Source organism: Macaca mulatta, chromosome X, assembly GCF_049350105.2.
Source record: "Macaca mulatta isolate MMU2019108-1 chromosome X, T2T-MMU8v2.0, whole genome shotgun sequence".
Classification (NCBI taxonomy): domain Eukaryota; kingdom Metazoa; phylum Chordata; class Mammalia; order Primates; family Cercopithecidae; genus Macaca; species Macaca mulatta.
Genome location: NC_133426.1, coordinates 154463655 through 155617087, shown reverse-complemented (window position 1 = coordinate 155617087; position 1153433 = coordinate 154463655). Strand labels below are relative to the sequence as shown.

The 1153433-nt window shown below is 39.0% G+C and overlaps 2 protein-coding genes and 1 pseudogene across 3 annotated transcripts; 1 reads left to right on the top strand and 2 right to left on the bottom strand.

Annotated features, from left to right (window-relative positions):
- Positions 1-354057: 354057 nt before the first annotated feature.
- On the bottom strand, positions 354058-852944 carry AFF2 (ALF transcription elongation factor 2). Of its 2 annotated transcripts, XM_077988255.1 has the most exons (21): positions 852437-852944; positions 705757-705877; positions 695422-696282; positions 542553-542597; positions 515776-515862; positions 510271-510307; positions 509849-509882; positions 460647-460743; positions 442356-442393; positions 394120-394279; positions 391217-392227; positions 389388-389509; positions 384918-385140; positions 380750-381039; positions 380125-380188; positions 376256-376392; positions 371837-371908; positions 371387-371480; positions 369061-369113; positions 362227-362417; positions 354061-358563 (listed from the first exon to the last, which is right to left on the bottom strand). In XM_077988255.1, the coding sequence occupies exons 1-21, from the start codon at positions 852481-852483 to the stop codon at positions 358442-358444; spliced, it is 3906 nt and encodes a 1301-aa protein (XP_077844381.1). In that variant the 5' UTR covers positions 852484-852944; the 3' UTR covers positions 354061-358441. The 2 variants fall into 2 exon arrangements, with proteins under 2 accessions (XP_002806473.2, XP_077844381.1); XM_002806427.4 differs by lacking the exon at positions 515776-515862 and having other exon boundaries at positions 354058-358563.
- Positions 852945-887831: 34887 nt separating this feature from the next.
- Positions 887832-888581, bottom strand: LOC700527 (ribosomal protein uL30-like pseudogene; annotated as a pseudogene).
- Positions 888582-1151104: 262523 nt separating this feature from the next.
- LOC700398 (HCLS1-associated protein X-1-like) lies at positions 1151105-1152231 on the top strand. The gene is made up of 2 exons (XM_077988291.1): positions 1151105-1151245; positions 1151406-1152231. The coding sequence occupies exons 1-2, from the start codon at positions 1151192-1151194 to the stop codon at positions 1151994-1151996; spliced, it is 645 nt and encodes a 214-aa protein (XP_077844417.1). The 5' UTR covers positions 1151105-1151191; the 3' UTR covers positions 1151997-1152231.
- The last annotated feature ends 1202 nt before the right edge of the window (positions 1152232-1153433 follow it).

Genomic DNA, 1153433 nt, shown 5'->3' with positions numbered 1-1153433 from the left:
TTCAACTGAGCCTCTGCTGCTGATACCCAGGCAAACAGGGTCTGGAGTGGACCTCAAGCAATCTCCAACAGACCTACAGCTGAGGGTCCTGACTGTTAGAAGGAAAACTATCAAACAGGAAGGACACCTACACCAAAACCCAATCTGTGCGTCACCATCGTGAAAGACCAGAGGCAGATAAAACCACAAAGACGGGGAAAAAGCAGGGCAGAAAAGCTGGAAATTCAAAAAATAAGAGCGATTCTCCCCCTGCAAAGGAGCGCAGCTCATTGCCAGCAACGGATCAAAGCTGGACGGAGAATGACTTTGACAATATGAGAGAAGAAGGCTTCAGTCCATCAAACTTCTCAGAGCTAAAGGAGGAATTACGTACCCAGCGCAAAGAAACCAAAAATCTTGAAAAAAGAGTGGAAGAATTGATAGCTAGAGTAATTAATGCAGAGAAGGTCATAAACGAAATGACAGAGATGAAAACCATGACACGAGAAATACGTGACAAATGCACAAGCTTCAGTAACCGACTCGATCAACTGGAAGAAAGACTATCAGTGATTGAGGATCAAATGAATGAAATGAAGCGAGAAGAGAAACCAAAAGAAAAAAGAAGAAAAAGAAATGAACAAAGCCTGCAAGAAGTATGGGGTTATGTAAAAAGACCAAATGTACGTCTGATTGGGGTGCCTGAAAGTGAGGGGGAAAATGGAACCAAGTTGGAAAACACTCTTCAGGATATCATCCAGGAGAACTTCCCCAACCTAGTAGGGCAGGCCAACATTCAAATCCAGGAAATACAGAGAACGCCACAAAGATACTCCTCGAGAAGATCAACTCCAAGACACATAATTGCCAGATTCACCAAAGTTGAAATGAAGGAAAAAATCTTAAGGGCAACCAGAGAGAAAGGTCGGGTTACCCACAAAGGGAAGCCCATCAGACTAACAGCAGATCTCTCAGCAGAAACTCTACAAGCCAGAAGAGAGTGGGGGCCAATATTCAACATTCTTAAAGAAAAGAATTTTAAACCCAGAATTTCATATCCAGCCAAACTAAGTTTCATAAGTGAAGGAGAAATAAAATCCTTTACAGATAAGCAAATGCTTAGAGATTTTGTCACCACTAGGCCTGCCTTACAAGAGACCCTGAAGGAAGCACTAAACATGGAAAGGAACAACCGGTACCAGCCATTGCAAAAACATGCCAAAATGTAAAGACCATCGAGGCTAGGAAGAAACTGCATCAACTAACGAGCAAAATAACCAGTTAATATCATAATGGCAGGATCAAGTTCACACATAACAATATTAACCTTAAATGTAACTGGACTAAATGCTCCAATTAAAAGACACAGACTGGCAAACTGGATAAAGAGTCAAGACCCATCAGTCTGCTGTATTCAGGAGACCCATCTCACACGCAGAGACATACATAGGCTCAAAATAAAGGGATGGAGGAAGATCTACCAAGCAAATGGAGAACAAAAAAAAGCAGGGGTTGCAATACTAGTCTCTGATAAAACAGACTTTAAACCATCAAAGATCAAAAGAGACAAAGAAGGCCATTACATAATGGTAAAGGGATCAATTCAACAGGAAGAACTAACTATCCTAAATATATATGCACCCAATACAGGAGCACCCAGATTCATAAAGAAAGTCCTTAGAGACTTACAAAGAGACTTAGACTCCCATACAATAATAATGGGAGACTTTAACACTCCACTGTCAACATTAGACAGATCAACGAGACAGAAAGTTAACAAGGATATCCAGGAATTGAACTCATCTCTGCAGCAAGCAGACCTAATAGACATCTATAGAACTCTCCACCCCAAATCAACAGAATATACATTCTTCTCAGCACCACATCGCACTTATTCCAAAATTGACCACATAATTGGAAGTAAAGCACTCCTCAGCAAATATGCAAGAACAGAAATTATAACAAACTGTCTCTCAGACCACAGTGCAATCAAACTAGAACTCAGGACTAAGAAACTCAATCAAAACCACTCAACTACATGGAAACTGAACAACCTGCTCCTGAATGACTACTGGGTACATAACGAAATGAAGGCAGAAATAAAGATGTTCTTTGAAACCAATGAGAACAAAGATACAACATACCAGAATCTCTGGGACACATTTAAAGCAGTGTGTAGAGGGAAATTTATAGTGCTAAATGCCCACAAGAGAAAGCAGGAAAGATCTAAAATTGACACTCTAACATCACAATTAAAAGAACTAGAGAAACAAGAGCAAACACATTCAAAAGCTAGCAGAAGGCAAGAAATAACTAAGATCAGAGCAGAACTGAAGGAGATAGAGACACAAAAAACTCTCCAAAAAATCAATGAATCCAGGAGTTGGTTTTTTGAAAAGATCAACAAAATTGACAGACCGCTAGCAAGACTAATAAAGAAGAAAAGAGAGAAGAATCAAATAGATGCAATAAAAAATGATAAAGGGGATATCACCACCGACCCCACAGAAATACAAACTACCATCAGAGAATACTATAAACACCTCTACGCAAATAAACTAGAAAATCTAGAAGAAATGGATAATTTCCTGGACACTTACACTCTTCCAAGACTAAACCAGGAAGAAGTTGAATCCCTGAATAGACCAATAGCAGGCTCTGAAATTGAGGCAATAATTAATAGCCTACCAACGAAAAAAAGTCCAGGACCAGATGGATTCACAGCCGAATTCTACCAGAGGTACAAGGAGGAGCTGGTACCATTCCTTCTGAAACTATTCCAATCAATAGAAAAAGAGGGAATCCTCCCTAACTCATTTTATGAGGCCAACATCATCCGGATACCAAAGCCTGGCAGAGACACAACAAAAAAAGAGAATTTTAGACCAATATCCCTGATGAACATCGATGCAAAAATCCTCAATAAAATACTTGCAAACCGGATTCTTCAGCACATCAAAAAGCTCATCCACTATGATCAAGTGGGCTTCATCCCTGGGATGCAAGACTGGTTCAACATATGCAAATCAATAAATGTAATCCAGCATATAAACAGAACCAAAGACAAGAACCACATGATTATCTCAATAGATGCAGAAAAGGCTTTTGACAAAATTCAACAGCCTTTCATGCTAAAAGCGCTCAATAAATTTGTATTGATGGAACGTACCTCAAAATAATAAGAGCTATTTATGACAAACCCACAGTCAATATCATACTGAATGGGCAAAAACTGGAAAAATTCCCTATGAAAACTGGCACAAGACAGGGATGCCCTCTCTCACCACTCCTATTCAACATAGTGTTGGAAGTTCTGGCTAGGGCAATCAGGCAAGAGAAAGAAATAAACGGTATTCAGTTAGGAAAAGAAGAAGTCAAACTGTCCCTGTTTGCAGATGACATGATTGTATATTTAGAAAACCCCATTGTCTCAGCCCAAAATCTCCTTAAGCTGACAAGCAACTTCAGCAAAGTCTCAGGATACAAAATTAATGTGCAAAAATCACAAGCATTCTTATACACCAGTAACAGGCAAACAGAGAGCCAAATCATGGATGAACTCCCATTCACAATAGCTTCAAACAGAATAAAATACCTAGGAATCCAACTTACAAGGGATGTAAAGGACCTCTTCAAGGAGAACTACAAACCACTGCTCAGTGAAATAAAAGAGGACACAAACAAATGGAAGAACACACCATGCTCATGGATAGGAAGAATCAATATCGTGAAAATGGCCATACTGCCCAAGGTTATTTATAGATTCATTGCCACCCCCATCAAGCTACCAATGAGTTTCTTCACAGAATTGGAAAAAACTGCTTTAAAGTTCATATGGAACCAAAAAAGAGCCCGCATTGCCAAGACAATCCTAAGTCAAAAGAACAAAGCTGGAGGCATCACGCTACCTGACTTCAAACTATACTACAAGGCTACAGTAACCAAAACAGCATGGTACTGGTACCAAAACAGAGATAGAGAACAATGGAACAGAACAGAGCCCTCAGAAATAATACCACTCATCTACAGCCATCTGATCTTGGACAAACCTGAGAGAAACAAGAAATGGGGAAAGGATTCCCTATTTAATAAATGGTGCTGGGAAAATTGGCTAGCCATAAGTAGAAAGCTGAAACTGGATCCTTTCCTTACTCCTTATACGAAAATTAATTCAAGATGGATTAGAGACTTAAATGTTAGACCTAATACCATAAGAACCCTAGAAGAAAACCTAGGTAGTACCATTCAGGACATAGGCATGGGCAAAGACTTCATGTCTAAAACACCAAAAGCAACGGCAGCAAAAGCCAAAATTGACAAATGGGATCTCATTAAACTAAAGAGCTTCTGCACAGCAAAAGAAACTACCATCAGAGTGAACAGGCAACCTACAGAATGGGAGAAAATTTTTGCAATCTACTCATCTGACAAAGGGCTAATATCCAGAACCTACAAAGAACTCAAACAAATTGACAAGAAAAAAACAAACAACCCCATCAAAAAGTGGGCAAAGGATATGAACAGACATTTCTCAAAAGAAGACATTCATACAGCCAACAGACACATGAAAAAATGCTCATCATCGCTGGTCATCAGAGAAATGCAAATCAAAACCACAATGAGATACCATCTCACACCAGTGAGAATGGCAATCATTAAAAAGTCAGGAAACAACAGGTGCTGGAGAGGATGTGGAGAAACAGGAACACTTTTACACTGTTGGTGGGATTGTAAACTAGTTCAACCATTATGGAAAACAGTATGGTGATTCCTCAAGGATCTAGAACTAGAAGTACCATATGACCCAGCCATCCCATTACTGGGTATATACCCAAAGGATTATAAATCACGCTGCTACAAAGACACATGCACTCGTATGTTTATTGTGGCACTATTCACAATAGCAAAGACTTGGAATCAACCCAAATGTCCATCAGTGACAGACTGGATTAAGAAAATGTGGCACATATACACCATGGAATACTATGCAGCCATCAAAAAGGATGAGTTTGTGTCCTTTGTAGGGACATGGATGCAACTGGAAACCATCATTCTTAGCAAACTATCACAAGAACAGAAAACCAAACACTGCATGTTCTCACTCATACATGGGAATTGAACAATGAGATCACTTGGACTCGGGAAGGGGAACATCATACACCGGGGCCTATCATGGGGAGGGGGGAGGGGGCAGGGATTGCATTGGAGTTATACCTGATGTAAATGACGAGTTGATGGGTGCTGAGGAGTTGATGGGTGCAGCACCCCAACATGGCACAAGTATACATATGTAACAAACCTGCACATTATGCACATGTACCCTAGAACTTAAAGTATAATAAAAAAGAAAAAAAAAAAAAACAAAAAAAACCCCACAGACAGTAAAGAGCCTTTTTGGTTTTCTTTCTTATGACCATTGGAGCTTTTGAGAGACAGATGAGCACCCCTAAGTCTAATCAACCTTGAAATAATTATGCATTCATCATTAGTGCTTAGGGAATGTGGGCCAGGCTCTGCATGTTCACCCAAGTGGGTACCAGCTTGTTTGGCCTTTGTGCTGTAAGCTGACAGGCCAATCCCAGTGATACTTTTCATATTACTTTGAGGCATACCTTTTGTTTCCAAATATCAGCACTCTGCTCTCCTGTTCTGTTTGAGGACAGATGATAATCCTAATAGTGGTGAATACTGACAATGGTTCCATGTGTTTTTGGAATGTCATCTTAGTTTGAGTTTGGCAGGTCAGGGATTGCATTTAATTCTCCTACCTTTCTCGGGAAGAAGCAAATTAGAAGGAGCTCTAGTCCCAGAGTCAAGATGGCTGGCTTATTACTGGGGGAAAAGCCTGAAAGCTACTAGAAACCTGTTTATAGTTGAGGTTGGGACTTCCTCTTTCTGCCCTGCTGTGTGGTACTGGTGCTTTTAAGGACATGGGGCTAGGCTTGTAAAAAGCGACCAATCGGGCAAAAAGGATGTCTTAGGGAGGGCTGAGATTTTTCATCACAATGGTTGCTTCTGGCTCCTCAATAATTCTTCCCTAGAATCGAGTTTACCCCTTCTCTACAGGGATTTGCACTTTGTAGGCACTTACAGATGTTCTTGAAAGAGAAAGTTCTTAATAAATAGACTGGGACCCAGCATATCTTAAAGCTAGAGGGGCCCATGTTAGTTGGCTTGCTTAAACCACTCATTATTTAAGAAATGAAGGACCTAGGTAGGGGAAGAGACTTGTTCAAGCTCACAGTGCAACTTGGTGACAGAAGTGGGGTGACCCATTTTAGTTTTCAGATTGATTCTTCTCATCCAAGGAGTAGCCTCTGTTTTAGAACTGAACTGGGATCTGCCTAAAGGGCACAGGAAAACCAGATATTAACATCAAAGTTTGCAGTGGGAGAAAAGAGGATATTTATTTGCAGGGCACCAAGCAAGAAGGACTGGGCAGCTAATGCTCAAATCCAGACCTCCCTGATACCTTGCAAGCAAGTTTTTTAAAGGGGGGTAAATTTCAGGAAAGCAGAAGTTGTAGGCAAAATCACAAATCAATACATAGAGATTACACATTGGTTTTGGCCTAAAAGGGTGGGACATCTTGAAGCAGTGGCTTATAGGTCATAGGTAGAGTAAAAGATTTTCTGATTTGCAATTGGTTAAGGAAGAGAAATATTTTTTAAAAATTTGGGATCAGCCGAAAATAATGATAGCTCTGGCTCATGGGTGTAAGTCCCTCCAGGCTCCTCAGGAAGAAATTTAGAACAAAGAATAGTAATCAGAGTTCAGTCTTCAGTTCTGTCTTACCAGAGGGGAGCCAAATACTTCCTGACTCTAACTTCCTTGGCTAGTGTTTTAAGCTGCTGTTACTTTCTTGCTTATCAAGTTGCTTATTTACTTCTCAGGGCTAACTAGGTGCCTAGAATTTCCCTTGAAGGAGCTCAAGATTTTCCTTTATTTCCAGCTTGGGGATCCCTAGACCCATAAGAGGGAGATTCCTTGATCCATCTCACCTCTCCTTGGAAGTCAGAGTATACCTTTTTAAACCTGTTTGCTTACTGGCCTCACCCCTGGTATGTCAACCTTTTATCAGAAAGGTTCAACCAAAGAAGAGGCATGAGTAAAATACACAGTTTGTTTGGGCTGGAACCTGTGACTGGCACTCTTGTGTCTATTTCATTCATGTGCAGAAGAAACACTTTTTTTCCGAAAATAAGGCCCAGGGATGTTGGGAAGCATCTGGCTATCAGTCAGAACCCTCCTTTAGGCCACCCTTCCAGGATTCAATTCTTACTGGTCAAACCTGGGGCTGCAGGCATGTGGGCCTGGGTGCAGGGGCCTAGCAGGACCTCTTCTGTGAGGGAAAGCTGGGGGAGGGGCAGGATGGAAGGGGGCTCAGAGGGGTTGCTTGAGATGAACAATAGGCAAACAGAATCTCTGGGTTTTGTTGTCAACACATTTAAAGGAACCAGCATTTGGAAGGGTCATGCTCCCAAGACAAGAAAGAGGAGTTCAGATGGAGGCAAAGACAGAGTATTCAGATGTGAAGTGCTGTGCTTTCTTGACTGATCATAGGACTCTTGAGGTGTTGAATCAAAAACCTGGGTTCTATACTCAAAGAGTCCAATAACAGTGTATTCTATGGATTTATATCCTCGATCTGCTACTTATTGTCTAATCTTGGGAAAATTACTTAACCTCTGTGTGCTTCAGTTTCCTGCTCTGAAGAATTAGGGTATTGTGAAGAATAAGTGAAATAATAGAAAGTATTTCCCATACAGCTGGGCACAAAGTCAACATTCAATAAATGTCAGATACTTCTCCACCGTTTGTTACTCACATAATGCTTACATCACCATTATAGAGGTCTGTGTGCTTGTTTCTCTCTCCACCTAGATTCTAAGCCCTGGAAGGGAGGGCAGGGGTCATATTTGACATATTCACTACTCTATGTCCAGCATCTACCTTTATAGCTTTTACTTAGTAGGGTAGGCACTCAAGAAGAAAAGGGAGGAAGAAAGTGGGGGAAGAAGAAAGATAAGAGAGTATTATTTAGATGAGAAAGGGACTGGAAATCACATCATACGAGAAATGGAGGAAGGAAATGGGGATACTTAACTGATAGAAGAGAAAATTCAAGTGGCCATTAGAATGAATCTCCAAATTACCAAAGGATCTTCTAAAAGAGGGATATAATTTATTCTCAAACAAAGCCAGGGATGACCTGGAGAGCAGTGTGAGGACCAATGATTGAAAGTAATGAAGGTTTTACTGAGTCCTTTAAAGAGAGAGCAGGCTGCCTTAAGGCCAAGTGAATTTCCTGATATTGGAGGAATCCAAGCTGGACCTGGACTAGCCTTTGATACTGTTGCTGGAAAAGTGATTCAACCATCAGACAGGACTGGACTCAGTGATCTGGAAAGTGTCTCAAAGTCTAACTTCCCCACCCCTTTTTCCAGGGCCTTATATCATTGTACTTTGGATGGCTGTTTTTTTTTGGGAGTGCAAATGAGGTGTGAAGTAACTTCTGATCTTTTCTGGCACGGTTCGAAGTTGTGCAAGGCTTAGGGAAATAGTTAGCTACACTGAACAAGCCTTTCCCAAGTCAGTATTGGGGGAAAAAAATAACTTCATTAGAAGTGCTAAATGAGGATCATAATGAGATATCCAAAGTCTTGCCAAGTGAATTTAATCACTTTCTGATCCCAACAGCCACACAATTCAACTCTTTCTGAGCATAATTAAGCAAGTGACAATGAGGATACTATTCTAAGACATGGTAATGAGATGCTAAGGGGTCTGAATTCAGCTGGAGGGAAATTCCTATTAAATATTTATTAGATATGCAAGTTCTTTAATAGCTAGAAAAAATAGAAAAGGAAATTTAGTTAAGTGAGGTCCATTTCCTTTGAAATTAAACTGTTAAAAACAGAAGCTGCCGGGTCACTGCTTGTAGATAGCTTCATTTTTCTGGCCTGAAGGCTTGGCTAGATTCTGTGGCTATAAACTCCTAGGTGAGCAGGAGCCACAGAAAAGAAGACTAAATTAGAGAAAGATAGACTTTTTTGGCAGGGTAGTAAAGAAGAGAGAAGGAAGTACTAAGAGGTAGTGGAGTGGGGTAGAAAGCATGCGTTCTGGGGGCTCCAGACAGACTTGTTTGAATTTGAACTTGAAAACTGCATGTGTGTGTGTGTGTGTGTGTGTGTGTGTGTGTGTGTGTGTGTGTGTGTGACTTCAGATTAATCTCTTTATCCTTCTGAGCCTGCAGTCTCCTGCTCTGTGAAATGGGTTTATTCATACCTACCTCACAGGGTTATTTGGAGAACCAGATGAGAAAATGGCTATAAAAATGCCTTAGAAGGTCGGGTGCGGTGGCTCATGCCTGTAATCCCAGCACTTTGGGAGGCCGAGGTGGGCAGATCACGAGGTCAAGAGATCAAGACCATCCTGGCTAACATGGTGAAACCCCGTCTCTACTAAAATTACAAAAATTAATTGGGCATGGTGGCACGTGCCTGTACTCCCAGCTACTTGGGAGACTGAGGCAGAAGAATCACTTGAACCCGGGAGGCAGAGGTTGCAGTGAGCTAATATCGTGCCACTGCACTCCAGCCTGGAGACAGAGTGAGACTCCATCTCCAAACAAACAAACAAACAAACAAACTCCCCAAAAGGTAGAAACTGTACACACGGAAGGGGCATGGCTCATTGACTCAGTCCCTGCAAGAGAATTTCCTGAGACACTAGCAAGCTCCCAGCAGAGTTCAAAGCCCTCCTCAGTTGTTGCTTCAGGGAGAAAGCATATCCAGTTGGCTGAAAACTATTCTGCTTCACACTGACTTTGTTTCTACTTGGCCTTTACAGAACAAAGATCATGATCATGCATTTCTCCTAACTAGTGTTAATCAGTATGCAAATAAGATGCAGGCTCCAGGCTTGGCCAGCAGGAAGGGGAGTTCAACCTCTTCTGGGTCTTCTGTAGGGATGTTTTGGGCAATTATGAGCCTCACCTGTGCAAGAGGCCGACTAAGGTAAGGCTCTGCCCAAGCCTTAGGCAAGCCTGTTTCAGTCCTCCAGACATTCACAGATTGCTTACCTTTCTGAACTTTTCCTTGATTAACTTTATCACAGCACAGAGTGATAGCAATAACTGTTACTGCTTCTTGGGTGCCTATTGCGCTAGGTGCCATTTAACCCTGGCAACAACCTGTTAGATATGCAGCCCAGATATGGGAGATGATTTGCTCAGGGCCACAGAGATACTAACCCAGGTTTCTCTGACTCTCAAGTCCCTGTGATTTTTCCCTCTTCCATACAGCCTTTCACAGGGAAGTACAAACTGATTGATTTGAGGGAACCATTACTTCTGCCTGGAGCATCTGCAGAAGCCAGCTTCTGAGGGCCTTGTTCAGGTAGCAGAGGAAGGACTACCATTAGGTGCATTGGGATGGGGGTAGAGTTACACTGGTGAGCCATGTGTCTGCTGATAAGCACACCAGGGGAGTGGGGGAGAATCATGCTTTCTGAGGAGCCGTTTGTGGTCTGGCATCTAGAGCTGGTGGGCTCTAGCCAGGGCTTGTCTGTATCTAATCTTTGATATTGGGAGCCAGAGGGGTATTCCACTCCTCCATAGGGATCTGTATCTTTTGGTCTGGAAAGGGCTTGGGTAATCTGCAGGGTGGGGCACTGGAAGTGCCAGGAGCACAGGCAGAATGCTTGCATGAGAGTGGCCTCTGCTGAGCTACCCTTCCTCCTTCCCTGTGCCATCCCTACATGGGTCAGAAGCAGTGGATGATTTGGTCCTAAACCAACTGAGCAAGTGGCCTTTGGCTAATAGTGCCTTCTTGGTATGGAGGGCTTATCTTGGGTCATGGATGTCAGCACCATGCTTGGAACCTTGCAGATCATAACCAAATCAGCTAGAGATATCCTTAACTCTCTTACTCCTTTTAGCCCATTCAGCCCTGTTTCTTCCTGAGAATTTACTTGCATCATTTCCTTGTAGCATAAGCAAATACCATCTCTGTATCAGTCAGGGTTCTCCAGAGATACAAATAAACAGAACAAATAGGAGAATATATATATACACACACACATACATGTATCTGACTGAAACAGTTGTTTCAGATTATCTATCTATCTATCTGAAATTATTATCATTATTATAAAGCATTGACTCATGTGATTTGAAGGCTGAGAAGTCCCATGATCTTCTGTCTGCAAGATGAAGCCCCAGGAAAGTCAGTGGTATAAATGGAAGTTCTGATAACTGGAGGGCCATTGGTGTAGATTCCCATCTGAGTCTGAAAGCCTGAAAACCAGGAGCACCGAAGGTAGGAGAAGATCGGTGTTCTTCATTCAAGCATTCAGGCAGAGGGAGGACAAATCCAATCTTCCTCTGCCTTTTTGTTTTATTTAGGCCCTCAACAGATTGGATAATGCCCATCCACGTTGGGGAAAGCCATCATTTTTACTCAGTCAACCAATTCAAATGCTAGTCTCTTCCAGAAACATTCTCACAGACATACCCAGAAATAATGTTTTGAATCAGATATCTGAGCATCCTATGGGCATACTATATGTCAACTTGACATATAGTATTAACCATGAAAATCTCCTTACCCCTGCCTTGTATGATCATAGCAGGTTCCTATCAGAGAAAACCTCTTGCCTTTCAGGCCCATCCACCCACTGTCCCAGAGTCCGCTTTCTCAGAAAGCACTCTACGTGTGCAGTTGTTCTAGTAGGATGGTGATGCTACTCTAAACAACAACAAAAAATATCAGGCCACATCAGGCCTCTGAGGTATATAGCTAAGTCTGGCAGATAAAAACAAGTTTGTGAAAAGTGAAGTGATAAGGCAAGATTCAAGCAACAGCTCAAATAGATAATACAGAAGAAGATAGGTCACAAGCAGGGTGTGATTAATTTCCCAAAGAGTTTTACTGATGATCGTTCCAAGGGCTCAGAGATGGGAGAAGGAGATCATGGAGGACATTGGGTGGGAAGAAGCCTTGATATAAGAGATGGGTTGTGATATGTATCTTCAAGAATGAATTTAGTTTGGATGGGGAGCAGGGTCATGGAGATCATTTCCATTTATTCTAGAGTAGTTGTATGTCCTAGGTGGCCTCTGTGTCCAATGTGGCTGACACTGGGGATGCAGGGTAGCTTCCTGGGGTTGCTCACAAACAGAGCTTGACACAAGCAGGGAAATCAAAGGCACACCCAAGGACCAGAGAGATTGCTTGGTTTACTGTCTCCTATAGAATACAGATTCCTTCAGAAGTATTCAAGTCCCTCTACTATGTGGGTCCAATTTTCCTCTCCATTTTCATGTCCTCCTGTTCGTTCTATAATTTTTGCTTTATAAATTTTGAAGCTGGGCTGGGCACAGCGGCTCACACCTGTAATCCCAGCACTTTGGGAGGCCGAGGTGGGCAGATCACCTGAGGTCATGAGTTTGAGACCAGTCTGGCCAACATGAGGAAACTCTGTCTCTACCAAAAATACAAAAATTAGCCAGGCATGGTGATGTGTACCTGTAATCCCAACTACTCAGGAGGCTGAGGCAGGAGAATCGCTTGAACCCAAGAGGCAGAGGTTGCAGTGAGCCGAGATCGTGCCATTGCACCCCAGCCTGGGTGACAGAGCAAGACTCTGTCCCCCCCAAAAAATATTGATGTTGGATAGTTTGGTATTTTAAGATTCACAATGCTTACTACTTTTTGCTGAACTGTGTGTTTTATTTATATAAAATCTCTCTCTTCTGCTTAATACTGTTGCCTTAAACTCTGCTTTGATAGTAATAGTACCAATCCTGTTTATTTGTATTTGTAGATATATTTTTGCCCCTTGGTTTTATGTATTTGGGCTTAGTTGGTCCAACACCAGCTCTAAAAGTGATGGGGGTAGAGGAAGGGGATGAAGATCCAGCAGAACTGAATGCTGAGTGGCTAACAGTGAAGCTCAGAGGCAGCAATCAGAACACATCCTCAGTCTAATCAGCTCTGTCTTTCAAGAAGTTTGCCAGGATATCTGAGTGCCTTTGTCTGCTCCTCTCTTAGCAGGTAAACAGAACTCTTGGCCTCTACTGAACTTGCTACTTCTGGCTTCCTTGAACCTTGCCCAATTCTACTAGCAATATAATCTTTGTCACCCTTTGCTAATTCCTGTGCCACTTGTTGGCCAAAACTGGGTCCAGTCCCATTTTACCTATAGTCCCATCTGCCAGTGACTCTGGCTGTGACTGATACACAAGTCTTGTTGCCTTGATATCTTCCCAGTCCTGGATGAAACTAAAAAGGATAAATATCTTAGAAAGCAACAGAATTCCTGCTATAGTAATCAATCTCTAAAAATTAAGAGAAGGAGAAACTAAGCATCTATGATCCATACTGAGGTCAAATTCTAATAAAAAGAGCAGAAGTTTTAAGTCTATAAAGCCAATCAAATTTGAATTGTGTGTAATTCCAAGTCACCATCCAAGCCAAGGGAGCCTGTGGTCAGATGCCATTGCTGATGTTTGTAAACTCAAGGTAAAGGCTAGCTGCAGGAGGCCATGCAGTAAGTCATGTGATCTCTCTGGACTATGGGATGCAGCAGCTTTCAGAGAGCCCTGGAAGTAGAGGCTTAATACAATTTTCGTGGGAGGGAGAGCTGTTTATTCCAGTGTAGTAAGTGTGTATCAGGTGTCCTTTGTGTCAGACACTGTGCAGGCACTATGGGTATGGGGTGGCTCCTCCGTGTTGCTCGCAGACACAGCTGATACAAGCAGGCTCTGAGACAAAAAGGGGTGGAGAGTTCCTCCTAGGTGAATGGTGGAAGCTCAGTGTGTCTTTGTGAATGAAAGAACTTAGAATTCAGCTTTTCATATTACTACATATTTTTTCACTGGTACACTTTTCATATTACTACATATTTTTTCACTTGTACAAAGGAGTGTACATCTTTTCTATGTGCTGTTCACTTTACAGTTTAGAAAATATGTTCACAGCCAGGCACGGTGGCTCACGCCTGCAATCCCAGCACTTTGGGAAGCCAAGGTGGGCGGATCACAAGGTCAGGAGTTTGAGGCCAGTCTGACCAATATGGTGAAACCCCATCTCTACTAAAAAGACAAAAAAAAAATTAGCCGGGTGTGGTAGTGCATGCCTGTAATCCCAGCTACTCGAGAGGCTGAGGCAGGAAAATTGCTTGAACCTGGGAGGTGGAGTTTGTGGTGAGCAGAGACAGTGCCACTGCACTCCAGCCTGGGTGACAGAGTGAGACTCCTTCTAAAAAAAAAAAAAAAAAAAAAAATATGTTCACATGTTATCCAGTTTGATTCACAAAAAGCTATTTTAGTCAGGCTCATTATCTTAATTTTACAGATAACAAAACATAGGCTCACATTGGCTAAGATGCTCATCCAAGGTCACCTAGCTGGTAAGTGGCAGATCTGGAATTTATTTATTTTTTTACTCAGCTGTAATTTTTACTTTTCATCCATCATTTTTTCAATTATTAACATGGTTATATCCTTTGTTTAGTTCTATATTTCATCATTTTATATATTATTTATTTTCTCCAGCTTTATTGAGGTATAAATGACGAATAAAAAGTATATATATTGAGGATATACAACATGATGTTTTGATATGGAATTTAAATGCAAGGCTCCTGCCACCTAGTTCAAGGTTCTTTGTACAAAATCACTGTTGCTGTCATCTGTCGGTGTGAGTCATAACAACCATGATTTGACCTTTTCCACAAACTACTAAAATGACAAAGAAATATGGCTACAAGGACATTGGAGTTTTACAATTGCGTTATGCTTAAAGCCTTAGGACAGAAGCGTAATAAAGCCATTCATTAAAATATTTAAATCAACTGACAACCATAATAATATTAAATACTCATAGCAGTATTAAGCTGCATTTTAGATTAGTCTTTTAAGTGCAGAGGCGCTTTTGAAAAACGCATCTTCATTGTTTAGGAACAAGAGGTTCTGAGCAGCTGTAGATCATTGAGGATGGGAGGTGGAGTGGTGGGAGGACATTGAAGGTCTATCAGAGCAGGGATTTTAAGTCTATAGCGCCAAGTGAATTTGAAATGTGGTTAAGTCTAAGTCACCATCCAAGTCAGTCATCGAACTAATCTAAACAAAGCTTAATGCTCCTACCCATGAGGACCAAAGGGCAGGATGTTCCAGTAGGCAGATCTTTCTAATGATGACAGATTCCTTTCTTGCATAAAAGTTTGATCTTGAGATGTTGAGGGGCCTGATGGCAGTTGCCAAAAAAGTGTGGGAAGCTCAAAAATATTTCCTCATTGCCTATGTCATAGTTTGTTCCACTCAGGTGGTCAAGAGAACACTTATAAAGCACCTAACCTAGAGAGGCTACTGTGGCCTTGATCTGAAATCCAAAGCTTTGTGAGATGACTCTTTCTTAGACCACGTTGGCCTCTGAGGGATGCCTATTGGAGCTTGACAGTCAGGGTCTTTTGTTCCCTGCGCCTGGGAGTGATAGATTGTGGTAGATAAATGGAGTGGTAGATAAAGATTGTGGCTCTATGTTCAGCCCCACTCTTGATCCTTGTTTCCTGGGCCTATTGCCTCATCTTTGCTAGCACCATTTATGGTCCAGACTCCTGAGTTTGCCCCTCGCTGACCTCTGAATTCAGATCAAGGAAGTATATACAAAGATACTTACTTAGTACTATCTTTGTAAGGGAACACTTTTCAAGTCACTTTGATTTTGTAATTGCACTTGAATGAAGAAACATGGTAAAAATCAAGTAGCATAAAGGGGCCTAAAACAAAAATCAATATTTCTACACCTTATCCCTCTCCTGCCCCACCCTCATTCCCTAGTAGTGGACATCTTTAATCATGCCTGCTTTGAGCTTTTCTGTTGGCTAACTCTATAACTCTACAGAATATATTCATATTGTGATATCTATTTATATATTTATAAAGACAATCACTTATGGATATTACCCCTCCACCTCTTGGAGGTGGTCAACTTCCAAGATGGCACTCAATTATCTCCACCTCCTGTTATTCACATCCTTGTATAATTCCCTCCCATATTGTACCAGGGTCCATAGTCGAGCTGCATGACCAGTATCATACGGTTGAAGTGATGGTATGCCACTTCTGAGGTTAGGTTATAAAAAACATTGTAGATTCTACCTTGGTCTCTTTCACTCTGTCCCTGCCCCCCATCACTTATACTGGGTGAGGCCAGCTGCCATGTCTTGAGGACACTCAAATAGTCCTGTGGAGAGGCCCACATGGCAAGGAACGGAGACTTACAGTCAACGGTCGGTAAGGAATTGAGGCCTCCTGCAAATAGCTATGTGAATAAGCTGTCTTAGAAGAACATCCCCCAGCTCCAGTCAAATCTTCAGATGACAGCCATGGCCAACAGCTTGACTGTAACTTCCTGAAAGACTCTGAACCAGAACCACTTAGCTAAGCTGCTCTCAGGTTCCTGACCCTCAGAAATAGCAAGAAAATGTTTGTTACTTTCAGCAAATAAGTTTTGGGGTAATTTATCATGCAATAATTGATAACTAATATACCTTCCACAATTTGGTGGATATTTTATTGTTTAGTTCTCTCATTAGTTACATTATCACTTTAAACAATAATATTTCTTATTAGTTACACTGTAACTTTTAATAGTAGACTTCTATTTCTTGGTCGTCATTTTTTAAAAGAGTTTCTTACGTTTCCATTTTCTGGGATGAGAATAATATTGTAGTGTCTCTACCTCTTCCTCAACCTTTCCTTCTCTTTTTCTACCAATTAATGCCAGACAGCTTGACCTATATTTTTAAAATTAGAAAAATTTTAAATGCACAGGAGTAAAGAGAATAGTATGAAAAACCACCACATATCCATTATCCAGTTTCAATAATTATCAATTCAGGGCCAACTTTGTTGCACCTCTGGCTCCACCTACTTCTTCCCTCCCATATTATTTTGAAGCAAATCCCACACTTTGTATAATTTAATGCATACATATTTTAGCATGTATCAATAAAAGTTATTAAATATTTTATAACATAACTAAAATGCAATTATCAAATATAAATATAGCAAAAATTTCTTAATATTATCAAATATCTGGTCAGTGTTCAAATTTTCAGTTATATACACATATACACACACAGTACATACTTTTTTTGAATCAGGATCCAAATAAAGTCCATGTATTATAATTGATTGATTTGTCTTTTAGAATATTTAAAAACTATAAGAAATTCTTCCATCTTTTTGTTCTCATAATTTATTTTCTGAAAAAAAACAAACATTTTTCCTGGAGAGGTTCTCACAATCTGGATTTTGTTGATTGAATCCCCATGGTATAGGTTAAGATGTTCCTCTGACCTTTGTATTTCATATGAATTGGTAGTTGGATCTATAGGTTTGATCTGATTCAGATTTGATTTGGAGGAGGCAAAAGTAATGTGTCATATATAGTGTTGGTTGTTTCCTTCAGCAGGTAGATCTTTAGATTTTGTTATAATAGCAAACATTATTTCTCAGTGTTTAGATCCATCACTTCATTAGTGATTGCAAAATGGTGACATTTTAATTCTAGTTATATCTTCACTTATTAGTTAGAATACTTTTATAAAAATAAATTTTCTTCATCTATGATTTGGTTGCCCAGTAGTATAGTTCATATGAGGAATGCAGATCTAATACCTGATTCTTTCCTTTTAATTATGAATTTTCAAAATAATAAGTTGATTTCCTATCATTAGAAAAAAAGTGACCCACTAGATTTTTTGATAATAAAATTATGGATTTAAATATATTAAATGTGTTCAATCACAGTCATTTTTGATACCTAAATTGTGCCATCTTTTGCCAGTAAGTTGTTTCCTGAGTCTTTTTGCCACATCCCTAGTAGTTTTATAGTTTCTTTGTTATCTGGTAGGACAAGATACGCCATGCTCATCTTGCACGTTTCCCGACCCAGCCATTTCTCTAAGGGCATTTCATTTCTTTTAGTGGGAAATGGTATTTCAAGGCCAGAATCTGTATTTTAAGGGGACATATGTTTATATTGGATCAGTCAGTGTTTCTAGAGCATTTCAGTGGAAATGCTAGAAATGTATTTTTTTTTCCATGGGGGTGGATTTCTGATGAAAATTGGGAAATTGGCTAGACAAATTCTAAACAAATTGTAACAGTAGGAAATGTATTTTTAAGATTAAATGTATCATGAGCTCATATCAATTCAAATTCAGTACTACAGGGTATTTATGTAACTTCAATCTTACATCCATATCATCTTACTCCCACACTAAGAATCCCAGTTTTCAAGGCCACAGGGAATGATAGAATTAAAGTATCACACAATTACTTATTCAATTGATTTCATCTTACAAATATAACTGTTTCAGAATAACGGTACTAATGCTACCACTACCAATATAATTACTGTAAATAATTTATATTTTTTAAAGTTATTTTTGTCCTTAAAATAAATCTCTCTAGGGATATACTATAAAATTCCTGTGTTTAGAAGTCATGTGGAATCGTTTCTCTCTGCCATCCACTACATATACATTTAGATTAGTTTGTGTCATTTTGCTTTCAATTTTTAGGAATTACTATTTTATAATGTTGTTTTATGATTATGTAATATGGTTACATTGTTCCAAAGTCAAATCTACAAACCAAGATATATTCAAATAAGTCTAGCTTCTATCTCTTTCCTCTCTACCTTGTTTCCATCCAACTCTAGAGGCAACCATTTCAAAAATTTTTAAGTTTCATCCTTCTACTTTTTAATGTTTTAATAGAAGAATATTCATATGTTATATTAGCATCCCTCTATTCTTGGATCAATGATAAAATGTTGTCAGCATTTTTCTACACCTTATTTTAACTTAACAAAATTTCCTGGAAGTCACTCTACAGCAGTATATTGAGATTTTCTTCATTTTTATAAAGCTGAACATAGTTAATATATGCAACTTGATGAGTCTGGAGATGAGTACACACCTACTTAGTTCATCACCACCACAGTGAAGGCTGTAAACTTATCTATCACCTCCACAAGTTTCTCTCCACTGACTTTATTTATTTATAGAGCTCTTCCTCATTTAACAGCTGCATAGTGCTCCATTGTGTAGATGCCCTGTAGTTTGTTCAATCGATCCCCTACTGATGAACATTTCTGGTGTTACTAGACTTTTGCTGTTACAAATTATTCTGTAATGAATAGCTTTGTATATATGTGTTTTCGTATTTTGGCCAGTATATCAGTGGGATTGATTCCTAGAATTGGTATTGTCATGTCAAAAGGCAAATACACATACTTTTGCTAAATATTACCAAATTTCTCTCCATAGAGGAGTTGCATTTTGCATTTCCAACGGCAGGGCTTATAGCATTTCTATTCTCTCTAATGGCTATAATTTACCCTTCCATACTTTATCTGCACTGGAAAGCCAATAGCAAGTGTTTATAGTACAAGGTAGTAGAGAAAGTGGTTAGACATGCAGGCTCTGGGATCAGACTGCCTGCATCCCAAATCCTGGCTCTGCTACTAAGTAGCTGTATATTCTTGGGCAAATTACTTAACTTCTCTGTGCCTGAGTTCCCCACCTGTGAAATGGGCAAGTAGCCAATATTAGGCTGTTTTACCTACATTTAAAGTCTATTGTTTAATGAAACCACTTTCATTAATTATCTAAGCAGGATCTTCTGAATAACTTGGCTGCAGCATCTCCATCAGCACTTACTGCTTCACTTTGCAGTTTTATGTTATGGAGATGTCTTCTTTTCTTAAACCTCATGAACCCACATCTGTGGGCTTCAGACTTTTCTTCTGCAGCTTCCTTACCTCTCTCAGCCCTTACAGAATTGAAAAGAGTTAGAGCCTTACTCTAGATTGAGCTTTGGCTTAAGGGAATGTTGTGAGTGGTTTGAACTTCTATCCAAGTCACTAAAACTTTCTCCATATCAGCAATAAGGCTATTTTGCTTTCTTATCATTCATGTGTGCACTTTTAATTTCCTTCAGGAACTTTTCTTTTGCTTTCACAACTTGGCTAACTGATACAAGAGGCCTAGCTTTTGATTTATCTCTGTGTATTAGGCAATTCTTGCACTGCTATAAAGAGATACCCGAGGCTGGGTAATTTATAAAGAAAAGAGGTTTAATTGACTCACCATTCTACAGGCTTTACAGGAAGCATGGTGCTGGCATCTGCTCGGCTTCTGGGGAGGCCTTGAGAAGCTTATAATCATGGAAGGAGGTGAAGGGGGAGCAGGCACATCAAATGGTGAAAGCAGAAACAAGTGAGAGAGAGTTGGGGTGGAGGTGCCACACACTTTTAAATGACCAGATCTTATGCAAACTCCATCACTGTTGTAAAGACAGCACCAAGCCATGAGGGACCCACCTCCATGATCAAAACACCTCCTACCAGGCCCCACCTCTAGCACTGGGGATTACAATTCAACATGAGATTTTGGTGGGGACACATGTCTAAACTTTCACTCAGCTTTCAACATGCCTTCCTCACTAAACTTAATCATTTATAGCTTTTGATCCAAAGTGAGAGATGTATGATTCTTCTCTTCACTTAAACATTTAGAGGCCACTGTAGGGTTATTAATTGGCCCAATTTCAATATTGCATGTCTCAGGGTACAGGGATGCCAGAGTAGAAGGGAGAGACGGGGGAAAAGCTGGTCAGTGGAGCAGTCTGAACACACATATTATTTATTAATAAAGTTTGCCAACTTCTTTGAGCATGGTTTGCAGTGCCCCAAAACAGTTACAATAGTAACATCAAAGATCACTCATCACAAATATAATAATAAAAAGTCCGAAATGTTGTGAGAATTACCAAAATGTGACACAGAGATGAAAAGTGAGCACATGCTGTTGGAAAAATGGTGCTGATGGACTTCCTGGATATAGAGTTGCCACAGACCTTTAATTTGTGAAAGATACAATATCTGTGAAGTGCAGATGAGGTATGTCTGTATATCAAAACATTACAGTGTACCCTTGAATATATATAATGTTTATACTTCAATAAAGCTGAAAAAAGGAAATAAAATAGCAGTCTGCCATCAATGTTTTTCTAACTTTAAACCCTTGGACATTTTTTGTTAGGGATAAATGTTAGTCTTATGTTTCAGGCAGGGCAGGGACTAGGATGTGTGTGGTAAATGAAGCACCTAGAGCATACAATTCAAGGAGCCACTAGGTGCCACACTTATGCTGCCCTAGTCCCAGCCTGGCCCAAGGCTTTGCCTATTCTAGAAGGATCCCTGAGGGAGTGAAAATATATAGCTAGTGTTGAAAACAGAATCTGAGTCCTTACCAAGTAGCCAAAAGGCTACCTCTTTGCTGAGAGAAACTATAGAAAAATAGTTGCCTGGTTTGTTTGTGTTGCTGTAACAAAATATATGAGATGGAGTAATTTATAAAGAACAGAAATGTATTATATTTCCCCACAGTTCTGGAGGCTAGGAAGTCCGAGATCAAGATACCTCCAGGTCCAGTTGTCTGGTGAGGGCTGCTGTCTGCTTCCAAGGTGATGCCTTTTTGCTGCATCATCTGGAGAAAAGAAGGCAAAAAGCCAAGCAAACCGAATGCTGCATGAAACCTCTTTTGTGAGAGCCTTAATCTTGTTTATGAATGATTACTCTTCGTGGCCCCAACACCTCTTAAAGACCCCACCTCTTAACACTATTACATTGGCAACACCTAAATTTTGGAGAGGAACATTCAAACCATAGCAATAATGTTTCTGTTATTCCAAGGAACATCACTCAAGGTACAGACTCCCTGGATCAAGCAGACCGAGCTAACATCAGTAACAGCCAAGATATCAGATCCAAATACCGACCCCCAAACATAGCAAAAAACACATTTAATAATCTCAACATAAAGGCAAGAGTAAGCTTCTCAGCATCTTAGTTCAAATTTTTTTTCTAGAAAGATTGGGAAAGGACTACACACTACCTACAATATGGTAGAAAGGAAGTGAACATGCAGACAGGAGGAAAAACCCAGAAACCAGGAAGAAAGTTGCCATGCATAAAAAAAATATATAGATATACTTCCAGGAAGATCCCCCTTCTTTTTCCCTGGTTCCAGAGAAGATGTGATCAGCAAGGGGAAGTCAGTGCCAAGGCTCCCTCCATAACCTCTGATGATCTTGGACATAAGACCAGTTAAACATATTATTTACCACAAAGAAAAAAACTTTATCTAATAAAGTTTCACCTGTTCCGGTTTCCTGGAATTTCTTAAGATCCCAAATATCCTAGCACCAAACACAAATTTATTTTAATTATGTTTTCCCTGATATAAAGTAATACATGATTATTGTATGAAATGTGTTAAAGATAAGCATAAAGAAGAAAATAAAAATTACTCTTGATCTCGCCTCTCAGAGATAACCATAGTTTATGTTATAGCGTATTTTCTTTCAGAATATTTTGTACACATAGGTGTGCATCCATGCATGGGGTCAGACTGGTTTGTATACTGCTTCCTTGACTTACTATATCTTGCGTATCTCTGTGTATCATGAAATACTTTTTGAAAATGTGATTTTTAGCAGCAACATACTATTCTCATGTATGGCGGTACCGCAATATCTTTTGCTACTGTTGAACATTTGGCTGTTTTCAAATTTTTGGAAAAATTGTCACAATGGACTTCCTCACACATGAATATTTGTTTATTTAATAAGTTCCTTAGACTGGATTCCTACATGTCAAGCCATTGAGCCAAAGGACCTGGTCATTTGTTGGGGTATTGATACTTACTCCTAAATTGCTTTTAAGAATGACTGTACCAGTTTTCACTTTGGCCAGCAGTATAGGTGAATGTTTCTATAGGTGTGTGCCAATCCAGAATATTACAATTAAATGTTCTTTTTCTGTCTAATTGATAGGTGAAAAATGTTACTTACTTTTTAAATTTCCAGTTCTTCTATTACTAGTGTGGTTGAACATTTAGAATTGTTTATTGGTCATTTGCATTTTTTATTTGTAAATTGTTTCTTATGAGGTACGTTTATTTTTCTTTGGAGATTGTGATTATTCTCTTACTGCATTGTAGTAGTAATTTTCATAATAAAAAAAGACTAATAGATAACATTCATTGAACATTTATGGCATGGTAGGCCCAGTTCTAAGCATGTTATATTTATTAACTTTTTTAATCCTCATAAAATGCAAATAGGTAGGTACTATTATTATTCCCATTTTACAGATGTTGAAAATAGGAACAGAGAAATTAAAATAATTTGCTCCAAGTCATACAGCTAGCAAGTAGCAAACATGCTTGAAGCAGTCTGACACCAAAGCAGCCACCACACAGTGGAGAGTTTATTAACTCTGTGTTATAGTGGCTATATATTTTCCCACTTTGAAGAAGCATTTGAAAAACACTATTAAATTTGACTACAGATATGCACTTAAAATATCTGTACCTAAACATTGCATAAGAAAAACTTAAGAAACAAATGATCTTTTTTCATGTATAGAAAATTTTTCCCCACCCCATGATCTGACATTACCTGTATTTTGATGTACTGTTTAATACATTGATTTCCAAAATGTAACTTTTTAATTAATTGGAATTTATTTGGATGGGAGAGGTGCGGTAAAAGTTATTATTTGTTTAATAATTCGTTGACATTCTGTCACCTTTATGAAGTACTGAGAATAAAATGGGGATAATAATGGTCTTTACCTCACAGCGTCATTATAAAGATTAAGTGAGATTAATTTTTTTTTAAAACAGACACACATACAAGGTAGGTACCCAACAGAAATTATTGTTTCCCAAATCAGTCTATCCCACGCAGGAAATGTTTCTATGGCAATTGTGTGTGTACTTAACTCTTTTTTGTACTTGTTTTCTCGTCTTCGTAGAAAAGAGGGCATCCTTATCCAGTTTTAAAGCCTTTAGAGTTTTATGATCCCTTCTTGAAACATTTTATGAACAGTTTGAAACAATTTGAAGTAGACTTCTCTGAAAGGAGTCATACACTTCATAAACAAGGGGGTGCTTTTGCTATTTTGTCTGAGGAATGATATTTAAACAATTGATTCAGTCATGATGATGGACACAGCTGTTGATTTAAGGAAATCAATGTGTTACAATCAGTTACTTAAATTATTATGATGGGAAAAATTGATTTTGCATTTACCTGTTCCCTTTCATAAGTATTGTACTGTGAGATGACTACAATAGAATTGTAACTTTAGTAATTATAATCATAATAATGGCATCATCCTCAGTTCTTCCCCTTCTCACTCTTCACATTCAACTCAACAGCAAGTTCTGTTGGCTCCACCTCTGTCATATGGCCTATATCCATCTATTTCTCTCTAACCTTGTTGATTCTATCCTGGTCAAGCCACTATTTTCTCTCCTGTACCATGGCCATAGCTCCTGCTTGTCACATGCTTCCACCCTTATCCCTCATCAGTTCATTTTCCATGCAGCAGCCAAAACGAGCCTCTTAAAATATAAGCTATATCTTGTAATTCTTCTATTGAAAACCCACAAATGGCCCTATAGGTCAGTGTTTAATCTTAATGTATTGACTCTGGACTACCTGCATAAGAATCATCTGAGATGTGTGTTTACAGTATGAATGCCTGTACCCTGACTGAGACCTACCTACTGAGAATCTCTGTGGATAAGGCCCAGGAGACTGCATTTTAAACAAGCATCCTGGCTCAATCAGTTCCCTTTGGGAGCCAAGATCTTTCTCTGAACCCCTAAGAAACAATGACCTTGACTTTCTCATGTCTCCTCCTCTCAGGATCTAAGAAGGACTTGGCACATGAGAGGTGCTCAGGATTTCTGGGTTGAATGAATAGAATGGAGGATACAATGTATGCATATTTGAACCAAAGCTAGGAAGCAGGGGTGAAGACAGCAAGGGCTTGGGATGGCAGACTGAGGTGTTTCCTTTGCGCTGATGTTTAGGGTTTTTCCAGCTCTGACTTTTCTTATGCTTCTACCCACCATTGCTCCTTCCATCTGTCCCCTCTCCCACAGCCTGAAGTCAGTCTGGATGAACTCCTTGTTTTCCATAAGCCCTTGATTCTAGGCCGTTTGTATTAGTTTTCTATCACTGCATAACAAATTATCACACATTTAACACCTTAAAACAACACACATTTATTTTCTCACAGTTTCTGTGTGTCGAAGGTCTGGACACAGCTTAACTGGGCCCTCTGATCAGGGTCTTACAAGGCTGAAATCAAAATGTTGTCTAGGGCTGAGGTTTCTTCTGGAGGTTTGGATGGGGACGAATCTACTTCCAATCCTATTCAGTTTTATGGCAGAATTAATTTCCTTGTGGCTGTATGACTGAAGGCCTTTGGTTTTTGTTCCTGATTATGGGCTAGGGGCCACTTGATCTTCCTTGTCACATGGGCTTCCTTGACATGGCTGTTTACTTCATCAAGCCATAAAGGAGAATCTCTCCTTCTAGTCTGCTATGGTGGAGTCTTATATAACAAGGTAATCATGGGAATGACACTCCATGACTCCCATTCTGTAGGTTACGTTCTGTTGGTTTGAAGCAAATCATTGGTACCATTTATACTCAGAAAAGAGATTATACAAAGTCATGAACACCAGAAGATGGGAATAATCAGGGGTTACCTTAAGGTCTATCTGCCATATACTAGGATTGTCTGCTTTGTCCTAGCATTGTCACTGGCCCAGGAACTGCTTCAGAGGAGATTCCCTCTTCTACCTCACCAGTAGCAGTAGTGGGATCTTTGGCTATCACTGCTAAAGTGATGACTCTTCACATCCTAAAATTTCTCCCAAGATACATGGTTACTGTGGGTCTGGTACCTTAGGCACATCTGGGTCTAGTTAGATGAGTTGGTGAGAGCATGGTGCCACAAGTTCTGCTTCCCAGGAGAATATGAGCCTGATATGTGTGACCTGTGAGAAAGGTGATTGATTGGAAGCAGCGTGTATGAGGGCAGCAGTGCTCATGTATATGCCTATGTATATCTGTGCACACTACCAGATAAAGTAATGCTAGGTTCAAAGGCTACTGGTGAGCTATTCAGAACTTGTTCCTGGGTGTGGCTCAGCTGGAAGAGCTTTAAGAAGCTGAGGATCATAGGGAAATCTTGCTTTTGAAATTGTGGAGGAACTCTGATTTTATAAAAGCATTTGGAGTTAAGAGCCAAGAGGCAAATCAAATCCAGAAAGCCAGAGAAGGGAGTCCGAAAGGCTGACAACCTGAGGCTACAGAGGGAGACAGTGAGAGATGAGAAACAGAGCCTCACATGGAGTAGTCCTCTAGAAACCATGAGGCATTATTGTAATTAATGAAAGGTCTGCAGAATGATGGGCATGTTGCTCAGATATGAGTTACTCTTGAACATTTAATTTTCTGTTTTCTCATAAATATTTGTTGGATAAAAGAATTTTCTGTATTTAGACATGCTACATATGTAGGAATTTGATGCTGTAAAAATCCATGCTTGAGGCCAGGTCAAGTTCTCTTTTTGACTCATCAGTAAAATAGTGCTAAAAGGAAATGATCTTATCTTGCTTTATGGGAACAAGTACCTTTTTGAAGGGTCATTCTACTATCATTCCATTCAGGCAAAGATTGTTCAACTTGTTCCTGATAGACTGTCTCACAGAGTCATTAGGCTGTTAAACATTGAGCTCTGCACAGTCCATTTTTTTGGAAACCTCTTCTGCCTTCTTCTCTGTGGTCCCTCAAATGGCCTGGGAGATCATCAGATCAGTTATGGAGGGCAGATATTCTAAATCGAACAGACTGTGTGAGGCTTAGAGAAACACTTGGGCTCATCACTGGTGTCTTCTGCACTCTCTATTAATGAGCATCAGTGCTGAAAATCAGGTGCCATTGGATTTGGAAACCTGGTGGCACAACTGCGGAAAGGCTGAACAGAGGTGGGTTGCTTATTGGTGGTAACATGAATGCTACGACCACCCAATTAGCATCATTTTTAAAGAAAAGCCCCTTGGTCTATAATCTACATGGGCATTTGTCTTCCCATGGAATGTCATGAGCTTGCATTGACCAATTCAGATACCTTCCTGAATGAGAATGACACTTTACCTCTAAAATTGATGCAAATCACTAGGCCAAGGGTGGAGTCCTCATAGTGGTTGAGTCAAAAAGGTTCTTCTGCTGGAATGTGGAGTAAATATGGCAGCTGGGAAAAGTGTTCTCCTTCTCCCAAGGCATATCTCAGAGTAGTGTACTGTCATCTATTTAGTTGCTCAGTCCAGAATCTGAGAGTCATCCTTGATACCTCTTTCTCCTTGCTCCCAGCTCTGTAGACTGCACCTCCCGAATATCTTTCTCCTATGTACTCCTGTCTTCATTTTTTTCTGCCAACCCAAGCCACATCGTCTCTCATCCAGACAACTGTTATCAGTGAAAAGTGTCAAACTAAAATATCTGAAGAGATTTATTCTGAACCAAATATGAGTGCCCATGGCCTGTTACACAGCCCACGGGAGGTCCTGAGAACATGTGCCCAAGGTGGTAAGGGTGCAGCTTGATTTTATACATTTTAGGGAGGCATGAGACATCAATCAGATACATTTGAGAATTACATGGGTTTGGTCCAGAGAGGTGGAAGAATTTAAAGGGGGTGGGGGCATGCTTCCAGGCTATAGGTAAATTTAAGCATTTTCTGGTTGACAATTGGTTGAGTTTGTCTAAAGACCTGGAATCAATAGAAAGGAAATGTTCAGGTTAAGAAAAAAAAGATTATGAAGACCAAGTTTCTTTTTCCTTTTCTTTTCTTTTTTTTTTTTGAGATGGAGTCTCGCTCTGTAGCCCAGGCTGGAGTTCAGTGGTGCCATCTCTGCTCACTGCAAGCTCCGCCTCCCAGGTTCACTCCATTCTCCTGCCTCAGGCTCCCGAGTAGCTGGGACTACAGGCGCACGTCGCAGCCCACATCACCAGTCAACATGCCCGGCTTATTTTTTGTATTTTTAGTAGAGACGGGGTTTCACCATGTTCGCCAGGATGTCTCGATCTCCTGACCTCGTGATCCGCCCGCCTCGGCCTCCCAAAGTGCTGGGATTACAGGCGTGAGCCACCACGCCCCACCCCAAGTTTCTTTTGAAGTCTCATAGTGGTTGCCCTTAGAGACAATAGATGACAAATATTTCCTATTCAGATCTTTAAAAGGTGCTAGACTCTCATTTAATCGCTTTAGGATTGGGAGGGCCTGGAAGAAGAAGATCTAGCTATGTGAATAGAGATTCTTTACAGATGCAAATTTTCACCACAAAGGACAGCTTTGCAGAGCAGTTTCAAAATATGGCAAAGAAACATATTTTGGGGTAAAATATTTTTATTTTTCTCTTTGTCACATAATGTTATGCCAGAGTCAAGTTGGAAGGTAAGTCACAATATATAGGGTTAAATAAAACCCATCCGATGAGAATATGTGGTTTGTAGGGCATGACTCCCCAGACCCCTTAGATAAGAATTTGGGCAAGATAAGAAAAAAATCAGAGCTTAGTCCTCACTGTCCTTGTTTCCCAACTCCAGAAGGAGTCCTCTGTTAATTTCTCCCCTTACCTGCTTTCAATCTGTACTCCATCCATTGGCAAAAGTGATTCTTACTAATGCAGACCTTATTAGGACATTTTCCTCATTGCTTAGAAGTTTGCAATTATTAGGTCAAATCCTTAACACCAGCTAATGATCACTTTTGCCTTTTTTGGCCACATCCTGAGCCATTTGTTCCTTTACTCTCTGCCCTGCAGTCACACAGGCTGCCTTTTGGTCTCTCAGAAGATATATGTTCTTTTCCACCTCTAGGCCTTTCTTTCCACATGATCCATTTGCGTGGAATACAGTCCCCTTCTGCTCTTTTGATCTGGTTATTTCTTATTTATCCTTAAAAGTATTGCTCACATGTCACTTTTTCAAGGAAGGCTGTCTGATACTTGCCCAAAATAAGATTAGTTTCATCTACTATTTTTCTCATACCACTGTGTGCTTCTTCTTTGTAGTACTTATCACCAGTATAGTCATGTGATTAAGTGGAATATTAATTGTTTAATGACAGTCTCCAACTTTAGATCATTGACTCCAGGAAGACAAGGACTGTGTTCTCTTGTTCACTGTGGTCAAACCAGCACTGAGAATAGGGCTTGGCATGTGGAAGCCCTGTACTGGTTAGTTGGCACATGAATGAATGAGTTGTAGGTACTTTTCTACCAGTTACTAGCTGTGTCCTCTTAGGCAAATTACTTAACCTTTTTAAGGTCCTAATTTGTAAAATGGGCTGTTCTAAGGATTCAATAAAAACACAGGTCAAGAACTTAGCATATGCTAGACACAACAAATATTATTCTTTTCTCAGAATGGAGAATCCCAATTCTGGGAATTGGTCATTGCAGATTCTCTCTACCTGGTTAAACATGTCAGAATTCATCTTGCTAATAAAATCTAGTTTCCTTTGGACAGGCCAATATTGCTTGGAGAACAAGATTAGGAATTCAGCCATCTGACCCTGCAAACACCTGGAACAAAACTGAACAATTCATCTATGCGTCCATTCTTTTACTTAACAAATATATATTGCGCACCTATGGGTTAAGAACTTGTACTATAACAGTGATCAAGAAATATATTGCCTCTGACCTCTTGGAGCTTACAGTTAGATCCCTTCAATGGTTTGGTTTTCATGTCACCAAACAAATGGCTTGACTCTTCTGTATTTGTCTTTAGACAGCCCTAGCTGTGGTTTGTGGTGCAGTGTGGAGGAACCCTTAGCTTCTCAGTTCAGTTAGAGACATTTTCTTCTCTAGACACATTTGTGCTGGAATTTAAAAATCATTATCCACAACACCTCTTCTTAATTTAATATCTTTGTTTTGTGCTCCATACTGCCATCCTCTCCTAAACTGCCCTTGAAATTACATTCTTTCTCTTAACATGAATGCAGGTAAGATATTTGTCCTCATTCTCAGAACAACAGCTGTTTGCAAAGTGTTGGGAAGAAAGATATCAGGTTAATGGGAATGATATTACAATTTATTGAAAACTATTCAATTTGTTTTCATTCCCTGCCATGTGTCAAAGCTGACAGCATGACTTTGGTTCTGAAGTCTGTGTGCATTTCTTGGTGATTTTAGCTCATTAATGACACCTATCTATTGAAAAACACAAGGGAAATGTATAACTCCAAGGTACCAGAGCTCTGTCTTTTGCTGTGATTTTCAAAAACACTGATTCATGTATTGTGTATAAATAAGAATACTTCAATTTTGAAATGCATACACACAAAACTGCTCTGCAGAACAACTCATGCTATTGTGCTGATCCTGACCTGTGTGAGCTGCCTGGGCTCCAACTCAGCTGGATGGGAAAACGCCCTAGGAGCCAAGAGTCTCCTGGAACGATGACACAGGAGGCTTTGCAAAATCTGTTTTTTTTCTTAGTCACATGGAGAATCATCTGATCGTGGGGAAAGGAAGAATCTTGTCAGTACCTCATTTATTTATTTTGGAAAGAGGTAGCAGAGCACCCGTGTGTGGATCTGTGCGTGAGCTTGTTGGTTTTGAGGGGGAAACCCAATAATAGGAGAAAGAGCACCATTCTTCCTCTTTTCAGAAATGCAGGGGCCTCTCATGTGACAGAGCCAGTTCCACAGCTTCGCCTTTAATGGAGTGAGCAGATTGCAGGAAGAATGTGATGCTGCTCAGTAAATTTAATGACTTTATGAAGATAAATGTTTCCCTTCCGAGGCTCCTTCTTGTCAGAATACATTTAATACCACCATTCCTTTGAGAACTAAATTCCTGTAGCACTTTGCAGCATATTAACATGTTTTTCTCACCACATGAAATTGCACTTCAAGCAAGAAATAATAATGTTTCTGCCTCCCCTTGTACATTTTTATTACTGCCAATGAATAGGAGTAAATTAACTATTATGGCTAACATTATTCACGGGGACAAATTCCTAACTCATTTTACAGAGAATAATAAATAACGGAATGAATAAGATGCCTTTAATTTCACATGTGAATTATCAAAGATTCCTCAGAGTAACAGAAGAGAGGCCATCATGTTTATATACAAAATATAAATATATAGTCAGTGTTTAGCATCACAAACTACGTCATCTAATAGTCACTTGCTTTTGGCTACACACATAACCATGCTGCTCCGGGTCTCTGATCCTATGGCACCAAATTCCTTCCATCAGTCACCCTCAGCCACATAGCATATACTCTAATTAAAAACTAGAACAGCTATGTTTAGCTTTTATGAACTGTAATTACAATTCTTGTCCAGGTATCTATCACTTCATTCTCTGGGCAACCTCAAGACTAAGTAGATCTTTTTCCTTTTAATGACATGACAAAGCAAATTCTATTCTAACGAAAATTGCCTAAGTCCTGGACAGTAATTTTTTTATTTGGAATTGCCTTCAACACACCCAAATTCCAGTACAATGACATAACTTGAACATATTCATGTAGCCTGTTCTAATGGGATTTTTGCTGCACCATAAATTGTCAAGGACCTGAAAGGTACAAGCAGACAGGATAATAGGGAACAGAAGAGCATACACACCCTTCTGGGATATTATTCTACTTAATGACCTTCACAGATCTCTGTGGCTGCACTGCCACATCTGTGCCCTCCCTGCCAGACATCTGTTAAGCAAGGCCTGTGTTGGGGTGCAGGATACAAAGTTGAAGGATTTAAGCCTCGCTGAGAGAGCATATGCCACCTGGTATCCTTGATTAGTTGCCTAAAGGGGGTGTGCAGATGACATACCTGATACATCTATGATTTGTGAAACGTTTTCTAGAAATTATGTGGAATGGATCTGAACAGAAGCCTGAAAGAGACAAGCCACTTACTAGATAATTGTTTCTCCATTCTTATCATCTGGAAAGTGGGGCTTGGTTTTTGTGACAGGAGAAACCTAAGAGAACATTTGTTGTATACTTTGTCCTGTCTCCACATCTTGAGACCAAGGGAGAACCACAAACATGGCTTTGCAAGGGTCACTTCAATAGATCACTCCTTTCAGCTATATTTTAGTATTAGATTGGTGCAAAAGTAATTGCAGTTTTCACCATTAAAAGTATTTGCAAAAACTGCAATTACTTTTGCACCTACCTAATAATAATTATACACCCGCAACTGCTAGACTTCTAGGTCTACATATGCTAGGGCTTTTATTTAGGTGAATATCAGGAAAATGGCTCACTGAATGAATCTTGGAGGACATATTGATATGGACAAGAGGCACGGAAATACTGGTTAAAAGAGGATGTTTCCCCAGCAAAGGCCTCACCCTCAAGCCTGGAAACCAGCAGCCCTAAAAGGGAACGGGCATTCCTGAAATTGCTCCCAAATGTTGCCTTTTGACTCGCCACACCACCCCCCAATCCTGTATCCAAATAAGCCTCAAACCCAGGCTCCACAAGAAGATGAGCAGAATATTGGAGGAACAGAAGAGTGGCATGGTAGACAAGGAGAGAAGAGAAGCAGCGTCTGTCTGGATGTTGAGAGGTGTTCAGCTGGGGACAGTTGGAGAGGAGATCAGCCACAGGATGGCCAAACTCCAGGGGAAGATTATCTTCCCACTCCATCCCCTTTCCAGTTCCCCATCCATCCTGTTGGGAGCCAACAGGATGGTGAAGCCAATGATGAAGCAGCCACCTTCACCATTCAATAAAACCTCCACATTCACCATCCTTCAAGTCTGTGTGTGACCTGATTCTTCCTGGATGCCAGACAAGGACCTGGGTACCAAGAGGGCACTGAGCTGGTTAACACTTAAGCCGTCTGTAGACAGCAGAGCTTAAAATAAAAGCACTGTAACATGCTCAGTGGGGCTCCAGGAGTCACAGGCACCCAGTCCTAGACACTACCATGGGGCTGGAGCCCAAAAACACTTGCCCTGGCTCATGCACCTGCCTGTCTGCATGCTTCCCCTCCTGTAAGGGGTTTGATTATGTGGTGGCTGAAAAGACAAGCTACACACCTGTCACATGTCATGTGAGGGGGTTCAGGGAGCTCTCCTGTTCCAATATAGGTGAACTAGTGTTCACCTGAGTGTCCATTCTGGCTGTTACTCCCTCTGGGAGCAGATACCCCATTACAAAGACTTTCCTTGTGCTGAACCCTATTCAGACCCTCTTGGAACCACCCAGAGTAAGCCAAATCCCTGAGCACATCTCAATCTTTTTCTTATTTGGATCAAACATCTCCAGTTCAAAAATCCCTGTGACAGACGAGCCAGCTTGCCTTGCTGGTCACCTACTCTTATCGAAGTTCAAGAATTCAGTGTCTCTCTGAGAGCACGTTGTTGCCAAGAACTGACTACGTCCCTCCAGCTGTAGTAAGAGGGGAACAGAGTTGGGCTGGGTCAACACCTCACTTGTTCTGAGCCACATATTCTATTCAGAGAGCCCTAGCAGACACTGGTCTTCAGGGCAGCCCCATCTCACAATTGTTTGGGATACAACTGGTCCTTATTAAAAACCTACAATTCATTTTTATGAATGCCATCTACTCAGGTCTTCCCCTAAAAACATTGACTTTTTGGACCTACGTGCAGAACTTTGCACTATCTTTATTAAACTTCATCTTCATATTTTTCACCAACTCTTCCTTTTAAATAACTAACTGTGTGTCCTTATTCTCTTTGATATAGTTCATTTCCTTCCCAGCTTTGTGATATTTGTCGTTTTGATCTATAGGCCATGAACATCTGCGTCCAAGAGTTTGTTGGAAATTGTTACACTAGATGGGTCTCGGGTCCCCCTGCCTCTAACATGTTTCAGTTAATTAGAATTTGAGGCAAACAGGCAGTCATTCAACTGGTTATAAATCCACTAAACTGTCTGATTTATAGAATTTGCCACCTTCTCATATTGTAAAATTGGGATAGAATGTTGTCTTTTCTAGTGTTCCAGTATCATTCCTGTTCTTACAAGAGAAATTTCTCAAGGATTGCTAGACTTTAATTATTCCTTCAATATGATGAGCCTTTGGACAGAATTTACCCAGGCCAGGAGGTACAAACTCATTTTGAATAACTTACAGTCGTCTTTTGATAAATACATGCATTTTCTGATTATAAAGTTACTGAACAAAATTGGAAAACGCAGAAAAGAAAATTTTAAAATCACCAATATTCCTACCTCCCTGAGATCCTTCTGTTACAATATTTTTGTGAGTTCTTTCAGAATTTTTCTATGAACATATAGATATGTGCATGAATGTATTAAGTGTACATGTCTATACAAACATAAGATTGAGGTCATGCTGGATATTTTGTATCCTGTTTTATTTTGCTTATTAATTATATCATGAACAATATACTTTTAAAAATATAATTTTATTGCCGAGTTGTACTCTATCATATAAATATGCCAGAGTTTAGTTGACTAATTAGACTTTTAATAATAGTGTCAAACGCTCTCATTCACAAATTGATGCATTTTTCTAATTATCCCTATAGGATACATTTTTGTAAATAGAAATATTGAGTCAAACAATATAGATTTTCAAAGATTTTCATATAATTTGCCAAATTGCCTTTCAGAAAAGTCTTACCAGTTGGTAATTTAACATAAGTGTATAAATAGTCATATCCCATCTGCTTTGCCAATTTTCTGTATTTTCATGTTTAAAATTTTTGGTAACTTGATGGGCAAATAATGTTGTCTTATTTTCATTTACATTTCTTTGATTACAAATCATATTGACATTTAAAAGTTTATTAAATATATATGGTGCATATGTTATCATTGTCTAGTTGTGTCTTTTGCCTCTTTTGTGTTGTTTTCCACTTTCTGATTTATGAGAGTTTTTATATATGAAGGACAGTCACTTGTCATATTTCTTGGAATATTTATTTAGTTTCTCACTTGCTTCACTTTCTTCTGTAAAATAGGAATGGTCCTTTTTACTTTGTGAGACTGGTTTTATTGTTTACTTTGTGAGACTGGTTTTATGGTTAGCCATGCAATGAATAAAGTCTCTAACACAGTGCCTGGCACATGGTTGGTGCTCAATGCGAATGGCTGTGACTGTGGTTGTTATAAATTCAATTTGTAATCCAATGGATATGGCAGTCTAGGCATTTCCCCCACATGCCAGATCTCTGTGCAGGACGCCCTAATACTAAAACTGCCTCTGGGCAAACACAGGGCCCAGTCACCTTATGCCTGCAGGAGTACTCACTAGGTTGGCTGACCTTTTGAAGGATGACTTAAGCTAGAGGACACAGACTCCAGTGTCACCAAAGAAGTAGTACAACATGCCTATGGAGTAGATGCTATCACTATTTCCCATTTAACAATGAGGAAACTGAAGCACAAGGGGCTTAAAGAACTTGCTTAAGGTCAAAAAGTCATTGAAGAAAACCTAAGTGTGTAGCATCTCAAAAACCAGCCATATGAACTTGAGCAGATCTGCTCTCTGGGCTGAGGGTTTCTTATCTGTAAAGTGAAGAGTTTTTAGTAGGCAATCTCCAAGACCCTTGGAATTCCAGCAGTCTGTATTTCACTTAGAAGATCTGTAGGAGTCAGTCATTTACCAGCCCAAGTATAGCTCTGAATTTATCAGGCATAAAATTTATTAAATTAATTCGCAATTGCCCAAGGGCACTTTGTATCCTTTGCAACTCTTTGTTCTGTTACTTACTTTGCCAGTGAGAAGAGGGTTAGGAGGTACAAGATCAAGCCTCCTTATTCACTGGACTAGATTTCTACTTAAATCTCTTCTGTAATACAAAGTGCAGGTACTAGCTCACAGGTCCCTCAAACTCAACATGTCCAAACTGAACTCAGCTTTTTCCCCTCTAGAAGAGCATCCTGTCATAGCATTCCTCATGGTTTGTAATTATGCAAGGCTTGGTGGTATTATTTTCTTTATATCTGTCTCCTCTAGGGAGTTTTACCAATATAAGAGGTGAAAGGTGGTCCTGAGTGTTATTGTGCATTTTGATCTTGCCTCAATTGCAGAATGTTCCACACCATGTTGCACTTGTTAGTTTAATTATCTCTCTATGGCCAAAGACTGGGATCCTTAAGAACAAGGCACAACTTCTTTATCTTTGGACCTCTAGTTCCCAGAACAAAATAGCTTCTCAGTATTTTTTGAGCTGGTACAAAATAAGTGCTCCTTAAAAAGTAGACAACTGAAGGAAGGACTGCCCAAGTGAGAAACCCAGCCACTACTGAGGTCAGAGCCCACACCCTGATACATCTCAATACCAGCAGAGCAGCTGTGGGCATCTCCTGGCACACATCATACAAGACACTGGGAAAGCTTCCCTCCCAGATTTATGGCCATTCTAGCCTCCCACTGCATGAAGGAGCGAGAACCACTTCCCAACATAAAGTTGCCAAAAACCAAAGCAGGTAACCAAAATGATCAAACCCTGTTAGGCCTCACCCAAGCTTGTTGGAGACCATGTTTTCTGTTGTGAGAACCATCTGAGTTCACCAAAAGAGAAGCCAAAAAGAACTTCAGGAGACACTGAGGAAACACTGGGGAGCCATAGTCCTTTTTGGGCTGCCCTGACTTTGGCTGTCCCTAGTACTATGTCCAGTCCTTGCTAAACATCCAGCCCAGGTGAGGATGCAAACATTTTCTGTTAGTTCCTTGTGGCACTGTTGAGGCAGGCCAAAGTCTTCAAGAGAACTTAATACTGAGGGAGCATAGCAAGGCAGTCCTGATTGAGAGGCTTCTTGGGATACCCCTGACCACGATCAGACTCAGGCCCCCTGGTTCCTTTGACTTTTTGATCCACTGTCTTTTAGTCCAGTCAGCTGTTATCACAGAAGATGCCAACAGACAACTGACTATGATGGAGTGGCTGCCTCAACAGGGATCCCCTACTCTGCCCTAGCCTGGAATCAGCCACTTTTCCAAGAAGCTCTGACTCTTTTGAGTGGGGAGTTTAAACCAATATTTGGTTGCTAGTTGAGCTCATTGTCAATAGGGTGTCAGGTGTCTATGTTTCTAGCTTCTTTCAATGGACAGAGATAGAAGTACACACACACACACACACACACACACACACACAGGCACACACATGTACCCACCCTGAATTTTAAATTGTAACTTGATAATGATACTTTTAGTTTTAATTCAATGTTCTTTCTCTCTTCCCCAATTTTATATTTATATAACTTTTCTTCCAGAGTGAGAACTTTAGTTTCCAACAACATTAATGAATTTATTCTTTGCTCATTTCCATAATACACAAAAAGTAGTTTTGGAGCTGTCACCCCTATAAATACCATTACCACTAACAAGTGTATTCAATTGAGTTCCAGCTTGATTGGGAACAGGAGTGCTGCTTCATTGCTGCTAGTTGAGGATGGAATTCTAGGTTCTCCAAGGGGCCTCTGTTGACACTCAGGGCTTCTTATTACTGCTGGACAGAGGTAGAAATTCATTCAGCCTCCCCACCAGGCTTCCACTGATACATCCCTGGTCCAGACAGGGAAAGACACCTCATTACTACCCCTCACAGGGCCTCCACTGGTACTGCATAGGGGGGCAGGGTTGATTTCTGCCAGCAGGAGGTACCTTCAATAATACCACTCAAGCAGGGAGTGGGAAGGACACCTTATTACTGCTGTTCAGAGGTAGAAATTCTGCTTCCCTGTATGGTCTCCCCTTACACCATTGGGGGTAGCTTTGTCACCACTGGGTGATGGTGAAAATGTGGATTCCACTAAGTGTCCTCTGACACCACTGGAGCAAGAGGGATGAGGCTTCTTGTTACCAATGGGCTCCATGTGTCCTCTGGTAACACAGCATGATGGCAGCCTCTTTACTACTGGGGAGAGGGAGTTGAAAATCCCAGCTCATCACTTGGCCTTCTGTGACACCACTCTTGTGGTGCTTGGTTTCAGTGTGGTGAGGGTGGAAGTCTAGGCTCCCCACTCAGTCTTTGCTGACTGGAATGGGGCTGGGGCCATAGTTCTTTCTGTGATGTTTGACTAAAATTGAGTGACTATTGTTCAATAGTTTTGTCTCAATGTGGCTGCTCCTTTCCGGGTCCTTTGGCTGAAGAAAGTAGACTTTCGTGGAAATTTCCTTTTCTCCTGTACCTGTTGGCCTTTCTACATTGTCAGGTTCTTCATCCTCGGTGGAATATATGAGGGGAAAATAAAAAGAAAAGCAAAGCAGGAAACTCACTGTCATGTCATGCCCAGGTCTTGGAATGCCTCCTTCTCTCTGATGTTCAAAATCTTCTTATGTTTGTTTTATATATAGTGTCCAGGGTTTTCAGCTGTACTTAGGGAGAAATTCCATATCCCCCCCATTACTGGAAGTGTGCAATGAAAAAAATCCTATTTTTTTCCTGGAACCAGAAGTCTCAGTGTAGCTTTAATTTGCATTTATCTTAATATGAGTAAGTTGACCACCTTTTTGTATGTTTAAGGGTAACTTGTGTACCTATTTGAGAACTATCTGGTGATGGTGCCAGAAATATTTTCTTTTTTCTCTCTTCTTCTCAATTTCTGGAACAACCTTCATTCTCAGCATAGATGTCAGCTTATGCAGGACTTCCAATCTGCAGCCCTCTCCCCTGGAGCAGTTTTGGAGAAGTTCTCACTTATTTACCTCTTTTTCCCATAGCTCTTTGGAGTGAGCAATGCCAGTTTCTTGAATGCTGATGCTGATGCTGAAGGGAAGTAACAGGGAAGGCCACTGTCCTGAGCAATGGCAAACAAAAGTGGGAAAAGTAAAAAAAATAAGAGGCTCATGAAATTGAGAGTGAGGATTTTCTATGATTGAGTTGACTAAATCCCTGTTGTGTCAGCAAAATTACACAGAAAATGCACTTTGGGCTTTGTGAAAAAGGCTGGTTAAATTTTTTTAATTTAATAACAGTCAGCACATGTAAAGGTTTTAATGGAAAACACTTGTGGCTGAAATGCCTATTAAGACTCTAAATATCATTCAAGGTCTGATGAACATGGCATTCATCATCAAAGAACCCTGCAAAGATTCTTCAGTGTCTCCATCCTTGGTTTGCCAGTGTTGGTCTGCACCAAAATATTACAAAATCTGGCTCAGTGGTCTCTATTGGGTTCCATGTATTGCTAATTTTCTATGTTTCCAGGAATATTGCTAATTTTCTATGTTTCTGTACATGACTCTCATGTACAGAATTGAGAACCACTGGTTACAGGATCACTCTTACCTCTGTCTCAGCACTCGCTTTCCCTCTAACTCTCTAGCCAGTAGGATATACCCCTAGTTCCAGAAGTTTCAAGACTCTGAATCTTGCCTCCCATGACTCGTTCTTCCTGGAACATTCTCACCCCTTCATGATGGTTGTCCAACTGGTGAACAGCCATTCTATCTGGGAACCATCCCCTGTTCAGTAGAACTGACTCCTTTGGAGTCCCATATAGACTTTTCTCCCAGGTTCTCCTCCACTTTTATCTCTTGGAGCCTCTCAGGAGAATGTTCCTTGAGGGCAAGCACCATGACAGATTCATCTCTAGAGTTCTAGTGCCTGGCATTAAGCATGGTTAAGTGGATGGATACAGCATGCTTAACCTCGGAGATTTTGGAAGAAAAACAGGAGGAATAACATGGTGTATTACTACTAATATGTCCATAGATTTTGTCAGTGCAATTTTATTTTGCTAAGTATAGTTTCAGACTCTAAAAAGTCAACAGCTAAATGTCACTTGAATCAGCAGAATTGATCCACCATGAAAAAAGATTGGTTGGTTTTCCTCTTTTTTAGAGAAACCTTCCTGGGGATTGCTGCTTGGTGGGCTTGGTCATTTCCTCAAGGGATCAATATCTCACCAATCTTGTTCTGTAGAGCTGTGTCAGGCACTTTGAAACACCTTTCACTATTATTATCAGATCTATTTTTCTAGGCTAGATTCTATTTTGCACTGTGTCAGTCCTTTCTCTTAAACTTAAGGTGGCTGTACCTTCTTTCCCTTTACATTTGTTTTTGTATTTTGTTTCCTGGATTAATACCAAATAATTACATTAAAAGCTTGAATAAAAAAATGAAACTATTTGGAAGACTATATCCACAAATATGGCCAAGGTCTTTTGCTCTGGGAGATGTAGTCCCCGTTATCAGACATGATCTTCTTTTCCACCATGTGACCTTGACCTTCCTTTGGCCTATATTCATCAACACTCTGTACCTCTGGGGCTTCTTTCATCTTAAAACTACACTGTCAGTTCGATACAGGCCTCAACAAATTGATGTGTAGTACCGAAGGCAAGATTCTGCATGTGGAAGGAGGTCCAGTGGGCCTTTCCTAGACTGTGCTCAGGTTAACTACTTATTCAAAGGATCTTTGCAGATCTTACTTTTTTCTCTCTTCTCAATTTCTGGAATTGTTTGTTTCTCATTTGTTTCCTTACTTTAATAAGCAATGCTTGGTCCTGGCTTATATTCCTACCGAGGGTAATGTCTTCTTTTTCTCTTATGCATATAAAGTAATTAATCCCACAAATATTTATTGAGTTCAGAGTATTTTACTTCAGAATTTTCTTGAATGAGTAGCAAGATATTCTCAGCCTTGGGAATGCTTCCTCTGCTGGGAACACCTTTCATTTCTCCCCATTAATCTGGCAAATTCCTTATGCTTCAGGTTTCCACTTTGTCGTCATATCTCCCTATAGCATCCCTTACCTCCCCATTCTAGGTTAAATGTCCTTTTGTTTTGTGCTCCCATGCCACCCTTTCCCAGCACTGATCTGCTATCTGGAAATGTCAGTTGACTTGCCTCTTTCATCTTCAATAAATCATGAGCTCCTTGGTGACAGGGACTATGTCTTGCTCACCACTATACCATTAGTACCCTGCACAGAGTTTTGTACTGGGTAGTTTCTTGTATCAGTCTGGATTCAACCAAAGAAACATAAGTAACAGTAAGATACATAGCTATAGCATATCTATCTGTCTTTCCAGATATATATGTGTATGCATATGTGTGTGTATATATATATATTTAAAAAACTACACTATTATATATACTACATAATATATATTATATACACTATGTATTATGTATAGGTTGAGCATCCATAATCCAAAAATCTGAAATCCAAAACAATCCAAAAGCCAAAACTTTTTAAGCATGGTCATTATGGTCAAAGGAAATGCTCATTGGAGCATTTTGGATTTTGAATTTTCAGATCAGGGATGCTCAAACAGTAAGTATAATATTAATATTCCAAAATATGTAAAAAAATCTGAAATCCAAAATGTTTCTGGTCACAAGAATTTCGGATAAGTGATACTCAACCTGTGTGTGTGTGTGTGTGTGTGTGTGTGTATGCAAGAAACTAGCGTATATGATTGTCAGGCCTGGCTAAATAAGTCTGAAGTCTGCAGAGCAGGCAGCCAGAAAGAAAAGATCACAAGCAGGCTAGCAGGCTAGAACTTCACGGGCACTGGCTGAAGCTTGTTATCCACAGGCAGCAGTCAGGAGAGAAGACCATGGACAGGCTGAAACCCTGTGAGCAGGAGCTGTTTGGAATCTCTGCCTCATGGAAGGCCTAAACTCTCTTTTTAAAGACTCATCTGATTAAGTCAGGCCCAACCAAGATAATCTCCCTTAAGTTAACTTAAGTGAACTCATTAGGAAATTTAAACACATCTGCAAAATCCCTTCCATCGTAGCACCTAGATTCATGTTTGATTGACTAAATGGGGACTGTAACTGAGTCCCCATTAGTGTAAAATATCTGACACATCAAAAAACCATCACAGTGCTCAATAAATGATTATGGAAGGAAAGGAAGCCTGGATAACTGAGTGAAAAAGCTGGGTTGTTGAAGACCAAGGTCAGATCAAGTATGTATAATCTTGCATTTGGGCATGACAATGAAATAGGAAAACTCTGGAGTCATTTAAGTCAACAGAAGATAATCAAAGTACATGGAGTCATTTCTGATCAATCCTTTGCTGTCTACAGCTCTGCACTGACAACTGACTGAAGGTCTAATTCCTGAGTTTGATCTTCCTGACCTTCAGGGAAAGGCCTCATGTCTTCAGCTTGTCTGTGGGGTATACGTGCCACAACCAGGCCAGACCCTGGGGGTTTCTGGACTAGGCCCACATTCTGCCACCTCTGCTACTTTGCTTCTGTCTGCTGCTTGTCTCTGCCAACACACATGCTGCTCCTTCAAGTCCTTCTTTTAGTACTGTCTTAACTTCTTCCCAATTAGATAACACTCCTGTCCACAAGGGAATCCTAGCCTAGGGCATTAGTCTTGTAGCTACTTCAGCCCCCAAGCATGCTCTGTCTCTTGTTTATTTGTGGCCTTGTCTTCTCATCCATATTGGACTGCAAGCTCTAGGAAGGTGGGCATGGTGCCTTCTACTTCTTTGTGTCCCCTTCAGAAGGCCTGCACAGAGCAGCTGCTCCATAAATCCTGGAAGCTTTGAATTGAAACAAAGAGTTTAAAATAAACTATCCTTATTCCTTAAGCTGCTGGATTCTGTATTACATGTTTAAATGAAAGACAATTTGTCTTCTAATTAGGTTTTAATGAATTGCACTTGACCTTTGAGCTCTATTTTCAACCTCGAGAGCAGGCAGCAAATGTGTAAATTCCAATGCTTGATTTAATCATAAAAATCACTTCCATTTGTCTAGCATTTTGCAGGCTTCAAATTACATTGCCCTCTCTTCTCTCACACAAGCTTGTGGGGTAGGTGGAGATTTACCCCATGTCACAGATGAGAAAACTGAATCAGAGACGTCAAAGCCTCTGCCCAAGTTCACTCAGCTTGTAGGAGGCCAACCAGGGATTCCAACAGCGGTCTCCTGACTTCTAGTGCAGTGTGCTTTTCCCAAAGAGAGTGGGTGAAATCGCTAATTAGGAAGGCAAAACTGAACACTAATCATTAAAGGTAATGGAGATTTTGTTATGGAACTTTCTGTCAAGTGGAAGCGAGCTGCTGCCTTCTGCTCTTTGCCCGTACCTGTACCTTTCTGCCTTACTGTCAGCAGGGTTTCTTTGGGGACATTTCTCACTGCGCACTGGAGCATTGTGAGACATTTCCCAATATTTGCCAAAAATGATCTGCATGTGATTTCTGACAGCAGTTGCTCTTATTTGCTTGTGGTGACTTTTAGTTCTTGGCTCTTGCCATAAAATTTTTTGACATGCATTCTTACAAAATTAAGACTGGAATGTAGAGAAACTGGGGGAGCAAGAGAGAACAATCATGGCTTTGGTCACCAGGCTATTAAGAGCAGTTCAATATCTGGTAGCCCCATATGATTGGTTATTTTCTTTTCAGCACTGGGAGTCCACTAACCTGTTCTAGACTCTGCAGTGGCACTTGGGGTAAATAACGGTGAAAGAACCATTACTACCTTGGTTATAGAGACAGGCACAGCTGGGTTGGTTATCAAGGGACAGATTTGTCTCTCTTTGTTGTAATTGAGCCTTATAACCTGGGGAAACTTCCTCATATTTTTCTCATTCCTTGTGAAATCCTCCTCAAACTTTCTGCCCCCACTTCACATTATCTAGGAGACCTGCTCAGATTACTCAGTCCTTGCTTGAGCCAACTGGGACATTACATTACCTAGATTCAGCACTTCATGATAGATGGAGCCCTTTTTTCAGGCCACAGAATCTCACCTGGGTCTGATCATAGCCCTGTGAGGTAAGCGGAGCTATTCCTTTCACATGCATTGTACAGTCAAGGATCCTGAGAGCCAGAGAGGTTATATGCTTTCTTTAAGGTCACACAGACAGTATAACTGGTAGAATTGAAATATCTAGTCTCTGTAGCCCATTCCCTGCTTTGATCACAACCCATGTTCTGCTTATCATATAAGAGGACCTGTGAGTGTTCATTGCTGTGTCCTTGAATGTTGGATGAGTAATTGTCTCTCTCAGGGCCTCTCTCTTCAAGTGTTCTCTTGTTATTCAGTAGTTTAGGCTAAGCTTCCTTACACAATGGTGAGTGTTTCAAAAGTGAAAACAGAAGCTTCCAAGGCTTCTTTTTTAAATTTATTTTTATTATTTTTTTCATTTTTTTATTATACTTTCAGTTCTAGGGTACATGTGCACAACGTGCAGGTTTGTTACATATGTATACACGTGCCATGTTAGTGTGCTGCACCCATTAACTCGTCATTTACATTAGGTATATCTCCTAATGCTGTCCCTCCCCTGTCCCCCTACCCCAAGGCAGGTCCTGGTGTGTGATGTTCCCCACCCTGTGTCCAAGTGTTCTCATTGTTCAATTCCCACCTATGAATGAGAACCTGTGGTGTTTGGTTTTCTGTCCTTGCAATAGTTTGCTCAGAATGATGGTTTCCAGCTTCATCCATGTCTTACAAAGCTTCCAAGACTTCTCAAGGTTTAAGCTTAGAAGTCACAGTGTCACTTCTGTCACATTCTATTGGTCAAAGGAAGTCACAGGGCTATGTATTCCAGAGTCAAGGGGAGAGAAAATAAACTTGACTTGATGGGAGGAGCATTGTGTGTATATAGGAAGGGAAGAGATTGCTGGTGACCACTTTTGTAGGTAATCTACCACAGAAGGTATTTAAGTAATGCCAGTGGTCCCTTTTTCTAGATACAAGGGTTGGGAGAAGCAGAGGAAGAGAAATAATGAATTAGTTGATGAATGAGCCAGAGGGTGGTATTACTTGGCACATGACAGAAGAGAAGAGTTGAGTTAAAGAGGTGGGTTGGGTCAAATCAGGTGGGCCTAGTGGGCCCCCTTAAGAGCTTGAGATTTATTCTGAAGAGAGTAGACAGTTTATAAAGGATTTCAAGGACATAATAAGGTGTGCATTTTATTTCTGAGAGAGTTAGGTTTTAGCAAGATCTCCCTAATGGTAGAGTTGGAAGGAGAGTGACAGAGGGCAGACAGACCAGGTAAGAGGCTGGTATAGTGACAAGGAGAGAAGTTGTGAGGGTTTGAATCATGGGAGTAGCATAGTAAATGGAGAGATCACCCATTTGGAGGATATTATGAAGGTAGTAGTACTTTTAAAACATTTTTGTAAACTTAGACTTGCTACAAAACCAGACTGGCTAGCCCAAAATCAAACTGGATAATCCATGAGGGAGGACTGAGTAGGAGTTGGGAGATAAATAGAAATTTGGTCTCTTTACCTGACTCCCTTTTCATACTACTGTAAAGAACTGCCTGAGACTGGGTAATTTATAAAGGAAAGAAATTTAATTGACTCACAGTTCTGCATGGCTGGGGAGGTCCCAGGAAAGTTTGGAAGGCAAAGGGGAAGCAAGACATCTTTTTCACAAAGCAGCAGGAAGAAGTGCTGAGTGAAGGGGGAAAAGCCCCTTATAAAACCATCAGATCTCGTGAGAACTCACTATCACGAGAACAGTATAGGGGAAACCTTTCCCATGATTCAGTCACCTCCACCTATCTCTCCCTTGACATGTGGGGATTATGGAGATTACAATTCAAGATGAGATTTGGGTGGGGACCCAAAGCCTAACCATATTATCTTATGTGCTGTTACTACCTGCCACAGTTCACTCAATTATTTAAAATCTCATCAGAGAGGAAGGTATTTTTATGGCCATTGAAGACAGTATAATCCAGTTACCACCTTGCCTATATTTTTAGTGTGCTCTCTGCACTAACATTCAGAGCACAAAACCTTGTTTATAAGTCTCATAAGTCTGTAAAATATTTCACTTCTTGTTTAACATATTTCTTCATTGGTTCATTTTAAATGGAAAAACAAGTGAGTTTTACAAGAGCAGTGGGCAACAGTGACTCAGTGTTTGCCCCTCCTTGAGCCTGTAGCCCTGAGAGCAATTATTCACAGTTCTGCTGGCCAGAAGTGTATCCAGCAGTGGGGCTGAGACAAATTACCCACTTCCCCACTGTCAGCACAAAAGGGCTTATTGGAAGCCATTTTATCCAATCCACTTATTTTAAGGTGAGTATGGTGTGTGTGTGTGTGTGTGTGTGTGTGTGTTGAGGGGTGTCAGATGGGAAACCAGGAGAGAAGAGCTGCATGAGCAATTCATGGAGGCCCCAGAGTCACAATTGAGTTGTCTTCTATGTCTTGGAACATGGCAACCAATAAACAAGAACAAGTATGAAAAACAATTGAAAGTACTCAGGACCAAGGTTTTCCTTGCTAGGAGGCAGGTAGAAGAAGCTGCATCCTCCTAAGCAATGAAAAGTTGTACATCCCCCGTCTATATAACTCTAAGACTTGCACCAGGCCAGTGTATTCAGACATTGATAGAATTGCAAAGCAAGTCAAGTATGGTAGAAAATCCCTGTCCAGATGGATGATGGTCTCTCAGGTGACCTGGCCTTATGTAGACTCTCACTCTAGAGAATGACACTTTCACAGAAATTCTGTGGAACAAGCTCTGATGACTCGTGGAAGGAAAGCAGAAAAGTAGGCAAGAAAAATATTTGCATCTGCTCCATTTGTCACACAAATTATGGGCCCATTATGTCTAAAGGGAGATCAGAACCATGTTTATAGAATGACTGTCAAGGAATGGAATGATTTAAGCACGTAGGCATCTGGTTTATTTTATGTTTGGTATTTTTCTGTAAGATTTGTAGTCATTGGGAATGATGAGTGTGCAAAAGCCTGGGAAAAGAAAAGAAAGCCCCTGGATTGCGAGTGAGTATGTAAAGGTAGCTGTCAGAGGGTGGACAGCTGGGAGGACCCTACTCCTTGCCACTGGCCAGGCTCCATCTGGAGTGGTTAGTGGGAGTGATGATGATGCTCATTGTCATTGCCATTATAAGCACCTACTGTGTGCCAGGCTCTGTGGTAAGCACTTTACATGCATAATCTCCCTTAATTAACTTCACAGCCCAGTGAGGCGTTGTTGTTAGCTTCCCCTTATTACAGATAAAGAAATTGAGGTAGAGACAGTTGAAATAATTTCCCTCAGGATGCGCAAGTAGTAAGAAGTGCAGCTGGAATTCAAAACTGTGAGTCTGGGCCAGGTGTGGTGGCTCACGCCTGTAATCCCAGCACTTTGGGATGCCGAGGTGGGTGGATCACGAGGTCAGGAGATCGAGATCATCCTGGCTAACACGGTGAAACCCCGTCTCTACTAAAAATACAAAAAAGTTAGCCGGGCGTGGTGGCGGGCGCCCATAGTCCTAGCCACTCTGGAGGCTGAGGCAGGAGAATGGCGTGAACCCGAAGGTGGAGCTTGCAGTGAGCCAAGATCGCGCCACTGCACTCCAGCCTGGGCCACAGAGCGAGACTCCATCTCAAATTAATAATAATAATAATAATAATAATAATAATAATTGTGAGTCTGAAAGGGATTTGATGCATCTGTATACCTAGGCAATGTTTCACTAACATGACTCCATTGACCGTGTGAAAGAATGGGAATATGAGATCTAGTTCTATTAAATAGAAGCTGTGTGATGTTGAACAGGTGGCTTAACCTTTCTGAGTCTCAGGCTCTTCACCTATAAACTGGAGTTAAAAATCCCTGCCCTTCCCCTTCGCAAGATGAGTGTAAGGCTATAATGAAGCAAATTAAAAGCTTTGGGACTGGCCAAGTGCCATATTCATGGCAAGTAGGAGACTCAGTTACAGACCCAGGATTCATAAAACCCTCAGAAGGAGAGTCCAGGCAGGAGCCTATGACCCTTACCTGGCAAGGTTGGTGCAGATCAGGGTCTGCCAGATGTAGGAGGGGTCCTTAGAGATCATGTGGTCTCAACTCTCATTGTACAGATGAGGCCACAGAGGCCCAGAGAGGAAGGGCGTTGCTTAAGGTCACACAGCAGGCAATTTCTCATTTACCTTTCTGAACATGAAGCATTTCATTTCATTTCAGTGCAGCATTGCACAGTTCCCATCTCAATGAACTGCATACTTGCATGATAATCAGTTCAGAAAATTATTACAATACAAACTGAAAGATAAATGATCATGGCATTTGTTAATACTGTAAACACCATTTGTTGACAAATGATAAGCTTTATTGATACCCCTAATGTATGTATTAGCAAGAACAATGCACCACAAAATGTTAACATCTGCCAATGCAGTGCAAACAATTCAATTATAAGTAAATTTTTTAATGCAGAAATTATGCAATAACAAAGGGTATGGCTGCAAATTAATGTGACACAGAGCAAGGTTTATATATTTAGAGGCACAAACAACAAATTTATACAGAAAGCAAGCAAAAGTTCTTTTAATCATCACTTTGTCAAAATGACTCTCTGACACCAAATACAGGAGAAAGTCGGGGAATTGAGATGGTTATTAAATCTGACCTTGATCAGATTTTTATTATGTCAGAAAAAAATGGTTCTTAAGAGAGAGAGAGTTGTCATGGGATTAGAGTCCATCTACAGCGAGATGTTTCCATGGCAACAAATCAAACACCATTTCCTCTGACTCCAGTCTCCTGCTTCAGAAGTATGAACTTAGCATTGAATAATTAGAGTGAGACACAGTAATGTTGTGTAAAGACAAAAAACAGAAGAATCAATCTGGAGGCAGTGAATTATTTTAAAATGGCAATTAACCCCATCAACGTGACTGTCTGCAGCTCATGCTGGCCATGACAGGTCTCACGTAGGTATTTGCTTTTACAAATTGAAAGCATGATTTTTTTGTCACACACAACCTTAATAAAAAGCCAAAGCCAAATCATAATTCTACAGAAATTAATGAAGTCTGAAAGTTATAAATAAGGCCATAATAGAAATTCAGAGCTGTGTCCGAGTCTGCAGTAGGTGGTAACGTGCAATACTCTACCTGAATTCTCCTCATGTTTGAGGGATCTAAAAACATACTTGATACTGGCATGTGGTTAGTGTCCCACAACCAATGAGCTATCTAAATTCATAGGCTCCAATGTCACACTCCTAAAATCTTGGTGGAAAGTTAAACTGGTGCACACAAAAACCACTTAGAACTTAGGGAGATACCTAAACCTTTTAGCTTCTTGGTTGGCTTGCAGTATTGTCATCTAATTGCATTAAGGGTGTATTCTTCTTCCTCAGGAAATGTATCTCAGGAGCTAATCTGGTGGATGGCATCTGATGTTCACTGCTGTGTTGTATTTTTCCCCAGATGTTTCCCATTTCTTTCAGAAATGTTTTCTACCCACAGGGAGAGAAGAGAATCCAAGATTGGCATTTGTGCCAGGAGAACATGTTGTCTCACCCATGTCGCCCAAGTTATAATGGGTGAACTCATCAACACAGCAAATCTGTTCCAAACAAGTTTGTTTCTATAAAGGGTCTCGGGGCTGGAGAAACACACTGCTCCCGAAAACACCCTGTTTCATTCCTAAAACTCTTTCATCTCATTTGGGTCTCACCCAGCTCACTGTCAGAGACCCCCTTTTTGCAGCACCCCCTTCATAATAATGAATAATAATCTCATTTATTTATTCAGTAAATACAAATGGTATTCTCCCAGATACAAGTCATCTCAAGGTGCTAATCCAGAGAAGAGGATAACTTATGGAGTTAGGCTGCCCAAGTAGGGCATGTGAGCCCCTAATTGGAAGGTGATGTAGACTCGTGCTCATAAATAAATATTCCTACTTTCTATGTCTCATTGGAAGAAAATGTTGGATTGGCTTGTCAATCTTCTCCCTCATCTTCTACAAAGGGGGAACAAACCTTGGCCAAGTGATTCCCCACCATAGTCTATGCAGAGCCACATGGCTACTATTGGTTGATTATTGAACAGATATTAGCAAAAAAGAAGAAATACCTCAGTTCAAATTCTGGCTCTACCTCTTATTAGTTGTGTGACTTGGAGAAAGTTATTTCAATTCTCTGGACCTCAGTTTCCCCAGCTATAAAATGGTGTTAATATCTGCCACACTGGGTTGTTGCCAAGAGCACAGGAGATAAAATATATGGTACACAGTATAGGACCTGCCATATAGCCTGACACACATTAATAAGAATGCTGATGACTTGGATGTCAACTATATTTTCTGGTTAGACTTTAAAATAAGAATGATTCTGAGGGATTTTTGATGATGAATCTAAAAAGCATTATTTAACAGACAGTACAAAATGGGTAGCTTATAAAATTCATTGGGCTGGTATGACATTTCAGTTCTGTACTACATTTTGTGACTTAGAAAGGTAAGATAAATATTATTCCCACCTTCATTTTTCAATTCATTTCATTGTATGAAATCTCTTACATGCAAATTATTAGATATTTAAAAAATAAAACAGTCACTCACTTGGGTTCTTGACCTCTTACATTTGAACAGTCTCACAATTTCTTTTATTCCAGGACAACTTAAAAGCCATCTTTATGTTAATGGTGAAATAGTTACTCTAGGTCTATTCTAATGCCTTTAATAATAGCTGGCAGTTAGAAAGGTGACAAATGCAAGTGTCCCCAGACAAATTTTGTGTCGTGGGTCTTGCTGAGGAAACATTTAGAAGAACTGCCTTTTAGTCAAATGGCTAATTGACAAGCATCTTGGCACAGGGTCAATGACTTCACCAAAGAAGAGGCCATGTTTCTGGAGAACATGTCATCCTTTGAGACCGTTAGTGAGATCCAAATGTCTGAGTACCCCTTCTGTTGAGTAACAAGCAGCTGCCAGTACTCTGCTGTACTCCAGGCTTTCAGCACCCTAGAACCTGAGCTTGGACATTTTGTTTTCTATATCCTTCCTTACTCACCATCTAAGATCTCAAACCTGGCTACCCTTTCATCTGTTTGATATTCAATCAAGAATGAGAAAAAGTCAAACCCCTCCTACCACCTCAGCAGCCGGTGTAGTTGCAGTAAAGTCCATGTGCACGTGGACTTCATTCAGAAATCTTTCTCACAGCCTTCACATAGTAAGTCATTACTTGCCATTGATTCCTAGGCCTACCAGCAGAGCAGAAGCAGCACTGAGATTTGAGGCAATATGTTTCCAAGGGTGGGCTGCCAAAGAGTAGGAAGTTACAATTGACAGGGAAGGTGGAGACACACAACTAGTACAAAGTTCATATTTCGATGCTGGAAATGCACGCCACCCCCGCCCCCATACACACACACACACACACCACCACAAAGTGTCCCTTCTTTGGAGCAAGACGATATTTCTAAGAGGTCCCTGTTGACTATCTTTAGGGTCCATATATGGTGGGAAAACCTGTTACTAACTTTCCACTGAGGTAAGCAACGTGGCATACTAGAAGGAGGGTAGCACAGAAAAAACAACATTGAGCTTGGGCATTCCCATGATCTTATAGTTCTTACAAGAAGGTGGAAACTGGGGACTGAGTTCCAAGTTTGTCTCTAACTCACTGTGTGACCTTGGGTAAGTCCCTTCTCTCTGGGCCATTTGCTCTCCAAATAGCATTGCATAAAACCAGCAATTGAGTTTAAAAGACATTCAACTGCTATTATTCGGTGTATATCTCTGAAGCTATAGAAGCTGAGAGCTACAAGTCCTGCCAGTCCATTGAAGGACAATTGGCTTATTCTATTGTAAAAGGAAAGCACTTTGTGAAGTTTAGTACCTTTGAAGTGGTTTCTAGTTTGAAGTTCCTGGCCATGCCATTATGCCTGTTGGTGAGTACATGCACAGGGAAGATGGAGAAGGAGGGGGACAATAGGAACATTGTTATCACTGGTGTTTCAGTAACTCTAGCCACATGTGCTTGCCTATGAGGGAAAAGCATTTCTTCTTATCTCCTCCCCAATGACCCAGAGAGGCAGAGACTGAGAAAATAAGGGGCAGAGCTGCCTTGCCTATCCCCTTTCCAGCACCCTTCTCACTCAGAAAGCCCTTTGGGCTTTTGCGACCTGGCTATTTATTTCTGACCTCTGGCCTCTAATTATACTTACCATTAGGCATTGAATTTTTGCCATAGCCCTGCTATGGTTTGAAATTTTGTCTCCTCCAAACCTCATGTTGGAACAACCCCAATTTGGCAGTATTGAGAGATGGGGCCTTTGAGAGGTGATTGGGTCATGAAGACTCTGCCGTCATGAATGGAATAATTCTTTTGTGTCTTTTTTTGAGACGGAGTCTCACTCTGTTGCCCAGGCTGGAGTACAGTGGCACAATCTTGGCTCACTGCAACTGCCACCTCCTGGGTTCAAGCAATTCTCTTACCTCAGCCTCCCAAGTAACTGGAATTACAGGTGCCAACGACCACACCTGGCTAATTTTTGTATTTTTAGTAGAGACAGGGCTTCACCATGTTGGCCAGGTGGTCTTGCACTCCTGACTTCAAACGATCTGCCTGCCTCAGCCTCCAAAAGTGCTGGGATTACAGGCATGAGTCACCGTTACTGGCCAATTAATTCATTTATAGATTGATAAGGTTAATGGATTAATGGGTTACATGGAATTGGGACTGGTGGCTTTATAGAAAGAGAAAGAGAGAGTTTAGCCTCCACAACTGTAAGCAATAAATTTATTTTCTTTATAAATTACCCGGTTTCAGATATTCTGTTGTAAGCAACAGAAAACAGACTAAGACAACCCCTAAATTCATATGTTAAAGTCCTAAACTCCAGTATCTCAGAATGTAATCTTATTTAGATGAAAATCATCTTTTAAGATGTCATCAAGTTAAGATGAGGTAATTGGGATGGGCCCTAGCCTAATGACCTGTGTCCTTATTAAAAGGGTACATTTGGACATAGAGATGGATATGCACACAAGAACACCATGTGAGAATGAAGGCAGAGATCGGGGTGATGCTTCTATAAGTCAAGGAACCAGCCCTGCAAACACCTTGATCTTAGATTTCCGGCCTCCAAACCTGTGAAAAAATACATTCCTGTTGTTTAAGCCACCCAGTTGGTGGCATTTTGTTACAGTAGCCTCAACAAGCTAAGACATTTGCTTTCTTACTTCTGCCACTCAACAGGTCACATGAGCTCATAACCTCTAGCAGAGCTCTCAGGGGATGAAATAGGTTTGTGTCAATGTGCTTGAATAGTATGGTGTCTTAGTCAGTTTAGGCAGCCATAGCAGAATAACCATAGACTGGACTGGATAGCTTAAACAATAAACATTTATTTCTCATATTTCTGGAGGTTGGGAAGTCCAAGATCAAAGTGCTGATAGATTGTCTAGTGAGGGCTCTTGTCCTGGTTTGCAGATGATCATCTTTTAGCTGTATCCTCATGTGGTCAAGAAAGAGATCATCTCTCTTGTGTCTCTTCTTATAAAAGCACTAATCCCATTCATGAGGGCTTTACCTTTATAACTTAATTACCTCCCAAAGGCCTCACCTCCTAATTACATCCTATTGGGGATTGGGCTTCAACATATAAATTTGAGAGGTAGGTACACATTCAGTCCATACCATATGGTTCAGGAAGAATACATTCTAGTCTGTGCTTTGCCATAAAGAATCTGACTATGAGACTACGGGAAAGGCCCTTTCTTTTCTGGACCTGTTCCCTTTCTGTAAATGAGTTGTTACCTTTAATTGATAAAATGTTTACTCTTGTTTTCAGGGACTGATATTTTCCTTTTTCAAAATCTTTTTTTTTTTTTTTTGTGGAATCCAAATAGATTTAAAAAAAAGTGGAGGCAGAGATTCCAATGTTCCTGCCATGTCTAAAAGTCAGAGATGTTCTTGAGGGCAGGCCTGGGTATACACTGCTGCTGCCTCCTATCCTACAGGACTCAGGTCATGTTCATTGGTCTAAGGTGTTGAATTCAGTGGCATTCTGGTCACTTCCCAGGGGTTTTCAAGTTTGGCAGGTGTATCTGGTATGACAATGTGCATTGATGTCACATATCCTGGGAACAGAGGTGAGTTCAGAGCCTTCCTCTCATGGAGTTGCCAGGGTCTAGGTCAGGAATGAGGTGCTCATGTCATTGTTGCCACTTGGCTATCTTTGGTGGAGCCTGAAGAAGACCCCAGTCTGCTTTTCCCAGCAGTTGGAGCTTGTAGGATATCTCTGGAAGTTCCTGCTTGTCCCTGGAGGATTCAGCTCTTCTTAGCTGAGACTGCCTCTCTGGCTCCATTAGAGCCATGGGCCTTGCTGTAGGAAGCTGGGCCAGAGTTGTTCACTAGGTATAGGGGAAGTAAAGCTGGAGTAAACCTCAGTGCCTCATGTATTTGGAGCAAATCCTCCAAGGGCTAGTAAAAGAACAGATGAAAATGAAATCTGTCTGCAGACCCTGTCTCCGTGGAATGATACTCCCTGTGGAAGCCATGCTGTTCCTCAAAGGAAGAAGGCCTGGACTTTGGAGTCAGCCACTCCCTAAGTTTGTCTCTGTTGACTCAAAGGGTGTTTTTCTGAGAGACCGCACTAGGCTGGGCCTCTGAGGGGGTGGTGGGTATCATGCACTAACGATGCAGCAGGATACAAAGGAAGGAGTGAGCCGAGTGTGGTGGTGCACACCAGTAGTCCCACCTACTCAGAAGGCTGAGGTAGGATGATTACTTGAGCCCAGGAATTCAAGACTACAGTGAGCAATAATCATACCACTGCACTCTAGTCTGGGTGACATAGTGAGATCCTGACCTCCCCCACTAAAAAGAAGGGAATAGTCACAGCTCCTGGCACACAACAGATGTTGAGTTTATGATGGCTCTTACTAATTCCTTCCTCCCACAACCTACAACTTGAGCCAACGCTTTCTAAAATCTTATGTCTTGAAAGCTTCATCAGGAACAGGAAAGGCATATTTACATAGGGTCCAGATGCTACCTCAGACTCCTTCCCAACACAGCACTCCAGACAGCCACTCCCATTCATTGAAAATTAGAAGGTGAGATCAATCGTTTTTGCTATACCTGATCCAGTTTGCAGGCAGGCTAGCCTAAAGGAGTTATGGCTCCTGGCTGGTGATGTTCCAGGATGTCAGGCCAAATAGCCTCTGGCCCTTTCTCAGATACCTGAGATCATCTGTGGGCCCCTTTTCCAACCTACGGAGGTGGGATTTGTGGGGCATGTGCCTAAGGAGCAGGCCTAGGAAAGAGTGAGATGAAGCAAGCTGGTCCCCATTGCCCACCCCTCCCACCTCAAGAGCCAACCAGAAAGATTAATTCATCAAATAAAAGAGAAAAATGATTCCTACATTACTCTTAAATGGGTGTTTATATGATTTTGGGTAATGAAAGCAATAATGATTATATTGCTCAAATAATAAAAATGGAGAAGTGTTGTGCATCTGAGCTGACCATGTGGGAAGCATCAGGCCTAGCAGCAGGGGCACTGAGCAAAGAGCTGCTGGTGACCTCTGGCCACTGCTGCATGGGGAGAACAGCCATGGTGGAGAAACCTCATTTTCCTTGGGGACCAACCCAATTCTGCCCTCTCTTCAGAGACCTGGTTATTTCACTTATGTCTTCTTAAAACAAACAGAACAAGATAAGGGCTCCTGATGACAATAGCCTGATGTACATTTGTTTTGACACAACACTCTGGGACTGGCTTTGGAGTCTCTGACTACACTAGGGGGAGGGAAAGCTAAAGGTAAAGGAAGTCCTGGTCAACAGTTGGCCCTGTTGTGGGCACAAGCCTCAAACAAGACCTGTTTTGATCTGTTGCTTGTCCAGCCACAGTGGACTCCTGCCAAGAAGGAGTCTACTGATGGCCTGGGAAGATCCTTCTGTGAATCCTATGCTTTGGTCAAACCACATTCTTCATTGCTATGCAAGCACACCCATGCTTTCTTGCCTCTAGACCTTTGCGCATAGTTTTTTTTTTTTTTTTTTTTTTTCTGACAGCTACCCTATCCTGTGCCCTTTTGATTGCTTTCTATCAATGTCCAACTCACCTAAAAGACCTATCACAAGTGACATTTCCTTAGGAAGCCATTGCTGGCACCATCTCTCCCTACTTCCCTTCTTTATCTAAATTAATTTTTTTTCTCTCTCTCTTTCTCTCTCTCTCTCTCTCTCTGTGTGTGTGTGTGTGTGTGTGTGCGCACACACACACACACACACACTTGAACTCTCTTTAAGAACCCAGGAATTTGTGCTCTTATTTTTGACATTTGTAACCCTGTTATGGGCCCATCTCCTCCACTAGACTGGGAGTTCCTTGGGGACAAACTCCAGACTTGCCTTGTCCCTGGAGTTCTCCAGGGGCTGGCCTGACTTGAAGTGGGCAGGAAAGTGTGCTGAATTGTATTTTGAGCTCAGTAACTCAATCCCAGGCTACTTTAAGTAGGCTAAGGTATGGTCCTTAATGGCATTGCACTTCCCACCCTGCTGCCTGGCATGAAGGCATGTGTTTTCTAGTAGCATATGGCAGTGCCAAACCCTTGTTGGCTAGGCCAGACGTCTGCTAACCCTCCATGGAGATTGATTGCTGGAACTGTACCCTGGTTCCTGGGTTGACAACAGACTTTCACTTAGCTTGTACCATCCTCTCTCCTATATAAATAGATGACAGTGTAGACCCATTAAGGCCTTAGCTTGGAGTGGTCGGTCTAGGAAGAGGATGTCCTTGAGGGTTTTCTTACCCCTAGTGATCCCTGAAAAGTCCAAGACTCTGTGTGATCTTATGAACTCATAGATCTCCAGTGTTAGAAGGACCTCAGAAAGTATGTACTATAACCCCTTCAGCTTAAAAGTACGGTAACAGAGGGGGCGTATGAATTGTCTAGGGTCGCAGAGCAAATCTGTGGAAGGGATGGGAAGAAAATCTAGGTCTTCTGACTTCTGGCCAGTTATTCATTAAGTACATCCTCCTTTCTCTATTTCCTGGTCACTCAGTTAACAAGCCACGGTAAAGGATGTATGTAAACTGGTGAGGGGCTTGAACATTTTTGGGTTTCAAGTATATAATTTTTAGAAAGCAATTTATCATGATTTGTAATTGATTGATATAGAATGCCCTTTCAATATGCAGAGTAAAATTGTCATTAATAATTCACTGGATTCTACATTTGAGTGACTATATAAATTGTTAAAGCAGTTGGAACTCCAAAATCCCAGAGCAGAGTGTCAAAAGTCTCGTGGTGAAAATTCTGTAAATGATTATTGTCAATGCTGATGAGATTGCGATAAGATTGGCACCCTGGGATGTTTTAGGGACTGTGCAAATTGGAGCAGGCCCTTGGGGTTGCATTGCGTGTCATCCACTAACAACAGACTCGCTCATTCACTCTCATTTGTCTAGTCATCCACTACAAATGTGCCACGCCACTCTGTCCTTTGGAACCTTACTTCCCCTAAGCTATGTTATGGAGTGGCATTTGGTCCCCAGTTTCCTGTAAGTAATGCCTGGGAAAGACAAAGTTCTATACTTAAGGGTGGCCACTGCAGCATTCTTTATAAAAAGGATATATACAAGTTACTTAGAGGAGACTGCTGAATTTACTCAGGATCCATCACTGACAGATGATGTAGAACTTGAGACAGCTGGCTATGAAGACAATGTAGAAGCACATAAGATGCTTATGGTCAGTGAAACAAATGCCTTCTGAAAAGCAGGACTGCCTGAAACACTATTATGTCCATGTAAAAATGTGAATGATGTAAACAGGAGCTGGAAAGAGTTGATTCAAAATGAAAGTGTTAGCTTTGTTGTGGAGGTATGGTTGTAAGTCCTTCTTCTGTTTTCCTAATTCTAGTTTGCTTGATTGTTTTTACCTATTCACTTAAAAGGAAACAAAGCCTGATGTCTACGGTCAATGCAATATGGTGTAGTTTTGGTCTTCTGCCAGCAGGTGGAGATGCCCCGCTTTTTGTTTCCTGACAGTCAAGCTACCAGAAAAAAAAAGCCTTAGTCTCAGTTGGAAAGTCCTGTAAATTCTCTGCATTTTTATTTAAATATCTAACCATGAATTATCCAGCGCCCAATGAGCCCTGAAAGTTATTTCTGATCAGACTATGTGGCTTCAAGGGAACAGATCCAAGTTTTATAGGGCCTGAAGCTTACATAATTTGGGAGGCCTTTTTGAGAAAAATAATTCAAAATTACAAAATCAAGTGCAGAGCCTTGTAAGGGGTCCCTGCAAATATGACCCATTTAGCTGAGTCTTCGTGAGCTTCCCAATAAATCTACTTGAGACTGCTGTTTTTCACAGTCCATCTGGCCTAGGGAGGAAGGGCATTGCCACAGGAAGACCACAAGCTCTTTGAGGCATGGGTCATGTCTTTATCCCCATCAGGCATTGGTAAAAGGTTATTGACTTCCCTGTTCTTTTCAGTTTAATGCCGAGTGTTTAGTAGGTACTCAATGACTGGGTATTAAATCAGAGGAAGCAGAAACGGGGGCTAGGAAGAAGTCTGGAACCCAAACTCACCTTGTATGGCAGAGGAAGCTTGAAAGTCATGCCTCTTCATCTCATTCTTCTGAGAGCACCAGCTAGCTGGATGGCAATGACCAGAGGTGCTGCTTTGTGGGCTTCCCATCCATCAGCTATCTCACGCAATTCATCTCTGGATTCCGGAGGGTCTGGACTGTGCAGTCTTATTTATATAGAGAGAGTTTGACAACTTGAAAGACCTCTTCAGCATGAAATAGGTAAGGGAAGATTTTCCTTTAAATTATCCTTAAATTAAGTTTAAATTTAAATTCAAATTAATATGCACAAATAGTTGTGTCTGCAATTCATCTTAATTGCCCTGCCCCGTTTTCTTCCTGTACTTTATATACAGGTAGTCACAATCCTCCTTAATATAAGCATTCTGGTGACTGGCTACTTTCTTTGACCCTTCTGTTTATAGGAACGGTTAATCTCTCTCTCTCACAACCATGGCATCTCCTTCTGGAATCATACCACTTGCTTATTCTGGTCTATAATGGATCAACCAGCAGTGGTGGCTGATCCTTATAATTTTTATAACTTGTTCCTAAGAATAACTCCATACTGAATAGGTTTCTTCCTTGTCCTGCCTCCCTCACTATATCATTTGGGTTGGACTAGGCTGTAACAGCAAACAAACCCATACATCTAATGGCTTAACAGAAAAGAACTTTACTCTTTGTGCATGTAACAATCCAGAATGGCCCAAGAGTGCCAAGGGCCTCTGTTCCACACAGTCATTCAGGAGCCCAAGCAGAAGGAGGCTTTGCCTTCTTCAGCACATGACTTTCAGCATCACTGTGATTATCTCCAACCCAATTAAGCAGAAAGAGAAAAACACACAGGTGCCCATGTTAGGGTTTTTAATGGGCTAGCCCTAGAATTTACACACATTGCTTCTTCTTAAATTTCACCCACTAAATCTTAATCACATGGTCACATGTAATTGCAAGGGAGACTAGGAAATGTAGTCTTATTGTGCATCCAAGGAAAATAAACAGATTCTGGTGGACTGGTAGCAGTCTCTGCCATATCACATACAGCATGGCATATACTAATGAGCAGTTTAGGTTCCTCCCACTCATTAATTTTAAGATGTTAGAGTTAGAGTGTTTTTACTTTTCCCTTGGAAACAAAATTGGGGAAAAATCAATGAGAAACAAAAACAAAGACATTATTTTTGTTGAAACTAGGAAACTCCTATAGTTAGGAACCACACAAATAAGATGGGATGTTACCTGCAGTGAACTTTGGACTGGAGTGATGGGGCTCCAATAGAAAATAACTGCTTTTCCAAATCTTGAGGAGAGCTGGCAGAGCACAAAATTCTACAAAATAGGTGACCTACTCACAGGGCAAATCTAATAATCTTTTGTTTGGAACAATAAGATCTGAGTGCCTGTTTAGCTGCGGGAATCTCCCCAACTTCCTTGGATACTTTAAAATGGCAGGTGATGTAGGAATGAGTGAGAAAACTCACAGATACTCCATCTTTGTAAATGTGCAGCATGTAGAAGAAAAACTGTGGGTGTTAAGCAGCTCTGTAGCAGCCATTCTTTGTGAGCTAAGAAGAAAGGTTAAACCACCTCTCAGTCACTCTCTATTGCACACGAAGCACATTCACAAAACCCACTTCACAACCTTCTCCCACAAGACCATGAATCATAAAGGATTTTACTAAGAATTAGGGGATTTTCTACTAATGCAGAACACAGCCCCGGCCCCTCTTCCACACTACTTCTTTCAAATACCTGCTCTAGGAAGATTTCTGCTCACTCAAGGATGACTAATAATAAAAAAGGAACAAGGAGATCCATACAAAAATATCACAAAATGGTGGAAAATGGCAGGACAAAAAAGGCAAACAGTCTACACAGTATGAACATTTTGATGTGGAGTAGATGAAAATCATGACCAAATATTTGTTTAAGAACTCAGTAACTTAACAATTGAAGCAATTTGTGAATTAAGAGCTTAATGTGAAGGTATAAGGAATCAAGAAAAGCAACAAAAATTAAAATTGAACTGCCTGTATCTAGGACACGAAGTAGAAGAGAAAACTAAAATCATCAGAGAGATTATGGTTAGCTTGTAAATAGTGGTAATTGGTGACACAATATTATCATACTAGCTGATGTAAGAGTACAGATTGTTGACAACAGAAAAATAGATAGCAGCTTTGAGGCAACTGAGCAAAATGAAATGGAAATTATAAAAAGTGATTAGAAGAAAATTGTAGATATGGAAGACAGGCAAAGGAGTGACAACACTAGAATTAATGTTTTCTTCTTTAAGAAGAAAAAACGAGAAAAATATAAAATATCCAAAGATGTAATTTTAAAAACTTTACTGATATTAAAAAAGATTTGAATCTAAAGATCTAAAGGGCATGGTGTTTGTTAAGGAAAAAAATGTCTAGTCAGCACTGAACCATAGTCTAGTAAGGTTTCCTGAGATAAAGACAAAGAAAAATAATCCTATGGGGCATCCAGGCAAAAATGATCAAACTGCTATAACAGCAAAATAAAAAAAAAAAAAAACACACACACACACAAGTTGGCTTTAGGCTAACCTATATACAACATTACATGACAGTAGAGAAGTGCTTAAAAAATTACCAAAAAAGATGATGTGAGCCAGTAAATTTGACCTAGCTAAATTGTCATTCAGATGTAATGCTGACAGATAAATATTTTCAAATATGCAATAATGTTTCATGGGCTATAGTGTCCAAGAACACTTTTTTGAAGACTCTACTAGAAGATAAAGTTGAACCAAAAGGTGAATGGGAAAACCTGTGGCAAAAATAAATACAGAACTATGGTTAAAGGTTATAACAATTATGGGAACTACCGCTGCAATATACATGTAAACGTAATTAACCATGATGATGAAGAAATATTAAAATACCCAGTGAAAATTAGGGAATATAAGGGGAGAGAAAGTGAGATTGTGCATGTAACATAGCATACTTATTTTTTATAATGGGTGGGGTCAAAATATTTTGAAAGGTGGCCATTGAAGTTTAAAAAGTATAAACCTATTTAAATGTATAAAATTAACGACTAGAAAAACTAAGGCCAGTAGTATACCCCACAAAATTAAAAGGTGGAGGACAAGGGGAGTTAGAAGTAGGGACATTTACTACTGTTATTGAAGAGTCAATAGATACTAGCTAAATAAATAGAAGATTAAGTACAGCCTATAAAATTATTTTTACAAAGGCAAACATTAAAAACAAAATGACACTATACACCTTCAAAATAATCAGAGACCCCAAATAAAACAAAGCAGAGAAATCAAAGCGTTTTAAAAAATTGTAACACTCATACTACACATATCTACCCTATCAATACACAGGAAAAGAGACACTCATATTCAGTGACAAAGAAAAATCCAATTAAGTACTGACTGTAATATACTCATCTAGAATGAAATGACTCAGAAAAAATTGAAAGCAAATGAGTAGGCAAAAGCATATTAGAAAAATGGAAATAAGAAGAAAGCAGACAGATGAAAATTAATATCAGACAAGGCTGAATTCAAGGAAAAGTGAAACAAAGAAGGGCAGGGTACAACACATAATGAAGGTCTAACAGCAGTGAGTATCTATGAGCCAAGTAAAATATCAAAATTTATAAAGCAAATCCAGGCATGGTGCCTTTCACCTATAATCCCAGCTACTCAGGAGGCTGATGTGGGAGGATTGCTTGAGGCCAGGAGCTCAAGACCACTCTGAGCATCATAGCATGACTCCATCACTAAAAATAAAAGTAAGAAAAAAATTAGCAGAGTATGATGGTGCACACTTGTAGTCCCATCTACTTGAGAAGCTGAGGCAGAAGGATTGCTTGAGTCCAGGAGTTCGAGGCTACAGTGAGCTATGATCATGCCACTGCACTCTGGCCTGGGCAACACAGCAAGATCCTGTATCTAAGAAAGAAAACAATTATAAAGCAAAATGTAGAGAATACAGAGAGAACTAGAAATACATATACAGTAGTTCTTTATTTAGCTACATCTTTCCACGACAAATAGTCAAAAAGTAAGTAGTTGTGGAGGACTTAACCAAATTAATAAGGTAATTTAAACATCTATTTTATTAATATCTAATCAATAAGTTAAATCAATTACATATTCTTAAATCAGAGAATACATATTCTTTTTAAGCACCCATGGAATAATCATAAGAAATATTTAGAGCACCAAGAAATTACTTAAGCCTTAAAAAGGGTGCTAAATTTTCTGTTGTCAACTTGGTATTATCCCCACCCCTTCGGAGAAAATACGGACTACATTTCCCAGAATTACCTGCCATGTAAGTCTTCTGGGTTAGACTTAAACAAATAAGAGGAAATCTTAAGAGATTTAGGAGACAGAAGAAAAGCAGAGGCCATTTGTCTTTGGACATAGTGCAATGAGACATATGAGCCATCTTGGTGATGGCTTGAGTACCACCACTTTATTGCCACAGAATGGGAGATTTCTCAGAGGTTCTTGAGAATTCCAGATGTTTCCCAGTAAGTATTGAAGGATCCTGACTTCTATGCTTCATGCTTAAGTCTTTAGTGTCTGCTTCACTAACCTTCCAGATGTAACTTTCCTGGTCTCCTGCAGTGACTCTGCTGGCCTGTTTCATTAGCTTTCCCAAAATTCAAATAAGCCCTCATTTCTATATTAAACCTTCCACTCCTGGTATACTTAAGTGGTTTCGTTTTCCTGAGTGAACACAGGTTGATAAACACAAAAGAAAATTAAAGACAACTTCTCATGTGAGTATAGATATAAAAATGCTAAAGGAAATATTAGCAAATAGATTTATTAATATTTACAGATGTTATACCTGGAAAAACTAAAAGAAATACTGTAAACTATTAAGTAACAAAAACAGTAAGGTAGCTGGGTAAAAAATTAATGTACAAGCATCAATAGCTTTCTTTATCTTTGAATAACAACTAGATCAAAAATATGAAGCAAAGGTTGGCAAACTTTTTTTGTAAATGGCCAGATAGTAAATATATTTGGCTTTCCAGGCCATATGGTCTCTGTTATGACCACTTCATTCTGCCATTTCAGTCTGAAAGCAGCCATACTCAACATGTAAACAAATGGGTGTGACTCATTTAAACTTTATTACAAAACTTTATTTACAAAAACAGGCCATAGTTTGCCAATCTTTGATAAAGAGCAAAGGGAGAAAAGATATATTTAAGACATCCAAAATGGAGATTAGAAAAATAAACTTAATAAGAAATATGCAATATTTATATGAAGGAAACTGTTGAGGGAGATAAAAGAAGATTTGAATATATGGAAAGACATAGCCTAATTTGGGATAAAATGACTTAAATTACAATGATGTCAATTTGCCCCACAATAGCATAGAAATTCAATGCAACTCTTGATGCACAAAATAAACTTAAATATACAATAAATTTAATATGTAATATTGTTTTGGGAAAAAGTAGACACAAGCAAAAAGTAATCTGAAAAACACAGGCTTCTGCCAAAAAACAAAACCAAAAATATAAAAGCAGAAAAAAAAAGACAAGTTGGCTAAACACCAGCTGCCACGAGCAAGATAAAATGGAGCGGCAGCATCTAGCTCTTCATAAGATCATAGAAATACCATCAAAGAAAGACTGCTCAGGCACATAAAGGATCATCTAATATGTTAAGCCATACCCCAAATTAAAATGACATAATAGAAGGAGCTGGAGCCATTTGCTTACTGTGGTCCCAGAAGAGGTGACACTGTGAATCCAGTCCAAGGGAGATAATAATACTCATAACTCAATAGCACTTATTCAGATCTTGTGGCCAGCCCTCAGCAGTTTACATAATTTCCTCATTTAACTCCTCATAAGAACTCTATGAAGTGACTAATATTATTACACATTGGGTGGAAAGTGGTGGGAGTAAGAAAAAGGGTTAAAGGAAAGAGGTAAATATATTTTGTATATATAGGTAAAGTTCACCTTGAGGACTTGAGAACTTCTTGGGTACTGTTGATTTGTTGCTTCTCCCTCTGACTTGAGTCTAGGTGATGTAAATAATAAATTGTGAAGTTGCCCATTTGTATTTCCATATGAAGGAAGTATGGGGTGGAGAAAGGCAGAGACTTAGTCCTCTGAACATTCCTGTGACAGGTAGGCATAGGGTAATTTTGGAAGCCTTCAATATGGCTGCATGTCCTGTTTAGAAGAGAAGATGTTATTGATAGCCAACAGCTGGGCTCTTGGAGTGGCTGAGGTCTCATTCCTGCCCAAATCTGTCACTATGGTGGGGAGAGCAGGTGCTACGTGTTGTAATGTTTGGCTGGAGTTATAAAAAGTGATTAGAAGAAAACTGTAGATATGGAAGACAGGCAATGTTTGGCTGGAGTTATTTCCAGCAAGCTTTAGTCTCCCAGGCCCTGCACAGTGTGAGGGGAGAGGGCTGGATCCCAAATGAAAATTCAGGCCTATTACTAGATAAAGCAAAAATTAATTATAGGTAGGCCAACAATAGCTAGCTATTAATTATGCAAAGAATTTATCAATTTAACCAAGTACATATTAAGGTTTACATAGAAAAAATTATAAGCAAAGTGTAGAAATAGAAATGACAAATGGGGAACAACAAATTCCAAAATATATGACTGATGAAGAAGTAATTTCCTAAATATAGAAAGAGCTCCTACAAATAAACCAAATTGTTCCTTATCTGCTGAAGCTCCTTCAAATCCCTCCTTATCTCACTGAGAGTCAAAGCCAAAGTCTTTCCAGTAGCCCACAAGGCCCTACTGAGCTGTAGTCTCCCTCACTCATTCCCTACCACTCCCTTCCACTTGCTCACTCTGTTCCAGCCACACTGGCCTCCTTGAAATTCCTCCAACAGCTCTTGCTTTGGGGGCCTTGCTTTTCCTCACTGTGTAATGCTTGTCTCCCAGATGTCTGTGTGACTCACATTTTCACCTCCTTTAAGTCTTTACTCAAATGTCACCTTCTTGGTAAAACTGTCCATGTCCACCCTATTAAAATTGTAACCCTTCAATCCCACACTCCACATCTTTCTTACCCTGTTTTATTTCTCCCCATGGCACTTATCACGATCAAATTTTGTGTGTAGCTACTTGTGTTCATCAGAGGTCTCCAGAGAGACAGAACCAATAAGAGATATATAGCTATATAGAAAGAGATTTAGTATGAGGGATTATCTCACACTATCATGTAGTCTGAGAAGCATCATGATCTGCCGTCTACAAGTTGGAGACCCAGGAGAGCCAGTGGTGTGGTTCCAGTCCAAACCAGAAGCCCTGAGAACCAGGTGAGCCAATGGTGTAAGTCCTAATCTGAGTTCAAAGGTCTGAGAACCAGGAACACCGAAGTCCCAGGACAGGAGAAGACAGATCTCCCAGATCAAGAAAAAAGAGAGAATTTTGCCTTCTTTGACCTTTTTGTTCCATTTGAGCCCTCAATGGATTAGATGATGGCCACTCACATTGGTCAGGTTGGATATTCTTTACTCAGTCTACTGACTCAAATGCTAATTTCTTCTGGAAACGCCCTCACAGACACATCCGGAAATAGTATTTTAGCAGCTATCTGAGCATCCCTTAGCTCAGCCAAGTTGACACATACAATTAACCATCACACTAATTACTTGTTTATTGTCTGCGTTCTCCCACTAGATATCACTGCTGTATCCTCAGTGCCTAGAAGAGTGCCTGCACACAAGCACATCTAAATGAATATTTATTGGATGAAAAGATGTGAACATTTGGTTAACAGGAAAATATATAAAAATTAATTTTATTTCAATTTAAAATGTTATGTCTACTTAACAGGGCATAAAGATTGTTCAAAATAAGTATGTATAGAGCTATTACGTTCTTTTTAATGGTGCCGTGGATTTCCACTGGATAAATATACTGGAATTTATTTAACTGGTCCCCATTGATGAACATTTACATCGTTTACAATAGTGTGCTATTGCAAATACCACTGCATTTGTGGAGAAAGAATCTACTCAAATGCCCATCAGTGACAGATTTGATGAAGAAAATGTGGCACATGCACACCATGGAATACTATGCAGCTGTAACAAGGAATGAGAACATTTCCTTTGCAGGGACATGGATGGAGCTGGAAGAATAATCTTTTCAATAAATGATGCTGGAACAATTGAGTATTCAAATGCAAAAAAAAGAACCTTGACCACTACCTCACCATAATCAGAAATTAATTTGAAATAGATCACAGACCTAAATGTAAAACCTAAAACTGTAAAACTTTCAGAAGAAAATCTGTGACTTTGGGTTAGGCAAAGATTTCTTAGCTATGACTCCAAAAGCACAATCCATAAAAGAGCCAAATGATAAACTGGACAAAATAAAAAAATTCATCTCCTTTACAGGACACTGATAAAATAATAAAAAGACAAGGCACCGAAAATATTTGCAAAGCAAATACCTGACAAAGACTTATATTTAGATTTATACAGAGGACTTTCAAAAGTGAATCATAAGAAAAAAAACAGCCCTCTCTAGGCAGCCCAGTACCTTAAGGGGCTGCAGCTTGTGCTCTCCCAAAGATGTGTTGCAGTTATGTCATTCATTCATGCAACAAATATTTGTTGAGTATCTACTCTGAGCCAGACATTATTTAGGCACTAATGCTGCAACTGTGCATAAAATTATCATGAAGCATCCATTCTTTTTCTTTCTTTCTTTCTTTCTTTCTTTCTTTCTTTCTTTCTTTCTTTCTTTCTTTCTTTCTTTCTTTCTTTCTTTCTTTCTTTCTTTCTTTCTTTCTTTCTTTCTTTTTTCTTTCCTTTTTTTTGAGAAGCCAGGATCCCAAGGCACCAAGTGAAAGACTGGTTGGCAAAAATCCATTTGAACTGTGATGTGAGTGAAAAACATATGCTTGTTGAATTAAGTAATGATCTGTCCTATGCTCTGTTTTTACTCATAGCAGCTTCTGTTGTGCCTTTTATTAATACTTCTGGGTTGTTTCTTTTTTATCTCAGGGCTAAAATATCCCATTTGAAAAGCTACCCATTTTTTTTCCAGACTTCTGCTTTGTCAAGTTATAGCATAGCAAGTTTTATTCTTTTTTTTTATTATTATGCTTTAAGTTCTGGGGTACATGTGCAGAACGTGCAGTTTTCTTACATAGGAATGTGCCATGGTGGTTTGCTGCACCCATCAACCCAGGAGGAGATGGACCAAAACAAATGCACAGATTGATATATAATAGTAATCTACATAGGCTAAGTCTTCTAGATAATTCCATCTTAAATTACCATTTTCTCTGGTCACTAAGAAGGGACAGGAACCTCAATAGCATGATATATCCTTTCAAGTTGGTAGACATCCACGGGCATATGAAGGCAATCTTTCCTCTGTCCTCCTTTATGGGAACTATTTGATAATGCCCACATCTTGAGTCTAGTCCTTAGAACCAGTGGCTGCCAAGCAAAGCAAAGTTCAAGCTTCTTGAACTTGGTGTATAACACATTAGTGTACTTTAGTGTATTTAAAAATTTGTGTAAAATGGCCCATGCACATCCATATTCTTCTACATACTACAATCAAGGATGCATAGGGGACCAGAGGACTTGGGGTTTAAATTCTTAATTTGGAATTCTTCAATGTAACCTCAGTTATCCCTGATGTTAGACAATGCCATCTTCTGGACCACTCTCAAACCATTCAGTTCTAGCCTCTTATTCACCTTGAGCCCAACCCATGTCTCATTCATGGAAGCAGAAACATAACTTTTGACTTGCATTTCCTTTTTATGTGTCCTGCCACTCATCAGAAGTCAGGGAATCCCCAAATTAAAGCTCTTGAGCTTTCCTTTGGGGAGTCAAGTTGGTGCTAGCCCAAGGGAAAAAGTAGGTGGTAATGGCCTCTGTCTTTTTTGTAGGCATGAGCACATGGTACTTGACTAGGAAAGCTATTTGGATGTATAAAATATGTAGTTCCAGTAGCACCAAGGTAGCACTTTAAAAATGCAACATTTATTTCGACTGCTACTAACACTGCATGCATGCCTCATGAGTCTGGGTATCCAAGAGTAGGAATATTCTCCTTCCTGCTGACTTCTACTATGTCTATGCTGCACATGGAACTACCTGAAGTTAAAATACCGTTTCCTCTCATCACTTCTGTTCCTGTATTCTCATTTATGTTTTATAATACTTCTCACCAGCTGACATATTGTTTGGTTTGTTCATTTGTTTACTTATGGTTCTCTCCCCTCACTAGAATCCTAGCTGCTTAGGAGAAGGAACTTTTATTTGTTCACTATTGTTCCTCCACTACTTAGCATAGTATCTGGCACATAGTAGATGCTCAAAAAATATTCTGGAAGAGAGAAAGGATGGGATAAAAGGAATGAGAAAGGGAAGGAGGAAGGGAGAGAGAGGAATATAAAGGAAGGAAGAAAGAAGACATTCTGTTAACTGAGAGGGCTCTCTTACCTTTTCACTTGTGACTGATCAGATTTGGTAGACCAAAGGCCAGAATTTGGTCCACAGAGTTGCCAAATTCCTGCTTGAACCAACTGCATTCCATTTGTCTTTCCCCAGGGGCACTGAAGCCTACTCTCTCTGAAGCTCCTCCTCTTGATGCCAGACTGTTGCAAGGTATTTCTGCTCCATTGTGCAGATGAGAAAAACAGATGTTATATCATAAAAGAAGACCTCACTCCTTCTTGAAGTTTCTGTGAGTGACTCCCCAGTGACTGTGAAGGCAAGAATGCCCATCTTTCTGGAAAACTCTTTCTATTCCTGCATTTTCTTTTCCCTTATTAACTCTCCAATGCTCTGAGTTAGGGCTACCCCCACTGAGAGCTCTCAGAAGATGTTGACTGACTAACTAAATTATGCTATTGATGAGGCTTAATTAATACTAATGACTTATCATGAGAATTACAGATATGTACCCATGTCTAGGAAATGTCAGTGACAAGAGAATTAAGGTGTCAGTTCTCATAAAACATGAGCAAAAATCTCCTCAGGGTAGTTGGAGACAGTTACCTCCTCTCCCGGTAAAAATGCCCTTGAATTATATCAGAACCTGCTTGTGAATAATGTATCTGTAGTCTTCTTAGGTTTGGAATGAGTGTGGTAATATTTAAATTACACATTCCACATCAACCATGCAGTTCTCAGTAAGATGATAAGAAGAAGAATGGGGATGCAGGTGGTAAGAGTACATTGAACAGTGTTGTGCAACGGCTGGCAGCACAACCGGGCATCCATGGGTAACATATCCAGGCAGATGAATATATAGATTAGTATCCTGGGGATAATTTCACTTTGCAGATAATTAACATGTCCTTATTTTGGAAATAAATGCCTCTGCAGTTAAAATAAATGTATTAATTAGTAGAGGCATTTAGTTCTGAGGTGGAAAGTAAATGTGCTAATGGAATAAATGGTTGTACACACCTTTTATATTTCAAACCTAAGTTAAATGCATCTTCTTCAAGCCATACATATAGGAGGTGGATTTTAGATTGTGAGAACCTGTTGCTGGGAGGCAGCATGGCATGTGCCTTGTGCCAAGTTGCAGGCCAAGATTGTCGAATTTGTCTGAGCCTGTGTTCTGGATCAGTGACATAGTACTGGCCTGGCTTGTGGGTTGAGTCATCTCATGCTGTCAAATTCAGGTTGCTTTTTCCAGTGCTGACCTCTCTTCCCAACTGCCTGCTGGGCATTTACACTAGGCTCACTGCTGAGACCTCCAGTTTAACTGGTCAAGACGGGCCTCTGCACTCCTGTTGTCCCCAAAGCCCTCCAACCACAGCAACACTCCGCTGAGGACCTTTTGTTTATCTTTTCTGTTCCTGGCTCTTTGTAAAGCTTGAGTCACCTCTGACTCAACTCTTGCCTCCTTCCTTTAAACTTTCCTTCAACTCCAGTCCATCTTCCACGATTTCCCATCATCTCTTTGAAATCTAGTCCTGCTCTACATTCCCTTGCCACTGTCCTGGTTCTGTTAAGTCTATCCTTTAAGCAACTCTTGATGATCCACTTTTCCCATGTCCCCTCCATATATATGGTGCCAGTGAAACCTCCGCAGCCTCTTCTTTGTTCCTCTGTACCTAAATCTTGCTTCCATCCAGTCTGTTCTCCACATTGCCACCAGAGTGACTGCAGATCGAAAGCTGATTATGTCACTTCCCTGCCTAAACTCTTTCATGGATTACACCCCCTACTCCTCAAACTGCCTTCAGGATAAAGCCCAAACCTTTTAAAAAGACATTCAAGGAACACCACGGTCTGGGACCTACCATCCAGTTCAGCCTGTTCTTTTTTTCTATTTTTATTTTTTATTATACTTTAAGTTCTAGGGTACATGTGCACAACATGCAGGTTTGTTACATATGCATACATGTGCCATGTAGGTGTGCTGCACCCATTAACTCGTCAATTACATTAGGTATATCTCCTAATGCTATCCCTCCCCCCTTCCCCCACCCCACAACAGGCCGCACTATCGCAAGAACAGAAAACCAAACACCGCATGTTCTCACTCACAGGTGGGAATTGAACAATGAGAACACTTGGACACAGGAAGGGGAACAGCCTGTTCTTTATGTACCCTCGAGACACATATCAGAGCTCCTCACTAGCCTGTGGAAATTTCTGTACTTGTCATCATCAGTGCGTTTGCTTAGGCTATTGCTTTGTTGTAGTGTGATGAATTCCTTGGGCCTCTAACTTTGATTTATGGCAGAAACTACAGGGGAGTGTGGCCATTGTCCCAAGAAGGAATCACTCTTCGCTACTCTATTCCTTGCTACCCCCAAGGGGACCCCTCTTGTAGATGGGGCTAGAAGCATGGGGGGAGATCCTCTTTTGATAAACCCTTCTTAGGGATTTGGCTTGAGGATTGGGCTTCTCTTCCTCTATATACCTGTACCTGGACTCCAGGGTTCCTAAAGGCAACTCAGGGTAAATATCTCACAGTTAGATCTATCTCCTGAGTTTTCTTGGAGCTAAAGGTTCCTCTCCATACCCTGGATTCTGACCTGGTGCCAATAGGAGAGTGAGGCAACTCTGCCAACCCTCACCTCAGTACAAGAATATCAGTTTTCTCTGTTGCTGCTAAGAATAACCCCTGAGCTCTGCTCCTTCTTTCTGTGATAGAAATATTCTTGAGCCTCCCCACTGGGAATCTTACTTCACACTCACTCATGCCATTTGCATGCACACAGCTGCACATAGACACGTGGGCACATGCACACACACACAAACGCATAGTCATTCATCACCACAGGTTTGGGCTGGAAATAAGTGACACTAGCTGAGGTGAGGACTTCAGAAAGATTCCAAGGGAGAAGGATCTTGCATCATGATTTGGATAGTACAGGAGAACAAGCAGAAAGCAGAAGTCTTTGAGAGCCAGCAAGGTGAGAGGTTTGGGTTGCTTAAGGGTCTAGTCCTCTGGGTCAGGGACAAGGCCTAGGCTGGAGATCCCTGAATCCAGTGCAATTAATTTATTTTATAAATATTTATTCAGCACCAACTATGCACTAGGCACTATTCAATCTAGGCAATTGGGAGAAAACCACGAACAAGACAAACATGACCTTTCACAGTGCTTATTATGTTCTTGTGGAAATAAGAAACACTCCCTCAAGTTAATTGCCACATCTTGGCAGTTCTACCTCATAAATAGCTCTGAAGTTTACCAAGTCACTCCTCTTCCACTGCTGATCCTCCTGTCCAGGCTTTCATTATCTTCATTCATTTATTCATTCATCCATCCATCATGTCTAATTTTTTTTTGAGACAGAGTCTCATTCTGTTGCCCAGACTGGAGTGCAGTAGTACAATCATGGCTCACTGTAGCCTTGACCTCCCTGGCTCAAAGGATCCTCCTGCCTCAGTCCCCCAGGTAGCTGGGCTATAGGTGCACACCACCACACCTGGCTATTTATTTATTTTTTTTGTATTGTCTTTTTTTATTTTTTATTTTTTTTTATTTTTTTTAAATTTTTTTATTTTTTATTTTTTTTAATTCTTTTTTTTTAAAATTTATTTATTATTATTATACTTTAAGTTGTAGGGTACATGTGCATAACGTGCAGGTTTGTTACATATGTATACTTGTGCCATGTTGGTGTGCTGCACCCATCAACTCGTCATTTACATCAGGTATAACTCCCAATGCAATCCCTCCCCCCTCCCCCCTCCCCATGATAGGCCCCTGTGTGTGATGCTCCCCTTCCTGAGTCCAAGTGATCTCATTGATCAGTTCCCACCTATGAGTGAGAACATGCGGTGTTTGGCTTTCTGTTCTTGTGATAGTTTGCTAAGAATGATGGTTTGCAGATGAAATTTTTTTTTTTTTAAATGGAGTCTCGCTGTGTTGCCCAGGTTGGAGTGCAGTGGCGCCATCTTGGCTCACTGCAACCTCCGTCTCCTGGATTCAAGTGATTCTCCTGCCTCAGCCTCCTGAGTAGTTGAGACTAGAGGCACGTGCCACCACACCCAGCTAGTTTTTGAATTTTTAGTAGAGATCAGGTGGCACTATGTTGTGCAGGCTTTTCTCAAACTCCTGACCTCAGGTGATCTGTGGCCTCAGCCTCCCAAAGTGCTGGGATTACAGGCGTGAGCCACCGCACCTGGCCATTTTTTTTTTTGTATTTTCTATAGAGATGGAGTTTCGCCATGTTGCCCAGGCTGGCCTCAAACTGCTGATCTCAAGGGATCCTCCCACCTCTGCCTCCCAAAGTGCTAAGATTGCAGGCATGAACCACCACACCTGGTATCAGAATATTTATTGGGTTCCTGCAGTATTCCAGCAGTGAGCAAAACAGACAAGTCTTATTTTCCTGAACTTAGAGTCTTGTTTGGGGAGACAGATATCAATATATCACTTAACATTTTAGACACTCTCAGATAGAAGTCTGTTCAGGGCACCTTGAGGACACAAAGGAGAGCAGGGTCACTTCTGCCACGTCATTTGTTGGCAGGAAAGATTTGCTATGAGCTGAGTCTTTACAGATGAGGAAGTATCCTTCAGGTCAATAGGGAAATGTACTTGCCAGGTCCAGGGAGCAGAAAGGGCAAAGGCACAGAGACAGGATACAGTCTGAGGTATTCAGGGAACTGCCAACCCTTACATATGGCTGAAAGTTAAGTTGGATGATGAATTTGACTGCATCCACGAAAAAAAAAAAAAAAAAAAAAAAGCTAGAGCTTTACCAGTTTACCTAGAAAGATTTCTGGGAGAGATTTCTGAGTGAGGAAAGTAATGTGCAAAAATTGTACGCATTGTGATCTCAGATTTCTAAAGTGACCATCTGCCCCAAATGTATTTGAGCATATAGAAAAATATTGAAAGATATCATCGAGGTTGTTGACATATGCTATGGAGAATGAGACAGAAGTGAAAGGAGATGAAATAATGGGGGAGGGTAGTGATGCAAAAAGGAAAAGAAGTGTCAAGTGAATAAATAATGCATTTATTTATGAATGAATGCATGCATAAATGAGTGGAGATTGTAATGTCAGGAATTAATATGTGTCTGGCTTCCTGAGTCCAGAAGGTAAGGTTGAGTCCAGCCTGCAGTGGGAGTGTCATGGTAACAATAGTCTAGTCATAAACCTGAAGCCCTTGCCAGAGCCTAGGGTCCTGGGGTTAGAGATGAGCTCAGGCTCCTCCCACAAGATTGAGGAAAGCCCAGGTTTATGAGCACTTCTGCTATGGTTTGGCCATGTCCCCACCAAAATCTCATCTTTAATTGTAGCTCCAACATGTGTTGTGGGAGGGAGCCAGAGGGAGATAATTGAATAATGGGGGGCAGTTTCTCCTATACTTTTCTCATGGTAGTCAATAAGTCTCACAAGAAAATACATTAACATCATTAAAGACAGTGCCTGGCATATAGTAAGCACTCCATAAATGTTAGCTAACAACAGCAATAGCAATAATAACTATTTCAGAGTTGAGATTCTGCCAACTCTGAGGAATAATTAGAACTTTACTTTGGATTTAGATTTAGAAGAAAGGAAAGGACAACAGCATTTAACCAATGCCTACCATGTGCCAGGTTGTAGTAATACTTTTCCTCAGTTGATATGTCTACTACATATCAACTCAGTGAAGCTCAGTGAGGCTCAGGGAGGCTCAGTGAAGTAACTCGGCCAGGATTATACAGCCGGCAAATGGCAGAGCTGCAATTGAATTCCAGTTTATCTGATTCCAAGACCTCTCTTGATTGACTTAGTCTACATACAAATGGTGCCTCAAATTTTTAAGTACAGCTTTTAAAAATCATGTTAGCCTTTTACAGTGATTTATTGAGCTTGGAATAAATGCCCAATGGATGCTGGGTGCCCTCTTGAAGGATTTACCTTTAATAGTCTCTTTTGGGTGTTGGCCGTGAGTTGAAGCTATGACCACCTTCTCCAGAAAAATCCACCCAGGCACATACACACAATGTTGTTTGAGAGGAGTCTGCAGCTCTCTTGAACCCTCTCCACTGCCCCCAGTCTAAGAACTGCTGCTTGAAGAGGAAAGGAAAGCCTCATGGCTGTAGAGGTGGCTTTCACCCTGTCTCCTTGTTGCTTTCTTTTTTCCACAGTATTCAGAGAAACATACTGTGGAAAGTCAATCCCCTTAGTTGATGGATGCAGAAACCGAGGCCCAGAGATGGGAAATTCCTTATGCTGGTGCTACAACTGAACTGCCGCCTGAGAGGAGGGTGAGAAGAGCTCCTGTTTAGCATCGTTTGGAGGTCTGTGGTTTTACCTGCACCAGCTCATTTAATCCTCATGATAATCTGAGTTACAATCCAGCTCTGCCAATTTACTAGCTATATTGGAAAATTGCCAAATATTTCTAGGCCTCAATTTCTTCAACTGGAATTGGAGGATAAATCACAGGGTCTTTGCGAGGATTGAGATCTTATACCTGGGCCTGGAACATGTGGGGGACTAGAGGGGTGATTTCCTGCTCTCTTTACCGCATTTCCCATGTCACAGGGCAGTATGTGGCCACCAACAGAGGTAACACATCCTAGCCTACAGTGGAGGGAGGCTCTGAGCATCCAATATTTTCCCAGCAACAGAGATACACACATTTCCAAACATCCATAATTTGAAGGGTCTTGGGCAAGGTGCATGCATGACACAGAAGCCCTGCCTTCTAGAGCTATATCCTGACTGAGAAGTGTACAGCATTAGTGATATAGAGGCACAGAGGTGTAGGTCTTTGAAAACCTCAGGGAAAAGACTGTGAGACTCCACAGGAAGGACCTAAGCAGTGAAACCTGACAGCCCAGGAAATCAGGTTTCAGCTAATCCCTACATGAAACACAGTGAATAATGGGAAAATCCCAGGCAGAATCAACAGCTCTATGCTTCAGATGGCAAGCTTGGGCTTCCCTGAAGATGCTTTCCACCACTGGCTCAACCTTTATTGAGCCACAAAGGAGACTTCAAGAACCACAAAGGAGACTTTAAGTGTCCTAATCATCTCTGTTTGACTCAGCCCTGTATTGCTTGGCTGTTTATTAGCCTCCTGCCTCATGACTAGGATGGAAAGAGCACAGAACAATGGATTGTGAGATTGTGGCCTAGCCAATCTCTTTGTTGAGTTATTGTCTGTGGTGGCTGCTGGCATGTCAGTGGCCCCCGTGTGTCTACAGCACAATGGTAAATGAAGTGGTTGGGATAGGGGTGAAGTGGCTCCATCCTTCCCTTGGCTAAGCTGTTGCAGAGATGAAGACACCTGGAGTTAAGGAGTTGACATCAGCTCATGAAAAAGGCAGCGCCTCCCCTCACATCTACCACTAACTCTTTGGGCCCCACACACAGTTCTCTGCCAGTGCTCACTGTTGCCTCAGCAGGGCTGCCGAATCAACCTTCCTGGTCCTCCCCCTCTCATATCCAGCACTGAAGTGAAAGCTCTCTGGGAAACTAAGCTCCAAGCTAGAGGAGGTCATTTTAAAATAACCTACGGAAGTTCTTTGAAGACACTGCTGTCATGGCAGATAAAGGAAACTCAGGGGCTACAGTGTGCTTAGATTTTTAAAAGCATTTGACAATGTTCAGCATCTGAGATGAATGGGTGAGGTAGAGGGTAATGAGAGAGGTTGTTAGATGGCATGGTGGTTGAATTAAAAATAGCACTTGGCTCTTTTGTAAGTATGTCTTTGAAGGGTCTCTCCTATGAAATGCCATTGGCTACGCCCAGTTTCTCTGAAACCAGAATCATCCATGAGCCCAATTATTGCCAAGAGGGTATCTGCCTCCTCATCCCAGCTGCTCGCTGGGTAGAATATTTTGGACTTCCAGCTAGGATGTCCCCCTACACAGGGCTCACTTTACAGGGGTGTCCTTTGCCTTTGCTGTTTAATACAGTAGTCCTAGCAGGGTTGTGATATGGCATCAAGTCCTGGTTTCTTCCCCAACACCCTCCTGGCACATAATTAACACAAACAAATGTTCACTATGACAAGGATTCTCAAGGGCCACTATATGGGATGGGGGGCATTGAATAAAGCCCTCAGGTGACTCTCTCCCCAAGTCTCTTCCCATTGGAGAAATATTGATGTACTTGAATGAATACTGAGCTGGTAGACAGGAAGCCAGGGTTTGAGTCGTGGCTTTCATTTGTTAGTTGTGTGGCCTGCAACAAGCCACTTTCCTCCTCCAGACCCAGTTTACTCATCTGTGGAATGATTACTTTTATAGTTCCTTTTCACTCTGGGTCTCTGGGTTTAGTGTTTCTCTCTGGACATACCTGCCTGAGAACCGTCAGGATAAAAACCTACAGATTTCTGGGCCCCTACCCAGATTACTGAATTAGAATCTCAGGAGGTAGGGATTGAGGACCTACCTTCCTAACAAGATGCCCAGGGGATTCTTAAGCATTACAGAATCAGAGAACCACTTTTCTCTCATGTCAGTAATGCACATTCATATGTATCCACCACTCACCCATACTTTCACACCCACACATACATAGATAAACCCTAGCTTATACATAGGTAACTCTAGTATTTATATACTTACACAAATACCCTCACACAGAGACACATAGGCTCATAGACGCTTCCTCACTCATGCTGTCTCTCGTACATGTGGGTACCTAAACACACACATGTTTATATATATATGCTTCTCACCTATTTTATCTCACACACATGGATCCCTATACACAACATACCTACACAGAGGTGCATATACACTCCCTCACCCACTCTCTGTCTCAGCCACACAGATACCTAAACACCTCCCTCACCCATACATACATACACACACACACACACACACACACACACACACACACACACTGTTTTACACATTTGAGTTCTTACTATGTGTCAGCAATTTCCAGACCCTTTAAAACTCAGTCATGTCCTACTAAGTATTTGTGAGACCCAAGTTAAGATGCTCTGTGTTAAGCAGGCATTGAGAAATAGGAATGCCCTCCCTCTCTTCCTCCTCCCCGGAAAGCATGGGGAAATATTTCTTCTGGCATTCTGAGCTGCTGGGGGATGACTGCACACCCTTTACCAGTTTGGGCAGGCTTGTGCTCTCACCCTGCTCCCCCATGCCCATCCTTTTACCTCCACTTAGAGATTGCAGAGAATCACAGTTTCCCCTTCCATTGCCCAGCATGCCAGAAGGGAGTCAGTGACTTTTCCTGTTCTTCCATTTCTATTTTTAATTACAACTAACTGGGGATCAGAGTGAAACATTTTCGCAATTTAATCTTAGTGTAAAATGGTGTATTTTCACTTCATTAGCTAAAAGGGAAATCAAATGGCTTATCAAAGGTTGAGCTTCACATTTGCATGTGGGTCTGGGATTCATGAAGCAGAATTTGTAGCAGCTATAAAAGCCCTACAAGTGTCTCTGGAGACCACTGGCTTTATCATTTCGACTGCAGCATTATAAAATGACATTTGAACATGAAGTAGGATGGGTGTGCTTGAGTCACAGTGAGGCATGTGGAAATTTCAGCTGTGTATTAGCTGTCTATTGCTGCATAACAAACAAAATCACCCCAAAACTTAGTGGCTTAAAACAACCAACAATTATTATCTCAGAGTTTGTATGGGTCAGAAATCTGGGTGCAGCTTAGCTAGAGGCCAATAGCTCAAAGTATGTCATGCAGTCATGATGACAGTTGGAGCTGCAGTCACCTCAAGGGTCAACTGTGGGGGAATGGGTCCAAGCTCATGCACATGGATCCCTCCAAATGATGGCATAGCAGCTGGATTCACCTAGGAGGAGCAATCTAAGAGAGAGCAAGAGAGTACAAGCAAGAGAAAGACACTAAGATGGAAACTGGAGTTTTTTTAATAACCTAATTTCAGATGTCATATCCCATCATTTCTGCCATATTTGGTTTTAAGTAAGTCATTAGGTCCAGCCCAAACCTAAGAGGAGAGAGTGACACAGGGCATTGATACCGAGAGATGGGGCCATTGGGTGTCATCTTAGAGGCCACTTGAGAGACAGCATACTACAAGTTGCAAGGAGGACTTGGAAGAGAAAATGTCATCAAAGATGAAGGAGCAGTACGGGCTTCCGGCCCCCTCGTCAGGTCTTCCTTCCCATTCTTAGGTTTTCTTCTTTCTGGGCCTTTTTTTCTTTCTATACCTTTAGAAGGCCCTCACAGAGTGTCTCGTCAATTTATGGTGGGAAAAAAATTATTATTTTTTTCCTTGGCCTCTCTAGGTACTCTGTTGTGCAGATAGTGCCTGGGAATGTAGCCATGGAAACCAAGAGAAGGGTTCAATGGCTCAATATGAGAAAGTGTGCAGCAATACTTCAAATCCAAACAAAATCCCAGGAGAGGGCCAGATTGAGGATGGAGCACCATCAAGGCCAAATGAGAGCTGCTTTTTGACATTAGGGGAGAAGGGAGAGAAAGATATGGAATAAGTAGGTGCCACAAAGAGTGGGTTTGGGATAGAGAATTGGAAGAGAACGTAGAGAATATTTTGCTCCATGTTGTAGGATGTACTTTTGTCCTCACCTCTCCATACACTCTCCAACCTTCTCAAGGGTTATTGAGTGAAGTCCTCCCTTATTCTTCAAATCATTCTGGAGTTGGGTGTGTGGTTCTCTTGCAGAAACACTGATCTTAGATTGGTTTCAGGGCGGTCTAGTTTCATTCCAGTTAAGATTGCTTTGCTTTTATGGTATGCCTTTAAGAAAAGACCCAGATCCTAGTGATCACTCTAATTCCATGGTTTGGCCCAGTGTTGGCATAGAGTAAGTGTCGTTGAATGGAGAATGATTCTGGGATCAGGCCATTCACTTATATCCAAACATTTCTTTGTTTTTTTTTTTTTTTTTTTTGAGACGGAGTCTCGCTGTGTCTCCCAGACTGGAGTGCAGTGGCACGATCTCGGCTCACTGCAAGCTCCACCTCCCAGGTTCACGCCATCGTCCTGCCTCAGCCTCCCAAGTAGCTGGGACTACAGGCGCCCGCCACCACGCCCGGCTAATTTTTTGTATTTTTAGTAGAGACAGAGTTTCACCGTGTTAGCCAGGATGGTCTCGATCTCCTGACCTCGTGATCCACCCGCCTCGGCCTCCCAAAGTGCTGGGATTACATGCGTGAGCCACCACGCCCAGCCATATCCAAACATTTCTATGAAACATCTGTCATGTGACAGAAACTGTGCTAAGCCCTTTAGAGAAGAAACAAAACACAAAAATAGCTCTTGTCCTCTAGGAATGCAAGACAGTGGAGAGAAGAGCTAAGACATAGGCCAAAACAAGAAAAGAACGATATTATGGCATGTACCAAAAAGGGTTAGGAGGCACGGTGAGAGTTGAGCCAGAGGCAAAATCACTTAGGGCTATGTGAGTGGAAAGCAAAAAATATTTCCTGGAGGCAGTGGTTGTCAAACTGGACTTAAGGATGCCAAGAGAGGTGAGATTCAAGGTCAATGGAGTGACAGAAGCAAATGAAAGTGGGAAACTGGGGTCCTCAGTGTGACTGAGGCTTATAATCCACACTCAACTGTGGTAGGAGTGGGGAGAGGAGGAGGCATTGTCAAGTTGGACCCCAATCAAAAAGCTCTGAAGGCCACACTAAGAAACTTAGGGAGCCTTTAGCAAGTTTTGAATAGATGAATGTCCTGTGCTTTGGTCAGAAAAGGTCTGCCAATCATCTGTTGAATGCAGCAACTAGAAGAACTTTGGTCATGATCTGGATGACAGGTAATAGGCTTCTGGATCAGAGTAGTGCTTAGGGAAGTGGGAAGGAAGGGCCAGATGAGAGAACCAAAGCTAATGCTGACTGTCTGGGGCTTGGGGACAGATTAAGCAGGTGAAGTAAGGAGGATGGAGAAGGCATGGCTGGTAAGCTTCAAGCCAGGGTCAGTAAAAGAAAGTGGCATTAGGCAGGCATGGCTATGAGTGGAGTAGAGATGGTCAGGCCAGGTGGTTGGCCAGCCTTGTTAAGATAGTGCTGAGTATGGCATTGGCTGATTTAGCAAATACAAAACAGAATATCCAATTAAATTTACATTTCAGATAAACATCAAATAAATGTTTAGTACATATAAGTATTTTCCATGCAATATTTGAGATAAGCATAACTATGGGACATACTTATACAAAAAACTTATTGTTTATCTGAAATTCAAATTTGACTGAACCTCCATATTTTTTTCTGCATCCCTAAATAACTCTGTCATGAAACAGCCATGCATCTTTCTGGAGAGGCAGTGTAGAACAGCAGTGGTTAACTGCATGGAACCTGGTAACAGATCAGCTGAGTTCAAATCCAGTTTCTACTGCTTATTAGTTATGTGACCTTGAAAAGGTGACTCAACATCCCTGAAAGCTCATCTAGGAATGGAAAGAATGACTTCTGTCTTGACCACCTACCAAGGTGATTGTGGATCCCAGATGAAGCAGTGGTGTGCAGTAGTGCTTTGAAACCCACAGGACATCGTGAGACACTGTAATGATCCCTGAAGAAGATGAATACATTGGCCTCATTAAGAAGCCTGCTGGCAGGTGTGGGATTTGGGGCTCTAATTAATTCAAAATATCAAATACTAAGCTGCAGTTTTTTCTTTCTTCTTTCTAGAAGCTTGGGGGAGGAGGGGGAAGTAACAGGCAGGCACTGTCCACGCATCCCCACCTCTGGGATTTCATGATGTCCTAAGGAGAACTATTCACCAAACAGCTTGCACTTAATTTCCCTGAAGCCATCATGCAGCTGAGACCAGAGCTTTTGGTTCTCCTAGGTACCTGTGTAATTGTCACACTGGCATTCCCAAAACTCATTTCTGCTCAGCAGCTGCTGAGTGCTGGCTGGGGGAGGAGTGGGGAGACTGAGTTCTGAGCACATTTCTCTGAAGGGGCAGGGCTTTTTATGTAGGAAGGGCAGTCATATAACACAGGGACAAGACAGGCACCGGAATCAATCACAGACTGGCATTTGAGTAGAATTCCAGGGAAAGGGCATATTTATCAGAAAACAAATAGAGGGGTGGCAGGTATCAGCACAGAAAGTGTGTGTATAACTGTGATTTTTCTCAAAAGCTTGACAACCAAGTCAGGGCACTGTGAGTGACAGAGAGAAGGCGAATTATTGCAATTCAAATCCCTTTTATTGCTTTAGATGTGCAGCAGCCATGGAAAAACCACAAAACAGTGCCACAAAGCACAAAACTCCTCTACAGCCACTAGACAGATGCAAAAAATTCCCTAAATCAAAGTGCTCTGAATCTAAAGCTGCCAAAACATGGGTAGACATGTATGTATGTTGAGGGAAGGGGCATTTATTTCTTGCAATGAATTTATAGGGGAATTTTTCTTTTCTTGCAGTACTCTTTAGATTACCTTGGGAGTTTGTAAGGGGCTGAATCGTGTGCCCCTCAAATTCATATATTGAAGTCCTAACCTCCTATGCTTCAGATTGTAACTGTATTTAGAGATAGGCCTTTAAAGAGATAAAATAAGGTCATATGGGTAAGCCCTAATCCAATCCAAGTGATGTCCTGAAAATAAGAACAGATTAGGACACAGACACACACACAGGAAAGGCTATGTGAGGACATAGGGAGAAGGTGGCCATCTGCAAGCCAAGGAGAGAAGCCTTAAGAGGAACCAACCTTGCTGACATCTTGATCTCAGATTTCCAGTCTCCAGGACTATGAGGAAATAAATGTCTATTGATTAAGCCACCCAGCCTGTGGTACTTTGTCAGGGCAGCCCAAGCAAACTAAGACAGGATCCAAGGCAGTTAGGAGCATATCTGCTGGGCTCTTTCTAGTAGAGTCAGTTTACTTTTCTAAGGGCTTCAAGGTCTGTGCTGCTTAAACCTTTGTTCTCATGCCAGACAGCATTCTAAAACCTGAATAATGGCAGGGCATCTTCCTTGAACAATCACTGTGTTTAGAAATTTCTAGGGAGACAGTTTAAATTTAAATACCCATAAGTGTATTTTGGAGCAGAACGAAAAATTTCATGTGAATATTTGTTTGTTTGTTTATTTATTTATGAGACAGTTTCACTCTGTTGTCCAGGCTGGAGTGCAATAGAGCAATCTTGGCTCACTGCAACTTCTGCCTCCTGATTTCAAGGGAGTCTCCTGCCTCAGCCTCCCAAGTAGCTGGGATTACTGTCATGTGCCAACACGCTCGGCTATGGTTTTTTTTTTTTTTTGTATTTAGTAGAGATGGGGTTTCACCATGCTGGTCAAGTTCATCTTGAACTCCTGATGTCAGGTGATCCACTTGCCTCGGCCTCCCAAAGTGCTGGGATTACAGGTGTGAGCCACCACACCCAGTCACATTAATATTTAAGATAAAACAAGTTACCTTAAACAAATCTTCTGCTTGCTTCTGGAAAGGTATTAAGAACCAAAGCATGGAAAACCTTGTATGTCTGTGACACGTGATGAGAAGCTATTAGAGGGTTTTGATGAGGGAGCTGACCTGTGTTGGTTATGTTTTTCAGATTTTTAGGTATCTACTTGCTTCTTAAACAATATTTAACCAACACACCATTGATTTAAAGCCCTCAACTCTAATTGGGATTGAGGATGGCTAAGGTAAGGTATAAGAGTAGGGAGAGAAAGTGAGCACAATATTTTGGGGTTTGTTGATTTCTTATTGGTATTCATTATTGTAAAAAGTGGAAAGCTATGGAAGAGCATGTGGCAAAGATGGACTGGATATTCACCAATCCTGTTTTCTCTTCCTGGGTACACAGAAAGACTACATTTTTTAGCCCTGCTTATGGTCGGGTTGGATGGAGTGTGAGCACAAGTGAGAGTGTGCCATTTCTAAGCCTGGCTATAGAATCCCTTACACCACTGTCCATGCTCTCTTGTTCCCTTCTTTAGAGATTGTGCACACTATATAGCTATCCCTCAGTATTCACAGGGATGGATTCCAGGACCTCTGCAGATACCAAAATTCATGGATGCTCAAGTCTGTGACATAGAATGGTATAGTATTTGCATATAACCTACACACATCCTCCCCAATACTTCAAATCATATTGAGATTGCTTTTAATACTTAATACAATGTGAATGCTGTGTAAATAGTTGTTATACTGTGTTGTTTTCTTCTATTTGTATTTTTACTGTTGTATTGTTATTTCTCATTTGTTTTTCTTCTGAATATTTTCTGTCTGTGGTTGGTTGAATCTGTGAATGCAGAACCTGCCTTTACAGAGGGCTCACTCTATGTTGAAGACTGTAGCATCACTAGATGGAAGAAATCTGGATCCCTAGATAATCGCGTGGAAATTAGCCTCCACTGAGAGCTGTCCAATCTATGTTATATTTTGATGTGAATGAGAAATAAATCTTTACTGTGTTAATCCACTGAGATTCTGGGACTGTATGCCACAGCAGCTAGAGCTACCTGTTCAGATACAAGAACAGAGCTAGCTTGATGACTCATCAAATACTTATTGAATGATTACTATATTCCAAGTATTGTGCCAGGTGCTAGGGATATAATGATGAGTGAATTAGACATGGTCCCACTACTCAGATCTTCTAGTTTGGTGGGAGATGTATACATTTCAGTGAATGATCTCACAAATTTAAACAAAATTGCAACTGTGGTAAGTGCGCCAGCAGAAAGGTAGATGGCATGGCAAGAATTTAGAGTAAGGGGATTTGACTTATTCTGCTGGGAGAGGGGATTTAAAATGACAGTGACAATTGAGCTGAGATCTAAAGAATGTGTAGGCATTAGCTAATGGAAGGGGTGGGGAAGAGGCTTCCAGGCAGAAGAAGCAAACAGCATGTGCACCAAACTGAAAGGAGGCCAGGGAGTTAATTCTTCAGTAATTCTTAGCTATAGTAACCTGCTCATTAGTCAAAAACTTGCTCATTTGCTTCTTTTAATAACATCCCTTCCTCATCATTAGGACCAAGCTGCAAAAGTGACTTCACCCAGATTTCTTATTTAATGGAGATCCTAAGACAGGAAGAAACACAAATGTGGTGGAAAGGAACTTTCTGAAAGGTATTCCTTGGCATAATCAGAGTTCCATTTTAATAATAAACAGGAATTGATCATTTAGAGTTACTGTGGTTAATCATATCAGAGCCTACTCAAGGATTATTGACACTAAAAGCCTCAACAATGTGCCACAGTCTGTTTGGGGACTCTTTAATCTATGGTCGATTGACGCCATCAACCATAACAACTTCTTCTGAGGGGAAATAAAATAACTGCATGATATTGCTGCAGCACAATAAAAATGGAAGTTGTAAACTTGACAATGTGAATTAGTTTATTTTCTTCTTTTTATATAACAGATTTTGTTTGACCTAGAAGAAGAAATAATACTATAGAAATTGTGATCAGTCTGAAGGAAAAATTAAAGATGTCTAAAGATAAAATACAAATAGCAGCTGCTTGAATTGTCTTTCTAATATATCGGAACTGACAGATTTTTCTTTTTCAATTGAGTTGGGATTTTCAAGGAGGCATTTGGATAGGAAGGTAGTTTCAGGAGGGTACTCATGTTGTGTGGTACATGACTTTTTCCAGCGCCAGGGGGCCTCACTGTCTCACAACATCTCTGTGAGTCTGACACTAAATCCTGGGACCAAAAGCAATGGCAGATCTGTGGATCAGGGGCTCTCAGCAGCCCAAATCTTTTGCCATGGCATGACCTGCATGCTTTTGCTTCTCTTCCCTCCTGTCCACTGATTCTGAGGACATGCTGACACACAGATTTTAATTTTTGCACATGGACTCCATTCTCTACAACAACCTTATTTCTTCTTCTCAGCAAAAAAATAAAAATAAATAAAAAATTAAAAAACAACTGTAGATGCAGAAGATGTAATTATCAAACTGCCCGAGGGATTGAGAGCAGAATATGGCACTGGATTGGATCATATTAACTAGTGAAGAGCCACAATAGCTTGAGCACTATGCAAAGACCTTCCAGTTCATGATTTTCTTCACCTGAACCTTGCCATTAGCTACAAAAAAAATGCTATTCCTGTATCGTGTGCTTACTACGTATCAGACGCTATGCTAAGCACCTTACCTACCTTATGTCTTTTCAGGTCTCATGGTGAATAAAAGACAGATGCAAAGTTGTTGGCATTCCTTCCATCAAGAGGAATCTATGTCTACACGATCTTTGACTGCTTTGACCATTAGAATACAATGGCAGTGATGCGTACCAATTTTCTGAATCTTGGGACACCTCTCTGGGAGCTCTGGGATGATGTGGATGAACTTTAACTACCCTGAAGCCATGTGTGAGCATTCTGGTCAATAATCCCCCGAGTGGAAAACTTCCAACCATCCCCAGAAGTTGGGGCACCAGACATGTGGCTGAAGCCATCCTAAATCTTGCAAATTAGCCCACCTGTCAGCTGACACCACCAAGTGACCCCAGCTGATGCCATGTGGAGCAGGATCTGCCAACTGAGCCCATCCAGAATCCCTACCCCATACAATGATGACTGAAGCTACTGATGCATATAAACTTTGGGCCCTGGCTTGCTTCTGTTTTTGAGATTTTCTTGAATGGAATAGACAGCATGAGAGCAGCATGGTGAGATTTTATGTTAGATCCTATTTCTTAGCTATCAGGAGCTAACTATTCCTTGAGGACCCAGTTCTTGACCGTCTCAATCTCCCATCAGTTAGATCCTGCTCCTCAATGGTTACCCAGACAATAGCTTCCCTGGCAGAAAGATGGCCTGTTCTTTGGGGTCCTACTCCTGGCTTTTGCCTCCTTGGACCTCTTGGTAGCAGCAATTCTTTGACTCATATCTAAACTTGCTTTCCCTTCTAGACACTGTCTCCAGTCTCTCACTTAAGCCTTGGGGAATGGAAACACCAGCCCTGTTTCTTTTCCTACATGTGCCATTGAATATAACTCTGAAAATACCTCTTGAATCTGTCTACTCTTCATCATCCCTACTGTCTCCACCTAAGTTCAGGCAACCATCGTCTTCTGGACTATTTAAACCATCTTTCATATGAATAGTCTATCCTCCTTCAACTTTTCACTCTACAGCCAGAGAGGGATTTCCAGAATTGAAAACTAACCAGCTACTTTATCAATTGCAACCTTTCAATAGCTCCATTACTGCAATAGTAATGCAAACGTCTTAATATAGTTTCATTACCAGGCTCCTGCCTATTTCTCCAGTCTCATATCTTGCTTCTTTGCCATTAGCCAGACAGACAAAACTGGGTTCTTTAACGAGCTTAAGTTTCTTTAGGTCCCCATAATGTATCCTGTTTTATTATTATTATTATTATTATTATACTTTAAGTTCTAGGGTACATGTGCGTAACGTGCAGGTTTGTTACATATGTATACTTGTGCCATGTTGGGGTGCTGCACCCATCAACTCCTCAGCACCCATCAACTCGTCATTTACAAAGGTATAACTCCCAATGCAATCCCTCCCCCCTCCCCGCTCCCCGTGATAGGCCCCGGTGTGTGATGTTCCCCTTCCCGAGTCCAAGTGATCTCATTGTTCAGTTCCCACCTATGAGTGAGAACATGCAGTGTTTGGTTTTCTGTTCTTGTGATAGTTTGCTGAGAATGATAGTTTCCAGCTGCATCCAAGTCCCTACAAAGGACACAAACTCATCCTTTTTTATGGCTGCATAGTATTCCATGGTGTATATGTGCCACATTTTCTTAATCCAGTCTGTCACTGATGGACATTTGGGTTGATTCCAAGTCTTTGCTATTGTGAATAGTGCCACAATAAACATACGAGTGCATGTGTCTTTGTAGCAGCGTGATTTATAATCCTTTGGGTATATACCCAGTAATGGGATGGCTGGGTCATATGGTACTTCTAGTTCTAGATCCTTGAGGAATCACCATACTGTTTTCCATAATGGTTGAACTAGTTTACAATCCCACCAACAGTGTAAAAGTGTTCCTGTTTCTCCACATCCTCTCCAGCACCTGTTGTTTCCTGACTTTTTAATGATTGCCATTCTAACTGGTGTGAGATGGTATCTCATTGTGGTTTTGATTTGCATTTCTCTGATGGCCAGTGATGATGAGCATTTTTTCATGTGTCTGTTGGCTGTATGAATGTCTTCTTTTGAGAAATGTCTGTTCATATCCTTTGCCCACTTTTTGATGGGGTTGTTTGTTTTTTTCTTGTCAATTTGTTTGAGTTCTTTGTAGGTTCTGGATATTAGCCCTTTGTCAGATGAGTAGATTGCAAAAATTTTCTCCCATTCTGTAGGTTGCCTGTTCACTCTGGTGGTAGTTTCTTTTGCTGTGCAGAAGCTCTTTAGTTTAATGAGATCCCATTTGTCAATTTTGGCTTTTGTTGCTGTTGCTTTTGGTGTTTTAGACATGAAGTCCTTGCCCATGCCTATGTCCTGAATGGTATTACATAGGTTTTCTTCTAGGGATTTTATGGTTTTAGGTCTAACATTTAAGTCTCTAATCCATCTTGAATTAATTTTCATATAAGGAATAAGGAAAGGATTCAGTTTCAGCTTTCTACTTATGGCTAGCCAATTTTCCCAGCACCATTTATTAAATAGGGAATCCTTTCCCCATTTCTTGTTTTTGTCAGGTTTGTCCAAGATCAGATGGCTGTAGATGTGTGGTATTATTTCTGAGGGCTCTGTTCTGTTCCATTGTTCTCTATCTCTCTTTTGGTACCAGTACCATGCTGTTTTGGTTACTGTAGGCTTGTAGTATAGTTTGAAGTCAGGTAGCTTGATGCCTCCAGCTTTGTTCTTTTGGCTTAGGATTGTCTTGGCAATGCGGGCTCTTTTTTGGTTCCATATGAACTTTAAAGCAGTTTTTTCCAATTCTGTGAAGAAAGTCCTTGGTAGCTTAATGGTGATGGCATTGAATCTGTAAATTACCTTGGGCAGTATGGCCACTTTCACAATATTGATTCTCTTCCTATCCATGAGCATGGTGTGTTCTTCCATTTGTTTGTGTCCTCTTTCATTTCACTGAGCAGTGGTTTGTGGTTCTCCTTGAAGAGGTCCTTTACATTCCTTGTAGGTTGGATTCCTAGGTATTTCATTCTCTTTGAAGCAATTGTGAATGGAAGTTCTTTCATGATTTGGCTCTCTGTTTGTCTGTTACTGGTGTATAAGAATGCTTGTGATTTTTGCACATTAATTTTGTATCCTGAGACTTTGCTGAAGTTGCTTATCAGCTTAAGGAGATTTTGGGCTGAGACAATGGGGTTTTCTAAATATACAATCATGTCATCTGCAAACAGGGACAATTTGACTTCTTCTTTTCCTAAGTGAATACCCTATATTTCTTTCTTTTGCCTGATTGCCCTAGCCAGAACTTCCCAACACTGTGTTGAAGAGGAGTGGTGAGAGAGGGCATCCCTCTCTTGTGCCAGTTTTCAAAGGGATTTTTTCCAGTTTTTGCCCATTCAGTATGATATTGGCTGTGGGTTTGTCATAAATAGCTCTTATTATTTTGAGATACGTTCCATCAATACTGAATTTATTGAGCGTTTTTAGCATGAAGAGCTGTTGAATTTTGTCAAAGGCCTTTTCTGCATCTATTGAGATAATCATGTGGTTTTTGTCTTTGGTTCTGTTTATATGCTGGATTACATTTATTGATTTGCGTATGTTGAACCAGCCTTGCATCCCAGGGATGAAACCCACTTGGTCATGGTGGATAAGCTTTTTGATGTGCTGCTGGATCCGGTTGGCCAGTATTTTATTGAGGATTTTTGCATCAATGTTCATCAGGGATATTGGTCTAAAATTCTCTTTTTTGTGTGTGTCTCTGCCAGGCTTTGGTATCAGGATGATGTTGGCCTCATAAAATGAGTTAGGGAGGATTCCCTCTTTTTCTATTGATTGGAATAGTTTCAGAAGGAATGGTACCAGCTCCTCCTTGTACCTCTGGTAGAATTCAGCTGTGAATCCATCTGGTCCTGGACTTTTTTTCGTTGGTAGGCTATTAATTATTGCCTCAATTTCAGAGCCTGCTATTGGTCTATTCAGGGATTCAACTTCTTCCTGGTTTACTCTTGGGAGAGTGTTAGTGTCCAGAAAATTATCCATTTCTTCTAGATTTTCTAGTTTATTTGCGTAGAGGTGTTTATAGTATTCTCTGATGGTAGTTTGTATTTCTGTGGGGTCAGTGGTGATATCCCCTTTATCATTTTTTATTGCGTCTATTTGATTCTTCTCTCTTTTCTTCTTTATTAGTCTTGCTAGCGGTCTATCAATTTTGTTGATCTTTTCAAAAAACCAACTCCTGGCTTCATTGATTTTTTGGAGGGTTTTTTGTGTCTCTATCTCCTTCAGTTCTGCTCTGATCTTAGTTATTTCTTGCCTTCTGCTAGCTTTTGAATGTGTTTGCTCTTGCTTCTCTAGTTCTTTTAATTGTGATATTAGAGTGTCAATTTTAGATCTTTCCAGCTTTTTTTGTGGGCATTTAGTGCTATCAATTTCCCTCTATACACTACTTTAAATGTGTCCCAGAGATTCTGGTATGTTGTATCTTTGTTCTCATTGGTTTCAAAGAACATCTTTATTTCTGCCTTCATTTCATTATGTACCCAGTAGTCATTCAGGAGCAGGTTATTCAGTTTCCATATAGTTGAGCAGTTTTGATTGAGTTTCTTAGTCCTGCGTTCTAGTTTGATTGCACTGTGGTCTGAGAGACAGTTTGTTATAATTTCTGTTCTTGTACATTTGCTGAGGAGTGGTTTACTTCCAATTATGTGGTCAATATTGGAATAAGTGTGATGTGGTGCTGAGAAGAATGTATATTCTGTTGATTTGGGGTGGAGAGTTCTGTAGATGTTTATTAGGTCTGCTTGCTGCAGAGATGAGTTCAATTCCTGGATGTCCTTGTTAACTTTCTGTCTCAGTAATCTGTCTAATGTTGACAGTGGGGTGTTGAAGTCTCCCATTATTATTGTATGGGAGTCTAAGTCTCTTTGTAAGTCTTTAAGCACTTGCTTTATGAATCAGGGTGCTCCTGTATTGGGTGCATATATATTTAGGATAGTTAGCTCTTCCTGTTGGATTGATCCCTTTACCATTATGTAATGGCCTTCTTTGTCTCTTTTGATCTTTGATGGTTTAAAGTCTGTTTTATCAGAGACTAGTATTGCAACCCTTGCTTTTTTTTGTTCTCCATTTGCTTGGTAGATCTTCCTCCATCCCTTTATTTTGAGCCTATGTATGTCTCTGCATGTGAGATGGGTCTCCTGAATACATCAGACTGATGGGTCTTGACTCTTTATCCAGTTTGCCAGTCTGTGTCTTTTAATTGGAGCATTTAGTCCAGTTACATTTAAGGTTAATATTGTTATGTGTGAACTTGATCCTGCCATTATGATATTAACTGGTTATTTTGCTCGTTAGTTGATGCAGTTTCTTCCTAGCCTCAATGGTCTTTACATTTTGGCATGTTTTTGCAATGGCTGGTACCGGTTGTTCCTTTCCATGTTTAGTGCTTCCTTCAGGGTGTCTTGTAAGGCAGGCCTGGTGGTGACAAAATCTCTAAGCATTTGCTTGTCTGTAAAGGATTTTTTTTCTCCTTCACTTATGAAACTTAGTTTGGCTGGATATGAAATTCTGGGTTTAGAATTCTTTTCTTTAAGAATGTTGAATATTGGCCCCCACTCTCTTCTGGCTTGTAGAGTTTCTGCTGAGAGATCTGCTGTTAGTCTGATGGGCTTCCCTTTGTGGGTAACCCGACCTTTCTCTCTGGTTGCCCTTAGGATTTTTTCCTTCATTTCACCTTTGGTGAATCTGGCAATTATGTGTCTTGGAGTTGCTCTTCTCGAGGAGTATCTTTGTGGCATTCTCTGTATTTCCTGAATTTGAATGTTGACCTGCCCTACTAGGTTGGGGAAATTCTCCTGGATGATATCCTGAAGAGTGTTTTCCAACTTGGTTCCATTTTCCCCCTCACTTTCAGGCACCCCAATCAGACGTAGATTTGGTCTTTTTACATAATCCCATACTTCTTGCAGGCTTTGTTCATTTCGTTTTCTTCTTTTTTCTTTAGATTTCTCTTCTCACTTCATTTCATTCATTTGATCCTCAATCGCTGATACTCTTTCTTCCAGTTGATCGAGTTGGTTACTGAAGCTTGTGCATTTGTCCCGTATTTCTTGTGTCATGGTTCTCATCTCTGTCAGTTCGTTTATGGCCTTCTCTGCATTAATTATTCTAGTTATCAATTCTTCCACTCTTTTTTCAAGATTTTTGGTTTCTTTGCACTGGGTACGTAATTCCTCCGTTAGCTCTGAGAAGTTTGATGGACTGAAGCCTTCTTCTCTCATCTTGTCAAAGTCATTCTCCGTCCAGCTTTGATCCGTTGCTGGCAATGAGCTGCGCTCCTTTGCAGGGGGAGAATCGCTCTTATTTTTTGAATTTCCAGCTTTTCTGCCCTGCTTTTTCCCTGTCTTTGTGGTTTTATCTGCCTCTGGTCTTTCACGACCATAGGCAGATAGTAGGCTTTGTTTACCTACTTAAGCCTCAGCAATGGCGGGTGCCACTCCCTCAGCCTCACTGCTGCCTTGCCGTTAGATCATAGACTGCTGTGCTAGCAATGAGGGAGGCTCTGTGGGCGTGGGACCCTCCCGGCCAGGTGTGGGATATAATCTCCTGGTGTGCCCATTTGCTAAGACCGTTGGTAAAGCGCAGTATTGGGGTGGGATTTACCCGATTTTCCAGGTGTTGTGTGTCTCAGTTCCCCTGGCTAGGAAAAGGGATTCCCTTCCCCCTTGTGCTTCCCAGGTGAGGCGATGCCTCGCCCTGCTTCAGCTCTTGCTGGTCAGGCTGCAGCAGCTGACCAGCACCGATTGTTCGGCACTCCCTAGTGAGATGAGCCCAGTACCTCAGTTGAAAATGCAGAAATCACCTGTCTTCTGTGTTGCTCGCGCTGGGAGCTGGAGACTGGAGCTGTTCCTATTTGGCCAATTTGCTCCGTCCCTCTATCCTGTTCTTATTTATCTCCAAGCCTTTGGCCTTGTACTTCCCTTTGTCTGTGTAGGGTACTGTAGTACTCCCTGCTGTGTTCCTGATCAAGGAACACAGATTGTCTTGACCTCTCTGCTACCTGGCCGGCTACATGATTTTCCCTGCAGGCTTGAACACAAGCCAGGGTCTTGAATATTCCCAAACACTGATAAACTTGTTTAGGCTATTGTCCAAAACACTAAGAAATCAAACATATTACTACAAACAAAAAATAGCCCCTCCCCCTGAGCTAGATACTTAAAGTCTCACATAAACTCCATAGCCCAACCCCCTTGTTGCTGACTACCTAGGTGGAAATTCTCCTTCTGCTCACTGTCCATTCTGAGGACTGCTACAGAACTCTGTATGTAAATTCTCTTAATAAATGCTTTGGATGGATCACCATGGCATTTAGTCCTTCTTTCTTTGGAATCCCAACTGGCCCTGTCTGGGGCAATCTCTTGCAGAAACACCGCTGCTACCACTTTTGGGGCCACTCTAACCACAGGTTAAGCCTGATGGAATAGCCTGCAACACCCTTCTGCCTTTATCAGGCTTAGTGCTGTTCAATTCTATGATATCTTAGATGTCACTTCATTCAGGAAACCTTGCACCATTTCTGGAGACTAGGGGTTTTCTCTATGTAATAGCATAGCACCTGTGCCTAACTTTATCACCATACTGGTCATAATTCATTTTAATTGGGTTAGTTATCTGTCTCCTTGCTATCTTGTTATCTCCTTGAGGGCCAGGGCCACATCTCTTTCCATCCTGAATTCATGATCATTTACAGCAACAAAAAACCAAGACATGGTCTCTTACTGAGAGATCACAGGGTCACCTGTCACTGTGGGTATAGCAAATATTTGTTACATAAATGGAGAAATGACAAATGGGGAGCAAGTTCAAGGCTTGGCAATTGGATGCTCCACTCCTGCTAGTGGCCATTGCCCTTGTTCTTCTTTTCCCTTTCTGAGCATGATAAAGCTGGTCTACAGGTGGGCCCTGAATTGCAGAAATTAGGAGATCTGGTTGCTTTGCCGTTAGTGAAAGGTGCAGGAATTCTTTTGAAAGTGTATCCTCTTAGGCTTATATTCCCACTAAAAAGTCCTGACAAGCAGCCCAAGCTCTAAGGTATTTGACAGTGAAGAAGATGGGCAAGGCATTTTTAGATATCAGAGAGGCTGAAATTCAGATTGTTGCAGAACAGAACCCATCCATTTTTATTTTATACAAATGTGCTGAACACCATTCCTTTCTCCAAGCTGCCCTGTCACGGAGGGATTCATGATGTGCACTAGCCATTTATTTGTCCCTGGCCTCACTGTTCGCAGAGGGAGGCATGTCCATTGGATTGATGGCATGATCTCTGCAAAAGGACACTATTTTGAAGTAATATCAGAAGGCCTGTGTATTCTGTGGCTCAGTTAATCCAGAGAGAAGGAGCTTTGGTCTAAGAAGGAAGGAAGCCTTGGTGATTGTCAAGCAGACACTGAGTAACTCTGCAACTTCCTACTAGGATGGAGAGCTGAGATTGAAACAAGGCTGGAAGGTGACTCTTTGTCAGACTGTCCACTTTGATGCCACGTATATTAGCTGAGTACATACTCTGTGCCAGTATAGTTAGAGGTTATGTCTCTGGTGCACTCCCTGTTCTCAAGGAGCCTGCTAGTCTTTACAATATTCCTTTTCTCCTCATCTCTCTCTCTCTCCAAAAGGAAGGCCTATATCCTCTTCTCTGTGCCTCTAGGGAGCAGGAAACCAGCAGACTCTCCTAAGCAATCTACAACATGGGTTAATCATAGTAGGCTACCTAGGGTACTTGGAACCCAGAGATATTGATGAGAAGGTGGCACTGCCAGCTGCCTGGAAACTTGTTAGGGGGACAGCAGCACACCCTTTCTATGGCTGCTGGAAATCAAATGCTCCCTCTATGCTAGGCAAGTCCACAGCCAGGGGTCTTGACTCCAGGTGGGGCTCATCTGAGGACTCTGCATGAGCTTCCTGACAGAATCTTACAGCTGCTTTGGCCCAGATAATAAGGGACCTTAATAATTTGTGCCCGTGTCTGTGACTTGGTGGGGTTCTAGCAATTATGTATTTTGGCAGAAATTCTTTTTCTTAATGGGGGGTTCCTCAAATTCTATGAGGTTTAGACACAAGACCTGGATCTCCTCCTAGAAGAATGGTTTGATTATTTATTCTGTGTCTCTTTTTACTATATTTTATCTTATTTATTTTTACCAATGCTCTATATTTTTAATCTTTTACCCCTTAAAAGAGATTAACTTCAAGGTCAGACTATATAAAGGAAGGAAGCTAAGTTTCCTGTTAATTCATTCACAAATATTTGCTGAGCACCTTCTATGTGCCAGACACTGGCACAGAGGTGAAAAGAGGGTCAGGGTCCCTACTCTCAAGGAGCTTGAAGTCTTATGGGGGAAACAATCAGTTCAGTTGTCATACTAATACATGTAAAATTATAATAACAAGTGCTCCAAAGGGAAGGTTAAGGGACCCTCAAAAGGCCTATAAAGAAAGGGTTTGTCCTGGCCTGAAAGTCAGGAAGGGCTTTCTGAGAAAGTACGTTCTTCTCTAAATCTTCTAGGCTTTCAAGATCTTTCTCTGTGAAGTCAGGGATCTTAAACTTGGCCTTAAAGGAAATTCCATAGAAACAGAGATCAATTTTATAAAAAGTACACTTGTCCCTGGAAAGCCAGGGGAATAGCTACATGGAAAGAATACAGAGCAACTTAGTGAAGTTGCACCTTACTTATGCATTCCCTATTGTACATTTCATCTGATAATATCTTGAACAAAACCTATGTAAGTGCTTATTCCCTGTGGGAATGTGGGCCCATCTGTGGTGATCACTTCCAGCCTCAACTGGTAGCAACTTTCCTATATCTTCTTTATTCTGATTTAGCAAGCTTTCAGCTTGACCCCACCATAGGAGGCCACCTGATGTAGAAAAACTTTTTTTAAACTTAGACAGACCTGGATTTAGATTATGGTTCATGACATGGTTTGGCTATGTCCTCACCCAAATCTCATCTTGAATTATAGCTCCCAAAATTCCCACATGTTGTGGGAGGAAACCAGTGGATGATAACTGAATCATGGGGGTGGTTTCCCCCATACTGTTCTCATGGTAGTGAGTAAGTCTCATGAGATCTGATGGTTTTATAAGGGGTTTCCCCTTTTGCTTGGCTCTCATTCTCTCTTGCCTATTGCCGTGTAAGATGTGCCTTTCACCTTCTGCCATGGTTGTGAGGCCTCCCCAGCCATGTGGAACTGTAAGTTCATTAAACCTCTTTTTCTTTATAAATTGCCCAGTCTCAGGTATATCTTTGCTGGCAGTGTGAAAATGGATTAATACAGTTCTGCTACTTCCAAGTGTAATCTCATGCCTCTGATCCTCAGTTTTCTTATGTATTTTTAAGTGTACAATTCAATGATTTCTCTTAAGCTTACTGAGTTTTACAACTATCAGTATAATTCAATTTTAAAGCATTTTTATCATAAATTTCTATCTATTAAAGCAGAATGATACCCACATTAAAGGGCTATTGTAAGGATGAAATGAGGTCATTATAAAGACAGATATTTCTGTGTCTGTAACACAGAAAATGCTCAAAAATGATATAAAATGTGAACTCAGTGAAATGCTAGAATAAGGAACTCCAAAAATCTGCCCCACAAAAAAATCAATTTAAAAGACTTGCAAAAATTATCAGAGTCAACTTTTTTGTAACTCTGAAAGTTAACCAAGGCTTGCAGCAACCCATGGGGGCACTTATTCAAAAAATGCACCACTGAATCTCAATAAGAACAGCAAGCTTTACAGTGTTTTCATTTACTGTAGTATTATTCCTCACTAACCAGCTCAGAGTTAGCCTTAAATATAACAGCCCATATTACTGCTTCTGGAGGGAGTAGAGAAGATTTCATTTGCAAAGAATTGTCATTATTTTATCTAGTGGTTTCCTGGAAGATCCAACCAGAAGCCCTCTCTTTATTTCATATGACTCAGAACTCTCCTACTGCTCATTTTGCTACCCTGGGGGCATTTGTCAAAAACACTTATAGACAAAAGTTTTAGTCTTTGCTGCTTGAGGCAATGCATAATAATCAGGGCAAACAATAGATTAACCAAAAAGCCTTGGAAGAAAAGCTGGGGAATGCATGTCCACAAGTGCTTTGTAAAGTTTCAACAAGTGAAATTACCCTGTTTTAGAAATAGAAAAATGAGTGAAGGAAAAAGAGCAGGCCATCTGAGACCTGTGAGACACCATCAAGTGTACTAACATAAGTATAATGGAAGTTCCAGAATGAGAGAGACAAAAGTGGCAAAAGAAATATTGGAGAAAATAATGGCTGAAAATTACCAAATTTTATTTAAAAAAATGATTAATCTGTAATCCAATAAGTTTAATGAACTATAAGAAGGATAAACTCAAAGAGATCCACACCTAGACGCATCATAACCATACAAGTGGGAAAAAAGAACACCAGTAGAGGTAACTACATAAGTAAATATAAAAGACAGCATAAATTTTTAATTTGTAACTCCTCTTTTTCTAGTTATTTGAAAAGACAACCGCACACAGCAATAATTGTAAATTTATGTTTATGAGAACTCAATGTATACAGAGTAACTTGTGACAATAACAGCAGGAAGTAGGAGTTTGAAACTGCAGGTACAAAGCTTTTACATACTATGGAAGTTAAATTAGTATTAATTTGAATAAGATTATTCTAAATTAAGGTGTTATTTTTAACCCCCAGGGCAAACACCAAGAAAATAACTGAAAAACATATAGTAAACAAAGTGTCAAGGGAATTAAAATGGTACACTAAAAAATATCTATTTACCACAAATTTCCTCTAGTAATAGAGGAAACTAAGAACAAATGGTATGACATATATAAAAGATGTAGCAAAATGGCACAAATGTGTTCTTCTCTATCTGTAGTTACATTAAATGTAAATAAAGCTCTACAATTAAGAGATTGACATAATGGATAAAAATGTGATCCAACTATATCATGTCTACAGAAGACTCATGTTGAATTCAAAAATACAAATAGGATGAAAAATAAAAGGATGAAAAGAGATATACCATGGAAATGATAAAAAGAGAGAGTTGGAATGGCTATAATAATATCAGAGACAACAGACTTTAACAAAAATAAATTATTACTAAAGATAAAGAGAACATTTTATAATGATAAAGGTAAATCCATGAAGAAGATATTGGCAATGTATGTTCACAATTAGATAGCCTAGTGAAATTGACAATAAAAATAAGACCTAAAGAAATAGAAAGACAGCCTGTGTTCATGGATTGGAATGCTTAATATGGTTTAGATGACAATACTCTCCATATCAGTATACTAGTTTGATGCAATTCCTATCAAGCTGCCGTCTTTTGCAGAAATGGACAAGCTCATTCCAAAATTTTTATAGAAATGTAAGGGAACCTTAATAGCCAAAACAATCTTGAGAAAGAAAAACAAAATTGAAGGACTCACACGTTCTGATTTCAAAACTTACTACAACTTTCCAGAAACCAAGACAATGTGATACTGTGTTTTGAGAGCCTCCAGCTAAATTACGGTTCCAGTACCAGAGCAAATAGTAATGCTGCCCTAATGAAAAATGAAGAGAAGCCAGGCATTAGAGTTTAGATTGTGCCTTTTATGAGATAATATTTTTTTACCTAGTGAATGACCTAATATATACTTGTTCAACATGCAAGCAATGGGTTCCTCAAATGAGAAACTTGTTTATACTGGCAGATGCCCTTGCAGCTCTTGTCTGACTCGTGTCCAGTTTATGCCTGTATGACCATCACTCTGGAGCTGGGAGCCTGACCTTTTGTTCTCTCTGGCATTCTGGGGAAAATTTGACCTGGGGCAGCCGCTGATTCATCAGAGATGGAAGGCACAAATTCAATATACCACCACAAAAGGAAGTAAGTTCAAAGATTTTTTTTTTCTTACAGCTTCTGGACAGGGAGAGTACAATGAGTCAGGAGGACAATGCTTCATTCCCACATCACAGGAGACAGGATGAAGAATCAGGCAGAGAGAGAGAGAGCGAGCATGGCAACTAGAAGCATATAAATGTGACTCTTGAACAACATGGATTCGAACTTCAAGATTCCACTTATACACAGATTTTCTTCCACTTATGCCACCCCTGAGACAGCAAGATCAAGTCCCTCTTCCTCCTCCTCAGCCTACTCAACATGAAGCTAGGATGAAGACCTTTATGATAATCCACTTCCACTTAAAGACTAGTAAATGTTTTTCTCCTTATAATTTTCTTAATAATGCTTTCTTTAGCTTACTTTCAAAGAATAAAGTATATGATATATATAATATACAAAATATGTGTTAATTTACTGTTAATATTTGTTATCTGTAAGGCTTCTGGTCAACAGTAGGCTATTAGCTTTAAGTTTTGGGGGATTCTAACTTCAACAAATGGTTCTAGGACAACTAAATATCTCAGGCAAACAAATGAATGTGTACCTTTACTTCATACCATATGCAAATATTAACTCAAAATTGACCAAACATCTAAATGCAAGAGCTAAAGCTATAGAATTTTTAGAAGAAAATACAAGGAGAAGTGTTTGTGACCTTGCACTAGGCAATGATTTCTTAGCTATGACACCAAAAGCATATGCATCCAAATAAAAAATGGATAAATTGGGCTTCATCAAAAGCAAAACTTTCACAATTCAAAGTATACTGTCAAGAAAGTGAAGAGCAAAGCTCAGAGGAGATCAAGCAAGATGGGCAAATAGAAGCCTCCAGTGACTGTCCCTTCACATAGGAACACCAAGTTGAATGACTATCTACACAGAAAAAGCACCTTCATAAGGACTAAAAGTCAAGTGAGTGATCACAATACCTGGTTTTAGCTGCATGTCACTGAAAGAGGCACGGAAGAAGATAGGAAGGATAGTCTTGAATTGCCTATACCACTTCTCCTGCATCCCCTGGCAGGGTCCACATGGTGCAGAGAATCTGTGTGCCTGGGGGAGGGAAAGTGTGGCACCTGTGGGACATTGCATTGGAACTTGGTGCTGCTCTGTCACAGTGGAAAACAATAAAGGCACAACTCGGCCAGCACCCATGGAGAGAGCTTTTAGACCAGCCCTACCCAGAGGCAAATCATCCATCCCAGTGATTGGGACCTGGATTCCAGCAAGCTCCTCCAACATAGGCTAAAGTTCTCCGGAGTCTTAAATAAACTTGAAAGGCAGTCTAGGCCACAAGGACTGCAATTTCTGGGCAAGTCTTGGTACTATGCTGGGCTTAGAGCGAGTGGACTTGGGGTGCGCATGACTTCATGGGACACCAGCTAGCGAGGCCAAGGGAGTACTTGTGTCACTCCTCCCCTAACCCCAGGCAGTGCAGTTCACAGGTCTAGGAGAGACTACTTCCCTCTGCTTGAGGAGAGGAGAGGTGAGAATAAAGAGGGCTTTGACTTGCAACTTGGATACCGGCTCAGCCAGAATAGAATATGATGCCAGGGCGAGTACTGAGGCTGCCATTCCAGGGCCTAGCTCTGGGATTACATTTCTAAACAAATTCTGGGCCAGAAGGGAACCTGCTGCCTTGAAGGGAAGGACCCAGTCCTAGCAGAATCCATCATCTGCTAACTAAAGAGCCCCTGGGCCCTGAATAATCAACAGTGATACCAGGCAGTATTCACCATGGACATCGGATGAGACTCAGAGCTGTGCTGGATTCAGGTGTGACCCAGCACATTTCCAGCTGTGGTGGGGGTGATATACCTTCTGCCTGAGAAAAAGAGGAGGGAAGAGTAAAGGAGACTGTGTTTTGCAGCTTGGGTACCAGCTCGGCCACAGTGGGGTAGAGTGCCAAGTGGACTCCTGGGGTCACCAATTCCAGGACTTGGCTCCTTGATGGCATTTCTGGACCTTCCCTGGGCCAGAGGGGAGCCCACTGCCCTGAATGGGGACAGTCAGGTCTGGCAGCATTCACTGCAAGCTAGCTAAAGTGCTCTTGGGCTTTAAGTGAACATCAGTGGTAACCAGGCATTACTCGCATTGGGCCTGAGGCAGTGGTGGCCCGGGAACAGACTCCTCTGCTTGAAGAAAATGGAGGGGAGAGTGCAAAAGACTTTGTCTTCTGGCTTGGGTGCCAGCTTAGCTGCAGTAGAATACAGCATCAGGTAGATTCCAAAGGCGCCCGACTCCAAGTTCTGGCTCCAGGACAGCATATCTGGACCCAACCGGGGCTGGGGGAACTCGCTGCCCTGAAGGGAAGGACACAAGCCTGGATGGATTTGCCACCTTCTGATTGTAGAGTCCTTAGGCCTTGAGTGAACATAGCCAGTAGCCAGGCAGTGGTCATGGCGGGCTTTAGGTGAGATCCTGGGCTATTCTGGTTCAGGTCTGACCCAGCATACTACCAGAGGTGGTAGCCATGGGGATGATTGTGTCATCCCTCTCCCAGCTCCAGGAAGCTCAGCAGAAACAGACTCCATTTGTTTGGGGAAAAGTAAGGGAAGAGAACAAGTGTCTTTTCATGGTAATCCAAGAAATGATCCCAGATCTTATCCAAGACCACCAAGGCAGTACCTCTATAAGTCTGCAAGAGCCACAGAATTACTGGGCTTGCGGTGTTCCCTAAAGCAGACATGACTGCAATTAACATAGACTTAGATCACCACACCCAAGTCACTACAAATACCTGGAAAGCTTTCTCAAAAAATACTGGTACCAACAAGCCCAGACAGAAAAAGGTACAATAAATACCTAACTCTTCAACGCCCAGACACTGACAAATATCTACAAGCATCAAGACCATCCAGAAAGACATGACCTCACCAAAAAAACTAAATAAGGCACCAGTGATCAGTCTCAGAGAGACGGAGATATGTGACCTTTTGGATATGTAATTCAAAATAGTTATTTGAGGAAGCTCAACAAAACCCAAGATAACACAGAGAAGAAACTCAGAATCCTATAATAAATCTACCAAATAGATTAAATAATTAAAAAGAATTGAGCAGAAATTCTGGAGCTGAGAAATGGGATTGACGTACTGAAGAATGTACCAGAATCTCTTAACAGCAGAATTGAAAAAGAAGAAAGAATTAGTGAACTTGGAGAAAGACTATTTGAAAATACAAAGTCAGAGGAAACAAAAGAAAGAAGAATATGAACCTATGAAGTATGCCTACAAGATCTGCAAAATAGCCTCAAAAGGGCAAGTCTAAGAGTTATTGGTTTTAAAGAGGAAGTGGAGCGAGAAAGATTAGGGTATGAAGTTTATCCAAAGGAATAATAACAGCTTTGCAAACCTATAGTAGATATCAATATTCAGGTAGAAGAAGGTTATGGAACATCAAGCAGATTTAACCCAAAGAATACTACCTGAGAGTGATTAAATAATCGAACTCCCAAAGATCAAGAATAGTAATAAAAAAAGCCTTTCCTCGTAGATCTGGAACATGACAAGGAGGTCCATTTTCACCACTGTTATTCAATATATTGCTGGAAGTTCTAGTTAAAGTAATCAGGCAAGAGAAAGCAATAAAGCACATACAAATTGAAAAGGAAGAAGTCAAATTACCCTTCTTTGCAGATGTTATTATCTTTATTTGGAAAACCTAAAGACTCCACCAAAAAACTATTAGGATTGATAAACAAATTCAGTAACGTTGCAGCATACAAAAAAAAACTTACAAAATTGGTAGCATATCTATATGCCAACAGCAAACAATCTGAAAAAGAAATCAGGAAAGTAATGGTATTTATAATAGCCACATATAAAATACAATACCTAGGAATAAACTTAACCACAAGATGCAAAAACTTCTCTACAATGGGCCAGGCGTGGTGGCTCGCGCCTGTAGTCCCAGCACTTTGGGAGGCTGAAGTGGGTGGATCACAAGGTCAGGAGATTGAGAATATCTTGGCCAAAATGGTGAAACCCCGTCTCTACTAAAAATACAGTAATTAACCAGGCATGGTGGAGGGCACCTGTAGTCCCAGCTACTCTGGAGGATGAGGCAGGAGAATTGCTTGAACCCGGGAGGTGGAGGTTGCAGTGAGCCGAGATCACACCACTGCAGTCCAGCCTGGGTGACAAGAGTGAAATTCCATCTAAAAAAAAAATCTCTACAGAGAAAACTATAAAACATGGATGCAAGAAATTGAAGAGGACACCAAAAAATGGAATGATATTTCACGTTCATAGATTGGAAGAGTTAATATTGTCAAAATGTTCATACATCCAAAACAGTCTACAGATTCAATGCAATCTCTATCAGAATACCAATGACATTCTTCCAAGAAAGAGAAAAATAATCCTAAAATTTATATCAAACCACAAAATCCCTGAACAGCCAAAGTCGTACTGAGCAAAAATAACAAAACTAAAAGCATCACATTACCTGAATTCAAATAATGCTACAGAAGTATAGTAACCAAAACAGCATGGTACTGTCATAAAAACAGACGCATAGACCAACGAAATGTAATAGAGAACCCAGAAATAAATATGTACGTCTATAGTGACCTCTTTCTGACAAAGGTGCAAACACACATTGGGGAAAAGACAGTCTCTTCATTAAATGATGCTGAGGAAACTGGATAGCCATATGCAAAAGAATGGGATTAAACTACCATCTCTCACCATATTCCACAATGAAATCAAGATGGACTACATGCTTAAATCTAAAACTTTAAACTATGAAACTGCTACAAGAAAACATAGAGGACACTCTCCAGGACATGTGGAATGATCAAAGACTTCTTGACTAATACCCCAAAAGCACAGGGAACCAAAGCAAAAAATGGACAAATGGGATGATATCAAGCTAAAAACTTTCTGCACAGCAAAAGAAATAATTAGCAAAGTGAAAAGACAGCACACAGAATGAGAGAAAATATTTACAAGCTACCCCCACCTGACAAGGGATTAATAACTAGAATATATTAACTAAATCAGAAAAAAAAACTAATAATCTGGTTTAAAAATGAACAAAAGATCTAAATAGACATTACTCAAAAGAAGACATACAAATGTCCTATGCCTGTTTCCTATGCAAAGAGGCACAGGAAAAGGTACTCAACATCATTGATCATCAGAGAAATGCAAATCAAAACTACATCGAGCTATCATCTTGCCCCAGTTAGAACAGTTTTATCCAAAATACACGCAATAATGAACGCTGGCAAGAATATGGAGGAAAGCCGGGCGCGGTGGCTCACGCCTGTAATCCCAGCACTTTGGGAGGCTGAGGCGGGCGGATCACAAGGTCAGGAGATCGAGACCACGGTGAAACCCCGTCTCTACTAAAAATACAAAAAATAAACCGGGCGAGGTGGCGGGCGCCTGTGGTCCCAGCTACTCGGGAGGCTGAGGCAGGAGAATGGCGTAAACCCGGGAGGCGGAGCTTGCAGTGAGCCGAGATCGCGCCACTGCACTCCAGCCTGGGCGACAGAGCGAGACTCCGTCTCAAAAAAAAAAAAAAAAAAAAAAAAAGAATATGGAGGAAAGTGAGCCCTCGTACACTGTTGGTGGGTATGTAAATTAATGCAACTGCTATGGAGAACAGTTTGGAGGTTCCTCAAAAAACTATAAAACTACCATATGATCTGGCAATTCCACTGCTAGGTATATACCCAAAAGAAAGGAAATCAGTATATTGAAGAGATATCTGCACTCCCATGTTTATTGCTGCACTATTCACAATAACCAAGATTTAGAAGCAACCTAAGTGTCCATCAACAGGCAAATGGACGAAGAAAATGTGGTACATATACACAATGGAGTACTATTCAGCCATGGAAAAGAATGAGATCTTGTAATTTGCAGCAATATGGACACAGCTGAAGGTGATTATGTTAAATGAAATAAGCCAGGCACAGAAATACAAACTTTGCATGTTCTCACTTATTCATCATTGTTAAAAATATTAAGACAATGTAACTCATGGAGACAGAGAGTAAATGATGGTTACCAGAGGACGGGAAGGGTAGTATTAGGGGGAGGGGGAATGGGGATGATTAATAGGTACAAAATTATTGTTAGATAGAATGAATAAGATCTATTACTTAATAGCACAACATGGTGACTACAGCCAACAGTAATTCATTGTACCTTTTAAAATAACTAAAATTGGATTGTTTGTAACACAAAGAAAGGGTAAATTTTTGATGTGATACTTATACCATTTACCCTGATGTAATTATTACACACTGTATTCCTGTATTAAAATATCTCATGTACCCCATTAATATATACCTACTATGTACCACCAAAAATTAAAAATAAAAAGTGAATCTCCAGTCTTTAAAAATAAAAGGCAACTTTCCAATCTTAAAAAAATAAGAAAGTGAAAAGACAACCCACAAAATGGAGGAAATAAGGTGTTATAAATGTTAAATAAATTAATAGAAGTATTTAATACCTGGTAATATATGTTAGCTATTATTATAAATTTATTACCAGGCTTACTCATGTTGTCCCAAATGACAGGATTTTCTTCTTTTAAAAGGCATAATAGTATTCTATTTTATATTTGTGCTGTGTATTACATTTTCTGTATTCATTCATTCATTCATTCATTCATTGATGGATACTTAGGTTGACTCCATATCTTGACTATTGTGAATCATGCTACAATGAACATGAGAATACAAGCTATCTCTTCAACATACTGATTTAATTTCCTTTGGGTATATACTCAGAAGAAGGATTGCTGGATCATGGTAGTTCTAGTTTTGGTTTTCTGATGAAGCTCTGTACTATATTACATAATGTCTTTACATTCCCACCAACGGTGTACCAGGATTCCATTTCCTCCACATCCTCACCAACAATTCTTATCTTTTGTATTTCAATAGTAGTCATTTTAATAGGTATGTGGTGATATCTCCTTGTTGCTAAATTAGTATTTCCCTCATGATTAATGATGTTGAGCATTTTTGCATATATCTGTTGGTCATTTGTATGTATTCTTTTGAGAAATGTTTATTTGGGTCCTTTGCCCATTTTTTAATCTGGTTATTTACTTTCTTACTATTGAGTTGTTTGAGTTCCTTATATATTTTGGATGTTAATTCTGTATCAGATGCATGGTTTGCTAATATTTTCTCCCATTCTGTAGGTTGTCTCTTCAGTCTGTTGATTATTTCCTTTGTTGTGTAGAAACTTTTTATTTTAACTTGATGTAAATTCATTAGCCAGTTTTTGTTTTGGTTGTCTGTGCTTTTCAAGTCTTAGCCATAAAATCATTGCCCAGAACAATGTCATGAAGCTTTTCCCTATGTTTTCTTCTAGTAGTTTTACAGTTTCATATCTTATGTTTAAGTCTTTAATACATTTTGAGTTTAATTTTGTATATGGTATAGGATGAGAATCTAATTTTGTTCTTCAGCATGTGAATATCCAGTTTTTCCAGCACTCTTTATTGAAGAGCCTGTCCTTTCTCTATTGTGTGTTCTTGGCATCCTCATGAAAATCAATTGACCATAAATGGGTTGATTTATTTCTGGGTTCTCTAGTCTGTTCCCTTGGTCTATGTTTCTATTCTTATACCAGTAGCATGCTGTTTTGGTTCTTATAGCTTGGTAGCAGATTTTGAAATCAGGCAGTCTGATGGCTTTGTTCTTTCTTCTCAAGAATGCTTTGGTTATTTGGGATCTTTTGTGCTACCATATAAATTTTAGGACGTTTTTTATTTCTGTGAAAAATGTAACTAGAATTTTGATAGGGATTGCACTGAATCTGTAGATTATTTTTGACAGTATGGACATTTGAACAATAGTAATTATTCCCATTTGTGAACATGGGATATATCTTTATGTTTTATTATAGTGTATTTTACATGCTTCTAAGGTACGTTCATGTTAGTAAATTAAGGTCATTTAAAGAGACTGGGACAAAATATCAGTTGACTTTTCAGCCTTGGTGTGGTACAATACTTGTTCTGTAAGGCTCCTTAAGGACACCATTTTGAGAATACAGCTTAGAGGAAGACTTTCATCCCCTTGCCACTCTTATCAGTAGGCATAGCGAACTTATGTCATAGCTCAGAGCTACCCAAACATCTGTAGTGAAGGCAGTAAAACTATCCCTAAGAAGATGTACAACTTGGGGGACTGACTGTAAAGAGAGCCCGGGAGCTGACATTTGACTGCAAATTTTTCTTCCTCAATAGTTCTACCAATAGAGATTCCTTTGGAAGGACAAAATACTCCCAGGTGAAAATTCATTTTTTACCAAATCATTTTGGTATATGAATATTACAAATGAAATTAGAGTTGTGGCAAGGTCCACGATGACTGTATGGGAGTGTGTCTGTAACTTTGGTTGATCCAAAGAAGCACTTCTCAACTATGGCAGCACATTGGAAACACCTGGAAAGTTTTTACTACATCAATGCCCAGTCTCACCTCCAGAGATTCAAAGCTAACTGTTCTGGTGTAAATTCTGGCCATGGATGTGTTTAAAAAGCTCCTCAAGTAATTCTAATGTGCAGCTCCCACTGAGAACTACCAAACTAAGGATACCTGCAAAGCAACAGCAGTTGACCTACACGAAGCTGACAAACAACCTGAGAGTTTCTGTAGTTTCTGTTTATTTAAATTCACTAATTTTATCATTTGGCATGCAGAATATTGTCCCTGAGCGGTGACCCAGCCAGCTTGGATGCATGTACAGACAGACACTACGAAGCTTCAGACACACATGAGCCTCTGACCATAGACTGGATGTGAAAGTGTGGGATTTCCATGTGAAATACATGCAGCAGAGAGTATGAGCTTTGATAGGTGCTTCCATGGAAACAGTGGTTTGCAGGATTAGCTATCTGCATGGGTAAATAATAAATGTGTATTGTTAATTTGCAAAAGGATTTGTTTTTGCTGAATTCATTTATTTCGTGTGATTTGCCTTAAGAATATTTGAATGTGTTTATAACAGACAAGACTAGAATCAGGGCCTATTTTAATTTATTAGGCATATAATTTGTTTGGATGGTTGAATGAAATTTGATTGGCCAATATGGAATAATATGACTATATCTGATTACCACAGTCTCCACAAATGTTGATGGGATATATGGGTGTAACCATCAGCTACCAACCTTATAAACATGAGCAAATGGACAACTGCTGTATTCTGGCCTTGAAACTACAAAAGCATAAAACATACCAACTTCTAAGCCAATTAAAAAAAAAACATGACTTGCCAAGACTCACAAAATTGACACTCTGTGACTTCTATAAAATTATGCTAAGGATTTGGCCTGAAATTGTCAGAATCTGAGATGATGAAAGACCCATCTGAAAATTTTCATTGGCAGCTCTTAAAAAAAAAATACCTGCAGCATAATTGAAGATACCTTGCCAATTTACCATAAATTTCCCAGCTAAGGAGACTGATGAACAAGTGAAAGTCCCCCTCACCATCTGAGCAAGAACTTAGCTCATCAAGATTTGGAATTACTTAGACCAAGGCTAATTATGTGATGGCCTATCCTTTAGCTTGGCTGTTGGGCCCAGCAGTTATAATGAGGGAGAACTGAGAGTGATTATTCTTATGGAAGATATGTTGGAATAGTTGCTATTTCTGAGTATTGGTAGATGGAGGAGTACAGATATGAAAGGCCATGACTTGGATTCTATTTCTGAATTTGCCCACCTGTATCTCCATATGTGAAATTTCAAAGTCAGCATTCTTCCATCCAGCAACCTTTAGAGACAGTCTACTATGTGCAAGGTATTGGGGGTTCAAAGGTGAATGTGATATGGCTGTTTCCTTTGAGACACTCATAGTTCAACACTAAGTACAGACACGTAGATCAATGTAACAGAATAGGAGTCTAGAATTTTGCACACATATATCGTTCTTCACCATTACAGTTTTACCTTTTGGAGATTGTTATATAAACGGATAATATAGAATACCACTTGAGACTAGCCTATGGACTCAGCATAATGCCTGTTAGATTCATCCAAGTTGATACCTATGACAATTTTTTTTTTTATTGCAGAGTAGTATTCCACTGTATACATGAATCATAGTTTGTTGATCTATTCTATTGAGGGACATTTGAGTTGTTTCCAATACGGGGCTATTGTAAATAAAGCTGCTCTGAACAGAGATACATATGTTTTTGTGTGGACATAAGTTTTAATATCTCTGGGGAAAATGCCCAAGAGTGCTATAGGTGGAATATATGGTTAGTGCATGTTTAACTTTATAGCAAAATAACCTGTTTTCCGGAGTGGCTGTACCGTTTTGAATTCCTACCAACAATGTATATGATTTCCACTTGCTCACTGATGCTTTGTCAGTATTTTTTATTTTAGCCATTCTCATAGGTGTGTAGTGATATACCCTTGTGGTTTTAATTTGCATTTCCCTGATAGCTAGCGATGCTGAACATGTTTTCATATGCAATTTCATCTTTCATATATCCTCTTTAGTAAAGTGTCTCTTCAGGTCTGTAACCCATTTTCTAATTGCATTGTTTTCTTATTGTTGAACTATTGTTGAGTCTCTTTATGTTCAGTACAAGTCCTTTATCAGATATATAACTTGAAACATATTTTCACAAGTCTTTAGATTGTACTGGTTCCTTTTCATTTTCTTATAGTGTATTGCACAGCAAAATTTTTCATTTTGCTGAAGTCCAATTTATCAATTTTTCTTATATGCATCGGTCCATTGGTCATGTCTAAGAACTCATTGCATAACTTAAGCTTACAGAATTTTTCTCCTGTGCTTCTTGTGACTCTTTCACAATATCATGTTTTACATTTAGATTGATGATCCATTTAATTTTTATAAGGTGTGAAGTTAGGTAAAATAAGATGTTTGTTTGTTTTTCCCATACATGTTCAAATTTTGTAAAACCACTTTTTGAAGACTATCTTTCCTCTGTCAAAAATCAATTGAACTTATTTGTGTGGATCATTTTCTGGACATAATTCGGCTCCATTGATCTATATGTCTACCAATATCACACTGTATTTATTACTGTAACTATATACAGATAATAGGTTGTAAAACTGCCCTGTGTGCGTCTTTCAACATTATTCTTTCAAATTGTTTTCACTATTCTGGTTCCTTTGCTTTTCCACATAAATTTTAGTGCTACCTTGTCTATATCTATTAATCCCGCTGGGATTTTAGTTAGAATTTTATTAAATATATAAAACAATTTTGGGAAATATTGTTAATATGTTGAGTCTTTCAATCTGCAAACATAGTTTGTCTCTCCATTTCTTTCGGTTGTCTTGTTTTCCATCAATGTTTTGTAATTTTAAGCATACACATTCTATACATGTTTTGCTACATTTATACCTGCATATTTTTTACCTATTGTAAATGGCATTTAAAAAAATTGTGGTCTCCAAGTCTTCATTGCTAGTATTTAGAAATATGTTGGATTTTTGTGTATTGATATTCTATCCTGTGACTTTGATTAACTCACTTATTAGTTCTAGGAGATTTTTGTAGATACCTTAGGATGTTCTACATAAGCAATCATGCCAAATAAAATAGGAACGATATTATTTCTTCCTTCCCAATCTGTATGGCTCTTAGTTTTTTTTTCCTTCTTTATTGCACTAAGACTTTCAGTAAGATACTGAATAGGAGTGGTGAAAGTAGACATTCTAGCCTTGTTTTAAATCTTAAGGGGAAATCATATAGTCTTTCACCATTAAACATTATGCTAGCTGTAGGCTTTTTGATAGATGCCCTTATCAATTGAGGAAGTATTTCTTGTAAATGTATATTACATTATGTCAAATGTTTCTTTTGCTTCTGTTGTTAAGATTACGTTTTCTTCTTTATACTGCTAATATGATGGATTACATTCATTGATTGAATATGGAACCAATGTTATAATTTATTATTATTCCTTTCACATATAATTCTTTTTGCATATTGCTGAATTTTATTTGCTAATATTTTGTTGAAGAACTTTGCATTCACGAGGAGTATTGATCTGCACTTTTCTTATAATTATTTTGTCTGACTTTGGTATCGCAAACGGCCTCAGAAAGTAAATCAGGAAGTGTTTCCTCCTCTTCTAATTTTGGAAAGAGATTACGTAAAATGGGTGTTATATCTTCTAGGAGTGCTTAATAGAATTTGCTAATAAATTGTTCATTTGTTTTTTGAAAGTTTTAAAACTCAAATTCAATTTCTTTATTAACTATAGTACTATATAGATTTATGCATTTCTCATTTAATAAGTTTTGTTAGCTTGTGGTTTTCAAGGAACTGGTCCATTTAATCTAAATTGCCAAATGTATATAAATAGAGTTGTTCATAGGATTTCCTTACTTCCCTTTTATAGTTTGTAGGGTTTCTAGGGATATTCCCTCTTTTATTTCTGATATTAATTTGTATCTTCTCTCTTTTTTTATAAGTCTTGCTGTGGGTGATATCAATTTTATTGATCTTTGTTAAGTTTTTTATTTCGTTGTTTTTTTCTATTGTTAGTTTTAAATTTCATTGATTTCTGCTGTTATTTTTACTATCCTCTTTCTTCTGCTTGCTTTTTCTTTTTTCATATCTTTTTAAAATTTTATTTTATTTTAATTTCTAGGATACATGTGCAGGGCATGCAGGATTGTTATATAGATAAACGTATGCCATGGTGGTTTGCTGCACCTATCAACCCATCACCTAAGTATTAAGCCCTGCATGCATTAGGTATTTATCCTGGTGCTCAGTCCTCCCACTGCACTCCCACCCCAACAGGTCCCAGTGTGTGTTGTTCCTTTCTCTGTATCCATGTGTTCTTATTGCTAGGCTCCCACTTGTAAATGAGAACATGCAGTGTTTGGTTTTCTGTTCCTGCGTTAGTTTGTTGAGGATAATGGCTTCTAGCACCATCTATGTCCTTGCAAAGGGCATGATCTCATTCTTCTTTATGGCTGCATAGTATTCCATGGTATATATGTATGATATTTTCTTCCTCCAGTCTATCATTGATGGACATTTGGGTTGATTCCATGTCTTAGTTATTGCGAATAGTGCTGTGAGGTACGTATCTTTAGAGTAGAATACTTTATATTCCTTTGGGTGTATACCCAGTAATGGGATTGCATGGTCAAATGGTATTTCTGGTTCTAGATCTTTGAGGAATCACCACACTGTCTTCCACAATGGTTGAACTAATTTACATTCCCACCAACAGTGTAAAAGTGTTCCTATTTCTCCAGAGCCTCGCCAGCATCTGTTGTTTCTTGACTTTTTAATAATACTGTCTGGCGTGAGATGGTATCTCATTGTGGTTTTGATTTGCATTTCTCTGATAATCAGTGATGTTGAGCTTTTTTTCATATGTTTGTTGGCCACATTTGTATCTTGAAGTGCAACTTATTTAAGATCTTTCTTATTTTCTAAAATAAACAGCGCTGTATACTTTATGTGCACCTTTGGCTGCATCTCACAGATTTTTATATGTTGTATTTGTATTTTTATTCAGTTAAATATATTTTTAACACTTTACTGAGACTTCTTTGGCTTATGGAATATTTTAAATTGTATTTTTTTCGAAATTTGTATATTTTCCTGATGTCTTTGTATTACTGATTTCTTGTTTAATTCCCCACCCTCTTGGGACCAAAGCTGTTCCAAATGGGGAAGATTTACCTCCCTCAGAGTTCTAGGTGCTTTTGGGTCTCTGCTGCAGTGACTATAATTTGCCACTTGGATTCAAGCACAGCAGCTGGATTTGGAACCAGTTCTTTCCAATTCCAACATTTCAAAGCATCCTTGACTTCTGTTTTTTTTTTGTGTGTGTGTGTGTTTATATATTTTTATTTTATTATTATTATTTTTTTCTTAAGATTTTTTTTATTATACTTTAAGTTCTAGGGTACATGTGGATAATATGCAGGTTTGTTACATATGTATACTTGTGCCATGTTGGCATGCTGCACCCATCAACTCATCAGCACCCATCAACTCGTCATTTACATCAGGTATAACTCCCAATGCAATCCCCCCCCTCTCCCTTCCCTGTGATAGGCCCTGGTGTGTGATGTTCCCCTTCCCGAGTCCAAGTGATCTTATTGTTCAGTTCCCATCTATGAATGAGAACATGCAGTGTTTGGTTTTCTGTTCTTGCGATAGTTTGCTGAGAATGATGGTTTCCAGCTGCATCCATGTCCCTACAAAGGACACAAACTCATCCCTTTTTATGGCTGCATAGTATTCCATGGTGTATATGTGCCACATTTTCTTAATCCAGTCTGTCACTGATGGACATTTGGATTGATTCCCTATTTAATAAATGGTGCTGGGAAAATTGGCTAGCCATAAGTAGAAAGCTGAAACTGAATCCTTTCCTTACTCCTTATATGAAAATTAATTCACGACGGATTAGAGACTTAAATGTTAGACCTAAAACCATAAAATCCCTAGAAGAAAACCTATGTAATACCATTCAGGACATAGGCATGGGCAAGGACTTCATGTCTAAAACACCAAAAGCAACAGCAACAAAAGCCAAAATTGACAAATGGGATCTCATTAAACTAAAGAGCTTCTGCACAGCAAAAGAAACTACCATCAGAGTGAACAGGCAACCTACAGAATGGGAGAAAATTTTTGCAATCTACTCATCTGACAAAGGGCTAATATCCAGAACCTACAAAGAACTCAAACAAATTTACAAGAAAAAACAAACAACCCCATCAAAAAGTGGGCAAAGGATATGAACAGACATTTCTCAAAAGAAGACATTCATACAGCCAACAGACACATGAAAAAATGCTCATCATCACTGGCCATCAGAGAAATGCAAATCAAAACCACAATGAGATACCATCTCACACCAGTTAGAATGGCAATCATTAAAAAGTCAGGAAACAACAGGTGCTGGAGAGGATGTGGAGAAATAGGAACACTTTTACACTGTTGTTGGGATTGTAAACTAGTTCAACCATTATGGAAAACAGTATGGCGATTCCTCAAGGATCTAGAACTAGATGTACCATATGACCCAGCCATCCCATTACTGGGTCTATACCCAAAGGATTATAAATCATGCTGCTATAAAGACACATGCACTCGTATGTTTATTGCGGCACTATTCACAATAGCAAAGACTTTTTTTTTTTTTTTAAAGTTTTTTTACTATAAATTCTGGGATACATGTGCAGAATGTGCATGTTAGGTTTGTTACATAGGTATACGTGAGCCATGGTAGTTTGCTGCACCTATCAATCTGTCACCTAGGTTTTAATCCCTGAATACATTAGCTCTTTGTCCTGCTTTCCCTCCCCTAACCACCCCCTACAGGTCCTGGTATGTGTTGTTCCCCTCCCTGTCCTTCTGTTTTCATTGTTCAACTCCCACTTATGAGTGAGCACATGCAGTGTTTAGTTTTCTGTTCCTGTGTTAGTTTGCTGAGGATCATGGATTCCAGTTTCATCCACGTCCCTGCAAAAGATACGATCTCGTTCCTTTTTGTGGCTGCATAGTAGTCCATGGTCTATATGTACCACATTTTCTTTATTCAGTCAATTATTGATGGGCATTTTGGTTGGTTCCATGTCTTTGCTATTATGAATAGTGCTGCAATAAACATACATGTGCAGGTATCTTTATAATAGAATGATTTATATTTCTCTGGATATACATCCAGCAATGAGATTGCTGGGTCAAATGATATTTCTGGTTCTAGATCCTTGAAGAATCACTACACTGTCTTCCAAAATAGTTGAATTAATTTACATTCCCACCAAAAATGTAAAAGTGTTCCCTAATTCTCCACAGTCTTGCTAGCATCTGTTGTTCTTTGACTTTTTAATAATAGCCATTCTGACTGGCACGAGATGGTATCTCACTGTGGTTTTGATTTGCATTCCTCTAATGATCAGTGATGTTGAGCTTTTTTCCATGTTTATTGGCTGCATAAATGCCTTCTTTTGAGAAGTGTCTGTCCATATCCTTTGCCCACTTTGTGATTTTTTTTTCTTGTAAATTTGTTTAAGTTCCTTGTAAATTCTAGTTATTAGACCTTTGTGAGATGGATAGATTGCAGAAGTCTTCTTCCATCTGTAGGTTGCCTGTTCATTCTGATGATAGTTTCTTTTGCTGTGCAGAAGCTCTTTAATAAGATCCCGTTAATTTTAGCTTTTGTTGCAACTGCTTTTGGTGATTTCATCATAAAATTTTTGCCCATGCCTATGTATTGAATGGTATTGCCTAGGTTTTCTTCTAGGGTTTTTATGGTTTTGGGTTTTACATTTAAGCCTTTAATCCATCTTGAGTTAATTTTTGTATAAGGTGTAAGCAAGGGGTCCAGTTTCAGTTTTCTGCACATGGCTAGCCAGTTTTCCAGCACCAGTTATTAAATAGGGAATCCTTTCCCCATTGCTTGTTTTTGTCAGGTTTGTCAAAAATCAGATGGTTGTAGATGTGTGGTCTTATTTCTGAGTTATCTGTTATGTTCCATTTGTCTATATGTCTGTTTTGGTACCAGTGCCATGCTGTTTTCATTACTGTAGCCTTGTAGTATCATTTAAAGTCAGGTAGCGTGATGCCTCCAGCTTTGTCTTTTTTGCTTAGGATTGTCTTGGCTGTGTGGGATTTTTTTTGATTCCATATGAAGTTTAAAGCAGTTTTTTCTAATTATGTGAAGAACGTCAATGGTAGTTTGATGGGAATAGCATAGCTCATAGACTACAATCCTGTACAGTATGTTACTGTACTCAATACTGTAGGCAACTATAACACTATGGTAAGTATTTGTATGTCTAAATGTATCCAAATATAGAAAAGGTACAGTAAAAGTATGCTATTATAACCTTATAAAACCACTGTATTATATGTGGTCCAATGTTAACCAAAATATTATGTGACACATGACTGCAGTTTTTTTAAACACAAAGTTAGCTGAACACAATTCATCAGTAGGCATCGTTTGCACCCCAGATTATGACTCCTGGTGCAGAAAAAGAGAAACTGTTAAAGATAAGCAACGATTTAACCCTGAAGTTCCTAAAAGACAAGGCAAAGATGGACAAATCATGGCCTAGAGGATCTTCAGCAGCTTACAAAAGCAAGTAGACTAGCCTAAAAAGAGAGACAACTTGTTTTTTAAATTTCAGAACTCTAAGAAAAATTTGCTGCCTAAGTCTTTGCTTAAGGGAACTTGTATGACACAATGGACAGTATACCTAATGAGAGTTTTACCTAAGAAATGTACTTATGTTTCACATATGGTATCTATTATGTGGGCCCTCAGGAAAATCCAAATGCATAATGTTAAGCTACAGTTTTGTAAAGGCAATTCCACTGGGAGCAGAGTGATGGAGACCAGGTCTGTAGCTTCCTGGTGCGCTGGTATGAAAGGAAGATAAAGCTTTGAAAATTTGGAGGAATTCCATAAAACTGGCACTCTCAAATATCAACAGCTTCCTCTGGGTTTTTTGACAGAACTGTAAGGCAGATAATTAAAACTCGTGGTCCCAAGAGAGGGCTAGAAAGAATGAGAGGTGCTCTTCAATGTTGACAGAAAGAGGATCTATATCCAACTCAGCATGGAGTAACCAGAATGTCACCTGTAGGCTGGGACTATGCTCATCTCAAAGGAAAGCTTCATTTATACATTTGGGATGTATTATTTCTTTCCCCAGTCAACCTTTGCTGCAATACATCTGTGCATACCACAGACACACGAGGAGCCATGATTACATCCATTCTCATGGCTTTAAATACGAACTTTATGCTCATGACTTCCAAACTGGTATTTCTAGTCTACACTTTTCTCCCTGAGCTGCAGACTGGCACAGTCAGTTGTTTTCTTTACATTTCCCCTTTTATGTCTCATAAGCATCCTAAATCCTGCATGGCCAAAATGTAACTCTTCATTAAATTTTTTTTTTTTTATTTTCAACTTTTATTTTAAGTTCAGGGGTACATGTGTAGGTTTGTTACATACGTAAATGTGGGCCTGAGCCTTGAAGTCCGGTGCTTGGGTGTGACTCCTAGGGCAATTTTTAACCAGTTGTGTGACATTGACTAAGTCATTCAAAACCTCTATGACTCAGTTTTCTCATTTGCAAAATTGGAATAATAATAACACTTTAGGAGTATTAAATGAGAGACAGTATAATAAACTCTTAGAATGGCAGCCAGCACTTAGTAGTGCATGTTCAATAAATGTTCGCTGTTATTATCCTCCCTCCTACCTTGTATTCTGTCTATTAGCAGTTTTATTCCTCTGTGAAATATACATAATACAGTTTATATTGCAGGAATATTTGGATGATTAAATGAGATAAAGTACATATAGCACCTGAGTGTCAGACCCTCAATAAATAGCAACATTTACTGATAATTATTATTTTTGCTGAGGCATCAAGGAACAGTAAAAAGAATTTATTCATCCATTATGATTCAACAAATATTTTTTAAGCATCTACTAAATGTCAGGCATTATGATAGACACTAGGAATGAAGTGATGATATAAGCCAAGATTCCTATATCTTTGCCCTTGTGAGAGTTTATTTTCCAATGCCCAATGTAGGATTGGATTGTCCTCCATGTAGGCAGATAATCAATCAATAATTGAAGTAAATAAGCCACTTATATAGTATGTTAGCTGGTAAAATGTGCTACTGGGAATAATAATGCCAGGAAGGAAAATTAGGAGTTTAAGAGAGGGGAGGATGATAGTTTTAAACAGGATGGCCAGGGAAGGACTCCCTGAGAAAATAATATTTGAGTAAAAACATAACAGAAGGGAGGAGAAAACCCCATGAATATCAGAGGAAAGATAATTGTAGGCAGAGTGAAAATCACTTGCTGAGGCCCTAAGTAAGTCACACGGCCAGCTTGTTTGAGGAACAGCAGAGGGGAGTGAGGAGAGTGGTAGCAAATGAAGTCAGATAGGCAACAAGGGACAAGAGCATGGAGGGCATTCTAGACCCTTGTAAAGACTGACTTTTAGTCTGAATGAGATGAAGAGCCTGTGGAAAGTGTCAATGATGGAAAAAACATGATACATTTTGAAAGATGCATTCTGCCTGCTATACTGAGACTATACTGAAGTGGGTCGGGGGAAGAATGGAAATAGTCTAGTTAGGAGGCTATTGCAAAAAGTGAACCAGAGAAGATGGCAGCTTGGGCCTGAGTGGTTTCAACAGAGGGAAAGGGAATGGTTCAGTTTCTGAATATATTTTGAAGGTAGAGCTCACATGGTTTTGCTGACTGGCTATAAGTATTAAGAAAAACAGGAGTTGGGGGAGTGGGGCCAAGATAGCCAACCAGAAGCAACAGTGATCGGAGGCTCCAATCGAACAAATCCAAAACAGGATCTGAATCCTGCACTGGCAACCAAGGTATCCAGGTTCTGTCATTAGGACTGACTAGGCAGCTGATGTGACCCACAGAGTGGAAGAAAGAGCAGTGTCCTGCAGCCGCCCACTTGAGAACCACAGAGGGCAGCAGAGGCCCCACCCCCAACCAAGGGAGGTGGTGAGTGAGCATGCTACCCATACTGGAAAATCGTGCTTTTTCCGTGGAACTGTGCAACCCACAGATCGGAAGATTCCACTCAGGATCCCAGGCTACTGGGGCCTTGTATCTTAACCATGGAGCTGCACAGATTCTCAACAGCCACTGGCCTAGAATTGGCCTGAGCCTTCCAAGTTCCCCAAGGAAGGGGTGACCATCAACACTGCTGTGGCTGCCTGCGATCTAAGCTGTCCGAGCTCCTTGGGGGAGGGGCAGCAGCCAACACCAGGGCTGCAGGGCCTCCTTGCAGGAACTACAACTCCAGCCAGGGGCTCAGGGACAAATTCTGATCTCCCTGGGCCTGGTTCCCTAGAGGGAGGGGTGGCCATAGTCTCCAAGGATCAGCAGACTTAGTCTTTCCTTCTGCTAGCTCTGAGGAATCCAGGCACACAGATGCGTGGGTTTCCCCCCAGTGCACCATACCCCCTCCACCAAAGGAGAGCCAAATTGCCACATTAAATGGGTCCTGCTTCCTGAGCCACCCAACTGTGTGAGAAACCCCAACAGAGGCTGTCAGACATCTTATACAGGAGCGTTCCTACTGGCATCAATTTGGTGCCCAGCGAGGTCAGAGATTCCAGAGGAAGGAACAGACACCCATCTTTGCTGTTTGTTCTCCAGCCTCCTCAAGTGACATCTCCAGGCATGGGAGCAAACCAGATGAATAGGGCCTGAAGTGGACCCCAGCAAACTACAGCAGCCCTACAGAAAAGGGACCTGAATTGGAAGAAAAACAAATAAACAAAGCAACAACAACAGCATCAACAAAAAGTAGTCCCCACAAAAACCTCATCCAAGGGTCAGCAGCCTCAAAGATCGAAAGTAGACAACCTCATGAAGATGAGAATCAACAACAACAACAACAACAAACACTGAAAACACAAAAGGCCAGAGTGCCTTTTCTCCTCCAAATGATTGCAACACCTCTCCAGCAAGGGTGCAGAGCTGGATGGAGGATGAGATGGATGAATTGATAGAAGTACGCTTCAGAAGGTGGGTAATAACAAACTTCACTGAGGTAAAGGAGCATTTTCTAACCCAATGCAAAGAAGCCAAGAACCTTGATAAAAGGTTAGAGGAACTACTAACTAGAATAACCAGTATAGAGAGAAACAAATAACTTGATGGAGCTGAAAAACATAGCACAAGAACTTGGTGAAGCATACACAAGTATCAATAGACAAATTGATCAAGCAGAAGAAACAATATTGGAGATGGAAGACTATCTTGCTGAAATAAGGCAGGCAGGCAAGATTAGAGAAAAAAAGAAATAAAAGGCATAAACAAAACCTCCAAGAAATATGGGACTATGTAAAAAGACTCAACATATGACTGATTGGAATACTTAAAAGAGATGGGCAGAATGGAACCAAGTTGAAAAACACACTTCAGGATATTATCCAGGATAACTTCCCCAACCTAGCAAGACAGGGCAACATTCAAATTCAGGAAACACAGAGAACCCCACTAATATACTCCACAAGAAGATCAATCCCAACACACACAATCATCAGGTTCTCCAAGAATGAAATGAAGGAAAAAATGTTAAGGGCAGCCAGAGAGAAAAGCCAAGCCACCTACAAAGGGAAGCCCATTAGACTAACAGCAGATCTCTCAGCAGAAACCCTACAAACCAGAAGAGAGTGCAGGCCAATATTCAACATTCTTAAAGAAAAGAATTTTCAAACCCAAATTTCATATCTGGCCAAACTAAGCTTCATAAGGGAAGGAGAAATGAAATCCTTTTTAGACAAGCAAATGCTGAGGGAATTCGTCACCACCAGCCCTGCCTTGCAAGAGTTCCAGAAGTAAGTACTAAATATAAAAAGGAAACACGGCTATCAGCCACTGAAAAACAGAAGAAAATATAAAGACTAATGACACTGTGAAGAGACAGCATCAACTAGTGTGCCAGATTACCAGCTAACATCATGATGACAGGATCAAATTCACACATAACAATATTAGCCTTAATGTAAATAGGATAAATGACCCAATTAATAGACACAGGCTTGCAAATTGGAAGAAGAGTCAAGACCCATTAGTGTGCTTTATTCAAGAGACCTATCTCACATGCAAAGATACACATAGCTTCAAAATAAAGGGATGGAGGAAAATTAACCAAGCAAATATAAAGCAGAAAAAAGCAGGGGTTGCAATCTTAGTCTGTGACAAAACAGATTTTAAACCAAAAAATAACAAAAAAGACAAAGACACAATGGTAAAGGGATCAATTCAACAAGAACAGCTAACTACCCTAAATATATATGCATGCAATACAGGAGCACCCAGATTCATAAAACAAGTTCTTAGAGATCTACAAAGAGACTTAGACTCCCACACAATAACAGTGGGAGACTTTAATACCCCATTGTCAATATTAGACAGATGAACGAGACAGAACATTAACAAGGATATTTAGGACTTGAACTCAGCTCTGGATCAAGTGGATCTAATAGATGTCTACAGAACTCACCACCCCAGATCAACAGAATATACATTCTTCTCAGTGCCACATGGCACTTACTCTAAAATTGACCACATAATTGGAAGTAAAACACTCCTCTGCAAATGCAAAAGAACTGAAATCATAACAAACAGTCTGTCGGGCCGCAGTGCAATCAAATTAGAACTCAGGATTAAGAAACTCACTCAAAATCACACTATATAGAAATTGAACAACCTGCTCCTGAATGACTCCTGGATAAATAATGAAATTAATGCATAAATCAAGAAGTTCTTTGAAACAAACCAATGAGAACAAAGAGACAATGTACCAGAATCTCTGGGATGCAGCTAAAGCAGTGTTAAGAGGGAAATTTATAGCACTAAATACCCACATCAGAAAGCTAGAAAGATCTCAAATTGACACCCTAACATCACAATTAAAAGAACTGGAGAAGCAAGAGCAAACATATCCAAAAGCTAGCAGAAGACAAGAGATAACTAAGATCAGAGCAGAACTGAAGGACATAGAGACACAAAAAACCATTCGAAACATCAATGAATCCAGGAGGCATGTTTTTTTTTAATTAATAAAATAGATAGACCTCTAGCTAGACTACTAAAGAAGAAGGGAGAGAAAAATCAAATAGACACAAGTAAAAATGATAAATGGGATATCACCACTGACCCCACAGAAATAAAAACTATGATCAGAGAATACTATAAACACCGCTATGTAAATAAACTAGAAAATCTAGAAGAAATGGATAAATTCCTGGACCCATACACCCTCCCAAGACTAAACGAGGGAGAAGTCGAATCCCTGAATAGATCAATAGCAAGTTCTGAAATCGAGGCAGTAATAAATAGCCTACCAACCAACAAAAGCCCAGGACCAGATGGATTCACAGACAAATTCCACCAGAGGTACAAAGAGGAGATGGTATCATTTCCTCAGAAACTATTCTAAACAATTGAAAAGGAGGGGCTCCTCCCTAACTCATTTTATGAGACCAACATCATCCTGATACCAAAACTTGGGATAGACACAACAAATAAAGAAAACTTCAGGGCAATATCCCTGATGAACATTGATGCAAAAATCCTCAATAAAATACTGGCAAACCAAATCCAGCAGCATATCAAAAAGCTTATCCATCACAATAAAGTCAGCTTCATTCTCGGGATGCAAGACTGGTTCAACATATGCAAATCAATAAACATAATCCATCACATAAACAGAACCGATGACAAAAAACACATAATTATCTCAATAGATGCAGAAAAGGCCTTTGATAAAATTCAACATCGCCTCATGTTAAAAACGATCAATAAACTTGTTATTGATGGAACATATCTCAAAATAATAAGAGCTATTTATAACAAGCCTGTAGCCAATATCATACTACGTTGGCAAAAGCTGGAAGAATTCCCTTTGAAAACTGGCACAAGACAAGGATGTCCTCTCTCACCAATCCTATTCAACATAGTATTGGAAGTTCTGGTCAAGTCAATCAGGCAAGAAAAAGAAATAAAGCATATTCAAATAGAAAGAGAGGAAGTCAAATGGTCTCTGTTTGCAGACGACATGATCCTATACTTAGAAAACCCCATCATCTCAGCCCCCAAACTCCTTAAGCTGATAAGCAACTTCAGCAAAGCCTCAGGATACAAAATCAATGTGCAAAAATCACGAGCAGTCCTATTACACCAACAATAGACAAGCAGAGAGCCAAATCATGAATGAACTCCCACTCACAATTGCTACAAAGAGAATAAAATACCTAGGAATACAGCTAACCAGGGACAGGAAAAACCTCTTCAAGGAGACCTACAAACTACTGCTCAGGGAAATAAGAGAGGACACAAATGAATGGAAACACATTCCATCCTCATGAATAGGAAAAATAAATATCATGAAGATGGCCTTACTGCCCAAAGTAATTTATAGATTCAATGCTATTCCCTAGTCTAGGAGCAATAGGCTATATAATATAGCCTAGATATGTAGTAGGCTATACCATCTACTTACACCTAAGTTTGTGTAAGTAGACTCTATGATGTTTGCACAATGATAAAAATTTCCTGATGAAATGTTTCTCAGAACATATCTCCATCGTTAAGTGATTCCAGTACATATCCTTGTTGTTAAGTGACTCATGAACACACATAGCTTTCGAGCATATATATATTCATCAATTCCACAGGTCCTACTTCTCCCAATTGTCTCAAACCTGGCCCCATGCATTTGTTTTACTTGCCTGGACCCTTTAGGCATCTGCATTTGGAGTCTCTGACCCAGATCTTCCCATATAATCCTTTTTTTCTCCCCTTAACTCCTTAATACTTGGCCCTTCTATTTTTTTATTCTTGTTTAATAATTTTGTTTTATTGTATTGGTGCTAAGATATCATACTTAGGCTGCCTAAAATCCTTCTGGAGAAATAGATGGGGTATAAAGATATTACACACTGATTGTCTCTCCACATATACTTGTATTCCCAAAGTTAATTATTTAAGAGTGTCTGCTTTGATCATATTACCAAATGACATTGTGTTAAAATGCACATCAAGGCTCAGCCAGTAAGCATGTTCAGAGTTCACAGAGTCAAGGTTTGCCAGAGATTGGATGGAAATGTTGAAGCCTAATTCCTTGGGAGGATGACCAGATGGTGGGGTGGGTGTAGTTTAGAGTTAAAGGTACTCTTCTTAAGGATCGTATTATGTAGCTTGAGAACAAAGATTAAAATTTATGAGCTTGAGTAAGATACCGTGCCTTCTGGAAAATGGTCAATTGATGAATATATTGACAGCTACTGTGTCATGGTGGGCCACCTTATTTTTTCCCCTGGACCTTTCTGCAAACTGTTCTCCATGTTAAGCTGCACATGCCATCTGTTCCCCTTTTCTTCTATGGATATTTTTCTACATTATTTTAAAGCGTAAGAAAACAGGAGCCTGCTGTCAAATTAGGGAACTTTGTGAAGTGGATAGTGAATAGCCTCTGGATTAAGAGGCTAAAAGAAGGATTTAGAATGATTTGTGAGTCATCGATCTCCCTTTTTTCTAGTTACTGGGGATCAATGAGGGATTTATTTACAACATGTACCCCACCCACATCACACATGCTTTAGAGGTGGCTAAGTCCAACGGCTCAGTGTTGGTAGGCATGTTAGAGGTCATATGCTCCAACCTGTACATAATATCTGAATATCTGTCAATTGTTATCCAGCTTCTGTTTGAACGTCTCAAATGATAGTGAATTCATTACCTCATGAAGCATGAGTCCTATTCTGGCATATCTCTAAATGTTCAGTGTTTCTTATGTCAAATTAAGATCTGTGTGAAGTAGTGGATATGGTGCAGGACAGAACTAATGCCATGATTCAGTCTTCCTTCATTTGACTCTGGGGAAGCCACTTTGTTTCTCTGAGTCTGTTTACCAACTGTAAAAGAAGAATAATGCCTTGTTTTGCAGATCAGACCCTACTTCATGGGCGGTCTGAGGATTACATGAGACCATGTATGAAAACCATAGGTCCCTTGTATCGCACCTGAAAGGAGCTCAGCAATGTTTGGTTAAAAATGCTTTAAATGTAGCTTTAGCTATTCCTTTGGTAGTCTAGAGACTATGCACAATCTCCTCTCCTCATGATGTCTTCACTAAAATAACTGAAAATACCAACTGTATTCATCTGGAGCCATTGCCTCACCAACAAAAAGCCTGGCCATCTCTAGAGGTTTTCCCATGCTGTGAGTTCAGACCCTTCCCTCTGATTGCCATTCTCTGTACATGCTTTACTTTGTTAGAGCAACTCGAAAGTGTGGGGCCCAACCAGGGTCCTCATGCTTCATGCAGAAAAGCCTACTCATTAACCAGCATCCCTCTGCCCCAGCCTCAGCCCTAGCTTATGAGGCAACCCCTCTACAGAGTCCCCATTGCTTTGTTGAAAAGCTCTTCAGTCGTATTATGGCCTGTAGCAAGGAAGACGGCCTGTATTCTCAAAGGACAAACCACTTGCCAGAATATCTTTAATTTTAATATTTCAATTATACTCTAGTGTCTCTTTATGGTCACCATCACTTTGTGCTAATTTCTTGATTATTCTACCCAGGCAATAGTAGAAACTGATCTTCTCCTGTGTTCTCAGTTTTCATATTTCTTAAATGTAATTAGCCTTTATCAGACTCTGGATGATTCTCATCATAATCCAGTTTTTAAATTGCAGACCTATTGGAAAATGGAGGGGCCATGGTCCTAAGCAGCCCAGGATATGGAGGTCCTATGGAAATGAGCTATTTACCAGTAGAAAGCTGGCTAAATTTGCATGAGTCAGTTCATAAAAAGGGCATGAAACTGGTGAAAAACCTGAGATCAGAGGATAGGCCACTTTCCTCTGTGCTTGGCTGACTGGGTCACCTTAGGTGAGATTTTCTCTTTCTATGCAGGTGAAGATTAACAACCACCTTACTTGCCTAAAATGTTTTCGTGTGAAGGCAAACATGAATTTATTGATGAAGATATGCTTTGAAAAGCACAAGTTCTGTATTTATGCCAGGCTTGTATGACACTAATAATCACCATTCTAGCACCGGATGGGCTGGTTGTAAGTGGGACTACAATCTTTGTGCATAAAAATTGACCATTGGTCATGAGACTGGGGCTTCAAGTGATTTGGGTTAGCCCCAAAATGTTGTTATGGGTCTGCAGTCCCAGACGTGGACTCTTTGACAGCAGTTTGCTCTTTTTAGTCTTCTCTTTGCCAGGCCTGCCTCACTAGCATGTTTGCGGTAATAACCTGTGCTCTAATCCTTACTGTAACACAAAATCATTAACCTGCCACTGGCCCCAGCCAAGGCAAAGCCACACTTACTGTATCTAGAACCTGAGCCCAGATGTTCCCCTCCCACTGCCAAGGCCCATTCCTCTGGCTGCTTCATCAGTGTGGAGCACCTTCTCTCTGCTTTCCTCTGTCCTGGTTCATGCTGCACCCAACACACCTCTCCAGTTTCATGATGTGGCCCAACTGGAATAAACTGTACAATTTCAGAACTTCCATGTGACATCTCTATATCATGTGGTACTTTATACTCTACCTAGTGTTTTTATTTATGATATTTCAAGTGTGAAACAATATCTAGTAGTCTTCAGAACTAGGCATACATAATGCTAACTTCTAGAAAAAGCTTTTAGTAATGCAAGTGTCAAATTCCCTTTGCCTTTTGATATGCTAAGCAGACCCCACTAGCAGGTTTCCATAAGACCAACAAATATTGTGCTGAAGATTTTGGTAGGCAGAAGCAGGATTGCTCCCAGAGATGTTTGTTACACTCACCTCAAATCAGACTGAAGACAAATTAACTGGAATTTTATGACCAACTCAGGGCCTCTGGGTTTCAGGAGAGCTTTTCTAGCTGTTCCCAATGAGCAGAGAGTATTACACTAGTAAACGGACTACAACACTCAGGTCTGTGTTGCACTTTTCCTCTCTAAGTCTTTGTTTCAATACCATATGCAACTGGTTTTGCTGGAGCCATGTTTATTTTCTTTGTCCCAAATCTAGCTATTGTAAAATTCTCTGAGGTTAAAAAAATGCAACACAATAATACCTTAGGGGGAAAATATGGGCCACTGGCTCAGAGAATGTATGTGTGGGAGGCATTCTAGGGCCTCAGCTACTCTGAGTCACACAACTTGACCTTTGGCACAGTGTCCCTGGGTGGAGAGGTATTATCTTCCATATAGGTCCCTACCGAGACTGTGGATTATTTCTTAATCCAGAGTCTGGGTTGGGGCAAGTTATGGGCCTATGATGCCCATACCTCAGTTGAGAAGGTTGAGGTGTGTGTCAAGTTTCCATGGCAGCACTTTGAGCTTGGAGAGCTTGTAAGCCATATTTATAGTGGCAAGGCCTTTGCCTGAACCCAGGGATTCATAAGCCCCAGAGGAGTTTTCAGACTTCCAGGTAATTTTGAGCATTCTTTGATGCTGAAAAGTAATGCATGTTACACATTCTACCCCAGGACCTATTATTTATGCAAAATGCAATTCTTGGTACAGCAGAGTGAGTGTTATCATACAATGAGATTTTTCTGTGGCCCTTTCATGTCTGGTAACAAAATTTTTCCTTAAATTCAGATTCAAGCTCTAACTTCATTTACACATTATTGAAAGCATTACAAAGCATAAATCAGTTCAATTTTTAAAGTTCCTGTATGATATTTTGAGAGCAGTCAAATTCCCCTGCTTGTCTGGACTCTTTCCCACTGCCTGCCACAGCTCGTGGCAGGCGAAATAACTGTGGAGAAAAAGCAGGTTTTCAGCGGCAGCTCAGATTACTCTGTCACCCTTCCTATGTGGCAGACAGGCCCCTGCTGACATGGAGAATGAAGACAAGAAAATTACTTCATTACAGTGTGTCCTGATCAATTACAAACGTCTAGAAGTCAGGTCTGTCCATCTGCTGCTCTGGCCTGGCCCTGGACATAACTCTGGGTTATGAAAACAACGATTTTGTTGTCTTAGGCCCCAGGAATTAGCAAGTGAGAGGTTTTCAAATCCCCAACCAGAGTTGTTCTTCTGCTGTATGTTCCTATTGGGGTCAATGTGTTCCAGCTGGACGGCCTTTGGAAATCATCTAATTTACTCGTTCATGATCCAAAGGTCCAGAGAGGGTGAGTCACTTACTCAAGCTCACAATGTAAGTTGATAGCAGAGTCAAGCCTAGATTTGAAAGAACATGTCAGGTGTCAAACATTGGGACCCTAAGTGATGGCAGTGAGATTTAGCTTTATCAGTAAATGTTTCCCCTCACTCTCTTCCAGCAACCAGTGTCACCAGATTCTCTAGAGCTCACCTCTTTGATGATGGCTGATATATCCTAAGGTGTAGGAGCCAGGTTTATGTCAGTTGTCCCCAGATTATTATTCTTAACATCAAGCACTTTCTAAGTACTTTATGTTTATTCGCTCACTCAATTTTTATAGCCCTATGAACTAGGTTCCACTATTTTTATCAGGGCTTAGAGAGGTAAAGTAACTAACCAGAGGCCACACAGCTCTTAGATGGTGAAGCTGAGACAAGAGGCAGGAGGTCTGGCTTCTGAGCCCACCTTTTAAATCACTATACTCTACATGTCCACTATCCCTTGCCTGAAACTCTTGGAGCCAGGTGTGGTTCAGAGTTTTACAAATTTCAAATTTTAAAAAGGCAATAAAGTGCATATATTGTGTACTACATACTACTAAGGCAGCAACTCCTAATCAAACAAATTATGTTTCTGCAGTAATAGGTAGGATTATTCATATTATGAAGAATAAACAAAGACTATAAATACCACCCCTCCCCTAGTTCTAGTCAGGTTTTGCCACAAAATGAGTTAAGAGGAAATGTTCCATGCTCAAAACCATTTGAATTTTGACAATGTGGGCAGTGGACTGAGGACCTGTATTGCGATTCTCATAGTAGTTCTCATATTGCTTCTCTCCTGTTCATTCCTATAGCTGGCTGCCTGAATTGGGGGCCACCATTACCTCTCACCTGAGTATTGTAATATCCTATACTTGGAAACAAAGCTGACAATAAGGGGACATTCTTGAAGGTAGGAGACAGGCTGACATTGCAAAAGGCTTTCTGGCCTTTGGCTACATTGAATTGGTCACCTATATCTAGGTTTCCCAGGTCCTGCAATTTTCCTTTAGAGAATCATTTTTTCTGTATCCCAGAGTATCACTTGCTAAGCATGTGTTTCATCATTGGATAAAAGGTAATACCATCTGATTCAGTTTGCTTTTGAGCCATTGCATCACCATTCACCTGCTTCAAGTGAGATGGGTCTCAAAATTGGCTAGAAGGCAAAGGAGGCTGGGTCACATGCGTCTGGTTTGATCAGTCATCAAATGTATTAAAAGCCCCAGGCTCTGACCAAATAAAACCCCTGCAGAATCTGGCACCTGCCTTCTGAGAGGGGTGTACATCACTCTGGGTTTAGCAGCATGGTGATGTATTTCTTGATACCGCCATCTTTGGTCTTCCAAAATTGAAAGTTTGATTTATCTTGCCAAAAGTATGAGTGGCATGGATAAAAATGATTACTCACATGTGGATAGAGGACAAAGACCGTCCCTTCATGGCTGCATGTAATTCTCACAACAGCCTTGAGATGGACATAGGCCCCCAGCAACCTCAGTGCACCTTGGCTGGAGAGCTTTTGGCTTTGGGGGATACTCTGAAATATTATGTTATTCGTAGAACCAAGAACAAGTAAATTTAAACAGCTAAATTCCTACATTTTGGGGATGCATGCTTAGTGGTTTATTACTTAAATTATTTCCTAAAGAATATCTACTAAACTCAGGAAATTCAGTGTGTAGTTGAATTTTTCCATTTTTAAATCAGAGAATAAACTATGTGGATATTAAAAGATTACAAATAGATCTGAAAAATATTGTTACAGAGATGACAAAATAAAAACAGCAGTAAACAGATGAAGAAAAAAAGATTGCAAAATATACTTCTATTTTACTCAAACTGGAGTAAAAAGCTAATGAAAAACTAAATACGATGTAGACAACTGCAAATAACAAAGTATTCCTGAGCAGACTACAAATGAAGAATCATGTCTTTAGTGAAGAAATTCATATAGAAAGGTGACGTACGTGAAGCAGATATAAAAGTAATGCAACCCTTAAAGCATTTCTGTCTACTCAAAACTAAAGGTATAGTTTTAAAAATCCAGTTTGTGATACATCATTACAGTCTAATTATAACACATGAAAAGAAAATGCTAGATATGCTCATCCAAAGAGGCTGTCTCTATGGGCTTTTTGGTAAGAGGGGCCATATGAGTAGGAGCAGTGAACATGACACTCTAGCCTTCAACATATCCCAAGAGATCCTCAAACATGAGACACCTACCACTTATACATGACATCATCTGCAATCCATGGCAATTTAGCTCTCAGAAAATTTTTTCTGAGGACATAGGAGTGCAAGGTTGAAATCACTATTTTTACAAAGTTAACAACCAATGCCTTGCACATATTTGAGACTGAATAGTAGTCAAACTAGGCTCTTCTGTTCTCCTACCCAGAAAGTCCTTAAAGCAATGGAATAATTTTCCAAGATCATGAGGCCAGCCCATGCAGAATTGAGACATACCTTTAATGTCTTCTCCAGTCCAAGCCTCATTACTACAGGACCAGGCATCTATGTTATGGTTTTACTTTTGTCAACATTCTCACCTGTTATTTCTACTTTTAACACAGTATTGGCCCTGTGAGATATAAGACAAGCGTTATTATTCCCATGCTGCAGATTAGGAAATCAAGATCTAGAGAAGTTAAAGCACTTACCTAAAATCCAAGCAGTAAATCTCTAATGTAAATCTTAGCCTGAAGCTCTTTGCACTCTACTATATTCTTTTGATTTGCACTTTAGACATCTGTGTCTGATCTCCTAAGGGTAGAGCAAGACTAGGACTCTGGTGAATAGATCCATGGAAATGGCATCTGGCCACAGACTTTTAGGGCCATAGGTCTACTGCAGTGCCTTCCTTGCATATTGTCTGTGCTCAACAACTACTTTTCATTTTCCCTTTTCTTTGAAGGAGAGTTCAAATGTTTCAATGCTTGCTCATTAAAGCCATTCATCTTTTACCTTATAAAATAACAAACTATTCTAACAGGGTTATATCTTTCTTGCCTTTAGGGTTAACCATGTAACTGGAAAATTTTTAATTTTTTTTTCCTGATCACTTCATAATAGTGTTGGTCCTTCAAAATGTCTTCATTGTCTGTTCAAGCTGACACCTCCAAATTTACCACTTATACAGTCCAGCTGTCATTTGCTTTTGATAAAATGACTTAACTACAAAAATTAAAAAAGATTGTTACATATTTTGATTGAAATCTGAAGAAATGGATTCCTTTTGTACTAGTTGGGACTTTCCAGAGAAATAGAATCAATGGGATGTATTTAGAAATATAGAAAGAGATTTATTATGCAGAATTTGCTAGTGTAATTATGGGATCCGAGAAGTCCCACTATCAGCTGTCTGCAAGCTGGAGACTATAGAAAGCCATGGTATAGTTACAATTGAAGCCCAAAGGCCTGAGAACCAGGGAGCCAATGGTGTGAGTCCTATTCCAATTCCAAAGACCTAAGAATGGGGAGTGGGTGCAAATCCTACTCCAAATCCAAAGGCCTAAGAACTGAGGAACAATAGTGTAAGACCTGGTACAAGTCCAAAGGCTGGAAAATAAAAAGCATCCATGTCCAAGGGCAGGAGAATATGGATGTCTTTGCATAAGCACAGAGACTCAATTTGCTCTTCCTCTGCCTTTTTGCTCTATCTAGGCTGTCTATAGATTGGATGATGCTCACCTACAATGCTGAAGAAAATATTTTTACTAGGTCTAGCAATTCAAATGCTAATCTTTTCTAAAAACACCCTCACACTGTATTAGCTCCTTTTCACATCACTAATAAGGACATACTCAGTACTGGGTAATTTATAAAGAAAAGAAGGTTTAATGGACTCATAGTTCTACATGGCTGGGGAGGCCTCATAATCATGGCAGAAGGGAATGGAGGAGCAAAGGCATGTCTTACATGGCAGCAGGCAAGAGTGTGTGTGCAGGGAAACTGCCCTTTATAAAACAATCAGATATTGTGAGACTTATTCACTATCACAAGAAGAGCATGGGAAAAACCTGCCCCCATATTTCAATTACCTCCTACTGGATTCCTCCCAGGACACGTAGGGATTATGGGAACTACAGGTCAAGATGATATTTGAGTGGGGACACAGCCAAACCATATCAGTTTACCCCTGGATGCTCCCAAATCTCATATCCTCACATTTCAAAACCAACCATGCCTTCCTAACAGTACCCCAAAGTTTTAATTCATTTCAGCATTAACTCAAAAGTCCAAGTCCAAAGTCTCATCTAAGACAAGGCAAGTCCCTTCCAGCTATGAACCTGCAAAATAGAAAGCAAATTAGTTACCTCCTAGATACAATGGGGGTACAGGCATTGGGTAAATGTTCCCAGTCCAAACAGGATAAATTGACCAAAACAAAGGGGCTACAAGGCCCCATGCAAGTCTGAAATCCAGGAGGGGCAGTCAAACCTTAAAGCTCCAAAATGATCTCTTTTGACTCCATGACTCACATCCAGGTCATGCTGATTCAAGAGGTGGGCTCCCATGGCCTTGGATAGCTCTGCCCCTGTGGTTTTGCAGGATACAACTCCCCTCCCAGCCGCTTTCATGGGCTGGTGTCAAGTGTCTGTGGCTTTTCCAGGTGCATGGTACAAGCTGTTGGTGGCTCTAACATTCTGGGGTCTGGAGGACAGTGGCCCTCTTCTCACAACTCCACTAGGCAGTGCCCCAGTGGGGACTCTGTGTGGGGGCTCCTACCCTACGTTTCCCTTCTGCACTGCCCTAGCAGAGGTTCTCCATGAGGACTCCACCCCTGCAGCAAACTTCTGCCTGGACATCCAGGCATTTCCATACATCTTCTGAAATCTAGGTGGAGGTTGCCAAACCTCAATTCATGACTTCTGTATACCCACAGGCTCAACACTATGTGGAAGCTGCCAAGGCTTGGGGATTCAACCCTCTGAAGCCACAGCCTAAGCTGTACCCTGGCTTCTTTTAGCCATGACTGCAGTGGCTGGGATGCAGGGCACTAAGTCCCTAAACTGCACACAGCAGGGGAGTCCTGGGCCTGGCCCATGAAACCATTTTTCCCTCCTAGGTTTCTGGGCCTGTGACGGGAGGGGCTGCCATAAAGCTCTCTGACATGCCCTGGAGACATTTTCCCATTGTCTTGGTGATTAACATTTGTCTCCTTGTTACTTCTGCAAATTTCTGCAGCCACTTGAATTTCTCCCTAGAAAATGGGTTTTTCTTTTCTACTGCATAGCCAGGCTGCCACTTTTCCAAACTTTTATGCTCTGTCACCGCTTGAACGCTTTGCTGCTTAGCAATTTCTTCCACTAGATACCCTAAATCATCTCTCTGAAGTTCAAATTTCCACAGATATCTAGGGCAGGGGCAAAATGTCACGTCTCTTTGCATAGCAAGAGTGACCTTTACTCCTGTTCTCAACAAGTTCCTCATCTCCATCTGAGACCACCTCAGTCTGAATTTCATTGTCCATATCACTATTAGCATTTTTGTCAAAGTCATTCAACAAGTCTCTAGGAATTTCTAAAATTTCCCACATCTTCCTGTATTCTGAGCCCTCCAAGTCTCTAGGGAGTTCCAAAGTTTCCCACATTTTCTTATCTTCTTCTGAGCCCTCCTAACTGTTCCAGCCTCTGCCTGTTACCCAGTTCCAAAGTCACTTCCACATTTTCAGGTATCTTTACGGCAGCACCCCACTCTACTGGTACCAATTTACTGTATTAGTCTGTTCTCATGCTGCTAATAAATACATACACAAGACTGGGTAATTTATAAAGAAAAAGAGGTTTAATGGACTCGCAGCTCCACATGGCTGGGAAGGCCTCACAATCATGGTGGAATGCAAAAGAGGAGGAAAAGCGTGTCTTACATGGGGTCAGAAAAGAGAGTGTGTGCAGGTGAGCTGCCCTTTATAAAACCACCAGATTTCATGAGACTTATTCACTGTCACAAGAGCAGCACAGGAAAAATCTGTCCCCATGATTCAATTACCTCCTACTGGGTCCTTTCCATGACACGTGCGGAATATCGGAACTATAATTTAAGATGAAATTTGGGTGGGGACACAGCCAAACAATATCACATATGCACACCTAGAAATAATGTTTAAACAGTTATCTGGGCATCTGTTAGTCCAGTCAGTTTGACACATATAATTAGCTATCTTAGTTGCTTGTGCTTTTGTTGTCATATCTTAGAAAATGTTGGGTCAAATGGTAGGTGAGTTTTACATTGCCATGGATAGTGCCAAATCAATCTCCAGAAAGATGGTCTCTATTTATAGTCTCACTAACAGCGTAAAAGAGGTCCATTCCTTACTCCCTCTCTTATCCACTCCAAGTATAATACAGCATAGTGTGTTGCCAATGTGATAAGCAGAAAAATGGTATTGCATTGCTTTGATGTACATTTCTGTATTTTGGGGTAAGACTGAGCATATATTCTTATGCCCACTTTAAGAGAACCATCCATTTTGGTACTGTGGTTGTTAGGTGGGGTTAGTTTGGATTTGGATAAGTGTGGGTGATTCCAGGCAAAGATGGCCCTTGGATCATTGCATTAGCTGTGCATAGGAACTCCAAGGGCCTGAGATAACTGTTTGTCACCTCAGTTGGCCTAAGCATGTTGATGTCCTGTCACAACACCACAGCATGTGCCCATTCTCCTGCCTCTGGTCGCAAGTGTCAGTATTCAGCTAAGAGATGAAATAAATGACCTGAATTTCCAACTTTGCCATTTACTTACCATGAGACTGTGGGCCAGTCACCCACACTTTTCTAACCAACTCACAAATTTATTTTTTGGTGGGGACAAGAAGGGATTAGGACTTCTCATTTTGGCATCCCATTACAGTTAGAGTAACCAGATAAAATACAGAATACACAGTTGAATTTGAATTTCAAATAAATAATGAATAATATTTTAGTATAGCTATGTACCTTGTAATATGCTAAATTATTTTTTACTAAGTTTGGCAACACTGGCTACAGTGCCAATTCTAGACATATGATATACTTTTTCATTATCATTTCAGTCTCTCTAAGCCTCAGTATTTTCCTCCAGAATATGGGACTAATAACATCAGCCTTGAAATCCTCATAAGGCTGTTGTAGGGATCAAACAGGATAAAGCATATGACATCATTAAGCAAATTATAAAATGCTTTTCAAATGTTAGATGGCAGCATGAGTGCTTATAGTATACATAAAACTGGCATTATGGAGAGGCTTCCCAAATGAGAAGCCCTCTTTTGGGAAGCCTCTTTCTCTCTTTGTCCCTACCAAAATATGTTGAGAGGTTGTTTTGGAAAATGTGAATTGCATCTCAGAGACTGTGGTGTCATAGAATGAGTCACCATTATCTTCTCCAATGCAAACATAACAATGTTTCATATTTTGTACTAAGTAAGCACTTGGGTTTAAATATAACTCTTTCTGTTAAATAGATATTTTAAAAAATGTCTGCATGGGGTAATTATTTTTCCTAAAGAGTGCCAGGAATACATTGCAGCCTCCTTCCTGCTTAACAGTGTGTAGTAATAAAAGGTCTATCACCCTCAGAATGCTTATTACGGTGGCAAATCACTTGGAGAAGGGGGAAATGATTTAGTACCTGCTCAATTCCATTTATTCAGATTCTGCACATTCCAAATCTGAGGCATGCAGCCCTGTGTGGAGGGCAAGCAGGAAGCAATGGTTTAGGGGAAAGGTACTGGGTCAGTTTTCCACCTGGATATTGTTTCCAAATTGTAGCCAAGCAATTAAATTTTTTATTACTGAAGTTTGATCGTCTCCCTCTTGCCACCATCTCTCCCCAAATAGCAATTCTCTTGTCTTTCCATCGAAGTGAGCCCTGCTATAACTTTAAGAGGATGAAAGAAAACGTTGGGAGGAGGTCAGTGTGCAGGGCACCCAGCAGGTTTGATGTGTCAGTGGATAAATTATGGGATCACATCTGGAACAGTTTGGTGAATAAATAAAATGTGAAACCTCATATATCACTGCCCACCTTCCAATCTGTAAGGGAAAGAGCAAATAAATTCTCTAATGACCTTGTAAAGCACATAAAAGATATTGAATAAACTCTAGAAATTTTGTGGCAAAAAGTATCCATATTAAATAACAAATTTTAGAGTGAGAAAATACTTGAAATACAGGATGAGTCCTCCTCATAAAGTGCCATTTTATTTTATGTGTTATTGGTCCACACTTACATAGCTCCAAATAACATAATTTAGATTATAACTCAGTTTTACAGAAATACTTTTCCTTCAGATAAATTCCTAGAGGAGTTTTATATTTATACCTAGAAAATAGTTGTTCTCTGTTTTTATGGCTTTGCCTGCCACAAGATTCTGCCATCTCCAGCCATCATTAATTTATGCATTTTTTTCTGTGCCATTCACTTTAGGCAATTTTGGGGACAACACAGGTACAGGGAATTCTATCTGCCAGATGTTAATCAGAATTGGGGTGCAACTCAGTGCTCCCTGGGACAGGTTTAGGAGGAAGAGGAGACCAGAAGTGACTTGTCTTGGCTCCGTCAAGGTTCTATCACACATATTATTTACTTTCAGGCATCATCTATGTGCATTTCATATTAAGGAGCAATTGACAAGAAGGTGGTATCCTGGCCACTGACCCTGGAGGACTGGATTCTTGTCTCAGTTCTCTCCCTAACTTTCTGTGTGACCTCAAACAAGCCTCTTCTCTCCCTCTACTTCCTCATCTGAAAAAACATGAGGAGTGGGCCTTCATGCGCTCGAAAGGCCCTCCCACCTCTGGCATTTCTCGAGTCTCTGATTTGTCAGGTTGAACAGGAAGCAGCTGTCTGACCAACAGGTGAGTTTCATCATGGTACTGAGAGACACAGTCAAGTGAAACCCTTCCCCAATTCCTTTGATGATTATAAAAGAGAAGAGAAGCTTTTTATAGCCAAATCTTGAGCTTTGCAGTTGTTTTTTTTAAAAAGTCACATCTTCAGTCAGCTCTGTGGGCAGATGTAGCAATTCAGAGCAATGGCCACAGTTTGATCCATCTGATGCATCATTAATGAAGGCAGGGTTGCTTTGGGGGCTCTGACCAAACTTTACAAGTGTTCAACCAGTATTGTATCATGCCAGGTCTGAAAATAGGGGAGCCAGCTGCCATCCCTGTCTCATTCCTCATGTGAGGCCTTGGGGCCAATTCTCTTGCAGTTAAATTAGCCTGATTGAGGCTGACCATTCCAGAAGCCTGGTTCAGGCCCTTGGAGAATAACATAGTTTGTTCACTTTTCCTATCTTATTTCATTCCTCTCTGTCCAACCAGGATGACTGATCCACAGGAAAGCTGCTGGTTTCTGGGTCTCCTCACTGTTGCTGTAGAAGGATTTCATATTGCGATAATGAGGCTCACAGTCATAGCTCTTAGTGACCTTCTCTTTTGCATGTATTGACAATATCTGCAAATACTTAGTTAAGGATGCAATTAGGCAGTTGTTTCCCCAAATGAGAGATGGTCAGCTAGCTCTCATAATTGCACCAACAATTGAGTATTTACAGGTATATTTTGGCCATCTCTAGCATCAGCCTGCCTTGGGAATCACAGTTAACTCCAGAGAGAAAGTTTAACAGGGACCTTTTAATGATATGTCCCTTAATTTCTTTGTTGCTCATTTTATGGGCTCCTAAGTGAGAAATTCTTAGAATTACTTCAGCCTATTTTTCCCTTCTGTGAAATTGAAAAATTTCAGTGATCCCAGCAATTGTGTGTTCCAGAACTTTTGGAGTGAGGACATACACTCTGTTGCTAGTTGGTGAGGTTGTGATCTGAGTATGAAAAGCCAGCTCTATGCCTTCCAAAAGTATTTGTAGCTGGGGCAAGATCTTTCTTTGTCCCTCAGCTGTTCTTGGCTCATTACAATCTTTCTACTGTGTTTAGTTAGGCAAGGGGGTAAAGTTGAAATCCAATCATGGGAAGAACTGATTTCAGGTCCATTTTGGGGCATGTCATCAGACACGCATTTAGAAATTTAGAAGAGAATGTCATTTATTGGTGAGACAGGATTTTGCTGTTGTCCTCCCACCTAGAGGTTAACCTTGTCTGAATGAGAGCACTGTTTACTATGTGGCAGGTAGTCTTAACCTATATTGGTACCCTGGCCCCCTTGGTGGTCTGGTGAATCCTATAGGCCCATAATCAGAAAATGGTATTTAAATGAATATAATAAAATAAATAAGGTTACAAAAGACACAAATAATATTGAAATATAGTTATAAAATGTTTTTACAAACACATTTGTAGTACAGTCACATACGTACTCCTTGTTATGAACAAGTAGTGTAACTTTAGAGTAGTGAGTATAAACGACAGTTTGAGATATGTTCAACAACTCTAATCTAGGTATAGATTTGCAAATATCTATAATTTCTCTTGATAACATGTCAAAAGTGCTGCTAATACTGCTGTGGTTTATTTCCTATATTCATTAATTAGGGGAAATTCTAAATCTACTTAGAAGTTGGTGAAATTAACAACATAACTTTTTTCCAATCCAAGTTCACAGTTTGCAGGTCAAGAACCCTTGCTAGAAGAGGGCAGACCCTGAGCCAGGTGGCAGGAGCCTAGGCTGCTAGTTCCCTCTTTTTTTTCTTCTGAGCAGTGCGGTCTTATGGAGGAGAGTTGCTCCCCCAGGGAACATTCCTCCTGTACCTGCAAACTTTCATTCTTGTTCCAGCTCTGCCAATCATTTTCTATGTGACTGAGGTCAAATCACTTATTCAATCTAAACTTCAATTGTCTCAATTGTGGAAAGAGATGGGTGGGTTAGGTAATTTCTTGAGATCCCTTCCAGTTGTAATATTTCTGATTCTATGACACCATTGAAAAATTTCAGTCATACCAATTCTGGGAAAAGCAGATAATCTGGCATACCATGGTTTCGGGTTAAAAGCACAGCTTTTCTAGTTACTAACTTGTGATCTTGGGCCAATTACTTGAACTGCCTCAGCCTTAGTTTCCTTATCCATAAATTGGGTAAAATAATAATATCTACTTCATGGAGTTAATGTGAAGAAGCATCAACCAGAGAAGATTTTAATTGGTTTATGTGTTTCTCATCTGGTCCATAAAGGACTTGAGAGGGCTTGATCATGCATACCCAGTCCAGTATGTGACTCATAGTAGGTCCTCAGAAAATGACTGGGGTGATCGTTAGACAGTGATGCCCCATTTTTTGTTTTAATTAGTTCCTTCAGAGCTGGTGTCATGAATCAGGCCGCCACTGAGAAGAGGTACCATACATTGGTTATAATCACCACCATCCACCTGTGTTAACAGCCTTGTTCTTACAAGTGAAAAACTGAGGTTCCAAAGTTCAAAGATTCACCTCTCTCTCCTTCTCTCTCTCTTCATCTCTCCTTCTCACCAGAATAGGCACTCGCATTTTCCTATAGTATCTTAACTTCGTGATAAAATGTCAAAGTTAATTTTATTCTCTTCATTTCTGTCAAAGGCATCACAAAGAGTTAATGTTTTGGAAAAGCAAAAAATGTAGGGTAGCAGACAGCAAAATTTTGAGCGTCCTCATGGCTTCCTTTTTCAGGTAAAATGTGGAAATAGCTATCAAATGAGATAAGTGGTGGCTTGATTCATGAAATTATTATTGAAGACATCACTAAAATTTAGCAATTTTTTTTTAATTAAAAAATGATCTCTAAGATCATGATAGTGTTAATGTGCTTCCTCATTTCCAGATCCTGGTGTCAGGAGTGCCAATTTGTTTTGTTTTGCTTTGTTTTGTACAGCATAAAAATTTGAAGAAAATACAAATACCCAATGAGGAAATTTGGATTCAGCTAATGCAATGCCTACCTAGGAAGACCAAAAACCTAAATGGGGTGTGTGATTTTCATATCTTGTTGGTTTTTAAAATCCTCAGGAGTACCCCTTCCATTGCAGAATGGGCTGATTACTAGAGACCCATGGCTAGCCTAGCATTGGGACCCCTGGGCCAGATTGCACATTGCCTATCTTCCTAAGTAGATTGCTAAAGTTCACACATTATAAGTCCTCCTTCACACCCCCTCAGCCCAGGAGAAAGACCCCTCTGACATTAGACCTTAGGATGACTGTCACCATCACCATTATTGACCATTGCTGGACCATTAGCTGGACCATCCCCATCCTGTCTAAGTCCTTCTTTCTCCTAGAAGCATGTAAGTTTACTATTTGGCAGAAAAAAATGGCATCTTCTGAGGCTTCTGGGAGAACACAAGAGGAATGTGTTTCACACATACGGCAGCAGGAGAGATTGATAGAAATATGACCTATCACATAAAGTCTGTTTCACTCTTTTAAAAAAATATGGCTAGGGCAGGAGAAGGATTCTGCTCACGAGAACCTTCCCTGTTATGTTCTATTACAGTGGAAACATTGTCTTGGTCAGAGGCCTGTTTCTAAAACATTCCCAGGATTTTACGTTTTGAAACCAAAAAAAAGGAAAGAAAGTTTTCTGTTATAGTCTGCCAAGGCAAATACACGACCAGTCCCTCAGAAACTAGAAAACACAAGATCATGCAGACGGTCTCAAGGGGGTCATCACAGGCCCTGAATGGAAAATGATTGTTCATGCAGAATGTGAGAATATGAAAAGCAAATGTGGTACCTTCCCCCAATGCCTGCCGACCTTGATTGGGATGATTTATTAAAGCATCAGGCAGAGAAAGACAAAATTGTCTTTAAGGACTGGCTAATTTCATGTTTTAGTTGCTGGTAAATAAGTCAGTCCTAGATAAATGTACTCATCGCGTGCTACAAAGTTTTCTTCTGTGGAGGAAGAAACACCAATCCTTCAAAGTATTCAGTAGACTTACATGCCAAGTCCACTGTTGCTCTCTGTATCTGGGTGTCTGAAGTATCTGAGAAAGTCCCCACAGTGTAGGGCTCCTTTTGAAATGATTTTGAGAAAATCTTGCTTGAGAGGACATGCTCATGTAGCTGTCATTATCTACATAGGGGCCAGCCAGAAAGGCATGCCTTTTCTGCCACCCAAAGCAATTGGGCTATTCAACTAATCCTCATGACCCCAGCCCCACATCCGCTTGTAAGTCTCTGGCTAAAGTCATTTTCAGAAAATTTTGCATGGTGGATGGAGAAGGGATGACTGCAGGACTGCCACCATCGCCCTGTTGATGGGTGTCATTGTTATTCTTGCTTATCACAGGCTTTTTATAATCTACTTTGCCCACCTCAAAAGGCACATTCTTTCTTAACTGTTCTGAAACAGCAATATATGTCTCACTGGGCCAGCCCAATTACTTTGTCAGCCTCTCTTTTTGGACACAAGTACTGTATGAGTCTAGGGTTGCCAGACAATTATGTAGGTTGTGCACTGTATATCCCTAGGGGATACCCCTCACTTAGTAGATGGAAAAGATTGGTATATTTCTTAGAGAAGTTGTCTAACTAAAGTAAGTAAAGTGTCTAGAGGGAGGGGCACTTCTTCTTTTATTTTCACAAAGGCTAACAGCAGCCTTGGGATGGGACATCTTCCGAAATTAAACTGTGTACTCTGAGATTCCCATCTGACTATACAACATTAGAATGAAAAGGGTTTAACAGAGAAAACAGAGGCCCAAGGGGAATAAGGAACTTGCTTAAGGTTGCACAGCAAGCCAGAGGCAGAGCTGGAGTTAGAACACTAACCTGTCTTCCTGTCCTTCGTCCATTTTTTTTACCTCTCACCTGTGCTATATTGCAGCCCTTCTGTTTGGTTGGTATATGCCAGGTAAATGCATATCATTAGGTTTGGCCCCAAATGAGCCCATTTCATTTGAGTATTCCAGGATTCAGCCAACATTCTTTCTACATCCTCTGTAATTTGATAAACATTTATACAGTTTTATACTATAAACTATGAAATGCAGATTTTTCTTAGAAAATTTTATCCCAGGCTTGGTGCTTACAAAATGAGGATTCCCCATTTTAGAAGGCTGTTGTCCTCTGGCAGTTCTCCCGTCAACCACAGAACAGCTCTTCTCCTGTGACTTCCGTGCTCAAACATGATATATATATCTCCCCATTGACTATGGGCTAAAGTTCATTTTCTTCAGCTTGGCAAATACGACCCTCTGTGATCTGGTCACTGTCTACCTTCCATTCTCATCTCACAGCCCAAGTACGTGTCTCTGACAGTGGCCGCTCAGCCTGCCCGCTGTCCACCGAACATCTTTCATTCTTTCCTGGTTCCACGGCTTTGCGGTAGCTACTCTATTTGCCAGAAACACACTTCCTCATCCTTCTTTGTCTGCTAAAGCATTACTGGACCTCCAAGGCCAAACTCGAATCCTTTCCTCTCCATGGAGTCTTCCTCTTTCTTCCTCTTTGGCATGACCACTTGCCCCATTCACTAAGAGCACTCTGCATCTCTCTTGGATTATTAATTATGTCTGGATTGTTTGTGTGCCTGTCTATGCTCCCAGTAGACTAGACAGTGGGCTCAAACAGGGACGGGGACTATGCTGTCTTGTTAACTACTTTTAGAACAAAGCTTTCCACAGACTACACACTCAGTAAATGGTGAATGAACTAAAAGTAATTGGCTCACTTGCTTGCTTCTATTTATTATTTTATTCAAAATACTTATCAAGTACCTACTCTGTGCCAGACACTAGGGAGTTAGTGATGACCAAGAAAGGTGTAGCACCTGGTTCATTTGAGCTTACAGATTATGCAAAGACAGGAAAGTAAGCAGTTACTGAAGAGTGTGGCCAGTGTCACTACAGAATATACACAGAACGCCAAGGAGTGCATAAACATATACTTTCAGGAAACAGTGACATTTAAATTGAGACCCTAATGATGAATAGGAATTAGCTAGGTGAGGAAAGTGGGAAGGGAGAGTGTTGCAAGCAGAAGGAACAGTATGTAAGAAGGTTTGAAAGTGAAAGAAAGCAAAACTCATTCAAAGAACTGAGAGGGCAAGCTTTGAACCAGAACAACAGGCAGTGAGAAGACATGAAGCTGACAAGGTCGGGAGGGGTCAGAAGATTCAGGGCCTTGTAAGCCATATCATGGAATCAGATTTTGTCCTAAAAGCAAAGGGGAACCTTTGAAGGGTCTTAAGCAAGGAAATGACACTGTCAAATTAGTCTGTGATTGCATCCACTCCCCATCACCTCTTCCATGTGTCACCATGGGGGGAGTCTGGCTTTTCCCTGGGTTTATATGATGGTTAGCATCTGTGTCCTCTGGGGCCACTTCCTGTTCCTGAAGCCAGTCACCTTCTTTTTTTTTTTTTTTTTTTTTTTTCCATTAAAAGGAGAGGCCATTTCTCTCCACTCCACCTGGTCTTTCCTAATGAGGTAGCTTTGAAGAAGCTTCTTCCCCAGGGTTAGATTCTGATTTCTCTTGCTTTACCTAACTGCCTCTGCTCTCCTAGTCTTTCCTTCCACCTAAGTGGTGTTTGGCTTTGGCCTCTTTTCCTTCTGATCATTTTTCCAACTCTGACCTGCCCCAGACCTGCCTCCTAGCAAGACCTCTGATGGCATTAATTTCATGTACAGACTTTTTGTGACTGGAAACCTGGATGGCTTTGCTCTTTGTTCCCACATCAAATTAGACTATTTTAAATAATAACCTCTTTGGGCAAGAACTTTTGCTTGTGGTGCTTGAAAGTTGTGTTTACATCTATTCCGATTCCTAAATAATTGCTCCCAGCAAAATGCATAGTAACTCGCACAGTCACACTGAAAAATCATTGCCTAGGCCCTGCTCTGTCTTTGTTTCCTGTCTTTGCAGGGGCACAAGCACAATTTATGAGCCCTTCAGTACTGTCTTTGTGACAGAACAGCTCTGGCTCATGAAGGCCTTACTGGGAGCAAGCCTGATGCTGACCATTTACGCACTCAGAAGAAAAACTTCTTAAGCCCTTAGAGACTTTGAGTTTAAATGTCCTGTTGATGTTCAAAAACTTACAAACCATTAAAAGATGCTCATTTTTTGTTATCTATATAGTAAAGTTTCACCAACAGATACACTACTCAACAGTGGGGGAAATGATTTAATGCATTTTGGTGCATCCATTTAACATAGCCTACAACCTTAAAAATGATGATAGTGGTGATATAGCAAAAAGCAAGCAAGTCCATGATAAGAGCAAAGGGCAAGTTACGAATTTCTGTGTAAAACAATTGCAGCTGGGAAAGGTCTATATGCTTATGGACAAGAGTGGGAAGCGAATATAAAAGACAAAAGTAATTATAACCAAAGTACCCAGTAAATTACAGTTATGAGGTACTTTTATGTACATTATTTCATTTAATGCTTACAAAAACCCTGGGTGGTTGGCATTATTGTCATGCTCATTCTGCAGAATGAGCGTGAAGCTTAATGAAGCTGAGCAGCTTCAGACCACATTGCTAGGGAGTGGCAAAATCAGGACTCAAAAACTGGTTGTCTCTGATTATGAGATCCTGTCTGATTCATATATCTAGTGGGACTGCAGGTACATTAGTCTGTTTTTGATTTCTATTAATGTTATAATGTTATTATAAAAAGTAATGAATGACAAATGTATAAAAATAACTGGAATAATGGAGATTCAAGATACCCTTTAGCAAGGAAGTTAATGACTGTAATTCAGCAAGAGTGGTTGTGAGAACATCTCGTAATCTTTGTTTTCCCCATATTTTTTTCCTGATATTTTTCTGTAGTGATTAGAAGGATAGGAGAAAGAAAGTAAGAAGGAAAGAAAGAAAGAAAGAAAGAAAGAAAGAAAGAAAGAAAAAGAAAGAAAGAAAGGGAAAGAAAGAAAAAAAGAAAGAAAGAAAAAAGAAAGAAAGAAAAAGAAAAAGAAAGAGAGAAAGAAACAAGACACAGAGGAAAAAAAGAAATATGCAAGAACTTGTAGTGATTCCTGTCCTTATTCACATGTCCCCTTTCCAGATTCACCAGTTTAGCAAGTAGGGATAGCTCTCCCACCAGTCCTCTGGTCCTGTCTTTCAGGTATTCGGCCCATTCTGCATTTTTCCTTTTTCCTAAGACTTATTCTACCCCAATAGCTGTGAGGACTCCACCATCCTCTGTAATCTTAACACCGCTACAGCCATGAAAACACTTTAAGAGTTGGGCCATGTAAGTTCTGCAGGTGACTATTTCCAACTTTGGAGTATCTACATTTTTTGATACAGGGCTTTTAAGTGCCAGGCCACATGCTATAGTATGACATTAAGTGTTGCAAAGCTTAATTTCACATGGCTCCTGTCCTGTAGAGGAGCATTAGGGCTGAGAAGCCATAGGCTCAAATGCGAGGTCAACACTTCCTGGCAATGTGACTTGCTTCAGCTTATAAGGTGAGACAGTGATAGAGCTAGGCTTAAAAGCACCTCTCATATAAGTGATTTTTTAAAAACTAAAGCTTATCCTTTTTAAAATTTTAACAGTATATATTTACATATAAAATATGTATTTTAATGTAAACCATTCTAAAATTATCTATATGTTAATTTTCTTGAGTAAATACAATACCAAGTAGAAAAGAAGACTTTTTCCCATTTGACTCAGTGACATAGTCCTTTTCGCTCCTGCACTGAATGGCCTCAGATTGTATGGTTCTTCATCATCTCCTTGACTTCCAGCTGAGTATGGGGTACAGATACTAACTAAGCAGAGTCTATGATTCAGATCGTCTTTCATTCAGAACTTAGTTCTGCAACATTATCACTGTGTATCTTTGGGAATTTGATCTAATCTTTGTTAGCCTCAAACTGCTCATCCCTTAAAAAGTGCAAGTGCAAAATAGAAGAGAAAGAGAAAGGGGAGGAGAGCATCTTTGAAGAAATGAGAGCTGAAAACTTTCTAAATCTGAAGAAGCAAATGGACATCCAAATCCGAGGTCCAAGGACTGCAACTATGATGAACCCAAAGAGATCCACACTGAGACACAATATAATCAAACCGTCAAAAGACAATGACAAAGAAAGAATCTCTAGAGCAGCAAAAGAAAAGCAACTTGTCATGTGCAAAGAAGCACCCATAAGATTGTCAGCAGATTTCTCAGCAGAAATGTTACAGGCCAGAAGGGATTGGGATAATATATTTAAGGTACAGAAAAAAAAAAAAAAAAAAAAAAAAAAAAAACCTTGCCAACCAAAAATACTAAATCTGACAAAAGTATTCCTCAAAAATGAGGGAGAAAAAAATCCTTTTCAGCTAAACAAAAGCTGAGGGAGGTTCACCATCAGACCTGCCTTATAAGAAATGTTAAAGGGAGCTGTACAAATTGAAATAAGAGGACACTAAACATCAACAAAAAAGCATGCAAAAATATAAAATTCTGTGAAGATAAATAAATAGATCAGTACAGAATTTTATAATATTGTAATGATGGTACATAAATCACTGTTAGTCCAGGTATATAATTTTAAAATATAAGAACATAAACAATAAGTATAATTATGAAACTATGTTAATGAATACAAAATATAAAAAGATATAATTTATAACATTGATAATATAAAATGGAGGGGTAAGGGTAAAAGAATAGAGTTTTATATGTAGTTGAAGTTAAATTGTTATCAGTTTAGAATAGATTATTATAATTGTAATATATTTTATGTAATCCCCATGTTAACCAAAAATAAAATATCTACAGGAGCTCGGTTGTCTATACTTATATCAGACAAAATAGACTAAGTAAAAAATTGTAATAAGAAACAAAGAAAGACATTACTATAATGATAAAAGTGTAAATTCACCAGGAAGATATAAGAATCACAAATTTGTACACACCTAAGAGCAGAGTAGCCAAATATAAGAAGCAAAGATTGGCAGAACTGATGAGAGAAATAGTAGTAATATAATAGTACTAGGAGATTTCAATAGCCCATTTTCAATAACAGGTAGAACAAACACACAGAAGATCAATTAGTAAATAGAGGACTTGAACAACACTATAGACCAATTGGACCTAACAGACATATATAAGATGTTCTACTAAACAACAGCAGAATGCACATGATTTTCAAGCAAACATAGAGCATCATTTAGAAGAGATCACATGTTAGGCCACAAAACAAGTTTTAACAAATGTAACAAAATTAAAATTATACCAAGGATGTTTTCTGACCACAATGGAATAAAAGTAGTAATCAACAGAAAAAGGAAAAAAAATTGGAAAATTCAAAAATATGTGGAAACTAAACAATACACTATTGAACAACCAATGGGTCAAAGAAGATATCACAAGGAAAATTTAACCTTATCTAGTGCTGAAATGGATTTAGGGAGCTGAACGATATATCAAAGATGAAGAGGGTAATTATATAATGACAAAAGGATTAGTCTAACAGGAAAATATCACAATCCTAAATATATATGCATCTAACACTGGAGTTCCCAAATTTATAAAACCATTACTACTACACCTAAGAAATGAGATAGATGACAACACAATTATAGTGGGGGACTTCAGTAATCCACTGACAGCACCAGACAGGTCATCAAAACAGAAAGTCAACAAATAAACTATGGACTTAAACTATACCCTAGAACAAATGGACTTAACAGATATTTACAGAACATTCAACCCAACAACTGCAGAATATACATTATTTTCATCAGTACATGGAACATTCTCTAAGCGAGACCATATGATAGACCACAAATCAAGTTTCAGTAAATTTAAGAAAAACCAAATTAAATCAAATATTCTCTCAGACCACAGTGGAGTACAACTGGAAATTAACTCTAAAAGGGACCCTCAAAACTATACAAATACATGGAAATTAAATAACCTGCTCCTGAATAATCTTAGGGTAAACAATGAAATCAAGATGGAAATTTAAAAATTCCTTGAGCTGAATGATAATAGTGACACAACCTATCAAAACCTTTGTGATACAGCAAAAGCAATACTAAAAGGAAAGTTCACAGCATTAAATGCCTGAAAGAAGTCTGAAAGAATACAAATAGACAATCTAAGGCCGCACCTCAAGGAAGTAGAGAAAAAAGAACAAACCAATCCCAAACCCAACAGAGGAAAATAAATAACAAAGATGAGACCAGGCAGATTCACAGCTGAATTCTGTCAGACATTCAAAACAGAATTGGTTCCAACACTACTGAAACTATTACAGAAGATAGAGAAAGAGAGACTCCTCCCTAAATCATTCTATGAAACTAGTATTAGCCTAATACCCAAACCAGGAAAAGACATAACAACAACAAAAGAAAACTATAGACCAATATCCCCGATTAACATAGACGCAAAAATCCTCAAAAAAAAAAAAAATACTAACTGAATCCAACAGCATATCAAAAAGATTATCCACCATCACCAAGTGGGTTTCATACCAGGGATGCAGGGATGGTTTAACGCATGCATGTCAACAAATGTGACACACCACGTAAACAGAATTAAAAACAAAAATCAAGGGGTCAAGATGACCTCCTAGAAACAGCTGTCATCGGAGGCTCCCATAAAGAGAAGAACAAAATGGCAAGCGAATCCTGCATCATCAACAGAGGTATCCAGGTTCCCTCATTTGGACTGACTAGGTGGTTGGTGTGACTCATGAAGAATGAGGAAAAGTAGAGTGGTGTGATGGCCCACCTGGGAGCCACATGCGGCAAGCGGAACTCCCACCCCCAGCCAAGGGAGGCAGTGATTGATCATGCTACACTGACTGGGAAACCACACTTTTTCCACAGATCTGTGCAACCTATGGATCAGTAGATCCCCCTTGTGAGCCCATGCCACCACCCTCTGATCTCCCTGGGACTGAGCCCCTGAGAGGAGGAGCAGCCACATTCTCTGTGTGTCAGCAGACTTAGTCTTTCCACCTGCTGGCTCTGAGGAATCCAGGCAGTCCAGATGAGTGAGATTCCCCCCAGTACAGTGGTCCCCCTCTGCCAAGGAGTAACCAGAGTGCTTTGTTAAGCAGGTCCTAGATCCTGTGCCTCCTGACTGGGTGAGATCTCCCAACAGGGGTCACCAGACACCTTATATGTAGCAGCGTTCCTGCTGGCATCAGGTTGGTGCCCCTCAGTGACAGAGATTCCGGAGGAAGGAGCAGGCAGCCATTGTTGCTGTTCTGCAGCCTCCACCGGTGACACCTCCAGGTGCAGGAGGGACCCGGGAAAATAGGGTCTGGAGTGGAATCCCAGCAAACGGCAACAGATCTATGGAAGAGTGGCCTGACTGTTAAAAGGAAAACAAACAAACAGAAAGCAACAACAACAACAGCATGAACAAAAAAGTTCCCATGAAAACCCCATCCAAAGGTCAGCAGCCTCAAAGATCAAAGCTAGATAAACTCACAAAGATGATAAAGAATCAATGAAAAAACCCTGAAAACTTAAAAAGCCAGAGTGCCTCAACTCCTCCAAAAGATCACAACACCTCTCCAGCAAGGGCACAGAACTGGGCAGAGGCTGACGTGGATGAGTTGATAGATGTAGGCTTCAGAAGGTGAGTAATAATGAACTTTGCTGAACTAAAGGAGCATGTTCTAACCCAATGCAAAGAAGCTAAGAACCATGATAAAACATTGCAGGAACAAGAATAACCAGTTAAGAAAGGAAGATAATGGCCTGATGGAGCTGAAAAATGCAAGACAAGAACTTCACAATGCAACCACAAGTATCAATAACTGAATAGACGAAGCAGAGGAAAGAATTTGAGAGCTTGAAGACTATCTTGCTGAAATAAGACAGGTAGACAAGATTAGAGAAAAAAGAATTAAAAGGAGTGAACAAAACCTCCAAGAACTATGGGATTATGTAAAGAAAACTGAACCTGCAACTGACTGAGTACCTGAAAGAGATGGGGAGAATGGAACCAAGTTGGAAAATATACTTCAGGATATCATCCAGGACAAATTCCCCAACCTAACAAGACAGGTCAACATTCAAATTCAGGAAATTCAGAGAACTACAGTTCTCTGAAAGATACTCCATGAGAAGATGAACCCTGAGGCACATAATCATCAAATTCTCCAAAGTCGAAATGAAGGAAAAAATTGTGAAGGGCAGCCAGAAAGGCCAGGTCACCTACAACAGGAAGCCCATCAGACTAACAGTGGACCTCTCAGCAGAAACCCTGCAAGCAAGAATAGATTGGATGCCAGTATTCAACATTCTTAAACAAAAGGATTTCCAACCCAGAATTTCATATCTGACCAAACTAAGCTTCATAAGTGAAGAAGTAAAATCCTTTTCAGACAAGCAAATGCTGAGGGAATTTGTAACCACCAGGCCTGCCATGCAAGAACTCCTGAAGGAGGCACTAAATATGGAAAGGAAAAACCATTAGCAGCCACTAAAAAAACACACTGAAGTACAAAGACCAATGACACTATGAAGCAACTACATTGACAAGTCTGAAAAATAACCAGCTAGCATCATGATGACAGCATCAAATTCACACTTAACAATATTAAACTTAAATGTAAATGTAAGTGTGCTAAATGCCCCAATTAAAAGACACAGAATGGCAACCTGGATGAAGAAGCACAATCCAATGGTATGCTTTCTTCAAGAGACCCATCTCACGTGCAAAGACGCACATAGGCTCAAAATAAAGAGATAGAGGAAAATTTACCAAGCAAATGGAAAGAAAAAAGCAGGGGTCGCAATCCTAGTTTCTGACAAAACAGACTTTAAACCAACAAAGATAAAAAAAGACAAAGAAGAGCATTACATAATGGGAAAAGGTTCAATTCCACAAGAAGACCTAACTATCCCAAATATATATGCACTATCCCAAATATATATTGATGGAACATACCTCAAAATAATATGAGCCATTTATGACAAATGCACAGTCAATGTCACACTGAATGGGTAAAAGCCAGAAGCATTGCCCTTGAAAACCAGCATAAGATAAGGATGCCCTCTCTCACCACTCCTATTCAACATAGTATTGGAAGTTCTGGCCAGGGCAATCATGCAAGTGAAAGAAATAAAGAATATTCAAATAGGAAGAGAGAAAGTCAAACAACCTCTATTTGCAGATGACATAATCCTTTTTTTTTGTTATGTGTTTTATTATTATTATTATTATTACACTTTAAGTTCTAGGGTACATGTGCACAATGTGCAGGTTTGTTACATATGTATACATGTGCCATGTTGGTGTGCTGCACCCATTAACTCATCATTTACATTAAGTATTTCTCTTAATGCTATCCCTCCCTGCTTCCCACACCCCATGATAGGCCCTGGTGTGTGATGTTCCTCGCCCTGTGTCCAAGAGTTTTTATTGTTCAATTCCCACCTATGAGTGAGAACACACGGTGTTTGGTTTCCTGACCTTGCGATAGTTTGCTCAGAATGATGGTTTCTGGCTTCATCCATGTCCCTGCAAAGGACATGAACTCATCCTTTTTTATGGCTGCATAGTATTCTATGGTATATATGTGCCACATTTTCTTAATCCAGTCTATCATTGATGGACATTTGGGTTGGTTCCAAGTCTTTGCTATTGTGAATAGTGCCGCAATAAACATATGTGTGCACGTGTCTTTATAGTAGCATGACTTATAACCCTTTGGGTATATACCCAGTAATGGGATGGCTGGGTCAAATGGTATTTCTACTTCTAGCTCCTTGAGGAATCGCCACACTGTCTTCAACAATGGTTGAACTAGTTTACACTCCCACCAGCAGTGTAAAAGCGTTCCTATTTCTCCACATCCTCTCCAGCACCTGTTGTTTCCTGACTTTTTAATGATCACCATTCTAACTGGTATCTCATTGTGGTTTTGATTTGCATTTCTCTGATGGCCAGTGATGATGAGCATTTTTTCATGTGTCTGTTGGCTGCATAAATGTCTTCTTTTGAGAAGTGTCTGTTCATATCCTTTGCCCACTTTTTGATGGAGTTCTTTGATTTTTTTCTTGTAAACATGCTTCAGTACTTTGTAGATTCTGGATATTAGCCCTTTGTCAGATGGGTAGATTGCAAAAATTCTCTCCCATTCTGTAGGTTGCCGGTTCACTCTGATGGTAGTTTCTTTTGCTGTGCAGAAGCTCTTTGGTTTAATTAAATCCCATTTGTCTGTTCTGGCTTTTGTTGCCATTGCTTTTGGTGTTTTAGTCATGAAGTCCTTGCCCATGCTTATGTCCTGAATGGTAGTGCCTAAGTTTTCTTCTAGGGTTTTTATGGTTTTATATCTAACATTTAAGTCTTTAATCCACCTGGAATTATTTTTTGTATAAGGTGTAAGGAAGGGATCCAGTTTGAGCTTTCTACATATGGCTATCCAGTTTTCCCAGCGCCATTTATTAAATAGGGAATCCTTTCCCCATTTCTTGCTTTTGTCAAGTTTGTCAAAGATCAGATGGTTGTAGATGTGTGGTGTTTCTTCTGAGGCCTCTGTTCTGTTCCATTGGTCTATATCTCTCTTTTGGTACCAATACCATGCTGTTTTGGTTACTGTAGCCTTGTAGTATAGTTTGAAGTCAGGCAGAGTGATGCCTCCAGCTTTGTTCTTTTTGCTTAGGATTGTCTTGGAAATGCAGGCTCTTTTTTTGGTTCCATATGAGCTTTAAAGTAGATTTTTTCAATTCTGTGAAGAAAGTCATTGGTAGCTTAATGGGGATGGCATTGAATCTATAAATTACCTTGAGCAATATGGCCTTTTTCACGATATTGATTCTTCCTATCCGTGAGCATGGAATGTTCTTCCATTTGTTTGTGTCCTCTTTTATTTCGTTGAGCAGTGGTTTGTAGATCTCCTTGAAGAGGTCCTTCACATCCCTTGTAAGTTGGATTCCTAGGTATTTTATTCTCTTTGAAGCAATTGTGAATGGAAGTTCATTCATGATTTGGCTCTCTGTTTGTCTTTTATTGGTGTATAGGAATGCTTGTGATTTTTGCACATTAATTTTGTATCCTGAGACTTTGCTGAAGTTGCTTATCAGCTTAAGGAGATTTAGGGCTGAGATGATGGGGTTTTCTAAATATACAATCATGTCATCTGCAAACAAGGACAGTTTGACTTCCTCTTTTCCTAATTGAATATCCTTTATTTCTTTCTCTTGCCTGATTGCCCTGGCCAGAACTTCCAGCACTATGTTGAATAGGAGTGGTGAGAGAGGGCATCACTGTCTTGTGCCAGTTTTCAAAGGGAAGGCTTCCAGTTTTTGCCCATTCAGTATGATATTGGCTGTGAGTTTGTCATAAATAGCTCTTATTATTTTGAGATACGTTCCATCAATGCCTAGTTTATTGAGGGTTTTTAGCATGCAAAGCTGTTGAATTTTGTCAAAGGCCTTTTCTGCATGCATTAAGATAATCATGTGGTTTTGTCTTTGGTTCTGTTTATGTGCTGGATTACATTTATTGATTTGTGTATGTTGAACCAGCTTGCATCCCAGGGATGAAGCAAACTTGATCGTGGTGGATAAACTTTTTGATGTGCTGCTGGATTTGGTTTGCCAGTATTTTATTGAGGGTTTTTGCATTGATGTTCATCAGGGATATTGGTCTAAAATTCTCTTTTTTTTGTTGTGTCTCTGCCAGGCTTTGGTATCAAGATGATGCTGGCCTCATAAAATGAGTTAGGGAGGATTCCCTCTTTTTATATTGATTGGAATAGTTTCAGGATTGGTACCAGCTCCTCTTTATACCTCTGGTAGGATTTGGCTGTGAATCTGTCTAGTCCTGGACTTCTTTTGGTTGGTAGGCTATTAATTATTGCCTCAATTTCAGAGTCTGTTATTGGTCTATTCAGGGATTCAACTTCTTCCTGGTTTAGTCTTGGGAGAGTGTATGTGTCCAGGAATTTATCCGTTTCTTCTAGATTGTCTAGTTTATTTGCGTAGAGGTGTTTATAGTATTTTCTGATGGTAGTTTGTATTTCTGTGGGATTGGTGGTGATATCCCCTTTATCATTTTTTTATTGCATCTATTTGATTCTTCTCTTTTATTCTTTGTTAGTCTTGCTAGTCGTCTATCAATTTTGTTGATCTTTTCAAAAAACCAGCTCCTAGATTCATTAATTTTTTGAAGGATTTTTTGTATATCTATCTCCTTCAGTTCTGCTCTGATCTTAGTTATTTCTTGCCTTCTGCTATCTTTTGAATGTGTTTGCTCTTGCTTCTCTAGTTCTTTTAATTGTGATGTTAGGGTGTTGATTTTAGATCTTTCCAGCTTTCTCTTGTGGGCATTTAGTGCTATAAATTTCCCTCTACACACTACTTTAAATGTGTCCCAGATATTCTGATATGTTGTGTCTTTGTTCTCATTGGTTTCAAAGAACATCATTATACCTGCCTTCATTTCGTTATGTACCCAGTAGTCATTCAGGAGCAGGTTGTTCAGTTTCCATGTAGTTGAGCGGTTTTGATTGAGTTTCTTAGTCCTGAGTTCTAGTTTGATTGCACTGTGGTCTGAGAGACAGTTTGTTGTGATTTCTGTTCTTTTACATTTGCTGAGGAGTGCTTTACTTCCAACTATGTGGTCAATTTTGGAATAAATGAGATGTGGTGCTGAGAAGAATGTATATTCTATTGATTTGAGGTGGAGAGTTGTGTAGATGCCTATTAGGTCCACTTCATCCAGAGCTGAGTTCAAGTCCTGGATATCCATGTTAACCTTCCGTCTCACTGATCTGTCTAATATTGACAGTGGGGTGTTAAAGTCTCCCATTATTATTGTGTGGGAGTCTAAGTCTCTTTGTAGGTCTCTAAGGACTTGCCTTATGAATCAGGGTGCTCCTGTATTGGGTGCATATATATTTAGGATAGTTAGCTCTTATTGTTGAATTGATCCCTTTACCATTATGTAATGGCCTTCCTTGTCTCTTTTTATCTTTGTTGGTTTAAAGTCTGTTTTATCAGAGACTGGGATTGCAACCCTTGCTTTTTTTGTTTTCCATTTGCTTGGTAGATCTTCCTCCATCCCTTTATTTTGAGCCCATGTGTGTCTCTGCACATGAAATGGGTCTCCTGAATACAGCACACTGATGGGTCTTGACTCTTTATCCAATTTGCCAGTCTGTGTCTTCTAATTGGAGCATTTAGCCTATTTACATTTAAGGTTTATATTGTTATGTGTGAATTTGATCCTGTCATTATGATGTTAGCTGGTATTTTGCTCATTGGTTGATGCACTTTCTTCCTAGCATCGATGGTCTTTACAATTTGGGATGTTTTTGCAGTGGCTGGTACCGGTTGCATCTTTCCATGTTTAGCGCTTCATTCAGGAGCTATTGTGAGGCAGACTGGATGCACAAATTTCAGTAGCTGATTTGATCAAGTGGAAGAAAGGATATCAGTGATTGAAGATCAAATGAATGAAATGAAACAAGAAGAGAAGTTTAGAGAAAAAAGAGTAAAAAGAAATGAACAAAGCCTCAAGAAATATGGTACTATGTGAAAAGATCAAATCTACATCTGATTGGTGTTTGTGAAAGTGACGGGGAGAATGGAACCAAGTTGGAAAATACTCTGCAGGATATTATCCAGGAGAACCTCTCCAACCTAGCAAGGCATGCCAACATTCAAATCCAGGAAATGCAGAGAACACCACAAAGATACTCCTTGAGAAGAGCAACCCCAAGACACATAATTGTCAGATTCACCGAGGTTGAAATGAAGGAAAAAATAGTAAGGGCAATCAGAGAGAAAGGTAGGGTTACCCACAAAGGGAAGCCCATCAGACCAGCAGCGGATCTTCCAGCAGAAACTCTGCAAGACATAATCCTGTATCTAGAAAACCCTGTTGTCTCAGCCCAAAAGCTTCCTAAGCTGATAAGCAACTTGAGCTGTCTCCGGATACAAAAATCAATGTGCAAAATTCAAAAGCATTCCTATATACCAACAACAGACAAGCAGAGAGCCAAATCATGAATGAACTCCTATTCACAATTGCTGCAAAGAGAATAAAATACCTAGGAATATAGCTAACAAGGGATGCGAAGGACCTCTTCACGAACGACAAACAACTGCTCAAGGAAATAAGAGAGGACACAAACAAAAGGAAAAACATTCCATGCTCATGGAGAAGAAGAGTCAATATCATGAAAATTGCCATACTGCCCAAAGTAAATTATAGATTCAATGCTGTACTCATTAAACTACCATTAACATACTTCACATAACTAGAGAAAAGTACTTTAAAATTCTATGGAACCTAAGAAGAGCCTGCATAGCCAAGACAATCCTAAGCAAAAAGAACAAAGCTGGAATTATCATGCTATCTGACTTCAAACTATACTACAAGGCTACAGTAATCAAAACAACATAATACTGGTACAAAAACAGACACATAGAACAATGGAATGGGATAGAGATCTCAGAAATAACACCACACATATACAGCTATCTGATTTTTTACAAACCTGACAAAAACAAGCAATGGGGAAAGAATTCCCAGTTTATTAAATGGTGCTGGAAAAACTGGCTAGCCATATGCAAAAAAATTAAACTGGACTCCTTCCTTATACCTTATACAAAAATTAACTGAACATGAATTAAAGACTTAAATGTAAAAGCCAAAACTATAAAAACCCCAGAAGAAAATCTAGGCAATACCATTCAGGACACAGGGACAAGTCAAGATTTCATAACAAAAATGTCAAAAGCAATTGCAACGAAAGCAAAAATTGACAAATGGAATCTAATTAAACTAAAGAACTAAAGAAACTATCATCAGAGTGGACATACAACCTATAGAATGGGAGGAATTTTTTGTTATCTATCTATCTATCTATCTATCTATCTATCTATCTGTCTGTCTGTCTGTCTGTCTGTCTATCTATCTATCTATCTATCTATCTATCTATCTATCTATCTGACAGAGGTCTGATATCCAGAATCTACACAAGGAACTTAAACAAATTTACAAGAACGAAACAAACAACCCCATTAAAAAGTGGGCCAATGATATGAACAGACACTTACTTCTCAAAAGAAAACATACAGGCACCCAGTAAACATATGATAAAAAGCTCAACATCACTGATCATCAGAGGAATGCAAATCAAAACCACAATGAGACACCATCTTACACCAGTTAGAAAGGCAATTATTAAAAAGTCGAGAAACAACAGATGCTGGTGAGGCTGTGGAGAAATAGGAATGCTTTTTCATGGTTGGTGGGTATGTAAATTAGTTCAGCCATTGTAGAAGATGGTGTGGTGATTCCTCAAAGATCTAGAACCAGAAATACCATTTGACCCAAAATCACATTACTGGGTATATACCCAAAGGAACATAAATCATTCTATGACAAAAATACATGCACACATATGTTTATTGCAGCACTATTCACAATAGCAAAGACATGGAATTAATCCAAATGCCCATCAATGATAGACTGGATAAAGAAAATGTGGTACATATACACCATGGAATACTATGCAGCCATAAAAAGGAATGAGATCATGTCCTTTGCACGGACATGGATGGAACTGGAAGCCATGATCCTCAGAAAACTAACACAGGAATAGAAAACCAAACACTGCATATTCTCACTTGTAAGTGGGAGCTGAACAGTGAGAACACATGGACACAGGGAGGGGAGAACACATGTTGGGGCCCATCAGGGGGGCCAGGGGAGGGAGAGCATCAGGATAAAGAGCTAATGCATGCAAGGCTTAATACCTACGTGATGGGTTAATAGGTGCAGCAAACCACTATGGCACTCATTTACTTATGTAACAAACCTGCACGTCCTGCACACGTGTCCAGGAATCTAAAATTAAAATAATTTTTTTAAAAAGAAAGGAAAATATTTGCAAGCATATATCTGATATGGGGTTAATATCCAGAATATATCAAGTATTCCTCAACTCAACAACAAAAACCAAATAATTCAATCAATAATGGGAAAAGGACTTGAATAGACATTTCTCCAAAGATGATATATAAATGGCCAACAAGTATATGCAAAAATGCTCAGCATCACTAATCATCAGGGAAATGCAAGTGAAAACTACCATGTGATATCACTTCATGTCCATTAGTATGGCCACTATTCAAAAATGGAAAGTAAGTGTTGAGAAAAATGTGCAAGAATTGGAATCCTTTTGCATTGTTGGTGAGAAAGTAAAATGATGCAGTCACTATGGAAAACAGTGCAAAAGTTCTTCAAAACATTAAAGATAGAATTACCATATGATCCAGCAATTCCACTGTTGGATTTATATCTGAAAGAATTGAAAAGAGGATATCAAAGAGATATATGCACAGCCATGATCATTGCAGTATTATTCACAGTAGCCAAGAAGTGGAAGCAACCTAAATGTCCACTGATTGATAAATGGATAAAGAAAATGTGGTACATACATACAATCAAATATTTCTCAGCCTTGAAGAAGAAGAAAATTCTGTCATATGGTACAACTTCCAAGTTCACCCAAGTTGTACCACATGAAGTATTGTGCTAAGGATATATTATTGAGGACATTATGCTAAGTGAAATAAGCCAACCACAGAAAGGCAAATACTGCATTAATCCACTTTTATGAGGTATCCAAAGTAGTCAAATTCATAGAAGAAGAAAGCAGAATACTGGTTTAAGGGGCTAAAGAGAGAGGTAAATAGGAGTTGTTCAATGGGTACAGAGTTTGAGTTTCAGTTTTGCAAGATTCAAACGTTATAGAGATCTGTTGTACAACAATGTTCATATAGTTAAAACTATTGTACCGTGCACTTAAAAAATGGTTTAGATGGAGGTTTTTGTGTTGTATGTTTTTACACAATAGTAAAACGTATGGAGATAATAATATTTAACACTACTTTACTTGATTGCATAGAATTAAATAAGTCATCGTGTACAGAGTACTTATCATGGTACCTGGCATTCAGTAAGTGATAGTTATCATCCTTGTGTGTATTATCTCATTAAATGTATCTATTTGGCTTTAACTAGCTGAAACCCATGAACCAAGGACTAAGAACAGAAGTTAAGTGTTAAAAGAGAAAAGCAGTCTCTGACATCTGAAAGCTGGTTGCACATTCACAACTAGACCTTGACGTTCTCTGGTTAAGCATAAACAATTACACAGAGCATCAACATCAGATAACGCCATTCTGTGACTTTGATGGATCAAGACTACTTGTAAACAAGTCTGAGCACAGGCATAAACAAAAACATTGTCCAAAGCACAAAACCTACCAAATATTCCACTATCCTGGCTAATATGGTAACTGCTACTTTTTAACCAGTTATAGACTTATTTTCATTTTGTTTCTCCCATCTTCAAGATAAAAATTAAGATACTCAAATCATAGAATTACCCCCACTCCTCACAGCATCCAATCCATAACAGAGTCCTACTTCGTTGAAACTTCCCCTAAACCACTTAATGCAATCCCAGATCCTGTGATAATCTTATAAGTGCTTTCTATCCTCCTCTTCTTGTGGCACCATACAATTCCCCATGATGTGAGGTCACTCTCATTGCAACAAATCAATAATTCTGATTTGTTGAACTACAGTATGCTCCTGATGGTTTCTGGCTGGAGGAAATTGACAGTGCTGACCCTGCCAAGTGTAGCCTGGTATCTACTGATACAGTGCAGTAGTACAGATGCTCCCCTGTAATGACAATATATTTCAATGAAGCCTACCTCCTCCTCAAAGTCTTCACAGATTTACTCAGTTCAAAACAGTCTTTCCCTTTCCTTCCCTCCCATAACACTTGCAGTGTACCCCATTACCACCCTAGTCTCTCCCTGGAGCAGTCTGGGAAACAGCAAAACCTAATGGGTGAAGGCACCAGCTTCAGAGTCACAGCCTTGTGTTTGAATCCCCAAACTTCCCCATTACAACTGTGTGCCTTAGGCAATGCACTACATCTGTAAAACCTGTATTACTTCTATTGTGAAGTGAAGAAAACGATATTTTCTTTCTTAACCCAACTTGTTTGTGTTGTGAGGATTAATGGAATAATCTACAGAAAGCATTTAGTCCAGTGTCTGGCACACAGCAAATATTAAATGTGTTTTACTGCTATTATTATATTTATTACACAAAATTCTTCATCCCTAAAGAAATTTAGACCTTATGAAAAAAAAGGATTAAGGGGACTGAGGTTATGAATCATGTTCAAGGCCCCTCTAGGTTGATCTAAGGCTGTGGAGACTTCTAAGGCTCTGGATCCTTTCTCCGTTGAACAACATTTATTTGCCTTAAACTCTACAGTGGTAGAGGGGTTACCCATGCTTCCACCTTAATATACTGTCCTAATGTCTGGACTACTGCACTATATCAGTAGATACCAGGCTACACTTGACAGGTTCAGCCACTGTCTTTGTTGGCCTTGGTTCTGCATGGGGAAAACAGCAAGACCAAGTGTATTGATCTTGGCCTTGTTTAACCTTTCCTTACCTTCTTTTTTTTTTCCTCCTCAGGTTTCACTGCAAGACTCTCAACTCCTTCTTTGCATTTCCCTTTACTTCCCTTTTCATTTCTCTACCTCTTATTCCCTCTTTTTTTCCTTCAAATTATTACCAGTAGGAATGACTCCTAATTCCTGTGCACTGAGACTAAAACTAACACTGATGCTAAAAAGGCCAAAAGTGAATTTGCATTGCCTAGAATGTTATTATAAGTATTATAATTGGGAGATATAGTTGTGCCATATACAATGCTGCATGAACTCACTACTTAAAGGTGGTTGAAGCAAAATGCCATAGGAACTCGGGAAAGGAGAATAGGGTGTGGGGATACATGGAGGCTACATAGAGAAGGCAGTCAATGGACAATGTAATGGATGAACAAAGGAGGCCAGAGACAGGGAGCGGAGAGACCCTTCAAAAGGCTCTTCAAATAATCAAGTAGAAAAGTACTGAGAGACTGAGAGAAGTGAGTGTAGGTGGGAATCGAAAAGAGGGATGGATAAGAGAGACTTGGGTCTCACAGTCCGCAGAACATGGAAAGTGACATGCTGCAGGGGACAGAGACTGTGAATGAGCTCTGTGATCCAATGCTAGGAGACCTATACCACTCATAAGCTGAGTGCCCTTGGGCATGTAACTTCTCTTCTTGTGCCTCAGTTTTCTCACCTGTAAAATGGGGATGATAAGTATCTGCTTCATGAGGTTGTTGTCAAAATTACATATGTTGAAACATCATTATGTTTTCTTATCTTTTGATGAGATAATTCTGCAAATACCTTCTTGGTATTATTACAGGGAAAATGGAGTTAACAGGAGATCCTGTGACTACAGCAGCTGGGGCCATTGGACTGCTTGAAACTATGTATTCCATATCTTCAGGATTACTCTGGACCATTCTCATTCAATGGTGGGGCATTCCTGTCCCTGACGGAGACCTTCCTGGAGCATCTTCACCCCAGAGCAGTGGGAATGTTAAAGGGCTTGTTTTGAAGCTCCTACATCTGGCCATAGCCAGAGTGAGGCCCAATGGTTGGTTAAGAAGCACTTCCACCTACACACACTGTGTCTGTGAAAATGAAGGAAGAAGGAAGAGGTTGTTTCTGCTGGCCTTGTCTTGTGAAGGAGCTCCCTCACAAACTCACCTCCTCAAATTCTCTGACTCTGAAAGGGAAGCATTCACACATGATATTTCTATAAAATTACCTTTATAGCCACTTAAACACAGGCCTGCTTTATTTTGTGTTTCTTTTGCTGCATGACTAATTGGGACTTGAGGGAAGCATCCAGCAGCACACCTGTTTTATCTCGTTACTATCTCTGCTCTCCAGAGAACATGTTCACTGTGTAAAGAGGAGAAATATGAACACCGTCATTAGCAACGGCTTATTGTTTCCTTTCCCCAAATCAAGTTTAGCACATCGACCTAGTAAGGCATATGCTGAAAGTTATTGGAGTTGCTTTTAAGAAGAGATAAGCCAAAAGGTTGCTTTAAATTGTTACGGCATGGAGGTGCCAACCCCTTCAAAATATTGTGAAGTATATCATGCACACAAAATAATACTGCTAATAACAGTTAATACAAAATCACCCACCACCCACCTTAAGAAATATTACCAGTAATTTAGAAGCCCCCTCTATGCCCTGTCCCTCCTTCCTTGCCCAAGTTGTAACCTTTCTCCAGCATTTGTATTGATGGCTCCTTTGCTCTTTGTTTTTCCCATTTTCTAGATAAAAATTAAGATACCCAAGTCATAGAATTACCCCTACTCCTCCCTGAGTTTTTGTGCTTATACATACATTCCTGAGCAGTGTATTGTCTAGTTTTGTCTGGTTTGGGGTTTTGAGTGAAATCATACTCTAGGGAATTTTCTGTTGTTTGCTTCTTTTATTCACTTTGTCCTTTTTGAGGTTTTCCAGGTTGATGCACCTATCTGTAGTGGGTTCTTAACCTGTGTGAATGCCCCCTTCCCTGGAGTTCTGCCATAAACAGAGTAGCCCAGGCTGTAAAGTAATCATTGTGTGAGTAAACCACAATTCATTTACATATTCTGCCAGTGATCAATAATTGAACTTACTTCCAGGTTTTGGCTATTTGGTGCAATGCTGCTACGAAGATTCTTGTACATTTCTCATGGTATAAATTTTTCTAGGCCATACTTAAGAGTAACGTCGCTGGATTATAAAACACACCAGGTTCAACCTTACCAGGTAATGTAAAGATATTTTCCAAAGAGCTTGAGTCACTTTGTGTATTAAGAAGCATCTGCCAGAATGGAATTTGATATTCAAGAGATTTATTGGGGAAATGTGTGAAGGATAATGGGGAGAGAGAGGTGTAGCAAAGAGAAGCTTCAAACTTCAATACAGATCTGGACCTGTGAAAAGAGAGGCAGATGAGCAGTACATGTCTATGATGCCACAGTAGCTACATCAATTCACACGCCCACCAGCAGCACCCAATTCCTGTTTCTCTGCATCCTTGCTGACACTTAGTTTTGTCAGACCGTTTAATAGTTGCCAGTGTTTTGTGTGTAAAATGATATGTCATTGTGATTTCAACTTGCATTCCCCTGGTTACTAATGAGAATGGGCATCTATCCATAGTGTATGGGTCATTTGTATTTCATCTTCTGGGAAATGCCTATTCAGTTTTTGTGCTATATATATTTTTTTCCGTTGGGCTATGTGTATTTTTGTAAATGATTTATAAGAGTCATTTATATATTTTGTATGCTAATTATTTGTAGGTGATACATGTTACAAATATTTTTAGCCAGCTTGTAGCTTGTTTTTCTATTCCCTTCATTGTGTCTTTTGATGAACCAAAGTTCTTAATTTTGATGTATTTGAATTTATTAGTCATTCCCTTTATAATTCGTGCCTTTTGTGACCTGTTTTAAAATTTTCCCACTCTAAGGTTATATAGTAAATGTATTATTTTTGTAAAAGTTTGAATACTTTCACAGTTCACATTCAAGTCTTTACTCCACTTAGAATTGAATTTTTAATATGCTATGAGATAGGGATTCAATTTTGTATTTTTCTTTATGTGACTAGCCAATTGTCTCAGTACTATATTTTGAATGGTGTTTCTACCCATGGTCTGCAATGTTATTCTGTCATATAGCATTTCCATATATGTGTGGGTTGTTTTCTGGGCTCTCTAAGCTGTTACACTAATCTGTTTATCCCAGGGAAAATATTGCACTGTCTTATTTGCTGTAGCTTAAAATTATGTCTTGATATAAAGTAGGGTAATTCTCCCTACTTTGTTATTTTTTAGGAGTGTATTGACTGTTTCAAGACATTTACTCTTTCCATGTAAAATGTAGAATAAGTGTAACTTCTCCTGGGAAAAAAATTGCAATTTTTATTGAAATTGCTTTGAATCTATAAATCAATTTAGAGAGAATTACATCTTTACAATACTAAGTCTTCTTACCTGAGAACATCACCCATTTCTCCATTTATTTAGTTTCCTTTAATGTCTTTAAAGTTTTATAAGTTTCTACAGAAAGTGCTTAAACATCCATTGCCAAAGCAGTGTTTTCAAATGATGTAGGTTTAGGAACTTTTTGCACCCTTAAAAATTATTTAAAAACTCAAAGATTTTTTGTTTATATGGTTTATAACTCTCAATATGTACCATATTCAAAATTAAAATTGATTTAATTTTTACATATTTATTAATTTTAGAACAATAAGAAAGTATTTGCTATAATTAAAACATTATTTTATGAAATATATTTTCTGAAACAAAACAGTTTAGTCAGGAGAGTTCCACTGTTTTAATATTTTTCAAATCTCTGTAATGTTTCCTTTAATAAAAGGTAGTTGGATTCTCATATTTGCTTTTGTATTCAATCTGTTGCATTATATAATTTTGGTTAAAGGAAATATGACCTCACACAGATACATAGTAAGATAAGTGAGGTTTCTATTCACCTTTTTATATAATTGTGGATATTCTTCTTTGATATTACATCAAACCACCAAAAGTTAGCTTTCTAAAAGTTAAAATCTGAATTCTGAAATAATATCAATGAATCTTTTATACTCAGTTATATCAAAATCCATTGGTCTTGCTTACACTTTGAATTAATCTTTTACTCAAGCATAACTTTTAGTGTTCTACATTAGGATTTTTTTGGTAACATACTGTTTCACTTAGTTTTGCAGATCTTCCAAATGTTCACATATTTCAATATGAAACATCAGGAATTCACATTCATTAATGTTCCCCCCAACTCATAAAAATCCTTAAGTACTAGAAAGCTGTCAAATTCTAGGTGGCAGATTCAAATTTTCCTAAATTCTAATTTTCACTTTAATGATGGAATTTATCATAGGCAACAAATACCGTCCGTTGTTTTTCTCCTTTTTCTTTTTGCTTTCCTTTTCTTTTCTTTTCTTTTCTTTTTTTTTTTGAAACAGAATCTTGCTGTGTCTGCCAGGCTAGAGTGCACTATCTCAGCTCACTGTAACCTTTGCCTCCTGGGTTCAAGCAATTCTCCTGCCTCAGCCTCCCGAGTAGCTGGGATTACAGGGGCACACCACCACGCCCAGCTAATTTTTGTTTTTAGTAGAGACGGGGTTTCACCATGTTGACCAGGCTGGTCTCGAACTCCTGACCTCACGTGATCTTCCCACCTCGGCCTCCCAAAGTGCTGCGATTACAGGCATGAGCTGCCGCACCCGGCCTGTCAGTTGTTTTTCTTGAAGTTGTAGTCTGATTTTGTTCATTTTCAAGGAAATGTCTGCTAAATACCCAAATTTGAATAGTTGTAGTTTGTCTCTGAGTTGTTCTTTAAAGTAAGTGTAATGCCATGAGAAAAGCAGATAATTCAGCTTGCAGCTCCAATCTGAGACAATCACTGGACTTTGGTACATGGCAGAAGTGTTCTCATATGAACTTCCCATTTTGTCACATGGAATATTAAAAAGACATGCTCAAGGGTCAAGATTCAACATAATAATTTTTAATGATTCATAAAGGGCATTCTTATGTGAAATTGACTTTTTTTATTACAAGCATGAGACAGTGAATAAAATAATGGCAACTAACATGTTTATTTGTTAGGTATTTATTTTTGTTAGTAGGTATTGTTTTTTGTTAGTAGGTATTGTTACGCTAGGTAGTGTAAATTCTAACCTTAGTTATCTAGATTTCTGGAAAGCTTTATATTTGGCCTCATTTGTTTAGCTTGCTATAGAGACGCCCTAATTGAGTTGTGCTTTATTGTTATGCCCTTGGCCACAAAGAAAATGACAAAATATTTTCTAAATGAATGGATGGATAAATTAACTGCTGCATTTACTACAAAACTATCATGTAAGATATTGTCCATTATGTTTTTCACAGTCTCTGGTATAAAAACCACACCACCAAGAGAAAGTTTAATTTTCTTGAAGAATTGTTAGACTTCCTTCTGTCAGAAAATGCTTCTATAGCCCTTTTTCTATAGTTGCTTGGAAAATCTGAGTGAAGTTTAATGCTCAATCACTATAACTCTCAGGGCTTAATGTTAGCTTATTTTCCCTTTGCATTTGCATATAGTTAATCTTCCAGTTTTATCCTACTGATTTCAATGTATGTCTGTATAATGACAATAACAGCAAACATTTATTGAGTTCTTACTACTTTCCAGATAATGATCTAGGAGCTTTGATTAAATTATGTCATTGTACGCTGCTGCAAAACTTTTTGAAAAAGTATAGGGATATAAATCAATAAAGGCGTACATACATGTCAGTATGAACTGATCATTATTTGAGAATGAGATTTTATGGTGATAATAAGATTACATTCAACATGGGGCCACTCTTACATTAATGTGTCAGTTGATTACTTTTATTTAAAGAGGAGTTAGGGAACTTCAGTTTCCAATAGTATTATGTCTTAGATATCCTGAACAACACTCTTGATGAATATAACTAAAATACGAGATAGCACATATCTATCCCTAATTTAATGGCTTTAATTTGCTCCTGAAAACCCTGCTGCTGAGTGAAAAGCTGCTAAATGAAAAAAAAAATCCCATTAATTTTAACAGGCAAAATTAATATGCATCCATCTCAATTCAAGATACATAAGCAATTATCACTGATACTGAACAATAAAATTGAATAATTAAACAATGAAAACAAGTATATGCATGTAATAAACAACAATGTGAAAATAAATATCGTCTGAACATAAGGTTTAAAGTAATCAAGGTTTATTATGCTTTATTTTTCTGTATATATCATAATCTTGATCTATTTTTCTTTGTTGGAGTGGGGGGACTCATGATTATCTTGTATTGATGCTGCATCTAAAAATAAAATTATAGAACAGAAAATCAACTTTAGAGGAAAATAAAGAAAAATCACTAGACTGTGTTGAAATATGTGAAATAGCTCATGTGCACAACAGAATGAAGCTACCTCTTCATTCCTCTTACTTGGTATGTATGCCAGGCAAAATGTTTGGATTCATTTAGACTTAATGCACAATTCAACTTTGTTCCACTATACATATATATGTGTGTGTGTGTGTGTGTGTGTGTGTATGTGTGTGTGTATATATATATATATATATATATAAAATATATATATATATATAAACTAAAAACTGTTGTGCTGATTAAATTCAGGAGGATGTTTCTGTCTGAAATTTTAATTTTGAAATATCACTTTTTATAGCATATTTATTTACCATGATTTTAGTGAATCAATACAGTGGCAAAAAAACATGTTAGTAGCCATTGCTTTATTCACTGTCACATGCTTGTAGTAAAAAAAAAAAAAAAAAAAAAGCCAATTTCACATAAGAATGTCCTTGATGAATCATTAAAAATTATTAATTATATTAAATCTTGACCCTTGAGCACATGTCGTTTTAATATTCCATGTGACAAAATAGGAAGTTCATATAAAAGCACTTCTGCCATGTACCAAAGTCCAATGATTGTCTCAATTTGGAGTTATGAGCTAAATTATCTGCTTTTCTCATGGAATAACACTTTCACTTTAAAGAACAACTCAGACACAAGCTATAGCATCTATAAATAGCATGTTTGATATCAACTTCTTTAATTTTTATACCTCTCTGCTAGAGTTTTGCTAGTTTTATGACATCCACTTCAAAATTTTGGTACTCTGTTTAACATATCTGGTAACCTGGTTAGTCAGTTAAGCTAAGATTAATATAATTTAGCAAATAGACAAGTTGGTGATGATATTAAAGTTAACTACAGTGACCAATATGTTCACCCAGATAAAAGTTTATCTTGTAGACAGAATTTCTCTCAAAATGCAGTTCTTCACCAATTTAAATATTACTTTTTATTTAACAGACACCAAATATTTCCCATGTACCTGACACTGCTCCAAGTGCTTTACAAAGATTAATTCATTTAATCATCATCCTATGGGGTAAGTACTATAACTTCTCCCCCTTCCTGTTTTACAGATAAGGAAAATATAGCACAGATATCTTTTAAAAATACTTACATAAGGGAACACAGCCAGTAAGCAGCAGTCAGGAGTTGAACTCAGGCAATGTGGCTTCAAGATTCATGCTTTTACTACAATGATATGCTACCTCTTGTACAGGTACTTCACTGACATCCTGGAGTTCCACAACTTATGAGAAGCAACCTTGGAACTGGGTAACAGGAAGATGTTGGAACAGTTTGGAGGGCTCAGAAGAAGATAGGAAGATGTGGGAAAGTTTGGAACTTCCTAGAGACTTGTTGAATGGTTTTAACCAAAATGCAGATAATAATGTGGATAATGAAGTCCAGGCTGAGGTGGTCTCAGAGGGAGATGAGGAACTTATTGGGAACTGGAGCAAAGGTGACTCTTGCTATGCCATGGCAAAGAGAATGGAGGATCCCAAAAGAAGACATTTATGCAGCCGACAGACACATGAAAAAATGCTCATCATCACTGGCCATCAGAGAAATGCAAATCAAAACCACAATGAGATACCATCTCACACCAGTTAGAATGGTGATCTTTAAAAAGTCAGGAAACAAGAGGTACTGGAGAGGATGTGGAGAAATAGGAACACTTTTACACTGTTGGTGGGACTATAAACTAGTTCAATCATTGTGGAAGACAGTGTGGCAATTCCTCAAGAATCTAGAACTAGAAATGCCATTTGACCCAGCCATCCCATTACTGGGTATATACCCAAAGGATTATAAATCATGCTGCTATAAAGACACATGCACATGTATGTTTATTGTGGCACTATTCACAATAGCAAAGACCTGGAACCAACCCAAATGTCCATCAATGATAGACTGGATTAAGAAAATGTGGCACATATACACCATGGAATACTATGCAGCCATAAAAAAGGATGAGTTCATGTCCTTTGCAGGGACATGGATGAAACTGGAAACCATCATTTTGAGCAAATTATCGCAAGGTCAGAAAACCAAACACCGCATGTTCTCACTCATAGGTAAGAATTGAACAATGAGAACACATGGACACAGGGTGGGGAACATCACACACTGGGGCCTGTCGTGAGATCGCGGGGAGGGGGGAAGCATTAGGAGATATGCCTAATGTAAATGACGAGTTAATGGGTACAGCACACCAACATGGCACATGTATACATATGTAACAAACCTGCATGTTGTGCACATGTACCCTAGAACTTAAAGTATAATAAAAAAAAGAGAGAGAGAGAGAATGGAGGTATTTCATCCCTGCCTTAGAGATCTGTGGAAATTTGATCTTGAGAGAGATAATTAGGGAATCTGGCAAAAGACATTTCTAAGCAGCACAGCATTCAGGAGGTCACCTGGTTGATTCTGAAAGTGTTCAGTTGTGTATGCTCACAGAGAGATGGTTTGAAATTGTAACTTATATTTAAAGGGGAAGCAACGTGTAACAGTTTGGAAAATTTGTAGCATAACCAAGTGGTAGAAAAGAAAAACCTGTTTTCTGGGGAGGAATTCAAGCTGGCTGCAGAAATTTGCATAAGTAATTAAGAGCTGATTGTTAATAGACAAGGCAATGAGGAAAATGTCTCCAGTGCATGTCAGAGACCTTCACAACAGCCACTCCCATTACAGGCCCAGAAGTCTAGGAGGGAAAAATGGTTTTCTGGGTCAGGCCCAAAGCACCTCTGCTCCATGCAAAAGCAGACCACGGTCTTGGTGCCCTGTGTCTCAACCACTCCAGCTCCAGCTGTGGCTAAAAGGGATCAAGGTACAGATAGCTCCAGCCATTGTTTCAGGGTGTCCAAGCCCCAAGTCTTGGCAACTTCCATGTGTTGTTAGGCCTGCAGGTGCACATAAGTAAAGAACTGATGTTTGGAAACGTTCACTTAGATTTCAGAGGATGTATGGAAACGCCTGGATGCCCAGGCAGAGGTTTGCTTCAGGAGTGGAGCCTTCATGAAGAACCTCTGCTAGAGTAGTGTGGAAGGGAAATGTGGGGTTGGAGTCTTCACACACAGTCCCCACTGGGGCACTGCCTAATGGAGCTGTGAGAAGACAGTCACTGACCTCCAGACCCCAGAATGACAGATTCACTGACAGCTTGCACCATGTGCCTGGAAAAGCCACAGGCACTGAACACCAGCTAGTGAAGGAACTGCCCAAGGTTGTGGGAGCCCACCCTTTGCATTAGCATGCCCTGGATGTGAGACATGGTGTCAAAGGAGATCATTTCAGAATTTTAAGATGTAATGACTGCCCCACTGGGTTTCGGATTTGCATGGAGCCTGTGACCCTTTGTTTTGCCCAATTTCTCCTATTTGGAATGGGATCATTTACCCAATGTCTGTACACCACTGTATCTTGAAAGTAACTAACTTGCTTTTGATTTTACATGCTCATAGGCTGAAGGGATTTGCCTTGTCTCTCAAATGAAACTTGGGACTTGAACTTTTGAGTTAATGCTAGAATGAGTTAAGACTTTGGGGGACTGTTGGGAAGGCATGATTGGTTTTTAAATGTGAGGACATGATATTTGGGAAGAGCCAGGGGTGGAATGATATGGTTTGGTTCTGTGTTCCCACTCAAATCTCATCTTGAATTGTAATCCCCATGTGGCAAGTGAGGAACCTGATGGGAAATGATTATATATTGGATCATGGGGGCGGTCTCATGATAGTGAGGGAGATCTCGTGAGATCCGATGGTTTTATAAGCGTCTGGCATTTCCCTTGTTGGCACTCTTCTCTCACCTGCTTCCATGTAAGACATGCCTGACTCCCCTTCTGCCTTGATTGTAAGTTTCCTGAGACCTCCTAGCCATTCTTCCTGTTAAGCCTGCAGAACTGTGAGTCAATTAAACTTCCTTCCTTTGTAATTACTGAGCTTCAGATAGTATGCTTTATAGCAGTGTGAGAATGTGCTAATACACTTGATCTAGAAGAATTTCAAAATGGGTGTTACTCCCTTCAACCATAGAAAACACTCATTCACACTCCTCTGAAGGTCTGATTCTATATGAGGCTGCCAAGATGAGTTGTCTGCCAAATGTGCCCTGGAATAACTGACCAAGTTTGCCTGCTGAGTGTTATTATTTATAGTGTAGGAGTGTTTACAAGGTCTACAAAGACAACTTTAGTTTTGACCAGGGCCAATTACTTCTGAAAGCCTCTCAAATTTAAAAAGGTACTAAAATATAGCCCTCTATTTTATCTCTGGAAATTATTTTCTGTTATATCAGGGGAACATTTATGCCTACACTGATTCTTGTAGTGATACAATACACACATTTTGCAAAGACATTTATAATCAGTATTATATGGCAATCTCATGTATTTTGCTTTATTGATAGATTCTATCTGCATAATTGTGGGCAGTAAAAAATAATAAAGCCAACATTTTCATCTGTGCTACGTATCCCATCCCTGCCCAATTTTACAAAATCATACAGCAATTATAATTTCTTTCTTTCTTATGTGTATTCACCATTTTCCTCTTTACACTGTATCTTCTCCAATAATGTTTAAACATGCTCCAATCATTTATCTCTTTTAAAGATGCTCTTTGGTCTCTATTTCCTCTTCCTACCCTTGTCCTGACCAGTTGCCACCTCATCTCATCTGCTACCACTCACTGAATTGGTGTCTTTGTCTGTTTCTATGCTGCTATAAAGGAATACTTGAGGGTGGGTAATTTATAAAGAAAAGAGGTTTATTTGGCTCATGGTTCTGCAGACTGTACAAGAAATATGAATCTGGCATTTGCATCTGGCGAGGGCTTCAAGCTTCTTCTACTTATGTTGGAAGGTGAAGGGAAGCCAGTGTGTGCAGAGATCACATGCAGAGAGAGGAGGCAAGACAGAGGGGAGGAGGTGTGAGGCTCTTTAACAACCAGCTCCTGTGGAAACTCATAGAACAAGAACTAGCTCACTACCATGAAGATGGCACCAAGTCATTTATGAGAAATCCACCCCCATGACCCAAATACCTTCCACTAGGTCCCACCTTCAGCTTTCAAATTTCAGCAAGAGATTTGGAGGGCTCAAATATCCAAACCATATCAGTTGGCTTTTGTCAAGATTATTAATGATCTTGAATACTGAGGACCAAATGCAGCCATTGGAATCAGTGTGATCTATTATGTGAAGCTGAAGTTGGGTGGTCTCGGTGGTCACTAGCTTCTCCTAAATTCGGGTTGTCCAAAACTAAACACATCTCTGTTCTAAGTTTGCCTTCCTCTTAAATGCTGGCCATTTCAACAAATGTGATTTGTCATTCATCCTGTTAACCATGTCAGAGAGTCAGTTTAAAATTATGTTTTCAGTTGTGAATATGTTGAATTTGAGCTATTCATGGTCAAGAGGAGATATTAGGCTAGATTTGTTCCAGTATGTATTTATGATCACCATCCTTAAATGGATCATTAGTAAGGCTTGACCTTCCTTGTATGTTTTTCTGGTCAAACAATTTTCCTCTTTCTACAACTTTTCATAAAACTACATGTGTCTCTTAAAATGTCTCTAACCTTTACCACCTTCATTCTCAGCAGATGTATTTTCCTTCTATTTAATAGAAAAATAAAGCCCATTAAATAGAAAATCCTGCCACACATACACCCATCCTATTCTCCATCCCTCCCATTATAACACAGGATTTGCTCTTCCTCACATATAAAGTCAGTTTTCCACCTGCATTCTAGATTCCATCCACATCCGACTTCTCAACAACTGAGCACCACTGATTGCCTCCTTTTTAAATATTAAACCACCCCTTCTTAATGATAACCTTCCTCTGCCTTAAAACGTGCTCAAGCCTCTTCCATTAAAATAAACTATTGAAGACTTTGCTTCTAAGTAAATTGAAATCACAGGGACTAGTTTTTCCCTCCCAGATGAAATAACATACAAAGGCAAACTCTATGAAACAATTCTCAAAACATTGAAGATTAGACAATGAAGAACTGTGATCCTAGAGGGACAGGAAACAAATATAGCCTACAGTTGGTTTGGCTTACTATTTAGAGAAATTCTCCAAGCTAGGTAGTAGGTAGGGCTATTTCTCTAATTTGAGAAGAAGGAATTAGGAGTCCATGTAGGCTGTGGCAGCTGGAGATCACAGGGTAAAATACCAGAGAAGATAAGCTATGTAGAGAAAGAACTCTAGAGATCTGCACAGAGTCCCCCATGAGTATTCAACCAAGTACTGATAAATGCATACATGTGAGGAAAGCACCCACGGTCATGAAAAGAATCACCTAAAAAGAATAGATGGAACTATCCGTGGGGTCCATACATTTCCTGGAATAGTGCTTGTTCTCAAGAGCCATAGTGGAAAATCTCATAACTCGTTGGACATTAAGTTGAATATATAGATGAGGTTTACCTCAGTCATAGTGTAAAATTAACCCTAAAGTAAATGCTGCTCTGGTCCCCCTTAAGAAAGCTAGAAAGTAAGACCTAAAAGGAAAACACTATTTCCAAGTAATTTAGGTGAATTTACAAATAAACCTTGAGACTATAGGAATACAGAAATCTACAACATACATCAATTTAAAAGATAGAATGTCTACACCCAATAAAAAGTATCAGTCATGCAGAGAAACAGAAAAAAATAAAATTTATCAATAAAAACAGATTCAGAAATGATACAGATGATAGAATTAATAGGCAATAATATTAAATGATTATTATACCTATATTCTGTATGTTCAAGAAGCCAAGGGAAATATTAAAAATATTAGGTAGAGATACAAAATGTATGGAAAAAACCCAAGCCTATCATCTAGAAATAAAATCATAATGTCTGACAATAACAATCCAATGGATGCTATTCTATTAACAACAGATTAGACATTGCAGAATAAAAGATTAGTGAACTTATGGAGACATAGTAGGTGTATATATTTATTAGGGGTACACGAGATTTTTTAAAATAACTTTTATTTTAAGTTCAGAGGTACATGTTCAAGTTTGCTATATAGGTAAACTCATGTTACAGACTTTTGTTTTATAGATTATTTCATCACCCAAGTACTAAGCCTACTACCCAAATAGTTATTTTTTCTGATCCTATCCCTCCTCCCAACCTCCACACTCAGAGAGGTCCCAGTGTCTGTTAGTCCCTTCTTTGTTTCCATGCCTTCTCACCATTAAGCTGCTCACTTATAACTGATAACATATGGTATTTGGTTTTGTGTCCTGTGTTACTTTGCCAAGGATAATGGCCTTCAGCTCCACCCATGTTTTTGTAAAGAACATGATCTCATTATTTTTTATGGCTGCATAGTATTCCATTGTGTATATGTACCACATTTGTCTTTATCCAGTTTGATTTCATGTCTTTTCTATTGTGAATAGTGCTGCAATGAACATATACATGCACATGTCTTTATGATAGAACAATTATATTCCTTTGGTATATACTCAGTAATGGGATTGATGGGTTGAATGGTAGTTCTGGTTTTAGCTCTTTGAGGAATCACCACAGTGCTTTTCACAATGGTTGAACTGATTTACACACCCACTAGCAGTTCTGTAAGTGTTCTCTTTTCTCTACAACCTTACCAGCATATGTTATTTTTGTGACTTTTTAGTAATGGCCATTTTGTCTGGTGTCAGATGATATCTCATTGTAGTTTTGATTTGCATTTCTCTAATAATCAGTGATACTGAGCTTTTTTTCATATGCTTATTGGTTCCATGGTATGTCTTCTTTTGAAAAGTGTTCATGTCCTTTGCCCCCTTTTTAATGGGTTTTTTTCTTGTAAATTTAAGTTCCTTATAGATGAAAAATATTAGACCTTTGTCAGATGCATAGTTTGTAAACAGTTTCTCCCAATATTTAGGTTGTCTGTTTAGTCTGTTGATAGTATCTTTTGCTGTACAGAAACTCTAGAGTTTAATTAGATCCCAGTTGTCAATATTTGCTTTGGTTGCAATCGCTTTTGGTGTCTTCATCATGAAACTTTTGCCTGTGCCTATGTCCTGAATGGTATTGCCTAGATTTTCTTCTAGGGTTTTTATAGCTTTTGAGTTTTAAGTCTTTAATTCATCTTAAGTTGATTTTTTAGTATAGTTTAAAGAAGGGGTTCAGTTTCAATCTCCTGCTTAAGGTTAGCCAGTTATCCCAGCGCCATTTCTTAAAAATGGAGTCCTTTCCCCATTGCTTGCTTTTGCTAGCATTGTTGAAGATCAGATAGATAGTTGTAGGTGTGCAGTCTTATTTCTAGGCTCTCTACTCTGTTCCATCGGTCTGTGTGTCTAGCTTTGCACCAGTGCCATGGTGTTTTGATTACTGTAACCCTGTAGTATTATTTGAAGTCTGGTAATGTAATGTGATGCCTCTAGCTTGTTCTTTTGCGTAGGATTCCTTTAAGCAGTGTTTTGTAATTATCTTTGTAGATATCTTTCATCTCCTTGAATAGCTGGATTTCTAGGTATTTTATTCTTTTTGTGGCAATTGTGAATGTGATTTCATTGTTGATTTCACTCTTGGCTTGGCTGTTGTTGGTGTATAGTAATGCTAGTGATTTTTGTATGTTGATTTTGTATCCTGAAACTTTGCTGAAGTTGTTTAGCAGCTTAGGGAGTTTTCGGGCTCATACTATGTGGTTTTCTAGATATAGAATCATGTTGTCTGCAACCAGGAATAGTTATACTTCCTCTCTTCATATTTGGATGCATTTTATTTCTTTCTCTTGCCCAATTCCTCTGGCCAGGACTTCCAATGCTATATTGAATAGGAGTGGTGAGAAGGCATCCTTTCTTATACCATTTTCAAGGGGAATGCTTACAGCTTTTGCCCATTTAGGATTATGTTGGCTTTGAGTTTGCCATGGATGGCTCTTATTACTCTGAGTTATGTTCCATTCATACCTGGTTTACTGAGAGTTTTTAATATAAAGCAATATTGAATCTTATTGAAAGCCTTTTTGCATCTATTGAGATAATCATGTAGTTTTAGTCTTTAGTTCTGTCTATGTGATGAATTACATTTATTGATTTGTGTGTGTTGAACCTACCCCGCATCCCAGGAATAAAGCCTACTTGATCGTAGTAGGCTAGCTTTCTGATGTGCTGCTGGATTCAGTTTGCTAGTATTTTGTTGACAATTTTTGCTTCTATTTTCATCAAGGATATTGGCCTGAAGTTTTCTTTTCTGGTTGTATGTTTGCCAGGTTTTGATATCAGATGACGCTGGCCTCATAGAATGAGTTGGGAATGAGTCCCTCCTCCTCAATTTTTTGGAATTGTTTCAGTAGGAAAAGTACCAGTTCTTCTTTATACATCTGGTACAATTTGGCTGTAAATCCATGTGGTCCTGTGCTTTTTTTGGTTGGTAGGCTATTTATTACTGATTCAGTTTTGGAGCTTGTTATTGGTCTGTTCAGTAATTCAATCTCTTCCTGCTTCAGTCTTGGGAGGGTGTATGTGTCTAGGAATTTATCCCCTTCTTCCAGATTTTCTGGTTTGTGTGCATAGAGGTGTTCATTGTAGTCTCTGAGGGTTATTTGTATTTCTGTGGTGTCAGTGGTAACATCCCCTTTGTTGTTTCTAAGTGTGTTTATTTGGATTTTCTCTTTTTTCTTCTTTATTAATCTAGCCAGTGGTTTATGCATCTTATTAACTTTTTTTTAAAAGACCCAGCTCCTGGATTGTTGATTTTTTGAATGTTTGTTCAGGTTTCTTTCACAGAGTTCAGCTCTGATTTTGATTATTTCTTGTCTTCTGCTAGCTTTAGGATTGGTTTGCACTTGCTTTTCTAGTTGTTTTAGTTGTGATGTTAGATTGTTAATTTGAGATCTTTCTAACTTTTTGATGTGGGTGTTTAGTGCGATAAATTTCCCTCTTAACACTTCCTTAGGTATGTCCCAGAGATCCTGGTATGTTGTAGTTTTGTTCCCATTAGTTTTAAAGAACTTTTTATTTCTGCCTTAATTTCATTATCTACCCAAAAGTCATTCAGGAGCAAATTTTTTAATTTCCATGTAATTGTATGGTTTTGAATGACTTTCTCAGTCTTGATTTCTGTTTTTATTGCACCGTGTACTGAGTGAGTGGTTGTTATTATTTAAGTTCTTTTTGCATTTGCTGAGGATTATTTTATGTCAAATTGTGTGGTTGATTTTAGAATATGTGTCATGTGGCCATGAGAAGAATGTATATTCTGTTGTTTTGGGGTGGAGAGTTCTATAGATGTCTATCAGGTCAATTTGGTCCAGTGTGGAGTTCAGGTCCTGAATATCTTTGCTAATTTTCTGCCTTGATGATCTGTCCAATATCGTCAATGGGGTGAAGTCTCCCACCATTATTGTGTGGGAGTCTAAATCTCTTTGAAGGTCTCTAAGAACTTGCTTTATGAACCTGGGTTGGGTGCATATATATTTGGGATAGTTAGGTCTTCTTGTTGAATTGAACCCTTTACCATTATGTAATGCCCTTCTTTGTCTTTTGTGATCATTGTTGGTTTAAAGTCTGTTTTGCCTTAAATTAGGCTCACAATCCCCATTTTTTCTGTTTTCCATTTGCTTGATAGGTTTTCCTCCATGCCTTTATTTCGAGCATGTGAGTGTCACTGCATGTGAGATTGGTCTCTTGAAGAGAGCATACCATTGGGTCTTGCTTCTTTATCCAACTTTCCACTCTGTATCTTTTAATTGGGGCATTTAGTTCATTTACATTCAATATTAGTATTGGTATCTGTGGATTTGATCCTGTCATCAAAGTATTATTATTACACAGACTTCTTTGTATGGTTGCTTTATAGTGTGACTGTTTCTTGTACGTAAGTGTGTTTTTGTAGTGACTGGTAATGATCTTTCCTTTCCATATTTAGTGCTTCTTTCAGGAACTCTTGTAAGGCAGATCTGGTAGTTATAAATTCCCTCAACATTTGCTTATCTGAAAAGAATTTTATTTGATTGGGAAGTGTAGTTTGGCTGGATATGAAATTCTTGATTGGAATTTCTTTCCTTTAAGAATGTTGAGTATTGGTCCCCAATCTCTTCTGGCTTGTAGGGTTTTTGCTGAGAGGTCTATTGTTAGCCCGATGGGCTTCCCTTGGTAGGTGACTTGTCCTTTGTCTCTAGCTGCCTTTAACATTTTTTCTTTCATTTCAACCTTGGAGAATCTGATGATTATGTGCTTGGTGATGATCTTCTTGTGAAGTATCTTGTGGAGATTCTCTGCATTTCTTGAGTTTGAACATTGGCCTCTCTAGCTACGTTGGGGAAGTTCTCATGGGTATTCTGAAATATGTTTTCCAAGTTGCTTTCTTTCTCCCCATATCTTTCAGGGACTGACTGTCTTATTTCAGAAAGCAAATCTTCAAGCTCTGAGATTCTTTCCTCAGCTTGGTCTATTCTGCTGTTAACAATTGCTATTGCATCATGAAATTCTTCTAGTGTGTTTTTCAGTTCTATCAGGTCACTTACATTATTTTTCTATACTGGCTATTTTGTCGGTCAGCTCTTGTATCATTTTATTGTGATTTTAGCTTCCTTAGCTTGAGTTTCAACATTCTCCTAAATCTTGATGATCTTCGTTACTATTCATAGTCGGAATTCTATTTCTGTCATTTCAGCCATTTCAGCCTGGTTAAAAACCCTCGCTGGAGAATTAGTGCAGTTGTTGGAAGAAAGAAGACATTCTGACTTTTTGAGTTGTCAGAGTTCTTGCGCTGGTTCAATCTCAACTCTATAGGCTGATGTTCCATCAATCATTGAAATTGCTGTCCTTAGGAAATTTTTTATTTCCTTTGCCCTATTTGATGACCTTGAAGGTTTGATTATGATATAAGGTGGGTTCAGTCAACTGGTTTTGTTTCTGGAACATTTTAGGGAGCCAGGGTTCAACACAAGAATCTTGGCAGTATGATGGAGGAGGGGCAGGGGTGGACTCATGTTGGCAGCAGTGGCACCACAGGGTGCACACACACATGTGCACTGGTAGGGAAGGAGAGGCAAAGTTCCCCTGTGCAAACATGCACTGGCAAAGTGATATTGAAGGTGACTGTGGGTGAGTGTATTCAGGCAAAGTGACATGGGGGAGGCCGCAGTAGGGGGAGGGCATGGGCAGGCTGGTGCATGTCCACAGGGGCCACTCTGGAGAAGCTCTCTGCTGGTCAGGCATAATCTGCCAGTTCAGGAGCTATGATGCAGGCCCCCAGAGGGTATGCCCCCTGGGCACCAGAGGCTGCTGTGCAAGCAAGCATGGCCAGGCTGAGTCCCAGGAGAGGCCAGCAGACTGACAGGTGCTCAGGTTGGACTGGACCTCTCTTATGGGCAGGACTACCCTGCCGAGTTCAGGTACCATAGTTCCCCTACAGCTAAAGTCTTCTATAGGAGCAAGTCGAGCCTAGACAGATGGGCTTCCCTGACTGTGCTCCACTACAGATTCTCCCACACTAAACTCTCTGGGCTCTGCGCCAGCTAGAGTTCCACCCCTAACACTTCTCTAAGCAACTTTCCCTGCCAATTCAAGTGTCCATTGTGACCACAGAGTCTCCTCCTGCTGGGATTCCAGAGGCCTGTGGTGAGAGTGGGTTGTTCTTCGCCTGTTTAACTTACCCATTCCCCAGGAGTCATTGGGGGCCAGGAATGAGTCCCAGTGTCTTTTATCACTATTCAGGGTTCCTAGCTGCCTCCTCATTCATTCCAGCATCTGTATCTTTCCTCCATCCACTCTCAATGCCTTCTCTCTGATGATCTGCTAGTAGTGTGCCAATCTTCCTGATGTCCCAGTCTCTTGGTGGCAGATGTTCTTCCTGGCTGTCTTCAGTAGACCATCTTGCCCCTCAATTGACATGAGATGTTTTAATACAGGCATACAAAGCATGATAATCATATCATGGAGAATAGGACAGCCATCCCTTCAAGCATTTATCCTTGTGGTACAAATAATCCAATTGCACTCTTTTTTAAAAACGTGCAATTGTGAAATGTATAAATAAGTTATTGTTGACTATAATCACCTTGTTGTGCTATCAAATAATAGGTCTTATTTTTTTTCTGTTTTTTTGGTACACATTAATAATCTCTACACCTCCACCCCCCACTATTGGGTGCCCACAAAAATTAAAAATCGAAAATGGTTAGTGAACTTGATGACCAGCAATAGCAACTATCCAAAATAAAAACGTAGACTAAAGATAAAGAAAAATGTACAAAACATCAGTGAGCTCCGTGACAATTTTGAGCACTCTACTATATATGTAATTAGATTCCTGGAAGAAGAGAGGGTGGGGTAGAGAAGAAAGCAGAAAATATATTTGAAGTAATAATGAATGAAACTTTTTGCAAATTTGATATAAGCTATAAACCAACTGATATGGTTTGGCTGTGTCCCCACGCAAACTTCATTCTGAATTATAGCTCCCATAATCCCCATATGCTGTGGAAGAGACCCAGTGGGAGGTAATTGAGTCATGGGGGTGGTTACCTCCATGCTGGTGTTCTCTGGATAGCGAGTGACCTGATGGTTTTATAAGGGGCTTTTTCCACTTTTGCTGGTGACTTCTCCCTGCTACAACCACTGGAAGAAGGAAATGTTTGCTTCTCCCTCTGCCATGATTGCAAGTTTCCTGAGGCCTCCCCAGCCATCCAGAACTGTGAGTCACTTAAATCTCTTTCCTTTATACATTACCCAGTATTGGGTATGTCATTATCAGCAGCATCAGAATGGACTAATACAGTAAATTGGTACCGGGTAGTGGAATGCTGCTATCAAGATACCTGAAAATGTGGAAGTGACTTTGGAATTTGGTAACAGGCAGAGGTTGGAACAGTTTGGAGGGCTCAGAAGAAGATAAAAAAATGAGGGAAAGTTTGGAACTTCGTAGAGACTTGGAGGGCTCAGAAGACAAGATGTGGGAAACTTTGGAACTTCTTAGAGACTTATTGAATGTCTTTGACCAGAATGCTGATAGTGATATGGACAATAAAGTCCAGGCTGAGGTGGTCTCAGATGGAAATGAGGAACTTGTTGGGAACTGGAGTAAAGATCACTCTTGTTATACAGAGAGACTGGCAGCATTTTGCCTCTGCCCTAGAGATTTGTGGAACTTTAAACTTGAGAGAGTTGATTTAGGGTATCTGGCAGAAGAAATTTCTAAGTGGAAAAGTGTTGAAGAGGAAGCAGAACATAAAAATGTGGAAAATTTGCAGCCTGACTTTGTGATAAAGAAGAAAACCCCATTTTCTGGGGAGAAATTCAAGCTTGCTGCAGAAATTTGCATGAGTGACTAGATGCAAAATGTTAATCACCAAGACAATGGGGAAAATGTCTCCAGGGCAGGTCAGAGTCCTTCACGGCAGCCCCATCTCAGGCCTGGAAGCCTAGGAGGGAAAAATGGTTTCATGGGCCAGGCCCAGGGCACCCCCTGCTCTATGCAGCCTTGGGACATTGTGCCCATCATCCCAGCTGCTTCAGCTCCAGCTGTAGCTAAAAGGGGCCAACTCAAACTGTTGCTTCAGAGGGTGCCAGCTCCAAGCCTTGGTGGCTTACACATGATGTTGGGCCTGCTGGTGCACAGAAGTCAAGAATTGAAGTTTGAGAACTTCCACCTAGATTTCAGAGGATGTATGGAAACGCCTGGATGTATAACCTCTGCTAGGGCAGTGTGAAAGGGAAATGTGGGGTGAGAGCCCCCACACAGAGACCCCACTGGGGCACTGCCTAGTGGAGCTGTGAGAAGAGGGGAACCGTCCTCCAAACCCCAGAATGGTAGATCCACCAACAGCTTGCACTGTGCACCTGGAAAAGCCATAGACACTTAATGCTATCTCATGAAATCAGCTGGTAGGGAGGCTGTACCTTACAAAGCCACAGGGGTGGAGGTGCCCAAGACCATGGGAACCTACCTTGTGCGTCAGTGTGACCTGGATGTGAGACGTGGAGTCAAAGGAGATCATTTTGGAACTTTAAAGTTTAATGACAACCCTATTGGATTTCAGGCTTGCATGGCGCCTGTAGCCCCTTTGTTTTGGCCAATTTCTCCCATTTGGAATGGTTGTATTTAACCAATTCCTGTACCTCCACTGTATCTAGGAAGTAACCAACTTGCTTTTGATTTTACAGGCTCATAGGTGGAAGGAACTTGTCTTGTCTCTGATGAGACTTTTCAGTTTGACTTTGAGTTAATGCTGGAATGAATTTAGACTGTAGGGGACTGTTGAGAAGGCATGATTGGTTTTGAAATGTGAGGACGTAAGATTTGGAAGGGGCCGGGACAGAATGGTATGGTTTGGCTGTGTCCCCACCCAAATCTCATCTTGAATTCTAGCTTCCATGTATTGTTTGGGGGACCCAGTAAGAGGTAATTGAATCATGGGGTCAGTTACCTCATGCTGCTGTTCTTGCTATAGTGAGTGATTTGATGGTTTTATAAGGGGCTTTTCCCCCTTTTACTAAGCAATTCTCCTTGCTGCTGTCATGTGAAGAAAGACGTGTTTGCTTCCCTTTCTGCCATGATTTTAAGTTTCCTAGGCCTCCCAGTCATGCAAAACTGTGAGTCAATAAAATGTCTTTCCTTTATAAATTGCTCAGTGTCAGTACGTCTTTATTAGCAGCGTGAGAATGAACTAACACACCTACAAATTCATGAAACTCAAACATATCCAAGAATAAGAAACATGAAGTAAATACCAAGATACATGATAATCAAATTACTTAAAACTAGTAATAAACAAAAAAAAAAAATCTTAAAAGCAGACAAAAAAGAATATACGTAGAAGAGTAAAAATAAGGAGGTCAGCACATTTCTCATCAGAAAAAATGCAAATGAGAAAAGAGTGGAGTAACTTCTTTAAAATGCTGAAAGAAAAAAATCCTATGACCTAGAATTTTTATCCAGTGTACCAATCAGCGTTCTTAGGAAAATTGGGCCAGTAGGAGAGAGGGGTAGTGGGGGAGTTCCTAGTTATTTTAAGGAATTGGCTTATGCAGTTTTGGTGAATGGCAGTCCTCAAATCCATAGAACAGAGTTGTAGGCTGGGAATTCTCAGGTAGGAGCTGATGCTGCATTCTTGAAGCAGAATATTTTCCTCCTCAAGGAAACCTGTTTTGTTCTTAAGACCATTGAAGTAATCGGATAAGGCCCATCCAGATTATTGAAGATAATCTCCTTTACTTAAATTTCAACCAATTGTGGATGTTATCTACATCTAAAAAAATATTTTAACAGCAGAAAGTAGATTCGTCTTTAATTGAATAATGTGGTAGTATATAGCCTAGCCAAGTTAACATATAAACTCGCCATCAAATCCAGCTAAAATATCTTTCAACAATGAAGATGAAATAAAAATGTTTTCAGACATACAAAAGCTGAAATTATGCATTACCCACAGAATTGCATGACAGTAAATTTTTAATGAATTTCTTTTAGCAGAAGGAATATCATATCAGATGTAAATCTGGATCTATAAAGAATGAACAATATGGGAAATTTATTGGCATGAGTAAGTATGATTGACATTTTTTTCTTAACCTTTGTAAAAGATACTTGACCATTTAAAGCAAAAGTAATAACAATGTATTGTGGGGTTTATAATATATGTAAAAGTAGTATAGAATGTAATGTGGACAAAGAGGTTCTTATACTATACATGAAGTGGTAATAACATCACTTGAAAGCATGTCATGACAAGTTAAAGATGTATACTATAAATCTATCCTAAAGCAACCACTAAAGAAACATAACAAATAGTTATAATGAATAAGAAAACAAAGGATATAAAATGAAAGTATAAAAATTACTCGATTAGCCAAGTTAGGAAAAGAGGGGGAAAAGGAACAAAGAACTAATGGGAAAAATAGAAAACAAATATCAAAAGAATAAATTTAAACACAATCATATCAATAATAAGATTAAATGTAAATGGTTTCAAAATACCAATTAAAGAACAGATTGTCAGATTCAATAAAAAAAAAAAGCATGAGCCAATTATATGCTCCCTAGGAGGAAACAACTTTAAACATAAAGGCACAAATAGTCTAAAAGCAAACAGAGAGAAAATGAAATATCTTGCAAATACTAATGAAAGAAAAGCTGAAGTGGCCTTATTAATATTAGACAAAGTAGATTTCAGAACAAAAATATTACCGGGGTAAAGAGTAATTTTATAATGATAAAGGGGTCAATTCATCAAGAGGACATAAGAATCTTAAATGTTCATAAACCTTAAAACGGAGCTTCAAAACTCAAAAAACAAAAACTAATAGAATTTCAAAGAGAAATAGACAAATTCACAATTACAGATTTCAACACCCCTCTATCAATAATGGACAGAGCAAGTAGACAGAAAATCAATTAGATTATTGGAGATTTGAACAACAGTCTCAGCCAAGCTAATCTAATTGACATTTATAAAAATTCCACTCAACAACAGTAAAATACAAATTATTTTTAGTGTACACAGAACATTTAACAAAACAAATCATATTCTAGAACATGAATTTAAGAATACAACTTATGTTCTTTGACAACATGGAGTTACATTAGAAATCAATGCTAGAAATATAACCGGAAAAATCCTCAACTATTTGCAAGTAAACAACACACTTTCAAATAACCAAAGGGTTGATAAAATCAACCAAAAGAGAAATTATAAGGTATCTAAAAATAACTAGAAATAAAAATACAACATGTGAAAATTTGTAGAATGCAGCTTAACTAGTCATTAGAGGGAAATTTATAAGTATCAAAAAGTTTATATTAGAAATATTGGGTGCACATGGACATAAAGGTGGCAACAATAGACACTGGGGACTACAAGAGAGGAGTTAGAGCTAGGGGAGTAAGGGTCATAAAACTACCTATTGGGTACTATGCTCACTACCTGGGTTGTGGGATCATCCATACCCAAAACTTTAGCATCACACAATATATCCATGTAACAAACCTGCACATGTACCCCCTGAATCTAAAATAAAAGTTGAAATTATTTTTAAAAATTTAAATATGTTTTGAATTTAGATGCAAGATATTCTAATTGGTGAATTTGATTGTAGTTTTTGCAGGATATCACATTTTAAATAATATTTTGTCTTATGCTCTGTGGAAGGTTGTAACTCGTACAAAATGTAAAACTGGGGTAACAAGAATAACTGCTTACACAAACAATTTAAATGCTTATACCTTAGTAGTAATGAAACTTACTGAAAAAGAATAAATAGCTATATTTTTGTCTGTTAAAAAATGCTTATATTGGAAATGAAGAAAGGTTTCAAATCAATTACATCAGCACTAATATTTAAAAATTAAATTAAGAAAGGAAAATTAAACATAAATTAAGCAGGAAAAAGAAAATAATAAAAATCAGAGAAGAAATCAATGAAATAAACTACAGCAGAATATTTTTTTAAATCAATGAATGGATAGTTCTTTAAGAAGATCAGTAAAATTGATAAGCTTCTAGCCAGACTAGTAAGAAAACATAGAGATGATACAAAGTACTAACATCAGTAGTGACAGAGGTGGCATCTATTCAGATATATTAGATGGTAAAAAAAACAATGAGGGACTATTACCAACAATGTTTTGTCAATAATATTACTAAGTTAGATATAGTGGTAAAATTCTGTGAAAGACGCAAAGTATCAAATCTCACTGGAAAAGCTATAGATAATCTGAATAAGCTATATCTATTACAGAAATTGAATTTGTAGTTAATCACCTTCCTACAAAGACAACTCTGGAGCCATGTAGATTCACTGGTGAATCCTACTAAACATTAGAAAAAGAAATAATAGCAACTTGCAAACCCTTCCAGAAAACTGAATAGGAGATACTTCCCCACTCATTCTATGAGGCCAATATTATCTTGACAACAAAATCCAACACATATTACAAAAAAAATTTAAAAGAGCAGTAAACCACAGAATAGCTACCTTGAGCAGAGATGCAAAAAAATTGGCCAAAATTCACCAAATTGGATTGCACAATATATAAAATAATAATATATCATGACAGAGTGAGGTTTAGTCTAGCAATACAAGGTTAGCTTAGCATTTGAAAATCAATGTAATTTACCATATTAATGGACTACAAAAGAAAAAGTATATAATCAACTCAATAGATGCATAGAAAACTTTTGACAAAATCCAACATGCATTCCTGATAAAAACGCTTAGTAAACTAAGAATAGAAGGATTCTTTAGTCTGCTAAAGACCACTGCTTCAACATTGTAGTGAAGGTTTTCACCAGTGTAAATAAGAAGAGTGAAGGAAATAAAAAGCATCTAGATTTAAAACAAAAATTAAATTATCTTTATTTGCAGATGACATGATTAGGTAGAAAATCTGATTGAATCTGCAAGAAAATTATTTGAACTAATAATTGAATTTAGCAGATACAAGATCAATGTACAACAGATAATTGTTGAACTGGTATATTAATTATTCATAGTAGGATAGGCATAGAGCAAGTAAGCCTTTAACTAGACCATACTTTATGGCTGCTAAAATAACCCCCACCTTAAATCACTCGAATATGATACCCAAGATACTTTCAAGGAACGGGAACACAGTTGAACTACACAATAGCCTCAGGTTATATATAACAGCTGTCACAAGCTGTAGCCTTAGAATTTACTTGTCTAACTTGTGGGGGCTTTTAGAGTTTTCTGTCACATTTTGAGTAAAATCTTGAGTCCTGAGTAGAGAAAAATCACTTCTATCACATACATTTTTTGTCAAATGTGAGCTTTTGATTACATTTTACTTTGCCATCTTAAAAAATAAGAAGCATTCCACAACAGTTTCTGAGCTCATGATACACCACACATCACAGTGTATCCTTCTGTTAGAGCACTCAGGTTCCATTGGGGAAATATGAAATCTGCCCAAACAGTAGTTGAGTGGAATGCAAAAGGCACTGTCTTTAGAACACACAGACCTGGGTTCAAGTTCTAGCTCCTCCCCTCATTAAATGGAGGGAGAACCAGGACAAGGTTTTTAAAATGTTCTGAGCCTCAAATTCTTTATTTATAAGAGGGATAAAATAGTGTCCACTTTTAGTTGGGAGGATTAAAATAGGTAAATACATACAGTTATCAGGAGCAGGTACATACTTGGTCCTTAGAAAATTTTAGCCATTATTGTTATTGTTATGTTGTTATCATTATAGTTTGAGCACGAAGATGAAAAAGATTGCTTCCAACTGGAAGGAAGATCTGGAAAGACTTCTCGAAGAATTGGAAAATGGCTTTTGAAGATAGGTAGGATTAGAATATGTAATGACTAGGGGGAAGCAAGAGGGAGCTGGCCTTCAAAACAGAGGAATATATGTTCACATAAGCCTAGAGAAAGGCTTGAATGGAGAGGCACCAGACTTTTTACATTGATTACCTCAAAAATGGGAAAACGGGGAGATTATAAGCATTTTTAGTGTATCATCATTGGATGGTTTTGTCACAGGATTCTTAGGGTGTCGGTTCACCAGCCAGAGACTGTGGCTGGTGGCATCTCTGAGTTTTGCTCACATCCACTGGGTTTGTTCCACCCGCTAGGCCTGGCAGGCTGTGCTCAGCTTGTGCTACTGGCTTGGATTCCATGCCTGCCAAGGGCAAGTCAGGCGTGGAGCAGAAAGGGGTGTGTGAGAGAGCAAGCATGGGGTCTGGCCACTGCTCACAGCCAGGCACACTAGCCCAGCTCCATGTGAGACTGCAGCTGGAACAGACGTACTGCAAGCTGCTTTCATTGCCAACACCAACATCCAAATAAGACAACATGGTGACACCTGAAAGCTCAGAGATGTCAGGAATCATAGAGCCCCAAAGAGGGTGTTAGAGCATGTCACAACCCTGGCTCAGGGATACCTGAGGTCTGAGCTTCCAGAAGGGCCACAGCTCTTCTCTTCTTCTTGTGGCCCTCAGCATGGTGAGTGGAGCGGGAGGGAGGTTTGTTTTGGAAGGGTGTATTTCAGCCCATTTTCTTACAGCTGTTTCAGTCCTACCACCTCACTCCAGCTGGTGGCTGCTGGGCTGGCCTGGCTCTGCTGCTGCTTCCTGTCGTGTGGGGTGGCTGCACGGCACTGACAGAGGACAGGAGGGCTATAGTGTTACAGCACCTCTGGCTTGAGGAATCCCAAGGTTTGGGCCCCCAGAAGGGTTGCCAGTCTTCAATCCCACAGTCCAGGAGCTTGTTACCACCCAAATCTCAGAGAGCCAGTCAGGAATATGTTATAGCTCCCTTTATTCCTGCCATTTGGTAGGTCCCTGTGTTCTTGTCCCATGTCCAGGAAGAATGAAGTTATGTGAACAACTGGAAGGTGAGCAAGGTGGAAAGGAGCTTTATTGAGTGACAGAACAGCTCTCAAGAGACTCGAAGTGCGCAGCTCCTTTCCACAGGCAGGTTGTCTAGATGAGTGTCTATATCTAGCTGAGTCTGGGGGTTTTTATGTGCTCAGAATGGAGGGAGTGCATGCTGATTAGTCCATGAGTGGCCATGGGTGGGCCTTAAAAAGCACCATTCAATTGTCTGAAGGGCATCAATGAAATTCTGACTCCATGTGGTGGACTCCACCTGAACTGGCAGCCTGGCCCTGGGCCCCAGGCTTCAGGCCTGGCTTGAAGGTGAGGTTTCACTGGGGACCCACCCCTTCCCCCAGGAACCTGTCTGCCTCTGCTGCCATCAGCATGCCACCCATGGTACCCAGGCTTTCCCTGCTAAGAAGTGCCTGCAGACCCATGCCAAGCCACCCTCAGCCCCCCAGCATCTCTCCTGTGCTTGTCGGTGCCCAAAGTCCAGAGGGGGCTGAGGCAGCAGATGGTTTGCCTGTCAACGCCACCCAAAGCATGTGCACACCCAACCGTGTTCACCACAACTCTGTTCCACACTAGAGCAGACACCAGGAGCAGGGAGAGGCCAGGGAACAGGAGCAGGCACTCCCTGGGCTCCTAAGAGTGCAGGGATGCCTGGGTCTAGAGCCATGGCAGGGTGGCTATAGCTGCACCCCGGAGCAGGGGCTCCTGCCATGCCAACTTGGTGGGGTTCCCACTCAGATCACCTGTCTACAACAATCAATGGCTCCACAGAGCACATAGCCCTTGCCATGCCTTCCCCACTGCTGCTGGCGTCTTCAAAGCAGCCACTCTAGATAGTCTGCTGCCACCACCAGTTTTATTTATTTTCACTAGCTTGTATAATTTTTATAATAAAAATTATTTAAAAATTATTTTTAAAACCCCACAAGACAGGGGAAACAGTATAGCAGTGAGAAAACATAGGGGCGGAACGAAACCTTGGCCAGAGGAGATAAGGTTATAAGGTAGAATGGAGCCAGCTTTTGTAAAGTGACAATTGAAGTTTGAATTGTTTTGTTTAAGTTGCTGGGGATCTGTGGAAAGGTTTTTTTGTTTTTTGTTTTTTGTTTTTGTTTTTGTTTTTAAATAGGGCAATGGCATAAGAAGACCTGGCCTTCTTTTTTTTTGGATTGAAGACATTTTCATCCAGGGATTTTTAGTTGAACAGCATCCCAGGTGCTTTCTGGTGATTTTCCAGGTCTCTCTTGGCTTTGCCTTTGGCTTTTGAATGACCTGTTTGCATGTCTGCTACCACCATGAGACTGCAAGCTCTGAGAAGGCATGGATTATGACATCTTCAACCCTGCTGCCTCTCCAACTTCCCACTCCCACCCTAGGGCCTAACCCCAAGGGAGCTGTCAATGAATGTTTGCTGCATGGAATGAATGGGGACTGACTTTTGCTGTGGCAGTTTCTTTGGCACATCTGACATAAGACACCTCCCTTCCTTAGGCACATAAATTTAGGAAGAAGGCAGAGTTTTCATAGCTATGAATTACTTCCTAACTAGTAAAACTGCAGGAAAACCCACAAAATTGCCTGTAAAGCAACAGCCTCATTAGTTGTAACTATAATAAAGAGTAATGACTCAGCAGACCACAACTCACACCCACAGGCACACAGGCCCTCTAGCAGGGCTCCTCAGGAGGCAGATCTGGCTCTTGGACACACAGGGAAGATCCATGTCTGTCTTAGTGTATTCTTTTGCTAGACCTCAGCTTTAACCAACTGCATGTGACCCTCCCGACCTGTTCTATTTTATACAAAAAAGTCAGGGGGGTACAGAAGATAGAGTAGGCAAGCCTTAATTTTCAAAGTGTGCCTGTTTCAGAACTTCATGCCAGTCAGTATAAGAAAATGCTTATCTGTTGCCATCTCAATTCTCAAAGTGTGCATGTAATTTACTGTGGACAATACTCTTACTGGAGTCCATCCTATTTCTGGTCAACATGTTTGAAAGCTCCATTAAGTCACTGACATGAATCTGGATCTCTCCAAACACTCTCTGGGAGGAATTAAACACTGATGGTCTCTAAGCTGTGGACTTTTTGTTCCATTGTACTGGTTGTGATATTTCACAGATTGTAGGGTCAAAAAAATCTGTTTATCAGTTAATATGTAATGATCTTGCAGGCACTTGCACTGCTAAGTATAAGAAAACTGTGTGTGATGATGTTGATAATTATTGTTTTGAAGATATTGTAGGAGCACTACACTACAAAACTTGCCCTTTGATAAGTTAGCAAAGATCAGAAGGCTGAGATAGCCACATGGTGGTAGCATCCTCCCAAGTGCCTGGGTGCTCCTCTGGAGATTTAGAGCTTTTCTGGGAGCAGATTGGAGATCACGGCTTAAGTATCAGTAGTTTACACCTTTGTTGGACAGATTAAAAAGAAGAAAATGGTAAGTTACTGTACTCCAATTACATGCCATTTGCAAGGCTAGGCCTTTTACATGCATTAGTCAGTTTAGGCCTTAAAATGACAATGCAAGGTAGATATTATTCTTTCTGCTTATTTACTGCTCTTAAAATAATAAATGATAATCCATTACATCAACACACTAAAAATGAAAAATCACAGAATCATATGAACAGGTACAGAAAAAGAATTTGACAAAATTTAACACCCATTTGTTATACAACCTATCAGCAAACTAGAAATATAACAGCTTTATTTATAATTGCAAAAACTTGGAAGCAACCAAGATGTTCTTCAGTCAGTGAATGGATAAACACACGGATATATCAAGACAATGGAATATTATTCAGCACTAAAAATAAATAAACTACTGTCAAGCCATGAAAAGACATGGAGGAAACCTAAATGCATGTTACTAAGTGAAAGAACCCAGTATGAAAACTTTACTAACTATATGGTTTCAGCTATATGACATTTTTCAAAAGGTAAAACTATGAAGACATTAAAAAATCCTGATTTTTTAAATGGAATGAATAGGTAGTGGATTTTTAGGGCAGTGAGGCTACTCTGTATAATATAATAATGGGGATGGATGTCATCATACATTTGTTGAAACTCAAAGAATGTACAACACCAAGTATGAACCATCACATAAGCTATGGACTTTGGGTAAGAATGAAGTGTCAATGTAGGTTCATCAGTTGCAAGAAATGTACCATTATGGTGGGGGATATCAATAATAAGGAAGGTTGTGCATGTGTGAGGTAATGGGATGTATAGAAACTCTATACTTTGCATTATTTTCCCATTAGCCTAAAACTGCTCTAAAACTAAAGTCTATTTTTAAAAAGATTATAATAAAACAATAAATGAGAAAGCAGGGTAGTAGGTAAGGAATTTCAGAAGCCTGTCCATGATTACATAGTAAGTGTTGTTTGGAAGTTGATCTACTGGTAAAGAGAATACAACAGTCTTAATCTGAAGGTTCTTAGCCTGCTAGTCCATGATCGGGGGGCGGGGGAAGGTCTGTAAATTCCTCATGACTGTATGAAAAATTGTGTAAAGAAAGTCTCTTCTGGAGAGACTTTCCCTAGCTTTCATGGAAACTCCAACAAGATTAAGAACCACATTGGACACATGGTATTGGAAATAGCTCCATGATAAAAGCAGATAGTCAATGTTGGAATTATGTACATTCTATTTGAAAGTAATGGTCACAACATGTTCCAATATACCTAGGTTAGGATTGGTCAGAAGTACCCCATTTCTATTTGTGACACAGTCAGCACACCCTATATCATGTGGGCTTCCTGAGGCTGATTTTCTGAGGTGAATTATATTCTGTGAGTACTTAAGAGACTCTTATTAATGCTACTCTGAGAAGTCTAAGTTACATTTGATGTCTTTTTTCTTTCAGAAGTTCTTAGATGGTAAATTTGATTTTTTGAATTATCTTCATTGAATGGTAAACTTATTTAAGACCACCAGGATTTCAACTATATTATGTTTCTGTGACAGAACAAGAAATACGTAAGCATCTGATAGTAAACACCGTTACACGCTGTTAGAGCAAAAATGAACCCTAAAATTCCATCTCTCTCAGTGTATGTCAGGATTATTGATTCTGAGAGAGGAGGAGGGCTTGCCCATGGTCACTCAGCAAGTTAGGGGTTAAGTAATGAGCGATCCCATCTATAGTCTCCCAGGCCAGTACTCTTTTCGGAGGGATGACTCCTCAAACTTTTCAACTTGTGATATTCACATGCTTACTGGACAGCTCTACTTGTTATATTTACATGCTTACTGGACAGCTCTACTTGTTTACCTCTCTCAGGCAGCTCAAACACCACATATTTAAAACCAAACTCATTATTTTTCTTCTGCTTTTCTCTAAACTCCTCTTTTACCCACCACCTCCACTCTCTATTGTCCCCACAACCCCTCAAGCCAATGACCGATTTCTCTGCCTTGCAAGGGGTAAATGGTTAGTTGACAGTCATTTTGATCTCTATTTTTCATGAGAACTTTGGTCTTAGAATGTTAGTGTATTAGTACTGTTGCTAGAAATTTTAAAAATGCAAGCATCACTGGAATCTAGGTGGAATGTATATCTAAATTATCTCTCCAAATCTTTCTGAAGTTAGAGAAAAGCAACCACTGGATAGCAAAGGTGACTTAGTAATCCACTATACCACTGACTGACACTGATTTTTCAGAGATATTAAAATCCCTGTTAATAAGATTATTTTGTTAAGTAGTATTGATTTTCTGCCTTTCTTGCTCCCAAACTCTTAATATATGCCCCACCATAAAATAACAGGAACAACCACTCTTCTGCCTTAATCTTTTTTGCTGGCTACAATACCAGGCTGAAACAGATTGGTTGATCCAAGCAAATGAGTACACAAACCACACCAGGGCCAATTTAAGTAAGGAAATAGTATTTCTCAAAGTGCAGGCTTCAGTCTTCAGAACACCAATATAGATCTCTGATGGGATATTAAGTGATTCCAAAAGCGTTTCATTGTTTCAGTGGAAAAGGCAATGAAATTAATTTATCCACATATGTTCCCTAGATTTGAAATGTAAGATTAATTATGATTGTCACAGAAATGTCTTAATGTTCTTAATAATCATTATAGTCTTAAAATCGCACATCCACTATAAGGACTTAGTTGATTAACTTCTCTTGCCTAATATTAATTATAAGATAGTTCTTCATTTTCATATTTTTATGTCATTTGTATATTATTGCTTTTGGGTGTTGTACAGTATTTTTTGTTGTTCCTTTTTTTTATTGTGTTTGATTTTAAGCTCAATTCAAAGATAGATTAGTGACTTAAAATTGTTTAATGAAGTATATAAAAAACTTATGAAAATGGTAACCAAAACACTGTAACTCAGAGTAAAGTGGTAAATTTAAATGGTGAGCAGGACTCAAGTACAAATATAGACCATGTATCTGTATGTTCTAGGACAAGTGAATGTGTGATTGCAATGATTTCATATAAGCAGGCAAAAAAGAAGGAAGAAAGGAAGGCGGAAAAGAAGGAAGGAAGGGAGAAAGAGAAAAGGAAAAGTGTGATGAGAAAATATGCTTAAGACTGTTCAAAATATTAAGAATTGTTAAATGGTTGCATAAAGGCATCACAGCTTTCATGTCCTTTTCTAACAAAACACATGGCATTAAATATTTGTTATGCAAGTGAACAATTAAGTTTTCCAGTAATTAATTGAACACAAGGAACAGGTTCAAATTACAAGAGCATTATTTAAGGATTTGCTGCTTGTAGAAATATCAAGAAGTGACAGAGGTTTCTAGAGGTCACCCATATCTGTGCTCCACTTTTTTGCAGAAAGAAAAGCTCTGACATTTTAGTTGGGCATGTGGACACTCAGAACAAATGTGTAATTGCTCAGCTTCTTTGCAGCTATGTGTGGCCAAGTGATGAATTCTGGCCAATGAATATAAAGGTAAGTGACACATGAGACTTGAGTATGTCCTTAAAGGAAAGAGACATTGTGCCTTCTCCCCTTTCTCTCCCATCTGCTGCCTGCATTGTGGATGTGGTAGTGAGCTATCTTGAACCACATCGGTGAGGGCAGCACTTAAAAGAAGGAGAAGCAATAAGCTAGAAGGAACCTAGATCTCCGGATGATTTCCTGGAGCAGAGCCTACGTGCCATTCCTGAATCTTCTAACTCCAGGCTGTTATAAACGATAGAAGCCTCTGCTAATTTTGGTCTGTTTCATGCAAGCAAACACATACTCAGACTTCATTACAGGTATGAAGCCACTTGATTGCCAAGAAGTTGGTGATAGCATTGCAAATTTAGTAATAAATATACTACTCAGAGAGAAAGAAGAAAAAGGTGTTAGATGACACTGTTGAATGTTACAAAACATCAATAACAAACAAAAGAAAGAGCAATTACTATCATGTGTGCATGGTGCATGAAAGCAGATACTTTGCAAAACAAAATCACTCATGTATAGAGTATAAATCAGCTCTTGGCATATGTGTGGGACATATATGATTGTTGAATTCAATTACTTTTATTATTGTTATATTTATCACTGACAACTAATAGTACAGAAGGGGAGGGGGCTTTCTTAATTTACTTAATAATTATTTCATGAGTGATTGCTTAAACTGGGGAAAACAGTGCATCTGGATTAGTACTGATGGAGAATCTGCAATGTGTATATCAAGGAAGGGTGTTGCCAAACGAAACATTAGAGGTTATGCCTGAATGTCCAAGCATACATAGATTTATTTATAGAAAATAACCAGTGTTCAACAACTGGTCTCCTGATCTTGTCTCAGTTTTGAAAGGAATAATGACAATTACTAATATGATCAAAATATGTGCTCAATTCCATTTCTTTTCAGATTGCCATGAGAAGAATCAAGCAATGAATCTAAGACTCTGCTTTTCTACAATGAGATATGCTGACCGTCAAGGGGAAAGATGCTGCATGTGATTTTGAAAAGAAGGATAAGATTTCCTCACTGCATTGAAACAATGCCAGTAAAGACCATTCTGATTTTGGAGACTTGCTCAAATGGGGCATTTCAGTGAAGGATCTGAATTGACCCCTTCAGGGTTAAGCTGGCATGATGTTTTATGTGGAGGATTAGATGTAGAAATTTATTAAAAACAAAATGGGTCAGGTGGTTTGATCTTCAAGAGTTGGACTCTTTCCCATCACTTGCTAATTATCTTCACCTGAAGAAGAAGTCAACTGATGACATGTTATTGCATGTGGTGGGATGATACACATCTTAGTTCTGGATGCTATAACCAATGACCACACACTGAGTAGTTTAAACAACAAACATCTATTTCTCATAGTTCTGGAGGCTTAAAGTTTAAGATTGGTGTGCCATTATGGTCAAGTTCTGATGAGGCCACCCTTCTGGGTTGCAGACTATCGTCTTCTTGCTGTGTCTTCATATGACAGAAAGAGGGTGTGTGAGCTCTCTAAAGTCTCTTTTATAAGAACACTAATCTTATTCATGAGGTTCCAACCTCATCACCTAATCACCTTCCAAATGCCTCAACTGATAATAACATTGCATTAGGAGGGTAGGATTCCAACATATAAATTTTGAGGGAACATAAGCATGCATTCCACTGAAATACATGAAATAATAACATGTCACATCTTTTCTATCCCTACTATCCATTTATTTACCACATCACCGTTATACACTCAAACTAGACTTTGGCCAACACAGTCTCCAGGAAATAATGTGATAGCTGAATTGGAAACACAAAAGAATTTAACTCCAGGTAACACATCTATGTTCCACACAAGAGACTGAATGAATATATAAGTCAGGGTCCTGGCAAGAAACAGATGAGTTAACTGATCAAATTTAATGGATGGACTTTTTACAATTATATGGGCAGAGGGAAATAAAAAAAAAGGATGGTAAGAAACCCAGGAGTTAGCAACAATAGGGAGCCATTACCACTCCTTGGCTTGAAGGGGAAAGGGATAGGAACGGTTATAGTAATGCAAAAAGAGCTGCAGCTATGGTTGTCAGAGAGGGTTGCCTGATCAGAGCTGTGGCCTTTGGTAGAGATAAGAAGCCATTGTCAACTTGTGACTCAACCGGGAGAGAGCCCAGGGAATAAAGATCTTGATTTCTCTGCCCATCCAGCATCACTCTCCTACCAGTGCCTCTCATTGGCCAAAGCCAAACAAGAAGCCAGAGGACAAGGACATTGATGAGATCCATACAGGTTGGCCTGGGGCCGCACAGCAGAGTGGAAAAGGGTAGAGCAATTCTGGAGGAAGAAATGCACAGTATTCATTACAGGGGAGAGAGAAGGTAAAAGAGATTAGGCTACCTGCATGTACCTATTTTAAGGACTTTCATGGAATTCCCACCCAGTAATTCTACTTACATCTCATTTTCCAGCACTGAGTTAGCTACAAGATCACATATATCTACAGGCAGGATTGGAAATTTTGTTCTTTTCTTTTTTTTTTTTTTCTTTTTCTTTTCATCTGGCCACATTTTCCTACTAAATAAAATGAAGATTCTACTGGAAAGAAAGAACAGGAAAGTAGATAATGGATAGGCAACTGGCAGTCTTTGCCACAGCCTACTTGATCAACTGCTGCAATTGATTGCCAATATTTGACTTAGGATTTTAGATCTATTTTCAGAGAAGAGATTGGTTATAGGTTTTCCTTTGGTGCTAAACTTATCTTTTGTAAATATAAAGGTAGTGTAGCCTTGTATAACTTGAAAGCAAACTGTCAATGTCCTTAAACGCTGTGAAACAATTTACATCATGTGGAAGCTTTCTTGACTGTCAAAATTATCAGAATAAGCTTATAAGTCCTCTAATCCTCTTGTAATTTACAAAATCTTAATAGCTATATGCAGTTATATTCCTTTTCTCATTTCTACTTGGTTTAGATGTGTCTTCTTTCTTCTTCTTCTCTTGAAGAAGAGTCCAGCAATACCTCTATTCCAAAGCAAGAAAAGAAAGTTAGAAGGAAAGTTCAGTATCCCTGAAGAACATAGATGCAAAAGTCATCAACAAAATACTAACAAACTGAATCCCACAGCACATGCCAAGGACCTTACACCATGATTACCTGGGATTTATCTCTGAAATCCAAGGATGACTGAACATACAGAAATAAATAAGTATGATACACTATGTTAACAGAATGAAGGATTATAATCATGTGATCTTCTCAATAGATGCAGAAAAAATATTTGACACCATTTACCATTGTTTCATGACAAAATCTCCCAACAAATACACTATGGAAGGGATGTATCTCAACATAATAGAGGCTATGTATGGCAAGCCCATAACTAAACTCATACTCAAAGGTCACAAGCTGAAAGCTTTTCCCCTAAGATCAGGAACACAAGTATGCCCACCCACTCTCATCACACTTCTGTTTAATATAGTACTAGAAATAAACCTACACATATGCAGTCAACAAATCTTTGACAAAGGCATCAAGAATACACCATAGGAAAAGGATAGTCTCTTCAGTAAATAGTTTTGGGAAAATCGAATATCCACTTGCAGAATGATAAATTGGACCTTTATCTGATACCATACAAAAAAATCATCTTAAAAAGGATTAAGGATTTAAATGTAAAACTTGAAACTATAAAAGTCCTAGAATAAAACATAGGGAGAAAACTCCTTGACGGTCACCTTGCCAATCATTTTTTTGGATATAATACCAAAGCACAGGCAACAAATGTAAGTAAAAATAAACAAATGAAACTATATCAATCTAAAAGGTTTCTGCACAGCAAGGAAACAATCAACAAAATGAAAAGGCCACCTATAGAATGGGAGAAAATATTTGCAAACCATTTGTGTGGTAAGGATTCAAATAACTCAATAGCGAGAAAAGAAAAACAACACACACACACACGCACAATTTTAAAATGGGCAAAGGAATTCAATAGGCATTTTTTTCCAAAAAAAAATTACACAAATGGCCAACAGGTATATGAAAAGGTGCTCAACATTACTAATCATCAGAGACACGCAAATTAAAACCACAATGAGATATCACCTCATACACATTAGTATGGCTATTATAAAAAAAGTCAGATTGTAAATGTTGGTAAAGATGTAGAGAAAAGAGAACCCTTATACACTGTTGATGGGATAGTTCATTGGTACCGCCGTTATGGAAAAATAGTATGAAAAATTCTCAAAAAAAGAAAAGTAGAACTACTATATGATCCAGCAATTCCACTCCTGGGCACATATCCAAAGGAAATGAAATCAGTATGTCAAAGAGGTATGTGTACTCCCATGTTCATTGTAGCACTATTCACAATAGCCAAGATATGAAAACAACCTAAGCATTCACTGATAAACATATATCTCACATTTTCTATATATATATGGAATAGATATCTATACACACACATATATATGGAATATATATACATATATACACATATTCCATTGTGTATGTATATGTATACATATATTCCGTCATTAAAAAAGAAGGAAATCCTGCCATTTGTGGCAAGTAGGATGAACCTGGAGGATATTATGTTAAGTGAAATAAGCCAGACACAGAAAGACAAATATTGCATGATCTCAATTATAGGTGGAATCTAAAAAACATTGAACTCTTAGAAACAAAAAATAAAATGATGGTTGCCAGGGTCTGGGGCGTGGTTGTTTGTCAAAGTATACAAACTTAAGATGAGCAAGTTCTGGAAAGCTAACATATAGCATGGTGACTATAATTAATAATGCATTGTATACTTGAACTTTTCTAAGAGTAGATATTAATTATTCTTACCATTTTCCCCTCCATTCTCTCTTTTGTTTGTCTAGAATTCTTCTTGGAAGCAGTTCCTAAATTAATTACCTTAACTGTTAACCCTGGAGCCCCTCTGGCTACTTGATTCTATTGATTGTGAGCTTGAAGAGATCTTCTATGTGTACATTGGTCTCAGTTTCAGTCCAATCTGTTTTCTATCTTCCAGGGATTCCTTAACATTTCTGGTCTCCCAATGACAGTCTTTCTTGTTTATCAGAACTTCTTTACATTTATTACTTCCCTATAAAACATATTTTTCTGTATTTTCTAATAATATGAGGAAGGACGGGCTTAATCTGCTATGTTGATGGGAGCCTCCACACTTATTTTTGTCTTATTGTGGAGAATATCATTTATGTTGTGTCACAACCTTTGTGGAACTAGGCAGATTAAAAATATCAAACACAAAAACATAAATAAAAATCATGGAAGTTATCAAACCTGTTCATTTTCACACAAATATTTACTGCAAATCTTGAAATTCTGAAAGCAGTCGGTCATGTGTTATTTTGGAGACAGTTTGATAACCTGTGTCTCAGCCACGGGGACTCCAGAGGAAGAAATATGGGAGTCTCCACATGGTGACGAAAAGCCATTCCAGATCCCTCAGGGCCACAAATGTGAGCACAGGGTAGACTGTAAGCTCCACTCATTCAAGGACCACAGTGATTTATATAACTGTTCTATTCTTTGTGCCTGAGCCATACTTGTTGCTCAATATATAAATAAAATAGGAAGAACTTGTTGTGCAGAAAGAAGATGCCAGTTATAAAGTTATGTCCTCATTCTTGTCTTTTTCTATTCTTATGTGGAGGCTAGGTTACAGTTTGACCGGTGGTAACTTGTGGGTACAATCTCAAAGGCAGTCATATGTGTGAAATCTTCCACCAATGGTCTAGAATACTTTATGTATCAGCAAAAGCAAGAGCTAACATTCAGTTAGTGCTTACACTGTATCGTTCTTCTAAGTGCTTAACATGTGTAATCTCCTTTTATTTTTACAACACAACCCTCTCAAGTAGGCACTATGCTGATGCCCAGTTTACAGATGTGGAAAGTGAAGCTCAGAGACATTAACATAACCATATTCACATAGCTAGTGGTAGTAGAGTCAGGATTTGAATCCAGACAGTTGGATACACTGCCTTCACGTCTTGCCTTTTTTGGTGGCCTGACTCTACCTTATCTTTAAAAAATGCCTTGAAGCCTTTGTCTGGAGCACTGCAGCTTGATTCCAGAGTCTTTTGGGACATGGTGTATGAATGCTCATTCTGGTCTTTTAACAACCAATCCCATGAAGGCAAGATGCTGAGTCAGATCTGGGCCAATCCAATGTTCCCTCCAACAAAATTGCCTTGCATAATATATTATATGGATCTGGTTGTAAATCCTCTTCATAAAAATCAGATAGAAACAATTTTTGAAGTTGATATCATTAGTAAAGAAACAGTCATTTAACCAATGCTATACTGTCATTTAGAAATGATATGACTGTAGTTGTTCATTTGTGGACCATATATTTGAGCATAAACTATTTCCTAACTCTGTAACATACCTCATAAAATCAACAGGATCAATTCACAAATAATGTAACAGCTCTCTCTCCTCTCAGAGAGGCCTTCTCCTTCCTACCTGACAGACACAGTGCTGTAAACCTTTTAGTCAATCACTTATGCATTCATTTTTGGCTGTAGTCATTTTTGCCTACGATCATTTTTTTCCAGGTTGTATTCACAGCTTTTAGCCATGTTTATAAGGAGCAAAGTATTATATCAACCTCTGGATTCATGCAGTGTTTAGAATAAAAGCATTCCATTTTTGACTCAATTTTACCATGTTTTGGCAAAGTATACGCATGTTTGTGGAAAGTAATTTAGATTTTCCTTTGCTGCCTGACGATTGTCCACTAATTTGTTTTTCCTTTGGGTTTTGTATGGTTCACTTCTGTCTGGACATTTTTAACTCTTGCGAATTGGAATAATATATACTCTAAGGAACAGTGAATCATTGCACAGATGAGTCAGGTTGTCTTATTTAAGGACAAAAATCCATTAAGAGTTAGTAGTGTATGTAGTGGGAGTGGTGGAGGAGTACTGAATCTTATAAATAAGCGTACTATCTTGGTCAGTATTTAATAAAAGAATAACTAACTTTATATTTTAATGATCTGGAAAGGGCCGTTCCTGTTCACCTCTCATATTTATGCATTGGAAACTGGAGAGGGAAATGTGACTTGCCTGGAAAAGGTTACAATAGATTTGTAACCAAAGGGTTATGTCTGAGGGGGCTTTTTTCCCATTTGAGACTTAAATAAACTAAAAGACCTGCCCTTCACTTAGATGGATTGAGTCCAGGCTTTCTCTTGAAAAAAAGAAATTGGAGACCTTCACCTAAAAAACCAAAGGTCTCTTACAGTGAGCCCTATGTAGGTAGGATCAGGTTTCTCTACTTGCAAACAGGATTGCACTGGAAACCAGCCTAAACAGATCTCCCATCCCCATCTCAGCCCCAACCCCAACCTGGAATTCAACCCAGGAAATAATTACAAAGTCTCAAATCCTAAGTGCAACCAAGATACAATAACTTTCCTCCTACTAAAAAAAAGTGGGATATTTCTAATACTCTTTAAAATTTGAGGTAGCTAAAACTGGCTTGGATCTATATTTGCTAAATCTAAAAATATGGAGAATAACGTCAGCTACAACTCAAAGGAAACTTTTCCATGTGAGCTCCTTTGGGTGTTTGACTTTTATCTATATTGGGCTGATTAAAAACAGTTGCTATTTTGAAACAAGTAGCAAATTTTATTCAGCGGGATTTGGGAAGGGCAGGCCTATTCTAAAGAGAATCTATACATCTGTGTGTGTGTGTGTGTGTGTGTGTGTGTGTGTGTGTGTGTGTGTGTGTGTTTTAAGGGTAATGCTATATGCAGGAATAGGAAAGTATGATTTATGTTAAATCTCTTGCAATGGTGTTCAAGTTGACAACAAGATAGCATGTCACTTAGCCTTTAATTTTAGCAGAAGCTAATTATACAGTGGATTGTCTAAGGGCTACTCTGTCTTACCATCTTTATTCCGCAAACTCTGCATTTTAAAACCTTTCCAACCGACACAAAGACTGCACCTATGCAGTCATCATTGCCATGGCAAAAATGACTGCCATGAGAAATTTCCTGAGGGTCACCCTTTGCCCTCACGGTAGACATCATAGATACTGTTTCATGTTGTCAGCATCTGGAAACCTTGCAAATTTTCCAAGATGAAACAAACCTTGGAATTGGGGTGCAATAATAAGTGAATTGCTAAGTGGATTCCTTTGTTCAACCCAAGTGACTAAGATGTAGATGCAATAAATACATTTGTCTGTCAAGTGAGACTCTGGCCTCCAATATCCATTGCTCTTGGTGACATCAGGGTGGTTATGTGTGTTCTTGAGAACATAAATCTGTTGTTGTTTCTGATTTTTATTAATCTGCCTTCAAAATACTTGATTTTTTAAACAGGGGCTAGGAGTCTTAATAAGAGAAGTACAAAAGGCAGTGGAAATAGAAATGCATGCTTCCACTGTACAGAACAAAAGGATTCAGGTTGAAAATGAGCAAAAATTGAATCCCATTTGAAAGCAGAATTTGCAATACTAGGCAGCAGCTGTCTGCAAATGTCTGTGGGGAATTTTTTTTTTCAAGTTACAAATTAAAAGGGGTTCCTTGGGTAAAGAACGGTTTGAGAGAAAACAAACTCAAACTGCCATAAATCTGAGACAAAAATATTCTGAGTGGTAATGAGAGACATTTGGAAGTAATAGCATTGTATGCCTCCTGAGTGATTGCTTGATTTTAAGGAAGTAATCTTTGTTTTTTTTTTTTTTTTTCTCCTCAAGGAAAACCTTTTGAACTTTCAGAACTCCATTCATTTGTGTTGATTCAGTTTTTCAAGGCTAAAAAGGCTGTCTGGGTGAAATTGACACTCGTTTCTAGGCATACATTACATGTCATAACCAGATTACTGTTTTCCTGATCCCTTTCCACGTTTCTTCTTCACTGATGAGTCATTACATTGTGAGTTGACACCTCAGGTCACCCGAGAAGGTCTCCATACATCATCACGGCTAGAATCTGTCACTTTTGACTGGCCCTTGTTTTGAAGCTTGCGATCTGGCGTTAGGATAGTCAGCACCCTTTGACCTTTCTGATGTAACTCCTCACATAGACTGCTTGTTTAGCTTTTAGAGCCTTTAGGTTGATTAGACAGAGTGATTAAATCTCCCGGATATGTTCACTTACATTTAATGTTCTTGGACATTAATTTTAATGCTCAATAAATGACTTAGTTTGATAAGGTGTTAAGTGACCTAAATGGATAGAAAACAGCTCAGAGACCTCAACCAGGCTTTCCTTCCAACTTGGATGGGAAGGACAAGTCATCAGTACATTCTCTGTTTTTTCTTATTATCAAGAGACTCCTGACTGCTTGGTTTATGAGAAGCTTGTGAATGAGCAGTGGCACAATGGAAAAGGGCCAACTGATTGCCAAATGTGCAAGCATCATTCACAGGGTATCCCTCAGAAAATATTGAGAGAAAGAGTTCATTTTGGAAAATAAATCTGGTTTAACTACTAAAATACAAAAGCAATTCCCCCAAAGCAAAGCAATTCCATACATGGTGATTTCTTTTCGTAGCCAACCCCACAGAAAGCAATAGATCATTTTTAATCTCCAAAAATTGCATGGTTTCTGTGACTTGCCTTTCAGAATCAAGTATTTCACATTCAGCTCATGACTCTGAGCCAGTTGTACCTGAAAATCACATCTCAGGATGAAAATGGCAATTGACCCTCAATAACTGGCATTAGGGAAAAATGATTTCTGATCTGTGGTAACTCTGCTGCCTGTAGTCCTCATTAGAGTTCCATCAATACATATTAAAATGCATGTTCAAATAAAGATTATCGGGAAATATTTTAATTCCTATTTAATGACAGTTGAATCATTGTCACATATGATCAAGTAATGAGGGCTGTGTGATCCAACTAAGACATCTTTACTAATTTGAGAAATCTTACAAAAGGATTCCTAGTTAATTATGATGAAGTTGCTTTCTTCTGATAAGTAAAACTGTTTCCAGGAAAAGTTAATAGAGAAATCCTGTTTTCAAATTATAATTTGTTTGATTTTATCTAAGCACATTTTAAGGTTTTTAAATTCTATGTTAAATAAAATGACATTTGAGGGACAGATTATGAATCCTTTGGGCACTCACTTGGGGCAGGTATGATAGATACCAACATGGAGAATGCACAGGATTATGAAGACTAGGCAGGAACCAGACAGGCTCACAAGTAATAATATTGTAAGATACAAAGGATAAAGGATAATTGTGACCAGACAAGTGCATACAAAGAATTATGGAAGCATAGAGAAGGAGGCAACTTATTTTATAGTGGAGATGACATTAGAGTTGAATGTGAACCTCAGTAAGATGGCAGTAGGCCAGAAGGGGAGGGAAGGACATTGTAGGAGTGACCAGTTTGAATGAAAGTGTTGTATTAAGCCATTCTTGCATTACCATAAATAAACACCTGAGACTGGGTAATTTATAAAGAAAGGAGATTGAATTGGTTCATGGTTCTGCAAGCATCATCTTGGCTTCTAGGAAGGGCTCAGGAAGCTTAAAATCATGGCAGAAGGCAAAGGGGGAGCAGGTGTCTCACATGGTGAAAGCAGGAGCAAGACGGAGGGGTGGTGCCACATACTTTTAAATGAGCAGATTTTGTGTAAACTCAGAGTGAGCACTCACTTATCATCAGCCCAAGCCATTCATGAAGGATCCGCCCCCAGTGTTCCAAACACCTCCTACAAGGCTCCACCTCCAACAATGGAGATTACATTTCAACAAAACCAACCTTCAGGTGTGAAGGCATGAAAGGTGATTGTATATGTAACAAAAACAGGAGTAGTCTAGTGTGACCCAAACTCCAAAGGGATGCTGTGATGTAAGACTTAAAAAGCAGTTTGGGGGCCAATTGTAGGAAAAATTTTAAATACTTGGCTACAGAGGGAGTTGAATGTTACTCTTCAAGCCCCCAAAATTTATATTCAAATATTGAAACCTAAGGTTGAGGGATGTGATGGGCCTAGAAGACCTGAATATCCACTGGGGAATCTGAAAAGAAAGGCGAAAGTAAACTTGCCAAGATACAAGGCAGCCTGGGCAAAATAACTTGGTTTGTTATTATTTAATACAAGGAGATATGTCACTAAAACAAATTTCTACTTTAGATTGAATGTAAGAAAGATTGAAGTTATTATTACTTTATTATCACTCTATAGGAAAAATGTAGATAAAAAGAGCAGGTAATTTATAGATTCAATGCCATACCCATTAAGCTACCAATGACTTTCTTCACAGAATTGGAAAAAACTGCTTTAAAGTTCATATGGAACCAAAAAAGACTCCGCATTGCCAAGACAATCCTAAGCCAAAAGAACAAAGCTGGAGGCATCCCCCTACCTGACTTCAAACTATACTACAAGGCTACAGTAACCAAATCATCATGGTACTGGTACCAAAACAGAGATAGAGACCAATGGAACAGAACAGAGCCCTCAGAAATAATACCACACATCTATAGCCATCTGATCTTTGACAAATCTGACAAAAACAAGAAAAGGATTCCTTATTTAATAAATGGTGCTGGGAAAATTGGCTAGCCATAAGTAGAAAGCTGAAACTGGATCCCTTCCTTACTCCTTATACGAAAATTAATTCAAGATGCATTAGAGACTTAAATGTTAGACCTAATACCATAAAAACCCTAGAAGAAAACATAGGTAATACCATTCAGGACATAGGCATGGGCACGGACTTCATGTCTAAAACACCAAAAGCAATGGCAACAAAAGCCAAAATTGACAAATGGGGTCTAATTAAACTAAAGAGCTTCTGCACAGCAAAAGAAACTACCACCAGAGTGAACAGGCAACCTACAGAATGGGAGAAAATTTTTGCAATCTACTCACCAGACAAAGGGCTAATATCCAGAACCTACAAAGAACTCAATCAAATTTACAAGAAGAAAAAAACCAACCCCATCAAAAAGTGGGCAAAGGATATGAACAGACACTTCTCAAAAGAAGACATTCATACAGCCAACAGACACATGAAAAAATGCTCATCATCACTGGCCGTCAGAGAAATGCAAATCAAAACCACAATGAGATACCATCTCACACCAGTTAGAATAGCAATCATTAAAAAATCAGGAAACAACAGGTGCTGGAGAGAATGTGGAGAAATAGGAACACTTTTACACTGTTGGTGGGGCTGTAAACTAGTTCAACCATTGTGGAAAACAGTGTCGTGATTCCTCAAGGATCTAGAACTAGAAATACCATTTGACCTAGCCATCCCATTACTGGGTATATACCCAAAGGATTATAAGTCATGCTGCTATAAAGACACATGTACACGTATGTTTATTGTGGCACTATTCACAATAGCAAAGACTTGGAATCAACCCAAATGTCCATCAGTGACAGACTGGATTAAGAAAATGTGGCACATATACACCATGGAATACTATGCAGTCATAAAAAAGGATGAGTTCGTGTCCTTTGTGGAGACATGGATGCAGCTGGAAACCATCATTCTCAGGAAACTATCGCAGAACAGAAAACCAAATACCGCATGTTCTCACTCATAGGTGGGAATTGAACAATGAGATCACTTGGACACAGGAAGGGGAGCATCACACACCAGGTCCTATTGTGGGGAGGAGGTGAGGGGGAGGGATAGCATTAGGAGATATACCTAATGTAAATGGCGAGTTAATGGGTGCAGCACACCAACATGGCACATGTATACATATGTAACAAACCTGCATGTTGTGCACATGTACCCTAGAACTTAAAGTATATATATTAAAAAAAGAGCTGGCAATTGACTTTTTCATAGTGTATGATCAGCACAAACATTTATTTATCAATCTGGGAGATTACTGCTTACCCTTATGTGCCAGGAACTGAGCTAAAAGCTGAAGATATAGGGAAGAATAAGGAAATTGCTCTTAGCACTCAGGGAGATCAGAATGTGAGACAAATAAATGAACAATACGTTCAATGCAGATAAATCTGTGCTGAGCTCCAGATACCTACAAGAGTGGCAACAAGGAGGGGAGAAACCAAGTCTGCTTGGGTGCATTCAGGAAAGCTTCCCAAGATGGGAGAAGCATAAGCTGGACCTAGTCTCTTTAAAGAGCAGTGGTTTTCTCAGGATACCAGAGTTTCTAAAGAGAAGTCTTCGAGCAATCATGGCTGAAAAGCCCAAGCTGAGTGTCCATCCCTACAGAGTAAGAATCCTAGACAGTAGGAAGAAGACAGGGGCTGATGCCTGCAGGCATCAGATGGGTCCCAAAATAAGATGAAATTCAATGGGAGGATGATCAGGCATTGTAAAAAGGAAGCCCAAAAAGCAAAGACCGTAGCTTTACTTTCTCCTGAGGGCAAGAAACATCCTACCAGATATTACCAAGTGCTTTTTTTCCTTTGAGTGTTTTGAGGCAAAGGATCATGGAAGCCATGATTATTGACATAATTTTTAGAAGTAGGCTTAACCAATCGCCATCCCCACCTACTGCTAATTGTTCTTTAGAAGAACAGAAAAGGTAACCCATTTCTCAACTCATCAGAATACACACAACTAAAAAGAGATGACTGTAACAAGATCATAGCAACTCACAAAAAATGGTTTGAGGACATTCTGAACACATCGCCCTATTCTTTCTCAGGTTACCCATTACAGCCACAGCCCTCAGACTCTCTACGTTCTATTCTCCAATTCTGCTCCTGCAGTCCTTCCCTTGGGGAACTGCTGCTGGGCTCTGTTCAGCATTTGCCAGTAGTTCAAACTAGTTACAGGTGGCAGGGCTGAGATTGGGCCTGACTGCCCAGAAACACATCAGTTATTTGATGAAGCAGGTAGAATGAACTCTTGGGCATCCACAGCCTGGTCCTCAGTGAGGTTTGTAGAAACAGGTCTTGTATCTGTTGGTGAGAGCAGCCACAGGCTACATCTCTTGCAACAGCTGCTATTGAGATACAATAAAGTGTAGATGGCACCGTGCACATGCCTTGAGTTTGGGTTTACTCTGCATCATCCATCATCCAAATTCATCAATGATACTGATGGCAAAATAACAGCACCTATTCATTGAGCACCTATTAAGTTTATACAGATGCTCCTTGCTCCTTGACTTACAGTGAGGTTATGTCCTGATAAATCATAAATTCAAAATACCAAAATACCATCATAATTTCAAAATACCATAAGTGGAAAAAGGACTTAATACACCTAACCTATGTAACATCATACCTTGGCCCAACTTACCTTAAACATGTTCAGAACAATTACGTTAGCCCACAGTTGGGCAAAATCATCTGGAAATACAGTACACTGTAGAGTATGGGTCCTTTACCTTTGTGATGTCATGGCTAACTGGGAGCTGCAGCTCATTGCTGCTGCCCAGTATCACAAGAGACTACCACACCTCATATCAGTAGCATAGGAAAAGATCAAAGTTCAAAATACCATTTCCACTAAATGCATATCACTTTTGAACCATCGTTGTAAAGTTGAAAAATTGTAAGTCAAAACATCATATGTCAGGAACCGTTTGTACAGCTATGCATGACTTCATTTAATTACCACAACGGCCTTCTAAGGTAAGCATTATCTTTTTGATACTACAATGGGGAAAAATCAGAAAGTCAAAGTGAAGTAACTTGTCTTCCATACTGGTTGCCTTCCAGAAGTTTCACCTCCTCTGGATCTGGTTTTCTGACAAAATTCATACCCTTTGGAGAAGAGAATAGTGCTTGGAAGTGATCATGAGGAAGACTTCTGGGATCCAGGTAATGTTCTATTTCTTGACCTGGGTGGAGTTGTATGAGTGCATTCACTTTGAAAAATGATTGATTTTTTATATATTTCTTTATGTTTACTTAGTTTTTTTTTTTTAGTTCCTACCATTTACCTCTGTTTTCATTTCTGTCTCTATTATTTAATTCCACTTTGAATCAATCACTCAGTTTCCCAATAATTGTCAAAGAGGAAAGGCCTATGACAAATTGCCTGGAGGAATGAATGGGACAGCATGCTACCGGGTCAAGCAGTCCACATGTGGATCAATCTAGAACCCTTGGCCTGTGAGCACTATGCTCTAGCCAATTGAGTTAAATTAGTCCAGTCACCACAAAGTGGCCTTATCACAAATTAGTCTTTTGCATCAAATAGTGGTTATTTTGACCTCCAAATGATTGATTCCCAACCTTGGGTGTGCTCTGGGTAGAGCTATGAGCAGACCAGTATCCAGGGGATAAATGCCTTACCATTTGTCTGAAGTCATTTTTGAAAAAGAAAACTGACTTTTCAGGATACTGCTGAGCACATCTCACTTAGAAAAGATCAGAAAACAATCTGTTGCATTGATTTATCCTAGGACAGGAGTCAGGTAAAAGTTGCTGGCAGGGGTAGGAGTATTTATCTCCGTGCTCCCTATTTCCCAAAGTGGGTGGGGAACTGTGTTAAGTAGCCCAGGGAGCACCCAGAGCACATAAGTAAAGGGGTGGTGATGACCAATCCTCTGGCAAATACATTATCCTCTTAATTCTGACTAGGTAATGCTAAAGTTAATGGGAGGCCATTGCTTTGGACTACTCTCCTATATTAGGCCCCAACAAACCAGACCAAACAAAAATGGAGTCACTTATGCCAAGTTCCAAACAATCAGACTGAAACTTTATGGAAGCAGGTAGATCCCCAAATAGACTACTTTTTTTCCTGAAAACAGGAAATTCACAGCAACCAATCAGAAAGAGCCCAACCTCCCTGAATCAGTGTAATAAGGAAATCCCCTTTTCTTTAACCCTTACAAGAAGAGTGACTGGTAATAACCTGATGTAAAGCAATCTGCTTTTTTTATTGTTCTGTTTGCTTTTTCCCACCCTACAGAAATGAATTGTTCTGTCATGCCCAGAGACAGTCATTCTATTTTATGAAATGAAGTGTTGACAAATTCCCAGATTGCAAATAAAAACCAATTAGATCTTAAACTAAATGTGTTGTAATTTTGTCTTTTGACGGTAAGCACAATTATGTCCATGTCACAGATCAGGAAAGTGAAGACCAAATTAGGAAAGTGATTTGCCAAAAACATATAAGCCAAAGGTGGCAAATCACAGTTTCAAACTTATCCTTCCCACTGTCCTATGGCATCCACATACCCAAATCAGAGGAGGATGATAAGTGGATGAATTGAATCAAATAACTAATTATTATTCTAATTAAAATCTGATTCCTCCAAAAAAAAGACCAAAAAAACAAAAAACTTCAACCACATTTTTTCCTCATATTGACAAGCAGAAGTTATAAACTCAGAATTGGAGGAACAAACTTGGGTTCAACTCCTGAATCTGCCACAAACTGTAGGTCCTTGGATAACTCATTTCATCGTTCTCAGTCTCAGTTTCTTCATCTGTAAAATTAGGATAATAATGCCTACCTATGTGATAGAGTTGTGAATAAGATTATAAAGAGTCTTAGTTCAGGATGCCATAACAAAATACCATAGAATGGATGGCTTGTAAGCAAGAGAGATTTATTTCTCACAGTTCTGGAGGCTGGGAAGATCAAATCAAGGCACTGGCAGAACTGGTATCTGATAAGAGCCCATTTCCTGGTTCATAAGTAGCATTTTCTCTTTGTGTCCTCACAGAGAGACACAGAAGTAGAAGAGGTGACCTAGGTCCATTGGGCCTCTTTTATGAGGGCGTTAATTCCATTTCTGAGGGCTCCACCTTTATGACCTAATCACCTCCCAAAGGCCTTGCCTCCTAATGCCATCATCCTGAGAGGTAGGATTTTAACATATGAATTTTGGGCTGACACAAACATTCAGCCCATAGTACTAAGATATATAGCAATTTTATAAAATAAAAACTGCTATTACATGTATCAGGAGGAATTATTCAAATATAGGCTAGAGAGTGACAAAGCACAACAGAGGCAGAAATCAAGTACTCTGAGTGGGGGTCCGAAGAGGAAACAATCACTTACGGCTGTGGGAAACAGAAGACTTTATGGGGGAATTGACCTTTGAACTGTATCTTGAAGGATGGAGAAGAGTTGGATATGTAGGCATGGGATGGGAACAAAGGGTAAAATATGGAAGAAATGTTTATTAGGTGTATGCAGAACAAGTATTTTAGTTGTCTGGAGGAGGGGATTACATGAAGGGTTGTAGTAGCAAAATATTGGCATGGAAATGTGGTATGAATAGGGTTTCTGGATTCTCATGGAACATGTCTTTATTTATTTTTTATTTTCAATTTTTTTATTATTATACTTTAAGTTCTAGGGTACATGTGCACAACGTGCAGGTTTGTTACATATGTATACATGTGCCATGTTGGTGTGCTGCACCCGTTAACTCGTCATTTACATTAGGTATATCTCCTAATGCTGTCCCTCCCCCCTCCCCCAACCTCACGACAGGCCCTGGTGTGTGATATTCCCAACCCTGTGTCCAAGTGTTCTCATTGGAACGTGTCTTTAAATGCCAGTACAAGGCAACAGGACTTTCTTATGCAAGCAAATTGAAGTATTTTAAGGTTTTGTGTTGGGAGTGATGAGCAAGGAGGCAAGTGATCAGAGCTGAATTTCAGGATAGAAACTGCCATGGTGCCTTGGGTGGAACAACACAGGTATGCAGACCCTTGGAGATATTATTACAATATCCCAACAAGAGATGATGAGGTGCTAAGCAAGAGCAGCCCCAGAGAGGCTGAAGCAGGTAGAAGACTCTATAAGACAGAGAAACAATGGGGCATAATAGCATCTAATGAGAGGCAGAGAACGGGTCCAAATATGGTTCAAAGCCTGGAACTAGAGGAAATGGCAGGATGATGATGGGGTGGAATGGGTTGGCCTTTCATAAACAAGAGACTAGACCCACTGCTAGTGTCTGGCACATTGAACCTCTCAAGTTTGGGCACCTGGGTAAATCTGCTTCCACTACTACACAGAAGCAAGCAGGCAAAAGCCATTCAAGCTTGGTTTCAATAAAACCACTGGTGAGAGATAGCTTTTCCATTTTGTTGTTACTAATAATATAGTCTCAACTACATCTCTGTACAAACTTCCAGTAATATATTTGCCACTTTACAAAGCCCAAGTTGCTTCAGCACCAGTAATATTGTACATAGCATGAACAACAGCCCACTGCTCTCTGGGGTTTAATATGCTGTGAACACATTTCTGCATCTTTAAATGAACATAAAGTATTTACCCAGACCTTTGGCATTGTCTTGGTCCCATTGTTAATATGATAGACCCAGCCAAATGCTATCAGAGAAGAATGATTTATACATGAAAGATATTGTCAGAAATGGTTGAGAGAAAACGTATGAAGGAGAGGGGCATTTCATTTGTCTTCATGTAACTCTTTAAAACCAGTGAGAGTAGCAAGATGACTGCATTCTTCAATAAACCTTTGATAAGGCATTAAGGAAGCTGACATGGTATCTCTTGATGGGCCATTACTACCTGCTTTGGATGCCAAGTACTTTCATCCACTCCAGAAGTATATTAATGAGGCAGGAAAGGCGTATCTGGGAAATAAAATCATCATCTAAGCATGGCTTTTCTTCTTTGTTAATCATCTCCTCTTTCTTTTGTTCTCTTTTACATTTCAAAAGTTGGTCTGGGTAAAGTGAAGCCTGCTGGGGTTTTAAGAATAAGAAACACATGCTATTGGCTCCCACTGGTTTTCACTGATTTTTTTTTTTTCTAACACATGCAGGGTGTAGGCATTTTGATGTTTGCTCTTGGGCGGCTTTTCCCAGGTGCTTTCCTCCCTCCAATTTCCCCCTTTTTGCTGGGCTTCAAAGGGGTAAATGAGGAGTCAGTGGCCACATTTAGCAGTTGAAATGGAAACAATGGCTTTTCAAAGGGGTGCCACAGAGGCTGAGGTTTGGAAGATGGCTCAAGTGGCATTTCTGGGAGCAAAGAGAGTTCAGCAGTGCGTGGCAACTTGCTTCGTTCAACAGAGCTTTGCTAGCATTCAGGAAACTTTCAACTCCAAGCCTCTGTATTTATTTTATTTTAAAGGGGGCGAGAAAAGAAATCAGGAGCATTCTTCAGATGCGAGTCACTAGGAGCCCTGCCTGTCTTCTGCATGGAAGCCTGTGTTAATCCGTAAAAAATTGATTTATGTCACTGCCAGTTATGTGCTCATGTGGAGACGAGAGCAGCCCCATGGAGATGAAGGGCTGCTCTTCACGCTGTCTTCATAGGAAGAACTTAGCAACGGAATTGCCCTGGTCTTCTCCCTGCTTTCTTTCTGGGAAAGACGGGTTGCAGATGTGTTAAAGAACAGTGTTTGCTTAATGATGCACTTAATGAAAGTCTTTGATCAATGATAATTTGTGAGCTTCAAGTAGGGGAGGCTTGAAAAGCACAATCATTTAGCGAGTAACTATTTTCTCAGGCAGAAAGGGGGAAAATTGATGCATCAGGTCTAGTAATCTGCAAAAATATGACAGAAAGATATGAGTGGCTAAATGCTAGATAGGCAAAAGCTATGGATGAGGCTGAGAGAGGGGGTGTACACCAAAGTGCTAATTGGCAAAGTGGAAATAAAAAACAGTGAGAAGGAGTGACCCAGGTAGAGACAGGTTAGGTGAAATGAGAGATGAAATCAAGGGAGGAATGGGCAGCAAGGGCATGCTTGCTGAAATCAGGAGGTTAGGAGACCAAAAGGGAAGAAGCACAACATGGAGATCAAAACCAAGATTAAATTATCTACAAAGGAAGACAGTGAAACAAGGTAAATGACTGTTAAATAACACACTTGGCTTGTAGCAGGCAGTAATTCAATCAGTAGCTCCATCAGAAAGGGGAGCTGCTGTGGCCATGAGAGAGTGCTGCAGCAAAAGCCTCCTCCCCACAAGACAGACAGTAACCTGGAGGAAGGAAGAGGGAGTGACATCCAGCAGGCAACCCACCAGAAACTCTTAAGGGTGGCCACAGGGTCTGTGATGCCAGCCCCCTGCAAGCTAAGCAGCGCATTTTCTAATTCTTAAAACCTATGGACACTTTAAGTCAAAGGATATTATGCTATTCCTCCCACCCCAAATTAACTATAAAAATTGCACTTACGTTCTCTGTTCTCATGAGTCTAGAGGGCTACCGTAAGTTTGCATTTGACAGTTTCAATAAAAAAAGATGGCTTTTTCTCACTTTTTAAAATGCACAATTATAATATTAAAAGCATTTTTAAAAATTCCACACACTCTGAGATTCTGACACCCCCAACTTGGGGAATGTAGTCCTCACTCACCACTAGGAGTCACTGGTCTTTGAATAGATAGTAAAAGCCAATTACTATGAGTCTTTAAAGGCAGATTCTTAGAGCTGTACATACCCCTAGTCTAATGCCTCTCTTTACAGATGGAAAAACAGGCTCAGAGAGAAAAATGAAGTTGTCTAAGGTCATACTTGGAGTGAAAGAGTGAGTAAGGTTTGGTACCTAATGTCTCTTGAGTTCCAATTTAGTGTTGTTTCTGTCTCCTTTCATTAATTCCTAATTCAACTTGGGTTGAGCTGAAATACACCTGGGTTTAATCTAGAAATAAAAAAGACAGCTAAGCAAAAGAATTTTATTATCCAAATTCTAAAGGAAGGTGTCTTATCTGTATACTTCAGAAGTCTGAAAGTAATATAGGATCAAGGCCTAGCACCTAACACAGAAATTCACACAGCCTAAGAGTGCAGAAGATATTTCTTGAGTAAATAAATGAATGAGTAAATTTTTTAAAAAACATGGAAAAGCTGCCTAGTTTAGCACGTGGCCCATGGTGTCCTTTTTTTGGGTGAGTCTCAGTTTCCCAATCTGTTCAAGAAGCGTAATTTTGCTCCCTGTCTTAAGACGTTCTCGCAAGCATCAAATGTATATCAAAGTGATTTGTAAACAGGAAATGCAAATATTATACAGAAGAGCCCTGTGAATTGGTTTGATAAGAAGCCAAGAGAACAGAGATAAAGTCCCCAAATTAAAAATGGAATTATACAAATCCTTTCCCCACTGTGAGTTCCCCTCAAGCAAAATTCTAGTGTATACAGCTTTATCTCTGTATACTTTACCAGAAACAAATCTTTGTTTAAGTATATGTGAGTCGATTCCCAGTTCCAAGATGGCCGAATAGGAACAGCTCCAGCCTCCAGCTCCCAGCGTGAGTGACGCAGAAGATGGGTGATTTCTGCATTTCCAACTTAGGTACCAGGTTCATCTCACTGAGACATGTCGGACAGTGGGTGCAGGACAGTGGGTGCAGCCCAACAAGTGAGAGCTGAAGCAGGGTGAGGCATCGCCTCACCCAGGAAGCACCAGGGGGAAGGGAATTCCTTTTCTTAGCCAAGGGAAACTGTGACACAAAACACCTGGAAAATCGGGTCACTCCCACCCTAATACTGCACTTTACCAAGGGTCTTAGTAAACGGCAGACCAGGAGATTATATCCTGTGCCTGGCTTGGAGGTCCCATGCCCACGGAGCCTCCCTTGTTGCTAGCACAGCAGTCTGAGATCTAACTGCAAGGTGGCAGCAAGGCTGGGGGAGGGGCACCCGCCATTGCTGAGGCTTAAGTAGGTAAAGAAAGCACCAGGAAGCTCGAACTTGGTGGAGCCCACTGCAGCTCAAGGAGGCCTGCCTGCTTCTGTAGACTCCACCTCCGGGGACAGGGCATAGCCAAACAAAAGGCAGCAGAAACCTCTGCAGATTTAAATGTCCCTGTCTGACAGTTTTGAGAGAGCAGTGGTTCTCCCAGCACAGAGTTTGAGATATGAGAATGGACAGACTGCCTGCTCAAGTGGGTCTCTGATCCCCAAGTAGCCTAACTGGGAGACATCCCCCACTAGGGGCAGACTGACACCTCACACCTCGCATGGCAGGGTACCCCTCTGAGACGAAGCTTCCAGAGGAACCATCAGGCAGCAACATTTGCTGTTCAGTAATATTCACTCTTCTGCAGCCCCTGCTGCTGATACCCAGGCAAACAGGGTATGGAGTGGACCTCCAGCAAACTCCAACAGACCTGCAGCTGAAGGTCCTGACTTTTAGAAGGAAAACTAACAAACAGAAAGGACATCCACACCAAAACCCCACCTGTACGTCACCATCATCAAAGACCAAAGGTAGATAAAAACCACAAAGATGGGGGAAAAAACAGTGCAGAAAAGCTGAAAATTCTAAAAATCAGAGCACCTCTCCCCCTCCAAAGGAGCGCAGGTCCTCACCAGCAATGGAACAAAGCTGGATGGAGAATGACTTTGACGAGTTGAGAGAAGAAGGCTTCAGATGATCAAATTTCTCCGAACTAAAGGAGGAAGTTTGAACCCATCACAAAGAAGCTAAAAACCTTGAAAAATTATTTGACGAATGGCTAACTAGAATAACCAAATAGAGAAGTCCTTAAATGACCTGGTAGAGAGGAGAAGCATGACACGAGAACCACGTGACAAATGCACAAGCTTCAGTAACTGACTTGATCAACTGGAAGAAAGGGTATCAGCGATTGAAGATCAAATGAATGAAATGAAGCAAGAAGAGAAGTTTAGAGAAAAAAGAGTAAAAAGAAATGAACAAAGCCTCAAAGAAATATGGTACTGTGTGAAAAGACCATATCTACATCTGATTGGTGTACCTGAAAGTGATGGTGAGAATGGAACCAAGTTGGAAAACATTCTGCAGGATATTATCCAGGAGAACTTCCCCAACCTAGCAAGGTAGGCCAACATTCATACACAGGAAATACAGAGAATGCTACAAAGATTCTCCTCGATAAGAGCAACTGCAAGACACATAATTGTCAGATTCACCAAAGTTGAAATGAAGGAAAAAATGTTAAGGGCAGCCAGAGAGAAAGGTCGGGTTACCCTCAAAGGGAAGCCCATCAGACTAACATCGGATCTCTCAGCAGAAACTCGACAAGCCAGCAGAGAGTGGGGGCCAATATTCAACATTCTTAAAGAAAAAAATTTTCAACCCAGAATTTCATATCCAGCCAAACTAAGCTTCATAAGTGAAGGAGAAATAAAATCCTTTATAGACAAACAAATGCTGAGAGATTTTGTCACCACCAGGACTGCCCAAGAAGAGCTCCTGAAGGAAGCACTAAACATGGAAAGGAACAACGGGTACTAGCCACTGCAAAAACATGCCAAAATGTAAAGACCACCGACGCTAGGAAGAAACTGCATCAACTAATGAGCAAAATAACCAGCTAACATCATAATGACAAGATCAAGTTCACACATAACAATATTAACCTTAAATGTAAATGGGCTAAATGCTCCAATTAAATGACACAGACTGGCTAATTGGATAAAGAGTCAAGACCCATCAGTGTGCTGTATTCAGGAGACCCATCTCACATGCAGAGACACACATAGGCTCAAAATAAAGGGATGCAGGAAGATCTACCAAGCAAATAGAAAACCAAAAAAAGGCAGGGGTTGCAATCCTAGTCTCTGAAAAAACAGACTTTAAACCATCAAAGATCAAAAGAGAAAAAGAAGGCCATTACATAATGGTAAAGGGATCAATTCAACAAGAAGAGCTAAGTATCCTAAATATATACGGACCCAATAAAGGAGCACCTAGATTCATAAAGCAAGTCCTTAGAGACTTACAAAGAGACTTAGACTCCCACACAATAATAATGGGAGACTTTAACATCCCACTGTCAACATTAGACAGATCAACGTGAGAGAAAGTTAACAAGGATATCCAGGAATTGAACTCAGCTCTGCACCAAGCGGACATAATAAACATCTACAGAACTCTCCACCCCAAATCAACAGAATGTATATTCTTCTCAGCACCACATCGCACTTATTCCAAAATTGACCACATATTTGGAAGTAAAGCACTCCTCAGCAAATGTAAAAGAACAGAAATTATAACAAACTGTCTCTCAGACCACAGTGCAATCAAACTAGAACTCAGGATTAAGAAACTCAATCAAAACCACTCAACTACATGGAAACTGAACAACCTGCTCCTGAATGACTATGGGGTACATAACAAAATAAAGACAGAAAAAAAGATGTTTGTTGAAACCAATGAGAACAAAGACACAACATACCAGAATTTCTGGGACACATTTAGAGCAATGTGTAGAGGGAAACTTATAGCACTAAATGCCCACAAGAGAAAGCAGGAAAGATCTAAAATTGACACCCAAACATCACAATTAAAAAAACTAGAGAAGTAAGAGCAAATACATTCAAAAGTTAGCAGAAGGCAAGAAATAACTAAGATCAGAGCAGAACTGAAGGAGACAGAGACACAATAAAAACCCTTCAAAAATCAATGAATCCAGGATCTGGTCTTTTGAAAAGATCAACAAAATTGATAGACTGCTACTAAGACTAATAAAGAAGAAAAGAGAGTAGAATCAAATAGACACAATAAAAAATGATAAAGGGGATATCACCACCGACCCCACAGAAATACAAACTACCATCAGAGAATACTATAAACACCTCTATGCAAATAAACTAGAAAACCTAGAAGAAATGGATAAATTCCTGGACACATACACTCTCCCAAGACTAAACCAGGAAGAAGTTGAATCCCTGAATAGACCAATAGCAGGCTCTGAAATTGAGGCAATAATTAATAGCCTACCAACCCAAAAAAAAGTCCAGGACCAGACGGATTCACAGTCAAATTCTACCAGAGGTACAAGGAGGAGCTGATACCAATCTTTCTGAAACTATTCCAATCAATGGAAAAAGAGAGAATCCTCCCTAACTCATTTTATGAGGCCAACATCATCCTGATACCAAAGCCTGGCAGAGACACAACAAAAAAAGAGAATTTTAGACCAATATCCCTGATGAACATCGATGCAAAAATCCTCAATAAAATACTGACAAACCGAATCCAGCAGCACATCAAAAAGCTTATTCATCAAGATCACATGGGCTTCATCCCTGGGATGCAAGGCTTGTTCAATATACACAAATCAATAAACATAATACAGTATATAAACAGAACCAAAGACAAAAACCACATGATTATCTCAATAGATGCAGAAAAGACCTTTGACAAAATTCAACAGCCCATCATGCTAAAAACTCTCAAAAATTTGGTATTGATGAAACGTATCTCAAAATAATAACTATTTATGAAAAACCCACAATGAATATCACACTGAATGGGCAAAAACTGGAAACATTCCCCTTGAAAACTGGCACAAGACAGGGATGCCCTCTCTCAACACTCGTATTCAACATAGTGTTGGAAGTTCTGGCCAGGGCTATCAGGCAAGATAAAGAAATAAAAGGTATTCAGTTAGGAAAAGAGGAAGTCAAATTGTTCCTGTTTGCAGATGACATGATTGTATATTTAGGAAATTCCATTGTCTTAGCCCCAAATCTCCTTAAACTCATAAGCAACTTCAGCAAAGTCTCAGGATACAAAATCAATGTGCAAAAATCACAAGCATTCTTATACACCAATAACAGACAATCAGAGAGCCAAATCATGAATGAACTCCCATTCACAATTGCTTCAAAGAGAATAAAATATCTAGGAATCCAACCTACAAGGGATGTGAAGGACCTCTTCAAGGAGAACTACAAACTACAGCTCAACTAAATAAAAGAGGACACAAACAAATTGAAGAACATTCCACGCTCATGGTTAGGAAGGATCAATATCGTGAAAAAGGCCATACTGCCCAAGGTAATTTATACATTCAATGCCATCCCCATTAAGCTACCAATGACTTTCTTCACAGAATTGGAAAAAATTAATTTAAAGTTCATATGGAACCAAAAAAGACACATATTGCCAAGACAATCCTAAGCAAAAGAACAAAGCTGGAGGCATCACGCTACCTGTCCTCAAACTATACTACAAGGCTACAGTAACCAAAACAGCATGGTACTGGTACCAAAACAGAGATATAGACTAATGGAACAGAACAGAGCCCTCAGAAATAATACCACGCATCTACAATCATCTGATCTTTGACAAACTTGACAAAAACAAGAAATGGGGAGAGGATTCCCTATTTAATAAATGGTGCTGGGAAAACTGGCTAGCCATAAGTAGAAAGCTGAAACTGGATCCTTTCCTTACACTTTATACAAAAATTAATTCAATATGGATTAGAGACTTAAATGTTAGATGTAAAACCATAAAACCCTAGAAGAAAACCTAGGCAATACCATTCAGGACATAGGCATGCGCAAGGACTTCATGTCTAAAACACCAAAAGCAACGGCAACAAAAGCCAAAATTGATAAATGGGATTTAATTAAACTAAAGAGCTTCTGCACAGCAAAAGAAACTACCATCAGAGTAAACAGGCAACCTACAGAATGGGAGAAAATTTTTGCAATCTACTCATCTGACAAAGGACTAATATCCAGAAACTACAAAGAACTCTAACAAATTTACAAGAAAAAAACAAACAACCCCATCAAAGAGTGGGCAAAGGATATGAACAGACAATTCTCAAAAGAGGACATTTATGCAGCCAACAGACACACGAAAAAATGCTCATTATCACTAGCCATCAGAGAAATGCAAATCAAAATCACAATGAGATACCATCTCACACCAATTAGAATGGTGATCATTAAAAAATCAGAAAACAACAGGTCCTGGAGAGCATGTGGAGAAATACGAATGCTTTTACACTGTTGGTGGGACTGTAAACTACTTCAACCATTGTGGAATACAGTGTGGTGATTCCTGAAGGATCTAGAAGTAGAAATACCATTTGACCCAGCCATCCCATTACTGGGTATATACCCAAAGGATTATAAATCGTGCTGCTATAAAGACACATGCACATGTATGTTTATTGTGGCACTATTCACAATAGCAAAGACTTGGAACCAACCCAAATGTCCACCAGTGACAGACTGGATTAAGATAATGTGGCACATATACACCATGGAATACTATGCAGCCATAAAAAATGATGAGTTCATGTCCTTTGCAGGGACATGGATGCAGTTGGAAACCATCATTGTCAGCAAACTACCGCAAGAACAGAAAGCCAAACACCACGTGTTCTCACTCATAGGTGGGAATTGAACAATGAGAACACTTGGACACAGGAAGTGGAACATCACACACCAGGGCCTGTTGTGGGGTGGGGAGAGGGGGGAGGGATAGCATTAGGAGATATACCTAATGTAAATGACAAGTTAATGGGTGCAGCACACCAACATGGCACATGTTTACGTATGTAGCAAACCTGTACGTCGTGCACATGTACCCGAGAACATAAAGTATAATAAAAAATAAAATAAATAAATAAATAAATAAATAAGTATATGTGAGTCAAACCTGATAGAGGTAATTAGAGAAAGGGGTATTTGAGATAGGAAATGGAAAGAAGAGTGGAGTAGATGGTCAAGCAGAAGTGGAGACTTTTGGGTAGTGAAAAGAAGCTGGAGAAACAAAGGAAACTGCAATATGACAAACTACATCAAATATTTCTAAAACACAATGTAAAATTTTAAAGACACAGATTCTAAAATCACAATGCCTTACATTTTGATTATACCATGCATAACATATTCACATGATACTTTTAAAGACATTAATGTCAGTCTTGTTGAAAATATAAAGCAAAAATGGGAGAAGACCCTTTGAGATATTAGGCAAAATTCTTTAAAAAGCAGACAAGTCATACAGCCTGTAAATAAATTGGATTAAAGGCACATGGGTTATTTTTCTTCCTTTAGCTCAGACATATTTATTTGACCACACACATACCTATATTAACACACTAGTGTGTGGCATTTACAAGTTCAAGCATCCAATAATTATGGTTTGGTTCTCTACAGAACAGGTGATACTTTTGTACTTATGAAAACAAGGAACATTGGTTTAAAGAAAAAGCGTACAGAAGATAAGTGTTTTGAGATGGGTATTTGGGAGCTTGAGAGAGACTCAGAAGATGGGAGCTAACCACATGACTCTAATGTAGGAAAGTTCTTGAACACAGAAGTGGATATAGAAAAATAAAATTGTCTTCTGTGTATCATGTGTAACAAAGCAAAACAAATTGAAAACTTCTCATTGACAATGCTAGGATGGTGAGATCCAGGGAACTTTCTAGTCCATAAAGGTTGGCAGGTGTAAATAAATTGGGTAATTTTCATGTCTCTCATTTGTAATATATAAACTCTTGTTAAGATCTTTAGTGATTTGTCTAAACTATTTTTGTGAAAGTAGAGGAACTGATAAGGGTTTTCAATTGCTAAATTGGTCCCACAAGAATATTTTTGGATAGGTCTGTCAATTGCTGACTTCTACAAACACACACACACACACACACACACACACACACACACACACACACACACCTATGATGGTTAATTGCATGTGTCAAACTGGGTAGGCTAAGGGATGCCCAGATAGCTGGCAAAACATTATTTCTGGGTGTGTCTGTGAGGGTGTTTCAGGAAGAGATTAGCATTTGAATTGGTAGACTGAATTGGTCTATCAATTGGTAAAGAAGATCCACCCTCACCAATGTGGGTGGGCATCATCCAATCCATCGAATAGAGGAAAAAGGTAGATGAAGGGAGAATTTCCTATCTGCTTGAGTGGAGACATCTGTCTTCTCCTACCCTCAGACATCAGAGCCAGTTCTTAGGCCTTTGGACTCAGGCCAGGACTTACACCATTAGTCTTCCAGTTCTTAAGCCTTCAAGTTTGGACTAAGATTACACCATCAACTTCCCTTGGTCTCCAAATTTTAGACAGCAGATTATGGCACTTAGCCTCCATAATCAGGCAAGTCAATTCCTTGTTTCACACACACACACACACACACGTATATAACTGGTACACACAAATATATATATGTACACACACATACATACATACACATACATATATATACACACACATACATACACATATGTATATATAATGGTGTGTGTACCAGTTAGGGTTCTCCAGAAAAAGAGAATATACACACACACACACATACATACACACACACACATATTATACATATTATGATACACACACCATAATAATGTTTTGATTGATCAAGCTAAGTCCATTTATCTCATTCTGCAGTAAGAGATATCAGTATTTGCCTGTCTTAGTAATGTCTAGGAAGGGGTAGTCAATAGTAAGATATGCATAAGATTTTGGGGGTCTGATTTAGAATAGATTATTTAACGCTGGAGCATGATTAGGATTGGAATAATTTGTGATATTTCAATCATTTGGAACTGACGAACACAGTGAGGTAAGGGTTTTGAAGCAAGCCTTGAAGAGTAACAGTAACAAAAAAAGTGCACTGAATGACTTGCCAATTTGAGAAGGGACCCATCGCCCTGATGAGAATTAGATGAGTGTTCTTTTGTTCAAATATTTGAATTTTTAGGAAGTCCCTGAAGCAACCAAAAATTATATACAATTTCATCTTCCCAGATAAGAATTTCCTGGGATAGTAAGATCATGTTCTTAATGCAATTATGCTGTGTAACCACTGATAGTTTCCATTCTCAGGTGACAAAATTGAGGCTGAGAAAGTCCTGGATTCAAGAGTTGGGATGGAGTAACCATACTCTCCCTTGTTTTTCTTAGTGCATACAGTTATAAAATTTAAACAGATTACATGGAGCAGCTAAGTGAGAGCTTTGAAAAGTAAATGGTAGTGGGAAGATTGAAGAGGAAGGTGAGAATTTGAAGTACCAACCAATTGTTGGTGAGTTTCCCATTTTTTCCCTCCAGTATCTCCAGTCCTGAGTCCAAGGTAGGAACCTAGACAGAACTGCAGGAAAAACATACTTCTGGTTTAAGAAGCGGGAAAGTGGATAGCTAATATTCAGAGGAAGTAGGATTCATTTTACTTTTTTTTTTTCTTCTTTTCCTTCTCAGCCCCCAGACAGTTCCACAGTGGTAGTGGTGATAATAACAGTGATGGCAGCAAGGCTCCAGGTGCTGAAAGCTGTGAGAAAGTGTATTAACCGATGGGTTCTTCCTTCCCACTGCATGGACAAAACCAATTCACTGAGACTGGTTTTGCAGTAGAGAAATAACCTATGTATTTATTTTTTAAATTCAACTTTTATTTTTTATACAGTGGGTGCATGTGCAGTTGTGTTACATGGGTATATCACATCTAGGTAGTGAGCATAGTACCAATAGGTAGTTTTTGTTTTGTTTTGTTTTGTTTTGTTGACAAGGAGTCTCGCTCTGTCGCCTAGGCTGGAGTGCAGTGGCCTGATCTCGGCTCACTGCAAGCTCCACCTTCACGCCATTCTCCTGCCTCAGCCTCCCGAGTAGCTGGGACTACAGGTGCCTGCCATCACTCCCAGCTAATTTTTTGTATTTTTAGTAGAGACAGAGTTTCACCGTGTTAGCCAGGATGGTCTCTATCTCCTGACCTCGTGATCCACCCGCCTCGGCCTCCCAAAGTGCTGGGATTACAGGCATGAGCCACCGCGCCTGGTCCCACCAATAGGTAGATTTTTAGCCCTTGCCCTCCTCCATTCCTCCCCCATCTAGTAATCCGTAGTGTCTGTTGTTCCCATGTTTATGTCCGTGGTGCTCAATGTTTAGCTCCCACTTAGAAGTGAGACATGTGCGATTTGGTTTTTTGTTCCTGTGTTAATTTACCTAGGATTATGGACTCTAGCTCCATCTATGTTGCTGCAAAGGACAGTATTTCATTCTTTTCTATGGCTGCATGGTATTCCATGGTGTACATGTATTACATTTTCTGTATAGGATCCACCATTGATGGGCACATTAGGTTAATTCCATGTCTTTGCTATCATGAATAGCACAGCAATGAACATACAAGTGTATATGTTTTTGGTATAATTATCTATTTTCCTTTGGGTATATACCCCGTAATGGGATTGTTGAATCGAATGGTAGCTCTGTTTTGAGTTCTTTGAGATATTTCCAAATTGCTTTCCATGGTGACTGAGCTAATTTACATTCCCACCAACAGTATGTAAGTATTCCCTTTTCTCCACAGCCTTGTCAGCATCTGTTTGTTGGTTGTTGTTGTTTTTTGACTTTTTAATAATAGGCATTCTGACTGGTGTGAGATGGTATCTCCTCGTGGTTTTGATTTGCATTTCTCTGATGATTAGTGATATTGAGCATTTTTTCATGTTTCTTGGCTGCTTGCATGTCTTCTTTTGAGAAGTGTCTGTTTGTGTCCTTCACCCATTTTTTCATGGGGTTATTTGTTTTTTGCTTGTTGGTTTAAGTTCCTTGTAGATTCTGGATACTAGATCATTTTTGGGTACTTAATTTGCAAATATTTTCTCCCATTCTGTAGATTATCTGTGTACTCTGTTGATAGTTTCTTTTGCCATGCAAAAGTTATTTAGTTTAATTAGGTCCCACATGTCAATTTCTGATTTTGTTGCTATTGGATTTGGGGACTTAGCCAAAGATTCTTTGCCAAAGCTGATGTTGAGAAGGTTTTCTTCTAGGATTTTTATAGTTTGAGGTCTTACATTTAAATCTTTAATTCACGTTGAGTTAATTTTTGTATATGGTTAAAGGTAACAGTCCAGTTTCTTTCTTCTGTGTATGGCTAGCCAATTATTCCAACACCATTTATTGAGTAGGGAGTCCTTTCCCCATTGCTTGTTTTGTCAGCCTTGTCAAAGATAAGATGGTTGTGGGTGTGTGTCTTTATTTTTGAGGTTTCTATTCTGTTCTTTTAGTCTTTGTGTCTGTTTTTGTACCAATACCTTGCCATTTTGGTTACTGTAATCTTACAGTACAGTTTGAAATTGGGTAGTGTGATGCCTCCAGCTTTGTTCTTCTTGCTTAGGATTGTTTTGGCTATTCAGGCTCTTTTTTGGCTCCATATGAATTTTAGAATAGTTTTTCTAAATCTGTGAAGAATGACCTCAGTATTTTGATGGGAACAGCAGTGAATCTCTAAATTGCTTTGAGCAGTATAGCCATTTTAACAATATTGATTTTTCCAATCCATGCACCTAGAATGTCTTTCTGTTTATTTGTGTTATATCTGAGTTCTTTCAGCAGTGTTTTGTAGTTATTGTAGAGATCTTCCACCTCCTTGGTTAGCTATATTCCTAGATATTTTTGTGTGTGTGTGACTATTGTAAATGGGGTTGTGCTCCTGATTGGACTCTCAGCCTGGATGCTATTGGTGTATAAAAATGCTACTGATTTTTGTACATTGATTTTGTGTCCTAAAACATTGCTAAAATTATTTTTCAATTCTAGTAGCTTTTAGTCAGAGTCTTAGCAGGTTTCTAGGCATGAAATCATGTCTTCAGCAAAGACAAATAGTTTGACTTCATTTCTTATTTGTATGTTTTTTATTTCATTCTCTTCCCTGATTGTTCTGGCTAGGACTTTTGGTACTACGTTGAATAGGGGTGGTGAAAGTGGGCATCCTTTTCTAGTTCCAGTTCTCAAGTGGAATGGTTCTAACTTTTGCCCATTCAGTATGATGTTGGCTATGGGTTTGTCATAGATAGCTCATTATTTTGAAGTATGTTCCTTTGATGCCTAGTTTTTAAAGGGTTTTTATCATGAAATGATGCTGGATTTTATCTAAAGCTTCTTCTGCATTTATTGAGATGATAGTATGTTTTTTGTTTTAATTCTGTTTATGTGGTGAATCACATCTCTTGATGAGCATATGTCACACCGGCCTTGCGTCTCAGGAACAAGGCGTACTTGATCATCGTGTATTAACTTTTGGTTGTGCTGCCGGATTCGATTTGCTAATATTTTGTTGAGGATTTTTACATCTATGTTCATCAGAGATATTGGCCTGAAGTTTCCTTTTTTGTTGTGTCACTGCCAGATTTTTGCAGTATTAAGCTGATGTTGGCCTCATAGAATGAGTTAGGTAGTTCTTTCTCCTCAATTTTTTGGAATAGTTGCAGTAGGATAGGTACTAGTTCTTCTTTATGCATCTGGTAGAACTTGGGCGTGAATCTATCTGATCCAGGCATTTTGTGATTGGTAGGTTTGTTTTTTCTGATTCAATTTCATAGATCAATATTGGTCTGCTCAGGGTTTTAACGTCTTCCTGATTCCATCTTGGGAGATTATGTGTTTCCAGGAATTTATCCATTTCCTCTGGGGGTTCTAGTTTGTGTGCACAGAATTGTTCATGGTATTCTCTGAGGATCTTTTGTATTTCTGTGGGATCAGTTGCAATGTCATTTTTGTCATTTCTGATTGTATTTATTTAGATCTTCTCTCTTTTTTTTAACTTTGTTAGTCTTTTTTTTTCCCCTTCATTTCTTCTAAAAAAATGGGATACATGTGCAGAATGTGCAGGTTTGTTACATAGGTAACATACATAGTGTGCCATGGTGGTTTGCTGTACCTATTGACTCGCCCTCTAAGTTCTCTCCCCTCACCCACTACCTGCTAACAGGCCCTGGTGTGTGTCATTCCCCTCTCTGCATCCATGTGTTCTCAATGTTTAACTCTGAATTACGAGTGAGAGCATGTGACATTTGGTTTTTTGTTCCCGTATTAGTTTGCTGGGATCATGGCTTCCAGCTTCATCCATGTCCCTGCAAAGGATATGATCTTTGCATAGTATTCCATGGGGTATATGTAACACATTTTCTTTATCCAGTCTATCATTGATGGGCATTTGGGTTGGTTCCATGTCTTTGCTATTGTAAATAGTGCTGCAATAAACATACTGTGCATATGTCTTTATAGTAGAATGATTTATATTTCTTTAGGTATATACCCAGTAATGGGATTGCTGAGTCATATGATATTTCTGGTTCTAGATCCTTAAGGAATTGCCATACTGTCTTCCACAATGGTTGAACTAATTTACATTCCCACCAACAGTGTAAAAGCCTTCCTACTTCTCTGTAGCCTTACCAGCATCTATTGTTTCCTAACTTAATAATCGCCATTCTGACTGCTGTGAGATGGTATCTCATTGTGGTTTTGATTTGCATTTCTATGATCATCAGTGACGTTGAGCTTTTTTTCATATGTTTGTTGGCCATGTAAATGCCTTCTTTTGAGGAGTGACTCTTCATATCATTTGCCCACTTTTTGATGGGGTTGTTTGTTTTTTTCTGGTAAACATATTTAAGTTCCTTGTAAATTCTGGATATCAGACCTTTATCAGATGGGTAGATTGCAAAAATTTTCTCCCATTCTGTAGGTTGCCTGTTCACTCTGATGATAGTTTCTTTTGCTGTGCCCAGAAGCTCTAGTTTAATTAGATCTCATTTGTCAATTTTGGCTTTTGTTGCAATTGCTTTTGGTGATTTCATCATAAAATTTTTGTCCATGCCTATGTCTTGAATAGTATTGCCTGAAATTTTCTTTCTTTGTCGTGTCTCTGCCAGATTTTAGTATCAGGATGGTGTTGGCCTCATAAAATGAGTTAGGGAAGAGTTCCTCTTTTTCTATTGTTTGGAATAGTTTCAGAAGTAATGGTACCAGCTCCTCTTTGTATTTCTGGTAGAATTCAGCTCTGAATCCATCTGGTTCTGGGCCTTTTTTGGTTAGTAGGCTATTAATTACTGCCTCAATTTCAGAGCATGTTATTGGTCTATTCAAGGATTTGACTTCTTCCTGGTTTAGTCTTGGGAGGCTGTATGTGTCCAGGGATTTATCCATTTCTTTTAGATTTCCTAGTTTATTTGTGTACAGGTGTTTATAGTATTCTCTGATGGTAGTTTGTATTTCTGTGGGTTCAATGGTTATATCCCCTTTATCATTTTTTATTGGGTCTATTTGATTCTTCTTCTCTTCTTCTTTAGTAGTCTAGCTAGTGGTCTATGTATTTTGTTATTTTTTCAAAAAGCCAACTCCTGGATTTGTTGATTTTTTTGCAGGGTTTTTCATGTATCTGTGTCCTTCAATACTTCCCTGACCTTAGGTATTTCTTGTCTTCTTCTAGCTTTTGGATTAGTTTGGTCTTGCCTCTCTAGCTATTTTGACTGTGATGTTGAGCTCTTTCTAACTTTCTGATGTGGGCATTTAGTGCTATCAATTTCCCTCTTAACGCTGCTTTAGCTGCATCCCAGAAATTCTGGTATGTTGTCTCTTCATACTCATTGGCTTTAAAGAACTTATTGATTTCTGCCTTAACTTCGGTATTTACCCAGGAGTCATTCAGGAGCAGGTTGTTCAATTTCCATGAAATTGTATGGTTTTGAGTGAGTTTCTTGATCCTGAATTCTAATTTGATTGCATTACAGTCTGAGAGAATGTTTGTTATGATTTCAGTTCTTTTGCATTTGCTAAGGTGTGTTTTGATTCCAATTATGTGGTCGATTTTAGAGTAAGTGCCATGTGGCACTGAGAAGAATGTATATTGTGTTGATTTGGGGTAGAGAGTTCTGTAGTCGTCTACCGGGTCCACTTGATCCAGGGCTGAGTTCAAGTCCGAATATCCTTGTTAATTTTCTGTCTCATTGATTTGTCTAATACTGACAATGGGGTGTTAAAGTCTCCCACTATTATTGTGTGGGAGTCTAAGTCTCTGTGTAGGTCTCTAAGAACTTGTTTTATGAATCTGGGTGCTCCTGTATTGGGTGCATATATTTTCAGAATAGTTAGCTATTCTTGTTGAATTGTTCCCTTTATCATTATGTAATGCCCTTCTTTGTATTTTTTGATCTTTGTTGGTTTAAAGTCTGTTTTGTCAGAGACTAGGATTGCAATGCCTGCTTTTTTCTTTCAAACTCTAATATCCTTTTTCTCCATTTGCACTGTGTTCTGAGAGTGTGTTTGGTACAATGCCAATGTTTTTGAATTTATTGAGACTTGCTTCATGACTGGGCATGTGGTTGATCTAGCATATGTTCCATGTGCAGATCAGAAGTATATGCTGTGGTTTTTGGGTGGAGTGTTCTGTAGCTGTCTATTAGGTCCAATTGGTCAAGTGTCGAGTTTAAGTCTGAAGCTTCTTTATTAGTTTTCTGCCTTGATGATCTGTCTAAAGCTTTCAGTGGAGATGTTGAAGGCTCTCACTATTATTGCATGGTTGTCTATGTCTTTTCATAGGCCAAGAAGAACTTGTTTTATGAATCTGGGTGCTCTAATGCTAGGTGCATATATAATTAAGATACTTATGTCTTCTTGTTTATCTTTATCCTTGTTTACCCTTTATCATTATGTGATGCCCTTCATTGTCTTTAATTTTTATTGTTTTAAAGACTTTTATCTGATATAAGAGTAGAAACTCCTGCTCAAGAAAGAGTTTAATTAACACAAGGCCACCAAGAGGCAATCCTGGCATTGTCACCCAAATAAATCTCTATGAAAGTTCAGAGGTTAGGGTTTTTCAAGGATAGTTTGGTAGGCAAGGGGCTAGGGAATGGGTGCTGTTGCTTGGTTGGAGATGCAGTCATGGGGTGTGGAAAATGGTCTTCATGCAATGAGTCCACCTCTGGGTAGAGGCCATAGGACTAGTTGAGTCTTGTGTCTGGGTGGGGTAAGTCAGTTGCCAGAATGCAAAAGTCTAAAAAAAAAAAAAAAATCTCAAAAGACCAATCTGAGGTTCTACAATAGTGATGTTATATATAGAAGCAATTGAGGAAGGAAGTCAAAAATCTTATAATGTCTGACCATATTGACTCTTGAGCAGTAAGAGCCTATAGAAAAATGCCTATATTTTAGCAGAATTTAGGTCCTTCCCATAATCTAATCTTTTGGCCTTTCATTAGTTTTATGAAGATTGTTTCAGCCCCCAAACATAGAGGGGATTAGTTTTAGGAAGGGACTATTATAATCCTTTCTTCCAAGTTAAACCATAAACTAAATTCCTTGCATAGTTAGCTTGGCCAATGCCCAGGAATGAGTGAAGACTGCCAGCCTGTGAGGCTAGAACCAAGAAGGAGCTAGCCATGTTGGATTTCTCTCACTGTCATAGACTTTTCAAAGGTGGTTTCAAAAGGGAAATCTACTTTTCTGATAAGAGGGGTTGAAGTTATAGGAGTCCCACAAATAGAGCATAACGAATGTGATGCAGGTAAAATTTGAAGAAATAATGGCTGAAAAATGCCCATGTTTGATAAAAGACACAAACCTACAGATCCAGGAAGCTTAGTGAAATCTAAACAAGTTAAGTCTAAAAAAATCGAGGCCCAAGCATATCATATTAAAACTTCTGAAAACTAAAAATAAAGAAATAATTATCAACTGCAGCCAAATATAACACATGAGTTATAAGGAAGCAATGACTTGCCTGTCTGTGGATTTCTTATCACAGTGGAACAGCTCTACCATGGTACTCTGGCCATCTTGCACATTTCCACATAGGTTCCACAGGCAAGGCTAAACCATACCTTCACCTAATCCTGTGATCTTTCTGAAACATGGTTTGATAGGCAGCATATTAGGAGCGATTGCAAGTTTCTCACTTGCCTCCCTAGTTTTTGAGAGGCTGCCATGAGCAAAGTCCTCATCCTACCTCCCTGGTTCTGGTGAAGTGTAGGGCTATTCACCTTGCCTCCTCCCCTTTAACTAAAGTCTAGAGTTGGCTGTTCCATGACAGAGCAACCCTCTGCTTATACTGTTAATCATCTGGTCCACTCAGTTCAGTGTCATCCTGTGGGAACAGGGATGCAGATAGTTGACATCATGCTGATCTTGCTTATGCTATCAGTGTGAGTACAACTGTCTAACTGCATTTGGACTTGCTGTCTCCTTACTAGCTGAATCTATGGAACTGTAAGAAGCCAACATAACAGTTGCTACAATGTTGCTGCTCAGGAAATGCTTGACACTCATCAGAAACCATTTAGGCTAGAATGAAAGTACAAAACATTTTTTTTAATTCTAAAAGAAAAAAGCTGCCATTCCAGAATTCTAGGTGGAAATATACTTCAGGAAAAACAAAGAAAAAATAGATATTCTCAAATGAAGGAAAAGTAAGAGAATTAATTGCCAGTATAACTGCTCTAAAGATTTGCTCAAAGTTCTTTACTCTGAGAGGGATATGATACCAGAAGGAAATATGAAACACCTGGAATAATGAAAGAAGTGCAACATAAATGATAATTAGGCTATGCTTATCTTGATTCTTAAAATATATTCAAGAGTTGAAATCAAGAGTTGCTGAGAACAGTGGCTCACACCCATAATCCCAGCACTTTGGGTGGCTGATTCGGGAGGATCACTTGAGCCTAAGAGTTCAAGTCGAGCCTGGGCAACATAGTGAGATGCTGTCTCTACAAAATTAAAAATTTTCCTGGGCATGATGGCGTGTTCCTGCAGTCCCAACTATTCGGAAGGGTGAGGTGGGAGGATCACTTGAGCTCAGGAGTTCGAGGTGGCAGTCACTTGTGATCATGCCACTGCACTCCAGCCTGGGCAACAGAGTGAGACTAAATCTAAAAAAAAAAAAAAAAAATCAAAACTTATAACACCAATTGGGGTTTAATGTGCAAAGGCGTAATACAGAACTCAACTGTTAATATAATATAAGATGGGGTAGGGTAAAAGGACCAATATGATGATGAGAGCCCTATATTCCTTTGAAGTGGCAATTGATTAGTTCTAAGTAGACTATAAAAAGTTAAACATGTATATTGTAATTATGAGAGCAACAAATTGAAAGAGTCACAGATGTGTAATCAAAAACACAGTAGATAAATTGACATGCATATCTTATGTTCAAATAAACCTAAAGAAGACAGAAGAGTGAAAACAAATGGATGAAAAATAAAGAAAACAAATAACAAATGATGAATTCAAATCCAAACCTATCAGCCATTACATTTAATACAAATGGTTTAAACATACATATTAAAAGATAGAGATTGTCAGAATAAACTTGAAAAGCTATAAGACCCAACTATATACAGGAATTTAAATTTATAATATAATTATTTTTTCATAAATTTACCGAGTTGTGCAGTTTTAGAACATTTTCATTACCTCTGTAAAATTCTTTATGCCAGTTTACATTTAATTACCATTCCTTCCTTCAGCCCTAGGCAATCACTAATCTACTTTATTTAGTTTTAGATTTGTCTTTTCTGGACGTTCCATATAAGCAGAATCATACAATATGTGGTCTTTGAGGCTTAGCTTTTTCTATGTTATACTTAAAATAGTATGTTAAACTACTATTGAACACCCACCTTATTACAGGCATTATAAACTAGGCTTCTTGTGACCAAAAAGAGACATGAATCTTATAGTCTAGTGAGGAAAACAGACTCTAACCATGTACTCATACAAATAAGTGTAAACTCATACAAATGACAGGCAAGTAATTGTTTCCTAGATTTCCTGATGCTCTGGGAATGTGACTAGGAGTTGAGAAAAGCCCTCACTGAGGAAGTAACATTTGATTCATACTGAAGAATAGGAGAGGCAAAGGATAAAGCATTCCAGCTAGATGGAAGAGGATGTGCCTACCAGCAGGAGGGAGCATGTTTATTATAAGTGACTGAGAAAATATTGTTTGGCTAGAGATCAGAGAGGAAAGAAGAGTGTAAGATAAAGCTGGAGAGAAGGGTAGAGGCCAGATCATGCTGTCATATTAAGCTATGTGTATGATTTTGCTCTATTTTAAGACCAATGGGAAGCCATTGAAATGTCTTAAATTGGGTTGGTGGGGGAAAGTAGGTAACTCGACAGATTTGTTTAAAAAGACCCACACTAGCTGCAGTGTGAATAAGAAATTGAAAGAGAATCAATGTGGGTGCAGGGAGGTGAATTAGGTGACTGTTGTGGTAGGTGGTTCTCTCTGGTGCCTCAACTGGCATGCAAGATGCATCTCATCAGGGTGATCCGCTGTCATACATAGCCCTTCAGGGTAAACTTCAGTCACAAAATGTAGGTTAAGGGATAGGCTTTATTGAGAAAAATTTGTGACATTTTTGAAAAGACAAAATTATAGTGATAGAGAACAGATCACTGGTTGCTAAGGAGGGGTGGGAGAGAGTGCCCCTATAAAGGGGTGGGAGAGTTGTCGTTATAAAGGAATAGCAGCGGGAAGTTTTATGGGTTGATGGATTTATTCTATATCTTTATTGTGTTGGTAGTTACACAAATTTACACGTGTGATAGTTCATAGGACTATACACCCCCAAAAGTCAATTTTACTTTATGTTAACTTTAAAAATAAAATCAAAAATCAAGTTTGTGAATAAGCAGTGATAGCTGGAGTTCTCACAATTCAACTAATAAAATAATTTAATATTTATATGATAATTATTACCAGAATAAATGATTATGTTCATTGCTTTATTTTTTTAACAAGCAGTTTCCAAATTCATAGTTTTAAAAATAACAATCAAGACCTTTGGGATATTTTTAATAAAGCCTGGAAAGATTTTGCAGAAAAAAAAAAGTAATTGAATCTGACTGGCTCAGGGTTACATGATAAAAAAAAATTGCCCGTTTAGAACTTGAATAGCGATTTGTGACTCTAACTTCCACTTTCCTTTCTAGCATCTTTAAACGGGCATTTGTTGCTGCCCCCTGTGGCATCAATATCTGCCCAGTAGCTATGAGAATCACGCACCAGTTTTAAGGCAGAAACTCAGCTGATTGGGATATATGGACCAAGCTTTCCTGCACAGGCAGCACCCTACCCCATTATTCCCCCTGAGAAACTCACTACCTTCCTCCTATTTACAGCCCTGACTGAATGCATCTCTCTCAACCATCCAGTAAACACAGTTTTATGATAGGGATTACTTGCTGCTCAAAGAAGAAAAAAGAATCACTTACAGTTAATTTTAGAGCAAATTAATAATATCAACAATAACAATTACTAATATGCATTGCTATCCTTTTAAGTCAAATTATATGTTGCTATAAACCAGACCAAAAATATGACTTTCTCTACTAGTGAAAGTCTTAATTAAAATGATACATTTTAATATACTTTTGCTACATAATATAAATTATCTCTCCCTACATCTATTTTTGTATTCTTCCCTTTAATAATGTTTACTGTGTAGTGTTAAAGAGGAAGAAAATTGGTGATTAATAAAGGAAAGAACAGGTGGCTACATTGCTTCTAAAAGATCAGTAGTGTCATAATTTCTTAATTATTATTATGCTCTGTAAGGATTTTTAAATACACGATGATATATTTCCTTCTTCTACGTCTGGCATACTATAGCTAGTGGCATTACATTTCATTTCGAATAATAATTAATGAGAAATGAGGTATCTCTGTACATTTTAGTCCTCCTGTTTTAGTCTCTTAAGTAACCATTCTGTCACATTTGTTATGCAAATGCTGCAGCACTGCATGTAATTTCAGCAATATGGGAGACCACATCTCAGAATGCCTTGAAGTACTTTTGTGGAATTAATAACTTTTTCCTGAAAGCAGAATTTTCCATATGCCTTTCAAAGAAGCAGATGAAAGCTGCGTAATTGCTCTGTTTTCATCAAGGTGAACGAACCAATGAAACATTGAAAGTATCAGACAATAGAGGGAAAAAATAAGCTTGTCTTTCCTCTGGCGCATTGGTGTATGTGAAAGGGTGCTAAATGTACAATTAGATACAGAGTACCTGCCATCTCCTTAATAACCACCCACTTAGTCGGATAAGTGTCCTGCCTGTCCAGATAAGGCATGTGTTTGATTAAGGGAAATCATTCAGTGTAAATGCTCGTCTATGTCGCCAATCAAAGACAGAGTCAGCTTGTCTATTATGGATCTGTCAATCTCGTCTGTTTGCTTATTAAAGTTTCTTTAGCAAACCCAGTGGCCTCCCTTTGGTATGCTAAGCAGGCCCAAACTTTGCTAACATCTTGGAGTGAAGTCACCAGCCTTTGAATGACTCTGGGAGAGTCTACAGGCCTTCTCCAATTTAGCAAAGCGTTTTGTTCCAAAAGTTTGTTTGTAAGTCAGTTGTTTGGAACTTGAGAAGCATTTTTCCCATGGAAACAATGTTACAAATGGTGAGAAGGTTCCCAGGCCAGTCCACAAAGGCCTATTTAACCAAGAATATGGCTGGACTATAGGGCCCATAGCACTAGAAAGCCAGCCGCCATTAAGATTATTGTTTCTATGGGAAAATGTGCTCCCGGGGCTAATTGTGGATGCCAGCAGCAATTCCATAGCCCTGTCTAGCCTCTGGCAGCTGGAGCCTGGAGTACCCCAGTCTCCTCTTTCCTTCATGCTTGCGAGGTGGAAAGGTGAAAAGTCCCAGGGGAATCAAAGAGAAAGAGCGTGGGAGGTCCAGAGGCTTCAGCAGGAGAGATCTAGAGGGACAGGGTGGCCAGATTAGAAACTAAAAATATTGGATGCTTAAAGTTGACATTCAGAAAAACAATGAATACTTTAAAATATATATCTCATGCAATATTTGGGACATATCCTTTAAAAAGTATTTATCTGGAATTCCAATTTAACCAGAGTCCATATTTTATGTGGTAACCCTAGGTAGGATTCATAGGCTTGGTGGATTGCCATGGTTGCAAGCACTCTGGAGCAAAAATGCAGGGGTTTAATAAGGAAGGACAGAATCTTCACAGGTCAGGGAAGACTTCTTCAGGAAAGCAGCAGAATGCTGCTCTTCTGTATAAAGAAATATTTGAGAAAACTGAAGTTTATAGTTTATAGTCTTCAGCTCAATAACACTTTTGATTTGAGCTCTTTCAGTTGGAAATCTTTCTAAGCCATTGTACTTGCTTCATTTACTTCTTAAGAGTAAACATAAGTTCATCTTGATGATATGAGAGTGACATTTTTGGCTACAGAAGACTGTAACTTCTGTCTTGCTAGCATTATTTTGTCCTCTTGCTGACTCACTCTGAAGGGAGCCAGTTGCCATGTTGCAAACTGTCCTGTAGAGAAGCCCGTGTGACAAAGAACCAAGAAAGCCCTGGCCAACATTCTGCAAGGTATTGAACCCTGTCAACAACCTCTTGAACTTAGAAATGGATCTGGCAAAGTCAGGCTTTAAAATGACTGCAGCAGCAGTGACACCTTGATTGCAGCCTTATGAGAGACAGAGCCACAAGATACAGCTAAACTATACTCAGATTTCTGACCCACAGAAATTTTGAGGTGATGAAGATTTTCTGTTTGAAAGCACTAACTTTTGGAATTATTTGTTACACAGCTATAGATATAATATACCTCCATATGCCCATATTCTACAATTAACCTTTTACTACACTTACTTTATCACCATGCTTGCTATATCTACCTATCTATTCATTCCTCTATATATCCACCAATCTATTTTGTTTGTTGATTTTGTTGTTGTTTATGGCTACATATTTTTTACTTCTATACTGATTACTATGTTAGAGATGCCTGAGGATGTGAGAACACTTACCTTTAAATAATTAAATTAATAGTGTTTGATCCTTCCTAAATTATGGATCAAATATGAACAATCCTATAACCCAGGGACATTGTCTAATAATTTATCCTTGAAAGATGAGACTATTTCCTCCAAACTATCATTCCCACCCTGCTTTGTAATCTTTTTACAATGCATTTATTTATTTATTTATCTTTTAAAATTCTGTATTTAAGATGTTGCCACTTTTCAGTGCTTCAGCCAAAATTTTCATTTCATCATCTTTTTTCAATTATTATTGCTGCACAACAAACTACTCTGAACTTAGTGTCAAAACCAACAACCATTGATTTATTATGCTCAAGGATTCTTGAGTCAAGAATTTGGACAGAACACTGTGGGGGTTGTTCCATGTGTTGTGGAGCCTCAGCTGAGAACACATATGACCGGGATAATTTGAATAGCTGAAGGCTGGAATTACTTGGAGAGTCCTTCCCTCATTTATCTAATGCCTAGGCTACAATGTCTTGAAGGCTGGACTCAGCTGAAATTGTTGATGAGAGTACCTACATGTAGCCTACCATATGACTGGGGTCTCTTATAATATGACAGCTGTCTTCTGAAAGAGAGTATCCTGAGATGACGCTTTCAAAGAGAGTAAATGTTCCAAGAGAACTAGGAAGGATTGGCCTAAGCTTTCATAAACTGGTCTTGGAAGTCACACAATATCACTTCTGACGTATTCTAATTATCAAAGAAGTCACAGCCCACTCAGATTCAAACGGAGGGGGCATGGACGCCATCACTCAATGAGAAGAGTGTCAAATAACTTGCAGCCATGTTTTACAACCACCAGACATTTTAATTTCTCTTAATTGTTTCCTATGTCTACTAAAGAGGTAGAATATATTGGAAGATGCTGCCAAAATTATTCACACTTTCAGACAACCGCAAGATATAATAGTTAACTCAGTAAACAATGTAATTTCCAAAATACAGCTGTTATATGATACTTGAAAAAACTTGACAGAAATAACTGATGACTCATTTGCAAATTTTGGAATAAAAAGTAGTTGACATTACAGAGCATGTTACTATCTCAGTATTACAACTGCAAAGAAAGTCACAACTGAAATATAGAAAACTTCTCCCTCAAATCGTATTTCTGTGGGTCCTTAAAGTGTATTTGTATGTAAGAATCTCACCATACCCTTGTGTTTCTCTTTTCATTCATAAGTGTGATCACTCAATGGCTTAACCCACCATCTACTTACCCAAATAGTCTCTTCAAAAATACTTGCTGAATATATGATGGAATCAATGAGCGGATAGAAAAATGACTAATCCTTTGCCTACCAGAAAGGATATTTGGTGAAATAAAATTATTGGATTTGGAGTCTGGAAATGGAGACTTTTTGCCAAATGTAAAAAGCAAATTCTGAATTGTTCAGTCATTCGTCCCTCTATCCATTCATGTTCAACACATTTTTGGAATCTAGGTCTAATAGGGCATAAATTCAGTGGACAAATAAAATATCAGATTTATATAATGAAAATACATTATAAGTGCCATGAAAAAAAAAGCAAGGGTGTTCTGAGGCACAATAATGTAGAACTGGACTTCATAATAGTTGGTCAAAGACAGTTTTTTTTAAGGAGGAGACATTTAGGCTGATACCTGAAGAATTTGAAGGAAAGAAGGATTTGAGGAGTAGAAGAAAGACAGTATGTGTGAATTTCCAGAGATAGGAAAGGAATTTGGAGTGTAGCTGAATTATAATGGACAAGGGAGAGTAATACTAGACCAAGTGTTGGCTAGGGTAAAAAGTTTGGAAAGCTGTAAGTGAGGAGTGATGGGATCTGATTTATATTTTTAATAAACACTGTATCTACTATATGCATAGTGAAGTATAAAAAGCAAAGAAGAAAGCATTCCTTGCCTTTTCTCTCTTTAATGAAGTCTTTGGATAAAAATTAGTTATTTAATGTACTCCAACTTACTAATATTTTTGTTTATTGCTTATTGATTTTAGTGTCCTATTTACTATTTCGTTTCTATCCTCAGGTTATAAATATACTCTCCTATATTAATTTTTAAAAGGTTTAGTGTTTTGTCATTCATATTTAGCTCTACAAGATACAATTAATTTATTTTCATGTATAGAATGAGGAACAGGCCCAATTTCATCTTTTTTGCAAATATACATCCTATTGAGTCAACGTCATGTATTGGAAAGGCTATTCTTTCTCCAGTGCTGTATAATGTCACCTTTACATAAAAAAGAGTCCATATGTGTGTTGGTCTATTTCTAGGCTTTCTATTCTGATCACTTTGTCTATTTATTTCTCTGTGTATTCATGCTATGCTGTCTCAATTACTGTAGTTTTATAACAAGTGTTGATATCCAATATACCAAATCCTCTCATAATCTATAGATTGGCTTTGAGAAAATTAATATATTACAATGTAGAGTCTTCTATTTCGTCAACATAGTACATCTCCTCATTTATTTCAGTATTCTTCCCTCCTTTCTTTTCTTCCTCATTCCTTCTCTCCTTCTTGCCTTCCTTTCTTTCTTTTTCTTCCAACCCTCTTCCACTTATTCCACTAGTCTCTGTATTTTTTACAGTCCTTTTTGCATTTTCCATATTTTGTCTATTTTTAGAAGGCCTATTTATCTTTTAAAACATCTGCTTTTCTATGGTTTCCTATTTCCTGTATGTATTTTCAAACTTGCACTTTTAGGCACATAAAATATAGCTGATTTATAGCCTTGTTCTATAATTCTAATATCTAATGTCTTTCAGGTCTGTTTCTACTGTTTGCTTTTACTATTTAATCATTCTCATTGTTCCTTATTTCTTTAGTTTTTAAAGTTGTGTTCTAAATTCTTGTCCTTTAAAAATTGTTTATAGAAATTGTTTAATGTCTATGGCAGTGAAGCTTTTCTCAAGAGTAGAATTGCATTTGCTTCTGCCAGGCACCAGGGTCACTAGCAGCCTGGAACCATTTTAATTTAAATTCATGACTTTTGGTGTTTGGGATCATGCAGGCCTTGGCCAGTTGGGCTTTGAATCTTTATGAATATTAGTTTATGATTACTACTTCTGAGAGTGAATTCCCCCTCAGTACTAAGGTAACTTTCTTTACAGTGATCTGGGAGTTAAGTGGTAGGTTTACACATGGTTCACCTTTACACTGAGGAGGCAGCCCTTTGAAACCCAAGTTTAAAGTAAAAAGATTATTCTGTCTGATGTCTCCCACTTTGGGTGGAGCCTATGTTTTGACCTTTGGCCTCCTCAGAAAACCCAAGTTAAAAATAGAGAAGATTGGCATATGGCTTTAGCAAAAGTGATCTCAGTTTAACTCTTTATAAACTTGTGTACTTCTTTTTCCCTTTAGATTTTGACCTTGTAATTCTTTACTCTGTTATCACATCTTCAAAAAGCTAAAAAATATTGTTATTAGTCTTTTGTTGTTTAGTGTGGGAAGGTTGTTTGAATAATCTAGTATGTCATAAAGGGAAATTGAAGTGTCTGGGCCATTCTTCATCTATTGAACTTTCCTTCATACTTTTAGTGTTGAATTTACTGAAAATGTATGTTCAGGTGTAAAAAGGTGTGAGTGTGTGTTGGTATGCATGACAATGGCACTGTGAGGTCACTGTATTTTCTGAAGTCCAATATAGGTGGAATATTTTCTTCCAATGTGCTACCTCTGCTGCTTTTGGCAGAGCCAAAGGCATTGGCGTCTCTGCTCTGGATCAGCCTGTGGTCTCTGGTTAGCAAGTGCCTCGCTCTTTTCCTGAGAGTGGAATTGACTACTTGGGTCTTTTTTTCGTTGCTTGAAAGGGTCTTGAAGTAGTTTTCTTACTCTTTCTGCATTTACATGCTTCATTTCAACAATACATGAAGAAAATATTCTTTTTTATTTATGCTTTCACAGTTGAGAACTGTGAAAATGCTGGAGCTAGCTCATCCAATTTTTATAACATTTCCCAGGTCACAGAGAGTGACATACCAAATTTAACTTTTTGAGAAAAAGTGACAATTATGTGTATCTGTTTTAGTCATTTAGTTTTTATTAAACATTTCATAGAAATTAATCTTTGATGAGTAGAACTTTTAGGTAGAATGTTCAAATATATTTATTTATAAATTGATAGATAATATACTGCTGAAATAAACTTCGCAGTGCAGATATTTTTCTTGAATAATATGATGTTTTGAAATATATATATTGTGGAATGGTTAAATCTAGTTAATTAACATACTGTCTCACATAGTTATTTTGTGATAAGAATACTTATCCACTCTTTTAGCATTTTTTTTTTTTTTGAGACGGAGTTTCTCTCTTGTCGCCCAGGTTGAAGTGCAATGGCGTGATCTTGGTTCACTGCAACCTCTGCCTCCCAGGTTCAAGCAATTCTCCTGCCTCACCCTCCTGAGTAGCTGGGATTACAGGCATGCACCAACACGTTTGGCAAATTTTGTATTTTTAGTAGAGACAGGGTTTCACCATGTTGGTCAAGCTGGTCTTGAACTGCCGACCTCAAGAGATCCACCCACCTTGGCCTTCCAAAGTGCTGGGATTACAGGCATGATCCACAGCACCCGGCATCTTTTAGCATTTTTCAAGAATAGAACTACTCAACTTCAAAATACACTATAAGGCTACAGTAACCACAACAGCATAGTACTAGTACAATAACAGACACATAGACAAATGGAACAGAATAGAAAGCTCAGAAATAAAGACACACACCTACAACCATCAGATCTTCCACAAGGCCAACAAAACTAAGCAATAGGGAAAGGACTTGCTATTGAAAAAATGGTGCTGGGATAACTAACTAGCCATGTGCATAAGAATGAAACTGGACCTTTACCTTTCATCATATGCAAAATTAACTCAAGATGGATTAAAGATTTAAAGGTAATGCCTCAAACTATAAAAACCACAGAAGACAACCTAGGACATATTCTTCCCAACAGCAGCCTTGGCAAAGAATTTTTGGCTAAGTCCCAAAAAGCAATCACAACAGTAGCAAAAATTGATAAGTGGGACCTAATTAAACTAAGGAGCTTCTGCTTAGCAAAAGAAAGTATCAACAGAGTTAACAGATGACCTACAGAATGGGAGAAAATACTCACAAACCATGCATCTGACAATGGGCTGGTATTCAGAATCTATAAGAAACTTAAACAAATCAACAATCAAAATCAAATAACCTCATAAAAAAAAATGGGCAAAGACCAAAGACAGACACTTCTTAAAAGAAGACATAGAAGTGGCCAACAAATATATGAAAAAGTACTCAATATCAATAATCATCAGAGAAATGCAAATCAAAACCACAAGGAGATACCATCTCACTCCAGTCAGAATTGCTAGTTAAAAAGTCAGCAGAATAGATGCTGGTGTAGCTGTGGAGAAAGTGGGACACTTACACAATGTTGGCAGGAATGTAAATTAGTTCAGTACCTGTGGAAAGCAATTTGGAGATTTCTCAAAGAACTTAAAAGAGAGCTACTATTTGACTCAACAATCCCATTACTGGGTATAAACCCAAAGGAAAATAGATCATTATACTGAAAAGACACATGACATATGTGTTCATTGTTATTCATGGGAGCAAAAACATGGAATCAACCCAGGTGCCCATCAATGGTGTATTGTACAAAGAAAATGTGGTACATATACATGATGAAATACTACCCAGCCATATAAAAGAATGAAATCATGTCCTTTGTAGCAATATGGATGCAGCTGGAGGACATAATCTTAAGCAAATTAATGCACAAACAGAAAACCGAATACTGCATGTTCTAATGTACACGTGGGGGCTAGACATTGAGCACCCATGGACATAAGCATGGGAACAATAGACACTACAGACTACTGGAGTTGGGAGGAAATTAGGGAGGGGGAGCATGAGTTGAAAAAATTACCTACTGGGTGATATGCTCACTGCCATGTAAGAAACCTGCACATCTGCCCCCATATCTAAAACAAAAGTAAAAAAAAAAAAAAAAAAAATACATCATCTTTAAATATAGTCACCATGCTGAAAGTAGATCTGTTGAATCTATTTCTCCTATCTAACTGTAATTTTGTATCCTTTGGCCAACCTCTCCCCATCCCTTCCAATCAGCACAGCCTCTGGTGACCATCATTCTACTCTCTATTTCTATGAGATCAGCTTATTTAGATTCCACATATGTGTGAGATCATGCAGTATATGTCTTTCTGTGCCTAATTTCACTTAACATGATGTCCTCCAGGTTCTTCCATATTATTGCAAATGATAGAATTTTCTTCTTATGACAAAATATTTCATTGTATATATATATACCACATTGTTTTTATCCATTAATCTGTTGATGGACACTCAGGATGATTCCATATCTTAGCTATTGTGAATAATGCTGCAATGAACACAAGAGTACAGACATCTCTGATATACTGATTTCTTTTCCTTTGGATATATACCCAGTAGTGAGATTGCTGGATCATATGGTAGTTCCATTTTTATTTTTAGGAACCTCTGTAAATTTTTCCACAGTGATTGTACTAATTTACATTCCCACCAACAGTGTACGAGGATTGCCTCTTCTCCACATCCTCACCAGCATCTATTATTGCCGGCCTTTTTTATAAAAGCCTTTATAACAGGAGAGAGATAAAGAGATAATATTTCATTGTGATTTTGATTTGCACTTCTCTGATGGTTAGTGATGTTGAGCACTTTTTCATATACCCTGCATTAGTCTGTTTAGTGTTGCTATAACAGAACACCTGAGATTGAGTAGTTTATACAAAAAAGTGTCTATTTAGCTCATGGTTATATCAACTGAGAAGTTCAAGAAGCGAGGTGCTGGCATCTGCTTGGCTTCTAGTTAGGGCTTTTTGTGCTGCATCATAACATGTCAGAGAAAGTCAAAGAGGAAGTGGACACACGGGAGGAGGCAAAACCTGAAGGGCATTTTAGTTTTAAAACAACGTACTTTCAAGGAAATGAATCCATTGCCACAAGAACGAATTCTGTCCTGTCAGAGTGAAAACTTAATCGCTACTGTGAGAATGGCACTAAGCCATTCATGAGAGATCTGCCCCCATGATGCAAACACCTCCCACTAGGCCCCACCTCCCAACACTGCCATACTGAAGATCAAATTTCAACATAAGTTTTGGTAGGGACAAACAAACCTTAACCAAACCATAGTTCAGTGAAGAATGAGGGTCATATGGTATGGAACACAGCCACATCTATTAAATGAAGGGGAGCAAGGTGTTCAGGGACACCTTTTGGAGTCAGACAAAACTGAATTCAAATACCACCTCCACCATTTACTATATCTATGTGTCCTTGGGTGAATCATTTAAACTAAGTCTTATCTGCAAAATATGAGAATCAGAATTTACTACACAGACTGCTTATGTGGATTAAATGAAATAATGTGTAAACTACACCTAGCATAATGAATGACACTGAACACATAATAAGTCATCAGTAAATTTTAATCATAATAATCATCCCTGAGTGGAAAGATGTGTGTGTGCATGAAATGGGCACCTGTATACATATATAGGTGTATATACCTGTATTTTTATATATATATGGTATATACATATGTGATATGTGTATATCAGATCTTCTGGAATTCTTTGAATGATATGAATTTATGTTGGAGGAGGTATATTATAGATCCAGTTATCTGGGAATAAGTTATCATCTGTGATAAGCTTAGAGTATGTAGTTAAGCCTTTTCAATGTAAAAGTGAGACCAAGAGTCCCAGTGAGGAAGAATATGGCCAAGAATCCGGCTATTGCTTGAAAACAATCCATCCAGAAGAATTTTAAAATGGGTTCACATTTGGATATCTTGTTCATTTCTTGAGAGGTATGTGCATAATTTGCTCTGCACAGTGCCAGGCATATAACATGTACTCGATAAATTTATTTACTGAATATTTCATATAACAACTGACTGACTATACAGTAGGTGGTAGCTGATACCCTCTAAGAAGGAGTCTAAGGGTGCATTTGCCATATTCACTTTTGGCCTATCTAGGATTCATATTCATTAGCCTATAATAACTGCAAGAGGTATACAAGTCCAATATGAAGCTCATATAAATTAGAAAATGTTCCCAAAGTGTAAAATTAGTTTATTGGGAAGTGGGCGTCAGGACTAAGCATTGTTTCTTTTCTACCACAAAAACTGAAATTTGTACCCAGTGAGAGAGTTATAATGGTTATAATGTAAGGAGTACTTGGAGTTTCACCTTTGAAATTTACTGATTTAACTTCCTTAGATAATTTCTTGTAACTGGAATAGCAATGACATCAGTAAAATAATTTACATTGATTTTCAGCAGATAATCAAAGAAAGGCAAACAAGGATGAGGCCACGAAAGATATTGGAGGCTAGAATAAAGAAAGAGAGTATTACAGTCTCCCTCTGATGGGTTTGGTGACTCCAACTTTCTCACCCATGAACAAGAAAGGGGCTTGTAAGCCTAGAGTCCTAGGACTCTCCAGCCACTATTCCCAGACTAGCCTATGGCTGTCCAGAAAAAAAGCTAAGTAGTGACATTATTTTTGAACTTTAGAAAAGAAACATCGTGGGGGATTTTAGCCATTATTCTCTGGACATCTGTTCCTCTCCAACTTTACTTTCCTCAACATAGAATTTCCCATAAACCTATCTCTCCATAAAATCTCACATTGCAGAAATCCTCATCTTCATGTGTATTCACTAGAATTCTAGAGCAAAGAGAGAGTGTATGCAAAAGGCTTTAACTGGAAATAATTTAATGAAGGAACTATGTATAAAAGTATGGAGAGGGCTAAGGGAACTCACACTCTTCAGTGCCTGAGTAGTGGGGCACTCAGAGGCTAGCAACAGTGAGAAGCTGTTACATCTCTAAGGCCTAAAGAGGAAAGAGTAAGAACATCATTACTGCAGCTCAGTGACAGTTAAAGTCATAGAACAGGGGCTACCCTATTGGGCCATGGGTACAGGAAAGCAGCCCCTGAAAATCCATGGCACTGTGGGGACTAGGTGAGGAGACAGCCAGTATCCCAACGTCTTTCCTCTCACCCTCTTGTCTCTCACTGTTGCTCAAATTGTCCAAACCCAACCAGAAGCTAGGGAGTCCATGTGAGGCAGTCTCATGGGGGTACAGAGAAGAACAGAGAAGGGTGGATGATGGATTTTGGTGTGGGAAAATTGGAAATAAGCCCTACAGGCCCACTTTGCGTTGAAGCACCTAGTCTCATCTTTTGCCTAGATGAAGAGACTCCTATCCTCAAAACAAAGTCCCATTAGCCAATGTATCACAAGTTCATATCTGTTTATTCATACTCCCGCCTAAAACACACTTTGCGAAGTTAGAAATATTAAGAGGACCTGATACTCTTCCTGTAATGAACCAGGATGAAGGGAGGAAAATAATTCATACAAAACACATGGCGACCACAGTTCCCTTTTGTGTAGCTGATCATTAGGCCTCTATCGATAAATCGTATCTGTCTTATTTACATACATTCCATCTTCTTTCTACTCTCTGATATTTGCAAAGATTTTTACATGGCATGATGACCCAAAACTTCATTCCCACAGGATCTAAGTTCTTATTGGTCCATTCTTATTGAATTGCCTCAGTCTTATGTTAACTTTTGTTAATGACAATGGGAATGCTAGAAGGACCTCAGTGAATCACCTGGGTCCATTTGCAGTCCTCCTGGCTGCTGGTGTGTAATGGTAACTCAATTTTATCTTGTCAATCAGGATCAATCACCCCACCCTTACGATCACCTATTCTCCACCTCTTGGTTCAGCATATTGGGGAATCTGAAATGACCAGTACGCAGTGTCAACTTCTAATTCATCAGCTCCTGCTTAAAAACCTACATGTGATATATCAGGCCTGACCATAGGCGATTACAAAGACTTTACTTGGCAGATAAAAATCTTCCCTGTTCACACTAGACTTGGTGCACAGAAACAGAATTGGAGTCAAGGCCTTAGATCCTTCTAGCCAGTCATGATCTTTATGTATTTATTTTCCTAGCCTGGACATCTTAACACCTGGTCTGTTTATCTGAGGCCTTGGGCAGAGGCCTGTCTCAGGTGTCTCTGCTGAGACCTTCTTATGGGAGGAGGAGGGGAAAACCTTGAAGACACTTCACACTCTGACTGAGGACCTAGTGTTTTTGCACCCTGAGCTCTCTTCTTTCTCCCATTCCCCATTCCAGGGCCCATAAAACTACTGGAGCCTTTTATTTAGGGCTCCTTCAATAGTGAGATGACTCCCACATCCACACTGATCCACTGGGCCCTCAACTTGTGTGCCATTCCATAGGAGGAAATAAAACAAGGACTTGGCACTCTGGTTTAGATGCTTGCTAATACCATCTTAGTAAGTGAGTACAGGCTTAACTCATTTGTAACTTGTTACTTTAATTGGCTACAATGACACCTGGCAGCTCTGCTGGCTCCCCCGGCTCAGCTAAGCTCCTTACAATGAGAACAATTACCACTATTCTCTGGTGGAAATATTCTTCCCTTGGGTACCAGCACTTCCAAAACCATCAACCTGAAGGCTTGAGAGACAGGAAGCACACTTATGTAATGTGTAATAGTGATTGAGGTAATTTTTATTTCTTCCCTTTGGTTCCCAGACCTGTGTATTCTGGCTATGGAAAATCACCATATCTTGGCTACTGTTTTGAAACCTATACTGCATCCTATAGATCAGCACCTCAATTTTGCAGAGTGTTATCACCCTGCTGGCATTATCACTGAGTCTCCACTAGGCCATCCCGTCTTCTATTAGGCCTCCGAGTGAGGGGACACATGTTAACACTAGTGAATTCCACAGGAAAAATACAATGATTCCACTTTTGCTGCAAAATTAGTTCTCTGGTCAAAAGAGGCAATGCTGTGAGTGATAACAAGATGAAGCATAAAATAGTTCTTAAATCCATAAAAGGTGAGGGTGGAAGAAGTGCTGTGGATTTGAAAGGCAAATCAGTGCTCAGAAAAATATTTGTTCCCACAAATTTCTGCTTCCTTTATGATGGTACAGAACAAACCTGACATTAGGTGGTTAGCTCAGTGAGAGGTGAAGCCAGCTGGACATCTGGGTCATGTGGAGACCTGGAGAACTTTCTGTATTACAAGAGGATTGTAAAATGCACCAATTAGCACTCTGTGGCTAGCTAGAGGTTTGTAAAATGGGCCAATCAGTGTTCTGTAAAAACGCACCAATCAGTGCTCAGTGGCTAGCTAGAGGTTTGTAAAATGGACCAATCAGTGCTCTGTAAAATGGACCAATCAGCACTTTGTTGAATGGACCAATCAGCACTCTGTAAAATGGGCCAATCATTGTTCTGTAAAAACGCACCAATCAGTGCTCAGTGGCTAGCTAGAGGTTTGTAAAATGGACCAATCAGTGCTCTGTAAAATGGACCAATCAGCACTTTGTTGAATGGACCAATCAGCACTCTGTAAAATGGGCCAATCAGCAGGACGTGGGCAGGGACAAATAAGGGAATAAAAGCTGACAACCTGCTCAGGTCCCCTTCCAGGCTGTGGAAGCTTTGTTCTTTTGCTCTTCACAATAAATCTTGCTGGTGCTCACTCTTTGGGTCTGTGCCACCTTTAAGAGCTATAACACTCATCACGAAGGCCCGTGACTTCATTCTTGAAGTCAGCAAGACCAAGAACCCACCAGAAGGAACCAACTCTAGACACATCGGCATTCCAAGGGAGAGGTACCATGTTGGAGATAAGCATTGGCCTCCTCTGTTGACAGGCTTGTCACCCTGTAGTGACAGTATCCAAGTCAAACCCAGTGGGCAGAAGGCCATGTTATGGAGCCCATTCATAGCCTTCATCCATGCCACTGTGGCCACTTTGTACACAGACCTCTTGAGCAAGTATTGATATAGCTGGGGAAAGTCTCATCTTGCCTACCAGGTTATCAGGGGCCTCCTCTGGAGGGGCAAGTCTTTTTGGCAAGAACACATATAAGACACACATATATATATATATAATTTCAATAGGTTTTTGGGGAACAAGTGATGTTTGGTTACATGTATAAGTTCTTTAGTGCTGATTTGTGAGATTTTGGTGCACCCATCACCTGAGCAGTGTGCACTGCACCCAAAGTGTGGTCTTTTATCTCTCACCTCCTTCCCACCCTTCCCTTGGAGTGCCCAAGGTCCATTGTATCATTCTTTTCCCTTTGCATCATTATAGCTTAGCTCCCACTTACAAGTGAGAACATACAATGTTTAGTTTTCCATTCCTGAGTTACTTCACTTAGAATAATGGTCTCCAACTCCATCCAGGTTGCTGTGAATACCATAATTTCATTCCTTTTTAAGTCTGAGTAGTATTCCACGATATATATATATACCAACAGTTCTTCATCCACTCGTTGATTGGTGGGCATTTGGGCTGCTTCTATATTTTTGCAATTGCGAATTGTGCTGCTATAAACATCCATGTTCATGTATCCTTTTTGTATAATGACTTATTTTTCTCTGGGTAGATACCCAGGAGTGGGATTGCTGGATCAAATGGTAGATCTACTTTTAGTTCTTTAAGGAATCTCCACACTGTTTTCCATAGTGATTGTACCAGTTTACATTCCCACCAGCAGTGTAAAAGTGTTCCCTTTTCACGACATCTCCACCAACATCTTATTTTTTTATTTGTTTTTTATTATAGCCTTTCTTGTAGGAAAAAGGTGTCATCATATTGTGGTTTTGATTTGCATTTCCCTGATCATTAGTGATGTTGAGCATTTTTTCATATGTTTTTCCATATGTTTGTTGGCCATTTGTATATCTTTTAGGAAGTGTCTATTCTTCCTTATCCCAATTTTGATAGGATTGTTTGGTTTTGTTTCTTGCTGATTTGTTTGAGTTCCTTGTAGATTCTGAGTATTATTAGCGCTTTGTCAGATGCATAGTTTGCAAAGATTTACTCCTACTCTGCTAGTTGTCTGTTAACTCTGCTGATTATTTCTTTTGCTGTGCAAAGGCTTTTGAGTTTAATTAAGTCCCATCTACTTATCTTTGTTTCTGTTGCATTTGGTTTTGGGTTCTTGGTCATGAAGTCTTTGCCTAAGCCAATGGCTAGAAGAGCTTTTTCTGATGTTATCTTCTAGAATCTTTAGGGTTTCAGGTCTTAGATTTAAGTATTTGATCCATCTTGAGTTGATTTTTGTATAAGGTGGAGATGAGGATCCAGTTTCATTCTTCTCCATGTGGTTTGCCAATTATTCCAGCACCATTTGTTAAATTGGGTGTCCTTTCCCTATATCACATTTTTGTTTGCTTTGTCAAAGATGAGTTGGCTGTAAGTATTTGACTTTATTTCAGGGTTTTCTATTCTGTTCCATTGGTCTATGTGCCTATTTTTATGCTGTTTTTGTGACTATGGCCTTGTGGTATGGTTTAAAGTCAGGTAATGTGATGCCTCCAGATTTGTTCTTTTTACTTACTCTTGCTTTGGCTATGTAGGCATTTTTTTATATGAATTTCAGGGTTGCTTTTTTCTAGTTCTGAGAATGGTAATGGTATTTTGATGGGAACTGGGTTGAATTTGTAGAGTGCTTTTGGCAGTATGGTCATTTTCACAATATTGATTCTACCCATCCATTAAAATTGGAAGTGTTTCCATTTGTTTGTGTCATCTATTGTCTCTTTCAGCAGTGTTTTGTAGTTTTCCTTGTAAAGGTCTTTCACCTCTTTGGTTAGGTATATTCCCAAGTATTTTATAGTTTTTGCAGCTATTGTAAAAGAGATTGAGTTCTTAATTTTATTCTCAGCTGGGTCACTGTAGGTGTGTATAGCAGTGCTTCTGATTTGTGTATATCGATTTTGTATCCGGAAATGTTACTGAATTCATTGATCAGTTCTAGGAGCTTTTTTAGATGAGTCTTTAGCATATTCTAGGTATTTGATCATATTATCGGTGAACAGCAATTGTTTGGTTTCTTCTTTACTAATTTGGATGCCCTTTGTTTCTTTTTCTTGTCTGATTGTACTGGCTATGACTTCCAGAAGTATGTTGAATAGAAGTGGTGAAAGTGGGCAGCCTTGTCCTGTTCCAGTTCTCAGGGGCAATGCTTTCAACTTTTCCCCATTCAGTATAATTTTGGCTGTGAGTTTTCCATAGATGACTTTTATTACCATAAGGTATGTCCCTTCTATGCCAATTTTGCTGAGGGTTTTAATCATAAAGGGATGCTGGATTTTGTCAAATGCTTTTTCTGCATCTGTTGAGATGATCATGTGATTTTTGTTTTTAATTCTGTTTATGTGGTGTATCACATTTATTGACTTGTGTATGTTAAACCATCACTGTATCCCTGGTATAAAATCCACTTGGTCATGGTATATTATCTTTTTGGTATGCTGTTGGATTCAGTTAACTAGTATTTTGTTGAGGATTTTTGCATCAATGTTCATCAGGGACACTGGTCTGTAGTTTTCTTTTTTTGTTATGTCCTTTCCTGGTTTGGGTATTAGGGTAATACTGGCTTCGTAGAATAATTAAGGGAGGATTCCCTCTTTCTCTATCTTTTGGAATAGTGTCAACAGGATTGGTAACAATTCTTCTTTGAATGTCTGATAGAATTCAGGTGTGAATCCATCTGATTATGAACTTTTTTTGTTGGCAATTTTTAAATTTCCATTTTAATCTTGCTGCTTGTTATTTGTCTGTTCAGAGTTTCTATGGCTTCCTGTTTTAATCTAGAAGAGCTGTATATTTCCAGGAATTTACCCATTTCCTCTAACTTTTCTAGTTTGTGTGCATAAACGTGTTCATAGTAGCCTTGAATTATCTTTTTTATTTCTGTGGTAGCAGTTGTAATATCTCCCATTTTGTTTCTAATTGAGTTTATTTGGATTTTCTCTCTTATTGATTAATCTTGCTAATGGTCTATCAATTTTGTTTATCTATTCAAATAACTAACTTTTGTTTCATTTATCTTTTGGTATTTTTTTGTTTCAATTTCATTCACTTCTGCTCTGGTCTGTGGTCTGACAGAGTACTTGATATAATTTCATTTTTTTAATGTGTTGAGACTTCTTTTGTGGCCTATCATATGGTCTATTTTGAAGAATGTTCTATGTACTGATGAAAAGAATGTATATACTGCATTTGTTGGGTAGAATGATCTGTACATATATGTTAAGTCCATTTGTTCTAGGATACAGTTTATATTCTTTTTTTGTTGACTTTCTGTCTTGATGACCTGTCTAGGCTATCAGTGGAGTATTAAAGTTCCCCACTATTACCATGTTGCTGTTTATCTTATTTATTAGGTCTAGTAGTAATTGTTTATAAATTTGGGAGCTCCAGTGTTAGGTGCATAGATATGTAGGATTGTGATATTTTCCTGATGGACTAATCCTTTTATCATTATATAATGTACCTCTTTGTATTTTTAACTGTTGTTGCTTTAAAGTCTGTTTTGTCCAATACATGTATAGCTACTCTTACTAGCTTGTGGTGCCCATTTGCATGGAATATCTTTTTCCACCTCTTTATTTTATGTGAGTGCTTATGTATTAGGTGAGTCTCTTGAAGACAGCAGACACTTGGTTGGTGAATTCTTATCCATTCTGCCATTCTGTATCTTTTAAGTGGCGCATTTAGGTCATTTGCATTCAGCATTAGTATTGAGATGTGAGGCACTATTCAACTCATCATGCTAATTGTTGCCTGAATACTTTTTTTTTAAATTGTGTTATTGTTTTATAGTTTGTGTAACATTTATGCTCTAAGAATGTTCTGTATTTGTGAATTTCAAGGTTTTGTTTCAAGAATTAGAGCTCCTTTTAGCAGTTCTTATAGTTCTGGCTTGGTAGTGGCAAATTCTCCTAGCATTTGCTTGCCTGGAAAAGACTCTATTTTTCTTTCATTTATGAAGCTTAGTTTTGCTGGATACAGAATTCTTGGCTGATGATTGTTTTGTTTAAGGAGGCTAAAAATAGTACCCCAATCCCTTCTAGCTTGTAGGGCTTCTGCTGTTAAGTCTGCTGTTAATCTGATAGATTTTCCTTTATAGCTTACCTGATGCTTTTGCGTCACAGCTCTTAAGATTCTTTCCTTTGTCTTGGCTTTAGATAACCTGGGTACTCTTTGAGCTTCTTGTATTTGGATGTCTAGATCCTAGCAAGGCCACGGAAGTTCTCCTAAATTATTCCCTAAAATAAGTTTTCCAAACTTTTAGATTTCTCTTCTTCTTCGAGAACAACAATTAATCTTAGGTTTGGTCACTTAACATAATCCCAGACTTCTTGGAGGCTTTGTTCATTTTTTTTAATTCTTTTTTTTTTTTTTGTCATTTTCATATTGGGTTAATTTGAAAGCCTTGTCTTTGAGCTCTGAAGTATTTTTTTCCTACTTGTTCAATTCTATTGTCAAGACTTTTCAGTGTATATTGCATTTATCTAAGTGTGTTCTTTATTTCTGGAAGTTGTGTTTTTTTAAAAAATTTATTTATGCTCTCTATTTCTCTGGAGATTTCTCCAACCATATCATGTAATATTTTTTAAATGTGTTTAAGTTGGTATTCACCTTTCTCCAGTGCCTCTGTGAGTAGCTTAATAATCGACCTTCTGAATTCTTTTTCTGGCAATTCAGATATTTCTTCTTGGTTTGTATCCATTGCTGGTGAGCTAGTGTGATCTTTGGGGAGTGTTAAATAACCCTGTTTTGTCATAATATGGAATTATTTTTCTGGTTTCTTCTCATTTGGGTACACTATGTCAGAGGAAAGATCTGAGGTTCAAGTGCTGCTGTTCAGATTCTTTTATCCCAAGGGTGCTCACTTCACATAGTGCTCTCCCCACTTCCCCTAGGGATGGGGCTTCCAGAGAGCCAGACGGCAGTGACTGTTATTTGTCTTCTGGGTCTAGCCACCCAGTGGAGCTACTGCGCCCCAGGTTGGTACTGGGGAGTGTCTGCAAAGACTCCTGTGATGTGATCCACCTTCAGTCTCTCAGCTGTGGATACCAGCACCTGCTCCAGTGGAGGTGGCAGGGGAGTGAAGTGGACTCTGTGTGGGACATTAGTTGTAGTTTTGTTTAGTGTGCTGGTTTTCTCAAATGCTGGTTGTGCTGGCAGTAAAGTTGTCATGTGGACAGACTCAGGACCTCTGGCTAGCCAGGGTGTTACAGGCGGTGAGGTTAGCTGTTTTTTTTTCCTTTCTTGGGGCTGGGTTGTTGTTTTATGAGCTGCTGAAATGGTTAGTGTTGGTTGGCCTCCAGCCAGGAGGTGGCAATTTCAAGAGAGTATCAGCTATGATAGTATAGGGAAGATACAAGCTTGCCCTAGGGTCTCCTGGATAAATACTGGGTTTCTCAGGCAGTAGGTGGGGCCAGAGAGCTTATGTCTTTGAGATTATGTCTTTTGTCTTTGGCTACCAGGGTTGGTAGAGAAAGATCATCAGGTAGTGGCAGGGTGTGACCTGTCTGAGCTCAGAGTCTCCTTAGGCAGGGCTTTCTGTGGGTGCTGTGGGGGATGGGATGTGTTTCTCAGGCTAATAAAATTACATTCCCAGGGGGATTATGACTGCCTCTGCTGCCTCATACAGGCCACCAAGTAAGGTGAGGGAAAGCTAGCAGTGACAGGCCTCATCCAGCTTCCATACAGCCAGAAAGGCCAGTGTCACTTCTGTGGTGCTACTCCAACAGCACTGAGTTTCTATCCAGGTAGCTGGTGAGCAGGGCTGGGAATTTGCCCCAGGCTATAAGCCTCCCCACAGGACTTTCAGGCTTCACCTGCTCCATGCCATGGCTTACGTGCTCATACCTGCACTTCCCATTTGCCCTACACCCCCGGATTCTGCTCTGGAAAATTCACACCCAGTCAAAATTATTATAAAGTTCAACTGGAAGTTTCCTTCTCCCTGTGGTCTTTCCCCAATTCCACTGGCAACCTCTCAAAGGATCCCTGTGAGATAAAGTCAGAAATGGGTTTCATTGGCTTCCTTGGGGTCTGGGAGTGCCTACAGGGCTCTTCCTGCTGCTTCTTCTACTTTTATATTTCTCTCAGCTCTCTAAATTTGTTTCAGCTCTAGTTAAGGTTAAATCCTTCTCCCGTGATCTGGATTTTCAGGCTCCTCAGGGAGGACGTGTGTTCAGAGGTGGGCTTTCCCTGTTTCACACTTTGGACACTCAGTTTTTTGGCTCTCTCTTGGATTTTGCCTAAGACACATTCATTTTAACACCCTGTGCCCATTCTGAAATGTCCTTTTACATACCTCTTCAAACCTTGTCATAAAAATGCCAATATTGTTCTCTCCAATTACATAACTAGCCACCCATCCATTAGCCGTAATCAAGGAACCTGGGTCTGAAGCTCAGAGGTCAGTTTTCTGGAGTGGAGTATAGATGGAGATGTGGCTAATGGCTAGTAACCAGCACACAGGCTATTCCAGGTTTCCTGCTCTTCAAGGGACTTGGATACCTTCCTCCATTCCTGAGGCCTAATTTTAAGTCATAAACTCTGACTTTGTTCTGCTCACAGTGCTGGTAGAAGTGGGTGGAGGAAGCTATCAGTTTCTATTAAGCCTGGCTGGTACTCCCCTTTTTCCATCACACATCTGTCATTTCCTTAGCCAAATCAATGCTAAGGAGCCCCTAGAACAAGCAAGAGACATACCTCAGACCTCTAAAATAGTGTTGTCTTTCATCATTCATATGTTCATTTATTCTTTTAAAAAGTATTGAGGAGCTATATTGCCAGGTTTGAGCCCCAGCTGAGGTCCAAAGGGAGTGGGTGGAGGGGGAACAGGGAGCTAGAAGAACACTCAAGAGACAGCAGGTAGATGGGACATGGCTTTATTCAGCAGCTCTTTCACAGTGTCGCTCCAGCATTTATACACCTCACAGACAATATTTATACACTTCACAGAAAAATAGTGGCTCAGAGCCAGGTGATGAGCCTTCCCATGTTACAGCTACATAGCTGTGGTTATACAATGCATGGAACTGTGCACCTGCACTCCAATCCCACTGAGTCATGCAGGATGTTTACCTTAGCCTATGCCTGCCTGGCTGCAGTGCAGCCATGTTCCTTACACTCCATCCCCTAGGCTGAGGGAGTCCTCTTAGTGGGGACCTGTGCACATATGACAGCACCCTGAACCCATAGGCCACAGCAACAATACAGGGAGCAACAACCTATCACTAATATTTCTGCTATAACTACCCATTATTATTAGGCCCCAATGTAGGTTAGAGCCCAGAGACACCCACCATCTCTGTAGGAGGTCATCAATAAGGTGCTCAATCACCTTAATCTCCTGTAACCCCCCTTGTAAAGATGCTGTTATGTTCTGGTGGTTGTCAGGGATATATATACAACATTGTGACCCTATAAGGGCACAGGTGCCACCTTGGTCAGCTGTTCTGATGTCTAAGGCCATCCAGTTTTGCAGCACTACCTTCCTGGTTTGATCAGCCTCATCAATTAACAAAGGAGGACAACTCGGGTGTAATTCAGGGCCTTAACTGTGTGTTCTGCAAGGGCTATAATCTGCATTTCTACAGTGATGAAACCTGCTCCAAGGAGAGTTATTGCTAAGGGGTAGAGCCACCAGGGGACCCACCACACTCGCAAAAACCAGGAATGTAGCAACTCTTAGTTGTGCAGGCACCGAGGCAATGAGGGAAGTATGGTGGCAAGCACATAAGGGCATCGCCAAGTAAAACATCCAGTCCAATTGGCTGGCACATATGGTCATCCCGTGCCCCCTCAGACTTGTAAACTCCCAGGGACACAAAGTCCATCAGGGCTCAGCCTCGGTAAGGCTGCTTGTTCCACCACAGCCTTGGTGTAGTGACATGTGTTATGTTTTTACAGACCACAGTGGGCAACCATCCCACAGTGACTTTATCCCAGTGTTGATCTATATATTATGGTACTTGCAATAGGGGCACCACGTGTTCTCCCATTAGCCAGCCCCATTCATCATGAATGCTATGGGTCAGCCAGGGGGCAGGCAGTTTTTGCAATGCAGGTTTTACAATGCTCCCTATCCAAAGTTCGCCATGTTGCATCCCAACCATTGTCCATGGGACCCTAAGTCTCTAGCCACATCCAGTTTTTCACAGAAGCTGAATGTACATGCCAGGGCAAGCCATCTACAGCTACTGCTGGAAGGACAGTGCAGATCCAACATTTGGAGACGTTGGTCACTTTGCCATAGGTGTGGGTCCTGTCCAAAATGCTGTTGGAGCATGCCAACCTATGACTGAAACGGCAAACCAGGCACAGGTAATAAAAGGGGTAAATCACATCCCTCAGGCAAAATACAGGCCAACTTTTTATCTCTGGATAACAATGCTGCCACCAAGGGCTGCTGCCCTGGGCAATGGTACCACACCTTCTCAGCTCCCCGTGGTTCTTTTGGGTTCTGTACCCATGCCAGTGTCGCAGGGGAGCTCATGATGGGCCACACAGACAGCACATATGTCCCCCAGAGGAGCGTCCCTTCCCTGGCCATTCCCCTAAGAATAACATGTAAGTCATACTGCAGGCCCTCCCCACAGTGGGCTGCGATAGCCTACCAACTGCAATTAGGGGCTTGGAGGGTACGTGGCCAACATCAGGTTTTCTCTCCCTCTGCCTTCAGGGGCATTGGGGCAGGCAACAACAGATTACCATTTGTCCCCATACCTGATTGAAACTGGCCATCTTTGGTGTGTATCTGTAGCTGGATAGGGGCACCAGCCTGATGTAACAGTGCCTCCACTGGAGCTGGGCCACCTTTCCGTGGCTGCCCATTCAAGATTTGGAGCACCAGGTCCAGCCTGGAACTTCAGGACTGCAAAGACAGGGGAGGAACATGCAAATGTAACCTGTTCTTCAGGAGTCTGTTATATCACTCAATCATGCCAGCGGTTTATGACTTATAAGGAACATGAAACCCCAAGTGTATGTCCATCTGCTGTGCCCACTGTTTGTGCCTGCTGTCCAGTGAAATGTATTCCCCTATCACTTTCAATGGCCAGGGAATGGCTGTATAAGGCACATAAGTGTTGCAGGGCTTGAATGGTGTGTTGCTGGTTGGCCACCCTGCAAGGGTAGGTGAACAACAGGCTGGTGGCCATGTCTACAGCAGTCGGTGAATGTGTGTAACCCTGTGATGTTGGCAGTGGCCCAGTGTAATCTATTTGCCATCTGGTCAAGGGCATCCACCCTACTGTCCGCTTGTTGTGTTACACTAGGCCGTTGTCTCTGTCTAAGGTATGCCTGATCACACACTGGGCACTTCTGGCAGGCCTTGCAAATGTCCCGCAGGGGCAAAGACAGATCCCAGCACCAACTGACCTGTTGCATCAGCTTATCCCCAACATGTCCCAGTTTCCTGTGTAGCCACAAGTCCACATCTCATGCCGACTTTAACCATCGGACCTTGGCCAAGGCATTTGCCTCATCATTTCTGGGGGTGGCCAAAGGTATATGGCCTGACACATGATAGATAGTTACATCTTTCTGGTGACCTGTTTCCCAAAGGTCTTGCCACATGGTTTGGCGCCAAATGGGCTGATGGCCTACAAGCCAGTTCTGTAACTTCCAGGTAGTCAACCATAACTTAAGCCTCAATAGACTGCTCACCTATTGGTGCAGATTACCATAGAGGTCTCCTCTTTGGTGATCACCATCCACACTGCTCTGAGTTCAGCCCATTGACTGCTTTGTCCAGACCCAGTATGAAACTATATAGTGTCAGGACTAGGCTGGACTGTAATAGCAGTCCAGGCAGCAGTATCACCCTGGCTGGACTCATCTGTGTACCTTGCACCATCAGGAATAGGGGGAGTGTGCCCTTCCATAAACAGTGATGGCTCAGGGTCTAGGGTGCCTCAGGCCCCATGGCCTTATCTTGCATTAGGATTATAGGCCCCAAAACCTCTTATAACTGCTACTAAGGGACTTGTACTCAGTGTACTTCACTGTTCTGAGTAGGCACCTCACTTTGCTAAAGTGGATGTTTGTGGCATCCCAGTGTGGAGGGTCGTTACTTAGGAGCATACTCACCCTGCTATTGAGTAAGCCATCCATATGACAACTGTAGCCTGTCCCATCATGCTCTCACAGGCCTGAAGGGCAGCATATGCAGCAGCTAATTGCCTCTCTATCAATGAATACTGGAGCTCTGCTCCCTTCCAAAGTTGGGACCAAAAGCCTATTGGCATACTAAAATGCTTCGTGTGCTGCCATAAGCCCTGGTCAAAACCATCTGTAGTCACATGTATTTCAAGTTCAAATGGGCACCCCTGATCTATCACTTGTAAGCCCTGTGCTTGCTGAATAGCCCACTTGGAGGCCAGAAAGACTGTCTCAGCCTCATCATCCCAATCCCAGGTAGCCCCTCTTTTTGTTAACCAGTACAATGGTTGTATCATTTGAGCCAAATGGGGCACAAATGCCTGCCAATACCCCCAAGAAGCCCACAAAAGTCTGCAGCTGCCTCACCGTGGTGGGTTGGGGGTATGCCTGGATTTTATCAATGACAGCCTCTGGTATGGCCTTTGTCTTACCTGACCAAATAACTCCCAAGAATTTGGTAGACAATCCAGGCCTTTGGACCTTGGATTCAATGACAGCCCAACCACATGCTGCCAAATGTTGCCACAAGAAGGGTGCCACCACTTCTAAATCTGCAAGAGAATCAGAGGTTAACATAATATCATCAATATAATGGAACAAGTGGACCCCTTTTGGCTATTTCTAGGCAGCTAAATCCGGCAACAATACCATGACAAATGGTGGGACTATGCACATAGCCCTGTGGCAGGATGGTGAAAGTCCATTGTTCTTTCCATGGGAAGGCAAATTGCTCCTGGCTCTCTGGAGCAATGTCAATGGAGAAGAATGCATTAGCCAAGTCTACAACATAGTGGTACTGTCCCAGTTCCATTGTCAAGCAGTCCATCAAATCCATGATGGAAGGCACAGCTGCATGCAGAGGGGGTGTTACTTTATTCAGTTTCCAATAATCCACTGTCATCTGTCAAGTCCCATCAGGCTTTCTGACTGGCCATACCAGGGAACTGTAGGGACTATGGGTGCCATGCACTATTTGTACCTCCTTTAACTTCTTAATAGTCTCAGTTATCTCCATATACCCCCCTGGCAAATGGTATTGATGAGTGGAAGTAACCTGTCAGAGTTGTGGCAGAACTTGGGGCCGATGATGTATATGTCCACACAGTACCGGCTTTACTACACAGACTTGGACTCTGAATTCTCCAGCTGTGGGTGTAAATTCAGATCATGCAAAATGTCCATCCCCAAAATATATTCAGGTATGGGAGAGACATACGTAGTGTATAGGTGGGGAGCCAAGCGACCAATGTCAAGATGCAGAGACACAGGTTTCAGCTTCACTGACTGGCCCCCATAACTGTTAATAAATGCAGCTCTGCCTGGAAACTTATCCAGGTTCCCATAAACAAGACTGCAGTCTGCACCGGTATCTACCTGTGCTAGGACCCACTGTACATTTGTGGGAGACCAGTGGATTGCCAGCTCTACATATGGCCTTCGGTCGTCTGGTGTCCCCCCAAGCCGGGCACCTTGGTCAGTTCCAAATCAAACAGCAAAGTCTCTATATCTTCACCCGCCTGCAAATAGTCCTTGAGTTGAAGTGTCCTGGTGGGATTAGGTTGAGCAACACTGTTTTGCCCCCTCTTGAGTATTTTCTGGAATTGTTTCTCTGGGGACAATTGCCTCCACAGAGCGAACAGCATTCTATTGGGTTGCCTGCTAATTTTCTCTTGAGCAACCACAGCTGAAATTAAATCAATCCACATCTGCATGCAAGTTACCCGCTGAGGCCCCTTTTTATCTTGTGGGGTGGTTACCTGCGGAGGGAACATCTTCCCCTTTTTTATGGCACAACTCCCCAGTTCTAGCAATGGCCTTCTGCCTCCCCGAGGGCTGCCATAGTCACTTCATGTAAGCGACACCCCACATACAGGGTGAGGACAGTGGCCAGAGAGCCAAAAGCACTCGGGGGTGCTGAGCCCAGCACAAGATCCCTTATTTGGGAGATAAAGCATTCATCATCTGGCCCTCAGGTACTCAGATCAACCATGGCCTGCCACATACCCATCTCCTGGAGTATATGCACCATATCTGTATGTGATTGCCATTTACTCAGTTTCTGGTATTTCTCCAGCATTGTTTCACACAGTTTGTATGGCTGCCATCAGCCACTCAATCAGAGTGTGGTCACTTTGCCTTTTGCTAACTGTTGGCTCCGCTGCAGCCACTGACAAAGGGAGGGGTTAGTTGTAATAGAAGCCAGCTTCTCCATCTCAGAGGCAGAGCAGGAAATGTTGTCAGCACCTTCGTCCCAAAGGCAGAGTAACCAAGCAGGGAGGGGCTCCCCCGGACGCTGCCGACCTTGCTTGCCTAACTCCTGCAGCTCAGTGGGGGTATAGGCACTATAGGAAGTCTGTTCCACCACGGTAGGGGGTCCCTGAGCCCGACCCTGAGGCCCTATCAGCTGCTCATGTTCTACCTTCTGATGGATCACGAAGTGAGCCTGCAGCGAAGGAGTCTCCTCCTCCTCAGCATCAGACTAAACAGGAGTTTCTGGCCAGGAGGACGGGCTCAAGGTTGCACTGACAGCAGTCTCTAACTCCTGTTCCAGGCCATTTATCTGGGCCTCTAAGTGCCCTGTTTGTGCCTGGATGTCCCTTACCCCCAGGTTTTTCTCCAGGCTATGTATTTGGGCCCCCAGGCATGTGGCTTGTGCTTGAAGGTCTCTTACCTGTGCAGCATCCCACAGGGACTGAACATGTACTTGCCACAATTCAGTCAGAAACACCCATCTGACTCTGCCAGTGAAGGTGCATTCCTTCTCAGTGCTATGTGCTTCTGGCTCCTTCAGCGCTTTCTTCACACTCATGAAAGACTCCTCCACTACCTCCTATGTTTCCTTTGGGGCCCATCCTAGCAGCACCGTTGCCACTGGGTACCACAGCCCATTCTGCAGCCACATAGCTGACCCGGGAGCCTCAGGGGCTTAAGGTCCACTCACCTTATCCTGCTGACTATGTCAAATGTCAGGTTCGAGCCCCAGCTGAGATCTGAGAGGAGAGGGTGGACGGAGGGCAGGAAGCTGGAAGAGCACTCGAGAGACAGCAGATAGATGGGACATGGCTTTATTCAGCAACTCTTTCACAGTGTCAGTGCTGCATTTATACACCTCACAGACAATAGTGGCTCAGAGCCAGGTGATGAGCCTTGCCATGTTATGGCTACATGGCTGTGGTTGTATAATGCACAGAATTGTGTGCCTGCACTCCAATATCACTGAGTCATGCAGGATGTTTACCTCGGCCTATGCCTGCCTGTCTGCAGCGCAACTATGTTCCTTACATATATGTACAAAGGAGGGACTAAGGATACAGCCAGTCATGGTGAATAAACAATGCACGGTCCTTGCTCTTGTGGCATTAAAGTTTAGGAGAAGAAACAGATAATAAGCAACCAAAAAATGCATAGGAAAAGTTTACGTATTGTAACTCTAGTGGAGCAATTAAATGGTCATATAATACAGAATTACTACAACGGTGTGTGTGTGTGTGTTTTGCACGTTGGATTTTCCACAAAGCTGACTGTGAGACAAAGATGAGTATACAGGAAATGTACTAGAGAGCTACCTCAGGATCAACAACTGTGGAAGGGTGGAGAAGAAAGGGAAGAAAGATTGGCAGAGGGAAAAGTTGAACTGTAACACTGTTCAACAAATACCTGACTCCAACGGGGGTGCAAGCTGAGACAATCCTTCAGAGTTGTACCACATTGTGGCAAAAAGATGAAGCATTTTTACACTCACATTTATCAGTCATTGGGTGCAAATTCCCTTAGGAAGGGTGATATAAACTTGGGAGAGGTTCAGCTAAAGGCAATTGCCAAAGAGAGCTGACAGCTGAAAACAATAAGCCCAGTAGCTCCTGTGGAAGCTAGGGAAATAAATCCTTCAGTCCTGAAGGCAGATTTGGGTTGTACATTTTTTAACAACCACTAGAGTCCATCTCTTCTGCCACTTGGACCCCCTTCTTTGTAGAAATTCTGGGAGCATCAACTCCAGAACTCTGGTGAGTTTCTTTTCCTGGGGAAAAAATTGTAAGAGGATTTATGAGACAAATTATAGCCCTTGTTGCAACTAGTTTTGAAGCCACACCTGACACTCAATATCCCTATCTAGTCTCCTTTCCAAATTCTTCTTTTCCTCAGTTAGTACTTTGACTGGTCTTGATGGCTTACATGGTGGCATGACTGAGATCTTATCTCTAAAGTGCCTGAATCCCTGTTTACCTTTTCAGTCCATGTTTGCTAATCTTGTCTATTCACCATCAGGATTAGGCAACTGACTGGGTCACCTATGTTCCACACATATTCTTTCCTAGTTCTATTCTACAATAGCATCTCTCCCTCCTGTGCCCCTAGTAGAAGTGTTTTCCCTTTAGGAACTATAAGCTCTAAACGCAGAGCCCAGAGTTGCAAAGACAGGAAACACAAATTCTCTGAAAGATCACTGAGTGAAAACAGTAAACACCAATCCTATAAGAGGGGCCATTCCTGCCTTTACTCTTTGAATTGAGATTCAACGTATTTTTTTACCCACTGGGGACACAAAACCATATAAAGGTCTTGATTTATAGTGTACACTGTATCCTGGAGGGTAACTCCCTTTGAACTGTCACCTCTGCTGTGCCTTCATCAGGCTGTACTTTGTCTTGATTGCAGCTTCTAAGTAGTATAGGTGTGCTATAACCAGTAGATCCCATGGTCATGTACTCTTTTCAGCACCTCTTTGTCTGTAAATTACATTCCTTGGTTTGATGTTATGTTATATGTAATCCTATGCCAGTGGGTAAATCGAATATTCTTGTGCTGTCTGAGGTGATTTCTAGAACATAGTTTTATTCTTGTCAAAATGAAGCACTTGTCAAATGAATCACTCTTCTCAGGTGGAAGAGTTCCCATGTAGTCAGCTTGCCACAAAGTGTCTGGTCATTTCCTCAAACCAGGAATATATCCTATATTGAGGATTAGGACTAAGTGTTGGTCTCTGTTGCTGGCAAGTTGGACATTCTGCTATGACAGTAACTAGAACAGCCGTGGTGAGTGGGAACTCATGCAAGTGGGCCCATGCATAGCTGCTATCTCTGCCATATGGTTGCTCTTTTCATGTGTCCATTGTGCAAGCACTGGGGTAACACTGACATCATTTGGTCTAGTCATTTTGTCTACCTTGTGATTTTGGTGCCTCTTATATAGCAAATATTCTCTCATGGATTTTTATCATGAAATATACAAAGATCTTTACATTTCATACTCAATTCTGCAAGTTCATACATATCTCAGACTACCTTGTCCTCAATCTTATATTTCTATCTGCAGGCCTCTGACTGACCAATCTATTGGTGATTCCCTGTGATTCCTTACATATTATAACCTCAGGATATCTCTTTCAAATAAAGTGAATGAACAACTGCACCACCCAAAGCTCTGCCCATTGGGAGGATTTACCTTCACTACTTCTTTTAAGGTCACCCCTCAGTGGGCTATAATGCAGCTACGGCCTGTCTTCAGCTTGCTTCCTGTTTCTTCAGCCAGTCTGAGAAAGAAACTCTGTGTTTTCCCTCCTCCATCAACTGGTCTTACAAGGAATTGCTGCTGAGTACACCTAACCTTATGAGTTAGTGGGTCTAGAATCACCCAGCTCACATAGAGCAGCTCTGGCTCCATGGTCATTTAATGACTCATGATCAGATGCTTTATCTCTATCAGGGCCTGGTAGCATGCCAGAGATTGTTTTATTAAAGTTATATAATTCTCCACCATAGATGGCATGACCTTGCTGTTCTTCAACCCTAGAAGTCTTTGTTGTGATTCTCCTATTTTGGATTGCCATAAACCCAAGTGACACAAGGGGCTTCATTTGGCCTGCTCCACTATTATACTTCATATCTCTCAGGCCAAGAAACTAATTCAAGTCATGTGTCACCTGCCAAGTATGTCAATTCCAATTGTACGTTTGAAAACTAGAAGAACCAGTGATTATCATTTGGGTCTGTGGATCCTGAGGACACATTGTTGAGCCAGATCTGGGCCAGGACTACATTGGTTACCTGGTCCTCACATGCCCCTACTGTAATTGAGAGTCATTATGATGTTTCAAGTCCTTGGTTATCAGTAGAAACTTGGATGTTATGAAATGTTTGGATAGTCTCTTTTCACAACTATACAGTTATCCAAGTAAATGACCATTTGCCCCTTTTGAGAACATGTAAAGGAATCATTGCCATATATACTTGCCTGGTGTAGTAGGATCCTTCCTCCCAGGGACCCAGCCTCCATTCAGTGGATTCCAGATCTGAAAATTTGCTCAGGTTTAGAAGCTAAACATGGAATTTTGACTTTTTGTCAGTGTGACTGCCCACAACCTCTTGCTCACCCGTCCTTGATTTCCTCTGACTGTATAGATTGAATGCTACACTTGCTGGCTGCCCATTTAGCTTGTCCCTAGGGATACTGTGTTTTTTTTTAACTATCTCCATAGCTCTCTATGGGTCAGGTCCTCATGGCAATTCTGATTTTGCTGCTCATTACAGTAATTATACTCATTGCTTCCGATGGTAAAATATTATCATCTGTCCTCTATTGCTATTTTTATTGCTATCAGTAAATTCATCTCTATGATCTCATCTACTACCATCTGCCCTGTCCTACAGGGAAGATCTACCACTGACCTTAGTGATGCTGGTGTTCCTCTCTCCTGTGTTTTCCCAATGGCCTTGGGAAATGATATATCCTCCATGCCCTCCTGTACAACATATTCATCCAGTAGGAATTCCAGACATCCATGGGATAGCTACTGTAGCATGCCCACTTCCCAGGGCCTTTAATTCCTTTTACTACTGCCTGTATCAACAATTCTGGCATTTCTACCTTAATTGGTTCATACTACTGTTTTTTCCATATTTCTAAGCATCATCTTAGGCACCTTTTTCATATCATCTTCCAGGGTCCTTGTCAGAGTGTTAAATCTTGTGTCTGTTGGTGCTCCCATATAAACACTTTTTATCCAGTTTAATGTTCTGACTTCCTTTTGGTCCAGTGCTGTCTGAATTCAGTCCCATGCACATTCTCCTGACTCCCGCTGGTTGGTTCAGGTTGACCAGGTCCAGCAGCTTCTTTGAGGTCAAGTTTCTTTCTTGCCTTAGCAGGCCCATCATTTCCCCCAGCCAGGTTATGTTGTGACATAACCTCCCCATTGGACTATCTGCCAGAAGTAGAGGCAGAGGCAGACCCTGAGAATGCATGTGTCATTTTCAAGGGAGAGGCATCTGCATCATTGTCAGGAAATGAAACAGCATTTCTAGGAAAGAGTAGGCCACTTCTGCATATGCAGAAGGTTTGGGGGAAATCCTGAGGATTCCAGATTGCTGGTATATCAACCCAGGTGTCCCCACACTATGATTTGGGGTCCATTCTTTCCCAATCAGGGCCCTGGCTTTGGTCTAACAGGCCTGTGGTCGGGAGTTTAAACTTCTTTGGAGCTTTGTTACTTTGATGATTCATTTTTAAACCTGGGTCTTAGCTTTCTCTGCTCTCTGGATGCAAGACATGAGACCTTCTTTACCTTCTACAATAATCACTTGTAGCCTTTTGTTACCTTTCTCCAAAGCATTAATTATGCTTAACACAGGCCAACCAATTCTACTCTTGCTAGTGAATTTCTTTCCACAAGCATCACATCCCAGTTCCCACAGGTAAAATTGTTAACAATTAAATTGTTGCCTTGTGCTAGAGCTATTTCTGTGTCACCTATCTCCAGTGAAGTGGTCCACGGTGCCAACTGTCTGGCAGGTGGTCCAGCTCCAGAATGCCATCTTAGTGTTTCGTTTCTCAGATTACTCCTGGCAGCAACCTTTGCAGTTTTAGTTACCTTGGACTCTGAGATGGAAATCAGTGTACAATAATATCCTTGGGAAATGCTCTTGGGATCAACAGCTATGGAAGGGGAAGAAGCAGAATTGGACAAGGGAGAATTTGGGCTGTGATGTATTCTCAGCCAAGGCTTCTGTCACCTGTTGTGGAGTGCTGAGGCTGGGATGGACCTTCACAGTTGTCCCATATTACAGCAAGGTGTCTGTGTCCACTAACTTTACCAGTGGCAAGTCACCTGATGCAGGCTGCACCTGAAAAGATGCAGTCTTTGCAGCCAAAGTCAAGTGCTGACAACTTTCTCAGCAGCTGTGGCAAGTTCTTCAGTACCTGAAGGGGAATCTTGGTGGCACATCACAGCATTTACATAAAAGTTGTCTGTGTACAAAATTATCTAGAGGAATCAGGGAAAGAATCTTAGGGGAGGTGATATTTGGGATGAGGTCTAAATAACAAGAAGGGTTAGGGTTAGGAATAGTATTCCAATGCTGAGATACTAGGGCTCTGAGGCAGGACAAGCTCAGCATCTTTGAGGAACAAAAAGAGATCAGTTAAAGCACAGTAAGTGGAGGAGGAATGCACTCAGATAACAACGGGGAGATGGCCTTATAGGTCACATGAAAAAGGTGGACTTTAAGTGCAATAGGTAATCACTGGAGGGTTTTAAGCAGGGGAGAAATGTATGATTAGACTTTGTTTTTAAAGAAACTCTAGGAGCACTGTTGAAAATAAGGCAGAGATTCCTAAATTTTGTTGCACAATGGAATCACATGGGGATTGTTACAAAATGCTGATGCCTAACTCCCACCCACGGGTCTTCTGATTTCATTTAAGTGTATGACGTGGGAATGGGAAATTTTAACAGCTCCCCAATGAGGCATGAGTGAGAACGTTTTTTGGGTGGGCCGTAAAATCCTGGGATCTGATGTCAGTGAAGTTGTCTTAAAGGGCCCACGAGTCACAGTCTTGCTTGCCCATGAACTTCCCACGCAGAGCCTATAACCTCTTCACCACCCCTATCTGTACATTAAGGATGGGGTTCTGAATTCCAGCAGGAGAGATGCCCAGTCATGCTTTGCTCTGTCATTGCCTTATTATCTCAGTGGACACTAGCCCATAATGCCCATGACACCTTGATCTCAAAGAAGGGGGATTTGTGTAGTAGACGTAGCCCCTACACCTGTAGGAGCCCCTACCCCTGGAGGGGGAGGAAGGAGCTAAATAGAGCAAGCTGAAACCATGACAGTGGTTAGCCATACTCCCTGCACATGCATGTAAAAATCTAACCATAGTATCTGCACATTACATGCTGGCAGTAAGTATTAGTTAGTCAGTTATAATAGCTAAGCCACTTGTCCACCTATGTGGTTTCTTCAGCTGATTGACTGTCCTAAACTATATGATTATTGAAGGCACACTCTAGCACAGTGTTTCTCAGTCTCTTTTTTCATTATTGCCCATACACCCTCCACTCAAGGAGCCTTTCAAACTTTGAAAAATTCCAATTTGCCTTCCCCATGAGATGTTAATACCACAGATATGCTGTACATCTATTTGTGATGGTTAGTTTTATGTGTTAAAGTGGTTGGGCCATAAGGTTTCCAGATATTTTGGTCAAACATTATTTTGGGTGCCTCTGTGAGGTGTTTTTGGATAGGTTTAACATTTAAAATCGGTGAACTTTGAGTAAATCAGATTACCCTTTATGATGTGGGTAGATTTCATCAAATCAGTTCAAAGGATGAATAAAACAAAAGGACCAGCCTACCCCAAGCAAGAGAGAATTCCCCAGCAAATTGCCTTTAGACTTGATTTGCAACATCAGTGCTTTCTGGGTCTATAGCAGACAGCTTTCAGATTTGAATTGGAACATTGACTCTCCCAGATTTCCAGACTGCCAGCCCACCCTGACGATTTTGGACTTGCCAGTCTCCATAATCACATGAGCCAATTCCTTATAATAACTATATCTTTGTATAAATATATACACATATCCTATTAGTTCTGTTTCTCTGGAGAAACTTGACTAATATACTATTTAGGTACTGTATGTATATTAAGGTACTGTATGTATATTTGGGTCTTATCTATAAGAGTAATAATTTTTCATCCTGCAAAAAATAAATTAGTGTCCCCTTGGTAGTGATATGAACTCTCTTGAAAATGAATGCTCTAGAGCCAGATTACATGGGTTCAAATACCAAACTCACCACCTACTAGCTGTGCGAACATAGGTAAACAGTGTAACATCTCTGAGCCTCAGTTTCCTCATCCTTATCACAGGTTAAAAGTAAAACTGACCTCATAGGATTGCCATGAAGATTGAACAAGTTAATATCTGTAAGATAGTGAGCTAACAACACGTAGTAGGTGCTATGTAATTGTGATCTATTTAACATCTTTACTTTGCAGGTAGGCAGTAAACTATAATAGCTATGGTGGAGGAGGCTCAGGAATTAACTGAATAGTTTCAAATTCTGATTTTTCCACTACTAGCCTTTGGAATGCTTTGCCACTTGTGAACAGGCATTATTCAAAAACATGAATTAGCAATAAATAAATAAAACTCCCCCGGTGATTCCAATGCACAGCAAAATTTGGGAACTGGTACATTAGACTGAAGGAGATCACGAGCAGAACCTGGGAAATCAGTTAAGTAGGCTATATTGGAATCCAGGCAAGATATGGTGGTGACTTAGACCATGGTGGTAGTGACAGAGGTGGCTAGAAGTGGTCATATCTTGACTACCATTGTGACCTCTTCTCCTGCACTTTTTCTTACTCACAAACTCCGTGCTGCTCTTCATGCTACTCCTGGGCTCACCAAGCTCATTCATGCCTCAAAGCCTTTGCACTTGCTTTGCCATCTGACTGAGACACTTTCCCCAGATCCTCACAAGGCTTCCTCCCTTACCACATACTCCCCTCTGTTCAAAGCTACCTCCCCAGAGACAGTTTCCTTCACCCCTCTATCGTAAAAGAGCACCTTTACCCCCAGCCTCAAATATGTCAGTCATGGACCTCTTGCCCTGATTCAGTTTACTTCATAGTGCTTAGTACCACCTGATGTTATATATTCGTGTGTTTGTTATCTGTCCCTCTACTATAAGCTCCATGAGGGAAGGGTCATTATCCAACTTGTTCATTTCTGTATCCTCTATGCCAGGTTGGGGGATATGTAACCTTTTTCCAGGAAGCTCATAGCACATATCATCCTGATCCCTGATGTGGTAGGGATTTATCATCATTACTGCAGTGTTCTTCATGCATAGACTCTAATGCCATGTAAACCACAGGGATGAAATTACAAATGAGTGTTACATGATTGGGGTTAATTGATGTTCCTGGTCTGCCTCCATACATCCTCCTATCCTTCATCCTAGAATTCAGAGCCATGCTCCTTCTCTCTTTGCCCTTTCAGGCTGGATGTTTATCTAAAGGATATTGATATAGAGTAGAAATCCTAAGGAGCCATATTCATAACTAAATGTTGATACCCAACCGATTAAGTTCTGAGCCACTGAGCATTTCTAGGTTAGAGTCTCTCCTAACCAGTGTTTGTGTGCTGGATTCTTTTCCATAAAGGGCGGCAGCAGCCTACAGCCAGGATATGCTTTATGGGATCTCATTTTTATATGATCCCCAACCCGTGCTTGAATAGAGCTGGGTACATTTCACCTCTGTGACTATCATGAAACCAAATATAATTTCTCATATTTAAAGGATTAGGCAGGTTATGCAGCCATTTCTCAACTGTCGTATCATGAGTTAGAAAGAAAATATACATTTCTTGGGCATAGTTTCTGTGCCAGGCACTGTGCTAGATGATTTTACATGTATTACTTCTCTAATTTTCAAAATGAACTGGAAGTTACATGTTGACTTTACAGGTTAAAAATGATATTTAGGCAGATGAAATAATTTGTTGCAGGGTTTGCAGGTAAAAGGTAGTATTTCTTTTTTTTATTATTATTATACTTTAAGTTCTAGGGTACATGTGCATAACGTGCAGGTTTGTTACATATGTATACTTGTGCCATGTTGCTGTGCTGCACCCATCAACTCGTCAGCACCCAACTACTCATGATTTACATCAGGTATAACTCCCAATGCAATCCCTCCCCCCTCCCCCCTCCCCATAATAGGCCCCGGTGTGTGATGTCCCCCTTCCCGAGTCCAAGTGATCTCATTGTTCAGTTCCCACCTATGAGTGAGAACATGTGGTGTTTGGTTTTCTGTTCTTGTGATAGTTTGCTAAGAATGATGGTTTCCAGCTGCATCCATGTCCCTACAAAGGACACAAACTCATCCTTTTTTATGGCTGCATAGTATTCCATGGTGTATATGTGCCACATTTTCTTAATCCAGTCTGTCACTGATGGACATTTGGGTTGATTCCAAGTCTTTGCTATTGTGAATAGTGCCGCAATGAACATACGTGTGCATGTGTCTTTATAGCAGCATGATTTATAATCCTTTGGGTATATCCCCAGTAATGGGATGGCTGGGTCATATGGTACTTCTAGTTCTAGATCCTTGAGGAATCGCCATACTGTTTTCCATAATGGTTGAACTAGTTTACAATCCCAACAACAGTGTAAAAGTGTTCCTATTTCTCCACATCCTCTCCAGCACCTGTTGTTTCCTGACTTTTTAATGATTGCCATTCTCACTGGTGTGAGATGGTATCTCATTGTGGTTTTGATTTGCATTTCTCTGATGGCCAGTGATGATGAGCATTTTTTCATGTGTCTGTTGGCTGTATGAATGTCTTCTTTTGAGAAATGTCTGTTCATATCCTTTGCCCACTTTTTGATGGGGTTGTTTGTTTTTTTCTTGTAAATTTGTTTGAGTTCTTTGTAGGTTCTGGATATTAGCCCTTTGTCAGATGAGTAGATTGCAAAAATTTTCTCCCATTCTGTAGGTTGCCTGTTCACTCTGATGGTAGTTTCTTTTGCTGTGCAGAAGCTTTTTAGTTTAATGAGATCCCATTTGTCAATTTTGGCTTTTGCTGCCGTTGCTTTTGGTGTTTTAGACATGAAGTCTTTGCCTATGCCTATGTCCTGAATGGTACTACCTAGGTTTTCCTCTAGGGTTTTTATGGTATTAGGTCTAACATTTAAGTCTCTAATCCATCTTGAATTAATTTTCGTATAAGGAGTAAGGAAAGGATACAGTTTCAGCTTTCTCCTTATGGCTAGCCAATTTTCCCAGCACCATTTATTAAATAGGGAATCCTTTCCCCATTTCTTGTTTCTCTCAGGTTTGTCAAAGATCAGATGGCTGTAGATGTGTGGTATTATTTCTGAGGACTCTGTTCTGTTCCATTGGTCTATATCTCTGTTTTGGTACCAGTACCATGCTGTTTTGGTTACTGTAGCCTTGTAGTATAGTTTGAAGTCAGGTAGTGTGATGCCTCCAGCTTTGTTCTTTTGACTTAGGATTGTCTTGGAGATGTGGGCTCTTTTTTGGTTCCATATGAACTTTAAAGCAGTTCTTTCCAATTCTGTGAAGAAACTCATTGGTAGCTTGATGGGGATGGCATTGAATCTATAAATAACCTTGGGCAGTATGGCCATTTTCACGATATTGATTCTTCCTATCCATGAGCATGGTATGTTCTTCCATTTGTTTGTGTCCTCTTTTATTTCACTGAGCAGTGGTTTGAAATACCACTGGGGAGCGCCCCTCCCCCAGCCTCGCTGCTGCCTTGCCTCGATATCGCAGACTGCTGTGCTAACAATGAGGGAGGCTCCGTGGGCGTGGGACCCTCCCGGCCAGGTGTGGGGTATTATCTCCAGGTGTGCCTGTTTGCTTAAAGCGCAGTATTGGGGTGGGAGTTACCTGATTTTCCAGGTGTTGTGTGTGTCAGTTCCCCTGGCTAGAAAAAGGGATTCCCTTTCCCCTTCCACTTGCTTGAACAGGTCCTTTACATCCCTTGTAAGTTGGATTCCTAGGTATTTTATTCTCTTTGAAGCAATTGTGAATGGAAGTTCATTCCTGATTTGGCTCTCTGTTTGTCTGTTACTGGTGTATAAGAATGCTTGTGATTTTTGCACATTAATTTTGTATCCTGAGACTTTGCTGAAGTTGCTTATCAGCTTAAGGAGATTTTGGGCTGAGATAATGGGGTTTTCTAAATATACAATCATGTCATCTGCAAACAGGGACAATTTGGCTTCTTCTTTTCCTAACTGAATACCCTTGATTTCTTTCTCTTGCCTGATTGCCCTAGCCAGAACTTCCAACACTATGTTGAATAGGAGTGGTGAGAGAGGGCATCCCTGTCTTGTGCCAGTTTTCAAAGGGAATTTTTCCAGTTTTTGCCCATTCAGTATGATATTGGCTGTGGGTTTGTCATAAATAGCTCTTATTATTTTGAGGTACGTTCCATCAATACCGAATTTATTGAGCGTTTTTAGCATGAAGGGCTGTTGAATTTTGTCAAAAGCCTTTTCTGCATCTATTGAGATAATCATGTGGTTCTTGTCTTTGGTTCTGTTTATATGCTGGATTATGTTTATTGATTTGCAAATGTTGAACCAGCCTTGCATCCCAGGGATGAAGCCCACTTGATCATGGTGGATAAGCTTTTTGATGTGCTGCTGAATCCGGTTTGCCAGTATTGTATTGAGGATTTTTGCATCAATGTTCATCAGGGATATTGGTCTAAAATTCTCTTTTTTTGTTGTGACTCTGCCAGGTTTTGGTATCAGGATGATGTTGGCCTCATAAAATGAGTTAGGGAGGATTCCCTCTTTTTCTATTGATTGGAATAGTTTCAGAAGGAATGGTACCAGCTCCTCCTTGTACCTCTGGTAGAATTCAGCTGTGAATCCATCTGGTCCTGGACTTTTTTTGGTTGGTAGGCTATTAATTATTGCCTCAATTTCAGAGCCTGCTATTGGTCTATTCAGGGATTCAACTTCTTCCTGGTTTAGTCTTGGAAGAGTGTAAGTGTCCAGGAAATTATCCATTTCTTCTAGATTTTCTAGTTTATTTGCGTAGAGGTGTTTATAGTATTCTCTGATGGTAGTTTGTATTTCTGTGGGGTCGGTGGTGATATCCTCTTTATCATTTTTTATTGCATCTATTTGATTCTTCTCTCTTTTCTTCTTTATTAGTCTTGCTAGCGGTCTGTCAATTTTGTTGATCTTTTCAAAAACCAACTCCTGGATTCATTGATTTTTTGGAGGGTTTTTTGTGTCTCTATCTCCTTCAGTTCTGCTCTGATCTTAGTTACTTCTTGCCTTCTGCTAGCTTTCAAATGTGTTTGCTCTTGCTTCTCTAGTTCTTTTAATTGTGATGTTAGAGTGTCAATTTTAGATCTTTCCTGCTTTCTCTTGTGGGCATTTAGTGCTATAAATTTCCCTCTACACACTGCTTTAAATGTGTCCCAGAGATTCTGGTATGTAGTATCTTTGTTCTCATTGGTTTCAAAGAACATCTTTATTTCTGCCTTCATTTCGTTATGTACCCAGTAGTCTTTCAGGAGCAGGTTGTTCAGTTTCCATGTAGTTGAGCGGTTTTGAGTGATTTTCTTAATCCTGAGTTCTAGTTTGATTGCACTGTGGTCTGAGAGACAGTTTGTTATAATTTCTGTTCTTGTACATTTGCTGAGGAGTGGTTTACTTCCAATTATGTGGTCAATATTGGAATAAGTGCGATGTGGTGCTGAGAAGAATGTATATTCTGTTGATTTGGGGTGGAGAGTTCTATAGATGTCTATTAGGTCTGCTTGCTGCAGAGATGAGTTCAATTCCTGGATATCCTTGTTAACTTTCTGTCTCGTTGATCTGTCTAATGTTGACAGTGGAGTGTTGAAGTCTCCCATTATTATTGTATGGGAGTCTAAGTCTCTTTGTAGGTCTCTAAGGACTTGCTTTATGAATCTGGGTGCTCCTGTATTGGGTGCATATATATTTAGGATAGTTAGTTCTTCCTGTTGAATTGATCCCTTTACCATTATGTAATGGCCTTCTTTGTCTCTTTTGATCTTTGATGGTTTAAAGTCTATTTTATCAGAGACTAGTATTGCAACCCCTGCTTTCTTTTGGTCTTCATTTGCTTGGTAAATCTTCCTCCATCCCTTTATTTTGAGCCTATGTATGTCTCTGCATGTGAGATGGGTCTCCTGAATAGAGCAGACTGATGGGTCTTGACTCTTTATCCAGTTTGCCAGTCTGTGTCTTTTAATTGGAGCATTTAGTCCATTTACATTTAAGGTTAAGATTGTTATGTGTGAACTTGATCCTGCCATTTTGATATTAACTGGTTATTTTGCTCGTTAGTTGATGCAGTTTCTTCCTAGCCTCGATGGTCTTGACATTTTGGCATGTTTTTGCAATGGCTGGTACCAGTTGTTCCTTTCCATGTTTAGTGCTTCCTTCAGGGTCTCTTGTAAGGCAGGCCTAGTGGTGACAACATCTCTAAGCATTTGCTTATCTGTAAAGGATTTTATTTCTCCTTCACTTATGAAACTTAGTTTGGCTGGATATGAAATTCTGGGTTTAAAATTCTTTTCTTTAAGAATGTTGAATATTGGCCCCCACTCTCTTCTGGCTTGGAGAGTTTCTGCCGAGAGATCTGCTGTTAGTCTGATGGGCTTCCCTTTGTGGGTAACCCGACCTTTCTCTCTGGCTGCCCTTAAGATTTTTTCCTTCATTTCAACTTTGGTGAATCTGGCAATTATGTGTCTTGGAGTTGCTCTTCTCGAGGAGTATCTTTGTGGCGTTCTCTGTATTTCCTGGATTTGAATGTTGGCCTGCCCTACTAGGTTGGGGAAGTTCTCCTGGATGATATCCTGAAGAGTGTTTTCCAACTTGGTTCCATTTTCCCCCTCACTTTCAGGCACCCCAATCAGACGTACATTTGGTCTTTTTACATAATCCCATACTTCTTGCAGGCTTTGTTCATTTCTTTTTCTTCTTTTTTCTTTTGGTTTCTCTTCTCACTTCATTTCATTCATTTGATCCTCAATCACTGATACTCTTTCTTCCAGTTGATCGAGTCGGTTACTGAAGCTTGTGCATTTGTCACGTATTTCTCGTGTCATGGTTTTCATCTCTTTCATTTCGTTTATGACCTTCTCTGCATTAATTACTCTAGCCATCAATTCTTCCACTTTTTTTTCAAGATTTTTAGTTTCTTTGCACTGGGTATGTAATTCCTCCTTTAGCTCTGAGAAGTTTGATGGACTGAAGCCTTCTTCTCTCATCTCATCAAAGTCATTCTCCATCAAGCTTTGATCCGTTGCTGGCGATGAGCTGCGCTCCTTTGCCGGGAGAGATGCACTCTTATTTTTTGAATTTCCAGCTTTTCTGCCCTGCTTTTTCCCCATCTTTGTGGTTTTATCTGCCTCTGGTCTTTGATGATGGTGACGTACTGATGGGGTTTTGGTGTAGGTGTCCTTCCTGTTTGATAGTTTTCCTTCTAACAGTCAGGACCCTCAGCTGTAGGTCTGTTGGAGATTGCTTGAGGTCCACTCCAGACCCTGTTTGCCTGGGTGTCAGCAGCAGAGGCTGCAGAAGATAGAATATTGCTGAACAGCGAGTGTACCTGTCTGATTCTTGCTTTGGAGGCTTTCTCTCAGGGGTGTACTCTACCCTGTGAGGTGTGGGGTGTCAGACTGCCCCTAGTGGGGGATGTCTCCCAGTTAGGCTAATCAGGGGTCAGGGACCCACTTGAGCAGGCAGTCTGTCCCTTCTCAGATCTCAGCCTCCGTGTTGGGAGATCCACTGCTCTCTTCAAAGCTGTCAGACAGAGTCCTTTGCGTCTGCAGAGGTTTCTGCTGCTTTTGTTGTTATCTGTGCCCTGTCCCCAGAGGTGGAGTCTACAGAGACAGGCAGGTTTCCTTGAGCTGCTGTGAGCTCCACCCAGTTCGAGCTTCCCAGCGGCTTTGTTTACCTACTGAAGCCTCAGCAATGGCGGGCGCCCCTCCCCCAGCCTCGCTGCTGCCTTGCCTCGATATCGCAGACTGCTGTGCTAACAATGAGGGAGGCTCCGTGGGCGTGGGACCCTCCCGGCCAGGTGTGGGGTATTATCTCCAGGTGTGCCTGTTTGCTTAAAGCGCAGTATTGGGGTGGGAGTTACCTGATTTTCCAGGTGTTGTGTGTTTCAGTTCCCCTGGCTAGAAAAAGGGATTCCCTTTCCCCTTGCGCTTCCCAGGTGAGGCGATGCCTCGCCCTGCTTCAGCTCTGGCTGGTCAGGCTGCAGCAGCGGACCAGCACCAATTGTCAGGCACTCCCTAGTGAGATGAACCCAGTACCTCAGTTGAAAATGCAGAAATCACCGGTCTTCTGTGTTGCTCACGTTGGGAGTTGGAGACTGGAGCTGTTCCTATTCGGCCATCTTCTGAAGTAAAAGGTAGTATTTCACCCTGGGCCTTGTATAATTAGTTTCTTAATAAATGTTTTTGAATGCTTGACAGAGCAGAGCTGGAATGAGAAACTGGACCTAGCCAGTCCCTAATCTTAGACTCTGTGTATGTAAGGAAATGGCTGGAAAGCACCAGAATCACGGGGCAATGGCATCAAGGAGGTTTGTGCCATCTTTTGTTTCATACATACAAATAAATCATAATATCCTCTCTTGAAAATATTTATGCTTCTTGGCATCAGTTGACTGAGAAAATAAAGAATAACCATAAGCTACATTAGGTTATATTACAAAACAAATTTATATTTAATTTATTATAATGGCATCTAGAGACATTTGAAAAAATGTGGCACACATGTAATAATAATCAAATATTTATATGCTTCACATATGCTAACACTTGGGTAAATGTTATTATTTATTTCAATTATATAGATGAGGAAACAGGGGCATGACAAAATGAAGAAACTACCCACATATCAGAACTGGGATTTGAACCCAAGCAGTTTGGCTCTGGGGCCCCAGCTCTTGACTACTATGCTATAGTACCTCTATGAATCAGCTATACTATTTATTCAGTCCAGAGTTGCTGCTTGCTTTCCATGCTGAACCTTCTTCATTAACTCCAAAGCCCCTCAAAAATCTGTGTTTTTATGGGTAGAGAAGTATTGGTCTAGAGCCCAGGTCAAAAGATTTTCTCTTGTGCTCCTCTGGCCACCTTTCTCTACTATTCCCTCTGGGCCTGACACAGTGTCAGACACACAGAAGGCATGAAAATGTGTGTGTTATGAATGACTGAGCAAGTGCATGAGGGGACAGTATCATTGATAGGGTTTGGCTCTGTGTCCCCACCCAAATCTCATGTTGAATTGTAATCCCTACGTATTGAAGGAGGAGCCTGAAAGGAGGTGATTGAATCATGAGAGTGTACTTTCCCCTTGCTGTTCTTGTGATAGAGTTCTCACGAGATCTGGTTGTTTTGAAAGTGTGTAGCAGTTCCGCCTTAGCACTCTCTCTCCTGCTCCGCCATGGTAAGATGTGCTTGCTTCTCATTCACCTTCTGCCATGATTGTAACTTTCCTGAGGCCTTCCCAGCCATGCTTTCTGTATAGCCTGTGTAACTGCGAGTCAATTAAACCTCTTTTCTTTATAAATTACCCAGTCTCAGGTAGTTGTTTATGGCAGTGTGAGAATGGACTAATACAATCATGAATGGCACATAAATAAAATCAGTCAAGTGTGCTGTCCTGGCTCTGAAATGCTGGGACTCTCCTTATTAAACGTTACCAATTGCAGCTAGAAGCCATACTGAGAATCACTGGCCCCAGACTCAGCGGAATCGATGACCTATGAGGCTCACTGGTGAAGCTCAAAGCCCCGTGCTGTTGACTGAATGTTTGTGCCCCCACAAAATTTATATGGTGCTATCTCTACCCTCAATTTGATAGTATTTAAAGATGGAGCCTGTGGGAGTCATGTGATTATGTCATAAGGGTAAAGCCCTCCTGAACCGGATTAGTGCCCTTATAAAAGAGGCCACAGAGAGCTTGCTTGCTATCTTTCTGCCATGTGAGGAAACAAGAAGACAGCATTCCATGACCAAGAAGAGGGTCCTCACCAGAATTCAACCATGCTGGCACCCTGATCTCAGACTGCCAGACTCTGGAACTATGAGAAATCAATTTCTATTGCTTATGGTATTATGTTATAACTACTTCAATAGACTAAGACATCTGGCTTCCTGCTTCATCCCCAGTCTTTATCTTGCCAGTTCCACTCTTCATGGCCTGTCAGAGCCCATGTTATACTTGAGCTGTGTTTAAAGACATAGGTGATTTAAGTGGCCTTTCAAGATGTTGCTAGACATATAGTCTTATTTTTCTCATTTAAGAAGAGGAGTGATATAGCCTAACAGATAATGAAAAAATGGGTGAAGTTGGAAGGGTAGTAAGATTGGTGCCTAGAGTGGCCCTGGGTCCCCTATGTCCCTTGGGTTTGATTCAGAGTTGGAAAGCATCATTTGGGCCCACCACAAGCCCACTGCAGCCAACCACTTGCAGCTACTGTTGATGCTTCTGCAAATAAATTACTTTTTTATACTTTGGTTAAAAAGAATACACATAACATCAAATATATTCTCCTAATAAATTTGAAATGTACAGTACAGTATAGATAACTATATGCACATTGTTACATGGCAGATTTATAGAATTTATTTTCATCTTGCACAACCAAAACTGTTTACCCATTGATCAGCAACCTCCCTTTTCTCCCTAACCCCAGCCCCTGGCAACCACCATTTTACTTTGTGTTTCTATGGGTTGACTACTTTAAATACTTCATATATGTGTATTCATGCAATATTTGCCGTTCTGTGATTGTCTTATTTCACTTAATCTAATGTGCTCAGGTTTCATTCATATTGTAGCATGATAGGACTTCTGTTTTTTAAAAAAAGGGTGAATGTTGCATTGTATGAATATAACACATTTCCTTTATTCATTCATTTGTTGAACATTTACATTATTTTCCCCTCTTGGCTATTGTAAATAATACCGAAATGAATGTGGGAGTGTTAATATCTCTCCAGTATACTGATTTTATATTCTTTGGATAAATATCCAGTAGTAGGATTGCTGAATCATGGGTAGTTCTATTTTTAGCTTTTGAGGAACCTCCATATTGTTGTTCATAGTGACTGTATCAATTTATCTTCCCACCAGCAGTGCACAGGTTTTCCCTTTGCTCTTCATCCTTGCCAACACTTGTTATTTTCTCTTTTGTTTTGTTTTGCTTTAATGGGTTTGATTTGGATTATAATTTAAAAATTTTTTTGCATATTGCATTTTTTATATACAGCAATTTTGCACATTACAGAAGTAGTGTAAGATCTTTAAAGACACCAGTGTGGAACCACACAATTTGGAGGCTTTGTTTGTCTTTGGAAGGGAATTGTGTTTGCCTTTCTGCCTTCTCAGTTTGAAGCATTTTTATTTGTTAAGAGGAAATATGTTTACTTATTTCTGATTAGAATCTGTTTCACTTCAGGGAGTTGTATACTTCTGGATACTGATCTCTCCAATGAGAGAAAGCTGGGATGAGGATTGGGAACTGCTACTGGTGCAGCCTGTGTCAGAGATCATTGCATGATAATCGGTGTTTAGCAGTCTTTTCAAAATAAGGGGTCTACTTCTATTGGTGAAAAATCAGGACATTAGTGGCTCACGAATCAGGTAACCACCAAATTATATCATAGGGGCCTAAAGAGTTAAAGCACCCCAAAAGTGATTGCTTCCCTTGTTTCACATGGCAGACCAGCCAGTACTCCATTCACCAAGCATACTTAGATCTTTGTGACCTGTGAATGAGCCTCTATCACTACATGTCACAAATAAAGGCCTGGGAGATTGATTCAGCTAGCTGTCCCAAGAACACTGTCACAGGTCAGAATTGAAGTGTCTTGGCAGGGGTAGGTACCTATCCCACAACTGCCAAGCCCATTTGTCCTAATGCTTCATCTCTAAACACACAGAATGAGTACAATCAATCTCCCTCCAAATTTCAGCAATTCCTGGTCATCCCATTTTAAAAAATTGCCTAAATGTAAGGGGACATGGGAAGGCTGGTATGGTTTGGAGCTGTCATGCCACAAGACACATGAGAAGTGGGACCCTCATGCTCATCTTCAGCCCTGGAAGAAGCTGAGCAGAAGAGGCAATACAGAAAGGAACACCTTTAGGCAATTCCTAAAAGGTACAAAAGTGCCCTTTCGCTGTACTTGGGTCACTATCAACTTGAAACATCTATGAAAGACATAGATGACATGGCTTTTATGGCAGGCAAGAACTGTTTTAGCTAACAGGTTAGAAAACAAAGGTATGAAAAAAGCTGCCCTGAATGTATCATTCTCCAGAGTATGTGGTCACTAGTGTTTGAAAGCTGCTTTCTCAGATTTCCATGACTGTTGGACCAGATGGTAAAAATCCAGGTTTCCAAACAGATAAAGCACTTCCATTTGGCTTGATCCATACCTGGGAAAGAAAAGTGAGGTTTCATCTGGAGTCATCTATACTCTGCTGCTTTTGACATCTGACCAACATATTTTGCTCATCACCTTTTCCTCATGGTAGAATTTGTGAGTGCTTGAGACAAAATCTCATCCAAATCTTGCTGAATCCTTTACAATTATAAAAAGGTCATAAGGGCCTTTTGATGTCCTAACAACCTACAAAGCCTTTGCCAGTTCCTTTCTTCTGACTCAGAGGCAAAGGATACCACAATACTCCAGCAGATCATGGCCTCATTTCAGAACTTAGAAGTGAAGAGTATTCAAGGATTTCAACTCCAGGAGTCAGTCCATATTGCCTACTTGCCGGGCTGCCTGTGGTTTCAAGGTATAAGTTTAACTGGAAAGTGAAAGAACAAGTTCCATATGAGTTTTCCTGATGCAGACAGGAGACTCCAACAGCTGGTGTCTTGGTTTTGCATGCATGCCAGATTGGAAGTCACAGCAGGCCAGCATGAGGACCTGCCGGCGAGAGTATCCTGAGGAACATATTTGTTTTCTGTCTATATCTTTATGTGTTTCCCACGTGAAATAGGAGGAGAGAGTCACAGAATTGTTTGCAGCTGGGAAGTAGTAGAGCAATGAGACTGAAGCCTTTTTACTTCTAGGTCTAGCACTCACCACAGAAATCCTGATTCTAGAAGGCTGAGGGTGGGGAAGAAACCAATTGCATAATTTTCAAGGCAAGTGTAAAATGAAAATATGACTCCTGTTCAAAAATTGTTACAAAATTCAGGACTCCTCAGTAATTAAACCAAGTACACAGAGCCCTTGTAAGCTTCAGGCCCTGTGTGAGTGTGTAAGTTGCATGCTTACGAAGTTGGCTGTGGTTATAACAAGCTTCCAGCTTCCTGAAGGAGACACTGTGTGATCAAGTCCTGTCCATGTAGCCCCCCAAGTAGAGGATCTCTTATTCGGGTTTATGGACCTGGAGGAAAGGCATGGTGGGGTTTACCCCAGGCCTTAGGTTCCTAATTGACTAGCAAATTGAGCCAGTTTGTGGTCCTCACCTGAGTACACACCTATTTGGCATAGTGGGGCTTCCCAGGGTGTCCTGTGACGCACTTACTTCCTGGTGTCCACTGATTGCCTACTCATTCAAAATGCATTACATTTCTCAAAATTTTAGAAGGAAAAACAAAACACAACATGAAATAAATCAGAAGACAACTGACAAATTGGGGAAACATTATAATGTAGAGGGCTACAAATATGTGTAGCTTACAGGGCTAATATCCCTAATATGTAAAAACTGACAAATTTTTGGACAGTGGACCCAAATCTAATAGAAAAATATGAAAAAGACATGAGCAGGCAATTCATAAGTAGGTGTAGAAATAGTCCTTAACCATATTTAAAGCTGGTTAACCTCACTAAGTTAAGTGCACTGAATATGTGTGTCCCCCTAAAATTCATAAGTTGAAATCTTAACACCTAAGGTGATGATATTAGGAAGTGGAGCATTTGGGAGGTGTTAGGTCCTGAGAGTGGAGCCATTATGAATGGGATTAGTGCTTTTATAAAAGAGGTCTGAGAGAGAGACCCTCCTTGCTCTTTCTACCATTTGAAATCACATCAAGAAGATAGTTGACTATGAATCAGGGAGCAGGCCCTCAACAGACACCAAATCTGCTGTTGCCTTGAAATTTGATTTCTCAGCCTCTAGACCTGTGAGAAGTAACTATCCATCTTTATAAGCCATCTAATTTATGGCATTTTCTTATAGTAGCCTTAGAAGACTAATACTAATTTAAAATGAAAAGAAAAATTGAATTTAAATTTTAAAAAAGTATCCTGAGAAATGGAAACTATCTCCAAACTGACAGATTTTGGACTTAGACAAAGACATTAAAATGGTTATTAAAACTGAATTCTATATGTTCAAGCAGTATAGTAGAATTACGGGAGACATAAATATCACTTAGCTTGTACTTATAGAAATAAAAATTAACATTTGTGATGAGAAATACATTTGATAATATTAACAGTAAATTAGACATAGCAGAAGGAAAGGTTTGTGTACCTTGAAGACATAGCAGTAGAGGCCACCTAGAATGAAACAGAGTTCATCCATACATAAAATGGATAATACACCATGATCAAGTGAAGCTTTTCCCAGGAATGTAGGGTTGCTTAAGCATTTGAAAACCAGTCAATATAATTTACCTTATTAACAGACTAAAAAAGAAAACAATACATGCAGAATGAACATTTAACAAAATCCAACAATCGTTCCTTATAGAAACTCTTAGTAAAGTAGGAATTGAAGGGAAAGGTCTCAGCAAAAATACAAAATAAAGCCTGGACACTACAGGTGAATTAAAAAAGGTTTTGGCAAAAAAAGTCTCCCACAAGTGGCATACATAATATATTCCATACCAGAAACTATTTTTTAAAAAAACTCCCTCCTTAATTGAACAAATTTTCAGTAATATAAGGAAAATAACAATAATGCTTCAAATATATACATTTTTAAAAACTTATTTTATTGACTTTTATTTATAATTATGGCAGTAAAAATATTTTAAGGCAACCAAAACATCTGCAAAGGGTACAATGTAAGTAACCACAACTAATATAATGCTGTATTTTCTTGCTTTGTTCTACAGTCTTAAAATAAGTAACTGACAATTAAAGAATAATAAATTCCACTTTATTTTTATTTTTTTATTTTTGAAAAATGAATACATTTTTCAAAATAAGTATAAAATATTTTATGCTCGAATACAGGAAAATTTTGGACTTCTCAAGCAAAACTTTGCACCTCAGAGTTCATACTGTTTTGCTGATTTAAACATAAATAAAAACAAGTTAATGCAGTAGTGTAAACCTTTACAACCTTTGTGCTATCATTGTTTGTTTATAACCAACATAAGATATATGTATTCCACACATCAACACAGGAATTGAAGACTGGGATTGCACTGAAAGTGACCTAAAGCAATTTCAAACTATTAGAAATTTGCTACAAAAAGGAGCAATGGTAACTGTCAGCCAGGGTTAGGGGCCAACCTGTATAACAGGGAGCTCTCCAAATTAACTCCCTTGAAGAATACACCAGTTTTTAAGGGATAAGTGCTAAGAATGTGGTAACATGAAATAATTTCATTCATATATATACACAAACAAACACACATACACATACGCATATACATACAACATAAATCACATCAAACTTCTAGAACTTAGACCAACAAAAGACTTTGTGGGGAGTGGAGAGTATTTCATCACTGACATCTGACATTATTCAAAAATTTTGGAGTATGAAGGTGATAATTAAAAACAGGAATAACTTTTTGGGGGTTTATGTTTATAGAAACAAAACAAAACAAAAACCTCTGCAGATAATGATTTACTTTTTTGCCTGCGTGGAATGCAGACCACTACCCCCAACTGCTACTCCCTTGTTCATCCACTATTCTGCCCCGTTTCTTAGGAAGAAAGTTGCATAATCAGTGTTGTGTATGAGATCTCCAGAAACACCACTATTTTAATTCTTTGGACTAACTTTTAGAAGAGTAAGATGTTTGGGGTTTTTTGAAGGCTTTTAGGTGCTTACATCATAGGGTAGAGTGCAACAAGCACCATTATCAGGTAGGTGGCCTGCAGTTGATTTTGTTGTCTGCCTTTTTTCAGGGAGTGTCATTGTCACCCCACACATCACATCTCATCTGGGTCTGCCCCCCAACCCCACAGGCAAAGATACCAAGTTCTTTTCTACCTTACCCATTGGTGAAAGTGTTCAGTACGCAATTTGTCTTCAGTGTTCAGGACTTACCTAATCATTATCCTCCATGTCTGGTTAACTGCGGACCTGTCGGTCTGACCCCAACCCCACAGAATCCACTTCCCTCCCTTCCCACACACCACCTCTTCCCTCCTTCTGCCCTCTCCACCATCCTAGAACATGCAGACACACAAATCATTTTACAAACGGTTTATTTTATTTTCATACACCATGGGGTGTAGAATGTACTCTAGACCCTGTTGGCTATTTCTCTGGGGTCAGACCTCTGGAGACTTTTCAGATAGATCTGAGGTCTCTGGCCTTGTCCTGAAATTACTAACTGTCCAGGGAGATGCTGCAGATGGTGGAGGTCTCCTCACATTTTTGGTCCTGCTGTGGCTCATTTTAACTGAGCTCCTCATTCAGCTGGTCACAGTGGTCAGATAGTGTTGACCTGCTCTCTTTCTCACATTTTCTTAAAACGGTGGTCTTTTAGGGAGTGGCCTTTTTCTTGGAACTCCCTCAAAGTGTTCCTTTTTCCTTCAGGTAGTCTTGGGAACCTGGAAGGACAACAGGGAGATCACAGAAGGGCATCTGTGTCAAGGAAGTGGATGGAGGAGGGGTAGAAATAGGGGCTTCATGAGAAGTGGTAGAGTCTGGGGTGGGGGTTGTGTCAGGCAAGAACAGGGTAGGAGTGTTGAGAGGGAGGAGTCAAGGGGAAGACGAGGAGGAGCTTGGGTGGGTTTCTTACCTTGATAGGACTTTTGGGCTTTGGTTGAGAAGGGGCCACCCTCTTCCTTGGCTCTTTGGTGTCAGCAGGTGGTTGTTCCACAACTGGGCTGGAAGCTCATGGTGTCATAGTCATCTTTACCATGTCAGTGACTCTCAGTGGTCTACCTCAGCCCACCTGCTCTTCCTATATATACCCCTCCCAGGACAGTGATGAGTCTCACCCCTGAGCTTTGATTGGTCAGTAAGCCACCACCCAGCCAAGCCAATGGTAGTCCTGGGTTTTCAGGGGAGAGAGGTTTAGAGATCAAATGCACTATCCTGACAGCTTATTACAGGAAGGGGTAGTGTGGAAGGGGTAGTGTGAAGGAAGTCATAATGTTCTAGTTGGAGAAAGGGAGCACTTCTTTCGCACCCCCAAAAGAGCTTCCAGACTTACGTGTCACCGTCCTTATCTTCCAATGTTATTTCTGGTGGACCACATAGCAAGGAGAGGATGTCTCTTCCAAGCCTTTCTCCACAGTCACCCCATTCAGTGTTACATTCTGTTTTCTACCATTCTTCACCATTACCTAGTTTTTGTACGTCTTACTTACAATCCACCCATGGTGATGTGGCCATATTTAAGTGTTTGTGGAGACATAAATAATCCACTTTCTTACTAAAAATTTATCTTATGCATATGGAAGACTTCTCACTTCGTGGCTACTACCAGAAAACTTTTCCATCCCATCTCCTTTTCCCAGCATCCATGCAACTCTCCTCAGTTTTTCATAATCCATTCTAAAATCACTGCCCTTAGTCTGTGTTCAGTAAACAGACTTGCTTCACTGGGTATCCTTATCTCATCACAAACCTTGGGGTCATGGTCATCTCAGCAGATGTAGTACTGGACTTGGGTTTCAACAGTATAGGAGAGATGAGGCAGATATTAATATGCTAGAAGTTATGTTGGGAGACTGCATGCAGAAAACTCCCACCTAAGACTGATGAGTATTCCCATGGAGGAGTTTGCCTTAGCATAGGTGTGTGACCTTTAGGTGCAAAGGTCTTCTCAAAATGTGTCCTCACAAGCCGGATGCTTTTCTTGCCTTGTTTTATTGCTGTCACTGTTAGCATCCTACCTTCCTGGGATCTTGCCTCACAGTTGATACACTGGTGGAATTCATTTTTATGAATAGCTCTAACAAGCTTCCAGTTTCTTGGATGGGGCACTGTGTGATTAATTTATATCCATGTAGCTCCCTGGTTAGAGGGTATCCAACTCAAATTTTTGGCCCTAAAGGAAAGGGAAAAGAGATTGTGAAGTTCTCCATAGGTCTTATATTTCTGGTCAACTAGTGGATTCAGCCTGCCTGAAGTCCCCTGAGCACACAACCTTGGGGTTAGTGGGGCTTCCCATGATTTCCTATGCAGCACTTCCTTTCTGGTGTCTGCTGGTTGTATACTCACCCAAGATGCATCACACTGCTTAAAATTTTAAAAAGCAGAACAAAACCACCATAAAAAATTCAAAAGGCAACTGAAAAACTGGAGAAAATTTATAACCTAGATAATTAATATCACTAACATGTAAAAATTTTAAAAATTGTTGAAACAAAATACTGTAAACCGACAGAAAAATGTGAACAAAGACATGAGCAGACAATTTGCAAAAGAGATATAGAACCAGTCTTAACCATATTAAAAGATGGTTAACCTCACTAAGTTAAGAGAAATCAAATGAAAATTACCTTGAGAAATCAAATCTGACCCAGAACTAGCACAGATTTCAGAATTATCAGACGGGGCATTAAAATACTTGTAATAACTGTATTTCATATATCCAAAAATTAAGTAGAGACATAGAAATCATAGACTCCAAATGATCTTATGGAGATGAAAACTATAGTGTCTGAGGTGACAAACACAGTGGTTGGAATTAACAGCAGATTAGGCATGGCAGAAGGAGAAATTTGTGTTCTTGATGACATATAGAAAATACCTAGAATGAAGTACAGAGTCCATCAATACATAAAAAATCAATGCACCATGAGCAAGTGAGACCAGAAGGGTTGGTTAAACATTTGAAAATCAATGTAATTCATATTATTAAAAAACTAAAAATGAAAATCTATGTGTACATCTCAATAAATGCAGAGGAATAATTTGATTAGCTGCAATACGTATTCTTTACTTTAAAAATACTCTCATCAAATTAGAGATAGAAGGAAAATTTCCTCAAACTGATGAAGAGCATCTATAAAAACCCAGCAGATAACATCATACTTTATGGTAGAAGACTGAATGTTTTACTTCTAATGTAAGATCAAGAAAAAGATGTTGACTTCCATTTTACTGAAGTTCAGACCATGAAATCAGACTGTAAAAGGATATCAGAAGCATCAAGTTTGGAAAAGAACTAAAACTGTTTTTATTTGCAGATGGCTTGATCATTTATGTAGAATATACAATGATATCTACAAAAAACTACTAAAACTATTAAATGATTTTAGCAAGGTTGCAAAATAAAAGTCAATATATAAATTCATTTTTAATATACTAGGACAAATAATCAAAATATTTTTAAAAAGTAAAGTCATTTCCACTAGCATTAAAGTATGAAATACTTAGGGATAAATCTCACAAAATACGTGGGAGACAACAACATAAAAAATAGACAACAGATTTGTACAGTCAATTCATTGAAAAAGATATAGGAATGTAAGTAAACACTACACACCTGCATAGATGGCTATGATGAAGAAACAGAAAGCATCAAGTGTGACAAGGACATTGAGAAATTGAAACTTTCATACATTGCTGGTGGGAAAGTAAAATGGTGCAATCTCTGTGGAAAATATTTTGGAGTTTCCTTAGGAAGTTAACATAGGGATATTGTATGATCCAGAAATTCCACTCCTAGGCGTCTACCAAAGAAAATTGAAAACATATGTGTACACAAAGAGTTGAACACAAATGTTCATAGCAGCATTATTTCTAATAACCAAAAAGTAAAAGCAACCCAAAGGCCCATCAACTGAATAAACAAAACTTGGTATATCCATACAATAAAATATTATCTGGCCATAAAAGGACTGGAGTTTTGATGCATGCTACAACATGCTACAGTTCTGAAATAATTATGTTGATTTAAAGAGACGGACACAAAAAGCTATATATTGCATGAATACACTCAAATGAAATATCCATACTAGGCAATTCTATAGAGACAGAAAATACATTCGTGGATGCCAGGGCCTGGGACAGGGGGAGGTGGAAGGAAGGTGACTGTTAACCAGTAGTCTTACTGTGTTTCTTTATAAGGTAATGAAAGTATTCTAGAATTAGGCAGTGATGATGGTTTCAAAAGCTATGCATATACTAAAAACCACTAAATTGTACACTTTAAATGATGAATTTTCTTCCAATTCACCAACATAGAATTCTATGTTCAGGTACCAGTACCATGCTGTTTTGGTTACTGTAGCCTTGTAGTATAGTTTGAAGTCAGGTAGCGTGATGCCTCCAGCTTTGTTCTTTTGACTTAGCAGAGTCATCAGAAATAATACCACACATCTACAGCCATCTGATCTTTGACAAACCTGAGAGAAACAAGAAATGGGGAAAGGATTCCCTATTTAATAAATGGTGCTGGGAAAATTGGCTAGCCATAAGTAGAAAGCTGAAACTGGATCCCTTTCTTACTCCTTATATGAAAATTAATTCAAGATGGATTAGAGACTTAAATGTTAGACCTAATACCATAATAACCCTAGAGGAAAACCTAGGTAGTACCATTAAGGACATAGGCATGGGCAAGGACTTCATGTCTAAAACACCAAAAGCAATGGCAGCAAAAGCCAAAATTGACAAATGGGATCTCATTAAACTAAAGAGCTTCTGCACAGCAAAAGAAACTACCATCAGAGTGAACAGGCAACTTACAGAATGGGAGAAAATTTTTGCAATCTACTCATCTGAAAAATGGCTAATATCCAGAACCTACAAAGAACTCAAACAAATTTACAAGAAAAAAACAAACAACCCCATCAAAAAGTGGGCAAAGGATATGAACAGACATTTCTCAAAAGAAGACATTCATACAGCCAACAGACACATGAAAAAATGCTCATCATCACTGGCCATCAGAGAAATGCAAATCAAAATCACAATGAGATACCATCTCACACCAGTGAGAATGGCAATCATTAAAAAGTCAGGAAGCAACAGGTGATGGAGAGGATGTGGAGAAATAGGAACACTTTTACACTGTTGGTGGGATTGTAAACTAGTTCAACCATTATGGAAAACAGTATGGCGATTCCTCAAGGATCTAGAACTAGAAGTACCATATGACCCAGCCATCCCATTACTGGGGATATACCCAAAGGATTATAAATCATGCTGCTATAAAGACACATGCACATGTATGTTCATTGCGGCACTATTCACAATAGCAAAGACTTGGAATCAACCCAAATGTCCATCAGTGACAGACTGGATTAAGAAAATGTGGCACATATACACCATGGAATACTATGCAGCCATAAAAAAGGATGAGTTTGTGTCCTTTGTAGGGACATGGATGCAGCTGGAAACCATCATTCTTAGCAAACTATCGCAAGAACAGAAAACCAAACACCTCATGTTCTCACTCATAGGTGGGAACTGAACAATGAGATCACTTGGACTCGGGAAGGGGAACATCACACACCGGGGCCTATCATGGGGAAGGGGGAGGGGGGAGGGATTGCATTGGGAGTTATACCTGATGTAAATGACGAGTTGATGGGTGCTGACAAGTTGATGGGTGCAGCACAGCAACATGGCACAAGTATACATATGTAACAAACCTGCACGTTATGCACATGTACCCTAGAACTTAAAGTATAATAATAATAAAAAGAAAAAAAAAGAATTCTATGTTCAGCAAAATTATCCTTAAACAATGAAAAAGAAATAGACATTCTTATATAAACAAAAATTCAGGGAATTCACTCTTGGCAGACCTGTTATGCAAGAAATATTAAAAGTTATTCATACAGAAGCCAATTGATATTGGATAGAATCTAGATTTTACATAAAGGAAGGAAGAGTGTCATAAAATGAATACATGAAGGTAAAATAAAATATTTTATTTTCCTTATTTTTTGTTATGAATTGATAATTTGTAATTGTATGTATTTATGGGATACAAAGTGATATTATAATTTATTTTTAAAATGTGGCATAATTAAATCAAGCTAATTAACCTATCAATCACCTCAAGTACTTATTTTTTATAGTGAGAATATTTTAGATTTACTTTTAGCAATTTTGAAATGTAAAATACACTATTATTAACTATATTCACCACGCTGTGCAGTAGATCTCAAAAAATACCTTATTCTTCTCTGAGATTTTGTACTCTTGGCTATCATCTCCCAATTCTCCCTACCAGTCTCTGCAACCACTATTTTACTCTCTAATTCTGTAAGCTTGTTTTAGATTCCACATATAAGTGAGAACATGTGTATTTTGTTTTTCTGTGCCTGGCTTATTTCTTATAATGTTCTCCAGTTTTATCCATGTTGTCACAAATGACAGAATTTCCTTCTTTTTAAGGCTGAATAGTATTCCATTGCATATATGTACCTCATTTTCTTTATCCTTTCATCTGTTGGTGGGCACTTTGGTCGATTTTGTAATTTAGTATTGTGAATAGTGCTGCAATAAACAAGGGAATGCAGATATTTCTTTGATATACCATTTGAATATATACCCAGCAGTGGAGTTGCTGGATCATATAGAAGTTTTATTTTCAGTTTATTGAGGAACCTCCATACAGTCTTCCATAATGGGTATACTAATTTACGTTCCCATCAACAATGTACAGAGTTCCCTTTTTTACATCCTTGCCAACACTTGTTATCTTTTGTCTTTTTGATAATTGCCGTCTGACAGGTGTAAGATAATATTTCATTGTGGTTTTAATTTGCATATTCCTAATATTAGTGATGTTGAGCATTTAAAAAAATATCTGTTGGTCATTGTATGTCGTCTTCTTTTCTATTTTAAGTTCCAGGGTAAATGTGCAGGATATGCAGGTTTTTTATGTAGGTAAACATGTGCCATGGTGGTTTGCTGCACAGATCAACCCCTCACCTGGTGTTAAGCCCTGCATCCATTAGCCATTCTTTCTGATGCTCTCCTTTCCCCCACCTTCTGGACAGGCCCCACTGTGTGTTGTACCCCACCATGTGTCCATGTATTTTCATTGTTCAGCTCTCACTTATAAGTGAGAACATGGTGTTTGGTTTTCTGTTCCTACATTAGTTTGCTGAGGAGCATGGCTTCCAGTTCCATCCATGTCCCAGCAAAGGACATGATCTCATTCCTTTTTATGGATGCATACTATTCCTTGGTGTAAATGTACCACATTTTCTTTATCCAGTCTATCACTGATGGACATTTGGGTTGATTCCATGTCTTCACTATTTTGATAGTGCTGCAATAAACATACATGTGCACATATCTTTATACTAGAATGATTTGTATTCTTTTGGGTATATACCCAGTAATGGGCTTGCTGGGTCAAATGGTATTTCTGCTTCTAGATCTTTGGGGAATCACCACATTCACACTGTCTTCCACATTGGTTGAACTAATTCACAATTCTACCAACAGTGTAAAAGCGTTCCTTTTTCTCCACAACCTCTTTGGCATCTGTTGTTTCTTTGTATGTCTTCTTTTGAGAAATGTCTATTCAAGTCTCTTGCTCATTTTTTAATTGGATTTTTTGTATTCTTGCTATTCAGTTGTTGGAGTTTCTCATACAACTTCTTATCAGATGTATGGCTTGCAAATATGTTCTCCCAATTCATAGGCTGTCTCTTCTCATTGCTAATTGTTTCCTTTGCAGAAGCTTTTAGCATATATATATATATATATATATATATATATATATATATATATATATTTGAGACAGGGTCTCACTCTGTTGCCCAGGTTGGAGTGCAGTAGTGTGATTATGGCTCACTGCAGCCTTGACTTCTTGGGCTCAAGCAATCATTTTGCCTCAGCCTCTCAAGTAGCTGGGACTACAGTCATGCACAACCATGACCGGCTAATTTTTAAATTTTTTGCAGAGACAGGGTCTCACTATGTTGCCTAGACTGATCTCAAAGTTCTGGCCTTAAGCAATCCTCCCACCTTGGCTTCCCAAAGTGCTGGGATAATGTGCATGAGACACCGTGTCCAGCAATTTGATGTGATTCTGTTTGTCTATTTTTGCTTTTATTGCTTCAACTTGGGGAATCAAATATAAAAAATAGCTTCCCAGACCAATGTCATGTAGTTTTTTTAATGTTTTCTTCTAGTAGATTTACTGTTTCTTGTCTTATGCTTAAGTATTTAATCAATTTTCAGTTGATTTTTGTATAGCGTGAGATGAGTGTCTAATTTCATTCTTTTGCATGTGGTTATCCAGTTTTCCCAACACCATTTATTGAAGAGACTATCCTTTTCTCATTGCAATATCTTTCTTATTCTTAATTGGTAAAAGATGAATGCTTGCTTAAAGCAATAATAACAATTTATTGGATGTTTATAGCAAATGGATAAGTTAAATGAATTACTGCAATGTCATAAGAGACAGAACAAAGAACATGAGACTTCTCTGCTATAAAATACCTGTATTTTATGTGAACTGGTATAGTGTTGTTTGAGGGCATATATTATTTATTTAATAATGTATATTGTAAACCATAGAACAAAACTAAAGTTTTTTACAAATCATGTATAAATTATATGCAAATAAAATGAATAAATTGGAATCTTATAAAATACTCACCTAAAACCAGAGAAAACAGAAAGAGAGGGAGAAAAAGAAACAAAGAAACAAAAAGAAAATAGTTGCAAAAATGGTAGATCAATAACCATTCCCAACATGAATTCTCTGGATATGCCAGTTAAGGGCAGACGTTTTCAGAATAAATTTTAAATAGAAGGGTAAAGTGCATATTGTTTATAAAAACCCTTTAATTATGAAGATTCAAATAGGTTAAAAGTAAAGATGAAGAAAGTTACCTTTGCCAACACTAATCAAAAGAAAGCTGGAGTAGCTCTCTTAATTTTAGACAAGCAAACTTCAGAACAATGAAGATTAACAGGGATTAAGAGGAACATTACATAATGTTGAAAGGTAAATTTTCCAAAGACACATAACAATTCCTAACACATATGCACCTAGTAACAGAGTATCAAAGTACGTGAGGCAAAATCTGATGGACCTAAAAGGAGAACTAGATAATCAGTCTACCATCACAATTAGAGACTTCAACACCTCTCTGTCATTAATTGCAAGATCTAGGAAGCAGAAAATCAATAATAATATATATGACCCGAACAGTACTATCAATCAATCAACTTGATCTAAATTACATTTATAGCAGAATCCATCAAATAAAAGAATACACATTCTTCTGAAGTATACATGAAACATTCATCAAGATAGATAACATTATTGGTCATAAAGCACACATTAACAAATCTAAATAAATAGAAATTATATAAAATATGTCCTCTGACAAAAATGTAACTAAATTAGAAAGTAACAACAAAAAGACAGCTGGAAAAGTCTGAAGTGTTTGGTAAACTACACATTTCTAAATAAATCATCAGTCAAAAAAGAAGTGTCAGGAGAAAGTTAAAGATTTATTAAACTGAATGGAAATGAAAATATATCTTATCAAATTTGCATGATACAGCTAAAACAGTGCTTACAGAGATATTTATAGAATTACTTGCAAATATTAGAAAATAAAAATGATCTAAAATTAATAATCCCAAGATCCTACTATAGAAAATAGAGAATGAATTAAAAAATAAACTAAAGTAAGCAGAAGAAAGAAAATAATAAATATCAAGCCAGAAACCAATGAAATAAAAAACAGACAAACAACAGAGAAAATCAGTAAAACCAAAAGGTGATTCTTTGAAAAGATCAGTAAAATTGACAAGCCTCTAACTAGGCCAATGAAGACAAAAGAGAGAAGACACAAATTACCAATATCAAGAAGGAAAGAAGTTTCATCACTAATGATATTATGAATATTAAATAAGATAATATGAGAACACTATGAACAACTCTATGTCCACATAAAGCTGATAACTTAGATAAAATGAACCAATCTTTTGGAACACACAAACCAAGAATATCACTCAGTGAGAAGTGGATAACCTGGAAGTGTTGAAAATAAATTGAATTAGTAGTTTAAAACATTCCAAAGCAAACAAGTAAACCATCTAGCCCAGATGTCTTTTTTCATGAATGCAACGAAAAACTTAAGGAAGACTTAATATCAATTTGACAGAATCTCTTCCAGAAAATAGCAGAAGGAACACTTCCCAACTCATCTTCTGAGGCCAGAATTACTCTAATATGAAAATTATGCAGAGCCATTTTAGGAAAAGAAAATTACATACTATTTCTCCTGAACACAGATGCAAAAAATTCTAAACAAAATACTAGCAAATAAAATCCAGCAATATATAAAAAGGATAATGCATTATAAACAAGTGGGGTTCATTCCAGAAATACATGCTAGTTCAACATTAATAAATCAGTCAATGCAATTCAACATATTAACAGCATTAATAGGAAAAACAATGAAGATGTAACTATAGATGCAGACAAAGCATCTGACAAAGTTCTATACATATTCATAATAAAAACTCTCAAAAGCTAGGAAAAGAAGGGAACTTCCTTATGCTAATAAGGAGTATATATGAAAAACTTGCAGCTAACATCATAATAGAGAGAGACTGAATACTTTCTTCTTAAGATAAGAAACAAGGCAACGGTATCCTTTTTCACCACTCCGATTCAACATAGGAATAGGAAATCCTAAGACAACTGGAAGTCCTGGCTAGTGCAATAAGATAAGTAAAAGGAATAAAATGTGTACAGATTGGAAAGGAAAGTGTCTTTCTTTTTATGTAAAAAACCCAAACAAATTAAAAAATATTCCTGGAACTATGTGAGTATATCAAGATTGCAGGGTACAAGTCTATATACAAAAGTCAAATGCTTTCCTATATATCAGCAATGGACAACTGGAATTTGAATTTTAAAATATATTACTTATAATAACAGCAAAAATGAAATACTAAGGTATTAATTTAACAAAATGTGCTTGATATCTAAGCTCAGGAAACTACAAAACACTGATGAAATAAGTCAAATATACAAAGAAATTGAGAGATAATCCATGAATAGAAGACTCACTATTGTAAAGTTATCAGTTCTTCCCTATTAGATTTGCAAATTCAACACAATCCCATTTAAACTTTTAGAAGGGCTTCTTTTTCTAAAACAAAACAAAACAAAACAAAAAACTGTATTGGCAAACTGATTATAAAACCTATACGTACAGCAAATGACCTATAATAACCATCACAATTGTGAAAAAGAAAAACATAAATGGATGACTCATATTACCCAATTTCAAAACTTTCTACGGAACAACTTTAATCAAGGCAGTGCAGTGTGGTATTGGTGTAAAATAGGCATATGGATCCATAAAGCCAAATATAGAGATCAGAAATAGAACCACACAATTATAGTCAACTGATTTTTTTCCAAAGCACAAAGGTAGTTTGATAGAGAAAGAATACAAATGGAGAAAGAATACAGATCATGGATGAATTTTAAATATATCTTTCTAAGTAAAAGAAGCCGGTTTAAAAGAATACAAGTGGAGCTGGGACAACTTGGGATTAATGAGCAAAAAGGAAAAAAGAACTTGGACACAGATCTTACACCCTAAATTTAAAAAAATTAAATTAAAATGGATCAAGGACATAAATGTGAAATGCAAAACATTTTAAAAATGAGAAGGTAAGTTCATAATGCAAAACCTTTAAGCTTCTAGAAGAATATAGGAGAAAATCAGCATGGCCTTGGGTTTGGTGACAATTTTTTCATATAACACCAAAAACATGGTCTATGAAATAAAACATGCATTAGTTAGACTTTACTGAAATTTTAAAAATTTACTCCATAAAAGACACTGTTAGGGGAATCAAAAGACAAGTCACTGACTGATAAAGGACTTGTATACAAAATACATGAAGAACACTTAAAATTCAACAATAAGAAATCAAACCACCCAACTTAAAAATGTAGAAAGCATCTGAACAAATATCTCACCAAAGACGATGTACGCATAACAAGCATGTGAAAGGAGGTTCAACATCTTTTGTCATTAGGGAATTGCCAATTACAACAACAATGAAATACCACTACATGCATATTAGAAGGCCCAAATCCAAAAAACAGATATTACCAATTTCTGGTGAGGATGTGGAGCGACATATACTCTCATTCATTGATGGTAGGAAAGCAAACTGGTACAGCCACGTTGATAGGCTGCTTCGCAGTTTCTTACAGAGCTGAATATAGTCTTACCATAAAATCTAATTATGCTTCTAGGTATTTACCCAACTGACTTGAAAAGTTATGTTTATGTAGAAAACCTGCACATGAATATTTATAGCAATTTTAACCATAATCACCAAAAACTGGGAGCAGCCAATATATCTTCAATTAGCAAATGAATTAACAAACTGTGGTACATCCGTATAATAGAATACTATACAGTCATGAAAAGGAATGAGCTATCAGGCCACACAAAATCATAGATGAATCTTAAATACATCTTGCTCAGTAAAAGAAGCCAGTTTAAAGTGAATATGCAGAATATGGTTCCATTTATATGACATTCTGGAAAAGACAAAATAAAGTCAGAAAACAGGTCAGTAGTTGCCAGAGGTTTGGGATGGGGGTAAGATTGAATAGGTGAAGCCTATGGGATTTCTTAGGGTGGTGCAACTACTCTGTATTATATTGTAGTGGTGGGTACATGACACTGTATTTGTCAATAACCACACAAGCACAAAGTATGAATCTTAATGTATGTATATTTAGAAAATCATCTGGGAGATTATGAACCCAAATTGGCAGACTGTGACAAAATAATCTAGTTGTGTTAGAAATGTGTGACATAACCACACTAAAAGGGGTAGGGGAAAATTTGCTGACTTAAGTAACTTTGGAAATAAGCAGAAATGTTAAGTCTAAAGACAAAAAGAACTGTACTGGCGAAGTTTTTTACTGTATGGATGAAAAATTCTGAAACCACTGTACATGTAGAATGGGATTGAAAAAAATAAGTAAATGGATGGCAGATGGTGATATCATGTTCCTTTGAGATGATGTAATGAAAATGGCACTTTACGTCTATGGCTTTCCTCCCCAAAACCCATAATACCAATCTAATTATGACAAAAATCAGACAATTCCTAGTTTATGGTCATTCGACAAAATACCTGACCAATACAGATGCTCCTCAATTTATGATGGGGTTATATTCCAATAAACCTATCATAAGTTGAAAATATTAAGTTGAAAATGTATTTAATACACGTAACCTATGGAACATCATAGCTTATCCTAGCCAACAGTTAGGTAAAATCATATAATGCAAGGCCTGTTTTATAACAAAGTATCAAATAACTCACATAATTTATTGAATACTGTACTAAAGTACAGTTTCTATTGACTCTATATCATTTTTGCACCATCATAAATTCAAAAAATCTTAAGTCAAACCATTGTAATGGGGACAATCTGTATTCCATAAAACCATCAAGGTCATCAAAAATAAGTCAGGCCTGAGACACTGCCACAGCCAAGAGGAACCTAAGGAGACATGACAATGAAATGTAACCCTGGATGGGATCCTGGTACAGAAAAATAACATTAGGTAAAAACTAAGACTTGGGAGGCTGAGACAGGAAAATTGCTTGAACCCGGGGGGTGGAGGTTACGGTGAGCCAAGATTGCGCCACTGTACTCCAGCCTGGGTGTCAGAGTGAGACTCCATCTCAAAAACAAAACAAAACAAACAAACAGAAAAAACTAAGACAATTAATATGGACCTTAGTAATAATAATGTATTGATATTAGCTCAATAGTTGTACAAATATGTCATACTAGTGTAAGATGTTAACAATAGGGAAAAATTGATGTGGAGTACATGATTACTCTTTTTACTATCTTTTTTAAATTTAACTTTTATTATTTATTTATTTATTATTATTATACTTTAAGTTATAGGGTACATGTGCACAATGTGCAGGTTTGGTATATATGTATACATGTGCCATGTTGGTGTGCTGCACCCATTAACTCATCACTTACATTAGGTATATCTCCCAGTGCTATCCCTCCTCCCTCCCCCCACCCTACAACAGTCCCCAGTGTGTGACATTCCCCACCCTGTGTCCAAGTGTTCTCATTGTTCACTTCCCACCTATGAGTGAGAATATGCAGTGTTTGGTTTTCTGTCCTTGCAATAGTTTGCTCAGAATGATGGTTTCTAGCTTCATCCATGTCCCCACAAAGGACATGAACTCATTCGTTTTTATGGCTGCGTACTATTCCATGGTGTATATGTGCCACATTTTCTTAATCCAGTCTATCATTGATGGACATTAGGGTGGATTCCAAGCCTTTCCTATTGTGAATAGTGCCGCAATAAACATAACCTGTGCATGTGTCTTTTTTTTTTTTTATTATACTTTAAGTTCTAGGGTACATGTGCATAACGTGCAGGTTTGTTACATATGTATACTTGTGCCATGTTGGTGTGCTGCACCCATCAACTCGTCAGCACCCATCAACTCGTCATTTACATCAGGTATAACTCCCAATGCAATCCCTCCCCCCTCCCCCCTCCTCCATCCCCATGATAGGCCCCGGTGTGTGATGTTCCCCTTTATAGCAGCATGATTTATAATCCGTTGGGTATATGCTCAGTAATGGGATGGATGGGTCAAATGGTATTTCTAGTTCTAGATTCTTGAGGAATCACCACACTGTCTTCCACAATGGTTGAACTAGTTTACAGTCCCACCAACAGTGTAAAAGCGTTCCTATTTCTTCACATCCTCTCCTGCACCTGTTTCCTGATTTTTTTGGTGATCACCATTCTAACTGGTGTGAGATGGCATCCCATTGTGGTTTTGATTTGAATTTCTCTGATGGCCAGTGATGATGAGCATGTTTTCTTGTGTCTGTTGGCTGCATAAATGTCTTCTTTTGAGAAGTGTCTGTTCGTATCCTTTGCCCATTTTTTGATGGGATTGTTTGATTTTTTTCTTGTAAATTTGTTTAAGTTCTTTGTAGATCCTGGATATTAGCCCTTTGTCAGATGGGTAGATTGTAAAAATTTTCTCCCATTCTGTAGGTTACCTGCTCACTCTAATGGTAGTTTCTTTTGCTGTGCAGAAGCTCTTTAGTTTAATTAGATCCCATTTATCAATTTTGGCTTTTGTTGCCATTGCTTTTTGCGTTTTAGACATGAAGTCCTTGCCCATGCCTATGTCCTGAATGGTATTGCCTAGGTTTTCTTCTAGGGTTTTATGGTTTTAGGTCTAATATTTAAGTCTTTAATCTAACTTGAATTAATTTTGGTATAAGGTGTAAGAAAGGGATCCAGTTTCAGCTTTCTACATATGGCTAGCCAGTTTTCCAAGCACCATTTATTAAATAGGGAATCCTTTCCCCATTTCTTGTTTTTGTCAGGTTTGTCAAAGATCGGATGGTTGTAGATGTGTGGTATTATTTCTGAGGGCTCTGTTCTGTTCCATTGGTCTATATCTCTGTTTTGGTACCAGTACCATGCTGTTTTGGTTACTGTAGCCTTGTAGTATAGTTTGAAGTCAGGTAGCGTGATGCCTCCAGCTTTGTTCTTTTGGCTTAGGATTGTCTTGGCAATGCGGGCTCTTTTTTGGTGCCACATGACCTTTAAAGTAGTTTTCTCCAATTCTGTGAAGAAAGTCATTGGTAGCTTAATAGGTATGGCGTTGAATCTATAAATTACCTTGTGCAGTATGGCCATGTTCATGATATTGATTCTTCCTATCCATGAGCATGGAATGTTCTCCCATTTGTTTATGTCCTCTTTTGTTTTGTTGGGCAGTGGTTTGTAGTTCTCCTTGAAGAGGTCCTTCACATCCCTTGTAAGTTGGATTCCTAGGTATTTTATTCTCTTTGAAGCAATTGTGAATGGGAGTTCACTCATGATTTGGCTCTCTGTTTGTCTATTACTGGTGTATAAGAATGCTTGTGATTTTTGCACCTTGATTTTGTATCCTGAGAGTTTGATGAAGTTGCTTATGAGCTTAAGGAGATTTTGGGATGAGACAATGGGGTTTTCTAAATAGACAATCATGTCATATGGAAACTGGGGCAATTTGACTTCCTCTTTTCCTAATTGAATACCCTTTGTTTCTTTCTCTTGCCTGATTGCCTGGTCAAAAGTTCCAACACTATCTTGAAAGGGCATCCCTGTCTTGTGCCAGTTTTCAAAGGGAATGCTTCCAGTTTTTGCCCATTCCGTATGATATTGGCTGTGGATTTGTCATAAATAGTACTTATTATTTTGAGATACATCCCATCAATACCTAATTTATTGAGAGTTTTTAGCATGAAGCGCTGTTGAATTTTGTCAAAAGCCTTTTCTGCATCTGTTGAGATAGTCATGTGTTTTTTGTCTTTGGTTCTGTTTATATGCTGGATTACATTTATTGATTTGCGTATGTTGAACCAGCCTTGCATCCCGGGGATGAAGCCAACTTGATCATGGTGGATAAGCTTTTTGATGTACTGCTGGATTCGATGATTTGCCAGTATTTTATTGAGGATTTTTGCATTGATGTTCATCAGGGATATTGGTCTAAAATTCTTTTTTTTTTTTTTTTTTTTTTTTTTTTTGCATCTCTGCCAGGCTTTGGTATCAGGATGATGTTTGCCTCACAAAATGAATTAGGGAGGATTCCCTCTTTTTCTATTGATCGGAATAGTTTCAGAAGGAATGGTACCAGCTCCTCTTTGTACCCCTGGTAGAATTTGGTTGTGAATCCATCTGGTCCTGGAATTTTTTTTGGTTGATAAGCTATTAATTATTGCCTCAATTTCAGTACCTGTTATTGGTCTATTCAGGGATTCAACTTCTTCCTGGTTTTAGTCTTAGGAGGGTGTATGTATTCAGGAATTTATCCATTTCTTCTAGATTTTCTAGGTTATTTGTGTAGAGGTGTTTATAGCATTCTCTGATGGTAATTGGTGTTTCTGTGGGATGGGTGGTGATATCCCCTTTATCTTTTTTTATTGCATCTATTTGATTTTTCTCCCTTTTCTTTATTGGTCTTGCTAGCAGTATATCAATTTTGTTGATCTTTTCAAAAAAACAGCTCCTGGATTCATTGATTTTTTGAGGGTTTTTTTTTTGTGTCTCTATCTCCTTCAGTTCTGCTCTGATCTTAGTTATTTCTTGCCTTCTGCTAGCTTTTGAACGTGTTTGCTCTTGCTTCTCTAGTTCTTTTAATTGTGATATTAGGGTGTCAGTTTTAGATCTTTCCTGCTTTCTCTTGTGGGCATTTAGTGCTATAAATTTCCCTCTACACACTACTTTAAATGTGTCCCAGAGGTTCTGGTATGTTGTGTCTTTGTTCTCATTGGTTTCAAAGAACATCTTTATATCTACCTTCATTTTGTTATGTACCCAGTAGTCATTCAGGAACAGGTTATTCAGTTTCCATGTAGTTGAGTGGTTTTGAGTGATTTTCTTAATCCTGAGTTCTAGTTTGATTGCACTGTGGTCTGAGAGACAGTTTGTTATAATTTCCGTTCTTTTACATTTGCTGAGGAGGGCTTTACTTCCAACTATGTGGTCAATTTTGGAATAAGTGCAATGTGGTGCTGAGAAGAATGTATATTCTGTTGATTTGGGGTGGAGAGTTCTGTAGATGTCTATTAGGTCCACTTGGTGCAGAGCTGAGTTCAATTCCTGGATATCCTTGTTAACTTTCTGTCTCGTTGATCTGTCTAATGTTGACAGTGGGGTGTTAAAGTCTCCTATTATTATTGTGTGGGAGTCTAAGTCTCTTTGTAGTTCTCTAAGGACTTGCTCTATGAATCTGAGTGCTCCTGTATTGGGTGCATATATATTTAGGTTAGTTAGCTCTTCTTGTTGAAGTGATCCCTTTACCATTATGTAATGACCTTCTTTGTCTCTTTTGGTCTTTGTTGGTTTAAAGTCTGTTTTATCGGAGACTAGGATTGCAACCCCTGCCTTTTTTTGTTTTCCATTTGCTTGGTGGATCTTCCTCCATCCCTTTATTTTGAGTTTATGTGTGTCTCTGCATATGAGATGGGTCTCCTGAATACAGTACACTGGTGAGTCTTGATTCTTTATCCCATTTGCCAGTCTCTGTTTTTTAATTGGAGCATTTAGCCCATTTACATTTAAGGTTAATATTGTTATGTGTGAATCTGACCTTGTCATTATGATGTTAGCTGGTTATTTTGCTTGTTATTTGATGCAGTTTCTTCCTAGCATCAATGGTCTTTACAATTTGGTATGTTTTTGCAGTGGCTGGTACCAGTTGTTCCTTTCCATGTTTAGTGTTTCCTTCAGGAGCTTTTGTAAAGCAGGCCTGGTGGTGACAAAATCTCTCAGCATTTGTTTGTCTGTAAAGGATTTTATTTCTCCTTCACTTATGAAGCTTAGTTTGGCTAGATATGAAATTCTGGCTTGAAAATTCTTTTCTTTAAGAATGTTGAATATTGTCTCCCACTCTCTTCTGGCTTGAAGAGTTTCTGCTGAGAGATCCGATGTTAGTCTGATGGGCTTCCCTTTGTGGGTAACCCGACCTTTCTCTCTGGCTGCCCTTTGCATTTTTTCCTTCATTTCAACTTTGGTAAATCTGACAATTACGTGTCTTGGAGTTGCTCTTCTCAAGGAGAATCCTGTGGAGTTCTCTGTATTTCCTGAATTTGAATGTTGGTCTGCCTTGCTAGGTTGTGGAAGTTCTCCTGGATGATATCCTGAAGAGTGTTTTCCAACTCGGTTCTATTCTCCCCATCAGTTTCAGGTACACCAATCAGACGTAGATTTGGTCTTTTCACATAGTCCCATATTTCTTAGAGGCTTTGTTCATTTCTTTTTACTCTTTTTTCTCTACACTTCTCTTCTCACTTCATTTCGTTCATTTGATCTTCAATCACTGATACCCTTTGTTCCAGTTGATCGAATCAGCTACTGAAGCTTGTGCATGCATCATGTAGTTCTCATGCCATGGTTTTCAGCTCCATCTGGTCATTTAAGGACTTATCTACACTGTTTATTCTAGTTAGCCATTTGTCTAATCTTTTTTCAAGGTTTTTAGCTTCTTTGCGATGGATTCCAACATCCTCCTTTAGCTTGGAGAAGTTCGTTCTTACAGATCATCTGAAGCGTTCTTCCCTCAACTCGTCAAAGTCATTCTCCCTCCAGCTTTGTTCTGTTGCTGGCAAGGAGCTGTGTTCCTTTGGAGGGGGAGATGCACTCTGATACTCTGATTTTTAGAATTTTCAGCCTTTCTGCTCTGGTTTCTCCCCATCTTTGTGGTTTTATTCGATGATGGTGATGTACAGATGGTGTTTTGGTGTGGATGTCCTTTCTGTTTGTTAGTTTTCCTTCTAACAGTCAGGACCCTCAGCTGCAGGTCTGTTGGAGTTTGCTGGAGGTACACTGCAGTCCCTGTTTGCCTGGTTATCACCTGTGGAGGCTGCAGAACAGCAAATATTGTGGAATGGCAGATGCTGCTTCCTGATCCTTACTCTGGAAGCTTCGTCTCAGAGGGGCACCCAGCTGTATGAGGTGTCAGTTGGCCCCTACTTGGAGGTGTCTCCCAGTTAGGCTACTTGGGGGTGAGGGACCCACTTGAGGAGGCAATCTGCCCATTCTCAGATCTCAAACTCCATGCTGGGAGAACCATCACTCTCTTCAAACTGTCAGACAGGGACATTTAAGTCTGCAGAAGTTTCTGCTGCCTTTTGTTCAGCTATGCCCTGCCCACAGAGGTGGAGTCTACAGAGGCAGGCAGGTCTCCTTGAGCTGTGGTGGACTCCACCCAGTTCCAGCTTCCTGGCTGCTTTGTTTACCTACTCAAGCCTCAGCAATGGTGGCGCCCCTCCCCCAGCCTCGCTGCCACCTTGCAGTTGGATCTCAGACTGCTGTGCTAGCAGTGAGTGAGGCTCTGTGGGCATGGGACCCTCTGAGCCAGGCGTGGGATATAATCTTCTGATGTGCCATTTGCTAAAGCCATTGGAAAAGCACAGTATTAGGATGGGAGTGTCCCGATTTTCCAGGTACTATCTGTCACAGCTTCCCTTTGCTAGGAAAGGGATTTCCCTGACCCCTTGTGCTTCCCTGGTGAGGCAATGCCCACCTCCATGGGCTGTACCCACTGTCTGACAAGCCCCAGTGAGATGAACCTGATACCTCAGTTGGAAATGCAGAAATCACCCGTCTTCTGCGTCGCTCACTCCGGGAGCTGCAGACTGGAGCTGTTCTTATTTGGCCATTTTGGGTCTGCCTCTTTTTACTATCTTTATAATTTTTCTCTAAATCTAAAGCTATTCTAAGAATGCTTATTTTAAAAACACAAAAATAGCTGTTATAACAGTTTCATATGTTTAAAAGTGACTAAGACCCCTGTAATCCTCATTCCCATTGTAAAAGTAAGTCGACCAAGACTTTGAAAGGTAAAGTGAGTAGCCCGTATTATAAAGGCTTGTACATGAAGAACTAGAACTTCAAACCACATCTCACTGATTCCATAGCCTATGATTTTCCTGCCTCTATTTGAACACCTAACCCACTAATCTAAAAGGAATCCAGGTAGTAGAGAAATGCTTCTGGATTACAAACCATGTTTTGTTTGCATGTTTAAATTAGAAAAATTATGGTTGTGCTTCTGGTTCCACTGATCTCTTGATACAGGTTCCTTCTCCCAGAAGAGAGGACGAAGCACAAAAGGCAACTTGACCTCTCTCGGAACTGTTCACCATTGTGTGTTCTAGAGATGTATTATATCCTCCCCCTCCCTCTTCTCTCATCTAAGCCCTCAACTGAGTGAGTTGAGATGAGATAGAGAAGTGAGGGGTGGAGAAACGCACAAGCAGAGATTCTTTGAGGCAGGCAACTCCCCAGTCTCACCCCATTTTCCTCCTTCTTCCCTCAGGAGACACAGCAGAGTCACCATCATCACATTCCCATCATCATCTTCAGTCATGCTCCCTAGAGCACTTATTATAGTGTGCCTTCAAATCTTCCCTATTTACAGATGAGCAAACTGAGGCTTACAGAGGTAAAATGGCTTGTTCAAGTTCATACAACTAATAGGAGGGAGACAAGTAAGAATGGTCCTAGACAATACTTTAGCAGATGGGAAGAGGGCATTAAATTGAGATGAATTCATGCCCCTTGGCTTCAATTTCCTTGATGAAGTAGGATCACAGGAGGGAATCGGTGTTGTCTCTGGTTTTAAGGCTGGGAGTCACTGGGTGAATAGGAGAGTTCACTGTATAAAATAGCAGACATTCAGGAATGTCCTTGTCAGCATCTTCCATAGCTCAAGTGTGTATGCAATGAACCCCTCAGGCATGTTAACATTTTCTCTTCAATTCAAAATGGAGAGGAGTAAGGAAATCATTTAAACCAGGTATTTGACAAAGCCAACAGTTGATTGCCTGATATTTTTCACTTTTCAGATGGTATTACTGGCAGTTCTGTAAACTGCCTGAGGCCAGGCCTACAGCCCTGTAATTATCCAGGCGACTAAGTCAGTATTTTCCTTAATTACACAGGAAGTGAAGGGGAGAAAGGGATTGTTTATTTTTTCAAGCTGAATTATACATTCTGAACTGCCCAAATTTATAAGACATTGCTAATGCTCTAGACTTGGCAACCTGGATTTGTCTGTGTGAGTTGTAGCGCCTGAATCAACTCCCACACCAAACCTCACCGGAAATTACTGCCTCCCCTACCTCACCAGTCAATTTGCATTGTGAAATATTTTATTACTTAAACACCTTTTGAGGGGGGCAAATACATTACTTCCCTGTGCTGAAAAATGCAATTGATCTTCTCAGCATCAGCCGCCTACATTTGTTTTAACTGCCATGGAATCATGATTCAATGAAAGCCTAGCAATTTGACTTAAAAGGTGATTATGGCATCTCAGCTAAGTTTTCCATTACCTTCAGTGTACAATTATATTGCTGTATAGTAGGCATTTAAATAAAAATATATATCAAGTGAAAGCAAAAGCATGGTATGTGCTAATTTGGCAAAAGAAAATGTGGTTTTTATGTTAAAAGTATACATACTTTATATATCTGTGAACAGACAACTGTAAAAGTACAATTTTATGGATGTCGAAAATTTCCACCTCTGCAGAAACAATTTCTTATTTCAGGAAGAAAGAGCTATTAAGTAGCCAGGTTGTATCATGGACTCCAAACACCAGAGGGCCTGAGTGTGCAGGTTCATCTGAGCCAACTAGATGAGTTTCTCATTTTGCTGATAGGCTGTAGACAGTGAGCATCTCAATGACCACCATGATGGCTGAAACACTGGAGGCTCTTTCTTTAGTTTCTTAGATTGAATAAAGTCTTGTTTTCTTCAGATCCAATGGAAGTAGGTAGGTTCTCCTACTATTACCACTACCACAAGGAAAAAAAAAAATGATGGAGCTCTGCAGAAGGCAGAGTAATGGCCCCCACAGATATCTATGTTGTAAATCCAGAACCTATTACCTTACATGGTTAAGTTAACTTTGCAAATGGGATTAAAGTGAATGACCTTGAAATGGGAAGATTGTACTGGATTATCCAGGTGGACCCTCATTTTAATCACATGAGTCTTTAAAAGTGGATTAACTTTCCTGACCATAATCAGAAAACAATGTCACAATGGAAGAGAGGTAAGAGAAAGGTGACACTATTGACTTTGAAGATGGAAAAAAGGACCATGAGTCAAGGAATGTCTCTAGAAGCCAGAAATGGTAAGGAAGCAGATTCTTCCTCCAGAAAGGAAACAGCCCTGCTAACACATTGACTTTAGACTTATTATACCCATGTCTCACTTTTGATCCCCACAACTGTAAGACAATAAATTTCTGTTGTTTTAAGCCTCTAAGTTTGTAGTAGTTTGTTATGCAACAATATAAAACATATACAAGCTCAGATATTGATCAACAAGTGCCTGGTCAGGAAGGTTATTTTCTCTATTAGAGGACAACAATGACAGCCTGAAGGGCTATATTGTGTGCCACTATAACCAGTGGGAATAAATTCTAGAATGAGTAAAGTGGAGGTAAGTGTAGCAACCAGGATTTTGTAGTTGGAGTAATGCCAAAATTGTGCTCTGGATAAACTGGCCCACATTCAGTGGTCTGTTTTTGGCGACCAACATAACTTTCCAAGGTTCACTGGCCCCTTGCCCATGCAGCTTTTAAGGCAGTTGCACTTACATAAAAAAGAAAGGAAAATTCAGGGAGAGCTGGAGAGGGAGAGGAAGCAGGAGTAACAGCATGCTGCCAGATGTTTTTGGCTAAACTCAAGAACATTTGAACTTGAATCCCCCTTTAAACATCAACCTTAGACTTTTAATGGCTAGTCTTAAAGAATAGTCTCATACATCATTTATTCTCCTTTAGAATGTTATCTAATGCCTAAGTTTCAAATTGCTGTTCAAAGTGGTGGGTACGTATACACAAACATGCATGCGCGCACACACACACACACATTCACGTGCACCTACAAGCCAAATTGGGTAAATGTGATCTTTGGCTTCCTTCTGAAAAGAACAGAATAGAAATGTAAGAAGTCACCTAGAACATGGGTTTAATGGCTTCTGTCATTTTCTCAAATTTTGCCCAAATGAGGTTTCCTTTAAAAAAGTTAGAAGTTCTTTCATAAGATGTTTATATGTATGGGTGGACTATTCATTCTTTATTCACAGAACCATTCTAATATAATATGTAACAAGAGTCTAAAAGCTAATCAATAATGGAACATAGATCTGCCTATGGAAGTATCTGTGCCTCCTCAGAGAGGAAGCTGCACAAGAGAGTGAGCCTCCAAGGGCAGTTCCAACTTTATATTTATTTTATGATGATTCAACTCTATGTGTAATTCTTTGTATTGTCACTTTCAATTATTTTCGGAACAAAAACGCCAGGGAAATGAGTTACTCATTTCAAAAAGCGCATTCATATTTGATAAATAGCTTACAGATTAGAGAGAAGATGTTTACTGAAACCAGGATTCAAAGCTCTTTCCTGGGAATCAGACTAAACCACTAGATTAAGGATGATAAATCTGCATTGCCCAGATCATCTGAAGCTAATAGTGCAGGGTTGGGCTGAGTTGCCTGTAAAGGTACTTCCCTGGGAAATAGCACTAAGACAAGGCTTTCAGTGGGTTTCTGGCCAGATGCAAGACCCTGGGAGGGCTGCAGTCATTTCATAACTTCATGTTCAATGACCCAGTGGGGAAGAAAGAGTCTGCAAGGGCCTCTTCTGGTTTGACAGACAAAAGCCAATTTCCACCTTTATTGCATTGAGTACACACTACCCAATGGCCCAAAGCATCATGCTTCCCTGTTCCTGAGTTCTCTGTTCTTCTCCCACTTCCATTTCAGGGCATAGCAGAGGTTCGGAAAACAAGATAATTATTTCTCTGTTTCCTGAGCTCTGGGTCCCACAAAATGGAAGTGAAAAGTCTCTTCTTACCTATGTGCTTTTTTGTTTGTTTGTTTACGTATTGGTCATTTAACATAAATCTTTGCTGAAAAATCATTAATATGATTTATTCATTTATTAATCTACTCCACACATATTTTCTCAGTATTATAGTGCCAGTGCTGAAACTCCAAATCATTTCCATTACTCACTTCAAAAGTAACACTTCTGGCCGAGCGCGGTGGCTCACACCTGTAATCCCAGCACTTTGGGAGGCTGAGGCAGGCAGATCACGAGGTCAGGAGATCGAGACCATCCTGGCTAACATGGTTAAACCCCGCCTCTACTAAAAATACAAAGAGTTAGCCGGACGTGGTGGCACGCTCCTGTAGTCCCAGTTACTAGGGAGGCTGAGGCAGGAGAATTGCGTGAACCTGGGAGGTGGAGGTTGCAGTAAGCCAAGATAGCACCACTGCACTCCAGCCTGGGCAACAGAGCGAGACTCCATCTCAAAAACAAAACAAAACAAAACAAAACAAACAAAAAAAACCACTTCTGATTCCTTTTTTGTACCTTAACCTTATTTGCCCTCAGTTCACAGGTAGACAGCAGTTTGTTTGGATAGGGAATATGGCTTTACACCAGAATCTCCTATATAGTATAATTTGAGTCTTTGAGGGACTGCTATGGTTTGAATGCTTGTCCTAAGACTCATGTTGAGATTTAATTGCCATTGTAACAGTATTAAGAAGTGAAATCTTTAAGAGGTGGATTAGGCCATGAGGACTCCACCCTTATGAATGGATTAATGCCATTATTGCAGGAGTGGGTTTGTTATAAAAGGACAAGTTTGGCCCTTTTTTCTCTCTTTCTCTTACCCTTCTGCCTTCTGCCATGGGGTGATACAGCAGCAAGGTTCTCACCAGATGCTGGTGCCTTGATCTTGGACATGCCAGCCTCTAGAGCTGTGAGGAAATAAATTTCTGTTCCTTATAAATTACCCAATCTCAGGTATTTGGTTGTTGCAGCACGAAATGAACTGAGATGGACACTAAGCAGCTGCAGGAGCCTCATTCCAGCTGAGGTCTATGGAAAGTAGCCAGAAGACTTGACCTCTTTGAGCATCTACTTCATAAGGTTCTTGTGAGCATTAAATAAGTGAATACATGTAAAGTGTTTAGAACCATGTCTAAGCATGTGATTAATACTCTCAGAATGAGATATTCTATTTAAAATTATTAGAAATAATTAACACTTGGTCTACACCAGGTGCAGCCTGGAGCCTATGTTAGCTAGTGGGTGTGCTGATTGGCAACGTCCTTCATTTACGGGCCCTTAAACAACCACCTAACTGGTATGGGGAAACTCTAGTAATTCTTTGAGGAGAGACTAATCTCTATGAGGTAAGGGAGGCATCTCTGGTGGTCAGGCCATTCAAGGCTGATCAAGAAATACCTGCACTAGCTCTAGGAGGAAGATTTGGGCTTTCAGGTTTTTCTACTACTGGCTCTGAGCCAAGCTACTTGGCAAATGCTGTGTTGGTGATAGGGAAGTGTAGTGGTTGAGGGCTCTGCTGACACAGCAGAAATCTCTGAAGTGAGCCATGGCAGTGCATGCTCTGACATCTCCTTGCAGCCACATTTATTGAAGCTACTAAATGCACAGCTATATAGATAATGAGAAGACCAAGGTAAAGATTCAGCAGTGTTCCAGGACAATACTATGCTATAGCCCCTTGAGTCCTCTGGGGTTACTTGGTAACTGACTGAACCATGTTCCAATGTAGCAGTTACTGAAGATATTCACCTTTCTGTTTTCCAGGAACTCTAAGTCACAGAAATACTTCAGGAAGGTCATTAGACACTCCGTTTTTTGAGCAAAATATTAAAATAACAATGGTAACAATAGCAATAATGTATTATGGAATTATTAATAATAATTCCAAGTACTGTTGTGCTTTACATGTGTTATCCCACTAATCCTCACAACAACTCTATGAGCCCAATACTGTTATTATTCTTATTTTACAGAAGAAACTGAAACTCAGAGGAAAACAAGTTTTTTAATCACACTACTGCTAAGTGGAAGAGCTACAATTTGAATCCAGGATTTTTGGACTCAAAAACTGCATGTTATATCTTCCCCAGTGGGACTAAACAGTTCTTAAAAACGAGCTCAATCAGAGATTCTCTCAGGGACCCACCCAAGTGAGTACATGGTGACTGAAAAACTTGTCAAATGGAAGGATTAGATAAAGCCTGCCTTTGCTGAGTGAGTGCTTCAGAAGCCTCCTGGGCTCTATTTATCCCAAAGACCCCTTGACCAGACATTGGTGGAGAACAAGACTTGCTGTAGCCAGGCACTGAGGTATCCCAGTCTTTACTGCACTGAGCCATTAATTGCCTTTCATGGGCTTTTATTGTTTAATACGCAGCACAGATTGTGGATTCCTCTTTTCAGTTTAAATGGGAATACAATAGCTTCCATGTTAGGGCCCTGTTACAAGACTCTGATGGTCTTTATCCCTTGCAGAATAAATACTGTTATGGTTATTGAACACATTGATCATTACGCCGTGGCTATGTCTTCTCAATTAGGCAGTTGGCATGTTATGTTGCTAATAGAAAAAAAGGGCAAAGTGGATTTCATTTGTGGATTCCAGGTGCATCTGGCTGCCATTTCATGTTATGCTTAGAAATCGAGGTTGCATCAGAGTGAACAAAGATCCGTACGAGTCAGCAATAGTTTGGGCATCACCACAAAATTATGCCTTTATATTTGATCAGGATTATAGCACAACTGCTATGATTTGTGTTTATGCTTTTTTAAAATCTGTGGTAAAATACACATACCATGAAATTTATCATCTTAACCACTTATACGTGTATAGTTCAGTAGTGTTAACTCTGTTCACATTGTTTGCAACCAATCTCCAGAACATTTTCATCTTGTAAAGCTGAAACTCTATACCCATTAAACAATAATCCCCATTTCTCCCTCCCCACAATGCCTGGAAACCATCATTCTACTATCTGTCTCTATGACTTTGACTATGCTAGGGACTTTATATAAGTGGAATCATGCAATATTGGTCTTTTGTGACTGGCTTATTTCACTAAGCATGATATCCTCAAAGTTGATTCATGCTGTGGCATATGACATAATTTCCTTCTTTTTGAAGGCTAAATAATATTACACTGTATGTATGAACCATGTTTTGTTTATCAATTCTTCCGTTGATAGACATTTGGGTTGCTTCCACCTCTTAGCTATTGTGAATAATGCTGCTATGAACATGGATATGCGAATATCTCTTTGAGATCTTGCTTTCAATTCTTTTGGATATATTCCCAGAATTGAAACTGCTGGATCATATGGTAGTTCTATTTTTAATTTTTTGAGGAACTGCCATACTGTCATCTACAGCAGCTGTGCCATTTTACATTCTCACCAACAGTGCCGAGAGATTCCAATTTCTCCACACCTAACACTTACTATTTTCTGTTATATTGATAGTAGCCATCCTAATGGATGAGAAGACATTTATATATTCTAAAATTCTGCTTTGCTCTGTAATAATTTCTTACAACTTTACATATCAAGTGTGGCCTACCAAAACAATGAGGAGCAACATACTCTCTGTATTCATAGAAGCAGTACACTCTGAGAGACTTGGCAAGCTTGCCCTGGAAGAAGGACCTAGTAGTTGCTTCTTTCATACTTTATACCGAAGTCAAGAGAAGAGAAGACAGTAACTGTCCTCTTTGTGTGCATGGCATTATATCATTATTTGTCTGTGTGCCTGTCTCTCTCCTCTAGCTTGTCAACAGTTTGAGGCAATTCCTTACTTACTTATTCAAAAGATGGTCATTTATCTAACACCTACTAGACCTGAGCACATTGCTTAATGTTGAGAACTGTTCTCTCCAATTCATTTCAGGGCTCGCTTAGTCCTAGGCTGTTTCTGGATGTATCTCACACATAATGCATCAGTTAAACATGGGGACTCTGGAGTCAGACTGCCTGGGCTGGATTCCCAACTCTGCTGGAATTTGCTTTGTGGCCTTGAGCAGGTTATTTCTCCTCTATGGCCCTCAGTTTCCTCATCTGTTAATGAGGATAATAGTATCAACCTCATAACCTTGTTGTAAGAAGTAAATTAGCCCATATAAAGTGCTTAGAACGGTGCCTGAATAGACACTCAAACATGTTAGTTCTTGGTGCAGCTGTAAGAATTGCTATTACTATGTTATATTTCAATCAAGTTCAAGTTGTCTGGGTAGTCCATGGTAGTGCTCTGTTCTGACTCCAAGAGTCTATAATTAAAGAAGGTGGATTCTTAGACAACTACAACTAGGTAGGTGGCCTTGAGGAAGCCAGGAGAGAGGAAGGGGACCTGAATTCTCTTTAAACTGATATTTTGCAGTCTACTATTTAGGGAGTACAGATCTCTGAGCTAGTACCTCTGGGTGCTTGCCAAGATTGCCTTTGCTGAGCTTCTAGGTAGATTGTGAACTAGAATGGAAAAAGAACTAGGGCCTCCCTAGAGAGTAAAACTAAGCTTGCAAGACAGATTATGTAGATTCTTAGCTCACTTGGTTAATTTTCTAGTCGTTTTTCTCAAGCCTTTAGTAAAGTCTTACTTAAATGCTCCAGCCATGTCTCCGTTAAGCTGTGAAGCAGTAAAGTGCAAAGTCCTACGTCCACACTCTAGCCAGAATGATGAGTAACCAGGTGGGGCTACCTCCACCACCATACCCTCTCTCTACTTCCAATAATGTCAGTGCATGAGCCACATCTGGAATCAGAGAGGTCATACAACGAACGAGGTTGGTTTTAGGTAAGGGTGCAAGATACAGCTTACAAAGTTGACCTTCTCACTTCAAGAATCTCCATCTGGCATGAGATCGCTAGCCTTGAAGTATGTAAACTTTATCTTACTTAGGAAGGTAGTAATTTTCTTCCAGTAGACAGAGCCATCAATATAAATTGTGAATAAAATTTCATTTAGCACTATTTAATACTAGAGTGGTAGAACTGGCTTGTAAGACCATCTGGCTGGTCTACCCCTCATTTTCTAGCCAGGGAAAACAATGTCCAGAGAAGATTAGCCTCATTCTCAGGCCTAGAACTAGAGACTAGCAGACCTGGGATGAAGACAAAGGACACTTTTGTGTTTTCTTCGCTACCCAGTCCTGGCCCAGGCACCTCAAAGAAGCTAGAGTGGGAAGTTAATTGACATGATCTTGGTATGCTGTTCCTGTTGGGGGAGACATGGACTTCAGTGGTTCTGGATTCCTAGAATTATTGTGAGGACTCCATCAGTTCACAAGGACATTTATATTTGAGTATAGACTAAATAAAAAAGACATTTAAGACATTTAGTTAAAATCATAATTTTTTACATGGAACTAATCTACCCCTTTTCTCACTAATTCTGTTACTTCTATCACTCTTCAGGTAACCTATAACCCCACCTCCAGATGAGCTAATTTGAGTAGTGATTTTAGCATTGAAGTAGGTGAACAGACCACCTAATTTGTACAAAGCAACTAACATAATGCCCAACAGATAGTAATAATGTCACAGATAACATTTTTTGAGGCCTTCTAATGTGCCAAGCATATAGAATTTTATGTAGATTAATTAACTCATTTCATTTTCACAAGAATCCTATGTGGGAGGTGAGTCTTATTATCATCTTCATTTTGCAAATGAGGAAACAGAGGCACAAAGAGTTTAAGTAACTTGCCCTAAGTTCACTTAGCTACTAAGTGGCATTGCACATAATAGATTCTTAATAATAGGTACTATTATTATGTAACTGCCATTAATATTATCATCACTAAGTTTTTTAAGTAGGGTGTTGAAACTGAAGACTTCTTTAGAGATTGCATCCAAACCTTTATTTTCCTGGTGATGAAACCAAAAGCCAAAAGCAAGAATGGCTGAGGCAAGTATCCCTGGGGGTGAGTGACAAAGCCAGGTCATGAACTGAGGGCTCCTAACTCTCAGATGGTGCTGCGAGCTTTACAACCTCTGGGACTATCTCCTGTGGAAGGACAGGATTGAATGTGAAGCATTTCCAGGTCACTTTACCTACCTTCTCCTCTCACTGGTCAGGAGCAGTGTTGTCTTAAGACTGGGCTGGGGTTAAAAAACGCTTCTCAAAATTCCTCAGAAAGACTGCTGGAATGACTTTGTCAGGAAATTCTTGGACATGAGTGTGGAAGAGACGTTTTTGTTCACTCTTCAGTGAGTAAGAGAAATGGGAACCATTACTAAGGTCTTACTTCCCAGGAAGATTTAGTAACACATTCATTTTCAAAGGACCTTTCATTTTTTAAACATTATTAATTTCAGGACTTTTTCCCCACTGGCCCCTGACTACTGGCTTTCTGATTTAAATAGAATCCACTTTGTTAGGCCTGGGATCCTTAGGGAAGAACTGCCTCTGTGCCTTCCCAGGCAATGCTGACCTTGTGTGGGCTCTGAAGAAAGCACCGTGGGACTCTAACGGAGAGCAGTGGTGCTTCTGGGACCAGCAAGCAATTGGAAGTGACAGAGATGAAGAAGCCAAGAGCAGTTTACCCTTCACAAATATGGATAATTACACAGAACGTAAAGCTGTGGAGAGATTAAGAAAGTTCAGCAGGAGTCTTGGGAGCTTTCCGAACTTTTGAGGATTTATCCAAAATGAACCTTTACCCTTTTACAGTTCATCTTCAGCCAATAAAAATAAATCAATTGCAGTTATAATCCTGATGAGTCCTCCAAGAAAGAAGACATCAGAAAGGACAAATCTTGAGACGTGTCTGTCCTTGGAAAACTGGATTTAAATACAAGAAAGCACTCATGCTCTTTAGACAATACCTTGCTGGCAAGCTGCCCTCTTACTGTCAACGCACATATATGCACTGCGTTTTCAGGTTGAGGAAATTTCTCTCATTTTAGAGATGGAGAAAAAGCAATGCTACTAAGGACTTTGACAGTGTTAAGGGTGGATTCACAGAGACCTGTCAGGGCTGCCGCTCAGGGCACACTTCCTTGGGCCAAGATTGTACCAAGATGGGAGGAGCCTAGTGCTTTCTCCAAATACTCATGGAAGCAGGGCAATTCGGCTCAAGCAGTGAAGGCCTGAGTTCCCATCTCAGACTTATCTGTTTCTGGCGGTGTCACCCAACTTTTAGGAGCCCCTGTTTCCTTATGTATCAAAAGAAGAATCATGTACTACTAAAAATATCATTACTGTTAATAAAAGTCGACTACAGTTACCATTAGTTGATAATTATGGGCTGGGCACTTTTCTCAATACTTTTATGTTATGTCATTATATCTTCCCTGCACTCCTAGGAGGAATTGAATCATACACAATTGCCAATATTTAACCATTTCTAATGTACGAAATGACAATATCATGTAGTTTAACCTATTATGGCCCATTTTACAGATGAGAAAATTGAGGCACATAAAAGATGATTAACATGCCTATGAACACAATCTCTTAAGTGATGGAAGTAGTAAGAAACTGACTTGCCTCATAAGGCTGTCATAGGGATTAGATGAAATGATGCATGCAAACATAGCATAGTGCCTAGTCAGAACAATTGCCCAATATAAAATACTTATTATTAATAATGAGTCTTTATTGAAGACTAGTTGGCTACACAATTTTCAGGACTCAGTACAAAATTAAAATATGGCTCCCTTGTTCAAAATTCAGGGGAAATGCTGTTAAAGTTACAAAAATATAAAACTTTCTTTTCTTTCTTCTACCTTCTCTCTCTGGACCTGTCCTGGTGATTTTTGTTTGCTATTTAATGTTACATTCAGTTGGGCACAGAGATACTTGCAAGGAGAGTACAAACCTCAGAGATACCCAGGGGACCCCACGAGGTCCACCAGCAGCCAGATTCTCCCTCCTGCCTGCTCCTAGATATATACACACACAGCCCTGGCTGAGTGCTTGAGAGCAGAGAAGCCAAGCCAAGCATCTCTCCTTCCCATTGGATGGCCACCTCAACCCACAGCATACAGGAGACTGCTGGAGATTGCAACCTCTCCTCCAGGACATCTACAGTACCCGAGTCAGGGGTAGATGCAGGGCTCATCCCTGCCTAATTATTGAATGTGCTGTGAAGCCATGACTCACCCTGACACTCCACAGTGCCTGTGTGCCTGATTTCCATGCTCAGGCCCTTGCCAGGGGCAGAGGGCAACTATAGTCTCTGGGAGGTGATGTGGAAGGAGAAGACTGGTGGTCCCTAGAATACTGGGGTCAGGGGAGCAGGTAGCCAAGAACCTATTTCAGAGAGGTAGGGGGTTGGTGGGAGGTGAACGGAGGCCTTATTGTCTCACCAGATTTCATTTATAAAACACAAATTCAAATAAAATTATTAAGAATTTCAAGACAGTGACCACTGAGCATTAAGCGAAGCACAAAACCCTTATGAGCTCTGAGCTTGGAACCCTGGGGAGCTACCCTGACTGCATGCCCATGAAGCTGACCCTGATCGGGCACCTCTTCTGTGCCAGATTTTGTACTCATTGCTGAGAGAGCACAGAGAGGAATCAGGCCTAACTCTGCCCCAGAGGAGCAAACAGTCAAGCAATGGAGGGAGCATAGTTCCAGGCTATGGTAAGTGCCACGTGGCATCAGAGGCCTGGGGAATTGATTTGCCACAGAAAAGGACTCTGAGAGACAGAAGCATGAGAGAGGAGAACTGCACATCCATCCCCCTCCCTGGTATGTCTCAGGCCATTAGGCTGTCAGGCCAAATTTACCCACTCCCTTTCTCCACCCCCTCCCCACTTCTCCCTACCTGGCTACTCCAGGCTTCTCACATTTCCTCAGACACTTTTCCTCAGGCACATACCAAAAGTCATCTGTGAATTCTGATTTGATGTAAATTCTTCTTTCTTATGTCATTCCTAAGACAGATAATAAAACTCTGTACCCTGGATTTCCAAACCATAGCAAAGAGAAATGCCCTTCAACAGACCTCCCTTGTGGTTATAGTGGTTCCCCATCTGAAAGGTGGGAGAGACAGATGCTCACAGAGAGAATGTTGTGGAATTTAGCTAGTTAATATAGTTAAAACACTTTGAAGATAAAATGTGCTACATTAATTCCACATTCCATTATTACTAATAAAGGCTCAACCTTCGTGCATTGGAATATCCAGAAAGGGATATTTGATTCATGATGAGTCAAGAGTGATTTAAAATATTGACCCTAGCTTTAAGCATAGCCAGAGTTTTATGTGCATCATATAATGCAATAATTGCTATAGTAACCACTCATTTATATTAATTAGAGGAGTAAATAGAGTTCTGTAATATATATTCCAGACTAATGCTGAGAGCATAAGTAACATCTTTCCATTGAAAGCTTTAATTGATGCACTTGCCTTGCAGGAAAATTTGCTTTTTCGCTTCATAGGTATATTTAGCCCATTTAAAGCAATTTTCTTTTATTCTCCCTCTCCCCTCTGCCTTGCACTGCCTCTGGGATTCCAAGGCAGTTAGCCATTTGTGTGAAGAAAAGAAGGCCATAATGGACAGGAATCCTGAGATTTTTTTCTGAGTGAGTACTAGAGACGTTTCATGAGTAAATAATAGGAATAGATCCTTCTGAAGTCCTGGCTATTGGAGCAAATCTTCTAAGCATAAAGTGTTAAAGGTGAAGTCATCAGGTGACTTCAAGCTTATCATTTGGAAGACATTGTGGGAGGCCTGTACTGGGTCCATTGTGTTCTAAAATCGGTCAGTAGAAAAAATAAGCCCTAACAATACAATATCACATAGACAGATATTTCGAGACTAACCAGGGCTCAATCATAGACTAGAGATGTACCAGTCAAATGAGAACCACACATGCCTTTCCTCTTTCTTCTATAATGTTTTAAAAACTTGAATTTTACTCCTTTAGGCAGGGCATGTGCTCACATAAGTTCCTACCACTGCCTGCTGCAGTAGGCTCAGTTGAAGCACATAACCTATTTGTGTTATCTGCCTAGTTCCAGAAGGCACTTGAGTGTTATAGCCCAGAGGCCACCCAATACATTCATCTTACAAATGGGGAGATAGAGAAGCCAAGGGACTTGCCCAAGGTTACACTGTGACTCAGTGGCAAATCTGAGACTATAGCCTTGGTCTCCTAGTTGCTGAGTCAATACTCTTTGTGTTATTCCAAGAAGCTTCCATTGTCAACACTGGGAAGATCCATGTCACTTTTCTCTGGTGCAGGCACTGGCCCTGTACCTCCATGAAGAAATGGCTGCTTGATTTATGCTCCCTCATCTCTGTCCCCCTCACCTCATGTAGGTTGTTATTGCCACATGCCATTTTCTACATTTTATCTTCTATAGGTCATTTTGATGGATTTCAGCCACTTTAGTTCCCAAGTTAATTTGTTTAGGAGAATGCTGGTTTCAACTGACATCTGGCCTATGATATGATATGGTTTGGCCTTGTGTCTCCACCCAAATCTCATGTTGAATTATAATTCCCAGTGTTGGAGGTGGGGCCTGGTTGGGGGTGACTGGATCATGGGGGTGGTTTATAATGGTTTAGCAACATCCCCCTAGTGCTGTCTCATAATAGATTTCTCATGAGATCTGGTTGTTTAAAAGTGTGTAGCACCCATGTCTCATTGCTCTCTTCCTCCTGCTCTGGCTATGTGAAGGCCTTCACCTCTTGTCATGATTGTAAGTTTTTTGAGGCCTCCTGAACCATGTTTCCTGTAGAGCTTGTAGAACCATGAGTCAATTAAACCTCTTTTCCTTATAAATTACCCAGTTTCAGGTAGTTCTTTTTTTTGAGACGGGGTCTCACTCTGTTGCCCAGGCTGGAGTGCAGTGGCGTGATCACAGCTCACTGCAACCTGCGCCTCTTGGGTTTAAGCAATTCTGCTGTCTCAGCCTCCTGAGTAGCTGGTACTACAGGCGTGCGCCACCACACCTGGCTGACTTTTGTATTTTTAGTAGAGATGGGGTTTCCCCATGTTGGCCAATGTTGGCCAGGCTGGTCTTGAATTCCTGGCCTCAAGTGAGCCACCCACCTCGGCCTCCCAAAGTGCTGGGATTACAGGCGTGAACCACTGTGCCTGGCCCTAAGTAGTTATTTATAGCTCTGCAAGAACAGATTAATACAGATAGAAGGCTAAATCCTGAGCCACAGATTGTGGGGAAGGGGGTTAATATCTTTCTCCTTTGTTGATTGCACGATGGCTATCCTATGAGAAATACCTAAGAAGAATTGTTAAGGTTTAGGTTTCATAGACTGTTCTAAGATAAGCATGATTAATTTTGCAGAAGGTGCTCAGCAATAGAGCTGTGAGAGGTACACGCCTGACTTTTAATATGATTCTCTCAGACCCCAAAGGAAAATATATCAGCAAGGATAGACTAGAAGGTGCTGCGGTAACAAACAACTCTCAAATCTGAGTGGAGTAACAACAAAGGTCTGTTTCTCACTCGTGCTACATATCCAACATGAGTCAGTGGAGCGGCTCTGCTCATTGCAGCCATTCAGAAACCCAGACTTCTGGAGGCTCCCCCTCAGTATGTGAGCTCATGATTACCTCAGAAAGTGGAATACTATGCAGCAAATTACATCCAGAAGTGACAGTGTAACTTGTACTCATATTTTATGGGCAAATCAAGTCACATGTCCCAACCTAACTTCAAAGAAGAGTGAGGAGGTATAATCCTACCATGTGCCTAGAAGACAGAGAGCCAGAAATATTGGGTAATTAGCACTAATGACTCTCACAAGAAGTTATATGCAATTTGGTGCAATACTTAACTGATGCTGGTGGAGGGCTGGGATGAGACACGTTTACAATATTTCCCTGTACCATGTTCAACTCCTCCATCTCTAACATGCTGTGAAAAACCCTCAGGACACAGAAAATATAAAAATATTTTTATGAAACTTATTTTTCATTCATTTTTGAAGAGGCACTATTATTATTATTATAAATACATGTTATAGTAGTAAGTTACAAAAATGCATAAAAAAGAAAGAAAATTAAAAGCACCAATACAGTAGTCCCCATATCCAGTGGGTAACTGAAACCAGCCTCTCCTCATCCATGGTTTCAGTTACCCATAGTAAACCACAGTTCAAAAATATTAAATAGAAAACTCCAGAAATACACGATTCATACATTTTAAATTGTGCACCTTTCTGAATAGTGTTATGAAATCTCGCATTGTCTGGCTCCATTCTGTCTGGAAGGCGAATCCTCTTTGTCCAGTGTCTCCACACTATAGACACTACCTGTAGCCCATCAGTCATTTAGCAGCCATCTTGGTGATCAGATTCACTATTTTGGAATTGCAGTCCTTGCGTTTAACTAACCCTTATTTTACTTCATAATGACCACAAAGTGCAAGAGTACTGTGCCTAATTTATAAATTAAACTTTATCATATGTACATGTGTGTAAGAAAAAACCATAGTATATGTTGGGTTCAGTACGATATGCGGTTTCAGGCATCTGTTGGCAGTCTTGGAACATATCCCTCCATAAGAGGGGACTACTATACTTCCATATATGTATTTCCCAGACATGATCATTGTAAACATTTGAAAGTATAGCTTTACAATCTTATCTTATTTTGTTTTGCCCTATTTTTTATAAGTTTTCCTAAGTCTAAAAATATATTATCTTGAATGGGAATCTGAGAGTCCCTTCTTTCTGGCCGCCTTCTTTACTTGCACCCCTCAGTTTTTTCCTTCTGGTAGCTCCATAGGCCTCTCACACTCAGAAAATGTTGATTCCTTTCTGTTTTCATTTTGGAGCAAGAAGGGAAGCTCATAGTAAAATATTTATAGGTCAAGAAAAAGGGTCTCTGGCTGAAATTCCATCTTTTATGGAAAAATTTCAGTAATATTTTATATAAATGGTCTCCAACTGTTTCCTAGGACTTACCCAAAGGTCTTTTTGGGAGGGGCCTGTGGAAGGGTGAAGCTCTATCTTGCATCATGTACTGGTCATGTAACCTACCAAGGGCTTTGATTTCCTTCCTTGGTAAGTTGACATGGAAATTGCTGCCCAAGGTGCTGGATCAAATTTATGATTCTCCTCGGTCTCAAAAAAGTCATCTCTTTGTAACTACATTTAGACTTTCTTTTCACCCTGATGTAACAGGTTTTAGTTCCTATCATTTCTGCTGATTCTTGGATCCCACTATTTCCTTCTTCCATCATTTTTCTTCATTCTGCTGAAACATATCCCTTGTAGCTGTGGGAAATTCTCCTATGTTTTGTATGAAAAAATAATCTTTTCTTTTACATTTATTATTGAATTCTATACCAAATTAATCTTGACATAGAATCCTGGGTATATTGAATGATTGTGCTTACTCCAGAGTTATTCTCTTTTTTAAAAATACTTTTATTTTTAAAAAATCGACTCTTGAAGAAACATCTCTTTTATTATACCTAATTTAGCTTGGAATAAAATTTTAGGTTGGTTGCTATTTTCCTTCAGCACTTTGAAGATATTCTCTCATTATCTTAGAATCGTTAGAATCCATTATTGCTGTTGAAAAATCTGCTGTGAGTCTAATTTTTACTTCTTCATCTGCCAGTAGTAGGCAACATCTAAAATGAATGATGCCTAAGAATCTCAACTTGCTGGTATGTGTGTCCTTGTGTATTCCCCCTGCCCATGAGTATGGGCTGAGCCTAGTGACTTTCTTCTAATGAATAGAATATGACAACAATGATGAGATGTCACTTCCAAGATTAAATTAGAGAAAATCTTAGATGCCCTCTGCTCCTCCCCGACTTTGTTGTTCCGAGGACGTCAGCTGCCTTGTTGTGAACTTTTTCTGGAGAGTTACATGTAGCAAGAAACTGAAGGGGACCTTTAGCCAACAGCTAGAAAAAAGCTGAGACCCTCAATCCAATAACCAGTGAGAAACTGAATATTGCTAAGCTCACATAAATAAATATGGAAACAAAGTCTCTCATAGTTCAGCCTTCAGATGCCACTGCTGCCCCATTTAACATCTTGATTGCAGTCTTATATGAGATCTTAAGGCTGAGTCAACTAGGTAAGCTTCACCCAGATTTCTGGCCCACCAAAACTGTGAGATAATAAATGTTTGTTATTTTAAGCCCCTAAGCTTTGGGATAATCTATTATGCAGCAATAACTAACTAATACACTGCCTTTACAATAGTGTTTAAGATTTTTTCTTTTTCCTTCATATCAGAACATGAAGTTTATTATGATGTGTCTAGATGTAGATGGTGAGGGTTTCATTTTATTTATACTGCTTGGAATTTTAAACACACTTTAAAAAACTTTTATTACAGAATATTTCACAACTGAAATGATGATTAATTCCTTAATATTATCAAATATTCAGTAATAGTACAAATTTATTTTCAAGTTTTCTTAATATTTTACACTTAGTTAATTCAAATCAGAGTTCAAGTACATATTTAATTTATAATAATACTTTTTTTATTAAAGTTCTAGGGTACTAAATCAAAATCAGGTTCATAAACTTTATAGTCAGTTTCTTTGATTTTATGTTTCTATTTCTTTTTTTGTGGAGAGGAAAACCTCATTGTTAAAGACATGATTAACCTAATTCCTTAATTAGGTTAATTATATATTTATAATCATATATAAAAATTATACATATGTAATTGTTTCAAAGAACAATAATAATTTTTATTACCAATGTTACTGAAAACTGTTTATTTTTTCCAGTTCTCTTTTCCTTGTTTGTTTCATTTTGTTGTTGTGGGGTTTTGAGTTTGCTTTGGTTGATTTTTTGTCATTGTTCGATAGGCATTTTTTTTTGTCCTAAGATATATCCTGCTAGGGATGAATGGTCCAATTAGTGACAATTGAAATAATCTCTTTGTGTGTGGCTCTGCCACAAACTCAATACGCAATTTCATTCATTTAATTTTGTTTCCAGTTTATACGAGTGGATTTGTTCTCATTTTCATTCAATTATCCTTGAAAATTATGTAAAACATTCATATCATTCTAAAGTATAATATACAATACAAGTATCCCCAGGAGACATGGCTTTCATCTCTATACTCCCATCTTGTGACTTACTTTTTCCTGTAAGCTGACATTTTAAAAATATTATGGCTATCCTTCCATGCTTTTTGCAGGGAGGGAGCAGGGGTATAGCAAAGACACACAGATATGTGTGTGTGTGTATGTATGTTTGTGCACATTCGCTTCCTCCCCTTTTTAGATAAATGAGAATATATAAATATTTTTTTTCTATTCTGACTTTTTCACTTAGCAATTTTAGATGTCTTTTGTCCATTATAAATTTTCTACACACGTAAAAGTCCATACATTATAAGGGTATGGTTTGAAAAATTTTCACCAAGTGAATACATCTATGTCAGTACCATTTAGATCAAGAAATACATTACTAACATCCAGAAGCCCTTCTCTTGTACCCTCCCAATCATTTTCCACACCCACCTCTTCAAAACTAACCATGATTTTTGACTTCTATTGCCTTAGATTAATGTGCCTGTTTTTCAAAGTTTAAACACATAGATTCATACATTTTCTACCAATTTGCATCTGGATGCCTCTATTCACCTGTTTGTGAAATTCATCCGTGTTGTTTCACGTAGAAGTAGACCATTCATTCTTATTGCTGCATAGTAGTCTATCATACAATTACAGCATAATTTATTTGTCTGTATTGTTAATACACATTTGGGTTTTTTTCCAGTTTAGGGATTTCAAAAACAGTGCTGCTTCTTTGGAATAGTTTGAGTAGGGCTGATATTAGTTCTTTAAATATTTACTAGAATTCAGTGGTGAAGCCATCAGGTCCTGGGCTTTTCTTTGATTGGAGACCTTTTATTATGGCTTCTATCTTGGTACTTGTTATTGGTGTATTCAGGTTTTGGATTTTTTCATGGTTCAGTCTTGGTAGGTTGTACATGTCTAGGAATATATCCATTTCTTCTAGGTTTTCCAATTTATTGGCAAAAGACCCAGAGTAGCCAAAGCAATCCTGAGCAAAAAGAACAAAGCTGGAGGAATCACATTACCTGACTTCAAAGTATACTACAGAGCTATAGTAATCAAAACAGCATGGTCCTGGCATAAAAACAGACATATAGATCAATGGAACAGGAAAGAGGACACAGAAATAAATCCACACATTCATAGTCAACTCATTTTTGACAAAGGCACCAAAAATATGCTGCAGGGAAAGGACAGTTTCTTCAAAAAATGGTGCTGGGAACACTGAACAATTATATACAGATTAATGTACCTAGACCCTCATCTCTAACCATACAAAAAAATCAAATCAAAATGGATTAAACACTTAAATTTAAGGCCTGAAATGATGAAACTTCTAGAAGAAAACATTGAGGAAAATCTCCAGAACATTGATCTGGGCAAAAATTTCTTGAGTATGACCTCAAAAGCACAGATGACCAAAGCAAAAATGGACAAATGGGATCGCATCAAGCTAAAAAGTTTCTGCACAGCAAATGAAACAATCTTGGCTGCTTGTATATCTTCTTTTGAGAAGTGTCTCTTCATGTCCCTTACCCTTTTCTCATAGGGTTATTTGTTGTTTGCTTGTTGATTTAAGTTATTTGTAGGTACTGGATACTAGACCATTTTTTGATACATAGCTTGCAAATACTTTCTACCATTTGTACATTGTCTATTTACTCTTCTGACAGCTTATTTGGCTGTGCAGAAGCTGTTTAATTAGGTCCTATTTGTTGATTTTTGGTTTTGCTGCAATTGCTTTTGGCATCTGTGTTATGAAATCCTTGCCACGTCCTATGTCCAGAATAATATTTCCTAGGTTATTTTCCATGGTTTTTATAGTTTTTGAGCTTACATTTAAGTCTTTGATGCATCTTGAGCTTATTTTAGTATATGGTGTAAAGAAGGCATCCAGTTTCAATCTTCTGCATATGCCTAGCCAGTTATTTCATAACCTTTCTATTATAACCATAACCATTCTATTATAACCATAACCATAACTATTTCATGTCCATTTATTGAATAAGGAGTCTTTTCTCCATGGCTTGTTTTTGTCAATTTTGTTAAAGATCAAATGGTTTTACATGTGCAACATTATTTCTGGACTATCTATTCTGTTCCATTGGTCTATCTGTCTGTTTCTAAACCAGTACCATGCTGTTTCGATTACTGTAGCTCTGTAGTATAGTTTAAAGTCGGGTTATGTGATGCCCCCAGTCTTGTTCTTTTAGTTTAGGATTGCCTTGGCAATTTGGGCTCTCTTGTTTGTTCCATGTGTATTTTAAGATAGTTTTTTCTAATTCCATAAAGAATGTCAGCAGTATTTTGAGAGGAATAGCATTGAATCTATAAGTAACTTTGGGCAGTATGTCCATTTTAACAACATTGATTCTTCCTATACATGTTCATGGAGTGTTTTTCCATTTGCTTGTGTCATCTCTGATTTATTTGAGCAGTGTTTTGTAGTTCTTCTTATAGATATCTTTCACTTCTTTATCCTTAGCTATCCATATTTCTATGTATTTTTATTCTTTTTGTGGCTACTGTGAATGGGATTGCATTCTTGATTTGGCTCTCAGCTTAAATGTCTTGAGTGGAGCACCATCCCAAGTCCTTATTTCAAGCAACAAGCCTTGCATCCTTTTCCATGTTGTGTAGTGTATTTCTGTGCCTCATTAAACATCAGAAACTTCTGTACACTTCTGGTTGTTTTTAAAACCGTGCCCTGTACACCATCCTGGACACTTCATCCTATGTGCTACTTTGTTTTTCTGTATTAAGGGTTATCATTCTGTCTTGGAGTGTGGCTGTTTTCTTTTAAAATTTTCTCTGTACCTTTTATCTAACAGTGATGTATGTCTAAAGAATGGGAAGGGAAGAGGTAGGGAGAAAAAGTGATATGGTAGGACATGGTTCAGAATATGAAATGAGAATACCATCTTAATTAGAAATCTCCAATTTTTTCTTTGCAAAAATATGCTTACATTATTATTATAACACTGTTTCAGTGTTATACAAAAATAATGATGATTATCTATTATTATTTAGATAAGATTATTATATAAATTATTATTTAGATAAGATACTGTTATCTCTCTTTTTGTAGTCGACTATATTTTGAACACTCTTCACACCATTAAATATTCTACAACAGTACATTTCTGTTTGTGCTGATCAAATTAGATTGTGGTAATCTACTAGATGTGGTTTGTCTCTGCTGTTGTATATGAAACTGAAGGCCTAAGGTTAAGCCTTGTTTATCTCTTTCTGCATCCCGATGACTCAGCACAGAGTAGGCTTCAAGAAATATACATATAATGAGTAAATAAGTCAATAGATAAGTGACCTTTGATTCCTACTATGTGCACATTGTTGAATTGGACTTACTGTGTGATTGCTTGGAATAATTTACAAAGATGGGTAGCTGACAATGTTTCAATCCTCAAGGGACTAGTGATGTATTTAGAAGCTGACAACCAGTTGATGATGGAGATGTTGCTTTTCACGCTGTTTTTATCTCTCTGTCTCGCTCATATAACTCTATCACTTAGCTATGCAGCGTTTCTTGGGCTTTGATAGCAGGGTAACCACAAAAGACGAGATCATACTTGCTAAAAACCCTCAGGTTTGGAGTAAACCCAAGACATTTCCTATCGGGATGAGTTCCTGTATTAAAACAGTTAAAAATGAACTATGATTTCTATTGTTTTCTAAGGCATGATTGCTGTGACTGGAAATCCCAGAGTGAATACTTAAGACCCTCTTGACAGGTACTTTCTGACTAAAACTTTACAGTTCTTAAAGATTTCCAATTTAATTTAGGATTCCTAATGATCTTCATTGTCATTTTTTTCTATTATAAAGCTGTAGCCTGTAAATCTGGAAGCTGTTCAGCATGCACTAAAAATGTCAATATGCTTCAAATAAGTACTGTTGCATCTCATAAAAATCTCTTCCTCATGAAAATCCCCCATTAAATCAATATCATCTATTATTAGTGTTCTATATGCTATATTTCAAAGTAAAATGAAGACTATGAAGGGCCATGAAATCAGGTAGTCAATCAAAGCTCTGCCTAATAAATTCAGGGAGCACAAATCAACCTCATTACCTTTCTATACATTTTTTTTTTTTTTTTTTTTTTTTGAGGTGGAGTTTCACTCTTGTTGCTCAGGCCAGAGTGCAATGGCATGATCTCGGCTCACCGTAACCTCCGCCTCCTGGGTTCAAGCGATTCTCCTGCCTCAGCCTCCTGAGTGGCTGGGATCACAGGCATGCACCACCACGCCCAGCTAATCTTGTATTTTTAGTAGAGACGGGGTTTCTCCATATTGGTCAGGCTGGTCTCGAACTCCCGACCTCCAGTGATCCGCCCACCTGGGCCTCCCAAAGTGCTGGAATTACAGGTGTGAGCCCCAGTGCCCAGCCCGTTTCTATACTTTTTTAGCTCCAGGGTTAGCCACCATTGTCCTAGATCCCTTATGTCTACAAGGGCTCCTGGACATTGGAGAATATTTGTGGAGAGCTCAGACACAGTTGTCTGAACCTGCAAGAGTCAGTTTTGCAGAGTGCAGCTAGAAATGCAAAACACAAAAAAGACAGACCCATCCCTTTTGCTAATCCTTGTCTCCTGAGCTGTGACCTCCAGGCATTTTGTATCTTCAGCTGCTACAGTCCCACTGAATCTCAAGCTATGTCAGACTTAATGAGGTTGCTGGCAATCAGAAGGCTAGAAGACACATTTGGAGAGCTTTAAGACTGTATCATGCCCACTCTTAATGTAAACCCCATGTAAACTTGAACTTTACATTTTGAATAACACTTGGTTCTCTAACAAATAAACCTCCCAAATGTCAGTAGCTTAACACAATAGAAGTTTATTTCTCATTCAGGTGGCAGTGCATTATGGAAATTGCTGGTTGGCAGCCTTTCCTCCACATAAGATCTAGGGACGTTGGGTCCTTCCACCTTGTGGGTGTGCCACAACTAGGGCCTCAGAGAACTCTGCTACCAGCTGGCAGAAGTGAAAATGAGGCCGGGCGCGGTGGCTCAAGCCTGTAATCCCAGCACTTTGGGAGGCCGAGACGGGCGGATCACGAGGTCAGGAGATCGAGACCATCCTGGCTAACACAATGAAACCCCGTCTCCACTAAAAATACAAAAAAATTAGCCGGGCGTGGTGGCGGCGCCTGTAGTCCCAGCTACTCGGGAGGCTGAGGCAGGAGAATGGCGGGAACCCGGGAGGCGGAGCTTGCAGTGAGCCGAGATCGCGCCACTGCACTCCAGCCTGGGCGACAGAACGAGACTCCGCCTCAAAAAAAAAAAAAAAAAAAAAAGAAGTGAAAATGAAAGGTGGATAAATCATTTCTTGTTTTATTATTAGTTTGGCCTGGAAGGAGTACACATTAATTCCACTCACATTCCATTGTGAAAACTAGTCTTATAACTCTACCTAGATTCAAGGAGAGCTCAGAAATACAGTCTGTAGCTGCAATACCACCCTCAGACCTGAGCAAACATATCCTCTCGTCCAGTCGCTATTCCTCAGGAGGTCCGCTGCTTTGGAATGCTTTCCAAAATTTTCTAAGACCCCATCTGGTACCTGTGACTAGACAGGGCCAGTAGTATCATCCAGGCAGGGTGTTGCCAGTCTGGATTGGGTCCTTTATAGGTCCTGATCACCGGAAAATCCTTCCTTGAAAGTTTCTAAGTCCCCTTCCAGTGAGAGGGACCAGTCAGACTGGCAGTACCAGTTGAACAGGGCACCCTGAGCCCAAACAGGGACCCACATAAGTTCCAGTCTCCATTTCTTCTCTCTGTGTACTCTCCACCTATTCCCCTGTGGTGCCCTCACAGGGAACAGGTGATCATGGGACCAACTAGATCCCCTTTGGAGCTCCTAGACTCATATCTACAAGTTGTTCCAGTGTGTTGTATGGCATTTCTTTTGGGAAATTGTGCAAGATTGGGCTGCTAGAATAATGCTGGCATGCTGACTTGACTGACATAGGATAGGTTCAGAGCTCCAGGATCTTGTTAGTACACCAGCACCAGTTGGGCTTGAATTGCATGTGTGGGCCCATGCATGAGTCTTTGCCCATCTGTGTGCCCACCTCTAGTCTATAGCACCAGAGGTGGAGGTTGTGGCAGGCGTTTTTTACCTGATATGACCCCTTCCACTGACATCCGGGACACCAGTCTCTCTATGGGCTCTGTGGCACTTGTCAAACAGTCATATAGAGTTAACTATTTCTATCTCCTCTGTGAGCTTCTGACATTGTTGTCTCATTTTTCCAATGGGCCTTTCTGATAAATTTCCTCTTTTGCTTTCAATCATGTGATGGTATCATGATCATCCCTTACGTGAATGTGATCACTTTTCATGCCCTGTCAATGGGCCTCCCGCCCCCCTACTCATCCTCCCTGCTTGTGGTGGCATGTGTATAATGCAAGGGTGCAGTTAACATGGACAGACATCTGGTCCTAGGAATGTGATGATTATGACCTCCAGGGTTCAAGAGAGGCTATGGTTGGAAGACGTGTCATTCTACATGTATGCTATAAAGTGCCAAATGGTACATTGAACATGACCATAAAGTGACATATTGTTCACATTTTCCTGCACACTCTGGAGAAGTTGTACCTTTGTGCTCATCATAAACAAAGCACAGTAACAATGTCTGAGAGTCCACAGGGAGCTGATCTTCACGGGCAGCCTGGTGGATAATGGTAGCGTCATGGGTCTTGGTGTAGCCAGCATGAACTTAAGGGTATCAGGGGCCTGTAGAGGTAAGAAGATCTAGACTGTTTCAGTACAAGTAGGTGCTCAAGAGCCATGGCATTCTGAGCAACAAGAGTGATGCTCCCTTTTCCTCTCAGTGGGAGATATCACCTTAGTCATGTGTGGTTCATTAGACAATTAGGAACATAAAGACATGCTTGCTGAGCGCGAGCAAGAAGATGTGGAACCTGAACCCTATGGGGAAACTTCACAAGCACTAATAGCACAGTAAACAAACAGCTAAGTACCTCCTCTCCCCCTAAAATGCTCAATCTTCATCAACAAATCACTATACCTCATGTGAGCCCATGAATTTTGCAATACATGTTTTCATTAAATTGTTTGTATAGAGAAGAACCCACAAAAATATTTGCCTAGGACCCTGCACATCCCAGGGGCAGCCCTGCCTTTCTGGACAGTATCTTCTCCAGCATTATTCTAAACTATAGAATGGGGAGAAAAAAATCTTGTGTGTGCTCCTAGCTAAGGTCAACTCTTCCATGGCAAGTGGAGTCAGGGCCTGAGAAAGACAGTGTCTTCATAGGGGGTTGGCCTGGTACGGAGACTCACAGGTTGAATAGGGTGAGGTTAATGTCGACAAAGAATAGCATTTCAGCCTGTGGAAACCAGAACCAGAGCAGGTGAGGTGGATGTCTGTAAAGAGGAGTAGCCTGTTGTAGTAAAATGTGCTCTTTGAATTATACAGTTCTCAGCATTCATTCATTAATTCATTCATTGATTAATTCAATCGAGCTCCTACTATTGGCCAGGCGATGTCCTAGGCCACAGTGAACAAGACAGAAGGGTTTCCCACAGTCATGACTGCTGCACTCATTCACACACAACTCAAAACGGGAGAAAACTTCCCTGAGGGTTGCTGTCTCTCTTGCACATAGCTCCCGCTTCTTCTGTGGTATCTGTGAGCTACCTTTTAAATGTGGGATTTGTTTTCAAATGTGGCTCTCATGTCTAAGGCTCTCTGTAGAGTGGCTCAGAAGACCAATTTTATGTGCCTCATTGTGGTTTACTCCAATCTGCCCTTTAGGTGCAGCCTTCTCTTGCTGAGGGCCCTCCTGATTCCATCTCCTCTGTCAATAGACCCCATTAGGCCAGCATCATCAGTATCTTAAAATGGAAAATGAAATAGCCTTTGCGAGAAAAGGAGTGGAATTTTCATTTTTCTCACTAAGCTCCCTTTGAGTGAGCAATTTTAGGACTTCTGCAAACACTCCCTGCAGAGAAGGCTCTGTAAATGTAGCTTTTCCTCATCTCTGAAAGCACTACTCTTCCATGAGAGGTATAGTCCATTCTTACATACACAGAAATCAGAAAGGTGGAGAAATAAATTAGAGAGCAGAGTAGCCACCTCCTGGTGAACCTTTCACAGTACCCTATATTCAGCTTCAATCTCAAGCAATTAATTCGTTCATTCATTCATTTTTTCATTCAACAAATATTAAAGGAGGGCCTGCCACATATCAGACCCTGTGCCTGATGACATGAATACAGCAATGAGCAGAACCCCATCCTCAAAATGTTTGCAGACTGGATGGGGTTTATGCATAGAGGCAGACTCAATGGCACAGGTCCCAGAGTCTGGTAAATCTAGGCACCTATTTTAAAGGGAGTGGCATGAAAATTAAACAGAACAATGATTCTTGAAGTGTGATCCATAGACTCGTGGGCACCCAGAGACTCTTTTGGAGATTCTGTGAAGTAAAAACTATTTTCATTATTTGCCTTTTTCTCTGGCTTGACATCTGCACTGTTGGTGCTACTACTGTACTAGTAGTTTTTGGCTTCTTCACTGCCACACTTGCAGTTAAAAAAAGTTTCACTTAAGAATGTCCTTGAAGAAGTAGAAAAAGTTATTAATTTTATGAAAGATCAAGCCTTGAGTGCAGGTCTTTTTAATATTCTGTGTGACAAAATGGGAACCACATATAAAGCATTTGTTATACGCTATAATACAATTATTGACTCAAAGAAAACCACTTATGCAATTGAGTTGTGAGATGAACTGGCTGGTTTTTTTTTTTCATAGAACCCCATTTTGACTTGAAAATATGTGGGACAATCTATGGTGACTTAGCAAGTATTTAATAAACATCTTCTCAAAAGTGAACACAGTGAGCCTACCACTTCAAAAACAAAAAAACTAATTTCTTTCCAATGACAAAATTTGAGCTTTCGAGCAAAAATTAGAATTTTGGGAAACATAGATTCACCACTGTGAGCTTGACAGCTTCCCAATAGCCAAAGACATTTTCCATCAGATCAGTGGTGATATAAACAAATGTGGCTTTGGGGTATTACATAATGAAAGGTATCATCATTTAAAAGATAGACACAACTCAGGGCACCAGTGTTTTCCGGATGACCAATGCACAGTGTTACAAAAGCATGACTGCTTAAAAACCCATTCAAAGTGATAGAGAGATCAATGGATTTTAATACAGCAGAGTACAAACATTCATTGATATGGTTTTAGATCTTTATTGTTACTAAACATTTTTTTAAAAGTCCCTTTTGTTGAGATTTTTCATGTTGCGTCAATGAAGAATATTCAAAATTATCTGGTCTATTAAAATAGTTTTATTTTCTCTAAATGCATATCTATGTGCATTTTCTTCATATACTTCAAACAGAGCAACATACTGCAAACAGATTCAACGCAGAAGTGGAAGAATCCATCTATCTTTCATTAAGGCGAAGATTAGGCATTTGAAATACTGTGAAACAATGCATCTCTTCTAACTAAATAATTTTTGTTTTGAAAAAATATAGTTACTTTTCATAAACATGTGCTGTTTATAACACCATGTACTGGATTGATTTTTTATTTTATAGTTATTTAACAAATTAATATTTTTAATATCTTAGTCTTAACTTCTAATATGGTAGGTAGTGATAGACATAATCCATGTAAATACAAGTTGTTTAGGGTCCTTGATAGTTATTAAGAATATAAAGCTTGACATCTGCTGACGCAGAGAAAGGGGCATGTGGCTATGTACTCATCACTACCCACAGGTCCCTCAGCACAGGTTTTGTGGGGGCCTCTTGTCTCCCCTTGAGGGGGGGAGCCTGTCGCATTCATTTTTGTATTCTTAAGGACCAGCAAAAGTGCTTGGCACATAGTGAGTGTCCAGTGACTGTTGAGCTCATGAGCATATGAGTAAATAAAACATTGGATAGCTTCACAGAAGATGGGGGCTGGAACGTAGGCGGAGCAGCTCAAATCAATATGAAGCCAGACCCAGGTGGAGATAATGAGATGATCTCTGAAGACCCAGTTTAGTTTCTTCCAATGTTCTATTTTGCTGTTGAATCAGAGGTTGGGGCTTATGCCACTGGCTTCTCTCATCCTGATCCAGTTGGCCACGCTAAGACACAGGTACCCTGGGGAAGGACTACTATAAGTAGACAAAACCTCAAGTGATGTGTTTTGCTTGGCTCCATAGCAATGACCAGATTCAGTGGAAAATGTACTTTATCCTGGCTGCTGCCAGCACACCAGCCAGGCTCGTGAAGGTGATAGCAAATCAGCAAAGTGTTCACGGACACATGCCTGTGAGTTGAACCCATTCAGCAACAGAAACGGCTTTATATTCTACCCACTGTAGTTTATCTAAACCCTTCTGGCCTGAATTTACATGTGTCATGCTTAGATTTTAATGGTCACTGTAGTGCACGCCAGGCCAAATTCATTGGTAAATCCCCTGCATAGACAAGCCAAGAAAACTGGCTATTCCTTCTATACAGGTGCAGATAGACCATTACATTGGAAAGGTTCTTAGTGGTTCTGTCAGGCTGGAAGCCTCGAACCCCTGACAATGGGAATTTTCTAATTAGAGAGACTTGAATGTCCCAGTGGACTTTAAAATGTTAATGCGGAGTCATAAAGGCTTTGGTGCATTTGAACTTCTGGCAGGTGTTTGATGGGGTAGGAATAGAAGTATGCCTGATGTCCATAGAAATGTGATCAATTGAGAAATATGCCCCCAGCTTTCTACACCAGAGAGCACTGCCAGATCTGCTCCATTCCTGTACATTCTTCCAAATGACTGTTTCCAAATTAGCACAAATGTGTGCTTTTTAATATCCTCCCTACCATGAACTTCCTGCTTTATAATCTTAACGTCTTCCATATGAGGGAGACCTTCATTTTTCCACCCATTACCTTGGACTAACTGGGTCCTAACAAGCTCATAGAAATCTTCACAAGGGATCAACTTTCTGCCTTGCCCTTCTTTGGTCCCCAAACCACTCTCTTGGCAAGAACTAGCCCTTTATTGGCCATTGTCTTCTTTGCTTGGGGAAGGACCTTGATTGCTTTCACATGCCCCCTTGTAGTAACTTGGGAACAAGTGGAAAGAGTCAAAGACTCAAACCAGAAGTGCTGGTTTGAGCTGAGTCTTCACTCTCAGGATTTGTAGAGGGGAGGGAGCAGAGCAACTCTGAGCTTCCCATTCTTCACATAGGGCTTCCTCTTAGGGATATCTGGGGCACTGGGGACCAGAGGCCTTAAGATATCCTTTTGTGTCCAAATGGGACATGACAGCCTCTTGGCCTGGAAAGTCTTGTGGTGAGGCTTTAGTTTTCTCCTTTGAAAAGTAATAACAATGGTGTCGCTGTGGGAAGGTGAAGGGTTAAGTAAGCAAAGAGTAAGGTAGAACAATTCAAGTTACCATTTTCGGAGCATCAACTCCAGGCAAGACCTTGTGCTAATTGCTAAAGAGATAAGGGATACAAAAACAAGTCTGATTTTGCCAGACAAAGAAGAGGGGAATCTGCACTTCAAGTAAAGAGGGCAGTGTGGGTAAATTCACTAGGTATTTTGGGGGAAATGGAAAGTAGCTGGGTGCTGCTGGAGTGGAGAGGTATATGAGTATGTTGGAGGGGTGGATGAAGGGGTTAGTGCTGGCAAGAGCTAAGATATAGTGAAAAACTCAGCTGGAGCAAGAAGTTTCTTGAGTTAGGCAATTATCCTCTAGGTAGAATTTCCTGCACAGTTTCCTGGAACACTGGAACATTTCATTCTCAGATGTGTGTGCCAATGTCCACTGCATGCCCTTCTGTCACAATGGATGAACTGTCTGTACTCCTGTGGAGAGCCAACCCTCTGCGTTTTCATTTGAATCCCTCCCAGTCATCCTCTCGTCCCAGTTGAGCAGCACTTATTACCTGGTGTTCTAGAGTTTATTTTGTGTATTGCCTTTCTTCCTCACTAGACTGTAAGCTCTGTAAGAGCAGAGAATTAGTCTTTCTTTTTTCAATGATATATTCTCAACACCTAGACAATTTATAGCATAAAGCCCTCAAAAAATAGTTGCTGAGTGAATGTTAACAGTTGTTCAAAAAAGGTCATTGTCAAATATGTTTGGAAACTTGAGGGTTAACTATAGTTCAAGAGCTTTCCTTTTCCAGGAGACTTTTAAGACTCTTTAATATGCTACTGAACAAATGACAGATAATGGTGGCTTGAACCAGCGTGGAGGCAGTGGAGATGGAGGAAAGAGATGGTTTATGAATTTGTTTTAGAAGTTGAGTTGCCAGGACGTCTTGATGGATTGGTTATAAGTGATTATGGAAAGGAGAAAATCAAGGAGAACTCTGTGTGTTTGTGTGTGTGTGTGTGTGCATGCTTATGTGTGCACACATACAGGTACGCATGCACATACGCATGCACATGCTTCATTTGAGCACCGGGGTTCATCGCTGGCCCATTCAATGAAGCTCTAGAGGAATTGGTAATTGGTTGGAAGAGGACAGCTGGAGAGCAAGGCAGGAGCCAGGACATCCAGGTCTTGTCACATTGCACCAAGGCTTCTGAACTTTATCCTGGGAGTGATGAGGAGTCTTTTAAGGATTGTAAATGGAGAATTGGCATCATCAGACTTGCATATTTAAAAGGTGCCTCTGGCTACAGTTAGAGTATATTAGAGGGGGCAAGAATGGAAGCAGAAAGAAGCAGAAAGGACAGATATGAGGCTGTTGTTACAGTGCAAAGATGGAACACCCCAAACCTTAGTTTGCTGGGCAGAGGCCAGTCAGGACACCTGAGCCAGGTTTGGTATGATCCCCTCAATGCTCACATAGCCTCTTGTTCTTCACACTCCCTCCTGTGTAGGACCCTAGTTAGAATGGCCTCTTTCCACATCTGGGTGGGTTATGTGAATATGCACACACACAGACCCAGTGCCTAGCAACCAGTCCTGGCACTGACCCTCAGAAACATTGCCACAGACACTCCCACAACAGATTAGTTTCCACCCAGCCATTGGCTACAGCAGGGAGGCATGTCTACACAGTCAGCTGTGCTCACCACTTCATTTTAGTTCAAATTTCCATTGCTTCCTCTTTAGTCAAAGTCTAATTTCACTTTGTTGTAGTTCTGCAAATCACAAGCTATGAACTATGCAAAGCCTACTCCATTGGAAGAGAATATGTAGCCATGAAACAGTGAGTCTGGGCCATTGGCACACGTGCATATAGAATTCATGAAGTCTAGTGGTTCATGGGGAGAATGGTTCAGTTGTGTTAATGGCCAGGTGGTGGGAGTAAGACTGCTAGATATGCACATGTCCTTATAATCACAGCCTGTCAGAGGTGGGTGAGCACGTAGTGAGCATCTACTCCAACCCCCTTTATCTATAAACAGAAACTGAAGTAAAGAGAGGGATGAGTCTTCCAAGCTAATGTGCACTTGGACTATACTGCAGTGAGTAATGTGAACAGGGCAGTATAGGTAGTACAAAAACGAGATGATTTGCCCTGAGCATCGGAAGACCTACTTTTAGGAGCTCTACTCCTAACTCTCTGGGCTTCAGTTTCACCATCTGAGCATTGAGGAGGCTGGGGCTTGATTTAAATATAGCACATATTAATAGCTCTTGGCTCCTTGTTCAGATTCATTTGAAAAGCTTGAAGCTCCCCTTCCCATCCCAGGTTGTCATCCTTCTCCACTATGGGCAAGGATTAAGTTTCAAGGGCAACAATTTCAAACTGGTTCCTGCATGGTCCTGCATCACACAAAGAACATCTGAGAAAATCAGCCAGACCCTGGTCGCTGGAATTCAATAAGGTGGAAAAAAAAATCTATATCTATTCCAAAAGTTTACACCTGAGCAAAAATAAAATTTTATCCAAATAGCAGACCTGCTAGGCTCAAGTTTAATAAGCTATTAAACGGCACCATCTGAAACCTGCAATCAAAGCAAAAACACTGTAAAATAAATCGAGAGAGATAAGAAAAGATTTCACATTGTTAAAAGTTTATGCTATTTCTGACTTCCTGAAATGTTACCATTAACCTGGGAGTTAATCAGAGTTTTTCATGTACCCGTGGTTCGAAGCCATATGAGCACTTTAACAGGGTAAATAAAAAGATCTAAAGAAGCAATAAACACGAATGTCACAAGTGGCAATCATCTACCTTGTGAGGCTCATACCATACAAAGCGTCGCACAGCTGGAAACAAATGATTCCACAGAACACTGTAAATAACCTCCAAGCCCATTCCTAATTAAACTGAAGCCCCACTTTCTCATGGGCATTGAATATATGAACCAATTAAGGAAATATCATTTCTTTCCTGAAAGGGCTGTGCTCTCTTGTTCATTCTCATTCTCTCTCCCTTCCCTTTCTCTCTCCCTTCCCTGTCCCTCCCTCTTCCCCTCTCTCTCTCTCTCTTTCTCTTTGTGTGTCTCACTCTCTCCTCTATAGAATTTCCACCAAAGAGCTGGCCCCCAATGTTCCTGAGCTGCAATAATGAGACATTCCAGCTTTAAGCAAATTTTGCACCTGTAACCTGCAGAAATATAGCCGTAGCATTTGAAAAATTACCTCCATGCTGCACAGTGCCATGAAAATTTATCTTTGAGATGATTTTATTGCATGGTTACCCTAGGCAATTAAATCAATAAATCTTAACTGTCAGGAAGGTTGGCCCTGTGCCAGAAATAAATGAAATGCGCGAAATCAGTAAATAAAAGGTTCCTGACAACTCATTCCAGCAATTATTTAGCAGTTGGGGTTGTGGGGGGTTTTGTGTTTCACTCCCCAGCCTTTATTGACATTCCTTCTGCGAAATGATTATGCTAACAAACACAATGACTCCACTACAAAGAAGTCATAGTTTGCCAAGCCATAAATTACAGTCCCTGAAAATCAGGAAGGAAATATAGCTAAATGGCCAGAAGTGGTAGGCCAGGACCAGTTGGGGTTGGAGACAGGTCTAGGGAGCAGCTCCCTTGGCCCTGCCTCCTCTCCTTGACTACTACGTCTCCATCCCACTGGCCTTTGGCCTGACTGGAGGTGACCTCTCCTCATGGGGCCCAACCTGCTTGACTTGCTTTCTCATACCCTACCACCTGTATTCTGCTAAGGTGTCTAGGGAAGGTTAATCTTATGGGTATGGTGTGTCTACCACTCCCCATTTCCAGAAACAATCCCAATGCCATGTGTGAATGTAGAGGAGTAGAGTATGGGTAGAATTGCTAAGTTAATAGTAGTGGTTATTGAGTATTTCTCCTGTGCTATATATACCCTTTATATGGGGTTAAAATTGGGAGGCACTTTATTGTCTCCATTTTACAGGTGAGAAAAATGAAACTCAGAAAGGTTAAATGATAAGTTGACCAGAAAGTGGCAGAGTGACTATACCAGCCAAGGCCAGCCTTCTCATGACTCCATCATGTGACACCTGTGCTGCCTTTGGTGCATATGTCATGGACTCGGGGCAGAAAACTGAAGCCAGTGTTTGGGCAAGTCTGTTCTTGCATTAGTTCCCAGGCCGCCTTCTCATCGGAATTCTTCCTCCCTTAGTGATGGGTATCCTCCATTGAGGGTCCTTTGGGGATGCCCTCACAGAGCTGACAATGGCTAATGGCACTCACGCATGGGCTATAAGGGTGACAGCATGCTTGAAAGCCATCTGAGAGTCTGAGTGGGGGCCTGCAGCAGGTCCTAGCATAGGGCCTTTGTACCTAGTATGCCCTAGGCCTGAACTGCTCTTCCCTCTCTTCCTTGTCTACTTGAGGCTTACATAGCTTTCAGGTTTCAGATCAAGTGACACCTCCTCAGTGAAGCCTTCCTTGACTTGCCACCCACCTCCCATTATGCACTAGGCTTTTACAGTAGCAGGCAATTTTTCTTCACAGTATTCATCTTAGTTGCAATTTCCCATTTATTCGTGTAAATACCTGCTGGATGGCTCTTTCTCCCTTTGGACCATATGATCCATGAGGGTGGGGGAGCATCTGGTTTTGCTCCCCCATGAGGTCCCAGAACCTCATACTATGCACATAATGACTACTTATCAAATAAAGGGATGAGTGCTATATTAATTTGCTAGGACTGCCATAACAAAGTACCACACACTTGGTTGCTTAAACAATGTAAAGTAAGGCCAGGCATGGTGGCTCATGCCTGTAATCCCAGCACTTTGAGAGGCTGAGGTGGGCGGATCACCTGAGGTCAAGGAGTTCAAGACCAGCCTGGCCTACATGGTGAAACCCCATCTCTACTAAAGATACAAAAAATTAGCTGGGCATGGTGGCAGGTGCCTGTAATCCCAGCTACTCAGGAGGCTAAGGCAGGAGAATCGCTTGAACCCAGGAGGCAGAGGTTGCAGTGAGCTGATATTGTGCCATTGTACTCCAGCCTGGGTGGCAGAGCAAGACTCCATCTCAAATATATACATATAAAGTATATGTGTCACAGATTTTAGAGGCTGGAAGTCTAAAATCAAAGCATCAGCGGGTTGGTTCCTTCTGAGAGCTGTAAAAGAAGGATGTGTTCTGGACCTCTCTCCTTAGCTTATAGATGGCCATCTTCACATTTACATGGCCTTCTTCCTCTATGTGAGTCTGTCTCCAAATATCCCCTTTGTCTAAGAACATCAGCCATGTTGGATTAGCACTGAACTTAACAACTGTATTTTAACTTGATTACTTCTGAAAGACTCTTTCTCCAAATAAGGTCATATTCTGAAATACTACGAGTTAGGACTCTGACATGAATTCAACCCATAACTAGGCACAACTGACCCAAGGGCAGAAATTCTTCAGACTTCTTCATGGCAAACAGTTAGAACTTTTTTCCAGCTCAGAGCTAAGGAGAATGGCAGATCTATTCCCAGCTGGCTCTACAACTCTGCACATTCAAATCTTGTCAGCCTGTCCCTGGCAGGGTTACAGCTGAGCTGTACAGCTCTGACACCAATGGCTACATGGAAGTCTCCTGGAGCTAGTGGAGGGCGGATGACCTCAAGAGTGTGGAGCAGTTGGGTTCCAGCCTTTTGTCAGTACAGCGAGTGAGAGGTACTGCACCAGCTAGGGATGAGCACAAACGAAAGGCCTCAGACTTGGGTATTTCTAGGTCAAGTCCTGCTTTCCTCTCCCTTCCCACCCACTCAATCCTCTCTCTACCCATCAGCTCCTACAGCAGGACAGAGAGGCAGAGGCTGGGCTAAGCCTTGGGAAGTGCTCCTAAGGAGGATGGATTTAAGAGAACCCTCTAGGGCTGGAGACAGGCTAGGGGTTTCCTGAAAAGATAAAGGATCTGCCTGTAGATCAGAGATTCCCCCATGACCAACAAGGGCAGGGTCGCTTGCAAGGAAACAGCTCAGGAGAATATGCACACCTCAAGGGGAAGTGATGGAATTAGGCAGGGACTATAGATGAAGGGCGAGAGAAATAAAGCTTGGCCCCATCAAGAGTCTGATGCTATGTGGGGAGCAGGGCTTAGGTCTTCCAGGAGTGCTTGGAAAGCAGGGTCCAGAAAAGGAAGTTGTCCTTGGCAAGCCCCCTGAGCAGGAAACCTTACATCATCTTAGGGCAGCTGCAGCTATAGTCAAAAGGAAAGAGGAGTCAGTCTGCACCTTGCCAATCAGGACATTGGGGCTCCTTGGGATGTGAGAGATGTCAGAAGCCATTCTGCAATCCCTAGAGGGTAAGAGAAGCAATCAGTGGGAATATATTCTTCCTTCTTCCTCATTGGCTCTCCTCTTTGAGCTTCAGCTAATGCAATCTTTTTTTTTTTTTTTTTTTTTTTAATAGTTCTTGCTGGCAAGTTCCCGGGGCAGATAATTCCTCATCAGCACATCATGAGCACCAAGGTGGTTATTTCCAAATTAATGGTTTGAAGCAAAATATGAACATTGTTAGTGAACTGGGGGCTGATAGATGGCAAAGACACAGTGTCTAATAGCTAAGTGCAAATTTTGTGATGACAGCCACAAGATTTCAAAATAACAATAATTTGCATTTCTATAGCACCTTTCATCTGACTAATGAGCTTAACACAATTAATTCATTAATTTATAACACTCCCTTAAGCAGCACAGAAGTAAGGGTTGTTTGAATAATGTTCTGCTTGGAGAAACTAAGGCACAGAGAAAAGGATAGTATTGGTGGCAAGGCCATAGTTGAAGTAGCTCCAGGTCCATTGCTCCGGGGATAATAGGAAAGCAGAAGAGTCTTCTGTGCAGGATGTGAAGTCTTCTTGCACCTAAGGGGAATGGTGTAGACATAAATCTACGATGGCCCAAAAGATTCAGGCCCCCTGGTATACACACTCTGCATAAGCCCCCTTGAGTGTGGGCAGGACCTGTGAAGATGATGAATGTCACTTGTGTGACTAGGTTGCATTATATGGCAAAGGTGAAGGGATTTTGCAGAAGTACTTAAGGCCCCTCATCAGTTTAATTTGAGTTCATTAACACAGAGATTATTCTGGGTGGGTCTGAATTAGGGAAGATTTTGAAAGAGGGTCTAGAGGACAGGCCCCATCTTCTGTTGGTCTTGAGGAAGCAAGATAACCTGAGTTTCATGGCTGCAAAAAAATGAACTCTGCCAACAACCCGAGGAAGTGTAAAAGGAGACCCAGAGCTGCAGCTGATCACAGCTCTGACAAATACCTTGATTGCACCCTTGTGCGAACCTGAGTAGAGGACCCAGTTAAGCTGTGCCCAGACTCCTGACCTACCGAAACTGAGAGGTCATAAACAGGTACATTGTTTTAAGCTTCTGAGTTTGTGATACTTTGTTACCCAACAACAGAAGCTAACATAAGACATCACCTGTACCTTGCAGATGATGTGTTTTGTGTTCTGAGCTGATTAAAAGACTGTGGATTCAACTGGATAGTCAAATATAAATCTGAAATCCCAAATGGAAGAAACTTTTTTCTCGGTCATCTTGTATCCAGATGTGCCCTAAACAATGCTGTCTCTCTTAAAGAGCCTTTATTTCACTCAGAGACGTGATGGAATCATAGGACACGAGTGCATGTCTCCCTAGAGCTTAGATGCAAATCTAGGCCTCCTGTCTGCCCCAAACTAAGGGTTATAATCTGAGAAGGCACTGGCATGGCTTAGTTCATAAGGGACTACAATTCACACTTGACAGTTTAGTTAGCAAAGATTATGATTATTTTGTGGGTGGCTATTTCTATTAGTAACCAATTCCACAGGGATTTTAAGGATATTCTGGGATCCTAAGTGTACACCATGAGTTTTGAATATGAGTTCCGAAGCCCAAATGTCCAATGGCTTTTGAATGACCTTTGATTATCTACCAAAGATAAGCTATGGGCCCAGAAATTCAGCCATATTCAAAGATCCCGTCCACCACTGCCAGACATTGGTGGGGGTGGGGGGTAAGGTGTACAGCCCTGGATGAAGGAGCTTTGGCTAGAAAGTGGATTCTTAGTTCTGACTGCTGATGAGAATCACTTGGAAAACCTTACAAACTACCCATTTATGGAAGTTGAGGGTTAGAGGTAGAGAGTAGTATCCAAATCAACTAGATCAGAATTTCTGGGATGGGCTCCCAGAATTAGTAAGATTTAAAGCTCAGCCAAGGTGAAGGTGCTCTGTGCCAGAGTGTGAGAGATGAGCTGGGCCTAAAGTCCAGAGCAAGGCACACCAACAGGGCACTGGAGGTGTTTGGGCCACACTTTGAAGGAGATGGCTCTTTCTCAGTGAGGGCAATGCTTCAGGATGTGTTTGGTGTCTATCATGGAACTTATTCAGTGATTCTTGGCCAAGACTTAGTCAGTTTAGGGGGGTGGCCAAGATGCTTTGGAGCTTCCAAGAGGAGACCCCAAATAAAGCTTGCCTCTTCCCCCTGTCAGTTGACCTTTCGAGGTCCTTTTTTGATTCCTGATGTGGTAAGTTTGAGGAAATTTGGGGACTGATCAAAGAAAAGGATGTCACCGTGAGGTGGCAGTAACATACAACAAGCTTTATTTGGATGACACTGACAGGTTTGTATGTGGAGGGGTGAGAGAAAGTCCTTCACAGAATCAGATCTTCTAGATGCCAGGGTCCAGAGGCCATCACTAGGAAGGGGAGGAGAGCTAGGGACATGGTAGTGGGAAGAGAGAAGGGAAAGAGTGGGATTCTACATCTAGCTGATATAACTCAACAACTCAGTGGGGAGTCTCTGGGTCAGACAGCTCTGAAGGGCAGCCATGGTCTTTATATCCCCCTGGGTTATCTGATCTATGCCTAAGAGATGTTGGGCACAGTTTCATGAGGTATGCAAAACAAGCAGGCTCTAAACTGCTAAAAATCTGCTTATTTGGGCTATATTTAAAACAGATTTGATGTGTAAAATTTTGATTTTGTCCCCAGGGCTTTTGAGCTAAACAGTCCTGGCCTGCTATGAAAATGTAAACAACATAGGAACCCATACAAAGAGACCATTGATAACACTAGGGTAAACTCAGGAAGCTTTGCTCCCACTGATTCGTTTGTAGTGTTTGTTTGTTTGTTTGTTTGTTTTGTCCTACAAATGCTTTTTCCCAGCAAGGTTGTAAGGAGGGGCTTTTAAAATGAACCTCTATGAGAGAAGGTTCCTTCTGGATCCTTTCTGGTCATTCACTGCTGTGTCTTCAGAGTTGAGAATTGTGGGAGAAACTCAGATCCACAATATAATCCTCTGCCCAGGTCCAGCCATGCTGAAGAGAATTGTTTCCAGAAAGGTACATTCTTCCTCATGAGTTTCCTCTTACATCTCTAGCCTGCTGCAGGGCTTATTGTATTTTGGAAATGAGAATATGTTCAAGTGCATTGTGGTTTGAGCTAACTGGAAAATTCCTGGAAAGTTATAAAAGCGTTAAAGGAAATTCCTTCCTTGGAGAAGAATACTCAGAGCTTGGATTCCTGTGGGATGTTTTTTCCTAGAGCACTAGAAGCACCATTATCTCCTGTTCCTGCAGGAAGGTGGGTGGGATAAATGGGTAACTGGGCCTTTTCTCTGATAAGCCTAGAACTGTGGTTCTTCATCCTGGTTTCACATAAGAATCAACAAGGAAGCCTTAAAAGATAAAGATATCAGAGACCTTTGACACACACCTATGGAATCAGTCTCTGAGGTGGAAGCCTGACATTTGCATTTTCAAAAGTCCCCCAGTATTTCTTTAAGGTGGAGAGTCCCAGAGCTAGAAAGACAGAGATTGAAAGTCATTTCCTGCCTGTCACTGAACTCCTGAACTCACACACTAGTTTGTGTAACTGTCAATCCCAGGAGACCTCCAGCTCATGACCTGCATAATTGCAAAGGGCTTTGATAACATGAGTCAATTTCAAATGCCTATACGTGAAATGTATTGGCCTAATCTCCCTTAACAAATTGTGTAGATTCCCTCTCATATCACAGCTAACGTTTTTACTATTTTATTCCCTTTTCTTAGAAGGGGGATGAAACAAAATCTCCCACCTAAGCTGCAGTGTGTTTCCTGGAGAAACACACAAAACTAAACATATTCTTTCCCCAAAGCATGAGCCTCAGTGCATTCCTAGCCCTTTGTGTGATACACTGTGCCACAGCCTACCCACTTGTGGCATATCCCCTGCTAGACATGCAACCTAGAAGTTGCCTCACTACTCTTACACCCTCAAAAGATTAAGTCTCTTGGCCTTGGTAATGACAGTGTGTCAGAAGAAATTATTTGGAAAACCTCAGGGTTTCCAAGAGAGAATGTAGGATGAGAAACACCAGTCTAGATGACATCTTGCTCATCTCTGGGTAGCAGGGAGAAGGTGGATATGACCAACTTCATTTTGCAGAGGAAGAAAGTGGGGCTTTCTTCCTCTTACATGTCTCACTTAATTCAGGCAGTGAGAACCTCATTTAAAATCCTGCCAAAAGCCCAGGGGACTCACTCGCCTGGGATGTTCTACTTCCCTTCTGAACAAGTGTCTGCATCTCAGAGGCAAGGAGTAGGAGTTAGAGTGGGGCTGGACCTGTCTTAAAGTGAACTGATTTTAAAACTCTACCGATTGGCTGGGCACAGTGGTCATGCCTGTAATCCCAGCACTTCGGGAGGCCGAGATGAATGGATCACTTGAGCGCAGGAGTTAGAGACCAGCTTGGGCAACATAGTGAAATCCTATCTTTACTAAAAATACAAAAGTAAGCTGAACATGATGCCTTGCACCTATAGTCCCAGCTACTTTGGAAGCTGAGGTGGGAGTGTTAGTGGAAAGGTGTCCTGATCCAGACTCCAAGAGAGGGTTCTTGGATATCATGCAAGAAAGAATTCAGGCAAATCCATAGAATAAAGTGAAAGCAAATTTATTAAGAGAGTAAAGGAATAAAAGAATGGCTACTCCATAGGCAGAGCAGTAGCACGAGCTGCTGGATGGCCACTTTTATGGTTATTTCTTGATTATATGCTAAACAAGGGGTAGATTATTCATGAGTTTTCTGGGAAAGGGGTGGGCACTTCCTGGAACTGAGGGTTCTTCCCCTTTTAAGACCATATAGGGTAACTTCCAGATGTTGCCATTGCATTTGTAAACTATCATGGTGCTGGTGGGAATGTCTTTTAGCATGCTAGTGCATTATAATTAGCATATAATGAGAAGTCAGGACCACCAGAGGTCACTTTGGTTGCCATCTTGGCTTTGCAGGATTTGGCCGGCTTCTTTACTGCAAACTCTTTTATCAGCAAGGTCTTTGTGATCTGTATCTTTTGCTGACCTGCTGTCTCATCCTGTGAATAAGAAAGCCCTATCCTCCTGGGAATGCAACCCAGTAGGTCTCAGCCTTATTTCACCTAGGCCCTATTCAAGATGGAGCCGCTCTAGTTCAAACACCTCTGACAGGAAGATCACTTGATCCCAGGAGGTGGAGGTTGTAGTGAGCTGTTATTATGCCACTGCACTCCAGCTTGGGCAACAGAATGAGACCCTGTCTTAAATAAATAAACAAACAGCTCTGCCAATCCAAGGCCTGATCTTTATCTCAGCTAGAGTGACAGCCAGGAAGGTGGTGCCATCTCTTCTTCTATTTGTTACTTCCAAGACTAAGAGGCTCCACGTCAGCAAACTTTTTCTGAGTTGCTGACTCCTCCTGTGCCCTGGTCTGTCTTTATAGGAAAAGGTGTTTCTGGAAGATTGGCCCAATGCCTTTCCTTTAGTGACCTCTGGAAAGACTGAGAGGAAATCACTTCGTGAGGGCCTGTGGTCCTTCTTTACTTTTGTTTCTAAAATGAAAATAATATATGTTATAGAATCAATAGCATTATTAATAATAACAAGTAGTAGAGGGTAGTAGTTAAGATTAAAGCCTTTGGGGCCACATTGGGGTCACACACCTGGCTGTGTGACTTCAGGAAAGTTGTTTTCCTGAAGACCTCTTTGTGTCTCCATGTCGTCATCTATACAACAGAGATATGCTAGTACCCATCTCACAGGGCTTTTAAAAGAATTACATGCATTAATATATAAGAAAGTGCTAAAACAGTGCCTGGCCAGTAGTGCCTTACTGGTTGTAAATGTCACAAAAACTAATCAATTAGCATAATCCCAGCACTCCTAATTTTTAAAAATGTCATTCTGCATATTTCCTCTAAGTTCTTCTCTGCATGTGTGCATACTTTTACCTAGGCATGGTCATCATTTATGGTATCTGTTTGTTTTGAGAGAAGCAGAAAACAACTTGGTTGCTTGAGAACACATTTATAATCCATTTAGTTCTATTTACTCAGCTCAAATATTTCCCCATCATCTCACAATAAAAATGTTCATATTTACAGATATTGTGGCCTTTCCATTTTGTAAAGGATTTGGAATTCTTAGTGGTGGTATTTTAACTATCAGTTTTAATCACATTTAGCTATATTCGTGCTCACACTTGGACTATGATAATGATTATGATTATGATTATGCAGAGTCAAAATATCTGGTCAAGCCAAGTGTAGTTCATTTTTTTCACAGGAAATACAGCCAAGTTGTTAATGTTGCGTTTACTGACAGGTGTTTTGTGCCGTGTAGTCTTAGCATTGCAATTCCTCACTTTACATGGCCAGAGAATACATTTCATGTAAATGAAATTTCTAGATACCTGAAACCTACCCTTTAACTGTCCAGAAAAATCTTTAACATCTTGAAGGAAACAGTTCCTAAATATATGACATGAGTTTCTGTGTTAGTTAAGGTATATTTAACCTTTTCCTGATGACTTTCAGACATTACTGTGACCCAAAATTATTGCTTGTGCTGTCCTCCCAGGGCTACTGGCAGCATACCCCTGCAGTAAATGGCCATTGCCAGCTGTGTTTTTAAGTTTTCAGTCTAGTTTTGTAATTCTCTCTCTTTTGTCAGCATCTACTAGTTATAACTTTATACTTTGCAAGCTTTTTGTGCTGTGTACTGGGAATCCAGATAACTAAATATTTTATAATTTTCTCTTAAATGGGCTTTGAATGATGGTCCAAGGGTCTCTCTTATAAAATGAATTGGCTTTGTGAGAGTTATTTTCTTTATGGCTGTCAGTTTTATGGCTGTTGATGTAAGCGGGAGCACCGGCTATGTACTGTAATGTGGAAGAGTTGATAACAAGGTACTATGGCTTCGAAAGTCTCTAAGCAGAATGATCTACATGTCTAAAATGAGATTTTCATAAAAATTTTATTTTGCATTTTTAAATAATTCAATGCATTGGCAGTATAGTTAATGCCTCTATGAGAGAAACCAACGCACCAGCTCAGCCAATATCATTTTTACAGAGACATCTTGTTGGAAAACAACAAAACCACATTAAAATGTTTGTACACAGAGTTACTGTACTGAGAACAAAGCACCAACAAAATGCTTGTGCGCCACACATTTGAAATGCAAAGCCACACAGGCAGATATAGTTTTATACACATAAAGCACATGAAACCAGCTTTTAAAAACCAGATAACATTTCATTAATTGATTGATGTTAGAACAGTTTACCCTGGTCTGTACAGGAAATTGGAACTTACTGAAATTCTGACAAGACGAGCATGCTTGTTAAGAAAATGTGGCACATATACACCATGGAATACTATGCAGCCATCAAAAAGGATGAGTTTGTGTCCTTTGTAGGGACATGGATGCAGCTGGAAACCATCATTCTTAGCAAACTATCACAAGAACAGAAAACCAAACACCGCATGTTCTCACTCATAGGTGGGAACTGAACAATGAGATCACTCGGACTCAGGAAGGGGAACATCACACACCGGGGCCTATCATGGGGAGGGGGGAGGGGGGAGGGGGGAGGGATTGCATTGGGAGTTATACCTGATGTAAATGACGAGTTGATGGGTGCAGCACACCAACAAGGCACAAGTATACATATGTAACAAACCTGCACGTTATGCACATGTACCCTACAACTTAAAGTATAATAATAATAAATAAATTTAAAAAAAAAAAAAGAACAGTGACAGTTGGTGGATCTGCAATGAGCATGAATATTGGAAATCTGCACCCAAGAAAAGGTGGTTCAGAAGACTAATTGGATTCTCATAAAGCCAAGGGGGCACTTTCTGAATGGTCATCACAATTTACTGGCCACCTGGGGTGCCCCTGGGGAAAGGGTCTTCCTTTGGGGACAGGACGTCAGGAAGTTTTCTTCTTAGGAGCCAGGCAGGCTGTTCCTGATGGTTCTGCTCCTCTACTTACTTGGGAAGGAGCATAGGCCAGGCATGGGCCCAAGGGTTTTGGACTGCAGCTTGGAGCAAGTCAACTTCAACACTGAGGGCTCAACTCAGCTCATGTTGCTGCAGCTGAGGTGGCCTTCATCTTCCCTCTCATGCATCTTGACCTACAATTTCCTCTTGGAAACTCAACTGGATTTGAACAGCGCTTTTTCCATCACAAAGGCCGGTGGAATCCGTTTAATTGAACCATGATATTATGACCAAAGCTTCCAAGAGGAAAGGAATTTTCATTTCAAATCACTGCCTTCATATAGTAACGTAACCAGGGCTTCCTGGAACTGTAAAGTAATGTTTTTCAAGAAGGGAAAGCTAAAATCCCATGAAGGACAGCAAGCTAGACATGTTGCACATGCAGGGACACACACACACACACACACTGATGATGTGTACTCTTTGTGCAGTTAGGCTTGCCACAATGGTCCAGCGGCATGGTGTTGGTGAGCATCCCCACACACAAAGCATATGATGACAATTAAATTCCCATTTGTATCCCAGTTACTCAATAAATATTTTCCATGACACTTAAATATACAAAATTTCTGTTTAAAATACGCATGAAAATGTCTTTTTTTTTTTTTCCAGGAAGAAGAGAAAGGTTATAGAGTCACATCTTCATTTACAACATGTTGGGATTATCTTTCTGATTCTTATATACAGGCTAATGGGAATGTTAGGAAATACTTCATATGAGCACATGAGACGTGAATGTGTCTGTTAGATACAAAGCAAACACACACACTATAGACCAGGCAGAAGACACCCCTGACAACTCGCAGGGGTATTTTGCAAGTCTCGGTCAAATTACTTACTGGAAAAACAGGTGGAGTCATTTGTTAAACTGCATTAGGTCTCAGAGGATATTATCAAAGTGCCCTTTTGCAAAAACTATCTCTATCCTTTTCATTTATCACTGTGGGGTGTGAAAGGGCCCAATGAACGTGGAGCATTCTTTGAAAACCCATCGACGTTTGCCCAGATTTCATTCCTAGCATATAGCCTGGTCTAATGCAGATTTATCAAAGACTCCAGATTTCAATATTTTAATGAGGGGTGATGGATAGAGGGAAGGAGGAAAGAAAAGAGAGAAAGAGAGAGAGAGAGAGAGAGAGAGAGAGAGACCATTGCAATCAAAATATTTCTTCAGTCCAATGATAACAAACCCCCATCCAAAAATAATGGAAAAAGAAAAGGAGAAATGAAAAAAAAAGATGAACCTAAAAAGTCTTGACTGAAGTACTCTGGGAAATTTTTTGAAGAGGGATTTTTCATATTTATAATGGTTACAGAAACATCTGGAGATGTTTGCCATTGCCAGGCCTCCAACTAAAGTTCATTGAAAAATCCTGATATAACACTGTCTCGTCTGCCTGCAACCACTCCACTTGCTCCAAAATTATGTAGCAAAGGTCAAAACACTGCTCCACAAAGTTATACAATTGGACAAATGAATTAAACAGACTAATATTTATACTGCCATGTAATAATGCAGTTATATTATCACGATTTCATAATACAGCATGCCTTTCCAGGGGGCATGTTTTAAATCAGGACACATCTATTTTTATTAATCTGTTATATTTTAAAAGCATGAACAAGTACAATTCAGAAGCTCACATTTAATTTCACTATTTGTTTGGAAAGAGAAAGAACACTAGCAGGAAAGCAAAAGCCAGAGCCAGAGAGAGAAAGACAAGTAACAACAACCATCACAGCCACAGATACAACCACTACCACCACCAGAAAAGAAAAGAAACCAGTCTCTTCTTTGCAGGATCCAAAGAATAGGTCACTCATCTAACAAAGTGGGCAAAGGGGGAGAATTTTAGGTATCTCCTGATCCCAAAGAGGATTTCTGAGCATGGTATCTCTAAAAGGCTCACTACTGACATTCATTTTATCAAAGACAACACTACAGCAAACAATCTTCAGAAACACTACTCAGAGTAGGAATAGAAACAGCAATTTGTAATATTGAGTAAATGTGAGGGATTTTATCTCAGACATTTTTCTTTCTAAAATATCCAGTAAGTAGAATCATCCAGGAAGAAAATTAAGTATTTGACAAATTGTCTTGAGACGGAATCAATCTCATTTGTAAAATTTATGGGTGAATATGATAGATTAGTGAGGGTGGTGTTAAAGTAGGGGATGCACTGGATGATGTTAAACACATTTCTAGCTCTTTGTAGCTGTGAAAACTAGTCCACTGTCTGGTGTGGTGAAGGGGGTGCTCAGAGTCCCTATGTAAGTGTAATGCCAATTAAACCAGACCCAGATGTTACCATTTCCCAGTAAGGACAAATGTTGTAGCAATACCATGAAAGAATAGACCTCCAGTCCCTGTTATTGTGCCAGCTACAAAAAGAATTGCAGAGGCAAAAGACGAAGGGCCAGAAAGAGCGAGTAAGACATGAATCTCCTCCAGGGCTAACATTCAACCATGGATACAGGCCCAGACAGAAAATGGAAATGTTTAAAAAAAAGATTTTAGAACAAGTTCTTCAGTCTTTCCAGATACAAACCTCTTATTAACTGCAGAAGATGCACAGGACCAGGAGAATTAATTCTTTGAGATTTTCTAAACTACTTTCAAGATGATTTATGTGTGGAGACCTAATTTAAAAAGTGTATGTGTGAGTGTGTGTGTGTGTGTGTGTGTGTGTGTGTGTGTGTGTATTTAATGAAAGTCTCATTATATACTTTAGTTTATGCCTTCTTGTTACTGAGCTTAGTTTTCTTCGTACTGGGTGGAAAAGAGAATTATTTTGGTTTGGATGATTGTTTCTGACTATTAGTCATGTAATTGATACAGAGATATTCTGGTTTGAATTCAGAGCTAAAAAGGTAAGTAGATACTTTTAACTAAAAGAAAATGTTAACAAAAAACTTAGATTCCCTAATAACTAAAGTAAAAAATCTTATGAACAACAATGTGAAGATAGGAGAATTACTGAGTTTCCATGTCACATAAAAGAAAAACACAGTAAATTCTGGATTGGGCTATTCTCCATAGAGTTCCCGTAAATACTTTATCCTAGTTACATGTGAAAGTTACAAATAGCACTTGTAAATCAAAATAATGATGATAATAATAAAAAAATTAAAAAACACTCACTTATCTTTTTAAAAAATCAATCATGAGGGTTTTCTAAGTGCCCGTTTTAACTATGAGATATGGAAGGAGATGATGAAACCATCTCCGTTGATCCATCTCTCCTTTCAGCTCAGGAGGGCTTCATTCTTCTCAGCTATTCTCCTGCTTAAAACCTAGGCTTCCAGGGCAGCCCATACCTCTAGGGCCTTATCATGAGCTTTCTACATTCACACATTGACTCATATCTTAAAACTATGTAATTGTTTTAGTCATTGAAGTGTGTGTGTAAGGGTGAGTTTGTGTGTGTGTCTGTGTGTGTCCACATGAACACATATATGAAATATGAACCCTCTTTGACTGGCTGCATCCAGTAGTGTGTTGAGGCATTTTTGCCCAGGCTTGCAAGAGTCAACTGTGTGCATCTCTTTCCAACCATGTGTTCAGTGACATCACAGTTGGTAGCTTAAAATCATCTAAAGTGGTAGTATTTATGCCACAGAAATTGGCAAATGGTGCAAACCAGGTGCTTTCTATTCTCAGTGAGCTGGTTGTTAAACATTTTACCACCACACTACTGGTTGCATGCTAGGCTGACCAAATGAGAAGCTAGCTCTTGGTCTGGGCAACACAGCATTAACTTAGCCTTGTTGGAGTGTCTCCAATTTTGCTTACTGTCTAGGGTCTCCTTTCCCCAAAATTTCATAAACACTGCAGAACCACAAGAGGGCATGAGCATCTGGGGTGCATTTGACTACCCATTGTCACTACATTGGGCTCTATTCTCAGAGACACACCTATTTCATAGCCACATGAGTGATGCAGGGCAAAACCAAAAAGGTAAAGCATCTGAAATTCCCTCCGGATATGACAGCTGGCTTCCTGCTGCAGAGACTGGAGAACAATGAGTTCCCCAATAGGAACAAGCTATTCCCAGCTGAAAGCATCAGCTGGGGCATTCTTCAGGAGGCTTCCCACAGCTGGTCTGCATGCTGCTGCTCACCAGCCAACTGCTGGCAGGCAGGCGAGCTTGACCTTGCCACTGCAGCATCCTGTCAGGGGCCTGGAAGCGGGCTTCCTTCACTTCCCCCTTCCCTCCTCAAAGTCTGATACAAATCAAAGAGCCAACAAAATTGAGGTCACTGGCAAAAGAGTTTGAAATTTTGAATGATTTTTATTAAACACCATTAGTCTACACTGCACAGTTAATGAAACAGCAAAGCTCCAATCTCTTAGAAGAATGATGACTGATCATGGATCTAAAAAGCAGTTCAGTGTCCCCTAACGCAATGTGAGCACTATGAATAATTCTTTAACATCTCATGTCAGAAGCAAAAAGGGGCAAGAACTGCAATCTGGCTTTGTGGGGCTTCCCCACCCTCCACTCCCACCCCCACCCCCTTTCCGCCCTCCCCACAATGCAATTTTCTTTTAGCTGGTAGATTACAGAGTAAAATGTGATGATTGGTAAAGAGGGCTTCTATATTTCTGAGGAGGAGGATGGAAAGAGAATTAATACTTTTTCCTTCACCAAAAATATCAGACGGTAGGATTAATGTCTGACACTGGCCTATCTGATTAGTCTCCTGCCAGGGTAAATGCTGATTATCAATACACAGATGCCACTTCTGTTGTTGGAGTCTACTAACACTAAAGAGAAAATGAATCAGATTTTAATTATGAGAATAAGGCTGTGCGAGTGAAAATGATAAACAACAACAATAACAACAATGATGAAGAATTTAGTCTGCCAGTCGTGTAACAGAACACTGACAACTGGCTCAATATTTTTTCCCCACAGAATTAAATTTGGGGGCCCTGAATTGACCCATTCATTTGATACTGTGTAGCTGTATCATCTTGCCACACATTTTTCTCAATGGGGATAGTGATGCTTCTCTAAGCAAGCAGTTCATTGCTTTACTGAGTAGTCTTACCCAGTGATCCAGTTTGGTTTTCCCACCTGCCAACTCATGCAGGTGAATTTTATCATGTCTGTTGAGAAGTATGTGAGGGCCTCACCCTCACAACTCAATTGATTCTGCCTTCAAAAATACTTTCCAACCTCAAACTCCAACTTCAACCTCCGGGATGCAAATTTGCATAAAACAGAATCCAAATTAGATATCTTTGGGAAAGATATGCTAGAAGTATCTTTCCAATGCAGACAAAATCTAATGCATTTAGTGATGTAATGTCCAAATTAAAATTCATCCATTTGGAAACTCAACAAAACATATTTTAGGCAATGGTTTCTAATTTTGCAACTTGCTTATTGCCTGAAGATTTTGATCTTTTCATTTCCTTACATGGAAAAAAAAAGGCATCCCGACCTTAAGTCTTTTAAAAGTAGTAGCAGCTAATCTGCTTTTCCAATTATGTCATCCAAATATAAAACTACTAGTATTTTCCCAATGAGATTATTAAGTAATTAACAGTCTACAGGCTGGCTAACAACATGCTTACAGCTAAATTCTACCCGGAGGACCACACTAGTAAACCCTTTTCAAAGTAATCCTACCTACCAAACTCAGACAGTTATATGACAAAACCACTAAAAATCCAAAGTTAATTAAAAATACAAAGCCAAGTCAACATCATAACACAAGCTTGTCAAACTCTCTGTGGTTGGAGCTTGGGTGACAAGTGAAGGCGTAGTGGTGGCCCTACCTGGGTCAAGTTGCAGGGCTGAGATCTTTTGGTGTCCTTGCTCAGATGGAGCTTCCTTTTACTCTGCCCTCTACTCTAACCTCCATGTGCTTATTTAAGTGTGTCTCACTAAGCCTCCATCAAGATCTAGAGGCACAATCTCTCACTACCATCCACATGTTTCATATCCCTCCCACAAACTGGTATGCTGAAGAGATTCATTTGACGGAATATCTCCATCCCTTAGTCCCTCAAATAGCTGCGCACCTACGACACGCATCACCATTTACACTGTGATGAATAGAGCAACTATAAAACAGCAACAATCCTTAATCATGAAACCGAAAGATGTCTTATCTCAAGGGATAGGAAGGTAATTCATCCTCCATGTTTAATTAGTTCCTAAACTGCTTTATAAATGAGTCTACTACATAATCAAGTGGTGATCCAGAGCTCGATTGTCAGATTTGGTCACTGTGCTGTCAAGTTGGCACATATTTTACACTCAGTCACCAGAGATGACAGAGAATCCTCTTGCCTCCCTGTTGTATGTAAGTAGATATAACAAGTCACTGAAACTAGAACTACAAGTCTTTCATCCATGAGGCAATATGCTTGTTTCTCTGGGAAACTGCCCCAACATTCTAACGTCTAGTTTCTGGATGTGGGATTTCAAGAATCTACTCCTAAATCCATAATGGTCTAGGATTGTGGTTTAGGTTGAACTTACAAGTCAAGCCAGTGGGCTTCCTTATATAGTAATAGCCAAGCACTCTACCTGGTAAACCATGATAAAGAGAGAACTTGAGTCACTGCAAAGTCATCAGCTTAATTTTTATATGTGACACCAACCTTGGATGTTCAGAGTCTTTAATGTTATCATTTTCCTCTTTTAAGAGGCTCAGAAAAGATTCTTTCAGGTTTCATTTTTTTGTGTGTGCATGCATAGGTGTTGTTGCTGAGACTGTAAACATAAAACTCGACCACAGTGGGAGCATAAAAAGTGCTGGGTTCAGCTGCTGGGATGCTCCCATCAGCCATATTAACAATATGGCTTCAGCCATTGGAGTACAACTTCCACAGCCTTATACAACAAAGGGCCTTAAACTCAAAGATGACCAGAGCACAGCTCAAGTATGGCTGTTTTGCAACTGGGGATATATCTAATCTTGACAATGAGAGTGCAGAGTCATCACCTGCTGTTTCTATCATGGACCTGCATGGCTTACTTTAATAATCATACAAGTTTGCATCTTTCATGTGCATATCTATTATTTATCTGGTCATAACTCAGTGAACAGAATTTGATAACCCAGCATATTAAAGGCTACATGGAATTATATACCAGCAGGTAATTACCAGTAAGTAATGCATTGGATAGTGTTTACCACAAGTGTAAGAATCTTCTGGTGAGCTGGAATGTCAAAAATGATATTTACATTGTGATGTTTAGGGACATAAAAGGAATGTAAAGTATCATGAGGGTGTAGTCACAACCAGTGAGAAATATCTCCAAATTAGGTGAATGGTTCCCAATGTTTAGGGCTCTTTCAAAGCATCTCAGGGTGAAGCTGATTTTGAAACTACCCCAAGACTCATTTAAAAAAAATAAAAGCTAACCACTATTTAGAGAGTTTGGAGTTTTCTTAGGAATTTTCATGGAAATTATTCATGATAATATGGACTTTAATAAAATCAGTAATTGTAATTCAGTCAAAAGTTAATGAGCCAAACAAAGGAAAAGGAAACACAGATAAGAGAAAAAAGAAAGTAGAAAACGGAAACCCTATAAGAGAGAAAATGCAAATAATAATTGAGGAAGTCCAGATTTTCAAGCCACTAGGAAGAAAACTGTATATTATTACTTCTAGGTAGTGATAACTTGATTTTGATTTTTGTTTCCATAGATTTGAGCAAAATACAATTTAAAAATCCTGCCAGTTATGGACCCACTTACCAACTGTGTAAATGTTGTTGTTGTAAAGGAGGCAGAGGTGTGAATTCCTTATTGGACACTTTCCAGACCTCTCTTAACTCCCAACTCTAAGTCTAGAGTGTAGCATTTTGGCTACTAAAGCATGCATCAACCAAACTGTTCCTCAAAAGGAGAGCTTTGCACACAGAGAATCCCAGGTGAGGATTTACACTTCAAATAATAGAGTTGAAAAATACTGATGCCAGCTGATGCCTAAAACTTGTCAAAATAAATGTCACCCTTTCTTCTTATCATTAAAATTAACAACATAGGGAATAAGGAAAGGGATGCTAGCAAGAAAGTCCTCTGGTTGTGTGGCATAGCATCTTTTTAAGAGTAGCATTGCTATGCTCATTTATTTTCTCGATACTCTTGATTTCATGATGTTGCTACATCTAACCAGTGGGTTTTGACAACGAAAATTCTCACCTGAAGATTGAATCTGCGGGATACACAAAAGTTTAATGATAGATTCTGAAATATGTTTTTTTCTGGGTATAAGAGTATAGTTTGGGGGATGGTCCCTTGTGTCTAAGTTCTCATGTATATGTAAGACCACTTGTTGCATTTCTCAGGAGCCTGTCTTTATCACAAGTGCTTCCCATTCTTTGTTTTGGGTAGTGTGGGCTTAAAACAATATTGTAGGGACTGTCATTCCATGAAGCACAAAAAGATGGTGGAATCTGAGGATTGCATATCAAATGCTAAAAAAAATGACTAATAAAACATACACTGCCCTTAAGTTGTAGTGTCAACTTACAATGACTTCTGTTTTTCACAGATAACAAAAGAAGCATAAAAACAAACATAACCAAAGAGAACTTTCCCCAATGAGTGGAGTTCCACCAGTGACCATCAGTGCGCTGGTAGAGGTAGAGTGATGGGTCGTGATGCTAGAGATAGGAGAACACCCACTACAACAAGTGGGCATCAATGCGCAGCCAACACAGTCCTTGGCGAACGTAGCGGACAAGATTGGTCATGCTGCTGTGCTGGGTCAGAGGCCCCATCAGGGTGTCCAGATCACCAAAGAATTCTGAAAGGCAGAGCAGTCCTCAGTTAGGCCTTCATAGGATATCATGAAAATATGCACCACATTGAGAAGCTGCTTTCACACAACACCACAACCACATGGACAATGGAAATGTGATTCATTTGTCCCTTCATTCATTCGACAAACATTTATAGAGTGTCTACTAGGAGACCAAAACTCCACAAGTTTATCAAGCCCCATTATTTTAATCTTTAGTGAGCTCCAAAAACTCTGCAGCATGTAATAAATTTATGTTTTCATTGATTATACATTTATATTTAGAAAAGGGTATTTCTACACAAAATTGTAGGGAGCCATGGTCTATCTAATGTCAAGCTGTTTGTCATTCATTGTGTTACTGAATTGAAAATATCCTCTTTTCCTTTTGTCTAAATGAACCGAGTTTACTGAGTTTTCTTGGCATGGTCTAGACAAGGCCCATGAATCTGGGCATTAATAGCAGCCATCAGCCTCCACAGATAAATAAACATCAAGGAGGAATTTGATTTTGTAAGTCTTCTTACCAATTTCATTGGGGATGGAAAATGGCCTGCAAGTATCTTGTCACTTAACAACTTTTCCTGCCCCTGACCTAGGACATGAGTGGTAAGAATGCCCAGCTGATTTTCCCTTGGTTCTCTTAGGGAAGGGGGCAGCCCTGAGGCTACACTACTAACTAGCGTGACTGGAGTTTTGGAATGTCTGCCTTACGGGATAGAAGTACTATGTGGGAAAAACTATATGATCTCTAAAAACTTGCTAGGTGTTCCCTTTTCATGTATGAATTCATTTGCCTGGCACTTGGTTATGAGAGAGCTCTCTGGCAAAGGAAGCAGCCTCATCTATGTGCTGGCTGGCAGCAAGGAATCTGTGTCAGGGGGTGGGGTGTGAGGATGGGACTGGAGACTGCCCTAACATGGGATGCTCTCCTGCCTTCTTGGAAAGTGATTTCCATGCATGGGTTACATGTGCTTGATTACTCAGGAGATGGAATTTCATCAAACAATGCATTTATTCTTTATGTTATATATAACATATGGGATCCTTCTCTAGGTGTCAACCTCATTTGATTATATGATACTTTTTAACCTGTACTATGCAATAAAAATAATTTCTTCTGATAAAAGAGTAAATTATTTCTGGCATCTAAAATATTTTCCTATGTAATACAGTATTAAGGAAAATATTTAAGGACCTAGTCATTGTTGAATGAATGTGAGCCTCATATGAGCCAGGATGTTCCCTCGGTATTCTGTACAAAGCTCTCTGGCTTTCTTAATTAGACACCATTTTAATAACTGCTCCAAATGAACAGTATAAGCAGCTGGGCAGGTAAGCTTCTAGACCAAAGGCCAGGGGGCAGCATAAGTGCCATTGGCTCATTTCAGCACCAGAACCTTCTACAATAAGTCATCTGCAGCTGCATGGTGGGCAGTATGAGGCAGGAGTGGAGACCTTTCACTGGGAGAACCAACTTCACCCATCTCCACTGGGTAAAACACGTGCAAATACATGGTTGTCTCCAGTGCGATGCAGAGCTGCAACCAAAAGGGAAGCTCCGCAGTTATCTCACTTCTATACAGACAAGGTAGATGTGAATAGAATTCCCAGAGCTAAGTAGATCAGAAATGACAAGGTATGAAACTCAAGGCTTTGAGCAGAAGATTTCACACTAGTCCTCTCCCCCGTCCACTGAAAACCCCAATGACAACATTAACAGGACATATTTTCTCTCTGCTCTCTCATAACCAAATGCAAGAATGACAGGGTTGTTTTCATTCAAAACGACACAGAGAATTTAGAAACTCTTTGACACACTGTGCTAATGACAAGATTAACACCAGTTCACTCTAACCTCAGCACAGCCACCACATTGCTCCTGGAAAGTTCTGAAGTTAATTTAGAGGGAAATAACCAGATTTTGAAAATGGATGCAATGATAAAGGAAATCCATAAATATTGAACTGCCCTCCAGTTACTGAAACAAAATAAGAGAGAAATAGTGGAGGCAGACATGCTAGACAAATCTTAAGATGTGTCCATCTTCACTTGTAATTCTAGAACCCCTGGATGACTCTGGTTGTATAGGCCAGTTGTCTCTGAATTTCCAGAGGTGTAGAAAAGTAGACAATTTAATAATTATCCATTGCTCAGATAACTGGTTTGGGATTTCACCAAAGGTCTCTGAGGACCTGTCATTAATTTTGTTCTCTAGATGTGCAGTGTAGCCTATTAAGAGATGAGAATCTGGAATCAGATACTTCTAGATTCCTGCTTCTAACGAGCAAGAGCTGTGATAACATGGGTGAGTTTCTTAATCTCATAGAGCTTCAGTTTCCTCATGTATGAAATAAGGACAAATGAGACAACAAATGATAAAGCAATAGTGCAGTTCCTGGCATATAGAAATTGCTGCACAAACCTGTGGAACCAATACATGCAGATACTCCCAGGAGTCAGTGTAAGCTTATAGATGCATTGAGGGGTGAGGTCTCAAACTACGGAATGTGCTTTGTGAGCCACAAAATCTTTGAGTTATATAGATACATAATATTACGTAGTAAGGAAAGATAATAAATCTTTGTAGAATTTCTACCTTGGACTCAGAATTTTATACTAGGTGCTTTACACCTATTATTTAATTCAACCCATCTCTATCATCCCTCTGGAAAGTTTCACCATCATCATCACTGTTATGTCCATTATAGAGATGGAAGCTAGGAAGTAGCTCACAGATTTAATTAACTTGCCTAGGTTGCCCAGGTAATGCATGACCCAGGTAGGATTCAAACTTAAATGATTGGGTTGCAAAATCTGCATCCTTCCTATTCCAATGAGATAGTTTCCCCATGCTCAGCGATACAATAATAATGGGTAGCCCACATTTGTCCCCACCTTGACTGGTGCGGAGCAGTCTGTGATTGCGGGGCCAGAATCAGCCAAGTCAAATGAACAGCTGGGACAAATGTGCAGTTTGATTTTACTTCCCACCTTCATTAGGATAGTGAGGCTTTGTTGTGATCCTCAATGACAGCTAAGGTCACAGATGTCAGCATGAGTCACCAAAGACCACGGATTCACTCTGGTAAAGCAGGGTCCTCTTTGCATTTGTTTTGTAACAAAGTTCAAGTGTCATCATGAACAGCACCCTGATTCTTCATCCCAGTCATCAGTGTGTGAAAAGTACTAGCTGAACTTTGGCCCTTGCTTCCAAATGCAAGCTGCGTTATTGTGTACTCAACTGGAGCTAGTAATTATAATGAAGGTTGAAGGCCTTAGTTCAACCTCACCTCTCAAAATAATAATAGTAATAATAATAATAATAATAACAGGAGCCAACAGGATCATAATTAATTTGTAAATCATTATTTTTGTCTTTGCCTCTGTTTCTCTGTGTTGATCCTTGTCAGTGAGTGAAATTCAAAACACATCACAGTTCAAATTAGTTTAAGATTTAAAGGAGGACAAAATTTCAGGGCTTTTTCACTCTTTCAGGAATAACAGGTCACTGTGTCAGCCCTGAGCAAACTCTGTCTTCCCTTATCTAAGTCCTGGAAATCAGAGATACAGAAAGATATAAGGCCACCAAGTGCAACTCAAGTCCTTTAAAGTGAAGTTAACTCCATCGTGGTCTGTGAGCTATACAGGTAGAACAGATGAGCATACCTTTGTTTTCTCTTGTCAGTTTGTCGGCCATATCCCAGTGTTCATAGCCCCGTAACACATTGCTAGTGATGTTGACGTGGCTGGCAGCCATGTGGTGAATGCGCTGGGGAATGGTGACTGGGCCGTTGTTACAGTTCCCCATTGCGTTGATGGGGGAGACGTTGTTGAGAGACACTGGGGATGGAGTGTTCCTGGGGAATGGAAAGAGACAGGCCTTGTTAGGCTGGTAGGAAAGAGTGACAGTGGGGTTCTAGGCCTCCCCCATCACGCTGGGATCTCATCAGAATGTCATTTGCCGGAGTGAAGTTTAGCATAGTGTACATATGTGAAGCCCCATCAGAGTGGAGCTTGTTCTTACATCCCACTGACTCTTCTCACAGTACATCTATAGCTTTTGTCAATGCAATAGCTTTTGTCAACACAATAGCTTTTTCCAGAGGCTCTAGTGGATACAGAGATTATTACCACCCCATACCTGCCTCATCTGACCAAGCCACCCAGAGCTACAGTGCCAGGCTATAGAATGAGGCCCACTCTTCTTCCTTTCTAACATTAAACACCAAAGTCTCCACTGCCTTTGACAACCACCGAGGACTCCATGCACACCACTGCTTTTGTCTTCAAATACCAGAGAGGACTGAGTGGATATTTCTCCAGCATTAATTCTACCCATAAATATAGCTCTTCCTTTGAATACATATAACAAGTGTTGTGATGTTTCAGAGAAAGAAACAGCTCAGAGCTATGATGATTTCTCTACCTGCTGCTGGAATGGCTATCAGCAGTTAGAAAACACTTGATGTCCAATATTGGTCTATTATCAAAGTGTTTCGTGGAAACCACAATGTCAGTTTGCTCCAAATACAGGTACCACAATAAGCAAAGTGCAATTCTTACAGCCCCCCAAGGAGCAGTATTTGGGAAGCTGGGAAAAGTAGTATTCTCTCTCTTTAGGATTCTTTAAGACATGCTACAGAGATGGGCTGTTAATTGCTGACTATTTACCTGCATGCTGATTTATAAAAAGAAGTCTTCAGAGTTTCCACTTCAGAGAGTACTAGTGTTTAGACACACATTTTCATTACATTCTTTAATACTTGCAACAAGGAGTCACCTGCTGGCTGCATACAGCATAGGGGTCGTTTTTCCTCCAGGGCCCAGGGTTAGATCTGGCTACCTAAGGAACCTGAAAGCTTGCCCAGGAACAGTCACTAAAGCATGGGTGGCTTCTTGTGTGCAGGAGCAAGGTCTGTGTGCCCCTCTGCTTCTCTATCCCCCTCCAGTCACACTTTGAACATCTGCCCAGGCAAACGCATCAATTTATCAGGACAGAACATAATGAGTGAGTAAAAGAAATGGAGGGAAGATGTCTTCAGGACTCCATGAATCTGCATGTTTGAAAGAATCTCTTCCTTATTCCTCTGAACACACCTTATCACACAATCAAGTAACTCTGTCTCCTGCCCCACCCCCACCCCCTTACCAGTTGGTATTGTTGGCAACTCTAGTTTTCCAGGGTGGCTCCCAGAACAGGTGTGCACCCTGATGGGCAGCACATACAGATGATTTGGGGAAACAGCAATCACAGCGTACCAAAATGCTGAAATGCTGCTGACTAGATCTGGGAACAATTACAACTGCAATGCTCTTGAGACTCACAGGCTGTGCCTACAGCTATAGGAGAGAGTTGGACCATTTCTGCAAACAGAGTCTATTTTCTGGTATGTTCTGGTCTGGTCTGAGGGAGCAAATTCGTCCTCACACTTGCTCTGTGCTTGTCTGGTGTGAGTGGGTTCAAGAGTGTTCCTGCTATGTTTATAATTTCTGAGCTACTTCATTACTTCTTGACAGAAAGATTTATTCTTAAGGTAGAAGTGGGATGAGGAGATGTCCAAGCTAAGGGGTCTAGGCACAGAAGACAGTGAAATGACAAAAAGGCAGTGAAAGCTGGGTTTCTTTGTTGTGGTAGGTTGCAAAAGCTATTTCCTAGTGTTTTTCCCCAGTGGTAGTCATTAACTCTTAAATGTCAATTCATGGCAAGAAAGAAATACTTTCTCATTTGTAATTCTTAAAGAAAATGACAAAGCTGTCATGTGCCACAAATGTTGAAGGAAGTTAGAAAGACATGTGGCGTGTGCCTCTAGTTGCAGCTACTCGGGAGGCTGAAGCAAGAGGATCGCTTGAGCCCAGGAGATTGAGGCTACAGTGAGCCAAGATCGCACAACTGTGATCCAGCCTGGGAGTCAGAGCAAGGCTGTGTCAAAAAAAAAAAAAAAAAAAAAAAAAAAAAAAAAAAAAAGCCAGGCACAGTGGCTCATGCCTGTAATCCCAGTACTTTGGGAGGCCAAGTGGGGTGGATCACCTGAGGTCAGGAGTTCGAAAACCAGCCTAGCCAACATGGTGAAACCCTGTCTCTACTAAAAATACAAAAATTAGCTGGGTTTGGTGGCACACGCCTGTAGTCCGAGCTACTTGGGAGGCTGAAGCAGGGGAATCGCTTGATCTGAGGAGGCAGAGGTTGCAGCCGAGACACTGCACTGCAGCCTGGGTGACAGAGTGACACTCCATCTCCAAAAAAAAAAAAAAAAAAAAAAAAAGGGAAAGAGACCACATGGTTCAGGGAAAGAGGTACTGGAATCCAAGGAGATCTGGAGTCTAGCCCTGGCCCTGCCATAAAATTGCTGTGTGCCCCTGAGCATATCCCTTCTCCTTGCTCGGCCTTACTTTTCTTGACTGCAAGAAAAGGCAATGATCTCCAATCATGTCCAAGAGTCACAAGAGAAACCAAATCATCTCTCTTTATCACATACATCTTGAAAAGCCCTTTTTACTTTATCACACTGAAAGGTTATTGGGGACTTTTCCCCCTACTATTCTCTAATTTATTTATTTTAAATACTCAGTGGTGGAGGCAAGAAGAGCTAGGATAAGTGTCTGTTTTCAATTGTTACTGTTTTTACACTAGGCTCTAAGGTCTGACATATTCTGATGAGCATGTCTGCACACTACATTGTGCTCATTAAATGAAAAGCTGCCTAAGAAGTTGTGGCTGTGGCTACAAGAGGGCTGATGCAGGGCCCACTCACTTCAGTATGCTCTCCAACTCTGACTTAGTTTTCATCACTGCGTAGGGTTTCCCTTCCTGTTCTTTGTGTCTATCTACTTGCAGATCTCACCCTTTTCTACATATTTCCATGACACATGCAAGTGAGCATGTGCACAGAAGCACATGCTTCCCACCACTTCTGCCACTACCACCCTGGTCCAACCCACCATCCTCTCACCTATAAGCCATACCCAGCCCTGCTGTTCCTTGAACTTGTCAGGCATGCTCCCTCCTGCTTCAGAGGCAGCTGCCATCCCTCTGCTTGGAAGAAATTCCTCCAGTATTGTTATGGCTTGCTCTACCATCATCCTTCTCTAACGTCCCTACTCAAGATTCAGCATGGTACCACTGCTCCCTCCCCTATCCTCAGCAGCCCTTTTTGCCTGCCTTCCTTGTTTCAGTTTTCTCCATGACACTTCCCATCACCTAGTATGCCACATGTTTGTTGTTATCTTTTTCCTTTAACAGAATGTGACCTTGATGAGGGCAGTTTTGTTTTGTTTTGTTTTGTTTTGTTTTGTGTATCTCACTCTGTGCCATACTTCAGTATCTAGAACAGTGTCTGGCATATATGTTCTCAATGAACACCAGTTGAATAAATGAATGACTTGCTTCTATTCTTTATTTAGTATCTACTACATATAAAGTGCTCCGGAAGGTAGAAGGAGAAAAGCATATATAGCATGAGGATAGGGAGTATATCTACAAGAGGCTTGGCAGAGTGTCTCACACAAGGTAGGAACTCAATAAATACTTGGGGAATGATAGGGTGGATGGCTACTTATTGCAAAAGAGCAAAGAGTCTAATAGAGGAGCAAAATACATTCTTTTCTGGAAATCTAGGGTAAGTGCCAAAACTGTGGTGCTAACCAAGTGATGTGGGAATTCTAGAGGTGGGATCATTATCCCTTCTAACTTAAATAGGTAACAATTACAACAATAATCATGGCAACAGTAGCTGCAGCAGCCATCATTTGTTGCACAGTCTCTGTGTGCCAAGCATAGTTCAGGGCTTCACCAATATTCTGTCTAAGCCTCACCATAACTCTGCAGGGAAAGTTCTGCTGCCGCTGTTTCTGGCCTCAGAGAAGTTCAGCTCCGTCCTGAGGGCCACAGAGCCTAAAGAGCTGAAAAGCCAGGATCTAATAGCAGGTCCATTTTCCTCCAAAGCCCATTCTTTTCATTCTCTTTCCATTCCACCAGGTCACTTCAAAGTACTGCCATCCATGTTTGCCCGGCTTCTTTCTTTTTAATATCTCTCTGTGACATTCGAAATTGTTGCTTAGCCTTTTTAGACTCTGCACAATGTGGATTCCAGAACCCTGTATCAAGAGTCAGCAAATCTGGCCCATCTTGTGTTTCTGTACAGCCTGTGAGATCCGAATAGTTTGCAAAAGATGAACATTTGCAATCAATTTGTTGAGAGGGGACACTAACTTTGAACACCAATTAAGCAAAATGTTATGAAAAAATTTTATATTCTTCGTTCTTCTTACCAATAGACTTGTATTTCAAAAATTATACATAATTGGTATTATATTTTGAATCTTATCAGTAACAATTTTGTGAAAATTTGTGTTCTCTCATATTTTTCTTCACAGTAGCCTTGGTTTCACCTCTTGACACAAAGCCCAAAATATATAGTGTCTGATGCTTTAAATAAAAAGTTTCCTGGCCCCTGCTGTAAACTCAGCAGATTTTTCTGCTTCTTCTTCCAATTGCTTCTTTGCACTTCTTTTCCCCAGCTTCCATGGAAGCAGTTCCTGAATGTCTGTTCTCAACCCTCTGCTCATCTCTCCATATAATTTCCTGCAGAGCCCTTAACCACTTCTGGGCAACTGACTTCCCCAATTGCTAGCCAGCCTAGGAGGGTTTGAAGTCAGAGGGTGCTGCTCCTGGAAGGTGCTGTGAGAGTCCTCCATGGGGGACACCACCCTCATTCACAGGGAAACAAGCCATAATCTTGCTTGCAGACAAGAAGCCCTTCCTGGTTATGCAGGGAGCCCTAAGCTCCTTCTCCTAGGCTTCCATAGCACCTTGTTCATACCTGTCACCTCCTTCCACTGGACTGTGTGCTTCTGGAGTGCAGGGACCATATCAAATTCAGCTTTCTATCCCCCGCCCATCGTGCTGCAGATGCATGCAAAGCATTTGCTGAATGAATGAGACATAACCCCTGAGTGACTGTTTTGAGTTGCCTCACTCAAAAGCTCTGTGACCTACCAAAGGGAATGTGCTTTCTTCATGCAAAATCTGCTTAAAAATCATTTCAGGAGGCTTTTCATGCAACTTCACAAGCTTAGGTTGTGTTTGAGTTCTTTCATTTCAGAATTAAAACAACAACAAGAACAACAACAACAACAAAAACAAACAAAAAAAATGCATTTTTTTCCCAGTGATCCTTTAATAGCTGCTTACCTGCCCTTGCCCTTACTTTACTCTGTGCTCAGAGAAAACAGTTTTCTCTGGGCCTTTCTCTGGTTATTTTTATTTTCTGAACTTATTTTTTCTCTTAAGAGACAAGCACTCTTTCCCTTTTGTTCGTCAATATAAGAGTAAGACCCAATTCAACATTTTAAACAGTGCTTCCTTTCAATGCAGTAATTGAGTTAATGTGTAGTTTTCAATGGATCTGTTCCCTTGCACTGAATGTTTTTATGATTTCAAAATAGAGTTCATTGTCACATTGCTTTTGGAGTGTGTTTTCTAGATATTTATAAAGTGGCAGTAGAGACTGTTTTATTCTTGAAGAAATTATTTTGATCAGAGATGCAGGAATTTTGAAATGATGAAAAACTGAAAAAGCAGCTTGGAGTTATAAAATGGTCTATGTCCACAGTCATCTAGTTTCTCTTCCCATCACTGAGGGGTGTGGGCTTGGGCTGGTGAGGGGTGTTTGGGAATCAGAGGAGAAACTGATGCTCAGGCAAGTTTAGCTAACTTCACGTCTGACACAGAACTGGGATTCAAACTCACTCTCTATAAGAGACATCTCTTCAGTGGGCCTTCGAGGACATTGGGTCCAACCCCTTCATTTTAGCGATAAAGAACAAGCCCAGAGAGAGGAAGGGGCCCTCTTAGCTTACCCTGTAAGCCAAGGGCAGCTTCAGCACCAGGTCAACGGTTTTTGGGCCCCTACTCCACTGCTGCTAAGACTGAGCTGTCCCAAGCAGATAGAACTCTAAATAAGGCCTCAGGCACAGGTGAGTTCCCTGAGTCTCTGATCAGCATTATAGTGGATGCTTTTCTATCTTAGATTAGGGCATTTTAGTATTAATATAAAAATTATCATGAAGGCTTGGATAATTGGCTGACCAAGTGGCTTCACATTTTCAGCACTATTATGCCTTTGGTTTTATTAAACAGCACTTACCATATATCAATGAATATTTCATTGGTCTTTCATTATTGAATGAATCATTGAAAAATCACTACAGTGGAGTTAACTTTATCCTGCCTCCCTAAAATGGCATGGTGCTTGCCATCTTATTAGCAGATACTTTTATGGCTATAATTTGGCTTAAAGATCAAATAGTTAAATAACTCTGAACCACATCTTTTTAAACTTTTCTGTCTTGCCATTAGCCAAAGCCTGGCTAGAATTTTGTATGCACAAAAATGACTGTAGTTCTAGAATTGACCTTCACTCCTGACTTGTCACTGCAAAATATTTGGGGTCTGTTGAATCACTCATCTTCATGAAAAAGCAATTTTCACAAAATACTTACTTTCCATTGCCAACCCATGGAGATGGGATCTGTGCGACTTTTGAAGCATTTTGCTAAAAGAGAGAGAGAGAGAAAGGGAAATAAGGACATCTATTTTGTGTTTTATTAATTCAGAAACAGATGGAAGTGTGATTTAGAGTACATTAATATTGATTGCAGCATTTCGGGATGCAGAGCTGGGATGTATGTGCACGTCAGCACACCACGACGCACACTCGATGAAAATAGCTGGTTAGGATAATTAGTGGGCTCCAATCAGGACCATGAAAGTCACTTGATGAAAGATCTTATACACTAAAAGGCCCAGTGAAATCAGACTCGGTTCTCCAAGAAGTGGTTTAATTATCCTCATCTGAAATTTATTCTGCAAAACAAGCTCTTCAGAGTACAAGTAAGCTTTTCACCTTTAGCTCCAGTTGGAAACTTTTTCCCTGGGATGCAGAGTGAGCTGTCATTTCTAATAATCCACGAATGTGTCAAAGCCAAGCAGTATTTTCATTTGTTTGTTTGTTTTCAGGAATCACCTTGATTTGCTATATTTACATGGAAACCCTCATGGCTAAAGAGCTTCCCTATTTAACAAAGTGACTGGTCCAGGGCTGCATTGCAATCGAATACTAAACATGCCTTTGTTCCTATGATGGAACTGGGCTGGTTTAAAGGATGGGCTTCCTTGTATTTTCAAGACCACACACTTGTGGATCAGAGGGAAAACTGACATTCAGCATTACCACTACAGGACAAGTATCAGGCTCATTGTAATGGCCTAGCCAGGTGGAAGGTCAAGCAGCACAGATGGCCACAACTCTTGTGGCACTGTGCCTGACTCAGACCTGCTCTCGGAAGTTATATCCCCAGTGATGCTCATCTTCTGCCTCTTTGCTGCCAGCCCAGCCCCCTTTACAAAAGGAGGGTCAGGGAAAGAGTCAGCATTTTCGGGAGTCCAATGAGAGTGGAACACTTCTCTGGAACTTTGTAGACCCACACCTAAGGTGCATTCCGCAGACTCCAGTTTTTAATCTCAAGAAAGCTCAACACACTCCTAGATGAATGAATTATTTAATATTTGTTTGGAGTTTTGCAATACCCTGTAAACTATATAGGGCAGGCCAAAGAGGGCAAATATTACATCAGTGGGTCTCAAAGTGTGATCACAAGAACAGCAGCAGCAGCATCACCAGGGAACTGATTAGCAATACAAATTCTTGGGCCATGCCTCAGACCTACAGAATCAGACATCTGGGGACTGGGGCAGAACACTCTTGTTTCAAAAGTCCTCTGGGGGATTCTGATGCCCACTGAAGTTCAAGAAAGAACTTTCTAAAGCAGAAGTTAAGAGTGTAGACATATGAAGAGAAGAGGGCCTGTTGTACGTGACTCCCTTTTACCCACATGAATACTAGCCTTATGGCATTATGGCCACACCACATAATAGCTGGGGAACTTGCTCCTTTTCCCAACTGTGCCACAGTGTCTTCATAAAGCTGTGCACTTCCACTCACTGTATGTTTCATGTAAGGCCATAATTTTGCTCATTTCAAACAACTACTTTGGTATGATTTAGCCAAGAAGTCTCAGGCACTTGACAAAAAAAGAAAAAAATCATGTCCTTTTCTTTTTAGACCTGCCCAACAGAAGGAGCATTGAGTCTCCCCAACTCTAAATCATGACTGGTGTTGGAGAATATAGTGATCAGGCCTAGTATGAAGCTGCTGTTTGCAATTTTTACCTGGGCTCATTCTCAAATTTTGGCTTTGCATTTTGAGATTGCCTTTTTTGTGCTTGCAAGTTAAAAGCCCCAGTTCCCAACAATATGGCCTTGTTTGTTTGTTTTGATAGCCAAAGCAATCAGTTGTTTTTAATTACAGCTACTGAACTCCAAGACTCCTCATGGCCAAAGGTTTTCCAGGGGTGTGGATGTGCACATAGAGCCAGGGTGGCCACAGTGACTTCTCTCACTTCTGAGAGATTCCTGGGCTGACCTATCATTTAACAAAAGACTGGCCATACCTATAGCCACAAGTTGTGCCCACCTCACAGAGCAGCAAAAAGGTGACATACTCCTCACTGCAACCAGGAGGTTGTCAAGGGTCATTTGTGAGTCTGGAAAAAAGTCAGGGGATTGCACTATCGTGCCTTCTCTCCCTGGAATCAAATCAGACATAAACTCCTTGCTGAGCCCTTAAGGAGGGATAGGACGGCCATGGCCAGCAGGGAGGAGAGAGGTTAAGCCTTTGGCAGCATTTGACATTCAATAACATGCATGTCATGTCTTATTAGTGATTTTATCATCATGTACCTATAAATTATACAAAATAAGGATTACCTTAAAATATTCCATCAGTGATCTGGAGTACTTCATAGCATGGTCCTTCTTCAGCTTAAACATTCTCAAATAGAGGAGTGATAAACATCGGTAGCTGTGGTGATAAGGAAAGGCTTCTGTTAATGTCAGTGCTTAGTGAAACTTATAAACTGTTAAGAAGAATGCTGATTCACAATTTGCAGTTACTCTCCTATGGTTAGATTGAGAAACATAAGTAAATAAAGAAATTCTAAAGAAGGAAGGGGCAAGCGTTAAAATTCCATTTTGATAAGGGTATAAATTAGGAGAGTAAATGTTTAGTCAGCGACTGAAGAAATCCATTAGTTATCCTTTAATAGTTTAATGGAAAACAAGAGTAATGATCTGGGGTAAGCAGCTTAAGTTGATCTAGAGTTTTCAAATCCTTCTATGACATTTCAGCAATTTTCTTGTGGCCTCCATGGGACTCACCATAGTACTGCTAGCTTTTTGTCCCCATCCGAAGCCAAGGGACTTGCAAAGTTCTTCAGCCTCATTGCATACCTTTGAAGAGAAAGAAAAAGCTAAAGTGGAATCTGTATTACCCTTCAGAAATGCCCAAAATCATTGGTAGTCTGATTGCCTGTATGAGTTATTCCCACATTTGCTCTGGGCAGGAGGACTGACTGGTGCATGTGGGCAAAAGCATGCTTCCCCGAAAACACACACAAAATCGGGATCAAAGCGTCATAAGAGGACTCATGTGAAATACAGAGTTCAACTCTGAAGAAGGCAGTGAAATCATGAGCCTTAGGACAATGCTATGGAATTACTGTGAGTGTGTGTGTGTGTGTGTGTGTGTGTGTGTGCATGTGTGTGTCTAAATGCTGGTAAAATACTGTTTCTAGGCACACTGTAGCTAAACGACATGATTGGTTTTCAATGAGAGGTGGACAAGAATGTCAGTTTCAGTTCAGTTTATGACAGATTAGGTAAATAACATACAACTATGTCTGACATGAGCAATCAATCACACAGTTAAAAGGTCTTTTCTAATGGCTCAGGTTTTGAATATATTCCTATTGAAAGTGTTTTTTTTGTTTTTGTTTTTAAATGAAGGTCGATTTCACAGCATTTTAAGGTCTAAGCACCCTTAATTTATGATGCTTGTATATTTTGTCTTTCTATTCTCCTTAATTGTTACTGTTCTGCACTGGGGTGATAAAAGGTTGAGTAGTTCCCTTTTTTTTTTTCTTCTAGTCAAGTACATTCCATTCAGGGCATTTAGACTCTTGAAAATCGATTCATTGCATAAAATCATTGTCTGAGCTTTAATGCAATTTCACAGGTATTTGTGGTAGAATAAGTAATGGAGTTCTGTGTGGCAGAAGGAAGTTGAAAATTCTCATTTATAAGAAGGCTATGGAAAGCCTGCAGGACCACTGAGCTGGCATGCCTGACTCCTCACTTTCAGCAGCCTTCGCCCACAGAACACTGGGGAGCCTAGGCTCAGCCCCTGAGACTTGGCCTCCGCAGCATTCTAGCCGCCTTGCTCTCCTGGTTATTGCTCTAGTTGTGTTGAGTGAACATTTTCCAGGAAAGGCACTTGTACATTTAATGTGGGCCCCTTCTTTTGTTGCAATATTAAGCAAAGGAATTTTTTATTATGTAATAAATCTAGCTTTCTTTGACAGTTGGATCACTGAAATGTCAAGTCATTGTGATGCCCCACTTGTTTTCACAAATACATTTCTATTGCAGATTCCCAGAGCTCAGAGCAACTATAATTACTTGAATGAAGAAAATGGGGCTCTCTCTCTGTAGCCAGCATACTGTCGGGGAGAGAGTAATAAAAATTTCTTCAACATAATATTGCAGTACTAAAAACTATGTTCATATTACACTCACCCTCTAATTGCAACCAGATTTGAAGTGACTTGATAGTGGAGTTTCAATTGCTTAAATGGACCAGAAGACCTAGTTGCTTTAACTCATTTTATTCCCAACTGAAATTCCTCTCATTAAAAAATATTATACACACATGTAATTTACAGAAACTATAAAAAAAAGTAAAAAATAGAGAAGACATAAACGGGTACATGCAAAAATGGTGAAGTTGGAAACAAAACAAAACAAAACTAGTTGAATCTGAATGAAGTCTTTGGAGCGTATCAATGTCAACATTCAGGCTGTGATACTGTAATATAGTTAAGCAAGATGTTCCCATTGGGGCAGACTAGGTGAAGGGTACACAGGAACTCTCTGTATTAGTTCTTACAACTGCATGTGCATCTACAATTACCTCAAAATAAAGTTTAAAAGCATTGACTTTAAAGTGAATGCTTGTAAATTCTCCACTGACTTTCAGGTTTCATTGAAATAAACTTCTATGGGAAGTAAAATAGCATATAATAAAACATAAATCATGCTTTTTCCCTAAATAACTTTTTTCAAATAATTAAAAGAAAATTACTTAATGATTCACATCGCACTTTTACCACAAAATGAAATTTGTATTTTACTTTCATATTTTTAAGACAGCATGTGTTTTCTTAAAAGAAAATAAGAAAGAAGAATATGCAGAGAGGGAAAACACCCATAATCTCACTCACTTATTACAGCTATGATTTCATTTCCTTTCCAGTTTGGTTCAGATGCATATACAAACTTTTCATGATCATAATTGTAGTGTGCATGTTATTCTGCAGCTTGATTTTATTTTAACATCATATTATAAATATATTTTGTGTGGCTTCATAGTCTCTGTCATTGTTGTATTTCAATCGCTGCAAAGTATTATGTTGAGTGTCTACTATGTAATTACTTTTCTATTATTATTTGGTGTGCTTCCAATTGTGTGCTATTATATATAATGTCAAATTGAACATCATACCGATCACTTGTTCTAGTCTTTACAATTGTTTTCTTCAGGAGAGAAAACTCAGATTTCCACAGTTAAAGTACTGGATCAAAAGATATGAATACTCATTTGTATGGCTTTTCCTACACAATGCCAAATTGCCCTCAATTTACAATAATCAGTTTCCATTCCCATCAGCTGCATAGGACAGGTCTCGTTCACTGCTAGGCCTTCTTTTGCTGTAGTTTTTAATGCTAGATATTAACATTGTTACGTTTTCTTGTTAATTTAAAAAGTGACTTTTTAAATTTGCATTTTTGAATGAATAGAGAGCATGAATTGTCCCTGTGTTTGTTCACTAATGTTTCCCTTCAGTTTTGAATCCTTATAATTTTTGCCAGTATGTTCATCTTGTGTATCTTTGAAAATCACAGGTAGTTTTGACTAGACACTGAGCAATCAATTTCTTCTTGAAAGCTACAGAATGGTGGTGGTGCCTTTCACAGTATATAAAGTAAGTCAAGGAGAAGTACTTGACACTTTTCTCGGTGCCTACATTTCAGAGCAGTGCAAAGAGAAAGAAGGCTGATTGGCTCAGCAGGCAAGGCTAGAGCTGCCCTTATAATCACCCTACTTTTGTGGCTCTAACTAAACTTCTGATTCTATGTCAGCAGAGTTGCTTTTATTTAAAAAAAAAAAAAAGTTCTTTTTATCTTTTGGAATGTGTCACTGGGAAAATATGCACACTAAATCTGTCCAATGTTTGTGTGAAGATTTAGGTACAAATATCCTCAGATTTGTAACAGTTAATGCAGATACAAGCAAGATAGTATAAACCAGTCCTGGCATGATTGATTAATCAAGCCAGATGGAACTGGACATAAGGACTTTTCAGGTAAAAAACTGCTTACTTAATCAATCAAAAGTGATTATTTAGTCCATCTAGTGAACGATGGTGCTTATTCACTATTCAGGGGTGGATTAAATTATTGTACAAATATCTGCAAATCACTGGATAACACCAGAATGGATTATTTCTTCTTCTACCTCTTCTTCCTCTTCTTCTATGAATTTTTTGATAACCCAGAATTTCTACACCACCAAGACCAACAGCCAGAAAATTTCATTTAAAATATAAATGGGCCGGGCGCAGTGGCTCAAGCCTGTAATCCCAGCACTTTGGGAGGCCGAGACGGGCGGATCACGAGGTCAGGAGATCAAGACCATCCTGGCTAACACGGTGAAACCCCATCTCTACTAAAAAATACAAAAAAACTAGCCTGGCGAGGTGGCGGGCGCCTGTAGTCCCAGCTACTCGGGAGGCTGAGGCAGGAGAATGGCATAAACCCGGGAGGTGGAGCTTGCAGTGAGCTGAGATCCGGCCACTGCACTCCAGCCTGGGCGACAGAGCCAGACTCCCTCTCAAAAAAAAAAAAAATAAATAAATAAAATAAAATAAAATAAAATATAAATGAAACCAATAATGTGTGCAGTTAATATCCCCTCTCCTATTCTCATCCTCTCATCTGTACTGCCAGCCCCTACTACCACCTCATCTATTTCCCTAATTCCAGACGCATAGAAAGTCTACTCCACACCTGCAGCCTTAAATACCAACTCCAAGTTGGAACAGGGCCCCTCCCTTTTTAATAACCAAGATAAAAATTCTTAGAAAACATGGTTTGTAATAGAAATCCTGAGAGCACCATTTTTTTGAATTATAAAACTGCACCTTTGAAAAGACAAGTCAATGCTAAATGGTAAAATGATTATACTTATTTCTACCCACTACATTTCCATTTTAATGTTACGAATATTGAAAATTATAACACTCACATTATAACTTCTGGAGGAGATAATTTATAAAATCAGTGTCCATCAATTATAAATTTTCCATGATATTAATAAAATAGCAAGAACTAATTATGATGACTTCTAAGAGGATGGCTTGGACAAATTATTAATAAGTGGAAATGATAAATTTTTAAAAACATAGCTTCTAATTCTAGCTGAAATGAGTGTAGGAAGATGATTGCAGAAAGGCCATTCACCTGAGGAGCTCCACAGTCTCAGAGTACATGGTGTACGGGGACTTTGCTTCCAGAGGGTCGCGTTCCATGGCATTGCCACATTCAGTGAAGGACAGGGCGGCATCAGCATAATTCACAGCTTTGCCAAATTTCTCGAACTGAAACAGGAAGATGACTCGTCAAGATGATACTCTCTCTGTTTTCTCCTTCATATAAAAGAGTGGTTTGAAACGGGGGTAGTTTTGCCCCCTTCCCACAAGGAACATTTGGCAATGTCTGGAGACACTTTCAGTTGTCACCCCTGGGGAGAGGGGGCATCTGGTGAATAGGGACCAGGAATGCTTATAAACTTCTGCAATGCCCAAAACAGCTCCCACAATAGAGAATGAGCTGGCCCAAAATGTCAGCAGTGCCCAGGCTAAGAAACCCTGATACAGAAGACAATGTATGAATTGGTCTTAACAATGAAGTTACCAGCTTAAGGTTCTATCGTCATGACACCAAGGCTAGCTGAGAAGAGAAAAATGCAGGCAGGGTGTCATATGTAGTTTCTGGCATTGTTGTTGCTGTTATTGTTATCTTTTTGCTGGACCTGATCCAAATCATTGCCTCAACTAGTTTCTATTCATGAAATTTACTAAACTATCCAGTCATTGTAGTGTCCTATAGACAGTACTTGCAACTAAGGGCTGCTTTTTATAAGTCTCATGGACAATGAACACATACATTTTTGCTTTAGAACTCTTTGTGAGCACATCAACTTCACTCTCAGGAGAAGAATAACAAATTGATGCTATTGTCATGAAAAATGGGAAGCTGTAGTATGACTGTTGACAATAATCACATCACTTTCATTGTAAATGATAGTTTGAAATAGTGTGTCAAAAAGCCAAAAAATATAGTACTACTAAATATTTTAGTTTAGTAAAATTTTATTGCAAAGGTTTTAGCCCTGATAATGGTCATGATTAAACTGACTTAGACATACTGATTTCTTTTTTATGTGTAATGAATATTATATATGACACTTTTATAGTGAGTATTTTATAACAGGATTTAACATTTTCAATTTTTGATAGCAGGATGTAAGAATTCCACTAATATGGTATTTTATGTAAAAGAAGGAATATAATGCAGATTTAGCTATTTTAATTTTCTTGTATACCTTTTATCAAAATATTTTCTCTGCAACTGTGAAAGTTTCAATTTTCAAAATGGCAGAGTAGCTGTCTCTAGTAAAGGATTAAGTACAACCATAAAATGATTAGCTACAAGTCCTGCAGAATCTCTTATTGTAAATGACTTTTTACAATAAATGTTCTTCAGCTTTTATGAGCTGCAGGAATTCTGTGGTTTTCTTTCTGTAAGTTACTGTGGAGAAATACCGGTTTCAATAAAATTCAAGCTGATTTCGTGAAAACTTGTATACATATATGCAAACCAGGTCCTTTCTCTTTTGCCTTACAAGATAATTTCCTTAGGTCATCTGGCTCCACTGGCTCTCCCATTTGGAAATTGTTCTTAGATCCTGATTTCTGAAAGTGACTTTTCATTCATAACCCAATAGCTGGAGAGATCTGTGAAGATCACCTAGCCTAAAGCCCTTCCTCCCTAGGAGTAGCTGATGTCCAGACAGAAAATTACATGACCATAGTGCCAATTAATAGCCAAGTTATGCCCCACCCCTGGGACTGTTTCCCCATCCATAAAATGAGTGGCTTAAACTATAAGGGTGCTTCCCAGGCTAATATACACATAAGGCTAGCAAAAATATCATTCCTCTAAGTGTTCCTCAACCTTTTTTTTCAATATCACCCCCCTACCACCAAGAAATTTTTAAGATACCATCAGCCCTCTTTATCTGTGGGTTCTGCATCCATGGATTTAACCAATCTTAAATCAAAAATATTCCGAAAAAAATGAATGGCTCCATTTGCACTGAACATATACAGACTTTTTCTTGTCATCATTCCCTAAATAACTCATTATAACAACTCTTAACATAGTATTGCATTGTATTAGATACTATAAGTAATCTAGAGATGATTTACTGTATATTAGAGGACGTGAACGGATTATATGCAAATTGCCATTTTATATCAGAGACTTGAGCATCTGAAGATTTTGGTGTCCGAGGGGGTCCTGGAACCAATCCTCTATAGATACAGAGGGATCACTGTATTTTTTCATGTACCCCCAATGAAATTTTAATACAAAAAATATACTTATTCTCTCTTTATGCCCTGTGGCCCCTTGGAGGGTCACACCCCATTGCAATAACTAAAACTTTTTCACCCCATCTCCAAAACCAATTTTTGCCCCCATAGGGGCAGTGTCTCCCCAATTGGGAATGCACATTCTAAATGGATTACGCCAAATGTGATCCCTTGAAAGACATATATATAAACACAGCCTTGGAATGTAGAGTGTTATTAGTTCATAATTATATGTGTATATGTCTGCAGCACTGATTTTTCTCAGTTCCTCAAACATTTCATTTACATGGTCTCCTGTGTACATCCCAGTCTTCATCAGCTCATGTAACAGCTTGTCAAAGGAACATGTGTATGCTCCCTAACCCCAATTTCGACAGATGGCAAACCCTAGGAGCACTTGAGTGCTCTGTAGTGCCATAGAGTTGAGGACATTTAGAGAAAACCTTTGGTCTTTGAGGCAGCAGCATTGCCATCCAGTGCCTTTCAAATCTCTCATCACCTATACAATGGTCACAGGTACAGTTTGTCCTGGCATCTCCAATGGAGTTAGCACCCAGCCTGCCTTGTCATTTTTGTCTGCAGGAGCAGGGAAAATTGTTTCTAAGGAACAATTTACACCACAGAAAGGTTACCTGCAGACACTAAGCAATTTGTACCACAGCAGGGAAATGACAGAAAGTAGGGAAAAGGCAGATGTAAGGACCATGGACAGTTGATGTTGGCCACATACTAGTCATGGTATTTCATCACAGGATTCCCAATATAAAACACTACTGGGACAACTAAGTCCTAGCGGGACACAATGCAATGTTTGAGGATGCTATTTTTTAACCCAATGGGGTTTAGTCAAAGTGAGAAGCCTGAATTTAGGGCCTTCCCTAGGACAGTGGTTCTCAAATATCTGCACTTGGGAATCTCCTGGGGAGCTTTAATACTCATTCCTGGGTCCCAGTCCCAGAAATTCTTATTTCATTGGTCCGGGATATGGGGTAGGCATCAGAGTTATTCTAAAGCTTCCCATGTGATGTGTGGTTGAGACCCACTGTTAGGAGCCTCAACCAAATCAAACAACTCAAAATGTTGAGCTTATCACTGATCTAGGTGGCTAAAACATTTGGAGGCAGCTGGGTAAAATATCTTGAGAAATCCAGATGACAGCATTTCTTTTCTCTGCTTGGGACCCCAGCCTAATTGAGGGGCTCACTCTGAAAACATGTCATCAAATGCAGCAAGGAGCTGAGTTTTTCCTCAGGCCTAGTTTTCCCAAAGCCAATTTTTGAGGCCATTTAGACAGCTCTAAACAACTCTCACATTCTCACATGACTTCTGGCTTACTGGACCCAAAAAGCGCATCATTTCCAGGGAAGTTTCATAAGTCATTTCAAATTCACTTGAAAGATAATGACTATGGTATATGCCATTGAGCTTCTGAAGTTGGGGCAAGGGGAAGAATGGTGGGAAAACAAATGACATGATAACCAAGCCCTGAGAACTTTGGGAATTACAGAGCTAAGTAATTTACCAGCTCAAATCTCCCCGTGTCAGGGCAGCAATGTGTTGACAGGCAGGTGTGGGCTGTGCTACTGAAAATTTGTTTGGAAACGTGCTTTCTTTGTTTGCTTTTGAAACATAAATCCTTAATGGGAACAAAGCAATGAGAAAAAGGGAACCTACCAGTGCATCAGCTTTGTGCTTCAGCTTCTTAGCTTCTTGCATGTAATAATCAGCATTGTGAACCCTAAATAAACAAAACAAGCTCTTTCAGAAACCAATGCTTCATCTTTTCATTAAAAGACTGAATCATCAAACCTTTTCTGCTATAAATTTATTCCCATATAATGCCTTGAAAAAGGCAGACTAATGCTGTCATTCATATCATAACCAACCTTGAAATAATACTGTAAATGAAATCTGAAGTACATAATGGCCCATTAGGATAAATAACCACATCCTCCAACCCCAACCATTACAGTTGTCCAAACAGATCAAACAAAACCTGGCTATAAATCTGTGTGTTGGTTATATGTGAGGACATGGATAGGAAAGGACAAAACAACCTGCCTTTGCACCTGCCTTTGGAACAGTAACAATGCTGCATAATTAAAATGGGACAAAAACATTTCTTGGTGGGGACAGAGTGGTGAGTGTGTATGCAGCGGGTGGGGTGTACTTTTAAGGGTATAGGATTTGATGCTGAGGTCTTATTTGGGGTGACACATGCATAGCACTAGAAAAGCCATGCTACCCCCATCCCCCATTCACTACTCCAAACTGTCCATGATAATCTGGAACAACATACGAGTCATCAAAAGTGAGCTTGGGTCTCCGGACATTAGTGCTGCTGCTGGATAGAAGGGGCAGAGCTGCCCAGGATGTCATCTCCAGGTGACTGCTATCCATGAGGCCAGTAGTGATGGTAGAGGTGATGGTGGAAATGGTAGTGGTAGTAGTTGTGGTGGTGGCCGTGGCGGTGGCAGTAGCTGTGACAGTGGTGGTGACAATGGCAGTAGCAGTGACAGTAGCAGTGGCAATAGCAGTATTGGTGACAGTGACGGTGGCAGAGGATGCCTTTTTTGGAGTGTCTCCCTCCTGGGAAAAAGGAGTACAAATAGTTTCCATTAGGTCCAGCTTTTTAAAACATCTTGTCATAAATGCTTTGAATGTCAAGCACGTTAAGAAAGAAGGTAAAAAAAAAAAAAAAAAGAAAAAAGAAAAAGAAAAAGACAAAGACAAAGAAACCAATGCACACAGCTCGGATAAATAGGTGACCCTGGATATTTTATGAACACCATGAATCACCAGCTTTTATTCTATGATGACACCAAACATCAAGATAATCGGGTGCTGCGATTACATAGCTCCACCATCCCATTAAGACAGCCACGGCAAAGGTCTAAATCCAGTGGTAAATGTGAGGGAGAAGGGAAGGAAGAATATAGAGAGGAGAGAGGAGGAGGGAGGGAGAAAGGAAGAGATGCATGGACAAAGAGAGGGAGAGATAGAGATATTAAATAAATCCCTTGACCCCGATGTGGGTATTTTTGATAAGGGAACCAACCCAGAAGCTTTCTCTAGGGTAAGTAACGTCCTCAGGTCACTCTGCAAAATACCAGATACAGTCCAGCAAAATACCAGGAAATTATACTCTAATCATCCCTGCCCTGGCTAAACTGAGGTTGAATCAGCCCTTTTGTTCATGTGAGGCGCTTGATTGGTTTCTAGCTAAGTGAAATGTGAGTGTGTCTCTATTTTGTTTTGAAATCTTGGGATGGTGAAGCCTCATTTCTACCAGGTCCAAAATCAAATGGGTAAAATACTTACAAGGGCTTTGCTTTGAACTGTCATTGCTATAGAGAGGATGGAGAAAGGAGGTGGTAAGATTTGTAATTATGTGACAGTGTAGTAGCACAAGACCACCTGCTGTGTTCAAGTGGCCGACTCTGCCCTCCCGCCCCCAGCAACTGTAGGACTCTCCTGACTGTTCTCTCTCTGACCATACTTCCCACGGTGCCTCCTCTTCCTTCTGCTCTTCTGAATTGGTATCTCTCTAAGGTTGGTGTTCCCCAAAGTTCACTCTGCAGATCTCTTCTTTCTTGATATGATCTGTCAATCTTGTGTGTTATTGGCACAGATTCAACAATAAGTAGGTAACACCCAAATGGAAACCTCAATCTTACCCAATCTCCAAAGCTCCAGCCTACAGTGATCATCTTAGGACAATTCCACCAACATGGCCATTAGCACCTCAAATTTTTGGCAAACCAAATCACTAATCAAACCAGTTTTCTGTTTCTGTTAATGGCAGGATGGTCTTCCCTGTCATCAAAGCTGAATTTCTCGATGTCAATAGAGTTTCCAAACTGAGTTTGGCACAATTACACAGGGAACTGCAGTAGTATCTGGGCTAGGGACACTGAAACTGGCAAGGTAGAGACTCCCCACCTTTCCTTGCATCTGAGCTGCTCTGCTTTAATCAGCTTTATATATTGAAGTTCCATAAATTATTCCATTTTGAACAATGATAATGCTCCTAAAACTCTTTTTGAAAACCACTGCTCTATTTCATCTTTAATTAACAGTTAATTGTAGTTAATTACTCCTATTAATTGTATCTCCCCAATATCTCTCGAATTTGTCCCTTTCTCCCTCAAAGCCTCAAAATGCAGGCCCTCACGGCTTCTCACTGAGACTAACAAAGAGTCTCCTGGCTGGACTCCCAGCCCTTGAGCTAGCTTCTGCCTCCACCCTCATTCTGCTGTCTGCTAGCTTGAGCTTCCTGAACAAATTTTCTAGCATCTCCCTGCCCTGCACTCAAATACAAACTCAAGGCTGAAGCTCCTTTGCTGGCACTCAAGGCCCTACCTGATTTGGCTGCAGCTTTCTGTCCAATCTGCGACTGTTCCCTTCCATGAACCTTAGTTTCAACCGAACTGAACATGCCCTTGCTTTTTTCACTTTCCTGATTTGATACATGTGAAGTTTTGGATTTCAAAAAGCCTTCCATTCATTTCTCTCTTTTTTTTTTTTTTACCACCTTGTGATAATTTATTCAACTTACTATTTTCATTGCATTTTGAAAATTTTAAAATTGTGGTAAAATACACATATAATAAAATTTATCATCTTAACCATTCTTAAGTGTACAGTTCAGTCATGTTAAGTATATTCACACTGTTGTGCAACCAATCTCCAGAACTCTTTCCATCTTGCAAAACTGAAACTCTGTACCCATTAAACAGTATCTCCTCATTTAACCTTTGCCTTAGACCCTTGCAACCCCCATTCTACTTTCTGTCTCTATGAATTTAACTACTCTGCAGAACTCGTGTCAATGGAATCATATGGTCTTGGCCTTTGGTGTCTGGCTTATTTCACTTAGCATAATGTCTTCAAGGTTCATCCATGTTGTAGCATATGACAGGATTTCCTTCCTTTTCCATTTTTGTGGATAGACCACATTTTCTTCATCCACTTCCCTTCATTTTTAAACCCTACTCATCTATTAAGGACCAACTCAGGAAATGCCTCCTCCACCAGGAAAACTGCCTTATGCCTACAGCCAGAAGTGCTTTAATCGTCCTTGGACCATTCAGAGACCTGTCTCTATCCCTGCCCTAAGACACCAATCACCAGCTATTTTACATTCTAGTCCTTTGAGCCCATGTCTCATTGCTCACTTTAGACTGAGAGCTCTTTGAACACTGGAGCCATCTCTGATTTATGATACTGTCCCTCCACCCCACAGCCCAGTGCCCTCAGCGTTTGCTGAGTGCATGCATGCACGTATGCACAGATGTTTCCCATAGTCAACCGGGTCACTTTAAAGACAAAAGCCAAATGTGAAATGTATTTCTTATATTTATGTGGATCTTTTACAGTTGATCCTGGACCTTCTGAATATGAAATAATTATTACCACCTAGATCTCACTGATATAAATGTGCTGAGAACCTATGCATCTGCAAATTGCTATGATGGATACGAAGAAAACAAATATTTTTTACAAACTAAACATTTTAAAGGAAACAGAGCCATAAAAAACTTGTAAGCCAGCTCCATGTCTCCACTGCCACAGTCAGATTGGCCTAGACCAAACAGTTAGGCCAGCCCAAGACAGTGTCGTTTGTCTCTATGGCCAAGATGTGTGGCAAGAACCCTGAAACATTATATCCACCACACGTGGCATTTATGTCAGTCCTGGCACATCTGACTGGAAATGGCTGAATTCAGCCATGATCATGTAAGTTATATAGAAATGTCATCTCTCCGTACTTACTCACCCATTGAGTCAATAAACAGGACTTCATGCCTAAATGGAATAGAGAAGACTCTGCGAGCACAAAATTGCAAACGTTTTTGGAGCTAGAAGAAGCTTTATAGATCATCTAGTCAAATCCACTCATGTTATTATCTCAGAGATGTTTCCTGATTGGCCCAGAGTCATAGAGCAAATTTGTTGCAGTGCTAGCACTATGCAAGTTGAGAGTTAAGTGTCTTAACTCACAGGGTAAGGCAAAAATTATACCACAAAGTCTTCCAGATTTCAAATCATTAATAGAAAGAAAGAATGGCCCAAGAAGAGGCACTGGTTGCTCACTGCTATCAGAGAAGCCTAATGATTTCCCTAAGAAGGATGATATATTTCTAGGAGCAAATATTAATATATTTATCATGTTTACCCAGTAGATTTTAGCCCTTGTGGAAATGACTTTGCAGATTCTTTTAAGCATTATCAGTGTCATAATAACATCTGTAGCATTTATAATACCTAATTATTTGTGACAATATACTAGGCACTATACAAAGAGAAATAATGGAGAGTTTGTGTGTTTGTATACACAGGCCTCTCATACTTTTTCTCTGCATCTTCCTCCCTTCCTCCTGCAACATCCCCAAATGATCAAGTTAGATGAGCTGAGTTAACTTGTTTCTATCCGACAATTACAGTATTTCTTCCAAGATGCTTACATTTACCGATATCCCTTTGAAAGTAGCACAGAATTTGCCTTCAGTTCTCTTAGGTTTGGTAGATGTGATTTGTCCAGTCACAGAGATGCTTTTGTCTTGACTAAAGGGACCATTATTGCCACTGACATTTCTGCGGCGTGGAGGGTCCTCTGGCAGTGGGGAAAGTGGAGGAGGAAATAGTTTCTCTTCCTTTCTTCTATTTGCTCTCCTGGATGAATTATTTCTGTGGAAAACAAAAAGTGTAGGGTGTCATAAAGTCTTCTCTTTCTTTATTCTGATTTTCCCCATGATGCTAGTACTGTCAGCTGAAGTCATATTTTAATTGCTATCCCTCTAACTATGGTGAAGAGTATATATAAAAATGCATATAGACATGGATATAGATATCTATATAAATACAGATATCTCTCTATATAAATATAGATATATGTATACATATGTATCCAAGAATAAATTCATGTCTTTGCAGCAGAACTCCATGACAAATGTAAATGTCTAATGGAGTGTGCTACAGTAGGATATTTTCAACTTTTCAAGATTACTGTTAATTAGATTTTTATGGAAAATACAATGAAGACTTTAATCCCATCATTTTCCAGGATGGTTCCTACTTATTTTGCCCTAGGACTTAACTGCACAATCATGCAATAAATGGCACAATAAACAATCAGTGGAAGAATATTTTCTTAAGAAATATTATGCTTATGCATTACTTAGAAATAAATAATGCACTAAATAGTTTTGTGACATACAATGCAAATTGTATATACAGAATGTTCTACTCCAACACCAAGCATAATGAGCCTCTGACCTTAAATTGTTATACTGAAGTACTGATGTACTCCACTTTACAAAACTCCATTTAAAAATATTATTTCGTCATATTCACATTAGACATCTGCAATTTTAAAAGTACTCCCGTGCTTTCAAACTGATTTATCTGCCCATTAAATGGGCACCATCAAATAGTCTGAGACTTCAAATAAAACAGAACAAGTGAAACCTTATGCTAGCTGCTTAACATGGTAATTGGGTCATGGATTTTCATTTTAGTTACTGTCTTAGACTAATCAATGAAGATTACTTGAATTTTAATCTTTTCTTAGACAACTAATATTGCACTGTGCAGCTATTTACTTTTCATGATTATTGACTACATTTTCAATAGCAAATTAAGTCAACAAGAATTTATGTTTTCCTCTTGGTCAATTTCAGTCAGTGTCTAGAAATATAGATTTACAATATCTCAAAACAACAAATCAAAGATGAACAAGCATTCAAGTGGTCTGATTCCCTGAAATAGAAGTCAATGCAGACCCCTTGGCCCACTTCCACTGTGTTGCACAAATTTGCCAGTTGTAATATGTGTCATCTTCTCCATCTTTTGTTTCATAAATGTGGCCCTATGTTAATTTTTATTGTGTAGTGAAACTGAAAAAACACAACTGTTTCTGTCATTACCTCAATTGATTAAAATTAATTAAAAATAATTTCCAATGGATTTTAAAAATTGCTTTGACATGTATAACCATTTTAAAATACTAGTGATGCCTGATTAAAATGATGGTGAATATATGGATCAAGATTCTTGTCCATGAGGAAGCTCCACAAATAGCAGATCACATTAAGTGTAATAATTACAAAGGCACCAGGCCTTTGGGAATTTATATGTGTGGATGTCAAGCATGGCTGTGGCATCTACAGGAGGTGAATGGTGGCTCATTAGCTGTAACTACTCCCCCACTACTTGAGCTGCCTGAGAAGAAACTGGGGGCTGCAAGGGAAAGAGCTACTTCTGAGAGGCAGTTACTTTGCCATTGGCAACTACAGTCATGCAATGCCTGCCTGTCTGCCACTAAACCAACCAGTGGGAATTCATTGCATTCTGTACAGTGAGCACCCGTGACCTGGCCCTTTTACATCTGCCTGGTCATGATCTGGAACCATGGGGTCTTTAAAGACTTCTTTGGTGAAAGACACCCAGAGAGCATTTTCTAGAGACCACTCAGTCATTGTTACGACTTCCAATTACAAAAACAGCTTTTACGTCTTTGGGTACCTCTTCCAATAGGCCAGAGGAGAACAGTAGAGAAAAGAAGAGCATCACCACCTGCACTCAATTCTTAGAGGGTCTGCTGAAGGTACCAGCTCTAAAAAAGAAGGGGAGGTCCAGGAGAGTCCTTCTGTTGAAGTATGGAGAACTATAGCTGTCATAGTCTGGTGTGGAATCTTTGTTAGGTTTAGAATAGTCATTTAGAAAAGTGAATGTTGTCTCCCATTTTGTTTGAAAGGTTAATAAGGCACAAAGGAGCAAAGCTTGAGGAGAGGATTCCCAGGAGGAGGCCGCTAAGAGGTCAGTCATTGCTTTATTCTTCCTCAACTCCAGAAAGTTTTCCAGAGAAAACTCATCTGTTTGATGGGCATAAGAAACTGATTGAGGCTCTTTCTGAACAATAAATGCTACAAGGGAAACACTGCTTTCCTACCTACTAGAAAAGCAGAGACATTGTAAAGATAGTGGATTAAAGACACCATTTGGTGTAAGGAACATGGCTGTGCTACAGTCAAGCAGGCATAGGGCAGCAGGCATAGGCTGAAGTAAACAGCCTAGATGACTCAGTGGATTGGGGCACAAGCACACAGTCCCACGTCTTATATAATCATAGCCATGAAGACGTAACATAGAGAAGCTCACCACCTGGCTCTCAGCCACTATTGTTTGTGTAATGTATAAATGTAACACTCACCCTGTGAAGGAGCTGCTGAATAAAGCTATGTCTCATTTACCTGCTGTCTCTTTGAGTGTTCTTCCAGCTCCCTGCCCCACATCCACACACTCGCCTCAGACCTCAGCTGGGGCTGGACCCCAACCCTGAGCATGACATTTGGTAAGAACCAACTCAAATGACTAGATCTTTATGTAATACTTGGTCATCTCTCTTTTATAAGATGGGGAAAGTGACAGGCCACTGGGTCACCTAGAGAATGTAGCAGTGGGGACTGAAGGTTGTGGCAAGGCTGGATGGCCCAAATTGGTCCAAGCCTGGAAACTGAGGAAGCAGTGCCACCACAGCTATGCCATTTTAGTACTTCTTCCTTGCAAACAGTGGAGGAGGGCTCTGGAATGACCATGCCTGACCATCAGGGGAGCATGTCTCCTCACATGCCTGGTCTACCCTGAGGTGAAGGGGTCAGGTTGCTCCACTGGAAGGGTCTCTAGTTCTGTGAACTTCAAGTATGTATGTGAAGGGATGTTTCAGAGCAAAGTTATATCAGAGAATACAGACGCACCTCACCAATAACTACTGATCCTCAGGGAGAGAGCAGCCCAGGACCCAAATCTCCTTATTAGTTAAACCAGATCTAGTGGTAATTGATCTTTTCTTTCCTTTCATCTCAAAACAACAAAGATCCAGACAAATGTAAGCTGATAACTTATTTCCGACATCTTATCTGTAGCAGATTGATGCCATATCACTGATGTTAAACTGTAATCTGTGAAATCAATTGTTAGCAGCAGTTAGCCAGATTGCCTCTCTGCTCTGGGCTGCTAATAAGCTCCAAAACTGGGCTTTGATGGAAGTAATCTCTAACGTTGAATGAATTTATGGCAATAATTACTCAGACAGAATGGTTCAAGTAGCTGACATGATTGTTAGTTAAGTGATATTTATAAGACAGAAATAACTTGGTCACAATGCTTGGCAGAAACAGAAGGCAGGACTTCTCTGGAGAAGACTCAAGCTGTTTGAGTGAGGAGGTGCCAGGAGGCCTCCTGATGGACTCTGGAACCTTCCACACAGAGAGAGAAGGAAAAAGGGGTGCCAGATCCTTGGAATGACATGTTTGGGGAGGCCAGAGAGATGAGCTGTCTGGGAGTGGCCCTCGTCCTGGGACGGCTCTGTGTCAGGAAAAGCCGGCATTTTATGTTTTCATTCCCTTGGCTTCTGTGGAATTCCGGACATAGCTACTGGTCCTCAAGATTCATATCAATGTTAAGTAATGACATCAAAGAGGAAGCAGCTGCCTCATTCTGTCAAGATCAAAGAGTTGCTTTTCCAGGGAAATTGGCTAATCACCATCAGAACTGAACGTTGGGTAGAAGCAAGTGATCTGGTGAAAGTGATAGGGCTTCTCTTGACGCTTCTTGTTAATTTATTTACTTCCTTTTACCCTTCACTGAGTGCTAAAAGTTCATTTTGACTAATTTTAGTGATAAATCTGAATTACAGTAAAGAAATGTTGCTAAAAGCTCATGGAGTCACCCCAATTCTGGCAGCCTATGTTCTACCCCTCATCACACCCTTGTTAGACCAGTGGCCAGGGACAGCTGTCAGGCCTTGACTGAGAGACTCCTGTTTTTTACCTTAAAGTATTCTGGGGTAGGATCCCCCAAACAGGTTCAATCAGGATTTCTTAGGAGTCTGAACAATCATACCAAGCCATCATATAGAGACAGGGCAAACTCACTCTCTAGTGTTGGGAGGCTTGTGGGGTGGGGCTGGTGAGATGCAAGGGGGGAGCAAGCAGATAGTTGTGGCCTCCTCCAGGCGCTGCTTCTTCTCAGGTATCTTCTCTGCAACTTCTGTTGGCTTTGACAAGGAAAAAATACACAGAGCTTGAAATGCATGGCACCATTCAGACAACCATATTTTATACACTAAAAACATGAGCAAGATACATAGTTCGCTTTTATTTTAACTTCTAGATTAGGTAGGAGAGTTAAATGTGCACCTTTGATCAGACAGAAAAGCAATCAACTTGCCTAGCCTAGTCCTACCAAGAAGTTGGCATTTGGGAGAGTGGAACTGTGTGATCTGAACCTCTGTGTAAAGACTGACTGGCATGAGAATCTCACGACAAAAGTAAAGAGAATCTATTAAATTTTGGACACTTCTCCCATCAACAATGCCCCCACAAATGAGTAGTTTGGAAACTAATATTGTAACTTGAATGTAACATAAATCCTGTCCAAGCAGCATGGGGATCATGGCTGACATGTAAAGACTGCTTACACAATGAGCACCATGCAAGGAAATGAACCACATTCAAAGCACACCTTTGGACTTTTGCATGTGCTGTTTTGAAGGTACATTGTCAGCTGTGGTTATACTGTCATCATCACTAAGTGTGGAGAATCAGTGGTAGGGCAGAGATCTTTGACTTCTTGGTCCCTATTTTGGAATATAGGTTGAGTAGCCATTATCCAGAATAGTTGGGACCAGAAGTGTTTCAGATTTTGAATATTTTTGAATTTTGGAATATTTGCATTAAACTTACCAGTTGAGCATCTCAAATTCAAAAATCCAAAATCTGAAAATGCTCCAATGAACATTTATTTTTCCTGAGTGTCATGTCAGTGCTCAAAATGTTTCAGATTTGGAGCATTTTGGATTTTGGATTTTCAGATTTGGGATGCTCAAACTGTACTCTCATTAGGTATGTTGGTATGCAACTCAGAGAGAATACCCTCTGTTTTGGAACTTGTAAAGTCAATCTGAATGATGACTGCAATCATTCTTGCAGCATCCTAGTCAGTAGGATGGCCTGGCCACAGTGGGGGCTGCAGCTCAATGAGGAATCTTAAGTCTTTCCTGGAAAGGGACAGAATAAATGAAGAAAGGACTGAGAACCAACCTCCTTTCTAGCCACTGTGACAGCACTGGGACAGAAATAGGATTACCTGAATATCATCATGAGATAACATCACTCTTAAAAAATCCTACCCTGAGATGTGGAGATACAACAGAATGAGCGTATTGGATACCAAACCATTTCTTTAGACGTAGTTCAAATGAAAAGGGCCACTCTGGATTTCACCTTATGAGTATACTTTATAGCCTTGGAATTCAGCTCTAACCTCCTGCAGGTAAGATTTTCCCAAGTCAAGCCTACCACATAGGTCAGTGATCCCAGCAGGCTGGGCAGAACATGTGGTTGGTAGGACCCAGGAGGCTCAGAGTATAACTAGGCTGTGGAGATGCTAATGTTTATCCAGAGAAATGAAGAAGCCCCAGAAGATGCATTTGGACATTGAGGGCACTTGCGTATTTTTCTTTCCTATGCATCCTAAGTCCTCATATGCCATAATGGACACTCTTGCCACTGGCTACAGATCATTCCTAGTTTTTCCTCTCTAGTCATGTCAAATACTGCATTTCCCACAGAAAGCATCATCACCTTTACCAAAATCTGCAATGCATTGCCATTGGCTTCCTTGAAAATGAGGCTCAAGATCAAGTTAGACAACAAACAGACACTGCTCACAAGCACTTGGCAGGCCACTTTGGACCGCTTACCTTGTGCTTACGCTTGCCCTTAGGGGCTGGTTTCTCCACAGCTGTGACAGCTGTCTGACGCTTGGGTTTTGTGGCAGTCTCCTTGTGGTCTGGCTTGGCAGGTGCTGCATGGAGTGAGTTGTGGCCAGGTACTCTAGAGAGTAAGTCAAGGTCAATCTTCACCCAGAGGTTTTTCAGGTTCTCATGATCTCGCAGAGGGGACAGCATTTCAGTTTGCATGACAGGAATGGGTGAAAATGTTGGCTCTTCATTACTGATGGATAAGTTGTTGTTGCTGCCACTGCTACTCATTAAGGTGCTGAGGGTCAGACTGGCACCACAGATTTCCTTGGATTTGGCAGTATTACCTCCAGAAATAATGCACGGAGGCAGGACTTTGATTTGCAGGGTCTCTTCCTGATCTGTGTTGGAGTCAGATGTAGATGAATCTGTTTCAATGAATTCCCGAGACTTTGGCACAATCTTGCCAGGCCCTCGGTACTTCTTCTTCTCGGTAGCCAAGGGCATGTTAGGTCTTGGTTCTTTCCTAGGGGCTGGTTTGTGGGCAGTGGCTTTGCTGCGGCCTCTTGGTGGGTCAGGAAGCTCCACGCTTTCTTTTTCTTTGGGAGTGCTGCTGGTAATGTTTGGTTTGGGCCAGGTAAACTCGTCAATGCTGGTGTTCTTCTCAACCTTTTTGGGCTGTTTTTTCCCAATTGTCCTTTGAGCCACTGTCTCACTAGTTGTTGACAACTTATGCTTCAAAGCCTTTGTTTCTGGAATTTTCTGAGTGGGCCGTGGACGGACTTTCTCCCTAATGAGGCTGAGGAGAGGCCTTTCTTTGGGTTCAGCTGGGACCTGACTGGCATTCGTCTTCACTTTCATCTGGACTTCCATTGGTTGGATGATTGGAGGAGGCAGAGAAATAGTCTCCATGGGTGTTTCATTTTGGCTACAAATAAAAGACTTGTTCTGGGATGTCACTTTGTTAAGCCATTTATCCAGTTGCCACTTGTTGGTTGAGGGTGGTTCAGGCTGCAGATTGAGAAACAGCAGCAAGAATGATTTTTACACTTGGGAAGGATTCAAGAGAACCCTCAGTACAGAGACTACTACTAAAAGCCTTGGATGTCAAGTGACTGTTCACACATATACAAATACACACACTCATACACACACACCTGCACACACCCACTATCCATAATATTCAAATGACCTAAATAGCCAGATACAAACCAGCTGCAGTCTAGTTATTTAAACTCATTTCTACTCCTTCTCTGAAAATATTCTCTACTTTGGCCAGAAAGAAAAGAATTATTCACAGAGAGATGTTCTAGTCGGTTGGCAGGGATGCCAATGAGGGAAACCTATTTCCAAAATCCTTTATGGGAATCATCAGTCAACCTCTCACCAGGAGGCAGAGGTAATAGTCTCCGATCCTGAAAGGAACATAAGCGCACCTCAGGTATAATTCAAAAGGAAACGCTTTCCAGCTGCCAAAGTGCCAGTGCCTTCTATGTGATGCTGTCATTCCCTGCAAACAGATTAGGCCTTTTGTATTTTTACTGAAGGACAAAAAGAGTTTACTTCCAAAAAATAGAAACCACTGAGCTTTCTTTGGTGTATGGGCAATAACCAATTTATAGGGACATGCATGCAGACATTAGCATCCACTAAACCATGGCAATGATGTGTACTATTCGGGTCCTTGATTCCTAACTCTGAGTTCTGCCAGCTGAAAAAAGAGTCATCATTTTTATTACAAGAGCTCTTCTTTTGAAAGCCATCAGCTGAGGCTTATGGTACCAGCCAATAGAGGGTGACAGAATTAAAAACACTTGAGTAGTTGTGATAGCAACCTGCACAAGACAATGGCAGGCAAGGGTTGTGGAAGTTGTATCGGCTGCCATTGTGGGCAGCAGAGTTCTCGGGTTGAGAACATCAGCTCTGGATACACATAGACTGGGGTTTTCAGTCCTGGCTCTACCACTGTCTATCTGTGAGATCTTGGGAAAGTTCTTTTTAACCTCCTAGAACTTTATTCTCTCATCTATAAAACAAAGATAATAATAAGTACTCTGTAAGGTTGTCATGAGGATGATATGAGACAATGCAAGTCAAGAGCTCAGCACAGTACCTGACACACGCATGGTCCATGTTCAACAGGTATTTCTATTATTAATAGCAGTAATTCATTATTGTCTCCTATTTTTTTTTTCTGATTATTGAAAAACAAGTGTATGGAGATCCGGGGGTTGAGGGTGGAATTTACTTGCTGTAACCAAATGCAGGCTCAGGGAAATTGAGTAGCTATCCTGGACTCAGAGTGGATGTGAAGCAAATTCTTTTATTTCAAAATTATTATTTTCGTATTTCATGGAGCTGTGTTAAATGTCTTGGTGAATTATTATCAAACACACTTGAAGGATGCATATTAAAATAAAGAACATATAACATTTAAATAATCATTTTACCTTTAAGGAAAGCCATACTTCTTGGGTCTTACTTGCCAAGTGGCAATTCACACTTTAATCACTTTAATCTAGAGTAAGGGTTAGTGTCCCCAAGGCCAGAATTGGATCTTGACTAGCTTCATTTGTTCTCTCAGAAGACAAGCTGCTAGTCTATTCATTACTATGCTAGTTTTACTATGCTAAGAGTAGCTAAGTGAGTCACACAGCAAATCAGTCACACAGCAAAACATGTATGCATGTTAGGACTATGTGAATATATGTTTTTTAAGAATGCTGTTAAACATCTGGATACTTTTCTGAAGTGGTTATTGTGCTGAATTAATTATTGTGCTGAAAGTGTGAGAGTGTGTGTGTGTGTGTGCGTGTGTGTGTGTGTGTGTGTGTGTGTGTGTGTTGAGGGTGCTGCCTCCAGGACAGGCAGATCATGGTTAGGGCTCTGGCACCTTTACTCACCTCTGGAGTGGCCACACGAGGTGCCTCATTAGATTCGCTGTCAGTGGTGCTACTTTCAGTGTCTGAATCTGACTCAGAGCTGCTCTCCGATTCACTGGAGCTGCCAGAACCCCCACTGGTTTGCACTGCAGGTGGGGGCTGGGGAGTGGCCAAGGGTGGGCTGAAAGAAAAACAACATAATTCATTGCCTCATTTACTCTCAAATCAGATGGAAAACAGCCCAGTTCAGCAGAAGGGCCTATGATCCATGAATTACCGGCAGAGTGGGGTTTACCATCCCCATTTTACAGATAGGAAATGTGAGGCTTAGGAGGTCCAGTGACTGGCCCAAGTTGAAAAGTTTGAAGAGAACCAGGCCTATGTGTATCCAAGTTCCTTGGCTTTCCATCACACTGCCTTGTCTTCCAGAAAACCTTGCCACCCTCACTCAACATAAAAACCTTAAGCCAAGTTTGCATGCCTTCTGGATGCGGATATAGATGTAGTGCCTTAGATGTTGAACTGTCCCTTTTTTTTCAGGTAAGATAATTTTTCATTTTTTGTTGCCCCCTTGTTCAATACCCCACAGGTTCATCAAGAGGCTCTGATCTTAGTGAAACATATGGTATATAGTTCTATTACCAAGAAGGAGTGAGTTCAATTTTAATTAGAGGAAACTGAGGTTCAGAAAGAGGGTGGAGCTGGTCTCTGCCTCCCAGCTAGTTGGAGAGCCAAGACTAGCACCTAGCACCCTGGCCCCCCAGCTGCCTCAAAGGACACTAGTTGTGCTGAGCGTATTCATTGCTGAGGGCCTGGTGCTCAGCCTCAAAGTGACTAGAGTTGGTCCTCAATTTCTGTCTGTTGGGTGTATGAATAAGGGAATGTGACAACACACTCCTAGGCCTCCTCCACCATAAGTTTTATAACCTCCTTGTAACTCTTACAAGGAGGTGTGATCATAAGAGACCAATCAGCTGTAATGATTAATTTTAAGTTTGTAAAGCTGACCAAGCAAAGCGTTTGGAAAGTGACACCATTTGCTACTCTGCCTTTATTGATAATCAATACTCCTCCTTACCAATCGTTTGCTCTCTGTGTCCTATAACAAACCAGCCTCAGCTGCATCTGGGCACACTGGGGTATGCCATCACCTTTCTTTTTCTCATTGTCGCTTTGGACTGAATTTTCCTTTCTCTCAGAAATGGGTCTCTAAATTTGGGGGAAGGTTCTAATCTCCCTCTGTTTCTTCAGCCTAACCCCTCTTTGGAGATCAGTTTAGCTCATGGGGAGGGGGGTGCTCAGGGCCTGTTTGTCTGTTTGCCATCTACTGGGCCTTCACAGCCCCTTGCATGCAGCAGCAACTTGACTTGCTCTCTCCCTCGCATTCCCCAAATCTGAAGCAGCAGCTTAGTCAAGAGAGCCCAGTCTGGTCCTGGAGATCACCTGGTCCTGTGGCCCCATGTTTAAATGTGACAAAGAGGATCCGCAAGGATTCCCCAGTCCCCAACTCAAGGAGCACAGACATTTATTCATTGCCTGAACCCAAACGAGTTCATGCCCCCACCCCATGCCCTCACTACAGCCTCTTCTCCAACATTACAACTCTCTCGCTGAGCTGGAGCCATACTGAGTTGCTGCTTGGGAAGGAACAGGATCCCTTCAAAGCCAGCATGGGCTCCTCATCAGTCACTACTCAGTGCAGAGAGCCTTTCCACTTCCTGTGCCATGTGTCCTTAAAGACTGGCCCTTTAATCTCCCAGGTAGACATTTTCTTTCATATAGTGAAAGCTCATTTTAAACTGCTATCTGCTAAGTAAATGCGAACTACAACTACATTCCTCTGTCAAGTACATCAAGAGATTAGGGAAAGTACAAGAAATAAGGAGACTACTGTATCTCCTGAGAACTGTGTGTCTTCCCCCAGCAGTAGGGGGAAAGGGAGGAGACCTATATAACAGGGCTCTTATTTCTCTGTATTCTTTTGTAGATCTCTCTTTAGTGTCAGTAATGATACCCTATTTAGGCAAAGTTATCTTTAAATCTAATCAATTGTTTTTGACCTTGGTTACTAAATAAAGATTGAGAGAACAGAAATCTAAGTGAGACTAATCCAGAGATTAGGCTAACTTGGCCTCAATTCCTCCCAAGTGAAGTTTTAAATATAACACAGAGCATTTGCAACACTGAGAATACTGGGTGGTGGATCGAGGGATAAAATCTAATTTGTATCCACATTTGTGATTCTCAAGTGAAAAGGCTGTTTTCTAGTATCATTTCACATTTATGCACTCATTTATTTTAATAAGAAGCTGGTCATCCTGCTATTACTAAGCTAAAATAGACTCTAGGTTGATTTTGGAATATTTCTGGATAGAGTTCCACTTACTAGATATTTTTTTTAGCAACTTCTGTAGGAAACAAAAAATCCCTGGGATTACTTCCTCAAAACCAAACACATTAAGGTGATACACATGAAGTACAGATGATTTATCGACCAAAATCAACTTATTCCTCAGCTAAATCAAAGTTTCATGGATTTAGTAGAAAAATGTGTGTGTGTGTGTGCGCGCATGTGTGTGTGTTTTGTATGTATCTTTCTTATCTAAAGCCCTTCTGAGAACAGATGTATTTTAGCATTCAGATGTTTCTAATTTTAAAAAGTAATATGCTGAATATACCATATATAATATTCTCAATGGGATCTGGATAAGCACCCCTTAATAAAACTTGTTACTATTGCTGCAGTAACATTCACAGTAAGAGGAATACATAAATGTTTTAAATAAATATCTTTACAGCAGTTTAGGTCAGGTTTTATCATCAAATGAGTTTGTCTCGAGGTTAGAAAAAAATATTGGTTCTCAGAACTTGTTGAATTTCAGAATTGTAAGAAATTATGGATGTGAATAGAAACCATATATGAAAATCTGACAATACTTGTAAGTAGATATAAATAAATACATGAAATTAAAATTGTTTTAAACATAAGGGCAACCTTGACTGAGACCCAATGAAATGATACCTGAAATTATGTATCCTAAGAATTTTTGTAGCTAAATCTGTTTCTGCGTTCTCAGGTGGGACCCCACGCACAGTCAATTTTGCCAATGAACACTTAGAGAAAATTAGTATAGGAAGAACAAGAAGAAGTACATCAGCTTTTTATACTTAGACATACAGATGTGGGGATAAGAAGGAGGGTGGACTTTAATTCAGGGGGGACACCATGAGAACTCAAACTAGGGGTGAAGGACTTCAGTGTGTTAGTGAAAAGAAATTGCTTTCTCTGGGAAGTTGCACAGTTGGAAATGGAGAACCAGCATTTGTGGAAAGGAATAACGGTTGCTTAAATGGAGGCAAGACTGCTCTCACCAGCACCTTTCCAGTGCCTCTACTCTCCATCTTCTGCTCATGGGCTTGCTGGAGACTGTAGATGCAGCCAGTCTGCTAAAGAATGTAAGCTCTACATCTGAGTCTGGGCCTCATTTCCTGTGGGCCTACCTTGCGCCCAGTTGGGACTGCTCCCAGGGACAAAAAGTGAGTACAAAACTGAAACATTGTCTTTAAAAGCAGGACAAACATCAATATATGAATAGTTGGCCTAAGGCCTCATTCTTGTCTGGAATATACCATGGAACTTTCAAGTTGGCAAAGCATCATAATATGTCACTTTCAGTTCTTCACTGAAATCTGTTAGCTGTTCAGCTAGTTAAATTTCCACTTCTGCTACATTTATTTTCATACATTACTAATTTATTTTCCAGATGTATATTAAAGTGGCTATGAGTAAAGCTAGCCCATGTAATACTTGATTCTGCCTAGGAGATGAAACACTAATGCACAGTTTATATATTCTTCATTCACTAAGACTGTATTAATGTTATTTTTCACACATCATTTACTTTCATATTTCAATAAACTGCTTTTAAAAAGAATGCTAGTGGTTACAACAAACATAATGTCTGATACGAAAAATAATTAACATTTGCTATATTAAACCATCCACTCTATAGTCTGTAAATATTAAAAGTATACTCAGTAACTTCACTACAATGTAATAAAACTTCTCAAAGGACCCACATTTGTAATGACTTCAAAGTCAACTGCTCAACCTTTTCAAAGATCAGATTTTGCTATCTTATTCATCAGAGTGAGCCATCTTTACCAAGTAGAACTAAGCTTCATTTTAATCCCAAACCCATTTGTTAGGTCTTCATGGTCGTAGGCCAGACTGGGGGCAGAGAAGATGGCTTAGCAAGTCAGTGACCCTAGCAGGGGAATCCAAAGCTGGGGAAGGTGATCAAAGAGTAGGCCAGTAGGAGAGACGCTGGGGAGGCGTTTAAGATGCCTTCTCCAGACAGGGTTGGCCCTGGTGGAAAGCTTGAGAGTGCCAGGGGGAAAAGATGGGCTTTAAGAGATAGTCCGGGCATGCTAGACTCTATATGTGATAGTCTTTCTATGCTTACACCACCCAGACTCTTCTGCAATAAAGGGATTAATGTGTAGCACCATAATTAATGAATAGATGCAGAAAAGATGATGAGGCCAAAGGCCACGTTGAAGAAACCGACTATTCTGCCTGAATAAGACTCTGGGTTGGGGATGGGGGCAGGGGCACATATACTGAAAATTTTCAAACAATGTGCAGGTCTGCCCTGGCAGCAGGGAAAGAGTGGGCTTGTTCTGAACTTCCATGGTAAATACAAAACCAATGAGTTGGAGATCTAGTCAGGAAGATTTTACCTCAACATCAGGAAATACTTTTAAAAACTTACAGCTGACCACAGAAAGAATGCACTACCTTGCATGCCAGTGAACCCTGCACTTTAGGTGAGCAGATAGCCAGCGGCTATAAAGAATGTGGAAGAAGAATCCTTATTGTGGGTCTGAAGTGGGGTTGGGTGATCTTTAATATGGAGTCCTGATAAGTAAGCAACAATGAGGAAGGGGCCCCAGGTGTGGGAGGGCCCAGGTGGGGAAGAACAATGAACAGTTGTTCTGAGAGATGGCTAATCCCAAACAATGACCTCATTCCACGGGTACAATGACCCTGCTTCTTGGGCAAAATGACCTCTTCTGTACATAGCCCCCTCCAGCACAACCCTATAAAACTTCCCTCCAGCCCCTGCCTCTTTGCAGACAGCCCCTTCTCTGATGTTGCAACCTTGCAACACATTTTCATACTTTAATAAATCTTCCTTTCTTTTCCTATAACTGTATTGGTAAATTCCTTTACCGCTTGCACCACTGGCCCCACTACCCACAAAATTTAAGGTGTCTTCCAACTCAAAGATTATAATCCTTATGAACCTAATGTGTATTGGGGATTTTAAGTGAGGCTGTTTATGGACTTCATGAGAAAACATGTGAAGAGACATTGTGCAATCCAATCTGCTCCTTAAGGCAAGTCTAGGAATGTCCTGCTCTCTACAATACTTTATCAGTCACAGGGTTATTTTATAAACCTTACAGGATTAAAACTGCACTTCTGTAAGGCTATTTTATAAGTCAGACTTTTTACTAATTCAGATTAACAGCCTCCAGAAAGCCAAACACCAGAACCAGTGCTGTTTGAGTCTAATTCTAATTTAACTGTAAATCCCTTTCTCTGCAGATAAACAGAGATGATGAATTGGTCATTCTGCTCCATCAAGCTGTGTGGGCATCCAGACTATGTATAGGAAATGTACATGGGAGGATTCTATAAGCAAGTCCACAGGGTATTGATCTTGGCAACACATTTCACAAGGCCCAGAACTTGCCAAAGACATGGAGCATGAGATGTTTAATGGGAGAGTCCTATATGAAACTCTCCTCTTCAGTTAAGACTTGTATGAATTTCATCAACTTGACTGTGTTCTGGTTTTACTGGGATCAAATGTCTGTCTACTAGATAATTTAGAACGGTTTCATATTTGATTTCATCATAAGCTGTAATGAGATGAACTTCGGGCAAAGGAATCAACATCCGCAGCTGATCTTATCTCCCTTCCTCCCTCATTTTTGTCTCTGAATTCTGGGTTCCAGAACTGGAGCACTATGCCTGCCTCATCACATTAGGCCACCAGAGGCAGATGCTCTGAACCCTGAACCTGTTCTAGCCAGAGAGTGGGAAGAATCCATTTTGTCTGTGTCAGCAGTTTTGAAATCTTTCCCCCATCTCCCCTGCCCCCTGAAAATCCACTTAGCCCATTTCTGCAACAAATAGTATACGCAGAAATAGAAAGCAATGGAAAGTGTACACAGAAGAATAATATATAAAACTGATAAAAGCAGAATTGCTGTAGTGGAAACAAGAAACAAGGGATGTGGAGAGTGGAGGGAGCCTATGTCCCCAGCAGCTTCCCCACCTCCTTGGGATGCCCCCCAAGCACAATTTGAAAATAAAATAATTCATATCCCAATATCATCACAAGCAAGTAATAATCAAATATATTTTCTGCTAATTCTCTGATGCTATTGATGAGCAGACAGTCGATTATGGTCCAGTTGTGATCTGGGCCACATCCTGATGTAACTTCAGAAAAAGATTATCTTTGCCTAACTTGTATACACTAAGATGTTTGTCCTGTTATCTCATCTGATGTTTGAAATAGAGCCTCCTCAATTTATCTGCAAAGAGTAATAAGGAGGTCAACACCTATTCATTCCTATTCATTTTCTCAGACAAGTTACTATACATGACATTGCTAAAGCCCTGAATGACTGAAGTGATCTGTGGTTGATGGAGTAATGACTGACCCAAAGATGTCCGTATCCTGATCCATAGAACTTGTGAATATGTTACCTTATATAGCCAAGGAGATTTCACACATGTGAATATTAAGGATCTTGAGATGGGGAGATTATCGTGGATTATCCAAGTGGGCCCAATGTAATCACAGGGATCCTTGCGAGTGAAAGAGGGAGGCAGAAGAGGAGGCCAGAGTGATGCCATGTGAGAAAAACTTGACCTGCTATGCTGGCTTTTGAAGATGGACAAAGGAGGCCAAAAGTCAAGGAATGTGGCAGCCTCTAGAAGCTGGAACTGGCCCTCAGTTAACAGCCAGCAAGACAATGGAGAGTTCTATCCTGTAACCATAAGGAATTGAATTCTGCCAATAACTCACATGAGTAGGAAACAGTTTGTTCCTTAGAGCCTTCATAAAGGAATGCAGCCATTACTGACACCTTGATTTTAACCATGTGAGACCCACATCTGACTTCTGACCTCCAGAACTCTAGGATGACAAATGTGTATTGCTTTAAATCACTAAGTTTGAGGTAATTTGTTACAGCAGCAATAGGAAACTAATACAAGAGCCAAATAATTAAAATTCTGAGTGCACCCTCTTACACCTGAACAGATTTTCTTCTGTTTGTAAAATTTAGTTTCCCTTCAGAGAAGTCCAAACATATAAGCCCACCCTGGGAAGGGAAGCTAGAGGGCTAAATGACGTGCTGTGAAGCAGATCTCTGAGTAAAAAGATGCTAGTAGATTAATGCCACATCAATGGTGCAATGAGAGGTTACATCTTCCAGAGAGGCTGCAAACAGACTGTTTTGAACTTTTATGATAACTATAAGTGACTGGCTTTTTACATTTTTTGATCACCAGCTTTTAGTTCCTATTTTTTCTAACTTACTCAACGCCTACTTCCTTTCTGAGAAGATAATTATGAGTGATTTTGGCAATGGCTTTTCAGCACCATGTTTGACTCACAACTAATCAGGGCTTGGTTGTCCTTTCTGTAGGCTGACCAGACTCAGGCACTTGGCCTCTTCTTTTCCTACCTGTGCCCTGTCTCCCATTTTCAATCCACTGCCACATATCTAGATAGCTGCATTTTCTTTACTGGTTTTAAAGAGTCAGTTTTAGTACACTGGGAAGAGCATAGGGTTGGCAGTTAGATGATCTGCTTTTGAGTGTCACCTTGGATACTTCATCATTGTATGACTTTAGGCTAGGCACTTAACATAAGGGTCTCAGTTTCCTTACTTGTAAAATGGGGATAATATATCACATAGGTTTTTAAGAGGGCTGGATGAGGTAATTTAGGTGAGAAAACTCACAAACCCATGCTTCTCCAAATTTAATGTGCATAGGAATCACCTGGAGATCTTATTAACCTGCAGATTCTAATTAGGTAGGCTTGGGGCAAGGTCTGAGTTCTGCAATTCCAATATAATCACAGGTGATGCAGATAACTCCCAGGGGACCATACGGAGCGTGGCAAGGCTAATATCTACATGGGGCTATTCAGATGGGAGCCACTGGGAGAAAAGGAAGTGGTTTGAAACTAAAGGCTAAAACCCAATTTTGAGGTAAACTGTGAATTTCACTTTTTCATAATTATTCTGTCCTCCTTTAGCAACAGAGAAAGTTGACTACCTTGTATCATTTTTAATCTGACTTGGTGAAATTTAAGCTTTCTTTAGGCAATTGTTCCTGAACAATTTCTATCAGATTCCTTCTGATAAGCTGGGATATCAGTTTACCACTTTCCTGAGCCTACTTGCCCACACCAGCAGTTCACTTAATGTATGTTTCTTTCCTGTGAACATGTCCTAATGATGACTAATGACGTTCAAAGGTGGCTTGCCACTGCCCAAGCACAGGGTCATAGCAGGCTATATCCATGGCCATAGTGGGGATCCAGGGCATAATTCATCCTGGTAGTGCTAGTGTTCATTATATGCCAGGAACTGGGCTGCTGAGCACTTTCCCTGCAGTTTCTCTTAATCTGCACCACAATACTATAAATTAGATACTCTTACTACTTCCAGTTTACAGCTGAGAATGCTGAGATGCATCACCAAACCATATCAAGTTGAAAAATAGTTTTAAGGATACTATGAGATTAACTTCAATATGCAATTTCAAAGGAGTGAAAAAAAGGCACTTGGATTCAACCTCACCATGGAGGATGTCAGCATGTTCCCAGTAAGACTGGCCGATGTTGGCTAATGGACCATTATGTCTTGAAAGCATTGCAATTTGTATGTGGGAGAATAAACTGATATTTCGGTTTCTATGGAAATAATTTTAAAAATCATACTGACTTTTCTGGCATGAGACAGAGCTGTTTCAATCAAACAGCCAAACAGGCAGGAAAAAGAATAATATAAAGCCAAGTATTTTTGTACCTTTTGCCTTTAAAGCCCATTTTTAAAAAATGGGAGCAAAGGAGAGAAGAAAGGCAAGCAAGTGGATGTGAACACTGACTCCCGTGAGCTCTGGCCTCTGCAAAGCTGAGAATGAATGATTGAGTGGCAGCTTGCATTCACAAGAAACCCAGAAAGGGCCAGGAGTCTATAACAAGGTCAAGACCTTCCCATAAAGAATCACATCCATCACAAATCGTAGGTGGAGCAGGCTATGTACTTCCACTGGGAAGTACATAGTGTCTTAAACCCAGAAACTGCTTCCATGGAGGAATCTCCTCTACTGTGTTCCAAAAACTGGCCCAGAGATGGGGCCCAACTGCTTGTCAGGAGAACCCAGGCAGTTGGTGGGCTGAATTCCCTAGGAAAGTACAAAGCATGCTTAGACAGGCACAGGTCTTCCTGAAGATAGTCTCACAGTGGCTTAGCATAAGCCTCTGCCTCTTTGCCTGCTTTATGTCTTCTTTCCTATTACTCAGTATACTTAGACCTGCTGCTCAATTTGGGAAGTGGGCATTGCTCTTCCAATCTCTCCTTAGACTACATCTCTTTTGTGATGTTGGTCAATGCTATTCTCCTTATCAGTATTGTCTGCTTCCCTTCATGTCTGATCTGTTACCTGATATATCACAGACACTTGATTTAGAAGGTAAGTTTCTGAGACCAGAGTCTTTATCAACCACATATTCTGTAAAGTGCTTAGTGTGCTTAATACACCCTAGAGTAAAGCCATAAAGAATTCTTCTCTATAAATCTCAGGGAGTATTGTCCACAGACACATCCTCTGCCTTTGGGTAGGCACTTAACATCCCTATTGCTCTGTGACTCTATGGCTTCAAGAGGATATCATCATCATCAGATCAGTAAGATCAGAATACTTTTAAGTGCAGAGCACTTGATAGTTTTCAAGCAAGTTAACTCCCATGATTTGATTGCCACAAGAACACTAGAAGGTAGAAAGAACAGGTATCAAAGGATTACCTATTCACTAGGGTACTGTGACCATTGACTAAACACTGTCAAGTTTGAGGCTATGAGAACAATCAAAACTCACTACAAAACTCATCTTTCTAATCATATCAGAAAGCAATAAGACTCAGAATTAATCCAAAAAGTTTTCTTCAAGTGACCTAATGAAGCCGGTTGTAAGAATTTTGTGTTGAAAACACTGAAGGAGACCAACACTGTGTGCTAGGAAAACCTTGTTGCAGTCGGCCCATTCAAAGTCACATACGCAATTTCTAAAATAAAAGTCATATAGTTTCCTTACAGAATGAATCGTACTTCATAACTGTATTGTAAACATGATCATTAGAAATCTAAGTGAATGGCAAAAACCATAACTTGCAAAATTGCTGTGTCTAACCCTCACAAGGCAGCAACACAACATATTGCCAAGAGAAGTGGATGCTGTACAGACAGTCCTTCTGGGTGGTCACCCAGACTAGCCCATACATTCTTAATCAGGAAAAAGTCACTGACTGTCTTCCGTCATGAAAACGTCTTAAAGATGTGGTCAAAGTCAACACTTACTGATTCCACTTCCTCACCACTAGTAATTAGGCTTTGAAACTCTTTTGGCTACTAAAACTACCTCTTAACTGCCAGCAACAACACTTCTCTTCCCGACTCATCATTGCAAATCCAATGTTCTTTCCTTCTCTTTTTTTTTTTTTTTCTGAGATGGAGTCTCACACTCTTGCCTGGGCTGGAGTGCAGTGGCACAATCACGGCTCACTGCAACCTCCGCCTCCTGGGTTCAAGCGATTCTCCTGCCTCAGCCTCCCGAGTAGCTGGGACCACAGGTGTGTGCCACCATGCCCGGCTAATTTTTTGTATTTTTAGTAGAGATGGGGTTTCACCATGTTGGCGAGGCTGGTCTCAAACTCCTGACCTCGTGATTCACCCACCTTGGCCTCCCAAAGTGCTGGGACTATAGGCGTGAGCTACTGCGCCTGGCCACAAATCCAATGTTCTTTTCTTAGTCGCCTTGACCTCATTCCCTGGTGAACTAAAAGATTTGCTCTTTTGTACTCACCCTCTGTGACAATATGTTGTATCATGAGATCTCTTGATTTCAGAATTCACAGTGACTTTTTGGCAGATATGTACACCCTTTGCTATAAGGTTTTTGGAGCTAGATCTCCATCAGCACCTACCTTAGTGTTAGTGTTATTTCTGATTGTTATTCACAACACAAATGCAACTTTTGTCTCCTCTTTGCTCCCACATTGCCTCCATGCCTTTGCTTATCCTGTTTGCTCTATCTACAGTGACACTTTTCCCCTCTCTTCTGCTTGGTTAAATCTTTATCTTTCAAGCTCAAATTCAAATAATATGAGGTCATCGCTAATGACTTTTTAATTCTTATAGATACCTCCCTGTTTCGCATCATAGTTTATCACTTCATTATTCTCAGATGATTTTATTTCATTGTGCTAACCTGCACCACTAAATTGTACATTCCCTGATGGCAGGGACCAGACTGTAAAGTCATTGTGCATATCCCAGGGTGACTGGCATGATGAATTGTATATAATTTTCTTGTTATAAGAAAATACTTCAAATGGCCTTATAATATATAGTAATAAAGTGCAAATTAAGTCACCCAATAAAGAACAATACTTAACTGTGAAATGTCCATGTGTTACTGGTTATCAACAGAAGCCAATACTTAGGCCAGCCTATGGAACACAAAAACATCCTGAAGCATAAGTTAATTTGATGAAAATAATCAGGCAAATAGGTTGCATGATGATGGATTTGTAACCTTTCAACTGCTTCTATGAATGCTGGCCTTATGACACAGTGCCCAACTCCTTCTTCAGCTTCAGTTCCATTGACAAAATGCAAAGTATCTGGATGGATATTTTTAACGTAATTGGTATTTGGAGCAACAGCCTTTGATGGGTCGCAGAGTGTACAAACATGCATGAACATGAAAAACAAATGGTGTGGCTCTTACTGAAAATGAATGCTACATACAAACAGACCTTCCTGTTTTTAATTAGAATGATGACTCCATTATTCCAATTTGTCTAAGATGTGAGTTACTCTAATCATGTCATTTTGATACATTAGCTAACCCAGCCTACATTGTGCCTGTTATCAACTCCCTCTCTAGTTGATGATTTTTCCAGTGGCATAATTAATTTCCTCAAAGAAGAAAAAATATTCAATCAGTTTGGGATTAAATACGAGGTTGAAGGACTTTCAAAAAAGACAGAACTAAATCTCCTGGCCCACGTGCATTGCTAATTATGACACACTCACATTAAGAACAAGAAGGTGCTCCCTTCTCATGATAAATGGGCCTGGAAATCCTCCCCAGCATTTACTATAAATCACAAAGACTGTTAATAAACAGTCAGAAAAAAAGGCAGTTTCTACAAAAATTCACTCCCATTCTTCGCCAAAGACTATCAATGTCATATTTAAAGCTGACATCTTAAATCTTCTACACAAAAGCCCTCTAGTCAAAAAGCCCAGCTATTTTAAACAGAAGTTCATAAGCCTGTTATTTTGAATGACAGCATAGGAAATACTAGATCTTTAGTCTGCCTGAAAATCTTACCTTCTAGCTAGTAGTCTTCCTTCTCATCAATGCTAAATTGAAGGAAGCCAAGTGCAAATGGGAGAAGAAAAGAGGACCACAATTTCCTCATGCTAGGGGAACTCATTTGATATTGTATCCAATTTACCTTTGACATCAAGAGGAAGTCTGTACATGGCCACCAGTGATAAGATAGCTAAGTACAGGCAGCCTTACTCAACACTGACTCCTGTATGTGGAATGGTATGGCTTACAACTAGATCAATAGCAAGAGGAATGACAATCCTGTGTCACAAATGAACACAGAGTCTATTAAATGCTGACATAGAAAGAAATGGAAACAAACTTAAGCATTTCACCAAGAACTGGCAGGACCTGTGATGGTGACAGGCTGGTAGTAATAAGGTCAGGGTGTTTGGTTTTGTTATTAAAAGGAATTTAGGAAATTTAGCAATTTCAAAGAAGGCAGAGTTTAGAATAAAATGGATTTAAAACAGGGAATTAAAATACCTTCTGGGGTTAAGCAAATTACATTTGTGGTCAACCACTTCATTAGAAAAATCTAGAAATCTGAATATTCTGAAGGTTACATCATATGCCCTTCTAGTTTGTCAACAGCAAATCACAATGCTACAGAGTCCCTACCAACTAAATTCAAACAAATACACATCTTAGGGATTATGGTGTAGACAAGGCTTTGACAACTTGGGGGGTGGGGTTTAAATGTCCAAAACAAACAAACAAACAAAATATTCTCACTTGCAAAGCATGGGAGACATGTACTTTTAGTGAGATAAGAGTAATTTCTAGTCTGATGGTATCAACATCTCAAAATCCAGTGCAGTTTCTGTGAGTCCCATACTACTATGCCAGTTAGAAACTTGGGCAAAACACTGGCAGAGAGATATTTTCCAGAAAGATTATATGCCAAAATGTTCCCTTTCACTAAAATTATATTTCAATACGCATTTCAGATAACTATGCCTAAATTCAAGGTGTTTAAATAAGAGATAATATGTGTGTGCATGTGTATGTGTACCTGTGCCTTGTGAATGGATGAATGTGTGTGTATGTATGTATGAGTGCATGTGTGCAAGTCTGCATTTCAGTGAGTGTATATGTAAGTGTGTGTACACCTGTTTGTTAAAATCCAAGATGGCTAATACCAAGAAAGTAAAATCATTTCAGCATTAATCGAGATGGCTGGCTAAGAAGTAAAAACATTGGGAGAAGTGTCATCCTTCAAATGGTGTGCATAACATTAATTTAAAAATAATGTTGCTATTAGCTGGCTAAGGACAGAAATGATGACTTCTGCAGCACATGTTGGCCATTAGTCATTTATTAAAAATGATACTGCTGCCAGTCAATGTTTACAACAACCCACATTTGGGTTCTAGCCATGATTACTAGCATACACATATGTACATTCATATGTATGAGAATCAAATGTAACGTTTTCATCATATACACAAAGATTAGTGTTAAAATAAGAATATATAAAGGCAAAAAGTCTGAAATAATTGAAATGGTAGTTATTTTTCTCTTTTGGGCATGACCCGTTTAATATCCAAAGAAAATGTCAACACTTTCAGTTAGCCATGGAACTCATGAAAACTGATAGGCTTCCAGTGGCTTGGTACAACAATGAGGAAGTGATTTACTCTTCAAGTAGTATAGATAATTTATACAGATCTAGTATAAATGATATCTTTGATATATTCAGTATATTTCAATCTTGTCAAGGGAAAAAAAAAGCACAGAATTACTTTTCTTTCCTCCTTCCTCTTTCTTGTCTTCCTCCTCCTTCTGCTCCTCCTCTTCCTTCTTTTTCATCTTCTTTGTGGTATCCTACTTGTAAATATCTCGTTATTCAACATAATTCTGTACATTTTTAATGGTACTTTATAATATGTCTGAATTATAAAATGACTGGGAAGTCCATTTTTAGAGATGTTTCCAGTATATGCTCTTTTTGAATTATTTGAGTCATAAAAGGAGAAGATTTTTTTCTCCAAATCCCCTCTAAATATCTTGCATGCCTATAACAGGATAAAGCTACAAAAATAACATGGTAAGTCAAATATTTAAAAGTTTTTAATATTTGTATTTGAAATAGTTCTTATTTAACTCCATTCTAGAATGAACAAGGAGAAAGAACCTAACCTCCTCTGATTTGCATGTTACTAATGTTGTTACAGAAGGGCAAGAAAGGGCATGACATCAACTGAAACATAAAGATATTTTAATCAATGCTTTTCTTGCTGTGCTCTTTCTTTAGTGATTGCATCTTTGGGAGGCCATCCTGTGTTAATTGTGTTTCTAAATTGTACAAGGATCTGCAAGAGGAGACCAAATCAACTTTTGCAGTGTGGTTTTACTTTCCTTTAATATGATGGTTTATACACTGTGGCTTATTCATTTATTGGTCTGATGGTTTTTATTGTGATTCAACATAGATTCTTTTTTAGTATCGTACTTTATAAAGATATGGAGAATGTAATATAAGTCTGATACAATTATGGTTATGTGCCACACAAGACAATACTGTAAATATAAGGAGAGTCTGAAAAGCTGCTTAGCAAAATGATCTTAATATACAAGGCAGTGTGAAAATGTAAGAGGAATCTATAATGACAACGAAGATTAGCCATTTGCTCTCTAACCTTATTTACAGAAGCAATCAGAGGTATTCAGGTCGAGTTAATGACCATGTCTCCAATTAATTCAATTGTCTACAAACAACACTGGTGCAGTGGCTGTCTCAAAGTCTGCCACACAGTCTCAGAGGGAATACATAAGACTCCATTAAAAGTGACAATCATAATGCATTTATTACTGAAACACTATTGTATTATAAATACATTCCTCATGTTAAATTATGCTCCATGCTTTAACAGAAATTCAATTACTGAAATAATGAAAAGACGGTGTATTTGCCAAGTGCTTGGACTATAATTTGGCTGCTTAGTTACCAGCGGTTGGCTGTTTTGCAATTTTTTCTTCATAGACTATTTCTTTTGAATAAATGCCAGACTTTTTCCATACAAATTTTATGAACAAGTTGCAAAATGAAATTTTGAGCTTTTGAATCCAATTATAAAAGACATAACTAAATCTATTATTGAAAAACAATTCTAGTGAGCCCTTTCTGCTGCTGTTGAGAACTGTCTGGTAATTGAGGTAAGCACAGGTGCTGCTCATTATGGACCATTGTGTACCATCTGAATCCTGGGAACTGTGGAATTCACATGGTTTACACTCTGTTTGTGTGAATAACAAACAGGCCTGATTCTGCGCTTGTTTGTACAAGCTTGTACACAGCTCATTTGGGACTTTGAAGACACCTGCTTACCCTTTTGAAGCCAAAACAGTATCATTTATGTTCTGGCTATCCTTTCGATGACAATTTTGCAAAGGCAATATATTTTGCGCTCTCCCTTCATTCCCACTATCTCCTCCACCATGCAAAAATTCCAACACATCTTTGTCTTTGGCAATAGAAAAATTAGTTGTGTAAAGAAAAATTATTTAATGACCAGAGATGACCCAAAGCTGTAAGACATATGTGGGGGGAAAAGGAATCAACTCTTCTCATGCAAAGTTTTTTTAAACAAACCAGAGGTCTAAGGTGGACTGGGGATATGATTTAGTTGTGTTTAGGGCTAAAAGATTTTCTTTATTTCCTTTTCTTTTCTCCTTTCTTCTGAGTTCTCATATTTGTCTTTCTGATGTCTAGTCTCATAGTTTTTAAATTGATCATTTGGAAGCAGAGAACCTTATAATCACAGACTTTTTTCCTGCCTTTATAATGCAAAGGAAAAACTATTCTTAACTATGGTCTCCTCTCCTATCCCATAGGACTACCAGCCTAGCCGGGAGCCATCAATTGAGCTGGTTTGTAGGAGAAGACTGGAGCCTGCACTGCATTTCTGAGCCTCTGAGTAGTGTCACATATTAACCTGAGTATTTCAGCCCTGCTGTAGCTTCTCATTGCTCCTACTCACTTTATTCAATGACTTTGCGTTTTCCCTTAATATACTGAAGGTCTTACCTGCTGAAAAGATCACACCTACAAGATATGTAGTAATGAAGTGGTAGTTCTGCTGCAGAGCATAACCCAAATCTGGATTACTCCTATCCTCAACTCCAACTTTGGATCCCCTCAACTGTAGCCCCTTTCCCACAGGGACTAACCATAAAATGTGACATTCCAAAAACCTACATTTGTGAATCCTATGGTGGGAGTTTGATTTCATATGAATGCAGAAAAAATAGTTGGAAGCATAGGGAATGATAAATAAAAGCAACAGAAGAAATTACGGATGCAAGAGTATATGCTTGAAAGTCTAGGAGGAGACATTCCAGTTCACCACAGTTGGAATGTAATCTTCCAATTTAGCAAACATGTTCACTCCAAAGTCCTAGAGAAGTGTCATGGTGAAGCAGAGTAGTGAAGCTATGTCCCTTTGCAAACGCATAATGGAATATTACCGAGTGCACTGCTAACTTGACACTTGATTACACTTCTATGTACCTTGTCCATCAGGCAAAGTTACAGCCTTGACAATGTCTAATAAAGCCAATCAAAGTGGGTATCAGCCAAAGTAAATTCCTGCATGTCAGATATTAAATAGGACTAATACGGTTTGACAGTGCTCCACAGAAGGCATATTGGAATCTTACCTTTTCCCTTATCATCATCACAGAGAATTCAAGGTACATTTCTGCAGGAATATAAATAATTTGGAAACCCTCATAAACAATATTCTACTGTGTGTCTCATTTGCACTTTAAAAAAAAAGCTGCTCTACAGACCTTATGTACTTTTAAGATTTATCTGAAAGATCCACGAAGACTTCCAGCCAAAAAAAAAAAAAAAAAAAATGTACATATTTAATGGAATTAGATCTCTAGGCAAGAAAATGTCAAAAGAAAAGGCAAAATATTAAAGTGAATGCGAGGTGCTCTTTTCCACAGCTTTCCTGCTTTGATAAATATCTTCTAGGATGTCATTTGCTAGAAAGTCACGATTTTACAAAAAAAAACAAAAAACAAAAAAAAAAAAACTAGAGTATAAAATATACTCCCTCTATTGCTGAACTAAGTCACTATTTTCACATTTCTCTCCAAATTTTGCTTTTGTCAGCCAGAAGTCTTCTTGATATTTGCCTTTATATCTGACTTTTTATCATTCTTATCAAAAACACAGCAATTCTTGTGAAACACTGAAATTGCCAAGGCAGGAGCAGAGCTGGAGAACCGTGCTTATTCCAAGTCCTGATTTCCTGTCTGGCCTTAGGAGGAGGCAATTTCACATGAAACCAAGTATCACGAAGTTGAGTGTCTGCTGAGAGCTTCAGGAAGGTCTGGTATGTGTTGATTTGGACTTAATTTGTCCATGAGAGTGAAGAGCACCAATAACGTTACCTCTGAAAATGAGCTACTGATATAGAAAAGGATGATAGGAATATGAAATTTGGGCATAGAATTGTATAAGAATGCACAGACTTATATATATATAAGTATGTGTGTGTGTGTGTGTGTGTGTGTGTAGTTTCAAATGACACAAGTTTAAGCTTATTGTTAGCCTATCAACAATCTGTAGCTTATAAAGAGAAAGTCTTATATAAACCTAATTTCAAAATATGTTATGTTCCTCTCTCTCCTGAGTCTGATGCTTGAGTGAGTGTAAGACCTAACAAAGTTATTAGGACATCATGCATATAAATATTTTTTGTCCAACATGGTTCTTTCACCACCATTATGTGTGTGTGTGTGCCTCTGTGTGTGTGTGTGTGTGTGTATATATATATATATGTAAAATAACGATAATACCAATAAAACTCTGTTTGTTGAGTTCTTAATATGTGCCATGACTTTGTCCAAGGTCTCACTGCCAGTAAATGGCTAGAAAAAAAAAGTATGCTTTTTGGTTGTTTTTGTTTTGTCTAAACACACTTTGAAAAATTATGCTCTATTTCAACCAATAACCCATCCATATGTGTATATTCAGACAAACCTATTGGAGAGCTAGTCCTAAAATCTTTAAACATATGCTTTCATAAAATTATTTGCAGCCTTCTCTACACCTTTCAATGACAATTGAAAATGCATGTTTATCAATTATTCTTCAGTTAATAGAAATGATGATGATGATGATGATGGTGATAGTAATAGAGACATACTGTGTGTCAGGTAATGTGCTAACTACTTTTCATGAAACCTCACTTCATCCTTATTATAGGAGTATGGTGCACATGCTGTTATTACCTTCACTTTACAGGTGAGCAACTGAAGTGTAGAGGCGTTAAGCAACTTGAATCAAGGTTTGAACGACAGTCTTTCCAATCACAAAGGCTGTATGATCTTTTACTACTATGCTATGTTGAATTGACTTGGAATTAATTCTTACATGAAATTTAAATAAGATATCTGTCATCATCATTTAGGTTTCTAGTTTTTTGAATACCCAAGTTTAAGGGGTAAATGGTCTTCTAATAACAATTTCATAGCAACATAGCAGAATTGCAGTATCATAGAATCATATGGGTGTAGACGACCTTGGAGATTTACTAATCCAGCTCTTGAAACTGTCAAAAGAGGAATGGAGGCCAAACAAAACTGTGTTCAGGGAACTAAAGGTCACGTGAGTGAGTCCATCAACTGCCTAAACCCCCATCTGGATAAGATCGGTTATGGCCATTTCACTTTGGTGGTGGACAGAAGCTGATGAGTACAGACAACCTGGACAGAAAAAATGTTTTCTTTAAAACACCGAGCTATTTTATTTTGAAAGCTGACTAGTGATCAACCACAAACCAGGTATTTGATTGATTCAGTCGTATAAAAATTGTGACAACTTGATGTGTGTGAATGCTGTGTGTTTATGCTTCAGCAGTCAGATTCCATGGATGTGAGAGGGTGATCTCATACCTGGATTTCTTAATAAGCTCCATAATTGATTTCCAAGTTTGAGAACCACTGATTTGGGGCAAGTAATTGCAACCTGGACTTAGGAAACTCAATCAAAGGAATGACCAGGGGAGAAGGAAATGGAGAAGCACTGGTCAGTGTAAGCAGAAACGATCTCACATATTTTGGACACTTCCCCTCAATATTGTTAATAGATAACAAGCAGCTAACATTCTCCCAATCTGTTTATTGAAAAATAATTATTCAAATATGTCCATATGGTTTTATTGTTATCATGCTACCTGTAAATAATAATTATGGTAAATGACTCAGCTAACAGCAAATAGCACCTTTCCAAGTGCTCAGGCTGAAACTCATGGAATTGTTTTTGACTTTTCTTTTTTGTCTGTATCCCTATTCAATTACTCCATTAGCAAATCTTATCTGTTCTCCTTTCAAAATACATCACTAATCCATCCACTCTTCACTGCTCCTCACCACTACCCTGATACAAGCCACCATCCTTCTCATTTGGCTTATGGTAATAGCTTCTTTACTGTTCTGTTTTTACCCCTGCTCCCTTCCCATAGTCCTTTGTTAATAGGTATAGTGTGATCCCTTATAACATAATTCAGATCATATCTCTCTTCTGCTTGAAATTCTCTCGCAGCTCCCAATTCACTCAATCTAGGCCAAGTCTTTCCAGTGGCCTACCAACTCTTGTCCAGTCTAATTCCCAGTGCAAGTTCTGATCTCCTTCCCCAACATTCTTACCCTTGTTTACTCTGCTTCGGCTAAACTATCTTCTTTACTGTTTCTAAGACACACCAGGTATACTCTTGCCTTAAGGCCTTTGCATGTGCTATTCCTTCTCCTGAAACGTTCTTCCCTGCAATCTCTGCAAGGCTCACTCCCTTACTTCCTTTTGGTCTTTGCTCGATGCAGCTCTCAGAAAAGCCTTCCCTGATAACCCCATTTAAAACTACAGCTCTACCTCATCCATCTCTAGCACAATCCCCTGATTTATTTCTGTCTATACTATTTATCACCTTCTGATATATTTTATCATTATACTTTCATATTGTTTATTGTCTGTCTCCACCCAAGAGAATATAAACTCCACTAGGGCAGAGCTTTGGACTGTTTTGTTTTTTGCTGTATCTCTAGTTCCTAGAACAGTCCCTGACAACTAGTAGGCATTTAATGAATATTTAATACACAAATGAATGAATGCAAATGATGTAAAAGTGTGTGTTTTCAAAATTATGGTAAGCTTGATGGTGTCAATGACTGACAAAGTAAACCCCTAATAACAGATAATAGGAACAAAAGTGCTCATTTATTGAGCAACTACTCGGTGGTAGGGGTTGAACACTTCACACAAGTCTTCTCAATCTTCACAGACATTCTTTGAAGAGATAGGAATAATGCTGGAACCCAGTTAACCCAACAGGAGAGAGACTGTGTTCATGAGTTTGATGTTGGAAGGTAGGCAAGAAAGGCTTCTTAATGTGTAGCTGGTTCGCAGACACTGAGGCTCAGGTAGCTTAAGTAAGTTTGCCAATGATCACAAGCTATAATTGGAAGAGCTAGCAGTCTTATCTAGGTCTACCTCACTCCAAAGCTTTTCCTATTATGCAAAAGGGAACAACAAATAGAGTGGTAGATGACCAAGAAAATCATCCTTTTCAAACCCACAGAGGAGCAGTAGCCTCTCAGCAGGCCTATAGCTTCTTGTGAATCCCCAGGAAATCCAGAATAACTCTCGCTTGTTTCCAATCTGAGAAATTCTCAGAAGATTAAGTTGCACAGGCTATACCTGATCTCAACCTAAGTGATACCTTCAGTTCCATGATTCATCATGGCAAGCAGATCCAAATTTATAAAATTCCCCATCCAACTTTTTAGAGCTGAACTTGGAGAATGTCTCTTCTATTCCTCCACTCAATAGGAGCATAAATTGATGCCCGGAGAGGAAAGGGAATTGACAACAGTGAAATCCTGAGTTGGAGGCAGATTTGGTGGGAGAGTACTAGTCTCTTGGCTCCCAGTGGAGTCTACTACATATCTGCCATAGTGAGGATGACGTTAGCCTAAGACATGTTTCCTGATATCAGCAGTAGCAGCAAAGGCAACAAAGAAAATATAAAATCCCAATTGCAAGTAAGTAGCAAATGAACAGTCCAAATTGTTAGATTTAAGGCCGAACAGACTGTAATCATCACTCTTTTCTTTCTGGAGTGGATTCTTCCCATAATGGTGTTCTGAACTAGTTCTCTAGCACTCACCCAGTCAAAACCAGAATTTCCCAATGCATTTTCTGAAAGAGAACCCCACTCCTTTCCAAATATGACATAATACTTACAGCAGAATAAAAGCATGCATTTCAGCCTTCATCTTATTAACAGTTACAAGAGAAAACAAGATAATTTGCTTTCATCTTTCTGAGTAACATTAACAAATCTATTTCAACAATGTAAGTCATTATAGACGATAAAATTGTGTAAAACATGCAAATAAGAAGATGCTAGTTGGTGTGATTTGTGTTTATATAATGACTACAGTTACAAATTAATTGGAGCCATATAATTTATAACTGTACCACTCTAATAAATGGGTATTAATGGCTATAATAATCATCACATTTTAAAATTTTTACTCTAAGAAGCAGATATATTACTTAAAATATCAATGCACTGCACTGGGCAGGTACTGTGAAATAACTCAGTGTTGACAATGCAAATCACAAACAAGGCTTGTATATGTTTTTCATTTTTTTTTTTTTTTTTTTTTTTGAGACAGAGTCTCGCTCTGTCACCCAGGCTGGAGTGCAGTGGTGTGATCTTGGCTCAGTGCAACCTTCGTCTCCCAGGTTCAAGTGATTCTCCTGCCTCAGCCTCCTGAGTAGCTGGAACTACAGGTGTGTGCCACCACGCCTGGATAATTTTTTGCATTTTTAATAGAGACGGGGTTTCACCGTGTTACCCAGGATGGTCTTGATCTCCTGACCTCACGTGATCCGCCCACCTCGGTCTCCCAAAGTGCTGGGATTACAGGCATGAGCCACCATGCCCGGCTGCGTATGAATTCTTAAATGTCTACTTAGCACAACCAGTTGTAAAATGTGGTATTTGATGAAATGAATGAAACCATTACTCAGAGGCATTTGCAGCTCGCAAAAATATCACTCATCCCAAGACTCTATCTGAAGTCAGCCAGCAGAAGCTGCTGAAATAGCACTGCCTTAGTGGCCATGGGATCAGGAGCACTGTGTTATTTAAACCCTCATCAGCTTCAGGTCAGTGATTAGCAAGGTGATAGACATCTTTCCAGGTTGAGTAGCCAGAGGCCTCAAAGAGTCCTTGCTTTATTTGTGATACACATACATGGTTTGGGACCAATGCAATTGAAATTCGACATTTAGAATGCCAGTAGTGAATGGGGATGGAGAACAGAGCGTTTGGAGATGTAGTGGCTTGCAGGCAAGGTTCTGCTGCTAATTGGCCCTGGCTATTTGAGGTGATCACTAGTTTCTATGCCAGGGAGGTAATGTTGGGACAGTGGTCATTTCACAATGGCCTAGGCTGGCTCAGAAACATAGAGGGCTTCTGCTATCCCCTGAGTAATTCCATTCCAGAGTAGAAATGGCAAGTGTCCTGCACAACTTCATCCCCCACCAGGGCTTCCCCTTTGGCCTTTGCTTCCCCTTTAATGAAGGAAGCTGGTATAGTTCAGTGTGAAACATTTTCCAGATTCATAGGATATTTTCTAATGTTTACTGTAGGCCAGGGCATGTTGAGATCTGATGTTTTACCTACCTCTTTGGATACTGTATGATGAGAATAATCTCACGTTCATTTATAGCCTCTTATCATTTATACGTAATTTGGACAAAGAACATCCTCTCTTTGTTCCTTGAAGTGACCTTGTGAGGGAGCCAGTGCAGAGGTTGTAACCTCCATTTACTTATTCCCATTTGCCAATAAAAATCATGATGCTCTTGAAGGAAACTAGACTAGTTTGAGGCCACAGAGCTAGAACACAGCAATGTCAGAATGGCTCCGGTCTGTCTCATCTCCAGCTTCTTGTGTCACAGTTCTGCCTCAGGCTATGATGCTGCAGGATACACTCAGGCAAAGTGTTTTGACTTTCTGTCCATAAATTTAGCAAGTAGTAGATGCCCACTGACTTCCATGTACTAGAGTGTAACTCATTTTGTAGGATCTTTCAGAGCTGGCTTTGAGCCCTGGGGACTTCCAGAACTCTTCTGGACAACTTGAATCTGGGTTTCCTCTCATCTTTGGATTTTATAAGCCAAGAAAGGGGATAATACCTACTGGATTCCAGACTCTTAGCTAAGCTAACACTAGTGAGTAATCTGCTGAGAGTGCTCTACAGGCATGAATTCTTGGGGTGAGTGAAGATTCTGCAAAATACAGAAATAGATATTTTTGTCTGGTCTCAGAAAGATTACGTAGACAGATGACAAGAACACCAGTGTAATCTGTTTTGCCATTTGAGGAAAGAACTTCAGTGATGCACAAGTGGCACAAAAATACTAGGACTCTTGCCTCAGTTATACTACAACCTAAAGATAATTATGAGATGTCAGGCTTCCTAATGATATTAAAAGAGGCAGTATTACTTTTCATTTGTTTGCAGAAATCAGATTGAGTAGAGCAGCAACAAAATTTCATTTCATATGTCTTCATTAATGGAATGCTGCTCTTTAAAGAGAAATGTTAACTGAAGGGAACCCAGAAACTACTTTTATTGCTCAGATGGAAATAAAGATCTGGATAGACTGGCTGTGCATCAGCTCATAATCAACAGTGAATCATAAAGATTCATGCTAAAAGACTTGCAATTGTAATCTAATTAGTTTTCTTACTGTTTGGGAGAGATTAATTTAAAGCTAGAGCAAGAAATACAGAATTACATATAGCCAGGAGATCTGTCAGCTCCTGCCTCCAGTCTAAAAGGACATGAAGATTAAGTCTCAATTTGGTAATGTCAATGTGACTCAAGTAGAAAAATGTGTGTGGTGTGGCTCTGGCCATCAACTGACTCATCAAGTGAAGGAGGAACCTGGCAAGATCACAGGTGAGGTAACCAAGCAACCTTGGGTTCCATTCTCAACTACTATTAATTAACTTTTCTCAGCCTCAGTTTCCTCATCTATAAGAAGAGAATAAGGCCTTGCAGAGCTGACGAACTGATTAGAGATGATGCATATAGAAACTGTGGTGCCCAGCAGGCCCTCAGTATAGACAGCAATTATTACTGCAATTGCTTTGAGAAAGCTAGCTGGGTCTGCAGAGCCTGAAATGATGGACATGGTAGGTTGTCTGACAGCATTAAATACCAAACAGGGCCTGCTTCTGAGTGCCATCTTGGAGCCCTCTATAGGCTCCCCAAAGCAGGGCCACTCTTTCTTCTACTCAACTTCAAACTATTCATCCTTCAATTGCAAAACCATTTTGAAAGATGTAAATGAAGTATCCTGGGATGACTCCCAAATTTGTTGCTGACAAATGGTCTTGGGTGGCATCTTCTCATTCTGTGGCTTAATAAACCCAAGAAGCACTAATTGCTTTGAAGTTAATAAAGATTTTATTGGCTTCAAATAATTGGTGTTCGTTTGGCTACTGTGATTATGGTTATCACAGTCTCTCTACATAATGTGAGCTGGCAGAAGTTTCTACCTTTTACAAGTTTTAAATCCCAGTAGAATTGACAGAAAAAGCTATAACCACAAATTGGTTTGCAATTTTCCTCTTTCTTTCCAGTCCTGTATGGTTATATTATGAACCTTGCTTCACACAAACTGCTTGTGACTTTTATGGCCCTTTTGTGATCTAAATGGCTATCTCATAAGATATTCCATTGCAGCTTCTTTTTCAATTGCTTTTACTGTGAAATGCCCTTGTAGAGTTCTGGGGAACATTTCACACTCTTATGGTATTGATTTGCTAAACCTGATGATAGGTTTATATTTAAGATACACTACTTCATATGAACAGAGTGGGAACCTTATGAAAAACAGAGCCAAAGCCTTCATTGAGGAGATGTTGGATACCATCTGTATCTTCAGGAATACAGTGAAAATCCCTGATCATCTTTGCATTCATTTCAGAAACTCAGCACACGGAAATACCGCCTGAAAGATGACACTTTGATATACTTAATAATTCCTTCCCCAATGTTGTTCCATTTAAATAAAGTACAATTCAATGTGAACGTGTAAAAACATTGTAACATCGTTTATTCCATCTCCAAATATAGGGAGTTTGGCAGGGCTTTGGTAATAAACATTGTTCATGACACTCCATGAAAGAAATCACCATCTCAGTAGAATGCAGGATGCCACATCCCTCTTGCCTGTGAGTGAACTGCTGTTTAGTATTCAAAATAATAACCGAGCACAAGAGAATAGCTGGAGGACCCTTCCCTTTAATCTAACCTCCAGGTATCTTTACTTTCCTTCTATAAACTACAGTCCAATGAGACTATAGTGAAGTTTGAGCCCTGGTGGGTAGAGTGTGAGAATGTACGACAGAAAAAAAGGAAAGGAAGAAAAAGAGAAGACTGTGAGGAAATAGGAAAGAGAAGAAGAGACAGACATGCAGCAAGAAAAGAAAAACCAGATAAAACAGAGAAAGGGAGAGAAGAAAACAGGGAGGAATGATGTACAGTAAAAGTGTTATTTGTTTAAATAAGAAAAGAAAATTATTAAGCTTATGTAGTCTGGCTGCTACAAGGTTTCTGTCAACACATTATCTGCCTTGAACCCTGCCTCAGCCATACTCCCTCCCTCTCTCTAATTCAATAGTCATAGCATTAGTAGTTATTGATAAATGTCCATGCTCAAGGTCCCAATTTCTCTTTTTTCCAAAATGTATTAGCTCTCTGGATAAATTGTGAAGTTTAAGTCTCAGAAAAAATATCATAAGAAAAAATCCTATCATTACTCAGAGTGGCACCAAAAGGTAAACCGATGATGAGAATTCATAAAAAACCTCAAATACAATCACTAGAGAATGTGACACCTTAGGTCTCAGGTTTGGAGAATCTGAAAATATCTGGGAAAAAGTAGAACTGTGAGGTGGGTACCTGCTAAATACTTTGTATATCTCTCAATTAGAGCATCAGAGCAGAATTCATAAGCTGTTCTTTCCATGTGACACTGAGGCTTTTATTTTAAGAGGTCACCCAGATAGATCCACGAATAAGCTTTCATTTGATTGATGAAAATCAATAAATATGGACTGAAGTGGTGTGCAAGGTTCAATCACTGGGAAAATGGCCAGGAGCTTATTGCAATTTGGCAATGCTTTAATGTGGGCAGGAGTGGATTGCTGTGAACACCAGCAAGACGGACTTGACCGACAACATATCCTCTGTAATTATGAGCTATAAATTCCACTCTGTGTTCTCCATATGCTGTGTCTTCATTTAGAAACTATGGAATTCATGGCTACTTCCATTCCTGCTCTGCAATAAAATTGATTTCCCACAGATCCCCAACAAGAGTAATGACTGGGGTGGAGAGAGAATCTCCCTCCTAAACTATACCATCAGTCGGCCACTGTCAGTGGTGGAGAGGGAGCTCATGCAACCAGTGTGATGTGGAGTGCGAGAATTTCCATTCACCCCTTTTCATCTCAGAAGAGACCAAATAAATAGAACTGTCAGGCTTTGATGTGTTTAGGTTGCTCTTGGCAAAAGATACCAACACATACTTTGTTATTTTCTTTTATGACATAGCAAGCCTCGGCCTAAAATGGAACTTCCAGTACAGCCTTGATGCTTCCCCACCTCTGGACTTACCCTCTACGTAATGCACAGTATATGGGAAGCAGTAGAGCTGCAAGATAAGGCAAGAAAAATACCAGGAATATCAGATCAGCTTAAGCGTGGCTGGGTGTGAGGGCCATTGCTCTAAGGACCCTCATCCAGCAGACTCAGAAGATACTTATCCAGCACTTAACATATTCCAGGGATTTTTGTACACATGGAATCTCATTTAATTCTCTTTTTTAATCCTCACATCAATTACAGGAAGCATTATTTCATTTTAGAAACAAGGAAACTAAGGCTAAGAGAAGTTAAAGAAATTGCCCAAAGCCACAAAGCTAACCAGATTTCAAATCCAGGTCTTCTTACACCAGGTATGGAACTCTTGCCATTGAACCCAGCTGGTAGGCTATCCAATATGGGAATGAACATCATACCAAAGGCTTGCATAACTACACTATTCCAGGTGCCTTACACATATCAACTAATTTAATCTCCATCACAACGCTATAAGGCACATTCTATCATTATCCCCATTACACAGATGAGGGAAAGGAAACAAAGAGAGCTAAAGCAACTTGCCCAAAACTACCCAGTGAGGAAGTGACAGAGGTGGAATTTGAACCCAAACACTGTGCCCCTCACTACTCCAGCCTATGCCTCTTGTAACCTAGGTTCTTTGAAAGCCTTACAGGAGGCCTGGACTTCCAAGGCCAGAGCCATCGGCCAGCATTCTGTTATGGAGGTAACTGTTTGGAACACCAAAGTGCTGACTTCTTAGCATCCCTTTGGACAAGTGTGCCTGTAACACACTGTGGAAATGTTGTCCTATAGGCTGAGGTTTTCTTTAATATTTCTTGCATTCAATCATTTAAACAAATATTAAATACCTACTGTGTTCTAGGCATTAACTCTATAAGCTGGTTAAAAAGTTCAAATTATTTTCTAGTCTTTAAAATTTTCTCTAAAAATAAAGATGATAGCATCTCGTTGGTATGATGGTATAACACCGCTGAATATTCTTAAGTTTATCCCTATGGCTATCTACTGACAGGAAGCTACGTATTAGCAGATAAGGATTCACAGATTAGACAGGATTAGAACTGTGTGGAGCCATAGTGCTCATGCATTCCCCACTTCTTTTGATTCAAGAGGGGATGTATGCAAACTGGACAGCTGCTCTTAAAAGGAAATCATTAAAATAATCTGATCTAATATCATGCAGATTTACTTTTTATGACTGTTTTGATGGAATGATTAGATTTAGATGTGTGTGCAAGTGTCTTGTTATATGCATTCACTTATTGAGTACATCTGGCTGGGCTGTCTGCTGATATTCAGCCTACAAAGAACCTTCTGGCAGAATGTGAGATAAAGTGTGTAGATATTAGAACTCAACAGAAGCAGTGTAAGCCTATATTACCCAAAGATTGTTGAAACCAGAAGGATTTGTGGGGAATTTTGGCCTGACTCTAACATTTTAAAAATTATTCTGTGTCATACTTGGGTTGGCATCTATCTGGAAGTAGAAGGAGCCGTGTGTCTGAATTCCTCCTTTCCCTGCTCCCACCCCACTTAACCTCTAATGCATCTACAGGCAGGTGTTGGCTTCCTCATTTTGGCATTCCCTACTGTGTCTAGCAGAGTAGAGGCTCAACACATTTCCATTCACATGCGTCAAATTAAGGAGAATGTTTTCCTTGGAAGAGGTACTAATTGTCCAAGTTATCTTCATTTTTCATAATCTCATAACATCTATCATTGTTCATCTACATGGAAGGCATAGGCTTCAGGTAAGAACCCTGAATTTAGGCAGATTTGCCTCCAATGAAAGAAAACTGATGTTTGCTAAAAGTGTATACAAACACCCACACACACATGCACACCCATGCATATATATGATGGGCTTTCTACAAATTTCACTATCTCATTGTTGTCTTTTCATTAGCTGGTAGGTTTAAGCATTATCTTTGGTGGTTAACTCTTTCCCTAAAGAAAATCAAAGTCCACATAGTAAAAAGGTTTTACATTTTGATTTCCTATAGTTGCTCTTCCACTCTAAGAAGAGTTGAGGCTCATCCAAAGTATATGAAGCTGACATTCAATTCTTTTTTTTTTTTTTTTTTTTGAGATGGAGTGAACCCTGTCGCCCAGGCTGGAGTGCAGTGGCACGATCTGGGCTCACTGCAAGCTCTGCCTCCTGGGTTCACGCCATTCTCCTGCCTCAGCCTCCTGAGTAGCTGGGACTTCAGGTGCCTGCCACCACGCCTGGTTAATTTTTTGTATTTTTAGTAGAGGCGGGGCTTCACTGTGTTAGTCAGGATGGTCTCGATCTCCTGACCTCGTGATTCACCCGCACTGGCCTCCCAAAGTGCTGGAATTACAGGTGTGAACCACCGCGCCCAGCCTCAATTCACTTTTTATAGAAAAATTAAAAATCTGGTGGTCATTTCCACTGTTATTATTGATGTAACTAGAGCTAAAGTCCTAAATATAATTAGGCCTCATTTATTTGCTGGGAACTGCCAGAGTTTAAGCTGTGGCTCTATTTTGACATATTCTACTTTTTCACAAAAGATAAACAGCTCCAGAGAAACCTCCAAAACTTCCTTCTTCTGTAACAAATATACTGAAACAGTCTTCCTTCTTCAAGGGCCTGGACACTCACCAGCCTCATAAACACATGCAATCAGAGAAGCTTTTGGTTGGATTTAGAAAGTGATTTGTGATCCTGCAAGAGGGAATATTTGGTACACTGTGGATCCCCTCACAGAGAATAAAACTCTTCTAGGCAAAGACTATATACATCCTACAAAGCAAACAATTGAGTGTTTTCTTAGAAGTTGAAGTATTTTTCTATTCTCTGTGCTGTATCTGTGGGACCCAGTTCAACTCTGCTAATATACATCATGTTTTTTGTTTTTTTTTTTTAAACACATGCCCATATTTTATCTATCAAACACACTTTGGTTTTTACTTACTAGTGAGCTAAATATGGTTTGGTATCTTTCTGTTTCAAAATTTTTGCAAACAGTATTAGAGTTTAATGTTTATACTCTAGACCTCACATCATAAAGTTGACCTTAGAAGCAATATTAAGGAAGCTACCTTTTGACAAGACTTTTTTGGCTTTCAGAGACAAAACCTCTTGTCCCAAGCATATGAGGTTCAAAAGCAAATCATTTTAATCTCCAAATCTACAAAGTCTGATAAATGCAATCTAACTGTATCAAAATATAATTTAATCAGTTACATATGCATCATTCATATGTATACATACTATACATACACATCATAGTATAGATTGCTCCCATCTCAAATTTGTCATGGAGGCATAAGCTCCCTGTAGTTTTTAGTATGTGAATGACATTATTGGTTTTATGATCTTAGAAATGTACATGTACTTTATAAGGAGCACCTGTGTAACAATGAGCACAGCAGGAACCAAAAGACATTCATGCCTGAAGAGTGTCAGCCAATTGCTTGCTCCAGCTTCAAAATCTGTCAGTTAAATCTGGCAGAGTCATGTGCTTCCTCTAATGAACGTGTTCCTCCACCCATGGCTGTTGAACTCCCAGAAGCCAATAAGCTGTTCTGAATTTGAAGTAAGAGAATATATCTTGGCAAAGTGGAAACATTGCAATGAATAATGAATAGTTATCTCCTCTTTGCTGCCTGGGAGGGAGAGGAATGGGAGTCACCTTCTTCATAGGTGATTGACTTCGAATATCAGGCAGAGGGTTGGAGAAAAGGGATGGTAAGTGAAAAACAGAATCAAGTGTTGGTGTTTTGCTGAGAACATCCCGATAACTAGGAAGAGATCAGGGATGTATGAGTGACCATTAATAAATAAATAGCACTGAGGTATCTAAATCCCCTTGGCAAAGTTATTCCAAATTTCCAAAGGGACAAATGTAGGGAAAATAAAGTCCTTAGATTAGAACTACTTTCCAGTTTTTCTTCTTTTAACAGAGAATATAAGAGAGAAAGATGAAACAGTCATTGAATTTCCCAAAATCAAAACCATATTCCATGAAGACCAAATGGTGCTGCATTTGAATTATTCTTCAGCCACAAATTAGCACCTCTCAAGAGCTTCATGTTTTTGAGTCATTGATTTTTGATAAATCCTGATTGGCAAATGTGAGAACAGATGTAGGTGTGCCAGACGGTTTTTCCAGACTTACTCAGGTCTAACTGCCAGACTTTGGACCACCTAAAGCTGAGAAAATTAAAGAAATAATTTATTCTCCTTCCCCTGACTCTAGGGATGGTACTCTCTGTGTTCACTAGTTCATGCATTGTGTGTGACATCATCCATTTGGAAGAGAATCACTTCTAGGCCAAAAGAAATATACCAGGAGAGGAAAAACACAAAATAGTTACAAAAAACTAAAATATGCTGAAAAACAGGGAAAACAACAATTATCAGTTTTCCAAGATTTTATGAGAAAATGCTCAAATCCTTTGTGCCAGTGGTGTTTATGGTTGCGGCAATGAAAATTCTAATTTTGTGCTCTAATGAACACAAAACGATCCATACTCAACCTTGGCAAAACTTAACAATGACTGTGTAATTGAAATGAGTTTGCCGTATTAAAATATTTCATAAAATTATAGGAAATGGCCAGATGTAAGAATATGAATTGGGAAGCCATAGATATGTGATACAATAGCCACACCACCTCCTTGTTTTGCAAGTAGGATGAATAGTTTACAGAATTGAAGAACACCATTCATACTTAACACCAGCTTACTAAAAACTAATCCACAAGATGTTCAATGCTTTTGAGAAGGATCCACATAATAGAGTCATTTCATCTTAAGCATCAGAATGCATCAAGTTATAATTTACTTTTGTTTCAATATCTCTCAATGTTCTTAAAATGCCATCAAATTCCTTCTCCCTATACATTTGGAATGTAGAAAAGGGAAGACCATTCTTTTTTTCCTAGTAACATTCCCTAGTTAGAGTCAGCTAGTGGTTCTAACCCATGCTAAAACATGGATGAACTTTGAGAACATACTAAGTGAAAGAAACAGACACAAAAGGTCACAAACTGTATAATTCCATTTTTATGAAATATCCAGAATAAGTGAATCCATAGAGACAGAAAGTAGTTTACTGGTCAAGGCTTACTGGAGGGAGAAATGAGAAGTGACTGCGTAATGGGTCCAGGGCTTCCTTGGGGGGTGAGAGAAATGTTCTAAAATTGATTGTGGTGATTGTTACAAAAATCTGTGAATATACAAGCCAATGAATTTTATAAATCAGTGAACTGTATGGTATGTGAATTATATCTCAATAAAGCTGTTAAAAATTGTGTTATGATCTCAAAATCCCCACTTTATATGTCTACCATGGAGAAAGTTTTAAGAGAGGAATAGACATTACTAAGGATGCTGACCTAGCCAATATGAATATTCATAATCATCTAATTAGTTGAACCATAAATCTCCAATTTTTTAGTTCAATTTACCTGCTTGCAATAAGGCTGTGGCTTAAAGACTGCTTAGGACCATTGTCCAGCTTAGTGATCCCATTGGTAGGCTGGTGAACCTTCCAGAGTTTGCTGCAGTGGCTCCATATGCCAGAAACACCTTGTCTAAAGACATTTTTGCTTCTGGCTCAGTTAGGGGTAGCCTCACATGACAATGACTTTCCTTAACCCACTGATGGGTTGAAATCACCAACACAACTCAACTTTACTCATTCCAGCATGTCTCAAAGTTGATTCTGATATTCCATAGGCAAAAAGCTTCTAGGGTCAAATAAGCTATGGAAGCACAACAAGAAACTATGTCCCCCATCTTAGAGGTGCACAATGTAATATTAGGGGCTCAAAATTCAACTTAGAAGAAAAATTTTAAAACTCAGCATTTCCCATACTTATTTAACCACTCTCCACCAAATACACACACACACACACACACACACACACACACACACTCTCTCTCTCTCTTACACTCACACACACCCCAAAGACACACACATTTGTTTTGTGTCCTTCACAATACCTATTAACATCCCTCAAAACACCATTCATGGACAATACTTTAAGAAATGCTGATTTAGCCCATCAAATTGGCTGAAGGAAGAGAGAACCACGACTTTAAAGCTTTTACCTCTGAGTGCTTTACCTTGCTTTATAGAATTTTAATTTTGAAAAAACGAACACGGATATGCAACACCTAAATCCCTAGGATAGTAATTCCTAATCTTTTACAAATCTTGGTCCACAAAGGAAAGAATTGGAATAGTATACCAGGATAAACTAACATGATGGTTTGCAGTCAAGAGGCTTCAGGGCTCCTACCCCTTGTCATTCCAGGGGTTACAAGGAATATGTCTGGATTTCAGTCATCTATACTACTAAAAAGCCTTGGGGGAGTTCTACTCTCAATAATCTATAGAAAAACTACCCCAATTCAACTATCTTCATGTTGGGAAAGTAGGAGACAAAATGTCTAGTCAATACTTGACTTAACCTGGACACTAGAATTTGTGCAGACACTACCACATTTTTTTTTTACATCACTGTGTGATTGACTATAGTTTTGTTGAGGTGGTAGAAAGCCACATAGAGCAAAGGCATGATTTAACACCAAACTACCAAATCCAAGAACATAATTTGATATTCTGGAAAATGAGACTGAGAATGATTGTGTCCAAGCACCTAGAACTTTTGAGTAACCAGAATTTCTGTGCAAATGGCACAATGAGAATTATTCACAGTGATAGTCTTATATGGTCTTTCTGAATTAGAAAAGATTATATTATGGATCACATCGTTTCTTATTAAGGGTATATAGCCTTCTAATTCCTTGAAAATCATTCTCTCTATATGTGGTAGCTCTATTAACCAAATTATTTGGATTAACCAGAGCACTTCTTCCCCCAGACTTGTCAAATATGAAAAGTGAACCTATAACTTTTTTTAAATGTCATAATTTTGTTTTTATTATTCATTTTCTATATTATTCTTGCTTGGGGAATTTGAAATAAATAAATTATATATATATATGTAAAAATTTTGTAGCAGTAAAAATTATTTCAAGGATCAGCTTTCAAGAAGGCTTCCCAATATGCTTTCACTTGAGAGACAAATCCAATTCGACATGAGGTTTCATTATGAAGAAACTGTTACAAGTGATGACACTGGTTATTGAAAATTGAAATGAAGTGAGAGGAAGCTAACACAAATGTGTATGAGATTCTTTATTCTTTGAATGACACAAAGAACTCAATATATCTAATCATCTCTTATGCCCACTGGGAACTGAGCTACGGTGATATTGCACAGGGTTGCTTTTTGATTGCTGAAAACCCAAGTATTAAGCCATATACCACTTATATCAGTAGTTAAAAAGCTTTGTGTCAGTGCTGAATCTTGGGAATTGTTTTACTTTCCCTCTCTCAGTTCGAGTAAAGAAGAGTAATCTGGACACAAAATTCATAAAGGGAAGGTACCAACCAGTCAGCATAGACAGTCATTTTGGCTTTTTACATTAATGTCTGAATTATTACAAATCTAGAAGTAGACATTAGGTACATTGTCTCTGAACAAGTTTTCTTGTGCTTTGGTGAGTGGCCCAGGCAGAGATTTTTAAAAGGAATACAACAGGGGGTTCGTTTCTCTCCTTCTTATTGTAAGTTTTGCCTAAGAAGCTCAAGGATCAGATGCAGTCTGTACTTTGATAAAATATATGCTGTTTCCCTCTCTTGTTCATAAAACTATCCTTTCTGGATTTTTCTCCAACTATCCCACCTTGAATCAAATCAGCTTTTGAGTATCTGCCCTCTAGCCTCTAGAATTAATGTCATCCCAAGGTGACCAGCGTCCTCTGATGTGTGGCTTCTCTATCAATTTCCTCCTCCCTTTCCTTCCTCCTGGAGGCTTAATGTGTTCCATTTATAATATTCTCCATTTCCACTTGGTGAAGTTTGGAAGCTGGGGTGTATTTCCGAATTTGTGTCTCCCGGTGAATTGTGTTACACTGTGCTGTCAAGATAACTATGGATTCTTTTTATAATTAAAAAAACCAACTAACAGGAAATGCCTGTTCGATAAGCCATGCCTGCAGAGGTAACATGAGATCTTCATTGCTCAGTATTATCATACCCTCTCCTATCATCCTACCCTCCATAATTCTTCCCAGTTAGTCAGGATCCTTGAGTGTCCTATATTATGTAAAAGAGCTATCTGTTAAGCATTTGAAATAAAAACTATTGCGAGTCTCACCACTACTAGTAAAACATTCAATGCGCATGTTAAGAGCTACAATTTGAATACTGGCCTGCTAGCCAATAAGTCTTGAAAACAATTTAAAGTAAATTCCCTGATATGTCTACTTATTCTACCATGTTTTAAGGGTTAATGAATGCTAATGAATGTGCTGCCTGAATGAATAGAAAGATTGGGAACTCAAACAGTGCCAACCTGGATAACATGCCACTGTCACCAGAAACCAGTTTGTCCCATGCAAAATCTCCTCTGGAGTATGTTCTTCATCTAGAGGTGATTTTCCAATAAAAATCAGCCTTGGTTATTGCAAGCACTGGAGCAACCCCCGAGGGAGGAGATCAGGCAATTCAATTCTAGGAAATGCTGTATGAGGCAAAATTAACCTTGTAGCAATGTTATTTCCTGTAACACGGTCTTGGATTTTGTTTGTTTGTTTGTTTCTTTTGTACACTTCAGTATTAAGTGAGGGATATTTTTACCCCATCACTGAGATGTGACCAAAGAATTTAATGACTTACATATTCATGAGAAGAATATAAAATTAAAGAAAGCTTGTTTAGTTTAACCACTTTGCAGAGATATTGCCTAGACCTTGTGGCTATAAATGTCTGTGACAGTAAGTCAAGCCTTGCTTAAGGGCAGCTCCCTTAGAGCTTTGGAACCATCCAACTTCTGCAACTATTGGCCAATGGGAAAAGCTGCTGAGTGTTTTTTAGTGCTGTGATAGTGGAGTATTGCAGGAAGGACAAAAGGGAAGTATCAGATGCATCTCACACTCCATAACTCCAAAGAAGAGGACAAGTATGTGAGTTCTGAAATTGGCTGCTTTGTGCCTAATCCTGCTGATTTCTGAGGATCAAGATGCCTTTCAAAAATAGAAAATTGCACGTGTTTTCAACTGTTGACTTAATGATGTTTTTGTTTCCTGGTCCCATATTATGAAAATTTGACTTCTGTCATTCTTGAAAATGCCTAATGACATACATCAACTATAACTACCCATGCATTAACCCCCATTCATAGGGAGGCTGATATCTTCACTCCTGTGCCTCCTCTTTTCAATTCGTAGAGGGAATGCATCAAAAGTATGAAGGTGGATATACACCAGAAGAATCACTTGGAGGGTCAAATTCTAGCTCTATTAATAACAGTAAAACTAGCTTTATGACGGCTCAGAGTAAAGCTAATATGGAATATAGATTATTATAAAATAAAACTCTATTCCTTTCCAAAAAAAGCAAATAATTTACCCTATGGTTAATAATTAATTCAGTATGATTTCCAAAGGGCAGCACAAAATCATACTTATTCTAAGACTAAACGCATACTCAAACTAAACTAGGACGGTTTAACTTTAAAGTCATATCCTTAGATGCTTGCACTTACTCATTCAAGATACTGAGCTGTTGTTACATGACAGCTACTATTTGAGATGCTAGGGTTACAGCAGTGACTAAAACAACATTCTCACTTGTATGAACCTTATATTCTTGTGGGAGGTGACACTTCAAAACATGGAGAGAGAGAGAAAGGGACAGAGTGAGAGAGAGAGAGAATGATGATTACTTAAGAGAAAAAATAAAGTCGGGTAAAGAGAGTGAGAGTGTATATGTCATATACTATTTTGTATACAGCGGTGGTCCAATATTGTTATTCCTGCTCAAAGCCTTGCAAAATTCCTCTTCAAGGCATTCACTGTGTGTAAGAGGAAATCATTCTTATTTTGAACCACATTAACTGCTTTGATTTACAACTGCTTTTCAACATCCATGGCTCCGAATCACCATCTTAGATTAGTTTTTAAAAGTTTTTAAAAGTGAAAACCACATTCAAAAGTCTATCACCTATCACTAAGACCAGGAGAAGAACCTCATGCATGGTTTGACTGCACTCTCCAAGGGGATCTCCCAACGGGCTGTGCACCACAACAGCATCATTGCAGGAAGGGCACAGCTGTGCTCTGCTCTGTCATTGTAGGGCGGCCCTCATTTGGGTGTTGATTTTAAAAACACATAGCTTTTTCTAGTTCCATCACATATGTAAACAGATGTTTCTGTAGTGTTTGGAAATAGGTTCTTCTGGGTTTTTTTTAAACATTCTCCTCTACAATCTTGTTTCAATTATGTTACATCCCTGTTTGGAAATAGGTGAAGCTTGAATTATATGTGAGTGTACAATGTGTATGTAGAAAGTGTATATACACATCCACATATATATTTAAAACAAGTTTTCTAACATGTCTAATTTGCTATTCAACCCTTGCAACATGGTTTGAGTCAAGTTAAACTTTCACCTAGCCAGTGTTGGAAGTTACACACATCTCCAGTTTGTGAGAGAGATGAATAAGTTGTAATTTTAGATGTAGATGCTATTCTTAGCAGATCCCCAGCAACCACACTGCAGCCTTTGATAACGCAAACATGAATGAGTACGAATGAGCTCTCTGGCTGCCCTGAGCTCCCTTTGCCAGGCTTCCATGGAGGAATATAAGCCACAACAGTTTTCTGAAACACTTTCCCTAAGTACTTGGGACCCACTTGTTGTGACAGTATGGTGCTGAGAGGTGCAGAAGGCAGTAAACAAATTGGAAAAGGAATGAGAATTGAGAGAAAGATTCGAGACCTTCTTTTATTTATGGCTGCCTCTGCCTGCCCCAACAAGGGGAACAATTCTGTCTTGGATTTAAATTACCATGGTGCATGAAGGTATGCTGATATAGAGTATATAAACACATGTGCATATAAAAACTGGATTATAATGACATATAATATACCCCTATGCTGTAAATTCTACAAATAAAAACACTTTCCTGTGGAAGAATGATATACTTTTTTTCCCCCCCAATGATGGCTCTCTAGTTAATTCCTGTTGATTTAGGCAAAAGCTTTCAGAAAGCAGATACTATTTGTTTCCTATTTGAGTCCCTGGCCAAAATGAGTCATTTCTATAGTTCTCAGTCCCCCCAAACTAGTAGTCAACTGAATAATAACTTATTACCTCGGGCTCTTGACTCTGAACACATTCTGTGGTCGACAGAGGACTGATTTACTGTTTGGAGCCCTGTATATAGTCACCATGGGGGCATGCATCATTTCCCTACAAATAAAAATAGCCCTACTGTGCTTATGTTTTGGGCTGACAAAAACACATTCAGAAAGAAATTTTATGTCTGTGAAGTGAATTCAGAAACTGAAGCTAAAATAATAGTGTTTTGTGTCATGCCTAAAATACTATATCTTAGTGTAGCCTAGACATGAGTAATGTGAAAGGAACTGTATGAAACAAACATTTTGAAAAATGCAAGAAATAATCAAGGGTTCATGAAGCTACAAGGGAACAGCTGAATGCTTACAGGAACTCTATATGAGCTGAGATTTACATAAAAGTCCACAGAGAAAGATTAGCTAGATATAATCAGAATTTGATATGTCTGTTTCTTTGCAAACAGTTTAAAAAGAGCACCTTATAATCTCTCCCTAACTCTAACCTTTAACTTTCTAGAATAAAAGAATTCTTTCCAGCACTTTGTTACTTTCACCCACACTGCATTGCTCTCCTCCTAATACCAAAAATAGGGCCCAAGTATTAATATTTGGCAGTGTGATGTTTTAGGTATACTGGCACTTGCAACAACCCTTTCCTTTCTTTTCTATTCTGCAACTCACACACTTGGTATTTTCTGCTACTGTGAAAAATACCCCCCTGCCCCAAGCTGCCTCTAAGTACCAGACATTGCTCACAACACAGCATCTGCTTTCTTCTCTTAGTGCCTTTTGAAAGTGTTGTTCTGCTCTCTTGAATGGCCTCTCCCCACTGTTCACTGGGGGACTCCTGCTGAGATAGGGAGAGCTCACTCTCAGCAGTTGCTCCCTCCTTCATCTCTGCCCTACACAATGCTGCACATGCTTCAATCATACAAAAACGACCTATTCTGTAGCGTAATGGCTTTGTCTTTCCCTACCAGTGTGTGGGGACTCTCACAGTAGAGATCTTACTTAACTAATCTCTCTATCAACTGTGTCTGGCACATAGTAGGGACATCATTATTGTTAGTTAAAAGAGCAAATGTGTGGCTTGCTTGAATTCTAGCAGGTTAGCTACGTGACTCTAAATTTTTGACTACTGAAAGATCACTACATGGCAATATTGAAGTAAAATTCTAGGTGTAACTCTTATGTACCCAAAACTGAGCTGATTTGTGTGGGCAGATTAAACAGCGTTGTCCCTTCTTGTCTAAACAGCAAACACTAAGAAGGACAGAATTAGAAACTAACACATGGACCAGGCAGTATTTTATGAATGTTGATACTAAAAGTAACATGGTTTAGTTCCCTTTAAAATGGTTTAATTCCACATTTGCCAGCTTAGTCGAGGTCCATCAGATTCACCAATAAATGAGTGCTTTCTATTTTATCCCTGTGGTTATTAGGGTATTAATTTAACACCTAAAGAGAAAAGGTTCTCATAAAACTTTTGGAATGACGAGTGATGGTAATTTGGCAACTAATGTGTTTGAAGTTTTGAAGAAACTTATCCTTACAGATATAAATTTTATATAATTGAAGTTGGCATAACTGTTAAAGAACCCGCAAATATGATGATTCATTAATTTTTGACACATTTGGTGTCATGTTCTAAGAAAATAAATTGTTAAATAAAATTATATAATACAACTGAAAAAACCAATAACACATTTCTAGGCATTGAAAGTGGACATGTGTGTCCTGAGAGGGAGTTGGTAAAAACTGAAGAGTTCCTGGAAACTTGAGGTTCTGGGCAGTTTGCTCTTTGGGTCTCAGTTTTCTCTTCTGAGATTGCCTAGATGGTACAAATGCAAATACCAATGAAAAGAAAGGTGTCCAGAAATTTGTGCAAATTTCATTAGCTGTGAGAATGATTGCTGGAACCTGTTGCATCCAATTGTGTCTATCTGAACAACAGAAAGAGCCCAATTTATTTTATGCAGCTGTTTAGAGAGAGATGTTATTGGTATCTTTCCATTAATTGTCCTTAAATTGCCTAGAGCCAGTTAGAGATTGACTAGAGGTCTGGGGAGGACGTAGGAAGCACATTGTTGAGGGTGCTTCATTATCCTGAAATGAGTGGACTGGGCATTTTGCCCACTGATCTGAGGAAGTTCACTGGGGACTACTTAGCTCCATGTATCTCACTCAGTGGAACCCACCCCAAAATTTCCTATACCCTCATCGAGGACTGTGTCTCAGGGCATTTACAATTCATAAAAATAACTTACAGTAACACACTGTGAAAGAGACATAGGAGCCACACAGAAGAATGACAGAATAGAGAACCCAGAAATAAATCTAAGCATTTACAGTCAATTCATTTTCTTTTTTTAGAAAACTTTTATTTTAGGTTCAGGGGTACATGTGCAGGTTTGTTATATAGGTAAACTGCATGTAATGGGGGTTGGATTTACAGATTATTTCATCACTCAGGTAATAAGCATAGTATCTGGTAGGTATTTTTTTCTAATCCTCTCCCTCCTCCCACCCTCCAACCTGAAATAGGCCCAGGTGTCTGTTGTTCCTTTCGTATTGTCCATTGTTCTCGTTGTTTAGCTCCCACTAAAAATATGCAGTATTCATGTTCTCACTTATAAGTGGGAGTTGAACAATGAGAACACATGGACACAGGGAGGGGAACACATACACCAGGGCCTGATGGGGGTGGAGGGCTAGGGGAGGGAACCTAGAGGATGAGTCAATATGTGCAGCAAATGACCATGGCATACGTACACCTATGTAACAAACCTGCACGTTCTGCACATGTATCCCGGAACTTGAAGTAAAATTTTAAAAAATTATGCAGTATTTGGTTTTCTGTTCCTGCATTACTTTGCTTAGGATAATGGCCTCCAGCTCCATCCATGTTGTTGCAAACTACATAATTTCATTCATTTTTATGGCTGCATAGTATTCCATGGTGTATATACACCATATTTTCTTTACCCAGTCTTCCATGGATGGGGATTTAGGTTGATTCCATGTATTTGCTATTGTCAATAGTGCTGCGATGAACATACATGCGCATATGTCTCTATGGTAGAATGATTTATATTCCTTTGGTTATATACCCAAAAATGGGATTGTTGGGTCGAATAGTAATTCTGTTTTAAGTTCTTTGAGGATTTGCCACATTACTTTCCACAATAGCTGAACTAATTTACACTCCCACCAGCAGTGTATGTGTTCCCTTTTCTCTGTGATCTTGCCAACAAATGTAGAATCAAACATTTTTAAATGGAATGAAGCCACTTTATTGTTAGCAACAACACTCAATTCTGTGTTTCATGAAACATTTGCCCTGCCAGACAAAGATATCCTCTGGTCAAACACATTTGGGAATCCTTAGGTAAGACAAAGCTAAACAGAACTCCTTCTCTGAGCCTACATTATGTGAATGTGCACAGTGATGCTCCAGGAAAGGGATATGATAGAAGATGCCAAAACTTCTTGGTGCTGGAGCCTTTTGTCTAAAGGAGACAATCCCACAAAATTTGTTTGGCAGAACACAAATCAGATTCCACTGCCTTATCATTCAGAATGGTGACTTAATTGACTGACATTCTGCATGTCTGTGATGTGCATATATACAAGAACAACATAAGAGATATGGACTCCAAATGCAAAATTACCTTTGATCCGAGGGGGCCATTTCAAAGGCTTTGCCCAGTGTCTTTGGAGCCACACTTATTTTCTACCTAAGATAAACTCTAATGATGTGGCTTCTTGTCCTTTATTCCACAAATGTAAAAGGTGAAAATGGTGGGGAAAGGCATTATGTGTTTGTGCACGTGTGTGTTTGTGGAGTTAAATATAGATGCATTATACACACACACACACACATATATATATATAATTTATGTGCATGCATGAATCTACATCGAACTAACAGGGCTAATATTGTTCTAAAATGAGTATAATCATAAAACAGACTTCCAGGCTTTGGCTTTTTTAAAGAAGTGGAATGTCCATATAAATAATCTAGCTGAGGCCTATAACAAGGAGGTGACACATGCAATTTCATACTACAAACTAATATCAGATTTAAGACTAGAACCCCGGTCTATCAACTCTTTGTGTTTAATAATTAGGGGACTGATTGATAATTCACATTCAGTACCAAGTGAAGAGCTCTTTAATGCCATTTGACTCTACCATGTGAATCTCTTTCATTTCGATGAGCTCTGAGGGGCCCTAAGCTACCATTTCTACTCAGCCTTGGTTTCCAACCTGGTCTTTCACTGCCTGCACCCCATCAGGCATCCTGGGCTCCTTGCTTTCCCTTGCCAGCACCAGTGTTGCAAACCAGCAGTCCTTAAAATCCTGGTGCAAATGCTTTCTCCTTCCCCATTGTCTCTTCCATCTTTGATGGTGTTAACTAGAAGCATTTTTTGTTCTTAGAGCCTCCCTGTAATTTATCTGTTCCCCATTTAACAAACATTTCTCTCCCTATATATCTTGTGCTTAATTTTTTACAAACCGATTTTATCTTTTCTGCTGGACTCTAAACTCCTCAAGGGTAGGACCTATCTCAGATTTACTTTTAATTCCCTCAGCATATATCACAGTTCCCAGAATGTTGTAGAACCTAAATAAATATTCATCAGGTGAATAAATGAATAATGTGCAAATATCATAGTCAGGAAAATTTTTGTGGCTATTTGTCATTTTCACTAATGAAAGCAACATATCTATAATGAACCAGGTCCTAAAAAAACTGTAATTTCCTACGCAGAGTGGATTCTGATCCTGAATTGTGAAAGACAACCATCACATTGTTTAATGTTGTTAAAGTGTAAAAGCAGGGAAGAATTTTATGGTTGACAACAGTGTGTGCATGCTCTCTCTGTTTCTTTCTCTCTCTCTTTTGGTAACAGATGTCAACATTGGTTAGATTCAACTCAACTTATTAGTGCATGGCTTTTAGCCAAAAGCAATTCACATTTTCAGAAATGTACTATCACATATGTCTTAATAACAGAAATGTGTTTTTGAAAAAATATATATGTGATAAGTCACATATGGTGGAAGAAATCTGTAGATCTCTCAGGCCTTACTGTCACAATGAAATCTTGGAGATGACTGCTGCAGAGCATTAAAATACAAGTGAAAGTCTTTCTGACACATTAAGGAGCTATAATTTGAACATACTAATCAAACTCTGATACCAGTATGGTTCCACTATAGTGAGAAATACACCAGATTTCTCTTGTCCTGATCACTGATCTTAAGAACACTCATGTTTGAGTCTTACCTTCAGAGGTAGTATTTAATGTTTCAAGGAAATGGCATTAGTGTATCCAGGTACATTATGTGCTTACATTGACTAGGCATATATTTAATTTCCTTTTTAAATGGAGCATAATTACTGTATATCAGAGTCTCCCTATAGCAATGAAAGAAGCAGCTTACAACCATGAAAATATTAAAAATAAATTGAATAAGTGGTTAAGAAATAGGGGGAGGGAGGCGAAACTTTTAGAAACTTATTAGCCATGTACTAATGAGTTTATTTACCATCACCATAACTGAAAGCTAATTTGACCTTAGTTAGATGTGAAAGTGACAGAATTTTAGAAAATTCATATGATCTTTTCTATAAATCCATCTACACACAGTTTGGAAGACTAGCAGTATGCTCTAGATATGTATTCTATATGTTCATTGGTTTCTGAGGCATCAATGCCCTGTCAATGGATCTCATGTCCATATGATTTTCAAAGGTAGTGAGTGAAGAGCGAGTCTGTTTGCTCTGAATGAGAATTAAGTGGCATATCAACCCTGGAAAGTCCTAAACACACAATAAGGGCTCAGTAAATATCTACTCATTGTTTTAAAGGCCAAAGGAGAAAGGATTGATAGTTTAACCTTCAGCATCACAAAAAAGCTTAATGCTTTTTTCTACCTCACCAACTAGAACAGGAGTCCACAAACTTTCTATAAGGGACCAGATGGTAAAAGTGTACAGCTTTGTAGGCTACATACATTTTATGTCACAACTACTCAACTCTGCCATTGTAACACAAAAGCAGTCACAGACAATATGGAAATGAATGAGTGTGGCTGTGTTCCAATAAAACTTTATTTATACTACTGAAATTTGAATTTCATATAATTTGCACATGTCAGGAAATGTTCTTCTTTTGATTTTTTTTCAACCATTTGCCAAACTCCACACCAAAGGGCTATATGAAACCACACCCAATTTGTGTTCATACTTGAATTGTAAATGATGCCGTTGGGCCTCTGTTTTCCAGTAAAACTGTACACAATTTTCATTGTATTCTCAAAAAGACAATCAAATGTTATTTCTTGATACAGTTCCTTGAGATCAAACAAGGAACTGGTCAGAAACAAAACAGCTAGAAATAACCAGAGCAATGGAGGAACATTTTTCCATGTGCCATGAGTCAAGAATAACAGGGACTGGACCACTTGGTTAGTTACCATACATATTATGTACTGTATTTTGACATGATGGTGACACTCTACTAGAAGAGCGCCACCAGCCTTATCAAGCCTGCAGGCTAGGTTCCTGAAATAAACCTATTTTCCTGGAAGAATCCCTGTTTTCTGGGATATGTCCAATTTGTTTACTTATTCATTCAGAAAACATGTATTGAACATTTACTCTATTTGGGGTTCCAGTGCATTGTGTGTAACTGAAATTCTCTAGTGTTACCGGGGGGGCTTTGTTCCTCGAGCTCCCAAGATAGTGGTGGCCACTCCCAAGATAGGGCAGGCCTTTTGTTCTCTGACCTGGGGTTCTTGGCCTCATGGATTCCAAGGAATGGAATCTTGGGCCATGTGGTGAGTGCAATAGCTCTATTAGAAGCTGTGGGTCATGGAAGAGAACCATGGAACCCAGCAACTGGTGTTCAACTTGATTAGGACGAACCCAGGCACTTAACTGTGCAGGAACAATGGCAAGCCTTTAGCCCAATCAGGAGTGGCAATGGGCGCCTCGCTGAATCAGGAGCGCAGTAGACACCCTGCCAGATCCGGAGGGGTGGAAGTCAAGGGCGGGTCTCCATTGGCAGCATTCAGCAGTGGTGGATGGTGAGCAAAAGCTCAGCTCAAGCCGGAACAAACACGGACCAGAAGAGTGTGCAGTTGCAAGATTTTATAGAGTGAAAATAGAGCTCCCATACAATGGGAGAGGACCCAAAGGGGGGTTGCCTGATCCGGCTCGAATGCCTGGGTTTATATCCTGATCATTGTGCCTCCCCCTGTGCTCTCAGGCGATAGATGATTTGATTATTTCTTTACCTCCTGTTTTTAGCCTAATTGGTATTTTAGTGAGCTCTCTTTACTACCTGATTGGTCAGGTGTGAGCTGAGTTAGAAGCCCCATGTTTAAAGGAGGGTGTGGTCACCTTCCCCAACTAGGTTTAGGAATTCTTAATTGGCCTAGGAAATCCAGCTAGTCCTGTCTCTCAGTCCCCCCTCTCAACAGGAAAACCCAAGTGCTGTTGGGGAGGTTGGCCGACGACTGCTCTAACTGCTTCCTGCTGAATTGGGGCATAGTAGGGTTGTGCAGTTGAGATTTCCTCGGGAGGGGTGCCTTTGATGTCATCAGAAATGGCAAAAGGACTATTATATATAAAACTTTTTAAAAACTTTGACTGCGTTTTCCTGTCAGGCAGAGCAACTGAACCTTGCTGTGGAGTTTTTGTTTCTGAGCTGAGGTCTTGAGGAAGTCTCCCTCTTCAAGTGCTGAGTTTGGTATCATGAACCCAAACTCATCCTGAGAACAGTATCTTATTTAATTAGAAGACAATTCTAAACACCTACCAGTTGGTTGTGACTTAGGTTTATTACTAAGCGGATTTTCAAATATATTTAAAGCACAAAACTCAATAATCCTGTGACTTCTAGTTTCCCTTCCTTCTTTTTATAACATTCCTCAGAAAGCTAGACATTAGATAGAGTCTGCACTGTGAATTAATAAGAACTCATAAAAATACAATTACTGTAGGGTCAAATTCTCACAAGTAGCAAAGAGAAAACAGGTCCCCGCTTCTAGGCCATTAGAATAGAATTAAATGCAACCCCAAACACTGCCGATGGGCTATTCTATGCATGCAAAAATGCAGCTTGGGAATCACTTCCTATTGGGAGGGCTGGAGCTTGGACACATCTGCCATTGAGGGCCTCGATTTACATTCCTCCAGCCCTAGCCCCATGCCTTGTGACCTGGGGCACACATCTGCATGCAGGCGGACTGGAGGGAGGAGTGCAGTTGAACTGCAGGAAAGAAGATCACTAATCGCCCACCCAGGGACACAAGCCCTGACCCTGGCCTCATTAGCACCACCTCTAATTCTCCGAGCTTGCCAGCCACAGGCTCACAGTGGAGGAGCCTTTAGGGCATTCAGATGGAAAAGAAATCAGGCTGCAGAGAAGATTTCAACCCCAACTGCACAATTTGACAAAACCTGAGCTACTACAAATACTTCCACAAGACTACAACATAATATATCTCCAGACTACGGATATCCCTCTAGACGTTACAGAGCCTGATAGGAAATATCTTTGGCCTAAGAAAAATGAAACTGAAAAGCAAAGTACACAACACCTTTTGGAAAAACGTACTAGGGCTTGGATTTAATGGTATGCTAAATGCTACCCTGGTGCCCTGGAAAAGTTAGTTATTTTATTATACAAAACATAAGCAGGCTTCTTGTCATTGGCATTAGCTGATCCATTCTCCCAGAAACTTAAAAATCAATGTACTCTCCATTTCTGTATTTGGTATCAATATAATGGAAGTCAGCCGAAATAAATTAACACATAGTTCCTCGAGATGTGATACTACCAGACCTATAATAACCCAGCAAATAGAGAAAGTCCTCCCTCAGCCACAGAGCTGGCAGGGCTAGCATGCATTGTAACACTGCAATCAGATGTTACAAACCCAAATGACAAGACAGTCATCCTTCTTAATTTGAAAGTCTCCCTTCTGGAAGAGACAGGGATGTCTAAGACGTACTATATTTAAAGGAGGTCTGTGTAGCTTGTTTATGATTTAAGAGTATCTCATAAAATGCCTTGGGAGTTGCTTTCTGTTAGCTAAAACAAAAAAAGAAAAGCCTTCGGTTACGTATATTTTATGAGCTTTTCATTAACTGAGTATTGAGGCCTTGATGCCAAGGTGCCAAACTTCCCCACGTGGCTGGAAATCACTTGGCACACTTTCAGTCATTTATGTCTCTGTCATAGGTCCAAGGTTTGCAATTAAAAATGTAATCTTTTTAGCATGTGCAAAACCCAAAGGCTTGAAGTACTATGTATTGAATATGATTATAATAGAATTTGGCAGCTATTCATGGATTGCACATATTAATTTATGTAAACTGGGTACAACTTGGAGCATTTCTTCATCAGGAACACAGGAAAAAATATAAGCTGGTCCCTGCTCATTGGAGGATTTTTTTTGGCTTGTTTTGTTTTTGTCTTTAAATTGTCATGAATAGAGATTAACTCAAAATCCAAGGTCTCTTTTATGACCTTATTTTTTCACATGCATCGAGTCCATTAAAATTAACATTTGCAACTAATAAAAATAATAACTTACTTCACAGGATTATTCCTAGGTTTTGCCTTTTCAACAGCCTGTAAAGAGAAGAAAAAATGCAATTAGACAATATTAGCAGGCATAATCATTGCAACTAGCTACCAAAACAATAAGCAATATAAAATGCTCTTCAGAAACATAAGGAGCTAATCGAAACAGGGTGCTGTAGATAAGCAGACTGGAGACTCAGAAAGCAATTTTCTTCTCCTGGGAAACACAGTTACCTGTCCAAGTGCAGCTTTCCAATACAGGCAGGCCTTGTGAAGGCTGCCTAGAAAGTTCATCAGGGACCATAAAAGTGGACTTCTGGGTGCACAACTAGGGTCCTTCTCTTCCCACCTTTCACTCTAATCTTACCCTGTTTGGACCTGATTGTGTTGTAATGACAGGTTGGGGAAACAGATGCAGACGGAATGGTCGTGGGCATATCTTGGATTTTTAGATTTGTGGTAGGGAACTGCTCACCCTAGCACTGCTGCTGACACCTGGCCACACTTCCACCATGATAGAAAGTCAAGTGTCCATTTCCAAAATCATTTTTATTAGCCTACAGCACAAAAGGACAAGGAATGACTGAATACTGAGATCAATTTCCTCCCGTGGATCATTAAGAAAATACACACCAAATCATAGAAATGAGGAAATCCCCGGGCCTCTCGGCCTGCATTGCCTTAGACATGGAGCCTGGTTCCAGTTTAGCACTGAACCCATTGATCTGTGTACAGTCCATTTATCATTCATGAAAAGAGCTAGTGATCTTCACAGTATATTAGAAGAAACAACTCAGATCATCTGTCAACAGCCCTCTTATTTCTGTTTCCTTCTCCACAGGGATTTCATCTCCTTCGATTCTTTTGGAATTAAAATGTTGCTAAGCAACACAGCTGGGGGTGCTGATGGCAGAGTGGCTACAGTCTATCAAACTGTTTAAGCACCTGGAGGGTTTCAGTGATGATTTTTTTTCATATTTCTGTAGCATAATTATGTAATCAGAACCAAACTTGTACTCTCGTAGACTTTTTCAGGCTACAGACGCTACGTTTGATAAAAAGAGCATTGAAGCAGCCATTTGACAACCTCAGGGTTGTTCAGATCCTTTACAAAAGTATCTGTTTGGGGACCTTTATATTTGTGAATCTTGGAGGTGGGTAAGGGCTACAGAGAAGAGAGAAGAGAATACTGCTGTAAATTAGAATACAGAGGCAACCACTTTTAGCAGAGACAACATGTAATCTAACTCTGGACTTGACATTCTGGGTGACAAGTGATATTCGACACACTGAAACCCTCTATGCATAACAACTGAATAAAACACTTCCAAAGTTTAGATGTTAGTGCTGGAAATCCATGCTTCCATTTATTAAGTCTCAGGTTCTGTTTCTAGATAAATAACCATTAATATTTGGGCACTTTCTTTGGCTTGGTAGGCAAAAATCATTTTCTCACCGTCTGTGCCTGAGGTTGAATTTTGGCAAGTGCTAGAATAGGAAAAAAGCTAAGGAATGAGGTAAGAGGTGAAAATGAGAAAACAAGAAATATGTGTCTGGCTGGCCCAACTCATCTGTCACATGTATCTTGGATATGAAAACCTGTTCATTTGCAGTCCATGTACAGAGGATGCGAACCTCACTCATCCTGCAGATTCTCCCATGTCAGAAGAACAAAGAGAGAGAAGGTGCTGGCAAGAAGTGGGGACTGGCACACACCTTTCCTACAGCAGCAGGACCCAGTCTGTACACACATGCACACTCACATCTGCCTTTTTTTAAAAACACCCTTTCGTCTCCCAAGTCTGGCTGGTTTGTAATAAGATATAGCAGTAGGCTGAAGACATGTCACTGTGGAAATCACATGAATCCACTTTTTTCAATCCCTTAGACTCCAGATAAGTCTGTTCTAGAAGACTTAGGTTATCACAAAGTAATGGGTGCTGTGTTCAAGTGGTTTCCTTTTAAAGCATGCTGGATGTGATAGGATGAGCTTGCCACTGGCAGGAGACAGGAAGAGGGAAAAATCAAAGTGACATTGCTTAACCTCCCTTTGATTCGGAGGCATGTTTTGTGAAAATATCCTTTCTGCTCTATGCTTTGGAATTGCCAATTAGACCCAGTTATTTTTCTCTGATCAGGAGGAAGATGATCATGTTTGAGGCCAGTTTCTTTGAAACATTCATATTTTTATAGAGCCAACATAGGAAAATAACTTCCTTTAAATTATTTTTTCTGGATTGCCTGGCTATTGATCGAAAATGTCTATGCTGAAAGATTCTCCTTTCTTTGGAAATTAACTTGCTATTATTCTGATGTCCCAACAGCTCTAGTCAGATGTCCTCATGTCATCCTCTTGTGTGCTCATCACCTTGAATCTCTCAAGTAAATGATGGCAAGTAAATGACGGTGGAGTAAATGATGGCAGAGAACCTCGCCATATGAGAAAAAGCTCGCAATTTGTTACTTTGCTTTCACTGTAATTTGATGTTGTTTTAGGCATGCTATGAGGAATTATTACATTAAGAGACTTTGAGGAAAAAAATTTAAGTGAATTATTTATGTGCAAATGATACGTGAATTATTCTACAAGATACACAAAGAGATAATTTCTCTTTTGAAATGATGGGACATAAGAAGACAATCGCAAGTTCTGGATACACATGCCAGAATGTGAGACACACTGCAAAAGGAGGAAAATTAAAAGGAAATGACATAGCACAATTCACCAAACATCAAGACAGTTACATATTGGGATTGCAGCTAATTTTAAGTTTAAAAACATACATTAAAGTAATTTAAACTGATTGGAAAATGGAGGCTGGAGAGTTAACAGTTATGTTGCTTTAATTTATAACGTCTATATGCTTTTAAAAACCTATATTCTCCTTATTTTTTTTTGCCATGGTTCCCTATCATGATACTTATCTCACAATTGAGGAAGCTCTAGTATAAGAAAAAACCATAAAAGAAATTAAAATGTTAGAGAATGTACTCCAGTATGGTGTGATGTGAGGTAATAGGCTAGCGTGGAGAGAGTGCTGTGCCAGAAATGTTAAAAACCTGGATTCTAGTCCCAGCTTTGCCACTTACCCTATTGGCAAGTACTAAACACCTTTGAGCATCAGTTTCTTCATTTTAAAAATGAAGATAATAATTTCTGCCTTTTCTACAGCAAGGGTGGTTGTGAGTAGCCAACATCGACAACAGTGCTCTGGAAGTTGCAATATGATATGTAAATGCAGTGCATCTTGATTGTGACTGCTTTCTACACAGGTGTTCATGCGTAGATTTTTACAGCCAGATAGTTTATGGGCTTACTGAGTAGAGGCCATGTTGCGGTATGAAACCTATGTAGTTATTCCAATGAGGATTATAGGAACCACTATCTTCTACTCTCCATATCAGTAGTGGTTCTGGAGTGAATAGAATGCTTCTGTCTGGAAAGTGCTATTCACAGAAGACTTTGATATGTTTAGATTCTACAGACCTCTCTTTTTCTCTATTTGTCTTTCTCTCTTTTCTCTCTCTCTGTGTTTCCAAGGAAGCCTAGGATGATTCCGTATTTTCCAGCTGATCTCTCCTTCAGTAGCCCCTCCTTCCACACTTCACTCCATCAAAGAGGCTCTTTACTTCTTTATTAACGTTGGACCCTGAGGATGGGGAAGCCCTGAAGCTCCTATTCTACATGGGCCACCTCTGTCATGGGGTATCTTGAGAAATTAAATGCAAGGAAGAAGGAACTTCTCTGATTCCAAGGAGGATTTCTGAGATGACTCCTCTCTCATTATCAGCAAATTTATTTCCTTTGGAGGGATGATGTGGCTACAGATAGGCTCAGAGTTGCTCACTCACTAAACCTATGTTCCTGAAAATAAGAACCCCGTCTTTCTTTTATATAGATAATCCTTGTGCGGCACTAAAGCTCAGGTAACCCAGGAACCATATTGAATTACATAAACCATATAACATAGTGCTATTACAAAAAAATAGGTAGAAAGAATGAAGGAAGGAAAGACTGTTGCTATCTCTTGAGTCCCATCCACATGGCATACACGATATCATATTTCCTTAGGGATAAAATGTGACATAAAAGATGCTTAGAAAACTTGCCAGCTGTTTGCTATATAATGATAACACTTCTTCAAAATTCTTTAGCAAGGTAATTCTGTCCCAGAGATTATACTCCATTAATTGTTATTCTAGTCCAATAGACATGTATACTATATTTATAGAAAATGTAGAGAATCTTTTGGGGGTTATAAGAAGCATGCTTTGAACAGTTACAGTCAAACTTACGACATTATCCCCCTCCTTTTACAGAAAACAAATCTAATGCAATATGTTTCCTGTATGTTGAGACTGTCAAAGCGAACATTTGGATGGCCTAGAGATATTGTGGCAGTGGACTCAGGTATTGGTTTTTTCCATAATCAATAATAATACTGTCAGTCAAGCATAAAGTGTGATTTTATTAGTATTGTTCTATATTCCTTTTGCATTTCTATTTCATATGCATTTTCCTTACATTCTACTAGCAGATACATCCAAACTGGGTTTTTACATTTCTTAATCAAAAGGGAAAAGCCAATTGTTCAGATAATTTCAAATAACTGGGTATTCAACAATATGGAAAAAGACAGAAAAACAATTAATTGCATTGATTTTGTGTTTCTTTGTTTTGTTTTGGATTTAATTTTTTTCACATGATTGTTCTGTGAGACACAGCCATACTCTAACTTAGCAGCATGTATTGGTAAATTGCATCGATTGCCTAAGTTCAGAAGAGAAACTCTTCTATTAACAAATGAACTCATCATTAGGGTATTCAGATGGTCTAAAGTCAATACCAACAGAACTGGCTAAAACAATTGAAGAGACATATACTGACAGCACTTGCTTAAATATAAAAATGAATTGCTTAATTACAGCATTTAAATAGATTTCACTGGAATGAGTAAAATAGCAAAAGACAATGTATCCTGTAGGCTGGGGTTTCAGCTGGCATTAAGCACACACAGCCAAGGGTGGCAGATTAAGAGGACAAAATGTCACTCAAGATTTTACAACACCTGGGTGCCTGAATTTCTGACTTGTCATGCAGGGATTGTAATCTTTAGGAAAACACTAACCATTATTATGCATGCCTGGAAACGTGCATGGAAATATCCTGTATTTGAACTTTGAACCACTAGGAAGCAAAAACATGTTACCTATCTTTAGATCACTAGGCTTTCCACATTTTAACTTTATTCATTCTTTTCTGATAATCAACAAAATAGGTCTTTGCTATACATAACAAGGGCAGGAATATACTTTTGACAGACAGAGGTTGGGGAAAATTTGTTCTAAGTGGATAGAACTATGTCTTGCACTTAATAGTCACTTGAACATTGATGAGATAAATGAATGAGGAATGACTAGGCAAACTCATAGGCCTGGACATTATGCTCTGGGCATGAAAATGTGCCAGATGACACTAAGCTCTGTATGGAGGGAAAAAATAAGCCTCTGGAGGAAGAGCTGAGCTCCAGGCTGATGTGCATCTAAATTCATCCAGCAACTGAATGTAAGGCTCTTGTTTACACTCCAAAGAGGAGGGAGTATGGAGCAGCATTCACAGGGTGAATTTCCCATCCCACTTTCTGGAAGAAAGCTTGTAGCTACCTGTGCCTTCCTCACTCTTCCTGCAACTACTGCTAACTTGATTTGTGTTGCCTCTCACCAGGACTGTGGCCACTGCCACCTCACTTCTCTACTGGTCTCCCTATTCTAAATCCATTTTATGTTCTACTGCAAGATGAATCTTCCTAAGGCTCCACTTTGATCACATTGCTCTCATTGTCATAATCCTTCATGGCTTCCCATTGCTTATTGAGTAAGTATCAATTTCACTCACATTGCCATTCAAGACCCTGCCACAGCCAGTTGAACAGCCACTGAATAGCAGGTACTACTTGTACCTGCATGCACATTTCACTAACTTGGCAGCCAGAGTTTTGTGAGCATCCAGCCCAAAGATGATGTGATAACAGCATTCAGCAGTGCCTGCATTCCATAAAGAATTGCTCCCTTCACTCTGGCTATGTTGCTGGATAGAAAATCCTTTAGCAAGATCCATTTGTCAGTTGGAAATTTCCTTTATAACTAAGGTTTGGTTTATTGTAACTTAATGAAAAATGTACTGTCTTTGGTGAAGAAGCATGTTTCACCCACAAAAGTCATCTGTTGACACTAATCATTCTCTAAGTGGAGTAAAAATGGAGATGCCAGGCAAGCACTTCAGTATTGCTTTGAGGTGTTTATTTTTCCCCAGTCAGGAGGCCCAATGTAAGTGGCACTTGGTCACTCTGTTCCCCTGGGGTTTGTGGGTTTGAAAATTCAATTTTCTTTCCCCTAACCAATCTGAGCCCTCTTGCCTCTGATGCTAAGGGGGCACACCTCGCAAAATGACATGTGTCTTTTAGTGAGAGACAATCAATGCCTAATAGAGGTTTTCTCCCTACCATGCATAACCAGAAGAAATGGGAAGTGTATTATTAGTATATAGTAGGTGCTCAATTATGTATTCAAAAACCTAATTGGCAGGAAATACTGATCATACACCTTTATCTTTAACCTACTAGTGTGATCAGGCTTCTTGTCCCTTTGGAACACATTATACTCTGGGTGATGAGACTGCATTCATTTTTATTTATATACTAAATACTAACTGACTGTTAGTATCTCAGTTTTCTTATTGAGAAAATGAGAAAGCTGGAGTAAAAACTCTCTATGGTCATTTTAAGGTCTGGTATTCTATATTTTAATACACACACAGGAGTATTTCACATATATCTAAAAGGATTACCTCCATATGTATATATAAATATATATATTTATATATGGATATATAATATATAAAATAATATATATAATATATATGGATATGTATTTTTTTCTCATTTTTTCTCTCATATATATATATATATATATATATATATATAAAAATACATGAAGTGGACTAAGGCTTCATATTTAGCCCTGAATCATATATATATGTGTGATTGAATATTGAGTGAAGGACTTTGGCAACAATGTTCTTGGCAACAATGGTGTTTGCCCTTTATTACATAAAGTCTATAGTATACAATGGAGAATGTAGGGTTCAAGGGAAGGAATTTTAAGCAGAAATTGGATAGAGTCTGACTTGATTTGGGAAGATAAATGTGGATACAATAAGGAAGATGGACACAATGAGGGAGAACCAGGAAGTTAGGGAGTTACTTTCTTGTTAATCAAAAGAGAAATAATGAACACAAGAACATGGCAGATCAAACCAGTATGTCTCTTCGACCACAGACAGCATTGCTATTTCTGTGCTAACAACTCAAAATAGTCTGGACTAGGAGGCAAAAAATAGCAACTAATTGTCTAATGTACTCAATTTTCCCTCAGTCTATTTCTAACTATAGTCAGGAAAACCAGGCTCTGTAGCATGTCCTGGTAGTATTATCAGGTCTATCCTATCATCATTCAGGAAGGGAGCCTCTCAGGAAACACTACTTCTGCTCTGGCTGGAAGGGACAATATAATATGTTTTATCAGAAAAAATGTGGAATTTTCTTCACTTTCTGCCAAAAAAGCTGAAACACATGGAAGCCTCTCTCCAAATACTGTATCTGTTCACCATTAGTTATAGACTGAGAAGGAGAATCTTGCTGGGTTGGAAGATAGCTGCTGCCATTATCTGCAGGCATGCACACTGCCAATAAAGAGTTGTGCCACAGAGTCTAATTTGTCTACTTGAGATGTCTTCTCCTTCATCTTTTGAAGCCTCAATTGTAACAGTTGTGAAACTACATCAGGATTTACACAAATATATTAAAACAGAAAAGTTGCTGAGGACAGTTTCATGGTCACACTGTGAAGACTTAATGATACAAAATCAGTGTTTTCACGGCTCCTGAGGGAAGCTGAATTAACATCATCTCCCAAACAGATTGTTCTCTTTTCAGGATAGTTTCCTTCCCCCTCATTTCATAACACATCTGCTCCTCTGAGCTAAGGAGTTATACCTAGCATGGTGTTTCTCGGCAGATGCAGTAAAGAGGAATAGAGACTTACTAAGACTTAATGACCCTCGAGTCCATGCTTATGCCCAGAGGATTCTGAAGGCTAGACTCGGGGATTCTGGGACATGCCTGGTCATAGGGATGCTCTCACCCACTATAAAGTTTTCTCCACGTTACCAGGCAGGCTCGTGGCTCAGAGGCTCGAAGGGGAACCTAATCGCTGTCTTTAAGAACCTGGGCTCATGCTGTGATTCTGCTCCAAGTGAGAGCTGGGAGAAGAAATATTAGGTAAGAATGGTTGGGCAGGAGAGGTGAGAAGATACAGAGGGGAGAAGAAGAGGGCAAATGAGGATATAAGAGGCCAGGTTCTTCCACTTTTCTGAGGAATTATCACAAGCACCATTGCACTACTTTCTTCACAGAGGAACATAACAGAGCATATGGAATTGGAACAGACATCCATAGGTGAGGGCAGTGGTGTGCCAATTAGTAATGCACAGAATTTCCATTCGTCTTGGTATCTCTGTATCTCTCTCTCTCCCCCCTCCCCCTCCCTGTCTTACACACACACACACACACACACTCTCACAGAGTACACTGTTCACAGCCAGAACACCACAAATACAGTCATATAGTAGCATGGCCATACTTGTCAATAAGACAAAAGGATGTTATTGCAGACTTCATTTATATGTGTGTGTTTAAGGTGGTGGGTGGGTGTCACTTATGTCAATATTCAAATAAAATTACATGGGTATTAACACATTTGGTCTGTACACTATCTCTTGCCCTCATTGTCTGCGTGAATTTAATGTTGCCAATTGTAACTTGGTTCCCTGTATCCCTACTACTTTATGGAACCATACCCAAGCCATTTTTATTGTAAGCACAGTACCCCTGCTAGCAAAATACAAGGGTAGAGGAAGGGTAGAGGAAGCAGTGGGAAAAGCCCTGTGAGCTTGCTGGGCCCCCCAGTAAGCAATTTCCACCTTGCCTCACAGGGGTCCTTTAGGAGGGCTGCCAGAGGCACTCGGAAAAGGCTACAGGGAGAAGGAAACCTCCAGCTGAACTTTGTAACAATTTGAACCCATTGAGAAATCTGGCCAGAACTCAGGGAAGGGCATGAATCCAGAGTGCAGACTCCACAGGAGGGGGACGAACTAAAGCCCTACTTGCTTTTGCAGCAATGTTGCCAGAAATGACAGGATTTTATGCTCTTTTATGGCTAAATAATAATCAATTTTGTGTATATGTGTGTGTGTGTGTGTGTGTGTGTATATATATATGCATATATATACATATATATCACATTTTACACAATGTGTGTATATACATATATATCACAGTTTACACAATGTGTATATATATCACATTTTAACCATTTATCTGTTGATGAACATTTAGATTGATTCCATATCTTAGCTATTGTGACTTATGCAGCAATAAACATGGTGGTGCAAGTATTCCTTTAATATACTGATTTTCTTTACTTTGGAAAACTACCCAGTAGTGAGACTGTTGGATCATATAGTAGTTTTATTTTTAGTTTTTTTGAGAAAGACACACACATATATATATGATTCAGGGCTAAATATGAAGCCTTAGTCGGCCTCCATTAACAAGAAATCAGCTTTAGCAAGTTTATACATTTTTAGTAAAATGTTCTAAAGACTCCTATGAAATTTTTGCTGTGTGAAATATGAGTTATGTGGCCCCATACATTTTGGAAAGTTTTGTTTCTTTTTTCTGCCCACCCACCTGTATTTTGAATGGTTAATGTTGGATTGGTTTATCTCAAATTTAACAATGCTTACGCTCTTTGCTCTTGATAAATAAACATAAAAGTAAATATAGCTGCTTAAGAAAATATCAATTCAGTTTTCCATGCAGAGCAAGGTCCTTGGTGTTTGCAGCCTGCCTGGTGACTTTTTTAGCAGATGGCAGATATCTGGCGGGGATGGGGCAGAGTTAAGCATTCTTGAGCCCTAAACCGAAGCCCCAGTACATTTTTCAAGCAAGAATATAAATTTCAAAATCTTACTTTTTCAAAGTGGCCAAGTGTTTCATTATATAACTTTTGCTTGAGACGTGCATGCTGTTCTAGGTATATTCCAGAACCCTGGTTAAACTCAAGGCTTGGAAACTACCAATGAAGTTAGGCACACATGTTGCATTTTCTGGGACTTACTTACGAATGACTCCAGAGTGAAACTTCCAGGTTGCAAGAATGGATTAGGACCCTAATTAGGGTGATGAAGAGACTTAAGAAAAAGAACGTGCTGGGACCAAACAGGGGGTGGGGTTTGAGTGAAGAAAGGACCAATGATGTCTAGCCACTTCCTCCAGCCCAGAAAGGGCAACATGATGACGACTGTTTCTCCAGGCACTTCAACTGAAATCTGTGCTTAGTGGTCCCCAGCTTTCCAGAGGTGGCTGATACTCTCACTGCCACACTCTTTACAGAACCATATATGTGCTGTGTGCTCTTTGTGGGTGAAAAGGCTGTGGTCATCCCTGTCATACATGAACATTATATATTTTGAAATGACAGATCATATCCATTTTAGTTTCTGTTTGGATATTGGGGCAAGCAACATATCCTCACCAGTGTTTGACTTAAGGTCATTGTGGAAAAGTGCTAAGCTAAGCAAAACAGCTATTGGCTTTGCAACTGAAATGCTCATAGTTGGATAATTCATAAAGTGTATTAGACATTAACCAGCATTTGGTCATTACTGACCATGTGATAAGCACAATACGTAAAAACATTACACTTCTATGCATCTCTGTATGCTCAAAGCATTCTATTATATATAGATTTACAAGTCAAAAAAATTGGTACTAAAGGAGAAGACGTAATTGTAATAAAAAAAATTCAGCACACAGGTTTCTAAACAGTCACAGACTTGTCTCAAGCATTTTAAAAACCACATCATATAAGCCCTAAGCAGTTTCTTATTAATCTAGTCTCTGTGCTAACATAGCCAAATGGGAAATACAATCTTGGGAATATGAAGGCCAATGTTATTCTATTAACCTTATATGTAACCCTGTTTACTTTCCTGTCTTTAATGAATAAATTAAAATGTCCTCTCATTCTCTAATTGGTGGACAGTTTGAGTATGACAATGTATAGATTTTATTCAGCTACATTCTGTAACCTTAACGGGCCAAATGCTATCATTCTGTGATGGATTTCAATGAAAGGCAATGACAGATAAACTGTTTACATTAAAAGACTCTATCAAAGTTATTTTGCACCCAGTTTCATCCTAATCCATCTGCTCTTTCTAGAGCTCTGACAGGCTGACCTCTCTTGCTGTGTGTGTCGTATCGATGTCATTACCAAAGAGGCTTTCCCCAGCCTTTCTGCTGATAACAAAGTAAATGGAAATGCAGAGAAACCTCGGGGAGGTAACAACTTGTTCAGTATGATGAGGGAGAACTGTGGCTACAAAATAGGACTGATTACAGCAGGGAAGAGTATCTGTTGTCACAACTAATATATTCTCTACAGCACACCAACTTCAAAAGAGCCAGATGATAGCAGGGGTAAAATTTATTGCATCTTTTTCATTAGCAAACTTAAAACATAAATGCAGATTTTCAATTTAATGTGGCTACTAGGTTCTGAAAGTTCAGTGGTGTGCATCACAGGTATCAGGAACATATCCCAAAGCTGCCAGAATGTTCAGGTCTTCAGTGGCTATGTAATAATTTCATTTGAAATTCTCAAATAGCAACCAGGCCAGTAAGCTCGCTCAACAAGAACAACCACCATAACCATAACCACCACCAAACAACAAACAAATCAAAATGGACCAAATATAAGACCAAAATCAAGAAACTAGATTAAAAGTCACTTTTTTTGTGTTAGGTAATTAGTAATCTGAAGATTAAAAAACAAACAAACAAACAAACAAACAAAAACTATGAAGTGGAGAGGAAGATCTAAGAAGATCATTGTTTTCTGTAAATGCTCATATGCTTAAGGTGCAACTCTACGACTAGTGTCTAGTTGGAAAGTCCATACATCTCCAGTAATTAATATGCTTTCAATTAAGTGAATATTTCACAGAATACCAGGATACTTCTTCGGCAGAAAAAAAAATAAGATGGGGTTAAATAAAATTGGGTACACGGGAGCTACTCATGATCATGTGCCCAGACACAACACATTAGAATGTTTTGTGTTCAAATAAAATTTTAATGGTTCAGTTCTGTTTTTAAAGCACTAGCATACTACTCCAAGCTTTATGTAGAGTCTTTCAGTGAACCTGGTCACTAATTGAACATTTTCAGTCATATCAAACGTTTTCTGAACTTACTAACTGTGCTAAATGAAGTCATCTAATATTTCAATCTAATTCATATTAATAAGATGTTATTAATGTTATAATGCCCTAAAGGAAATTTCTAACAAGACCCATCTCTTTTATGGCTTTTAGATTTCTAAAGTCTGCTGTTTCTAATGCCAATGTGAGATAACTGCGGCATGAGACAGCCAGGCCCAGATCTAACTAGGTTTCAGAACCCAGGCATCACAAGCCATCCTGCTACCTGTGGACACCAGACTACATGTTTAGGGCTGTGGAAATCAGACATCATAATATCACTCAATTAAATATTAAGCAGATGTTTACCTGGCTCTAAGAGCATGTGCTGGAGGGAGCTTTGGAGTTTGCCTGCCACACATTCTAGAAGCCTTTGGAATAAGTCAAATTGCCGATAGTTTAAAACTTTAAAGACAGCAATTTTAATAAACCTGTCGATACAATTTCTTTGTTAAAAAAAATTTGAGACTGATTAGGCTACTTATATTGAAAGAGAAGCACAAGGTCTATATCTTTAGATCTTTTATTGAACTGCAAGCAGAGCATCAATAACTGCTTCTCAGCTGTAAATGAAAATTGATTCCAGGTTTAACTCCTAATTTTCAGGGGTTCCTTTAACCCCGAGAAAAATGAAAAGAAAAACTGACAAAAAAGAAAAACCAGAGGTTTAGTGGTATGAGGCAGGGGCATACAGAGATACAGAGAACATAACATATTCCCACTCCCAAAACGTCTGTCCTCCTGGGTCAGGCCACTCCCTAGCCAAACCCCAGTGGCCATCTCTGCCTGCCCTGGAGGACTGACTTGAAAATGGCAATTCAATAAGTGTTTCATGGGGAAGGCCAGGGCTGGATTTTATATCTATGATGCCACTATGATGGCAGCTGAGAAGTAAAAAATGCAGTCAGTCGGGTAATGGACACCATGTGGCCCCCAAATCTCAACCATGCCATTGATATCAAATTTAAAAAATACATTGCACCACATATGTTTATTCAGACACTAAGTACATAGCACTACGTCTAATTCCAACACTGTTCTGGATGTTTGCAAAGTTCAATGTCAACTTCAAATAGTTATTTATCTCCCATTCAGGGATAGCTCCTGAGAGAGAGCCAAGATGAGTACAGCATCCTAGAAGAGCCTTCAAGCCTTTCTCTAGGGCATAACATGAGCTCAGAAAGAGACGGTAAGAACTGCAATAGAAGGGTATGAATCAACTCTCCACCCATGCCAATCATTGGAAGAAAAACTCTTTTAGAGACACATAATTTCCTGGAGGACTTGGTGCAGATCATTGGCAACCTAACCTTTCGTCCTGGGATCTCTATCAGGGCTTAGAGGAAAGTTAAGGTCATTCATATCCAATGGCTGCCTTTGGGGGCCAGTTAAGACATGCAACGCAGTTCCTAGCAGATCCCTATGGATACCTAGGCCAAAATGAAGGGCTGTGTCTATTTCCTTATGGATCCTAAAGAGAGGGCTGCCAGTTAATGTTTAAAAGGACCACAAGGAAGAGTAACCACCTATTGTGTAATTCAAAGCATTTTCTTATACACTGTCTTCACTTGATCCTTACAATACTCCTATGAGTCAGACAAGGCTGGTTTATTCCAGTCTACTGGTAAGAGATATGAGACTTAGAGATGTTAAACAACTTTCCCAATGCAATATAGCTAGTATTTGAGGCCTGGGATTAAACCCCAGGCTTCTTTATTCCAAAAGCTATGTTCTTAATATCTACAGTTAAAATTACTCATGGCCAGGCACACAGCTAATCAACTTTAGGATGACAGAACATTTTCATTCAAGTTTGCCATATACAGGATAGATAACCCAACAGCTGTCTTTAACATCCCATTCCTTACAAGAAAAGGGAAAGTAAATATATGTAGCATCTCAAAGAATATGAAGCTTTATAGATCATTAGTAGCACTCATAATTATGATAATTATTATCACTTAAAGTGGTGAGTAATTACCATGTGCTAAGCATAGTGTCAGGTGCTTTTGCCTGTATTGATTCACCTAATCGTTGAATCCCCAGTATGACCCAATGAAGAACGTCCTATTTTTACCTCTATTTTGTAGGTACTTAGATCTTTGCCCAAGGTCAACCAGTTTGAGAGTGGCAGAGCTAGAATTCAAAGCCATGTCTGTGTGACTATATAGCTATAATCTCACATATTCTCCTACACTGTCCCAGCATTGTCCCACCACCTTAGAACACAGCATGGATATGTCTGCTGTCCAAATAGTCCCAACCAAGAAAGTCAAATGCAGTAGAGGACTGGAGAGAAAATACAAAGTTTTAACAGATATTTTCAGGCTGCAATCACTATTGCTTCTTCATTGAAGCCATGCACATGTATGATTATATATCTCTTACTTTAAAGAGTCATTCAAAGGAAAAATCTTCTGTTAAAAATGTTTTCTTATGATCATGAGTCTCTATGGCTGACCATTTGGCATCTTTAATTTATATATTATAATTCCCCCATTCTGGACTCATGTTCCATTTTCCCATTTGAGGGAATAATATTTAGCATTTGAACATACTCTACTTGCTCTGCTTGTGTTTATGCACACAACCTGTCACCTGGCTCAGCATGGCTAATACTGCTGTGGAAGGTGGAAGTGGCAAAAAAGGGGAGGCTGTTCTGATTGTAAGATACTCGGTACCCAAATGCCAGTTTAGAAGCCGACACAACTTGATCCTGTATTTCATTTTCATACATGTATTTGAAACGTATTCTCTTGGGGATGTTTATGCTCTAAGCCCACAGTATAAGCTCTTAGACACTGTTTGAAAAAGATTGCTGTATACTCACTACACCTGGATAATCTGAGTTTCGTCAAATGAGTCAAGGTGTGATGATTATGGATGAGATGATTTGGGGACGTCTCCAGAAAGTAAATGGCTTTTTTATTGGACTATGTCTGCATGAATGCAGCCACTGGGTTCTGAGCCATTTCTATTATGTCAGCTGAAACCAGCAGTGTTGTCTGGGCCCTTGAGCACAGTTTTATAGACCAGTGCATTAGTCTGTATGCTTTCTCCCCAATCATTCTGCCACAAATGGAGTGACTCTGCAATTCTTTTGCTCAGCTAAGAGGCCCGACCCTACTGCTAAGGTTTGCTGTAAGGTTCAAGTGAGACACCACACCTAGTTTGTGCCTGGCACAGAGCAAGAGTGGTTCTAAAAATCGTAATCTCAATACTCCTCCTTATGATGGTGCTGGAGGTATGACTGTCCCAATTCAAAGACGAGTGAACCGTACTATGTTATCTACATGGCACTATATTATCTAAAAATTATTTTGATGATTCCTCTATAAGTTAACTGTAGAATTACCGTGTGACTCATCAATTCCACTTCTAGGTACACACCAGAAAGAAAACATGTCTATATGAAACTTGCACACAAATCTTCACAATAGCACTACTCACAGTAGCCAAAAGTTGGAAACAATAAAAATGTCCATCTAATGATGAGTAGATAAAGAAAATGTGGTTTATTCATACAATGGAATGCTACTTAGCCATAAAATAAAATGAAGTACTGATACATGACATTGAAGAATCAAGAAAACATTATGGTGAGTGAAAGAAGCCAGACAAAAAAGGTCACATGTTATAGGATTCCAGTTACATGAAACAGACAAATTCATAGAGTCAAAAAGTGGATTAGCAGTTGTAAGGGGTTAGGGGGAGGGGGAAATGGGGAGTAACTGTTTAACGGGTATGGAGTTTCCACTTGGAGTGATGAAAAATTCTGGAACTGGGATGGATGCACAACCTTGTGAATGTATTGTCACAGAATTGAACACTTTAAAATGGTTAATTTTACATTAAGTGAATTTTGCCACAAAAAAGAGAAAATTATGTCAACCCATTTACTTTTGCAAAAGGACATTATGCATCCTAAAGGCAGAGCTCTGCAAACATTGCTAGTATTACTGCTGCCACTACTGCACAAGCATTCTCTTTTGGTCTATAGCCTTCCAGGTCTTGTAACTAATCTTCAGACTCTAGAAGGAGGGTTCATTTGCAAATGTTTATAACCTTGTGCCTACATCTTGCTCCTAGGACTCAGTTAGAGGGAATAAGTTGTCATTTTGCCTCACCTTAGAGCCCCCAGTTCAATCTCCCCATCCAATTTTCACTGAGAATCTAAGCCTTTTTGAGGAAGACATCATGACTAGGGGCAGCATGTCATAAAAAGGTTCCAACCCACCAATCCTGATCATCTGAGAGTCTCAGCACTTAGAAAAAGTCAGTGAATATACCCTAAAACCCAGATGATTCAGGTCAACAGACCCTTTGCCAATTTTAAGATAAATACAGAAAATAACTTTATAAGTTAAAAAGCAGATTACATTCATATAATTACATGAAGAGGAAGTCAATGTGCAAAATCTACTTTCAATTATTATTGAATTCTACTTCAAACATTTCGATTAAAAAGCAAATTTTTATCTGTCAAAATCAATGATCTGGAATGTTTTCGTTTTTGCTTCTGTTTTACTTACAAATATGATGCTCCTGTCATTGGCGTATTAAATGTGTGAGGCAGAAATGACAATTTTTGGAAATTAAGTGTGCATTTTACATTTGCTATGAAGCCCAACTCAAGTAGGAGGGAGACAACTTGCATTCAGCAAATGTACAGCAAGCCCCTGGGAAAGAGTTGTGAAATTGGCTTAGGCCAGCACTGTGTAGTCTACACTTACCCTGTGGTTGTTCTTGGTAAAGCACTAAACTTGCAAAGATGCAATTATTTTTTACATATTATTAAAATTCAAGCACAAGAAAGTGGAGAAAGTAACGTAGATGAAAGTTTTGGCCACATAACTTTGAAGATGGATTTGATTTTTAAAGTATACCAGAATGGTAGGAGTTCTAGTGTGGTAAACAACTGTAGATGAGAATAGAGTAGCTGAACCTTGATAATTTTTCCTAAGCTTTTCTTTGCAGGCTCTTCCTCATGAAATGTTTAATCAACATGGAATTCCATATTTGTTAACTCTCTTGAAATATCAGTGCATAAGCATTCCTTTAAACAGTCTGTTTTATAATGTAGCAGACTTCACTGTAGGAAGATCTTCATCAGGTACTGGATTTAAAGAAAGGCAATCCTTCTGCATTCCTCATTTGAGGTGATAAGCACACCCAGAAGGACCTCACATTCGAGACAGTTCTCCCTCAAAGAGAAAATGTGCAAGCATCATTGACACCACACACTAGGTTGCCATTCTCATGAGTCATAAATGATACTTGGCCTTTTCAAATCATAAAGTCCAGTCTCATTGAAATGCTGAAAACACGCATTTCTGCCATCTCATTTGGTGGTAAAGTACTGTAAATGCTTAAAGTGTGGAATAGAAGGAGACAAGGGCAGCAGCAAGTTTTTGCCAAATGTCTTTTGCCTAAAGGTTCATTTAAGTGGCAAGATGTTGCATATTGATTCTCAGCCGCATTCTGAAATGGTGCATCTGGGAAAGGTGAATGAAGCATCACATTTATATCTAAATTAATGAGTATGGGCTCCAAGCCTCACACCAGAGTCACCAAACGAAAGTTATACCTCACCCAGGACAATAAATAGTCCAAGAGAGAGTAAGACAATCTCTATTGCTTACTACTGACCAGCATTTGTGTATGGAACAGAGAGAGATATTGGAGGCGGTTGAAAGCAGTTTTAAAGAGCTCTACATCTCCTTACTATAGCTTTAATGAAAATTTGAGCTGATTTGACTTGTTCCAGAACACTATGCTCATCTTTGCTTCTTTCCCTCTCTCCAAAGCCCAGAGATAAAGCATGGGGAAGTTTGTGCATGTCAAAGCATGTCAGAGCCATTCCAGTTCCTCCTGCTCCCCACTTAGTCCCAAAACAAAGCCCTAAGCTCTTCTTACCTGGTAGAGCTCAGTGGCAGTGCACTGAGTGGTCAAGGTCTTCACAGGCTCAAGGTCATCTTCATCACTGCTCAACTTCAGGTCATCCTCAAGCATCCTACAAAGAGATCAGGGTGGTGTTTGAGTTAGAAAACATATTTTCTAAATCATCCTCAGATACATCTTGCAATGAGAATAAAGTATTGGAGCTACAATCTGACAGCTGCAAATCCTTCAAATGTGTAGAGGGAACTAAGATTATTTCACCTAATTAGATATTTGAGCTCTTATATTTATGCCATACTTTGCACACATCTTTCCTCTCTACCTTCCCCTAAATCAAGGGGAAAATACTATTTCAGGATCTCCAGAGATGACTGGATTCTATACATTTTTACTACTAAAAGTGCAATAAATGTACTGATCAATCACTGTGTATGTGGGATGTGGCATTGGATCTCTACAGGACAAAGTGCTCGAAGTCTCCCATGAAAGAAGAGGGGCATGATAACAGTCCCTAGCTCTAGAGGCTGTTGTCAAAGCCTGCTGGGTCTCTCTGGATGACGGAGGTAAAAGGCACAGTGAACCTGGACTCTCTTTCAGTGCCCTCTGCTGCTGGGTAGCTAGGTGGCCACAAAAGAGCTGGGAGAGAAATGGCTAGTCATTAACCTTCTGATATATGACCGATCTCTTCCTGTAAAATTTGATCTGAGAGATGTAAGCCCATGATGTGGATAAGAAATCTTTCTCTCCTAAGGCAAGGCACCTGAAAAATGAGTGGCCTGGATTTTGGTGATGAACTAGCACTTTCAAAATTGTTTATGGAGTCACAGAGCCTTTTGTTTCCATAGGGATATTAATTCCAGTGGCATCCTCTCTATCTCCAAGTGTGAGCTACAGCAGGAAGAATAGCTTATTATCTTAAAATTCCAGCTACACTGTCTTTAAAGACCTATTGGTGTTCATATTTTTATTTACGAAATACAACTTTATACCTCATCCTTAGGCTTCAAGAGGGGACAGTCTCAGCCTCTCTGGACCAATGACCATTTCCTATGCATATATTGCTTTTTCTTGCATCTAGGCTCTGCATCAGGCTCAGTTCCAGGGCTAGAAATCTCTTTCTCAACTCTGGAAATCCCATTTATCCTTTGTAGCCCAGTGATTCCACTTCCTCTACAAAAGCTTTCTAGAAAGAACTCCCATCTCAGGAAGAATATTTTTTCCTCTGCCCAACCCTCAGCTCCATCTGGATCACAGCACAGCTTTCCACTGAATCTCTCCCCACTAGTCCGTAATTCTCCTGAGGGCAGGGGGTGCAGCATTTTCACCTCACTGTGCTTCACAGCATCTTCCCACAAATGATAGAGTCTACTGGGATCATTTTGCAGACAAGGAAGGAAAGATTCAGAGAGGTTAATTGCTTTGCTCAAGCTCACACAGCTATTAATAGTTAGTGCTAGAGCCACTCCTAAAATTTCCATCTCTGTAATCCCACTTGGGTGTTTTCCCGGGAAGAGAAGCCAGAAGGGAAAAGGAAGCTTCTAATTTGATAAATAGGGGGAAAGTTACTTCAGAGGTTATGTTCAAATATTGAAAAGAGAGTCAGGGCAGAGTGGATATCCAATAACTCTCCAAGAAAAGCACAGCTCCTCCACTTTCATGCTCAGTCACATAACACTAGAATGTTTACACTGAGGTCTGCAAACCAAAGACTGATATAAAGGATGATTGGTGGGAAGGACAACTGTTAGAGTAGCTTTCGGATAAACTAAATTTGCAGGATTTATGACTGTCCTTCAAGAGACTAATGGATGTTTTGAAGATCTTGGAGAAGGAGAAAAAGTGTATCTTGGTATTTCTTTTGCAGTTGCAGGCTTATAACTCTGAACAAATAATTCTTTACAACACATTGTGGGAGATGAAGACTGTATCATTCTCATAAGCTATAGAACTTAAATATTTAAAAACTACCTATGCTTGTTATTATAAATGGCTTTACTTCCCGTGTGTGTGTGTGTGTGTGTGTGTGTGTGTATCTCGATACAGCTAGGGAATGTCTATGTGTTAATTTATATTCAAGTAGTCAGCAAAAGAAATGGTAAATAATTCCTGCATTTAGAGGGTCAATTTTCAGAGACAGAGGAAGTCCTAAGTATTTGACCAGCAGCATGGAACTTGGTCCTCACAATACTTCTATGAAGGAGATGGTGTTACAGCTGCATTTTTCAGATGGAGACTCTGAGGTTTAGAGAGATTAATGGGCTTGCTTGTGAACAGACAGCTAGAAATCAAGGAGGCAAACATGGAACCTAGATCATCTCCAGCCAGAATTGGGAGTATACAAGGTTTTCCTAGAGGGTACAACTTATAAAAGATGGTATATTCAATAAAATTGACAGCAACAACAAAAACCTCACAAAACATATTAGCATGGAGTCAAAACATTGGGATTCAATTGCTGGCTAATCATAAACCCCAATATCTGGGGTAATTTACCAGCTCTGAGGTTCATCTGTGTCCCTCATCTCTTCAATGGGATAATACTTTGGTTCCATCACAGGAGGGTGGTGGTGAGCATAACAGGAGCTAATGCATGTGAAAGTGCTTTATGAAAGCACAAAACTAATAATGCGGGGCACCATTAGTTTGGAAAGATATCTCAGTTGGAAATAATGAACTTCATTAATACTATTAACAAGTAATCAGAAGCAGAAGTTTCTGTATGCCTTTGCTCCTCTCCTTTTAATTTTCTGAACAGTCCGAAGGTAATCCATGATGACTTGGGAAATGTCTAAGGGCATCTCAAGACCAGATGTAGAAATATGCTTGTGGTCTTCAGGTTTCTCTCCTTCAGGTAGAAGTAGCACATCCAGAGTCATAGCACAGAGTTCTGAACTCAGCAGTTATTTTACTCTCCAATCAACATTATATTACTTTTAACATGGAGATGAAATGCACTCCAACGTACAATTCTGGAAATAGGCAGCCAATCTACACAGTGATTGACATTAAACAACCTCCCTCTACCCCACCCCCACCATGCAACAAGCTTGGTATGGATTTGGTTGTTAATAAAGGAAAATCTGATGCATATATTTAAGTCCCAGTAAACATAAGTCAAAGAAGTAACTAGGAAGGCAAATTGCTATTAGTTATCTCTGGAGGCACTAGGCATTCATTTCATTCCACTTCTTCCCTGACCTATTAAGCTTTATTATTGAATATACATGTACTTGTTTGCATTTTCATCCTTGGCTAATGCTGAACATTACTCTAGGGAAAGTGTAGGATTAAGAAAGATTTTAGATTTAATTATTATAGCAGCACCATTCACACCCAATGCAGTTAAAGTCGTCTCAGCAGAAAAATGGTGATCTCTTTTCATGAGGTTATAATTCCATAGACAATTCATCACACATTGGCTATCACAAAAATGTGAAAAAAATTGCTCATATAAATGTATGCCTGTGTGTGTGATCTTAAAAACAAAACAAAACAAAAAAACGGACATTGTTCTTCAACTTTTCAATTAGGTGAAAACAGAACCAATTAGACTTCCTTAGTGAAGTCTGTTGTTTGTTCAGGGTCTAGTCAACCACAGTGTTCATCTTGGTGTAAAAATGCTGTTTTTATTTTTACTATGATCTATAATTTGTAGTATTAAGACATAGAATAATCTATAAAACTGAACAAAAACCCAAGTTCTTGCCCTGAGGAGATGATCCTATAAAAGTTCAAATAGTGAAATTTGGATGAGATGGAATGGACCAAAAGAGGATCTTTGTCCTTGGTTTTCTGAGCTTCAAGCTGAGCTTAGTGGCCTCCAAGGGCTCTTTGCACTGAAACATTCTAGTGCACTATGACATGACAAGTCCCATGTGAATCATAACCATAAAATCATAAGATCACACTCCAAAAACTTTGCCAATTTACATAGTGGAATGCTTAGGTGATTTTGAAGAGGTTAAAATAGAGGGCTTGAAACATTATTATAGAAGGTTGTAGGAAGAAGCCCTTGGTTGAGTCAGCATGAACTTATGAGCAAGGTCTTGAGAAACAAATAGACCTAAGTTCAAATACAGGAATTCCTATTGGATTTTTTTTTAATCCAGTAATTAAGACCCTTTAAATCTCAATTTTCTATATGTTAAAATGGGTAATAATAATACCCACTCTGGACAATTTTTAGAATTTGAAAATAAAGATTATACAAATTGCCAGGAGCCAATATAGCTACCAGTTATCATTTTCATCTTAGTTACTATTGATATTGTTATTATTATTGTCAGAGGAATTTTGTTGTACAATAATTTTTAAAAGCTGTGGTGGTAACCCAAAGGCTGTCAGAGATATCAGGCCCCATACATCATTGGAAACTCTTGACCAAATAAGGAGAGATTCAAAGACTATTAAGGAGTTTGGAAAGTTTCGGAGCTTTGGTTTACTCATCTAGAAATGGCCTAAACTCATCAGGTCTGTCTTGGGTTTTCTTAGATCCCCTTGGAGTGCTTAAGATATCCCAGAAATTTGAAAGTCAGTCGCAAGAGGAAACATCCAGACAGTACCAAGTGAGAGTTCCGAAAAAAATGAGTGGCCCCAATGTTCTGACCCTCATACCTGGGAATCTACCTGCTGATCCAGAGAAATGAACCAAGGGTGACCCCCCCACTGGAAGTTGTGCTCACCTTGAGCACAGTGTCTTTAGGCCTGTCACTCTCAGGAGGCTGTTCTGACACACATCTGGCTCTGAAGTTTGTGTGTAAGACTGTGCATAATAGGCTCATAGTTGATCCAGAATCCTTGCTCAGAAACAACCGTTAGCACATTGAGTTGTTCTTAGAACTTGCAAGCCTACACGGTGCCTTTTTGTGAACTACAAAATGATGTTCCTCTTGGCAGACAGCAGCACTCAATACTGGGTAGATTCCAGCTTCAAGGTATCTGTAGTGCTAGCTGCAATGCTGGTGACTGATTCTCAGATGTACTCTTCCAATTGGAAGTACTTGAGAGTGCTATCTCTTTCACCATGTCACTGTGTCACCTAGTGGAGAAAACGGCAACATCCCTAACATATGGTCATACATGTTTTCTCTGATAGGTAGCTAACAAAACCTTTCTATTGTTCAGTACCTTTAACCGTGAGAATGATCTGCCAGTTAGGAGTTGCTGTGAGCTTTCCTGTACCTTCTACCTTGCAGCTGGAGTCTTGTTCTCCATAGTCCACACTCAGAGACTAGACTTGTAATGGTGTTGGAGACAGAACCAGTGTTGCTACCTCTGTCATACAGGAGAGGGAGGAGGCTATTATGCTCAGATTTTAAGCTATTAACTAAAACATAGAGCTATAACTTCTGGCCCAATGAGTTTGGGGTCCTCTGGTTACTGGTTTAAATTATTATTGTCTTTCTAAATACCCCAGAGTTCATGGCAATCAGAGTAAGTTTCTGATGGCCCAAATGAATGACACAGTTGACTTTGAGGATAATAACACAGTCTAGAGAGGGCTTGCATGTCCTCATTAGGCAGAATCTTACTGTGGTCCCTCTTCTGGAATAGTAACTTAGCCCTCTTGACTCCTTAAAGGGCATTTCCTCTTCATAAAGTAAGCTAAAAGAAATAAAACATGACTGGTTTAGAATTACTCAGGGAATTATATATTTTCCTATCTAGTGCTTTGTAGTCTCTTCAGCATTAAATCATTTGTTGGTAGGAAGGCAGGTGATAAGGAAGAGGAGGTGACATTTTTCAGGGAATTCATTCTGTTTCCGTGCAGTAAAGGTGCTCAGGCTATTTTTTCCCCTTTAGGAAGAGATACATTTAATTTTCCCAAGGTTTTAACTTAAAATTTTCTGATTCAATGGCCACCACCTCACTGGGAATCCTACAAAATCCCGGTCTGAGGGCTGTGGCAGTGACAAGCCATTTGAAAATCTGTATTATACTGTATAGGAACAAATCTCCAAGATCTATCAGGTGGGGACCCATAGCCCAGTGCCAACCACTGTGCCCACAGGCAGGGTCTAAACATGAACTCTGCCATAGGCATGTGGGCCTGATAAAGATTGTCTTCTGTAGCTGATGGCCTTCCAGGGGGTTGAGAAAATAGGTATTTCATGAGATTAATTGGGCTCCTTAGTGTGAGAACTAGGAGTTCCCTTAGGGGCCATCTAGTCCAGGGACTGGCCAACTGAAGGCCTCAGCCCAAAGCAGCCTTCCTTCTGTTTCTATACTGCTTCTGATTTTAGAATAGTTTTTTTTTTTTCTTTTTTTCTTGTTTTCTTTTTTTAAAAAAAAATACTTTAAGTTCTAGGGTACATGCGCACAATGTGCAGGTTTGTTACATACGTATACATGTGACATGTTGGTGTACTGCACCCATTAACTAGTCATTTACATTAGGTATATCTCCTAATGCTATCCCTCCCCCATCTTCCACCCACAACAGTCCCTGGTGTGTGATGTTGCCCTTCCTGTGTCCAAGTGTTCTCATTGTTCAATTCCCACCTATGAGTGAGAACATGTGGTGTTTGGTTTTTTGTCCTTGCGACAGTTTACTGAGAATGATGGTTTCTAGCTTCACCCATGTCCCTACAAAGGACATGAACTCATCCTTTTTTATGGCTGCATAGTATTCCATGATGCCTATGTGTCACATTTTCTTAATCTAGTCTATCATTGATAGACATTTGGGTTGGTTCCAAGTCTTTGCTATTGTGAATAGTGCCTCAATCAATATACATGTGCACGTGTATTTATAGCAGCATGATTTATAATCCTTTGGGTATATACCCAGCATTGGGATGGCTAGGTCAAAGGGTATTTCTAGTTCTAGATTCTTGAGGAATCACCACACTGTCTTCCACAATGGTTGAACTAGTTTACAGTCCCACCAACAGTGTAAAAGTTTTCCTATTTCTCCACAACCTCTCCAGCACCTATTGTTTCCTGACTTTTTAATGATCGCCATTCTAACTGGTGTGAGATGGTATCTCATTGTGGTTTTGATTTGCATTTCTCTGATGGCCAGTGATGATGAGCATTTTTTCATGTGTTTGTTGGCTGCATAAATGTCTTATTTTGAGATGTGTCTGTTCATATCCTTCACCCACTTTTTGATGGGGTTGTTTGGTTTTTTTCTTGTAAATTTGTTTGAGTTCTTTGTAGATTCTGGATATTAGCCCATTGTCAGATGATTAGATTGCAAAAACTTTTTCCCATTCTGTAGGTTGCCTGTTCACTCTGATGGTAGTTTATTTTGCTGTGCAGAAGCTCTTTAGTTTAATTAGATCCCATTTGTCAATTTTGGCTTTTGTTACTATTGATTTGGTGTTCTAGACATGAAGTCGGTCCCCATGCCTATGTCCTGAATGGTATTGCCTAGGTTTTCTTCTAGGGTTTTTATGGTTTTAGGTCTAATATTTAAGTCTTTCATCCATTTTGAATTAATTTTTGTATAAGGTGTAAGAAAGGGATCAAGTTTCAGCTTTCTACATATGGCTAGCCAGTTTTCCCAGCACCATTTATTAAATAGGGAATCCTTTCCCCATTTCTTGTTTTCATCAGGTTTGTCAAATATCAGATGGTTGCAGATGTGTGGTATTATTTCTGAGGGCTCTGTTCTGTTCTATTAGGCTATATCTCTGTTTTGGTACCAGTACCATGCTGTTTTGGTTACTGTAGCCTTGTAGTATAGTTTGAAGTCAGGTAGCGTGATGCCTCCAGCTTTGTTCTTTTGGCTTAGGATTGACTTGGCAATGTGGGCTCTTTTTTGGTTCCATATGAACTTTAAAGTAGTTTTTTCCAATTCTGTGAAGAAAGTCATTGGTAGCTTGATGGGGATGGCATTGAATCTATAAATTACCTTGTGCAATATGGCCATGTTCACGATATTGATTCTTCCTATCCATGAGCATGGAATGTTCTTCCATTTGTTTGTGTCCTCTTTTATTTAGTTGAGCTGTGGTTTGTAGTTTTCCTTGAAGAAGTCCTTCACATCCCTTGTAAGTTGGATTCCTAGGTATTTTATTCTCTTTGAAGCAATTGTGAATGGGAGTTCACTCATGATTTGGCTCTCTGTTTCTCTGTTATTGGTGTATAAGAATGCTTGTGATTTTTGCACGTTGATTTTGTATCCTGAGACTTTGCTGAAGTTGCTTATCAGCTTAAGGAGATTTTGGGCAGAGATGATGGGGTTTTCTAAATATACAATCATGTCATCTGCAAACAGGGACAATTTGACTTCTTCTTTTCCTAAGTGAATACCCTTTATTTCTTTCTCTTGCCTGATGGCCCTGGCCAGAACTTCCAACACTATGTTGAATAGGAGCGGTGAGAGAGGGCATCCCTGTCTTGTGCCAGTTTTCAAAGGGAATTTTTCCAGTTTTTGCCCATTCAGTATGATATTGGCTGTGGGTTTGTCATAAATAGCTCTTATTATTTTGAGATATGTCCCATTAATACCTAATTTATTGAGAGTTTTTAGCATGAAGGGCTGTTGAATTTTGTCAAAGGCCTTTTCTGCATCTGTTGAGATAATCATGTAGTTTTTGTCTTTGGTTCTGTTTATATGCTGCATTAGGTTTATTGATTTGCATATGTTGAACCAGCCTTGCATCCCAGGGATGAATCCCACTTGATCATGGTGGATAAGCTTTTTGATGTGCTGCTGGATATGGTTTGCCAGTATTTTATTGAGGATTTTTGCATTGATGTTCATCAGGGATATTGGTCTAAAATTCTCTTTTTTGTTGTGTGTCTGTCAGGCTTTGGTATCAGGATGATGTTGGCCTCATAAAATGAGTTAGGGAGGATTCTGTCTTTTCCTATTGACTGGAATAGTTTCAGAAGGAATGGTACCAGCTCCTCCTTGTACCTCTGGTAGAATTCAGCTGTGAATCCATCTGGTCCTGGACGTCTTTTGGTTGGTAAGCTATTAATTATTGCCTCGATTTCAGAGCCTGTTATTGGCCTATTCAGATATTCAACTTCTTCCTGGTTTAGTCTTGGGAAGGTGTATGTGTCCAGGAATTTATCCATTTCTTCTAGATTTCATAGTTTACTTGTGTAGAGGTGTTTATAGTATTCTCTGATGGTAGTTTGTATTTCTGTGGGATCAGTGGTGATATCCCCTTTATCATTTTTCTTTCATCTCTTTGATTCTTCTCTCTTTTCTTCTTTATTAGTCTTGCTAGCGGTCTATCAATTTTGTTGATCTTTTCAAAAAAACAGCTCCTGGATTCATTGATTTTTGAAGGGTTTTTTGTGTCTCTATCTCCTTCAGTTCTGCTCTAATCTTAGTTATTTCTTGCCTTCTGCTAGCCTTTGCGTATGTTTGCTCTTGCTTCTCTAGTTCTTTTAATTGTGATGTTAGGGTGTCAATTTCAGATGTTTCCTGCTTTCTCTTGTGGGCATTTAGTGCTATAAATTTCCCTCTACACACTGCTTTAAATGTGTCCCAGAGATTCTGGTATGTTGTGTCTTTGTCATCACTGGTTTCAAAGAACATCTTTATTTCTGCCTTCATTTCATTATGTACCCAGTAGTCATTCAGAAGCAGGTTGTTCAGTTTCCATGTAGGTGAGCGGTTTTGAGTGAGTTTCTTAATCCCAAGTTCCAGTTTGATTGCACTGTGGTCTGAGAGACAGTTTGTTTTATTTTTCTATTCTCTTACATTTGCTGGGGAGTGCTTTACTTCCAACTATGTGGTCAATTTTGGAATAAGTACAATGTGGTGCTGAGAACAATGTATATTCTGTTGATTGGGGGTGGGCAGTTCTGTAGATGTCTATTAGGTCTGCTTGGTGCAGAGATGAGTTCAATTCCTGGATGTCCTTGTTAACTTTCTGTCTCATTGATCTGTCTAATATTGACAGTGGGGTGTTAAAGTCTCCCATTATTATTGTGTGGGAGTCTAAGTCTCTTTGTAGGTCTCTATGGACTTGCTTTATGAATCTGGGTGCTCCTGTATTGGGTGCATATATATTTAGGAGAGTTAGCTCTTCCTGTTGAATTGATCCCTTTACCATTATGTAATGGTCTTCTTTGTCTCTTTTGATCTTTGTTGGATTAAAGTCTGTTTTATCAGAGACTAGGATGGAAACCCTGCCTTTTTTTGTTTTCCATTTGGTTGGTAGATTTTCCTCCATCCCTTTATTTTGAGCCTATGTGTGTCTCTGCACGTGAGATGGGTCTCCTGAATACAGCACACTGATGGGTCTTGATTCTTTATCCAATTTGCCAGTCTGTGTCTTTTAATTGGAACATTTAGCCCATTTACATTTAAAGTTAATATTGTTATGTGTGAACTTGATCCTGTCATTATGATGTTAGCTGGTTATTTTGTTCATTAGTTGATGCATTTTCTTCCTAGCATCGATGGTCTTTACAATTTGGCATGTTTTGCAGTGGCTGGTAGCACATTTCCATGTTTAGTGCTTCCTTCAGGAGCTCTGGTAGGGCAGGTCTGGTGGTGACAAAATCTCTCAGCATTTGCTTGTCTGTAAAGGATTTTATTTCTCCTTCACTTACGAAGCTTTGTTTGGCTGGATATGAAATTCTGGCTTGAAAATTCTTTTCTTTAAGAATGTTGAATATTGGCCCCCACTCTCTTCTGGCTTGTAGAGTTTCTGCCAAGAGATCCGCTGTTAGTCTGATGGGTTTCCCTTTGTGGTTAACACAACCTTTCTCTCTGGCTGCCCTTAACATTTTTTCCTTCATTTCAACTTTGGTGAATCTGACAATTATGTGTATTGGAGTTGCTCTTCTTGAGGAATATCTTTGTGGCATTCTCTGTATTTCCTGAATTTGAATGTTGTTGTGTCTTGCTAGGTTGGGGAAGTTCTCCTGGATAGTATCCTGAAGAGTGTTTTCCAACTTGGTTCCATTCTCCCCATCACTTTCAGGTACACCAATCAGACGTAGATTTGGTCTTTTCATATAGTCCTATGTTTCTTGGAGGCTTTGTTTGTCTTTTTTTACTCTTTTTTCTCTAAAATTCTCTTCTCGCTTCATTTCATTCATTTGATTTTCAATCACTGATACCCTTTGTTCCAGTTGATATAGTCAGCTACTGAAGCTTGTGCATTCATCACGTAGTTCTCGTGCCATGGTTTTCAGCTCCATCAGGTCATTTAAGGACTTCTCGACACTGGTTATTCTAGTTAGCCATTTGTCTAATCTTTTTTCCAAGGCTTTTAGCTTCTTTGCAATGGGTTTGAACTTCCTCCTTTAGCTCGGAGAAGTTTGATCATCTGAAGCCTTCTACTCTCAACTTGTCGAAGTCATTCTCCATCCAGCTTTGTTCCATTGCTGGTGAGGAGCTGCGTTCCTTTGGAGGGAGAGAGGCTCTCTGATTTTTAGAATTATCAGCTTTTCTGCTCTGTTTTTTCCCCATCTTTGTGGTTTTATCTACCTTTGTTCTTTGATGATGGTGACGTACAGATGGGGCTCTGGTGTGGATGTCCTTTCTGTTTGTTAGTTTTCCTTCTAACAATCAGGACCCTCAGCTGCAGGTCTGTTGTAGTTTGCTGGAGGTCCACTCCAGACCCTGTTTGCCTGGGTATCAGCAGCGGAGGCTGCAGAATAGTGGATATTGCTGAACAGAAAATGTTGCTGCCTGATCGTTCCTCTGGAAGTTTCGTTTCAGAGGGGTACCCAGCCGTATGAGGAGTCAGTCTGCCCCTACTGGGGGGTGCCTCCTAGTTAGGCTACTTGGGGTCAGGGACCCACTTGAGGAGGCATTCTGTCTGTTCTCAGATCTCAAACTCCGTGCTGGAAGAACCACTACTCTCTTCAAATCTGTCAGACAGGGACATTTAAGTCTGCAGAGGTTTCTGATGCCTTTTGTTTGGCTATGCCCTATCCCCAGAGGTGGAGTCTACAGAGGCTGGCAGGCCTCCTTGAGCTGCAGTGGACTCCACCCAGTTGGAGCTTCATGGCTGCTTTGTTTACCTACTCAAGCCTCAGCAATGGTGGGTGCCCCTCCCCCAGCCTCGCTGCTGACTTGCAGTTCGATCTTAGACTGCTGTGCTAGCAATGAGCGAGGCTCCGTGGGTGTGGGACCCTCTGAGTCAGGCGTGGGATATAATCTCCTTTGTGCCATTTGCTAAAACCATTGGAAAAGTGCAGTATTAGGGTGGGAATGACCCAATTTTCCAGGTGCCATCTGTTACATCTTCGCTTGGCTAGGAAAGGGAATTCCCTGACCCCTTGCACTTCCCGGGTGAGGCGATGCTTCTCCCTGCTTTGGCTCATGCTCAGTGCGCTGCACCCACTGTCCTGCACCCACTGTCCGACAAGCCCCAGTAAGATGAAACCAGTACCTCAGTTGGAAATGCAGAAATCACCTGTCTTCTGCCTCACTCACGCTGGGAGCTGTAGACTGGAGCTTTCCTATTTGGCCATCTTGGAACCGCCCCCAAACAGTTTTTTTTTTTTTTTTTCATTTTTAAATGTGTAAAAAAATCAAAAGAAGAAGAATATTTCACAACACATAAAAATTTATATGGAACTTAGATTTCATTATCCATAAATAAAGTGTTATTGGACTACAGCCACTCCCATTGATTATATATCATCCATGGCTGCTTTTGAGCTACAATGGCCAGGTTGAGTAGGTGCTACCAAATGAAGGCTTAAAATATTTACTATCTAGGTCTTTATCAAAATAAAATTTGCTGACCCTTGCTTTAAGCCAATGATTTTCAAACTCTTAAACTCAAAACATTTTTTCTTGTGTAGCCAAATGAAACCTTACGAGAAACCTCAAATAAGATTAAAGTAGTTAAGTTTTGTTAACTCCCAGGGATTTGCAGGAACAAAGCCTAAAAACAACTCATCTAGTTAAGATTCCTCATTTTATGGAGATGGTTGTGGCTCCATGGATACTGCATAAGATTTCATAAGAGAACCTGAGCTTAATTTTCTTACCCTCTCTGATCCTCAGTTTTCTCTTCCATGCAATGGGAATAAAAATAATATGTATCTCAGAGATTCAGAAAGTGCCACATAGTCTGACAGCCTAGAGAGCTGAGTTCTCAAACAACAGTAGGAGAAGAGTAGAGTAACTATCATTTTGTCTGGGCACATATGTGGTACATATGAATTTATATCTATATTGTATACATAAGCCAAAGCTAATAGTGTGAACACTGATGTATATGACTATTGACTTGAATCAAACCATCACCTCTTCAACCTTGGAATTCCTTAGAATTGGTCACATAAATTCAGCACAATACCAATTTTCTGCTCTACTGTCATTATTTTGGATTTGATTTTCATTTTCTTAGTATATTTCTCTGGGTTATATAATGTCCTCCCAATGTGGGAACTCAAGTTATCATGCAAATGACAAAGTGCCTAACAGAATTCGGATGGCTTTCAAGAAAATGTTACACACAACAAAACAGTCTTGTGTCATTTTTTAGAAGTGTGTGTGTTAAAACATCTAAGAGTGAATTTCCCCAGAGAAGACCATAACTCAGTAGATCAACCTGGGCCTGAAAACAAATGTGGGAATAATTCCAAAGGAGAACACAGAATCTTTTATCTTTAAAAAAATTTCAAGCATGGACCCCGATAGCTGATATTCTGCTCTTTGTAGGGTGGTACAAGTCATCTTGAAAGAATTTCCTTTGAGTCATACTAGGTGATATGGAAAGTCATCCAAGCAGAGCAATAGGAATTCATTCAAGACCATATAGTAGGCTTGGTATTTGTGGATGAGATTTCAGGAAGGAAAGAATATAGATTAACTGAAAGAAGGAGGCAGCAAGGAAACCAGTTAGACTGCCATCGTAGTACTCCAGGTAACACAGGTTGGTGGCATGGGTCAGGGCACAGACAGTAAAAATAGTGGAGACTAGATTCTAGAGACATTTCAGAATTGGAGTCAACTGAATTTGGACACTGATGATCCTAACATTCAAGGTTGTCTGAGAACACTGAATTTAAATCAGGAATTCCACCAGACATCAAAGCCTTCCCTCACACTAGGCTGCCTTTCTATCGAATGTCTCTATATTTTGATAAGGCTCAGATGCCGAGTGAAGACCTATGCTAGGACCTTTGTCTATCAGGCAGAAGAGTGTCTCTAGTACTCAGCATTTCTCTTTGGAGACAAACCCAGTCACTGGTTAGCTTCCATTCTCAAGTGATGAGGAAAGGCAGAATTCCTTTTGGAGTTGTCCCTCTCAGTCTCCCTTCAGCTTCTTGGAACAACTACAGCAGATTAGATATAAAAAACTCCTGTGGTTACCTCCAAAGTATAATCACAAAGGGTACTTCATTACTCATCTCTTCACATCAGCTCCTAACTGTCAAGTGATTAAGGAAATAACTCCTTTATGGAGTTGGTCCATTAATATCTATCTAAGGAAACTGTCCAAAACAACCAAAATATTAAGTTGCTGTTAAGTGCACTACAACTCATACCTGCTGACAGTCATTGTGTCTTACATTAAACTCAATGGGGGAAAGGACCAATTCTTAGTTCTATGTGATGCATGGCAAATTTTCAGCTGCTGATAACAGAACACTTTAGCTTGGAGTGCTTTAAATCATTTCTCAAACCCATTTCCAGAGAAAGGTTGTCAACAAGGCCTGTTTAGCTGAATTGACACAGCAGATAAGATTTCCCTTATGTTGATGCATAAAGAATTCACAGTTTATTTCAAATTATTTAAGCAAAATATTCAGGCCTGACAATGTAGGCCCAACTACAATGTTGACAGCATTTTTGCTCAGTTATTTATAAAAATCCCACCTGATTTGTATGCTCAGCTCTTTTGGCTGCATCAAAATCACTCTCCACACTCCATTTTAGGGGAAGAGGTAGATTGCTTTCTAATCCGTATTGACAGTATTTTAACTCTGCAGAGCTGGATATACCTTATTGGGCACATGTAGCCCAGGACCCCTGTGAGCATTCTAGCAGATGAGTATGAGTACCACCTGTTACACACACATACAGACAGGGCAAGGTCAAGGCCAAGGCCTGGCTAATTCAACCAATAAAGATACAGGTCCACTTTTAGATACAGATAGTTTAGTACTTACTAAACTAGGCTTGAAATAAAATAAAAGAAGAATTACTGAAGGTGCCAGCTGACCCCCGACTCTTGTCCCACACACCAAAAAGGAGGATACCAAACAAAGGAGGCCAGATGACTGAAAACCAAGTTATAGGACACACTGTAGCTGAGGAGTCAATTTTAGACTTCAGCTTAGCAGTTGTATAGGCTAGAGTTCTATTATGTGGAGGGCAGGACAGAAAACCCCTCAACAGAACCTGGTAGGTGATGGGAAACTGTCTCATAACAGCATTCCAAAGGAGATAGGGAGGTGAATGGGAGATGGGCTTGAAGTACATCTCACAATCTTCTTGTCCTCTCTTCTTCTGGGAGGATCACTGGGTGTTCCACCAAGGCTCACATTAGCTGTGGTTCAAACCTCTGCTTATGTGGCCTATTTGGATACCTGTAAGTTCTCCAGGGTGCCATGGTAAAACTGCTCCCCTACACCACCAGACATCCTTGTAAGTTGATAACTACTCCTTAGAAGATCTGAGTTTCAGATCCTGATGACCTGATGAACATAGTAACTCTCATTTACTAATGTCTCATTGTGCATGTGCTGTCCACATTTAAATTCTAACAAAGGCTGGTAGTATCATTACCATAAACAGAACAATAGCTAATGGACTTGTTTCTCTGCTAAGGGTGATGCATGTAAGCTAAGCTAGCCAGAGCTCATCATGTAACATGTTGGGTCCAAGGGCACACACATCCATAAGAACTAGCCAATATTCAGAGTCCTCAGAGACCAGTAACTTTCCACTTTGCAAAGCTAATTGACTTGTGTGTGGCTACTGAGTACACTGAAGAGCTCAGTGTAGCAATAGAGCCTGCACTGCAGTCAGATAGACCCAAGTTCAAACTCTCACTACCTGTGTCACCTCAGATCAAATCCCTTAAACTTCTGAGTGTCTTATAGAATTGCTGTAACTATTAAATGCAATATCTCACTTCAAACCCCTAGCACATAGGAATCACCCAATCTTTATCATCTGTGATTATTGGCTCAAGATAGTTCAGCTTGAATTTTCCTGACATATCAGATGTCATTTTATTTGGAAACAAGGCAAACTAGAGAAATGTGTTCTCATGTTAAAGTAAAAATTGAAAGAAGGAAAATAACTATATTTGCCACAAATAGCTTTTGCATGCCAGAAACAGAAGTAGATCATGTTTTTAATAATGAGAACCTTTTTAATATTACTATATCAACTTTTTCAAATCTTGAAAATTCAAATCTACCTAAAATGCAACTGAACTATATATCATGAAATATTAATCTAGTATCATTCCAGGAGTGCTAAAACATTTTGATAATGAAATGTCTGTTCATGGAACATAGCACATCATCAACAAATAAAATGATGAAAACCAGATGGTCACCTCAACAGAGGCCAAAAGTATACTTGATAAAATTTTATATCCATTCCTTATCCAAACTGTTCAACAGCTAAGTAGAGAAAGATACTCCCTTTTCGCATAAGGAATATGTAACTGCAAGCTCTCAATCTAAGGAATGTTTTAGTATGTATGGAAGGTTAGATCAATTTTTAAACATATACTTTAAAACAAAAAAGAAATAACAGATGACCATGTTTCAAATGTTTTTAAAAATATGTATTAATGTTGATTCATTGGGTAGACAGAAGGAACACAAACAGACTAATATCATCCAATGACACCATTTGTTCTGATAATTACTCCAATTTAAACAGTTTTAAAGCATCACATATGGCTTCCACAAGGCATTCTTTCCACGTAGGTAGACAAAATTAGAAAATGATATAAAAAGCCTCAGTTTCCATTTCCATGGTTCATAAATTATTAATCCTTTAAAAACACATCACCTTTTTATTGGTATTCACAATTGTCTGCAAGCTTTAGAAATGCAGAGATGCTTTATAACCTGATTGAAAATTTGATCTTATTGTTTTAACAAAATGAGAATTGTTTTAGAAGGGGCTCCACAATGTCTGGGCATATATTTTCCCTAAGTAACAGTATGAGGCATGCATTTCCTTCTGAGAATTCAACATTTATGTTGATGCACTTGGCTGTAGAGCCAAAACTGCACTGGCTCTAATGTAGAGGAATTTTCTGAACATTTTGAGTAATGGGACTGAAATAATTTAATGGCTCCTTCTGTGCATATTAAATGAGTTGCACGATATATTTAGCTTTTGCAGGAAACTTGTTTACACTATAAATTATAGCACACGGCACAATTACATTGAGGTGGAAAGCCAACCATGTTGAGTCATTTTGGCCATCTCTCTCCAAATTTCAGCTTACGGCAAATGAATTCTCTGTAGCTCACCAATATACCATGAGTGTTTCTTAATCCCGTGCCCCTGCTGAACACATGTAAGGCCATGATTTTAGCACTGCCATTGACTTATAAAGAAAAACTGAACCGGAGAGGAAGATTCTCAGGAAAAAGGAGGGCCACTGTCAACAAATGACATACTTATCTAAACTGTTCTGTATTACCCTATATTAATGAATTAGAAAGGATTGGCTTTCTAATTCTGAAACACAGAAATAACTCAGTTGTCTAACAATCAAGGGCTCTGTAATTCAATTTCCTTAGGGGTAACAATATGTAAAGAAAATAGCAAAGAGTTGGGAGCTGAACAGACTACAGGTCCAGCCTGTGCTCTTGCCTTTACTAACAGTACAAATCTGGGCAAACTAATTGACCTCTCTGAGTTGCCATTTTTTTTCTCTCTAAAACAAGACTACTTATAACAACTTTGGACAGCTGTTGCAAAGATTAGTTGAAATAATATGTGAAAAGAGTTCATCCTGAGTTCTTGATAAATGCCACTGCTTCCACTATTACTGATATTAAGGCAAACTGGAGCCTGGTTCTTATATCAATGTATTTAAAAGCAGCCTTAAAAGAATCACTGTAGAGGAAATCACCAGGTCTCTGGTTGAAGAAAGTAGTTTAAGCAACAACAGAGAGACAAGGGGGTAGGTTTTACATATAGTGGATGAACATCTTATGAAATTGGAGCTCTATTCTTTCCTGATTTGGCTTCAGGTAAGAGGGTGCCAATTCTGAATACTTGCCCCAGAACTTGGCTATTTCTATCTTGTTATTCATAGACTCACATTCTTGATAAATAGGTAACTAACTGTCTGGATAGAATCAGAAAGAACTATAAATATAGATACGTGGAGAATAGCAGACCCAATACTGGCCAAGACTTAGCATTTAATATCTAGAACTAGGAAATCTATTCAGAATAAAAGTGTAGTCCCTCAAATAAAATTGCTCTAATCATTCTAGGAAAAACATGTTAGTTTAATCAAAGCACTTTGAACCTTTCACATCACACCTGTCAGATGTACAATTATGACTTGAGAGCTTACACCTTGCCTCTGTCTCACAATAAATCCAAGTAAACCAATACTAGCTAATAATAACTAAGACTTATTGAGGTAAGCTTAATGTGTGCCAGATATTCACTTCTCTAAGTGCTCTAATGGATCACTTCATTGACTCTTTCCACGAAATTTGGGAAGTTGTACTTGTATTTTCTCTGTTCAAGTGAGGAAGTTCAGGCTTTAAAAAGTTAAGAAGAAAACACACAGAATGGGGGAAAATATTTGTGGGCCATGTATCTGATAAGGATCTAGTATCCAGAATTTATAAGGAACCCTGGAAACTCAGCAATAAAATAAGTAACCCAATTAAAGAGTGAGCAAAGGATCTGAATAGACATTTTTCCACAGAAGATACCACTATGGACTGAATGTTTCTGTGTCCCCCTCCCTCAAAGTCATATAGAGTTGAAACTAATCCCCAATGTGATGGTATTAGGAGGTGGAGTGTTTGGGAGGTGACTGGGTCATAACGGTTGAATACTCATGATGGGATTAGTGACCTTCTAAGAAGGGACCCAAGAGAGCTTGCTTCCTTTCATTCTCTTTCTACCATGTGAGGATATCAGGATGAGGGTTTTTACCAGAACCCAACCATACTGGCACCCTGATCATGGACTTCCCAACTGCCACTTATGTGAGAAACAAATGTTTGTTGTTTAAGCCACCCAGCCTATGGGATTCTTGTTATAGCAGCCCAGACTGACAGACACAGAAAAACAAATGGCCAATAAGCAGATTAAAAGATGCTCAACATCATTAACTATAAGGGAATAGACATAAAGTAGAAACAGCACAAATGTCAATGAACTGATGGAATGGATAAACATGATGTGATAGATCCATGAAATGAATGATTATTCAGCTATAAAAACGAAGAAAATACTGACACATGGTACAACATGAATAAACCTTGAAAATATTATGCCAAGTGCAATAAACCAGTCACCAAAGGCCACATATCACATGATTCCTTTCATATGAAATGTCTAAAACAGGCAAATCTGTAGAGACAGAAAGAGACTGGTTGCCAGGGCTTGGGAGGATGGTGCAAGGGGAGTGACTGCTAATGTTGTGGAGATTCTTTCAGGGTGATGAAAATATTCTAGAATTAGATAGTGGTGATGGTTTCACAACTCTGTGAATATACTAGAAAACACTGAATTGTATACTTTACAATGGTAAATTTTATGTCATATGTATCTAAATAGAGCTGTCATTTTTTTTTTTTTTAAGTCTCACAGCTGGACAAGAGAAGAAGGGAGAGCTGTTCTGGCAATCCACAGTGGCCTGATTCCAAAACCCATGTCCCTAACCACTCTGCTTACTGTCCTGCATAACAAAGTATGGCAGAAGGTCTCCACTGCATTCCTAGACATATCTGCCAAGAAAAACACAGAGAAGAAGAGCTATTCTTTCCTGCCTAATCTCTTTCTCATTGTATTTTTCCCTACATTAAAATTGCAATTGATACGACCAGCAGAAGCCTCACCAAGGGAAAAGGGTTTTGTCTTTTTCAGGAGAGACAAAGCATTATATTAAAGAGACAGCTGTCTGGATGGGGTGGAGACCAAGCCAAGGTCCTGTGGGCAAAGACTCTTCTCCTCCTCCCTGACTTTGGAATTTCTAAACCTGAGGGTAGTAAAGAAGGAATCTGTCTATACAACGTCCCTCTCAACAGTACAAATCACCTGCCCCCATTCCCAATAAAACTCACAGGCAGGCATGTGGTTAATGTGGGCTGCAAATTTGGATGAGTTGCTCTAATACAATGTGAGGGCTGATGGAAGGAGGCTCACATTTTAGTGATTACAGAAGAAGCTGGGGTAAGGATCATGTTATATATGAATTCATTAAGCACAGGTAAAATGGGACTGAATCCATTTCAACGTAAAAAAAAAGTCGTCCATTCTTGCTGGTCAGAGGTGCAGACTGCCTGGGTTGCAGCAGTTTCTCCTCTGCTGAGTTTACGCAAGGCCCAGTCCTTCACTGGCTAATTGATTTTCCAAACCATGACATGAGGGGTTAGGTAGCCGGGCTCCTATCAGGGCCCTGAATTGGTGTGTAACTCCTACAGTAAGGCAAATGTTAACTCATTAATCCAATTTAATTTGGGGCTCCCTTAAGCTGAGAGATAATTTCCCTTTAATTCTCTTCTGGTTGTCTGTCGTCTAACCTTCACAGTCTTGGATATAACAGTGTAAAACTGTCCACACTGCTCTTTCTCATGCAGAGGGCATCATCACTGCCTCCACCCTCCCGCCCCCCACAGCCACACACACAGCACACACACTGTCCTCACCAGTGACACTGTTTCCAATCATGATCAGCATTCAGAACTCTTTGGCCACCTTGAACTTGATAGAGACCTTGTTGCTGTCTCCCCAATGCCATCTTCCATTCCCAGACCTGGCTAAAGGAAAACACCCAGGGAGGGAGGATGGCTTGTCCCTGTGAGATTATGGAGGCCACACTAACTGCAGGCTAGGTCCAAGTGTGAAATATTCAGTTGCCCCCTTAGTTTTGAGACCAGGAAGTAAAAAGGGTGTTCCTCTCTCATTCTTCTTGGCTTTTGTTATTTTTAATAGCCCACCTATCAGGGCCAAATTGCCTTGTAACTGTCTGCAGAGCTTGAATCTGACAGAGATAGCTGCTATTGTTAATAGAAGCCTTCACTTCAGCCCATTTAACAGCTAGTTTGACAGCTTCACAATAGCCACCTTCCCTTGAAAGAAAACTGTGATTTAGTGGAAAGAAAATGTGGAACAACAGCCTGATCTGTCTCTTGGTCTTGAGCGAGTTTTCTTGGCATAATGTCCCACCACAAAACCAGAGAATGAACTACCATAGGAAAACAAGATGGTCACAAGCCAGGCTTGGTCAAAGATGCTGAGAAAATCCACAGAGCAGAGCTGCTTACAAAGAATGTGAGAGCTGCTTCCTAGAAACATTTTGTCTTCACATAAAAAAGTAAATCTGTTTGTTTTTTTCATTACCTTATTAATTGCCCAAGTAGTGGTTGAGTAGGCTTTTCTCAACTTGGTAATTGCAATAACAATGTTATTTGAAAATGACTGCATGCAGATGACTCTTGAGTCAGCTCCCTAAGTCCATGTTATTCTGAGAGAGTGCAGAAGAATGGATGGAAGCTCTAGAGTGGTTTTTGGGGAAAGTACTCCCAAATTCCCACTACCTAGGATGGGACAGAACTGTGTAGCTGATTACTACTGCAACTGGAGGATCGTTACAATTGCTGCCATTCAGAAAAGGGAAATTCAGGAAATGGATTGTTAGGGAGTGAATTGCATTCCTACCTAAAACTCATATGTTGAAGCCCTAACTCCCAATATTTCAGAATGTGGTCTTATTTGGAGATAAAGTCTTGAGGTCCTTAGGGTGATCCCTAATCCGATATGACTGGTGTCCTTATAAAAAGGGGAAATTTGGATACAGTCACCCATAGAAGGATGAGTATGTGAAGAGACTCAGGGAGAGAGAAGACAGATGTCTACAAGCCAAGGAGGGAGGCCTGAAACAGATCCTTCTCTTACAACCCTAAGAAGGAACCAACTCCTTGTTATTGGACTTCTAACATCTGGAAGTTAGGAAGACAGGACATTCCTTTTGCTTAAAGCCTTCCAACTTATGGTACTCTGTTACAGCAGCCCCAGGAAACTAATATAGGGCTTTGCCCCAGTTCCTACTTTCCCAGCTCCCCAAAATGGGTGGGCTGAGGCAATGTATTTATAGCCCTGACAGCTATAACACTCTTTTGAGCTCCTGGCACCTAAATCCAGTTCTGCCACAATGTTCCACAAATGCCTCAAGCCTAAGAAAGTTAAAACTGAGCTCACCATCTCTTGCATGTCCCTCCTACTGGTTTAAGTATGTATGTATGCATTCCTTCATTTATTTTGTTTTATTTTTAATCTATCTACTTATTTTGTAATAAAATACATATAAAATTTATCATTTTAAAATGGACTATTCTATGCTTTTTAGCATCTTTGCAGTGTTGTGCAGCCATCACCATTATCTAGTTCAGGAACATTTTCACCACTTCAGAATGAAACCCTGTAACTTTTAACTATCATTCTCCCAATCCCTCTATCCCCTCCACCCTCCATCCCTGGACAACCTCTAATCTGCTTTCTGTCTCTATTGATTTGCCTATTCTAGATATTTCATATGAAGGGACTCATATAATATGTGGCTTTAGCATATTATATTTCACTTAGCATAATGTTTTTGAGTTTAATCCATGTTGTAGCATGTGTCAGAAGTTAATTCTTCTGCTTTACTTTTGCATCTGCCATGGTTTGCATGTTTGTGTCTCCCCCAAAATTCATGTTGAAACCTAATCCCCAGTGTAACAGCATTAAAAGGTGGACCCTTTAGGAGGTGACTAGGCCATGAGGGCTCTGCCCTCATATATGGGATTAGTGCCTTATAAAAGGCTGGAGGGAACTTGTTAAGCCGTTTTTGCCATTTTGTTCTAACTACCATGTGAGGACACAGCATTCATCCCTCCTAGGGAAGCAGCAACAAGGCATTATCTTGGAAGCAGATAATGGGTGCTCACTAGACAACTGAACCTGCTGGTGTCTTAGTCTTAGACTTCTAGCCTCCAGAACTGTGAAGAAATAAATTTCTCTTCTTTATAAACTACCCGGTCTTAGGTATTTTGTTATAGCAGTACAAATTGACTAAGATATCTCTATTGTATTACCACCTACCCAAATTTTCAAGCAAGCAAGCTTGATCCTTTTAAAACTTCTATCCTCTTTCTCACTTCACACATCTTGTCAGTTACTCAAATCCGTTGTTGGGAACACAGATATCATACCCTTCTCCAGTCTGTCCTCTCTTCTCTATCACTACCTTATTTTAAGCCTTCAGGATCTCTCACTATGGCCTCAGTAATCATTCTAAAGCATAACTTCGGCCAGGCAATTCCCCTAATTAGAATCCTTCAAGGGCAACAGAAGCCACAGTCTCTGAAAATCACTACTGGGATGCATGGAGTCTGCAGATTTCTGTGGCCTTGAGGGAAGAAGAGCTGGGGGCATCTGGAGGTGGTTGTTCTAAGAGTATGTAAAAGGGGTGGTTGGCATTGTGATGTACCAGCACAGTGTATGGCTCTTGGATGGGATCCAGTGTCAGAATCAGAGAATGCTGATGAGGAAGGGATACCAGGCATCCATGGTGAGGAGGTAAGAGAAACCTGGTAGGGCTGCTTGGGACTGACTGTACCTTCTTCAATTGTAGTAGGTGCTTGGTGACAAGGAAAATGCCTTCGGGGGCAAAGAATGTGAGTGAACTGAGAGGAGACTAGGCTTTAGGTTCCAGGGTATGGACAGGAAATCTAAGCTATGAGAGATGGCCTTGAGGAAGTACTGGAAATCCCTTTGTCTTTGGAACTTGGAGTATTTACATAGCCTCTATAGTGACTTCTTCATTTGGGTGGACCTGTGTTCTAGGAAATCTTCCCCTAGGAATTTATGCTGGTGTGCAATCTTGAGAAATGACTAGAAGACAAGGATTCCAGAGTACCACAGGCAGAGGCATGACACAGGAGGCATATGCAAGTATGGACAGGTATGAATGAGAATGTTTTGCTTGAGGAACTGGGAATTCTACTTCCACAGTATCTGAACACATAAGAAGCCAAATTAACATCTGTGTTGTCTTCTTATACTTCAAGAAGGACTGTTCACATCAAAGAAAATATTGCTTAGCTCATCTATGTGCATACTGTTGCTAATTATCAAAGGATACTTTTTAAAAATTTCACTATCTAAGGATGGGCTTTATTCTGCTCAGTCAACACCGTGCTCTTCTGAAAGTTGCTCAGGAAACAAAAGGCCTTGCTTAGATAGGAAGCTACCTGGCTCTACCAACCTTAGCCTTGTAGTGAAGGCTGGTAGCATGGCCCTTCCCTCATCTCTTTTACCAGACTGGTGCACAGATGCTCTAGCTATTGTGGGTCCTTCTCCAGGGACCTCCAGGTGGGCCCTTCTCCAGATACTTGCCCTTGGCAGAAGGAAAGTCACTTTGCTCTTGGATGGGAAACCCCTATCCAAGTGACAGGAATGTGTTCAGCCAGTATCCAGCCAAATGACTGACCCCATCTTGCCTCAATGTGGGACAACTCTGTGATTTGGTTCATGCTCTAGGATTCCTCATGGGATCAAGCTGCAGCCAAGCCCATCATCTCACTTGTTCTCTTCACTTCCTACAGTTTTCTTTTTCTTTAAAGTTCATTCATAGGAATGCCTATGTCAGGCTCCGCTTCTCAGGAACCTGCCATCCAGCTGCCCCACCCCCACACATGATTTCTACCACATGTGGGTCTTCTTGATGAGCATTCTTTGAATCTAGTTCTGGATATCTAATCTCTCGGTCTTCCTAGAAAAATAAATGGGCTTAGTCTAGATTTAAGAGCCTCTCCAGCTCTTCAGCAATGTACACCATCATGCTACAGTATACAAAAATCTGTCAAGTTACTAAAAATGACTTTAATCCATTCTTTGAATTCCTTATTAGCACTAAATTGAATAAATGCAAAATAACTACTTTTGCATAATTCTCAAGTTTGCAATTATAGAGAGAGAAGCATTTGCAGAAACTTAAAGCATACTACCATATAGCTCTGCTTAATGTATATTAGAATGCAGCCACAGCTTCTTCATCATGCTACTCATTTTAGAGATAGCTCATAAGACATCTTTATGCCCCAGGACATGCAGGTTCTTTACAGACTTTAGCCCTCTCAGGAGGCTGGTGGCATTTTCCCATTTTACAGATGAAGGTGATTATAAACAAAGCATTGAAAAGATGTGTTGCACAGCAGGTTGCAGGAATTTGTGCCAGTATAAAATACCTTCTATGTTCTCTACTAGTGTTAACATCTATAATGTGCTTAGATTGTTTTTCTCATCCTTAATACAGCTTCTTTCTTTTTTTCTTTTTGCTTCTGCTTCTTTAAGCAAGGACAAACAAACCAACATAAAACTGCTTGTCACTCTACCGTATTGATTGTTTCCTACTAATTACACTTTATTTAATTAAAAATAAAAGCCAATGTATATCCTAGGCAAAGAATCTTACTAAGTTGACAGCTTAGAAATGCGAAGACTGTCTTTGTTTGGGGGCACAAATAATCCTTGAAGGCTAAGAGCATAAGTTTACCTACATTGGTCTCCCCTTATACTGGAAAGAACAGCTATGGGAGTCAGCGGGGGAAGTGCCATAGAAATAACCTTGTCAATCTCTCCCTGCCAACAAGGGTGTTAATTAGTGCCAATTAAGAGCCTCCTTTTTTGTCTGTGGAACATCTGTCCATAGGCATTGAACTCAAATCCCCAACTCATTTTATCGAGGCCAGAATTATCAGACAGCAATTCATTTCGGTCCCTGCTAATGGAACTTCATTTTAAACTCAAGTGAAGTTCTGAATCATGCTCTTCCTAGTCAGGGTCAGCTACAAGATTCCTGCCTACTCTAACCGTCATTCATATTTACCTTATTTTGACAAAGATATGCTTTCATGATGCCTACAGTGCACTGGCTAAGAAAAGAAGTGGCAAAGATAAAACCACGGCAGACCCATGCCTCTTGCCTACCCTATGTTCTACACTCTGCCTCATTTTTTAAAGTAATGTATTGTTACCCAGATAAATGGTCTTTGTTTTGTCTTTAGAAAAAAAAATCCTGGTGGGGTAAAGGCCAATGTAAAACGGCTTCTTTTTAATTGAACCTATTCTGTGTACACAGTGTGTCCATAAAAGCGCCTCCATCATTAGGGTTTGGTGATGCAAATGAGGGTGCCCCCGCTGTTTCTTTCTCCCTTTATAAAGTGCCCTTTCAATCAATGTTTGGGACAGGACAAGAACCTTGTGACTTGCAGCTTGTTTTATTCTGTGTGGCCACAAGAGGACTTTCATTCATTCCAGGGCAGCTTTATAAGACATATTATCACAGACAGTACCTAGGCTATTCTTTCTACTGCAAAATACATGGTAGGTTTTCTGAATTCACCACAGACTAGGAAAGCCATTTTATCTGGCAATGATGCCTTTAATTCAGGCATTTTTCTGAATTCCATTATGAAGCCTTTGTCCTTTCACTTCAAAGTAAACAAACATACTCATTAATCTTTAGAGGGCTATCAAATTTTACTGTAAAGCACATTATTGCCATATCATTTTCTTCAGTTCTCTTATACAGTTATTTCACATTATTCAATTTGTGACCTGCCTTGTACAGTGAAATGTCATGAGTCTTCTTAGAGTGACTTAGAGTCTCACAAGAAGTAGAAAAATAAATTTATTTAAAACATGATGGAGTTCTGGCTGCTAACACATTATAAATTGCTTGATTTTAAATGTCTGAACTGGGCATGCTTAAAATACAAGGGCATATTTCATCAATGTTTATACAATTTTTCAGTCGACTTTTCCCAGCATTTCACTCACCATCAGGTGAGAGAGAGCTTGTCAGGAAAAATTACAGTTAATGGTAGTTAATGGCAGCTAAATTCAATGTTCTTGTTTTTATTTTGTTTTACATTTGCTGGAAATAATGAAAGTATTACATGAACAACCCTTATGCTGCTTGCAAAAACACGTCCAGTTCCAATGGTAGGTAACATAAAGCTTTATCTGACTTATAAAACAATCTACGTAAATGTATTTTTATGTTTTATTTCATTCCAGCCATTAGCTAGCCTGAGCTAGGAAGTAATTCTATGATATATCTCACAGCAGCAATTTGCTGTACTATGCCAAATTAATCTGCATACATCTACCTGTTTCTAGGACACTAGAATGGAGTTTGTGGGAAAAAGAAAAAAATCTGTTTATATTGTTGTGTTTGTGGAATTTGGGGGAAAGTCAAGCCATTGGGCTTCACCTCAAATAGTAAGGCTCTCCTCCCCAAAAGAAATGCCTGTGATCTATATTAACCATACCACCAACAAAACTCCTAGTTATCTATTGCTAAAACAGAAGTTAGAGAGGCAGAGAAGCCTTTCCACCTTTCAGCTAATCTCAAGTCACTAAGTTGGATCTCCAACCAGTTGGAGGAGAATATTCTGTTGAAAATTGTGTCAGTTAACCATTTGAAGCCAATACACTCTGGGCTTTCAGGGTAAGTCAGCTGGCAGAGTCAAATTCAATGATTATGCCACTTCTCTTTGAGTTAAATATCTCTCATCAGCCATGCACTAAATGATGACGACTTGCTCACAGTACACTGGGGCTTACCAATGAACACACAGTGCCGCATCAGGGCATCTTTGAGCCCTGGTTTGACACTGGTTAATTGATTTTTCTTTTGGCTTTCATCAGAATTTGGGGAGAAAAGCAAATTAAGGACCTTCCTCCCCAAAGCCAGGTCCCCCTGAGGTGGATTTGTCAGCAGAATTTTATTTTACAGCAAACATAAGAATCTTCTGACTTCTAATAATTTAATTTATCTTCTCTTTGTACATGAAAATATACATTTCTTCACACACTGCTACCTGGATTCTTAGCATTGTTCCCACCCTACCTGTTTTCTCCCTGTGGACAAATAAAATTGCAACAGCAAGAGAAGGCTCAACTAACAGTGAAAAGCATCCCTGCGAAATGATTACCTCAACTTTACAAGATAAGCTAGGTAGTTCTATTTACTCTTGGTATTTCCTCAAAGAATAACCATAAATCTAAACTTAGAATACCCACCGGAAGTTTACTAGTATTCCTTTAAATGTCCTTAAAAAAGTACATGTTGCTACTGCCTAGATAATGTTTAAATCCGAGGTTCCCCAAACCTCAGTGAGTAGGCAATCAATCAGCCAGATTTTGCAAACATTAAATAAAGTTGAAAGGCCACTTCATAGTGCAGGTAACCAAGATAACAGAAAGAGAGTTTAGCTAGATGAGGTGTGAGACCATCAGTCACTTTTCTCCAGCAACTTCCAACCTCAAGGAGAGTACAGTCTTGTAAATTGTACTTTTGTACCAGCCTCTCAGCATTTTGCATTTTCATCTTTGGTATTTTCTGTAGATAGTTCTTCTATTGTCAAGTTTCTAAATTTAACCCTACCCAGTTTGCTGAGAAAAAATATTTTCAAAAACATGTCTCTAACACCATACATAAAATAAACAAAAGTAATGATTAATGAGAAACTCTAAAGTAAAATGTTAATTCTAGATATAAAAATTCAATATTTGTCTTCATAGATTTATAAGGTAGCTGTTACAATATAGTTCAAATATAATCACTGAACCATCTCCCTCTGTATAAATTCCAAATATGCATATTATAAATATTGAGTATATACCAGAAACAAATATAAAAAAATAATATGTAATTGGTGAGGGAAGAAAGAGTCAACTAATTGGAGCTCATCTCTGCTACCCAACAATATTTTGGGTGTTTTCATATTCAATCAACTAATTATCTGCTATCAAGCTTCAGATAATGTGAATGAGATAAGAAATAATGAAAATAATAAATTGCTTATATATTCATTATTGTAAAATGTGTTCAATACTAATGTTTAAGTCAATAAAGTAATTAAAATGATAATTAAATGAAGTACTGTGTTCACAGAAACATCTTTGCTCTAAGTGTGTAGCTCAGAAAACCAGAAATTCTAGTTCTTGCCAGTTTAACTATGTAGTAAATACTTCTCATAATAGATCAGTTATCAAGAAAGTGCTTAAATAAAGGACACATTCTTGGCCTTGTTGAAAATATAATTTGGCTGTTTAGGAGGGACTACATCAGCTCTGGACTACTGGTGTTAATAGAGCCAAGCAGTGCACAGAAAATGAGGTCAAAATGGGAAGTCCTTTCCTTTAGATTCTGGATTGTGTATAATGCATCACCTCCTCCCGTCATTTTTTAAAAAAATATCTTCTTAATTGCATTTTTTCTCAGTCTAATGTTATGCGTGTTTGCATTCTCAAAACACATTCCCACAGAGGGTAGGGGAAGGCGGCCCAGAGCTGGGCTGAGTGGCCTCAGCAAGCCAGCTAGGGAAGACACAGTCTGAAGTGGACGATCCACATGCTTAGATCTGAGAGTTGACTTCATTACTGCATTTTCAATAACACCAGCATTCATAATGGTCTCAAAAGTCACTCAGATAATAGGACTATTATCTCTCTTGGCAATATTTATTAAAAAGCTCTTAAGCACATCCAGTCTCCAGTTTTATAAAACATGGTAGCAAATTATCTCTCAAGAATGTTCAGTGAGTATGCAGTGTTTTTGTCTCTATTCAGCCAGCTTTTCTCTTCACAGTGAAGGAAGATGATCCCAGTCAGCCACCCCGGAGACAACTTACAGTTGCAGGTGGTCTGAGGGTGGGGGGGTGGGGTGGGGAACAGACAAAAGGCTCCTCACAAAAGAAATCTGGGTGAAAGTTGGTGGAATTTCAGAACACTCTCCATGTTATCAGTACAAAAATAAAGCCCCCATAATTTTGAAACACAAATTATCTGTAATTTCACTAAGCTGCCTATAAGGGATATTTTTGCTTTAAAATGTATTTTCAGATGTAGCGGGGCAACTGGAGTAAAGGTGGAGTGAAGATGGCAAGATAAAAGATAATGAGCATCCACACTCCAGGTAGATATTGAAGCTGAGTCTACATATGCACAAAGAACTCTATAATGGCGTAGTTATCTAGACTGGAGTGTCCCAAATTATTCCACATCATGTAGGTAGAGATTCTGGGAAAAAAAAAAATTCTATGGCCAAGTTAGTTTGAAAAACACTTCATATTCTACACCCCTCTTGTAGAAACACAGTGAGCATTTGCATATTAAAGGCTCAAAGAATTCCTACAATGAAAAGACTTGTTAGTTTTTTTTAACCCACTGTTTCCCAAATATGTTGGATCATATAATTCCCTTTTTTGCTGAATACCAATTAATATTTCATAGTAACTATTTCATGATAAAGGATTTATAAAAAGAGAATCTAAATATTTCATACTTAAAATAATTTTGCCTCACACATACACATAATTGATAGAAAAGTGGTTATTTTCTTTTCCTCTGATTTTATTTGCCTCAAGTATTCACATCATTTGCATGGCATAAATAAAACCGTATAGCCCAAAGCTTCCAAGGAAAGTTGTCCGATATTAATAAAACTTTTTAAAAAGCACAGCAGCAACCCAATTTTCAATTAGAAGATGAGAGTCAGTATACTCAATTTCTCAAAATAATCACTCAGTGACACATACAGGATTCTCCCACTGACCTGCTTGGTGGCCACAAATAAACAGAATTAGATCCTTTCTTTTTAAATCTTAGAAGCTCAATTTGTTCTCAGAAATTATTTGAGACAATCACATTTTTTAAAAAGTCTGAGATTAATGCTTTATAAATAAAAGACCCAGGATTAACTCTATAGAACCATTTCAGAATTACCTTATGTAAAACCTTCAAAGTTGAATTCCACAGAAAAGTTAAAAAAATGTGTTTACTCAAACTATTGGGGGTGAAGCCTTAACTGCTTAGATATATTTTAAAGGGCTGCTATTTTTATGCAGAAAAAAAGTGACTTTCCCTAATAAAGTTTCTTAGGAGAGCAGAAAATCCATATAATGTCAATTTACATATTGCTGTAAATGTTCCTGTGTGGTTTCACCCTCTCCCTGACAAACATTAAACGCATTTATTTTAAAAAGCTAAGCCAGCCAGAACACTATTTAAAATATTACAGTGAAAGCAGGGAGGTGCGTCTTCTATATTCAAGATGTGCTTATAGTTTCTGGATGCACAGACCTCAAATGATGCTGCACAGCTCAGCCCTAGCCTCTTTTCCAATGGCATTTTGCTCTATTCAAAATGATGATTCCAGGTAACATTTTCACATGGGTTGCCAGGGTTCTTTAGAGAATTCATGTTCTGTGAGGTACTACACTACACTTCCAGTTACTGATCTGTCCATTCCACCTTGACTGTGAAAATTGTGCAAACAAAGGTTACATTCCTTTTCAAATGTTATGCAAACTGATCTAATTTTCTCATTAATTTATTGTTAGATTTTCAGCTTATGGAATGTGTCTGTGAACCAGACAAATTTAAGGAGAAAGAAGGGACTCAAGGATTAGATTCCCATGAGAACAAGAACAAGGTCGTGTTTGATCGACTGCTGCTGAAATACGGCATTTTGATAATCAAGAATGAGCATTGCAGAACTAGCTTTCAGGCAGCTCAACTTGTGTTAGCAAAATCTGCTGGACTATAAATAGTTAATATTAAAGACAAGCAACTATAAACCATCGACTCACATTTTTAGAAATATACTTCTGCTTTTTTATCCTGTACAAGTAAGCATCACTTGGCACAATAGATTTGTTACTGGAAAGTGCATGGGATAGCATTAGGAGAAATACCTAACGTAAATGATGAGTTGATGGGTGCAGCAAACCAACATGGCACATGTATACCTATGTATGAAACCTGCATGTTGTGCACATGTACCCTAGAATTTAAAATATAGTAAAAAAAACAATTAATTAAAAAAAAATAAACGATGTAATACAGATAAAGAGCTTAGAATACTGCTTGGGATGTCAGATGTACTATATAGTGTTGTTAATCTTTAAATATTTAAATTTTTAATTATACATTTTAATAATTTTTAAACAAATATTTTTCTACATTTGTTTTTCTGCTTTTATTTTATTCTTCATACAAGCTTAATTTTTATTCATACAAACTTTCATTTCATTGTGTGTAGGAAAATCCCATTTGTATATAGAAACGTGGCATCTTTTTCAATAAAAATGTTATATTTCAGTTGTTTATAGTTATTCATCTTTTAGAACTTCTGGATTTCTGACTGAATTAAGAAGGGTCCTCTCCCCTAGATTGTAGAAATAGAGTTCCAAGAATTTTTACTAAAGGTATTTTCGTTATTGTTGTTTTATATTTTATATTTGTATCTTTTTTAACTTTTGTTTTAATTTCAAGAGTACAAGTGCAGGTTTGTTACATAGGTAAATTCCTGTCATGGGGGTTTACTGCAGAGATTATTTAATCATCCAGATAGTAAGCCCAGTAACCATTAGTTATTTTTTTCTCATCCTCTTCCTACATTAATATATTTAAATGTGATAGGAAACTACCTTTATTTTCTTCTAAATGGAAATCTAGTAGTGCCAGTATCATCATTACATATCAATTTTTTTCTCTTTGAATCAATGTAATGCTATTGTTATATATTACATACATATATAGGGACACAAATTGAATTGTCTTTTCTCTTCTGTTGATCTAGTATCTATTTTCATGCTAATAATGTATTGATTTTATTAAAGTGGATTATAGTTTTTTCATATATCTAGTAATGAAAATCTTTTCTACTGTTCTTTCTTTTCATTTACTATGGTTGAGCATTTACCCTTTTAGTGTATGAACTATAAAATAATTTGTCTCATGCCAAAAAGAATCATTTTGAGGAATTCTAATTGGAATTGCATTATAAATTAATTTTGGGAGAAATAACACAATAACACTTCTGCTATGAGAACATATATATCTTTCTAGTTCTTTCAAACCTTGTTTATGTACTTCAGTGTTATTTTATAATTTTTTAACGTAAATCCCTGTAACTGTTGTCAATGAAATGGGATCTTCTTGCATCTCCATTTCCAAGTACTTATTAGTTTGAACAAAATGTACTGATACTTGTATATTGTACACTATAATATTGTGTATTAATCAGAAAAAAACACTTTTGCTTTTTTATCCTATACGAGTAAGCATCACATGGCACAATAGATTTGTTACTGGAAAGTGCATGTAAACTGATGTTTTGAAAATCAAACCATATTGTAAATGCATGAGATGAGCTTACTATTTAAAGGGAACCTGCGGTGAATCATTTTCAAAGTGAAGGATTCTTTTTAAGGGTGAAAAACTACCTTTTCATCTGTTTGGAAATATATTCTAGAATTTTTGTGACAGGTTTACTTCAAGTGGGAAAACATCTATATATGATTTTCTTTTTGTCTCCCATGTAAAATTGTGTATTATAATCATTCAGTAATAACCATCATGCAGCCAAACTACACCATAATAGAGTGGGCATGTGAATGAGCATTTTCTCTGTTTTCTCATTATGGGGGACTGTCATGATTCATCCACTTTACCCCTTGCTTTCCTTTTAAAAGGCAAAGCTATTGAAATTCTATTTATAAGAAACGTTACTTTGAAATCTTTCCACATGTATCTCATTTACATTGTTGGAATTAGACTAAAAAAAGTGTTTTATACCACAGGTTCAAATTTGGGAAATTATTTAATGGCTTTAAACCAGAAATGTTTTGAAATGCTTTGATGTGCATAATGAACTGCCTTATCATCTCCCCCCCTTCTCATAATAATCTCATCAAACTTTTTAATATGGAATTAAAAGATGGAGACAGGAAGGGGAACATCATATATCAGGGCCTGTTGTGGGGTTGGGGGAGGGGGGAGGGATAGCATTAGGAGATATACCTAAAGTAAATGACGAGTTAATGGGTGCAGCACATCAACATGGCACATGTATATATATGTAACAAACCTGCACGTTGTGCACATGTACCTTAGAACTTAAAGTATAATAAAAAAGAAAAATAAATAAAAATTAAAAAAAAGACAACAAACCTGAATTGAAACATAATTTGAAAAGTCAAGTTACTTTAGTTGAGGTCTAAAATTTAAGCAAGAGCATTGGAAGGTTGAAAGCTTAGGAAAGCCTCCTATTATTCTATAATTTTCATACAGGTTTCTAGGAGTTTTGAGTAAAACCTTATGTAAAGAATGGTCTTCAAGAGAGTTGCTCTTCCACAGAGGTAGTCTCTTAATTTGGATAAATCATGTTGTTCAGAGAAAGATCTCTCTCTGAAAAACAAATCAGATTACTTATATCCACATAAGCACTCATTTGACCTGCAGTTTCAGGCTTTTATAATAAAAGTGCCAGTAGCGAATACAATGAGTATGAAATGCTAAATTATATGAAAAATTGGAAAGCTGTAACTGAACTTCTTTTAATTCTATTTTATAAAGTTGATTTATGTCACATTCAGAATCAAATTGCTAAAGATATTTCTTTGCTCAGAATTGTTATCTTCTACAAATATTTTAGACCCTCACTTAATATACCACTTAGTTAAATTCCTTATAGTGTACTTTTTTAGCAAGGGAAGAAAAAATGATTAGTCTATTGGGCCTGAAGAAAGTATTCTTTAAAAAACACACAAATATTTTTAAACAGTGCATATGTACTTTATGGCATTACTCTCTTAACTCAGTGCTTAGGAGTATGGGAAATAGTACCTTGGTGAATTATTTTTCATAGTTCACTCAGCAATATGTTTACTAAGCCACTGTTACAACTATGCACTTATATATTTTGATATATAGTGTATTCTACATTAGTGTGTCTTCTGAGATTCCATTCCTATTTTTAAAACCAATTTAAATGTTATTTTACCTTCCCTCCCAGCAAAAATAAGCTTTATTCTCAAGAGTTAATAGTAAAGCCTTATCATAATTAAAGGCAGAATCTGAAGTGTCTTTTTAGACCGAGAAAACAGAAGTAGATATGCAGCAACAGGAACAATTTGCCCAGGCAAGGGAATGGAATGTTTATTTCACAGAATGGCAGAGGCTATTCCGTGAAATTTTATTGACATGTTTTCTTATTCAGATGAATTCCTTTATGCATGCAAAAACTGGGAATAAAGAAAATAATTTGTTTCACCTGATTAGAAAATTGACAACATGCTTGTTATATATTTCAAAAGTAGTTTTTCATATATATGTGAACCACAGAATTAAAAAGTATGACTCAGCAAATTATTCCAGTGGTGATTTTACAAAATGTGAGAGGCTGTTTTGGGACTCAGGAGCAGAGAATATCTCTGGTCAAATTCCTGTCCTCCATTGTTTCCTCTCTCTTGTATTCTTGTATTTGCTCTGCTACCTCTGAGGAGGTGCTGTCATTTCCCAAGACAATCAAGTCCAGGTGGACTCTGAGACTGGAGAGTCCATGGGTAGGCAGGAGGGCCAGGGTTAAGGGGTCTCTTACTGGAGTCAACCAGACATAAGTTCAAGTAATGAATCCATCGTTACTGGCTATAAAAATTTAGCTTCAAGTCATGAAATTCAGTTCTTCATTTATAAAATGTGGGTAATGGCAGTGCCTACATCTCACTGGGTTGTAAATAGTCAATTAGCTAGTGGATATAAAACACTCAGCATAGTGTTTGGCACTTAAGTCCTAGCTTTTATTTTTAGAAATAACTACAAATTCAGAGTACAATTGTGACTGTGATAAGATGCTGTGATGAGCTCCAAGAACAAGAAGACTCTGCCTAGTACCAAATATGTATACATTTAAGACATTCTAGCCATTCTTTGTTTTTATCCTCTGGGACTGGGGTAGGCAGGTGAGCCAAGGAAATGTTCAATGTAGTCCAGGTTTGCTCATTCTGGAGAGGTCTTTCTCCAACTGGAGGCCTCTGGGACAAGTCAGGGAATAGAGTGAAAGGCTTCCCAAGTGACTGAAGATTGGAATGTAGTACAAACAGCACTCACTCAAAAGACTCAGTGATGATGACTGCAATAATCATGAGCATGACTAATAAAAGTATTTATCAAAAAATTCCTATGGACCAGGCACTGTGATAAGCACTTCAATCATTTAATCATATCATGTAGGTGCTATTACTACCCACCATTTTACAGATGAGGAAACTGAGTGATAGAGAGGTTAAGTAACTTGACCAAGATCACATGGCTAAAAGATGGTGGAGCTGGGATTTGAACCCAGCCATTCCAGCTACAGAGCCTGTCCACTTCAAGTTCTGCATTGTATTTGCTTTCCAGCCACATACATATGCACACATGCATGCATTTATATTTCTCCTTACGATACTACTTTTAAAATATGGATTAACAAATATAAGAGTAAAATATATCAAAAAATAGTATTACTTCAGAGCAAGTGACACCTTCTGGATCTTTCTTTCACTTTACACTCAATAATATTTTCTGGTTATCTGTTGTGTAGTAGGTTCTTCCTGTACCGACTGCTGAAGAAATAGGGGAGTGGATACCACCACTTCCACTCAGGTAAATAGATTTGTGAAACTATTATGCCAGGAGAGTCAAACATCCTGCTACCTGTGGTTCCACAGTCCTCAAAGGTAGAAGACTGGTGATATTTGTTTGTAGGGCTTTCATGGGCATTCCTTGGGTTTAGAGGTATATCAGTATATCACAATTCAATCATCACTATCACAGTCCCCTTAGTACCCATGCTGACCAAACCAAAATGAAAAGACTCTTAAATGAAGTGAGAGGCAATTCTACCTGAAGTCTTCAGATAGAACTACCCCTCAAGGTACTCTCCCACCACTAGGTGGTGAGAATTCCTATGGCTCCACATCCCTCAGTCCCAACTACTTGATATTGTCCAACAGGTTTAATATTTGATATCTGTTGTGTGCAAAATAGTATACCAATATTCTCAGAGTGAGAACATCACTTCTTGTCTGAAATTTTGCCCTTCAGAGAGTTAAAGAGTCATTTTCTATGTGTGGTGTTAGAAGTACAAATCAAAATCCTTTTATGAGATTGTTGAAAAAAAAATAAAGAAAATAAAAAGGCCCAATAACAACAACAACAACAATCCTGTTATAGAACCACAGATACAGCCACTACTAATTATAAAGTCAGACACCCCGTGATGTGCTTGCCTTGGGAAAGACATGCACAAAGGAATTCCTGAAATTGCAAGTGCCATTCACCCTCATGTTCCTGAAAGCCAAGAGACCCTATGTTGCTTGCTTCATTTCCCTGGCTCTGGGAGCATCAATATGATTTCAGCTTTTATGCCACTAAGCAAATCAGTGACTGCTGGCCCTCTTGATCTGAAAGTCTGTCATGCGGCTGCTCTGCATTCCCCACCTTCCCAGAGGCCTGGGCACAGAAATCTGTGGTTTAAAAGAGGTTGTTATTTGGACCCTGGGGCCACTGGGGTTTTTCTGGGATAGATCCCCAGCAGTATCTTCTCTCAGTATCGTTATATCTTTACTGTGCATCTTGGCTTCTTGCCACTGTGAATACTGAGTATCACAGTTCTTTCTGAATAGCATAAATTGAGCTGAAGTTGATTTAAATTTCATGCAGAAAACAGCTTTGCTTCGAACTACAGCCATTTTTGTGTTAAAAATCCATCAAGATATAATCTTTTTGTCCCTCCTCCCCAAGACACACAAACTCTTTCTAGCAGATGGGAAAGGCAGATTATTTCAATTAAGAGGCTGTCGCTGACAATTGTATGCAACCTTTCTTCAAAGTTCATGGCAGCAGTGCACTTTTACATTTCTTAGTGACTCTGTCAGGATCTAATTTTCAAGGTACGGTTACCATAGTAGCAACCTGAAATTTTAATCCAGTAGTAAAGGGCAACACAGGTCACCAGTTTCAGGCCCTCTTCAATATCAAAATTTTAAAGAGCTGCATAAAAGCATGAAGATAAAGGGTAGACCTAGTCCCAAATCCCAATCTCTAAGACAGTGAGATTATAAAACGTATGAGATTTTTCTAAAGTTTTCAAATTCTTCTATAAGCACTAAAACTATTACTAAATTGAACAATGTTTCCTTGGGTATAATTGAGTGGAAAAATGCAGTCACTCTTCTCAGCAGTGTGAAACATCCAGAAACATGCTGGGGATATCTAATTAGGAGAGGAGTGGCATACATAGTTATTGATTTTAAGTCTATTGCTGTCTGACAGCACTGGCAGTTGATCTTTTGATTCAAACTGCATTGACAAAACACTTTTGAAAAATAACGGCCCAGATTAGCAAAAATAGCACTCAACTAGGAGTCAAGAAACAGGACTGAGCTTTGGCAACACTATTACCTGTGTGAGCTGGGACGCCTCACTTAGGTCACCTGGGCATGACTTTCCTCACTTCTAACATGGAAAGAGAACCAATGAGAGTAGGTGAGTGCAAAGCTCATTCATGAGCTCATCTGTTGACGACACAATTCACTACAGAGTCTGAGTAATATATCATCTCTGTTTTATTATATGAAGAAACAAAGGCTCAGAAAAGCACCAAATAAATTCATCAAGTCACATGACGGGGGAGTGAGAGCTCTGGAATTTAAGCCACTCGGAAATAGATGCCCCACATCTGTGACCTCTCTAGGACAACACTGGCTCCCTCACCTGTCTCCTTGCTCCAGAAATTGAGTAAAGACCAAATCTAAAAGATTTAACAATATAACAATATACATTATGTGTTATATAACAGTATGTGTAGAAAACACTAATGCCAAAGAACTAGAAAGTAGTAGCATTATTAAGATTATTTTGTTATTTTTCCTTTGTATTTAACAATTAATAACAGTTCAATTGAAACCTTATGTGGGTGAGGCAAATAGGGTATTAAAAAAGGTAAAAAAGATTTGAATTTTGTAATCCAAGAATCCTGGAGTGAAACTTCACCTCCCTCAACAACTAGCTGTGTGATCTTGAGCAAGTCATTTAACTGTTCTGGGATGAAATTTCCTTCTCCATAAAATCAGTTTAATCTTATCAATTTCTCAGAGACATTATGAGGCTAGAAGGTGATTAAACAGGTGAACCAGTGAAATTACACAGTGGAAAGAGCACCAGGCAGTCCTGACTTCTAATGTGACTACTGGCATTGGCTGTGCAGCCACAGGTGTTTGGCATTGTCTTTGAGCCCTTGAAAGGACAATCCTGGAAGTGATGATAGTGGTGACGATGGCAATGGAGATAGCGATATCCATCTCACAAGGTTGCTGTGAGCATGAAATAGCTGATGCTTATAAAATATTTGCCATGGTGCCAGGTATATAGTAGGTGCCAAAAGTGGTGGTTGCAATTACCCGAGAATACTGCTCACATCTAGATTGTTTTCTTCCTTTCTTTCTATACCATATGGTATACGAAAATTATTCTGGAGAAACCTAGAATGACCCTTTCAATTTTTAGATGGCCTAGACAATTTCCAGATATTATGAGCAATAGGTACTTTAAAAGATTTTTCTTTTGAAAAATATAAAAATATTCTATGTACTCACACCAGTTAGAATGGCTATTATTAAAAAGTCAAAAAAAAAAAAAAAAAAACAGCTGCTGGTGAGGTTATGGAGAAAAGGGAACACTTATACACTGCTGGTGGGAGTGTAAGTTAGTTCAACCATTGTGGAAAGCAGTATGGCGATTCCTCAAAGAGCTGAAAGCGGAACTACCATTCGACCCAGCAATCTCATTACCGGTTATATACCCAGAGGAATATAAATCATTGTACCATAAAGACACATGCACACATATGTTCATTGCAGCACTATTCACAATACCAAAGTCATGGAATCAACCTAAATGCCCATCAAAGACAGATTGTATAAAGAAAATGTGGCACATATATCCCATGGAATGCTATGCAGCCATATGAAAGAATGAGATCATGTCTTCTGCAGAAACATGGATGGAGCTGGAGGCTATTATCCTTAGCAAACTAGCGCAGGAACAGAAAACCAAATACTGCATGTTCTCACTTACAATTGGAAGCTAAATGTTAAGAACTTACGAACACACAGAATGAAGCAGCAGATACTGGGGTCTACTTGAGCGGAAAGGGTGTGAGGAGGGAGGGGAGCAGAAAATATAACTATTGAGTACTGGGCTTTATAACTTATTGATGAAACAATATGTATAACAAATCCCCGCGTCACATGTACCCCCAAACCTAAAAGTTAAAAGAAAAAAAGAAAAAAAAAGAGAAATATTCTATGTAGTTACAAAATTGAGATCTCCATCTGGAATTTTTATGAAGTGGGCTTCTTATGCCAAAACAAGTAACTCCAGAAATTAGGCAATGGAGCTGTCAGAGTTATAGGTTGCTAAATCGTTAGCTTCTACTTTTCTCTGGATACTTTTCTCTCACTTATTGCTCTCTCAGGGACCCTAGAACCTTTGACAAGGACAAGGCAGTGTACTATGGGGTCGTACTGTAGATCTTCAGTGTCAAAAACCCACAGGGTAGCAAAGAAAATAAATTTTATTCTTTTGGTTTTCAGAAGACCTACCCCGACCCCATCTACTCCATCCCACCTACCCTGTCCCAGTCTTGGCAGCATATTTGTAGATGTCAATCAAATAGCTTTGAGACTTTTTCCTTTTTTGGTCTTCATTGTTAAAGGGGGTGGATGAACCACAAATAAAGGCATTTGTCAGATTCTTCAACTGATTTTACAGCTGTAACTGTGCGTGCATCTGTGGTATTCTGCCAACACTGCTCCCTACTTATCAGTGTAAAATGGAAGGCTTTTAGCAACTCTGAGAAGGTGTCAAGAGCAGACCATTTAAACCTAACATTCCCAATAATGCAATTGTGGTAAAGGATCTGGCTGTTTGTGAGATGCTTGATAGGATGGAAAAACAAAATGAATAGTTCAGAAGCAGATATTTCTTCTCCTCTACTGCAGTCTCAGTTGGATTTTGTTTGTTTGTTTATAAATTCTAAGAATGATCCATGGAGCTTGTCTACACTGTTGTTGTATGTTCTTCATCTGGGCCTGGAAGACTTGTCAGGGCTCTGATGAGTTCTGGCCCTGCAGCCGTCTGGGGAATCTGGGGACAAGGCAGCATATTCTGAGAATGCAGAATCCTGGCTTCTAGTCCCAGCCCTACCACTACCTCTCCCTAGGTGGGGGATTTTAGGAAAATCTCTTCCCCTCCCTATACCTGGTTTCTTTTCAATTGGCTGTCTAACAGGAATGCTGTGCCACTCACATGGGCTAATGTATTGTGTCAAAGTGTGTTAAAATTATCATTCACTGTGCACATGAAAAATATCTCTGGCCGAGCGTGGTGGCTCACGCCTGTAATCCCAGCCCTTTGGGAGGCTGAGGCGGGTGGATCACGAGGTCAGGAGATCGAGACCTCCTGGCTAACATGGTGAAACCCTGTCTCTACTAAAAAATACAAAAAATTAGCTGGGCGAGGTGGCGGATGCCTGCAGTCCCAGCTACTTGAGAGGCTGAGGCAGGAGAATGGCATAAACCCAGGAGGCGGAGCTTGCAGTGAGCCGAGATGGCGCCAGCCATTGTACTCCAGCCTGGGTGACTGAGGGAAACTCCATCTCAAAAAAAAAAAGAAAAATATCCGTGATCATAGCACTTTACAATGTAAAAACTGAAAAAAGAGTGTGCATGTGTGTATGTGTGCATCTCATTAGATCAAACAACATTAGAGTGACCTACTGTTCTGGGATACAGAGCATATGTATGCATGTGTGTGTGCATGGGTGTGTTATCACAACATTACGTTCAATTATATAACTGAATTTTTTTTAACTTTGGTCCCTTGCTTATTAATTTCAGTGCCTTCCACCAGCATTATTTGCTTCACTCCCAGTTACTGTTTAAAAATGCTGAGAAGAATTTGGAAATATGCCACTGTGGTTGATAACAGATGGGGATATTTTTGAAAATTATTTCACCATGAGGATAGAAAGCCACTTTCTAATTATCAAACAAGTTGGTAAGCATGAAAGGCGATGGATGAGTCTCTTATAAAAATAGACCCAAATATCAGTTTTCTCTTCTCTTTAATGTGGCATGATGGACATTTCTGAAGGGATATGCCACCAACATCAATCTTACATGAATTTCATTTTTGTGATGGTCTAAGTTCCTTGCAGGAATAGATCCTTCAGCCTCACTGAAGGGAACATTCTAGAGTCCTGGTGACACAATCTGGATGCAGGCCCTGAGTTGAGGACAGATCTGTCTTCAGTGCCCATGTCAGCATGTGTAGTATATGCAAAACCTAACTCAGTTATAATATTTAGATCTAATACTTACCCTGTTTTAAAGCAAGACGGCATTGCCATTTTGGCTTGCATTGTGGTTAGTCGATTTTGTCCTAATGCCTGGGCAAGATCACACCTGACTGAAAATCAGTAAGGCCACCTCCAAATGACTCATAGGATGGCTTTAATGTTAAGTTAAGAGCATATGTTCTGGAGTCAGTCCTGTTCTGTCTCCCTCTTTGTTACTGTGCCACTTTGAGCAACTCACTCAATGTCTCTGAGCTGCGTTTCTACTTCTGTACAGTATAATGATGATGAACCCCATGGGATTGCTTGTAAGGAGAAAAATTGCAAGGGAAGTGCCTGGCACATAGTAGGCACTCAATTAGTACGAGTTCGTTGGGTTGCTGGCATTGTCGGTGCAAGTCTTATCTTCACTAGACCATGAGTTCCTTGAGACAATGATGTGCAGTGTTTCACCTTGAGTTACCAGTGTATAGCCCAGAGCCTTACATATAGTAGGTACTGAATGCATATTTGTTGAAAAAAAAATGAAATCTAGTAGAAAGGAAGAGATGTTTGCCTTTACCTAGAGAGAAAGAGAGAGAGGGGCAGAGGGTGGGGGAGAGGGAGAGAGAGAGACATTTGCTTTCAATTACAGAGGTGTCTCAAAAGCTGAGATATACAAATCCTATGATAGACTTAGGTCCATGAACACCACCACAAAAATCAGATCTAATCTTTCAACTATGACGGCTGAGCCAATCCATCTTTGTTTCCAGATTTTGTGATAGAAATGTAAATCTACAGCTCTCTTTGAAGGGAGCCCCCATTTTAGATCTTGGTACCCATTAAGCCCCGGCAGCTTCAGTGCTTCTTGATGCAAACATTCCAAATGCCAATATTGCTTGTTGTCACATTAGCCAATATACAGTCCTCAACATAAAATCCTCTTGATGTCTGATTACTCTTCTCAAGGACCTCACACTGATTCATTTCAAACTGTGAATTACCTTTAATTCACAGCTTGAACAGGCTGCCAAATTTTGTTTTCTCTGCTCCCAGGTGGTTGCCCCTGATGCAGTGGAGAACTTCCAAAAATATATTAAGTCCTTAGGAAAAGTTGGCAAGCTCAGAGATGCAGGCCATACAAGACAAGTTAAAAGCAAGAGTTGCTATACTTCTGGATTTAAAAACCAGAATGTCTGCAACTAGTAAAGTTACCAAGATTACCAGATTATCAGGAGAGTTAGTTTGGCTACTATGAGTCTCAAACTGATTAGCAGTACTTTTTTTGTTTTTTTTTTTTGAGACAGAGTCTCCTTCTGTCGCCCAGGCTGGAGTGCAGTGGTGCGATGTCGGCTCACTGCAAGCTCCGCTTCCCGGGTTCATGCCATTCTCCTGCCTCAGCCTCCTGAGTAGCAGGGAGTACAGGCTCCCGCCACCATGCCCAGCTAATTTTTTGTATTTTTTATAGAGACGGTTTCACCGTGTTAACCAGGATGATCTCGATCTCCTGACCTCGTGATCTGCCGACCTTGGCCTCTCAAGGTGCTGGGATTACAGGCGTGAGCCACCATGCCCAGCTGCAGTATTTTTAAATTCTAAGTACCAAATCATGTATTCTGATTAAGAATTAATCTGGTTAATAAAATAACAGTCATTTCTTCCTTGCCCCATTACACAGTCACTTTGCTACCAAAATTGCATACAAGTAGCAGATCAAACATCTACATGGGGAAGAATATATGAAATTGCTAGAAAGTGGGTTATTGCTCTGCAATAATGCATTGCAGTTCTTAAATTTCAAATTAAAATCTCGAAGGAAACATTTTCAATGATGAAAGCTTTGGTAAAAGGATGGCCAGGGTTGTAATGAATATCAATTAATTTTTAGTAAAAATATTTTCAAAATTGATCTAAAAATAATGTAATTCCTGTATTGGTTATAGCAATCTGGAAAACATTTTCACAGTCTTCCTATTCTCTTTTGTAATGAAATTTTCATAGCACTTACAGAAAACTTTAGAAATAATGACATTTTAGTTACATAAAACAGTTTTGACCCAGTTTTGTGTCATCAAAAACAGAGCAGTATAATTTCTTGTGGGACTACATCCCACCAGGTTGTAGGAATGTTGTGTCCAGGTACAAAAGGAAAACTTTGGCATACTAAATCCCTGAACTTATCAAATCCTGTGAGGAAGGGCAACTTAGCAGGATGAGAGGGAGCTTTGAACTCACTGGGCCCTTGGCTTGCATTCAAACTTTCTTACTTAGGAGCATTGTGACTCAGAGGGCTCTTCTATATGTTTGTAGCCAAAATATCCATTCAGAATAAGTGGGCATGACCAGTCTGTCTTCCTACTGGACTGTGTACACCTCAGGAGGAAGGACTATTATTCTAGCTTTGCTTTGCTCATCTGTAAGATGGGAATAATTTGGAGCACCTCCACGATGCCTGGCAAGTTTAATAAGGCAATGTACATAAAAGCACCTGACACTTGTTCTCAACAGCACAATAATTATTGTTTGTGTCTGTCATTCCTGTGATAGTGTAGTGCCCTTTCTTCCTAACTAGTGCTACAATCAAGGATGTCTTCATGTGACATGCATAACAACCACCCACATGTAAACTCAAGCTGGCCTCAACCAATCTGTCTCCATAAGACCTTCCATCAACTCTCTGACTCCAGAATTGGGATGTTTTAAAACATATAGTTAATACCATAAGTTGGCAAACTGGTTTTATAAAAAAAAACAACCCAGCATTATGGCTATATTAAGATTTTATGGAAACTATCCAGGCATTCTCGACAGCATGGTTTAAAACACAGGAGCTGCTCAGTTAAATGGGGGTCTGGATGGTTTTCACCTGGACATAGTCCAAATGCTAACAACCAAGTTTTACAAAGGAGCTTGATATTTGGAGCTGCCATCTCCTCAACAGTACTCACAAACAAGTTAAGAACTAACTGGATGTACACCCTTGAGTTCATAGAACCTGCCTGAAAATCCTTTTCGGGGCAACTTAATGCATCTTATCTGTTCCTATCTATGATGGCCCATAAAAGACCAACAGGGTCATGCATTTGGGAAGGCCATTGAACTGACAGGTAAATGGCAAGATGTTATAATCCACTGGATGAATCAATCCAACTGAACAAAGAAAATCCAAGTTCTTCGGTTTGGTTATGTTTTCTTCCTCATTGCTCTTTAATAACTTCATTAAGAAACTACAGGTGGTGGGCACCTGTAGTCCCAGCTACTCAGGAGGCTGAGGCAGGAGAATGGCATGAACCCGGGAGGCGGAGCTTGCAGTGAGCTGAGATTGTGCCACTGCACTCCAGCCTGGGGGACAGAGCGAGACTCTATCTCGGGGAGCAACAGGGGAGGGGAGGGGGCGGGGGAGCGGGGGGTGGGGGAAGAAAAAGAAAAACTACAAAGTAACACAATGTCTGGTGAGTCCATTCAGAGCCTGAATCCTGTCATTGAAATAAACAGATCTCTTTGAGACAAAATAGACAGACATGCTATTACTGTGTAAACATACAATTCCACAGCCGTGAAAATCACAATTTCACCTTCTTATGCCCATGCTTCACCCTGTTTTTTGGGACAGAGACATTTTTGAGGGAGATTAGAAACACCGTTTGATTTAGAAGACCTAGGTGGGCCCTGTTCCAAGACTGTAACATAGCTCAGAATCATAGAGGCTGAGGGGTGGGAGACCAACTTTTCTCCTCCAGAAAGTATTGATGATTAAAGTTAAATGTATTTTTATGTTGCTAGATTTAATTACTAAAAAGTATAACTGCTTAAATTTGAACACTGACAAGTGTTTGTTGGTGTAGCTGCATGTGTAGACATTATATACTAATAATATACTCATTAATTTGTTTAATTCCCTTTAACAGACTCTGTCTGTATAGTTTAAAATAAAAATAAATTCTCCTGTGATTTAACCTCATATCTTCTGTATACTAGGTCAGTGCTTTCCCCCACAATACCACAACTGACAGAAAGGAGGGGATTAAACCTAGGTCTCCAAACTTCCCCAATTCAGTACTCTTGCCTCGTAAGCATTCAGAGTTCCAGCTGAAGCAGGTAGGATGTCATGGCATGAATGGACACTGATAAAAAGCACTGTATGCCAATGGAGTACACTGAGAAGAAAAATACCCAGTTTTCCAAAAAGCCAGTCATATTGTTGGGGTCAGGGTCAGAGACAGCAGTAATTGTCAAAAAGAAAGAGGGAGACTGGCTAGTTCCAAGTTTATACTCAGGCACACTGTGGCCAATGTTTTCAGACCTGGTGCCCATGTGTATAATCCTTATAAACAATGCATACTCCAATGGAAGATCTGCGTTTTGTCAACCAGGGAAAACAGGCCAAGATGAGGAAAAGTAATGAAGTGTCCCAGTAATTAAGGGATTCTGTTTTACAAGACTCTAATCTCTCTTTACTGCACTGTCAGGAGTGTGCTTAGGACACTTTCTGGCCTTGGGTCTTTCCTGCATCACGGCTGACTTACAGGCTGCTTCTCACCAAGGTGCAGACATTAGCAGTCTGTTTACACTCAGAACAATCTTAATCACCTGGAGGATTACCCTGCCAAATGGAAAATCCTAGGAGGTGGCTTAAAAAGCACACCGTAGCTCAATGTGGGAGAATGATAGTAATGGCTAAGCCAATAATTTGGAGGCTAAAAATAAAAATAACTTTATTACAATTCTGATCTGTCCTATGTTAAACCCATACCCTACCATAAGAAGGAAACTTATTCTAGCTAAAATCTGATGGACAGTGCTTGGACTTCAGATTAAACAGACAAAAAGAGAGGAGCTCATTCATAAAATGAACTCAGTGTCTTCTAGTTTTACTGATGCTTCCTATAGAGTATTTTAGTTGTATTGACTACACTATATATTACTGTGCTGCGAAGTGCTGTTCTCTGGAAATGCAGCCTCTAACTATAAACCACAATTGACAAGTTTATTTCTGTTAGTTACAAACTACTGAAACATTGCATTCTACGGTATATATAGCAAGCAGCATATTTCACAGTGGGAGCCTAATACTCTTCCTTTAGGAGTAAGTAATTTTACACAGGAAAATATATTTTTATATATTTTCCAAGTTTAGAAACTTGTGTTGATTTTCTAAGCGCGTGTGAGTGTGTGTGTGTGTGTGTGTGTGTGAATCTTACTGACTTTAATGGGGATGAAGTGATACAAGTGTGAAGGCAGGGAGGATTAGATCTATTATTTCCTAGAATAACAAGGGGGAGGGCAGTTCAAAACGTGATTAATGGAAAAGCTAAAATATACAGCATCAAAGATGACTTTGATTTTTGTGTTTTCATATAATTTGGTCCTTAAATCGGGATTATGGTTTTATTATCCCCTTCTCTTGTTTCTTCTTGCTTCTTAAAATTGAGAATTCTTGGTTGTTGAAATTGAACTTTGAATTAGAAGGCCCAGATCAGTCTAGAAAAGCAAATAAATGAACCAGTGATGGGGTCAGGCCTTTGGGGCTTTGCTACTGCCCTGCACCAAGAATGTAGAAATGCCACTTACTTTCTCAAATCCTCAGTCTATTTGGGAGTCATTCCCAGTTGTTTTATGCAATTATTCATGATCTTCCAAAAGGTGAGCAATTCACTTCAAGGGTGCCATTAGGCCACTTGAATGTCATAAATTATTTCATTTTGAAATAGTCTAAGTGTGTGCCTATTACACAAAAAATTGACTCCCATTTTCTATTATTAGGTACAAAAGAAGTTGTGAGAGAAATAATACTCCCTTGATACTCTCTTGGACAAATGGATATTAGAAAATCTACAATAGTTAATCTGAGGAAATTGGTTTCTCCAAACTCCTCCTTCAGTTAGCATTAATAAAAAATGAAGACAGTGCTGAGTGAATTGCAGGGCCCTGGCTTCTGAACTTCAACCTACCGTCATGTAATATCTTATTCCAGCTCTTCCTGGATGCCCTTGTTTGTCTTTAATATACAGGCGCCTGATGACCTGCAAATAGTGAGGTTTTGGGCTGACTGGCCATAGCAATCCACTCAACATTTCAAGTCCAATCATGGCTGCTTAGATTCCCTCATCCATCCCAGTCAGTGGTGACTGAATATTGTGTACAATAATGTCTTTAGCTGATATTATGCAGCGTTTGAACAACTAGTTAAAATGTGAGAAACAAGCCATCTAGAGTTTTCCTTTTTCACTGAAATCACAGTTGTTTTCATATCCCAGGTATTGACCTGGTCTGTATTTACAAACTTAGAGAGCCTAATGGTGATCTCATTAACTTTTACTGTTACTTACTTATTATGGGTCCTATAATCTGTTTGTATCACTCCAAAATTAATATGCTAAAATCCTCACCCCCAAAGTGATAGTATTAGGACATGGGTATTTGGGGAGGGGATCATGACATGAGAATTGAGCCCTCATGAATGGGATTAGTGCCCTTATAAGAAGAGGTCTGAGAGAGACCCCTCACCCCTTCTACCATGTGGGATTAGAGTAAGAAAACAGCTTTCTATGAGGAAATGGTCCCTCACAAGATGCCCTTTATGCTGTGCATTGATCTCGAACTTCTGAGGCTCCCAAACTATGGGAAACAAATTTCTGTTGTTTACAAGCCATGTTGGTTATAGTATTTGTTATAGCAGCCCAAGCAGACTAAGACAATGGGAAATCTGATTCTCCCCCCACCCCAACCAAACTACATATTATTATGAGTCAAGGTTCATAATTTCAAGGAGCAGAGGAGAGAACATGATTAGAACAGCATTGAGGCACTGTTTCCTCGCCAGATATCCCCAAAAAGGCCTAATTTGGAAATCCAACTACTCACGATTTGAAAGATACTGACTTTGTAGAAGCTCTGGTGGTTGGGTCATTCCACTCTGAAAAGAAAATATATAAACAATTACTGTTCATGTTTCTACTGTCAAATGATTATTCTGAATTAAATTGATCTCCAAACATGCAGTCCCCCAAGTTACCTTCTTGGGATAAGTAACAGATTTAAAAAAAAAAAAAAAAAAAAAAAAGGAACCAATTAGATATATCATGGGACTGGAAGTCATTATGTTAAGTGAGAAAGGCCAGGTACAGAAAGACAAACTTTGCATCTTCTCACTTATTTCTGAGAGCTAAAACTTAACAATTAAAAAAACTTTTTGTTATTGTTCTTCTTTCACGTTTTAATGATTTTAAGTAGGAAAAAGGAAAAAATGAGGGAACAGAGAACATGGATGTTTGGACTAAGAAGGATTTTTCAAAACCACTTACTTTGTAAGGTGAATCCTGGGGTCAGATGCTGCGATTCCTACAAGGAAGAATGTATATGACACAAACATTAGTTAGATGACACAAGGAGAATAAGAGGCATGTTAATTATTGCTGAAGATGTAGTAGACTAATGTTTGCAAATAGGAAACTGCTGTTAACAATTCCATTAATTAGGCTTTTGTCTATAGCTCTATTTGAAGGATAAACATTTGCCAGCCAAACCTGCTGCAACATGATTATAACTGCCATTTAATCAAAATTATAAGTAAGACTGGTATCTATTTGGAAATGTGTGTAACATGAGAACAAATGACCCATATGTGTGAAATTGAAGTGTATAATTTCTCACTTAGCTGGAAAATGATGCCTCTAAAAGAATAAAGAGGAGTTGGTTCAAACAGATGATCATGTTTTTTTGTAAAACTGTAAACAAGATCATCATTAATAGATCTGCTTGGTTTTTCCCTTTTATAGAAACAGATCCAACTTTCTATGACACGTGCACAGATGTACCTCATTTTGTATATAAGAAGTGTTCTTAAAACTGCATTGCAAGTCTGTCGAAGTATAGGAAGCAATGTGAAATGTTAGTGGACTGTGTTATTTAAAGGAATTTAAATTTGACTTGAAAGTCACATTATACACAATTCATTCACTGTTTTGAGAAATTCAGATTTGCACATGCTGCCTTGCTGGGAGTGTGGCACACCTGTGTGGATACTGACAAAACATGAAGGCAAAATCAGGGCACACATGGCACTGTGTGGATGGAAGATAAATGGTACAAACCGCAATACAGGCATTCCAAAAGTGGAGACAATGAATTCAAGTAAATACAAGAATTAGTTATATCAATTATTGTTTCAAGTAATCTATTTATTAAGCCTAATATTGACCCTCTGTAGATGAAAACTAGGCTCACAGCATTCTTTATCTTGTATAAAAAGTAAGCAAAAATTTTAACACTTTGCTTTAATCAAAAGTGAAATTTCCAATGTATTTAGTATGATTCTGTTGCTCCAGAGATTTATCTTCTGGCAAGATCACCACTCCAGAAGACTACCACAAACTCAACAAGAGGCAGAAAAGGCCTCTTAGAGAAAGAACTGTCTGTTGCAAAGCCCATATCGTTTGCTGCTCAGAGGCTTCTGTGCTCTCCCTGATAGAGAACTGTCTTTTGACAAAGGACTCAAATGATTCCCACTCATTTTCAAATCACAGATGGCAAGGAAGGGGAAATATTTCTAGAGGCATAGGCACTGAGAAAATTGACAGGTGAAAACCAATAGCAAAGGAGCCCACAAAAATGACACAGAAAAGTCTGAACTTAAAAAGCACAAGAATCTACAGTCATTTAATATAGAGGCAAGCATTCCCATCTGTCTTAATAGACTCCGAGAACATAATTGCAGCATAGTATAATATTACACATACTACAATAATTTACGCTCACAATAATATATAAGTTATCAAGAAAGACTAAAGCATGCTTGACATAATCTTTAAAAGAAGTCAGGAAAATATTAATTACACTTCAAAATAATTTATATTGCATGATTCCTATAGAATAATAACTTTCAGTTATCCAATAATTTTAATTATCCAGAACATCTCATTTTCCAGAGCGTCAAATAAATGACTTGTTAACCATTTATATCTCTGTAACTATATACAAGTATTTTTATCTGTTACTATTTAAGGGATTTCATTACAAAGGTACAGGATGAGTTTGGGCTTGTATACCTCCAGGAAATTAAATGTCAAGTTCCAAAGTCAATTAAGCCAAATATCTGATCAGAGAGTAAAACATGTAGTCAGTCTTTGTACTGGTCTTATGCCTGAATTTTTAACCTTCATCCAAATATTTTGGACTTTACACCTAAACAATCAGTTCTTCCAGAGCATCAGTGCAACAATGTATACAGCAAACTGGAACATTATGTTATTCACCGAATTGGAGTAACTGATATATATTCTGGATGCATTTTTTAACGTTAAACTGAATTTCACATTTCTTTTTACTTTATTTTTTAATTTTTACTTTTTTTGGTACACAGTAGATGTATATGTTTATGAGGTACATATGATGTTTTGATTATTATGCATTGGATTTCACATTTCTTAAACTAGAAATCAAATCAAAACAAATGAAACACCTTTGTATATCACCAAAGTTACTTTACATACATATCCAACCCCAATTGGAAATAGCTTGGTTGTAGAAATAATCTGCAGAGTTCTCACAGTAATTGTTAATGCACAACAAACAATACAAATTTATTTTAAATGCCTGATTTTGCTTTATGAATTTCTTTCATAGACATGTCATATACGTAATTTTTGCAGTAGAATATACTGATGCCAAATTGTTTTCACAAACTTATGAGGTTCTTTTAAGCAATAGCCTTGACAATAATCCTAAAATCAGAAGTTCCTAAAGGATCTAGATTCTAGAGCAACGGTCAGCTAACTTTTCCTGCAAAGGGCCAGAGAGTAGATGCTTGAGGCATTGGGAGACATACCATCTCTGTCATAATTACTAGACTCTGCCATTGTAGTGTGAAAGCAGTCATGGACAATGCGTAAATAAGTGGGTGTGACTGGATTCCAAGAAAGCTTGATTTATAGACACTGACATTTGAATTCCACACTCATGCGAATATTATTCATAATAATATATTAATTTTCTTTTGAAAATGCTAACCCTTTAAAGACGTAAAAATCTATGGGCCATAGTTTGCCCACCACTGTTCTAGAGGATGTTTACCTCCAGGAAAACTTTATTAAACTTCTCCTGAGGATATTATTACTCTCTCAAATCTACTTGGCATGCACTTAACTCCCTTCCTTGTGAAGTTTTTCATCGTCTATGAGAAAACATGGTATTTTCAATTTGAAATTGATAAATAAGTTGAAAATTTTCTTTTTTTTTTTTTTTTTTTTTTTTTTTTGAGACGGAGTCTCGCTCTGTCACCCAGGCTGGAGTGCAGTGGCCGGATCTCAGCTCACTGCAAGCTCCGCCCCCCCGGGTTTATGCCATTCTCCTGCCTCAGCCTCCCGAGTAGCTGGGACTACAGGCGCCCGCCACCTCGCCCGGCTAGTTTTTTGTATTTTTTAGTAGAGACGGGGTTTCACCGTGTTAGCCAGGATGGTCTCGATCTCCTGACCTCGTGATCCGCCCGTCTCGGCCTCCCAAAGTGCTGGGATTACAGGCGTGAGCCACCGCGCCCGGCCTGAAAATTTTCAACTGTATTTATTTTAGTAAGCTTACAGAATCATCAACTATTTGAACTAAAAAAATCCATTGGAATTATATAGTGTACACACACACACACACACACACACCCCACGCCCCAATACAGATGGGGAAACAGAGACTTAGAGGAACTTGAACAGGACCACACAGCAAGCAAATGGCAGTGCCAGGATTAAAAACAGCTGGGAATGCAGCTCTTAAGACAGCACTCTTTCCTCTGGGCAAGCTCTGTCATGGATGTAAGAAACTGATGCTTTCTGAAAGGATGCTGCCACCTAGTTCTAGTGGAAGCACTGAGGAAAGGGAAATCACCTTTGTTGCATACAGGGATGGCCATGTTTTGGAAGACACAATTTGAACTGGGGCATCAGTAAGCCTGTGTGATAAAAGACATACAGAGAGACAGTATGACCGCTGGTGCCAGAAACACCTGGATCTAAATACTGGTTCCCTCATTCATTAACTGGATAATCCTGAGCACATTACTTAAGTACCAGGTTTCTTCCTCTGTAAATTGGGGTAGTAAAATTAACAATCTCTTTGGGTTGTAGTGGGGATTAAATTCTTTACTATATATTAAGTGCTTAGAATGACGTGAGGCACATGGTGCCATTGTACGTGTTGGTTGTTATTTAAAATGTACTTTTCTTTCAAACCAACATTTTGGCAGGAATCAAATGAAACAGGAGTGGGTGTGTAGACTTCTTGCTTTCACCATTTTAGCCCACTCACTTCTACCTTTGTCATGGGGTTGATGGTAGCACAGATAATGGGCAGAAAATGCAAACTGTGCCTGATTCCAAATTGTGCACTTACTACAAAAGCCCATTTAAACAACAGTTCTATTGTATACACTTGCAAATGTCAAAATTGCAACTTGCACAAATTATCTCCAAAATTGGAGAACTCAGCTGAAAACACTGCAATTGCTGTACAAGTGTTGGACCTGAACTGGATGGATAACTCCCTTTGCTGGAGATGCCAGGGGGAAGGATAACAGGAGCCTAAAGAGGGTAGGTGAGAATGCAAAAATGAATAGCACACACCCATACTGGGACAGTGAGGTTAGCTGTTCATTTAGTTCTGACCTCTTTCATAAGTTAAGGAAGATCATTAAGCAAAGTTTAGACCAGTATTACTGTCAAAATCATGACCCTAAAATCTAAGGGTTTCTCCTTTGGGTCTTTCTCCTTCTACAAATAAAATCCAAACTCTTTGAGGTGGTATCTGAGGCATTTTCCAAAGATGCACCTATTTGCCCAGGTTTCCTCTCTTTCCACTCCCCATCACACAAACTTTAATCCTGCCACTTAAGACCTTATATCACCCACCATGCATTACAGCATGATCCCTCATCTCTCATGACCTTGCTCACGCTAGTCTTCTACATGCGGTATTCTTCTCTTGGCCCCTTCTTCACCCGTCAGAGTTTTAATCATCCTCTAAATGTTGCCACCTCAGTGGTGAGCACTTCTTCAACTCCCCACGGGAGTGTCTTGTCTTCTCTATGAAGACATTTACTACATTGTTTTGTGATCTACGTGATAGCATGTAGACGGTTTTTCTTCACCCCTAACTTTAAGCCCACTGTACCTTCTCAGTAAACAATTTCTGAATAAATGGATGGAAGGAAGAAAGGAATGGAGGAAGAAAGGAAGACATTATATATTTTTTTAAAGCATGTTAGAATATCCATGTCTAGGCATTTTAAAAACTGATGGCAATAAAGCAAATCTTACTGGGAGAAGGTAAATAAAAATAATATTAAACATTTGACAATAGAACTGCAGAAGGAAAAGCTCTGTCATTGTGATGTGGTGTTTTGTAAAGATCTGTCTTCTTGTGAGCAAGAACTGAGGTGATAAAAATGAAAATCAGTTCATTAAAGAGTATAGGTTTTGTAACTTAAAAATCTTGAACGTTGCTGTTCCATCATCTATTTGATATTTCTTAAGGGATTGAATATTTCTTATTCAATCTCTGTCTCATCTGTTCTAGACACAGTGACTTGGACAGTGGCAACACCCTATGGAGTAAGATATGCATGCCAATATCTGTGTGCATTTTGTCTTAAAGACTCACTTTCAATAAAAATTATTTTTATATTGCTATTCTGAGGGGCAAGAGAGAGAGAGTTGAGATTTTATGGCACTAGAAGACCAAGGCCATTTTTGTCACTGAGAATCCAACTGGAAGATTGGTATAATTAAAATAAGACAAAGAAAAATGCAGGAAGGAAGAGAACTGACCTGTCCTGGGATGGAAAATGTGTTCTGCTCAGAGTGTCCAGCAGTATGCATGGAAGTGAGAGGAGTAGGCCAGGAATGGGTCATCTCCTAATGAGGAAAAATAAAGCAAACTTTATTTCAGGGCACATAAAAAATCAAGCCCTTTTTTGGCACTAAACAGGGTAGGTCCTTTATAAATACTAACTTAATTGACCTAATATTTAAGGTGAATTTAAAATCATTTGGACCATCCAGCAGATGCTTGCACACTGCCAGTGACAGGGAGCTTGCTACTGCTTGAAGCAGTCTGCTCCATGTTGAGACAGCCTGATCAGGTTATTTTTCCTTCTTTTGTGAGTTAAAAACTTGTTCCTCAGGAAGTTCTACCTATATATTGTATTTTGGAGCTGCACAGAATGCATCTCCTTCTTCTTTTGAATGACAAGCCTTCAGCTGTTGGAAGATAGTAATCCTATCCCCCAGCATTGTCTCTTCTCCAGGTTGAGACATTCTCAGCTTGTTCATTCATTTATTGGGAACCTTCAACTTTTCTTCTAATGCTCAATTTCTGTACTCTGTCACTATCTTTGGTGCTTCCAGGAGGAACTCCAGATTGCCTGGGGCTCTTCTAACTCATGGTATCCTGTTCCAGGTGTGATCTGTCAGCTCAAGGGAGGACAGTACTGTCACCGCCTTCTGATGCTCATCTTCTCTTGATACAGCCCAACAGGTAGTGACCCGTGATGCACATACTGTGGGTTTTTCCATGCAAAGATGAAGCCGCTGAGGGGAATTCTTCCTCATTCATAGAGGTTACTATGTGATTGGTAGCCCAGTTCCACACAGCCATACACATAGACAGTGTATTTGTGAGTTCAAGTCTCAAAACAGGAAAAGCCCCTTAGGCTCCCATCCTCTGCTATCAGCAGGGGCACCCTCTCAGCTCTTTCAAATACTCAGTTTGAAAGAAGTGCTGCTCAAATCTTACTTGAGTCTTAGGGCATGTGGCCAACATGCTTTACGCTAAGAGCAAGGATAATTGAATCACATGCTCAAAGCCCCAGCAACAGAAAGATGATAAGTTTTGTGAAGCAGGAGGGAGTCAGTATGTGTTGGAGTCGTCATTTTCTTATGTAAACATTAAGCATTAAAAAAGTCATGATAGAAATAAAGTAGGGATTTGGGGAGGGATGGAGGAGATCGAAATTTATGAAAGTCTTTTTTAATAAGTTACATAATACCTGTTTTTTTTTCCAGTTTTTATAAGTAACATAATTAGTCATTTCAAAGGTAATATTAATAAGAACTCTCAGGTAGCACTAAAACAAGGTTTTTTTCCTTCTATAATTACTCAGTTCAAAAAGAGTCTTTGATGTATGAAGAGCTGTAATGCAAAGAGATACTTCAAAGATTCATTCGCAGTGGCACTGCTGAAGCAGAATTTGTAAGTATTATTCAGACAAGGATTGAATTTTACCTAGCACTATTTAAAAAGGAGGAGGTAAGTACATTAAAAATGCATACACAATTTAGAGGAGATACTTAACCTACTTAAGAGATAGACTACTTCCAAGTGTTTTTGAGTTGTGCATTTGTATCCAGTTGATACAATTCATGACAAATCCTACTCATGTATTCATCAAAACTGGCCGCAAAGTAAATATATGTGACAACAGTTTAAAGTTGAATTCTAATTACTCTGAGTTTTAAAAATACTCAATGATCTCTTCTACAATTTAGATGGTTTTTCCTGATTAAGGCTGGTCTCCAAAACAGTCAGATCATTTAAAATATATAGCTTGGGATGGGGGAGATGTTGGTATAAGGTTACAAAGTTTCAGTTTGAAGGAGCAACTTCTGAAGATCAGTTGCATAACATGGTGACTACAGTTATTTATAGTAATAATGTACTGTATACTTGAAAATTGCTAAGCCAGAGTTTAAATTGTTCTCACCATAAAAAAAGTATCTGAGGTGGACTGGGTGCAGAGGCTCACGCCTGTAATTCCAACACTTTGGGAGGCTGAGGTGGGCAGATCACGAGGTCAAGAGATCAAGACCATCCTGGCCAACATGGTGAAACCCCGTGTCTACTAAAAATACAAAAATTAGTTGGGCGTGGTGGCATGTGCCTATAGTCTCAGCTACTTGGGAGGCTGAGGCAGGAGAATTGCTTGAACCTGGGAGGCGGAGGTTGCTGTGTACCGAGATTGTGCCACTGCACTCCATCCTGGTGACAGAGCGAGACTCTGTCTCAAAAAAAAAAAAAAAAAAAAAAGTATGTGAGGTGATGGATATGTAAATTAACTTGATGTAATCATTCCACGATGTATATACATATCAAAACATCATGTTTTACCCCATAAGTATATATAATTTTTGTCAATTACAATAATTTTTTTCAAAATAAATAAAATATAGTTCATATTTAGCCAGAGTCAATAAAACAGCAGTAAGTCTCTTCCAGGAAAAGGAGTGTTGTCTGTTTTCAGCAACTACTGGGTATAACTAAATTGATTAGAGGCTTGGTTTTATCCCCTTTCACCACTGATTTTAGAGGTGTGTCTCTGGGTTTATTGAAAAGTGTTTCAGACACCGGGAAGAATCAAGTCACTTCTCAAAGGTGTACCATTTCCCCCAGGTTTTCTGTGTTTACTCGGAGGCAGAATCTGATTATCTTGAACTACCAGTGGAGTGCACCACCCTGTTAGCCAATCCACATGGAACTGCACAAACTTCTGCATTTACAATTACAACTGATTTCAAACTGTATTTGAAAATGTGAAATTTCATGAAACAGCACACTGAGTCCATGTTACCGCTGATGCATTTGATTACAGTAGGCAGGATGTAGTTGAAAGGAATATAATTTCCTGAAAGAATATCTTCTGCAAAGGACTCTGGAGCAAGCAAGCTCTTTCACTTCTCAAAATGAGTTAGACTTGTAAAGTGTGGCATGCTCATGGCAGATATTCCATTGTTATCCTTTTTATTAACACTTGAAGGATATTAATCTATTTTATGTTCTTGCTATTCCTAAGATAAGACACCTATGCAATCTTACCCAACTTTACTAATTCTTCACCCAGTCATGAAGTAGGGATGAACCCCTGCTCCCAAAATGTTGCCACAGCTTTTATAACAAGATCCAATGATGAGTACCTGTATACAACACCAAGAATCACTTCTGTTTTAAGAAAAATAAGTCACACACACACACACAAACACACACACACACACATCTGAGACTGGTCTGAACTTCCACAAAGAAGCACGGATTTATGTTTGGGATCCTTTGATAATTTGAGAGAGAGACAGAGAGAGAGAGAGAAAGCAAGTAGGGATTCATATTCTCAATGGGCAACTGAGGTAATGGGGGTTCCAAGAGGTGAGGTCACTTATACACAGCCTTACATTTAGTAGCAAGTGAAGGTTGATTACTGGTACAAGAGTGCACACTTTCCACTATAACAAATATGTGTCCCTTTGTAAGATTGACTAACATGGATAATGAAGAAAAGACTAAGGAATACTGTTTTATCTTTTAGTATTTAGCAAAGAATAGATTTCATAAGTGATAGAGCATTCTACATAACTTCTAATAATAGGAAGACACTTATATTAATGTGATATGAAGACTCCAAAGTCAAACCCCACAAAATCACAAAAGGCTCAATTTTCCACCATGTTATCCATACAATAGGTCATGGCTAGGAGTCAAAACAAATCCAAAACCACTTGCAGGTATCCTTGCTTTGCCCAATTTAGACAAAAAAGCTGGGTATGCCACAGGCTGAAGGGCAAAAGACAGTCTATGTTCCAGGCTTTGCTAATCTCAAATGGATCCTGTACTCATCTAACACACAGCTTACCTGAATAGCTGTTATCTCAAGTAACTAGTATGTTGTCACAAGCTTTACCTTATTCACCTTTGTATCTCTCCTGCCTAGTGTGTAATAAGTAATTGGTTGGTCTTTTGGTACCAGAAATGAAACAGGCAGGGATTAGCCTCACACTCTTTTCACAGACAAGAAATCGAAGCACAAAGAGGTAAAGTGACTTGTCCAAGGTCACACAGCAAATGGCAGATCTGTTTGGTGGATTCTTTGCATTTGTTCTACTAATTTTTTTTTTTTTTTTTTTTTTGAGATGGAGTCTCGCTTTGTCGCCCAGGTTGGAGGGCAGTGGCGCCATCTTGGCTCACTGCAACCTGCGCCTCCCATGTTCCAGTGATTCTCCTGCCTCAGCCTCCCGAGTAGCTGGGACTACAGGTACGTGCCACCCTGCTTGGCTGATTTTTGTATTTTTTAGTAGACACAGGGTTTCACCATGTTGGCCAGGCTAGTCTCAAACTCCTGACTTTGTGATCTGTCTGCCTCGGCCTCCCAAAGTGCTGGGATTACAGGCGTGTGTAGCCATTATAAGCCAGTCACTGGGACATGGAAAGGATAAAGTCAAGGACCTCTTTTTGAAGTGTTCACTGCCTGACATGTGAATCACCTTAAGAGGGGAATGAGCAAAGGTGCAGAGAACAAGGTGGTGGGGAAAGTCACTGTTCTAGGCATTTGGAAAAGGCTTCAATAATTGAAGTGAGAGGAGCAGTGTTTGTGAGCACACATGTGTGTTATGTGTGTGTGAGTGTGTGTGTATTCCTTTTACAGGCTATCATTATACCTGGCACATAGTAGCTGTTCAAATGGTGTGTTTAGGTTAAGCATAAATATTAAGATACTTACTGCAAAAGAGCTCAAACTGAAGAGATGATTAGGGTGATTTTTCAAATGACCACCTTAATGAATGCTAATGATGATGATAGTTCACATATTTCATTGTTGTTGTGATACTCAGAGAGAGCCCCAAAAGCAACTTGGACTAAGTATTAAGATAGGGAGAACTTAACTCAAGCCTAGCTCTGCCAAAAGCTATGTGGGTGGCCCTGGTCAAGTTGCTTGTCCATTCTGGGCCTCAGCTTTCCTGCTTATAACATGTGGGCTTTGACTCGGATGGCCTCTAGTTCTCCCAGTTAGCAATACTGTTCATCTCTGATTCTACCTATTCTGCCTACCTCACAGGCTTGACATAAGGGAAAGCAAATGAATAAGTGTGTAAGGGCTTTGGAAACCATATAGTGTTGTACACATTCAAACTTCATTGCTACCAGCCCCACAGGTGTGGCTATGGCATTGTCAGTATGAGCCTACATGCCTTGGCTTAGCAACCAGGCAGCTTGGGATCTGCCCAAGACTCAAGATGGAGCTTGCATACACCTTTCTCCCTTCCCTCTACTAAAATACCAAGAAAGTAATAAATTCAATTTTGGAAGTATTCACAAATTCTCATGATTAAGAATAAGCGTGAACAGCTGAGTGGCTCAAATAAAAATATGGTTGAATAGAAGAATACATCTGCAAAATCGGGTTCAAGTTTATCAATATTTTCACAGGAAATCAGAAGTAAAGGACAAACGAGTCATGGTAACTAACCTTGGTGTCTGACTTACATTGGAGGGGCCCTCCCTTCCTTGCTTCCTTCCTTCTTCCCTCCTTCCTTCAGTTTTTCTTTTCTTTCCTTCTTTTATTTTTTAGTTTTGCTTTACAGATTGCGTACTCCCAAAAGGTATCCTACTGAGTAGCTTTACAAGCCACGACAGACTAAGGATGAAGAAACATCAGCATCTTTCCTTCTCCAAAACTAAATTAAACCTGAAAACATTTATGTGAGTGAGGTCTTCTTATTACACTGCTGAATCTGTTTATTTATCTAAAGGTCCTTATGCATTTACAAAAACATATATGTGTGTGCGTGTGTGGAGGAGGTATTAATGACTTACCAGAAAGACCTAATTTGTTTGAATGAATGATTTAGACCCTTTGCATCCATGATTCTTGACAGTTCTGTGAGGAGCCAGAAATGAGGGAATGAAGCAGCTAAGCACCAGGTTGCAAGGGAATAAGGCACAAGGGCCCTTAGGATGCCTAGAAAGGGCTTCCCTGGGGCTAGGGTTCAGGAGAGCAGCAAACAAATCATTCCTTGGCCCTCAATCTGCTATCAATTGCTAACCGGCCTGTAGGATGCTCTGCTCCTCCCTGATAGGAGAGCAGAGCCAGGCAGGGGCATTAGCACCCTTATCTGCAGCAGCAGTGGGGCTGTTAATAGGAAATGGACAACAATAGCAGGAGTAGGGTTAAGATGGGTCCATGGAGGGAGCCACACAGCCATTTGTAAAAGGATCCAGGGAGCTGGATGTGATCTGCACAGGCTGCTGCTCCCAGTGTGGTGCGCCAGAATGTAGCCAGGCTGCTGTGCAGCCTCTACAGACACAGGAACTTGCCTGCTTCTCCTACTAGAGCCCCTCAGGCAGGCTTCAGAAGGACAGGGGCCCTTTGCTGAGGATCAGGGAGCTTGGCTATTCCAAATGAAATTCCCCCTGGAGGGAAGTAGGGCATGTGGGAAGAGTTACTGATCTTTTTCCTCTCAGGGTCCTCTCAGAGAGCTCTCCTGGATGTCCCATCTCAGTGGGGGCATGGGAATACTGCAGTATCTCTAAGGGACAGCTACCAGAAGGGTAAGAGCTTGGAAAGCTCATCTCATGTATACATACACATTAAAGAAACAGGGAAAGTTTAGTCCACAGAAAAGGGAGAGTGAGGAGTGTCTTTAAATCCATGAAAGTCTTTCATATGAAAGACATTTGAGACCTGCTTTGTGAAACAAGAGGTTAGGACTGGCTGTATGGGTAAAGTTATCAGAGGACCAATTTTTGCTCAAACTAAGAAAATTTCCAATCATGTGAGCTTTCCGATCATGGAGCCTACTGCCTTAGAAGGCAGTGAGCAGTTCATCTCTGAAGGGGAAATGTCCTCTGCCTAGAGAAGTGAAAAGGGATTCCTAAAAGGTGGCAGAGTGGGTGTTTGGCGGAGTGGGTGTTGTGAACCAACTGTACTGCTTTACCTAACCAGATAATCATACATTTCACTTCTGCAAAGTCAAAGATATATATGAGAAGATGCAAAACTGAATCTGGAGCAGTTGTTTTACATGACATGTAAACACGGCTGACTAAACTGGCTAAGGAAATTTATCATTCTCTCAGGGATGGGGTGGGGGGAACACGCTGAGGGGGAGCCTATTGTCTCACAGTGAGACAGCTAACAGCCCAATTTGTCTGATTGTTTGCTGAGCTCTTAGAAAATCTAACAACAGTGGAACCATAGAGTTTCCTGGGCTTGATCACTAACCATTCCTGCCAAGCTTCTCTAGTGGTCAAAACTCTGTTCCATTCAATTGAATGAATATTCTTCTGTTTGGAATGCTGTTAAGACAGTCTCCTGAGATTGCTCCTCTGATTTCCATGCAAGTGCTCATAGAGATGAAGTGTAAAATCAACTGTTACATTAAACATAACTTCTCGGCCATGGCATAACAATGGGTCAACGCAAAATGCAATTCTTTTAAAAGTTTCTAACATTAACTTATGATTTCAATGGCATGGTATAAAAACCCTAGCGATGTTTCTTCAAATAAATAATTGAATTCTTTATTCAAACTCTTTAGTGCTGGCATTTGTTTAAGGGAATCTGTAAATATTCTCCTTCGGACCCAGGACTGTACATGCAAAAAGTTCAGCTCACATTGGCTGCCTTCATCCTGGCAGACCCAACCAAGGGTTCCATTGAAAAAGAGCCCTAATTATAATGTACAATTGGGAAGTATAGTGATCAGTATTCTGAATCTCCACTGTGTACTCAATCAGGAAATCAATCAAGCCCTCTTCTTGCCTTTGCCAGATGCAATCAATTCCATTTCACCCACTGAATATGACAGGAACATATATGACCATGTGCAGGGCCTATTCATGCAACTTTTTTTGGCCCCATTACTCCTCGGGCATTCTACATTCAGACACTGCAAAGAAAGGTCTCCAAAGGTAAATACGAGGGAACAGAGCACTATAGTGATATACTGGGCAGAATTCAACCAGACCTTTTTAGTTCAGTAAAAGGTTTCAGCAGCAGCAACCTGAGGCCACAACTATCTAACTAATAGTATTTGACTCCCTAAACACGATTGCCTTGTAAATTTTAATCTTTATTAAGACCTTCGTCTTTGTCTAAATTAGGTTGAACCAGTCAGAATAGAAGACTGAACACCCCACTAGGAAATGTTATCAGATTGAACAACATTGAATTGTTTGCCTTGTTTGGTATAGGCAGAATTAACACAATTTCAAAGGTTAGAAATGTAAGAACTGGCCACTGAGAAACTGTTCTGCAAAGAGCAGTAGCAAAAAGGGAATCAAGGTAGAGGGCTTTTGTTAAGTGGTCCAGTTCAGGTATCTGAGGATTCTGGGGTTTCTTGAGGGTCAGTTCTTAACATTTCTAGCCCTTGAAATTGTTTCTTACATTCTTAAGCTAATTTTGACATCAGATCATTGTAACTCTTTTCAAAGGTGATTTTTAACTGCATTGTTGAATTTCCAGCTCTTCTGTTTCAAATTATTTTCCCATCAATTACATCCAATGACTATCACTTAAAATATACTGATTTGAGATAATTCGCCTGGCTTTCATAACACTACAGCCATGTGGTTTTTTTTTTTCTTTCAGAGTCACTTCACAAGATGGAATGAGATGCTATATCCTCACAGCATGAGATGTTTCTTAATGGTTACCTTCCAATTTGCTCCTTTAGCACAAACTCAGGCAAACCAACTTGATAAAACTCATACACTTTCATTGGCTTCTTCTCCAGCACCATTTCTAATAATCTATATCTAATTTCATTCATTCAGAAAACATTTATTGAGCATCTACTCCTTGCAAGGTATCTAACAGCCACGAAGCTAGACTAGGTCCCGGTACAGGGTCTGGTGTTACTCTCGGTAGGTAGAGTATTGATAACTGGAATGAGAGTAAGGTAATAACAATTACCAGTTACCATTCGAAGTAGAAATAAAATAAGCCCATCAAAGTTAATTTTTTTAAGAGAATAATGCACAATTTGTTATATGTTTCAGAAATTGCCAAAGGGATTTGTTGATTTCACATTGTTGGAGAGATACAGTGTCAATGCAGCAACACAGCAGTCCTTTAGAAAACCAGCTTATGCTATAAGTGAAAGGTACTAGAGAATGACAACTCTAGGCAAAGGGGGACAGAAGGATACATTTCACACAATCCTCAGTCTAAGCCTTTTCAAAGAATTACACAAGGCATGTTAGTATTCCATTTCTAAGGGCTGCTGTAGCTTTTCAAACATGATAGCTTTCTTGTAGTTTACACTTATCACATTAAGAAAAATGGTAATGAGGAGTTCATGACAACTGCTTTTAGAAGGGACAAAGGCTCAATTGCTGGGGAATAAAGAAGTAATATCTATTTTCATGGAAAGAAGCCTCCAGTGAAGAACTTGGCTATAGCTTTGGTCTCTCATTATTCCTGAGCTCAGTAAAAATAAGGTACCAGGCTGCTAATATAGCTGAAACTCCATCCAATATGATTTGCATGGAATTGTCTTTCCTCTGAAACAACTATTTCAATCTTAGAATCACAGTGCCAGGGGGATGAAAGAGAACTGGTTTGTCCCATTCACATGAAATTAACTAACAAATCTATCACAAGATGACAGTCTAACTACTGAACACCAGGCCCTCTCTCCCGTCCCCCACCCACAGACACCCCTCAATAAAAATAAAAATAAACCAACAGAGGTATCAAATTCCTTGCAGTAGCCTGAATTTAACAACATCAAAACCACTACTAAGTCACAGTGAAACTGATTCAGAAAGCCCCCTCCAAGTATTCCAAGCCCCTAATAGGTTGAGTATTTCTGAATGCCTGGACAGTCACTCCTCTCCCCAGATTCGTTTTTCTCTACAATTCCCCCAAATAACGGAAAATAAATAGCATCTGTATTCCATATTAACAGTGGCAAAAACACAGCACAAGTGAGAGGCATATTTTTTTTCTAAAAGGATATTTGACTGATGAAAAAGGAGAACTTTCTAAACTCTGTATGAACACTGGGGGCCAGTGGTATGTACAAAAATGTGGCCCCAAAGGCATGCTATAAAGCTTCAATCCTGTGTTAAACCCAGGAAAGCAGGTCCCTCTCTGCCTTGGTATAAACAGCAACTTGCCAGTGTAAGCTACAAGTAGCTAGTGATTCATACCTGATATTTTATACTAAGCATTTGTTAAAAATCAATCAAATCTGATTATTGGATTTCACCACCAAGTCTTTTTCTTTAATTAAAAGGTAACAATCACACAGGGAGACTATTATAAAAGTTTATTTTATTAATAGTTTCCCATTGACATTTTTTAGGGATCCACATTTGTACTTCAAAACATTTACTCACCATAAGGAAGGGGTGCATTCCAACTACCCCCACCCCCTGCCCCTTGCAAGCTTTCTAATAACCGTCTGAGAATCCACTGCCCATGGATGTCTCTAAATCCTCTTTAAACCTCTATCGTTTTTTGGCCTAAAACATCTTTTGGGGTAACCAGATCAATACTTTTACTCCTGGCTATAAATTTATCAAAGCACCAAATAGAAGATTCAAAGGGAACAATGTCAAACCCTTATACCCAGGAAGGTTTTGGTGCAAATGAAACATTGGTCTTGAAGTAAATAAATACCTCAAGGAGAACTCTACCCCACCTGCAACACACACATAAACCTGGATGTCTCAGGCCTGGGATTCCAACTGTTACTTGTAATCAATTTGTAACTCTTGTCCAAAAGCCAGTTGCCAACCAGTGCCGCAACACATTGCCCTCCTACTCCCACCCCCACCACTGCCTCCTGCTCATCTAGTCTCTCCTTCATTCGTATTAAAGAAGGAAAGAAATGTGCAAAATGATTTAAAAAACCCCCAAAACCCTGGTCAGAGATTTGCAAGCCACCCACAGAGACTGCTATACAGCTGACAAAAACCAACCTGGCAGGGTCTCTGGGCTAATTAAACAAATTTGACAATTTGAAAAGCTGCAACGTGCCTTATGAACTATGGAGTGGTCAAAAATGGAAAAAAAAAAACCCCACTCTATTAAAGACATGAAAGGAGCTTACTTATTTAATATTCAAGAAAATCACAGGGGCAATCGAAGCTCCTTGGCCAAATCAGATAGAGAGTCTGTGAAGGGTTGAAATATGAAATTCAAAGTTACACTTTGAAAATATTTGGAATTTCTGAATAACAAGAAGAGTCATAATAACAATCCAATAGGAGCTTGTATGTATTTGGGGGTTAGAATTCACTGTTTCATTTATGTTACCAAATTTAATCCACTCAATAATACAGAGAAGTAGTTTTTCTTGTTCTCATTTCATAGGTCAGATAACTGAGTTTTGGAGACAATGTCATGCAGCTCAAGAACCTCTGCCCAAGTGTCTGGCTTTGAGCTCTAGGCTTTGGCCACCATGCTCCATAGGACAGGTTTTCTAAAAGGGAACACTCCAATCGTGTAGCAGGAACAAGGCTCCCTCACCTTTCTGGATGTCCATTATAATTTGGTCGTTATAAGAAGTACATTATCATCATTTTGTGTGTGTGTGTGTGTGTGTGTGTGTGTGTGTGTGTAAGTGGGTATGTGTGTGGTTTTAGAGATGAGGTCTCACTCTGTCACCTCAGAGTGAGTGCTGTGCAATGGTGTGATCATGGCTCACTGCAGCCTCCAACTCCTGGGCTCAAGCAATCCTCCTACCTCAGCCTCCCCATGTAGCTGAGACTACAGGTGTGCACCAACACACCTAGCTAATTAATTTATTTTTATAGACATATGGGTCTCGTTTTGTTGCCCCAGGATGGTCTTGAACTCTTGTTCTCAAGCAATCCTCTCACCTCAGCCTCCCAAAGTGCTGGGATTACATGCATGACCCACATAACCCAATTTATAATTGTTTTCAAACCACTGCCCTTACTCATGCCACATACAAACCAATGGCAAGTATGACGGTCACAAAACCCAAATGGCAAGTCAGTAAAAATAAGCCGATCTCTAAGGAGAGGCACAAATTTATTAAATTTCCCTTGTCACCAGAATGCATTCTAATTAATAGCTTTTTATTCTCCAGCTTTATGGAGGTATAACTGACAAAAGAAATTATTAATATATATTTATGGTATACAACATGAGGTTTTGTTGTATACATACATTGTAACATGATTGCCACAATGAAGCTAATTAATATATCCACAAACTCACATAGCTACCTTTATTTGTTGCTTAAATGTTATGAGAACATTTAAGATCTACTCTTTCAGTAAATTTTGAGTATATAAGACAGTACATCTTCAGAACTTATTTACCCTACATAACTGAAAGTTTGTACAATGAATGGCTTTTCTCAGGACTCAGTCCATTTTAACATTAATAATCCAGATCTCAAGCCCCTGCACTACAGCAAGGTATAGGTAAGCAACTTCCCTTTATGAGGAAATGGGACAATTAAAGTCACTGGAGTTGTCCAAGTGCTGCTGTGGTACTTTCTTTAATGATGCACCTTAGGTGGATGTCTAAAGAGATGGAAACGTTGAAGAGTGCAGGAAAGAGAGAGTGAGAGAGGAAGAGAGAGAGACAGAGAGAGGAAGCAAATATGAATCAAGTCCTGGGTTTTTATAGTACCATTTCTCTCCTAAAAGGGCCATTCAAGGGCCTGAGGTACCCTCTTATTTCCAGAGCCTAGGGATGAAAGCATTATTAATCTTATCAAACACAGGGAAAGACACTTTGCCTGAGGCCTGAATTAGGAGTACATGGGTCCCTGCATTGCCCAACAAACCAGGTGTATGCCTGAAACTTCTCTCGTTTTCTCTCTTTTGTGGGAATACTTGCTTTATCTCTTTCTATCTACTCAGCCTTATTTTTTGTTCTGTCTTATATAGTAGGGGCACTGCTCAGAACTAGAGTCGAATTTGATTAATGTATTGTATATAAGACTCAGGAGGAAATAAATTAGTCAGACATACTCTAAACACAGTCTAGAATACACAGTCAAGAAGGTAAAACAATATTTGGTTTTATTTGACAGTAAAACTCAGAATAAAAACCTAGAACAAATCTGAAGAGATATCTGGGGCAGTTCTGTTCACTGTATCTTTCTACAGTGATGGGAATGTTGAGTTTTGTGTTGTCTAATATGGCAAACACTGGCCACATGTCGCTAACGAGAACTTGAAATGGATGACGAACTGAACTTTTATTTTATTAAAATTTAATTAATTTAAATTCAAATAGCCAGCCACATGTGGTTGGTGTTTCTGTACTGGAGAGTGGAAAAAATTCAACACTTTACAGATGGAGAACCTGAAGCACACAATGGTTAAGAGACTAGCCAAGGGTCACAGAATAAGGTAGTGGCAGGGTCAGAACTAGCTCTGAGGTCCTTTGATGTCCAGTCCAATGTCACTGGCACATTGTTTTCATCTTAATCCCAGTTCTTTCAAAGGCCAATGCTGCATGGTCTCCACTCTATAACACAGGACAGAAGCAGACCAGGCTCTAACAATATCGGGGTGGATTCTCCAGGTGTCAGACCTGCCATTCACTTTTGCATCAAAAGCACTAGGGGTGTGAGGATGTGCTGGGGGCTCCAGGATTAAAGAGCAGCGAGGAGGCTGCAAACTTGGAGTATGGACTAGTTTTTCAGGTGTCCTCTAAACCCAACAGGTCCTGAGAAGTAGTAAGGGAGTTGAATAGAAAATAATCAGAGGCCCAGACAGCCAGGATGCTGTTTTTACACCTTAGCTTTAGATTGGCCTTAGTTATTTATTTTATGATTCTGCAATTTCCAGTTAACATGTTGCCGAGAAAAGAGCAGGATGAGTCTGTTCGTGTTAGTGTGTTCATTCCAATAATGAAGGGGCTTTGGGGAAAGGAGTGTTTAATGGAAGCAACATACAGGTTATCAGCCACACATACACACACACACACACACACACACACACACACACACACCCTGGAGGAATCACTCTAGAGAAGAAAACACATCTTGTGGAAGCTCTTTTCTTGTGATCACAGTGATAATAAGCACAGTGAATGGTGCCAAAACATTATTTGACCGATTTGAAAATCTCTCCCATTGTAGTAGCATATGGGGCCCTGCCTTTATTCAGTACCTTGTTTAAATTGATAATGCCAGCATTATTGTATTTTGAGGAACAATATTAAAAATAGACTATATATATATATATATATATATATAAAAAATAATAATTGTCAATTGAGGATGTGATGACTATCTGGATGCGACATCTGTTACCCCACTGAACGTCAGGATTGATTCAATTGATCTGGCTGGTTAGATGGGTGTCATTTCTTCCTCCTACCACTGCTTCTCTATAGAGAAGAACCCTTCTTAGGTCAAAGGTATAGGAGCAGCTGGGCTTCCCTGCTACAACCTCCAAGGAAGCTCTCAAGGTCCATTTGTAGGAGAACACAGGGTAGTCAAGTTTCTAAGAATCCAGACACATCTAAATGATTGGAGTTGCATTTGGCAGTTTGCCCTTCTTAAAAAGAAATTGGCAATGGAAAAAGCACACAATGGTGATAATATATCATTTGGAGAAATAAGAAATGGAGTCATTAAAATGCCTAATATTTGTATAATTATTCTACTCAGTAAGCACTATTATCTGCTTATTAACTTGTAATATTTTCATGGAAAATCAAATCATTATTATACCTTGGGTGGAAATAACACTATGAGGTCATTTTCTCTAACCACTCCTCTACAAATTTAAGTCATTTAATAAACACACTGCATTTAATCTATGCACTTTTTATGTACCTACACTTGTCACCTTTGTGTGCATGTATGTGGGGGTGTTTTCTGTAATTGGCCAAAGAGACAGAGTAAGGATTTTCACACAGACTATGCCCTAATGGACCTCACATTCTGCCACAAGAAGCAACTCCCCAACATACACACATACAAAGGCAAGTGTAGGTATATAAAAATTGCTATGGGGACCTAGAAGACAGATAGAGAAATTAATTCATTAATATCTATGGTCTCTGTGGTGGATCTTACATGGTGTAAATAGGAGGTCACCAGACAAAGACAGGAGTGGATGAGATCGCAGGCAGAGGGAGGAGGCAACACACAGAGGCAGAGGAGGAGATGGCACATTTGATAAAGGGGGAGAAGTCTGCAATGGATGTGGAAAAGGGCACACAGTTGGAAGAACTGGCAATTCGTGAGGTAGGCATGGGTGGTGACATAAAGGAAGGACTCTGACTGCCAAGATCTGGGTTTGGAAGTTTATCCTCTAGGTACTGGGGGAGCACAGTGCCTCTATTTGAACACTTTCAGTGACAAAGACCTCACCTTTTTCTATCCTTGGACAGATCTACCAATTAGAACAGGGGAGAAAGGAAGGATCTAATTGAGTGCTCCAAGCACTATTCTAGAGGTTTCATATGCATCATGTAATTTAATTGTCCCTATAATTCTGAGAATTAGGACATATTATCACACTTTTGTAAATGAGGTACAAAAATGTTAATTTACCCAAAAACATTCAGCAAGTGAGAAGAGTCGAGCTCTATTCTCTTAACCATGATGCCCTAAACCCCAGAACATTCTTGCTTTTATTGCCCTGATACTTATCCCTCTATAAGTGCCCCTCAAAAGTTGGATTCCACCATTTGAGGCCTTCTATCCCAAATGCACCCTCTGAGCCTCTTTCTTCCACAGGGTAGTCTCTCAGGCAGCCACAGCTTGCTCCCTCTTCTAGTTCAATTTTCTACTGCTTATCTCTTTAGACATTCTAGTTTGGAAACTACCCACTATCCTGGATACTCTTTGCTAAGTGCATTTTAGTTCAGCAATATACCTCTTAAATTGTTTTTTCATTTTTATTTAAGTTCAGGGAGTAAACATGCATGTTTGTTACATGAGTAAATTGCTTCTTAAATATTTTTATGAAAGTAATATAAATTATAAAAATTGAGAAAATATAAAAAAGAAGAAACTCACCCATAATTCTAACTCTAACAAAATAAGAACTATCATTTCAAAATATTTTCCTTCAGTTTCTTTTTAGTCATATTTTTATGGAGATATAATACTTAAGAACATAAAATATTATATTCTGGTTATTTCACTTAACATTATCTCATAGTTTTTCCTCATGTTGTACATCATCAGCAAAGCCATCTTTTTAATGGTTGATTATGATTTTGAATGTATAAATTTGAGTTTGCTTAACTATTCTCCTATTGTTAGATATATAGTAGCATTTTTTGCTATTACAAAGAATCATGTAATGAATAATTTTGTTCACATAGTTTTTCTAGGAGCTTGGATTTTTCTCATAGCATGAATTCTCTAAAGTGGAATTACAGATTACCAGTGTCCCCCTAAAAATAGAGTAGCCAACCTAAATAAATGGAGAGGCACATTGACCAATCCATGAGATGAAAGATGCAACACAGTAAAGATGTTAATTCCCTCAAAATTGATTTATAGATGTAAGGCAATACTAACCAACATTCAAGCAGAATTCTTTATAAACATAAATGATATATCCAAAATTCATATGGAAAGGAAAAGGAACTAGAATAGCTAAACTGTTTTAGGAAAAGAACAAAGTTGGAAGACTCACATTATGTTATTTTCAGACTTACAGTATCTACAGAAATTAAGACATTATCGTATTGGTGAAAGGTCAAGGACATAGACAAGTAGAAGAGACTGGAGAGTCCAGAAATAGACCCACACAAATATGGTCAATTGACTTTTTACAAAAATGCAAAAGCAATTCAATGGAGAAAGATTAAATACAATCTTTTCAATAAATGGTGCTGGAACACAATGAACAATGTAAATCTCAACCTATACCTCACATCACATATCAAAATTAATCCAAAATGAAGACTTAAATAAAACTCTTAGAATAAAACATGGGATATAATGTTTTTGACCTTGAATTAACCCAAAAGTTCTTAGACTTGACAACAAAATAATAATCCATAACATGAAACAAAGATAAATTGGATTTCATCAAAATTAAGAAATTTTGTTCCTAGAAGGATATCACCAAGAGAATGAAAAGACAAGCCACAGCCCGAGAGAAAATATTTGCAAATCACATATCTGACAAATGACTTATGTCCAGAAATAATAAAAACTCTCGAGATTCATTTATGAGGTAACAGACAACTTGATTTAGTAAATGAGTAAATGATTTGAACAGACACTTCATCAAAAAAGATATACAAATGGGAAGTAAGTACATGCTGAGTAAGTGGTCTTTCATACTTGGCTGGTGTAAATGCAAAATGGTACAGCCACTCTAAAAGCAATTTAGTATGGTTTTTATAAATTTAGACATACTCTAAGCGTATGACTCCACAATCCCTCTCCTAGGTATATTCCAAAGATAAATGAAAACATGTGTTCATGCAAAAATCTGTACACAATTACACAATTATTAATACCCACATTATTCATAATCACCAAAAACTGCCTGGTTTGAAATTTTGGCTCTGCCACTGGTTAGCTGTCGAACTTAGAAAGTCACTTAAGCTCAGAGTACTTCCACGTCATTATCTAACAAGGGGATGATAATAGTACTTCCTTCTTGGCATTGATACAGTGATTATATGAGTTGCTATATGTGAAATTCTTCTAACAGTACCAGGTACAAAAAAATGCTAGGTAAGTGGTAACACTATTAGTGTGTACTTTGGATTCAGGCCAACATGAGTTCCAATTCTGTGTCAACTGCTTCATAACCATATGAATATATGATTTGGGGCAATTTTCAACTTCTCTAAGGCCTCCAGGCTGTCATCGACCCATTAGCCAGTGGTCTCTGGGTAATGAAATAAGCACTGCTGGAGGAAATTATACAATCTACAGATTGGAACCTGTATAAATATAATATCTTCAATATTACCTGGAGCCTTGATGTTGCCTCATAATCTTAACTATACTCCATTAGAGTGAGAGACTTCTCTCTCTTTCAATTACTCTTTCATTCTCCAATCTCCTCTAACCTCTGAACTTTCCCCCGACTGCTTCTTATCCCCGCCATCTAATTCTGAGACTTGACCCGATAATGAAAAGTGAATTAAAATCTCCCATATACATCTCTAACATTTTATGTTTTTGTTTTTAATCTTTAATACATCTAGAAATAATGTTTTTGTATGGCTTGAGGTAAGGATCCAAGATTAACTTAGGGATAACATAAACGTCTGTGATATTGTCTTCCTATTCAGGAATTGTGTGCCTTTCTATTTAAGTATTCTTTGGCATCTCTCATAGTGACTCAGTTTGTTTATATAGCTCTGACACATTTCTTGTTACATCAATTCATAAGGTGTAAATGGATTTTTTTTTGCCCATTACATCTTATAGTTGGTTGCTTTATATGTAAAGACTATTTATTGCCATACATTTATTTTGCACACAGCAGCTTTGCTGAATTTGTGTATTATTCATAATAGTGTTTTTAGTTAATTTGCTTCTGGTTTCCAGAAAAACAATATATGTATAATGTACAAATAATAACCATTTTAAGCATTATCTCTCACTTTAATGCCTCTTATTCTTTACATATTTAATTGTCTTGACTAACCTCCAGAAAAATATAAAATGATAGTGGTATAAAGAACATCTAGTCTTTTTCTTGACTATAATAAGAATGCTTTGAGAGTTTCTCCATGAAATGTGATACTAGCCTTTGGGTTAAGGTGGATATATGTTATCACATTAAAGATGTTTCCACTTATTTCTATTTTATCAAGAATGTGTGTTCAGTTTTGTCAAGTGTCTTTTATCATCTATATGAAGATGACTGTGTAATTTTTCTTTTTTTATTCTATTAGCAAAAGGCATTATACAAATGGATTTTGTAATACTGAACCAGTTTCATACTCCTGGAATAAAACCCACTTGGTGATGTTGTATATCCTTTAAAGTGCTGTCTGATTCTGTTTGTTGGTATTTCATTAAGGGGCTTTGCAACAATAATCATAAATGATATTATTATGTAATTTTCTTTTTTGTGTTCTATTTTTGTCAGATTTTAGTATCAAAACAAGAGCTAGGTTGGCTTTTCTAAAAAGTACTTTGCAATTTTTTCTTTTTGTTCTATGTTGTGTAAAAGTTATACTGTGATATTTTGTGAAAGTTTAGTTTAATTTCCTCATGAAATCCCATCTGGGAGTGACGCTTTTGTTAAGGGGTGGGGAGAGTCTTCATTTTATTGATGGCGATAAGCCTGTTTAGATTTTCTGTCTTTTCTGGAGTTAATCTCTGCCAATTACATTTCACTAGAAAAACCATCCATTTCATCCACCTGTTTATATTTATTTGTACAGAGCTGAGAAAATTGCTACTCATTATTCTCTTAGTTTCATCTGTATCTGAGATTATTTCTGTTTAATAGTTCTTGTTTTATGTATTGGTGTTTTCCTTTTCTTCTTGATGATGTTAAGTAATCAAGTATCTATTTTATTGTAGTATTGTTTTATTTGGGAAAAGGATCTTGAATTAATTAATTATAATGATTTTCTGTTCATAATTCATTAATTCACACCTCTTGATTTATCTACTTTTTAATAGCATCTTTAAGTTAAACAGCATCTTTAATAGTATCACTGATTTTGTTCTTGTCTTTTGAGATAAAATTGCTTCATGGTTTTAACAAATTCATGCCACTATGTTGGTCACAGCTTTGATTTTTCCATAACAATGTGTTTTTCTGGTACACTTTTCTCACATGCTTTTTGTGTATTTCTTTTTTACATAGATCTTGTGGTGATTCTTTTTTTATTACTTTTTTTTTTTTTTTTTTCATGTCAAGAGTTCTTCCAGGACCAGTCAGGGCTGTGGCTGAATTCCAGACCAGCAGGAATTCTCTTTGGAATATAAGGCTGTGTGCCCAAATGTGTTCAGCCTTTACTTCTCTGTTATCAACAGACATCAGCCCTGCAGGCTACTAGAAAAGCAGCATCTCATTTATCCACCTTGCCTCACTAACAAAGTGCCTTCTACAAATATGGATCATTTATGTAATTTCTCATTCAGTCCTGCCTTCCCTACTTCTCAAGACTGTGTCCCAAACTTGGTCCATGGAAGCTCTAATCTCCAACTTTAATATCCATTCTTATTATTCTAATATTGTTTTTGCTTTTCACCATGTTCCACTTATTCTGAAAATCAGTGTTTCTTTCACCAGCCATGCCAAAAATCCAAGACCATGGGAATCACTTATTGGCTTCTTCCCTGTTTGACCTTCACAAAATAAATTGTGAGTCAGGCTTATGGATACCCTTTGTTTACATCAATTATGGAGTTTAAATTTATTTTTCTCATTCTCCTGAATGCTTCTGGTGACAAATCAGAGAAGGGACCAGCCTTGTTTTATTCTTTCCTTCTTTCTTTCATTTCAAAACTGGGAGATGCCTACCAAATTGATTCCAAGAGGCTACTTCCCCAAGGTGTTTTGCAGAGACATGAGTTTCACCTTTACACAGATGCAGGTGGAATGGTTAACTTCCTTGCATTACTTCTCCTTACCCCAGCCCAATCCCACTAGCAAAGCTAGGACAAAAATTCTCGTTCTCAGACAACAGTTGGAAGCTATTACTTCTTTCAGAGAAGCTTAGAATGCTTTTTGGCAAACCAATGCGTTGTTTCATTACTCTCTCCATACACCCAAGATACAGAAAGCAGGTGTAAATTCTACATATGGCCTAAATTCTCACCTGCTTTCATCCAATTCAATAGAAAATCATAAATCACCATATTCCCAAAAAGAAACAGGTTGACAAAGAACAGACTTATTTTTATAGCATACCTAAGATATATAGGAACTGATATATTTACTCAGCTATTTTAAAGGGGCTACTCTTGCTCATTTTCTGGACAGCTAAATGCTGGGTTGCTAAGTTACTGCTATTTGACATCATCTCTTCCCTGACATCTCCCCATGTTTGACAGGTTCCCATGATTCACTGGCCCAGTCACGTCATTACTCATATTACTCACTTTCCCAATGACGTCTGTAAAATCATTTAAAATTCACCTCATATACTAGCTGCGAACCCCTAGATTCCACATAAAAATATTTAAACTGCTTGACAGGTTCTAAGTGCATTTGGAAGCACACTGGATGGCTTACCTGCATTGTTCACATAACAGATGTTATAATTAAATTAAGCATCTTTCTTCTGGGTTGGTTTGTGTTTGACAAAAGAGGAAATGATTATTAGGAGGCATATAATGGATAATATCTCTTATGAGCTAATTTGGTTCCATGAATAGCTCACCTCACATATGCATGCTACGTATTAAGTCCATTAGTGCTTTGAATTAGCTTCAGAAAAGGTAATACTGCACATTATTTACCCAGTCAAGGGCATTTTCACCTGCTGACAAATTTACATATTTCCCAGTGCCATTAGGTAAGAACTAGTCATCAGATTAGCAAAGGGCACAATCATTAGTTCATTTATTTGACTCCATCAATGTTAACATTAATTATAGTCTAAATTATATTTAGGAATTGTCTTTCCTGGGTGGAACACTATATTACTATTTCAAGAAATTGTAATTTTAAAAGTCCACATCCAAATAAGATACATGTTTTCTGAAATATTCCAGAATGATTCTTATTTAAGACAGCTATATAGAAAATCGTTTGCATGAATCCAAGTTGAACATTATTTATACATTAATGTATTGACAGGATATAAAATCAATTGCCTAATTATTGGTTAAATTTATAAAAGAAATTCTACTGAAAAGTGCTTGATTATGCTGCATAGTCATGACAATATAATCAAATTTCCTTTCAGACATAATTGTCTGTCCAGTTTTGTTCCCTGATCCATTTTTTTCTTACTTGCAAGATGGGTTTTTTCATTTATTTCCCTGTTAAAAAATAAAAATAAAATAACAAGCACTGCCCTGTAAATATTTGGTAAATTTTTCCATGCTAAAACTTTTAACTAAAACACAAGCCTAATAAGTAGAATTGCCATAATTTAGAATGCTGTAAACACAGATCATACTGTACTCAAAAAGAGGTGGCCAAGTAGGTGTCTACCAACCTGATCCCTATGGCAGGAAGAAATCTGTAAGAAGATACAGTTTATCAAATCAAGTTCCCTAAATCCTAGCTAGCAAATTCAGCATCCCTCATAAACACTGAATTACCCTTACAGATGTTTGCCTATGAAATTATCAACTACAGAAGGTACTTTGCTAGGAGAGACAATCTGTTCAGCATCAAATCTAAAAGAAATGCTCTATCTGCATTTTTGATTCCAGAAAGGATTTGATAGTTTGTTGATTTTTTAAAGTAAATTCTTTCTATGAACAAATAAATCATACTACTGCAGAACAAATAATCATTGAGCATCCATCCTTAGCTAGTAGCATTTAGAGCATGCTGCTCTCCTTGGCTTAACTCTTCCAGAAATGATTACTCTAGGATCCATAAAACCCCACAGAGCTCAGAAAAGAAGCTGCTGCTGGTGCCCATATTACTACAGATGAGCTGCCTAGGAATCCCTCACATGATCGATGAATGTTACTGCAAAATGCCATCACTGTGGCCAGAGTTGTTATTATTTTTTATTTCCATTTACACATGAGAGTAGCTTGACTCTAAAGAGTAAATAGCATGCTGATGGAAGCAAGTGTAAAAGCTGGGATGCATTGCACAGATTGCTGCTTTTAAGTTTCTGATTTGTAAAATTCATAATAAGCAATAATATGCTTGAAAAGGAGCAAAGACATCTGAATTTGTACAGCTCATTTCGTGGGAGAAGATCAGTTTGGTGTAAAGGTGTTGTAGGCCAATGAATTCTAGTTTGTTCAAAAAACTACTTAAATTATTCTGGCATAACTGAATTTGTACAAATTGAGGAAACAACAGAAGCTGAAATGAATTGCTGGTTGAATCCACTATAATGTTAATCATAAAGCAGACTGGAGGCTGCTAAGTAAGAATGGATTCAGATAAGCCAACAGGACCCGAAGAACATATAGCATGACTCTTGTCAGAGATTTGGAGAACTGTGACCTGAGGCAAATTACTTCACCTCTCTGACTTTCACTCTTTACCATTCTGTAAAGCATGACTAATAACAGTTTTTGAGGGTTGTTGTGAAGGTTCAAAGACATAATGTGCTTACGAACTGTGCCTGGCATGCAATAGACCACACATTACTATTATCAGTTCTTTTATTATTAGAAGCAAATTTGCTATTGTTTTATTATTATTTGAAATTAGATTAAAAAATATTAAAGAATGACAAAAAGGCAGAATTAATTTCTAAGATCTGTTCAAATTATATTGGTTTGCTGGTATTCTTAAAGTTGCTGGAAATGTCAGCTACTGTCTAAAGCAATTTTGTTTAATATTCAGAGATTCGCACTCTAGATTTGTGACAGGGTGATTGAGAGTTGGGTGTAGTGCAAAGATCACTAGATTTAGAAAACAAAGGCCAGATACTATTTTACTTCCGCCACATACCAGCCCCACCCTGGATTGCAGGTCATTTAACCTCTCTGGACCTCGATTTCATGAAATAATAAGAAACTACCTTATTCCTTATGACCAAATAAGACAATGAGATTCAAGTGCTTTGAAAAGCCGTCACCTGCTATAGGAAAATAAGGTTGACACATCAGGTCAAGTTAGCCTGTTGTAATCTGATTGCATCTGCAAGGGCATGAGGGCAAGAAGAAAATTGCTGGAAGACAAGACAAGGTGGGCTCCGGCATATTATAGCACTTTGCCCAGGGGGGCAAAGAAAGAAAAGTGGACCCGCTGGTCTGAAGGGGTGCTGAGAACATTGTCAGACGAATGGTGAGAGGGGCTTTCAAGAGAAACCAACTGGCTTGAATTTGGACAGCATTTTGACAAAGGGGGCCATAACAAAACACATAAGGTGAAAGCATTTCCATAGCCTGGAGGACTGAGGGGCTGAGAGTGGGGAAAGGCTGGTTGTGTTGCATTTGGTTAATAAAAGAAGTCTGTCTCCATGTGAGATGAAGTGGGTTTGCATATGTTTGCTTGCCAGGTGGTGGAGGGAAAAAAGGGGGATCAGGGAAGTGGGAAAGATGGGAGAGCAAATGGACTCAGATTTTCATGGTGCAGATGCAAACAATGTGCATAATTTAAATTTTCCTTCATTGGAGGTGAGTAGAGAGATGGAGGGGGTAATAACTAGCTCATGCTTCTAGATGAAGACACTGAAAAGCAACACAGCTAGGAAATAAGGGAATCTCATGAGCAACCGGAAGCCAGCTCCTCCACTCTGGGGCTGGTGCTCCTTCCTCTGCATAGCTCCCCTCAGTGAGGAGAGATGACCTTGTTTGGGCCTCTGCTTAGTTTGAAAAGCAGTGAACATGGCCAGGAGAGGTAGGGAGAAAGAGAAAATGTACTTTTCCCTAAGAAGGGGGTTTATGGGGAATGAGGTGACAAATTTACTGTGGAACCCGCCACAGGCCTCTAAGGCCCTCAAACCAAAAGGAACACGAATGTGTAATTAAGACAAAAAGCCCAACAAGCATGCTCTATTGTGACAAGCAAGGTGGTCTATAAAAATTTAACAATTAGTCATAAAATTGGGGACGCAAATTTCAGAAAGCTTATTTTTATTTGAAGCATGGGGAATGAAACATTCATTCTTTAATAAAAGAAAGCCCACTCATTAACAGCGTTGTTGGAAAAAAAAAAAAAAAAGAATTCTATACAATCTATAGCCCTTCAAAAAAAGAGACATTTCTCTAGATTCTCTTTCAAGAATAACAGAAGGACTTTTGTAACTTTCTCAAAGCATGTTATCTTTTGTGAGCCTATTAAGGAAACCTGCTTCTTTTCTTTCCATGTGTAAGTGAAATTCTGTTGTTTCTCTAAGTGGCTCCTTTAGGAGACTGGTGTTGCCAGCCTCTGCCAGGTGTTCACCCTCCTTCCTGCATTTAGTCACATAACCAACCACCTAGGCACCAGGGCCGGGTTGCTTTCAAGTAGGTAATTTCAATTGTGACAAATTAGGTAGAGATTTTGAGGTATGTCTGGCATTCCTTTGGGAGTTAAGAAAAAGGCCACTGAGTTTATTTATGCTTGTGACTCAGAGAAGAAAGGAATAACAAGGTTACTATGTAGAGCAGAGTAAGACATTTCTTTCAATGTTACTACCTTCTGTTAAGGAAGGCTGTTGACAAGTGAGCAAGGATTGAATGTATTTTCCCAATGGGAAAGGAGCAAGCAGCTGAGTTCCCATAGTGCATTCCTTTTGTGGCACTCATAACAGCTGCCTCGTCTCCACCCAAAACGTCGGGCCCCTGAGATAGATGACTGAGACAGATGACTGAGGGGTTGCTGGGTTCTTATCTTACCAAAGTAGTCAGCATAGCCCTAATCCAGCAGTCCCTAGCATTTTTAGCACCAGGCACTGGTTTCATGGAAGACAATTTTTCCACAGATGAGGGGGTAGGGAGTGGGAGTAGGGGTGGGGAGATGGTTTTGGATGAAACTGTTCCACCTGAGATCATCAAGGCATTACATTCTCATGAGGAACACATGGTACCAGTCCATTGCCTTGGGATTGGGAACCCCTGCCCTAATCCATATAGTCTTATCACTGATCAAAGTGATATGACTGACTCATCTCTTTAATAGTCAAGAACAATGTTCTTGGGCTGAAACAGGTGCACGAATGTGCACATCAGGTATACTCTGGGTGGCAAGCCAATTCAATGGTAAACAGCTTTTGGCTCTTGACTATTCCTTTGGCTGCATTTTCTCAGGGCTTGCTTCAAACACTGGGCTGCTGAGAAGGCATTTACTGGGAGAGGGGGATGAAGAGGGAGTTGGAGTGACTTTGGTAACTGAGGAAAGGGAATGCAGAATTTTCACTGGCACACAGATTATTTTCTTTCCCAGATAGAAAGCCTTCATGGTTTTTATATGACTACACTGGTCATCATTTATTACAATAACAAGGATTTATATACCACTTGGTAGCCTATAAGGGAGTTAGGGCAGGTATTATTGTCCTCTTTTACAGACAAGGAAAGGAAATTCAGAGAGATAAAGTAATCTGTCCAAGGTCATAGAAGTGACAAATGGTAGAGCCGGTACAGCAGCTCATTACCATGATTCCTATTCTTGAGATTCCATACTGCCTTCTGATGCCAATGGCCAGAGACAGTAGACAGATATGTTTTTCTCACTTAAATTTGGTTTCTTCTTTTGGTTTAATTGTTTACTTCAGGAGAGATTATAGCCACTCTTTCAACTTTGTTCTGCCCCCAAGGCATTCACACACATACACTCACTTCCATAAGTAACACTTCCCACAACATGCCATCATTTTCAAGTCTCTCATCTTCTCCTCCTCTCCCACTCCCACATCTCTTCCCCTCATTATAGGCCACAATCAATGTTGATAACCATGTTCCACGTAGTGGGCGGCAGCAGTGAGATTGAGTTGAGGTCCCAGAAAGGTAAAAGGCAAAGGTTTAGGGTATGGTGCTTGAACAGGGAAAGTTTCCTAAAGAAGGTGGTGAGTGTCTGAGAAGAATGTAGGAATGGATAGGGCAGAAGCTTAGTGATATTAGAAAACTAGCTTGATTACAAAATGGAAAGAAGACAGGTAAGAAATGAGGCCACTGGAATAAGCAGAAGGGTCTTGAAGTAGAATGTCAGGATTCCCCATTATGAAACTCCTTGAAACAGAACAGTAATTACTTTAAACAGCTTAAGCAGATAGATTGCTTCATTATTAAAAGGCACAAAAATAAAGGTTTAAACTCACCCGCAAGATTTCTTCAACACAGCTTGGATCACTGGGAAGACTTACCTGAAACAAAATAAATAGAAAACATTAGGCACAATCTATTTATTCTTCTTGTACAATAGTTTACTCTGTAGGACAAACTGTAAAGCAAGAAAATCTAGCTATCAATTTTTTCCTATTAAATACAAAAGAATATCTCTGCAAATGACTAATTTTGTTTTACTTTAATGAAGTGGTAAGATCGCAGTGCATGGTGCAGAAAGAAAGTGACTCCTTGTTCTGTCACTGATTTGCTTTTAGGCACTGACCCCTCCCCCATCCCCTCGGGCTTCTCTTTGCTCATCTATCCAAAGAGAGCTTGATCTCATGATCTTTAAGGCATCTTTGACCCTCTGACATACTTTTGTATATTATTCATTAAAAATATGAGGCCTATATAAAACACTTTGTGATTAAATTGAGTTCTTTTTGAACTTGGGAGTCCAACTAGGTGCTTACAAAACACTAAGGATAACGGCCTGCATAAATTGCATGCTTGCCTTGGCAGTTACAAGAAGTCTAAGAAGTATACTCAGTGAATCCCATGATCCATTTTTCCCAGTGTGACACCTTCCTAATGAATCAAGATTCAAGTCACTAGCAGAAAGGTACTGAGGGTTTATTCCATGTCAGGCCCATAGCCCTTTCCTGCAGGTGCTTCATAATCAGTGAAAGCAAGAAGTGAGATAATAAAATAAGATACCAGTTGCAAGACAGTGCACCATCAGGAACTTGAGAGTCAGGCAACCATCTAGAAAAATGTCTGCTGATCACCACGTCATCTGTGCAGGTTTTAGGCATCCCCCAAACATTCCTATTTCCCCTTCACACCTTAACCCTCTCCAGGATTGCAGTCTGATCACATTTGCTTCCTGCCTGCTCTGGTAAGAACAGTGGGTCTCTCATTCACTGCCTTGAAAGATGAACGCTCAGTCCTGCTAAGAGAGCACTGCCATTACATCTACATTGCCCAGGCTTCTTGCAAGGACAATTATTAACTCCCCAACAGACTGAAATATGGACTCAACTATACTTGGGGAAATGAAGAATAGAATATGGCACTAGATTTCCTCACCTGACAAAACTACAAGTTAAACAATACAGCAAATCTTCAAACAGAATTATAGTCACTTCTGTACATGCATTCATTACAACCAGTATTTATTGAAGACCTTCTACATGTAAAAGTCCCCACTCCAAGAGGCCTAAAATCCCAAATAGGAGAGACAGCCTGAGACAGTCACCAATAATGAAGGGCTATCAATTCTAGATGGCCCAGTACAACCCCAGGTTACACTTGTTATCTGTGTAATTATTGATAGTATTCCCTTTCTCTCTCAAAAATGTCCTCCAGTTTGGATGACAAATTTATACAGCCATCCTCCCAATAACAATAATACTCTAATACTAGGTAGAAGAAATAGGAGAAGAAAAGACTTAAGTTGGCTGGGCATACCTTGTAAAGAATCTAAAATACAGGTTTCAGATAGAGAACCACTGGTGATTTGGTGTAGCACAATTCATTCATTCATTCAACAAACAATTTTGGAGAGTTAAGGACTGTGCCACTTGGTGCTAGGCAGAGTTACAATGGGAAGCAAAAGGAGACACAATTTCCTCACTCATGGAGTTTACAGGCTCAATAGGAAGGTGAATATGAAGAATCACATAGTTAATGCACAACTATAAGCTGTGGGGAAGTACTAAAAAGATGACCATCCCATGGACAGTAGTTATGCAAAATAAAAGGTTTTGTGTCCAAAGAAGTATGGGAAATGTTGCAACCCATATTGTATCCCTCTTTGGAGATCCATGATGCAAATAAAAAGGTGTGAGACACCTGTCTAAAATTTTTAATAAAGTACATTCCCAACTTCCCTGGCCCTTAAGTCTTGGGTTTTTAGTTTTAGTTGTTTTTTTGTTTGTTTGTTTTATTTTTCAATTAATAACTACTGCTATTTCACAAAATGAATGTTTGCAGAATATACACTGGAAGATGCTAGTCTAACATGTTTATATGATTATACAGCTAAACTGGCAGTTCTCAACTGCAAATACAACCTCATTCCATTGCTCAGTGCTCCAGCAACTGTATTTTCCAAGAGAGTTCTTGAACTTCTAACAAACACATTCCCCAAATACAAAGGTCAAAGGATTATAAGAAAGGCTTAAATCTTCAATATCATTGTTGCATTGTATTAGAGTGTGCAGCCTAGGCTAAAAATGTATGGCCCAGTCTCATGAAAAGGTCTTTGTTCCCCTTTTCCCACACAAACACATCAGCGTTAATTTTTAAATCAAAGTGAAAATATATGAGTGATATGCAGACACAGCAAGAGCACCTGCTGATGAGTCAAAAGGGTTGGGAGGGAGTCCTGGCCCTACCACTTGGGAACAGGACTTAATAACTGTACCTTTCTGAGTTCCAGTTTTTCCAAATGTAAAAGAAAAGGAAAGAATAATAGTAATACCAATCCTTTTTAAATCTCACAGGGCTCCTGTGAGCCTCCTGTGAAATAAGTGATGTGACTGTGCTTTGTAATCCGCAAAGCCCAATACAATGAATTAAGTTATTACCCCTTGTCCTGTTGTTCTCCTTACTTTTCTTAAGTCCTGTCTTCTCATCTTTTCAAACTAAGATTTGACTCACTCTTGCCAACTGAAAATATCATCTCCCCTCTTCGAAATATAAATATCCACTTCTTTATGGGAGGAAATGCTGTCAAAAGAGAAAAAGTTGTGGACTCTGAAGCTTTGCAGCACATTTAATAATGACTGACTATTGGAGTCGGCAGCACTCAGGACAGACAGAGAAGAACTCTAAAGGCAAGAGCAGTCAAATAAATATGCATTCACACTCAGTGTTTAGATATTTTTCTTTAGAAAACACTAAAATCCAACATTCTCATAAAGTCACTAGTTCTACAAATTCATCTAGCCCAGGCCCACAGCTGTTTTCTCCATAAGACAACCACGTTTGAACCGCAAGTGCTTTTCCTTCCTGCAAGTGTTTTTTAATTAACCAGCAAATATTTCTTACGTGCCTAGTACAGTGCAAAACATGGAGAGTTGGTAATACAAATCACTCTGAGTCTCGGGTTCTTTCTCTCAGAGTTAAATGTCTAGATGGGATAGGAAAACAAACAATTAGAAACCCACTGGGACATACATTGTAAGGTAGTCATGACAAGGGTAATAGGATCGCATTCATTCGCCTGTCCGCCTATTCATCAGCTCTCCCATTTATTTCTTTAGACAACAAATCCTGATTGAGCTCACACTGTGCTCAGGATGGTGCCAAGAGGGAGGATTTAAAGACACTGAAGACAACACCATTTCTGCCTTCAAGACTCCACGCAAATTGAGGAAACAACATTTACAGGGAAACAGACAAGACCAAACAGTAGGTCTGATTTAAGTGCCAGGGAAAGGGTACCTACCGGGTTCACCGACACTGCCATGTCAGACAGAAGCTCCCAGCCGTTGAGGTCCCCACTGTAGTCCTCGCTCCATATGGGAGTGAGAGGCCAAGGATTCGACATGGCTGAGAAGTGATGGGGCCACCTGAGGCCACTTCAGTCACTGAGTTCCCTGCGGAGATGCACCAGGGTCACTCTGCACACTGGAAGAAAGCTGAGCTAAGGCTGGGGCTCAGCCCCAAATTCTATTCTCTTGCACTCTCTTTCTCTTTCTCACAGACACCCACACGTCTTTGCAGTAATTCTGGAGGAGTTACTCGGACAGGTGTGAAAGACAGAGACTGAGGAAGAGAACTAGTGGTGGCACTGGGATTAGAACTGCTGCCCGTTGAGTTGCCAAGCTGCTGCTTAATTCCGGAGGCACCTTCTCCTCTCTTTAAATCCACTCTTGAGTATTCAGATAGTCCACAAAGCGCCAAGTTAGCCACTCAGAGCTGCAGCGTCCTTTCTCATTCCCCCTCTCCGCCCCCTCCTCCTGGAGCAGAAAGCAAGCTGCACGACACACAGGGGAGGCTGTGCTCTCACTCCTGGCCCCAGACGACCCTCTTGTGCTGGGCACGGATGTGGTCCTCTGAGGGCCAGGGAAGGGAGGTGCACATCGGGCAGGTGGTGAGTTCACCGAGAACCCTCACAAGTGCCTACCCTCTCTGCATCTAACAGTGCAGGCTGCCACTCCATGTAGCCACAGAGATCACGCACAAATTATCTGCCTGGTGATAAATACATATCTTATGAAATAATCAGAGTTCCTTTAAATCATCAAATATTCAATTAACTGCAGCAACAATAAATGAATTGCATAGGATGGTTTAATCGGAGCATACTTCTTAGCGGTTAGGGTAATACAAGATATCAAAAACATGCTGATTGTGGCATTGAGAGACATAAGCAGCAGCCATCACTAATAGAAAACATGGAGATTAATGTAAAACATTAATAGAATAATGATCATCACATGGTTAATCCAGAGGAGCTCAATGCATACCTCTGAGTATATTATTACTAAGGGATTGTGAGAGAAGAGAAGTCATTTTTTTCCCATAAAATCATCCTGAGGGTGGTCCCACAATACCTGGCAATCATAATCCACTAGTCTAGGTATATTCCACCTAGACAAACACTTTCTCAAAGTAAAACTTAAAAACCGAAAATTTAATTGCAAATTAAATAACTGGGCCCAGTTAACCAATATCCACAACAGACACTGATGGCGACTTCCAAACTAATTCCATTTGTACTTTCATTAACAAACTTCCCCATTTATCCCCATGATTGATTTGTGGTACACAGAAGTCCCCTGACACAGAATTACTAATAAAATAAAAACCCAGGTTATGATATTGTACTACCAAATGAGTTTTCGAGCTTTTTAAAATTTGTAATTCCCATCATTGGTAATTTGTAAAAACACAGGACAGCAGTCTCTGAAGTTCCTATTTGCATGCATTATGAAATCCCCTATGTCTCTATCCAGGGAGTCCCAGTTTTCCAAAATGAATTTGGAAAACTACAAACTCAGTTCACATTAGGATCTGTCTGTCCCTTGCTTCCTGCCTCACCTTAACCGTCCCTATTCTAGTTTGTATTCATGAGTCTATGATTAAACGGGAACAGTTAATATTGCATAAGCTGTAGATAGAAGTCCTCGGGTAATACAACTTTAATCAAAACAAAAACGATTTCACAACAGTTACATGGTCCAGCTAACCAGCTCATCTTCTAATTTCATTTTAATACAGCAAAAATCCTGGGCATCCAAAGAGCTGGTGTTTGCTTTAAAATACTGCTTCTGGCCAATTTTTAAGTAAGTCTCCTGGTCAAAATACTTCATGTAAAACAAGCTAATATGCACCAACAAAGTACAAAAAGAACAAAAAATAGAGCATGAAGATCAAAATAATTTAACATATGTCTTTTTAAGCCAAATACAGGAAATGACCCATTGTTTGGAATCATACATGAACATAAAACCAAAAGATAACCATGAACTGTTATTTCTTTGAGAATGAGATAATTTACTGTATTTTCTAGGGGCTCCAAGGGGGCAGTGGAAAGAGCCTGGTCTTTGAGGCTCCATAGAACTGGATTTCAATCCTAGCTCTGAAGTTCAGCTTGCTTTACGACCTTGGGCAAGCCACTTGAACTTCTTTGAGCCTCTGTATCCCTATCTATGTAAGAGAAAGTTTAAAAAATCCACTTCTAGGATTTTTGTGAGGTTGAGATGAAGTGAGGTATATAAAAGTACCTTAGCCTAGTAGGGGGTGCATGTTAAGTCTCCATCAGCACTTTGTATGCTAAGTTCTCTCAAAAGTCTTTAGAAAGGTGTCAGCACTCTGAGCCTTGGAACCACTGAGGAGATAGTTTGGTCGTCTTGTAAACCAGCTCCCACGACATCTTATGAATGTTGCTAATTACTAAATCCTATTCAGGGTCCCAGTGCGTAAAGAGTCTCAGGCTGCTTCTCCATCTGCTGGCTCTCATTAAAGGTGAAAAAGGAGACTGGAGATGGGACTTGAGTGGATATGACAAGAGAGATAAGGGAGAGTGGGGATGAGAAGGGTGGAGGAGGGTTGGGTGACATGCTTCATTATGAGGACACCTCTTCAGTGATTACATTAGGTATGGGCAATGGTGGAATGCATATGCAGAAAGGCCCATCATCAGCTGAGAGTACCTAATGGCAGATGGAATTTCAAGTGAAGAGTACTTAATTCAGTTGGCTCTGAATAGCCATTAGCTCACTGTTCATTTATTTGCTCTAATAACTAGTTTCTATAGAAGAGTGAGCTATAAAAGGAGATGGGGGAATGAGGGTATATTACAGTCTTAGAGAAAAACAAGGTAAACATCTAGAAATATTACTGTTAGAAATCAAGAACCTATCTGGAAGCACCTTGCTGCCTGCCTCACATTCCCTCAAGGATGCTCTGTCTCAAGTCCCCTGGGCTAGTCAGTGAGGCCATTCTGGTTACTACTGCTGCAGCTACCCAGACTCATACCCTGGCTGAGTAGGGTCTTCCAGCCCGGTTCCACAGGGACAGATCTCCAACTTAGAGTCTCAAGGCTTCTTGCTATGATTCCATCATTCTGGGATCAGACTCGAGCTATCTCCTACTTCTCTTTGCCAGTCTCCATGATTCTGACCCCACTTGCTTGCCCTCTCTTGCCTATGCTCTTCCTGACCTTCTTTCTTCTTTTGGTGCTTGCCCTACAATCCACGGATCTTCCAGCCCTAGTCCTTTCCTTTTGAAATTCCTAGGTAAGCAGCCAACTCCTCAGGGCCTGCAGGATACTCACTTCTGTCCCAAAGTCCTAGTACTGCAACCAAAGACCATTTAGGATCAAAATCTAGATTCCACTTAATCCCTACTTAGTGTGCTCCCATTAATGGTAATGACTGTCTGTGTGCAGGCCCATAATAATCTCTCATAATAAAAGAGAAGACTGTAAAACTAGAGATATACAAAATGGAGTGAACTAATACATTATCTAAATATATTAAAAAGATATATCAGGAGGCAAGTTCACCTTTGAATTCTGTCAATTAAAGAGTAAATGTTAGCGTTTTTAAAGTTGTAGTATGCTCTTAATACTATAAGCTCATAATATAGAGAAAGTAAACAATTGCAAAGCGGCGATCTCACTTTCATGTAACAAATCTTATAAAGTAGTGAAAAAACCTGACAGGAAGCAGTAGTTATGTGTCCAAGCTCTACCACTAATTAGCTGTGTAATTTGGGACAATACGCTTCTTCACTCACCAGCCTGCAGCCTAAGCAGCCTATACAGTAAAGGCATGGGAATATATTACAAGTACCCAGTGTTTTGTATTTCACATAACAGTACACAAATAATGAGGAATACATATAAGATTACTAACTTTTTATTTTATCAATAAGAGCATTATAAAACAAAATTAACCACTGGCACTATTATTTTGTAAAAGAACATTACAACTTTCAAAAGGTTAATAAGGCATAATCTCTGAATACAGGCCAGTTTGTTCAAAATACAGAACAGTTAAATTTATGCTAATATCAAACATGCTGGCACGCACACACACACACACACACATTATTATCTTACATTTCCTATGTTGCCACAGAATAACAAACAACACCTTCACTTTGGGCTGGTCACCAGGTTACGGGATCTTTCACACATCTTTTAGATTCTACGATTTTATTAACACTCTGCTTTATTCTTTCCTATTTTATGTATTTTGCTATATGCAGTAGTCCCTTTGCCAGGAGGCCACACTGCACATAGCATGGTATATTATCTATCACATGTCATGTATTCCAAAGCCAAAAATGAATTCTTAAAGTGTGTATGGAAGCAAGCATGGGGTCCCAATAGCCTAGAAGAAAAAGTGCTTCCAGGAAAAAGTGGTCATTAATAAGTTTGAGGCTGCAGAACAGGCTTTAGCAATATCTAGGTCATTTGTATCCTTGGTCATAGCTGTTTCAGCAGCTTGGTGGGGATGTAAACCTGATTGTGTATTGAGGAGAGAGTGGAAGGGGCAGAAGTGGAGAGAGTGAATAAACAATTCCTACTGTGAAAGGGGGTAGAGAAATGGAATAATAGGAAGTGGTGATGTGGAGTCAAGGTTTTTGTTTGGTTTTGTATTTATAAGAGGGATGATATTAAGACATATTTATATACTTGATGCATAGAACTCAGTGAAGAGGGAGAAAGTGTGGCAAAGCGAAAGTGGATGATTGTAAAAGCAAAATCCTTGAGAAGGAGTGAGTGGATCAAGACACAACTGAAGAGGTTGGCTTGAAATAGGAACGTGGACACTTCTGTACACTTCTTCCATTGTAACAGGTTGGAAGGCAGAGTGCCCAGGTACATAAGCAGCTGGGTTGGAGAAATTAAAGATAAGAAGATGAGATGGTACTTGTCTGGTCGTATCTTATTTTTCTTTATGAAGTATGCGGCAAGATCATCAGCTAAGAGTGGGGTGTGTTTATTGGAAATTGGAAGAAAAAGGAAAGGTTGGAATAGTTGTCTTGGAAAACAGAAACATGGATCATAGACTTGCTAGGGAAGAATAATAGAAGGGATAGGGAGGCGGGGAGAAAGAAGGGAGTTGGAAGCCAAGTAGCTCTGACGATTTGGATGAAGGTGACACTGCTCCTCATCGTTAGCTTCTGCTTTTTCCAACACTGATTAATTAACCACAGTTCACAGTTCTCCAACTGTTCTAATCTAGAAGAGGTTTCATTCTGACTGCAATAAGTAGAAAGCACAGGAGTAGGACTAATGACCAGGACTCCACAGTAGTGACTCCTGTAACAGTATCCAGAAGGCTAGATGAAATTAAACCCAGGGCTGAATATAAGCCCCAAGGCTTGAGGATCTCCTCTGGGCCTAACTGAATGCTACTCTGTCTCTTTGGGAGCACAAAGAACTCTATTAACTCATATCCTCCTGAGAGAAATATTCCTTTAGAACATTAGAAGGAGTTTCTGAATTGTTTAAAGAAGAGCTATTTTTAATCATTGAAACATTTTGTATTCAAGCAAGCATTTTACACATTTAATATATGATTGCTATCATGCAGTATTTTAAAATATGATTATCTTTTATATGTCTTGGATTGACAAGTTCTTCAACTCATTTACAGTGTCTAAGATACAAGGACTTCCTCATGGGAAAAAAAAAAGTGGGAGTTCAGGTTTTTATGGTAATTTCTGAAGGCATTGCCACAGGTATATTATGGGGTCTTAAATTAAGTTCCATAACCCCATTTACAAAAAAAATCTTTTAAATATGTACCTTTGGCTCTTATTTTTTGAAAATCTTTTAGAAAAAAAAAGTCTTACCTTGACATTCACAATCCCTCACCTTAAAGAGACTACAATGGTCTTCTTACAAATAAATAGCTAATGATTTAACCGTCTGTTTCAAAACAAAAAACTCAGTTATCAGTTTTTCCTTTAACTAAATTCCCCTTAAAGCAATGTAAATGGAATAGACTTTATAAATTGTACCCACAGATGCCCTCAATAAAAGTGACAACAGAATACACTTGATAGAAAGTGGCTCCACTTTCATACTAACCTCTAACAAACCTTATTGACTCTCTATACTCCGCACTTAGGATTGTCTTAATTGCCAGTGGATGACACTGAAATTCCACAGAAACAGAGTTACAATTGCTCTTCTTTGACAGTGATGATCCTAAAGAACAAGCCATGTGCATGGGAACTGAATCCTCGCCAGCTCCCCTATTATTTATGACTCTAATTAAAACACTTTTATCTATTAATGCCAAGTGACACAGCTAAATATATTCAGGGAAGTTCACATTTTTTCTGTACTTCTGAAATCTCTTAGATCTGCGCCTACTTACATGTGGTTTAACTGCTCACTAAAATGAAACGATAGCTAAGAATAACTCACTTTCATTAGATTTATAAATCTCATTAATTAAATCTATATCTCCAATGGTATAGAGAGCAAACTCAAATGCAAGATCTAATTAAAGAGAAATTAAAAAAAGTTAAGAAACAACACTGAGATTGAAACACAGAAGTAACTGTTTAGCCTCAAATTAATGAGGCGCTGTGCTAAGCAAGCATGTCCATTAATCCCTAATGAGGATTTTAAACACATTAAAACTTTCTAATACAAAATGTTTGCCTTCCTTTTATCCAATAACAAATAAGCCAATAATTTTCTGGCTCTAAATGACACTATTAACTGTCACGGCATGTTTTATTTGACAAACCCTCCATTCAAATACTGTAAAACCAATTAATTTGCCTGCTGTGAAATGTGTTTCTTGATAGCTTTTATGTGATTTTCTTTTCTTCTCAAAGAAATGTAAATAGGAGGTCAATGTAGGTGCTGATTTTGCTTTAAAAATATGCCACAGTAGGTATAGGTTGTCTACTCGGTTTGCATTTCAAATGAATTGAAAGACAACCTCCATTTTCAGGTCATCAATCTCAGATTGGTCTCCTGGTAAGTAAACTGTGTCAGAGTAATAGTTTGATTACCATGATGATGGTCTTATGTTTGAGAAGGGAGTGTTGGCAAAATTACCATTTCGTTTGATTATAAATAATGATTTGCAACCGTGGCCCTTATCTTTCCTGCTTTGTTAAGTGACCTGGCTTTGTTACCTGTCTCTGGCTATATCCAGCCTCTTCCAAAATGCACCTGCATGTGTGTCCAGGAAACCACTCAATAAAATGGGAGCTTATTCCTGATGCTTTTTATTTGGAAACATCACAATTTGTTACACTTCTTGTTGGTAGGAAAATCAATAGAACAAACACAGGAAGTTTGTTTCTTAAACTTCCCCTGGACCTTACTTAGTATCTTCTGTTAGTTGGAGAGAGGCCCCAAAGTCCAGTCTGTCCACCATTTATGAGACATTCTGAAATTCTTGGCTCATGGAAGGGCATGGCACTTTTCCAGAAAATCACTCTGCAAAAACCCCTGAAATAGACATAGTGTGTGTCATAAAGGGTCTGTGACATTAAGTGTGGGCCAGCTCTGTGGAGCGTCTCAAGCCCATTGAATTTTATGCTGAAGAACAAAGAAGGAGTGATACATGGTGTACCATGGTTTATGAAGCCTAAAGGTCTATGCCAATTAACGTGGACAGCATATACCCAGCACCAGTGATCCTAACTTGTCTCGCATCCACAAGAAAACAAAGTATTGATTATTTCTGAGTTGTGGAAGTATGCAGGATACAGATACCTGGCAGGCATTTATAATTTCAGGTACAAGCACACCACATTACTGATAAAATAAACTCTTAATGAACTAACCAGACCTACTCTTGACCAGAATCAATGTGTTGCAGTACTTCTAAATTTGGGGTTTGGAAAATCTGTTCATGTAAAAGAAATAATCCCAAATGACAAATATGCATTGCACCCTCAGTATGCACAGTGCACTAAGCTAAGCATTATGTGAAATGCAGTACATGATAAACAATGGCTGTCCACAGGGAGTGCTAAGGCTTGAATGTTTGTCCTTTCAAAACCTCATGTTGAAATTTAATTGCCATTGTAACAGTATTCAGAGGTGGGGCCCTTAGGGTTGATTAGGCTATGGGGGCTCTTCCCTCATGAATAAATTAATGTCATTATCATGGGAGTAGGCTCCTGATAAAATGACAAGTTTGGCACTCTTTTGTTTCTGCTTCTCTCTCTCGCTCCGTCTCTCCCCAACCTCCAACTTCTTCCATGTGATGCCTTCCACCATGTTATAATGCAGACAGAAGGCCTGTGGCAGATACTGACATCTTGACATTGGACTTCTCAATTTCTAAAACTGTGAGCCAATAAATTTCTGTTCATTATAAATTACCCAGTCTCAGATATTCTGTTATAGAAGCACAAGACACACTAAGACAGGGAGCGTATACTATAGATGAGTAGACAAGACCTGCATATCTAAAGTAAGGAATTACAGTGCATGTTAGCAGATATCTTTTATTGATCCCTAAATGAGGCACATTGGCAGAAAAAAATTTTCTTTCAGTGGGTACCAAAGGCAGCTTGCATTACGTGATTTACATGACCAAATATGGAAATTTCTAGAATATCAATTTATGGGGAGAATGAATTGAAATCAGGGCTATCCTGGAAATCCCAGTTTATGTGGTGATCCTATTTTAAAAAGCCAGATGCATGACTCTGACAATAACTTCAACAGAAAGTCATGAAAGCAAAAACTGTCCATGGATCTGGGTCGTCAAGCAAGGGAGCAAGACAGGACCTTAGCTTTGAATAAGAGAAAACAATCAGATAGAGAGTGACTTTAGCATTTGAAAAAGACAGAAAGTAGTTTCCTGAAAGTACCTTATTTTTGGCATAGTCAAATGTAATTGGCTGAGAACAGAAAGTGTGGTAGATGAATCTGAATAGAGTTTCTCTGAGTATGGTGGACATCTATATGTAACACTTTGTCCCCGCCCTCAGGACTCTTTTAGTACTTCATGAGATACTGCTTAATATACATGAACTGACTGTATTGAAGAAACTCTATTGGTTCAGTGACAAACTGTATGACTTTGGGCAAGTCACAGTTTTCCCAGATGTAAAACAAGTGGGTTGGCTTAGAATCCAGTCTTTAAGGTGACTCGTGTCTGTTAAGTCTATCAATCTGTGGTCCAAAAGCAGATTAATTAGAAAGATCCAACTTGTGTTAATCTCTAGTTAGTAGATGTCTCTAATCTAAAATTAAAACCTACACATTTCACAGGTACATGATCTACAGAAGTAAAAATGCTAAGCCATTCCTGCAAGTATTTTCATAATGGAAACAGATGACAGGCAATGTGCTCTAGAGTTAAAGTGGAAGCATTAAAATGTAGATAGTTCAGTTTTTAATATTAAAGATGTTACAATGACAATTAGATGTCATTTTCAAAAATAACGTGTTGGCCCCAAGGCCAAAGTATCTCAACTATGTGAGAGCTTCATGTTAAGTATGATGTTATTGCTAAATGGTAGTGAAAATACAATCTATACTTGGCTAAGTCAATAAACTTAAAGCCAAAACATGTAGAAATGGCTCTGTTTGAAAAGATTATTTTGGAAAAAAAAACAAAACATAATTATTCCAAAGTCTTCCATTTTAATCAAGATTTGGCAATACACTGAGACCATCAGACATCAAGTGTTCTTGCAACCTTTTCAACTGTCAGGCCAGACAGATTTTTATCTTATGTGAACGAACCCACAGCCTCAAAGGTGCAGTGCCAGAGCATGAATCCATTTCGCTAGACAGTCATTGAAATTATAATTCAAAGTTCAACTTACTTTCGCATTTTCTACTGCAATACTTTGGGCAGCCCAGGGCAGAAAGTCAAAGCCTGGTTTCCAATGGAGATTACTTCTAGTGGTTTCTAAATGTTGGCAGCCCGAATTCCTTCTTGTCAAATAGATCAGCAGATGCAGGGTTTCATTAATTTAATTTCAGTGACTGCTGCTCCCTCTTAGGAAGATTTTCTTTACCTAAGGATGTTGACGTGCTGTAGGACCCCATCAGAAACAGATAGGAAGAGACACTGATATATTAGGAGACTGGGAAATCTCCCTCCAGTGGCCTTCACAGACTCCACAACTTCCATTTATTCTCACTCATGCCATGAGCACAAAAAAACAAGATTTGTGGTGAAGACATATAGCTGGAATCTGTAAAAGCTCCCAACTCAAGATAAATAAACTCATCAACATATACTACACTATGACGTGTTATTTGAAGATCCTTAGAATCAGTTTTAAGATCTTTCTTCATGAAAATGCATTATCATGAAGAAGAGGGACCTTCTAAACCTAAAATAATATGCCTATTTAAATAATGCAATCATTAATACTTAGTGTGCTTTTAATTGGTTATCTGAGAAGCTCTAGGCTGAGAGTATTTGGTAAACAAAAATTTATTATGATCACACTAATCTTGAAATTATCTAGTCTGACACTTAGGTGTATATATGTGTGTGTGTGTGTGTGTGTGTATGCACACACATATATATATTTGTTTGTTTGTTTTTGAGACAGAGTCTCACTCTGTCGCCCCGGTTGGAGTGCAATGGTGCAATCTTGGCTCACTGCAACCTCCACCTCCCGGGTTCAAGCGGTTCTCCTGCCTCAGCTTCCCGAGTGCTGGGACTACAGGTGGGTGCCACCACACCTGGCTAATTTTTTTATATCATTAATAGAGTCAGAATTTCAACATGTTAGCCAGGATGGTCTTGATCTCCTGACCTCGTGATCAGCTAGCCTCAGCCTCCCAAAGTGCTGGGATTACAGGCATGAGTCACTGCTCATGGCCAGGTATATTTTTTATAAATATGCTTTATTAATTTCTAAATGTTTTACCCTTCATTTTGCAATCTATGCTGAAAAGGAAAGCATGACACCTTATCAGGATGCTACAAAGTTTCAGGGCAGCATCTGACATCTACTCTGTAATGATAAGCTTTACAATTAGCGTTTTCAAGATCCTCAGTTTCAGTTCTTTATAAATGATAATCTAACCTCATGAGAGAGATCTCCTAAATCCTGAAAGTAAAGATATTTACCCCTTAATTCAAAACTTTAAGAACAGCATCCTGGTGGCATATGAAAACAAAGGGGAATGAGGGAATTTATATATGAGGATGACATTAAGAATATCTTCTACTATTACTGCTACTAAGACCATTGCTAATAGAAATAATTCATTGGAAATTTAGAGTCCTTGCCAGGTTACAAAATCCTTTCACATCCTCTACATCTATTATCCCCCTCCTGGTATCATTTGTTGCTTACAACAATCTTCTGAAGTAGGCAAATAAGATAAAATTACTTTCATTTTTTAAGATGAAAAAGAAGCGAGACTTTAAAAGGTTGCATGATTTGTCTGAAGTTTTATGGCTAGTCAGAGGTGGTGGAGACTAGCCCCTGGGTTTTTGGCTAAACAATCCAGTGTGTCTTCCACTATTTTATGCTGCTGTTGTTTAACATAGATTTGTCCATGTAGTTCCCACTAGAGCCATAGCAATCCAGGAGACAATTTGATAAATTGCCATGAACCCCCCGCCCCCACCTCTGCAAGATGAAAGATTATTTATCCCTGTTATACGGTTATTAATGTTATTACAAATTCCAAGCTGACCATCAACATCAAAAGCAAAATACTGATAGTCTAAAAAGGAACCTACAAAATGGCACGTTGAAAACTTGAAAGTGAAAAAGATCATCTTGAGAGAATGTTACCTGTACAATAATGACTCAGACAGTCTGTACCTTGGAAAGCACCTGCTGTTACCACAAACAGACCAACTCTTTCCTCCATCCAGGACTTCAAAGTTGCTAAGCACTAAGGACTCAGGTTTAACACTGAGTTCAGCACCTTGATGCTGTAGTCCTTGACTCCTCCTTTAGCTTTTGTTTCTTGATCATTTTTCACCTAACTGAAGGGAATTCCTATGGGTTCATTGGTACTTCAGATGTGCCCTCAAAATTGTCCTCCCCCCAACATTCACAGTCAATATTGATTTTAGGAGTCATAAATTTGTGATGAAATGAGCTTACTGGAGCCATGACAAGGCTGGAATGAAGGCAGACACTTACTTATTCAACATGGGATACCCTCTCCCTTTCATTGCTCCTTTCAAGAAAGAGAGAAACAGTGAAATAGAGTTGGCAGGGGCAACCTTTCCATCTTTAGAAATTCTGGTTACTTACAGTAAGATAGGGACTTTGAAAAAGGGCTGCCTCTGGCAGACAGTTACTACAGGTGCAGCAGAGGCTGAAAATATTAAAACTGACTGAGATCTACTATATCTGTTGGAAGACAGGGAGGGGAAGGACAAGTAATACATGAAATAAATCTGATAATAAATGTGCCATCATTCACATGCAAAGCTAATGCTGCTTGTTCATTCTCAATGGAATACTTGTGAGTTGCCTGTCCAGTAATGAGTGGATACACTCATCGCCTACACAGGCTCCTGACAGAGAAAAGGCCCCAGGGATTATACACTCCAGCCTGCTACCTTCTGCCCAATTTTAAAGATGAGGACAAATGCAGTGCACAGAGGTGAAATGACTTGCCCAAGGTCACATAACCATGTGAATGGAAGGTATGGGGTTAACCTTAAACCATCTGATCAAGCCAAGTCCTGTCATCATACCATACAAGTACCGCTGACATGATTCTCATGACAGGGGATTCATTACTTCATGATTCCATTTGGTTCTATTGAATTGATTGCAATTTAATTCAGCAACTCAAGGAGCTCTAATTGAGCTTCTTCTATTGGAAGTCCTACAAAGTCTCTTCTGTATTCTGTTGGGAAGCAGCAGAGGTGGAGGAGAGGAGAAGAGTTGTGCCCCACCTTACTTCTGAAAACAGTATTCAAACACAGTATCTCGTCAAAAAATTCTAAATACTGTGATGATGAGGTAATTGTTAAAGCTGTGACAAAAAGATGTCTGAAAAAGCAGTGTGAAAGCAGGAATAGAAGTTACATAAAAGGGAGGCAAAGTCTGTGGGCACCTTTTTGATGCACTTGCTCTCCAGTTACCCAGCAGTGTAGGCCCTGCCCTCCCCCACCCACGCTGCTAAAGACTGGACCATCAGGAAGTCAGAATACAGCTTTGCCTAGTGCCTGGTAAGTTATGTTAGGCAAAGGGCTGCAGCTCCTCCTTAGAATCTTTGGCTGTAAAAGTGAGGTTAGCTAGTGTGTAGGAGGTCACAGTCATGTTCAAAACAAGGAGATGAGAAAATATAATGCTAGCAATTTGGAAGTATTGATAAGAGAAAGTTGAATGAATAAACCTATTTTGTAAGTTATTATTTAAGTGCAGAAAATAACAGTACTTGTTAATTTCTGGGGAGATATACATTAGAGCAGCTGCAAATGCCCCACTCTTGTAAAGGATTCAGCCTCCGTTTCTAAGGGTGTCTATGAGCTGTGTTTCAGAAAGTGTAGGAAATTTCCTGTCTTCTTTATTTTTTTGTCTAGTTTCATTAATGTAACCATAACATTCAACCCTTAAATGGAAGGGCCACACCAAAGAGAAAACGATCACTTTCAATGGGGCTCCCTAATTAGGCATTGGGGTATATGACATCAGCCAAATCATAGCCTAACAGTAACCTTCAGGCTTAGTCCATCCTAGACATTATCACAAATGCCTCCAGGGCACACAGAATTCTATATAAAGACCCTCTTAGCACTGCCATTTTACATAATTATTTTCCCAACAGAATGATTAATAGTACGCTGAGTTAAAGGTAAGGTATAAAAATGAAAATAACTGTGTCAGCAAGGTCCTTTGTTATCACTTTTGTGTTAAAACAGTCATAAGAATGGTTATATCTTATTTTTATTTTTTGGAGATGAAGTCTTGTTCTTATCGCCCAGGCTGGAGTGCAGTGGCAGCTCTCAGCTCACTGCAATCTCCGCCTCCTGAGTTCAAGCAATTCTCCTGCCTCAGCCTCCCGAATAGCTGGGATTACAGGCACGTGCCACCATGCCCGGCTAATTTTTGGATATAAATGGTTATTTTTATAGGACATGCTTTTTGAGCATTTAGGTGTACCAGGCCTATCCTTTATCTTGCTTATTCTACATGACAACTCTAAGCTAAAGGCATTATTATCTCCATGGTGTAAATGATGAAAGTGAGGTTCATAGAGGCTCAGTAATTTTCCCAAGGTTCCACAGTTAATACGTGATAAAGCCAAGAAACAAAATCACGTCCATAAGACTTCAAACCCATGTTCTCAATCACTGTACAAAAAAACTGGTTCCTAACTATATTATCAAATAGGAGTTTATATTTATCTGTATATATAAATCTAGTAGCCACTACTAAAATATAAGTTGTTTCAATATTTTTATTTTGCAAAATTCCTTTGATGTACCAATATAATACAATGGAATGAACATGAAAATGTAAGTTGCAGTTCAATGAGTCCAATTTGTCCATTGCTCTGATAAGCATAAAGTTATATATATCCAGCTCAGTAACATAAATTAGATAAGATTATTATTTCCTTGCATTCATAACTACTATGGCCAATACAATCATTTCAAATTAATCATACAAAAAATACAATGTGGAGCTCAATTGGCTATTTTATAAAATTTCAACAAGCAACTGATTAAAACAGCCATAAGAGGACTTGGTGCCATTTTTTGCATAACAAATTAAATCAAATGAGGAGCTAAGATTATCTTGAGGCTGTTGAATAAAGACAAGTAATTCAAGAGAGAAAGTTTTAAAACAATTAATTGACCTGCTATGGATTTCTGAATTTGCAACTGATACGGTTTGGTTGTGTGCTCACCCACATCTCTTCTTGAATTGTAGCTCCCATAATTCCCACATGTCATGGGAGGGACCTGGTAGGAGGTAATTGAATCATTGGGGGGCAGGTCTTTTCTGTGCTGTTCCCATGACAGTGAATAAGTCTCATGAGATCTGATGGTTTTATAAAGGGGAGTTCCCCTGTACATGCTCTTGCCTGCTGCCATGTCAGATGTGACTTTGTTCCTCATTCACCTTCCACCATGATTGTGAGGCCTCTCCAGCCATGTGGAGCTGTCAGTCAATTAAACCTCTTTCCTTTATAAACTACCCAGTTTTGGATATGTCTTTATTAGCAGCATGAGAACAGACTAATATAGCAACTTTAGTGTTTCTCTTTGCATATGTGAAAGTCTATGTGAGAGTGTGCATAGAATAAGTATATATTGACCTGCAATTGACAATTTAATGGTAAAATGGGTCCTCCTTATGGGAATTTTAAAGCTTAATTTTTCAAAAGCTGCATTTCTCACAAATTCTGTCTAATGGACTCGCTACTGGTTGGTTGGTTCCATTTAGCTCTAATGAGAGAAAACCTGCTCTTTCCAGTATTATCATCCAAAGTTTTCAAAGTGCACTTGCAATTTGGTCTCGTTTGAAATGTTCCTTCAATCTTTTTTTTAATTTTAACTTTTATTTTAAGTTTTGGGGTACATGTTCAGGATGTGCAGGTTTGTTACATAGGTAAATATGCGCCATGGTGATTTTTTGCACCTATCAACCCATCACCTAAGTATTAAGCTCAGCATGCATTAACTATTTTTCCTAATGGTGGTCTCCCTCCCCCCACCCCACTCCCAACAGGCCCCAGTGAGTGTTGTTCCCCTCCCTGTGTCCATATGTGCTCATTGTTCAGCTCCCATTTATAAGTAATAACATGCGGTGTTTGGTTTTCTGTTCCTGTGTTACTTTGCAGAGGACAATGGCTTCCAGCTCCATCCATGTCCCTGCGAAGGACATTATCTCGTTTCTTTTTATGGCTACATAGTGTTCCATGGTGTATATGTACCACATTTTCTTTATCCAGTCTATCATTGATGAGCATTTGGGTTGGTTCTATGTCTTTGCTATTGTGAATAGTGCTGCAATGAACATACATGTGCATGTATCTTTGTAATAGAATAATTTATATTCATTTGGGTATATACCCAGTAATGGAATTGCTGGATCAAATGGTATTTCTTGTTCTAGATCTTTGAGGAATCACCACACTGTCTGTCTTCTACAATGGTTGAAAAAATACACATTCCCAACAACAGTATTAAACAGTATTAAAGCGTTCCAATTTCTCCACAACCTGACCAGCATCTGTTGTTTCTTGACTTTTTAATAATTGCCATTCTGACCAGCATAGCCAAGGTAACCGTTTGAAAACCAGTACCACTGTTTGGGCAATTCAAAATATCAATGGACTTATTCTTACAGCTCTCTGTTTTCAGAGTGCTAAGATGGACAATAAATAAATCTCATAATGGGCCAGTTTTTAAATGGGCGGTTCACTGTAAAAGAAGAGGGATGAACCATAATAAAGAGCTCAGCAGCTGAGGTCAGAATATCCTGGTTATACCACCCCCCCTTTAGATCTCCGTCAAGTTCTTCACCTATGAATTGAAGAGGCTGGAAAAGCAGGTATTCCAGGTTTTGCACACCTCCCAGAAGTGTAAGACTGTAAATTGAGATTAAATGTATTGATTATACCAATTAACAATGCCAAGAGAAAGCCATTTTATAATACTCTACATTTGATGATTCCTTTCAGGGGAACATGGTATTCCTACATTAAGAACACTTGGTAAATGTTGGCCTGTCAGACGTTCTCCATTTTGTCAAGGCGACCTGTGACAGCTTCAAAATATATCACAGGGACCATCCCTCTCTATTTATTCTGGCAGTTAGGGTCCATTTTTTAAATCAAGTTTCATTTACCTAGCTGTGTGTCTTTGGTGAATCACCCATGCTCTCTGAGCTAAAGTCTCCTCACTATGAAATGAAGGGGCCTGATTCCCTTTCTAGTCTATTTGGTCTATTCTGGCTTCTATGTTATATGAGTTTACAAGTGTGATTCATAAGATCTCACAGAGATTTTCAGCGAAATCATTACCTTTGGTAATAGCCAGTATTTCTGTCCACATTCAGGAGACATAGATTTTGTTGGAATCGTGGTATAATCAGCTAGTGGGAAAACAAACTCGATACTGTCATCCTTTTACTGTATTAAATTCTCATAATTTCCTAGGGTCTAGATAAGAATTGCAGGACTAGATGCTTAATTAGCTGAGATAAGGCAAGGGCACATATTTTATAAAACTGACAGACTATATCTCTGTGGAGGAAACATGTTCTTTGGATGCAATTTAAAGCAATTTAAAACCAAATAATAATCATTTTGAGAGAAGACAGAAAATAATATTCTTCAGCAGTTCTGGTGAGAAATACACTATCACAGTTAATACATTCATAAATAAATTAATGTCATCTAGGAGTGTCATTTCTTTCTTTAGAACATGCTCAAGTGAGTGTCGGTAACTTGGTTCAGCCTCTTTTGAAAATATGCAGTAAGTTGTATACATGGGCACAGTTATCTGGACAAACATAACCACCCAAGGCTTGCAGCTGATGCTCATAAATTGTTTTCATGCATTAAAAATCCAGAGTAAACATAACAGCTTAAAACCTGAAACTGATTTAAATCTGTTTTTGAAAACCCAACCAAGTAATAAGCAAGTTGTTTTCCCTGAGAGACCCTCCACACACTAACATCACAGCACTAGCCCTCAGACTGCAGGAACTGATGGGAGTTACTGAGAACAGTGTAGCAGCTGAAACAAAGAGGGCCTCATTACCATGCGAAGCACAACATCCTTCAGATGTGATGAGAAACGTGACTGCATGATAAACTGGTCCTGGGGAAATTTCAAAATATGACCACCCAAGCGTAAAGAAGAGAGTGGTGAGAACAGAGGCAGGATAGTGGGAAGGTGCACAGACTTGGCACACAGAATATTGGCTTAGGCCCCAATATAAATAGCGATGGCCCCTCTGACCTGCAATAATGCAGTTTTTTATTAATGGAGGCCCACACGGACACATGTTCTTGATACATGGCTCTGTGTAACTGCTGAAAAGAGAAAACTTAAAGTACAGTGTTCTTGCTTCATTTTTATTGCATTAAGTTGTTTAGTATGCATTTTTACTCACAATTCTATACTGCTTTATAGAATTAGTATGAAACCAATTGCAGCCAGTGGATAATTCTGAATGAAAATAAACAGTCTCTATAGCTCCCTCTCTCCTCCAAATGATTTTTCCAGGATGCCTAACCCAGTTAGGATATGCAGTCAAATGCACCGAAGCTGAGCTTAGTAGGGAGATATAAACTTTTAGATAACATGAATGACAATGTAGCCAACCACTGAGAAGGTCCACATTAGGATCTGGAAGCTGAGAATAAAAAAAGTGCTCTGAACTAAAATATGAACCTTCTTCCACAAAATGCGCTACTATATCTTTTACAGTTCTGGAAGGGCAAGATACTGAGAAAGAGAGTTTGCAAATTCCTATGCTCAGATCAGTATAACTCCCTTGCTCTAGAGTTTCTTTATTGATGACAATCTATTTCATTGTAGTGATTACAGATTCAAAATCTTTTAATCACCTTCAACATGACAAATACACGTATCTATATCTCTGTGATTTGCTGCAATTGACACGGTGTGAAAAAATCAGTGATTATGAGGTTGACTTTTTGATGTTACTGATAGTCCCATCTATGTCAACCAAGTAGCAAATAATGCACATTAAGCCACTGCTGCAATGTTGAGATGAGCAGGCAAAAGGAAATTGGATTTGATTTTGACACTCTTGTGTTACTGAACTGAAACTACAATGAAGAACAATATCAATGTGAACTTTGAATTTTCCTCCTTTCTGGACAAGTGCCTATTTTCTGCTTCCTAATCACTGGATATCATGGCCTTAGATATAGTGCTGTCATTGGGAATATTTTCTTACAAAGTTACATACATTTCTGAAATTTAACAGACAAATTTTAATTTGAAGTGATAAACTGGCTTTTCCTATTCACAAATTAAATATCACACCTAAAAAGGCAACTTGGACTGCCCAAATAAACTTATGTATACACACACACACACAGCCACAATGTTGATTGTTCTTCACAAAATTGGTTCAGAAAGTTGGCTGGCTGCTCACATCATTCCAAACCAGTGTATTAATTTCTTTCCATTATACATGGACTAGGTAAAAAACCATGAAAGGAAATGAAAAAGAGCCCAACTTAAGAAAGATGTTAAAAACTTAATTCTGGCCAACAGTTGTGACTAGATATGTAGGTTTCGATCACCCCTACAGACACTATTTGTTAGTTTACTCAGCAAAAATTTGAGTAATAACTAACTTTATTGAGCTTCTAATATGTGCAGGTACTTTGTATGTATATAATCGTTAGTGCTTATTACTCCCATTAAGGTAGGAATGAGGAGCCTCGCATTTAGACAGAGAATTAGACTCAGACTGGCTAACTGGTCCATGGGTGGGGAGAAAAGAGATTAGAACCCAGGCCTGTTGACTTCAACCACATCAGGCCCATTGCTTCTTCAAATATAGTCCAGGCACTGAACTGGACATCATTGTAGAAGTTTCAATCACAAATAAAATGCACACTATATTGTTAATGGTGACTGTTATGCGTTCAGTTGAGTTCCCCCAAAATTCATGTTGAAGTCGTAACCCCCAGTACCTCACAGCGTGACCTTCTTTAGTTACAGGGCCTTTACTGAGGTAATAAAATTAAAATGATTTCACTAGGCTGGGACCTAATCCAATAAAACTGGTGGCCTTATAAAATGTAGAAATTCATACAAACATATGCATAGAAGGAAGAGGGTATGCAGACACAAGAATGGATAAGATGGCGATCTACAAGCCAACGAGAGATCTGGATCTGATTTTCTCTCACAGTCCTCTGAAGATATTAACACTGCCAAAAGCTTGACCTTGGAATTCTAGCCTTCAGGCTGTGAGGCAATGAAATTCTGTTGTTTAAGCCACCCAAGTTGTGGTACTTTGTTATGGCAGCCCTAGCAAATTAATTCAGTCATATAGCCTAGTTAGTGGGTGAAGACAAATACATGAATGCCTGTACTACAAGGCAGTCTATAGAAAATGACAAGAGGAAGGCATGAACAATACTCAATGGCAGGAGGGCAGAGTTAATGACTGGCCAGGGTGGGGTGGGGAGGCAACAGCAGTGCAGGGTTAATTTCCCATATTTATAGAGTAAAAGGACAACAGTTGAAATAATTACAGCAATAACAATAATGATAGTAATGATACAGTCACATTTACTAAATACTTAATGTGGGCTAGGCATGGTGCTAAGTGCCCGACAAAGATCATCTCATTTAACATTCACAAAGATCCTGTGATGTGAGTTCTACATTATCCCTATGTTTCACTGGGCACCTTGCTGGGACAGAGACCTGGGTATGAAGTGAGTCAGTTCCGTTCCCTATGCAACAGTGATGCAGAGTGAATTGCTTCTACCAGTACGAGGCCAATTTGCATGGATTCCCTTACCCCTAACTTCGGTGCTCCCTCAAAAGATTCTCCTTTTTTAGTCACAGACTGATTTGTCTTTAAGTGTGGCTTATTTTCGTTTTGGCATTGAGCTTCCAAGCCAGTGCTAATTAATTTTTTTACAGCTGACCTGCCTTCCTTATAGCAGTGAGGGTATTCTTATGAGACAGCCAGTTCCTCAGAGCTAGGTTTACAGAGGACAAAGTCAAAACAATAAGTACGTGTGGATGGCTGCTAGAAGGGCCCGAGGTGCAATGTGCATGTGCAGCCTGGGAGCCCCACGTCCTGTGTAGAACAGGGTCTATGGTTACAGAAGTCTGTATACTTCTACCCTGCACCCCTCCCCCAATTTTTCCTCTCTTTCCTTCCTTCCCTCTCTCCCTCCTAATTACACACTTTACAGATCATCAAATGCATACTTGGCTACAAATACTAATTACGTTTACCAACTGTGTTGTGAAACTAATAGTTGTGACAATAATAAAAACCTATAGCTGTATTGACCATATCTTTCCTAACAAAATGTAGGATTTATCATCTCAAAGTTCTTTGTGCATGTGTATGTGACTTGTGTATATTTGCATTGTAATTTTTACCAACTTCATTCAATTATCACATACCTCAAATGAGAATGCCTTCATATAATTTATTTCATTCCATCAAACCACTTCTATGAACCATGCACTTTGTTAAGTGCTGAAATATTGAGGGTTTCTGGAAGGGGATGATAAACTGAGATCCAGGAATCAGCTTCAGGGAGTCTGAAATAATACGGAAAACATGTGTGCCTATGTGCATTTTATGGATCAAAATATCAAAATACCTCATGATCCATCAAAAGGTAAAACTTCTGGTTTGTGAGACAACTGGGCAGAATATGTGATATGAAGTCAGTCTTAAAACTTTGGGAACATACCTATAGCATACCTTCCACAGCATGAGATATGCAACCAGCCCCTGACCCACAGACACAGAAGAGCCATTTCACCACTTATCAGACATGTCTTGTAGCCAGGAAGGCTATTACTAAAGCTGTGCACCAAGCCACAAAATGAGGTGAAGAGATGAGGAAATAGGTAAAGTATGAATGTGGCAGCAGTCCCTATTCTGGTCCCATTGACATAAGCCATAAGAATGTCCCAGAAATCACCTAAATTTCACCTCCCAGGCTGCATCTCTTACCCTGAAAATGGCATAAATATCCTGATACCCGGTACAGATAAATTTGATTCCTGAAACCATATGGATGATAGAGAAAGATAGTAATAAAATCCCAGACTAAAAGCTAATCTCATCAGCCAAGGGAACTATCAGCAAAAAGGTGACTAGAGAGAGCCCTACAAACTAGTTTCTGTGTGACCCTGTGTACACGCGCATGCACATGCGTGCACACATACTCACACGAGCTCAGGAGCTGGGTGCCCCAAGCCTCTCACAGCCTTGGGGGCAGGGGGAACAAGAGAAGCAAAAGCAAAAACAGCTGAATTCAGTCAAAGACCTGATTGTTTCCCAAATGTATATGCGGCTCCTAAGTGAAAGCCTTGCCAGATGGACCCCCACTGATGGCCTATGGCTTTGTTTGTGTCACCCACTTATGTCTGTCTCCGAGAGGGGCAGCCCGTGCATGGAGACAGTGGGTCGTTTGGGAGCTGCTTCTGCATGTGTAATTAGTCACGGTGCACCTGTACCTAACTGCATTAACAATTAACACAATTACACACACAATTGTGGAATTGCCCCCACTATTTGAATAATTAGTGAGCTAACAACATGATTTGCAGGTGCAATTGAGCAATTATGTACAGTTCCAAAATGGAATATGCATATTTAGAGGCTTGGATGAGGCCCATTACTAAATTTTGTTCCAAATGGTCAAATTAATTTTATTATTATAAGGAACAGTACTCAGTGAGAACTATCCCATCCTTAATGCACCGTAGCATTAGGTACTGGGGAACAGTTCACCTCATCAAGGTATTCAGCTCCGGGGTTTTACCAACACAGGCACCCCTGCCATAATGTTGCCAGCCTGTACACTCTCCTTTGGCCTTTCTGACTCTAGAGTATCCCCAACTTCCTCTTGTCTCTCCTTCAAAATGCTGCTGACACTTTGATGGCTCCCTGCAGCTTTTCCTAATTAAGTCCCATTTTTCTTGAGTCTTGGGTTCAGAAACCCAAGAGCTCAGTAATAGGGGCTGAACAAAGACATTATCTCAGCTGCCTCCTGCAAGGAAGAGACCCAAAAAGGCAGTGGTAGTAACCAGGTGGTACAGCCTGTCTGCTTAGGGTGGCAGCATTGTTGGACACAGCAATGGCTGGCACACCTTTCAAGCTCTCTGGCATTAGGGAAGTTTTCTTAATCTACTCTGAACTCCTGTCACCCCCTAGCCATGTTGGTATCTCCTCAGCCACTGGAGAGGAAATTCACTGAAGGCTTGAGTTTCTAACTTGCAAAATGGCAAAACCAACTGGGCTGTGGGACATTTGCTCCCAGAACTATAGAAAGCTAGGGAGGAGAGGCAGCAGCTCAATTGTGCTGCAAACACATGGAGAGACCCAGGGCTACTGCTAATACTGTGTGATGCCCCCTTAGTTCAAAAGTCCTGTGGAATCTGATGCTTGGTTCACCTGTACTCTCACAGGTCCCCTTAAGAGAAGCATTCTATCTCTGTCAAATCTGTCTATACTTCTGCAAATCTGCCCTCATTTGTTAGCTATCTGAAAGCAAACTGCAGAAAAAGCCACCTATGGGTCTAATTAGGATTATTGCAGATCCACCTCCCCTCAAGACCCAGGCAATGCTTCCTTCTAGAGACAAGCTAAAAAAAATCATATATTGGGATGGTTATTAAGTCCTAGAATGAGCTCCAGTAGTGTTACAGCAACCATTTAGTTGTCTATGGGAGATGTGTGGAACTGACAGAGTTAACATAAATGAGAGGAACAAGTGGGCAAGGAAGGATCCCCTGAAAGACAGTCTCCGCTTATTTTCCCAATCTGTAAAAACTAACTAAAATACAAATCAGGAAAAAGGAGATTGACACTTTTAAGTGTACCAGAATCTTTACAAATAAACCTTGTCCCAACCTTCATTTCTGATTTGCTATGTTACGTAACAAATAACATTAAAAATTTTTTTTAAAAAATGGTTGTTTCCCATCTTTGATCTTTATGTCTTCATAAAACCTCACCTAAACCTCTTGGTGGTTCATGGTGGTTAAAACAGAGTCTGAGAAAATGGCTCAGGCTGCACATTGGCAACGTGTTTTGTTTTTGTGTATGTGTTTTCTGAACATGAATTGGCTTTTTTCTTTATACCACCGAGGGGGAAATATCAATAGCATCATACTTCCATCACCTAACCAACAAAATCCAAAAAGGAAGACATAAAGATCAAGGATAGAAAACAGCCTCTTTTTCTTTTTCAATGTTATTTGCTCCCTAACACAGTGAATCAGAAATGAAGGCCGGAACAAAAATCGTCTATAAAGATTCCAGTATCCTTATAAGCATCAGTCCCCTTTTCCTGATTTATACTTTGGCTAATTTTTACAGATTTGGAAAATGAGTAGAGATTGAAGACAAGCTCTGTGTGCCTTTCTAACAAGACTTCAGGAAAACTATTATTTTGGAGTATTGCATTTTTCAGCCACCTAAATGCCATTTTTACTGTTCAGTTGCATGAAAAATTACCTAAGTTGCTGAAATAAATTTCTTGACCCACGTATAGCTACATTAAATGGTGTAATTTATTGAAATTACATTTAATGCAATCTAACTAAATTAGCACCGATTAGGCTAAATTAAAGGGCATGTCACTAATAAATTTTATGCTAAACATATTACTGATAATAAGCTCACTAAAATGCATAATAAAATATTCTCTTTAGCTTCGTTTAATCCAAATAATATTCAGAAGTCTTTAAAATAAAATATACCAAGCAAAATCCTTAATTCCTTATAGAGAAATGGGAAAAACCATCCTGCTCTATTAACTGTGAATCTGATTTGTTTTTATGTTTGTTATATTATTTCTTAACCAAATATCAAAACATCTCCCCTCTTGGGGACTCAGTTCCTAACTTCTGAAAAGTAGACATAACATTGACTGGTCTCCAAATTTATTCTAGAGCAGAGATGGGGTAGTTTGCTACAGGATTAGAAGAACACAGGCTTGGCTATGAAGATACCTAAAGTTCAGTCAGTCTTAGCTCTGTCACTTATTGGTTGGATATTCTTTGTAGAAAACCAGAAAATGGTTCCCAAAAGATATGTCCATGTCAAATCCCTGGAATCTGTGAACATTAACTTATATTACTTTATATGGAAAAACTGTGATTAAGGATCTTAAAGATTCCTGGGCAAGATGGCCAAATAGGAACAGCTCTGGTCTGTAGCTCCTAGAGAGACCAATGCAGAAGGCAGGTGATTTCTGCATTTCCAACTGAGGTACCCAGTTCATCTCATTGGGACTGGTTAGACAGTGGGTGCAACCCAAGGAGGGCAAGCAGAAGCAGGATGGGGCATTCCCTCACCCTGGAAGTGCAAGGGGTCAGGGAACTCCCTCCCCTAATGAAAAGAAGCTGTGAGGGGCCCTGCTATTCAACCCAGATATTACACTTTTCCCACGGTCTTCACAACCCACAGACCAGGAGATTCCCTTGGGTGCCTACACCACAAGGGACCTGGGTTTTAAGCACAAAACTGGGTGGCCGTCTGGGTAGACACCAAGCTAGCTGCAGGAGCTTTTTCTTCATATCCCAGTGGCACCTGGAATGCCAGCGAGACAGAACCTTTCACTCCCCTGGAAAGAAGGCTGAAGCCAGGGAGCCAAGTGGTCTTGCTCAGTGGATCCACCCCCATGGAGTTCAGCAAGCTAAGATCCACTGGCTTGAAATTCTCACTGCCCCAACACAGCAGTCTGAAGTCGACCTGGGATGCTGGAGCTTGATGGGGGAAGGGGCATCCGCCATTACTGAGGATTGAGTAGGCAGTTTTCCTTTCACAGTGTAAACAAAGCCACCACAAAGATTGGACTGGGCGGAGCCCAACATGGCGCCACAAAGCCGTTATAGTCAGACTGCCTATCTACATTCCTCCTCTCTGGGCAGGGGATCTCTAAAAGAAAGGCAACAGTCCCAGTAAGGGGTTTATATATAAAACTCCCATCTCCCTGGGACAGAGCAACTGGGGGAAGGGGCAGCTGTGGGCGCAGCTTCAGCAGACTTAAATGTTTCTGCCTGCAGGTTCTGAAGAGAGCAGTGGATCTCCCAGCACAGCGTTCAAACTCTGCTAAGGGACAGACTGTCTCCTCAAGTGGGTCCCTGACCCCCATGCCTCCTGACTGGGAGACACCTCCCAGCAGGGGTTGACAGACACCTCATACAGGAGAGCTCCAGCTGGAATCTGGTGGGTGCCCTGCTGGGACGAAGCTTCCAGAGAAAGGAACAGGCAGCAATCTTTGCTGTTCTGAAGCCCTCGCTGGTGATACCCAAGCAAACAGGGTCTGGGGGAAACCCCCAGCAAATGCCAGCTGACCTGCAGAAGAGACTGTTAGAAGAAAACTAACAAACAGAAAACAATAGCATCAACATCAACAAAAAGGATGACCATGCAAAAACTCCATCCGAAGGTCACCAACAGCAAAGACTAAAGATAGATAAATCCACGAAGATGAGGAAAAACCAGTGCAAAAAGGCTGAAAATTCCAAAAACCAGAATGCCTCTTCTCCTCCAATGGATCACAACTCCTCACCAGCAAGGGAACAAAACTGGACAAAGAATGAGTTTGACGAATTGACAGAAGTAGGCTTCAGAAGCTAGTAATAACAAACTCCTCCAAGTTCTAACCTAATGCAAGGAAGCTAAGAACCTTGAAAAAAGGTTAGAGGAATTGCTGACTGGAATAACTAGTTTAGAGAAGAACATATATGACCTTATGGAGCTGAAAAACACAGCAAGAGAACTTCGTGAAGCATTCACAAGTATCAACAGCCAAATTGATCAAGAGACTGAAGATCAACTTAATGAAATAAAGCATGAAGACGAGATTACAGAAAAAATAATGAAAAGTAATGAACAAAGCCTCCAAGAAATATGGAACTATGTGAAAAGACCAAACCTATGTTTGATTGATGTACCTGAAAGTGAAGGAGAGAATGGAACCAAGTTGGAAAACACACTTGGATATTAATATCTCCAAGGATATTATCCAGGAGAACCTCCCCAACCTAGAAAGACAGGCCCACATTCAAATTCAGGAAATACAGAGAACACCACTAAGATACTCCTTGAGAGAGCAACCCCAAGATACATAATAATCAGATTCACCAAGTTTGAAATGAAGGAAAAAATGTTAAGGGCAGCCAGAGAGAAAGGTTGGGTTACCCATAAAGGAAAGCTTATTAGATTAACACCACATCTCTCTGCAGAAACCCTAAAAGCCAGAAGACAGTGGGGGCCAATATTCAACATTCCTAAAGAAAAGGATTTTCAACCCAGAATTCCATATCCAGCCAAACTAAGCTTCATAAGTGAAGGAGAAATAACATCCTTTACAGACAAGCAAATGCTGAGGGATTTTGTGACCACCAGGCCTGCCTTACAAGAGCTCCTGAAGGAAGCACTAAATATGGAAAGGAAAAACCAGCCACTGCAAAAACAACCAAAATATAAGGACCATAAACATTATGAAGAAACTGCACCAACCAATGGGCAAAATAACCAGCTGGCATCATAATGACAGGATCAAATTCACATATAACAATATTAACCTTAAATGTAAATAGGCTAAATGCCCCAATTAAAAGACAAAGACTGACAAACTGGATAAAGAGTCAAGACGCATTGGTGTGCTGTATTCAGGAGGCCCATCTCACATGCAAAGACACATAGGCTCAAAATAAAGGGATGAAGGAATATTTACCAAGCAAATGGAAAGCAAAAAAAAAAATATATATATATGCAACAAGAAGAGCTATCTATCCTAAATATATATGCACCCAATATAGGAGCACCCAGATTCATAAAGCAAGTTCTTAGAGACCTACAAAGAGACTGAGACTCCCACACAGTAACAGTGGGACACTTTAACACCCCACTGTCAATATTAGACAGATCAATGAGAGACAATTAACAAGGATATTCAGGACTTAAACTCAACTCTGGACCCAGTGGACCTAATAGACATCTACAGAACTTTCTACCTCAAATCAACAGAATATACATTTTTGTCAGCACCACACAGCACTTATTCTAAAATCGACCACATAACTAGAAGTAAAACACTCCTCAGCAAATGCAAAAGAATGAAAATCATAACAGACTCTCAGAGCACAGTGCAATCAAATTAGAACTCAGGATTAAGAAACTCACTCAAAACCGCACAACTACATGGAAACTGAACAATGTGCTCCTGGATGATGACTGGGTAAATAACAAAATTAAAGCAGAAATAAGTAAGTTTTTCAAAACCAATGAGAACAAAGACACAATGTACCAGAATCTCTGGGACACAGCTAAAGCAGTGTTTAGAGGGAAATTTATAGCATTAAATGCCCACAGGAGAAAGTGGGGAAGATCTAAAATTGACATCACAATTAAAAAAACTAGAGAAGCAAGAACAAACAAATTCAAAAGCTAGCAGAAGAGAAGAAATGACTATGATCAGAGCAGAACTGAAAAAGATAGAGACAGAAAAAACCCTTCGAAAAAATAAATGAATCCAGGAGCTGTTTTTTTGAAAAGATTAACAAAATAGATATATCACTAGCCAGACTAATAAAGAAAAAAAGAGAGAAGAATCAAATAGACACAATATAAAATGATAAAGGGGAGATCACCACTGATCCCACTGAAACACAGACTATCATCAGAGAATACTATAAAACCCTCTATGCAAATAAACTAGAAAATCTAGAAGAAATGGATAAATTCCTGGATACATAAACCAGGAAGAAATTGAATCCCTGAACAGACCAATAACAGGTTCTGAAATTGAGGCAGTAACTAATACAAACCAACAACAACAACAAAAAAACTACAAACCAAGAAAAAAAAAAAAAGCCCAGGACCTGACAGATTCACAGCCCAATTCTACCAGAGGTACAAAGAGGAGCTGGTATGATTCCTTCTGAAATCATTCCAAACAACAGAAAAAAAAAAGACTCCTCCCTAACTCATTCTATGTCACCGTCATCATCCTGATACAAAAACCTGGCAGAGACACAACAAAAAAAGAAAATTTCAGGCCAATATCCCTGATGAACATCTATGCAAAAATCCTCGATAAAATACTGGCAACCCAAATCCAGCAGCGTATCAAAAAGCTTATCCACCATGATCAAGTCGTCTTCATCCCTGGGATGCAAGGCTAGTTCAACACACTCAAATCAATAAACGTGATCCATCACATAAACAGAACCAATGACAAAAACCACATGATTATCTCCATAGATGCAGAAAAGGCCTTCGATAAAATCAACACCGCTTCATGCTAAAAACACTCAATAAACTAGGTATTAATGGAACATATCTCAAGATAATAAGAGCTATTTATGGCAAAACCACAGCCAATATCATACTGAATGGGAAAAAGCATTCCTTTTGAAAATGGAAGCACTCCCTTTGAAAATCAGCACAAGATAAGGATGCCCTCTCTCACCACTCCTATTCAACATAGTATTGGAAGTTCTGGCCAGGGCAATCAGGCAAGAGAAAGAAATAAAGTCTATCCAAATAGGAAAAGAGGAAGTCAAATTATCTCTGTTCGCAAATGACACGATTTCATATTTAGAAAACCCTATCATCTCAGCCCAAAATCTTCTTAAGCTGATAAGCAACTTCAGCAAAGTCTCAGTATACAAAATCAATATGCAAAAATCACAAGCATTTCTATACATCAATAATAGACAGAGAGCCAAATCATGAGTGACCTGTTCACAATTGCTACAAAGAGAATAAAATACCTAGGAATACAACTTACAAGGGATGTGAAGGACATCCTCAAGGAGAACTATAAACCACTGCTCAAGGAAATAAGAGAGGACACAAACAAATGGAAAAATATTCCATGCTCATGGATAGGAAGAATCAATATCCTGAAAATGGCCATACTGCTCAAAGCAATTTATAGACTCAATGCTATTCCCATCAAGCTACCATTGACTTTCTTCACGTAATTAGAAAAAACTACTTTAAATTTCATAAATTTCATATGGAACCAAAAAAGAGCCCGTATAGCCAAGAAAATCCTAACCAAAAGGAACAAAACTGGAGGCATCACACTACCTGACTTCAAACTATACTACAAGGTTACAGTAACTAAAACAGCCTGGTACTGGTACCAAAACAGATATATAGACCAATGGAATGGAAAGGTCTCAGAAATACCACCACACATCTACAACCATCTGATCTTTGACAAACCTAAGAAAAACAAGCAATGGGGAAAGGATTCCCTATTTAATAAATGGTGTTGGGAAAACTGGCTAGCCATATGCAGAAAGCTGAAATTGGACCCCCTTCCTTATACTGTACACAAAAATCAACTCAAGATGGGTTAAAGATTTAAACGTAAGACCTAAAACCATAAAAACCCTAGAAGAAAACCTAGGCAATACCATTCAGGACATAAGCATGGGCAAAAACCTCATGACTAAAACACCAAAAGCAATGGCAGCAGAAGCCACGATTGACAAATTTGATCTAATTCAACTAAAAAGCTTCTGCACAGCACAAGAAACTATCATCAGAGTGAACAGGCAACCTACAGAATGGGAAAAATATTTTACAATCTATCCATCTGGCAAAGGGCTAATATCCAGAATCTACAAGGAACTTAAACAAGTTTCGAGAAAAAAACAACCCCATCAAAAAGTGGGTAAAGTATATGAACAGACACTTTTCAAAAGAAGACATTTATGCAGCCAACAAACATGAAAAAAAGCTAATCATCACTGGTCATTAGAGAAATACAAATCAAAACCACAATGAGATACCATCTCACGCCAGTTAGAATGGCAATCATTAAAAAGTCAGGAAACAACAGATGCTGGAGAGAGTGTGGAGAAATAGGAATGCTTTTACACTGTTGGTGGGAGTGTAAATTAGTTCAACCATTGTGGAAGACAGTGTGGCGATTCCTCAAGGATCTAGAACCGGAAATACCATTTGACTCAGCAATCCCATTACTGGTTATATACCCAAAGGATTATAAATCATGCTGCTATAAAGACACATGCACACATATGTCTATTGCAGCACTATTCACAATTGCAAATACTTGGAACCAGCGCAAATGCCCATCAATGTTAGATTGGATAAAGAAAATGTGGTACATATACACCATGCAATACTATGCAGCCATAAAAATGAATGAGTTCATATCCTTTGTAGGGAAATGGATGAAGCTGGAAACCATCATTCTCAGCAAACTGATAAAGGAAGAGAAAACCGAACACTGCATTTTCTCACTCATAAGTGGGAGTTGAACAATGAGAACATATGGACACAGGGAGGGGGCCATCACACACTGGGGTCTGTTGGGGTATGGGGGGCAAGGGGAGGGAGAGCATCAGGAGAAATACCTAACGCAGATGACAGGTTGATGGGTGCAGTAAACCACCATGGCACATGTACACCTATGCGACAAACCTGCACATTCTGCACATGTATCCCAGAACTTAAAGTATATTTAAAAAAAACAGTTAAGGATCTTGAGAGGATGCATTTATCCTGAATTATCTGGTGGACCCTAAATATAATCACCCATATCCTTATAAGAGAGAGGCAGAGGGAGTTTGGAGAAAGACACAAGAAGAATAGAAGACACACAAAACATACAGAGAATAAATCAATGTGAAGACAGAGGCACAGATTGGAGCAATGAGGCCACAAGCCAAAGACTGCCAGCAGCTACCAAAAGCTAAAAGAGGCAAGGAAAGAGTCTCCCTAAAAGCTTCCAGAAAGTTCTACAGACACCTTGATTTTGGACTTCTAACCTTCAAAGCTAGGAGATAATAAATTTCTGTCATTTTAAGTCATCCAGTTTTTGGTAATTTGTTACATCTGCCATAGAGAAACTACACAACCTTGGTCCTCACTTTGTTTCACTGGCAAATGGGGCTAACCATGCCTACCTCACAGATTCAATGTGAAAAGTTTAAGTAAAAACAATAAAGGCTAACATTTATATAGCACTTACCAAGTGCTTTCAAAGAAGGCAAAGTGCATGCCAGCACAGGGTGACTTATTATTCCAGCTTGTCTATTTCGATAGTTTTAATTTTATAAGCTACTTTCAGATATCAGAGTAGAACATGCATATTATACAGAACTTATAGGTAAAATATGCATATTACACAGAACTTATAGGTAAGAAGTTAGAAACCAAAATAAATGTAAGACTCTTCCCTGGCCACCTAATCAATTTTTGTAACAAATGTATCCCCTGATTATCAAATGTATCTAAATGAAAAAAGAGGGCTATACTACTCTGTAGAGCTTTTCACTAAAGGTGTATCCATTTGCATGAATAAACATTCAAAATAAGGATGTGTTGATTAGCATAATTACAAATAATCAAGCAAAAGAGCTGAATTACACAATCAATAAAAATCACTCTGCAGGTTCAAGTCCAGTACAGTCCACCTCACTCATTTTAATCACTCAAAAGATCCCATAAGTTCATGACATGATGAAACAATCTTTTTTTTTTTTTTTTTCTTTTTTTATCTTTTCTGCCATTTGGCCAAAGAACAAGCACAGCATTGGGCTACCGTTTTACAGAGAAGAGTCTGTCCAGTTAGCTATAAACTGCAGTCCCTACCTACTGATCTGAGTACAAAGAAACAAAATTTTCCCCAAGCAAAACCAACATATTCACAAAAATATGAGTAAGATGGAGGGAGGGAGTATTCTGGAAGAATTGCACAGGTTGCTGTTAGGAATTTTTTTAGAGCAGCGGCCATGTGTGTGAGAATAGCAGGAGCAAAATTATGTATATCTCTGGGGAAACACACAGAAAGGCTGATGAATAAGAGAGGAATGTAGGATATGAATTCTGCAGAGTGGAAAGGAAGAGGGAAAAGGAGAGGAAGAAATAAAATTATTAAAGTGCTCATCAAGCACAGGAAACCAGCGTGAATAGGGTGTTAGACAAAACTTTCCAGACTCTTGTTTTCTTCCATGTCAGTCTGTGCTCATATAAGGAGGATATGACATCTATCTCATGCTAAAAAGAAGATTATCAGTGCTAAATTAAGTACTCAATTTTGGATGGTGATTGTATGTGAGGTTCCTGGTATGTCTCTTCCCTCTTGCGCTAATTTTTATAAATCTTTAATCATTTGCTTGAATTGTTTTTGCTGACATTCATTTTAACTTTTTGGCTGACCTGATTCATTTTTGGGAAAAGTTGGGATGTAAACTAATAATGGCAAGTGAGTTAAAGAAAAAATTACAGGATATGGGCAGTCACCCTGACTTGGCATTTCTGACAAGTATGTGCTGCTAGTTATATTTGTAATAACTCAAGATGAGCCCTAATTCTTCATTCAGAGGAAATTCTCGGAAATCACGGTGTTCTCCCAAAAGCTTAAGAATGTCTATGAAATAACTTATTGGAGCATGGTCGCGCTTCTCCTAGATTCTGACAGTTTGCAAAATGAACAACTTCTAGCTCAGGTTTTCTATAAGAGACCCAGTTTCCTGCGCATTTGGAGTCCTCTTCTTCCCAACTTTAAGGGCTCCTGAAATGAGAGCTAATTCTACCACCAAACCTTTGACAATGTTTTCTCTCTCCCTTTCCTTCTTTCCTTCTCTTTCCTTCTTTCCTTCTCTTTCCTTCTTTCTCTTTCTTTCCTTCCTTCCTTCCTTCCTTCCTTCCTTCCTTCCTTTCTTTCCTTCTTTCTTTCTTTCTTTCTTTCTTTCTTTCTTTCTTTCTTTCTTTCTTTCTTTCTTTCTTTCTTTCTTTCTTTCTTTCTTTCTCTTTCTTTCTTTCTTTCTTTCTTTCTTTCTTTCTTTCTTTCTTTCTTTCTTTCTTTCTTTCTTTCTTTTCTTTTTCTCTCTTTCTATCTTTCCTTCTTCCCTGTTCTTTCTTTCTTTCTCTTTGAACAGCAGCTTTACATCTCTATAGCATACTCATCATTTGCATTTGTCACTCTGATTAATTCTCTCCCAAATTTTGCATATTTCCAAGATGAATCTCATTTACTACTCAAGAGGCTAGCCTCTTCACAAATGCTTGTGAAATTGTCCTGGCCCTCAATTGGTTATAAGAGGCTAGTTAATAAGAGCTGGAAACAGAATTCTTTGGAGGATTACTTTCTTCTCATGAAGATTTGGGGAAAAAATGTAACCACAATCAAATATATAGTCACTATTATTTTCAGACCTCCCCACAATAATTATTACTTTTTAAAAGAGATACATATATTTTCTTTCATCTTATAACAATAACAGCATGATATCTATAAAAAATTCAGGAAATATATTTTAAAAGAAGAATCCATGGCTTCTTCACATAGAAATTACTAGATTTAACATCTTGGTGTATGGTCTTCTGGTATTTTTTATATATTCAAGTGTTTTTTTCTATTAATCAAATGCAATTTACTTTTTATTTATTTTTTTACTTTCTTTTTTATCTTTATTTTTATTTTTTCCTTATTTCTAATAAAACATGGGAGACATGTGCAGCACGTGCAGATTTGTTACATAGGTATACGTGTGCCATGGTGGTTTGCTGCACCTGACCTCTAAGTTCCCTCTCCCAATAGGCCCTAGTGTGTGTTGTTCCCCTCACTGTGTCTACGTTATTCAAGCATTTTTTAAAGAAAAATGATTATGCTATATACATAATGAGTTGCTTCTTTATCAATGGTTGAATTATTAGTTATTATTTGCTGCTCATTTTTTGTTAGTGATTCCAGAAGACTAACTCCATGACAATGTAAAATAAATGATAAGGCATTTGTTTTCTCAATCTCAATTCTAAGTTTCAATATCTTTTGTATCTTTACTGCCTCCACTTAGAAATTATTAGTAAAGAAATCTTTGTGCAGCTTCATCAGAGGACAAACAAATTGCATCTGAAACAGACTTTTGGAAAGAATTTTAACTGAAAATTTAAAGTAACCACATATTATACCTGAAAATCATAGGGGGCTCTGGTGAAAAAAAAAAAAAAAAAAACTTTGAAAATGTAAGCCACTCTTCTATAATAATCACATGGTGTTCTATACAGCCAACGTTAAACTCATCAAAAACATCATTTTGCCATTCTTTCCTCTTGGATTCTAAATTTCAAACATCCAAGCTGCTTTCAGATGCCTCTATAATCCTTTCTTCATGGCTACACACTGTGATGCATAAAGGATGAGAAATCAAAGTTGTCAGCCATCTGAGAATTTTTAATGTATCAAACATCGCCTTCTAAATACATTTCTATTTCATTTCAAAAACAAAACATGAGTGATTTGGTCTAAAAAAGTCAGTCTGGTTCATTAACCTATAACTGTACAAAAGCAAGAGTCAATTACATTGCCACATCAGATGTGTGTTGAGATAATTACCCTGAAAAGAAGATGTAAGGATGCCCATAAAGGCAGTGAAATGTGACCTATTAAATCAGGCTGTAACCTATTATGGGTCAAAAAACACATTTGTAGGGCCAATAGTCTCCTGCCTACATCCAGTCTTGCATGAATTTTGCAGGTGTCTTTTTCAGGTAAACTTTCGATCTGTCTTCACATTTCAAACTAGGGTCTCGTCTTCCTACTTTCACTACTCTTGGCTATCTGGGATGCATATATACACGTCACAGAACTAATCTCCTACTTAAAATTACACTCTTTAAAATCTGTTGGCAAAATCTGACATAACAGGCCAAGATCAGGCTGTATTAAATCAGCAAAGAATCATTTAGGTTCACTTTCTTGTAAGTTCTCCCCTTGTTAATACTTTGTAACATTGATTTCCATCTCCAAAAGCAACATCTGTTACAGTGAGAGAGCAAATGAGTCAACAATCAGATTCACTGAGGATCACCTGGTGTGAGAGGAGAAAACATATTTACTATTGTCTTTACTTGGATTACTGCCAATCACAACACAGACAAGATGGTCACAAGCCTGAAAGGGCTTCTTTTCGGAGAATTCAGTGTGTTGGAGGAATGCTCATTACTAGGCAGTTCAATATAAAAATCAGGGGCCATTCTCTTGCAATTACACACGGAAAAGAGAAGGAGAAAATGAATATAAGGAGGAAATGCAGGTCTTGGTTCTGTTTGTGAAAAATCAGCTGCACATTCTATAATTGGACATCCTGAATTTGAAAACTGGTATTTTCTTCTCTCAAATAACACAAAGAAGATAGTTACTCCTAGATACACTTTAATTATGTTTGGCAGGGTCCATAAGACCACCCACACATTTAGAGAATCACTAGAAACACCCATGGAATTCAACATATAGTTCACTCACGACTAAGGCTTACGATAGGAAAATAAGGAAAAAAGAAATCGGCAGCCTGGAGGAATCCATATGCGGGCTTCCTTGTGTTCTCTCCATCTCTTGAGAAGTTCTGCTCAGGGAAGCCCATTATAGAATTAGCACTGAATCTTTTCATTTGGGACTAGCTACATAGGCACCTTCTGCCTAGCACATACCAAAATTCCAGATCCTGTGAAAGAAAGCAGGTATTCAGATGAATCACGTTTGTACAAACAATTGAGGCATGGTGAGCCACATTTTTCCGTTAGGGAACGTGTTTTTTTTTGTTTTTTTGTTTTTTTTTTTTTTTTTTTTTGAGACAGAGTCTCGCTCTGTCGCCCAGGCTGGAGTGCAGTGGCGCAATCTCGGCTCACTGCAAGCTCCGCCTCCCGGGTTCACGCCATTCTCCTGCCTCAGCCTCCTGAGTAGCTGGGACTACAGGCGCCCGCCACCGCGCCCGGCTAATTTTTTGTATTTTTAGTAGAAACGGGGTTTCACCGTGGTCTCGATCTCCTGACCTTGTGATCCGCCCGCCTCGGCCTCCCAAAGTGCTGGGATTACAGGCGTGAGCCACCGCGCCCGGCCCGTTAGGGAACGTTTTCAAAGCCATGTTCCCAGAGGCCAGCCACAGACCAACCTTGTAAGCAGGCGCTTCAGGAAACTGCAGTTTCAGTACTGCAATGTTAACTCTTTTCTGCACCAATACTCCTACAGTGAAATACATTTACACCATATTAAGCAGCAAATAATTTCAGCAACAGAAACGTCATCATAAGAAGATCAAGGAAGTATTTGCATTAAAACATGTTTTACCATCCTCACGAAGGAATGAGAGGCTTTCTCCTAGCTCTTCATATGTTCTATTGAAGACTTGTGTGAGGTCCTTCCAGACTGCAGGACCCAGGACAATTCCTCCCATAATCGATAGATTATGGACTACTGTAAATATCACTTATTAGTGATTTAAATTTGCACGAGTTTCTACCCCTTTGTCCATGTTTTTATTAACATTTCCTCCATTTGTAGTACCTCCTGCTCTTGGAAAGATACCCCCAACTTTACAATTACAAATCCCACTGATATTTCAAATGTGTGGGACCCCACCAAACAGGATTAAAGTATATCTAAAGAAACAATTTCCTTTGTGTCATTTGAGATAAGAAAATATCAGTTTTCAAATTCAGCATGTCCACGTATAAAAAGGACTGCTGTTTTTCTCGGATATAACCTTCTGCTTCTGAAGCCATCCCCAGTAACAATGGCTGGAGTTAATCTATACCTCTCCTAGTAGTTTCTACCTTGAGCTATAGATGTTTGTGTCAATATCATGCCACACTCATGATTTTCCCTCCTAATCTGCAAGCCACACCAAGGCAGTGTCTAATCCAATCACGATAAACATTTGTCCTTTCCAGTTTTTCCCCATCACACATCACTAATGTTTAGCACAGTATTCGCTTATAGTAGGCACTCAGCAAATGTATGTCGGATGGAAGACTGAATAATCTGGAAAGGCTTTGAATTGGCCCCTGTGAAATTGCTGATAACTTGACTTCTGAAGAAGGCATATCTTTCCATGGAAAGCTCTGTCTGCAGCAGGAGAGATCACAATGCTATGGAACCATTTTTAATTGGTTTGCAAAATGCACTTCTTTGGATGTAACTGTCCATTTGAACAGCTGGAAATCTGGGGATTCTTCCTGAGAATCAGTCTAAAATATAATATCAAGTTAATGAGAAGGGGTCTGGGTTTGGAATCTGTTCTATTAATTTAGAGTCCTGAGTCTGAGAAGCATCATTTTCCATACTTCTCCAGCGGCTCTGGCTCTCTCCCAAAACATTCAGAACGTCTGTTCTGGATTCTCATTGAAGCTAAAGACCCCAGAGCGAAATAGGAGCCAAGTCCAGGATGGAGGGGCAAGACTGAGGCCTTAGTCTATTACGTACTAAGAAATGGCTCTACATTTCTAACTGAGCTTCCCAGTGACACATTCTGAGGAACATAAAGAACAGTGTATTGCAAAAATGTTTAACAGTTTATCGATAGGGAAAAAAATACATCATTGTCCCTGCTGCCTGTAACCCTGTTACCTTAGTTTCTTCTGTTACAGGTTTGTATTCTTGCTATTCATGAAAACCACTCACACTCCATGCCTGTTGGCAGCCTTCATGACACTATAGCTGCCTTTTACCCAATATATTCAATGGAACTTCTTCAGAAGGAAGGCACATCTTGCCTTCCACAAAGCAAGTCCAAATTGTAACGACTTCTATAGTAAGCCTTTTAAAAATAAAAATTCTAATGTACTTGTCTTGTAATATGATTTTTCATCTATCAAGTTTTCTTCAAGCAGGGTCCCTGCTCCATTCTGTGGAAAGAAATGAGAGGTTGCACAGTGTCAAGGCTCAGTCCAATAGGCATAAAACTCTAGCTGTACACATGTCAAGCCCCTTGTCCCTTCAAAGTCTCAATTTTGTCACCTTTAAATGAGAAAGAATAACATCTACTTCAAAGGGCTGTAGACAGGAATTAAATGAGAAAAGTTGAATTAAAAAAGAAGTGACATTTTGGCAAGATCTGATTCTTGATCTGGATCTTGAACTTGATCTTGAACCATCACAAACTTGCCACCATCCAGGACACAGATGGTACTGTTGGCTGGGAGGAACACCTGCAATTTAATGGCCAGTTGTACAACAAATGAGAAAAACAATGAACAAAAACATGTCCTCATAACTTTCTGCTACAGCAAAGACCTTTTGGTCAATGATCCCAAAATGCTGTGTTTTCCCTCCCTAACCTGTGCCTTAGAAGGCAACTTTAATTTATTCTCTGTGTGATAGCTATGGGAATAGCTTCTCTATAGCCAAAGCCATTATTCTTCTCAAACTGAAAGGTCTTGCAGATCACATTAACTTGCAAATATGTGTGTGTATGGGTGTGTGTGTGTGTGTAAGCATATGCACACATTTTTGGCCCAGTGTGAAAGCCCTTAAAGATCCTCTATAAAATTGTCAGCAAGAACAGCAGGAGTAGTTAAAAGCAGGCTTCACCTCTGAAGGCCTGGAAGTGAAGTCAAGGAGGTATGAACTGCATTTAATTAAGGACTCTTAGTTTTGGATCCCATTTCTTCAGGAGAGGAGACAGTTGTAGGTAACCTGGACACATGTCCCAGGCCAGCCAAGTGCAGACAGCATATGTGATGAGATCACTGTATTACAGCGTGATAGATGCTATAGTAGCCATAACAACAGAACAGAGGGAGTTTGAACTAGGAAAGAGAAGGACTAACTGCCGGGGATGGGGGTGAGGGTGATCGTGGGGGTGGGAAAAGGGCTGAAAAGTGGCAGAGCAAACTTCAGAAGAGAGACAAGTTTGATCAGGCTCTCATAGGATGAATAAAAGTTCACCAGGCAGAGGAAGTAAGTGGAAACTGTCAAGTATTCCAAGCAGAAGTGACAGCATGGAGGAGGCATGAGGCAGCAGTAGGCACCAGTCAGCCTCCCAGGGCGGATGGCCATTAGCATGTAAGAGTTCAGATTATATACACAAGGCTCATCAGACAGAGCACATGTTACAATTATGCCTTCCATACAATGGGCCTGGTTATCCTGACCTACTTCCCAGAAGCCTTTGAAGGAAAATGAAATAGAGTTGACATCAATGATATGTGCAAATGTAAAGTGCTATGTAACTACGTAATACTGCTAATTTAAAAAGCATTAAATATCCTTCATCTACATTTCAAGGCAAGTTGTGAAAACAAAGCTATCTTATTTCATTAAGAATACCCAACTGAGTCGGTAATGCCAATGATCACCCCCTATCAAGATGGCTGTAATTTGTTTGTCAACCTTTTAAGTTCTTAGCAAATTAGTTTTTCAGCATGTGGTTGCAAGGGTATTATGAAATCACAGGGTTTAGGATGCCTTTCTGTCTTAAGAGTGAGCTTTAGGTTGCTAGTGGCTTTCAGGGGCAAATTCCCTGAGAAACTTTGCATTCAGATTGAAGCAAATCAGCCTATATGACTAACTATCTCAATTGAAAATGCTCTTTTGAGTCTATCATTTGAAATGCTTTGATTGCGTTTTAGAAACAAAAATCTTCCTGAGATGGTCACATTGATGCCACTTGTTGCATCACAATCACACTCTCTTCCATGTTATCATCTTCTCAAATAAAATCCTGTTATTTCAGAAGTTATTAATGTTTAGCTTTTACAACTACCTTTTAATCAACAGTTACTTAACATACATCATCCAACCACATTAACAATAAAAAATTGGAGCTTCATTTGATAAATTATTATTTTTGTTCTTATGTTTAAAATCCTTTCCCTCTTCCATGTTACTTTTATTTAAGTCAATTATATAATTCATCCTGGCAACAACTGTTTTACCTGTACAAAACAGTTATCTGAGAAGTTATATTAAAATGGCATTTCAAGTATCATTCTACTGTGGTCCCTAAAATAAAATACTGATGACTTTCTCTTTTGCCCTTTACCCTTAGCCCTTAGACCAAAATGAACCAAACAAATAAAAACACAATTCAAAGAAAAATGTGAAAGCTAAGGAAAGATACTACAACCAAGATCTAAAAGAGAAACCACACTTTGATGTTTCTTTTGGCACTTCTGGGTACTGGGAAATTTTGAGAGAACGCTAAACCAAGAAGAAATCTGACAATGATCAGGATCATAGAATCGGAGAAACCTCAGGCAGCATCACTCTTAAATAATCCTTGATGGATCAGAATCCTCCTTGCTCATAAAGACTTTCTTAGGAAGGAAATCTACAACCTTCACAAGGTTTTAATCTAATCCTTCACAGGGTTTTAAAGAGCCCTAGGTGGAAAGGCATTCAATGTTACCTTAACCAGAAATCCTGTACGCTATATGACTAAGATCCATTTTGTTTATGCAGAGGAAAAACTCTTTATCCAAAATCAAGAAATAAAGAGCTTTGAAATGCATTTTCATTGGTTGGTCTGGATCCACTTCTCCTCACAGAAACTCATGCAGTTCCAAGAAAAATGAAATTAGGAGTTTCACAATCTACAAAATAATACGCATCACTATATGACAGAATGAATTTAATGGAAAAGAATGAAATTGCTCCCAAGAGCCCCTGGAGATTTAAACAGCCAAACCCACTACTACTACTGAAGAAAGTGGAAGCTTCACCTTGGAGAAGGAAAAGGGAAGAAGGAAAAAGAAAATAAGAAAAGAGTAACAGAACAAGAGGTCAAGAAAAGCTAAGATTGGTTGGATGTGGTGCCTCATGCCTGTAATCCCAGCACTTTGGGAGGTCGAGGCATGAGGATCGCTTGGGCCCAGGAGTTGTCGACCAGCCTGGGCAACATAGCAAAAGCCCGTCTCTATAAATAAATGCTTTTAAAAACAACAACAATGAAAGAAAAGCAAAGACTACAGAGCTGTGAGGCACCTGCCATGAATTAATGGAGCCCCAAGATTATGGCCAACACCTGCCCCTGATTTTCTCAACTGCCAGGTTGCTGGAAAAGCCCCCCCAGTCAAGGGAATATTCTAGTAAATAATTCAGGAAGAAATATTTCAAAAAGAATTTGTCATTGGGATGCGCATTTTCCCTTTGAGTACAACCATTCAGAAATAGCACATTTGAACTCCAAGGTGAAAAAAGCAAGATTGTATTACAGAGTCTTTACACATCTGCATTTCTGAAACTGTCATACACACTCTTTTCATACATGCCAAGTGAACAATTAGACTCTGTATTTTTATAAGGCATATGTATATGCAAGTACACGTATGAAAAGAGACTTTGCCGAAAGAAATGAATAACAGAGTTTTAAGAATAAAATCAGATTCTCAAGAAAAATAGAAATAAAACAAAGCCAACAAAATTACAATATGCCATTGACAAAAGAAATTAACAGCATTCATATCACTGATACTATTAAAGTTGTATCTTGAACACACAGGGAAACAAATTTGTATGTCCATAGTTTAATTATTTAGACAACTTATTTTATGGCAAAACCCAGAATTCATCAAAACTGGCATCTTTTAATGCTAATTCTAATTAGAAACAGCATTGCATTTTGTATGCTTTCCAATTATGCATGAGAAAAGTCAGCATAAGTGTCCTCTCTTATCATAATTATCTGTTTCTAATTTCAATTTTGGCTATGACTTTGCACTCAATGATGTAAATGTAACTGTTCCTGTCAGATGAAGATTAATTTGATTTAAGCCCTCTTTGTTCTAATTATATATTCTATTTCTGCTCACCATGCAAGTTTCTTTCTATGCCACATCTGTATTTTATCACAACAATGGAGAATTTCTTTGGTATTTAAAAGGCGGCCATAAGATTTCTTTTTGGCACCATTATGACAATTTTCATTAAGCTTGTGCCAAAAAATTTAATATTTCAGCTGACTAATCTACAGATTAATGTAATTATTTGAATATTAAAGCATGAACTTTTCTGAAATGAAGTCTCTAAAAGTCATTGCTCTAATTACTCCCTTAGCTTCCAAGAAAACGTTATCGTTGTTAGTTTATTCCCTGGGCAAATTCATTTATTGGGTGACACCTTGCATGCTATGTTTCCAACTGGCACCAATATAGAAACAGTGGTAGAAATAAAAATCAGTTGAGAATCAAAGCTGTCTTTATGGCGGTCCAGAACAGGAGCATCCTTGCACTCATCTCAATTTCTCTTGCTAATTTTCTACCTTGCCACTTGATAAAAATAATCAGGTGGATTTCTGTGTTCCTCAATGTTGGCTGTTGTTCTTTTATGTTCCACCTACCTTTCTATTCTTGTTTTCTTTTTTTTTTTTGGATTATCTCACATATTTATTAGTTATTTGTGGTGAGAACACTTATAATGTCTCTTAGCAATTTTCAAGTATACAACACATTGTTAATAACTAGAGTCACCATGCCATATTACCTACTTCTCTCTAAAAAAACAAAAATCAGGTGGAAGATAACAAATTACCCCTGTAGCAATCTCTCCCCATTCCTTCAAAGTAGAAAGTGTTTGGAACATGGCATCCTAAAACTAATACTGGTTCTAGGATGCAGAGATGAAAGCCAACCTGAAGTTTAACACTCGATTAATATGTTCTACACATATCTCAGAGACTAAGATTTTGATTTTGGTTTGTACTCCCCTGGAAAAACCCAGGAAGTAAAATATGGAGTATAATTAAATCCACTAAATACTTTATCAGTGCCCAACACAATGTCAAGTACTACTGGATAAATTTTAGCAGAAAAGTATGGTCAAGTCTAGATACCTTTAACCTATAAAATGCTTTGAGATTCTCAAAACTAAAAAAGATTTTTGAAATCAATATTTGTTGTTTTGAGAAGGGACACAGTATATTTATTTTAAAATACAAAGTAATTCAGCAAAGCAAGCACAGAGTTCAAGAAGTTAGCTATTCAGAAAAAGTGTCGTCAGCCTGGGCTGTAAGGTCAGTGACCTCATGCCACATGCACTTTTGTATTTTACATGTTCAATCCTGTTCTGTCACAAAATAGATGTTGGGAAGTTTGTGGGTATAAACGCAATACAATAATGTTTAAAACTGTAAGAAATATGGATGGCAGGATCAGGCCAAGATTAAGTAGCACAAGCACTTTCTTAGAAACCGTGGATATTTAGTCCAATTGGGTCACAAAGGACAGTCAGTTCCCTAGCAGCCAGAGCAAAGAGGGGCTCCTGAGAAGTTATAAGATGCATAGAATACATGAAATGAGAATCAGTCAACTATCCTCAGAGATCTGAGGGAGCTTGCAGAGATCTGAGGGAACATACAATGAGATGTTATATGCATGGCAGATCTAGCTTAAGCATCACCATTTGGAATTGCAAAAATATGGAACCAGCTCAAATGACCATCAACTAACGAATGCATAAATAAAATGTTTTATATATGTATACACATTATATATATCTTTAAGCATATATATGTACACACACACGCATATATATGTGTGCATAGGTATGTGTGCATAGAATGCTACTCAGCCATAAAAACGAACAAATAATGGCATTTGCAGCTATCTGGATTGAAGTGGAGACCATCATTCTAAGTGAAGTAACTCAGGAATGAAAAACCAAACATCGTATGTTCTCTCTCATAAGTGGGAGCTAAGCTACGAGGATGCAAAGGCATAAGAATGATACAGTGAACTTTGGGGACTCAGAGGAAAGGGTGGGAGAGGATGAAGGATAAAAGACTACACATTGGGTACAGTGTACACTGCTCGGGTGATAGGTGCGCCAAAATTACAGAAATCACCACTAAAAAATTTATTCATGTAACCAGACACCACCTGTTCCCCAAAAACCTATTGAAATTTAAAAATGTAAAAGAAAATCAACATTTCTCCTAAAAACACACACACACACACACACACACACACACACACACACACACACACATATACACGCACATATATATAGTGAGGTTCATTATTGGCAGAGAATAGTGTTTGGAGCTTACAAAGTCTACACTTGCAGAGAACTGTTGTAGCTCACATTTTTAATCATATACTGATTCACTCTATCATCTGTCACCCATCAGCAAATCTCACTAAGATCTACTATGCAACAGACACTATGCTAGGCACTTGGGCAGCCACAACAGAGAAGACACACAGCTTACATTCCATGAGGGTACAGAAGGTGTCTGCTGTGTTCACTGCTGTAGTACCAGCACCTGATATCATGCCTAACATAGAGTCAGGACTCTGTAAACACTCATTAAATAAACAAATGAATGAGTTTGCAGTCTAAAGAGCTAATCAGCCATGGGGAGTTGACCCAGAAAACCAAGGTAGAGTGGATTGCAAATGTTTTCAATTGGCAAAATAATGGACCGAGTTTTTATTAAAACAACAACAACAACAACAACAATAAAAACTGGAGGACAGTTGAGTGATATGCCATCAAAATCATCTACCTCTTTAGTAATTGTTTGTATATGACCTCCCCATATACATCCACAGGACTAAGCAATAAGTACAGTGACTTTACCCCCAACTATTCTATCTGTAAAATGTTACATAATAGTTCTAAATAATAGTTTAAAACAATAAAAAAAAGAAAAAACTCTCAATGTTTCCAAATAGCTAAATATTTCCACTCTGGTCAAAGCTATACCTACCCATACTTTTGTCTAGCCATATTTTTGTACATTGTGGAAGTGACGTGAAACATAGGATCAATGTTACCCTTGATTATAACCCTTGATTGTCACAACAAATTCATTAAATATTAGAGAGATATAAAGTTCATTTTACATATAAGGAAACTGAGATCAGAATACACAGGAATAATGTTCTTAAATGTAAGACTGCTTTCTTCACACATTCTTTCTAAGGTCACATAAATAGATGAGGTAACATAGAAAGAGTTCAATGCAGAAGAGTTGCACTTAAATCTATTGGCAAATAGAGGTGTTTATGTTCAATAATTTTAGACTTGGCACTGAATGTCAGCTTAACACAGGAATATGTTAAAATCTTACATAGTTATATTATAAGGACATGACTTCATATTTTAATAAAAGCTGTATATACTATTTATTATATTGACAAACTATCCAACAATGCCTCACTTAAGGTACTTGGAAAATGCTGTAAGTGTTCAAATAGATGAATGATACAAACTCTGCACATCCACTTCTATACCTCAGCATACTTCACTCTTTTACACAAGGGAAATTTCCAATTTATTTTCACTGATTTTGCTTCTCCTCAATAACACTAACAACTTGCCCTTCCATTGTCTCATAACCCATTGAGTCGGTCCAGCTGTGAGCATGCAATTGGCACTACAATTCTTAAAAACCTCTTTCCCTGTGAATATTTGATGATGGCTGAAGGCCATCCTTCTTCCTGAGGAGCCACTGACAGAGACACTGTTGAAAGCTTGAGGAAATTTTTGTGAATTTTGTCAGAAAAGAAGAAAGAAAGGTAGCATTTCTTATTTGTCTTGTACACTGCTTTCTGTAACCAGGCAGGGATTGCAGTTCTTTTTAAGAAGGCCCATAGAAAACTCCAGTCTGGCTTTTTAAGCAGCTCCATTCAACGCTGCTTAGAGAGTTCAGGAGGTATGTCACTGTTTCCATTCTAAATCCTGATTTGGGTGGGTTTGAAGCTTGGTTATTAAACCTAGCATAGTAACTGTTACTTTGGGAGTGAATTATTTTTCCAATCTGATGAAAATTCCAACTATGCTAAATTGGAACAAAGAAAATCACAAATGGCTTAGTTTCAATGTTTTATTTTTAATTTTAAAACATTATTATTATGAAAAGAGTCAAAATGGCTTTTGGGCAGATACATTTGTTAGAAAAGTGAAAAAGCTCTTTCAGGTGAATTTTCTACTCTCCACTCTGTCTACTGTGGCTCAAAGCAAAAGTATTAATTCACAATTGCTTTCACAGCATGCCTAAAAAGTTGATGGCATTACTGGATTTACTTGGTGGGACACTAATTTCTTGTTCCAGGCTGAATGTAACTTACAATTCTCAGACACAGTTCAGGCATTGTCATAATCATAGTACATCGTGCAAGTGAAGTGAAGCACAGGATAAATGCCGCTGAAGCTATTTGAATCTATTTATAATAGATCTAGGGAGAATCAGAGGCATTTCCATTAACAAAACTATTCCTAGGATAACATAATGATCCTTCTATCCTCAAAATATAGTGAAAAATATTTCCAGCCCCTATTTCTCTGACTGTGATTTAAAATCAATACCATGCTTGCACTGTGCATTCAGTGCTTACAATAATGTCAGCAGAGAGGACTATGTGAGAAAATGTCACTTTCAGAACCATTTTGCTTCTCTGAATTCACTGGGCCTTCATTGTCACACTGCATTCATTCTTTCTTATCTCAGTAATAATCCTTGAACTCATTCTACAATATTTCTTGGGAAATAAAACTCTTCATTCTTTCTAGTTTGGGTATAAAAGTGTTTATTTCATAATTCAAAAGAAATAAGGACCCTTAATGTTATGCAAACAGTTAAGTCTAGTACAAAAACCTAAGAGAAAGTAGAATGGTTTATAATTGTGTACATATTTTCAAGGATCATGTGAACTAAAGGAATGACTTTCCCACAGAAATGCAGCTTTCTGTAAAGATTCTCTCAAATTCCAAACCCAAAGTCTTGACATTTCCAGGATTTAAGTCCTATGTCCATGTGACACAAAGCAAAATAGAATGACCAACTGTTCTCATCTGCCCAGGACTGCCGAGTTTAGCATAGAAAATTCAGGACTGTTGTTGGTACTCCTTAAAACATATTGTCGGCTGGGTGCAGTGGCTCATGCCTGTAATCCCAGCAGTTTGGGAGGTTGAGGCAGGCGGATCACTTGAGGTCAGGAGTTCGAGACCAGCCTGGCCAACATGGTGAAACCCGGTCTCTACCAAAAATACAAAAATTAGTCGGGCGTCCTGGCGGGTGCCTGTAATACCAGCTCAGTAGGGAATCTCAGGACAGTTGGGAAATATGTATCAATAGACTTAAAAATGTTCATACTCTCTGATCCAATCATTCCACTTCTAGGATTTTATTCTAAGGGAGAAAAACCAAACATGCATGAAATGATTCATGCAAAATGCTGTTTATTGCAGCTCTATTTACAATACCAAAGAATGGAAATGTCTAAATGTTCAACAAAAGGGGAAAGGTTAAATCAAAAATGTAATCATGTTCCATAATCTTATATAGAAGGTCTTCCTTCAAGTTTTAAAAATTAATAAGTGAAAATGCTCAAAAAGGCATGACAGAAAACCATATACACACGATTATTCTGTTTGGGGGAGATAAATAACCAGATGGAGACATAGATATCACTGAGCTATCTACAGTGCTTATTACTTATTGATGAGATTATGGGTGATTTTCATTCTAGTTTTTATTTATTTCCGCAGTTTCCCAATGTTCCACAATCAACTTCTATCATTTTTATTAAAAAAAAGTTACAGAAAATGTCTGCCAAAGGGCCAACCTTAAAACTAAACAAATAAAATCACAAAAAACAGCTATCCAATATTTGAGAAATGTGTTTCTGTGTCTTAAGAATCATGTTGTTTCAAATAACCTGACATTTAGATTGACAGTTCTTCCCTCAAATTTTCCAAGCTAACATTTGGCCTCAGAAAATTGTTCTATACATTACTCTCAAGAGCTTCATACTCTGCTCCTTGCATTCTGCCCCTACCTACATGGTTTTTTGCTTTAATACAATACACTGGAATCAACCAGATTGCTCAGTGTGAGGCTTTGCCCTACATAGGATCATGCTAAATAATGCAAATATGTAGTTTTTAATAATAGCAGGCAACATGTAAAATGGATTACTCAGATAGTTATCAATGTCACCTGACCTCATCTAAATATATGAATTTACTTCAAATGAGCTCCATGGTAGCATTTGGGACATTGCATGTTTTGACAAAATTGCAGTTATTCTGAGAACAGACTTTTGTTTTTTGATATTGCTGGTTCTCTTCCCAGCTTATAAAGCACGGAGATGCATGAGAGGTTAAATTTTTGAATAATTATAAAGCATAACAACAAAAACAAGAGTGAAAGATAGATTTTTAAAATGGTTTGAGGACTTTTAAGTCTTATTAAGTCAATGGTTGTGTTCAATTCTGGCAAAGAAGAGTAAAGACTGGGGTTAGTTCTCATTTTACCAAAAATGAACAAGTCTTCCTGCTCCTCAGTTTCTTTATAAAATAGTCCTTGCTGATCCAAAACACTTTTTAAAGATCGAATCTAGGTTACTTTTTATGCAGACTATTTTTAATACTAATAACTCTCATTCATTGGGCACCAACTGAGAGCCAACTACCATGCTAGTAGCATGATATAGTACTCTTTATAATTTTCTAATTAATATGTATATATGGTACTTTAAACTGTATTTTTGAATATATGGGTATACACACACATATAGTACACACGTATATATAGACACACATATAGGCATACATGTGTATGATAACTTTTTTCTTGTTCCTCTAAAATCGCAGCCAGCAAACTTTCCTGTGAAAGACCAAATACTACATTTTCAGCTTTGTGGGCTATATGGTCTCTGTCACAACTATTCAACTCTACCCTTGCAGTGCTAAAGCAAGTATGGACAATACGTAAATGAATGGGTATATTTGTGTGCTGACAATACTTTATTTGTAAAAACAAGCATTTGTAATTTGCAAACTCCTGATCTATACCAAATAGAACTTTAATATAGTCCTGGCCACGGTGGCCAATGCTATATTATAGCTTGGGGTAAGATTGTTACAGAACTGAACATTTTCTAAATATATCAGAATGAATTTAAATTGAATATGATTTTAATATTCACCCTCCTCATATTATGTTCCCCTCCTGACCCTTTTGTTGGATTCCATGTGCTCATGTTATGTTGTTGTTCTCTGACATTTATGAACTCCCACCCTGACCAGGGGTCAACAGGTCAAATGTAATGACTTGAGAAATCAAAAGTTCCACCTTTCATTCACTTACTACATTTATGTGTCTCAACTTCTTATATTCTAGTTGCTAACTTGCAAGCATGCACTTTGTGCTTAAGCTGCCAGATGAGCCCTCAAAATATTCAGTCAGCACCACCTATCTCTAATCATCAAGAAAGTGAGGAAGCTTGCTGCAAACATCTGTTTCATATATTTTATTTTTAAAATTCAAAACTATACCTTCATTCATCATGCCTGGGTAGGTTTTTATATGATTTAGACATGGTGAATGAATGAAGATTCAAATGTACTACTACTGAGATGTCAGAGGGAAATAAATCAATTCTTGAATTGCCTTCTTTTTTATTTCAAATAAATAGGTTGATTATTTGCAGATTATAAAGGACACAAATCACCACTATCAAAAGAAATGTTCACATTCCAAAATCATAAAGTTCAGAATTCTCATAATTCACCAGCAAAGTAGAAAGCACAGTTAACTCTTTCATATGAGATCATTCCCAGTTCAAGTTACACGGCGCAAGGAGAGAAGCTCACTGTATTAATTTGCTAACTGTTCTTACCTCCCACCAGTCTTAGCCAGTGCCATTCTTTCACCAAGCCAGCTCTATATAAATGTTAGCACATATACAGCACAGCCAATTTTTGTGCTAAGCACTTCACATGGTTTATTTCATGTGATCCTAAAGAACCCTCTAAGGTAGGCACTATTATTGTTCCCAATTTGCAGATAATGGAAGTGAGACTCAGGGCAGTTAAATATCTTCCCTACAACTAGAAAGAGACAGTTCCTGAATGTGAATGCAGGCTGTTATATTCTAAAGCCTATTTTATATGAATCCCCTATCCTACATTGCTCCATAATGATATGGGCCCAGCCTCTTTTAATAGTTTCCTGGCTCAAGTCCAGTCCATCAAGCTTGTAAACAATCTCTAATTATAAACATCAAAACTAGCCAGTGTTTCAAATTCAGTTGTTCTTCTCCACTAATTTTCCTTGAAGGAGCAAAGGGCTCAGATGACCAATAGCATATTTGTTTCAGGGAAGATATTTGGGTGTTTGAAGCAAAATTTTTGAAATATCCCATACGATGGCTCAGTAAACAGAAGAAGAAAGATGGATAGCTGGATAGACAGATAGATGACAGATAGACAGACAGATGACAGATAATCACTGGATATTTTACCATATGATAATTAAAATAATGTTTGAGTGCTTTTGATTCTCTAATTAGAAATCCTGTATACTTCCTTTGCCTGAAGAATAAGATGTTGTCACTCTAATGCTGTCATCTCACTTCAGAGTATCTGGACATATGCAGTGACCTCCTCTTTTTCTTACTTTTCTGTTAGAATTTGGTCCATACAGGCAAAAATCTAACAGCATGTGATTCTAACTTGCTGCAGAACCTGTCACCCCCCATCACTTTGTGATTTAGTGTAACCTGAATAGGGACTGCTTTCCTATTTCGTAGAGGAGCAAATACAACAGAACTCAGAGCCAGGAGGTCAGAATTAAGGCCCTGATTAAGGCAGATTGGAAAAAAACGGAAACGTTTTTCTGTAACTGAATATCATAATTAAGCACAGACAAAGCATTGAACTGTCTCAGTGTCACGATGATTTGAAAACAAAAGTGACGAACGCAGTTTCAGTCTTAATCAAGATAAGGCTAAATGTATAACATGGAAGGAAGTGTTTGAACATGGGAGTTTCTGGTATAAGTGCAACTAAAATGATAACCTGATGCCAAGATGGAAAGCAATCAGGGAGTTTCAAATATTAATCTATCTCTTTGACTCCTACACTCGCTATGACAGTTACAAAATGTAATCACCACTACAATCAACATGAAAAGCCCATCTCTGAGAGCATGAACTCAATCAGCATGTTGATGCCTTCATCCAACTTATTCAGAATCCTTAAAGATGTTATAAGGAAGAGTTCTGTTATTTACTTCATTGTAATCCTTTGTATATTTCTCTTAGTCTTCATAATAGATTATGAGCTTCTGGAGGGCAGGGGTTATGTGTGTTGTTTCTCTTGTATTCTTTAATTATACAGTTGAATTGAACAGTCTCTCAACAAGAAAGAAGGGGAACACCTTTAATCACAAGTCACCACTTTTCAGCACTTTATACATCCCCTTTTAACAATGGTTAACTATTCCTTCAACAATGTATAATCAACATCCAAACACTGAATGGATTCTGTAATAAGACTCTATCCTCCTGGTGTAGGGAAAGGGAATAGTGGGAGGGGCCACACAGGAAGAAGAGGTGAAAGGTGACTCTTTCCATTAGTTGACATTAAGAAAGGTCAGATGTTTGGATCCCAAGAAGGAGCCCATAGATAGTCTCTGGATCCTCAAAGCAAATAAATTTCCTGCCCTCTTCATGCCTTCCTGATGGTCTTTGCTACACGGACATGTATTGACAGGAAGAAAACAGTTATCAGCTCATGTTTCCCAGAGGAAAAAAAAAAAGACTTTAAAAATACGTGGAAAACCAAATCAATCCTCCAAAGTTTCTTAGGATTCTAAGAAGCCTAACACAATTACTGGTACTTACTGTTGAATTAATGCTTGTTAGAGCTTGCTTATTAGATTAATAGAGATAAAAAGTGTTACATAGCATGGTTACTTGTGTTTATTGCATATTGTATGTGGCATAATGGCATCTATTGTATAATCAATGTGTATTGTATCTTAATGCTCTTTTAATAGGATTTGGAAAATAGTTTTACTAGGTTCAGTGATTTGGAAGCTTATAGTTATGCCTTCTTCTTTTGTGGTCTACTCTTGATCATAGCCATGATTGATTGGATGGGAAGCTCTTGATCAAACCCCCACTTATCGCCTTGCTCCCTCAAGCACAAAAGAATTTGACTAAATATTGGGAGGTTCTGGAGTTCGTATTCTGCACACCTTAATTAGACACGTGTACTAAGATCGAGAGCCAATTGTGTATTCAGAAGGAAGGGGAGAGATGTCTGAAAGGCTAAGCAATAGGCCAGGTAGCAGTGGCTTCCATGGAATGTAGAACTAAACTGAAGGAACACAGACTCCATGGCCTATTTTTGTCAGTGGTCTATGGAAAACTTTTCAGTTCAGGACATTGGATAGAGTCTCAGCATCAACAACATATCCCAGTCACAATTAATGGTGACAAGCTGTGCCTTCTGCCACTCGGTAAAGTGCAGGATACACATCGTACCTACAGGAGATTAAAACAGAGACATCATTGTCTTCCCCCAAAAGATACAATATTAATGTTTTACAAACCAAAGTTATCAGAAAAGCTATTACATGAAAAATACGTCAGAATGGGTTTAATGAGATAAATGAAAATGTGCAAAAGCATATATGACCAGATGCATATATTATAGAATCAGCTGTCCCATATTATCAGGAGGTTGCCCCATAAGTCCATTTATGATACTGCCTCAAAAGTTTCCTCCAAGGGTATATAATTGCACTTAAAATTTACTCCACAGCTTATATTTTTCTCAACAAAAACACAAATTTATAAATAGCTGCAGAACTATCAGAGCAGTTACAATTCATGGATTCTTTTGAAGAATTTAAACTAGTATTATCAATCCCAGAGGCGGCTATTTTTGCAAAACAAGAAATAAAACACATCTTTCATGACTTCCAGAAAAAAAGTAGATTATGCATACTATAAAAATGTGGACTTGAGTGATTCCGGTATGGTTTCATTTCATTTAATCCTATTTCCTCCCACACAGACAAACAGCTATATCATCACAACATCCCCAAGGTCTTAAAGCTTAAAAAGAAGTGAGCCTTACAAATGGCTGCTCAAGCTCTCCCTACCTCACCCTCCACATTTATGCAGAGGGGCATGATGTGTCCTGGGAAAGGAGGAATATAAGCTGCAACGTGACCCTGGGAGAAAAGATTGAGTTTTAATGTTGCAAAAGTGTACGGTTTTAACAAATGTAGTTGATGTCTAAAAACCCTTTGCTCAATGAAGAAATCATTGAGAAGTTTCTGGCAGCATGTCAAATATTGCATTTAAGAAGACAATTAAAATAGTATAACGAAAAAGCTATAATTAGAAACATATCTATGTAAGTAACATATTATTTTTCTTCCATGAAGTTAAAATAAAAACACAAATTTCTGCCAGCTTTCATTAGGGGTCTTCAATGAGGAGATGGTTTCTGCTGCCACAAAGGTTAAATCAAAAAACAGCAAATGTCCCCAAAGTGATATGTTCTTACGTCACTACTTAAATTTTCACATAACATAATTAAATCAGGGACATGCTGTGGCTCATTCAATACTAATGTGAACATGACATTCTCTCACTTGAAATCCATTTTTTAAAAAATTGGGATGCTATTCAGGACTAGAACTAGATGGATAAACTCCATAGTTGGGATTATTAACAAGTTGTTTGATTCCCCGGTGGTTTGACTAAATTGCCCACTTCTCCTCCCTTCTCTTCCTTCCTTCTACAGACATTAAGAGAGCTCATCCTGGGTTCAAGATATCCTGGTGAGTACTGGATACAAAGGTAGTGGAAAGCCTAGCAGCAAATAAAAGACAATGACTCATAAAGTTCATATTATAACTTGTTTGCTCTGTTGTCAAAGGTAGAGTCGATTATTAGCAGGGAAAACAGGATGGTATTCCTGGCAGTGGGAATAGTACATGTACTATAGTCTGAAAGTTTACATTCCCCCAAATTCATATATTGAAATCCTCACCCTCAATACTATGGTATTAGAAGATGTTGCCCTTGGGAGGTCATTAGGTCATGAGGGCTCCTCCTTCATGAATGGGATTGGTACCTTGATAAAAGAGGCTTCAGAGAGCTGCCTTGCTTTTCTGCATTTTCTGTCATACAAGGATTGCCACAAGAAGATACTAAAAATGTAAGAGGCCATCACTAGACATCAAATCTGCTGGTGCTGTGATCTCAGACTTCTCAGCCTCCAGAACTGTGAGAAATAAATTTCTAATGTTTATAAGCCTTCTAGTTTATGGTACTTTGTTACAGCAGCCCCAATTGAAATAAGACAACATGCACGGAGAGTGAACAAATAAATCATGTCAGGGAGAGCAGGCAAATTAAGTAGGCAGAATCCATGAGGCCTCGTTAAGAAATGGTGATGGGTGTCAATACCACCATTTTTAAAGCACCTGCTATTTGGCTACCCAAACAACATAGGCTTTCTAATCAGAAACTCCTCATGTCCACTGACATGCCCACACAATCACAATAGGCATTTTTATCCAGAGAACAAGCCCTGTCTACTAGAGGTTGCTTAGCACATTCTTATCCTGTAATGTGCTTTCTCCTACAGAAAGGCCAGTCTGGCCATGTGTTCTCTGTCATGGTGATTAGGGCATCATAATATTGTGCATAACTGTTTACAAATCTGGAAATCCTGAATGCTCTAGAAGTATCACAGGTACCTCATTCCCAAAGCAACTCCCTCATTCAGAAAACACAACTATTGCATAGAGGGAATAATCTAGCTCTCACGTACATCATAATGAAGCTAATGAACTAGCTAGAGAACTTTGTTGTTGGTTTTCATCCTGTCCACAGCAGTCCACATCTAGCATTTCAAACTGGCTACAAAAGTAAACAAAGACAAAAACCTCACCAAAAATGTTGGTGATACTAGCAATTCTCTGGAGAAACTAGCTATTTCCTTGAAATATTCAAAAATGTTGTTAGCACAGAATTATTACTTATGGGATTTAAACAGAGCATCTTTATGTGGTTTCAATTATAGTCAGCAAACACTGGAGGATTTGGAAATAAGTATAAATTGTTATACTCAGCTCACAGAATGAAAATAAACCACTCTAAATGCTTGTTATCAAAAGACAAGTCAAGAATACGCCTTTTGATTGAGGCAGAATGATATATGGATATCTATAGCTTCAAGTTGCTCATGGTCTCTCATGGAGACAAGATATGGCCATTAAGAATGACAATGCAAGGCAACTTGTGCCATGTGACCCAAAAGTGGATGCTAGTAACAAGAAAAAGAGCTACCATTTGCTGACTGCTTATTTTGTGCACGCCACTGTGCTCAGTTCTCCGGTTTCACCATCTCATTTTTTTAATCCTTGCAAGAACGATTTAACCCTATAAATATCACACTTCATTTAACACTATGAAGAACTATTATCATTCCCAGTTTACAAATGAGAAAACAGAGGCGTAGAAATGTTCATTGAGTTTTCCAGGGTTACACAGGATCCAGATTTAAATCCAAATCTGACACAAGTAGAGCATGGCTAGAAGTATGAGACAGCAGTCTGGGAGAGATGGCACAGTAAAAAATGACTGGGTAAGAGAATGACTACATCTGATGACTGATAAGGCTCAAAGTTAAAGTACTGAAATGATACCTCATGCTGAGGGATGGAAGGGAAAAACAGCAAATGACAGACAGACAGGTGGGATGAGAGCCAAGAAAATACAATGTCAAGAGTCTTCAAAAGAAGGATGGGAAAATGTCAAACGCTATTCTCCCCAAAAAATAAAACCAACAAAGATGAGGTCCCAGAAAAGACGACTGCATAGGAGTCTCTGAATAAATGTTAAGGGTACAGGCAGCTGGGCACGGTGGCCCCGCCTGTAATCCCAGCACTTTGGGAGGCAGAGAGGGGCAAATCACCTGAGTTCAAGGAGTTCGAACTGAGTTCGAGGAGTTCGAGACCAGACTGGCCAACATGGAGAAACCCTGTCTCTACTAAAAGTACAAAAAATTAGTCAGACGTGACGGCAGGCGCCTGCAGTCCCAGCTACTCGGGAGGCTGAGGCAGGAGAATCGCTTGAACCCGGGGAACGGAGGTTGCAGTGAGCCGAGATTGCACCATTGCACTCCAGCCTGGGCAATGAGAGCGAAATTCCGTCTAAATAAATAAATAAATAAATAAATAAATAAATAAATAAATAGTGCAGGCCCTCAACATCATGATGGAGAAAGTGCTCACAGTGTAAGGTGAGGAGGAGGCAGTGGGTGAAGGGTGGAAATGGAAATACTTTTTGCTCAAATTTCTCACCAATGTCTTAATTGTGTTCTGGTTTACTTACCATTCCTGAGCCTCAGTTTCATCATCTGTAAAAGATGCTTAATGCCAACTACCTTGCAAGTGCTGTGAAGATTTGATGCTACATTATGGTGCAGCACGTAGGGTCTGGGGTCAATCCAAGTGGGGCTGCAATGCCTGCTGGGCCACTTCTGACCATATGGCCTTGGAATATTCCTCAGGCACTACAGCACTTACCACAAGCTACTGTTAACCATCAATATCAAGTAACTAGCCTGACCCAAATGAGGCACTCAATATATAGCAGATGTAGGTATTATTATTATTAATGTAATTTAGAATTTGTCAATTAAAATAACTTAACTCTAAAAGTGGTAATGAAAATATGCAATGGAACAGACTAGCTGGGAATGGTGGCATGCACCTGAAGTCCCAGCTACTTGGAAGGCTGAAGTGGGAGGATCTGTTGAGCCCAGGAGTCTGATGCTATAGTGAGCTATGATCACATCACTGCACTCCAGCCTGGGTGATGGAGCTAGACTCTGTTTCTAAAATTAAAAGTAAAAAAGACTATTTAGGAAGGCAACATAAATTTCACTAGTTTAAATAATAATTCTCAATCAGCAAAATGATGATATTATGAGTATTCAAACATGGAAAGCCAACACAGAAGCTATTCTGTTTAGGGCAACAGAGAAACTAATATGTATTTATAACTAAGCTATGTACTGGGGTTTCCACTTTTTAAATTCTATGAAGCACAGCTTTTACAGTTCCTCCAAAAATTAGAATAAAAATGGGAGAAAATTTTCCTAAACCTAAAGGATATTATTCATGGCAATGAATCATGAAATTAATGAGCTGTCTACTAAAGATCTACCATTAAAAATGTACTTGAGAAAACCATTCTATGCAAACTCCATTCCCTCAATCTGTAGATGCTATCCTGGGACTTACTTCAGTACTTACAAAAGTTCCATTAACTCTTGCAAACCACCCTCATCTCAGTCAGCTGTGAAGGATGAATTTGTTCCGCCCCCATCCCCACTATGGCCTGCAAAAGGTTAAGCACTTTTTCAGGAATGCCAACCATTTTTCCCAAATAGGTTCTCAGGTGCTTACATTTGCTGGCCAGGGTGCTCTCTGAGTCCCCCAGTCAAGGTAGCCCATCTTCCTTCCACAGGGCACAGTACCCATCCTCTGCAAAGGAGGGATAAGGACCCATTATTAGTACCACACTGACTGCTTATATTGGCAAATGAGAAAATGCTAATGAAATTGCTTTTATGGGCTGACATTCATGGATGGCAGAAAGGGACATTAGAGAATGAGTCCGATATTTGCTCTTCGGGAGTATTTAAGCTCCCAGCCCAAGTTCAGTGGAAAAATGCACACGTGGGTACACACACTAACACACTCATGGCTGCACGCTGTCTGTAAAGGTCACTGAGTACTTGTTAACCTTGAAGGGGAACGAGAAACCTCAGTATTTTCCCCAACAATACTCCAAGCCTCTTGTAAATCATATTCATATTCATACACTTAAGCACTAATTTACATACTTAATTTCTGACAGGCTGACAAACACAGTCCTTCTACCCTCTCAGTGTAAACTGAGAAGTCAATTGTTATTCAGTGTATCCGTTACAGTGGTAGTGCCGCTAACTGTATTTTATATAATGTGCTATCTGCAGAAAGGCAGATAAGAATTTGATTTAACATCCAATTAAAAGCCGTCATTGAAAAATTACTTCAAATAAGCCTTTTATTTTCTTTAATCAGTCTTCAATTCAAGCCTTCCTCGGACCTACTGAACCAAGCATCAGGACTCATGAATTTTGATTAAAAAATTTGAGCCCATTTCTAACTTAAGCAGATTTTTTTTGTTGCACTGTTTGATAGAAATTTAATAAATCTATGATTCCCAGCCAGCATCATTTATCATCTTTTTTTCCGCAAGACTGGCCTATTATACCTAGGCAGTAAATTATGAGAGAACCAGCAAACCAAAACTTTTCAGCCCGTTACTGAAGAAGAGATATAATCACTTGCATTGAACCATATAATTATAGTAGAATATGAAGCTCTGAAACATTAGGTCCTGTTTTGAATATGTAATGCCCAGCTTTGGAGAGTCTAAAAGATTTCAAGTTGATCTAATGTAGCTCAGTTTAGTATGATATTAAAGTATTTGTTGTTAATGAAAATAACAGTAGAAAAAAAATAAATAAAGAGATGGGTAAACAACAAAATAGTCCCAGGCAGATTATCTGGAAAGTGACTCTAGGCTTTGAAAGATGAATCAAAAACCAAAAACTTTCAACTTGGTGCTTTTAAGTTAAATGTCATATAATAAAGATTCAAATTGTGTTACTTCCATTTACTCTTTTAGCTACAGTATTTTTTTGCATGAGTGCTCAAGGTTGTACCTGTATCCTTCATAGAGTTTTAACGGGCATAATGTATATTCTTTTGTTCATTCAAAAATTATTTGTCAGACTCTTTCTAGGGGCCAGGCACCCTGCTGAACTTTGAGATACGGTGGTGAGCAATACAGGCAAGTCAGCCTAGAGCAAAAGATGATGTTTGAGCAGTGCTCTGAGAGGGGACATAAAGTCAGGATCAAGGGAAGTTTCCTTACAAAAGTGCTATTTAAGTTAGGTCTTGAAGGGTGAGTAGGAGTTCATGAGGAGTCTTGGTTACTGCCAACAATAACTTTTATTGATATAAATGTCTCAGGGTGTGTGAGTCAGGAGAGCTTCGTGTAGAATTCATAGGGTCATTGAAAATTATTTTCATTTTTCTTAGAGAAATAATCAAATATCTAATGCTTCTCTGTATCTAGAAACCCCATCCCCAGTTCATCTACCTCTCCGCCACCATGTCAATGACTACACAGCCTGAATTTCTTTCCAAAGTGGGCCAGATCCTTTTGCATTTCCATGCTTTGGTACAATCTGTTTCTACCTCGTTGGGATGTCAATTCCAACTAGTCTCTACCAGTGATTGGCCCTCAGTCTGCCAGAAGGGAATTGAATATGAGAAGCCTTGCCTGATGGCAGTAAGCGCCTCCTTGCATCATCCTTCTATTAGAAAGCTTGGCATCGTCACTGCTTATTAACTTATCTATCTCCTACCCAGGATAGAAAGTTGCAGGAAATGCAGAATGAGTGAATGAATGAATGAATGAATGAATGAATGAATGAATTGATAAAATGTTCTTAGCTTCTTACTACGCTGACTTGTATGGTTGTGGTAATTCCTTTCTGGAAGAGAAAACAGTAGCGTGAATCCTTTAGGCAGGGGTTTAATGTGCTCCAACAGATAAATGGCATTGATCCTTCTAGAAAAAAACAACATTCTGATTGATACAATAGAAGTAAGAGGAGGGATTCTGCCTGGCTTTGCAACTTGTTTTCTTATTCGTAGCCTTTCAAAACACTCTAGTTACAAAGGAAGGCAAATTATGCTATGAAATATTCATTTTTAAAAGTCTTGAGAGAAAAGGTTAGGCCGTAGCTAGGAGAAAACTAAATAGCATCTTACAAACAGGGTCTGATATCTAAATGAGCAAAATGGAATTTTCAGTGAAAAGCCTGTTAGGGATTCAAGATTAATTAAGAATAGATGTAAATAGAAGACTATTGCTACTTGTCTGCGTATAGCACTATCATGCATTACTAATAAAGTAGCTGCTTCAACTGATATTTCTTCTTTTTGCTTTAGCTACTATTTTTTAATTGATAAGCTACACTGTGCTTGCTTTTGCAGGCATTTTTCCCTTTCAATAATGCACTATGGGCTGGGTGCAGTGGCTTACAACTATAATCCCAACCCTGTCTCTACTAAAAATACATAAATTAGCCGGGCATGGTGGCAGGCACCTGTAGTCCCAGCTACTTGGGAGGCTGAGGTGGGAGAATTGCTTGAACACAGGAGGTAGAGGTTGCAGCGAACTGAGATCGCACTACTACACCTCAGCATGGGCAACAAAGTGAGACTCTGTCTAAAAATAATAACAATAATAATAATAACAACAATGCAGTATGATTATCAGCTGATGCCTACTTGTTCTTTAGTGGACATGCAATTGTAATAGGCACTGCAGGCTTCAGTATTTAAAGAGACAAGAACAGTAATCACATTCTTATAAAGGGACAGGCACAGAAAACCCGGGTTAAGTTTCAAGATACTTTTAAAAACATTTGCCAAAATCTTCGTTTAATTGCTTTTTTGTTTTGTTTTGTTTTTGTTTTTTTTGTTTTGTTTTTTTTGAGATGGAGTCTCGCTCAGTCGCCCAGGCTGGAGTGCAGTGACGCAATCTCATTTCATTTTTAAACCACTGGACATTTCAAGTAAAATAGAGTCCATATGTTGCTGACCTATTTTAAATTAACTCATCAAAATACTGTTTTGCAAAAAGTCAAGAAGCACTTGGCTTCTAAAAAAATAATTCCGGAGATAGAGTAGATGGGGGAAGGGGTTAATGGAAATTAGAAAATGTTTTCTACTTCCCCATCACTGCCTGTGGAGCTGCATTACAGGGCTCATGTCTGGTCCTCCATTTACTGAACAGCATACAATAGATGTATAACAATTTTAGAACTTGTAGGAATAAGGAGATCATCTAATCCAACATTTTCATTTTAGAGATGAAACCACATTGAGGAAATGACTGGCTCTGAGTTATATGGCAATGAGAATCAAAGCAACATGGAAACCTAGGAGTGCTGACCACCTGTTAATTTACCAAAGGATATATACAGAAGGATATTTACAAGAGCAATAATCCATCAACACATCCACCTAAGTGGGAAGCCAGGCATAAGACTCATATTACCTGTGCCATGGTAGAGACAACTTGGAAAATCCTAGCCTATCCTTTATTTCCTCAGCCAAAGTCCTACATATTAAGGGATCCTGAATCTTCATTGAATCCTTCCCTCACCAGTGAGGGGCACTCCTACTTTATAGGTAAATCACAGAGAGAAGATCGTGACAAGTCTATAATTAAAAATGGTAGCAGGGTCTGCTTTAAAACCTGACAGCTTAAAGGTCTTTCTCTCCATGCCTCTGTGAAAAACATGAAACAGAACAAAAAATAAAAACAAAACAAAACTCAGTAAAGTGACACCTCCCCATGACAATATGATCATGAGTATTAGAAGGCTCTTAAAATGCTGACAAATGTCATCTTTCCATTTTGGACTGTCACCAATGATGGATGAATTCCTTTAAAAAGTGGTGGCATGAACCAGGAGAAAGGCATTGAGAGTTTAAAATTATAATTCTGAAGACTAATGACATGATAAAAAGTTCATATTGTATTACAAAGAGGAAAACAAGGCACAAAACTCTGATTGCAATGATAACCTCAATTCTTGTCTTCTGTCTACCCATGCAAGCATCTGAAAGGAAATAAACCAAAACATTAGTAGTTGATATTTCTGGGTGATGACATCATGCTGTAACTTGTTTTCTTCTTCATATGCTTACGTACATGCAAGATTCTTAACTAAATTATAATACAATAATAAAATTTTATTACAAAAAATAGACAGGACACTTGGTTATGAGCCATGTTTTATCCTTAGCCCTTCCACTCATTGGCTGTGTAATCCAAGGAAGATTGCTACTTAACCATGCTGAGACTCAGGATCTCTATCTTCACAGGAGCCTCTACCTCACAGGCCTGTTGTGAGCATTAAATGAGATGAGGTAGAAGGCATCAATTTGAAAAAATATAAGGGTAATCTGCTTGGATTCTTAGCACCATTAATTACACCTTTCCTTGGGCACATAACATGTAAAAAATTAGAGATATGATTCCTTGGGCTGTTTCTGTACAGAAATCCTACCATAGTAGAAAATAGTAGCATATGCACACAGTTACCCATTTCCTTCTATATATTTCATATACACATATTTACTTATGTTTCTGCCCCCTCTTTTAAAAGCCTTTCAGACAAATCCAGTCTGTATTTGGCAGTTTTCTCCATTCTTTGCAAGCATTCCACACTCACATAATCAATTCAGAATGTATTAGTGATAGAAGCCATTAGGGACTTCATTTTAAATCAAATAACTATTGTACCCTACTCTGACTACCCAACGGAGTCCTTTTTAAAGACCTCATTAGAGCTCTTGCCTTTTCTATCCATGTAGTTCCTCAATGTTTTTTGTCATTGGGGGAGTAGACATGGTTGAGAAAATAAAGCATTCATGGTCCTCCAGCAAAATGCAAGGAGCAGAAAGAAGAAGAAAATAGGAAATAAATCAAGTGCATGTACCCACCCCTTATCATGATACACACACTCACAAACATATCCACCCATCAAACAAAATTTAAATATCATTACTGAATGTTCATTTTCATTGTTTAACAAGCCATGAAGAATAAAATATCTGTACACAATAAGAAAAATTATTTGTGTATGTGTTTCTCCAGAAGCTCCTATGCTATATTTAAACACTTGCAGGCATTGTGATTTTCAGTACTCATTTTTTTTCATTAAAACTTTGATCTGTAAAATCTTCACTTTCATCAATTGAAGGATACAAAATTCTTTCCATTAGTCAAAATGGAATTATACCTGCTTGACAAATAGTGTTATTCGTTGAAGGACACTTCATTCATGCAACAGTTGATTGTATTAGAGCATTATAATGTAATACCATTTGTTTATCTCTGGTCCATGAGACAATAGTATAACAAAAACTTTACAGACATACTGAACTGTAAGCTGAAAAGCAAATATTAGTTTTAAGGTCAGTTTTAGATAGAGAAAATGAGTCTGAATGTTTAGGCAGAAGAGCTGGCTAGAAATAGAGCTATAAACAGGCGAACAGTACATGACTTACCTCTGTCAAGAAACACAAAATAGTAGCAGCAAATCACAAAAAGAAGTGAAAAGGAAGAGGAGTAGTGACAAGTTTTACATAAACAAATAAAATATAGGCTGGAACAAAACCCAAATAAAATTTCTGAAGCCAAGAGAAGAAATCTGGAAAGCACATACAGACCTCTTGAGTGATTGCAGAAAGATGGACCGATAAGAGTTCATGAAGGAAATGGAAAGTCTAGGAATAGAGAACATAACCCACTGATACTTAGCAACTGGTCATCTTATTCCTGTGGGAAAATAATACTCATCTCACATTTTTTTTACAGCAAATATCGTTCTTAAATCCCTTACCTGCAAAGCACATGCAAGTTTTCCAATGACATGATAGAATTTTAAGGATTCTATTAGTCCCATTTTTATTTTATAGACAGAAAAACAGAAGTCCAATGGATTCTGACTCTGATGCAGTAATTACTCCACTATAGCATGCTATAGTCCTCAGCAAACTAAAACTGAAATGCTTACATACTTTTAGAGCTTTTTTTATTGTACTTGAAACAGATAATGTATAATACCTCCTACAAACTCATACAAAATAGAATGATTAAACCAAAATCTTACTTTCTCCTTTCCCATTTTAACAAACATGAGTAGGTCCAAATTTTGGGGGGATACAATCAAGTATAATTTTAATCCAGAAACTAGTAAGAGATTTCTTTGCAGAAATATGTCCAGTAAATATTGCTAAATGATTATTTGTATTTTAACATATAAAAAATTAATAGAAGTCTTGGCTTGAAGTGTATGGAGTTATCATCTTGATTATAACTCACAGACACTAATTGAAACTTACTTGCGGGGATCATGGTGGATGGGAGGCAGGACTAGATTGCAGCTCCAGACAGAGCAGCATGCAGAGGCTAGCATCGTGAATTTTAGCTCCAGATTTAATGCGAGAACAAACCAGCAATCCTGAGAGGACCAACAGACCCTCTGAAGGAAGGGGACTGCTCCTGCAGGACCCGGGAGACACCCCAAATACTGTGAGTACCTCAACTGTGGAAGTGGGAAAGGGAGACCCTCCTCTCCTGAACACACACTCCCACAGGAGAAGCTGAAGGTTTGTTTCCGGGAGAAGTTTCCAACTTTACCTGCAGCTGAGTCAAGTTAGAGAGCCAAGCCAAGTGAAATACAGGGGTAGAGGAAGCAGCAGAAAGGTCCTGAGAGCTCCCTGGGTCCCCCAAGCAACCCATTTTTGCCTGACACCACAGTGATCCATCGGGAGATTGGCCAGAGGAGCAGGAACGCCATAGGGAGAAGGAATTCTTTAGCTGGACTTTGTAACAATTTGAATGGGGTGAGAAGCCTCCTGGCCAGAACCCAGGGGAGGGCCCGAATCCGGCAAGCCAACTTCACAGGCAGGGTGAAGAACTAAAGCCCTTTTCTTTAGCAGCTGAGAGGAGGAAAGCCTTGGGCAAGTTTTCAAGTCTGTCTGGCCCTTCGTCTGGAAACAGACTTGGGGCTGTTGGGGCAGGCACAGTGGGGGTGAGACCCACCATTCAGTTTGTGTGGGAGCTGGGTAAGACCTGTGACTGCCGGCTTTCCCCCACTTCCCTGACTATCTGCAAGACTCAGCAGAGGTAGCCATAATCCTCCTAGGTACATAACTACAGTGATTTGGGAGTCTCACCCCCATCCCCCACAGCAACCACAGCAAGACCCACCCAAGGAGTCTGAGCTCAGACACACTTAGTCCCAACCCCACCTGATGGTCCTTCTCTATCCACCCTGGTAGTGGAAGACAAAGGGCATTTAATCTTGGGAGTTCTAGGGCCCAGCCCACCACCGGTCCCTCTCCACACTACTACAGCTGATGCTTTCTGGAAAGCACCACCTCCTGGCAGGAGGTCAACCAGCACGAAAATAGAGCATTAAACCACCAAATCTAAGGGCCCTCACAGAGTCCACTGCGCCCTCCACTACCTGCACCGGAACAGGCACTGGTATCCATGAGTGAGAGACCCATAGACAGTTCACATCACAGGACTCTGTGCAGACAATCCCCAGTACCAGCCTGGAGCTGGGGAGACTCACTGGGTGGCTAGAACCAGAAGAGAGACAACAATCACAGCAGTTCAGCTCACAGGAAGCCACATCCCCAGGAAAAAGGGGAGAGTACTACATCAAGGGAACACCTGTGGGACAAAAGAATCTGAGCAACAGCCTTCAGCCCTAGACCTTCCCTCTGACAGAGCCTACCCAAATGAGAAGGAATCAGAAAACCAATCCTGGTAATATGACAAAACAAGGCTCTTCAACACCGCCAAATAATCAAACTAGTTCACCAGCAATGGATCTAAGCCAAGAATACATACCTGATTTACCTGAAAAAGATTTCAGGAGGTTAGTTATTAAGCCAATCAGGGAAGGACCAAAGGCAAAGCCCAATGAAAAAAAATCCAAAAAATGACACAAGAAGTGAAGGGAGAAGTATTCAAGGAAATACATAGCTTAAATTAAAAACAATAAAAAATTCAGGAAACTTCGGACACACTTTGAGAAATGTTAAATACTCCAGAAAGTCTCAGCAATAAAATTGAACAAGTAGAAGAAAGAAATTAAGAGCTCAAAAACAAGGTCTTAGAATTAACTCAATCCAACAAAGACAAAGAAAAAAAGAATAAGAAAATATGAACAAAGACTCCAAGAAGTCTGAGATTATGATAAACGACCAAACCTAAGAATAATCAGTGTTTCCGAGGAAGAAGACAATTCTAAAAGCTTGGAAAACATACTTGGGGGAATAATCGAGGAAAACTTCCCTGGCCTTGCTAGAAATCTAGATATGCATATACAAGAAGCACAAAGAACACCTGGGAAATTCATCACAAAAACATCTTCACCTAGGCACAATGTCATTGGGTTATCCAAAGTTAAGATGAAGGAAAAAATCTTAAGAGCGGTGAGACAGAAGCACCAGATAACCTATAAAGGAAAATCAATCCAATTAACAGCAGATTTCTCAGCAGAAACCCTACAAGCTAGAAGGGATTGGGGCCCTATCTTCAGCCTCCTCAAACAAAGCAATTATCAGCCAAGAATTTTGTATCCAGTGAAAGTACACATTATACATGAAGGAAAGATACAGTCTTTTCCAGACAAACAAATACTGAGAGAATTCGCCATTACCAAGCCACCACTACAAAAACTGATAAAAGTAGATCTAAATCTTGAAACAAATTCTGGAAACATATCAAAACAGCACCTCTTTAAAGCATAAATCACACAGGACTTACAAGTTAAAAACCGAAAAGAAAAAACTAAAACAAAGTACACAGGCAACAAGGAGCATGATGAATGCAATGGTACCTCACATTTCAATACTAACATTGAATGTAAATGGCCTAAATGCTCCTCTTAAAAGATACAGAAATGCAGAATGGATAAGAACTCACCAACCATCTGCTGCCTTCAGGAGACTCACCTAAGACATAAGGACTAACATAAACTTCAAGTAAAGGGGTTGAAAAAGGCATTTCATGCAAATGGACACCAAAAGCAAGCAAGGGGTAGCTATTCCTATATCAGACAAAAGATACTTTAAAGCAATGGCAGTTAAAAGAGACAAAGAGGGACATTATATAATGGTAAAAGGCCTTGTCCAACAAGAAAATAACACAATTCTAAACATATATGCACCTAACACTGGAAGTCCCAAATTTATAAAACAATTTCTAATAGACCTAAGAAATGAGACAGACAGCAACACAATAATAGTGGGGAACTTCAATATTCCACTGACAGCACTAGACAGGTCATCAAGACAGAAAGTCAACAAAGAAAAAATGGACTTAAGCTATACCTTGGAACAAATGGACTTAACAGACACATATAGAACACTTCATCCAACAACTGCAGAATACGCATTCTATTCAACAGTGCATGGAAGTTTCTCCAAGATTGACCATGTGATAGGTGATAAAACGAGCCTCAATACATTTAAGAAAATTGAAATTATATCAAGCACTCTCTCAGACCAGTGGAATGAAACTGGAAATCAACTCCAAAAAGAACCTTCAAATACATGCAAATACATGGAAATTAAATAACCTGCTCCTGAATGAGCATGGGGTCAAAAATGAAATCAAAATGGAAATTAACAAATTCTTTGAACTGAATGACAATAATGACACAACCTATCAAAACTTCTGGGATACAGCAAAGGCAGTGCCCAGAGGAAAGTTCATAGCCCTAAACACCTACATCAAAAAGTCTGAAAGAGCACAAACAGACAATCTAAGGTCACACCTCGAGGAACTGGAGAAACAAGAACAAAACAAACCGAAACCCAGCAGAAGAAAGAAAATAGCCAAGATCAGAGCAGAACTAAATGAAATTGAAACAAACAAACAAAAAATACAAAAGATAAATGAAACAAACAGTTGGTTCTTTGAAAAGATAAATAAACTTGATAGACCATTAGCAAGATTAACCAAGAAAAGAAGAAAGAAAATTCAAATAACCTCACTAAGAAGTGAAACAGAAGATATTACAACTGACACCACTGAATTACAGGAGATCATTCAAGGCTACTATGAACACTTTCACACACATAAACTAGAAAACCTAGAAGAGATGGATAAATTCCTGGAACAATACAACCCTCCTAGCTTAAATCAGGAAGTGTTAGATACTCTGAGCAGACCAATAACAAGCAGTGAGATTGAAATGGTAATTTTAAAATTACCAACAACAAAAAAAGTCCAGGACAAGATGGATGCACAGCAGAATTCTACCAGACATTCAAAGAAGAATTGGTACCAATCCTTTTGACACTATTCCACAAGATAGAGAAAGAAAGAACCCTCCCTAATTCATTCTATGAAGCCAGCAGTACCCTAATACTAAAACCAGGAAAGGACACAACCAAAAAGAAAACTACAGACCGATATCCTTGATGAATATAGATGCCAAAATACTTAACAAAGTACTAGCTAACCGAATCCAACAGCATATCAAAAAGATAATCCATCATGATCAAGTGGGTTGCATACCACGGATGCAGGGATGGTTTAACATATGCAAATCAATTAATGTGACAAACCACATAAACAGAATTAAAAACAAAAATTACACGATCATCTCAATAGATGCAGAAAAAGCATTCAGCAAAATTCAGCATCCCTTTATGATTAAAACTCTCAGCAAAATCGGCATACAAGGAACATATCTTAATGTAATAAAAGCCATCTATGACAAACCCACAGCCAGCATAATATTGAATGGGGAAAAGTTGAAAGCATTCACTCTGAGAACTGGAACAAGACAAGGATGCCCACTCTCACCACTCCTCTTCAACATAGTACTGGAAGCCCTAGCAAGAGCAATCAGACGAGAGAAAGAAACAGAGTGCATCCAAATCAGTAAAGGGAAAGTCAAACTGTCAACTGTTTGCTGATGATATGATCATTTACTTTGAAAACCCTAAGGACTCCTCCAGAAAGCTCCTCGAGCTGATAAAAGAATTCAGCAAAGTTTCCAGATGCAAGTTTAATGTACACAAATCAGTAGCTCTTCTTATACACCACAGCGACCAAGCAAAGAATCAAATAAAAAACTCAACCCTTTTACAATAGCTGCAAAAATAAAATAAAATACTGAGGAATATACCTAACAAAGGAGAAAAAACATCCACAAGGAAAACTACAAAACACTGCTGAAAGAAATCATAGATGACACAAACAAATGAAAACACATCCCATGCTTATGGATGGGTAGAATCAATATTGTGAAAATGAGCATACTGCTAAAAGCAATCTACAAATTCAATACAATCTCCATTAAAATGCCACCATCATTTTTTGCAGAATTAGAAAAAAAAAAATACTAAAATTCGTATGGAACCAAAAAAGAGCCTGCACAGCCAAAGCACGACTAAGCAAAAAGAACAAATCTGGAGGCATCACACTACCTGATTTCAAGCTATATTATAAGGCCACAGTCACCAAAACAGTGTGGTACTGGTATAAAAATAGGCACAGAGACCAATGGAACAAAATAGAGAACCTAGAAATTAACCCAAATACTTACACCAGACTGATCTTCTACAGAGCAAACAAAATCATAAAGTGGGGAAAGGACACCCTTTTCAACAAATGGTGCTGGGATAATTAGCTAGCCATATGTAGGATAATGAAACTGGAGCCTCATCTGTCACGTTATATAAAAATCAACTCAAGATGGATTAAGAACTTAAATCTAAGACTTGAAACTATAAAAATTCTAGAAGATAACATTGGAAAAACCCTTCTAGACATTGGCTTAGGCAAAGATTTTGTGACCAAGAACCCAAAGCAAATGCAACAAAAACAAAGATAAATAGCTGGGACCTAATTAAACTAGAGAGCTTTTGCATGGCAAAAGGGACAGTCAGCAGAGTAAACAGACAATCTACAGAGTGGGAGAAAATCTTCACAATCTATACATCTAACAAAGGACTAATATCCAGAATCTACAACAAACTCAAACAAATCAGCAAGAAAAAAAAAATCCCATCAAAAAGTGGGCTAAGGACATGAATAGACAATTCTCAAAAGAAGATACACAAATGATCAACAAACATATGAAAAAATGCTCAACATCACTAGTGATCAGTGAAATGCAAATCAAAAGCACAATGCTTTTCACGCCTGCAAGAATGGCCATGATCAAAAAATCAAACAACAGTAGATGCTGGTATGGTTGCGGTAACCAGGGAACACTTCTACACTGCTGGTGGGAATGTAAACTAGTACAACCACTATGGAAAACAGTGTAGAGATTCCTTAAAGAACTAAAAGTAGAACTACCATTTGATCCAGCAATCCCACTACTGGGTATCTACCCAGAGGAAAACAGGTCATTATTGGAAAAAGATACTCACACACCTATGTTTACAGCAGCACAATTTACAACTGCAAAATCATGAAACCAACTCAAATGCCCACAATCAATGAGTAGATAAATAAACTGTGGTGTATATATATACAATTGAATACTATGCAGCCATAAAAAGGAATGAATTAACAGTATTTGCGGTGACCTGGATGAGACTGGAGACTATTATTCTAAGTGAAATAACTCAGGAATGGAAAACCAAATATTGTATGCCCTCACTGATATGTGGGAGATAAACTATGAAGACGCAAAGGCATAAGAATGATACAATGGACTTTGGGGACTTAGGGGGAAGAGTGGGAGAGGGGCGAGGAATAAAAGACTACAAATAGGGTGCAGTGTATACAGCTCGGGTAATGGGTGCACCAAAATCTCACAAATCACCACTAAAGAACTTACTCATGCAACCAAATACCATCTGTACCCCAATAACTTAAATAAAAATAAAATAAAATGAATATTTATGTACTCCAAAAAGACAAAAATTTATTTGTACTATTCACTTACATTTACTATAAGGAAATCTCAATGAATTGCATTCATTTGTTTACATAAGCAAGATTGTATATTTAGAAAACCCCATCATCTCAGCCCAAAAGCTCCTTAAGCTGATAAGCAACTTCAGCAAAGTCTCAGGATACAAAATTAATGTGCAAAAATCACAAACATTCTTATACACCAGTAACAGACAAACAGAGAGCCAAATCATGAATGAACTCCCATTCACAATAGCTTCAAAGAAAATACAATACCTGGGAATCCAACTTACAAGGGACGTAAAGGACCTCTTCAAGGAGAACTACAAACCACTGCTCAGTGAAATAAAAGAGGACACAAACAAATGGAAGAACATACCATGCTCATGGATAGGAAGAATCAATATTGTGAAAATGGCCATACTGCCTAAGGTAATTTATAGATTCAATGTCATCCCCATGAAGCTACCAATGAGTTTCTTCACAGAATTGGAAAAAACTGCTTTAAAGTTCATATGGAACCCAAAAAGACCCTGCATTGCCAAGACAATCCTAAGCCAAAAGAACAAAGCTGGAGGCATCATGCTACCTGACTTCAAACTATACTACAAGGCTACAGTAACCAAAACAGCATGGTACTGGTATTAAAACAGCGATAGAGACCAATGGAACAGAACAGAGTCCTCAGAAATAATACCACACATCTACAGCCATCTGATCTTTGACAAACCTGACAAAAACAAGAAATGGGGAAAGGATTCCCTATTTAATAAATGGTGCTGGGAAAATTGGCTAGCCATAAGTAGAAAGCTGAAACTGGATCCTTTCCTTACTCCTTATACGAAAATTAATTCAAGATGGATTAGAGACTTAAATGTTAGACCTAAAACCATAAAAACCCTAGAAGAAAACCTAGGTAATACCATTCAGGACATAGACATGGGCAAGGACTTCATGTCTAAAACACCAAAAGCAATGGCAACAAAAGCCAAAATTGACAAATGGGATCTCATTAAACTAAAGAGCTTCTGCACAGCAAAAGAAACTACCACCAGAGTGAACAGGCAACCTACAGAATGGAGAGAAAATTTTTGCAATCTACTCATCTGACAAAGGGCTAATATCCACAACCTATAAAGAACTCAGTCAAATTTACAAGAAAAAAACAAACAACCCCATCAAAAAGTGGGCAAAGGATATGAACAGACACTTCTCAAAAGAAGACATTCATACAGCCAACAGACACATGAAAAAATGCTCATCATCACTGGCCATCAGAGAAAATCAGGAAACAACAGGTGCTGGAGAGGATGTGGAGAAATAGGAACACTTTTACACTGTTGGTGGGACTGTAAACTAGTTCAACCATTGTGGAAAACAGTGTGGCGATTCCTCAAGGATCTAGAACTAGAAATACCATTTGACCCAGCCATCCCACTACTGGGAATATACCCAAAGGATTATAAGTCATGCTGCTATAAAGACACATGCACACGTATATTTATTGCGGCACTATTCACAATAGCAAAGACTTGGAATCAACCCAAATGTCCATCAGTGACAGACTGGATTAAGAAAATGTGGCACATATACACCATGGAATACTATGCAGCCATAAAAAAGGATGAGTTTGTGTCCTTTGTAGGGACATGGATGCAGCTGGAATCCATCATTCTTAGCAAACTATCGCAAGAACAGAAAACCAGACACCACATGTTTTCACTCATAGGTGGGAACTGGACAATGAGATCACTTGGACACAGGAAGGGGAGCATCACACACCAGGTCCTATTGTGGGGAGGGGGGAGGGGGGAGGGATAGCATTAGGAGATATACCTAATGTAAATGGCGAGTTAATGGGTGCAGCACACCAACATGGCACATGTATACATATGTAACAAACCTGCACATTGTGCAAATGTTTGAATTTAAAGTATTAAAAAAAAAAAAAAAAGAGCAACCAGTAGCCTTTGAGGCTGTTTTGTCTATGGAGTAGCCACTCTTTTGTTCCTCTACTTTCTTAAGAAACTCATTTTCACTTAAAAAAAACAAAAAGATGGAGGTACTAGAACAACAAATTTTAATATTCTCACATATTTGACCTGTTTAAAATTGATAAACTATATGGTAGAACCACATTCTAGCCCAAGTGTTCCAACATAGTCTTCATGTGCCTTAATGAAATGCAAAACAAAACAAAACAAAATTTGCACATTGTTTAAATTCCTAAAAGCTAAACATGGGATTGAAAGAAAGAGGTAACTAAAGGTGGATATATGCATAAATATACACAGACGCTCAAAGAGAACTGTGCATCAGAGAATCTGAGATAATATTTGTTTGCCCATTCTTGGATGAAAGATTATTTTCCTGGGTCTTTGGTCTTTCCAGCATCAAAGGTAACATGCCATCTCTTGCTTTAATGCCTGAGATACACGTAATTCCCAAGCAAGCCACTTGTGCATATCTGTCAAACCTCTGCAAAACTAGAGGTCTATTCTTATATGAATCGATGCCTAATAAATCTGGGTGACCTAATTTATAGCTATAGGCACACAACGACATTTTCTTCAAGGTGAGGTTCTAGTGTTTTCACTTGCTTGCTGGGTGACTTTGGAGAGAATAACAGTCTCCTTCTCTGGATCTAAATTTATGCATCTGTCAAACATGCTAGATGATCTTTCAGTGTTCTTCCAGTTCTCACACCTGTGTCTCCATACCTACTCAAACCAGTTGAAGGTACACAAAAAAATACAAATGCACAAAACTTATGAAAAAACATGTTTATAAAGAACCATGTGGTAGACACTGGGTTTCACTGCCTCTATTATTTGGTAGAAGTGGTGAGGAAGGGGATTCTTATTCATAAATATTGAGGTAGACTTTTCAAGATTCCTAGAATATTTTTAGTCAACATCTTCAAAATTGTGACACTGGTTAGCCTAAGACAAACAAGAGAATGATCCATCTTCAGTAGACACCATATATGTCATTTCCTGATTCAACAAAGAAAGATAATGTAGTAGTCAGTGTGGCGAATTGAATAAAGCATATAGTGGAATACTTGGGATAGTATCCTGGCTCCATGCTTTACTGTGTGGCTTTGGGAAAGTGGCTGTTCTCTCTGCAACAGAGTAGGGATACAACACTAGCTTTATAGTATTGTTCATAGTATTGTTGGGAGGTACACATGAGATAATGTGCATAAAGGTCTAACAGAGTGCCAAGCACATAATATATGCCTAGTAACTATTCCTTTCCTCTTCCATTTTCAATGGCTGGTCTCTCACTACTACATTCATAGTCCTCGCCTGCTACTGCGTCCAAACTCCTGAGCTGAAATCATACAAGAGCTCAAGTACAGTAGCCAAACAAGTGCCTATTACAAGAAAGGAATCCATAGACAACAACTAGAAGCAAATAAAGTGCAGAGCAAGCACTTCGCCACCCTCCCTGTGTGAGTATAATGTGGCCTGGAAGGTCACCACTGGGCAGACAGAGGACTGCAGCACATGTTCTGTCCCCAGGCTTCTGGTCCCTCACAACTATGTTTATATAAGGTGATGCCATGCAAGGATATTTAATAGTCTTGCTGTGAATGGCACTATTGTTGGAACCAAGGCCACTGGATGGAAATAGATAGGTAGGCTTTGGTCTCCTTCTGTCAGATTATAGACCATACACCGCATAACTGCCTAGTTTTGTCTTTCCAAACAAACTAGCATTTGCTCAGGCCCATGGTCAAATTAAGACATTTTCCTGTGCTTGTTGGGACTTTCTGAAAGCCACAATTTCCAAGCATTAATTATATCCACTGGTGGGTTGTGCATCTATTGATATGTGAACTCAGTGGCAGCACTATGAAGGAAAAAAAGTAAAACGTACAAACACAAAAACACAAATCGTGGAGTTTCAGAAAGTATGGCTTTTGCTTTGATAAAATATGTATTTTTTTGCTCATCAGTAATACTTTAATTTTTTATTTTTCATAAAAATTACTTTATTGTCTCCTTTGTGTCAGGTGTCTTATCATAGACCAGCCTATAGAGTTCCAAATTCCAGAGCACTGACACGGTTTCTTAGCTAGAAAAAGGGTTCATTCCAATAAGGAGATGAATGAATGAAAGGATGAATGAATGAAGGAATGCACAAAAGAAGGAAAAGTATACTAAATTTAAAGGGACACAATGTTTGGGGGCAGAAAAATCCTACAGTTCTTAGTACCTAAGATGACAGTACTGGAGATGTGGGTGTTGTGTCACAAATATTTTAATAACAAATGAATGACAATTTCACCCATCCATAATTAAATGTTCTTAACACATAACGTCAAGCAGGCAGACAATGTTGCATGAGTAGTCAGAATAAATAATTTTTATTACTTCATTCTCAGCAGTTCACTTACAAGGGTAAAACAGTGAACCCTACCTCCAGACAAAAATCTTGCAGGTAAAATAATATTTATTATAATTATTTTAGGTTGAACACAGTTATTGATGGGAAGTTAATTGTATCTCTAAATCAGAGTCAGTAATAACCTCTTGACCAAAGATCACATCATTTTGAAGCTGGTGCTATTTATATACAAGGAAAAGGAAGCCACAAACATGTCATTCAGTGTTGTTTGAATAAGAGAGTGGGCTGCTGAGTTATTGAATTATTTCTGCCTCTAGTGACAGGTAGTTAACCTGGACAATTATGGGCCTTTTGCTCATAAAGCATGCCACATCCCATATAGAAACTTCCAAATAAGCAATCCTTTATATTTTTCAAAGAATTAGTACATGGATCACCTCCTTTCGCCCTCTAAGCAATGATGAGAGGCTGGTGAAGCAGGTACTAGGTACTCCCATTCTATATATAAGAAGCTAAACAAGATCAGAATACTGAAGTGACTTACCCCATAATCGCAGTAGTTTTTAAAATGGCAGAATTTTCCCTTGAACCATGAGCCTTCTGACTCTGTGTCCAGTGATTTTTAAACTCTTCCTTCTAAAATTGAAGAGTTTTCTACCTTGTTCAAAAGTAAGTGCTTTGTCCCAAATGCTTCCTTTCTTCTGTTATTTCTGAAAAGGTAGGGGTTGCACTCTGAAGGAAAATGCAATTTCCCAGATGCTTGGGGATGGAGTATAAAAAGTGAACCTGTAGTCAGATATCAAGTCAGGGCCAGCCCCACACACTCACAGAGAAAATCTTCCCATTCCTATGAGAGCAACTTATTTAGATAAATCAAACGTTGCCACTTCAGTTTAGGTCCTTTGGGACTGGTCCTTTGCCAAGACCAGCTGGGAAAAGATACATACAACCTGGCTTGCTACTGCTGAGCCCTGAGGTGTGCACACGTGCAGCAGAACTCGTCTCTATAAATTGGTCTAAGACACTTGGCTAGGCATAGATAGAAATGAATTCTTTGGGATCCTTTTGGGGGTAGAGCAGCATCAGGGAGATTTAGGTCACTCGAGGAACTGGATGCCATACCTTGAAATGGTCTCACTGAAATGACTTGTCAGAAAGAGCTGATCTGAGACAGAGGCCTTTAGAGTCTTGCCCAGATTTATGTACACAATCTTCCTGGCTGCCAAACACCTCATCCTGGAATAAAATGCTTCAACATCTAGGCTGTTAGTAGCTGAAATGGAGCTTCTGTCTTCCACAGTTTGGCTTCCTGAGACAACACCACTATCAGAAAACTGCACTGGCAATGGGAGCTCAATTCTCACTTGCCTGAATTTCCTGGTGAACTAGTTTTAAGCCCCAGGAATGGTTTCACTTGTTTGCTTGTTAGTAGTAGAACTGACATGCAACATTGGCTTTGGGTGTTTTGCTTTTTAAATACTGCTAATACTGGCCAACCAACCCCAGATGTTCTGGAAAACATAGTTCAGATCATGTCAACACATGTGCATCTCATGAATGTGCAGTTTTGTCTTGTTTTGTGGAGTAGAGGTTGGGGGAGGAGTAGGCTGACTTCCTGAAAGAAAATGTCATTTAAATCTTCCCCTAATTTTCTTAACACTCTACAATAGCCTGAGGTCAGTCAACAAAGGCATTTTTTTTTCTTAAAGTTTTCACCATGATTTAGAAAAATAACAAAACTTATTTCTGTCACTGGGTCCTTAGGTCATCAAAAAAGGACACTGCTAAACTCTGAAACACCTCTGGACTTCAACTATTACCTGCAGACAGACAGGCAAATTCATCGTCTAGGAAATCTTTGGTGTTTGGAACAGCTTTGGAGCTGGTGGAAAGCAGCCTCCAATCTGCTGCAAAAATCCTAGAAAGGTTCTTAAGACAACTTTGGATATTACATTTATGTTATAAAATAAAATCTTTGAATTAAATCAGAGAGGATTTGCAAATGAAAGAGAGGTCATCAGGGATTATTGCTTGACCAAATGGAGTCACCCTTTTATCACTTCAAATGTTTTAGTATTTGGGCTTGTTGACTTTTCAGAAGATCTTGAAGCACATTAGTATTAGTATTAGAAATCTTGTTAATGATTATTGCATGCCACGGATATGCTACCACTCACACAAATGCGTAGAACATTCCTATGAGGCAATTACCATTGGTAGCAAGAATTAGTATCACTATTTTACAGCTGGTGGAAATGAAACCTAGAGATACTAAGCAATTTGTCCAAACTATACAATGGCTGTGACATAGGCATAGCAAAGTGGAAAGTTGAGACAATTATCTGGCCAAGTCAAGCCAATAAAAACAAGTAATTGAGAGTAAAGTGCCTCCTTCCAAACCCCCTGAATTAGCCAGATCACTCTCTGCATTGATTAAATTCACTGGCTAATTGTTTTAATGCCCCTGCAAGCCCTTGTCGTCCTTTCCCTGAACTATTGTTATAGCTCCTAACTAGTCTGTTTCCCTGTCTCTAGTCTTATGACTATCCAATTAATTTTCTACTGTCCACCAGAATGAAAGCCTGAGTACGCCAGTTTCCTTCTCACAAGCCTAGACTCAACAGAGAGCAAATCCATTCTCCCTCTCACAAATGTACACAGAAAAGAAAATAACCTTTGTAGTGTCACATTGAGACTTTCTATCATCTGCTCCATCCAGCCTCATCTCCTTTGATATTCTCCCTTCTAGACCATGCCCTTTTATTCTTTGGTGTCTTTGTTATTATTCTTTCAATGAATGAAAAATGTCCTTTCTCTACATTCCACTAATCGTTGCCATTTTCATCCTTGAAGATCTAGCTCAAATGCGACCTCTATTACCACGCTCTTCTTTGGTCCCTTGAGTCAGAGTGTACACCAGGCTTTGTGTAAGTCCAAGATATCCCTTAAGCCTCTATTTCACATGTGCATAACTCTGTCTTGTTTACATTTATGTTCTTGTCTCTCTTCTGATTCACCCCATGAAGCTGTAAATTCCTGGCAGGCAAAGACAATGTTTAATTCATCTTAGTGTTTCATACATATATCAGTGGTTAGTGTGGAGCCCAGAACACAGGAAATACACAACTATGTGTGTAGACACAGGCAAAGATGCAGAGTGACACACAAGCCCAAGTATACCCAGAATAACTGCAACCTTCCCAAGTCATTCAATCCTACTCCCTTCTAAAAGCTTAAAATTTCTCGATGAATAATGGTATGCATTTCTTTTGTCAGTCTTCATTCCCAAGCAGGGGGAACCTGTTAGTTATATAGTGAACTTTATAATATGTGCGCATTTTCAAATAACTGATTTACTCACCTAGTGGATATTTTTTGGCATTTATCAGATTTCCAGACCTGCATGTAACTAGGCCTAGAGGTACATTGGAATAAGGTGCTCGCAAGTTACTGTCAAAAAGCATTTCACGACCGGATCTGCATTTGCAAGTACACTACTGAAATATGCTTTAACATGACTGCAGCATTTTTAAACAGCTGGCATATTCATCTGAAAAAATAATTAGTTTTCAATAAAAGTTTCTTTTTATTACTCAGGAAAAGTCCTCTGGTGACTTTTAAGGATCTGCCAAGTGAAATTTCAAAATGAAAATAGAGTATCCTTGCTGGCCAGTAGCCAAGTAGAATGAAAGACAAACACACTAATTTGTGCCAAGTCCAAAACATGCTGCACCAAGGCAAAGTGGGTAAGTAGCCACCTGGGTTTAATGTTACATAAACCCACCCATCGTCTGCTTCAGCTCTACAGAAAACTGTCCACTTGGGGCCTATGGCCTGTGGATTGTACCAGTTTTATCCCCTCTCTTCTTGCTGGCAGGAAATGAAAATGAGTTCAGTAGGCAGCAGAGATTTCTTTAACAAGAAGCCAGTCCCAGGGAAGGCTAAGGCTAAAGATTTGCTGTTAAATAGCTTAGAACAACGGAAAATGGACAGTAAACCCGATGAGGCTGTGGCAGCAGCTCTGTTTGGAGTAAGAATTGCATGTCACGCCCAAGCTCAGCTAGTTATGTACAGTCAAATGATTAACTAGTTAGTGTCTCGGAATAGTGTTTGTCAAGTTGAGATTTGTGTCTTGCAACTTTTTCCCTGTTCCAATGGCTCTTCAAAAGCATTCATGTATTAGTACCAAAGACATCAACATCATCAATTACCGAAAACATGCAAAATACAATATCTTTTTATAGGAACTCTGTTGATCTTGAATCAAAGAAGTGAGGAACATCTGCAACAAAAACACCAGCCTTGAGACACTATAAGGCTATAAAGAACACTAGCAAATTGTCAGCTAGGCTTCCTCTAGTGCTGTATGCTATTTCCATGCTGAAGCAAGGTGAGAGGCTGAAGGCTTAAAAGTTAGTCTTGTGGTATTAATAGTAGCGCAAAAAGTAGAGTTGGGAGTCAGAATATCTATGTTTAATTCCATACATTACTACTTGTTTATTTAGAGTGATTTTCAATGTGTTCCAAACTCATTTTTTTTTTTTTTTTACTTTTGAAGTGGCAATAAGAATGCCAACCTCAGAGGACAATTGTGAGAATCTATGGGACAGTGTTTTGCAAACTGTAAAGCGCTGTATCATCATTGACTTCCTTTCACCCTCTCCATTTATCTTTATTTCCAAAAGTTCTAATGTATAAGCCAATTTCCCATTTAAGAGACTGCAATTTACTATTCATAGTCATTTGGAGCAGAAACTATTAATTCTGCAAAGTGATATGGTGGAAATACAACATGCACAACTGTGACATGCTTCCCAGATGCTGAGGGTCGTTTTGTAAGGCTATTTGTCTGCTGGTATAATTCTATTGTTAAATGAATCCTAAAATTTGCTAAATATTTGTGTTTGAAGTTGAGATCAAAATAGTTCAATTCCTATAGGACATATTTAATAAAATGAAAAAAACCATTTTTGATCATCTTAATTTAGAAGCTATTAGCAGTTAGGCTATTCCAGTCAGGTAATTCCAAAATGGAAAAAACAGATTTCCATTTTATTATGCTTAAATAAAATGATTATAGGTCATATTAATTTGAAATAAATAAATAAACATTTAAATCTAACTATAAAGCATTACTTCTGCCTTTCAGAAAGCACAAGAAAAAGGATGCCTGCCACATCTTTTTTGGGTGGGAGGCCACACTGGGGGCTCTGTTAATCTGTACTGCCTAAGATGCCCTAACAATTGTAAGTTGTGTGTCTGCATGGGGACCATGTGTGACCTGGGGGATTGTGTTTCTTGTGTGTGCCCTGGCTATCTGGATACCACTTCAGGCCTGCAAGGTTTTTGGGTCAACTGCCAACACACTGTCAGAGCTGTGCTACACCTAAATCAATACCCCAGGCTAGATCAAAATGGTTCACACAAAAACTTAAGAAGGAAGCCACCTGGCTTTTTAACACAGACCTTTATGATTGGTGGGATTTGTTTTAACTGGCTAAATCCATGACCCCTAAAAGACATGATTGAGATCAATACTGCAGGTCAGTCTCACTCTGCCAAATGGGGTCATACTGTTAGTGATTTTGCTATGAAGATGCTTTGGCCAAGGGACAAAAGGATGGTATGTGCAGAACAGAGTTTAACGTAGCAGGCCTGGGACTGCTCTCCTTAGAAAGGCTTGTGTATAAGGTTGGTTTTTGGCTGAAGTCTGGGCACTTGACTGGTAAACAGTTCTCTATACTGATAAGAAATTTCCCCTCAGTGATAAGACTGTTTTGCCCACTTGGGGCCCTAAATTGGTTTTCCCTCTGGGAATATGAAATTTTGGTGGTTGCTAGGCAGAGTGGGCCTGTGTGACCAGACCCCAGTAAAAACTTTGGACGCTAAGTCTCAAATGGGTTTTCCTAGGAAGAAACATTGCATGTAGGCTGCTGCATTTTTGTTGCTATGGTGAGAGCTTGCTGTGTGGCCCCTCATGGCAGGGATGGAGCATAGGAAGCCTGCATATGGACTCCTCAAGACTCTTCTTGATGTGTCTTTTCCTTTATTGATCTTGCTGTAATATTTATTCTTGTTGTGTCTCTCAGTCTTGAGTTTGACTGCATGTTAAGTTCCACGAGTCCTTCTAGCAAGTCAATGAATACTGGGTGGTCTTGGAAAACCCCTAAACAATCGCCACATGGAAATTACTGAGTAAAACTGGCCTATAGCCCTTCAACACTCTATTTTTTAAAAAATATAAAGTTCTTTTAAAACTAAAAAATCATTCTCATTTATTGCTAGTTCTTCGAGAAACTCTTGGCCACCTTGAAAAGCCAGGAATGCAAACTAACGTGGCCAAGACATACTATCCACAATAATTTAAAGTATTACAAGTAAAATAATTTTGAGTCACTTAAGTTTTTATAATCAATTGTCTTTTGGAGAAGAAATCAATTAGAGATCACAGATGTCTCAACAAAGATAGAAAGAAATGTCAAAGTGCAGTCAATGATGATTTGTGTTGAGTAAGAAAATAGGAAAAGGGAGAAATGCACTGAAAGTTTATCAAAGATGGACATTATGTCAGAGAAGTGAAAGTGTTCTAGAGGCACTAGCCATATCTTAGTGAGCTAAGTTCTCTTAGGACCCAAACTCTAATCTCTGTTTGCCCACAAAGTTGGAGGAAGTGCCTTTTAAGACACTGTGTTAAGTCTTTGAGGTTTTCTCAGAGGGCACTGAAGCCTGTTTGTGCTACATGTTTTATTAAAGGAGGAAATGGTCTTTTATTAGAGTACCCGATCTTCCAGACCAAATCCTGATAAGAGAATCCCAGAACCCGCTCCACCTCCTAGGAAACCACACTGGATGGGGGACAACATCCAGGTTAACAGAGCTCAGTTGATGTGGAGCAGAAGATCAGTCTATGCAGGATTGACTGCTCACAGGGACCCTGTGGGGGTAGGGCTTTTGGGACTGACTTTTCCATTCCTCAAACTGCCTCTGAAGGGTTCTCCGGGGACTGATGGAATTATTGATGATATGGCTAGAGTGGCTTCCTTTAGGTGTGCTGTAAGAGTCAAATGCAACCCTAAGGCTTGACAACTAGACTAGGCTGATGTCTCTTCTTGACTCAAACTGGGTACCAGCTGACCCTATGTCCTTGCCTGCTTCACAAAAAACTACCTGTGTGCCTAGTATTATCTATCCATTATCTAGGACCAGAATCATAACATTCAGTGGTGACCTACTGGAAGCAAACCATAACATTTAGTGGTGACCTACTGGAAGCAAAACTTGGCTAACAGTAATAATAGTAAAAATCTGAATGATGTGTTAATTACTAACTCTGCTGTTGCTGCTGTCCTTCCTATTGTTATTCCACTACTACTAAAGAGCTTAGTGTTAGCACCTTTATGGTCATTCCAACATAAATTGAACACCTCACTCTAACTATATGGCATGAAAGTAATAATATTCTTTTTGCTTCTTGGTTGCACTCCCTTGTAAGATTTGGAGAATTGTGTTCAAATCTAGGTGGTATCACTCAGTAATTCTGTGGCCTTCAGCAAGCCATTCAACCCCTCTGTTACTCAGTGCCTTCATTTGTAAAAGGGATAGTAATAGCTCTCAGGCAATTTTGTTAAAAAGATTAAGGGTAGGGTGGAGCAAGATGGCCGAATAGGAACAGCTCCAGTCTCCAACTCCCAGCGCGCGAGACACAGAAGACAGGTGATTTCTGCATTTTCAACTGAGGTACTGGGTTTATCTCACTAGGGAGTGCCTGACAATCAGTGCTGGTCAGCTGCTGCAGCCAAGCAGCCAGAGCTGAAGCAGGGCGAGGCATCGCCTCACCTGGGAAGATCAAGGGGGAAGGGAATCCCTTTTCCTAGCCAGGGGAACTGAGACACACAACACCTGGAAAATCGGGTAACTCCCACCCCAATACTGCGCTTTAAGCAAACAGGCACACCAGGAGATCATATCCCACACCTGGCCGGGAGGGTCCCACGCCCACGGAGCCTCCCTCATTGCTAGCACAGCAGTCTGTGATCTCCCAGCAAGGCAGCAGCGAGGCTGGGGGAGGGGCGCCCGCCATTGCTGAGGCTTAAGTAGATAAACAAAGCTGCTGGGAAGCTTGAACTGGGTGGAGCTCACAGCAGCTCAAGGAGTCCTGCCTGTCTCTGTACACTCCACCTCTGGGGACAGGGCACAGCTAAACAACAACAACAACAACAACAACAACAAAAAGCAGCTGAAACCTCTGCAAACGCAAATGACTCTGTCTGACAGCTTTGAAGAGAGCAGTGGATCTCCCAACACGGAGGTTGAGATCTGAGAATGGACAGACTGCCTGCTCAAGTGGGTCCCTGACCCCTGAGTAGCCTAACTGGGAGACATCCTCCACTAGGGGCAGACCCACACCCCACACCTCACACGGTGGAGTACACCCCTGAGAGGAAGCTTCCAAAGCAAGAATCAGACAGGTAAACTTGCTGTTCAGCAATATTCTATCTTCTGCAGCCTCTGCTGCTGATACCCAGGCAAACAGGGTCTGGAGTGGACCTCAATCAATCTCCAACAGACCTACAGCTGAGGGTCCTGACTATTAGAAGGAAAACTAACAAACAGGAAGGACACCCACACCAAAACCCCATCAGTACGTCACCATCATCAAAGACCAGAGGCAGATAAAACCACAAAGACGGGGAAAAAGCAGGGCAGAAAAGCTGGAAATTCAAAAAATAAGAGCGCATCGCCCCCTGCAAAGGAACGCAGCTCATCTCCAGCAACGGATCAAAGCTGGATGGAGAATGACTTTGACGAGATGAGAGAAGAAGGCTCCGGTCCAACAAACTTCTCAGAGCTACAGGAGGAATTACGTACCCAGCGCAAAGAAACTAAAAATCTTGAAAAAAGAGTGGAAGAATTGATAACTAGAATAATTAATGCAGAGAAGGCCATAAACGAATGGACAGAGATGAAAACCGTGACACAAGAAATACGTGACAAATGCACAAGCTTCAGTAACCAACTCGATCAACTGGAAGAAAGAGTATCAGCGATTGAGGATCAAATGAATGAAATGAAGCGAGAAGAGAAACCAAAAGAAAAAAGAAGAAAAATAAATGAACAAAGCCTGCAAGAAGTATGGGATTATGTAAAAAGACCAAATGTACGTCTGATTGGGGTGCCTGAAAGTGAGGGGGAAAATGGAACCAAGTTGGAAAACACTCTTCAGGATATCATCCAGGAGAATTTCCCCAACCTAGCAGGGCAGGCCAACATTCAAATTCAGGAAATACAGAGAACGCCACAAAGATACTCCTCGAGAAGAGCAACTCCAAGACACGTAATTGCCAGATTCACCAAAGTTGAAATGAAGGAAAAAATCTTAAGGGCAGCCAGAGAGAAAGGTCGGGTTACCCACAAAGGGAAGCCCATCAGACTAACAGCAGATCTCTTGGCAGAAACTCTCCAAGCCAGAAGAGAGTGGGGGCCAATATTCAACATTCTTAAAGAAAAGAATTTTAAACCCAGAATTTCATATCCAGCCAAACTAAGTTTCATAAGTGAAGGAGAAATAAAATCCTTTACAGATAAGCAAATGCTTAGAGATTTTGTCACCACCAGGCCTGCCTTACAAGAGACCCTGAAGGAAGCACTAAACATGGAAAGGAAAAACCGGTACCAGCCATTGCAAAAACATGCCAAAATGTAAAGACCATCGAGGCTAGGAAGAAACTGCATCAACTAACGAGCAAAATAACCAGTTAATATCATAATGGCAGGATCAAGTTCACACATAACAATATTAACCTTAAATGCAAATGGACTAAATGGTCCAATTAAAAGACACAGACTGGCAAACTGGATAAAGAGTCAAGACCCATCAGTCTGCTGTATTCAGGAGACCCATCTCACATGCGGAGACATACATAGACTCAAAATAAAGGGATGGAGGAAGATCTACCAAGCAAATGGAGAACAAAAAGAAGCAGGGGTTGCAATACTAGTCTCTGATAAAACAGACTTTAAACCATCAAAGATCAAAAGAGACAAAGAAGTCCATTACATAATGGTAAAGGGATCAATTCAACAGGAAGAGCTAACTATCCTAAATATATATGCACCCAATACAGGAGCACCCAGATTCATAAAGCAAGTGCTTAAAGACTTACAAAGAGACTTAGACTCCCATACAATAATAATGGGAGACTTCAACACCCCACTGTCAACATTAGACAGATCAACGAGACAGAAACTTAACAAGGATATCCAGGAATTGAACTCATCTCTGCAGCAAGCAGACCTAATAGACATCTACAGAACTCTCCACTCCAAATTAACAGAATATACATTCTACTCAGCACCACATCACACTTATTCCAAAATTGACCACATAATTGGAAGTAAAGCACTCCTCAGCAAATGTACAAGAACAGAAATTATAACAAACTGTCTCTCAGATCATAGTGCAATCAAACTAGAACTCAGGACTAAGAAACTCAATCAAAACCGCTTAACTACATGGAAACTGAATAACCTGCTCCTGAATGACTACTGGGTACATAATGAAATGAAGGCAGAAATAAAGATGTTCTTTGAAACCAATGAGAACAAAGATACAACATACCAGAATCTCTGGGACACATTTAAAGCAGTGTGTAGAGGGAAATTTATAGCACTAAATGCCCACAAGAGAAAGCTGGAAAGATCCAAAATTGACACTCTAACATCACAATTAAAAGAAATAGAGAAGCAAGAGCAAACACATTCAAAAGCTAGCAGAAGGCAAGAAATAACTAAGATCAGAGCAGAACTGAAGGAGATAGAGACACAAAAAACCCTCCAAAAAATCAATGAATCCAGGAGTTGGTTTTATGAAAAGATCAACAAAATTGATAGACTGCTAGCAAGACTAATAAAGAAGAAAAGAGAGAAGAATCAAATAGACGCAATAAAAAATGATAAAGGGGATATCACCACCGACCCCACAGAAATACAAACTACCATCAGAGAATACTATAAACACCTCTACGCAAATAAACTAGAAAATCTAGAAGAAATGGATAATTTCCTGGACACTTACACTCTCCCAAGACTAAACCAGGAAGAAGTTGAATCCCTGAATAGACCAATAGCAGGCTCTGAAATTGAGGCAATAATTAATAGCCTACCAACCAAAAAAAGTCCAGGACCAGATGGATTCACAGCTGAATTCTACCAGAGGTACAAGAAGGAGCTGGTACCATTCCTTCTGAAACTATTCCAATCAATAGAAAAAGAGGGAATCCTCCCTAACTCATTTTATGAGGCCAACATCATCCTGATACCAAAGCCTGGCAGAGACACACACAAAAAAGAGAATTTTAGACCAATATCCCTGATGAACATCGATGCAAAAATCCTCAATAAAATACTGGCAAACCGGATCCAGCAGCACATCAAAAAGCTTATCCACCATGATCAAGTGGGCTTCATCCCTGGGATGCAAGGCTGGTTCAATATACGCAAATCAATAAACGTAATCCAGCATATAAACAGAACCAAAGACAAAAACCACATGATTATCTCAATAGATGCAGAAAAGGCCTTTGACAAAATTCAACAGCCCTTCATGCTAAAAACTCAATAAATTCGGTATTGATGGAACGTATCTCAAAATAATAAGAGCTATTTATGACAAACCCACAGCCAATATCATACTGAATGGGCAAAAACTGGAAAAATTCCCTTTGAAAACTGGCACAAGACAGGGATGCCCTCTCTCACCACTCCTATTCAACATAGTGTTGGAAGTTCTGGCTAGGGCAATCAGGCAAGAGAAAGAAATAAAGGGTATTCACTTAGGAAAGAAGAAGTCAAATTGTCCCTGTTTGCAGATGACATGATTGTATATTTAGAAAACCCCATTGTCTCAGCCCAGAAGCTCCTTAAGCTGATAAGCAACTTCAGCAAAGTCTCAGGATACAAAATTAATGTGCAAAAATCACAAACATTCTTATACACCAGTAACAGACGAACAGAGAGCTAAATCATGAATGAACTTCCATTCACAATTGCTTCAAAGAGAATGAAATACCTAGGAATCCAACTTACTAGGGATGTAAAGGACCTCTTCAAGGAGAACTACAAACCACTGCTCAGTGAAATAAAAGAGGACACAAACAAATGGAAGAACATACCATGCTCATGGATAGGAAGAATCAATATAGTGAAAATGGCCATACTGCCTAAGGTAATTTATAGATTCAATGCCATCCCCATCAAGCTACCAATGAGTTTCTTCACAGAATTGGAAAAAACTGCTTTAAAGTTCATATGGAACCAAAAAAGAGCCCACATTGCCAAGACAATCCTAAGTCAAAAGAACAAAGCTGGAGGCATCACGCTACCTGACTTCAAACTATACTACAAGGCTACAGTAACCAAAACAGCATGGTACTGGTATTAAAACAGCGATAGAGACCAATGGAACAGAACAGAGTCCTCAGAAATAATATCACACATCTACAGCCATCTGATCTTTGACAAACCTGAGAGAAACAAGAAATGGGGAAAGGATTCCCTATTTAATAAATGGTGCTGGGAATATTGGCTAGCCATAAGTAGAAAGCTGAAACTGGATCCTTTCCTTACTCCTTATAAGAGAATTGATTCAAGATGGATTAGAGACTTAAATGTTGGACCTAATACTATAAAAACCCTAGAAGAAAACCTAGGTAATACCATTCAGGACATAGGCATGGGCAAGGACTTCATGTCTAAAACACCAAAAGCAACGGCAGCAAAAGCCAAAACTGACAAATGGGATCTCATTAAACTAAAGAGCTTCTGCACAGCAAAAGAAACTACCACCAGAATGAACAGGCAACCTACAGAATGGGAGAAAATTTTTGCAATCTACTCATCTGACAAAGGGCTAATATCCAGAACCTACAAAGAACCCAAACAAATTTACAAGAAAAAACAAACAACCCCATCAAAAAGTGGGCAAAGGATATGAACAGACACTTCTCAAAAGAAGACATTCATACAGCCAACAGACACATGAAAAAATGCTCATCATCACTGGCCATCAGAGAAATGCAAATCAAAACCACAATGAGATACCATCTCACACCAGTTAGAATGGCAATCATTAAAAAGTCAGGAAACAACAGGTGCTGGAGAGGATGTGGAGAAATAGGAACACTTTTACACTGTTGTTGGGATTGTAAACTAGTTCAACCATTATGGAAAACAGTATGGCGATTTCTCAAAGATCTAGAACTAGAAGTATCATATGATGCAGCCATCCCATTACTGGGTATATACCCAAAGGATTATAAATCATGCTGCTATAAAGACACATGCACACGTATGTTTATTGCAGCACTATTCACAATAGCAAAGACTTGGAATCAACCCAAATGTCCATCAGTGACAGACTGGATTAAGAAAATGTGGCACATATACACCATGGAATACTATGCAGCCATCAAAAAGGATGAGTTTGTGTCCTTTGTAGGGGCATGGATGCAGCTGGAAACCATCATTCTTAGCAAACTATCACAAGAACAGAAAACCAAACACCCCATGTTCTTACTCATAGGTGGGAACTGAACAATGAGATCACTTGGACTCGGGAAGGGGAACATCACACACCGGGGCCTATCTGGGGGAGGGGGCAGGGGGGAGGGATTGCATTGTGAGTTATACCTGATGTAAATGACGAGTTGATGGGTGCTGACGGGTTGATGGGTGCAGCACACCAACATGGCACAAGTATACATATGTAACAAACCTGCATGTTATCCATATGTACCCTAGAACTTAAAGTATAATTAAAAAAAAAAAAAAAAGATTAAGGGTAAAGTAGGTAAAAGACCGGGCCTAATATTTTATTCATCAAAAGTTCTCAATAAATAAATGTGATTGCAGATATTATTTTTGTTGATGCTGTTATTTTTTATATTGTTACTTTTATAATGAGGATGCAATTTATGCTAAGGTATCATTCTTGGGGCCTCTAAAGTTTGAGTGCAGCCTCCTCTCTCAAAGGAGGAGCATAGTAGAGGGCCATTGGGTGTTAGACTCCAAACATGCTACTGAATTCATTTGTTACCATGGCCTAAACACAAGGAGAACCCAGTCCTGAGGTCTGCCATAGGAGAGAGGCACAGCAATCTTCCTAGCAAAACCATCCTCCTCAAACGATACAACAGATCATACTTATGTGTACAAAATCCCATGGCAATCATGAGCCTTGGAGCTATTTTCATTTGCCTTTTTCCATGTTTCAGGTTAATCGACAGTCTTTTGTTTGCTAGGAATGATATGGGAAGAAGTGGCCAACCTTGGTAGTGACTTGCTTCACCTCCTCAGGCATATGCTTGGCAATGAGCATGGCTGTATGATTGACATGAGTAACATTGTTCCCGTTTCCTCCCCATGTCCAATGCCCCCATCACCATCACCAAAAAAAAAAAAAAAAAAAAAAAAGGTTTTCACACCTGAATACAATTTTGGTTACAGAACAATAAAGGACAGGTGACAGGCCCAGCTGGAAGGCCCTTTTTCATTTTCCTGTGGCCACAAATCAGACATCTTGGGCTCACAGCAGGACAGGCTCCACTGGCAGTAATTGGCACCATCTGTAGCTGTCAGAACACTGGCTGGCATTCCAGCATTTCATCTTTCCAGTCAAGGCATTCATCACTAGTCCAAAACTCAGCCAGCTGACACTGGAAGATTAACTTGCATTGATTTGCTTGGCTAAACTCGCCTGAGCTTCAGTTGGTACCGAACGTTCCTGTTTAATAGCCAGCCTCATCACAAGATGTTTACAAGGTGATTGTCTACTGAAGTTATTTTTTATAATTCTCACTCCTCATCTTCTGCCTAATGTGCCCTCAATAATTAAACTTTGGGAAATGGTGAGTTAAAATGGAGAAAAGTGAGTGCTTCACATGATCCCTGCCAAATGCTAGGCCCATGAGCTGTATAATTAGAAAGTTTGTCTCCTTATCTCTCAGTCGCACTAAATTTCTCCCTTGTCAAAGTGTTTGTATATGGTAGAAGAGGTATTTTGATCTTCATTTTTGCCAGAGGACGTTAGGGAATCAATCATCTCAGAGGTAACTCCCAGGCCATGAGGTTGGCTAGCCTGCTGCCTTTCTACTCTCCAGCCCATGAACATTTACATTGGCTTTCTGCCCTGGGCTAGGCCCAGCATTCAGCATGGGGGCTACAGAGAGACATGAGCCACAGGCCTTCACAAGCCACACTTCTCATTGGGTGCTGGAGTAGAAAACCACGGTAATTAAGGATTGTGATACACTGTGCTATATGACAAGGTAGAGGATTGACCGCAGCCCTATATTCATGAAGCATGAGAAAAACGAGAACTTATCTCAGACTGGACACTAGACCAAGGAGGGCTTCCTGGAGAAGGTGATACTTGAGTGGTGAAGACTTGAGAAGGCGCTAGCAAGATGGTAAAGGGAGAGAAAGGAAGAGAACATTGCCCCAAGGGATGGAGTATACAAAGGTAGTGAGGCATGCCACACGTTGGGGCAGTTGAGATGCTACAGTGGTAGTTCATTGTAATGGCACTGCAGGATGCCTCAGAATTGAGGGAGTAGGAATTTTAGGCATTTATGCTAAACTAAGGAGTTTGAATTTCATCATGTTAGTGTTGGACAATCATTGTTGGAATTTTCAGCAAAGTGTTGACATGTTCAGATATGCAATAGTATGGAGGACCACCTAGGGAGAAGGGACTGGAAACAGAAAAACAAGTTAGAAAGAAGTCATTGCCATGTTCCAAGCAGTAATGATGCAGGCACAAGCCAGCTTGACAGCCTAAAGTGATTGATGAAAGAGGACATCTCACATGAAGGTGAGAAGAGGTAGGAAATCTACAAGGTCTCGCTGGTTGAGTTCTTGGGAGCCTGAGTGGAGGGAAGGGCCATTCTTTAAGAAGGGGAATAAGGCCAAAAAACAAACAAACAAACAAAAGAGCCAGTGCAACCCCAAATATCAGAAGGCGTGGATACGTGTCACTTAGTCTGTCTTCTCAGCAACTCTACCCACCATGCTCAATGGGAAATCCGTACTCTGACAATCAACACAGTGTTACTTGCTGAACAAAATCTTGTAGGTTTTTGTTGTTGTTGTTGTTGTTCCTAAACCAGAACTCACACAATTTCCCTCATTTAAAGCCCTCTTTCCTCTGCCCTTCTGACCAGTCCTTCCACATCAAGATCAGCACCTAGTATACTATAAGACCTTAACAGATACTTGTTGTTATGAGTTGAACTGCATTCCCGCCCCTCAGAAGATGTGTTGAAATCCTAACCTCTGGTACCTGTATATATGACCTTATTTTTGAATGGGGCCACTGCAGATTAATTTGTGAGGTTAAGATGAGCTGTTACTGGAGTAGGGTGTGCTCTTAATCCAACATGACTGATGTCCTTATGAGAAGAGGGAAATTTGGGCATTGACACACACATGCAGAGAAGAATATCATGTGACAATGGTGACAGACATTGAAGTGCTACGGCAACACCCAGGGCTACCAAAATCTGGAAAAGATAAGGAAGTATCTTCCCCTAGGGGCTTCAAATGGACCATGGCCCTGCCATCACTGCAGTCTTCTAGTCTCCAGAACTATGAGACAATAAATGTTTGTTATTTAAGCTACCTGGTTTCTGGTACTATGTTACAGCAGCCCTAGCAACCTGATACACTTATTAATTGAAATAGTCAAATAAAATCATGCCTCCTCCATGAAGCTTACTCTGTCTCTTCAAGCCTGAGATTCTGAGATTATTCATCCTTAAAGGTCAGAAAATAATCATTACCCCATAATCCTTCACTGCCCTCCACTGTTGGTCCTAGGCAGATGATGCCATCCTAACGAGGGGCTGACACAGACAACCTGTCTGATAGGATAATAGTGATAACCACTCCTATTTATCCAGTGTTCTATCTGCTAAACACTAGATAAATATTATTTCATGTTATCCTCACAATGATTTTCAATGCGTTTGTTTCATTTGTGACTCACAATGACACCATGAGGTAGAAACTATTATTATCCCCATTTCACACGTGAGGACCAGAGAAGGACTTTCCCCAGTGTTCCAAAGCAAATAAATGGTAGAGCCAGTGTTGTCCCACTCCAAATCATGTGCTCTTCACTGCCAGGTTCAAGTTTTCATTTATCCACACTTATTTTTTGTCAGGCTTGCCCAATTTTGTTCAGTGTTATGCTTCTTCCTGTGCATACATTTTCTTTTGCATTTTGGAATATCTCACTTTGATTGTAAAATATATACCCAAAAGAAAGTTGCCCCCTACCAAGTGGATTCTTTACATATAGACTCTAAGCCTATAATGTCAAGAGGCAGTTAGACAGACATGTTATAAACCCTGGTGGCTTTGAATCAACTAAACTACCTGAGGCAAGGAAAATATCCCAGGGTGCAAATGGAGGTAATATCTATATCTCATATCTCTATGGAGGACAAATATCTCTATGAGCCCTCCATAGAAATATGAGATATGGATATAGGTATCCATTTTATCCTTGTGAGTATATTTGAAAACATTTAGAAAAGAGTGATTCTAGATCCATTTCAAAAATGCAACTCCCAGGACTTGCCTTGGAAAGCAAAGCAAGTGATAAATTGCAAGTCTCACTTAAATTGCCACCCTCTTACTTGACAATGTAAATAAAATGTTCTTCTGTGAATGAAGATGTAGGAGTCAGAATAGCATGACAAATATCTGTTTATATAGTTATTATCAAAATATCACTAACAAATATGCTTCCACCATCTTTTTGGGAGTAACTGATGGCAACATTAGTGTTTAATTTTGTACATGAGATAAAAAGCACTGAGGAATAGCACATGTGTTGCTCTTTCTATCACTATTATCATTGTTACTCATAATAAACATTTATGGAGCACCGACTATAGCTACTCACAAGCCCAAAGGGGAAAAATGAAGATAGAATTGACAAGTGTTATAGGCAAAAGATTAAAGATATATCTATATATGAATATGGATATGTGATTGATTGAAGGAAGAAAGGAAGAAAGGGGGAGGATGGGAACGATAAAAGAAGAAAGGAAGAAAGGAAGGGAAGGAAGGAGAGAGGGAGGAAGACAATGTATATTGGTGCATGGTTTCTTTAAACATTCCCAGAAAACTAGACCTACATTTCTATAAGCTGTCCAGCCACAACTTCCCTTCACCAAAATTAAATAAATAAATTTCCTTCAAAGCAGAACTCAGCAGCCACTTCAGCAAGGTGAATTACTGTAGTTGGAGTATATTATGCTCATAGATCTCACTGAGGAACCAAGGCAAAAGTAGGGTAGGAAAAAAAGTGAGAGTTGAAAAAAGATTAGAGAAAGGCACAAGAGAATACAGAAGGAAATAGAGAGTAGAGTTGGGGGAATGGAAGAGGCTGGGAGTGCAAATGGCGGCAATGGTCTAACTGATGGGCAAAGTAAGTGGTTATCTTTAGCATTCTACATACCCATTGCCAAGCATCCCTCATTATAGGTCTGTATTTCTTAACATTCAGTGAGCACCTACTACATGCCAGGAGCTCTGCTGGGCCCTTCCATATGGTAAGTTTGGTTGTCATTGTTGCTGGTTAGAAAGCAACAAATCTAGCTGATAATAAAGAAGCTAATTCTGACTTCAAACTCAACCCCATGTTGTTGGCCGGCACCATCCATTCTGGAGCATGTGAGCACTTAAATAGCAGACAGATAGGCTGTTTTGTTATTGTTGTTTGTTTTGATCTCCACGACCACTTAGTAAGGTAGAGATAATTATCCCTATTTGGCAGATGAGAAAATGGACATTATCCTACACTGAAGTCTCAGAATGACATTCAGTTCACTTCTGCTCACTTTCTGACATGAGAATATCAGATCCAATCCATGATGCTCTGGTTGTCCTTAGTTCCAAAAGGGACAGTCAGTGAAGCATTCTGACTACCCTGAGGCCTTTAACTGGTGTTTGTCTCAGTTTCCTTACTTAGTGGGAAGGAAATCCATACAATTTTACCTCTAAGGAACGGTATTTAAATCAGTGCTTTGGATATCCTTAAGTCAAAGGAAATACCTCACTGTGATCAAGGACTCATTTGTAAAGAGGGAGAAAAGCTACTTGTTAAGCCATTGACTGATTGTGGACCTTCAACAGCCAACTTATATTGCCTACCTTCATCCTGAAGAAGGACTGAAATGCTTGGTGCCTCCTTTTGAACTTCATGGATCAAGAAAGAGGGGTGCAGCATGTCTTTCATCTGGGATAGATAGATGGGCCACTGCAACCTTCCTCTGGGTTGCCACAACCAAAACTCACCTTAATATCCCAGACTGCCTAGCTTTACTGGCCCCAAAACTGTTGTGGAATCACCATGTGCTTTATTCTAGGTCACAATACATAAGCTAATTATGACATCATCTCAATTTAAACTCTGTTTTGTTAGCTTCCTCCATCTATTCTTAGACACCAGAGTACTCAAACTATCAAACAGTGTACATGGTAAATTGTGGGACACTGTAAACCATTACCTCATGAGAATAATTCAAAATACAGTTGGTTTTTATTTATCCATTCACTCAACCTAGCCTAACTAACTATGCTTCTACTGTGTGTATAGAGCGCTGCTCAGTGCCAGGGATACAGAGATGAATAAAACAGGTTTCCCTTTTCTCAAGGGGCTCAGAGACTGACTTCACATGTGTACTATCATAAAATAAAAAAAATATAAATATGCAAGCACACATAGAAGGAGAGAGGTTTTAGGTTTTCTTAATAACCGCTTTTATGTTTGATGACTAATAGTAATACTTTCTATTTATGAAATTGTACTTTTGAAAGCAGTTATATACCTTTGATTCATGTGAACCTCACAGTGACCCAGTTAGATAGGCAGGGACGATATCATTTCTAGCTTGAAGATAAAGAACCTGCAGCTGTGAGGTTAAGTGTCTTGCCCGAGGTTGTACAAATTATAAATACAAGTGCTGGGCCCCAAATCCTAGGCTTCTAGTCCTAGGTCCATTGCCCTTCCCAGTTCACATCATTGCCTCGCTCAATTATTTACAAGTATTTCTAAAAAGGAAATGATGACCCTATGCCCATTTTGTGGGGTCAGAGGAGACCTGGGAATGCAGTAGTGGATGATTATCTATGATTATGTTTTCTCCAAAAGCATCTGAGAACAGAGGGACATGATCTCTCTCTAAATAAATTCACTTTTTCTTTTGCATGTCTGTCTTATTTAATTTATTCTTACATAGATATTCACTGAAATAATATCCCTTTAAATTGCTGGGAACCTTAACCTTTCTTCACTGATGTTACAAAAGGTAAGTTTTGTCCTTTACATGAGATAAGGTGTTACTGAAAAATACATTCTACTCATAATATGTTTAAAAAAAACAAAAAACAAAAAACAACAACAACAACTAAGGGGAAGTATCATGTAAAGGAAACTTGTAGTCAAAGGAAATAACGTATGATTAAATTCTGGGCCTTGGGAAGTATCTGGAGTGATTTTTCTGCCTTTTCCCTTCTTCTTTTCCTCACCACTGCCAATACCATCATCACTGCAACTTTGGGCGGGTAACTAACTGTGGACAATTATAGCCAGTGGTGTCTGAAACAGCAGGTGAATGAGGAAGATCAAGGCTGCCTCTGTTCCTATTGCCCTTCCTTTACTCACATCCAGGCACATTGTCTCCTTCCTGTTCTCTGAATGCACGAGGCAATGCCCCTTCTTATGACCCTTTGAATGACTGCCCCTGCTACCTGGTATGTTTGTAGCTCAGATGGCACCTGTTCAGTGATACCCTACAAAATTGCACCCCAATTCTGCAATCCAGGTCCTCCTTGATCTGCTCTAATTTTTAAAATGTAGGTAACACTACAAGACATAAAATTAAACGTCAACCATTTTTAAGTGTGTAATTTAGTGGCATTAAGTACACTAACAACGTTAAGTGAACATCGCCACTGTCTGATTCTCAAACATTTTCATCACCCAAAAAGGGAAGCCTCTACATATTAAGCAGTTACTCAGTGTTCCCCATCCCCTAACCTCTGCTAACTGATAATCTGCTTTCTGTCTCTAGGGACTTGCCTATTTCTGAATGTTTTGTATTAATAAAATATGTGACATTTTGTTTTGAACCTCTTTCAGTTAGCCTAATGTTATGGTTCATCTATGTTGTGGTATGTATTTGTACTTCATTCATTTGCATAGCTGAATAATATTCCACTGTATGGATAGACCATATTTTGTGTATTCATTTATCCATTGATGGAGATTTGAGACGTTTCCACTTTAGGGCTATTATGAATAATGCTATTATGAACATCTGCGTGCCATTTTTCTGTGTGGACATATGTTTTCAGTTCTCTTAAATGTATACCTAGGAGTGTAACTGTTGGGTCATATAATATCTTTATGTTTAACTTTTTGCAGAATTGTCAGACTGTTTTCCTTTTTTTCCTCTAGCACTTAGCATGCTTGAACATACTATACTTTCTTTATTGTGCTTATCATTTATTATCTGTCTCCTCCCTCCAAAATATAACCTCCACATGGGCAAGAATTTAGCATGCTGTGTTCCTTGATGGATCCCCGGTGTCTACAATAGTGTGTGGCACATAAGGGTGTCCAAGAACTATTTGTGAGAGAAAGAAGGAAGAGAGAGGCCACAAGAGGCATCTGTGGTGAGTGGGGAGAGCAAGTAGTAAGTCAGTATTCCTATGTAAGAGTATATATAGATAAGGTATCTGAGAGAGGGGCTCCCTGCATTTAGAAATCCCCCCTGATATGCAGTCTCAACACCTTGAGGTGTAATTCCTTGAGTAATTAAAACAAGACACTGTAGCAGAGCCATCCATAGTAAACTCAGAGAGAAAATGGCCTGCTACCCTGTATGCCGTGGGAAAATACATGTAAGACCAATAGTGACAAATCTAGCAACACTCCCCCAACCAAAGTAGTTCATATCACCTGAAATAAGAAGTTAAGGAAATAAGGAAGTTCATCTTACACTGGCATAGATTCTTCTATGAGAAGACATTTGTTTAAAATTAAGTTGTAGGGTCCAACGTTCTCTCTTTTGATGCTTCCATGGGGGTACTAGGAGTAGTATAGAAATGTGTTAAGTATAGCACTGTTTCCAACAGCTAAAAAACTGGAAACAACTTCAGTGTCCTCAAACAAGGGGATGGCACAATAAACAGTGCATTATTATATTTAATAGCATAGAATTTGGGACAGCTGGTCAAAGGATTGAGTTAAAGCCAGTAGATTACTATGACATATAGTTAGGTGAAAATAGCAACACTTACTACATATGTACACACAGACACACAAAGACACACACACATATATGTATATATAACCATTTATGTAAAATGCACCTATGCAAAATAATATATATGGTGTGGTTGTGAATACACACACATACACAGAGAGAGAGAGAGAGAGAGACAGAGACAGAGACAGAGAAATGATGCCTTGAAGGCACCAAATTCATAGCAGTTTTTACCTACAAAAGCAGGAGAAGGGACAAGAATTTCAGACAGAAGCAAAAGGGCACTTGAGGCTTGTCTGTAGTGCTTGTGTTTAATCATGTATTCCTGTATTCCTTGAGTAATTAAAACATTTTAAATGTATGGGATCATCATTTCCTGTGGGAAACCAGAGAAGATGAGTGTATTAAAACTTTGGGACCCCTAGAAAATTAGACTGCAAAGTAAGTGTATCTGAACTTGACTTGATTCTTAAGAAGTTGATTAAACAAATTCATAGCTATGCTGCTGACCAGTGAATTCATCCATTTGGATTCAACTCTATAAGTAGAATGCATTTGACCACAATTAAAACCTCATGGTTTCTCTTTGGACATATGTGTTCACATGGCCCCTGTCATCCTCATATTGGGATATGTGCAAGAGACTTCTCTGTGGTCTGCTCCCCATCATTAGAAGAGGTCAAGTCTGGCAGCGACAGGAGAGAGCTATGCTTGGGATCATCCAGGGCATGCACACGTGTGTGTGTGTGCATGTTTGTGTGTGCCAGCGAGCACACACTAGTGGGAGTGGAATGGAGTACATACATGTGCTGATCTGGGGCTTTCTTGATGGATTACTTGCTGAACTTCTTACCCTTTGCTTGTACACCTAACCAGAAACTAAATCTACTGACATTAAAGGTGCTAGAAGAACATGCTTACTAATTGCTTGATAAGGAACATGCCTACATTTTTACAAATTGCTCGATAAGAAACTCAGATCACTTGCTGCTCTGTAAATATACTGTGTCCTTTCCCTTGTTAGCGCTTCTATCGACGTCATTTTCCCAGCCAGACTACCCTTCACCCTGGTGTTCAAGGTCTGCTGTTCAAGGTCCTGGGATACTTCCTTGAACCCCACCTCTGCAGTGACAGCATTCCGGGTTTTTCCTGGCAGACACCGTCAACTCATTTATGCACTTTCACTCTCCTCTTCCCTTTATTTTTGTTTCTCTGATTTCTGTCTTCAGCCTCATTTCCCACATCATCCAGACTTTAAACTACTTGATGGGAGGGACTGTGACCTACTTGGATCAGATCCTTGTACACAGTAGGTATATAGCAAATGTTTGTTCTCATATTTAGTCATTCTTTCAACAAATATGCAGTAAGCACTTACTCTGTCCAGCACTGTGATGGTTAACTTGATGTGTCAATCTGGCTAGGGATACAGAAGTGAATGAGACAAAGGAAGCTCCCGACATTCTGGAGATGACATCTTAGGAGGAAGGAGACTATCAACAGGCCATTGGCATAAAATTTTGGTTCTCAGTAGATTTTTTGTGTTGTAGCCATGGTATATACTTGTTCATTTTGAAGACACTGCACGACTTCCACAAAACACAGTACTGCACAGAGTAGGTACTCCAGGGGTACTGAATCTGACTGAAATAAACTAGCATTATTATTATCATACTCAACTATGCCAAAGCAGTAAGTATAAACATGATGAACATACTGCAGTTCAGCCTTGAGTTTCAGAGTTTTCTATCTTAAAAAATAAGCATCATAAACTAAATCCACAACATAGGAATGCAAATATTAGTCTGAGATGGAAAACAAAGTCTAAAGGAGCACATTTTAATTAATTAGGGGGTAATCAATTATACATAAAAACACATACCCTAAATCTTACTTTAAAGAAATCGTTGGTATATTTTACATTCCTAGTACCACAAGCAATTTATCAAAAGTTTACATATTTCTTCAATCAAGATACATGTCAACAACTGCAGTTAAATGCATCATAGAAATGGAATGCTCTTGCAAAAGGTTTCATTAAGTTTAACATGATTTACAGAACTTAAGATACATTGCTGGGAGATTTTTGTAACGCTGCAGGAAGTACTCCAGGGATATCTTGACCCACTTGAAATTGTTTTAGCTGCACTGTTACCTGGGTCACAACTGATGGCAGCACATATCAGTTACATTGCAGTCATTTAAAACATGCTTGCATGCATCTGGTCATCGAAATATTCACTCTTTGCATTTTCATACCCTGAAAGAACCATTATAATGGAACTTCTTAAACAGACTAAAATTAAGTCATTTACCTCAGTAGGGCCCCTACAAGACATGCTACTAGGAAATATGCCCCTTAAGACTGCAAATGTCCCCTTCGTGCATTTCTGAGGAGGCCAATTTTTCAATCCTCTTTCTGCTTTCTTCCCAGTCTCTTTTATTTGAGAACTGACTACCTCACATTGATTTTTGGACTCAAGAGTCAATAACTAGGCAGCCTTTTCAAGTTTATTCCTGCCAACGGATAGAAGACATAGAGATGCCTATAATTAGGGTGACTGCAAGCAGTTTTGGAACATAATTTATTTTCAGAAATTTTGTATGTTTGGTGAAATAGAAAGTACTGGAAATCCTATACTGACGGCATTTTCTGTAAAATCTATTGCTAATTATTTAATCAGGGCACATTATGCATTCTTCACCGCAAGACCAACCTCCCCCACCACTGAAGGTGCTAGCCCTGAGACACGAGTTTTATAAAATTCCGTTATCGAAGTGTACCATATCATATCAAGAGAAATGATGAAATTTGATGCATTTCTATAACCACCAAAGTGCCATGCAAGGGTGCCTCATTCGTGCTGCTCAAAACCCTCCAATGACTCTCCATCTCACTTAGAGTAAAATTCAGGGCCCTTATAAATGGTCTGCAAAATGCTGCTCCAAGACCTGTTCTCTACCTACCCAAAACAGAAACAATCTTTCCCTCCCTGTCTCATCTGCTGCCATTCTACACTTTGAGTACTCTGCTCCAGCCTCTATGGCCTCTTTGTACTTTTCAGACATCCTTTGCACTTGCTGTTTCCCTTGCTTGGAAGGCTCTTCCCACACATAGTCCATGGCTTGCTTCCTCACCTCCTTCAAGTCTTTGTTCAAATGTCACATCAGTTAGGCCTCTCCTAACCACTCTTAGAAATTGAGCCCCTGAGCCATTTTCTAACATCCTCTCTGGTTTCATGATTTTAATAGAACTTGTCATCATCCTACATATTTTATATTTTACATACTTATTTTCATTATTCTCTGATACCCATCCGCCACCACTCCAAGGATGCAAGTTAGAAGACGGCAGAGTCCTGACTTGTTTTATTCATTATTATGTCCCTACAACCTAGAAAAGTGACCAGCACATAGTAGGTACACAATAAATGTTGCTGAATGCATGCATGGATGAATGAGTGTAAATGTACAACAGCCCCTCTCTTCAAATGAAACATTTCATTATATATTGTATTTCTGACATTTCATTGTATATTGAATTCATTGCATATTGAGTTTTATACTCATTAAAAACTATACTTAATAGCCTGTTTTTTATTTATTTTTGATTGAGGGAGGGGTTGCCAATCTTTCAGGGAAGGATTCCAAACCAAAGAGGCTATCTAGACAAAGAAACATATACTATGTCATCTTTTAAGATTTGTGTTGTTCTTGTCCCTAGGAAAAGTGACCTTCTTCACTGTCTTAAGGGGAGTGAATACAGATTTTTTTATATATGAAATTCTACTTTATAACTTTTGAAATGCAGTATAATGTTATTCTTTGAAAATCAGGGTTTTTCAGGAACTTAATCTTTAAATACAACACCTTGGGTTTGGCATACGGCAACATTCCCAAGGCACAAGAATTCTTAGTATTGAGGATAAACACAGACTCTATACTTCCAAATCCTATGTTTATCTCTTACATTGGAAAATTGAACAAACAGAATTAAATCCTGCCAAAATAACCTAAGACCACCCTTCCATGTGAAGATGGAGGCAGATGTGACTGCATGCTTTAAACCATTACTTGTATTAATGTCTGTTTATTGTGTGTGGATCACACCAGAGAGATGCTTCCCACCAATGCCCACAGACTACAGCACAGTATCGAGCTGAGCAACTACCACCACCACTATGAAAATCCAAAGGAGGAGATGAAGTAGGGAGTGAGTGAGGGAAGAAAGGCAGATACAAGACCATATGGCAGAGGGCTCTTAAACCACACAAAATATTCAGAAGAAAATATGGAACATATTTCTCTATCACAAGGCATGTGTTGAATGACACAGGACGGGCCTAGCACATAGTACTTTTTAAGCAGTACTAGTGCCTCAATACAATTGAGTGCTTAAAGTTATTAATTAGGACAATGACTTGAACTCAATAAAAGAAATATATTGGATAAAAAGAAAAGCGAGCCATATTGCCTTCATTAGCATAAAATCTTCCAGGTTCCCCAATACACTTTCCAAGGGGATTGAGGAGATGCCTCAATTTTAACCAAATTTTTATAGTTTTAGAGCAGGCATGGTTATGCATGAATTTCAGAATACATTTACTTGAAAATTCATTATATGAAACATTTATCCCATGAATAAATTAGAGACTCTGAAATACAGTGCAATAAAACTTTTGCTGCTAGAAGAATTTTTATAGGTGAAATAATGTGAAAATTAGTAACATCAAATACGATTCCTCTTAACCTAGACTAGTCCCACACACAATTATTTTGACATGGTCTGTCATACATAATAATGTAGATTTTCTAATAATGCTACAGAAAAGACTTGTAACAATTCTTATCAGAATTTAGAAATACATGATGAATCATTGGGTAAGAAAAATGGCAGTTTATCCATTTTACAAAATGATTTTTTTTCCAGAGCTGAATTGGATTCAAGCCTTTGTTCTCTGTTAGAAAAATGTTTAATTGTCATATATTCAAGCAAAGGAAAAACTATTCCACATTGAGAAAATTTCTTCATTCTTTATTTACTGAGTTGCTCTTGACTCTATACTTGGCAAATTAAGCATTTTAATGATAATATTTGACTATGGTTGGCACATTTAAACACATGGTAATGCAAGTAATTTAATCAGGTGTAATTTATTACAGAGAAAGGTTTCTAAGTAACTAAACAACATATGAAAATGGTGACCAGTAAGAGTATTAAAATGAGCTTAGTCCAGTCGCTATTTTTAAGACAGATAATTCTTACATTTCATCCAGTCAACTGACCTTGGCCCAACCTATGAAACTGATAATATTTCACAGATTCAAAAAAATGTGAAATTTGCCTCCAAGGGCTATGACATATACATAGGGCAAATAAATCATGGTTTAAACTGAATTTAACAGAAAAAGAAACATAAACCCATTGTGCAAATTATCTACATGTGGTTAATGCTCTACTCTAACAAATTTTCCAAAAATCAACATATATTTTATTTCTCAATGTGTTTTATATTACAGACTTTTTGTTTCAGGTGACAAAAAAGTAAAATTTTGGAAATAGATAATGATGATGGTTATACAATATTGCAAATATACTTAATGCCACTGAATTGTACACTAAAAATGGTTAAAATGGTAAACTTGATGTTATATATGTTTTCCCACAAGAATAAATATGTAATGCTATGTTATTTATAAAATCATAAGAATTTAAATGTTTCCATTTGTCTAAGCAGAAAGATGGAGAAGAAGCCTAGAAAAATTGTAAGTATTGCTCTCAAATCTATATTGCCTATATGATGGATGGAAAGTGCTATCTAGGGAGGCAGAGAGGATGGGTGCAGAGAATCATCCATTTTGAAAGAGATCCATTTTATCACTGCATATGTTTTAAGAGCCTTATTTGTCTTCAGTTCTGTTGTGCCATTTTTTAATCCAAGTCAGTGATGCAATGAGAATAACTTGATCAATTTCATCACTAGTTGAATGCATAATTTCTAATTGGAATCTTCCTCTTAGAAATTGTGTCTGGCCTTGGGCAATTTACTTTATTTAACAGGGACTCCATTTCCGAATCTGTTGAGTAAGGGATCTTTCCAGTTTAAATAGCCGATGACTATTCTAGGTTCTATGATCATCATCATTAAGTGATGATTTTTAGATTAAGTATTTATAGGTCACAAACCTATTCTTATACTGGGGCTTTCTCAATTTATACTAGGTTTATCATTGACTCAGGGCCATTAAGTACCTTTGAAAACCCCTCTAAAGAGAGTTTATCTTAAAACCCTACCTTCAAGCAGTTCAAGTATTACAATTCCCATTTTACAGGCCAGACAATTGAAGTGAGATAGGTAATAATGCCTTCCTGACTTCAGAGAACATGCAAACTTTGGAATAAGTATTCAATCCAGTTCTCCTGACCACTAGTATGCTACCCTTTCTACCATGCCACACTGTCTATGTTTGTGCACTTGCCTGCGAGTGTGTGTATATGTGTATTTCACAGTTCAAACAGCAAAGTCACTGTAAAAAGCAAATCCTCAACTATATACTTTATATTGTAATATTTATTGAATGATTACAATATATCATACACTACTCAAAGGATTTAACATGATTATATAATTTTATTCTTATACTGTAACTCCATGAGATAGGTACGATTATAATTTTGCAGAGGTGACAAATAACATGTTGTGTTTTTCCCTTGGTGAGCACTCACATTAAACACACTAATTTATACATTCAATAAATTGACATTTCTTGTGTGCCAATGACTGTTCTAGGTGCCAAAAATGTATAAGAGACATCCTTAAAAATAATCATTCTAATCCTATCTTTTCCCATTCAAGTTAAAAGTGGTCAGGGAGGCAGTTAAATGACTGGCACATTTGGCAAGGCAGTCAATCCAAAATTTGACTAGTCCAGAAATTTTTTTTAGTATTTTATTGAATAAGTTTTATTCACAGAAAAATAAGCTTTAATCTACAATGAATGCCAGATTGTACAGCAGAAAGCAATTTTCTTAGTTTTCCATAATGATAGAAAGGTTCTTACTAAGTGAAAAAAGCCATAAAATTATATTCACAAATATAGTACTCTGTCTCAAAACATTTCACATGATTATTAGCAATACTAATACAAAGAGATCAGTCATTCCGTCAGGTTAAAGTATAATGGTAATGAAAAAAATGCAAAATCTAACATAAATTACATTAAAACCTTTGTTACATCAAATCAAAAATGCAAATTTCTTACTAAATACAGAAAAAAGGTAAAATATACAGTAATTTAAAATATCACATTAATGATGCAGAATAAGAAAGTGGTAAACTCCAAAAGTATATAGGCATATCTGCAAACTTAAGTCTTCAAAAATAGAATCTTACCACCCAAACATTAATGTAGCATTTGTCTAATTTTGTTTTGTTTTGTTTTGTTTTTGAGATGGAGTCTCACTCTATCACCCAGGCTGGAGTGCGGTGGCATGATCTTGGCTCACTGCAACCTCCGTCTCCCAGGTTCAAGTGATTCTCCTGCCTCAGTCGCTCGAGTATCTGGGACTACATTTAAACAAACAAGTTGACCCATGAAATCTTGACCTGAAGTGATCCATTTTGCATCATATTACCATATTTCTAGTGACTGTAATATTTTCATTTCGATTAGAAGAAAGGCAAAGATTTAACCTCCTGGGGATTTTTTTGTTGTTTATATAGTTCCAACTGAGTTCAGCTGATCAAAGAATATGAGAATAAAGCTATTACTTGTAAGATTTACCTTTCACTTAGACCACAATGGTACATGTGAGTAGTTGTCTCTAATGGAGTGACAGGAGGCAGCTTAAATCTTTGATTTAGCTCTTTTTTATTCCATGACATAACTTTCTAGCATGTTTTAAATATCTCTAGGATAGTTAAAGCGCACAGTTCAGACTCTAATATGTGCATATTTGCAAACAAACTCATATGTAATATTCTGAAGATTTTTTAAAGATCCAATTACTAGAACATTTTGCAACAATGAGTGAGCAAGCATTAAAAAACAACAATTGAAATACTGGAGTACTAACAAGAACAATCCAACAATTGTGGCTGCAAGTTAATAGGGTTTAAAAGATTTAGGGGACTGCAGGGTAATTACAACAGTATGCTTTGTTCTTTTTATTTTATGTGCTTATTTTATATTTGTGATGAATCATTTGCAATTCTGTCCTCTAACATTACCACCATTGAAATTTGAGTGGCCACTCTTTCTGCATTTCTTTAAATATTAGCTATTCTTAGAATAAATGAGAGGCATTGCAAAATTCTAATGACGACATTGGATCAAAAGTAAAAGACTAATAGCATGATGCCACAGACAAGCCCAATTGCATGGATATATTGTAGTTCAAAGAAACATTGGTTTGGAAACTGGACAGATTTTTTAGTTTAAATCCTTTATTCTATGACCTCAAGCCAGATACTTTAATCCCTTGGAGACTCAGTTTGAACATTAATAAAATTGGGATGATGATAACACCTGCTTCAAAGAATCACAAAAATCAAATGAAATGATGTATACAAAAAACTTAACACACTTTTTGGCAAATAAGAGATACTCAGTGTAAACCACCTTCCTTCCCCCAAATGACAAAAAAAAGAAAAAGAAATATATATACACACACATATATATATATATGGATATATATTTTATTTTCAGTTCTGTAGTGACATATTATTTTTCTATAAAGTGATAATATGCCTAATTACAAGATATAATTTCCAAACATGAAAGTTCCAAAAAGATTCTATTTTGGATAACTTAAAAAGATTACTACGTTAATGCCTACAATACACAGATTTTAGTCTCTACAATGAATAGATAAAACTGAATAAAAGATATCTCTGTACAAATACAGCAAGCAGAATGATTTCAACTCCTCAAAGATATGTATTTAGGGCAACATTAGAGCTTACCATGTTCCCATCCCTACAAATGATAATTAGATGGTGTCTCTGTATATTCACATTCTATTTTGACAGTCTTCTAACAGTCTAGATTCTTCCAATTTGCAAATCAGAGCTATTGTTATGAAACTAAAACTGAAGTAAAAACTAGAACAGATCACAACTTTCCAAAATAAATTCAAACCATTCAACCTAGTAAATGGGTCCAAAGCCATTACTATGAGTACAAGTGACTCTGATAAGCTATGTCTACACGGTGAAAGACAAGACATAATCTCTGCCCTCAAAAGAAATGATAGACTACTGAAAGAAGCAGCTTGGCTCTAACAACGGACAGGATGAAAGAATGGTATCTATCCTAAAAAGATAATCTTCTGTTTAGGCATAACTCAGACAAAATATTTGCAGACGATGACTTTTTTAATTGGCCAATGATTTTTCCCTACTACACTCAAATATGAGTTGCATTTATGAACTATGGAACACCCTTGCAAATGGTCAGTAGAGCTGAAATAGGGGCCTAGGAAGCCATACACATTTCAAGTGATTGCTCTCTCATTTTATTCCAAGCCTCAAAGAAAGAGCATCTTCATATTCCAGTGCGGGCTATCACATCAACATACCCTCTTGATCCTAATCTGAACATTTTTGGTCTGGAAAAGGAATCACACAGGTACTTAAATGTATCTGGGACAACTCTAATAAAGTGAAGGCATTACAGGAGTGGAAGTGTGTGTCATGAATGTCGTATGACAGGTGAGCTTTCTCAAAGTTTTAAATAGCTGGGTTTACCATGGCAGATAGCTTTTTGGCAATAGTGATACTGGTGGATTCAATGGCAGGAGAACCCTTGACAGAAGCTATAAAGAGTTCCTCTGGCCTACAGTTCTATCGCTCCATATGCAAAGGTGAATCACTTGTTTTCTTGCTGAATGGACAGGTTCCCAAATGGCAGACATCATGTCCATATAGTTTCCTAGGAAGAACTATAGCTAGAATGGCTACCAGAAGCACCCACCTCTGAAAGTGCAATTTTAATGCAAAGCTCTGAGAAACAAGATTTTGGAGTTAATTACTGGAGAGCACAAATGTTTCTTGCACTGTAGTGAAGGGAGTGACATCAGAAGCTAGAATAAATAAGTTAAGGGGTTGATTGACAGAGGATCAAAATGTACAACTAAAACTTAAGTTCACAAATATTTTATGAGACGATAAGGTGGTGGGCCCCTCTCAAATGTATAGAGCCCCAGGATTGCATAGTTAGAAGGATCTCCTAATTCTGCAAATGTATAGAGTCCCAGGATTGCATAGTTAGAAGGATCTCTTAATTGTAGACCTCTAGTTGATGAGGATCCTCAACTCATACTTGACTCCTTTATGAATCATCCCTTCTCAAGGGCTTCTCTAACTTCTATTTACACACTTTCTATGACAGAAAACTCATACTTCTTCTAACTCAAGATAAGGCATACATTATTGACCACTCAGCCAAAACTGGCCTTCCTGAAGTTTTCATCAGTTGATGGGGACTTCATTCCTTACAGCCACATAGAACAAGCCATATTCTTCTTCCTTTCCATTCAACAGACTGTCAGATATATGATGAAAACTCTGTTGTTCCCTAAGTTATCTGACTTGGCTTCACATGAAAAAGCTCAAAGTCCTCTCCTCATATTCCTCTTAACTCATTCCAGTTTATGATGCCTTTAACTGTGGCACCCAGTCCTCAGTGAAACTCCTGTGGCACAGTCTTAACAGTATAGAGTCAACTGCAATGTGATCACTGCCCTTTTGGAAAATAATACACTTTCTCCTGGCTAAGAGTCTGTTTGCTGTTTGATCACTACATCCCATGTTAATCACTAAGAAGTGTACTGCTTCTGCTATGAGGTCTTGACTGTGGCACCTTGATCTTGTGCAATTATATACTTGGATTCCATTTGATTCCAGTTGACTTGATTCACAAACATTTATGACGTACTCACTGTGTAAATGATACTGTGTTGGGGAGTGGGGATACCATGAAGAATATAATAAACGATCTATTCAGGGAATACACATTATAGAAGAAAAGGTAGAAGTATCATAATAAAAATTGAAGTGGGATATATGTTATGATTAAAATATTTAAAAGATCCAAAGACGAATGCATCATAAATTGGTAAACTGTCAGGCAGTCCTGGATTGGCTGTTGAAGGTAGGGTTTTGAACTTGGGTGCCTGTGTGAAACAAATTATGTTATAAAAGAAGATGGGGGCTGGGCACAGTACTTTGGGAGGCCAAGGTGGGAGGATTGCTTGAGGTCAGGAGTTGGAGCCCAGCTTGGGCAACATAGTGAGATCCTCATCTCTACAAATAATAATAATAATAATATATATATATATACACACACACACATACACACACACACACGTGTATATATATATGTATATATATAGGCCGGGTGTGGTGGCTCACACCTGTAATCCCAGCACTTTGGGAGGCCAAGGTGGGTGGATTGCCTGAGGTCAGGAGTTCAAGACCAGCCTGGCTAACATGATGAAACCCCATCTCTACTAAAAATACAAAAATTAGCCGGGTGTGGTGGCTCACACTTGTAGTCCCAGCTACTCGGGAGGCTGAGGTAGGAGAATTGTTCAACCTGGGAAGTGGAGGTTGCAGTGAGCTGAGATCATGCCACTGCACTCCAGTCTGCACATCAGGGCAAGACTCTGTCTCAAAAAAAAAAAAAAAAAAAAATATATATATATATATATATATATATATGATTTCCAGTACTTCCTATTTCACACAACATACAAAATTTCTGAAAATAAATTATGTTCCAAAACCACTTGCAGTCAGCCTAATTATAGGCATAAATAAATATATATATATATATAATTTATAATATATTATACATATATATTAGCTGGGTGTGGTGGCATGCACCTGTAGTCCCAGTTATTTGGGAGGCTGAGGTGCAAGGATAATTTGAACCCAGGAAGTCGAGGTCCAGGCTGCACTGAGCCATGATTGTGCCATTGCACTCCAGCCTGGGCAACAGAGCAAGATCCTGTCTCAATAAAAAAGAAGATGGAGTTCTATCTTTCTGGCCTATTTAAGGTTCCATTAATAACTATAACTAATAAGTGAAACTCTTAAGAATAAAACAAGTGGGTTTTTTAGTATGTGTGGGGTATCCAGGTGAAAATATAAAATAAAGTTAGAAATCTGAGTGTGGACGGGAGATATGATTTGGGAAGGACTAGCAAGAAGAGGTTAGAGGAAAAGGCTGTGAACCATACAGTGAGCTCTATTAAATTCTATTACCTTAGAATCAACCATTGATATTTTGTCTGTTCCACTGCATCAGTAATTCTAAAGCAAGAAATTTACTCTCAAAAACTCTGAACAAAAACTAAATTTCTAAATCCATGACTCACCCAGAATAAACCTACTGTTTTAATATTCAAGTTTAATGTACCTTGGGGGATCCATATAAATCAGACAATCATTTTTCCTGGGATATACACACACCTGCAACGTGGGAAACAGATATTATTTTTAAAAGAATCATTTGCCATGACACCTGTTAGCAGTTCATGAATGGGAGAAATGGTTCATGTTTAATGAGGATTTCGAAAAAGAAAACAAATTATAATTTGAGTATCTTGGTCCAGGCTTGGCATTCCTTTGTCTTTATGGCCCTGTGATATGAAAATAACTTTTGTATGTAATTTATTCCTGAAATTAGAAGATTGCAGTTGATATTAGAGTGGAGAATCACCACATTGTTAAAGGTAACAGGAAATGCTGACGGTAGGATAGAGAGGTCTAAATGCCTTGACACTATGCCTTTATTAAACATACTTTTATATGTACTTTTGTCTGTTCTGGTCCCTCTAATTCTTTGTCTCTTCTGGCTGGCTTTACTATAACATAAAACAACTGAATCAAATACTCTATTATAAATATTGCCAGATTTCAACCTCGATTTTCTTCCTGAGCTTAATAGGCAAAGAGTTTCAATGAGCTTGTTCACTTTTCAAAGTGAGTCTAAAGGGGCTTGTTTACCCAAAATCTAATCTCGAGCAAACAGTTCACTGTAGCTGTACAAACAAGCTAAAATCATAATCGTATGCTATTGTTTCTCAACAATCTGAAGCTTTGATGCAGACTGTCTGACCTTTCCAGTATAATTGGATATGAAGCCACTTTTGTTTAAAATGCCCTAGGAAGATTCATCACTAATCATATGGGCTTGAACTGCAATGTTAGGTAATTCTACTGGTTAGGTTTCACTTAAGTGTAGAAGTGACTCATAGGAATCCCCTGTTCAGAAATGACAGATCAGCCTAGTTTGGAGATATCAAGAGGGGCTTTTTCATGGGACACTCCTGACAGCACTAAATATTCATTCACTTGGTGAAGGGAACCACCTGTGCCTGATTGCAGCACTGAAGGAACAGATAAAGCACTAAGAAAAGACAAGAACAAATGAGGGCTCGGTATGGTGGCATTTACCAAAAAAGATAAACAGTGCATAAAAACTTACCTGGAAATGACATTTCTTTTCTTTTCCTCCTCACCAATGTCTCTTTAACGCCATTTGCACCACATTGTTCCCAGTTATCAACAATGGACGCCATTCAAATGGAGCTGCCATTACTCAATATTTCTGACAAGGACCAAGTAAAGTTTCCTATTTCCAAGCCATGTAGTTAAACAACTTTAAGTATGAGAAATTTTAGTTAGGAGTTTTAGATTTTTAGAAATGAACTATAGTTATGGGAGAATCCATCAACCAATTCTAGAGCAGAATTGAAGTAAAATTATAGTAGAAAATACATAAAAAATGTGACATCCACATGGATACCAAATGAATCCATTATATTAAGTACTTTTCCAGTAATAGCTAATGAATTCACAATAATGGCACACTTAAGATCAAATGAAACCTAAAAATATAAATGTCAAAATATCTATACATGGTTCACACTTGTAATTTACCTTTTCAGTGCACAGCAAATACAATGTCAAAATGCTTCAATGTTCAGAATTTTAGTTTAATACTGTTCACTTGTAAATTGGGTTTGATGATTATAAATGGAGTTTTATGTAAATCAGAGAGACAGATGATAAATTTCATGGGTTGGTCATGGCAGATATGGCAAATTTCACAGTAAGTTACAGACTAATTCACAGACATACAACCACAAATAAAATCAATTTAACTAAGTAAATTACACTTTAGAGTTAAAACTGAGTGTGTGAGTGTACCACAATGTGTTCCCAATAAAGATGCACTGAAAACTACATTCTAAAGCAATGAGTCTAGAAAAATTGTTCTTCAGGAGACTAATGCTATTCTGTAGAGTATTAAAATAATTTCAAAATTTTGTTCCTATTTTTGAACATCCAAAATCGTGGGTAATGGTTGCAAATAATGGTTATATTTTCAATGCAGATTCTTCTGGGATTAGCTTTCCTCATTTGGACATTATATAAATTCCCTGAAAGTTTTGTCATTTATCATGGCAATGAATTCTAGAACAATCAACATATTTTTCTTATCTATGAAGGAATGAATATCAGAACAGATGGAGGACCCTATATGATTCTTTAAAGTGCCATTTTTAAAAAGCATTTTAAATGTTAAAACTAGTGAGTGTTCCACCAGGTGTTGAGAGATGGGTCAAATATTTTCCACACATAAACTCGTGCTCATCAAAATACTTACTAGCACATCACTTAGAACACAATTTTGTCTGCGAAAAACCACTTTTCTCTAAACCTAGGAGGTCTATTTCAATATTATGGACACGATATAATTGTTCCTGCTAGCATTACAGATTTTTACACAGCTGAGTGGAATCCACCAAGGCAATTTACCATAATGGTGTAAACACAGACACACACACACACACACACACTCTCTCTCTCCTCATACCTACCAAAAAGTTCTCACAGAATACAAAGGGCAAGGGCCCCAAATTATAAACTGAAATTTTATTAGGGGGATTCTAGTTAATTTTAAGCCTTATAATCTCTAAGAGCTAGAAAGATTTCCAGCCACAGAAGACATTTTGACAGGATATTAGTTTGCCAATTAAATTCTCAGGAGTATAGCAATAGAGTAGGGCTAAATACAGATAATATAATTTGGCCTGTTGTTTGCAAAGCAGTAAATTAGAATCTTGAAAAATAATTGAGTCTACAGATGTTCTTTCTAAACAACAACAGCAACAACAATTTTTAATGCTTTTCTATAGTTATATTCCAAAACACCCGTTATTAACTTCTTCCCGGAAGCATCTGCAAAAAGCCAAGGACAGAAGAGTTTATTGGAAAGAACCTATCAGGGGAGGGGGGCTTGTGGAGGATGAAGTGCTTCAGTGTCAGGACTGAGGCTCTTTTAGAAACATGGTGGGCACTACAGAATAGAACCCCCCTGCCCATCGCCCCCCCCCACCCCAACACACACACACTTCAACAGTTCTCCCTTCCTTTGGATCAATACGGGGCTCAAATACTCCCTTGGGTAACTCCACCACTTCAGGTGCCTGGCACATTTAATTAAGCTAAGTGGAACAAGAGCCTGCCCCGGGAGTCAGCCAGATTGCCTGGTCCTGTTGCAGGGAAGGCTGGTTTGAACAGAGCATCAGGAAGTTGAGATTTGGCAACTTTTCAGTTCATCTGCTCAATGAAAGTGGCCAAGGTAGATTATTTTTTGTCTGAATTATCAAGTTTGGCTGTCTCCGTTGTTGAAATGACCCTGGTAATTGCCACATCTCCATTTCACCAGTCTCCACAACCCAAATATGTCACTGATATTTTGAGAATCACATCACATACCCTGACAGTTTCCCCATTTCTTAAATAGGATGAACAGTGCCTGAAATCACATCCCATTTGTAAAGCGATATGTAACCTTTAGGTGAAATGCATAAGTTACTGTGTGCTTAAGCTTTTTAAAAGAAAATACAATGGCCCAAAACAATATAAATAAAATTTAACATTAAAACTTTGACATTTTATCAGATATACTTATACTTGCTCTTTATTTTGGCCTTCCTTAGAATTACTGCCTGGTTTTTAAGCACTCTTATTGAGTATGCTGCTATCCAAAGGAAACATATGGCAAGTAAAAATTCAAAGACAGGGGCCTATCAGTTTTCTAGCTGTGGTGTCTATTCTGGCAGCTTATCTAAGGACCAACTGTGGCTTTAACTGAGGTAAATTTCTAGAAACTGATTTTCCTCCTTCAAAGACCTAAATACAGAGCCTGAGTGAAAGTTCATCATTATCTACCAAGAGTCCTGACTTTCCCTACCATATAGACCTTCATCTGACTTTGCTATGACAGCACTTGCCCTCTAGATAGGTGTATTCCATGCTCTCCAAAGTATCAGCACCACCCAGATGGCATTATAGATGCTATTTTCAAATCTCACCCCTACATTTTCCTTGACTGCTCTAAACACTATTTGTCATTATCGTAGCAGCTTACTCTAAACCAGAGGATATAAATGTGTCTGGAATCTGACTGGCAGGGGCGTCATAAACAGTACAGACTGAGTGTATGTGTGTATGCATGCATGTGCATGTATACATATGCACACTTACATATGCATGTAAGCACACACATTGCACATACAAAATGTGTATTTCTTTTGTTTCTTCTTTCTTTCTTTCTTCTTCTCTCTGTGGAGAAGCACAAATACATTTTTCCCATGATAAAAAGCCAGGACTGACTCCTGTCAATCAAGCCCTGTCTTCCCTGTTAATCTCTTCCCACACTGTAGTCAGCTACTATACAAACTCCTTAAATGTTTACTAGAATTATGGCATAACCACTCCAACAGAAACAGTGTATCATATAGATTTAAATAGTGGAATATCAGAAGTTCAGATCCAAATAATTTTACACATTCTACAGCAACCTGGGTTATTAGGATTTTCTCACTTTAATCAATTGCTGTCAATTGATCTTTCTTACTGCAAAATAAAGCACAAGACTTCATAAAACGCATGTCTGCTTACCCTGGTATTAAAGAAGTTCAGCCCTATATCAAGTATAAAATCTAGGCTAACATAAAATACAGAAAGAAAAAAAGAAACACTAGAACTCAGAGTGGATCCCACTGCTTCAGCTGCACATTTTGTTTTATTTATATCTTAAGAGGGGAAACACATCTGTAAACATTTTCAAAGTTTAAAACACAATGCAGAGGGACTGGCTATATTATTATCTATTCAGAGCACGCAGTTTAACATTTGTTTATGCAAACCATATAATTGGAAACTGTGTCCATTTTCTGCTTGTGCTAAGTATTCTGTGTATAAATACTTTTTCATAGTAGATAAATAGGGTTTTTATTTAGGTCTTATCACCTTCATATTACATATTCATTGATTTCTAAACTGCCTTAAACAGCTCTGTAGCTGGGAAACATTATGAATTCAGCTTTGGCACCTTGGTATTAAATTTGCATAGCAGGTCACGCGTCGCTTGACATACATGCAAAATTGCACTGCGGCTATTTTATTACAAGCCACAAAAGATATTCAGAAACTGCATACAGCATCAAAAATAAATTAAAATGGATCAAAGACCCAATAGGAAGCCACTTTTTATAGTTTTGTGATGCCTAAAGCCATTTAGATGTTCTAGTCAATAAACAAAAGTTAGACTAACAATTTTGAGTCTTCCTGGTTTTATATTCTAATTACCAAAGGTTAACACGATTTTTAAAATGAAATCAGGACTGACTTTAGTCATAGTTAAGAGTTCGATACAAATCCACTGTACTATGACGCCTGTAATGACATGTGTACTCTAGACACACACGTATATGTTTATTGCTACAATACAATTATACATGGTTGCAATACATTCAGCATTTGCACTTCTGAGGAGATCTGAAATTTGTGAAAAGTGTATCGATATCCCATTATAAATTACCTGTCCTGGTATTTTACATTCAAATACATTAACAAAACTTTTTTGCTAGGCTAAAACTATGACATATATTTCAAACCAGCTATAGTCATATCATTTATAAATGCAGTAAAATCATTTTCTGTGTAGAAAAGGCTCAGAGGCCTGGGCTGGACTCTGTTGCATCCTATATACAACAACGCCACCAGGTCCTTGCAGACGCATGACGTAAGCTACTCAAGTATGAAGATGATACATCAAATAACCTCAAATAACCAAAGTTCAGAATGATAAATTTACCTAAATTGCCTCTTTTGTTTCTGATGGGAACTAGGAATTAGATAAATGTCTCCTGTTGAAGAGGAAGTGGAAAGATTGAAAAAAGTGGGGACAGAAGGAACATTGTATATAACGAGAAATGGTATGAACAATGGCCTAGGGAAAGAAATGTGCCTGAGGAGATCGGATTGGTAAATGGACTGACCCATCTGCTCTAAATGTAGTAGCAGGACATAAAGGCAAGATCTATAGCGCTCAATAGTGATTATTCATTTGAGACAGTAAATCTCAGCTTACAATGATGATACTCTCTAGTAAGAGGAGAAGCTCTTTCAACTGGAATTGATTATAACCCTCAGTTGGCCATCAAATCAAAGGATTGTATTTAAATGGGGTATCACAACATTTGGTATATTAAAAATTATATTATAACTTCATCCATAAAATTATAAATCTTTTAACTCAGGGCCAAGGCCTTTGAGTACAGATCACTGACTGGATTTCCACAACATACACACCTACAATACATGCTCTAAGGTTGCTCATTTGAGATTCCTGAAAGTAAAGTAGGAACCTAAAGACATTTGAGAAGAAATAGGAAACCGATATCACTAAACTTTTCCAAAACATTCATTTTATAGGAGAAACAATTTTTTTCACTCATTTTTCTTTGGTTTATGCAATACTAAATTTAATTACATGACTACAATGATATGTACGACTGGCATTAACAGGGTTGGGAGCAAACACAACTAACCCCCACTAGCTATCAAATTCAACTGTTGGGAGCAGAAGTGGCAGTCTACCCAAAAATTGCCTCTGGCCAACAATCTATATGTCATGGGCAGCAGCCAGCATACTTCCCAAAGGGTTGAAAGAGTGTTGGTTAATCTTGCAAATTTTGAATTGGGTGATGAATTAAGGGAGTTTCTACTGTATTTGGTGTTAGAGCACAGATTCTCTCCATACCTTATCTTGTTCTTAAAAACACAACACTGACATGTGACACAAATATCCTTTGAATAGGAAAGTAAAGTTTTAAAACTATATGCCATTTTCTTCCATTACCCTTTGGATAACTGGAAATGCCTAGTCATGTTACCAAAGAATAAGAAAATTTGATGGATTTTCTATCCAGGGTCTTCTAGAATGGTGCACATTTTGGAGTTAACCAGAGCTATGCATATGAAGATAAAGATATGAGTCAGAAGCTAAGTTGAGAATATTTGTAAGCCCTAGGCCCTTGAACTGAAACAGAAGTCAGCATCATTTCATCATTCCAAAATAATGTGGATGTTCTCTGGAGTTTGTTCTAATGGCATGTGGTAGAAGATTCAACATTATACAACACTGATAAACCAAAACTGAGGCACCTGAACAATAAAGCATTACTTCTTGAAAGATTTGTTTCTTTATCTTGTGGAATGAGTGCTTTTCTAAATCTCATTAATTAAGGTTTATACTTTAGAAACTTACCTACTAAGTGATCAAATAACTCCATGATGTTAGACTTTGTTATTGTCATACTTACATTCTAGTGCTCTACTTTTAGTTAAAATCTACTGGCTGATAAGATGACTTACCTTTGGCTTTGCCCTGGCTTCTCTGAGAGATCATCCAAGATAATAATTTCTAAACAGAATCACTTTCTCTAAACTACATGTTTAAAAAAGGAACAAATTAGTTCAAAGCATTATTACAGACCACCATGTGAAATTCCCACATTCTTAGCAGTTTGAAAAATGTTTAATTTATGTTTATGTATTCTTATTCAAAATGTTAGTTAACAGCCTGTAGGGACCCAGTAATAGGACCTTTTTTCTTTTTTATGTTTATTAGCTACATTAATGACTGTTTCTGCAATTCCACTGCAAAGACTTTCGTTAATGAATGCCAATTAATTCTGAAATGATTTTAAACAAAGGGTGATGAGAATAACCAATCAACCATGACAGTGTAAAGAGCAAGCAAGCTGTTGTGGCCTAAATTTCCTGCATTGATTATTTGCTATCAGATGGTATTGTTATTCATCAGGCCTGTCTTTGGATTCTATATACATGCATTACGCTAGAATGTCATTATCTCAGACATACTTGGGTCTCTGTTTCCAATGGCACGGATTCCATCATGACCAGGTGTCAGCAACATCCAAATGCATAGTCTCCTTACCTGTCACCAGATGGGGCCTGACCAAACAAATACAATTTGTACTTAATAGGCTCTCAAAAGATTATTGGTGAAGTTGAAATGAAGCTAAAAGCAAAACCTAGCCCACACAAATGGTAACTGGAATGGCTGGGTGGTAGTTAAAAAAATGTGCTTTATGAAGGCCAGGTGTGGTGGCTCACATTTGTAATCCCAGGACTTTGGGAGGCAGAGGCAGGTGGATCATCTGAGTTCAGGAGTTCGAGACCAGCCTTGCCAACAAGGTGAAATGCCCTCTCTACTAAAGATAAAAAATTTAGCCACAGGTGGGAGCCTGTAATCCCAGCTACTCGGGAGGCTGAGGCAGGAGAATTGCTTGAACTTGGGAGGCAGAGATTGCAGTGAGCAGAGATCGCACCACTGCACTCCAGCCTGGTGACAGAACAAGACTCCGTGTAAAAAAAAAAAAAAAAAAAAAAAAAAAAAAGTGCTTTATGATACCTTGTTCATGGTTGAAGACAGATTATTTTATTTTCAAATTTAAAATGTAAACATAAATTCTCAAAACCCTTACTATAAAAGGTTAATCAAGTAATTTTTCTAAACTCATTAAATTAAATGACATTAGCAGGATGAACACATAGTGCTTATGTGCATTTATCTCTTGGAGTTAAAGCAGCAAAACATGCAAACAAACTATAGGCGATTTGGGCACAACAAAGCCAATATTTTCTTTTAAGACTGAAAACACTAAAAAAGTTTGCTTATGGTAGATACCGAACTTTATGAACTCCACTTGCCCCTCCTCCACCCCCATCTAGCAAAGTTGATGGACATTAAATTGTATGCAATAGTCCCACACCCTGGAGTTGACAGTCCTCTCCATCTAATAAAGCCTTCTTCATAAGGCATCATCCATAAGTTGGTCTTAGCCAATTGGACAGCTTCTTGTCTGCCAGTGTTTCATTCTTAAATGGGACTCAGCTTTTTACTTTCACTTTGAAGTATGGCAAGAAGAAAGGAAGTTGAATTCATTGTAAATTCATGCCAAATAATAATGTATTGCCAGGTGAGGCCAGGAACATGCATTCCATTGAAACAACTGATTGTTTCTGGGCAATCTAACTTCCTTTTGTTGGGCGGACAAGATCTGATGTGTACAGAAGGGAGAATTATATCAGTACATAGCAAATGATGGCCTTTTCATATGTGGCTTAGTACAGGAGGCCAAAGCCAGAAACAGACATCAAGTTGACTCAACCGAAGATGATATAAGCAAAAGAAGCATATATCAGACCACTCTGGAGAGAAATGGTAGAAGAACTAAAATTAGATGTTGAAAATCGTTAAGCTAAACATCTATTAAATATACCACCATTAATGTAAAGACAGGTTTCTATAAGATGCAAAGGATATGCATATTTGTCCAGATGAACATATCCATAGTGTGTTCCAAGTGTCCCAGATCCCTGCCTCTTTCTGAGCAGAAACACTAATTCTTTCATCTTCTGGGAGAGTGGGCTGCTGGTTGCCCTCCATTGAGTCACCTTTCCAAGAATTTCCCTCACCATAAGAGAGCTCCTGACTCAAGGTTGTGCCTACTTCCTGGAGCAGCCCACATCCAATTACTAGTTGAAGCAGGGGCCTAAAAACCTGGTACCTTGCCTCAATTCAGGACAACTCTAAAGGGTCATTTCATTTTCTTTACTCCTTCACAAGTGTTGACCATAAATGCACTCCCAAGAACCTTCCCACATGCAAAAATCTTCATCTCAGAATCAGCTTCCTCAAGAAACTGACCTGAGATGGCTTCATTGATACCATCCTTTGTCTCTGCACACATATAAGAGAAAACCTAAGAAAGCAAATAGAACATGCAACTACATATTACGTTTTATATGCTTATATATAATTATATATATGACACAAAAATAAATATGACTTTATCTTGCCAGAAATGAATAGTACATGCTTTATAAAAATTGTATACAACTCACCAAAACTGAGAACAATCATTTTAATCTAGTTTATCTCCTTAACAGGAACCTTTTCTTTTCTCAACAAAAACATAAGTATTAAGATGGCACACAGAAAAGCAGGTCAAGTTTTCTGGAATACTGTGGCTCTTGTGACACAAATCAGTAATGCTGACCAATAATACATCCAGTCCTAAATGCTTACCTTATTACAATAAAAGGTAATACTAAAGATTTTGCTTTGCTTGCATTCTTGAGGAAAATCCTGTATCCCTTAGTAGAAGCAAAAACGCTAAGATGTATCATTCCTTGAAACTTTCCAATGCTGAGTTTTAGACCAAGATTCTAATGGTCATGATATGATCATGTATTTGAACATTTCATTGAACTTCAAGAGCCTGATAAATTCAGATCAAAATGTGAGACAGTTTTATCTTTTTTCCTTTTTTTAGAAAATCATTGTAAACCCAATTTACTATATGTTATCTACCTACAGTTCTTCCAAGGAATGTTACTATCACATCTACAAATCAGGCAAAAAAAAAAAAAAAAAAAAGAACATTTTTGCAACCTAAGAAAATATGCAGTTTTAAACTAATAGTCTCAAGTCTAGTAGTTTTGCAGGTTGAGTGGTGATGGTTGTTGCAGGTTGAGTGGTGATGGTTGCCTAAAGAGTTGTGTTGAAATGGATTTTAAGGTCTCGATCAGGATTAGTGAGAATGAGTGATGCAATCATTTAGTAATGTCAGCCATCACTACTAGCCAGTTTCAACGTACAGAATATGAGTCTAACCTACTGAGCATGGCAAAATGTCCAGTCTCATCACATACCACTTTCCCCAACACAGCCGATACTCCAGCTGTACCAAACAACAGTGGGTCCCCTCACCACCACATTCCCTAGACTTTATTCATGCTGTGCCCTAGATCTAAATTTTTTCCTGCATTTGGCTTGCTGACCAATTCCTACTTACACTTCATGATTTGGCTCCTCACTCACATCCTCCAGGAAGCCTTTTAGATTCTTGTGGGTCAAATTAATTCTTAGTGACTCCATGCTCATATTTCATTGCACTTTGTACACATTGTAATCATGTGTCTCTGCTCTAGAATATGAGTTTCTTCGGACCAGAATGGCAACTACCACAATATAAGATACACAGATATAAAATAAACAACTGTTGAGTAAGTAAATGAAAGTAGGAAAAATGTTTTGACATTTTAAACACTTAGATTTCATACTTGTGAATGAAATGAAAATCCTAGATTCTGTTGTTGTCAGTTTATGAATTAACAACCCACACTACCACTGTTCTAAGCACTCTATGTTGGACCAATTCATTTAATCTTCACACCCTTTTTGAGTAGAATCTATTATCATCTCTGTTTTGCTGATAAGATAACTGAGGCCTAGTCACATGGTTATGGGCTGAATTGTACCCCCTTCCAATTCATATATGAATGTCCTAACCTCCACTAACTCAGATTGTGACTATGTTTGGAGATAGGGTCTTTAAATAGGTAATTAAGATTAAATGAGGGAATATGGGTGGGCCCTAATACAAAATGACTAATGCCCTTCTAAGAACAAGAGACTAAGATACACACAGGGGAAGACCACATGAAGACATAGGGAGAATGTGGCCATCTACAAGCCAAGGAGAGAGACCCTCAGAGGATAACAACCCTGCTGACACCTTGATTTTAGACTACTAGCCTCCAAAATTGTGAGGAAATACATTTCTGTTGTTTAAGCCACCAAGTCTGTGGTACTTTGTTCTGGTAATGCTAACAAACTCATACAGACAGGAAGTGCCTTGCTGAATATCATATAGCTAGTATGGGATACAAATCTGGGCAGTTTGGTCCCTGAGCACATGCTCTTAACTGCTAAACACTCTTGCCTCTCAACTGAGATGGGAAGCCATAGTGCCTCAAAATGGTGAGATGGCTGGCAGACGCCTAAACACTCTGATATAATGAAGAAAGGAGACTGGACTGAGGGTCAGGAGACCTAAATGCAGGTGCCAGCTCAGTCTCTGGCCCAACACATAGTCCTGAGTAAGTTCATTCTCTTCTTTGGGCCTCAATTTCCCTAAATGTCGAAATTAGGTTTAGACTAGATGGTCCCTATGGGTCCTTACTGCTACATTCTCTGTAGTTCTATGATTCTATGGTCCACACTGCCAGAGAACAGGTTGTAACTAATTAGTTAACTGGAAAACAAAAAGTTTTTTGCTCAGTTACTGAGTTATCCTTGACTTGGCATAAAACGATTACACATTCTGACAATTTGAGGCATCCTCTTTCCTGATTATTTGATCACAAGAGTCCCTCACTACAAACTGCAGTGCAGGCAAGTAGCCTCTTCTCTCTGTAAGATCTATGATTCTAGACACTTTCTTTCCTCTGACCTGAAAAGTCTGGGTCTGCTACATCAAGGGCCCATCAGTTCAAACAGGTCTTCCATGAGATGGGCTGTTGGGCCAGGCTGAAAATACCTGAGTCTTTTGGTAACATTTTAATTTTATATTTAAACCGCACAGGAGTCTGGGATTTTATATACACAAAGAATACTTGAGAGATGGCAAACAATGTCAGTCAATCAAACACACTAAGAGAGAGAATCGGCTATAGATGATTTACATGTTTCTGAATAAGCAAGTAACTAATAGATTCCATTCATTGAGAAGGTGAAAATGCAACAAAGCCAGCCAAATACTTTCTGAGTATCCAAGTTTGCCTTAACAGTAGTAAGTCAATTCAGAGAAGCTAAGTGTAAAGTTTTTCAAATATGGTTGCATTCTGATAATAGTCACATTCTAAACAGTTACAATATCATTCACTGGGCACTGAAAGTAAAGGAAAAGCCCTCAGATCTGGCAATATAGCCAATATTACCAAAGGACATCTGTTCGACTCTGATTTCCCGAACACAGCCTATCATCACTGCTCCTCAAGCAATCAAACCAGTTGAATCCATGAACTAGAAAAAGAGAAACTCATTGCACAGGAGTGGTCCTGGGGACCACACACACTTAAAACCTGGCACCTTCCCAACCACAGACACTCCAGGAGGCCATTGTGAAAATCCCACTCCAAACATTTCTATTCATATCTCGTAAGATAGGCCTTCAGGACAATCAAGCACTAGTCTGCAAATATCTAAAGGGCAAGTGCAATGGGCTGAGTTTTGTCACCTCCTTCTAAATTTGTATATTGAAGTCCTAACCCCCACTACCTCAGAATGTGACTGTTTTGGGAGACAGGGTCTTAAGAAAGGTGATAAAGGTAAAACAAGGTCATCAGATTGGGCCCTAACACAATCTAATTGGTGTCCTTACAAGAAGAGGAGATTAGGACACAGACTTGCACAGGAAGATCATGTGAAGACACAGAAAGAAGATGGCAACCTACAAGCCAAGGAGAGGGGGCTCAGAAGAAACCAACACTGTCCACACCTTTGTCTCAGTGTTCTAGCTTCCAGAGCTGGGAGAAAATGTGTTTCTCTTGCTTAAACCACACAGGCTGTAGTACATACTTTGTTATAGCCAACCTAGCAAACTAATACAACAAGGACCACTACAGCAAGTACAGTCATTTCAGTCAACAATCAACCACATATGTCATGGTGGCCTCATAAGATTATAATAATGTATTTTTACTATACCTTTTCAATGTTTAGATATGTTTAGATACATGAATACTTACCACTGTGTTACAGTTGCCTATAGTATTTAGTATAGTCGCATGCCATACAGGTTTGTAGCCTAGGAGCAATAGGATATTCCATACAACCTAGGTGTGTGGTATGCTATGCCATCTAGGTTTGTGTAAGTGTATTCCATCATATTCACAAAATGATAAATTGCCTAATGATGCACTTCTCAGAATGCATCCCTGTTGTTAAGTGATGCATGACTATATTTAATAAGCCCCTACTTAAGTGCTAAGTTCTGTGCTAGGTACAAGGGATACAATGATAGATTAATTTCACTATACTCCCTGCCCTCGAGGAGTTTCCAAGCTATTGGGACAGAAATATATGTAAATAAGCAATCAAAATAGAATGTGAGACGAGTTTCACAGGCGTAAAGACTACAAAAACTGCAGGAACAGAAAAGAGGAATACCTGCTTTGAGAAGTCTTCCCAAAGGATATCAAGAGTAAACTGAGATTAGCTGGTAAAAGTATGATGGCACAGTTCATATAGCTGGAAGGCAGTATGTTAGAAGAAGCTGGCAAGGGCAGCAAGGGCCAGGTCACAAGGGGATCTCCAGAGTTTTGATTTCTATCTTTAGGCAAAGGGGGGCACTGAAAGATCAGTCTGGCTGCAACATGGAGAAGGCAGGGGTTCAGTAGTGTGGGACCAGAGGTAAGAAAACCAGCAGCAGAAATCAGCTGAGTCATGATGCTTACCTGTTGTAAGGTGATGGTCAAAGTGTTGGAACTACAGTTTCAAAGTAAATAAAGAAGGTAGGATATGGTGATTGATAGGCTATAGAACATGAGGGAGTAGGAGGGATTGTAAGTGATTCCAGGCTTCTGGCATAGACAGTAGCGCCATCAACTGTTCAGTGTTAATTATTATGAATATGAGGTCCCAATGGGAACATCCAAATAGAGATGTGTACAAGGCAGCTGCATATACATATCTCATGCCTAGTGCATAGTAGGTATCGAATACAGGAAGAAGGGAAAGAGATGCGGATAAGGGGAGAAAGAGGAAAAAGGAATGACTTACCATATATAAGTCTAAATTATTTGCCAGCTGGTTTTCTTTAGCAATATTTAAATGTTTAAACATCAATGTGTATTAAACAAAGTGGCACATCTCCTGACATCCTTGGTTGTGCTACACACACACACACACACACACACACACACATTGCATAAAAACAGACTAGGAAGCTAGAGACACAAGCTTCTGGTTTCACAAAAGGATCAAACCGAAGGGAAATCAAAGGCTTTAAAATAATGAGCTCTTACCTAAGTACCAATATCATCTTAAGAAGTAAATATGTAGAAAACTCTAAATCTCATCAGCTAAATGACATTTGAAAATATGCCTTTCAACATTTTTTCTAGTATGAAAGGTATTACGTATTATATTTTCTGCTACCAAATCAACACATTGATATGTACCTAATTGATTTTAATTAAAAATAAAAAACAAGGATACCTTCATGTGAAAACTAGATTTTGTAATCTGCATGAATTATTTTTTGGACATCTAAAAACATTGAAATAAACCTCAAAATTGACAAGATTACAGGTTTAAAAATAAGTTCTTGGGAAGATTGTTTTAATAGTTGAAACTGAAACCTGATAATTTGTTGTTTTTAAAAAAGGAAACCCTATGATATAGAGATGGTTATTTGTATTTATTATCTTCTTGTTCCAATGAAAATGCCAACATATATGACAATAAAACTGATGCTTTGCACATCTGAATATAGTCAGGAAAATTCCCCTAGAGTCACAAGTCACTGCTTAAGCGTTAAAGTATCTATAGAGACAATATCAATCCTTTAAGATCCATAGGTTCTTATTTTTTCATTTGACACAGGTTTGTTTTACTTGCCTATCTTTCTGTACTCATCTTACATATATATATATATATATATATATATATAAAATTTGCTAAATGAGAGTATTCAATAAATAGCTATTGGATTAATTAATTAACTAGCAGCATCAGAGTAAATGCAAAGATAAAAAGACATGGACCCAGCTCTCCAAGAAATTCTGGTCTAAACAGCACTAACAGAATACAGGCTTGCACCCAAAGGACCCCAATAGGAGGCAGCATTCAGTAAATGCCATTAAGTATTGGACAAAAACACCCAGGATTCCAGAAGTGGGGATGCTTCCAGGAAAGAGGAAGAAATCAAAACCTTCTGGAGGGCCTACTGTGTGAAGCAGGTACTAGTAGGCACTATACACATGCCACTTGATACATATATTATCATCATCCCCTGTTGAGGAAACTGACTGGGAGAGGCTAAGTCACTTGTCAAAGGTCCCTCAGCTAGAGTTGGGCATCTGTTTCACTGGTTTATGCCCCTTTTCACTTTAAAAACTGTCCTGCTCAGAACAATAACTCATACAGTCACTCTATCACTATCTAGCACAGAGTAGGTTCTCAATCAATGTGTGCTGATGGATTAACTCAGTCTAAATGAAGGAAGAACAAAAGACAAGGGCATTGCTGCTGCATACATTTATGTGGGAGTCAGAAGAACTGTTGTCAATTATGGCATCTCTCTCTTCCTGGGTCTTTCATTCAGCATATGTAAAATAAGATCAATGGTTTCACCCCATTCCTTGATTTCCAGATTGCTTCAAATATATATGAAATCATCAGGAATTTGTCAGAATATAAACAATTAAAGAAATGCAACATTTTGTTATCATGTTTATTAGTTCTCACAGATTCATTTAGGCTTTGCTAAAAAGAAAATCCACAGACTTCAAAATTTCCACTGCTAATGTACTACTGAATTCCATGTTGGTATTTCTTAAATAGAAAAATCCAAAGCCATTTTTGCTTAAAATCTCCTGAGAAGAAAAGAAAGAAGAAAAATGGTTACAGATAGGAGTGTGTGTATATGTATGTATGTATGTATGTATGTATGTGTGTGTATGAGAGAGAGAGAGAGAGAGACAGGGAGAGAGAGAGAGAGAGAAAGAGAGAGAGAGAGAAAGAGAGAGAGAGAGAGAGAGAGAGATTGAGAGATTGAGACAGAGAGAAAGAGACAGACGATGTAATATATTTTCACCTGGACACATTGTATGTCAAAATCCTGAAAATTTACAAAAGAGATAAATAGACCAGTATTTTTTTTAAAAAAAATGAAGATTAAGTGATATTTTGGTATGGGGCTGGGAGGTAGCTATGCAGAAAACGGGAGATATTTGGAAATTCTAAACATTAGATTCTGAAACTATTACATACATATGAACATTGGCTCTTAAATGGTTCCTATCTACAATAGTATTTCACCAGAATCGTTGTTGTTTATTATATATAAGAATAGCTCTTTCTCCACTGAGAATTTACTCTCCCATTCTAGAGTTTGGGAATGTCATTTAGTTATTGATAATACTGAATGCTTAATGGAATATTTTTAAAAAGAAAAATGCAAATTCATATAAAAATAAAGTCACCATTTGTGCTGTCATGGTTCAAGCTTTAAAGGCTCTAAGCAGATGGTTTCAATAGCCCTGTATATTCCTGTGGCATCCTCCAATAATTCCTGCTATGGGCAGGGATAATTCACTAGGTTAAAAATGTTTCTGGTTTTGCTTAAATAATGCACAAATTAACCAATGTGGAAAGCTAATTATTAAATTACTTTAAGCCACTGGTCATTGTTCTTCCTACCATCTCCCCTTTTCCTCCCCTCCCAGTGAAGGCAGCACCAAGATCTGAGCTAAGCAACAACCTACCTAGCAGATCACTTCTCACTCCAGGACTGTGATTCAGAGTGAATTGGCTCACATCAGATTTGACTCTAATTTGGGTCTTAACATGCTTAATTTGCACTTAAGTGCCTACAGAAATGTCTATAGTCAGGGATGTCTACTGCGGAATCCAGTCTGAGTTATGCTACTTAAATCAAAAAAGCATTGCTTTCTCCTTAAACACTAAAAATACTTTTCAACAATTACACACATTTATTTTTACTTAGCTGTTGGAAGCTAAGAACCGCTTTGATTCCTAAACATACATAATACAGATAATACCTGTGGAAAAACAAGTTATAACAATCCCAAAGTTAAAATATGGCAATGTTAGTCAAAATGAAGACATTTTCCTTTTGGGCTTTCCTATGACAATTTGCAGCTGGAATGACCTGATTTCTATTTCACCAAATAATTACAATTGCATTTCTCAATTTAGCTACTGGGGTGCTTATTCTTTAAATTGATACTTGCTTATTGAGTTTCATTTTCAATCTTAGGAGTTTAGCTCCAACATTTAGAAAATCAAATAGGTGTGTAGGTGGGCCAGGTATATATTTGTTCTAAGTGCCTAAGGGCTATTTTGAGCAGTTACAGAAATTTGTGCTTATAAGAAAGGGCCGAGGTTAGAAATTGGGACTGCCTCATTAACTTATGGATACTTCCTTTACCAATCAAACTTGAAATAATGCCTTTTAAAACTTTTTTGAAGAAATGTATTACATTTTCAGTAAAATCTACTGAGCCTCCCATATAATATTGCATGAACATGCTGAATTTGAAGCTGAAGGTACAAACTTAAAAGCCAACCAATAGCTTCCTTCAAAATTATCACTGCTGGACATTGCTAAATTCAAAAATGTCAGAAATATAAGAGCTAACTATTTCTAGTTTGAAAGCCTCTGATTAGTAAGGGTCAATAATATGCATTAATTAGTTTATAACAATATTTAATCTATTCTTAATTTTGCTTCTGTGCTTTTAACATGTTGGTCTTAAGTGAGAGACATGTCTTTTGTCATACTCTTATTAAAAGTAGCCTCCACAGCTTCTTCTCCAATGACGACACTTTAAAAACTTGTAATGCCTTTCAGACCTAGATTGTACATAGGCCTATTTCATTTAAAATGTTTGTACAGGCTCTCTCACAGGGTAACTTCTAAGATATTAGGTATGGGTGAAATTAATGTATACCAGGCACATATTCATCTTAATGATGGAAAGTCCACAGAAAGCAACTTTCTGTTGGGCAATGTTGCCTCATAAAAAGAAATGCTCTAAATAGTTCTCCAAGCCTCCAAAGCCAAAAAAAGGTCAGTGATCCAATAAAAGTAGTCTTCTGAAAGGCAACAAGCCAAATAAAAGTCTCTTGCCACTAAGGAAGAGTGCAATTCTAAGCCTTGACCAGGAATGGGCAAAGCATTTGAGACTGGTGTTTTGTCAAGAGAAAGGTTGAATCAGATGAAAAATCGCCAGGTTTGGAAAGCTTACAAACAAAAACTGCAGTCACAGCTTATCAATGGAGAAGAGAGAAAAATGCCAGAAATATGTCCTTCATACTTAAAAAAGACATGTCTCCCCTGTAAGACCAACATGTTAAATGCACAATAAGCAAAACTGACATAGAAGTATTCCAGAAGCATTTCAGACCTCTTCATTCACAAGAAAGCAGGGTAGCATAGGACACATCCACATGGACAACTCTAGAAGTTCATAAACATGCAAAGCTAGAGCTCAAAACATGGCATTTTAAAAGTAAAATCATTCTGTCATTGAGTACTATGTAGACTGATACATTCATTTTTGCAACCATAGAAATTGAAAAGAACACATATGTAATTTTAATTGCACAAATAAAAGCATCTGGAGAGCTCTACTGAAGATGTATGAAGCCCTCATCTTGCAAGCACAAAACACTTCACAGTTTACACAGCACTCACACATCCACAACCTCAGGACATATTCACACAGCCTTTTAAAGAAAGTAAAAAGCAAAGATTACTTCTCCCTCTGATACATATGAGAAAGTCAGCTCAGAGGGTAAACCTGCTAAGTGTATGTGTAATCAACACAAGAAAATCCAAGACCACACAACTCATCAGCTAGATGATGGCAAAGTTCTCTGTTGATCTCTCTACTCAGGTTACCTCTGACAAGAGTGTGGTAAAGCAAAACCTATATCCACTCTCATTTCCTGATACTCTAGAACTATTTGTCCTTCTAACAATAATAATAATGAGAATAATATCTGTGATTTCCTGAGCACCACAATTCCCTGATATACTCTACCGAAGACCTGAGGTTTAGGTATTTATCTATCCAAATCAACTTTTTGGAATTTCTCAGTACAAGAAAATAAAAACCCCAAATAATACAAATTAGGAACATTTTTAATAAGTTTTTTGCTAAAAATATAGAATGTTAACTATTGGTAAACCAAATCAGAAGTATAATGTTTTGAAAAGATTCCTTTCTTTATGTAAGTAAATTAGCATGGCCTGATGAGCCATTATGTAGATTCTAAACTTACTATGTCCTTAGGCTTGCTTGAAATGTCCATCAATTCATCCATCCATCCATCCACCTGTCCACCCATCCTTACACATAAGATATACCTACTTGGTGCCTAGTCTCCAAAAACACCTCATCGCTGTTCTCTAGTTCCTGCATTTTGCATCTTTCCCAGAAGCAGGCTGGTCTGGCTGTCCTGTATTTCCCATGTAACCTGTGAGACTCAGGTTCACATGATAGTTGGCTATGGCCCATGGTGGCAGGAGGCCTTTGGCACTTCCATTCAAAGGACTGTAGATGTCGGGAACAAGCTTAGCCCATATGGTGGATGTGCTGAAAGTACTTCCAAATAATTACTCATTTTATTTTGGAGAAAATAACTGCACAGTAATGAAAAGCTGAATGGAAGGGCTTTTGTGTGCATAATGAGTGTTTATTCCGTTAGTTTTCTTAAAATTAGGATTACATATTTTTAAGCCCTGCAATCAAAACGTTCATAGTATACAAAGTCAAACTGAGTCACCTGTGCAATGACCAGCTGTGCAACTTTTGATTCTAAACCTAACCACCCATCACTACCCTTTTATTTCTTCACTAAAAAACATGTTTGTAAAGCTACATTATACGTTTGTACAACAGCTAAAGTATGTATTTATCACCTGCTGCTTTTGTTCTGTAATTATGCATGCTCTTTTGTGCATGTGTATGTGTGTGTTTGTGTGTTTCTTTGTGAGTATGCATGCTTCTACCAAAATCTTGAGCCATCCATCAGTAAATCAAAACAAACCATGGGGAAATACATGACAATGAAAATAACTGAGGCCTATGAAAGCCCAAAGCCCTCTGGTGGGGAACACAAAAACAGAGATACCACTGAAGTCCCATTTTAACATTCCATTCCTCTTTCCTTTCCTTATTTCTTTTCTTTTCTTTTCTTTTCTTTCTTTCTTTCTTTCTCTTTCTTTCTTTCCTTCTTTCTTTCTTTCTTTCTTTCTTTCTCTTTCCTTCCTTCCTTCCTTCCTTCCTTCCTTCCTTCCTTCCTTCCTTCCTTCCTTCCTTCCTTCCTTTCTTTCTTTCTTTCTTTCTTTCTTTCTCTTTCTTTCTTTCTTTCTTTCCTTTCTTTCTCTTTCTTCACTCTCTCTGTCTCTCACACACACACTAACACACACACCACACACACACACACACCTTTTAGCGCACTGTGATCATCAACATTACAACTGAACATTTAGGCTCATTTTCTGGTGTTCTTATCCAAAGAATTCAGTGTGGGATATTTCTCAGTTAATTTTGCCCTGTGTACTCATAAAGTTTTGCATGTTGAGGATTATTTTAAAATACAAATCATCTGTTAATGGGTAGGAAAGGACAGAAAAAAGATAGCACTTGATAATAACCCAGCTATGCAGCCACCTCCCCAGCTCTCAATAAAGCATAAGCAGCCCCAAGGTATTGTGAAAAGTAGAATGTGTTTGGTGCCTGGTGTGATCAGGTGATTTCTGTTAACTTGTTCTATGCCAAAATAATCTCAAGTAAGTATTATTATCCCTGTTTTACAGATGAGGAAATTGAGACTTTGAAGGCTTGAGAAACTTGTCCAAATCACAAAGCTAAAGGTAGCAGTTGCAATTAAATATGACTCTACTCCCTTCCAAAGCAAGTTTTCTCTCACTACACCAAAGGTCTCAACTCTGGGTACATGGATTGCCTTGGAGGCCCACAGTTTGACTTCAGGAAGCCTAAGCAATTGTATAAAACACAGTTTGAGTATTTCCAAGTCACATTTTTCTAAGACATGGGGGTAGAGATTTTACCGGCTTCTCACAAAGGGTGAAGGCCCCAAAAGTTTATGAATGCCCATGATTTCATCCCAGTGTCTTGTAGGGCTTAGTGCAGATGCCAATACCATACTTCCCTAGAGCCAACCTAAATCTACCTGCCAGCATGCCCCTCTCTCTGCTCTGGGCTCCCATGGCACTCTGAACTCTCCTGCAACCCTGATTTTTTACTTCATTTTGTTGCTTTGTTGTTAATGTGAATATATCAAAATTGTCCTGCTAGACATAAGTTTCTTGAAGGCAGAACACAATCTTTTCCAGTTTTGTCTCTCTCAAAGCCCTAGCACCATACTCTGCATATGATAAGTGCTTGATAAAGGTCAAAGTTGATTTTTTTAAAAAAATTTAGTGACCAGTTGTTACCTACCGAAACCATGCTTACTCCTACTCTTGATCTTTGATTATCTAATTCCTGTCACCTGGAAGGCTAACTTCCTCAAATGTCAGGCTTGTTTCTGGTCAATCACTGGGCCGTCATCTTCAAGAAAGGCTTGCACATGCAATACCCTTATTTTATAACTTTTTATCACACAACTGCATACACATTTCCTTATTATTATTGTCTAATTGCTTCAGATATGTATGAACTCCTCAGCTTTCCAGGGGATGCATTCACTTATTCAGCATATATTTAATGAGCACCTACTCTGTGCCAGGTATTATGACTGGAATTGGCAAAAATCCAGTCATCTCTTCTTCTAAAGTTTTTGGATCCCCCCGTAAAGATTAAAACTATATTATGCATGTAGATGTGCTCAATACATAATAAATGAATGAATACTCTCAACCTTACCTTGGCATTGCTTGTGTACTTTTTAATGGCTGAGGACAGGCTAGATTTATCCCTTCCATCTTTCAAAACATTGATTTTCTTGGAGACTAGTATGCTTATTCAGAGTTACAGCATTTATTAAGATTATAAACTAGTTTCAAATTAATTTATGTATTTAGGAAAATAATCACCTGCATATGTATATTTGAAATCAGAAGTCATGTGAACGGCTTATTTTCAGAATAATGACTTATTTTAAATAAAGACTTATTTTCAGAAGAAAGAGAAGAAGAAAAAGTGGCCTGTGCTGTTCTAAGTGAAATGTATTTAGATTGGCAATGTTGAATGGGTAGCAGAGTTTCCATTTGGCATCACTAATGCCTCAGCAGTCCAGAATGTCACCCAACCAACTGAAAAACCAAGTCTGCTCATCTGGGAAGTAATTCTGTCAGTGGTCTTCCATTTCTCAAGATTTTCTTTCAAATACTACACAAATTAATAATTAAAGAGACAAGTGAAAATAAATATTAAGAGTTTTCCTAAACCATGTTCTCAAGGCATTTTTATCCCATTTAAATTTTAAAGGTAATTATATCGCCTACTGCCAAGAAAGTTAACACTAATTATTGGAATAAATAATACTGTACAAATTAAATAGGGATGTAAAGACAAAAATGAGTAATGGCTTATTCTAAACAGGAAGCATGACACTGTTATTTCTAGCTCTAGGTAATATATCCTCTAGATTTATGAAGACATAATTTTTAAATGTCTATTAGTAAAACCTTTTCTCTTGTATCATGTTAACTTTACTATCAGATTGCTATTTAAAAAATTAACAGTCATCTTTTCTCAGCAGTCATCTAGTATGGTTTTACTTTTTTTATTTTATAGCTTTTATATGTATATTGCTATATAGTTTGGAAAGAAATGTACTTATGTCTACCTATGTAAATCACATAATGAATTATGTTGCAGTTAAAGCCTACAAACTAAATCTGGTATTTCTTCAGTAATTTATCTCCAATCCAGTATGTCTTTCAATGTATTATATAGTGGTGTTATATAATGTATGAAAAACTTTACCATGGGTTTTGGCTAGCTGTATTTCAGCATTGAACCAGTGTTGATGCAAACATAGAATACTTTTTTTGTTTTTTTGTGTGTGGAAGGCATTGGTAGTCAATCTTTCAATCTTCCCAAACTCTAAAACTCTAAAGGCTAATTTCAGGAAGATTCAATAACACACTGTAGCTACAATTTCCTTTCTTTTCCCCACAGGAGGTGAAATGAACATATTTATGTGACAGGGAGGCCTTTTCCTTCATAAGTCAAAATACAGAAGTTAGATGTTGCTTTTTCATATGGCTAATATGTTTGCTGGAGCCTACCAACTAAGGAACTTTTATATGTATCTTTGGGTTATGGAAAATGGCCAAGTTCCACACTGCACTTGATTATTTTTGATGCAAACTCTCTCAGATGAAGGTTTCACCTGTGACCTTTCAGGACTTCCTCATTCCTGAGTGAGGAATATGCAGTCTAAAAGCAGACTAATGTGTTTCTATGAAGCCAATTGGACTGGCAGGCTTTGCAGAGCCCTCTCAGAATCAAGAATCTGTAATTTTATAAATACTGCCACTATCACCTCCACAGTCTTACTGCCACTCCTTGGCTCCCACTCAAAGAAAATAATGATTCAGTTTTCTCAGAGTACTGCTCTTTCAATTCATGTGCATTAACAGAATATAAGCTGTTCTTCAAAATGCTGATATTTTTTCTTTTCACTTAATACCCAGATTTATGGGTGGAGAGTTCAAGGATCAGTTCTGTAATTAGCCAAGGTGACGCATTTGGTGAGGCCTCCTCTTGCCAAGCTGCTATGTTCATTGCAAGAAGTGAAGCTTTCAGGTCTCAAAATCTCTGTGTTTACAGTAATTTCAAAATACAAAAATATATGGGAGTTACAGAGAGAATTTCAAATAGTTGAGAACTGAGATGGACTGGATAAGTAAAGTCAACTAAATACATTATGATTAATTTATCTATATTTGAAAAAAACAATTAAAATCCTAGGAACTATGGAGTGCAAAAATATTGCACACTCAATTCCACTCCCCTCCTGCTTTTACCACCAGAAATTCACTGATCTTAACTAAAAGGCAATGTCCATGGTCACCAAATAAAGGCAGGGGAGCTGAGTCAAACAGTTTTTGAGGTAACAATTTATATACAGATAGTCAGAATAACCCTACACCAACTCCACCAAAATCAAAGGATGTGATTTCTCCATCAATATTATATCATAGGGACTGAGGGAGAGAATAGTACAGAGTGCAAAGTCATTCCCACTCTCCATCGTAAACATGTTCCCTGTGTAGCCAACTTCAGTCTAAAAGAAACAAAGTCAGGAAGTATCATAGAAAAGTCCACAGCTATCAGTACAAGATAAATTCAACTGGTAATGTGTTCATTTGATTTCAAAAACTACAAAAGACAAAACATAATTTAATATTTAATGTACTGTATAACTAATAGAAACTTATCACTTCTATGATTTCTAAGAAAATATTCAGCATATTTTCCCATGCTCTCTAAAGTACTATCAAACCTCTCTGAGGTAAGACATTAATTTTTAAGTGATGAACAAAAAAGGCCATTTGTAAGAAATAAATCTTTCAATGAGGCATAAGAAAATGATCATGATTTTTTGTACATAGCTTTACAACAAGAAGCACTGTGCAAGCATTAATCAAATATCATGACATTCAAAGCCTTTATCATGACAGCATGACAATAAAAGAGATAAAGGGAAAAACTTACCTGTTTTGTGAAGCTCTCCATGTCAAAGAAAGGAATCTTGGGTAATGGTATCACCATCCCATCCATTGCTTGCCCAAGCTAGAAACCTCAGCATCATTTTAAATTCCTCTCTGTTGGTTTACTTTCAATGGCCCATCTAATTAATCACTGAATTCCACTGAATCAGACTTAAAAATCTATCTCAAAAATGACCCTAATTCAAATTGCTAGCATTTCTGGCCTGGAATATTTCAACAGCCTGTTCAATCTTTCTGCTTCGAATCTCACCAGTCCTAACATGTTACTCCCTTCCCCCAACTCCCCCGCCAATCATCCTGTAAAGATGGTTTTTCTAAAACATTATTTACCATGCTTATACCTTATACATTTTACCTTTTAATGATTTAAAAGACTCTCCATCATGTAGAGGTGATGCCAAGCCCCCCAGTCTTCCCAACCAAACTTTTCTTCTCTCTCCAAACACAGCTGACTCTTGTGTCTCATGAATCCCAGAAGCCATCAAGCCAATTTACAACTTGATGTGGGTTTACATTGAAGGAAATGCCTGTATTTCCACTTCTTCACCAAGAAAACTTCCAATCATACTCCAAGAGCTAGCCACAAGTTACTACCTCCTTGAAAAAGCTTTTCTAAACACCTCAGATAGCTATTCTTTCTCTGCTTAAAGAGAATGCCAAACACTGTTCTATTATACTTCATTGTGACTTTTCTGTTTTTGTGTCTATATCCCAGACTTTAGCTACCTAAGATAAGGCAATATGTAATCATCTCAGTTTTCCAGCTTCTGGCATAGTACCTGGTACACAATGGGCAGTCAATGCAAATTTGGTAAATGAATGAATAAAAGAAAATACTGGATTTTACAGGTATCTAGTGAATCTTTCCAACAGTCCGTAAGATAACATTTTCAGAGTTTAAAAAAATCGTAATTCATAGTATCAAACTCAGTGTGAACTACTCAAAATGTTACACTAGGTTTTTTAAAATGTTTGCCCTTGAGCTAAATGCTTCCCTCCAGTATTGAATAAGACCACTCCTTCTAGAAGTATTATAATATATGTGGATTGTGGGTTCAGGCTTATGTCTCTGGTGTGGGCCCTTTTTATCCATCAATCTTGACTGGGAAGGGAAGTTAGAGCTTCTCTTCTTCCCAAGAATCTGAAGGCCACATTTATTCAAGTTAAATAGAGTAGAACTGCAGAAAGGCAGTTTTGGGGTCTCAACACACAGGAGAGAACATTTGGTCAGACACCACTCAGGATGAACATCCTGGTCTCCATATCCAGCAGATGCCCAAGGAAGGCATTTCTGGATGTCCCTGAGGAAATCAGCTTCCCCAGTAAGTTCACATCAAGGTCTGGATGAAAAAGACAACCTGCCAAGCAGAGGAAGACCAAAGAACAAGTTCAGTCTAGAACTGGGGCCATCTCCTTCACTGACTCCAGAAGTCATAATTCACCCTGTTTTCTATAAGAACAGTGACAGAAGTCACAATTCACCCTGTTTTCTATGAGAACAGTGACCTTGAAACTATACAGCATAGCAGCTACTTCTCCCAACACCAAACTTCTTCATGAAACTGCAACATCATTGGAGCATTCTTCTATGATACCTACTTTAAGACATGAGTGGCATGATCCCATTCATAGGAAGCACGGACCTTAGAGCCCCATTAACTTTCAAGGCTTTACGCAGTTCATTACATCTAAGATGCAGCCTCTTCTTTTTTCTCCATCAACCCATGTGTTTCCCAAAGTCCTTGCTGAACCTCACCTCATCTTTAAAGCCTTAACTAAACAGATCCTGTCTGTTATTTCTCCTTCATTCTACATCACTTAGGAACCTAGATATCTCCCTGAGTGCTGGGCAAAAATTTCAGAAAGTACCAAGAATGCCATAATTTCTAGCCTCCTCCAGAAGTCCACTGGATTTCTCAGCACCCCCTCCCCAAAGAGATACATGAACACCTAACACATGCATATGTGCACACACATACAAAAACACCCCTATATATCAGCTATGCAAAGCCTGTAGGGGCTGCCACAGAACATCAACCCTTTCACCTAATTTGACTCAAAGTCATAGGCTATACAAGAGGACGTGTTTTTCCAAGAATCTTAGAAATCTCTACCTCCCCATGCCCAAGTCAAATACATGCTTTAGTCCTTCTGATCTATAAGGGATTCCAGAACGTCAATTGGGTTTGGCCTAGGCCATCCACTCCTTAGATAAAATAATAGGGCTGGCTTCCTTTTAGCACTTATATCAGTGGTCACCTCTTTTACGTCTTGTGATTCTGAGTCCAAGACTGGGTACGCAAATGGTTTCCTGCCCTGGGAGTCCAGACACTCTAATTCTGAGGAAGCAAAAGATAAAATGACCTTTACCCCACGAGTTATTAAGAAAAAAGATTCTCTTGAATGGAGGGTGAGATTTGTGGTGTTGAAGAGTATTTCAAATCCTGGGTACACAACATTTACATTCACCTGTCTGTAGGCCTAGACCTGGGAGAGCCTCTACTCCCTTGGCCAGTTCTCCCTTGACTATAGATACCTCTCCTGACTCTAGGATTCTGCTCTGTACAAGAACAAAACTGACTTTCCTCACTTTCTAAAAGCCATCTTCCTGTTGATAACAGGCACAAGAAGCAAAATGTGTTCTGCTGTCTGAAACTTTGTCTAGATCTAGCCCAGGGGTCAGCAAACTAAGTTTTGCCAGCCAAATCCAGCCCACTGCCTGTTGTGGTTTGGCTCCCAAGTTAAGAGTATTTTTTACACTGTAAGATGTTTGTAAAAGAGGAAAAGAATATTTCATGACACATGGAAATACGTGATATTCAAGCTTCAGTATCCATATATCGAATTTTATTGGCACACACCCATATCCATTCATTTATGTACTGTCTTTGGCTGTTTTCATGCTACAATAGCAGAGATAAGAATTTGTGACAGACAGACCATATAGCCCCTATAGTGGAAAATAATTATTTTTCAGAAAAGGTTTGCCCACTTAGCTCTAGCTCACAAAAAATGTCAATTGTACTAATAAATTATTTTTATCTATTATCTGAGTGAAAAGAAACTTTATATTTCCCTAAAAGATTTTTAAATCTCATTTATGCACAATTATATTTTAACAGTTTATCCAGAGCCATTGTCTTTCTCATAGTCGCAGTCAAATTGAACAGCTTAAAGATCTGGCTCAGAAGTATTGTGGACTAAACCTGAAGTCAGTTCTGAGGTGGAGAAGCCCACCTACCTCCAAAAGACTGGCTTAGGCTTTTCACACTGAGCAGAGCATAGACTCCCTCTATTCTTAGTCTGAAAAGTGGGAAGAATGACCTTTCTTATGCAGGGTTGAATACTATTCCCTAAAAATTCCTCAGTACCTCAAAATGTAACCTTTTTTGGATATATGTATAGTATTTTCAGATGGAGTTAGTTAAGGATCTAGACATGAATCATCTGGGATATAAGGTAGGCCCTCAATCCAATAACTGATGTCCTTAGAAGAAGAGGACACAGAGAGACACACCTAGAAGAAGACCATGTGAAGATGCAGGCAGAGATTGGCATGATGCTGCCACAAGCCAAGAAATGCCTGGGGCCACCAGAAGCTACTTAAAAGCAAATAAATATTCTCCTCTAGAGTACTGGGAATGAGTGTGGCATCTTTTTGGACTCCTGGTCTCCAGAAGTGTGAGAAAATAAATCTCTTGTTTTAAGCCACTCAGTTGTGATATTCTGTTGCAGCTACAGGAAACAAATACGCCTCCCATTTGCAGAGTCTTGTACACTTTTCAGAGAACTTTCACAGCTACTTAGTTCATTTATTGTTACAGTAATTTTCTGAAGTAGATTATATATGGACCATCTGCATTCTTTTGCTGAGGTAGAGTGACACTCATCCATTTAGTGTCTATGAATAAATGTCACAAATTCTGTCTGTTCCTTGCTAACTACTTTTGCAATTTGATGATCCTAGACAGTTTTTATAATTAATCTATTTTTCAGGGGCTCAAACAATTGAGAGAAGTCTTACTGCTTCTATAGCAATTAGTTTCATACCCACTTTTTACTGACCTCTCATTTACATTTAAGGTTTCTCTTGAGGGTGGCTGTGTTTCAACCACAGAAATTTAGATTTTAGCTGTGTTGTCTGAGGATTTCTGATAAAGTCATCCCACTAAAGACACAAAAACTCAGAAACTTTATGAACCAAGAAAAGGTCCTCTAACAAGTTGTGTCATATGTTACTCATTTAGGAATATTGCAAAAACACTACTTCTCACCATATTTGTAAATGAAAACCACATGACTATAACCTGTAATACCACAAGAAAAATTGCTCTTTTGGTGTGTTTGGTCCCAGACTTTTGAAATATGAACCTAACAAGGGAATTTTAACTTAAGCTGGATTTAGCTCATTATTCTCTTGCCCTTTATGTGCCAGTAGAGGAGCTACTTTTAGAAAATTAACCCATATATATACAGTAGCACACCATACACCAAATGCCATGTGGAAGTGTCACTAAAAGCCTGGGTCCTGGTCCTGCCATAGCCATTTGCTGGCTGTGTCCCTTTAGGCAAGTGACCCTTAGCCTCTCCGAGACTAAGTTTCTACATCAGAAAAGGAAATGATAATTCCAGACCCCATTAGAACTGGATCAAAATAAGATAAGATGTATGAAGGCATTTGTAAATTATAAAGTATAAAGGTAACAGTTTTTGTTATTGGCACCTATATTATAAACCCAAATCAAAGCACAGTTCACTTTAAAATGATGGTTAATTAGAGATTATTTTCTTTCATGTCAAATAGAAAATACCAAACACACTTACAACTCCCATAAAGAGATTTAATACTTATGTCTAAAGTCCCTTGCATTTACTATTTGGGTTGAATCAATATGGTTATCTACCTGTCAATTTCTCTTATTCTTTAATGCAGAATGAGAGAAGTCTTTTTTTAGGACTGGCTCAGAAAGTACTGAACTAATCGATATAGCCAGTGATAACAAGATGATTTGGAATATACATAACAAAAGCTTACCATTTTACTGCATACTGAATCTGTCAAAATATTTTCCTAGAAGTAATGTGAAAATAGGAGTGCTCTATCTTTCATTATTTTAGTGGGTGGTGACAAAAGGATTAGGAGGCTATTTGCTGAGTCTACAGTTTGGTACTTTCTGGTAAAATGCAGCATATAGCTGTTACTTAAAAAAAAAAAAAAAGGTGAAATATAAGAATACCCCAACTGAATTGGTAGTCAATCCCTAAAAAGATCCAATTCGAGTCTGCCCATATTTACGTAGTCTTACAAAGTTCCAAACTGTTCTGAATGTGTGCAGGCAGGGCTCAGATCCCTTCATGCTGTTCTACTGTGGATACTCCTAGACGATTATGGGTTGGGGAGATAATGGCTGAAATTACTATACAAACAAGATAGGTTTGGGCTTAACCACAAAGAGAAGATTTAGAGCTGTAAGCAACCCCACGAATGAGTCAGTCTAATCTCCCCATGTGACAAAAGCCCTAGAAAGGCAAAATAACTCTCTTAATTTTACAAACAAAGTCCAGGCCAGAAGACAAACCCACATCTCAGTATACCTTATTAAAACTATGCTTTGTAATATTTCACACTTTCCAAAGTAGAGATTTATTTTCAGCTGTCTCATGAAGAATCACTAAAATTATCAAATAGTGCTGTTTTAAATTGCATCATCATCAATAATGATGATAGAAATGTGTATAACATAAGAATTAATTGTTTTTTAAACAGAGTAAGAATAAATCAATCTTTTGATTTCTTTCCAACCAAAAAAAGTGTTAAAAAAAAAAAAAAAGACAAGGACTTTACAAGTGAAGTGTGCCAAGAAAGATGCACTGAAACCAAATACTCTGATCTACCTATACAATGGCATGTTGAAATCACTGACATTGTTTTAGGATGTTGATGGCTAGAACCACTTGCATACAGCCTTAGAAAAGAAAAAAAATACATATGAGAAAGAAGAGGACTTGAGGAAACAGGAAGAAAAAACATCCCAAGTATCTGCATACTCTTTAAGACGCCATCTTTGAGACCTATCTCTGAGTTTGACTAATGCCAATGAAAAAAAAAATGGAAGAGAAAGGGGATGAATGGAGGACAAGGACTCCAAGAGAAGGAAAGTATGGTATAAAATAGCTAGTTCAGCATTACTTTAGAAAGATCCTTGGGAAAGCACACTGAAAAAGAAAGGATGGTTACAAGAGAAGAATTGAGATGTCCTTTCTTGTAGGGAGGTAGAGAACAAACCTGGGAAAGCTCAGAAATTACTGCTTGAATTGATGATCGCAATTGTCTTGAGAGAATTCCTAGGTCTCCTACGATGACAGGGAAAGTAACGTGTCAAGTTCAGCGTCACACTCTGGTTGCCACATTGCCTACAAATTCAAGAGAACTGGCAATCTGGTTTTTGAGCTCTCTCACTTTGGTCCCACATATCCGCAGCTGCAGATAAACTGGCCTATCCTTAGAACATACTCCACATTTTACTCACTTCCCCTTTCTGTATATGCTATTATCTCTATTCATCACTAATATGCACACATATGAACTGCTTTCCAGATTCCTCTTGAACTACTCTAATACTACCCAATATTAAAGGCCAAGTTCAAAACAAACTTCTCATTCATTCTCTGTGAAATCCTCCCTGGTTTCCTCTGTGTCTCTGCCTGACAAATCAGTCCTGCTATTGTGAGAATGGTCTCAGTCTCCACTCCTCAGGACGTTTTTCCTAATCACTTCTCTCCTAGCATCTCCAACCTTTCCATCACGAAGAATGTAAAGCCAGGTATTCTATCTGTATCACTATCAACTACACATGTTCAACTGGAGACCACTTCATTTAGCTTAGGGAGACACTAAAGTTAGAGGAAATATGAAGAGAAAGTTAGGAGGAATATGATAAGAAAATGAATTTGAATACCAATGAGACCAGTGAGTTGGAAGAGTTAGTAAAAAAAGCATAAACAAAATGCAACTACCAGGGGATGGACTAGCAGAGAAGAAGGTACAAAGCTTTCTAGATTCCACACAGCTACAAGACAAATACTAAGTTCAAGAGTCTTTTCTGGTACCCTAAAAGTATAAAGTTATCCCTTCATTTTGATGGGTTTAGAAATAGCCCAGATATAGCCTTGGACTCAATACTATTTTATTTTCATAAGAATGCACAAAAAATAAACTGGTGATATACATCAAGTGACATGGTTTGGCTGTGTTCCCACCCAAATCTCATCTTGAATTGTAACTCCCACAATTCCCACGCTTCATGAGAGGAACCTGGTGGGACGTAATTGAATCACAAGGGCAAGTCTTTCCTGTGCTGTTCTCATGATAGTCAGTAAGTCTCATGATATCTGATGGTTATTATAAGGAAGAGTTTCCCTGCACAAGCTCTCTTCTCTTGTCTGTCGCCATGAAAGATGTGTCTTTAACTTACTGCTACAATTGTGAGGCCTCCCCAGCCACATGGAACTATAAGTCCATTAAATCTTTCTTTTGTAAATTGCCCAGTCTCAGATATGTCTTCATTGGCAGCATGAAAATGGACTAATACAGGAAATTCGTACCAGGAGTGGGGTGCTGCTGAAAAGATACATGAAAATGTGGAAGTAACTTTGGAACTGGGTAACAGGCAGAGATTGGAACAGTTGGGAGGGCTCAGAATAAGACAGGAAAATGTGGGAAAGTTTGGAACTTCCTAGAGACTTGTTGACTGTCTTTGACCAAAATGCTGATCATGATATGGACAATGAAATCCAGGGTGAGGTGGGCTCAGATGGAGATGAGTTACTTGTTGGGAACTGGAACAAAGGTGACTCTTGTTATGTTTTAGCAAAGAGACTGGTGGCATTTTGCCCCAGCCCTAGAGATTTGTGGAACTTTGAACTTAAGAGAGATGATTTAGGATATCTGGCAGAAGAAATTTCTATGCAGCAAAGCATTCAAGAGGGGACTTGGGTGTTGTTAAAGGCATTCCATTTCAAAAGGGAAACAGAGCATAAAAGTTTGGAAAATTTGCAGCTTGACAATGCAATAGGAAAGAAAATCCCATTTTCTGAGGTGAAATTCAAGCCAGCTGTAGAATTTTGCATAAGTAACATGGAGCTGAATGTTAATAGGGAAAATGTCTCCAGGGCATGTCAGAGTTCTTCACAGCAGCACCTCCCATCACAAGCCAGGAGGCCTAGGAGGAAATGATGGTTTCATAGGCCAGGTCCAGGGCCCTCTGCTCTGTGCAGCCTAGGGACTTGGTACCCTGCATTCTAGTTGCCCCAGCCATGGCTAAAAGGGGCCAAGGTAAAACTTGGGCTGTTGTTTCAGAGAATGGAAGGCCCATACCTTGGCAGCTTCCACATGGTGTTGAGCCTGCAGGTGCAGAGAAGTCAAGAACTAAGGTTTGGGAACCTCCACCTAGATTTCAGAGGATGTATGGAAATGCCTGGATATCCAGGCAGAAGTTTGCGGCAGAGGCAGGGCCCTCATGGAGAACCTCTGCTAGGACAATGTGAAAGGGAAATGTGGGGTCGGAGCCCCCACAGGGTCCCTACTGGGGCACTACCTAGTGGAGCTGAGAGAAGAAGGCCACCAACCTCCAGACCCCAGAATGGTAGATCCATCAACAGCTTGCACCATGCACCTGGAAAAGCCACAGACACTCAATGCCAGCCCATGAAAGCAGCCAGGAAAGGGGCTATGCCCTGCAAAGCCACAGAGACAGAGCTGCCCAAGACCATGGGAACCCACCTCTTGCATCAGCATGATCTGAATATGAGTCATGGAGTCAAAGGAGATCATTTTGGAGCTTTAAGGTTTGATGGCCCTGCTGGATTTGGACTTGCATGGGGCCTGTAGCCCCTTTGTTTTGACCAATTTCTCCCATTCGGAATGGCTGTATTTACCCAATGCCTGTACCTCCATTGTATCCAGAAAGTAACTAACTTGCTTTTGAATTTATGGACTCATAAGTGGAAGGGACTTGCATTGACTCAGATTAGACTTTAGACTGTGGACTTTTGAGTTAATGCTGAAATGAGTTAAGACATTGGGGTACTGTTGGGAAGGCATGATTGGATTCGCAATGTGAGGACATGAGATTTGGGAGGGGCTGGGGGTGGATTAATATGGTTTGGCTCTGTCCCCACCCACATCTTATCTTGAATTGTAACTCCCACAATTCCCATGCTTTGTGGGAGGAGCCCAATGGGAGGTAATTGAATCATGGGAGGAGGTCTTTGCTGTGATGTTCTCATGACAGTAAGTATCACAAGGTCTGATGTTTATTATAAGGGGGAGTTTCCCTGCACAAGCTCTCCTCTCTTGTCTGCCACAATGGGAGATATGCCTTTCACCTTCCACCATGATTGTGAGGCCTCCCCAGCCACGTGGAAGTGTAAGTCCATTAAATCCCTTTCTTTTGTAAATGCCCAGTCTCAGGTATGTCTTTATCAGCAGCATTAAAACAGATTAATACGTCAAGTGAAAAATTCTTAGCCTGAGTTGCAAACAGCAACTGGATAGCCTTCCATTCAGTGAAGCAGCTGTCTCATTTCTGTGTAGCTGCATGAACATATCTAGAACACCAATGGTAATATTCTAGCATTCTGTGCAGTTCTCACACAAGGGACCTGAGTTTACTATCTACCTCACAATAAATAAAGGTAATTATACTCACAGTGATCACTACATAGGGTGTGAAACAAGACAGTCACAGTCACAAATGTTAGCAATAATTTCTCTGCTGGTTGACAAAGTTACCCACTAAAATAAGCTACAGACAAATCCCACATCATTTCTATCAAACTTTTCTAAGGCCACTAGTTTTGTGGCAATTGGAGCCTCAGAGAGCCTTAGATCACAGCCAAGAGCAGCATGTAAAGCAAATAACCCTTTAGGGATATGACACTCTACACGTTAGTTTTGTACTTTCAAAAGCTTATTGACTTAGGATAGAGACACTTAATATGTGATATCAATCCTTTCATGTGCATGTGATTATTTACTTGGCAAGCTATAGTAATAACAAATTGCACCAAAATGCAAAGCTGTCTACACCAGCAGATTTTTATCCTAAGGTAAAAATAAACAAAAACATATGTAAAGAAATCATGTATAAAGCTACATTTATTAACAAATTCATTTCCTAATAAAACACCATCTGCAAGCAACCCTCAGTTTCCACTTGATATAAATAGGCCTTTTACTGTTTTCAGATGAAGTTCCCAGAAAATTCTTCTAAACCCAACTGCGGAACACATCAGCAATTTGTTGTTGTTATTGCCAGGAATGTTAATAAACTCTATGACATGAAGTTTTGTTTGTTTGTTTATTTATTTATTTATTTATTTTTGAGACAGAGTCTAGCTTTGTCACCAGGCTGGAGTACAGTGGCACAACCTTGGCTCACTGCAACCTCTGCCTCCCGAGTTCAAGCTATTCTCCTGCTTCAGCCTCCCGAGTAGCTGTGACTACAGGTGTGTGCCACCGTGGCCAGCTAATTTTTGTATTTTTAGTAGAGGCGGGGTTTCACCAAGTTGGCCAGGATGGTCTAGATCTCTTGACCTCATGATGCACCCATCTCAACCTCCCAAAGTGCTGGGATTACAGGTGTGAGCCACTGCGCCCAACCAACATAAAGTTTTTAAACAAATTATTTGTTAAAATGACATGCCTCAATTGAAAAGTTGACCTTCTGCAATGAAGTTGGTTATACTTCTAATATCCTTATTGTTGATACAGAAATTCTAAGACGCATTGAAATGTTTCAAGGATAAAAAAAATCTCCCCACTATATACTCAATATGTGGACACATAAACAAACATGGGCACACACACTTGCACATCACATTTCAGTAATAGTTTGTGATCTCTCAATTCATAAATATAATGTTATCTGCTTATTTGTATATCTTAGAATGCTGTCTGTTTTCTGGCCATTCAACCCATCCCGCTTCACCCTCCCCACAAATGCACTTCACTAACACTCATCAACCTCCTGTCACCAGAGCCAGGGAAAAAGTTGAGAATGCTCAAAGAAATACTGTGATTGCTCCACGGATAAGTCTTTTTGGTAATAACTTAGAGTAATGTTACCACTCATCAAAGACAGCTACACTGACTAGGGACCTGGAACCCAATGCCTGAAACTTCTTGGCGCCAGGAACTGGGGCTGAATTCTAATGGTAAGTGTTTTTGAAAAGTGCATCGAGATTTAATAGGGTGAATTTTCAGACTTGGTCAGAGTTTTAGCCACATAAATTCCATTAGGTTCAAAGCTCTGTAATGCTCCACCCTGTCTGTATTTATGCCCGCATTTTAATCTGCACCCTTCTAAGCTCTCTTGGTGGGCTGTGTAACCTCTCTTTTCTTTTCCTCCTATTTTTGATTCTCACATTACCCTTGGGTTCTGTATATGCCTCTGAGTTTAGGGCTTTAAGCTTCTCTCTACTCTTCTGTCAAATCGTTCCTTGAAACCCATATTTTAAAATAAGTACTTTCTTCACTGATCTCCTATCATGACTTTATTGCACCTGGCCCGTTTTTCATACAGAGCTCTACCAAGGTCTGTTTGTACCATCACCAAAGGCTGCATGCACATAGGCTGCTCCTGGGATAATCGTCTCCAGAGCTGATGACAGCTCAGACTGTCTTTGAAAATGTACCTCTCGTTGGTGTGCCAGAGCACTGAGTGAAAGCATGAAGTCATTTCTGAATCTGGGTCAGCCATTTTGTGAATGTATAAGAGAGAGAATTACAACAGAGTGGATTTCGCTGGGTCTGTGATTTGTCACTCTACTAATGAGGTATGGAAACAGGCTGACAGACTGCTTTATGGGGCAGTGCTATTTCCAGATCAGTTCTGGCTGTGTAAGGAGGGAACAGCAGCAGATACCAGGGCAAAAGAAGAAACAAGAATGATATACCCATCTCCCATTATACTTCTACTTTTTCAAAGCAGATCTCTTTTTTGGTTTTTAAGTATTAAAGCCTGTATTAAGTCATTCCATAGAAATTATGGCGAGGATTTCTCAATGACAGAACAGGAGCAGAGCAGAGTAAGAAACATGCAGACAGAATACAACTGAAAAAGATATAACTCATGATGGATTTCCTAGCAATTGTTTACATTTGTGCATGTTATTTGATTAACATTGTGGCTTAGAAAATGTAATCAAGTAACCATTTTTGAAATTCATTCATTCAACAAACATTTATTGAATATCTACTATGTGCTAGGCGCTTGGGACATCTACTATTTGCTAGGCGCTTGGGATACAGAGAGAATGAGGTATTCCTTGCTCTTAGTGAGCTCACAGTCTAGTAGAGGAGATAGAAACATAACCAAATCACTACAATACAATGCAGTCGGTGCCAATCAGGGCATATAGAAGGTGCTAGAGGAGCCGAGACAAAGGGGTTTTTAATTAAGCTGAGGGGATCAGGGAAGCTTTCACAGAGAAGGTGACAACTGACCAGACCTGAAGAAGAAACAGGACTTCACCAGGAAGACAAAGGAAGGTGGGGAAAGACATTCTAGGCTGAGGGGACAGCAGGCCAAAAAGCAAGGAAGCGTGATAAAGCATGACATGACAGGGAACCACAGGTAGTCCCATATGGCTGGGATTTCAACTGCACATGAAGAAGTAGTGAAATATGTAGCCAAAAAAGGAGTATGAAAATAAAGGGTGAAGAGCCTTGTATGTGTGACTAAGAAATTTGGACTTTTCCCTGGAAGTGATGAGAAGGCACTGAAGAATCAAAAGCAGGGAGTGACATGGTCAGATCTGCCTGTTAGATGAGCCTGCATGGATGGTATGGAAGAGAGGTGAGACTAGAGGGAAGGAGACCAGTCAAGAGGGGCTCTCACAGCAGTCCACTGAAGGCTCACAGGTGGTTCAAAGGCAGTGGGGGTAGAGGTGACAGACTAGAGAGATACTTAAGAGGAAGCTTGACAAGACTTGATGAATGATGATACAAAAAGCAAAACTGCCTCAGAAATGAAACAATATTAAAAACATACATTCAGAAAATATAGTCAACAGCCTCAGGCCTCCCTCCCTTTATGTTCCCATTGTCCTCTGAAATCACCGCATCTGCTGAGGATAAATAAAGGAAGGCGAGCCAGAGGGCTTATAGGGTCACACTTCTCTAACTCAGATAACACTGACTTGGAGTCTGTAACCATTCAGACAGACTGCCTGTCACTCCTATTGAGTAAGAATTTAACCCTACTTTCTTCCTCTGTGTTATTTCAAGCCTTTAGTCACCAGTGACAGGAATCCAATCTAAAGGCAGTGGCTTCTTCCAATCAAGACCTTGAGGTGCAGTAGACAGCCGCTTACATAGTGGTATCTGAGAGGCAGCACCATATATGCTCCCCACCCAGGGACCACAAGGCCTGGAATCCAATCATTAGCGATTCATTCCTCAGAAGAGGCTTTGGTGCCTCTGGACTTCTCTTTTACAAGGCAATGATTCCTGAGATGGGTAGGATATTTAGTCATTCTAAACCAGTGGGCTTTAGTTACTTGTAATGCCTTTTGCTTTGACGGAAAGGATGAAGGTAGAATAAAAGGGCTATGTAGATACCTGTGGAGGAAGGAGATGCAGAAGGGAAGATTGATGGATATGGAAGATAACATTAAGATCTTGCCAAGGAATAGCTCTGTAATCACTCAAGAAACTAAAATTCTTAAAGAATTCCTTCTATTTCAGGTTCCAGCAAACCACACTTCTACATTCTTCTACTTTAAGGAACTTCTGTATTTTAGGTTTAGAATATGCTATTGAGTAGTGAAGGCCTATAGTGACTCGCAATCTTCTCATGAACCTTATACTACTTATCACCAATTATAATCTCAAATGTCATTAATTTGTACATAATATTACTATAATTGTATTTTATGAAACTCTTTTATAACTCCAACTTGTCAATCATTCAGTCAGACCAACCTTGTCTTTTGTCATTCCAAATTATGGAGATTTAACTGTGTTTGCAGCGTGTTAATCAGTTATGTCACAAGTGACAGAAGATCAAAATTCAGACTCTGAACTTGAAGAGTATCCTATACAGCTCAATAAGGTAAATGAGAGCTGCTTGTGAATACTGGATTATAGAGGTTAGAGCAGACAAATTTAAAAAAATGAAACCAAACAAAACTTTAAAAATTACTTACTTCACTTGTTTGGAGGATGGTGAACTTTGGCAGTTTAGTCTTTGAACTGGCTGCACTGGGTTTTCCATCCAAGAGTGTTCCAAATGACAGATTCCCAAAGCTGTTCTCAAATTCAATTGAAGGTTTCAGTGTTGGCGAGATGTCTGGTGCTTGGTCCTGGCCATCCATGGGTCTGACGTATGCAGTTGGCTTTTGCTGCCCCATGCTTGTTTTGCAGTAAAGCCCTGGTGGGAAGTTTTGAACTGAAAGGCCACTGCTAGGAGCTAATAAAGAGGAAGCCACTAGGGGAGACCCAGGTGCTTGCACGGCGAATTCAGATTTTTCTGGTGAATTGGATTGAAAGATTTCTTTGAAAGCATCTTCTCCACTAGACTTAGGGTTACTGTCTTCCTTTGCAGATGGGTTTGACTCTTCAACTTCTCCAATCTGGGGCTGTTCAGCTGGGTAGACAAAGAAGTCTTCCAGTTTGGCTTGAGACTGGTCCTGTGTCAAAGTCTGCATCTTGTTTGGCTGACCACTGGCCTGGCTTGCCAGTACAGTGCTAGGGTTATGACTATCACGTGACCACTCAGGTTTTGATTTTCTGTTGCTATGTATTAGAGTTGAATTCAGTATCACAACAGAAGGTGGAGGCATTGGTGCTGAAGGATGGGTATTATCCTGGTGAGGTGGAATTATTCTGTTCTTTTGTTCTGGAAAAAAGCTTGGTTCATTTTTGTTGATGGGATTCTGGGGCACAGAATTCTTTGGAATTCCCACTAGATGATTCTGATTAGAATGATTAGTTAGCAAATCCTTCATTTCATCATAGTTTCCAAGCGTGTTCTGGACTCGGTTGGCAAGTGCATCACCTTTGTTTGTCTAAAATAACAAAAAGATGGGGGTGGGAGGAGAGAGAATGAATAGGTTTGTGTTTCCTAATGTTAATGTTTCAAACAGATGCCCTAAGTAGACTACCATACGGGGTTCTTTGAAATTGTCCTGTTGCCATATAATTTCATGCTTTTCATGTGCTATGTAAGAAAAAAAAAATCAATAACACTATTGAAAAAGCCTCTTGGAATGAGTGGGTATGACTAACATTTGTATACTCCCTAGCCAGTTCTTAAACATGTTCATTGATAAAAAGTTTTAAATTATATCATTTATTAATTTTATTAGAAAAAATAATTTATTCTGTGACAGATGAGCTGAATTGCTACATTCTACATTGTGATTAACAACTTTTGCTTACCAATCATTGGAGTTATAATGGAATGTTCTACCTATATAAATGTTTGACATATCAGCCTTTGTACCACATTATACCATGAAAAAGGCTTAGGCTATTGGATAAGAAAATCAGTTAAATTGTACTACCATGACTATGATAAGTTTAGAAAAGGAATGGAATTAAACAGCATCTAATTGAGCTAACTTATGACTAAAGTGAATCTGATTCCTTCTAATCAAAGAACTGTATGAATTACTAGTGTTTGCCTGTATATTCTGGAAAGACTGTGTTTACATACTGATGATTCACACTCATTTACTTTGAAATGGTGCAATTGTTTTCAACAGTGACTCAAACCCTTCTGTGTCTTTTCAATTATTAAGGAAAATTTATTCAAGTATTTAAACTGTTGTTTAAGTAAACCAAAACAAAGTTATCTTTTCAAGTGACGTTAGCCTAATGTAGAGCTGTTAGAGAGGCAACTAAATCATTTTATGGACAATCAGTATACCAGCTACACCACCCCCTGTGGGATGTATTTGTTCTATTAAAATGGCTGTGATTGTTTTTAAAATAATTATGCTCCTGCATGGGTTTTTGTAATACAGAAAGCAAAGTTATCATACTAAAAAATGATGGGTAGCTGTATACTTGGAAATGACTTTGATGCAAGCTCAGTTGTTCACCCCCAAAAGTGGCTTTCTTTATGCTCTTTATATGCCAAAGAGGTTATCAAAACAAGCTGCTGAATTCAGAAAGCCAAAGGACTGTTTTGTACCTAGGCTGTACTATCCTGGCCCAAGATGTTGCAATGATAGAAGGCTACCAGTATTCAAGGAGCCATCTGGGATGTGGGCCACAAAAGATATCACCCTATGTGGCCTTCAAGTCCCAGAATCCATGGGTACATTTTCAATGCACAGGAGGGAGTGACCATCTAACCATTGGTACACTCTCTGCTGAAGACAGTTGTTTAACATCTAAAATTTTTCACATGCCGTTAACACAGCCCAGTCTCCTGGTGTACACAGGGAGTATACCTATCCAGGGCTAGCATCTCAGTCTAAACTTAGGTTGTATGGCTGTGTGTTTTCCTCTTTATGTGAAGATGGGAGGATATGCAGATGGATAGAGGGCGAAGTGCCAGAAATGGGTGAAATCGTCTGGGGAAAGCAAACATAGAAAGAGAAGATAGGGATTCGCAGAGAACCCTGGGAAGCATCAACCTTTAAGAGACTGAGATAAGATGAGGAGCCAGCAAATGATACCAAGAAGGAACAATCAGAGAGAGAATCAAACCAGTAATCTTGGCCTCATTATCAGCACCATCTCCATATACCATATAAAGTATTTTATTCATACCGTGTATGTGAAACCATATGATACACTTCCAAAGAAATGAGGGCAATAGGAGAAATATAAATTTCAAAGATTAAGGAAAAGTATGCTAAACATATGCTAAGGGAGCTCTGTCAGGGACAGATATTTTTAGAAATCAAGTAACTACATGTCAGTTTTAGTTTGCTTATCCTCCAATCATATATTGCATCATATGCAACCTTAGTATTGAAGTAGTGATTAAACAATTAACATTCTCTATAATCCTCAGCTGAATAATCACTCTGTTTTCAAAAGTACATCTGAAAGATATATTAAAAGTTATAGATGGATAGAAGTCACTTTTACTTCCTAAAAGTCTCTAGGTTTGTCATTTTTAAAGGCAGGAATTACTTTTCAGCCCAGACAAGAATAAACCCTTTGTATATAGTGGTCTCCTTCAACTGAGTTGCACAATGAACCACATGGACAGCAGCCAAAACCAGGCTCTCTGTTCAATCTCTAAATTTAAAACAAAAAAAAAATCATTGTGCTGAGGGTCCAACAAGAATCTGATGCAAGCTTTAAACATTTGTAGGTTATTTTGGCTTGTCAAACAGATTACCTCGTGGGTCAGATGTTTGCCTCATGAACAGTGATACCCGGCCATATTCAATGATCTGACCCAACAAGGGAAAACAATACCATTTCACTTCCCATTAGAATGCCTTCATTCTATTATCTGGCTTTCACAGAAACAGAGCTCTGCAAAATCAGAACCTTGTCCCTAGGTGTCATAGAGACCACTGTAATACCTCCATGCCCTGAGAAGTCATTGTAGTCTCCTTAAGGAAACATAATCAGGACTTAAGAACATGAAAGCTCATTTGCTTACAAGCAAGCTAGTCAAATTCCTGTTCTTGTTTCAGGAGTAAATAAAAGAGGTTCATATTTTCCTCAGTAGGGAGAACCTTGCCTACCTTTGTAACATCTCTTCATTGACAATTACTTATAATGATCTGGGTTTCTGAAGCAAGCTTAGATATATTTTTCCATAGCTAGGTTACAAAAATATACTTGAAATTAAGAGAATTTCTAAACTGGCCAATGTCTAAAACTGTGTCTATGTGAACAAAATTAGAGGAAAATTGAAATTTCTCTCAACGAGTCTAGAAAATCAACCTTCTACTACACAGTGTATACTACACTTATGATAACTTTTCTTGAATAAAACTATGAGTTCTTAAAGGTCAGAGACTACATTTCACTTATTTTTATATACCCAAGATGTAGCACCATGTCTTGTGCTTATCAAATACTCAATAAATTTTTATAGAATTGAATAGGATAAATTAAAATTCATACCCTGTCTATATCAAAATAAAGAATTTGCAATGGCTGGAGTCAAAGGTACATAATAGAAAGCAAAAATCAGGCTAACTTGGTTACTACAATTTAACATTAAATTAACTTTGAGTTTCCTGGTAGCTAAGGCAAAAAGGAAAAGCTCGTAGGTTACAGAATTATCTTTGATCGAAAGAAGCATATCCTAATTCATTAAACGAGACAAATGGTTGTCTGATAATAAAATGTGAAAAGGAATTCCTCTCATTGATATGTTTAGAAGAACAGTTGAGTAATGAAACAATTTTTGGGGCCTCATTTTCCAAGATGATGCAAATATGTCTTCATGTGGCTTTTTCTTATGATGACTAACTCAGTGAAAGCATGTCTGTATGTGGACTTAGAGGTCTAGGCTAATACAATCCAGGCGTGCAGCTTTCTTGCACACTAGTGACACAGGAGTGAAGCTGTGATAACCTGGAGAAATGAGGGATGTCATCTCCCTTAGACTAGTTTCCTCATAGAGCAATTGTCTCAGAAGGACGTGTGACAGGAAATGTATAGCACACAGTTCAAGGTTGAGTTCACTGGTGATGCTTTCTGAGTTGCTGATTGAAGGAAGATCCATATGGTTTGCATAACAGATGTTCTGTGGCTACACGTAGGAATTATTATAGTAGTTCTTAAGACAGACACTGGTAAATTTGGGACCCTCCTGAGGCAGGGTTATGCACAGAGGACACATGGACACAGAGCCTCAAGAAGTTCACCATTCAACAATTGGCATATAATTAGCAGTCCAGTCCAGGTTGTCAGAGTAAGCACTCCACCTTCCCACCACTGGAGGTGGGTAATTGTCAATCAGTTTTTAAATTTCTCAAGATGGAGATACGAGAACCACTGGATAGAAAACCTAATGGGACCCGAAATACATTTATACACACCTACACAATGTACTCTCATTATACACCATAGCAACTTCGGATTCATACTAAATGTTCTTTTTCACCCTCCTGAGTCTTAGTAATCCTATTAAGGAGCAAAATATTCTTGATAATCTTGATTGAACATTATAAACGTGACAAAAATGAAACTCAGCCATTTTAATCAATTATATGCTTCTTTCAATTATTCAATTCTTTACTTACCGGTCTAGATAATTGGTTGATTCTTTAAAGATAACCTCTGCAGCCCCTATTTTCTAAGTAATCACAATTTCTCTATCATCAGGAAATGCATTTTCCAAGTATTTTCAGGCATAAATTACATGTCTGGTTTGTGGCTCATGACTAACAGCATTCCTTCATTTAAGCTTTTTCGCCTCTCATTACTTCAGGAAATGCAAACTTCCCTCAGTTTGTTTCTAATGCAATCTACAAATCAGTAGTGTAATTTCATTGCATGCAAGACTAATGTGCTAGGAAGCTATTGTACCATATTATTTCTTTTTAATACAAGTAGCAAAATAATTTAAGTTTTGAAGCTCATTTTTTTCTTTTATTTTATTGTGGCCAACATGTGATTTAGTAATTCATTTTTTTCTAATTCTAGTATTTTTGCAGTTAATCTCTCTAAGCTCTAAGTTTCTATTTCCTTCTTTACTCTAATTATAATAACGATAATACCTGAATTTGTATAGCACCTTACAGATTTCAAAGCAAGGTTTCCCACATTATTTCATTTGATCCTTAAAACAACCATGTGAGTCAGCAGAGTAGGTCTGGCCTCCATCTGGCCTCTACCTCTATGTGCCCCAACACAAATGACCTTGGGTAGGCCATTTAATAATCCTCTCTGCACCTCAGTTTCCTCATTCCTATTGGGCTATAAAGAGTCATAGAATGTTACTATTCTTATTAATTACTATGATTTAATCCAGAAAGGAAAAAGAAAACCTATGGATCAGAGAAAGGGAGTTTCTTCTCCACTGTCATCCAGCAGGTAAGCTGATCAAGTCTTCTGACTTCCCGTCAGAGGATAAATAACTTCCTGTTACAGATACGGAATCATACAGAACTGGATGCAAAGTCTAAATTCGCCATGTATAAGGATATGAAAATGCAAAGAAGACATCTCGATTCTCTGAGTTAAAATTCCTCATGGAAAACATGGGAAAATTGCATACCCCAGTTGTTATAAGGTCTAAATGAGCACACACATGAAACTCTAGCACAGTGCCTAGCACACAGTAAGCTGGCATGCACTTGTTACATGCCAGTTCCTTACCAGACTTAGTGCACTAACCTAGACAAGTCAAATGGCTTCATGTTTTTCAGGAACATTTGAAGACATCCTTCTCAATAGCATAACACAAACTCCAATTTGAAAATCATATGCTACAAAAGCAGCCCAAGAGAGAAGTTCCCTATCACTAACCAAATCTAGGGACGGTCAACATTCTCTCCATTCTAGCAGTGGTAGAGGCAAAGAAAAGAAGGGAAAGAAATTAGCCAGGAACATGAGAGATCACCATTTATCTTTCTGCCAAGAAAGGATAATAGGTCCTAGAGATCAGTGTTCATATTGGCTAGTTTATGAACCACTGGTGCTATTGGACAGGTAACTGGACCTTGTTTTAGGCTTCAGGGTAGCAAGAACTTTCCTGAAAGTCTTGACCCACCATCAGGAATGTTTATTCTAAATTTGATAAGTCCTCCCACTGCCACCTTAGGGAAGAGCTGTGGTATGTTCTCGTTTCTACCAGTGGACCATGGGCCAGCTCTAGGACCCCCATGACCACTGCCATGTCAGCATGTCCAGATACTCCAAGGGTATCCAGCCCAGTCTTGGTCTGGAGAGCCTTATGGAGGTACAACATCAGTTCTAGTATTCTGTTACTCCTCAGTGCTGTCCCAGGGAACCCTGAATATGGACACAGCTCAAGATGACAACCAATCATCAAAGCAAGGGTGAAAGAAAAATAATTATTAGGTCAACAATCACTAGCATTATTCTTTTTCTTCACAGTTTTGACTTAAGAACAAAGGTTTTGGCTAGGCGTGGTGGCTCACGCCTGTAATCCCAGCACTTTGGGAGGTCAAGGTGGGCAATCACCTGAGGCCAAGAGTTTGAGACCAGCCTTGCCAACATAGTGAAACTCCATCTCTAGTAAGAATACAAAAATTAGCTGGGCATGGTGGTACGCACCTGTAATCCCAGCTACTTGGGAGGCTGAGGCAGGAGAATCACTTGAACCTGGGATGTGGAGGCTGCAGTGGGTCGAGATTGTACCACTGCACTCCAGACTGGGTGACAGAGTGAGACTCCGTCTCAGGAAAAAAAAAAAAAAAAAAAAAAGAACAAATATTTTTCCTCATCAGGAAGCACAAAGGTAACAAGCTACTAATCACGCAATACGCCCTGCCCCACACTATACTAAATGTTCCCATCTATGTCTCTACTTGATGTACCCTTGTAATATCAAGACAGATGGCTTTTGAAACTTCTGAAAATGTTGATAACAGATTTTTTCAACTGCCTACTCAAAAATACACTGCTAACATTTAAAAAATGGATCTATATAACAGGCCTTGTGAAAAGATGGCATTTACCTTAAAGGTACAAGACCATCAATTTATCATGACTTAAAATTATGAAGGGAGAATAAATCAAGAGTTCTTCACCTCATTATAGTGTTGAGGATAGTGTGGATGTTGGATTTTAAGAATAAACTTTTGAGTAAAGCTCATTTTTCTAACCCATCCAAAGATAACATGTAAAACTTATCTCCTTGTTCCTTCTTCACCTTGAGAAAAGATAAGACACTTACCATGCTTTGACCTCTCCTCTATTTTCTGCAGAAAATGGAAGCCCTGATTTCTTGCACTTCTCCAATCTTCCTTCCCCTCTCCTGCTTTGTTCTCATTCTAATGTTCTGTTCCCACCTTCCACCCCATAGCTCATGATTCCTCAACTGCTCTCCATCTTGTATTATTTTTAATCTCCTCTGGGACCTTTCAGCTTCACCCTTCTCTCCTGTATCTTCCACCTTCTCTTTCTCCATTGAAGTTATTTGCTTCCCATCAATCTCTAAACATGTTCACGTTTATCTCATTTTTTTAAAAAGCTTCCCTTTATATAATTCCTCCCTTTACTTTCTAACTTATCTTTCTTTCTTTTTTCCTCCATGTAAAACATTTCTGCAAGATCATATCTACATTGACATCTCACTTTCTTTACTTAACCACTTCCCATTTATTCTCCAACCCCTGGCAGTTTGGCATCCCACAGTGACCATTGTCATCAACAAATAAAACAACTCTCCCTAAGGTCACCATTACTCCTTAACTGCTAAATCCAAACAGCCACTTTAAAGTTCTTACCTTTCCTGACCTCTCTGAGGCACAGCAAATCCTTCCTCTACAAAATCCTTAGCTCCCTAGGTTTCTATTAAGCATTTCTTTCCTAGTTCTCTTCCTACCACTCTGATCATTCCTTTGGAGTTTCCTTTCCTGGCCTCTGCTTTCACCACCTCTTTTACCCCTTAAATGGTGCTACTCCCAAGAATTGTTTGTCCTCTTTTTTATTCCATAATCTCTTCAGTGATGGTAGGCATTCTCACAGCTTCCACTAACACCTATAAGACAATAACAGCTAAACTTCTCTCTTGACCACTCCCATGAGTTTCAGACCCATATATCCAAGCCTTCTGGATAGCTCTCTCCTGATATCTCTCTAGCATCTCAAAGCCAACATGCTCAAAACTAAATTAGTTATTTCTTCTCTATAAGCACCAACCATGTTCTCTTCCTGAACAACTTGTTCATGATACCACCACTCTCTCAAATAAAAAACTTGGGAACCATTAATTCTTATTCCATATTCCCCACATGCAATTAGACAGCCAATTCCATAATTTCAACTTCCTTACTCTACCTTAAATCATTCTTGATATAAGCTCCCCTCATCAATTACAATAGCTTCTTTATCTTTCCTTAGTATCTCCTACCTGCAACCCATGGTCCACACTGCCCAACATCATTCTAAACTGTTCATTTGTCCTGGCCATACCATGATTTAAATATTTGTAATGATTTTTATCATGTAAAAAATTATGTTCAAACTCTTTATAATGAGTTTGAGTACAAAGTCTTTGCTGATCTTTCCCTTGCTATCTCTCTGTCACCATGCAGGCATGCCATCACTGGTTCAAATGATCTCTGCCACTCGACTAGGAACTCCTTGAAAACAGACTATGCTATTCCTCTTTGTACACTGGTGTAAGGCAGTGACTAGCACATAGTAGGCCTTCATAAATTTTTGTTAAACCAATTATATATCTAAATATATACCTTCAAAGTAGTATAAAAATTAACCTGTTGATATGGGAACACTGCTATTTTATGGATCATACTATTACTGACAGATTGAAAACCAGTAGCTTAGGTGACCTAAGTTTCTTCATCAGGCTTACCAAACTTGAAAGTTCCTGCAATGTCTCAATCAAGAGTTGCTTAGTTGCTTTGAACAAGGCAACAAGACCCTAGTCTCACCAGTCACCAATCCAAATAGCTTACTCTCTACCCCAAAGTAGTATTTGGGCCTATGCTGTCTTCCTTAAGAACTTTCCTTTTCCAGAAGTCACTGTCCCTTAAAGGGTACTCTTCTAAAATCACAGCTCTTGAAAATTTTCTCTATTGTTGTATTTCTTACATCATTTTTGTTTTATTACAGAAAATTACACTGATACTACATTTCAATAAAAACCAACCAGCTGCCAGCAATTCAATAAGATTCTTCCATCATAATCTCTTCCCAGTCGCCTCTCATCTCTACCCCAAATAGAAAGTTTAGAAGCAGTCACTATAAAATCAATACTTGTAGACACAGCAGTTTGACGATTATTGGAGCTACACACTAGCCGGACTACCACTAGAAATTCAACCTAGCTATAGTATCCCCCTCTGGTTGAGACAATCTTCTAACCCATGATTATTAACCATCAGAAAAAATGATTGGCTTTTTTCCTTTATTCTGGAACAATGATTTTCAAAGAGCACTCAAACCACTGAAGAGCTGCTAACAACCTAAAATGGAAAAGAAAAACAGTGGCCTTGCAATGGATGACACTGATTGGGAAAAGAAACAGATATCTCCATTGACATTCTGATGAAGTCTTCAGGAGCTGCCTACTGACAATCACAGCAGTAGAAAGTGTCAAGGGGGCATTCCTTGCTGTAGGAAGTGTTGGGCAGAGAGGGGCTCATTGGAAACAGGAAGCCTCACAAGTATCTCTTCAATCCTACTGTGCTCCCGAAAGAAGATGAAATTTGTTTCTGAAGACTTCATCAGAAACTTGCAGTTGCCTCAAATACAGTGTATGTACAAATTTCACTTGTAAAATATATTCCCCTGGAAATGAGTTGGGTGCTTTAAACATAAATCAAATGTTGATTAGTGAGTTCGAAAATGTAACAAGCAACCATTTTCCAGAAAGAAAAAATACATACATATTCAGCTACCTTGTATGGCTCCCCAAAAAGATCAAAGCCTGAAGAAAAGAGATCGTCTTCTTGCTGGACTTCTTGATTCCTCCGTTCCCATTCCCTTTTTTTAAGTGCACTACGGTCTTGTTCATAGTGACTGATATGAAAAGGAAAAGACAAAAAGAGAAAAAGATAAATTAATCATGCGAATCATTTAAATTTTTGTTGTTGTCAATAATAAAAAAAAAATTCAAGTCAACTTGCTGCCCAAGCTGACACTACATAGAGAGCAGATAATCCTTTTCATTACACCTATTGAGTTTAAGATCCTGACCAGCTCTTCAGAACAAAGACGAAAACAAAAACTTGCTTATCTGAAATTACATTCATGACAAGCAAGTAAAGCAAAATTCTCTTCCCTTGTCCTTGTTTGATTATTATAAGTAATTACATACTCCCCAAAACTCAGTCCACAGTGCAGAAAGGTACTAAATTAAAGTTACATTGTGTTGCCAACTACCTAGTGCTCAGAATCCACAGATGTCACAAAGTCCTAAGAGAAAAGAATTATCAAAGCATGGAGCTGCAGATAAACTGGAATTCTGTCCTGAGCCCATAGCCAAAGTGAGCCTGTTTTAATGAACTCACAGGAGAATTTAAGGACATTTTCGGAAGTCCACAGAAAAATAAATAACCAAATCACCTACACTTCGTTTTGTTTGGTTGTTGTGGTATTGGTCTTCTTATAGTTTTCTTCAAAGGTGAATGGAAGCCTTTTTGAGAAACTCTTCACAAAAAAAAAGGGGGTCTGACTTGAATAACAAATGACTAGCTGTAGATGAAAAAAAAGGAGGTGTCGAAAGCCTTTAATGACCTCGATGAACAAATGCTTTACAAAGACTAACTGTGACTCTCATCACATTTCAGGCTTTCCCATTGGAGGATCAAAAGCTCCTAAACAACATTTAAGATATATTCCAGGCCTTTTGGTATTATGGAATGGAATGCTTCCTTACTAAGAAAACAATTATTTTCTTCATCATGCAAGATTGCAAATTAAACCATAATTGTAAGTCTTGTAGCGGTGTATTTTATTTTATTCATTGGGTTTTTTTCATGCTTTTGATGTTAACCTTACCCAACGTGAGTACATACACACTGGGCAAATTTAAGTTACATAAATGTACATAAAATGCCTAGCAGGTGTTGGATAAATATTGGTTTCCTTCCCCATGTTAATATTCCCATGTTAAGACTTAATTAGATAATTGACATGCAAATGAACATAATAGCTAAAGGAATTACAAGAGATCTACTGATATAAGAGTACAGTTGACAGGCTTTGACTATATCCGAAACCTTAATATCTATCATTGGTAGGCTAGTTTGCTCAAAGCATCATAAATTTAATTTACAAAGTAAGAACCTAGAACATAAACTATCTGTGCAGCTTAACTGGATGTTGATAAACATGGAGTGTACAATGCTACTACACTTAATCATCCACTTTTCTTCACAAGAATCCTTGAGGTCAAATTCAAAGTGACTTTGATAACTTCATCTCCTGGATAAAGAACACTCATTTCTCCATTAAAAAACAGCAACAACATTTATAGGATGTTTAAATGCACATTACACTTTCATAATACAAACAACGTCAGATACATTAAAGCTCACTGGACCATTCATGAGTATATTCAACAAATGTTATCACTGTCTGAGCAAAGCAAACAAAACCTTCAGAGTCCTACCCAAAGCCAGGGCCCCACATCTAGGCCTCACCTGGTCAAGGAAGATGTCAAGTCCAGATACTGGAAGGCAGCCTATCATTTGTAGTCTCAGATGCCCTCCATAGGTATTAGATTTTCTAGCATCATCTTTCATTTCCATTCACAAGTTGAACTCAGTATCCCAAACAATTGCTGTGTGTCTCAATGTCTCCATGTTTGAGACTGACATGGAACTAATCAGGCACAATAACATCTTCAGTCCATTAAGTGTGGCGTCTGTGACTGTACCTCAGCACCATACATTGGCTGTGTGTAATCCAATCCCATAAATTTGTCCAAATGTAAGAAAGATTGGGTGTTAGGTGAGGGTAGAGTAACAAGTTAAAGCAATATTTAGTGAGGGCGGAGTTGTTGCAAAGGAGAAGGACACTTAATTTCTCTGCTTTCCATAGCAGATTAGTATCTATACACAAACAAGAACCAAAGTCTTTTCCTTCTGAGTAATGCAAGCAGGATGTCAGTTTTCTAGCTATCTGTTCATTTTGTGCACCTGACAGCTCAGAATGACAGGCCCATAGATCACATTTAATTCTCCCATGAAGAGAACTGAAGTGCTTTGGTCTCTTGGCTTTGCAAACTACTTTCCTTCTCCTCTGAGGGAAAGATATAATTAAAACCCTGAAGGAAAAAGAAAGGAGAGGAAAAAAAGGAAACGTGCTTCAACTTGCATGACAACCTTTCAAACGACCAGCAGTAAGGGCACTTTCGGTGCTTTGGCCCTGGCTTTGATTTGTTAGGAGGCTCTTGGCTGCATTTTGCATCAGTTCATTAGCTACCAAATTCCAGACACAAATTTGAATAGCAGATTGAGTGTGCACGCGGGTGTTATCCGTTGCAAGCAAAACTGCCTGCTGCATTTTTTAACACATCCAACAAAGAACAGTTAATTCTCATATCTCTGGCGAGAATGAATTTAATCTCCACAGAGCTCCACTGCTCTTGGAAGGCAACCAAATATCTCCAACTTTTTCCTTTCTTGCTCAGCATGGCGTTGTATTGAAGGCTTCACACAGAGAGGTCTAATGAGTAATGAACTACATGGTGATGAGGCTTTCAGTTTATAATGTCACTGATTTCTGACTGAAACCAACATTACTAATTTGAAGCACCAGCTAATTAAAACCACAGCTATGTATTTAGCCTCTTGTTATACCTACTGCAGTTTATAATTATGAGGACCTCTTTATCTACTCAATTAAATTTCTTATGATTCGGGCAGGTTGTGTTTGAACCTGTGAGCCCTGCAGAGGCTACAGGAAAGTATATGTCTGTCCCCTGATAATTCGATATATCTTTACACACCCAGGCCTGCTTTCCAAAGGAAAAAGAGCTCCATAGCCCACAGAGAAATGCTCAAGCCGAAAACCTGAATTAATCATCATACCATTGGCATGAACAATTCAAGTTTCTTCTCAGTGATGAAGACAGGACGAATTGATCCTATCAATCAGCATGAAAACCCATGTTTATACTGAGAAGTTAAGCCAAAAAGCTCAACTCAAGGATTCACCACTCTTAGCAAGTTAGGATATTTTTCCAACATTTTTCTCCTGGATATAATAAAATTGGTCACATTATGATAACACAAAAACTGACCACTCAAAACCAAATTTACTATGAATTAACCAAAGGTTTTAGGTTTCTCTCTCTCCAGGTTACCTTTTTGGAATCCCTATTTCACTGATATCCATACTAGTTGATTGGAAAAGGTCAGAAAGAAGAATAAGTTCCATTTAACTACTTTGTTAATCACCCTGGTGTAAGGCATGATGGTGAGAAGCTTCTCTCTATCATAGGATTTTTTTCTTTTCTTTCTTTCTCTTTTTTTTTTTTAGACGGAGTTTTCCCTCTTCTTGACCAGGCTGGAGTACAATGGCGCAATCTCGGCTCACTGCAACATCCGCCTCCCAGGTTCAAGCGATCCTCCTGCCTCAGCCTCCAAAGTAGCTGGGATTACAGGCACCAGCCACCATGCCCAGCTAATTTTTTGTATTTTGAGTAGAGGCAGGGTTTTGCCATGTTGGCCAGGCTGGCCTTGAACTTCTGACCTCAGGTGATCCACCCGTCTCAGCCTCCCAGAGTGCTGGGATTACAGGCATGAGCCACTGCACCCGGCCCATGTTTTTTATATTAGCTGTGATTTCACCCACCTGTGTGCTTCCCTGGCCACCACAAACAGAGGAACTGCCCTCATTTACAAAAGAGGAAACTAAGGCCCTCCTAAAATGAACAGAGGCAGCTGTCTCAAGCCGTCATCAAGCTAGTGGCAAAGGAAAATCTGAATCTGTTTCTTCCATCTTCAAGTTCAAGTAATATCTTCTCCTAGCCTTCTCCTTCTCTCAGACACTTGAACCTTATCTTGTATGTAGATAACTCTCATTTTGCTCATTAAAAGCCTCAGGTACATTGGTGGGACAATAAAATGCAGGGCACATGTAGATTCCCTGAGATCCAGAAAGTTCAATTACGCCGTCTTCATTAGCGCACAGTGGTAGCCCATGCAGGCTGACAATACAGGCTAGTCTTTTACAACAAAGACTGTTTAAAACAGGAAGCGAGTTTAGCAATCATCTAGTTGCAGTGCCCTCATTTTACAGATGAGGAAATAGAACTAAGGTAAGGTAATGGGCCTCACAGCGGGTTTGTCAGAGAACTAGGAGGCTGGAACTCAGGCTTTCACATTCCCAAGCTACGTGGTTTGTCCCTTCTGCCTCCTGTGTTTCCATCACACTTTAGAATGAAGATGAGTCTCACATGCACTCCGTCGGTCACCTTTCCTTGGGACTGCTTTTTATTAGAAATTGCCAGTAGGGAAAATCTTTAGGGATTTAATTTGGATTCAAGTATAGAAAAACCATTAGTTTCCTTATATCAAAATGTACAGACCCTAAAGGGATTGTAAAAATTAACTGCATCGGTGGGGAAGAGGCTGGGCGAGGGAGAGTAAAAACCAGTTTCAGTCCATTTGGTTCATATATTTCATGAAGCCTAATACTCATTGTTTACCTAATTTGGTTATTTTACAAAGCCACTTGGGGAAACTTTAAAAAATTGATATTTTAAAATGATAAATTTGTTTTAAAATACTGCTAATATATGATTTGCTGTAGTAGTGGTGTACATAAAGGTAAATAATTCAGCCTCACGTGTTTTCCAGTCCAACTACACTAAACGCCTTTATTTGGCTAATATCTTTGCAAAAGCATAAAAATACATATTTAGTCCACCCAAAGAACAAACATAAGCTATCACTCACTGCTTGTGGTTCTTCTGAATGAATCCCTGCCTTCTATAACATGTGTAGATATTTATCCATATTATATGTTCCAGAGAGTCAGGTGACACTTTTTCTATACCGAATCCTATTTTGAATTTGACACTCATCTAATCTCTACATAACTTCTTTTTCTCAAGAAAAGAAAATCTCTGCTATCCAATACCTTCAAACTTAACCCACATTATGTAAAATGCTAAATTCAAAACTATAAAAACAGCTCAAAACAAGCCATCATTATTTTACATGTAGAGAGTAAAAACACAAGAACCTTGGATCTGGAGGTGTGAAAAAGAATAGGAGGTAAGCGGCCTTGGAAAGGAATTTTCAAAACCAGTAGAACCTCCTCGGCCATATTTAATGGCAGGACTCATGAGGAACTCTGCATACCACCACTCTCTTCAGCAAATGTACTATCTCCCTGCAAACACTGTCTCTCATGAAAAATAATCAAGAAGAGAATGAAAAGGTGAGAAACACACAAGTTTTTAGCTCTAGACACCTGCTCTCTGATCATTCCAATTTGTTTTTTATTTTCCTTTAAATCTGTGGTTTTAAAAATTATGTAGACATCAATAGTCTAGAAGTCCTGTAAGAAACAGGCTTAATATTTCAATGTAGGAGCATCTTGGGATTACCTCATCGCCTCCGTTTCTGAAAATGGAAGCAAAGATTCAGCCCATCTGCAAAGCCTGTCTAATCATCCTCCAATTAAGTCAGGCAGACTCCCCAAGAGCCATCCCTCCTACCTTGTTTCTGTATCCCCCGCTTTGCTTCTTTTCTAGTCCTCTCTTTTCATTAATAACAGCTCGATTGAGATATAACTAATATAGCATACAATTTCACCCATTTAAAGTGTACAATTCAGTGGTTTTTAGCATATTCACAGAATCTTGAAACCATCGCCATGATATAATGTTAGAATATTTTCAACTCAAAAAGAGGATCTGTACACTTTTAGGTATCATCCACTCGTGCAATCCTACCATCCAGCCCAGCCCTAAGCAACCACTAGTCTACTTTCTCTGTGAATGAATTTGCCACTTCTAGATACTTCATATACGTGGAAGCTTCTTTCACTGAGTATACTGTTTTCAACGTACATCCACACTGTAGCATGGGTCAGTACTTCATTTCTTTTTATAGTTAAATAATATTCCACTGTATGGATATTCCTGGTCCTATGATATACTGTGCTCATTAAGAGGACTCAATCTTGTTTTTTTCTAATGATTCAACCAGGATTCTCTAAGTCTCCCATTAGACTTTTCCCTCCTTAAGGTCAGAGGTTTTTAAGTCACTGCATCCTCCAACTGAACACAAATAACCTTTCTGTACACAAATAAGCAATGGCCAATGCAAATGCCATAAGGAAAACATATTTGCTTTTTTGAATAAAAGTGTGTGGCTTAGGCTTTGGACAAAATTATTTTGACTGGCCTACGAAACACTCAAGAAGACATTGTCATCTCTCTAACAAACACAAAATACTCAAGCTGCAAAGATAATTTAATACACTCAGGAATGGCAAAAACCTAGTAAAAACCTAACCTGATGCCAATCAAAGAAACAGATTCTGTCGCTCCCAGGTAGAAAGCTTTAAGGAATTTTACAGTGTGTCAAAAAAAGATGGCATCCAGATTTAGATGATCTGGGACAGGCTCTGTCTCTTTCACTTACAAGTTTCTTGTTCATTAATAAATTGCTTTACATTTAAAGCCTCAGTTTCCTCCTTTGTACATGAAAATAAACCTTATGTCTTCTCTGCATGCAGTTAGTGTAAAGGTTAAATATGACAGTTATCAAGAAAGGCTTCTGTAAACTACTAATCACTGCTCACATTTAACAGATGAGATGACTGACACCCTGATAAAGCAAATGTAAATCTCTTTATAGCTTTTGAGTTCTCTTTACTGTGTAAAAATATAGCAAAATTTCATGGTTGCTGAAGTCTAAAGTCTTTCTAGTAACAGATTCAGTTAATTTCATTAGATATCCTTTACAAATTTTTCTGTATAGACTCAGATATGACCTTTGAGACAGAGACACTAAGTTGATCAATTTAAAAATGTAATTCACAAATATTGACCTGAAATTTAAAATAATAACTTTTAATTTTAAATGTTTCTAAATATTTCTTCTATCACTTGGTTCACAATTTTGGCTGCCCATCAGAATCATCCAGAGAATATTTTATAAATCTCCAGGCTCAGGGTATACATTAGACCAACTGCATCAGGATCTCAGTGTGAATCCCAGGCATCACATGGAAAATAACTCCTGGTCTTTATATTAATAGATAAATTTCTTTATTTGACCCATTTGGGCATATCAAAATCTGAAAAACTTAACCTGAAGAGATCATTTATCTCTTCATTTCATGAAGGAAAATCAAGGACCAGACACCTTCAGGGAACTAATGTATTCTATTATGTAGAAATATACATTGCTGGCATATGTTGAGAAAAGTGTCTTGAAGGTGAAAGCAGTTATTACAAAAATAGACTTGTGCAGAAGAACAACAATAACACTAATAGTTACTGTCTGTTGATTCCTTGTTTATGCCAGCCACTGTTCCAGGACTTTTATGAGCATTATCTTATTTAATCATCACAAAAACCCTGAAGTGGTATACCATCGTCATTTTACGGATGAGGAAACTGAGATACATGAGACACAGGGAGGTTAACATGCTCAACACCATACAATTAGTCAGTGGTACAAACACAGTAACCGCTGGGGCTGTCAGAATCCAGAGGCCACTCTCTTGGTCATAAAGAAGATTCTAGTCTTACTCACAGAAGAGAAGGACACTCTATTCACAGAGAGGCACATCCACATGTTTAAGCTCTGCTCACACAACATGTACGGTGCAATTAATCTAGAAGGTATGTCTAAAATCTTAACTATCTTCAGAATATCCCGGCTTCTCAGGTGCTATTGGAGCATGGTTTACACTATTCTCAGAAAAGCAAGCACAGGTAGACACACAGATGGATATTGATTATCAAAAATGTTGTAAGAGTGCACTAAAACTCTATTTTCAGGGGATTCCATTTTAATGGAAATACCACTTTTATATAGAATGACCATGACTCTAGCAACCCAAAGATTCCCATCTGCCTGCAGCAGTATTCAGCATATCAACCACTTTGTATGCCAATTAAATGTCCTCTAAAAGCAACCTCTCCAGTGAAATTAAATTCTTTTGTCCTCATACACTGTAACTGTTGGCTAAGAGATGTGGTCCAATATCCCTGACTGCTTGAGAGGGGTGCCTATCTCCTCAACAAGTGTTACTTCCCTTCTCTCCCAAACAGCTCAGAATGTGTCAGTTATCCCTTTACAACTATGGAATGTCTGACTTTATCTCCTTGAATCTCATGTCAAGCACTTCCTTGTCCTCTTCCATATGCACGTACCGTACTACAGCTCTATTGCACAATAGATATCTAAGGATCCCTGAGTTTCTTTTCTGCTCTTATAACATGCTCTTATATTACATGTCTGATTTCCATTTTTATAGAAAATCATTTTAAAATAACTTTAGTTCTGACCTATTCATTAAAAATGAGGCTTCACTATCACTTCACATGGCTCATTGACCCATTTGTAACAGAAACCAATGCCTTACAAGTGCCTCACACTCAACATGGCCAAACCAAGAGAGCTGCAAACAACTGCATGACTTGGAAGCTTATAAAAATACTTCCTGAAGACTAGTAGAGGCCTTGAATGGATGTCAAAAACCAAGCAAATATGTAATCAGATAGTGAATATAGTAAATGTTTTCATTTATATTTTATGACTTTTGAATAGGATCAAAAATTTAAACTACTGTACATAAAAATCAAATTGATATAAAACATTCCCACTTCCACTCTTGTCAGCATCCACCCTGTTCCCCATTGCCAATCAGAAGTAATAATTTTTTATAAATTTCCTGTTTCTTCATGTTTCTTCCAATATTTCTTCATTCACTCTTTACTGTCAACTTGAACCAATCTCATTTATAATTCCCTGTCTAAATTAATCAAAGTTGATACTAATGCTGAGCTTTAAAGAGCTACCAGATCTAATTCTTTACTTCAGGAGTATGCTTTCCACAACCAGAAATGGTCCCATGGATTTACGAGAAAGGAAGCAGAGAGGCAGTGACAAGCTTAGAATACTTGTGATGGCTCTAAAGTACTTCATGGTTTATTTGAATTCTGGCTTGAGGCAAGGTTCAATTTATGGAATCTGTGGTGCTGCTCAGGAGTACACCACAGGAGTTGATGTCATCAATGAGGTCTTCCTTCTCCTCTCCCTTCACCTCCTCCTCTTCCTCTTTCCTCAGGCCTGCCTGCCCTAGTGAGGCAGGCATAGTGCCCTGCTCAGTGGCCCAAGGCTTAGCTTGGCCCTCTGCTCTTGATGAGCCTTTGTCCTCTCCCAATGTGTCCTGGCTTCATCCCATGTACCACGTCCCAAACTCCATACCAGTTGCTTCTGCAGCCAACTTACACAGAACAGCTCTGTCTTTCAAATTAGGAAAAAGCTACCTGAAGTATTTCCTCTTTATGCCCATTAAATATCAGGAATTCTTTTCCAAGTCAAAGTCTTAATATAACCTTCTGGCTTCTCATAAGTGACACTTTTAAAAGGTGTTTTATTTTCATTTAGCTATAAGCAAGGCAATTTCAATAACTACTTAATTTAAAACAATATTTTCTCAGAAATAGTATTCTTAATTACTTTTAAACTAAGGAAATTAATGCCCTTAAGGAGCAGTTTATAATTGACAATTTTAAGCTGACTCTGTTTTCACATCTCAACAAACCCTTTGATCCACCTGCACTCACTAATTTTTGCCCAGGCAAATTCTTCCCCCTATAGGCTTAACCTTTTGGCCCTGCCTCCTTCTACCATGCACTCCTGCAGAGCCCTGGCCTGAGTATGAGTGTAGGGCAGCAGCAAACTCTTATGACCGTAGGCTTGCTTTCTCATGTGGACCTATAGGTGTGACTCTTCCCTAAGTTACACTTCTCCCTCTTGCCCTAACAAGGTGCCTGACTAGAATCAGGGTAACCCTGTTGTGAGTCAAAATGTATCAACCCACAATTCCTATGTTGAGATTCTCATGCACAGTACCTCAGAATATGACATTATTTGGAAACAGGGTCATTTCAGATGTAATTAGTTAAAAATAAAGTCATACTGGATTAGGGCGGGCCCCTAATCCTATAAGACCGGCATCCTTATAAGAGGAGAAAATGTGAAAACAGAAACACAGCGAGAACTCTGTGTGAAGGTAAAGGCAGAGATCACAGTGATGATTCTGCAAGCCAAAGAATGCCAAATATTGTCAACAAACTACCAGAAACATCACACTTCATTCAAACTTCAGGGATATTAGGAAGAATTAGCAGATCCTTCCTAAAACCCGTCACAAGGAACCAACCCTGCTAACACCTTGATTTCAAACTACCAAATGCATGCACCTACAGACTGCATTCCTGAGCCAGTTCACAATGAAAACTCCAGGCCTCCTCACAGTGCGTGCAGATCATCTAGACCTTGTCTTTTTCACTCTACATTGCACTTGATCCATTCTAATCCTGTCCCTTTTACTCTAGCACAACTCTCCTTTGGCTTTCCAACTCATTCTTCTTTTCCCCCTTTCCTGCTATGTCTGAAAGAACTTGTGGGTGTTAAATGAAACTGTCACTAGAGAGGAATAATGCATTTCTGCTTCCCATTTATCTGGAAATATGCCAAGCTCAGTGTTCAGCTCAAAATAAATATTTTTCAACGGAATGAATGAACAAATGACAGGCAAACATATTTTTCTACCTAAGTTCAGTGACAAATGTTGACAAAATATTAGTTAATACATTGTCTATTTAATCAACAAACACTTACTGGATATCTACGTCATGCCAGGTACCATGTTTAGTGCTCAGAAAAAAAAAAAAAAAGACCTAATAAAAGCTTTTGGGAAATTCACAACCCAGAAGAAGAGGCAAATCCATTCCAAAACAATTGTAGTACAGAGTAACACATGTTACAAGTTTATGAGGAAAGTGCCATAGGAACACTCTCAGGTTGGCTTGGGATAGGAAACAAAATCAGCCAGCTGTGGTCCAGCTGGGACTTGAACACTTCAGCTAATTCAAGTACACATGAATGAAGTGGTATTAAAGATGATACCATGGGACAAACATGGAAGAGTGAACAAGAGATTAAAGATAGAGACAAGTTCAGTCCAGTGGATTGTCCATGAGCTATTTGGCAAATTGGTCTACAACACTGGAAGGAAAACAGTAAGATTTTCTGCTCCTTGGGGAAGCTGGAAAATGATAAATTTGGCCTTTGCAAATGCTTGTATTCTAGGGTAGAACCCTAACTTCATTTGAGATAGCTAGTGACAGGAAGATCCTTCAAGAAATGGACAACTGAGGTAAGCATGTGAATGGTTAACTCATAAAGAATAGATGAGATTTTTAAAGGGAAATATTTATTGTTTTGTGTATTATAGCACACTGTCTCTCGATATGATTAGTTATCAGTCTCAGTTATCCAAAACTGGTATGAAATAGAGCATTTACGCAGTTATGTTTCATTGATGTCAGCTAGGGGAGCATGAAAATCTCCATGAAGGTGGGTAATTGATGTGTAAATCAGAGCTCAATCACTCGGTAATAGAAATAGTCCCACTGAAAATATGCTTGTTGAACACAATCACATAGAAGCCAGAGGGAGGGAGGGAGAGAGGGAGGCAGAAGGTAGAAGGCTTATTTATTAAAAATGGTAATAACTGGCAATTTGTGCAATTTTCTCTTCAGCAGAGGGCTGCTGTCAGAAATGCTTTAAGCAAGTTGTGACCAGTATATTCAGATAGTTTTCTTCTGTTCTAATGAATTGTTCTGTTTTATTTAAATTTTTGGAGACGTTGTTGTGGTGTTTAAAAAGCAAATTAAAACAACGCACTCTTCTTTTGAAACATGACACATGTAAATGATATCAGTGATAGTAATTTGGTTAACAATGCTTCTTCTAAGTATGCATGCTATTTTTAATAAAATTCTTCTGTAACTTTGCATTTGCTCTCTGAAGAACAGTGAATAAAAATGGACAATGCCTTGCAGTTTAATATTTTAATATTTCATATTTTAAACAAAACTTACTATCATTGATGAAATAGCAGCTCCTTTTTCTATCTTCATTAGAATCATTATCTTTAGTACTACTTAAGGTGGTACGATAGTGTTTGGTGGAGATTTTTCTTCTCCTCTACTATCCTCATTGAATAAAGAAAACATTCTCTGCAACAAATACTGCCACAGAGGATTTTACAGCCCACATTCCTACCAATTAATATAAAACAGAAAATGCTTGCTTTTCTTGTTTCTTTTTGACTCAATTTGAGCCATGTTTACCCTTTGCATCTTGTGTGGGTCCAATGGATTTACCCACTAAATGCGTAATTCATTCTTGAGCCTTGGCACTGCACACACACATGCATACACCCTTACACACACAATAAACATGTTATACGTGGCAGCACAGGAGCAATTCCACTGGCACAAATGTTTTCTGTTGTGGAGGTGAGAGGTCTCTGCTTACCCGGGGTCACCAGCTCAGCCTTCCATTCAAAACTATGTGTGTGCCAATTGCTTGTCTCCTATCTAGCACTGGGCCTTCATACAAATGTTCTTACTTTGACCAAAAGGTTGTATCAAGCAAACTAGCAGTAGGTAGTTAAGCAAGTGACGGGTGGAGCTGGGGGTATATTGAGACAATATTAGCCTTATCTGTCATGGTTGAATTTTTATGAAGGTGAGTAAATTCGCAGATTATTGATGTCATTACCAAATAAGTAAATGAATAAATATGGAGTATACTGGGATTTTAAAATGTTTCTCTCTTGAAAAGCAGCAGACTCTTCCATTTGCATGGTACTTTTCACTTCACTGAGCAATTCCTTACACAAATAAGATCTTATACAAAACTTGCAGCAATCTTGAGAAATAGGCCAGACGGGCACTCTGACTTCCCATCTCACAGATGAAGTCACTGAGACCCAGAAGGGCTGACTGCTTAGCATTCACTGTCACTCAGGTAATGAGGGGCAAAACCAGAATATGAATGCAGATTGTCTGAGTCCAGGTGCAGTTAATTTTTCTTCAATACCACCCCCTGCTCTCATTGTAAAATGCTTTCAAATTCTGTTCATCTAGAAGGTATAAAGAGGTCCTAAGTGTTAGAGCAAAGGGACATTATTTTAAGGTTTTTATTTGACAAAAAGCACCAAATCTCATGAGGTGCTTAGGTCACAGGGGCAGATCCCTCATGGCTTCGGGCTGTACTTGCCATAGTGAATGAGTTCTCATCAGATCTGGTTGTTTCAAGTGTGTGGCACCTTCCCTCTCTCCCTTGCTCCTGTTTTTGCCATGTGAGATGCCTGCTCTTGCTTTGCCTTCTGCCATGAGTAAAAGCTCCCTGAGGCCTCCCCCAGAAGCCAAGCCATGTATGAACAGCCTGCAGAACAGAGAGCCAATTAAACCTCTTTTCTTTATAAATTACCAAGTGATATGGTTTGGCTCTGTGTCCCCATTCAAATCTCATCTTGAATTGTAATCTCCAAGTGTCAAGGGACGGACCTGGTGTGGGGGTGATTGGATCATGGGGGTGGTTTCCCCCATGCTGTTCTTGTGATTGTGAGGGAGTTCTTACAAGATCTGATTGTTTTAAAGTGTGGCAGTTCCCCTGCTTTCTATCCCTCCTGCCACCATGTAAGACATGCCTTGCTTCCCGTTCTCCTTCCACCATGATTGTAACTTTCAGGGGCCTCCCCTGTCATGGGAAACTGTGAGTCAATTAAACCTCTTTCCTTTATAAATTACCCAGTCTCAGGTAACGTCTTTACAGAAGTATGACTAAAATACCCAGTCTCAGCTATTTCTTTATAGCAATACAATAATGGACTAATACAATGGGTTATCATGATTAATTGACTAGCTAATAGATCATAATTGTGCTTTTATGGCAAACAAGGATATGGAAGGACATACAAAGAATGGACTTTTAGAAGGAGGAGGTCATGTGGTGGAAAGACCTCAGAGAGTGATTCTGCCACTTAGAGATTGTGTGACCTGGGGCAAGTTCCTGGACTATTCTGAGGCTCTGTCTCTGCAATTAACACATTCAACCCCACCCTTCCAGCCTTCTAAAAAAAAACCAGTTATCCAAAGGAGCATAAAATAAACTGGAGGATAAGATACAATTGTAATGAAATAATCCACAACTCGACTAATCAATCTGAGCCACTAACCAGTCGGAGACTGGAAATGTGGTTAGTCTGTATTAAGATGTACTATAAGCGTAAAATATATAACAGATTTCAAAGGCTTAGTATGTAAACAATATTAAATATAGCATTAATAATTTTATACAGACAGTACTATGAAATATTTTGCATATATTGAGTTAAAATAAAATGTATTAATTTCATCTGTTTCTTTATACTCCTTTTTAATGTGGCTGCAATTCAAACTTACATATGTGGCTCGTATCTGTGGCCCACATTATATTTCTATTGGTCAGCACTACCCTAAAAGTAGAAATTTTCTAGGTCTACTTAATAAGCCACTTAGAGCTTAAACAATATTGGTTTCATTGCTGTGCCTCAGGGCAATAAAAAACTGTGCCTTTGAGTTTGCTGTAACAGTCTAACCTATGCGATCTTATGCCATCCTGTTTAATTATCTCGCCTTTTCTATTTTCATTTCTCCCTGTCAATCCAGTTTCATCTGGACCTGGGGCACATATGTCAATGTTGATTTTCATGACTGTTGTATTGTCTAATTGGTGCATTGTTGATCAATAATATGTGAGGTGTTGAGCTCTGTTTGTGTAATATGTTTAATATGCTTCTACCCGATGCACCATATGGAAGCAGTGCACTGTATGAGTGTATTAATGCTAAGACCCAATTGAGCATCACTGGTGCATAGTTAACTAGTAAAACAAAATTATGCTAAGTAGTTTCTGAACATCGTGGTCCCTAATATTTTTAATGAACATCACAAACACTGTGTTGGTATGTGGGAACCAGTGCATGCCCTTCTCTGAAATATTTAAAGATCCTAAGCAGTATTCCGGGATTAATGTAAATTGCCTTTTATAAGATGAAGTCATTTTTCAGGCACAGAAGCTAAAAAGGCTAAATAATTGAGTAGGACAATCTACCAATAACTGTGTCTTTAAATCTAAACTGTGCAGTTTTGAAGGCTTTTATGTCTGTTTTTTCCCCCCCCCCCAAGGTACTCACAATAGCTGGAAAAAATTTTGATTCACATAAGCCACCAGGAGTTTTTTCTACCTGTTTCACATACATTTCACACATAACTTTTAGAACTCCCTCAGTTTACTGATATTTTCTTGGAAAATTGCTAGCCAATCTATCAAAATTAAACTCTGCCTTTTAATATAAAACAATCTTTTATTAACACATACTATTCAGCCACATAAATCAGCATCCTGCAAGTATGAATCATTTTATCACAGCAACTCACCATTTGGATGCTTTGATAGATGCATTCATTTGCTGTTGGGCACCTTGAAATAGAAGAGTGCAGGCCCATGCTCTGCAACACTTCACACTATTGTTCCTCAGCACACAGTGTGCTCAACAACAAAAATGTGGCCAAATGAACAATTTACTATGATTATTTTAGTTTCATTTGTTAATTACAGATTCAACAAGAACTGAATGCTGAAGCTTTTCAAGTATCAGACACCCATTGATCCATAGCCCTCGACATGCTCAAGTAATATTGGAAGTTTGACATAATTTATTGTTACTTAGAGTACTGATTGGCTAGAGGAATTATACTCCAATAAATGGCAGCACTGTCATTGAATTTGCCTATAATTGCCTGTATTCATCGTAATGTATGATCCAACGCAGACTAGAAAGAAAGGATATGATCTACTTCAAGCTTCAGCTGTTTCAAATTCCACTGTGTGTCCCTAAGTTAATGGATATTGAATATTATACTGATATATATGCTGGGATCACTAGATGAAAAAAATATATATATATATATATATCCACACTCATATATATTACATGTACGTAGTTTTCACACAGATATATAATCGATGCCCACGCTGTGGGCTTGCTTATTCCGTGTAAGCAGATAGGATAACTCTATCAATGCTGGGCCAGGATACAGAATCCTATGAGTGGTGGGCCCCCTACTTCTCTGCCCCCCGCTCCTCAATGTAAATAGAATCCTCAGGCTATTATTCATTTCCCTCTGGAGTGGCCCTACCCTGGGCACAGTGACACATAAAAAAACTGTGCCCCAGTCACTAGTTTCTGAAATGCCCAAACATCTGTGATTCATCTTCCTTGTTGCCTCCTTGAGGAAGCCTCGCACCTTTCATCCAGGCTGCATTCAGTCTCCAGTCCCCAACATGGTGCAGCTTCTCTTCAGCGTCACTTATTCCTCTCTGATGGAACTGTTTATTTGCCATTCTCCCAAATATGTGATGAGTTTCTAGAGACAGGTATTACATCAGTTTCATAGTAACAAATTACTACAACCACAATGCCTTCAAACAACAAAAAATTATTCTCTTTCAGTTCTGGAGGTAGGAAGTCTGAAATAGATCTCACTGAGCTAAAATCAAGGTGTTGGCAGAGCTGCGTTCCTTCTGAAGGCTCCAGAATCCATATCCTTGCCTCTTCCAGCTTGTAGAGCCCACCTTCATTGCCTGGCTGGCGACCTTCCCCTGTCTTCAAGACCAGCAGCATAGCATTTTGAGATCTCTCTTTCTCTCACCCCTACTTGTTTCATCACATCTCTTTCTCTGCCTCTGATCCTTCTGCCCTCCTTTTATTAGAGCCCTTATGATTACTTTAGGCCCACTGTGATAATCCAGGATAATCTCCCCAACTAAAGATCCTTAACTTAATCACATCTGCAAAGTCCCTTTTGTCTTGTAGTGTATTCACATGATATATATAGACATGGACATTTTGGGGGAGGCAGGGCATTATTTTGCCTAACATAGGTATAATGGTTTGTTCACTGTGGTCATCCTAGTGCCTCAAACCGTTACATGACATACAGTAGGGCTTCAAAATTCTTCCTGAGGCAAATGAATGCATAAGAATGATTTATGAAAGCTTTCAAATGTCTCTTCTCACAACCACCTCACACATGAAGAGTGCCCACTGGGTGAGGCAGGGAAGAGCCTGAAGGTCTGTGTCATCCACACCTGCTCTGCCATTTAATGCCCATGAGAGCTGAGTTGAGCCACTTCAGCTCTGCAAGGCTGACTCTTCTCAACAGTAAGTATCTCCAGGGATTGCTGTGACCCTCTAATACGATAAGGTATGTGAAAACGTCTGTTGAAGACAAATTGCTTTATACATGTTATTTATCTTTATGCTTGTTATTTCTAAGAGAAGAGACACTAGATCTTTGAGAGAGGGAGAGAAGAGGGAACAGGTCCCACTTACATAGAGATGTAAGATATTATTATTCAGTAAAACTCAGCAAAAGTAACCATCCAAAAGTGACCATGGAAATGTTTTCTATTCATATGCAAGTAGCTTAAGAGTCTGACACAAGATGCTTAAATTACCTCGAATAACTAGATACTCAATTTCTCTAGATAAGTGGGGCCACAGTTGTCCTCTTACATTTTACTTGAGCATAACAATCAAAGATGGATTTGTCATGTTTACATATTACTGTCATATGAAATCTATGGTTACTCGTTTATAAAATCTAACATATTAACCCATCAATTTTATTGATAATAAGGAGTTTCAGTGACATTGCAATAGAGATGACAATACATCTTCCAATAGAAGGAAAATTACCCTAAAAGACATCACACACCTGCAAAACACTTTATTGTAGTTCAAATTTGGAACATGAAAACAGGAGAAAATTGAGCGTGAAAACAACCTTCAATCAAAGGGTTATTAGAGGGTATTAAGATCAAAGCCATCATTTTCCATTATAGGGAAGATCAAGTACACGAAAGGGAAATTGACTGTCCAATGTCATCTACCTGATCAGTGGCATGACTTGGACCACAGCCCAAATCTCCAGACTCTTCATTTAGTGCTCTTTTCTTTCTACCACCCTTTGGGTTATTCTGACCCTTGATCTTAGTTCACTTTTTCATGGAAGAAAGGAAAGGTGAAAGAGGAAGTGAAAAGAGCATTCCTGTAGTCCTGTGGTTTGTAAATAGGAGGCTGAACAGATAAAATGAGTTTTGGAAGTTTCACTTAAAATGCTCATGAATCACTACAAACTTAACAGGACATAGTGTCTGCAAGCAACCCAGTCTATCTGAAAAGGCTGTCATATTCCAGACTGTGTGGGATTAGTTTAGGAAAAAAGTAACTTGGAAGCCCTCCAAAGAAAGCCCATGGTTTGGCACAAGGTAGAAAGAGTTATTAAATAAAGAAGGATGTGGAGACTAAATGGCCAAGTGACTGACAGAATGCTTTCTTTGTAAGTGGTTGTCTCAATTTTATCTTCTAGGGACAACATGACGCTATTAAGCCAATGATATGACTGAATATAAGGGTACAGTGAATGTTGATTAGGCTTGTGTATGCATCTGTGTGTGTGCACATGCATATGCACATCCACAATTTAGGGATGAGGCAGGCAAATTTACATTACAGTACCACAGAGTAGAAGAGGCTACATGTAGTCATGCAGTTAAACTGTCCCACGCTCCACTCAATGTGCCGAATCCTCTTTCAGACAAGTGGTACGATTAGTTTCAGGGTGCCCATGACCTAACAAGTTGACCTGGTAATCCCTTTGTGTATGACTGTGACTGGGTGAGAAAGGGCACTGTGTTGAGTACCTTGCCCTCTAGGCCCTAGACCTGAGAGTTTAATACTACACCAACTTGTATTTGCTGCTGTTCTTTCACAGTACTCCTGGAACCCTGACTTTTCAAAGGAACTGCAGTGTCATCCAGTTGCACTCTACACTATAAATGACTCTTGAATGCCCTTTACATCATTGCCAAAAAAATCTAGGTATGTTTGATCCAGGTGTTTCTCTATTATTTATTTCTATATCTTCAAATAGGTCAATCTCAGAAAACTACATGTGAGTTTCTATTCAGGGGTAGTTATTCTATCTGGATTAGAGGCGGAGACCTGAGTTTTCATCTTTCTATCACTAACTAGCTCAGTGACCTTGAGCAGATCATTTAACCCTATTCGGCCTCAGCTTCCTCACATGTAAAACAGGGAGCATGTACTGGAAAGTTTCCAGTGTGCTAAGCAATTCTTATATTCTGGGATTCTATGATTACATTCATCTTTACATAACTTCTCCTGCTTTCCAGTAGTGAGCCAGACTGGCTCCTGGCAGGCTGAGGGGAGGTCACTGGCAGTCTCGCTGGCTACATTATCATCCAACCTAGTAGATGGTGTCAAGCCAGCTTTCCCCTAAGTATCTCAACAACAGTAAAATCAATGATCGGCAAGAGTACAAAGCATACATTGTCACGAAAACCAACACATAAGTACAAGCTGGAACTGCACACATAGCAGTGTTTGTATTTGAAACTCCTTTGCTTGGGCTGCCTCAGTCTCAGCATTTGATCACCCCCAATTCTCCGGGTGTAATGACTACCACACTGCAATTCCAAGTCAAAGTGTATCCTATTTTGAATTCTACACACCCAATCTGTTGCCTAGTATAAATATTATACTATGTAATGTGTAAATATTAAAATTTAACTTTAACAAGTTGAGTCACAGTCATTGGAATTCGGCCAAGACTCTAACACTTTTTCATTATTTCCAAAGAAAGACCAATTTAAGAAATGCAAACCAGTTCCAATTCACTTCAAAATTTGGCTTAACGTCAAAGAAATTTTAATGAAATTCTCTTTAAGCATTAAACATGAAGGTATTTATTTGATTATTAAGTTAACATTCAAGTTCAATACAAATTTGTTTTTAGTCTCTCACTACCAGGTTCATAGACCAGGGAAATCCAAAATGATGGCTGCATTTCAATGGAATCCCTCTTCTCACAAAGGTAGGCTTTTAAATAGACAATAAGACACATGTTATTCATCTGTGCCTGAATAACATTCATCTGTGCCTGTAACCTGGTCTCTTACTGTTCTTGAGGCATGGCTCTGGCATGGCACCCTGGCAACCTTGCACATATCCACACAAACAGAAGTTTGAACCATAGCTGATCTGAGTCTTTGTGGAATGCCTTGTGATCTCCCAAAACACAAGAGTATGTTAGGCCGTTATTAAAAGAGTTGTTCTGAGGTTTTCACCCACTTACCTCCCTAACTCCTCTGGAAGACTGTTATGAGCCAGTTTCTCATCAACTCCAGGGTTCTGGTCCATGCCCTCCTCCCCCTGCCTTTCAATGGAGCTCTGAGTAAAAATGTCACTTAGCTGCAGACTAGAATGAAGTCCTCAGCAATGAGATATTCTACAACTCACTTTACAGCCATCTAGCCCCTTTTATTTCTCTGTTGTCCTTCTTGTTGTGTGGGGAAAGGATAATAGGGAGCTAGCCTCTTTGACTTTTTCTTCTCTTCACTGTCTGTGTAGGTACCAAACTGTCTGAATTTGAAAATTTCTTGCTATGTCTTTCCCAGTTCAATCAGTCAGGCTTGCGCCTTGCCCTTTTACTTCTACATGTGTGCCTGACAGTCATATATATTTATACATATATGACAGTCATATATATTTATATTATATATGACAGTCATATATATTTATATATACACACATATATGTATATATTTCCTCTCTCTAAAAACTTTCTTAAAGCAATCCTATGCAAAATTGAGAGCTTTTTTCTTCTTTTATAGATTTAATCAGAAATCGTTTATCAATATAATTTCACTACATTCTTAGACTGAGTAGGGATACATTTCATTTGGGCTATATCTTCTCTGTTATTGAGTCTTTAGACAAACATAATCTTCTGGAACCCTGCACCTAATCTAAAAAGGAAAAAACCATCCCATTGTTCATGTGTGCTCAAATGCACTGGCAGAATGGAGAATGAGAGAACAATTTGGGACGGCATCAGGATACTTCTTACTCTGTAGGGGAAAGTAAGAAGGGGCTGAAGATTGACAAATACTTGGAAGCAGTGAGAATCACTATGACAAGTGGAGAGGAAGAAAGATTATGAAACTCATGCCAAATGGCAAAATGACCTTGATGTCCTTAGAGAAACAGAAGATGGATTCATCTGCCCAGGTTGGGGTAAGTAAGGAACTCAGCTCGCAGAAAGAGGAAAACTATGGAATGGCAACTGTGAAGAACAGGTCAGGCTGAACCAGAGACTTGATGAACAGTCATGATAGGGGAACCTGTAAAGGTTAGCAGGGATGAATGTATTCTCTGGACTCCACCAGCAGCTTTCCTTGTCTTTCTGCCCAGAGAAGTTATAAAACATAGAAAGGAGGGCAGGCTGGCTGGGGACAGGAATGGACACAGGAGTGGCAAGAGAGGCCATTTGTAAGCAAGATCCATTCCTCCAGTGGAGGGAAGTGCCCAAAAGAAACATTCTAAACCTTCTACTGTTAGGTGGTAGTGAGGACAGTGGGCAGAGGCAAACTGTCTCCCACCTTGGAAACATCATTAGAACCTGCACCCAGGTGACCTTCAGTGTTTCCCACCTGCAAGAATCAGGGAAGACTTTGAGGAAAACAAGGAATAAAAATATTACCCCAAATGGTCAATAATTACACTACAAAGGCAAAGGCAAATGTTTATCTGTGTATCTGCTCCCTAAATTTATCCAGAAAACCAAAACCAAATCACCAAGATGTGGGCCCCTGCACATTTTTAAGCCCAGTGAGGGACTTTAATGCTCCTTTGGAAATGGCTACCTTCAGGCCCTTTGTGTGAGAAACCTCCTCCCTCATCAAGATGCTTCACTAACCTGCACACAGGTCTCTACGGAAAATACATTTAATTGGTAACTCTGACAAGAGAGGCTCTGGTAAGACCCCTCACAGAGGGCATTTCTGTGGGATCTGGTACTCTCTAGGGAACTAGGCAAAATGGAATGTATCAGCTTCAAGGAAAACACAGTGAGCTCACAATGCTGTCCTGTGGACACTTGTTAAAAAACCTGGGTATATTTTGCCTTTAAAAAGACAAGACTCAGGGCACATAGGGGCTCTGTCTTTCAATCTCTGAAGCACAGCTTGGGGAAGATAAAGCAGACTTTCTGGGATTCACAGAGAAGGTGTATGAGGGTGAGTTTGGTTCCATCCACAGGGAAGCAAGCTTTGCTTGGCCCACTGAATAGGCTCAAGAGTTGTGGGTTCAAATACCTGACAGAGAGCCGGACTAGAGTCTGATAATCTTGAGAAACCTTCTCACTTCTAAAGCTCTAATTTTCAGACTTACTGAGGAAGCATGTCAGTGTTCAAGGGAACTCACATTCTATAAAAAGCTTCCCCGTGATTTTAAGTGGGCCCAGTAGCTTGGCCCCAGGCCCAGCTCTCCCTCTGCACAGAGCCTGGTAACAAATTATGTTTCTTGCAGCTGAGCTGATTCTATAGCATTGTCTGTGTCTCACTCATCAAACTCTGTATCAATGTGCCTTTTGTCTTAAAAAATACATAATGAGATTTTAATTAAATTATAAATTTACATATTACCAACTGGAAATTAATAAACAATTTGTTTCAATCAGCTAATAGAAATAGATTAATGATGCAATTAATCAAATATTTGACTTCATAAAGTTTGGATTCATTAAAGTAAACTAACAATTTGCCACTTGAAAGCATATAAAGCTTTATCTCAAACTTTTAGGCATGTCTGTTGCTGTTTTATTCTCAATATTAGAAGCACATAATATTTACAGTTGAAAGTATGCTTTCAGAGGCTAATTGGTCGTGTCACCTCACTTTACAGATGAGAAATTTGAGACATAGAGAGATTATCATCTTCTTCTCCCTATTCCTTCAACCTCGCTGACCATTCAGAACACACACACACACAAACTCTTGTCATATAATTGTAATTCACCTGAGGCCAATTAATATTCATTATGAGGTTTCTATTTTCCTTGGATAATTACTTTAAAATGAGATACACTTTGGGAAATACATATTTTATTTCAGTATATCTAATAGTACTATGATAAAAGTCACATTTACTTATGGTGCAAATGCTCATTCCTATGGGTAATGCCAACCAACACATTAAAAAAAGTTAGAGTCAAACTGATAACTTAGCAAACCATGAGAGATGCCTGCTAGAGACTGCCACCATTCATCTGCCAAAGGAGAATGTAGCTTTCCAATACAGTGCAGCTGTTATACCAATCTGGAGAAGATGTCAAAGTCTTGAAGAAACTGCCACTATGTCTTTACAGCAATTAGGATATCATTAACTACCAAAATTGGGATTTTACTTCTAGAAACAAATCTCATAGCTAGCTTTCTTTGCTCCAATGTTTATGACCACTTTGGCTCTAAGAAGGCCATGCATTCATAGCCCAATAAATCTTTTTTTTTTGTTTGTTTGGTTACCTACCTGTCCCAGACCAATAATTTTTTATAATGCCAAGTGTTCAACACAAGAAGTAACCCAATATGCTAACATGTTTTTCAAAGTGCCAACTAAATCAGGATGATTGGGGATAACTAAATGATATTTCCAATCATGGTTGGTTCTCTCTGGCAAATAATTTTAAAGTAGTTTGCTTTCTCTTCCCAGTTATCTCCGTAGACTCATCCACAGTATTCGACATTGTTGATCATTTCCACTTTTTTGGTATATTACATTAATATTTTATTCAAATTAAAATATATTAATATATAATAGAAAATATATATAGTAGAAAATTTGCCATTTTAACCATTTTTAAGTGTCCAATTCAATGGCATTAGGTACATTCACAGTGTTGTCCCCCCATTACCAGTCTCTCACTTCAAAGCAGTTCCACTTTCCCAACACCTTCCTGCCTGGCTTCAGGAAAATGGGGCTCACCAGTTCTGAATTCTGCTGCCCTGGCTTCTTTACAATCTCCTTTCCCACCTTTGGCTTCTCCTCCTTCAAATGAGGAAGTCCCCAAGGCTCTCTTTGTGCTTGCTCTTTCTTGAACACCATAAGCTTTCCCTTGGCCAGCTTGGCCAATCTCAGAGCTTTGAAGGGTGCTCTACACAAAGACATCCAAATCTACATAAAACACACCTGTGATACCCCCTTGAACTCCAGCCCTGAAATCTCACCTGGTAGAGGGTCATTTCTGCCTGACTCTCCAATGTCTCAAAGTTCATATGATACAACTTTTTTCTCAAACTTGCTCCTTGTCCTGTGTTTCTCATTTCTTTAATCAATTTTACCAAATCCCCAGTCACACAGGCATGACATATGGGCATCATCTTTGCCTCCTTCCCTTTACTGCTCTTTGTTTACACTACTTCATCCATCTATGAAATCTACAAGCTTCCAGACCATTCATTTTACCTTCAGAATCCAGTCCTTCCTATCAATTGCTATTGCTACTGCCCTGTTTTCATTACTTTTCTCTTATAAGCACTTCCAAAGCCTCCTGTCTTATTTTACAGTGTTCAGTGTTTCCCAGGCCAAGGGTTACGATATGGCCCATACCCATCTCCTAAATTTGCCCCTCACTCCTCTGTCCTCTACATTCTGTGCCTGGGCAAGCTGACCCCCATTCAATCCTTCTGCAACTCCATCCTTGCCACAATTGTTCCTTTGTCTTGTGTCTTTGCCCTCATGATATTCTCTCCGCCTGGAAAAACCTTTCTTCTACATGTCTAAATGTAAAGGTTACTTCTTCCATTAAGCATTCTCTAATGATCCTGCCTGGAATTTGCTTCCTGTAGCATTTGGCTTTTTGTTTTTGTTTTTAGAAATGGAAACTTGCTCTGTCACCCAGGTTGGAGTGCAATGGCAGGATCATAGTGTAGCTCACTGGAGCCTCAAATTCCTGGACTCAAGCAATTTCCCAACATCAGCCTCTGGAGTAGCTAGGACTACAGGTGCATACCACCATGTCTAGCTACTTTTTTATTTTTTATTTTTGTGGAGATGGAGTGCTATATTGCTCAGGTTGGTCTCAAACTCCAGCCTCAAGCAATCCTCCTGCCTTAGTCTCCCAAAGCACTGAGATTACAGGCATGAACCACTATGCCCAGTCTTATAGTACTTTGAATAGTGATCTCCAAAATATATGTTCACCCGGAACCTATGAATGTGAACTTATTTGAAAATAGGATATTTAGTACCGCAGTAAATTAAGAATTTCAAGATGAAATCATCCTGAATTTAGGGTGGGTCCTAAATCCATTGACTTGTGCCCTTACAAGAGAAAGGAGAGGGATACTGGAGACACAGAGAAGGCCATGTGAAGATGGAGACAAAGATTGGAGTAATGCAGCCAAAAATCAAGGAATGCCTGGGACCATGACAAGCTGGAAGAGGCAAGGAACAATTCTTTCCGAAAACTTTCAGAGCTAGTGTGGCCCTGGACACCTTGATTTTAGACTTTTGGCCTCAAGAACTGTAAGACAAAAAAATAACCATTGTTAAACATACCAAGTTTGTGACAATTTGTTACAGCAGTCCTAGGAAATTAATGCACCCCCTTCCATCTCAGAAATCCTATCATCTAACCTCTTTGTCTTTAATATCAAATATACATCCATGTCACCTACCCCAATAGAATACAGCACCTTAGACATAGTACATTCTTGCTTAATATGGTAATGTGGGAGTAGAGGAGGGAGAGAAGAGAAGAAGAGACCTGAACTCGCACCAGGAGAGTAAAATGACTTGGGTGCAAGCAGAAGGCCGGTCTGGCTAAATATTAACAGAAATAACCACAAAGAGTAAATGGTAGAAAGATGATGCTCTAAGACAATACCACCCAACATCCATGTCTCTTTAGTCCAGCATGTCTGAGATTAAGAATTGAAGAGAGAATAGGGGGAGAGTCCACCAAACTGCTGGGCCTCTCTTGGCACCACTAATTTTTCCAATGGTGCATTTCCTTAGAAATTAAAAAGTGAAACTCAAATTTTTAAAACCATTTACTTTTTTCATGGACTAACATTATAAAATAAAATGATCAGGGTTCATTAATATAACTCATGCACCTCTTTTTTGTCCAGTTTATAACAGCAATAATTACCACCAAATGGGTTTTCCCCAGGAATTAAATAACTGATGGGGCTTAATGGCCTTTTGGTTTTGCTGTGGGTCATCAGCTCCCTTGAGTCTGTCATTAATCCCCATGATACTCCCTGCTTAAACAGGTCATTGGTGATAACAGTCTTTGGTGCTTAAATTGAACTAATGCATTTTACCTTTCCCTTCTAAGTTAGAATGGCTGAAGGATCCTCTATCTTTAGGAACAAAGACATTTTTCTGATGGAGGAAAGAAAGTGTGACTTTTTTAAAGTAACACATTAATAAGAGTAGAGAAATGAAAGAAAGGCAACTGGCATCTGAAGTTTTTGATGTCCATCCAGTCCAGAGGAGGAAGAGACAGGCAGCACTAGATCACTAAACGAAGTGTCTTGTAATTGGTGGGAGGCCAGATGTGACTGATAATGAGGTTGACTGAGCTACATATTCCTTCTGACTGGAAAGAGTGACCACCCTTCTGTCCTTTGAAGATTTATTTTGCCGCACTGACCTTTTCTTTGGCGGGGGGAGTAAGGGGCCAAAAGTCAGCACCACTAAGCAAATCTGTCAGTGACAAGGTAACAGTTCTACAAGTCACGTTAGTCTCAGGACAGGCCAGCATGCTAAGCCAGCAGGGGACACATCAACCTTGCACCCCTGGAAGCTCATGTGCAGCTGAATGTCCAGAAGTCAGTGATTCACAGCTATTGACAGGGCCTGGCTGCTCAGCTTAGAGCCTCAAGTTAAGTATCCCTTCTTTGGAGTAGCTAATCCCTGTGGACAAGCAAAGCCCACAGGGAAAGCAAATTATTAAGATGAAGTCAGTGACAGGTCCCTCATAGACACAAGGAAATGGTACAGAAGCCTGCAGAGATATATTCACAAGAGACAAACTCATCTGATTGGCATGCAAATAAAAAAGAACAATGGAGAAAATGGAACTCATAACTAAGGACTCAAAATATTGGAAGTGGTTTTCTTATGTTCACTTGCATTTTGCTACGGGCTAAGTACAAACTAAATTCCAGACATCCTCGGACAATTGTTATAACTCCATTCTTAGACGCATCAATGTTTCTGAATACATGTTTAGGATGTAGATGATGTCCAAGTATAAAAAGGACTGTTACCATATGGGGGAAAATTGGATATGTGACAGAAATTTTAGTTTCCATCTGGATTTTGGGTGCCCTACAGTCTGGTTTCGGGCAGTAGTAATTTGTCTTTTATTGAAAGTAACTGTGAATATTATTTTGGCTTCATAAATACTAATGATGTAAGCAAAAAGAAATGTAAAGAGAAATAAATACTAATTATGTTCATTTTCAACAATCTAGTCTTATTTTCCTTCTGGTGATCATTGTTCAATAAGAAGTGTATCTATACATAAAGAAAAAAATATACATAAATCAGTTGAAACTCATTTTGCTATGATCAGCAAGTTAAATATCTGCACAGGCAATATAAGACATATATTGAAGCAGGTATACAAAGTAAAATAACGCTGGTAATATGGCTGCATAGCTTTAAAAGGTGGGAGCAACTTCAATGCTGATACATGCCAAGAAAGCTTTTTTTAAGTTATATTGGAATCAAATACATTTTAACCTAGATCATTATAGCTTTGTGTATACAGAATGACAAAGTTAGGTGCTAAAGGAGAAGAGTTCAAAATAAAAAGTGGCTGGTGACGAGGTTAGACGTTGTGATGGGGAAGGGACTGTGGACTGCAAAACTCTGCTGATTCAAAGCAGCTTAACTGTGAGAAGATGCATTATTTGACACTTCAAAATTGCCCACTAAGTCAGAAATTTTAAAGACTTGGCCCATACAAAATAAGCCTATGTTATTTGACATTAGCTTACTATGTCTAGAGCTACTGGTTTAGAGACATCTTAACAATTAAATTAGATGTGTAGTTTTTGTCAAATTGCATTGACAAAATCACTATCTGAATAACAAAACTGCCAGCTTATCACAGACCTTCTACCAACCCTGTAGGCTTTAAAGGCACATGTGTTGGCCAAATTATGAAACCTCATGTTAAAAGAGGCAGGAATTTTCAAAAGAACTGGGATAGGAGAGGCTCACATTTGGGACTATGAATCTGGAGCTGCTTTTCTAGCTTGATGCAGTTTGAAACTCTGTGGTTATTTTATGTTAATACATAATACCTACACAGGTCTTCTATGCAAACAGATTAACTGTTTATTTTTATTTCAATTACCTATATATTTATTAATGTAACTCTTCTTGTTCCTCATATGATTTGAGGTGGTTTAAATTCTAGACCAAGTTAAAACATATATATATATATATATATATATATATTTTTTTTTTTTTTTCAAATGTTTGAGTGGGACATATATATGAACTATATAATGGAAGTGATAACATATTCATATAAAATATTAGGACTAAAATAAACCCTCCAATATTTAAGTTATTCTTTTAGTCAGTTTCTGCAAACATTAATATGCACCTCCTTGGTGTCAGGCACTAAGCTAGGCACAGTGAAATGGGAGATACAAACACACCATTTCACTTTTTTAAGGCACACCACTTCACACAGATCTTAAGAAGAACAATTTCCTTCCAGTTCTAAGCCTTTCAAAGGTTTAGAAAAAACAAGTGTTTGCCATTCTTTCAATACTAAATAACACTCATGGTCTTCTGCATGAAAGTCAATTAGAATCACTGGCTTTTAGAGCAAAGAGAACACTTCATCTGTCCCTTTCATTTACATATGAGAAAACAAAGGGTCAGCAAAGAGCAATGATTTGCCCAGAAAAATACAGCGTGTGGATCTCTTTATGTTATATGATACCATCTTTATAACCTTTAGAACTAATCTGATGACTTTTTATTTTTATTTCTTAATCTCTGGGCAATTCCTACTAGAATCAATGGCAACACACTGCACCTGAATTGTTTCTACCAAGCCCCTGCTTCATCTTCATCAGCCTCCTTGCCGGGATGTCAACACAGAATGTCCCTGAAGAGCTTACAGTGTACTTGGAGTAAAAGGTTAGTGACAACTTAGTTAAAACACTATACAACCATGGCTACCAAATAATATGCTGAGCTCAAGGAGTAAGTGAATGAGAACACGGCATGTGAAGGAGAGTGGCAGGAATAGGCAAACAGCCTATGCCAGAAATCTGGCACAGGTTGGCCTGGGACTACATCACAAGAGACATTAGCATTTGACTCCCTACTACATTGTAGGGTTCTGATACTCAAGGCAGACAGTCTTGACTTACAAGACTCAGAGCTCTTGAGCGTAGAAACTGAGCCTGTCAGCTCCCAACACTGAGCATTGCACCTATAGAGTAGGTACTTGTGATGGTAAACTGCAGATATCAACTATGGTCCCCAGTCGGCTGGTCAAAACCAGTTTAGGTGTTGCTGGGAAGGGATTTTGTAGATGTGATTAATGTTTACAACAAGTTGACTTTAAGTAAAGTCAACCTTCCATAATGTGAATGGATCTCCTCCAATCAGTTGAAGGTCTCACAAGCAAGGGCTAAGGTTTCCCAGAAAAGAAGTTCTGCCTCCAGACTGCAACATCAACTCTTACCTGAATTTCTAGCCTCTTGGCTTCCCTACAGACTTCAGCTGTGCCAGCTCCCACAATTGTGTGTGTCAATCCCTTAAACTAAAATTCTCTCTCCCTCTATTTATCTACACTATCTCCTACTGGTTCTCTTTCTCTGAAGGACCCTGACTACTACAGTCTCAACCCATGTGCACTGAATGAATAGAAATCATTGTCAGAGCTCTCGGAAAGGGCTGCTTCAACTGGTGTTTGCATCTATTTTATAAGCATCAGGAGGTATCACATGACAAAAATGCCCCAGTTCACTTTGACTCTTTCAGGCTTGAGAATATGAAACTTTTCAATCACTCAGGAGTTGGATTTCAAGTAAACAATTGACAATGTTAAAGTAACAAGGGTAAATTAGCAGTATAGTCCTAATGCTCTTGACATGTTAACATCATAATTTAGTAATTGCAAATCATGCATAATAGACTAAAGTAAATAGGATAAACCTCTATAGCTGTATTTACTTGTTTACTTTCTGACTCACCCACTAGAATGTAAGCTCCTGGTCAGTGGTATTTTATTGCATCACCAATATGTTCCCAGCACCTAGCAGAGTACCTGGCACATAGTAGGTAGCTCAGTAAATAGAACAAATAAATGAATGGATGATCCTAACACATTTTACTCAACAAAAGCTAAATATCCACAGCTAATGGGCTCTTCAATAGAGTGCCTCAACACAGCATTCTTGTTAGTTGAGTTGCGTTCTTACCACAGGAGAGTTTATGCCAATTGTAGTTGTTATTATGATTACATAATTAAAACAAATATAAGATAAACTGACTAAATATGAGTGAAAAACAGACTTACTGTTTCTATAAAAACTAAGCTGAATATGTGGAGAAACTTGATTAAAATGTATCACTAAAAAACTGCTGAGATCATTTCCCAAGTGCCTGTAAGTCCTGTTCCACTTTAAATAAATTTAAACTGGAAATGGATAAAGGGTGTGGTTTATATATTAAAAAAAAAAAAAGTCAACATGGAACTTCAACAAGCCATCCAATACTCCAAAAAAGACCACCAAAAATTAGAAAATGAATATATATATATAAAATACACATTAAAACAAAACACTTTATATGTTAAAATTTCTAAATAATTCCTTGCTTGAAATGACTTCTTGATTAGCCAACCAATAACTTGTCCCAAGCTCATCCAATAAAAGGGCTCCTGCTCTAATCACAGATCCCATGATTCAGGAAAGGATAAAAATTGGTATGTCCTTAGCTCCTGCCATCACTTCTGCTATGGCAGCTAGACCAGGACAGCTCCCTGGAATTGTCTCTTTCAAACTCAGGTGCTTGCTTGGCTCATAGGCATTCACTGCCTTGCACAGCTCTCCCTTGAGAGTGTTTTCTATCATTATTTTTCTATCTGAGAGTTATGTTATTTGTGCAAGGATTCTATTTTGATACTCATTGAAATCACCAACAAAGGGCAGACCAGAAAATAGAAGAGTTGAAAAATGTGAATCCATCCTTTATGGTATGAGTTGGCAGTTCTGATAAAAGGTTTTCATGAAATGGGTGGTTACTACAGTTGCTAAAAATTGGAGGTTAAAGAGGCACTGCTTTTCCTTTGGAGGCAACAAGCTCCAGATATGTCCTAGAGGAAAAATAAAAGTCCCAGTAGGGAGGAGTAGGTAAGATAAAGTAGAGATATGTAAAAAGAGTTGCTCAAAATCATAAAGCATGCTCAAAATTAATATTAGAGAGCCTGGAATCCAGGTCTTCTGATGAGAATGTCTTTTCCAGAGTAAAGTCCATCTATATTACAACCCAAAAATCACTATAAGAAGGATATAGATTTTTTATTATTGAACCCAGGGTATAATGAGTGATTCAGAAATTAACCAGCAGAGATAAAATGCACTAATTTGTACATTTCAGTTTCTCTAAAATGAATGAATTAAGATATATTTGTAAAGGTCCTTACCTTACATTTTGGGAGTTCGAAGGCACATATTATGAATAACAATGGTATGAAGGTAAAGAGTTATTGGAAAAATGAAAACAATCTTTATTACAAACACAGCTCCCCTGCCACCTAACTCATTCCCTTCACATTTGCTAGCCACAAACCACAAAGTATGGATTTCCTAAGAAAATCACTTACTAGACTACTGAGTAGCAATGAGAGACAAGCCTTACTTTATGCAACCAATGACCCAAGACACTCTTCCCTAAGAAAAACTGACATCTGTGACTCCAGTCCTGGTGACAGTTCTGTTAAGACTGAACTCCAGAGTTTGACAATGCTGACTACATCTGCACACTCATGTTATCGACATTCTAAGGACTTAGTCCCTCTGAGCTAAACACAAAAGTGCATACATTGGGGTGGCAATTACTGTCACTCTTCAAAATTACGTATTTCTAATCACACTGATGAAAATGCTTTGTCAGGACAATAATCCCAATTACGTATTACTTGGCAAAATTGCGAAAGCAAATAAAAATATGCTGGTAGATCACAGAGAACTCATAAAATCACATAGCCAAAGTGTGAAATAGCAGTCATCAAGACTGTGGTTTGGGAAAGTCCTCTAGGGAGGCAAGATGGAGAAAAACTGTTGTTAAATATTTGGGTACATATCATCCGCTTGATTTCTATGTGTAGCTTATGCAACGGTGAGTTCAGATACATGGACTATGATAACTCTTTCCCACACAGTTATTTACAGAAGGCATATGTGGAATATTCTATCAACACAGAGAAGTCTTAAATTAATGCAGCATTCCATCTTCCAACAATCTCTCATCTTCTGGAGATCTTACCAACTTTTGGAAGATTAATAACAGGAATAAAAGATGAAACCCACTTTTTCTCAATCTATTGGTTAACAGTTCTGGTAAAGAATATGTTCATAAATGACATTGGAGCCATCCAGCAAAATGAGGTGAAGTGTGTGAGGGAAGGAAGTTGGGGGATTTCATTTTTATAATGCAACCTCGGGGCTCAGCTATGTATTTGGTCCAAAGTCCTTGTTCTAGTGCTGTTTCAATAGTCAGACTGCACTCCCACACACAGTACCAATCATTATCAGTTTTGTTTTGCTGACATTAGCACCTGAGCTATCTTGGAGAAAGTCTGTAGCCCCAGGATAAGAGAGGTCAGGAGGGACTCATGCAGGACAAATGACAGGGTCTTTATGAAAGCCATGAGGGATTGTATACAAGGCTATTTGTGGAATCCTTCAAAACCGCCACTTCGAGGGATTTTGATGATGAATAATAGGTCATAGTGAAGGAAAATAGAATAGAAGAAGTTGAGGAAAAAACAGGAAGAAAAGAATGTTTATCTCAATTTTTCTGGTGTCCTTGGGTGTTCTCATTTAATATTCTTTGGCCTCTGGACAGGTTGCATCATAACTTCACTCAGTGGCATAGGGAGTTCTTTCCTTCTGGTGGTTATCAGGCAGTGGGGTCTAGGGCCATGAGCAAGACAAAAGGTGCAGCATACTCTTCCAGTTCCAAAAATCTTGTTCAATAGGCATCCATTTTGACTAGAAATTTCTCCCTGTTCAGTACTTGCTCACTTCTACGAATAGCAGAATCCCTTTGGTCAATCTGTTTCCTTCCTTCATAAGAAAATGATAACCATGCCTACATAAACTGTCCCAGCTAACATGAAGCCCTCATGAAAATCCACCTTGTACCAATTTCTGCTGATGTCATCATAAAGGAAAATATTTGTAAAGGAATGAAATGGTATTTTTTTTTTAATTAGATCCATTCAATCTCAAGGCTATGATATGGCTTGGTTCTGTGTCCCACCCAAATCTCACCTTGAATTATGATAATCCCCATGTGTCTAGGTCAGGACCAGGTGGAGATAATTGAATCATGGGGCAGTTACCCCCATGCTGTTCTTGTGATAGTGAGTGAGTTCTCACAAGATCTGATGGTTTTATAAGGAGCTTTTTCCCCTTTGGTCGGCACTTCTCCTTCCTGCCACCATGTGAAGGACATGTTTGTTACCCTTTCCACTATTATTGTATGTTTCCTGAGGCCTCCTCAGCCCTGTGAATCTGTGAGTCAATTAAACCTCTTTCCTTTATAAATTACCCAATCTTGGGCAGTTTGTTATAGCAGCATGACAACAGACTAACACAAGCTATAAACCTCAAGTGTCCCTTAGGTAAGAAAATAAGATATTTTTAATGACTCAAACAGATGTTTAGAATTTTTAAAGAGTTAGTCACAGAAAGAACATAATTCAGGTTATAAATAACTTTCATCTTCTAATAATATAAACTATAGATATTCATATATAAATATATACACACATAAATATAAATGTACAGATACACTCAGAGAGAGAGAAAGAGAAAATAAGTAAGGTTCATCGTATATATACCCTAAATGCTCTCCCTGGATGTCACTCTTGTGTAAAGATCTATCATCATGTTATCCCTTGTGGAAAGATACCTTTCAATGGAAAGCAACATTTTTCAATTCAAAGTTTTACTTCATAATTCAGAGGAACTTTGTTGTATCTCTTCTGGCAGTGAATCTTTTTAGTAACCAAATATTACACGATCTTGAGGATACATATTTTGTATGAGCTTCTTACATGCTGATTTTATTGAAGAGGTATATACAAGAAAGGTTTTTTACAAGGAGTAAACATAAGGCGAGTGTGAATTGCATCAACACGCAACATTCAACATTCAAGGGGTCTTTGAAAATGTTGTCCTTTTGTTTCAAAATTTTGAAAACTATGTTTTTGGTTATTGTATACCAACTTTTACACAAGATGTCAACATCACCTCAAAGTATGCTAAATTATAACACAAAGGACACTGGCACAATAATATTCATCAACTGTTAATTTTCAGACAAGGTAGAGGTAAAGAAATTCACAGAACTTTGGGTTGCAATGGAGTCTTTGCAATTACAAGATCTCAACTCTTCCCTGGGTTCTTTTCATTTTTGAGTTAAAGAAGCCAGCTCCAAAGAGAAGCTCAATGATTTCTCCAAGATCATATGGCTAGTAAATGGAAGATTAAAGTCCAGAGTGGCTTGTCTAATGAATTTCCATGACCAGTGGAAGACACATAATGAAATTTCAGTTAGACACTTCAGAATATGATGATCTCACCCCTTCACTGGTTGAGGAGGGGCAGGGGTTGCAGACAAGAACAAGGTAAGCATGTCTCTTTCTGTTTGTATGCTTGAGTAACCATGAATGAGTTAACATATAAAGAGTAGATTCTTAGACTGATTTTCTATGATGTCAGACATCTGGATAAAAATGAAAATTTTTAGTAAAAACACCAGATATTTACAAATATATGGCCTCATCTAAATATTGAATTATGCATACACAGAGCCTTAATGTAGGTAAGTGGAAAACATAAAATCACAAATCTCCATGATTGGGTGAATTATTGCCTTTGGGTTGGGGAGGGGGGCAAGAGTGGTATGCTCAGTATGCATGAAACATTTTGAGACATTTGCTGTGATGGATATTTTTAAATTCTTTCTAGCCATACATAGAATGCAGAAATTAACACAAGAATGTCTTAATTGGACCTATTTTATATACAAAGGAATAATGGGCTAAATGGGTTGGAATGAATGCCATATTTATCCTTCAAGGGAGGAAAGACAAGATGATTCACAGGCGGCGAAGCCAAGAGCATTGGGCCTTCTCATGAGTAGAATAAATATATCTACCTCCTTTCATAATATTCTGTCCTCTAGTCCTTAAAGGCCCCCTAAAGGCATGAATAGAAAAGAGATGGGAAAATCAGAAACGATTCATTTTAATTTCACATACAGTAATTTTCTTTTAGAGATTAGGATGCAGAGCCATGATAATGGTTTGACAACTCCATCTAAACTTTAAACCACCAAATGACACTATCAATGCAAAATTCCATTCTAACTCTTCCAAAGTTATCACATACCTTCTATGTGCAAGAAGGCCAGTGACAGAGACTTGAAATGGTGCATCAGCTGAGGAGAGTAAGCCCTTGGCTTCTGAGTGCATTGTTGCATTTCTTGATTCTGCATGCTGCATATTTTACCCTCTTAACTTTGTTTTGCTTAGGCTAAAATGGGCTTTAATCCTCGCTAGTATGGAAGTCACAGGAGGAAAAAGCAGGCATGAATTGTGCTGGGTGACAAAAGACATATAAACTTGCTGCAAACCTTCAAGAACTGATGACAACATTTTGGAGTCGGGCAAAGAATTATACCAGCCAACAGAAATATATGTTCACTTTGGGGCTAAAGAAATAAGGGAGGTGTGGGGAAATAATATAAAGTTATTAAATGATCATTTCCCCTTTCTCTTGCATAGAATCATTTATTCATTAAGGAAAACTGATTAGTCGTTTATCCTTGCCTGTAAAGAAACATAAGGGTGAAAAAGAAAGAAGGAAAGGGAGGAAGAAAGGCAGAAAAGAAAGAAGGAAAGAAAGAGAAAGGAAGAGAGAGAAAGAGAAAGAAAGAAAAGAAAGGAGGAAAGAAAGAAAGAAAGAGAAAGAAAGAGAGAAAGAAAGAGAGAGAAAGAAAGAAGAAAGAAAGAGAAAGAAAGAAAGAAAGAGAGAAAGAAAGAGAAAAGAGAGAAAGAAAGAGAAAAGAAAGAAAGAAAGAAAGAAAAAGAAAGAAAGAAAGAAAGAAAGAAAGAAAGAAAGAAAGAAAGAAAGAAAGAAAGAAGGAAGGAAGGAAGGAAGGAAGGAAGGAAGGAAGGAAGGAAGGAAGGAAGGAAGGAAGGAAGGAAGGAAGGGGAGGGAGGGAAGGAGGGAGGGAAGGAGGGAGGAAAGGATATGGAGAAGATGGCCTGCTATAGTAGTTTTGAATCTGCTGACTCTGATGGTTGTTCTTTCCAAATCCTGCTGGCTAGGATGAGGCAAAAGTGCATCTCATCTATGTTGACCTTGCCAAGCAGGGATCACTCCTCCAGGTGATTGAAAATAGAATACTGTATCTCATTTCTTCAATCTGGTCTCTAGCATTAGATTCATAAATGGCACTAACAGACATTGCTCTTATTCAAAGGGCCAATTCAGCTTTCCACCTACTTCTACAATAATGCAAGAAATTTCAGAAAGGTGTAGCAGACTAAAAAATAAAAATAAAGCAAAGCTTGTAGGTATGCAAAATTGTATGTAAATTAAGCTATCATCAGTCAATTCCCACTTTCTCTCTGATTATAGTTTTAAAAATGGTTTGTCTCTATTTCTAATTGCATCAATTGATAGTTTATCCCAATCAGCTCTCCGTCTCTGATGGTCCCCCCAGCCTCTCTATTAAGTTGTTAATGAGTTGCCAATTCTTACATATCTTATTTAGAAGAATGTGCTCAGATTTTCTTATGTCAAGTTTTTCCTAAACTGAATATACAGTTGTTATTAATTTAATGAACCGGTGCCAAAGCACCAAGCTAGGTTTTACAGGAGTACACAAATCAATGAGACATAAATCACTCTAATTCAAGGCTAAGTACAAAACAGAGATACAGAGTGCAGCAGGAATGTGGTGGATAGAGATTTTATCTTTGGCTAGAATGACCTGGAAACATTTCTCAGAAGTGATGAGGACCTGATGTGAATCTTTACAGATCACTTAAAGTATATAAAGCAGGGAAAGGAATTTCAGAGAGAGAGAGAGAGAGAGAGAGCTATGGCTCGGGTGACAACAGGAGACTACAGCACAGGGCTCACGAGGGCATGTGATGGGAGAAAAAGCTGGAGGCTAAATTGTGCTGGGGCTCACATTCCAAGCCCGAACATTTTGCCTTGGTATTGAATAGGGATGGAAAGGCATGGAAGGCCACCCCATTATTGAACTCTTTAGGCAGATGTCAAGGATGGAGTATACCTCTAAATGTCTCCATTCCCACTGTACCCTGGGTATTTCTATTGTAAAGGGCTTAGGGTGAAGGGTCTTTTTTGCCTAATCAAAGAAGGTCAATCTGCAGACAAGCAATTTCACATTCATTTTCACTTGCAATTCTTTCCTGGGATGTCATCTGTTATGCATTTAATATTCTTTACACTCATCCCCTCACAAATTCTGCATCCAAGTGCATAAAGAGGGATCCATTTCTTCACACAATTCCCACCAAGGCCTCCCTATGGATGCCATCAAGATTTTGCACCTGCAATTGGCTAATTGCCAGCACAATAGGCCACTTGAGCCTTCAAAATTAAGGATTTAACGATAAGTGGGGAGGTACAATGATAAATGAAAGGCTGAATTCACACTACTGATTTCTATGGCCTAATATATTAGGGGATGTAAAATGGAAGCAGGCCATAGTGGAGCCTAACAACAATCCTTATGGTCACTATTGAGTCTCCTGGAAACAGCCTCTCCAATTTAGAAACTGTGAGTGAAAGACTGCCTTAAAATCTATGATGTGATCATTATTATAGTCTCAAAGGGCAGCTTTGACACAACTACAGTGATTATTTTGTAACTTCTCTAAAAGATTGGCCACCTCCCTTTTCCCTCCCCCACCTTTTCAAGAGCCAAGTTTCAAAAAGGGGGAAAGAGAACCAAAGAATGACTTCATGAAGGCCACATTCTCCAAGGTCTCAAAAGCACTTGGGAAATGTCACCAATTGGATCACAAATATTTGCACATTGGTTACCTTTTCTTACTAATCAGAAAATTCTCTTGTACAAAATGTCTGGCCTTAGCTAGCATGTTGTTTCTTCCAGTTACTGGGCTGCCACAAGGACAATAAACAGCTTACCAATCCAGGTCTTATATAAGCCACAAACCTAGGACTGGTCTGGTGATCATGTCTCCTTTTTACCTTGTAAGTCTCTAGAAATGTTTTTCCACATATGCTGTGTCTATTTTTAGAAGCATGTTCATTTGCTAACATGGTTGCATATACTTCTTAGTTTGGCAGCAGCAACAGCAGCATCAGGTGGAAAATACCCTATTAGAAAAACAATGTCTATTCAATAGCTTTGGTAAAACAGTTTCGTCTTTTATATTGAGGAAATCCTTGGAGGAAATTACAAAGATTATGCCTTACAAATATAATGCACAAGAAGAGAGGGCTTTGTTAATAGAGGTTTCAGACATCTTAAGCAGGGAGGAAAAATCTCCATAGATAAGAACTCTTTTTAAATAGGCCTAGTCTGATACATGGACTGAGGCTTAGGAAAAGTCGCTATTGTCAGAACTATAAAAGGTGTCTAGCTTACCACAAAACTTACACGAACTTTCATATAGTTTCACAGTCATGAGAATGAGTCAGTACATAATTCTCTATGGTAGACTGAGGGGGTTTCCTAAGAAATTAAATGTCAATAAATTTAAATGGCATAAAGTGCCTGATTAATAGCATAGGAAAATAAATCCCAGAACAAAAGCCCTGCAAAGTTAATCCCTATTCACACATGCTGTTATCAAGAAATATGTATCTAAGACTTACTAGGCACTAAATGCTGAGTGGAAAACATGCAAATGTGCTAGGAATGGCCCCAGATCTCAATATTATAATTATTTGGAAAAATAAGACCGATTGACATATAAAGACAATTAACTGATTTAAACATTCCCTAACAACTGCCAAATGAGTGGGTGGGCCCACTACAGGTGGGTTCAGGGAAAGGAGAAATCCTTGAAGGCTGGAGTGGGCAAGCAAGTCTTCATGGAGGAGTTGAAACTGGAGTCTCCCAAGATGGAGAATGGAGACTATGTAAGGCTCAGCCAGCCCACTCAGGGCATAGTGAGTGTCCCAGTCTGTCTGAAGAAAGAGCCATTTTAAGGAAGCAAAGGAAGATGAGTTTGGGAAAGTACTGGGGAGGGGGTGCTGTCATGGATTTTCCCCTAGAGCCTCCAGAAGGAATGTAACCCTGCTAACCCATTTTAGATTTCTGAACTCCAAGACTGTGGGAAAATAAATTTGTGTTGTGTTAAGCCACTAAGTGTGTGATGATTTGTTACAGCAGCCATGGGAAACTAATATATCTTATGTGTATACAAATACATTTCTCATCTTCACAAATATTACTGTAACCATTAGACCATACTACCTGAATGTAGTGTTTAATTTCAACAAATTGGAGACAAGACAGCAAAGCCAACTTCTCTAAAGAAAACCTACCTTCCAAATATCTCACTGCATAAAACAACCACCATTCACCCAGGGCTTCCCCTACCTGCCAGACCACTTGACTATGAATGTCCAACTTCCAGGGTGCAAATTCACACAAGTGAAAATCTAGCCCAACTTTCCATTTAACCGTCACATCATATAGCTGATAAATGGGCCTGTTTTCCATGTCTCTGCTAGGAATACTGGGAAGACAGAATAATATTTGAAAAACATTGGGCTAAGTAAAATAATTATAAAGCATTATTTTAATAAGTTACTGCTTTCAATGTCAGCTAATATAATTCATTCAGCGTTGTTTCCTCCTTAGCTTTATTTCCCATTTAACAAGTTCCCTCAATACCTTTTAAAGGGATTGTAATGCCTATATAGAGATAACCTGATGCCATTTCCCAAATGCCAGATTTTGGCAGCGGCCTGACCCCCACACCTCTCCAGGCACATTACCCACTGGAAATGCAGTTGGAATGGCAGAAGTTCACTTGTATAAGTAAATCCCAAGTTGATTCCATAAATCATAAACCACTAATCTTGTCGAAGAAAAAAGATGCAGCTACACAACTTTTACATGTAATACTGTGGCTCACTCAGAATGAAAGGGGGAAAAACAGAAAAGGGAAGTACAATTTCCTCTGCCCTCGCTAAATGTTATTTGCAAGAATATTTGTTCTCTGTTTTGCTTCACTTTGGTTTTTATTGTTTTGAAAGGAAATGCACAAAAACATAGATATCATTAAATATGGAATACTAACTGGAGTCTCTGAGCCTTACATAGTCTCCATTCTCCATCTTGGGAGGACAAAGAGCATCATGATCAGGTAGAATAAATCCCAAAGTAGGAATCAGGAATCCCACACTGTGTTACTGGATTGGCCATTAACTGCCAAATGAGCAACAAACAGGCTGATTCACCACCTGTGACTCAATACCAAGTCATTTACAGTTAGAATTATTAATAGCAGGGGAAAGAACTACAGTGACAATAACAATGCACCCATACTATGTACTAAGTATGCATGAGTGCTCTCACTCTTCTACCCCCCTCTCTCTCTTCACATGTGCGATCTCTAATTCTTAAAACAATCCTATGAGATAGGCATTATTATTACCCATCATTGACAGATAAGGGAAGTGAGGCTCATGAGGTTCAGGTTACTCAGTAGTGGAGACCAGGAAGTGCTCAGGGAAAGCCAAAAGCTTTCACAGGCTCTGCTTTGCACTCACTCTTTCCCTTCCTAAGAACAAGATGGATGTGGGAGGGGCAAAGCTTAGACCACTGAGCTCAGAGGCTGCCCCTTTCACCTGCCTTCCCAAGGAAGCAGGAAGGGATCAGATTTAAAGACAATCCGTATTCTTATAGTTCCCTGGGCAGGTTGGCTGAGCCATACCATGACAGGACGAATGTCACGAGGACCATATCCAATGTGTGTGTCTCAGGGTACAGGCTTTAACAGGGACCGTGTTATTTATTTCCTGGTTATAATGCACATACTGAGTTGGGAAGGTGTGTGGAGTAAGAAGGAGAGGAGTTAGCACACGAAGTACTTTGGCATTTCTGCTTCTACAAGGAATCACAAAGTACAGAAAAGGAATGCTGCTATAAAACTCCCAAAATTAGACTTGGTTTCAGAGCAAAAGCTAAGAAAATAGTGAGAACCCCTTTTAATTCAGCCAGTCACTACACACACAGACAGACCACAGATCAAATCATATCCCAGAAACATATCCATGTACATTCAGAACTTAATATAACCCAACTAGAATAGAAGGCAGGTGTTAATACTATTCCTCAAACCACATTTCCATAGCATTTCAAATATTTATAGCTTATTATAAATTACACCAAGGCCACATATCAAAGAATGAAAATCACCCATATTAAATTAATCAGAGATTTTAGAAAATTATACATTGCACATGACTGAGTATAATACATTTAATGTTTCAATGTCATGGAACATTTGCTTTATAAATAAAATGTGAAAGTGATTAAGCTCTCACAAACCCTCAGGAATATGGCAAAACTATATGCAAGCCCCCTAAGCCCTGGATTTGTATCTCTGGATTTTGGTTACTGAAGAAAAACAAAAAATCATGCAACTGAACTAGATCCCGCTAGTTGGTGATGCTCCAGAGGAAAGTCAATGTCAGCATGGGGAAAAGTGAAATTCAATATCCTAGTCCCTAGTACCCTGATTTCTTATAGAATAATTCAAATGTTACCCTCAGCTCTATAAGCTCAGTTGCCACTCTCCTTTAATGGAAACTTAAGTGCACATTGAAGGTAGGATTTGGCTCAAGGACTTTCTATGCCACACTAAACATTCGTGTTGTTAAAAGCACCTTTACACATATATGCCATTACAAACTAAGATTGGATTTCAGGACGAGAATGTAAAATGTAGACTTTGGAGATGTCTAAAGAAGTGTTTAAAATGTTTCACCCAGCCCAGGTAACACAGTGAGACCCCGTCTCTACCAATTTTTTTTTTTTTTTTTTTTTTTTTTTAGCTGGCATGGGGACATGAGCAGTGCATGCCTGTAGTTCTAACTACCTGGGAGGCTGGAGTGGGAAAATGGCTAAGTCTGAGGTTACAGTGACCTACAGTCATGCCACTGCACTCCAGCCAGGGTGACAGAGTGAGGCCCTGTCCCCCAAAAATTAATTAATTAAAATAAAGTATTCCACTGACTCCCCTACCAATAAATAATACAAGCCTTAGCTTCCTTCAGAGCCAAGCAACTACACAAAAGTCACCAGATAGCCGGAGTTTTCCATGGATTCTGAAGATGCAATTCCATATCTGTGCTTCTTAGATTTCATGACATCTTTCCCATTTCTTTATAGAAGTACTGCATTGTTATGTGACTGTGTGTATACTAATTAAACTTAATTTTGCTTTGAGTACCTTATGATAGCTTCATAAAGCCATTTGGTATGTCAAAACCAGTGCTGTAAGTCCTGGAATACATCTTCCCAGACTATATAATCCAATACCTGACCATGGCATTTTTTGTCCCTTTTTACAGAAAACTCTACTCTCAAGGGTCATATTCTATCCTGGACTTCAGTAAGTGCAACAAAACTAGATTATAGTTCTACACTGACTTCTAGTTTCCAAAACACAATCGCCTCTTTACATGGTATATTAAATATTCCCTTTTAGCAGCAGTTCTGAAGATGGCAAGGTATCATCAATTCTCAAAATACTCATCTTATTATTCTGTTGAATATTTGAGGAGAAACAGGGTGTTAGCATAGTCTGAAAATATCTCCTCCGAATTTAGACCAGTTAAAAAGGGAAAAAGAGTAACTTTAACAACTAAGATTATTGGCATCTTGAACTCCCTGATGTGATGCACTGAGAAAAGTACAATAACTACAATATTACTTCTGTGGTATTTGCCCAAGGGCATAACTTCGTATATAATCATGACAAAATCTAGGATACACACAAATTGAGGAAACTTTTACAAAGTAACTACCAGGATTCATAAAAAGTCTCATGATCATGAAAGATGAAGAAAGATGAGGAATTAATTGTCGCAGATTGGAGGAAACCAAGGAGACACAACTAAATGCAATGTAGAATCCTAAGAAATTGGCTTCGTGTGCCATGTACCATGTTTAGGGTCATAGATGACAAGATGTAAAGCAAGAATATTGAGACCTTACTATGGTCTCAAGATGAGGAAACAGAATCTCATAAAGGTAAAGTAACTGGCTCCCATGCTCACTAAGCTAGTAAAAGCTCTTGCCAAATCTTCCAGATTCCAAAACTCAGATTCCTTGAATTATTCATTGTTAGATCTTGCCTGTGATAATTACAGCATGGTCTTTCACTAATAGTGACTTTGTACTCCATTCATTCACTCACTCATTGATTCATAGCAGTATGAACTCATGGATATTTATTTTATTCTATGGACCATAACCCATTACTATCACTGCTTGTTTTGTTATTTAAATTGTCCATGATTTGACCATTAGGTGCTCTTTGGTGTTGGCTCCTTTGTCCTTTGTCCTTTTGACACCTTGATTGCTTGTTAACACTTCCTTATTTCTAGCATCACAAGATATTATAGGTTTAGTTTACAGTTTTCTGGCCCCAGTGCCAGACTCAACTACTTCACCAAGAGACCCTGATTTCACTTCTCAGAGTATGGTATTTAGAAATTAAGATCTGGGTGCAAGGTGTGCTTATTGCTATGAGGATGTCATTACTTCTAGGCTCTCTCAGCAAACCAAGCTAGGAAATAATGGGAATGTACACGTTTATATCTATTTATCTATCTATCACCTATCAAACATGAGTTCCAACACAAGTTTCAATCTGGTCTTCCCCCTTTGCTAATTTGTAACTCCTTTTTCCAACAGTGAGAAACCTAAGCTCATTATCATATATTCACATATATTAATATGTCATTCAAATAACATATATTCACAGTTTGATCAACCCTAATATTCACAGAGTAGTTTTGGAAATGTGAAATCATCAGGGCCTGGTGTTTTTTGTGAAGTGGTTCATTCGTAACTTTCTCCATTCCTTTCATGGGTATTGATCTGTTTAAGCTTTTCAAATCAAGTGAGCTCGGTCTTGGTAATATGTATTTCTCTAGGAAATTATTGATTTTATCTAGGTTTTCAACTTCATGTGGATATCTGAAAAGTAAATACTTGTGATTTTTGAAAACTTACTTTTCTCTAATGGATAGTTCCTTCTTGTCATCTCTTATTTTGTATAGTTTTCCTTTCTACTTCTTTTTCTTCATTAAATTAGCTGTTTATTTGCATAATTTAAAAAACGCAGAATTTTGATTTATTAAACACATTTGCTCTATTATTCTGCTCTCTACCTCATTATTTTCTATTTTGTCTTTATAAATTCCTTCTTTTTGCTTTCTTTTGGTGTACTTTGTTATTCTTTTTCTAATATTTTGATCTGGGCATTTTCCCATTTATATGCACTCTCATTTTTATTGGTAAAAGTGCTCAATGAAATGAATTTCTCTCTAATCTTTGCTTTAAATGCATCTCATAGATTGTTATATGTAGTGCTTTATTTTCCATTTTTTAAAATCTGTAATTTCAATTTGCATGTCCTCTTTCATTCAGGAGCTTTTGCAGTGGCATATGCCTTTAATTCAGCACTTTGAGAGGCCAAGGTAGGAGGATTGCTTAAGCCCAGGAGTTCAAAGCTGCAGTGAGCTATGAGCGTGCCACTGCACTCTAGCCTGGGTGAGACAGCGAGACCATGTCTCTTAAAAATAAAAAATAAACTAAAATTTATAGATGAAAGTGACAATCTAGTTTTTATTTTGTTAGCAATTTCTCAATTTATTGCATTGCAATTGGAGTGTGTTATTTGTATTATACTATTTGTACTTTACAAAAATTATTCATGTTTTCAATGAAACCTAATATATAATTAATTTTTGTGAATGTGTCATGGCATAGGAAGTGAAATTTTATAAATTTCAGTTGAGTAAACCCACCTTCCAAGAAACAATTGCAAAGTACAAGAAAACTATAATCCAACACTGTAAAAAGATTTAAAATACTCAAAAAGAATATTCTCAAAAAAGCATTTGAAGATATGAAAATCCGCCTTGACTTAGAAATCTAAAACCTAAAATTAGAGATGTGTAAAAAAAACCCAGGAATAAACTAAAAGTAAGTAATGAAACTCAATAAATAAACGAAAAAGACAAAATTATCTAAAAAATAAAGAATAAATTACAAGGTGCACGAGGGAGAATAGATTCAAATGAAATTTAATAAGAGACATTGAAGAAATACAGAAAAATAACTGAGATAATTACATAAATAAGAAAATCAAAAAGAACCAGAAATAATGTATTATAAATGGAAGAAAGGCAAAAAAACAAATCACATTTATATTATTGGGGTCCCTGGAAAAGAAAAAACAAAAATGCTACAGAGCTAATAATTAAAATTACAATACAAGAAAATGTTCCTGAAATAGAAAAAGATCTGAATCAGCCCACTGAAATGGCTCACTGCATATCTGAAGTTATGCAGAACGATCAGCTCCATGCATTTGGTGGCAAAACTAGATTTCAAAGATAATGATAAACATCTCAAAGCCTCCCGCTAAAATACAAATAAGCTACAGAACACAAAAGAATTAGACTGGCATCAGAGTTTTCAAAACCAAGGCAATGATGGGGAATTAAAAAAAAAAAAAAAAAAAAAAAAAAAACACCTAATGAAAGAAAGTGGCTAGATTTTATATCTAGCCAGTCTGTTATTCAGATGCCAATATAGGAGAAAATAAAAGTTTTCAGCATAGAAGAACTTAGGGAATTCTGCACATACCGACCCTTTTCGAAGTTTTTCTCGTCTCCCCTTGCTGACTGCAAAGTCTTTTATCAGAGCAGAGTCAGGGAAGAATCATAAAATCACACACTGAGATTTGGTGACTTTTTTTTTTCCTCTTTACACATAGTGATTTCACATTTGGCACTGTCTGTCTTCAAATTATCCTGAAAGAATTTGGTTTTGTGTAGAATTTACTTTTCCTATATTGTTGTTTCTTATGGTTTGTGGAGGTAAATCTTTCAAGGTAGCCAGATGTGCTGCTGACATTACCCTTGACTCACTAGACACATTCTTGACTTTTTAATGTGTCAAATCAGAAACTTCATATTGGAAGAGGGGGAAGTCCCATCAGTTATTTAATTAAATAAACTTATATGAATTTCCAAAGTTGTTTCTCTCCTAAGACTCCTTTGTAATTATCTACTAAGCATTTATTATTTATGATGCAGTGTGCTAAGTGTTTTACCTGCATTAGTCCTTACAGATTCCATTTAAAAAAAAAAAAAGGAAAAAAAAAAAAAAAACCCTTTGTAGTGGCTACTACTATTCACCTTTTACAGATTAAGAAAATGAAGCTTAGAGAATATGTCCAAGGATCAAAATCAAGGCTGCTCCATGGCAAAACTGGAGCTCTTAACTGTTACTCTACATTGCCTGTTCTCCTTCGGCCTTTTCTCATTATATGGCCCCAACGATCACTTTCAAGTCATTTATTGGTTCGTTTTGTTCACTCAACCCCATGAGCAAATTTCATCTACCTACCTCCAAAATGTATTCCCTTTCTCTCCATTTATATTTCTATGACCTTGACCCAAGTCAGAATCAACTCTCACCTAGAAAACTGCCATAACAAACATTCAACTCTTCTCTCATCCTCCACTATCACCCCCTCCAATCCCACACCCTCCAATCCATTCTCCATATGGAAGAGGACTACATTTTTATTAATAAAACATAAATCAAATCTTGTCACTGCCTGACTTAAATTCTCCAAAAACTTCCCACTGCTCTCAGAATGAAATCTAACTCTTTCCCATGGCCTGCCAGGCCGTACAATATCTGTCTCCGCCTACTTCTTTTATTTCATTTCATGCCACTCTCCAACTTAATTACTCTTTTCTTGCCAATACTGGCCTCCTTTCTCTTTCTCCAACTTGCCAAGCTCATTCATACCTCAGATCCTTTGCATTTTCTGTACACTTAGCTTGGGGCACTTTTTAAATATTTCCAAATATTTTTTGATGTTGCAGTCACTGTCTGCTTGACGGAGGCTCAGCCTACTAACTGTCTTGGGAGTGGGTACAGGGAGTTTGGGGGTGGCAGGCATCTGGAGATGGAAGGAGGTGAACTTCTAAGAACAGTAGTTGAATAAGTGAGAGTAGGTTCTGCCACATTGCGAGAAAATGTGAATTATCAACAAACACTTCCTACACCTGATATCTTTTGTATGGTGAGCTGCACATTAATAAAGAAGCAGCTGCCACTACTGAACGATTAATCAATACTAGTAAGCTGACATCCTAAGAACTGCTGAACTGAAGGTTTTCTTTCCCTCTTGCATTTACAAATAAAGTGCTCAGTATTTGAATAACGCCTGTTGACTTGACCAGAAAATATCAGAGTCCTATTTAAATGACATTTGTAGAGAATGAGATTTTCTTCTGGCCACTGCTCCTTATTGCTAATAATAACATCAGATTAGTGGATTTAGGCCGGCAGAGGAGCAATGCCTTTTCTGATCCCTTCTTAAAGCAGCCCTTTCCATCTGTCTCGCCAAGCTGTCCTCCCACTTGTTTGGGCCAATGAGCAGTTCCTAAATGGCACTTCATTAATACCATGGGGACTATCCATCTAAAGACCTATTGTGTTGCTAAATTCCATACAAGACTACCAAGTCTCTTTAGCTTGGAAAGATCAAAACACCTGTAATGTTTACAAGTGCAAAGATCTCTCCAGATGATATCCACTAAATGTGGAAGAGTCACACATACACAAAAACCAAAAATCAATCTCAATTGAAAGAGGTTTACAAATGTCCTTCACTTGTCAATTTTTTCACCTGTCATCATTTCAACTCACCAGACAGAAGAAAGTGTTATGTTTTATTGAAGGAGAAAGTTCTGATGGTTGATTGCTTTGGGGGATGGGGGAGCAGAAATCATGGCCAAACACACATATGCACTTAGATGATTATAGGGGAAGATGCCTTTTTTCTTATTTTTACATGAATTGTTCAAGTTCGAGGACTGAACATGATTTAAAATCTAAATGCCAGGTCTTCCAAGAACAAATCTAAGTATTTCTAAATCTCTATCATAAATAACTACATTTAATTTCCTTTTTCCAGCATTTGGCACTTTAAAAGCCCTTTTGCAATTTGTACCTATGCTACTTAAGTTAATAACTGACATTTCCTCTTCGTAATACATAATGTAAGTTTGAGTGCTGCTGTGAACCCAAGATAAGCTGAGAGACAAGTAGACTCATTATGAAGCCAATGTTTCAAGATCATACTGATTGCCTATATCTTCTGCCTATTTTGTTTTTCAACAGTCTTGGTCATTCATAACCCTGACCACAAAAAGTCTTTCTCTATGGTAGAGAACCCCATGCCAAGCAGAGCCACATCAAGTCAAATGTTTGAACTGATCAAGCCAAATGGCTTTAATTGAAGGTTTAGCAAGGTTAAAGTGAGACTCTTGTTTTCAAAGATAGAACTTACCAACACGTTAAGGAAAATTCCTGAATCTGGTGTCCAATTGTTTTACATACATATTTTTCAATTCATCATATTGTTAACCAACTTACTTTAAAAACATAAGAAATTGAAGGATGCTTTTATATATAGGATGTACTCAATTTTCAAAGTATACATGTCATAAAGTCAGTAATGCATCCTGCATATGACACAATTTATATTCATTTCACAGGGTCACAATAAGTACATGATTGCGTTTCCTTCAGGAAGTCCACAGATGCCAAACCAGGCATTCTAATTTTGAGACAAACTTGGGCAAATTTGGATAAACCTCTTCAAGAGCCAACAACTATTTACCTACTCTGTTACCGTTCTAGACTTAAAATAGAGAAAGATGGTTTTAAAGAAACCACTTTTGGGAAAGCCATAATTATTTAGCCCAACAGAAGGGAAATATGAAAGGAAATAAATCTGATTGTTTTAGGCATAACTCAGATACATAGTTATTTTTCATGATAAAAGAGAAGTTTAGTTGATTAATATCATTAAAGTTTACAAAGGATCTCTTTACAGTTAAAAAGAACGAAATCGTTCAAGACATTAAACAGCCAGGGTAGCCAAAGGTATGTTTGTCAATCATTAGATTCTATCTATACTCTGTATTGTTTAGAAGTTGCTGGAAAGGGTAGTAGGTTTTTGTCTGTTTATTTTGCTTTTCTTTTGTGTGACCCCTGCTCTAACACCGTTATTGTTCCTAGATGAAGAAGTAACTAAGTCTAGTGGTTGGAATGAATTCAGGTTTCCCACGGCATGCAGTATGCAGGCAAGGATAGGAGAACACTAGTGCCTTGGGATGGTGGCACTCTAGGAAGCAGGGCCTTCTCACCCTGACACCTGGCCATGGCACAGGAAGGATACTGGTCATTTTACTTTGTTTTTGTTTGTTTGAGTTTTATTTTGTTTATCCATTTATGGGGAGAGGGAAGGGGACGAGCCATGTCTCAGAGCCAGAACTATCTCCTTCACCTAAATGGCCTTGTGTTCCAATTGTCACATCTTGTTGCTGGCTGGAAGATGGCGTGAAAATTTTAATGCTGGCAGCAATTTGAGGAATTATGGCCAAAATTTAGCAAATCTATTTTTTTTTCTCTTTTTTAGACTTTGGAAATGAGTTTCCTTACTATTCTTTTATAATTTCATTCAAAAATGTCTAGTACCTTAAAAGCAAGACCTTTCCAATTAAATCAAACATTAATTATTAGATGTATGAGCATTTGTAGACTACATTTCACACACCCAAACCACCAGATGTATGTACTCTTCAAAGTGTAAACAATCAATTTAAAATCCCCCCAACTCCTATTGATGATGTGAGAACAGCATGGTTGATTATTTAACCTTTCAAAGTATGCATTGATGTTGTCACTATTAATAGATGAAACCTCTATACTGCAGTGAGCCATTTCCTATGATCAAAGTCATTTTTCCTCAATTTATTTCTGTGTAAAATGAAAAGAGTTTCCGATTAGCAATAAGGTGCCGGCGGGATACATGGTTATGCGAAGGTAATCACAGCCCTGTGGGAGCAGAGGTACTAACTGTACCTTTTGCTCTGTGACTCCTCAGGGAGGTGATTATCTCATGATAATCATATACCCCCACCCCATTGTGTCTTATTGCTTAATTAGCTACTGCATGAAACGTAGTTCTGTTTGCATCAACTTTATGTCGACTATAATTGCCCTGAGTTTCAGTTCTAAGATGAAAAAAGGATCAAATAACTACATATATTTTGTTTGATTAATCATGAAAAAATCATTAAGGGATTAAAGTGAAACCATTTTACTCCTGCTGATCATGTTCAGCAATTTGAAATTATTTTATGATCCTGATCAATGTAATTAATGAGAATGGCTGTTAATTAGTTACACTAGCAGGTGGGCCATGAAAAATGTATTCACTTAATACCTTAGAACAACAAGCGATTAAGTGCTCCTGTGCTGATTTTACCTGGCACAGAGAAAGGAAATCGCTGTCCAGCTTACCAGGCTCTTTGAGATTACCACACTCCCCTCTTTGCCCACCTCAGCTCCTCCACCTCCTCGTGGGGCCTTTCATAGGGTAACACAAAAACAGCCTGGCTTGATATTTTTAAAGATATTAAGCATTTTTTCGGCTTAAACATTCTCCTCTTTGTTGCAAGGCCCTACAAGCAGAGGTTTTTGGTAAACTCCACTAAGGCATTATTCATCTCAAATTAACTAACTGTAGCTTCACCATAGAAAATAGGGTAAGCCAGACCCCTTCATCTGCCACTCAGCAGATGTCATAACCCTTTCTGTAGAGAGTCTAGCTATAGTAACCCCTGGTGGCTGTCTGGTGACAGACAGACAGGAAGTGTTAATATGGTCCATTGAGTTGTTCCTTAGTAGTGCTGAGAGTTTATTGGGAATTTTCACTGTCAAAAGATATATCACATTCCCTGAGGAGTTAGTCAATACATTCAGTTATCTCCACAGTTTTTATCCTAGAGCAATACAAAAGGAGGCTAAAAGTGTAACAAATATTTCCAATATTCTCCTGATTAAACTATTTAGTCACATCAATTATGCAAATGGATACAAATATCTGTTAATATGACTCTCCTGTGCACAGAACCCTTTGCTTTCAATAAACCTCGCTAACTGACATTTAGGATCTGCCCTAGCATTCAGCACATCACTACTTGGCCTAATTGGGAGAGCCGAAATACTAAAAAGTGAAGCTAATGGGAAATTCCAGGGAAATCCTGATTCCTACAGTCAGAGGAGATGGGAACATAGTCGTTCCACTTTATGCTCTTTTCAGAGGCTACATCTCAAGTACCCATTGTATTTGGGTTAGCTCTACTGGATTTGAAAGCAATTAAGGAGAGAGACCTGGCTAGATGAAAGGGTCTTTGTGCAGCTTCCCTGGCCCCTTGGCTAGGCAGTCACATTAGGGCACAAGTGGCCATGAAGTGGTTGGGCGTGGGTGGCGCTCTTGTTCCTTCAGATGCACTACAGTGCATTTCATTGGTGTTTGATTATTTTTCCTTCAAAATAAAAGTTTGATGGAGACTTTGCTTCTTTACTGTTGGACTTCTTTCTTTCTTTTGTAACTATCACCTGCTTAGTAGGAGTTTATATATATATTTCTTATCTCCTACACCAAGGAAAGGAGTTTCTATTACTACTTTGTGCATTTCATTTTCTATCTCAAGGCAGTTTTCATTGTTGTATTTGCAAAAGAGCACAGTAGATGTTAGGGCTTTTTATCAAATTGATGTATACATATGATTATTTCAAGAGTCAACTACCTATCAAAGCTTCTTAAAGACCCAAAGCAGTTCCCAGACCTGCACTGGACCCCTAAGTTATTCCCTCTTCTCAACAAGCAATTGCTTGTAACTTTATTTTATTCTTGGAGCATTTGCCTCCATTTCTCTAAAAAACACATTGAATTGCTATCTTTTTTATTTTTAGGTATTATCTGTTGACTTCCTTCTGTGGAAAATGAGCATTTAGTTGGCCTTCTTTCTTTCTCCTTCCCTACTACATACTCGAATACTTGTCATCCCTCCATCTTCCCAACATATTTACACCAAAAGTTTAGTTAGATAAATTTTTATTTTTACAATTTTTAGATGGTATATGTTATTCAGTGCTAAGCCATGTACTAAACTAGGATTTTTCTTTCCTGAGCTACTTTTTGGAGTCAATCATCATGACTGGCTTTTTATTAATGTTTGGCTCATTTTTCTATGCACATATTACTAATGCAACCTCAAACTCTCTACTAGCTGCATAAATCCTGTCAGTACATTTACTCACATTAGCTATCTATTTCATCTTCTTCATAAATTTCATTCAGAGCTTTCTGACCTGCTTCAACCTCAACTGGTTGCCCTCTGCATCCGGGATTCTCTTCACCATTGTCTGGTAGACTCCTTTGGCCTCTCTCCTGTGTTACAGCTTCTGTTTCCTACAGACATGCTATCCTCTCCTTTGATTTATTCCTTCTTTTTGGTGAACAAATACATCCTCTCCAGCTTACTGAGAAAAAAATTGGTTAGAGGTCATTTTTTTCTAAGATCTTGAGTGTCTGAAAATGTCTTCATTCTATCTTCCCACTTGATCGATAATTTGGCTAAGTAGAAATATTAAGGTGGAAGTTATTTTCCTTCAGAATTGTCTTTGAGTTTCGAGTGTTGCTGTGAAATCCAAAGCCATTATGTCCCATTGCATGATACCTATTCTCTCCCCATCTCCTACCTTCCTTCCTTCCTCCTTCTTTCTGGAAGCTTGTGGAATTTTCTCTTTATCTCCTTTTTTTCTGGAGTGTCACAGTGAATCCTCGCTGCCAGCATTCTACTGGAAGCAAACTGGCACTCCCTGTGTGTAGCTGGTGGTGTATGCATTTATTCACTAAAAGTCTCTGTTTCCAGGAAAGTACTCCAGGACAATAAACCTCTGTTTTATCCTCTCCAAAAAATAAAGTTCCATTTTCTGCAAGGCTGAGGAAAGGAAGAGCAGTAAGAGTGAGGGAGAGGAATTAGGGATCTAACTTCTTACACAGCTTTCAATCAGTCCTCTATATTTTATACCCTCTTCACTCCCGCTTCAAGGGATATCCGCTATCACCAATTCCTGAGCTTTTTGAAGGTTCTGCAGTGTGAATTGTATTGATTCTAAGCTTTCCCACTGTTAGGATATGGATTTCCAGATCTGCTAAATCAGTTAATATTTGCTCAAATGCTTTCCAGCTTCTGAAATTTGGTTATTTCCTCTCCCACATCTCCAGTCCTTTTGAGTTTATTTCTTAAAAAAAAAAAAATCCCTTATTGTAGTTTTGGTATGGTTTTTAAAAGGGAGTTAAATTACAGGTATGTGATCAATCCACTATTGAAAAAAGTCAAAGCAGCTAATTCACATATGACAACCAGTCTCTTTCTCTCTTCTTTTAAAACATGAATTATGTGCCTGGTGTTACTTCTGTAAACTGAGAAAGAACCTGAAATTTAGTAGACATACACAAAAGGCAAAGGGGTCCTCAGGAGGGTGTCCCAGATGTATTTCTGAATTGATTGCAGACCCAAGTAAGTCCTGACTAGCTCAGGCTAAGCAGTTCTAAAGTGCTGTCTTGTAATTCTAACCAAGCCACAAGAGCCCACAAATGCTTAGCCACATCCCACTCACTTCTGCTTGCATGTCTATAGCTTTTCAGCTGACAACAATGTTTCATGAACCGAAATTCCCAGCCTATTCTTTTTACTCCTACCACTACTAATATGCAACTTCCACGTGTATATCTATGCACAGTTTACAGAGTATTTAAACATATATTAACTCACTTGATTCATATCCCTGTGAAGAAATTGTTTTGGTGGTGGTCATTGTTTTTAGAATCATAGTTATGAGCTTGGCCTCTGGAGTAAACATCAGCTGGTAAGGGTTCTGGTTCTAGGCTGATTGTTCATACAACCTGGACAAATTATTCACACTCTCTGCGCTTGAGTTTCTAAATCTGTAAAATGGAGATAACTACAGTACTCTCAAATCGTTTGAGATTTTGTGAAGATTAAACAAGAATGCATGTAATGTGCTCAGCACAATAGCTGGTACAAAGAAAGCACTCATAAATAGCAGCTATTACTCTGATTCCCATTTTACAGATGAAGATCCTGAGGTACAGAGAGATTAGATGATTTTTTCCAAGTCCACAGCACCAATAAGGCACAGAGATAAGACAAGGCTCAAATTACCATCTTTGACTTAGAAGTTCATGCCTCTTTTACCACACGAGTGGTTCTTATCTCTGGCTGCATGCACACTCAAATCACATGGGAAGCTTTGAAAACATTCCCATGCAGGGTCCATCCAGGTGATTCTGACTTAACTGTTCAGGTGTGGATTCCGGACATGGGTTTGTTCTCAACCCTTTCTTGGTGATTCTAACACTAGGCAAGGGTTACAAAACTTATGATCTTTACCAAACTTCCTCTTTCACTCCCAGGTGGCCTTGAACTGTATTTTATCTCCCACCCCTGTTCTAGACTCCTTGTCAGTAGCTAGAAACGCAGTCATGATACACTAATTATAAAAGGTGTTAAGCAAATATAAAAATTGTTACCCCCATTCACTTGTTTGAGCACCACAAGAACTTGCTGGTTTAGAGAATACACAGCTTTTCAGAAATGACTAGAAATTAGCATATCAAGATCCAGCTACAGTCTCACCAAGTTTTCCTGGATACATGAGGATGTCCTTTGGTGTGGTCAGCCTGGGCTCCCCTGCAGGGTCAGCAGAGCAATCTATTTCAAACACTTTAGAACAACCTGAGGTTCTGAACTAAATTATAATACAGGTTTCTGGTTTTCCAAGTAAAAGATGATACAAAGGGAGACTAGGCAAGAAAGAAAAGAGAAAAAAGCCACAGGGCTACTTTTGGGTAAGGAAAAAAGCCTAGAGGAGAACAAACAATAGGCTGTTTCAACCTCATCCTGCCTGGGCTCAGCTGGGAGGTTATAGAGCTGACTCCCTGCTGATAAGGCACTTAGCTGAGCTCCACCCAAAGGGCGCATGCCTCAGGGCCTAACCCCATCAAGCTAGCTCACAGGAGTAGGCCAGTGCCCTAATGAAGCCCAAGCCCTATCATCTGCAGACCATTCTACCAGGCCAGTAACAGTCTCAGGATCAGAGAAGGTCACAGATCACTTTTAATTTCAGCAGCAAATAAAAGCTGTCATCACATATTCAGGGAAACTTCATGAAGGTACAGCTGGAATTTGATGTGCCCCATAAAAAAATATTTATCTTCATTAAAAAGTGCACTTAGGAAAAATACACTCTTTTTTTTTTTTTTTTTTTTTTTTTTTGCAGGCCTTGGGCTTAAAAAGCTTTCTTCCCACGGTCATGAGAATAATAAACTTGTCTAGGACATGAAACCAAAATGAAAAGGCCAAAATAATCTTCTAAGGGATGAATGGGAAAATGACTAAAACGGCCAAAACCAGTCCTTCTAGGAGTTTCTTCTATAATAAACCAATGTTAGTTTTCACGGCCCTCACCTAGCTGCTATGGACTCAGCTCCAGTGATTCTCACCTGCTAATCCTGGGACAAAATCTGCTGTTCACATAACTATAAGATCTAGCCAGCATCTACTGGCCTCTTCAGATAAAAGACAACTGGAGTCATCAGGCTCCTGAGCACATTTTCATCATCAGCCTGATCATGGGTGCACGGCAGCTGCTCAATTGATGGTGTTAGACAGGGAATAAAGAGAGATGCCAGGAGTGCCCTCGGATCTGACACAACGAGGCAAACATCAGTCATTTGGCTAAAAAGCTCATAAAGGCTCCATCAGCCATGACACAGGAGTTTGTCTTAGGCAAAGCTAATGAGGAAATGTGGCAGTGCAAGCCTGTGGGAACAAGTTGTGAATGGGCTGCATTTTCGATGAAAACAAGAAATACAGTTAAAAACAGTGTATATCCTTACCCTGACGAGAAATTATATATCAGTGTTTTGCAACAATTATCCAAAAGAAAAGATGTTTTTTTTAAAAAGTGTTTCATTTCATTTGCCAAGTGGTCAAGTGCATGTAAAATTAGTACTTGAAAGGGGTCACTTCTATGGAAGGCAAGATTACACAAAATGTAATCTTGGCCCTCTCAGAAAAGGAAATTTCTTTGCTAATGGTGGAATAAATCCCGTCCATGCCTTGAAAGAGCTGATTGTGGCTGGAAGCCATTAAATAATGGACTTAGATAATAATATACAAGCTACAAGAATAACCAGAATATGCATGGCACTTTTTGGTATCTAAAGCACTTGTACAGCATTTCATTTGATCCTTAGTAACAAAAGCAGAGCAGAAATGATTATTAGCTCCATTCCTGAAGGAGAGAAAGAAACTGAGGCTCTTGTTGGTTAATTAACTTAAAGGCTGAGAACAAATCAGTAGCAGGGCTGGGCCTGGAACCCAGGTCTCCTGCCTCCAGAGCTTTGGAACTCTTTACCCTAGAGTTACGCCAGGGAACCGACTTGTAGACAAGCTTCCACACATAGTCAAGTGTTCCTTCCATGTAAACAGTGCCCAAGAAATTTCACATAATTATGATGACCTATGTCCCCCTCCTATTCCCTATTCCCTGTGGCTCATGTCTGCTGATGGCGTTTAGGTCCAATATTGTATTTGGATGACACTACCAATGACAGCAGCACAGCAAGAGCAATGAGCTCAAGAGAAAGAAAAATTATACCAAACATTTTGGATGAAGATTGTTTATGTTCCAATGAACATAGAGTTCATCGTTTGTATAATACCCAGAGGGCCACAAGGGTAATTCAAAGAGAAACAGAAACAACCATCTTGTGCATCTAAGAAAAACTGCAGACCAGGATTATATAATAAAACACAACCTCCCTCCTCCAATGAGTTGCTGTGTACAAGTATTTTCTGAATGGAAAAACCACAAGAGTAGTTATGATCCAGTTATTTTGCACATATGATTCTTTCCCTATCTATGTTTACCCCTCTATGAAGTCATAATGAAAAATATTCATTTTACTGGGTCTTGGGAGTAGGAAACATTTCCTAAGGAAAACAAATACAACAAATGAGGCAATTCCTTGTCTTGGAAATTAGCAACCCCTGGGTTCCTTTCTATCTTATCCTCATGATTCTTGGGTTCTTCTAGAAGGGTATGGGGGTATTTCTTAAAGCCACTAGGATGCCACCAAGAACACTTCCATGTGGTATGACGCCCTGAGGTACTGAATGAGGCAACATTGGGGTTTGACACCACTTGCTAGCTAAGAATATAAAGAGGCGAGGATGCTTCTCATAGAGAACCACTGATGTCTCAGGGGCTTGAGAAATTAAAAAGGAAGAAAGGGAGGGAGGCCTAAAAGCATGTACAGACTATGGCTATGCAAATAGATCCTAGTGGACGATCAGAAGCAAGGCCTAGGTAGGTGCCCCCTCAGTAGGAAGGAAAAGGCATGAAACAGAATGCAGAGGCAGAACAAAAGTGTTGTGCCTTATTATATCCCTTTGAGCAATATGATCTTCAGACAAAAGAGAAGAGATAATTACATATTGATGGATTTTCATATTTTGTTTTTTCTAACAGCCAATGGCTGTCAGCTCCTTAGAGAGCCAGCAAATCCAAGAATAGCTCTGTGTTCACACTGCCAGCTCTGCAGTATAAAATAGGTAGTATATTTTAATGTCTTTCCAACTGCGTTTTTGGTGGTAATGATTAGCAGATGCCCTTACTAAGGGGGAACTACACTTGTGTTCTGGAACAGAGCTTTAACATGAAGAGCTGCTCTGTGACCGCTCTCAGTTCCCAATCCATTGAACAATAGGGCTTTATCTTTGCTGAAAGGTAACACTGCTACGGCATTTTACTGTTTTACCTACTTCCATTTCTAGGTGAGTTTCCTTCAAAACATGGCCTTTCAGGTTACAATAATATAAATTAAGCGTATTGTATAGGAAGGCTTTCATTTTTTCCCCAGCATCTGCCTTACAACTGCACTATTTATACTGGTATTTGTTCACAGTTTACTTTCTGCAATGTGTTTGGTGTAACAAGATTGCTATTTAGTATAATATATTAGGCTGGTGGAAGAGTGCCTAGTGTAAGGAGCTGGTAAAATTTTCCTGAGAAAGAAATGCATGCCCTAGAGCCACTTGGGTGACATACTAAATGGTAAACAATTACAAGGCTTCTACAAGCCTACCTGTTGGTGTTTGCATGAATTACACAGAAACACTGAGAACCCCGATGCAGTGAGGTCTACCTGAAATGAAGTTAAAATCATATTTCAAAACTCATAACATACCAACAAGTAAATAAATAAATTCTCCTTTCCAAATGTCACCAGCCAGGTGATTTCCAGGCCAGCACTGCAGTGTTTTCCTGAAAATGTAAAAGAAGCATAGTCATCCTTCTCTGAACCCTATCTCCCTGGTGTCCTGCATTGTCTCTGGAAGTTCAAGATTCATATTCCAAACGCTGCATGTAGTAGCCTTTTGGAGATGGATATTAATGAAGAGATGCTCTCATGTCAGAGCCTGCTCTATCAGAGTGAGAAGGGTACAGTCTGTTCAGAGCAGCTTTTAAATTTCTCATAATTAACCCTGCCAGAATTAACGTCCGTGGCATCAGTGACAACAAATTTAAAAAGTCCCGTCAGCACAGTTAAATGCCTCTCATTGCCTCTCTGCCCCCTTCCCTCCTTATGTTGAAAGAGGAAAGTTCTCAAAGCCTGTCAATTTGATTGTCTTGTCACTGCACCAAGAGACCTGCTGGGCTAGGTATGACCAGGCCACTTTTCCAACTCCCCTGCTGCAAATGCTAACCTAGTTCAGCTCTTAACTGTCCACATGCCATGTGGATCCATGGCATGGATTCAGTTTCTTTTACTCAATAACATGTAGTGTCTCATGTGATCTCTAAAGTGAACATGGAGAACTGAAATTTGAGTATGTCCTTGCGGTTCTACAAGTTCTGATGCCGACTCACAATAGAAAGACCAGGGAGTGCTGTGACTCACTTTAGTTTAGCCTGGTTCAAGCTCTCTCAAACAATCCGGAGCAGATGATCAGAAAGAAGAAGAAGACAGTGGCATGCGGGTGACCATACAAACATGACTACATTGGTAAGCTAGTAGAAATTGCATAACGTTTTGATGTTGCTGCCTTTACTTAAAGCACAACTTTCACAGTAGAAGGAAAGTATACTAATCAGGTAAGATTCAGATTTTGATTAAAAAAAAAATGTGAACACGAATGATTGCTTTGGAGAAATAAAATTTACATGATAATTTCTGCAAGTTGAATCACTGAACGACTCCACCAGCTCAATATGATCTTTATTGGAATCCAGGATTCATGAGTCAGTCCCATTTCTGCCCTCCATAAACAGTTTCCCTCTGGTTTGTTGGAGGGACTAACAAAGTAGAGGCCTGATGAGGTGAGAGTCTGCTTCACTGTCTGCTGCATATCTATGGCCTCTGCCAGTTTTGTAAGTGCCACCCTTAAAGCAATGGCACTACTCACACATGTCATTTCAAGAAGTAACTTTGACAGACTCACATAATTGTATTAGAAATGTCTACATTTTACATATATGAACAAATATCACCTATTCTGGATTAACATTGACATTTCATTCACTTGAAAAGCTGTGATATGTATAAAACCCATGTGAATACATGTACTGCATAAGAACCCATGCTGCAGAGAGTAATGGAGCAGGCTAGTTTCCTTCTGTTAAAAATCCACTAATGGCATTGAAGGGACCAAGACTAATGAAGCCACCACAGTTAAAAGCACACCGATGCTCCCTAAAGAGGAGCTCGAAGGACTGCCTTTTGGGGGAAGCTGAAACCCACGCAAAATCAATGCTACCAGCAAACCTACATGTGACACCTACTATGGGCAAAGAGCATGCAGAGTGTCTGGGAAATTATGGTACTTGAAGATACATAGAATGAATAATACCTAAGGAAAACAAAGAGTAGATCTCTAAGCATGCCTGAAAAACAAATATATCTCGAAGTCAATAAATATGCTTTCTCAGTTGGAGGGCATATAACTCTGGATTTTCTGTCTCATTTGCAAGGGTACTTTAGGGCCAGGCAGACCATGCAATCAACTTCAGCCACTTTTCAACAACCAACCACTTTCCTTTGGCAAAGAGATAAAGGTAACTTTAGTGTGAAGTTTCCTTTTAAGGGCTCAACTCAAACTTTCACTACAGGCCTTTTTCAAGATATAGTACTCTAATGCTCAAGCAGTTATGCATTGGTGTGCTCTTTCTAGGAGTTATTAGCCCCTTAAGCCATGTTTTTGTAATCACCTTTCTTTTTTCAATTATGCAATTTGTTACATATTTCATGCTAAGTATTACAAAATTCTGGAGCTAGTCACAGGCACTTTGCTTAATAAAATATTCATATACTAAAACACATGCTTTTTCATCATGAGTAATATATTTAAAAGCAATTTCCCATTGGTCATTCAATTTTGGAGTGGTTGGCTCCTTCTGTCTTTGGAACCCCTGTTAGAATCAATGTAAAAATAATAGCTCTTCTTGTACATATTCCCTAAAATATGCAAAATGCTGGCTGTATGTTACAACTGTTTTTGTTTAATGCATAAAGTATCTCCTCTTCTAGATTATCTGAGCCAGTGAATCCTCATCAGAGTAATGCAGTAGTATATAAGCTCTAGTCTAGAAATAGTTATTAACAGTATTGAGCTAGAGTTATGAGAGCAAGGAACACTTCTACCTCGTAAATTGTTGGGTCTCCAGTGCTCAGAATTGGGTCTAGCACCTAGAATGTGCCCAATTTCAAATGTTTGTTGGAAGAAAATATGGAATGGGGAAGGAGGATGGAGGGAGAAAAGAAGAGAAGGAGGAAGCCAAAGAGGAAGGAGATAGGGAGGGAGGGAAGGAGGGAAGAGAGGCTGTATTAGGTGTGTGACCTTGGGCAAGTAATTGACGCTGTCTAAGCCTACCTCATTGGATCAAATGAAGAGAGTGGGCTGGAAATTTTCTAAAGGCCTGCTCTATGAGTCTGTGATCCTATGGTTTAAACTATCTATTGGTATCAATTATAATATAGATAATAAAAAAGCACTTTGGTCACCAATGAAATATGTAAAAGTATTCAGAGGAGCATCCCTTATTAGTCCAATGTCTGTCCTATTCTCTAAATATTGAAGAATTCTTTTTCTCAAATATTTAAACTACACAGAAAAGATGAACTGGGTATATATTTGCTTAATTTGCAGACTGACAGAGCTCCGATTGAGAAGTGTTTCCATAGGTTTACTAAAACATTTATCACCACTCTAATTCAACAATCTGAGTATTATCCTCTTGTAATAATGTATACTTATGAGAGGAAAAAAGCTAATGTTACCTAAAATGAACACTTGTGGAATATTAATCTCTTCAAATTCTAAAAGCCTAATACGTATTTCCATCACGGCATGGCTGAGATTATCTTCTCGTAATATAAACGTTGCCACTGTTGCCACTAATTCCTCCACTTCCATATTCACATCTTCTGGAAGTGAGGTGAAGTTTTTCCAAGTATCTATAAAGCTCTATAATTCAAGGCTAGTTAATACACCTTGATCTGGCACCCAGGATTCTCCACTTAGAAGCTGTGTGGTCTTGGACAAGTTACTTAACATCTCTGTGCCTCAATTTTCCCTGAACAGTAAATTGAGGACAATAATAATAATACCTTTCTCATTGGGTTGGCAAGAGGCAGAAATGGACTGACATACATTTAAAAAAAAAACACATTGATGAGTGCCAAGCATACAGTAAGTCACATATAAATATTAACTACTATACTGATCCTTCCACAATGTAGTATGTTCCCAACATATATTTCGGGCTTTAACTCCCACTGCTCCCGTCTTAAACATTCTAATCCAATCAGACTGGTTTACTCAGTCTTCTTAAATTACATCTTATGCTTCCTTGCCCTCATGCTTTTGCATGATAAATAGCAAATATTTATTGAGAGCATACTCTGTGCCAAGCACTGTCCTACAAGTTGCATGGATTATCTTATTTTGATCTCACAAGATCTCTAGGTGGCAGGTACTATTATCACTCCATTTTATAGATGAGGGTAACTGATGCTTATCCCAATGAGTGACTTGATCACAATTGTAGGACTAATAAATGGCAGGGCCACCATAGTGAAATCCAGGAAGTTTGGCTCTAGCTCTTTCATTAAAACCACTGGACAGTCCTACCTATGTTTGTACCCAGTAGCTGTCTTACCTTCTGCAATAGATCCCTGATTCCTTTCACCTACCCATGTGCCCTCCCCAAAATTATCTCAGCCCCAACTCATCCTCAGACATGCGCGGACCAATCCAGTTCTCAGAGTACTTCACTTTTGAACTACTTTCAGAGCAGTCAGGGCTTCCTTGGAAGCTGGGACAATCCATTTAGTCAAGTAATTATCTAGTATCCTGGAACAGCACCTCTATTTTCCTGAATCTGGAAAGATTTAATTTTCTTTTTGTACATGTTTGGTTGGCTTCTCCAATTAGATCTGATGTTCTGTAAAGTCAGCAGCCAAATCTCATGTTTCTTTTATGTCCTAAATAGCACTTGCCACTAAGTAGGCATTCAGTTTAAAAGTGATCATTTCGGCCTGGCATGGTGGCTCACGTCTGTAATCCCAGCATTTTGGGAGGCCGACGCAGGCGGATCACGAGGTCAGGAGATCGAGACCACCCTGTCTAACATGGTGAAATTCCGTCTCTACTAAAAATATAAAAAATGCGCTCGTAGTCCCAGCTACTCAGGAGGGTAAGGCAGAAGAATCGCTTGAACCCGGGAAGTGGAGGTTGCAGTGAGCTGAGATCGGGCCACTGCACTCCAGCCTAAGCAACAGAACGAGACTCCGTCTCAAAAAAAAAAAAAAAAATCATTTCATTTAACTCTAGGGGCAAATAACTACGTCAAGCTGACCTGGGCTCCTCATTTTAACAGCTGGTAAGCAGACACAATAAAATTCAGTTTTTCAATACCTTTCTTATGTAATTACTACATCAGTCATTTTCCTAGTTTTCTCTCTTGAATGCTAATGTTTCCTTGGACATACTCTTCCACCATTTTAACAGTTTCCCAGATCCAGGAATTTGAAAATAAAATTCAAAACAGAAAATAAAATGACTTTTTTTTCTTGTAAAGAAACCAACACATTGTTGAATATTCCTCTACTAGAGATTTGTTTAATTAAAATAAGCTTTAAACTGAGGAAGATCTCTATAAACTGATGTTGAGTAAGATCCCGGATACCTTTTTAAATGAAAAAGTTCTGACATTTAAAAGCACGTTAATGTTTCACAGTGATTTTTTTAATAAAAAGAAAAGAAAAGAAATAAACAAAGGTGAAAAACCAAAACTTTTAAAGGAATTCAAACAGAAAAAAGCAAACTTAAGTATATTTCAAATGAATAACACAACCACAGTGGGGGTGGGGTCATAAGGGGACTAAGAGCTAATGTAAGTGATTTTTGCACATAGTCTTCAAACTATATGTCCTTAGGCTAAAGACAAAAATAACTCTAAGCAAATGTTGTACACTAGCTAGTAGGCTTCTTTCCATAGTGTCATGGGTTAGCAATTCTGAAAATACTTTTCCGTTTATTCTAGAATTTAGTTAATTAGTTAATATATAGTGAATAATTGGACTCAGGTTTCTCAATGTCAGAAAAAGGAGTTATAAATATGGAAAAGGAAAAAGGAAAAATTAACCCTGTTATGTCAGATGGAAATTAGAGTACGAGTACAAACTTGTAGCTTTTAATGTGTGCCTTTGTCTATACTGAAATCTATGAAAGGAAGATAAAAATATATAATAGATGTGTGTATATATGTATGCATATATGAACGTATGTATACACATGGTTTTCTAGCTCTGTCTGCTGAGAGGACTTAGCATTCGCAGGGGCTTTTAGGACACTGAAACTACTATGCATGATACTATTATGGTGGGTGGCTATGCATGTATGGGGACAGGGTGTATATGGAAAATCTCTGTACCCTCTGCTCAATTTTGTTATGAAACTAAAAATGCTCTTAAAAATAAAGTCTATTATTTTTTAAGAAAATCACCATTTGGCATCCACCATAATAATAATTGATTCAGCAGAATTGTCAAAGAATGCTAAATCTAATGAGGGAAAGTTCATTTTTGTAATGGCTTCACTGAGATACAATTCACATACTATACAATTTACTATTTTAAAGTGTATAATTTAGAGGTTTTTAGTATACTCACAAGGTGATGGAACCATAACCATTATTAATTCCAGAACACATTTTATTAACCCCAAGGAAACCCTGTACTCATTAAGCAATTGCGCTCCATCCTTCCATCACTAAACAGTTACAACCACTAATTTACTTTCTGTCCCTGTGTCTTCGCCTATTCTGCACATTTTGCATAAATGGAATCATACAATATGTGGCCTTTTGTGTCTGCCTTCTTTCATTTAGCATAATGTTTTCAAGGTTGTCCAAGTTGAGGTACAAGTTGTAACACGCATCAGTACATCATTCTTTTTTGTGGCTGAATAATATTCCATTATATGGATATATCACATTTTGTTTGTGAACTCACCAATTGATAGATATTTGGGATGTTTTTACCTTTTGGTTATTATGATTAGTTCTGCTATAAAAATTTGTGTACAAGTTCTGGTGTGAGCAAATGTTTTCAATTCTCTTTGGTATATACTTAGGAGTGAAATTGCTGGGTCATATGGTAACTCTATGTTTAACATCTTTAAAGAACTACCAAACTGTTTCCCACAGTGGCTATACCATTGTATGTTCTCAGCAGCAATGAATGAAGGTTCCAATTTGTCACTTTTTCAACATTTGTTATTATGTGTCTTCTTAAGAATAGTTACTTTAGCAGATGTGATGTGTTATCTCATTGTAGGTTTGATTTTGAGGTTTTGATTTGCATTTCCCTGATGACTAATGATGTGGAGCATCTTTAGATATGCTTATTGGACATTTGTATATGCTCTTTGAAGAAATGAGCATATTCATATGTTCTTCTTATTTTTTAATTAGTTTGAGGGTAAAATTTTGATGAGCAGCAAGATCATTTACATAGTCTCAAAGTACTTCCCTACACGATATTTACTATTTACAAAGAAAAAAATACTAACTTTATAGGGGAGAAACCTGGCATTATCGTGACAAGCTTTCTACCACCTTACCACCTTAAGCAAATGATCAAAGTTAACATCACCAGTAATGGGACAAATCAACAGTGTCCCTCCTAAAATGATGCACTGAGAAGAACACAATGTCACTTTTGTGGTATTCCTGCCAGTAGTAAATAATACGACTCTAATCACTAGAAAACTAACAAAGACAAAACTAATAAGACAAACCCAAAATGAAGGACACTTCGCAAAATAACTGCCCTGTAGTTTCAAAAATATCAAGGACATGAAATTACAAAGACAGAGTGAGGAACGTCCCAGATTAAAGGCTACTTAAGAAACATAATAATCCAATGCACCATATGACCCCGGATTTTCTTTTGCTCTAAAGGACATTATTGGAACAATTGGTAAAATCTGAATAAAGCCTTTAGATTAAAGTATTTAGATAGATTAGTGCCAATGTTAACTTCCTGATTTTGATCAATATGCTGTGCTTATGTAAAAGAATCTTTGCTTTTAGTAAATATATATTGAACTTTATGTTCAATATGTCTGTGACTTATTCTCAAACAATTCAGGAAAGAAGTGTGTTTGTGTATACATATACATATATGTATACATGTGTGTATATATACACATATATGTATGTGTGTGAGAGGTGTATATATGTGTATATTTGTGAGAGAGAGGGAAGGAGGAAGCAATGTGATACAAATGTCAACATAGGAGGAATCTGGGTGATGGAAATATGAGAATTATTTCCATGATTCTTATAACTTTCTGTATGTCAAAATAAAATGTTTTTAAAAAGCTATAATAATAGTATAAAGTTGATTTGTTATCTACATAAGTAAAATTATTCTATTTCAACCCACTTATCTGAGCTTATTTTTTAAAAATCCCCCCCCACACACATATATATACACACATATATAAATAACTGTTATGAACTTGTTTCTTCAAAAATGTGCCTAACTTCAAATAATTTTCTTTAAAAATTTGTTTTGGTCTTTTCTACAACTTCATCTGAATGAAAAAATGGTGCTTCATTATCACAACACACATTTTCTTTAAGCTTACAAAAGCCCTGATGTCTGATGCTTCAGAACAGCTTAGCTACTGTGCTAACAGATATGGCTAAAAGAATAGGAAGATAATATTTTTCATTTTATTTTACCTATTTTCCCCTTAAAGAAATATCCAATGACAGATATTTTATTTGGGGGTTCTTTTACAAAAGGTGGATGGGCTGGTTCAGAGGATAAGAGCCTCCTAGAAGCTGAGTTCAATTTGATAACCACAGGCTTCACTGACTCATAACCAGTAGCAGCCATCTGGCACATAGGAGGTACTGGGCAAAAAGCCCCTGGATATGAATGGGCAAGTGTATCCAGGCAAATGCAGCACTGCTTTGACAAGTATTAAAGTACTAGTTCCACAGAGGCACCTTGGTTTATAAACAGCATAGAATGTTCAGCTCAGTTTGCAGTTTCTGAGTTCTTACCAACTAGGCAGCAGAGGGGGTTGCAGAGTTACACGTTCTCTCTAAAAATCATGCACTATCTGCATGATAGTGATGCAGGACCCAAAGGAAATTAGTTTAATGGGACTGCAAAAGAGATGCTGACCTACCTCCCTTTTTCACTCTTAGTACACACAAGAACTCCAGGCTGAATTCTGCCACTCCTCCATGTCATTCATAGCACCTCAAATTATTTACTCTAAAGAAATCCTCATATTTTATCACATTTATTTGGCCACCTTGCACATTAAATGCTTTAATAAAGCTCAGCTGTCAGTATCATGATGAGTTTTCCAGTCACAGTCACAAAACATCAAACTTTTTACTTGGTTTCCACACGCTGCATGCAGTGATAGCTCCTTAATTTTATTTAGTCCAGTTTTCATGTAGGTCTTTGAGCAACAAAATATTCTTGCAATACTACTATATTTAATAAAACAAACATGAAACAGCATTTATGTTGGGGCATAAATGACTAACAGCATCATTTAAATATATTACTACAGACAACTCTCTTTTACTATGGCAAATGACAACAATCACTTTATTTTTCAAAACATGTGTAGCTGTGATATACATGCTGCTGATAAAAGCCTGCTATTCACCAAACTAAATTGTGTTTGGCCTTGCATTGAACTCAGAGAAAATTGTGCATGCGCATCTCAGGTAAAAGTTCGCTCCCTATGGATGTGTGTACTACTCCAATGTTATTTACAGACCAAACATATTGGAGCCAATCTGCTAACAAATACGGAGGCTATATTCAGCCATTTCAGCCATCTATTACAGACATACGTGGGTTTTCAGTTCAGCGTATGGAATCTAACAATGGTGCTTAACTATCACAACAAAAATGCTTTTATTCCAAATTACTATTTGATTCTCTCTGCTGCTGGATCACTCAAAGAGTGCTTACCTTCTTGATCATAGACACATTTTCTGTAAGTTTACAAGATCCCTAATGTCTGATGCTTCAAAACAACTTAGCTGCCATGCTAACAGGCATGGCTTATGTGTAGCCTAGAAACAAAATCTGCAACTGAGCTCAGCCTCTGGGAAAAGACATCCTTTCTAGTAGAACCCACCTCAAAGTAAGACCTTTTTATTTGTAATTAATAAAGGTGACAATGGTGATTTTTTTTTCACTGGGGAGGGTGCCTTTCTAAAACATTTGCCTAAAAGGCTAGAGTCTAACATTTATGTCCCTGGATGCCCTCCATACAATAAAAAAAAAAATTTAATTCGTTCAACCAATGTTTCACAGTCCATATTCAAATACTTTTGCCCTGCAAAGTGCTAGTTAGGTGACAAATATGTCTCCAAGTATCCCATGATGTGTTTTGTTTTTCCCCAAACAGAATGCATCTATAGATAACAAAAATAATCCAAAGTAAGAAAATGAAGCAGCCTAACAACCTTTTACATGGAATCAACATTGCCAGGAACATGTATTGGGCACCTACCTATGTGATGAACAATGTATAAAGGTCTGAGGATAGAAAAATGAATAACATACGGTCTTTGTTTTCAAGAACCTCAAAGTTTTCAGGCAGCAGGGGAAACATAAAAGCAAATCCCTTCAACACATCTATTAGTGTCATGCGGTGGTCTACACACGGGGCACTTGGTTCAGATTGGGAGGGGCTGGTACCATGAAAGAGGAAAAGATGACTCTTAAGTGGAGTCCTCAAAGAAATAATCTAGAAAAATGATGAGGGAGGAGAAGGATGCTGGAAAGTTATCAAAATGACAGTTTGACCTTCAAGAAATAACCAAGGGAACTGTCAGGGAGAGAGCCTAAGGGATAAAGTGGAGATATACGGGAATAAGTCAGCAAGCCCTTGCAAACAGGTAAACTTCATAAGCACAGGACTGCAAATTTCCAAAACCTAAAAGCACAAGCAAAATGATATAAGAAAAGACATCTCCAATTGGAATTTTCTGACTAAATCAGTTCACAGAAAAGTAAAAGGACAAGAGTGAAAGTAAGCATAACACATGACCAAATAAAAATAAAGAAAGAATTTGGGGATTTGCTGAAGCATCAGTCCAGTATTTGCCTGGTAATTCCAAAAAGAGTCGCAGAGGAGCTGCAACTTATCAACAGATGGATGGAAGCCCGGCCAGTGATGCAGTTGGAATCCTAATGAAAGCACAGGCACAGCCTCAGAGGTGAAAAGTACGTGGGCCCTAATGCAAGTGAGACAGAGTAATGCCTTCTTGTAAAGGCATTCGGGGGGAAAAAGATGATACCGCTGAGCATATTCACCACAGAGAAAGGATCAATGTAAGATGAGAGAAAAATCTGGAGCTTTGAGGAAGATCCCCACTATTTAAGCACATTTAACAAATGAAAGTGCAAAACAAAATAGTTAAAACGTGTGGGCTTCCATGAGGTGGCACATTTTTGTGAGAAAGACAATTTTAAATAGTAGGCAGAAAACTAGAAGTAGTAACAAAAAGAAATCTTTGCCTCCCTTTATTCTTTTTACTCTTCTGTTATTTGTTCATGGTATTACTAATCACTTCCTTCATCAGTCTAGGAAAGCAGAGGTTTGGGAGCCTTAGACACTGCAGTTGTTTGTGGAATAAAACTGAGCAAATAGCAGCATACACGGCTTATGAAACCAGAGGGTTTATATTCTATAAATAACTTCCAGTTATTCTTATTCTTTTCACGTACACCATTACTGAAGACTGGATGATAGCTTTTTGCTATTGCCTGGTTGACTTGTGCGCACGTGTGTGCGCACACACACACGCACACACACACATTCAAGGTAATGATGATATTGATTCTGAAGAGACACTTTTTGAGACAAATAAAAGAACCATACATACAACTGGTCTAATAGAGCAGGTCTAGAAACTTCGCAGTAACACTTTAGGCTTTTTCATGAATAGCAATTGTCTAACACACTTGAAAATCTTACAACCTAATAACATCAGAGGTTTGGGGCAGCATTAGAAAGGATGTGATACCTTAGAGATAACTCAAGACAGTGAGTGGTCTATGCTATTTTATTGTAAATTAAGTTCTGCATTTTCTCTTTAATAAAAAAGTAATAACCTGTGACTGAGCAGCCCTAGATAAAGTATGAAAACAGAAGCTTGCATGTGAAAACATTTCAATTAAACAGAGAATTCAAAAATAGAGCAAAGAGAACCAATTAAGCAATTCAAACACAAAAATATAAAAATAATTGTATTATGAAGCAAGGATTACTTATCTCTCACACACACACACACACACACACACACACACACACACCCCAAACCACATTCATGTTGCTAAACTAGGGGAATTGGGAAAAAGGTTTTCGTCTTTGGTGGGTAGCCACCTTTTTGGTTAAATGTTATATTCAAAATGTGCCTAATTCTTATACTCCAAATATGTGACACTGCTTGGGTTTCCATGACTACTGCTCAAAAAACCATATTAATTATTCAAGAGGTCCATGCCATTCTCCTTGCATGCCCTAAGGAATGCTGGGAAATGCAACATGCCATTATAAAGGAAATAGCTGTTAAACAGACTGCATGACCAAGTCTAAATAGGAAAGTTATTCCCTTGAAGTACTGACATCGTCCTGATAGCATTAAGCAGTATTATTTAAACTCCTCAGAACAAAATGAAATAAGGAAATTGAAGAGTTTTGCTTCACATTTAATATCTTCACAATCTTTGTATGACCTATAATTGTAGACTCTGCTCATTCCTCTGATATGATCTGATTTTAAACCAAGTTGGCTGCCTTGCCTAAAACAGTGCTCATTCTATGAAACTTTCCCCGAAAGGTTGCCACTTTGTCATTGCAGAACTTGTAGGAAATCAGATAATCCAGTTATTAAGACAAACTGCGACAAAGCATCTGGGTGCCATATCTGCCAATGCCTGAATATAACAATAATTGTAATAGGTGCTGCGCCTATGATCTTTCCTTCATTGTAAACATTATCAAAGTAGAAGCAGGGAGGTCTGTCTGTGTTCAAGCAACCTGTACACTGCTACTGAATTCTTGTCATAGCTAAACTTGCAGTGTCAATCCCATAGCAGGCAACAAGGGGCATGATTAGCTCAATTCCTCAAAGACACAGGAGAGGAAAAGTGGTAACGACATACCACATGCTATTTAGCTCCTTGAGGAGTCAGAGATGCTATTATTTGTATTTAGTATATATATATATATATATAAAATATAATATCAGATAATAATTATATATTACATTCTATTTCATTGTATAACTTATTATTTGCACTTGCACATTATTTGGGTTTTAAAAGAGATGGCTATTGCAATGGGACACAAGTTGAAGTTTCTGAGTTCAAGTTCAAAGATCTCTAAATATGAGCAATTTAGAGAGATTTACACCAATACTGGGCTTCATTAATTTTGAATTCTTGCTTATCATACATATTCAGGGAAGAAGAAAGAAGGGCAAATTTTCCAGAAGCAAAGAATGTGAGAGATTCAGGGTGATCTGAATACACTGAATTCTGTACTGCATAATCTTGCAATCAAATTTCAAAATAATGTGATTAAAAATTATACCCTGTGGAAACGTAATCACCTGCCACAAATGATAAAGAAATAAAATTAAGTGATATGTAACAATTATCTAAAACATAATGAACAGTCTACTTGCTAATTAAAAGGAAAACATATTATGTATTGTAATTGCTATTCAATATTTAGTAATATAATTTCTCTGTAGTTAACTTATTCTCCTTTTTGTGAATTAAATGCTGATGGAAAAGAGGGAAAACGAGAACAGTGATAAATGCTCACCCCACAAATAAACAACCTTTATTATTAATTATTCTTTCCATCAACCAATTACCACTCAAATTGTAAGAAAGCTAATTACAGAAGGAAAGCCAACTTGAAAAATCTATTTAGTGAGATTTTAATTCAATTCAACCATTACCTATTGAATCTGCTAGGTAGGCAATGGCAAAATAGTCAGTGCTATGTCGGACAAAAAAAGTGTGACTCTCATTTACTTAGTGCTTCTCTTGTCCCAGGCACAGCACCCAGTGCTCAGTCACACACACACACACACACACACACACACACACACACACACACACACACCAGCACTATGTATGTATTTATAAATCTGCACAATATTCCAATGAAAGCAGTTACTGATACTATACATACAGACTTCTCAGACTCTCAGTTTCACCATCCCTGAATTGGAAACAATAATGTGTACTTCTTAGCTTTTTCTTGAGAGTTAAACGACAAGGTAAGTAAAAGTCACAGTCTAGTACCCAGTAAATGGTAGTTACTATTATTAGATATTAGCAGTTGGGTAAACACTAAGGCCACAGCTGTTGTGCAATCATCTTCATGAAGCACAAGGGCAGGGCAGGATAAAGCACCATAAATTCAGCCCACCATCCCTTGCCTCCAGAAGTAAGATCCTCAGTTACAATCCCTTTCCTAAACAATTTGACCCAAACAAGAATAAACAAGTTGCTGTGCTACAGAATGAATCTGTGTGCTCCTATTATTAAGAAAGATTTCCATGTCATTGACTAAGATCAAAACAACCAAACCCAGAGCTGTGGTTATGGCTCAGTTTGCTTGGTGTTTCTGCCTACAGGAGGCCATGAATCATAATGACGAATCCACTAACTTTGGCCTTGTCTACACCAACCCTTATAGAGCTACTCAATCACATCCATTCACAAAGGCCCGACTCTTCCCTTTGTCACTATGGCAGAAGGGCCAGAAATAATCTACATGTTAGATAATCTGCTTTTAGGATTGGTGGGAATTGACTATATATTGTTGAGAATTAATGTTTTCATGAGCCATCAGTACACTATAGACAAGGACTGCTGATTTCCATGACTCAGACAATAATAAAATGTAGTTGTTATTAAATCCTTACTGAGCAATATTTATTCTTTCTTTGGATGATTCAGGTCATCAAAACCCCTGATGTTGCTGTGAGAAATATAGATTGGGTTAAATCTCAACTATCTCTCTATATTTATTATCTTAAAAGATTGTTGGCTTATCCTTTGTCTCCTCCTTATCAAGGCGGAGTACATGATGCTAAGGGTGAAAAAATCCAGCTCCAAGATTTTTAGTTTGGAGTCTCAGAAATAGAAATTTGCCCCACATTTCTAGTTTGGATTGTCACATCAGAACATGACCGCTAATACTAACTTTACTGTGGAATCATGATTTTTCTCCCTCTCCAAATACAAGAAATATTCCATTTGTTCTATCTTTTAGCTTCACTTCAAAGAGCAAAGCTTCAAATCTCTATATGGTTTAACCCAAACTTGTTTCCATGACTGCAAAAAACACTAAAGTTGCCTATCTTGTGGGAATAAGACATATGTTAACCTTAAATATCTGCGGTTGGTTTTCAAGTGTTGTTCACATCAAAGTTAACCTTCCTCCATGTTTTTTTCTTAAAATGTAATTTTAAAAAGATCCCTGATGTCCAATTCAAACAGAATCTAATTTTAAGGTGCTTTCCATGTGATTCTTGAGGACAAAAAAAAAATGTCTTTATCACCATTTTAAATAGCAAGAGGTTAGTATCGATTATTGCATTCCACAGACACTCACAATATCAAGAAACTATATGCTGGTCTAGAAGTTCAAATTCCTATCCACGCCATATAGCATTTCCCCCAGGCCGTTAGCCACCCCAAGACCACTCATTGCATGTTTATTCTATCTCCCTTGCTCCCTTCTAGTGGATGTGCTGGGGATCAGGGTCCCAGAGGCTTCAAGGAGTACATGACTGACCTTACAACTGAAAAGCTGGCAAACTAGAAAGTTTTGACTGTCATTGCTGACTGATCCAACACTGAAACCAGCCTGTGTATCTTTTTCTGGAAGCTGGGTGAATTCTTACAAAACTAGAGTGATTAATGTTTTCTAACATAATTTCCCTAACAATTTTTAAAGTCTGTCTGCTATTTATCATCACCACGCAGCAGCAATTCTAAATGCCAGTGATAAAATACTCTTTTCTGAAATAAAAATTGTTGTTTAAGTTGTAAACAATATATCTAGTTGCTGTTTCAAAGAATCATCAGTGAATGTTAAAGCTAGTTAGTGAAACTGTTTTTCTAAAAACTTTCCTGAGATATAATTAATAGATAATACAGTTTACCGTTTCAAAGTCGATAATTCTGTAGTCCTTTTATATTCAGAGATGTGCAACAAACACCACGATCTAATTCCAGAACATTTTTATTACTCCAAAAAGAAACCCTGTACCTATTAGCAGTCACTCTCCATTCTCCCTTCCCAGCAGCTCCTGACAACCACTCTATGAATATAAGTCGAACCATATGATATGTAACCTTTTATGTCTGTTTTTTGTTTCACTTAGCATAACGTTTTCCATGTTCATCCAAATTGTAGTGCAAGTTGTGACACACATCAGTACTTCATTCCTTTTTTGGCTGAGTAATATTCTTTGTATAGATAGACCACATTTAGTTTGTCCATTCATCAGTTGATGGATATTTGAGTAGTTCCCACTTTTGGCTGTGATAAATAATGTTGCCATGAACACTCCAGTACAAGTTTTTATGTGGACACATGTCTTAAATATTCTTCCATGTATACTTAGAAGCGTAATTGTTGGGTCACATGAAAATTCGATATTTAGCTTTTTGAGGAATTCCCAAATTGTTTTCCACTGTGTCTGCATAATTTTATTTAATACATTTCCACAAGCAAAGGGTGCTAATTTCTCCACATCCTTGCCAACACTTGTTGTTGTGTATCTTCTTGGGCATAGTGATCCTAGTGGGTGTGAAGTGGTGTCTCATGGTTTTTAATAATATTTGCATTTCCCTGATGACTAAGATATTCAGTGTCTTTTCATGTATTTATTAGCATTTTTGTATCTACTTTGAATAAATATCTATTCAGATGCTTTGCCACTTTTTAATTGAATTATTTTGTAACAGTTTTTTTTTTTTTTTTGGCTTTTCTGGATGCTAGTACCTTATCAGATCTATGGTTTGCAAATATTTTTCTCATTCTGTGATGTGTCTTTTCACTTACTTGATGATGACCTTTGAAGCTCCCTACCAATATTTTTAATCAAAATAGTTACTAATGCCTCAGGCTGAATAATCTTTTTTCTCATAACTTTTAGAAACTGCTTCCTATATGTAGGTGGATCTAGAGATATTAGTCCTATTATCATTGACCCTATGACCCTGTGCTGATCCTTAGTTAGATTGGGCCATAAATACTTTATCAGGTGTCCATCTGTCCTTAGGACAATGAACCTGCTCAAGCTTCCAAGAAAGCTTTTAGAAGCTTTTAAATGATAATACTATCTTGAGAATGCCTGCTTTTAAGCTAGTGAACTCAGTGCCTTTTTTAATTGGCATTATTTTTCTAGGAGGATTTGGGTTAGCAGCTTTTCCCACAGGAATAAGTTTAGCTACAAGACTTTTAGAATTCCTCTCTTTAATCAATACAATCTTTTACTTTACACTCCAATACAGCTTTTCCATCTGTTTTCCCCCCAAAGTTTAAATTTTCTTGATATCTTTCAGACCCAGTTAAACTTATGAACCTAGATGAGCTGCAGTTAGGAGTATGGGGTGGCGCAGAGTAGAGACCAGTCCAAGCTAAATTACTGGAAATTCCAAGTTCTGGAATATTTGGAAAGCAATGCTGCAGCTAATCAGGCACAGTAATCACAGGCAGGAGGGCAGAAGTGTCATCTTTAAGAATCCACAGAAGCATGGCTTCAAGTCAAGTGGCCTGATGGTAGAACTTTGGTGACAATTAAGTAGTCCACAGGCTTGCCCAGAAAAGCAGCTCCAAAGAAGGCAGTTGGGTTTTTTGAGCTAATGCTTCATCTATACCACAAGTGCCAGAGGTGCAATTGCAAATAACAAACTTTAGTATGAAAATTTATTATGAATTGAATTGTTTCCACCCTCCCCGCCCCCCAAAAAAATGTGTTTAAGTCTTAACCTTCAGCACATCAGAATGTAACCTAATTTGGAAATAGGGCTCTTACAGCGGTGATCAAGTTAAGATGAGGGTCTTAGGATCAGCCCTAATCCAATATGACTAGTATCCTTATAAAAAGGGGACATTTGGACAGAGAGATAGGCACCCATAGAGGCAAGAGGATGGGAAGACACAGGGAGAAGATGGTCATGTAAAGGTGGAGGATTGAAGCGATGGATCAACAATCCAAGGAATGTCTGTGGTTACCAGAAGCTAGGAAAGAGGCATGGAACACATCTTTCCTGGCACCTTTGGAGGAAGCATAGCCCTCCCAACATCTTGATTTTGAAGTTGTAGCCTCTAGAACTGGGAAACAAAACATTTCTGTTGTTCTAAGCCACACCAATTTGTGGTGTTTTGTTTCAGCAGCTCAAGGAAACCAATACAAAGCACCAGGCCCTATCCAAAGGGAGAACTTCCTGTGTCTCAGGTAGAAGGATTGTCGTTACACTGATCCTTTCAGTCACATCTGCATCCCCAGATCATCAGTGTTGTAAGCAGCACTATCTTTGAAATGAAAAGGAATAATACAAATACACATTCCACATTTGTTCTACGAAGATGCATATTTCTACTTTACTAAATGTTATGAGACTTCAATTCTTGATCCACCTATGTGTGTGATGTATATTAAAAGAAGAGTAATGATTGCTTGGTTCAAAGTGAAGAGATTTTCAGCGAAATAAGCCAGGAAGTCGCAACTGCTTTCTCATCCTGACTCATTCTTAATAAATAATGAAGATTTCTTATTGGGTGATATGAAATTTCATCTTAAGCATATTGAGGGTCTATAACCATGTAGATGTGACACTATATAGCTTGTATGGTTCAAAGTAGGCTTGATGGTGATGACAATGAGTGTTCGGAGATTACAGACCAAAACAAACATACACTGTACACTTTGGATTGGTAGAAATTGTAAATCGTCTGCATCTTGATCCATCAAAATTATGTGAAAGAATAATCAAATTAATTATGGTAGCCTGTCTATAGGAAATACTGGATATGAGTATATATCAATCAAGCCAGTGAGATGGAGACAAGGATTCTTTCCATTTTACTGACAGCTATCCTTTTTATATATATTACATGTGGTCTGATATCACATATGATTGTATGAAAAAAATCACTGAAACAAATGTACTGAGATTAGTTTGGTAAATATTACATTTTTAATTTTATTTCATAATAATTTCATTTATTCATTAAACAAATATTTAATGAGCCCCTATTATGTTTCACAACTTGTGCTAGGCAACTAAGATTTATCCATGCATAGAAAGAACTTCTGAACACTAATGTCACATGGGGCTAACACCATGACTTCAGCCCTAGAGGTCAAACACATACACAGTTCTCCTCAGAGAATCGGGAAAGCTTTAGTTCTAGCAAAGCAAATCTCCACATTTCTTAATTTAAAATTAATAGAAGAACTTGATAGATTTTGCACCCTAACTTTACACCCAGGGGGAAAAAAACTGAAATAAAATGTGTCTAGAAAATATGGCATATTTCTTATTCCTTGTATTTTTTGTTTTTTTGTTTTGTTTTGTTTTATTTTGCTTTTTAGAGATGTTTGGTTACTTTTCTCCCAAAGCATATTTCAGCAAAACTTCAGTTCTCGTTGAAGAGCAAAGAAATGACCGTTAAAAGCTTGGTAAAAGCGAAATGTTAAGTACTAATATGGTTTGTTCTTAGGGAAAGTAGAAAGGAACATGACTCACATTGTACATCTTCTATATGCAGAGTTTTCTAGATTTTCTTATCTAAATTTTACAACAACCCTAGAGAGAGAAATCCTCTTCCTCCTATTCCTACCTGTGTTCCTCCTCTTCCTCCTCCTCTTCCTCCTCCTCATCATCATCACCATCACTATCATTTTTACTACTACCATTTTGCAGATGAGGAACCCGAAGTCAGAGAGGGAAAGTAACTTACCCAAGTTCACATAGCCAGTAAGGGGCCACTTCTTACCCTTCTACAATGCAGTGTTGCCTCCAAAGAACAGTTTCAAGGAAATAATGAGCTTTTCATACCTGCTCACCAAATGTAGTCTTACACATTTGGCCCAGCATCTTACTAATGGCAATCTTTAACGGTTATAACCTATAGACTATGAAGTATGCTCCTTTTATTTCATAATCCACTCCCCTTATATCTTGTGTTTTCCTGTGATATATTTTAGATCTGAGGAAGTTTATATTTCAAAATGATTCATTCTGCTCTGCCAACTGCAAGGCAAGATTGCAATAAATGTTCTCTTGTTGATCAAGAGTGTATATTTGTGAGCAGAAAGAAATACTATCTAAATTCTCATCATGTTCTGGACCACCACCAACTAATATATTGACATGCCAATATACTGGATTGTTTACATACAAAGTAAATGTCAAGCAAACAGAAAACTCTTCTATCAGTCACCAGATATTTCTCTTACCTTCTGGGGCATGTCAGGTTGAAGTAAAATGCATCTGCTTCATCCTGTCATTACATTTGACCTAAACTTCATTTAAAAGACTAGATAAATCATTGAAAGCTGTAGCATTGATTAGGCTTTAGAAAAAAGTATTTGCTTTGGAATTTGATTGTAAGTCTTGTCCAACATTCACTTGTCAGGAACCTAACAGCTCTAGAAATTTAACTTAAAAAGATACATTTAATTCAAATTTCATTTTTAAAAGATTTTATGGAAGTAGACAAACCAAAAGGGCAACAAATTGTCATACAATCCAATGATTCAAATGCATGCTTTGGACAGTTTATAAGTGATCTGGTCAGGATACAACTAGAGTATTCACTGCTCAGTGGTAAAGAGCACATTTAAAGGCCTGTTGACATCTGATATTAAAGCTTTCCTATGTTTATCTTTTTCCTCCCCTTTTGACAGGAGATTCCTTTAAAAACCTTTCTGGCTCAGTGATGCTGAGTGACTGTGGATGCAACCCTACTCAGCCTATGAGGAACCGGGTGTTTCCAGCAAGATGTCCCCAACTCCCAGTGATATCAAAAGGACTCAGACAGAGGCACTCCCCCAGCTAGCGGGTCTCTGACTCCAGCTCTCCAGTATGCTGGAGACTGCTGAGCTGGCCTTACTAATGTGTACGCTTAAAAGAACACCTCGCTCCTCCTGATCACTACTGGTTTCTATAGAAACAAGAAAGAATCTGTTCTTTTGCTAAAATTTTCCCCTAAAGCTTTTTCTAGCAATGTATAAAACATTTATTTTTTGCTATCAAAGTCCTTCATTTATAGCGTCATTTGACCAATTAAAGAACAATGGGCTGAGTAAAGATGAGAGTGAACTTCATTTTAAGAAACAAAATCCTATGTACAGGAGGAAGCCATGGTCAGTTTATCTCTCTTGGCTCATTTTAGGACTCAAGACTCAAGTATTTTAGTGTAAATCCTTGAAACAATGGCATATCAGAGAGTTAAAAGAGTCAACATGGTATTTACTCCACCGTGATCTGAGTTTTTCATTCTGGGATACTTCAGCAGTTACAGTATTTAAATGAATTGTCTCATCAGTGTCACCATAAATAACCCTTGAAAACTCCAGAGCTCCAGACCACAGGAATGTGAGCCTCAGCTTTGATGCCTGTGTGGCTTTGCCTTGAGATAACGGCTAGGTTTTCCTGCTTTATTATTATGTGCCCTTCTCCAGGGACCACATTTGCTCAGGAATTGCTAAGGCTAGTAAATATTGTATCTGCCTCTTGTAATCACCAAGCAAACAGAATTGCCCTCCATCACATAAAACCCCTAGAGCTGTTAGGTCATGAAAGAGGTATTGAACTAGGGGTGTGCTTAAAAATTAAGAATGGGAATTACTGTAGCATAAATCAACACTAAATCAGCTGCATGGTTGTATGTGTCTAGTCTTCTATTAAATTTCATTCATTAATTCTTCCATCAATAAATATTTATTGACTTCCTACTATTTGCCAGTCACAAGGTTAAGCACTGCAGGTAAGGTGGAGTACTGAGCACTACAAATACAGTCTCTGTCCAACTGGAGTTCATAGTCTAGCATGGCAGACAGGCATTACACAAATAATCACTGAACTGTAAGAGTAAGAAATACTATGAAGCAAAAAGTACCACAAGTGCCTAATAGAGAGTCTAATCCAGTCTACGGGTTGTCAGAAACACCTGGTTGATTTGTTGGCACTTTGGTTATAAAGAGCTACGAAGCAGATTTTGGCTTAAGGTGAAATTAACTTGATAAGTGTGCATGTCGTGCAAAAATCACAGAATTGTCAAAGATCCCAAGAGGTGAACGGTTCAGCTATCTAGGATGAACGGTTTTCTCAACATGGACATTCTTAAGGATGGAGACCTTGCACACGCCTTGATGGCTCATCTGGTGTTTCAACATCTTATTAATCTGAAAACACTTTCTTAGCTCCTGAGGTACCAAAAAGACCACACCATAAAGTAATTCAGCCAGAAGGTGGTCTTCAGTTGGGAAGCCTAAGGGAGATGCAACTGAATTGTTGCATCTCATTGCTCTGATTCAAATAGAGAACTATTGTCTGAGGACTGACTCTACTCCAATTCGGGATTGCCAAAGCATATATATATAATAAAACAAATAGATCCTTGGTATTCATGACCATCCAGTTTTGATATTCAAGCAACCATTTTAATACTTTCATTCTTTTGTTTCTTCAATTCTGAATCTAGACTTCTGGGAAGAAATCAGCATCTGATTCAACCAGAGACACCTACAAACATAGGTAAAGAGAATGAGCTTGGAAGTCAGACACACCTGGGTTTCAACCCTGACTGTGACAACTATTAGCTGACAGACTTGGGCAAAATGGATAATAATAATATTTCTGAGTCTTGGTTTTCTTATTTGCACCATGTGATAATGATATCTCACAGAGTTGTTGCAAGTGTTAAATGAGATGATGCACATAAACTATTTGGCACAGTGCCTGTCAGAGAGTAAACAATCAGGAAATTAAAATTACTAAGGATATGAAAGGAAGGAATAATAGAAATAGATATATTCAAAGACATGTTAACTGAATAGACAAGGGTTTCTACTTGTACTTTTCCAGTAACTTAGGACCCAATTCTTCAGTTGATTGTGTGGAATTTCAATGAAACACAAATAATTGTAATCAAATTATGCTCTTAGGGCCATAAGCTTATGAGCAAGCATATGGATTGCTACACATTATATTTGTACCCCTAAGGTTTGTTAAACACCTTAGGATGAAAAAAAAGCCAGTAAGTATGAAATTTATTTTTATCATTATTAACTTAAAATGGGAAAAGCTAAAGATATCAGAGAACGTAGAAGCTAAAACTAACATATTCAAATGACAATGTATTTAAAACTCTTATGGCTAATGACCTTAAAATTTTTCTAGCTCTGTGTTTCAGGAATAAAATCCAAATCATCTCTAATAAAAATATTCATAAACTTTTGCTGCTGATGCTTTTGGGGGAATATTGAGTAAAGTGCTTGAAAGATATCATTAGTTTTATTTAACAACCTAAGAAAAATAAAATACAGGGGAAACAGAGTTCTTATCATAAATATATTAAAAAACTAGAGATTAATTACATACTATTCCTCCAAGAACAGATATATATTCAACCATTTAACTAATATAATATGGTATAATCTTTGGCTGCAGTCACAAAGCCAACTACTGCCAGTATCCTAGGTTGAGACTAGCAGTCCTGTCACTACTGTAATTTTCTCCTACCATGCCCATGATTCCACTGATAACAAGCATCATACTCTTTCTTCTTAATTTCAATTCCATGTAATGTGTCAGAGCTTGCATTTATTTTGACCTGCTGTAAAAAGCAAAGAGCAGCCAATTCTACATGTCCTCCTTCTGATGCAGAGGAAGACAATAAGAAACAGGACCGTGACATTACTGCAATTCCACTTAGGCATTCAATAAATCTCTATTGAGTATTACTGTGTGGAATGCGCTATCTAGGAACTGTGGAAGATAAATACTATGTAGTTGTAGGAGGCATCCATAAAAACTGCACATAATACAAAGCAGAGGAAACATGGAGGAAGGTATGAATTCAGCCTGGGGGAAGTCCAGGAAGGCTGCTTAGGGGAGATGGCATCTGAGCTGAGCACTGAAGGATAATTAGGCTACCTGAAGTAGACAAAGTGAGGGATATATCTTCCTGGCCACTGGAAGAGCGAGACTAAAAGCACAGAATAGTAAACAATTAAGAATGGAAAATGGTGTAAAATGGCAGAGCAGAGGCTGGGCTGAAAAAAGGCAGGTTTGGAGCACGTTAAAACACCTCCAAAATGGCATGCAGAGTAATGTTGATTTTTTTTTTTTTTTTTTTTTTTTTTTTTTTTTTTTTTTTTTTTCCGAATCAAGAGGGAACAACCAAATGCTTTGGCAGAAAATAGTTTTTCTTCCAGACAGCTCACTGACTCTATTGCATCAAATGAATGAGGAAGCTTCTCTATAATTACACAGGCATTTTGGACTTCCCTTTCTTAATAATTTATTTATTAGTTACTGAATATAGCCTAATGATAATATATGTGTCATCCTAAGTGTCTCAGATATGAACAACATATATATTTAAAACTTATCTGGGATTGAATTCAAAGGATCAACTGAGTTGAAATTTAGTCCTAAATACTAACATACTGCCAGGCAGTTAGGTAAGTGCTGCTATAGATTTATTGAATATTTCAACAGTGAGGGAAGAAGTGATCTACAGCATGTCTGTTGTTTTGTTCTATCATATTTTTCCCTTCAGGATATATTGAAGTTTTCTTCCTAATCTGCAGAGATGCCCTTATTTTATTTTCCTTTTTGTGTCCTCTTCATTGTCATGATAAGCATTAGAAATAAAAGATAGTCAAGTTCTGGAGAAGGTCAGTTGTCTTTCCTTTCTTCCTTTCAACAAGCATTTATAAAACACCTGGCATGTGCTGGTCACTGACACTGACACTAGAAGTACCAGGAGAAATAAGATATGGTGTCTTATCTACCCTCAAGTAGCTCACAGTCTGGAAGATAACCCGGGCTAAAAATCAGTCCCCAGATGTTAGAAATCCTACATATGAATGTGTGAATCTGCTAGTAAAAGACAACCATTTGAGTACTGCAAATAGTTTTATTTTACTGTTGTGTCACCAAAGATAAAACTTACTTGGCAAAGATTAGTCCTTTGTGAAAAACCATCTCAATGGACTGTCCTGGTTATATAAGCATAAAGCATAGCAAATGGCACTACTATCCTCTTGGCCGCTCAACACAAAAATTGAGAAGGTACACTGGACTCCTGCCTTTCATTCACCTCCGTCGCCCCCAGCATGCGCACACACACACACACACACACACACACACACACACACACACACACACAGGATCCATCAGTGACTTCTGTGGACTCCACCTCCAACCTCTCTCTCCTTCCACGGCCACTACCTTGGTGCACACCACTGCAATGACAGCCTCCCAGCTGGCCTCCACTGCCTTCTCTGCCTTCCTACATTTTGATCCCCACATAGCAGCCAATGTGCCCCTTTAAAATGTAAATCAGATCCCCCTGCCCATGCTTAAACTCCTCCAAAGGCTTCCCATTGCAGGCAGAATGAAATTCCAATTGCCTATCTGGGCCTTTGAAGTACCCACAGATCTGATCCTTGCCTACCTCCCTGACCTCATCCTCTATAAAGTTACCCTCCTTAACAAGGCTCATTTTATTCTGTGAACAAGCCAGGCATGTCCCTGCCTCAGGGTCTTTTGTAATTGCGCTGCTATCTCCTTGAAATGCTTCCCCAAGATCCACACTTGACCAGCTTCTTCTCATCCTGCAGGCCTCGGCTCAAACAGGGCCTTCTCAGATGACCAAGGCTAAAGTCGGCCTCTTCCTCTTCTGTAACTGCATTACAGGAACCTGTTTTCTTTCTTCTGATGACTTATTGCAATCTGAAACTGGATTGTGCCTTTCTTTGTGGCTTTTTTCATGTCTGCACACCCTGACTGAAATGTAAACTCCATGCAACCAGGCATCAAGTTCCCCACTGAGCCATTAGTACCTAGTTCAAGGCCTCCAGTTTGGCAGGCCCCTTGCAGGAGGTCAAGAAAGGAAAAGAAATAGGGGAAGGAAAAAAGGGAGGAAGAGAGAGGAAGGGAGATGACTATTATTCTTGGGAATAACAGTGAAATCACCTTCAACCTGAACTCAGTTGTCTTCAGGTTTGTTTGGGTCTTTTTTGGAATAGTTAAGCTGACCTATGTCTCTAGCCTTGGTTTCCAAAGGGTTTGGGGAAGGAAAGGAAGAAAGCATGGTTAGACAGATTGTTTTAATGACTGCTTACATGAGAGGATAAAACTGAGGCCCTTTGGTGGCTTGTTACCCGTAGTTATGAGTGAGGTTTAGAATCTTTTGGAGAGTTGCTTGCAGAAAACAGGAGGCCCAGGGGAGACACTAGAGGTTGTACTTTTCTGAACAACTTGGGAAAGCTGAGCAGCAGTGTCTGTGATTATGAGTCTCCATTCTTTTCATAGTTTATATTCTGATGTTGCATGACTTTTACTCACCATTCAGCCATGGCTTCTTAACACTAAATCAAAACACAGCTCCCAGCACAGCACAGGCTGTGTCTGTATGATGCCAAAGCGACTTGACAATTGATTAAACGTGGTTTAAAAAGAAATCAGTCAGACCAGTCATTTGACATCAGGTAGACTGAACAAAGCTGTCATTTGCTGGCATAACTCTGTTGTCTTAAACTCTAAAACAAGGAGCAATGTTAGGGGGTGGGAACTCACCGCTTTCATTAACATTTTCCCATATGTAAGTTCAATAATTTCACAGTGTCCTGCAACTAGGATTAGATCTCACAGACCCTGAATCTTAATCATAATAGCTCCACATGCAAGCGGCCACTTCAACACTGACTTTTACTTCTCTAATTTGAAGTGATCATGAATATTGTATAACTTGCCCCACTCTAGTTCTGTTTTTTTGTTTTGTTTTTTTTTCTTTTAGTAAAAAAGATTATTTCCCCTACGTTGAACCATTTCAGGAAAAGAAACTCACCACTGAATCACTGTCATAAAAATGGGTAAGAAAACGTAGCCCTCAAAAAATAAAAGTAGGCTTCCAAACAGCTTGGCCACACAGACCTTTTAGGTTAGATTACTAAGGGCTGCAGTGTATTCCACTGCATTCCTTCTAGGACCAAAGAAGTCAACCCCTAGAGATCCTGGCTCAGTAGGAGTGAGGCGAGGTACAGGTATGGATTGGCATCTGCAAAGAGAAGCCCACCCTACTCCTGATTCTGAGGCAGGGACCCGGATAAGGACCACACCCTAGAATAAAGCCAGATACACTTAATGAAGCATCAACTGAAAGATGACACTCAGCAAGCTATCATCTCTGTCCTAAGACTTTACTAAATTGATGCTGAATTGCTCTTGAGTTTTCTATGTAATGAAAATGAGTTCAATGCTTGGATAGGTTCATGAAGATGACTTTATCATTACCCATTTAGCAAACAAGACTCCCTGCCTGATGGTTATAAGAGGAAATGCCCTAGAGCCAGTTCTTTCCAGGTGACTTTGATTTCCCAAATTAAGGGTCAAAATTGATCCAAGGTTATATTTAGGAATAATTGTTGAAATGTAAATCCACTAATAAAATACTAAAAGAAATCTCAAATGTTATGTTCATTTATTCATTTAACTCATTCATTCACTCATTTTTTGGTTTTTAACAATCAACAGATATGTTTTTTATTATCTACAAAATGTCTGGCTGGCATTATGGATACAAAAAGCAAAAGACATAGACTTCATCCTCAAGGAAGCCATTGTCTTACGAAAAATGCAAATACTTCAAATATATAAAAAGTATGGTCTACCATGGCAGGAACTGTAAGGAGATCTGCAGAAAGTATTAATGGGTGACCAGAGGTGAAATACATTCACACTGAAGTGGTGAGGGGTACAGAGAAAAATCAGGCAAAACCCCAGAGAGAAAGCATTAGAGCTGGACTTTGAGGAGAACAGGAGGTACCCCCCCAGAAAAAAACTGTCATCAAGATAAATGAAATTTTAAAATACTGTTAAAAATCAAAATGTCTTATTTTTTCCTTTTGCCTCAGGCTTCACTATGGCTCAGAATGGCACTGTTACAGATCCTGTCTTTGTTTAAAAATCAGATATTTTCTTACAAATTTGTTTAAGGTCCTAGTAGATTCTGGATATTAGCTCTTTGTTAGATGGATAGATTGCAAAAATTTTCTCCCCTTCTGTAGGTTGCCTGTTCACGCTGATGATAGTTTCTTTTGCTGTGCAGAAGCTCTTTAGTTTAATTAGACCCCATTTGTCAATTTTGGCTTCTGCTGCCGTTGCTTTTGGTGTTTTAGTCACAAAGTCTTTGCCCATGTCCATGTCCTGAATAGTACTGCCTAGGTTTTCTTCTACGGTTTTTATGATTTTAGGTCTTATGTTTAAGTCTTTAATCCATATTGAGTTAATTTTTGTATAAGATGTAAGGAAGGGGTCCAGTTTCAGTTTTCTGCATATGGAAAGCCAGTTTTTCCAACAGGGAATCTTTTCCCCATTTCTTGTTTTTGTCAGGTTTGTCAAAGATCAGATGGTTATAGATGTGTGGCATTATTTCTGAGGCCTTAGTTCTATTCCGTTGGTCTATATATCTGTTTTGGTACCAGTACCATGCTGTTTTGGTTACTGTAGCCTTGTAGTATAGTGTGAAGAAAAAAACAACCCCATCAAAAAGTGGGTGAAGCATATGAACAGACACTTCTCAAAAAAAGACATTTATGCAGCCAACAAACATATGAAAAAAAGCTCACCATCACTAGTCATTAGATAAATGAAAATCAAAACCACAATGAGATACCATCTCACACCAGTTAGAATGGCAATCATTAAAAAGTCAGGAAACAACAGATGCTGGAGAGGATGTAGAGAAATAGGAATGCTTTTACACTGTTGCTGGGAGTATAAATTAGTTCAACCATTTTGGAAGACAGTGTGGCAATTCCTCAAAGATCTAGAACTAGAAATACCATTTGATCCAGCAATTCCATTATTGCATATATACCCAAAGGATTATAAATCACTCTACTATAAAGACACACGCACACGTATGTTTACTGCAGCACTATTCACAATAGCAAAGACTTGGAATCAACCCAAATGCCCATCAATGATAGACTAGACAAAGAAAATGTGGCACATATACACCATGGAATATTATGCAGCCATAAAAAGGATGAGTTCATGTCCCTTGCAGGGACATGGATGAAGCTGGAAACCATCATTTTCGGCAAACTAACACAGGAACAGAAAACCAAACACTGCATGTTCTCACTCATAAGTGGGTGTTGAGCAATAAGAACACATGGACACAGGGAGGGGAACATCACACACGGGGCCCTGTCACGGGGTGAGGGACTAGAGGAGGGATAGCATTAGGATAAATACATAATGGAGATGATGGGTTGATGGGTGCAGCAAACCACCACCGTGGTACATGTATACTTTTGTAATAATCCTGTAACATTCTGCACATGTATCCCAGAACTTAAAGTTTAAAAAAAAATAGATTTTTTATTCATTGTGGATTTTTCTGCATGAGTTTTGATTTTTCACAAATACCACATTAAAATAATATTCATCTTGATTAGTGATATTTTTAAAATGCTGTGACCCTAGTAACGGCCCTTCCCCAAGCCAAGAAATCTGTGTGATGAGGGAGTAGAAAATAAGTCCATTTTCCCACCTCATCAACTAAAATAGGCCAGCTCCAACTGGCAAACTAGCTTCTCTTATAGGATTGAACCTGTCTTTTTGGAGTAGAAATCTCAGTGGTCACTCCTATTACCCTTCCACTATCTCACACACAAAGGGCACCAACAGCTGAGAATGAAGACACAGTATTTGAGAGTCATGTTTCTCACTCACAGCCACTACCTAAGATGCCTGGTGCCTGTTAATGAGTTTCCTCTAAGTGAAGTCAGTACTTCAGGAAATGGCCATAACCAGTCATCAGAAAACTGAATGGCCTCCATTGCTATTGTTCTCTTTCTTACTAAATTAATGCATTTGGCACTGGTAAATCAGTTCCCTTTAGCTGAGTAAAGCTAAAGAGCTGGTACCAGTCTCTCCAAGAGAGGGAGATGAAGCCATTTGCAAGAATTCCAGGCAATAATTTTTACATTACAGTGTTATTACCAAAAGGTGGTTTTGTTTGGCATTTCCTTTTCTGTCTCTTTTCTTAAATGTTTGGAGACAGGCATGAGAGCATATGTACTCTCTATTATTTCTTCTCGACATTCTTCTTGTTTAAAATGGGAAGATGGGTATTGGGAACCCAGCTCAGTGACAGAGCAGCTATATATATGTCTGTAAATGAGAGAACTAACTGCATATAGAACAACAACACCCAAGCCTCTGGCTTCTGGCTTCCAAGGTGCAGCATGTTAAGAAGGGAAAACACTTGGGCCCACGAACTGCATCTCACTCTTAGAGCTCATAACCTCATTGATTTTAGCCCGGATTTATGGCATCATTTGTTCCTGATGAGAGCCACTCACCTGAACAACTCCACCACGAAAAGGTAAAATACAACCTAGCAGGGCAAAATAGAAAGGGAAAAGAAAAATAAAACCAAGTGAGGGCTGGAGAAATTCACTGCTTTTGTCTTGATTCTTTTGTTCATTTGATATAACTTGCTCTGTAATAAATGGCTGAACAGTCCTTCCTTTTGCCTCGATCAACCAAGAGAACAGCTAGAATGCTGGGAAGCAATAATCTGTGGCTCTACTCAGGATGCATGTGTTTATCAAATGTACTGAAGCATCCGGTGGGGCAAAATGGGCAGACCCTGAGTTAGACTGGCCTGACTTCTCATCCCAGCTCAGCATTTTACAAGCTGTGTACTTTGGACAAGTTATTTAACCTCTCTATGAACATAATTGGCAATATTTGAAAGGATGGGTCTCTAAGATTCTCAAAAAGTCATAGGTAAACCAGTTAAAGCATGGCAAACACACTGCCTGACTAATGGTAAGTGCTCAATAAAATGCCAACTATTAGCTAGCATTAACAAATATTTTTGAGAATGTTTCCATTCATTTGTATAAAGATAATAGATTTTAGGAAATGCCTTTATTATATATGACAGGTTGTTATAGTTTGAATGTGTCCCCCAAAGTTAGAAACTTAATCCCTAACGCAAGAGTGTTGAGAGGTGAGATCTTTAAGAGTTCAGCACTCTCCTTGCTCCTACCTTGCTCTCTCTCTTTCTCTCTCTTTTTCATGCATTCTTTCTCTGAGGGATTTATCTTCAGCTACAGTTAGGAACCATGTTCTTCCACCTTCTGCCATGTCAGGACACAGCAAGAAGGCTCTTGCCAGATGCAGCTCCTTGATCTTGGACATCCCAGTCTCCAGAACTGTAACAAATAAATCTCTGTTCTTTATAGATTACCCAGTCTCTGGTATTCTATTATAGCAACAGCAAAATAGGCCATAAGTCATAACAATTTTTAGTTTCATTACAGTCCAATACTTAGAATTTAAAGAAATCTCCCTTTACTTACATGGTTTATAACTATAAGACAATGAGACTCTTCATAAGAGGAACTACCAGACATTTAACATTTAAATAAATGCTGACTCTTAGAAGCAACACTATGAGGAAACTATACACCATCTTCAAGGAGACATGCATTCTTCAACCACATTTAGAACTGCTCTGAGGGAATTACCTTCAGCTACAGTTATGAACCATGCATGAAAATTAGGCTCATTATCTTAGAGCCACAGCTCATTTTTTAGTAAAACCTGTATTCAACCTTATCAGCCTCCTTACTCACCAAATCTTGTTCCAAATTACTTTCTGGTTGTTTCAAAAAAAATCACAATCACCACTACCATCAATAAATGAAAATCTGGGGTTTACAATAAAGGATATTTAAAAAGAACCAGCCACAGATTCCAAAGGCCATTCACAAAGGTGCAATTTCAAACTGTTACCTGCCTAGTCAGGTAGAACTGTTAGAATAAGGTGGTGCCTCCCTAAGGGCCCAATTTGAATGGAGCCACACACTCAGGTCAGATAGGTAAGTTCTGGACAGACATGGCAGTTAAATGTCAACCAGGTTTTACTTTATGGCCAATGCTATAAAGCCTTTCAAAGGGAAACACAAGCCATTTATAGCAAGTCAACTTCCTATCTAAGCATTGTGACCATTTTCATTTTTTTCAAAATTAATGTCTACCTATTTCGAGATTCTATACACAAACAACAATCTTAAAGAGAATAGCCTCTCTGAAATTATATCTTTTTAAAGTTAGCCTAAAAGTAGAAAAGGCCATTCAATTTTGATCTCGTGTTATGTGGAACTCAAATATTTTCTGGAGTAAAAAAATATGCAGCCAGAGGATAAACTTATTCCACATAGGGTTAAAAACAAAAATGCTGATACGACCTTAAGTATGGTGGCGCCCAGAACCAGGGTTATAATTAATCTAAATGTACTGTAATTACACTAAATGTTACTTCTGTAAAATACTTTCAGATCATGTGGCTTTTCTATGCTTAGATAACATGTAGTTTTTTTCTAATCATGGATGTAGGCATGATTTGCTAAAGGAACATTAGGTCTGGAAGCAATATCTTAATCAAATCAGAATTTCTTCTGTAAAACAAATCTTTGGCTTTTGAAGAATTAGTAGCATCTAATGCCTTGGGGTAGAGATGTGAAACTGAGCTAAAATCCCCACCGCTGGCTTTCTCCCTCTGCTCTCTGGCTTCCAGTCATTCGTAAGTACCATGTAGCCTCCTACCCGCACACCTACAGTTTCTGTGGCCATAAACCATCACAGCTACATCTAAATTACACCCTGAAGACTCCACACTTGAAATCAGTTGTAGGAAAAATCACCTCGTGTGGTTTACGTGTCTCTTTAGAACAGAAGGCTGGTTCCTTTTGGAAGGAACTCATTTAAACAAAACCTAATAGCAAGCATCCATAAATTAGAGGGTTATTGGTATGTGCATAATCAGATGCATAAAAACTGAATGAATATTCCAAGGCTGAAAATACAGACTCTTACATATGCAGAAAGATTTCTTATGGTGATTTTAGTTTTGTGAGAGATGACTAAAATGGGATGGGAAACCTATAGTCATTGGCTGTCATCTTTCTAGCTGTTCGGTTCTTTCTCCCCAGTGCTGTGAACTTAGTCAGTAACTGTCCCAAAAAAGAAATGCTGATATTGCTGAGGGACATGTCTTGACAAATCCAAGTCCTCTGATGCTCAAACCAGGAAGCAGAACATGTTACAGATCAAAAAGGTGGCAGAAACCGGCCTTATCAGGGCAGAACTTAGAATCACTCTATGTCGAAACTAAAATGTATCATTTAAATAGAGGTCAGATGAGGATTAATTCTTCCTCTTCTTCATGCACAGCAATGGTCAAGTACTCAGTGGGTATATGATGAAAATACAGAGAAAGGAACGAATAGTTAAATACAGGTTTCAACAGAGACCATAATCCTCTCGCAGCCCCTTCACTAACCCTTTGCAACAACAATGGGATCAGACATCTTCACTGAAACTCTTGTTAATGTACTCTGTTTTTAATTGGCTTGAGTTCAGTTCCAGTGAGTAGCTTACACAACATGTGAGTGTCAGGAGCCAGGAGACTGGAGAAAATGAACCTTGGGAGCCAGATGATCATGAAATGTGAAACACAAAAGAGATCCCAGAGGTCAAAGCCCATTAGTTTTGCAGGTTGGGCAACAGGCCCAGAGGAGTTAAGTGACTTGCCCAAGATCACAAAGCAAATGAATGGCAGAGACAGGGCGAGGACCTAGATATCTTAACTTCTAGGCCATGTCCCCTTCTATTGGGTGGAAAGTTGCCTCTTCTCTGCAGGAGTTGACTTGTGGGAGGAGCCTGGAATAGCCAGACTGACTCTGCCAGCGTCTTGGGCATCCATCCAATCTCCCATCCAGCCATTCAACACACATCTATTGAACATTCATTCTGTGCCAGACCCAATTCTGGCCAACATATGTAGAGAGTCAAGAAGAATCTAAGTCTAAGCTACACTGCAAAAGCAGTTTGGGTGGAAGATTCAGGGATAGCATGCTCCCTAATCTTAGAGAGTCTGAAATCTGGACAGTAAGACATGGCAAATGCAAATTAAACTGGAGTGTCTTCCATTATCCCCATAAGAAACAGAATTGTCTATTCTAGTTTTATTAAAATACTTGAATAATCCCAAATATTGAAAAGCTTATTGAAGATTTCCAAAATTTTTTCATCAGGATTGAGACTGTGATGGGGGCCCAATCTAACTCCAGTTTTATCACCTTCTGCTAACCTCCAGTCCTGTCTCCCTCCAGGCACAGGTAAACTTGATTTAAACCTCTCACTTTTCTTCAGTTGCACCATGCACCATGGCCTTTCTCATGTCTGCCTCTCACCATGATAATAAATACTGTTAATTAAACTCCTCAACTGGATGTCAAACTTTAAGAGAATACAGACCACGCCTACCTCACTTTATTGCTGTATCCCCAGCAAACAGCCCAGCACCTGGCATATGGTTAATGTTTTAAAATATCTGTTGAATGAATGAGTGAGCAAATGAGCCAGTCATTGCAACAAATGTTTAATATTCATTTTTGTTTGATGTTTGACACCTCTGGTAAATATGTGTATTATCCCTGTTTTGCAGATAATGGCAAAGAAGCCCAGAGAGATAAAGCAATTGGCTCAAGGTGACACAGCCTATAAATAGTAAAGTTGGCCATCTGACAGTTAATCCACACTCTATTCATTCTTAGACCCTGCTCTTTGCCTCCTCAACTCCTAGCCATACTTCCATGTTGTACCTTCCTCTAACCTGAGGAAGCTCCCTCCAACCATAGGCTTCCTCTAGTCTGAGGGCTATGTCATAGTTTTTAATGGTGTCTGGAAGTGTCTTCTTCTACTGAGTTATAAGTTCTTCCAGGGATTACAATGTCTTTCCCTTGGGAGCACTCTGTAGATTGTCCTGCATTGGCAAACTCTCAGTAATATTAGTGGAAGGAAGTTAGGGTCTGGGGACATGGAAGAAAGCAAAGAATGAGTTGAGGACACAGATAGAGGCTCAGGTACAGTTTCAGTCTTCAGATCAAGTTCTAGGAGTCTGCCTTCTGACCACAGGAATTCAGGATTCAAAGTCACTGGGAAGTAAAACCCAAGGACAGCACTCTGTTCCAGAAGCCTATACTCGTTCACAGCCTGAGCACTTTATACCCCTTTCAGAGAAGGCCACAGTACATTTGTTATGTGTTTTCTACCACAATTTTTTAATGTTGGCATCTGAATGAAATGTGTTGTAAGTATAAAATATGCTTGTAACAAAGACTTGTTACAAAGAAAATGTGAAGTTTAATTATAATTTCTACATTAATTATGTGTTGAAATGATGATGACTCAAATACACTGGATTGAAAATATAGTGTTAAAATTTATCTCACTTGTATCTTTTTACCTTTTCTAATGTGGCTGCAAAAAAAAAAAAAAAACCTTAAAATTATAGATGTGGCTTGTATTATATTGCTATTGGACAGAGTTGGTCTGTATCTTGTTTTGGGTAGCAGTTACCTGGGTGTAAGCAACATTTTACTGTGTGTTAGTTACAGTTCAATTTAAGAATTCCTTAAAGAAGAGTCTCCTCTCCTTTTAGCCTCAAATAATGTGTTCTGACACAGAAGGGAGAACCATCCCGAGCATTTTTTAAATCCCCACCATTTGTCAGATCTTTGGTGCAATTCCCTGTCTTGCAGGATCAAGCTACTAGGGGTAAAACCACTCATTTCTTACTGTTTTGATTTTCTTCCCACCAAGCAACGAACACCTAGAATGGAGTTGGGGCCCTGACTAACTTAGGGGCAGTTGTCTCTGCAGAGGCTATAAGTAAAGGATGTCCCCAGTTTCCATATCCAGAGGTAAACAGGCTTTGAATGAAACATGCTAGAGAAAAATCTAAACCTATAAGGCCTTCCATTCTCCATTCTCCCAGATTTGACTTTTTCATTCATACAAAGGTATCTATCTGTGCTATGAAGCCAAGACTTGTTTTGTAATATTAAACTTATACCCTCTGCTCAAAAAACAAAACAGCAAAGTGAGCAGACCAACAAGCATAGTGGTTCAGGTACACTGCTCAGAATACTTTGAGAACCAAAGGCAATTAAAAGCCACACCTCTGCTATGCTTGCCTGGCAAGCGAAACCCTGGCAAATGTACACATGTGTCTGATTCTCAGGGAAGAGGATACTGACCAATATTCTCCCCAGGTGGATAGAATCCCAGGTATGAAGTGCAGCTTGCCCCCCAGTCAGGTACTTGGGTTCCAACATTCACCTGGCCTGTGAAGACCCTGCCTACTAGAGGACCAAATAGCCAATTCAAGCTGTACATCAAGTCAGAGTTGACACACACTGGGCAAGGCCATAGATTTGGGGTTTTCACACCATGCTTCGACCCTGACTTTCCCCATCACTCTCTGTGAGTTAAAGGACATGTGGCTGTGTCAGGGGTTCCCAAGACCACCCTCAAGTATGTTTTGCTAGAAGGACTCAAGTCACAGAAAGTGCTATACTCATGGTTATGGTTTACTCCAGTAAACGAATACAGATTAAAATCAGCAAAGGAAAAAGGTACACATGGTAGAGTCCACGAGAGACCGGGTACAAGCTTCTAGTTTTCCTCTCCCAGGAGAGTAGTAAAGACAGTGCTTAATTTCCCAAGCAATGATGGGTGACAATATGTACAAAATATTTCCAACCAGGAAAGCTCTCCTGAGTATTGGTGTCCAGATTTTTATTGAAGACTAGTCAATAGTCATGGAGCACCCACGTGCCTGATTTTATTTATTCAGTCTCCAGTCCCTCCAGAGGTCAAACTGATACACAGTGGCCCAAGGATCCTACCATAACCCACATTGTTAGCATAAACTATCTGGTGTGGCTTAACTCCCCAGGTATACAAAGACTCTCTCATCAGGCAGAATATTCCAAGAACCTAGAGGTTATCTCCCAGAAGCCCTTGACTGGCCCTGTTTTTTGGAATATGCAGGGTTGGAACACCCCAAGCTTGCTAGGTTAACCCTTTACTGCACAGGTGCTCTCCAAAAGAGAGGAAGTCCTCTTTTTGAATGGGACCTTTGCAATACACAGGGTCTCCAGAACAAAAATTTTAAAGTTGTAATTCCAAGGACCACAGGCAGAAAGCAACTCAACTTTTGCTCAATCTCGTTTTCTTTCTTTTCTTTTTTTTTTTTTTTTTTTTTTTTTTTTTTTTTTTTTTTTTTTCACTTCCCAGCATCTGGAGGAGAGTTTAGAGCAGAAAAGGACCATAAGTTCTACTACTAATTTGGTAAGAGGTTCATTGCTTATTATTAAACACACATTAAGTGCTAATTGTGTGCCTAAACATATAAGAAATCTCTATGCCCATATTGCTTTATGTAGTCTATTTATTTTATGGGGAGGGAATTGGTGGCTTATCAAAACCATTCATCGCCTGACAACTTTGTAAACTTCAACCAGGCCATTATCCCACACTTGCATTCTACTGAGAATGGAAAGAGAAGAGAGTAGTGTAGGGGAGCTATGTTGTTGCTTACCTTATTTATAGTTATTTAAGCCTTAGTTTTGTTTCTATATGGCTGGAAAGTTTCCTACTAAAGAAGCACTAATTTAATTTATATCAGTGGTTGTCAAACAGGGCTGATTTTGCCCCCTCCCAAGCGACATTAGGCAATGTCTAAAGACATTTTTGGTTGTCACACCTATGGAGGAATAGGTGTTTCTGTTATCTAGTGTGTAGAGGTCAGGGAAACTCAGGACGATAATCAGGATGGCCCCTCACAACAAAGAGTTACTTGGCTGCAAATGTCAGTAGTGCCAAGATTAAGAAACCCTGATTCACATATACATGTTCTTTAAACTGTAACAATATAGAGAAGAATGAAAAATACATAAAAGCAGCCTATAATCTTTTTTTTTTTTTTTTTACACTTTAAGTTCTAGGTACATGTGCACAACATGCAGGTTTGTTACATATGTATACATGTGCCATGTTGGTGTGCTGCACCCATTAACTCATCATTTACATTAGGTATATCTCCTAATGCTATCCCTTCCCCCTACCCCCTCCCCACAATAGGACCTGGTGTGTGATGTTCCTCTTCCTGTGTCCAAGTCATCTCATTGTCCAATTCCCACCTATAAGTGAGAATATGTGGTATTTGGTTTTCTGTTCTTGCAGTAGTTTGCTGAGAACGATGGTTTCCAGCTGTGTCCATGTCCCTACAAAGGACATGAACTCATCCTTTTTTATGGCTGCATAGTATTCCATGGTGTATATGTGCCACATTTTCTTAATCCAGTCTGTCACTGATGGACATTTGGGTTGGTTCCAAGTCTTTGCTATTGTGAATAGTGCCGCAAAAAACATATGTGTGCATGTGTCTTTACAGCAGCATGATGTATAATCCTTTGGGTATATCCCCAGTAATGGGGGATGGCTGGGTCAAATGGTATTTCTAGTTCTAGATCCTTGAGGAATCACAACACTGTTTTCCACAATGGTTGACCTAGTTTACAGTCCCACCAACAGTGTAAAAGTGTTCCTGTTTCTCCACATCCTCTCCAGCACCTGTTGTTTCCTGATTTTTTAATGACTGCCATTCTAACTTGTGTGAGATGGTATCTCATTGTGGTTTTGATTTGCATTTCTCTGATGGCCAGTGATGACGAGCATTTTTTCATGTGTCTGTTGGCTGTATGAATGTCTTCTTTTAAGAAGTGTCTGTTCATGTCCTTTGCCCACTTTTTGATGGGATTGTTTGTTTTTTTCTTGTCAATTTGTTTGAGTTCTTTGTAGGTTCTGGATATGAGCCCTTTGTCAGATGAGTAGATTGCAAATTTTTTCTCCCATTCTGTAGGTTGCCTGTTCACTCTGATGGTAGTTTCTTTTGCTGTGCAGAAGCTCTTTAGTTTAATTAGATCCCATTTGTCAATTTTGGCTTTTGTTGCCATTGCTTTTGGTGTTTTGGACATGAAGTCCTTGCCCATGCCTATGTCCTGAATGGTATTACCTAGGTTTTCTTCTAGGGTTTTTATGGTTTTAGGTCTAACATTTAAGTCTCTAATCCATCTTGAATTAATTTTCGTATAAGGAGTAAGGAAAGGATCCAGTTTCAGCTTTCTACTTATGGCTAGCCAGTTTTCTCAGCACCATTTATTAAATAGGGAATCCTTTCCTCATATCTTGTTTTTGTCAGGTTTGTCAAAGATCAGATGAGCAGCCTATAATCTTATCAATCATTGGTAATAACCATTAACACAATACATTTTGGTATATTTCCTTCTAGTTTTTTTCCTGCACATATGTATTTGCAGATGCTCCTCGATAAACCCATCATAAGTTGAAAATACTGTAAGCTGAACACGCATTTCAATTACTAATTTGAAGTATGGTTTCTACTGAATGCTTATCACTTTCAAACCACTGTAAGGTAAAAAAAATCATAGATTGATGGGGGAGCATTTGTATATGATTTTTTTATTTGACAAAATAGGGTTCATATTTGAAGTATGTTTGTGTCTTTCTTTACTTGTTATACAAGCATGTATAAAAGTAATGCAGGGTCATTATAAAACAAAATTAGAAATTTCAAAAAAATACAAAGAAGAAAAATTAATTATCATCCAGTATACGAATGTACCAAACCTGATGCAATTCTCTGTTAAAAATTTGGACTGACTTTTCATTTCAGGTTTGCTTTATGACTGAATCTGTATAAACAAATCTGTGGAAATCAATTCTCCTCCCCCAAAAGGAGATTCAGGCATTTAAATAATTATCTTCAGCAATTAAATAATTATTCTCTGCAAATATACACCACAAAGGTCCTGATTCCTGAAATCACTTCTTTTGACAAAATTCACACAGAATTTCCTGGGTTAACATCCAATTTGTTCTCAAACTTTAACATTTTACCAACTCTGACACACCTCACTTGACTAAATCTGAATTCTGTCAACTCTCATTCTAACAAAAATCCAGTCTCAGAGATAAGAAGCAATCCATTGGTGGCTAAACAACAGAAAATCAATATTTCTAGCTAAAAGACAATCTTTGAGCCACAGAATTGCATGGGGGTGGGGGGAATCTTTCTTCAGTTTTCAGAGGAAGCTATTTGAAAATGTGTAATAAACTATTAAACATATTGTTTTTAATAACCAAGAGTGAAAGGTAGCAGCCTCCTTTTCTGATGTTATCTAATCACAACTGTGAGTTCCAGAAACAGCAACTTGGGGAAAGAAGAGCAAAGAGTGGTCAAACATAATTTTGAAAAAAACTCACCACAAATCTCACAAAACCCCTATTGTCTTATGGTTTTCTTTATCCACTAATGAAGTCTGTGATTGTCATCATCCAGGTTTAGATACAAAATGCCCACTAATCCCTCTGTAAATCTCACATTGGCATATCTAGGCCTAGGCTCTAAAACAGAGAGAGGATTATGATGCATTTGGGGATCAGAGAGCCACAGAGACTCTCAAAGGCTTGGAAAGATGAACCTATGAGGAAAGGTAAATGAGGCTATGATTACTCAGCCAGAAGAGACGGGACTGAGGGAAGAATTAATAACTTCCTTCAAATAGAGAGGGTATGATGACTAGTTGAGGAAACTCACTTACACTGTGTGAACTGAATAAGAAGAAACTGATTTCATCTGTAACATGAGAAAATCAGGTTAGCTACATCAGAAGATTTCCTAGTGGCTTGTCTGCCCATTCCTTCTTCCATGCATCCACTCTACAAATATGTGTTCAGAATTTGCTTTCTAGCCAATTAAATGCATTTCCTTTAAAGGCTCATTCGCTTTTTCAGTGAATATTTGTTGAGTCTCTACTATTTCCAAGCAAGGAATGGGATACAGAAATAGTCGACATAGACCCACCTCAAGGTTGAAAAATTATTTTTCAGGACACTGTTATAAGCAAACTACATTTTCACTTGCCTAGAATGGCCGATTGCTAGATTATGAGAACAAACCTGATGACCTTTAAAAGTTCCTTTTAGCTCTATGAATCTTTTTAACCAAAACAAAAACATCATAAAAAGCAAATATTTTATACCAATGCAGAGTTATTTTCATGTAGATGATATTTCAATACTTTAAAAATGATTAAAGATGTAACTAGCCAGTATATATTATGGCACACATACCAAAAAGATTGTATTTTTATATTCTCTGAATTTCATGAGCCAATTGTTCAGAATCCATTTTAACTATTAAAGGTGTTCCCACCTTATGATCATGCCTACACTGGAAGACTAGAACAGATGTTTTAAAGTAAATGGGAGGCAGACCAGGTGCAGTGGCTCACGCCTGTAATCCCAGCACTTTGGGAGGCCGAGGTGGGTAGATCACTTGAGGTCAGGAGTTCAAGACCAGCCTGGCCAACATGGCGAAACCCCATCTCAGGTAAAAATACAAAAATTAGCCTGGTGTGGTGGCACGTGCCTGTAATCCCAGCTACTCGGGTGGCTGAGGCAGGAGAATTGCTTGAACTCGGGAGGCGGAGGCTGCAGTGAGCTAAGATTGCACCACTGCACTCCAGCCTGGGCAACAGAGTAAGACTCTGTCTCAAAAAAATAAAATAAAATAAAATAAAATAAAATAAAAGGGAAGCAGCTTCTTTATTTGGCTGCTTCCTTAGACATGGATGGACATTGCAGTTACAGAAAACCCCAGTGTGCAAATAAGGAGAGCTTTGTGCATGGCAAAACCTTGGGAAGTAGTGGTTGGGAGTCAAACATTTTTGCCAACATGCCCACCACAAAGTGTCTGTTGGTGAAACCCACTGGGTAGAGGGTATTGTCCAAGGGCCATGGGTAGGTAGAGCAGGAATTGATCTTACTCCTACTACCAAGGAGCACTTACATTAACAAACTGGCCAAAAGCATGACACAGATACAGCACAAAGTTTGCTGAAATAATTTCAGGCAAAAACAATTGACTTGCAGTGGGAAGACAGCTGAGTCAAACTGGCCAGCCAATACTGCAGTGTCCTGCTTAGCACATGGCCTCTGTTAAATTACAAGTCAATGTCGGATGATGAAAGAGCTTAGCGGTCAGAGCAGTGGAGAGTGATGGAGAGTGATAGGTGCAGGATGAAGGGGAAAACGTGACCCTCTTCTTGGTACACACATAGATAGACAGGTAGAACTAATAGAAAGGAAATACCTCCAGGTAAAATGGAGGTCTCCTAGGAAGGTCTTTTTCTTTGTTCAAATGTTATTAAACCTGGACACTTGGGAAGCTGACATTTCTCTCTTGAGAGCTTCTGAATTGTAGAGGGGCCTTTGGACAGACCTAGGTCATGGCAACTAAATTTGTTGTGCCATTGCTTAACCATCCCACATATTTATTGGAAGCATTTTGGAAGCTCTTCTCCTGAAATATATTCATAGTCCTTAATACAAGGAAAGAATAAGAAAAGCACTCCCTTCCTCAGAGAAATTTTGAGGATGAAATGAGAGAAGGTATATAAGATTCCTAGCATAGTAACTGGCCCACAGTGATGGAATAAAGGTTAGTATGCCCTTACATTTTTGTACTGCCTGTCTGCAGCCAGCCAAATTCTTCTTACTTTCAGCTGGTTCATGGCTTTCTGCTATATTCTGTGTCATGCAACCAGACAAAGGGATCTACAAACAGTTCCCTTAATATTCTATTGTTTATATCTGTGTTTCTCCTGTATCTTCCACTTAGATTATCTTTCTCATCTCTTCATGTACAAAATCAACCTCAGAGCCACTCTAGACCCCTCACTGCAAGAAAGGAGCAGTACTTTCTTTGAATTCCCATCATGTTCTCTGTGTAGCTCTCATAGTTCTTAATTCTGTCTACTTTTTATGGTGTTTGTGGGTATGGATTATCTGAAAAGACTGTAAATTCCTTGAGGGCAAGGTCAATATCTTGGCCTCATGTTCATTTCTCACAGCTCCTTGCATGTAGTAGCTGCTCAATTAAATAGATGCATGATAACACACAAATAACTGAGACCCAATCAGTGCTAAAGTGGTAATATCTTTTTGCATATGGCCACAGTAAATACAAAGCAGTATCATACATCTAAACCCAATACTACAAAAACACTAAATATACTGGCCTTGAGTAGGTCTTGAGTAGGACTACTCAAGACAAACCAGTATGCATGGTCACCCTACCTATGCTGCCTTATTATCGGATAACAACACAAAGGCATCCAGCTTATTTTAAATTCCACTCTACAGTAGATCAAGCTAGTGAAGTTATTTGTCTGTGACAAAAAGGCTTTCCAACAGAGGAGGCTGACACCCAAAATTTCCTCCTGTACCCAACTCCGAAGGACAATCAAAATTGTGTTAATCAAAAGAGTAAAGAAACACAGCAAAGTGAGAGAGTATACCTAGATACTTTTCAGTGTTTCATAAAGTGGCACAGTATAATGGAGACAGGCCTGAACTGTGAGTTCAAAAAGAGATAGATCTGCGTTCTAACCCTGGCGCTCTCTCCAAAGGCATGATCTTGGGCAAGGCATTCCCCTCTCCAGCCTGTTCCTCAACCGGAAACGAAGGGGATGGAAAACCCCTAGCTACAGCTAGAACAATTTGAGCAAGAAAATAAATAACAACAGTATTTGATTATAACTCATAGAATAAAATAAATATCCATGATTCCCAACTTATTAAAACAAATTGGGTAATGTATAAATAGAAGAAGGGATTCTTCACAGAAGAAATTAATAAAGGTTGATGGAAGGAGAGAAATAGAAAATCATTAGAACACCATAGTAATAATTTCTGCAGGCAACTTTCATCAACAGATGCTAAAATTAGTGAGTGAAGCTCTAAGAAACAATGGGATATTTGCATAGCCTCACAGCATCTCCTCTCAAATTTACTCATGACTGTGGTGATTGTAACACAGTACCACAGATTCTGCCAGTGACTGGACTGGCTGTTCATGTGGACTGAGCTCAGTGGACTCATAAGAGGCCCATATCTTTCTCATGAAAGGCTCATGAGCCTGATGGCATGACAGTTGAGAAAGCCCCACAGTAAGAAAGAAAAAGACGACAGCTTGTTAATACAGAATTGCCCTACATAACAAGGGAGGAAATATTAATCTCATTAACAATCAACATGTAGGAAAACCTGCCCAATATAAGGCTGCTTTACAGCAGCCCCAATCCCTAAGACAGAGGCAAACTGAGACACATGTGTGCACACTCACACTTACACAGGTGTGTACACACTCATACATTGGGAGGATTCTCAGCTGGCCCTAGTGGAAAAGTGGAAGAAATCAGAGCGAGAGAGAGAGAGAGAGAGAGAAAGAAGCGGGGTGGGGATGGGGATATGTAAACCTGCTTGTTTTCTTGGGGCAGCAAATCATTTCCCAACTGGGATACTTTTAAGAAACAGTCGTGAGTATACAGGAAAGAAGTCTTGTGAGTAATTCAAATGGCAAATCCCAAAATTCTTGGAAAGAACTGGATTATATTTAAGCGGTGAGTATTTTGTTTGGGGAAAAATGTAACCATACAATGAATTCGAGCAGGCTATGAAATAAAACACAAGTCCTGAGGCAAATGGGCAGCCCTGGGAGGTTCCTTTTCTTGCTGCCTGGCAAGTTCCCCTCTTAGTGACCATTCGCTCCAAGTTCGAAAGTGACCACCTCACCTCACATTGTGGCAAACCACCAGCTTAAACTGAGTTGACCTTTTCGATGTTTCCTGTCTTCCCAGCATTCTCCCAAGGGAGGTAATTAGCTATTGAGACTTAAAAGACTTCTGCCTTCACAGAACATGGAGAGACAAAAATAAATAAGTGATATGGATGGTAGGAGCAGAAGAGTTGTTCACTTACTTTAACCCTATTAATAAAAAGTTGAAAGTAGGACATGCAGATAATTGAGCATTCAACAAAAGTATCTAAACTTACAACACTGTTACAGCCTAATGTTATTTCTCATAATACTGCCAAATATCAATTCTTGCATGTTTATCAAGATATGCTGTAAGCCACTACAAAAAAATATACTCAAATAATTAGGGTTATTAAACAACAATAATAAAATCAATCCTCTAGAGATGTTCCCCGAGGAACTAGGCAATTTCGTCTCCTCCAGATTTTCTCTCTGTGCTTTCTACTACAGCATGCTGTCATGCGGAAGGCTTTGAAAACACACAAACTAGGGTTCAAACCCCAGCCTTGACAATTACCCTGTGGCCTTGGGCAAGTCACTTTGTTTTTCAGCTTAGAATTTCTTGCCTATAAGATTAGGAAGACAATGCTTATCTCCCAGGGTAGTTGTGAAGGTTGAGCAAGCAGAAACCAAGCAGAAACATAGCATGCCAGGCACATTCAGTTACTGGCACAGGGTAGGGGGTCCAATCAAGATCAGTTCCCTTCTTCTTTTGTAAAAGTAAGGCAAAAGAACACAATCTTTAGTCATTGCACATAAGATTCACATTTCAATGAACCAAGCCTATCAGCAGTGTGAGCTCAACAGCAGGGCTCTTTGGTCTTTATTGTGCATATGCATTTCCTGGGGATCTTTTGGCAGTGCAGGAAGTTTGGCTGGCACCTGACATTGGGCATTTCCAACAAGTTATACCAAGAGAGGTCGATGCTGCTGTTCCATGGACCCCCTTTTGAATACCAGGGTCTACAATTTAGGAGGCCCGGATCCAGTCCTAGCTCTGCCCTCTAGAGGAAGATAAGTCATCAGGAAGGTTTCATGCAACCATTCGCTAACACCAACTCACACAGAAACAGTAAGGCCACCTGGTTTCAGAAACAGAGATTTCATTACAGTTCTCTCCCTGGTGATCCACTCTGTGGTTTGGAAGGAAAAGTTCCATTTCCAGGTGTGGACTTACTTGTGATGAAGACAGGGATGGTCCAAAAGATCATAGACTGCTCAATGAATTCTTAAGTCACAGTCCCTTTCCTTTTATCCATTCTGTTTAACAATACATACTGAGTTTCTCCTCGCTCTAGGCTCTAGCCCACCTAGAGAAACTCATAAATATATGAGGAGAAATAATCTTTGTTTCAGTTCCTATCCCACTTCCTTCCTTCCTGTGACTGCCTTCCCCTGACAGCCCATCAGCCTGTGGGCACCTGTCTGCATGGATGGTTGTTAAGCAAAGTGGTCTGCCCAGCAGCCAGCCAAGCCTCAGTTCTTCATGCTCCCTTTTAGGAGGTCTCAAGAATACCCTAGTGTAGAAGATCAAAATGTGTGTCATTTACCCATTTGGATCTTGCAATAGGTAGCAACAATTAAATGTGCAACATATATACACAAATAGGTCTGAAGATGCATCAATTTGGGGATGAGCTAAGGCACTGGTTCTGGGTCCCAAATTTTATTAGCATGGCAAGGATTGAGCATAGAATTGACCTCACTATCCCTTTAAAGAAAAAAACTGTCCTAACTTCTGCTTGGGAAATGTTGGTTTCCTAAGGGCTATGGAGCCAAAACTTGTGTCTTTAAGAACACTCTGCTTTGCCAAGTACCAGACATCACTCAACTTGACTGAGCTAAACGTTTTATAAGTAAACTGAAACCACCCACAGGGTAGTATATAACATATATGACTCGCACAGAGCACACCGCCATTGTTTTAAAAAGATGCAAAGCCCTGAATAGCTAAATAAATATTTTTAAACATTTAATACAGAATACAACATGAGTTATTCATTTTCAAAAGATCTGTGCTCACCAGAGGTTTCATTTTTTCCAGCAAAGACTATATATGTGAAAAGCATGATTCATAATACAAAGGTTCAGTGAGAATTTAAGGGTGAAACCCACTTCTGCCCATCTAGTGGCTGGTTGATCTTCATTCCTCAGGTTATTTTAGCCTCACTAAGCCTCAGTTCACTCATCTGTATAACAGGGGTAGATAGTGCCTGCCCTGGGTATCAACCAAACATAAAAGAGCTTGGTGAAATCTAAAGTACTCTACAAATGGAAGCTCTTCTGTTATGTATAGAACAGAAAGACATCTGCTGTAATGTGGTTTGTTTAAAATTAACCTGATGTGATCCAGCAATGAGCACAGACACTGTCATAATGTTAATAATATGATATGCTGAACTGATTAAAATTTCAACTATGCTATCCACCCCCATCTCCTTGGAAAGTTAATGAATTAATGAATCTTTAAAGGACAGTCAGGGAGGCCTTAAAAGGAGATGCCTTGAGTAAGGAGAGAAAGTGGTGGATTACAACTTAATGGCTTCAGAATAGTGATAATTTCCCTATTTTCTTCACTTGCCTTAGCTCAGCTAATGGCTTCATTAACGGCCACACTCCCCAGCGAATAATGGAGGCCCTTGTCACATCCATCATAGTCACATCACAATAAAACCAGTTTAATACAATCCAGCTCCCTGTCTCATGCCAGTCAGCACGAGGAATCAGAATTAGGCGAACAACCCATACAAAAACTTGTATGTTAAATTCCTTTTAACAATAAGCACGCAACAGGCTACTGGTAATGAAACGTTAACTGTATTGTGCATCCCATGTTGAATAGATAACTATAGCAACAATCACAAAGCTGTGAGGATGAGCTGCTCTTTATTACAAGTTGAGCCACAGTGTCTTTTTATTTCCTTCATTCTAGTTTGATCAAAGTAGCATATTTTCTCACAATTAGCACAATCATGTCAAATCTGCAATGTCATATCATAATCTAAAATGTCACCTCATAAAATCAGGCTGTTTGAATGACTGAGTTGTTTCTTTTCAAAGGCATCTGGTATAGCTGAAAGATCTTTAATTTTCAGACGTTTATTTTTTCTCGCGTCTTGGCTATGGAGAAGGAAACTAGCAGTGAGAGGGTAGTTTTGCTTTCCTGAAGGATGTCCATGATTTTTACTAACGAAAGACACCAAGTATGGCAGCTTCACAGTTTTATACTGGATTTAACAGGATTTTGGAAGCTCAGAATTATCTCATTTCATGAGATTTGCACATTCTCCTCATGCACAAGCTACTTTGGAAGTCAGAATGTTTTAGGAGCTGCAATCATTTATTCGGGACCACTAGGGAACCAGTAAGTGTCCTGAAGTAATAACTAACTGAATGGGACCCTAGTGGCCCGAGACCAACTGGGAGATTAGCTCCCAAAAATGCTTCCTTTACTCCCAGGAAGTGGTGTCTGCTTAGGGGGAAGCTGGGTGGATGGGTTGATGGGAATGACACTAAGGCACAACCCTGTTGTGGGAAGTGTACACTTAGCATCTGCGACTATACTGGCTTTTTTATGTTATATTTGTTTCCTAGTTTTAATGCATTTTAATGGGATTCCATTTTTAGATTCTGAGAAAATGAAAAAAAAAAAAAAAAAGGTCACTTTTTAGCTGGTCAGCCACAACCTTTGTTCCTGCTGATATTGTTATCTTTCCCCCTCCCTGGCCTGCAGCTCATTTCAGATAACAATTTGTCCCTTTAATTTTAAGAATACAGAAGGTGTTGTGCATTTGCAGTGCTTCTCTAATCCCTCCTTCTGGCAATGTAAATATGAACCAGCTGGAGCTGGTAAGGTTTTAGGTATTTCATTTTAGTCCTCATCTTGAAATACTGTTTATAATCTTTATTAGCAAATGTAATATAGAAACCGCTTTGCCATTCTCTTGAGTAACCCTAGATTAATGAAAGTGCACATATTTTCAGCAGATGCCTTACAGTTATTTCTAATTAAAGCAAGCTGATGTTTAGGGCTAACAGAAAAGACAAGAAATGACATCTTATATCTAGCAACTTAGATCATGTCTTTCTAAACCAGAAATACAGACAAACTTTAACACCAAAACTTTCAAAGTGATGGGTAGCATTTGCCCTTAATTAATGGGAATCTAATGTTACTCCTCTTTGTAATTGTGAGGGTCAAGGTGAACACTACGGACCTGAAAATCCCTGTGTCCGAACTGTAGCCTAAGTAGGGCTTATTAGGGCTTACTAAATCTAGATTTAAATGATGTACTTTTGGTGATGACGATGAACTGATTAAAAACCCCCATTAAAGAATGTTAGCAACACCTGAACAAATAAGACAGGACGGAGCTAGTTCAATGTTTTTATTTTTTAATACAAAAAGATAGTTCAATCTTACAGAATGTTGGATGGGGAGAGGGAAGAGGGGAAAGGACAAGAGAAAGAGAAGAGAATAGCAGGAGAAAGAGAAATGAGAGTGTAGAATGTTGTGGGTCTATGTTGCTTCCAGTTCTTGTTGATTCTCATAAAAATAATAAATAACTACCATGTACTGAACACCTAATCTATGCCAGACGTTATTATTTGCCTGTATAATGAGTATCATTCTCCTCATTTTACAGATGAGGAAACTGAGAGGCACTGTGATCTAAAGAAAATAGCATGGCTTAGAAATCTAACACAGCCAGCTTCCTATCACAATTCAAGTCTCTGTTTAGCTGTGTGATGCTAAACAAGTTAGTAAACTTCTCTAATATAATCCATAAAATGGGGAGGGTAGTTCCTATCTTCAGGATGGTTAAGAGAGTTACAAAATAAAAAAGATATTAAGGCACAAGGTACATAATAAGTGCTTAATGAATTAGATTACTTTGTCTTCCTGTAACTCTCATAGGGCATACTACCTTTAAAGGTTGCCAAAATGTAAGAAAAATTACAACTCTATAACCCATCACATGCTTAATGAAAAATTCTTTTTTAAATTTCTGGTTTGCAGAACCTGTCTGCTTATTTGGGTCTAGCCATAAATACTCAGCTCAGCAGAGGACAAGTCAAAGAAGGATCAGCAAGGAACATAACTGACAGTAGGGTAGACAGCTTAAATATCAAATTAATGTCTTCAGAGTGGAAACTATCTTGGGTAGCTATTAAGAGAAACAGTGTAGTATAAAAGAAAGTCACAGGGCTTCAAAGTCAGCCACACCTAGGTTCAGATCTGGAATCTGTAATTTACTTAGCTGTATGACTTGAGTAATCTCTCTGAGCCCTCAGTTTTCTCATCTGTAAAACAGGGATTGTCTTCACTTTAATAAGGTTAGTGTAATGATTAAATAAGATAAGGCATGCAAAGCACTTAGCACAAGACCTTGCACACAGTAAGGATCTAAGAAATAGTAGCTATTTGTAATCCTTTGGGTATATACCCAGTAATGGGATGGCTGGGTCATATGGTACTTCTAGTTCTAGATCCTTGAGGAATCGCCATACTGTTTTCCATAATGGTTGAACTAGTTTACAATCCCACCAACAGTGTAAAAGTGTTCCTATTTCTCCATATCCTCTCCAGCACCTGTTGTTTCCTGACTTTTTAATGATTGCCATTCTAACTGGTGTGAGATGGTATCTCATTGTAGTTTTGATTTGCATTTCTCTGATGGCCAGTGATGAGCATTTTTTCATGTGTCTACTATAAAGACACATGCACACATATGTTTATTGCGGCACTATTCACAATAGCAAAGACTTGGAATCAACCCAAATGTCCATCAGTGACAGACTGGATTAAGAAAATGTGGCACATATACACCATGGAATACTATGCAGCCATCAAAAAGGATGAGTTTGTGTCCTTTGTAGGGACATGGATGCAGCTGGAAAGCATCATTCTCAGCAAACTATCGCAAGAACAGAAAACCAAACACCGCATGTTCTCACTCATAGGTGGGAACTGAACAATGAGATCACTTGGACTCAGGAAGGGGAACATCACACACTGGGGCCTATCATGGGGAAGGGGGAGTGGGGAGGGATTGCATTGGGAGTTATACCTGATGTAAATGACGAATTGATGGGTGCTGACGAGTTGATGGGTGCAGCACACCAACATGGCACAAGTATACATATGTAACAAACCTGCACGTTATGCACATGTACCCTAGAACTTAAAGTATAATAATAATAATAATAATAAAAGAAACAAATAAAAGAGAATGGGAATTTAAAAAAAAAAAAAAAAAAAAAGAAGATGATACACCATGACCAAGTGGGATTTATGTAACAAATGCAAGGATGGTTCAATAAATTCACAGAAACATGGATGAAACAAAGTAAAAAAAAAAAGAGAGAAATAGTAGCTATTTGTGATCAAAGGCTTATTTTCTTTTTAAATATTGTTTTTGATAAATCAAAATTTTCAGGCAAATAAATCAATAGACTTTGCTTAAACTTTCACGTAAATTTAGTCTGTGCTTCGCCAGATATTCTGAGGCATAATCCGTATTTTCACAAAATTCCTGAATGATTTCTGTGTACATTAAAGTTTTGAAAGCACGGACCTCGTAAGTTGCCCTTCAACCTCATATTTCAAGTGCGGTCCAGGGACCAGCAGCATGGCCTTCACCTAGAAGCTTGTCAGAAAGGGAGCTTCTCAAGTCCCACACCAGACACACTGAAGCAGAGACTCTGGGGTGAGGTCCAGCAATCTGCATGCTTCTAGCAGTCCAGTGACTCTAATGCTCACCTATACCTGAGAACAACTGTATTAGGCATAATGCCTTACACACAGGGAAACATCTAATACATGTCCTCATAGTTTTGCTTGATTTAATACCTTGATAAACAGTTACAAGATTGGAAACAGTAGATTTTCTTGAATTCAGTCAAATACCTGTCAGTGTTTCTGAATAAGAGGTTTTGATACTACGTAGGAGTTGGTCTAATGACACTGAAGTCTGACCTTGAGGGGAGGGGAAGGATGGCCCATGTCTGAGTCTATTTCTTAACTTGCTTCATTACAAAGTACTTACACCCCCGCATGTCCTGTGCGGCACCACAAGGACAGAGCTATCAGGGTTTGGCTCACAGAAAATGCCTCATTTCCTACCATTAGATGGGAGAATTGTTTAATCTTGATGCGACTGATGGGGCCATTTCGGCTTCTCCCTAAGCCACTGCCTTTTACCTTCTGCAATCAGTGCTTCATTTCAGGAGGACCGAACAAAGGGCAGCATCATTATCCTGACCTCCCAAAATGAAGCAGCTCTATCTGAAGCCCTGAGTTAAGCAGCAGGGAGGAAAAGCAACACAAGGAGCCAGGGGATTGACAGTGAATGGATCTCAGTAAAAGGTCCTGGAAATAAACAAAAACATACACTGCAAACTATATGCCCTAGAGCATAACGGCAGATCCAAGAAGCTCCAATTATATAAGCATTAGCTAGAAAGAAAAAAAAAAAAACTTAAAAAATCAAAATTTAGAAACAAGTTTCTCCTTTCCTTCCCATTCCCACAGCTCCCATCACAGAGCAGGCTCTCATCAGCTTACACCTGGACCACATAAATCATCTTGGCAAAACTCATCTTTGAATTCAGGGTAACTTGGTGCCCAGCACATAGAAGGTGTTCAGAAAATGTTTGTACCCATTCATGTGTACCTCTCTCCTAAGCAACATCTTTCACCAACCCTTTCCTGACCTCCATGACAATCAGATCTGTTGTATCCATCTCTGTCTGTCTAAAACATCTCAATATCTAACCAGTCTGTAGCTTTTCCAAACCTCTTGTCTGCTCCTGGGGAGGGTCCCCAAAGGCAGCTGGGAAATATTTTTAAGCAGGAAAGACACACATTCCTTTGCTATTTAAATGGCATCAAACACAGAATTCCTGAAATTTAAGTCATCTCTGAATAGGCAACTTACCTTACCATGCATTAGCTGCCCAAACTTGCCTTTTCTGAGCAAAGTTTAGAATTTAATTAAAATTTTATTTAATTAAAATGCAAATATTCTAAGACTGTAATAATAAATTGTTTACACCAGACTGAGTAACAGCCCTCAATGGCTTTGGGGAAAAATAGTTTCATTTGCAAGCTATAGATTCAGATTTCACTGCTCACTGAGATGGGAAAAGATCTTCTAAAAAATCTATTGGCTTATTAACCTGTTTTAAACAAAAATGCAGATATCACAATGGTGTCTAGGAGTCACATACAGAGACCAAAATTCCAAAAGTTCACTATTGCTAATTAAATAATTAAGCCACTTCAATGTCTCCTCTATAGGTTTTGAAATAACCTTACCCAACTTATGATAGCAACGTAAAACTAAAAACCAAAGCTTGATAATAGTTAATGTTTTCTATGAAGATATTTATTATTCTCTTTATTAAAGTTTCAACACAGGTAGTTAACAGTTATCTCAATTTGGGATAAAATGATTACTAGATATCTGCATAGGTTTCTTCATAAACAAGTACTTAGAAAAGTTATAATGAGTTTCTGTCTCTATTAGCTTCATAGACAGTTTGGGCCACTATATCACAGTAACTTCAATTGGGCAGCTATCAATGGCTTGTCAGCGATGCTGAGGGGACTGTGCTGGGAACTGGGGCAAGGGACACTGAATCCAACCGGGCACCCCCAGCCCTTCAGGCTTCCCAGTCTTGCAGGACCAACAACCAGGCACAAGAAGATTTCCTGCTGATGATGGAAGGCAGATAGTGTTGAGTCTGGGGAAGATGAATAAAGTGATATGGTTTAGGATGTAAATGGAGGGTTGAATTCTTTTTTTTTTCTTTTTTTTTTTTGAGACAGAGTCTCGCTCTTGTCGCCAGGCTGGAGTGCAGTAGCACAATCTTTGGCTCACTGCAACCTCCACCTCCTGGGTTCAAGCGATTCTCTTGCCTCAGTCTCCCAAGTAGCTGGGACTACAAGGGCGCACCACCACACCTGGCTAATTTTTGTATTTTTAGTAGATACGGGGTTTCACCATGTTGGCCTGATGGTCTCAATCTCTTGACCTGGTGATCCACCTGCCTTGGTCTTCCAAAGTGCGAATTCTTGAAGGAAAAAACGTGGGAATGGGAATGAAGGGGCACTCTAGGCAGAAGGAACAGCCTGAAGCAGAAGCCTAGCAATTATTCAGCACCCTGGCTGCACATCGGCATTGCCTAGGGGAGCTTTTTATAACATGCCAATGCTGAGTCACACCATCATAAAATCTGATGCCACCAGCTACGATGAAGCCAGGGCAGAGAACCACAGTGACAGTTAGGGGGCTGCAGAGCAGGGTAGTGATTGGGGTAACTAAGGCTACAGCCATGGGGAAAGTGAGTAGGCCCACCAATCTTCTATACACTACACATTTGGGAAGTAAGAATTAACAAATGTTAATAAAAATAAATAAAGGAAAATAATTTTAAAATTTCTTGTTACAATGCCCGGCACAGGGCCTGAATGCCTCCTTGAGTAGAGACTTCAGAAATGGGTACATTTAGGAAACTCTGCCATTCTGGAAGTCTTTCTGTCCCTGGCAGGAGGTAAGGTGGCGGTACTGGTGGGAGGTATAGATGTGTGAGTAGGGTGGACAGATTTAGCAAATGAAAACACAGGATGCCCAGTTAAATTTGAATTTCAGATACATAGTGAATGATTAGCTAATATAAGTATGCCTCATGCAATATTTGGGCCATGCTAATGCTAAAAAAAAAAAAAAAAAAAAAAAAAAAAAAAAAAAAACTGTTTCGTAAGGAATGAAAGAATAAAGGTAGATCACATTATAGGGGGCTTCTTAATGCCAGCCTCAAGAGTTTGAATTTAATTCATAATAATCATATCATAACCACATTGATGGTGGCAGCAGCTATCATATTGAGTGACTATTATGGGTCAAGTCCTTGTGTAAATTACCTCACAATCAAGTACCCTATGACTTAGGTGCTATGATTATCTCCATTTTCCGAATGATGAAATTGAGGCCTGGAGAATTTAAGTAACTTTACCCAGGCCAGATGATGAGTAAGGGGAAGAGTTAGCATTCAAATCCATGTCTCTCTGACCACAAAGCCACACCTTTTATCATTTCCTTATAGGACAGCTCAGGGTGTCATTTGAGGAGCCATTGTATTCTACTGAGCAAGCAGGTAACAAGATTTGATATTTGATTTAGAAATGAAACAAAACTACATGGACAAATGTGGGATACTGGAGACAATTCAATAAAGTTTTGAGGATCAAAATTTCTGGTAGGAAGATAATTAATACAAAAAGAAATAAAGCTTAGTCAGACATCTTCTATTACTTGCAAAATAAGAACAGTGGTTTTTCTGTCATCATTAATACAATGTATCCCAGTAGTAATATCTAACCTTTACTAAGTGTCTTTTTTTGTGCCAGACATTACTTTGTTTAACCACTAAAACAACCTTATGAGGTGGAAACTCTTATTTTCATGATTTCACAGTTGTGGAAATTAGGGCCTACAAAACTATGTGACGTGTCCATGGTTGCACAGGTCAACATGGATAGTTCTGAATTCAAATGCAGACTATGCAGTGCCACAGTTTGAGCCAAAATCAACATGTGATGCCAGCTTTTAAATGCATTGCTCTATTAAATAAGTCCGAATTCTTGTCATTTATACATCCTTTTCATATTCCAAAGAACTTTCATATATGCATATCATTTTATCTTCATGATAGTCACAGATGAGAACACTCAGTCACAGAGTTTGACAACTTGCCTACAGCCATGAAGCTGGTCCTAGGCAGGGGTCTTCAGACTTGTGGCTAAGTACTCGGCCACTGTTGCACCCAGTCATCCTATCTGAGAAAAGCAGCAAGGCTTTCACTCACATCCCTACATACAGCTTCCATTCTTTTGCTGTAGGTAGAATTCTATTTGAATCATTTGGTTCTAAGTGACCTAGTGAGTTAGAGTGAATTAGATTTTCCAAGCACAGACCTTGCCTTAAAATTTCATTTTTCCTCAATAGATTTGCCAGGGAAATAAGATGTCCGGCAAAAGTGGCAATGGGAATTACAATGAAGCATGGTTTTTAAAAGAAAACCAGAGGACTTAGTGAACTGTATTTGAAATACAGTCCATTAAGAGATTTAACATTTATTATTAAGATATTAAGTAATAAATATTGAATTTAATGATTCACTCTTCAAAATTTTCAGAATGCTGATATATTTTAAGTCAAAGCAAATGAAAATTGGGTTGGAAACTATGAAAGACAAATTTATGAAGCCAGTAAAACCAATTTCTAGATTTGCCTTATTAAAGTTCTTATTAGAATAATGGCATAAATATGACCCTAGCAGAAATTTCATAACATATTCTCTTTATTTTGGTTCAATTTTCAGGAAGATCACTTGTCATGAATCTAGAGTCTCCAAATCCACCGCCGATTAGAGAAACTAACAAAAAATAAATTATCAGGCCAAGCACAGTGGCTCATGCCTGTAATCCCAGCAGTTTGGGAGGCCGAGGCGGTTGGATAACGAGGTCAGGAGATCGAGACCATCCTGGCTAACATGGTGAAACTCCGGCTCTACTAAAAATATAAAAAATTAGCCGGGTGTGGTGGCAGGCACATGTAGTCCCAGCTACTCAGGAGGCTGAGGCAGGAGAATGTTGTGAACCCAGGAGGTGGAGCTTGCAGTGAACCGAGATCGCACCACTGCACTCCTGCCTGGGCCACAGAGCAAGACTCCATCTCAAAAAAAAAAAAAAAAAAAAAAAATTATGAAAGGCTGACACAATCTACTAATCACCTGGATGCCATGTTTCAACCTTAAAGCCATTACTGTGTTTGTGAATCATAATTTATGCACTATCTAACACAACACTTTCTGGTGAAAGGTAAGATTTGTTTTCCTTTCATAATTATGGCATCAGTGTGCTTAACCTTTACATTTGCAAAAGCCACTCTGAATCCCAGGAACAGAAGATAATTGGCCTTGAGTTCTGTTTGGTGGTGATAGAGCATGACTGCAGATTCCTGGTTTCCATAGAAATAGGTTGAGATGATCTCTTCCAGAATTAGCCTTCTATGAAACATCACTAAAAATTGGCTAAGCTGCTCCCAAGATGCCAACACTTCATAACTTTGCTAATTAATGTTTGATAAAGTATGAAGATGCTGTTTGACCGACTGTTAAATACACACACACACACACACACACACACACACACACATATCCAGGCTCAGTATTTGGTTACAATATTTGCTTATGTCTAAGTAATTTGGATAGAACCATTGTGCACCATGGCAAAAGTATACACAATTAGTTTGAACAAATCAGGGCTGAATTTCTCATCCGTATACCATGGAGGCAGCTAAAATTATAATTACTTCCCAATATCCTGCTTAAAACACTGAATGTGATGCCTTGACTTCTTGCTAAATTCCACTTCTTTCAATTGTTCTTTAACTACATATCTCCAAGTGATTTACTTTATCTTATTTGTCTGTTTTCATCTTTCTAAAATTTCTTAAAGAATGCCTATTTTCATGGACAGAAACTCCGGTTTCTGAATGAACTGTCATAAAGTCATTCCTTGACCATTCTTCCTGTGTTTGTGTTTTGGTTGTGGTGCATGTGGTTAAATAAATCTTACTGAAATGCACAATAGTGTCATCTACAACCAATTACCATCAGCAATTGCTTTGTAAACACTCAACAATAAAACAATTTGTTTTAGTGAATGGAGTCTGTGTCAATCCAACATTAAGTTAAAAAATGGCATGGAATCCACCTCAACTACAGTAATACTTAATTGCTACCCAATTTGCATAATTTATACAAATTAATGTAGACTCAATAATTAGCATTTTCATATGGTTTATTGGAATCTAAAAGGCATAACAGTATGGTCTGTTAGCAATCTGAACATGTTTAAACAATATGTTTTGTGAGTCACTGGCATCTTAAGTTAGCTTTGCACAAAATGGGAATCAAAAAAACATACAAATGTCAATTTGTATGTTCTGTCTTTGCTGTGTTACTAAATCTAGATTTCAGTGATGTACTTTTGGTGATGATGATGAACTGATTAAAACCCACCATTAAAGAATGTTAACAACACTTGAACAAATAAGACAGGAAGGAGCTAGTTCAATGTTTTGCCTTTTTTTGGGGAAAAAAAAGATAATTAATGATCTCCTATCAATACTTATTCTTCTCACATGTATACACAAACCTTCTAAAATAAACAAATACGTAAAAATAAAAGCTGAGGAAATCCAGCTGACTTGTGTAGCTGTTAAAACAGTCAAATATCTGATTCCTGGTAACAAAAATACAAATACTTCCAACTTCACATATAGACAGATACTGTATATATTTACAAACATAAATTCAATATTTGGAAAAACGTGAACCCTTTAACCATCTTCCACATTTGTATACTGCTTAATAGTATACAAATGTTTTCACCTACACTATGCCCTAGGGCCTCACAACAACCCCATTACACAGATGAAGACACTGAGGCTCAGAGAGGTCCCATACTCCTCCTTCTACTTCATGCATTACCTATAATAAATAGCCATGCACAAATGAATACATATTTGCATTCTTCTTGCCTCAGTAGAACTCAGGGCAACTTTCCTGAAGATGAAATCACATGTTCCATAATGCTGAATGTTTTCCTACTGTATCTTCTATGAAATTATGATAAACAAGCCACATTTTTCCAACCTGCCCTTTACCTTGAACCTAAAATAAATATTCAGAATTTTGGAACATGAGATTTTCATTTTATTTGGATGAGTACTAAATTTCATTGCCTTCTTTTGTGAAGTTGAATATTCAGTCCTCCTGGCAAATACAGTGCTTTGTGAAGACTATGTCAGATAGGGGATGGGGAAGAATTGTGTTTGCCTCTGCCTCATCACCGCAAGATGCATTTGAATGTTATGTTCATACTTTTACTATATATTTTTGCTTTAATCTTTCTGATATATTTTTAATAAAAAAAAGTCTATTTTAATAAACAGAAGTTATATGTTTCTTAATGAACAATTCACTGGCCATTTTTCCTGTCTGTATGCCTTAAAAAGAGAAATAGCCAGAGCAAAGTTAATGTCTGTTTTCCATTTTTTCCTCATCATTGGTCCCACAGCACTCAGCTGGGCACCTGCCAGAGCCACCTAAACATGTGCTAAATATAAATGATTAAACAGACAAAAACAGGATGGTCTTAAGCTTTCAATTCTCTCTCAAGAATAGTCAGGCTACCATACCTATAGGATATACTTGTTGTAGTCCAACTTATTCTATATAGTTTCCAGTATTCTCATTTCCCAAGTATAACACTATTTTTTTCCCTAAATTCCAAGCTTCCCAATCTTAAAAAATTCGAGAATGAAACATATTATGTGTTAGTCGTCAGCACCTGCTGGTGATGTGGGGAACTGCAGCTTAACTATATAAGACATTGCAAACAGTAAAAAAAAAAAAAAAAAAAGGAGCAAATTTACAAGAATTGCCACCAGACTTAGGAAATCTCAATGCATAGAATTAATTCATATGAAAAGAGGAAGGCATGGGATGGGAATGAAAGACTGGAGTTACGAACAGTCTGCAAAAATCACTCCAAGGCAACACTTGCCAAGTCACCTAACTTGGAAAACGTTTTAATTCGACCAAATGGAAGATTCCTGGACATTTTCATGATGTAATAACAATTTTAAATAGTAGTGATACTGATGTTTTTTAGCACTTATGTGCCAGGCATAATATTATATAATATTAACAATAGCTACCATATACTGAGTATCTGCTCTTCAATGGAAAAGGCTGGCAAATCTGCCCACAGATGACATGAAAATGACAATAATGATAACAGTAGCTAACATTTCTTGGGTGCTCAATATGAGTCTGACACCATCCTGGATAATTGACACACATGAAGTCATCTAATGCTCCTGACTTCCCCACAAAGTAGGCACAGGTATTACCACATGCCAGGCACTCTTCTCAGCCCCTTCACATATTAACCTATCTGATAAACACAACCACTCCTTTTTACAGATAAGGAAACCAGGGCACCAAGAGGGGAAGGGACTTGCCCAAAGTCGCAGGATTACATGGTTAAGATACCATGCAAATGGGCAACAGTGTGCCTCCAGAAACTGTTGACTACCCACTTGCTGCTTCCTTATCATTTTAGCCATTCCAAGAGAGCCACCTATGTCACTTCATTCCCAACAACAGAGGAAAAACATTTCCAATTTTGTTTTAATAATCGTTACAACCATCTGGTGATACTTAGTAAAATATGGGTGGGTTTTCAAGAAGCCTCATTCTTTGGTTTGGAAAGCTGGTCATGAGGGTGCTAGAAACCTCAAAGCAAGTTTCCATGTGGTGGGAGTACTCCTACCCTCAGAATAATTTATTTACTCCTTGAACCTCATCAGAGAATCTGTGCACATCAAAAGGTTTTTGCTAAAATATCATCTTGCATCAGAGACAATTGGACAAACATGCATCCATTTTATCACTTTCTCAAGCTTAGTTTTGATATGTTAACAACCATCAGTTAAACAAACAAATGATTAGGTTGACAACAGAAATGTCAACACAAGCACAATCTACTCATTTGCTGATTAGCCAGTTGCTGTAGCTGTGTTTACCTACACTTTGTTTTTGTACATAAAGGCCCCATTTCATAGGAACAAAAAAGGTGCCTGATAGATGCTCTCAGTGTTCCTTTAATGATAACACACTGGCTCATGTCATCATGGGTGAAAAAAAGCTTCAGTGGAATGGGAAGGGTCATGGGGACATGCACGGGAGTCCATTCCCTCAACCTACCAAAGCCAGCACTGGGCTACCACAGATTTTCTCACTAATTAAGGAGGCAGACAAAATGTCCTGGACATCCCACTGGTGTGCACCTCCATTTAGCACCCTTGGAGTAGAAAATAGATGGACTTATTTTTACTGATTTGTTTATAAATCTTTATGATTAATGATATTTCAGATCTGGAATCTGTGACAAAACTTGTATCAATATAATTTAAAGTTATGATTATCAACTTTATGAGCACAGTGGGAAAACGGAAGATGTTTCTAAAGGAAAGTCTTTACAATAACTTATCAGCATTAAATCAAATTTTTTACTTTAATGATCTGAAAGATATTTGTGTGAATGTGCTCAGATAACTACAGAAAAGCCCTTTATTAAAAAAAATAGGGACCACTTATACTCAACATGCTGAAGTTGAAGCAAATTCCATAACCAGATGTGTAATTTTCTGAATGAAAATAACACTCATATGGCTTTTTGAATACATTGGTTTGAGTTGAGAATGGATTGTTTCTTTTAGAAATATTTATTGTTTTAAAGCATTATAGTGCTTAGGAAAAAAATTAATGAACTGAAATGAATCCAAAATATGAACTGGAGTGAATCCAAAATGTAAATGGGAAGGCACTTCCCTCCCTAGTTCCAGAAGCTTTCCTGAGCCAGTTGATAGCCATAACATCATGCCAAGCCCCAATTTCCACTCTGCCTTTCAAGAGACCATGTGACCAGGAGTTTGTCAAAGGTCTAAGGCTGAACACCAGGAACATCATGAGAATTTCTATAACATATATGTGCACTTCACACCCAAAGACATATCAACACAGAAAAAATTTCCTTTAACAAGAGTAGGAAGTGATGACTGATTTAACAAAAGAATTGATCTCAGTTTCCCTTTAAATGAGAAGCTCACCTTGATAAGTTAAAATAGTATATAATTGACTAGTGTGCTAAAGTTTTCCCAAAGTAGAAAAATATCTAAAAGGTGAGGTACAACTGTAAGGGCAAATCAAATACCAAGTTAACAAATTAACAAATCCCTCAAATTTTTATTGGCTCTCTTTTTCTTTCTAGGTAAATTTAAAAAGTAAAGTGAATTGCAGTAGTCTTTGCTCTTCTCCTAGCACAGATTGTTACTTGCCTTAGGCTACTTTGAGCATATCAAAAAAGTTGAAATCTGCAATTACAGGACAGTACCTATGGTTAGCAGCAGCATCACTTTCTTGGGTCAGGTAAAGGCAAATGGTCATTGGAGAGCTGGTAAAAAGAGTCAAGAGAAAGGATAATGTGTATACTGTCCTTCAAATGGTTTTCTGATGTCAGGAGAAGAAAGAAATCAACAGGAGAAATGGGATACAGAGGTACAGAGGTAGGTTCATCTGAGCCAGTACTAGAGTTAGGGCAAGCAAACAAGATGGCTTCAGGTGACTTAGAAGGGACCCAATTACTGGTCCAGGAAATTACAAACGTCAATGCATAGAATGAGGATGAGGTGGTGGGGGAACACTTCTCATTTGTTTTTTTGAAACATTTTTATTTTGAAAAAAATTCAGATTTCCAGAAAAGCTGCAAGAATATTAAAACAGCCTATATATCTTTCATATAGTCTTAATTGGCAGTCATGATAGCCCCCTACCTGTAAAACCAACATTGTGTATTGCCTAAAAAAAGAACATTCCCCTACATAATTACAATATGATTATCAAAATCAGGAAATTGATGTTGATATTCTACTGTTATCTAATCTATAAACTTTATTTAGATTTCACCAACAGTCTCAATAATATACTTTATAGAAAAAAAAAGAAAGGGTCCAAGATCCAATCTAGATTCACGCCTTGAATTTAGTTTTCATGTTTCTTTAGCCTCCTTTACCCTGGAGCAGTTCTCCAGTTCTATTTTTCACTATCTTGACTTTTTTTTTTTTTTAAGAAAAAGGGCACTTATTTTGCAGAATGTTCCTCAATGTGGGTTTATTGTTTGATGTTTCCTCATAGTTAAATCCAGATTATGTACTATTGGCAGAAATACCACAAAAGTGATCTTGTGTTCCCTTCAGTGCATTTCATTAGGAGGCAAAGGAGGTCTCCATGTCTCATTCCTGATGATGCTCACTTTGGTCACTTGCTTAAGGTGGTGTCTGCCAGGTTTCTCCACTGCCAATTTGCTACTTCTTCCCCTTGCAATTAATAAATATTTTGTAGGGAAATATTAGAAATTATGTAAATATATCATTACTCCTGAAACTTTCACCCACTGCTTTTACAATCCATTGATGACTCTTACCTGAATTGATTTTTCACAGTGGTAGGGGTTAGCACATTTGGATTGAGCAAATAACTAAGTGTATTGTGGATCACGTGAGCCAAATTTCTTAATTTTAGAGAAGGGAGTTTCCGGTAAGAAAAGGGGAAAGACTGGAATGTGGTGTTTTATTGGAATTGGTGAGATCATTATAACCTCATGATATTTTCATATTCTGTATATACAGATGAACAGACATAGAAATAGAGATAGATGTGTGTTCATGTAGGTGTATGTGCACATACATGTATATATTTCCTAGCTCTATTTCCTGAGATAGCCTAGAAATAATGGCATTCTGGTAGTAAAGGTATACCTATCCCCTTTTCTATAAGTACCATTTTGTTCTATATCTTATTCTATAAGTACCATTTTCCAATAAAGGAAATTAGGCTCCTAAGAGAAATGATTCTGGGGCTGAAGCAGAAAAAGTACCAGAAGAACCTGAAGTATTTTTTTCCAGAAATTAAGGAAGAGATTAAAAATCAAAAGGACATAGGAGCCAGCTAGAAACAGCTCCCACTGGTCAAGTCTGGGAAAATCTGTGCATCAAAAAAATAACAAGGTTGTATTGTACTATAGTTTTGCAAGATATTACCACTGTGGAAAACTGGATAAAAGTACACAGGACTTCTGTATATTCTTTCCTGCAACTATGTATGAATCTAAAATTATCTCAAATTTTAGCAATAAATAAATAAATGATAGTAATGGATTATAACTCATTAAATACATAAGAATCCACCGATTAAATGAATTAACAAAGGTAAAGTTATTTCTTATAGTGGAGTGCCAAGTTTTTTGTGCCACATTTCCTATTGCATTTCTGCCAACTGATCTTCTTGCTCACCGAAGATCACTTTATTGAGTCAAAACTATTACACTATGATTGCTCTCAGAAACAGGTGTTTTCAGCAAACCTAAAGATATGTCTCTCTGAGCTGTGACTGGTGTGCCTTGGCTACTCAGACTAGTGGAAGTCCTGAAGTTGGTAAAGCCTGGTACCCTGTGGAGGTCCTGAGCACACAGAGCAGTCAGAACTTCCAGATTTCTTGTATGTTATCTCAGTCTACTGACACTGGGTCCCTACTATGGGATACATTATATATACATGAAATCAAATGTTGTTTTCCATTTCCAAAATAGATGATGTTTAAAATGTTCTTCCTGTCTTTTTCTGTGAACTTCACAATTGTTTTTTCTAACATTTCAAATCCTTACAATTAATGGCTCAACTGTCATTCCTTTTAATGATACTATAAAATTACTTAAGTGTTAAATTACTATATTCAATATTCATCTATTTATAGCTTTATCTATAGATAGTGTTGAAATCTATAGCCCAAACTCTAATGTGTATTTATGAAGTCTTCTATTCTGGTTATTTAAATATAAACTATGTATAAGTAATATAGATAAGCTAAATGATAACATCTGACCAATGGGACCATTATCTATTGAGAATCAGCTCATTAACTGGGCTGAGATTATCATCTACATATTTCTATAGTGGTAATTTAGTGATAAGCATTACAATTTTGTTAGTTCTTATAAGCTTTAACATCAGTCAGACCTTTTTGATTAAAGTCAATATTTTCTATATAATATTGACATTGGCTGGATTTTAGACTTTAAATGTGATGTCAAAGCTCTCTTAATATATTATGCTTGGTTATAGAAAAGAAGAAAAGGAAAGTTATTACTTCAGCAAACCGGTAGCTCTAACACCTGTCTCTCTCTCCTGCACATGCACACACACACACATACACATAAGTTAAATTTTGAATGTACTTACTTTTATACAATTAGCAGGGTCAATATAGCAGGAAAATATTACTAGAATTATTTTTTCCTAATAGAATTCTGACATCTCTGTTTTTCATTTTTAACAAGCTACAATTACAACCGCAGTTGAAGCTTTTTGTACAGTTAATTTGCATTCCAAAACTATTAGAAAATTCAACTGACCTAATTTCTCAAAACTTGTTCCTTAAGAACACTTAGAAGGGAGAGGTGCCCACAACAGTTGTCAACAAAGAAGACTGAGTACTTTATAAGTCATGACTCCAAATGGTGATGTGGCAGTTACAGTCCTTAGTAAAGGAAGGCAAGCTCAGTGTCCCCGGACACACATGCCGCCTACAGCCTGTTCTCTGGAAAATGAGGCATTGGTAACTCAGATATAAAACGTACGGAAAAGTGCTCTGTACACCTGGCTTCTAAAACACACATAATGCCATCCATTCAAATGTTGTCTCTACATTCTCTTTACGATGGGAATATTCTGAGAAATTCTACATGACTGAATGTTAATGGATCCAGAGATTCTTGTTAGTTCCTCTGTTTCTGACTTTACGAAAATGTTTTAAATTGGGGAAGGGGGTTGTGAGAGGAAGAGAACTCAGCTCTACAGCCAAATTAATGAGTGAGACTGGACTAAATATTTCCTTTGGGAATTCCATATGGTATATTTGAAAAGGCAAATTTTAATGCTAAGTTCCTGTGGAAGTACTTTTCTGAAAGGCAATGAAGAAATGAGAAGTAAACTGAACCATTAGCCTACAAAAATAGAATTTTTCTGGAAAGTATTAAGTCATACAGATCCTTCTGGAACATTATTTAGAATGGGCAAATTAAAAATGGGAAAGCAATAAATAAATCACCTCCTTTTCTCTATAGGGGCATATATTTACTTTTACTCTCTTCATGCACATTAAAAGACTAGGTTACAGTCTAAAGGGGGATAAAATTTTCAAACCACACACACACACACACACACACAGAGAGAGAGAGAGAGAGAGAGAGAGAGAGAGAGAGAGAAAGGCTTCAACCAAAGCTGTACATCAGTACTGAAGTGCTAACAGTAAGTTTAAGTGGCAAGATGCAGTTTCTTCTGTGGTGTCCCAGGCTTTGAATGAGAATCATACTGCCTGACATCTAAGAGCCACTTTGAAAATACTAGGGTGGAGTGGGTGCCTTTACAAGTCAAAACACAGAATTCTCTCTTTGACCATTCTCCTCATCCCTGCCTACATGATTACCCTAAGGAGTATGTCATTCCTTTCTCAATCTGGAGGAACTGGATCCAAGGATTTTCTGGAGCAGCGACAGTGTTGAAATATCTGCTATGAACTACATGAAAGAGAAAAGAAAAGCAGTTATAATTTCCTTTTACACTTGCACAATTTTAAAACTGTCAAGAACTAAAGACTAATATTTGGAAATTATTTTATGAACAGGCATTCTAAATTTTTTTGCATGAAATCAAACAAAGCAGGCTTTGTCTTTCATCCTAATTTCCAAACACTTCTTATAAATGGTTGCTAACATCTCTATCTGTGCTGCAAGAGAGCTATTTTCATTTGAACAACACGGTATATAATTGAAGTCAGAGTTGTAAATTACTCGGCCATCTGTCCTTAAGCTGTCACAAATCGTACATGGAAGAGCATATGTATAATGAAAATAGATTAACAAACTTTTTAGAGTTTATATGCTTCTGAGTTAATTAATCCTCTGTCCCATACATTTCCAAGATTTTTCAACAATATGTTTGATGAATCTGTTTAATTACATGAATGGGGTATATGTGCATGTATATGCTTTATAATGTCATTATTACAAATTCAAAGGAAATCATGCAATTGATTTAACATTTTCACTTCAAAATGAAAATAAATAAATTTAATCATATACAGGACCTGGATCTATTGGCCTCATTCTGCTCATTTTGTTATTAATGTTGAAAATTGATATTAACATTAGCAGCTACCATAAATATCTCACTTTCCTCTTAATGAAGATGATATATATGCATATATATCACCCCTACATTTCACAAAGATGCTACAGAGAGCAAGTGTTTTAGTCACTGAAGTTGAATTCCAGTTTCAAGGATGTATTCTCAATACTATCACAATACAAAATTTGACCTCAGGAAATTTGCATGATTTCCTTGCCTCGGTTTCTCCTTTTATTAGTGTTTGCATGCCCACGTGTGTGATCACGTAGAGCAGATCTTTATACTAAGTTATTGGAATAGTTTATCAATGAATATGCCAGAAGGTTTTAGTTGCAAGAAATGAATGTATAAATATGACAATATCAACAAGATAAGAATATATTAATAAAGTAGTTTTTTTCAAAACTGGAACAGGGTTTTGGGGTACCACTCTTGCCTAGCCAAAGTCAATCTAAATACACATCAATCATAAGTAATTGTTGTGCAACTGTACAATTGTATAAGCAACTGTACCAGCAATTGTATATTAAAAGTCTTTGCAAAGACCTGATGTGCATTTAAAACTTAACTCCCACTCAGTGCAGACCTAGAACAGTAAAATAGTGAATAGAAAACGTAAAAGGTTCCCACGGCATGTTCCCCAAGCAGGAAGGGACTGAAGTTTTCCCTCAAAGCCTTTTCCCTATTGCTTTGTAGACACAATGTATGCCTCTTTCCATAAACAAACAATTGCACGCCCAGAAAGTCCACTCTCACCTCTTAATACAAAATGTTCCCGAAAATACACATATAATGTGAAACTGTCCCTATCACCAGGTGGACTGGAGGCAAGAGCTGATCATTCTGCCCCATGCAAATGCATGCACAAGCCCCCTCTGGGACAGCCCACATAGTTAAATATAGTGAACTGTGCACCTGCAATCCTTGGAGAAGAAGTGAAGACTTTAGGTCCAGTAGGTGCAACCCATGTTTCCTCTTGTCGTCAGGACAGATGGCAAGCAAGTAACAGTCATGATTTGACTATTTTGCATCAGAACTTTTTCAGGGCACACTTAGAAAAAGAACAACAGGGGAGATTGTGAGAGTATTCTTGTTTAGCCATCAGCACAAAGAGGAAAGGTTTTGGCTCACTGGCAATGTGGTGACAAATGCTTGAACTGTGGCAGAAGTTTCATTTGAAGTTCTCTGCCCCTGTTGAGTGCCCTAATCTGGCAATGGTATGAGCTCCACAGAAAGTTGATGCAACTGAGAAGAAAGGAGCAGTGCTTTTGGATGGCACAAGGGCTGTTTCATGGATGCAATGCCTTTTCAACCTCAGTGCAAGAGAGTCTCAGATGTAACACATTTGACTTATGTCTTCCTTTTTACACATTATCCACACACTTGCATGCTACAAAAATAAGAGTTTATGATCAGATCTGATCTTATCTGAAATATTCATACGTAATTCCATGTAGTCTGAACTGAGAAGTTAGGTGGTCATTTTGTCCCTGACTTTCACATCAGTTCAAATCTGATGATTGGCATTTTATTGACATATAGAAAACCTTGGAGATATGGATATGTAAACTATGCAATGTAATTTGTTTCTAATACCTTCTTAAGGTTTATGAGATAGAGGGGAAGTATATCTTGATAACCAAAACTACCTCCCACGAAATATGATTCAGTGTTAGTTACCACCAAAGGTAGACATATTATTTTTTAGGGTAAGTTTTTTGCAAGATCAAGGCAAAAGCGTCTGGTTTGTTGTTGTTGTTGTTGTTTTTGTTGTTGTTTCAGGTAGCTGTGGAACCTGAATGTGGTACATTCAGTTTGTAAATTATACCTGAATGTACCATGAATTTGAATAATTACTAGAGGCTTTCTTGGGTTTGTAATTGGCCAGTCCTCTGTGTTGTCACAGGGTGCAAGAATGGTGACAGTGACATTATCAGAGGCTCCATGCAAATGGTACCTGGTGACCCACTGACGCACTGATATGACTGCAACCCTGAAGGCCTGCTTCCATCAAGCCAAACCCCTGTGAGAAGGAAGCAGACTTAAGATAGCTTCTATCCAAGTTCATTTTCAGTGCATAGTAGGCCATGCACTGATGGCTTTCCTGGCCTTGGCAATGTCTGCCGTCTTTATGCTCCACTAAACTGTTTGACTTCCACACAAAGACTTCTTCTCAGAGGCCCTGTCTGGGTCATTATAGAATAAGGCTATTAGAGTGCTTTGTAATTATAAGCATAAACAAATTACTTTACAAAAAAGGCTAGAGCCACAAGCCACAATGAAAGAGATTGATCAAAACTGTTTCTGATTACTGTATATCAGATTCCTTAATTTTAAAAAAAAATGAACTGTAGATATGCGATTAAAATTATAAACACAGCTCTAATGTCTGAAGTAAAAGGCACTGTGAGATATGAAAGTTATTCCCACTTAAGACATTTTATTTCACATAACAAATAAGGATCAAGGCCTTTCTTCTACAAAGAGTTCAATGAAAGTTCTGGTTACAGGAGTCAATTCTCTGTTCGGTTTAAATCTATTTGGAAATTCTTTCTATTGCATCCAAAAGAAAGAACGGCTGGGCTAGTGTTAAGAAGAACCAGAAGAGTATTGCGACCTGCTGAGCCCAGTTACACCAGCACAAAAACGTGGGAGCCCGGTGCCTGCCACCTGGAGCCCCCAAAACACTCTGCCTAAGCTACAAAGAATTGAACTCAACCCTGTTGGGCATTTCAATTTGTTTACCCTCAGCTAAATATGACTTTCTTATGGAAAGTGGCAGTGAGAGTGATGATGAAGGTTTGCAAAAGTTTATTTTCAAAAATTCACAAAAGCTTCTGGAACATCAAATGCTCTCACAAAACATTTTGATGAGTGTAAATGAATCAGAAACATATGTATTTCATTTCCCTCCAAATACACAGGGGTCTCAAAGTTAAAGAGGGAAAAAGTACTTGAGGCAATGTGCATTTGGGGTTTCACTGAATCCAAAAGCATTTGAAAATAGTTCTAGACAAGCAGCAGGCCCCGAATACAGCTGGGTGTGTCCATCTTGGATATTAAGGGATTTTGTACGTTTTTGAATTGTTAGATAAAGTCCCTCTTCGAAACATCTCAGATGTAAACTAGATTTATATACTTTTATTTTACTTTTAAATGCACAAATGTTCAGGGCAGCTAGCATTAATTATTTTATTCTAAAAAATGTTTAAAACAAAATGTCATAATATGTTTAGACAAAACAGCCTTCAACCAGACCAAAAGGCTAATGGAGTAAGAAAGGTTATTTGTATATATGGAGTGGGGAGAGGTGGGATGGGGTATTAGAACCATATATCTTAAGAGTTTAAGTTTCACAAAAGCCTAGACTCTACAACTAGCTTACATATGTGTTTTTATATGTGTGTATATATGTGTGTATATACAGTGTGTATGTAAGTACATATGTATGCATATATACATACTGTATATATGCACAGATAAACATTCTTATTAATTTATTTCCTCGGGTCTCTGAATGGCACATTCAAATGTCATTAAATGATGACACATGCATAGTATGTTCCCTTAATGCATAAGCACAAGAATACTTTAGATTCTTCCCTGAATTTGTAAACACTCTTTTTGGTTTTCTTTTTTCATTTGTAGTTTCTTCCGCTTCGTATTATTTTCATGTCTACATGAGTGGGAGATATCTAGTACAAACCAAACACTAGAAATTGCTGCAAGTGATTTCACTAAGAATGTGTTCAAAGACTGTAATATTTATTCCATTATGCTATGAACAAAGAAGAATAAGATGCTTAGGTTTTATTTTAAAAACACACAGAAAGTGAGTAGATAAGAGAGAGAAAACCATACATTCTTCATTGTGAGAATGCTAACATCTCACTTCTGACCTGAAGAATACTTAACTGACTTCTGTAACAAGCATGCCAACAACCAAATGGAGAAGGGTCCCTGCACTAAGTCAGAAATGCAAAAAATGGGGAGTATTGGGAGAGCAGCAACTAGCTTCACTGCCTCTATTTATATAAGGTGCCATTAAAATGCCAATAGGAAGCAACAGTAATTAATAGGCTCAAATTGTTGAGCTCACAAATGAGCCAAAAAGAAAAATAAAGCAATATATAGGTCAGTGATTCCCAATCCTTTTAATTTTTTGAGAAAAAAAATTTAATTTTGAAGTATGATGTTGTTTTCATGGTTTGTTGTATTTTATGTTGTAATAATCTTCCTCCTATTCTCCCCCTTACCCCAATGAACAGTCAAAATATTGTAAGTTATATATTTCTAAAATTTAAAGTGAATTTAATGTGATTTGATTCGAGCAAAATTTTCCAACAATTTCAAGCTTAGGATTCACAGCCTATGACCTACACTGCAGCTTTTCTCCTAAAGGATTTTAAAGCATCATAAAAACTCAGCAGCTGAAACAACCTCAAAGGTAATCTAGTTTAACCTTCATCTAATGCTGGAATTCCTTCTGCAACATTCCTAATAAGGGTCATCCAGTCTTTGCTTAAACACAAGACATGCATACTCCTCCACCTTAAATTTTACCAGGTAACTGCCACTCAAGTGGAAAGTGACCAAACACAACACACCACTTTTTCCTTTCTCCATCAAAGCTCAATCATATGTGGGGTCATTGCTCAGGGCAGAGCACAAAGGACATTGGTTTATAAATGTCTCGCCTGACAGACAGTAAATGACCCACGGTGGTGGATAACTTCTCTTGCAGAAGTGAGACACTATGCCAATGAAGCACTGCAAATACTACAGACCACCGCCCAAGTAAATACAATAAACTTCTCACCACAAAGGCTGTCATCTGACACCCACACTGATAGTCAAGGTGGCTCTCTGGAAGAAAACAGCTGGCTCTGTTTGATCTTATTAGCAAAATCCACACTCCTGTGCCAAGACCAGACCAAAGCAAAATGGAATAAAAAGTCCTTTTAATAGACTTTTCCCCCCAAATCAAGATGAATCTCGAGTCTCAATTTTAAACGCAATATTTATAAAAGATATTTGGTAGCAAGAAACTATTCATCTTGGGATGCCCCATTAATAGCTGTGACAATAGTATTTGAAAAAATTATTTTCTAATTTAGAGTTCCTTTGGCAAAAAGAACCAATAATGTACAGTTGAATTCAGGGTTTTATAATAACTAATCAATAGTGCAGTACAAGAAATGATTTGTTGAATAATGACTGAAAGGTTGCAGTAATCAACAGTGTGGTACAATGTATTAAGGGCTCGATTTTGACTTAAGATGCCTCTTGTACAACAAGTGAAAAAAATGAGTACTAGACACAAAAAATCATTCAAGGGAGTGTTGGGTCCGCTTGGCATCCTGGCAGCCACAAAGAAAGCCAGATGCTCTGTGTCATGCATTTCCTTATATGACAGATGACTCAAGCCCTTTCATTGGAAGTGGGTTTGCTATGGCTTTGACAAATTCCATCTCCTATGCTGATCTCATTCATATAAATCTCCAGCATGAAGCAACCAGGGCCGTGGTACTGAAGAGAAGGCTGGGTAGGACTGGGCAATGGGTATCTGTTTTTGTCATCTTAAAGTGCCACAATCTCTGCCACCAGAAGGATTTTCAGATATGATCTGTGGCATCTTAGAAAAACATTGGACTTTTGCCCACTGCTTGTTCTACTTTTAGTATTTAATGGTCTGACTCCAGGGGCCATTTACACAAATATCACTATGATATCCCCAGTGCCTGGCTAATGGTAGACACCCAGAATATATTTGTTAAATGAAGGAATAAATGAATGACCATTCCTCTCTTCAGGAGGCACTATACTTAAAATTTTACTCATCACAAAGCTGGTGCTCGGCTACCAAATAGACTGCAAAGAGAATGTAGCTATTCAATGATGTAGTATCAGAGAGGAATAAATAATACTAGGACCCAATCTCCCCCTTACAGGATGAAACGATCGTCACAGCCAGAAGAGTGGCTTTTCATAACATCCAAGTAGTAGCTTGTTCAGAGGGGGCCAACGTTGAGCAACATCTCAAGACTTATCTCTGAGAAGCTGTATCACAGTTCAGTGTTACAGTGCCAGGGTTCAAATCCCAGCTCTACTACTTACTTATGTGATCTTAAGCAAGTGACTCAACCTCTCTGGGCCTCAATTTCCCCATCATAAAAATGGCAATAAGCTTGCCTACTACTTCGCAAGGTTACTGGAAGTATTAATAGTGTGTGTGTGGAAAGCGTTCAGATGAGTGTCTGATGTGCAGTAGTTGCTCAACTCTGAGGGCCATTGTCATCTGCCAAGTATATGCCAATATGGTGACAGTGAGAGATGTATGGTTTCACAGGAAGCATCAGGCTTTAACATTAGTTATTTGATTCCTCCTGGAAACATTCCTGTTAACCTTTTGATCTTTTGGGGTTCTCATATTGTGGCAATTGGAGGGGATATCCGGAGGGGTGTTTCCTGGGAAAAGACTGTTGAATATCTGCTTCTCAGCCCAAGTTCCCTTGAAAAAGTTTATACGCAGGAGATAAAGACGCCTCTCCCTGCTCTATCTAACCTAAAAATAGAGTTAGGGCCTTTAGGGCCCAGCCACCTCCCACCTGCATATCTAGACAGAGTTTCTTGAAGTCTCTCCAAGCTTGGCTTGGGACGTTTTGCCCTAAGAAATGAGAACACAGTGAACACAGATAGGCAAGCTGTCCTTTGACCTTGGGAGGGCTGACGTGAACTGAAGAGCTTAGACTATTTTGTGTGGTCTCCAGGGCAGAACTGCTACCAAAGGCTGGAAGTTCAAAGAAGGCTTCTTTGCCCACACACAATGGAATTTGTTTTGACCTATCCAAAAAAGAAGAAATTTGCTACCATAGGAGGTAGTTTCATTCTCATCATGTTTTTGTTTTTGGTTTCTGGCTAGCAGAAGCTGGATAACTACTTGTGGGGAGACTGAACAAGGGGCTGGCCTCACTCTCATCCCCCTTAAGGACCTTTGCAGATCTGAAGTTATAAGATTCTATACCACTGCTGGGACATGAATCAGGAGCAACCGTTGCAAAGAACCAATGGTAGATTCTCCTTTCTTCTTTACACATCATACATTGCATGAGAACTGAGCCATAGCTGCATTTACCATTTTGCCTGCACACCACTGAAATTAGTTCACACTGATTCATAAAAATTGATCACATTTCTTTTTATATTGTTATAGTTTTTATGATTTTTACAATTCTATTTTTAAATGGGAGACTATCATTATGAAAAACATGTAGCTCACAGAGGGCCTTATGAGTCCAGTTAATAAACAATGGAGGGATACAAAGTATCAGTACTAAAGCTAAGAAGGCTTGTTTATCCATTGTCTATTTATGAAAATTCAGTCTTACTGGAAATAAGACACTGGAAATAGAAACAAGTATGGCTTTATTAGCTAAAGCAAAACACCCAGAATTTCTAGTGTCTTTTTATTTCATTGAAAATTAAGGTCTAATAATTCGACAATTTAAATGCAAGATGGCTCCTCGGAGTTTTTTAAATGATGGTTCATAAATCTACATTAGCCACAACAGTTTTGGACCTGAAATTCAGAATACAATAAAACTGCCTGCAAGATATTAAAGGCTTCTGTCTCCCGAATATGTTATTTCCTCCCTTTTTTCCAGTGAGGAAACAATTTGTTTATTACCCTTTCAAAGTAAACTTATGGAAGGTAAAAATGGCTTATTTTTCCTTTAAAATAAGGTTTCATTTTGTCCAATCTCCTCATTCATTCAGTGTAGGCTGTCTCATTCATAACAACCTTTTAAACATTTCTCTCATAAAATGCACCATAGTCTTTAGAAAAAATTCAGAAAGCAGTGTTGTGTTTCTCACCTTTCAAAACACTGCCATAAGTATCCTAGATCGCTAATAAAGGGTAGAAAAAATCTGAAAATTTATCAGATGTAAGTAATACAATTAAAAGGACAACAGTGAAATAAGACCATGACGCCCATATCATAAACTGTCTTTTTCCAAATGCTGTCAGACCTATTCAAGGAATCAAATAAAACAGTAACTACTAAACTGTTTATATGAATAAATATCAGGAATTTAAAAGATAGTGAAAGAGGAGGGTAGGTGATAGAGAACTGAGGGTTGTGTATTTAGAAGTAACATCAGGCTTGTCTTCTATGGCTGTTAAAGTTGGCTAAGTTCCAGGTTCCCAGGGAAGGCAGTAAACATTCATAGTTAAAGGATCAACATCAAGTAGACCAATTCAACTTGGACATTTCCTTGCCTCCAACTGTCACCACAAAAATGTAGCATCACTGCTAGAAGTCCTTTGAGAATAAAGCTATATGAGAACTATGTTCAGGAAATCCGGGTGGTAAGACTTTTTTGAACAAACACATATTTACAAATACACATTTCGTGACTGACCACCCTACACATCCTACGATGGAAGGCCCAAATTCACAAATGAGATTGTGGACAACTCCAAACTTTCACAGCACGTGGGAATAAAAGGAAAGAAAAGGGAAGACAAAACATAAGAAAACACCAGAAGAAACAGTCCTAACTTTGGCATTGCACTTTTTCTTCTTCTTTTTCCCTCTTTGCATTGAACTTTTCATTACTGGTATTTATACTTCTGTGGTTTTCTGGTTATTGCCATTGTTAAACAAATGCATGACTATCAAATAATAAAAGTCACATTAACCCCAAGAACCTGGACCATTTCTATAAAGTCAGATAGGCATGGTCATTCAATATGTCTTTCCCTTTCAAATTCCTATAAACAATGGCAAATAATTAATTAATTAAAGTTCAATAAAGATTTATAAGTGGGCCCTCTTCTCAACTTCTGCCACTGTACCTGGGTGGGACAGCTTAACTAAAATATCCCTGAGAAATGCCATGAGCCATGAAGTTCCTGACTTGCGTATCATTTATGATACCCTTGGGGAGTAGGCCCTGCCTAAGAAAACCGAGGCCCAGCACCCCATAAGGTTCTCATTACCAACAGGAATGTGCCAGGTCAGATGCACTGGAGGTTGTCAAGCTTTGCAAACTCTCCCCCACCCTCAAATCTCATAAATTTTGCAGAATATGTTGCTTTGCCTTGAATTTTTATGATTATGTTCAATTTAAGGAAACTTATCCCATATTTTATCATTTACCTTACTTTCTAAGAGTTACATGATGTCCATGAAGTTCTGAGAACTTTCTCCTAATCATATTTTTTACATCTTAAAAATATAAACCCACATATTTCCAGCCAGCCACAAATTTAAAACCTCCCCCTTCTTCTAATTTTGGTGTGCAAGTGTAGGCCGAACAGATTTCAAAGTTTTTCAGTTGGGCAAACTCACCTTTCCATCCTCCGTTAAGGCAATGAAGCTACTAAAAGACAGAAATAATGGTGATCAGAGTGTAAAAGTCAGCCAGATCTTGACATTGAAATCACATTTGGGTTGACACTGTAAGGCTCAGAGATGTACATCCCTGGAGCAGCTACTGCAGCATTCACAACACAAAGAAAAGACTCTCCCAACCCCAGGGTCAATAGTGAGGGAGATGATGATTTGGAGTATAGGCACTTAGGCAAAGTTTGGTGATCCCCACATTTTCACCTCCTTTAGTGCATTTGAATGATTTAAGTGTTATTTTACTGAATTAGCTTTATAATAATATGTACTCCAGATTTAAGAATGTAACCAAATCTCAAAAATGAAATAAAATAGTTCAGCAATATATAAATAGATAGATAGTGATATATTCTTAATGATATATTTAGAGTAGCAATGTCTTTAAACCCTTCTATTTGATGTGGTAGGTCTTAGTACTACCCCTAAATCAGTGAATCTTCCTTACACACTCCAGAAACCCAGAGGCAGGGAAAGGGCTGGATGGTCCGATGTCATCTAACGAGATATGAAACAAGAGAAAAGATCCCACTCTACCTACAAATGTTTAGGATAGGAATAAACTACGAAGACAGATGTAATCCTTTGCTAAATCTGATTTTGAGAAGCAGACAAAATCACAACTGTATTCAGCATGTCATTTATCCCGGGTGACTAATGCATTATTTGTATGAAGTTAAAATTGAGCTCTGAGAAACTATGAAATAAATCAAATGCCCTACTTTATGTAATTTTAACAGACAGATCCCATTAGGATTCTACTATGCATAGCTGTTGGGTAAAATCATTGACCAGTATCCTTATAAATTAATCAACTGAGGTAATGCTGGCTCAGCTGTCATTATTTGCTACTAATCTACATTTAGAATTCGCTTTAACTTTCAAGCCTTTTGAAATAGGTTGATCAAATTTCTGTTTTTTGTTCAAGGTATATGAGTCACTGCAATTGTTTACCAAAGTATGTATGGCAGACGTGTGTCATGGATGTCCTTTTTCAATGGCATTAGAGTGCTCATTGGCATTTCATTGTAATTTCTAAGTATGATGCTAATCAGAATACAATGAACACAGCCTTCATCATTCTTGACAGGAAGTTTTACCACTTACAGTCTGAATACATTTGCACTGTTGAAGTTTAAACTGTTACAGAACTTCAAAACTAAATGGCCGAAATGCCTAATTGTAGCAAAAGAGATATAGTTAACTTTTAACTGTTATTTTTTTTATAAGGTCCATCATGGCTCTTGAATTTCTTCTGGATCTGTAACTAATATTCAGATAAGTTTCATTTCTGATTATGAGACCCAATTTATTAAAGACCCATTAATTATCTACAGTCTGTCCTCCTAGTATGTACCTTAAAGTCTGGTTTACTTAACTGGCTGGGTGTTTCACTCTCACTAAAATTTCCTAAATTTCCTTGTCATCTCATGTTTTTGTCTATCTTCTGGACCTGCATCCTGCTACCTTTAATTTTGCAATTTGAAGATAATAAAATAATATTCAGGGGTGTTTTTCCAGATTACTTTTAGTACTTTGAAGGTACCCAACAAACTCTATTATCAGCTCATCTTCAACTCTGTGAAGGCAGGTTATAGCAGAAGGGATGTGATCTCTGGGTCCAAGAAACTTGGGGCTCTGCTGTTGGCTAATCATGTGACTTTGAGAAAGTTAGGGGTGCACTCCTCTGATCCCCATCTTTCTTATCTGTAAAATGGGGGTGAAAACCCTTATCTTTTAGGGTCCTTGTTCAATGAGGTGATGTTTGTAAAGTATATGCCATAATGCTCTGTAAATGCGAATCCTCTTTCCCTACCAAATTATCTTACAGATTTCTTAAAAATCAGCACGTGTGGAAACTTTTCTGCATATCCTTGGTATGAAATTGTAATTTGAATTCTCCAGAGACATAAATAGAAAATGTGTTCAATGTAAAAATGTATGTTAGGGAAATTCAAATCCCAGGTTAGCCTCCAAAGCAGGAACTATTAAGCAAACAAGGCATCTAGCTAAGAGGAGACAATGTTACAAAAGTGTGGAGAAAAATACACAGCAAATGTTGAAGGTCTGTTCTCCCCCTCTTTGTACTAGATGAAAGCTACAATTCAGGGATGGTAACAAGTTGCTACACCTTTTTTTTTTAAGGCTGCACAATTACCCTTAAAGCACTGTTGCAGATACTAAATGTAGGTATACGTCATGACAAGAAAATGCTGTACACAAAAATCTAAAATCTAAAAATGCTGTATACAAATCTGATAAGTTTAGGGCTGTTTGGGAGAGATTTTGCTCATCAACAAAGACTTCCCTAGAGTATTCCTGGCAAGTAAGATGCACATAAAGAACATTTAATTTATAACATTTCTATAAGCGTCCTATTTCAGAAAAGTATGTACGGAAGGCAAGGCAACACACCTACCTGTACCCACCTGTCTGCTCATTGTGATTTTAGCACTTCTCTTGGTCCTCATTCTTACACCTCTTGAGCTATCTCTTCAAAAATTTGATCACACAAAGTATTAAGCAGGTTTTTGTCTATCATTCCATTTACCTATTCAGTAAAGAAATAACTGAGCACCTACTGTGCACCACACACTATTCTAAGCATTGCAGTGGCAGCAGTGAATAAAACTAACAAAACTCTCCACCCTTAATGAGCTCACATTCTTGTCAAGTTTGAATTAAGTTCAGGCTTATGGATGAGTATACCTTCCTCCCAAGCACAGAATCTGCCACTTACACCAAAGAGGAACAGACTTGTGTGTCTCTTGTTGGAGTAGGTATCTGGAAAGTCATGCCTCATATTTGGTAATGAACTTAAACCCAATTTGTAAATACTAAGGATGGGTGGTAAAGTCCTCATTAGCCCAGTCTACTACAGAGCCTCAGCGCAAGCAGCGGTTGCCGCTATTATAGCATCTATCCTAGGTATCCTTATAGATTAGCAGAGAAGCTAAGGATTCACATGGCCTGTGGATTAATTCCAGCTCAGCAACATACTACCAGTATGGCCTTGGGCAAGTTGCTGAACCCTTCTGTCCCAGTTTCCTGCTCTGTTAAATAAAGAAATAGGATAACACAAATCAGAGCCTGTCACACAGGAAATGTTACCTCTAATTATTAGCTTAAATTATTACTATTATTAATACTGCTTTTAGGTCTTCTCGCCTAGATTTAATATTTTGAAGAGCTAGCATAGTGCCTGAACGAATTGAATAAATGAATGATGCTGCACTCGGGACTGGCAGCATTAGGTCATTATTCTGGGCCAGGCACTGGGAACACAAAAATAAAAGACACATTCTCATCACTCACAACAACAAAGGTGCATGGGAAGAGTTGGGAAAGGGAGAAAGCAGGATCCAGCCCAGGTGGAAGTCAGCTCAGGAAGATATGAAAGCACAGAGGAGAGGCATCTGAACAGATTGGGTAGGAGTATGGGAGTTTGAGGGGCGGAGGAGGCAGGAGGTTTGCTGCTCCCTAGCAGCTTCCCAGAGATAAAGCTGAGATTTGCACAATGACATAGCCAGGCAAAGAATTACTTGGTGGCCAAACAGCTAATCGTAAACACAGATGTCAACACCAATCACACAGTACCAAGGCACCAACTCACTTTTTAGGAAAAAAGAAATACTGATGGTAAAATGTTGGTACACACCTAACAAACAAAACAGTTAATTATATTTTTAGAAAAGGAGAAAAAGCAAAAGAAGCAATGTATTTGTGAACATCTCAAGAGCTACACTATACACTTCTTTTGAAAAATGGCCATTTTGCCAGCAACTGTACCAATTTACAAACACTTGTTTCAATTATTTCAGAAAAAAAACACATTTTCATTTGGTATTTCTTTGAAGAATGTTTGCATGAATGTTTCCAAAACTCTTCTTGGGAGAGTTTTGTGGTTGTCCCTCAGCAAATGTTGGTCTGTGTTAATGAGAATACTCCATTCACACAGCAAAAGAGGACTCAGGCAATTATGTGATGAATGTGAGCTATTGTCAAACCAGATAATTCAGGGTCCAAAGTCAATTGTCTTACGTTTAGTATTCAATGCTCCTGGTCCCCTAAACAATAAAAATTTCTGGATTTCCATTTCACTCTGAACTGTACTAATACTGATAAAAGAGTTTCATGGGCCTTGACCAGGATTGTTTTGCCTACTTAGCTTGCATTCTCTCTCTCTCCCAGAATTCCTATTTTACTTACAGTTCATGTCATACTATTTCCCTAATGCTAACTATACATTTCAATGTAAATTCTGCGAGGCCAGAGGTCATCTTCTACGGGCCTTTTATCTCTCCCTAAAAATGACTGACTAGCAAAGTGTTGGGCACAGAGTAGGTAGGCAATACAAACAGTTCTTGAAAGATGACAAACACTGAAGTAGGGTACAAGGGCTCCTGACCTGGTTTTGCCAATTACTGACTGGATGTCCTTGGGCAAGTCATTTTCCATCCTGGGCCTCAGTCTCCTTACCTGTACAATGAGGAGTTTGGATCACATGATTCAAAGGGGCCCTCCAGCCTTAAAACTCCAGCTTCTAGGAATTGATTAACATCTACACACCAAAGCCAAGCACTTTGGCAGCAAATAAATAATAGCAACTTGATGAAACCTCTCCATGGCACTTCATCAGAAACATCCATCACACTGAGTCTAATTTAGTCACTGCCTGGCATGAAAACAATCAGTCCTTTGAAAAATAATTTATTAAAACATTAGTTGACTGACATCCTGATTGGGGAAATAAAGTCTATGTAATTGCATTTTTCATTGTTCAACAGATAGTCAGGGTGTCATGTACATGTTGCCATAGTTTAAAGGTTAAAATGACCTTATAACAATACATTCCATCTGCTTGGTTGGTTTGATCAAACCATACTAGAAACCCAAACACCAAGAAGACATCACACTTTTAGCAAACAACTTCTTCCAGTGATTGTTAAAGCTGAGATTTCAATTGCAGCACCACTACAAGACAAGTAGCATATGATTTTTTACTTATACAAAAAAGAAACCATTTCAAAGCTATTTATTTCCAGGAGATACATTGCCTACAAAACACAAAAACTGACTCCAGGAAAATGGTTTAATAAAGGTCACCAAGTGAACCAGTATCTGCTACTGAGATCTGGTTTTCATTGAAGATGGTAGATGATGCAGAGAACTCTTATTTGGAAATCTAACAAAACAAACTGTTCTTCATAGGATGGAAGTAATGTCTTTTATTTCTCCAACAAAAGAAACATTGGAAAAATAAACAGATGAGTGATTTTGATTTTGTAATGAAAATAAAGCTTGTTTCCTTAGCTTATTCCTCAAAGTGTGACTTTTACACCTTCATATAAGGGAAAGTACCTACTGAAGAACCAAATCAAAGATTACTTTGAAACATTAGCTGATTTTATTTTTCAAATGAAGCAAAATACACAGGTATATTTGAAAAACAGCATCCCATAAACTAAGCAATCCATAATCAAAATCAGGTTCTAGCTATAGTGCTATTGTCAGTTTTGCTTAAATCATGCCATTTTTTTCAGTTCTCAGACAACTTTTTTTGAGCTCGGTAAGTAGGTAGATGTTAGGAGCTAAGGTCATCTAAAAGATTTACTTTAAAATAAATTCAACAATTCAGAACATCACCCTCTCTACGGTGTAAAGTGTGCCTTGCTTTGAACATGCATATAAAATTTCATTAAAGTGTAACATAAAAGTTTTACATTAGAAGAACCTAGGGCTGGACCTTTGTTTAACAGTCATGATAATTTATGGTGTGGATCTGCTGTAGTTAAGTAGAAAAACAGCCTTCTCATGAAATACAAGTCATAAAGACTGAAACTCAAGGAAAGCTGGAGGAATCCCAACCCTCCGGCCACTCATTTTTCCCTCAGATTTTTGTTACACATTCTTTATTAATGTTATCAATGCAGATTGAGACACAATACCAGTCCGCGTTAATTCCTATAATGCTGTACCTTAAAAGATATTCTTTCCTCTTGTTTTTCTTCTGGGCTAAACACACCTTGGAATTCATAGAAATTCTATTTTTTAAAATCATGCCAATTATATGAATACTATTTTTGCCTTTTCCTATTAATCTTCTTCTGTAACCATTGGTTATTCTCTTTATTTTCTGCAAAAGAGATCAGACTGGCTAAAAGACATGAAAAGAATTACAAATAACTAATATACAATCACACAGGCAGAGGTACAGTATTATCACCAGGATTTACTAAGCAACTATCCTTGAAAGAGACCTGCATTTGCATGGAACAGTCTTTGAGTTGAATGTGACAGTAACATCAATCAACAGATGTTTATTGAGTACCTGTGATGGAAAAACACCGTGCTAAATGATGCCAGAGAGTGACACACCATTCTCTAGGAAGCAACGTGGATATTTAAATATTAACAACTTAATGCAACAGTGATGATACAGCGAAAAGAGCAACAAACACATATCCTAAGACTATTCACCTGCTGTGTAAATTCAGGCAAGTAAGTTAACCTCTCTGAGCTTCCGTTTTCTTATCTACAAAATGAAGCTAAAATACCAATCCTAACAAACCTTTAAGGTTATTGTGAGCACAAGTGGTAAATTAGAAAGCTTTGGAATGAAATGTTACCAACTTCCCACCTCCAGTTTTGAGGCTCCAAATGAGCCAAAAAGTATACCATGGTCTTCTTTATATTCAAGTATCAAATCTTCAAAATTTGAGCATTCAGATTTAAATGGACCTGAGATTTGTCATACACACACACACACACACACACACACACATGATTTTCCATTCTCACATTTTCATGAAAGGGGCTTCCATAAATGACATACTAAGAGATTGTATCAGTATATAGACTGCTCTCTTTCTAATTAAAAGGAAAAAACAGAGTTCCAGGGCTGGTCAAATTACATGGTAATTCCACAGATTTTTTCCACAAGTACAACATACACAATCCAATCCATTTGTTTCAGTGACAGCTAAATAAATATTCGGACCCACACAATAAATAATAGGCAATGAGCTTTTGTGAAAAGGCACCTGACTTGGAAATAGGCAGATGTGGATTTCTGAGCAAGCTCTACTACCAACAGGCTGTGTGAACTTACATGTGTCACACAACCTCTCTAAGATTGAATTTGCCATTCAATAAAATGCCAAGAACACCTGAACATTCTAACTCACAATGATCAAATGAGATAGCATGTGGAACAGCATTCCACATGTTGGAAAGGTTCAGACAAAATGTCAGTTGTTGATGCTGCAGGCTCTGGGGTCAGCTCCATCTATGCTGAAACCTGGATTGCATCACTGAGTGAGTGCCTGTGTGATTTCATTGCTTCATCTGTAAAACAGGGATCATAACAGGTCCTATCTCAGAAAGTTGTTGGAAGGATTAAATGAAATTGAGTCCTTCCAGAATTTAGTCCAAGCTTGTGGCACAGAGTAAACATTCAAATTATAGCAGCAATGATAATGTTGAGTTCCACCACAAGTGAAACACACACATGCACAACACACACACACACTCAAAAAGGTTTCTTCAAGTTTGGTCTTGAGTTCTTTAATCAGTAACATTTCTTTCCATTTATCAGTAAGCAAGTTTTTAAAATCTCTCTTTATCCCACAGCAATCAGAAAAAGAAAAACAAAATTACAAGTAAAAAATGTAGTCACTGCAGCAAAAATTGTTTTGTCTACATGACAGGCTAATCAAGTATATGGCAGTTTTCCTCTTTGAGGTATGACCTACAGTTACAAGCTCTTAAGGCCACAGCTCTAAATTGTTCCAGAGAAGGCCATTTCATTGGACTTCTACAGTTTTGAAATTGTGTTAAATAAGTGCAAATTTTGCATGCAAAAATAATCTTAGCTAAGAATAATGGGCATTTATTTCATGTTAAAGGTTAGTACATTAAAACCATTTCTATTCAGTAATAATTAGCCTGTTTAAATACAATATAATTTGTATCCATCTACAGGATGCTTAAATGTATGGAATCTCATTTATGTCTATAATGATGGATTCATTTTCGAGGCAGTCATTTTCTATCTTGATTTGTATATTTTAAAGTTGTTAAATGCTTGACTGAATCATTAGCAAAACAATTCATTTATCATTAAGCTGATTTCTACCATGAGATAATTTTCTTCGGTGTCCAATAGATGTGCCTCTTAAGATTTACTGAGAGCTTTCATTCTTTGGAGGGTTTGGGGAGTTGCGGAGGAGACCTTACTAGTGAATTTCACCAACTTATATTTCTCCTACCCACACATTCCCTTAAGAAACACAACCCCAAATGGTTTGTTGAATGAATGCTCAAACACACGGGAGAATGCATACTGTACTAGCAAAGAAAACAGACCATAGGCAGTCTGCCTTTTAAGAGACCACAGAGGGAAAAGGGGAAAGATAAATGGATGGAGGTAGAGACCAAGAAATGCTGGGAATCTCTAGGCCTTATTCAAAACAGGACTTCCCCTTCCCTTACCCCACCACAGCCCTAGCATCTCCAAGTTGGCAAAGATTGTGTCCCCCCATCTCCACACCTTCCCATCCGTAAACAGTCCTGTTCCGCTCTTCTGGAGGATTGTAGCTAACCAGGCCTCAGAAGACCTGTGCTCACAGAACAGGAGGAGGCAGCCGGGTTGCTGCAGTGCATGGGCCATGCCCGGCTGGAGCTGAAACAGTTCACTTTTGTCTAGAAAGCAGCCCCCCGCCCCTTCTCCAGTACTGCCCCGCCCTCGTAAGGTCGAGGAAAACTGGGGAAAGTGCAGTTCGGACTGCTGGGGCAGGCCCTGGGGCTGCCTTTACCCTAGGAGGAGAAGCCTGGCCGACACATGGCCCCTTCTCAGCCTTGACAGCCCCACACAGACCTTTGAACTTTCTATTTATATAACAGTTTAGTGAGTTGAAGTCTCTTCCTGTATAACTGCCCGTTTGCAAGCTTGCCTCTAATTAGGCTATTTGTGAGACATCACATAAAAACTACAAACAATTGATGCTGTCCCTTGCAGTGAGAAGCCAGCCACTGTCACAATCACTTTACAATTATAACTAGGCTTTTGAACGTTCTGATTTTGCTATCATGGTGGTTTTCTTTTCATTTTTTTTTTTTTTAATTTTTAAGAATGTGTCCCTTTCTGTATTTTCTGTGTTTTCTTTCCTTTCCTTCCTTCCAATGAAGGAAAGGTAAGCATCCCCACAAAGAACCTTGGCATGTCACAAAGCAATAACTAATCAATACTGGGTGGGAGGTACTTACAGAACTGAAAGGCCCTCTGAATTTGCTTTTTTTTCCCCCTCTTAACTGGGGATTAATGACATCATTACATGATCTTCGGTCACCTCAATAATTCATTTACTTGGTTACCAAAAACAAGTCTATGGAATGATTTAAATGAAGAAATTTGATTTTTTTTTAAATTTATCTTTTTCTTGAAGAGCAAGTGATGTCTTTCATGCACACAGACAGACATCTGTGCCATCTTTTTTCTTTCACAGAATGGTTTATATTAAATTCAAACTCAGGTGAACATTGCTCATTCATTCAGGAATCTTAAAGAACTTGAGCTTTGGCCCTTTAATCGAGTCCAGAGCATGACCCATTTAGTTATTCTTGCAGTTTGTGAAATCCAGTGGTATGTTCCATTAGGCATGTGAGCATTCCCAAACACTGCCCATAACATGCACACTGCAGCATCATTAGTACTCCATCCTTTCCATTTACATTTGTCCTAACAAATGTGTGTGTTTATAAATGGGCACACACTTTTTGTTTGCTACAGTCAAATGTTTGCAAATAACACATATGCCTTTGTATGTTATGTCTAGGAAAATGAGTTCGTTTTTAAGCTGTCCTGATCCATTTATTGTCAGACATCTAGGGTTGCAGTAGAGATAGCTCAGAGCTTACTGCTCCACAAGTGAATGTTAAGAATAAATTAAAGGTAAATAAGATCATTAACTTTGCTGGTCTTTCTTCCTTTCTTGGCCTTCCTGGGGGGTTGGGGGTGTGGGGAGTGGAGGCCATCACTTTAAGTAGCTATTTACTCCCAAAGAAGGCACGTAAACATATAATGAATATGTAACTGGCATGCTCTGGACTTCCAAAGAGAAGTGGGAAAAGACAATGTCAAGCTTTTTAGTTCATCCACTATTGTCACATTTATTTTCCTTTTCTCTGTGGAGCTGTATAAAACCCAGAAGCACAACCACATTACAAATGTTTATAAACAGAGATGCATAACGAAGTGTGCCACTCATGAGCAGTAAGAAGGAGAAATTTTCCTGGATCATGTACGGAGGGAAAGGACAGACTTATTTATGCAGATGCGTTACACTAATTAATCAGTATTTCACATAATATTCTCGAAGTGTCCAAGTCTGTGCTCCTCAACTGATGTGGCTCAGTTAGGGATCTGGAGGAAAAAAAGGTTTTGCATTTTCCTTAAGATAAGAAAAAGAAAGCCTCCCACAAGGGTGAGGGAGCCTATCATTTTTTTTAAAGAAATCAAACATAAAAGAGTCCATCCCCTTTAAATATGCAATTGCATATGCATAAGATTAAACCAGAATTAATATAAAAAATGTTTCTAAAAACCTAATACCTTGTATATGTTTAACATTTGAACTATACCCATGAAATTAATTATAACAATGTCTGTTAAATTAACGATGTAACCCACACCATATATTAGGCAAATTGTATGCAAATAGTAGTGCTATGGTTATCAGTTGTCTGCAAAATAAATTAGTGAAGCAGAGTAAAGGCTGTGTGCAGGAGCATATCTAATTGAGCAATAATTTTATTGTAATTTTTACTTTCAAATAACAGCATTTTTTTAATGTAACAATGTATTTCTACAGAGCTGATAAAACCGTGGTATCAAAAACGCCTTATAGATTAATACTAACACAGCATAATTTGTGCTTCAAGGATTTATCCGGAATTGCTGTAAAATAAAATGTATTTAAGTTCTGATTATCTTGGATTTGCAACTAAAGGAGGCATGATTGGCATAATGAAGCTGTTGGCTAAGCATATGACCCTTTTTTAAAGAAGGAAATTGCCTAAAATATCACATCAACAGGGGAAATCCTTGTAAAAATACACAGCATTCATAACCAACGGCCGCTAGTAGTTTAACATTGCAAAAGATTTTGCACTATTGGTAGGTACTACAGATCATTCTAAATACATTTTAAAAGGCAATAACCAAGAATGCAATTTTAAGCGGTTACCACTGCGCCCCCTCCCTATCTAATTCCTTAGACTGCGGGGGGAATCTGATATGTTTAAATACTATGACAAATAAATTGTGATAATGTTTGTAGTAAGTGAAGTTTTTGAAAAGTTAATAGATATGTATATCAGTATTTATGCACACGCGCACGCACATCTCTAAGACAGTAACAACTTTCCAGCTCCCCAGTCACCTTTCTACCATCTTTCAAAATGTCTCAGCGACAAGTTTAGGGTATTTTGTGAAGAGCTGACTCAACCTTTGAATCCGAGCTGGATGCCCATTACAAAAAACTACGGCTGCCTCCCAGTGGGAGGCCGACGGGGGTCCAGCCGGTAATTAAATGTGCATTGACATCAGAGCTGCGGACTTTGGGGGCCAACTCCGAAAACCCTCAGTCTTGAAAGCCAAGCGCCGAAGTCGGCCCCGAACCAAGGTCCCCTGAGTGGTGGCCCCCAAAGCCGCTGCTCCACCCAGGAGTGCAGGGAACTTGGGCTGAGTCGGCAGAAGGAAAGGTGTGCGCGCTGCGCAGCGCAGGGATGGAGGTGGCGGCAGCGGGGGCGGTGGCCACCAAGGAAGCAGAGGGCAGCCGGCGGCACCTGGCCGTTGCCTTTCCCCCATGGCCGGCCGCGAGCGTTGGGCACCTGGAAAGTTGAGGCATTTCGGGCGGGCGGCATCCGGGGCTCAAGGAGGCCAGACCCGCGAGCCGCTCCGAGAGAAAAGCTCCTGGGAGGTCGTGCGGTTCAGCTCTCGGGCGGCACCGAATTCGATGTGAGCCAAATGCAACTCTTTAGACTTGGAGCGCAAAGCGACGCTTTAGGGTCCGCATCCCTCCCTCTTCCCGCACCTCCCCCCACCCTGGCATCCGACCTAGGAGTCAGCGCGGCCGGGGCCAGAGGTGGCTGAGAGCAAGTGGGAGGGAGTCCGGGGCGCCCCCCACGACAGCTCCAGCTCCTCTTAACAAAGGCGAAAACCTCAGACTTCGCCAGGAGACTCGCTCATCAAAGGAGAAGGCAAAAATCAACACCTACCACTGCTGCTCCAAGTCCCAGTCTCTGAAAAAGTCGAATAGATCCATAGCGGTCGGGCGGCGGCGGCGGGTGGGCGCCTGTCCCTGATCGCAGCGGGTCGGCGCGACTCTCGGCACAGCTCGCTGGCGGTTCTCGGCGGCCCGGCTCTCCAGCCCTCCCGCCCAGCTAAAAGTGTGCGGGCCGCATCGGCAGCAGGGGCGGGCGCTGGAGATGCCTGGTCTTGCGCTCCGGAGAGGCAGCGGCGGCAGTGGCACTGGGCGGGCAAGAGCCTGGTCGCCCACTCAGGTCCGCTCGGTCTGCGGTAGCCCGCGCACCCAGCGTCCCGACGCTGCGGCGGCAGCCGCTGCGGGCTCAGGCGGGCTGGGCCGCCCGCCTGGCGGGCTGCGGGCCGGCGGCGGCGGCGGGGGCGGCCGGGGCAGAGGCAGCGGCGCGGCGCGGCAGCCGGGGCGGCAGCGGCGGCGGCGGCGGCGGCAGCGGCTGCACAGGCGGCGGCGGCGGCCGCGGCAGCATCACACACTTACACACTCACAGGGGGCGGAGCCTGGACAGCTCGAAGCCGCGACATGGAGCAGGCACGTTATCATCCCCGGATCTGGCAGGGGCTTGCGGTGCCCGCCCCCGCCGTTCAGGAACCCCCTCCCACCCCCCACTGTCAAAATCAGCTAGTGGGAGCGGCCACAGAGCTGAGGACCCGGACCCGGACCCGGACGGGGACCCGGACCCGGGACGCAGGGGCCGCCGTGGCAGGGATACAGGAGGTGGGCTGGCGGGACCCCGACGCTGGCTTGGGGAATGCGACCCCTCTCTGAAACCCAGCCCACCCCCCGCCCCACTGGGAATTAGTTTCGATCTAGAAAAGACAGCACAAACAGCCCTGGGGTTGAAGGTCGCCCCCTGTCACCTCAAGCACAGCTCCTTGAGCCCCCGAGTAGTGGAACAAACTTTTGCGGGCCTGAGCATCCCTCAGGTCTGTAGTGCGTAGCATGCGGGTCCAGGAAGGAGAAGGCGGTCACCTTCACCGTCCCCGTGGCTCCACGTGCCCGCACCCAGGCCCTCCAGGCATGCCTTTAGGCGCGCACCTAGTAGGTCGGCGAGCTGTAGGCCCTGGATTCAGTGGGCTGCAAGGATAGGAACAAATGACTGCCCTTGTGTGGTCCTTGAGTTCGGGGTTGGGACACTGTTAAACTGGGTTCCACTGTCACTTTCCTTGCACAGTCACCAGGTGCCTTGAGCAAAAGACTTCTGCACGCTCTTCCTCTGATAAATGGGAAAACCACTGGGTGTGTGCCCAGTATCCCACGCACCGGCTGCCCGTCTCCCTTCTGGCCTGAAATTCTCTTTCTGCACGTGGAGGGTTTAACAGAGCCTCCTACTCCCTTCAACCTCCACCTCTGGTCCAGGAAGGGACCCCAGGAAGGGGTGGATCCCTTTAGCCAATTCCCTGGAGGGAAAGGTTCCCTGGCCTCCTTGCAGAGAAAGGCCTGTGGGAAGGGGCGGGACCGGTTTCTGGCATTTCAGGACATGAGCATTCTGGAGTCCCGGGCATCTAATTTGCCTTCTTCGTATCGTTATACAGAGGGAATAGTATTGGCATATTATTCAAATCCTAAGGCTAGAACTCTCTTGGGAAGGACAGTAGACTGAACCCTGACAGAGCAGGGTGCCAGTAGCTCTCTGTGTGACTCCAAGCAAGTCACTTATCTGGGCCTCAGTTTCCCCATGAAACACCCAGCAGCCCTCTGGCTCATACTTCTCTGACATTCTGCCTTCTATTTGAATATGCTTCTACAGTATTATCTCATATTACCAAAATCATCCAAATAGCTTTTAACTTCATTTTTTTTCCTGAAGAAACAGAGGCCCCAAGACATTAAAATACTCAAGATCTGATATTTCCCCTAGAGGGGGATCCCAGATTAGAACCTAGAACCTGGGAAGCTCTTCCAGGGCTGAAGCCAGTAGAAGGTGCCTCAGCTCCAACCATGAATGACTTCAGCATTTGAGCTACAAGGGACCCAGGGTCTGGTCTCTTTCACATTGTTTTATGCGGGGGGAAAAAAGCACATCATTAACATAGAGAAACAAGGCTCTGCAACTCAAGCATCCAGTGGGACTTTGCTTAGATTTCTATTTACTTTGCATGGGACCAAGTCCTCAACAGATACTGGTTGATTGATGGAAAATCAACCAGTGGGCAGCCAAGGGGAGACTACATCTCAAAGTGACTTGTAGATTTGGCTACCTATAAACTCGGATGGTCAAAAAGACTCTATGGAGAAACAGTTATTGGCAAAAATGGTGCTGGGGATTTTCAAATTATCTCTGTGCCTTGTTTATTCATAGAATTCTAGTATTCGGCCCTATTCTGAGAGCCCTTAAAGCAACAAGGACGGCCTCGCTCAGATCTGTGGCCCACAACCTTTATGCCTTCAGTAAAAAATCCTCAAATTGGATTTGATTGCTAATGATTGTTGCCAGCATTAGTACTTGATCTGCTTGAAAATCCTTACAGGAAAGCCAGAACATCTACAATTAACATTTAAATGGTGATTATGGTCACTTTATTTCTGGTTTACTTTTCTCACAAAATTGTATTTAATGGGGAAAGATAGAAAAACAAATAGTATGCTAAGCAAACAAATTTTCAACAGAAATAAAGCTTCCCCTTTAAGAGTTCCAGCCCCCCATCACTCCACTGGTGCACTTTCTTCCCAATCAGCAGGAGGACCAAGCAGAAGCAGAAGGAGCCAGCAAGAGGCAGCACTATGAACAGAAGTGCCTGCGGGAAGGAGAGAAGAGACAAGCGGTGCCAGCTGCTGCTTCAAAAGAGGGGCAGGGGCTTTCCCTTCCTGAGATCAAAACCAAGCAGGAAGGTTGAGTTGGGTAGAAGGAACTCCCACTTCCTAGCCACGCTCCTCAAACAGAGATGAGGCTAAGACAAGCAACACTGAAGGGGCCAGGCTGTCCCTGAGGTCTCTTGGCCCGGGCCTGGCACCTGCTCACTGAGCATCAGCTACTGGGCAAGATAGAAGCTTTGTCTTCTCTGATCCAAGGTGTGTTTTTTCCCTTCCTCCTCACTCTGTGCATCTCTGGCTGTGATGGGGCCAGGGGCCCAAGAACTCAGCTCTTCAATGAATCCTCAAATATTCGGACAGGATGCTGGATCCAAGCCATGCTTCCTCCACCAAAAGCTAGCAGGAGGGAGGAGAAAGCATTTTGCATGGAGAACAGTAGCAAGAGGAAATAAAAAGGCTATCTGGAGGGAGGGCCCACTGCTGCTGTCATACTGGGATCATCTAGCTGTCATCTAGCCTGTGGTGGGGATTCAGTTGCTTCCCTCTCATTCCACTCACTACGGCATCTTAGCTAAGATGGAATATTCCTCCTCACCAGCCTAATGCCCTTGTTTTGGCTGGAAAAGCTCCTTTCTTACCTAGCAAAACCCACCTCAGGCCCCAGTTTCAGAACTCTCAGTTCAACCGAATATTTTAGAAACTGCAGGCACAACCTTCTCTCCCTCTGATTCTTCTCCCTCTGTTGACTTCTCCCATTCTGACTGCCTCCCCTGTCCCTGCCAGTGCCTCACCAATTTCCCCTAGTCACAAAACCCCAACCAAAAGGAACCTACTGGGAGAACCCATGGGCCAACAGAAAGCCATCTTTTCTGACAGGAAAGGATCAAAACTGAGACTCCATGACTCAATCCATTGAGATAAAACCAGAAATTGTTTTTAAGAAGGATTGGTTTTATAGAAATGCTGATTTTCAGATTTTCTAAAGTGAGATTTTTGACTTGAATTACTTTTAAAGGAGTTTAATTTGTAGTCTCCAGGTACTAATCTTTGTTTCAAAGAACTTGAAATCCTCCATTTGTACAATTGTACTAAAGGCAATGTCATGTAGATTCGGGTAGATAGTGTCTAAAAATTAGGATTAATTTAAGAAAGTTGCACTGTGCATGTCAGTTACAGGAAATGAACAAATTGACAGCGTGTGATACATGTGTCATTGTGTCACACCACAGATTTCCACTTAAAATATGAAGCATTTGTTTCTGACCTGGTATGCTGTCAGGCTGACTTACTTTCTAGGAAGAACTTATGATCCAGGTTACAGTTCATTTGGGGAAGCTTGCTGTAAAGAATTCCATGGACACCATGGGGACTACCACCTTTCATAACTGTGGCTCCTCTTCTGACAGAACCACTTGGTGCTGCCATGAGTTTAGAATGGAGTGACATGACTCTGAATTTGGGGCAGTTTCCACACATGGGCTGCAATATCCAGAATGATCCTTCTAAAGATATACTTCAATTTTATTTTTTTTTATTTTTTTTATTTTTTGAGATGGAGTCCCACCCTGTCACCTAGGCTGTAGCGCATGGGCAGTGGTATGATCTCAGTTCACTGCAACCTCCACTTTCCAGGTTCTCCTGCCTCAGCCTCCTCAGTAGCTGGGATTACAGGGACACGCCACTACGCCCAGCTAATTTTTTGTATTTTTTAGTAGAGATGGGGTTTCACAATATTGGCCAAGCTGGTCCCGAACTCCTCACTTCAAGTGATCCACACACCTCGGCCTCCCAAACTGTTGGGATTACAGGCATGAGCCACAGTGCCCAGCCTATTTCAATATCAGTTCTCCCTAGAAACTGTAAGCCTCATGAGGGCAGGGCCTGAGTCTATGTCGTCAAAGCCCAGGATGGTATCTGACACATACTAGGCCCTTCCAGGATCTATCTAACCAGCCTCTGTATAGGTAGCAATCTCAGGAGTTGATTTCAAATTGGGTCAGGACAATTCTCTGAACTTCCTGAATATGCATATGTATTTTTTTTTCACAACTCCTGTTTCTACCATTTATATTTTGGATCTCAATCAGGTATCATGATTGAAAGAACCTACCCTTGAGTTTTCTGGTTATCATAGGTAATGATCCCATTTCAGAGCTCTTCTAAAGTCCCTGGCTCTGGATTCCTACTAGGTCCTAAATATGAAACACCATGTGACCTTATGTCAATCATCTGCTTAATTAGGTTTATGGTACTTGAAAGGTCACGTTATTCTGATTTTAGATGATATGTTGCTGTAATTCCTTTTACATATTTAGCATAACAATATAACAGATAATATTGATTGAGCCACTATGTACCAGGCACGGTACTAAGCATTGTATATACATTATTTCATTTACTCATCAGCATGATTCTCTGAGGTAGATACTAGTATTGTACTTACTTATTTTGTAGGAGGAAACCACGGCTCACAGAATCTGAGTATTTACTCAAAGTCACAGAGCTAATAAGTGCCATAGCCAGGTTTTGTCCCAAAGTTGGTTTGCTGGCAAAGCCCATGTACTAATCCACACTGTCATACTATCCCCATTCTACATTCACAAAGTATTTCATCTCACTTTAGCTCTGAGAGGTAAGCAGAGAATTAACCATACGCTCCATTTAACAGTAGAGGAAACAAGTTAAAGTGATTTCACCAAGGGTACATGGTGGAACAACTGAGCAGCTGGGGCTGGGCATGAAATCCAGTGCTTGTTCTACTTACCACATTGTTGTTTATAGTCTCAGGGCCACCCTGATGAACTATAATACCCTGGGAGTTTGGGACTGAAGTGGCATCAGTTAACTGTTGGATTAGAAAAAAAATTCTCATGGTGCAATTTCCCTGATCTCAACTGTGGCTGAATTGGAGGAAGGCAGTTGACTGAGCCATGCCCTTGTATTAATGAAAGTCAATCTAATAGGCAACAGGAAGCAAGAATACGGTGGAGCAATTCTTGCTTCATCATTTAAGAAGACTCAGATGGGCTTTTTTCCTGGAGATTATAAATCTAGGGCTAAGAAACCTCTTTGGCCAACTTTTGGGGAACACATGTTGGTGGGCTGTAAGGCATCCACAGGGAGTTATCTTCTGCATATGACTATGCTGCTATGCAATGACGAATCCCTGGCTCATTCTTCTAACTTCTTGAGGGCTCCATTTTCTTGTATACAAATTAAGGAAGTTGGAAACAGTCCAACTCTGGCATTCTATGGTTCCTTGATTTGAAGTCCCTTTGTATAACCTCCAGTCCATGGCCAAATGCAGATTGGTAGTTTATAATGATGAGGAAGGCAAAGTGAAGAGTCACCTGAATTGCCCAGATCAATAATCTCCATGTCTGATATGGTGATTGAGAAATTTACTTCCTGGAGCTCCGACTGCTGTCCCTGGGCTGCTCTCAACCCATTCAGCAGTGTGGTTGCCAACAGTTTCTTCCTGGAGCCAGCCCTGCAGGGCTGAAGGACTGGATTCCAGAGGGAAGTCAAGCATTTTTCCCAGTGGCCAGAGAGGAAACCTAATGTATATGAAAGTGCTTTGTAAATGGTAAAAAGCCCCAGATAAATGTGTGCTCTCATCATTCCGAGAGTTGATGTCTTAGAGGCTTCCCCATCAGGTGACATCAGCAGTGCTAAGAGTACTAGCTGTAGTTGGATGTTTTGTTCTAGTTTTTTGTTGTTGTTCTTAGTTTGTTTACAAAAGGGTATATATTAACCAGGCATGGGTTCCAGTTGCAAGTTTTCATGCTTTTAAAGAAATATTTATTAAGATGTATAAACGTATTTCTACTTGATGATCATTTTTTGGAGGGAATTCAGATCATTGATTTTCATACTGAAATATTTAAAGGGTTTTAAATCAGTGCCTTTGTTTAAAGCATCCTGGTTATTAGCATTGTGAGAAACTTTTATTTTTCTAATAAGTTGCTAACAATAAAATCCTTGGCGGTGTCATTAATAGAAATGAAATGACTGCCTAAAGTCAACTTTTAGCTGCTTCTGCCTCTTTTATTTTCAGGAAATGGAATGCAGTAAGCTCCTCAAGTTCTGAATTATTCTTGAAAGCTTTGATGCTTGGGCTCAGTGATGGCCATCAGAGATACAATTAAGCTGTGTTGTTCTGTGGGTGAAAGGAGAGCAGAGGCCTCAGCCTCTAGAACCTTTGCCTAATCACTTCACCTCCTGGGAATTGCTGCTCCAAAGAGGCCATGCTTCCCTGCCACTAGGTGATTCATCCTTCCTCCTTTCACAGCAATCAAACCACATCTGTATGATCAGGATGACCCAGAGTTGGCCTGGATTGTAACAGTTAAATGACTGAGGAGACCTTCCACCACTATTCCCATGGCCCCCACTTAGACTCTTTCTTCCATAAACCTGTAACCTCCTCAATGAATGAGATGCCTCTGGACCCACCACCAGTGATAATGGGATCTACTGTGAACAGGCAAACAAGTGCCTGCCCATTTCCACCCCATAGTGTACTTTGCATTGCTGTGAGGGATCCAACTTAAAGGTATACTCCAGGCCAAAATACTTTCACAATCTTCTGAAAGACCACAGCTTGGAAGAGGGCCATATCCCTCACCCAGCTGCACTTCCAGGTGTCACACTTGTGACTCACTCAATAGCTTCTCCTTAGGTCAACTGGCCATACTTTGAGACTTTACTTATCAGATCATGGCATTTTAGTCACTTACATTTCTCAGTAGGATGATGGCCCCAAGATAGCCTTTTACTTTTCTGCCAGCATTTAGGGTTTTTTAAAATATCATAGAATATCAGCACTACCAGGAACCTTATTGATTATCTGTAGTCCATTGGAGGCTCAGGTTACTCACCAAGAGATCCCCCAAGTCTCAATTGAAACTCAAATTATGCAGTCTTGAAATCCTAAACCACTGCATCTTATACCATTTTATGTTTTAAAATACTTGTCATTTGAACTATAAATTAAGGAAAAACTTATGCTTTGGAGAAAAATGAAAATTCCATCCGATAGTCTGTAAGAGAATGATTTACTTTTTTTTTAGGATTGATTATCTCTGTAATCAACTATCTTCAAGAAGTGTTCATTAAGCTCTCAGTTTAAGGTTCCAGGTTAAGTAGACACTTTGCCATACCACTGCTTGAAAGAGAAAATGGTCAGCTCTACTTGGAAAGCACATAAAATTCACTTTATTTAAAACATGCCTTCCTGGAATGAATTATACTGACTCTATTGAGTGTAAGGTGCCAAGTAATTCTCAGTTAAAGAACAAAACCCAAAAGAAAGCCACAGTCTCTAGGATGGGAAATGTTCTGGCTGTATTTTCATTTTCTACTATCCTCATTAGTAATGTGTGTTTTCTTCAACATGTTATCATTTACATAGCACATGTAAAGTCCTACATGCAGCCCCCATTCTGCCTCCCCAAATCTTCTATCATGATAGAATCCTCCCTTCCCCATTCTGATCTGCTGGATTCTGTATGGGAAAATGCTTCACCTAGGTCAAATGGCAACCATATTTTATCTCTGAAGCAGACAAAACTTTTGCTTACTTTTCTCATTCACCTCGAATGCATCAGAGGCAAATGTGAGTGTGAAGAAAATCTTTTGATCTCATATTCAAGAGCTAGTGAAGAATGGAAATGTTCTCTAGTATTTTCTTTCCATTTTCACATGCCCCAGTTTTGGTCAAAGTGTCTGCTTTTAACCAAAAGCATATTTTAAATGAGTAGGTTTTTCAATGCATTAACCTTTATTACAGGTCTCCAAGCAGCCAGTTAGAACCATTACATAGCGCTCACCAAAGTGTAGTTTCTAGAAGTTCACTGATAAAAAGATGATAGAAACTTTCTGCAGTAATTTTGTTTATAGTTAACATTTTTAAAGGTTGAACAGGCATCAGGACCATTTATAGGAACAAGAAGTTTATAATCTCTGTGAGATTTATTTTTTAAAAAAAACATAAAATAAGGAAGAAACTTCTAACAATAAGTCCATTAGGAAAGGGCCTAGTGTTCCTGTCGGACATCCAACAGTACCTTAGTCATCAATTAATTTGGTTCAGATGAGTATGTAGGCCATTGTGACGTGTAAACAGAGGCTTTCTATACAAACTGGGGATAATACAGAAAAATTGTAAAGAGTTCATTTACAGGTCCCAGATGCCAAAGAGTATGCCTACTGACAAAAAATGTAGGTAGCATTTCCTGACATTTTGAACTATATAACCATGTCCTCTATAAATGTTGAAGCATTAACATGTAAACATCAATATCAATAATGATTCATTGACATATAAAACTTTTTAAATTGCTGAAAACGGAATAAAAAATTTTGACTAAAAACATTTAAAAATTTTTTGGTATATAACACTAGTATATATTTTGAGGGTATATTTGATATTTTGATACCTGTATACAATATGTAATGATTAAATCAGGGTATTGGGTTACCCATCACCTTAAATATTTATCTTTTCTTTGTGTTGGAAACATTCCAGTTTTTCTATCTTAAAACACACAATAAATTATCATTAACTATAGTCGCCTAACTCTACTGTTGAATACTGGAACTTATTCCTTCTTTCTAATTGTGTTTTGGTACTCATTAACCAACTTCTCTTTATAGTCCACCTCCCCTTACCTCTAAACCGCTGCTAACCACCATTCTATTCTGTATCTCCGTGAGATCCACTTTTTTAGTTACCACATGAGTGAAAACATGCAATATTTGTTTTTCTGTGCCTGGTTTATTTCACTTAACATATGACCTTCAGTTCCATCCATGTTGCTGTAAATGACAAGATTTCATTTTTTATGCCTGCATAATATTCCATTGTGTATATATATCACATTTTCTTTATATTTGTTCACTGATAGATATTTAGGTTGATCCCATATCTTGGCTATTGTGAATAGTGCTACACTAAATGTGGGAGTGCAGATCTCTTCAGTATACTGATTTCCTTTATTTTGGGTATATACTCAGCAGTGGGATTGCTGGATAATGTGGTAGTTCTGTTGTTTTGTAAGGAACTTCCATACTGCTTTCCACAGTGGCTGTAGTAATTTACATTCCCAGCAATGGTGTATGAGCACTTCCCTTTCTCTGCATCCTCACCAGCATTTGCTATTTGTTGTCTTTCTTACAATAGCCATTCTAACTGTCTCTTAGATAAATGCCATTTTAACTGGGATGATAGGATATCTCATTGTAGTTTTGATGTGCATTTTCTTAATGATTACTGTTGTTGAGCATCTTTTCACATACCTGTTGGCTATTTGTATGTCTTCTTTTGAGAAATGTCTATGCAGGTCTTTTGCCCATTTTTAATCAGATTAATTGGTTTTGTTTTTTACTATTGAGTTGTTGCCAACTCATTTTTTAAAAAGTTGCCAGAACATACTTTGGGCAAAGGACAGTTTCTTTGATAAATGCTGCTGGGAAAACTGGAAATCTATATGCAGAGGAGTGAGACTAGATTCCCATCTTTCATCATATAAAAAAGTCAACTCAAAATGGATTAAAGACTTAAATCTAAGACCTGAAACTATGGAACCACTAAAAGAAAACATCAGGGAAACACTACAGGATATTGGACTGGGTAAAGATTTTTTTTTTGGATAGAAGTTTTTTTGTTTGTTTTTTTTTTTAAATAAGACTTCAAAAGCACAGGCAACAAAAGCAAAAAATAGACAAATGGGATTATATCAAGCTAAAAACCTTCTGCATAACAAAGGAAACAAAGAAAGTGAAGAGAACCTACAGAATGGGAGAAAATATTTATAAACTATCCATCCAACAAGGATTTAATAACCAGAATATATAAGGAACTCAAACAAGTCTATAGGAAAACACATAATCTTATCATAGAATGTTACAACTCAAGGGAAACTTGAAGATTATGCATCAGTTATGGCATTTTGCAACTGAGGAAATGGATGAGAAAAGAACAATGAGCAAATGAAGTTTAAAAGCTTTATTAAAAACTCAAAATTTGAACCCATGTCTTCTGCTACAAGCCTAGAGCTCATTCCTCTCCATCACAATGCCTTTTCTGAAAACACACCAGTAGTCAGCATCCTCTAGAAGAGTAGCACAACTCCTAAAGCTCACATAAACTAACAAGGCATTCCTTCAAATGAAATATCAAAAAATGGGGAGAAGGGATTGAGACAATAGCCACATGAAGCAATATTATTCAGCCATTACAGTTATATTTACAAAAGGTTTGTAATAACCTGAAAAATGTTTTATTATGAAAGGAAAATGTATGAAATCGTATAAACATAAGTCTGAACTACATGAAACAGATGCATAAGAAGAAGACTGGAAGGAAGCAAATGTACCAAAAAGTATATATAGTCTTCAGAGGGAGGCGAGGGAGTGAGATGTGGGTGATTTGTTTTTCTATTTTTCTGTGTTTTCCAAAAATTTTTATAATGCTCCTGTATTACCTTTTAAGTGTATATATATATATACACTTATATATATATATATATATATATATATATATATATATATATATATATAAAATTTTGTATAAAAAGAGGTTAACTCTGCTTTCAGATTGGGGTAGGTTCTCCACAGAAGTTCCCCAAGGCCAATCCCCACTGGGTCTCAAAAATCTGCCTTGTATTATCTAAGAGATGTGAATTAGTAGAAATCTTCTCAGTGAGGTATATTCCTTTGAAGAAGTGGAAAAGACAATCTATTTTAGAGACAAAGCCATTGAAGGAAATTGAAAGGGGTGGGGAAATCTGAGATGATGTCCTTGTTACACCTGATTCAAACTATGTAGGGCTCCATATATTCATACTAACATTGAAAAGACAGCAAGGAATCATAAAAGAACCATTGCAGCAACTCAGAACCTATGAAAGTGCAAGAATCTATGTTTGTGTGTTTACGCCCTTGAAGGCTTAAGGCTGTGCTTTACCCCAGGTTTTCACTATATTTCCTGGGGGATAGGTCCAGGGCTTTTGTTTTTTTTAATTTATATGATTATGCTTTTTCTTTTTTTTTCCTTTTTTTTTCTCAGAATGATAGCTTCAGAAGGGCCGGTATTTTTGTGTCTTTCTAATTTGTACTTTTTTTTTAAAGAAATAACTTTAGGCATACAGAGCAGTTGCAAAAATAATACAGAAAGGTGCCATTTACTCTTCACCCAGCTTCCCCTAGTGTAAATATCTTATATAATCATATAAATTATTTGTATTTTGATACAAATTACAATTGGTACAGTACTAGTAACTAAATTGCAGAAACTATCCAAATGTCACCACTTTCTGCTCTCATGACATTTTTGTTTTCTGTCTGAGGATCCAATTCTGGATCCCACACTGCATTTAGTTGTCCTGTCACCCTAGTCTTCTCCAGTCTGAAATAGTTACTCAGTCTGTCCCTGACTTTCATGATATTGGTCAGTTATTTTTAGAATGTCTTTCAATTTGAGTATATCTGATGTTTTCTCATGATTAGATTGAGGCTATGCATTTTTGGCAAGAATATCACAGAAGTAATACTGTAACTTTCTCAGTATGTCTCATCATGGATTTGGTGATGTTATCTTTGGTGGCATTAACCTTAATAATGTATCTGCTGACTTTCTCCACTGTAATTTTCTTCTTGTAATTAATAAATACCTTGTGGAAGATATTTTGAGACTATGAAAATAATCGGTTTATCCTCACATCTTTGCCCATATGGCTTAGTCAAGTTGACATGTAAAATTAACCATCACAGCAGGTGAGGAAACCAAGGCTTCAAGAACTTAACTAACTTGTTCAACATCACACTGCTGATAGGTTGAAGAGCCAACACTCAAATTGAGGTCTGTTCTTCTGTAATGTTCCACTCCTTTCCAGGACATCCCTCATTTAGAAAGTGAGAAGACAAAAAAGAAAAAAGCCTTGCTGAAGTCACAAAGTAGGCCAGGATGACACAAGATCCAGGATTTACTGACAGCTCATTTTCCACCACATTACTTTGGAAGACTTCAGCTTAATATCTCCTTATAGCTAGTCCTTTACCCACAGTCTCCCCAAGTGTGTTTTCCAATGGAGAGTCAAGGGTCAGTACCTAATGAAGCATTAGAAGGGGAGGAATTTGAACAACCAAATGAATTTACTACTCGCTGATTACCAAAAATGACTAGGATTTTGTAGTTCTTCACAGGACCTAAAAAAGTTCTTATGGTGAGGTATACTGGGATCACTATTAGCTCCTCTGTACTCAAATTTAACATTTTAATCAGTGGGTTTAAGACCTAAAGATCATGTTTGTCAAGTCTGAGGAGGCCTTACATTATTTGGGGCTGTTATGATAGAGGACTAATCTGGTTCAAAGTACATGTGACCGACCCTTGAACAACACATGGGTTGGAGCACCAACCCCTAGAACAGTTAAATATCTGCATATAAACTTTGACTCCCCCAACACTAAACTACTAATAGCCTACTGTTGACCAGAAGCCTTACTGACAATTGAAATAATAAATTAACATACTTTGTATATTATATGTATTATATATTGTATTATTATAAGGTAAGCTAGAGAAAATAAAGTTTTATTAAAACTATCATAAGGAAGACAAAATATATTTAAAATATATTTACTATTCCATTAAGCAGAAGTGGATCTACATAAAGGTCTTTATCCTCATCATCTTCACATTGAGTAGGCTGAGGATGAAGAGAAAGAGGAGGGGATGGTCTTGCTGTCTCATGGGTAGCAGAGACAGAAGAGGTGAAGGAAGTAGAAGGGAAGGCAGGAGAGGTAGGCACACTAGATGTAACATACTGAAAAAAATCCACGTATAAGTAGACCCTCACAGTTAAAATCCATGTTGTTCACATCCCCAATCCCTTCCTTTTCTACGTCTAGGCAGTAGTGCTCTACCTGCTCACTGGCTGCCAAAAAGTATAGCTCGAGCACCAAGTTTTCTATAAGTCTATTGATTTAATGTAGTACTCTAGGAATATTTAAACAATTGCTTTAAAAGACCTAAACAAATTCAAATAATTTAATATTTCTTTGATGTTTGAAAAATTCGCCAACAAAATATATGTCAAATCTAGGAAAATGTAGAAAATAAAAATAAACATAAAAATAAGTATTACCAGAAATCTTCCAATTTAAGAGCTGTGTGACCTTGAGCAAGTCACAACACATTTTTGAACATCTTTTATGTCCACTTACAAAATATCAACTCAGGTTCTTGGGATGTTGAAATGGAAAATGACTGTTAAATTTGTAACAGTGCCTAGCTTAAAAGTGACTGGGCTTTCTGTCATCAAAAGTAATGGCAAAAACTGCAATTATTTTTGCACCAACCTAATAGTTGTGAATTTGAAGTCTCTTCTCTGCTTATTCCGTGCTTGCTCTCACCATCCCCAGTTTTAGGGATAAGCAAGTATTTCTTTCTTTTTAAACTATATATGCCCAAAGCTATTTATTTATTTTTAAACAAAGTTTATTTTTTTTTAGAACACTTTTAGTTTCACAGCAAAACTGAGCAGAGAGTACAGAGATTTTCCATATACCTTCTGTCTCCACACATACACAGCCTTCCCCATTATCAACATCCTCCACAGAGTGGTGCATTTGTTAAAACTGATGAACCTACACTGACACATCATTATCACCAAGGATCCATAGTTTACATTAGGATTCACTCTTGGCATTGTACATTCTATGGGTTTGGACAAATGTATAATGACATATATCCACCATTACAGTATCATAAAAAGCCTTTGCATTCTCATAGCTTAGCTCCTACATATGAGTGAGAACATAAGATGTTTGATTTTCCATTCCTGAGTTACTTCACTTAGGATAATAGTCTCCAATCTCATCCAGATCACTGCAAATGCCATTAATTCATTCCTTTTCATGGCTGAGTAGTATTCCATCATATATGTATATATCATATATATGTGATATACTCTATATATATATATATAGATGTGTGTGTGTGTGTGTGTGTGTGTGTGTATGTGTGTTTGTGTATATCACAGTTTATCCACTTGTTGATTAATGGGGATTTGGGTTGGTTCCACATCTTTATAATTGTGAATTGTGCTACTATAAACATGCACGTGCAAGTATCTTTTTCGTATAATGACTTATTTTCCTCTGGGTACACACCCAGTAGTGGGATTGCTGGATCAAATGGTAGTTTTACTTTTAGTTCCTTAAGTAATCTCCACACTTATTTCCATAGTGGCTATACTAGTTTACATTACCACCAGCAGTGTAGAAGTGTTCCCTCGTCACTGCGTCCATGCCAACATCTACTTTTCTTTATTTTTTGATCATGGCCATTCTTGCTGGAGTGAGGAGGTAACACGTTGTGGTTTTGATTGGCATTTCCCTGATCATTAGTGATGTTGAGCATTTTTTCATATGTGTGTTGGCCATTTGTATATCTTATTTTGAGAATTGTCTATCCATGTCCTTGGCCCACTTTTTAAAATTTTTTTATTTTATTTAATTTTATTTATTTATTTTTTACTAATTTGTTGGAGTTTATTGTAGAGTCTGGATATTAGTCCTTTGTCAGATGTATAGATTGTGAAGACTTTCTCCCACTCTGTGGGTTGTCTGTTTACTCTGCTGACTGTTCCTTTTGCCATGCAAAAGCTCTTTAGTTTAATTAAGGAATGTGGTTTTCTTTTGATATGCATTCATCCTTTTTGAGCACTTCCTTATTTTTTATTACCACAAGATATTCCAGGATCACCTTGTGTTTTCTTTGCCCCAGCTCCAGAATCAACCACTTCTTTGAGAGCTCCTGGTTCCCTTTATGGAAGCAAGGAGTTTAGAGATCAAGATCTGGGCACTGGATGTGCTCATTGCTACTGGGGTATTCTTGCTCTCAGGTGTCCTGGCAGACAGAAGTAGGAAGTGGGTGTGTGTATCTGTGTGTATCTGTATGGAAGTGTGTGTTTGTGTGTGTGTATTTGTGCATTGCCCGTTCTTGTCTTATTTCCCAATCCCTACCAAAGTCTTGGTCATTTATTCCTTAATTTTTTTATTTCAACTTTTATTTTAGATACAAAGAGTATATGTGCAGGCTTGTTACATAGGAATATTACACAATGCTGAGGTTTGGAGTGTGGATCCTTGTCACCCAGGTAGTGATCATAGTACCTGATAGGTGGTTTTTAAACCCAACCCCCTCCCTCCAAACACCCACTAGTTGTCCACAGTGTCTATTATTCCCATATTTATGACCATGTGTGCTCAATGGCTAGTTCCCATTTATAAGTGAGAACATGCAGTATTTGGTTTTCTGTTCCTACATTAGTTTGCTAAGGATAATAGCCTCCAGTTTATCCATGTTCCTGCAAAAGACATAATCTTTTTCTTTTTTATGGTTGCATAATATTCCATGGTGTACATGTGCCATGTTTTCTTTATCCAATCAAACATTAATTGGCACCTGGGTTGATTTCATGTCTTTGCTATTGTGAATAGTGTGGCAATGAACTTATGAATTCATATGATTTTTTTGGTGGAATGATTTATTTTCTTTTGGGTATATACCCAGTAATGGGATTGCTGGGTTGAATAGGAGCTCTAGTTTAAGCTCTCCGAGAAATCTCCAGACTGCTTTGCACAGTGGCTGGACTAAGTTGCATTCCTGCCAACAGTGTATAAGCATTCCCTTTTCTCCATAGCCTTGCCAGCATCTGTTGTTTTTTTTTACATTTTAATAATCGCCATTCTGACTGGTGTTAGATGGTATCTCATTGTGGTTTTGATTTGCATTTCTCTGATGATTAATGATATTGAGTATTTGGTATATGTTTCTTGGTCATTTGTATGTCTTCTTTTGAGAAGTGTCTTTTCATGTCCAGTGTCCATTTTTTCATGGGATTGTTTTTGCTTATTGATTTAAGTTCCCTTAGATTCTGGATATTAGGCCTTTGTTGGATGCATAGTTTGCAAATATCTTCTCCCATTCTGTAGGTTGTTTGCTACGTTGATAGTTTCTTTTGTTGTGTAGAAGCTTTGTTCCTCAATTTCTAAGAGTTTTTATATCATAAGGATATGTCTTTTGTCTGTAGTATATGTTGCAAATATTTTTCTCCCTGTTTATCAGATGTCCTTGACTTTTTATATAATATTTTTCATGTATCTTTTAATTGTATGTAGTCAAATTCATCAATCTTTTCTTTTTTGGCTCTGGATTTGGGGTCTTAAAGTTTGTTTACCTTAAGGTTAAAGAAGAATTCTCTCAGTATTCTTTTAGTACTTGTAAGGTTGTATTTTTGACCTTTGGATCCAAATCCATTTGGAGTCTATTGATGTGAAATGAGGATGTAATCAATCTTTTCTTTTTCATCAATTGGCTTCCCAGTTTTTCCAGAACAACCTGTGAGAAAGTCCCTTATTCCATCTTACCTTGGTGACTTAACACTTTTGTCATATATTAAATTATTCTTTTCTTCAATGTTTTGTTTTATTTTTATAAATTAATCAAATTTGCTGAAGGTTTTTTTTTAGCATCTATGAACATAATTGTGCATTTTTTTTAGATTTATTAATATAGCATATTAATGAATATTCTATTGTTGAACCAACCTTACATGCCTGGAATAAGTCTCACATGATTATGGTATGTTATTTTCATAATATGATATTATAACCTATTTAATAATATTTTGTTTAGTATTTTTGCATTATAATCATAGGTGATACTATTCTCTGGTTTAGTTTCTTAATATTATATTCATCTGATTTAGTTATTTATGTTATACTTGCTTCATAAAAGTAATTAGAAAGTTTTCCTTCCTTTTCAATGCTTAGAAAGAATTTATAGCACATTGAGATAAACTAATATTTGAAAGCTTGATAGAGTTCCCCTATAAAACCATTTGAGTGTGACTTTTTTAAAATGTAAGGTAAATCCTTAAAACTTTCTCTATTCCTATGAAAGTTGGTCTGCTTAAATTTTCTATATCGAACGAGCTTATTTTTAGTAAGTGGATTTTCATTAAAAATTATCCATTTTTCTAGGTTTTCAACGTATTTACAAAGAGGTCTGAAAAGTAGTATCTTTAGATTTTATTTAAATTTCCTCCCTCTTATCAGTTATTTTTTTGTATGATTTTACTTCCTTTTTTGTTTCTTTCTTTAGTTAGTTACTGATTTTGATGTTTTGGTAACATTAAGAAAAAAATCTCCAATAATTTTTTTTTTATAAACATGTTTTATTTGTTTTGCTTATACCATCAGAACTGAAACTACCGTCTGTGACTTCCCTGAAACAGGGAAATCAATCTAAAACACATACTGGTGCCTTTCAAAAGATAGCAATTGAAAAGGGTGGTAGCAGCAGGCATTTGGTATCTTTTCCTTTTAAAAAAAAGGTTTCAAGCTGAAGGAAAAACATGTGACCAAGAGTGTTATGATTATCCACTAGAGATTTCATCAGTACCTGTACCAATTTAGGTGACAATACAGCAAAATCCAAGGATTAGTGACAGACAATGTACATGTCATAAGGAATGATAGTACCAATCCTTACAAAAGTCATTGTCTCAAAAAAACTGTTAAGTGTTCAAAAAGGTATCTAAATATTTCACATTAAGTACAGAAGCGGCCATCCAGATTACATCCCATATTTGTTGCATATTTTTCATAAAGTGCCAATCAAAGCCTAATTTTGCATCTTGGCTTTGTCTTATACAGTATCAGCTGTTAAAAAGCATTTTACATGTGTTTTTAACCACAGTTGTTTGGCCAGATGAACAGTGCTGTGTCAAAGCTGGTAGCCAGCCTTATAGGTGTGATTAGGACCCATGCATAATTTGGTATGCATCTGAACGTTCAGTGCTCCAATTTAACTGGAAAAGCTGTGAACCAGAAACTTTAAAACAGCAAAATCAGTACCAGGCCAGTTATAACCAGAGCTTTTCTAGTCAGCCTCACCAAGTAGAACAAACAGAGCTTCAGCAAGAATAGCTTCAAACAGTGGTTGGCACTTACCATGGTTCCCCGGACCAGTCCCATCAAGTGACTGGTAACCACCAGCAGCCTCCTCAGCAGAACACTGGATTTCCACGTAGCAATCAGCCCTATTACAATAGTCGTGGTGTGTCTCGTGGAGGCTCCCGTGGTGCTAGAGGCTTGATGAATGGATACCGGGGCCCTGCCAATGGATTCAGAGGAGGATATCATGGTTACCGCCCTTCATTCTCTAACACTCCAAACAGTGGTTATACACAGTCTCAGTTCAGTGCTCCCCGGGATTACTCTGGCTATCAAATGGGATGGATATCAGCAGAATTTCAAGCGAGGCTCTGGGCAGAGTGGACCACGGGGAGCCCCACGAGGTCGTGGAGGGCCCCCAAGACCCAACAGAGGGATGCCGCAAATGAACACTCAGCAAGTGAATTAATCTGATTCACAGGATTATGTTTAATCGCCAAAAACACACTGGCCAGTGTACCATAATATGTTACCAGAAGAGTTATTATCTATTTGTTCTCCCTTTCAGGAAACTTATTGTAAAGGGACTGTTTTCATCCCATAAAGACAGGACTACAATTGTCAGCTTTCTATTACCTGGATATGGAAGGAAACTATTTTTACTCTGCATGTTCTGTCCTAAGCGTCATCTTGAGCCTTGCACATGATACTCAGATTCCTCACCCTTGCTTAGGAGTAAAACAATATACTTTACAGGGTGATAATAATCTCCATAGTTATTTGAAGTGGCTTGATAAAGGCAAGATAGACTTTTTCGACATTGGATAAAATCTACAAATCAGCCCTTGAGTTATTCAATGGTAACTGACAAACTAAAATATTTCCCTAGAAAGGAAGATGAAAGGAGTGGAGTGTGGTTTGGCAGAACAACTGCATTTCACAGCTTTTCCAATAATTTTTAATGATTAATTAGACCTACTTTTTTCTATTCTCTGCTTCATTAATTTCTATTTTTAACTTTACATTCTTCCTTGTTAATTTTTTTGTTTACCTTGTTGTTTATTTTTTGGTTTTTCTCCTTTTAGTTTTTTAGAGCTGGGCATTTCATTTATTTTCAAAAGTCCACTTTTATCAGTAAGTGTATAATGTAGTGAATTATCCCCTGATTCACTGTTTTGAGTGCATTCCATAGATTCTGATAAGAAATGTTTTTAATGTCATTATTTTATTTTTTAATTCTATAACCTCAATTTACATTTTCTCTTACATTCAAGAGTTGTTGGCTAGGCGCAGTGGCTCATGCCTATAATCCCAGCACTTTGGGAGGCCGAGGTGGGTGGATTGACTGAGGTCAGGAGTTTTAGACAAGCCTGGACAACATGATGAAACCTCATCACTACTAAAAAGACAAAAATTAGCCAGCCATAGTGGTGCACGCCTGTAGTCCTAGTTCCTTGGGAGGCTGAGGCAGGAGAATCACTTCAACCTCGGAGGCAGAGGTTGCAGTAAGCCAAGATTGTGCTACTGCACTCCAGCCTGGGCAACAGAGTAAGACTCCGTCTCAAAAAAAAAAAAAAAAAAAAGATTTTTTTGAATTCAAGTTGAAGGTCCTTTTCTATTTTCTGGCTTTTTAAATAACAATGTCTTCTTTCATTACATTGTGATTAGAGTATTCCATGCAATATTTTTACTTGATTTTTACTTTTTACTATTGTTATAGCTTTTTCTGAATGTAACCAAAACAGTATAGCTATTCTTTAGATTCCAATATTGATCAGTATTGTGACTGTGCCACAATTGATGCAGAAAATGTGTATTTGCTATTATAAGGACATTCAATATATATCCATAAAATACACTTTATTGATTGTGTTGTTTAGATTTTCTCTCTCCTTGCTTACGTTTTGTCAATGTGATCTGCTTTGTACTGGAATTGGTTTATTAATCTCTCCCATTATTAATGCCATCTCCTGCAGTTTTTGCTTCATAAAGGTGGTTGCTATCTTATTTGGTGCATAAATATTTATAAGTCATATATTTGTATTCTAAATTATGACTTTAAGCCTTAATATGTATCCTTGTGTTTATAAGAAACCCACCTTAAATACAAATGAATGGTTAAGTGAAAATTAAAAGATGAAAAAAGATATATCATGCAAACACTAAAAGGAAACTGTATTAATTACATACAAAGTAGACCTCAGAATATCATTAGAGAGAAACAGGGAAATTACATAATGATGAAGGTCAATTATTCAAGAAGACATAACAATTAGAAAATGTATACGCATCTAATAACAGAGCTTCAAAATACATGAGGCAAAAATACTGATCAATTTGAAAGGAGAAATAGACAAATTCATACTTAGAGTGGGAGACTCTAATACTCCTCTTTGCGTTATTGATAAAACAAGATGGCAGAAAATCGGAAAGTATACAGATGACCTGAACAACACTATCAACCAACTTTACCTCATTGATATTAATAGAATGTTCTACCCAGCTGCAGCAGAATACACATTCTTTCCAAGTGCACATGGTAGGCCATATTCTGAACCATAAAATAACAGCTCAACACATTTGAAAGAATAGAAATAATCAAGTTTATTTTTGGACTGTAATGGTCTTAATATAGAAATCATTAACAAAAAGATATCTGTAAAATACCCAAATGTTTGGAAAATAAACAACACATTCTAAATAACACATAGATCAAAGAGGCAATTTGAAGAAAAATTAAAATGTTTTGAACTGAACATATTTTGATACTGAATATCAAAATCTGTGGGATGCAGTTAATGTAACACCCAGAGGTAAATTTATATCATTAAATGTATACATCGGAAAAGAAGAAAGATCTAAAGTTAGTAACCTGATTCTGCCTTAAATAACCAGAAAATAAAGAGCAAACTAGATGCAAAGTTAAGAGAAGAAAGTAAGTAATAAAGATTAGAAGAAAGATCTATTCAATTGAAAAAAAATAAACACAATAGAGAAAATAAATTTGTATTCTTCAATACACATCTATTGCCTACATAGCAGTGACCTTTACATTTTTTCTTTCACTCTTCCTCCTCTCAATTTTAGTTACATTATTTCCACTTTATCACAATAGATTATTTTTGTGTGTATATATGTCACCCTCATTCATACTTTTTGTCTTAGCTGTACTTTTATAGTTTTAATATGTCACCATATGTTCTTTTGCAGAAGTTTCACAGTCGTAACTTGATTGGATGAAACTTACCCCTAGTGAATTCCACAGAACAAGGTGATGAATATCAAATTATTTAAATTACTGAATGTTGAAAACTGGTTTTCTAGTCTTGAAATTTGAAGAACAGCCTGATTGTATTAATATATACAATTATTGGTTTATACTTTATTTCATTTAGTGTTTTATTTTTCAAAATGCTGCTTCATTGCTGTTCTGCTTGTATGCTGATTATGAAAATTCTGTGCCAGTCTAATTGTTTTGTAAGTTAATCGATCTTTTTGCCTAGAGGCCTAGAAGATTTTACTTTTATTTTTTAAATCTAATCATGTTACCAGGTCATGTTTTAGAGTTGAAAATTCTCTGTTAATTTCCCTAAGTACTCATAGGTCAACTCAGGCATTTTTCTATTTCTGGGAAGATATTTGTTTCGTAGTTTTAAATATTAGCCCTGTTTCAGTGTTTCTACATTTTTTTCTCCAGGGACTCCAATAACACAAATATTATTCCTTCTTTGCCTCTCTTCCATTTCCACTACTTTCTTTTTGACCCTTTTTACTTATATTTTGTGGTCTTTTAATATTTATGTTTTTTTCTCTCTCTGCCTTTTTCAATGCCCCTTACTACATTTTCATTTCAACCCATTCCTTCTCCCTTGGATCCATTGTCATTTATTCTTCTTTCATAAGATAATTTTGTATTTTTCTTCCATTTATTTGCAGAGTTTACTCATCTTTCTTCTTATTTCTTCCTGTGTTTAGTTCATTTCTACTTTTAGTTTTCAACTTTGACTGAAGGTAGTTTTTTATATCCTCACAAGCTTGTTTAAATATATTTAATTATATTTGGTGTGTTGACTTACTTCTTTATATGGTTCATACTTTTTTGGGGGGGGATTCCTCGGTTCATATATATGATATTTTGTTTCCTAATTTTCTGTCATAGCTTTGTTACCTTCAGTTTTCTTTTGTTCATTTTTATGGTACTGAGTTATTTTTATAAGACTGCAAATTAAATGCCATCTTCTTTTGTCAGTATAGCAAGGAGCAGGTACTTTGGTTGTGATGTGGGAGTTGTAAGTGCTTAGATGATGTGGTTCTCTTTTGTCTTACAGGGCCCTAAATTTTCCCCCTTTGCTTTTGTATTCCTTTTGACTACCCAATTGCCAAATGTTTCTTTTCCCTTCCTTCTTACTTTTCTTCTCCCTGCCAAAGCTATGTGTTTTGAAGCCCATTCCTTCATATCATGCCTGCTCTTTTACATCATGCCTGCCTGCTTAAACAGTGTTTGACTCCTTTAAACCATATGTGTCCCTTCTAATTATGTATACTTTTAAGTTCTCTCCTTATAGTTCATGTTCTCATCTTCCTAGAAACTTTTTATTTTGTATTTTCAAGATTAAAGTGGACTTAGTCTTTCTGGAAGTAGATTTAAAATAAACTTAGCACATTTTTCTAGGTTCCCTCGTTTGTCTTCCCTGAGGTTGGTTTTTTGTTTGTTTCTTTGTTTGTTTTTGAAAAGTCTGCCTTTGCTGGCCACAGAACCTTACAGTAGGACAGACATGGGCCAGGACCAGGAGAGATGAAACTCTGGGAATTGGTGAATTTTATCTTTTCACTCACAGTTACTTTGAAGTTTGGGCATTCGCTGTCCTTAAGCTATGATAAGGGCATGGTTTTTATATTGATTCATTTTTTCATTTTTTTGTCATTTTTGTAGGCTACATTAGCAGGCAGGTTGCTGTACTACAATTACTACTTGATGTCTGTTTATGTTTATTTTTTTAAGAGATTTAAAGATGCCTTTTATTCCAACATTGTAGACGCTAACTTTACTCCCTTTTATGGAGGGTAGAAAATAACAAAAATATTGCTATAATGCAATAGAGATTAAAAGATAAGAATTTAAATTTGAGGTGAGAGGACTGCCCATTAGCAATGGACAATTCAAAATTTTGGATATAAAAATGATGTGTAATAAAAAAATTCTACTGTCAGGCTCTTTCTTCATATATACTTTATTAATCTTTTGCTTTTGCGATCTAAGTGATGGACGACATGGGCATTTCTAAGGAAAAATGTTATTCTCCTGTCTAAAACTGTCAATATTCCCTATGAATATTTTTATATTCATTAGAAAAGCTTTAGGTTGAAAGTAACTAATACCTGATGATGAGTATAGTTCGAATCTATGAGGATATTCACTGTTAAGTATGAAGTAAGGCAGTCTCATCGTTGAGCAAACAGCTTAACAGTGTCCTCAAGAATTTAGGCTATTTCCATCTCTTTATTCTGCTACACTCAAAGTTTTGGCCTTTGTGTTTGTGTGTGTGTGTGTGATGAGGTTTTATCACCTTATGGTCACATGAAGGCTGCTATAGCTTCAGATATTATGGCTTCAATTTAGCAGGAAGAATGAAAAGGAGAAGACACATGTGCTTTGTTATCAGGAAACCACAATAATTTCCCCAAGTCTCAAACAAGTTCTAGCCAAACCTAGCTATAAGTACCTAGCCTTCCAACATCTGTAGGAAGCAGGGAGAAGAGAGTTGGAAATGGCTGTTGAATTTTCCAGCCAACAATGTGCATGCCAATGTTTCCAAAATAGGTGGTGCCACTAGCAGTTCTAGGAAAGACATCCAAGAATACTTATAGTTCAAATGCTTTCTAAATGACAATAATTGTCATTGACACTTTAAGACTACTTACTATAACTGAAATATGGAGTTCAAAATTTTTCTCATTCTGACCATTCTGTTGTACTTACGCCCTCTGGCTTAAGGAAGGGGTACAAAGCCCTACTTGCGTGAGTATTTGGAAAGATGGTGTGGGGTACTCTGCAGAAGCATAGGGAGTATGCAAGCAAGGCACAGCCTACATAACTATAGTGCTCTGTTGCTTGCTCAGTGCTTAGAGATGGTGACATTGTCTGACCTGAGTGATTAAGAGACTGATAATGTCACTGAAAAAAAAAAAATGAGTACAGAAAATGACCTGGTTCCTTTTTGAGTGCCACCACTTGAGAATACCCAGCGTGCACTCTGCATATTCTAGGCAATGAATTTTAAAGACTGTTGATGGCTTATAGGCTTTCAAAATTAGGGAATTACGATTAGGGAACAACAAGCCACCCAAATAGAATTTAGAAGCTCAAAGACATCAAACCAATTTTCATAAATTCCTAATGGAAATCTTGGGTATGGAAACTGATTTGGGCATAACCATTAACATATAACAACTATGAATGCTTCCACTATTCCTTCTGATATGATTCATCTCCTTATTTATCTGTTTTTACTTCAGTGTAAACTATACCAGCTGGCATCCTAGTGGAATAAGAACATTATATAGCTATTAAACAACAACAAAGTATATATTACACATGACATAAAGATAAACAACCAATAGTTCCTTCATTCTTATAGGAGAATAGCGAAAGTTTTTCTCAATACTGAGAATCCAGTACAAAGCTCTGGCATTTTATTGTTTGCAAAACTTTCATTTGATCCTCCCAAGAAAACAGAAGACATATTATTGTTCTTACTTTGTAGATGAGAATTATAGGCTCAGAGAGGGGAAATGACTTGTCCAAAGTCTCCCTGTTTCTTAGTGAAAGCAGTAGGGCTTGACCTTAGGTTTCCTGAGTCCTCATCCATTGCTCTTTCCACCTTTTCAGGCTGTTTCCTGGACCACTTTGTGGTTCAGGTTTCTGAAATAATATATTTCTGACTAGTTTATATCCCTGTTGTGCTAAATAGAACTGAAGTCTCAAATCTGGGTCCACCTGAGACCACTATTTCAGATGAATTAACTGATTTCAAATGTCTTGGTCCACTGTTTCTGTCAATAAATAAGGCATTTGCCATTCTTATGCTAGCTTCCATTTTTTTTTTCTAGTTGGACATAAACTAGAGAGTTAACTTGTATCATGATCAAAAGCAAGAGGTGATTTGCCAACAGCAAAATCCTAACGCTATTTACCTATAAGAAAGATAAACAGATAATGCAAAAAATAACCCAACCTTGATATTTCAGCCACGTAGCCATGTAAAGTCAAATAAAACCATGGTAGAAAAAAAAAAAAACAACAGATTTCACTGTTCGATTTTCTTCTTTCTTCTCCTCAATAATACAATAAATACTGTACTTTACTTAGAATGATTGTTAAATGAACTACTAAAATGACTCAGTCAAAAAGCAAGAATAAATTTGACCAAAGTTTAACACCAATGTCAGTTTTCAAATTTCTCTAGGATAAACATGACCTTATTGCATTTTAAGTCTGTATAATTTTACAAAATATGACGCTTAGTCTCCAAGAAAAATTATTTTAAGACTTAATAAGTCACTTGGACAATACATAGCATCTTCTTATCTATATTTTTCTCAAATACACAGATTCACTATTCTATTTTTAAAAAGTGTCTGAAAAGGGCAGTTGAAGTTTTCACAGATAATTGAATAATGGTTTGCAATGTTCACCATGGTAAAAACATAGTTTGCTTGGTTCACTATGACTAATTATTCTGAGAGATACAAATATGTGCACTTATGCTGAAAAGCTCTCTTGTTCTGCCTTCTAGAATGCAACTTTTCATGAATTTTATGCAAATCTCTGTATTCAACAGCAATTTCTCTTTGAAAAATAGAACAATGAGTAGCATAGGAAAAACAAAAGAAATTTAAGGTCAACTTTTCTATACTCTGGTCTTTTATCTTCACAATCTTCACATTTATTTTCACTGTTCCAGCAAGATTGGCTTCTTATTTTCACTGTTTCAGCATCAGCAGGGTATTTTCTGTAACAGCTCCATATGGATGATGTACATGCTTCTTGGCTTATATCTACTCATATGTTCATGATTTAACACCAAATGGAAACTACAGCCAACTCTCAATAACCCATAAAACAGAGGGGCATTGTAGTACAGATAACTCAAGAAGTCCAAAAAATCCAAAGTCATTTCTGTTTGCCTTTGGAAGTGTTCTCTATCTTAGCTTAGAATACATTGTCTTTTAATTAAGCCTACTTTCCTAATTGTGTTTTATAAGTCAGTATTTTCAGCAAATGAGAATGTAAATAATTCCAGTCAATGGGGGAAGTTGATTTGGAAGAATGTTGCACGGAGTTGTGGGAAGCTGATAGAGGCATTAAAATTCATGCCAACAATTCACAAAAAAAGAATACAGTACATATTGATAATCAGGCATTGACTCTATTATACTATATTCAAAAGGTGAAAAATTATGCCTGCTTAGTCCTGTGCATGCATACCTGGGATAGTCTTATAATCTATAGAAAATGCAAAATAACATTTCTCTGTGTATATTTACCCCTTGTTGCATTATTTTGACTATGATCATCTATTTCTAAAAATGACATACCTGACTAAGAAGCAAGGCAAAACCAAAAGCATCAAGAAAAATGTAATATTAGCATTAGGTAATGGAAGCATTCACTGCTTAAAGGTAAGTCAGTAAAGATTTAAGTAAGCTTAGCCAGAATTCCAAACATAGAAAGGAAATAAGATTCAATATTCTTTGCATAAGTAGGAGAGATTTTTACAAATAAAAGCACCTCATGTGTGCTTCTATAAAGTGTTTAAGTTCTGTGGCTTAGATAGTTGTGTAAAGATTCATGAAAATAAGGTAAATTTGACTCCAATATTGGTTCTCTACCAGGTGCCTTTTTATTATCAAAAAAAAGTAAAATAAAAACCAATGTAGTCATGCCCTCCAATACTTGCACTGTACCTCCTATGGTTTATTTTAGCATGGTCTCTTATTATCAGGGTTGACACTGGAACTAGATTTCTTTTGATTCTAAATCTGTGTATTAGCTTAGTATTTCTTCTGTTCAATCCTAGATCCTTTACATTAATTGGAGAGCTATCATTTTTATGTGGTTTAATATGGAAAATTATCAGTAGAAGATAGATTCAAGAAGGCACAAGTTAAAGGTGAGACAGAGGTATGGCAAGGCTGAGGTGTTTACCCTGGCTGGGAGTTTCATTTTGGCATATGGAATAGACCTGCTCAAGTTGTGGGCAAAGAAGAAGGTTCAGGAGAAGATATAAAGTATGCTTTATATCGTTTGATAGAGACCATCTTAGTCCTGCTTTATTGAGATCTAGACTTGCATAGTCCCTCCAAGCTCTTGAGAAGCAGAGTGCCAGAGTGGGAAGATCAGGCATGGCTTTTAGATCCAGAGACCTGGTTGGAATTCTAGCTCTGTCACTTGCTAGACTTGTGACCTTAGATAAATTGCTTAGCCTTCCTCAGCTTCACACTCCTCATCTATAAAGTGAGGATAATATTAACTAGTGCATAGTATACTTGTGACTATTAGAAAAAAACTAAACATGAGTCCTTGGCATGAATCTCAGGCCTTAAATACAAGTATGTAAAATTTGTGACTTGTTTTTTGATAAATCAATTTAATTCCTTTTTTACTGGTCTCCACTTTGCTAGATGGAAGACATATCATCTCAGTCAGGTCAGGGGCTTTCTCTTTCCACTTACCTCTGGAGTTCCAGGGTCAAGTGTACTGATCGTCAGCAGGCTCCATCTTCTCATGTTGGCACCCTGCCTTATGTTTTATTTTGTTACAACAGAATATCTGAGGGAGAGTAATTTATAAAGAATAGAAATGTATTCTCTCACAGTTATGAAGGCTTGGAAGTCAAAGGTGAAGGTGCTGACATCTGATCTGGTGAGGGCCTTCTTGCTGCATCCTCACATGGTAGAAGGCAGAAGAAGAGACAAAAAAGGAACGGAACTTGCCCTTGTGTAACAGCATTAATCCCATACATAAGGGTGGAGCCATCATAGACTAATAACCTCTTAATGGTCCTACCTCATAATACTGTTTCAATGACAATTACATTTCAACATGAGTTTTGGAGGTGAAAAACATACAAATCATAGCACACCCACACAAGTTGTCACTGTTCTGACCCTCACTCTCCACTATTGGCCCTCTCCCCATTCTGGTTTTCTCAGTCCAGGACTCCATCTCTGGTGTATGGGAAACCATCCAGCTCCTCTTTCTTGCTGCTCTGGGACTGACAGAGGCTGAGAGGCTACCTGGGTATCTTCAACCTAGGGACATCCTCATCCATTTCAAATCTATTGCTCCTCAGCCACGTTGGGTTCAAGAGAGATGTCTTTGAGGCTCACTACTGCCTAGTCCACTACCTGCAAAGTGTGACACAAGTCACATCTGTTCTTGAAACCCTAAAACCTGCCTACAGTTCCTGTAATCCAACCCTTCCCCTGTTAGTCCATTTGTGTCGCTATAAAGGGATACCTGAGGCTGCCTAATTTATGAAGAAAAGAGGTTTATTTGGCTCATAGTTATACAGGCTATACAGGAAGCATAGTCCCAGTGAGGTAGGTACTACTTTTGGCACTATTCTTGCAGGTGGAATAACTGAGGCACCAAGAAGTTAAGGGCCTTTCCCAAGGTCACATAGCTAGTGTGTGGTGGAGTTAGGATTTTCACTCATACAGCCTGTCTGCGATGGTCATACTTTGATGAAGATACTACATTGCCCCTCAGAGAGTATATACCAAGGAAGTGGGTGAAGAGGCTGATTCAGGCTGGTTACATGCTTAGAGATACTAGACCTCAGCATTTGAAATTCACAAGCCATGAATTTGGCTCTCATTTCCTTTTCATTTCTGTTGTAGTATCCTTTCCCCATGTCAATGAAAAGAACAGAATGGGAATGCAGTACAATATGTGTCCCTTTTGTTGAAGGAGGATAGCAGCTAATTCTTCATAATTGGTATTCTGCTGCACTTTTCAAGCACAGATAAGTTAGTTCCCAACTTCCTCTTCAAATTCTGTATCATGGAGTTTGCACTCAAAACAAAAATTTGCTCCACACAAAAGTTAGTTCTAGACAAAATGTTTTAATATTAATATTCAATTTTTAATGACAAGATTCTGCTTCCCTTATATGTTTGTATTTCAATTAAAGAAAACACTAAGCTTGCCCCCATAACTATACTTGAATATTCAGAAACCTTGGAAATCCTGGTGAAAGGAGGAGAAGTTATAGCAAAGACCTCTGTGGTGTCCTTTCTGAATCCAGCCAGTTTGGTAGATCACCACAGATACAAGCATAAGTCCCTGCACATAGTAGGCCCTCAAAAATAGTGGTTGATTGATTGTGAGGTGCCCAAAAGGAGGGAATATGTCAAATGGGAAAATTGCTCTTGCCATATGCTTGACTGGATAGTCATGCATGGCTGAGCATGTTTCTCCTGCTCTCCATAGGTTTGCTCCACTGTCACTGTGTGACATTTGTGACTTCTGAGGGTTCAGAGTTCATGTCCTCCTCTTCAAAGCCTTGGGTTCTATGCCCTTCTCTTCTTAGAATAACCCCAGAAGGGCAATTAGGTTTTTAGAAAATGTTTTTCAATGGAGATGATGTTGCCTGTACATTATACATAACAACTGAGTGGCTAGTAGGCTGTGACCCTATATTTTACAGCTCTCTAATTTGGTTATTTTGTAAGAATGCCATAGATGACTGATTTGTGTGTTCTTAGCTTCTGGATGAATTGACAATGGTAAAATATTGACATCTCAGAGAGTCTAGCCATTATCTTGCAGCTTATGAAAAGTGATGACTTTTTAGAGCTTCAAAGAGAAGAAAAATGCTACAACCAGCTACAAATGCAGATACACACCTCTGCCAACTCCCCATTACAATTCTCTGTCTTTCAAATGGAGATTAAATGCAGTGCCAAAATGTGTCATCTGGTGTTGCGTTTTTGTAATGTGGACAAATGTCGACAAAATTCATGTGGAGGCACAAAAATCTAACTATTTATGAATTAAAATTAAATGTAAGTTTTGCCATGGGTAGAAGCCTTAATTGCTAAGGCTAGATTCAGTGCCATTATCAAAACAGCAACACTTCCTTCCTGCAATCACCAATTCAAAAGGAGAAAGGGGAAACTGCCCTCTCTGAGAAGCTACTGTTCATACCAGGCCCTGTCTTAGGTACTTCACGCCTGTAATCTCAATGGGTGCCATATATCAGACCTGATAAAAGTGAATCAGATGACTTTGGTACTGCCTACTTTGTAGATAGTTGGTACATTTCAATCCATGTAACAAACCCATTCACAATGTTGGCAGGCACAAGCAACATATTTTGCCTTCAAAATGTGCTTGTGCCTCGCCATGCTCCCCTGGATCAGTCTTTATTCTTCTTCATCCACATAACTTCCCTCTCAAGACCTTTAGACCCTTGCCAGGAAGCAGAGGAAACTACAATTTTCCTGTATTCAAATGTTCCGAATTGGACTATCACTACTCTGGGGAGTATGATAATAACTGTTATATGTTTCAAATTCTTACTGATTGGCTATCTGATATTCATGATTTACCTTCATATTTTAATATGAAATTATTCCCCATATGCATGTGTGTACAGTAATTTCAATGAAATTTTTAATTTATTTCACTGTCAATGGCTGCCTGTCCAGTGGATCTATACAGGTAACACTGCCTCTTCACGGGAGAAATTTCATTTGATGGGTGAAGTAACAACTCTTGGAAAGTTGTTTACAGAAAACAGCTTTTCAGTAACATGAGAAGATTATGACTTGACGCATATATGCCCAGCATTTTGCCTCAAGAATTTAGCCCTGCAGTTGACCATGGCAGATATAAATGGCCAATCCTTGGGGAACGATGGCAGAGAGAAACATTGTAAGCTCAAAAGCTTCATATATTTCATCATTAGTAATATATCAAATACTGATTGCAGATCTTGATTTCATCCCTTCTGGACTCTCTATGTTTATGACAGCCAATTCAAACATTTCATCAAGCTTCCAACTCTACAAACCCTCCTAAGATGACAACATCACACCTTAATTTACTGACACAAGTTTCTTCAATTTTTTCTCATTCATGCTAAAATTCCTCTCTGCCTTATTTATTTTTTCTACCATCTCTCTTTTTATAATCCTCTTTCTTTCCAACTCCACTTCCTCATTGTCTATTTACTCCTGAACTTAGGGTTTATACTCTCAGCATGCTACTCACCATTCTCTTTTGCAATCAACCATGATCCAACATGGTTGGATCCAACATGCTCTTCCTCATTGAACTATGACCTATCGTAATGTTGACATTTCCTTCTAGAAACTCTTTTTCCTTGGCTCAGGCAATCTTATACAGAAATTTATGGTTTCTCCTCTTACCTAAGGGCTCCTTGTTTTTCTTCACTGCTTCCTCTTCCAAGGCTTTGTCCTTCACCTTTTTTTTTCCTCTTTAGAAGCAAGGTTTCTAATCTTAGGAAGAAATGGAAAAGCTTCTGAGGGTTCCAGGAAACCTTGGTAAGTTTATGCCAAACTGTATTTGTGTGTGCATCTGTTTATGCATTTGGGTAAAAGGGGCCATAATTTAATTGAATTTCAAAGGAGTCCAGGACCCTGCAGAAAATGTTAAGAACGTTTGCTCTAGACTTCCTCCCTGGGCAATTTTACCATCCTCCAATGCTGAAATGATTGCCTTCCAAATCCCAGTTTTCCACCTGACCATCCCCTTAATCTTTAGCTTTTTAAGTACCTCTCACTCTTTATGTTTCCTCCTGGTATACAGTAGTACTACACATTAGTAAATATACTCTCTAGGGAAGCTACAACTGGTGAAACACTCATGTTACCAGCGCTCCTTGCCAGATACCCATATGGCAGCTGTGCACAAAAATTTTAAAATGTACCTTTCAGGGAGGTCCAGTGCTATGGGTACATGGCTTAGTAACAGGATGGTACTTTTGCGGGTATTTTTGTTGTTGTTGACTTTTCGGTATTTTATCTCCATCATGCCAAGCCTGCATTCAAGCTGATTTTGAAGCATCTTAGTCTGACTCTCAAAGACCTCCATGATCTGGTCTAAACCTTATACTTCTAGCATTATAACCCACTAATCCTCTCCAAAAAGCTTCCACTGTAGCCAGACTGGTCTGCTTATTATTGCCTGGACAGATTATATGCATTCCTCTGCATATTCGCTCACCATATTTTACCTGCCTAGAATCTCTGCCTCTCCAACATGTTAGAGTGAGTCCTCTATACTTTCACATCTTGGTTCTAGCTCTACTTCTTCTAAGAAACATTTTATAACCACTCCAGTGCTTACTGACCTCACCTTCCTATAAGATCCCATTGGTCTTATTGTCTGTATCACACTGTTGACTGTGAGCACTCTTCAGTCTTTGACTTCTAGTACAGTGCCCTAGGACCTTGGCACTCAAAATGTGGTCCATGGACGAACAGAATGGGCAGTACTTGGGAGCTAGCTGCTAAAAATGAAGAATCTCACAACCCACTGCAGACCTACTGAAAAATACTCTGCATTTTAACAAGATCTTCAAGTGATTCTTACAAATGATAGAGTTTGAGAGGCAGTGCCCTATGTCATGCATTTGCAGTTGTTAAAATAACTTAGTTTCAGTCCCTGAATATACCTTATCTTTCATTACATTTTACTTTCTGATCATGCCTTCTCTGTTACTTTTCAGAATTCTTTGTACTATGATGCTTTTCCTATATTCCCCCGTTGAAAGTATGTCTCTTCTTGAATTACTTTGATGCTTCTTTGATCATTTTCTACATGTATCTTGTATTAAAGGGCATTTCATGTACAGAGGTATTAACTCCTTTGTTAGATTATAAGCTCTTTGAGGGTAGGAATGGAATTTTCTTCATCTCTGATCCTTGACAGTTTCTGGCAGAGTTCCTGACACCCAGTAGTTAAAAATAATAAATGTTTGTTGAATGAATGAATGAATGAATGGCTAATTTCATAATAAATTCATTTGGATTTTAGAATTTACTTGGGAAAAATGTGATAGATAATTGACCATGGGTCGTGCTGTTCATAATTGCAATGTTTTTATTTTTCAAGCCAAATATTAATTATCTAAGCTAGTCATGCTGTTTCTTAATGACTTTTAAACCTGTACCATTATGAATACAAGACTGCATGAATTTTTAACAGTCTCCAAGTAGTTCATAATTAAAGACCAAGTGATTCAACTCATTGACGCAATCAATGCCTTTGTTTATAGCTTAGTTTTCATCTCTGTATAGATAACCAAGAAAAAAAAGCTAACAAACCACAGAAAACAAAGTCTGATGATAAAGAAGTATGAAAAAGTATCTCACCACCCATTCTGTGTCTGAATGACTAGTAATGAAAGGGAAAAGTGTCAGTAGCCACTAAAGTTAATCAATATACTGACTCATCTACTCAACAAATTCTAGATGAATCAGAGGTCTTTGTGTTTCATAGTTTATGACTCATATCTTTTAAACTCTGTGGACCTAATCACAGAAACTAAACAGGGGAGAAAATGAAATGATCCAAATCCAATATTTGAGCAGTGCAAGAAAAAAATAAACTTTCTGAATTAGAAGTCATCTTCTTTTAGAAGCTTAACAGTTTCAGATGGATTTCTCCAGTTATCTATATAAGAGAGATCAGTCTGTATCCAGTTTCTCCTTCTGTCACAAAACCCAACAGTTTCTTTTTGAGATCAAAATGATGTTGCCTTATATTAGAAAGTGATTATAGTTATTAAGGTGTTTTGAAAGTCTTTTGTTTACTGACTATGATAATTTTGGAAGATGATTTATCTATTAGATTGACTTTTGAGAAAAGAGCTAGAATACCTGGATATACAAACATGGAAGTCCCCTAAAATTATACCCCACAGGTCTCCTGCTCTAGTTTCTTCATTGCGAATACACTCAAATGTCACTAATTAGGCTAGTAAAGAGAAAAGTCAAGATAGCAGAAAGTATTTTTTCTTTCTTTCTTTCTTTCTTTCTTTCTTTCTTTCTTTCTTTCTTTCTTTCTTTCTTTCTTTCTTTCTTCCTTCCTTCCTTCCTTCCTTTCTTCTTTCTTTTTTTTCAGAGACAAGTGGATATTTGTTTTTGTGCCTTTCTTCCTATGTGTATTTCAAGTCTTTTTCAAAACAAGGCCCCAGGAATCTCCAGATTCAGTTATGTCCCTGGGCTTGGTCGATTGCTGCAGGAGTCTTAGGAAGCCTTATACAAATGCTTGAGCTACTCATTTACCAACATTAAACCCTAGGATAGAAGATGCAACAAAGCAGGACTCCTTCCTCCATGGAATGTGCTGATTTCAGACAAGGTGGCAGCCACAATGCAGAAAACGCTGGGAATTTTTCCTTGGAACTGGGCCGTGATGAGAGGTGCTTGCTATGAACATAAGCTACTGTCTTTTCTTTGACCCCTCCTTTCTAGTTTTTGAAGATAAAGCAGGAAATAATCTTCTCTGAAGATACTTGATAAAAATTCCCAAAAAACAAAAACACATGCTTCCACCTCATTGATAAAAATTTACTGCAGTTTGGCACCTGGGTCTAGTTCAGCTGGTGGATGAGCTGATTGATGCATTCACCCCGATAGCCAGGTGTGCTCATCTCCTTGAGAAAGCCCACTCTATTTTTGGTAGCATGACAGGCCACTGAGAGGTGGAAAGGGCACAAGAACCATAAGATCTCCTGGAAATGCTTCCCTGGGAAGGCAAATTCATAAATGAGGTCTTCCAAGCAAATGACACCAACCTTCCCCAGGTGCTCCTCAATCACTGTGTTGTCTGTCAGAGGGATGATCTTATTCTTGACCATGGATTGTCCATGTTTCAAAATGAGTTCCCGGACAGACTTCAGATTTGGAAATCCCCAGGTCACATAAGTTTCCACTATATGCATCATTTTTAGGTTCTGGGGGTTGATTTTTGCAAACACACCACTAAAAATTTTCTTTAGGCGAAGTCTTGCAATGATCTGCAGCAGTAATCTCATGTCATCAATCCTTTCGATGCATACAACAAAGGCCAAGGAATATTTATCTGGCAATTCCAAGTCATGAGGTTTCACTTCTAGTTGTCTGAGATGCACCTTGTCACATTTCTGCCACCAGGAATCATGTAGGAATTATTCCAGTGGCTTAAACCTAAGCCCTTTTCCTTTCCTCTGCTCCTACTTTGCCAAAAGTGCCTGCTTTGCCTGGGTGGCTTTGAGGGCTTGATAAGTCTTCCTCTTTTTCAGGAGATTTTCTGGAACCAAAGGGATTTTTCTTTGCTCTTGCTCTGCCATCTTTCTAGTGTTGCAGCTACATGCAAAAAGTATTTCTTAAGAGCTGGGCTTCATGAGCTATAAAGAGGCAGTAGAGAATAGTGGCTACAAACATGGTGTTTGAAATTGAGCTGATATGGATACAAATCCCAACTTGCTTTCTTAATGTTTGTGTAACACTGTGTAAGTCCCACACCTATGAAGTGGGGATACTAATAATGCCTGCAGGATTGAGAAAAATGTAAACAGTGCTAACCAAAGTACCTAGCACTTAGTGAGTTCTCTGTAAGATTTAATAATTGTTATAGCAGCTGTTAGTAAGGCTGTATCTCTACCTTTCCCATGCTCACTTCCTGGTCAGCAGTCTGTCTCATATATGGATTCTTCCACCATCCATGTCCTTTGGAGGCTCATTTGACTGTCCCTTTCCCTAGGCAACTGCCCTTTTTTTCATCTTCACTATTCACACTGGGCTTGGACCCACAGCTCGCCTTGGACTTGCTTCTTTAGATACTCTCAATGGCCACCACCCTCTGCCTAGCTCATGCTGATCTTGCTGGTAAGTGATCTTCGATCTAATTCTAATTTCCCTCTAGAGCTCCACCAAACTTCCCTAACCACATCTCTAACCAAGGCCTTTAACCTGAGGAAGATGAAGGAACATGCATGAACAGAAGCAGAAGGAGGGTCTAGTACAAGTCTTCCCAAAGTGTATTCTGCAGAATGCTAATGCTGCAAGTTCTTATACAAGAAAAGATAGCATTTTTTTCTAGTAAAATAATTTTGGAAAATTTTGCATACTATTTGTTCCTGCAGATTCACAGTGCACCTTAATATTTAGCGACTTGGACAAACAGTGGTACAGAAAATTAACTCTTTTAGCTCAAAGACATTTTTGGAAATACCAGCATAGTTCATGTTCCATTTCCATTGTAATCACTTAGCAGCTACTACAGCAAACATTGGCAGTCCCTACGGCAAACAGAAAAGAGAGCTCTGGAGGGTATGATATTGACAATTAATTGCTCTGCCCAGAAGTGGTACATGTTACTGCCACTAACCACTCATTGTTATCAGTCATCTGGCTCCACAAAACCAAAAAGAAGCCAGGAAATGCCATCTTAGCATCTGTATAGGAGGGGGAGAAATAGAAACATGTGGTGAACAGTATTAATGACTGCTACATTGAACCTCAATATTTATATCTGTAAAATGGGGTATGAAAAATAGCCTTTTATGAAGATTAAGTGAAATACAAAAATAAAATTTTTTATAAAGTGCGAAGTGCTATGCACAGGTAAAGGATAATTACCCAGTTAATTCATGGGATTTCTGCTTTGTGAGATCAGGATCAGAAGATGAGCCACAGATGAACTGCAGGGAAGTGTGGGTAGCTGGGATGGTGACAAGCATAACAGGACAAAGAAGGATGGGGACCTAATAAGACAAAGTTATGGATAATGGCCAAACGAATTGCAGTGATAAGAATTATCTTTAAGAAAAATAAGAAGAAATTTTCTAGACAAAAGTAACCTTCTGTCCACTGTGTCCAAAAGATCACATATTGAAAATGAGTATATCTGAGTTAATCATGTTTTACCATAATTGCTCATTGAATTAAACCACAAAGGAAATCCTGTTTTTATTCAGAAATATGATCTTCATAGACAATTTCTCCTCAGGCAGACTCTAGATGCTGTTTTCATTTACAAAAATATATTAGCTGTCATCTATCCTTCTTTTTTTCCCCCACATAGAAATTATACAACAAAAGCTTTTCAAGAGGGAATACGTTTGTACCACCTAATTCTTAACACTTTAGAGCAGATTTCAATAGTCTGGATTCAGGAAATGCTATGGTCCAATTCCATTTGTCATCATTTATTCCTCCCCTAACAAACATGATCTGCATCTACTTGAAAATGACATGTATTTAAGTTGTAATTCATACTAAAAATACTGATCATGCTATATTATAGATGCATTGGAAGCAAGCAAAATAGATTCACTAGAAATTTGGAAAATCCTGCTTGTAATCATGTTCTTTGTATTAACATGTCCACATCAAGTTTTTTGTTTGTTTAATGATGCCTTAAATTTTCTAATTGAAAAGGATACTCCTGACGTTATTGGGCCATTAGGGGGCTATCAGATGCCTACATGTACAGTATCACTGAGTGTAAATCTAGAAGGCCCTTAGCAACACTTATTACCAATCATAGGCCAGGGCCCCAAACAATTGTAAGGACAGTGGGCCGGGGTGGGAATGGGTATAACAAGGTGGGGGAAAAGCAAAGATGGAAAGAAGATAAGTAAAGTGTAGCAAGTTCTCACTTAACATTTTCAATAGGTTCTTGGAAACTGACTTCAAGTGAAATGATGTATAACAAAACAAATTTTTAAAAGCAACATTGCAAGAAAACGATGTTGAAGGAAATTATGTTACTTGAAAATCTGCTTTATGTCATTTCACTTAAAGTTAGTTTCCAAGAACTGATCAATGACATTAAGTGAGGACTTACTGTTGTGAGTCTTAGGGAAGACTTAGTGTCGACAGCAGTATAAAACTTCCCAACTCAAGATGTGAAAAGTGACAAACGAGCATTATATATGAAAATCAAAGGAGATCTCATGGGGCAGTTTGTAGATAGTTGTTTCTAAGTACCAAACTCCACAGTAATGCAAGTTGTCTAGTAGCAAGGTTATGGGTACCATGAAGGTTAGTGACCACAAATTTAGCCCCCCAAAAAGTTGGAATGCAATTATGTCTCAGTATAAAGCTCACTAATATCCATAGGAAAATAAAAATGTACAATATCCTATAAGCTAAAAAAAAAAAAGTCACAAAGTCTGGCATCCCATCCAAAATTATCAGACATCCAAGGAAGGAGAAAAATACCCCCTATAATAAAGAAAAACTTCAATCGATTGAAACTGACCCAGAATTAACACAGATGATAGAACTAGTAGGTAAAAATATTAAAAATATATTCCATATGCTCAAGAAGCTAGAGGAAAGACTGAACATAGTAAAGATGGAAAATACAAAAAGATTCAAATTGAAATTCTATAGATGAAAATGATGATGACTAAAATAAAATGTAACCTGGATTTTGGATTAACAGCAGATTAGGCATCGCATGAAAAAAAATAATAAATTTGTTAGATATATAAATAGGAAGTGTCCAAAATGAAATCCAGAGACAAAGGAATTAAAAATAAATAAATAAAATAAGCAGTGTCAGCGAACTGTGGGACAACTTCAAGTGCCCTAATACATGCGTAATTGAAGTCCGCAAAAGAGAAAAGAGAGAGGGAAGAAAAACTATTTGATAAATTAATAGCCAATTAATTTTCAATTTTGATAAAATGTATAAACCCATAGATCAAAGAGGCTATTTATCATCCAGGTGAGAGTAAATTGTGGTTTAAATTGGGGTAGTTAGGACTGGAGTCAGTTAGAAATGGTCAGATTCTACACATAATTTGGAGGGTAAAGTCCATAAGATTTCCTAATGGTTTGGATGTGGAGTGTGAAAGGCTTCACGGATCACTCCAAGACATTTGGCTAGAGAAAATGGAAGACTGAAAAATGACAAATGATTTTCACTGGAAAGGGACCCAGTCAGAATAGGAACCATCAGCTCAGACCTGAGCCAACAATTTCTCAACTTTATTATTTAGAAATCTGTTGTGTTAGTTTTTACTAACAGCCTTTGGTATCCAGAGCAACAATAAATAGTTAAGATTAAAATTACTCATGTTGTCATTCCAGGGTTCTTGAATGGGAATCTCTAGGACCTTTTCATTTAATCAGTTCCTAGCCTACTTTTAGACAGCATAGATTCTCATCAGAGATACAGTTATCTAAGCATCCAAATGTTTTAGTTTGCCCTTTCATATTTATAACTCCTTTCTTAGAAACAGAGAGAACAGAATGTTATGTACATTTCAACTGCCAGCAGCTTACCAGAACGGCAGTGTCCAGGGTTTCTGTTACTTGTCCCCATGGGCTGGGGCAGAATGATTTCCTAGCATTATTTACAGTCCTGGAACATCCTATACTTTCAGGTCTTGCCTGGATGTATCCAGGAACTTATGTGTCCTGTGAGAAAAGCAGGAACTGAGAAATGGCAGGGGTGATTTCTTTTTCAGATGAATTAAGTTCATAAATAGGATCCAGGTATGACAAAGAGTAGAAAAACTAAGAATCAGCATATGTAATCAGCAATATACTTATAAAAGGATAACATGATGGTTATATTTTTATCATTAAAAGAAAGTAAGAAAAACAGTAACACTGATTTTTTTTCACTAATTAAATGAAAAGCAACTTCTAGCAGAAAAAGGCATAAATTTACTATTTATAAACCTCCCTACTCTATTGGATTCAGAGCCTGTGCTTTGGGAAGTCTTCTGGAAATTCAGTATTAAGCCCCCAGAAGGGTGAGGTTCCAGAGAACTGTTTAGGGCATTCTACTCTATACCTAACATGGATTGAACTGTGGTGAGAGGCCAGCATAGCTGAGTCTCACAAATATGAGCATAAGATATTTTTTGATTGAAGAAATTTCCTGAAGTCCTGTAAGGCACTGTGCCAGAAGCTATACTTGTGTTCAGGAGAGAGATGGGGGAGGGAATAAAGGGAGTTTGAAAGACAGAGAAAAGATTGATCAGAACTCTCACCTTACAGAGACACACACACTTGTGGAGAAGATAGGCATACAACTATATTATAGGACAAACTGATTTGTGCCTGAGGATCCTCATAGGATAAAGTCATGGTCTCCCAGGGTGTTTCAGCTCACTGAACATTTGCTCAGAAGTCTATAAGTCAGCCTTCACATTTTGACTTTTTTGAATGGGCAATGGGCACCAGAGGTCTATCTATGCCTGGACATTTCCACTGCCTGACCTTGTCAGAATTGCCCAAGTTGGCTCTGTGGAGGCCAGTTAACCATGTAACCAAGAAGAGGTTAGTTAGAAAACAGACATGGATCTACCACTTTAAGTGAAGGAAATCATGTGGACTCCCACCAAAACCAAAATGTGGACTGAAGTAAAACTTTTGTTGGGTCTGAAAAAGTTTCATAACCATCCTTGGTGTGTTTCATTTTCATGCTCTGTTTGCATGCTTCACGGCTTTCTAGTTCTACTAAAAGCAGAAGTGCCACAATATTTTAATGACGTTTCTTCTAATGACACTGAAAGACCAGGTGTTAACAGTCAACAACATGTCAGGAAGAGGATGCAGACTTTCCTAAGAGACTGTAGCCTTCCCTTGAGGAGCAGCCATGTGAGTGGACTATGGCCTTCAGTTTGTCTTTCTTTACACTATGCTTTGGATCTATGGGGCAGACCCATCCAGTGTCTATGTGTTCATAAGGACACATTGATTTTAAATTTGTAAATCAGGAAAACTAAAATGTGCAGATGTGGTCTGTTCCTAGCAGAGCCACAGGCAACAACACTGTTAGTCCCTCATTGATTAACAAAATAGGGGAGCTTGCTTTTAAGGGCAGGCCACTATTACTTTACCTGATCTCCTATGGAAGCTGTTGTGTTCGCTCATTAAACAATCACATATTTATCCAAAATTAATTTGAGAATAAGGTTGTTAGGTCAGGAACTACAATTGTTCTGTAAAATCATTGGAATTCTATCCCAATTGTTAATCATCATTAATCATTAACTTCATCCTCCCACCCTCAGATAGAAAGCTGAGGATATAAGAAAGGATATAAGAAAGTTATTAGCAGGTTATCTCAAAATTGGGAAATTTAACTTTTAGCTTATATTTATCAGCAGTGGGCAGTGGGAACAGAAGTGAGGGATGAAGTTTCCAGAGGAGAAAGAGTTTGGCACATTCAAGGAACCACAAGCATCACACTCTTGCTGGACCACATTGTGGAGGGTGGTGGCGGGGGGGCAGTACTGCCGGACAGAAGCTGAGGCAGAAGATGGACAGCAGCTTAGGCAGAAGATATACACCAGACCCAGATCACAAAGGGCCTCACAGCCCACAAGAGACATAATGGACTTTTCTCAAAAGCAGAGGGAACACTGGCAGGCTTTAAATAGGAGATAGAAGAGTTGTGAGTTGCCCGGTGGTGGGTTTTGTTGTTGTTGTTTTTGCTGTGGTAAGGGGAATGGCTTGAAGGTGGCATGGCTGAAGCCAGGAAGGTCAGGTTGTAACAGTATAGGGCAATTATGATGGAAGCCTAAACAGGCACATTGAGTGTGGGGATGTGTTCATTCACCTAACAGATATCACTTGTCCATCATACACCAGACACTGTTCTTGATCCTGGGCAACACTGGTACACAAGGGAGAAAGTGTCACTATCTGCATTCTGGTGGGGGAGGAGAGAACTAGATGATTATGCCTTTTTCTATACTTTTTCCCCATGCCTTGGGTTTGAGACTTGTGTGCAATATAACCTTTCCCACTGGGGTGTTAGCAATTTGAGAGTAGGAGCCATACTTCATTTATTTTGACAGCCCCTGATATTAGCTAGAACACTTGCATGAAGTTAGTATGTGCTCAATATGTGTTAGCTGTGAGATTGCACATCATGCTATTATGAGAATTAATGAAATTATCTCCACAATGTGCCAGAAAATAAGTTCATTATAAAAAGCACTATGCAAACCCAAGTCATTTTTGTATTGTTCCTCCATTCTAACCTTACAGAGTTCAACAATTCATATAGAAAAAGGGGAATTTTAATCCTCTATAAATCTTTTTCTGTTAAAAGTGCTCAAAGCAGCCTGTTCTTCCCTCTTTTATTTGCTTGTCGGTATTGTAATTTTACTTTCATTTGTATTTATTTGAGGAACAATTCTTTTCCCCTCAAAGACTTTGAGTTCCTTTGAAACACGGATAATATCTGGTTTTGTTCAACATTTCATTCCCAGCAGCCAACACAGAGCCTAGCACATACTCAATAAATATTTACAAAAAGAATAAATAAACAAATAGATGGATGAAGTGTTGTAGGAATGAGCAATTAATTTCAACTGAAGAAGATGTACAGAAACTTCCTGGGCATTTGAGCTGGGCCTTGAAGAGGAGGAAATTCTTCCAAAGTGTGGTGGTGGTATAGGTGGGAGGAGGGGCGGGGACCTTCTTGGAAGAAAGACAAGCACAGGCATAGGTCCCCAAGGGCAAAACTACACCGGAGGTTCAGGGAACAGTGAGTGGTTTGCTGTGGTTGGCACACAGGATGTGTGCAGGCTGGTGATGGGCAATGAAACTGCAGAAGTAGAGACCAAGTGGTTGGAGGGACATGAAAGAAACAATAGCAACTTTCATTTACAGACAGCATAGTAGGGAGGCTCTCGACATGCATAATCTCTTGTCCTCGCAATACCCTGTAATAATGGTTCTGTAAGTGTAGTCAAGTGCCCAGTAACATCAGCATCACCTGGGAACTTGTTAGAAATGCAGATTCTTAAGTCCATCCCAGACCTAAAGAATCAGAAGCTCTGGGGGTGGGTCTCAGCACTCTATTTTAACAAGCTCTCCAGGTGATTCTAATACATACTAAATCGTGAGAACCACTGCCCTGTAAGGTGAGAATTATTGTCCATATTTTACAGGTATAGAAACTAAACTCAGAGGTGCAGTAACTAGCTTAAGGTCATATAGATAATTTTCAAGTTGTTCGTCTAACCCCAAAACCCCTGAGTTTCTTCCAACATCATACTGCCTTGCTCCTGGCAGGGGATATTTTTCTGAAGACATTGGTGAGTCATGCAACACTTTTAATGAGGGAAACAACTTGATCCCATTTTATTTTTATAAATATCATTGTGGCAATGTAAAGGGAGGACGGGAGGAGAACTTTCAGGAGAGGAAATCAGTTAGGAGGCTGACAATATAGACCAGGCACAAGTTGATGAAAACCAAATGATCACCATTTCATATCTGAGAAAACTGAGGCACAGTATATTTTTTGTCGCCCCCTTTATTCTTAAATAGTTGAAGGAAAGTATCTTCTGAAACAAATCAGAAATGGTTATTCTGAATTATGTGTCGTATATCTCCAGTGTTAAAACTTACAAAACCTTTGCTGAGGTGGGGGAGTATTGAAGTTCTTGACAAGAAGAAGAGAGAAACCTGAGTATTCCTGACAACAAGAAGAGAGAATCCTCTGAGGTCAGGCAGGAAACAAATATGTGAATACATCTTGCATCTAGTCTGAGGGTATGGTGCACACAAAGCCTACCTGGTGGACTCAGGTTTTTACCTCACCCGACCTCTAAATGCTGGTGCTCTTCAGTCTGGTACCTGCTTTTCTCATCTCTCTCCTTTTGATTTGAACCTCAAGTGTATTGGGTTTTATTAGTTCTCAAATCATGGTCCTTATAATTGGACTGTACAAGGTCCTTCTCTTGTTTTATTTATGTATCTGTTCCCGCTCATCACCAACTCCCAATTCCATTTCCCTTTGGCCTCATGGATAACCATTCTCATATAATCAGTGTATGTCCTTTTGTTTGTAGCTGTTCTTATGAAACAGAGAGTCATTTCGTATGCGTGTTTTTCTCCAGTTTCACTGAGATATAATTGCCAAATAAAAAATTATATTTATTTACAGTGTATAACATATTTGGTATATGTATACATTGTGAAATGATTACCACAATCAAGTTGATTAGCATACCCATCATTTCACATAGTTACCTGTACGCATATATTTTAACTTACATAAATGGCATTGCATAATATGTGGCAGGCTTTTTTTTTACTGAGCAGTAGTTAGATCCCTTTGGTCCATTACTGAGCATTGCATAGTACTCACGCCAGAGCCTGTCCATTCTCTCCTTCAGTTGGAGAGGCACAAATTATCTCCAACTCACCACCACCTTTCGATTGTCAACATTTCCATGAACATCCTTGCTTATGTTCCCCATTTGGCCCATGTGAATATTCCTTTGAGCTACAATCCTTTGTGAATATTCCTTTGAGCTACAATCCCAGGAACTGGATTGTTATGTCATGGAGTGGGTGTTTAATTTGAGTGATTACTACCAGGTTGCCCACTAGAATGGCTGCTCCAGTCTCCACTTGCCAACAACAGTACATGAGGGCTCCTTGATGCTACATCCCTACCGAAACTTGGCATTTTTCACTTTTGTGAGTCTTCTTGTCCACTGGATGATCTCATTCTTGTTTTAATTTATATTTCCTAGATAACTAGTGAGTTTGAGTGTCTCTTCAAAAAAAAAAAAATTAAGCTTTTGGTTTCTGTTTCTTCTCTATCCATATTCTCTTCCCAGGAATTTTAAATTAGCCTACATCTAGGCTGATGACTACCAATGTTATATGTCCAGCTCTGGCCCTTCCCTGAATTTTATGCTTACATGTCAAAATATACTCTTGCATTTCTCATAGAACATGTCAATTAAAACGTATCTAATTTAGAGCTTTTAGGTCCTCAGCACATATACCATCAATATTATACGCCTTGTCTTTCTCATACCAATAAATAGCACCATCATCCACTCAGTTGCATAAGTCAGAAATCTAGGAGTTATCATTGATTACTTTTGGTCTTTTATGCCACCACATCCAAACTATCAGCAAACTTAGATAGCTCTACTTCAAAAGTATATCTTGAATCCATCTACTTTTCTTTATCTTTGCTTTACCCCGCCCCACCCTAGAATATATTATGACATTTCACTGAGTTTATGCATTTCACAATATGACTTTCATCTGTTCATTTAATTATTTATTGCCTGTATCTGCCACTAGATTGTCAGTTCCAAGACAGCAATAACCATGCCTGTTTTCGTTTCCATTGTGTCCCCAGGACCCTGAACAGTGCCTGGTGTTCATTAAATATTGGCTTAATAAGTGGTTTCTTTCATTTTCACCCTTCTCCGTTGGAAGCTGAGCAGCCAAACACCAATAAAAAGCTAGAGGTTCCCCTGACCACTTTCTCTAGAATGGGAAGATACAGACCACACGTAAGAATTGCTCAATTGAAAGTCTTAACACCTAGGTCATTGTTAAACTCTATTGAGATGAAAATTATTTCTTAATAATTTTTAGCCTTTGCCTAGCATAGCATCTAGCACATAAAAAGAACAATAAATACCACTGGAATTAATACACATGTTTAATATTTTGAGTATGTGGGAAACAGCTTCTGTGTGTGTACATCACTTTGAATATACACATAACTTCCTTTTTCATTGGTGGAATTGTTGCCTATATCACTACTAATGTTCATTTAAAGTATTATGATATAGCTCAAATTATGAAAGTTTATGGAAGACCATGCCCCTGAAGATATCTAGGTTCTGGAATTAGTGGAGAATTGCCAAAAGTTGGACAATAGAAATGGTTATACAAATGATTGACTGGGTTGGCCACTAAGCTCAGTTTTTGTTAGGCAGATCTGCTTTGCATCTAAGCAAGAACTGATTTTTCAAACTAGAGAGAGCCATTCAAAAAGAGGAGACAGTCTTCTCTATGTGATTAAGGAAGATGGGCTGAAGTGAAGACACTGAGAACCAAGATGGAATTCACCACAGTGGCCGCAGAGGTACTGGAGATACGGCTCTCGGGTACTGCTGTGCTTCAGAATCACTTGGGGTGGATAAGTTATGATACAGATTTTCAGGCCCATCACAAATATTATTTTGAATGTCTATTACTTGGCCCAGGAATCTGCATTCTATCAATCACCCTAGAGGACTGGGCCACATTTTGAGAAAATCTATACTAGAGAGGCTGACCCAAACAATACACTAGAGTAACGAGTGAAGATACATTTCTTAATGGATAGGGCTGTCTTTAACAATGTACAGAGAATTGGTTTCAGACAAATAGAAAAAGATAGAGAATGGTGCAGGGATAAGTGTAGTTTTCCTAAAGCTGAGAACCATAGAATCTTTCATAACCAAGTGCAAAGGGAGTGACTGCAAGGTCAGTGTAGGTTATGCAGCTTCAGTGCTTATGTCTTCGAGTTTCTCTTCTAAATCTGGTCTGAACCTTCTCCTTCCAAAATTAATCTGTTCATTAATTTAAAAATCCCTGATACATTGTTTGGCACAGAATTTGGCACTCTGCAAATGCTTTGATTCATTGAATTGAGCATGGTTGTTTTGTTTGTTTGTTTTTTTGAGATGGAGTCTTGCTCTGTCACCCAGGCTGGAGTGCAGTGGCACGATCTCGGTTCACTGCTAGCTCTGCCTCCTGGGTTCACGCCATTCTTCTGCCTCAGCCTCCCAAGTAGCTGGGACTACAGGTGCCTGCCACCACGCCCAGCTAATTTTTTGTATTTTTAGTAGAGATGGGGTTGCACCATGTTAGCCAGGATGAACTCGATCTCCTGAACTTGTGATCCGCCTGCCTCGGCCCCCCAAAGTGCTGGGATTACAGGTGTGAGCCACCGTGCCCAGCCTGAATTAAGCATGAGTTTTATCAAAGAAATAAAGGCCCTTATATAACCCTTTCCCCTGAGAAATGTAATCTACTCAGATAAAATTTACATAAATGAAACTCTGGAATAGTTTTAAATGATCAATAATGAGTCCTGGTTATAGGAAACAAACTAATATCTGAAGTTCTAATAAGACAGAGTTAAGTCATTAGACAGAAATAAGGATGGGAAAGACCTCTTTCAAAATAGAAATCTTGAACTGGATCTTGACTGAAGCAATTGAAATTTCAGAATCTTATTTAACAAGAATGTACTCTCATATTATCTATGTAATTTAAAAGATGTAATGGGATACAACTGTTAAGAAGGAAGAAAAGAGCAGAAGCAAGGCATTTGACAAAGATGAGGCCTTCATTCTCATTTATGTTCTGGGCTGGACACAAGTTTGGGTTGAAGTCAAAGAAATATCATATATATTTTATATATATATATATAAAATACATATATATGTCATATATATTATATATAATATATACCCCCCCACACACACACACACATACACATCCTGTTTAAACCATATTAACTGTACTTCTGAGGTCCTATACTTTTGGAATGGTAGGCTATCTAAACTTAGTCATTGGTGGGGACTCTACCACACCTGTGATTATACAAAAACCCCAGGGACTTAGACAACACCAAAGCATTGAGGAGAACTCCAGGTCATGAAGCTGGTTCTTCTCAGTCCTCATGGGCCCTTCAGGGCTATAGCTCTGTTACTGGAGGCCCTGACTCTTCAGTAAGGCATCTCTTCCACATGACCCTTGTAGCCATTCCCCTGAGTTCTTCCATCTTTATAGTCCTTCCAGTAAGGTGGTCCAGGGCATATATTTGACTTCAAACCTGAAAAAATCCTTGAGGCAAGGAATGGCCAAGCTAGACAGCTTACTTAAAAATAGGATAGTGACAGACTGGATTAAGAAAATGTGGCACATATACACCATGGAATACTATGCAGCCATGAAAAAGGATGAGTTCGTGTCCTTTGTAGGGACGTGGATGCAGCTGGAAACCATCATTCTCAGCAAACTATTGCAAGAACAGAAAACCAAATAACGCATGTTCTCACTCATAGGTGGGAACTGAACAATGAGATCACTTGGACACAGGAAGGGGAGCATCACACACTGGGGCCTATTGTGGGGAGGGGACAGGGGGGAGGGATAGCATTAGGAGATATACCTAATGTAAATGATGAGTTAATGGGTACAGCACACCAACGTGGCACATATATACATACGTCACAAACCTGCACATTGTGCACATGTACCCTAGAACTTAAAGTATAATTTTTTAAAAATAGGATAGTATGGAGAAATATGGAAAACAATACAAAATTACACACACACACACAGGTGCATGCACGTGCACACACACACACATGCACACACACACCCACATACATTCATATTCTTGCCTCCTTCATAATTAGAAAAATAAAATTCCTGTCCAGGCGTGGTGGCTCACGCCTGTAATCCCAGTCCTTTGGGGGGCCAAGGCGGGTGGATCACCTGAGGTTGGGCGTTCAAGACCAGCCTGACCAACATGGAGAAACCCCGTCTCTACTAAAAATACAAAAATTAGCCAGGCATGGTGGCACATGCCTGTAATCCCAGCTACTCGAGAGGCTGAGGCAGGAGAATCGCTTGAACCCAGGAGGCGGAGGTTGCAGTGAGCTGAGATGGCACCATTGCACTCCAGCCTGGGCAAAAAAAAGAAAGGAAAAGAAAAAGAAAATTCCTGGTTATCGAATTCAGCTGGACTCTCCACGTATTGGTCCAAAGCTCTTCAAAGGCTTCAGGAGGCAAATTGCATTTATAAAATAAAACGTTGACCACATTCATTCACTCCTATTTTATATTTATGTGCTGACTTTTGTACTTGATATTGAAATGTGCTTCATTATGCTTTATGACTGTAATTTGCATACTGAAATAATATTTGAATTAAGGCACTTGGGAGTGATTTATAGTGTTTTCAACAGTTTCAGTGCTTTAGAAGGAAGGCGATATAGATCTATACAATCAGAGAACTTTAACTGCAGGATTTTGTCTCATTCAAACAGCCTAAACCTCTCATTTAAAATGATGAGTTGCCAATAATACAAAGGCAGCAGCAGCATGGTCATTATTTTGATTGGGATGAAGTTGAGCCTCCAACTACACCTGGTATAGTTGTGATGGCCACCTAAAACTTAAACTCTCTTGGTTTAAGGCCTGGCCTGGTTCCCTGCTGCCAAAGCTTCCAGGCTTTCTGCTGGAGCCCATGAATGCTGAACTAGACATTCTGGCTTTCTCTTTGAGCTGAGGTCAAGTCTGTTGCTAGACATGGGGAATGTAGAGAGTGTTCTAGCTCCTTTATAGATTCAAAAGTGTTTCATGTAAAGTGAGGTGCTGAAATTTGGTCAGGAGACCTCGGGGGTCTGTGGTTCCCCAGTGAGTGCTTGGGGTCAACCCAGCCTTCCACCTCAGCTCCCAACAGTGAACCCTTGTTTCCATGCTTGCTATAATAGGCTTCCATAGAAGATGGAAGATTTCTTTTGAGAAAGGAGTTCAGACACACACACACACACACACACACACACACACACACACACACGAGTTTGAAAACCAATGGAGTACATGGCACATGAGTTTCTCTCTTCCCTGGCATGTCTGGTCTTTGGCAGCAACTCTGATTTTGGTATCCTGATTCTCTAGGAACTGAACTTCAGCCTGTTATGGACTGAATTATACCTCTCCCCGAATTCATAGGTTGAAACCTTAATGCCAAATGTGAGTATAATTAAAGATAGGGATTTTAAAGAGGTGATTAAGGTTAAATGAAGCCTTAAGGGTGGGACCCTATTCCAAAAGGACTGGTGTCTTGATAAAACGACAAGATTAGGACACAGACACACACAGAGGGAAGGCCATGTGAAGATGCAGACAGAAGGTGGCCATCTGTAAATTTAAGAAGAGAGGCCTCAAGAGAGACCAAACCTACAAACGCTTTGATCTTGAATTTCTGGTCTCCAGAACTGTGAGAAAATAAATTTCTGATGTATAAGACACCCAGTCTGATGTATTTAAAAAATCAAAACAAAACAGTATTTTGTTATAGCAGCCCTAAAAGACTAATACAAGCGATAGTGATTCAACACTTAACTATTATTGAACACTCACTATGTGCCTAGCACTGTTTTAAGCCCTGGAGATACAATGTTAAAGAAAATAGACAAACCTCTTTATCTAAAAAGAGGCAAACTCAGGAGCCAGATTCACAAACTGTACTACTTACTGCTGGTATGACCTTGGGCTAGTTACTTAATCTCCATGTGCCTCAGTTTTCTATGTCTACAAAATGGATATGGTAAAATTTCAACATTGGAGTTGTTGTAAAGATTAAAACAATTATTATATGCAAATTACTTTTAATAGTATCTGGCAGGTGTCAAGTGTTAGCTATCATTACTTTCACATAGTAATCCAGACAGACAAAAACAAAACAAACAAACAAAAACGTATTATCTAATTCCAGGTAGCGCTAAGTGCTATGAAAAAAGGTAGAGGATTGAGAATCATGGGAGCAGGAAAGACCTCTTGGAGGGTGTTTCAAGCACAGCCCTGAATATTTATCAGTCCTGAATAAACCAAATTAAACCATACAAACTAAATATTGTCCTTAATAAGCTGATAGAGAAAGTCATACAAAGAATATTCCAGGCAGGGAGAATAGCAAGTGCAAAGGTCCTGGGGTCAGAAGATATTTGGCACGTTATAAGAATCATGAAAAGACCAGTGTGGTAAAACAACATGGGCAGTACAGAGAGTAGCTAAAATTAGGTCAAGCAGATTAGGAGGGGGCAGACAATGAAAAGTTTCATTAGGCCAGAACTCTCTCACCCAACTTCTCCAATATAAGCCAATCGCCTTGGACCCATGCCAAATACACAAATTGCCAGGGCTTTTCCTTGGAAATTCTGATTTAATAGTCTCATCACCTACTACATGGAAAGTACCATTTTAGACACTAGGAATACAACATAAAAAAAAAAAAAACCCACACACAAACAAAAGAGCTTATGTTCTCGATAGAGCTTATGTTCTAATAGGGGAAGACAGAAAATAAACTGTCCCAGTGAAGCTTATGTTCTAATAGGGGAAGACAGAAAATAAACATCTTTAAAAATTATATAGCCGGGTGTGATGGTACACACCTGTAGTCCCAGCTACTCTGGAGGCTTAGGCAGGAGGATTACTTAAGCTCAGGAGTTTGAGGTTCCAGTGAGCTGTAATTGCACTACTGAACTCCATCCTGGATGACAGAGCAAGATTATGGCTTTTAAACAATGACATCGTACACTAGATATAGCTACATGCTAAAGAACAAACAAAACATAACCCAATAAGTGGAATTGCCAGTGCTGTGGCTGCAGATAAACTGCATTGTTTTTATACAGGATGGTCAAGTCTGGATTGCAGATATAAATTTGAGAGTTGTCAGCAAATAGATGATATTTAAATCTATGAAACTGGATGAGATCACCAAGGAAATAAGTATAGACAGAAAAGTCTAGGGACTGACTTTGCAACTCCAGTGTTTAGAGAATGGAGAGGTGAGGAGGAGCCAGCAAAGGAGTTTAAGATTGGTGGGGAGCAGCCAGTGAAGTAGAAGGTAATCCAAGAGCTTGGGGGTGTCCCAGAGATAGGAATGGTCAACTGTGTCAATAAGCTGTTGCTAGGTCCAATAAGATAAGGACAATGAACTGACCATTAGATTGAGCACTAACTGCTCATTCAGTTAGCAGGAAGGAAGGCAGGTTGGTAGATACAGTGGAAAGAATGTGAGTAAACCGTTCTGATTGCTTCAATTTTCTCAGTGAATAATAGGAAGCATGTTTATCAGCTGAAAATGAATATGGAAAGGCGGAGGTGGAAGCTTGATTAGTAGAAAAAGATATGTAATAGTCGTCTTGGAGAATGGGAGAGTAGAAGAACCTGGCAAACCTTGCACAATTGCTGAGCAGCGTTAAGGGTCCACTTGAGGTTCCTGGTCATGAATTCAGAGTGATACCAGCCAGCATAGTTATGGGTTTTTTCCCAGTCATGACTGACTGCACAAGTACAGTGCAAAGTAGGCAGAGAGACAGATTTAACTGAGATTGTGGTTTTGCTAAACAAAGTGAAAGGGGTGCAGGGGAGTTGAGGCTATGTATAGGAAGCAATTAAAATGTTTGTCCATGCAATTAAGGAGAGAAGAGGGGACATCAGAGTGAAACGTTTGTAGGATCAATCGATTGTACAGTCCGCCATGGTTGAAGGGATGACTGGAGATAGAGCATTAGATGGAATGAGCCAGAAAGATGGGAAGTGGTGGAAAGAGAACAGGATATGTGACATTGAGGTTGTGGGGGTTGTAGTTATTGGTAATGAGAAGAGCTAAAGTATGCCACGGGAGTGACTGGCTGAGAGGGTAGAGAACAAGGTCACAAGAGAAGAGGAGGAAGTCAAGGAACTGAGAGGCCAAGGTGTTTGAATTTTGTCCACGTCGATATTGAAATCACCAATAATTAATACAACACTAGTATTTGAGAGAGTGACAGTGATCCAGGAGCTAAAATCATCAAAGGAGAAAAAAAGAAACTAGGGGAAGTGACCAAGGGACTGGAAGAAGAGGACTACAACGTGGCATAAAGGAGATGTCTTTTGGCACAAAATTGAAGTTTTAACAAAAACTCTGGGTGATTCTTCTCTTCAGGATAGTTTGCAAACCCTGCCTAGGGTCATGGTAAAGGCCTGGGATATTATTCTGAGTGTGATTGGAAGACAGTACAGGGGTTTGAGCATGGGAGTGATTATTCCCATTTTACAGATGACAAAACCACGGTTTGGAAAAGTTAAACATGTTATTCAAGTTCACTTACCTAATAAGTGAAAAATGGCAGCTGCTCTGTATTTGTTACCTGTAGGGCAAGACTGTGGTTCTTATGCAACTTCTGCTGCCTCCAAAGCCCATGTCCTATTCAGCACTACATCTCTGTGCATGAGCAAGCAGGAGTTAACTATGGCCTAAAAATACTTTTTATTTCAGCTCTATGCTCCACGCCTAGAGATACTCAACAAACCGTATTGCAGAATTAGGACATGTGCAGTGCTAAACTGTGGCACAAAATCGCAAGGAAACAACTAGAGAAGGGAAGGGCATTCAGTAACATGAGAAAAAAGTGAGAAATAAGCAATATGTCTCTGTTTTTCTCATCACCAGATTACTTACAATATCTCATGGCTGATTTCTTTAGATTTTATACGCTAAAGAGGAAAATAATAATGTATATATAAGTGATGATGTGTGGTAAACTTAAACTAGACATAAAAGACCTATTGGACAGCCTCATTCCATAAAGAAACATTACAGGGCTTGTCCTTCTCTGATTTTCCCCATTCTACAAAATGAAGGATTCCATTAGATAATATCTGAACAAATATTAATCAATCTAAACTCTAAGCCACCCTTGGGGTAAGCTCTCAAATGTAGGTTACTACCATGCATGATCTTCTTGTCACAAGACTGGTGCATGAATAACCAAGCTCCCCAGCACTGTTATGTACCAAAGCACAAAAGAAAGAAGGAAAGAGCGTCTCCCATCCTGAAATTCTAGTATGTCACGTCCACCACACCACAGCCCAAGTATTTAGTAGGCAGAGAGATGCCTTCTTGGTCTGTGATTTTTAGCAGGCACATTCTATCCTGAAAATAACATTTATTTCATAAGCATCCAAGAACCTGGGAGCCCTTAGAAATCTGGAAGGGGTCTTACCTTTTAAAAAGTATCTCCTCCGAGGAAGGAAACAGGTGCCCTTATTTTATTTCATGGGGTTCTGATAATCAGGGTAGCCTTTTCCTTAAAAAAAAAAAAAAAAAAAAGATTCTCCCCTGCCCTTAACCAAAGTAAGTGTTCTGTAATCCTCCACTAACCACATTTAGTTTGAAATATTTAATAAATTTCCCACAAGAATACCCACAGCATGTTTGCTGTGACTAAATAGCAAAATTGCAGGGCCAGATGTGGAAAAGACAAACAAGGCATCCCCAGTGGAAATCAGGAAGTCAGCAGCCTTTGTACCCCACCATCCTGAAAAGGCACATCCAAACACCTAAAGGTCCAGGCTTCATGTGGCTTCCTCCTACTTTCCCACAAACATGTAGACTGGTCAAAGCCCTTTGCATTGAAAATGTACCTCTCTTCTGCAGGAAATCATAGCATCTGTTCTCCTCTCCCCAGGGAAACCTTGCTGGCCCCTGCCCATCTACTCTGCCATATCACTACCGAGCAAAGCTACCAGTACTTGCTCCCTCCTATGCACACCTCTGAAAACGGGATTTTTTTTGGCCTGGTGTTCATATGTCTGCTGTCTGTGTCCCCCTACTAGCTGTGAGCTCCCTTAGGACAAGAACAAGGCTAACTTATCTCTGGTTTCATAGAACCTAGAACAAAGTCTGAGGCAGGGTAGACAAAGGGTGACAGACAGAAAGGGAAGAGGATAGATGAGGGGAGAAAAAAGAGCGAAGGAGAGAAGTAAGTGGGAGTATCTACTGCAGCCAGCCAGATAGGCAGAAGTCCCCACATAGGGCTTTCTGTTCCAGGTGTGCCCCACCTAGTTGTACTAAGAGGCCTGGAGGCTTGAACAAAAGAGTCTCATGAAGCTCCCAGCATTCTAGTTTTAAAAAATGGATGCTGTTCTCTATCTCTATCCAAAGTAGAAATATTTTTGCAGGAAAGTGAATTATTTGGTTGCCTCATTCTTCCCTCCTCCTCAAATCTCATTCCTCTTCATATGAAGAGACCACTTTGAAGACACTGGAGCTCCCTGAACACAGAAAAGATAGGCAGTGGCAGGATTTGCCACAATTCTAAAAGTGTGTATGGGAGAATCTTGCTCTGCTACCTCTTTTTATGAACACTCCTATTTGTTTTCAATTAAAAAAAAAATCTTTTCAAGAGCCTACTCTTGATTGAGAATATACATTTTTCTATTGCATTCAAAAACATCAGCATCATTTCAAGCAATTTGTCTCCAAATCATAAGTACTAATTAGTGTGGCACCCTTTTTGAAATTTCAATCACACCATTGTATAGTGGTTTCATTTCTTTTTCAAGGCCAATCACAGAATTTTCAAGGCTTTATGACAGCAAGTGACAGTGTGAGAAGCAGCCTTTTTTCCTAGTGCCAAGAGAGGCATCTGCTGTGAGGCCCCCTCCTATTCATGAGTTAGAAAGGCTTTCCCCTAAACCTTGAATGTGTTCAGCCTTCTGTGTTGCCATGGACTAGAGCTGCCACAGAAATGATGTCTCAGTGTGGAGTCTTCCATGTTATTGTGCTCCAAAAGACCATCGAGTGTCTTGGTTATTAATTTAACCAAAGGGATTCTGGAAGTTACTCATAGACCCTGCAGGACTAGCTCTAAAAAGGGTAATTTGGTGAGAAGCTACTCCTCAACATCATGATTCTCCTTTTCCATCTAAAAAATGTTTTATTAAGTAGATGTGCTGAGCTCTCTATGGTAGTTTGTTTGGTTGTTTGATAGAATGTGAATTAAAATTTAAAAGGCATTTAGAAACATTTCGTGTAACCAAAGCACTAGATGTATGTTTCACTAGGGTGAGACCTATCTATTCCACATATCTTAACCATGAGCTGTCTGATACATTTATTCAAGTGCACAGTGAATGGTGCATGGATGAACAAAAGAATAATCTGAACAGCAAGAAGTCAGATAATAGAGACTGGATAGGGCCCTTAGAAAAAAGTCATTATAAACTTGTCTGACCGTTAGAGTTACCTGGCCACTTGTTAAAAATATAGATGATCTGGTCTCCACTCTTGATTGGAATCCATAATTCAAACAAACTATTATGGTGATTCTTTTATTTCAAAGTGCATGATTCAGTGGTTTTCAGTATATTCACAAGGTTGTATAACTCTCACCACTAACAAATTCAAGAACATCTTCATCACCCCCAAAAGGAAACCCCATACTCATTAAGAAGCCATTCTCCATTCCCCCTCCCCCAGCCTCTGACAACCATTGATCTCCTTTCAGTGTCTATATATTTGTCTATTCTGGACATTTGATATAAATGGAATCATACAGTTTGTGGCCTTCTGTTTCTGGCTTCTTTCAATGAGCATAATTAACATAATGTATTCAAGGTTAATTTTTACCAAAGCATGTATCAGTACTTCATTCCTGTTTATTGGTTGAATAAGTTTTTATTATATGGACATGCTGCATTTTGATTATTCATTCACCAGTTGATGGACATTTGGGTTTTTTCTATTTTTGGACTATTATGAATAATTCTGCTATGGACATTTGTTGAGTAGATACCTGTTTTCAATTCTCCTGCAACGTGTAGTGATAGCAGGCAACAATCAAAGATCTGGAGTGGGGGAAACAGATGCAGGATTTGGGGAAAAGACATGTGAAAGCTCACACAAGGAATCAATGGCAGAGTTGAGTCCAGAGCCCAGACCTCCTGACTCCAAAAGGGACTCCTGACTCCTCCGAAGGGACAGGACTCTGTCCATTTGCTGAAGTGTTCATCCCAGTCAGAAATCTGTGCAAACCTTTCAGAGATGTTTCTTCCAGGGATTTGGAGGAGGGTACAGGGTGAGCTGCCATATCTAAACCATCTGTAATCGGTGAGGTCCTGACAGCAACTGGGTTGAGTAACTGCTTCTACGCAACAGTAACAACCCGTTGGAAGAGAATGTATAGCTTCTTGGGGACCCTCATTTATTTAGCATGGGTTGAAGAGTGAATAATGTAACTATTGACTCATCTACTTGGAGGAAGTTAAAGTCACTTCCATTTCTTTGTCAGATACCCCAGAGCAGCATTGAGCACTCGTTTTCTCAGAAACACTCTCTACTTAGCTGACTGCTATCATTGCTGAACTTGAACATTTGAAAGAGAAACAGTCTGTGAACAGGCACCAATTTTTCAGTGCAACATGACTTGCAGGGGAAAATGTCCACTGGGGACTTATTTTCTAGGCACCAAATACTGATTGAAGATGTAGTTAACTATGTATGAAATTTTAGCTCCCTCAATTAATTGGGGGCACTAAATTATGGCTGCTCCAAAAAACCAGAAAAGACTTTATGAAAATTGAACCTCTTAAAGGGAATTCTCCCAGGTTAAGAGCAATAAACTACAGCAGCCTGTAATGATGATGACCTTTAGCAAGAACAGCTAACTTCCTTGTCAGTTGAAAAGGTATCAGAAGGCTAAATTTGAGGCTGTGCAAAAAGAGCTGGAAAAAGCCAATTCAGTTAGGCTAGACCAACTATCAGTCCTAAAATAAAATTGCACTGTGTCAGCATCAAGAATATTAAACATTGTCCTCTTTCATTCTTTTTAAAAAGATATCTGACTGCTCTGGTCTGAATGTTTGTGTCGCCCCATAATTCATATGTTGAGACCCTAACCCCCAAGGTGATGGTATTAGGAGGTGGAGCCTTTGGAGACATGATTAGGTCATGAAGGCAGGGCCCTCATGATTGGGATTAGTGTCCTTATTAAAGAAACCTCAGAGAACTAGCCAGCCCCTCCTGCCATATGAGGAAATAGCTAGAAGGTGCCAGAAAGTGGGCTCTCACTGGATGCTGAATCTGTGGGTCCATTGTTCTTGGACTTCTTAGCTCCCAGAACTATGATAAATAAATTTCTGTTGTTCAGTAGCTACCTAGTTTATGGTATTTTGTTATAGCAGCCTGGACAGACTAAGATGCTATTAATAAATATGTTTTCTGTGCTTCTCTTTCTGAAAGCAATAAATCTATAGATTAAACAAATACCTAGAACAGATCAGGCACTCAACAGATGCTTTGAATGAATGAATGGATGATAAGGTTTAACAAGGAAATAGACCTTGTCCTTAAAAGCTTGCAATGGGCATAAATGAATTCTAGAAAGATTAGAAAGTGTCGGTAATTGAGGTCATGGCAATGGGGAAAAAAAAAAGGAAAGGAATTATAAGTTCCAAAGATAAACACTAAAACATGAGAATGGTGTCAGGATCAGAAAGACATCTCAGAACATACCGATCTTGGGTCTTGAGCTGGGCTTCAGATAAATAATGGTAATGTGAGAATCTTGTATGACAAAAAGGTATTCAGTTATTATCTGCTTAATATGAATAAGAATAGGAATAAGGAGAAGAATAAGGAGAAGGAGAAGAACAAGAGGAGGAGGAAAAGTAGGAGGAAAAATAATAGAATGGAATCGACAGAAAGAATGGAAGAAAGAGCAAAAGCAAAGGAACATGAAGAGGAATGAAGGGATTGTGTCCAGGAGGTCAAAATAATGCAGGCACTCTTTTTAATTTCATCATCCTCTGCTGTCAGGAACTGCTTGGCATCCAGACCTTGGTTTGTAAACTTTCCCTGAGCCAAGTTCATTTCCTGAGCCCACTTGAGGGTTCTATCCCATCAACCCTTGAAGCCTTGTTCTGGCGTTAGGCAGAATGCAGAGCCTCTATCTTAAAAAAAATATTTACTCAAATGTTACTCCCAGTTACTTGCATGCTGCTCAGCCCTCATACTTTTGTATTTCAGATCCATAATCTGGAAATGTGAAGAGGTGACTTCTTTTGTTGAGTTCATTGAGGTTTGTTGGTTTGCTTCCTTCTGCCCATCTGCTCAGAGTGGAGGAAGTTCCGATTGCCAGTATCTCACTTCCATGTTCCTCAGGACTTTGTCCCTACCAGGGTGCTTATTTAGGCCTCTAGAACTCACCTATTTCCCCCATGTGATTCCTGGGAAAGTTGCCACTTCACAATACTGAGTTTTTGTCTGGGTTTCAGCCCTCTGCCTCAAGATGTGGACTTCCCACCTGGACCAATGGTAACTGGCAAGACAAATTCTATACAAATTCATCTCCTAGTTAGGGTCCTTAACTGTGTGGTCCTTAACGTAAGGTGAACTCGGTTGGTCTCCTTTCTGCTCACATTGTAGTCTGCCACGTAAGCTCTCTGAATTATCTCATAACTTATCTAAGGATGTGAGCAGTTAATCACACTTCTGAAAGTTTCATTCCTTGACTAAATATTCATCAAGCACTTACTATGTGCCAGGAACTAGGATATGAGACAAACAGAGCTTCCAGTCTGAGGCATTTTATCAGTAAACTCAAGAGCATCCCTGTGCTGTTCCATCAGCAGCTCTACCCCTGGCAGTTTCTTGGAGGATACTGAGTCCTCACTTTGGACTCCCTTCATCAGACTGAGATTATAGCTGAGGAACCTGCCTAACAAACTGACCACATTCAAAAGAGGCAAGACAAAGGAAACCCTTTCCATTCAAAGCTTCTGCCAGGTGTTTGTGTAGCTAAGTGGTGGCTATTAAAAGTCCAACAACCCAGTAATGGCTCCCATTTCTTATGCACCTACAGGCCCCCTGGGCACAGCCTTGAAAGCATTAAAATGAACAAAGGGGAACTGACAAAGCACTGCATAGCAGAGTAAATTGCTACCTCCAGTACGTCCTGGGTCAGCTGGACCGATCGCTGTGGAGTCAGGAAGTGTTTCTTTCCTTTAAAAAGGACTCAAACAACTCTGGAGAATTTATATTTGTCTTTTGGGTCTGCACAGATGTTCGTATGGAGGCCTTGTCTCTTCCTAATAATTTCCCATTGGATCACCTGGAAAGAGAAGTCTTGTAAAGGAGCCCTTCCCAGCAGGAAGATAGGGAAGGGACTTAGGAATGTCAAAGCCTTATTCGAGGTTCTTGGGGAAGGAATGGATTCTTCTAAGGACCCTCCCTAAAGCTGAGTGGGAATCTGCACAGAGAAGGTGTGAAGGTGAGGATGTTCTCTGTGAAGACTGGGGCTATGCAGGGCTCTAGGCCTTGGACAATAAAAATTATTAAGCACTGGAGTGAACCCATAAGTGGATTTCCTGTGAGAGTATGTGTGTTCACCCCCTGGACTATGGAAATGGTCCTTAGGAATTGCAGGCTGCAAAATGAAATGGAAATGGGAGAAGCAAGAAGGCATAAGCAAGACAGAGTAGCGGTGGCCTCTGAAATAGACTGACTCTTACCTTTCCAAATATGCCCCGTAAAAGATACTCTGTTTACAGAGCTTGAGGCATGTGTTACTGAGTATAGTGACATATCTGTGAAATGCTGTATTTAGCAGTGTGGGCGCATGTATTGCTTTCTTTAGTGGCATATTTGAAACTATGCTTCACACAGCTAGGTGCATGAATGACTCACTACAGTGATATCTGCATGAAACACTGTTTAGCAACACATACTACATGTAGACTTCTTTAGGGATACATGCTGAAAGTATTTTAACAGAGTAAGGTGTGTGAATAACTCACTATAGTAACATCTGTGTGACACACTATGTTGAACAGTAGAAAAATACTTTTCTACATGTACTACATTAAATGATGAATGTTAGAACTCAGTTAACAGAGCTTGGTGTGTGTGTGTTACTGAGTATGATGATATCTTTGAATCCTCATGTTTAGCAGTGTGTGGCATATGTATTACTTTGTTTAGTGATATATGTTGAAACACTGTGTTTAACTGTTAGAGAAAGATAGAACAAGACAGTCCAGGATTGGAAGAGCTGTAATTTCAGGGTTACACAAAATTACTATAATCGTGATACGGGAGATAGAGATATGTACAGTGGACCGTGGGCACATCCACCAGGCAGACCTAACCATGTCTAGGGCAGCTGGCATCATAAAAGGACCTCTTTGAGGAAAGAACATTGAAACTGCACCTGAAAGAATGAATAAGAGCACCTGTTTACTGGGCAATTGCTCCATGCCAGGTGTTATTTGAAGGGCTTTACATGACTGAACCCACTTAATCCTCACAAAAGCCATTTATCGCCATTGCAGAAATGGAGAAACTGAGGCATACAGCAAATTTAGGTAATTCTCCAAGATTGTGCAGCTGCAAAGCCTGTCCTTGTCACCACTATGGTATAACATCTATTAAAGAAAAAAAAAGAAATTAACTTACACAGAGGTGGAGAAAGAGTGTTTCAGGAACAATAAATGAGGTCTGAAGGAGAGAGTTTATGGTATGGTCAAGGAACTGAAAAAAGGCTGGTGTGACAGGAGTGGAGGGCACCAGGAAGAACCCTGTAAGATATAAAATAAAGCTTGAGAGGACCACAGTGGTTCACTCATTCAAAGCTTTGTGAGTTGTGGATTTATCTTCAAGCAATGAGAAGCCCTCAAATAGTTCTGAGCAGGGAAAAGTCATAATTGTTTTAGTGAGAAATTGTAGGATTCAAGAGAAATTTTACCTTTGAAATCAATTACAACTTGGTGATAAATTGGGTGTTTGGGTATGAAGAGGAAAAAGTAACAATGCCGTGCAGGTTTTTTCACAGGAACAATCTTGTACGTGGTGATGCATTCTACTAACTAGGGATTACTGGAGGAGATACAGGTTGGAGAAAGGGTGTGGGAAGCTTATGAGCTTGGTTTCAAGCATTCATCTTTTGGTGTGCTCATGACACATTGAGTCCCTTGGATTTATATTATCTATACGCCAATGGCTCCCACCTTATTGATATCTGTCTGTTAAAATTTAATGCATCCAAAGAAGCATAACTTAATCTTGTTCATTCCCACAGAAATGAACAGCTTCTCCTCATCTTCCCCATTACAGTAAATGGTACCACCATCTATCTGGGTGCTCCAGCTGAAAACCTATGACTCTCCTCTCTCTCTCTTGCTCCTCACATCCAATCTATCAGTAGTTCTGGCAGCTCTTTCTTCAAAATGCATCCACGGTCCAAACACTTCTGTTCACCACCTCTACTGTAATCCCTCTAGCTCTAGTCACTGTCCTCTCTCACTTGAACAACTGCCCCAGCCCCCTACTTGGGCTTCCTGCTTCTACTCTCACTCCACTAGAGGTTTTTATCATCAGTGCAGCCAGAATGATCTTTCAAAAATGTAAATAAAATCGTATCTTTCTGTTTCTCAGAACTCTTCAAAGACTTCCCTCTGCACTCAGATTTAAATCCAAAGACCTTAACAGACCCAACTAGGCATAACCTGACCCTGCCTGTTTCTCCAAGCTCAGCTCCCACCACTCTGACCCTCACTTACTCTTCTTGTTTTCCCTAGAACTCCTCCAGCTCATTTATACCTTAGGGCCATTATATTTTCTCTTCCCTTGGCCTGGAACACTCTCCCTTCCAGATATTCTTGTGCATTGCTATCATATTTCATTCATGGCTTTGTTCAAATGCCACCTTTTCAAAAGTCATGTCTTTCATCATCCTATCTCAAGTAGCACTACCTATCACTCATTATTCCATTTACTTCATTTTATTTTCCTTCCTAGTATTTCTTATCACCTCAAATTATGTTATTTATTTCTTTGTTATTATTCTCCATGAGAATATACCTCCTTGAGGGCAGGGGCTCTATCTCATTCAGTAATGTATGCCCAGTGCCCAGAACAGGATTGGGTATATAATAGACTTTCATGAACTCTTGGCTAAACATATTACTAAATGTTTTACTTGACGTCTGTTGGTTTGTTTATCCCCAAATTGTCCTTAATTTCTGTGAATTGCCCTTCTGCTGCCCACTTCCCATCACTAAATTAGCTGCAGAGACCCTACACACAGTGATATAGTCAGGGAGCTGGGACCTATCCTAGGCTGAAACAATCGACATTCTTTCCTAGCATTTGAGACACAGGGCTGATAAAGAGGAGTCACACTCTCTTCTGCCAGATAAAACAGAGGACTTGGAAATTCAAAAGATGGCAGTGACTTGTTCTGAAATGTTGACTAGGAGCAGAAACATTCAGGTACAAGCAAAGGGAAATCACGAAGTAGATACACACAGAGAGGAAAACAGCACTTGATGGACAGAGTCCTTCTTGGGTTCTAGTTTTCTTGGTTCCAGTTCAATTCTGGCAGATATCCCAGACTCTAGCTTTCTCAAGACAACTTAATAATCTGGAAAACAAATTATGTTATATCCATAAATCATTTGAGTTAGATTTGTATTATTTGCAACCAGGAATCCCAACTTAAATAGATTTGGAAGTCAAAAGAGAGGTCTGAGCTAGACGTATCATTTGGCAAGTTAATTGGCATATAGATGGTTTGGTGCAAACAGTCAGAACTCACCATAATCAGCTCTCTCCTCCTTCCTTGGCACATAATATGACTTCTCAGCCTCCTTTAAAGTGAATTCAAACAATATATCTAGTTTTGGCTGTGAAAGTGACACATGTCACTGTAAAGTTGGAAGCAGTTAAGGGGGGAGTGGGAGTTTTCCATGTTTGAAATTCCCTGATGTAGTGGACACTGAGGCCATATCATGGACTGGGACATGATAAAATGTTATCCAGTGTCCCTGCATTGGCCACGAGTGTGAAATAAATTGTTTTTCTTTTTTTCAATCTCTGATATTTCAGGACTAATTTCTGACCATAGTATAACAGCTCATCCTGACTAAAGCAGGTGGTAATTGAAGTTATGGGAGGGTCTAGAACAGGGCCATAAGAACATTGGTAACTAAAGTTCAGGTAGAGGTGGATTGGGCAATGAAGATTATGCAAGATCTGATAAAGTGGTAGGAAGAAAACCAAGATCACAGAAAGTCCTAAAATCAATGGCAGTGAGGGGTTATGGACGAGGGCATGCCCAAGAAGCCATGGAAATTCTGCTGAATGGTTAAATAATATGAAGACAGAAGAGTGTGTGTTGGATCCTGCAACATTTTAATTATTGGTGACTTTGACAAGTTTGGAAGAATCTGAAGAATAAATGGGGAGGAAAGGAAATGGCTGTAATGTGTACAGATTATTTGTTCAGTTGTTATGTTGCAGCAAATACATAAGGCAATAGTTGGAAGAGTATGTGGGAGTTTTGTGTTTTTAAGATTAAAAGCACTTTAGAATTCTGATAGAAAGACTCAAGGAGCAATAGATAATATCATTAGCTAACATATACTGGACACTGGCTAAGTACTTTTCATGTATAATCTAATTTAAGCTTCATAGCAACCCTATAAGATGATACATTTATTGTCCCCACTTTACAATTGAGGACATGGTGGTGCCAAGAGGTTAAGAGGCTTACCCACTGTTCCACAGTTGGTAAATGACAAAACCAGTGTGCAAACCCAGGCAGTAAGAGCCCTTGCTTTCACCTTCTCTGATCCAGAGATGAGGTGGTTAAAGAGACAGGTGTGGGGGTTAGAAGTGGTGCTCTCTTGGGTACTGGTCTTTGATACAGCACACCTCTTCACGGTAACAGCAGGTGAGGAGTGGATGGGAAAGAGACACACATATGGACTGGGGTGGTGAACTGTTGAGGGAGGATCAACAGATGTTCTGATGGCATCTGTTTTCTCTGTAATGTGACAGGCTAGGTGATGCTTAGAGAGAAAGTGTGAAGCAGGGCAAGGTGCTTGAGGAGGGTAAAAAGATTAAAAACAGTGGGTACAGTGGGTGAAGGAGTAAGCTGAGTTAAGGACCCATTTGAGGTTGGTAACCAGGAATTTAAAGAGGAACCAACCTGCCTGGTTGCATAAATTTCTCTAGCAATGAGCAGTTGTGGACAGAATAATAGCAGCTAACTTAATTGAATACTTAGCATGTGTGAGGCATTGTGCTAACCACTTTACATGTGTTACCTCATTAAATGCACTCAATAACTATGAAATAGGTTCAAGTGCTGGTTTGAAGAAGTCTGCTAACTCATATTATTTCAGCTGGAGCTAGGCTTTTATTTTTTTATCCCTCATATCTATACATCATCAGCCATCAAATCTTGCTGGTTCTTTCCTGACACTTTCTTGGTCTTGTATCTTCTCCTTTTCATTCTCATTGGCGCTCCTTTGGCCAGGCCTTTCTGACATCAAGCCTAAATGACTGCAGCTGGCCTCCTCACTGGCCCTTCCCTTGTCAGACTTGGTGATATAGTTTGGCTGTGTCCCCACCCAAATCTCATCTTGAATTCCCATGTGTTGTGGAAGGGACCAAGTGGGAGGTAATTGAATCCTGGGGACAGGTCTTTCTTGTGCTATTCTCCTGGTAGTCTCACAAGACCTGATGGTTATTATAAGCAGGAGTTTTCCTGCACAAGCTCTCTTTGCTTGCTGCCATCCATGTAAGAAGTGACTTTCTCCTCCCTGTCTTCTGCCATGATTGTGAAGCTTCCCAGGCCACGTGGAATTGTAAATCCAATTAAACCTCTTCCTTTTGTAAATTGCCCAGTCTCAGGTATGTCTTTATCAGCAACATGAAAAAGGACTAATACACTTGGTATGCTCCTGTTTATCTTTCCCATGGCTACAAGAATTATCTATTTTAAAAGCAGGTTGATTTTCTTTCTCCCAAGCTCAAGAACCCACAAGGCTTCCCACTACACCTCAAGTCAAGATCCAATTCTCCAGGTTAAGATTTAAGACCCCGCATCAACTGATCTAGTTTTTTAACAATGTTATTCATTATTCCATGCTGTATTTTTGCATAAGGGTTTCTAAAAGCAAAGATCACTCATTATTCTGAATCTTATGGACTGCGTGCTTTTATCCTATTTTACGGCCTTCATATAAACTTTTGTATGGAAAACAGCCTCTAATTGAAGAATCAAGTCTAGATCTCTCTCCCAAGTTTTGGTTTGGTATATTTCAATGTGTTTATGTACTTACAACTCAAAATGTCCAAATTTGACATCATCTTCTCTCTAAAACCCCTATGCCTGTCCCAATGTACTATAATCATGTTCAAACAATGAGCAAACCATCTAAATGTAAAGTTCAATGAATATTTGCATGTGTGTACACCCATGTTACCACTCCCCCTCTCAAGATGTGGAATATTTTTAGTGCCCCAAAGGCTCCCTAGTGCTCCTTCTCAGTCAGTACCAACATCTAAAGACAACCACTCTTTTGACATCTATAACCTTTTACTAGTTGTGCCTGCTTAGATAAATGGGATCATATTGTAGGTGCTCATTTGTCGTTCATAAACATTATATCTGTGAGATGTATCTATGTTAATTTATCTATCAGTTATTTGTTACTTTGTATTTATCTGTAGTATTTTATTTTATGAATATACCACAACTTGTTTATCCATTCTACTGTTGATGGAGATTTGCATTTTTCCAGTTGGGGCTCATAAGAATGACATCAATATTTTTATACACGTCTTTTGGTAAACATAGTCCTCTATTTATCCCAGAAGTTGAACTTTTGAGTCACAGGGTAGGTATATGTTTAACTTTACTAGATGTTGCTGATCAGTTTTCCAAACTGGTAATACCAATTTGTACTCCTACCAGCAGTGTACGAGGCATCTAATTGTTCTACATCTTTGCCAAAGCTTGATATTGTTAGCCTTCTTAATATTAGCCATTCTGCTGGGAGTGTAGTGATATCTCATTGTGGTTTTAATGTAAATTTCCCTCATTACCAGTAATGTTGAGCATCTTTTCATATGCTTATTGGCCATTTAGAAATCCTTTTGTGAAGTGATTGTTCAACTCTTTTACCCAAATTTTAAATTGGGTTGGTTTTTTCTTCTTGATGTATATAATTTCTTTATGTATTCTAGATATGAGTTCCAATCATCTTCTCCTAGTCCTTGCTTTGCCTTTTCACTCTATGATGGTATCGTTTGACAAATAGAAGTTCCTATTTTAATAAAGTCAATATATGTATTTTTATTAAAATTTCATTTTCTAGTGCTTTTTGTTTTCCGTTTAAGAAATTCTTGACTATCCCCATCCCTACTTTAACTTCTCCCCCTGCTTCAACTCCCAGACAACTAAATTAGTCATCAATTCCTGTAAACTATGTCTCCAAAAGATATTTCAAATATGCTCACGTTTTCCATATTCACCTTTAAAATCATAGATCAGGTCACCATTGTCTCTCACCTAAGCTGCTGCACCAGTCTCCTAACTGTGCTCCCTATCACAAGAATACTCTCTACTCTATTTTCCTCATTGAAGCCATAGTGATGTTTCTAAAATGCAAATTTGACCATGCCACTTCCTTGTTGAAAACCCATCAATACTTATCCACTTCTCTTGAGGCAAAGTCTAAATTCATACAGACACATTTAATATGTTAACAGTTCTTCATGCTCCGGTTCTTTCTTGCCTCTCCTGCTTCATCTATCTTCTAACCCTATTCTCACAACTCTTTCACCAACCATACTGATTTTCTTCATTCTTTGAATGTGCTACATACATTCTGTCTTTCAGGGCTTTATGCATGCTGTTCCCTTTTCTGGAATACCTTACTTCAATACTCTATCAAAAAGGGGCTAATTTGTACTCATCCTTGCTAGATTACCATAGGATTTTCCTCCTTACATCACCATGAGGGGTCTAGATGACCCTTCAAAGGGCTCTTCTAACACTGAATCTACCCTCATTACACTCCTTTGTATCTACCCTCATTACACTCCTTTGTAAACATCAGTTTATGTGTCTGTTTTCTCCACCAGTGAACGCCTTCAGGGCAAGGACTGTGCCTGATTCTGTATCTCCAGCTTCATCCATAGTGTTTGGTACACAGTAAGTGCCCAGTAAATAATAAATAAATAAATAAACAAACAGTCAATGGATGAGTCAGTACCTAGGCAGTTTTCTCTAGTTTACGGAGTCTTGTGTCTTGCTAATCCTCTAATAGGAATTGGCTGCTGTCACTAGCACCAAGACTATAGTTGCCAATTGTATCCAGGGAATCTAATGTCTTTTTCTTAAAGCTGAGAGGAAACTAATACAGCCTTAACCTGCAGGACCCCCAGGAAGCCACTAAAGGCTCCTTGGTAGAAAGAGGTCATTAATGTGAGAAATTAAAGATGAAACTGGCCAGAGATGGAGAGTGGGTTGTTGAAGAACATTTGTGAAAGTGCTGAGGACACTAGATAACTCCAGGAAGGAGCCTACTCAGGAAATAAAGAGATGAGGGCAAATACACATGATGTTCTGTTCAGGGAAATGTCAGAACATGGTGACAGATGGGTTGTGAAGAACAAAGCATACTTAGGAGCCAAAAGTTACTCTCCAAAGAAAATATTTTATTTCTTTTCCCTACCAAGAGGTCTAGCTCCTTTAACTGTTAGATAGCCCATAATTTAATACTACATATGGAAACAAGACAATATGGAAACCTTTGGGCTTACACATTCAGTCCCCAGAGCATCCTAGCCTTTGTTGGCAAGAGGAAATCAGTGGGCCATTTGTCCTGAGTAGAATGAAGAAATGTCTGCAACAGTAATGCTTCAACATAGCAATCACAATAACCAGGTGAATATTTTCATTGAAATGGACTCTTTCCTGTAGTGTACATATTTGAGAGTGTAAAACATAATAAAAGTGAGGATTCATTGCCAGCCTCATTCACTGTTAACACCACACTTTGTTTATTCTTTAATTCAACAAATACTTATTGAACATTTACTATGAGCTGGGCACTGTTTTTGGTATTATAGATACTATAGTAGACAAGATAAAGTCTTGTAAAACCTACATTTAGATAGACAAAAAAGCCCCAAGCAAGTAAACTCAAAAGATAATTTTGGAAATTGATAAGTACTTAGAGGAAAGGAGAGTAGACAAAGGAAATTAGGATGCTTTCAGCTATATGTAGTAGAAACTCCAACTCAAAATCATTTAAGGAATAAAGTCCAGAGGTAAAGTAGGCTCCAGAATTGGTTCAATAATGACTCAACAATATCAAGGATCCAAGCAGTCTCCACCACTGCTCTGTCATCTTTGAAACTGACTTCATCCTCAGCCTGGGAGGAAGATGCTGCAGCATTTTAGATATCACCTGAAGATACAACAAACTCATTTTTCTTCTGGACCTTTCACAAAACAGGGGAAACTTTATTGTGATGCTAACGAAGATTAATCAAGCTTTAGGGTCCCTCACTTGAACAGGCTCCTTTCAAAGCTCTAGGTAGGGCCTAGCAATGTATTCACAAGGTCATAGGTTTTCATAAAATTTGAAAAGATAAGATTTTAACCACTTTCAGTTAAAGCCACTCTCTCTACTCCAAACTCTGTTCTGTTACATTTTCCCTTGGGTCAGGTTGCACTGGGAATTTTAGGGAAATGAAGGTGCTGGACAGAGATCATAGCACAGTATTATCTTACCATGCCTGATACCAGAAATATGTGGAATTGGAAAACAAACAAGGTTTGGAACGATCAAAGCCAGAAGCTTTGGGGAAATTTTGGTTTTCATTCAAACTTACCAAAACCGAAATTTTCTCCTATATCAGCATCATAATTATAAACATCCAATAGAAAGACTTGGGTTTTTTGATATTCCACTTAATAAAGAGGAGTGAATCACATAAACATATTGACTTAAATTTCTTTGTAATTTGCTATGAAATAATGACACAGACAATGAATATAAAACTGAGTTTGCCATTTGTAGGAGGTCATTCCACAAACTGGTTTATAAGTGTCTTAATTCAAAGAGTAATCTTTGCACAAGAAGACCTGAAAAACCTTTTTTCAACATTTATGAAAGAAATTTGATAAAGGTTTTCCCCAAATTTGACAATTCTAAAAATCTATCTGATAGTAATAACATCAAGTTCTGATGCTCAAAGAAATGCGTCTAAATTACCAATGTTAAAAAAATAAAATTTTAATCAACCATGTTAGAGGAAACACTAATTTATCATTCTGTGGAAAATATTACAAAATCATTGTCATTAAAAGAGGTGATCAAAGAATATCAGCCAAAAATGTCTAGGGGAAAAAAATATATAACAGTCTGCAAGGCAGCTGATAAAAACAATGTGTTGCTTTGTTTAACCTGTGATGTCAGATTTTTAAAAGTTATAACTTATGATTTATGTTCTCATTTTGAGTATGAAATCCCATAAACAATTTTATATTTGCAATTTTGAATTGCTTTTATCAAAGAGTACTCCCCTCAAACTGTGAAAGCGTTCGTTCCCACATGATCTAGATCTACTCCTACTCAAATAAATGAGAGGAAAGCCTTACCAGAAATTCTGCAACAGGCTTCTCCTAATGTCTCATTATATCCATCTTTTACTCATGTCTCTACCCATTCAGCTGAATGTGCCAAGAGAAAACCTTACCATGGTAAGGACTGGTCTCACTTGAAATTAATGGCCATTGCCTTAGGTGAACTCTTAATGCTGCCTTGCAATCGTATTTCCTGACTCCATTCTTTCTTCTATTCTTCTGCAAAAGTCTTTTATACCTCCTGTGATGATTAATTGTATGTGACAACTTGACGGTCTAAGGTATGTCCAGAAACATTATTTCTGGGTGTGTCTGTGAGAGTGTTTCTGGAAGATATTAGCCTTTGAATCATTAGACTGAGTAAAGACCTGCCCTCCCCAGTGTGGGTGGTCATCACGCAGTCTGTTGAGTGCCTGAATAGAACACAAAGGTCATGGAAGGAGGAATTTGTTCTTTCTCTTTTTGAGCTGAAATGTTCATCTTCTCCTATTCTTAGACATTGGAGCTTTTGGTTTTCAGGCCTCCAGACTCTAGAACTTAATCCAGCAGGTCCCCTGGTTCTCAGGCCTTTGGACACAGACTAAATTACACCACTGACTTTCTTGGTTCTCCAGCCTGCAGATGGCAGATCATGGGACTTCCAGACTCCATAATTACATGAGCCAATTCCCATAATAAATCTCTACATCTCCTCCCCCCACCACACACATATACTATATAATACATAATATATATACAACTTATATATATATATACACTACATATATACACACATATATTATTTATATATAGATATTATTTGATATACACATATATAAAAATAAATTATTGGTACTATTTCTCTGGAGAACCTTGACTAATATACCTTTTTTTCTTTCCTCATACTTTGAACTCTTCCTCCTCCACCTTACTATCAGTTGATGATCTTGCTTCCTATTTCAGTAAGAAAATAGAAGAAACCTTCCATGAGCTCACACCTACTTGCATTTGCACACAGCCTGCCTTCCCTCCACTTTCTATGAAGGTACTGTGCAGTACACTTCATCACCTCTCAGTTAACCAAGGACTTCGTTCTAATAAATCTCTTTCTTCTCCATCATCAAGTTTTTCTTCTGTCATGGATTGTTCTCATGAGTGTATAAATGTGCTGTTATTTCTTTTATCATGTCAGAATTAAATGAAATAAAACTCTTGACTCATATTTCCCCTTTAGCTACTACCCAAGTTCTCTCCTTCTGTTTATAGCAAAACACTTGAAAGATTAACCTATGTTCACAGTCTTCAAGTTCTTTTTCTCTAGTTTTCTTTTCCACCCATTCTGATCAGGCTCACACTGCCTGCAATCCCAAATGATCATGACTTCCATGTGACTAAATCCGGTGCTCATTACTCCATTTTGGTTGGCCCTTCTGTAGCCGTTGACACAAATGATCATTCTATCCTCCCTAACACACTTTCTTCATTTGACTTTCATGAAGTCATATTTTTAGGGTTTTCTTCCTACTTTTCTGACTATTCCTTGCATGTCACCTTTGCTGGTTCTCCTCTTCTTTTGCAGATTTCAGCTTAACATCTTATTTCTTATTTCACTTTTCTTTTTTTTTTTTTTTCTCTACAGTAAGTCTCATGATTATATCATCCAGTCTCAAGACTTAGATCATCTATATGCTTTTGACTCTCAAATTTATAATTCCAATCTGGACCTCTCCCTTAAACCTTTATAATCAACTGCCTATTTGATATCTCCATCTGTATGTCTAACAGGCATCTCAAACTTAAAAGTTCCAAATTCAACTCCTGACCACCCCCCCAACCAGCTTATCCTGCCATCTGTCTAATCCAGTTAACAGCAACTCCATTCTTTCAGTTTCTCAGGGAAAAGAATATTTGTATCTTCCAGGATTTCTCTCTCTTTTTGTTTATACTTCATATTCAATTTACCAAGAAATTCTATCAATTGTACCTTAAAAATATATTCAGAATCATACAACTTCTCACCACTTCACTGTCACCATCTCTCACCCTGATTGTGCCTTAAAAATATATACAGAAACATACAACTTCTCACCAATTCACTGTGACCATCTCTCACCTGGATTATTGCAATAATTAAGCTGCTCTCCCTATTTCTGCCTTAGCTCCTTGCCTGTTCCCCCTACTACAATGTAAACTACATGAGGGCAGATTTTTAAAATTTGCTTTGTTTATTGCTGTATCCCCAGGACATAGAAGTGTATGGTTTATAGAAGGTGCTAGGATTTGAATGTGTCCCTGCAAAATTCATGTGCTGCCAATGTGATGGCATTAAGAGATGTGGCATTTAAGGGGTGAATAGGCCACGAGGGCTCCTCCCTTGTGAGTGGGATTAGGTGCTCTTTATAAAAGGGCTTGATGGAGGGAGTTTACCCCCTTTACCTTTCTACTTTTTGCCGTATGAATACATAGCGCTCCTCCCCTCCAGAGGATGCAGCATTCAGGGCACCATCTTGGAAACAGAGACCAGACCATCACCAGACAACTAAACCTGTTGGTACCTTGATCTTGAACTTCCTGGCATCTAGAACTGTGAGAAATAAATGTCGACTGTTTATAAATCACCCGGTCTGTAGTATTTTATTATAGCAGCACAAACAAAGGCAGAAGGTATGCAGAACACATCTGTTGCGTGAGTGAATGCATTGTCTAGAGTTGGGTCTCATGTCCATTCCTCAACCAACAGTTAGCAAGTAAAATACAGTTACCTGTATACTAAGCATGCCCATTCTTGCAACTATGGCAGCATCAGATTCCTTTCAGACACAGAGTTGAATGGGAGACAGTTAAACACATGAACACAAGCAGTGTCCCATTTAGGCAGGAAGAGGGAATTCATGCTATGTAGTCAATTAACAGTGTCTACCATGTAGGATGAGGAGATAGGGTAATAGAAAGGATGCTTTAAATAAAGTGATAAAGTAAAGTCCTCTCTGAGTGGAAGACATTTTATCTGAGATCTGAAAGATTAGGATGATAATAAGACCTGGGGAAAAGTTTTCCAAGCAGAAGGAAAAAGTCCATGCAAAGGTCTTAAAGCAGATAAGAGATTTTTGTGTTTCAAGTGCTGAAAAGAAAGCGGTTTGACTAGATCCCAGAAAATAAAAGGGAAGAGTGGGATGGGGTGAACTTGAAGAGGAAGGCTATGCCATCTTCAAGCCTTGAATACCAAGATCAGTGATGTGAGGAGACAATAAGAAACCACTGGCAGGGTACATGCAGGGGAATGACATGATTTGTCTTATGCTCTAAAACACTGACTTTATCTGCCGGGTTGAAAATAGGTTGTAGCAGGACTAGATAAGGAGTGCAAAGACCAAGCTACTGACCTGGTCAGAAATGACACCATCCTCCTTCCTGAAGCTTTATAATAGCCTCTAACTGACTTCACTGCTTCCACACTCTTCCCCTTCCATTGCTCTTTGTATTGATACCTTGGCAACCTTTCTAATTACTTTAATACTTTCTAACTACTTTAATACTCTGCCCAGTACAGTCAAGGCAATTCCTCACACCCCACTGGCAGAATCAGGTCCAAACTTCTTATATTCCATTTGAAAGGCTGCACACACCTAGAGAAAGGCGTACTTTGTCTAATTTGCAGAACAGTATGAACTGGGGGTGGATCTGTTCTCCATATTTTATTTGCTGACTCTAATTCACCGTTTAATCAGCTAAGGCAGCAGCACCCTCCCCCAGAAACAGGACCCTCGTATTGCAAGTTATGTGACTAATGTTCCTCAGAATCATGCAATGTGGTGGTCCTGCCTGAAGTCCCAGGCTGTGCTAGCTGCACCTTGTCTGTCTTCCTACAGGCCTGAATAGGCTGAATTATATGAGCCTTCCTACTTGCCTTCCCCCTTTCACTAGAAATTGAATGCCCCTGTGATGTTTTCTCCTCCTCCACCTCCTCCTTCTCCTTCCCCTCTCCATCACCTTTATAACACCAGTATCTTTACCGTGCCTTGCACAAAGTAGGTTGCGAGTATTATTTTTACTTGAACAACTAGGCTAGATTCCCTGGAGTGTAATGATTGACTCCTCTCTGTGTCCAACATAATAAAGGACCTTGCAAAGAGTAACTGCTCACTAAATGCTCCTTACATTGAACCCATTATTTACTCAAAGGCCTCCTGCAAGCCCTGTTGTTATGAATGTAATGGGGATTTGTGTTACAAAGCACTGAACAAGGTCATACCCCAAAGCTAAACTTACACTCTTGCCCCAGTTGAAAGGAGATGCCTTCTGATTATTCCTCTCTAATCACGAAATCTCTCTAAGTACCCTCCAAAAGCAACTGCTCCTGAGAATCACATTCAAACATGGATCCAATTCCAGCTTTGTGGTATCCAGATCCACATTACAAAATACACAAATATATGCCTGAAGATATTTTCCAAAAATTTCCACCCTTAGTAACCTCTCCTCCCCTTAGGAGCTAAGAGGTTTTGGTATCCCTCAAAAATGAGAGATTATTTATGGGAGAACACATGCCTACTTAGAAGAAAATGCTTCAAAAGTATACACAAAACCTCAACCCACCTGCCATTTGTGGTATGGATAGAAATCATCAAATACTATAACATTGATTAAGATATTTTTGTGTGTTTTTGTCAATATTTACATATGTCTTTTGATGCTTGGTGTGATAACATGTTATTATTATTTTTTTAAGTGTAATTTATCAAATTACACCCAAGAAAAGAAAGCTATGGCTCGTACTTGTTATGGGTTGAATTGTGCCAAAAATAATTTGTTAAAACCCTAATCCCAAGTACCTCAGGAATGTCATCTTATTTGGAAATAGGGTCATTGTAGATGTAATTAGTTAAGATGAGGTCATACTGGAGTAGAGTGGGCCCTAATCTAATATGGCTGGTATCCTGATGAGAAGACAGAAATTTGGACAAAAACACAGAGACACACAGTGAGAAGGCCATGTAACAATGAAGATAGAGATTGGCGTAATGCAACTACATGCCAAGAAACACCAAGGATTGATGGGCTAGGAGGCAAAGGATTCTCCTCTAGCACCTTCAGAGGAAGAATGGCTCCACTGATCCTTTTATTTCAGACTCTGGCTTCCAGAATTATGTGAGAATAAACTGCTATTGCTTTAAGACACCAAGTTTGTGGTACTTTGTTACAGTAGCTGCAGGAAACTAATAGAGTTCTTCATGCCATTTTAAAGGGATGAAAAGGAAACAAAAAATGACTGAGTAGTAGGGCAGTGCATTTGGAAGAACACTGGGTTAAGTAATCAGATGACCTGAGTTTAACTCTGGCTCTGATGCTAATGTATGATCCTGAACTAGTATAAGACTCAGTTTCTTCATCTATACGGTGGGAGTGTGGACTGGCCAGCTTACCTTATAAGGCTGTTATCTGTTGTAAAGATCAAGTAAAATAATGTGTGGAAGTCATTTGAAATCTGTAAAATCAATCCAAATGTGAAATATCATTACTACCATTAAAACTAGTAATTTATTTGATTTAAATAAATCCTCAAATAATATCAGTAAATTTTTTAAAATAGCATTTAGAAAAGAAAACCTTCAAAATTGAGGAATGTAGGTCTACTATGAAAGAGAGGAGCCCCAGAGTTCTGATTAAGATGAAGGAAAAATACTTAATTGGTCCCAGGTGTGTGCACGTCTGCCTGCTAAAATATTTTTTTGTTTTTGTTCTTTTGTTAACAATCCAGGATGTAAAAAATTAAGCCCAACAATTTTTAAAAAATATCTGAGATAATTCTTTCAACCCCTTGGCATTGTTAGATGAGAGTAAATTGCTACTACATATAAAAGGTTTCTTTTTCCATTTTGGTGACATTTTCACAAAGATCTTTGATTTTATAGTGAGTTTTGGTCACTTTTACTATTAAGAAAACATATATCAAAACTGCATTTGTTTAAGGTTTCAAGTCTAAATCTATAACACAAAAATAGAAAAGTGAGTCATAATTGGCCAAAGGTACCCCTTAGTTACGGAAAGGGCTAAAATGGAAAGGTGAATCATTTTCTTAAATGACAAAGAAAGAAGACAATCTAGCCCATTTTCATTCTCAAGATCTCTTACTTCCACAACCCCACTCAACACACATGTGCATACAAAAGAGAGGGAGAAAAACACTTTAATGTAGGAACTAAAAATACATCGTAACTGCTTCAGGAACTTCAAGCACTCTGCCTTCCCCTGTGACTCTGGCAATACTCCTATGTCTGAGGACAAAGAACTTTTAGGGGCTTTCTAAATTTAGTATGTTGTGTATACTGATAAATGATGACTAGATGTTACCACCAAAACCATAGCTTTGGTTTCCACTATTCAAGGCTATTCAACATTTGAGTAACAACTGGGGTAACAAACAGAGGATATCTGTTTGGATAGAATAAGCATCAAATAAACGTTTGTTGCTGCTGTTGATGCCAAAACTAGAAAAGCAAACATGTCCGCTGATGATGATGATAATGATGATGATGATAACAATGGCTAAAAATTACTGAGGCCCTATGTGATGGTTAATTTTATGTGTCAATTTGACTGGGTCATGGGGTGCCCAGATTGAACTTTATTTCTCATATGTCTTCGAGGGCGTTTCTGGATAAGATTAGCAGTTAAATACAGGGATTCAGTAATAAAGAGAATTGCTCTCCTCAATGTGGGTGGGTATAATTCAATCCACTGAGGGTCTGAATAGAACAAAAGGTGGAGGAAGGAGGAATTTGCCAGCCCCCTCTTGCATTTTGTTTTCTGTATCACAGCATGAGCTGGGACATCTCATCTCATCTTCTGCTCTTGGACTAAGAATTACACTATTAGCTCCCATGGTTCTCAAGCCCTTAGACTCAGACTGGAATTATACTACTAGCTTTCTTGGGTTTTTAACTTGCAGACAGCAGATTGGAGGGCTTCTCATCCTACATAATTATGTGAACCAATTCTTCATAAGAAATATATATATACACACACACACACATATATATACACACACACGTATATATACACACACACACATATATATTTAAATATGCTATTAGTTCTGTTGCTTTGAAGAGCTCTGACTAAAACAGCCTATTATGTTTCAGAAACTGCACTAGGCACTTCATGTGCACTTTACATTGACTTTAATTCAATTTGAGAAGTTTAACACAACTGAGGTTTAGAAATGCAAGGTGACTTCCTCAGTGTCACACAAGCCAGGACTCCAGTCCAGGTCTGGGTGGGTCCTAAATCCACTGTGCTCTCAATCAGACAACTTCTGGGTCTGGTTTTGCTTTTTAAAAAATTTATTTATAAGAAGATAAAAAAAAAATCCATAGTTTTTTATATGTTTATTTGCTCATGAACACGAAATGGTATTGGCTTCATTTTACAGATGAACTAAAGCTCAGAAAGATTAACCAGCTCCACACTACAGCGCTAAAAGTGATGAAGGCAAGGCTTTACCTAGATTTGTCTGTCTCCAAAATCTACGTTTTTATTGGCTGATCTCTTTTTAAAAAGGCACAGTAAATTGTTCCCTCCTCTCCCCTCCTCTCTTCTACCCTCCCTTCCCTTCATCACTTCCCTTGCCAGAGCAGGGACTCTCTCCACATAAACAAAAGGAAAACCATCGGCCAGTGTATGGTCAATACCTCAATATATTCAGACATCACAGCACCAGAACATCAGTACGTATATTCCACAAGAAATTAACATACCAGCCAAAGCCTCAGAAAGACCTTCCCAAGAAGATACATGGAGGCAATAGGTACATCATTGAGGGCCTTAGATGATAACAGAAGATAGAGGAGGTCTTTTCCCATCTTCATTGCAAAGCAACTGCTCAATGATGAGAGTCGTATAGAGTCTTCCAGGAAGTGGTCCAAAGTAATTAGGAGAGCATCAGATACCAATGTTGGAAACAAAGTCATCAGAAAGAGCATCTGGGAGAAATCATATTATGAGTCATTTGGGATCCATTGTTTTGATACTTGACTCAAAAGGAGCCTTTAGGTAGTTTCAAGGTTTTGGATTTTCAAAGCACCCTGAACAGCTGGTCATGTTGAACCTTGACTGGCATCTGTGGTGATTCCACACTTGGCATCCCTCCTATGACTCACCACCATTGACTACATTTTTACGTCAGCCTGTTAGGACAACTTCTTCTCCAGAGTAGGAGAGTTGAGGGTTTCCAGGTACAATATCACATGTAACTTCCAGTGAAAATCTTAAATATTTCCTCTGCAGCTATCATTGCCTTAACCAAAACACAATATTCCTTTAAAATGTCATTGTTTAGCAGTACTCTTCAGTGAAGTCTGCTCACTTTTCCACAGTACTCACTCCTCAGGATAACATATAAGCTATCTCTCTCCATGCTCCCCATAATAACTTCCATAAATCTTCTTTAGCAACCCCTCTGTCCCTGAAGCCTATGCCATCTGGTTAGTCTTACCTCTTCTCATCTTCTGCATTGTTAAATAAAAAAAATACTGAGTATCTATTGCGTGCCTTGCACTAGGCTATGTACTTTGCACACATTGTCCTAAATAATCCTCACAATTTCCCTGTGAGGTGTCTATCTATTATTATCCAAAAGGGATCATATACCCTTCCCAAGGTCACACAAATAGCAATTGGTTGCATGAGCTATGGGCTTGGATCTGTCTGATTCTAAAGGCCATCTTAACTACTAATCTGTGTAAAGAAACAATGACAATCCTGCATGGTAAGGGCAATACTGGGGACATATAAATGGTACAGTGTGGAAACACAGTGAATGGCATGGGGAAGTTGCCTGGATAACTCAAAAGTCTTCAGAGAAGAGCTGAGGAGCTGATATATGAAGGGTCATTCCCCAGGAAGAAGGGGAATAAGTCAGAAATGCATTCTATTCATAGGATGCAATATGTGTTAAGGCATGAATGTTCACACTGCATTATAATAAATATGAGTAATTAGTACGGCTAGGATGTTGTATCCATGTGGGTGAATAGCAAGACACACAGTTTAAAAGGTAGGTAAATCAGTCTGGGTCACAAGGAGACCTGGAAACCTTGTAAGGGGGCATAAATGTTTCCAAAAGGCAATGGGCATAAATCCCCTTAAGGGTTTAAAGCAAGCATGAGACTTGTACTTTGGAATGCTCACTGTCGTAACAGTGTGAGAAAAATTTTAGCAGGGAAGCTAGGAGACAAAAAAGGCCAGTTAGGAGACTGGTCATCCAGGTAAGAGAGGATGGTTGTCTTGTGATGGAAAGAAGGAAACAGATTCAAGAGAGAGAAATAATTTAGTATAATGAATAAGTACAAAATTAATGTACTCAAATCAATACTTTTCTATATACAAATAGTAGCTATTTTAGATTATATAATGGAAAACAATTCCATCACATCAGCAACACAAAGATAAAAACCCAAAGGATAAACGTTATTAAATCCTTGGAATTATCATTTTGAATAATCCTGTAAATAAATATATAAGACTCTATAAAGGGGCTAAAAGAATAATTAATGGAGGAACATACCTTGATTTTAGATAGGGAGACTCAATCGTGTAAAGATATTGATTCCCCATGTATTAATCTATAAATTTAATGTAATCCAAATTAAAATTCCACCAGGAATTTTTTTGGAGAAACTTGTGTCTAAAAAGTTATCTGGAATACAAACATGCAAAACAATATAGCGCAGTGGTTAAAATCATATCCCTTTGAGTCCGAAAGACCATAGGCAAATCCTGATACCCCTCCCCCGATACATGCCTACCACTAGCTTCACGAACTTCAGCAAGTTTTGTAACCTCTCAGTTTCCTCATCTATAAAATGGAGATGATAGCATGTACACTGTAGAGTAGTTGTCAAAATTAAGTGAGGAGATATATGTAAATAAAACACAGTGCTTTGCCTGTGTTAAATAAATATCACTTATCATATGACTAATGAATACATTACATTGAACCATATGAAACTGACATTTTTATAGATCCAAAATGGTCAAATATTGGCAATTTTATGTGATTCAACCTAATATATGACAAAGATGCAGGGCTCCTCATATATAAATAGTTCTACAATGTTGAAAAAACATCCTAATAAGGAAATGAGCAAATAAACTAGCAGAACAAATTTTAAATGGCCAATAAATATACAAAAGTGGTTCTATAACAAAAATACATAAATTAAAATAATTATGAGGTATTATTTTGGACTTATATTGGCAACAATTTATGATAAAACGTTAAGTATTTACAAGGCTATATGGTTACAGGCACACTCAAATCCTACTGGCTTTTGAGGGTGGTGGTTAAAAAACATGGATTTCAAAAACCAAAGTGCCTGGATTTCAACCCCATCTTTAACACAGAGCTAGCTGTGTGAATTTGGGAAGAAAAATCCTATTTCTCTTTCTCTGAGTTTCTTTTTTTTTTTTTTTAAATTTATTTATTATTATTATACTTTAAGTTCTAGGGTACATGTGCATAACGTGCAGGTTTGTTACATATGTATACTTGTGCCATGTTGCTGTGCTGCACCCATCAACTCGTCAGCCCCCATCAACTCGTCATTTACATCAGGTATAACTCCCAATGCAATCCCTCCCCCCTCCCCCCTCCCCATGATAGGCCCCGGTGTGTGATGTTCCCCTTCCTGAGTCCAAGTGATCTCATTGTTCAGTTCCCACCTATGAGTGAGAACATGCGGTGTTTGGTTTTCTGTTCTTGTGATAGTTTGCTAAGAATGATGGTTTCCAGCTGCATCCATGTCCCTACAAAGGACACAAACTCATCCTTTTTGATGGCTGCATAGTATTCCATGGTGTATATGTGCCACATTTTCTTAATCCAATCTGTCACTGATGGACATTTGGGTTGATTCCAAGTCTTTGCTATTGTGAATAGTGCCGCAATAAACACACGTGTGCATGTGTCTTTATAGCAGCATCATTTATAATCCTTTGGGTATATCCCCAGTAATGGGATGGCTGGGTCATATGGTACATCTAGTTCTAGATCCTTGAGGAATCGCCGTACTGTTTTCCATAATGGTTGAACTAGTTTACAATCCCACCAACAGTGTAAAAGTGTTCCTATTTCTCCACATCCCCTCCAGCACCTGTTGTTTCCTGACTTTTGAATGATCGCCATTCTAACTGGTGTGAGATGGTATCTCATTGTGGTTTTGATTTGCATTTCTCTGATGGCCAGTGATGATGAGCATTTTTTCATGTGTCTGTTGGCTGTATGAATGTCTTCTTTTGAGAAATGTCTGTTCATATCCTTTGCCCACTTTTTGATGGGGTTGTTTGTTTTTTTCTTGTCAATTTGTTTGAGTTCTTTGTAGGTTCTGGATATTAGCCCTTTGTCAGATGAGTAGATTGCAAAAATTTTCTCCCATTCTGTAGGTTGCCTGTTCACTCTGATGGTAGTTTCTTTTGCTGTGCAGAAGCTCTTTAGTTTAATGAGATCCCATTTGTCAATTTTGGCTTTTGCTGCCGTTGCTTTTGGTGTTTTAGACATGAAGTCTTTGCCCATGCCTATGTCCTGAATGGTACTACCTAGGTTTTCCTCTAGGATTTTTATGGTATTAGGTCTAACATTTAAGTCTCTAATCCAGCTGGAATTAATTTTTGTATAAGGAGTAAGGAAAGGATCCAGTTTCAGCTTTCTACTTATGGCTAGCCAATTTTCCCAGCACCATTTATTAAATAGGGAATCCTTTCCCCATTTCTTGTTTCTCTCAGGTTTGTCAAAGATCAGATGGCTGTAGATGTGTGGTATTATTTCTGAGGACTCTGTTCTGTTCCATTGGTCTATATCTCTGTTTTGGTACCAGTACCATGCTGTTTTGGTTACTGGAGCCTTGTAGTATAGTTTGAAGTCAGGTAGCGTGATGCCTCCAGCTTTGTTCTTTTGACTTAGGATTGTCTTGGAGATGCGGGCTCTTTTTTGGTTCCATATGAACTTTAAAGCAGTTTTTTCCAATTCTGTGAAGAAACTCATTGGTAGCTTGATGGGGATGGCATTGAATCTATAAATTACCTTGGGCAGTATGGCCATTTTCACGATATTGATTCTTCCTATCCATGAGCATGGTATGTTCTTCCATTTGTTTGTGTCCTCTTTTATTTCACTGAGCAGTGGTTTGTAGTTCTCCTTGAAGAGGTCCTTTACATCCCTTGTAAGTTGGATTCCTAGGTATTTTATTCTCTTTGAAGCAATTGTGAATGGAATTTCATTCATGATTTGGCTCTGTGTTTGTCTGTTACTGGTGTATAAGAATGCTTGTGATTTTTGCACATTAATTTTGTATCCTGAGACTTTGCTGAAGTTGCTTATTAGCTTAAGGAGATTTTGGGCTGAGACAATGGGGTTTTCTAAATATACAATCATGTCATCTGCAAAGAGGGACAATTTGACTTTTTCTTTTCCTAACTGAATACCCTTGATTTCTTTCTCTTGCCTAATTGCCCTAGCCAGAACTTCCAACACTATGTTGAATAGGAGTGGTGAGAGAGGGCATCCCTGTCTTGTGCCAGTTTTCAAAGGGAATTTTTCCAGTTTTTGCCCATTCAGTATGATATTGGCTGTGGGTTTGTCATAAATAGCTCTTATTATTTTGAGGTACGTTCCATCAATACCGAATTTATTGAGCGTTTTTAGCATGAAGGGCTGTTGAATTTTGTCAAAAGCCTTTTCTGCATTTATTGAGATAATCATGTGGTTCTTGTCTTTGGTTCTGTTTATATGCTGGATTATGTTTATTGATTTGCGAATGTTGAACCAGCCTTGCATCCCAGGGATGAAGCCCACTTGATCATGGTGGATAAGCTTTTTGATGTGTTGCTGAATCCGGTTTGCCAGTATTTTATTGAGGATTTTTGCATCGATGTTCATCAGGGATATTGGTCTAAAATTCTCTTTTTTTGTTGTGTCTCTGTCAGGCTTTGGTATCAGGATGATGTTGGCCTCATAAAATGAGTTAGGGAGGATTCCCTCTTTTTCTATTGATTGGAATAGTTTCAGAAGGAATGGTACCAACTCCTCCTTGTACCTCTGGTAGAATTCAGCTGTGAATCCATCTGGTCCTGGACTTTTTTTGGTTGGTAGGCTATTAATTATTGCCTCAATTTCAGAGCCTGCTATTGGTCTATTCAGGGATTCAACTTCTTCCTGGTTTAGTCTTGGAAGAGTGTAAGTGTCCAGGAAATTATCCATTTCTTCTAGATTTTCCAGTTTATTTGCGTAGAGGTGTTTATAGTATTCTCTGATGGTAGTTTGTATTTCTGTGGGGTCGGTGGTGATATCCCCTTTATCATTTTTAATTGCGTCTATTTGATTCTTCTCTCTTTTCTTCTTTATTAGTCTTGCTAGCGGTCTGTCAATTTTGTTGATCTTTTCAAAAAACCAGCTCCTGGATTCGTTGATTTTTTGGAGGGTTTTTTGTGTCTCTATCTCCTTCAGGTCTGCTCTGATCTTAGTTATTTCTTGCCTTCTGCTAGCTTTTGAATGTGTTTGCGCTTGCTTCTCTAGTTCTTTTAATTGCGATGTTAGAGTGTCAATTTTAGATCTTTCCTGCTTTCTCTTGTGGGCATTTAGTGCTATAAATTTCCCTCTACACACTGCTTTAAATGTGTCCCAGAGATTCTGGTATGTTGTATCTTTGTTCTCATTGGTTTCAAAGAACATCTTTATTTCTGCCTTCATTTCATTATGTACCCAGTAGTCATTCAGGAGCAGGTTGTTCAGTTTCCATGTAGTTGAGTGGTTTTGATTGAGTTTCTTAGTCCTGAGTTCTAGTTTGATTGCACTGTGGTCTGAGAGACAGTTTGTTATAATTTCTGTTCTTGTACATTTGCTGAGGAGTGCTTTACTTCCAATTACGTGGTCAATTTTGGAGTAAGAACGATGTGGTGCTGAGAAGAATGTATATTCTGTTGATTTGGGGTGGAGAGTTCTATAGATGTCTATTAGGTCTGCTTGCTGCAGAGATGAGTTCAATTCCTGGATATCCTTGTTAACTTTCTGTCTCATTGATCTGTCTAATGTTGACAGTGGAGTGTTGAAGTCTCCCACTATTATTGTATGGGAGTCTAAGTCTCTTTGTAAGTCTCTAAGGACTTTCTTTATGAATCTGGGTGCTCCTGTATTGGGTGCATATATATTTAGGATAGTTAGCTCTTCCTGTTGGATTGATCCCTTTACCATTATGTAATGGCCTTCTTTGTCTCTTTTGATCTTTGATGGTTTAAAGTCTGTTTTATCAGAGACTAGTATTGCAACCCCTGCTTTTTTTTGTTCTCCATTTGCTTGGTAAATCTTCCTCCATCCCTTTATTTTGAGCCTATGTATGTCTCTGCGTGTGAGATGGGTCTCCTGAATACAGCAGACCGATGGGTCTTGACTCTTTATCCAGTTTGCCAGTCTGTGTCTTTTAATTGGAGCATTTAGTCCATTTATATTTAAGGTTAATATTGTTATGTGTGAACTTGATCCTGCCATTAATGATATTAACTGGTTATTTTGCTCGTTAGCTGATGCAGTTTCTTCCTAGCCTCGATGGTCTTTACATTTTGGCATGTTTTTGCAATGGCTGGTACCGGTTGTTCCTTTCCATGTTTAGTGCTTCCTTCAGGGTCTCTTGTAAGGCAGGCCTGGTGGTGACAAAATCTCTAAGCATTTGCTTATCTGTAAAGGATTTTATTTCTCCTTCACTTATGAAACTTAGTTTGGCTGGATATGAAATTCTGGGTTTAAAATTCTTTTCTTTAAGAATGTTGAATATTGGCCCCCACTCTCTTCTGGCTTGTAGAGTTTCTGCCGAGAGATCTGCTGTTAGTCTGATGGGCTTCCCTTTGTGGGTAATCCGACCTTTCTCTCTGGCTGCCCTTAAGATTTTTTCCTTCATTTCAACTTTGGTGAATCTGGCAATTATGTGTCTTGGAGTTGCTCTTCTCGAGGAGTATCTTTGTGGCGTTCTCTGTATTTGCTGGATTTGAATGTTGGCCTGCCCTACTAGGTTGGGGAAGTTCTCCTGGATGATATCCTGAAGAGTGTTTTCCAACTTGGTTCCATCTTCCCCCTCACTTTCAGGCACCCCAATCAGACGTAGATTTGGTCTTTTTACATAATCCCATACTTCTTGCAGGCTTTGTTCATTTCTTTTTCTTCTTTTTTCTTTTGGTTTCTCTTCTAGCTTCATTTCATTCATTTGATCCTCAATCGCTGATACTCTTTCTTCCAGTTGATCGAGTCGGTTACTGAAGCTTGTGCATTTGTCACGTATTTCTCGTGTCATGGTTTTCATCTCTTTCATTTCGTTTATGACCTTCTCTGCATTAATTACTCTAGCCATCAATTCTTCCACTTTTTTTTCAAGATTTTTAGTTTCTTTGCGCTGGGTGTGTAATTCCTCCTTTAGCTCTGAGAAGTTCGATGGACTGAAGCCTTCTTCTCTCATCTCGTCAAAGTCATTCTCCGTCCAGCTTTGATCCGTTGCTGGCGATGAGCTGCGCTCCTTTGCCGGGGGAGATGTGCTCTTATTTTTTGAATTTCCAGCTTTTCCGCCCTGCTTTTTCCCCATCTTTGTGGTTTTATCTGCCTCTGGTCTTTGATGATGATGACGTACTGATGGGGTTTTGGTGTAGGTGTCCTTCCTGTTTGATAGTTTTCCTTCTAACAGTCAGGACCCTCAGCTGTAGGTCTGTTGGAGATTGCTTGAGGTCCACTCCAGACCCTGTTTGCCTGGGTATCAGTAGCAGAGGCTCAGTTGAAAATGCAGAAATCACCGGTCTTCTGTGTCGCTCGCGCTGGGAGTTGGAGACTGGAGCTCTTCCTATTCGGCCATCTTGCTCCGCCCCTTCTCTGAGTTTCTTAATGTTTAAAGTTGACAGTCTTTATCTCAAAAGTTTTTGTGAGGATTAAATAAGTTAATTTATGTAAAACCCTTAGAACAGAGTGAGTGTTAAGTGTTACGTAACATTTGAGTGTTATGTAAGTTATTAATTTTTTTGTTTATTTTCAGCTTTTTAAAAACATTTATTTTAGGTTCAGGGGTACATGTGAAGGTTTGTTGTATAGGTAAACTCATGTCATGGGGGTTGTTGTACAGATTACTTCATCACCCAGGTATTAAGCCAAGTACCCAAGAGTTATTTTTTCTTCTCCTTTCCCTCCTTCCACCCTCCACTCTTTGATAGGCCTCAGTGCGTGTGTTGTTCCCCTTTATGTGTCTATGTGTTCTCATCATTTAGTTCCCTCTTATAAGTGAGAACATGTGTATTTGGTTTTCTGTTCTTGAGTTAGTTTACTAAGGATGATGGCCTCCAGCTCCATCCATGTCCCTGCAAAGGACATCATCTCATTCTTTTTTATGGCTACATAGTATTCCACAATGTATATGTACCACATTTTCTTTATGCAATCTATGGGTATTTAGGTTGATTCCATGTCTTTGCTATTGTGAATAGTGCTGCAATGAACATTTGCATGCATGTGTTTTTGAGGGAGAATGATTTATATTCCTCTGGGTATATACCCAGTAATGAGATTGCAGGGTTGAATGGTAGTTCTGCTTTTAGCTCTCTGAGCAATTGCCGCACTGCTGTCCACAATGGTTGAACTGATTTACACACCCCATCAGCAATGTATAAGTATTCCTTTTCTCCAAAACCTTGCCAGCATCTGTTTTTTTCAACTTTTTAATAATATCCATTTTGACTGGTGCAGGATGTTATCTCATTGTGGTTTTGATTTGCATTTCTCTGATGATTAGTGATGCTGAGTATTTTTTCACATGTTTGTTAACTCCTTGTATGTCTTCTTTTGAGCAGTGTCTGTTCATGTCTTTTGCCCATTTTTAATGGGGTTATTTGCATTTTGTTTATTGAATTAAGTTCTTTATGATTCTGGATATTAGATGTCAGATACACAGTTTGCAGATATTTTCTCCTATTGGGTAGGTTGCTTACTCTCTTGATAGTTTTGTTTGCTCTGCAGAGGCTCTTTAGTTTAGTTAGATTCCATTTGTCAATTGTTGTGGTTGCTTTTGGTGTCTTTGTCATGAAATCTTTGCCCATTCCTATGTGCAGGATGGTATTTCCTAGGTTGTCTTCCAGGGATTTTATAATTTTGGGTTTTATATTTAAGTATTTAATCTATCTTGAGTTGACTTTTTGGTGTAAGGAAGGGGTCCAGCTTCCATCTTCTGCATATGGTTAGCCAGTTATACCAGCACCATTTGTTGAATAGGGAGTCTTTTTCCCATTGCTTGCTTTTGTCACCTTTATTGAAGATCAGATGGTCATGTCTTTCTTCATCATCTCCATATCCAACTGATCAGGTTCTCCCTTTTCAGTGTGGAAACACTAAAAAAACTTGGATTCATGTCTTCATTTCCATCATCACCACCATTCAGGCTCTCAATATCTTATCATCATTTCATAACCTCATGATTACCTCCAATTTATCCTGTATCTCCTCTGTCTCCCTGCTGCCCCATCCATCCTTCCATACCACCACCTACGTTTTCTTACTTAACCTCTAGACAGAGCACATCTATCTTCTGCCCCAAAACATGCAATACCTCCTTAATGCCTACAGAATAAAGCATGGAATTCAAGACAATCTAAATGTCAGTATAAAAAATCATGCCTTTGTGACTTTCCACATGCTGCTTTCTCAGCCTGGGATGCTGTTTCTTCAGTTCTCCATCTCTTGCAATCATATCCTTTCTTAAGTCACAGCTCAAGTGCCACTTCCTCTGTGAAGTCTTCCTCGATCATTTGATCATGAATTCCATTTCCTGTCAAGTCAGATTTATTTTATTCTATGCTCTGAGCTTCCATAGCCCATCCATTGTTCCTATTTATATACTGCATCCTGTGTGGATCAGTAATTATGATTTGCTTGTCTCCCCCACTTGCATGGAAGCTCCTTATGAATAGGAACCATCCATCTTTATTCATTCTTCTTATTTCCCACATGGCACAGAGCTTGCCTTCTAGGAGATCGGTTCATGTTTATTGGGTCAGAAACTAAACAGGATCATTTAAAGCCATAGACCACATCAAGTGATAAAAAGGATGACTTATCAGTTTTCTGCTTCTGAGAAGATGGAATGCCCCTACTGAAATCCAGTCAAAACTCCAACTGGGTGTTTTTCTAGTTAGGCCTTCTTCCCCCAGGGCTCAGCCACAAGGTGTGGTTGATTGGCCACATATCACCCAAAGTCTCTGTCTCAGACTTGTGTGTGGAAAGAGATGTTGTAGAGGGTTAAGAAGCAGGTCTTGGATGACCTTTCAGAAGGATAAATTATTTTGGGGATTTATTGCTTTCTGAGTAAATTTAAGCCCTAAATATAATGGCATGTTAATAAATTTTATTTATTCGAGAAACTATTTACTTTCTCCATTACCCCTATCATAAAAGATTATTCTTCCTTACAATTTATCACATGTTTCTTTAGTTGGAAGTCAGCAAATTAATGTAATGTGTGGCCATTTAGGAAAATAATCTATACACACAACTAAATCAACTGTTGAGACTGTCATGTCAATCAATAAGACACAGGCAAATGTTTAACACATAGAGTAAGCAAATGTAGATGTGGGGTAGTGAAAAGAAGATGAAGTTCAGGACCAGAGATATATGAGTTTGAATCATGGCTCCACCACTTCTAGCTGTATGACCTTGGATCAGTCACTTAGGCTCTTGAGTCCTGGTCTTTCTCTCATCTGTAAAATGAAGAAGGACAAATGGTTCCCTTGCAAGCATGTAATGATGAGCAAATGCAATAAGGTTCATAGAAGTGGTTCATGAAGCTCTCTGCAAAACTTAGCTATCATTATTTTTCAAGTAAAAAGGCATTTATAGATGAGTTAGTGTGACAGTGTGACCTCCTTTTGCAATGAGGAGATTTAGGCTTAGAGAAGGGAAGTGGTCCCACAGCTAGTTAGTGGTAGAGATCAGTTTAGAACCCAATTTTCTGGCCTCCTACGCTCTTGCCATTATATAATACTTCCTTATAGACAAGGGAAGCAAAGTAGCTAACTGCTTCCCAGAACTTAGGACAAAATGGACTAGTTACAATGAGGTGTTGACACCGTGACTCATCTTGGGGGCAAACGTAATTTTCTTAGTACATGCTCTTTTCTTGCCTAAGATCACTTCTCTAGACTTCCATGAGAACACATTTATTCTACTGAGTCACTCCTGCCTTGCAGCTCAGTGAGTTAGAATCTTATCTGTCCACATCAGAAGTTCAATTTGTTGTCAGGAATAAGATGAAATGAAAAAGAGACACAGATCTACAGAGAGGCTATCACTTTTCTATCCTTGGGGCATAAAGCAATTTGAATAGAAGAGCACTAAAGAGGGACACAATCATTAATTTTACTGCAGTATTAGTGCCTGCTGTGGAAATAAATTGGTAAAACAAATGTAAATAGTATCATCTGGAGGTATATAGTAGTTAATCACTAGTATTTGCAAGGTGTAGTAGAGAGTAAGGGAATCCGATGGGTGGAGAGATAACCTAGGTTCTGGTATTCATCCTACTAGCAGTGTGACCTTAGAAATGTCTCTTAGCCTCAAAGAACCATAGATATGGATACTAGTTCTGCCAGCCTCCCAGGACTGAGTAAGTTTTAAATGCAACACATGATACATGTGTTGGGATTCAAGGAGATAAGGAATCAAAAGCCCCTAGTCAGTGCCAGACACAGTCAGTTTAGCTCAGTAAATATTAGCAACTACTGTTATTATTGTTATTGTTATTATTGCCATTGTTTAGCAGCTCTATCTTATGTAACGACTTCCCCATAGTAACTACCAATAAAGGTTTTAAACAATATGGGACCACACATAAGAGGTGGAAGTGAAACGAGAAGAAAGGGAAGGCAAAGTTCAGAAGCCACAAGGGATGATGGCAAAGAGCATGGGCTCCAGGTAACTTGGATCTGAGGTATAAGCCAGGCTCCATATTCTAATTTGAAGGTGCATCAGCAGGCACAAGGTACTTATTCAATCCAAGCCTCAGTCTGCTCATCCACAAGCTGAGATCACAGGCCCTTCTGTATGGAGCTGTTGTGAAGGCTAAATGAGATAGATTGTAGAATGTGTCAAATGCCTAGCACAGAGAAACTGTTGAGTAACTTGTTAAAGTGAAAGGATATACATCAAAGAACACTACAAACTCTAAAGTGATATAAACATGTAAGAAATTATTGTAACAAGGACAAAATTCTATGCAAAACACTAACGCTTAGCTAATTGCTTAAGTATTATGGGAAAATTCATTATACTGTCCAAATGTAAAACATGCTCATTTACAGCAGTTTCCCCTACAGCTGTGCCAGTGGTGAGGTGGAGAATATTTGAAGATTTATTTTAAACACAGCTGCTTTATGTATTATTGTCAATTTTCTCCATTTTCTTCAGTTTGAACCTTTGAACTCCATCTTTTATGTTTCTAAAATGGTCAGAACAGTAGACATTTGATGAAGGTAACTCACAAATGTGCAAGTGAACACTCCAAAGTGAGATATAATCCATATAAGCTCCTTTTCTCTAAAAGCCCATGGTTTGTTCCAGATAATTGCTCTAAAATCATTAGCTTTAATTTATGGAATATTGCAGAAAAGAAAGGTAATTTGCCTTCAGAACTTCTTTGGGGGTATCTTTTTACAAATGGCCACTGCTGTAACTAAGTTTCCTGATAATATTTGGGGAGAAATACAGTGTTATAGATAACTATTTTAATAGTTGTAATATTATAAAACTGAGATCTCAGTGAAATGTACATATATATACATATGCAAACACACACGTACATATTCAGTACAAACATACACATACATACATAAACAGTATATATACATACATATATACAGAATATACAGACATATATACAGAATATAGATATATACAGAATATACATATACATGTATGTATATGTATGTATGTATACATACATATATACAGAATATACATATACAGCATATAGGTATATACCTATATGCTGCATATGTACATACATATACTGTATATATACACATACATATATATGCTGCATATGTACATACATATACTGTATATATATACATACATATACTTCATATACTGTATATATGTATGTGCATGTGTGCATATGTATATATGTACTTTTATGTTTTAACTATATGCTGGCATACATATATAGTTAAAACCTGAATGAGTTAAAGGTATCTTTGGTAGCTCTTTGGGGTTCAACCTCATTGCAAAGCATGGAATTTAAGAATTTATAATTAAATGCACCTAGAAGATCATGTTAGTCTGAACTTCTATTGAAACTAGAAACTCCCTCTACAGTCACTCGAGCAGATTCCCCTACAGTACCTTCCAGTCACAAATTAGCCTGTCCCAGCTTCATTTTGAGAAATGACTATCTTATGCAGAGTTCCAGCATTTCTATAGAGCAGAGGCTTGAGGATTGCAAACTGGTTGGAAGAAGGGGTTAGAAAACTTGTCTTGAAGTTGTATTTGGCAAGCAAATAAACATTTTTTTTTGTTTGTTTTTTGTTTTTTCTTTTTGGTTTGTTTGTTTGTTTTTTCCTGAGAAATGGTCTCCCTCTTTTACCCAGGCTGGAATGCAGTGGCACAATCATGGTTCACTACAGCCTCAACCTCCTGGGCTCAAGCAATCTTCCTACCTCAACCTCCCAAGTAGCTGGAACTACAGACATGCACCATTACACTTGGCTAATTTTTACATTTTTTGTAGAGATGGGGTCTTGCTATGTTGACTAGGTTGGTCTCAAACTCCTGGGCTCAAGCGATTCTCCCACCTCAGCCTGCCAAGGTGTTGGGATTACAGGCATGAGCCACTGCACTTGACCAAGCCCATAGTTTTTACCTAGAGTACATGTTTACTTGAAGTAGCTTCGGAGTGGGAAAAAGCTATGGAGATTAAGGAGGGTGGGGGTGCTAAAAATCCTGTCCAAACTACTCATTGGTACCTCTACTGCTCCCAGAAACCTTCATCCTTTCAGTTTGGCCCTTGGCAGCATGCCACACATATGTGTGAATGTGCTGGCTTACACAGAGTGTCAGTAAAATGCCAAATGCCAGGGTATTTTGAACGTTAAAATTAAATTATACAAATGATCATTTGCTAAATCATTATGATTTCAATAGATCAATTGTGCTAAGGACATTCCGACGAAAGAGTAAATTCAAGAGGCAAGATATTGTCAATCAAAATTAATTAAGAAATTATGTATCAATCAATAATGCTCTAAAAAGTATTGTAATGACCTCTGTTATTCTGTTTAAGCATAAACAAGATAATCAACCATGTTACCTATCTGGAGATTGGATCCTTTCCAATTAACTTGACTTAATTAACTCTCTAAGGCACTGAACTTTAGATGCCTCAGATACTGTACTTTAAGATTATTAGAATTGGAGGGCTCACTGGGTTTACTGTTATTTTAATGATATAAATATATTTACTCATTAGACAAACGGAATTCAAAATTTAAATTCATGTGTGTGGTGGGGAGTGAGGAGTTATAGAATTTTAAAAAATGAGCCCGATATAGACAACTGAAATAAATAAAAATGAAAGACTCTTGAGAACAGTCTTTATTCCCTCATTAAGGGTTATAGGAAAGGAAAAGTCAATCAATTTCTGGTAATCACACATGGGCTATTTCAACTAGCCGGTTTTAATCATGCTTCTATATATTGCCCTTGCTTCCGATCTCATAGAAAGAATGTGAATAGTTCCTCTACATACTCTCATCTGCCTTAGCATCACTTTTCCCTCCCTCCCATAGGAGGCATAGTTCCATCTTTTATTTAAAGTGAACCTCTTTACCTCTGGCTCCCATCCCAATTGCCTGTGTAGAAACCTCACTCTATTTGCCAGCCAGTGTCTCTCTTGTATTCTCAGCCCCTCTCTCTCCACTAGTTGCCTCTCCTTAGTAAATACAATGGCCTACATTGTTGAGTGAATAAACAATATCCTCCTTTAATCCTCCAACTCTAACTTTATCTTTCTACTTCTGGAAAGATTTCTGTATACTCTTTGCATCCCCTTTCTCAATATCCAGTCATTACTCAAGTGACTAGAGTCTGACTTCTTCCTTATCGCACCACTGACACTGCTCTTATGGAAAACTTAATGACCTCTTAATCCAAGGGCCATGCTCAGTCCTTGTCTTTTTTTATCGAGGTAAAATTCACATTAACATAAAATTAACATTTTAAAGTATGTAATTCAATGACATTTAGTACAGTCTTTTGTTGTGCAATGATCACCTCTAGTCCTAAAATATTGCCATCACCCCAAAAGGAGACCCTGTTCTCATTAATCAGTGTCTCTCCCCATTTCCCCTCAATCCCCTCAGCCCCTAGCAATTAGTAATCTGCTTTTAGTCTCTATGGATTTGTTTTTTCTAGACATCTCATCAAAAGTGGGATTATACAATGTGTGGTCTTTTGTAACTGGCTTCCTTTATTTAGCATCCTTTTTTTCAAGGTTTATCCCTGTTGTAGCATGTATCAGTACTTTATTCCTTTTGAAGGTTGAATAATATTGCATTATATGGATTTACCACACTGTGCTTATCCATTCATCAGTTGATGGACATTTAGGTTGCTTCCACCTTGTGGTTAGTTCTCATCTGATTTGACCTCTCAGAGGCATGTGACATTGCTGACCTCTATCATAAATCCTTTCTTTCCTTCACTACTGAAATGGACCACTATTCCAACTTCTCTGACCACTACCCTCTCATTCTCTCTTTCATGGGCTCCTTCAAAGTAGGGATTCCAAAGAGCCCAGCCTTGATCTGGTTTTCTCGTTCTCTGCACTCCGCTTAGTTGAGTGAGCATACCTACTCCATAGTACCAATTACTAATGGTCCCTATGATGACTTTGTCTGCTTCTAGTACAGATCAAAATGTACCATTCCCTGGATGTGAAGAAAAATGAAACAGGAGTATTTGGAACCACAGTATGCAAACTATGTTTAGGATAGCTACGGAACAGTTTATGCTGACTCTCAATCATTCACCACCTAGGAAAAGTCAGATTATGAGAAAGAGAATGATGTGGAACCAAATGCTTCTCAAAATACCCTCCCCTCCACTGCCCCATTTTCTACCCTTCAAACCACTCATACACAGTATCAATTCAGTGGGTAAAGAAGTCAAAGCATTTGTGTCATGTGGACAGAACAATTGGTTGACTCACTTTTTCATTTTCCAATCTATTGCTTTGTTGTCAGACACAGTGTCAGTGCAAAGTTTTAGCAGCAGGGGGAAAGTTTCATTTCAGCAATTCATGCTTTTGTTATTTTATTTTTACTCCTCAAACTGACTCACCTTTGGCTAAAGAAAATATACAATCGGCAAATATTGACTCAAAGGACTATGCAATTTACATCTTAATGCAGAGTAATAAGTCTCATTGGAATTCTCTTGGGTACTACCTATCCTGGCACATTTTTGCTGTTTGCTTTCAGTTTAACTATATTTTTACTTTGTGATTTTAACAAGTAACAAAGATTAGTGCTTTACATTTCCAATGGTAAAGCCAGACACTGTAATATCAACAGTTTCTCTTTAGTTTCCAGTCCTTCCTTGGGGATTGTAAAGGACAAGAGTCATTAGGAGACTGTCAGTGTCTCAAGAGAAGTGTTTCTCTTGTTAGTAAAACTAACGGAAATCATTCATTAAAACTGTGGTAAGCATTTATTGTCTACCATGTGTTCCCATAGTCTTCTTGACATTCATACCTAGGACTGCAATCAACATACTGAACAGAAATTCTGTTAACTTTTATATTTCTCTTCTTTCCACCATGGACTTTTTGGGGCAAGGACCATGTCTTGCTGTTTAGTGTGTCTCCTATACCTGTATAAGAATAAATTTTCATTTATTCATTCATTCAAGTAATCAACAATATTACTGAGCGCCTACCATGTGTCCAAGATTGGTCTATATACTAGGTATTCAGCAATGAATAAAACAGACAACAATCCCTGACTCTCTTTAGTGTTTATATTCTCTGGGTGAGCAGCAGAGGGGTAGACAATAAACAAGAAATAAAATACACAATATGTTAAACGATGACAAAGTGCTATGGATAAAAACAAAATAGGTGAGAGGTAGGGTATGGAGAATAGGAGGTTGTACCCTTAAATAGGGCAGTTGGGGAAGGTCTTACTGAGAAGGTGATATTTGAGCAAGGAGCCAAAGGAGGGGCAGGAGCGAGCCATGTGGATATCTGTGAGAAGACTATTTCAGGCAAAACGAATAAGTTTAGGGGGTCTTATAGGTGGCTGTAGGAATTTAACTTTTACACTAAATGGCTTGTAAGGGAAGAGGAAGCTCAGGATAATGTGCTGTCCCAGATGTTTTTCAAAGAGAAGAAATTGATCAACTGAGATAAATGCTTCTGACAGGTTAGGCAACATAAGTACTAGGAGTCGATCACTAAGTTTAACAAAGTAGAGATCATAGGCAACTTTGACAAAAGCCATTCTGGTAGAAGGGAATGTTTGATATGAACAGGTTCCAGAGAGAATGAAAGGAGATAAAATGACCATTTAGGGGGAGAGAAAGTAGAGAAAATCAATACAGGCAACTTTTTAAAGGAGTTTTTACACTATAAAGGGGCGAAGAAGTAGAGTGGTAACTAGAGAGAAATGTGGGGTCAAGAGCATTTTTTCTTAACTGGGATACATTATAATATGTGTATACATTTGTGAAAAATGGTCTAGTAGAGAAAATAACATCGATGACGCAGGAGACAGATAGGAGAATGATTAGGACAAGGTCCTTGACTAGTCGATGAGATGTAAGGAGTGTAGTGCAATAAGCTCCTCAGTGGATAGCTCCCAGTGAAAACTTCCTATACTAGTTGTTTGCATCTCTAATATGGGACTAGTGGAATTCTCTAAAATGTAAACTCCATGATGGCAGGAGTGTTTATGTGGTTTATTCTTCAATGTATTCCCAGTGCCTGAAAGATAGTTTGGCACGTATTAAAAGATCATAACAGGCATTTATCGAATGGGTGACTAACTTGCCTCTAATTACTTAATGATGAATGACCCCAGTGCTTCAAGATGGGCTGAATAGTGAGTGCTACGGAGTTTGTTTGTTTTTTTTTTACGCATACTTTTTTTGTTTATTTTAATTGACAAATAAAAATTGTGTATATTTATTGTGCACAACATGTTGTTTTGAAATATGCATACACTGTGGAATACCCAAAATGAGCTAGTTAACACATGTATTACTTCACATATTTATTTTTTGTGGTAAGAATACTTAAAATCTACTCTCTTAGCAATTTTTAAAGTGTTAAAAATGAATTTTTGGGGTGGAGGGGTTAGTTGGGTTTAAAGAAGTAGAAATTCACAGCAGGATACTCATCTAGGAATCTTTTGTAGCTCAAGTAACATAAATTTAACTGAGTCATCTACTGTTGCCAGATAGTAGCATATACTAATTGCAATAAATGAAAAACATCTAAAAGTTAAAAAAAAATGTATCCCAAGTGCTGAACTTGCAAATCTATAGCAGCAAAGCAATAGTGAGCATTACAGACACAAGTACCCCCTTATTTCCCTTCTTGAGAAATTCCAGTATTTACTGATGAAGCTATCCTAAGGTAAGAAAAGGTTAATTATTATATTTTTATGAGAACTGAATTTTGTATTTAATTAACAGATAAAGTTATTCCATGTTGTAAACAGGCTGTGTTCTCAATGAAACCAAATATTATGACAATTGCCAAGTTTATTAGATAGTTTATTGTGTGAATGCTAAAAGTCTATTTTATTGAACTCTCACCCCTCTTTATTAGATTCTGCCTCAAGCTGATTTTAGATATTACAATTTCCCTGCCATTTTAGTTTGGTAGTTCTGTAATTCTCATGGTATGCATTTAGTTTCAGGTTTCTCCTTTACAAAGTGATACCCCAAAACCTGAATATCTACAACTGTTGGTTGTGTTTCTCCTGCCTCACTTCAATTATTACAGCATCAGAGTCACAAGAAAGAAGGCACATCATGGTCAGCCTGCTTCATAACCCCACCATGCCTCCACAGGACATGCTGGTTGAGGATATGGGCTCTATCCCCAGACAGACATGGGTTCTTTTTCTAGTCCCACCACTGACAGGCTGTAGAACTGGGGAAAAGAAAATGTGAACATGGTATAGTGGTTAAGTACCTATGCTTTCATCCAGGCTACCTTGGTTTGATACTCAGCTTAGCTCCTTGCTTAACTGTATATGTTCTGGCAATTTGCATAACATCTCCATGCCTCAATTTCCTCAGCTGCAGAATAGGGATGTTAATAATAGCATCTACCCCATGGAGTCATGGTGAGGAGGGACTGAGCACTTGGCAAATAGACATTAGCTTATATTAATTTCCCAATGTCCCAGATCAGAGGCAAGGGAATATTTTGTGATTGTTGAGGACCTAAAGGACTGCAGATATCTTCTGTGCAAATTATAAAACAAATAAGAATGTGATTTATTCCACATGTACATGAGAGATGGAGCATTGCAAGTTGTTCAAATAGTGGCCACACAAGGCTAGAAGGGCCACCCTGTGGAGAGGTCCCCTGTGACTGTTTGAGTGGGTCCTGGTCAAGTTAAGTAACTCTCTTCAAGTTAGAGCATCTTGATTTCCGGAAGGGCCACATACAATCAGCTTGTCTGTCTAGCCCTGGGAAACTCCTTGGGGTAGGGGGAACAATGAGGTTTGGGGAACTGCTGAATGCAGACAAGATGTCAGCAGCCTGGTGAAAGAGTCCCTGAGTGCTGGATGGAAACAGCATTACTGCAGGATCTTTAGAATGCCTCATCATAACCTGTGGGTATTAAGAGCTTCTTGCATGTATTTTGAAATTTGATTTAAAATAAAAAAGCCTGGTTTGTCAAGAGAATGGAGGTTAGTAGCTTTGTTAACATCTAAGTGCTACTTGAACATTAAAAAGACCCCAAAGGGAATTTACTTAGTCCTAATGTAGGATGAGAGAAAAGGGAAGAAATGGGGTTAGAGAAACAAAGAGAAAAAGAAAAATGATGAGTAAGGAGCAGAGGAAGGGAGTAAATAGAAATGTATAGTGCAGAAGTATGGAAGGAGCCTGGACACAGAAATGGATCCCAAAAGCCACACTGGGACACAGCTGCATAGTATGTAGGGAAACACCTCAACTTTAGCGCAGGAAAGCTCCTTAGATTTCGCTTAGTCAAACCTGTTCATATTAGAGATGGGAAAATTGCAGGCTGCCTGCTCATGGTCATATAGAGTTTGCGGGACTCTCTGGGTCAGGAGACCTGGCCACTTCCCTCCTTATCTGGGGATCTGAAAATTTGTCCCTTCCTGGGTGTATGTTTTGGTTGTAAATAAGAACTATTTTCCTCCTAGAATACTTGCATCAAACTGCAGGTATATCATGCCACTTCCTGCCCTAGAAGTTAAGCCTTCATTGCATGTTGTGCTTTATAAGTGATATATGATTGCCTGGGTATAGTTTGGGTTTTTTGAGAGTCCAAGAGATGAAGGGCTCCACCAAAGCCCTAGAAATAATAGTTAAGGAGCCTTACTTACCTGAGAGAAATGAAAGTCCTGAATCTTGTAAAACTTTATCAAGACAGATTAAAAATGAAAATTGCAATTTCTCCTGAGAAAATACTGGTGTTTTCTAGCTTTATTAAAGAGTGACTTTCTCTTTCTTGATATACATGCTGATGCCATGGAGTGATTATTTGTCCCATTGATACCCAGTGACCTGGGAGAAGAAAGAGAGAAAGCTTGTAGTCTGGCAGAATTCCCTTGAGAAGCAGATGGAAGCAAGTGATTTTCAAAATTGTTCAGAATAATTTTACAATATAGACAAAAGCAAACATATACTACTTCTGAGTATAAATTCTTACACCCTCATTCCATCCATAAGTACATTTCTCCTGTGAGTTTACTGACCAGCCATCTTGTCTTTGAATTTTCATCTTGCACTAATGAACAACCCAGACCTGCACAGAATAGCCCTTTCATCTGGTCCAGGCTTTAGCTTCTTCAGCTTTAGTTCATCCTTATGAATTTCAGTACTATCTTGCAGGAAAAACAAGATCACTATCAATTTGTTTGATGTCCTTTGCGAGTAGCAATAGGACATTATTAATTCTCTCCCAAGACCTTTCCCCTCTCACCAAAGGATATAAACAGAGTTATTCTAAACCGTTTGCTATGTTTGGACATTCTTTTCAGAAAAACCACCCTAACCCATCCATAAGAGCAAAGGAAGACATGAAAGATAAAACTGCCAGGGTTTAAGTCAAAGATCAGTTAAAACATCCAGCACTTGTCAAAAATAATGTTTAGAAAAAAGAATTCCCAGAACATATTTTATGCTGATTTCCACAAGATCATAAAGGTTAAAGGAGCAAATCCCACGATGAGCATTAGGTTCAAAATGAAGAGCTAGATATCTAGTTATATATGAATAAAATAATGTAATGCATTGAGAAGGATATTTTTCTTTTAATGAAAACATTTAAAAAAGATTTTCAAAGTTAATAGGGTTGTGGCGGGGAGTTTAACATCAAATGATGTAATTCACTAAGCAACTTCACTGTAAGAAACTCAGCTAAAGAAATGGTGACAGCTCCTTCAATTTGTGTGTTAGTTGGTACTGAGGGATGGAGCCAGTTGGCAAGTTACGGTGTTTGGCGGGGGGTGAGGGTAGCTGAAATTTGAATGTAAATAATAAGATTCTAGAGCCTGTGCTCTTAATCATGAATGATGTGAGAAATGGGGTTCAGATGAAGCTCAGGGATGGGATGTATGGTCACTTTGAAGATATCACCCACCCTCCCCACTTACTCTAGGGATATATTGGGAAGCAGAGGTGGTAGATAGGAAAACGGCTTCCCAGAATGATATGGTCTGGATATTGTATTAGTCTGTTCTCATGTTGCTAATAAATACACACTCAAGACTGGGTAATTTATACAGGAAAGAGGTTTAATAGACTCACAGGTCTACATGGCTGGGGAGACCTCACAGTCATGGTGGAAGATGATGGAAGAGCAAAGAGATATCTCGCATGGCAACAGGCAAGAGAGCTTGTGCAGGGGAACTCCCATTTACAAAACCATCAGATCTCATGAGACTTATTCACTGCCATGAGAACAGTGTGGGGGAAACTGCCCCCATGATTCAATTATCTTCACCTGGCCCCACCCTTGCCACATGAAGATTATTACAATTCAAGGTGAGATTTGGGTGGGGACACAGCCAAACCATATCAGCTGTGTCCTCACCTAAATCCTATATTGAATTGTAAGTTCCCATAATCCCCACATGTCATGGGAGGGACCTGGTGGGAGGTAATTGAATCATGGGTGTGGTTACCCCCATGCTTCTGTTCTCATGATAGTGAGTGAGTTCTCATGAGATCTGATGGCTTTATAAGGGGCTTTTCCTTCTTTGCTCAGCACTTATCCTTCCTGCCACCATGTGAAAAAGGAGGTGTTTGCTTCCCCTTTTGCCATGATTGTAAGTTTCCTGAGGCCTACCCAGCCATGCTGAACTGTGAGTCAATTAAACCTCTTTCCTTTATAAATTTCCCAGTCTTGGGTATGTTTTTATTAGCAGTGTTAGAATGGACTAATACCCAGAATTAAAAAGAGTATTTGAGTTCTTTGTTTTGTCCATTGTTAGTTTCTCATTCATCTTTCTACAGTCAGTACTAAAGATATAGCATCACTGAAGTGTAGTTGGTTGGAATCTCTTCCTTTAATCAAGAGATTTTTAAAAATTTAGTGCTTTTTATAGGACACTCTTATGAATTGAACTGTGTCCTCCATAAAGGTATGTTAAAGCCTCAGTAAAGATACATGTGAATGTAACCTTATTCGCAAGCAGGATCATTGCAGGTGTAATCAAGTTAAGATAATGTCATACTGGATTAGGCTGGTGATACCATTTGGCTCTGTGTCCGCACTCAAATCTTATCTTGTAGCTCCCATAATTCCCATGTGTTGTGGGAGGGACCTGGTGTGAGATGACTGAATCATGGGGGTGGGTCGTACCTGTGCTGTTCTCATGATAGTGAATGAGTCTCAAGAAATCTGATGGCTTTAAAAATGGGAGTTTCCCTGCAGAAGCTCCTCTCTTTGCCTGTTGCCATCCATGTAAGATGTGACTTGCTCCTCCTTGCCTTCCACCATGATTGTGAGGCCTCCCCAGCCATGTGGGACTATAAGTCCAATAAACCTCTTTCTTTAGTAAATTGCAGTCTTGGGTATGTCTTTAACAGCAGTATGTAAACGGACTAATATAGTTGGATTAGTGATTGGAATGATGCTTCTACAAGCCAAGGAATGCCAGGGATTACTGGCAACCACCAGAAGCTGGAAGAAATAATGAAGGATAGACCACCAGAGCTTTTAGAGAGAGCATGGTCCTGCCAACATTTTGAGTCCATACTTCTAGCCTCTGGAACAATGTAACAATGCATTCCTGTTGTTGTAAGCCACCAAATTTGTGGTCATTCGTTATGATAGTCCCAGGAAACTAATAAAGACAGTGTTACTTTGGGTTGCCTTATGTAATAAAGTTAGTCCTCCAAGGAATAAACTTTTTGGCTCCTCTGTCTCAGAATTGAGTACTAATAATAATCCATTCTGGATGGATACTCCCAAATGAGTAACCACACCATTTTTCAAAAACACTATGGTGAAACTTGCATTATGGTATATTGTTTATTCATAATAAGCTATCTATAGATATCCACTGTACAAAATGGACACTCAAGCTAACATATTTGCTATTTGCTAAATTAATTCCACCTGCCCCACTGATTTATCATTTTCACATTGCTTGGTTTCTTTGATCCCTGGCTTCTACATTTCCCTCTATGCTCACTTTGGAACAATATGAGAACAATTCCTGGAAGACAGTTCTCTACATGGGATCAATTGCAAAAATAACCTTTAACCTTCTGAAGCAGATCCTTGATATCAAAGAGTTCCAAACTCCAAATTATTTCCTTTAAAAAGTTATCTCTTAATTAACATTAAGTAGTTCTTATTATTCCAATAGATTTGCATTTTTCATTGCTGTTGATAAAAGTATGTGCTTATCTCTTTCATGCATTACAATGGAAAATTAGAAAGCAATATTTAGTATGTCACTTTACAGCCAAGAGACTCTAGAATTTTGTAACAGTAATCTGATTATCTTATCTGAAATACATTTAAACACACACACACACACACACACACACACACACACACACCAGCTTATCTTTGACATTGCTACCAATAATCTAGTATTACTATTCAGTAAAACTTTTTGTGTTAGGAAAGTAAAGCACCTGATTAACCTAATTAAGTGACTTAATCAGGGGCTTCACTGCAGATGAAAACATTGCTCCCACTCTGCCTATGAAGTGTATGTTCTTATGCAAAGCAAATGTAATATTTGAATTCTTAACTGATGGCCTTCATAATGCATCTATAGAATTAACTCTACAGAGAGCTGCAATCAATGAAGTTCGCCAAGGTTATACCTTATCCAACAGGTGTCTTCCACCTGCTTGTCTAGGAGTTTCTCTGAAACCCCCATTATTTCAGTGATTCTTCAAGGTTTGACAGCTAATGCAGAAGAATGCATACAGAAGTCTTCCATTAAATGAGAACATGTTATAATACTAGAGAGATAAAGGAATAGTCTGGGGCATAGGTGCTATAGTCTTGTTTTATTCACATATTGAGATGAATTTGTTTATCCTATCAGATATTTGACACCTTGGAATCCAGAGATAACTTTTTGTTGTGAAGGATGAGGTTCAGGAATCGGGGGAGGGATTGGAAATGAGGCCTTGGCCACTCCTGGATAATGATATTGAGCATAAATATGGAGGGATAAATAATAATAGATGAACAGCATCTCTGCTGAAATGGCCTACTTACCTACCAGAATTCTTCACTTCTAACCTCACCACATGGAGCATATCTTCATTCTCCAGACTTGCAAGATGAGCACTAAGCCTGATGTTACAACTACAGAGCTATATTCCATAGACCACTACAGAATAATATTATTAGCAAGAGCTTGGGATTTTGCAGTGAGACAGATTTGTATTTGAATCACATCTCCACTATTTACTGGCTGTGTAACCCAGGTCAAGTCACTTGAGCTCTATTGGATGCTCAGTTTTTCATCTGTAAAATGTGGATAATGAAACTTCCCTAATGAAGTTATTATGAGGATTAAATTACATAATGCTTAACACACTGTCTTTATAAGCAATAAATAAGTATCAGGTATTATTATTACTATTATTATTATTTTTGAGACAGTGTCTCTCTCTCTGTTGCCCAGGCTGCAGTGCAGTGGTGCAATCTTGGCTCACTGCAACCTCTGGCTCCTGGGCTCAAACAATTCTCCTGTCTCAGCCTCCCAAGTAGCTGGGACTACAGGCACCTGCCACCATACCCGGCTAATTTTTATATTTTTAGTAGAGATGGGATTTCACCGTGTTGATCAGGCTGGTCTCGAACTCCTGACCTCAGGTGATCCACCTGCCTCAGCCTCCCAAAGTGCTGGGAATACAGGCATGAGCCACCATGCCCAGCCAATATTAGGTATTATTAATGAACCCAATCCAGGCAAATTAGCATTTGCTTCTGGTGGTCAGCCAATGAACAGTAGACCAAATAGTTGATTAATTGACCTAGTTAGGTCCCTGAGAAATCCAAAGTAACCTTACTCTATTTGTGGGCCAGTTATATCACCTTACTAATTAAATGGGGACATTTAGTGGTCTAATTCACTACTATCCAATGTACCTGCCAGCAACTAATCAGTTAAATTATCAGGAGACAGAATGAAGAGTGAGGTTTCAGTAGACCCCAACAAATACTTTTGGCTGATTATACTTAGGGAGCAGGACTGTGTAGCACGACCTCCAAATTTTATGATGTTTGCATTCTTTGGCCTCCTTACCACACTTGAAGAGTGTCTCATATGACTCTGAGAGAGTCTAGCGTCCAGATGGTTGGGCTCTCTCCCCTTCTAGCACTCCTTTTCAGACCCAGAAACAACCTGTTTCATATCAATTAGGACATAATTACTCATTCCAGTCTAAATTACTTTTTAAAACAAGTGAACAGTCTATTACTAGTACTGGGATTATACTAAGGGCATATGCTATTTGTAGATATGTGCAGTAGGTGGAACAAAATATGCCCTAATAAAATAACAGTTCATAAGCTTCAACATTAAAAATCCTGAGTTAATTTTTAATCCCTCCTTATGAAGCCACTGAAGATTTGTAAGCTTTTGCCTAATGAAGATCTACAGTATAATGGCCATAGTACTCTGAGGATGGAGGGCAATGTACCTCGAAAAACACTTGAAAATCCATTTAATTATATCAGGCCCCATGACAAACACTTATGAAGGCACACATCAAAAACTAGAAGTGTGATTTGGGATCACATATTATTGGCTGAGCAGAAGAAACAACACTAAGTAAAAATCTACTTCTCTTTCCCAATCAACAAGTCTGACAGTTTAATTCAAGTTTTGGTTTTCTTAAGGAATAAACCTACCATGTAGTATTATTTCAGCTGTATCAAATTCCCCAATTCCTAATACTGAGGTCTTATAACTTTTGCAAAGCTGTTAGATATGCCATACATAGTTCTGTGGAGACTTATTGTAGACAATAGAGAGTGTTCATCCATGCAAAGAGGATAGGTCCAACAGCATCCTAGGCTTCCCACACACTGCTGTTTGCACCTTAGGTGTTATAAACTGAATACTAATTAGATTTTAACACTTGTAATTAGATGGCTTATTCATGCTGTTGTAATGTATTTTTCTTTTACAAATTTGGTTTCACAGTTGTCACTTTCCAGATAACTGCCTGAGATTTTGGTGGCATCATTGATAACTTCCCACAACCTCCACCATTGCTCAATGCTTACTTGTTGAATGAACAAATTCTTTAGAATATAACTACTTCTGGTTTACTCCATAGTCACCTAAGCTGGACTGGCTTCTTCTATCTTTGATCACTCATAGTCTGTTCTCAACATAGCTGCCAGAGGGGTTCTCTTAAAATCAAAACAAGATGGTGACCCTTCTCTGTACACTTTCCTCTAGTAGCTCACCATTTCACTCAGGATAAAAGCCAAAGTCTTGTGTAAGGCCTGATCTACAAGATCCTATAAAGCCTTATCTATCTATTCTGTCTTTCTTACTCCCCATGCACTGTTCCCAGCCTCTGGTATCTACTTTTCTACTCTCTACTTCCACAAAAATCAACATTTTAAGATCCTACATACAAGTAAGAACATGAGAACATTGTCTTTCTGTGTTTGGCTTATTTCATTAGACATAATGACATCCAGTTCCATCCATATCGCTGCAAATAACATGATTTTATTCTTTTTACAGCTGAATAATATTGCCTTGTGTGTGTGTATATATATGTATATATACACATTTGTATATACATATATGTGTGTGTGTATACACACACACACACACACATTTTCTTTATTCATTTGACTATTGTTGGCCATTTATATAGGTTGATTCTATATCTTTGCTATTGTGATTGCTGCTGCAATAAATATGCAAGTACAGGTATCCCTTTGATATACTGGTTTCCTGTCTTTGGATAGATACCTAGTAGGGGGATTACTGGACCATATGGTAGTTCTATTTGTACTATTTTTGAGAAATTTCCTACTGTTTTTCATAGTGGCTGTACTAATTTAAAATCCTACTAACAACGCACAAGAATTTCCTTTACTCTACATCTTCACCAGCAACTATTGTTGTTTTTTAATAATAGCCATTCTAACTCAAATAAAATGTTATTTCATGTGGTTTTGATTTCCATTTCCCTGGTTAGTACTGCTGAATATTTTTTTCACATACCTTATGTCCATTTGTATGCCTTCTTCTGAGAAATGTCCATTCATGTCCTTTGCCCACTTTTTAATAGGATTATTTGTTGTTGTTGTTGTTGTTGTTGTTTTCTACTGTTGAATAGTTTGAGTTCCTTATGTATTCTGGATACTAGTCCTTTGTCAGATGAATAATTTGCAGTTATTTTTCCCATTCTACAGGTTGAATCTGCACTCTGTTGATTGTTTCCTTGGGTGTGTAGAAGCTTTTTAGTTTAATATAGTCCCATTTGTCCATTTTTGTTTTGGCTGTTTGTGCTTTTTGAGTTTTAGACATAAAATTTTTGCCTAGACCAATGTTCTGAAGTGTTTTCCCTGTTTTCTTTTAGTAGTTTTACAATTTCAGGTCTTACATTCAAGTCTTTAGTCTATCTCGGGTGTATTTTTGTATATGATGGGAGATAGGGGTCCAGTTTCATTTTTCTGCATATGGGCACCCAATTTTATCAGAACTATTTATTGAAGAGAGTATTCTTTCTCCAATGTATGATCTCTATGCCTTTGTTGAAAATCAATTGGCTGTAAATAAATGGATTTAGTTCTGGGTTCTCTATTCTGTTCCATTGGTCTATGCATCTGTTTTTCTACCAATACCATGCTGTTTTGGTTAGTGTAGCCTTGTGATACATTTTGAAGTCAGATGGTACAATGCCTCCAGCTTTGATATTTTTGTTCAGGATTGCTTTGGATATTTTGGCTCTCTTTTTGTTTGTTGGTTTTCTGTACAAATTTTCGGAGTGTTTTTTCTATTTGTGTGAAAAATGACATTAGTATTTTGGATAGGAATTACATTGAATCTTTAGATTGCCTTGGGCATTTTGGTCATTTTAATCTTATTAATTCTTCTGATTCATGAGTTTGGGATGTCTTTCCATTTGCTTGTGTCCTCTTCAATTTCTTTTATCAGTGTTTTGTCGTTTTCCTTGTGGAGACCTTTCATCTCCTTGGTTAGGTTTATTAAGTATTTTACTTTTTTGTAGCTATTTTAAATGGAGTTGCCTTCTTGATTTCTTTCTCAGCTATTTCATTGTTGCTATATAGAAGTGCTGCTGATTTTCATATGTTGATTTGTATCCTGCAACTTACTTAATTTATTTAACAGATCTAAGTGTTGTTTTGGTGGAGTCTCTAGGTTTTTCTAGATAGAAGATCATATCATCAACAAAGAGGAACAATTTGATTTCTTTTCCAATTTGGATGTCTTTTTTTTTTTTTTTCTGCTGCCAATTCCTCTGCCTAGGACCTCCAGTACTATACTGAATAAGAGTGGTCAAAATGGGCATTCTTGTCTTGTTTCAGTTCTTAGGGAAAAGGTTTCCAGCTTTTCCTTATTCAGTATGATGTTAGCTGTAGGTTTGTCATATTTGGTCATTAATATGTTGAGGTATATTCATTCTACGCCTAGTGGGTTGAGAGTTTTTATTATGAAGAGATGTTGAATTTTATCAAATGCTTTTTCTGTTTCTGTTGAGATGATCTTATAGCTTATGTCCTTCATTCTTTTGGTGTGACATATAATGTTTATTGATTTGTGTATGTTGAACCCTCCTTGCTTCCCTGGGTTAAATCTCACTTGATTATGGTGTATTATTTTTTGATATGCTGTTGGGGTTAATTTGCTAGTTTTTTGCTGAGGATTTTTACATCTATGTTTATCAGAAATATTGACTTGTAGTTTTCTTTTTTGTGTTCTTGCCTGTTTTGTCAATTCAGAGTATTGCTGGCTTTGTAAAATTAGTCAGAGAGAATTTCATCCTCCTCAGTTTTTTGGAATAGTTTGAGGAGAATTGCTGTAAGTTCTTCTGTAGGATTTGGCAGTGAAGACATCAGGTTCTGAACTTATCTTTGTTGGGAGGCCTCTTACTACTGATTCGATCTCATTACTCATTAGTGGTCTGTTCAATTTTCATATCTTTTTCTGATTCGATCTTGGTAGATTGTGTGTACCTTGGAATTTGTCTATTTTCTCCAGGTTTTCTAGTTTGTTACTGTATACTTGCTGATTATAAACTCTGATGATTTTTTTTTTTGTATTTCCGTGGTATTAGTTGTAATTTCTTCTTTTCCATTTCAGATTTCGGTTTTTTGATCTTCTCTTTTTTTAATCTTGGTTAGCCTAACAAATGGTTTATCAATGTTTTTTATTTATTTATTTTTTTAAACAACTTTTTATTTAATGAAACCTATGCATTGTTCTTTTAATCTATATTTTTGTCTCATTCTTCTCTGATCTTTATTATTTTTTTCCTTCTAACTTGGGGTTTTGTTTTCCCTTGCTTTTCTAGTCCCTTGGGTTGTATTGATAGATTATTTATTAGAAATCATTCTACTTTTTTGATGTAGGCATTTATTGTTATAAAATTCCTTTTTTACCATTGCTTTTGCTGTATCCTATAGATTTGGGTATGTTGTGTTTTGATTTTCATTTTTTTCCAAAAAATTTTTTTTTATTTCCTCCTTAATTTCTTGCTTTACCCAATGATTGTTAAGGAGCATATTGTTTCTCTGATGAGAAAAATGCTTATTCTGTAGCTATTGAATAAAATGTTCTATAAAAGTCTGTTGAGTTAGTTTTATGAAATATGCTGTTTAAATCCAACCTTTCTTTGTCTATTTTTCTGTCTGGATAATCTGCCTAATGCTGAGAGTGGGGTAATGAAGTCCCCAAGTATAATTGTATTGAAGTCTATCTCTCCTTTAGATCTAATAATATTTGCTTCATATTTCTGGGTGTTCCAGTGTAGGGTGCATATATGTTTAGAGTTGTTTTATCATCTTGATGAATTGTCATTATATAATAACCTTTTTGTTTCTTGTTACTGTTTTTAACTTATTATTTATTTTTATCATTCAATATAAGTTTAGTTACTGCTGCTTGCTTTTGGTTTCCATTTGCATGAAATATATTTTTCCATTGCTTTATTTTTAGACTATATGTGTCTTTACAGGTAAGATGAGTTTTTGTAGGCAACATATAGTTGGGTCATATTTTTTATCCATTTAGCCAATCTATATCTTTTAAGATAAAAGTTTTATCCGTTTACATTCAAGGTTATTATTGCTATTTGAGGGCTTACTCCTTTGATTTTACTAATTAATTTCTGGTTGTTTTGTATTTCCATCTTTCCTTCCTTTCTCTCTTTTGTTTATCATTGTGGTTTGGTGGTATTCTGTGATAGGAACATTTGAGTTGTTTCTCTTCCTTCTTTTAGTGCTTGCTGTACCTGTGTTTTTATATTTTCATGATTGTTCTTTCATTTCTTGCCATAAGATTCTCTTAAACAATTTTTGTAGGATCAGTCTAATTGTGATGAGCTTTTGCTCGTCTGGGAAACACTTTCTTTTTCCTTCACTTATGAAAGATAGTATTGGTGGGTATAGGATCCTTGACTGGTGGGTTTTTTTTTTTTGTTTGTTTGTTTGTTTTTCCAGTACTTTGAATATATCACTATTCTCTTCTGGCTTATAAGGTTTCTGCTGAGAAATCTTCTGCTAGTTTGAGGCAGATTCTTTTATAGGTGACTAGATGCTTCTCTCTCTCTTTTTTGTTTTTTTAGACATAGTCTAACTCTGTCACCCAGGCTGGAGTGCAGTGGTGCAATTATGGCTCGCTGCAACCTCCACCTCCCGGGTTCAAGCGATTCTCCTGCCTCAGCCTCCTGAGTAGCTGGGATTACAGGTGCATACCACCACACCCAGCTAATTTTTGTATTTTTAGTAGAGACAGCATTTCACTATGTTGGTCAGTCTGGTCTCGAACTCCTGACCTTGTGATCCACCCTCCTTGGCCTCCCAAAGTGCTAGGATTACAGGCGTGAGCCACCGTGCCCAGCTGCTTTTCTCTTAATGTTATACATTTTTTTTCTCTTTGACTTTTGACTGTTTGACTAATATGCTGTGGAGAAGATCTTTTTGACATGTATCTACTTCTGTATGTGAATGTCTGAATCCCTTGCTAGGCTTGGCAATTTTTTAAATCTATTATTGCATTAAATAGCTTTTCTAACTCTTTTGCTTTCTCTTTGCCTTCAAAATTTGAATACTTGGTCTCTTCATGGTAATTCATATGTTATGAGGGCTTTGGTCACTTTGTATTTTTTTAAATTTCTTTCTTACAGGGTTATTTAAAATGAAGTGTCTTCAAATTCTGAGATTATCTTTTTCTACTTGAGCTAGTCTACTGTTGAAGCAAATGTATTTTGTATTTCATCCAATAATTCTTCACTTCTGGTATTTCTGGTTCATTTTTGATGTGTATATATATTTGGTAAATTTCTCATTTATATCATGAATTGTTTTTCTAGTTTATTTGTGTTGTTTTCCAGAATTGTCTTATATCTCACTGAGCTTATTTACTATGAATATTTTGATTTTTTTCTAAAGTTCTGTAAATTTCTCTTTGATTGGAATCTGTTACTGAAGAATTATTATTTTCCTTTGGAGATGTTGTATTTCTTTGCTGTTTCATGTTTCCTGTGTCCTTACATTAATATATTCACATCTGGTATAACAGTCACTTCTTCCTATTTTTAAAAATTTATTTTTATATGGGAGGACTTTTTCCTGAAGATGTATCTATGGTATTGATTTGGGAGGGCACTTTGGCTTTGATTCTACATGCATACAGTAGTGTGTTCTTTGTATGATTTCTTCAGCTGTAAACAGTACCAATAGTGTCTGTGATTTACTTCATGGCTTAGGGCATGGTTGTTAATGAAGGGGGTGGTAAAGTTTTCCTGTGGACTGGGACACCAGCTGGGCTCGTCTTTGGGCCCCAGTGGTGGCACTAGTGGATTATGTATTCCTGTTCTTGGGTCCCAGGATGGCATATGCTGCCACCTGTGTTAGCAAGTCTGGGTGGGCTGATTTGGGGGCCTCTGGATGGCTTGATCATGTGCCAGGAGTGACTGTAGGGGGTTAAGTAGGTGAGAGAGTTTTCCAGCTCCTGGGCAGCAGGTGCAGCCTGAGCAATGGCAGTGGCAGTAGTAAGACACCTTCTGGGACCCAAGCGGTCCATGTTGGGGTTGGTGGTTGCCTGTGTTGGTGTTGGGTGGGCCAGTCCCCAGCCCTCCACATGGCCTGTGCAGTTGAGTTTCAGCTGTGATGGTAGCAGCAGGTTGGATGGACCTGACGTCAGACCCCAGGAGGAGTGCTCAGGTGCCACCAGTGGTGAACTGGGCTTGGCCATCTCCAAGCCCCCAGATGGTGTGTTTGGATACTGGGAGTGGGTAAAGCTGGTCCAAACAGACCTGCCCTCAGAGTCCCTGTTGGTGTGTACAGGCACTGGTTATGGTTGGCAAAGGTGGGTGATCCACAGGCCCCCAGCATAATGCTCAGGTAGAGGCAGCAGCAGCTGTATAGCAGCCCTGCTACCGGGGAGGGCAGTGTTACTTTAAGTGAAAACAGAGGTAGGCAGGTAGCTGGGGCTATGAGTGTTGCCACCAGTGCAGACCCAAGGCATGAACAAAACCCAGTCAAATTTATCCTTTGCGTGTGTGAAAATGTTTGGCCACCCCTTTGCTGGGGTGTTTGGAGTCATTGACTGTGGCTCTCATCTCAATCCTGGTGGTGGTGGCTATGAGTACGGAATGTCAGTGGGGCTCCAGGGGTGTGGAAATGCAGGGGTTGTTGAGCCCCAGGGAAGGACACTGTCTGGCGAGGGCTTATATCTCAAAATGGTGCCATACTGGAGCTTCTTGGGACTCAGGGGTTTGTGGGACCCAGCATAAGCCCTCTCTCTGGAGCAATGCCTTCACAAGGTCTCCAGGCAAATGCCTGTGTGTGTCTCAGGGCCTGTGAGGGTCAAGGTGTTTTCCTGTGTCTAGGATTATCTGCAAAGAAACGTGGACGACTGGGGGTCTCTCACTTACCTTTTCCCCACACTGAGGAACTTCTCCAGACTCTCTGCTAATTCCAGCCAAACAGGCTGCCTGGCTTTCTTCTTCCTTGCTTTCAGTGCTTCCCATCACTTCTCTGCTGAACAACAATGTTCTCTCTTAAATAATATATTCAAAGTGTGATTATCTACTGGCTATTTTGATTCTTCTCCACAGGAAAGGCAAGTACCAGATGCATCTAGTCAGCTATCCTGAGGCCCCTTCCTTATCCAGAGTTTTGAATTGTCATCAGAGCGTTTATTCTGACTTAAGTGAAAGTCCTCACCGCATACTTTGTTATAGCTCTAACGTAATTAACCTCTGCTGCAATTTCCCCTATCTCCCTCTCCTTTCTCTCTGGATCACATATTCCTCTGTGTCCCTAGCACCTAGCTCAGCACGTGACATACTGTAAATAAATACCTAATATATTCTAGAACAATGAATTGCCAGAATAATTTGAAACCAGGAATGTGAGTTCAGACTTCCTTACTGGAAGCCCAATGTCCTTTTCACTGTACCATGCTTTTTCTTCCAGCTCAACACTAACTATCTCAGAACTTGTTCATGCATCTACAGAAAGAATATAGAAAACCACTTGCAAAAGCAGAAATCACTGTCTGAATCAGGTTCACATCTTGGCATTTGATCATTGATACATTTACTTTAGCTTAGATTTATTATCAGCCTGTATTATGGCCCTTCTGTCTGCTATGGCTCCTGACACTTTGCTGTCTCTTTAACCTGTGTTTTTCATCCTTAGGTTTCTGAACCCCTGACTGTACTCTGGTGTCCCACGCCTGACTTCTGTTTGAAAATTCCAGCTCTTCTGTTACCTGAGAGGCAGGCCTTTAGACAGGGCCTTCTGGGTGTTTTGACAACATTGCTCCTCTCTCATTGAGTCAATGAGGTGGAAGGATACACATATATGAACTTACTATGATTCCCTGCCTCAGCTGAGGGGATCAAGTCATCAATGACTGGGCTTATATATTTGTTTGTTCAGGCTGCCATAACAGAGCACCACAGATTGATTGGCATAAACAATGGAAATTCATTTCCTAACAGTTATGGAGACTAGAAGTCTAAGACCAAAGTATCAGCAGTGTTGGTTTCTTCTGAAGCCTCTCTCCTTGGCTTGTAGATGGCTGCCTTTTCCCTGCTTCTTTAAATGGTCTTCCCTGTGTGTCTGTGTTCAAATCTCCTCTTCTTATCAGGACACCAGTCACATTGGATTAGGAACCCACCCTTATGACTTCATTTAACCTTAGTTATCTCTTTAAAGAGCCTACCTTCAAATACAGTCACATCCTGAGGTAGTTGGGGTTAGGACTTCAAATAGAAATTTTAGGGTTATACATTTCTGCCCATAATTGCTTATGCCAAAACCAAAAATTTCTGTGACCTGCCCATGCTACCACACAAATCTCACCGACACAAATGAGTTTGCCTCTGTGTTACCTAGGTTTTGGCAACAAGCAACATTACCTTCCACAAATATGCTATACCATCTGCTTCCTAAGACAAATCTTGTCTGTTATGAGAGAATTGGCAAGCATGAGTGTGAAAGTTTGAGTTCCAGATATTAAATATTTAAATATTAATTTGTTCTTTGAAATGGTTAATAAAGTTATTAGTATGTTCATTATAAGCCTCATAATTATATTTAATATTCACTAATAAAATCAACAGGATAGGATTCTATCCCTACTTCTTTGGTAAAAGTAGCATGTCTTATTTTGTTCCCCATGTCATTATTTCTCTTTCCCTCAATTAGTTCAGTGAACCATACAAGATTGTAAATATTAAATTCTATGACATGCTTAATTGGCAAAATATGGAAGAAATGTGTGTACCAGTGGCTATAAATGACATCACATGCTCTGGAGGAAAAATGGTTCAGTGGGAAATAATGTAGCATTAATAAAACATACCAGTTACATTCAAAATGGGAAAGCATTTGGGTGACAGAAAACATTTTCTCACAGCATGGAATTTTTGATGGAGAAATTGAGTTTAAGTTGGTTTAACATACAAGGTGCGGGTATGTCAGCACTAACAATTGGCATTTCTGCATTTTTATCTAACATTATTCATGGCTTCAAAATAAATATTTCACATTTTTATCCTGTATCGTAGAATGTAAGTGGTATAAACTTCCCAGAATCCCCAAGGAAATAATGACTAACACTTATTGAGCACACTTTTGCCAAGCATACTTGCATTAGCTCATTTCACCTGGAACTCAATCCTAGGAGGCAGGTACCATTATTTTCCCTATTTATTGATGAGAAAACTGAGGATGGAGAGTTTGGGTAATTATCCCATTCTCATACAACTAGAATATAAAGGAGCTATGGCTTGAATTTCACTGACTCCAAATCCCATGTTTTTACTGTTATATGTAAACTCTCCTTGCCTCAATGTTTCCTCATGTGTACAATGCATAAGATAAAATTAAATGTCTTGGCAATGTTGAGGAAATACCTTACCTGAAAACATTATAAAAATACAAAACTCACAGCAAATAGGTACAGATATCTAAAAACTAATTAGGGAAAAAAAAATAACTCTTACATCCAGGGACCCAGAGGTTTTTTTGTTTGAGGTTTTCCTAGACTGGCAAAGTTAAAATATTTTATTTTTTAGTAACTTTAAGGGTAAAATTTAAAAAATATTTGTTAAGAGATAGTACACAGTGGTTGGGTCTAGATATTATTAGTAAAGGAAAGCTTTAAAAAGGTTGTATTGGCTGGGTGTGGTGGCTCATGCCTGTATCCCAGCACTCTGGGAGGCCAAGGTGGGTGGATCACCTTAGGTTAGGAGTTCAAGACCAGCCTGGCCAACATGGTGAAACCCCATCTGCACCCAAAATACAAAAATCAGTCAGGTGTGGTGACACACGCCTTTAATCCCAGCTACTCAGGAGGCTGAGGCAGGAGAATTGCTTGAACCTGGGAGGCAGAGGTTTCAGTGAGCCGAGATCACACCACTGCACTCCAGCCTGGGTGACAGAGTGAGACTCCATCTCAAGGAAAAAAAAAAAAAAAAAAAAAAAAAAAAAAAAAAAAAAGAAAAGGAAGAAAGAAAGAAAGAAAGAAAGAAAGAAAGAAAGAAAGAAAGTTGTCTTACAATAGATACCACTTGTTCTCTTAAAACATACTGAAAATCAGTATTGGCCGGGCGCGGTGGCTCAAGCCTGTAATCCCAGCACTTTGGGAGGCCGAGGCGGGCGGATCACAAGGTCAGCAGATCGAGACCACAGTGAAACCCCGTCTCTACTAAAAATACAAAAAAAAAATTAGCCGGGCGCGGTGGCGGGCGCCTGTAGTCCCAGCTACTCAGGAGGCTGAGGCAGGAGAATGGCGGGAACCCGGGAGGCGGAGCTTGCAGTGAGCGGAGATCGCGCCACTGCACTCCAGCCTGGGCAACAGCGTGAGAGTCCGTCTCAAAAAAAAAAAAAAAAAAAAAAAAAAAAGAAAATCAGTATTAACTATTTACAATGTGACTCTAAGTAATAATGACTAGAACTAAGAGAAAAGAGCAAGCTACTGATTACCACTTAATTTTTTAAACTGTTACATGGGAAAACAGAGGTGTGGAGGGCCTTGTTCCTTATTGCTTTGGAATGAAGGAGGCCAAATAATTGGCTTTGAACTGAAGATCTGCAAAAATAATCATCAAGGAAATTCTTGCCTTGGGCTCATTTGCCAATATCAGGGTATTTCAATGAAAGTAACGGTAATACATAGCATTGTATTGAAGCAGACATTTCAAATTCCAAATATGGGATGACTCATTGGGCAAAAGAGTCAGGTCTTGTGCAGGTTCTGGTGCAGGTCTTGCTATTTACATCTAAGAACCTTCAGCTGGCCACCTCTTGGGTCTGTTTCCCTACTGGAAGCATGAAGAGCTGGACCAAATACACTGTACAGGCCATTTCAGCTTGAGTGACCTGTCCTCCTTGCAGCCTCTTTCTATGGGTGGAAGTTTCTGGGATCAGTTGGAAAGCTCCTTCTCAGTGCCCAGATGTGAGAGCACTGAAAAGCCCCTTGTCAAGAAGGAGTATATTATTTAACTGTTTCATGGTGTCACAAACACATGCTTCAACAAGGCAAGAGCTCTCTCTCACGCAATGTAAACAATCCCTATCACTGACAGAGATAGTACATTATCAACATCAGCAGTTTATTTGGGTATCAGCATTAGCCACTCAAGCTGAGCTTAACCAACAATTCTTGCAATTCCATATCTTGTCTGATTTTCCCTTTCTAGTTTGCTGTCTTCCCATTGTTCTTTTACACAGCACGGGAGCTGCTTCTAATTCTGTTTGTTGCCATAGGAATCTAGTTTCACAGGGGTATGCAAGTGCCCCTGACTCACCTGCTTCTGCAGAAAAGCTATGGGTTATCTGCTCCTTCCAAAGACACCAGGGCTCCAGGTAACCACTCCCTGGTATAAGGAAAAGTAAGCAGGTAAGATTTACATGGCAATTACATTTTTCAAGGTGCAGGCCATCCATGTTTTCCCTATCTTCCTGAAAACACATATTCCAGTGAGGTACACAGAAGAGTAAGTCTCATTTTTATTTGTAAATAGAGAAACTAAGGCACAAAGGCATTTCATAACTTGCCCAAGTTCCCACAAAAAGTGACATTATTGAGGCTTGAGCCCAAACCCTTAAGCTCAGTTCCCTTTCCTTCCAATAGACTACTGTCTCTGATTACATGGCACTTAAGTGTAAGACCAGAGCAAATTGTTGCTTCAGACAACTAGGGAACTATTATAGCCTAGTTCAGAGATCAGCAAACTATGGTGAAACGTGGCCCACTGCCTGTGTTTTAAAATAAAGATTTATTGGAACACAGTCATGCACATTTATTTAGGTATTGTCCTTTGCTGCTTTTGCACTATGACAGCAGAGTAGTCATTGTGAGAGAGACCATGTAGTCTGTAAGCCCGAAAATATTTATATGGCCCTTTACAGAAAAAGTTTGCTATTCCCTGGTCTAGTCGGTAAACACATGGACTTAGAATTTACACATACTGAGATTAGAATTCTAGCCCTGCTACTTTGAAATTGTGTCACCTTGGAAAGTTCCTTAATCTTCCCGAGCCTCAGTTTCCCTCTACGCAAAATGGGGTTGCTGTGTATCCCTTCGCAAAATCAAATGAGATAACATACACTTAGAATAGTATCTGGTGTGTAGTTAGTTATCACTCAATGACCATTATTGTTATTTCTGAGGAAAATCAGGTCACATTTTCTGCCACTAAACTTTCAGCCAGCGGTTTTCTTCTAGCTGGCTGAGATGCATTTTGTTGGACTGAGATTTCCATAGATCTGGTGCAAAATTCTAAAAGACGGGGCCTGCCTGTCGTTCCTTGCCAGTTCTACCCCACATCATTTCTGCTACAGTGGAACCCACTTTGACTTGGCTTCTGAGCTGATTATTGGTACACAGGCCTTTCCTCTGCTAGTTAAAAACATTTGACTGCTGCTTCTGCTTGGACACTGTTGCTATGCTTGGGATTTTTACCCCCAATGGATCTGACCATTCTAGCAAAGTGCAGCCAGTGACAATAAGTAGAACAGAAGGCAAGAGTGATGTATTTTAGTGTAGAAATGGGGCCCAAGCCACAGATTTATCATACACATGTGTCCCTTTTTGCATGTTTTTGAGTTTTTGAGTTGTCTTAGTGTTACAAGATGACTGATTTCTTGTGTTCAAAGACTTTACATATGAAATGGGTCATTCCGATGACCAAGCCCAGAGACTCTAGTGATGAATTTGAGCAAGAATGGTCACTGATCTTCCTGAGATGGGCCCCCAAAGGTTAGGGTTTACATTAGACTTCCTGGAATTCTCTGATAGCCCAGTAAGAGTATCACTCATTATATGATCTAAGCCAATAGACAGCCCAAAGCTTCTCATCATCAAGGCCACCTTTATAAAGAACTGTCCTCACTGGGAACTACACATTTTGAAATATTTTGCTATATCAAACAGCATTTATTTATTTGAATAGCCTTCTTTACCACCTGCATTTATGAGGTAATAATTAAATAAATTTTCCCTTTTAAAGAATAAATTGAAAGGATCAGGTAACTCCCAATCAGTTTCTTGTCAGCATGAGATGCCTTCAAGTTTTTCATCTGTAAAATAGAGGTGATACTAGTCATAACCTCAGGGTTATTATGAAGAGTAAAGGAAGTGGAACAGTGGCTGGCACAAAGAAAGTGTTCAGTCAGGGTTAGCTATCATGGCTGTGAAGGTGAGGTTAATGGATTGATGGACTTGACAGAATCCTAACCCAAAGTCAAAGCACTTGTGACTTTGTCTGCCTGCCCAGTCTGAAAGGGAGCATATGTAAATTCTCTGTCTAGTTGGGAGGATTAGTGTTTGCTTCACATTGAGAAAAACCTGTGGACCTCTATTATGCCCTCTAGACCTCTAGTTGTCCAGGGAATGATCTAGGCTCAAGCCAATCTTTTCAGGCTCTACAATTTGAGGTCAAAAATACAATTAGTATTTTTGTTCCCTAAGACACAGAAGACAACTGCCTTTAATTTGTTCTAAAGTGCTTTCTTTCAGTTTCAGGATGTGTACAAGGCATACTGGGAAGGAAGTTGTACTTTCACTTTAGCATCCCAGGACTTAATGAGTAAAGCCAGCATGACCTATTTATAACTTGCAAAGGCAGCGGGGTAGTATGTAGGGTAATTAGAGACATAAGCTTTGAGTCATGCAGACATGGCTTCTCTCCCTGACCCTGTTACTCACTGGCTCTGTGACTTTGGTCAACTCCCTTTCACTCTCTGAGCCTGTTTCCTCACCTACAAAGTGTAGGTTATATTAATACCTACCTCATACGAATGTACAACAGGTAGAGGACACACATAGAAGGGGGGGAGAGAGGTATCCGTGCCATACTTGTTTTCTTTCTTCTCATTAGCATACCCAGGATCATTTCCCCTCTCAGCCTTTCCCATCCCAGGTTAAAAAATCCAAACCTCTACAATGTATCTAGTCAAAAGACAAAAGGTAGGATGGCATTTTGGTTAACCTGAGTCTCGCTTCATCTAGGAAAAGGAAGGTAAGCTGGGAACAGATTAAAGCAAACTCGCTATAAGATAGGCAGGCTGGTTGGTTCCCTGTTTTAATATGGTCTGGAGGAAAAGAATGAAAGTTCCCTACTCAAGCTGTGGCTTACCGAACTCTCAACCAATCAGTAATAAAAGACCCAAGAGGCTGTTAACCACAAATTCCTGCTTCAGAGGGCTAGGGACTTCCCCAGGGACTGCATGTGCAGTTAGAGTTAAACTTCAAACTATAGTTAACCCTTCCTTATTTTAATGTTAAAAATCATGCCCAGAGGTGGAGATGTAAAATGCTAATTCCACATATGATATATGAAGAAGCATGTTGAGCCAATGTATAAGCACTAGAAAAATCCCTCCTACTCCTATATATGCCCTGATATAATACTTTCCTGTAGAAAACTCCTATAAAACGAACTCACAGACTACCCTCAAGAACCAACCCATTTCTTTTCCCTTCTTGGTGTTGATTCCCCTGTGCACAAGTGGAATAAACTTTCCTTTGCTGCTATGTTTGGTTATCTCTTTTGGTTTCTATCCTGGGCAATCACAAAAATGCATGATGCTGGTAACATTTTGTGGCACCCAGGTGAGGCTCTCCTTTTAGGTTCCAGGAGAGTGAGTGAGACTGCCCAGAGGATGGAGGTGTCTGACCAGACATGAACAAAAGCTAGCATCCTGGACCAGTGTTTCAGTGCTGGCGCCTTGGTGAGTCAGATCCAGACTCTGAATGTATCCCTGTTCCCTTTCGTTCATCTGCCTTGCCTTGCCTTGCATTGCCTTGCCTTGCCCTGCCTTGCCCTGCCTTGCCCTGCCCTGCCCTGCCCTGCCTTGCCTTGCCTTGCCTTGCCTTTTGCCTTGCCTTTTGCCTTGCCTTTTGCCTTGCCTTTTGCCTTGCCTTTTGCCTTCCTTTTTCCCTTCCCTTTTCCCTTCACCTTCTTCCTTTTCAGTCTGTTTTGACTCTTCAGGAGTCCTGGTGTTTAATTAATCAGCCTTGGAACCCTGGTTTCAGTTTCTTTTTGTCCAATGGGAGTGATTCCTATTTACCCATCTGGTATTTTGTTTGGGTAGCTGGAGCGAATCTGGCTCAGCTTTCTGATATTGAACTGGGAAATTGTCTCCTGTTCTTGAGCTGGCTAAAAAGCAGTCAGCAATCTGGAGTTCTCTTTTGTCTCAGACTTTGAAATTTCTCAGTACTTTCCTCAATTTTTGTCTTCTCTATGGGGTCTGGAAACTGGAAATTTGCTTTGTCATTTGTCTAAGTGAAAATGTACTTCCTTTGATGGTCCTTGTTGCATGTGAGCTTGACCCTTCACAATTCCTGGGAAAGGCCTTACTCACCAGATCAGATCACCACTTTGTCTAGTTCATCACCTTATCGTTTGATAGAGTCAGTGTCAATGAATGTAAATATACAGTAGGTTCTACTTAGAGCTGGTGCAAAAGCTACAACCTATTAAATTTTGAGGGCTGTGGCCAGAAAATTTGGAAGCTAGAGTCTCTCAAGCTCCCTCAGTCAGCTCCCTTCTCTCTGTCCTCCTTCTCTTGCCTGGTTCTCACCAGGTTTCTGAGGGTCTGGGTTGGGTGGGAAGAGGAGTGGTTCATTAGAGCCAAGGGTTCCATCCCTCATCAGGCTACTTAATCATAGGACACCAGGTCTACCATGGAAAACACTGCAGGCATACCAAAAGATTTCTCCCTAGGATGCATCCTCAGTAATTGAGATGAATTTGAATTGGATAATTTAAAGAAAAAGAAGCTGATGTATCTCTGTAATGTTGTTTGGCTTTGGAATCCCCAGGGAGACAAAGAGACATAGCCTAGGAATGGGGTCTTTGAGTTATAACACTATTTACAATTGAATTTGTGTTGCAGAAATTCTAATAAATATGTTTAGATCCCATATGTGCTGGCCTTTATAAAATTAAACCAGGATCCAAAACTGTGGGACTCCTGCAGAGTCTATGTGGCATCTCTTAAACAATTGAAAACGGAGCCAATTTCTGCTTTAGACTTTGACCCTGTAGATGCTGTCTTCTCAACACCTTTCCAGGGGCAGGCAGGAGCAATGAGTCCTTCTGCCCTGGTGGGTCCTCCTTCCTCTCACTCTGAGCCTCCCCCATATTGGGCTGTGTCAGGGAGGACTTCCCCTTCTACTTCCCAACAACCCCCAGTGCTATTCCCAATGGGGCTCTGGTCAGGCTCAAAGCTTGCACCTTCCTTTACTTCTCCACCAGCTCTGGGAGGTAACAGATGGCACTGGAAGGACAGTTTTGATACATGTACACTTTCCTTTTTTTAAAAAAAATAGATTTTAATTTTTATTATTATTGAGTTGAATGAGTTTTTTATACATTCTAAATACAATTCTTAGCAAGTTTATAATACACAAATATTTTCTACTGGTCTGTAGTGTGTCTTTTAATATCTTTTTTTTTTTTTTTTTTTGGGACGGAGTCTCACTCTGACCCCCAGGCTGGAGTGCAGTGGCACAATCTCGGCTCACTGCAAGCTCCGCCTCCCAGGTTCACACCATTCACCTGTAGGTGGGACTACAGGTGCCCACCACCACACCTGGTAATATTTTTTGTATTTTTAGTAGAAACAGGGTTTCACCGTGTTAGCCAGAATGGTCTCAATCTCCTGACCTCGTGATCTGCCCGCCTCGGCCTCCCAAAGTGCTGGGATTACAGGTGTGAGCCACCGCGCCCGGCCTTTTTTTAACTTTTATTTTAGGTTTGGGGGTACATATGAAAGTTTGTTACATAGGCAAACACATGTCACGGGGGTTTGATGCACATATTATTTCATCACTCAGGTATTAAGCCTAGTACACAATAGTTAATTGTTCTTTTCCTTTCCCTCCTCCCACCCTCCACTCTTTGATATGCCCCAGTGCATGTTGTTCACATCTATGTGTCCATGTGTTTTCATCATTAAGCTCCCACTTATAAGTGAAAACATGTGGTATTTGGTTTTCTGTTCCTGTGTTTTTTTGCTAAGGATAATGGCCTCCACCTCCATCTATGTCCCTGCAAAGGATATGATCTCATTCCTTTTTCATGGCTGCATAGTATTCCAAGGTGTATATGTACCACATTTTATTTATCCAATCTGGTCGTTGATGGGCATTTAAGTTGTTTCCATGTCTTTGCTACTGTGAATAGCACTGCAATGAACATACACATGCATGTATCTTTATAATAGAATGATTTATATTCCTTTGGGTATACACTCAGTAAGGCGATTGCTGGGTCAAATGGTATTTCTGCTTCTAGGTCTTTGTGGAATCACCACATTGTCTTCCATAATGGTTGAAATAATTTACACTCCCACTAACAGTGTAAAAGTGTTCCTTATTCTTGGCAACCTTGCCAGTATCTATTGTGTTTTGACTTTTTAATAATCATCATTCTGACTGGCATGAGATGGTATTTCATTGTGGATTTGATTTGCATTTCTCTAATGATCAATAATGTTGAACTGTCTTTCATATGTTTTTTGGCCACATGAATGTCTTCTTTTGAGAAGTGTCTGTTCATGTCTTTTGCCCACTTTTTAATGGGGTTGTTTTGTCTTGTAAATTTAAGTCCCTTATAGATGCTGCATATTAGACTTTTGTCACATGCATAGTTTGCAAATATTTTCTCCCACCCTCTAGGTTGTCTGTTCACTCTGTTGATAGTTTCTTTTGCTATACAGAAGTTCTTAAGTTTAATTAGATCCCACTTTTCAATTTTTGCTTTTGTTATGATTGCTTTTGGTGTCTTTGTCATGAAATCTTTGCCCATGCCTGTGTCAAGGATGATATTGCCTGGGTTGTCTTCCAGGGTTTTAGAGTTTTTGGTTTTACATTTAAGTCTTTAATTCATCTTGAGTTGATTATTGTGTACGGTGTAAGGAAGGCGTCCAGCTTCAATCTTCTGCACATGGCTAGCCAGTTATCCCAGCACCATTTATTGAATAGGGACTCTTTTCTCCATTGCTAGTTTTTGTCAGCTTTGTTGAAAGGCAGATAGTCATAGATGTGTGGCCTTATTTCTAGGCTATTCTGTTCCACTGGTCTACATGACTGTTTTTGTACCAATACCATGCTGTTTTGGTTACTATAGCCTTGTAGTATAATTGAAGTCAGGTAACATTATGCCTTCAGCTTTGTTCTTTTTCCTTAGCAGTGCCTTGGCTATTCAGGCTCTTTTTTTGTTCCACATGAATTTTAAAATAGTTTTTTTCTAGTTCTATGAAGAATGGCCTTGGTAGTTTAATAGGAATAGCACTAAATCGGTAAATTGCTTTGGGCAGTATAGACATTTTAATATTTATTCTACCTAACCATGATCATGAGATGATTTGCCATTTGTTTGTGTCTTCTCTGATTTCTTTCAGCAGTGTTTCATAATTCTCATTATAGAGACATTTCACCTCCCTGGTTAGCTGCATTCCTAGGTATTTTATTCTTTTTGTGGCAATTGTGAGTGGGATTGCTTTTCTGATTTGGCTCTTGGTTTGGCTGTTGTTGGTGTATAGGAATGCTAGTAATTTTTGTACATTGATATTGTACTCTGCAACTTTGCTGAAATTATTTATCAGCTGGAGGAGCTTTGCAATTGAGACTATGTGATTTTCTAGATATAAAATTATATCATCTGCAAACAGAGATAGTTTGACTTCCTCTCATCCTATTTTGATGCCCTTTATCTCTTTCTCTTGCCTGATTGCTGTGGCTAGGACTTTCAATACTATGTTGAATAGAAGTGGTGAGAGAGGGCATTCTTGTCTTGTGCCAGTTTTCAAGGGGAATGTTTTTAGCTTTTGCCCATTTAGTATGAATATTGACTGTGGGTTTTTCATAGATGGCCCTTATTATTTTGAGGTATGTTCCTTCAATACCTAATTTTTTGAGAGTTTTAACATGAAGGGGTGTTGAATTTTATTTAAAGCTTTTTCTGCATACTTATGTGGTTTTTGTCTTTAGTTCTGTTTATGTGGTGAATAGCGTTTATTTAATTTGAGTATGTTGAACCAACCTTGCATCCTGGGGATGAGGCCTACTTGATCATCGTGGATTAGCTTTTTAACGTGCTGATGAATTTGTTTTGCAAGTATTTTGTTGGGGATTTTTGCATCAATGTTCATCAAGGATATTGGCCTGAAGTTTTCTTTTTTTGTTGTGTCTCTGCCATGTTTTGGTATCAAGATGATTCTGGCCTCATAGAATGAGTTGGGGAGGAGTCCATCCTCCTCAATTTTCTTGGAATAGTTTCTGTAGGAATTGTACCAGCTTTTCTTTGTAAATCTGGTAGAATTTGGCTGTGAATCCATCAGATCCCAGATATTTACTATTATTATTTTTTGGTTGGTAGGCTATTCATTATTGATTCAATTTCAGAGTTCATTATTGGTCTGTTTAGGGAATCAATTTCTTCCTGGTTCAGTCTTGAAAGGGTGTATGTGTCCAGGAATTTATCCATCTTGTCTAGGGTTTCTAGTTTGAGTGCATAGAGGGATTAGTAGTAGTTTCTGGTGATTGTTTTTATTTCTTTGGGGTCAGTAGTCACATTTTCTTTGTCATTTCTAATTGTGTTTATTTGGATCTTTTCTCCTTCTTCTTAATTAGTCTAGCCTGTGGCCCCAGGCAGAACACAGGCAGAGGTGGCCAGAGGCCCTGGCTGGGAGGACCCGGCTGGGAGGGCCTGCCCTGCTAGGAGGAGTGGATTGGGGTCCCGCTTAAGCAAGCAGTTTTGGCTGGGCGCAGCGGCTCACACCTGTAATCCTAGCACTTTGGGAGGCCGAGGTGGGCGGATCATCTGAAGTCGGGAGTTCTAGAACAGCCTGACCAACATGGAGAAACCCCATCTCTACTAAAAATACAAAATTAGCTGGGCATGGTGGTGCATGCCTATAATCCCAGCCACTTGGGAGGCTGAGGCAGTAGAATCGCTTGAACCTGGGTGGCGGAGGTTGCAGTGAGCCAAGATAACGCCATTGCACTCCAGCCTGTGCAACAAGAGTGAAACTCCGTCACAAAAAAAAAAAAAAAAAAAAAAAAAAAAGGTTTTGCCATGCCTCGACACAAAACAGCTGTATCTTGGTGGGGAACCACCTCTGCCCCTGTCGTTTTGGACTCTCCAAAGCCCATGGGAGATGCATAGTTTCCTGGGGTTGCACATTCACTCACCACTTCCCTCAGTGAGGGAGGATTCCCTGGCTTCATGTTGCTCCTGAGTAGGTCGTTGTCATTTCTTGCTTTTCTTTCTTCTCTGTGGGTCAGGTTGTTTCCTTGATTAGTACCAATGCGAGTTCCTGGATGCTTCAGTTGAGGGTGATGTCTTTACTCACCCCTTCCATTCCTCTCTGTGAAAGCCACTCAAACTAGCTGCTCTGGTTGTCCATCTTGGCCATTCCCCTGCACCCTTTTCAATGTCAGATATAAGTCAATACAAGAAGTGGTTCGTCTGGTTCTTGGAAAGTTCAGAATTTACTAAATTGGATCTAATGTGTGTGTGTGTGTGTTTTAACTTGGCAAGATGTTATGATAGTTCTGACCCACCTTTATATGCCTGATGAAAAAGTTCAGATCTTGAAAAAGTCCAGGGAATATACAGAAAGGATAGCAGAATCTAATTCTGGTCATGTTGTCTACCAAGCATCTAGTGAGGTGATCCCAGAACAAAACTCCCAGGGGGTTTATGAAGATAGAAGATAACAGTCAAAGGTAGGTCATTTTCTCAACTGCAAAATGGAGGGAGCAAGAAAGTTCCAGAAAATCCAGCAAATTATGACAAAGCAAAATAAATTACTTGGGAAAAGGATGAAAGTCCAGCTATGTGCCTTAATAGGCTCTCTGAAATATTCAGAAAACATACTATTAATAGTATAGAATCAAAGACCAATGAGAGTCAAACCCTTCTGGCCATGAGTTTCATAACCCAAACTGTGTCAGATATTCAGAGAAAGCTTCAGAAGCTGAAATGTGGCCCTCACATCCCTTAGGCCTTTAAAGGCTTTTAGCAATCAAGACTGGACAGAGAAGGAAACGAAGGATGAGAGAATGAAAACAAGGCACATATTTTGGGTGCCATAATTATAGGTCTGCCGTGAGGTGACCCTAGGCAATAGAAAAACCTTGGATGAGGTGTGAATAGACCTTGACCAGCAGCAATAGAAATGGGATGCAACCAGTACACTTACTGTAAGAAAAAGGGGCACTGGAAAAGGCACTGCCTATTCTGTCATAGGAAGCCAGGATAGAATGAGTCTCCCCAACCTGTTACTCTTGTTGCTAGCCTCTCAGATGGGTAGGCTACTCTGTCTGCTTGAGGGGGCCTGCTCATCTGCCTCAAGTCATCATCACCATTCTGGAGCCTCAGATCACCCTCGACATGCTTATCCAACCTATCAGACTTCTCTCCAATGCTGACTGTAGGGTGACAGGAAAAGGTGGTCAGCCAAAAGTTAGACAATTTACTTTTCCTTTGACTTTGACTTGTGAAATCGGATATAAGGCTATTACTCATTCCTTTCTATATGTCTCTGAGGATCCTCTTCCTTTAGTAGGTCATGATTTATTATACAAGCTCGGAGCCTCAGTTTCTCTCTGAGGGAATACCATAAAAGTTCTGACAACCCCTAGAAAGGAAATTCATTAACTGGCCCTTTTGGCTCCCCAAGGTCAGAAACCGCCTTGTGTCTCAGAAGAGATATTGACTTGAGTGGCAAAGTCCATATGGGATACCAGTACACTGGCATGAGTCATCACTGCAGAGCCTATTAAAATACAACTGAAGCCAAGCATACCCTACCTATGCAAGCCCTAAAACCCTTTGACACCTGGAGCCCTACAGGGGCTATGGCCCCTCCTGGAAAAGTTCCTACAGCATGGGCTAATTTAGCCCTGCCAGCCCCCTTGTAATACTCCAATCCTGCCTGTGAAAGAAACAAATGGAAAGTACCACTTTGTTCAAGGTCTTAGGGCAGTGAATAACTCAGTTGTCCCCATTTATCCTATAGTTCCTTAAACATACACACTGCTCTCTCAAATCCCTGGCTGCACTCATTTCTATACTGTGCTGGATCTAGAGTATGCTTTATTTTGTATACTGCTGCATCTTGACTCCATCTACATGTTTGCCTTTACATGGAAGGATCCATAGACCCAGGAAACTTTCCAATATACCTGGACAGTCCTACCCCACGGGTTTCAGGATAGCTCCTACCTTTTTGGGTGAGCTCTGGCAAAAGACCTCAGAGACCAAAACTTACAAGTGGCGCCTTATTGCAAGATGGGGACAGTTGGCTTATTTTTAGTGAGGACTTCCATGATTCTCAACAAAATACTATTAAAACCTTAAGTTTCTTGACTGACTAGGGATATAAGAGCCGCTATTCAAAGACTCAGATCTCTAAGATACAGGTTCACTATCTAGCATTCATACTTACTGCAGGAGCCAGAATGCTCACCCCAGACTGAAAAAAGGTAATTGCTTCCTGCTGGTCCCTGGTAATAGAAGAGAGCTGTGGGGATTTCTGGGGATGGCCAGCTTCTGCCAGATTTGGGTCCCAAACTTTGACCTCATAGTTAAACCCCTTTATGAGGTACTCAAGGGTGGAGAAAAAGAACTGTTCCACTGGGAAAAAGGTCTGCCAGCAAGCATATGAAACCCTAAAATCTGAGTATTGTCAGGTTCCTGCCTTGGGAGGTGTGGAACCTTCCCAGATTTGTGGAAGCCTTTCTTTCTTTTTGTACATGAGAGGTATGGATAAGCCCTGGGAGTCCTAATTCAGAAGCTAGGGCCTGTTCAAAGGCCAGTGGCTTGCTTTTCAGAGAAATTACACCCAGTAGCCCAGGGGTGGCCCAGCTGCCTTAGGGCAGTGACTGCCACTAGCCTACTGGTCAGAGAGGTCTCCAAACTCATACAAGCCAACTCCTTGATGTTTACACTCCCCACCAGGTCCAGGATGTGTTAGAAATAAAAGAGCACCACTGGTTGACTCGGGGGAGGTTAACTCAACACCAGACCCTACTACTGGACACCCCAGACCTTAAAGGTATGTCAGACTTTGAATCCTGCTGCCCTGATTCCCTCGCTCGCTTTGGGGACACCAGAACACACCTATGTGGAGACTTTGGAGAGGACCTATTCTAGCTGAATCGACCTGCAGGATACCCTCTTAGAAAATCCAGATGAAGAATGGTTTACATGGGAGTAGCTTTGTAGAGAATGGAGTCTGGAAGGCAGGACATGCTGTCAGCCTAAACTAAGCCATAGAAACAAAAGCACTTCCCCTAAGCACTTCAGCTCAGGAAAAGAGTTCAGAGCCCTACTCAGGGCTCTTCAGCTTGGGGAAGGAAGAAGACTTAATGTATCTACTGACTCTAAGTATAGATTCCTAGTGCTCCATGCTCTGCAGCTGTCTGGAAAGAGAGGTTAATATTGACTGCTAGGAGCTACCTGATAAAAGATAAGGAAGTGATTCTATCCTTTTTTGAGTCAGTTCAACTCCCTCACCAAATAGCTGTTACACACTGTAAAGGGCACAAAAAGGACAGTTCTTTAATCAACCAAGGAAACAACCAGGCTGATAAAGTGCCAAACAGGCAGCATGGATAGGGTAACTTGACACTTTGGCCCTTGTAATCAGACCCTCCACTTTGCCTTCAAATCCCCAATAGAGCCAATCAAAAGAGAAATTGCCAGAGAAGGAGGGATACAATTTAAATGGTCAGGGATGTCTAGAAGATTAGCAAGGATGCCTCTTCCTACCAGAAGCTGACCAGTGGAAAATCATAAAGGGCCTTCATGAGGCAACTTACTATAGGAGAGGCTTACTATGAAATTTAATTCAAAATTTCCTACTGGGCAAGGCTTTAAAAATCACAGTGGATCAGGTAATTCAGGCATATGAAATTTGTCTTAGAAATGATCCCCAAGCCCATCTACTGGCTCCACCTCTGATTGCTGTAGTGCAACATTGCGGGACCTGTCTTGGAGGAGATTGCAAACTGATTTTTCACAGATGCTCCCAAAGAGTGATTCAAATATCTTTTATTTTTGGCAGACACTTTCACAGGCTGGGAGAAAGCTTTTCCCATGTGAACAAAGAAAGCAACCAAAGTTTATAAATCACTGCTTAAAAAAAATAATTCCTAGGTTAAGGTTCTCAGCCTTTCTACAAAGTGACAACAGGCCATCTTTTATCACCTGGGTCACCCAAGGACTGTCTAGCAGTCTTGGCATCCAGTACAAACTTCACGCCACCTGACCTTCTCAGTATTCCAGGAAGGTTGAAAGAATAAACCAAACTCTTTAATAAATAAACAAACAAACAAAACTGTGGCTAAACTATGCCAAAACACCGAGGAATCACAGATTAAGTTTCTTCCTATTGCCTTACTAAAATTAAAAGCTGTCCCGAAGGGAAACATAAAGCTCAGCCCCTTTGAAATGATCTATGGGTGGCCTTTTCTCAAAACAAGCTTTCTACTAGATGAAGATTTAAATCAGGCTCTAAAATACATCATTAGCTTGGGACAAGTTCAGCAGGCAATCATTCAATATAGTATTAAGATTACCTCAGCTAGGAAAGGGGATTTCAGATCATTTCCATGTTAGCCGAGGTTCACAGGTCCTACTCAAGACATGGTGAGAAGGAAACCCAGAGGATCAGTTAACTGAAAAACAGAAGGGTCCTTACCAGGTTATCTTGTCCACTCCAACGGTCATAACGTTGGAAGGACTTCCGACTTGAGTCCATGTCTCTAGAATAAAACCTTTTGCTTCTTCTGACGAACAGGCCTTCTCGGAGGAAACAGTCTACTCCTGGAAGCTTACAGAGGACCTCAAATATTTCTTCAGGAAGCTGCCTCTGGAAGGCAGCAATAAAACTAAGGAATACTCTTAAATACATAACTGATACGAGTGTGCTTACTCTTCCTGTTAATTGTTAGTGTTTTCTCAATAATCTACTGGTTGGCATCACTCTGTCTGCCCTCTATTGGCTAGAATCAAGTCACTTACAAGTGCATAATTATTAACCAAACAAGTATCTTGCCTTGAATATTAATCATGCTCTCATTATACCCTCTTTCTTTTAATCTGGGTGCAAGGCCCCTGGAATCGCAATAGCCTAGTCAGTTTCTCCAAAATCATCAGTAGAGGAGAATCCCTTTCTAAATGCTGGATCTGCCACAGGCACCCCCAATTCTCTTTGTGTGTTCCTTTTGCAGATCCTTTAAACCTGTCTACCCTAAACCTGATCATATGTTACTTAAATAGAGGTCAGCTATCTAAACCCTATCCTTTAACTGTCAGACTGCTTCCTACCCATCAAGTTCCTTGTTATACCCTTCCCCCAGCTAAAAACTATTCTCTCGCTATAGGAAATGAGGAATTAAACCACATCTGAGCAGGATGTATTCGTTGCAATTTTTCTTCTCATTACAATGTTACTTGGTACCCCACCTCTAACTTAAAATTCTGCATATGTAAGTTAACTCATTGGTGCCCTATAGAATTACTAAAAATGTATGGGCCCAAACCTGCTAGCAAAATGCTTTCTGATTACTCAGAGCAGTGTGAATACTGGCAGGGTAACATCCCACCACTTTAGAAATATGGCTTTACACTGCCCAAGGTTTCACAGCAATTTACAAGCTCAGTTATGGGGGCAGATCTACCACACTTCAAGGTACCTCAAAGGTCATCCCTGACCACCTAGTACATAACATCATGGAGCAACACACAGACAATGATCAAGGCCACAGTTGCACAATTAATAACCTGAACCTCACAATTCTCAATAACACCCAGGAGGACATTTGCATTTGCACTCCTCCCAGAATTGTTTTTCTTTATGGCCACCCTAATAACCACCTCCCATGGGTCACGTCCTACTTCTCTTATACATTTTCTCCACTGGCTCAGGCCTATTTTTGCATAGACAATATACAATTCGTGGGTAAATGTGCCTTGGAAATGATAAATGAAGTAATCTTCTGTAACTCTACCTGCCAACATCAGGCCCCTAGTTGAGCAAGGTGAGGCCTCGGCATGGTCACGGTGGGAATAGGCCTAAATATTGGACTAGTTGCACCTTTTGCAGAGTCTTCACTTCCTGTGAGGTAATCTTATATGATCTGACATGACAGATTGGTCATATAGTAGACAAGACAGGAAAGGATCTGAAACTTCTGAAGACCTCCATCAATTTTCTTGCTAATGTGGTGTTGGACAACCACTTAGACCTAGACTATCTATTGGCAGAACAAGGAGGCATATGCACAGTCGCCAACACCTCCTGCTGTACTTGGATAAATACTACAGGGCAAGTAGAAGTTAACATCCAAACAATCTGTAATCAGGCAAAGTGGCTACACCTTTTAGGTAAAGGGAATCCAACAGCTGACTCGATATTGAATGCTGTAAAATCAGCCTTACCCTGTATAACTTGGTTTCTTCCCTTCTTGGGGCCCTTATTGGCCATGCTTCTTCTATTAATTTCTGGGCTGTTGTTTGTTTAATGTTTCTTTAACCTACTAGTAAAATTTTTGTGTTCCAGATAACAACTTTATGTCAAGTTAATTGTCATACAAGGCTTCCAGCCAATTCTGGAGACCGCCAGTCCAGACCATATTGGCCCCTATACCAAGTTATGAGAGATGACTGTTCCTCCCAGGGATAAAGATAGGGAGTATGCCCATGCTCAGCAGAAAGTAGTTACAGAAAAAAAGACCTTCACCCAGAACCCCTTAAGAATAAGGAGGATACAATCTCTCAGGGAGGAATGAGATAGGCAGGCTGGTTGCTTCGCTGATTTGTTTTATTTTTAAATTTTAATTTAGAAAGCTTTTGAGGAACAGGTAATTTTTGGTTACATGGATAAGTTCTTTAGTGGTGATTTCCGAGATTTTGGTGCACCCATTACCTGAACAGGGTACACTATACCCAATATGTAGTCTTTTATCCCTCACCCACCCCCCAACCCTTTCCCCGGAGTCCCCAAAGACCATTATATCATTCTTGTGCTTTCGTGTCCTCATAGCTTAGCTTCCACTTACAAGTGATAACATATGATATTTGGTTTTCCATTCCTAAGTTACTTCACTTAGATTACTGACCTCAAGCTCCATCCAAGTTTCTATAAAGGCTATCATTTTGTTCCATTTTGTGACTAAATAGTATTCCATGGTGTATATATACCACACTTTCTTTATCCACTTGTTGGTTGATGGTTATTTAGGTTGACTCCATATTTTTGCAATTGCAAATTACACTGCTATAAAGATGTGTGTACGTGTGTCTTTTTCATATAATGACTTCATTCCTTTGGGTAGATGCCAAGTAATGGGATTGCTGGATTGAATGGTAGTTCTACTTTTAGTTCCTTAAGGAATCTCCATTCTGTTTTCCATAGTGGTTGTACTAGTTTACATATCCACCAGCAGTGTAGAAGTGTTCCATTTTCATCACATCCATGCCAACATTTACTATTTTTTGATTTTTTAGTTATAACAATTCTTGAATAAATAAGGTGCTATCTCATTATGGTTTTAATTTGCATTTTTAGTGATGTTGAGAATTTTATTCATATGTTTGTTGGCCATTTATATATCTTCTTTTGAGAATTGTCTATTTGTGTCATTTGCCCACTTTTTGATGGGATTATTTGTTTTCTCTTGCTGATTTGTTAGAGTTCCTTGTAGATTCTGGATATAAGACTTTTGTCAGATGCGTAATTTGTGAAGATTTTCTCTCACTCTGTGGGTTGTCCCTTTACTCTGCTGATTATTTCTTTTGCTGTGCAGAAGCTCTTTAATTAGTTCCCATTTATTTATTTATTTTTGTTTTTGTTGCATTTGCTTTTGGGGTCTTGGTCATGAATTCTTTGCCTAAGGGTTCCCTGTTTTAATATGGTTTGGAGGAAAATAACAATAATCTACTACTCAAGCTGTAGCTTACCTAACTTTCAGCCAATCAGTAACAAAAGACCCAAGAAGCTATTAATAGAAAGTTTCTACTTCAGGAGGCTAGCAATTTCCCTGGGGCCCCTCATGTGCACTTAGTCTTAAACTCCAAGCTATAGTTAACCCCTCCTCATTTTAATGCCAAAAGTTATGCCTAGGGTGGAGATTTAAAATGCTAATGCTACATTTGATGTATGAAGGAGCATGCTGAGCTAATGCACAAGCACTAGGAAAACCCCTCCTACATGCCCTGATGTAATAGTTTCCTCTAGAAAATCCCTATTGCCCTAACCCACAGACTACCTTCAAGAAGCAGCCCATTCCTTTTCCCCTTCTTGGTGCTGAATCCCTCTGCACAAGCTGAATAAACTTTCCTTTGCTGCTATGTTTGGTGATCTCTCTTGATTTCTATCCTGGGAGATCGCAATAACCCAGGGCACTGTTAACAACTACAATCAAATACTGTCCTTGTGCATGATCAAATTCAAATAGCTATTGAGGTATCAGTTGAAGATGATGCCATCTCATGACATTGTAACTCTCTTTGGGGGTACTAGAGGGTAACATCCATCAGTACCATCATGAGGAATCTTTTTGATGGTACCAGCCTTCTCAGAGTCTTTGCAAGCTAATTTCATACAAGTCCTGGTAAAGCCTCACACTGGTTATACGTGATGCTCAAATCACTCTGGAAAGGCTGGAAACAGGTGTAGAAAACTCATGGACGATAGGTCTCAGAGTGTGATACATTTTCTAAATTCCTTTTTGGGGCTTTCTCCAAGAACCAGAGAAATAAAACGCCAAGGGCAAGAAATTTCCAGAGGACCTATTCCCTTCCAGGTCCACATGGCTCCCTTCCTGTTGGAGGCCCTGATGTGCAACAACATTATGTTGGTGTGCTGGTTTGGCAGGCTGCTGTAATAAACTACAGTTGTACCTTGGTATCCATGGGGATTGGTTGCACGATACCGAAATCCTTGGAGACTCAAGTCCCTTACTTAGAATGGTATATAGTATTTGCATATAACCTACACACATCTCATATACTTTAAATCATCTCCAGATTACTTATCCCTAATGTAATGTAAATGCTATGTAAATAGTTGTCATACTGTATTTTTTACAATTTTGTGTTATTGTTACTGTTGTATTGCTATTTTTAGAAATTTTGAATCCATGATTGATTAAATTTGCACATGCTGAACCCATGGAAAAGAGGACTGACTGTACCACAGACTGGGCTGCTTAGACAACAGAAATTTACTGTCTCACAGTTTTGGAGGTTAGAAATCTGCAGGTTTGTGTCTTGTCTCCTTGGCTTGTAGACAGCCATCTTCTCCATGTGTCTTCACATGGTCTTCCTTGAGTGTATGCCTGTGTCCTAATTTTCTCTTCTTATAAGGACACCAGTCCGATTGGATTATGTCACACCCAATTAAACTCATTTAACATAACTACCTCTTTAAACATCCTGTTTCTAAATACAGTCACATTCTGATGTACTTGGAGTTAGGATGTTTACATATAAGTTTTGGGGTATATGATTCAGCCCATCACAGCTTATATGCTCACACACAGTGAGCCCAGGGTCCAAGTCCCCAGCCTAAGAGAGAATCCTCCCAGGGTACTGCCTGTCCTTCAAAATGCTAGTTTCTTTTTCTCTTTTACTCCAATGCCAAATGGAGACCTTGGGTTTTTTTGTTTGTTTGTTTTTTGTTTTTTCTCTTAGAGCTTCTGCTTTTAACCTTCCTCACTCTTCCCAGCTGCAAAAGAGATATGACCAAATGGCTCCAAGGTCACCCAGCCATGACCTTCTTCTGACCTTTTTCCTCTGAACAACAGGCCTATTCTGCCTTGCTTTATTAAAAGGTGCCTGCATATTCGACACAGATATTGCCAAGGGATATTTGAGCTTTTTCAGGACAGCCCAGATTTCAAAAAATCCAATCTCCCTGTTAAAGCATGCTGATTATGCTTCTTGGTTTGGGATTTGGGAACTGTGGTCACTGTAGGTAGAAACCATACCTCTTTACAGGGATATGCATAATCATGTATAATAATGTACCTCTGAAGATGGATAATGAATGATAATAAAGATATTTACATTATGTACTTGTGCTTTCAGCCCCAGGACTCCAATTCAAAAATGCCAATCGTCCCTTAACATAAAATGAGATTCATAACAAACCTTCATAGAATTTTGTCTCAAATGTTTTCCTTCAGTTCTATGGAGTACAAAGAAAGAGACCAGAATCAGACTGTTGGATATATCACACATTCTGAATTTTCTAGGCAGTCCCAGTTTCAAAGTGTATGTCCCAGTTTGGGGTTTGGAAAATACAATCCTCATAATTGCAACAGTAATTGAACAATGATATTTGGTTACTTCACTTTTTAAATAGTTAATCCACATTTTTTTTTTTAAAGAACCTACAGGGTACACCACATAATGAAGACCACTGATTTTTTCTTTCTTTTCTTTTACTGTGAACTGTTTCCCTGTGTACCTCTCGGTCTGTCACCTCTAAAGAGGAAAACCTCAGATCACCTCTGGCTACTTGGGTATTAATAATGTGTGTATGGGTCTGTTATTATCACCTTTTCTATGTCCTGTATGATTCAATGTATTTAAAGACCTCTTACTATAGTTTGGCTCTGATAATATTATTGTCGTCTCCTTAGGTGATGAGAGAGGAATGCCTAAATTTCACTTTAGAATGGCAAAGAACATTCTAGAATATATAATTTACAAAGTAATTAGATAGATTTTCTGAGCTCTGATTCTGTGTGCTTGATGTCTGAAGTAGGGAGGGGTGGTAGTGGAATAGGAGTAAAGAGACATTTCTAATTTTTTCTCTGACATTTTATTGTAGAAAATTCAAATCCACATCAAAGTTAAAAGAATTTTACAGTGGAGAGTATTCAAGTGTTTTTGAACTATAAAAATGGTATTTTTTTTTTTCTTTTCCCTAGCACACCCTGAGCAAGTGAGCTTGGGCAGAAACATTTTGTTCTCTGTCCTTCTGAACAGTATGTTCCTAAGTGGGACATTCCTTTGTAATCTGAACAAATTGTATCTACATTCTCAGTAAATGAATGAAAATACAGTATACTTCTAAAAAGTTCCACAGGGTTTTGTTGTTTAATGAATACTGGTCACTCCTTTGCCCTGCCCCATGAGTTCTTCGAACTGTCTGCCCCCCATCTCAGCCCATTTACTCATATATCCCTTTTCCCCTTCTAACTCTAATGCCAATCATTTAGGAATGTGAAAAACTAGACTACAGTGAATATTTGGTTAATATCTATCAAAGATAGTTTAATGAAACCAGAAGAATGTTTTTAAAGCAAATGTCACAGAGAACGTCCAGCCATCTGAAGTAACGTTGCTAAATGTAGAAATATATCTCCTCTCTCTTATTTGGCTCCTGATTTCTGTGAAGTTCGAATAAATAACACAGGATTATTTAAGTTTTTCCTGCCATGAATGCAAGGCAGATTCCTAAAATTATAAAATACAGGTGGCAGGGCCGGGTGCGGTGGCTCACGCCTGTAATCCCAGCACTTTTGGAGGCCGAGGCTGGTGGATCATCTGAGGTCAGGAATTCGAGACCAGCCTGACCAACATGGTAAAACTCCCTCTCTACTAAAAATACAAAAATTAGCCAGGCATGGTGGCGTGTGCCTGTAATCCCAGCTACTTCAGAGGCTGAGCAGGACCCGGGAGGCAGAGGTTGCAGTGAGCCGAGATCACGCCATTGCACTCCAGCCTGGGAAACAAAAGCGAAACTCCATCTCAAAAAAAAAAAAAAAAATATATATATATATATATATATATATATGTATATACACACACACACACACACACACACACACATACAAGTGGCAGAATGTACTTGGGTGACACTAGAATCTGTACAAGTTTGTGCCCACCCAAATGAGTTAGACTCTAGAGGGAATAGAGACTACCTACTCAAATATTAATTTTAAAGGGTTTGTTCCATTGAAACAAGTCCTAACTGTGAATCTGAATTGGAAAATGTGTGTGTGTATTAATTATAACTTTCATAATAAGGAAGGTAATCATACCTCATACATTTTAGACTCTTTAATTCAAAGACTTCAAGAAAGTTTATAAGCATCAATTGCTTCTTTCAGTTCCCCTATGATACAGATAAGTTCAGCATATTCATTTGTATTTATTAACTGATACTCCAGAAACTGTATTCATTTTGGTTTTAAAATGTATCTTGGCTGAAAAGTATCTGTTTTGTATATGATAATACTTTTCATATATATACCTTTCTTCTAAGAGCTCAGCATCCTGAAGAGCTATCATTACAAAAACCTTTGGGGTAGATAGGAGGAGGCACCATTGCTTTGAACATTTAGATGGGAAAACAGTAAAAAAAATTTTCAGTTACACTGGGACACAGCAACTTAGTAAAAGGCCAAAGTCCACTTTCTCATTCCATAGAGCAAGTTGGGCAAGAAGAAATTTCCTGCCAGGAATAAAGTATAAGAGCCACATTCTCTGTGAGCAAAACTCTGAACCCAAGGATCAGCCATGACTTTTCTGATTATGGCCAGGCATTACTGGGAAAAGTCTAATTTTCTCATTCTAAGACACAATGCTTAAAAAGAAAATCTTATTCAACTACTACATATTTTGTTCCTACTATGTGTTCTAGAAGCTGTAAAAAATATCTAGATGGGTTGTATATAGTTTTCTGCTCTCAAGAAGCTTCTAAAATATCCCTTAAAAGAAGATAATCTTGTTGATAGGATATGCTTCATGTCGTTAGGTGAAGGTGACATGACCCAGTTTCCCTACAAGCTTCCTCCAGAGCCTTTTCATTTCAAGTAAAGAAAATCAGCCAAATGTGACCCTTCTCATGTCCTGGCTTTAAAAAACAGGATTGCAAGATTCCTTCAAAGTTCTAGACAAGTCACAATTTCCTTGCCTCGGTTTCCATACCACTTAAAAGGGAAACAGTCTCCCAGGGTACTTTGTGAAGACAGATTTATGACTGCCAAATAGTTTAAAGATTATGAGTGTTATATATTATTGCACACCCTTAGTCAGAAATCGTAACAGATCTAAATCTTTACAGAATTTCTTATCTTTTCTAATGCATCAATTACCTTTAGGGTGACTTAAAATAAAATGCATATTTGAATTGTACCCAATTCTTGACATAGTATTTCTCATTACGATTCTATATATAATGTAAATATTTGTTTTCATTTATATGCTACATTTAAATTTTTTGGTATTGACTCAGAACCATCAAACTGGATGATACCTTGAGATAAATTCCCACCCCTCTCATTTTATAAATAAGGAAATTGAAGATGGCCTTGCTTCCTTTTTCACAAGGGAAAGAGGGACAAACAGTGGGAGTGCCTTCAAGCTCCCCTCCACCCACAACATCTACAGAAACAAACATTTTTACCTTTCACACCCCCATCTCTTCCTGTTCAAGGGTAGCAATTCCTCTGGATACATCCCCATTAAAACTTCCTTTCCCCAGCCTATTAAAATGCGTAAGTCTCATTCATCTAATTTTGAAAAACCCTCCCTTAGTACAAATTTCCCCCTTTAAATTCAACCTTCAATATTCAACTACCTGCTGGTCTACACCTAAATGTCCCCATCAGCACCACAAATTTAACTCATCCAAGACTTAACTCAGCATCTCCATCTTCAAACGTTCTTGGTCCCCAGTCTCCTCATCCCAGTGAGTGGCATTATCTGGTTGCTCAAGTTAGAAACTTGGAATTATCCTTGATTCCTTCTTCCCCCACCCATGCCTCTTATCTAACCACTCAGCATGGCTTCCTATTCAAAATGTGATCTGAAGACATACCACTTAAGCATCCCTGATAGCTTGCTTAAAATGCAGCATCACAGGCCCCATCCCAGACTTATTGAATCAGAATCTGCATTTTAACAGGTGTTTTCATTTTAACACATAATAAAGTTTTGGAAGCACTGGTTTATGCAATATTTGTGAGGTACACAACTGCCTCCACCATTAATCAGTCTTATTTGGTATGTTGAACCCATTCTACAGGCATGCTAGCTTTCCATTAGGTCCTCTGATTCCCCATGTTCCCTTCCCTCTCAAGGCTTGTACAGTGCTGTTCTAGTGCCTTGAAATGCTCTTGTCTCTCCTTTGCCTGGATGACTCCTATTCATATTTCTGATCTCAATTCAAATATCATGTGTTCCTTGATCTCCCAGCCAGGGGTCAACAAACTTCTGGGCCAAACAGTAAATATTTTCAGGTTTGCTGGCTGTATAATCTTTGTCACAAAGATTCAACTCTGCCATTGTAGTATAAAAAGCAGCCTTATAGTACACAAATGGGTGTAACTCTGTTCCAATAAGACTTTATTGACAAAAACAGATTGCAAGCTGAATACTGGCCTGCAGGCCAAAGTTTGTAAACACCTGTTTTAGACTCGGACAAGAACCCCTGGTATATGATCTCATAGCACAGTGTATCTTTCTTTCACTGGATTGATTCCATCGTGCAGTTACACATTTATTAGACTCACTTTGAGGTCATTAGTATATCCAAAGTATTTAAAGCCATGGGGCCACATTAGATCACCTAGCAGGTGAGCATAAATAGAAAAGATGAGACAGCCAAGGACTAAGCCCAAGGGTACTCTGATATTTAGAAATCAGGAGGATGAGGAGAAACCAGAAAAGAAGACTGATACATTAGTGGCCAATGAGGTAGAGCAAAACCCAGAGTGTGGTGTACTGAGGGACAACTGAAGAACATATTTGAAGAAAAATGAAGAAACCGAGTGTGCCAAATGCTGCTGCTTAATGAGGACTGAGCAACATCCATTGGATCTGACACCAACGGAGTGACTGGTAGCCTTGACAAGTGTAGTTTTGGGTATGAAAGCCTGACTGCTTTCACTTAAGGCTTTCACCTAAGGCATTCAACTGAACTCACTGCAGGGAGTTCAATGGAGAATTGGAGGAGTAGGAATTGAGAGAGCAGTTATAGACAACTCACTGGAGAAGATTTGCTATAAAGGGGAGCACAGCCACTGGGAATTAGCTAGAGGAGAATATGGGGGTCAAAGGAAAATTTATAATGATGAGAGATATTATAGCTGATGAGAAAGATCAAGTAGAAAAAAATGATCAGGAAGGAAAACAAGGACAGATGGCAGGAAAGAAGTTCATGAATATGTGACAGACATGGGATCTAGGTAGGGCACCATTGCAAGGACTGGCCCAGGAAAGAACATGACCAATTAACCCAGTGTGATGGTTAATTTTATGTGTCAACTTGGCTGGGCTGCATTACCCAGATATTTGGTTAAATATTATCCTGGATATTTCTGTGAGGGTGTTTTGGATGTGATTAACATTTAAATCCATAGAGTTTGAGTAAAGCAGATTCCCTTCTATAATATGAGTGGGCCTCAGGCAATCAGTTGAAGGCTTTAAGGAAAACTGAGGTACCCCAAAGAAGAGGGAATTCTGCTTCCAGAGTGCCTTTGGACTTGAACTGCAACATCAACTCTTTCCTGGGTCTCCAGCCTGCCAACCTGCCCTGCAGGTTTTAGACTTGCTAGCCCTAACAATTGTGTGAGCCAATTCCTTAAAGTCTGTCTGTCTGTCTGTCTGTCTGTCTGTCTTTCTATCTATCAATCATCTATCATCTATGCATATACGTACACACACATACTGTTGGTTCTATTTCTCTGGAGAACTCGAATTAATCCAGTGTAATGGAATAGAAGACCAAATACCTGGCTCAGGTGAAGGTGGTTGGAGAGATGTGGAAGCTTGTGAAAATTCTCCTTGGATTGTTTTGCTGTTTTGGGTGAAGTAAAATGCAACGTCATCCCCTAAGTGAGAATGGAGCAAGATGTGTTGGGTGATTGTGGAGAGGGAGTGTGGGAAATTGTCATATTGGAGAATAGGAGGTGAATGAAACTGAAAAGGTAGTTGTAGTAGGAGTTGTACCTCTTGTATGCACATAGCATTGTCAACTTAGATTCTCATCCAGTGTGCACATTTCTGGACTGTAATCTTCTCTGCTGCAGTTCCCATGACTGATATGTCTCCAATGAATCCATGAATGCAAGTGAGACCCTGGGGAGAGGGATACTGAGGAGAGCTGATAGCTCTTGAAACCCACCCACCCCTGTACCCAGTTCTCTCTCCATGTCATGAGGTAAAAATGACAACTTATTGGGCTTCTTCTCTTGATTAGCAATTTGTTCCTGAGGTTCCTGCAGTGGCACTTCTATGGCTTGAAGGTCCCCTCCAAAATTCATATTGAATGTTAATAGCCATTGTGATTATATTAAGAGGTAGGACTGTTAAGATGTGATTAGGCCATGTGGGCTCCACTCTCATGAATGGGTTAATGTCCTTATCTCAGACGTGGGTTAGTTATTGTGAGAATTGGTTTTTATAAAAGCAAGTTCAGCCTTCTCTTGCTTTTTTACTCTTGCCTTCTCTTGCCCCTCCTCCCACCACCATGGAATGGTGCAGCATAAAGGCCCTCACTGGATGCTGACTCAGCCTCCAGAACCATGAGCCAAGTAAATGTCTACTGTTTATCAATTATCCAGTCTCAGGTATTCTGTTGTAGTAGCAGAAAACAGACTAAGATGTGCACCCTTTCTCTAAGCCAGTGATTCTCAAAGAGTGTCCCCCAAAGGAATAGCATCACATCAGAACTTGTTAGAAATACAAATTATTGAGCCCAATCCTAGGCCTGCTGAATGAGAAGCACTGGGAATGGGTCTTAGTCATCTGTGCTTTAACAAGCTTTCCAGGGGATTCTGACTCATGCTCAAGTTGAGAAACAAGTGGTCCACAATAAGTATGACTTGCCTGGTTTGGTCTTACAGGTTTGAGTCTGACACAATATATCTCTGTCAAACAGAAATTCCTTGAAAGCTGGGCTATTGGCATGACTAGCTGAAGGAGGGAAAGCCCTGAGTCCTTCTGAGTTATGACTCAAGGGGCTCTCAAAAAGATCTGGTCACTTTTCTTCAACACTCTCTTCAATATCCTCTGTACCTAGAGTCACACTAATTATAGCCATTTACAGAAACCACTTAATATTTTGGCCCAATTACCACGCAAATCATTAGACATGTCTCATTTTAACTTTGTAACAAGTTTTGTTTGATTCGAATACTATTTTTTCTTCTATGTTCAATTTTCACAATTTATCATTCATGTAAAAGGGCCATCTGCTCCCAACTTAAAAGAATTAGAGAGACCCTGTAAAAATATTGACCCAATCAGCCTAAACACATGAAGACTGCAATTACTAGTTCCCTGGGCTTACATATGAATAGGTTTCACTTCTAAAGAAGCTGAATATACCAGAAACCATGCTTATAAAACCAGTGATGATATTCACATTACACAAAGATATTTCACTTTGCAAAAACTTGTTCTTCAATAGTGACCACATACTGTTAATTTAAAGCTTCATTATTTATGTATGTGGATGTTTTTACACAGTGATTTTCAGAAGCACACCTATTACATAAATGGGGGCATACCTGCAAAAGCCTCAGCCTTTTGCTGGGAATAAATAAATGTCAAACATTTCTAGGGAGCTCAAGAGCACCATTTGTATTCTAGAATATTCTGAGGATATCCTATCACAGATCCAGTCTGTTCCTGGAGATTTCCCACTGATGCTAAAGACAGCTTCCTTTATAAAATCTAAAAACCCTGGCAAAATATGAATTATAGCACAGTAACTCATGCCTCATGGATGATTCTTAAGAAGGCTAAAGTCTAAGTGTCATCCACACAACTAGGTGAGAATCGATTGCTAGCAGCTTGGGGAGGAAAGAAACTTATTACCATACTGTGTTCAATTCCAAAATGCTATTTTAAAGAAATATTTATATTGTTAATGAAGACAGGGGCTATATAAATCTGACGCACTGAATTATCATTTAATGAAGCATTTGCTCAAAATTCAGATTAAGCCACCAGGTCAGTCAATTTCTTCTGCCCACTTTATAATGATAAATAGTCTATGAAGTTTTCTGTCTGGCAATGATCTTCCTCATTTATAGAGTCTTACACAATCAAAAAGGAAATACCTTGTCTTGCATGTTAACTCAATACTCAATTATGTGGTCATCCAAAGCCCTCTTATCCATGCCTTTCTGCCCAAGCAGCCTTGTTCCTCCATGCCAGCTCAAGAATCAAGTGCTAAACAGACCTACTAGATCTCACTTTAAGAGAGACCTCTTCTGGGGGAGTCTTCTTGGAGTAATCCCTTCAGATACACTCCTTTCAGCTCTCCCCCTTCAGCTCTTATGTATTCAGATTGGACTGCATTATTCTGCACTTAATGCACTACTCTGTCAAATAAACAAAAAAGAGAGAGATGGAAAGGAATGTAAATCTGAGAGTCTGACATAGGAAGGAGGCTGAATCACTGTTATTATCAGAGTTCAAAGCTTCACAAATGTTTTTTCTTTTTAAAAAATTTTACTTTCAATATTTGTGAGTACATAGATGCATATATTTCTGGGGTACATGAGATATCTTGGTACAGGAACGCAATGTGTAAAAATCATATTATAAAAAATTGGGTATCCATCCCTCAAGCATGCATCCTTTGTGTTACAAATAATCCAGTTATATTCTTAGTTATTTTTAAATAACTAAGGGAAATTATTATTGACTGTACTCTTCCTGTTGTACTATCAAATACTATATTTATAAATTCTTGTTAACTATTTTTTGTACCCAATAACCATTACTCCCTGATCTCCACTACCATTCCCGGCCTCTGGTAACCATCCTTCTACACTCTGTGTTCATGAATTCAATTGTTTTGGTTTTTAGATCTGACAAATAAGTCAGAATATCCAGTTTGTCTTTCTGTGCCTGGCTTATTTCACTTAACATAATGACCTCCAGTTCCATCCATGTTGTTGAAAACGATAGAATCTCATCCATTTTTATGACTGAATAGTATTCCATTGTGTATAAGCACCTCATTTTCTTTCTTTCTTTTTTTTTTTTATAACTGTTAAGTTCAGGGGTACATGTAGAGGATGTACATGTTTGTTACATAATTAAATTTGTCTCATGGGGGTATATTATACAGATTATTTCATCACCCAGGTATTAAGCCTATTATTCATTATTGTTTCTGATCCTCTCCTTCCTCTCACCCTCCGCCCTTCAGTAGGCCTCAGTATCCATTGTTTCCCTCTATGTGTCCATCTGTCCTCATGATTTATCTCCCTCTTACAAGTGAGAAGATGCAGTATTTGTTTTTCTGTTCCTGCATTATTTGCTAATAATGGACTCCAGCTTCATCCATGTCCCTGCAAAGGACGTGATCTCATTCTTTTATACAGCTGCATAGTATTCTATGGTGTATATCTACCACATTTTCACTTGTCCTTTACTTCCCTTGTTAGCTGTATTCCTACGTATTTTATTCTTTTTGTAGGAATTGTGAGTTCATTCACGATTTAGCTATTGGCTTGACTGTTTTTGGTGTATAGGAATACTGTGACTTCTGCACACAGATTTTTGTATCCTGAAACTTTGCTGAAGTTGCTTATCAGCTTAAGAAGCTTTTGGGCTGAGAAGATGAGGTTTTCTAGATATAGGACTATGTCATCTGCAAACAGGCATACTTTGACCTCCTGTCCTCCTATTTGAATACTATTTATTTCTTCCTCTTGCCTGATTTCTCTGGCCAGAACCTCTTTTATATATATATATAAAATAAAACACATATTATATATGATACTATTTTTAATATTATATATAAATATATATATTTATTTATATATTATATAAATATATAAATATAGTTATATTAAAAATGAAACAATGTATCTCAGTTACCATTTTGGACCATTCACAAAAAATTAATTCAATATGGTCTATATATATGAATATAAAAGGTATAGGAAAACTTTAAGAAAAGTTGTAAGAGAATATCTTTCAACCTTGGAGGTAGACAATGATTTCTTAGAGAGAACAAATATAAAATATTATTAATCATTTAAAAAATTGGTAAATTTGACTTCATCAGAATTCAAACTTTCTCCTCCTCAAAGACATTCTTAAGAAAATAAAAAGTCAAGCTATAGACTGGAGTAAAGAATCACACTATATTTATCTATCAATCAAAGGACTTGTATCTAGAATATACAATGAACTCCAACAAATAAATATAAAATGGCAAAAACTCAATTTAAAACAAAATAGACAAAAGATTTGTAAATAGATTTCACAAAGGAAGATTAACAAATGATAATTAAACACAATGAAAAGTTTTCAACATTATTACTAATCATGAAATAATAATTAAAAACCCAATAGGAGGGCCGGGCGTGGTGGCTCACACCTGTAATCCCAGCACTTTGGGAGGCCGAGGCAGGTGGATCACGAGGTCAGGAGATCGAGACCATCCTGGCTAACACGTGAAACCCCGTCTCTGTTAAAAATATAAAAAATTAGCTGGGCATGGTGGCGGGTGCCTGTAGTCCTAGCTACTTGGGAGGCTGAGGCAGGAGAACGGCTGGCGTGAAGCCGGGAGGCAGAGGTTGCAGTGAGCCAAAATTGCACCACTGCACTCCAGCCTGGGTGACAGAGTGAGACTCCATCTCAAAAAAACAAACAAAAAACAAAAAAACAAAACAACAACAACAAAAACCAATGGGATACCATGAATAACTGCCAGTAGCTAAAATTTTAAAAAGTTATGATGAGGATATGGAGAAACCAGAGCACTCTTACTTTGCTAGTGAGAGTATGAAGAGGTAAAACTACTTTTGATAATATGATAATAATTTGGTAATTTTCTATACAGATTAATATACACATATTATATGATCCAGCTGTTCTACTCATTTTTTTAATTTTTTTTTTTTTTGAGATGGAGTTTCACTCTTATTGCCCAGGCTGGAGTGCAATGGCTCAATCTCGGCTCACCACAACCTCTGCCTACCAGGTTCAAGTGACTCGCCTGCCTCAGCCTCCTGAGTAGCTGAGATTACAGGCATGCACCACCAGGCCCAGCTAATTTTTGTATTTTTAGTAGAGATGGGGTTTCTTCATGTTGGTCAGGCTGACCTCAAACTCCCAACCTCAAGTGATCCACCCACCTCGGCCTCCCAAAGAGCTGGGATTACAGGTGTGAGCCACCACACCTGGCCTGTCAGCAGTTCTACTCCTAATACTTACCCACGAGAAGTGAAAATAACGATTTTGATTGTTTCTGTGTAAAAAATTATCTCAAAACTTAGTGGGTTAAAACAATAACTATTTATTGTCTCAGGATTATCTGGGCTGACAGAGGACTGGACTCATCTCTGTGAACCTTTTGCTCCATGTGCCAGGAGTTGCAGATATCTGAAATTTGACTGGGCAGGAAAGTACAAGATGATCGCTTACACAGCTCCAGGTTGGTGCTGGCTGTCAGCTGGGAGCTCAGCGAGGCCCATCAGGTGGAGTGCCTTGCAGAACCTCTAATATTATGTTGAATAGAAGTGGTGAAAGAGGGCATCCTTGTCTTGTGCAAGTTTTCAAGGGGGATGCTTCCAGCTGTTTCCCATTCAGTATGATATTGGATGTGGGTTTGTTACACATGGCTCTTACTATTCTGAGGTATGTTCCTTCAGTACCTGGTTTATTGAGAGTTTTTAACACGAAGGGATGTTGAATTTTTCAGAAAGCCTTTTCTGCATCTATTGAGATAATCATGTGGTTTTTGTCTTTAGTTTTGTTTATGTGATGAATCACATCTTTTGATTTATGCATGTTGAACCAACCTTGCATCCCAGGGAAAAACCCTTTCTGCTTGTGGTGGATAAGCTTCCTGATGCGCTGCTGGATTCAGTTTGCTAGTATTTTCTTGAGGATTTTTTACACCGATGTTCATCAAGGATATTAGCCTGAAGTTTTCTTTTTTTGTTGTATCTCTGCAAGGTTTTGGTTTCATGATGATTCTGGTCTCACAGAATGAGTTAGGGAGGAGGCCCTCTTTTTCAATATTTTGGAATCGTTTCAGTAGGAATGGCAGCAGTTCATTTTTTGTACATCTGGTAGAATTCAGCTGTGAAGCCATCTGGTCCGTGGCCTTTTGTTGTTGGTGGTGGTGGTAAGCTATGTATTACTGCCTCAATTTCAGAACTCATTATTGGTATATTCAGGGATTCAACTTCTTCCTCGTTCAGTCTTATGAGAGTATATGTGTTCAGGTGAGTATTCATTTCTTCTAGATTTTCCAGTTTATGTGCATAGTGGAGTTTATAATATTCTCTGGTCGTTGGTTGAATTTCTGTGGGCTCAGTGGTAATATCCCCCTTATCATTTATGATGGTGTTTATTTGAATCTTCTCTTTTCTTTATTAGTCTAGCTAGCAGTCTATTTTATTAATTTTCTCGAAAAACCAGCTCTTGGATTAATTGGTCTTTTGAATGTTTTATTGTATCTCTATCTCCTTCAGTTCAGCTCTGATTTTAGTTATTTTTTGTCTTCTGCTAGCTTAGGAGTACCTCATTTTCTATGTTAATGAACACTTAGGTTATTTCCAAATCTTGGATATTACTGCTGTAATAATAATGGGAGTGCAAACACCTCTTTGATATACTGATCTTCTTTCTATTGAGTATATACCCAGTAATGGGAATGCTTCATATAGTACCTCTATTTTTAGTTTTTTGAGGAACCTCCAAAATGTTCTCCATATTGGTTGTACTAATTTATATTTTCATCAACGATGTACAAAGGTTCTCTTTTCTTTACATCCTCGCTAGCATTTGTTATTGACTTTCTTTTGGATATAAGCCATTTCAACTTGACTGAGATGATATCTCATTGTGGTTTCAATTTGCATTTCTCTAATCAGTGATGTTGAGCACCTTTTCATATGCCTGTTTGCCAATTGTATGTGTGTGTGTGTTTTTTTTTAAGAAATGTGCATTCAAATCTTTTGCTCATCTTTTGATCAGAATATTAGTTTGTTGTTTTTTTTCCTATAGAGTTGTTTGTGTTTCTTATATATTCTGGTTATTAATCCCTTGTCAGATGGGTAGCTGGCAAATATTTTCTCCTATTCTCTGGGTTGTCTCTTCATTTTGTTGATTGTTTCCTTTGTTATGCAAAAGCTTTGTAACTTGATGTGATCCCATTTATGCATTTTTGCCCTGGTTGCCTGTGCTTGTGGGGTATCGCTCAAGAAATTTTTGGCTAGATCAATAACCTGGAGATGTTCCCCAATGTTTTCTTGTAGTAGTTACATAATTTTAGATTTTAGAGTGAAACCTTTAACACGTCTTGATTTGACTTTTGTATGTGGTGAAAGATAGGGTTCTAGTTTCATTCTTCTGCATATGGATATCCAGTTTTCAGAGCACCATTTATTGAAGAGACCCTAATGTATTTTCCCTACTGTATGTTCTTCACACATTTCTCAAAAATGAGTTAACTGCAGGCAGTGGATTTCTTTCTGGGATCTGCCTTCTACTCCATTGGTCTATGTGTCTGTTTTTATACCTGTACCACATTGTTTTGGTTACTGTAGTTCTCTAGTATAATTTGAAGTCAGGTAATGTGATTCCTCTAGTTTTGTTATTTATGCTCAGGATAGCTTTGGCTTTTCTGGGTCTTTTGTGATTCCATGTAAGTTTTAGGATGGTTTCTTTTAAATCTGTGAAGAATGTCATTTGTATTTTGATAGGGACAGCATTGAATTGAATCCGTAGACTGCTTTGGGTGGTATGGTCTTTTTAACAATACTGAGTCTTCCAATACATGAACATGGTATATCTTTTCATGTTTTGTGTTTGTCCTCTTCAATTTCTTTTACCAGCTCTGTGTAGTTATCCTTGTAGGGATTATTTACTTCTTTGGTTAAGTTAATTAACAGTTATTTAGTTTTATTTTTTGCTATTGCAAATAGGCTTACTTTCAATTTTTTTTTTCAGATTGTTCACTGTTGGTATACAGAAATACTACTGATTTTTGTATGTTGATTTTGTATCCTGCAACTTTACTGAATTCGTTTATCAGTTCTAACAGTTTTTTTGTGTGTGGAGTCTTTAGGTTTTTCCAAATATGAGATAATATCATCTGCAAACAAGGATAATTTGACTTCTTCCTTTCCAATTTGGGTGTTCTTTATATCTTTCTCTTGTCTTATTGCTCTAGCCAGGCCTTCCAGTACTATGTTAAATAATAGGGGTGATAGTTGGCACCCTTGTCATGTGTCAGGTCTTAGAGGAATAGCTTTCGGTTTTTCCCATTCAGCATGATACTAGCTGTGGGTCTGTCATATACAGCTTTTATTATGTTGAGGTATGTTCCTTCTATACCCATTTTTTGAGGGTTTTTATCATGAAGGAATGTTGAAGTTTATCAAATGCTTTTTCAGCATCAATTGAAATGATCATATGATTTTTGTCTTCCACTCTGTTGATATGATGTATCATATTGATTAATTTGTGTATGTTGAACTATCCTTGCCTCCCTATGATACATATCACTTGGTCATGATGAATGATCTTTTTAATGTATTGCTGAATTTTGTTTGCTGGTATTTTGTTAAGGACTTTTGCATCAATATTTATCAGACATACTGGCCTGTAGTTTTCTTTCCTTCCTTCTTTTCTCTTTTCTTTTCTTTTCTTTTCTTTTTCCTTCCTTCCTTCCTTCCTTCCTTCCTTCCTTCCTTCCTTCCTTCCTTCCTTCCTTCCTTCCTTCCTTCCTTCCTTCCTTTCTTTCTTTCTTTCTTTCTTTCTTTCTTTCTTTCTTTCTTTCTTTCTTTCTTTCTTTCTTTCTTTCTCCTTCCTTCCTTCCTTCCTTCCTTCCTTCCTTCCTTCCTTCCTTCCTTCCTTCCTTCCTTCCTTCCTTCCTTCCTTTTATGATGTGCCTTTGTTCTGATTTTGGTATCAGGGTGATACTGGCCTCATATAATGAATTTGGAAGTACTCCCTCCTCCTCTATTTCACAACAGTTATAGTAGGATTGGTATCAGTATCAGTTCTTTAAATGTTAGGTAGAATTCAGTGGTGAAGCCATTGGGTCTCAGGCTTTTCTTTATTGGGAGACTTTATTACAGCTTAGATTTCATTTCTTGTTATTGGTTTGCTCAGATTTTGGGTTTCCTTATGGTTCAATCTTAGTAGGTTGTATGTGTCTAGAAATTTATTCATTTTTTATTGATTTTCCAATTTATCGGCACATAATTTTTCATAGGGGCTACTAATGATCCTTTGAGTTTCAGTTGTAGTATCTCCTTTTTTTAAAATCTCCGATTTTATCTATTTGGGTCTCCTTTTTTTTTTTTTTTCTGTAGTCTGGCTAAAGATTTGCCAATTTTATCTTTTCGTAAAACCGACTTTTTTTTCATTGATCTTTTGTATTGTTTTCTTCATTTCAAATTCATTTTTTTTTCTGCTCTGATCCTTATTATTTATTTTCTTCTCCCAATTTAGGATTTGGCTTGCTTTTGCTTTTCTAATTCTTTAAGATTCATTATTAGATTATTTATTCGAATTTTTTTTCTATTTTGATGTAGGCATTTATAGCAATAAAATTCTCTCTTAGAACTGCTTTTCCTGTATCCCATAGGTTTTGGTATGTTGTATTTCCTTTTTCATTTGTTTTAAGAAACTTTTCAATTTTCTTCTTATTTTTTTCATTGACCCACTGACCACGCAAGAGCATATTCTTTAATTTCTGTGTGTTCATATAGCTTCCAAAATTTCTCTTGTTATTGATTTCTACTTCTATTCCATTGTGGTCAGAGAATGAGAATGATCCATGTGCTGAGGAGAACAGTGTGTATTCTGCCATTGGATTAAATGATCTATAAATATCTATTAGGTCCATTTGTTCTTGGTGCACATTAAATTTGATATTTCTTTATTGATCTTCTGACTGGACTTCTGTCTAATGCTGAAAGTATATGTTGACGTCTCCAGTTACTGTTGCATTGGTGTCTACCTCTCCCTTTAGCTCTACTAATATTTGCTTTATATATCTGGGTGCTCCAGGGTTGGGTGCACATATAATCATTATATCCTACTGCTAAATTAACCCTTTTATCATCATATAATAACCTTCTTGGTCTCTTCTTTGCAGTTTTTGTCTTGAAACCTGTTTTGTCTGATATTAGTATAGGTACTCCTGCTCCGTTTTGCTTTCCATTGGCATGGAATGTCTTTTTCCCTTCCTTTATTTTGAGTTTGTATGTATATTTTAGGTGAAGTGTGTTTCTTGTAGGCAAAAGATTATTAGGTCTTGTTTTTACATCTATTTAGCCTCTCTGTGTCTTTTCATTGGAAAATTTAGTCTACTTACATTCAATGTTATTGTTGATAAGTAGGGACTTAATCCTGCCTTTTTTTTTTTTTTTTTTTTTTTTTGGTGGTTTTGAAGGTTTCTCTTCCTTCCTGTCTTCCTTTTAGCAAAGGTTATTTTCTTTGGTGATATGCTTTAATTTCTTGCTCTGTCTCTCTCTCTCTCTCTCTCTCTCTCTGTGTGTGTGTGTGTGTGTGTGTGTCTGTGTCTGTGTCTGTGTCTGTGTATCTGTTGTACATTTTTAAAATTTGAGGTTACCATAACATTTGCAAATACCATTATAATCAATTGTTTTAAACTGATGGCAACTTAACACTGATTGCATATACAAATAAAGACACAAATACATAAAAAGAAAACTAATAAAATATCTACATTTTAACTTCATCCTTCTGCTTTTTAATATGTGTCTCTTTATGTCTTATTTTACTGTCTATGTCTTGAAAAGTTGTTGCAGTTATTATTTTTTGTTGGTTCATCATTTAGTCTTTCTACTTAAGACAAAAGTAGTTTATATACCACCATTACAGTGTTATACTATTCTGTGCTTTTCTGTGTGCTTACTATTACCATTGATCTTTGTACCTTCAGATGGTTTCTTCTTGCTCACTAACATCCTTTTCTTTTTGATTGAAGAAGTCCCTTTAGCATTTCTTGTAGGAAAGGTCTGATATTGATGAAGTCTCACAGCTTTTGATTGTTTGGTATATTAATCTGTTCTCACACTGTATAAAAATATACCTGAGACTGGGTAATTTATGGAGAAAAGAGGATTAATTTGGTCACAGTTCTGCATGCTGTACAGGAGGCATGGCTTGGCAGGCCCCAGGAAACTTACAATCATGGTAGAAGGGGAAACAGATGCAATCTTCACATGGTAGAGCAGGAGAGAGAGAGTAAAGGGGGTAGTGTTATATACTTTTAAACAACCAGATCTCATGAGAATTTAATCATGAGATAGCACTAAGGAGATGGTGCTAAATAATTAGAAACCACTCCCATGATCCAATTACCTCCCACCAGGCCCCATATCGAACACTAGGAATTACAATCCAATGTGAGATTTGAGTGGGGACACAGAGCCAATCCATATCATCTGGAAAAGTCTTTATTTCTCCTTCATGTTTGAAGGATATTTTTCCAGGACATACTATTCTAGGGTAAAACTTTTTTCCTTCAACACTTTAAATATGTCAAGCCACTGTCTCCTGGCCTGTAAGGCTTCCACTTAAAAGTATGCTGCCAGACATATTGGGACTCCGTCGTACGTTATTCGCTTCTTTTCTCTCGCTGCTTTTACGATATGTTATTTTTGACCTTTTGGAGTTTGATTATTAAATGTCTTGATGTCATCTTCTTTGGGCTAAATCTACTTGGTGTTCTATAACCTTCTTGTACTTGAATGTTGATATCTTTGTCTAGGTTTGGGAAGTTCTCTGATATTATCCCTTTGAATAAACTTTCTATATCTATCTATCTCCTCTTTAAGGCCAATAACATTTAGATTTGCCCTCTTGCATTTATTTTCTACTTCCTGTAGGCATGCTTCATTGTTTTTTATTATTTTTTGTTTTCCTTGTGTTTTTTTTTCAAATAGCCTGTCTTCAATCTCAGTAATTCTTTCTACTGCTTGATCACTTCTGCTATTAAGACACTGATACACTGATGCATTCTTTCACATGTCAATTGCATTTTTCAACTCTAGAATTTCTGCTTTATTTTGTTGTTATTGTTATTTCAGTCTCTCTGTTAAATTTATCTGACAGGATTCTGAATTCCTTCTCTGTCTTACCTTGAAATTATTTGAGTTTCCTCTAGACAGCTATTTTGAATTTTTCGTCTGAAAGGTCACATATCTGTTTCTCCAGGATTGTTCTCTGGTGCCTTAATTAGTTCATTTGGTGAGGTCATGTTTTCCTGGATGATGCTGATGCTTGTAGATGTTTGTCGGTGTCTGGGCATTCAAGAGTTAGATATTTATTGTATTCTTCACAGGGATTGTTTGTGCCTGTCCTTCTGGGAAAGGCTTCCCAGGTATTTGAAGGAAATTGGGCCCCAAGCCCACTAAAACTGTGGTTTTTGCAGACTTTTAGAGGTACTGCCTTGGTGGTCTGGTATAGGATCTGGAAGAATTCTCTGGATTTCCGGGAAGAGACTCTTGTTCTTTTCCCTTACTTTTTCCCAAACAAATAGAGTCCCTCTCTCTCTGTGCTGATCCACCTGGAGCTGAGGGTATGGTGATACTAGTACCCCTGTGGCTTCAGGGTGAGACCTGAAGCCAGCACAGCACTGGATCTTGCCCAAGGCCCTGTTCTTCAGGGTGGTATATTCCCTCAGGCCCTGGGCATGTCCAGGGATGCTGCCTGGGAGCCAGGTATTGGAGTTTACCTAGTGTTTACCTCAGCAGTTTACCTAGTGTTCTATTCTGAGATTAAGCTGGTACTTATACCAGAATGCAAAGTCCTTCCCACTTTGCCCTCCCCTTTCCACAGGTAGAGGAGCCTCTCTCTGTGGCCACCACCACTGGTCAATGGAGGTTCTGCCAGGCTACTGCCAATGTTTACCTAAAGCCCAAGAGTTCTTCCATCAGCTTGTGGTGAATGCTACCAGGCCTGGGACTCATTGTTCATAGCAGTGGGCTCCCCTCTGGCCAAAGGTAGGTCTAGAAATGCTGTCCAAGGGCCTAGGTCTGGACTCGGGGATCTAAGAGCCTGCTTGTTTCTCTACCCTATTGTGGCTGAGCTGGTACCCAAGGTGCATGACAAAGTCCCCTTTACTTTTCCCTCTGCTCTTCTCAAACAGAAGGAGTCTTTCACCACAGTCGCCACAGCTGAAAATGTGCTGGGTCAGACCTGTAGTCAGCAGGTCTTAAAGCCCAAGGCCTACGGTGTACTCCCTGGGCATCACTGCTGGTTATTCAGGACCCAAGGGCTCTTTAGTCAGTGAGTGATAAATCCTGCCAGGACTGGGTCCTTCCCTTCAAAGCAGTAGATTCCCTTTTGGCCCTGGGTGTGTCTAGAAATTTCATCTATGAACTTGGTCCTGAAATGAGGGCCTCAGAACTCTGCCTAGTGCCCTATCCTACTGTGGTTGAGCTGGTATCCAAGGCGGAAACCAAAGTCCTCTTTACTCTTTGCTCTCCTCTCTTTAAGCAGAAGGAAGGAGTCACTTTTGTTGCTGTGAGTTGCACTGCCTGAGGCCTAGGGAAGGGATGGTGCAAGCCCTCCCTTAGCCAAACCAGCTGGTGTCTCCCTAGATCATGTGCCACCCTAGTTCACTGGCTCTAAGCCCAGTCTAGCACTAGCAGTTGTCTAGAAATTGCAGTCATTGTGTCCTAGACTGCCTTTAAGTTTACCTAGGACCCCAGAGCACTTCAGTTCATGGTGGTGAGGCTTGCTGAGAAACTCATGTTCGAATCCCTGGGATGGGTGATGCCCCTCTGGCCAGGTCTTTTCCAAATGATCCCTCTATGCACAGGTGCTAGTTGAACCCAGCATGGCTTTATTCTCCTCTGTGACAGAGCAACACTGATTTCCATGTAAAGTCCCCCAGTCTCTGTGCTGTCCTTCCCCACAGTGCAGATTCTCTCCCCATGCTGCATGGTCACTGCTGCAGGATAGGGAAGAGGTGGTATTGGCAATTCAAGATTGTTTCTCCTGCTCTCCTCAATGTCTCTTATATTAATGTGAAGTGAAATCTAGGTACTGTGATTACTCACCTAATTTTCAGTTATTGTGACAATGGTTTTCTGTGTGCAGATAATTGCTAAAATTTGTTGTTCCAGTGGGGAGGACTAATGATGGAGGCTTCTATTCTGCCATCTTGCTCCATCCCCACAGTGATTCCTAACCTTCAAAGGGGTCAAGTACCCTCTCTAAGACTTTGAGAAAATCTAGAGCTCCTCTCCCTAGACATGCTCATATGCACATATACATACAGTTTTGCATCCAATTTGAAGGGGTTTATGCATCACATATGATGCATCCATAGGCCCAAAATCAAAAGTCACCAGTAATCACCACTACCTTTATCATTGTGATGTCTAATCACACTATCTGTAATTCATGTGATACTAATTTGAGAATAATTTTATTAAAATGTCTGATATGTATTATAGTTGGTCGATTTTCTTTTTTTTTTTTAAATTTATTTATTATTATTATACTGTAAGTTGTAGGGTACATGTGCATAACGTGCAGGTTTGTTACATATGTATACTTGTGCCATGTTGGTGTGCTGCACCCATCAACTCGTCATTTACATCAGGTATAACTCCCAATGCAATCCCTCCCCCCTACCCCCTCCCCATGATAGGCCCCGATGTGTGATGTTCCCCTCCCTGAGTCCAAGTGATCTCATTGTTCAGTTCCCACCTATGAGTGAGAACATGCGGTGTTTGGTTTTCTGTTCTTGTGACAGTTTGCTAAGAATGATGGTTTCCAGCTGCATCCATGTCCCTACAAAGGACACAAACTCATCCTTTTTGATGGCTGCATAGTATTCCATGGTGTATATGTGCCACATTTTCTTAATCCAATCTGTCACTGATGGACATTTGGGTTGATTCCAAGTCTTTGCTATTGTGAATAGTGCCGCAATAAACATACGTGTGCATGTGTCTTTATAGCAGCATCATTTATAATCCTTTGGGTATATACCCAGTAATGGGATGGCTGGGTCATATGGTACATCTAGTTCTAGATCCTTGAGGAATCACCATACTGTTTTCCATAATGGTTGAACTAGTTTACAATCCCACCAACAGTGTAAAAGTGTTCCTATTTCTCCACATCCTCTCCAGCACCTGTTGTTTCCTGACTTTTTAATGATTGCCATTCTAACTGGTGTGAGATGGTATCTCATTGTGGTTTTGATTTGCATTTCTCTGATGGCCAGTGATGATGAGCATTTTTTCATGTGTCTGTTGGCTGTATGAATGTCTTCTTTTGAGAAATGTCTGTTCATATCCTTTGCCCACTTTTTGATGGGGTTGTTTGTTTTTTTCTTGTCAATTTGTTTGAGTTCTTTGTAGGTTCTGGATATTAGCCCTTTGTCAGATGAGTAGATTGCAAAAATTTTCTCCCATTCTGTAGGTTGCCTGTTCACTCTGATGGTAGTTTCTTTTGCTGTGCAGAAGCTCTTTAGTTTAATGAGATCCCATTTGTCAATTTTGGCTTTTGCTGCCGTTGCTTTTGGTGTTTTAGACATGAAGTCTTTGCCCATGCCTATGTCCTGAATGGTACTACCTAGGTTTTCCTCTAGGGTTTTTATGGTATTAGGTCTAACATTTAAGTCTCTAATCCATCTTGAATTAATTTTCGTATAAGGAGTAAGGCAAGGATCCAGTTTCAGCTTTCTACTTATGGCTAGCCAATTTTCCCAGCACCATTTATTAAATAGGGAATCCTTTCCCCATTTCTTGTTTCTCTCAGGTTTGTCAAAGATCAGATGGCTGTAGATGTGTGGTATTATTTCTGAGGGCTCTGTTCTGTTCCATTGGTCTATATGTCTGTTTTGGTACCAGTACCATGCTGTTTTGGTTACTGTAGCCTTGTAGTATAGTTTGAAGTCAGGTAGCGTGATGCCTCCAGCTTTGTTCTTTTGACTTAGGATTGCCTTGGAGATGTGGGCTGTTTTTTGATTCCATATGAACTTTAAAGCAGTTTTTTCCAATTCTGTGAAGAAACTCATTGGTAGCTTGATGGGGATGGCATTGAATCTATAAATTACCTTGGGCAGTATGGCCATTTTCATGATATTGATTCTTCCTATCCATGAGCATGGTATGTTCTTCCATTTGTTTGTGTCCTCTTTTATTTCACTGAGCAGTGGTTTGTAGTTCTCCTTGAAGAGGTCCTTTACATCCCTTGTAAGTTGGATTCCTAGGTATTTTATTCTCTTTGAAGCAATTGTGAATGGAAGTTCATTCCTGATTTGGCTCTCTGTTTGTCTGTTACTGGTGTATAAGAATGCTTGTGATTTTTGCACATTAATTTTGTATCCTGAGACTTTGCTGAAGTTGCTTATCAGCTTAAGGAGATTTTGGGCTGAGACAATGGGGTTTTCTAAATATACAATCATGTCATCTGCAAACAGGGAGAGTTTGACTTCTTCTTTTCCTAACTGAATACCCTTGATTTCTTTCTCTTGCCTAATTGCCCTAGCCAGAACTTCCAACACTATGTTGAATAGGAGTGGTGAGAGAGGGCATCCCTGTCTTGTGCCAGTTTTCAAAGGGAATTTTTCCAGTTTTTGCCCATTCAGTATGATATTGGCTGTGGGTTTGTCATAAATAGCTCTTATTATTTTGAGGTACGTTCCATCAATACCGAATTTATTGAGTGTTTTTAGCGTGAAGGGCTGTTGAATTTTGTCAAAAGCCTTTTCTGCATCTATTGAGATAATCATGTGGTTCTTGTCTTTGGTTCTGTTTATATGCTGGATTATGTTTATTGATTTGCGAATGTTGAACCAGCCTTGCATCCCAGGGATGAAGCCCACTTGATCATGGTGGATAAGCTTTTTGATGTGTTGCTGAATCCGGTTTGCCAGTATTTTATTGAGGATTTTTGCATCGATGTTCATCAGGGATATTGGTCTAAAATTCTCTTTTTTTGTTGTGTCTCTGCCAGGCTTTGGTATCAGGATGATGTTGGCCTCATAAAATGAGTTAGGGAGGATTCCCTCTTTTTCTATTGATTGGAATAGTTTCAGAAGGAATGGTACCAACTCCTCCTTGTACCTCTGGTAGAATTCAGCTGTGAATCCATCTGGTCCTGGACTTTTTTTGGTTGGTAGGCTATTAATTATTGCCTCAATTTCAGAGCCTGCTATTGGTCTATTCAGGGATTCAACTTCTTCCTGGTTTAGTCTTGGAAGAGTGTAAGTGTCCAGGAAATTATCCATTTCTTCTAGATTTTCCAGTTTATTTGCGTAGAGGTGTTTATAGTATTCTCTGATGGTAGTTTGTATTTCTGTGGGGTCGGTGGTGATATCCCCTTTATCATTTTTAATTGCGTCGATTTGGTTCTTCTCTCTTTTCTTCTTTATTAGTCTTGCTAGTGGTCTGTCAATTTTGTTGATCTTTTCAAAAAACCAACTCCTGGATTCATTGATTTTTTGGAGAGTTTTTTGTGTCTCTATCTCCTTCAGTTCTGCTCTGATCTTAGTTATTTCTAGCCTTCTGCTAGCTTTCGAATGTGTTTGCTCTTGCTTCTCTAGTTCTTTTAATTGCGATGTTAGAGTGTCAATTTTAGATCTTTCCTGCTTTCTCTTGTGGGCATTTAGTGCTATAAATTTCCCTCTACACACTGCTTTAAATGTGTCCCAGAGATTCTGGTATGTTGTATCTTTGTTCTCATTGGTTTCAAAGAACATCTTTATTTCTGCCTTCATTTCGTTATGTACCCAGTAGTCATTCAGGAGCAGGTTGTTCAGTTTCCATGTAGTTGAGCGGTTTTGATTGAGTTTCTTAGTCCTGAGTTCTAGTTTGATTGCACTGTGGTCTGAGAGACAGTTTGTTATAATTTCTGTTCTTGTACATTTGCTGAGGAGTGCTTTACTTCCAATTACGTGGTCGATTTTGGAGTAAGTACGATGTGGTGCTGAGAAGAATGTATATTCTGTTGATTTGGGGTGGAGAGTTCTATAGATGTCTATTAGGTCTGCTTGCTGCAGAGATGAGTTCAATTCCTGGATATCTTTGTTAACTTTCTGTCTCATTGATCTGTCTAATGTTGACAGTGGAGTGTTGAAGTCTCCCATTATTATTGTATGGGAGTCTAAGTCTCTTTGTAAGTCTCTAAGGACTTGCTTTATGAATCTGGGTGCTCCTGTATTGGGTGCATATATATTTAGGATAGATAGCTCTTCCTGTTGAATTGATCCCTTTACCATTATGTAATGGCCTTCTTTGTCTCTTTTGATCTTTGATGGTTTAAAGTCTGTTTTATCAGAGACTAGTATTGCAACCCCCGCTTTTTTTTGTTCTCCATTTGCTTGGTAAATCTTCCTCCATCCCTTTATTTTAAGCCTATGTATGTCTCTGCGTGTGAGATGGGTCTCCTGAATACAGCAGACTGATGGGTCTTGACTCTTTATCCAGTTTGCCAGTCTGTGTCTTTTAATTGGACCATTTAGTCCATTTACATTTAAGGTTAAGATTGTTATGTGTGAACTTGATCCTGCCATTATGATATTAATTGGTTATTTTGCTCGTTAGTTGATGCAGTTTCTTCCTAGCCTCGATGGTCTTTACATTTTGGCATGTTTTTGCAATGGCTGGTACCGGTTGTTCCTTTCCATGTTTAGTGCTTCCTTCAGGGTCTCTTGTAAGGCAGGCCTAGTGGTGACAAAATCTCTAAGCATTTGCTTATCTGTAAAGGATTTTATTTCTCCTTCACTTATGAAACTTAGTTTGGCTGGATATGAAATTCTGGGTTGAAAATTCTTTTCTTTAAGAATGTTGAATATTGGCCCCCACTCTCTTCTGGCTTGGAGAGTTTCTGCCGAGAGATCTGCTGTTAGTCTGATGGGCTTCCATTTGTGGGTAACCCGACCTTTCTCTCTGGCTACCCTTAAGATTTTTTCCTTCATTTCAACTTTGGTGAATCTGGCAATTATGTGTCTTGGAGTTGCTCTTCTAGAGGAGTATCTTTGTGGCGATCTCTGTATTTCCTGGATTTGAATGTTGGCCTGCCCTACTAGGTTGGGGAAGTTCTCCTGGATGATATCCTGAAGAGTGTTTTCCAACTTGGTTCCATTTTCCCCCTCACTTTCAGGCACCCCAATCAGACGTAGATTTGGTCTTTTTACATAATCCCATACTTCTTGCAGGCTTTGTTCATTTCTTTTTCTTCTTTTTTCTTTTGGTTTCTCTTCTCGCTTCATTTCATTCATTTGATCCTCAATCGCAGATACTCTTTCTTCCAGTTGATCGAGTCGGTTACTGAAGCTTGTGCATTTGTCACGTATTTCTCGTGTCATGGTTTTCATCTCTTTCATTTCGTTTATGACCTTCTCTGTATTAATTACTCTAGCCATCAATTCTTCCACTTTTTTTTCAAGATTTTTAGTTTCTTTGCGCTGGGTACATAATTCCTCCTTTAGCTCTGAGAAATTTGATGGACTGAAGCCTTCTTCTCTCATCTCGTCAAAGTCATTCTCCGTCCAGCTTTGATCCGTTGCTGGCGATGAGCTGCGCTCCTTTGCCGGGGGAGATGCGCTCTTATTTTTTGAATTTCCAGCTTTTCTGCCCTGCTTTTTCCCCATCTTTGTGGTTTTATCTGCCTCTGGTCTTTGATGATGGTGATGTACTGATGGGGTTTTGGTGTAGGTGTCCTTCCTGTTTGATAGTTTTCCTTCTAACAGTCAGGACCCTCAGCTGTAGGCCTGTTGGAGATTGCTTGAGGTCCACTCCAGACCCTGTTTGCCTGGGTATCAGCAGCAGAGGCTGCAGAAGATAGAATATTTCTGAACAGCGAGTGTACCTGTCTGATTCTTGCTTTGGAAGCTTCCTCTCAGGGGTGTACCCCACCCTGTGAGGTGTGGGGTGTCAGACTGCCCCTAGTGGGGGATGTCTCCCAGTTAGGCTACTCGGGGGTCAGGGACCCACTTTAGCAGGGAGTCTGTCCCTTCTCAGATCTCAACCTTAGTGTTGGGAGATCCACTGCTCTCTTCAAAGCTGTCAGACAGAGTCGTTTGCGTCTGCAGAGGTTTCGGCTGCGTTTGTTATTGCCCTGTCCCCAGAGGTGGAGTCTACAGAGACAGGCAGGTTTCCTTGAGCTGCTGTGAGCTCCACCCAGTTCGAGCTTCCCAGCAGCTTTGTTTACCTACTTAAGCCTCAGCAATGGCGGGCGCCCCTCCCCCAGCCTCGCTGCTGCCTTGCCGGTAGATCACAGACTGCTGTGCTAGCAATGAGGGAGGCTCCGTGGGTGTGGGACCCTCCCGGCCAGGTGTGGGATATAATCTCCTGGTGTGCCTGTTTGCTTAAAGCACAGTATTGGGGTGTGAGTTACCCGATTTTCCAGGTGTTGTGTGTCTCAGTTCCCCTGGCTAGGAAAAGGGATTCCCTTCCCCCTTGCGCTTCCCAGGTGAGGCGATGCCTCGCCCTGCTTCAGCTCTGGCTGGTCCGGCTGCAGCAGCGATCGTCCGGCACTCCCCAGTGAGATCGACCAGCACCGATCGTCCGGCACTCCCCAGTGAGATGAACCCAGTACCTCAGTTGAAAATGCAGAGATCACCGGTCTTCTTTGTCACTCGTGCTGGGAGTTGGAGACTGGAGCTGTTCCTATTCGGCCATCTTAGTTGGTCGATTTTCTAGGTTCTGCCTGGGATCTTCCTCTATCCCCACTCCCTCCAGGTGGGCTTACTCATTCCCAAGGCATCAACTGCCCTCTTTATCAGTGGTTAACCAATCCCTGCCCTCTTTGTGAAACTCATGGAAGTTACAAAACCTCTATCCAGAAACATGTACATAAGCATCTATCCCCTCATTGTGTCACCTGACCTTCTGGGCATGTACATGCCATCTGGTCCATCTGCAAACTCAAGACTGAAAAGGAACCTCATCTCCCTGTACAAAATGAATTCAGGCATGTAACCTTTCAATTTGGGGATTAAATCTATTCTTATAATTCATAGAAACAGTTTGAGTTTTCAATGAGCTGTATAATCTAGTCTCAGATCTTCCTGTCTTCTAACTTCATTATGGAAATTCTGATCAAGCTTCCAATGCTGAAAATGCAGATGCTTTACATGCAGCTTTGCAAAGCCCGGTCTGTTTTCCCCATACCGTGTCACAGACTTTTAGTGCACTGTTGAGTGAGCAGTCAGGCCCACTGTACTCAATTGGGGACTAAATCAACATATTTAATTACCCTAATAAGCCCAACTCCTTTATTTTGGTGCTATTTACAAAATAATAGGATCTAGCAAAGCTTAGTCTTGAAAAAGATCTATTGCCTGTAATGAATTTTAATTCTGCAAGTGGCATCATCTCATATCAATAGCTAAACATAATATTACTGATTTGCCTTTACATTGTTTGTCTGTAAATTTGATGCATTCCTACTCTTGACAATAAATGTTCATAAACTAAGCTAAATGGGTTTTAGAAGCACAGCCCCTTCATGTGTGAAGTACAATGCTCAAACTGAAAGAGCATGAGCTTTGAAATCAAGAAGAAAAGTTTCCAACTCAAGGTTCTGTCATTTCCTAGCTAAGTGTATCACATTAAATTATTGAAGTTTTCTGAGCCTCAGTTTCATTATCTGTAAAATAGGGTTAACAATGCATTCTTTGCAAGATTGTTTTGAGGATGCAAATGAAACAATGGGTTATAAAATGACTTTGTAAATTTGAAGTGCTATAAAATTGTAGTTACTGTTTCCTGTTTATGTACATAAATAATTTTTGAAGCAACAAATGACAAATATGGAGATAAAACACTAATGATTTTGAACACTGCTCTATAGAAGTATTAGACTAATATGAATCCTTTCTTCATTATGGGTAACAACCTTTAATGATAAAAACACAACATATCTTAGATTTTGTAGAGATTGGTAATGTTCACTGACACTCTGTTTGAAGTCAATATGGTTTTGACAAAGTGAAAAATCCACAGGCTTAGAGGCAGGACCTTCATGTCTAATCTCGATTCCAGCAGTACTGTGCCATTCTATAACTTGAGCAATGGTGGTAATGTGCCACCCTGACTTTCCTCATCTGTCAATGTAGCTAATACCACATGCTCAATTTATCTATCAGGATTAAATTCAGTTTGATAATCAGAGGGAAAAGAAAAGAGTCTGAAGAATGGCAGCAGGGTGGAGGAAAGAGGAATAAAACAACTGGGAGCAAGGAGGAGGTGCAGAAGAGAAGCTGACAAAGAAAAGATAAGAAACTTTTTCCATATTGAAGGGGAGGAGAGCAGGGAGAGTCCTCTAAGGGAAGATTTGGCATGTGGATCTGCTTCAAAAGCTGCACAGAGATTATGTGCAGGGGATCCTGATTACTAATCCAATTGGCATGTACCCTAGGGACCAATTTGTCATGATTAAATTCCCATAAAGTTTGATATAAGCTTCAAATCAGCAGGAAAATAACGAGTTTACTTTGGAGGGTACACTAGGAGAACAGTCAGTAAGAATAGTTTGGGAAGGATTCTGTGTAGTAGGTTAATGTAGCATCTTTGCTTTCTTGAGGAATCAAATTATAGACATAGGAGAAGTTTCAACCTGAAGAAGAAAAGACTGTGACTTATGAAGAAAGTAAGGTTTGACTTTGAGGTCTGGACCATCAAATCTAATGTCGAAAAGACAGTTTGATTCGGTTCAGTTGAAGAACATTTTTACTTTGAGCATTCACTATGTGCCAGGTCTTGGGATGCATATCATGCAAAATTTTAACCATGTGACAAATATTCACTGCATATCCACTAGATATCAGGGCATACAGTCTAGAATCTACTAAACACTGTACACTGCAAACTCATTGAATCCTTCAGTGACCCTATGGATTAGCTACTTTTATTACCCACATTTTACACAGCTGAGAAATGTATAAGTTCCAAGATCTATGTCCCTGTCTGAATGACTGACTCCCGGCACTGTGTGCATCCTCTCCGCTAGGCTCTCCACCCCGCTGCTGTTCTTCATGTGACAAAGGGAAGATATGTCACAAATGTGGGAAAGGATGAGATGAGGAACATAAGGACAAGGCTGAATTTCACCTTGCAGTGGACAAGAAACAAAGAATAAAAACAGAGACAGAAGCTATGGAGGGAAAAGAGGGGCCAGGGAAAGGAATATGGGGTGGGGAATGGAAGGTTAAGCCTTTCCTCATTCAGTAGCAATGGCTCATCAGACTATACAGAGGAGGTCAGCAGGGTGGAGGTGGAGCAGGTGGGGGATGGGCACCTCCCAGAATCCACTGGAAAATAAACCAAGAGAAAAAGGGCTGAATAGAGCCAAGAGAGATGGACCCAACTCAAAAAAGAAGAAATAAAGAGGAGAGCAGAGGTAAGAGTAGCCGCTATGGGAGGCAGTGTAGGAGGAGGAAAAATGCAGGAGGGCAAAGGAAACCTGGAAGGATGAATTAAAATCACACGAGTGGCAGAGAGCACATCTCAGAACAGGTAATACAATCATATCAGAACACAGGAAGCTCGAGACACAGCCTGTGGGGCTCGGAGAGCAAAGAAACAGGATGTAATTTTAGTATAAGAAACAAAGCTGAATACAAAGAAGGGCATGTATTATGCAGGAAAGGGCATGGCTTTCAGGCTCTTTGCATTGTTCAACAGGAGGAAGAAGTCACACAGGAGAGGAAGTTTGCTTGTCTCACATCATGTAGAATATTTGAGGCCTGAGCTAGAACATGTAGGTAAAAAGAGGGGTGGAAAAGTGAACCCTCTGTCCTCAGATGTGTATAGAATGCATAAAACGAAATATTTCTTGGCTGGGGGCAATTTTATTCTTGAGGGGAGAGGATTTTGTGACTTCTGGAATGGAGGGGAGAGTAACTACTGGCATCTAATGGGTAGAGGGCTTAGATGCTGCTAAACATCTTTCAATGCCCAGGACAATCCTGCATAACAAAGGATTATCTTACCCAGAATGTCAATGATTGGTCAAGAAACTCTGATAAGTGTTCTTATCTCTATCTGAAGTCCCTATTCCAATAAATAATGGTGATGAGGAGTATCTTAAAATCTTCTAATTAGTGGGTATGAAATCTCCATCAATCAAAAATAGTCTCTTCTGGGTTAACTTAGTCCCTTTAGGTAAATGTTCAGTGTTCCAGAGTTTCACCACCCATCCCTATATCCTTTTTTCCCAAGATAGCAACAGAGGTTGGCAAGGAGATCCTTGTGTGAATGCTTATGGCCTCTATAGTAATGTCGTCAGATACTCCACCTTCCTGGCATCCAACAATGAGGTACAGGGCTAATGAAATACTGCTTGTCCTGTCGTCTCAATCCAGGCATGATGTTGCTCTCCATCCTGTCTAGTAGGCCCTGTCTTAGCCTATGACTGCCCTTGAGGCCCTCTGTGTCTCAGCCACACGATTCTACCAGCCCCTGGATTAGGCTGCCACCTGTAGCCTCTGCCATGGAGTCACCTTGGCTCTCAACATTCAGCTACTTTCCATGTCCCTCACTGGGAGTATGTAGAGACTTCTGGATCTCTCTATGCCAGGTAGGAGCTATGGAAGAAGTGCCCTTCTTTTTGTATCCATTTCTCCTCTGTTATGATCACTCCTTATTGGTGAGGGACACTCTTAAAGGTGATCTTCCAGAGTCTCAGACAGTGAAGATGGCATACATCTGCTCTGTTGGCAACTTCCCCAAAAATCTGGTTGGAATATTTTTGTCAAACCTCCATTTCCTCCACAAAGTTCACCTTTATTGATATGGGGTGGGTGGGGGAGATGAAACACTTACTCATCCTCTCTCTTTCACTCACTCTCCCACCTCTCAGTGTGCTTCATGTTTTTTTTCCTAAAGAGCGGGCCTGTCACATGTATCATATACTAAGTTTTCACAATCTATTACTTGAAGTAAATCTCTAGAGGCCCTGTTGGCCAGACTTTCCTCTTTGTTTTATAACTTTATTGAGATGTAATTCACATAACATAAAATTCATCCCTATAAAGTACAAAATTCAGTGGTATTTAGTACATTATCATAGAGTTGTGCAACCATTACCACTATCTAATTTTTAAAAATTTTCCTTCATTTTTAAATTTTAAGTTTTAGGATACATATGCAGGATGTGCAGGTTTGTTACATAGGTAAATTTATGCCATGGTGGTTTGCTGCACCTATCAACCCATCACCTAGGTATTAAACCCCACATACATTAGCTATTTATCCTGATGCTCTCCCTCCTACCACACCCCCACCCTAACAGGCTCCAGTGTGTGTGGTTCCCCTCACTGCGTCCATGTGTTCTTATTGTTCCGCTCCTACTTATAAGTGAGAACATGCAGTGTTTGGTTTTCTGTACCTTTGTTAGTTTGCTGAGGAAATGGCTTCAAGCTCCATCCATGTCCCTGCAAAGAGCATGATCTCCTTACTTTTTATGGCTGCATTGTGTTCCATGATGTATACATACCACATTTTCTTTATCCAGTCTATCATTGATGGGCATTTGGGTTGGTTCTATGTCTTTGCTATTGTAAATAGTGCTGCAATAAACAAACGTGTGCATGTATCTTTACAATAGAATGATTTATATCCCTTTGGGTATATATCCAGTAATGGGATTGCTGGGTCAAATGGTATTTCTGGTTCTAGGTCTTTGAGGAATTGTCACACTGTCTTCCACAGTGGTTGAACTAATTTACATTCTCACCAACAGTGTAAAAACATTCCTATTTATCTGCAGCCTCACCAGCATCTGTTGTTTCTTGACCTGTTAATAATTGCCTTTCTGACTGGCATGAGATAGTATCTCATTGTGGTTTGGATTTGCATTTCCCTAATGATCTGTGATGTTAAGCTTTTTTTCATATGCTTGTTGGTCACATGTATGTCTTCTTTTGAGAAGTGTCTGTTCATATCCTTTGCCAACTTTTTAATGCAGTTGTTTATTGTTTTCTTGTAAATTTGTTCAAGTTTCTGTTTCAAGTGGCCATTAGCACTGCTTATCCCCATTCCCTGCTTGGTACCTCTTACGATCTATTATTCTGCCTAATGTCAGCATCACCAAGGCAGAGTTTCTATCTCTATTGTTCACTGTTGTATATTCAGTGCTCAGAACAACACCTGGCACATAGTAGGAGCTTAAAGAAATTCTTTAAAGAATGATTTTATTCAATGTCAATGCAATCACACGGTCAGGATCAATAACCAGAAAAGTTAGAAAAAGCAAGTTGGGGAATAGAAATGAATATAAAGCAAAGAATGAGGCAAAGCCTCTCCCAGAGCCTCTTCCTCTATGTGTTGCCTGTGGACCTGCTGATAAGGTCTACAGAGCAGTGGAGATAAAAAAGTAACAGTTGATTACAGTTGCACGAGACTAAACTATGAAGTTTGATCCAGGTTTGAGGTCACTTTTACTTTGGTTTATTATCAAAGCGGTAGATCAGCAGTACCAAAGATCAAATGAAATAAGGATGCAGGGATGGGCTTAGCTGCCTAGGCTTCCCTTGCATCTTTCAAAGGCATGCCCTGAATTCTGTAGTGTTGGCAGCTCACATGGAGATGTCCACCATGCCAGAGATATTGGAAATGGGTTTGCTGTCTTTCACACCCTTTGTGTTATGGACTGAATGTTTGTGTACCCTTCTCCAAAATTTGTATGTGGAAGCACTAATGTAATGGTCTTTGGAGATGGTACATTTAAGAGGTAATTAGGGTTAGATGAGGTCATGAAGGTGGGACCCTCATGATGAAATTTTTCCTTATAATAAGAGACAAGAGAAAGCTTGCATTCATATTCTATTTTTTGCTCTTCCTCCCTGTCATTCAAATACACACAAGAAAATAGCCATCTACAAGCCAGGCAGCGAGGTCTCAATGAAATGGAACCATGTTTGCACACTGATCTTGGACTTCCAGCCTCCAGAACTGTGAGAAATACATTCCTATTGTTTAAGTCACCCAGCCTGTTGTATTTGTTATGGCAGTGTGAACTGACTAAGATACTTAGTATTTGGCACCCAGGAACAGCTTATATGAGAGGTAATATAATATTCAGACAGCCATACCATCTGGGCCCAATGTTTGTGATTTTTTTTTTTTACACTTGAAACTCTTGCTTTTCTGAATTTGATGGGACAGTCTCCACCTTTCTGCATCTGTATTACCTGGACTAAAAGTGTTCAGTTTGGTCCACTTTGGGGCTTTCCTTTGTCAGGCCTAATATGGCCAACCACACCAGTCACAGCTAATACAGCTGATGTATTATATCACATTGGCAAAAGCAATAGATGAAAGCCTGCATGGATTAAAAATCTCTAAAGATTAAGCTTAAAAAGCAGGAGCCAAAATTGGTGAAACAAAGCATAAAGCTACAAACATGTGGGCTCAAGTGAAAAATAAAATGCCAGGGTTCAAAATACAAAGGTCGAAGAAGGGCTCCTCAGGGTTCTTGACAATTGTTTGAAGGGGAAGATGTTAAAATAAATTGGTCCATGGGAATAAAAACATCAATCAAAGAAGGGACCATCTGAAGGATTTGGGAATTTTTCATTAGGAAATTTTATGTATGATCAAGAATGTTTTGGCACAAGTTTCCTGTTCATTTCATGGCTCCCTTCAAAATGTACAGTCCTGCCAGGAGGTAACAGTTGGCATAGCCCTCTTGATTTATAGTCAGAAGGCAGCTTGTCACCAGAGGGAGGGCTGAACATGATCAATACAGAATTATGCAGTAGTTTCATGTTTTAGCTCTTCAAGTTTATGAAGACAGAAGAAAATGATCAGAACCTAGCTCCAACCCACCAGTTCATGTAGCAACATAGGTTCACAGTGTGCCACACAAGAGCCTTTCAGCCAAGATTATGTAAGGAAGAATGAAGAAACAAGTTAATGGCCACAAAGAGAGCTTATATACTCTTATTCAACAAAGTGAAGGGATGAGGATCAAGAACAAAAAATTACAATTTTGAGGATGAAACAAAAAGTGAGCACCTGAATGGGTGACTCACATCTTAGAAAGTGGTAGATGAAGTAGGACAAAATGAGTATGGGAGAATACTGACTTAATGAGGAATTGTTGAATGCTGCTTATGGGCTTATTGTGTTTACAAATACACAACAGCATAGCTATGTGTAAGAAGAAATACATTTTAAAATAATAAAGGATAGTAATAAGGATAAAATAATATGTACAAAACTGAGAATGTTTTCAAAGGGTTACAAATGCAAAGCTGTGTCCCAGTAATATCTCAATTATGCAGCATATTTATTGAATAAATGAATAAATATTTCATTAGATGATTGTATATTAGTGAAGGCTCAAACTAAAGAAAGGAAGCACTTGAAGTGTCCTAAACTTTGACATGTTAAAATTTAAAAAAAAAAACTTTCAACAATATATTCTATTATCTTCTATCCTTTAATAGTACCCTGCATTAAAGACCATTTTCTTAATGAGGCAGGCTTGCCCTTACACTGAATGTCTCTATATTACTGAATTATTTTAGTGCATGTTTCTTCATTTAGTAAAAGGATTGGTCATCTAAGAGTAGAAAAAGTTGGATTTCAGATCATTTAACTTCCTAGAACTTTAGTGTACTCATTTTTAAAATGAGGAAAAATGATATCTACCCAATCTATCTTCTAAGATCATATGAGAAGCAAAAAGAAAAATGCAGTTAAAATGCTCTATATTTACAAAACATGGTTTTTGTTACTAGTACTAGTCATGTCATCTCTCTTGCGGAGTTTCTCAAAGTGTGGGCTGGGAACCATTTGCATCTGGGTAAGACCATGTAAAAATTCAGATTCTAGGACCTCACCCTATATCTGCTGAACTCAATTCTAGTGGTGGGACTAGAGATCTGTGTTTTTAATAAGGACTAAGGTCATGTTGGTAAGCACAAAGGTTTGGAAGTGGTGATCTACTGCCTTGTGAGTCTGTGAGCTGCCACTTCTAATCTCATTTTGGTAGCTCTGCCATCCCTACCTGCCACACCTTCTCTGTGTCCCTTTTTCTCTTACTCTTTCTTGTCATCTTTCCTGACCGTTTTGCTCCTGTGGAGTTTCTATAGTCATCACGAGCCAATAAGAAAGCTCTTGTCTACTATAATCATGTTCTAAATGCTGAAGTAACAGGAGGCAGAGAAGCACTGGAACATTAATCAACATCTGAAATAAGAATTTGTAGTCAGTAATTGGATAATTCAGCCTTGTCATCTAAATTTCAGGTTGTGAAACATGAAGTGGGGTGGTGAGTCTAACTCATATCAAATTTCCTAATTCTCCCCTTGAGCAAATTGCCATTTTCTGTTGCAAAAATAATCAAAATTAAAGGACATTTGACTAGTTTTGTTGTAGTATTTTAAGATAACTTTGAGAATAGCACAAATGGAGGCTAACATGTAAGAAATTTCCTTTGTAAACTATACTGATTCTGTATATCTACCGTCCTACCAGCTATGAGGTAGAAAATTACCAAAGTTTAGAAAGCTCTCTGATCAAAGAGTGAATCATTTGTAATCCCAAGATATTCAAAATTTGTTGTGTTCACTGGCTTTATCAACTCCCTTGTGAAATTCCAAAAACTTTACTACATCAGGGTCAGAATGCATATTTAAGCAGAATATATATGACTGCTTAGATATGGAAAAATAAAATTCCATATTCTACATTTGAAGGTAAGAAATCTCACCTGCTTGACCACCTAGAAGCCATATTGACAATGCTGCAGAAATATAGTAGTCCTCCCTTATCTTTGGTAGATATGTTTCTAGACCCCTAATGGACGCCTGAAACCATGGATGGTACTGAAACCTACACATACTATGTTTTTTCCCTCTAAAGTACATATATATCTATTATAAAGTTTAATTTATAAACTCAACACAGCCAGTGATTAACAATATGCCAGCATCACTACTCTTGTGCTTTGGAGCTATTATTAATTAAAATAAGGGTTACTTGAACACAAGCATTACTATACTACAACAGTCAATCTGATCACTGAGTCAGCTACTAAGTGGCTAACAGGAGAGTAGCATCCCTAGCGTGGCTATGCTGGACAAAGGGATGATTCATGTCCCAAGCAGGATGGAGCAGGATGGCTCAAGATTTGTTCACACAACTCAGAATGGTGTCCAATTTAAAACATAGGAATTGCTTATTTCTGGAATTTTACATTTAATATTGTTTTACCATGGTTGACTGCAGGTAACTGAAACCTTGAAAAGTGACACTGCATATAAAAGGCACTACGTTAAATCAGTGCTTAGATATTGACAAAATCTTGGCAAATTAGCAATAATAGACTATTTCTACGTTGAATCAAGTCTTAGTCATACCTATGAAAGTCAAATGACTTGTTTATCTTTTAATTCCATCTTCTGCCACTGGAAAACTTTCTAATTCTGAGCAGGGTTGATCCCTACCTTCTCTTACCTACCACTGTAGTCAGACCAGTGGTCCTCAACCTAGGTCTCCGGAGATGCCTCTGAAAACCTCAATGCCCACAGTATACCCCAGACCGATTAAATCAGAATCTTTAGAAGTGAAAGTCAGGCACCAGTATTTAAAAAAAAATTGTATTGATATATAATTCACATAACATATAATGCACTCATATAGTATAAAATTGAATTTGTTAGTATATTTTCAAGGACCACTATCCAATTCTAGAACATTTTCATCATTCCAAAAAAAAAAAAACCTCATATTCATTAACAGTCACTCCCCATTTCTTCTCTTCCTCCACCCCTCAGCCCTCAGTATCTACTAATCTCCTTTCTCTCTCTATGCATTTGCTTATTTTAAATTTTTTACATAACTGGAATCAAATAATATGTGGCCTTTTGTCTCCGACTCCTTTCAGGCATCAGTATTTTTAAAATATCCCTTTATGACTACAGTGAAGCCAGGGTGGAGAGGGAAGAGATGATTTATATAGTAGTATTTTTGTACCCAATATTTCTATTTTTGTTTACATGTCTGTTTTTGTTTTTGTTTTTGTTTTTGACTATACGTTCTTTGAAGGCAGGAGTCATGGCTCATTTTTACTGTACTCTAAACACCTAGCCCACTGCACAGCCCTGTAAATAGTAATTTGGCAAATATTTGATCAAAAAAAGAATGAATAAACACATACCACCTTATTGCAGATACTCCATTTAATGAGTTTATTATTTACCTGTTTATTTATTACAAATTCCGTTCTTGAGGAAAGGACAAATATGAACTTCTTACAAACTTCTAGAATGACCTTATCCAAGGGCTTCTATGTGACAAGCACTGTTTAGAACTTGGGGTATGGTTCTAGCACCAGAACAATGAAATTTTATATCTTCAAGGAGCTCAAAGTCCAGGTGGGGAGTTAATTAGATCATAAACAATTAAACAACCTAAAGAGATATTTTCAAATGGTAATAAGTAGTATAACACTGTAGAACTTAGTGATGAGAAGGATATGAGCAGTGGAGTGGGAGAGGAGGGCTGCGTTAGACATCTGGGCAAGGAGAACCCACTCTCTCAGATTTACTTCATATGCAGAAACCAGCTCTAAATAAAACCAGTAGACAAAATGTACGAAGTACAGAGAAAATCATTAACCAGCAACTAAAAATAATGAAGATATAACTTTTTAAAGCAGTATGTTCAACAACAAAAGCATAATGTAGGGAAAGAGCATTGGCCTGGGAATCCAAGCCAGTTCTATTCCTAAGTGTGTTGCCATGGACGGTAGAGAACCAATATATGATGCCTTCTCTTAAACCTAAATGGTCATGACAGGATCAACTTGGGGGGAGATATGCATTCCTACAGAATCCAGGAGGAAGAGACCTTCCAAGTGACAAAGACTGCAGGATTCCTGCACCAGTATTCTAGAACCCTGCTTGTGGCCTAATAATATTATGGATAGAGTGTCCCTCTTCCTGCTTTATCAGGAATTTTACACTATTGACCATCCCTTACTTTTAAAATTTTCAACTTTTCCTAATTTGGTGCCTCTTATGTACCAACATTTAAGTCAACTCCAGTCTCTTCCATTCTATAAACTCTGCCAGGACTCCATCTGCCTCTTTCCAAATCACTGAAATTTTCAGCATGAGAAAAAAAAAAAAAAAGATGCATGTGTAAAATTAATTAAAAATCTTGTAATCATGAATCTGAATGTGAGAATATGACGTTTCCCATCTCCAAATTCAAGAAAGAAAAAAATTCCCTGTTCCTTAGTTCAAGAAATGAACAATAAATGGTTCTAAACTACTGATCCCAAGGAGAACCGTGTCCAATTTGGGAGGTGGAGCTGTTTAGATTAGCATTGTTCTTGGTTTCCTCTGTACTTCCCATGAGTCAGTGGTGCTGAAAGAGCAAGTTCCCCTAATGTAAAAGAGATCTTGATACAATGCTGAACTCCCACATAGAACATGAACATAAATAATCAAGTAATTATCACAAAGCTCTTTGTATTCAAAGAGTTTGTGAAAACAAAGTCACATATAAATGTCAAGTGATTTGGGGTATTGGACAGCATTCCATATTAAAAAGATGACAGGTGTCATAATTCATTTGTATTTTCTATTTTTTTTAATTATACTCAAGTCTAGTCATTGCTTTTCTATTCATTTCTTCTTTGGCCTAGTTCTTGGGATTTGTAATAACAATTTCTTTATTGGCCCCCATCACATGTCATTTTTCTACCTTGGGCACCAGTTTGGGATGGGAAAAAAAATGTACTGAAAGAAGGAAACTACGTTTCAAATGAGAGAGAGAGAGAAAGAGAGAGAGAAAGAGAGAGGGAGAGAGAGAGATGAGGGGTGTGGGGGATTGGCAACCAGAGGACACAACAGAATCGTGCTTCTAGGTAAAAATATAGGGTACTGGAGTTCACAGTAGGAGAAGCGAGAAAAAGTTGGAGCTTACTGTGTCTTGGATAAAAGCAGGAGTATTAGAGATGAAGAATCAGCCTGTGCCAAAAGAGTCAATTGTTCATTAATTTCTTTAAGGACATTTTGGAAAAACCTCAAAATATGTGGTATCCAAAATGGTTACAATACTAAACAAGAATAAAAATATTGCAATAGAATGAGGCTAAATATTAAATTGTGATCATTTTACTCAAATAGAAGGCCTTTTAATAACTATAATTTTCTTGCTAGTGTTTATATTGAACTCAACATTCTCTCTTAAAATTTTAAGTCTCCTGAGGTTTGGTTCCAAGATGGCCGAATAGGAACAGCTCCAGCCTCCAGCTGCCAGTGTGAGTGACACAGAAGATGGGTGATTTCTGCATTTCCAACTGAGGTACTGGGTTCATCTCACTGGGGCATGTCAGACAGTGGGTGCAGGAAAGTGGGTGCAGCACATCAAGTGAGAGCCAAAGCAGGGTAAGGCATTACCTCACCCAGGAAGCAAAAGGGGGAAGGGAATCCCCTTTCCTAGACAAGGGAAACTGTGACACAAAACACCTGGAAAATCGGGTCACTCCCACCCTAATACTGCACTTTACCAAGGGTCTTAGCAAATGGCACACTAGGAGATTATATCCCGCCCCTGGCTCGGAGGGTCCCATGCCCACAGAGCCTCCCTCATTGCTAGCACAGCAGTCTGAGATCAAACTGCAAGGTGGCAGTGAGGCTGGGGGAGGGGCGACCACCATTGCAGAGGCTTGAGGAGGTAAAAAAGTGGCCGGGAAGCTTGAACTGGGTGGAGCCCACCGCAGCTCAAGGAGGCCTGCCTGCCTCTGTAGACTCCACCTCTGGGAACAGGGCATTGCCAAACAAAAGGCAACAGAAACCTCTGCAGATTTAAATGTCCCTGTCTGACAGGTTTGAAGAGAGTAGTGGTTCTCCCAGCGTGGAGTTTGAGATCTGAGAATGGACAGACTACCTGCTCAAGTGCGTCCCTGACACCAGAGTAGCCTAACTGGGAGACACCCTATACTTGGGGCAGACTGACACCTCACACCTCACACGGCCAGGTATACCTTTGAGATGAAGCTTCCAGAGGAACAATCAGGCAGCAACATTTACTATTCAGCAATATTCACTCTTCTGCAACCTCTGCTGCCGATACCCAGGCAAACAGGGTCTGGAGTGCACCTCGAGCAAACTCCAACAGACCTGTAGCTGAGGGTCCTGACTGTTAAAAGGAAAACTAACAAACAGAAAGGACATCCACACCAAAACCCCATGTGTATGTCACTGTCATCAAAGACTAAAGGTAGATAAAACCATAAAAATGGGGAAAAAGCAGTGCAGAAAAGCTGAAAATTCTAAAAATCAGAGCACCTCTCCTGCTCCAAAGGAACGCAGCTCCTCACCAGCAACAGAACAAAGTTGGATGGAGAATGATTTTGACGATTTGAGAGAAGAAGGCTTCAGATGATCAAATTTCTCTGAGATAAAGGAGGAAGTTTGAACCCATCACAAAGAAGTTAAAGTCCTTGAAAAAAGATTTGACAAATGGCTAACTAGAATCACCAATGCAGAGAAGTCCTCAAATGACCTGATAGAGTTGAAAACCATGACACAAGAACTACATGACAAATGAAAAAGCTTCAGTAACTGAATCGATCAACTGGAAGAAAGGGTATCAGTGACTGAAGATCAAATGAATGAAATGAAGCGAGAAGAGAAGTTTAGAGAAAAAAGAGTAAAAAGAAATGAACAAAGCCTCCAAGAAATATGGGGCTATGTGAAAAGACCAAATCTACGTCTGATTGGGGTGCCTGAAAGTGATGGGAAAATGGAACCAAATTGGAAAACACTCTGCAGGATATTATCCAGGAGAACTTCCCCAACCTAGCAAGACCGGCCAACATTCAAATTCAGGAAATACAGAGAATGCCACAAAGATACTCCTCGAGAAGAACAACTCCAAGACACATAATTGTCAGATTCACCAAAGTTGAAATGAAGGAAAAAATGTTAAGGGCAGCCAGAGAGAATGGTCGGATTATCCACAAAGGGAAGCCCATCAGACTAACAGCAGATCTCTCGGCAGAAACTCTACAAGCCAGAAGAGAGTGGGGGCCAATATTCAACATTCTTAAAGATAAGAAGTTTCAACCCAGAATTTCATATCCAGCCAAACTAAGTTTCATAAGTGAAGGAGAAATAAAATCCTTTACAGACAAGCAAATGCTGAGAGATTTTGTCACCACCAGGCCTGCCCTACAAGAGCTCCTGAAGGAAGCATTAAGCATGGAAACAACCGGTACCAGCCATTGCAAAAACATGCCAAAATGTAAAGTCCATCGATGCTGGGAAGAAACTGTATCAACTAATGAGCAAAATAACCAGCTAACATCATAATGACAGGATCAAGTTCACACATAATAGTATTAACCTTAAATATAAATGGGTTAAATGGTCCAATTAAAAGACAGATTGCAAATTGGATAAAGAGTCAAGACCCATCAGTTTGCTGTATTCAGGAGACCCATCTCACATGCAGAGACACACATAGGCTCAAAATAAAGGGATGGAGGAAGATCTACCAAGCAAATGGAAAACAAAAAAAGGCAGGGGTTGTAATCCTAGTCTCTGATAAAACAGACTTTAAACCAACAAAGATCAAAATAGACAAACAAGGCCATTACATAACGGTAAAGGGATCAATTCAAAAAAAAGAGCTAACTATCCTAAATATATATGCACCCAATACAGGAGCACCCAGATTCATAGAGTAAGTCCTTAGAGACTTACAAAGAGACTTAGACTTCCACACAATAATAATGGTAGACTTTAACACCCCACTGACAACATTAGACAGATCAACGAGACAGAAAGTTAACAAGGATATCCAGCAATTGAACTCAACTCTGCACTAAGCAAACCTAATAGACATCTACAGAACTCTCCACCCCAAATCAACAGAATATACATTCTTCTCAGCACCACATCACACTTATTCTAAAATTGACCACACAGTTGGAAGTAAAGCACTCCTCAGTAAATGTAAAAGAACAGAAATTATAACAAACTGTCTCTCAGACCACAGTGCAATCAAATTAGAACTCAGGAATAAGAAACTCAATCAAAACCGCTCAACTACATGGAAACAGAACACCCTGTTCCTGAATGACTACTGGGTACATAACAAAATGAAGACAGAAATAAAGATGTTCTTTGAAACCAATGAGAACAAAGACACAACATACCAGAATCTCTGGGACACATTTAAAGCAGTGTGTAGAGGGAAATTTATAGCACTAAATGCCCACAAGAGAAAGCAGGAAAGATCTAAAATTGACACTCTAACATCGCAATTAAAAGAACTAGAGAAGCAAGAGCAAACACATGCAAAAACTAGCAGAAGGCAAGAAATAACTAAGACCAGAGCAGAACTGAAGGAGATAGAGACACACACACAAAAAAACCTTCAAAAAATCAATGAATCCAGGAGCCAGGTGTTTGAAAAGATCACCAATATTGATAGACTGCTAGCAAGACTAATAAAGAAGAAAAGAGAGAAGAATCAAATAGATGCAATAAAAAATGATAAAGAGGATATCACCACCAACCCCACAGAAACACAAACTACCATCAGAGAATACTATAAACACCTCTACTCAAATAAACTAGAAAACCTAGAAGAAATGGATAAATTCCTGGACACATACAACATCCCAAGACTAAACCAGGAAGAAGTTGAATCCCTGAATAGAACAGTAACAGGCTCTGAAATTGAGGCAATAATTAATAGCCTACCAACCAAAAAATATCCAGGACCAGATGGATTCACAGCCAAATTCTACCAGAGGTACAAGGAGGAGTTGGTACCATTCCTTCTGAAACTATTCCAATCAATAGAAAAAGAGGGAATCCTCCCAAACTCATTTTATGAGGCCAACATCATCCTGATACCAAAGCCTGGCAGAGACACAACAAAAAAAGAGAATTTTAGACCAATATCCCTGATGAACATCGATGCAAAAATCCTCAATAAAATACTGGCAAACCGAATCCAGCAGCACATCAAAAAGCTTATCCACCATGATCAAGTGGGTTTCATCCCTGGGAAGGAAGGCTGGTTCAATATACGCAAATCAATAAACATAATCCAGCATATAAACACAATCAAAGACAAAAACCACATGATTATCTGAATAGATGCAGAAAAGGCCTTTGACAAAATTCAACAGCCCTTCATGCTAAAAACTCTCAATAAATTCAGTATTGATGGAATGTATTTCAAAATAATAAGAGCTATTTATGACAAACCCACAGCCAATATCATACTGAATGGGCAAAAACTGGAAGCATTCCCCTTGAAAACTGGCACAAGACAGGGATGCCCTCTCTCACCACTTCTATTCCACATAGTGTTGGAAGTCCTGGCCCGGGCAATCAGGCAAGAGAAAGAAATAAAGGGTATTCAATTAGGAAAAGAGGATATCAAATTGTCCCTGTTTGCAGATGACATGATTGTATATTTAGAAAACCCCATTTTCTCAGCCCAAAATCTCCTTAAGCTGATAAGCAACTTCAGCAAAGCCTCAGGATACAAAATCAATGTGCAAAAATCACAAGCATTCTTATACACCAATAACAAACAAACAGAGATCCAAATCATGAGTGAACTCCCATTCACAATTGCTTCAAAGAGAATAAAATATCTAGGAATCCAACTCACAAGGGATGTAAAGGACCTGTTCAATGAGAACTACAAATCACTGCTCAGTGAAATAAAAGAGGACATGAACAAATGGAAGAACATTCCATGCTCATGGATAGGAAGCATCAATATGGTGAAAATGGCCATACTGCCCTAGGTAATTTATAGATTCAATGCCATTCCCATTAAGCTACCAATGACTTTCTTCACAGAATTGGAGAAAACTACTTTAAAGTTCATATGGAACCAAAAAAAGAGCCTGCATTGCCAAGACAATCCTAAGCCAAAAGAACAAAGTTGGAGGTATCACGCTACCTGACTTCAAACTATACTACAAGGCTATGGTAACCAAAACAGCATGGTACTGGTACCAAAACAGAGATATAGACCAATGGAACAGAACAGAGCCCTCAGAAATAATACCACACATCTACAAACATCTGATCTTTGACAAACCTGACAAAAACAGGAAATGGGGAAAAGATTCCCTATTTAATAAATGGTGCTGGGAAAACTGGCTAGCCATTAAGTAGAAAGCTGAAACTGGATCCCTTCCTTACACCTTGTGCAAAAATTAATTCAAGTTGGATTAGAGACGTAAATGGTAGACCTAAAATGATAAAAACGCTAGAAGAAAATGTAGGCAATACTATTCAGGACATAGGCATGGGCAAAGACTTCATGACTAAAACAGCAAAAGCAATGGTAACAAAAGCCAAAATTGACAAATGGGATCTAATTAAACTAAAGAGCTTCTGCACAGCAAAAGAAACTAATAGCAGAGTGAACAGGCAACCTACAGAATGGGAGAAAATTTTTGCAATCTACTCTCTGACAAAGGGCTAATATCCAGAACCTACAAAGAACTCAAACAAATTGACAAGAAAAAAAACAAACAATCCCATCAAAAAGTGCACAAAGGATATGAACAGACACTTCTCAAAAGAAGACATTTATGCAGCCAACAGACACATGAAAAAATGCTCATCATCACTAGCCATCAGAGAAATGCAAATCAAAACCACAATGAGATACCATCTCACACCAGTTAGAATGGCGATCATTAAAAAGTCAGGAAACAACAGGTGCTGGAGAGGACGTGGAGAAATAGGAACACTTTTATACTGTTGGTGGGACTGTAAACTGGTTCAACCATTATGGAAAACAGTATGGCGATTCCTCAAGGATCTAGAAGTAGAAGTACCATATGACCCAGCCATCCCATTACTGGGTATTTATAATACCCAAAGGATTATAAATCATGCCACTATAAAGACACATGCACACATATATTTATTGCGGCACTATTCACAATAGCAAAGACTTGGAACCAACCCAAATGTCCATCAATGACAGACTGGATTAAGAAAATGTGGCACATGTACACCATGGAATACTATGCAGCCATAAAAAAGGATGAGTTCATGTCCTTTGTAGGGACATGGATGCAGCTGGAAACTATCATTCTCAGCAAACTATTGCAAGAGCAAAAAACCAAAAACCATGTGTTCTCACTCATAGGTGTGAATTGAACAATGAGAACACTTGGACACAGGAAGGGGAACATCACACACCAGGGCCTGTTGTGGGGTGGGAGGATGGAGAAGGGATAGCATTTAGGAGATATACCTAATGTTAATGACGAATTATATGAGTGCAGCACACCAACATGGCATGTATATACATATGTAACAAACCTGCATGTTGTGTACATGCACCCTAGAACAAAGTATAATAAAAAAATAAAAAATAAAAAATATTTTAAATCTCCTTTGTTTTTCTTTTTAAAAAGCAAATAATTTTGATATTCTCAGGAGGATAACCCTCCTATAAGGAACATAATCTACTATTTTATGTATATACACATTTTCCCTCTGTGGGACCCAAACCTTAATTTATTAATATATCAAGTCGTTAAAAACATGACAGATTGGCTTAAGCAATTAAGAAAATACAGGAGGGAAAAATTTTGCGTTGATAGAGAATGGACTAGAAAATTCAGTAAGTCATTTTCGTTTCCAAGTCAATGATATATTTATAAGTGATACTACTAACATTTGTAGTAATACATAAACTATGACTCAATTAATTATGAATAGTTAAACTTTTCTTTATAGCTGTTGGCAGCTTCACATTTTTAAGGAAAAATCCTTAATCACCCAAATTACAAACTGCCAACCCATGTGATTTCTGCACAGAAATCCATTGTTCCCTGGTGAAAAGTAAAAAGGAAAATGTCAAGCAATTGAATCAGCACAACCTAATGAAGCCTTCCTCCTCAAAGCGAACAAAAGCTTTACCTTCCAATGCCACAATAAGGTTCCCATTGAATGGTAAAGCTATTAGATACTATTTCAAAGCCAAAGGTAATGCTATAAATTGGGGCAGGACTATGACTTCTTCATCTTTGTGTCCCCAGGGCCTACCTCAGGGCCTGGCACAGAGCATGTACTATGTGAATGGCTATTGAATGGTGCTGAATGATGTCACTGTCCCTCCCCAACATCCCTATGATGACTACTTCTGCATCAGGGACTGCATGTTACAGAAATGCATTCTGCCAAGCTAATGGGATATATTCATAAGTCTAGTGGCTTCTCTTAAACAGCAAGACTATAGCAAGTTTTGGCAACTACTAACCAAGAAGATTATTCAACCCTTGTTGTTTTTGTCTATCAGATTGATGCATAAAACACCCCACGTCAGAATCAACTGATCCAATAACTTAATTATATTGGGACACAGATGGCCACAAAGACAGACTGTATCACAAAACTTAGGTAGCAATCTACTGGATGTATAGTTCACTGTTGTTTTCATATATTTAACAAAAAGTATTAAACAGTCTAAGAATGTACTTATTCCAGTGAGCTACCAAGAAAGATTTATATAAAACCACAATGTTTTCATTGTACTTTTGTCAATAGAGACATGCAGCTGAGTATATCTTATGTGATCTTATTGACTCAATTTTCACTGAGATTTTAATGTTTTTACTAGCTGAAAGGAACAGTGTAATAGGAATATAGCTTTTAAATCCCATATGTTAAATCATGTAATCTAAAGATAACAATATCAAACAGTTCTAAGTCTCTTCATCATTCCAATAATAGTGATATGTGTTTAAAAGGCCTTGAATATATATATGAATATATGTATGAATATATATACATATATGAATATACATATTCATATATATAGAAGGCCTTTTATACATACATATATATGAATATCTATATCTATATCTATATCTATATCTATATCTATATATCTATGTATACACATACACAAACATAAACTTGTTAGCCTATCTCCCCAGGAAGTTCAAAGAACAATAATCAAAATGAAAACAACACTAATTTCTGCTTGCTTGGCATAAATATGTACCCATCTTGGCAGAGTTCTTTACTGTAGAACAAGTCTATAGAAATTTATTATTTGATTCTCAAAGTAGTTTTCAAGGTCACATAACTTCTGTTCTTTTCCTTTGACAGATGGCATTCTAGCCTAGGTCAAAGTCAGTCCAATCCATGCCCCAGCCATGATAGTTTTAGTAGTGCACATGAGCAAAACTTTTATTTTTATATTATTTGAACAATATCTTTTCTGGGCCAAAAGCTTGTTTCAAAAATGAAGCATATGAGGTTCTGGTCTTGAGGGGCAACCCCTAACTCATTTGTAATCATTATCCTAAAGCTGACTCATGTAGGTATGCAAACTCATAAATCACATTGAGCTTTTAAAAAGCAAGTAGAATAATACACTAAAATATGACTTGTTAAACATTAGTCAATAAGGTAGTCTAAAACTTTGGTCTAATAAAGGTTCAAAAACAGTGGAAAATAGTGAATTCTTGTAGTGTTATTCTTTCCTTAATCACCTCTCCAGGGCTCAGTATATTAAAATAGACATTTATAATAGTCTTAAATTCTAGATTTGGTATAATGTGGGAGGTAAAAACATGGATTTGGGATCAGATTGCCTGAGTTCAAATCCCAGCTTTAAATTTAAGTAGCTGTGTGGTCATGGTCAAGCTACTTCAAAGTATTTCCATTTCCTCATTGGAAAAATGGGGAAATATATACCTCAGAAGGTTACGTGAAAAGTAAATGAGTTAATATGTATAAAATATTTAGAATAGTGTCAGGCATGGAGTAAATGCTGCACACTGTTTGCTATTATCATCATTAAGGATGTTTATTCTCTCTCTCACCAGCGTTTTTATCTTTAGTTAATAATTCCCCTTTGTGTTCATGGGATTACCCATCATTTCTTCATGTACTCTATAAACATTTTCTTCAGCATTCACTATACCTTAATAGCTATGCTAGTAGCTAGAGTTTGAAAAATGAAGCATACAGGTCCCTGCACTTGAGAGGCAACTGTTGATCCTGTCTCTAATTATTACTGTAAGCATGATTTATTCAGGTATGCAAACCTATAAATTACAATGCATTGGGGGCAGGGACTAAGGTCTCTGCATGAATTAGATGACTTGGTGTCCTTAGTTCTTCATCTCTGACATTCACTGGCTTTCTATCTCCACCTTTCTATGTTCAATAGATATCCATTCAACAAAATGTCTTAAGCCACCACTTTCTGGGAGCTGTGGAGGGAAGCCCTGATGATATCCGGGTGAAGAGGGTACATGGTCCAGGCAGAGAAACCAGCTAAGACAAAGGCCTTGAGGTAGGAACAGTCTGGTTTGCTCCCGGAACAGCTAGATGGGAAGTAAAGTTTGAGTGAAGAGAATAGCCAAGGGTTGAGCTTCAAGTCAGTGACAGATTAAGAAAGAAAAAAAAAAAAAAAAAAACAAAGAAAGAAAAAGAAGAAGAAGAAAAAGAGAGAAGCCAAAGGAGAGTAATAACAGAGAAGGTCTAAGAAGTTACAGGGTGTCTGGATCATGCAAGGCTTCAGAAGCCACTGTGGAGACTTTTACTCTGAGTGAGTTGAGGGGCCATGGGAAGATTTTGAGAAGAGGAGGGCTATGCTGTGACTCACATGTGATCAGGCTGCCTCTGGGAGGAATAAAGTATAGAGGGGAAAAGTAAAGAACCAGTAGGAACAAAGAGGTGATTGTAGTGATGCAGGGGAGAGATGAGATCCACTCGGACCCGGCTGGTAGGAGTGGGAGGGGACGAAATGGTTAGATTGGAGAATATATTTTGCTGATAGCTCAGACATGAGGTATAAGAGGAGAGATTCCAAAGGTGACTCCAGGGCTTTTGACCAGAGCAGTTGAAAGAATGGCCTGTCTGAGCAGGGGGTAGGGAAATATCAGGATTTCAGTTTGGAACCTCCTAAGTTCAAAGTATCTCCTAGCAATCCCAGAGGAGACTTCAAGTAGTCAGTTGGATAGACGAGGCTAGAGTTCAAGAGTCCATGCTGGAGATGCAAATGCATCTGTACATATTTAAAGCCAAAAGATCATCAGGGACTAAGTGTAGACAAAGAGAATTTCAGCTCCATTTCCTCACAGGTGTCATGAAAGAAAAACAGCTGCATTCTTATTTCAAATCTAGGGACAGATCTGGCAGTAAGGTGGGGAGATAATGAAAAAGCACTGAGTTTATGATTAGTAAAGCTGGTCCTGTGAATTGGACTCTTGCATCCAAGAGCAAGTCCCTTCAACTCTCTGAGTCTCAGTTTTTTAATCTGTAAAAATGGACACAGAGTAACAACTGTCCTGCCCACCTCACATATGAGTGGAAAGCTTGAATGTGACTGTGGATGGTAAAATGTTTTATAAACTGAAAAGCACCATCCAGAAGTACAGAATATCACATTACCCAAGATGCCCAGGCTACAGAATGAGCACCCACATTTGCCTGTGGGACTCTTTACTTGGGCCACTTGAGGCAGCACCCTTCTCCCAATGGCTGGTCCTTCAGTCCCTGCAAGGTCTTAGGTGGCCTATATTCTGGCCAAAGGATTTGAAATGTGCCTAAGGATTCCCATGGGGTTAATCAGGGAGAATGTGGCCAATCAGCTCTCTGTTCTCACCTGCGGCTTTCTGCTTTCCCGTTATCTGGAAACAGCACTTAAGAGCATCTATGATGGGAAAACAACTCACCACCAAACCAGAGGACCTGCACTGGGGCAAATGAGGGCCAATGCAAGTGGAAAGGAAGGAAATGCCATTTACCTCATTTATAAATGAGAACCCTGTGGCTCAGAGAGCTGAAGTTACTTGCTTGTGGTCATGAGGCAGTTAAGTGGCAAAGCCTTAAGATTTGCTTGACAGTTTCTAGATAAAGTTCTTGCAACTTTTGCTCACAGGGGACACTTTATGCCCTTTAATTTGGGTAACAGTTGGCCATGTATCTCTGAATATTTGCCTGAAAATACATGTGAATCACCAGGATGCTTATTTGCTAGCAATAAATAGTAGAGATTTACAGTCTTTGAAAAAATATTGTTAAGTCTACATACTAGTTTCATCTTCTTTCCTGGATGTTGGGTGGGGAGTAGGTTGGGGTGAGGGTGAGGGGCAGCATGGCTACCCAACCCACAGAATGAAGCTTTGGAGATGGGACACTGCCTATCTCTCAACCAGAGACCAACAGAAATAACTGCCTTCAGTGCTGAGATGTTGTACTGAGATTTCAGATGAAAGACCAGGCCAGGAAGTGGCTTCTGAAGCAATAGAAAGTCTATAAAGACAGCTTGCAGACTTTCCTGTATGTGTGTGTGTGTATAAAAGCATGAGTGTGCACACATGTTTAGGAGAGCAGGGAAGGGATGAAAGGGTAGTATCACTGAATTAAATGGATCTATTAGATTTGTTTTACCTGGAACTAACATATATTTTCTCTGTTTAAGTTACTCCAGCATTTCCAAGGTTATATGATCCTAACAATTACAACAACGACTTTGTCTTTTGGTTACTAAATTGAATTTCCCAGATGCAGTGGGTTCACTATAAAGTTCTTAAAATATTGCAGTTAATTCCATGAGCATATGATCCATAGCAGAAGCTTTCCTAACACCAGGGTTGAAAAGCAATATAAACCTTGTTTTGCCTTTAAAACCTTGCTTTGCCTTAAGTGCCACTTCACAGAGGCAAGGCGTCCTAAACAACCAAGCACGTAAGATGGTCTCCAGCATAAACTAATCAGCAGTGTCTAGAGGGGAGAGTGACCTGTTCCCTTTAATACAAGTAGCTAATGAAATTATCAGAATTAGAGGAAAAGAGGCTCAAAAATGAGTTTGTCTCAAAAAGCTTTGAAAAGCTGATAGGTCAGCTAAGAACAGACTTCTTTTCTCCTTTGCCAAGAGAGGCATCTGATAAAATTGGACCCAATTTCTCAACCTAGTACCTTATACTCATTATGTTATTTTGCATCGCTCCAAATTAAAAGTTGGTCATAAAACCATGGAATAGCAGAATTTTGTTACCATATTGATAAAGATAGAATAAAGATAAATTACAATTGACAGAAGTTTTGATCTGTCTTTAATTGTGATCCTTATGATTATGGGATAGTATTCTGAAATTAGAGACAAGCTTGATTCCTGATTTTCCCCTTTTTTCGCTGTGTGATTGTGAGCAAGTGGCTTAACCTCTCTGCACCTTGGTTTCCTTCTCTGAAAATGGCCTACTTGATAGGGTTGTCGTGAGGATTCAATGAGATCACACCAAGTGAAACCATTATCTGAGTGCCTGAAACAGAGTAAATCCTCAGTCAATGGTAGTTTTTGCCATCCTTATTGCTGATTCTTTGGACAGAGATCAGCCCTATAAACTTGTTAGTGGTTAAATGCTTACTTACATCATAACATACTGTAAAGCAAATGTTTCCAACCTCCTAACTGGTGTACGTTCCATTTCTACCTGACCCTAATTATTGTTTATGCAGAAGACAGAGTCATCTTCTAAAAACTCCTCTGCTCAAAATTCTGCCATTGATCCCATCTCATGAAAGTAAAAGCCCAAGTTCCTCCACAGCTCTCTAAGGTACTCCCTAGCCAGTGCCACCCCATGACTTCTCCAACCTTAACTCTTACTACCTCCTATTCTCTGACTCCCACAATCTCCTCCTGGCTTTTCTCCAAATATTTGCTGAGAATATTCTTTCCCCACATAGACACATAGTGTGTTCTCATTTCCCTGAGGGTTGTGCTTTAAGGACACATTATTTGTGTAGCCTTCCCTAGATATTCTACAGAAAAAACAATCTTCCATTCTCACCCCCCGACACCTTCAACCTTCTCCCTGCCCAACTGCCTGGATTTACTTGTCTCTATTGTAATTTATCAATAACTTGCTAGCTGATACTCTTACTTATTTTTCTCTTTATCCTCCCTCTAACAGGTTGTCAACTCCCTGAGGATAAGCTGCCTGTTTTTGTTCATTTTTCTATGCTGAGTGTCCACAACAGTGCCTGGCCCATGGTAGGGAGGTAATATATATTTATTGAATAGATGGTTAGGAAAAGAACCAAAGAAAATATATTACTTTTCATAAAAGCAGAAAGGTAATAATTAACAATATGAAACTGACATTTCAGAAATTGATTTGATAAGCACTAAAAGTGATTTAACTGGCAAAGCTAGGATAACTTTGTGAGTGTTTGTGTATTGCTGATTCAAATGACATGTCTGAAAATGATGACAAGTTATAGGATAAACTCAATTGAATTCTGTGAGACTCATATCTAAGGTGGAAAAAAAGCCCTGAAAGCCAGTGTTCTAAACTCAATGAGAAGAGTGTTGAGAAATTCAGACAGACATTCTTAAGAAGAATCTCCTCAGTGTGAGGACCTCAGTCTCTAATAGAAAGGTAACAGAACCTTCCTCCTGAAAATGTGGCCAAGGACCAGCAACGCAGCATCCCTGGTGGTTCCTTAGAAGTGTAGAATCTCAGGCCCCTTTCCAGATCTGCAGACTTAAAGGTCTGTACTTTAATAGGATGCTCCGGTGATCCATCTGCAAGTGGAAGATGAAGAAGCCCTGGAGTAGAGTGTTTAAGAACTCTCACTTGGGATCCAAAACCTGCTCCTCTAACGTACTCTCTGTGACACTTTAGACAAGTCATGCAAACTCCCTGAGCCTCTGTTTCATCATCTGTAAAATGGTGATCATAATAGCACCCAAGTCATAGGCAAAGAAATTATGATAACAAAGATAACGATAGCTAACACTTATTATGTCAGTGCTGAGCAATGCTCTAAGCACTTTATAAGTATTTAACCCTCACCAGAAACCTGTGAGGGCTGTGCCATTAATATTCCCAGTCTACAGATGAGGAAAGGGAGACTCAGATAGGTTTAGTGGCTGAGCTGAAGCTGCTCAGCTAAGAAGGGGAAGGACCGGTATTGGTTTAACTAAGGTAAGCAGGTAAGGATTTAACCTAGTGCCCAGCTCATAGGAAGTATTCAACAACTGGTGGCTTTTCTTTTTGCTCTTGTTCAGATTAATGACACAACCTTTTCCATGTGCTTGGTCTTCCCATTCAACCTTGCCTGTAGCACTGCCAATGGCTTCTTATTCCCTTTTTGCCCCAGAACAAACCACTGATTTAAGGGATTGGGTCTCTCCACTAGGCTAGCCTTCTCTAGAGAGGCTCCGGTCTCCTGTTTCCTCCACATCTGAGCGTCCCACTTCCAACTTGGTTTCCTTTCCTGCTGTTCACTCCACTGAATGTTCTTCCTACCTTCAAGCTCATAGACCTGTCAAAGCCATCACATCTCACCTTTTTATTTTTTTGGAGGTATGCTCTCTCTCTGTCCTCTAGGCTGGAGTACAGTGGCATCATCTCAGCTCACTACATCCTCAAACTCCTGGGCTCAAGCAATCCTCCTGCCTCAGCCTCCTGAGTAGCCTGGACTACAGGCACACACCACCACAACCAGCTCCTTTTTTCATATTTTTGTTTTTGTAGAAATGAGGTCTTACTATGTTGCCCAGGCTGGTCTCAAACTTCTTGCTCAAGCAATCTTTACACCTCAGCCTCTCAAAATGCAGGAATTACAGGTAAGATCCACTGTGCCAGGCCACACTTCTTAAACCTTTCTTTCCTTCAGTGGACCCGAGAACTGGGGCACCTCCTAGGATAAAGTGAATGAGAAAGCCAAAATAAGAACTAGCCTGCTAATGCTGATGGCATGATATTACTCATTCAACATTGTATTGTGTGCAGGTGTGTGTGTGTGTGTGTGTGTGTGTATGAGTGAATATGAATGTGAATGTACATATCAATGTATTTATGAGTGTGTAAGTATGTGTGCTGGCATATGTGGGTTTTAGATGAACAGGGGTACATTACAGCAAGTCAAAATACTGAACAAAACAGTATGGTATTAGGTGTTGCGTTTTCACTTTTGAGAAGATCTCTTCATTAGAACAAATCACTTGGTGTAATAGTTCTTTAATTAGCAAACTGAGGTCATTGAAAATATGATTCAATTGACATGTGATCTTTCAGGAATGAGACTATCATATAGGATGAAATTTGTAGGACATATACATATGTATATGAACACACGGAAACATTCACCACTGCCCACCCCCACCCCGACACACACAATTACCCAAATAAGGCAATCGTGTCTTGCTTAATTTGGGTGGTTGTTATAAGACAAGGTTAGAAAACTTTTTTTTGCAGAGTCAGATAGTAGATAGTAAATACGTTCAGTTTTGAAGGCCAGATGGTCTCTGTGGCAACTACTCATCTCTGCAATTATGACACAAAAGCAGCCATATATAATAATATGTAAGCAAACAAGCATGGTTGTCTTTTAGTAAAACTTTATTTATAAAAATAGTAGGTGGGCTGGATTTGGCTGGTGGGCTATAACTTGCTGATCTCTGTTACAAGGATTAAAGAGTATCTCTTCAATGGAATACAGCTGACCCTTGAACAACTTAGGAGTTAGGGGCACCAATTCCAGCACAGTTGAAAATCCATGTATAAGTTTGACTTTCCTGAAATTTAACTACTAATAGTCTATTGTTGACTGGAAGCATTACTGATAACATAAACAATTGATTACCACTATACTGTATTCTTACAATAAAGTAAGCTAGGAAAAAGAAAATATTATTAAGAAAATCATAAGGAGGAGAAATTACATTTACAATCCATTAAATGCAAGTAAATCATCATAAAGGTCTTCATCCTCTTCATCCTCATCATGTTGAGTAGGCAAAGGAGAAGGAGGAAGAGAAAAAGTTGATCTTGCCATCTCAGGGCTGGCAGAAGTAGCAGAAACTCCATGTATAAGTGGACCTACACAGTTCAAACCCACGTTGTTCTAGGGTCAATTGTAGTACATATCCATTAAAAATAATAAGATACATAGATCAGGATGGAAAGCTATCCAGGACACACTGAGAGTTGAAAAAAAAATCAAGTGCAAAATTCTTTATATTAGGTGCTCCCTTTTGTAATAGCAATAAACTATATATCTACATATGTAAAGAACAAGGTCTACAGGAAACAGAGACTAAATGGTTAACAGCTATAACTATCTCCAGTGGTATAAGATTATGGAACATACTGTCTATATTGTATGTTTCTATAGTTTAGATTTTTTTTAAAGAGCAAGAACATGTGTATAATCAGAAACATAATATAGCTTTTTAAAATAGTATGTGTGCATTTTGAAAGCTGTAAAGGGTTCTGTAAGTGTTATTATCATTGTTATTACATACTTTAAAGAAAACTAGTATTCTGTAGATGTAAGCTATTTTCCCATGGGGTGCCTAGAAGGGAAGCAGAATTGGCATAGCCTATCTTGAACACCTTGCCCAGACACGCCAGCCTTTGAGGCTATGAAGTGAAAATGTTTAAATTTTTAAAAATCTTTTCAGAAATACCTCTAGAGGGAAAAAGATAAAAATACAATTTAGCTTCTGGAAAATATTCTTTCCTTCTCCATATGTGGTCTGTATTATGTTCCCATCACTCTAGTCCCCCACAGAAAGAAAATCACATTGGTGAGTTTTTATAAAACATTTCCTACATGCACTAGAAGGTCCCAGAGCAAAGGATGAGTATACGCCAAGAGACAGATGTCCTAGGGAGTTTCCAAAAATAGGCAGAACCTGTGTTATGGTGGAAAGCAAGGCACTGTGAATCAGGAGATCTCAGTGTCAGTTGTAGCTCTGCCAACCAGCTCATCACACAACTGTACATGAGTCATTTCCCTCCTATGGGCCTTAGTGATGCTATCTGTCAAATGAAGCCCTTCGATTAGTTGGGCTTGAAGGGCTTTTACAGCACTAATGTTAGAGTATGCCATGATACTACAGAATATCTAGAATATCTTATATTTAATAATGGACCTTGTGTCTAAAAATATCTGTATTTGTCTGTTTTCACACTGCTGCTAAAGACATACCTGACAGAGTAATTTATAAAGAAAAAGAGATTTAATGGCCCCACAGTTCCACATGGCTGGGGAGGCCTCATAATTATGGTGGACGGTGAAAGGCACATCTTACCTGGCACCAGACAAGAGAAAATGAGAGCCAAGCAAAAGGGGTTTCCCCTTATAAAACCGTCAGCTCTCACGAGACGTATTCACTACCATGAGAACAGTATGGGGGAACTGCCCCCATGATTCAATTATTTCCTACTGGGTCTCTCCCACAACACATGGAAATTATGAGAGCTACAATTCAAGATGATATTTGGGTAGGGACACAGCCAAGCCCTATCATTCTGTCCCTGGATGCTCCCAAATCTCATGTCCTCACATTTCAAAACCAATCACGCCTTCCCAACAGTCCCCCACGTTCTTTACTCATTTCAGCATTAACCCAAAAGTCCACAGTCCAAAGTCTCATCTGAGACAAGGCAAGTCCCTTCTGCCTATGAGCCTGTACAGGCATTGGCTAAATACACCCATTTGAAAAGGGAGAAATTGGCCAAAATGAAGGGGATACAGGCCCCATGCAAGTCTAAAATCCAGCAGGGCAATCAAATCTTAAAGCTCTAAAATGATCTCCTTTGACTCCATGTCTTACATTTAGCTCACATTGATGCAAGAGGTGGGTTCCCATGGTCTTGGAAAGCTCTGCCCCTGTGGCTTTGCAGGTTATAGCCCACCTCTTGGTTGCTTTCATGGGCTGGCATTGAGTGTCTGTAGCTTTTCCAGGCACACAGTGCCAGCTGTTGGTGGATCTACCATTCTGGGGTCTGGAGGATGGTGACCTTCTTCTCATAACTCAACTAGGCAGTGCCTCAGTGGGGACTCTGTGTGGGGGCTTCAATCCCACAATTCCCTTCTGCACTGCCCTAGCAGAGGTTCTCCATGAGGGCCCTCCCCCTGCAGCAAACTTCTGCCTGGACATCCATGCATTTCTATACATCCTCTGAAATCTAGATGGAGATTTATAAGCCTCAATTCTTGACTTCTGTGCACCTGCAGGCTCAACAGTGGAAACTGCCAGGTCTTGAGGCTTGCACCCTCTGAAGCAACATCTCAAGCTGTACCATGGCCCCTTTTAGCCATGGCTAGAGTGACTGGGATGCAGGGTACCAAGTCTTTAGGCTGCATGTAGCAGTGGGGCCCTGGGCCCAGCCCATGAAACCATTTTTTCGTCCTAAGCCTCTGGGGAGCAGCCTGTGATGGGAGGGGCTGCCACAAAGGTCTCTGGCATGCCCTGGAGACATTTTCTCCATTGTCTTGGGGATTAACATTTGGCTCCTCATTACTTATGCAAATTTCTGCAGCTGACTTGAATTTCTCCTCAGAAAATGGGTTTTTCTTTTCTGTTGCATCAACAGGCTGAAAATTTTCTGAACTGTAATGCTGTGTTTCCCTTTTAAAACTGAATGCTTTTAACAGCACCCAAGTCACCTCTTGAATGTTTAGCTGCTTAGAAATTTCTTCCACCAGAAACCCTAAATCATCTCCCTCAGAAAAGTTCCACAAATCTCTAGGGCAGGGGCAAAATGCTGCCAGTCTCTTTGCTAAAACATAGCAAGGGTCACTTTTACTGTATTTGCCACTAACTCCAATTCCCAAGAAGTTCCTCATCTCCACCTGAGACCACCTTAGCCTGGATTTCATTGTTCATATCATTATCAGCATTTTGGTAAAAGTCATTCAACAAATCTCTGGGAAGTTCCAAACTTTCCCATATTTTCCTGATTTCTTCTGAGCCCTCCAAGTTGTTCCAAGTTCTGCTTGTTACCCAGTTCCAAAGTCGTTTTCACATTTTTGGGTATCTTTACAGAATCATCCCACTTTACTGGTACCAATTTACTGTATTAGTCTGTTTTCATGCTGCTGATAAAGACATACCCGAGACTGGGTAATTTATAAAGAAAAGGGAGTTTAATGAACTCATAGTTCTACGTGGTCGGGGAGGCCTCACAATTCTGGTGGAAGGTGAAAGACATGTCTTACATGGTGACAGACAAGAAAGAATGAGAGCCAAGTGAAAGGAGTTTCCCCTTATGAAATGATCAGATCTTGTGAGACTTAATCATTACCACGAGAACAGTATAGGGGAACCACCCTCATGATTTAATTATCTCCCACCAGGTCCCTCCTACAACACGTGGGAATATGGGAGCTACAATTCAAGATAAAATTTGGGTGGGGACACAGTCAAACCATATCAATATCGTTGCTGAGTTGCATCTTGGGGATATTAATGGGAATAGAAAAGATTTGGAACAGGAACCATTAGGCAACATGACACTTTCCCATATTCTCTTTACAGAGCTCCTCAGCCTTCAGCTTCCTGTTCGTACTTCAGATTAAATTAAGGATGCTAATTTGATTTTTCCCCAAACAAGGTTATGCACAATAAATCAAGTTTCCTCCTTGCAGATGACCATGCCAAAACACCAAACACATCTAGATTAAAATTCAAACTCTGCTGTTCATATGGCATAATTAAGTATACATTTGTGTAAGCATTCACATATAAGAAACAACCCTCTCTTCTCTTTCATTTCCCTGCCTCCCTCCCTTCCATCCTCCCCATTCTGTACTCCATGCTTGTACACATTTAAAAAGTGATCTGTTCTTCTAGTTGAATGCTACTGACATTCTCATACAAAATATGCTGTGATTAATAAAATGATGAATCAAATCTATGGCATATCATTGCTTCCCCTTCCCTCTCCTTGGCTTCTGGTAGTTTCCCTAGCATAGTTCTTATTGCTACTTCCAATAATGATACAGCCTTTCTCCATATTCTTCAAACCAGAAAAGAGCATCTTATAACTCCCTAACACAAGTACCTATTCTTTTCCCACTCTCGTCTCCCTGTTTATCTTCACTTTCCTTTGAGTATTTTTCCTTTTCACTTTCCTGTGATTTTTGGCTATCAGAATTTTCAAGATAGTTCTATTTCTAATTCTTCTCTGTTGTCACCATTAATCAGCACTGCCATCATGGCTCACATTTATTGAGCACTTATTATGTCTGAAGCACCATGTTAAGCTTTCACTTTAATTATCCTGCATGTTCCTTAGCAAACCCCTATGAGGAGAGGTACCGTTAGTACCCCTGTTCTGTAGATGAAACAGCTGAGACAGAGTTTACATAACTTGCCCAAAGTCACATAGGTAATAAATGACAACCAGGATTCAGAATCACATCTATCTAGAAACCAAAGCCTATGAACATAACCACTACACTATATGGCCTCAATTGCCATCAGACCATGTGGCCTAAAAAATATCAGCCCCATTATTTTGGTTTAGATTTATCAGTGGGTTGCATGGTCATTTTTGGTCATACCAGAGAAGTTTTCTGAATGCAATTCAAAATGCCTAGGAGTAATCTTAATTGGAACTATATGAGACCTACAATAGAGAACTCTAAAACTTTACTGAGGAATACATATATTTAAAAAAAAGACTTGAATAAGTAGGGGGTAACACCATGTTTCTGAGTTGGAAGACTAAATGTGGCAAAGGAAGATTAATTCTCTTTTAAATTACTTACAATTTCAGCTGAATTCCAAACAAAATAATAACAGTATTCCTTTGGGAACTCAATAAAATAATCCTAAGATTTACTTGAGAAAAAAAATGGAAGAACATTGCATAGAAAACTTTGAAAAACAAGAGTAATGAATGGAAATTCATCATATCAGATATTAACAAATTCATTTATACCTTACTGCCTTTGAAATACAGGTTATAGATCTATAATTATTAGGGTACTGGAACAAATGTAGACATACAAATGAATGAAGTCATGTATATTGCCCATGCTGATCTTACTATGTATATGAAACAAATATATGATAAAGAAGGTGTCTCAAATCAACGGGGAAAAAGTTTTATTAATAAATGATATTGAGACAAGTAGTTAATTAACTAGGGAAAAATAAATGAAATACTTATTATACACCTTTAAGTAAATTCCAGATGGATTATTGAGTTGAATTTTTTTTTTTTTTTTTTTTTTTAGATGGAGACTTACTCTGTCACCCAGGCTGGAGTGCAGTGGTGCAATCTCAGCTCACAGCAAGCTCCACCTCCTGGGTTCATGCCATTCTCCTGACTCAGCCTCCCGAGTAGCTGGGACTACAGGTACCTGCCACCATGCCCGGCTAATTTTTTTTGTATTTTTTTAGTAGAGACAGGGTTTCACCATGTTAGCCAGGATGGTCTCGATCTCCTGACCTCGTGATCCACCTGCCTCGGCCTCCCAAAGTGCTGGGATTACAGATGTGAGCCACTGCGCTCAGCTGAGTTAAACGTTTAAAAAATGCAAACAATAAAACAAGAAGAAAACAGAGATAAATATTTATCAAATCTCTAATGGGAATAGGAATTTCTAAAGTTAGACATAATGAAAAAAATAATTTAGAGCATGAATAAATTTGACTTTTTACAGATTTAACACTCCTATAAAGCAACCAACTTATTCAAACATATTATAATCAAACTTAAAAACCAATTTGTAAACTGATGAAAATATTCATTATAAGTAAAACAAAGAATTATTATGTTTAACATATACATCACTCGTATAAATCTATAAGGAAATACTAATACTCAAATAATGGCAAATACCTTCAATACATATTCATTGGATATAGACTATGTATTTCAAGAAATGTGCTAGGCACTAGGGAAGGTAAAGTTTATAAGAAATTGTCTCTTAAAGTAGTTAAAATCTACTAGGAATTGAACATGAAAAAAGGAGCACAGCTAAGTGTTACAGTTGCTATGATACAAATCTGAATGAAGTATAAGTGGAACATAAGGAAGGTAGTGGTCAGTTTTAACAAGACTGGGAGACTCAGTCTTCATAGAAGAACTGACCCTTGATCTAATCTTGAAAGATAAGCAGATGTTTCCCAGCTGGATGAAAGATGAGGTGTAAGGGTATTCCAGAAAGAGAGAGTAATTAACTAGACATGAACATGACGTGTGTGTGGCAGGGGGTTGGGTATGAGTATGTGATGTTGGATGGGGGTAAGATTTTTAGCTGGATCCGTTGAAGCTATATAGCTCTGTTGAAGCTATAATATGACAGACCTTAGTCTTTATCTTCTAGGCAATGGGATCAAGAGTTCTAAGCAATACTGTAAATACTATAAACAAATATTCATTTTAGAAAAAAAAAAAAGAAACAACACTCTGGCTTTAGGAGAAAGGATACATTCTCCTGAAAGGAAGGCAGTGAGGATAGAGATCACAAGACTAGTAGGTAGTAGGAAGGCTGTTAAACAATCTAGGCCAGAAATGATAAGACCTGGATTTAAGACATTAGCATTGGAGTAAGAGAAGGATATAATTTAAAAGATGTTTAGGACAATCCATAAAAAAGAAATCCAAGTGGTTCATACAGAAAGCATATAATACTGTATCAGTAACCAAAGAAATAAAAATTAAAAATTTTAAAAGTATCACTTTTCAAACTATAACATAAATAAAAAAATTAAACATGACTATATGCAATACTGACAATGTTGAGGTTAAGCATATTTTCATACATTTTTGATAACCACCTAAGTGTCAACACGAAAATGGCTGCATTAACTATTGTGTACCCACTGGATGGAATATTACACAATTATTACAAAGATGTTTTTAAAAAATTACAGTGATGTGGCTTAAATGCTTATGACACGCATCTGCATTTACACATGCAGTTAACATTTACTGATTACCTACTATGTATCAGGCAGAGAGGGTAGAAGCTGGTTACACAAGAGTGAAAAAGATATACATGGTTCCCACCCTCATGAAGTTTGGTTTCTAGTGAAAGATAACAGATGGTGACCAACCAAATAAATTATTTATTTAAACAAAATAATGAAAAATGGTGGCATGTGCTAGGAAGGAAGAAACCAAGGTACCGTGATTGAGATAAATAAAAGGTAGGATGCAATGAACCTACCAAGTCACCTCAGGGACAAGATCTCTGATGTGACCTCTTTTTTTGGTCGGGGGGGATAGAGTCTCACTCTATCACACAGGCTGGAGTACAGTGGTATGATTATGGTTCACTGAAGCCTCAAATTCCTGGGATCAAGAGATCCTCTTGCCTCATCCTCCCCAACAGCTGGTACTACAGGCATCCACCACCACACCTGACCAATTTTTTATTTTTTATTTTTTAGAGATGGGGTGTCGCTATATTTACCAGCATGGTTTTAAAGTCCTAGGTTGTAGTGATCCTTGTGCCTCAGCCTCCCAAAGTACTTAGATTACAGGCATGAACTACTGTGCCTGGCCTGAAGTAATGTTTTAACAGAGATTTCATGGAGTTAGCCATGTGAAGACCAGGAGAAATGGCAGTCAAGGCAAAGAAAAAAGGAAGCACAAAGGTACTGAGATGGAAAAATGCATGGAGTATAGGATTAACTAAGGAAGATCATTTGAACTGATAAGTAGTGAGAAAGTGATAGGAATGGTAGGGAAGTGGGGGTGGGTGGGCAGAGGCCTTGTACACCACGACAGGGATAATTAGTTTTATTCTATGTGCAGTGGGAAGCTACTTCTAGTTTTATTTTTTGAATAGGAAATACATCCACATGGTTCAAAAATCCAAACAATATAAAAAAGGTTTACTGGCCGGGCGCGGTGGCTCAAGCCTGTAATCCCAGCACTTTGGGAGGCCGAGACGGGCGGATCACAAGGTCAGGAGATCGAGACCATCCTGGCTAACACAGTGAAACCCCATCTCTACTAAAAAAAATACAAAAAACTAGCCGGGCGAGGTGGCGGGCGCCTGTAGTCCCCGCTACTTGGGAAGCTGAGGCAGGAGAATGGCGTAAACCCGGGAGGCGGAGCTTGCAGTGAGCTGAGATCCGGCCACTGCTCTCCAGCCTGGGTGACGGAGCAAGACTCCGTCTCAAAAAAAAAAAAAAAAAAGGTTTACTGTGACATGTCTTGCCCCCACCCCTTTACCTGTCTACCATATATTTCCCTTACCCATCCACAAATAACCATTTTATTAGTTTATTATGAAGGCTTTTACAGTTATGATGGAGATACAAATGGATATTGTTTTATCTATATTTCTTATGCCAAAAGTTACTACTTTTGCTATTATATGCTACTGTCTATATTGATTTTATTTCATTTAATAATATGTCTTGGAGATCTTTCCATTTCAGTACATGACTGCCTGCCTCATTCATTTTTATAAGAGTATAGTATTCCATCATATGTTTATATCATAATTCATTTATCAGGTCAATAGCTAGATATTTAAGAATTTTTGTCACATAATTTATTTTATAAAAGATGATTATGGATATTATATAGAGAATGAATTACAAGAGGCAAAAGTTAGAGACTGCTGTCATAGTCAAGTAAAAGAAGGTATTTGCTAAGCCCAAGGGATAGCAATGGAGATAGAAAGAAATGGGTCAATTCAAAGCCTAATATGGGATAGGCTAAGCAGAACTTGGTGATGGATTGGATGTGAGAGGCAAGGGAAATGGAGATGACTCCTTCATTTTGTGATTGAGCCACAGGTGGAACAGGGTAACATTTGCTGAAACAGGCAAGATCGGAGAGGCAGTTGTGAGAAGGGGAAGTCAAGAGCTCCTTGTAGACCTGTTAAGTGTGAGAAGTCTGTGAAGCATTCTAGTAGAGATGTCAAGTAAGGCAGCTGGGTGTGTAAACCTGGATTTTAAAGAAGAGGTTTGTACTAGAGATCAAAATGTGAGAGGCATCTGCATCCAAATAGTGTTTAAAATCATGACAATGGGAGAAACCACCTGGAGCAGAAATACAAAGCCAGAAGAAAAGAGGAGCAGGTTTTAACTCTGAAGAATTCCAACATTCAGTAGTCAGATAAAGGAAGCCATGATGACAAAGGACTCAGAACAAATGGGAAGTGAATCAGAGGAAAATTAGGAGAGTTTGGTGATAGAAAAGCCAAGGGAAGTAAGTGTTTTGAGAAGGAAGTGGTTGACTGTGTGGGCTGATGCTGATCATCAGGTCAAAATAGATGAGAACAAAGAACGGTAAGAAATAATCAGAGTACAAAGTTGTAAAAACTCTTAATCATATATGTATATGTGTGTGTGTGTGTATATATGTATATGATGTGTGTGTATCCTGTGTATATATATGTGTATATATACATATATACTATTTCTACATATATACACATATATATATATATATTCCCACATGCATGTATATAACTAAGCATGGAAAAGTCACTATGCATTGAAAACAACTGAAAGAAAATATACTTCAATAATCTGTTTTTCAGGGGTCTGATTATATGATTTCGCCCCTTATCTCATTTTTCTATACTTTCCCAGCTTCTTTAGAATGAATATTTATTACACTTGTAATAAAAAAAACTATATTAGAAACAAGATGTATTTCTTAGCTGACCACGATGTAACCCTGACTTGGAAATAGAAGACCTACTAGAAGACTATGAAAATTGCTTCTGTTTGAGAAATGAAACATGTACCCTCTGGGAGGATTCTGTAACAGGTAGATGCTATGTGGATGAAATGTGTGAGCAGAAGAAGAGAGATATAATGTGGGCTAGTAAACCTGGCCCTTCTTGTACTTTCTGATCCTAAGTATTCTATTTCTTTTTCTGCATTAACTTAATCAAGATTCACACTGCCCTGGCTCTTATCTTGAAATTGAAGCAGGCTAGGACAAATTCTCTCCAATGCAAGCAAGATATGCTTAGAGATTTCAATTTGATCTGATGCCTATTAGGAGCTGCCTCTAACATTTGCATCACACTAACTCTTTTGTCCATTGTGACCCTCAGTAAGTTGGTGAAACATTCCAGGAAGGTCTTCCTGAAGGCATCAGCTCTCATCCACTCACACATTTCAAGCTTTCTAGCTTCAGACCCCACAGCAGTCAATGCATTGACCAATCCAAAAAGTTGAATAATGCCCCTTCCCCAAAGATATTCATGACTCAGTTCTTGAAACCTGTAAATATGTTACCTTACATGGCAAAAGAAGGCACTTTTGTTCATCATGGATTTTTTCCCATTAATTTTTTTCAAAGTATTGCAGTAAAATATTAATCACCTTGATTACTGAGATTTTGGAGACTCCTTAAATTTTGTGCCCTAGGTGTGTACCTCACTCGCCTCACCCTGACCCCAGGATTGCATAGTCTAATAGCAACAATCACTCTATTCTTTAATTACTCATATATAAATCTGTCTACTGCACAAACTGTGATCCCTGTAAGAGTGCAGACCACAGGAGATTCACCTCTGTATCCCTAACCCCAAGCAAGGCGGCCTGGCATGGAGGAGGTGCTCAGTAAATGAATGCATGAGAACCACTAAGTGGTATTATTTGAGTTGTCATGTGAATTAGAATATATAAATAAAGTATTTTGATGAAAAGTATAGGATATATGCATATACTTATAGACCTATCCTATACTTTTCATCAAAATACTTCATCCTATGTATGTATATATGACTATATTATATATACACACATATACACATGTGCATATATACATGTATGCTCTGTGTGTGTGTGTGTGTGTGTGTGTGTGTGTATTTCAATAAGCATCAGTAAAATTATACAGGGGCCTATAGAGCAGCCAGCACTGGCCATGGAGGGGTAGCCTTCTCCAGAACTTCCTCAAAGCACCATTATCTTAGAGAAGGTGCTCAGGGTTGTAGGCCCTGAAATCCTTGACTCACATCCCAGGCAATCTGAGTGCATCAGAACCTTCCACCACTATCCCCTTCTCTAACTGTAGAATGTAGATCAACCCTTGTTGAATGAGATGGAATTAACCTGACTTTTGGGGGGCATTCCCTGGGAGTATAGGTCATATGTTGGGGAGAGGCATGAAAAACCAGTAAGGGTCAGACCCAAGCAGAAAGGCAATTGTGGATCCTGAGGATGAAGCTGGAATCAGACTTCTGAAGTTCTAGGCTCATGCAAACACAGGCTAGGGGACCAGATTGCCTGGCAGGGCTCCAGATGTCTAAGCCGCCAGGAGAATAGAGATGGATTTGCATTTCAATAAACTGGCATGGGGTAGAAACCCAGCTAGGTACAGGTTGCCCAGACAAATTTTTCCATACTAGCTGTGGTACACTCAATAACTGGCTCTCAAAAGCTATCCATGTCTTAATCCCGGTAATGTGTCTCTGTTACCTTATATGGTCAAAAAGGACTTTGCAGATGTGATAAAGTTAAAGATCTCAAGATGGTGAATTTACATTAGATTATCCAGGTGGGCCCTAAATGTAATCTCATGTAGCCTTATAAAAGTGAAGCAGTGGAGATTTGACACCCACAGAAAAGGATAAGGCAATGTGTCCACAGAGATAGAGATTTGAGTGACGCAGCCACAAGCAAAGGAAGGTAAGCAGCCACCAGAGGCTGAAGAGGCAAGGAATGGATTTTCCCGTAGAGCTTCTGGAAGAATTGGGTCTTGCTGACACCTTGATTTCAGCCCAGTGGAACTGATTTTGTGTTTCTGGCCTCAAGAACTGTAAGAGAATAAATTTATATTGTTTTAAGCTACCAAGTTTGTGGTAATTGGTTACAGAAGTCATGGGAAACAAATACACTAGTTAACCAGTTGTGGTATGAGGACTGGAGTATACTCTAAACTTGAATAAGAAGACTTGAGTTCAAATCCTTTTTTTCTGCTAATTTGGCCAGTCATTTCACCTCCATAAGCCTTGGATTCATGAGCTGTAGTTTAGAAATAATCATGTCTAATTTACAGGGTCTTTGGTATATTAATAACAATGAGAGCTCATGTTTGCTAGGGCTTTCTTCTGTGCCAGGACAGCACCAGGCACTTGGCATGCATTTGTTTATTTCTCACAATCCCTCTCACAAGTAGGTACTGTGATCCCCTTAGGACAAGTGAAGACATGGGGGCTCAGCCAGGCACTGTATTTTTCCAGGGGCACACAGCTACTAGGCAGATACCCAGAGCCCAAACTCTCTACTGTGCTACCTTCCTGCCTCTCAGATATTAAATTAAATGATGGGAGATCAAAGTGCTTTGTAAACTGTAAAGCAGTGTGAAAAATGGGATTACTTTAATGGATATTTGTAGTATTTATTTTATTCCTAAATTTGGACATAGAAACAGAAAAGAGCACCTTTAAGAAATGGTTTCCTTAAAACAGCAATTGATATAAAGCTAAATGGCTGACTTTCATCCTCACCTTCTGAATGTTCCTAGGCAATCCCATATGAAAGAGGACAGAAAAGCATCATGCTTCTGCAGACAAAAACTTGAGCTACTCCAATTAAGGTGCAAGTTTTATTTTGTACGTTTCGGCCAACCACACACACTCCATTGAATACCTTCCCCAATTAAAAAAAAAAAAAAAAAAAAAAACCACTGAGTTTAATTTCTTACATTGGATTTTGATTTTTTTTTTCTATTTTACTATGATCTAATCTGTAATTTTCTAGGCTTGTCTCAAATTCCAGCTTTGGTTTGTTAATTCACAGGAATTGAATATCTCCAGGAGCCAGTAACACCTGTACTACACTGTATTTATAAAAACATAGTTTCTCTATTCCTCTTTTCCTAGACTACCTGCAATGCACTCCAAGTCAGGATATGTGTAGCTTATTGAATTAGTTATGTGCCTTTAATTGAATTAGACGATAACTTCAGGGTAGTTCAAAGGCCAGAGTTGAACACTAAGTCTTAACTTGTAAATTCTAAATCTTTGCCGCTTCGACATCATCTTCTAATAACTGTAAGATAGGCTGAAACTGAACAGCATCTATGGTTGGCTTAATGAGGTTTAGGGAAATAGGCTCATTAATGCAGCTTTGGAAGAAACTTCCATTTTCTACATCACAAGACATGATTTTTACCATCTTTCAGGACTAACACTAAAATCTTTTAGATTCTATCATGATGCCAAGTCACAGAGTGTGTAGAAATCCAGAAATTCCTCTAATTGCTTGTAAAATTGCCATATTATCCTTTCTCAGTTTGGGATTGTAAAAGGCATCTCCCTAAATGTGATGGGGAGCTAAGTACTGTGTTTCTCTTTGTTTTGTGTTCTAAGTAAATGGTAGTTAAGAAAAGAAAGGAAGGCTGGAAAGTTAAACCAAATACTCCCCAATAGCAGGTCACATTCTTTCTGCTTAGAATGACACTTGCAGCATATATTTGCTACCTTATTGTTTTCTATATGACTTAGGGGAAAAAGGGTCAAATTCGTGTAAATCTTTAGTAAGTCAAAGAATTAGCCAGACTTAGTTACATAGTCATATTTTGCATTTATATCACTCTTCAGACCTTTTGAACACATTTTTATACTTCTCATTTGAAGTGATAAAAAGCAAAACAGCAATTATGAGATTTTTTCTTGCCCTTGTTTCAAATGTTAAGAAAACACTTTGGTGAGAGCTGATCCAACACTTGCAAGGCTCATCTCTCTTACCTCTCCCAAATTCCAGCCCTGTTGGATTCTATCTTCATAAACATTTTAGTATTATTTTCATAACGGAAAGGTTTTTTTTTGTTTTTTTGTTTTTGTTTTTGTTTTTTTTTGCATTTAGTAATAACCAAATAAACATTTGTTTGGGGGAAAGTCCAATCAGCCTTGAAGGAATCAGACCTGAGATGCTCTGGTCTAAGGATGGGTATCAGGACATCACACAAGGGATGAGCAATTGAATGTTTTTATAATAAGGTGACCCAGCACATAGACAAGAACATCACACTTGAGCTCTGCAGTCCCCAGGAACAAGGGTAAACTCATTGAAGGACAGAAAAGCTGGGGTGGAAAAGTGAGTTGCAGAGGTTAAGAGGGTCAGATGCACTATCCTCAGGACCCAAGTGCACTTTTTTAGTAGCTAGGAGTGGATGCTATTGTAACTATAATGTGCTTTCCTGTGTTCTGTGTGTTCCTGTGTTCTGCATGTTGAACTGTGGATGATATGGTAGCAGTCTGCTACGGTTTGAGTTTGTCCCCATCAAAACTCATATTGACATTTGATCCCCAATGTGGTAGTGTTTGGGTCATGGGGGCATATCCCTCATGAAGGACTTGCTGCTATTCTTACAGTAGTGAGTGAGTTCTCACTCTCATAGGACTCTCCTGGGAATGGATTAGTTCCCTTGAGAGTGGGTTGTTATAAAGCCAAGATGACCCTCAGGTTTTCTCTCTTTGCATGTATGCACTTCCCCTTTGACCTCATCTACCATGTTTTGACCTAGCACCTGGCCCTACCAGAAACCAAGTAAATGCCAGTGCCATGCTTCTCAGACTTCCCAGCCTGCAGAACTGTGAGTGAAATAAAACTGTTTTCTTTATAAATTACCCAGTCAGGTATTCCTTTAGAGCAGCACAAAATGGAATAAGACAGTCAGTGGAGAAGAGGCTGCAAAATGAAGAGAGTGACAAACTTCTCACTATGCCCCTGGTTTGAGGGGTCTATCCTGCTACAGCCAGTCTGCTCCTTGAGTTCTCCAATATACTTCCCTCAATCTGTTCAGATCATTGCTTATTGGGTGCATTCACAGCTCTACAACTGAGTAAGTACCTGTGGGATTTAGCTGTTACAGCTGGACAGTAACAGTCAACTGCATTCAGGATAGCTGCTCTTCTATTCTATTAAAGCTGCCAGATTGAAAAAAATGAGCAACTGCCTGCAATGCAAACTCAGACCATGAACAACAAAAATTACTCACACAACCACTACCTCCAGCAGAATTTTACTGGTTATTCATTAAACTTATGACAGAAATAAAAGGTACTATCAGCCTTCCCATTGAGAAAGAATTCTTAACATTTGAAAAGCAATGTGTTTCACAAAGAAAAAAGATTATAAATCACTAAACAACTTCATCACCAATTAAATCCTATAACTACAATACTTCTCATATATACCATGTTGAAATTTTAATTTTTAATTTTTAATGCCTACAAATATTATTCATTAAGTTGGGCAGAGTCCTTTTCTATGATAGAGAACAATGTCAGACAGGTGGGGAGGGAGCTTGTTGTAACACAAGTATAGGTTTATAGTAAAATAGACTTGGATTCCAATACCAGGTCTACTACTGACGATACAAATGGCATTGGGCTAGTTCCTGTATTCGCTAAGCCTCTGCTTCATCATTTGTAAGATGGGGATATTATCTACCTCATAAAGCTGTAAAGGGTATTAAATGAAATACCTTAGGTCTTCTTCCCTTCCCTAGCCACCATTTCCAACCACCAGGTAAAAGAAGAAAATGTAAGCATGTGGTAGGCTATCTGGAGGCTAAGAACAGTTTGTCGAAAGGAGCATATCATGCATAGCTGTTTAATACTGTAAACGTTTTATTAAATGAACCAAAAAATGAGGAAAGTACTGTAGTTAGTGTTTAAAGTTGGAAAATAGCCGCGGGATTTCTGGTTCCAAATGACTGAGCACTTTTGTTGATGTCCCCATTCTTCATGGACCTAACCAAATCAAAGTAAAGATATATTGTGAAATATCATAGTGTACTGATTAGAACCACACTGCCTGGTGTCATCCAAAATACATATGGAAGAAGGCTCAGGGAGGTGATATACTTTGTCAGAGCCCCTGAAAGCCACCAAGCTCATAGTAAGTAGGTGCTAAGTGCAGAAATGGGCTGTGGGAGATAAATCAGGGTAGTCACATTGGAAACTGTCAATGGGTAATAAGGCCAGCTGTCCCCTCCCCCTATTCTATGCATACAAAGTAGCTAGCTATAATATTTATTGCTGTCTGGAGTTCTAAGTACAGTTTTCTAAACAGTGTAGAATATTTTCCTAGAGAAGGCCAATACTATGAATATTGTAGCTAAGTAAAGAGGCAGAGTACAGAGTATTGTGACACTACACCTCATATGAAGTGAAAAAACAAAACAAAACAAAACAAGGAAATCCTGGCACAGGGGCTCACTCCTGTAATCCCAGCACTTTAGGAGACCAAGGTGGGCAGATCACCTGAGGTTAGGGGTTCCAGACCAGCCTGGACAACATGGTGAAACACTGTCTCTACTAAAAATACAGAAATTAGCTGGGCACGGTGCCGTGCACCTGTAGCCCCAGCTACTTGGGAAGCTGAGGCACCAGAATCACTTGAACCTGGGAGGCAGAGGTTGCAGTGAGCCTAGATCATGCCATTGAACTCATGAGAGTAAGACTCTGTCTCAAAAACAAAACAAAACAAACAAAAAACACAACAAGGAAAGGTAACTTCATCAATGAATGAAATACATGAAAGTCTTCTACTTCTAAAATGAACTCTGAATTACTCTACTCCCAAAGTAAAGACTTCCTTACTTTAGCACTTACATGGAGGAGTCTTGAGGCGGCCTACCTACTTCCCACTAAGAAATCCTAAAAAGAAGCCTGTCAACCCATTTCCACAGAGTCTGTATTCAATATTCAGCATTTTCAATCTAGAGAGTAGCCTTTTGGAGTTATGTACAGGTATAACTGTAAAAGAAATCAGTGTCAGCAACTGTTCTAGTCAATATAGTTCTTCATCCATAAATATAAATGACTAATAATAGATAATCAGATGTTTGAGGAAAAACAACAACATGAAAGAGAAGGACCAGTCTGAATTGGGGAAAAAAATGGCACTAGAGGAAATAGATAATCCTGGGATCATTAATAAGTGGTAGCTACACACTGAGTGCATATGGACACAAAGAAGAGAACAACAGACACCACGACCTACTTAAGCGTGAAGGGTGGGAGGAGGGTGAGGATAAAAAAACTCTTTATCAACTACTATGCTGATTACCTGGGTGATAAAATAAAAAGGGCCCTTTGAGTGCCAAACAGCATTTAAAAAATGGCCTATACCTACTCATGTTGAAATTTCAGTTCATGAAAGATAAAGAGAAAAATCACTTAGCTTCCAGGAAACATCATTCACTGTAGATTTCCCTTCTTGATAACAAATCATTCCTTTCTAGTCTCTTTGCTGGTTTCTCATTTCCACAGACAGGAACATTGAAGTAAACATTGAAGTAACTCAGGACTCGGTTCTTGGTCCTCTTTTCTATCTCTTCTTACTTCCTAAGTGGAATTATTCAGTGTCATGAATTTAAATACCAGTTATAGGCTGATGAGTCTTAACTTTATATCTTTATCCTGGATTTTTCTCCTGAATCCAGAGTGGCATATCCAACTGCCTACTTGACATCTCAAAATTCATACATGAAACTGAGCTTCTGATATCCCACCCACCCCACCCAAAGGAAACATCTCCCTATAATTTCCCTCACATACTTTAATTATGGCATATTTTCAGTTGCCTAGGAAAAAATACTTTGACTTATCCTTGACTCTTGTTTCTCCTATATTTCACATGCAGAAAACCTTGTTGTCTCTGGTTCAAAATATATCTAGAATCTAGACACTCTTCACCACTTCAACTGCCACCACCCTGATCCAAACCATCATCATTCTTACCTGGATTATTGCAGTAGCCTCCTCACTAGTCTCCTTGCTTCTGCCTTTGCCCACATTTACTCTACTTCAATTCAGAAGACTTTCTTTGAAACCTGATAGTGGTTTCATATCTCACTCAGAGTAAATACTAAATTCTTTATTCTAACTTATCATATCTTCCATGACTTGCCCATGACTTCATCTCACACTATTCGTTCATTTATTCCACTGGTCTATCTGCCCTCCCCACTATTTCTGAAATGAACTTGCCTGGCTTTAAAATCAGGGCTTTTATGACTATTCATTTTCCTTGGAAATATTTCTCATCAGATAGTGGCATGATATATCCTTATGGTTCCTTCAAATCGTTACTCAAAAGTCATTTTCTTAGTGAACACTTCCGAGACCACCTTATCTAAATTTAATACCCCCCTCCCACACAGTACTTCTTATCCCTCCATGCTTTATTTTGTCTACCAAGGATTTATCACCATCTTATGTACCACAGATTTTATATACTTATACTTTTTATTCTCTTTACCCACTAAAAAATAAGTTTCATCAGGCAGAGATTTTAGCCTATAAAACAATGAACAATGTTTTATTCATTTCTATACATCTAGTTACTCAAATACTACCTGACATACAGTAGATACACCATAAACATTTGTGGAATGAGTGAACAAATGAAAAGATTCCTGATAGAAAAGAAAACCAATTAAATCAGTCGTCTCTAAAGGAGTGGGATCAGATTGATGTTACTTTCATTATTAAAACTGTAAAGGACAATGTCTTTAAAGTTCTAATGGGAAATAAATTTAAACCTGCAATTTTATTTCTAGAAAAAACAATCAACTGAGAGGGCAAAGTAAAGCCATTTTCTGCATAAAAAGACTTGAAAATTTTAATTTTCATTCTTTTTTTGGGGAAAAACATTCAAGGATGTACTTTTAAAGTGGGAAATAAAAATGTATCCCAGAATGACAGAAGGTAATTGATTCAATCTGGACATGAAGTTAGAGGAATGCTTGAAAAATATCTTTAAGAAGAAAATAAATCTATCCCACAAACTGTGTGTGTAAGAACTTTGAGGTTCTTAGTGATGAAATAGTAGCAAGTGCCTCTTCTGTCAGAGACAGGAAGGAAGAAAGGAAGGAAGGAAGGGAGGGGGAGACAGAGGGAAGAAAAGGCAATTAGAAACTCTGGCAAAAAAAAAAAAAAGCTGCACAAAAGAGCTATGTTTCAAATGATGAAGCAAACTAAATGTGGCATCTTTCTTTAGAAAGCATATTGTTTAATAAATATTTTTTGAGTGCATATTACATGCTAGACATTGGTCCTAGGTGCTCAGGGAATACATGACTGAACAAAATAGAAAAAATACTCTGTCATAATAAAGCGAACATCAGAAAGTGGAAGATAAATAATGAACAAATAAATAAATAAACAAGCAAATTTCAGCTTCTAAGTATTATGATGAAAATAAAACTGGGTAGGTGGTAGAGCAGGTTATGAGTGACCAATGATGGGGCAGTATGTTCTATTTAAGATTGCGTGATCAGGTAATGAGGTGATATTTGCACTGAGACCAGAATGACAGCAAAGAGCCAGCCATGGAAAGATCTGAAAACAGAGTATTGCAGGCAGAGGAAACAGCACATTTTAAGGCCTTAATGTAGGAAGCATCGTGGTATGGGGCAGAAACAGCAAGGCCACTGTAGCTGAAAGACCACAGGTGAGAGACGAGTGATGGAACACATGATCAGAGAAGTTTGTTTGCGGCTGAATTGTGCAGAGCCTTGCAGGCCATGCAAAAAGTTTTATTCTTTCATTCTAAATACTGCAGAACCATTGAAGGGTTTTAAGCAGGGGAGGGAAATGATCGGATTTTGCTTTAAAATCATTCTGCTTACCCTGTGGAGAATAGACTGTAGGTATGAGATCAAGAATAGAAACAGGGAGACCAGTTAGGTGACTATTTGCTAGAGTATGATTCAAGAGACGATAATGGCTTGAATGAGGTTGGTAATATTAGATGGGTTGAGAATTGATCAATTTAGGATATGTTTTGGAGGAAGAGACAATAGGAGATGTTAAAGGTAGAATAGGGATTTAAAGACAGATCGGAATCTGAGATGACTCCCAGGTTTGGGGTTTGAGCAACTGATGTGTAGTGGTGTCTTTTACTAGAAACAGGCAGAGAGATGGTTTTTCAAACTAGAAATTAGTAAGATCTACTACCTGATAGCACAACAGGGTGACTATTGTCAATAATAATTTAATTATAAATTTTAAAATAAAAGTATAGACTGTAATACAAAGGATAAATGCTTGAGGAGATGGATACCCAATTTCACATATACATACATTTAAATATATATTTAAGTTCAGGGGTACATGCGCAAGTTTGTTACATAGGTAAACATGTGTCATGGGGGTTTGTCGCACAGATTATTTCATCACCGAGGTATTAGGCCTAGTACATATTAGTTTTTCTGATCCACTCCCTCCCACACTCCAACTTCCAATAGGTCCCAGTGTATGTTGTTCTTCTCTCTGTGTCCATGTGTTCTCATCATTTAGCTCCCACTTATAAGTGAGAATATGTAATATTTGGTTTTCTGTTCCTGTGTTAGTTTACTAAGCATAATGGCCTCCAGCTTCATCCATGTCCCTGCAAAGGACATGATCCTGTTGTTTTTTATGGCTGCATATGGGTTCTACATTTTCTTTATTCAGTCTATCATTGATAGGCATTTAGGTTGACTCCAGGTGTTTGCTATTGTGAATAGTGCTGCAGTGAACATACCTGTGTGTGTGTCTTTATAATAGAATTATTTATATTCCTTTGGGTATATACCAAATAATAGGATTGCTGAGTCAAATGGTAGTTCTGCTTTTAGCTCTTTGAGCAATCGCCATACTGCTTTCCACAATGGTTGAACTAATTTACACTCCCCAAAACAGCGTGTAAGTGTTTCCTTTTCTCCACAACCTCACCAGCAGCTGTAATTTTTTGACTTTTTAACACTAGCCATTTTGACGGGTGTGAAGTGATATCTCATTGTGGTTTGGATTTGCATTTCTCTAATGATAAGTGATGTTAAACTTTTTTTTTAATATGACCGTTAGCCACATGTATGTCTTCTTTAGAAAAGTGTTCATGTCCTTTGCCCACTTTTTAATTAGGTTGTTGGTTTTTCTCTTGCAAATTTAAGTTCCTTATAGATGCTGGATATTAGACCTTTGCCAGATGCATAGTTCGCAAAAACTTTCTCCCATTCTGTAGGTTGTCTGTTTACTCTGTTGATAGTTTATTTTTGCAGTGCAGGGGTTAATTTAATTAGATCGCATTTGTCAATTTGTTCTATTGTTGCAATTGCTTTTGCCATCTTCATCATGAAATCTTTGCCAGTGCTTATGTTCTGAATGGTATTTCCTAGGTTGTATTCCGGGGTTTTTATGGTTTTGGGTTTTGTATTTAAGTCCTTATTCCATCTTCAGTTGATTTTTGTATATGTTGTAAGGAAGGGGTCCAGTTTCAGTCTTCTGCATATGGCTAGCCAGTTATCACAGTACTATTTATTGAATAGGGAATCCTTTGACAAACCTGCTTTTTTCAGGTTTGTCAAAGATGAGATAGGTGTAGGTGTGCAGTCTTATTTCTGGGTTCTCTATTCTGTTCCATTTGTCTATGTGTCTCTTCTATGCTCTTTTGGTTACTGTAGCCCTGTAGTATAGTCTGAAGTCAGGTAGCGGGATACCTCCAGCTTTGTTCTTATTGCCTTGGCTATTTGGGCTTTATTTTTTGTTTTGGTTCCATGTGAAATCTAAAATAATTTTTTCTAGTTCTGTGAAGAATGCCAATGTAGTTTAATGGGAATAGCACTGAATCTATAAATTGATTAGGGCAGTAGGGCCATTTTCACAATATTGATTCTTCCTATCCATGAGCGTGGCCAGTTTTTACATTTGTCTGTGCCATCTCTGATTTCTTTGAACAGTGGTTTGTAGTTTTCCTTCTAGAGATCTTTCATCTCCCTAGTTAGCTGTATTTTATTCTTTTTGTGACAACTGTGAATGGGAGTTCATTTCTGATTTGGCTCTCAGTTTGGTTGTTGGTGGTGTATAGGGATGCTAGTGATTTCTGCACATAGATTTTGTATCCTGAGACTTTGCTGAAGTTGCTTATTAGTTTAAGAATCTTTTGGGCTGAGACAGGGTTTTCTAGATATAGGATCATGTCATCTGCAAACAGGCATAGTTTGACTTCCTGTCTTCCTATTTGAATGCCCTTTATTTCTTTCTCTTGCCTGATTGCCCTGGCCAGAACTTCCAATACTATGTTAAACAGGAGTGAGGAGGGCATCCTTGTCTTGTGCCAGTTTTCAGGGGAAATGCTTCCAGCTTTTCCCATTCACTATGATATTGGCTGTGGGTTTGACACTTATGGTTCTTATTGTTCTGGAGTATGTTTCTTCAATACCATATTTATTGAGAGTTTTAACATAAAGGAATTTTGAATTTCATTGAAGGCCTTTCTGTGTCTATTGATATAATCATGTGGTTTTTGTCTTTAGTTCTATTTATGTGATGAATCACATTTTTTGATATGCATATGTTGAACCAACCTTGCATCCTGGGGATAATGTCTGTTTGATCGTGGTGGATAAGTTTTTGATGTTCTGTTGGGTTCGGTTTTCCAGTATTTTATTGAAAACTTTTGCATCAATGTTCATCAAGGATATTTGTCTAAAGTTTTCTTTCTTTCTTTATTTTTTTGTTTTATCTCTGCCAAGTTTTGGTATCAGGATGATTCTGACCTCATAGAATGAGTTAGAAAGAGTCCCTCCTTTTCAATTTTTTGGAATAGTTTCAGTAGGACTGGTACCAGCTTTTCTTTGTACATCTGGTAGAATTCGGCTGTGAGTCCATCAGGTCCTGGAATTTTTTTTTTGGTTGGTAGGCTATTTATTACTGACTCAACTATAGAGCACATTATTGATCTGCTCAGGGAATCAATTTCTTCCTTGTTCAGTCTTGGGAGGGTGTATGTGTTCAGGAACTTATCTGTGTCTTCTAGGTTTCTAGTTTGTGTGCACAGAGGTATTTATAGTATTCTCTGATGGTTGGTTGTATTTCTGTGGGGTCAGTGGTAATATCCCCTTTTTTGTTTCCGATTATGTTTATTTGAATTGTCTCTCTTTTCTTCTTTATTATTCTAGCTTGAAGTCTATCTATTTTACTATTTTTTTAAAAAAAAAAACCATCTCCAGGATCCACTGCTCTTTTCAATGGCTTTTCATGTCTCTATCCCCTTCAGTTGTGCTCTGATTTTGGTTATTTATTGTCTTCTGCTAGCTTTGGGATTTGTTTGCTCTTGGTTCTTTAATTCTTTAACTTGTGATGTTAGGTTGTTATCTTGAGGTCTTTTTGAAGTGGGCATTTAGTGCTATAAATTTCCCTCTTAACACTGCCTTCACTGTGTCCCAGAGATTCTGGTATGTTGTATATTTCATCTCATTAGTTTCAAAAACTTCTTGATTTCTGCCTTAATTTCCTTATTTACCCCAAAGTCATTCAAGACAGGTTATTCAATTTCCATGTAATTGTGTGGTTTTGAGTGAATTCCTTAGTCTTGAGTTCTAATTTGGTTATGCTGTAGTCCAAGAAGCTGTTATGATTTCAGTTCTTTTGCATTTGCTGAGGTGGTTTTACTTCCAATTATGTGATCAATTTTAAAGTAGGTGCCATGTGACAATGAGAAGAATATATATTCTGTTGTTTTTGGGCAGATAGTTCTGAAGATACCCATCAGGTCCATTTGATCCCGAGGTGAGTTCAGGTCCTGACTATCTTTGTTAATTTTGTCTTGATGATGATATTGTCAGTGGGTGTTACAGTCTCCCACTATTATTCTGTGGGAGTCCAAGTCTCTTTGAATGTCTCTAAGAACTTGCTTTATGAATCTGGGTGTTCTTGTATTGGGTGCATATATACTTAGGGTAGTTAGCTCTTTTTGTTGAATTGAACCCTTTACTATTATGTACTGCCATTCTTTGTCGTTTTTGATCTAGTTGGTTTAAAGTTTGTTTCATCAGAAACTAGGATTGCGATCCCAGCTTTTTTCTGTTTTCCATTTGCTTGGTAGATTTTCCTCCATTTCTTTATTTAGAGCCTATGTGTGTCATTGCATGTGAGATGGTTCTCTTGAAGACAGCGTACTAATGGGTCTTGGTTCTTGATTCAGCTTGCCACTCTGTGTCTTTTAAATGGGGCCATTTAGTCTGTTTACATTTAAGGTTATTATTGATATGTGTGGATTTGATCCTGTCATCATGCTGTTAGCTGGTTATTTTTCAGACTTGTTTATGTGATTGCTTTATAGTGTCACTGGTCTATGTAGTTCAGTGTGCTTTTGTAGTGGCTGGTAGTGGTCTTTCCTTTCTAGGTTTAGTGCTCCTTTCAAGATCTCTTTTAAAGCAGGTCTGATGGTAATTAATTCCCTCAGCATTTGCTTGTCTGAAAAAGATCTTATCTGTCCTTTGCTTATGAAGTTTAGTTTGTCTGGATAAGAAATTCAGGGTTGGAATATCTTTCCTTTAAGAATTTTGAATATTGGCCCCCAATCTCTTCTGACTTGAAAGGTTTTTCCTGAGAGGTCTGCTGTTAGTCTAATGGGTTTTCCTTTGTAGGTGACCTGACCTTTCTCTCTAGATGCCCTTAATGTTTTTCTTTCATTTCAACCTTAAAGAATCTGATGATTATGTGTCTTGTGAATGATCTTCTCACGGAGTATCTTACTTGGGTTCTCTGCATTTCCTGAATTTGAGTGTTGACCTGACTAGCTAGGTTGGGGACATTCTCCTGGATGATATTCTGAAACATGTTCTCCAAATTGGTTCCATTCTCCCCATCTCTTTCAGGCACACCAGTTAGTTGTAGATCCAGTCTCTTTAAATAATCCCATATTTCTTGAAGGTTTTGTTCATTCCTTTTCATTCTTTTTTCTCTATTCTTGTCTGTCTGTCTTATTTCAGAAACACAGTCCTCAAACTCTGAAATTCTTTCCTCCACTTGGTCTTTTCTGCTATTAATATTTGTGATTGCATTATGAAATTCTTGTATTGTGTTTTTCAGCTCCGTCAGGTTTGTTACATTCTTCTCTATATTGGCTATTTTGTCTGTCACCTCTTGTAATATTTTATGATTTTTAGCTTTCCTGCATTGGGTTACAATGTGCTCTTTAAGCTCAGTGAATATTTGTGTTTATCCACATTCTGAATTCTACTTCTGTCATTTCAGCCATCTCAGCCTCAGCCCAGTTCTGAACCCTTACTGAAGAGGTGATCCGGTCATTGGAGAAAAGAGGGCACTGTGGCTTTTTGAGTTTTCAGCATTCTTGCACTGAGTCCTTCTCATCTTTGTGGGCTGACCTACCTTTAATCTTTGAGGTTGCTGACCTTTGGATGGCTTTTTTTTTTTTTTTCAATAGTCTGGCCACTTTTCCATAGTGCTGCTGCCATTTGCTGGGGTTCCACTACAGTCCCTAGTTGCCTTGCATTTTCTAGTACCTGGAGGTATCACTAGTGAAGCCTGCAAAACAAGAAAGATGGAAGCTCACCCCTTCCTCTGAGAGCTCCATTCCAGGGAGGTATGAACCTGTTGCTGGCTTGAATGCACCTGTCGGAGTGACTGGAGACACCCTATGGGAAGTCTTGCCCAGTCAGGAGGAAGGGGATCAGGGATCTGCTTAAAGCAGCAGTCTGGCTGCGCCTTCACAGAGCAGCTGCACTATGCTGGGGTACTGCCTCTGCCTCCAGTTGGCTTTGACTCTCCAAGGTGTGGAGGCTGGAATGGCTGAGTTCCCCAAACAGCAAAGATAGTGGCCTGCCCCTCTCTCTGGGAGCACTGTCCAAGAAGTTTTCAAATCTCTGTCAGTCAGAGAACACCAGTGGGGGTGGCTGGAGGCCCCAGTTGGGAGGTCCCACACTGTGAGCAGGAATGGACTGGGGACAGATTTAAAGAAGTAGTCTGACCATGTTTTGGTAGAGCAGCTGTGCTGTGCTGTGCTGGGGGATCCCTTCCACCCCTGGTCAGTTTGGACTCTCCAAAGCCTGCAGACTGGAATATCTGGGTTGCCCAAACAGCAAAGGTGGCGGCCCACCCCTCCCCGAGAAGCTCCATCCCATAGAAAACACTGGTGGGGGTGGCTGGAGGCCCTGGTTAGGAGATCCTCTCAGTGAGGAGAAACGGGATTGGGGACCCTTTTAAGAAAGCAGTTTGGCCACACTTTCTTAGAGCAGCTGTGCTATGCTGGGGTATTGCTTCTACCCTGGTTGGCTTGGGTTCTCCAAAGCCCACAGGCCGGAATGTCTAAGTTGCCCAAATAGCAAAGATGGCAGCCTACCACCACCTCTGGGAACTCCATCTCAGGGAGAATTCAAATCTCTGTCAGCCAGAGAACACCAATGGGGGTGACTGGAGGCCCCAGTTGGGAGGTCCTGCCCAGTGAGGAGGAACAGGTCAGGTACCCACTTAAAGAAGCAGTCTGGCCATGTTGTGGTAGAGCGGCTGTGCTGTGCTGTGAGATACCTTTGGTCCACAGTTGTTTTGTACTCTCTAAAGCCCACAGGGTAGAATGGCTGAGTTGCCCAAACAATAAAGATGGCAGCCCGACCCTTCCCTTCCACCCTGCCTTGGAACTCCCTCCCAGGTAGGCGCAGTACTGTTGCTGATGGGGCTGGAATTCTAAAGCAGTGGGACACAATGGGAGTGGAGCCTGCAGACCATCGCTGCTCTGCCCCCTGGATTCAGTCACCTCTGTAGGGGTATGTATGGAGGTCCCACCTCCCACCTTACCAGAGTGGCAGTCTTTTTTACCGGGAAGCTCAGTGCCACAGTAGGTAAAGCTCCTGGGTCTCCATGCATGCTTGAGTGGCTGTTCTGCCAAGACTCCATGCAGCTCTGTGTGTCAGACTGAAGGCCCTAGAGGAGTGGGTTCATGAGGGGATCTCCTGTCCCAAGGGTTGCAAGGATCCATGGGAGAAGCATGGCTTCCTTGGGTTGCACATTCAGTCACTGCTTCTCTGGGCAGGGGAAATTCCTTTGGTTCCATGTCACTCCCAGGTGGGCTGTCGCCCTGCCTTGCTTTTCTCCATTCCCTGTGGGTTGAGCTGTTTCCCTGATCAGTCCTAATGTGAGTCCCTGGGTGTTTCAGTTGAAGGTGCCATATTTACTCTCCCTTTTCATTCTTCTCCATAAGAGTCATGCACCATAGCTGCTTGTAGTCAGCCATCTTGGCACCAGATGGTGATTATTATATTTTATATGCCTATATCAAAACATTTCATGTATCCCATAAATATATATATACCTATGTACCCACAAAAATTATAAATAAAAAATGAAAAAGAAAAAAGAGATGTTTTGGACAAGTTAAGTTTGAAATAGCATGTTAGAATACACAGGTAACAAGTAGGTAATTAGATATCAGTCTGTAATACAGGGAACAGGTTGAGACTGGGAATTTATTTATGAGTCATTAAATGCTATTTAAAACCATGGATCCTACGAAACTTTGTTGTCATGAGAAACATACATATATCTAATATTATGACTGTCTATTGGCTTTCAACTTTTAGAATCAAGCTACAGGCAAGCACAGAAAACATAATTGTATTAGTATAATGCAACTTTACTGAATTTGTTTATCAGTTCCAATAGTTTTTTGGTGGACTCTGGGTTTTTCCAAATATAAGATTATATAATCTGCAAACATGGAATGAACCACATAAAATTGCTGATATTTGACTATTTTTGACCAACATAAATGACAATTTCATATGGTTCAAAGCAGTAGTTACAGAATACGTTGTAAATGCTACAAACCTTGACAACATGAGAGTAATGATGTAGGAGACAACAGGAGGCAGAAGGAGAGAAGGAGAGGTGGGATATGTGTGTATGTATTAGTTTATTTTGTTTACAAAGTGTAGAGTAAATAAATAGTGTCAAAATTTGATGAAACAAGAAATAGACCTGGAAGAAATAGAGCTGGATATACGTTGTTCAAATTTGAAAATGAAATCACTGGTGGTTTAAAAAATAGTATAACTAATAAAATCAAGCAGTTGAGATGAAATGTGGAAAACAGGGAGTGTAGTTTCCTAAATTCCTCATATATAACAGCAACAGAAAATACTGTCAATATGTACTATCTAACAATGAAAAAGGAAGAAAGAACACTATATTTTTAGTATTATGATATTCTAGAATCATTAAAAAAACTAAAAGTAGCTTCTCTAGGAAATGGGACTGGGGTTGAGGGGACAGAGAAGAAAACTTTACTTTTAATTTTATACTATTTATTAGATTTTTATGTGAATTATTTTAAAACAATGACAATGATAATAATAAGGACAATAACAGCTTCCACTGGCTATTTTCACCCTTTCCAAAATTCAACAGTAGGTTGCTGGCTATGCTCTCTTTGACTTGCTGTACTAACAGTCAACCAATCCATGTAGCCTCTAGTCTATTCAGATGCACCAAATCACCAAATGTGCATTTTAATATGGATGCTATTATTTAAAGAACTAGACCACAAAATTCCCGAGACTGAGATGTCTCTTGCATCAGTAAGAATAGATAAGAATCTGAAGTTTCCTGTGGGACTTGTCAGTCCCCACCTCAAAACAGATGGCCACAGAGTTGGAAGAGCTGTGGTAAAAGGTGAAATTGGTAAAAACCCAAAGGAAGTTTGTCCTCATGATTTCTAAACATACTTATTACACATTTGAAAATTGCCAACTCTTTAAACCAAATTTAACGGAAGAGTTAGTTTAGTTTCCCAATATTGGTTTTGTGACACCTCAGAATGCCTTCAGTGATCTTAAGGAGCACTGTAAAATTATACCACCCCTCATTAAAAGTAATTTTATCCTTGCTTTAATCTGAAATATAACAAACAAATGTCATTCACTACCTTTATTCAGAGGAATGGGGCTGGGACAGAAGATTGTTAAGTAAGAGAGCACCGCCACTAAAGGAGAGTTGGGAATCCCTAGCTCATATTCTGGATTGGATTTAATATGAACACATAAGTGTCCTGACAATCTAGAAAACTGTTTATTTGTGCTACCAATTCCTCTTTTCTGTTAAGATTCACATCGCACTTCCTCACATTTATTTCATTCAGGAGCTGCTTTGTTAAATTATATGAGTTACTAAAGATATATCTTTACTCTTCACATTGAGACTTAACTTTTTCTTGGCTGTAGACTAAACAGAAGCCTCCATAGATTCTTTGATGGTTCTCATATATGTTATGTACTCCATCTCACAGAAGGAAATGAAAACTAGACTTACTTCTTTCTCTTGATAGTGAATGGGGATTACCCAGTTCTCTTGACAACAATGGTGTCTATCTTGATGTTTCCTGTCTATCCTTCAACAAGAACATAACAACCATAGTCAAGTGGAAAGTCTGATTATAATCAATGTCTCACCCCAAGAGTAACAGTTTCTAAGGGGACTCAACCTATGAAGGATAAAAGAGGAAACACCAACATCCAACTCTCCCTTCAGGGTTATCAAGGTCAGCTTCTCAGTTGTAATATTAGCATCTCACTTGTACTGATGAGTCAATTTTTCTAACACTTCTATGCTCAGATGTTTCAAGGTGAAACAAAACCAAAGTGAATGCAAGTATTGATAAAGTTGCCTGGTTCCAAGCAAATTTTCCTTCTAACTCCTCATTTTTAATCCCATAATACTCTGAAACTCATTTTAATAGATTCCCAAGGCTGTAAATTCTAGGTCCCAGAATGCTACGAAAGATTGGAAAGAAACCAGAGGAGGGAGGCCTTATGCTCATCAGGTTTGGCACCAGATTTGCTTCTCATGCCCTCTCTGGATTTCATGCACATGTTTAGTCAGTATATAATGCTTCCAGTTTTATAGGGAACAGTTCTGATATCTCATCTCTGTGACTTTCAATAACAAACCTTAAATCTGCACACTGTGATAACCAAATCCATCCATAGCATTCAAGTCAAGGGTAATCCATCTGAAGTCTTAATCACTAAAATAAGGCTCCTTTGGGTCAGTCAGGTTTTAGACTTGATGGGCCTGAGGTGGAGCAGGCTTTTAACCGGTGCCTCCTGTTAAAAAGGGAACTAAGCCAGTGCATTAGTGAGCTGCAAGTGCCAGGCCCCTGGAGAGACACACTGAGCTCTTAAAACTCAGTGTCACTGTGTAAATGGCTTTAAAAATACATGTTTGGGAAAGCACTACAATGGTTTAGTCACCTGATTATGGCAAAACTAAGTCATTTTATAGCCCTAATAGAGGAAGGAAGCAGCAAGACACAAGCAAGGATCCACTCGCGACGTAGAAGCAAGCAGAAAGCAAACACCACTGTTAGGTGCCGGGAATGGGCTCTCATGCAATGCTAACCATCAGCCCTTACTCTTTCACAACGAGGAGCATTCCATCTATTGTTTAGAGCCCTAGACTGTTTCTACCATGATTACTCCCTGAATTAAATGCTTATGCCATTTACCATTTTGCCCATTAACAAGCGTTCTTCAGTATCCACGCGAGGAATGGCCAACAAAACCTCAAGAGCTTTAGAGAGATATATAGGCACAAATATACATTTTAGGGCAAAAGTTGCAGCATATACACAGGGGTGGGGGTTGGGAAAGGGATAGAAGAAAATAGCATGCTTCTATTTTATTCCTTCTCAAGATAGAATTTTAGTACACTCTGTGTTCTCTAACTACAACTTTCAACAAGGACAAACTATTTTTGCAGTAAAATGACATTCTGACTGTTTGCTAGTCCAGGGTTTAGTAACATACAATTGCAGCAGTCAATAGCAAGAAAAATCAATCTCCTGAAATTTAAGCAGGCATACCCACATGCCCCCCTCCCCACACACACTGCAATAGAACCTTATCCATCATACGAGCTCAAACATTTTAATCTAAATTAAATCCAATTAGAGGTAATCATAGTGGATCATATTAAACTAATTCTGAGACAGGAAAGATTATAATTTTAAATGGCTCCATAAAGCACTAATGAAAAAAAATCATTTATTTCAATTAAGAAGGCCAATAACCAATACCTAAAGGTTAGTGAAAAACTGCCAGGGTGGCTATTTCTCTCTTGTGCCTGAACCTCAGCTGAGCCATAAGAGCCCAGGGTTCTGAAGCAAGATCTGCCTGTGATGGGATTGGGTGCAAAGCCATCTATCATGCCTGACTGAACGATTGCAGAGCTTAGTAATGACAGGAGTGATTACCTCTCAGGATGGATGTAATACTACATTTCAGGACTTAGGTGCATAACTACTTTTCTATTATTACATATCCCTTTTGTACTTGATGTATTCTAGTCAATGGTTCTGTAATTTCCCAAGCAACTTCAGCTTCTGTAAGAAGTCCTCCTAATGACTGTGCCTAGTCTCTTCCTTTCCTCCATGGAACAGAGATCTACCAAGCACTAGACAAAAGTTGTTTTGCCTTTTACTCTTAAGCCATCTATTTAATGGGAAGAAAATTAATGTAACTTTCTCTTTTGTGTTAATTATTTCTAAAAATTGCCAAAAAGTGATAGTTTGAGAGGCCTGATGAGGTAAGCCACCTTTTACCATCCAGTGGGTGGCTATAAACATCTTGACTTTAGCCCAGCTTAGAAGACTTAAATACTACCTTTGCTTTCTTGGTTGTGTGACCTTGGCTAAGTCATTTTATTACCTCTGAGCCTTAGTTTTATCATTTGTGAAATTTATGTGTTTTCTAATCACACCTACTATTCTTGGGATCCTCTAATGTGCCTTAGGAGTGGCTGCTGCAGAGATGGCAGGGACAGCTGGTGGGGCCAGCTCCTTTCCCCACTTTTACCCAAGCAGCTCTATTTCCATCCATAGATATTATGGGCTTTCACATACGATTTCATTTTTTAAATAATTGCACAGCTAAAAGTTTTAAGCTACTGGATTTCTAAGGTCTAATAACCTATGATTCAATGAATCTATAACCTCTACTCCAATAGAAGAATCAAACCAGGTAAATCTTCTGAAGAAAAAATATCAATAAACATAGATGTACACGTGTTTCTATAGTAGAATGGTTTATAATCCTTTGGGCATATACCCAGTAATGGGACTGCTGGGTCAAATGGTTCTGGTTCTAGATCCTTGAGGAATTGCCATACTCTCTTCCACAAGGGTTGAACTAATTTACACTCCCACCAACAGTGTAAAAGCATTCCTATTTCTTCACAGCCTCGCCAGTGTCTATTGTTTCCTGACGTTTTAATAATTGCCATTTTAACTGGCGTGAGATGGTATCTCATTGTGGTTTTTATTTGCATTTCTCTAATGATTAGTGATGATGAGCTTTTTTTTCACATATTCGTTGCCCACATAAATGTCTTCTGAGAAGTGTCCGTAAATGTCCTCTGCCCACTTTTTGGTGGGATTTTTTTTTTATTCTTTTAAATTTGCACTATTTACAAAGACTAGGAACCAACTCAAATGCCCATCAATGACAGACTGGATAAAGAAAATGTGGCATATATACATCATGGAATACTATGCAGCCACAAAAAAGAATGAGATCATGTCCTTTGCAGGGACATGGATGAAGCTAGAAGCTGTCATTCTCAGCAAACTAACACAGGAACAGAAAACCAAATGCTACATGTTCTCACTCATAAGTGGGAGTTGAACAAGGAGAACACATGGACATGGAGGGGAACAACACACACCAAGGCTTGTCAGGGGTTGGAGGCCAAGGGGAGGGAGAGTATTAAGACACATACCTAATGCACGTAAGGCTGAAAACCTAGGTGACGGGTTGATAGGTGCAGCAAACCACCATGGCACACGTATACCTATGTAACAAACCTGCACATTCTGCACATGTATCCAGGAACTTAAAGTAAAAAAAAAAAAAAAAAAAAATCAACTTCCAAATTAAAAAAGCATCCCATATTCTATGGAAAAAATTAATATTTTAAACAATGACAGTCTGTTTTTTCTCCACATACTATTATTAGGTGACTTTTAGTCAGTTTGTATACCCAATATGGATATTTTTCACTGAATAAGCTGAAGCCGTGGTGATACTTCCTCAGCAATATCTTTAGCTCTTCATCAATTGGGCTCATATCTTCACCTCTTGCTTTACTCTTTTCTAAAGAGGCCACATGTACATGCTATTTTGATTTTTTAAAATTTTATTTTTATTTATTCTTTTTTATTTTTATTTTTTTATTTTTATTTATTTATTTTTTATTATTATTATACTTTAAGTTCTAGGGTACATGTGCATAACGTGCAGGTTTGTTACATATGTATACTTGTGCCATGTTGCTGTGCTGCACCCATCAACTCGTCAGTACCCATCATCTCGTCAGTACCCATCATCTCGTCATTTACATCAGGTATAACTCCCAATGCAATCCCTCCTCCCTCCCCCCTCCCCATGATAGGCCCCTGTGTGTGATGTTCCCCTTCCTGAGTCCAAGTGATCTCATTGTTCAGTTCCCACCTGTGAGTGAGAACATGCGGTGTTTGGTTTTCTGTTCTTGTGATAGATTGCTAAGAATGATGGTTTCCAGCTGCATCCATGTCCCTACAAAGGACAGAAACTCATCCTTTTTTATGGCTGCATAGTATTCCATGGTGTATATGTGCCACATTTTCTTAATCCAGTCTGTCACTGATGGACATTTGGGTTGATTCCAAGTCTTTGCTATTGTGAATAGTGCCGCAATAAACATACGTGTGCATGTGTCTTTATAGCAGCATCATTTATAATCCTTTGGGTATATACCCAGTAATGGGATGGCTGGGTCATATGGTACATCTAGTTCTAGATCCTTGAGGAATCGCCATACTGTTTTCCATAATGGTTGAACTAGTTTACAATCCCACCAACAGTGTAAAAGTGTTCCTATTTCTCCACATCCTCTCCAGCACCTGTTGTTTCCTGACTTTTGAATGATCGCCATTCTAACTGGTGTGAGATGGTATCTCATTGTGGTTTTGATTTGCATTTCTCTGATGGCCAGTGATGATGAGCATTTTTTCATGTGTCTGTTGGCTGTATGAATGTCTTCTTTTGAGAAATGTCTGTTCATATCCTTTGCCCACTTTTTGATGGGGTTGTTTGTTTTTTTCTTGTCAATTTGTTTGAGTTCTTTGTAGGTTCTGGATATTAGCCCTTTGTCAGATGAGTAGATTGCAAAAATTTTCTCCCATTCTGTAGGTTGCCTGTTCACTCTGATGGTAGTTTCTTTTGCTGTGCAGAAGCTCTTTAGTTTAATGAGATCCCATTTGTCAATTTTGGCTTTTGCTGCCGTTGCTTTTGGTGTTTTAGACATGAAGTCTTTGCCCATGCCTATGTCCTGAATGGTACTACCTAGGTTTTCCTCTAGGATTTTTATGGTATTAGGTCTAACATTTAAGTCTCTAATCCATCTTGAATTAATTTTTGCATAAGGAGTAAGGAAAGATCCAGTTTCAGCTTTCTACTTATGGCTAGCCAATTTTCCCAGCACCATTTATTAAATAGGGAATCCTTTCCCCATTTCTTGTTTCTCTCAGGTTTGTCAAAGATCAGATGGCTGTAGATGTGTGGTATTATTTATTTATTCTTGAGATGGTGTCTTGCTTTATCACCTAGGCTGAAGAGCAGTGGTATAATCTCGGCTCATTGCAATCTCCACTTCCCAAGTTCAAGCGATTCTCCTGCCTCAGCCTCCCGAGTACCTGGGACTACAGGTGCCCACCACCATGCCCAGCAAATTTTTGTATTTTTAGTACAGATGGGGTTTCACCATATTGGCCAGGCTGGTCTCGAACTCCTGACCTCAAGTAATCCACCAGCCTCAGCCTCCCAAAGTGCTGGGATTACAGGCGTGAGCCACTGCACCTGGCCTGTACGTGCTATTTTGTAATGGACCAGTCTCTTTTCTCTGTCTGGTTTATGAGCCAGAAAAGGTAGATATGAACAGTGATGATTGTCATTGGGTAGTATCCATACTGGTGCTGAGAAAAAGCTTGAAGGAGAAAGTTTCTATTTGACTAAGACATTACAGGTGAGCCATTTAATTGCTTGGAGAGCCTCCATTAAATCTCAGGGAAAACTGAAGTACATTCTCCTTTAAAAAGTCTACTTCACTAGTATCTTACACTCTGAATGAATCAGGGATATTCACAAAGTCATTGTATTTTATTAATCTCTGAATTCAAACACAAATATTTAAAGATGTACTTAAATTTCCCACTTCGGCATGTGATTTCTTTAAATAAATTAACACATAATAACTCTTGTACAGAAATGACTGATTAAAGGGTTTCCTTTTCAGTGTAACTATTAAATCAGCAGCTTATCCAATGCTCTGAGGTAGAATGTATTAAGTTCCTGATAGAGTTGTGTTTCCTTCAAGAACAAGTGTTTTTTCATCACCCCCTTAGTCACCTAATTTGACTGAAATCTAAGATCTTAATGCATCAGTCTTGTTAATTCTCTTGCCAGTATGTAGGAAATTGAAGCAATAAACCACAACTTGTTTGTAGTGGTGTTAACATTATTAAGTAGTCAGCTAGCTGACAAGAGCCCCATTTTTCCATTAAACTTCAATAGCAGCTTCATGCATATTTAGCTCTTTGCCACTTTTCTTATTTTCCCCCTGATGACTTGTTTGAAAAGTTGACCTCAAATTCACTACACTCCACTTCACTTTTTGCATAATCAGAGTTACGACATATTGGCTTAGTAAATTGCTATTGTATTTGATTAATTTATTATTTATTTATTTATTTTTTTAAACACCATTCAACTCCTGTTCTCTGCAAGGACATACATATCATTAATTTTCAGTATACTAGTTAATGAAACTGAACCTTGAAATTGCAGTACTGAATTTAAAAAGATAGTATTTCAATAGTTAGGTATTTCAAAATTCTGTATGATTTATTATCATTACTATTATTATTATTATTGAGTTGCCGTTGAAGTCACTTACACTTTCATTTGATTGATTCATTTGCTCCATGCTGTGGTTTGAATATGTTCCTTAGAATTCATATGTTAGAAACTTAATTCTCAATGCAACAATGTTGGGAGGTGAGGCTTAATGGGAGGTGTTTAGGTCATTAGGGCTCCGACTTCATGAATGGATTAATACTGACATAAAATGTACTCGTAGGAATGGGTTCATTTCTTGTGCCTTTGACCTTCTGCCTTCAGCCATGTGATAATGCAGCAAGAAGACTCTTGCCAAGGTCCTTTAAGAAGGATCTTGACCTTGGAATTCCCAACCTCCAGAACTGTGTGCCAGTAAATTTCTGTTCATTATAAATTACCTAGTCTCAGGTATTCTGTTGTAACAGCACAAAACAGACTAAGACACTCCACATTCAAAAAGCTTCCATCTTAAAAGGCTTGGTGGACTTCCTGCCTATTGATGTGTGTGGAAAATATTATAGCCTTGGCATCAGACCATTACTATAACTGATAGCTTGAACATAACCATTATGTAGTATAACAATAAACAAAACTAGTTGTCTACAATCTCTAATAGGCTAAGTGTCTAAGATTATGTAGTATAACAATAAACAAAACTAGTTGTCTACAATCTCTTAGACACTTAGCCTATTGGAAATTAGTTGACAATTTTTGGACTAGTGTATTTGTATTTTTAAAGCCCATACTCATAATTTTTCTCCCCAAATTAGTTTCTCTGCTAGACTCCCCTATTTCTGCCAATAGCTCTTTGCTATTATCCTCTTAAAACCTTAGAATAACCCTTGTTTCCAACATTTGCCTTGCTCATTAACCTACCCAGTCAATAAGTGCTACCCACTTCTTCCGTGCAAGCATCTCCTCATTCTATTTCCAATATTCTCTCTATAGCCCAGACCTTCATTACTTTACTCAAGAACAGACAGACTTTTTTTTTCCATTTGACTCTAGTCTGCCACCCAATATGTGGTATTAACCAGAGCCAGTTATCTTTTTTATTTGTTTTTTGTTTGTTTGTTTGTTTGTTTTTGATGGAGTCTCGCTTTGTTGCCCAGGCTGGAGTGCAGTGGTACGATCTCGGCTCACTGTAAGCTCTGCCTCCCAGGTTCATGCCATTCTCCTGCCTCAGCCTCCCAAGTAGCTGGGACTATAGTCATCCGCCACCACACCCAGCTAATTTTTTTTTGTATTTTTAGTAGAGACGGGGTTTCACTGTGTTAGCTAGGATGGTCCTGACCTCCTGACCTCATGATCTGCCCACCTCGGCCTCCCAAAGTGCTGGGATTACAGATGTGAGCCACCGCGCCCGGCCAGCCAGAGTTATCTTTCTAAGGCAACACTTTGTATATGGGCTGTTGGTCAATATACATTTATTGAGTACATGCTGTAGGATAAAAACTGAGCTAGGCTCTGGATTGACAGTGCCAAACACGGGAGACACAGTTCCTGGATTCTTTGAGCTTATATTATAGCAGAGAAGTTACACATTTTCATTCACCCCTTCTTAAAAACCTTCAATGCCCCTTTTTACTCGTTAGTACGAGTAAATTGTAAAACTTCTTACTGTAGCATTCAGGGATCTTTACAACATGGCTCTAAACTACCTCTTCAACTTTATTTCCTACTCCTGTCCTATAAGAATTCTGTCTTCTTGTTATTCCCTAAATATGTAAATATTCCTTCTCACCAATTTGATGTTAAGCCCATTGAGGTCACATACCTCTTGAATACTCAGAATTCAGCATGAAACCCTCCTTGTGATAGAAACTGAGCCAATGTATATCATTGATAAAAATGCCTTTAACATTCTAGTCCATCACTCTAAGTAAGATGTCTCTACTATGTGCTCTACTGGCACCATGTAGCCATTTCTGTTCTTGTACTTATTGCATAATTTTATAATTACCTGTAGACTCCACTAGAGCATTACTAGCTCATAGAAAACAAAGCCTCTTCTACTCTTTTTGTTATTATTTATCCAGAAGCTAGTACAATACTTGATACACAACAGATTATCAATAAAACAGTGAATGAGTGAAAGAATGAATGAGTATTGAAACAACTTTCTTACAGTAAAGTTTATGTTTTTGGAAATGATGGACAATCAGCCAAGTAACTAAAGATATCCATTTACATGAAAATAAGAATGGTTTCATTGGGTACTTGCTCAGTACTAAGATATCATTTGACTAGCAAATGGTAAGTTTGAGAAGGGACAGAGCAAGATGATGGAGTAGTACTCTCTAGTAATTGCTCCCCTGCAAAAACATCAATTTAAGCAACTATTCAAACAACAACAAAAAAATACCTTCACAAGAGTTAAGGAAAACAGGTGAGATATCAGAATACCTGGTTTTAGCACAATAATAAGAAAAGACACATTGAAGAGGATAGAAAGGGCAGTTTTACCTTAGCCAGGTCACCCTCCACCAACACCAGGCAGTACAATATAAAGAAAGATACCCTTTACTTGGGGGAAAGAGATGTCAGTGAGTGCAGGACTTTTTCTGGGACCCCAACACTGGGACTGCTGCAGTAGAACCCAGCCCTGGGCAGATCCTCATGACCCTATACACCAGGCCAGTACCCACAAACTGAGCCTCTAGACCTGCCCTGGTGCCAGACAGTGCCACACAGCTCCTCTAGACATCAGCCTTGCATGGCAAGCCCAATCTCTAGCCTGTACCACTGCCAGGCCATCATCAACAGCCCTCAGCTTCAGGCAGCCCTCGCAGTAGGCAGGCCTCACTGGCCCCTGGCTTCATTTGTGTCCCAGTCTAATGCTGGCTGCATCTTCCTTGGGCTTATGGTACAACTCAGTGCTGTGCCTTCCACAGGGTACCCCAAGTTTCTGGCAGTGCCATGTTGGTTGCAGCTGCCCCAGGCTTCTGATGCACCTAAGTGACATATTTGCAACTGGACTTTCCCAAACAAAGCCAGCCTGTGAAGACTGGAATAAGTACCTTCTTCTTCCAATGCACAGACATCAATGCACAACCACAAGGATCAAGGAAACATGACATCACAATGGGATCAAATAAGGTGCCAGTGACCGACTCTAATGAAATTGAGATGTACGAAGTGCTGGAAAAGTGTTGAAAACTACAGTTTTAAGGAAGCTCAACAAACTTCAAGAAAATAAAGAGAAACAATTCAACAAAAAAGGAAAGCAATAAGTGACCAGAACAAAAGATTTAATATACTGAAACAATGAAAAACATCAAACAGAAATCCTGGTAATGAAAAATACAATGAACAAAATGAAAAACGCTATTGAGAGCATCAACTGCAAAATTGACCAAGTAGAAGAATGAATTTGTGAACTCAGAGACAGGTTATTTGAAAATATATAGTCAGAGAAAAAAGTGGAAAGGAATAAAGAAAGGGTACAAGACTTATGGGAGAACATCAAAAGAACAAATATTTGAGTCATAGGTGTCATAAAAAGACAAGAGAAAAATCAAGGAGTAGAAAGCTTGTTTGAAGTAATAATAGAAAAGTACTTTCCAAACATGAATAAAACTATAAATATTGAGGTAAACAAAAGTCAAAAGTCTCCAATAAGATTCAATCTAAATAAGACTAACTCATGATATTATAACTAAAATGTCAAAGATCAAAGACAAAGGAAGGATCCTAAAAGCAGCAAGAGAAAAGAAGCCAATGACATAAGGGATATCCAATATATCTAACAGTAGACCTCACAGCAGAAACCTTACAGACCATTAAAGAGTGGGATGATATACTGAAAGTGCTGAAGTGGAGAAAAACTTGCCAATCAAGAATACTATACCCAGCAAAGCTGTTCTTAAGAAATGAAAGAGAGATAAATGTTTTCCTAGATGAGAGAAAGCTAAAGGAGTTCACTACCACCAGACCTCTCTTACAAAAAAATGCTAAAGGGAGTTCTTCAAGCTACAAGAAAACTAACACTAATGAATAAGAAAACATCTAAAAGTATAAAACTCACTGGCAAAAGTAAGCACATGCTCAATTCAGAATACTCTAATACTATAATAATGGTGTTTAAATCGTTGATATTTTTAGTATGAAGATTAAAAGATTAAGCTATTAAACACAACAATAATAGCTTCAATAATTTGTTATGATATATGAAATATAAAAAGATATAAATTGTGACATCAAAAATCCAAAATGTGGAGAGGGAGTGCACTAAAAGTATAAAGGTTTGGTTTTCTTTTTGCAGTCAGTGTTAAACTCTCACAAGCTTAAAATAATCAGTTATAACAATAAGATGTTTTCTATAAGCCTCATGGTAATGACAAAGCAAAAAACTATACTAGATACACAAGGAATCAAAACACACTACTAGAGAATATCATTTAGCCACAAAGGAATACAGCAAGAGAGGAAGAAAGAAACAAAGAATCTATAAAACAACTAGAAAACAAATAACAAAATAGTAGTTGTAATTACTTACCTGTCAATAATTGCTTTGAATATAAATGGATGAAATTCTCCAATCAAAAGCCACAGAGTGGTTAAATACATTTAAAAAAATATGACCCAACTATATGTTGCCTACAAGAAACTAATTTCACCCATACAGACACACATACACAAAATAATATAATATAATATAATATAATATAATATTATATAATATAAATAGACATAGTAAAAGGATAAGAAAAGATATTACAACATTGGATGCATAGATATTTACAATTACAAGAGTAGTTCTACTTAAACAGGCTGAGGATTCCTTATCCAAAATGCTTGGGATCAGTTTTGGAGTATTCACATTATACTTATTAGTTGTGCATCTTAAATCTGAAAAATTCAGCTCCCAGCAGGATCAATGCAGAAGGTGGGTGATTTCTGCATTTCCAAATGAGGTACCCAGCTCATCTCACTGGGACTGGTTAGACAGTGGGTACAGCCCACAGAGGACTAGCCAAAGCAGGGTGGGGTGTTGCCTCACCCAGGAAGCACAAGGGGTTAGGGAACTCCTTCCCCTAGCCAAGAGAAGCCGTGAGGGACTATGCCATGAGGAACTGTGCATTCCAGCCCAGATACTACACGCTTCCCATGGTCTTCGCAACCTGCAGACCAGAAGAAACATTTGGGTGCATACACTACCAGGGTCCAGGGTTTCAAGCAGAAAACTGGGCGGCCCTTTGGGCAGACACCAAGCTAGCTGAAAGTTTTTTTGTTTTTGTTTTCCCCATACCCCAGTGGCACCTGGAATGCCAGTGAGATAGAACCATTCACTCCGCTGGAAAGGGGGCTGAAGCCACGGAGCCAAGCGCTCTAGTTCAGTGGATCCCATCCCCGTGGAGCCCAAAAACGTAAGACCCACTAGCCTGAAATTCTCGCTGCCAGCACAGCAGTCTGAAGTGGACCTCAGATGCTCAAGCTTGGTGGGGGGGAGGGTCGTCCACCATTACTGAGGCTTGATTAGGCGGTTTTCCCCTCACAGTGTAAACAAAGCCGCTAGGAAGTTCAAACTGGGCGGAGCCCACTGTAGCTTTGCCACTGTAGCCAGATTGCCTCTCTAGATTCCTCCTCTATGGGCAGGGCATCTCTGAAAGAAAGACAGTAGCTCCAGTCAGGGTCTTATAGATAGAACTCCCATCTCCCTGGGTCAGAGCACCTGGGAGAAGGGGTGGCTGTGGGCACAGCTTCAGCAGACTTAAACGTTCCCACCTGCCGTCACTGAAGAGAGCAGCAGATCTCCAAGCACAGTGCTCGAGCTCTGCTAAGGGAAAGACTGCCTCCTCAAATGGTTCACTGACCCTTGTGCCTCCTGACTAGGAGACACCTCGCAAAAGGGGTCATCAGATACCTTATACAGGAGAGCTCTGGCTAGCTTCTGGCAGGTGCTCCTCTGGGACAAAGCTTCCAGAAGAAGGAACAGACAGCAATCATTGTTGTTCTGCAGCCTCTGCTGGTGATAACTGGGCAAACAAGGTCTGGAGTGGACCTCCAGCAAACTCCAGCAGACCTGCAGCAGAGGGGCCTGACTATTAGAAGGGAAACTATCAAACAGAGAGAAATAGTATCAACATCAACAAAAAGGACGTCCACACAACAACACCATCTGAAGGTCGCCAACATCAAAGACCAAAGGTAGATAAATTGACGAAAATGAGGAAAAACCAGTGCAAAAAGGCTGAAAATCCTTCAAAAAAATCAATGAATCCAGGAGCTGGTTTTTTGAAAAGATTAACAAAATAGGCCACTAGCCAGACTAATAAAGAAGAAAAGAGAGAAGAATCAAATAGATACAATAAAAAATGATAAAGTGTATATCACCACTGATCCCACAGAAATACAAACTACCATCAGAGAATACTATAAACACCTCTGCACAAATAAAGTAGAAAATCCAGAGGAAATGGATAAATTCCTGGACACATACACCCTCCCAAGACTGAACCAATTAGAAGTAGAATCCCTGAATAGACCAATAACAAGTTCTGAAATTGAGGCAGTAATTAATAGCCTACCAACCATAAAAAGCCCAGGACCAGAGAGATTCACAGCCAAATTCTACCAGAGGTACAAAGAGGAGTTAATATCATTCCTTATGAAACTATTCAAAACAACAGAAAAAGAGGGACTCCTCCCTAACTCATTTTATGAGGCCAGCATCATCCTGATACCAAAACCTTGATGAGACACACCAAAAAAGAAAGTTTCAGGCCACTATCCTGATGAACATCAATGCAAAAATCCTCAATAAAATACTGGCAAACATAATCCAGCAGCACATCAAAAAGCTTATTCACCATGATCAAGTCAACTTCATCCCTGGGATGCAATGCTGATTCAACATACACAAATCAATAAATGTAATCCCTATTTAATAAATGGTGTTGGGAAATCTGGCTAGCCATATGGAGAAAACTGAAACTGGACCCCTTCCTTACACCTTATACAAAAATTAACTCAAGATGGATTAACTACTTAAATCTAAGACCTAAAACAATAAAAACTCTAGAAGAAAACCTAGGCAATACCATTCAGGACATAGGCATGGGCAAAGACTTCATGACTAAAACACCAAAAGCAATGGCAACAAAAGCCAAAATTGACAAATGGGATTTAAATAATCTAAAGAGTTTCTGCACAGCAAAAGAAACTGTCTTCAGAGTGAACAGGCAACCTACAGAATGGGAGAAAGTTTTTGAAATCAATCCATCTGACAAAGGGCTAACATCCAGAATCTACAAGAAACTTAAACAAATTTATAAGAAAAAAAAAAAAACAACCCCATCAAAAAGTGGCTGAAGGATATGAACAGACACTTCTCAAAAGAAGACATTTTTGTGGCCAGCAAACATATGAAAAAAAGCTAAGCATCACCTCATTAGAGAAATGCAAATCAAAACCACAATGAGTTACCATTTCACGCCTGTTAGAATGGCGATCATTAAAAAGTCAGGAAACAGATGCTGGAGAGGATGTAGAGAAACAAGAGATGCTTTTACACTGTTTGTGGGAGTGTACATTAGTTCAACCACTGTGGAAGACTGTGGCAATTCCTCAAGGATCTAGAACCAGAAATACCATTTGAGCCAGCAATCCCATTACTGGGTATATACCCAACGCATTATAAATCATTATACTGTAATGACACATGCACACGTATGTTAATTGCAGCACTATTCACAATAGCAAAGACTTGGAATCAACACAAATGCCCATCAATAATAAACTGGATAAAGTAAATGTGGCACATACATACCATGGAATACTATGCAGCCATGAAAAGGATGAGTTCAGGTCCTTTACAGGGACATGGATGAAGCTAGAAACCATCATTCTCAGCAAGCTAACAAAAGAAGAGAAAAACTAAATACCACATGTTTTCACTCATAAGTAGGAGTTGAACAATAAGAACACATGGACACAGGGAGGGGAATATCACACACTGGGGCCTGTTGGGGGGTGGAGGCTTAGGGGAGGGACAGCATTAGGAGAAATACCTAATGTAGATAATGAGTTGATGGGTGCAGCAAACCACCATGGCACATGCATACTTCTGTAATAAACCTGTATGTTCTGCACATGTATCCCAGAACTTAAAGTGTAATTAAAAAAAAAAAAGAGAGAGAGAGAAAAAAAAGAAAAAGGAGACATTACCTCTGCTACCATGAAAATGCAAAGAATCATAAGAGAGTATTTTGAAGAATTATACACCAATGAATGGGATAACCCAGAAGAAATGGATAAATTCCTTGATGCATACAACCTATGAAGACTTAATTGTGAAGAAATAAAAAATCTTAACATACCAATGAGTAAAGCGATTGAATCAATACTACAAAGTCTCCCATTCAAAGTGAAGCCTAGGAAATGATGGCTTCACTGCTGAATCCTTCCAAATATTTTTTTTTAAATACCAATTTTTCCCAAATCATCTAAAACCATCAAATAGGAGGGAATGCTTCCAAAATCATTTTACAAGACCAGCATCACCCTGATATCAAAGTCAAATGAAGATATTGAAAAAAAGAAAACAAAACTACAGACCAATATCCCTAAGAAACATAGATGAAAAAAATATTCTGCAAAATTCTATTATAGCAAACTCAATTCAGTAGCACATTTAAAAGCTCATTCACTGTAATTAAGTGGGATTCATACGAGGGATGCAAAATGGTTCAACATATGCAAATAAATAAATGTGATACATCACACTAACTGAATGAAGGAAGAAAACATTTCAGTAGATGCAGAAAAAGTACTTGAAAAAATTCAACATCCTTTTATAGTAAAAACTCTTAACAAATTAGATATAAAAGTAGTATACCTCAATATCATAAAGGTCATATATTATATGCTAATATCACACTCATACAGGAAAATTTGAAAGCTTTTCCCCAGAGATTCAAAATAAGAAAATGTATTAGTCCATTGTCATGCTGCTATGAATGCCCAAGATTGGGTAATTTATAAAGAAAAGAGGTTTAATTGATTCACAGATTCACATGGCTGAGAAGCCTCAAGAAACTTACAATCATGGCAGAAGGGGAAGAACACATCCTTCTTCATATAGTGGCAGGAGAGAGACGTGCTAGCAGTGGAAATGCCAGACACTAATAAAAGTAGTAGATTTCATGAGAACTCACTCACTATCATGAGAACATCATGGGGGAAACCAGCTCTATGATTCAATTACCTCCTGCCTGATTCAATTACCTCCTGCCAGGTTCTACACGTGGGGATTGTGGGAATTACAATTCAGATGAGATTTGGGTGGGGACACAGCCAAACCATATCATTGTGCCCCTGGCCCCTACCAAATCTCATGTCCTCACATTGTAAAACACAATCATGCCTTTCCAAAAGTCCCCTAAAGTCTTAACTCATTCTGGCATTAACTCAAAAGTCCAAGCCCAGAGTCTCATCTCAGACAAGGAAAGCCCCTTACACCTATGAGCCTGAAAATAAAAAGCAGGTTAGTTACTTCCTAGATACAATGGGGGTACAGGCATTCAGTAAATACACCCATTACAAATGGGAGAAACTGGTGAAAACAAAGGGGTTACAGGCCCCGTGCAAGTCCAAAATCTAATAGGGCATTCATTAAACTTTAAAGTTCCAAAATGATCTCCTTTGACTCCATGTCTCACATCCAGATAACCCAGATGCAGGAGGTGGGCTTCCATGGCCTTGGGCAGCTCTGCCCCTGTGGCTATGAAGGGTACAGCCCCCGCTCCCAGCTGCTTTCATGGTCTTACATTGAGTATCTCCTGCCTTTCCAGGTGCATGGTGTAAACTGTCAGAGGATCTACCATTCTGGGGTCTGGAGGACAGTGGCCCTCTTCTCACAGTTCCACTAGGCAGTGCTTCAGTGGGGACTCTGTTTGGGAGCTTCAATCCCACATTTCCCTTCTGTACTGCCCTACCAGAGGTTCTCCATGAGGGCTCTACTCCTGCAGCAATCTTCTGCCTGGACATCCAGGCATTTACATACATCCTTTGAAATCTAGGTGGAGGTTACCAAACCTCAATTCTTTACCTCTGTGCACCCACAAGCTCAACATCATGTGGAAGCCACCATGGCTTAGGGCTTGTACCCTTTGAAGCAATAGCTAAAGCTGTGCCATGCCCCCTTTTATCGACCACTGGAGCTGAAGCAGCTGGGATGCAAGGCACCATGTCCTGAGGCTGCACAGAGCAGGGTAGCCCTGGGCCTGCCCTATGAAACCATTTTTCTCTCCTAGGCCTCTGGGCTTTTGATGAGAGGGACTGCTGTGAAGGTCTCTGATGTGCCCTGGGGATATTTTTCCCATTGTCTTGGTGATTAACATTCAGCTCCGCATTACGTACGCAAATTTCTACAGCCAGCTTGAACTTCTCCTCAGAAAATGGGTTTTTCTTTTCCATCGCATTGTTGGGCTGCAAATTTTCCAAATTTTTATGCTCTGCTTCGTTTTGAACACTTCACTGCTTAGAAACTTCTTCTACCAGATACCCTAAATCATCTCCCTCAAGTTTAAAGTTCCACAGATCTCTAGGACAGGAGCAAAATGCCTCTAGTCTCTTAGAGCATAGAAAGAGTGACCTTTACTCCAGTTCCCAACAAGTTCCTGATCTTCATCTGAGACCGCCTCAGCCTGGATTTCATTGTCCATATCACTATCAGCATTTTGGTCAAAGCCATTCAACAAGTCTCTAGGAAGTTCCAAACTTTCCTACATTTTCCAGTCTTCTTTTGACCCCTGGAAAGTGTTCCAACCTCTGCCTGTTACCCACTTCCAAAGTCACTTCCACATTTTTTGATATCCTTATAGCAGCACCCCACTACCTTGATACCAATTTACTGTATTAGTTTCTTTGCATGCTGGGATGAAGAAATACCTGAAATTGGGTAATTTATAAAGAAAAGAGGTTTAATTGACTCACAGTTCCACATGTCTGGGGAGGCTTCAGGAAACTTACAATTATGGCAGAAGGGGAATAAAACATGTCCTTATTCACATGGTGGCAAGAAAGAGAAGTGCCAGCAGGGGAAATGCCAGACATGTATCAAACCATCAGATCTCAAGAGAACGCACTCACTATCATGAGAACAGTATGGGGGAAACCACCCCCATGATTCAATTACCTCCCACCAGGTTCCTTCCAGGACACTTGAAGATTATAATTCAAGATGAGATTTGGGTGGGGACACAGCCAAACCATATCAGAAAAGGAAGTCCACTCTTGCCATTTTTATTCAATATAGTAACAGAGGTCTGAGGCCAGAGCAATAAAACAAGAAAAAGAAATATAAGGCATTCAAATTAGGAAGAATTTAAATTATCCCTGTGTGCAGATGACATGACCTTATATATAGAAAACCCTAAGGACTACCAAAATACTGTTATAACTGATAAACAAATTCCGTAAAGTTACAGGATACAAAATTACATACAAAAATCAGTAGCATTTATATACACTATCAGCAAACAATATGAAAAAGAAATCAAGAAAACAATCTCATTTCCAAAACTCCAAAAATACTTGGGAATAAATTTAACCAAGGAGGTAAGACATCTGTACACTGAAAGCAATAACATATTGATGAAAGAAAAAGAGACAAATAAATGCAGAGATATCACCTGTACACAAATTGGAAGAAATAATATTTTAAAAACATTTGTACTACCCCAAGTTATCTACAGATTCAACACTACTTCTATCAACATAACAATGATATTCTTCACAGAAATACAAAGAACTATCCTTAAATTTGCAGCAAGCCACAAAAGACCTGATTAGCCATAGAAATCTTCACTGTAAAGAGCAAAACTTAAGGCATCACACTACCTGATTTCAAAATATATGACAAACCTATTGTAACCTAAACAGCAAAGGAGTGGCATAAAAAGGAGTGACATAAAAACAGACACATGGAACAGAATCGACAACTCAGAAATAAATTCACACATTAGCCAATTAATTTTCCACAAAGGTATCAAGAACATGAAACAAGGAAAGGGCAGTCTCTTTCATAAATGGTGTTGGGAAAACTGGATATTCACATGCAGAAGAATGAAATTAGGCTCTGTCTCACACTATATATAAATACCAACTTAGCCTGCATGAAAGACTTAAATGAAAGACCTAAAACTATGAAACTACTAGAAGAAACCATAGGAAAAAAGCTCCATGACATTGTTCTGGCCAATAAGTCTTGGATGTAACCTTGAAAGCACAGGCAACAAAACCAAAAATAGACAAATGGCATTGCGTTGAATTAAAAAGCTTTGCACAGCAAAGGAAAAAATGAGCAGAGTAAAGAGACAATCTATAGAATGGGAAAAATATTTGTAAATTATGCATATGATGAGAGATTAATATACAAAATATATGAGGAACTCAACTCAATAGCAAAAAAAAAGTAATCTAATTTAGAAATGGGCAAAAGACCTGCATAGATATTTCTTAAAGGGAGACACAGAACTGGCCAACAGTTATTTGAAAAAGTGCTCAGCATCGTTAATGATGAGGAAAATGAAAATTAAAACCACAATGAGATATCCCCTCACTCCGGTTAGAATGGCTATAAACAAAAAGACAAAAGATAACAAGTGTTGGAAAGGATGTGGAGAAAAGGACACGCATGCATACTCTTGGGGGAAATGTAAATTAGTAAAGCTGTTATGGAAAATGCTATGGAGATTACCCAAAAAATTAAAAATAAAACTATCATATGATCTAGCAATCCTACTATTGGGTATATATCCAAAGGAAATGAAATTGGTATGTCAAAGGGATACCTACACTCCCATATTCATTGTAGCATTATTCACAATAGCCAAGATATAGAATCAACCTAAGTGTCTGCCAATTAATGACTGTATAAAGAAAATGTGGTATATACACAAATAGTATTCAGCCACAGAAAAGAAGGAATTGTGTAACTTGCAACAACACGGATTAACCTAGAGGACATTACCTAAGTGAAATAAGCCAGACACAGAAAAACAAATACCACATGATCCCCCTCATATGTGGAAGCTAAAAAAGTTGATCTCATAGAAATATAGTAGAATGGTAATTACCAGGGGCTGGGGTGGCTACAGTGTGGCTGGGGAAATGTTGGTCAAAGGATATAAAACTTCAGTTAGATAGGAGGAATAAGTTCAAGAGATCTATTGTACAACATGGTGAATATATTTAATAATATATTCTTGAAAAATATGGAGAGTGGATGCAAAATGTTTTCAGCACAAAAATGATAACTATGTGAGGTAATGCATATGTTAATTCACTAGATTTAGTCATTCTTCAACGTAGGTATACTCCAAAGCATCATGTTGCACATGTCAAATATGTACAGTTGTATCTATTAATTAAAAAAAAAGAAAAGTTTGCATTTTTCTTGAAAATATGCATTATTTATATATGCATTTCACATTTACAGTCACATCTGTAACTGCATACATACACATTTATATTTGAAAGGACTTATTAATAGTTCAACTAATTGCTGCTACAACTAATAGTCCTTCAGAATAGAACATGGGATCTATTCTTTTAAAAGAAAGGAATATGAACAAAAACCATAAGCTTTACAGAGTTCCAAAGGGAGTTCCATGATTGGAGCTAGATGCTATTACCAGCCACTATATATCATTCAAATACAGCTTTTAAGGAGGAAACCATAACCCATAGGGATAAAGTAGAAGGAATTTGCAATTCATCATCTGTATTTTGGAGTCTGGAAATCTAGTCTGTCTAACCCCATTAAATGCTCCCTCTATCATAAACATGCAGGCATTTCAGATAGTTAGAAACATGTACAACATCTGATTTTCAAATGGATAGTTGAACTACATATTCTTTGAGCCTTGTATAACTGTATTTCCTAAGTATTTAGCAGTTTCTGAGAGTTATCAGGCAAAAGATTTCTTTCCTTTCTAAGAGCCTGGACATTATCTTAAGAATTTTTTAAAAACTGAATAAAACAGCACCTACGTGTCTACTTCTTTCCTAGGCGGCATAATTTAGTTCCATCAATTTCTCCCTAGAAGTTGAACCATTATCCCCTATATCGTTTTTCCCTTCTATGAACTTCTTTTCAAAACGTGTGACCTGCTTCTATATTGCCCGAGTGTTTATAGCGTATGTATTACTTTTGTGATCAGAAAAAATGTTATCTTCATTTTGAAGAAAATAAAATTAAATAAATCACCAAAATTTAATGTAGCGTTTTAATTGAGCTATTAGCAGACATATATAAGGTGCTACATTTACTAAGAGACATGGTAAAGAGACATAGAAAGAACAAGAAAACATCAAGAACATGGAGAGGAAAAATGAGTTTAAGTTATGCATTTTTTAATTTAAAAATAAGAATCAACATAAAGTACTACAATTTATAGAAAAGAACTGTGAACATAGTTGCAAAATATGGGAGACCTATCCAGGTTATGGTTAATGCAGTAAATGCATGTTGGTGCTTTTAAAGATATGTTATCAAAATTCACAGAATTCAGCATTTATATTGTGTTTAAATGCATACATTTGTCCCCCAGGAAGACAGTGGGATAAGTGAGGTTACCAGAAAACCTCCCAAATTGCCTTTAATACAGGTATGAGACAATCTGAAAAAAAAAATGAGGTTTATCTGCAATAAAAGTGAAAATTAAGGAGCAAACACATTCCATAATCATTTAGGAATGTATACAATCTTCCATCCCAGATTCCCGTGATGGAACCAAACAGAAAAAGGCAATAATCAAGATGAAAGAATAAATCCAAAGGAATAAGTAGACTTGACACAACAGAAAGCTGAATCATTGAAAGAGAGAAATACATTGAAAAACATCTCTAAAATGCTTGGTAGGGATTAGAGAACAAAATAACCATTATGGAAGATAGGTGACATATTCTACCTACCAGTACCAGTTGTTTCTGAGGAAAGAAATGGAGCAAATGGATTAGAAACAGCAATCAAAGTTATAATCGAAGAATAATTTTCAGTTCAGAAAAATTATCTGAAATTGAATTTGGAGAGAATTGCCATTTTCCGTATTTCAGACAAAATTGAACTAAGATCAATATATAATCCAGATATATCCTGATAAATTATTATTAAAAAGATTCCTGCTAGCACTCAAGCAGCAAACAAAGACTCAAATCAAGTTATCTATGATTTTTTCATTTCAACAAAAAAACACCAAAAGACAAAGGAGCAATGTCTACAAGGTTTTGAGGGACAATTACAGTGGCCTAAGGATTTAGACCCAGCAAAGCTGTCTTTCACATGTAAAAGCAAGAGAAGACTAGCCTGAGATCTGCAAGGTCTCAGATAATGCCCATCACAGAGGTAGCCTAGATTACTAAACATGAAAAGAAGGAGATGAGGTGAGAGATGAAATCAGAAGGGTTGTGTTGACCCTCTCTTAAGGACAATGAAGAAATAAAAACTTTAAAAGGTTTTAAATGGTCGTGGATTAAGATAGTGAGCAGGGAGACCAGTAGGGATAACCCAAAGGTGGGAGACTATTGGATAGAAGTAAGGCTACTAAGGTGGTAGTTTGCTTTTTTGGTTTTATTTGATTTGTAAAAACTCATTCAGATACATGTGTATTGGTTCTGTAATCAGGCTGAAAGGATTTAGCGAGAGAAAGAAACTATTAAATGAGTGGTTTTCTTATGAGAACCACAACTTTCTTGAGGGCAGCACCACGAGACTAGACTGAAAATTCTGGAACGTCAGAGGCCAGGCCTTGCTCTCCACTCTGTCTCCAGGACGTACCATAGTGTCTGGCACAAACACTTATGGAATAAATGAATGAAGAGAGGAGCAACAAAAACGATTTGAACAATTGGGACATCATTGGAATGAGTATTTTCAGCGAGGAGACTAGTCTGAAGGATAACACTCATTTAGAAAGAAAATAATTCTGGTACATTTGTTTAAAATTAAAAAGAGGAAGAAAGAAAAATAAAACAGCCATTTCAGTTTGCAGTAAAAATTGGATTGATAACTTTACAATGAATGTACCAAATGTCAAATGTTAGTCACAGCAGGAAAAAATGCTCAAATTATTTCATCTTTTTAATTAATTCATGGTGTTTGTGAGTATATTCTTAGTCCAAAAGCCAATCACTGTTTAATTATATCCTCCTGCCTTATGAAACATCTTAAATCAAAGAAAAATGGGATGATATTGGCTTTATTATGAATGCCTGATTTGTGATTATCAAACTTACTTAAGAAATAAAACAGCTATCATTGTTAAGAGGCCGTCCTCAGCACAGGCTGTCATTTGCACAGGATAGAAATTTATCACTTTGCCTAACATAGGAAGAGAAAACCAAACACTGCATGTTCTCACTTATACGTGGGAGCTGAACAATGAGGGGTGAACAAAACACACTGGGGTTCACACAAGGTCTTTAGGAAGGGGCACGTCAGGGAAGGGAGAACATTGGGAAGAATAACTAATGTATGCTGGGCTTAATACCTACGTGATGGGTTGATATGTGCAGCAAACCACCATGGCACATTACACCTATGTAATGAACCTGCACATCCTGTACATGTACCCTGGGACTTAAAATAAAAATTGGGGGTGCGCCCAAGATGGCTGAATAGGAAGAGCTCCACTCTCTAGCTCCCAGCATGAGCAACACAGAAGACGGGTGATTTCTGCATTTTCAACTGGGGTACCGAGTTCATCCCACTGGGGCATGTCAGACAGTTGGTGCTGGTCTGCAGATGCAGCCCGAACAGTGAGAGCTGAAGCAGGGCGAGGCATCTCCTCACCTGGGAAGCACAAGGGGGAAGGGAATTCATTTTCCTGGCCAAAGGAAATAGAGACACACAACACCTGGAAAATTGGGTAACTCCCACCCTAATACTGCGCTTTACCAAGGGTCTTAGCAAATGGAACACTAGGAGATTATATCCCACACCTGGATGGGAGGGTTCCATGCCCACGGAGCCTCCCTCATTGCTAGCACAGCAGTCTGAGATCTAACTGCAGGGTGGCAGCAAGGCTGGGGGAGGGGAGCCTGCCATTGCTGAGGCTTAAGTAGGTAAACAAAGCCTCTGGGAAGCTCGAATTGGGTGGAGTCCACAACAGCTCAAGGAGGCCTTCCTGCCTCTGTAGACTCCACCTCTGGGGACAGGGCATAGCTAAATAAAAAGCAGCAGAAACCTCGGTAGAGGTAAATGTCCCTGTCTGACAGCTTTGAAGACAGCAGTAGATCTCCCAGCATGGAGGTTGAGATCTGAGAACAGACAGACTGCCTGCTCAAGTGGGTCTCTGACCCCTGAGTAGCCTAACTGGGAGACATACTCCACTAGGTGCAGACCGACACCTCACACCTCACACGGCAGGATACACCCCTCAGATGAAGGTTCCAGAGCAAGAATCAGATAGTAATAATTGCTGTTCAGGAATATTCTATCTTCTGCAGCCTCTGCTGCTGATACCCAGGCAAACAGGGTCTGGAGTGGACCTCAAGCAAACTCCAACAGACCTAAATCTGAGGGTCCTGACTGATAGAAGGAAAACTAACAAACAGAAAGGACACCCACACCAAAACCCCATCAGTAGGTCACCATCATCAAAGACCAAAGACAGATAAAACCACAAAGATGGGGAAAAAGCAGTGCAGAAAAGCTGGAAATTCAAAAAATCAGAGCACATCTTCCCCTCCAAAGGAACGCAGCTCATTGCCAGCAATGGAACAAAGCTGGATGGAGAATAACTTTGATGAGTTGAGAGAAGAAGGCTTCAGTCGATCAAACTTCTCAGAGCTAAAGGAGGAACTATGTAACCAGTGCAAAGAAACTAAAAACCTTGAAAAAAGATTTGATGAATGGCTAACTAGAATAACCAATGTAGAAAAGTCCTTAAAAGAACTGATAGAGATGAAAACCATGACACAAGAACTATGTGACAAATGAACAAGCTTCAGTAACCGACTCAATCAACTGGAAGAAAGAGTATCAGCGATTGAAGATCAAATGAATGAAATGAAGAGAGACAAGAAGTGTAGACAAAAAAGAGTAAAAAGAAATGAACAAAGCCTCCAAGAAATATGGGATTATGTGAAAAGATCAAATCTACATCTGATTGGTGTGCCTGAAAGTGACAAGGAAAATGGAACCAAGTTGGAAAACACTCTGCAGGATATCATGCAGGAGAACTTCCCCAACCTAGTAAGGCAGGCCAACATTCAAATTCAGGAAATACAGAGAACACCACAAAGATACTCCTCGAGAATAGCAACTCCAAGACACATAATTGTCAGATTCACCAAAGTTGAAATGAAGGAAAAAATATTAAGGGTAGCCAGAGAGAAAGGTCGGGTTACCCAAAAAGGGAAGCCCATCAGACTAACAGTAGATCTCTCGGCAGAAACTCTACAAGCCAGAAGAGAGTGGGGGCCAATATTCAACATTCTTAAAGAAAAGAATTTTCAACCCAGAATTTGATATCCAGCCAAACTAAGTTTCATAAGTGAAGGAGAAATAAAATCCTTTACAGACAAGCGAATGCTGAGAGATTTTGTCACCACCAGGCCTGTTCTACAAGAGATCCTGAAGGAAGCACTAAACATGGAAAGGAACAACTGGTACCAGCCATTGCGAAAACATGTCAAAATGTGAAGTCCATCGATGCTAGGAAGAAACTGCATCAACCAATGAGCAAAATAACCAGCTAATATCATAATCACACAATCAAATTCACACATAACAATATTAACCTTAAATGTAAATGGACTAAATGGTCCAATTAAAAGATACAGACTAGAAAATTGGATAAAGAGTCAAGACCCATCAGTTTGCTGTATTCAGGAGACTCATCTCACATGCAGAGACACACATAGGCTCAAAATAAAGGGATGGAGGAAGATCTACCAAGCAAATGGAGAACAAAAAAAGCAGGGGTTGCAATCCTAGTCTCTGATAAAACAGACTTTAAACCATCAAAGATCAAAGGAGACAAAGAAGGCCATTACATAATGGTAAAGGGATCAATTCATCAGCAAGAGCTAACTATCCTAAATATATATGCACCCAATACAGGAGCACCCAGATTCATAAAGCATGTCCTTAGAGACTTACAAAGAGACTTAGACTCCCATACAATAATAATGGGAGACTTTAACACCCCACTGTCAACATTAGACAGATCAACGAGACAGAAAGTTAACAAGGATATCCAGGAATTGAACTCAACTCTGCACCAAGTGGACCTAATAGACATCTACAGAACTCTCCACCCCAAAGCAGCAGAATATACATTCTTCTCAGCACATCGCAATTATTCCAAAATTGACTACATAGTTGGAAGTAAAGCACTCCTCAGCAAATGTAAAAGAACAGAAATTATAACAAACTGTCTCTCAGACCACAGTGCAATCAAACTAGAACTCAGGACTAAGAAACTCAATCAAAACTGCTCAACTACATGGAAACTGAACAACCTGCTCTTGAATGACTGCTGGGTACATAACGAAATGAAGGCAGAAATAAAGATGTTCATTGAAACCAATGAGTACAAAGATACAACATACCAGAATCTCTGGGACACATTTAAAGCAGTGTGTAGAGGGAAATTGATAGCACTAAATGCCCACAAGAGAAAGCAGGACAGATCTAAAATTGACACCCTAACATCACAATTAAAAGAACTAGAGAAGCAAGGGCAAACACATTCAAAAGCTAGCAGAAGGCAAGAAATAACTAAGATGAGAGCAGAACTGAAGGAGATAGAGACATAAAAAAAACCTCCAAAAAAATCAATGAATCCAGGAGCTGGTTTTTTGAAAAGATCAACAAAATTGATAGACCGCTAGCAAGACTAATAAAGAAGAAAAGAGAGAAAAATCAAATAGATGCAACAAAAAATGATGAAGGGGATATCACCACCGACCCACAGAAATACAAACTACCATCAGAGACTACTATAAACACCTCTACACAAATAAACTAGAAAACCTAGAAGAAATGGATAATTTCCTGGACACTTACACTCTCCCAAGACTAAACCAGGGAGAAGTTGAACCCCTGAATAGACCAATAGCAGGCTCTGAAATTGAGGCAATAATTAATAGCCTACCAACCAAAAAAAGTCCAGGAACAGACGGATTCACATCTGAATTCTACCAGAGGTACAAGGAGGAGTTGGTACCATTCCTTCTGAAACTATTCCAATCAAGAGAAAAAGAAGGAATCCTCCCGAACTCATTTTACAAGGCCAACATCATCCTGATAGCAAAGCCTGACAGAGATACAACAAAAAAAGAGAATTTTAGACCAATATCCCTGATGAACATTGATGCAAAAATCCTCAATAAAATACTAGCAAACCGAATCCAGCAGCACATCAAAAGGCTTATCCACCATGATCAAGTGGGCTTCATCCCTGGGATGCAAGGCTGGTTCAACATATGCAAATCAATAAACGTAATCCAGCATATAAACAGAACCAAAGACAAAAACCACATGATTATCTCAATAGATGCAGAAAAGACCTTTGACAAAATTCAACAGCCCTTCATGCTAAAAACTCTCAATAAACTCAGTATTGATGGAACATATCTCAAAATACTAACAGCTATTTATGACAAACCCACAGCCAATATCATACTGAATGGGCAAAAACTGGAAAAATTCCCTTTGAAAACTGGCACAAGATAGGGATGCCCTCTCTCACCACTCCTATTCAACATAGTGTTGGAAGTTCTGGCTAGGGCAATCAGGCAAGAGAAAGAAATAAAGGGTATTCAGTTAGGAAAAGAAGAAGTCAAATTGTCCCTGTTTGCAGATGACATGATCATGTACTTAGAAAACCCCATCGATTCAGCACAGAATCACCTTAGCTGATAAGCAACTTCAGCAAAGTCTCAGGATACAAAATCAATGTGCAAAAATCACAAGCATTCTTATACACCAGGAACAGACAAACAGAGAACCAAATCATGAATGAACTCCTATTCACAATAGCTTCAAAGAGAATAAAATACCTAGGAATCCAACTTACAAGGGATGTAAAGGACCTCTTCAAGGAGAACTACAAACCACTGCACAGTGAAATAAAAGAGGACACAAACAAATGGAAGAACATACCATGCTCATGGATAGGAAGAATCAATATTGTGAAAATGGCCATACTGCCCAAGGTAATTTATAGATTCAACGTCATCCCCATTAAGCTACCAATGACTTTCTTCACAGAATTGGAAAAAACTGCTTTAAAGTCCATATGAAACCAAAAGAGCCTGCATTGCCAAGACAATCCTAAGTCAAAAGAACAAAGCTGGAGGCATCACGCTACCTGACTTCAAATTATACTACAAGGCTACGGTAACCAAAACAGCATGGTACTGGTACCAAAACAGACATATAGACCAATGGAACAGAACAGAGCCCTCAGAAATAATGCCACACATCTACAGCCATCTGATCTTTGACAAACCTGACAAAAACAAGAAATGGGGAAAGGATTCCCTATTTAATAAATGGTGCTGGGAAAATTGGCTAGCCATAAGTAGAAAGCTGAAACTGGATCCTTTCCTTACTCTTTATACGAAAATTAATTCAAGATGGATTAGAGACTTAAATGTTAGACCTAAAACCATAAAAACCCTAGAAGAAAACCTAGGTAATACCATTCAGGACATAGGCATGGCCAAGGACTTCATGTCTAAAATACCAAAAGCAACAAAAGCCAAAATTGACAAATGGGATCTAATTAAACTAAGGAGTTTCTGCACAGCAAAAGAAACTACCACCAGAGTGAATAGGCAACCTACAGAATGGGAGAAAATTTTTGCAAACTACTTATCTGACAAAGGGCTAATATCCAGAACCTATAAAGAACTCAATCAAATTTACAAGAATAAAGCAAACAACCCCATCAAAAAGTGGGCAAAGGATATGAACCGACACTTCTCAAAAGAAGACATTCTTAGAGCCAACAGACACATGAAAAAATGCTCATCATCACTGGCCATCAGAGAAATGCAAATCAAAACCACAATAAGATACCATTTCACACCAGTTACAATGGCAATCATTAAAAAATCAGGAAACAACAGGTGCTGGAGAGGATGTGGAGAAATAGGAACACTTTTATACTGTTGGTGGGACTGTAAACTAGTTCAACCATTGTGGAAAACAGTGTGGCGACTCCTCAAGGATCTAGAACTAGAAATACCATTTGATCCGGCCATCCCATTACTGCGTATATATCCAAAGGATTATAAGTCATACTGCTATAAAGACAGATGCCCACGTATGTTTATTGCAGCACTATTCACAATAGTAAAGACTTGGAATCAACCCAAACTTCCATCAGTGACAGACTGGATTAGGAAAACGTGGCACATATACACCATGGAATACTATGCAGCCATAAAAAAGGATGAGTTCATGTCCTTTGTGGGGACGAGGATGCAGCTGGAAACCATCATTCTCAGAAACTATTGCAAGAACAGAAAACCCAATACTGCATGTTTTCACTCATAGGTGGGAATTGAACAATGAGATCACTTGGACACAGGAAGGGGAACATCACACACCAGGTCCTATTGTGGGGATGGGGTAGTGGGGAGGGATAGCATTAGGAGATATACCTAATGTAAATGATGAGTTGATGGGTGCAGCACACCAACATGGCACATGTATACATATGTAACAAACTTGCACATTGTGCACATATACCCTAGAACTTAAAGTACAATAAAAAATAAATAAACAGAAAATAAAAGTTGAAGAAAAAAATAAAAGAAATTTATTACTCTGCTACTTATTCTTTCTTTATTCTGTCTTTAGCTAGGATGCAAATTCATTTAAAACTTTTAAAATATTCAAATTTCTGTAACATATGTAATAAACACCACATTTCTATGATAACTTCATTTGTTCTTCAAAGATTGAATGCCCCCATACGTACTAGGTGCTTTTTTAAAAAACTAAGACACCAGCCCTGCCAAGAAACCCACATTATAGTGGTCTATTTCACAAATGGGAAGCCCCTGCATAGTCAGACAAGTCATCCATCCAGTATGGTATTTGGGGTTTCCCCCTAGTAATTTCCTCAAGTATATGATATTTCATTTGAAACACACTACATTGAGCCTTTGATTTCAGCTGTTGGTTGCATCAAAAATATTCTTTCAAAAAAAAGTACCAGGCAGCACTAAGAGTATATAATTAAGTCTAAATTATGAAGACCCACTGAAGAAGGTCTTGAGATTCTTCATAGCTCAGCTCTGCCAACAATGAACAGCATCTGCTGTGCAGTAATGAGAGAATGGGGCATTTGTTTGTTTGTTTGTTTGTTTTGTTTTTTTTGTTTTTTGCTCCTAGGCAACTTGAATCCCCTGAGAGCTAAGAATACCAGCTGATATGGTTTAGCTGTGTCCTCATCCAAATATCCTCTTGAATTCCCATGTGTCATGGGAAGGACCCAGTGGGAGATAATTGAATCATGGGGGCGGGTCTTTCTTATGCTATTCTCATGATAGTACGTCTCACGAGATCTGATAGTTGTATAAAGGAGAGTTTCCCTGTACAAATTCTCTTCTATTGTCTGCTGTCATGTGAGACGTGCCTTTCATCTTCTGCCATGATTGTGAGGCCTCCCCAGCTACATGGAATTGTGAGTTCATTAAACCTCTTTCTTTTGTAAATTGCCCAGTCTCGAGTATGTCTTTATCAGCAGCATGAAAATGGACTAATACACCAGCATATTTTCCAGAGTAGCTATTGTCCTACAGGGAGAGTCCATATAGATATATAGCACTGAACTTGTACAACTGACTTCTCCCTATTTTGTATCTTCTCTTAGCCATGCCCCATGCCATAAATTTTATAGAAAAGTGTAGAGCCTGCACATCATTTCCAAGTACAGACTCTGAGTTTTTCTATAATTCCCTTCTCCCATTACTAGTTAGCTTTGGATTTTGTGATGTAGTATTTAGTGCCTGTTGCGTAGTAGTTGTGCATGTATCACATCGTTGTCACAGTGTGAATTCAAAAGAGCAATATGTCACAGTTCTTTTCTTAGAAGAGGTAAGAACCCATATGCAAAGGTCTCAGAAACATCTAATTGAGAGGTATTGATCTTGATCTTAAAACCAAAGCATTTTAGGTCTTCTTTAGGTTCTTCCCCTGAGTGTTGAAAACAAAAGAAAGAAGGAAAAGAATAAAAACCACTAGAAGCCTGTGTTAAGGAGAGTGAGAATAAACATGAGGTCAAATATTTCCCATGGATAATTAGCAAATTGGAAAATCAAGTGTGGCACGCATATGAGATTGCAGAAGTAAGAGAGTAAGTGGGAAGGAGAAATGAAAGCACACATTTTCATTGTATAGTTGTGGAAGAGGAATTGCTACTGGCATTTAAAATGTTAAAGCAATTCTGAGCAAATTAATGAAGCAAAAACTAAATTAGTAAATGAAGTAAGCACCACAAAATTAATGAAGTAGGGACTACTAGAGCTCATTTTCAAAGAGTAACTCTGTACATGCAAATTTGTAGCCTGGCCTCCATGTACTTTGAGAACCTGTCTACTATTTTCCAAGATGGGACTGGATAATATAATATCAATGACACTTCCTTTCAAATAATATCAATAGGCAACATATCTTCAGATCTCTAAGCCATGGCTTATTTTCATCCTGTTAGAAAAGTTGGCACAAGATTGAATCAGACCAAAAGATTGAACTAATCAAAGAGGGGAGTGGGTGAGAGAAATACCAATTAAGATAATGACAGTACCACTTTAAGGGGTTTGCCTCACATGGCTTACACCACCTGAGAGATTTTAACACAGGTGGCCTTCCCATGTTCAAAAATATGGATAGAAACTTAAAATGAGGCTTGGGCAACAACAGCTCACCCTCATGTTGAGAGCCCCTTTGACTTATGCTTCTTGTTCTCATCTGAACTGTGCTCCCATTCTGGCTCCACACTCTGGCTCCTGGTAGATGCTCCTGGCTGGCTCTCTTTCCTGCTTCAGCTCTCTTCTAAAGTTTACTGATCTCTTCTGCCATACTCCAGGAACCCTGCAAACTGCTGCCTCCCCACCAGGTAGCAAAGGCAGACATGACTTTTAACCATACCTTCCATTCATTGAGTGCTTCCTAACTAATAGCCATATGCATTATATATGCTACCACACTTGCCTCATGACATTTCTCACAACAACCTTATCAGGTAGACTTTCATATTCCATTTTATGCAGGAGGAAACAGAGGCTCAGTGAGATGTGGTACCTTGCCCAAGTTCATAGAGCTAGTAAGTGGCAGAAGGAGGATCTAAACCTAGGTAAATCTGACTCCAGAAGCCTTATGTGGGCTTTATTGTTGTTTGTTTTAAACAAACTTTTCTACTTCAGAATGTTTTCAGATTTACAGAAAAGTTGCAAGGATAGCATGAAGAGTTCCTGTGTATACCCGCCCTCAACACCCAGTTTGCCAATTACATTAGTATAATCCAGTTGTCACAACTAATGAACTAGTACAAACACATCATTATTATTAAGTCAGATTTCCTTAGATTTTTCCTAAAAGTCCTTTTCAGTCCCAGGATCCCATCCAAGAAGCCACATAACATTTAGTGTTCATGTCTCTTGAGGATCTTCTTGGCTGTGACAGTTTCTCAAGCTTTCCTTTTTATTTTTAAAATTATCTTGACATTTTTGGAGAGTACTGATCAGGTATTTTGCAGGATGTCTCTCAACTGGGATTTTTCTGATGCTCTTCTCATGAGTAGACTGGGGTTATGGGTTTTTGGGAGGAAGACCACAGAGGTTCTTGTCACATCATATCAACGGAACATATTATGAACATGATTTATCACTGTTGATGTTAACCTTGATGACCTGGCTGATGTAGCATATATCAAGTTTTTCCACTGTAAAGCCACTCCTTACCCACTGCAGGAGTGGGTAGTCATGCTTCACTTCTTGGAGAGCAGAGTATCTAGATAATTCTTCCGAATAGGAGAATTGTCTCTCTCCTTAATTTATTTATTTATACAACTTTTAATTTTTATCAGTATGGACTCATAGATATTTACTTTACCTTTTGAGTTATAATCCAATATTACTTAATTTTGTTGGCTATATTGTTCTGGCTTTCACTATTGGGGTGCTTTCATTTGGCCCCTGTGCCCCTTTGAAATATACCTATCAAATTTGTTTAAGTATTTCCTTACTTTCTGTTACTATGAAATGCCCCAGGGTCACCTTAGATATTTCCAGACCCAGTTCTAAAATCAGCTATCTCTCAAAGGAGTTCTGGGTTCCTTTTATTGGAGGGTGGTATTAGAAACTGAAATATGACCACTAAGTACACTCGTTGCTACTGGCATTCTCAGCCAACAGAGCAAGGAGGTATATATCTCTACTAATGCCTGTATATATACATATCTACATATAGTTCTATATGTAACCATTTGTATCTAAATTAAGCTAAACATGAATTCATACCATGTCTCCAACTCCATTTCATTATCAGATGGATCATTCTAGCTTCTTCCCCTTGCTTATCTGTAAGCTCTCATTTCAACAGTGAAAACCCTGGTTCCCATCGTCTACCATAAATTTACTTAGTTGTGCAAGTATACATGTATAGCAGTGTCATAATTGTTAATGTATACCTCTATGAGGGATAACTTTATTAACTAGAAGTTAGTGCTTAGGGGCAGTTTATTTTGCCTTTAGTCTTAAAGACTCCATTTCCATTGCTACTTAGGGCAGCACCTTTTCCCCCATTCCCTTCAGTGAGGTTATTTCATACATTTATAATATAGTTGAGTTCTTCTGCCATGTTCTGTTTTCCATTCTGGGATTCTCTGATCTCCAAAGTGATTTCTTAAAATTTGTATACATTAACATTTACTATTCATGCCATAAAGTTCTGTGGGGTTTGACAAATGCATAGTGTGAAATGCACCAATACAATTCACACATGTTAATTTTACCACCCTAATAAAATCTCTTGTGCTTCACCTACTCAACCCTCCCTACTTCCACAACCACTGGAAACCAAGAATCTGTTTTCTTTTTCTAAAATTTTGCCTTTTCCAGAGTATAATATAAGTGGAAGCATGCCTGTTCAGACCGATTTAATAGTATGACATTGTATGGGTGGACCATATTTGTTTATTCATTCACCTACTGAAAGACACCTGCGTTGCTTCCAGTTTTTAGTGATTATGAATGAAACTGTTATGAACATTCACGAGTTTTTCTGTGGATATGTGTTTTCAATTCATTTGGATTATACCTAGGAGTGTGATTGCTGAAGTAACATTAAAGTGACTAAAGTTTAGCTTTGTAAGACGCTGCCAAACTGCTTTCCAACATGGCTATACCATTTTGCATTCCCACCAGCAATGAATGAAAGTTCCTGTTGCTCTGCATCCTTATCCAAATTTGGTGTTGTCAGTGCTGGGGATTTTAGCCAATCTGATAGGTATGTATGGTATTTCATAGTGATTTTGATTTATATTTCTATAATGATAAATGATGGTGAGCATAATTTTATGTGCTTATTTGCCATCTACATATGTTAATTGGTGACGTGTCTGTTTAAATATTTTGCCCTCTTAAATTTTTTGTTAATTGGTGAGGTGTCTGTTTAAATATTTTGCCTTCTTAAAATTTTTCTTACATTGTTGAGTTTATTTGTGTGTTTCTTTACAAGCTCTTTGTCAAATATGTGACTTGCAAATATATTCTCCTAGTCTTGGCTTGTCTTTTCATCCTCTTAACAGTGTCTTTTTCAGAGCAACTTAAAAAATTACAAAGCCTTTGGTTTTTACCCCAATTTTCTATATATGTTCCCTTTAACTGTCACCCGTGATCTCTAGAGTCCTCCATCTCTCACCCACTGAGGACCTCAGAGGGTGCCACTGACAGTAATGAAAAGTAGTTTAGCCAAAGGTTTTTCCTACTTGGCAGCACTCTCATCTACCTGAATAATGCCTGGGGGACATAACACACTGACCTCTTTACTGTTCCTCAAACATGCTAGTCTAGCTTCTGTCTCAGGACCTTTGTACCTACTGGTCTCTCTGTCTCAGATATTCATCTACAGATAACCCCTTTGTTCACTTCCTTACTTGCTGTAAGTCTTTTCTCAAATGTCACCTGCTCTATGAGTCTAATTTTCAGAGCTCTGGAAACCACTGGATGTCCCAGCATCTGGTGAGGAACCATTTTAGAGTATATTCATCACTCCTTCTAGTATACCCAAGACTGATGAGCAACTCAGGACTGGTAGGCCAGTGGTGGGCTTCTGTTCTTACTATGACATGTTCTCTCATCTCAGGAGAAAATATTAGAAGATTGCCTCCCAGTGTGCTATTTCTCAAATATGTCCAGATGTTTTTTTCTTAAATCATCAACATTTAATATTCTGATAACCAAGGAAAGAATAGATAAGGTCCCATGAATTTATGATTTGAGTTTTTCTTTTAGAAATCCCCAGATATGTGTGTATATAAAAGGGAGTTTACTTTTAAAAATAAAAACACAAAATAGAAATTGCTATATATTTTCTCCTGGGGGATATGGAAGAAATATGTGTTAAATAAAATAATTCTCAAGATTTTTTATATATAGACTGACTTTTAACTTGATAATTAATATAAAGCCATAAATTTCCATTGAAAACTATTTCAGCGGTAAAAGTGCTGAAAAGAAATTAATTGTCAATCAATCACATTTGTTTTTGAAACTCTCCTTCCTGTCAAGGTTGGTCAAGACTTCTTGCTACAGAGGATGTTAATTAGGGTGAACATAGATTCCATTTTCTGAAATGGTCCTAGTTAATTTAAGCCTCTTGGCCCTGTGCATCTATTAATTGCACTCCTTTTTACTTTTAGCAGTTTGAAACTTCTAATTTTAATAGTTCAACCACTCCTTTTCACATGTTTCTCTTCATTATGTCTCATGATGTACACTTCTCTGAGAAATCAAGAATAAATGAAGAATTGAAGAACACAAAAGCACTCTCCTTATCTACCTTGGTTGTTCACCCAGGGAGGGCACCTGCTAAGGCTCACTCAGGGCTACTATACTGCCCAAATTTCAGGGATGCCATACCCATCAGAATCTGTATGGGCGGTGCTCTCCATTCCTTTTATTGTACTTACGCTGTTGTATATTAACCTGTGGTCAAGTTTTTGATACATTGCCCTGTAGTCAAGGAAACACTTGAATGTTTAAACCTAACCCCACTGAAATTAGGTTAAAATTTTAGACCTAACCCCACTGAAATTAGGTTCTCGTGTGTGTGTGTGTGTGTGTGTGTGTGTGTATTTATACTTTAAAAAGACTTTGTAAAGGTTTTTTTTTTTACATGAGTAGTTAATATTTTTTAAATTATACTTGAAGTTCTAGGGTACATGTACACAACGTGTAGATTTGTTACATATGTATACATGTGCCGTGTTAGTTTGGTGCACCCATCAACTCGTCATTTACATTAGGTATTTCTCCTAATGCTATCCCTCCCCCATCCCCCCACCTCACAACAGGCCCCAGTGTGTGATGTTCCCCATCCTGTGTCCAAGTGTTCTCATTGTTCAATTCCCACCTATGACTGAGAACATACAGTGTTTGGTTTTCTGTCCTTGCGATAGTTTGCTGAGAATGATGGTTTCCAGCTTCATCCATGTCACTACAAAGGACATGAACTCATCCTTTTTTATGGCTGCATAGTGTTCCATGATGTATATGCACCACATTTTCTTAATCCAGTCTGTCATTGATGGACATTTGGGTTGGTTCCAAGTCTTTGCTATTGTGAATAGTGCTGCAATAAGCATACGTGGGCATGTGTCTTTATAGTAGCATGATTTATCTCCTTTGGGTATATACCCAGTAATAGGATAACTGGATCAAATGGTATTTCTAGTTCTAGATCCTTGAGGAATTGCCACACTGTCTTCCACAATGGTTGAACTAGTTTACAGTCCCACCAACAGTGTAAAAGCATTCCTATTTCTCCACATCCTCTCCAGCACCTGTTGTTTCCTGACTTTTTAATGATCGCCATTATAACTGGTGTGAAATGGTATCTCATTGTGGTTTTGATTTGCATTTCTCTGATGGCCAGTGAGGATGAGCATTTCTTCATGTGTCTGTTGGCTACATAAATGTCTTCTTTTGGAAGTATCTGTTCATATCCTTTGCCCACTTGTTCATGGGGTTGTTTGATTTTTTCTTGTAAATTTGTTTAAGTTCTTTGTAGGTTCTGGATATTAGCCCTTTGTCAGATGGGTAGATTGCAAAATTTTTCTCCCATTCTGTAGGTTGCCTGTTCACTCTGATGGTAGTTTTTTTTTGCTGTGCAGAAGCTCTTTAGTTTAATTAGATCCCATTTGTCTATGTTGGCTTTTGTTGCCATTGCTTTTGGTGTTTTCGTCATGAAGTCCTTTCCCATGCCTATGTCCTGAGTGGTATTGCCTATGTTTTCTTCTAGGGTTTTTATGGTTTTAGGTCTAACACTTAAGTCTTTAATATATCTTGAATTAATTTTTGTATAAGGTGGAAGGAAGGGATTCAGTTTCAGTTTTCTGCATATGGTCATCCAGTTTTCCCAGCAGCATTTATTAAATAGGGAATCCTTTCCCCATTTCTTGTTTCTCTCAGGCTTGTCAAAGATCAGATGGCTGTAGATGTGTGGCATTATTTCTGAGGGCTCTGTTCTGCTCCATTGGTCTGTATCTCTGTTTTGGTACCAGTACTATGCTGTTTTGGTTGCTGTAGCCTTGTAGTATAGTTTGAAGTCAGGTAGCATGATGCGTCCAGCTTTGTTGTTTTTGCTTAAGATTGTCTTGTCAATGTAAGCTTTTTTGGTTCCATATGAACTTTAAAGTCGTTTTTTCTAATTTTGCGAAGAAAGTCATTGGTAGCTTAATGCGAATGGCATTGAATCTATAAATTACCTTAGGCAGTATGGCCATTTTCACGATATTGATTCTTCCTATCCATGAGCATGGAATGTTCTTCCATTTGTTTGTGTCCTCTTTTATTTTGTTCAGCAGTGGTTTGTAGTTCTCTTTGAAGAGGTCCTTCACATCCCTTGTAAGTTGGATTCCTATGTATTTTATTCTCTTTGTAGCAATTGTGAATGGAAGTTCACTCATGATTTGGCTCTCTGTCTGTTATTAGTGTATAGGAATGCTTGTGATTTTTGCACATTGATTTTGTATCCTGAGACTTTGCTGAAGTTGCTTATCAGCTTAAGGAGATTTTGGGCTGAGATGATGGGGTTTTCTAAGTATACGATCATGTCATCTGCAAACAGGGACAATTTGACTTCCTCTTTTCCTAATTGAATACTCTTTATTTCTTTCTCTTGCCCGAATACCGTGGCCAGAACTTCCAACACTATGTTGAATAAGAGTGGTGAGAGAGGGCATCCCTGTCTTGTGCCAGTTTTCAAAGGGAATGCTTATGTCCAGATGTTAATTTCAGTGACTAAAAGTAATGCCAATTTTCTCATTGAAGCTCTTCAATAAAGTTGATAATCTAAGTTGTAAGTATTTGCATTTTTACCATGACATTATATAGCAATTTTCATTTTTAATGGGGAAATGATGTTGATGAATATCTTTATTTTCCAAATAATTCTTCCCTATGCACAAAACTTTGCTCATCATTAGAGGAAGGCATGTTCTTGCCATGTCCAGGATATAGTTGATCAGGTTCTCCCATGCAAATAACAAGGAATTCAAATAAAAAGCCATATGCAAGTCATAGCCCAGTACCTCTGCCACCAAGAATGTTCCCAGGCCCACCCATTCAGTTAGCTTTCAACCCATGGCCTCTAATCCTCTTCTCCACAGCTCTATTCTTCTCTATCTCCACAGTAGTATCTCAAACTTTCTCCCCTTTTGGTAACCTGTTTACTCCCCTTTGGTGTGCTGACCTCAGCTACCCTTCCTTGACTTCCCTAGTCCCAGATACTCTGGGCATGAAACATCCCTCCCACTAACCTTAGCCCTGCAGAGAACCCTGCAGCTACAGCCAGGCCAGGCTCTCTCCTGACTGCAAGGATATATGCACATTATAAAAGAGGATTTCTTATTCATAGCAATAAGGCATTTGACTTAGGGATATACAACAAGATTGGGGTTAAGAGGAAACAGTGAGGAGAGATTTTGTGGCAAATAGATCAGAACAGCTTGCTTTAGCAAAGATTCAGACTTTTGTTTCCCTGACCCTCAGAATCTTTATAGCTAGGCAGCAGTTTCCAGTTTAGTGCACACTTTCTCTTTCATGAGGGACATTTATTTCTCTAGTGAAGACTGGCAGAATGCTAACTATGGTAATCCCTAAAATTAATTGTGAAAAGGCAAGAGATGATTGTGAATATGTTGACTGAGAAGTCCAAACTCAATCGGTTCTCAGAATAAATGATGTCATTTGTCAGTCTCTTCAGATAGAGAATAGGATTTTTAAATGTTTCAGTTCCTAGGAGTCTTAATTGATTTGACAACACCATCTGAAAAGTGAAATACAATGAAAAATGCAAAAGATCATAATTAAGGTTATAAGAAATTTGTAGCTGTAAGCTCACATCATGGGCTGCCTAAGTTTTATGGTATTCTCTGCTTTTATTTCATTGAAAAAGAACACAATCCTGCAACTGATATCATGTCTTTCTGTAAGGATTACCATGGGTAACAACAACAAACACCAAAGGAATCAGGCAAAAGAAAATCCAATTCCTGAGAGATACATCTAAATTCAAACAAATGAGACAAATATATCTACAGAGGTATAAACAGAAATTCAAGGCCAACAAGAAGAATAACCTTGTTCCCTGAGCAGCAAACACCTGAGTGCTGAAAATTAGGATTTCTAGATTTTTCTCACAGTCAAAGGTTAGAGTCTTTAGGAAATATGCAGTTAGTTTACCTTATTGATACACTATGCAGGCAGAAAATAGCCCAGCTATCCTATTCTGGAGGCAGCTTCTTCAAACTGTCCTTGAGGAAATCCAGTTTATCGGAAAGCTTTGGAAAGCACATGAGATTCTTGGTGATACTGATGACATGGCACTGTCACTGTTGCCACTGTGATGATATTGAGTCTATCAGGCAGCTCAGCCTCCCTCATTACCTTTCAAGACAGCAGCGGCCATTGTCTCAACAAGCACCTTTAGGTATGGGGTTAGGAACTGGCTTGGCTGAAAAAGCTAAGGTAAGAATTACTATTTGGAGAGGCCCATGGCAGGTGACTCACCAACAAATTGGAAGTACTTGTTTCCATGCTTTGGGGAAGGATACGATTGGGAGGCATAAGCAACACCCATGGGAGAAGAGCCCTAGGATTTTTAATATTTATTCAAACAAAGATGATATCAGTTTGTCTTAAGCTGCTCTCTGAAAGACCTCTCTAACAGAGAGAATCAACTGGTCACTTTATCTACCATCGAAGAATAAAGGGCTCTGGTTGACACAGTTCATCTTAAAATTTGTAGTTTATGGGCCTTGGGCATCTCTAAACCAGCTTATCTAGAAAAGGGACAGAAAATCACTGTGAATGAATAAACAAACTATCCCCTAAAGTAAATTCTAATTCTTTCCCCTAATAATTCAGGCTTTACAGTGTTCAGAAATATAAAATGGGCTGAGGGATCATTAAGCCAAAATAAATGCTGGATATGCTGAGGCCTGGAATAAACAACTACTGAAAATTCACCAAACAAATTAACAACATGTGTGGACAATGCATAAGGCCGTGAGCAGTAGCAAAGAATTGACCATTCTCCATCTTCCGTGGAGAGGAGTTCTTGAGGATAAGCAGTGCAAGGATTTTAATGGGACAAAGAAAAACAACTGCAAAATATGGAACTCTGCAGTTTACAGGTGATTTCATCCTCTATTATTTCACTTGATCCTCATGAAATTTTATTCATCTTACTCATTTGTATTCATTCATTCAATTCATTTCTAACCAATATGTATACAGTACCTCCTATGTGTCAGGCACCATTCTAGATGCTGGAAAAACCATGGGAATAAGACAGTTAAGGTCCCTGTTCTTATACAGCATATGGTCTGAGGAGAAGCCAACAATAAACATGAAAATCACACAAATAAAAATATGTACAAAGGATAAGTCCTACATATATAACTGACCTAGGGTGATGCCATAGATTGTGTCAAGGGACAGGTGCTCCTTTCAATAGAGTGTATACGGATGAGGGTTATATTTGAGTTGAGGCCTGAAAGAGCCAGTCATGCAAAGAAGGGAGGTGGGTTGGTGTAGGGACAAGAGTGTTTTAGGTGGAGGGAACAGCCAGGCAAATGCTTTGATGTAGGGAAGAGTCCCCTGTGTTCTTGCAACTGGAAGAATGTTACCAGGGTCGTTGGAACTTAGCGAGCCAGATGGAAATGTGCATGAGATGAAACCAGAGAGACAGGCAGGAACTGATTGGTGAGGGCCTTGAAACCAGGGGAAAGGAGTGTAGAGTATGGATTGTACTCTAAGTGCAATGGCAAGTCACTGGAGGATTGTAAATCAATTTGAATTCTTAGAAGGTTACTCTGGGAAATAGATTGGAGAGGGATAAGAGTGGGTGAATGCAGAACGGTTAGGGTGGAGACCTAGTGAGGTATGTCCAGGAACTGGATAGTGTATGGCTAGAGGAGATGAACAACAGTAGGTAAACTTTTGCCTACACAATAATTTTTTTAAATTTTTATTGTTGTGAATACATAGTAGGCATATATATTTATGGGGTACATGAGATATTTTGATACACACATGCAATTCATAATAATCACATTATGTAGAATGGAGTATCCATCTTCTCAAGCACTTATCCTCTGTGTTAAAAACAATCCGGTTATATTCTTTTACTTATTTTAAAATACACAATTAAATTATTATTGACCATAGTCACCCTGTTGTGCTATCAAATATTAGGTTTTTTTCACTCTAACTACTTTTTTTGTACCCATTCATTATCCCCACATCCACCCCCAAACACTACTACCCTTCCCAGCCTCTAGTAACCATCCTTCTACTCTTTATCTTCATGAGTTCAATGTATTAATGTTTAGCTCCCAAAAATAAGTAAGAACATGTGAAGTTTGTCTTTCTGTGCCTGGCTTATTTGATGCAATATAATGTCTTCCAGTTTCATCTGAGTTGTTCCAAATGACTAGATTCTGTTCTTTTATAGGGCTGAATAGTACTCCATTGTGTATAAGTAGCATTTTCTTTCCCCATTCATCTGTTGATGGGCACTTAGGTTGCTTCCAAATCTTAGCTATTGTGAACAGTGCTGCAACAGACATGGGAGTGCAGATATCTCTTTGATATGCTGATTTCCTTTCTTTTGGGTGTATACCCAGCAGTGGGATGGCTGGATCATTTGGTAGTTCTATTTTCAGGTTTTGAGGAACTTCCAAACTGTTCTCCATAGTGGTTGTACTAATTTACATTCCTACCAACATTGTAAAAGGGCTACCTTTTCTCCACATCCTCGCCAGCATTTGCTATTGCCTTTCTTTTGGGTAGAAGTCATTTAACTGGGGTGAGAGGATATCTCATTGTAGTTTTGATTTGCATTTCTCTGATGATCAATGATATTGAGCACCTTTTCACTTGCCTGTTTGCCATTTGTATGTCTTCTTTTGAGAAATGTCTATTCAAATATTTTGCCAGTTTTTAAATCAGATTATTAGTGTTCCTCTAAAGTTGTTTGAGCTCCTTATATATTCTCACTATTAATTCCTTGCCAGATGGGTAGTTGACAAATATTTTCTCCCATTCTGTAGTTTATCTTTTCACTTTGTTGATTGTTTCCTTTGATGTGCAGAAGCTTATTAACTTGAAATGAGCCCATTTGTCCATTTTTGCTTCGGTTGCCTGTGTCTGTGAGTATTACTCAAGAAATTTTTGCCTAGCCAATATCCTGGAGTTTCCCCGATGTTTTCTTGTAGTAGTTTCATAATCTTAGATGTATGTATTTAATCCATTTTGATTTGATTTTTGTATATCGCAGGAGATAGGGGTCTAATTTCATTCTTCTGCAGATCGATATCCAGTTTTCCCAGGACCATTGATAGAAGAGGCTGTCTTTTTCCCAGTGTATGTTCTTAGCACCTCTGTCAGAAATGAATTCACCATAGGTGTAAGGATTTGTTTCTGGGTTTTCTACTCTGTTCCATTAGTCTATGTGTCTGTTTTTATGCCAGTACCATGCTGTTTTGGTTACTATAGCTCTGTAGTATTATTTGAAGTCAGGTAATGTGATTCCTTCAGTTTTGTTCTTTTTGCTTAGGATAGTTGTGGCTATTCTGGGTCTTTTGTGTATGGTTCCATATAAAATTTAGGATTTTTTTTTCCATTTCTGTGAAGAATGTCATTAGTATTTTTATAGGGAGTGCACTGAATCTGTAGATTGCTTTGAGTAGTATAGACATTTTTTAAGATACTGATTCTTCCAATCCATGAACATGAAAGATCTTTCCATTTTTTGGTGTCCTCTTCAATTTCTTTCATCAGTGTTTTATAGTTTTCATTATATAGATCTTTCATGAGAAGTAGGTAAACTTGGGCTATGCTTTGGAGGTGGGATTTGCAGCACTTCCTGATGAATTCGACGTGGGTGGAGGGACAAGAAAGAAGTAAATGGTTTTGGGATTGAGCAACTGATTGGACAGTAGTACCATTTTCTGAGATGGGAAGCAATGATGCATTGAGGGAAGAATAAGTTTGTGATGGAATGGAGGTATCTAAGAACACTGTGAGAAAATGTTATATCCTTGTTTTATTGATAAGAAAACTGATTATCTGGTCACACCATCAGAATTCCAATACTGGTTTGCCTGGCTCCCAGTCTTTGAAATGTCCAGGATCAAGAAACAAACATCCATATAGAGGTCCCCTTTTTGCTTCCAACTCCTGCTGAAGAGAAAATTTCCACTAATAGTGCTTGCTGCCAAGCTCCTCCTTTCTTCTCATTGCTCCCTGGTTATTATCCTTGGACTAACACAAGCCAGTCTAAGGCTTGGCTTTAGGACGTACTAAAGATTTCTTGGTGACTATCTCCATTGTTTAACACGATATTGGAATAGGTAAAGTTTCATACAGTAGTTATCATTCAAGGACAGAATTTGAGGGATATCCCCTCTAACTCCCCCATTAGAACCATGGTCTGAAACAGTGGGGAATTAAAGCTGGCTTGGCATTGGTTCATTTTATATCCAATTTCATTATTATGAAGTCCTAGACATAGTCCAAGTGTTTTTATTGTCCCGAGAGTAATCACATCAACTGCTACTTGGAATAAGTGTGCCATTGATTAGGCTTGGGAATCCTGTCATATAAAGATTTCCACTGCAATGGTAGCTTTACTATGAGAATCAGAGGTGTTAAGCTTGCACTTTGAATTATAAACAGTGACAATAGGCACAAATCTTCCTTCAGGGAAAGAGAACATTGTCACTGGGTTACCTGTGAAAACAACTGACAAAAAGGTTTTCTTGAATTGTCCATGGAAGTTAGCATGTAGCTCCCAAAGCCAGCGAGAAACAAATGGAAGACAAGGCGTTTTGTGTTGGAGGTTCCTCTAATCAAAGACTCCTCTTTACCCAGTCGAGGCTTTCTGGGCCTCTCCAGGATATAGCCCAAAGGAAATGATGTCAGGAGTTTAGAAAACTATGTGAAGCGAGGTCTTGGGGTAAGTTTTGGTAAAAAACAAAACACAGAGGGGAAAAGGTTGTTGTCCACTACAGAAGAGACTGACGTTTGGAAACGCATCTGCTCCTGAAGAGTTCAGGGGAAAATAATATTCAAAGATTGCCCCGTTGCCTGTGAGCTCTGACAGTCACAGACCACAACTGAGAAAGAGTAATTACCCCAAATCACTCCATTCTGGTGCCATGGTTCCCAGCTTTTTGTCGGAAGCTGACCCTTTTTGGCATCAAATAAATGTATCAGAGGCCTTCTTTCTAAAATTTCATTCTTAAATTTCTTTTCCTCTCATGTCCCGCAGCATCTGTCTTCACAATTGCCTTTCACCTTTGAGGTTCTCCATTTCCATCATCAATACACCAGCCCCAGGTCCCCATCATCTCTCACCAAAACTGTCACCAATAGTTCCCCAATTGTTCTACCTGCACTCATTGTTATCTTTCCTCCAATTTATTTCTCAGAGTCTATAAATGACTCATTCTCCAAGAAAAACAATGTCCAGGGCCAGATCATTCTCATAGTCTTTTCCCAGTGTCACCTCCAAAAGGTTGCCAGCAAGAAATAAAGCAATTATTTAACTCCCTCCTGAACAGTATCCATGCCAACCCAATGCCTCCCACCACACCACAGGCCCTCATCATCTACAGCACACTATATCCAATCCATTCTTCTCCAGTTCTTATCCACTCTACCTCTAGAACATCCACTCCAATCTTTCCCATTGCCTCTTCTGAATATCTTCAGGTATCCCTGTTCCAACCCACCCAGCATTTTCAAAGCCCCCCCGCAACTGAAAAGAAGCATTGCCACACACTCTTCTCACCCCCAAGATGAATGTAAATTCCACATACAAATATCAGCAAGTTTAATCACAGCCATTTTTAATCGGTGTCAGTAGCAGCCTTATCTCCATTATATTTCAAGATGGAAGACTATAGGGAGTTGCCTTTTCTAAGAAATCTCAGAAGTGAGGTGTTGAACTTGGTGTTTTTAAGGGTTGGGTGTCTAAAGTGCCAACTTCAAGTCTGCTGAAGTCCAACCATGAGTTTTCTAAACCACTACTTTGCAAAGCTTTTTGAAACTTTCAGGCAATTTTGAAACAACTGAGAATCCTGGGTTTCCAATAAAGAACAGGGGATGGGGAGAAGGGAAAGACAAAAAAAATGGGGCTGGGTGTGTCTTACACCTATGATCCCAGTGCTTTGGGAGTCCAAGGCAGGACTTGCTTCAGGCCAGGAGTTCGAGACTAACCTGGGCAAAATAGTAAGACCTCATCTCTATGAAAAATTTAAAAATTACCTGCCTAGATTGAAGTATTTCATACTTGATGCAGGTCTCCCTCTCAGATTATGGTGAGGAAACCAAACTTCTCTCCTGGAATTCCATGTTTTCACAGCAAAATTTCATGAGTATTGCTAATGAAAAAAATATTAATTTTTGGAGATAAGGAGAGAGGGAGAGAGAAAGGGAGAGGAGGAGAGAGAGAGGAAGAGAGAGGGAAGAGGGAGAGGGAGAGGGAGGGGGAAAGAGAGGGATAGAGGAAGAGAGAGGCAGAAAGAGAGAAGAAGAGAGAGGGATGAGGGAGAGGAAGGGAGAGAGGGGAGAAAGGGGGGGAGAGGGAGGAGGAGGGAGAGAGGAGGAGGAGGAAGAGGAGGAGGAGGAGGAGAGAGAGAGAGAGAGAGAGAGAGAGATAGAGAGAGAGAGAGAGATTTTTCCTGGCCTCAATTTAATCTTCTTCTATACTAATTTTCTAGAGGTCAAGCTATGAAACCATTGTCATAGAAGCTGCCTACTACATTGCTACATTGACTATTGGCTCCTATAATTAGATTAACCATATGGAACATTTAAAATACTGTTATTTGTCCTCCTAAATGCACATTGAAGATATCAGGCACATCCTTAGGGATGTTGAATCAGAAAATAACCAGTGAAACACTTGCCAATTGTTGCCATTAAAGGCATGAATTTTATATCTACCTATATATTTTTTCTTTTATCACATGGCTAAGAGACCACTCAGATAACAGTAGAAACTTATACAAAAGCTAGCATTGGAAACATTCAAGGATAGAATCAGCACTTTAGCCAAGATGTGTGAAATACACATTCAAAATGTCTCTTGCATCAGAAGCTTCCTTTCTCCTTCCTGAGTCAGAATCCCACTTTAGATCCTCGTTAGCTCCACAGTATTGAGGCAGTGACTTCCTAATCAGCCTCCTGCTTCTGACCCGATTGCATGTTCCTGGTATAGTAATATTCCGAAACACAGCTCTCAAGATGCTTTGCTTCCACTCTAAAATCTCCCCTGGCCCCCTATTTTACTCTGAATTTTATTCAAGCTCCTAACTATAGCTTTTAAACCCTCTACACTTAGTCTTTGACTGGCTTTCTCACCCTCATTTTCATTACTGCCTTACACTGGTCATGTATGTCAGCCAGATACATTCCTGGCTATTGCTCAAGTATGTCCAATGCTTTATCCCTGCCATGACCTTGCTCATTATTCTGTGTTTCAAGGATACCATACCTATCAATCTGTGGTGGATAAAATGTGATTCATCCTTCAAGGTCTTTCTCAAATATCATCACCATTTTGAGGCATTTTCTCAACACAAACAGAGAACTTGCTTGAACTTCTATTACTGCACTCAGTCATTACTAAGGCATTCCCTCCTTGCCCAACCAGGGGTGACACTGTGAATGTTGAATAATTGACTTTCTGGAAAAAAGTCCTGATTTATAGCGTTTGCTGATTCAATAGTATAAATACTCCTACCATGACTCCATGGTCAATTTCAAGCTACCAATATGTCACTGAATGTATGGTTGTGAAGATTGCACAGTAGTTAATGATCGTATACTGTTTCTACCATACCAATAGATGTAAATAATCTCAATTGCACAAATAATATCATAAAATAACTAGAAATTAATGAATTAAATTTGTTTTTAATAAAATGCATTTCATTATATGTTTATATGATTTAATTTTTAATAATGATTGCATTTAACAACCAGCTCTCAGAATTCTTAAAAATATAATGATTAGCTCTTGTAGTCTCTTTTAAGGCAGTTCCAGCCTGCTATTGTCTCCACTCTCCACATGACTATGTAAACTCCCTGAAGGATGCTGTGTCCTCAATTATCTCTGTGCACCTAGCTCAGAACTTTGCACAAGGTAAGTCCTAACCTCAACACAGTCACTCAAATCCATATCCTGGAGAGAAGCTCTAAAAGGAGCTTTCATGAAACCCCGGAATGCTGAAGTCCTGTTCTTGGCAGGATGAGTGGAAGGGGGAGGGTGAATTAAATGCCAGGGGAACAACCTTCCAAGTTGGTCTCAGATGCCTGATGTTATTGTCTCAGGGATTCTTTGGGTTAATTTTGTCCCATTTGTTGGAATGTCCCCATGTGTGAGTCAAGGAATGGGGATAGCAAGGGATGAGGCAAGATCATACAATGAAAATGCCACGGGCTGCTTCAAAATGCCACTTACAGTAGTAAAGGTGGGACAAAGGGACAGAGGATGGCATTGTAGACCTTCATTGCTCTCATGGCATTGAAAACTGTTTGGACTCCAACATCCCCACTTCTCTTTCTATCAGTACAATGAGGTTGCAAAATGAAGAAACTATCTTTCTTTGGAAGTTTTTCAAACACGACCTGGAAAAACCTACTGATGGAGTTAAAGTTATTTTCAAACAGAACTGCCATTTTCTAACCATGTTTATTTTTCTCCTCTCATAAAAAGGACAGACTAAGCATCCCAATTTAGATTCAAAGTATTTGAATCCTTACCCAAGTTCTGCTGGTATTCAAATATCACACAGTTCAGCTTCATTGTTTTGTATTTCAATGGGACAAACTTGCTACTTTCCTCTATAGGATAATGGGAATGTAAATGCTCCTTATAAAATGTAAATACTCCTTATAAAAAGTATATTAGGAAAGATTAAAACTACTAAGAATGTCTAAAGCCTAGAGACAGTGTAGGCTAAGGTATGCGTGGGGTCAAAGTTTCTGATGTATAAAATCTCCAGATAGTTCAGATTCCCACAGTTGGAGTTCTGTGCCACAAAATAAAAAATGCAATACATGGTTGGCAACAGGTAAATGGATTATTGGAGTGCTAGGCCGCTTCTGAACAGGGAAGGCAGTGAAGTCAGAGAGGGCTAACTGGACCAGAGATCAAATTGAGATCATAAAAGCAGGAAAAGGAAAGTAAGGACATGAGAAACCAGAAAAGTTTGGTAGTTGTTGCAAGAGAATGAGATACTGAAGTTTCAAGTTTCAAAGGAGAAATTAACCATGAAGATGGAAGCCTCTGGAGTACAGAGGTCATGAGAACAAAAGGGGTCTGGGAGCTGTGAGACCAGGGTGATGGGTAGGCTTTCTGCAAGAACACTGAAGCCACCCAGGAAGGATGCTGGCAGACCTTATAATGGAGAGGAAGACCCCAAACAATGAGCTGTGAGGGCATGAGCAGGGCACCACAGATAACTGCAGCCAGCTGGTGGTCCAGTACTAAGGTGAGGACATCTTCCACAAAGGAGGAGAGGAGGGTTGGAAGGATTGTGGGAAGCTGAGAATGTGACCCAAAGACATGGCCATATCTGAATCCACAGAATTTGTGACTGTGACTTTATTTGGCAAAAGGGATTTTGCAGATGTAATTAAATTGAGGATTTTGAGGTGAGGGGATGATCTTGGATTATCCAGATGGGCCCCAAATGTCACCGCAAATGTCTTTATAAGAGAGGCAGAGGGAGAGACACAGAAGATGAGCAGGTAATGCACCCAACAGGCAGAGGTTGGGATGATGTGGCCACAAGCCAAGGAATGCCAGCAGCCACCAGAAGCTGGAAGGGGCAAGGAAGGATTCTCCCTGAATGCTTCCAGAGGGAGTCCAGCCCTACTGACACCTTGATTTTGGCCCAGTAAAACCTCTTTCAAACTTCTCACCTCCAGAACTGTGGAAAAGTAAATTTCTTTTGTTTTAAGCTTAAAATTTGTACAACTTTGTTACAGCTGCCATAGAAAACAAGTGTCAATGAGGGTCTGAGGAAAGAGCTCCCATCCTCATGGAAAACCAGCAGCCTGCACTGGCAACAGATTTGAAGCAAGGCAGGAGTTGGGCAGGCAGACATTCTGTGAAAGATGTTAGTTAAGGATGTTAGATAAGGAAAATAGTTAAGCTCAGGACCAGGCTTCTAAAGGTCCTAAGGAAGAACATTGGAAGGAAAGTTACCATGGAAGAATAAGCAGAGAAGGGAACACAGAGCAGGATTGCTGAGAACAGAGGGCAGACAACCTCTGGCCAGAGAGGCCTGCAAGTTGGGCCCTGGCAGGGATACTGAGGTAACAGGGAAAGCACCTGGCTTCAGGTCACCACATGGCACTCTGGCCTCTTTCACCCTCACTGGGATGAATTTGTTACAGGCCTCTCTTGTAGCATCTGACAGTTGCTGGCAATACTTGGAATTCCTTGGTTTATAGATGTATTACCTGAATCTCTGACTCTGTCTTCACATGGCCTTCATCTCTGTGTGCCTGTGTCTTCTCTTCTTCTTATAAGAACACCAACCGTTGAATGCAAGCCCTATCCTAAATCCAGGATGATTTGATCTCGAGGTTCTTAACTAGCTACATCAGCAAAAAACCCTGTTTCCAAATAAGATCACATTCTGAGGTTCTAGGTGGACTTGATTTTTCTGATGGATACTATGCATTACAAACAGAACTTACATAGCACTTATCATGTGCCAGGCATGTTTCTAAACATTTTACTTGTATTAAATCACTTCATCCTTACAACTTTTCTATGAGATAGATACTATTATTGTCCCCAGTTTACAGATGAGGAAAGTAAGGTACAGTGAGGTTTAAGTAACTTGTCTGAGGTCACATATCACTTGATTCAAACCAAGACAGCTTGGCTCCAAAAACTGTACTCCAGACCACTGTACTAATGTACTATGAATAACTTTAAAAGGTAAACTTCATTTCAATTTCTCATGCAGAATATCTAACTCAGCCAATGCCACTTACACTCATACTTCTGATCAGGCAGAATCTAATCCTAAAACTATCAGCTTGTTTGCTAGAGTATAAATGGGAGGATGAATCATGAATTTGCTCATTGCTCTTCCCTGTTGCAGAAATCAGTTGTGTGATTATGGGCAAGTCAATAGTTTCTCTGGATCAGCCTGTCAATTTATCTTTATTGAGAACTTACTGTGTCCCAGGAAATACACTAGGTACAAGAGTGTGGTGAAGCACAAGGCAAACAAAACCCCCTGCCTTATTACAGTTATAATGCTAATGTGGGAAACAAACTAACAACTAAAGAGTCACTCAGATACTTTAATACTTACGTGTCTGCAAACAACTGGGAATGAATATGGAGCATGAGCTTTCTGGAAGCGGGTAGAAGATAGGCCTAACTCCATCCGAGGAACCAGAGAAGGACTTTGACAACAGTCATTTTAAATAGAAATTTAAAGGATCTCTGCAAGATAGGAACAGCCTTCCAGGCAGAGGAAACCACAGGTCTGAAGCTGAGAACTGAAAGTAAACAGAGTGCACTGAAGAACTGAGAATTCTGAAGCAGTTCAAAAGGGGGAAAGGGTAGAATGAGAGTGATAGAGATAAATTTGGTCAGGGCACAAACCACAGTATCCCTCCCTCCAAAAGGTGCTCTGAGTCTCAGTTGCCTCGTCTATAAAACCAGAGTTAAGGATACTGATCACCAACAGTTTGTTAGGAAGATTAATTAAGCAAACGTGAGGTAAAAATGCCTAGCATGGTGCTGGGGACAGGAAAGGTACTAAATAAATATAATCTGATTCTGAATCTACTGAGAATTTCTCTTGAACCATAACCTAAGAAAATACAATAACCTTAAACTCTCAGCTCTCTTCTTCTTGAGGGCTTGGTAAAGCTCACATTCATAACTGAAAGCACTAAGAGAGTGGAACAGATGATATGAATTGTCATTTTTTCCATGTTATCCGACAAGGGCATCTTAATGAAACAAAGAAAGCTGCCTATATCTGAATTTCAATAGTTCTTGGCCTTGTTTCATTCACAAGCATAATATTTTCCAATGACTGTGCTACATACGACATCAGTCACGTTAAAATCATTGATCCCTTTAAATAATGATTGCATAGTACTGTAATTATTGTAATAAGGGCAGACTCAATCTGAATATAGAGAAAGTGGGCCTACTCCACATTTGATTTTTTTATAGCACCCTTAAATTTAAATTACAACATAGGCAATTTTCAGCATAATGTGTACTGTATATTTTTGCATTTCAATAAATCCATTTTCCCCCTACACATAACACTTGGTAATTCAGAGAAATGTCTTCATGGTTCCCAACTGCTGCTTCCTCAAGTTGGCTCTTGGTTAGTACTTTTTCTGTTTTTCTTCTTGAGTTAAGTGAAAACTATGAGTTCTCTGGGAGTAAGAATAAACCTGATTGTCTTTGAGAAAAAGGAATTTCTTTTATTTCCTTTCCCTTCTCCCAGAATCATATCACATGCTGTGGAGACATCAGCTGTATTTACTTGTAATAAAGTGACCACAGGAGGAAACCAAATGAATAATTTCAGTGAAAATTGCCATATGCAGTTAGCTTTGTACTATACTGATGAGAATCTTTCTATATATCCTATTTTTTCCCCAGAACAAGGAGAAAGACTCATTTGAAATACAAACTCTGCTGACAAACAGACCTGGGTTCAAATCCTGGCTTAATTACTTACAAGCTCTGTGGCAGAAGTGACTCTGCAAGACGTCCAGTACTGTCATAGAATGCCATGCGGCTTCTGCCCATCCACTGGGGCATTTGCATTAGGAGCCCTGAATTTTCATGGAAGGAGGCTGACTACCCTGAGTCTGCCATGGGGTAAGGAATCCCAAGCCACAAGGACAGGCCAGGTGAAAGTCCTCTGTTGGTAGTACTGATCTTTGAGTCATCCCCAGGAGCCACCAGATATGGGAATAAAGGTATCCTGAATTCTTCATACTAACCCATATACGAGTTGCATATTACTGAATGACATTAATTGATGCCACAGGGAGCAAATGAGTCTAATGAAATGGTTGTTATTTTAAGTCACTATGTTTTGGTGTCACTTGTTATGCAACAGTAATAGAAATAAGAAGCAACCCACATAAGCAACATTTCTCTGGGCCAACAGGCCCTTGGTAAGAGCCTCAGCTACAAGACAAGAGGACAATAATAGTAACAGCAACATTGAACTTGTAGATAGGACTCACACTGTGCCAGGTATTGTTCCTACTATCTTACGTATATGGACTCATTTAATTCTCTTAACAGCCCTGTGAGGTAGGGGCTATTATTAGTTACTTCACAGATGAGGAAATTGAGGTACAGATAAAGTCACTTTCCCAACCTCCCATAGCAAGTAAGTGGTAAAGCAGGGTTAAATGCAGGCGGTCCAGTGTGAGTGTTCCTACAATTAGTCACTGCACTATACAACCTCACTGCTATCAAATATGTAAGAGAAACCTCACCAATGTGTCTGGACCTCCTGAAACACTGGTTTGCTGGGAGGAAGACTTTGTGATGGCTATAGAGTTGGCTTCCTGGCCCTGTTCATGCCCACAAAATTCATCTGGAGAGGTGCTTCCAGACAGTTTAGTCATGGGCTGTTCTACCCCTGGGTCAGCCTGACTCTGAGTCATGCATGTCTTTCCAAATGTCAGTCTCTAAGCTTAGAAGATGCTTACTTTAGTTTATGCAATTATTTTGAAGACTCTCACCCTTTTCTGGACTCAATGACAACTCATACACCGCAGAGATCATTGTTAATGTCACTTTGAACTAGGCTTTATCAGTAATGTTCTAGGTGCTTCAGGAGAGGCAAATAATAATAGCAGCTAAAACCTTCTCAGCACTATGTGCTAGGCAAGTCTTATGCTCAGCACATCACATGTAATATTTCCTTTAATCTTCACAACAACAGTGACTCATGATATAGCTACTATTGTTTTCACTGCCATTCCACAGAAAAGAAAACCAAGCTTCATGGAGATTAACTGACTTACCAAAGGTCACACAGTGATTAAGTGGCAAACCAGAATTTGAACCCACATCAGTGTGACTTTAAAGCCACTATGCTCAACTAGATCAGCTGACTGAATGCCTTGCCTTTCTGATGAAAGAGAGACATATGATCTTAGTGGTTATGTTCCCTCTTCTGTAAAATGAGGACAATAAATACACTGTCTCTTCTACTCCTAGGTCTATGCCAAAAAGAAATAAAGACATACGTTTACACAAAAACTTGTATACGAATGTTTATGGCAGTATTATTGATAATAGCTCTAAACTGGAAAGAATCCAAATGTACTTCAACGGATGGGTAAACAATATGAAATCTACCCACTCAATGAAATATTATTGAGCCTTAAAAACACTGAAGTACTGACCCATGCAACAATATGGATAACCTCCAAAACATGATGCTAAGTAAAAGAAGCCACTCAGAAATAGCCATGTATTTTATGATTCCATTTATACGAAATGCCCAGAATAGGCAAATCCATAAATATAGAAAATAGACCACAGGTTTCCAGGGGCAGAGGGGAGAAGGAATAGGGAATGCCTGCTAATGGGTATGGGGTTTCTTTCTGGAGTGATAGATTACTTTAAAATTCATTGCAGTGATCATTGCACATATCTGTAAATACAATAAAAACATTGAATTGTAGACTTTAAATGGGTGGATCCTATGGTGTGTGAATTATACCTCAATAAATCTGTTTTATAAAATACTGTCTCAGCCATAAAAAAGAACTAGATGATGTCTTTTGCAGGAACGTGGATGGATCTGGAGGCTATTATCCTTAGCAAACTAACGCAGGAACAGAAAACCAAATACCACATGTTCTCACTTATATGTGAGAACTAAATGATGAGAACTGAGGGACACAAAGAGTGGAACGATACACACTGGGGTCTACTTGAGGGTGAAGGGTGGGAGGAGGGAGAGAAGTGGAAAACTGTTGAGTACTGGGTGATGAAATAATATGTACAAACCCACATGACATGAATTTACCTATGTAACAAACCTTCACATGTACTCCCGAACCTAAAATAAAACTTTTTTAAAAATAAAAATTACTGCCTCACCACATGAGGTGGTTGTGTGGCATAAATTAATAAAATGCCAAGTACTGTGCCTGGCACATGGTCAGCATAAATACAAGTTAGTTATTTTTATGCTTTAAAAAGTTAGAAAAAAGAAATGTACCAGAATGGACTAAGGATATTGGTTCTTGGTTGAGCACCACAGGAAATCACATTCAATTTTTCAATTTTCATTCTGATTTTATTGTATTTTCCCAAAAGTCATTAAGTTATCTGCATCCTATCATCTGAAACACAAAGTGAGACATGCCAAATTGCGTCAGAAAAATAAGAGGAAAAAGCAAAATAAAACCAATATTTTGGTGGGGAATACCACCTGTGGTGGGAAAATACAGAATTCCATCTGCATTTGGGGGATTGATCAATCATCAGGAAGATATTTCTGCTCATATATTTTCTGTGCTGCCCCTCCTCTATGTTCTGCCTTCCCTTTTCCTTAAAAAGTCTATCTACTTCAAACAAACACTTACCTTTAAAGTTGTACAACAGAAGCATAAATATAGGATAGCTGTGGTCAGGTTGTGGTAACTTCAGCAAATCTTCTTAGTGCCTAGTCCAAGTGGAGGCACTGAAAAATCCCCAAGACCCAGCTGTTTATGAGCTGAGGAATGGCTGTAGCCCTGGGATAAAGGAGGACAGCTCTGAGGCCTTTTTCCACACACTACTGAGCTTCTACAGCAACCATGGCTGCAAAAGAGAAAGAGAAATGTAAAAGTACTTCAAGGAGCTGGGGAATGGAACTATGCTTCTCACCTTTCCCAAATGTCTCATTTAACGCTAATTATGGAAATTAGATTGTGTTGTTTGCAGCTGCTCTCAAGTTAAGTTTCCTTGTCCTTAGCCTTGTTTCCTTCTAGGCACTTCCCCCAAATAGCACCAGCATATCACAGAGGGCAGGGCTTTGACAATTTCTCTTCCTTGGGTTTTATAGGCAGAAGCTTAGAGAAGGGCTTCTTAGAGAAGGGCTGTGTTGAGAAGTCCATTAGTAAGTCAGTCCCTTCCATGATGAGCCTACCAGTGGAACTCACGAATGCTTAATTAACACACATGTGACTTAAATATGGATATTTTCAACGACAGGGTCGTGATTCCTCACCCAAAACACTTGGTGCCTAATGTTTCAAAAATCAGAATTGTTTAGGTCTTAGAAATGCAATCCAATGTATGTAACTGTATGTGATGTAACACCACTAGTGGAGTCAGGAGTAGCACCCTGGAATCAACACAGTAATTTTTCTGACGTGAAGCAGATGAATAATCAGATTAAGTAGAATAAATAGGCTGCAAATAGCTATACAGTCTGTTCAGAAGGAGTTAGGACACCAAAGAAGTTTGCTAGAAACATGCAAAAAAATTCAGTTTCTAACCCATAATGGATTTCAGAATTGCAGACAAGGGATTGTGAACCCATAATTTCATGTACATAACAGTTGTGCAGTCCCGGGCAACTTCCCAATCTCATTGAGCCTCATTTTCTTCATCTGTAAAACGTAGTCAACAATAGTTACTTCATATTAAAGAGCCAATGCATGGGAAGCTTTGAGCAGCACCTGACATGTGGTAAGAGCTCAAGAAATGTTATTTCCATAGCTGCTGCCGCGCAGGTCATCATTAGTATCATTTTTACCGTCTGCAACAGTAGGAGCTAGAAGGCGCTGAGTGGTGGCAGAGAATCCCAGATATCTGGATTCATTAATTCTCCACATTTTTCCAAAAAAATGTCTGGAAAATTGTCTGTAGGTAAATCACCTTTCAGGCATTCTGGATCAGCAAACACAAAACAGCTGCCATTTTGGGGAATGTCAATTGCCCATTCACTATTACATACTACTCATTTATATGTATGAAGTGCCTGGGAGTCAGGGGCTTATAAATCATACTGGCAGTATATCAATAATAGTTGTCCTTTGTTGAGCCCCTAAATGTGCCCAGCACTGCACTAGGCACTTAAAAGGTGTTATCTTAGCGATCATGGCCACAGCTCTATACGGAAGGCATTATTATCATGACTTAGAGCACTTTGCCCAAGATCGTGGGGCAGCTAGGGAATGGCAGCTCCAGGATTGACCCCTGTTCTGACTCCCAAGCCCATTTGCTTTCCCCACACTGCCTCTGTTGAGAGGTCTGAGATTTGACCACTTGGTCAACACAAAATGAGGGTAAATCTAACAGGGATAAACAACATCATCCAAAGACTACACACATACATGCGCGCACACACACACACACACACACACACACACACACAGAGCAAGCACTATGCTGAAACACATGGAAGAACAAACAACCCACACTAATTCTCCTGGTTTTGAGAAATATTAAATATTGTGTGTGTGTGTGTGTGTGTGTGTGTGTGGTGTGTGTGTGTTTCTGGTCTCTGGGAATGGGGGTAGGGAGGCTGATTATTCTTATGAAATTTCATTATGGTTTAATTATTTTTTTCATGAGATAAGCCCAGAAGGCCTTTGTTTCAAATATTATTTCTAATTATTCATGGCTTATGAATGCAATCACAAATAAGGGTGAGAAGGTAGGTTTATTATTTAATCAACTGCATAAAAATGATGTACTATTCAAATTTAAAAGGAAAAAAGTCATCTTATAATTAAAGCCCTAGTCATATAATGAGGTCTCTTTGGCTATATCTATTCTCCAGTTGCTCAAACTTTTAAAGAATAAAGTAACTTCCAGAGTCACAACCCGACATGGTTAGGGCAGACATTGGGGTCCAATCAGGGGGCTTCTGAGAGCCGTGCCCCTCAAGAGGAAAATTTGAGGTCAGATAGCTCAAACTCCCAACCTTTGCAGTGAGCCTGATATGGTTTGGCTCTGTGTCCCCACCCAAATCTCATCTCGAATTGTAATCCCCACGTGTGGGAGGAAGAGCCTGGCGGGAGGTGATTGAATCACGGGAGTGGACCTCCCCCTTGCTGTTCTCTTGATAGTGAATGAGTTCTCAGGAGATCTGATGGTATTAAAGTGTAGCATACCCCACCCACCTCAAACCACCCCCAACCCCTCACCCCCCACCCCTGTCCTGCTCTGACATGTGAAGATGTGCTTGCTTTCTCTTCGCCCTCCATCACAATTGGAAGTTTCCTGAGGCCTGCCTCCCTAGCCATTTAGAACTGAGTCAATTAAACCCCTTTTCTTTATAAATTTCTCAGTCTCAGGTAGTTCTTTCTAGCAGTGTGAGAACGGACTAATACAGAGCCTTTTGAAACCCAGCCAGCAGACCAGCACTTCGCTTCTGCATGTACACTTTGACAGGTGGGGAACTCACTACTCTGTCAGAGAGATTGTTCCTTTACTGGACAGCCCAATAGGTCAGAAAGCACAAACTTATGCTAAACTGAAAAGCTGAAATCAGGTTAATCTGTAGCTTTCATCCTTCAGCCCTAGCTGTATCTTCTGCAATAATCAGACTCAGTCTACTTATCTGCCATCAAATATAAAAACACAGAGATCTTATATACACACATGCACACACATACTTCTCTTAATCTGGGCTGAATAACCTGGTTTGTTTTCAGCTGTCTCTTATGTGGAATGATTTCTAGACCTCTTGCCACCCCTCTATTCACCTACTTCTGGGTGCTTTGTTTAAAGTAGTGCTTCTCATACTTGGCTGCATAATAAAAATCACCCTGAGAGCTTTTACAAACCATGACTCCATATCAAGTAGATCAGAATCTCAGAAGGTGGGCCCAAGTCATAAGTATTTTTAAAAATATTTCCAGGGATTCAAATATGTAGCCAAATTTGAGAACCAGAACTCTAATCCCTTCCTACTCAAAGAGTGGTTTGCAGACCAATAGCATGGCATAATCTGGAAGCTTAGAAATGCACGATCTTAGGCCATCCTGGTCTTACAGAATGGCAATTTGCATTTTACACGACACACCGGGATTATCATGCATATTACAGTGTGAGTAGACAGGCTGTAAGGTACATTCTCTCTCAGTCCTGTTTAGATATACTGTTTTCTTAGATCTTATGTTCAGTTACTTCATCCTCAAATAAGGCAAGGTCTAAACTGACATAAGGTTTACTACAGAAGGTTGGGACTTCCCTTAACCCACTTTCCTAAGCTAAGGTCCACCGCTATATTCTCGAGGTTCTATAGTTACACAACAACGTTTTAAAGTGTGGATTTTAACTTTGATAGAATATCTAAAATATTAATATCTGTGTAAGAATTTTAGAAACCATCTGGGTGACCCCCTCTAACTGGGCACTGTTTTGTGATTTTAGTGCCCATGTTGGCTTTTGTGTTTACGGCCACACTGCTGCCAATTACAAATATTTTAAGTATCTCAGGCTAATGAGAAAATAACAGAAATCAGCATAGGACATGGAGCCAGGATTGAAATCCAGATCTGTGACTCTCCAGTCTGTGTTTTTTTTTTTGGCAGCCTATGCTCTTAAGCACAGCGCCACAACAGACACCATACTGAAGGACCTGTAGTCCACTAGCCACCTTACTAGCTTATTTACACTCTTCCCTGGGATCAAGCCTGGCCACCAGAATGGTGCCTGCTTGAACCACATTGCCTTTGCTCCATCAAAGTCACTTTTGGTGTGCTCATATTGTTATGAGAAAGAACTACATAAGATCAGCCTTGTTTTTGCTGTTTTCACCCTGGAAAGCCACAGGAAAAACTTAACATTTCCCACCATAAAATACTTTATTTCCTTTGAATAAATAGTAGCATCTTTCATTAGAAATGTATCAATTGTGTAACTCAATGTTTCTCAAACTGGAACCAAATGACAAATTTTCAGGGATCTTGAAGTTTTATAAAAGTTATTTAGTTTTATATTTTCATGTATCATTATAAAAGTATCATTTTCACCTAGTGGTCACCTTGTAACTAAATGCTAATATAACTTTCAGAACTTGCATTTTTATACAAGAGCTTTGGCACCAAGTAAAGGGCAAATACTATCATGAAAGACCAAGAGAAAAGAGAGTCATTCAAAGAGGGGAAGAGAGGTAAGAGGACTGAGATGACATGTGGCCTTTGTTCTATAGGCATGGCAAGTTCTCAAGAGCCTGTGGCATAGCAGACAGACCAACTCATATTGCAAAAAGATGTACTTACCAAGTCATTAAATTATGATAGTTTAAATATGTAAAGATGAATTTCTCTCTCTCTCTTTTTTTTTTTTTTTTTTTTTTGAGATGGACTCTCACTCTGTTGCCAGGCTGGAGCGCTGTGGTGCAATCTCAGCTCATTGCAACCTCCCACTCCCTGGTTCAAGCAATTCTCCTTCCTCAGCCTCCCGAGTAGCTGGGAATACAGGCACATGCTACCATTCTCAGTTAATTTTTGTATTTTTAGTAGAGACAGGTTTTCACCATGTTGACCAGAATGGTCTCGATCTCCTGACCTCATGATCCACTTGCCTCAGCCTCGCAAAGTGCTGGGATTATAGGCATGAGCCACAGCACCTGGTCTAACTGGTATTTTTATATTTCAATGTTGTGTTTAGGGATATGAAATTTACTGTTTCATCAAAATAAATCAATGATCACCTAAGATCTAATTCCCTGTCAAAAATGAAAAATAGTGACAATAAATGACCAGGACCCAAATGATAGTGTGTTATGCTCAAAAGGAAAAAAAAAAAAGACATGAAGGAAGGGGATTATAAAACATAAAATTTATCTTTCCTACTATCCAATAATAAGATTTGAATTTTAGCAAAAACGATCTACCACATCATGGTTATGATTATCAGCTCTTGATGCAGTTTTTCTCTTAAAATACATATAAAGACACTCAAGAAAAAATGAAACTCGCAGAACAATAGGGCTGATGACAAACCTATTTCCAAAATAATGGGGGAATTTCTATCAAGTGCAACCACAAAGTCATTGACACATCAGCGGACAATGTATTCCATGCTCTAGTCTATGCTATACAACTGCACATAGAACTTGCCTTCTGGCTGCACCCATCAACTCATCATTTACATCAGGTATAACTCCCAATGCAATCCCTCCCCCCTCCCCCCTCCCCATGATAGGCCCCTGTGTGTGATGTTCCCCTTCCTGAGTCCAAGTGATCTTACTGTTCAGTTCCCACCTATGAGTGAGAACATGCGGTGTTTGGTTTTCTGTTCTTGTGATAGTTTGCTAAGAATGATGGTTTCCAGCTGCATCCATGTCCCTACAAAGGACGCAAACTCATCCTTTTTGATGGCTGCATAGTATTCCATGGTGTATATGTGCCACATTTTCTTAATCCAATCTGTCACTGATGGACATTTGGGTTGATTCCAAGTCTTTGCTATTGTGAATAGTGCTGCAATAAACATACGTGTGCATGTGTCTTTATAGCAGCATAATTTATAATCCTTTGGGTATATACCCAGTAATGGGATGGCTGGGTCACATGGTACATCTAGTTCTAGATCCTTGAGGAATCGCCATACTGTTTTCCATAATGGTTGAACTAGTTTACAATCCCACCAACAGTGTAAAAGTGTTCCTATTTCTCCACATCCTCTCCAGCACCTGTTGTTTCCTGACTTTTTAATGATTGCCATTCTAACTGGTGTGAGATGGTATCTCATTGTGGTTTTGATTTGCATTTCTCTGATGGCCAGTGATGATGAGCATTTTTTCATGTGTCTGTTGGCTGTCTGAATGTCTTCTTTTGAGAAATGTCTGTTCATATTCTTTGCCCACTTTTTGATGGGGTTCTTTGTTTTTTTCTTGTAAATTTGTTTGAGTTCTTTGTAGGTTCTGGATATTAGCCCTTTGTCAGATGAGTAGATTGCAAAAATTTTCTCCCATTCTGTAGGTTGCCTGTTCACTCTGATGGTAGTTTCTTTTGCTGTGCAGAAGCTCTTTAATTTAACATGGCACAAGTATACATATGTAACAAACCTGCACGTTATGCACATGTATCCTACAACTTAAAGTATAATAATAATAAATAAATTAAAAAAAAAAGAAAGAAGAAAGAAAATGCAACATGAAAAAAAAAAAAAAAAAAAAAAAGAACTTGCCTTCTGGCTATCTGCCCATCAGTTCAGCTACGTGAGATTTCCCTAATAAAAAAACTGGGTGCTTGTCCCTCTACTCTATGGGTCAACTTTTTGATATAGCCAGAGTACCATTTTCTCCACAGCCCATTCATAAGGCTCTTCTTTATTGAGTTAGAGAGTACATCTACCAGAGAATATCTGGACAAGGGGTATACATATGTGTATAGGTGGGTTGGGTGATAAATGCAAGTGATACCTTGCATTCTGGGAGGACTAGCTTTCACTAACACATTGTTCTAGGTAACTGTTTTTCAAACTGTGCACTGGGACCTGTTATTGAGATGTAAAATTTGTTTGGTTGTCATGCCTTATTAAAAAAAATTAAAATTAGAAAAAGAAAAGATAGAGTACAACTCACATAGTAAAAGTGAATACTGCTATATAAGTCTTGTCTATGTGTGTATGTGTGTGTGTTTGTGTGTGTGTGTGCATTCACGTTCTAGATCACCACGGAAAAATGTGTCTCCTATGAACCCCGCTTCTGTCAGTGAACATATTATCATTTATAGCAGCTTTGTTTTATCTGAAAATTTGGTGACCATGTATGTGTTCCATTTTGAGAGTATGGTATAATGATTATGACGACACACTCTGGAACCAGGTCACCATCATGCTGGCCTTCTGACCCAGGCAGGGCACTTTATTTTGCATCTTAGTGTTTCTGTAGCTTTATCAGTGATGATTATAATAGCACTTAATCATAAAGCTGCTGTGTGAATTACATGAAGGAATACATGTAAAACAATTGGAACTGTGCTTGGCCTGCAGTAAGTGCTAGGTAAGTATTAGCTATTTTTAATATAATCATGATTACTTACCCAAGTCAAAGGAATTGCATATGATGGTACAGCCAAGTGGAGAACTCCATGATAGGCCACTTGGAGACCTTGCTCCATTGTTACATTGATCCATTAATGATCACTTCAGATGTAGTGGCTTCATCAGCTGGGAATTCACTTACCTGTACTATTCAGTTTTCATTTCACCATCTTCAAAATGCCAGAGGAGAACATGACATCCCATTCTGCTCCCAGTAAACCCCAAGGTCTTCACTATGACTGAGCAACATTATGTGTCCCTTTCTCTCATCTCCTGCCATTGTTCTTTCCTCCTCTCTCCTTTCACTCTCTTCCTGGCACGATCAGCTGTAGTCATGCTGGCCTCCTTGCCACATTTCAAGCACTAACCTTTGTACTCTGGGACCTTTTCATTTGCTGTTCCTTCCACCTGGGATACTCTACCCAGACAGTCACATGACTTTCTCCCTTCCTTCAAGTCTCCATTCATAGTCACTTTATTAGAGAGGCCTGCCCTGATTATCTTATATTAAATAATACCCCCCATCCCATCTCAGGCCCCACTGGCCAAGTATTCTCTAACCCCCAGCACTGACCTCAGCAGATACACTTTATTATTTACTTGATTATTTTCTCTCTTTCCCACTAGAATGTCAGCTCCAAGAAACATGGGTTTTTAACTGTTTTGTCCACTGCTGTTTCCCCAGTTCCTAGAGAAGTGCCTGGCATGGAGTAGAAGATAGCAGCTATTTGACAAATATTTGTTGAATGAGTAAATATCAAACACTGCAGAAAACCAGATGTATTACATCTATAACAATCTCCTGATCAAATGAGTCTAATAACAGACTTTGAAAACTCTTTTTAAATAGATGGTTAAGGCATTAAGTTTATTTTAGCATGACTTGCTTTCATGCACAAAGAATATTTTACACATAATAAAACCTGTTTATTATTTTGTACAACAAAGTATATGAAGCCCTAATAAACACTACTCTGCTGTATTTGTAGATTTTGCTGGGCCTCTGGCTCTGTCACAAGCAATCGGCTCTGGACAGATAGCTTTGCATCATCGTTGATAGACATCTCTTTGTTCTGCTTCAACAGGTTCTCACCGGCACCCTAGATGAAATAAAGGTAGGAATTGCCAGTTCTTTGACCATGAGTGAAGCAAGGGCATACCTTAGTCCTGCTTCTATTCAACCTTTATCTTAATGACACACTTAATCTGGAAATCATATTATAGGGTATTTCATTATCTCTGCACAAATTCTAAATTGATGCTGTGTGCAAGTAATAAACTAAGTTTTTGGCCTGCTATTATTATTCTGTTTATTTACTGTGTTGGCTCTCCCTAGTGACTTTTCTGCTTGTATACTTGTGTTCTCCTCCCATTCTCTGTCATTTTTAAAAAGTAAGGCAATCCTGGGCTCTGGTCTGTCCTGCCGAGGTATTATTGGATAATGTTCCAGTTTGTTACTTGATAACAGAGTCCTAGAAATATTTGTAATAAATACTACTGATAATCTTTGTTTAAATTTTTAACATAAAATCAATAAAGTACAGAATAGGCAGTCATGAAACTTTTTCTTTTATAGTAAATATTTTATAAAATACGTGCCTTATTTTTGTTCTATAAAATCCAAGATAACAATCTAATATCAAAATTTCAAAAGCTATCTTGGGCAGTATTTTTCCTCCCTCAAGTGACCCTAGAAACCTCTATCCCTGTGGTTGCCAATATTGTATTAAAACTTATAACCGTTATAACCCCGGAATTTTTTCTTAATTTTTAGGTAATTTTTTGTCCTTTTACAAGTTGACTTAATTCCTTTGTGAAATGAGGTATAATCTAAATACATACAAAAATACTCACCTAGGAGCCCAATTATATATCTGCATAGAATAATTCACTTAAGGAATTATCATGAAATATTAATTATAAAAAAATGATGATTGGGAGAGGGACAAATGGCAATTTGATGGGCTCCATATTGTCAGTCAATTGATTGATACTGGGTATTTAAATAGCTAGGTATTTATTTTAACTAAGCACTTTCCTGGAAACTACATGCTAAGATAGTAAAGGCCAAAGTTACTAAAGCCGTAGGAGCCAGACTGAAGTTCTCTTGCACCAAAAGGGGCCACTTAATCGATCTTCCTCTAAAATTCTTCCATACTGTAATTCAGTGACCCAAATTCTATCTGAATAAAGGAATGGGACTGGGATAATGAACAGAGTGCAAACCTGGAAACATTACAAAAGGGTTTTCTAAAAGCACTCTTATATTTACCCCTCACTCTCACCTCTCCAGTACCTTGCAAACATTAATGTGGTCATTTTGGACTCCCATCAGAATCTGTATTTGTGAGATCATAATAAAAGACCTAAAGAAACTGTCATTTTTTCCCCCTGAGAACTAGATATCAAATTTATGTTGGGCTTAGCCTCATAATAGGAAGAACAAATTTCATAAATAATTTGTATTGTGTCAATTTTATTCCTTTTGATATACAGGGTTGAAGTAGGCACTGGCCTATTGGTTTAATCGCTTTATTGAATGTTTACAATGCATAGTGACCCACGCAGTAGGGATACAAGATGAATATGACATGGTCCCTGTCCTCAAAGAGATAAAAATCCATTTGAAGTAGAGTGAGGTAGAGAAACAAACACTTAAGCAATTTTGACTAGTCTACAACGTGATCAGTGCCAGAACAAAGATTAAACAATGTACTTTGGGGATCCCAGAAGACAAGGATCCAGATGAATTATTGCTGGGCAGAGAAGGAGGAAAAGGCACTCAGGGGAGGGAGCAGTGTGAACAAACTCAAGGGATGTGAGCTGATGGAGTAACATGCGAAAGGGACATGGTAAGGGATGGAGCATAAAAATCAGCTGGGATCAGATCTCCAAGGACGACCAGTGCCTTGCAAAGGACTCTAGGCTTTACCGTAGAGGTTATAGGGAACAACTGAAGGGTTTAAACAGGAATTTCATAAGATTATGTCAGCAGGTAGCAGATAACATATGTTTGGAGGCAGGAAGTTATTAAGAGAAGTTTATAAGATACAGAGATCCTTACCTTCAGCCGCATATTATAAAGCAGGGAGTTTACTTTTTAATAGTCTATATGCTGACCCATCCCAGAACATTTGAAACCAGTATCTGAAGGTGATCTCAGACATCAGGGTGTTTTCAAAGTTCCCCCAGATGATTCTATTTAGCAGCCAGCATTGAAATGTCCTGGGCCTCTGGAAGGCAATAAGGGATGAGAGGTCCTTATATTAAAGTAGTGATGATGGTGATGGAGAAAAAAGGAGAAAAGGAGGGAGGAGGCATATTAAAAAGAAATTTCAAATGTAGAATTTAAAAGGCTATACCTGGATGTGGGGAAGAGACAGGAGAAGGGAGATAATTTAGGTGTCTGGTTAGATGGTTGTCTTTCACTGCCAATATGAAGAACCGAGGAAGAGAAACAAGTTTTGTGAAAGACAAGCACGGGTCCAGGCCTAGGTGCATGGGAAGTGAGGTCCTCATGGGACATGTAAGGGATGTCCGTTGGAAAACTGGATGTATAAACCTGGAGTTCAGGTGAGAAGTGGAGACAAAAAAAATATGGAAAACTATATTTGATCAGACACTCCATTTGATGGCCTGGCTATGTTAAAGGCATATTTCTTCCAGATTCAGATTCATATTGAACACATACTGACTGAATACTTATTGCATGCTCCAAACTATTATCATTCCCACATATAATTTCCCAGATAGTTGTGGGATAGTAAAAAGGAATCATTTGGAAAAACTTACCTTCCAGAAAAGCCTTTACAGGGTAGTTCTTAACTTCGCCAGCTCATTCGGCTGCAGGACTTTTAAAAACCCCAAATTCCCAAGCCACATGCCAGGTCAATTGAGTAAGAATCCTGGGTAGTGGGACCTTTGCAACAGTAACTTCTAAAGCTCTCCCAGATGTTTCAAATGTGCAGTCAAGGTGGAGAACCAGTCCTTTACAGCACTCTATTTCCAAGGCATGCTGACTTTCATGATTGAAGGCAGAACCAGCCAGAATCTCCTAGTTTGGTAAAAAACGTATATATGGGCTAAGTCTATGGTTGTGCACAAAGTCATCTGTTTCTGAATACAGCTCAAAAGTTTGGGGGCTAATTTTAACTACTTATGGCATTTTGAAGACATATATTTCTAGTGTCTATTTGCATTGAATTATTCAAATACTGAAGCATAAGCTATTGTAGACCCTAGTTCAAACAGCGAAGAATGATTATTCCTTTTAGGAAAAAATGCTATAATGTTGAAAATTCTTACACTTAGAGACTTATTCTAACTTAGTTCTGTTCTGATCTTTACAATTTCTTCTAAAAATCACATTGAATCTACCCTTTGCTCTATAAGTCTTGCAATGGCCTTTGGCCAAAAGCAATACAATTCTGACCTGAAGATATATAATAAGGAATGCTTTGCTGTTCTTTCCCCAGAAATCTAATAAAAGCCATAGCACTGTGAGCAAAAGTCTTTATACTCTTTTCATGATGCCAAATCAGTGGCATTTCCCCAGGTTGGTGACAGTGGTTTTTAAAATGTAGAAAAACAAGCAGTGACAAGGAATTTTCCTTTCTCTCTATTCTCCCTCAGACATAGTCTGTGCCTCGGTCCTCCTAAGTCTGCAGGAGGAAGGTATTTCTGAGATGCTTTCAATAAGCCTTCTTCAAGCCATTTACCAAATTCATAGCCATTAAGACAGCAATGCTGAGTCCCAAGGGCACCTAATACAAGTTACGGTTAATATTGGCTAAGCCCTCTTATAAGATGTTGGAGTTAAAATGGCCTTTTAAGATAATAAAGTCTAACCTTCTCCTTGCACACAAGTCCAAACGAGGTACAGAGAAGGGCAAGAATTTGTCCAACGTTACACAAGATTGGAACCCAATCTTCCTGGTACTTCACTCCTTTTCTTTCTATTTGACTGTAGTTGAAACCCAGACATCCAGAAAGATAATGAGGCCTAGCTTTACAAAAGAGAAAATCTTCAAAACCTGAAACCTCTTCCATTACTGTGATTATAATGATGATAATGGTCACTGCTGAGTGTGAAGCAAAGGATTCTGGGGTAGGTCCTCAGGCTTCCAGCCATAATTCTAGTGCTGCTTCCTTTAAAGCTTGGACAGAAACTCAAGTGTCAACATGTGAAATAACCTACTTCCTAGATGGCCCCAAACTGATGGTCAGGCCCACTGTATTAATCTTTTTTCACACTGCTGATAAAGATATACCTAGACTAGACAATTTCCAAAAGAAAGGTTGCACCTGCAGTCTCAACACCATGTGGAAGCTGCCAAGGCTTAGGGCTTCCACCCTCTGAAGCAACAGCCCGAACTGTACCTCAGCCCCTATTAGTCACAGCTGGAGCAGCTGGGATGCAGGGCATACAGCAGAGGGACACCCGGCCCAGCCCAGGAAACCGTTTTTTTCTTCCTAAACCTCCAGACCTGTAATGGGAGGGTCTGCAGCAAAGGTCTCTGACATGCCCTGGAGACATTTTCCCCGTTGTCTTGGGGATTAACATTTGGCTCCTTGTTACTTATGCAAATTTCTGTATCTGGCTTGAATTTCTTCTCAGAAAATGGATTTTCTTTTCTATTGCATTGTCAGGCTGCAAATTCTCTGAACTTTTATGCTCCACTTCCCTTATAAAACTGAATGCCTTTAACAGCACCCAGGTCACCTCTTGAATGCTTTTCTGCTTAGAAATTTCTTCTGCCAGATACCCTAAATCATCTTTCTCAAGTTCAAAGTTCCACAAAACTCCAGGACAGGTGCAAAATGCCACCAGTCTCTTTGCTAAAATGTAACAAGAGTCACCTTTGCTCCAGTTCCCAAAAAGTTCCTAATTTCCATCTGAGACCACCTCAACCTGGACTTTATCATCCATAATCCCTATCAGTATTTTGGTCAAAGCCATTCAACAAGTCTTTTGGGAATTCCAAACTTTCCCACATTTTCCTGTTTTCTTCTGAGCCCTCCAAACTGTTCCAACCTCTGCCCGTTACCCAGTTCTAAAGTCACTTCCACATTTTCAGGTATCTTTTCAGCAACACCCCACTCTACTGGTACCAATTTACTGTATTAGTCTGTCTTCATGCTGCTGTTAAATATACCCGAGCCTGGACAATTTACAAAGGAAAGATTTAATTGGACTTACAGTTCCACATGGCTGGGGAAGTCTCACAATCATGGCAGAAGGCAACAGGCATGTCTCTCTTGGTGGCAGAGAAGAGAAGAGAGTTTGTGCAGGGAAATTCCTGTTTTAAAAACTATCAGATCTCGTGAGACCCTTTCACTATCACAAGAACAGCATGGGAAAGACCCACCACCATAATTCAATTATCTGTCACTGGGTCCCTCCCACAATATGTGGGAAATTATGGGAGCTACAAGATGAGATTTGGGTGGTGACACAGAGCCAAACCATATCACCCACTCTGCTGTTCTCATCACCTAATAGGCTGGAGACAGCACAGAATAGAAGAAGCTGGGAGCTCTGACACACATTACTCATATGAACCTGGGTGAGCCACTACCTCTTAGTGACTCAGGTTCCCCCATCTGTTAAATGGGAATAATGATAGCACCTCATACATAGGATTTGAGGATAACACTAAAGCAGTGGATCTCAACTGGTGGCAAATATGTTCCTCACTAGGGGACATTGAGCAATATCTACAGACGTTTTTGGTTGTTATTACTGGGGGGAGGGTGGTGCTACTGTCATCCAGTGAGTGAAGGCCAGGGATGATGCTAAACATCCTAAAAGGCACACTACAGCCCCTCACAATAGAATTTTCCAGTCCCAAATGTCAATAATTCTGAGGTTGGGAAACCTTGCCCTAGTCAGGTATGTATGTGGCATTGATCTCAAAGCCTAGAGCATGACAAAAATTCAATAAAGGATCGTTCCTTTTCTTTGATCACTACAGACAAGCTCTTGGTGTTTTGGGGACTTGCTTACAGAAACAAAACTCTGGTTTGCTATACAGAAATTTTGCTTCTCAGTCTCAGCTTTGCTTCTCCACACAGGTGAAGATTAAAGTAGTTTTCCAAAACAAGGGTTGTAAAATACACCAATCAGATGTGTGTCCTAAAAAGCCATATTGCCCCATGCAGAACCTAATTTCTGTCCAAAGAAATGCCTATACTAGTTTGCAATCAGGTAATTATTCTGCTTTGCCACCCAGTTTCTCAGTCCAAACATGGCTTTTCCTCCAGATTCAGATGCAAGCCTCTGAAAATCTGGCTGCAAAAGAAAAGAGGACCTAGAAACCGGGGAGAGTGGCAGAGGAAATCTTTTTCTACCTAAAACATACTTGAAGGCCAACTCCATAGTATTTCTCTATATAAAGTTCTTACCCAGTTATTTAATCTCGGATTAAATACTGCAGTTGAAGCTAGAAACTTCTGTTCGACTTGTCGTGAGCCACTGGCATCAATTTTGTGTTTCTGTCTATGAGGGGTGTATGTGTGTGTGCATCTGCACACATGTGTGGGAGCGCATGACAAAAGCAACAGGTCTTAGTAATTCTAGTGTGAAGCCTATTATTTAGAACTGGCAAGCAGTGCTCATCTTCACTTTCCACTACAGTAGGGAATTTTTCCAGGTATGTGGAAGGCAGGCTGCTTGGTGTCATTATAATACTTGTTCCTGGCATGATCTCCTTCATTAAATAATCTTTTAATGCAACATTAATAGCAATTACAAGATTATAAGTTCAAAATCTTTGATAACAGCCCACTATGGAGCTGAAATGTTACTGTTCTTTTCTCTAAAGAAGTCAGCGGGAAGCAGGCCTCCTGCTCAGTGCCCCCAATATAGTACCCAGATGTAGAGGAATGCAAACTGTTTGCTATTCCTCTTGAGAAAGTAGACTGCCTGAACTCTACGAAGTATAATATATGGATGGGGCAGTAGCCAAACCACCATGTCTGTTTCAAGAAAACACGAACTCATAGACATAAGTAATTCTCTCCCTTTTCCCTATCTCCATGCCCACTCTACTCAACTTAAACCTTTATATTTAAAAATAGATTTAAATTTATTAAAGCAAGTTATTCCATACTGTCCTAAGAATGATTATTTTCTCTTTCAAAAGGCACAATTTTTTGAGGAAATAAGCATAACTCAGTGAACTCAGTGCATATCTATTGTGTTCCATGATTTCTTTGTTAGTGGTTTATGCATTTGTGAGAAAAATCAAATGAGCAGTTGATCATTTAATTTTGCTGAAAATGAACTAGAAGAGGAAGAACTTCACAACACTACCAGTAGTTTGATTTCTCCTCTCTCCCTGCGCTGAAGGCATTGTTGTACTTAAAGCCCTGGACTTGCACCTGTAGCTTGCCAACCCCTTGGAGTGGCCAGCTGCTTGTGTGACCACTGCCAAGACCCCACTCCTAAAGACAGATTAACTCTACACCCATCCTTATGTCCATTTCTGGAAGGAAAACAATATATCCTTTTATTTCCTTCTGGCCTATTCTTGCTCAGAGGCATTTCTTAGCCCAGGACTCACAGGAGTCCTGGGTCCTCACTTGAGGAGTGTAGAGATGAATCTTTCCTCAGGTCTCAAATGGATGGAAATTCAACAAGTCCCGCCTACACTGAATAAGGGATCAGGGAAGCAAAGTATCTGGTACCCAACAAGGGAACTTCTCTAGTATAAAGTGATGAGGAAGCAGCTACTTAGGAATGATTGGCTCTGGCACAGCTGGGTAGGAAAGACAAATACTGTGCCAACCATCATTTTGCCTGTAACAAAATGTTAGAGGCAAGATTGTTAGATTGAATCTAACAATCTCCATTAGTGCATCTCTTTTTGGAGAGATTCGAGTCCACTCAGGGAACTTCAAGTGAACAACATCGTGGATGCTGGCTGTGATCTATGCCAGTTTCCCTGTCAGAATGCAAACCTTTCCTTTCACACTGTCAACACAAGTCATGTGGCTGCCAAAGGATACCTGAACTCTGCCAGTGGCTACTGTTTCCCAGATGCATTGCCATAAACAATTCTGAACTCCATCCAAGTATAATTAATAAACTGTGCCATTTTAATGCTTCTTCCATATGTTAAAGTTTCTTACAGATGAAGATACAGTTTTCCAAATGAGGGCTCATTATATTGAGCAGTCAAACCCCACAAACAGAAGTCATAGATACTAGGCTTTATTCATTTTATTAAACTGTGTTCAAAGAAACAGGATTGGGCTGGGTGCGGTGGCTCACGCCTATAATCCCAGCACTTAGGGAGGCCAAGGATGTGCATCATTTGAGGTCAGGAGTTCAAGACCAGCCTGACCCACATGGTGAAACCCCGTCTCTACTAAATACAAAAAAAAAAAAAAAAAAAAAAAATTAGCCAGGTGTAGTGTCGCATACCTGTAATCCCAGCTACTTGGGAGGCTGAGGCAGGAGAATTGCTTGAACCCCAGAGATGGAGGTTGCAGTGAGCCGAGATTGCATGCCGCTACACTCCAGCATGGGTAACAGGGGGAAATTCCACATCAGAAAAAAAAAAAAAGAAAGAAAGAAAGAAAGAAAAGAAACAGGATCTTTATTGGGCTCATTAATATATTTTGTTCTCCTCGATGTTCACAAGTTGATCTCAATTTAACATCAGGTTAAAGTAAAGAGGTATCACAGACATGAATGCTCTGGATCCAAGGAGAATTGAAACTCCCAAAAATGACTCTAAACATAAATTTCAAGATAATCACAATAGTGTGTCTGAAGCGTTTGTGTATGCAGGTGTGTGTGTATCACTAACCTACTCTTACGAGACTCAGACATACAAAAAGTACCTTATTTCTCTATAGTTTATCAAAATATCCACATGAGCTTGGCAATGCCCACACTCTTGGATATTAGGAAAAATGTCTTGCAGTTCAGTAAACCCGGTCCAATTCAATGTCTTCTGCTTTTAATGGTCTTTTTTCAATTCAGTCTCTGTTAGATAAATGTTTTCTTCTTCAGAGTTTTTCCTCCTCTCCTTCTCTTCTTCACAGTGGTCTGCAGGTATTGGCTGGGCGCGGTGGCTCATGCCTGTAATCCCAGCGTTTTGGGAGGCCGAGGTGGGCAGGTCACGAGGTCAGGAGATGAAGACCATCCTGGCTAACGTGGTGAAACCCCGTCTCTACCAAAAATACAAAAAAAAAAAAAAAAAAAAATTAGCTGGGCCTGGTGGCAGGTGCCTGTAGTCCCAGCTACTGGGGAGGCTGAGGCAGGAGAATGGAGTGAACCCAGGAGGCGGAGCTTGCAATGAGCAGAGATCCAGCCACTGCACTCCAGCCTGGGTGACAGGGCGAGACTCTGTCTCACACAAAAATAATAATAAATAAATAAATACATAAATAAAATAAAATAAATAAAAAATAAAAATAAATAAAAATTCAAAAGGTGGTCTGCAGGTATATAAGGGGGCCAAGGCTTATATGACCTTAGGTATATTTGTTTTGTATGCTGCATAACAAATGATCACAATCTTCGTGGCTTAAAACAACACATATGTATCACAGTTTCTGTGGATCAGAGATCTGGGCACAGCTTAACTGGGCCTTCTGCTCAGGGTCTCACAAGGCTGTAATTGAGGGTACTGAGTAAGACTGGGTTCTAATCTGTAGGTTCCACTGGGGAAAGATCCACTTAAGGTCACTCAGGTTGTTGACATAATTCAATTTTCTGTGGCAGTAGAGTTTATGACAGCTTGTTTCTTCAAAGCCAGCAACAGAAAATAAGAGACTCTTGAGACAGTTTGCCAGCAAGACAGAGTGTTGTATAATATAGCATCATCACAGGAGTGAAATCCCTTCATATTTAACATATGACATAATGTAATCATTGGAGTAACCACCCCATCCCCTTTGGCACATTCTATTGGTTGGAAGCAAGTCACAGGTATGGCCCATAATCAACTAGAAGAGATGACACAAGGTTGTGACCACCAGCAGCTGGGGATCATAGAAGGCCACCTTAGAATCTTTCTGCTCTAAGGTGGCAGAGGAGATAGTGTCTCTGAGTCCACACGATGTTTCCTAGATCCTAGCTGGTGTCTGTAACAGAACAGCTATGATAGTTCCTGTTTATCTGCTGGGGATATGTTCCATGACCCCCAGTTGATGCCTGAAACTGCAGGTAGTACAAAATCCAATATATAATACATTTTATGCATATATACCTATGATAACATTTCATTTATAAATTAGGCCCACTAAGAGATTAACAACAATAACTAATAATAAAGTAGAACAATTACAATAATATACCATAATAAAAGTTACATGAATGTGGTTTCTGTCTCTCAAAATATTGTAATATTTTTAGACTGTGGTAGATTGTGGATAAGTTAAACCATAGAAAGTGAAACCATGGCTAAGGGAAGACTTCCATGCTGTATTCTACCCCCTGGAGTAGTGGCATTTAAGGTACAATGAGTTCCATCTGACCTGTCAAGGCAACAAGCTGACACTCAGCACTAGGGTCCATAGTCTTAATCACTTTTCTTCAGATTGGAAGTCCTCATTCATAGAGACAATTTTGTTCCAACTACAGGCATTTTCAGCCCCTCCTCACTCCCTCACCAGGATATGTTGAATCTTCCAGTTTATCCAGTCCATGGGGATCCTTGATCACTGCCTTCAGCACACAAGGCCAGCTTCCTTACTTAGATCATCCCGTATTATTATTACTTTTGAAGCATGCTGGATGCGGCCCTGTGCGGGCCTTTGCAAGAGTCCCAAGGCCAATCCAAAGTATGTCAAGAGTAGGGACAAGAAACATCCAAGCATGTGAACTCTTCCTTCTCCTTCCCTCTTCTCTCTTTTTTCCCTTACTAACTAGGAACAGAAAAAACTGTTTCAACTTTTTTTTCTCACTTCCTGTGTTTTCTCTATTTTAAGAATATAGTAAACCTCCATGATCTAGGCAGCTATGCCCAGTCTGTCATATGTTAAATAAGAACTAGAAAAAAATTAGCAAATAATTTTATCTGTCAACAGAGTTGGTTTTTCAAGACAATGGTCTTTCTATGATCTCAAAATAGTCAATTTTTAAGACTTACAGCTGATCAATAACCTCTTTGTTTGGGGCAGGTTTTGTCTTCTCCTCCCTCGGGGCAATAAGCCTTATGACTCAGTCTTGGACGTATAAAGTTGAAAGAGAAATTATTTAACAACAAAAAAATAGAAATGCTTTCACAGAAATACATACACACACACACACACACACACACACACACGTGCATACATATCCAAGAGTTTAAATCGATAAATGTGCTCATTACAGTAATTCCATCAAAGTTGATTTTAAAATGAAGTGGTAGAATCCCATTTTGCTGAAAATTTCTAGAAAAGAGATCATCTAACTAATGGGATACAGTGGTGGCCCTATATTCATTCCTTCAATTCTCATATTGGTTGGGTGAGATCTGGGACAGCTGGAGCCCCCGGATCTGTAACTTCTAATCATGAACAGACTCATGTGGTTACTCAAGGAGTTTGGACAGGCATTCTTGTTGCTGCACGGTATGAAAAAGTTTAAGACTCACTGCTCTGGCATGCTGTTGCTACAGAGCTCTAAATTAGCAGAATATTAAGCTTGGTAAAATCCACCTGTTCTTTTATAATTGATTTTGTAAGGATAGGCTGTAATTATATATAACCTGCTGCAGCATTTGATTTGTGGTTATTGGTAGAAATCTGTACTCTGCCATTTACTCTCTGTCTTGGTTTTCTTTGTTGGTAATTAGCAGCAGTAAGAGGGTGTGGAAACTATTTTTCCTCTATACAAAGCCAAGTGGACCGTATGATAACATCACCCAAGACACTGGCCTCATTACTAGTGGGTTCTTACCAAAACACATTAATTTGTCCCAAAAAGCAGACTTGTGGATCCAGATTGTCTACAGTGGGATGGGAATGGTGCCACTGGGGGTAATGTGCTGGCAGTACTGATGTCTTATTGCCTTCCATGGGAACTTCTTCTCCTCCCTTCTACCTCCACCACCCACCCTTTTGTTCTAGTTTTTTTTTTGTCTTCTTTGCCTCCGTGACTATTTCCTAACCTTACTATGGGGCTGCTGAGTCCCAGTCTATCCAAGCAGGCCCATGGGGAAGTAGTACCATTATCTCAGCAGCAGCAGTGAACACTTCAGCAGTGCCAGGATGACAACTCTTAGTTGTGATGAGACAGCCTTGTGAGACTAGTCTTCAAGGAATGTAGTGCACACTGCAAACACTCCTACATATGCATTTTTTAATCTGGAAACTGGATGTTTGGGAAAAGGCAGTATTTAAGGGGAAATTAAATTACTGAATTTGTGTGCACAACCATGCATGAAAAATAAAAACTAGCAATTCCTCCCACCAAAACACACATGTGAACACACACACACAATAAAATTTGTGGCAGAAACATAAAGTAGTTTTGCTCATTTATAAACAGATTATACCAAGGAATATAAATTGACTGGAGCATGGGGAGTCCTAACCCAATAACTTGACTCAGTTCATTATGGCATGGCACTTGGTGCTGTCTAGAAAACTCTTCATAATCTCACACACCGTAAATATAATAAAAAAAAAAACCAAGATAAGGCTTTGATGAAAAGGAAAAAAATCCATATCAAAGAAACCCAGCTGCCCAGATCCCAGGGAGCTCATAATCATAGTCTTTCATACAAGAAGCAATAGTTGGAGATTCAAGAAATAAAAGATAATTTATTTGGTATATACATACCACCGAGGATGAGGAATTCTTTCTGCGTGAAAACCCAGCAGTGGCACCTCATTAAACAGGACCTAGACTTAATCTAAGTTGGAATAGATAAAAAAGAAAGGATTCATATGAAGCTCTCCAGCCTGGAGACTTAATCTCAGAGCCTCTGAGTATAATGAATGAATTAAGTAAGGCAAGTGATTAACAACAAAGAAGCGATCACTTATGCTTTTTTTAAAACTGAAATATTATTGAATTTAGAGTGACATGTTCATTGTGTATGGACAGAGTTGGGCTGGAATTTTTTTTAAAACCCTAGGAGAGACGGAGAAGGTGGGAGGGAGGGAAGAAGGGATGGAGGGGGAGAGAGAGAGAAAGAGAGAGAGAGACTAGAAAAAGCATAGATGGAAGCTGATTCTTAAAAGATAACATGAGTAATTTCCAATCTTTTTGGAGTACAGAACTTTCTCTTGTTGTTATTTTACTTGATGCCCTACTTATCTCCTCTCTTAAAATATGTAGTGTGTGTGTATTTTTTAAGAAACACAGCCAATGAAAATTAGTTATGTAGCATGAAAATGGTAAAAACCATCACAATGTGACACAATCTAATTGGAGACACTTGGGGATATCAGGCAAGGAAAGCTGGAAATATCTCTGCTAATACAGAGATAAGGAGCCATGACATTGGGAAAATAATTATGAAGGTCATCTTAAAAGTGAAAATGAAAACAGTAACCCAATAAACATTATTTTGATGACTGTATGAGGGCAATTATCTTAGGAAAAAATATCAGTTATTTGCATATCCATTTCTACATCAAATAACTAGTTAACTTATATTTTCTCTATATTAACTGGTTATATTTATAACAAAAACATATATTTAATACTCAAAGCTTATCTGATCTCATTATTCATCTTTGGAGCCCCAGTAATTGAGTTCTAAATACACTTTTGTTGACCACATGGATGAGTAGATAAATAAAGGAATGAGTAAATGAATGAATGAAGAAATATGACTTCTGCAGGCATGATCTCCAAGCATTTGTCTTGTTGAGGTGAGTCACAACTATTTCAGTATGTCTTAACTTTTTCCACTAAGGTACCCCTGGCTATAGAAAAGCCTGACTCTGTGTTCCTATGGCTATACTGCCAACAAGCATGAATTGTTTTAGAAGTATCATATTTTGGCTTAAGTTTCCACACAAATTTTGCTTTCATCTATTTAATAAATATTTACTGGGAGCCTTGTATATGGCAGGCACTGCGCCACTACCAAGGGTGCATCAGTAAACAAAATGAATACAATGTCTGCCTTCTTGGAGTTAGCATTCTAAGAGCAAGAGAAACAAAGTTTCACACAACTCAGTAAAATAACAGCTGCATTAAGAGCTACTTAGAGGAAAAGCAGAGTTCCACAAGACCTCCAATAGAAGGATTTGAACTAATGAGGGAAATTAGGGAAGGCATCATAAGGAAATAACTTTGAGCTGAGATCTTGAGACTGAGTACTTGACTAAAGTAGGTGGGGAAAGAAGATTCTGAGCAAAGGTAATATAGCATATTGATATGGTTTGGCTCTGTGTCCCCACCCAGATCTCATCTTGAATTGTAATCCCCACATATGGAGGGAGGGAAGTGATTGGATTATGGGGACAGCTTCCCCTGTGCTGTTCTCACGATAGTGAATGAATTCTCACAAGATCTGACAGTTTTATAGATGGTAGTTTTTCCTGCGTTCACACATGCTTTCTCTTGCCGGCCGCCATGGAAGATGTACCTTTTCCCCTTCCGCCATGATTGTAAGTTTCCTGAGGCCTCCTCAGCCATGCAGAACTGTGAGTCAATTAAACCTCTTTTCTTTATAAATTACCCAGTCTCGGTATTCTTCATAGTAGCATGAGAACAGACTAATACAAGCAATATAAGTGGATCAGAGTGAGAAAGCAGAAAAATGACACAAATGACAGAGGAGAAACAGTTTGGGGAAGGATACTGGGAGCTTAAAGGATTGATGGAAAAGCTTTCAAATGAACAGGATTTAGAAAACTTTGAAGGGCTAGGGAGTAGGAAGTCCAGGAAGTGTATTAGCATACAAATGGTCATGTCTAGGTGCTACCCACTTGGATGAATCAACATTAACCAATTTCTGCCTCTTTGTCCCTCTGCTCCAGTTCCTGGAGCATACTAATGGTCTTGTTTTCAATATGAGCTTGCCCCCACCTAAGTGAGGACAGAGTGCCTGTCTGATGGCATCCCCAGACTATATCCAGTGGGAAAGAAGTTATTTCCTAAAAGAAAAGTGGAATGTAGTTAGGAAGAAAGAATGAATACTGAGCTGCTCCAAACCAACAATGTTCACTATAGGTTGGTGGAGACCAGCCCATGAAGGGTCTTGTGTGTCATAAAGGACATTAGCCCTTATCCTAAGTGCAGTAAGGAATCTGCAGAGGCTGTTGAGCAGGAAGGGGGGAATAACATGATCAGGCTTACATTTCTAGAGGATCCTCTGGCTGATTTGTAAATAATGGGTTAGAATGAGGCTACAGTGGAGGGCAGAGAGCAGCTAGGTCAGAGGCAATGGGGATTTGGCTTACAGTGGTAGCAGCAGGGCTGAGAAATTGTTGGATTCAGAATATATTGTAGGTGGAGTCTACAAGAGTTGGGAATAGGTTTTAAATAAGGGATAGGGGAGAGGAGGTTTCAGGTTTGGTGTGCATGGTTAATCTGCAAAATATTGGTTTCATTTTAATAGGAAATTGTGCTCTAGTTTGGGAAGAGCCTCATGAGATACAGCTTCCATGACTTGATCCTAAAAACTTACTCACTTGAAGTACTTCCTAAGGGAAACTTCCTAACTACTTCCTAAGGGAAAAATTTGTCTCTGCTTGTATATACTATACAAGGAGGTAAAATATCTACAATTTTGAAGGCAGGTCCCCAATTTCACATAAGAAAACAAGCTTTTCATTAGATCCCTAAAGCATATGAGTCTGCCCTCAACTAGCAACATAGAAATCCTTGGTTCCAGGCTTCCTCTGAGTGGACAATCTCAAGCTATCTGCTATTCTGTGCTTATTGGAAGCCCAACTGCAAGAAGTGACGGTTAGAGAACAGTAATATGGGCTGACGCCTTGCTCAATTTCCCACAGGGCTGCGCAGGTTTCCCCCTTCTGCGAATGAACCACTTGAGGGGTTCAAAGATTCGAGTCCTAATACGGGAATGAGCCTCTTTGATCTCTTCCGGGGCTTTTTCGGCTTTCCTGGATCTCGGAGTCACAGAGATCCCTTTTTTGGAGGGATGACTCAAGATGAAGATGATGATGAGGAAGAAGAGGAAGAAGGGGGCTCATGGGGCCCTGGGAACCCAAGGTTCCATAGTCCTCAGCACCCCTCCCCCCGCCCTTCCACCTCAAGGAATTTGGTTTTGGCTTCAGTTCAGCCCAGGAGGAGGGATACGTTTCCACGATAACTTCGGCTTTGATTCCTTAGTAGGAGATTTCAATAGCATCTTCAGCAATACGGAGGCCTGGACCTTGCCTTCCCATCCTCCTGAACTTCCAGGTCCTGAGTCAGAGACACCTGGTGACAGACTGCAGGAGGGACAGACACTTCGAGACTCGATTCTTAAGTATTTAGATAGTCACCAGCCCAGGACCTTTGAGGGGGTCTTGGAGAGTGATGCAAGAAGTGAATCCCTCAAAACAGCACCAGACTGGGCCTCCCAGAGACCATTTCATAGGTTTGATGATGTATGGCCTGTGGACCCCCATCCTAGAACCAGAGAGGACAATGATCTTGATTCCCAGGTTTCCCAGGAGGGTTTTGGCCCGGTTCTACAGCCCCAGCCCAGATCCTATTTCAAGAGCATCTCTGTGACCAAGATCACTAAGCCAGATGGGATAGTGGAGGAGCGCTGGACTGTGGTGGACAGTGAGGGCCAGACAGAGACCACAGTAACCCAGTACGAAGCAGACAGCAGTCCTAGGGATGATCCAGAATCACCAAGACCTCCAAGCCCTGGATGATGCCTTCTCCATCCTGGACTTATTCCTAGGACGTTGGTTTCGGTCCTGGTAGCCTTGTTAACCCCCAGAGGCCTTCAAGTCCTTTCCACCTCTCACCCATTGCCCACCATCAATAAGCTTAGCTTCTCCTCTCACCCGCTCAGGGGCTTGGATATGTGGAATAGTGAATTGGGGGCATGTCAGTTTGTCACTCACCCAAACTGACCAATAAAATCTTTATTTATGCTAAAAAAAAGACAATAATAATATGAATATTTATGGCTAACATTTATTGAGTACTTACTATACATTTAAAGATCTAATGCATTATTTCATTCAATCCTTACAAAACTATTAGTAGGTATTATATTTTTTCTCATGCTATAGATGAGAAGGCAGATGACCAGAGAGGTTAAGAAGAAAACAAATGGGAAAGTGGAATTTCTACCATTGTTGAATTATTATACATTCCAGGCATTTATCTAATCTCATGTAACACTTACCTCACAGGGTAGCTGTCAGGAGTACTATCTCACATTTATTTACAGATGAGGAAACAAGGGCAGTGAGAGGAAATGTCATTTGCCCAAATGTATGCAGCTAGTAAATTGCTATAATAGGATTTGAATTCGGGTCTCTCCAACTCCGAATCTCATGTTTTACCCCAGGCTACTTCTCATGACACTTATATGTCTTACCCATGGTCATGTACCATTCCAACAGTCTCGCTGTCTACCATCTACTGAATAGTCACTATAAGTCATTCTCCATGTTGGGCACTGTGATAGTTTTGTGTGTTGACTTGGCTAGGTTACAGTCCCCAATTATCAGTCAAGCACGAACGCATGCATTCCATGAAGATGTATTGCAGATGTGACTGAAGTCCATAATCAGTTAACTTTAAGTAAAGGAGATTATCTTAGATAATATAGGTGGACCTGATTCAATTAGGTGAAAGGCCTTAGGAGCAGAGCTGAGGCTTTCCTGAAGAAGAAATTCTGCTGCCTATGGGCCACAGCTTCAGCCTATGCCCAAGGGTTCCAGGCCCTTCCTAACAGCCTGCCCTAGTCATTCAGAATTGTCTAGCCAACTCCCACAGTTATGCAAACCAATTCCTTGCAGTGACTCTCTTAGTATATATCTCCTGCTGGTTCTGGTCTCTGGTTAAATCTTGACTGATACAGGCATGTTACATGCATTATCTCATTCATTATTTTCAACAGTCTTAATAATAGGGTATTATCATTACCTCCATTTTACGGATGATGAAACAGAGGACCAGAAAAGTTAAGTAATTTCCCCAAAGCTACACTGCTCATATATATTAGAGGCAGGATTCAACCCTGCTTCTGAAACTTCAAACCCTGGCTTTTCAGCATTATGCCATAGTGTAGCATATTTGGAGATTATGCCATAGTGTAGCATATTTGGAGAATACGTACTCCATCCACTCTCTAA

Bases quoted from the DNA above. Each gene is read 5' to 3' on its own strand.
- AFF2 (XM_077988255.1), bottom strand. From the start codon at position 852,483: ATGGATCTATTCGACTTTTTCAGAGACTGGGACTTGGAGCAGCAGTG. The intron at 510,308-515,775 runs GTCAGTTCTCTT...TCTTCCTTGTAG, and splicing joins CATTTTCCATCCCAGGACAG to GAATCGCAGCATCTGACCCC. The intron at 376,393-380,124 runs GTAGGTTCCCTT...TTCCTGTTTCAG, and splicing joins AGCACAAAGCTGATGCACTG to TTCGAGAAATTTGGCAAAGC.
- LOC700398 (XM_077988291.1), top strand. From the start codon at position 1,151,192: ATGAGCCTCTTTGATCTCTTCCGGGGCTTTTTCGGCTTTCCTGGATCT. The intron at 1,151,246-1,151,405 runs CACAGAGATCCC...TTTTGGCTTCAG, and splicing joins GCTTTCCTGGATCTCGGAGT to TTCAGCCCAGGAGGAGGGAT.